The sequence below is a fragment of the Lissotriton helveticus genome, chromosome 1_2, assembly GCF_964261635.1.
Source record: "Lissotriton helveticus chromosome 1_2, aLisHel1.1, whole genome shotgun sequence".
Classification (NCBI taxonomy): Eukaryota; Metazoa; Chordata; class Amphibia; order Caudata; family Salamandridae; genus Lissotriton; species Lissotriton helveticus.
In genome coordinates, this window is record NC_136058.1 from 86,064,153 (window position 1) to 87,217,585 (window position 1,153,433).

Sequence of the window (1,153,433 nt, forward strand, 5' to 3'; positions counted from 1 at the left end):
ATGGGCCTATACGAGGAGCAGTGGGTTTGTCCTTTCCTGGTTTGGGAATCAATACAAAAGACCCCATGAACATGGAGAGGGGGGTAGTGAACCTTAAACCTTTTAGTGAGGAGGGCTGCCAAGATCCAGGAGAAGGTCTTATAAAAAGTGTCAGGAAAGCCCTCGGACCCTGCGATTTAGACGTTTCTTGTTGGGCTATGCTGGAAATAACCTCCTTGATCCAGATAGGGCGGTCTAGCTCGGCCACCTGTTCCGTTGTCAGAATGAAGGTACAGGCCTCCTGGAGGTATGCAGTTGCAGTATTGGGTGGCAGATCCTGTGTTGCCTAGAGATTCCGATGAAAAATCACTAAAAGTTTCTACTATGTGTGGGTGGTCCCTCCATTCTCATCTGTCAGAGACGATCAGCACTTCGACCCCTGACTCTTGATGTTGGATGTGCAGCTGATTAGTTAGAAGATGCCCACATCTATCCCCCGACGTAATATCGGCGACGGAGGCGAAGTGTCACATACTCTGGCCTATCTACATCGATACCTGCTAGTTAGGCTTGGGCAGCCTCCAGCTGCCTCCATAGTCTGGGAGAGCCTGTTCTCTTATGAATACTTTCAATTTCTGGAACTTGATGAGATAGGTGCTCCCTCTTCTCTGGGCAGAACGTATTGTCGGCGATAGTGATGAAGTCCCCTTTGACAACTGCTTTCAGGGCATCCCACAAAGTAGAGATTGCAACACCAGGAGTGTCATCAATAGCTAGATAGTCTGTGATCATCTTGGCAATTTGGTCAATGGTCTTATGGCACTAAAGTAAGGGTTTCCGAAGGGTTCTAGAAGATGGGCTGGGGGCAGGACTGTGAGGGCAACAGTCATGACTGAGTGATCGGATAAAGAGTGAAGTTCAATCCCCACGGTTTGAACTATAGAGGCAATTCCCGGTGAGCCAATAAAATAGTCGAGCCTAGCATCGGTCTTGTGTGCATGAGAGTAGATTGTGTAATCTCGAGACAGTGGGTGTGTGGATCTCCAGATGCCAAGTAGGCCCATATCTGCTAACCACTTCATTCCCTCTAAGCAAAGGGCTCCTGATTGGCCATGGCATTGCACTGATCTATCCATGTCATTATTAAGCACTAGGTTCAAATCTCCTCCTATCAAGACTAGTCAGCCCTGAGAGCCCAACACCTCTGCCACTGCCCTGCAAAGAAAGGGCTCCTGCCCCTCATTGGGAGAGTGGAAAGTGCCCACAGTGATATTGCAAGAAACTTCTGTCAAGAAATACGCTAGCAACCTACCCTTTATTTCAGCTTGCTAAGAACCTGATTTCCCCCGAAAGGTATTGGAAACCAAACTTGCCACGCCCGCTGCTTTAGATGCAAGGGGCGAGAAGTACTGGTAGAGAAAGGCTTCGGACTGAAGCCTGTACTCATACTTATTTGACAAACTACAGGGGCTTGTCCAAAAACCCTGAACCAGGGACACTTAATATTACCACCTAACAAGCGGTTCAGGTAAAGAATTCTGATTTAGACCATCAGACTTTGGAAAAAAGAATTATACAAAGAAAAAAGAATGAAGGAGCCTATACAAACAATTAAATAGTTTTACAAAAACACTTATAATTTATTAAGCATATAATTATTAAAAAGGTTCAAAACAGAACTAAAACGCTCAAAGGGGGGACAGTTGGCAAAACAAAAACAAACAATTCACATGCCAAACAAGTGGCTAACAAACAGACGTTATATATACAAAAAGGAACAACCAATACAAAATGATGTGTCCTTCACAAATTATGGCCACAAAAAGCGTCGACGGCGTTTCAACCGCTAGATGAATGTGCGGTCATCAGGACAGAAGTTCATTTGAGCGTTTGAATTTCTCTTGAAGTAAAACAAGCCAGTTGTGATTACAATGGCGAGTGAATGAAGATATCAGTTTTCAAGCGATCAAGCATGAAGGCAGTCCAATATTTTATTTGAGGCGTATGAATACTGCCTTCCAATGTCACCAATACAGTTTGATCCGGTGAATGGTCTCTAAGTCACACATCACCGTTATGCCCAATAAATCGGCCGATACGATGTCGAAGTGTGCTCACGGAAGGTCTCGCGACACACTGTCGCACTTGATTGCTTGAAAATGTATATCTTCATTCACTCGCCATTGTAATCACAGTGACACTCCTGATCTTGTGCCCACAGGGGGAGCACACAGATGTCAAAATCCAGTTCATCTACTTTCCTATTGGATAGGAAGACATCCATGCACCACTCGAATATGCACGAGTGACAATGCAACACTGGCTGAATGCAGGTGACGTTGGCAAGGCTGAAGCTTAGCCGGTAACTGATCCACATCACTGCCAATGGCAGTGCCCCCAGTAAATGCAGCATACGTGCACAGTACAGTTCCACATGACAGGGGTTGTGCATGTGTCTGGGATGTTCTGCCATTGCGTCAGTGGCTCTGGTTGAAGCAGCACTGTTCTGACCTGCAACAGTTCTGTGGATGAAATGCCACAGCTCGGATCAATGAGTTTTTCTAGTGTGCAACGGTTGTTTGCCTGGGATGGTGTGGGAGTAAGTGTGAAGGCCATTACATGCAAGATAACTTTGAGCAAGGACTTCTGTCTGTGGGGTGTGTATACCTTGTTCCTTCGTCGGGCTGTGCATAGTGTGGGAGTCGTCATCAGCTGCTATGGTATCTGTCAGGGGGAGCCGGGCACATGCAATTCCGAGGTCAGAGGTGCAGATGTGCTCCCTCCTGATAGTTTAAACAAAGGAGCTTTCATCCCTAATGTTAGTTTGTCATCTGCTTGCATTCAGGAAATGTAATGTAGCTTGTTGGGGGTGGGGTGTGGGAGGTGTGCGACTTTGGGATTCATGTTTGACATGTCTTGCATATGGCATATGAGTGGCATCACTGTGTGTTACGTTGCCTCACAGCTGCCTCCCTCCCCCCGAACCCATTTACTTATGTGCGCTGCGCGATTGCATCACTTGCACTCCTACGGTACAGTATTGTCATGCTTGTCTGCGCATTTCCACAAGCCTGACAACGACACTGTGATATTGGCCGTTGAAGGTGGTGGGCCACGTGAGTGTAGGCCTATGGTAAGGATAGGACGGACACAGATGTAGAGTACGTGCCTGGCTGAACTGGCGCTGCTAATGTGGCTAGAAATTTGGCTCATGCTGGGGCAATACAGATACACACAAAACTTTGCATGTATGATCCTGGACCCCGAGCGGTCTTGCGCTCCTTCATTACTTCGTTCGTGGAGCCCGCCCTCCGGGTGCATGCTATATTGCAACATTGTCTCTTACAGGGGGGACAACTTAGCTACATGTCCAAGCTCTTACCTGAGGTGGCATGGTTGGTTCCGCTGTCCACAGCACAATGCAATGTGGTAGGGCCCGGGGCCATCATTCATACATCATGACCACACGGACACACTTGGATCGGTACTGGAACTGGCTAGGGGCACGTGCGCCCGGCCCCTTTTTATTACCAGGATCACATATCCAGTGTTGCCTGTGCTGGAAGGGTGTGGGGTGAGTGTGAGCCAGCCCTCAGGGAGTGGTTGGTGCTGGAAACAATTTGAACCGTGATCACTATTAAAGCGGAAACAGAAAACACCAACATAACACAAACAACTGTGAAGCATCATGGAGGTAGCCAGAGCAAGTACAGAGGTCACCAATTATTCAATCAGAAGGGGCCATGACATGTGGTGCACTGAGGTAGGGGCACCAGATCTGAGCGTGCTCATGTGAAGAAATTGTCAATGATTGTGTCCCTTTGGGATAATCCTGCTGCAGCTACAGTGGGGTGTGTTACACCTGCCTCATCTTCATCATCATCGTCCCACTTCTTCCACACTGTCTGAGGTGACATTGTTGCATCTGCAGTACGTAACTCAATCATAAAGAGCCCATGGGTTGTGGTGCACAGAGTTAGTGGCACCTGTGGTGCTTAGCGGGTGCGCAGCCTGTGATGATGCGTCATCTGTGAAGGTAAACAATGGATTGGATGTGTGTGAGCCCTGCTGACCGCAGTGTAGGCTGGAGGCAGAGGTCAGCAGGGGCCCACAGCCACGTGGCGTTGATTTGTGGTGCACAGAGTTAGAGGCACCTGAAGCGCCCAGGGGGTGCGCAGCCAGCAATGATGCGCCTTCCTTGAAGGTCAGGAATGGATTGGATGTGTGTGCGTCCTGCTGACCGCAGTGTAGGCCGAAGGCAGAGGTCAGCAGGGGCCCACAACCACGTGGCTTTGACTTGTGCTGCACAGAGTTAGTGGCACCTGAAGCGCTCATAGGGTGCGCAGCCTGCGATGATGCGTGGTCCGGGCAGGCCGCACTGGTAGCAATGTCTGTTGCCTACTGGACTGCGTCATCTGCAATCACGACTCGATCTGAATTGTGAGCCCTTCTGACCGCAGTGTAGGTCGAAGGCAGTAGTCAGCACAGACATAACTCTGCGGTGCTGTGCCGCTGGGGGCCTGTGTCGAGGAGGCCGGCTTCACTGGGGCAGCCTCGTGGCAGGGTGAGGGTTGCCATCCTGGCAGACGTGTTGGCCTTCCCGGAAGTGAACCATGACCAGAGCCCTGGCCTATTTATTCACACGCCTATGCTGGACTGGCGTACGCCGGACCTGCCCACTCCACTTAGGCTTGCTGGGGGGGATGACACAGCTACATGACCGAGGTCTTCCCCACTGCCTGAGGTATCATGATTGCGTGCACTGTCCACAACACTACAAGCACCAGCAGTATATGTCCACATGGACAGGTCTATGCTCTGCATACGGAGGTCTGTCCGGCACATCACCGCCACACTTGGCATTATGTGCATTCTTATTCATGGGTGACTTGCCTCCTTCACACATACTTGGTTCCCACCTCTCCCCACATTCTGCTATTGTGTGGCTGAGGGGCCTTGCCATTTTCGGAATGTCCGCTGTCCTGTTCTGCGCTGCCTCGGTGGTAGTCGGGGTGGGTGGTCAGGGGGACATGGGGTGGTGGCGGTAGGTGTTGCAGCCCTCTTGGGTCTCCGAGCTGCATGATCAGTGTCTCCATGACATGTGCTGGTCTTCAGATATGGCTCTGGGCTGGGCTCCCTTTCATACTGCAGGTAGTCATCCTGCTTAATACCAGTAAAAGGCAGGTGTTAAATCCCTGCTGCTAACGCGCCTTATCGCCTGTTTTTGGATCGCATCGCAGATCGTTTATCACGGCTGTGTTGCTCTACCTGGTAACGTTCCAAAGAGAGGTCCTTTAGATCAAGCAGTCGACATGCCTGCTCTAGTGACTGGAGCTGATGAAGTTTCTCTTCAAGATAACCAGATGAAAGGGATGCCTCTAGGAATACGGCACCCCAGCCGCTCTAATGTGAGGGGTGACAGGGCAGAAGGCTTTGCTTTTCTGGAGGGTTGATGCTGCAAGGTCCTGATATAGAAATAGACTATGACCCTGAAACTGAATAGGATGCTTGTCTGTTGCCTTCTGAAGGATACGTACCTTCAAGGGGAACTTATGGACACAAGTTAGTATGTCGGGAGGGGGAGCCGTGGGTGATCTTCTGGGGCCAACCCTATGGGTGCGATCCAGCCTGATGTTCATGTCTGGGGATGCTTCAGGAATCAATCAGAGATTTCCGTCACAAAGGAGGTGATACCTAATCCCTCTGCCCTGGAGGAAATGTCTTAGATGTGAATGTTGGTGAATGAGACCTCTTCTCCGGGACTTCGGCATGATGCCAGATGTTGATCTTGAAGACAAAGGATTTCTTGTTGGAGTTGCTCGATTTCCTCGCCCCTCCTAATTCATGGTCGTCCAGGGTTGAGACCTTGTCCCCCAGACAATCTATGTCATGTTGAACCTCCCTGAGTTCACCAGTGAGTTCCTTCTTGAAAGATTGGAGGTCCTCATGCAAAGAGACAAACAGCGCCTCGAGATAGGGGCGGGTGATAGGAGCCTCTGGGCTCCCAGAGTCCGATGTCTCATCCGTGCTCGAGGTTGGGGTGGTGTCTCCAGGCTGAGCCTCAGGCATTTTGTGGAGCATGTCCTTGAGGGTCCAGTCCCTCTTCCCCCTCCTGTTGGCCATATCTTGAGGCAGGGTGCTGCGCTGACTCCCACTGAAGCGATACAAAAGGGGATGATGGACGGAGCGCTTGAACAAATCAAACACTCACCCCCAGTCAACTGATCTGGGTTTAATCCATCACCATTCTTTAGTTCACTCAGCCACCCCAGTTCAGACATGGCTATATGCAAATCAGTCTGACCCTGTGCCTCATGGGAACAGTCCAGCCCGAACTGCCAAGCCATGTCTTCCCTAGACCGGAAACAAGCATCTGGGACCGGTTTCGGATTCATAATCCTCATCAGCTAGGCTATCTTGAATCCAGTGGCCAAGTGAACAAGGGACTCACGTCTGAGCATACCCTGCCACACTTAGGGCGAACAAAGCGATACAAAAGGGGATGATGGACGGAGCGCTGAACAAATCAAACACTCACCCCCAGTCAACTGATCTGGGTTTAATCCATCACCATTCTTTAGTTCACTCAGCCACCCCAGTTCAGACATGGCTATATGCAAATCAGTCTGACCCTGTGCCTCATGGGAACAGTCCAGCCCGAACTGCCAAGCCATGTCTTCCCTGGACCGGAAACAAGCATCCTGGGACCGGTTTCGGATTCATAATCCTCATCAGCCAGGCTATCTTGAATCCAGTGGCCAAGTGAACAAGGGACTCACGTCTGAGCATACCCTGCCACACTTAGGGCGAACAAAGCAATACAAAAGGGGATGATGGACGGAGCGCTTGAACAAATACAAAACAATTACCCAATGCACACCAATAAACAGTATAGAAAAAGATGTCTCAATGGGCATAATATTGTACAAATAACCAAGTTCAGAACAGAAAAGAGGGAAGCGAAGTTGTGCGGTTCCTCTTTAATTGTATGGATGGCCAGCCGACACGTGTTTCGTCGTTAAGCAGTAACAATGCTTGTACGACTCATCAGGGCTGGGGAAGATACAAAATACATGATGGAATAGACAGTCCACACAACAAAATGAAGTTTTTCTTGTGGCAACTAGTGATTGCGTTTAGTTCTTTGTGCGCGTGAGAGTGCAGGTGAAGGTGATGGTAATAATAACTTGATATAAATTCAACTGGTTTATAGTGGTAGCACACAGTGCCAAGCACGGTGAAGACGAAAAAACCGTAACGACGGGTGTGAGAATGATCTTATATGGGGACCCAAAGGAGCGACCTTCATTGACTCAATAGTATACTGGGGGCGCTATATAGATGATTGTTTCCTGATTTGGTCTGGCACACATGAACACCTGATGGATTTCTACAAGTATCTCAACAACAACACGTGGGATATGAGGGTTCACCATGATGGCGAGTCTCAACAGGATTGAGTTTCTAGACCTAGAGATTTATGTCATGGACGACAAACTGAACAGCAGACTCTTCAGAAAGGATACTGCTTGCAATGCGATTCTGCACGCTGGCAGCGCTCACCCGTCCCACCAGATTAGCAGCATTCCCTTTGGAGAATTCCTAAGAGCACGCAGAAACTGCAGTAACGATCAAGATTTCAAGAATACTTTGGCAGGCATGCAGGAACGTTTTAAGAGAAGAGGCTACCCAGACAACGTACTGAACAAAGCGACATCTAGGATCTTGAAAATTCAAAGACAAGATACTCTGATGAGTCGTACAAGCATTGTTACTGCTTAACGACGAAACACGTGTCGGCTGGCCATCCATACAATTAAAGAGGAACCGCACAACTTCGCTTCCCTCTTTTCTGTTCTGAACTTGGTTATTTGTACAATATTATGCCCATTGAGACATCTTTTTCTATACTGTTTATTGGTGTGCATTGGGTAATTGTTTTGTATTTGTTAAACGTGTGCCCTGCACACTCTTTAGAGGGGTTTAGGGCCTTTTTCCCCTCACCTTTTTGCACCCAGACCTAACCTTTCTTTACACTTACGTAAGTTGTGCGCCCAGTATTTCCCTGAACTTCTAAAAAACCCGTTCCCCACAGTTTCAGGAGCGCTTGAACAAATCAAACACTCACCCCCAGTCAACTGATCTGGGTTTAATCCATCACCATTCTTTAGTTCACTCAGCCACCCCAGTTCAGACATGGCTATATGCAAATCAGTCTGACCCTGTGCCTCATGGGAACAGTCCAGCCCGAACTGCCAAGTCATGTCTTCGCTGGACCGGAAACAAGCATCCTGGGACCGGTTTCGGATACATAATCCTCATCAGCCAGGCTATATTGAATCCAGTGGCCAAGTGAACAAGGGACTCACGTCTGAGCATACCCTGCCACACTTAGGGCGAACAAAGCGATACAAAAGGGGACGATGGACGGAGCGTTTCAACAAATCAAACACTCACCCCCAGTCAACTGATCTAGGTTTAATCCATCACCATTCTTTAGTTCACTCAGCCACCCCAGTTCAGACATGGCTATATGCAAATCAGTCTGACCCTGTGCCTCATGGGAACAGTCCAGCCCGAACTGCCAAGCCATGTCTTCCCTGGACCGGAAACAAGCATCCTGGGACCGGTTTCGGATTCATAATCCTCATCAGCCAGGCTATCTTGAATCCAGTGGATCAAGTGAGCAAGGGATTCACGTCTGAGCATTCCCTGCCACACTTAGGACGAACAAAGCGATACAAAAGGGGATGATGGACGGGGCGTTTGAGCAAATCAAACACTCACCCCAGTCAACTGATCTGGGTTTATTCCATCACCATTCTTTAGCCCACTCAGCCACCCCATTTCAGACATGGCTATATGCAAATCAGTCTGACCCTGTGCCTCATGGGAACAGTCCAGCCCGAACTGCCAAGCCATGTCTTCCATGGACCGGAAACAAGCATCATGGGACCGGTTTCGGATTCATAATCCTCATCAGCCAGGCTATCTTGAATCCAATGGCCATCTGTCAAAACCTCCCCAACCCAACCGCACCGCTCTTACCTGTAAGGGCGGCTCCCTTGCAGAAATGCAGCGCATTCCTGCCCTTTCACTTTGGCGTAGGGCAGCATTGCAAGGTGCCTTGCTGCATTGTACTATGCCAAAATCACATAAATTAGGTCCTGTGTTTCTAACCACTCCAGATCCAGGGACAGTAGGTCAGTCGCGCAGGGCGACCACCATCGATGAGTCGGCAATAACGCCAGTGGGCGTCCCGTGACGCCGAAGCTCGGCCCCTTCCCCCCTTGCTACAACGGTCCTTACTCAGGAGGAACCTTTTTGCAGTTGTTGTATTTTGGTGAGGGCATGGTTATAATTAGTTACACATATATACGTACCAACCCCTATTGAGTAGCTAGTAGGGTATATAGGTACTGCGATATACCACGATCTTTATGACACACAGGGCATGAAACACATTAACCGTTATCCTGACTCATAATGCTTGACAAGACAATTATAAATCTCTGTATGCAAGTATCACAGGTTTCTTAATCATGACATGGAACCCGCTAAATAAAGTGAATACAGCTAGTTCCCATAGTTATTTATTATTATTTTTTTTCATTAAACACAAATGAAAAACATTACAGAAAGGAAACCGACTCTGAGGTGAACCTATACAATTTCCACACATGGGTCATTATGGCAAGGTACAGAATCAAATATTACGACATTTAAAGCTAAGATCTTGGGGATTCCTGTGCTTCAAGGTCTAATCCCAGTGTAGGTGTTCACAGATCTCTCCTCGGTGGCTAATCCATGCCCCCCATATCTTCCCCCACTTCTTCGGACAACCCCTGGCCACGTATACTGCTTTCCCTCTGAACATACACCAGTCAAGGTCCTCCGCCCACTTGTTGACTCGGGGCGGCTGACTGGCACCCCAAAGCTGAGCTATATTTCGCTTAGCCACCATGTAGGTAAGCATCACCCATTGTTTCTGGTATGCATTTAAATCCGCAGGCTCCCACTCATTCAACAAACATCTCCGAGCTTCTGGTTGTATCGCCGCCCCCAAACCTTCCCCCAGCATATCATGAATCTTCGTCCAATATATTTGTATTACGTCACAGTGCCAGAGAATATGCATTAAGGTGCCAATTTCCCCACATTCTCTCCTACAATTTCCGCTCTCAGCTCGTCCCATTCGTACCAAACGAGGCCCAGTTATATAAGATCTATGTAATATCTTCAACTGCACCAAGCGGAGCCGCATCTGGATAGCGACTACTTTCGGGGAGGAGACCGCCTCCGTCCAGTCCTCATCATCAAGTTCCAACCCATCGGCACTCCATTGGGCTCTGATCCGCACCAACGGGTTCTCAATATTGTTGACCAATTTCCTGTATATCAGGGAAATAGTTCTCTCGGGAATATGTCCGTCCAGTACACGGTCTTCAAGAGGGGATGCCTCTGGGAGCACCGAGTCCTTAGGGACATGTGTGATGAGGGCATGTCTCGCTTGCTGATATCGGTAATGCTCGTTGTCGTACAAACTATACAGATTTTTAAGGGAATCGAAGGTATGCACCGTGCCTTTCCCCCATACGTCTTTTATCCGGGTGATTCGGATCAGGTCCCATTTGTCAAACCCTCTAGTCTTCCACAGACTACCCAGCTTCTCAGAGTTCAGTAGGGGAGTGGCAAGCGTCAATCTACCTTCCCAACCGAGACATTTATTTGCCGCGTGCCACACCTGTACCGCATGCGCGGTCGGGCCAGTCAATGGAAACCTCCCAGGTCTGGAATACAGAGCCCTATCTATCATCCCACCCGGGGCCTGAGCCCGGTCCATGGCATATCCTGGATCCCAGGGATTCTGTAAACAATATGATTTACGGCGGTGAGCTGTGAGGCCCAATAGTACTTTCGTAAATTTGGGAGCCCGATCCCTCCATCGTACCACAGGAGAGTCAATTTCTTAAACGCGATGTGGGCTCTCCCGTCCCACAGGAGCTGCCTCTGAAGAGTCTCTATCTCCTTAAAATATGCAATCGGCACTGGGTTCATCGAATTCTGTAAGGCATACAAAAACCGGGGCAAAGCCATCATCTTAAAGAGGGCGGCTCTGCCAAGCATGGAGAGCTGGAGAGCTTTCCAGCGCTCCACATCCCTTCTTACACCTGTTCAACGGGGAAGCAACATTTTTGTCGTATCGTATCTGTGAGTTGAGCATAATAAATATGCCTAGATACTTAAAACCTACCGTCTCAATATGTATAGGGCACGACTGCGGAGTTACCGGTGGATTACCCACCAAAACAAAAATCACCGATTTTGCCCAGTTTATGGCCCATCCGGAGTATATACCAAAGATAGTGAGCATGTCTAGAAAATTACGGAAGGATTCCCTCGGGTTGGTGAGGTAAAGTAAAACATCATCTGCATAGAGTGAGATCTTATCTTCCCAGTCAGGTGGCCATCGTAGGCCCCGTATCGATCTATCCCATCTGACCCAAGCCACCAAGGGCTCCATTGCGAGTGCAAAGAGTAGCGGAGACAGCGGCCATCCCTGTCTCGTGCCCCTTCCCAAGGAAAAGTCACTAGACTTGCAGTTGTTAACTACTACTCTAGCTAGGGGGTTAGCGTATAGCAGGCGCACCCAACCAATAAACTCGCTTCCAAAGCCCAGATTCACCAACACTGCAAATAAATATTGCCACTCCACTCTATCAAAGGCCATTGTGGCGTCTAGATATACCAAAACTGTCGGTTCATGGATTCTTGGGGAACCCCCAAGGACTCCATGTAGTCTACGCAGATTTAGTGCAGTGTTCCGACGCGGCATGAAGCCGGATTGATCCGGGTGAATCAGGGACGTGATCACCTTGACTAGCCTGGTAGCTAGGATTTTCGCTAGTATTTTTGGCTCTGGGTTGAGAAGCGATATGGGCCTATATGAGGAGCATTGTGTCTTAGGTTTACCGGCTTTATGTATGACCACTATATTGGCCATACGTTGATCGTAGGGGAGCTCACCCTTCTCCTTGCTTTCCACGAACATGGCTCGAACGTGTGGGGCGAATCTACCCGCATTCAACTTATACAACTCGATCGGTATCCCGTTGGGGCCTGCCGCCTTACCGGACTTTAGCTGTCTGATTGCCTGCGCAACTTCATCATCTGACAAAGCAGAATCAAGATAGTCCCTGTACTCCTCCGACAGACTCGGCATAGCTATGTCCCTGATCATCTCGCTATTCTCGACTTCCGTAAATTCACTCCCGGCGGTGTACACCTTCCTGTAGTTCTCGGAGAACTTGTCGGCCACAGCCTGTGGATCCGTGATCATACGTGACCCTGACGCTTCCAATTCAGGTACTAACCTAGATGCTCTCTCCCCGTGCTCAAGGCATGCAATCAATTTACCAGCTTTATCGCCGTGTTCATATATACGGCTCTGAACGGCATTATTCTGGGTCACGGCTCTATTCCTCACAAGGTCTTTATATTCCTCCTGGCGAAGTCACAGCAGGTGGAGTTCCGCAGGTGTATGGGATTCGGCTACCTTCTCCTCCAGAAGTATAACCTCCGTTTCCTTTCGGGCTACTTCTACATGACTTTCTTTCTTCTTACCTGACACCAAGGACAAAACCTCGCCTCTCGCTACTGTTTTATATGCCTCCCAAAGGAACTGCGCCGAGTCCACTGACCCTATATTTTCCAGAAAGTACCGGTCTGACATCTGGAGTACTTCTTTTTTGATAACTGGATCTTTTAACTGCCAGGGTGCTAATGGGAGCTATCCTGCCCACTGCCGGTTGGTCGAGGGCGAGCCACAGCCATAAAGGAGAATGATCTGAGATTCCCCTCCCAAGATACTTCACCTCGTGAATCCTGTTCGCCATTGCCGCTGGTAGCAACATATAGTCTAACCTAGATAAGCTACTATGAGCTGCTGAGATATGGGTGTAGTGCGTCAATGTCGGGTTACGTACTCTCCAACTATCCACCAATCCCAGCGTGTCTAAGAATTCTGAGAGCCATCTCTGAGACTGTCTAAGCGCTCGCGGCCGGCTGCGGTCCACCTCTCCATCCAATACAGGGTTAAAGTCGCCTGCTAAAACAAGGCCCCCAAAGGGCAGCGTGAGAAAAATAGAGCTCAAATCTCGGAAGGTCTCAGTCTGGAGGCCCAGAGGCACATATGTAGATAGAAAGGTGACTTTCTTGCCTCCGACTTGCCCCGAGACTCCTACGTATCTGCCTCTTTGATCCACCCACGTAGCCTGCACTGACAGAGGGAAGGAGTTCTTAATCAAGATCCCGACCCCTCTAGAGCCAGTGGTAAATCCAGCGTGTACCACCAATTTATACCCCCCTTTGTGGAGGGCCATGCATCTATTACCGACCAAATGTGTTTCTTGCAACAATATCACATCCGGGGAGTGCCTTCTGATTAGCTGGCTGACCATCCCTCTTTTGATCTTGTCACCCAGGCCTTTCACGTTCCAGCTTAGCACTCTCATCCCAGATCCTCTACTACCCTGTGCCATTTTATCCAATGGAAAGAAGATCGCGCTACACTGCCGTCGCCTGAGTCGGAAAGGGAAAGTAAGAAAAATGACAAACGAAAACTATAAACACACAAAAACATTCCCATTCCGCCACCCCCCCTGCACCCCTGCTCGCGGCATTTGCCAACCCCCAATTCGCAGTGTGCCTATTGCTCCATAGTCTAACTAATCAACTATCTAAATGTAGATCAGAGGCGAAGCCAGAGCCCCACGGCTCCGCTCTGCCCATAAGAATCATGTCTTGCGCCTGGGGTGACACCTAGGCAAAGGAAACCGTTACACAGGATTAATTCGCTAGCGGCACCCCTCTCAACAACCCGCACCCCTCGAGATATAGCTATACTTATTACTCCTGTTCCTGAGTGCCATCTTCATCTCCGCCGCCCTCTCCCCGGGAATCTCTCTGGGGGGCAAGACCCTCCAGCCAATCCGAGGCAATTTCAGGGTTGTCAAAAAACCAAACCTTCCCCGCCATCTCAACCCTCAACTTGGCAGGGTACAGCATAGCATACTTCAAACCCCTGCCGCTTCTTAACTCCAGCGAAACTCTGCCGCCACCGCTGGACCGTCTGAGTAAAGTCTGGAAAGAAGGTGAGGGTGGTGTTCTCATAACTCAGGGGGCCCCCGGATCTAGATGCCTGCAGGATAGCGTCTCTGTCTCTAAAGTTGAGCACCTTTGCGATCATCGGGCGTGGTGGGGCCCCTGGCCTAGGTCGTCCCCCCGGTATCCTGTGGGCACATTCTATGGTAAAAAGGTTGCTCAATCCTTTCGGCTTCAGATGATTAAGTATGATGTCCTCAATAAAGAGATCCGGGGCCAGGCCTTCAGCTTTCTCCGGAACTCCAATTATGCGTACAGTATTCCTTTAAACCCGTCCTTCGTAGTCGTCCAGCTTGCGGATTGCCGGTTCACCGGCAGCTTTGAGTGCACAAACCTCCTGTTGCAACTCTGACACATCGTCGGCCAAGCTCGCAGTTTTGATATCAAGCGACTTGACCTTCTCACTGGTTTTGGTGAGGTCAGCTCGGATTATGTTGACCTCAATGGACACAGTGTCTAGCTTATGATCCAACGACGCCATCTGTAGCCCCAAGGAGGTCCGGACCCCCTCTATGGCGGCCATAACATCTTGCAGTGTGGGTTCCGATGCAGAGTCGACGGATTCTCCCCTGGGCAACGTATATCGGTCCAATTTGTTGGTTTGAACGGACAGGGACCCTCTAGTCGACTTGGACAGCGATTTTACGCCCTCCAATCGAGCCGCCATCTCAAGACTGCACTCAGAGAACCGCTAATCCACGGTCAGCGCAACTGCGACCGCAGTCTGCCAAGGAGCACCCCCGCAACAACCACCGTCTCTAGAACTCCGGCCCTCCACCGGATGTATCAGCATCCACACCACAGATTACCATCCGACCAACCCGGCGGACGTCTCAGAATCGCTGGGGCACCCCACGAGCCTCTGGATCAGCCCACCACTATGTACCAGTGTAGAGTCTTGCATGGGGTTTATATATATCTGCCACCATGAGGAATGTTACCTGCAAGTAGCCCTGTAGCCCAGGAGGCACCCCTCGACAAAGTCAGCAACCAGCTGTCAGACTCACTCAACAGGGTACCGCAGAGGATCACTGCAACCCCAGCTGCACCTCCGCCCTCGAGTGTTCATAGGGCATTAATCACCAGTAGCGCGGGTCCCCGGGTGGATCTCGGTGGCATGAATCCAGGCAGTAGTGCGGGTCACCCCAAGTCAGACCGCAGCTCCCGTGGCACAGCCAGATCTCCTAAATCGGCCTGTCGAGCGGAGAAATTAATCAAAGGGAACCGCTGGTAACCACCGTCTTCAGCCACAGCAGCATGGGGCCCAGCCTCGGCGTCTCCCGCTCTTAATTGTCAAATAGAGTGCGGCCCAGGGCAACCGGCAGCCGAATCTCCGGAGCGCTCCTCTTTGCAGCTGATGGGGGGGTCAAAGCAAGCCCCGCGGACCAAAGAGCCACAGACAACGCCAAGACCAGAGGTACCCACTGTGGTGTTTACCACTTAAATAAACTGAGACAAGTTATTATAGTTAAACGAGGTATGGTTTATTAAACCTCACCCACTGAATGCACAAGCTCAACTGCCAGGAATCCAGCAGGACGTTCCTAACATTCCATGTTCTAAATAGAATCATCATGTGGAAAACAACTAGAACAGCTCAGCATTACACATCTTTCTTCTTAACAAATAAAAGAAAAAAAACATTTCATGAAAAAATCCACTTATCAGCTTAGCATTACACATCTTCCTTCTTAACAATTAAAAACATTGCTGAATCAATTTTTTTTTTATAAAACCTAAAGAAAGAAAGGCAAAAAAAAAACCAACAACTATTCATACATAGTCTTTCATGTAAGTAGGTGTCCTGCGTAACCTTTGACTCCTAGTGCGAACAACAGTCGGACTACTGGAATTAGGTGAGGGAAGACTGGCAGGACTAAATAAGTGTACATCAGTGTCACCATCACTTAGACTGCAACTCTTGGACCTCACTACAACCACACGACTTTTGTTCCAGATTCTCCCATCATTGGTTTTGACAGCATTCTTAAAATTTTTTATTACAGATCTTACGTTTGTGTATTTGGACCAAGATTGACGTCCAACAGGCGCTTTTATTTTGACTAAGTCACCTATATTGACTTCATGAAAATGAACATTTTTCTTTTTATCAAAATACAATTTCCTATTAGTTTGTTTCACTAACTCCTTTTCTCTCCACGAACCAATGTGATTATCAACCAACCCTTTATTCAACTTCATCCAACCAGGACACCACATTGTATTGGGAATTCTCCCTCTGAATAACTCAAAAGGAGATCTCCCAGTGGTGGAGTGAGGTGAACAACGGTAAGCCTCAATCCTTTCTTTGAGAGTTTCTTTCCAATTTAACCCAGTAGCTCTCGCAAGTTGAATACTTTCTTTCAGCATCTTGTTCACCCTCTCAACAGTACCATTGGTCTCGGGGTGATATAATGAAGATTTCTTGTGGATAACCCCACGAAGATTCAAATATTCAGTAAAAACAGAAGAACAAAATTGAGGACCATTGTCTGACAATATACTGTTAGGAAAACTTTCCCTTCTGAAAATTTCCTCCAGAAACTTAATAACAGAGTGAGATGTAATATCATTAACTGCACACACCTCAATCCATCTAGAATACAAATCAACCACAACTATTAAATAAGGTGTGTCAGACACCCCAGGGAGAGGACCCAAGATATCAATGGCAATCTTGTCCCACGGATGTTTTCGCAGATTCCTACAGACCATTGGCATTTGCTTAGTCTTTAAAATGTTATCACTTGCACAACACTCAACACACTCTCTAACCATTCTCTCTATTTACAAATCCATACCCGGCCACCAAAACTGTGTCCGTAACATCTTAGTCTTTACAATACCAAAGTGTCCACAGTGTGCATGCAACAACAACTTTTTCCGCAAGACAGAAGGAGGTATAAGTCTTACTCCTCGTGTCAACATGTCATCACTAATCGATAATTCATCAGAAACTAAAGACCAAGGTTTCTCTAAGCGTTTCTTTTCTTTCAACATATCCATGACCTTAACAAGTTCCTCATCTTTTGTCAGTTCACGCTTCCACTCACTTTCCTCAACAACACCTTCTGTAACCTCACATACATTTATAACATCATCATCTTCCTCCACTACATTCTCCGCCATCACATTGTTTCTTTTAACCAGTCTTGAGAAACAATCCGCTGATTTATTGGCAACACCAGGTATGTATTGCACCTCAAAATCAAACTCTTGCAAAGAGATAATCCATCTCTTAATTCTAGACGAGATCGAATCTAAACCTTTTTTAAAAAAAACTTCTTTTAAAGGTTTGTGATCAGACATGACAAAGACTTTAGTACCCCAGATTACATTTTTTAAATTTCCTCAAAGCCCAGAAAATCGCTAAAGACTCTTTCTCTATTACAGAGTAATTCAACTCCGGACCCCTTAGACACCTTGAAGCACAAGCAATTAACGAATCTTTACCTTGCTTACTTTGAACTAGTACAGAACCAAGACCTTTATCACTAGCATCAGTGAATAAATAGGTTGGTAATCCTGGAACAAAAGCTTGTAGACAAGGAGCTTTCTTCAATTCCTCTTTTATCTCAACAAATTCTCTCTTGCATTCAACTGACCAGTCAAAAATCACACTCTTAGCAGTAAGCCTTCTCATGTTCTTGGTTTTGTCAGCAAAATGTATTATGAATTTCCCATAAAATTCCACCATACCTAGAAAAGAAAGTAACTCCTCCTTACTTACAGGTTCAGCCATGTCATCAATGGATCCAACCAAGTCAGTTTTTGGAAACACACCTTCTCTCTTTATACAGTGTTCAAGATAGTTCACCTCTTCCAAACCAAATTTGCATTTTTCTCTTTTAAGAGACAACCCAGCTTTACTCAACCTATCTAATACTGCACACACTCGACCATTATGCTCAGATATGTCAGCTCCATAAATCAATAAATCGTCCTGATAACACTTTACTCCAGGCAAACCTTTAAGAATGCAAGCCATTATGCGTTGAAAGACTGAGGCAGCCGAAATCAGCCCAAAAGGCATCCTTTTAAATTTAAAGGTACCCATAGGAGTAATAAATGCAGTTAAGTCTTGACATGACACATCCAACTCCACCTGGTGGTAGGCAGAAGCTAAATCTAATGTGGTAAAGTACCTCGCACCCTCCAATGTTCCTACAATTTCGTCAATATTTGGTAACGGAAATCTGTCCACGATAACTTCCTTATTTAAGGCCCGCAAGTCTATGCATAAGCGAATCTCGCCAGTAGGTTTCTTAGCTATTACGATGGGTGCCAACCACTCTGTTGCTTCAACAGGTTCAATGATTTGATTCTCAATAAGTTTATCAATTTCCTTCTGAACCTTATCTTGTTCCCCCAAAGGAATCCTTCTTACTTTAGCCACAACAGGGATTGCATCACTCTTTAATTTTATACAATGCTTATATCCCTTTAAGCAACCTAATTTCTGATTGAAAACTGAGGGAAATTTTTCAGCAAACATGGAAGATAAATCCTCCACCTCTTGTATTTGTACCTGAGGTGCAGCATTTGGATTAAGTTTCACTCCTAAATCACGTTGATGTCTCCAACTGATCAGAGCATCACCATGTTTAGTTACATAAACCTTTCCAGGAATAATGCGACTTCCCAATTCGATAGTAGCTATGAAATAACCCAATAATTTGATCGGTTTATTCCCATAACCTAATGGTAAAATGTCACTTCTTAAAAGTTTAACATCTCTCCCAAAACGTTTGAATAACAGTGCCTCATCAATCATGGTGATTTGTGAACAGGAATCAAATTTAAACTCAATTAATACATCATCAACTTTTACCAAATGCGAAGGGTGTTCCAATTGTCCACCATTAACCTGGAAAGTTACTGTCTTTACCTGAGGTTGGGACCATCTCCTGTTAACATTCTCCCTTTTACTAATTTTAGTTCTACAACATTTTGAAAAATGCCCCCTCTTACCACAAGTGTTGCATATAGATTTTAAAGCAGGACAAGTGGGAGAATTCGCCTAATGTCCTATGTTTCCACATCTAAAACAAGAAAACTTGTTATTAATATTTGTGACATTAGGATTGCTACTGTTCAATAGAGAATTATTTTTGTCCATGTTAGCTTTGTCTTCTTTCTTCACTTGACAAACAACTTCTTCCACTTTCGATTCGCTTTTCTTTTCTGTGTCTGATACATGTTCTTTTTCCCCTTTCAATTCATCTACACATTTTGTCATATGCTCAACTTGTTTTGCAATCACTAAAACTTCTTCTAGAGGAGGTTCATCTTTTAACCAGAGTTCCTTCCGGATACTGTCATGTGCACATTTTAAAACAAACTGGTCTCTTATTCTTTCTTCCAATGTTTGACCAAATTTACACGAAGAGGCCAACTTCCGTAACGCAGAAACATATTCCTCTACTGATTCATCTTTCTTTTGGCCTCTTAAACCAAAATGGTATCTCTCCATGATGGTACTCAATCTCGGAAGATAATGTCTATCCAATTGTTCAATTGCTATTTCATATTCGTTTAAGTTCCTTTGTTCAGAAGCACTCAGTTCCGGTAAATGTTCTAAAACATCTTGACCTTCTCCTCCCAAGCAATGGAGTAATAAAGAGTGCTTCCTTTCTGCACTTAAATTAGTTCCACACACTCTCGCGTAGTTTGCAAATATTTTTTTCCATTTCTGCCATTTCACGTTAGGTTCTCCTGGACTAATAAAAAAAACGCAGGTTGTGTTACATTCTGCATTTTTCTTTTTTTTATTGCTTCCTGTAGAGAAATTATTTTCCTGTTGAAAATTCTATTTAAATAAATAAGAACTGGAAATTCAAAACACAAAAATTATAATCTTTTTATTTTTATAAGTTTTTTTTTTCATAGGTCACACAGCTCATAAACTTGAAGAAAAAGCTGTTTACTTAATGCGCGATGTTTTTATGTTCAAGATACAAGCTGTTTACTTTGTGCGCACATTCACACATTCGCGCTGTCACTCAGGCGCTGAAGAATGTCTTTGCCGAAGTCTACTGTGACTTCACTGGAACGCAGACACGCTGTGAAGATAACATCATTGAAACGCGCGCGCGTTTACATTCGCGCTGTCACTCAAAGGGTGAAGAATGTCTTTGATGAAGTCTACTGTGACTTCACTGGAACGCTGACGCGCTGTGAAGATGATCTCACTGAAACGCAAGCGTGGTTTTTTTTTGTCGGCAGTGAAACGCATAGACGAGAGAAAGCAACGTCATTGAGACGCACTGCGCGTTCGTTCTCACCGCGTTCTGAACGGTTATTCTTCTTTCCTCCAATTTTAATCAATTTGTCCCATTTACGGCCTCCCGCCACACTCCTCACCGTGATATCCTGAAGCTTGAGTCGTCTGTCAGCCGCTGGAAAGACCACGCTTCCGTTAGGATTTTACTGCCGCTGGAGGAGTGAAAATACGATAAATGGGCAGGCTTAGTCTCAATGATTGAGCAGGCTTCGTGTTGAGGTAGGATGAGTTCTTTCACGATCGTCGCCAAATATATGTGGTGTTTACCACTTAAATAAACTGAGACAAGTTATTATAGTTAAACGAGGTATGGTTTATTAAACCTCACCCACTGAATGCACAAGCTCAACTGCCAGGAATCCAGCAGGACGTTCCTAACATTCCATGTTCTAAATAGAATCATCATGTGGAAAACAACTAGAACAGCTCAGCATTACACCCACGCTCTCTCAGGCCCCCCCCCGACAGCGCCGCTTCAGCCCCACGATCAGCCGGGGAGACACAGCCGATCTGTCACTAGTCCCAGCAGGTTCTTCTTGATCACCGGAGCCCGCCCCCAGGCGCCCCGGGGTCTCCAGCCAAATCGCTCGATCAGGCAAGGTGCCGCTGGCGACTTCCGGTTGGCGCCGCCGATGTTATTGAACTCGGCGCCGGCCGCTTACAGCACTCGAGTCCCTGGCGCCGAACCTCGCCACGGGTTCGGAATAGCACCCCCACGCACCGCTACCTCTCTGCAAGGTAAGCCCCACCAAGGCACATCAGCTTTGCAGGATAGTTGAGGGTGAGGCGCGGGACACCGGGAGCTATTGGCCTACGCGGCCATCTTTGGTGCCCGCTTAGCTCCGCCTCTTCCCATAGTTAGTTTTAACTTTATCCACCCCACACTCCACTCACTCTTGTACATACACCACAGTTCCCACACACACCCACTTCATCTAAGACTGAAACCACAGGGAAAAGATCTCCAGCAAAGAGCCCCCCTGTGGGGCCCGTTGGGCATTGCAGCGCCGGCCCGGCAAGGAGATGCCCTATGATGAAGCATGACACCCCCTGCGGGTGTGTGAGGGCCCTTGCTCCTTATAGGTGATATCCCCCTTTCGGTTTGGATCTCCAAACTGATTTCAATCCTTATGTTAGGAACAGCACACCTCGTGATTGATAGTCCTGTGTTTCTAAGCCTTTTTATCTCATGAAGTAAGCTTGATTGCTCATTGTCGTATCCCAAAATACACTCCAATACTAAAAAGTGCGTAGATCAGGGGTGGCTCCTCCATGTGGCGGGGGAGTGTCGCCCTACTGCTTTCTCGAAGTGGGGGAAGCAGTAACATAAAAGGGTCTAAATACCGACCAAATCAGTCATGCACACTCTGCCATTTTGTCTATGTAGGCTGCCTAAAAGGAGAAAATGGCCTCCCCATAGGTGCCTGGCTGGGCGCCCTTCCTATGAATCACAACGCTGCCATTGCAGCCTTGCGATTGGCTTAGAAGAGGGAGGCTGTCTGCTTCCTGCAAGGAGCAGAGAGAGAAGGAGAGGAGACGCGTGAACAGATCGTGCCAGCTAATCTAAGTTTTATTTTTTTTTAGTACTTAAAATTGAACCTTCCCCTAATACCGCCCCCATCCCCTCACCCCCGTGTCATGCCGGCCGCAACTGTGGCGTGGACATCTCATTTTGAGTGCAATTGTACTGAACAAAGAATTGATTACAGTAGTAAAACGTAAAAATAAAAAAAATGAAACTGAACTCATCTTCCTCTGATGGCGTACCAAGCATCTGAAACAGCCTTCCGACATCACTCAGTAGAATAGCCTCGTACATTGCCTTCAAGAAAGACTTGAAAGAATTCATGTTAAACAATTCTCTCCATTCAGGGAGAAATAACTCTTCATTTCTAGATCACCTTCTCATACTATTAGCCAAAACGAAAAAAATAATAACTCAAAAACCTTTAACTCTTTCAGTAATCACGAAACGTCTCAAGATGTTACGACACTGGATGAATAAGTCTGCTATTCGAATATCCCTGAATATCATTTCGTATGTACTCGTTTGTGCTCTCTTCACTGTTAACAGCATCAAGATTCATGAATATTCTGATGATTCACAATTCCACTTGGAACTCTCATCTGCTTCCAACATCCAACACCTCGAACACTGCTTTCCTATCAGCCAGACCTTGATGTACAGTGCCTACCTAAACCTCAAACCAACCAGCACATTCAACTCACATAGGTCAGACTTCTCACTGTCGTGGGGCAGAGAAGTCAACACAGTCTTACTCTTATTCTCATGCAGCTTTGGAGTTATTGAATAAGTGAGATTTGCTTTGATGTATCACCTTTAATTTGGCAAGGAACAGCAACTTCTAATCTTATTTCTCTGCTGCTGAACTTACCTTCTGTAGTCGGGAAATAGCATCATTCTTTACGCTTCATGAAGCTCTTCACCCTCAAGGTGAGCAGATCTCAGTTTGTTGTCAAGTCGCCCTTAGGTAAACCAAGCACCTCCTATGCACATTCTTCGCCCTGTGTCAAATGCTTTGTGGATAGCTGACTTCATGTGAACAATGAACCAGACATAGGTGGTTCAAACCCCTACTACACACAGTATTCACCCAGTGAACAACTCTCATGGAGTACCCGCACCCTTCAGACACCCGAACCCCATTAGGTGGCAAAGTCCCTTCTACGCAAAGCCTTTGCCCTGTCTGAAACCTTAATGGATGGCCAACCTCTGGTGAGGAACCAGACATTGGTAGGAAAGAACCTAGTGAGACAGACTTCACCCTATACAGAGCCCACTTGATCTAGACACCCAAGGCCCCCTAAGTGCTGAAGGTTGTACTATGCACAGCCTTCAACCTGTATCAAAAACTTTGCAGATAGCCGATCTCTGTGGGCATTCAAACATACATGGATGAACAAGTACCTGGTGCATACAGTCTTCAGTCCTATGCACAACTTCTCATGCAGAGCCGACTCCTCCAAACAACTCACTCCAGACCCTTAAGGCTCCTTAGAGGAGTAAGCGCACTAAGAATAGTGCAAACTTTACTCTCTAGAAAAGCTTTTGCAGATAGTTTCTGAGGGAAAATAACGAGACACAAGTCTGCATGTCTCTGGTGCAAATAATGTTCACCCTGTGCACAACCGTTCATAGGGTGTTCCCTCCCTTCACACACCCAAACTCATTAGGAAGCCAAGCATATTGAAAAATCTTACACCTATTGGCAGTAAAGAGGCAATAGAAAATTAGGTCTAGATCTACCTTGCTGAATACCTTCCAGTATTATAACCTTAAACCAAACTGTCATATTTCTTGGATTATGTCATCAGTGATGTCATCAAGGATGCACTTTCAGATGTCATCAGTGACATTAATGATATCATTGAACATGTCATGAGTGATGTAATATGTGAGGTCATAAGGAATGGATGGCGGGTGTAAGTTATAGAATTATAGATACATTAGTAAACAATAACTGGTGAATTTCAGTGTTCTTTGTTTTTGTTTTAACACAACAGTTTTATATTATTACAAGGCCTAAGTATAACATCACGGTAACCTTTAATATCTTTTATTTATATATATATATATATAAGAGGCCGCCCTGTAGGGTCATGGGCTCCCCTTTCGGAGGTTTCCTTGTGCGATATATATATATATATATATATATATATATATATATATATCCACCAACAAGCTTACCGATTCCTGTAAGCACAAGCCACACCGATCCAAGTTTGGCAAAAGGTATTTTAATCGTTTAAGGCAAAAAGACGCCTTTCGAGCTATCCAGCTCTTGGTACATTACCTTGGTGCAAAGTTCAAAGTTTTTATATACTTCCATAAAACTGAAAAACAGACTAAGGATTCCAATCATCCCTAACAAAAACGTGAGTATTTAAACACATGTCATACTATATATATATATTGCTATACAATCAATATGTTTAAACACAAAAGAATATATAAATGTAAATAAATAACAAAATATGCAATAATAGTGCATTGGCATGTTGTGCATGATGTAAGGAAAAGCGGTGACAAATTCTACTGAGCCGTCTAATTATGTTAATCATAAATTATATTGCCGGATTATATAATCGTGTCTCCGGTATAGGATTTCAGGAAACTTTCCATTCTCAAGACAAATCAATTATGTGGGTAAAAGTACTCTCTATCTACAGTGAGCAACAATATCTTACGGGTGTGAGACCGGATATACAGCCTGATTCATCAAGCGTAATAGCGCTCGCAAAGGGCCAGATTATCAGAATCTGGCCCTTTGCGAGCGCAATTTTTGCATTTGGGATTCATCATCCCAAATGCAAAAATCGGTAATTGCTAATTCGCTAAATTGCGAGGAATTACATTTAAGGAATCTCTATTTGAGATTCCTTAAATGCAATTCATGAAGCATTTAAAAATTGCGAAAATGCAATTTTGGGCCGCTATTTACCGAGAGGTCAGACCTCTCGGTAAATAGCAAAAACTTTGAAAAATGCTTTTAAAAGCATTTTTCTTAGTTGCATGTTGCACACACACATGTCCCTTGGACATGTGTGTGCGCAACACCTGTTTCAATTTGTATTTCAGGGGTGCTACAGGGTGTCCTTTGGACACCCCTGGCACCCTTTCAATCGCTATCTTATTTGCGAGTAGCAAATTGCTAATCGCAAATATGGAATACTCCCCATTCATTCCTATGGGCCTTTTGGCCCATAGGAATGAATGGGGAGTTATTCCTTATTTGCGATTAGCAATTTGCTACTCGCAAATAAGGAATGTGTAGGAATCGCTATTTATTTAGCAATTCCTACATGAATACCGTTTTGCGAGTCCTTAATAGCGATTCGCTATGAATCGCTATTAGGGGCTCGCAAAACGGCCCGTTGATGAATAAGGCTGAATGTACCTTTAATTTTAATCAGAGAGACTGAAAACTCTCGTCAGCAAGATTCTGAGCTCATAACGGTAGTAAAGGTGACCCACACAATCCATCTGTTCAATCTATAAGGGAGCAATCAAAAACAAAGATAAGTTAATCGTATGTGTGGTCAATAATTTGTTGAGAACAGTCATAACTAATAACAGTGTTGCCCACTTAATAATTATTTTACTCAGTAACACAATACTCATGTAGGAAACTACATATGCATAAAAAGAAGAAGAATTTCATGAGATAGTCAAAACACTGCTTCTAAAAGAAATTCAACAGCATGCAATCATGTTGTGCAATTGTGAAGGGGTACAGAAAGAAAAATGCAAAAGGGATGGGATAAGTGACAAAACAGTTATTATGTACAAGTTAAAATGGATACGGAACTCTAGTTCTGCACAAGTATAACGGGAGGCTCTATTCTATTCAGGTTATAGATTCACATGCATCTCTTCATCATTGTTCATCCCAAAAGGAACGACACTACCAGCCTGCAAGATGAATCAGGACTCTGTTCTGCTTAAAGCTAGAATTCTATTTTCACCTCTAGGATTTTTAGGGATGGTATCTAGAGCAAAGTATTAAGCTTGCGTCCAATCACCATCATGTTCTTAGTTAAAGTGTCTAGCCGTGCTATAGCTAAAATCTTTATTAGTGATGGCACGCCAGTACTCTAGTATCCTTTTCTTGACTTGGAAGGTGGTTGAGCCTATGTACCACTTGCCACAAGGGCAGGTGATTACATAAACGACAAAATCTGTACTACATTGTATGTTCTTCCGGATATACAACTTCCTGACTATCTTATCTTTGATCGAGGGACCTTTCCTGTATGTTGTAGCTGGGTATGAGCCCAGTTTCTCTTTGAGTAATCTGTCTTGTGTGAGGATGTCCCATCTCTTTCTAATGATCTGGCTGAACTGATTCGACTGAGAGTTATATGTAGTGATCAGTCTTATGGGGGAATCTGTTTCTGTTTGTTTAGATATATATATATCTTTCCTTAACGTGTGTCCTACAATATTACTGGCCTCGTTCACGAAAAGGGGCTGGTGCTGGGCTATGGGTGTGAGTCCTGTTCTTTATTTTTTAAGGGAATTCCTGTGTAATTGGCAAGAAGAGAAAGCCTGCACACAGCGGGTCATCTTCATGGAATCTATTTGGCAATACATTTTCATATAGCTGACACGCTGTGTGCCGGCTTTATTTTCTTGTCAATTATACAGGAATTGCCTAAAAAACTATTTTATATATATATATATATATATATTAGATCCACAGGTTGCTTACAAAGCATAAAGGACGCACTCAGGAAATTGCAGAAAAGCGGATTTATTTATCCAGCAACACGCTACGCGTTTCGACAACTGATTTGTCTTGATCACACGTGAAAACCCCCTGGTGGTGACAATGAGTTATACATTTCGATCATGTAAACACAGACAAAGGACATACAAGCAGTTCCACTAAAGTAATGTAGTAAAACGACCGCCATATTGAACTGGTGAAAAGTGGCCATAGTATCTCATACTCGGACAGTGCCTGAGAACAAGGAATTAATGCAGCGCAAGTTACTGCAACCAAATAAACATTTGAGGACAAGTGCCCTTTTAGACTTTAAAAATTGTTCAAATGAAAAATACAAGTAAGTATTACTAATGTATCTCGTAGTAGGACAGTACCTACAAAACAAATTCATATTACCATGCAAACTATTGTCATGCAACATTTTAAAGAAGAATGAGGACTAGTGCCCTTCCAACTGAAACAACTATTCAGTCGTGGATGTGAATATAAGCCAGATTCACTAGGTACATTGGTTACGGCGGTCTGGAACAATAATCAAAACATGGACTCGTCAATTGACATGTCTAGCCATGTACCAGAAAAGTCTTGTAAACAAAACGAATATGTATACATCGGACAGCAGGGAGAGTGCAAAGAAATCAAAAAAGTGAAAATTCTACTTTCATTCTTGTGGTAGTGTCATTCATCCAAAGTTCCATATGATAGAGGACCGTGACAATAAATGTGACAGGATTGAACACAGGAATTCTCCATCATATCCTGAAAAATACACATAAAACATACAGTTAAAATCAAATAAAATCAATGTAAACCTGCAAAGGAAAACATGAATGATTATATCTTTTTAACTTATTCATTTTACACAGCTTGTTCTGAAGCTAACATTGATATTGTTCATAAAACTAAGGGATCCTAGGAAAAGGGGGTGGGGGGGGTTTATTAGGTGTAAGAGGGAGGTGAGGGAGTAATTTATCCCTCGTGTAAATGAGTGGCAAGCTCCTCATCCCAGTTATGCCCTCCCGGAAATTTAGTCTCGAGGTCCATGATCCAGCGTGATTCCTTCTTCCTCAACGCCAGTTCACGGTTACCCCCTCTTCTTCCAACATTTACCTGTTCTACCACAAAGAAAATGAGCAGAGAATTGTCTGAGTTGTGAAATTCTCTAAAGTGCCTTGCAATAGGATAGTGACTGTCAACATGAGTGATGGCCCTGAGATGTTCCATTACTCTCTTTTTGGCTGTGCATGTGGTGCTACCCACATACCTTTTGTTACATAAAAAAATGCTCTCAACCCCCCGGGCAGACCCATCATCTCCTGCCTAGGTAGTGTCAATGAGAATCTCTCGCAGTATGTAGACCACTTCCTGAGAGAATATGTTTTCAAACTTCCGGCATATATCAAAGATACCACTGATTTTTTGAAAAAGATTGATAATTTACAATGGGTAGAGGGCTCTCTTCTCATTACTATGGACGTCAATGCACTGTACACGATCATTGATCATGTACAGGGCATGGAAGCTAGCTTATACTTTCTTAGACAAAGGGATAATTGCTTCATGGACCATACCCACATGCTCATAAACATGATTAAAATTTGTTTACGGAACAATATTTTCATGTTCGATGGAGCAATTGACAAACAAGTACGTGGGGCGGCCATGGGCTCAGCATTTTCGCCTAGTTTTGCGAATCTGTTTCTAGGGAAGTGGGAGGAAGAAATCAGATCGGACATTGACCTCAAAAAATACTTTGATAAAGTCACTACCTGGATACGTTATATCGACGATCTGTTCGTCGTTTGGCAAGGTACACGTGAAGAAGCTGTCACGTTTATTGATACATTGAATCGGAATTCCTATAATATACATCTCACTCATAACATTAGTGAGAAATGTGTGGAATTCCTTGACACAGAAATAGAAGTCACGAATGGGCATCTCACGTCTAAACTGCATAGAAAGGACACCGCAGGGAACACCCTCCTCCATGCCCTCAGCGCTCACCCGGACCCTCTTAAATGGAGCATTCCGTATGGTGAGCTACTCAGAGCAAAGAGAAATTGTAGCGATGAGTTCACCTTTTTAGCTGAAAAAGATTGCATGTTGAACAGATTTAGAGAGAGAGGATACCCCGAAGGTGTACTGAACAAAGCTGTCCAAAAAGTCGGGAGTGTGGATAGAACGAAAGCTCTCAACCCAACACCCTCAGACATAGGTAGTGATACCCAGAATAACGTGAGAGTTATAACCACCTTTAATCAGGAATCCGATAAAGTACGGAAAATACTTGCCAGTAATTGGAAAATCTTACGTAGTGACAATATCGTAGGTCCCCTCCTCACTGTTAGACCCCAAATTACTTACCGACGAGGCAGGAATCTGAGAGATATGCTCATTAAAAGTGACATAACTGACAACAAAAAACGCACTCAAGGTCTTAGAGGGTTTTACCCCTGTGGGCATTGTAAGGCGTGCTCCAACAGTACTATGGTGAAGTATATCAACATACCAGGGAAGAAGGAACATAAATCTATTCAGCAATTCCTCACCTGTTCCACCACGTACGTTGTTTATATACTCGAATGCCCATGTAACAAAAGGTATGTGGGTAGCACCACATGCACAGCCAAAAAGAGAGTAATGGAACATCTCAGGGCCATCACTCATGTTGACAGTCACTATCCTATTGCAAGGCACTTTAGAGAATTTCACAACTCAGACAATTCTCTGCTCAGGTTCTTTGTGGTAGAACAGGTAAATGTTGGAAGAAGAGGGGGTAACCGTGAACTGGCGTTGAGGAAGAAGGAATCACGCTGGATCATGGACCTCGAGACGAAATTTCCGGGAGGGCATAACTGGGATGAGGAGCTTGCCACTCATTTACACGAGGGATAAATTACTCCCTCACCTCCCTCTTACACCTAATAAACCCCCCCCCCTTTTCCTAGGATCCCTTAGTTCTATGAACAATATCAATGTTAGCTTCAGAACAAGCTGTGTAAAATGAATAAGTTAAAAAGATATAATCATTCATGTTTTCCTTTGCAGGTTTACATTGATTTTATTTGATTTTAACTGTATGTTTTATGTGTATTTTTCAGGATATGATGGAGAATTCCTGTGTTCAATCCTGTCACATTTATTGTCACGGTCCTCTATCATATGGAACTTTGGATGAATGACACTACCACAAGAATGAAAGTAGAATTTTCACTTTTTTGATTTCTTTGCACTCTCCCTGCTGTCCGATGTATACATATTCGTTTTGTTTACAAGACTTTTCTGGTACATGGCTAGACATGTCAATTGACGAGTCCATGTTTTGATTATTGTTCCAGACCGCCGTAACCAATGTACCTAGTGAATCTGGCTTATATTCACATCCACGACTGAATAGTTGTTTCAGTTGGAAGGGCACTAGTCCTCATTCTTCTTTAAAATGTTGCATGACAATAGTTTGCATGGTAATATGAATTTGTTTTGTAGGTACTGTCCTACTACGAGATACATTAGTAATACTTACTTGTATTTTTCATTTGAACAATTTTTAAAGTCTAAAAGGGCACTTGTCCTCAAATGTTTATTTGGTTGCAGTAACTTGCGCTGCATTAATTCCTTGTTCTCAGGCACTGTCCGAGTATGAGATACTATGGCCACTTTTCACCAGTTCAATATGGCGGTCGTTTTACTACATTACTTTAGTGGAACTGCTTGTATGTCCTTTGTCTGTGTTTACATGATCGAAATGTATAACTCATTGTCACCACCAGGGGGTTTTCACGTGTGATCAAGACAAATCAGTTGTCGAAACGCGTAGCGTGTTGCTGGATAAATAAATCCGCTTTTCTGCAATTTCCTGAGTGCGTCCTTTATGCTTTGTAAGCAACCTGTGGATCTAATTGGATTTTCGGCTTGTGGTTCGCCGAACTTGGACGCCACCTGACTTGGGAGTTACGATCCCGGTAGAACCCTCTTGTGCTTACATATATATATATATATATATATATATATATATATATATTACCTACTGGCGGTCGCCAGTAGGTATATGTAGTTAGGATTTTTTCTCTATGGGATTTTTGAAAATTCTATGTCTAATAACTTTGGTGTTTGTGGACGGAATTGGCTGAAATTTTCAGGAAAATGGAACATTTTGTTTCTGAGCAGCCCCTGAAAATTTGGGGGGGTTCGTCAAGGGGGGGCCGAGAAAAAAGGGGGGTCCCAAAACGCGTTTTTCCAATGTTAATTTCCATAGGGCGGTTGGCCTCACTTTTAGCCCGAACGGCTGAATGGATTTGCACGAAACTTGGCAAAATTGTAGGGACTGTTAGCCCGATGTGCCTTTGCTAGGTCTCAATATATGTGCTCCAGTGGATTTTGAGAAATTAACGTTAAAAAAAAGATATATATCTGTAAGCGCGCTCCGGGTAGCGCTCCGGTTCGCGTACTTGACGCGTAACAGAACTTCGCGAAGCGAAGCTGATTGGCTCTCCGGTGTCTGTCAACATTCTAAATAGTCCGGAGCGGCCGCCATCTTGTCTCTCGGTAGGATCGAGAGACAAGAGGAGGCCAAAACAAAGGGGGAAATGACCATAAGGGGGCATAGTAGATCCTCCCTGACTCCCTAGGTTTGATGTGGAGGCTTTAAAAGGGCCCCGCAGGGCAAAAAAAAAAAAAAGAATTTTTTTGTTTTTTTTGCGTGGGGAGCGCCCGGTTCGCGAACCGGGAAGCGGCCCGGGGAGCGTACTATTAGGAAAAAAGAATGATAGACTTTTTAAATATTGTATGTTAATTGATTGTTTGTTTTGTTGATTTTTTTTTTTTTTTTTTTTTTAAACAATTATTTATTATTGTCATTGTGTTTCAAAATTTAATAAAATGTCTACCATTTCACTGTCTGAAATGTCGTTATTTTCATTGAACATAGCTTGTAATGTTTGAGTGTGTAAAATGTCCTCATTTTCAAGGAGGACATCTACTGATTGCACACATTGCAGTAGTTCTTGGTCCCAAGTTTCATCCATAAATTCAATATCATTTGGATCAATGATTTCTTCGTTGGTCTCTGCAAGGACAATTTCAAATGATACTTTCTGTTCGCCTTCCATTTTGCCTGAAATTTGCATAAAAAAATATATATTAGTAGAGATAGGGCACTGTTGGGATTAATTTTAGATAGGCAGTTTTTAACAGTGAATTTATCTTTGGGCAGTGTATAGTATCAGAGTGGATGTAGGAATATAAAAAAGTGTATGTGATTTAACGTAAGTAAATTCATAATTATAAAAGACAAGCCTAACTCCATCCATAACTATAACAGAGAAGTCTATCTAAATCTATAACTACTACATAGGGATAGTATATAACTATCAGAAAAAGTTTACCATATTAACTTAAAGTGCACAATATACTTCAGTTTTTAAAATAACAACTTACCTTTACAAAGAAGTTGAAGTTATTAGTGAAAATCCTATTGAAATGTACACCAGGAAGTAGTAGTCAAAATGGCTGTGTTTCCTTCTCTTCCTTTATATTTAGGTACATAACCAATCAAATGTAAGGAAAAAAAAATGGAAAAGAAAGTAACATTTTCATTGGTTGTCAATTCCAACACTTCAGATGTGTTTTGTGAAGTAATTTACCTCAGGGTATTTAGAGAGGTCTACAGGCTAAATGGCTAAATGGAATTCCAACCAAATTTGTGAAAATGGTAGGGATTGGTATGTAGTATGAGCAAATCTATATTTGGTGAAAGTGTCTCCAGGGTTTCTTCTGTAAATTACTTTCCCACCTTTTTTAATGGAGCGCTTCCCGGGGAGCGCCCCGGTACGCGAACCTGCAGCGTTACGGGAGTCCACCATTTTGTGTTTCGGTCGAATTAAGATACAAGATGGAGGGCAAATAATGTTCAGAATGGGTAGAAGGGGACACGGTAGACGTATTTTGACCCCCTAGGTTTTCTGAGGATGGCTGAGGAGGCCCATATGTGCGAAAAAAAAACCAATTTTTTAAAAATTTCGCGCGGTTAGCTTCCGGTTCGCGTACCGGGTAGCGCTCCGGGGAGCGTACTTTGTTGAAAATTAGTGAAAAAAGTTAGAGTAAAATAATAATTGTGAGTGATCAGATGTAGGGTAGCTCTGAGAAGAGCTTTTGGGTTTATGGTACATTTAGGTACTTATAAGTAGGTACCAATGCACAGTCTTAAATTCAGAATGAAAACTCTGTTCCCTTCATCTGAGAAGTGAACTCCATCTCCTCTGTAGATATCTTGCATGTAGTAACGCAAGTTATTGTTGTACATGGAGCCTATTCCAGGGTCTCTCATGTAAGCTGAAACAGATTTGTTTACATGCTTCCTCGATTTCTCAATTTGTGGACAAAATTGGTTCGACCACCTCCATTTCTGTCTTTGGCATATATTTGAATATACCAAGGCAGTTTGAGGAAAAAGTGCCATCAATTGCTCAAAGGTGTCCTTTAAAAGCATTTCCAGACCTACCCCAGTCAAAGTGCCCAAGTCATTACCTCCACAGTGCAAAATTAACAGGTCAGGTTTAGGCAAATGCATAAAGGTTTTCACCAATGGTATCAATTGGTGACATTTTAATCCTCTGTGGCCAAACCACTTAATTTCCACATCTTGTAAATTGAGGTTAGGTAAATTTCTGTTCTCAGCATACCTCTGAGCCCAATAGATGTAACTATGTCCAACAATCCAGACAGAAAACATGGTGAGAGAAGGTTCTGCTGCAGTCAGATGAAGTGTGGCAATGAAATGGCAGTTGGAAAAATAAGAGTTTAAAATGAAAAAAACTGTGGAGTTTCTGTGTTAAGGAAGCAGTAGCAGTGATTGGTGGATTTTGATTGCTGAAAACAGAAAGTTAGGGTGCATGGATGAGTTCTTTGAAAGATGTAATTTGAATGGTCAGAAAAAATCATTTTATGAAAGATTGCACTGGATACGCAGGTGCACTGAGAGTTCAGAGTTCAATTGAAACATTGTTGTGTGAACTTGCAAACATCAGAGGTCTTTCAGGAGGTGGTTGCTATGCAAAAAAGCAGAGAGGGCAGAGGGGGGAAGGGTGTTGATTTGAAAAAAGTGAGGGAAGAGTTTTGATTGGGTGACATGAGAGATATGTGTGATGAGTTACAGCATTTCTGTGCTTTTGATAGCTGCAGACTCTGGAGTGCATACCTTTTGCTCTGCTAAAGACAAATTGGTGTGTTTCTGAGACTGTTTTGAAACTCATAAAGTATTTGCTAAGGTGAGAAAAGATTCATTTAATTTAGATAGATAATAGTATGCTTTAGGGAGGAAATTATGAAGAAAGTTCTGTATTTAAAATGTTGCTTTGTGTCAAGTGTTTTACAAATAGATTTTGTTTCTTTGAGTTACATAGCCATGTTAAAAGTGACCCTTTAAAAAACGCTTTCATGTGTCTTAGGGCATTGTAAGTCATTTCCCGATGAATGTAGGTATATAATTGATTTATATGATGTGTTTAAAATCGTTTTTTGAAAAATATTAGGTTTCTTGATATGTACTGCTAGAGCTTCATAGATTGCTTGGGGCATATTTATAAGGCATTTGAGTCTCTCTGATGTTATTTTTCCCATTTTAATTTAAGACCTTTCCCCGTGGAGCAAGGTCCTTGTAAATATGCCCCCATCTGTGCTTGGCAAATTTAGATTTTTATTCTTTGACTAACATAGCCATGTTAAAAGTGACCCAGAAATGGTGCAAGGGCCTTAAAGAAACGCTTTCATGTGTCTTAGGCCATTTTAAGTCATTTCCCCTTGAATGTAGGTATATAATTGATTTATATGATGTGTTTAAAATCGTTTTTTGAAAAATATTAGGTTTCTTGATATGTACTGCTAGAGCTTCATAGGTTGCTTGGGGCATATTTATAAGGCATTTGAGTCTCTCTGATGTTATTTTTCCCATTTTAATTTAAGACCTTTCCCCGTGGAGCAAGGTCCTTGTAAATATGCCCCCATCTGTGCTTGGCAAATTTAGATTTTAATTCTTTGACTAACATAGCCATGTTAAAAGTGAACCAGAAATGGTGCAAGGGCCTTAAAAAAACGATTTCATGTGTCTTAGGCCATTTAAAGTCATTTCCCCTTGAATGTAGGTATATAATTGATTTAGATGATGTGTTTAAAAACGATTTTTGAAATCAATTAGTTTACTTGATATGTAGTGCTAGAGTTTCATAGGTTGCTTGGGGTATATTTAAAAGGCATTTGAGTCTCTCTGATGTTATTTTTCTCATTTTAATTAAAGACCTTTCCCCGTGGTGCAAGGTCCTTGTAAATACGCCCCCATCTGTGCTTGGCAAATTTAGATTTTAATTCTTTGACTAACATAGCCATGTTAAAAGTGACCCAGAAATGGTGCAAGGGCCTTAAAAAAACGCTTTCATGTGTCTTAGGCCATTTTAGGTCATTTCCCCTTGAATGTAGGTATATCATTGATTTAGATGATGTGTTTAAAAACGATTTTTGAAATCAATTAGTTTACTTGATATGTAGTGCTAGAGTTTCATAGGTTGCTTGGGGTATATTTAAAAGGCATTTGAGTCTCTCTGATGTTATTTTTCTCATTTTAATTAAAGACCTTTCCCCGTGGTGCAAGGTCCTTGTAAATACGCCCCCATCTGTGCTTGGCAAATTTAGATTTTAATTCTTTGACTAACATAGCCATGTTAAAAGTGACCCAAAAATGGTGCAAGGACCTTAAAAAAACGTTTTCATGTGTCTTAGGCCATTTTAAGTAATTTCCCCTTGAATGTAGGTATATCATTGATTTAGATGATGTGTTTAAAAACGATTTCTGAAATCAATTAGGTTTCTTGATATGTACTGCTAGAGTTTCATAGGTTGCTTGGGGTACATTTAAAAGGCATTTGAGTCCCTTTGATGTTATTTCTCCAATTTTAATTAAAGACATTTCCTCGTGGTGGAAGGTCCTTGTAAATACACACCCATCTGTGCTTGGCAAATTTAGATTTTGATTATTTAACTTACATAGCCATGTATGCCTCTTTTGCATCACTGTGCGTCACTTTTGTGACGCAGCGGCGGTGCAAAAGATTTGCTATGTGGCGACATATTTACAACTTGATGCATCTAGGCAGATGTGTCATGCTGTAAAGTCCCGTGCCACATGAAACCGTGCAGCAGTGATGCAAAACATGCACCATGTTGCAAGACAGGCCTCATTTCATCTCCAACAAGATAAGAAGCTGAATCTTCTGTAAATGTCAAAATTGTTGTATACACTGCTCAATTTCTGTGTACTCTTTGATATGCTAGAGTCCATCTGCACTATGAGATACCTAAGCAAAGGAAACACAGGTGATGTGATTGTGAAATGAGGAAAAGAAACTCCACATTTTTCAATTACATCACCTGTGTTTCCTAAGTTTACGAATGACATTGTGCAGATGAGGTTTAGGTCTGTCCACGAACACAGAAGAGGTCTGGCCTTTGTTCAAGAGTGAAGTGGACATGACTTACTTCATTGGTAGGTCTTCACATGTATTATCTCCTCTATACTCTTCAACAAGCGTAAATTTAATCTGCAACCCTGAGTAGGCCTCACCTTAAACAAACCTCTGGATAGGCCACACCTTATCGTCATCCTGAATCAATCATTTAACATGTTAGGGACAGATTTATGATAGGTGTGTGCCTCTTTTGCGCCGCTGTGCGTCACTTTTGTGACGCAGCGGTGGTGCAAAAGATTTGCTATGTGGCGACATATTTAAAAATTGATGCATCTAGGCAGATGTGTCATGCTGTAAAGTCCCGTGCCATATGAAACCGATGCAGCAGTGATGCAAAACATGCACCATGTTGCAAGATAGGCCTTATTTCATCTCCAACAAGATAAGAAGATGAATCTTCTGTAAATGTCAAAATTGTTGTATACAGTGCTCAACTTCTGTGTACTCTTTGATATGCTAGAGTCCATATGCACTATGAGATACCTAAGCAAAGGAAACACAGGTGATGTGATTGTGAAATGATGAAAAGAAACTCCACATTTTTCAATTACATCACCTGTGTTTCCTAAGTTTACGAATGACATTGTGCAGATGAGGTTTAGGTCTGTCCACGGACACAGAAGAGGTCTGGCCTTTGTTCAAGAGTGAAGTGGATATGACTTACTTCATTGGTAGGCCTTCACATGTATTATCTCCTCTGTACTCTTTAACAAGCGTAAATTTCATCTGCAACCCTGAGTAGGCCTCACCTCAAACAAACCTCTGGATAGGCCACACTTTATCTTAATCTTGAATCAATCATTTAAAATGTTAGGGTCAGATTTATGATAGGTGTATGTCTGTTTTGCGTCACTGTGCGTCACTTTTGTGACGCAGCGGCGGTGCAAAAGATTTGCTATGTGGCGACATATTTACAACTTGATGCATCTAGGCAGATGTGTCATGCTGTAAAGTCCTGTGCCACATGAAACCTGCGTCAGTTTTCATATAGGTGTTTTGTTGCAAGGTATGCATTAATTTGCATGAAAGCCCTGTAAAACTAACACAGTGAAATTTAGAAGATTTCACTGAGTCAGCTTTATAGCATTGCTGAATCAAATCCTTACGCCTGTTTGAAACAGGCATAAGAAGTGATGCACCATGCAATGTGAGGGTTCCTCCTGTGCATTGCAGTAGACATGTCGCTCTTATGACGTGATTCCTGCAATGTGCTGCTTTTGCGGCACAGATGCGTGACGCATCTGTGCTGTTTTTGCTCAATGGTGCTCCACATTGTAAATTCGGCACACTATGGGTGGCAGAGCAGCGGTGCACATTAACTGGTGCATCCGTGGGGATGCGCCACTTAGCATAAATCTGCCCCTGTACATTTAAGTATGAGCAGGGGACACAGAGTCGGTGAGGCTTATCCAAGGTTAAGAAGAGATGAGTCCTGTTCACTGAAAACTTGGACATAGGCCTCACCTCCTCAGCATCGCTGGACATGGCTAAATAATAGCTGCAAAATGTTACTCTTGTTAAACAATTTTACTATTATAATCTCTGAGATTTGTCTCTTACTCTGCAACATCTCATTGTTGTTCTCTTTCTTTAAAGATAACGACAACATCAACCATGAGTGACAACCAGCAATCAGTTGATTTAGACCTTATCATTGAACTTGTAATTGAAACGTCAGTGGAAGTAGATCCCTTGGATGATTTAAATTCTGAGGATGATGAAGAACATGATGAGGATGCCGATTTGTCAGAATTGTATGACATAGGGTGGGAAGCTGACGTGCTTGAGCCTATGGAACTATAAACATTTATTTTTAAAATTTATAATAAATGAAAAGTAAAAATGTAAACCGTTTCATTTAAAATTAAACACACCTTCAAAAACAGGTTATGTGTAGTGTCTTCAATAAAATATTAAAATATGCTCATAAAATTAGATCAGATTCACATATAAAACAGCACAGGTAAAATGAAGAAGAATTCCATTTCTTTTCTGCTATTTGTGTATTCTAAATTTGCCAAAGCACTAAAAAATATTCTATGTAAAAATGTCAAGTAGTGTGTTAAGTTTTTGATGACTGTTATTGATTTACTGTTTGGTAATAGTGGTTAATAAAATTTTTTATTATATTTTACCACAGATTCAACTGCAGATCATTTCAAAATTTGAGAATGCCAACCAAGGATAGACTTAGAAAGGCTGCAAAACGTCAAAGACAGCAGGTCCATGAAATAATGCAGCAGTCCTCTACAAAAAAAACTTGTCAAGTCACCAAGAAAGCACCGGGTAAGACCACGAAAACATTCATAAGAAACATTTGTAGAAAAAAAAGTAGTAGTACAGAAAATGTTTTAGTCCAGAAAAAGAGAAACAAATTAAACGGAAAGGAAAGGCCAATCAAAAATGTTACTGCTAGAGCAAGAGATAACTCTGTGCATGATAGTAGAAGGAAACAACAGTTTAGGGACATTCGTAGACGAATGTTCCGCAACAGGATAATTGGCAATTTGTTAAAAAATATTAAGAAAGGTCAACAGAAAGTGGTTTTTTATAAGAGAAAAAAAAAGTTGAGAAAGTTATTGATCAGGCATTTGAAATAAAGCGAAAGTTATTTATTTTGATAATCAATAGAATTTATGATTTCAAAAGAAATAGTAGATGGAAGAGAATAGTTAATCGTAGTAATTTTTGTGAAGTTTTTTCCGGAGAATGGATGCATAGTTCAAGTTGTGAGGCATTTTTCAATGAGGAGAGTTATTTCCAGGATAATGATTTGGTGCATGCAGTTGACACCAGTGGTCGAGCTTATGAGGTGAAAGATGGTTGTCCAGTTGAAAAAGAAAAACTTGTGACAACAGAGACAGAAGAGGTGTTAGGTAATGAGGTTTTAGGAAGACGTCCTAAGGGTCCTGTGTACACCTGGAAGTGTAGTAGTATTTGCAGTGTACGACAGGATTCCATCAATTTGCTTTGTGATTTTGTACGGACATTTAATAAGAAAAGTTTGAAGCAGAAAATGACGTTGTTGCAAGAATTAGATCCTTGCAGAGTGAGAGAAGTGACAGGTTTGCATGGTCATTCACTGGCTTGTCTTTCCAGGAGAGTATGCCAGAGTGTTTTTCATCATTTCAGGATGCTAGCAGTGCATCATAATAAAGTGAGGAAATTAGTTAGAATGTTGTATTATGCTAAGAGTCCAGCAATTATGCTTAAACAATTATGTGCTGCTCTTTTGCATGGTTCTGAAATAGATGTGAAGAATATTTCTGAAGAAATTGAGTTTTGTTACTTTGGAAGTAAAGAGGAGAATGTTGATAATTTTCAGAAGGAAATTGCCACGTTTCAGGTTAAATCAAGTGAGAGGCCTAATTTCACATGTGTGTGTTGTCGACGCACTTATTATAAGAATCAGACTAAGTTAGTGGATTTATATGCAAAAAGTGAAAGGGAAAATAATAGTGAATGGAAGGATTTCGCAACATACTTGATGGTAGAAAATTGTTTTGATTTGGGATCGGATCAACGTGTGTGTACTTATTGTTGTAACAAATTAAATCAAAACCAGATGCCTGCTAGAGCGGTTCATAATAATCTGGAATTGGTTGAGATTCCTTCTGAATTGAAGGATTTAAATACTTATGAATCTATTTTGATTCTAAGTATCCATCCCTTTCAGGCTATTGTAAGAATGGAGCCAAAGACAGGGAAATTGCCTCCATCAGATTTACAGAGAGGATTAAAGGGAAGAGTTGTTTATTTGCCTCTAGATTTGAAGAAAAACATTAATACAATTGGAGTAGAAAAAGTGGAAGAGGAACCTCTGGTTATCTTAGTTAATGGGGTTCCAACAAAGAATAAGAAAATATGGCAAGATTTAGTGGATGTTAGGAAAGTCAAAAAGGCAACATTGTATTTGAAAAAAATAATAAGTACTATAAGAATGTATATGTTGCAGAAGAGGAAGTAAGTGAGGAAGAGTGAGGAAGAGGATAGCGATTTGTGTGCTGGTCAAATTGGGAAAGTAGAACGCTCTAAAAGTGAAGAAATATATGAACATTATAGTGTTCATCCTTTGCATTCCAAGGAAGTCATGGGGAATGCTATTGAGTTGTTTCAAATGAAACAAGCCAAAGGGAGTCCCATTAGTGTTTGGGAGGAAAGTTTGGAAGCTCGGTGTTTCCCACAGCTATTTCCAACAGGTCAGGGAGGAAGATATGATGAGCGACCTCATCAAATTCCTGCTTCTGAATACCGGACTTTACGATTGTATGCAGGAGATGCTAGGTTTCGACAATGCATTCCCTATTTGTTTCATCTCCTGTTTGAAAGCGATCTGTCTGGACTGTCATATGCAGTGAACCACATCTTGAAAAGTGGTATACACATGCAAAACATCTCGGCAAGTGACTTTATGGATAAAGTCAATGTCCAAGACAGTATTTTGGATTGTCACCTGATTAATCTCATGGCGTGTCAGCGTGGTACTAATGAGTACTGGTACCGTCGTCATGGTGATTTAAAATATATGCTGAGGAACTTAGGAACTCCCACATGGTTCCTCACTCTGAGCTGTGCCGAGTATGGCTGGGAAGACTTACTTGAATTTCTACGAGAGGCAAATGGAAACATTGAAACCATCGAATTCAAGACACCCGGAGAACTGTGCTCTTTGGATCCAGTCAATGTATGCAGGTACTTCAATCATAGATTTGAAGCTATGATGTCTTTCATCATGAACAAGAGAAATCCACCTCTTGGAGAGGTGTTGGATTTCTTCTGGAGAAAGGAGTACCAAGCAAGAGGTGCTCCTCATATACATATGCTGCTGTGGATCAAGGATGCACCTAAATTTGGAACGGATCCAGAAGACTTAGTGATGAGTTTCATACAACAGTATTCTACGTGTGCTGTTCCAAACGCAAAGGAGAAGAAAAGCCTAAGAGAAAAAGTTCTACGTTTCCAAAGCCATCGTTGTGGAAAGTACTGTCGTAGTAAATTCAGAAACAAGGACAAGTTCTACACCAAATGTCGTTTCGGCTTTCCATGACCGGTGATTTCTAAAGGAAGAGTAAACAGTTTGATGTCTTCGCTGCGACATAATGTGATGAAGAAATCACCTAAAAACACATACAATTTGAAGAGGAACGAAGAGTCCAAGTACATCAACGACTACAACCCAGTGATTTTGTCCATGTGGAATGCTAACATGGATATACAGTTTGTGGCTGATAACTGTATGGCTGTGGCTCGGTATGTGACATCTTACATCACCAAAAAAGAAAAGACAGAATTGAAGGATATGTGGGAGGACATTTCCCATGAAAAGAGCCTCAGTAAGAAGTTGTACAGTTTCAGTCTGAAGATGTTGTCACATCGAGAAATCGGAGCTTACGAATGTTCTGACCGGTTGTCTTCAGCAAGTCTCTATGCCAAATCCAGGAGTATCGTTTGGGCGAGTCTTGGTCTTGCTGCAACGCGTAATCGAGTTCTGAAACCTGTGCGGGAAATTGAGTATTTGGCGGAGAAGGAGCCAAACAGTACTGATATTTTGAAGACCAACATGTTGGATACATATTATCCAAATCGAAGCAGTCACCTCGAGAATGTTTGTCTGTATGAGGTTCTACAAAATTACATATTCAAGAGGAACATCAAAGAAGATATTGAGAAAGGAGTGTATGCTGTAATTGGAAGTGAGGGATGTCTGGTCAAGCAAAGAAAATGCCACTTGGTAAACCATCGAAAATTGAGTGGCGAATCTCCTGAAAAAAAGGAGTTTTTCTATTTAGCACTTTTGCAACTTTTCAAGCCTTGGCGTGCAGAAGAGGAACTGCTTGGAGATTTCCTCTGTTACGAAGACTCTTTCACTGCCGCCAAGGAGACCATAGAATGTCCTGCTTTTCCCAAATATCTAGAAATGTTGAATGTGGAAATCGAGCAGGAAGCAACGATTGCAGCCGAGATTGCCAGAGACAGTTCTCAGGACAGTCAGAGTTCTGTTTCATTGAGTCAGGATCCACTAGGAGGACCTGTTATCGAAAATGAAGCTGCCACTGCCATGAATGAAGTGGAAAGAGCCATGGCACATGCTCAGGAGGATGCGGTTAACTTAGAAGACTTGGAAAGAGAACTCAACGTTGAGCAGAGGAAAATATATGACGAAGTTACCAAGCAAATTGATCATGGATTAAGTCATGAGAAGAAAGAGTGCTCATGTACGTCGTTGAAGCCTGTTCGACTGTACGTGAGTGGAGAAGCGGGAACTGGAAAAAGTTTCCTCATTAAAGCAATTTCATGTTATTTGCAGGAAAGGACTGAGTCATCGCTGTCTTGTGTTGTCACCGCTCCAACTGGACTGGCAGCACATAACATTAAAGGTATTACTTTGCATCGTCTACTGATGCTGCCAGTGGAGCATGACAACAAATTACAATACCACAAGTTATCTGGAGATGCTTGTTGTGAAGTTTCAAGAGTCTTGAGGAAAATTAAACTTCTTATCATTGACGAAGTAAGCATGGTTTCCAATGTCATGCTTGCCTTTGTGCATTTGAGAATGCAAGAAGTTCTCAAAACAGAGTATGATGTGTTATTTGGTGGCAAACACATCATTGTTTTCGGAGATCTTCTGCAGCTGACACCAGTGAAAGGACAACCTGTGTTCAAAATGCTCACGCATGAAGATACCAGGAAGTGCCTAGGGAGCATTGGCAACGTCAATATATGGTTAAACTTCAATTATGCTGAACTGCATGAAAATATGCGTCAGGCGAAGGATGAAGATTACAAGAATATTCTACAAGATGTTAGAATTGGAAAAGTGACCGAGCATGGGAAAGAAGCTTTACATGCACGATTACTGTCAAATTTATATCCAGAACAAGATGTTGTGCCTGAGAATATTTTTCAGAAAATTACTGAGAAGAAATCAGGAATATGTTTGATGCCAACTCTTGCAGAATGTGCCATCTTCAACAACAAAATGTTGCATTTAGAAAACCAAGAGATTGTGAAACTGGAAGCTATTGACAGAGTAGAGCATATGGGATCAACAATTATTTTGTCTGAGAATTTGAAAACAAAATTGGATTCATTAGAGAAGACTATATCTAAAACTGCAGGTTTTGAAAAGACTCTGAATGTGTGCTTAAACTGCCGTATAATTTTAAGAAGGAATTTACATGTTGAAAGAGGTCTGGTAAATGGATCAATGGGTAATGTTGTTGATTTTGTGAAATACAGAAATAGAGATGGAATTGAATTTTTAAAAATTAAATTTGATGGCATTGAGGAAGTACAGCTAATTGGTCATTGTTCTGCTAGATTTTTGCTTGTAAAAGACTTATATGTTCGCCGTAAGCAGTTTCCTGTTTGCTTGGCATATGCGGTGACAATCCATAAATCGCAAGGTTTAAGTGTAGACAGTGCATTGGTGAATATTGGCAGTTCTGTGTTCAAGGAGGGTATGGCATATGTGGCATTGTCACGAGTTAGAACTTTATCGGGATTGTACTTGATTGAGTGTGATGTCACAAACATTTGTGCGGATCTAGATTGTGTTAAGGAATACAATAGGTTAAGAAGAGAGTATGCGCCACATTTGCCTCAATATCCTTTGTTTGAGAAACGTGTGGTAGGCCGGAAACGAAGAAATGTGACCAATACTAGGGAGGTTGTAGCAAAAAGACGAAAAGTCGATGAACCTGAAATTATAAGCAGAAACAAAAAGGATTCTGTTGAATATGTTGTTGGTTTTCAATTTGAAAACAGTTCTGGTGTCAACTGCTATGCTGATGTAGTGGTTAATGTTTTGTTTTCTCTAGAAAATGTAAAAGAAGAGATTGTGGTCAATTCTGATCAAAGATTTTGCAGTTTGTTAAATTCTGTGTTAGAGAAATGTAGCACTGATAGAACAAAAATAGAAAGTGTGTCTGAAATTCGAAATCTGTTAGACAGATGTTCAGGTCAAACACAATTCTCTCAAAATATTCAGCAAGATTGTCAGGAGTTTTTAATGTATATGCTTGATGTATTGCATGCTGAAGGTGTAGATGTAGATCACCTGTTTGGGCTTTCTTATCAATGGCAGCATGACTGCGAGAACTGTAGGGTATCAAGTACTACTAGTGTAGACTCAGAAAGATTTATATATTTAACTTTGCCAGACATTAAATCAGTCTCCTTTAATAAGCTGGTAAAAGCAGCTGATCACAACATGGAGTGTAGCCAATGTAAATCTGAAATGATGTCAACATTATTTATACGAACATATGGCCAGTATGTCATTTTAATGTTCCAACGATATAGGCATGATGGAACAAAATTGACAACTTTAATTAAAAATGTTGTGGCTTCGCAGTTGTCAATATCAGGAAGGACTTTTGTAACTGCAGCAATTATATATCATGACGGTCCTTCAATAACATCAGGACATTACACAGCTTATTTAAAGTCTAGAAATGGCTGGTCATTCTGCAACGATTCTGTTTTAATTTTCACAAAAAAATTGCCGTATGACCTTAAAAATTCTTACCTGGTGTTTTTAAAACCAAGATTTTAGGGAAAGAATCTCGGGATGTGCTCTGAGGAATTTCAAGAGGTTCTAATGGCTCCTACACGATTTGGCCTTGAGGATAAGTGTAGTACAGAGACATAAATTCTTACCATAACACTTGACGTCATGGAAAAATAACTGTACTTTGAATGAGTTCAGAAAAACTGTTTCATTTTATAAGCTAATTCAAGCAGCCAATCAAAACATGGAGTAGAGGGAATGTAAGTCTGCAATGCTGTCTACTGTTTTATATTGCTTTGTGATTAAAAGTGATGTAGAGAATTAAATAATTGTAGTAGTCATAGAGGTAGTGTAAGTCTGCTTCATAGTAAGCAGTATCAGTGTCATAGGAAATGTAGAACATGAGTGAGCAAGAAGGGTAAGATATTACTAGTCCAGGATTGTGAAAGGGATCTTGAACGTTTTCTTTCTGAAAGTTGCGGAAATACAAAATGACGGGATTTGCTTACAAGAATTCCAAGAGTTATAAATGGCTCTTACATGATTTGGCCTTGTGGAAACGTGTGGTAGAGAGCGAGAAGTCATTTATTGTATGTAACATATTTTTCAAAACGATGGAGGTTTTCTTTCAGAAAGTGGCGGGCTGAAAATAAAAACAGCACAACCGAGTGTAAGCTGTTCATAGGACATCCTTCGACGTCATGGAAAGTAAGTTACTATTGAGGAGTTCTGATTTCTGATTGGTTATGTTATATGGGTTTTTTAAACACAATCATTTTGATTGTGGTTTTTTTTTCCCCGCTGTTATATGATGAATACCTTCAAGTCACTGTTTTTAGTGAAATTTGATACATTCTGAGAACAGCAAAAATAAACCATTTAACATGTATAATTAATTCTGTACTGTTTGTATTTATGATGTACATGTAGAACTGTGTAGGAGGCATGGAGAAGGTGAGGCTTCTGTAAGTGTCAAAGTTGTTGCATACAGTGCTCACATTCTATGTAGTCTTTCATATGATAGACTACATTTCCACAACGAGATACCTAAGCAAAGGAAACACAGGTGATGTGATTGTGGAATGAGCAAAAAAAATTGCATGTTTTTCAATTATATTACCTGTGTTTCCTAACATTACACATCACATTGTGTAGATGAGGTTTAGGCCTGTTCCAGGAGACAGAGGAGGTCTGACATTTGTTCAAGAGTGCAGTGGACATGACTCACTTCGTTAGTAGGCCTGCACATGTATTATCTCCTCTATACTCTTCAACAATCCTAAATTTCATCTGCAACCCTGAGTAGGACTTACCTGAAACAAATCTGTGGATAGGTTACACCTTATCAGCATCTAGAAACAATTATTTAAAATGTTAAGGGCAGTTTTATGAAGGCTGTGTGCCTCTTTTACGCCGCTGTTCCGTCACTTTTGTGTAAAAGATGCACCATGTTGCAAGATAGGCCTCAGTTCATTTCCAGCAAGATACCGTCAGTTTAAAATGTATATAATTAGGACTGTGTAGGGGGTATGGAGAAGCTGAGGCTTCAGTAAGTGTCAAAGTTGTTGCATGCAGTGCGTACTCTTTCATATGCTGGACTACATCTGCACAATGAGATACCTAACCAAAGGAAACACAAGTGATGTGATTGTGAAATGAGCAAAAGAAATTGCACGTTTTTCAAATACATTACCTGTGTTTCCTAACATTATGAATCACATTGTGCAGATGAAGTTTAGGCCTGTCCAGGGAAACAGAGGAAGTCTGAACTTTATTGGTTGGCCTGCACATGTATTATCTCCTCTGTACTCTTGAAAAAGTCTAAATTTGATCTGCAACCCTGAGTAGGCCTCACCTGAAACAAACGTCTGGATAGGACACACCTTATTGCCATCCTGAAACAATCATTTAAAATGTTAGGAACAGTTTTATGATGATTGTGCACCTCTTTTGCGCTGCCATTGCGTCACTTTTGTGAGACAACAGCAGTGCAAAAGATGCACCATGTTCCAAGATAGGCCTCACTTCATCTGCATCAAGATACTGTTAGTTTAAAATGTATATCTTTAGGACTGTGTAGGGGGCCTGGAGAAGCAGAAGCTTCTGTAAGTGTCAAAGTTGTTGAAAAACTGTTTGTCCTTCAATCTTTTCCCCTGTCTTTTCTAATTTTTAAATACATGTTTTAATATTTTTCAAATGTTTGTTATCTCTTTCACAGATTGAAAGTATAAAAATAACAAGTGAGTAAGTTAACGACAATTATAAGGTAAATGTTTTGTACTCTTTTCGTTACATTTCTATCACATTCACCTACTATTAGTTCCACAGCTTCATTTCTTTAACCCTCAGTTTCCTGCCTTTGCTACTTCCCTCATTCCTTTCTCTATTACCTACTTACTCTACTCCTTCCACTCCTTTTCTCAGTCCCTCTCTTCTCATAGTTCCTCACTCTTGTTCGCTCACTCCGTCTCTATTACTCTTAGTGTCTTTGACTGATCACTCTTTCACTACTTGTTCATTATGCTTTCTCTGTGTAGTTGAAGCACACTAAGGGGCATATTATGAACACAGCCAATAAAATTATTGCTGTTTTTATCGGCAGAAAACTGCTGCAAAAGTGGTTTTAGCGGCAGTTTTCTGCCGCAAAAGCGGCTTTAGCGACACATTTCTGCCGATAAAAGCTGCAAAACTTTTATTGCCTATGTTGATAATATGGCCCTATGTTATTTACATTTCTTTGCTGTTTCAATTATTCTTTTTCTGTTACTTCTTCTTTTCTGCTTTCTGTTTTTTCTCTCTGTTATTCCACATGTTTTAATCTTATTTTGAACATTCACTCATATTCTCTAAGAAACTCTTCTTTGTTATTCTTCTACTCTCCTTTTTTTCTTTCACTTCCTTATCTATTTTGTTTTCCACAATTATACCCTCTTCCATCTTTTCTTCGGTAAATAAATCTATTAAACAGTATCTCTTGTTTACTCCCTATAGCTGTCTTTCTTTTAACATTACTCTCTCTTTACTTCCCTTATACTTACTCTTCTTTTTTTTTTTCAAATTTTTTTTGGTTCGCTCCCGGTTCGCGTACCGGGGAGCGAACGGGGAAGCGAACCAAAAGAAATAGAGGTTGCCAGAGTGCTAAACATTCTAGCAATTTTTTTATAAAGGGGAGGTAGTTCTGAAAAGAACTTTTTTTTATGTTTTTGTTGTTTTATATATTTTTTTAATTTTCTGAACATTTTTTGTTTTTTTTGTATTTTTCGAACAATTTTATGTTTTTTTTGGTTTTTTTGGAGGGGAAACAACAAAAAACAGGCATTGGAAAGGGCTCAACAGGAGCAAAAAAAAATTATTTTTGGGGGCGTTTAGAGCACTTGTGATTTTCAAATGCTCTGTTTACTAAGTTAATGCTCATATTGGCACATGAGAGTAAGGTACCGCAATATATACAGACAATCTTCATGTGGACAAAGTTTTCCTGTATGTTTGGCACTGTTTCCCGTGCCTCTGGCCCCGACAGAGATATCTGTGTTGATGTCCTGGCCACAGGAGTTGGTGGGTTGTCCTGCAGGTCACGCATCTCTGCCCGGCTGTAATTTAATGGATGCCACCTCTGCATGTGACGGTGCATAGTATAGTTGCCGTAACTATACTTCTTATCTGTGCCTCTAGATAAGTCCTCTTTGCATATGAGGCACGTCACATACCGAGCATTAACTTTTTTCTGTCCTTCAGGAAAAGAAAAAAACTGCCAAATGAAACTATTTTTATGATGGGATACCCGGGGCTCCTCTTGTAAAAACTGTGGTGCCTGTATTTCCTCTTCCTCTTCTTGATCCTCTTCCTCCTCTGTGTTGGCAAGGAACTGTGGAGGTGGTCCTCTCTTCCTATGAGGAGGTGGTGGTGGTGGTGGGGGTCCACCAGCTGCAGCTACTAGTGAAGCCATTTTCCACTGAGCAAAATAGGTCTTCCTTTCACAAAGTTGAAAGTCAGAGTGAGAAAAAAGGTGGGGGCTTTCATCATTTGGGAAAAAAATAGTTCTAAACCAATGAAAAGTGTTATTTTTAGGTCACCTGACCTAGCCTTACATCATTAGGAAACCAAAAGTGAAATGAACCAATGAAAAGTTTTATTAACAAGTCACATGACCTGTTACGCTTATGTTACGCGCTGCGGAACGCGCCCTGGATCGCTTCCGGTTCGCGCTCCGGAGCACTTCCGAGTGCGCTAACGCGGCGCGTCAAAAGACGCATTACGCGGCAACGCGATACGTCGCGCTTTCGCGACACGCCCCGGATCGCTTCCGGGGAGCTGCGCTTCGCGTCTCAGTTCGCGTACCGGAGCACTTCCGGGTGCGCTAACGCGGCGCGTCATAAGACGCATTACGCGACAACGTGATACGTCGCGCTTCCGCGACGCGTCACGATGTTGATTTCTAACGCGGCAGTTGCGCAAACGGAACGTTTACCGGTTCGCGGACCGGGTCGCGGCATCAAATTGAGCTAACGGGAAGCTTCCCGGTTCGCGAACCGGGAGCGAACAAAAAAAAATAGTAAAAAAAAAATTATTAATAAACATATAAAATATATTTTTTGATTTAAAGAAGAATACATTTTACAGCTACAGATATTAGCTTTTAAAAACCCAATGAAATTCACTGAAAAAACCATAGGTTATAGACCATATATAGTTAGGAATTAGCATTTACAAAACCTTGAAAATTCACTGAAAAAACCATAGGTTATAGACCATATATAGTTAGGAATTAGCATTAAAAAACCTTTTTTTACTCACACAAAACCATTGAAATTCCATATATAGTTAGTAGTACTAACTATATATCGCGCACCCGCAATCCACTGCTGATCATGTCACATATTACATCATTAATGACATGGTCAGTGACATCACTGATGACATCACTGATGACATCACTGATGACATCTCATTTGACATCAATGGTCACATCACTGATGATATCATTCATGTGACAATACAATGCATCTCCTCACACTTTAATATAACCTCTGTTACACCCAGTGTTAAATACAGAATATAATTTTTTAAACCATTGACACACCAATACTAGTTACTACATACGCACTCACTGATTCCTATGTCTACACACACATTCACTCATTCACCCATACAATCATTCATACATACAATCACTCATCTTTACAACACTATCATATGCACTCATACACCTATACAGACACTCACACTCTGCCACTCATCCATGGAGTTACTCACACACCTAGTCAGTCCTGTAAATAATCAATCACACTTCCATTTTCTAATCTATACAGTAAAACATAGAGTACCTTACATTTTCAAACATATACTAACACATACTTACTCTCTTATACAATCATTGATACAAGTACACATTGATCTGCACAGAGTCACACATCTCCCAGCCAGCCACACACACACTCAGTCTCCCATACAAATACTTGGACAATCAATCAATAACCCATATAGTTACTCATATAGCTACTGATCAACACATGCAGCAGTTTACAGAACAACATACATAATGATGCACAAATTAAGACAGTTTAGTCACTAACCCATGCACTCAGTGAGACACATTTAATCACTCACTCATACAGTCAGTCACGCACCTACTAAATCCTTCATCCAGACACTTATACATCTACTCATTCTTCAATATGTAAAACATATTTAAACTTTACAGAAACACACAGTCACTGGATGATGTCATCAGTGATGTCATCAGTGATGTCATTTGAGATGTCATCAGTGATGTCATCAGTGATGTCACTGACCATGTCATGAATGATGTAATATGTGACATGATCAGCAGTGGATTGCGGGTGCGCGATATATAGTTAGTACTACTAACTATATATAGAATTTCAATGGTTTTGTGTGAGTAAAAAAAGTTTTTTTTAATGCTAATTCCTAACTATATATGGTCTATAACCTATGGTTTTTTCAGTGAATATATATATATATATATATATATTCACTGAAAAAACCATAGGTTATAGACCATATATAGTTAGGAATTAGCATTTAAAAAACCTTATTTTACTCACACAAAACCATTGAAATTCCATATATAGTTAGTTGAACTAACTATATATCGCGCACCCGCAATCCACTGCTGATCATGTCACATATTACATCATTCATGACATGGTCAGTGACATCACTGATGACATCACTGATGACATCTCAAATGACATCACTGATGACATCACTGATGACATCTCATTTGACATCATTCTTGTGCTAATACGATAAACCTCTTCAGACTCTAATATAACCTTAGATACACTCAGTGTATACAGACACTCACACACTGCCACTCATCCATGGAGTTACTCACACACCCAGTCAGTCATGCAAAGAAACAATCTCACCTCCATTTCTTCAACTATACAGTTAAACACACCTTACTTATTGAAACATATACTAACACATATTTACTCTCTTATACAATCCCTGATACAAGTTCACAATGATCGATACAACCACTCCCTCATTCAGTGGCTCTCATGCACAGTTATTTATATATGCCAACTCTCACATGTACTGTATTTTACATATGTACTTACTATGACATGTAGCATTGAGATATCCATTCACTCATCAATACACTCATGCACACAGTCAACTGCCCATGTAGCTGTTTCCACATGCACTCTTGAACTCATACACCTAGTGAATAAACTGCTCACACATCTATGCATAGAGTCACACACCTTCCAGCCACCCCCACACAAACTCAATCTCCCATAGAAATACTTGGGCAACCAATTAATAACACATATAGCCTCTCGTATAGCTAATGATCAACACATGCAGCAGTTTACATCACAACAGACATAATGATGCACAAATTAAGACAGTTTAGTCACTAACCCATGCATTCAGTGAGACACATTTAATCACTCACTCATACAGTCAGTCACGCACCTACTAAATCCTTCATCCAGACACTTATACATCCACTCATTCTTCAATATGTAAGACATATTTTAACTTTACAGAAACACACAGTCACTGGATGTTGTCATCAGTGATGTCATCAGTGATGTCATTTAAGATGTCATCAGTGATGTCATCAGTGATGTCACTGACCATGTCATGAATGATGTAATATGTGACATGATCAGCAGTGGATTGCGGGTGCGCGATATATAGTTAGTGCAACTAACTATATATGGAATTTCAATGGTTTTGTGTGAGTAAAATAAGGTTTTTTAAATGCTAATTCCTAACTATATATGGTCTATAACCTATGGTTTTTTCAGTGAATATATATATATATATACTGCTGATCATGTCACATATTACATCATTCATGACATGGTCAGTGACATCACTGATGACATCACTGATGACATCTTAAATGACATCACTGATGACATCACTGATGACAACATCCAGTGACTGTATGTTTCTGTAAAGTTAAAATATGTCTTACATATTGAAGAATGAGTGGATGTATAAGTGTCTGGATGAAGGATTTAGTAGGTGCGTGACTGACTGTATGAGTGAGTGATTAAATGTGTCTCACTGAATGCATGGGTTAGTGACTAAACTGTCTTAATTTGTGCATCATTATGTCTGTTGTGATGTAAACTGCTGCATGTGTTGATCATTAGCTATACGAGAGGCTATATGTGTTATTAATTGGTTGCCCAAGTATTTCTATGGGAGATTGAGTTTGTGTGGGGGTGGCTGGAAGGTGTGTGACTCTATGCATAGATGTGTGAGCAGTTTATTCACTAGGTGTATGAGTTCAAGAGTGCATGTGGAAACAGCTACATGGGCAGTTGACTGTGTGCATGAGTGTATTGATGAGTGAATGGATATCTCAATGCTACATGTCATAGTAAGTACATATGTAAAATACAGTACATGTGAGAGTTGGCATATATAAATAACTGTGCATGAGAGCCACTGAATGAGTGAGTGGTTGTATCGATCATTGTGAACTTGTATCAGGGATTGTATAAGAGAGTAAATATGTGTTAGTATATGTTTCAATAAGTAAGGTGTGTTTAACTGTATAGTTGAAGAAATGGAGGTGAGATTGTTTCTTTGCATGACTGACTGGGTGTGTGAGTAACTCCATGGATGAGTGGCAGTGTGTGAGTGTCTGTATACACTGAGTGTATCTAAGGTTATATTAGAGTCTGAAGAGGTTTATCGTATTAGCACAAGAATGATGTCAAATGAGATGTCATCAGTGATGTCATCAGTGATGTCATTTGAGATGTCATCAGTGATGTCATCAGTGATGTCACTGACCATGTCATGAATGATGTAATATGTGACATGATCAGCAGTGGATTGCGGGTGCGCGATATATAGTTAGTTCAACTAACTATATATGGAATTTCAATGGTTTTGTGTGAGTAAAATAAGGTTTTTTAAATGCTAATTCCTAACTATATATGGTCTATAACCTATGGTTTTTTCAGTGAATTTCAATGGTTTTTTAATAGCAAATATCATAAGCTGTCGAATGTCAAGTACGTGGTAAGTAAAAACATTTTCGTGTTTATGCACACTGATCTGCTTTGAATGCTGCCCCCCACCCCTCATTTCTATTAGGAGTACTCTCTCTTTGCAGATAGTGAAGGGTAGTTAACGCAGGCCTTTGCCCCCGTTGTAATCCGTCGTGCCTGCTTCTCTCTCCATTTGATTGATTGTTCTCTTTGGTTCATTCTCTATTTACAAACAAGCACAGAGTCGCAATACTCTGTTTAGTCTTTGCAGATAGCGAAAAATCGTGTAAAAAACCAAAAGGAATCGAGCAAAATCAGTAGGCCACTAATGGGATCTCTTTTTGACCTCCCTAAAATAGAAACATTAGGAACAACCTGTTGATAATACCAATGTGTATGTACATAAGCGGCGTTCATTTGTGTTCACAGTACCCCTTGTTGATTGTTTGAATCGAGCATTGAATTGTTCGAAGTTGGTTCTCTTAAGAATCTTCTCTGCCTGCAAACGAGGAAGAATAGGAATATTCTCTCTCCCTTTGCAGATAGTGAAGGGTAGGTAACGCAAACCTTTAACACGTCGTGCCTATTTCGTTCCTCATTGATTGATTGTTTCCCCAAACATTGACTGTTTGGGAATTGGTTCTTTTTGGAGGTATTCCCTGTTTGCAAATATACGTAGGAAAATCTTTGCAAATAGTGAAAGGGTACGTAATGCGGACCTTTCTCCCCCGTTGTAATCTGTCATGCCTATCTACTCCCCACTGATTGATGCACCTGTTTCACCCGGACCATTTACTAGAGATACGTCATCTGGCCCGACCAGAGAGCACCCCTAGTGAAAAGGACATATGCAATAATAACGAAGTGATCACTGTATCCTGTTAACAGAAACTTTAGCATGAAACAACCTGGAAAGAAAAGAATAGGAAAACGAAAATCAGTAGGCCACTGATGAACATGAACTTTTATTAAACAACGAACAAAGAAACGATAACATAACGTAATGATAAAACCTATTAATGTCCTAGAAACAAGAAAACGTTAAAATATGCCAGTGGTGAGAGACCAGAAAAACAGTAAGAGAAACCAAATCACCCCTCGCTGTCCCACCGCCTGCCACGCCAAAAAAATCGATAGACTAGGGAAAATGCAAGTCAGTAGAACATCCGCCCCCACTCTGGAAACTTCCAAGGTGGGGCAGGGTTGCGGCTACGCCCAGCCGGGAGCAGCCCATATAAGGCGGGTCCTGCTGCCACGCCTCGGCCAGGAGATCCTAACGTAGGGTGTAGCCGGAGGAGAGGCCGAGGCCAGCGGGACCCGGCCAGGGGATTGCCTTTACAACGCTGAAGAGTTGCAGGGGGGGGGAATATCTCCTCGACCCTCCCCTCTCTCTCCCAATCCGGCCGCGGTGGCCCTTGACAGGTTCAGGTAGTCCCGCCACATGCTCTTCCGGTCCGGCCACCAACGGTCGGGGGGCCGAGGCCGACGGGATCCGGCTGCAGCCGATAAACCAAGGAACCCGTTCATGGGGCCAGAGCCAGGGGCGTCCGGCCGACATCCACCGGAAGCCCGGCCCGAAGACGGACGGGACACTTCTTCTTTCTTGAATAATGGCTGCGACAACACTGGGGGGGGGATGTCTTGCACATGCCTCCGACCCCCCCCACCCCCCTCGTCCTCATCGCCTGGTCCGGCCATAACAAATCTCAAGCGAGACGCCGTGGGGTGCACTGGGAGGGAGAGACGGTGCGAACAGGCCTCTCCCGCCTCCCCAGGTGGAGGCTTCCCAGCTGCACCCTCAGCGCTCCAGGCGCCCGGAAAAGGGTTCTTCCACTGTGGCCATGCTGCAACGTCTCGCCCGGCAGGGTGGAGCCCGTCCGCTCATTTGACCCCGCGATCGCCAGTAGCTACCGAACTCTCAAAATGGCAGTCGACCTGGCAAGAGCGGGCCCAGCATAAAGAAATGGCCCGGTCACTGGTTGACTCCACCACCGTAGTCCTCCACGACCTTGAAGATTCTAGAGGAGCCGCGGGAGTCTCCGACCCCCGATGGGGAATGACTGCCATGATCGCCCGTGGAGTGACGAAACTGTATCCGCGGGACGTCGGCGCTCCCATGCTGGCGCCAGCCTCACTTTGAATTACTAGAATCCTGCAGACCTCAGTTCCGGTGAAAGCACAGTGTGACCCGGTAGGAAAAATTGTTGCACCCCCTCCCCTTTTTGACTGATTGTTCAAACCACCGATCCTTTCCTTTGCCCTTTTAACGGAACTTTGGACTGCCTCCCCCTCTTTTACATTTTCTAGAGAAAACAAAACATTAACCACTACATTAGCATAGCAGTTGACACCAGAACTGTTTTCAAATTGAAAACCAACAACATCTTCAACAGAATCCTTTTTGTTTCTGCTGTGACCCTGCTACAGCACAGGCATTGTCCCCAGCAGTAATTCTGCAATGCCGGTAAGAATAGCTGTGGTGCCTACTGGACTCACTCACCCCCGCGGCGCCCCACGCCGTTATTTGCTGGGCGGCAACTTACTAGACATCACTTTCGTGCCATCTAGATTTCAGCGCGTTCTGCTGCCTTGGAACTATTCGCACAACAGACTGCTACTGACGACCCACCCCCAGGCAACATCTTCTGAATTTTCATAATTTGAAAGAACTAGTAACATGTCCTCATCAGGAATTCAAAAGAAATTGCCACGGTCTCTTCGTTGTTTAAATGTTTTTACTGTTTTTGTTTTGTTGTATATATTTATATGTTATTAAAGTTTTATATTCCTACTACTTTGTTGGAGTGCTATATATTTTTAATGTGACACATAATTGTAAAAACTTTGATGTACAAAGAGTCATTCCTGGAATCTTCCGCTTCAGGCTCGGTCCCCTCCCCAATCACAATACAGGATGGTTTTCAGATAGTAGGAACACGTGTGGTGTGACGGATCTCATCGGGTGTGGGCCTTGATCTACTATAACTCCTTTGAAGAGGGGTGATTCTTTACAGCTGGAGCCATAAACTACATCTGCAGGGCTAGCTGATAGCCTGGACAATCGGACACAGAGGAAGAGGAGTGTCAGAGGGTGCGGTAGTGAATAGGGCAAAAGGGAGGTGTCGGGCGGGCACAGAGTGTGATTCTCAGGGAAGAGCAGCACAGATGGGGGGAGGTTTATTGCCCATGCATAAGACAGAGAGCGGGGGTGACCAGTGCCTGGGGAAGATGCTTGCGAGGGTGGGGAGCCATGCTACGAATCGACAGCGTGCAGAGAGTGGGTCTGGTCAAGGCATCTAAAATGGCTGCCGTGCACGACAAAAGTGTGGCATTTCAAAAAAGGCAAGATGGCGCAAACAATGTTTTTCAACACTTCCTCATTTCCTTCGAATCGAACGTTAACAGACGTTGGTGCATATTACCAAAGTTAAGCGATATTTATCGCTAACGATGCTTACCAACGAATTTTTTACCGCTAAGCATCGTCAGAAATTATCGAAGATAAACCTTGCTATTATCAAGGTTTATCGCAAATGCGATAATAAACGGCCGCAATGCATGAATATCGCTAAAAAGTCAGCGATATTCATGCATTACCGAGCTAATGCTCTTAGCCATGTTATCCACCTCCCATTGGATAACATGGCTAAGAACTGCTCAGGGCAGGTGTTACTTTTTGGAGATATTCGCGCTTAGCGCGAATATCTCCAAAAGTTGGTAATAGGAGATAGATATCTTGCATGTTGTAATGCAAATTATTGTGGTATATGGAACTCATACCATAATCTCTCAGGAAAGCAGAAACTGATCCTTTTGGGACCGCCTGAAAAGGCCTAGGGGGTGAGGGGTACTCTACTTTGCCCCCTTTTCACGTTCCGAACTATTTTATTTTACTCTCTTCTGTAATTACACAAAATAGCAGCGATAAGATGCATCGAAGACACACAGTGAGAGAAAGGAGGCCGGAGATGAAGAAGAGATGTCAAATACACATTGGAGATAATATAGTGGCAGAAGGGAAGTAAATATGAGTAAACTTACCATGTAACATAAAAATGTTGCACTCTATACTATAAGTCTCATTTTATACTACAATCACTTCGCTACAACCTCATAAATTAAAAATAAAAATGAATAATGTCTCAAACAATTTTTGATTTCTAAATATAAATTTATTCTTCAGAATTTTCTAAATTTGAAAGAACTAGTAACATGTCCTCATCAGCAATTTCCTCATGAAAAGTCTGCAATGATGATTCTTGTAACTCTATGGTCTCCAAACATTCGATAAATTCGCCATCAACAGATTGATCAAAAAAATCATTCAAGTCATCTCCTCCTTGTGACAATATTTCATTATTGGTGCTGTCAATTTCAATCAATGTAGTGGAATCATTCAAGTCATCTCCTCCTTGTGACAATATTTCATTATTGGTGCTGTCAATTTCAATCAATGTAGTGGAATCATTCAAGTCATCTCCTCGTGACAATATTTCATTTTTGGTGCTCTCAATTTCAATCAATGTAGTGGAATCATTCAAGTCATCTCCTCCTTGTGACAATATTTCATTATTGGTGCTGTCCATTTCAATCAATCTAATGGAATCATACAAGTCATCTCCTCCTTGTGACAATATTTCATTATTGGTGCTCTCAATTTCAATCAATGTAGTGGAATCATTCAAGTCATCTCCTCCTTGTGACAATATTTCATTATTGGTGCTGTCCATTTCAATCAATCTAATGGAATCATACAAGTCATCTCCTCCTTGTGACAATATTTCATTATTGGTGCTCTCAATTTCAATCAATGTAGTGGACAATTCAAAAGAAATTGCCACGGTCTCTTCATTGTGAGCCATTTTATTTTGAAATTGCTTGCTGTAAATTGCAGAAAAAAATAATCACTTTCATTTATCGTTTTTAGTAATACATAATATAAAACTAACTTTATCAAGTATTTAGTATAACAGAAGGACTGCAAATAAATAACAGAAAACATTTTTCAAATTATCTTCAAGTGTACAACATAGTTCCCCTTACAAATTAACAACTCACCTTTTTAAAAGTAGGAGAAGTGTTAGTACTGTGTAAATCAAACACCAGAAATTCACCACCAAAAATTCCTCACAAATGTACCTCAGACAGTAGTATCACAAAATGGCTGTGGTTTCCTCTCATTTGACATATATACATAACAAATTAACTTTCATCACACACAAATACAAAACCAAAGTAACATTTTAATTGGTTCTAAATTTCAACACTTTCAAATGTGTTTTCCCCATGCAATTTTCCATAGGACATTTACATACGTCTACAGCCTGAATGGCTGAACGGAATTACACCAAACTTGGCAAAATGGTACATCAAACCTAAGAGGTCAGGAAGGATCTACTATGCCCCCTTATGGTCATTTCCCCCTTCGCTTTGGCCTCCTCTTGTCTCTCGATCCTACCGAGAGACAAGATGGCGGCCGCTACGGACTGTTTGGAATGTTGACAGACGCCGGAGAACCAATCAGCTTCGCAAAGCTCCGTAACGCGAAAACTACGCGAAGGTGAGCGCTGTTACAGATATATATCTTTTTTTGAACGTTAATTTCTCAAAATCCACTGGAGCACATATATTGAGACCTAGCAAAGGCACATCGGGCTACCAGTCCCTAATATTTTGCCAAGTTTCGTGCAAATCCATTCAGCCGTTCGATTATTGACATTTAGATACGTCTACAGCCTGAATGGCTGAACGGAATTACACCAAACTTGGCAAAATGGTACATCAAACCTAAGAGGTCAGGGAGGATCTACTATGCCCCCTTATCGTCATTTGCCCCTTCCCTTTCGCCTCCTCTTGTCTCTCGATCCTACCGAGGGACAAGATGGCGGCCGCTACGGACTGTTTGAATGTTGACAGACGCCGGAGAACCAATCAGCTTCGCTTCACATATATATATATATATATTACCTACTGGCGGTCGCCAGTAGGTATATATAGTTAGGATTTTTTCTCTATGGGATTTTTGAAAATTCTATGTCAAATAACTTTGGCGTTTGTGAACGGAATTGGCTGAAATTTTCAGGAAAATGGCACATTTTGTTTCTGATCAGCCCCTGAAAATTGGGGGGGGGGTTCGTCCAGGGGGGGTCGAGAAAAAAGGGGGGTCCCAAAACGTGTTTTTAACATTGAGTTTTCCATAGGGCGGTTGGCCTCACTTTTAGCCCGAACGGCTGAATGGATTTGCACGAAACTTGGCAAAATTGTAGGGACTGGTAGCCCGATGTGCCTTTTGTAGGTCTCAATATATGTGCTCCAGTGGATTTTGAGATATTAACGTTTAAAAAAAGATATATATCTGTAACAGCGGACTGGGCAGCGCTCCAGTTCGCGTACTTTTCGCGCAACGGAGCTTTGTGAAGCGAAGCTGATTGGTTCTCCGGCGTCTGTAAACATTCCAAACAGTCCGTAGCGGCCGCCATCTTGTCTCTCGGTAGGATCGAGAGACAAGAGGAGGCGAAAGGGAAGGGGCAAATGACGATAAGGGGGCATAGTAGATCCTCGCTGACCCCCTAGGTTTGATGTGGAGGTTTTAAAAGGGCCCCGCGGGGCAAAAAAAAAATAATAATAATAATCGAACGGCTGAATGGATTTGCACGAAACTTGGTAAAATATTAGGGACTGGTAGCCCGATGTGCCTTTGCTAGGTCTCAATATATGTGCTCCAGTGGATTTTGAGAAATTAACGTTCAAAAAAAGATATATATCTGTAACAGCGCTCCGCTTCGCGTAACGGAGGTTTGCGAAGCTGATTGGTCATTCTGTCACTGGGCTATAGTTGGGCTACATCTGGCTGATATTTGGGCTACATTTGTTTTTTTTGTCTCTGGCGGCCATCTTTGGGCTACATTGGGCTACATTGGGCTTCATTGGGCTTCATTGGGCTACATTGGGCTACATTTGGGCTCCAACATATATACAGGCCAATGTAGCCCAATATATATTTTTCAAAGTTAATTTTCGTAAAAACCACTGGAGCATATATCTTGAGACATAGCAAAGGCACATCGGGCTACCAGTCCCTACAATTTTGGCAAGTTTCGTGGAAATCCATTCAGCCGTTCGAGCTAAAAGTGAGTCCAACCGCCCTATGGAAATGAAGGAAATGAATGGGTAATTTGTAATTAGCAAATAGCTCATCGCAAACTAGGAATGGTAAAGAATCGCTATTTATTCCTTAAAGTTCGCTATTTAGGAAATGCAAAAAACTTTGATGATACATATGGCGGTTCATCTCTAACAAGATAAGAAGCATAGGGATAGATTTATGATGACTGGCGCATCACCAGGGATGTGTTAGTCATTCTGTGCCGCTGTTCCGTCACCTATGGTGTGCTGCATTTACAATGCGGCGCATCATGGGGCAAAAACAGCACAGATGCGTGATGTATCTGTGCCGTAAAGGTGGCGCATTGCTGGAGTTGTATCGCAAGTGTGATGAAGCTCCAGCAAGGGTCGGGGGTGCCCCTGTCGCAGGGTTTCTGTTCTCACACAGAACTGTGGACAGAGGATTGGAACCTCGGCGAATTAGGGTGCCCCAAAACTCACCTTAGTAATCAAAAACCCCTTAGCAAGCTAGGTACAGTGTCACATTGGATATAACAAACTCTCAATGTTTAGACAATCCAGAATATAAACTTATAGTACCTCAGGATACGTGGAACTAATGAACAGTCGGTCGTTATATATTTCTTAGAAACCAGAACATGGAGTTAAGAAGAACACATGTGTATTTGAAATGTTTATTTACTAATGCCGTCTTCTCAGGCGTAGTATCTTAGATAATACAAGTACACATATTATCAGTAGCAAAATTACCAGCATAGTTACTAGTACATAAAAAGCGAATGGTGACAGTATGTTAACATGCTGTAAATGAATAAGAGTTAGCAACACTTATAAGCAGCCACGGGCCGTGGAGGGAGTTACGGTGGGGCAGGGAGGCGGGGAGGGGGAGGGGCAGGGTGAAGAGGGCTCCACCCTGCCCCTCCCCCTCCCCGCCTCCCTGCCCCACCGTAACTCCCTCCACGGCCCGCGGCTGCTTATATCTCACCCTCCCTAATACACATATTATATTATTTGCTAAGAAGGTCTGTTTGTGTTGGTTTAGGGCGTGCCCATACTTTAGTGTCTTAGATTTGAAGGAATCACATCAGCATACACCAGCTCTCTCTTCATGTGAACCGCATCAACTGTTGTGTATGTGTGTTCGGCAAAGCAATATAAAACCCGCCTCATGCCCAGAATTGGCAGAAGCTGCACTTATGTTATGAGTATGAAGTCGTGGAGATCAGACCTCATAACAATTCTGTATCGTGTTGTTCTTGAAACTTCAGCACTCGCTGTACAGATATAGTTTAACAAGCAAAGCAGATAGTAGAGCAATAAAATATTATTCTCATGTAAACCACGATGAACTACTAGGTTGAAAGCTAAAGCAACAACTAAGTGTCGTGTGCAGAAGTTGCAAAAAAGGAAAAATGGCGTTTAAACCGGTAATGAGCCCATGCTAACTTAACACGGTGTAAAGATATCCAGGACCTAGATGACACCTCCCCATGATCCGGAAACGAACTGAATAAGATAATAGAAGTGCCATCTCATGAGAGCAGATTGCAACTTTATATGTGGACGGTCCGCAAGGTAAAACATTAAAAACTAGGAAAATTTAATGCTAAAGAAAAATAAAACAGCCAAGTACTTTATCGAGTCTTAAGCCAATAGGCAAGCTAAATAATAAAAACTTGACAAATAAGTCAATGAATTGTCAATGAAATGCTAGTACTCAGCATATCAAACATGAAAAAGGTCTATGACATAACTGTGTATGCAAAATAAGCTGCAACAGCCTCCAATAGGAAGTCACCGTCTTCATCCGAAAAGAGTTCAGCCATCCAATTTAAAAGCGGAAAAGAACATACGTGCTCTCCCAGCACCGGATCCTCTATCACCATCAGAGGACAGCTCGGTGGGTTTTCAAGAAAGCTCTGTTCCAAGAAAGACTGTGTTGCCGCCAGTAAATTCCAGGGACCAATTAGTCCATGCATCAATGCCACAGCCATAATCCTTTCGCCAGGACAAACCAACTCGTGAGTAATGATAGGAGTCATCAGCTGATTAAAGTCGACGTCAGGAGAAACCGGTCCGCAGAGACACAAATCAATGGCCCAATCGAAATCACAGGTCAGGCAGTGAAATACAGGCTGGACACAGGTGAAGTAGGAGAATCGAAAAGATAATCCATATGCCGTGCTTAATATCGCCAACGGCATTGTGCCATAATATTCTAGCATGCGATTGCGGAACAGTGTCAGCAGCTGCAGGGCGGGAGCTTGCACAGGAGGGACATCCATATTTAAAAATGTAAAAAAGCACAAGAGCGTCCGCTGGTAATGCAAGTAAAAATGGGAATCCACGAAGCACAGTGGAAAAAAATAGAATGAAAGAAAGCAGGGATGACTCCAAAGATTTTCTCAAATGAAGTCACGAGACCACTGGTAACAACTTTAAAAAAGTGCGCCAGGGCCTTTGTGGAGGACGCGTTAAAGATAGTCCGAACCATCTTGCTGAAATGGAAAGGCGAATCAGTATTGAAAAGGGTCTGCACCTCTGTACGGGTGTTCGCTATGTGAAGCACGAAAGTTTCACGGGCCGAACTCAAGGCCACCTCTCTCTGAGACAAAAGAGCTCTTATTCTTGCCATGCCGTTGAAATCTGCTCCCAAGGTTGGTATTTGTGGCCAGATTGAAAACTCCCTATGTTCATGTGTGGGAGGAAATAGAACATTTCTGCAGCAAATAACCCGTTCACTTACTGTTACGATAAAAGGAATACTTTTAATTAACCCAGAACAATCTTCATTATTGAGCATCAAATAACTACCATTTTCCAACAACTTGAACGTGGGGATGATAGCAGGAACTGGCGTGCCTTGCAACACGCAAGCCATATTTGGTCGGTGTTTGTTGCATGAACCGTGTAACTGTATGTGCCTACACATTAGTGAATGATCTGGCGTCTCAGTGCATTCCTCTCCATTCAGATAAACTTCTTGATCATCTTTGAAACATCTGTATGTGTATGGAAGCGACCAGACCTCATGAAGAAAAGCACTACCTAAAGGTTCATAACGACCTATTGGTATATATTTCATACAATTTGAAAACTTATATAAAGCAAAAGGCAGCGTTATTAAACCGTGGATAAGGCACGTTGCCAAAAAACCCGCAATCCTCTGCTGATGATGTCACTGAGCATGTCATGAATGATGTAATATGTGACATCATCAGCAGTGGATTACGGGTAATAGTATCTCTAGTTTACTCCCCTATAGCTGTCTTTCTTTTAACATAAGTGTCTGTTTCCTTCCCTTATACTTACTGTTCTTTTTTTTTAAAAAAAATTTTGGTTCACTTCCGGTTCGCGTACCGGCGAGCGAACTGGGAAGCGAACTACGAGAAATAGAGGTTGGCACAGTTCCAAATATTGTACCAATTTTTTAATAACGGGGAGGTAGTTCTGAAAAGAACTTTTTTTTAATTGTTTTTGTTGTTTTATATTTTTTTTATTATTTTTCTGAACTTTTTTTACTTTTTTTGAATTTTTCTGAACAGTTTTATATTTTTTGGGGGTTTTCTTGCAGGGGGCAATGAAAACGATTCATTGTAAAGGGCTCAACAGGAGCAACAAAACAAAAAAAAAGTATTTATTATTTGGGGCGTTTCGTACAAACTTGCATATGATAGTCAATAGCTCTGTTGATCAGAGTGATGCTTCTTTCTCCGTAGCAAATGAATCCATTGCAATATACGCAGACGTGTTTTACTTCATGAAATCTCGTTTAAATATTTGGCACCATCTCCCTGCCCTCTGGTCCCGTTACTTCCGGTACAACAGATCTTCTGGCCATAATAGGGAGATTATCTAGGTCGTTACGAAACTGTGCAGCACTGTAGTTGTTAGGATGCCACCTAGTCATATGGCGATGCATTGTGTAGTTTCCGAAACTGTATTTTTTGTCGGTCCCTCTGGACAGTCTATCTTGACATATAAGGCAAGTTACGTATCTTGCATTTACTTTTTTCTGACCTTTGGGAATTTTAAAAAATTGCCAAATGAAGTTTTCTTTCCGGTGAGACGTCCTGGGCTCCTCAGGCAAAAAGTACCTCTCTTCGTGCTCGTCGTCCTGTTCCTCTTCTTCCTCTTCTTGCTGAATTATAACTTGAGCAGGTGGTCCACTCTTCCTTGGATGTGGTGGAGGTGGTGGGGAAGCACCAGCTGAAGCTACTAAAGAAGCCATTGCTCACTGGTAACAAAGGGTCTTTCTCTCACAATGATGAAAGTCAGAGTGAGGAAAGAAGGAGGGATTTTCATCATTTGGGAAAAACAATAGTTCTCAACCAATGAAAAGTGTTCATTTTAGATTATATGACCTAGTCTTACATCATTAGGAAACCAAAAGTGAAATGAACCAATGAAAAGTGTTATTACCAAGTCACATGACCTGCTGTGTTTACGTTAAGCGCTTTGCAGGGCCTCCCGGTTTGCTTCCAGAAACCTGTGCTTTGCGACTCGGTAAGCGTACCAGTTCGCTAACGTAGCACGTCATAGGACGTATCACGCGACAACGCGAAACGTCATGCGGACGGGAGGCGTCACAATGTTGTTTTCTAACGCGGCAGTTGCGGTAAAGAAACGTTTACCGGCTCGCGGTCTATTTCGCGGCATCAAGGTCAGCTAACGGGAAGCTTCCCGATTCGCGAAGCGGTTACGAAGAAAAAAAAATATTTAAAAAAAAAAATTATTAATAAACATATAAAATATATTTTTGGATTTAAAGAAGAATACATTTTACAGCTACAGATATTAGCTGTTAAAAAACCAATGAAATTCACTGAAAAAACCATAGGTTATAGACCATATATAGTTAGGAATTAGCATTTACAAAACCTTGAAAATTCACTGAAAAAACCATAGGTTATAGACCATATATAGTTAGGAATTAGCATTTAGAAAACCTTATCACTGATGACATCATGACACACCAATACCAGTTACTACATACGCACTCACTGATTCCTACGTCTACACACACATTCACTCATTCACTCATACAATCACTCATACATACAGTCACTCATTATTACAACACTATCATATGCACTCATACACCTATGCAGACAGTCACACACTGCCACTCATCCATGGAGTTACTCACACACCAAGTCAGTCCTGTAAAGAATCAATCACACTTCCATTTCTTCATCTATACAGTTAAACACAGAACACCATACTTCAGTGACATCACTGATGACATCACTAATGACATCTGAAATGACATCACTGATGACATCTCAAATGACATCACTGATGACATCATGACACACCAATACCAGTTACTACATACGCACTCCCTGATTCGTACGTCTACACACACATTCACTCATTCACCCATACAATTACTCATACATACAGTCAGTTATTATTAGAACACTATCATATGCACTCATACACCTAGTCAGTCCTGTGAAGAATCAATCACACTTCGATTTCCTCATCTATAGTTAAACACAGAACACCATACTTTTCACACATATACTAACACATACTTACTCTCTTATACAATCACTGATACAAGTACACATTGATATGCACAGCGTCACACACCTCCCAGCCAGCCACACACACACTCAGTCTTCCATCCATCCAGTCATTCTTCAATATGTAAAACGTATTTAAACTTTACAAAAACACACAGACACTAGATGATGTCATCAGTGATGTCATCAGTGATGTCACTGACCATGTCATGAATGATGTAATATGTGACATCATCAGCAGTGGATTGCGGGTGCGCGATATATAGTTAGTGCAACTAACTATATATGGAATTTCAATGGTTTTGTGTGAGTAAAATAAGGTTTTCTAAATGCTAATTCCTAACTATATATGGTCTATAACCTATGGTTTTTTCAGTGAATATATATATATATATATATTTATATATATATATATATATACACACACACACACACATATTCATTTATACTGAAGAAACTAAAGGTTAAAGTGACATTGTATTTAGGTGAACTGGCCAATTAATAAAGTCAGTTAATAAATTCCATTTTAAAATAAAAAACAACTGAGATTTACCAGTTATAGTTATCTCAAGTAACTATAATTCATGTCCTAAAGTAAATATAATTTTAGATGATATCATCAGTGATGTCATCGAAGATGTCATTAGAGATGTCATCAGGGACATTACTGATGTCATTGAACATGTCATGAGTGATGTAATATGTGCGGTCATAAGCATACATGGCGGGATGTAAGTTCTAGATAGCTCAGTAAATTATAACTCTTGAATTCTAGTATTTGTATTGTTTTAAAACAATTGTTTTCATATTATTACATTAAATATATATATGTATATATATATATATATATATATATATATATATATATATATATATATATATATATATATATATATATATATATATATTACCTACTGGCGGTCGCCAGTAGGTATATATAGTTAGGATTTTTTCTCTATGGGATTTTTGAAAATTCTATGTCTAATAACTTTGGCGTTTGTGGACGGAATTGGCTGAAATTTTCTGGAAAATTGAACATTTCGTTTCTGAGCAGCCCCTAAAAATTTGGGGGGGTTTCATCAAGGGGGGGCCGAGAAAAAAGGGGGGTCCCAAAACGCGTTTTTCCCATGTTAATTTCCATAGGGCGGTTGGCCTCACTTTTAGCTCGAACGGCTGAATGGATTTGCACGAAACTTGGCAAAATTGTAGGGACTGGTAGCCCGATGTGCCTTTGCTAGGTCTCAATATATGTGCTCCAGTGGATTTTGAGAAATTAACGTTCAAAAAAAGATATATATCTGTGACAGCGCTCCGGGCAGCGATCCGGTTCGCGTACTTTTCGCGTTACGGAGCTTTGCGAAGCGAAGCTGATTGGCTCTCCGGTGTCTGTAAACATTCCAAACAGTCCGTAGCGGCCGCCATCTTGTCTCTCGGTAGGATCGAGAGACAAGAGGAGGCCAAAGCGAAGGGGCAAATGACCATAAGGGGGCATAGTAGATCCTCCCTGACCCCCTAGGTTTGATGTGGAGTCTTTAAAAGGGCCCCGCGGGGCAAAAAAAAATAAAAAATCGTTTTTTTTCGTGGGGTGCGCCCGGTTCGCGAACCGGGAAGCGGCCCGGGGAGCGTACTATAAGGAAAAAAGAATGATAGACTTTTCAAATATTGTATGTTAATTGATTGTTTGTTTTGTTGATTTTTTTTGGATTTTTTTTTAAACAATTATTTATTATTGTGATTGTGTTTCAAAATTTAATAAAATGTCTATCATTTCACTGTCTGAAATGTCGTTATTTTCATTGAACATAGCTTGTAATGTTTGAGTGTGTAAAATGTCCTCATTTTCAAGGAGGACATCTACTGATTGCACACATTGCAGTAGTTCTTGGTCCCAAGTTTCATCCATAAATTCAATATCATTTGGATCAATGATTTCTTCGTTGGTCTCTGCAAGGACAATTTCAAATGATACTTTCTGTTCGCCTTCCATTTTGCCTGAAATTTGCATAAAAAAAATATATATTAGTACAGATAGGGCACTGTTGGGATTAATTTTAGATAGGCAGTTTTTAACAGCGAATTTATCTTTGGGCAGTGTATAGTATCAGAGTGGAAGTAGGAATATAAAAAAGTGTATGTGATTTAACGTAAGTAAATTCATAATTATAAAAGACAAGCCTAACTCCATCCATAACTATAACAGAGAAGTCTATCTAAATCTATAACTACTACAGAGGGATAGTATATAACTATCAGAAAAAGTTTACCATATTAACTTAAAGTGCACAATATACTTCAGTTTTTAAAATAACAACTTACCTTTACAGAGAAGTTGAAGTTTTTAGTGAAAATCCTATTGAAATGTACACCAGGAAGTAGTAGTCAAAATGGCTGTGTTTCCTTCTCTTCCTTTATATTTAGGTACATAACCAATCAAATGTCAGGAAAAAAAATGGAAAAGAAAGTAACATTTTCATTGGTTGTCAATTCCAACACTTCAGTTGGTTTTGTGAAGTAATTTACCTCAGGGTATTTAGAGAGGTCTACAGGCTAAATGGCTAAATGGAATTCCAACCAAATTTGTGAAAATGGTAGGGATTGGTATGTAGTATGAGCAAATCTAGATTTGGTGAAAGTGTCTCCAGGGTTTCTTCTGTAAATTACTTTCCCACCTTTTTTAATGGAGCGCTTCCCGGGGAGCGCCCCGGTACGCGAACCTGCAGCGTTACGGGAGTCCACCATTTTGTGTTTCGGTCGAATTAAGATACAAGATGGAGGGCAAATAATGTTCAGAATGGGTAGAAGGGGACACGGTAGACGTATTTTGACCCCCTAGGTTTTCTGAGGATGGCTGAGGAGGCCCATATGTGCGAAAAAAACCAATTTTTAAAAAAAAATTCGCGCGGTTAGCTTCCGGTTCGCGTACCGGGTAGCGCTCCGGGGAGCGTACTTTGTTGAAAATTAGTGAAAAAAGTTAGAGTAAAATAATAATTGTGAGTGATCAGATGTAAGGCAGCTCTGAGAAGAGCTTTTGGGTTTATGGTACATTTAGGTACTTATAAGTAGGTACCAATGCACAGTCTTAAATTCAGAATGAAAACTCTGTTCCCTTCATCTGAGAAGTGAACTCCATCTCCTCTGTAGATATCTTGCATGTAGTAACGCAAGTTATTGTTGTACATGGAGCCCATTCCATGGTCTCTCATGTAAGCTGAAACAGATTTGTTTACATGCTTCCTCGATTTCTCAATTTGTGGACAAAATTGGTTCGGCCACCTCCATTTCTGTCTTTGGCATATATTTGAATATACCAAGGCAGTTTGAGGAAAAAGGGCCATCAATTGCTCAAAGGTGTCCTTTAAAAGCATTTCCAGACCTACCCCAGTCAAAGTGCCCAAGTCATTACCTCCACAGTGCAAAATTAACAGGTCAGGTTTAGTCAAATGCATAAAGGTTTTCACCAATGGTATCAATTGGTGACATTTTAATCCTCTGTGGCCAAACCACTTAATTTCCACATCTTGTAAATTGAGGTTAGGTAAATTTCTGTTCTCAGCATACCTCTGAGCCCAATAGATGTAACTATGTCCAACAATCCAGACAGAAAACATGGTGAGAGAAGGTTCTGCTGCAGTCAGATGAAGTGTGGCAATGAAATGGCAGTTGGAAAAATAAGAGTTTAAAATGAAAAAAACTGTGGAGTTTCTGTGTTAAGGAAGCAGTAGCAGTGATTGGTGGATTTTGATTGCTGAAAACAGAAAGTTAGGGTGCATGGATGAGTTCTTTGAAAGATGTAATTTGAATGGTCAGAAAAAATCATTTTATGAAAGATTGCACTGGATATGCAGGTGCACTTAGAGTTCAGAGTTCAATTGAAACATTGTTGTGTGAACTTGCAAACATCAGAGGTCTTTCAGGAGGTGGTTGCTATGCAAAAAAGGCAGAAAGGGCACAGGGGGGAAGGGTGTTGATTTGAAAAAAGTGAGGGAAGAGTTTTGATTGGGTGACATGAGAGATATGTGTGAAGAATTACAGCATTTCTGTGCTTTTGATAGCTGCAGACTCTGGAGTGCATACCTTTTGCTCTGCTGAAGACAAATTGGTGTGTTTCTGAGACTGTTTTGAAACTCATAAAGTATTTGCTAAGGTGAGAAAAGATTCATTTAATTTAGATAGACAATAGTATGCTTTAGGGAGAAAATTATGAAGAAAGTTCTGTATTTAAAATGTTGCTTTGTGTCAAGTGTTTTACAAATAGATTTTGTTTCTTTGAGTTACATAGCCATGTTAAAAGTGACCCTTAAAAAAACGCTTTCATGTGTCTTAGGGCATTGTAAGTCATTTCCCGATGAATGTAGGTATATAATTGATTTATATGATGTGTTTAAAATCGTTTTTTGAAAAATATTAGGTTTCTTGATATGTACTGCTAGAGCTTCATAGGTTGCTTGGGGCATATTTATAAGCCATTTGAGTCTCTCTGATGTTATTTTTCTCATTTTAATTAAAGACCTTTCCCCGTGGTGCAAGGTCCTTGTAAATACGCCCCCATCTGTGCTTGGCAAATTTAGATTTTAATTCTTTGACTAACATAGCCATGTTAAAAGTGACCCAAAAATGGTGCAAAGAACCTTAAAAAAACGCTTTCATGTGTCTTAGGCCATTTTAAGTCATTTCCCCTTGAATGTAGGTATATCATTGATTTAGATGATGTGTTTAAAAACGATTTCTGAAATCAATGAGGTTTCTTGATATGTACTGCTAGAGTTTCATAGGTTGCTTGGGGTACATTTAAAAGGCATTTGAGTCCCTTTGATGTTATTTCTCCCATTTTAATTAAAGACATTTCGTCGTGGTGGAAGGTCCTTGTAAATACACACGCATGTGTGCTTGGCAAATTTAGATTTTGATTATTTAACTTACATAGCCATGTATGCCTCTTTTGCATCGCTGTGCGTCACTTTTGTGACGCAGCGGCGGTGCAAAAGATTTGCTATGTGGCGACATATTTAAAAATTGATGCATCTAGGCAGATGTGTCATGCTGTAAAGTCCCGTGCCACATGAAACCATGCAGCAGTGATGCAAAACATGCACCATGTTGCAAGAAAGGCCTCATTTCATCTCCAACAAGATAAGAAGCTGAATCTTCTGTAAATGTCAAAATTGTTGTATACACTGCTCAACTTCTGTGTACTCTTTGATATGCTAGAGTCCATCTGCACTATGAGATACCTAAGCAAAGGAAACACAGGTGATGTGATTGTGAAATGAGGAAAAGAAACTCCACATTTTTCAATTACATCACCTGTGTTTCCTAAGTTTACGAATGACATTGTGCAGATGAGGTATAGGTCTGTCCACGGACACAGAAGAGGTCTGGCCTTTGTTCAAGAGTGAAGTGGACATGACTTACTTCATTGGTAGGTCTTCACATGCATTATCTCCTCTATACTCTTCAACAAGCGTAAATTTAATCTGCAACCCTGAGTAGGCCTCACCTTAAACAAACCTCTGGATAGGCCACACCTTATTGTCATCCTGAATCAATCATTTAACATGTTAGGGACAGATTTATGATAGGTGTGTGCCTCTTTTGCGCCGCTGTGCGTCACTTTTGTGACACAGTGGCGGTGCAAAAGATTTGCTATGTGGCGACATATTTAAAAATTGATGCATCTAGGCAGATGTGTCATGCTGTAAAGTCCCGTGCCACATGAAACCGTGCAGCAGTGATGCAAAACATGCACCATGTTGCAAGACAGGCCTCATTTCATCTCCAACAAGATAAGAAGCTGAATCTTCTGTAAATGTCAAAATTGTTGTATACACTGCTCAACTTATGTGTACTCTTTCATATGCTAGAGTCCATCTGCACTATGAGATACCTAAGCAAAGGAAACACAGGTGATGTGATTGTGAAATGAGGAAAAGAAACTCCACATTTTTCAATTACATCACCTGTGTTTTCTAACTTTACGAATGAAATTGTGCAGATGAGGTTTAGGTCTGTCCACGGACACAGAAGAGGTCTGGCCTTTGTTAAAGAGTGAAGTGGACATGACTTACTTCATTGGTAGGTCTTCACATGTATTATCTCCTCTATACTCTTCAACAAGCGTACATTTAATCTGCAACCCTGAGTAGGCCTCACCTTAAACAAACCTCTGGATAGGCCACACCTTATCGTCATCCTGAATCAATCATTTAACATGTTAGGGACAGATTTATGATAGGTGTGTGCCTCTTTTGCGCCGCTGTGCGTCACTTTTGTGACGCAGCGGTGGTGCAAAAGATTTGCTATGTGGCGACATATTTAAAAATTGCTGCATCTAGGCAGATGTGTCATGCTGTAAAGTCCCGTGCCACATGAAACCGATGCAGCAGTGATGCAAAACATGCACCATGTTGCAAGATAGGCCTTATTTCATCTCCAACAAGAAAGGAAGCTGAATCTTCTGTAAATGTCAAAATTGTTGTATACACTGCTCAACTTATGTGTACTCTTTGATATGCTAGAGTCCATATGCACTATGAGATACCTAAGCAAAGGAAACACAGGTGATGTGATTGTGAAATGAGGAAAAGAAACTCCACATTTTTCAATTACATCACCTGTGTTTCCTAAGTTTACGAATGACATTGTGCAGATGAGGTTTAGGTCTGTCCACGGACACAGAAGAGGTCTGGCCTTTGTTCAAGAGTGAAGTGGATATGACTTAGTTCATTGGTAGGCCTTCACATGTATTATCTCCTCTGTACTCTTTAACAAGCGTAAATTTCATCTGCAACCCTGAGTAGGCCTCACCTCAAACAAACCTCTGGATAGGCCACACTTTATCGTAATCTTGAATCAATCATTTAAAATGTTAGGGTCAGATTTATGATAGGTGTATGTCTCTTTTGCGTCACTGTACGTCACTTTTGTGACGCAGCGGCGGTGCAAAAGATTTGCTATGTGGCGACATATTTACAACTTGATGCATCTAGGCAGATGTGTCATGCTGTAAAGTCCTGTGCCACATGAAACCTGCGTCAGTTTTCATATAGGTGTTTTGTTGCAAGGTATGCATTAATTTGCATGAAAGCCCTGTAAAACTAACACAGTGAAATTTAGAAGATTTCACTGAGTCAGCTTTATAGCATTGCTGAATCAAATCCTTACGCCTGTTTGAAACAGGCATAAGAAGTGATGCACCATGCAATGTGAGGGTTCCTCCTGTGCATTGCAGTAGACATTTCGCGCTTATGACGTGATTCCTGCAATGTGCTGCTTTTGCGGCACAGATGCGTGACGCATCTGTGCTGTTTTTGCTCAATAGTGCTCCACATTGTAAATTCGGCACACTATGGGTGGCAGAGCAGCGGTGCACATTAATTGGTGCATCCGTGGGGATGCGCCACTTAGCATAAATCTGCCCCTGTACATTTAAGTATGAGCAGGGGACACAGAGTCGGTGAGGCTTATCCAAGGTTAAGAAGAGATGAGTCCTGTTCACTGAAAACTTGGACATAGGCCTCACCTCCTCAGCATCGCTGGACATGGCTAAATAATAGCTGCAAAATGTTACTGTTGTTTTTTTTTTTTTTTTTTTTTTTCCAAAACCTTTATTGGACTTTGCATAGTACACAGCGGAATGCCTACAACCCCGAGGGCCGGCCGCTATCGGAGGATCATTGCAAATAGTGATCATCAGCAAAATGGACAACCATACCACATTAACAATCAAGTTCTTGACAGAGAGTGCTGAGAAAATAAAAGTGCCAGTTGCGCAATTATTCAATGCAGGAATTGAGGTTTTGATGGAGATTTTTTTGTGTTTTTGAAAAATAACAAACTCATAACAACAACAGTTAGGAATGACAGTGTGGTCTGACACGAATCAGTGCGTTGTAAGTCTCTAGTGTCACTTTTGAGCATGGGAATCTGACAGTCTTACGCAGTACGTACATGCCTCTATTCGCCCCTCCCGCCCCTATCCCCTTAGCCTCATCTGTCTAAGTACTAAGAGGCGATCTCCTACAGCAGCCTAGGCCCTCCCCTCACTCCCACCCCCGCCCAGGTTTAGCCCTCCTCGCCCAAATGTTACTGTTGTTAAACAATTTTATTATTATAATCTCTGAGATTTGTCTCTTACTCTGCAACATCTCATTGTTGTTCTCTTTCTTTAAAGATAACAACAACATCAACCATGACTGACAACCAGCAATCAGTTGATTTAGACCTTATCATTGAACTTGTAATTGAAACGTCAGTGGAAGTAGATCCCTTGGATGATTTAAATTCTGAGGATGATGAAGAACATGATGAGGATGCCGATTTGTCAGAATTGTATGACATAGGGTGGGAAGCTGACGTGCTTGAGCCTATGGAACTATAAACATTTATTTTTAAAATTTATAATAAATGAAAAGTAAAAATGTAAACCATTTCATTTAAAATTAAAAACACCTTCAAAACAGGTTATGTGTAGTGTCTTCAATAAAATATTAAAATATGCTCATAAAATTAGATCAGATTCACATATAAAACAGCACAGGTAAAATGAAGAAGAATTCCATTTCTTTTCTGCTATTTGTGTATTCTAAATTTGCCAAAGCACTAAAAAATATTCTATGTAAAAATGTCAAGTAGTGTGTTAAGTTTTTGATGACTGTTATTGATTTACTGTTTGGTAATAGTGGTTAATAACATTTTTTATTATATTTTACCACAGATTCAACTGCAGATCATTTCAATATTTTTAGTATGCCAACCAAGGATAGACTTAGAAAGGCTGCAAAACGTCAAAGACAGCAGGTCCATGAAATAATGCAGCAGTCTTCTACAAAAAAAACTTGTCAAGTCACCAAGAATGGTATCCTTCTCTACTGCCTGCTTACCAACGGAATGGAAACAAGCCATAGTGCTTCCAATAAAAAAAAAGCCTAATATGAGTCAGGACACATTGGAGAACTTACGCCCAATCTCCCTGCTACCCTATCTAGCAAAATTAGCAGAGAAAGTAGCCAATGTCCAGCTTATGGCCCATCTTGAAGCCTAGAGCGCTTTTCATATATCGCAGTCAGGCTTCAGATCGAGCTTCTCTACTGAGACAGCCCTCCTGAGAGCAACCAAAACCTTACGGGAAGGAGCAGATGAGGGCAAGACCATGGCTCTCATCATGCTGGACCTCAGTGCCGCGTTTGACACTGTAGCGCATTCCATCTTGCTACAGTGTCTAAACAGAGCGGGGGTCACCAAAGAGGCGCTGGGCTGGCTGAAGGCCTTTCTCACCAACAGGAGCTTTCAGGTCCAAAGAGGGACTTTCCTCTCGGACAGTATGGCGCTAGAACAGGGGGTACCTCAGGGCTCTGCCCTGAGTCCCACCCTGTTTAACTTATACATGGCACCTCTGGCAGAAGTAGTACAATCATTCGGCGTAGAGCTTGTCTCTTACGCCGACGACACTCAACCTCTAATCTCCCTGTCCCAAGCTCCCTCCTCTGAGGCCAATAATTTCAAATCCTGCATGTGCAAGCTTGCCGCATGGATGACTGAACATTGCCTTAAATTAAATGGCACTAAAACGGAGGTACTAATAATAGGTGGAAAGGACACAAAATGGACGAAAGAGTGGTGGCCCACTTGTCTGGGTCCCTTACCAACTCCCAACCAGGAAGCAAAAAACTTAGGTGTCTGGATAGACAACAAGCTCTCCTTTGACAGTCATGTCAAAAAAACAGTAGGTAAGTGCTTCGGAGTCATGAAAACCCTCAATCGTACCCTGGATTTGCTCCCTCTAAATTCCAGGCGTACCATGACTCAGGCACTTATCACCTCCCGTATAGATTATGGAAACGTGCTGCTGCTGGGCACGTCCATAAAAAACATCAGAAGATTACAAGTCTTGCAGAACTCAGCAGCTCGCCTAGTACTAAGACTTCCTCGTAGAACTCCCTCCAAACCTTCCCTGACTACCCTCCACTGGCTGCCCATTAGCAAGAGGATACTATTTAAGGCACTCCTCTGGTGCCACAGAATCATTCACCAAAAAGCCCCTTCCTACCTATCCGATCTGGCATTACTGTATGAGCCCAACAGATCTCTTAGATCGAAAGGTATGGGCTTGCTCAAAACATCGCTCCCAAAAAAAGCTAGAATGGGAGGTAAGTCCTTCCGCACTCTGGCAGCTAAGGAGTGGAATATCCTCCCCACGAACATCAGATTAGAAACGAATGAGGCAGCTTTTAGAAAATTGCTGAAAACCCGTTTATTTACTCTCTAGTGGTATCTATCTCTGCCTCTCCCTCTATAATTCTCTCTCCACAGCGCGGGGACACGCCGGGAGGCGTCACCAGGTGCTTTACAAACCCCTTTAATAATAATAAAGAAAGCACCGGGTAAGACCACGAAAACATTCATAAGAAACATTTGTAGAAAAAAAAGTAGTAGTACAGAAAATGTTTCAGTCCAGAAAAAGAGAAGCAATTTAAACGGAAAGGAAAGGCCAATCAAAAATGTTACTGCTAGAGCAAGAGATAACTCTGTGCATGATAGTAGAAGGAAAGAACAGTTTAGGGACATTCGTAGACGAATGTTCCGCAACAGGATAATTGGCAATTTGTTAAAAAATATTAAGAAAGGTCAACAGAAAGTGGTTTTTTATAAGAGAAAAAAAAAAGTTGAGAAAGTTAGTGATCAGGCATTTGAAATAAAGCGAAAGTTATTTATTTTGATAATCAATAGAATTAGGAAGCTAAAAAAGGCAATTTATGATTTCAAAAGAAATAGTAGATGGAAGAGAATAGTTAATCGTAGTAATTTTTGTGAAGTTTTTTCCAGAGAATGGATGCATAGTTCAAGTTGTGAGGCATTTTTCAATGAGGAGAGTTATTTCCAGGATAATGATTTGGTGCATGCAGTTGACACCAGTGGTCGAGCTTATGAGGTGAAAGATGGTTGTCCAGTTGAAAAAGAAAAACTTGTGACAACAGAGACAGAAGAGGTGTTAGGTAATGAGGTTTTAGGAAGACGTCCTAAGGGTCCTGTGTACACCTGGAAATGTAGTAGTATTTGCAGTGTACGACAGGATTCCATCAATTTGCTTTGTGATTTTGTACGGACATTTAATAAGAAAAGTTTGAAGCAGAAAATGATGTTGTTGCAAGAATTAGATCCTTGCAGAGTGAGAGAAGTGACAGGTTTGCATGGTCATTCACTGGCTTGTCTTTCCAGGAGAGTATGCCAGAGTGGTTTTCATCATTTCAGGATGCTAGCAGTGCATCATAATAAAGTGAGGAAATTAGTTAGAATGTTGTATTATGCTAAGAGTCCAGCAATTATGCTTAAACAATTATGCGCTGCTCTTTTGCATGGTTCTGAAATAGATGTGAAGAATATTTCTGAAGAAATTGAGTTTTGTTACTTTGGAAGTAAAGAGGAGAATGTTGAAATTGACCCAGAAGAAGAGGGTAATGTGGAAGACAGTGTACAGGTTTCCAGTACAGATAATTTTCAGAAGGAAATTGCCACGTTTCAGGTTAAATCAAGTGAGAGGCCTAATTTCACTTGTGTGTGTTGTCGACGCACTTATTATAAGAATCAGATTAAGTTAGTGGATTTATATGCAAAAAGTGAAAGGGAAAATAATAGTGAATGGAAGGATTTCGCAACATACTTGATGGTAGAAAATTGTTTTGATTTGGGATCGGATCAACGTGTGTGTACTTATTGTTGTAACAAATTAAATCAAAACCAGATGCCTGCTAGAGCGGTTCATAATAATCTGGAATTGGTTGAGATTCCTTCTGAATTGAAGGATTTAAATACTTATGAATCTATTTTGATTCAAAGTATCCATCCCTTTCAGGCTATTGTAAGAATGGAGCCAAAGACAGGGAAATTGCCTCCATCAGATTTACAGAGAGGATTAAAGGGAAGAGTTGTTTATTTGCCTCTAGATTTGAAGAAAAACATTAATACAATTGGAGTAGAGAAAGTGGAAGAGGAACCTCTGGTTATCTTAGTTAATGGGGTTCCGACAAAGAATAAGAAAATATGGCAAGATTTAGTGGATGTTAGGAAAGTCAAAAAGGCAACATTGTATTTGAAAAAAATAATAAGTACTATAAGAATGTATATGTTGCAGAAGAGGAAGAAAGTGAGGAACAGGATAGCGATTTGTGTGCTGGTCAAATTGAGAAAGTAGAACCCTCTAAAAGTGAAGAAATATATGAACATTATAGTGTTCATACTTTGCATTCCAAGGAAGTCATGGGGAATGCTATTGAGTTGTTTCAAATGAAACAAGCCAAAGGGAGTCCCATTAGTGTTTGGGAGGAAAGTTTGGAAGCTCCGTGTTTCCCACAGCTATTTCCAACAGGTCAGGGAGGAAGATATGATGAGCGACCTCATCAAATTCCTGCTTCTGAATACCGGACTTTACGATTGTATGCAGGAGATGCTAGGTTTCGACAATGCATTCCCTATTTGTTTCATCTCCTGTTTGAAAGCGATCTGTCTGGACTGTCATATGCAGTGAACCACATCTTGAAAAGTGGTATACACATGCAAAACATCTCGGCAAGTGACTTTATGGATAAAGTCAATGTCCAAGACAGTATTTTGGATTGTCACCTGATTAATCTCATGGCGTGTCAGCGTGGTACTAATGAGTACTGGTACCGTCGTCATGGTGATTTAAAATGTATGCTGAGGAACTTAGGAACTCCCACATGGTTCCTCACTTTGAGCTGTGCCGAGTATGGCTGGGAAGACTTACTTGAATTTCTACGAGAGGCAAATGGAAACATTGAAAACATCGAATTCAAGACACCCGGAGAACTGTGCTCTTTTGATCCAGTCAATGTATGCAGGTACTTCAATCATAGATTTGAAGCTATGATGTCTTTCATCATGAACAAGAGAAATCCACCTCTTGGAGAGGTGTTGGATTTCTTCTGGAGAAAGGAGTACCAAGCAAGAGGTGCTCCTCATATACATATGCTGCTGTGGATCAAGGATGCACCTAAATTTGGAACGGATCCAGAAGACTTAGTGATGAGTTTCATACAACAGTATTCTACGTGTGCTGTTCCAAACGCAAAGGAGAAGAAAAGCCTAAGAGAAAAAGTTCTATGTTTCCAAAGCCATCGTTGTGGAAAGTACTGTCGTCGTAAATTCAGAAACAAGGACAAGTTCTACACCAAATGTCGTTTCGGCTTTCCACGACCGGTGATTTCTAAAGGAAGAGTAACCAGTTTGATGTCTTCGCTGCGACATAATGTGATGAAGAAATCACCTAAAAACACATACAATTTGAAGAGGAACGAAGAGTCCAAGTACATCAACGAGTACAACCCAGTGATTTTGTCCATGTGGAATGCTAACATGGATATACAGTTTGTGGCTGATAACTGTATGGCTGTGGCTTGGTATGTGACATCTTACATCACCAAAAAAGAAAAGACAGAATTGAAGGATATGTGGGAGGACATTTCCCATGAAAAGAGCCTCAGTAAGAAGTTGTACAGTTTCAGTCTGAAGATGTTGTCACAGCGAGAAATCGGAGCTTACGAATGTTCTGACCGGTTGTCTTCAGCAAGTCTCTATGCCAAATCCAGGAGTATCGTTTGGGCGAGTCTTGGTCTTGCTGCAACGCGTAATCGAGTTCTGAAACCTGTGCGGGAAATTGAGTATTTGGCGGAGAAGGAGCCAAACAGTACTGATATTTTGAAGACCAACATGTTGGATACATATTATCCAAATCGAAGCAGTCACCTCGAGAATGTTTGTCTGTATGAGGTTCTACAAAATTACATATTCAAGAGGAACATCAAAGAAGATATTGTGAAAGGAGTGTATGCTGTAATTGGAAGTGAGGGATGTCTGGTCAAGCAAAGAAAATGCCACTTGGTAAACCATCGAAAATTGAGTGGCGAATCTCCTGAAAAAAAGGAGTTTTTCTATTTAGCACTTTTGCAACTTTTCAAGCCTTGGCGTGCAGAAGAGGAACTGCTTGGAGATTTCCTCTGTTACGAAGACTCTTTCACTGCCGCCAAGGAGACCATAGAATGTCCTGCTTTTCCCAAATATGTAGAAATGTTGAATGCGGAAATCGAGCAGGAAGCAACGATTGCAGCCGAGATTGCCAGAGACAGTTCTCAGGACAGTCAGAGTTCTGTTTCATTGAGTCAGGATCCACTAGGAGGACCTGTTATCGAAAATGAAGCTGCCACTGCCATGAATGAAGTGGAAAGAGCCATGGCACATGCTCAGGAGGATGTGGTTAACTTAGAAGACTTGGAAAGACAACTCAACGTTGAGCAGAGGAAAATATATGACGAAGTTACCAAGCAAATTGATCATGGATTAAGTCATGAGAAGAAAGAGTGCTCATGTACGTCGTTGAAGCCTGTTCGACTGTACGTGAGTGGAGAAGCGGGAACTGGAAAAAGTTTCCTCATTAAAGCAATTTCATGTTATTTGCAGGAAAGGACTGAGTCATCGCTGTCTTGTGTTGTCACCGCTCCAACTGGACTGGCAGCACATAACATTAAAGGTATTACTTTGCATCGTCTACTGATGCTGCCAGTGGAGCATGACAACAAATTACAATACCACAAGTTATCTGGAGATGCTTGTAGTGAAGTTTCAAGAGTCTTGAGGAAAATGAAACTTCTTATCATTGACGAAGTAAGCATGGTTTCCAATGTCATGCTTGCCTTTGTGCATTTGAGAATGCAAGAAGTTCTCAAAAAAGAGTATGATGTGTTATTTGGTGGCAAACACATCATTGTTTTCGGAGATCTTCTGCAGCTGACACCAGTGAAAGGACAACCTGTGTTCAAAATGCTCATGCATGAAGATACCAGGAAGTGCCTAGGGAGCATTGGCAAAGTAAATATATGGTTAAACTTCAATTATGCTGAACGGCATGAAAATATGCGTCAGGCGAAGGATGAAGATTACAAGAATATTCTACAAGATGTTAGAATTGGAAAAGTGACCGAGCATGGGAAAGAAGCTTTACATGCACGATTACTGTCAAATTTATATCCAGAACAAGATGTTGTGCCTGAGAATATTTTTCAGAAAATTACTGAGAAGAAATCTGGAATATGTTTGATGCCAACTCTTGCAGAATGTGCCATCTTCAACAACAAAATGTTGCATTTAGAAAACCAAGAGACTGTGAAACTGGAAGCTATTGACAGAGTAGAGCATATGGGATCAACAATTATTCTGTCTGAGAATTTGAAAACAAAATTGGATTCATTAGAGAAGACTATATCTAAAACTGCAGGTTTTGAAAAGACTCTGAATGTGTGCTTAAACTGCCGTATAATTTTAAGAAGGAATTTACATGTTGAAAGAGGTCTGGTAAATGGATCAATGGGTAATGTTGTTGATTTTGTGAAATACAGAAATAGAGATGGAATTGAATTTTGAAAAATTAAATTTGATGGCATTGAGGAAGTACAGCTAATTGGTCGTTGTTCTGCTAGATTTTTGCTTGTAAAAGACTTATATGTTCGCCGTAAGCAGTTTCCTGTTTGCTTGGCATATGCGGTGACAATCCATAAATCGCAAGCTTTAAGTGTCGACAGTGCATTGGTGAATATTGGCAGTTCTGTGTTCAAGGAGGGTATGGCATATGTGGCATTGTCACGAGTTAGAACTTTATCGGGATTGTACTTGATTGAATGTGATGTCACAAACATTTGTGCGGATCTAGATTGTGTTAAGGAATACAATAGGTTAAGAAGAGAGTATGCGCCACATTTGCCTCAATATCCTTTCTTTGGGAAACGTGTGGTAGGCCGGAAACGAAGAAATGTGACCAATACTAGGGAGGTTGTAGCAAAAAGACGAAAAGTCGATAAACCTGAAATTATAAGCAGAAACAAAAAGGATTCTGTTGAAGATGTTGTTGGTTTTCAATTTGAAAACAGTTCTGGTGTCAACTGCTATGCTAATGTAGTGGTTAATGTTTTGTTTTCTCTAGAAAATGTAAAAGAAGAGATTGTGGTCAATTCTGATCAAAGATTTTGCAGTTTGTTAAATTCTGTGTTAGAGAAATGTAGCACTGATAGAACAAAAATAGAAAGTGTGTCTGAAATTTGAAATCTGTTAGACAGATGTTCAGGTCAAACACAATTCTCTCAAAATATTCAGCAAGATTGTCAGGAGTTTTTAATGTATATGCTTGATGTATTGCATGCTGAAGGTGTAGATGTAGATCACCTGTTTGGGCTTTCTTATCAATGGCAGCATGACTGAGAGAACTGTAGGGTATCAAGTACTACTAGTGTAGACTCAGAAAGATTTATATATTTAACTTTGCCAGACAGTAAATCAGTCTCCTTTAATAAGCTAGTAAAAGCAGCTGATCACAACATGGAGTGTAGCCAATGTAAATCTGAAATGATGTCAACATTATTTATACGAACATATGGCCAGTATGTCATTTAAATGTTCCAACGATGTAGGCCTGATGGAACAAAATTGACAACTTTAATTAAAAATGTTGTGGCTTCGCAGTTGTCAATATCAGGAAGGACTTTTGTAACTGCAGCAATTATATATCATGATGGTCCTTCAATAACATCAGGACATTACACAGCTTATTTAAAGTCTAGAAATGGCTGGTCATTCTGCAACGATTCTGTTTTAATATTCAAAAAAAAATTGCCGTATGACCTTAAAAATTCTTACCTGGTGTTTTTAAAACCAAAATTTTAGGGAAAGAATCTCGGGATGTGCTCTGAGGAATTTCAAGAGGTTCTAATGGCTCCTACACGATTTGGCCTTGAGGATAAGTGTAGTACAGAGACATAAGTTCTTACCATAACACTTGACGTCATGGAAAAATAACTGCACTTTGAATGAGTTCAGAAAAACTGTTTCTTTTTATAAGCTAATTCAAGCAGTCAATCAAAACATGGAGTAGAGGGAATGTAAGTCTGCAATGCTGTCTACTGTTTTATATTGCTTTGTGATTAAAAGTGATGTAGAGAATTAAATAATTGTAGTAGTCATAGAGGTAGTGTAAGTCTGCTTCATAGTAAGCAGTATCAGTGTCATAGGAAATGTAGAACATGAGTGAGCAAGAAGGGTAAGATATTACTAGTCCAGGATTGTGAAAGTGATCTTGAACGTTTTCTTTCTGAAAGTTGCGGAAATACAAAATGACGGGATTTGCTTACAAGAATTCCAAGAGTTATAAATGGCTCTTACATGATTTGGCCTTGTGGAAACGTGTGGTAGAGAGCGAGAAGTCATTTATTGTATGTAACATATTTTTCAAAACGATGGAGGTTTTCTTTCAGAAAGTGGCGGGCTGAAAATAAATACAGCACAACCGAGTGTAAGCTGTTCATAGGACATCCTTCGACGTCATGGAAAGTAAGTTACTTTTGAGGAGTTCTGATTTCTGATTGGTTATGTTATATGGGTTTTTTAAACACAATCATTTTGATAGTGTTTTTTTTCCCCGCTGTTATATGATGAAAACCTTCAAGTCACTGTTTTTAGTGAAATTTGATACATTCTGAGAACAGCAAAAATAAACCATGAGGTTTAGGCCTGTTCCAGGAGACAGAGGAGGTCTGACATTTGTTCAAGAGTGCAGTGGACATGACTCACTTCGTTAGTAGGCCTGCACATGTATTACCTCCTCTATACTCTTCAACAATCCTAAATTTCATCTGCAACCCTGAGTAGGACTTACCTGAAACAAATCTGTGGATAGGTTACACCTTATCAGCATCTAGAAACAATTATTTAAAATGTTAAGGGCAGTTTTATGAAGGCTGTGTGCCTCTTTTACACCGCTGTTCCGTCACTTTTGTGTAAAAGATGCACCATGTTGCAAGATAGGCCTCAGTTCATTTCCAGCAAGATACCGTCAGTTTAAAATGTATATAATTAGGACTGTGTAGGGGGTATGGAGAAGCTGAGGCTTCAGTAAGTGTCAAAGTTGTTGCATGCAGTGCGTACTCTTTCATATGCTGGACTACATCTGCACAATGAGATACCTAACCAAAGGAAACACAAGTGATGTGATTGTGAAATGAGCAAAAGAAATTGCACGTTTTTCAAATACATTACCTGTGTTTCCTAACATTACGAATCACATTGTGCAGATGAAGTTTAGGCCTGTCCAGGGAAACAGAGGAAGTCTGAACTTTACTGGTTGGCCTGCACATGTATTATCTCCTCTGTACTCTTCAACAAGTCTAAATTTGATCTGCAACCCTGAGTAGGCCTCACCTGAAACAAACGTCTGGATAGGACACACCTTATTGCCATCCTGAAACAATCATTTAAAATGTTAGGAACAGTTTTATGATGATTGTGCACCTCTTTTGCGCTGCCATTGCGTCACTTTTGTGAGACAACAGCAGTGCAAAAGATGCACCATGTTCCAAGATAGGCCTCACTTCATCTGCATCAAGATACTGTTAGTTTAAAATGTATATCTTTAGGACTGTGTAGGGGGCCTGGAGAAGCAGAAGCTTCTGTAAGTGTCAAAGTTGTTGAAAAACTGTTTGTCCTTCAATCTTTTCCCTTGTCTTTTCTAATTTTTAAATACATGTTTTAATATTTTTCAAATGTTTGTTATCTCTTTCACAGATTGAAAGTATAAAAATAACAAGTGAGTAAGTTAACGACAATTATAAGGTAAATGTTTTGTACTCTTTTCGTTACATTTCTATCACATTCACCTACTATTAGTTCCACAGCTTCATTTCTTTAACCCTCAGTTTCTTGCCTTTGCTACTTCCCTCATTCCTTTCTCTATTACCTACTTACTCTACTCCTTCCACTCCTTTTCTCAGTCCCTCTCTTCTCATAGTTCCTCACTCTTGTTCACTCACTCCATCTCTATTACTCTTAGTGTCTTTGACTGATCACTCTTTCACTACTTGTTCATTATGCTTTTTCTGTGTAGTTGAAGCACACTAAGGGGCATATTATGAACACAGCCAATAAAATTATTGCTGTTTTTATCGGCAGAAAACTGCTGCAAAAGTGGTTTTAGCGGCAGTTTTCTGCCGCAAAAGCGGCTTTAGCGACACATTTCTGCCGATAAAAGCTGCAAAACTTTTATTGCCTATGTTGATAATATGGCCCTATGTTATTTACATTTCTTTGCTGTTTCAATTATTCTTTTTCTGTTACTTCTTCTTTTCTGCTTTCTGTTTTTTCTCTCTGTTATTCCACATGTTTTAATCTTATTTTGAACATTCACTCATATTCTCTAAGAAACTCTTCTTTGTTATTCTTCTACTCTCTTTTTTTTCTTTCACTTCCTTATCTATTTTGTTTTTCACAATTATACCCTCTTCCATCTTTTCTTCGGTAAATAAATCTATTAAACAGTATCTCTGGTTTACTCCCTATAGCTGTCTTTCTTTTAACATTACTCTCTGTTTACTTCCCTTATACTTACTCTTCTTTTTTTTTTTTTTTTTTTTTTGGGTTCGCTCCCGGTTCGCGTACCGGGGAGCGAACGGGGAAGCGAACCAAAAGAAATAGAGGTTGCCAGAGTGCTAAACATTCTAGCAATTTTTTTATAAAGGGGAGGTAGTTCTGAAAAGAACTTTTTTTTTAATGTTTTTGTTGTTTTATATATTTTTTAAAATTTTCTGAAAAGTTTTTGGTTTTTTTGTATTTTTCGAACAATTTTATGTTTTTTTTGGTTTTTTTGGAGGGGAAACAACAAAAAACAGGCATTGGAAAGGGCTCAACAGGAGCAAAAAAAAAATTATTTTTTGGGACGTTTAGAGCACTTGTGATTTTCAAATGCTCTGTTTACTAAGTTAATGCTCATATTGGCACATGAGAGTAAGGTACCGCAATATATACAGACAATCTTCATGTGCACAAAGTTTTCCTGTATGTTTGGCACTGTTTCCAGTGCCTCTGGCCCCGACAGAGATATCTGTGTTGATGTCCTGGCCACAGGAGTTGGTGGGTTGTCCTGCAGGTCACGCATCTCTGCCCGGATGTAATTTAATGGATGCCACCTCTGCATGTGACGGTGCATAGTATAGTTGCCGTAACTATACGTCTTATCTGTGCCTCTAGATAAGTCCTCTTTGCATATGAGGCACGTCACATACCGAGCATTAACTTTTTTCTGTCCTTCAGGAAAAGAAAAAAACTGCCAAATAAAACTTTTTTTATGATGGGATACCCGGGGCTCCTCTTGTAAAAACTGTGGTGCATGTATTTCCTCTTCCTCTGCTTGATCCTCTTCCTCCTCTGTGTTGGCAATGAACTGTGGAGGTGGTCCTCTCTTCCTATGAGGAGGTGGTGGTGGTGGTGGGGGTCCACCAGCTGCAGCTACTAGAGAAGCCATTTTCCACTGAGCAAAATAGGTCTTCCTTTCACAAAGTTGAAAGTCAGAGTGAGAAAAAAGGTGGGGGCTTTCATCATTTGGGAAAAAAAATAGTTCTAAACCAATGAAAAGTGTTATTTTTAGGTCACCTGACCTAGCCTTACATCATTAGGAAACCAAAAGTGAAATGAACCAATGAAAAGTTTTATTAACAAGTCACATGACCTGTTACGCTTATGTTACGCGCTGCGGAACGCGCCCCGGATCGCTTCCGATTCGCGCTCCGGAGCACTTCCGGGTGCGCTAACGCGGCGCATCAAAAGACGCATTACGCGGCAACGCGATACGTCGCGCTTTCGCGACGCGCCCCGGATCGCTTCCGGGGAGCTGCGCTTCGCGTCTCAGTTCGCGTACCGGAGCACTTCCGGGTGCGCTAACGCGGCGCGTCATAAGACGCATTACGCGACAATGTCATACGTCGCGCTTCCGCGACGCGTCACGATGTTGATTTCTAACGCGGCAGTTGCGCAAACGGAACGTTTACCGGTTTGCGGACCGGGTCGCGGCATCAAATTGAGCTAACGGGAAGCTTCCCGGTTCGCGGACCGGGAGCGAACAAAAAAAAATATTTTAAAAAAAATTATTAATAAACATATAAAATATATTTTTTGATTTAAAGAAGAATATTTTACAGCTACAGATATTAGCTTTTAAAAAACCAATGAAATTCACTGAAAAAAATATAGGTTATAGACCATATATAGTTAGGAATTAGCATTTACAAAACCTTGAAAATTCACTGAAAAAAACCATAGGTTATAGACCATATATAGTTAGGAATTAGCATTTAAAAAACCTTTTTTTACTCACACAAAACTATTGAAATTCCATATATAGTTAGTAGTACTAACTATATATCGTGCACCCGCAATCCACTGCTGATCATGTCACATATTACATCATTCATGACATCTCAAATGACATCACTGATGACATCACTGATGACATCTCAAATGACATCACTGATGACATCACTGATGACATCTCAAATGACATCACTGATGACATCACTGATGACATCTCATTTGACATTACTGATCACATCACTGATGACATCATTCATGTGATAATATGATGAACCTCTTCAGACTCTAATATAACCTTAGATACACTCAGTGTAAACATACACTCACAGACTGTCACTCATCCATGGAGTTACTCACACACCTAGTCAGTCATGCAAAGAATCAATCACACCTCCATTTCCTCAACTATACAGTTATACACACCTTACTTATTCAAACATATACTAACACATATTTACTCTCTTATACAATCCCTGATACAAGTTCACAATGATCCATACAGCCACTCACACATTCACTGGCTCTTATGCACAGTTATTTATATATGTCAACTGTCACATGTACTGTGTTTTACATATGTACTTACTTTGTCATGTAGCACTTAGATATCCATTCACTCACCAATACACTCATGCACACAGTCAACCGCCCATACAGCTGTTTCCACATGCACTTTTGAAGCCATACATCTAGTGAATCAACTGCTCACACATGTATGCACAGAGTCATACACCTCTCAACCACCAACACACACACTCAGTCTCCCATACAAATACTTGGGCAACCAATCAATAACCCATATAGTGAATCATATAGCTAATGATCAACACATGCAGCAGTTTACTGAACAACAGACATAATGATGCACAAATTAAGACAGTTTAGTCACTAACCCATGCACTCTGTGAGACACATTTAATCACTCACTCATACAGTCAGTCATGCACCTACTAAATCCTTCATCCAGACACTTATAAATCCACTCATTATTCAATTTGTAAGACATATTTTAACTTTACAGAATTATACAGTCACTGGATGTAGTCATCAGTGATGTCATCAGTGATGTCATTTGAGATGTCATCAGTGATGTCATCAGTGATGTCACTGACCATGTCATGAATGATGTAATATGTGACATGATCAGCAGTGGATTGCGGGTGCGCGATATATAGTTAGTACTACTAACTATATATGGAATTTCAATGGTTTTGTGTGAGTAAAAAAAGGTTTTTTAAATGCTAATTCCTAACTATATATGGTCTATAACCTATGGTTTTTTCAGTGAATTTTCAAGGTTTTGTAAATGCTAATTCCTAACTATATATGGTCTATAACCTATGGTTGTTTCAGTGAATATATATATATATATGAGGGCAACCTGACTGAATAAATGAATGCTGAATTTTAACACCTCGAGTCTGTTCCTTCTGCCATAGTTTCTGTGGGAGCTGGATTTTGTTGTTCATATATATATATATATATATATTATAACCACAAAGATGGGCAGCACAACCGGATACTTCAAGAAGCTTTATTTTTCTTTACAACACCCCACCGACGCGTTTCAGCCTCCCGGCTTTTTCTCACGGTCAGCAAGTCCCTTCTTACTTTTCAGTTATATACTGCCCCATCTTAGCCTTAAGGTGGCATTGTGGGATACGTAGTTCTTGCTACATTAAAAATAATTAATCATTTCAACAAATAAAGGACTGGTGTGTTCACATATGTCCATGTATAGTACATAGCGTCCAATATGCATTTCACTTCGGGCATGCAATTTCAATGATATCTTCAAAGGTTTGAATTTATATATTTTTTAGTTGCTGTTTTGGGTATAGTACCCATGTTCACATTGTTTCTGGTCAGTTAAGCTCATTTTTACTCCAGGTGTATGTGGAGATCTTCTCCAAAGTTCATCCCTTTGGGATGCTTTGTGCGGAACCGAACAATGAGACGCGATTCCATTTGTCGAAGAAGACGAGTTGTGTCTCCTCCTCTCTCTAGTTTCGTGAGCATTTTTAGTCCATAGTAACTCATTGCTCGCCAGTCCCCATTTTGGCAGATATTCAGATGTTTGGCTGTGGCATACAGCATGTTGGAGTTTTTCACAGCACGGATATGTTCCAGTATCCTCTTTTTAAGCACACAGGTAGTGCATCCTATATACTTCATTCCACATTTACATTCGATGACATATACCACGTTTTTTGATGTACATGTGATATATTGTTTAATAGGCATGCTTTTGCCATCTGGTTCCACCACACTCTTCATTCTTTTTCCTATTTTGCACGCTTTACATGAGGTGCAGGGTTTGAAACCTATATTTTGTTCTGTCCACCATTTCGGTTGCTGCTTGATTTGAAAAAAGCTTTTCACCAGTAGATTTTGCAGTGATGTATTTTTTCTATATGTGATGGAGGGATGTTTGCCAGCCATTGTGCCTATATCCGGATCACTGGTTATTAGATGCCAATATTTTTTCATTTTTTTGGCAATTATTCCGCTCTCCTTGCTATATGTCGTGACAAATCTTGGAGGATCTTTGTCTTGTGGGGGTTTGGGCTTTTCAATCAAAGTTTCTGCTCTACTGATCTTGTCCACTTTATTTTTGCAATTTTTCAGGACATAGTTTTTATATCCCCTTGACTGGAATCTAACTGTGCTTTGTTGTATGTGCTTTTCTGCATCTTCTGGATTTGAACAGTTTCTTTTTAGACGTACGAACTCCCCATATGGGATGCTTTTTACTAGCGTCTTGGGATGGAAACTGGTGCCGTGTAGCACACTATTTGTGGCAGTCTTTTTGCGGAACAAGGTTGTTTCAAGTTTACCATTTGAGATGTAGACCTTAGTGTCTAGAAAATCTATTTCTCTCTTGTTTGTTGCACAGGTGAATTGTAGACCAACCTCATTATTGTTTAATCTGGTGAAGTATCTTTGGAATAGTTCATCACTCCCCTTCCAGATCAAAAAAAGGTCGTCGATATATCTGACCCATAAGATTATACGATCCAATTCATCCTGGTTGGTGTCGTTCCATGCAATTGTTTTTTCCCACCATCCCATGGTGACATTGGCATAGCTTGGGGAAAATGAAATCCCCATGGCCGTACCACATTCTTGTCTGTACAGATCGTTATTGAAAAGAAACACATTGTTCATGAGACATATCTCTATCATATTGAGTAGCATTGACGTATGATCAAGTTCTTTGATACTTCGTTGTTGCAGAAAATATTTACAAGCTTGTAGACCTACGCTGTGTCTTATCGATGTATATAAAGACACCGCGTCAATTGTCACTAAAAGATAGTCCGGATCCCATGTTACATCCATTAATGTTCTAAGGAAGTCTCCAGTGTCTTTTAAATACGATGGCATACTATGGGCAATCGGTGCAAGAAAGGTATCGACATACCGTGAAACATTTTCATATATTGAGCTGCATGAGGAGACAATTGGTCTCCCTGGTGGATTGATCAGTGTCTTATGGATCTTGGGTAAAAAATAAATGCATGGCGTGATTGGATGCTCAGTTGTCATAAATTTCTTTTCCTCCTCATTTATTAACCCTTTTGCATAACAGCTTTGTAGTAATTCTTTTAAATCCGACGTCATCTTTGGAATTGGATTAGATTGAAGTTTGCTGTAATGATGTTCAATATTGAGCTGTCTCTCAGCCTCTTTGATGTACTCACTAGTGTCCATAATAACGATATTCCCACCCTTGTCCGCGGGTTTAATCGTTATTGTTCCATTGTCCATCAGATTTTGAATAGCCTTACGTTCTTTTATAGACAGATTTTCCCTTTTGTTGTCCTTAATCTTCGCAAGATTATCAATTTCCTCTGTCATAGCATCTGAGAACATGTCAATTTTGTTCCCTGGTGATAAGACTGGATAGAATCGAGACTTTTTCTTTAATCCAGTATTTTTACTTTGATTGGTTTTGATGTTCATTTGTTCCAGCATTTGTGAATCAGTCAAAGTTTCCCCCATCGGGTTAAACGTCAATTCAAATGTTTCTCTTAAGTCTGGTAGTTGTTCAATGGTCATTGTAGATTCTTCTTCTCTTGCCTGTTCCGTTGTATTATTTATATTAGTAGATATCACTTTGTTGGCATGTATTTTAGCTAGTTTTAGTTTTCTTACAAACTTATATAAATCAATTTTTACCTGAGGATAGTCAAAATGAGCTTCGGGGCAGAATGATAAACCCTTATTCAACACATTGCGTTCTTCAACTGTTAGTTGGTGTTGAGATAGATTCACAATCAAATTGGTCACTTCCTGTTGCGGAGGGGATATTGTCTTTTTTCGTTTTGACCTGCGGGTTTTGCGGGTGCTGGTGAGGGACTTGGTTGGTTTTGGGTGGCTCTTCCTCTCCCTCTGCTTGGGAAGGAAGCTCTTCCCCTTCCTCTGCCTCTGGTGATGTTTTTCTCCAAATTCACCAATTTCACTTCCTCTAAAACAGTCAAGTTTTTTGACTGGTGACGCGTTGCTTCGATTATACTCGCATCTGATTCACTTCCACTTGATATTTGCTGATTCGGTTGGAAGTACCTTTTCAGATTATCGTAACGTCGTGCAAACGTAAGAATTCTGCCATGCAGATAATCTAATTCGTCTCTCCTGAATTTTCGTTCCTTACGTTCATCTATTTCAATTTCATAGGCCTCCAGTCTTGCTTCCATTTCTTGTCGCATTTTAGAAATCACTTCTTTATTGGTTTCTGTGGAGAGAAGTTCCTCTAGCTCCTTGATTTTTGTGGTGATATCATCGATATCCATTTTGGCATGTTTTATAAGGATGCGCATCATATTCAAAGAGCATATCGTGTTGTTTTCCAACCATTCACTGATCAGTTCCTCCTTTGTATCAGGATGAGTTGGCATGGTAAATATTCTCAATCCTCGTGGAATTCGTTTCACTTCCACATAGTTCTCGAGCGTTATAACTTCCCAGCTTTTGTTCACTTCTTTTTTGTATAAACGTTCCAATGCGTTTAACTTGCTTTAATGTAACATTTTCCTTTTCTGATGTCGTAATAGTTTGCACAATGTCATCCTTCGTTGCCCCAGGTTTGAACATCGTGGACGCTTTGGTCGCGCGTTTTGCAGCTCGCGCTTCCATGGTCAATTAATTGTTTCCAATACCAGTTGGAACACACCTTTACTGCAAGGGTGTTTTAACAGTCATACAAGTGTGTTACACACGCTTCCGTTTCTCCGGTCTGAATTAAAGCAATGAGCCGCTCGTATTGTATACGCAGCGGCGTCTTCCCATTACTTAATACACAGCCACTTCGATTCCCACTATGTTTCAGCAAAAGATTTTGCTCAGGTTCGCTCACCTCGTTGTAGGTCACTCTCACTTCGCAGCAGGGTCTTCCGACTCTCCTGCTCCACAGCCGAGGGCGTTCCCTTGTAGAACACAGCAGTTGCTTTCACCGTAGGAAATCGGGCGCTCCACTCTGCAGTCGTATTTCCACCAAAACGATCCTTCAGCAATAGGAGCGCTCAACAGTGTGTGCTTGCCCCAGGGCTGGATCAAAGCCCGAATTTCAATTATAACCACAAAGATGGGCAGCACAACCGGATACTTCAAGAAGCTTTATTTTTCTTTACAACACCCCACCGACGCGTTTCAGCCTCACGGCTTTTTTCACGGTCAGCAAGTCCCTTCTTACTTTTCAGTTATATACTGCCCCACCTTAGCCTTAAGGTGGCATTGTGGGATACGTAGTTCTTGCTACATTAAAAATAATTAATCATTTCAACAAACAAAGGACTGGTGTGTTCACATATGTCCATGTATAGTACATAGCGTCCAATATGCATTTCACTTCGGGCATGCAATTTCAATGATATCTTCAAAGGTTTGAATTTATATATTTTTTAGTTGCTGTTAAAAAATAGGAAAAAATAGGAAAAAGAATGAAGAGTGTGGTGGAACCAGATGGCAAAAGCATGCCTATTAAACAATATATCACATGTACATCAAAAAACGTGGTATATGTCATCGAATGCAGATGTGGAATGAAGTATATAGGATGCACTACCTGTATGCTTAAAAAGAGGATACTGGAACATATCCGTGCTGTGAAAAACTCCAACATGCTGTATGCCACAGCCAAACATCTGAATATCTGCCAAAATGGGGACTGGCGAGCAATGAGTTACTATGGACTAAAAATGCTCACGAAACTAGAGAGAGGAGGAGACACAACTCGTCTTCTTCGACAAATGGAATCGCGTCTCATTGTTCGGTTCCGCACAAAGCATCCCAAAGGGATGAACTTTGGAGAAGATCTCCACATACACCTGGAGTAAAAATGAGCTTAACTGACCAGAAACAATGTGAACATGGGTACTATACCCAAAACAGCAACTAAAAAATATATAAATTCAAACCTTTGAAGATATCATTGAAATTGCATGCCCGAAGTGAAATGCATATTGGACGCTATGTACTATACATGGACATATGTGAACACACCAGTCCTTTGTTTGTTGAAATGATTAATTATTTTTAATGTAGCAAGAACTACGTATCCCACAATGCCACCTTAAGGCTAAGGTGGGGCAGTATATAACTGAAAAGTAAGAAGGGACTTGCTGACCGTGAGAAAAGCCGTGAGGCTGAAACGCGTCGGTGGGGTGTTGTAAAGAAAAATAAAGCTTCTTGAAGTATCCGGTTGTGCTGCCCATCTTTGTGGTTATAATTGAAATTCGGGCTTTGATCCAGCCCTGGGGCAAGCACACACTGTCGAGCGCTCCTATTGCTGAAGGAACGTTTTGGTGGAAATAGATATATATATATATATATATATATATATATATATATATATATATTTAATTATTCAAATAATATATATAAATATTATTTTCAGTGGATACCACTCCATTGCATAATATAGGCATGAGTGGTAAATCCTCCTTTGTATTACATGAAAATATGAATGCTCATACCTTGAATGCCTGCAGGGTAAACGCATACATGAAAAAGTCACATGTGGTAAAGTCCGATATTCCTGGGGTTTGGGGGGCCTCAGGGTCAATGCCCAGTGGGCTTGTTCGACCTTAAAGCAGCTGGACATTTCTCCCTTGACACCCATGATTGAAGCCAGGAGTGCAGGAACTGTTCTGGGTAGGGAATGCTGCATTCTCTGAGATTCCCGTGATCCGAAAGAGGTTACAATACACGCACCCTTCCATGTCTTCCACTCATTCTTCAAGGCACTTGAAGAATGGGCCACAGGAAACTTCAGCTTGGTCTGAAGTGGAGTTCAGGACACATGCCCAGATGATGAAAATCTCTGCCACTACATTAGCTGTCACCAGGGTTCAGGCCAAACAGCTAAGCACTGAGGGAGCACTGGATCCTGAAAACATGGACCAGCTGGCTCCTTAGAGAAGGAGCAGGAAGGGTAAGGAACTATCCTCCTCCCAAACTCCCAGTGAGAGTCAGTATCCTGAGGGAGTCCCTGTGAAGGAACTGTCCCAGAGAAACTTGGGCCTGACCAGGCAACGTTCATGGGGCCATGGGCCCCTTAAAGGGCAGACTTGAGTTTGGAGCAGAAATCCTGCCTCTCTCTTGAACACTTCAGACAGCAAGCTGCTGCTGAGGAAGCAGGGAGTGTTAGTGGGTCACATAATATCTATTGGGAAGATGGGCTTCTGTTCTCTGAGTATAGAGACCCCAAGCCTGGTGCCACCAGGAGGTTGGTAATACCTTAGAAGTTCAGGGGTTTTCTTCTATCCCTAGCACATGACATTCCCCTTGCAAAGCAAGACTTGGGACAGGCTTTGCCCTCATTTTCACTGACCCCACATGTCTGAGGCACCAAGGAACTTTGTTGCTCCGGTGCCACTTGCCAAGGCATTGGTAAGTCATGTGGCACTTCATAGTCCCCCAAATTCCACTCCCAATGGTTGGGGTTCACTTTGAGAAGGTAGAGATATACATTGTTGGTCTCCCGCCAACAGCATCTGGACACAGTTACATCCTAGTGGTGGTGGGCCATGCCACTGGGAAGGACTCAAGAGGTCATTCCCTTTAGGACACTACAGCTCCTGTAGCACCTAGGGCCATTCTGGGAGTCTTTTATAGAATAGGGTTCCCTAAGGATATCTTAACAGACAGAGGTACAAATGTCATGTCTAGTTACCATGTCTAGCTGCCATGTGGAAAAAAGTGAGGTCCCCTATTTGGTTGACCTAGTTACTCCTAGAAGTCCCAACAGGGTACTTCATGTGAACCGCCTAAAATCGTATGTTGACAGGGCTGACATAAGCTTGCTCATGACCACTGATGAGGGACAGAAAGAAGAGCGTGACCTCTCCCTGATCTCCTCTCTCAGGACGCTGTTCATGGGTCAGCTGATGGAGTAGCCTTGGCAGGTAGCCTCACTGACCAGCAGCAAGACGATTGCAGGAAAGTCCTCAATCAGTTTACCCACTTGTTTTCTCTGACTCCCAGTCAGACCACCTGGTGTACCCAAGAAGTGGACACAGGTGACAGCCTGCCTGTGATGAATAACATTTACAGACAGCCTGACCATGTCAGAGATTGCATCAGGACTGAGGTCAAAAAGATGCTAGATATGGGGGTCATTGAGACCTTGGGCTAGTTCAATAGTCCTTGTGTCAAAGCCGCACACCTAAAATGGTAAGAGAGAGATGAGGTTTTGTGTAGACTACAGAGGCCTCAATGCAGTCACTAGGACTGATGCCCATCCAATTCCTAGGGCAGATAAGCAGATTGATACTCTGGTCTCAGACTAGGGGCTGATTTATAAGCCCCTTGCGACACTTTGGTGCCACCGTTGCATCACTTTTGTGATGCGGCGTAAACAATGTGCCACATTATGGCCCATTTACAACATGACGCATCTAGGGAGATGTATCACATTGTAAAGCTCTGCGTCACATTATACCTGCGTCAGATATAATGTTTGCACGGTGGGCTTTCCCAAGCTGGAAAGCCTTGTAGAAGTGACGCAATTAAATCTACAAGATTTCACTGTGCCACTTCTACGACGCCACTGCGTCAAAACCCTTCTCCTGCTTGGACCAGGTGTGATGGAGTGACGCCATGTATTAGGAATAGGCCTCCCCATGCATTGTTGGAGTTGCGTCATGCTTGCTGCACAACTCTAGCAATGCATGACTTTTGCACTGACAGATGCTTTGGAATTTCTGATGCATCTGTCAATCCTTGAGCCATGGTGCACCGTACTGTAAATATGGCGAATTCATTGTGGCACAAAGTTTCGCAGGTTAGCGCAGACTGACACATCTATACAGATGCATACATTTCTTGTAAATAAGCCCCAAAGTATCTTAGTACATTTGACCTGACTGCTGGCTACTGGCAAATCAGACTCTCTGGGGATGCTAAGCCAGAAACAGCCTTTTCAACCGCTAGTGGGCACTATCAATTTATTGTAATGCCTTTTGGCTTGAAAAATGCATCTGCCACATTTCAGAGGTTGATGAACGAAGTTCCCACAGGTCTGGAAGCCTATAGAGCGCCATATCTAGATGATATTGATGTCTTTAGTTCCACATGGGAGGATTACCTGGTCCACCTCAGAAATGTTCTGGAGGCCCTGCAAAAGGCAGGTATCACTATCAAGGCCACAAAGTGCCAGATAGGGCAGAGCAAGGTTGTGTACTTGGGTCACCTGGTAGTTGGAGACCAAGTTCAACCATTGGAGAGCAAAATCCAGACCATAGTGAACTGCTTGCTCCGACTACCCAGACTCAGGTGAAAGCTTTCTTGGACCTGACTGGATACTACAAGAGGTCTGTTAAGGGATATGGGTCCATTGTGACTCCCCTTAATGATCTCACTTCCAAAACGATGCCTAAGAAAGTTCAGTGGACAGTTAGCTGTCAGAAGGTATTTGATGACTTCAAGCAGGACATGTGCTCTGCGCCCATTCTGCAAAGTCCTGATTACTCTAAAACCTTCATTGTCCAGACAGATGCTTCTGAGATAGGGGCAGGATCTGTTTTGTCCCAACTTAATGCAGAGGGCCAGGCCGAACCAGTTGTTTTTATAAGCAGAAGGTTGACACCCGGGGAGAAACGTTATTCAGCTATTGAGAGGGAGGCCATTGCTGAGGTCTGGGCCTTGAAGAAGTTGAGGCCATACCTGCTTGGTACTCACTTCATTGTTCAGACAGACCATAAGACCCTCTTATGGCTTTAACAGACGATGGGCGAAAATCCCAAACTTTTGAGGTGGTCCATTTCCCTACAGAGGATGGACTTCTCTGTGAAACATAGACCTGGGAGTAACCATGCCAACGCAGATGGACTCTCCAACTATTCCCACTTGGAAACGGAAGACTCAACTGGGCAAGGTTAGTTTCCTCTCCTTTCGGTTTTTTGGGGGGGGGGTTGTGTAGGAAAGTAGGATCTGCTTTCATGGTTACCCCCTCCCTTTTCTGGCTGTATACTGTTTTCTGACTAATCTGACTGTGATCCTCCTGATCAGGAACCCAATCACGGTGTTTCCTCCTTAAATTTGTTATGGTACGTACTTTGGTACCTCGACAATTGGCTACTGGTGTACCCTAGTAAGTCCCCAGTATATGGTGCTGAGGTACCCAGGGCATAGGTACAGCAGGGGTCTCCCATGGCTGCAGCATGGATTATACCACTCCTGAGAGCCCACTCAAACTGTGACTACAGGACTGCCATTGGGCCTGTGTACGTTGGTGCTAGCACCACTTACAACAGATGTAAGGTTCCTTATACCTGAAGTCACTGCACTTAAAACCTATAAGTCATCTCTAAAGCAGGCCTTTCAATCCTGAAGGCAGGGTGCTAGGTTATAAGTGTGAGGGTGCCCTGCTTGAGCAGGACACCCCCTACAAACTAGGAGTCGATTCTCCAGGCTTTGTAAGTGCCGTCAGCAATGTAATACTTATTGTCGACATCAAGTCAAATACGAGACATCTAACTATATACTGGCTACACCGAAACCATTCATAATTAGTATCAAACATATTGGAATCCAGTATTGGATGTAGGATCACATGTACCGGGGGGCTCTTCTAGGGTGCCCCCTGTATTCCTGGACAGGCCTTTTAGGATCTAACAGCAAGCTAGTGCTGCTGTTGACAACAGATACAATACTGGACTCCTGCTGCAGAGCTGAGCTCGAGCAGAGGAAGGTAGAAGAATAGGTTTCCTGTCACAGGGAGGTGTGACCACCTCCCTGACAGTACTCAGTGTTTTGGACTGGGGTGAGTAGGACAGGAATAAGGGAACCCTACTCACGCGGAACCAGGTTAATAAACATATTATCAAAAGATAAGTAATCTCAATGTATATGATCACAATGGCAATATATTGGGTTATAGTGATATTGGAGAGAGAAGGAAGCAAATACACCGATGATTTGTTTTTTAATCAAAAATATTTACATAAGGGGCGTGGCTTGGACGCCGAGGGAGATGGCGGTATAGAGCGTCTCTCCTCCCGTCACAAGCTTTTTCGCCAAGAATTGGGACGCTTTTGCCTGGCTGAAACACCGATGCGTTCGCAGATTTGTTGACCGGAATCACTCCGGAATGCAGTGAACTGCGTTATATGGCCGAGAAGGTGCCAGACCCGATGCTACACCGAGCGGGACCCCGGACGTCCCATGCCGCACCGTGAATGACGGATCGTGGCGGACTACTGAAAACGCCGAAGGGGCAGTGACGGCTACAATCACTCGGTGTGACTGGCGTACGCTAAGGCAGTTGATGCACAGACGTGAAGTGTGTCCTCGATCCAGGATCATGAACTAGGACGCGTGAGTAAAGTTGAGTCCGATCGACCATGTGGGATCCCAGGGCTTCAACTGCCTTAACCAAGATGGCGGCCGCCACCTCATACTGCCGAGGAATGAAAAGGAATGCCTGTTAATACTCATCTAATATCGATGATCTCCCCAATGAGCCACATGAAAAGCAATGCTGGAGGCTTTATTAACGTCTGGGGGAGACAGGGCATACATTTTTGATCTGACAAGAGGGGTTTAATGCATCTGTGCTGGGTGCCTGTAAAGCCTGCTATCGGACTAACGCGAACTTTCCTGTGATACCACATGCACACCTTAATTGAATCTAAGTGACACCCTGCATTTTAGGTCCTCCCTGGTGGCGCACCACACCTGTTGAGAACTCTGGGAACTAACTGTCCATTTCTCCTCTGCTGATTTACCCTCATTCATCTACTTGCACCGGAGCAATTGCGCCTGGACTGCTAATAGACTGTTATCTAATCTACCCCACGTGCTTGCTGGAGGAAACTTTAAAGGGTCCATCTAAGATTCTAAATAATCACGATGGATACCAAAGATCAGAGCACCCTTAAAAGACTTAAATCGGACCACTCGAACCCGGGGTCGCCGAACAAAACAAAGAAAGTTACTACAGAAGCGCTCGACATGATTCTGAATAGGCTGGATGAAGTAAAGGATCTAGCCAAGGTCACTAAGGAGGAAGTAGTGGCAATTCGCCAAGATATCAGAGACACTAATGCACGTCTGACGGAAACGGAATCCAGGATTAGTCGTTTGGAGGATACTGAGGTTAAGACCTCTGCAGCTCTGAAACACCTACACATTTCTTCCGACCACACTACTAGAAGACTGGCCGAGTTCGAAGATAGAAATAGAAGAGGGAACCTACGCATTTTTGGGGTTCCGGAGGGGTCCGAAGATTCAGAAGGGTCGTGTATTCAGTTCTTGGAATCATGGTTTGCTAAAGCTACGAACCTGACTTTTGCCAACCCTCTAGAATTCGATAGAGCACACAGGGTACCAGGAAGAATCACTAAGACGCAAAAAGGTACTAGGCCCATTGTATGTAAGCCGTTGCGCTATCAACATGTCGAGCAAATACTTGCCTTTGTTCGGAAGCACAATCATATCCTGTGGAGGGACGCAAAGATCTATATCTCTCAAGATTACAGTAAGGAGACTGTAGAAATCAGGAAGGCCTTCTTAGCCCTACGACCACAACTAAAATCGAGGGGATATCAATTTGGCTTTGTGGGCCCTGCGAAGTACAGAGTAACAATACGTGGATCGCCTCACTATTTCACAGATCCTATGAAACTCAAACGCATGCTCGAGGATTTGGAAGAACGCGACATGGAACGCGACATGGAAACCAACAACCCAGACAATCTGGCGGCCTCGGCTTCAGGATACAAATGAACATCTCTGGGAGTTGCTGTTTACAATTGATTGTCTCTACCCTGATGGGATCGCAGGCCTAGTAGGCTTGTCACTTGCCGGATCAGACCCCGTGCTCGCAGTCGCCTTCTGACACTGGAAGTGGTAACGTGAGTTGTACTATGGCGTAAGGGTTTGGCTCAACGTTCTGGCAATCTCTTTGCTCTTCACTTCTTGTTATCGAACTGATATCGATCTGCTGTTGCTGATCTAACCTTTTTGACTTGACTTGAAATGCCTTGTTTGGTTTATACTGTCACTAGTCCCGAAGAGGCGTAATTCGGAATGATCTAAATGTGTCCATATTTCAGCGCACCGGCATTTTACTTCGGCGCTGATCAGGTCTCATCACGGCCGTGCTGAGATTCTTTGACTAAGGGAACGCTCGTTGGTAGTTTATTGCTCTTGTTTATGCTACTTATCAATATTGAATAGGCCTATAGTCTACTAGCTCTTAGGGTGCCCTTGACGAAAGATATGAAGCTATAATATCTTACAAGGGTCCTCATTGTACTTTATATTGCTTCTACTTGCCGTTCTATTGCTACAATCTCATAGAAGTATTTCAGATTATATCAGGTTATCAAGAATGTACTTTATTGGTTAAACCACACCATTTAAATGTTCTCACTGCTTACGTGTATGGTTATATGCATCGCGCATAGTTGTTCCAATGTTTATGCAAGATTGGTATGGACGGGAGGGTTACTGCGGTTTTCCTTACGTCTAAAAACAAAACGGTGTGTGGAGGGTCAAGGGGAATGTTTCAAGACCTGTCTGCTCGCTCCCCTAATCAAGATACATAACACACAAAAGAGCAGATCAAGTCAGGGAAAAGTGTGTGCCTACAACAGTACCAGTGCGGTACTGGTGATGGGTGCGTGAAAAATGGGCTGTCAAAAGTGTAAGGCATTAATGTCGGAAGGCTGAAACAATTCCCATCAGACCACCCATTTGGTGGAGTTTACGTCATGTGGGAACTGTTTATCATGCCATCCCAAAGCCGCCCCAATAATGCCAGTGCGGGAATGGATGTCAAAAGTACTGATCATGATTTACATCTCTGAGTGATGTTAATGAAAAAAGTGCAGTGCTCAAATAATAATGTTAAAATTGACTACCCAGACTTCAGGAAGCGTTTAAACAGAAGTCAAGTGTCAAAGATTAAAAAAACACGCTGGGTAGTAAGGCTACCCACTGGCGCTGTGCAGTATGGTCGACATGTTTCAGCCATAAGGGCATCTAGCCCGGCTTTCTTCAGGACCGGTTGACAAAAATAGCTACTGCAACTGCATATAAAGTGTATAGGTGCAGAGTATAAACATGTACTAACAAAGTTACATATATATCAGGACCTTAAATACTTAGGTGTCCACTGGAGGGAGAGGAATAATTCTTCTTCCTAACAAAAAACAAAAAACAAAAAGACACTATGTCAGACAACGCCAGATTGCACACACACACCAATACACACAATTTGGGACCGTGCAGGCACACATGCATGAATAATTTGCATTCTGCATTTATAGAGAGCATACTAGCTCAATCACACTGAGGCATTTCCTCAAAGTGATACTCACCCAGCTTTATGTGGGTGAAGACCTCACCTCACCCGGCAACCGCTCGGGGGAATGAGGCCCCGCTCTGTAGTGTAAAAAATGAAAAACACAGTAAGCACATAACTTTACTGTGCTCAAGCCAATGGTTTTACACTGAAAACCCAACAGACGTGTGATAGTTGCCCCACTGTTTTAACTGCCAAAGACACCTTCCTAAATTTGCAAAGTGCGCATAGAAACCGCACATCCTGCGATGTTTTACCCTTATGAAATCACTGTCTTAGCACTGGTGAGTGCTACCAAATGACTTACTTAAGAGTGGTAGTTGCATAATAATTTGCAGTAAGAAACATCTTAACAGGCATTCTCTATCCATACTCTCATACAATGAATGAGACTTATTTAACACCCGTGGCTTAATTGGTAACCAAGGCATTGAGGTAATCGTATGATATCTTAATCCACTCTCATGCATAGGTAACAGGGACCTTTCGTCAATGTGAGCTGCTCAGTTAAACACAGTGAACAGATGAACTATCAGCCCCTAACACACAGTTATTATGAGAGTGAGGGGCCATACCGGCTCTTTCATACTCTTAAGTACGAGTACCCTATCAGTACATGTCCCAACTACGAAACAACCGCGAAATCGGCGTAGAGGCGCCACGAGGCTCACCTGACCGTCGGTACCCCGGCTCTGGAACCGAACGGAAGTGGAGGTGGTTGGGAAAACGCCCTTCCTCTTTATGTAGCCTCTATGCGGACGTAACAGGATCCCTCATCCATAGACGGGTTTTGCAAAATCGCGGAAGAGCCGCGAGAGAGGACCGCTGTTTATTCGCGCATGCGTGGAGAGTGCGGAAACACAGCTCTCCCGCGCATGCGCGGTCCTCGCTACTTGTAAAAACCCGGAGACAGTATTGCACCGTCTGTTACTCGCGGGATAAGAAGATTCAAAATGAATATGCTCATTTACACTAAAAGGAAATTGAGCAACAATGAGGAAACGGTCATATACCCAAGAGGGAGGCGCCGCTCCTAAGACGTGAGCCTGAGGTAAACTCTCCATCCAGGTGTCAATGTGTGACACTGCCCTAATAGAAAGGGAGTTATCTAGTAGTGGGGGGATGATGTGGGAGTGCACAGTTGTCACTAGGCAGACTAACACTGATGAACGAAATGGATGCACCCATTAATGATATGACCTAGTGGGTGATAACTAGGTGATAAATGTAACACAAGAAGTGATGCAGCAGTTAGCTCAAAATGGAAGCCAGATAGTGTCTATAGTAGACAGAGGACTGTAATTGAATCACTTGAATGATGAATCAAGTGACAAAACTCCAATAGGAGGTATTTCGTTGAGACATTACCAACGAAAATGTAATTGTACTGGGGTGTCAATGAAGGTAGACAGAAGGGCCACACACACAATTGAGTTGGGTGAGCTTAGAGGTGTAAACTGGACTGCGTTTACATCCTGATTCGATAGACCCGCAACTAAAAAGTTGCACTAAATACTAAAAACAAAACGGTGTGTGGAGGGTCAAGGGGAATGTTTCAAGACCTGTCTGCTCGCTCCCCTAATCAAGATACATAACACACAAAAGAGCAGATCAAGTCAGGGAAAAGTGTGTGCCTACAACAGTACCAGTGCGGTACTGGTGATGGGTGCGTGAAAAATGGGCTGTCAAAAGTGTAAGGCATTAATGTCGGAAGGCTGAAACAATTCCCATCAGACCACCCATTTGGTGGAGTTTACGTCATGTGGGAACTGTTTATCATGCCATCCCAAAGCCGCCCCAATAATGCCAGTGCGGGAATGGATGTCAAAAGTACTGATCATGATTTACATCTCTGAGTGATGTTAATGAAAAAAGTGCAGTGCTCAAATAATAATGTTAAAATTGACTACCCAGACTTCAGGAAGCGTTTAAACAGAAGTCAAGTGTCAAAGATTAAAAAAACACGCTGGGTAGTAAGGCTACCCACTGGCGCTGTGCAGTATGGTCGACATGTTTCAGCCATAAGGGCATCTAGCCCGGCTTTCTTCAGGACCGGTTGACAAAAATAGCTACTGCAACTGCATATAAAGTGTATAGGTGCAGAGTATAAACATGTACTAACAAAGTTACATATATATCAGGACCTTAAATACTTAGGTGTCCACTGGAGGGAGAGGAATAATTCTTCTTCCTAACAAAAAACAAAAAACAAAAAGACACTATGTCAGACAACGCCAGATTGCACACACACACCAATACACACAATTTGGGACCGTGCAGGCACACATGCATGAATAATTTGCATTCTGCATTTATAGAGAGCATACTAGCTCAATCACACTGAGGCATTTCCTCAAAGTGATACTCACCCAGCTTTATGTGGGTGAAGACCTCACCTCACCCGGCAACCGCTCGGGGGAATGAGGCCCCGCTCTGTAGTGTAAAAAATGAAAAACACAGTAAGCACATAACTTTACTGTGCTCAAGCCAATGGTTTTACACTGAAAACCCAACAGACGTGTGATAGTTGCCCCACTGTTTTAACTGCCAAAGACACCTTCCTAAATTTGCAAAGTGCGCATAGAAACCGCACATCCTGCGATGTTTTACCCTTATGAAATCACTGTCTTAGCACTGGTGAGTGCTACCAAATGACTTACTTAAGAGTGGTAGTTGCATAATAATTTGCAGTAAGAAACATCTTAACAGGCATTCTCTATCCATACTCTCATACAATGAATGAGACTTATTTAACACCCGTGGCTTAATTGGTAACCAAGGCATTGAGGTAATCGTATGATATCTTAATCCACTCTCATGCATAGGTAACAGGGACCTTTCGTCAATGTGAGCTGCTCAGTTAAACACAGTGAACAGATGAACTATCAGCCCCTAACACACAGTTATTATGAGAGTGAGGGGCCATACCGGCTCTTTCATACTCTTAAGTACGAGTACCCTATCAGTACATGTCCCAACTACGAAACAACCGCGAAATCGGCGTAGAGGCGCCACGAGGCTCACCTGACCGTCGGTACCCCGGCTCTGGAACCGAACGGAAGTGGAGGTGGTTGGGAAAACGCCCTTCCTCTTTATGTAGCCTCTATGCGGACGTAACAGGATCCCTCATCCATAGACGGGTTTTGCAAAATCGCGGAAGAGCCGCGAGAGAGGACCGCTGTTTATTCGCGCATGCGTGGAGAGTGCGGAAACACAGCTCTCCCGCGCATGCGCGGTCCTCGCTACTTGTAAAAACCCGGAGACAGTATTGCACCGTCTGTTACTCGCGGGATAAGAAGATTCAAAATGAATATGCTCATTTACACTAAAAGGAAATTGAGCAACAATGAGGAAACGGTCATATACCCAAGAGGGAGGCGCCGCTCCTAAGACGTGAGCCTGAGGTAAACTCTCCATCCAGGTGTCAATGTGTGACACTGCCCTAATAGAAAGGGAGTTATCTAGTAGTGGGGGGATGATGTGGGAGTGCACAGTTGTCACTAGGCAGACTAACACTGATGAACGAAATGGATGCACCCATTAATGATATGACCTAGTGGGTGATAACTAGGTGATAAATGTAACACAAGAAGTGATGCAGCAGTTAGCTCAAAATGGAAGCCAGATAGTGTCTATAGTAGACAGAGGACTGTAATTGAATCACTTGAATGATGAATCAAGTGACAAAACTCCAATAGGAGGTATTTCGTTGAGACATTACCAACGAAAATGTAATTGTACTGGGGTGTCAATGAAGGTAGACAGAAGGGCCACACACACAATTGAGTTGGGTGAGCTTAGAGGTGTAAACTGGACTGCGTTTACATCCTGATTCGATAGACCCGCAACTAAAAAGTTGCACTAAATACTAAAAACAAAACGGTGTGTGGAGGGTCAAGGGGAATGTTTCAAGACCTGTCTGCTCGCTCCCCTAATCAAGATACATAACACACAAAAGAGCAGATCAAGTCAGGGAAAAGTGTGTGCCTACAACAGTACCAGTGCGGTACTGGTGATGGGTGCGTGAAAAATGGGCTGTCAAAAGTGTAAGGCATTAATGTCGGAAGGCTGAAACAATTCCCATCAGACCACCCATTTGGTGGAGTTTACGTCATGTGGGAACTGTTTATCATGCCATCCCAAAGCCGCCCCAATAATGCCAGTGCGGGAATGGATGTCAAAAGTACTGATCATGATTTACATCTCTGAGTGATGTTAATGAAAAAAGTGCAGTGCTCAAATAATAATGTTAAAATTGACTACCCAGACTTCAGGAAGCGTTTAAACAGAAGTCAAGTGTCAAAGATTAAAAAAACACGCTGGGTAGTAAGGCTACCCACTGGCGCTGTGCAGTATGGTCGACATGTTTCAGCCATAAGGGCATCTAGCCCGGCTTTCTTCAGGACCGGTTGACAAAAATAGCTACTGCAACTGCATATAAAGTGTATAGGTGCAGAGTATAAACATGTACTAACAAAGTTACATATATATCAGGACCTTAAATACTTAGGTGTCCACTGGAGGGAGAGGAATAATTCTTCTTCCTAACAAAAAACAAAAAACAAAAAGACACTATGTCAGACAACGCCAGATTGCACACACACACCAATACACACAATTTGGGACCGTGCAGGCACACATGCATGAATAATTTGCATTCTGCATTTATAGAGAGCATACTAGCTCAATCACACTGAGGCATTTCCTCAAAGTGATACTCACCCAGCTTTATGTGGGTGAAGACCTCACCTCACCCGGCAACCGCTCGGGGGAATGAGGCCCCGCTCTGTAGTGTAAAAAATGAAAAACACAGTAAGCACATAACTTTACTGTGCTCAAGCCAATGGTTTTACACTGAAAACCCAACAGACGTGTGATAGTTGCCCCACTGTTTTAACTGCCAAAGACACCTTCCTAAATTTGCAAAGTGCGCATAGAAACCGCACATCCTGCGATGTTTTACCCTTATGAAATCACTGTCTTAGCACTGGTGAGTGCTACCAAATGACTTACTTAAGAGTGGTAGTTGCATAATAATTTGCAGTAAGAAACATCTTAACAGGCATTCTCTATCCATACTCTCATACAATGAATGAGACTTATTTAACACCCAAATGGGTGGTCTGATGGGAATTGTTTCAGCCTTCCGACATTAATGCCTTACACTTTTGACAGCCCATTTTTCACGCACCCATCACCAGTACCGCACTGGTACTGTTGTAGGCACACACTTTTCCCTGACTTGATCTGCTCTTTTGTGAGTTTTCCTTACGTCGCCATGCTTCTTCACTGCAGTTGGGGTGGGTGGGGTGGGGGGATGGGGGGGATAAGGGGGGTGTGTGTTGTATGTTATGGTTTGCATTTTTGCTTTTGATTCCTCTTTTTTCTTTGCTTTTCTTTTCTCTTCAAATCTATTCCTTTTCTCTTGACTGGGCAAGTTGTATCATTTACATGCTGTATCTGTATACCCACGCTTGGATCATTCATGTCTGTGTGCCCAAACGTCTGCTCATGGTTTCTGTCAATTTAGCCACATATTTGTTAAAGCAGGGTACTCCTCACATAAGGTGCCGCGTGGCACACTACTCCTTGGGATTCATAATGCACTCATGATACATGTAATAATATAAATGTTACACTCTACACTCAACACTCCGCTTGGAACGACCTCACTTGACCAGCTAAAAATTCTGTCTATGAATGGTAAAGGTTTGAACCAACCCATAAAAAACCAGAAGATATTAGACTATGTACGTATGCAGAGAGGAGACATTGTTCTGCTACAGGAGACCAAGCTAGACACAAAACAGTTCTATACTCTACGTAATAAGTTTTATTCAGAGGTTGTGGGATCAAGTGCACTTGGTAGAAAGAATGGGGTACTGATATTATTATCGAAAAGATCCAAGATAGAACTATTGTCTTCATCATCAGACGAAAAGGGACGCTGGGTCACAGTAAAGCTCGCCAGAGACAACACAGAATTCTTTGTCACGAATATTTACGCACCTAACACTAATGATCTAAACTTTTGGCAAGACTTAGTCAAACAGATTGCAACGATACCTGATACAGCAGTACATATATTAGGGGGAGACTTTAACCTTCCATTTGATCCTGCCCTGGACAGAGATTCGAAGTGTGTGTTTAAACCGAACAAATCACATAACGCTTTCATTAAATTGTGTCATCGCTTTAATTTGGTTGATACGTGGAGAATACAAAACCCTACTGACAGGGACTACACATTTTACTCTTCCCCTCACGATTCGTACTCCCGCATTGACTACATCCTCATTACACAAAATGGAGTTGCAAGGATAGAAGATACATCAATAGAACCAAGAGTACTGTCAGACCACTCATGCATTTCCCTTTCCATCAGCAACATTAAACCCTCCCCTAAACAAACGTCATGGAGACTCAATGAGGAAATCTTAAACAAAGAACAAAATAAGGCTGCCATTCAAGCAGCCATCCGGTCATATTTGGATATAAACAGGAGAGGGGACACTTCAGATCTTGTGCGCTGGGAGGCTCTGAAAAGTACCTTAAAAGGGGTGTGCATCAAAATCCGTTCGGCAATGAACAGAGATTGCAATGCAAAATTAGAAGCGTTGGAAACAGAGATAGCTAATCTAGAAAACAGACACCAATTGACAAGGGACCGGGAGACACTTAATACCATGACTAATAGAAAATACGAATATAACAAGCTGGTGAGCAAAAGGGCGGGAGTGTGGCTGGACAGAAGGCGGAAATTTAAGCTCTGCGAATCTAACAAGGCTGGTAAAAGCCTGGCTGCATACCTAAAATTCAAGGTGCAGAAAAATTCTATTAATGTCATAAAGGACTCTACGGGAGTAAGCCACTCTGACCCCCCAAAAATAACTGAGGTCTTTAAAGACTTTTATGAGGACCTGTATGCTAAAAATGAATTGGTTGATGAGGATAAAATTTAAGGGTATTTGCAGGAGTGCGATCTGCCAAAGCTAAGGCCGGAAGAACAACCCAGCCTTAATGAACCGATCTCGATTAGTGAGGTTGAGAAAGCAATCAGAGGATTGAAATGTGGGAAGGCACCTGGCCCTGATGGCTTTACGGCTAAATTTTACAAATGTTTTGCAACAGATCTAGTTGAACCTCTTCTACACCTTTTCCACGAATTCACGGAGTCAGGTGAAGTAAGGGGCACATTGGCGGAGGCGACTATCGCAGTTCTACCAAAGGATGGCAAAGACCCATCGTTACCAAAAAATTATAGGCCGATTTCCCTGATTAATCTAGATTGTAAGTTGCTAGCCATGGTTCTATCAGCCCGATTACAAAAAGTTCTCCCTACCCTCGTACACCCATCTCAAGCGGGTTTCTTAAAACACAGACTGTCTAGCGATAACACCAGAGTATTAGCCCACGCCTTGGAAAAAGCAAAACTTTTGAATACCCCCACGGTAGCAATCACATTAGACGCTGAAAAAGCCTTCGACAAGGTAGATTGGACCTTCCTTGAGGCAGTTTTATACAAATTTTATCTAGGGACGACATTCACTAAACTTGTAATGGCTCTGTATGCCGGACCTACAGCTAGGGTTAGAGCGGGAGGCTCCTTTTCTTCATCCTTCTGCCTGAAACAGGGAACAAGGCAAGGATGCCCATTATCACCATCCCTGTTTTTACTAGCGATAGAACCTTTTCTATACCATATCCGGAATAATGAGGCCATTGCTGGTATTCCGTTTGATGACTGTACTGTGAAATTAACTGCATACGCCGATGATGTGCTCATTTTGACGGAGAAAGCTGACGAAGCTATCCCGGCTTTAATGGACACAATTGACGAGTATTCTAAAGTTTCAGGGTACAAGCTGAATAAGGACAAAACAGAAGTCAAGCTGTTAAATAACATCGGGAGTAAAGAAATACTTGGTTCATCTGGCCTCACCTGGCAGCCAAAAGCTTTTAAATATCTGGGCTTAGATTTTGAGAAAGACTTAATAACAACCCTGAAGGTGAATGAGGACCTAACATTAAAAAAGATTTCTGCGTTATTAGATAGCTGGTCACCCAAGTTTTTGTCCTGGTGGGGTAGGGCTGAGACCCTTAAAATGATGTGCACGCCTCTGGTTAATTACCTGGCTTGCATGCTCCCAATGACTTTTTCGGACGGGTTCATCAAAAAAGTGGATAGGTTGTTTGGAGAGTTTCTGTGGCGAGGGAAAAAAGCCAGGATATCATTGAAGAAGTTGCAACTGGCAAAAGAAAAGGGCGGCCCGGGCCTTCCCTCGTTCAGGAACTACCAGACGGCTTTCCTTTGTAAGCAGGGGGCTCTTTGGCTAGTTGACTCTACATCCTATACTCCAGTATGGCTATCTATTGAGCAATCATTAATGGCGCATGCAACCCTCTCGGCTCTCCTCAGCATGGACTTGACCCATTTACCTCACTCCAAATACATCCTACTAAATACCAGAAGGGCCCTCCTCAGGCTTGACCAGTCCCATAAAACTGATTCGGTGATTAAGAAATCTACCCTAGTCTCGCTATGGCATAACCCTATGTTTCGGATAGAGGGGAAAACCCTTTATTGGGAGTTGTGGGCTAAACGTGGTATCCATATGGTCAATGACCTTTATGAAAACGGTATGCCCATCCCTTTTTCGACACTGCAAGAGAAATTTAATTTGCCACCCATAGAATTCTATCAATTCTTGAAACTGAAAGCCGTTATATCTAATTGTGCCCTCACTACAGATTTACCATGGCTCTTGACACGTCTCCGGTTACTGTACCATGCTGACCATTTTGTCTCCAGAATATATAAATTGCTCCTCCCCCTGCCCAAGAAACCACATAAGTTAACGGAAAGCAAGTGGGAGTCGGAACCTAACTCAACAGGGATATCAATAGATTGGGAAGTAATACACAACACTGCATTATCAAATAAGGTCTCCCCGATTCTCTGTCAAACGAAATACATGTTGCTAAACAGAGTGTTCTGGACCCCTCAGAAGCTGTTTAAATGTAATCTATAGGACACGCCTAATTGCTGGAACTGCCAGGCAGCACCTGGAGACCTGGCGCACATGCTTTTTGATTGTTCCCTCTTAAGATCATTTTGGAGAAAAATCTTTGCATATATTCAACAAGTATTTGGAATCACACCCGTTCAGGAATTTTTATATGTCATTTTGGGCCCTTTAGAAACACAATTACCTGACATACATGACCGACAACTGCTAGATATCATGTTGACATTGCCGTGCAAGGTCATTCTCTGTAAGTGGAAAAATTTTGCTGAAATCAACTTTAAAATATGGTTGGAATGGCTTTCCTTTTTGAGAGGGGCGGACAACCCGGCACTGCAGTCAGCCACATGGAAGCCTTCTAACAAAAAATTATGGTCCTCCTTGGATGCGTCATCCTCCCACTTTGAACCTCCATGAGACAAACTTCAACAGATTGTATGTCTTTATATGATTCAGTATCTCTGTTTGGCCCCATATTTCCCACGTTTAAATGCTTTCTACGCTTGAATGCTTTACTGTGTACTTATTGTCTCCTACACTGCGACCCATGCTTCTGTAAACCGATTGCTACTGATATATTGTTACATCTGTCCTTTTTCTCTTATTCCTCCTTTCTTCTTTACTTTCCCTATTTTTCTCTGTTCCTTTGATTATTGTAAGCGTCATTGTGCCAATACTGCATTAATCTATGTATTGGATGATTTATTGTATTGTCTTTGCTTTCATTTTCTTCAATCTTCAATAAAAAAGATTCGAATTAAAAAAATATATATTTACATAATCCTTGGAATGAAATACTGTTACAAAGTAATACATTTGAACATATGGTTCTGAGTGAAAGGTGTCCCCGTGAAAAACGGAACCTAGAAAATTAGAGACATATATGTGAAATATATACAAGGTTTCCAATGCTTCGTATAAACGACCATTTACAAATATGTACAGTATGCAGCGCTAGATACAGTGATCAATGCTGTTGAACAATGGTTCGGTTATGCAACTTGTCAACGGCGTTTCGACCCTGTGTGCAGTGAAGGGTCTCTTCAGGACCTATGATCGTACGGACACCTATGAGAAGATAAGGGATAACGTCAGTTGTGGCTCATTTTAAGCAACTGGTATTATGTGGTGGAACTAAGGTTTCGTTTGTATAGTACCTGAAGGGTAATGGACCGGCTCGTGTGGAGGGTGTGGCACCATGCAAAGGATAAGAAAGGGATACTGACATGGGTCTCAGCCGGGAGCTACACGCGTGAGAAAACGAGTAATTAGCATTCAAAAAGTGGGGGTTGGAGGCATGACATAGTATTGCAACCTGGAACACACCTGGAACTTACCCCAAGTGTGAGGTGGGTGGTGAGCAGGCAATTACGTGAATGTGCACAATGTAAGGATCCACATGTGTGGAAGATGGCACGATCAAAGCGATGTCAAGACGGGTCTGTAGAGAGGAGGAGGGAGCAAGTGCATTGGTAATAGTACGGGGACAATTGTAATGGGGTGAACATATAGTTAATAAAGGCTCAGCGCTTACCGAGTTCCGATTCTGAGCACATGCATGGAAGCAGGCTACTTCCTTCTGTCGTCAACCACGACGAGGCCATAGTTTTTTCATAAGAAGGGTGAGAATATTCTCACTTTGGTGTCGAAAAGAAGAGGTCAATGCATTAAAAAATGTACACTCGGGGAAAACGTGATATAGCACCGAGCTGACAGCATTCAAGCACAGGGCGTGTGCCCGCTTACCTCTTATGGAGAATGAGCCAACTGCAGCCTGTGGCAATCCTTCCAAGTAGCAGGACAGCGTATATCTGTCTGCTCAGGTATGATGTCAAGGGGTCAATGCTTGCTCTGGATTTACAAAGGCCTGCCTTCCTGCCAAAAGTCTATGTTCAGACCCGACTGTGGAGTGTGATCCGCCGATGAGATCTGTATTTGTGTTATCAGTAATGAAAACAAAAAACAGACTGGCTTGCCTTCCCGCCAAAAGTCTATGTTCAGACCCGACTGTGGAGTGTGATCAGCAGATGAGATCTGTATTTCTGTTATCAGTAATGAAAACAAAAAACAGACTGCTGCCTGATGCGTGTGTAAGGCCCATCTAAGTTCTTAAGGTCATGTATTGTGCGTGGATATTATTTATGGATTGCCAACATTCATACCGTAATGAATTTGATGATTCTTTTGAATGTGGGGACTGGCCGGGGGTCCTACTTTTAATGCGCTCTTACTTGTGTCCGATACCCATTATGTTAAAGGACAGTGATGTTGTGTGCTGTTTACATGGTCTGTGCTATGTCTTGTTCATATCAGCTCCAAGACAATAGGTGTTCCTATTGCCTACGATGTGCATTTTGGAGGGTATAATGGGCTCACCCACTTTGCGCTAGTCCATTGTATGGAATTGTAAATCAGGACAGTTATTCCACATTATTTACATAGTCAAAAAAATAATATGTAGCATTCATAATACATGTGTGAGGAGGCATTCAGGGTACACGATTGACAGTTGTGCCTGGAGTGGCTGTATAGGTTGGTATGACAGTGTGGCACACCATACAATAATCCATTAACGGTACTTGACGTCAAGACACCAAATTACATGTTCTAAACATTATGTTATAACACATGTAAGAGGATCCGCTCAGTGCACAACTGTAAGCGATAGTCATATCATATACAATCCTCATGTAATTCTGTTAATATGTACAACTTCTTCATCTTATTTGGGCTTATTGTTTACGACATGCCGAAATGCTCACATTGGATTGTTTCGCTTTCTTTATTCAACAATTGCTTTATTGGATATGCATTGTAGTGACTGCATGCAGAGTGTTTAACAGGTATGAACAATTATTCTAATATCAGGAATACTGTCTGCTCAATCTGATTTGTAGGGTAGTATAATTGGAACATGACAGCCGGTTATGACTCTATACAAGTATGGCGGAGTTCCTACACGCTTTGTTACAATCCAGTGCCCTGTATTGTGTTTTCCTACCAGCCCCGGTGGTGAAGCCTATGTGTTATACAACCAGTAGTACTGGCAATGAGTTATGTTCAATATACCCACCTGTTTCCACTGGCATGCCATTTTTAGTATTGTACTTGCCATGTTTGTGTTTTACCCAGATTTAGGTAAATGTACATGTATGGGAAAAATTAGCACAGTGCTGTCTAAATATACAGCTAGTTGATATCTAATGATCCTGATAACAGGTGAGTAAATTGGAATTCGTTGTTCTGCTGATTTTAGATGAATATTTTAAAGTTTCAAAACTCCACACTTTGAAGAATTTCCAAGTGAAACCAGTCAATGTTACCCTATGGAAGAAAAGTGAGTTCTTGGCTTTAAGGTAAGTTCTCGACTGGCCTCTGCCAGTCGAGAACTTACCTTAAAGCCAATAACTCACTCACTCACTTTAAGGTTCTGGGCATAGACTCAGGGGTCTCCCAGGGTCAGGTAGGAACAGTTGGTACACCCTCAGTGGCACATGGGCAGCCGGGTGCAGAGGTAGTTAGGCTCAATGTTATCTAACGAGAGGCAGGGGCCTGCGGTTGATGGCTGCTGGCTAGCAGGCCACACGGCTGTGGGTGCTGGGCGCCTGGTCACTTGTTCAGGGCAAATGGGGTAGTAGATTAGGACAAAGGTTGCACTGTCAGGGTCACTCGGGCGGCTGGGTGCAGGGTGCTTTTGAGCCGTCGGGTTCTGAATGTTAATCAATAGAGATCTTGGAAGGTACAAAGGCTGCAGGCTCGGGGACGGAGATTCTACAGGAGCGACCAACACTTCGAGGGGTAAGTTGGGATCTTGGGGGATAGGTAGACACCCAGAAGTTGGGTACAAGGGGCCGGGGCACCGGGTGCAGGGTTGTCTTTTGACGTTGGGAAATCTTACCCTCTGCTGGTCGCGGTTGGAGGGGTCTCCTGTTGTGAGTCTGCAGGTGTCGTCTGGGTCATCGAGGAGGGTCCTTGGGCACTGGATTTCAGGTCACATTCATCGGGGGGACGTCCTCAGGGTCTTTGTCCACTCGGGCACAGGCCGGGCTCGGCGGGTGCAGGGTGGGCTGGATTCGCGGTTCCTGGCTGTTTGAGCAGAACCACTGCTCATGGGAGTTCCATTCTTTAAGAGGTTCAAGGCAGGCAGGTCCTCCGGGGATTTCAAGGTTGCTGTCTGCAGGAGATGCTGGGATTTAGCAGGAGCAGGTTCAAGGATCAACAGGCTGCTAGGGCTGGGCCAAGTCAGATGGTGTTGTCCTCTTGTTAGCAGCTGCACTGCAGGTCTTCTTCTTCTTGATCTTCTTTCTTGTTTTCAAATCGGGATCTGAGGAAGGAAGGTTCAGGGTGCCCCTAAATACTAAATTTAGGAGCGTTACAGGTAGGGGAAGGGCAGGGACCAATAGGTCCCAGTCCTGGGGTGCGTACACCCCCTATCCTGCTCCTCTCCTGTGGGAGGGGGGGAGGAGCCTATCTCTGATTGGCCAGTGCTTCCCATCTTCAAGATGGCTCGAGCCCGGAGTTGTGCTTCACCTCGCCTCTCCCACCTGAGGGGTGGAGTTGGCACAGGCTGGCACACCCTCTTTCCTCACGTAGGGTTTCCCGCCAGTCTTACCGCCAGAGTGGGGGACAGAACCAGTGGGGGCCAGTTGCTGAGTACAGCAAGTGGCCTGGAGAAACTCACAAAGGCAGCATGCCTTTGAAGCTTCCCTCTGCCCATCCTGGGGGAGGAGACCTAGCACCTCACCCAGGATGTGTACTGTTGCAGCCCAGGAGAGCGGGGGTTCTCTACCCAGGGGTCCAGCAACATGTCTGCTGTGTGGCAGCCTAGGCAGCCTCTCTGACAAGACGTGGATTGTAGGTTAGGTTTCAGGGGGCATCTCTAAGATGCCTTCTGCAGTGCATTTTACATTAAATCCCACACTGGCATCAGTGTGGGTTTATTGTGCAGAGAAGTTAGATATCAAACTTGTCGGTCTTCAGTGTAGCCATTATGCTGCTGTGGAGTTCGTAATGACAATGTGCCAGCACCATATACTCTTAATGGCTGTTGGACTTGGCAGTGCTTGCAGGGTCATCCCAAAACTTTTTGCCTTTCCCCTAGCCCTTTCACTGTGATGGAATTGGTGGGTTCAGGATGTTGGGCAGTTTGGCGCTGGTTAGCAGTGCAAAGTGTGTGTGCTTTCTGCCTTACATAGGTATATTAGGAACCCCCCCACCCTTTAGGGGACATCTCCCCCATGGTAGGAAATGTATATGCCATGTGTGGTGTGAGAGGAAAATAATAAATGCTGTGTAATGGTGTACGCACCTTTATTTTCACCATTGCAGAAATGTCACTTTTAAAATGGATGCCATTTCTGTCTGCTTGTGCCGCCTGCCTGAGGTGGGTTGGCGGTCTAGTGTTTGAAGTGACAAGGTGCTCTACACTTTCCCCAGTGACAGTGAGGCTGGAACTGCCAGGGACCTTCTAGAAGCTTCCAGCTCTTTCTGGTAGGTGGGAGGAGGGGTGTATATGTAGAGCAGTAGAGATGCCATGTGCTCAGACTGAGGGTGGACTGGAATGAGAGGGTACACTCTGCCAGGACGAACCCCCGCATGGGCCTGTGTGCTGGCCCCTGAGCCCATCTGTATCCCTCTGCTGTCCACTGGGCCAGTGAGAGCCTTTGCTGGAGTGAAGACTGCTGTGTCAGGAGGAGTGCCACTTTATGGGAGATGACTGCTTCTAGGAGCTGCTGACCTGTACTGATGAGTGCCCACTGTCTGCTGATCTTGCCCAGCCTGGCCTGCCTGCTCTCCTGCCCTAGCGTCTCGTGAGTGCTATACTTTGACTGCTTGCCCTCCAAGGAGGTGAGGAGAGTGGGCACTACTCCCACGGGTGGGACCCCAGGAACTGTGTGTCACCTAGTGCCTGGTGAGCGCCATATTTGAAGTGACTGTGCTGCTCTGCCTGCACTCTAGTGCCTGGTGGGCACAGTTTTACTGATTACCAGAAGAGGTACCCTATCTTCTGTCCCTGAAGCTTCTAATGGGACCTAGTGCCTCACAAGCGCTATATTCAAGGTGCCAGGGGAAGAGGAGCTGACGCCTGCAGCGCTGTGCTGTCAAAGCGCTATATTTCAATGCCCCTGCGTGTGTGCTGCATTGGGGTGCTGCCAGAGTGCCATATTTGCATTGACTGTGCTCTGCTTGCTGCCAAGGCGCTACAACTGTGCCCAGGAGAAGAGGAGCGGACGTCTGCAGCGCCTGGATTCTAAAGCGCTACGAGGGGATCCCAGCGTGTGGGATTCCCCCCTGCCTGCTTGGTTGACAGTGGGCAGCTGCAATGTATTGGGGGGCATTGTACTCCTCAGGAGAAGAGAGAGGAGTGAGAGACACTCCTGCCCTGCCCCAGTGCTTTGTGCACTTTGCTTTTGCTGTTTTTTCAGCCAGCCCTGACTCTGCGGGACATAGGGCATTTTAGCCCCGGAGAGAGGCCAGTTGGCCTGGGGCCAGTTTCAGAGTGTTGTGCCCCCGATTGGGGCGAACTGTGTTTATGCTGGCGAGGCCTATTGCCCCATATGATTTCTTGCATAATATTGTTGCATAATGCATTTGTACCTAGGATGATACCTAATGCTTTTCCCTCCAGTTTGCAGTGCTGATTTTGGGCCATTGTTAATTTGAGAGCCCCCGAGTAGGGGCTCCCCAGGCGCAGTAGTGCCAGAAGCGAATCTGCAACCTTGGGGCAGCTATTCCAGGTGTATTTACATAAAGTGTACTGTTAATGTTGCTTATGCCTAATGCATGTGTTATATCGCTAATGGTTTCTTTCCCCCCTAATGCTTACAGGATGTTTGGGGGTTACTGCGGATGCACCATTATGCTAATGTTCTGTCCTAATGTACGCAATGATGAAATGCCTCATGTGTATGCCCCATTCTAATATGATTAGGCCCCATGTACCGCAGGAGGTGCCTTATGCATCTGCTAATGCCTAAGGCGATGTTGCCTAGCGTTTTTACCCTAATGAGAATGCTTCATGCCTACTATGTTTATGCCCACAGGTTGATGCCTAATGCTTTTCCCACCTTATAGGTTATTCATACTGTTTGTATGCCTAATGCATTAATACTGGTAATGCTTTTACCCTAATGCTACCTTGTGGGGGTCCTGTGTAAAGTGCCTACTCTAAGGTGATTTAATGCTCCCATGGTTTAGGCCCCAGCTGAGTATGGTGTGCCTAATGATATGCAGAATAGGCTCACCCGTTATGCATAATGTATTCGTGTTTTCAGGTCCACTGCGACGGTAAGCCTAAGGTGTTGATTCAGGCTTTATGCCTGACCACTGTGTGTTTTATGCCTAGTGCTATTGGTTTCTTTTCCCCTAAGGCTGCAAGCTGGTGTTCTGCATACTATGCCTAACCTGAGGTTCCCATTCCAGGCTACGGCAACGATGATTTATGCCTGAAGTTATGCATAATGTGTTTTCATGATTAATGCCTTTATGCTACTGTTTTTCCCTAATGCCTACATGGCTGGTTTCATGTTTAGGCCTAAAGTGATTTATGCCAAGTGCATGTCTACTCACCAGTGGGTACAGCCGGTGAGACGTCATTGCTTGTGGACTTTCAGTTATCCTTGGACTTGTGATGGTTCTGGCAGCAGCCCGATTGGCGCTGCCCTGTATATAGTCCCCGGGTGAATTATTCCCCGGTGCCGGCTGGCACAGTTTATCTGCACCTGTGATTCCCTTCTGATATGTTTATTTTACAATACACATACTATTTTTTACCTAACCTGGTGTGGAGTCTCTTTTTGTAGTATGCCTTGTGTGTCGCTTGTGTGTGCTGCGCGGATGCTTTACACATTTCCTCCGGAGTTTGGCCCGCCCGCTCTGCACCACACTACCTGTTTCTAACAATGGCATCACTGCACGTACAGTGCCCAGGAATGGCCCTGGGTACTGTAGGGGCACAGGGGTCATGCACCTGTGCCCCCACCATTGGCATAGTGCACCCAGCTAGAGGGGTGACTGAGGTATGCCAGGGCAGTGGGTTTGTGGGCATGGCACACAGGCATGTATGCCATGTCGACTCTCTGTTTAGTTCTGCACCAAGTCACTCAGCCTGCCAAGGCAGAGTGTGTGTGTCATGGTACAGGGCCCCTAATGGTTGCACAATAAGTGCTGGAGCCCTTAGGGGTCTTCTCTGGTCACAGTGGCCTGGGTGCCTAGGGTACCATTTACCAGGGGCTGACTTGTGGCCAGAGATGCCAATTGGGTTTTGATTTCAACACAGTGTTAGGGAAGGAACACAGGTCCTGGGTACCTAGTTGGCAGGAACCCAGGGCACACTCACTCAAAGTACATCAGCCATTCAGCAAAAAGTGGGGGCATACCATGCAAGAAAGATGGCACTTTCTCACACTGTACTACTGGTTGTATAACACATAGGCTTCACCACCGGGCTTGGTTACAGGGCACTGGATTGTAACAAAACGTGTAGGAACTCCGCCATACTTGTATAGAGTTGTAACCGCTGTCATGTCACAATTATGCTACCCTACAAATCAGATTGAGCAGACAGTATTCCTGATATTAGAATAATTGTTCATACCTGTTAAACACTCTGCATGCAATCACTACAATGCATATCCAATAAAGCAATTGTTGAATAAGGAAAGCAAAACAATCCAATGTGAGCATTTTGGCATATCTTAAACAATAAGCCCAAATAAGATGAAGAAATTGTACATATTAACAGAATTACATGAGCATTGTATATGATATGTCTATGACTTACAGTTGTAAAGTCTTGTGCACTGAGCGGATCGTTTTATATGTGATATAACATAATGTTTAGAACACGTAATTTAGTGTCTTGACGTCGAGTACCGTTAATGAATCATCGTATGGTGTGCCACACTGTCATACCAACATATACAGCCACTCTAGGCACAACTGTCAATCGTGTACCCTCAATGCCTCATCACACAAGTATTATGAATGCTATACAATTTTTTCAATTAAAAAAAGTCTTTATTGCGATTGTTCATCTTAAAAGACAGGACAGTCAATTAATTACAAAAGGTTACAACCATAAATACACCTTAGCAAAAGTGCTCTCTTTACGTGGTTTGACAGAAAAATCAAAAAAAAAAAAATACCTATAGTTACAGTTTAAAAACAGTTCTTAAGAAAGGATTAAATATAACCCACGCACAAGACTTTATACACATAATAAAATCCTTAAAATTTCAGTTCCACACGGTGGACACAGTAACCCAACAATTTAATCAAATAGCTATTGAGGCCCTCCATATTTCACCCGTAGTACCCATGCCCAACTCAGGGACTTAGCTACTCCAATAACTGCGATATCGTTAGAGACGGATTTCAGTATCCTCTTAGCGACCATCGCAGTTCCTAGGTTCCGACATACTGATTTCAGCCTCAAGCTTCTGGGTTCTTTGTAAACCGGGCAAACATATAAAAGATGATCAATATCTTCTGTATGATCTGGGCAAAAACGGCACTTATCGCTAGTTCCTGGGTGCCATTTACATGTTAACCTACTAAGCGGCAGTTTCCCAACTCTAAACTGATGATAAAGCTTACGATCTAAGGGCTTCGTTATGAGATACCAGTAACTTTCCAGGCAGGGTTAATCTTTTAGCTCAAGGAAATCACTAGACAGAGTAGAGCTAGTAAGGGAGGAAAATCTCCTGATTTTAATTAGCTCCCAATATGCTGCTCTATAGGATTATTTTGAGGGGAATTCCGCCGTCTCTGGGCTATCCCAGAGATCCCTCATCCCCATATCAATAAGTACAGCTTTAATACTGGATAACCATGAGATCCTGTGTGAACGATCCAATCCCCTTACTTCTAACAACACCCTGGCAAAAAGGTGCAGCTCTGGAGTGATCCAGAGACGCCTCCAAAAAGCCAGCGGCCTGTAGCGAGCGATGTCCTCAATTGCATGACAGCCTAGATCAAGGAGCAGTGGAATGCGGGGGGAGGATTGAGGCAGACCCACAACCGATCTCATAAATTTATTCTGTGCAATAGACAGTTGGGTCAAATTACTAAACCCCCAGATTTCAGCACCGTATAGGATAGCAGGAATGACTTGCGTTAAGTAGATTTGAACAACAGGAGCTATGGGCTTGGTTAGAGATAACCTGTGTTCCTTAATCAATGCTCCAGCTAATTGGGCGTGTTTCAGCGCAAGGATCTTAACTTGGGGTTTCCAGCTCAACTTTTCACCGAAAGTGACACCCAGATAGGTGAAGACATCGGTCTGTTCATGGAGCTTCCCACCCATAACAACTTGTGCTTTGGCGTGCCTGGACCCATGGAGCACCATAAACTTAGTCTTCCCAACATTAAGCACAAGTTCATGTTCGCGGCAAAACACCTCGAAGCGAGTCAGTGCCAGCTGTAACCCCTGTCTCGTCTTCGATAGTATCAGGGTGTCATCCGCGAACATGAGCAAGGGCACCTTGAGGCCAGCTAGCATTGGCGCATCCGTTGGGTGATTAACAAAATACTGCACCACCCCATTAATAAATAGCGAGAACAGGGTAGGTGCCAGCACACACCCTTGTCGGACGCCTTTCCCTACCTTAAATTTCTCAGTGACCTCACCCGGTTTGCCCCATCGTACCTGGGCATAAGTAGATTCATGGAGTCTTACCATAAAGGATACTAACTCTTTAGGCATCCCTAGCCTTAATAAAACCTCCCACAATGTTGCTCTTGGGACGAGGTCAAAAGTGGATTTTAAATCCACGAAAGCTGCATAGAGCTTTCCCCCACCCAAAAAGACCACCTTCCAATATATTAACACAAATCTAAAGGCTTGGTCCAAGGTCCCCATATGGGACCGGAACCCTGCCTGTAGAGGTGATAGAATGTCATCTTCAGCCATCCAACACTGAATCCTACCCAGTATCACATGTGCTGCTATCTTTTGCACTTCATCAATTAAGCTGATGGGTCTGTAGTTGACCGGAGCAGAGCGACCACCCTTCTTATAAATCGGAATAATTTCCGCTCCGAACCAAGATACAGGAATTGGTGCACCACCAGCTAATACATTTATCAGATTGGTAATATAGGGGACCCATAGATCATTATCCTGCTTAAATAAATCAGCGGGAAAGCAGTCAGGCCCCGGTGACTTACCACTTGGGATAGACTTCAACACTGTCTCTACCTCTCTAACATTGAACAGCAAGGGATCATCGATTATAATGTGTGAAGCAACCTCTATCCTCTCCGTGCCTAATTGAAATTGGGCTTCAAAGAAGGCAACCCTTCTTCTTTGCTGCGGTTCAACATTGTTGTTCGGGGTTGTCGACCGCTGCCTGTTCCCCCATTTAATAAGATCCCAAAATTGTGTCATATTCCTGCCTTTACAAGCTGATAATAGACATCGCCAACGATCCTTGTCCCAATCTCTCTTGGCCTGTCTTAAGGCCGATTTGTATGTTGCTCTACACAACTTAATATTACCAAGGGACCTAGATTTAATCGCCACCACTAGAGCTTTATGCGCTAGCCTGCACGTGTTATTGTACCACGAGTTAGGCTTATGCATACTAATCTTTTTAGCAGGTTTAGCGCATATAAAATCCTTTTCAGGCTGCTAAAAAGGTCATTGTGAATTCCCGGCAGTTTGGCCTTTAGCATATCTTGGGAGCCGCATTCAGATAGTTCCCTTAGAGACCCTGATACTAACGACCTAATCTCTGCCACTTTCCTTTCGTCTATTACTACCCGTGCCCACCAAACTCTTCTTAAATCGTTACAAATAGTTAACAAATTAGGGCAGATACCATCTTCCGTCGGTACGGGTCCAGAGAAGTTCCTATCGTTTAGTGTGAGAACCAAGGGATTGTGGTCACTTTCAGGGCGAAATTGCACTTCCATATCCACTACTGTAGATCATAGCTCCACATTCACAAGAATGTAATCAATGCGGCTTTTGGATCTACCATTATCAAAGGTCACCGCTCCCTTCGAATCGAACTTAGTCCTGCCATTGGCTGTCCTTAAGCCCCGTTCCAGGCACAACCCTTTCACTTGTAGTGCAGCCTCGGTCCATTTCTTGATGGGCTGGAGGTCCAATTGCGGCACCCCCCAAAGCGAATCAACCTCTTCACTAAGCCTGCCATCTTCTGGGTCTATTGGTTCAAAGCAGGTGTTAAAATCACCCGCAAGGATTAAGTCACCATTGGGGGCCTCTTGTAACAAATGACTCTCTAAAAGCGTAATAACCTGAGAACTCCTTCCACCAGGTTGTCCCCTAGCGTAAACATTCTACAAAGTTTTGTCAAGGCCACTCACGGATCTGACCCTTATAACCAGGATATCTGGGCTATCGATAGTAACCTTGTCTACCCTTATCCCCTCAGTTTGCCTTACCCAGCAGGTCAGTCCACCCACTGGTCTGCCCCTAGAACCCCTAATTGCTGGTTTGAAGAAGTTTAAAAAACCAACATGGAATACCCCTTCTGTAGACCATGTTTCTTGGAATGCCCAGATATCTGCGCCTTCTATGTATGATGTCCAGTCAGCTGACAATACTTTCGATTCCAAGCCCGCTAAATTCCAGGAGGAAATAATCATTGATGATGTCCTCATAACCAGACCACCACACCCAGCAAGTAACCCAGCCACATTTAAACTAGATTCTAATACTGGGGGGTGGGGTGACATGGAGCTTCCAAGGGGTATGAGAACCTTCGTTGTTACTACCTCCGTTGTAGCTTGAGTTGAACATCCCACCTCTATTGAAACTGGGGTTATGCACCCTACAGTCAGCAGGTCCTTGGCCTCTGCCTTCTTAGCCCCACCTGATCCCAGCTGTCCATTACCATCCATTCCCAGTCAGTCAATATCCTCAAGTGAGGATAAAACCTCATAGTGATTATTGATCTGAATGGTAAGATTGGACCAGTTGTTGAATTCCTGGGGTGCAGAAAAATCCCTGTTTCTAGGCATCATATGCTGTTTGTAGAAAAAACCAAGGGGGAGGAGTTTAATCCCATCCGCAGTGTATGGTAAATGACCGGCCATCTCAAAAATATAGCGAACCAAAGCGGGTGACCTGAAGCTCAGAACCACACCTGGCATAGATTTGACAGAATGGCCCACCCATTTAATACGTCTAACCATTTTAAACTTGTGGAATAAGTCATCCCCAATGCCGGTCTTCTTGCTCAAGAAATGTAGAGCCTTGTTTTTAAGTGTGGACCAGTGCTCGCGTGACCCCGGAGTGAGAGGGGGGACATTCGCTAAGATAACTGAATATGGGGTAGCTTCTGGTGGGAGGTGGAGGTAGGGTATCTTATCTGACCCACCATTGTTACTAAGTTCAACCTGCCTCCAATTCCCCTCAGGCCTAGCCAATTGCTGTTGGGGCATGGGCTTAGCAATACTAGCACCAGATAGTGGTGCGCTCACAACCCTCCCCACTGGTTATACCCTATCCGCTGTTATCTGTGCATTCACCGTGGTTCCCCCCTGTTCCTTATGTATTTCCCCCACACTAGCAGGGGGAGCCCCTCCGGTTGCTTGTGGACTTGGTTGAACAGGGGTCCCTTCGGGCAAACGTGACATGGCTTCTTCATTCTTGTTGAGCAGAATCTAATCTTTTCATTAAAGGGTCAAAAAAGGCAGCAAATTGTTCCCTTAGTAAGGAACGGAGGTCACTTTGATCCAACTGGGGGTTAGTGCAAACCGTGGGGGTATTGTCTGAGATGATAGAACTTGAATTACCAAAGACAAAAACCGCACTAGATTCGCCAACGCCTGGGAGCAAATTTTGTTTGTTTTTACCTCGCCCCTTCCTTTTTTTGGTTGGTGGTTCCGTGGATTTGCCTCCTAGGGCCTTCTTCCCTCTAGTCTGTACCATGACAGGGCTCCCAGCACTACTCTGATGCTGCGGGGATACCAAGTTAAGAGTAATTGGCAGCATACATGATGACCTTGGTGAAGTATGGTCAGTTGCAGAGTCTGCATCTGACCATACATTATGTTCTTGACTATGTAAATAATGTGGAATAACTATCCTGACATACAATTCCATACAATTGGCTAGCGCAAAGTGGGTGTTCCCATTATACTCAACAAAACGCACACCGTAGGCAATAGGAACACCTATCGTCTTGGCGCTGATATGAACAAGACATAGCACAGACCATGTAAACGGGACACAACATCACTGTCCTTTAACATAGTGGGTATTGTGCACAAGTAAGCATGCATTAAAACTAGGACACCCAGCCAGTCCCCACACTCAGCAGAATCATCAAATTCATTACGGTATAAATGTCCGCAATCTATAAATAATATACCCGCACAATAGATGCCCTTAAGAACTTGGATGGGTCTTACACACTCAAGCAGCAGTCTGTTTTTTGTTTTCATTACTGATAACAGAAATACAGATCTCATCTGCTGATCACACTCCACAGTCGGGTCTGAACATAGACTTTTGGCGGGAAGGCAAGCCAGTCTGTTTTTTGTTTTCATTACTGATAACAGTAATACAGATCTCATCCGCTGATCACACTCCACAGTCGGTTCCGAACATAGACTTTTGGCGGGAAGGCAGGTCTTTATAAATCCAGAGCAAGCATTGACCCCTTGTCATCGTACCTGAGCAGACAGACACACGCTGTCCTGCTACTTTGAAGAATTGCCACAGGCTGCAGTTGATTCATTCTCCATAAGAGGTAAGCGGGCACACGCCCTGTGCTTGAATGCTGTCAGCGCTGTGCTTTATCACGTTTTCCCCGAGCGCACATTAATGCATCGACCTCTTCTTTTAGACATCAAAGTGAGAATATTCTCACCCTCCATATGAAAAAGTATGGCCTTGTCGTGATTTACGACAGAAGGAAGTAGCCGGCTTCCATGCATGCGCTCAGAATTGGAACTCGGTAAGTGCTAAGCCTTTATTAAATATATGTTCACCCCATTACAAGTGTCCCCGTACTAATACCAATGCACATGCTCCCTGCCCTCTCTACAGACCCGTCTTGACAGCGCTTTGATCGTGCCATCTTCCAAACGTGTGGATCCTTACATTGTGCTCATTCACGTAATAGGCTTCTCACCACCCACCTCACACTTGGGGTAAGTTCCAGGTGTGTTCCAAGTTGCAATACTATGTCATGCCTCCAACCCCCACTTTTTGAATGCTAATTACCTGTTTTCTCACGTGTGTAGCTCCCGGCTGGGACCAATGTGAGTATCCCTTTCTTATGCTTTGCACAGTGTCCCACCCTCCACACGAGCTGGTCCATTACCCTTCAGGTACTATACAAACGAGACCTTAGTTCCACCACATAATACCAGTTGCTTAAATTGAACCACATACTGTTATTATCTCTCATCTTCTCATAGGTGTCCCTACGATCATAGGTCCTGAAGAGACCCTACACTGCACACAGGGTCGAAATGCTGTTGACAAGTTGCATAAACGAACCATTGTTCACCAGCACTTATCACTGCATCTAGCGCTGTATACTGTACATATATATGTAAATGGTCGTTTATATGAAGCATTCGAAACCTTGTATATATTTCACATATATGCCACTAATTTTCTAGGTTCCGTTTTTCACTGGGACACCTTTCACTCAGAACTATATGTTCAAATGTATTACTTTGTAACAGTATTTAATTTCAAGGATTATATAAATAGTTTTGATTCAAAAACAAATCATAGGTGTATTTGCTTCCTTCTCTCTCCAATATCACTATAACCCAGTATATTGCCATTGTGCTCATATACATTGAGATTTTACTTCATTATGTGTCCACAGGAGCCTTTGTCTTTTGATAGTAAATTGGACTGGGGTGAGGGCACTTGCCAGAACCACCAGACTGCTCTGAAGGGCACATTTGGAGGCCTCCTTGCGTACTCCAGTTTGAGACAGTTCAGGAAGCTGTTAGGTCCCGCTCTGGTGCCAAACTAGACACTACACTCTGTCCAGCCCCTCCTCTGGGAGGGATCCCTGAATCATCCCAACCCTGTCCCTAGGGTAATTAAAGGCTTACCTGTGGGTGGTTCTGCAGATTCGTCTTGGGACAAGATTCAAATCCAAACCCACCTCAACTTCAACCGTCTGGTCACCTTGGACTCCATTGGTCTTTGCCTGGAACCGAGAATGCATCAAGGGAGACTCCTGCTGTGCCTGGTTTTGTCATCCTGCCAGTCTTCTGCGTCGTCTGTGCCAGTGCTCCATCCAGGTTCCTCTCCTACGGACTCCGAAAGACTCAGCAGCACAGGTGGTGGTTCATCAGTTACTCCCTCACGGCTTGTATTGTCTTCTCAGCAAGTTTGAGGCCAGTATCCCTCGCCGGAACTGCTGGAACAGGACCTATGTTCACCGCATCAAATTGCCGTTGCCAAGGCTTGTTGACTCTGTCCTTCAAAGATCATCGGGTACAAGAAACTCCAGCCTCCAGCATCTCTTCCTGCCAAAATCTTCATCCTTATCGCATTCCCTGCACCGTGGGTCTGCTCAAGGTCCTCTTGTGACTCTTGTGCCTTTCGGCTTGTGGGTCCTCTTAAGGGTCTTCTTTGGCTTCAGTGGGCTCCCCTGCTTTCTGAGGGCCTGCTCTGACTCTCCTGCACTTGGTGAGTCTCTTGGACCTTGCTGGTCTCAATGTTACACCTTTTTCATTCACCACTCCTGTTGCTACTTCCAAGGCTTGTTGATGCTCCCGCCAGACAGCAACCCCCTGGTTCTTGACTTCCGTGGCTGTTTCTCCACTCTGGGTACTTACCTTGGATTGTTCCTTGTGTCCCCAGCTCTTTTGAGTCTTCTGGTCCAAGTCCCAACTTCAGTCGCTTTCGCATTCCACTTCCTTAGTATATGATTCGGTCTCCCCCTGAAGACAACTGTGTATTTGTGCTTACTTACCTGTTCACATTTGAAATAGTGTGTGTCTTGTGTTAATATCTACCGGTAGAAGATATACCAATGTGTTAGTGAGGGTGTATAGTAAATATAACTATTTTTATAACAACACTATGTGGTTCTTTTTTTGTTTAACCTACACTACACGATTAGTTCTGGTAAAACAAGCTACTTAACACTCCTTCTGGACTAAGCCTGAAGGCTGCTCTCCACAGCTACCAGTTAGAGAGCGTTCTATGGTTGTCTAAGACCACTAAAATAACATAAGGGTTGTCTTGGGTAGGGCAAGGTGCTTCAATTAAATAAGTGTGCACCATATACAAAGCCAGCCTCCAACTGAATCTTCATAAATCTTTCCTCTTTCCAGTTGGTCTGGGGCCAGGAGATGTGATCTTGAGTTGCTCTGTTTCGAATACATGCAGGCATTCAACAAATATTTTCCTTGGCACTCTTCCGTGCGTTTTGACTGAGCATGGGAGCCCATTAGATGCTAGAGTTTTCTCTGGTACGCTCAAAAGCAGATGATCGTATGACCTTGGCCACCAGGTATTTCATCCATCATCACAAACATGGTATTGACTATCCAGGAGTATGGAAAAGTCTGCAGTGACCTTGGTCCACTGTGTGGGACACATTTCCTTTGCTCTGTTCGGGGTCAGGCCAAATGCCCCTTCTGCGGCTTGACATACCTACCGTTCGTTGACAATTTACTCAACCAGCTTATCCAGATCTGGGAGCCTCACCTTTCCCAGTTGCTGGCATTGCATCTTTAGTTAAATAAAAAATGTTTCTGTCGGGTGACAACACCAATGATTTGCAAAATGCTTTTTCATGCAATTTTCGAATAAGAAGAAACCTCCCTTTGACAAAATAAAAAAATTGAAAAAAATGATAAATGGAAACAGGTTCTTACAATAAATGGAAAGAAAGCCTGTGTATGACTTTGTTATATTTTTTATATTTCTCTAAATAAAATTCATTCAAAATAGTTTTTATACAATCAATACAATGACTGTCAATTTATCAAATATAGTGCAAACAAGTGACAATAGTGAATAGTGATCACGTGACAAGGGCAATATATACACAATAATGATGAATTCCAATATAGACAATCTATACAAATATATACAAGTTCTTATTTCGTAAAAGCCATCCGCTAGTATAATTTTCCAGACTCCTATTTGTTTCTTTCAATTCACTAGAATTCTAGAGTTTATGAGGCTTGTGAAAAGATGTCGACGTTTCGACCCTTGGGGCGCCCGTGTTTTAAGGTCGCGGCGGGTCTTTCTCAAGACAAGTGTACAAGGCACGACAGTCCTGGAATCCAAGTGCATGTAAGTCACCTGGAACAAAATGGCACATAGTCCTCCAATCGAGAGATTTGTAACAATCACGCTATGATTATCCGGCACGGTTGCTCGTCCAACGGCTGCAAAAAGTCAGCTTACAGCTCTCATGTGCCATCTGGGTCACCTTTATTCTCAGAGTTTCATGAATGGCAGAAGTTTTCTCTCTCAGGACAAGCCTGTTTCCCATTGTGTATATCTCATGACAGACTCCATATAGTGTGAATAATGTGTTTTGATTTGCAGTCACTGGATCAGAGTCCAGACAAAAAAGTCTTCCAGCTGTTGTTGTTCACTGCTTCGATTGCCATTTGAAGGCAGGCATTAAATTTAATTTCTTCTGCAATTTCAGCTATTATGATTGCCTGGGGACATTCTGAATGTTCTCCAAATTCCACATGCTTCTTTGAGACTGGGGCCAGATTTACAAAACTGTCACGAAACACAGTGCAGCCTCCAAATCTGCTGTGCTGCGTTGCGTGACAAAGAGACAGCAGGATAATGCCATATATACAGAGACATGGTAATCCCATCCTCTCCCCCTAGCACAGTACACAATGAGGCAGCCGAGCACCACACACACCCCTTTGCACCATAGTGCAAAGATGTTTGCATGAGCCTAGCATAGGTGTTGTATTGGAAGTGTACTAACTTTCAAACTTTTACAACTTTTAACACCTGCTTTCAATGCCTGCATTAATTCTTGGTGCAAACCCCTGTCTACTATTGTTAGTAGAAATGGGTTTACATCAAAAACCATGGTAGATTACACACATGCAAATGTATGTTGGTTTGTAAATACAGAAAAGGATTTTACGTTGGGTCTGCGTTATGAAAATAATGCAAACCCAATGCAAAACCTTGGTAAATCTGGCCCTGTGAATCAGTGACTGTTTTCCTTGCCACCAATAGTCATCCAGATTGTTGATGATGGGTTGGTCTATGACGGAGAATGTGTCTTTCTTGTTGTAAAAGTGTCCACTTCATGATGCAAATGGGTAATGAAGTGAGATGTGCTGAAAAGGTGGAATCAGAGGCTTTTGGTCAGCTACTACACTAAAGTCAGTTTCAGTCTCTATAGTACAGAGCATTCCTTGCTAAAGCAATGGCAACCCAGGTGTTATCAGACTTTTCCTGCAACAGAACAACCCATAGCCTAATGGGGCTGACTTTGACAACTAACTCTACACATTTTTGGGATTGAAATGCTGCATGACTCTTCGATATCTCATTCTTGGTGTTTTGGTTGGTCTTTTGGAAAGCCCACTGGTGTGCATCTACCACTCCCATGTTGATTTGGCCTTAGGGGTTTGGTAAGCTCAGCTAGGGTTACAACTTTTGGAATGAATCGGCCAGAATATGTTGCCATTCTAAGAAAACGGTGAAGTTTTTTGCCAGTCTGAGGCAGGGTGCATTCTGAATGTCATAGACTTTATTTGGGTCTATTCTGTCGACCTTGTTTGAGATTTATTAGAACATTGTTATCTTGTTCTTCGGGAAATTCACAGTTTTCGTGGTATAGTGTGAGGGCATATTTTGCCATGCATTGTAGAGTGGCTCCCAGCCTTTGGTGATGGTTGAGCACATTTGTTCTGCACAGATCAGGGTATATATTATTTAAATAATTAAATATATAGATTTTTAAAATATAATAATATGAAAAAGATTGATTTAAAACCATAAAAAAATATTAGAATTGAAGAGTTATGGTTTACTGAGTTAACTATAACTTACATCACGTCATGTATGCTTATGACCGCACATATTACAAAGTGGACAATGCCATCCTAGTCTGGGATAGCTCAAGGACGCTAGACTAGAAGAATGATGGGTCGTTGACTGCCTACCTATTAGCAGCTTATAGGTGAAAAGCAGTCTAGGTTGAAGTTAGTGAGGGTGATTTGGCTGGAGTTAGGTGCTATGGATATTGTTGGGTGAAGCAGACCAATGCATATGTGGGTTAATAATAGATTTCATGGACTGAGGGGGTGTACAAGATAATAGCCGGGAAGATTTACCATTTGGTGCACGTACAAGAGATCACAGGCTGGAGAATTGCTGTCGAAGACCGTTGTCTATGGGGCTGACAGTAGTAACTGGTGGGGGCATGATGGTGACACTGGACCGGTAGAAATATGGTTGCCATGAGGAAGGCAGCTTTTCAGGAGGAAAGAGCAACTCTTCTTCTGCACGGTAGGAGGAGCTGGGGGAAGTATGAGCCCACAAAGACACTAATTTAACCTGAGCTGATCCCTGTGATGGCACTGAGAAGATAAGATTAACTTAGTGCACTGTGTAAAGTATTTATGCAGTACCATAACAGTAATAAAGTTAAAATGCAAAACAATAAAAATCCCAAGACAAATTAGAAAAATACAGTTAAGCAGAGCAAACTTTAATAAAGAAAATGACACTAAAATTACAAAAGTTCAATAAGGGGAACCTGAGATAAGTTTGGAAAAATGTTTAAGTAGACATAGCACCAAAACGTACAAAGTACCAATGACAGTCCACACTCACGGTAGACCAGGACCTACACGTAGTTTGAGGCTGGCCACAATGGAGTGTGGGTGGGATAACCAAACAGGTTTGTCCTGGTAATAGATTTTACCTTCTGACTTAGTCTTTCAGCCCCAATCCACAACAGGAGTACACTTCCAAAACTCCCCCAGAACACCACAAGAGACACTTAGAGACTCACCGGATGTCAGGCTGAGGCAAACACCATGGCCCAATTCAGGTCCAGTTGCCAGCTGAGCACTTCCAGGAAAAGACCTGTTGCAGCATGTTGAGTCCATGTAGCCGCACAGGAGGTCAGCCAACTGAGCCTTACAGCCCACTTCTTTGGCCTGGGTACAAGAGAGAGCAGGCCCAGTCCTTGGGGGTTTCCCTCAGGTCACAGACAGCAGGTCCAGCAAACCCACTTATGACCTTCCGCAGGTCCAGACTGTGTTCTGAAGTTGATGTGTGGAAAAGCCACATTTTTACTTGGAACCAGCTAGGGTGCTGGGGTGACACCTGGGGATGCCCTAACCAATAAGGTAAATGTTCCCGATGCCAAACCTTCCCACTTGGGCATTTTCAAGATGGCGAAAGTCCTCTACTACACTAATCTTGGGCTGTGAGGGCTGGGGTTGTGTGGGGAGTGTACTATGGCAAACCTTGTGTCCTCGCAAATCTAACACTAAAATCCAGTTTGAGGCAAATGATGTAGCCACAACATATCCAGAAACATAAGTCTGATAGGACAAAAGCAGGGTCCTTCATCAACCAGACACAGGATCCACAAGATTTGTCTTGGCATCCTAATCTCTCCATTTCAAATGTCCCCCAAGTGTTACATTATGAGTCGACAAACCTGTCAAGCACAATTTGACACTGTGTTGTCAAAAGGAGGCCCTCGGCTCCCACCCTGAATATTCTGCTGATCCCATTCAGGTTAGCTCTTTTTGCTTCTGGGAGGCATTCCACGCATATTCAAGACTAATCTCTGACTGCAAGAAACTGAAGAGCAGTGTTTAATTTGAGGTGGTAGTTGCATTCAGCGAGTGCTCATTTCTGGGAACCGGTGCTTATTTTTCATTATCACACATTTACAGAGAGCAAGAAAGAGAAAACAAACCCAGGGGAAAGAAGGAGAAAGAAAAATGAAAAAATGTCACAAAGGAAGAAAGCAAGAGCCTGCAAGAGAAAAATAAATGGGCATGGTGTGTCTGATTGTGAATTAAAGAGGAATGAGGAGGGCCGACATTTAATAGCACTGACTGCAGGCTTCTGAACAGAGCTTTAGATGCCGGCTCTCATTCTTTTACAAACTAAGCACCGCTGGAGAGCCAATGCAAATTAGCCTTTAGGGCCTTCAGACAGGGAAAAGGTAATTTTCTAAAATGTACTTTTCATTTATATTTATTTAAAAAAGTACTGCATCATTCAATTTAATTTTTAATAGCTATCAAAAATAGTTGTTTAGTTATTGTTATAGCTTTCCCCATTCCATAGATACAGTATTAGTATTTTAATCTGCGCTCTGGTTTTCATCATTGGACATCTAGGCATGCCACAGTGAAAAAAAGCTTTTTAGGTATTTATTTATTTATTTAAGCTTGTATCGCGCACAGCTACCCACAATGGGTTTCCCGGCGCCAGGGATAGACTGTAGAAGAAAGAAGGAGTGTCACCTTGACTTGAGGCCTCAGCCGACTATTGGTCACGCTTAGTAAAGAGCAGGGTCTTCAGAGCCTTACGGAAGCGGAATAGGTTGGTCTCAGATTTTAATGCCAATGGGAGGGAGTTCCAGTATTTAGGACCCAGAGTGGAAAAGGAGCGGCCTCCCATTTTTGTCAGCTTCCATCTTGGTACTGTGAAATTGCCAGTGTCCGATGACCTTAGTGAGCGCAGGGGTCTGTAGGGCTTTACCAGCCCCTGAACATATACTGGGGCGCTACCCTGCTTAGCCTTGGACATGTAGCAGAGTGCCTTGAATTTAACACGTTCTGGGATGCTCAGCCAATGGAGATCGCGCAAGGCGGCAGTGGCTGAGGAACGTCTGGGGACGTTCTTTAGCAGGCGCGCGGCCGCATTTTGCACCACCTGCAGCACGTGTATAGTGGCTTTATCTGCACCCAAGTAAAGAATGTTGCCATAGTCCAGGCGTGATGTTACAAGTGCCTGGACCACAGTTCTGCGAGAGGAAAGGGGGAGCATCCACAAAATCTTGTGAAGCCACCGCAAGGTTGAAAAGCAGATGGCTGAAACCTTAGTAGCCTGTTGTCTCATAGTTAGCCTGTCGTCAATAATGACACCCAGGTTACGAACTGCAGTAGAAGGTGTAGGCGCATTTCCCAGTTCGATGGGCCAGTGGCGGGGACCCCATAGATGTTTGTTCTGTCCCAGAATGACCACCTCGGTCTTCTCCCCATTCAGTTTGAGACAATTTCTCCGCATCCAATCGGCCACAAGAGTGAGGCCCGACCTGAGTGCGGAGATGTTGTTTACGTCTCTCCCTGATAAGGAGAAGACGATCTGGGTGTCATCTGCGTAGGAAAACAGGGTTAACCCAGCTTGTTCGACTATGGTTGCCAAGGGTTTAACGTAAATGTTAAATAATAAAGGGCTAAGAATTGAGCCCTGGGGGACGCCGTGGGTGGATGGACAGATGGCGGAGGCTGCTTTAGAAGAAAACACTTGGAAGCTTCGATCGCTAAGGAAAGACACCAGCCAGGCCAAAGCCTGGCCTGCCACACCTAGAGATTTCAGAGAGTCAGTGAGAATGGAATGTGACACGGTGTCGAAGGCTGCGCTCAAATCCAGCAGGATGAGCGCCATGGTGTTTCCCTGATCGACACCGTGCCTAAGACTCTCTGTCACCCCCAGGAGGGCTGTCTCAGTTGAGTGCCTAGGCCGAAAGCCCGACTGAGAAGGATGGAGAAAACCAGTGTTTTCAACCAGTTTGGAGAGCTGAGAATTTATATGTCTCTCCAGTATTTTTGAGAAGATTGGCAGCAAAGATATAGGGCGAAAGTTAGCAGGATTTAAAGGATCTGCACCCAGTTTTTTCAATAACGGTACAACCATGGCGTGTTTCCAAGGTTGTGGGACATGGGCCTCGCTCAGAGAAGCGTTGAGTAATTTAATGATAGGGGGATGAGTGAGGGGATCTAATTGTTTTAGTATTTTAGCCGGGAGAGCGTCCTGTGGGGAGCCCGATCTCACACTATTTAAACAGGAGAGGAAGGAAATGGCATCTAAGGGCTGCCAGGTAGTGACTACTGTATTAATGTTGGTATTTTCCAATTCCTGGACTGTGTGTATGTAGTACCTGGAAGTGTAGTGAAATTTTCATAGATAAGATCAACTTTATTTATAAAGTAATCCGCTAAGGACTGACACTGAGTAGCATCAAGTGCCGGGGGAGGAGGGGTAGAGTTAGCACCGGTCAGTTTTTTGACAACAGAAAATAGCACCTTTGGGCAGCTTTGTGCATCGGTCACAGTTTTCCTTGTGTAGTCTGCTTTAGCAGTTTTACAACTGTTGTGGTATTTTTTCAAGGCATCTTTGTATATCGCTTTGCGTGAAGGAGAATAGCCTTGTCTCCATTTACGCTCCAAGGTCTTACAATGTGAGCGGATGCTTTTAAGTTGTTCCGAGTACCATGGAGCAGGGGGATGGTGTGAAAATACAGGCTTTGATGTCATTGGAAGCGCTGTATTAAGTGCAGTGATTAGCCAGAATTCAGTGGCGCAATTGAGTGCTGCAGTGGGTAGTTCGACACACGGAAGTGTTTTGATCAATAGTTTATTGAGTTCTGGCATGTTGATCTTCCCCCAATTCCGAACTGGCCGCGTAGTTTCCACCTCAGGTCTTATTGCTGTATCAGCCATATCAAAAGAGAAGGGGACAGCTAAGTGGTCGGACCAGGTAATTTGTAGGGCTTCACGAGAACAATCTAGAGACAGGTTGGATAAGATCGGGTCCAGTAAGTGACCAGCACAGTGAGTGGGACCTGTGTTTAGAAGTTGAAGGTTAAAAGCTTCCAAAATAGAGAGAAGCTGATTCCTATTAGGGCACTCATGGTCGTCTAAATGTATATTTAGGTCCCCTAAGATTGTGAAATTCGGTGCTTTAAGCATTACTGGAGCTAGGAAATCCGGTAATGATGTTATCCAGGGGCTCGCTGTCCCAGGGGGACGGTATACCAGTAATCCTGACAGCGTGAATTGGGGGGTAATAGACAATTTGAAAAGGGCTGATTCCCAATCTTTTTGAGTGGTATCTACCAATTTACAAGTATATGTATTCTTGTAAATAATTGCAATTCCTCCACCTCTACCGGAGACTCTATCTTGACGAAGAATGGCATAATTAGAGGGAACGGCGTCTGCAATATCCGGGCCTGAGCAGTCTCTGAGCCACGTCTCGGTCAGGAATATGGCATCAGGTTGGTTTTGAACGAGAAAATCGTGGATATTGTATCTGTGTTGTGGTAAGGATCTGCAATTTATGCTCCAAAATCTTAAAAGGGTGCGAGTGGAAGTAGTCCTAAAGCATACCTGTCTCTTTCGTCTGCCTTGATGTTGGAGGGATCTGCATGTGGTAGGGGTTTTTAGTGAAAAACTACAGCGAGAACAGCTGAACTTATGAGGCGGGTAAGGGTAGGTGGAGCAGTTGTTATTAGGAACACCACGTAGCGCAAATAACTCCTCAGAAGAATATGTAAGAGTCATGGTGGATATAGTGGCTTTACTCACCAAATGAGGGGTATGTCAGAGCCCAGGGCCCTGCCTAGCGCGGACGAGCGCAGACGGGCAGGACTCTGGCTGGACTCCGGCGCGACTCCGGCGCGCCCGCTGTACGCGTTCGCTGCGCGAAGCAATGGCCATCTGTTTTTATACTGTCCCTATCCAAAGTGCCCGCCGCCGTTTGATCGAGCGTGGCCCAGCTGAGTCAACCCTGAATCGGCTGTGCACCCAGGGGAGGAGGCAGGTGAGCGAAAATACAGCGCTCCCTCCAGTAAGTTAGCTCAGTATTTTAAATCGCCTGAGCGGTAATATCTCGAGCAGCGCGATAATTCCGCGTGTGCTTGCAAGGGGGGGTAGGACACAAAGGGTAATCACAGTAATAAAATAAAATCTGAATCAGAGCATTTTAAAAGGTAGCAGCCCGGCTCAAGCCTCAGGCAATAGTGAAGGTGATGTCCTCGCGAGCAAGTCCTTTTACTATTTTTATACTGTCCCTATCCAAAAAGGCCGCCGCCGTTTGATCGAGCATGGCCCAGCTGAGTCAGCCCTGAATCGGCTGTGCACCCAGGGGAGGAGGCAGGCGAGCGAAAATACAGCGCTCCCTCCAGTAAGTTAGCTCAGTATTTTAAATCGCCTGAGCGGTAATATCTCGAGCAGCGCGATAATTCCGCGTGTGCTTGCAAGGTGGGGTAGGACACAAAGGGTAATCACAGTAATAAAATAAAATCTGAATCAGAGCGTTTTAAAAGGTAGCAGCCCGGCTCAAGCCTCAGGCAATAGTGAAGGTGATGTCCTCGCGAGCAAGTCCTTTTACTATTTTTATACTGTCCCTATCCAAAATGGCCGCCGCCGTTTGATCGAGCGTGGCCCAGCTGAGTCAGCCCTGAATCGGCTGTGCACCCAGGGGAGGAGGCAGGTGAGCGAAAATACAGCGCTCCCTCTAGTAAGTTAGCTCAGTATTTTAAATCGCCTGAGCGGTAATATCTCGAGCAGCGCGATAATTCCGCGTGTGCTTGCAAGGGGGGGTAGGACACAAAGGGTAATCACAGTAATAAAATAAAATCTGAATCAGAGCGTTTTAAAAGGTAGCAGCCCGGCTCAAGCCTCAGGCAATAGTGAAGGTGATGTCCTCGCGAGCAAGTCCTTTTACTATTTTTATACTGTCCCTATCCTAAATGGCCGCCGCCGTTTGATCGAGCGTGGCCCAGCTGAGTCAGCCCTGAATCGGCTGTGCACCCAGGGGAGGAGGCAGGTGAGCGAAAATACAGCGCTCCCTCCAGTAAGTTAGCTCAGTATTTTAAATCGCCTGAGCGGTAATATCTCGAGCAGCGCGATAATTCCGCGTGTGCTTGCAAGGGGGGGTAGGACAGAAAGGGTAATCACAGTAATAAAATAAAATCTGAATCAGAGCGTTTTAAAAGGTAGCAGCCCGGCTCAAGCCTCAGGCAATAGTGAAGGTATTGTCATTGTAAGGACATGGTAATATTAAGGTTTTACATGTCCCAATTATTATATACCATGCACCCTAACTTGTTGGGCTACAAGACATACACAGGGGTAACTTAATAATATATGAACGGGATAGTTTCTCATGTCCCAAAAGGGTCTTTTTGACAGGTCGGCTGCAGGTTTAAAACTGCAGCAGCTAGGCTACAATGGAAGCCATGAAGCCATGTTTGTACTGCTACTGTAGTGGATGGCACAAATGGTGTTGCAATCCACTAGTAGATTTTAACCTCCAAGCCTTGTATCATATACTAAGTTAATTAGGAATATGCCAATTTGCCCATGTCTAAAGAAGGAGTACAGGCACTTTACTACAGGGTTGCAGGGTTCAAGTGCACTGAGGTGTAGAATCCAGCAAAAGTTGAAAATCTGGGCAGACTAAGCTGAAAAGTCATATTTCCCAAAGGGATAGTGACATTAACATGTCTCATGGCATGGCTGTTGGAGTTCTTATGGTACACATTTGAAAGGTCCCCAGAATAGGAGGTGGGGGTTTCTGAAGTCTGATTGACGAAACTGACTGAGTGATTAATATGACTTGAATTCCTAATGTTAGAGTAAGACCACAAGGGGCAATATGCCTGGATAGGGCACCCCGGTGCAGTTTGTGTGAAACTGCTTAAGGTTTTGGGAATGCTTAAGCATGCTGTAAGACAAGTGGGTGATTGGTTAACAGGGTAGGCTGGAGATTTTAGGGAGTTGGGTGAATAGTTTTGGGACAGTGTATATAAAGATAAGGCATTGCTGAGAGGTGGAGTCATTTCAGGGACCTAATGTGGGAGATTAGGTCATTCATTTTTTGCAGGGGGTGGTTTGAAGATGAGGGAGTAGATAGAGATGGAAGTATAATTAAGAAGGCCCACTAAGCGGGTGTCTGGAAATTGAGGATGTTTGGGAGAGTGCAGCAGGAGGCTTGAGGAATGGAAAGACAGTTAGGGATATAAGTACGAAGAAATAGTATGTTTTTCCATATCATTTTAATAGAGTAGGTGGTGATAAAGGATGCTAGCAGGCAAAATAGGCCAGAGAGAACATGTGCAGTGATTGCTGGGAAAGCAGCAGCTACTTGGGAAGCGAAGGCCATGTGGCAGCACAGGAAGTTGGTAAATACTGAGGGGATGGCAACATTGTGTTTTGTTGGCCAGTAGATGGCACTGTCTTTAGGAGAGGCTGGTGCTTATTAGTGAGGCTCTGGGCTAGAATTACTAACATTTGACGCACGACAGTGTAACAAGGCAACTTGATGTGTTGTGTGAAAGGGAGAGAGCAGAAATGCTCCATATCTACTGAGCTATGGATCACTTCTGCCCCCTCATGGTGCTGCCGCACCTCTGGCAGCTAGTGCCAATTCAGGAACCTTTGCATCATGGTGCAAGGGTGGCTGCGTTACAAGGAGAATTGATCTTGTGCAGGAGAGAGTACCTTCCTGCACAAAAATAGAAGGAATACCTTCCTGCACAAAAGCAATCTCTCGAGGCATTTCCTCTTTCTATGTGTGCTGCAGATTGCTGCACACATAGAAAGAGGAAATAACAAGGAGACAAAAAGATTTTTCTTCTCGTTACACCATCCTCTGAGAGGAGTAGCAATTCCACACAATCCCAGGTGCACAAACATTTGTAAATCTGGGAGTGCGTGAAATCCATGGGTGGATGCATGGAAATGCCCATGTTCCACCAAATTGCCTCCCAGAATGAAATGTAATGCAATGCAGTGCAAGCCACTGCATTGCCTTACATTTTTTTTTTACAATACCACACAAGGCAGTGCAACTCACCCCTTGCATAGTTTTATAAATCTACTAGCATTTTGTGTGGTGCAACCATGACGCAAAATGTTAGTAAATCTGGCCCTCAGTTTTTATGTAATAAGGCATCATGCCAGGTTAAGTCAATTTAGTGCTGACCTGTTTTATTCTTAGACATGGAAACAGTGGTTGTTATGTTGAGTACTTACTCACCCAACCTACCAATTAGGACTGGGTAGATTACTGAATGGGTTCTAGGACTAAAATGGCTGTCTTGGTCGTCAGTGGATAATGGAAATGAAAAACTGGATAACACCAAAGGAAGGACAACAGCAGGGACTTTGTTGCACTCCAAACAGAATCTGGGGCCAGCAAGTGGGACATGGTGTGGGCTGTGATCAGTTGTGCAGTCAGGTAGAACTGGCACAGAGCCCATAGCACATTGACTGGCACAGAAAACGGGTGGCAGACTGACTGCAGCACCTTGCAGCCTACCCGCCACCATCAATATGTGGACCGAAATGCCCAAGAAGTGGCCACGACGGTTTGCTTTTGCTACTCTGAGCATTTTAATTGACAGATCTGCAATGAAAGCCTAGCACTAGATTTTGTTTTTTGTTCAAGAAACTTTATTAGTTTTTTATAATGAAAAGCAATACAGAGAAGATGAGGAGGGAGAAGAAAACGGTTCAACATCCGGCATCCAACAGTTGCATAATGTGTACATTCATGTGATTCACGGGATGCATACAATTATTGAAGTTAAGTGCATGAGATAACAGCAGACATACGTCCAGTACTTAAGATGTAACTGAAGCATTTGGCACCAAGCCATGGGCATCAAATAGAACTGGATAAAGTGAAGCAAGTAGAACTGTCAGGTGCACCTCGGTATGATAACAAATAAAAAGGAGTGCAGGTAAGAGAGGCAGGAGTCATGTGATGCTGTGTATGGGAGAATCCGGGATTCAAATATGAGGGTAAGAATAAAAATTATAGGTCAGTAGGTGGTTGCGGAATTTCTAACCAATTAAAAATGTACTACATAAATGAATGCACAGTGCAGTGCTGCACTCTAGCACATAAAACACAGACAGAAAGACCAAACTGTGCGTAGTGCACTATTTGTAAGTAAGTGCTGGCAATGGCAAACACCAACAAAAATGTACACCTGTGTCCGAGGGACTTTCAGCGGTTAGTTTCTTCCATCCACTGCTGCTGAATGCAAAGGACTCCGGGGCATATTATCAAGGGGGTTTATCTCCGCTTTTTTGGCTTTAAAAGCCAAGAAAGCGGAGATACAATTATCTCCCTATTACCTAGCTGTCGCTAACACCAGTTAGCGACAGCTAGTAGGAGATAGCGACCATCTTGGGCCCCACTTTGCATGTCAGTGATATTTATCACTAATGACATGCAAAGTGGGCGTGCCAAGATGTTAGCGACTGGAAACAGTCGCTAACATCGCTATCTCCTATTACCAACTTTTGGAGATATTCGCGCTGAGCGCGAATATCTCCAAAAGCTAACACCTGCCCTGAGCAGTTCTTAGCCATGTTATCCAATGGGAGGTCGATAACATGGCTAAGAGCATTAGCTCGGTAATGCGTGAATATCGCTGACTTTTCAGCGATATTCATGCATTGCGGCCGTATTTTATCGCATTTGCGATAAATCTTGGTAATAGCAAGGTTTATCTGCGATAAAAATCGCCGCAGCTCAGCGGTAAATTTTTGTCTCTAACCAAGCAATAGCGATAATTATCGCTATTGCTTGGTAATATGCCCCTCCGTTTTTTTGTCAATGCATATTTTAAGACAACATCCTTGATGGTGGCCATTCGCACCATCTACCCTCTTTCATACCATCCTAAGATGATGTCCTGTGCCAAGGGAACAAAGAGGGGCTGTACATGTGTAAAAAACTAAAAAAAAAATCCATGGAATGTCCCCCGGCCAAGTTGTTTTAAAAATCATGGTTGAGGAAATGCAATTGTTTAATAATGCCACCAGTTGAGTCCGCCCGCCATTGTAGCGGGATCGGGACCGCCCGCCTGTAAGGTGGCGGTCCCGCACCCCTAATTACGATCAGACCACCACTGTGGTGGTCGCATCCAGCAATTTAACATTTCGGCGGGTGTTGCTGGCCGCAGCACCCGCCGCAATGTTAAATGGCCATGTTGTGCTTTTCCCTGCACAACGTGGCAGGCACCACGCGGTTCCTGCCACCTTGTGCATGGAAACGTAGGGGGGTACCATGGGTTTCCCCCCAGTGCACCCCCTCCACACAGAGGGGGCCGACAACAGGCCCCTAAATCTAGCCTGCTTCTGTCTTTATGCGGCGGGAGAAGATAGCCGCAAGAAGACAGGCGGAAAGGGATTTCGTAATCCCTACGGTGGTGCCTGCAAGGCACTGCAGCAAACCTGGTACCGCAAGGCAGATGGAAAAGGACCGCGGACACATTGGGATCCCTGCCGCTATCTTAATTTGGCGGTGGGAATTTCCTATTTGATGGCGGCCGTACTACCACTGCCGGCCCGGCGGTGGCGGCCCTTCCGCCATCATAATGAGCCCCCAGGTTCGAGTCTCAGGGTGCATCCTGTGATTCTTGGCAAATCTCGTAATCTCCCTGTGCCTACCAAAAATTAATGTGTCCTTGTGTAATGTAATTGGTGCTCACGTAAAGCACTCCAATACCTTCGGGTCAAGTTGCGCTATATAATATTGCAGAAAAAAACAAAAACTGTTTACATACTCATCTATATTTCAAACCATGGGGCCAATTCCCAAAGGCATTAATGAGTCCATAAAGAAGTATTATTAGTGCCCCAGTCCACAGTCACTTCATACCAACGCTCTGCTGTTTATTCAACATAATTGTTTATTTGCATAGTTATCCGTCATATAAAACATAAATGCACGCAATCCCTAAACGTTAAACTGTAAAACCCTGCAATGTGCACTGACCCAAAATAGTGTAAACACCATTTAAACATGTATTGCCAAAGCCAACAGGTCTGGCCTCAACAAGTCTGCAATGTTTTTCTAATTTGTTTTTTGTTTGCAAGCATATGCAATAACCATTAAAAATTTAAAAGTAAGAAAACGAAAAAATGCTGCCATGTGAAGGTGGCATGCATATGTCTGAAAGTGAACAAGTAATGCTTTGCTTTGAAGAAAACAGAAACGTTGTCCCATCTGTGGTGACGCTCTGGGAAGCGTGTAAGGAAGTCCTTCATGATAAAGGCACAAAATCTGATCACTTGGAAATGCAAGCCGTCATAAGAAGCAAGTGGCCCAGGCGGGGAGAGAGATTGATGTATGTGAATGGCGCTACCTGGCTACATGGGAGCAGAGGGTTCAATACTGTCCAGAGGCTCTGAGTAGTTCCTATCATGCAATGACCCAATCAGCCGCCAAACTCATTACCTGAAAACCTTGCGGAAACTATCCGAGGTGGTCACCTCTTGGTCTTGCCCAGTAGGAAAAGGAAGGAACAAGGTGGGTGGGGGGAATCCTAGACGAGGGAGGGTGCAGACTTTCTACAGATAATGACATAGCTGATGCCTTTGCCTGCTACTACTGGGATTTATACCGAGACCGATACTCAGTCCCCATAACTGATATACAGGGCTTTCTTGGGGAGCAGCCTCTTCCAAAGTTGGCAGTCGATGAAGAGGGTAGCTTGACTGTGATCTTACTCAGGCCGAGATGACAGAGGCTGTGGGCCAAATGCAACCTGGAAAGATTCCGGGTCCCAACAGGATACTGATGGAGTATTGCAAGTAGACCCTGTCAATCCTAGAGCCATGTCTTCTTGAGATGATCAACGAGGTGTGGAGGTGCGGGGAACATCATCCCAACCGTTGCCTGGCCACGATTCAGGTGATACCTAAGCCATTGAAACCATGGAACACATGTGCCTCATGCAGGCTGATATTCTTGTTAAACATGAGACCAAAAGTCCGGTCAAGATCCTAGCTAACCACCTAGTGTGAGTCATCTCTCTCCTTGTCCATAGTGACCAAACAGGGTTCAGGATCAATCGTGCCACTCGCCAGAACCTCCGTCATCTACAAGCATGGAATTGGTCACCTGATTGCTGTGGGCTCTTCTTATTCTTAACGCTGAGAAGGTGTTCAACTCCAGGGACTCTACTTACCTTTGCCAGGTGCCAAAGAGATTTGGGATGGCATCAGCTTTCTGCAGCTGCATGGAATTGCAACACATGAAGCCAATGGCATGTGTGAGGGTAAACGGAGTGTACTCAGATGTCTTTTCCACTGGGGATAGGGACTTGACAGGGATGCCCTTCATCACCTCTCCTGTTCACCCTCTGTATGGAACACCCGGCAACATGGATCTGCATCAGGGGGGACATTGTGGGTTTCCCAGTAGTAGTGAATGAACCAGAAAACATCTACTTATAGGTGAATGATTTTCTATTGTATTTATCTATGTTGGATTCCTCCCTGGTAGCGGTCCTATCAATTGTCCCTAACTTCAAATGATATGCGGGATACAAAATTAACAAGTCTGTGCTATTTTGACTGGGAAAGGGAGAGTTAGAACCCTACCTACAGTTGGGGACCTACTAGTGATAAAGGGTTTCCACAACCTCGACATAGAGACATTGCTTTGTAAAGCCTGATTCCTGCAGGACAACCTTGAGAAGGTTTTCCATGAATTTCATGCTGACGTGACCAGGTGGAGGGGCTTGCTACTTTCGCAGCCGAACATGGTGGGCGCATCTTGAAACCGCTCTGCGCAGTCACTCTTTATCTGCCCGACATCTTGCACCATCTCGGCAAGGAAGCGCCTGAGTCCTGCTCCTCAGGGCCCCCGTCCTATCTGAGAGGCGTGGGTGCTTTTGGTGCCCCGTGCACCGAAGATTGTGGCTGGGCTGCCAGATTGGGAGTTTGTCCTTGTGGGTCACTGGGGGAGACACACAACCTGGACCACGGCCTTTGAGGTGGCCTGCAGTATGCAGAGTGTGTGCGGTGGAGGCTATGCACTCACTTTATACTGTAGGCAGGTGACATCTACTCCCTTCTTATGTAGGGTTTTTTGACATATGGTATTGCCAGGGGACTGACCGATCACTTGCTGATTGCTATGCGGCTCCAGGTAGCCCATCAATGTCCGGCATTTCATTGTCGCACTTTCACCTTGTCACCTACAGAATTCAGAATACCCTAACACATGGAGCCCTCCATAGAGGAGAATTTAATGCACAGTGCTGGGCCTAGGTGTCCCCTGCTACGCTGTGGCAGGCCCTGAAGCCTACGTTGGGGGACATTGGTTATTGCACAGGGAAGCAAAGGCAAAGAACCTACGCCTTAGTTGAGCTGGAAGCCCGAATGGAAGATTTAGACAGGCAGAGTCACTGCGCAGTCGGGGGTTAAATGTAAGTAACAAGATCTCTTGCAGCTTCAATACAAGCAGATATTGCTAGGTGAAGCTAAACTGTCCTGATGTGTGGCTCAGAGTCACGTTTTTGAATGTTAATGTTAATCTAATGTTAATTGTACTTGTAACGCGCACGGCTACTCATGAGTGTCCCGGCGCGATGACTTAAGGTCGGCACAGAGAACTAACAGATAAAAGATGCAGTTTGAGAATTTTCTTAAAAACCGTCAGATCTTCAATAGTGCGAAGAGCCAGGGGAAGGGCATTCCATGCTACCGCCGCCTTCCAGGACAGAGACCTGCCGCCCTTCCTCTGAAATTGAAAATGGGGAACCGTTGCTAATCGGAGAGATGCCGATCTCAACAGTCTAGAGGGCAAGTAGAAAGCAAAACGTTTTTGCAGATAAGATGGAACAGTGCCATGAAGGGCGAGATGGGTTAGAACCAGCGATTTGAACATCACCCGTTCCGCCACAGGAAGCCAGTGAAGTGAGCTCAGATGATGCCGCACGCTATGTCTGGCGGAGATGCCCAAGAGAAGTCTAGCAGCCGAGTACTGGACAACCTGCAATTTGTTTACCAGGTAGGCAGGAATACCAATGAAAAGAGCATTGGCATAGTCCAGCCGAGACTGGATGAGGGCACACGTGACTGTTTCTCTTGCTGCCTGCGGCAAGAGAGGAAAATATTTCCTCAAAGTCTTGAGCAGGCCAAAGCAGGTACAGGTCAACTTCGAAATGTGAACCGAGAAGGAGAGACCCTCATCAAACCAGACCCCCAGGTTCTTTGTTGGCTTACCAACAGAGGATGGCAGGGGGAGGTCGGGTGCTAGTGGGAAAAAGGGGAGGATTGCACCGGGTACAGTGCTGGATAATAATGAAACTGTAGTCCGTGAACCACTATTGAATCAAGGTGCACGAGACAACATATATAGAAAAATAATAATTTTTGCTTTATTTTTTACTCGTTTTATACATATTGTTTATCTGTTTTTTCTGTCAATAGTCGTTAAAATAGCATATATTGATACACATTAATTATCAAACATAATTGATTATTTCTTTAATACAAAAATAGACATTATGATCATAAAAAGTCAAACCACCGAACAGTATGATACAAGTGACCCTATATCAATCTATAATTGCAATTATTGTGCACTAGTAGATTCAGCATACAACAAAGAAAGGAGAGAAGAAGACGAAGGGCCCGATTCATAGAACTAACTTAAGACAAAATCCTAAACTTACTACCATTTTGGTATTCACAGAAGACACTTACTCATTTTGGTATTCACAGAAGACACTTACTCATTTCGGTATTCACAGAAGTTAGGAGACCTAACTTTAGGACTCCTAAATGCCTTCTGTGAATACCGAAAGCCTTAAAGTTAGGATTTTTCTCAGTTTAGTAGTAGTAAAGTTAGGACTCCTAACTTTAGGACTCCTAAATGCCTTCTGTGAATACTGAAAGTCTTAAAATTAGGATTTTTCACAGAAGGCATTTAGGAGTCCTAAAGTTAGGAGTCCTAACTTTACTTCTACTAAATTCAGAAAAATCCTAATTTTAAGACTTTCGGTATTCACAGAAGGCATTTAGGAGTCCTAAAGTTAGGACTCCTAACTTCTGTGAATACCGAAAAGAGTAAGTGCCCTCTGTGAATACCAAAATGAGTAAGTGCCTTTTGTGAATACCAAAATGGTAGTAAGTTTAGGATTTTGTCTTAAGTAAGTTCCAAACCTAGGCGGGAATTTGCCAAACAGCTAAATCTCTGATTTCTCCTTGTTACATTTTAATTGTGCCCCCGAAAGCCACCTAAAGACGGAGGAGAGACAGCGATGAACTAGAGTGACCGAATTATCATCCCTGTCCCAAGTGAAGAGTTGCTGCGTATCATCAGCATACGCCATCACCTTCGTCCCCAAACTCTTGGCTAGATAGACCAATGGGGTCACATAGATATTAAAAAGAAGGGGATTGAGAGAAGACCCCTGAGGGACTCCTGTTGTAACAGCCTGCTGGAGAGAGGCCGAAGGTGGTAGCCAGATCTGCTGGGCCCGCCCATCAAGAAAGGACCTAAGCCAGTTCCACGCCGACCCTGACACCCCTATCCTGGCCAGACGCGAGAGAAGAAGAGAGTGGGGAACAGTATCAAACGCCGCCGAGAGGTCAAGCAAAATCAATGCTGCCCTCCCGCCGGTGTCCAAGCACCCCCGAATGGCCTCCACCACCTCCACTAGCACAGATTCCGTGATGCAACAGACCCTCACTTTCGACAAAATCCGTAAGTTGTTTAGTTACAACCTTCTCACACACCTTGGCCAGACCAAGTAGGAGAGTAATAGGCCTGTAATTACTAGGGCTGAGTGTGTTTAGTAAAGGCTTTTTTAGTAGTGGAAGGATCTTGGCCTGTTTCCAGGATACAGGAACACAAGCTGTGCAGAGGGACATGTTAACAATGCTATTTACCTCTGCATTGATAGTCTCAGCAGCTGCTGCCAGCAGCCTAGCCGGACAGGGATCCGAAGGAGATCCCGATTTAAGACTCCTTAGGATTTGGGGGGACAAATCAAGTAAAATGCTCCTAAGACTGTCAGGGGTTTTCCCACTCCTTCCCTATCCCACTGGTTCGGGACTCCGCTGGTACACTACTTACAGATCCACAGGAAATAGCCAGCAGGTACACCACCTACCTTTGCATGCGAGGAGTGATGCTCTGCCCCAGGAGCAGATTGTCGATTTAGTGCAGGCCCTTAGCCTTAAGACGCTCACTGTGCTTAAACGTGAGTCCCTGGATGATGCCCTCACTGGGGAGGAGCTGTCGCTGGCATTATCGGGATTGAATGTCAGGAAGGTCACAAGCCCCAACATGTTTCTGTCTGAGGATAGGATAGTAATGCTCAAATGTTTAAACCATGTGTTCAGGGTGGGTCACGAGGCGACCCTTAACCCCTCCCTGCCTCCCGATTAGTGCCATGCAGAGATCACAGTATTCCCCAAGCCCGGTCGGCCAATGGATGAACATGCTTCTTATCGCCCAAATTCCTTGTTGAACGTTGAAGTAAAGATCCTAGCGAAAGCACTTGCAGGTAGGCTAGTACGTCTGATCCCAGATTTCGCACATCCATATCAGGCAGGGTTCATGCCTTTTCGTGCCACTCGTGCTTGCCGACAGATTGGAGGGTTGAGCTGTGGTTCTCCTGGCTATCATAGACAAAGCTTTTGACTCTGTGATTTGGGAGTACCTGTTCTTCTCCTTCTGGATCTCAACTTCGGCCGTAGATTCCTTTCTTATATTTGAAAAACAAATTTTATAGGGATTAAGGCAAAAAGTTTGCACCACTATTTAAGTACCGTGTCTAAGTCCAAATAGAAGGTGCTAGAACCAGGAACGTAATCCCTATACGAACCTAACAAAGAAAGTAAGGGAACCCTACTTCCTTGGCATACTAGACTTTGGAATTGGACAGCACCCTTCAGAATTAAATGCACAATTTAACATAGATAACAAATGTAATATCTCAACATTTATTCAATCATGTGTGACAGTATCACAATTGTTTTCCCAACAAATACACAAGCAAGAGACTCCGTATCTTCAGTTTTCTGTCCTTTATTCAGTTTTTCATTTTCATTAAAAATCGCTGATAGCCAGATAGCCAAATAGCCAGCGCGTTTCGTCTGTTACCGGACTTCTTCAGGGCTGAATAGGACGTATTGTTATCAGGTTCATATATGATGCATATTTAATGTCCAGTTGTAGATAAAATGTATAAAGTTGTCTTTTCTCATTTGGAAATATTGGTAGTTTGAAAAAGAGTCGTAGATCAATTTGACATAGGTTTTGTTCAGGCCAAGGTAAGCCCAAAACACCGCATAGAAGAGCGTAACAGAATGGTCTTCTGGAACCAGACTGCCAACTTGCAGACTGATAATGAGTGGGGATTTGCTCAGAGGGTGGACCCGGCAACAAGACTAGAAAGGTACATGATGAAACCACACACTTATATGGTAAAATATACAGGTCCGTGCTCCTTGGACCATCCCAGACAGCGATGGAGGCATGACAGAAGGCAGTGCACTATGTAAAAGGACACTGGAAATGTAGTGGGAAGACCCTCCCGCTGGAAGGGTGACAGCATCCGACAAGTCCATAATCTGCTAGGGTACAGCAAATGGGGTGTTATTGGTATCTCCACACTGAGAGACCTCACCAGTATAACATAAAATAACATGTGTATTTATAAAGCGCATGTTCTCCCCCACAGGAGCATTTTGGTGCTGAATAACAGATGTTCATTGTTGCCCAACTCAATGGTACTCATTTTATTGACCTCAGAAAGGATGAATGGCTGAGTGGACCCACTGAGAATTGAACCTGTGACCATGAGGTTGAACACAGGTCCCTGTAGTGGATGCATTAGTCCACTTAGCCACAAGACAGAGGGCCCAGTGGGAGCTAGAGGTGGGTACAATTGAAGACATGGACTGAGAGAGCGCATTGACGCACCCTCTGGAAATTGCAACCAAACAAGTTTTAGGCTCATCCAATCGAAAATATTGCATGGGGTACACTATGACCGATTCTGGCTTTCCAAAATGGGGAGGGAAACGTCTCCCAATCGCCTAACATGTGACGGTGTGGATGGTACCTTATTCAAGTACTGTGGGGATGTCCTCTCATAAAGGAATACTGGCGAGAGATCACGAGGGAACAATGATGATGGAAGTGTCTTTCTCATTCAATCCACAAGTTGTACACTTGCGGATCCCGGGCTATATTGACCTATCATGGAAGCAATTGCTTCTTTTGAACTCTGAGGTTCACGCTAGTGAAGAAAGGTATAGCAAGAAGGTGGGGAAACTCCCAGGTGCCCGCTGAACATATGTGGATTATGGGTTTGACACACTACATGGAAGCAGAACGAGTAGTATATGAAGACAGGGGGCACGCCATGAAATTAAAAAAGTGTGGGGGGACTGGTTGTCATATTACGGACTGGTTGAAGATGGTGGGTGTCTCTGGAGCCCACCTAGCTCAACATTGATATACAGGTTGAAGCGGTGGATGAGGGACGGAGGCAAAAGAGTGCACATGCACAAGCAAAAGGCACAGTGAAGAAAGCCAATTTCTTAAGTGAGCTGATCTGTTGCCTCATGTTGCATGCTGTTGTGGGTGGAAACAAAGGGGCAGATTTACAACTTCTGGTGCATCCCAGCTAATCAGCAGGGATGCACCAGAAAAGTTGCGACATGCGAAACCACCCGTGCGCCACCACTGATGAGCCGCATTTACAATGCGGCGTGCCGTGGCGCACGGATGGGCAGATGTGTGTCGCATCCACCGGCGGAAAGGCGGCGCATTGATGGAGTTGCATCGCAAGCGCAGAGCGGCTCCAGCAAGGCTCGGGGGGGCCTAATGCCTGACATGCTACGTCAATCCTTACACCTGCTTCAAGCAGGCACAGGGTTTTGACGCAGCATGGCCGTAAAAGTGACTCAGTGAACGTCACTTTTACGAGGCGTACCTGCGAGGGAACGCACACCCTGCGCGAGAATGCCCACATGAAACCTGACGCTGGTTTCATGTGGGGCAGGGGTTTACAACGTGATGCATCTCCCTAGATGCGTCACGTTGTAAATACGGCGGAACATGGCGCATGGTTTCGCCACCGCTGTGTCACAAAAGTGACGCCACGGCGGCGTAAAACTGTCGCAAGGGGCTTGTAAATCTGACCCTACATGTAAAGGACCCTTGAACAGACGCGGCGATGAGTGATGACTGAAAGTCCCTTTATCTATATATGCACGTATTTGTATTCAGATTTTCTTTTGGATAACAGGACGCTGCCGAAATAGTTAAAGCTGTCTCTTGGCCAGACCTAAAAAGGTGAAAAGAAAAGAAGTATATTGTAGGATGCAATCAATTGCATGAAAAGTATCATCCCATCTTTTGAAAAAGAAGCTGTATGCTGCACAGGTTTATGGAGATTTAGTACAACCTAGGATAGTAAAAAAAAAACGCAAAATAGCTACATGGTCATAGGCAATTACCTCATAAATCCTGGTCGACCAGAAGAACAAGAGCTTAAAATGCATCTTGCTCCAGCAAACATTGCAACAATATTCTCAGTCGTGAAGCAGGGTTGTTGAGCCATCTTCCCCAGTTTCATGTAGTTCTTCATGAATAAGGAATGCAACCATCTCTTCCTGCTTTGCCTCTATATTGGACAAAAGCATAATGTACGAGGGTCTCTCTTATATTTTCAACAAAACGGCATAATCCCCAAACCCTGATTCCCAATCCATCTGGGGATAAAATCCCCAGCGGTATGAGACACAAAGGCCTAAATTAACTAAGAGCTCCGCTCTTACGGCATTGCACAATTTTGCCCTGCCCATATGGGCTTTTTAATGGTGAGTAAATCATCACAGTGCTTTGGGTCACTTTATGCCATACAAGCATCTGTGCAAAACATTTGAACATAACCTACCAAAGTGCCTGCATCAATGGTAAAACTTTAGGTCCAGGAAAAACCTTGTACCAAAACTGGGCCTAATAAGGCAATTTCCTCCAGGCTTTTTTGGAGGACAGTGTGGACTAAATATTCTCAATCCCTACCAATGGCCAAAACTTTACTCTCAACTTCCAACTATTTTCCTTTTGATACATCCTCCAGGATTATTAACAATAAAAATTGACCTAGAAAAATCTACTACTACTCTACTTCACCTGACATTCCAAAAAGCCCTCCCACTCTAGTAGGCAGAGTGTGATCATGGTGCTGAGATAAAAGTGAAATGAATACACCCCTTTCACTCTCCACTATCTACATTCCTTAGAGATAAAGCACAAATCAGTATTTCAAGCAATTCCGACCTAGATGCATAGCTTTTCAGTCCTTAGTATTTATCTATCAGGATTTATAAGCATGCTCCGTTCTGCTCACTTGGACCTCAGAAGATTGCAATTCCTTGGGGCATAAATGTCAGCATATCAATATGGCATTTTCTATTTAAATGCTTTGAAACGTCCATTTCATGACATGATTTGGAGGCAGATTTTGTTACATTGTTTTAAATTGTAGCTCTTCCAGTGACATCTAAGGATTTCTGGGGTCTTTGAATTCATTACCCATTTTAAGCTCATTCAAGGCTTTGTGATGTTAAATAATGTTGAATTATATATTACATTTTCGTACACAAAAATAGCCAAAAGCTCTTGCTGCCTGGTGTTGACCAGTCCAATAGTACCAAAAGAAAGCTTAAACAAGCACTGATAAAGGCATTTCACTATGTGCTTGTCTATTTTTACTTGCAACATCATTTAATGTGTCATTCAGTGTCTACTCAGGTTGCTACTCCCATTGTTGGAAAAACAAGCTATGGGTGGCTTGTTAGATGTTTAGTGGACGAGTGCATAATATTAAAGTAAGGCATGTTTACATAGTACTTGAAGTTGTAGATTTTGTAATCACAAAATATCCTCTCCACTACTGGCATGCTTGCTGCAACAGTGAAAATCAAAGAACTCCTCTGAGGAGTTTCACCATTCCATTGGGGTCCACTTCTCTCCTGTTTCTTTGCCAATCTTCTCCTGTTTACATGTGTGCACCTCTCTGGCTAGACAGTTACTGTGACCCTCCTGAGGAAGATAAATGGGAAGGTTCTGGATACATGAGATACACAGAGACAAATATAACAGTAGAAAGAGAACAGCAAGAAACGCGACACAGGGGGAAAAGGGGTGGAAATACAGATGATGTAGAAAGATATCTCGGGTAGAGAGAGAAGTAAAGTAAATAGAGAAAGGTGACGTAGTCAGAAGGAAAGATAGGGAGTGGTAGAAAGAGGAAGATGTAGGTAGAGAGATATATAAGGTTTTAAACTATAGTAGAGAGAGAAATATGGAAAAGGAAATGGAGAGAGGGTCAGAGAAATTCAGAACTTCAAAGAGCGAGGTAGAGAGAGGGGTAATGTTGAAAAATAGGTGAATTAGAGAGATGTAGACTTAGACAGAGAGACATCAGGAACAAAAATGAATTGTGAGATAGAGAGAAAGCAAAATTAGAAGCAATATAGAAAAAGGGTCAGGTAAAGAAAGTAGTTGGCAGTGGCGGCTGGTGAGTTTTGAGACTGGTGTGTCATAAAAGTTGGGGTTAAATGTTATGTTGCAAGCAAAGCGAGAGAGCCAAATGGATGAAAGGAAGGGCTGTGGGGCTTCTCCCCTAAGACATTTTTTTAAAAGAGTGGCAAATAGTAAATTTCAAAGCAAATTTGACAAAGAAAAAAGTTTATAAAGCAATTGTGAATGTGTAGTCTTGAAATATAAAAAAAAATACACTAAAAACAGCCCCTTTTGTTTTTGCACTAAATAAGTTCCATGTCTCAGGCTGTCAATGGGTGGCAAATGATTCAGTTCGTCCCAGGTCATCTTACCATGTAAGGGACTTGGTGGTAGACAGGTAGATGAGAACTGTTCTGTTTGCAAGACATTTGAAGATGTTGGCTTAGAGGGAACATAGGGGCATATTTACAATCCCTTGTGCCACCGGTGCGTCACTTTTTGTGATGCTCTGGCGGCGCATTTTAGTGCCCCATATTTACAAGGGCAGGAAAAGCCACCCTGCATGACTTTTCCTGTCCTTGTAAATATGGCCCCTTTGCACGCAGCACTTTGCATGAAAGGGATGTTCCATGGGTGTTGCTGTGGGTGTTCCCACTCAACACCCATGGAATCAGACACATTTCCGGATTTATGAGAAATCGTTAATCTGGAAATGTGTCTGAATGCTACACCTTCCCAGGAGAGGAGTTGGGAGGCACCACGAAGAGAAATGTATTCATTTCTCCTCGGTTTTTTCCTCTTTCTATGCGTTCTGTGGCACGCATAGAAAGAGGACATCACCTCTGGTGATTGTTTATGTGCAGGAAGGGACCCTTCCTGCACATAAACAAGCTCCCCACAACGCAGACATCCTTGCACCATGGTGCAAGGGTGCACATGCCGGCGCATGGCAGCACTTTGTGCACCAGCGAAGGGGAAAGCACCGAGATGCAAGATATTGGTGTAAATATGTCACATCCCTGTGCTTTGAAAGTGACTCAGTGTGGCGCAGCCAAATGGCTTACGGCACGCACTGAGTTACTTTCCTTGTAAATCTGCCCCATTGTTTCCTCCTTTGGAACACCACTGCCAATACCACTATAAAAGCTCCTTTGGAATTACACATAGTCATGTAGGATGTGAATTTGTTGTGGGTTTTAAATTACATACATTAGAATTCCCCTCTGGCTGTGTTTTACGGCACAGTTCTGATCCAGGTGAAAGGGTATTCCCAGAGGGACAGGCTACAAAAGCATCACCTTGACAAACACTCCCCTTATTCTACCCACTTTGACAATCTACCAACTATAAGGAAACTGGCTGAATTAGGAGAAAAGTGTTTTCATTTACAGCTCCTGTCCCTCTCTGAAGCATTTGCCACCACATGACATAGGCAAATAAAGGCAGATCTGGTTAGCAAGTCTGCAGCTGTAAATTTGAAATTGCATGTTTTCTTGAAGAGTGTCAAATTGCAAAACGTATAAACACAGCCTCTAAAAGGAGATGAGGCGCTGCCATTCATCAGCAACTTGTGTCAAACGGTTTACATCACTGCAGCAAGTTGTTAGGGACCTCTAAGGCAAACAAAAACGATTCAGTGAGTTAAAATGTTTTTCGGTATTTGTGTGTGAGTCACATCACTCTGACATGATCAAATTGGAAATTAAATTTCGCGAGACAAAAAAATCGGGAGAAACATTGTAATAAAAGCATGAAAAATAAACAAATCAGAACAGGGATAGGAAGGTAATAATGGATAATGGGAAAGGGTTACGTTAAATAATGAAAAATAAAGTGGAACTTGTGGTGAAAATGTTAATAAAAGTAGGCCTGGCTCTTTCGCAATAACAGCTTAGAAACAGTTATTTATGGTCCGCTGTCGCTGAATACGTTAAGGAGTGTTTTTAAAGAAGAGAACATGGCAACAGACGTGTTATTTGCTGGATTAATCCTTAATGTTCAGATACGCAATTGTTTGTGTAGTTGTAAATGTGAATGAAGAGGCAATTCATATTGTTGCATGTGCCTCAACTGCAGAACCAGAGATGTCCAAACACAAGAGGCCATTATGTGCACAATCACAAAAAGTGACCTTGTGTAAGGAACACAACATATCTCTGACCTTCAATGGACAGACAACTAAAGCTTTCATATGATCTGTGTCAAATATAATATGGGGCTTCGGAGGGGAATTCAATTCAGCCCCAGTCATAATCACTCTTCAATCTATTATGGAATTTACAAAAAAGCGTGTGCAGGGTCATAATGCTTCTGAAATAGTCCCCCCAAACTTGTGTTCAAGGTGCAATAACAACAAAACTGGTACCGAGCAGCAGCAGCAACCCCCCCCCCCCCCTCCCCATAGCGCCTTGAGACCCTCACAGGTAAGTAGCGCGCTTTACAAGTACTCTGATTGATTGATTGATAAGTATGTGATTTAGAAAGAGATAACCTCAATGCAAATACTGGTATTATTATCCACTGATGAAAAACGTATTTTTTTACTCAAAAGCTCAGAACTCATCATTTAATTTTACCTCTTATTATTTATTTTCCACCACAAAGAGTGCAGACAGTGCTGACGGGAAGGTGCAACAGCCACCAGCCAGATACCCCACTGAAGGAGCTGGAAGATGACGGCAATGGGGGTTGCAAGGTCTCTTGCCACTACTTTGTGCACAATGCATTTAATGGCGCGGGACATGAAGAGGGAAGAGAGCCAGGAGCGGCCCATGCAGTTAAGAGCAGTAGTGCGCGGTAGGGGAGATTCGACAGACAACGCTGGAAGAAAATTAAATAAATAATTAATTTTCCCTTGTCATCATCTGTGGAATCCCTCACCCTGTCCCACCGCTATTACCTGCACAGGCTGCTTCTGAAGAGAGCAAGGGACAGATAATGCTCAATCATTGCACAGCTTTGTAATAAAACCGAACAATGATTGGCCATATTCTGTGAAGCTAACCTGTGCCTGCCACCCACGATGCCTTGTGTTCGGTGCAGGACTAGAGGCTTGCCCACGCCCCCTGGGCCGATCCAGCGGGTGCTGAGCAGCCCCAGGATTGGCTAGGTCAGGCATACTCGAGGCTTCATAGGAGACAAAATGGGCTGCAGTTCTGATTCCCCTCGCCTCAGCTCACTAATTACAGGTAGGAAGAGTTAGCCTCGCAAATGCGCATGTCAGTTTGGACGGTGAAATGCACCCGTCCAAACCAGCATGCACAGTTTACTACACTTCAAGTAAGTAACCCTAACTGAGCCTGGAAAGCCCCGCCTGTCCTAACTCGAGAAGATAAGACACCCACGAAACAAAATAAAAAGCACTGCTGCTGCAGGGCAGAAAACCCCCCCATTTGTTTTTACATTTAATACGGGTGTGAGGGTAACAAATACAGGGGACAACGCCCCTAACACTCCTATAGAGGAACTGCCTCTGGTAGTTGGGAAGAGAGAAAGGTAGAGGGAGTGGTTGAAAGGTGAAAAGAGAAATGTGGTGTACAGCAAAAATAGGACCTGCAACTGAGAGACATACATGAGATAGACTAAAACAAAGATGGGGTTTATACAAAGGCATAGAATTGTGAGACAGAAAAAGGGGTAGAGAGGGTAAGATAGAGATATCTATAAGGCGAGAGAGCTGGTGTGGATGGGGTGAATTGAAATTAAAAAAAAGAGTTCCAGAGAGAGATGTTTTTTCAAAAAAGGAGTTTGAGAGAGAGATGTTTTTTTTCTTAACGAGCGAGAGAGAGAGAGAGGGACACATAAGAGGTGATAGAGAAAAGGAGGTAAATCTAGAGAAATAAGATATTTCGAGAAATGGAGGAAAGGTAACAGGTAGAACGAGAGAAAGAGGGGGTGGATAAGTGTGCTAGTGAACTAATGGTGAGAAACTTTTAGAGGTTAGGTAATGAGAAAAAGAGAAGTGAGGTTGAGAAAGGTGAGGTAGTGAAAGAGATGTGAGGTAAAGAGAAAAATAAGATAAAGAGGTGAGGTAGAGAAAGGGCTGAGCGAGACATGGAGAGGGATACAGGAGCAAGGTAAAGATAGCGATGAGGTTGTGTAAGAAGTGAAGTAGATGGAGGAGAGCTATAGGGAGGTAAGATGGAAAAGGTGCAGTGAGGTACAGAGAGAGGGATGAGGGAGAGAGCTGAAGTAGAAAACGAGAATTAAAAGTACTCTCTCTCTCTCTCTCTCTCTATATATATATATATATATATATATATATATATATATATATATCTATATGCAAAGTGATCCTTCAGCCCTCTGGACGCGCTCAGCAGTGTGTGCTCTGCCTAGGGGTCGGATCCTGACCCAAGTAAATTTTTGGAAAACAAAGGAGGCGGCACAATCAGGATGTCTTTGTTAAGCCTTATTTATTTCAAGACTTTCACCCCACCGGTGGGGTGAAAGTCTTGAAATAAATAAGGCTTAACAAAGACATCCTGATTGTGCCGCCTCCTTTGTTTTCCAAAAATATATATATATATATATATATTCACTGAAAAAACCATAGGTTTCAGGCCTTATATAGTTAGGAATTAGCATTTAAAAAACCTTTGAAATTCACTGAAAAAAACATAGGTTTCAGGCCTTATATAGTTAGGAATTAGCATTTAAAAAACCTTTAAAATTCACTCAAAACACTATAAGTTTTAGGGGTGTTATAGTTAGCTGGACACTTCACTCATACAAAACCATTGAAATTGCTCCTATATAGTTAGTTGTACTAACTATATTTCGCGCACCCGCAATCTACTGCTGATGATGTCACATATTACATCATTCATGACATGGTCAGTGACATCACTGATGACATCTCAAATGACATCACTGATGACATCACTGATGACATCATCCAGTGAATGTGGTTTGCTTCGTTATTTAAATATGCATTATATATATAGCAATTTGCATTGAAGAATGAGTGGATATATAAAAATAAATATTTGGATGGAGGATTTAGTAGCAGTGTAATTGACTGTTCACTTGACCAATTTATAGTGTCTCACTAAATATAGTGGATAGTGACTAAACTGTTTGAATATCTGTATCACTTTGTCAGTTGTTGAGTAAACTGGTTCTCCAGTTGGTTACTAGCTATGTGAAAGTTTATATTAGTTATTGATTAGTTAACTGAGCATTTGTATGGGAGAGTGAATGTTTGTGTGGTTCGGTGGGGGGTGTGTGACTGCCCAAAGATGTGTGAATAGTTGATTCACTAGATATATGAAGTTAAAACTACATGTTCTAACAGTTGTTTGGGTGAGTGAATATCTTTATGGGTGTGGGGATGAGCAAATATATTTCTCAATGGTACATGTCCAACAAACTAGAAAAATAAAAGGCAGTGTATGTGTCAGTTGTTGTAAATAAATAAGTATACATAAGACTCAATGATTGTGTGAGTGACTGTATGGATAACTTTATACTTGTAATAATGATTTTATAATTCACTAAGTATGACTTACTATCTAACTGAATAGATGAAGTTGTGTTTTTATAAGTGTGTAGCTAAGTAAATATTTAAGTATGATCCATTGTTTGCATAAGTGAGTAGGATGACTTCATATGTGAATAGGATGTGTGCTGGTGTGTAATGTCGATTTAGGTGTGTAAGTATTTTTGATAGTGTTCTATTGTTCATTGACAGCATGTATGAGTGAATCTACAGGTAAGTGATTACATGTGTGTATACATCTATGAATCACTGAGTGGGTTTTAAGATACTTGTATTGCTGTAACAATGGATTCAAATATGATACTCTGTATTTTACAAAGAGTGATGAAAGATTTTACTAGTGTATGAAAAGGTGTATGTGATTGTCACGTGGATGATGTCATCAGTGATGTCATCAGTGATGTCATTTGAGATGTCATCAGTGATGTCACTGACCATGTCATGAATGATGTAATATGTGACATCATCAGCAGTGGATTGTGGGCGCGCGAAATATAGTTAGTGCAACTAACTATATAGGAGCAATTTCAATGGTTTTGTATGAGTGAAATGTCCAGCTAACTATAACACCCCTAAAATGTTTAGTTTTTTGAGTGAATTTTAAAGGTTTTTTAAATGCTAATTCCTAACTATATAAGGCCTGAAACCTATGGTTTTTTCAGTGAATTTCAAAGGTTTTTTAAATGCTAATTCCTAACTATATAAGGCCTGAAACCTGTTTTTTTAAGTGAATTTACAAGGTTTTTAAATGCTGATTCCTAACTATATAAGGCCTGAAACCTATGTTTTTTTCAGTGAATTTCAAAGGTTTTTTTTAATGCTAATTCCTAACTATATAAGACCTGAAAGCCCACCAGGAATCTCCAGTATGCGCCAGGGGACTGCATTGCAGAGGTGTAATGAGGCTATGCCCCTTGTTACACCTCTCTGCAACGCAGCCCCCTGGCGCGTTTGCAGAGGGGGAACTAATTCCCCTTGCATACTGGGGGTCCCTGGGGGCCAACTAGCCCACCAGGAGCCTCCAGTATGCGCCAGGGGGCTGCATTTCAGAGAGGTGTAATGAGGCCACGCCCTTTTTTACACCTCTCTGCAGCGCAGCCCGCGTGCATGTTTGAAGAGGGGGAACTAATTCCCCTTGCATACTGTGGGTCCCTGGGGGCCAACTAGCCCACATGGAACTTCCAGTATGCGCCAGGGGGCTGCATTGCACAGAGGTGTAATGAGGCTATGCCCCTTTTTACACCTCTCTGCAACGCAGGCCACTGGCGCGTTTGCAGAGGGGGGACTAATTCCCCTTGCATACTGGGGGTCCCTGGGTCATATCTGCCCAAACGCCGATATTCCGAACGATTGAAAATGACTTTTCTTAAGAAACATTTGGATTTGGATTATCATGTCCTATACTTTAGAATTTTTGAAAGACTGACTTTGAGGATGCTATAAATTACTCAAGTCTGCCCGAATTGTGTGGGTAAAATTGATACCTAGTCACTTTGAATAAGAATGTACTTACGTCTCGTCTAACATTTGGAAGAAATATCTAGTTATATGACAACAGGATACCGACATAACTTGAAGGAAATAAGAACGTTCTGAAGAAGTTCTGTTGTACAGAACAAAACGCGTCGGCTGGCTGTGGTACATAAACTTAAGGAAAATAAAAGAATTTGAATATACACCAAGATTAAGCGCTTCAATAAGGACTCTAATTGATATGATTTGATTGGACTTATTGTGCAAGTGGTGCTGTGCCAAACTTTGGAATATTCTCTACTACTCTCTACTACTTACTCTCTACTACTCCACTACTCTCTAGTACTCACTCTCTACTACTCATTCTCTACTACTCTACTACTCTCTACTACTCACTCCCTACTACTCACTATCTACTACTCTCTACTACTCACTCTCTACAACTCTCTACTCTCTACTACTCACTCTCTACTACTCTCTCTCTACTACTCACTCTCTACTACTCTCTACTACTCACTCTCTACTTCTCACTCTCTACTACTCAATCTCTACTACTCTCTTTCTACTACTCTCTACTACTCACTTTCTACTACTCACTCTATGACTCACTCTCTACTACTCTCTACTACTCACGCTCTACTACTCTCTCTCTACTACTCTCTACTACTCACTCTACTACTCACTCTCTACTATTCTCTCTCTGCTACTCACTCTCTACTACTCACTCTCTACTACTCACTCTTTACTACTCTCTACTACTCACTCTCTACTGCTCTCTACTACTCACTCTACTACTTACTCTCTACTACTCTCTACTACTCACTCTCTACTACTCACTCTCTACTACTCACTCTACTATTCACTCTACTACTCTCTATTACTCACTCTATGCTACTCTCTCTACAACTCTCTACTACTCACTCTCTACTCTCTATTACTCACTCTCTACTCTCTACCTCTCTCTACTTCTCTCTCTACTAGTCTCTACCTCTCTACCTCTACCTCTCTACCTCTACACCTCTACCTCTCTCTACACGCACACATATACACACATATATATGCATATATATGCATATGCATTTATATATATTACCTACTGGCGGTCGCCAGTAGGTATATATAGTTAGGATTTTTTCTCTATGGGATTTTTGAAAATTCTATGTCTAATAACTTTGGCGTTTGTGGACGGAATTGGCTGAAATTTTCTGGAAAATGGAACATTTTGTTTCTGAGCAGCCCCTGGAAATTTGGGGGGGGTTCGTCCAGGGGGGGTCGAGAAAAAAGGGGGGTCCCAAAACGTGTTTTTAAAATTGAGTTTTCCATAGGGCGGTTGGCCTCACTTTTAGCCCGAACGGCTGAATGGATTTGCATGAAACTTGGCAAAATTGTAGGGACTGGTAGCCCGATGTGCCTTTTGTAGGTCTCAATATATGTGCTCCAGTGGATTTTGAGAAATTAACGTTTAAAAAAAGATATATATCTGTAAGCGCGCTCTGGGCAGCGCTCCGGTCCGCGGACCTTAAGCGTACCGGAACTTCGCGTAGCGAAGCTGATTGGCTCTCCGGTGTCTGTCAACATTCTAAACAGTCCGGAGCGGCCGCCATCTTGTCTCTCGGTAGGATTGAGAGACAAGAGGAGGCCAAAACAAAGGGGGAAATAACCATAAGGGGGCATACTAGATCCTCCCTGACCCCCTAGGTTTAATGTGGAGGTTTTAAAAGGGCCCCGCGGGGCAAAAAAAACAAAAAATGTTTTTGTTTTTTTGGCGTGGGGAGCGCCCAGTCCGCGAACCGGGAAGCGTTCTGGGCAGCGTACTGCAATGAAAAATGAATGATAGACTTTTCAAATACTGTATGTTAATTGATTGTTGGTTTTGTTGATTATTTTTTATTATTTTTTAAGCAATTATTTATTATTGTGATTGTGTTTCAAAATTTAATAACATTTCTAACATTTCACTGTCTGAAATGTCGTCATTTTCATTGAACATAGCTTGTAATCTATGAGGGTGTAAAATGTCCTCATTTTGAAGGAGGTCATCCACTGCTTGCACACATTGCAGTAGTTCTTGGTCCCAAGTTTCATCCATAAATTCTATATAATTTGGATCAATTAATTCTTGGCTGCTCTCTTGCAGGACAATTTGAAATGAAACTTTCTGTTCGCCTTCCATGTTGCCTGAAATTTGGATAAAAAAAATATATATTAGTAGAGATAGGGCACTGTTGGGATTAATTTTAGATAGGCATTTTTTAACAGAGAATTTATCTTTGGGCAGTGTATAGTATCAGAGTGGAAGTAGGAATATAAAAAAGTGTATGTGATTTAACGTAAGTAAATTCATAATTATAAAAGAGAAGCCTAACTCCATCCATAACTATAACAGAGAAGTCTATCTAAATCTATAACTACTACAGAGGGATAGTATATAACTATCAGAAAAAGTTTACCATATTAACTTATAGTGCACAATATAGTTCAGTTTTTAAAATAACAACTTACCTTTAGAAAGAAGTTGAAGTGATTAGTGAAAATCCAATTGAAATGTACACCAGGAAGTAGTAGTCAAAATGGCTGTGTTTCATTCTCTTCTTTTATATATATTCAGGTACATAACCAATCAAATGTCAGGTAAAAAAAAGTAGAAAATGAAAGTAACATTTTAATTGGTTGTCAATTCCAACACTTCAGATGTGTTTTGAGAAGTAATTTACCTCAGGGTATTTAGAGAGGTCTACAGGCTAAATGGCTAAATGGAATTCCAATCAAATTTGTGAAAATGGTAGGGATTGGTATGTAGTATGAGCTAATCTATATTTGGTGAAATTGTCTCCAGTGGCTTTTCTGTAAACTACTTTCCCACCTTTTTTGATGGTGCGCTTCCCAGGGAGCGACCCGGTACGCGAACCGTTGAGCGCCCCGGTTCGCGAACCTTAAGCGTTACGGGAGTCCACCATTTTGTGTTTCGGTCGAATTAAGATACAAAATGGAGGGCAAATAATGTTCAGAATGGGTAGAAGGGGGCACGGTAGACTTATCTTGACCCCCTAGGTTTTGTGAGGGTGGCTGAGGAGGCTTATATGTGCGAAAAAAAACAATTTTTTTAAAAAAATTCGCGAGGTTAGCTCCCGGTTCGCGTACCGGGTAGCGCCCCAGGGAGCGTACTTTGTTGAAAATTAGTGAAAAATGTTACAGTAAAATAATAATTGTGAGTGATCAGATGTAGGGTAGCTCTGAGAAGAGCTTTTGGGTTTATGGTACATTTAGGTACTTATAAGTAGGTACCAATGCACAGTCTTAAATTCAGAGTGAAAATTCTGTTGCCCTCATCTGAGAAGTGAACTCCATCTCCTCTGTAGATATCTTGCATGTAGTAACGCAAGTTATTGTTGTACATGGAGCCCATTCCATGGTCTCTCATGTAAGCTGAAACAGATTTGTTTACATGCTTCCTCGACTTCTCAATTTGTGGACAAAATTGGTTTGACCACCTCCATTTCTGTCTTTGGCATATATTTGAATATACCAAGGCAGTCTGAGGAAAAAGTGCCATTAATTGCTCAAAGGTGTCCTTTAAAAGCATTTCCAGACCTACCCCAGTCAAAGTGCCCAAATCATTACCTCCACAGTGCACAATTAACAGGTCAGGTTTGGGCAAATGCATAAAGGTTTTCACCAATGGTATCAATTGGTGACATTTTAATCCTCTGTGGCCAAACCACTTAATTTCCACATCTTGTAAATTGAGGTTAGGTAATTTTCTGTTCTCAGCATACCTGTGAGCCCAGTGGATATAACTATGTCCAACAATCCAGACAGAAAACATGGTGAGAGAAGGTTCTCCTGCAGTCAGATGAAGTGTGGCAATGAAATGGCAGTTGAAAAAATGAGAGTTTAAAATGAAAAAAACTGTGGAGTTTCTGTGTTCATGAAGCAGTAACAGTGATTGGTGGATTTTGATTGCTGAAAACAGAAAGTTAGGGTGCATGGATGAGTTATTTGAAAGATGTATTTTGAATGGTCAATAAAAAATCATTAAATGAAAGAATGCACTGGATATGCAGGTGCACTGAGAGTTCAGAGTTCAATTGCAACATTGTTGTGTGAACTCGCAAACACCAGAGGTCTTCCAAGAGGTGGTTGCCATGCAGAAAAGGCATGAAATGGCAGAGGGGGGAAGGGTTTTCATTTGAAAAAAAGTGAGGGAAGAGTTTTGATTGGGTGACATGAGAGATATGTGTGAAGAATTACAGCATTTCTGTGCTTTTGATAGCTGCAGACTCTGGAGTGCATACCTTTTGCTCTGCTGAAGACAAATTGGTGTGTTTCTGAGACTGTTTTCAAACTCAAAGTATTTGCTAAGGTGAGAAAATATTTCTTTAATTTAGATAGAGAATAGTGTGCTTTAAGGAGAAAATTATGAATTATGTGGCGCAAATTGCTTGTAAATATGCTCCCACCTGTGCATGGAAAATTTAGATTTTGAATGTTTGTGTTACATAGCCATGTTAAAAGTGATACAAACATGCTGCAAAGGCAATCAAAAAACGCTTTTATGTGTCTTAAGGACATTTTAAGTAATTTTCCCATGTGCAGTGTTTTGAAATTATGATTTGAAAATCGTTTTTGGGGAAAAGGAATTGTTTTTAAATTTATGACAAGGACATAATGGTGTATGCTTCTTTATAAGGCAATTGACTGTCCCTGATGTTATTTTTCCCATTTTAATGTAAGACCTTTCTCTGTGGCGCAAATTGCTTGTAAATATGCTCCCACCTGTGCATGGCAAATTTAGATTTTAAATGTTTGTGTTACATAGCCATGTTAAAAGTGACCCAACCATGCTGGAAAGGCAATCAAAAAACACTTTCATGTGTCTTAAGGACATTTTAAGTAATTTCCCTGTGGGCAGTGTTTTCAAATTATGAATTGAAAATCGTTTTTGAGGTAAAGGAATGTTGTTAAAATTTATGTGCGCCATATGCCCCCAAATTTCTTTTTCAGGGGTGCAGCAGGGTGTTCTTGAGACAACCCTGCACCTTTGGAAAAATTCCTAATTTGCGATGAGCTAATTGCTAATCGCAAATTGCACCTTCATTCATATGGGCATCCTGGTCCATGGAAATGAATGGGTAATTTGCAATTAGCAATTTGCTCATTGCAAATTTGGAATGGTAAAGAATCGCTATTTATTCCTTAAAATTCGCTATTTAGGAAATGCAAAATAGTTTGATGGTACATATGGCGGTTGATGTCTAACAAGATAAGAAGCTTAGGGATACATTTATGATGACTGGCGCAATGAAGTGGACATTACTTACTTCATTGGTAGAGCTTTACATGTATTATGTCCTCTGTATTCTTCATCAAGCGTAACTTTAATCTGCAATCCTGAGTAGGCCTCACCTTAAACAAACCTCTGGATAGGCCACACCTTATCGTCATCCTGAATTAATCATTTAAAATGCTAGGGACACATTTATGATAGGTGTATGCCTCTTTTGCGCCACTTACAAAACACTGTCCACGGGGAAATGACTTAAAATGCCCTTAAGACATATGAATGTGTTTTTTTAAAGCGTTTGCAATTTTTTTGGGTCACTTTTAACATGGCTATGTGACTCAAACAGTCAAAATCTAAATTCACCATGCACAGGTGGGAGCATATTTACAAGGAATGTGCTCCATGGGGAAAGGTCTTATAATGTAATATGGGAAAAATGACATCAGAGACAGTGAAATGCCTTATAGAGAAGCATACACCATTATGTCCTTGTCATAAATTTGCAAACCATTCCTTTTCCCCAAAAACGATTTTCAAATCATAATTTGAAAACACTGCACATGTGGAAATGACTTAAAATGTCCTTAATTCAAAATTTGCTATTCCTTATTTTGCGATTGCACTGAAGGATTTGCAAATTTTGCGATTCCTTAAAAGCAATGTATCAAACAAAAAATATGTAAAAAATGACATTAAGGATTTGGAAACTACCACCAACTTCTAGTTTGTGGTAATTTGCAAATTCTTTTCAAAAAGCATTTTTTTCCAAAAAACAAAAGGTGCCATATGACGCCAATACATGTCCTTAGGGCATGTATGTATGCCATATGCCCCCAAATTTCTTTTTCAGGGGTGCAGCTGGGTGTTCTTGAGACACCCCTGCACCCTTGGAAAAATTCCTAATTTGCGATGAGCTAATTGCTAATCGCAAATTGCACCTTCATTTCTATGGGCCTCCTAGCCCATGGAAATGAATGGGTAATTTGCAATTAGCAATTTGCTCATTGCAAATTAGGAATGGTAAAGAATTGCTATTTATTCCTTAAAATTCGCTATTTAGGAAATGTAAAATAGTTTGATGGTACATATGGTGGTTCATCTGTAACAAGATAAGAAGCTTAGGGATACATTTATGATGACTGGCGCAATAAAGTGCACATCACTTACTTCATTGGTAGGCCTTTACATGTATTATCTCCTCTGTATTCTTCATCAAGCGTAACTTTAATCTGCAATCCTGAGTAGGCCTCACCTTAAACAAACCTCTGGATAGGCCACACCTTATCGTCATCATGAATTAATCATTTAAAATGCTAGGGACAGATTTATGATAGGTGTATGCCTCTTTTGCGCCACTTACAAAACACTGTCCACGGGGAAATGACTTAAAATGTCCTTAAGACATATGAATGTGTTTTTTTAAAGCGTTTGCAATTTTTTTGGGTCACTTTTAACATGGCTATGTGACTCAAACAGTCAAAATCTAAATTCACCATGCACAGGTGGGAGCATATTTACAAGGAATGTGCTCCATGGGGAAAGGTCTTATAATGTAATATGGGAAAAATGACATCAGAGACAGTGAAATGCCTTATAGAGAAGCATACACCATTATGTCCTTGTCATAAATTTGCAAACCATTCCTTTTCCCCCAAAACGATTTTCAAATCATAATTTGAAAACACTGCACATGTGGAAATGACTTAAAATGTCCTTAATTCAAAATTTGCTATTCCTTATTTTGCGATTGCACTGAAGGATTTGCAAATTTTGCGATTCCTTAAAAGCAATGTATCAAACAAAAAATATGTAAAAAATGACATTAAGGATTTGGAAACTACCACCAACTTCTACTTTGTGGTAATTTGCAAATTCTTTTCAAAAAGCATTTTTTTCCAAAAAACAAAAGGTGCCATATGACGCCAATACATGTCCTTAGGGCATGTATGTATGCCATATGCCCCCAAATTTCTTTTTCAGGGGTGCAGCTGGGTGTTCTTGAGACACCCCTGCACCCTTGGAAAAATTCCTAATTTGCGATGAGCTAATTGCTAATCGCAAATTGCACCTTCATTTCTATGGGCCTCCTAGCCCATGGAAATGAATGGGTAATTTGCAATTAGCAATTTGCTCATTGCAAATTAGGAATGGTAAAGAATTGCTATTTATTCCTTAAAATTCGCTATTTAGGAAATGTAAAATAGGTTGATGGTACATATGGTGGTTCATCTGTAACAAGATAAGAAGCTTAGGGATACATTTATGATGACTGGCGCAATAAAGTGCACATCACTTACTTCATTGGTAGGCCTTTACATGTATTATCTCCTCTGTATTCTTCATCAAGCGTAACTTTAATCTGCAATCCTGAGTAGGCCTCACCTTAAACAAACCTCTGGATAGGCCACACCTTATCGTCATCATGAATTAATCATTTAAAATGCTAGGGACAGATTTATGATAGGTGTATGCCTCTTTTGCGCCACTTACAAAACACTGTCCATGGGGAAATGACTTAAAATGTCCTTAAGACACATGAATGTGTTTTTTTAAAGCGTTTACAATTTTTTTGGGTCACTTATAACATGGCTATGTGACTCAACCAGTCAAAATCTAAATTCACCATGCACAGGTGGGAGCATATTTACAAGGAATGTGCTCCATGGGGAAAGGTCTTATAATGTAATATGGGAAAAATGACATCAGAGACAGTGAAATGCCTTATAGAGAAGCATACACCATTATGTCCTTGTCATAAATTTGCAAACCATTCCTTTTCCCCAAAAACGATTTTCAAATCATAATTTGAAAACACTGCACATGTGGAAATGACTTAAAATGTCCTTAATTCAAAATTTGCTATTCTTTATTTTGCGATTGCACTGAAGGATTTGCAAATTTTGCGATTCCTTAAATGCAATGTATCAAACAAAAAATATGTAAAAAATAACATTAAGGATTTGGAAACTACCACCAACTTCTAGTTTGTGGTAATTTGCGAATTCTTTTCAAAAAGCATTTTTTTCCAAAAAACAAAAGGTGCCATATGACGCCAATACATGCCCTTAGGGCATGTATGTGTGCCATATGCCCCCAAATTTCTTTTTCAGGGGTGCAGCAGGGTGTTCTTGAGACACCCCTGCACCCTTGGAAAAATTCCTAATTTGTGATGAGCTAATTGCTAATCGCAAATTAAACCTTCATTCCTATGAGCCTCCTAGCCCATGGAAATGAATGGGTAATTTGCAATTAGCAATTTGCTCATTGCAAATTAGGAATGGTAAAGAATTGCTATTTATTCCTTAAAATTCGCTATTTACGAAATGTAAAATAGTTTGATGGTACATATGGCGGTTCATCTGTAACAAGATAAGAAGCTTAGGGATACATTTATGATGACTGGCGCAATAAAGTGGACATTACTTACTTCATTGGTAGGCCTTTACATGTATTATCTCCTCTGTATTCTTTATCAAGCGTAACTTTAATCTGCAATTGTGAGTAGGCCTCACCATAAACAAACCTCTGGATAGGCCACACCTTATCGTCATCCTGGATTAATCATTTAAAATGGTAGAGACAGATTTATGATAGGTGTATGTCTCTTTTGCGCCACTGTGCGTCACTTTTATGATGCAGTGGCAGTGCAAAAGATTTGCTATGAGGTGACAAAATTACAAATTGATGCATTTAGGCAGATGTGTCATGGTGTAAAAAAAACGTGCCACATGAAACCGATGCAGCAGTGATGCAAAAGATGCACCATGTTGCAAGACAGGCCTCACTTGGGGCCATATGTATCAAGCTAATTAGCATTCGCAAAGATCAAAATTCTGCGAATTTCGGCCTTTGCGAATGCTAATTAGACAAATGGTATGTATCAAACAAGTTTGATGCAAAATAAGGAATAGCAAAATTAGCTATTCCTTATTTTGCGATTGCACTGAAGGATTTGCAAATTTTGCGATTACTTAAATGCAATGTATCAAACAAAAAATATGTAAAAAATGACATTAAGGATTTGGAAACTACCACCAACTTCTAGTTTGTGGTAATTTGCGAATTCTTTTCCAAAAGCATTTTTTTCCAAAAAACAAAAGGTGCCATATGACGCCAATACATGCCCTTAGGGCATGTATGTGTGCCATATGCCCCCAAATTTCTTTTTCAGGGGTGCAGCAGGGTGTTCTTGAGACACCCCTGCACCCTTGGAAAAATTCCTAATTTGTGATGAGCTAATTGCTAATCGCAAATTAAACCTTCATTCCTATGAGCCTCCTAGCCCATGGAAATGAATGGGTAATTTGCAATTAGCAATTTGCTCATTGCAAATTAGGAATGGTAAAGAATTGCTATTTATTCCTTAAAATTCGCTATTTAGGAAATGCAAAATAGTTTGATGGTACATATGGCGGTTTATCTGTAAAAAGATAAGAAGCTTAGGGATAGATTTATGATGACTGGCGCATCACCAGGGATGTGCCAGTCATCCTGCGCCGCTGTTCCGCCACCCATGGTGTGCTGCATTTACAATGCGGGGCATCATGGGGCAAAAATGGCACAGATGCGTGACGTATCTGTGCTGTAAAGGTAGTGATTGCTGGAGTTGTATCGCAAGTGCGATGCAGCTCAAGCAAGGCTCAGGGGTGCCCCATCTCCACAATGTTGCGTCAAGACCTATGCCTGCTTAAAGCAGGCGCAGGGTTTTGACGCAGCTTTCTCCTATCTGATTGTAAATACGGCACACCATGGGTGGCAGAGCAGCGGTGCACGTTAACTGGTGCATGCCTGGGGATGTGCCATTTAACATAAATCTGCCCCTTTACATTTAAGTATGTGCAGGGGACACAGAGTTGGTGAGGCTTATCCAAGGTTAAGAAGAGATGAGTCCTGTTCACTGAAAAATTAGACATAGGCTTCACCTGCTCAGCATCGCTGGACATGGCTAAATAATAGCTGCAAAATGTTACTCTTGTTAAACAATTTTACTATTATAATCTCTGAGATTTGTCTCTTACTCTGCAACATCTCATTGTTGTTATCTTTCTTTAAAGATAAAGACAACATCAACATGAGCGACAATCAGTTGATTTTGACCTCATCATTGAACTTGTAATTGAAACATCAGTGGATGTTGATCCCTTGGATGATTTAAATCCTGAGGATGAAGAAGAGCGTGATGAGGATGCAGATTTGTCCGAATTATATGACATAGGGTGGGAAGCTGACCTGCTTGAGCCTATGGAACTATAAACATTTATTTTTAAAATTTATAATAAATAAAAAGTAAAAGTGTAAACCGTTTAATTTAAAAATAAAGACACCTTCAAAAACAGGTTATGTGTAGTGTCTTCAATAAAATATTAAAATATGCTCATAAAATTAGATCAGATTCACATATAAAATAGCACAGGTAACATGAACATAAATTCCATTTCTTTTCTGCTATTTCTGTATTGTAAATTTGCCAAGGACTAAAAAATCTTCTATTTAAAATGTCAAGTAGTGTGTTAAGTTTTTGATCACTGTTATTGATTTACTGTTTGGTAATAGTGGTTAATAACATTTTTTAATATATTTTACCACAGATTCAACTGCAGATCATTTCAACATTTCACCATGCCAACGAAAGAAAGAGAGAGAAAGGCTGCAAAACGTCAAAGACAGCAGGTGAATCAAAAGAAGCAGCAGTCCTCTAACAAAAAGATTTGTCAAGTCACGAAGAAAGCACCGGGTAAGAGTACAAAAACATTCATAAGAAATATGTGTAGTAAAAAAAATATTACTACAGAAAATGTTTCAGTCCATAAAAAGAGAACCAATTCAAATAGAAAGGAAAGGCCAATCAAAAATGTTACTGCTAGAGCAAGAGATAACTCTGTGCATGATAGTAGAAGGAAACAACAGTTTAGGGACATTCGTAAACGAATGTTCCGCAACAGGATAATTGGCAATTTGTTAAAAAATATTAAGAAAGGTCAACAGAAAGTGGTTTTTTATAAGAGAAAAAAAAAGTTGAGAAAGTTATTGATCAGGCATTTGAAATTAAACGTAAGTTATTTATTTTGATAATCAATAGAATTAGGAAGCTAAACAAGGCAATTTATGATTTCAAAAGAAATAGTAGATGGAAGAGAATAGTTAATCGTAGTAATTTTTGTGAAGTTTTTTCTGGAGAATGGATTCATAGTTCAAGCTGTGAGGCATTTTTTAATGAGGAGAGTTATTTCCAGGATAATGATTTGGTGCATGCAGTTGACACCAGTGGTCGTGCTTATGAAGTGAAAGATGGTTGTCCAGTTGAAAAAGAAAAACTTGTGACAACAGAGGCAGAAGAGGTGTTAGGTAATGAGGTTTTAGGAAGACGTGCTAAGGGTCCTGTGTACACCTGGAAGTGTAGTAGTATTTGTAGTGTGCGACAGGATTCCATCAATTTGCTTTGTGATTTTGTACGGTCATTTAATAAGAAAAGTTTGAAGCAGAAAATAAGGTTGTTGCAAGAATTAGATCCTTGCAGAGTGAGAGAAGTGACAGGTTTGCATGGTCATTCACTGGCTTGTCTTTCCAGGAGAGTATGCCAGAGTGTTTTTCATCATTTCAGAATGCTAGCAGTGCATCATAATAAAGTGAGGAAATTAGTTAGAATGTTGTATTATGCTAAGAGTCCAGCAATTATGCTTAAACAATTATGCGCTGCTCTTTTGCATGGTTCTGAAATAGATGTGAAGAATATATGTGAAGAAATTGAGTTTTGTTACTTTGGAAGTAAAGAGGAGAATGTTGAAATTGACCAAGAAGAAGCGGGTAATGTGGAAGATAGTGTACAGGTTTCCAGTACAGATAATTTCCAGAGGGAAATTGTCACATTTCAGGTCAAATCAAGTGAGAGGCCAAATTTCACTTGTGTGTGTTGTCGACGCACTTATTATAAGAATCAGACTAAGTTAGTGGATTTATATGCAAAAAGTGAAAGGGAAAATAATAGTGAATGGAAGGATTTTGCAACATACTTGATGGTAGAAAATTGTTTTGATTTGGGATTGGATCAACGTGTGTGTACTTATTGTTGTTGCAAATTAAATCAAAACCAGATGCCTGCTAGAGCAGTTCATAATAATCTGGAATTGGTTGAGATTCCTTCTGAATTGAAGGATTTAAATACTTATGAATCTATTTTGATTCAAAGTATCCATCCCTTTCAGGCTATTATAAGAATGGAGCCAAAGACAGGGAAATTGCCTCCATCAGATTTACAGAGAGGATTAAAGGGAAGAGTTGTTTATTTGCCTCTAGATTTGAAGAAAAACATTAACACAATTGGAGTAGAAAAAGTGGAAGAGGAACCTCTGGTTATCTTAGTTAATGGGGTTCCGACAAAGAATAAGAAAATATGGCAAGATTTAGTAGATGTTAGGAAAGTTAAAAAGGCAACATTGTATTTGAAAAATAATAATAAATACTATAAGAATGTATATGTTGCAGAAGAGGAAGTAAGTGAGGAAGAGGATAGCGATTTGTGTGCTGGTCAAATTGAGAAAGTAGAACCCTCTACTAGTGAAGAAATATATGAACATTATAGTGTTCATCCTTTGCATTCCAAGGAAGTCATGGGGAATGCTATTGAGTTGTTTCAAATGAAACAAGCCAAAGGGAGTCCCATTAGTGTTTGGGAGGAAAGTTTGGAAGCTCGGTGTTTCCCACAGCTTTTTCCAACAGGTCAGGGAGGAAGATATGATGAGCGACCTCATCAAATTCCTGCTTCTGAATACCGGACTTTGCGATTGTATGCAGGAGATGCTAGGTTTCGACAATGCATTCCTTATTTGTTTCATCTCCTGTTTGAAAGCGATCTGTCTGGACTGTCATATGCAGTGAACCACATCTTGAAAAGTGGTATACACATGCAAAACATCTCGGCAAGTGACTTTATGGATAAAGTCAATGTCCAAGACAGTATTTTGGATTCTCACCTGATTAATCTCATGGCGTGTCAGCGTGGTACTGATGAGTACTGGTACCGTCGTCATGGTGATTTAAAATGTATGCTGAGGAACTTAGGTACTCCCACATGGTTCCTCACTCTGAGCTGTGCCGAGTATGGCTGGGAAGACTTACTTGAATTTCTACGAGAGGCAAATGCTAACGTAGATAACATCGAATTCAAGACACCCGGAGAACTGTGCTCTTTGGATCCAGTCAATGTATGTAGGTACTTCAATCATAGATTTGAAGCTATGATGTATTTCATCATGAATAAGAAGAATCCACCTCTTGGAGAGGTGTTGGATTTCTTCTGGAGAAAGGAGTACCAAGCAAGAGGTGCTCCTCATATACATATGTTGCTGTGGATCAAGGATGCACCTAAATTTGGAACGGATCCAGAAGACTCAGTGATGAGTTTCATCCAACAGTATTCTACGTGTGCTGTTCCAAACGCAAAGGAGAAGAAAAGCCTAAGAGAAAAAGTTCTGCGTTTCCAAAGCCATCGATGTGGAAAGTACTGCCGTCGTAAATTCCGAAACAAGGACAAGTTCTACACCAAATGTCGTTTCGGCTTTCCACGACCGGTGATTTCTAAAGGAAGAGTAAACAGTTTGATGTCTTCGCTGCGACATAATGTCATGAAGAAATCACCTAAAAACACATACAATTTGAAGAGGAACGAAGAGTCCAAGTACATCAACGACTACAACCCGGTGATTTTGTCCATGTGGAATGCTAACATGGATATACAGTTTGTGGCTGATAACTGTATGGCTGTGGCTCGGTATGTGACGTCTTACATCACCAAAAAAGAGAAGACAGAATTGAAGGATATGTGGGAGGACATTTCCCATGAAAAGAGCCTCAGCAAGAAGTTGTACAGTTTCAGTCTGAAGATGTTGTCGCATCGAGAAATTGGAGCTTACGAATGCTCTGACCGGTTGTCTTCAGCAAGTCTCTATGCCAAGTCCAGGAGTATCATTTGGGCGAGTCTTGGTCTTGCTGCAACGCGTAATCGAGTTCTGAAACCTGTGCGGGAAATTGAGTATTTGGCGGAAAAGGAGCCAAACAGTACCGACATTTTGAAGACCAACATGTTGGATACATATTATCCAAATAGAAGCAGTCACCTCGACAATGTTTGTCTGTATGAGGTTCTTCAAAATTACATATTCAAGAGGAACATCAAAGAAGATACTGAGAAAGGAGTGTATGCTGTAATAGGAAGTGAGGGATGTCTGGTCAAGCAAAGAAAATGCCACTTGGTAAACCATCGAAAATTGAGTGGCGAATCTCCTGAAAAAAAGGAGTTTTTCTATTTAGCACTTTTGCAACTTTTCAAGCCTTGGCGTGCAGAAGAGGAACTGCTTGGAGATTTCCTCTGTTACGAAGACTCTTTCAATGCCGCCAAGGAGACCATAGAATGTCCTGCTTTTCCCAAATATGTAGAAATGTTGAATGCGGAAATTGAGCAGGAAGCAACGATTGCAGCCGAGATTGCCAGAGACAGTTCTCAGGACAGTCAGAGTTCTGCTTCATTGAGTCAGGATCCACTAGGAGGACCTGTTATCGAAAATGAAGCTGCCACTGCCATTAATGAAGTGGAAAGAGCTATGGCACATGCTCAGGAGGATGCGGTTAACTTAGAAGAGTTGGAAAGACAACTCAACGTTGAGCAGAGGAAAATATATGACGAAGTTACCATGCAAATTGATCATGGATTAAGTGATGACAAGAAAGAGTGCTCATGTACGTCGTTCAAGCCTGTCCGACTGTACGTGAGTGGAGAAGCGGGAACTGGAAAAAGTTTCCTCATTAAAGCAATTTCATGCTATTTGCAGGAAAGGACAGAGTCATCGCTGTCTTGTGTTGTCACCGCTCCAACTGGACTGGCAGCACATAACATTAAAGGGATTACTTTACATCGTTTACTGATGCTGCCAGTGGAGCATGACAACAAATTACAATATCACAAGCTATCTGGAGATGCTTGTTTTGAAGTTTCAAGAATCTTGAGGAAAATGAAACTTCTTATCATTGACGAAGTAAGCATGGTTTCCAATGTCATGCTTGCCTTTGTGCATTTGAGAATGCAAGAAGTTCTCAAAACAGAGTATGATGTGTTATTTGGTGGCAAACACATCATTGTTTTCGGAGATCTTCTGCAGCTGACACCAGTGAAAGGGCAACCTGTGTTCAAAATGCTCACGCATGAAGATACCAGGAAGTGCCTAGGCAGCATTGGCAACGTCAATATATGGTTAAACTTCAATTATGCTGAACTGCATGAAAATATGCGTCAGGCGAAGGATGAAGTTTACAAGACTATTCTACAAGATGTTAGAATTGGAAAAGTGACCGAGCATGGGAAAGAAGCTTTACATGCACGATTACTGTCAAATTTATATCCAGAACAAGATGTTGTGCCTGAGAATATTTTTCAGAAAATTACTGATAAGAAATCTGGAATATGTTTGATGCCAACTCTTGCAGAATGTGCCAAATTCAACAACAAAATGTTGCATTTAGAAAAGCAAGAGATTGTGAAACTGGAAGCTATTGACAGAGTAGAGCATATGGGATCAACAATTATTTTGTCTGAGAATCTGAAAACAAAACTGGATTCATTAGAGAAGAGTATATCTAAAACTGCAGGTTTTGAAAAGACTCTGAATGTGTGCTTGAACTGCCGTATAATTTTAAGAAGGAATTTACATGTTGAAAGAGGTCTGGTAAATGGATCAATGGGTAATGTTGTTGATTTTGTAAAATACAGAAATAGAGATGGAATTGAATTTTTAAAAATTAAATTTGATGGCATTGAGGAAGTACAGCTAATTGGTCGTTGCTCTTCTAGATTTTTGCTTGTAAAAGACTTATATGTTCGCCGTAAGCAGTTTCCTGTTTGCTTGGCATATGCGGTGACAATCCATAAATCGCAAGGTTTAAGTGTAGACTGTGCATTGGTGAATATTGGCAGTTCTGTGTTCAAGGAGGGTATGGCATATGTGGCATTGTCACGAGTTAGAACTTTATCGGGATTGTACTTGATTGAGTGTGATGTCACAAACATTTGTGCGGATCTAGATTGTGTTAAGGAATACAATAGGTTAAGAAGAGAGTATGCGCCACATTTGCCTCAGTATCCTTTGTTTGAGAAACGTGTGGTAGGCCGGAAACGAAGAAATGTGACCAATACTGGGGAGGTTGTAGCAAAAAGACGAAAAGTCGATGAACCTAAAATTACAAGCAGAAACAAAAAGGATTCTGTTGAAGATGTTGTTGGTTTTCAATTTGAAAACAGTTCTGGTGTCAACTGCTATGCTAATGTAGTGGTTAATGTTTTGTTTTCTCTAGAAAATGTAAAAGAAGAGATTGTGGTCAATTCTGATCAAAGATTTTGCAGTTTGTTAAATTCTGTGTTAGAGAAATGTAGCACTGATAGAACAAACATAGAAAGTGTGTCTGAAATTCGAAATCTGTTAGACAGATGTTCAGGCCAAACACAATTCTCTCAAAATATTCAGCAAGATTGTCAGGAGTTTTTAATGTATATGATTGATGTATTGCATGCTGAAGGTGTAGATGTAGATCAGCTGTTTGGGCTTTCTTATCAATGGCAGCATGACTGCGAGAACTGTATGGTATCAAGTACTACTAGTGTAGACTCAGAAAGATTTATATATTTAACTTTGCCAGACAGTAAATCAGTCTCCTTTAATAAGCGAGTAAAAGCAGCTGATCACAACATGGAGTGTAGCCAATGTAAATCTGAAATGATGTCCACATTATTTATACGAACATATGGCCAGTATGTCATTTTAATGTTCCAACGATGTAGGCCTGATGGAACAAAATTGACAACTTTAATTAAAAATTTTGTAGCTTCGCAGTTGTCAATATCAGGAAGGACTTTTGTAACTGCAGCAATTATATATCATGACGGCCCTTCAATAACATCAGGACATTACACAGCTTATTTAAAGTCTAGAAATGGCTGGTCATTCTGCAACGATTCTGTTTTAATTTTAAAAAAAAATTGCCGTATGACCTTAAAAACTCTTACCTGGTGTTTTTAAAACCAAAATTTTAGGGAAAGAATCTCGGGATGTGCTCTGTGGAATTTCAAGAAGTTCTAATGGCTCCTACACAATTTGGCCTTGAGGATAAGTGTAGTTCAGAGACATAACTTCTAACCATAAGACTGGACGTCATGGAGAAATAAGTGCACTTTGAATGAGTTCAGAAAAACTATTTCTTTTTATAAGCTAATTGAAGCAGCCAATCAAAACATAGAGTAGAGGGAATGTAAGTCTGCAATGCTGTCTACTGTTTTACATTGCTTTGTGATTGAAAGTGATGTAGAGAATTAAATAATTGTAGTAGTCATAGAGTTAGTGTAAGTCTGCTTCATAGTAAGCAGTATCAGTGTCATAGGAAATGTAGAACATGACTGAGCAAGAAGGGGAAGATATTACTATTCCTGGATTGTGAAAATGATCTTCAACATTTTAATTCTGAAAGTTGCAGAAATGCCAAATGACGGGATTGGCTTACAAGAAATCCAAGAGTTATAAATGGCTCTGACAAGATTTGGCCTTGTGGAAACTTGTGGTAGAGAGCAAGAAGTCATTTATTGCATGTAACATGTTTTTAAAAACGATGGAGATTTTCTTTCAGAAAGTGGCGGGCTGAAAGTAATAACAGCACAACAGAGTGTAAGCTGTTCATAGGACATCCTTTGACGTCATGGAAAGTAAGTTAACTTTAAGGAGTTCTGAATTCTGATTTGTTATGTTGTATGGGTTTTTTAAACACAATCATTTTGATTGTGTTTTTTTTTCCCCGCTGTTATATGATGAATACCTTCAAGTCACTGTTTTTAGTGAATTTTGATACATTCTGAGAACAGCAAAAATAAACCATTTAACATGTATAATTAATTCTGTACTGTTTGCATTTATGATGTATATGTAGAACTGTGTAGGAGGCATGGAGAAGGTGAGGCTTCTGTAAGTGTCAAAGTTGTTGCATGCAGTGCTGCGCTTCTGCGTATTCTTTCATATGCTAGACTACATCTGCACAATGAGATACCTAAGCAAAGGAAACACAAGTGATGTGATTGTGAAATGAGCAAAATAAATTGCACGTATTTCATTTACATCACCTGTGTTTCCTATCATTACGAATCACATTGTGCAGATCAAGTTTAGGTCTGTCCAGGGAAACATAGGAGGTTTGGACTTTGTTCAAGAGTGCAGTGGACATGACTCACTTCATTGGTAGACCTTCACATATATTATGTCCTCTATTCTCTTCAACAACTCGAAATTTCATCTGCAACCCTGAGTAGGCCTCACCTCAAACAAACCTCTGGATAGGAGACATCTTATTGGCATCCTGAAGCAATTATTTAAAATTTTAGTGTCTTGCAACACTTTTCTGAGACAACAGCAATGCAAAAGATGCACCATGTTTTAAGATAGGCCTCACTTCATCTGCATCAAGATACTGTTAGTTTAAAATGTATATCTTTAGGACTGTGTAGGGGGCCTGGAGAAGCAGAAGCTTCTGTAAGTGTCAAAGTTGTTGAAAAACTGTTTGTCCTTCAATCTTTTCCCTTGTCTTTTGTAATTTTTAAATACATGTTTTAATATTTTTCAAATGTTTGTTCTCTCTTTCACAGATTGAAAGTATAAAAACAAAAAGTGAGTAATTTAACGACAATTATAAGGTAAATGTTTTGTACTCTTTTCGTTACATTTCTATCACATTTAACTTCTATTAGTTCCACAGCTTCATTTCTTTAACCCTCAGTTTCCTGCCTTTGCTACTTCCCTCATTCCTTTCTCTATTACCTACTTACTCAACTCCTTCCACTCTTTTTCTCAGTCCCTCTCTTCTCATAGTTCCTAACTCTTGTTCACTCACTCCGTCTCTATTACTCTTAGTGTCTTTGACTGATCACTCTATCACTATTTGTTCATAATGCTTTCTCTGTGTAGTTGAAGCACACTAAGGGGCATATTATAAACACAGCCAATAAAATTATTGCTCTTTTTATTGGCAGAAAACTGGTGCAAAAGTGGTTTTAGCGGCAGTTTTCTGCCGCAAAAGCAGCTTTAGCGACACATTTCTGCCAATAAAAGCTGCAAAACTTTTATTGCCTATGTTGATGATATGGCTCTATGTTACTTACATTTCTTTGCTGTTTCAATTAATCTTTTTCTGTTATTTTTTGTTTTCTGTTTTCTATTTTTTCTCTCTGTTATTCCTCATGTTTTAATCTTATTTTGAACATTCACTCACATTCTCCAAGAAACTCTTCTTTGTTAATGTTATACTCTCTTTTTTTTTCTTTCACTTCGTTATCTATTTTGTTTTTCACAATTATACCCTCTTCCGTCTTTTCTTCGGTAAATAGATCTATTAAACAGTATCTCTTCTTTACTCCCTATAGCTGTCTTTCTTTTAACATCACTCTCTGTTTACTTTCCTTATACTTACTCTTTTTTTTTTTTTTTTTTTTTTTGGGTTAGCTCCCGGTCCGCGTACCGGGAAGCTAACCGGGAAGCGAACCAAAAGAAATAGAGCTTGCCAGAGTGCTAAACATTCTAGCAATTTTTTTTTAAAGGGAAGGTAGTTCTGAAAAGAACTTTTTTTAAAATATTTTTGTTGTTTTATATATATATTTTTTTTTTTGAACATTTTTTGTTTTTTTTGTATTTTTTGAACGATTTTATATTTTTTTTGGTTTTTTTGGGGGGGGGAACAACAAAAAACAGGCATTGAAAAGGGCTCAACAGGAGCAAAAAAAAAATTACTGGGGGCGGTTAGGGCAATTATGGTGTTCATACGCCAGGTTGATAGCATTTATGCTCATATTGCCACATGCTAACAACGCACGACAGTGCATACAAGTGTGGATCATGTGGCCAAAATTTTCTTGTATGTTTGGCACAGTTTCCCGTGCCTCTGCTGGTGTCAATGAAATGGATATTCTTGATCTGGCCACAGGTGTTGATCTTGGATTTTCCTGCAAATCCCGTATTTCCGCCCGGCTATAATTGAGTGGATGCTTCCTTGTCATGTGCCTGTGCATAGTATGGTTGCCATAACTATATTTCTTATCCGTCCCTCTGGATAATTTTTCTTTACAGATGAGGCAGGTGACATACCTCGCATTCACTTATTTTTGGCCATGAGGGATCGAATAAAACTGCCAGATGAAACTGGCTTTCTTATGGGAAACCCGGGGCACCTCTTCTAAGAACTGTGGTTCTTCTCCCTCCTCTTCATCCATTTCTTCCTCTTCCTCCTCAGTGTTGGTCATCACCTGGGGAGGTGGTCCTCTCTTCCCATGAGGAGGTGGAGGTGGTGGTGGGGGTGCACCAGCTGAAGCAACTACTGAAGCCATTTCTGATATAGTAATAAAGGTCTTCCTCTCACAATGATGAAAGTCAGAGTGAGGAAAGAAGGAGGGGTTTTCATCATTTGGGAAAAACAATACTTCTCAACCAATGAAAAGTGTTATTTTTAGGTCACCTGACCTAGCCTTACATCATTATGAAACCAAAAGTGAAATGAACCAATGAAAAGTTTTATTAACAAGTCACATGACCTCTCACGCTCATGTTACGCGCTGCGGAACGCGCCCCGGTTAGCTTCCGGGTCGCTGAGCTTCGCGCCTTGGTCCGCGCCCCGGGACACTTCCGGGTGCGCTAACGCGGTACGTCACAAGACACATTACGCGGCAACGCGATACGTCGCGCCGCGGATCGCTTCCGGGGAGCTGCGTTTCGCGCCTCGGTCCGCGCCCCGGGGCACTTCCGGGTGCGCTAACGCAGTACGTCATAAGACGCATTACGCGGCAACGCGATACCGTCACTATGTTGTTTTCTTACCGGTTCGCGGACCGGGTCGCGGCATCAATTTGAGCTAACGGAAAGCTTCCCGGTTCGCGGACCGGGAGCGAAACAAAAAAAATATTTAAAAAAATTTATTAATAAACATATAAAATATATTTTGGGATTTAAAGAAGAATACATTTTACAGCTATAGATATTAGCTTTTAAAAAACCAATGAAATTCACTGAAAAAACCATAGGTTATAGACCATATATAGTTAGGAATTAGCATTTACAAAACCTTGAAAATTCACTGAAAAAACCATAGGTTATACACCATATATAGTTAGGAATTAGCATTTAAAAAACCTTATTTTACTCACACAAAACCAATGAAATTCCATATATAGTAGTTGTACTAACTATATATCGCGCACCCGCAATCCACTGCTGATCATGTCACATATTACATCATTCATGACATGGTCAGTGACATCACTGATGACATCACTGATGACATCTCAAATGACATCACTGATGACATCACTGATGACATCACTGATGACATCACTGATGACATCTCATTTGACATTACTGATCACATCACTGATGACATCATTCATGTGATAATACGATGAACCTCTTCAGACTCTAATATAACCTTAGATACACTCAGTGTAAACAGACACTCACAGACTGTCACTCATCCATGGAGTTACTTACACACCTAGTCAGTCATGCAAAGAATCAATCACACCTCCATTTTCACAACTATACAGTTATACACACCTTACTTATTCAAACATATACTAAAACATATTTACTCACTTATACAATCCTGGATACAAGTGCACAATGATCCATACAGCCACTCACACATTCACTGGCTCTTATGCACAGTTATTTATATATGTCAACTCTCACATGTACTGTATTTTACATATGTACTTACTTTGACATGTAGCACTGAGATATCTATTCACTCACCAATACAGTCATGCACACAGTCAACCGCCCATACAGCTGTTTCCACATGCACTTTTGAACCCATACATCTATGCACAGAGTCATACACCTCCCAGCCACCCACACACACACTCAGTCTCCCATACAAATGCTTGGGCAACCAATCAATAACCCATATAGTTACTCATATAGCTACTGATCAACACATGCAGCAGTTTACAGAACAACAGACATAATGATGCACAAATTAAGACAGTTTAGTCACTAACCCATGCACTCAGTCAGACACATTTAACCACTCACTCATACAGTCAGTCATGCACCTACTAAATCCTTCATCCAGACACTTATACATCCACTCATTCTTAAATATGTAAGACATATTTTAACTTTACAGAAAAATACAGTCACTGGATGTTGTCATCAGTGATGTCATCAGTGATGTCATTTGAGATGTCATCAGTGATGTCATCAGTGATGTCATTTGAGATGTCATCAGTGATGTCACTGACCATGTCATGAATGATGTAATATGTGACATGATCAGCAGTGGATTGCGGGTGCGCGATATATAGTTAGTACAACTAACTATATATGGAATTTCATTGGTTTTGTGTGAGTAAAATAAGGTTTTTTAAATGCTAATACCTAACTATATATGGTGTATAACCTATGGTTTTTTCAGTGAATTTTCAAGGTTTTGTAAATGCTAATTCCTAACTATATATGGTCTATAACCTATGGTTTTTTCAGTGAATGTATATATATATATATATACATACATATATAAACATATATAATCTGCATATCTATATAAATACAAATATAAATGCATGCATTCATATACACATATGTATGCATATGCATGTTATTTACATGAAAGTTTTAAAAACCTTAATAAAAGCAAAGCTAAAAAGCCACCTCATTACAAACAAAATGGCTTTAACTTAAAAGAGGGCGAGATCTATTGCATTTCAATGCTTGTTTACTTTGGTTCCATCAAGAAGGCATTCAGATGTGTCACACATTTGCCATACATTCTGAATGTTAGCACTCTAGTTGCTCATTAGATCACTGTAGTAAAGCTACTGCTCACCAGGGAAGTCTGCTGCTGGTGTTAAAAGTGCATATTTCAGTCTGCATGTCAGATTTTTTTTCATGAAATAGAAGAGGATTTGAGAAGTCACTCAAAATGTGCCCTAATTTTTCTTTCTGAAGCACTAATCCTACTTTCTATGGCAAAATGAGCCCCCTCATTTTGTTCCTTTTTAAATTAAATGTTTTCAGACTTACCACTTCATTCCAATCAAGATGGCTTCTGGTGTGTCATACTTATGTCATAAGTAAGACTGTTAGTGCTCTAGTTGTTCTTTAGAACACTTTGGGACATTCTGTCATTGGGCTATACTTGGGCTACATCTAGGTGATATTTGGGCTACATTTGGGCTCTTTTGTCTCTGGTGGCCATCTTGGGAGACTGCATGTCAGAATTTTTTAATGAAATAGAAGAGGATTTGAGAAGTCACTCAAAATGTGCCCTAATTTTTCTTTCTGCAGCACTAATCATACTTTCTATGGCAAAATATACCCCCTCATTGTGTTCCTTTTTAAATTAAATGTTTTATGAGTTACCACTTTATTCCAATCAAGGTGGCTTCAGGTGTGCCATACCTTTGTAATAAGTAGGACTTTACCGCTCTAGTTGTTCTTTAGAACACTCTAGGAGGCTGCAGTAGAACACAAAGGAATCAACTGGCAGTCTCTGTCCTTGTTGTATGTACATGTTTTACTGAGAATGTCAGACTTCATTCTCACATGACTGAGAAAGATAATGTGAATTTACAGAAAATATGCTTTCAGTTTAGCTTATAGATCCCCTTCCAAACCACTGTGGGAAAAGCATGAGATAATAGTTTTCTTTCAAACATGATTCATGATATCCCAGCAGAAGGCTTTTTCACATGGTAAAATCACCTTAGAACACACCACAATTCCTAAAATGAGTATGGTACCATCAACAAATGATTTATAATGTAACTATTAACTACACTGCTTTTTAATGAGGTGCTATCATGTATATTGGTCCCAAGATGGCTGCCAACACTTCTTGGATGAAGTGCTGACAAGCCAATCAGATCTCACGATGAGATGTGTGGTTAGGCTCCGCCCAGATATATATGTGTTTTTGAAGTTAATTTTCATACAAACCACTGGAGCAATTTTCACCAAATATAGAAAAGGCACTTCTGCGTACCAGTCCCTACAATTTTGCAACGTTTGGTGTAATTCCATTCAGCGGTTCGGGCTGTAGCCTTGTCTATTCGTCCTATGGCCCCGCAAGACCAATCCCCCCGAAACTTCCAGGGAAGAAGCGGAATGGAGCTGGCCTAAATTTTGGAAAATTACACGCAAATTCCTCAACCGGCGCCAAAGTTATTCCCAATAGAACGTTGCGGATTTCCTATGGTAGCTAGGTCCTAACTATATATACCTACTGGCTATCGCCAGTAGGTTCATATATATATATATATATATATATATATATATATATATATATATATATATATATATATATATATAACGAAGTAGAGAGAGATGAAGTTGAGTGAGGTAAAATGGGTATATGGGGAGAGAGGTGTGGTAAGGAAATGTGAGAGAAAGGCAGCTGGGATCAAGAGGATGAAGGTACATAGAGGAGCAAAGAGAGAGGTTAATAAAGAGAGTTAGAAGAGGTGAGGTGAAGTAAGGAGATATAAATGACACAGAAATATTATTTTTCAATGTAATTGCCACAGACTGGGGGGGCAGGTATATTACTTTTTAGGACCACACAGTGCAGCAGAACGTGTTGCTGCACTGAGTTGTACATGGGGGATATAGCAGAACAGGGCCACATTTATTAAAATGTCCTGCTGCTCGTCACTACCCCTGTCAGGCGGACAACCAGGATACCTAGTGCCACACATAACCTTTGCACCATGGTGCAGAGGCGTATGTGTGCTATCTGGCACAGGAGCTGTACTAGACCGTAACCCCCTTCGAGTACAAAATGCTAGACCTAAACAAATTCTTAAACATTCCACATATTGTATAAGTGCTGTACAGTGCAGCACACATACAAAGTGTAGAATGTTTAAAATAATTAGTGATAGTCGGTTACATTCGTAAAACCTGCAACTGATCAACTGTAATAAAATGACAGAAATTGCCCACGAAAGAAAAAAAGACTATTTTTGTTTTCAAAACCTAGTCACAAAAAGTATGCATCAATTTTCAAATATATTTTCTTTTCTTACTAACCTTTTTGTAGTTAGTAGACTCTGAAAATATAGAAAAGGGTTTACAAAAATGGCACACACGTCTGCAAACTGGTGGACAAGTTTTCTCAATGTTAGCTAGCACCTGCTTCACAAAAGTGTTTTTTTGTATACAAATCCCGGTCTGGCTATTTTAGTAGATTGGGCTATGCGTCAAAAATTATAGGTGTTTGCGCTAATCTGCCCTAGTTGCAACCAAATACTACTTGATGCATAGTGGCACGAAGCAGCCCAAACCAATCTTTGCATTGAGAAAAGGGCACCTTTCAAGCACAACATACCTTTTGAGTTAGAATGTAAATACCCTTGCAAGAGTTTGTGCTACTTTGCGTCACGTTGCTTGATTTTGCCCTGGTGCAATTCTTATAAAAATTTGCCCTGATGCTTCTATTAACCGCATGCGTGCGGGCGGAATTCCGCTCGTACGCTGAGATTTTCTAAAGCGCATGTTACGTGACGAGCTGGGCTCGTCATCAGCGTAGCAGGAGGCTACCTTATGACGAGCCCAGCTCGTCATCAGCGTGGAAGGGGTTAAGCACGCTTGGCTGTCAAATTAGAAAAAGAAGCTGCTTTTTATGTGCAACGTCTCCGAGTCTTCTCGCTAGCATCCCTGTAGATTAGTATAGGGCAAAAAAAGACTCTTATGTTAGAGTTTAGCAGATGTGGTTATACACTCTACGTACGGCGATGTTGTACGCTTGCCAAACTGTAAACAATTCCCCTCGTATTCTAAAACAAAATCAGTGGCATTCTCTTGTAGTATAGAAATCTAGAACAAAAGTAAAAAATCTTTAGCAATGTAACAGTATTGTACTAGTAGGAACTAAAAAAAAATTATACTATGCCAAAACTGTCTAATTAAAAGTTTTGTTGTAGAATGTTATTGAAAGTGCTATATTGCATTTACTGAAGCTATACATGGGATACGGGCTTTTTACAGACCTAGAACATAGCCAGACTCCTGCCACAATTCCCTAAAAAACGTTGATATGAATGACTATATTTAGTCACATTTTCAAACGTTATACTGCGCTATCACAGATTGCCTGCAAAAGCTTCGCAAGTATTTTATATCAAATGCAGTCCACAAATAACTGCAATGGGATGGCTACTCAGTCTCCCATTGATGCCAATGGGCTTATGTTTGTAATGCTGCTAATGTTTCGATGTGCGGGGAAACATTTGAAGAGCCATTTGCAGTGTAGAAGCAATCTCTTCTAATAACGACACTATTCTCTTTAATAAGTCTCAACTCTTTCTATTGCAATGCCTTACCTGAATGTTTCATTGTAAAATAATGAAAAGGCATCACGCAAGTCTGAATCTAGTCATGCTTTCATTTATTGACTTGATATAAAAATTTCATAAGAATGCATCAGAACACAATATACAATACTGTAACATACATTGTGTGAAACTTTTTAAAACAATAAAATATTCACCTGGAACAAAGCAGTGCTCAACAGACATACAAACCCATCAGCCATGCACGACTGTGCTATTTTGATCACCTATTTAGTCACAAGTTGGACTGACAAATTTTACACACTGAGACTGAAAACTTTAGGATGCCCGACAATGTTTTCTTAAGAAGAAGCTTCACATTAGCACAAAATTTACATCCGCTCACATTTTCTCAAAGAAAATGACAACAGATATTCAGATAAATTAAAAAATCAGACTTTTACTCCGTGACCTTCAGTTTATTTTCAAAGTCAGTAGTCTCGCTAAGTGCAGGAAGACATCCAAGAATTATTAAAAGAATGCAGTCCTTGCCAACCTCGACTGAAAATGACATCCTCTCAGACACATGCAGGTGAATGCCCATCATGGGTTTCTATGTCTCTTTTTAGCTACTGTTCAGGTTCTTCTATATTATTCCGTACAAAAAGGTTACAAGAAAAAGGCAACTCTCTTCCAGAGTTTTCTACACAATTAACACTACCAATGACAGGTAATGTTAATTCATATATAAATTAATAACTTACAAAACATTACAATATATACATTAGGTAATAAATACACTGTTATAAACAGTAATGGATGTGTCAGAGCTCAAGGCAGTGCAAGAGAAAGATGGTGCAGCTAGACCCATGAATCTATGTGTAGAACATATGAGAGAGAAGGAACATCTCAACGTGCAACTTTCACTTAGTTAAGGATATTTCGTAGGAAAATCTAAACACACATCACATCACACACTGCCTTAATTTGCTTATTTTCACCTGTAGTGCATGTACTATAAAACAACCTCCTTTGACTCTATTGTTTAAGAACAGGGTGAAACTCTTTTGAGAAACACTGTATCAACAAACATGTAAGACGTATAAGTCTTCGTAGCAAGCAAACGACATAAAAAAGACCTAAGTAAGTTAAAATAAGCATTATAGTTGAAGGTATTGCATTATAGTGATATCCCTTCTGTTACATTTGTAAAACCTGCAACTGATCAACTGTAATAAAGTGACAGATATTGCCCATGAAAGAAGGAAGACTATTTTTGTTTCCAAAACAAAGTCACAAAAAGTATGCATCAATTTTCAAATACTTTTTGATAAGTTCCTTACTAAACTTTGTATAGTTAGTAGACTTTGAAAAGACAGCAAAGTGTTTACAAAAAAGGCACACACGTCCGCAGACAGGTAGACAGGTGGACACGTTTTCCACGTATAGCTACAGATCAGTATTTTCTATAATTCTAACTGATTTAAATTTCAAAAGTTTAAAGTATAAAATCTCTCAGTTTTGTGTCATCCGTTCTCGAGCTATTCAGTAGCAATTCAAGCTGTTTCCAGAGCGCAATGTCTTTGCTGAAGACTTAAAAACAATGCGCAGTAGGTCATCCGTTAATTTCCTGAGCAGTCGTTCACCTCGTGACCTTTCAAACCCGCCTCCAATCTCAAGTCGTTGGAAAGATCTCTTAGCCAAAGCAAGGCTGAGGCCCAAGATGTAGATCGCAGGCTAGTCTAAAGAGATAGCTTGCATGTTTAAAAGTGTTTGAAATCAACACATTTGGCAACATTATGTGTCTGCAGGTGATGTATCATCTGTAACTATTTCTATCTGAGCCTCCCGTGAATCCCTGTTGCCTGTATCTATTACACAAAGTGTCTTCGTGCTGCTAAAATAGCTGATATTATTTCCTTCCTTGTCAGGACCTTCTGAATCCTCTTCTTCAAGTGTCAATTCAAACTGAAACTTTTCCGTCAGCCCTTGACAGTCTTTGTCCCGTTCATCCAGAAGAGGTGAGGGGCTTTGAGGTATCATACTCTGGTACCAGTTCCTGTTGTCTTCCAATGTATCCAGAATATCCTGGGCATCAGGCTGCACCAAGTCTCCCCATGTCTCCCAAAGTGGATGAACAATGTAATCGATGAATCCAACCTAAAGGGTAAAACAGATTTCAAAGCATTAATAGACCTACAACTAAATCATCAAATTGTCATATAGATAAAGACAAAATGAAGTTTGTATTTTAACATAAGAACACCCATAAAATGCTGCAATAACTGTAGATCATACAAAGTTTTGATACATGCCAATTTGTTTTGGCAAATTATTTGTTTTTTTACTATTTTTTTCCCTAAAGAAATATATAGGGAAATATCAAAAGGGGAATTTAAATTGTTACTCTCAGATAACTTCCACAAAAAAAATATGCCAAGCTACCTGATATCTGTTACAGTTATTTGACATTTGTCTGGATTGATTTGCACCTCCACAACTAATGAAAGGGAGAGCTGGCTGGTTACACGAACCTGCATTCCTTCTAAACAGAATTCAAAGTAAGGGTATTTCAGATGTATTGATCTTCCTCATCATTTATGATAACAACTGTGCAGGATGAGGTAACCCCGTGTGGTTGTGGGGCTCGCTAGTAACGGTATCAAATTTCGTTGTTATGTTTATCTTTTAGTGCTCAAGGGAGGAGGAGTCATCCACCCCTCTGAAATTGTGACCCAGGGGGATCACGTTAATATCAATACAGGCCCGAGCACAGGCACAATATCACTAATTAACTAGTTATTTTCAAGAGAAGTAATGTTTTACATAAGGCAGGTATTAATAATCAAAATATTGTTTAAATTGGGAGAGTAAGAATGACATGCACATAGACTACCTCTAGTATTTGGAAAAGCGTATTATATATTTTTATAAAGAGTAGTACTGGTTTGCAAGACAAAGACCTCTCTGTTTGTTTCAGTAGTGGGACTCCAATTGAGCACCTATAATTTCCCACTTATACATCTTTAGACCTTCACCTTTTGCTGCCTGTCAGCTATGAATTTTGGACTGTGTTTCCATAATGCAGTAAATAATTAATGACCAAATGTTCTGATGAGAAGACATAACAGGGAACATCATGTACTAATGTTCTTTATTGGTGTATGTTGACATACGATGTTTTGAAAAGCAATTATTACTGTGTACTGCTGGTGAGGTCTAATACGATAAATCACATTACATCACCCAGAATGAAGCATCTGTCTTGTCTTGCATAAATATATAGTGACAAGAGTTAACAAAGAAATGGTTGGGTTGAGTAATTTGTAGTACAGAGAAGACTCAAGAATGAATGTATATTTTCCCGCTAAATTTTATCAACAACTTCCAGGCGTTACAGTACTGTGGTGACCTTAACATGCGTACTACAACCATTCCCATCTCGTCTACCTGCTTCTCTGGACTTCCCCCATTCCCCTACAGCTCTAAAATGTATCTTTATGTGGATTTATGTTTGCTGATTGATAGAGAAATCTACATATTTGAAAAGTCGATCTACTGTAAAACTTTGTGTTTCTCCTCTATTTAAAAACGTTGTAACATTTGCAGTCTCCTGCTTAAACATTTTCTTTAGTAACAACTTAGTTAAAATGTGTAAAAGTAATCAAATCCTACTTTTCCAACAATTGAGCTACAAGGTTTATGTAAATAAGACCCTAGAAATTTTAGCAGGAGCTACCGTAGGAATATTTCAGTGGAGTAATACAAAGCATAACAACCATAAAAAAGTATTTTGTGCCATATACTGTTAGGCTTCTAAACTCCATTTTACTGAACAGAATGTAACACCAGTAAGTAAACATTTCTCACTGTTTATGTTCTACATCCTTCATACCACATTCCTTTACCTGTGATTTTTCGACTGATGCAGTATGTTTGTCACACATTGGACTTATTTCCATCCCTCTATCTCGTTCTTTGTCTCCCTGCTGAAAAAACTCCTCCATGATTCTGTCGGTCCACTGACGATAGAGCTCCAAGGACTTTGTGGGATTACTCAAGTCTGCACAGTGAACCATATTCCGAAGAACCTGCAATTCAAAATGTAGAATTCATACATTAATATATAAACTGCAGGAAGAACTGCATAAACAGGACGTTTAATAAAGAAACAGATTCCTAAATGTTTGCTTATTAATAAAATGCTTTAATCCGTTTTTTAAAGTATGTACCGAAAGACAAATAGATAAAGCCCACTTCCGTAACACTACACAGTAATGGGTGGGGAGTGGGATTTTGGAGGACAAATGTAGACAGGTCCAATGCAATGTTGTTAATACCTGCTTAGCCCCTCAGCTGAGCTGTAGCTGAAATATGGATTTATAGGCAATATTGGTCAAGTAGCCACTGAATGTGCAAGGCCCTGCTAGTAAGAAATTGCAAAATATCTTTCATGGTGTTCTTGTGTAATTGACATTCAACTACGAGGAGGTTCTTATACAAAGTTGAACAGTATAGATCTTTGGAAAACACAAGGACAGTAAAGTACCCTCAAACCTTATTTGAATAGTAGGCATACAGTAATATTCAACAGTATACATTGAATTGTCTATTAAGCCTTCAACACAATATTTAATTTAGAATAATGATGCCTGGTTTGTCAAACAATTTATAGAATACATTGCTTGGGGATGCCAATTGTAATTGCATTTATATAGCACTTACTACCCCTGACGAGGCGTCTAAGCACTTTTCAGCGAGTAGCATGCTACTCCAGAACCCCAAAAAATATTAGTGGTGAATTAGTATAGGGAAATAAAAAATTAATTTGAGTGGTGGACATGTGAGTCTGTTAGTTGAATTGAAAAGGATTGTGGGGGGATACAAAAGGGAAGGGTCTAGAAACTGTTTATTTGGAGATCATAGCAGTAGGAGGAGGTTTGGGATGAGTAAAGGAGAGATGGAGAGGAAGAGTCTCTAGAAGTGGGTTAGGGAGAAAGAAGAGGTATCGGATGAGCCTAGGAGGGATACATGAGGGAAGGGATTAGAAAGGCTTATTTTGGAGATCTGAATAGTAGAAGAGGCTTAAGATGATGCAAGGAGGGGTAGAAAAGGGAACATAGTAGTAGAATGGGGATTGGGATGAGTCAGAGAGTAGAGGTTATATTGAGAGAGGTATAGGGTAAGAAATATGTAGTGCATTGGAGAGAGTAGTAAAATGAGGTTTGGGATGAGTCAAATATTGGAGGAAGAGGATATATTGAAAGAGGTATAGGGTGAGATATAGGTCAGTGCAGATGCTGAATTAGGAGTAGATTAAAATATAAAGATACATAAGTAAATGGTAGGTATATATGTATAAGGAAGGTAATATCTAGATTTTAGTAGAATTTAATAACTCAGACTTTCAAGTGTTGCTGTACTTTAAGCTAATTTATTTGTTTTTATATTTGCTTCCTTTTAATAATTCAATAGTGAACCAATTGTAGATAAATATTTATGATAACAATTTACTTATTTATGCAGTGGACTATATACAAATTAAACATCAAAATAATATATCTATAGGTAATATATACATTTGTTAGGCAGACGTAATGAAGATCTATTTATAAACATAATTATTATATACATTTATACAAAGGAATGCACATATCTAGATACATACATATAATGCAAAATAAATGCTTATATACACAGGGATATGCTGTACATTTATGTTTGAATAAGATGAGTAGGTGTGGAAGAGACAACTCTTGAGTAGTCTTCCGAAGATAATAATAATGATAATTACGCACTTATATAGCGCACGACTACCCGGAGGCATCTCGGTGCTTGTACGAATACCGCCGAGGAACCCTTCCTGGCCTTTCCCTGTGAGGAGCCCACTCCTGGGCACCCCCAAGGTGAAGTCAGGCATCCTCAGCGTTGTTGGGGCTGTTGTAGAGATTAAGCAAGCTATTGCCCAGAGGTGCAGAGTGGGGCTCATGATCAGAATAGGCACCGAGGCGAGAATTATCAGGCCCGAGGAAACTGAGCCCGAGACCCGCCGAGGCGGGAATTGAATCCTGGTCCCGGCCAGGCTACTGCATCAGGGTCTGCCGCTCTAACCATTGAGCCACACTTCTCTACAATGATGAAATGAGATAGTTATCTGTAGATCTTATGTTTAGGGGTAAAGAGTTCCATAATTTGGTAGCTTGAACAAATAGGGATGTGCCACCTATGGTTTTTTTCTTGTATGATGGGATTTTGAGGTGAGGTGCCAATCTAGAGCGGAAGTTCCTTTGTTGAACGCATTTGGTGATTTTTTCCCTGATGAAGAGCGGCCTGGCCCCATGTATCACTTTGTGGGTCAGGCCCGGACTGGCCGTTGCGGGCACCGGGCAATCCCCCGGTGGGCGGCATGGCTGGGGGCCGGTTTTGGGCCCCTGGGGGCCAATTTTGTTACAGGGCCGTTTTTGCAGCATAGCTGCAAAAACGGCCCTGTGACAAAATCGGCCGAAAATCGGCCACTGGGCAAAGAGCGCAGTCGCACCCCCAACCCCCCCCCCGGGGGAGGGGGGCCGGCCGAGCACTTTGCCAGGGCCGGTTTTGGTTCCCAGTCCGGCCCTGTTGTGGGTGATACAAAGTAGCCTGAATGTGGATCTTCTGGCAACCCGTAACCAATGTAAGGCATTCAAGGCACAGGACATGTCGGCTTGTGGCTTTACATGTAGGGGTAGTCTGGCAGTGGAGTTCTAAATACGTTGTAGTCTTTTCACAGTTGTTAAAGATGATCTGTGGAAGAGGCTATTGGCGTAATTTGGTTTAGACAGTACAAGAGAGATAGTAGCCTGGAACTTGAGTGAAAATCCCAGGTCAGGGAAGACATGTTGCAGAGTTTTTATAATAATGAAGTTTGATCCTGCTAGTTTGTCCACTTGGGCATTCATTGATAGCTAGGAGTCCATGGTAATTCCATATTTTTTGCTTCCTTTGATACTTTTGGCAGCATTCCCAGATCATCACGCCAAGCGATGAGCAGGTCATAAATTTTCCAATCGCCACATGTTAGCATTTCAGTTTTGTAAGCATTCAATTTGGGATGGCTCCATGTCATCCACTGATCAACAGCTCTGAGGCAACTGAAAATGTGTGAGTTTCCAATGTCTTAGGGGCTAACCAGTTTAAGGACAATTTGTGTGTCATCTGTATAGTTATAGCATGTGAGGTGTAATTCATTGATCAGTGTCGGTAATGACTTCATGTAGATGTTGAAAAGCATGGGTGAGATGATAAAGCCTTGAGGGACCCCTGCTTTTGTGAAGTATTGTTTGGATGAGAAAGGGGGGTATAGATGACATTTGTTCTGTTTTGAAGGAAGGATGTAATCTAGTCGAGAGGATTCCCCGCTATCCAGGCTTTGTAGAGTCTTTGCACTTGAACGTCATGGTCAACTGTGTCAAAGGCAGCTGAGAGGTCCAAGATAAGCAGTGCACTAACCCCTTTCTGGTCAACTGTGTTCTTAAGGTCATCTCAGATGGCAATGATATGTTCCTCTATTTTGGTGGCTTTCACGTGATTCCCATTATCTGTTCCACCATATATTTGATTTTCACCCCTCATACTCATATGTATTTAGTTTTAGCTACTCGCTGGTCCCACATCTCATTGCTACTGCACTCGAAGTAGATGTTTATGCTCTGCAATTTGGCTTTAATTCCCTCCCACTGTATTTCCCTGAACATTTTGTCTGGTTTCTTTTTTATACCTTGCCATTTGTCCTAATACCTGCCACATTCCAATTATTTTCATGGAAAGAATGACAGAACATTTTGATTGTGTGACTGGGACCACTCACCTATGGCACATTGGAAGAGGTGAGATGGGATGAAAGATCCTCAAAGTTGACACATTATTTGTATTTTTCTCACTTTAAAGTGTCTTCCTTTACAATACACTTTAATCAAGTTTTGAAATCGAGGGTATTTCTAACACAGAATGAACCAGAGTGTCAAGACATGTCTCAGTGGCCTTAACATAAACGTGTTCACATATTGAAACCTTAAATCAGTTTATGCCCCCCGAAACATTTTCTAATATTCCAGGGGGTTTGTATGCAAGAGTGCTCAGGGCCGTGGATGTTTTGGTATAGGCAGGTTTGTCAGAATTAATATAGAGCTCTTGCTGTGTAGCATAAAGCACTATGGCTGTTTCAGCTTCTTATGCATTGGCAAGGCGGAAATTCCACTAAACAATCCAGCGATATGAAGTTTCATAGCACTAATCCATCTACCAGGACAGATAGAGTACAGCATCCTATACTGAATACCAGTACCTTTGCCATTAACTAATAAATAATTTGAAAGGCTTGAGCTGAATGCAAGGTATTCATTAATTATATCTTATTGTTATCTCACACCTGGCGGATCTTTTATGGAATGAGTTTGTTGCACCACCGCAAGCAGGCACAGTACAAATACTTGGTTTACAAAGATAACTGAAACATGTATCTAATGCGTGTATCTGATCACATGTCCAGTGGGCAGGTTTCATGGTAAAATAGACATTTCGCTCAAAGCAATCACGGTATGCTTGTAAGCGATCAACTAGAAAAGTAAATTGTTAAACTCGAATTTTAAATTTATTCTGCTTAGTACCTGTATTCTGTCTGTGTAGTTATCCAGGAGGAGGACACCAGAACTTGTAACCTTCTTTGTTTCAACCATGGTCTTTAGGTCTGCCAGCAGGCTCATGTGCTTCGACATATCTGTTGCCAGCACCTATGTTTTAAGAGAACAATGAAAAATAAATGTATAAGAGACTAGTGGTATTTTCAAGAGCAGAAAGTGTGATAGTGTGAGTGGGCAAGAAATTCTTACCAGGTCTATCACCATTTTCCTGAGAGTCTGGCGCTGTTTTTTTGTGAGGTTCTGGAAAATATCGCAGTGCTCTTCTTGTAATAATTTAAAGCCCACAGCAAGATGGTGGTTTTCCAGCACAGATTCATCGTTGTACATCAGGGCAAGCTCCGAATCTAAAAGAAAAAAAAAATTGAAATGATGAGTAAATGAAGAATTTTTAAAAAGTACAATATTTTATCATCACGCTTGGATTATTCTATTATTACATAATTGAAAAATGCATCTTGATGGCACCTCATTCAACTGCATATACCACAAGATCTTTCACGGCAAGGTGGTCTAATCCAACTGACAATAAGTGCCCATTCTGCCCGACCCATAAAGAAACAGTAGCACACATGTTTTTTGCCTGTCCAGCCTATGCAATTCCCCGTCGGGTTTGGCTGAGACCCTTGTGTAAACTGTTAGGAACACGCAGTGGCCCGGAAGGCGAAAGAATCATATGCACAAGCACATCATCTACCATCGTAACAGCTGTTGCAAAGTATCTTGGGTGGGCGTGGGTACTAAGGACAAAATCAATGGTATTGTAACATCTACAGGTTTGTCTGCAACCACTGATGCATTGTTGCAAACATTATTTCACACTTCTTCAGGGGCTTTCTCGAGTCCCTAGGTCTTTATGATGAAGTTCATCTTGTTGTGAACTTCCATTTTAAAACCATTTACAGTTTTTTTATTTATCATATATTTTTAATAACCCAAGGGTTTTTTAAATGATCATTTTTTTATCAAAGCCGGCATACATATCAATCCTATTGTTAGAATTGGGTTTGTATATGAAACTATGGTCATTGCTTGTTATATGCTTTTATGATTATATGTCGAATAAAGCTTTACAAAATGAAGCATATACCATGAGGAAGTAACATTTTTAACTTGCCAAAAATATTCATAAATGTGTACATGCAGATCGCAATATGAATAAGCTCTGCTCGTGTTTCGGACCTGCTTGAAGAATCAAAGGTGTACATTTTTTAATCTAGGAAACAGATCAATTAAAGGAGTGTGTTTGATTTTTAAACATCTGGATGCATACTTCTGGTAAATTTAGAGGCCAACAACATTGACTGGTGGAGGTGAAAGGACAACAGCAGAATACCAAATGTGCAGAATCCTGACCGCCTATTCCAGAGGGGAGCTATCACCTGTGGTCCAACTGATCAAGTATCTAAGAACATCTTCTCTGAGAGGAAGTCATATCAGACAGTGTGTTTAGAGGATGGGAAGTGCCGCTGATGTGGAAGCCTTTTGCAAAGATGTTCTCAATCGATAGCATGACATCTAATTCCATCTTTAACTATTAACAACATTAATTATACTAGAGACAACGGCAGATCGTTCAAATATAAAATATTTTAGCCCAGTTCAGAGGCCTTCACACTAGGAAACCTACAAAGCAACTACCAAGACCCCACTACCTAACTTTGCCAGCCATTTATTATTTTCTTTCAGGAAGACTGTATGGGAATATAATTTTAGCATGCAGTCAGTTCCATGTGGAAAATGATCATGCAGTGCTATTGGAAGACACTTACAAACATTGTCATAATCTACATGCTCGCACCTAGAAACATTCCAATAAGCACAGGATAATTTCATATTGCTGGAGCATATTTCCTAATTGCAAACTCCATCAAACATACGCTAATCAGACGCAGGTTCTAGTCATGGCTTGAACATGCAGTCAGACTCACTTGTGTTAATGAGGAACTGATTGGAGACTCCAGGGTGATCAACGTCATGGATTGCTGCGGCAAAAATTGCTGCCAGAATTTCGAGATCCGTGAATACAGCCTGGAAAAAAGAGAAAAAAATTGCACGTGTTATTCGCTTACTTGTTAGATCATAATTTTGCATGAAACAAAATCCTTAAAAAAGGTGCTTCCAGGCACCATGCAATCACACAAATTCGATTGTTTAGGATACAAGTGACCTTTATTTCTGATGGAGCCTGTAAAGGGGCTTATTGGGTGCATCAGAGTTACAAGGTCCACTGTAACTCCACGGATCTAGTGTCTTTCACCCAGAGATTCCACCTGCTAGAAGCAGTTAGAGGCTCTAGGTGAAATACTAGAAGGGTTGGGAAATGAGGAATAACCAATGAAATCAGGACCGGAATTAGCAATTCCTCTGGTAATTCCTCATTTCTCGGTGAGCCTTATGATCCCACATGCAACATTGTTCACTCCACCCCGAGGGCCATTGGTAGGCCTACCTCCGGTACTCATAATCTGTCGCTTTTAGCATGCAAGCTAATTTTATGTATTGTCCTTGAGGTCACTGGGAAAGCCTGAGAGATGAGAGATTGTTTGGAGACCTATATTTCCACTATAGGAACCAGAGTGGAAGACACTACTTCTTAACAGTGCAATTTTTTCCCAAAAAACGAAATAACGGTGTCCTCTGTGACACATTCATGTTTCGGGGATATTCGTGTGTCATGGATCCTGGGTTCCTCGCAGTGAAGAAGTGAAAATTTCTTTTTAGATTTGGTGTTGGGCGAGTCTGGTCGAAATCAAAGCATTTCAAGTATGTAATCTGACATTTTCAATTCTTCAAGGCTTGCTCAGAATGGCATGAAAAGTACTGCTCAGCCAAGCGCGCACAAATCTCCGTATTGAGGCCAACGGGAAGGTGCTCTTCTGCAGCAGGCGCGGATATGAGGAGCAGCTTCTAAAAAATGGCATTAGAAATTCAGACAGAAATGTGCAATTGCATGCAAGCACGACTAAGCAATTCCTGCACATTGCTTTGTTGTTCGACAGTCAACAGAGGAACACTGGGTCAGTTATGCTTGCACACAGCATTTTGGAAACCGTATCAATAACTGGTCAATAACGTAAGGTCTAATCTCGGCAATCGAATGTGATGAACACAATGTGATCCAGCTGTATGAAAGACCAGTCTGTAAAATAATTGCTTGTACATAGTGACAGACAGACTCACTTGGAAAGGAAGACCGCTGCCTTCTGCAAGTGAATTATTTGTTTTTTTCAGACTTGTATATAATGAAGCTCAATGCCTATCTTTTCTGGCAGAAACCAGGTTGTTGGTAGCAGATGATCCTATGGCCAGCATCTGCCAGGTATTCCTCAGCTTCTTTTTAAATCGTGAATTTTGATTTATGGGGTAAGAAAGATTTTTTTTGTATAGAAAGTAGGTGGGTGCAGTTTGCTTATTTTAAGGCTCGGGGTGCATAAGTGATTTGCCCAGAATCACAGGCTGTATGTTGATCTGTCACAAAGACTGAAACCTAGTTCCTCAGTTCCAAAGTCGGCAGCTCTAGTGGTTATGCCACATTTTCTCTTTTAGCTGCACGAGTGTTGCCATCTGGCATTCCATGTTGCAGGGTTACAAAGTCCATCATCCTGGGTGACTACTTGAGATGTTTATAGGACCTACTCGTATTGTTCCAAGTTGAAGGATGTTTGACTTAGAAGAAACACCACAAGCCCTTGTTTAGGGGGGCATTATGATGCTTTAAACCCCATTCCTTCCGAGACAGTTTATGTGTTTCTGGTGCACATCCCGGTGTGTGGGGCAGGAAGTCCACGCCCAGGTCGGGCCTCTCTGTGTCTATACATATATTAATGAATGGAAGAAAAGGGGCAGATGGAAAGAACCCTTTTTCGGTGTTTTTGAGCTGTATTTACAAAATGTGGCTTTAAACAGATATCCCTGCTAACATGAAATTGACTATCAGTACATTTTTAATTTATGAGTATTATTTTTCTTGGTATTGAAAGTATGGCCGAATCCACCAGAATACCGGTTATGAAATACCTGCCTTAGTTTCTTGAGTGGTGTGCGGAGTTTGCACATATGTGTAAAGCAGTAAGGGCTAAGAAGGCTATATAAATATTTGAAATGGCTGCAAATTCACCTCAGTGAGCACCTCGTCCACCAGGGTCGTGTGTGTCTCATAAATATATGCGTGCTACGACAGCGGAGCGACTAGGATATTAAATCAATCAAATACACCAAAATCATTTCACTTGATGATTTACTTTTTGCATGTATCCAGTGAAATCCGCTAGAGAACTACAATGTTCTCGCTAAGAGTGCATGGAAGGTGCGCGAATATTTTTTCAAAGCCTTTGCAACTGCGATTATTTCTTTTGCACGTGGTCATTGCATCAATAAACACAACATAGGAGCCACGCGAGTTGGGAATCACTACAAGCTTCCCTGGACCAGTCATGAGTATCAACACCAGGGTCTTACTTACATCCAAGGCTGGAGTCGACAGCAGAACATGCGTGGACTGAGCAACATCAGCAGCGTGCAAGCTGTTATGGTACGCAACGTCCGAATGGTAGTGGTCTTCCAGCGTCATGCTGTATGTTACTAGAGTGTCTGCTGAGATCTTGAAGGTCTTCAATAAATCTCTTTCCTGGTGAGAGAAGAGTAAAGATGGAGCAATGAGGTGGGAAGGGCAATAAAAAGGAATGCATAAGACTGCTGGCACTACATTATGAATTCAAGAGTTCTGATTTGAATTGCATGCGGCTACTTCGAGAAGCTCTGGTCACATACAATCAAAGAACAGCCACAATGATTTTGAAACACAGGAATTAAGAAGTTAGACAGAAGGACCAAAGCAGCCAACCAGGTCATGCACAACAATTCATATAGTTCCCAATGTGTAGTGGTGCAAACTCTTCCAACATCCGCTGCCTTGGGATGCGTAAAACAGAAGAAATATAGAAACAAAGCAGAAGGTGCACTCTCAAAATTATATAAATTCTTCTTTATTCCAAAATTCTTTTTGACATCATAGGCACAGCCAACGCGTTTCGTTCCTTTCTTGGTTTTTGGAACTTCGTCAGGGCAGAAGTTTTGATAATTTCAAAACTTCAGAAAATGGTGGATGCCGAGTATCAAGTGGATCCGAATATTGAACTGTAAGGATCAGGCGTATGCTCTCGAGAGTGAGAGATGGCGTGAATCTGCCTGTATATCCTGAAGGAACCCTGAGGTTCGACATACAGCTAAAAGGCTGGCCCAAATATTAAAACTGGTTTCTTAACCTCAAGATGGGAAATACAAGTTCTCTTCAGGTGCTTTGTTTCTATACAGGAATTAAGAACATGTGTGGTGAAAAATACTAACCTGAAAAATGGCGTACATTATGCAAGTCAGAGGCCTGTTGCACGAATATCCCGCCACCTTAAAAATGTTCAGACCCCATTTGTTAAGATCTTCCAATTCCTGCAAAGATAAATATAGAGTATGCATTAATTATGGCTCCACAGTGCTGAAGTATAATTATTGTCATACAATTAGTCGAGAAGTTACTTCTAATGGTAATAACACTTTTGGAATGCGAGGAAGTGCAAACTGCATTAGAGAATCACACATTTAACTTGTTATAGTACAGAAAAGGGAATAATCTGAAATTCTGTCTTTGTCTACAACAAACTTAATCTTCATTTCAAAATTCTATTTTTCTGTCAGTTCAAAAGGCAAGCAAAGACATAAGAGGGTGTTATTCCACCAAGGCCGCTTGCCTACGTTCATCACTTTCTGTCCGCCCCTGTACTACTAACTGAAGTAAAAGCATTTTTAGGCAGACTTTTTTTATACGCCCACCCACCTGTTTGTCAACTCTCTACTAAAGCCATCAAATGTTCACTATCGAAAATCTTTTTTCCTCCCTAGGCTCTAGTAGCGGGCTTTCAGATGGCAAACATGCATGATCCTCCCACCGGTCTATCTGGCATCAATGCCTCCTATTCTCAGGATAAGTCATGTGTCATGGCTGTTGATATTTGACTTACACGGCACTTTTTAGAACCAATGTGGCACCCTTGCGCACTGGGCCAGAGTATGACTGGGCCTGCGTAGCAAACCGGACCAGTGACCTCTGTATCTGTTATATAGATTTACAGACTACTTTATGCTTAACTAAAAGTGCTGTTAGTAAATACAAAAAAATTTCAAATAGTCTGCAACCTGGAAATTAAGTGGTCATAGAATTTGTGCCCATTTTCTCTGTAAAAACAATTTTAAAAACTGCTCTTCCATACAATGGCAATAGCTTAACCCAGCAAAAGAATCATGCTGCAGAAAAACTATGCTTCAAAGCACAGGTGGGAGATTGGTAGGCTGCGCCAGCATGTCATTCTTGAGATCTTGATAAAGTAGGCATCATTGAGTTGGGCAGCAGTAAGTAACCTTGCACACTATCAGGATTTTATCAAGGGTGTAATGGCAACAAGGGTCTGCGCAGCCTGTGGAAACAGTGAGTGCACTGCCCATACAGGCTTATGCATTCAAACAGTGCCACTTCTTGGGGGCTGGGCAGGTCCTGATCTTTGAAACAGCTGTGGGTGTTACTTGCTTTATGCTTTCAACACATCTATCTTCTGGTGATCGCAGACAGCAGTCCCACTGCAAAACATTCACACTCTACTCTTTTGAATGGTTTCAAAAAATGCCAAGATGAAAAATAAGAAGCAAAAAGAAAAGCACAAAAGGAGCTTAAAATCTAAACACAGCAGCATGCCACCTTTTATGCAAAGTGGGTGGGTTAGACGAAAGAGCAGCTGATTGGGTCTACCCACCACGGAAACTCTTGGCTTCTCTAGCCCAGAACAGGTCCAAACAGACCCACACAGGAAGGTCATAGCTCACATTCAAACCAAATGCAAAAAAAACATAGCAATACACACCTTTGAAAGCAGGTCTTCCATTTCGGTTTTCACGCCGAACCGTGAAATGCTCGTGTTGTTTAAACTTGAGCTGTGCTTTAATTTTTTCACTCCACTGATCTGTGTCATGAGTTGCTGTTTTTTCTTTTTCTCTCGGTCTTTCTGTGTGGGGGACGGAATCTCCACATCGTTCTGCTTATCTGGAAAAGGGGGACAATATATTTAGAACAGTTCCTTGAGGGTGCACTTTCTGCTAGTCAAATCTTTAATATCCACTTATGATGTAGGTCAAATGCTAATCGTAAGCTTTCTTTCACTACAGTAAAATGAGTCCAGCAAACAAGGCACCAAAATTATTTTAGCAAACTATCAGAGACTTGTGTTTTTTGCAATTTCAGTATGAGCTGCTACAATGTCAATATATGTAAATATTCCAGCTGTTGCATCACACGCTGGAGAATATTATCATATACATGAATGAAACAGGGCATCACTGGAACAGGCCCATAGCTGTAACATGATACCAACTACAACTCGAAAACCGCAGTGATCACCAAAGAAGGATAGGGCCACAGCCGTAACAGAACCACAGATGTAAAAGGACCACAAACACAACACAGTCATAGCATTTTTGCCAACAACTGCATCATTAGTGCCTCAAGTGAACAGAGTGAAAACTGTAAATGGGCCATTGCTATAACAGAACAAAAAATCTGACAGGCCAAAAGCTCTAAAAATCACAAGTAAATCAGGCCACACCTGTACCAGAACCACAGCTTTAATAGAACCGCACTTACAGAAGGGGCAGTCCTTCTACAGGACCACACTGCGGCAGCCAACCACTATGCACGGAGTTGAAAGAGTTATCTGAAACCTTGGGCTTGCACACCCCAAGTTGACTAAGGGCTTTACGCATCCGTGCTAAAAACACGCAAAACTATTACTGCACAAAGCCACAGGTGACTGGCCAGAGGAAGGCTACATTGTAAAGCCTCTTAAATCCTACATTGGAACAGGAAAAAACATTTTAGGAGGATCTCTGCAGATAAACCATCACACACAGAGCAAAGTATCATCTGATGTTGAATGCAGAATTTTCAGAGGTGGTCCCCTTCCTGTATCATTGGCATTTTCAAGCAGTCACATAAAGTAGTTTTACTGCTAGATGTTCGAAAAACTGAAACTCCTCGGGCTACGCTTAATGCATAACCCTTATAGTTTGTGGGGAACCATGGTGTTGACCCTGTACGCAGCACTCAGAACGCTGGTACGCCCTTTGTACTGTGAACACTGAAATAAGGTAAATTTTCTATCATGTGCTGCACAATTCTATGCAATCATTGATTGAACTTGAAATTCCCAAAGATCGAAATGATACTCAATACAATGTTGGAGAATCAGTTCACATGCACCTGTGATGGACTCCCAAAAAACGGAGGCGCTCTCGGCCTCAGTGTATAAGCTGTGAAGCCCTCCTCGGATGTGTGCGGAACACCCACTTGCCTTTCCATCCTGGATTCCAAGGCCCATTTATTACTGCCTTACACTTATGTCATATATATCAACAAGTTTAGTTCAATGTGATGCTCTGACTAATGCTCTGATGCTGTTTTCCATCACTTCCCCATTAATAAATGCTGAACGGGATTATATCCTGTCTCAGTTCCACTTGGGGTACCTCTTCGTCCAAAGGAGTCCACACACTCTGTATTAGAGCTGCGATCGTGCTAGGTTCTTCAAACTAAAAACACTAGCGGCTTGTAAGGCTGAATAGAGGCACTGGCGTACAGCCAGTGTTCGCTTCGCCCTGGTGTGGCTCTCACTGGGAATAGAAACTATGGGCCATATTATCAAGAAAGGGCGGTACATTATCGCCGCTTTTATCGGCAGGAAACTGCCGCTAAAGCAGCGATAATGGGCTTGATAATAGGCCCTTGTGAATTCCCATAGAAGCCCAGGTTCTGGTTTTAACCTGGGCTTTTATGGGAATTCACAAGGGCCTATTATCAAGCCCATTATCACCGCTTTAGCGGAAGTTTCATGCCGATAAAAGCGGTGATAATGTATCGCCCTTTCTTGATAATATGGCCCCAAAGCTTCTAAAAGCTTGGTGATGTTGAACAATTCCAAAAATACAGGGCTATAAACTGCTCCCTGCTGCAGAATTCCTACTTGCTGTCAACTGCTCCCACCTGTACCATGAAATGTCCGCCCTATGAATACATCGAGGACAATCCTAGATTACCATCGTAGGTGGAGATTTCGACATCATAGAAATGCCCAGAGAGAAAACAGTAACACATTCTCCAATAGTCTAAATGGAAGAGTTCAACAAGTATACTGGTGTTTGAAGAATAGAATGAAAAATGTCATTAAGATTCATTTGCAGTCTTAGGAAACATGAACTGATGTGAAAGGCATGGATAATATGTTGTATCTCAACTTATATGATGCTATGTTGCATTGTGCTATGTCATGTTATGTTACTACTCATTATTAATAATACATCATGGTATGAGATTTTAATCTTTGTTATGTTCCATTACAGTATGGTATGTTACGCCATGTGACATAGGTTTTATAATGCACCAATTAACGTTTTGGTACCTTCAAGGACCACATTGGTTCAAACTCCAAGAAAAGATGCCGCAGCATTCAACCCTTGGAGGACAAGAACTTGACCATACATATGTACATTGTTATGAGCTTGGTCTCATGACTATGACAATGAACTGGGAGTATGAATTATCTATATGGACTGAAACAAGGGTGCATTGTTCAAATCATGGAATCGCGTTATCATTAGCTAAGAAATAATATACCCTGCAGACATAGTTATTCCTCTGCAGATGTTTGTTCTGTAACTCTCTACTCCAAGTAAAGATAATGCACTGTGCAACTCTTGCTGACATGGAGGGATCCTTAGTGTATTACCAAACGCCTTGTCTTGTACCCAAGGAGGGAGAAATGCTGCCTTTCCTTCTCAAGCGGAAAGGCATGAACACTGGTTTCAGCTCATACCGTGGCAGCAATGACATCTCACTCTTTGGAAATTTGAAGAAAGGGCCATTGTGTCAGCCAGCCTTACTTTTAGAACCTGTGTGAAGCGTGCCCTGTTCTCCAGCAGCAGAGGAAAGGGTTCTATGTTCCTCAGCTCTGCAAACCTCTAAACAAAACAGGAAGTTTGTGAACTGTATTTCTTGACTGACCTACAATCCTCATTGGCTAAATCCACTGGACACATGAATACCAATTCCTCTCTGCGATACCTTCAGCTCGGATTTTAGGAATGCGTCATCCCTAAACGCACAATATATGAGAATCCTCTCAATAGTGCAAACTTTGATTAGTGGGAAAGTGTGAACTTTGGTTTCATATATCTTCAAAGACGCAGACTGTGCTTTTCCCTTTCAGAACAAATGTTCTATATTTTTCTTCCTTTGTTGGATTTGGTTCAGAAGTTTCTCAAATAAGAAGCATTTGGCATTTATAGGTAATGTTTACAATGAAGCCAGAGGAACACCTCCTGAGAGTTTTGTTGGGAGGTTAGGCTAGTTGCCTTGCGCAGCAGATATTTTTTTTGTATAGGGAGGGTTTGTTATAATGGACCACTAGCTTAACGTGTGTTGGCTCATGTCCAGAAAGATTCTTCATCTTAACTGCAGCTCTGTGACCCACTAAAAATGAGGTGAGCTACCACTCAAGGCTGGAATCTGTGAAGTACCGAAACGTGCAAGGATCATGTTGATGACAATCAGTATTTTCTGCGCATAATGCAAATATCACTTAGTCAGTCAATAGGGATCCTCGATTAAAATCTACTTAATGCTACGGAATGAGAAAACAGGGTACTTCCTGAAGAAAGAAGCATCTCCGGCTTTCCGGCACAATCCCTTCGATCAATTTCTATTGATTTCTTGGTTTGTTTGTAAAGCATAGATAAGGCTTGACTGCACAAGGAGCCATAGAAATAGTACTTGGTTGTGATAGACAGGATTGTGGTACAAAGTACGTGTGAATTTGCTAGCGAAGGAGGACGAACAGAGGATGAGTTTTCAATAACTGGATTAATAGCCTAGCGCTGGAGCCTCCCTTCCACATGCTTCTTGTAATTGAAGCAATGTTGGAAGAGAGCGATAGCGTTCAGAATATGGGTCTCCACGTAAGGCAGGTTTCGCGCTCTCATTCTAGCTGACCTGGTTTTGTCAGCTGGTATCTTTGCTGTCTCTAGGGTTTCCCAAGGCTTGCATCAGCGCTCATGGGGGAAGACATGATGTGTCATCAAAGTGCCTTCAGGCACCCAGGCATCTTGCTGTCCTAGAAACAGAACTAGCACATTTCTAGGTAGCCAACGTCTTAAGGCAAATATTCCCCAGAAAGGGCGATACAAAATAATGTTCCTTTGTCATTGTTAAACTGAATTTAGACTGCACACTAAAGCTGGTCCTCGTTTATGGGTGTGTGCATGTGGGCATGGATGCCTGCATAAGTGTGTGTGCACAAACATATAAACAGTTTAGAATGAAATGTATAATATCTCACGCCAAATGGATATGACACCCCGCAGAGGGTGAAGTATTTATCTTGTATATAACACTGAAATGCCACACGTTAGGCGGTGGAGAATATCTAGGAAAAGTACAACCCTTAAACAGAAGTAACATACATTTCTAACAGAAAAACTTATATAATTAGCAGCTAGTAACTTGCACCAGGAGCATATAGTCTAATGGCTAAAATGTTGTGACCTGGAGACCTGAGTACTAAGTCTGAATGTGTTACTTGACAAAAAATGGGAGATTGAGCAAAGCAAAAAAATCTCTGATGGGATTGTCCATTGTACAATCAGTCATTTTTGCTTATGTTGCCCTATCTCAATTATTGGATGAATATTCCTTTTCCTTGTTTCTTTGAAGAACTATATACACCTCATCATTTTGGAAACTTATTTCCAGATTATCCGACTTATTTAGTGGTGACCAAACATGCAGTATAAATATTGTGCAACACATAGCACTTAAGAATAGTACACATAGTACTTATCAATAGATTCCTGGTCATATTTCAAAAACACAATACCAAGGATTTTTCTTGCAGGAGAGGATTATTTTTGCATCATATTCTCCATCCATAGAGGGTGCCTTTCTGCGCTACAACCACCCAGTACTGTTGCCTCGCAAAACTGGCCTTCACCACTCCAACCCCTGCCCTCTCAGCCACACACACACAACGGCCCTGAACCACAGACCCAGATCCTTTACACCAACAACAGTCAAGCCACTCACTTCTTTGCTACCCTGCTTTCAGAACCACAACCAAAGCCATCATGATCATACCTTTTCTGAATCTCCAGCTCTCCCTAGCTTCCACAAGACACCCAATACGATTGGCAGATTGTCACGTTTGGGATGTGTATCCTAGGAAGGAGTGTAAGGTGGACTCCTAACATACAGGCAAGGAGACCCTTAAAGTCATTAACAGTAGTGGGTGGTAGAGGAAAGTTCCTTCTTCTATATTATGTTGCTGCCATTGCAGTACATGGAAATAGTTTAATATAAACTCAAAGCACTGTACTGTGCATGCACTTTTTTTTCGAAGGAACAACAAATTCTTGACTCCAGATCTTCAGAGAGCAACCTAATTTCAGTATGGCCTACATACCTAAAGCCTCCTGCAGCAGCACTCTGAAAACAAGCGGGCCGCCACTCATCGCCCACAGAAAGAGCCCACAAAGCTCCCTGAGACTACAGTGATGTGAACTTGTGTCTACTTGGTGGAGCGTGGATGGAACATCGATGGGAGACAAAGAAAAAAAACCCTGGGCAGAACTCCAATCATGTAAATATGCCTGATGTCAGACAACCCTGGTCCTACACTGTGCGTTAGTGAGAAACACAGTGATAGGAAGGTTTTCTGCTGCTTACCCCTTACTCCTGCCCACTGGTTACTCGTGAAAACGTTGGCCAGGATTCCTGATTATGTAGCTAGCTTTTACCCAACATGGCAATGCAAATTAATTTTACTAATCACAATACAACACATTTCCTTTGCACAGGTATAATTCCAGAGCCTTTTGTTTGAAACATGTTGTGTTCTTACTTGCTCCAACCTCCGTGAGAGAAACAAATTCCTTAATAAAAATGGCCGCCTGAAAATTACTATCGGTTTAATGTAAGAGAAGGTGAAATATTACACGTGGGAAGTGAATGCACACAAAACATTTCCTACATATACCACTTCTGATGAAGCTGATAAGACGTGACACATTTGGCATGGAGGAAACGAGAAGGTCTGTGAGCGCAGAAAACCAGAGTTTCTATCTTAGCATTTTTTTGACAGCACTGTGTGAGCTTGGTTACATCACTTCCTCTCCTAGGGGCTCATTTACAAGCGCCTTGCAGCACTTTGCGTCATTTTTAACATGGGTAAAAGTGACTTACGGGTGGCGCACGGGGCTTGTAAATAAGCCCCCTAGTTCCTTTGCTACCCAATATGAAACATTGGGATTGCTTAGAAACCGGAAGAGCAAGGGGTTTACGAAAACTGGGCATTGACCGAAGGGTTGAGCTAGTTTTACAGCGCATCCATCATGTGTATCCGGGTTTCCTTTGCAAGGCATGTTCCTTGTTGGCAGGGCGCAGAGGCCTGGCTCCCCTTTGTACTGCTCGTGGATGAGGTCACCTGCACGCGGGCCGCTGCCGCATGCAGCTCGCGCACTTTGCAATGTTCTCACTCCCAGCCCCAGCGCGAGGAAACCCCCGGGCCACAGTGCTGTGCGCGCGCTCATCATCAACGGGAATGGCTTACCGAGGAATGTGTTGGAAATGTATTCAGACACCTGGTTCCCTGAGCGGCTCATCTCCGACATGTGCGTCAGCTCCCGGTTCAGCATTCTCTTGAACTGTAAAAATGGAAAAGGCAGCCATGTCAGTGTGCGGGAGAGACTGAGGGAAGAAGCAATAAACAGATCACAGCAAATCCGAGCACATCCAGCGGCCAGTTCCCCAGTACTGTCACAGTGTAAAGAAATATGGCGCATCCCTCCGCATCAGTACCACTGCCACGGTAAAGGCAGCAGGAGGTCTTACATAAGATGTTATTAGTGTTACAGTAAAACTTGTGAGGAAAGATGCAATGAGACACAGCATGCAGGTGCGTGGAACCTATCTGGCGGTAGGTGCAAGAATATTGTCCGATAGCTTTGCGTGAGGATTAATGCTAAAACCCTGTCATATATGCAGACATGTGGAATCGATCTTGTGATAGGCATAAGGCCATTGTCAGCTTTATGTGAAGTGTGAGACTGCAACCATGTCATATATGCAGAAACTTGGAATCTATCTTGTGATAGGAAACAAGAGCATTGTCGGCTTCATGTGAGGTGAGATGCTAAAACCCTGTCATATATGCAGATATGTGGAATCTATCTTGTGAAAGGAAACAAGAGCATTGTCAGCGTTATGTGAGGTGTGATGCTGCAACCATGTCATATATGCAGATATGCGGAAAGTATATGATGAATGGCGCAACAGGATGGTCAGCTTTGAGCGACAAGTCATGCTGCAACCATGTCATGTATGCAGATAAGTGGAACCTATCTGGCGGCAGGTGCAAGACCGTGGTCAGCTTCACCTGAGGAGTGATTCTGCAACTGTATGTATTTATGTATGGTACATTTATATAGTGCGAAAACTGTCACCCTACGGGTATCCTGGTGCTTTAGATTTGGTGATAATTTATGTACATATGTGGAACCTATCTTGTGATAGGCGCAAGAGCGTTGCCAGCTTTACCTAAGGAGTGATGCTACAACCACGTCATATACCCAGATATGTGGAACATATCTAGTGCTACGTGCAAATGCATGGTCAGCTTTATTTGAGGAGTGATTCTGCAAGTGTGTCATGTATGCAGACTGTGAAAAGAGGAAAGCGGATCCAGTGTGCAGAAATATGGGGCCGGTCTATATACCACTGCCACGGTAGCGTCATGTCTTGCATGAGTAGTGATACTGCAGCTATGTCAGTGTAGTTGAGACACACGTGTGACTATTGAGAGAGACAAACAGACATAATATGCACACATGTGGAGGCTATCTGGATATCCGTGCCACCGTAGGAAATGATGATGCGGCCCCATCAGCCACATGTGACATGTGTGAGACTGTAGAAACATCAGCGGGGGTAGGTTGTGAAGACATGTGGGGCTTGTCTGGCTATCAGTGAAACAGTGGTGTAAGCGGCAGTTTGTACAGGAGGAGTAGGTGTGCTGTGTGCTGTTATGCCATTGTATGAGTGATACACGTTAGACTGTAAAAACAGGCCGTGGGACAATGTATGCTAACATATGGAACTTGTCTGGCTGTCAACAACACAGCATTGTCAGCTGCAATTCTTCTGTGATAACTAGCCATGTATGTGTGTATGTATGACAAGTGTGGAAAGAGGCAATGGGACGCAGTATGCAGATATATGGAAATATCTATCGATCAGCGACAAAGGGTTGTCAACTGAGTGTCTGACGTGGGCCTGGCATGGCAGCAGTGCACTGAGAGGGACAGTGCAGTGCACAGCAAAGGCTGTGGATTACTACTTGGGAAATATGTTATTATTCTATCTGCAGATATCTTGTATGCATCAAAACACTGAAGGGCATGCTTAGTGTTACACCCAAACAGATACAATCTGTGCAAAAGAAAGATATTTAAATACATTCAATTGGCAGAGCATCTAAAGTAAATGCAATGAGCTAAGGTTTTCCATGGACGCAGCAATGTATACCGTACACCTCTCTTAAAACTACTTAAAAACGCATTTCCATGTTGAGCTGTAATACCTGACAATTTAATCCATGGAGTTTAAAAAACATAAAAGAATCAAAAACAAACAGGACACGTTTTTTTTTTACAGTTCGCACTGTGTTTGTGACACAAATAATGCACAGGAATGCCTGGAATATATGGTACTCATCGGGTCAAGATAACATGCTTCCCTGTGCACATATATCCTGTGTGTGTGTGTGTAGTTATATATGCACACAGTTTCATGATATAATAAGACCAAATAGATGACAATTCTAGCAAACAAGGCTTGGCTGCAGAGAACCCATTCGCCAGCCATACAAGTTCATGCAATCATACATGCATTTTTCCCTTACATTCAGTTCCAATTAGTTTACCCACCTTGATATAACCCCAAGATACGGAGAGCAAATAGTTCGCCTCAGGCATTTTGGAATACTCCTCGGCGCAGGCGACAATAATTCCCTTGCAAAGCATTCACCGAGCAGAAGAAGGAATCCCGCTCGAAGAGGCGGGGATCGTGTCGAGCTTGCAGTCAGAAGGCAGCGAGCAGCACGTCCCTTGACTGGCCCCGAGCCTGTGGGTTACTGGGAGCCCGAATCTGGGACGAGGGCGAGCCGCGCATCCCATGTCTTCCCAGGCGCTGCTGCCTGCATCCCTCGCCTCGTGCCGGCCCCAGCAGTGCTCGCGGGCGGCGCGCGAGGCAGGAGGAAGCAGAGCCGGTCCGGGCGGCTGCGGCTGCTGAGCGCGCGCTGCTGCTGCTGCTGCTGCTGCTGCGAGCCTTATGAATTATGGAGAGCTCTGCTCGCTTAGCTGGCTGAGGGGGGACCCTGCTTCAGATTAGTCTCGCTCAGATGCCTTACAGTGTGCCACGAAGAAAGGATTCTTTTTTTTCTGCCGAGGGAGCGACAATGCTGAGCAATGCAGCCATTTCTGGAATGGAATATTAAAATGGAGGGAACCCCCACTGCACGTGTGCAGTATCGGAATGTGCAATGCGGGTGTTCCCGTATTTTATTGTAAAGAATACCAATAAGAAGTACTTCTACTTTTCCAATTCAAGCACTGTGTACAGGTCTGAGTATCCCAGCCTCTGAAAGCGCAATAACTATGACCAATACGACTGAAGATGTATAGATTTTGAAACATGGTATCGTCGGTCCTAAAATATGTGGTGTATTCTCTTTCGGGATTTGTGATCCACACACAGCCATCCCGATAGTGTCTTCCTCCACCGTTTTCTACATCTGTGCTGCTTGCTACACGATTCCCAATTTCTGGAAATGCAGCAAAGGGACAGATTTTCGGAATTTTACTGAACATGTTTTAAATGTCATGGTGGTGGTGGTGGATGGGAGGAGGGTGCTTTAAACAAGCCTCTTTAGAGTCACGAACTTAAACCAGGGAAACACGCGCAGGCACTGAGGTCACGTGGATGGACAAGCGCACACACACATCCATGACATCTTAACGAGGAGGTGAACACTTCACTCACGAGCACATAGAGGTACACGCATAACACATATAGGCACACAAACAGCACACGCCGGACGATGGTCACCTAGGGCTAGGCAGACACAGCATTCACACAACACACAGCAGCACCCGATGCCGAACATATGTACACACGCACCAATGAATGCTCATGTGTCATTAACACGTCTTAGACGAACGCAGACACAGAAGGCTGCACATGTAAGCACGCACACACAACACACACGTGTTTATTCTCCGAGGCTGCGCTGTGCCTGCTCCAGCCAGCCCTGAATAATGCAAGTGCTGCTTGCTGGGGATGACATCAGTTCTCTTTCTGTGCCTGGATTGGAAAAGATGCCCGGGCGCTGGGAATCCTGCCACTGCAGTGTAACATCCCGCCGAACCTATAGCAGGGAGTTCAAGTGCAGCCAATGGAAGGGATCCCGCAGCGCCATGGCAACAGCGGCACGTGACGGCCTGGCATGCTGCTGCCTCTTCTGTGGGGCTTCCCTTCGAATCAGATCACTCAGCACTCAGCCGCGGCATCCCTCAGTCATTGCACACCCCTGGCACGTAGGCACTCTCCTGCCTGCGAGGTGAGGGGTCCTGGCGAACGCTGCCACAGGCAGCAGAGGGTTGCCTTCCCCTCCCCTGCTGAATCACAGCTCTTTCTGATCCCCTTCACCGCAGCCATCAACGCACTCTGTCCTTTAGAATGGAACACTACAGGTAGGGGCCATTACAGAACCTGCCCATGGTTCAAAAACACTGTTTCTGCCTTGTTGTCCTGCCTCGGAACACGGGCGTCTGTCTTGACACTTGAATATCAAGACAGCTCATGTGGTGGTCAAAATAATATTGTGTAGGCCCAGGATGAAATACGAGTTAAACTTGCATAGTTTCATGTTATTTCAGTAATACCGTATTACGCTTGTTACATGAAATGCCCGAGATCACGCTGTTATGCCACACTGAAGTAATTACACCACGTTGAAGCAAAAAATGTGCACAAGTGCATGGGAACAACGCAGCTGTAAAGCGCGCGGATGCTATTTCTGGCACTTTTGGTGTTGGTGCTTTTTTAGCATGAACTACATCCTCATGTCTATTGTGCCTAAAACGCACACAGTTCATGCTGAAACCTAAGGGCGTCATCGTAATCTTTATGTTCTCCCAGTGGTGACCTAGCACATGTGAGTGGAGGTCATCTGTGTCTTCATATTCTTCTAGCAGGGACCTAGCACGCACCTACGCTTCAGCGCTGTCTTTACGTGTCTCTAGTAGTGACCTGGCACACACCTGTGAGCTTTGTCTTTATGCGTCTCTAGAAGTGACCTGGCACACACCTATGAGCTTTGTCTTTACGTGTCTCTAGTGGTGACCTAGCACGCACATGTGCTTCAGCATTATCTTTACTTGTCTCTAGTGGTGACCTAGCACGCACATGTGCTTCAGCATTATCTTTACTTGTCTCTAGTGGTGACCTAGCACGCACATGTGCTTCAGCATTATCTTTACTTGTCTCTAGTGGTGACCTAGCACGCACATGTGCTTCAGCTTTGTCTTTATGTGTCTCTAGAAGTGACCTGGCACACACCTATGAGCTTTGTCTTTACGTGTCTCTAGTGGTGACCTAGCACGCACATGTGCTTCAGCATTATCTTTACTTGTCTCTAGTGGTGACCTAGCACGCACATGGGCTTCAGCATTATCTTTACTTGTCTCTAGTGGTGACCTAGCACGCACATGTGCTTCAGCATTATCTTTACTTGTCTCTAGTGGTGACCTAGCACGCACATGTGCTTCAGCTTTGTCTTTATGTGTCTCTAGAAGTGACCTGGCACACACCTATGAGCTTTGTCTTTACGTGTCTCTAGTGGTGACCTAGCACGCACATGTGCTTCAGCATTATCTTTACTTGTCTCTAGTGGTGACCTAGCACGCACATGGGCTTCAGCATTATCTTTACTTGTCTCTAGTGGTGACCTAGCACGCACATGTGCTTCAGCTTTGTCTTTATGTGTCTCTAGAAGTGACCTGGCACACACCTATGAGCTTTGTCTTTACGCGTCTCTAGTGGTGACCTAGCACGCACATGTGCTTCAGCATTATCTTTACTTGTCTCTAGTGGTGACCTAGCACGCACATGTGCTTCAGCATTATCTTTACTTGTCTCTAGTGGTGACCTAGCACGCACATGTGCTTCAGCATTATCTTTACTTGTCTCTAGTGGTGACCTAGCACGCACATGTGCTTCAGCATTATCTTTACTTGTCTCTAGTGGTGACCTAGCACGCACATGTGCTTCAGCATTATCTTTACTTGTCTCTAGTGGTGACCTAGCACGCACATGTGCTTCAGCTTTGTCTTTATGTGTCTCTAGAAGTGACCTGGCACACACCTATGAGCTTTGTCTTTACGTGTCTCTAGTGGTGACCTAGCACGCACATGTGCTTCAGCATTATCTTTACTTGTCTCTAGTGGTGACCTAGCACGCACATGGGCTTCAGCATTATCTTTACTTGTCTCTAGTGGTGACCTAGCACGCACATGTGCTTCAGCTTTGTCTTTATGTGTCTCTAGAAGTGACCTGGCACACACCTATGAGCTTTGTCTTTACGCGTCTCTAGTGGTGACCTAGCACGCACATGTGCTTCAGCATTATCTTTACTTGTCTCTAGTGGTGACCTAGCACGCACATGTGCTTCAGCATTATCTTTACTTGTCTCTAGTGGTGACCTAGCACGCACATGTGCTTCAGCATTATCTTTACTTGTCTCTAGTGGTGACCTAGCACGCACATGTGCTTCAGCATTATCTTTACGTGTCTCTAGTGGTGACCTAGCACGCACATGTGCTTCAGCATTATCTTTACTTGTCTCTAGTGGTGACCTAGCACGCACATGTGCTTCAGCATTATCTTTACTTGTCTCTAGTGGTGACCTAGCACGCACATGTGCTTCAGCTTTGTCTTTATGTGTCTCTAGAAGTGACCTGGCACACACCTATGAGCTTTGTCTTTACGTGTCTCTAGTGGTGACCTAGCACGCACATGTGCTTCAGCATTATCTTTACTTGTCTCTAGTGGTGACCTAGCACGCACATGGGCTTCAGCATTATCTTTACTTGTCTCTAGTGGTGACCTAGCACGCACATGTGCTTCAGCATTATCTTTACTTGTCTCTAGTGGTGACCTAGCACGCACATGTGCTTCAGCTTTGTCTTTATGTGTCTCTCGCGTTAACCTTTCACAGACCCACGGGCTTCAGCATCATCTTTACGTGTCTATCTTCTAATCACCATAGGACACTCTAAGAAAGCACTCAACTTATTTCCATGCCAAAACCTAGATTCTTGGTGGCTTGAACAAACTTGACAACAAGGAAACGAGCAGTGTGTTTGGAAGAATTGATCATTCTAATTCGCGGTTCATTTTAGTCTGACTTGGTTATCAGTGCCATGCAAGGATGGTTATTAGATGCGTGACACATCCGCCAGTACACGATTTTGTTTTTTATGCAGCTTATATTCCTTAACCATTCACACAGTGCGTAAGCCAGGAGACTACTTGGCCAGCTGATGTCTTTAGAAATCAATGGAAGACAAACATTTTTTATTTAAGGTGTAGTTGCCTCATTGGCTATCCCTAGGACTGGGAAGCGAAACCTGCCATCTTGGGTGAAAGAGACTCTCCTTGCAGAACAGAAGGCTCTTTATGGCAAAGTCAACTGTAGAGTTGTATCCAACGCGCCTGTTCAAGCGCATTCTCTGCACTATTTACACTTGACACAGGGCTGGCCTGGGCAATGCATAAAGCAGACAGGCCCCAAGTTCTCCCCTGCTCATGTAAGCCAGGAGCAGCAGAGTGCATGGTTATATTTCTACTACTAATTTAGAGGTAGAGATGCATTTCAATGCACTGACAGTCCTTTTTAGGGCAGCAGGAGCAAGAGCCCACTGACATGTTTAGATTCTCTACCAAGGTAACTATTAGGAGTCAAAGCATATCGGAATAGTTGTATGCGCCTACCTCAATTATATGTGCCCAGGTCTAGCTACAATTTGCAAATGTAGCACCCATGCTCACAGCTTGGTGCTGCCAAAGCACGCAGGTGTGAACTGTGAATGTCACCGCACATTTAAGAGGTGCAATGTGTCATGTGCATACATGGGATATGCACTTGAACGAATCAACCCACAAGTCTTTCCATTTGCATGTTCTGTAAAAACTACACACAGACTCTCAAATAGAGGGAGACCCTGGAACTCTCTCTCTGTCTCTAAAATCACGGAATTTAGATTTTAAGGATGGAGGATCTTGTACCATCCACCAACCCAGCCAGAGAAAGGCTGTGAAATACCTCTAGAAAAACATACAGCGCGATGTCCTTAGATGGTCTGTGCATTTTTCTACCAAAAGGCTGTCCTAAATCACCCACATAAGCTGCTGTTTGATTAGAAGCAGAGGCTGCCCAGCCGAAGGACTGTGGCTATGGAACACGCTTCTTAGGCGGGTAAGAACTTAAGCGGCCTGTCTGACTCCCACATACTGTCCTTCATCTAGAATATGTCAGGCGATTCAGTTTTCAGAGCAATCGATAGAATCCACCATCTTTCATCCATCCACCCCATCATCTGTCCTTCGGTATCCATCTATCACCCATCCATCATCTTTCATCCATTCCATCATCTGTCCTTCTGTATCCATCTACCATCCATCCATCATCTGTCCTTTGGTATCCATTTATCATCCATCATCTTTCATCCATCCATCATCTTTCATCCATCCATCATCTTTCACCCATCCATCATCTTTCATCCATTCCATCATCTGTCCTTCTGTATCCATCTACCATCCATCCATCATCTGTCCTTTGGTATCCATTTATCATCCATCATCTTTCATCCATCCATCATCTTTCATCCATCCATCATCTTTCATCCATCCATCATCTTTCATCCATTCCATCATCTGTCCTTCTGTATCCATCTACCATCCATCCATCATCTGTCCTTTGGTATCCATTTATCATCCATCATCTTTCATCCATTCCATCATCTGTCCTCCTTTATCCATACATCCGTTTTTCTCGTCCTCCTTCTTTACTCTATGGCTGCCCTTTTCTCTTTTGTTTTGAGTCAAAGTCTGATTGTTAAAAATAAGTGGCAGTCCTCCAAAAAGTCTGCCAGTGGGCCCCACCACCATCCAACCGCACAAGACCGTCCCTCCATCCATCCAATTACGGGAAAACTCCGGCATTACATTCTACGGTTCTCTAGACAAAGAATCTTCTGCAAAAAATGTTTGCTTTCATTTGAAGGTGCAGGAGGGCTTGAGACAGATCTTCACTACTTCAAATGAAAAGAACACCTCTTGGTCCCTGGCCTGCTTCTGATCTCGTGCCAGCAGGCCCCATGTGGAGACCCTGTTCCTTTCCATGAGTATTTTGCCGTTTGTCGGCTTTGCCCTGAGGAGGGATACACATTGTGCTCCTCTCACGGATCGCCGAGCGCTGTCTGTGCAAACGCACGTAATGAATTACTTGCTAAATTAATCTGACAGACGAGGCCGGCTCGGCCCCATACACGGTGAGTGACAGCGCCTTCTCCCAATGGCTAGACGCGATCATTGGACGACGAGCACGATTTGCAGGGAAAACTTTCCGGACCTAAAAAGGGGTTTCTTTTGACATTTTGGGCCACCTTTGATGGGATTTCACGGGCTTTCGGAACATGCGAAATATGTAATCCGCAGAAAGGGATACTCCCCAGAGAGGTAACCAACTACAACAACTGTGCTAAATCTGCAAATCCACTCAATCTACAAGTAAAGTTTGCTGTCTAAAACCTCATGTTTCTTCACTTCATTCTTTAAAGAATTTAATGTATAAAAGAATAACGGACAACGTGCAGTGTACGTCAATCTAATTAAATTAAAACACATTTCAGCTGCAACATTGACATCGTGTACGTGAGTGTGTATATATATATATATTTAGTATATATGAATAGATGTATGCATATTTGCACGTGTGTGTATTTATATAGTATACATTGAGTTGTTGTGCAGTGTACTATGCTATATATTACTAATGACATTCATGAATTAGGAGCACACACACATATAAATATATGAATATAAATAAATGTCTACCTACAAAGTACACGTATAGATGTGGAGAAGTGTGGCTCAATGGTTGGAGTGGCAGACCCTGATGCAGAGGTCTGGCCCGGGACCAGGGTTCAATTCCCGCCTCGGCGGGTCTCGGTCTCAATTTCCTCAGACCTGATAATTCTCGCCCTGGTGCCTATTCTAACCATGGGTCCCACGCTGCGACTCTGGGCAATAGCTTGCTTAATCTCCACAATGGCCCCAACAGTGCTGGGATGCCTGGCTTCACCTTGGGGTGCCCAGGAGTGGGCATTTCACAGGGAAAAGCCAGGAAGGGTTCCACAGCGGTATGCGTATAGCGCCAAGACACTCATGAGTATAAGTGCGCTTTACAAGTACGATTCATTTCATTTCATAGATGTACATACATGAATGCATTTACTTAGTATATATTGAGGTGTTGTGCAGAGTGTGATATGCTATTTATTACCACAGTGTGAGCAATGGCCCTTACCACCTGAGTGTGGGGAAGGGCCATAGCTCACAAGAGACAAACAGCCTGATTCATGTAGCTAAAAGCGCTCGCAAAAGGGCCAGATTCTGAGAATCTGGCCCTTTGCGAGTGCGATTTTTGCATTTGGTATTCATCATCCCAAATGCAAAAATCGCTATTTAAGAATTCGCATATTTGCGAGGAATGGCATTTAAGGAATCTCTAATAGAGATTCCTCAAATGCTATTCATGACACAATAAAAAATTGCGATTTAGCAATTTTGGGCCGCTATTTACCGAGAGGTCAGACCTCTCGGTAAATAGCAAAAATTCAGAAAAATGCTTTTAAAAGCATTTTTCTAAGTTGCATGTTGCACACACACATGTCCTTTGGACATGTGTGTGCGCAACACCTGTTCAAATGTGCATTTTAGGGGTGCTACAGGGTGTCCTTTGGACACCCCTGGCACCCTTAAAATCGCTATCTGATTTGCGAGTAGCAAATTGCTACTCGCAAATGAGGGATACTCCCCATTCATTCCTATGGGCCTTTTGGCCCATAGGAATGAATGGGGAGTTATTCCTTTTTTTGCGAGTAGCAAATTGCTACTCGCAAATAGAGAACATGTAGGAATCGCTATTGATTTAGCAATTCCTACATGAATGCCGTTTTGCGTGTCCTCAATAGCGAGTCGCTATGATTCGCTATTAGGGCCACGCAAAACGGCCCGTACATGAATCAGGCTGTATGCCTCCAGTGGGGACAAAATGCCCACCCCCTCCCTCTACAATGGTAAAAAGTAGCAGATTACACGCTGCACATCTGCATATGCAGTTTCTGCCTTGACATTTTTCAAGTGTATTTTTTTTATTTTTTATAAAAAGGCATTTAACCAAAAACAAGAGGTAAGGGGGTAAATGTGTGTATTAAAGTCAAATTACACTGAAGAGCTCTTCTATTAGAATCAACTCATTCCCTGTGTAAAGTAATCGTAATGTGCAATCTTTGAGACCGTAAACCGTGTTGTTTCATCTCAATTTTACTCTATCCCAGTAATAACAAGGATTGTTGTTCATGCATTGAATTTACCTTTTTTAGTCTTGTGGCATGGATATGTGCCCCTAAAAGTAGGAGGCACCTTGAAGAAACAGAAGTATTAAATGTGCTCAATGTTTGTTTTCATGAATTTACTGTTTTTGCAAATAATTGATGAGGTCATGTGGGCAGACCAAATGTTCCTGCATGAGGGCAAAAGAAAATGGACTGTTACTTTTTACAAGTAGTAAGAAACACTTAAAATTGAGCTAAATAGAAAGGGCATACATTTGCCTTAAGCTTCCTGGCTGAGTTGGCCTACTAAGCCTTACAGTAACTTGGCTCAATGTGTGATGCACTCTCCTAGGGTGGGTATGGCAGAGGGAAGGTGAGACTCTGGGAGATATATGATAGGGCCTTCTTGAGCCAAAGTGACCTCAAATGCTCTTAGCAAAACAGCATCATTTTCTGCAATCTGGATGTCAACGAGAAAGCACAGTGGTGCGCCGTGATGTTGATGTAGCATGCTCTCGGCACTTTCTTTAATAACATAAAAGTGTGCACCTAGCCATTGTTAGGTTTTCCGATTTTCTTGGAAAGGATCACAGACCTGTCAAAAGCCCCGTGCCTGACAAAAGGCCTTCAACTCCATCACAGCCTGAAAATGTGGCTGAACGTGAAGTCAACGTGCTCATTTTTCAAAATTTCCAGGGAGTGGTAGAGAAAAGCACGTTGTGCCCACACATGTCAGTTCAACACAGGTAACACACCTGGAGGGACACATACTATTAAAGCGCATATTTATGCAAATTAAACTGACAGAAAATTGAATTGTGATCACTACCGCTGTCTCTCTTCACTCAGAACAAAATGAGGGTAAATGATTCTTTGTTACTGGGAATCGGGCGGGTTTTTGAGAAAGAATAGATTCACGTGTGCTGCACCCTAGCATAAATAAGTAACTCTATTGTGTATTAGTGGTTGCCGCACGTGTCTGTCTGCACAGTACACTTGGACGCCTACCTCTGATTGTGAAATAGCACGCTAATCCTGGAATCAAAGGTATCACCCATGCATTCCTTAAGTAAGCAATACGTGCAGTTGCTCTGTTTTTTTTAATAAGCTGCATTTTCTGTATAATTATTTAATTATAGAGTCTCTTGTGCAATGCCAGTGCCCTGAATATACACCCACAGGAGGCGATGTACAGCAAACGTTCGGGTCAATTCAGTAGAACATTTGAGTGTGGGGAGTAGCACTACAGCAGTACTCTTTAAGTACTTTTACGTGGCACTGAGAATCGGCCCCAAAACGTCTCAGTCCATATTAGTAAAAGAGTAAAAAGGGCCCAGTCCTTTCCGTGTGTACTAATTGTGCATGAATATTAAATGAATTGTGCAATTCTAGTCCCATTTTAGTTACAAAAGGCACTTAACAGCACATAAAAGACTCCTACAAGACTACTAATTTATTTCGTGAATAGGGCCCTTTGTCATTATTTCCTTGTCTGTCATTCTCTGGTCTCTGCGTTCATTCTTACTTGGTTCACTCTTATTCTCTTTGTTATTTTTGTTTTTTTCCTCTTAAGCAAACACTAATTTTCACTCAGTCGCTTTGTCTCTCAACCTTTCTCTGTTTCTCTTCTTTAGTTTTTTCTCTCTCTCTTCATCACCAGCTCTCCTTGATTACAATTTTAAAATGTTCTTCGTCGTGTCAAGTATAACAAAAATGTGCAGGACAAATAAAACCTGAAAATATCTGGTACATGTATGTTTGCTTTATTTTCATATGTTGGCAAACCGTGCATCTGCCTTATTAAACATAGACACACGTGTAACTGATATAAAATAAATTATTTTGAAACTATGTTTTGCTGATCGAAATACAGGACTCTTCCTTGGTGAAGGTTCTTTATAGCCGCCATACAGATTACCAACCAGAAACCTCAGTTTCCTAATGAAAGGGTTGGGTACTATTATCACAACCATGATGTTAGGTCATCTTCTAACTACTGGTTGGTAGAAATCCCCTTAAATAAACCCTGCGTTGGTGGATACTTATTTCAGTGCTTACTTTGTAAAAGAATAAGTAGGGGCCACATTTTCGCAGAAGCCCTCCGGCGCAGCTGTCTGCCTTCACAAACCTTCCAAACACCTCCACTTGTCCGGACTCCTACTTGCACACATCCCACTGTTACGGAAAAACAGATATGGTGGTCGAGACTTCGCCTACATCGATTCTAAAGCATGGAATGTGGATGCACTACACATAAAGGCCTCCTCCTCACTTCTTGAATTCCACAAGTAGCTGAAGACCTGGCTTTTACGGTAGCCCCACTAGGCCCTGGGTTTGACTAGGCTCACACCTGCTCAGCGCCAGGATACCGTCACAGGTGATAGTGCGCTCTACAAATCTTCCATAAGATAAGGTTAGATGAGATAAGCTAAGGTAAGATAACATGGTTGCTAACTAACGAGATTGTCCGGTCTTTATTTCACCTCATGCCTCTTTTTTCCACAGACGTGCTGTCCTAGCCCTTATATCTCATTCTTACAGGTCCCTTTTCATCCTTGCTTTCTCCCCATGTGACTGTTTTTTCTATTTTCTCCTCCTCCTTTTTGCTCCCTTTCTCTCACTTGTTCTAAATCAAAGGCCGGTGATCAAAAATAAGTGCCAGTCGTCTAAAAAGTGGGCCCCACCAGCAAACACTAACTCAAATTAAGTTCTGTCTCATTCTCAGGTCAGACAATATATGTACGGGATTCACTGCTTTCAGCAATTTCTAATATAGAAGATGTACAACCCCTTCTTCGATAATTTCCATGTGCAGTCTAGCTGAGGTAGCAGTCATTGCTGTCTGCGACTACTCTGGCGCAAGCACATTAGTCTGGCGCAGGCACACCACATTTGTATTGGACCCTGCGCAACGTCTTAGCCTTTTTCTCATTGGTCAGGTGAGTGGGCTGTGGGGTGTAATGCATGAGGGTAAATGGGCCCCACTGCCCTCTGGTTGGGTACTAAATACTCCAATATTTGGCTTTCAGGCGGCCCATCACATGTGAGCCAATGTTGCCGCACACTAATATCTTGCCTTTCTGATATTTGTTAAGAATTGCTCCCGCCAAGTATCGATGTGTGAAGGTACCACGTTCAGCTTCGAGAACATCTTTATGTGTAAGCCAGTTCGGCTGCTACTTTTTTCCTTTTTAGCTTTGCTAAGTTTTATCCACCCGTCTTTATCACTTACAGTAACATTTTAAGTACGAGTACCAGGGACCCTTTTGGCATGCTGCCACCATACATATCATTCACTAACGAGGCTTAATATCTGGTATTGTAATACTGTTGGCTAGAAGTCCCTTCTTCAACCAGCATATAATCAATTTATGAGCCTCATTTGCCCGATCACTAAGCTTCAATATCATTACAAACGCAAATAACACAGACATAGCCTGACCGTAAGTACGGCACATAAATCACATATAACTAAAGACATATTACGCTAATATCCGTAGTACAAAAGGGGATACAAAGCTTAACATATATGCATTTGCCCTTCTTCTTTCGTTAATGAAAATAGCTTTCAGCATTAACATAAAGTTTACATCCCCTCATGAAATATTAGAGGAAGTCATGGGTTTGTCATCATGCAATGTCTAATCTTCAAAGCAACGAGTGTACCATTAATGACTTCATTAGCGATCTGAACCCTAGAGCCTTTTACGGGAAATCTAAGGGCTGCGTAAGTGCTGTACGGCCTTAAACCAGATCCTGTGGATAACATCTTCTGTTATGTATAAACCATCATAGCATAGTAGTGGTGTATGTATTTTAGGCAATTTAAAAGAACAAAGGTGTTCGTCAGAAACATTGGTTCCCACCTGGCTGAGATTGTTAGAAATTGTAATTGGGTATAGTAACGTAGAACAGACCAACAGGAAAATCCCTTGTTTCCTGGGAAAGAAATTGACGAGAACAACAATTTGCAGCAGTTGAATTGGAAGGAAGGATGGGAAGAACGGGAAACGGAGTGCAGCCGCTCTATTCTTTCAAGGTCCCTATGGATTCTGTCTTCTTCTGGTGCTCCGGCTTGTTCTATACAGCGATGACTTGGATACGAAGCTTGGATCATCTCAAACATGTAGAAACTTAGGATCACCAGTCACAGATATTACGTTCACTGGAAACACAGATTTTTTTATTTGAGCCATTGGCGGTGCCTATATTGCTAATTAGAGGTGAGGTAAATAAATGATTGTTTTAGCAAGTACATTTACAATGTAACTGTTAACCAAAGTTTTTCAAGAAAACGGCCATTTGGAGAGAACCAAAGAACACTGGTTGAAAGTCCATTCTAAAACCAGAACAGACACTGGACAGTGAAACTGAAGTTGGTGTGGTGCATTTTGGGACCTTCCATCCACTACAAAGTGTTTAAGTCGAAACAAAGCAACCTGTGCATTGCCAGTTGCATTTACTGCAAGTAGACACCATCTACAAATTCCCCTTCACTGCTATCCCTTAAGAGTGATGCAGAAATTAATACTGAGGCAAAAAAAAATGACAGAGAGAGGTAAAAAGCCACAAACAAAACATCACAACTGTACGATGCATTTGTTCCAATTTAGTATACCATAATACAGGCATAAAAGGTAGCTCTTTAGGCCTCATTCCTAGCTTGCTGGTACTAACGGGTGCAGAAATAACCTAGTACAAATACAATCTGTACATAATATTGGTTGTGTTTTTGCACCCAATCCCTCGTTTTTTGGTGCATAAGGAGGATTAGCCAGTATGCTTTGGAGCAATACCGTCTCAAATGTTTAAAAAGTGCCTTATCATGAGAGCAAAATTAATTGCTAATTTCGAAAACTAACCACAATACTTGCCAATCTACAACCTTAATTCCAGAATTAAACCCTTCTAGGGAAGCTTCTGTAAAAACACTGTAAAACACAACAGCTTTGTGTGGTGTCTTCTAGTTGATAAATAAACACGCTGGAAACAGATGATCTTCTGCGTATGTTTTATTAAACCTCAGCCACAAACGCCCAGAGTCAACTGACTCTCATCACAGCCCAATATAACACTTTTCACATGTATTACTATTACACTACTGTCTTATTCTTGTTACAACTAAAGATGTACTCTTGAAACGTTAAAATCAAAGCCGCGGTTATAGACTTGGAAAAGCTGCAGAGGTAACAGACTTGTGCCTCCCAAGACACAACATACTATGCTGGTTGGGATGGACGTGCTCTTTTGTGGTTTGTGTTGGTGGCTAATGATGTCAGCACAAGTGTGAAACACGCAAGCATGCACGTAGATAGAGACAATCCAGAAGGTTATATAAGAGAAGTGCAAACAATCCTGGCCCACACGCCCCGCCAACACCCTTCCCACAACTTAAGGTCTTCTTAGCAAAACACATTTTAATTACGTTTGAGGTCGCCTACGACGGCCTTGGTTTACGTACTTACCACCAAAAAGAGATGAGACTGCAACAGCTGGGAGGAAACAACAGCTGAACTTCGCCCACACGTTAACGAAACCTAGCAATGGGCCACATACAATCCAGGCACGCAGATACACACACACAAGCACACACTCTGTGTCTAACAGCCTGATTCATCAAGCCGAAATCGGCTCGCAAAGGGCCAGATTCTGAGAATCTGGCCCTTTGCGAGCGCTATTTTTGCATTTGGGATTCATCATCCCAAATGCAAAAATCGGTAATAGCGATTTCGCTATTTTGCGAGGAATTACATTTAAGGAATCTCTATTTGAGATTCCTTAAATGAAATTCATCATCCATTTAAAAAGTGCGAATTCGCAATTTCGGCCCGCTATTTACCGCGAGATCAAACCTCGTGGTAAATAGCGAAAACTTAGAAAAATGCTTTTAAAAGCATTTTTCTAAGTTGCATGTTACACACACACATGTCCTTTGGACACGTGTGTGCGCAACACCTGTTTCAATTGCATTTAAGGGGTGCTACAGGGTGTCCTTTGGACACCCCTGGCACCCTTTAAATCGCTATCTTATTTGCGATTAGCTAATTGCTAATCGCAAATAAGGAATACCCCCCATTCATTCCTATGGGCCTTTTGGCCCATAGGAATGCATGGGGAGTTATTCCTTATTTGCGATTAGCAATTTGCTACTCGCAAATAAGGAACATGTAGGAATCGCAATATTTATTGCAATTCCTACATGAATCCCGTTTTGCAAGTCCTTAATAGCGATTCGTTATGAATCGCTATTAGGGGCTTGCAAAACGGGAGAATGATGAATCAGGCTGTATGTCTTTAATAAACAATAAAAAAACAAATCCAACAGTAATGGGTATAAACATATGAGGCCTCAAAACCTCCCAAAAAACTGCCGGTGATAAATTACTGCTCTACCCAGATTAAAGTTGGAGGGGGGATGTAAACTCATAGGTACTGCAATTATGAGCCCCTTCAGGTGGTGTGGCGTGTGACAATACAGCCACTGGGAGATACCGCTGACTACAAATACCACCAGGGTTCCAAAAGCAGCCCGAAGAACCAACATTGTCCAGCTTATCTAGCAGCGAAATACATTTCGCCAGGAGTGCACATGTTCACCACTGTTGGTAAAAATACCATAACATATTTAGAATTCAGGGAAAAGGATACGGCCAATTCAGCCGAAGGAACCCTCCGCCCTTACTTGATTCTTGAACGACCACATATAACTCATGCTTAACACTGCAGCCCCTGGTTAAGAGTTTCACCATTTTATGGTAATCTCAAGCCTATCTTACTCTGTGTAATGTTTGCCATCTTTTAGGGCAGTAGTTTGTCACTCTTTGTGGATTACTGATTTAAATGCAAATACTGTCAGCTGTAATGTCTTTAAGTCTACCTATAATGTTCTCACACGTAATAAGTGGGTACAGTGGATTCGGCTTTAAGGCAGTATTTTCCCCGTCTTTATTGGGCAGTACATTACTGCAGTTGGTTATTAGTAATTGCTATCATCAGTGTTCCTACCTTCCATCTCAAAAGGCTGCTTCTAAAGTAAAAAACTAATGAAAACACTTTTGTTTCATATGTGTTGGCATGTGATGTTATACGCTTGTGGATGGGTTATTGCCTTCTTGTATTTGAATAGTGTTCGCGTGGGATGCTGCGGGCTCATAGATGGATTACTGCCTTCTGTTATTTGAATAGTGTTGACTTGGGTTGCTACATGCTCAAGGATGGGTTCCCGTCTTCTGTATTTGAATAATGTTGGCGTGGGATGCGGCGTGCTCATGGGGGGTTACTGCTTTCTGGTATTTGAATAGTATTGATGTGGGATGCTGCGTGTTCATTGATGGGTTACTGCATTCTGGTATTTGAATAGTGTTGGTGTGGGATGCTGCGTGCTCAAGGATGGGTTACTGCCTTCTTTTATTTGAATATTTTTGGTGTGGGATGCAGCGTGCTCATGGATGGGTTACCGCCTTCTGTATTTGAATAGTGTTGGCGTGGGATGCGGCATGCTCATGGTGGGTTACTGCTTTCTGGTATTTGAATAGTATTGGTGAGGGATGTTGTGTGCTCATGGATGGGTTACTGCCTTCTGGTATTTGAATAGTGTTGATGTGGGATGTTGAGTGTTCAAGGATGGGTTACTGCCTTCTGGTATTTGAATAGTGTTGGTGTGGGATGCTGCGGGCTCATAGATGGATTACTGCCTTCTGTTATTTGAATAGTGTTGACTTGGGTTGCTACATGCTCAAGGATGGGTTACCGCCTTCTGTATTTGAATAATGTTGGCGTGGGATGCGGCGTGCTCATGGGGGGATACTGCTTTCTGGTATTTGAATAGTATTGGTGAGGGATGTTGCGTGCTCATGGATGGGTTACTGCCTTCTTGTATTTGAATAGTGTTGATGTGGGATGTTGAGTGTTCAAGGATGGGTTACTGCCTTCTGGTATTTGAATAGAGTTGGCGTGGGATGCTGCGTGCTCACAGATGGGTTACTGCCTTCTGGTATTTGAATAGTGTTGGTGTGGGATGCTGCGGGCTCATAGATGGGTTACTGCCTTCTGGTATTTGAATAGTGTTGACTTGGGATACTACGTGCTCATGGATGGGTTACCACCTTCTGGTATTTGAATAGTGTTGGCATGGGCAGCTGTGTGCTCAAGGATGGGTTACTGCCTTCTTTTATTTGAATAGTGTTGGCTTTGAATGCTGTGTGTTCAAGGATGGGTTACTGCCTTCTGGTATTTGAATAGTGTTGGTGTGGGATGCTGCGGGCTCATAGATGGATTACTGCCTTCTGTTATTTGAATAGTGTTGACTTGGGTTGCTACATGCTCAATGATGGGTTACCGCCTTCTGTATTTGAATAATGTTGGCGTGGGATGCGGCGTGCTCATGGGGGGTTACTGCTTTCTGGTATTTGAATAGTATTGGTGAGGGATGTTGCGTGCTCATGGATGGGTTACTGCCTTCTTGTATTTGAATAGTGTTGATGTGGGATGTTGAGTGTTCAAGGATGGGTTACTGCCTTCTGGTATTTGAATAGTGTTGGTGTGGGATGCTGCGGGCTCATAGATGGATTACTGCCTTCTGTTATTTGAATAGTGTTGACTTGGGTTGCTACATGCTCAATGATGGGTTACCGCCTTCTGTATTTGAATAATGTTGGCGTGGGATGCGGCGTGCTCATGGGGGGTTACTGCTTTCTGGTATTTGAATAGTATTGGCGTGGGATGCTGCGTGCTCACAGATGGGTTACTGCCTTCTGGTATTTGAATAGTGTTGGTGTGGGATGCTGCGGGCTCATAGATGGGTTACTGCCTTCTGGTATTTGAATAGTGTTGACTTGGGATACTACGTGCTCATGTATGGGTTACCGCCTTCTGGTATTTGAATAGTGTTGGCATGGGCAGCTGTGTGCTCAAGGATGGGTTACTGCCTTCTTTTATTTGAATAGTGTTGGCTTTGAATGCTGTGTGTTCAAGGATGGGTTTCTGCCTTCTGGTATTTGAATAGTGTTGGTGTGGGATGCTACGTGCTTATGGATGGGTTACTGACTTCTAGGATTTGAATAGTGTTGGCGTGGGATGCTGCGTGCTCATGGATGGATTACTGAAGACTTTTGCAATGCCTTACCTGTAATAATTCACTTTTGGAAATTTGAACATATTAGAGTTTGGTAATAATTATGAACCAATCGCTATTGACTAAAGGGGGTCTGAGTGGAAGGACACAAGTCAAGGCATGGGCTGTGCGGTCTTAGGCTCTTTAAGACTGCTTTAATTACTTTGTGTTTTCATAATCGGCTTCTATGCCATGAATGATGCCTACAAGGGGAATACCGGAACACTAATCAGGAACTGATGCACATGGCTTCATGAATCATACGTTTCTTACGTTGGCTTGCAAGACAAAAGGATTGGAAGTCCCTTTGTCTCGCCAGCTGCAGAGTGGATCAACAATCCGGCCTTTGGGAGACACATTGATTCTTGAGTGCCAGTGAAATAAAGGAAGTGGCCGTAAACTACGGAAGAGACTAAACAGCTTGGCACCAACCAAAGGAAACATCACGTAGACATGGGCACGATTCTGGGCTGGCAGATGGACAGGATTATGCTCTGAGAGGAGGTTGTGCAGAACTGCACATAGCCTGTTGGCACCTGGCCCACTGCAGTCTTCTAGACGTAACAAGGTTCAATACTTGCTCCTGTGTGCTAAACAACATACTTCTTTTGATCATACTTACATGTATGAACTGCATTTATATATTCATTTATCCATTTTTCGGTAAGTATGTACTAAATTGTTGCTCTAAAACGCCAGACACCATTTGTTCATGACAAAAACCCTGAAGGTTATAATAAGCATCAGTGCCTTCAGGTATACATTTTTTTAACCTGAAATTCAGAACCTTACGTTCGTCAAGTGTCACTAAAAAGTTTGGCCATTATTAAACTGACCCGAGGTCCATCATGCTGGTTTGTCCTGGAATCGAACCGGTCATTGAACTTACTATGTGGTGCAATCTATGTTTGACAACTGAGCTCGCATCAACATTTCCATACAACTATGTTCTTCACTAAATCCGCCAGGTCATAACAGTATTCAGTAACCTCGGATCCATGAACTGATTATGCTCTTATAATGGGGTCCAACAAGACCAAGCGACCTTACATAGTTTGCTTTGTGCCTGCACTTTGTACCAGACTGTACTATTTCTTATAGATGATCATCAATGTTTAGAAGAAATTAAGGAAAAATAAAAGCCAATATCCGTTTAACTTTAAACTCTATGCCCCTTTTTCAAATGTTTGCAAGTGATTTCAAGGAAATAAACAGCCTAGCAGCTGAACATGGAAATCTCAGCAGATAGCAGCCACTTTAAAGGCCAGGTGGTACCTCATCACGGATTGATTCAGAGCGCTGATTGTGTTTCTACGGCTAATATGCATACATTATCCTCCCTTGGAAAAGTGATCATAGTGAGGAGGCTGAGATGAAGGAGAAGACCACAGATGAATCAGAGAACCTCCAGGAGGCAGGAGTTCCAAAGGTCAAAAGAGGGTCCGAAAATAAGCTTAGTCAGGGCTGGAATCCCCTCATGTAGCCCATAGTGATTCACGTCAAATCAGGATGTTCAACTTACTGACTGGTGTTGAGGAGCACTGCTCTGTTAAGTTGAGCACTTTCCCTAAAAATACTTGGCCTTCATGCATCCAGGTGACTGCACACTGGCAAGGAGGTGCACTGACGCTACAGTTGATATATGTTCTGCAGAATATCTATAAACCAAATGTAGCAAACTCATATCAAGGTGGACAATTTACTGGGATCATATTTGATATGTTTATTCACATGAAATATCGAGACCGAGCAAATACATAAACTGAAAACAACAGGAAAACGCATGCCAATCCACAATACCACTTTAAGCATGATTTTGTGTCTTTGATGGACAATGTCACTGTTAAACTTACAAAAGTTTCATATTATCTCAATATTTTCGCAGACAATTGCTTAAAATAAAAAGTGGCTGTCCCCTACGGAAAATGCACATACCCACAGCATGTGCTCGTTCTACGACTCCGGGTGAATTCCTTTTGTGAAGGGCAGCTGGGTTGTTGGCATGTGTACAATCATTGGGTCAGGTTGTGTGAAGTACTAGTCACAATAGACTCACATCTTATCTGCACTGAAAGAATTATAACATGATGTGACCTAGATGGTATATGAACGCCTACCATCTGATAAGATAGCTTAGGGAGCTATGAAGGATGTGCAAACAGAAGGCCCCAGCTCAAATCTCAGCAAAACCAGTCTCGATTTCTTCCTGGTGAAGACAATGAGAATACATCTGATTCAGTTGGTTATTCGCAGAACCTGAAATTTTCAATACTACAAAACCCAAGTCAAAAAAGTGTCACATTGAGTTATTGTCATGTTAGTCCTTCAGAGACCTATTGACCCATGGTGAAAATTAGAGCCTTCCTACACAGCTTAGTACCTCTCGAATGCCATAGGTGGGGCTGAGACAGAAAATGGCTTTGTCACCAAATAGAAAAGCCCCCATTAGCAAATCAGACAGCTAAACAAGTGGCCCATATTTTCAAATTTGGGCTGTTTTGAACTTGTAAACGCAAGCTGTAAATGTGTTTTGCAAGGCCTGGGGACTGCATGCTTGTGTTCTTGCTGCAGACAATGTATGTGGTAATGCCAGGGAAATCAACATTAAAATCCGCTGGCCATGAGAGCTGGAGCAGAGACAATCATATGTCGGGCTAGGGTGTATAAGCTGTTTTGTGTTGAAATCTCCCACATTCCTCAGATAGCCGTTCTCCCTCTGTGCTCGCTGTCCGAGCACATCTTGCAGCCAATGAGAACTGCATATTTGCATTCTCACTTTCGCCCTTATCAGTTCTCCTATCTCCTCCTCCCTACTTCACGGCGCGCAGCAAACCTCCAACAAAGACACATGCGGTCCAGTTCGCCTCATCTTGTGGCTGGAGCAGTTCTCGCGCACTGTAGTACATAAAGACGCTGAAAGGTCAGGGTCAGAAGGATGCTGTGAGAAACTCTCCTCCGCACAGTGGTTGTTGAGCACGTCAACCCTGGGGGCGGAGGAGAGGGGCTGTGAAAGCCAGCTGTTACTGAAGGAAGCGTGCAGCTTGCCCGAGCAGAAGCTGCTGCTGAAACAAAACAGACCAGCACACCGGAAATGCGGGTGCAGAGGTTCAGCCCTTAGTCACGAAAAGTACCCACCCAACTCAGGCTAGTACTTCTGTACTGACAACCAGAAGAGGCCATTCAGTGGGAGGCATCACCTCAACCACAAAACCTCTATGCAGGTTGCAGGGGCGGATTTATTCGAAGAAATGTTGTCTCAGTCCTGGAATCTCCCCTGTCCCTCTTTTTTTGCCCTTTGGCAACCTTTGCTGCTTTGTAGGGCAGTGGTGCGCCCCTTGCTGGGGCAGCTGCCTAGAATTGCCTTATCCAGGGTTCCAAGACGGAATATTACACGCAGGCGTTGTGTATTTTTACAAGAGGCTCCGCTGCGTGAAATTCCGTACACACACGCGTTGTCTCTTTCTAAAACAATGCTTCTGAATCAGGTTTGGAAATGGTTCCTGCCCGGCGCGGGCTCTGGCTGGCTCCGCCGTCAGCCGCCCCCACGGCTTGTTGTTGCAAGCCTGTACTTTTGACTAAGTCCGCCAGGAAGGAGACAGGAAATTCAAGTCACACTTTCAGCAGCTGCGCCAGGCCTACTATCATCCTCCAATGACGTAGTTTGGCAAGAGACACAGGGCAGGACCCGGGCTCGCGCTGAGGTCAGGCGCAGAGGTCGGTCTTTATGGTGTTTTTGCACTGGGACTCCTGTTGCGTCTGTTTGCTCTTTTCCCTTCCTTGCCTCGGCCCTTTCCATTCCTCCTGCACAATCTGGAGCCAACACATCCTGTTTGCTAAACAGCTGCGCTTTTTTCCCCTAAGGCACAAGTCATTTATAAGGGAAGGTCGTCATTTTTTCTACACATTTTATGGGATAATCAAAGGTTAATGGCATGTAAGTAGATGAAAAAAATCACACATTACATGTGCAGAAAAAATATGAAAAAAGAACTCCACATCCCCCTATAAACAGTCTGTTTCCAGAACGTGGCATTTATATTTTCCGTTACCACGCAAATTTGCTAGATTTGGTATATAATGGAGTATCTCAGGTAGTGTAAAGGTCACCCTCCCTCCCACACACCCATGCCCTCATGTGAGGACGTCTCTCGCCCCTTCTTGGCTTTCAGTATCAATGTGGCTGACCCCACCTAACAAAGAAAAGAAAATGACAAAGTAAAAACGTCTGGGCTTGCATTTGCAGTCCTGACTAACGTATTTAAAAACCTATTGCAGGAAAAAAAACTATTACTGTGAAAAAAAATAAACCACTTTTTTTTGTATACAATCATCTTCGAGACGAAAAATGTAATATTTGATGCCTGGAAGCTTTTGAGATGGAAAATAGTTCCCCATGCATGTCAATGCAAGAACTTTGTAGAAGGCAGAATGATATACCTACAACATAAGGCAAAAGAGGAAAAACTTTGGATGGAACCAGTGTATATTTTAAAGAATTGTTAAAATAGGTCGACAGACAGCTGCACCCTCAAACCGGACTCAAAAAAGGTTGTCAAGCTCATCCCCAGAAATGCCAAAATAGCACACTTCTAATCTGTTTATGTACTCCATTATAGTCAGTGCTTTAAATGGGCTGGTACTGTCCGGTACGGAGTACCGGCACTTTTTTATTTTGAGAGGGAGAGTACCGGCACTTCTCAAGAGAAATGCTGTACTTTTAATTAGAGAGTATCTGCACTTCTCAGAAACAAGCAGGTACTCTGGTACAGAGTACCTGCACTTCTATTTTTCCATTTCAATCACTGGTTGCAGTGCAACTTCAGGGACAGACGGGCCCCTGAACAATGATGCCCATAAGCTTGTGCCTGTGGACAAAATAAGAAAATCCAAAGGTACATTACTTCCGGTGTTAGTCTCACTAAAGGACCAGAATATCAAGAGTGATTTTGTCTCTGCGGTGGGACTCGGAAGAACAAAGACCAATATTCATTACTTGCCTTATCCCTCCATCCTTCTCTGGTGACTTACTGACTGGGTCCTTGAAGCCCATCGCCCCAATGCCCATGTGACTAACATGTCAGCTGTGGCCCCTATGGCTCAAATGACAAACTTCAGAGCCAACTCGCCGTGCTTCTGCTACTAACACTCTAAGGTGAAGGGACGAATGGTTCAGTCCATCAATCAATGAACCTGCATGGTGTATCTAAGAGAACTGGACGTCCTAACGTGAGAACTGCGTAAAGGTTAATTGTTGGTTAATAAGTCTAGGTGTGGCTACCCTTAGCTTCCCATTGATTGGTCAATAAAGTGTGGCTCTACCTTTGGGCTGATGTGAACCAGGAAAGTGGAGTAGGCTTTCGAATGATCATCACCTTGTAAGATCTCAGATCACAGGTACACTCAATGTTTTGTATATCAAAGGCATTGTATTTTATTGTGGCAGTTCAATTTAGATCAGAGCCTGATGCCTCCCATGACAGCCTATATCACATATCCATCTTTGTTTATAACGCAAACAAATGATACACAAGACTCTCAGTACTAAATTTGACCAATAGTATTAAGGTTTCCAAAATGCAAAAGAGTAATACACTCCTAGGACATTGTTTATATATATATCAAGATGCACAAATGTTAGTCAACAATCAAAAGAAGTTTGGTTTTTTTAATGCAGTATTGCTAGTTTTTTACATCACTGGTATATTATATGTAAAATTAGAGCTCTTTTTGTTGGCATGATGTATAATTCGTACGGCATCATACACTATTTTCCAGAATGTCACTCATTTTTTTAGTTAATCCTTACTCTACCTGGTTTACGAAGAAGGAGATTCTTAGTAAAATTCATATGTATCAATAGACTTAAATGTTTCATGATGTTTGATAAAATGCATCAATAAAATAGTGCTAGCAGTGAAACGGACAATGCTCATAATTGTGGCAACTGCAGGCATAGGCCTGAACGCAGCTAGACCAAGTGGAGGTAAACATGACAAACAGACTCTCTAGGTGGTAACTGACCCTCCACAGGCAAGTATATCAAATTAAACATTACACAACAAATCTCAGATGTATGTATATTAAGAATTGCCGAGACCTGGCTGAGATCCTGGTGTGGGAGTTTGTGGGGGGTACCAGTATACCCTTAAGATAATTTGTCATCAAGAAAATAGCTTCATTTGAAAAAGTTAAAAAACGATTTTTTGTGTGGAATCTTTTTATCAGGTAACTCTGTTATAATGCTCATAACATGCCACAGTAAATTAGTAAATCATTTGAACAACTTTGAAGGAAATAAGTAGTATCACATTGAATATGACAAGGCCCATCATTTACAAGAATTGTCTGTGTCCTGGCTGAGTGTTCACCAGCATCTAAATGAGGAGAGAATGTGTGACTATCCCCATTTGTGTTAGAGACGGAAATGTGGCAGACACACAGGCTGTAGAAATTGTTAATAGGCATAGCATTCCATGTTTTTGTATTACCAGGTGAAGAAACCTAGGTGGCACTTCATTTGTGAGCTCAGCTTCAAGTTTAACAGAACACAATCCAGAATTATCTCTAGTCACAGCTACACTAAGTTCTTGGCAGTGTTGATTGGAGCAGTATCTTCAACTGTGTTAAGCCAGTCAAATAGGCAATGTGGCATGCATGCACATAAGCTGCTTGCAGCAACCAGGACAGAGGTGGGCAGAGGGCCACATCCTAATAAATAACCAGGATAGTGTACTGCACCCAAACACTACACCTCATCTTGTATGCAAATTCCCTGGGCCAAGCTGATCCCATCAAGGCCTTGAAGTGACTTCAGTGGGTTCTACAGGATGCAGTGTCCGATTCGACAAGCGGTGCTGAGAGAAATGATGCAGAAGGAGCAAGGGTTCAAGGGGGAGACATTTACCACTAGAGAAAATGCTCAGAATAATGGGAAGACCTGACAGCCCTTCTTAGAGGGCACACAATGAGCATTATGTGAGTCCTGACGGACAGTCATAATACTTCATAACGTTTTTCTGTAAAGCGTTATATCACTGAAGTACTGTAGAGTAAATTAATATTAGTGGATGCTACAAGACCATTTGAGTTAGTGGTTCTAAAATACAGAGGATTAATGCCACAATGCACAGTGTCCAACAAGAGACCCTTCTTCAGTTCGCATTGATTGAATAGGCAAAATGATCCGTGGTGTTTCTCCACAAAACAACTAGATATAAACCAAGGCTTTCTTTTGCTCCCATCTTATGGTGTATCTAAAGAGAGGCCTGCGTCAGCCACCACACTTCATAACTAGGTGTATGGTGTGCTTCCGGATGCACCTGTGTGTCATAAGATATAAAAACAATGATGTTCCACATCCTAACAAGGTTCAGAATCAATTGATGAACCCATTTAAAAAACAGACCATTTCTTGAGAAGGGGCATCTTAGGGAAACTGCCATGGTTGTAATATTGGGAGTAATCATGCACATGGCCAAGTTAATGAAGGAGAACACATCACATTGTTAAAAACTTAATGAAATGGGTATTTCTTGTGGATAATGAAGCATACACGCAAGCCTCGTTTTAAAGCTCTGCGACACTTGATATTTATAGAAACATGTGTTTTATCATTTCTTTTCGCATGTTGAACTTGCAGAAAAGGAATCAGCTTGGCTTGTGTACTTGTTTAACATGTTTGTTGTAGGAATTTAATGCACATGGTGGCAGACCTGAAGCGGTGCTACCCACAATCGAAAAGGACGACTGAGTACCCAACTTTAGGGTTGAGTATACCAACCATGTATTACTATTTTTTTTATCATCTCACTGTAATTTTTAATTATCATGCCATGGTGGTTACAAATTTAATCGTTTTTTAGCTTGTAAATATGTTGACTACTTTTAACTTTATATTTATTAAATGTGTGATGATTTTACTGGCCGTAATACCATGATTTAAATATGATGATGTATACCGGGATGACCTGAACTGAACTGATAATGAAATGCAACTCTGTGTAGACACCCCATATCTCACCTGTGTCTCGATTACTATAAAATTGTATTTTAATGAATTTTAATTGTATATCTTTTATGATGCTATTGCAACGAAATAAAGATTATTGAATTGAATCGAAGATGAAGAGCGATCTTCAGCAGTAAACTGAGGGGGAGAAAAGTTTGAAAGTGCAAACACCTTAAAGTGGGCTTTCTTAGTGTAGGAGGCGTATTGTGAATTAGTACGGCAGCCATTTTCCAAGACGGGTATCTAACACGCGTGGTGCTGGGTTACAATGCATCCTCTTGCTGTTGTGGCTGGTACCAAATAATGTGTGTTTCTCAGTTTTCCATTTGAGTTAGTAGCTAAGATGGATAGAAGAATATGAATGGAACCACGCGAACCACTACATCTTTTAAGACATATATCACAACAACTGGCTTCACATGCACATTTAACTCGTGTGCTAACAAAGAAAGGCTGCAAACCAGGAACATAAGTCGAGCTGCTGGTGTTTCTGAAGGAGGAAGAAAGCAGGTACCAGCTAGGTGACAACATATAAACATTACATGAATCAGTGTTGCATCCACTATGTGCCTGTCTCTCCAAAAGCTCTTTTTGCACATAACAACTGCATAATGTGCCACAAAGGGCGGGCTGATCTACACGAAAATGGGGAGACTGTCTGATAATCCTCTATCTCTGAAGGGCTGGCAGTTAGGGGAAGAATCAGGCACATCTCAGGCACACCTAACTATTACTGTCTCTGCTCCACCCCTACCAGAGTTTGATAAGCTCCGGGCTGTCGCAGAATCCGCCAATTTCACACTAAGTCACGCCACATTTGCAAGTTAAAGTACATTTTATAACTGTAAAAGCATCATTCTTTTTTTGCTGGACGGCACAGGGGGCAAAATGATGTTGCTGTGATCTGCGCACCAAGCCACAAGTTGGAACCTCAACACACATGCATTAGCAGTAAATATACAAAACATTCAATTCAGTGTGCTGTAGCATCAGTGTGTGCTGGTCATAATACTGGTTTGCACAGTTCCAGCCTGGTTCTGTGATTTATGCATCTGATAAATCAGTGCGCGCGCGCGCCAGTGTGTGCTTTACAAGATATCTTTTTTAAGTACACTTCATAAAATGTGCACCAACTGGTGAGGATGCTGCTGGCGATCAGGTGCATGAATTACAGAAACACTTTTGCGCAGCAGCACGTGCGCAAAGGAAGGCGCGCAATCGAAACCCCTTTTTGCGCAGACACACACGCCATGGCTCCATGTCACTATTGCCCCCACAGATACCCGGCTGCCCCAATAAACAGCGCCTTACCTTGTTGGAGGCCATCTCGCTGACGGAGCGGTAGGTCTGGATGGTCTCCAGCTGGTCCAGACACCAGTCCAGTTCCTCCAGCGTCTCCATGGCGAGCTTTTGATAGGACTCCTCTGCAAAGAAACAGACAGACATGTAGTCAGGCTCGAGGGGCGGCAGGCTGTCCCGAGCGGGGTCGCCGCTGGAGGCAAAGCAGACAGGGCTGTACGTGGGGCAGTGCTCCTTCATCATGCGCCCCCTCTGCTATCCTACTCCGCCTTGAGACCGGGACACAGACAGTCACTTCCCCTCAAACACTGCTACTGACTCTACTGACTGCCTGCGCTGGAGCTGGGATGTCAGTTAATAGGGCCAGGAAACTTCCTCTGACAGAGGCGCGGGGCGGGGCGAGCCGTGTCCGTCTCCTCTGTATAAACCCCGCGCTGAGGGAAGTTCCTCGGCGGCAGCGGCTCCCTCACCTCAGCATGAGTCACGAGGGCGGCCGCGGCGCGAGCGCCGGGACCCGGAGTGACGCGGCGCGAGCGTGCGAGGCCTTCCTTTCCTTTCCTTCTTACTCGGAGCAGGGAAGAGGTTCAGACTTGCCAGGAACCAGACGCCTGCAGGCATGCGTTCGGTTTCGTGCATAGTGCCTGTTCAGATTTTTAATACCACAAATCTCCCCCTCCCAAGGTCAGGTTGGCGGCTCTGCGAAGTCAGGTGCCAAGGGAAGGCCCCACCGAGCACAGCACAATCCCAGCGAATCTGTGTTTACAGGTTTGCATGAGGACGGGCCAAATGGGGGTATCTACGTGAGTCCAAAGCGTTCTTTCTAGTACCTGCCAAGATCATACTATCTTTGTGGTGCACCCCCAAATCAATAGTGCGGCAGGAGCCCACTGCACCCCAGTTGCAGCTGTGTTTTTTGCTACCAAACCAATGTGTGGGGAGGCCCATTTTCCTTGCCTCATTGAATCCCATGGTGTCCCTGTTACGCTGCTGCACAAAATGATGGTACAAAGAACACCCTTCCACATTTTCTTTCTTTTGCAATTAATGATATATTTCTTGAGTATTATATTTACCACATGTCTTCAGTGTCAAATGACCACTGTGGTATGAATAGGGCACATTTTAGAGTTCTGGCTCTCCCTCTATCCAGTTGCCTGCTAGGACATGGACAGCTCAAACCTATGCTTATTATTACTATTAACCATTACATGTCCATATAATGTATTGGCGGCTACTCCGCTAAGGCGTAGGTGCATCGCCCCACTGCTTTTAGCAGTGCAAAGAAGGACAAATGAAATGATAATAACGATGTTATTTTCATTTTATTTGTTCCTGCTACTTGGCAGCATTGCTGAATTGTGGACGGACCAGGGATGCTTTCCTCTCAGAGCAGGGGGGAATTAGTGGTAGGCACTCAGTAAGGTGCGCAATGACTGTTTGAACGGCACTCACGGGCGGCCAAACAGTCATGCGCACGTTGCATGTTCTCCACCCAGGCTGCATTATAGTCCTTGACTGAGTGCCGAACCACGGCCCTCAGACCAATCACAACGCTGTAGTGCTGCATTGTTATTAGCTATAGGGATCTTGGGAGCCCGGTGCTTCCTGCTTGCGCAGAAGCCAGGAAGAAGATGGAGGAGAAGCAGCGGCCAGCTGGCTGGCAGGTAAGTAATTTCTTTTGTGTGTAAACCCCCATTCCCCATCTTCGCCCCTCCCCGCTCCACTTCTGCTTCCCTGGAGCAGCCACCTTTGATATACTTAGTTTACATACTGCTATTATGTCTTTATACCCTCCCTAATATGTAGCCCACATAATTGCTACTATTTATACTCTGTGAAGTACTCTGATGCCTTCGGGTCAAGTTTGCACTACATAAACCTCAACAAGTAAATGAAATTAAGACAATATGGGTTGGGTTGTAAAGGCCTCAATCAGCTTTCATTTTTTTTCTTTTTTTAATAAAAGATTACATTTTATTGAATGATATCAAAACAGCTCAGTTATATACAGGTGTTGCTACCTTATGACTGTGGCCGACTAACTACCATTCATGGATTATGAATGCACTGCAATTCGCACTCCAGAAGCATAAATGAATTTTTAACCTCAATGTTAATGCTAAAAAACACACAGTCGGACACACTACAGAGGTTGCTGGGTGTGCTGTCAGCCATCACTCCCACACCTTAACCTTCAGAGATTCTTCCATAGTCAAAGTTTATTATTCATGATTTAGTGAATTTAAACCGTTACATGATGTAAGAACTACTCAGCATTAACCAGTACACAATCAGTTAAAAGAACACGGGCATGATAAAACAGGAGGTCACTTCAGAATATGTCCTACTTAATTCAGGTAGACACAAGGGATAGTAGTAGGGCATATGCTCTTCTGTAATTGTCCTTAATGCTACCTAAAAAGCTAATGTGAAGCAAATAAAACTAAAGAAAGGGTCGGATTTTTCCAGAGTTAAACAATTAAAAAAGTGCAGTTGCATGCTAATCTCTAAAGTTCTAGAAAAACAACTATAGTATAAGGGTCAAGGGGATAATATTTACCGACCTCTCAAGTCCACACCCCCACCTGAAACAGTAATAACAACAGAGAAAAACTAGGAGGTCTATGAATGAAGAAGAAGTGACCACGAGAAACTAACTCACACCTCTATCACGACTGACGGTGAGGGTCCATCAATGATGAAAGAATCCTATCAGCCCACCCATTTGGCGGAACCTCGTCATCTAGGACCTTATCAGCAGGTGCTTATGTAGCCAAGCTCCAATGTATTAGCTTGGTGCCAACAGTTCCCATGCTGAAAGAAGATGAGTCCTCACTGCGAGTGGTACTGATAGGGTGCAGTGCTCAAGAAAAAGTATGTGATTAAAATGGCGGTCAAGGTAGAAAAAATGTGTTTATTAGTATCTCCCTGGACGTCAGATTAAAACAGATGTGGCAACAGTGTGACAATATCACTGTCAGGTAAGCATCTAGGAATTAGGCCAACATGTTTCTGCCTATGGTGTATAATTTACAGGCATTCGTCAGGGCCAAGCTGTGAAAACGGCTACTGCAACATCTATGAGTTCACTATATTAAGAAATTAGAGAAATCAAAAACAAACTTTATGGCACGGTTGTCAAGGTAAGTTGAAGTATGTGGCTAGATCGGCCACCCTACCGTATCTGGTGCAACAACCATGTAGAATTCAATCCTTTCCCAGCATTGTGTGGGAGTCAAGCCTCACCTCACCCGGCAACGGCTCGGATAGAGAGCCCCCGCTCTGTCCGTCGGTACTTCCAAGTGTGACCAAAACCGAAGGGGAGGCCTCCTCTTCTTTCAGCATGGGAACTGTTGGCACCAAGCTAATACATTGGAGCTTGGCTACATAAGCACCTGCTGATAAGGTCCTAGATGACGAGGTTCCGCCAAATGGGTGGGCTGATAGGATTCTTTCATCATTGATGGACCCTCACCGTCAGTCGTGATAGAGGTGTGAGTTAGTTTCTCGTGGTCACTTCTTCTTCATTCATAGACCTCCTAGTTTTTCTCTGTTGTTATTACAATCTCTAAAGTTCTCCTCATTAAGTCTCCTCAGTTGAGAAAGACGAACACATGGTAAAGTACTGGTGCATGGAAATTGTAGATGAAAAGGGGATAGCCTTTAGGACATATTTTCTCTATTTCATTGTGCAACCACTTTAAATTGTTGTTCCACAGTGGTAGTGAATTTTACCAGGCAAGCTATTACTCGGAGGCTCCGACCTTGCAAGCAGAACAGCAAGGCTTGGCGGCATATTCTTACTCGGCTAGCATTTAAGAGATTGCGTAAAAGCTTTTGGCGCGCCGGTTGCAAAATGGGGCATGTGCATGTGCAAGAAAGATTAGTCCGGTCCCTGACACAGCCTGCATGACGGTGAAATCAGTTCTGGGGCCCACGGTGGCATTGTAACCTTTGTTGATAACAGGCGGAGTCTTAACGCTAAAAATCTAGATTTATAAAAGCCTTTAATGGTTTCGAAGAGATAGCTCTGTGGTGTTGGCGATTTGTATGTATTGATGCATAACCACAAGTGTACATGTGTTTACACTTGTGGAGGCGCTCTTTATCTTGCACCCAGGATAATAGCTTTGTTTGTTTGTGCACTGCGATTTTAAAAGTGTGATGTGGTAAGTGTGTTTCCCACAGATGTTGCGAGGCCAGCCTTTCTAAGGCTAGGGGTGTAACACAGGCCCCCGCATCCCCTGCAGTGCGGGGGGGCCCAAGCTACAAGGGGCCCCCTCAGCACAGTACTTCGGATGGAGAGCCCCTGATTGAGCTCAGAGGGGACCCCTCTGTGTACCTTGCAGGGGAGTCTTCTCAAGTTTCGTTACGCCACTGTTAAGCCCCTTGGGCACAGCCGCGATTCTGCACCTGTGTGGCCGTTTCGAAGAGTGGGCGGGTTCATAATGGCCCCCAGCCGTCATCAGCACACGAGCACTGTGATGCATGACGGACGGGGGCCGTCATCAGCACGAAAGGGGTTAGGGCCTCACTTCTCGCCTTGGTCCAACAGTTCGTTTGACTGTTATCCTGAAACTATTTTCAGATTACTGCTTTTAAAGTTTTCGGAGGGCCCATTCTTAGGGGTGACAGGTACTTGAGGAGGGCACTTTGCTGTGCTAGATCTTGCTCATGGCGCCCAAATTCTAACCAGATTTGTGCAGGTGACGTGTCTTGTGTGAGATGGAATAGCAGATGGCAGACTTGACTCTGGCTGTTGTTCAGAAATAGACTTAAATTTCCTGGGAATGCAACTGATCCGTAAGACAGCATTGGAATCAGTGTTGCTTTAATTGCTGTCAGAGTTAGTTTCCAAATTGGCGTAGGAAATCTGCTGTGTAGTTTTTGAACAGCGACAAAAAGTGAAGCAAGGGGAGTCTTTAGTGAGTTTAGATAAAGCCTAGGAGAGTGACACTCATGTAGCCAAACCCGAAGGTATATATAGCTGGCACTTCTTTCTACTGTGCAGCTTCCCAGGTAGCATTTGCCCTTCTTTTGCGGCTGTTCCCGAAGATGACTATTTTAGTTTTGTGTAAGTTAAGTCTGATCTGGTTTGTTGCACTGTAAAGAGCCAGATAGTTAAGCAAGTTTTGCAGGCCAAAGGAAGTTAAATTCATGAGAACTATATTGTCTGCATATTGAAGTGACGTCAACAAATTTTGTCCCAGTTTTGGGGGTGTGAGTGAGCCTCATCCAAAGCTATGCTCAGACCTGAGGTGAACAGATTGAACAGTGTTGGATCAAATACACAGCCTTGTTTTAGTCCTCGTCTTGTTGGAATTGTTGTAGTTAGGCCCTTATTTGTGCCCAGGCTAATTTTTGCCCAAGTTTCAGTCTTCCACATGAGGGTGATGCTGGTGAATGATGATCTTACAAATATCAGTTAGTGCCAGACTGGCATTGCTAGATCTCGCTGCAAGAAATTAAATGTATAGCTTTGCGCTCTTGAAAAGTGAGAAGTGGGGGTTGTCACACGTTTGTGCCGTATGGGAAGGCCAAGGAAGAGGCATAACTAAGACATGATATATGAAGTAATTGACACCCAAACATCAGTGCTTTACGTTGGAGCACTGACACCTTGGTCACTAAGTTGAGGTAGGCTGCTTGGCAGAAATGGACTGCTCAATTGCTGCTTTATGCCCCCCCCCCCTCCGCCCACCCCCGTAATCACTTCCACATAGACTGCAGGTTGTGTCCAGTGGAATTTACGTTGGTTGTGCCCAATCTAATAGACTTTAACATGAAAACATATTAGGAGTGCTTAATATGTGCAGGTGGTTGCAAGTGTTTGGGATGGACATTCATTCTTGAGGACCAGGATTAATTTTATTTCATAACATGTAACCAAGAGCAATAGATTGGAAGGGAGCAAGAAGATGGAAGATACATATGGGAAATTATGACATAGCTATACATCAAAGCTGAACAAGCAATGGAAATGTCAACAGGTCTCAGCTGTAACAGGCCGAGCTATTGGCCATGCTTGTTTTTGCATTGGCGTAAGCTAATGCCAAAATGTCTGCCAATGCGTCACGGCATATGCTTGGAGATGGGTGGACATCTTGGAATAGGGTTTCTAATAAAGAAAAGCCATTCCAAAATGATTGTTCAGTATACACAGAAAGCCATTCCAAGATGACTGTCCAGCATGCACATAAGCAAGCAAATGTATGCTTGCATTGTGGCACACACATGTGCATGTGTCGTGATTTACCAATGATCATTTTCACATTTGTGACTTATCATTCCAAAACGCTACAATGATGAATAAAGAATTAAGTGTGTCTGGGCACGAAAATTCTAGTGAGTGACCCATAAGCACTTTGCAACCCCTTTGCTGTCTTAAAAGAAAGTACAAACTTCAGAATGGAGTGCCGCACAAAGAGTGGGACCAGGGAGCGACAGATGCATGGAAGAGAAGGAAAATACAAAAAGGGACAGGGGTAGGCGGAAAGCAAAGAAGGGAGTAGGGTTCAAATCAGCCAGCAGGCTTGGGGTTGATGGCAAGAGAATTTGGGAGCAACAGGGGGTTTGGAGGGAGAAAGCAGTAACAGAAAGTGGCAGAGTGAGGATGTACGAGGGATCAAGAAAAAACATACAATATAAAAGAGTCATGAAAAGAAAAGAGTCCCCTAAAGTCAGCAATAGAAGGCCGCAAACCATCCAGTCAGAACACTGAGATCAAAATTATCCTGCGAGAGACAAACAAAAGAATGGGGGGAGCAAAGCCATCAAATCAAGAGAAGAGACTTTCTATAAATGACAAAGCTATAAAATGATGAGCAACAGGCTGACCCAAAACCACTCAAAGTGGACGTAACGTGTTGGAAACATTAAATCTGAAACAGATAACTGAAGCTTACAAAGAACCAGAAGAGTTAGATAAAGAGACCGGAAGTGCAAGGCGGTGAAAGAAGAAGGAATGAGTTGGAATCAAGACTAGGCTGCCTTGGTATATGACAACCCTTGTATTCAGTAGGTCTGATGGCAGAATCCCATGAGCAACTTTTTTTTTTTTGGGAGTTTTATATAGCGCGAACTAGAACCGAACCGAATCAGTTATCAGAGCGCTTTACATAGAACCAGTTACACTTTCATTATTTTTTTTTTTTTAGGCACGGGGAGATTAAGTGATTTGCCCAGAATCACAGGGGTTATTGGCGTCGTTACCGAGACTCGAACCCAGTTCCCCAGGTCCGAGGTCGAGCGCCTTAGATTCCCCCCCCCAAAACACTGCATATTAATTTCATTACCTGTTCAACAGGACTTATAAGCAGCATATGCACATTGTTAGTCACCCACATAATTAGAACTGCCTTGAGTTTCTGCATCTTATAAGCACTTATTTTGTAGATCAGAAGACTGTTGTGGTAGCCTTAGCGAATATGGATTGTGAGTTAGAACATACATGCATTTCAAAACTGGATTGTTGCCCTGAGCAATACAGGAGCTATATCTCTGTGCTTCATGAAAGCCATAGCTATACAACAACCATATGAACCTTATCAAAGTTTCACTCAGACATGTACTGCACGCAGCAAGGTTGCTGGTGACCTGAATGGGATTTGCAGTGTGTAATTTGATAGTTGTCTTCAATGTCAGTAAAATGTGCACCTCGTCAGCTTTCTCTCTATCCTTTCTGGGGTGAGGGATTTCATACTAACAAAGGGATTCCGCCACAAGCACCACAAGACAATCTTTAGTGTCTCTTTCTTCTTTAGTTTGGTATTCTAGACCCGAGGATTGTTTGGGTTTGCTATTAACTGTTTGGGGACGTAATCCTTGCCGGCCCTAAAACATCCCTTGGACCCCCCTTCCTCTTCTGTGTAAATGGAAACATCCTCTCCATGGTAATGGACATGAATGAAATGAAATGAAATGAAATTAGATTTATAAAGCGCGTGGTTGCCCTTGAGCGTCCCAGCGCTACCTTAACAGAAAAAACAGAAAAGGACCTGAGAGCAAAAAGAAGGGAAACAAGGATTATTCAGTTTTAGGGAAGAGAAAAGTTTTAAGCGATTTTCTGAACTTCAAATAGGAGACTTCCATCCGGATTTCCCTAGGGAGGGCGTTCCAGTGTTTTGCTGCATTCAGGGAAAACCGGCGTCCTCCAGTCCGGGCTTTTCTCACTCTAGGAACGGAGACCAGGTTCTCTCCGTCAGAGCGGAGGGTCCTTGGGGATTTATAAGGACAAATCAGTTTTCTTAAGGCGGGAGGACCTTTGCCTTGAAGTATCCTGTGAGCAATACACAAAGTTTTGAATGCGATTCGTTCCTGGATGGGGAGCCAATGCAGGGATCTGAGTAGTGGTTTGGCCGAGGCCCTTCTGGGAGCCCCCATGAGCATTCTGGCTGCCGCATTCTGTACCCGCTGCAAGGTGTTAATTGTTCCTTTCGGTGCAGCTAGAAAGAGAGCATTACCATAATCAAGTCTTGATAGTATTAGACCTTGGATTAGGAGCTTCTTGGATTGGAAGGGCAGGAGAGGGAGCACTTTCCGCACTGAACGCAACAGACCGAAGCAGCTGCCTGCGACTTTCTGAGCATGGGTCCTGAATGTTAATTGGGGTTCGAACCAGACCCCAAGGCTTTTGATATTCTCCTTTGCTGGGGGTAAATCCCCCATACAGGGGGGCCAGAGCTCGGAGGGCAGAGATGTGAGGTGATGACCTAGGAGCATTATCTCTGTTTTAGCTCCGTTAAGTTTCAGCTTGGAGTCTGTCATCCAGGAGAAGATTGCCGAAAGGCAGCTCGAGAGGTTGTGAGGGCATCCCCCTTGTTGAGACAGAGAGACGACGAGTTGTGTGTCGTCAGCATAGCTAATAGATTTAATCCCAAAGGGGGCTACTACATCTTCCAGCGGAGCCATATAGACATTGAACAATGTGGGGCTCAGGGAAGATCCCTGAGGAACCCCACATTGAAGAGGGGTGGATTTTGACATGGTGCCATTCTCCCATATCCTAAAGGACCGATTGTCGAGAAATGATTTCAGCCACTTAAGTGCGGACCCTACGATACCCAGTTTAGAGAGACGGTGTATCAGGGTAGTGTGGTCTACGGTGTCGAATGCAGCGCTCAGATCCAGGAGGATCAGAGCTGCTGATCCCCCTGAATCTAAGATGCACCTAGCCTCTTCTGCCACCACTATGAGGGCAGTGTCTGTGCCCTGCCTGGGACGAAATCCCGTTTGGGAGTGGCCCAGCAGGTCATTGCTCTCGAGAAATCCAGAGAGCTGCCGATTCACTAACTTTTCGGCGATTTTTCCTAGTCCAGGCAGCAATGAAATAGGGCGGAAATTCGCCAAGTCAGCAGGATCTAGTCCTGGTTTTTTTAGGAGGGCTTTGATTTTTGCCTGTTTCCAGCTCGGGGGGACGATGCCAGTAGTGAGTGAGGCATTCAATAGATGCATCCCTGCCCTGAATTTCCTAACTGTACTGATGTCTGGATCCCTAATGCTGATGTTGTTTTCATAGGCAAACCCGTATGAGGCATGTGTGCAATAACACAGGCCTCTCAATCAATCAATCAATCACAGCATTTATATAGCGCACTACTCACCCAAAGGGTCTCAAGGCGCTAGGGAGGGGGGGTCCGCTACTGCTCGAACAGCCAGGTCTTGAGTTACTTCCTGAAGGCGAGGTGGTCCTGGGTCAGGTCCTGGGTCACAGATTGCATCCTGTTGGACCAGGAGGGGTGCCTAAAGCGCTACCCTCATAGTGGTGAATAGCTACTGCCTTCACCAGGAGTTAAACAGCACAAGCACAGTTGTGACAGCATACTTTGTAGAAATCAGCAGGAGTGAGCAGGTCCTTTTTAACCTGAGTCACTGGAGTGACATCTACATCCTCACCCAGTTAAAGTTCTACTGCTTTGTGCTTAACTCACCATTGGCCTACATTGGTTTAGTGCTTAGTGCACACGACTCGTCAATCTGCGCTGGGTGTATGTGTGCCAGGGAAGGGTACAATACAGGGATAATGTAGTACTGTGCAGTATTTGCATGCTGCATGCATGTAAAGGATGTACATGTGCCTACATGAAGGATGTAGTGCAGTGTAGTGTGTGTAAATTAAATGTATGTGCTGGGTGTATGTGTGCCTATGAGTGGTACAATACATGAAGGATACAGTGCTGTGCAGTGTGTGTATTCTATCTACAAGCACTGGATGCTTGTCTGCCTGTGCATGGCACAGTACATAGATGACCCTAGGTTCCATTTTATGAGACCCGGCCTGCATGATGAAACATGAAGAGAGCCGGTAGAGGAATCCACCCAGACAGATTTGTGTATTGCTACATTCCTTAAAGACTGGTGGGACACACAGTGGAGAGAGGAGAGCCAGGTTCCACCCCCATACACTTTAAAGGGTGCCCTTTGATTCAGTGAGAGGTCACAAGGGAGGGGCCTGGGCTCATCCCAGGATGGTGATGGGGCTGATAAACGAATCATAAAGAGAAGGGCTGGAGCCAGGCAGGCAACTAGAGCCAAATTTCGGGGGGGGGGGGCTGAAAAATATTTTGGGGGGGCTAATTCTTCCAACCACGGACAGAGTGGCTGTAAGAAGGGGTCAACACACAACAGAAGCCTAATTTGCAAGTAAATGGTCTTTTAAAGACCTGTTAAGTACTCGGGTGCGGTTGCAATGAGATGCTCGCCAGCCCGCGAAACTGTGTCAGCCCGGACTGACACACACGACGGGGGGGGGGGGGGCTGAAGCCCCGTGAGCCCAATGGGTGTTGCGCGCCTAGCTGGAGCCCTGGGCTATCCTTTTGCTGCACATATCACTGTGGCTGACATCCAGTTGTGAAGTCTAGGACTATAAGAAGGGGAGCTTGAGACCCCCAAAATTGTCATCTGCCAAGCAGCCAAACAGACTGTGAGTACAGAGACGATACATTGACCCCATATGCCATAGGAGGTCACCAGGAGCAACAAGACGTGCAACATGATCAACACTCCCTGCTGGAGAAGTGAGGCTGCTGTGGGAGCACCTGCCCACCATCGTCAAGCGAAGGGACCTGGTTCAGAATTTTTGCATCAGCCCTATACCCCCCACCGTGGGACAGATCAGACACTTACACTGCAAGGAGAAGCCACAGAGAACCTCCAGTTGTTTTGTTGTCTAGATCGCTTGTGAGGAAATGTACGCCAGCTGACTGCAGCCCACATGGAACACGTGCGGCAAACGCACCCAATTCAGCTGCTGCTGCTCCAAGGTCCTGTGGACAGGGCGCACTTCGGAACTCCAGACTCGCCAAGCCTGCAGGTGCAGGTAAGACTAATTTTGGGCCAGTTGGTCCAAGGGGAACTTGCTTGCTAGTTAGCACTGCAGCACTAGAATACTGCTGACTTCAAAATAGAGTCAGAGTGGACTTTTGAGGCTCTAACTACTAGTCGGGCTTGCCAACAGTTACTGGGGAATAACCACTATTGCGAGGGGACCCAGGATACTGACTAAAGAAACACTAAAGCCCAGACCTCAAGGGAATTGTGTAGTTGTTTGTGAATGTCATTTTTTTCCATTGTGTTGATAGCAGTAGAAATAAACAACTTTGTTTCTTTCAGAAAAGTGAGTATTTGACTAGACAATGATTTATAGCTGTTGCATGCATGTTGAGTTGTGAGCCAATGTTCTCTACCCTTTATCAACCTCCCGCCTCCCCCAAGGAAGCCTTGGACTGATAGGACCAGGCTATTCCCGTGAGTCAAGTGCTGAAAGGGTACTTGGCCCTGTTGCTAAGAATCCACAGTAAATCGGCCCTGGGATATCAAGAGTAAAAGGCCTCTAACCCCATGGTTTGGCTCACTGACCCCTGCTTGCCTCATGGCCCTATTAAAGGGGCTCTGACAAGCCTCAAGGCTACTGTGGTGTCAACGTGAAGTCCTCTCCATGGGCCAATCACCATAATGGCCAGTGCCACAAACACAATAGTGCAACAACAACAAGGTGATGGATGGAATGTTTGAATCAATCTCAGCCACTGGCAATTGCTCAGACCGCATCCCAAATTATTTTTTACCCGCCATGCCACCTCAGTTTCCACCCAGCCATAGGCAAATCAGCCTTGATCCTGCTCCAATCGGAACAGCCTCGTACGAATTGCCAGGCAAGGTCCTCCCTGAACTGGGAAACATGCAACCCAGGACCGGTTTCACCATTGTTATTGGCTCATCAGCCAGCTATAGCTTGATTCCAGTGGCACAGTCAGCTTGGGAACCAAATCTGGTCATACCCATAGTACTTAGGGCAGCAACTGCAGCAACAACAACAAGGTGATTGATAGAATACTTGAATTAATCTAAGCCACTAGCAATCGCTCAGGGCCGCATTCCAGTCCATCATTTTTCACCCACCATGCCACCTCAGTTTGAACCCAGTCATAGGCAAATCAGCCTTGATCCTGCTATAATCGGAACAATTCAGCCCAAAGTGCTAGACGAGGTTGTTCCTGAACTGGAAAACAAGCAACCCAGGACCAGTAGCTTTGCCCTTGTAATGGGCTACTGCAATAACAAGGTGATGGATGGAATGGTTAAATTAATCTCACCCACTGGCAATCGCTCAGGCTGCTCCCAATGCCAATAGCGCTGGGATACCTCCGGGTGACTATCGCGCTTTACAAAAATAAATAATAATAATAATAATAATAATATGCATATGGCTCCCTGGGCCAATCAGAAGAGTCTGTTTTAAAAAATGGAGTTTGAGGGAGTCTTGCGAGAGTTCTTTAACCCAACCATTCAGTTATACAAATATTTTTGTAGCTAATCTCTCCAAAACTACTGAGTGGATTTACACCAAATCACAAAAAAATGCTTTCTGGAACAAGATCTATCTGTTTACCAAATCTGGTGAAATGCCGTGTAGTCGTTTTTGTGATATCCCTTTCCAAAAATATATATTTTCAGTGTACATATATGTGGATTTAGGTAGAGTAAACCTATACTTACAAGTACTCGCCTTCATAATATTCTGATCGTCGTTTTTTTGGCTACAACATTTTCGTAAGATTATATTTTGTCCATATTTTCCATTAGTACACCAACTTCGCCCCTGCACTGCAGCAAGCATGCACAATTCGCTCCCAGACAGCTCCTCTTCCATACTAAGCTGCACTTCCCTCCTGCTGCAACATGATCAGAGTATGTTTCTGGCCCTTACATTTGTCACATGCACTTTGCCCACCTTTTTACTCCTGCACTCACATGCTACCACTCTCCATAGCTGTGTCATACAACTGTGCTAACACCAGCCTACTGCCCTCTCTCCCTCAGTTACTTCACATGCATCTTATGTGTTATGCTGATAAACAATACAGTTTACTCATCCATACAGTGTGCACCTGCATGCGGCTTCGGGCTACACTCGTGTTAAGAATGAGTGACACGACTCTGATTGTTCCCAATTTGCACTCCATTCATAATTTATGATGTTTTTTTCATTCACTTTCACTCCTAACTAGGCTAATGAGAAGTACTGCTTGTTAAGATCCTATTTGGTGTTTAAAAATATCTCAGTGTTTTTATCCATGCTGGTGCATGGGTTTAACAACATAGATTTCTTAGTCTTATGCTTCGATAATTAAAAAAAATTTTTTTATTGGTTTTTACACATTGTATATCATAATATATATGTTTGCATAACATTTCCAATGTTCCGAGATCTTTTATCTCCTTGAAGAATACGGTTTGATTTTTATTGTTACATATTCATCTCTAGTTTAGTTCAACATTCATGTGTTTTTCACTTAGGTGTCACATGTATCGCTTAACGTGCAACATCATCTACCAGGTGAGTAGTCGTGTGTGGCATTACCCAGGCGATGTTGTCACAATGGTATGTATATCAGATCTTAACTCTTATCTGTTTCATAGGGGGGGGGGTGCTAAGTATGCCTTTAGGGGATCCTATATGTCTTTGGGTCGAGATGTCACCGGGAGGGGCTCCGACGATATGGCAATAGACTAACCCACTCATCCAGTCATATGCTTCGATAATTTTGATATGAAAACTCTTCTACAAAATGTGTTATTTGGTGACTGTGCGGCGGAGAATCTGGTGGGCAGACCAGGGGTAATGATTGATAAACAACATAATTGTTTCATTGTATTGTTTTAAACCGACTACGCAACTTTGTTCTAATCTGTAGTTGTGTCAAGTGGTTGTTTCAGCTTCCCTTGCTGCTCTAAAATGTACAAAAACAATGAAACATTTTGAAAAAGATGGTACAGATTACATGCCCTCTGCACTCTGGGGGCACTCTTATTGACAATGGCTGTCTTGGTTGAGAATTAGGTCTGAAAGTTCAACAATTGCGACACCCTTTATTCCGTGTTCTGATCTGACTATGTTTAACTTGTACAATAACAGTTTGCCAGCGTTTCTTCCAAAGAGGTGTTGACATTGTGTCGTGTGGTGGAACAATGGATGAGTAGACAGGGGAGTGGATGAAGCCGTGCATGTGGTTACAGATGGAAGGCACTGTACGCCCTTGGAGTAGCAGAGATAAGGTTTCATAATAATGTGACAACCTTTTGTATCTGTTTTTGCAGTGATTGCTTAAAGCCATTGTCTATGACCACGGCTTAACATGTCACGTTTTTAGCACACCAGACTCTGACCACAGGGCAGCTGCAAAGCTAGGCATTCACTTATTGTTTTTGCACGTGGTAATGGCAGATGTTACGTAAGAAAATGTTTGTACATACTCCTATATGTAAGGGACAGGGCAAGCTTTTGTGCATTTTTTAACAGCAGTTTTACCTCAAGAGAGATACTGAGGTGGCACTTGTAAGCACCCACGATGCCATGCTGTTGGCATCGGGCTAGATTCTCCATTCTGCACTGGTACTATCATGTGTATGTTCAGAATGAAATCTACTGTTCATCCTATTTCTAAGGAAATGTCTGCCTCACCTAAAAATACATTTATTAGGGGGGTGGAATACCTTCCCCCCCACCTCCCCCCATCGAAGCTATGCCCCGAAGATGCTCCTTTGTTAATATTGATTGCAAGGTGCAAACTGGCTCGAATGTAGATGAAAGTTCGAAAATCCAAGAGTGGGTACAGGACTTTGCTTTGTACAACAAAATGGCAGAAACGTATTAGACAGTGCAATCCATTAAAGCTAGACCTAAAGATGTATGGGGTCCATTCAGACGTTACTTAGTAACACAAGAAAATACAACTAATGAAGCAGAAACTACTTGAGTAATGCAAATATGATTTCATACACTGTAGGCAGATAACAATCTCCAGGTGTTACTACAGTATGTGTATACATTAAACCGACAATAGACATATTTAGTAGGAGGTTTGAAACTATAGATATTTGGCCTGAGATCACCTAATTATTCACGTGCTCACTATTATTCATATGAATCTTTTTGATCTCATATGTGATCAATAATTAATTGGTATTTACCACTTGTGAATTGTTAATGCATCTTGATGTATGCTTCACGTATCTGGCCAAGATGCTTATGCTGTTTGACAAAAAACAATAAAAGGATGTTGAAACAAAAACATGTTTTAATACCAGCAGCTGGGGAATGGAGCACTAATAGACGTGCAGTATAGTATACCTCTTGAAGAATGTGTGACTACAGAGGGTGCCATCTCCTCCCAGACCTCGAAGCCAGGTATCCCCTAAGTAGGATGTGTGACTACAGAGGGTACTATAGGGTACTGTCTCCTCCCAGACATTGAAGCCTGTTACCCCCAAGTTAGGTAAATAGACTCCCGGTGTCAAGGTAGGATTGACTTTGACATTTTAATTTTCCTTTATACTCACTGACATAGGTCAGTTTGATATGGAACCCCTCGGCCCTGAGAATGGCCATGACCAGTATTGGCAAGAGATAGTGCAGAAACATGTTGGCGTACAACGGTTGGTGGGGTCATTATACCTGCACTCCATCTCACTATTATTTTTAGATATACCGAAGGTAACCGTGAATAAAGGTAGTAACCTGGGGTTACCTCTAGGTATTTTTAAGTGATCCCTTCCTAACCAGTAAGTTTTACTTAAGAACTCCCTCTCACTTGAGGTTCAGTCCGCCTTGGTGGTACCACCTTAACAGGGTGGGGAGAGATTGCCAATGATAAAGCATGCCACAAAAAGTGTGCGAGGCCTCCTCTTCAAATAAAATTGATATCTCTTAAAGGAAATCTGCATATCCACAGTGGTAGTAATCCTGGCATAGACTAGTTTAGGTCTGTTCCTCTAGCCTTCGCACTCTGTTGTGATTTCTGAAACAATAACGTGCTCTTCAGTAGTGGCTGTACTTGACTGGTTGTAGTGTAAGAAGTGCTGTCTGACCTTCAGGAGCTGGACTTTGTAGGAAGAGCAAATTAGAGTTGTGTGCCTTCATTTGTTCAGCATACAGGAGAAGAGATTAGGACAGGTGTGCCCGGCTGATAGACTACCAACTGCTGTGCATTTATAGACTGAAGAAACATCCTGGTTAATGGTGATTCCGTAGCTTTTACATTATAAGAAGAGTAAAATAATCATGTGAACAAAGTGTTGAGGGTGTGTGTTTGGTAGAGTTTTAAACTGAGGTTATGTATATATTTTGTGTAGGAGTTAAGAAGGAAGCACGTGGGCATTATGCACATGTAAATAGGTTTTTTGTAGCTAACCCTTTCCATTTTCAGGTAGTCCTTCACATATAATGCGTGGACAAATGATCAGCAGGTTGAAAAGGTGTTTCTGAGTATCACACACTATCTCACAGTCCATCAACATCCAATAAGGACATCTCACTCAGCACAATAAAACTTTGATTGTATGCTTCCTGCAAGTTGTGACTACGTCTGGGACATTCTTTTTTGTTTGTGGTAAATGTGCGTTTTTCCAGGAACTTGCTTCCACCTATCGCAATGTAAAAAATACAAATAGTAGCCGGAATCATAAAGCAGTCTTTGGACCACGGGGATGTTACTGGCTCATATGTAATCAGGCCAGCTTGCCCATGGCAAATCTGACTGGCTTGCAGTAGCCAATCAGAATAGGTTTAAAACAGGACTCAATTCTGATTAGTTCAGGGGGGTGCCTGATCATATTGCTGAAATGGCAGCACTCTTATTGGTCACACTTTCAATCATTCGGGTTACGTCTTTATTTTAGAATCATTTTCCAGCAGTCAGTCAAAATTGTTTGGGGTAACCAATATCAAACATATTTTGAAAACCACCGAGGCGCTGGCACCGTTTTCTAACTTCAAGCATTAAATGCTCAATTTTTTGTAGTTTACCTGTAGTACAAATTCTGGTCGTTTTTCAAGCTGGAATTTGTGTGAAAGAAGGAGCATGTTTTACTAATTTGTTTGTTTTGGCAAAATATTTCAGAATATTTGGTGAAGTAGCAGGTCTTGCTCAGAGCACAATTTCCTCATCCAGAAGCTAAAATTCGAACGTTTCCCCACTATGCTTCTTTACAACCGTTTTTAGATCACATCTACAGATAGATTTAATGTTGTGGCATTATCTCACAGCACACACATACGGAAAGTGGCTTTTGGCTGTTGGCTACTGTGGGCCATTGGGTTTTAGGGTTATCTAACAGCATTGATACCATTCCGCAGCATTTCACGAACATGTACTACTTAAAAATGTAGCCCACCCAAACATTGCCGCTAAACAATTGTTTTACTTTTTTATGTGAAGGGCTCCCGTCCCCATTCTCTCTTTTAAATAACTCAATCACCTTTTCCACCACCACATGTCTGCTTGTTTTTCGTGCAGCGCTACCGCTACCAGTCCCCATCATACGCTACATTGTTATTATTTTTTTTTATTTCCTGATGGCCCACCAGCTGTCAAGTGCTACTGGGACACTTGCTTTACCTTTAAGTGCTTTGAACACTAACTTTTTTTTATTCATAGTTTACTTTTCCAACATGTCTGTTGGCAAAGCTTGAACTGTTTAAAGTAAAAAATATATATATATATTTCTGTGCTTCGTGACGTTTTCATGTGCATGCATCATGATGCACACGGGCATGACCCATGTGCTTTTTGGGTATGTTCCATGCAATATGTGTTCAGTTTCTCTCATCCCCTCCATTCCCTCACTTTCCCTTCCCCCTTTTTCCATATCATCCTATTCTCTCCCCATAACCCTTCCCTCCCCTCATTTTCCCACATGAAAACCAAGGTACACCACGTTTCAAAAGACTCCCCCCTACGATGACTTTACAAAATGAATAATGTATACACTTTCCGTTGTGATTCGTTTGATTTAATACCTTTTCTTTTTCCCTACCCTTCCTAATTTTTTGTACGCCTTTTTAATTTCTCATCTTGATTACCAGAGTAGCATTGGCACCTTAATTTAAAGATATTTCGACTTTGGTGTGTTAAAAAACAACTAGCATATTAAATGCCTTGTAGAATATAGTTGGTGCTAACCAAGCCCTTAAAACTTTAAGTATACATTTATTTCCACTAACACATTTTAATTAACATTCATTAATATACCAAAGCCAATAATCACTGGATAGGTTTGCCACCATTGACTAACAAAGGACAAAACATAAAAAAGTATAATTTGATATTCAATAGAACAATATTGCAGAATTAATCAACAGGATGACGTTAATGCCTTTCTAAAACCAGTTTGAAATATTAGCCTACACTAGTCAAGAGTTCAAGGTTTCAACATTTGCCATTGTGTAACATGACCTTCCTAGCAGGTACATTGGCTTCAAAGCTCAAGGCTGTTCCTCAAAGATTAAGCAATATTTCACAAAGAGAGAACGTATATTTTTTGTGTGACGAGCAGAAGGATACAACACGAGTAAATGAGTAAGAGATCCACACGATAGTCAGTCTCCAAGTGGCCTGTCTCAGATTAATCAGCGTCAGCTCTCAGGGTTTATCTGTGTGACCATGCTCAGCCTGATTTCAAAGACAAAATAATGTCTTCAAGAAGGGAAATGCCCTCTAAGCATATCTCTGTTTTAAATGTACAAAACCAGATACACATGGCTTGCTACTGGTGTTACTTTTTTGAACTTTTCTGAGTCAGTACTTCATCACTATAAAATCATACATTACATTACATGACAACAATAGTGCAACTGATATATTGACCTAATTACTTCATCACATGGTAGGTCTCCGTAAACAGATGTGGAGTTAAGAATAGTAAATGCTTACTTGCCCTGCGATGTATTTGTGTGTGATGGATATTGTAAGTCAATATCGCTGACTCCGAGTGACATACAGACTTTTCTAATGATTTGAGACAGTTGTCCTTCTGATCATCAGGCCAGAAGTGTCTTTTGGCTCTCTGGCAATAACTGGCACCATAGGTAAAGCAAGAAATGAGTGCCCCCTTTTTAAAAATGTTTTTTGAAAAAACTATTAGATTTGTTTTTTTCTTCAAATTTGGGTGTCTGTTTAACTGGGCGATGCATGCCACCACCTACTTAGTGCACTCCACATTTAATCAGCAATTTGTGCATGTAGTTGCAGATGGTGGGCACTGGCACAAGTTTGTTCCAGGTGGTGTGCTCCAGCCGCCATTTTATTAGGTCTCGAACCTGGCGATACAGCGCGAAGTGCTGTCGCCAGTGAGACCTATAGTCATTGACTATGCTTTCAAGGGCTTGCAAGGGAGACAGGAGATGGGCACGCGCAGGCTGCAGGTCAGACTGGATATGTGACCGCGTGCGTTCACCACATACAGTTACGCGCTGTGCGCATCTCCTGTCTCCCTTGCAAGCCTCCTGCAGTTACTTTCACTTTCCCTCCCCCCTCTGCCATCGGCTCCACGGCCCGGGCTCGCGTGCGTTCACCACATACAGTTACGCGCTGTGCGCATCTCCTGTCTCCCTTGCAAGCCTCCTGCAGTTACTTTCACTTTCCCTCCCCCCTCTGCCATCGGCTCCACGGCCCGACCAAGCCCCTCACCCCCCAAGAGGAAATGTGCAAACTCACCCGGTGTGGCGGCTGGCTGCTGCACGGTACTGGAGCACTCCAGCTCCTCCAAATTTCTGGCAGCACGATGCGGGGCTTCCACCTTAGGCATAGGAGCCCCGCACTGCTATCTGTTGCTCTCCCGGGACGTCAGCTCCCACACTTCACTTCCTCTTTGGTGCCGGGGCTCCCTCTTCATCACGGGAGCCCCGGAAGGCGCTGCATACACCATTCGCACGCGCTCGCCACAGGGCATGCGAAATGTAACATTTACCACGCATGCGCGGCCAGTCCTCGCCCTCCCAGGTCTCCTCCCCGCCTGGATGTGGAGCTGCGCCTGCTTTCTATTTTGCCGTTCCCTGTCTCCCGAGCCTGAGACGGGGCTGTGAGCTGCTTGTGGCGTATCCCAGGCCGTAATGCAATCTGCTTGAATTGAACTAGTCAGATGATGCATCCTCACAGCAGGTGGAACTGATTGATGATATTTTCACTGCAGTGCGTCAATCGGGAGTGGAGCACTGGGAGCTGGTGGGTAACAGTTCTGTGGCAACAGGGACCGTGGGCGAACGTTAGGTTCGAGGCTAACAAGCCTAGCTTGGCCCCTGCCTGCCTTTAACATCTGGTGTTGTGCATTGGCCTGAAAGTGCCTGAGACAGGCGACGAGGAACGGTGGGCCGGATATTGCAGCTTACTAATGGTTGTACAGACGGACAGCTCAGCTCAGGGATGCTAGGGTTGGTGATGCGACCCTCTACACAGACTTGCTCAGACACCTGGTAAGAGGTGAGTGATGCGGTTCTTACGAACGGCTCTTAGGGCGTCACTGTGCTGCGGGGCCTCCTCGGTCTTGATAGATCGGTGGCTGAGGATCAGGCCACGGGGCTTCCATGATGGCTGAGCCTCTTTCCCTCACATCCCCTTGGCCGCGTCCTTTGATTGTACTTATATGCTTGCCCAGGATCAACTAGTACTGCCTCGATCCCGCTGGCCTGTGGAGGGTGATTACTCGACTGGCACCTGCCCGGGGACCGATAGCTGGTGCGACCGCCGTACTGGAGGCCCATACTGCCGCCTTGTCTGTCTGTCCGGGGCCCACTCCAGCTTACCAATTTGGGCTTTGCTCAGAAGGCGTAGGCCCCCCTTCATATCCTAAGAGGCGACTAATACCTTAATGCACATTTCTTATCCCGGAATACAGCCTGTGTCACACCCATACACCCCCTGCATTTGGACCTGCCTGCCAGGCCTTACTAATCTGATAATGCTTCGAGCCCAGTGTCTGTTACCGACTGTGACATAAGACTGCAAGTGTCAGCTGCCCTCCACTCTGGCCTTCCCCTACTCTCTCCTAGAATAAGTCCTTTGTACCATACAATTCTCTTTGAGCACATATACTCCTGCACATGCTTGCCATCATGGGGAAAGGGGATCCCAAGCAGTGGATGCTCCCATTCGAATGTGCCAAGGTGATCAGAAGACCATAATATCTGTCGGATGTGGACGATGTAGCAATTAACACCAATACCACTGAACAACTTAGCGACTCTGCTGCCACCATGGCTGAGCTCCGTGCCGGTTATTCTACATATTTACACTGCGCTCAATGCAACCTACACTCCAAATACCACTCAGTGCCACATAATTACATGCCACATAATTACACTGCACTCAATGCAACATACACTCCAAATACACCACTCAGTGCCACATAATTACACGCCACATAATTACACTGTGCTCAATGCAACATACACTCCAAATACCACTCAGTGCTACATAATTACATGCCACATAATTACACTGCGCTCAACGCAACATACACTCCAAATACCACTCAGTGCCACATTATTACACGCCACATAATTACACTGCACTCAATGCAACATACACTCCAAATACCACTCAGTGCCACATAATTACACGCCACATAATTACACTGCACTCAATGCAACATACACTCCAAATACCACTCAGTGCCACTTAGTTACACGCCACATAATTACACTGCACTCAATGCAACATACTCTCCAAAAACCACTCAGTGCCACATAATTACACGCCACATAATTACACTCTACTGAATGCAACACACACTCCACACAATACCACTCAGTGCCACATAATTATATGCTACATAATTACAATGCACTCAATGCAACATACACTCCAAACAATACCACTCAGTGCCACATAATTACACGCCACACAATTACACTCTAATGAATACAACTTACACTCCACACAATACCACTCAGTGCCATATAATTATATCCTACATAATTACACTGCGCTCAATGCAACATACACTCCAAATACCACCCAGTGCCAAATAATTACACGCCTCATAATTACACTGCACTCAATGCAACATACACTCCAAATACCACTCAGTGCCACATAAGTATATGCTACAAATTTACACTGCGCTCAACGTAACATACACTCTAAATACCACTCAGTGCCACATAATTACACGCCACATAATTACACTGCACTCAATGGAACATACACTCGAAATACCACTCAGTGCCACATAGTTACACGCCACATAATTACACTCTATCTATCTATCTATTGCATCACCACAGCATCACTCAGCACCACCACAGCATCACTCAGGGGCACCACAACATCACTATGCGCTACCACAGCATCACTGAACACCACAGCGTCACTCGTCGCCACCACAACATCAGTCAGCGCCACCACAGCACCAATCTGTGCAATCATTCAACAACTGGTTCAAATATGTTCTCTCAATGTTTCAAGCTTTATTACAAATGTCACAAAAAGATGTTAATATTTCACTTCTGTTCTTGGATTTTCATCACAATAAAATACACTGAACATAATCTTCACAAAAGTTATTTACAAAAGTTTAAGCTATTGCCATTATAGATTACAATAACTTTTATTTAAGTATTCATTATTTAAAAAAATTAAAAGCAATTGTTATTTGTAATATCAATACATCTAAGTCACGTAAATACAACACATATTGCATTACAAATACTATGGGTGTCACTTTGCGAAAGTTAAAAGTATTGGCATTGTAAATGACAAAGCTATTAATTTCGCTATTTTCAAAACCAACACATAAATAAAAAAATGGTAATTTACAATACCAATAGCTCAAACTTTCCTAATGCGAGACCTATTGCATTGCAAATGCTTGTTTGAGATTTAGAGTTATTTGCATCATCAAACTGTGACCCAGAGCAAGAGAGAGAAAGTGAGAATAGCGAGAAAGCAGTAGAAGGCGAAAGCAGGGAAAGAGTGACCAAGGGAGAAAGTGGATAAAAAAAGCTTACTGGTCTAAGATGGAGAGACAGGAAGTGTACGGTGGTAGGAGAAAGAGCCACTAGATGGAATCAAGACTATGCAATCTTGGTATTCAGCATTCGGCAGGAGGCCCCTAAAGAAAACATCTGACTACTGACCTTTACTCCTTTTTTCCAATTTTGCACTGGACTTAAATGCATGTGTTTTTCATTTCACAGCACTTTAAGATTAACAGTATATTTATAAAAGTATTCTGAAATGCATTATACATTACATTCACCTTACCAAAACATAGCTGGATATTATAAGTTGCTTTTCTGTGGCCATGCACAGCTGAAAAGGTTATCAGGGCAAAGGACACCACTAGGTTGCTGCTTGGGCCTCACAATCTTGAAAGGGGGAGGCGGGGGAAGGGGTCACCAAATTGCCCCTAAAACGTTTTAGACCTAGTGCCATGGGGTTGGTGTGGTCAGCAGATCTTCAGTTTGCCTAATGTATGGCCATTTCTGGCATTGTCTGTGAATGTATAGTTAGTTATGTCAATGGCTAGGGTTAGTCAGTGTTATATGAGCGAGTATGCATATGTGGGTGTCATTTTTTACAGTTGGGCAATATGAATGAAATGCCTATATTGTTTGAGTGTTACTTGCATCTTACTTTGATTTTCAGAAGTTTAGCACTTAATGTCAAGGAAAATTGACAAAAAATGTGAGTGGAGCCGGTTAGAAACACATGGCATAGGCAGTGTACCATAGGTCACTGTGTGGGACGTGTTATTAATATTATTTTTGTATAGCATAAACTTGACCCAAATCAGCTATCAGAGCGCTTTACAAAGCACCAGTTGCGTTACATGAGGACACATTCATTTTTTGTTAAGCACGGTCAGATTAAGTGATTTGGCCAGAATCACAGGATGTTCAGCGTCCTTGCTGAGCCTCGAACCCAGTTGCCCAGATTCCAAGTCAACCGCCCTAGCCGTTAAGCCAACTCAGGTCCATGATTGCATCTGCGGATGTGACTGGGGAATGATTGGATTTGGTGAAGATCTGTGTGATGATTTCTGAGTGGCTATGAGGGTAGCTGGGGTGATTTCATCTGCGATTGGTCTGAATGAATGGCATCCTCTAGTTCAATGTAAATGTAAAAAGGTTTTTAAATGATTTGTATTAGTTTCTTTGACAGTAAAAAAGAGAGAGGCCTGTCTATCCTCACTCTTCGAGGGGAGAGTATGAATGTTTTCGTAAGTGGTCATATTGAGTAGAGGGGATGTCGTGAGGAGATCTAGAAGATTACTTACTTCTTGTTTTCTTGTTCTTCTTTTATCTTGTGTGGTTTACCCAGCCTGGAAACATACATTTTTCACTTCCAGTTAAGGAAGCTCTCTGTCCAAGATATGGCCACAGAGAATGCGGGTTCTCTCTCCGTGAACCATTGCCAGGCAGAGACTCCTCCAAAGACGATAGGTTAAGGGTACGGCTACATTTCTGAGCAGAATGGTTCTTTTTGCCCACACTATTCATTGCCGAGACAGGCTCATGACCAAATTGAAGAGATAGTCTGTTAAAAGGCTCACCCTAGGGTCCCACTCGTACTTTTCTCAGTGAAATGGAGGTAAGGCCTTCACAAGGGTAATGCTACCGATGATTGTTATCTCCCTGTGTGTGGAGGGTTTATTTGTTATATTACGAAATAACCCTTGATGTGTATTCTTTCTATTTCTAGTTCCCTCACTGGATCATCACACCACACTAGAGCATTTTAAAGGCATTTGATTTGGTTATTTAACATTTAGAGGCAAATTTACAATAAGTGGCGCATCCCTGCATATCAGCAGGAATGCGCCACTTATTGTGCGCCATGCCTCCGCCACCATTGATGCGCCGCATTTACAATGCGGCGCACCACTGGGCAAAAACGGCACAGGTGCGTCACACATCTGTGCCGTAAAGGTGGCGCATTGCAGGAGTTGCGTCGCAAGCGCGACGCAGCTCCAGCAATGCTCTGTGGGGCCCTATCTTCTTAATGCGGCGTCAATCCTTACGCCTGCTTCAAACAGGCGCATGGTTTTGACGCCGCATGGGTCCCAAAGTGACCGAGTGAAATCTTGTAGATTTCACTCAGCCACTTTTAGGAGGCGTTCCTGTGCCGGAACGCCCCACCCTGCGCAAGAACGCCGCCTTCTGGCGCAGGGCTTTACAACATGATGCATCTCCCAGAGGCGTCACGTTGTAAGTACCCCGCACCATGGCGCATCTTTTGAGCCACAGCTGCATCACAAAAGTGACGCAACGGCGGCGTAAAAGGGGCGCAAGGGGCTTGTAAATCTGCCCCTCAATTTCTATGCATCCTATTTGGAGCCTGTGTCCCCTTGCTGGTGGAAGCTAATTCCACATCTTTCCTTAAGAGGAAGACCTCTTCTCTTGTTACACAGGAACAATCAACCCATATTTCAGTGTCTCTCCCGCAGAGATTCATAACCCCAAGAATATCACAGCACATGATCTTGTGTGACTGGACACTTTCTACCACATCTTTCTTTCCTTGACCTCCCCCACTGATTACTCATCACTACATGGATGCCATTCAGGTTACCTGAATCGATCTCTGAGCACGCCACAAGTAGGGTACTTAATTTGTCTTAACGAAATGCCATCACTTCTTTTCCAGTGGACCTCTCCACTCTCCCTTCACTCCGTGTACGGTAATCCCCTGCTTTGATAACACCTGAGCTGGTGCTTGTGCTAGCAGCCCATCTCTGGGATTCTCATGCCGAGCTGCTCGTGCTGGACTTCAGGTGACCCTCAAAAGAGGAACCAAGCCTTGGCTCATCTCTTGGTTATTACTTTCTGTATTTTAACCTGGATGACTTCTCACCAGTGTCAGCGATCACCTGGTGGTTTGCATTGCACTTTGCTAATGTTAAATGGTAAAATTGTTAAATAAATAAACAAATAAGAAATAAGAAATACAACTTAACTCATGTACATAATTTAAGGACTTCAGAAAATGAAGAAATAACTATTTTTAAGATGTTTCTCTTTTTAACTAATAATGATGAAACTAAGGGGCTTATTTACAAGCCCCTGGCACCGCCAGTACGTCAGTTTTCCCATGTTAAAAATGAAGCAAAAGTGGTGCAAGGGGCTTGTAAGTAAGCCCTTAAGGAGGCAAGACAAAAATCTCTGTAAAATGTCTGCCATTATTTTCTACTCAGTTTTAGTACCAACGTAATTCTCAAGACGCAAGATTATAAATAAAATGGAAATGGCCATGTTAGGGAAATAAAGGGCGGTAGAAACATGACTCTTAACATTCTCAAAGTTGGAGTGAAGTTTTTAACCCCGCCTGTATGCGTCTTCTTTCCTCTGAAACGGTATCTTCCGTATTGAAAGGTTTTGTTGATAGCATTTGCAATTCTGGGACAACGATGACAGATATTCTGGCACTGCAGCATTATTGAGTACTTCAGACCAATATAATCTGGGTTTGTCCTGGTGCAGTGATAAGGGCATGCCTTCATGGGGCAACACTGGTTGGGAGGCAGTGCCATGGAATGCTGAAGCTCAAATACTTTCAAGGGCATATTCTTCACGGTATAAAACTTAAAATTGCAACTTTGGTCTAAAGGTAGCAAATGGAGAGCACCAATATAAGCAGACTAAATGTGACTGTCCTATGAACACTGCTATTAACCTGTAATGCATTGATCCAGCAGACAGTAAGATAGTATACCCCTGGATTACTTCTAGCTAGTAGAAGATATGTTTTAGACTTTTGTGTAATGTTTCAGTGTTTAAATTAACATCCACGACTCAGCTCAGCAAAAGGTATAGATCCTTGTTTCAAGGAATAGAAACAAAGCTACTTTTTTTCCCGGCTTAGACAGGAAGTGCGCCTTCATAACAGCATTTCAGGACAGCACAGGGTACTTTCCGGAGTACTGTGCATACTCACGTTTGGAACCTTCATCTACCACGCAAACTGTACATGTTCTTAATCATAGTAAACAAACCAACTCCGTTTTACGACTCTGAATTTAATGTGTGTCATGTTATGTTAAGTGTGCTTGTAGATTGCACATCTCACTTGGGAGGGTACCCTGGCACTGAAAATAAAATGGGTGTTGCTGAGCGCACTGTGCAGGTCCAGTCTTTCCTCAACTAACGCCTTGTGGTAGGTTACTTCATGGTGAGCAGCACATCCTCTTCAATGTACCAAGAATCATTCTTCAGCTGAGACATGTATTGCCACTCCTCTGTCCTGCGCACCGCCATGTGCTCACTATTGCCAGCCTCTCCACCCGCACTCACCATACGCTCCATAATCCTCCACAGATGTGGTCAAACTCTTGCACAGACCTTAGCTTCGAAACTCTATAGCGCTAAGCAATACGTAGAGCATAATTACATCTATGTTCCTAGAATTGCTGACGGTCACAGAGAGTGAATGAATATAATCCTCTTCCGGGCCATATTCACCACCTCAGTATATTGCAGCCTCCGGGTAGGAGGTTGCCTTGCCTGCTTACCACCTTCAACCTGTGGTGGTATACTTGAATAGAATGAGGTACAACCTGCTCAGTGGCTGTTGCATACATTTCTGTCCATCTCATAGGTTTCTCCAAACAAGAGGTGCTGCCTCCAAACTATTGCCAATATCGATATGATATTCACTATACCTCTTCTCACCACAACACTGCACTCTATTTCTGGCACCACTTTTATGTCTATACCTTCTAGCCCCCTCTCTCCTTCAAAAACAGTCCCAGGTCCTGAAGCTCTGCTCAAATGCAGTCAGCTGTCATTCAGCACAAATATCCTTAGATGAACACTCTCATAAATGTGTGGTTATGTCACAGCTGCCTTCACACCAAAAACTCTGTCAAAGTACCGACTAGATGACACGGCCTACCTGCAGATCCTAAAAGAATTTACCAACTTTCACTGAACTTTCAAGGAAAGTCTAGCGAGGGAACAAGCTTAACTTCTGTTAGTAGATTGCTGGGCAAAATGTTACCATAAACTAAAGTAGGAGAACTCATTCAGTTTCACACTATGTTATGCCATGTGCTGTCTTTTGTTTGAAAAACACAACTTCAGAACCTAATGTAGCACAGTTCTTGGCCAAAAAAGGAAAATACACACACACATACACACACACACGGGTTCCGGTGCCATAGACTGAATCCTAGATTTTGTAATTTTTTTTGCATTTTATTTTGTTTTTGTAGAGAGATGTCTGTTTTAACACATAGAGGAGACCAATAGTGGGGTCAGGGGACCAATACACTGCTTACAACATCATAAAGCACCTTTTCTAAATCCATAGTGAAACGACAAGATACCCTAGGTTAGTCTTGCCATCTTCACTTGTGAGGCCGAGAGAAAAATAGACAGGTAACTGTTCTTCCAGCCCAAAATGGATGTATAAAACATAGTGGCAGCATTAAAGTTGCGCGGAGATCACAAAACCTTGGATCTGAGTTCTGTTACGATTTCCAGGAGTGACATGCTCATAGCTGTTTATATATATAAGTCCCAAAATCAGTTGAAACCACAACACATTTATGAAAACTATATAGCCAGCAAAATCCCGAGAATAGTGACTTGTGCGGGTTCTTTCATTAAAAGTGCAAATAATATATGTGCCCATCTTTTATGTTCAAATTATATTTGTCTGAGTTATTTGAAGTGTATTGCAGCCAACTCATTACATTATGAACTTAAACTTAGAATTATGTAGCCTTCTAATTGCCTCAGAACAAATAAAATAATATCTTTTCTACAAGGGGCACGGGGAAAGACAGAGACGTTTTAATGCATGGACAAAGTGGGCAATTGCCCAGGGTCTTCACCTTGCAAGGGGCCACCTGGAAAAGTGAACTTTCCTTCTAGCTCAATTCTGTGTGTTTTTGTATCTCACCTTCAAAGTATAATTCAATATTGTTGGGCAACATAGGGATTGAATGAGCACAAAGCAAATAACGAGTAATACAATTCAAAGTCACTGCAAACAAGAGCCCCCCAACATACTTCTTACCCAGGGCCCTCCAAATCCTCAAGAAGATGCTGGGGTAGGGAATGATTAAACTGTAGCCATATCAAATCAAATACTTTTTTTTCTTCAAAAATGTCATCTGTTCTATTTCTGGGCTGAAAAAGCAATGGGCCGTATGGAAGCTAAAAATAGATAATTTTTTGAAAAGTAGGCTTCCGAGAAAATGCACCATTTTTAGGTCTGGCATGACAGCACAGCTGTTTTAAGAAACACTACTGAAGAAGGGATTTGGCTCCGCCCACATGTGCGGCACCTTGAGAATAGTGCACGAGTAGGTAAAAGGTGTGTGCTTCTGCTGAAAGAGTGCATGCATTAATGTTACTACTTGACAGGGGTTTCCCATATCATACTGTACGAGCGTGGAACAGTATGCCCAAAATGTTGCATTATTCCAGAGAGGAGCAGCTTACAAAATATGGCCAGCAGAAGCATCAGGAGGGGCTCCCAGTGCAGTTTAATTTGGGCGCAAATAACGTTTGTCTTTCAGGCTAATCCTATGGGTGTATGAGGGGTATCTCTTTTTTGCAAATGCCGGCCCCGGGGGATTTTGTGCTAGGGGAAACAGGTCATGGGTAGGGATAGGCGGGTAGGGGCGAAGGGGTGGGTCATGCAGGAGGGATATAAGGGTCGGGAGAGGCGTGACCTACCCCACGAGACCTGGTGCATTACCGGGAAGTGGAGTGGGGGCTTTTTCAGGGGTAAAATACATTTTTGGGCCACCCACCCACCCTACAGGTTGAAGGGGTTCCGGGTAAGAGAATTTATGTTACAATTGCAATGTTTATTCTTTCAAAATTACGACAGGTTGCGGGGCTAGCGGGCGGAAGTCTTGGGGGGTGGAGAGTCACATGCGTACTCTTCCACACCCTCGGGGGAGGGAGAAGCAGTGGCGTAACGATAATTGAGGGGGCCCCCCTGCCAGGTACGTGGAGGGGCCCCCTCCGGACTCTATTAGGAGCTCTCAGGTGGAGTGCAGCAGAAAATGCCAGGAGCGGTACCTTATCGGGGAAGATGGAACAAGGTATGACGTTGGGGAATGAAAGTTGGGGGGAAGAGGTGAATGAGCACGTGAGGTTGGGGGTTTTGGGTCTTAGAGACAAAGATAATATTATTTGTTAATAAAGTTGAAGTTATGCAATCATGTCCTAATAAATTGGCCTTTTACGCTATTCATGGTAGAGTGCTTTTTCTTGTCGTACGATGGCCGGATGTCAAGGTCATGTCTTCCCTTTCATCTCAGGTGAGAAGTATTTTATTGTACAACTGATGTTTTTTGAGGTGTCTCTCGCTTGTTTCTCTCGCCTCTCACACTCATCTGCAGGACAGGTTGTGCAGAGTTGCATTTGCTTTGCTGACATCCCTGTTCTTTCTAACCCCACCCATGTTCTTCTTCTTTGTTGCGCCCTCCTTAGGTTTAAAAGTGCCACATGCTTTATTTAGTGTGACCACAGGACCCTTAGATAGCATTCTCCACTCCCTCCAAGTTATCTTACAGGATTGACAATGTTAGAGGTTTGCTTACAAGTTGCAGTCATATCGCAGCTTGAATATGAGCTACACACAAACATAGGAGAGAAACATGGGCACGCGTGTATATAGCGCCCCCTCGTCTAAGAGAGGAATGGTTCATCCGGCAATGAAGGATATATCGCCAGATATCACCCGAGCCAGATCCTGTCCCCTTTCACTCACCCCATGAAGAGGGGACATTTTAAGGATTTTGGGAGCCACGTGCCCAACATATTTTGGAGGCCCCTGTTCAGAACAGCTTTGAATTTATGATCCCGTTTCAGTTCTTTCTTGCCCTCTTTGGCCAAGTCACTGACAGTGCACAGGCACACTGGTCCAAATTCTAAATGTGTTTATATCTAATACTGAGGGATAGTGACTTGTGTTTTCAATATTGTAACATAGCAGCAGCTCACTAATATTACTGTAAATAATCTCCGTGAGACCCTCCCATTTATTAAATATGAGGTCCCGTTTTGTTCTGAAAGGATTTTCTAATGGATGTCGCATGAAATATAAACACAAAATTTCTCTGCAAAATGTCTGGAATAGACTGACACACATCACCTACATTAAAAATAAATTAAAGGAAAATGGTATTTAAAACTTTCTGTTCAACAATTATTCAATATCATCAAGGCAAGACTCTGCAGAACAGAGCACGCTCTGTCAGCCCCCCACCCCCCTGAAACGAGTGGGGCCCTAGTCAGAGACTACCTTGCCCATGCCTTAAAATGTTTCTGGGGGTGCCTGGCATATCCCCACTTTGCAAGAGCTGCAAAGTCAGAAAGAACACATAAAGCAGACACTGCTCTAGCACTATGAAGTGCGACTGCTTCAGTCGACCAAGATCTGGGAGCTACATATGTTTAACCAAAGGGGATGATGGTCAGAGTGTTGAACATCATCATTATTTAGTTCACTCCGCCACCCCAGTTCAGACATGGCCATATGAAAATCAGTCTGACCCCGTGCCTCATGGGAACAGTCCAGCCTGAACTGCCAAGCCATGTCTTCCCTGGACCAGAAGCAAGCATCATGGGACCAGTTCCTGGCTAATCAGCTGTCATCAGCCAGGCTGGCCTGAATCCAGTATCAAAGTGAGCAAGGGACCCACGTCTGGGCATACCCTGCCAACTTAGGGCAAACAAAATAAAACCAAAGGGGGGTATGGACGGAGTGTTGAACATTACAAGCACCCACCCCCAGTCAACTGATCTGGGTTTAATCCATCATCATTCTTTAGCTCATTCCGCCACCCCTGTTAAGACATGGCCATATGCAAATCAGTTTGACCCTGTGCCTCATGGGAACAGTCCAGCCCAAACTGCCAAGCCATTCCCTGGACCGGAAACAAGCATCCTGTGACCGGTTTCTCTCTAATCAGCCTGAATCCAGTGGCCCTAAGTTGGCAGGGTATGCCCAAAAGTGGGTCCCTTGCTCACTTGGCCACTGGATTCAAGATAGCCTGGCTGATGCGGGTTAGGAACCCGAAACCAGTCCCAGGATGCTTGTTTCCAGTCCAGGGAAGACATGGCTAGGCAGTTTGGGCTGGACTGTTCCCATGATCAGTTCTTTCTCTGGGCAGTGAGTACCTGCACTTGTGTTTTACCATCTGACGCACTGCCATTGGTAACTATGCAGTGATGCGAGGGAACAAAGAGCAAAGATGACCCTCTGATAAGGAAGCGATGATTATTTATCATAAAAAGAATGCATTCAGAAAAGAGCTAACATTTAAAGAATAATATGGAGGTCTCAAGCAGCCTATCTTTCCACACAATCCTTTGAAAGATGAGCACAGGAGAATCACATTACTTTCATTACCAGTAACCAAATGTTTTTATCAACTTGCTCTTGAAAGTCAGTACAGTTGTAAAACGATGTATTGCTGCAAATTATACATAATATCTCAATACATTATGATAATTGTTGATAGAATCAAGTTAAAGTTAGCTTTAAATCACTTATATGAGACAAGAGGTCAACAAAAACAAGAAAAATTTAGTTAAAATTTCACTGTACCCCTCCAAAACATGCATTTTCAAATCCAATAGGTCTGGTTTTAGTGTGCTAGCTCCTGCAAACACGGGCATACACACGTGTTAACACACTAAAGCCAGACTATTGGCATTGCCAATGCTTGCCATTGTTCCTGCTATGCTGCCTAACAATGATGCCCATAAAATGTTGAGTATACTGGATTAACACATGTTCCATAAGGATGTATGACATTACAACGCATGCTTTTACATCTCATGCTTTTACATCGCAGTTTTTACAACGCATACTATTACAACGCATAGCGCTTTGGGGTGCTGGATAGTGAATAGTTTAATTTACTATTCCAACTCCAGTCCCCGTGGATAGTAGGGAAGGTGTTGGATAGTAAATTAAATCTATTCCCTATCCTAGAGCGCCCCCCAGCGCAATGCGTTGTAATGGTTTGCGTTGTAAAAGTTGCGATGTAAAAGCACTGCGTGGTAAAAGTTGCGTTGTAAAGGATGTTTCTCGTTCCATAACAACCTACTGAGAGTAACCTCTTAAAAAAAACTCAAACCATACTTCATTTGCAAACCTCTCCTGGTAGATGACATGCTCACAGGCAGAGAACTGGGAATGCCAAAACTGTAGCTGTGAGAAACTATATCACGCTCTGGCATCTCTCTCCGACTTCCAATTTCACACGAAATAGCCTGGTCAAACCACTGTGCATATTCCAGAAGGAGTTTCAATATCAAGTCCCACAGCGTGCAAAACTAAGGCCCAGGTTTATTGAGGTTTTTCATTGCAGCAAAGCAATGCAAAGTCTTGCAAGGTTAGCTACTATTCAGCGTAAAAAGTATTTTGAGCTGGATAAGGCCCTTTTTTCATTGCAAAACAGTTTAATGCTGCTCTGTGTCACGTTCCATCTTAGGGCTGTTACTGGAGCTGATCAGTACAAATTCCCATGGGTGTTGATGCTAAGTTCAATCTACTAAGATAGGTAGCCCAGGCTTTGCATCAAAAACGAAACCTCCTTGAAGCAGGCTTTAACAAGGGGGAATGTGTTTTACCCTGCCGCGTGCGGCGCCGCGATGCTCGTCTACGCCTCAATGGAACACCCCGCACAGGAGGGGAATTATCTCCGCGTGGGCGTTCCGCGGCGGTTATGACAGCTGTATATTTACTAGTTTTTAGACAGTGTCAAGATACCTCTGCTGATTAAGGTACCTGCTGGAGAGAGATCAGAGTTTTGTCTAGTGGCAGAGAGTTAATATGCCTGCTGAAAAGGAGGTGTGCCATGCAGATCACAGAACAGTATTTTATGTGCATAGCATAGTGGGGCTTTTGTCGTAGAGACCCTTTTGTTACTGTGCTGTTCATAAGTTACAATCATAATCTAGCACAGTGAGCTACGAAGTGTCATGAAAGAGCTGCATGCAAATTACATGGTACAGGTTAGAAAATAGTTTTTTCTGAGTCTTTCATTATCATAATGCTGCTAAAAAGGGTTTGTTTGGGTAGAAATGCATTCTTATTAGTAAAGCCAAGCCTAAACCATGTGATGCCTTCTGAATTCTGAGTTGGATTCTTCTCCAGACAAAGCACTCAAACAAAAATCCCTACCAGCATGGATGACATGAATCCTACACCTTCTGGTCCCCCTTGTTGTATGCATTTTCTACACACTGATTTACACACGTATGATTCATTGTCTCTGTATGTGTGTGTGATGTGAAGCGCTCTGGTATGATAGGTTGCTATAGAACAAATTAAATGCATGTGAGAGTGGCTATGGAGAGATGATAGACACTGTTGGCGGATGATAGTGAGGTTATCATTGAAAACCCCAACAAAGATTGCTCAATCCTTGTGCACTCTAAGGTTATCATTTAGTATACTTTAAAAGTGAATAATGCAATTAAATATATAGTGACATTTGTACTGTAAAATGCACCATTTTGTCCAAATGTTCATGGGGGCAGAACTCTCCCAACCCTCTTTGTAGTGGTCAGGTCCTCTAGCTTCACTCACTGCACCATATGGGGGCTTGTCTAAAACAGTTTGCCTGGGCTACTTTGGGTTCCCAGTTCGGCCCTGAAAGGTTATTCTTCCAATGAAAATCAAATTCTAGACAGTGCACACTCACCTCTGCATTCTGGTGCAAGGATCTGCGTTGCATAAGGTAGACTGTTTCGTGTATTTGTGAAGAGGGTGACAGGCGCAGACTGCCAGTCTTAGCAAATATGGCTCTGCCCTTTTTTCCATCTTGCACAATGCAGAAAATGTTGTTGCTGCACTATATTATGGGAAAAATTAGTAAACCTGGCCACAAAGTGTTAGGAGCTGCTTTGAGCAAACATCTACAAGTCCCCCAAACTTTCAGAGTTTGAAAGGGAAAACAAGCCAAGTTGCACTATAAAAGAGCTTTCCCCTTTAATTTAAATGGTTAGTTACATGCTTTTGTTAGTGTAGAGTGATTATGTGCAGGCTGATCATGCACGACCCCCCCACCCTCCCCCTGCCAGTGCTAGATCTTTTTGAGTTCTGCTTCAAAGAGGGTATTCTAATACCATGTGTTGTGGTTTACAGGTTATATAACACAATGTAATATACCATTTATTTCTAAAAATTGGACTATCTGCTGAATCCAGGTTCAGGCGACGGCTGTTGGGCCAGTGAAGTTTCTCATATAAAGCCCTAGTATCTGTAGAGTTTTGTGTAAACATACAGTCAATTTGTCAAATTCTAAAGGAATTCCATAGCAAGTACTGACTGACACTCATTTCCACATTCTCATGCTATTTTTGACCTGCATTTTCTCTTTTTGCCAGTCACAGTCAAAGTCTTTCAAAACACATCAATAAATGAATATTTAGAGCGCAAAGCCGAATTCAAAGAAGCAACTCTTCCAGGGTTCCGGTGGTGTTTTCCGTTCGCCATCTTGGTGGGGCTAACCTTTGGGACACTTCAGGCGCCATATTGAGTGGGGCTAGAGGCTCTAGTAGCCGGAAGCCCGGGCGGCGCAATACCATAAATAGGTATGTGTAATCAGACGCGCAGCGGATGCGCGCAGCGGGCGCGCCGTAGACGCGCCGGAGGTGCGCCAGAGGTAAGCCCATTTGCGCCCGTTCGCGTCTCGGACGCGTCCGGTGCAGAGCATAGGGCTGCCTCTGGCACTCCGAGCTTTCCGATGGACCCGCCGGTAGTTCCTCCCGAGAGCAGGGGAGGAGCACAACCTCAGGTTTTTTCCTGTGGACTTCTGAATGTACGCTCCCTAGTTAAGCATTATGCGGAAATTGCCCTGGTAATTGAATCCTCCCATCTGGATATTCTGTTTGTGACCGAGACTTGGATCACATCCGACTGCGAGGTAGAGCTCGGGTGGGCGTGCCCACCTGGATATCTCGTGAGGCACGTTCCTCGTGCCTCTGGTAGAGGAGGAGGAATCGGTTGTATTTTTAGAGACTCAATCTCCCTCCAACCGCTTGTGCTAAAGGAAATTCTGGGCTTTGAGCTCATGGGTTTTTCTATCGGGACCCTAGGTGGTACGTGGATGGCTGGACTATTGTGTTATAGACCACCCTCGTCAACGACAGCGGCCCTCCAATCACTGGTCGATTTGATATATGATCTTTCAAATTCCCACTCCAAGTTCCTTGTCTTGGGCGACTTTAATTTGTGGCCCTCTGGACCCCATGATCTTGCCTTTCGAGAACTCTGTCAAGCATGTGGGAACATTCAACTTGAACAACTTGTCCTCTCCCCCACTCACACGAAGGGGCATACACTGGACTTGGTGTTTGCGGATAATGAACTAATCTCAGTGAAGGACATTCTAACTCAATGTTGGACCGACCACTCACTGATCCTTTTTACTATAGCTCAGCCGGCCCTATCTAAACCAGTTAGTTCGGGGAATACTACATTCAATCGATCATGGACTCGCCTGCTAAAGGAGATTAAGCAACCTTTGTTCCTGGCCCGAACATTTGAGTTAAAGAACAGTGTAGGGGAAAGCTATGATGCCCTCTGCCAGCAAATTTTAACAACCTTGGACGAGGTAGCACCCCTACGGAAACTGAAGGATAGATCCAGAGGGACCAATGGTTGGTTCACCGAGGAACTCGGCCAGGCAAAGCTGCGCTGCAAACAAGCAGAACGCACATGGAGGAAAGGGTATTTAGAGCAAGACAGGGCCGCCTACAAAGGTATCTTACTAGAATATAAGCTCCAGTTAAGAAATGCCAAAGCCAAATTCTTGGAAGAGACATTGGCAAAGGCATCGAACAAATCTCAGACCCTGTTCAAATTGGTAAAGAGCTTAGCCAATCCTACATGTGCCACACCATCTCCTCCGGTGTCACAGGAGCTTTGTGACTCTTTAGCCACAGCTTTTGATGACAAAATTAGGAACATTCTGAAGGGCCTTGAGGGCTCTACGCAACCGATGTCATCTGGTTCTTGTCCCTCTGTGTTCCCAGGTCACCTGGCTTTGGAGTCAAATATGAACAAGGAGCTTGCCTGTCAGCTGCCGAGCTTTCCAATACCCTCGTTGGAGGAGTTTTGTGCTCTGGCTAACTGTGTATCATCTGGCTCTCCTCTTGATCCCGTGCCACATAAGATCTGGAAGGCCTTCCAGGACGAGCTGTTCCCCCCGCTCCACTCCATCTGTTGCCAATCGTTAGCTACTGCATCTGTACCAGACTGCTGGAAATTGGCTATTGTAACACCTTTGCTAAAAAAGGCTACCTTGGACCCCCTCTGCCCAGCCAATTATAGGCCTATTTCGCTGTTACCATTCGCGATAAAGATCTTAGAGAAGTGGGTTACGAGAGCCTTGGCCAATTTCCTGGAATCCAACTCCAGTCTGGATGTAGCTCAGTTTGGCTTCAGACCGGGCCATGGTACTGAGACTGCTCTGGTTACCGTGTTGAATGATCTGCGAACGCGTGTCGACAGGGACAAGTCAGCATTTTTAGTACTGCTTGACATGTCGGCCGCGTTCGACACGGTAAACCATGAGGTCCTTCTGGACCGTCTCGGTAATGCGGGAATAACGGGCTCAGCACTAGCTTGGTTATCATCATATCTGGATAACAGACAACAGGCAGTAACATTACCACCGTTCCGCTCTGCTACACGTCAGGTGAACCAGGGTGTCCCCCAGGGTTCGGCGATAAGTCCAATTCTTTTTAATCTGTACCTCCGCCCCCTGATACAACTTATAAGATCTTCCGGCATTCAAGTCATCAACTACGCCGATGATACCCAATTGATTTTTTCTTTTGAGGGTTCAGAGGCAGTGTCGAGGGACACCTTCCATCAGTGTATGTCGGCCACAGCAAAGTGGTTGCAAGCCAATTCACTTCAATTCAATGGCACAAAAACGGAGATATTGCACTGCTCTTCTGACCGACTACCTCGCCCATTGCCGGAAGATTTTTGGCCTAGCTCAATTCCAGGCTCGGTGGAGGCAGCAGACTCGGCCCGCAATCTGGGAGTTATGTTCGAGTCGAACCTACAATTGGATGCCTCGGTGAACAGGACTGTTGGGACATGTATGGGCCTGCTCCGTGCTTTACGGAGGATACTGCCGCTTCTCCCGCGGGATGCCAGAGTAGAAGTAGTGCGTAGTACCATCCTCAGTAGGTTAGACTACTGTAACGCACTACTTCTAGGAGCCCCAAAAGTTTTGATCCACAAATTACAGAGGGTTCAAAATATGGCGGCTAAACTAGCCCTATCCCTACCTCGTTCGGCGTCTTCTGCGGGAGCTCTGGCATCTTTGCACTGGCTGCCGGTCCAGCAGAGGATCTCCTACAAAGCTATGTGCCTGGTTTTTGGGGCACTGCATAGTCAAGGACCAATACCATTGCAAAATCTTTTTTCGTGGTATCAGGCTGCCAGACCTCTGAGATCCGCCTCAGCTTTCCTAGTGAATGTCCCTAGAATAAACAGAGTGAGAATGGGTGGCCGCGCCTTTAGTTTTACGGCCGCCACAATGTGGAACACTCTACCTCTAAAACTGAGGAGCAGTCCAAATTTGATTTTATTTAAAAAGGACCTTAAAACTTTTCTTTTCCCTAGAGCAGATTAATTTGTAGAATTGATGGTGGAACTGATCTCAGCGCCAGGATACCCGCTGGGTGACAGCTGCGCTTAACAAGCATTAAAATACATACATACATACATAATGTTTTGTAATGGGAAAAGTCAGCCAACAAGGAAGATGCAATGGAAAAAATACCCAGATTTGTAATACTGTTTTCGAACCGGTTTATTAAACAGTAAAACCAGTGCTCATGACTGACGTCTGATAGTTACTTCTAAACCTTTGTATTGTTAGTGTTAAAAACATAACCTGTATGACAGGAAACAGCATAGACGTGATGAATAACAACTTTAAAGGAACATATAATGTAATCAGAACGCTAACTGGATGCCAAAAATGTAGGCATATGGTATATGCATTATACAGAAAAACCAAGGATTAAATCAAAATCAAAACATACTTAATGTATACATTCTTCAAATCAGATGAGCAGGAGTCCAAAATAAAATATAATAGTGTGCCGCTTCCTCACTACTGAAACCAAAATAAATATTTTGTTTTCATTTCAGGTAAACATACAAACAATCCTTTTTAATATACAAACCCCAAACAAGGTCAAAGACTATTCAATTTCCTCCAACCAATAAGTTTCAAAATATTGATCATAAATCAATAGACTGGCCCTCAATATTACCTTGAAAGGAAACCAATTCTAATTCTGCCTACAGGTATGATCAAGGGAAGAGGATGTGCCCTAACGGCTAGGGCAGTCGACCTAAAATATGGGGAACCTAGTTCGATCTTGGCAATGACGCTCAACATCCTGTGATTCTGGGCAAATCACTTAATCTCCCTATGCCTAACAAAATTAATGCATTCTTCTGTATTGCAACTGGTGCTCATGGAAAGGCCTCTGATACCTGATACCTTCGGGCCAAGTTCGTGCTCTGTACAAAAATTCGCCCCCAAAAAATGCCATTGCCTTGATAATACTGCAATATCTTCACCAGAGAGCCCTTGTTTCTGTCACCTTATTGGTGATTTGGCTCACTTCAGTATTACACAATTGACTATTACAGGCTACAGTGAATAATCCTTTATTTTTCAACTTTCTGTGGGTTATGAGGTCTACTACAGATCCAAGTGTCACCTACAAAGAAAACAAACCAAACATTTCTTCTTTGTACCACTTATAAAGGCATTCACAGTTATGGGCATCGGTACTGATCCCTGCAAGTTCCAACTGGGTCAATCTTTTCCCAAAAAGAAGGCACCTGTTTACCAACACTCTCTCATGTTACCTATACAGCTATTAATATAGAGTCCTATCTTGGGACCAATTACCAAGCTCTTTCTGAAAGATAAAAACTGCCACATCTGTTGTCTGTCTCAATGTAAATCCTAAGTCAGATAATCAAAGAAACTTTTGTCAGTAGTTAGGCATACCCGTCTTTAAACGATACCATGTTGCAGTGGATTTTTTCGTGATCTGGGACCCATGCATACCTGAATATACCTGGCATGCATGGAGATGCTCTCTTCAGAACATCTTAGGTGCTTCAGTCTTCCGTAGCCGAAAAGTTCACTGGTGCACACAGTGCTGTGTTGCTGTGTGTGAGATGTCCTTCCTGTGACACTTGCACCACGTGAACTGCAGAAATAGCGTTCAGACAGAATACATGTCCCAGGGCTCCACTGGGCTCTCATGAGACTTGGAATGATAGCGCCCACCATGGATTCATAGAGTATAAGTTCTTCATGCTTCAAGCGTGCCCTGTTAGGCAATCAAGATACTTAGGGGGTTATTAGTATGGCGGGCGGACAAAGGTGCGCAGTCCCGCACTCCCAATTAGGATGCGCCCGCCACACTGTGGCGCATTTGTGACACTGCGGCGGGCGGTGCTGAAGCACCGCCCGCCTCAATACCACAAAGGCAGGTTGTGCCTTTCAATGCACAAAGTGACAGGCACTGCGTGGTGCCTGCCACGTTGTACATTGAAATGCAGGTGCACCCCCCACCCCCCCAGAGTCCCTGGTGGCCCGCAATGGCCCCCGCATGCAAACACTGCATGCCTTTCCGTGGCGGCAATGCAGCCAAGGAAAGGCAAGTTCCCGCCCACATGGTAATATGGCTGGCGGTGTCTCACAGACACCGCCACCATATTGAACCCTTAAGTCGACCGGGCAGAAACGCAGTGGGCGGCCTTTCCGTCCGCCGTGGGACCCCCAGCCATAGTAATATGGCAGGGGTCTTTGCTGCAAGGATGGCGGGCGGATCACCCCCGCCGGGCTGGCGGTGACTACCGTCGGCCCGGCGGGGGCGATCCGCCCGCCATCATAATGGGGCCCTTAGTTGCTGCATCTGGACCCTTGTTGCCATAGACTGGAAATCAAAGCCCAATCTCCTGGTGTTTTCGAGACTTACTGAATATAGAGAAGTATTCCTGGATAATACTTGCGATCAAAGATTTAAACTTTGACATTTTGTACTCTATTACTGGAGTCATCCTTCCACACCTGATAAACTCTAACTTTCCACTTATTTTGTCACATGTGGAACGATAAAAATCTGCAACATATACGCACTTTATTTATGTTTCCTTTGAGTTTCAACCGATATTAGGGTCTTTACTGTGGTGGTGAAGTAATTGTTTGCTGTTAGGATGAAAATCACAATGCTAACGTATATTCATTATGTTATAGCCAATGAAGGTGTGACATTTAGAACCTGACATCACATACTTAATTTAAAAATCCCTAAATGCAGTTATCTGCATAAAATTGTGTATTGTATTTCAGGTACATCTTGCATCTACTGTTGAGGTTTCATTTGTACTTCATCTCTAGGAACTCACAGTTTTAGCCATCAATAGAGAGCCTTAAATACAGAGATAGTCACAAGATTTATCACATGACAGATTTGGAATAGTAAATTGAAATCAAGTGATGAAATTCTAAGAGTTATTTCTTCTTTTAGATACTGATGCTTCTGCAGTGCAGACTGAGCTTAGCTGTAAGAACACGCATAATGAAGATATCCATAGTCTCGGCCTCTCTCTCCTGTCCCATTCTCCTTCCTCGTGTCTTTGTGTGGTTGGCAGTGTATGTAGGGAATGGTGGTGTATAGCATAATTACTGTTGGTTCTAGATATCCAGGTTAGAGCAAACATAAAAATCACATAACTCCAAGATTTCATGATATTTCGCAATTAATATTTTTTTCATAGATTATTTTCCCCTTTAACTCTTGCATCACTTAAGTTGGGTTCACAAGCCAGAGTTGCTATACTCATCCATGCTTGAATGCTTATGGTGTAGCCTATTTCTGTACTTGTGCTGTTCTTGTCAACACATCAGTGAGCGATAAAACAGGAATGTCCATAGCACTATGAGAGTTCTTGCTCTAGAATGTATCACATCTGGCTCCATGATTTCATTTGTATTTGTTTAGAATCTTTCAGTTTAATAATTTATTTCCTAAATACACCAACTCATTAATAAAATAATCAATAAAATAAGGACATAAAGTAATAGTTAAGAATGTGATTGTGTCAAGAATGTCTTTATTCAGAAGTTCAGTCCTAGGCTACACCTTTTCCCTTTTCCTTCATTCTTGCAATGTGATCACCAAACTTTCTCATATCACTCACGTTTATATAAAGTTTTGTTCTTCTTATTTGACTATTAGCTTATTTTGCCTCAGTTTTGGTCACTGCTATCCCAAACTACTTTCCCTGTATCCCTCTTCTTTAGAAAATACAATGTTCTGCCCTCCCCGCTTTGCTATATTTGCTCGTCCTTAAAGGCAATCCTTTTCAGTTTTCATAAAGGACTTTTTTAATTCTCACAAAGATCTGAATAAGTTGCTTATTTTATCTTTTAAGTTGCATTTTTTGCTCCATACCATTATTCCTTCTCTTCAGCCATCATTGGGTATACCACCTCTAGCAGATGTTGCTTTCCTAAATTCAGGACTCTACTTCTGTAGCTCCACCTGTATTAAACTACACAATATAATGTTCATTAGTTAGTAGGTATGATATCACATTGATATCAATCAAGTGTTGCTCATAATTAAAAGCCAGATCTAATACTGCCCCAACTTGCATTGTCACTTCTAGTATGTAAATAACAAATTTAAAAATGTTGGGATTCATGGAGTTAATATAACTTCTAATAGGAACACTGAACAGATTAACTGGTGCTACAGAAGTTCATTGTAAAATTGGGGGGATTAATTCAGAGGCCACGGCTGAGACCCAAGATCTCCGGAGATTTGCCATTGGCTATGTAGGGAGTAGACCAGTGGCAGGTCTCTCACTGTCAGCAGACATAGAGCTACCGAAACACGAATAGACATAATAGCATCCTTATGAAAGCCACCTATTTCCCTGAAAGTACTGGAGTTACTGTTTGCCAATTTTCCATCGCACTGATATATTTTCTGGTGAAGGAACACATTACTGAGATTTGAGTTGTCAACATACATGTTATGTCATGGTATTAGTTCTCACAATGCCATCAGAGTCTAAAGACATAATTAGTTCCTCTTGCCTCGGGGAACATGCTTTAGGAATGTTTGGTGTTGAGCAAAGTTTTAGCAGACAAAATGAAATGGAATTTTGTCCACGCACAGCTGCTATCTCTGTCCCTGAGTGGTAGAAACATGAACACCGCGTTGCAATAAGTTTGGATCTTTAGCAAGGCACTCTCCCTATCATATGACCCTCAATATTTCACCCTCTCACAATCCTCACTACCTTCCCCTCATAAGGACTGACGCGAGCAAGCACCATGAACCGACATACCAACAATGGTGGCAACCCATCAGCACACTCCTAGTTTTGGGCTGGGAAGCTATGTCCATCACTCTTCCTCCTTTGATAGTATAAAACAAAACAAAGAATAGAATGCACCAATCTAATATCATTCCCAAAAACTCTTAAAGTCGATATGTACACAAGCTTGAAAACAGGAGAAACAAAAACCCACCCCCTTTTCTTAACGGATAACCTAAATGCATGACATGCTTTTCCAGAAAGTGCTCACCACTACCAAGATTCAAACTGAACTTTTCAAAGTTGCTCACATATGAACTTTTCAAACTTGCTTTCATATGAGTCTATAGAAAAAGAGATCTGAAGGATATTGGACAAGATTTTACATCATAAGTGGTTTGCATGACCTCTTCAACGAGTAAATTCTATTTAACTTCTTAAAGAATTAAGGAACTCTGAAGTAACAGAAATACATTGCTTTAGAAAAACCCCAATTAAAATAAATAAAGATATAAGATGGGTGAAAGGTGGTGCTGAGTGGAACTGACGACAGTAAAGTTAAACATTGAACATACACATGCTGAACATTGTCTACCTCTGATTCAGTGCTGCCTAAACTCTGCATTTAGCCCCTTGACTCTAGAACAGCACAAGTATGCTCTTGTTTATTGTGTTCACCTGCAAAGTTACTTCTGTAATATTCATACCTTGACTGTTAAGGCTATGGGAACTACAGCTGTATGTACGGTTATCCAGCTCTCTTCAGGTTAGATTCGCAAGTCACGCGGATATTTTTTACTATGGCCTTCGTAGCAATGTTCAAGTGTGCATTCCCTCTTCGTCAAAAGAAGCTCTTTAAAGATGCAGTTAAGGGCAAGGATTTGTTTTTGAGTTGCCTCCAATGTCAGCACACTAACTAAAAGATGATCTTCTACAGTTGTCCATTCTTCTTCTTCAGAAGCATTGGCACTCACGTCTTGCCTCAATAGGGCCTTTTACTTTCAGGTTTCGATTACACACTTAGCTGATCTTCAGCCATAAAGGAACACAGATGTTTGGGTCACCAGTGTATCAGGATGCTGTCTTCTATATGGCCAGTGAATTATTTTCCTAAGATTAGAGACTCTTGTGAGAAGAGGGTTAATTGGTACATACAATACCACACTAGGCAAGTGCAGTATCACTGCAATTTTCATTCAGGAGGTCTGACCCCAATTTGTTTACCCACACTGTGGCTGTCTTTCTTACTCAATACAAGGTAGTGCTATTCTGGTTTCCGAGAGTTACACCTTATATGGTGTGGAGGACCCTATGTCAATGGAGTTGTCCAGCAGCACTGCCACAGTTCAGCCTCATATGGCCAGCAGAATGGTGCTGGGCCTGCAAGACAAGGTGTTTAAATGAGCTTGCAAGCATCATCGCCGTTTTTTCTCTGTGAAGTGGAGCGAGACCCACGCAATGTCAATCCACTTCCAGGTTCCAAAATATGATTCAAAATGCAATGCATGCTCTCTGTAGTCACTTCTCAACACTTCTCAGCAGTTTTTTCATTTATGGTGGGAGACACCTGATGAATTGTGAAGCATCCTGTGGCTCATCCAATGGACCCTTCTTCCTATTGTGATTGGATCACCTTGAACCTTTTAGATGGTGAGTGATTAAATGTTGTCAAATGTTGATTGACTCCAAACCCTAATCTCTTCCTTGCTATGACATGATCCTTGGCAGACAGGGGTTCTAAATAGACTGGCAACCATGTTGGCCTTCTCTCTACTGATCCAGTGGCCCATTATATATCTGCAAAGCAAGGCACAAATGATACATGAGCACTAATAATCCGAAGTTCATATCTTCAAGAAGGGGAGATGTCACCTTCTCTTTAGGACTCAAATGTCCCACAAGTTTTACAGAACTGGAATACTGTCATTTAGCAAATCGCAAGGAAAGAATTGGAAATTTTACAACACAACCTATTAGAGCACAGTCACGTTGCAAAATTAAAGGCAGGTTGTAAAAAGCCAGTGCACAATTTACACCATTTGCATCTTGACTTTTTAAAACATCAGGCTAGGCAATCTCTGCACACCACGACCTCTGGTGAAACGATAATCTACATAAAAACACAAAGAAGTACACATTGATTGCAAAAAATAAATAAATTGTGGCATCAATTTTGCCAAAGAATTTTAACAAGGTTTCCTTTCTCGACGGGGGGCTTGGTAAATGTATGAATTAGCTATTCTGTTCCCCTGATCAATTGGTTATAGATAATACAGTTGAATGAATATATCAAAGTTGGAAACAGGTGAGACAGAGGAACATTGATTTTCTTGTGCCTACAAGTAAGGGCCGACTTGTTTTACAGATCCAGCACAATGTGCCACCCTTTTTGGTTGGCAGGGAACTCTTCTTCCGTGTACATAGTACATAATCTATAAAGTGATTGGATCAACCACAATTTTTAGATGCACATCTTCTCTAAAATGTTATGTTATGTTAAGAAAGCTTATAGATCGCACTTATACCCAAAGGTGTCCTTGTGTAAGCGGATGCCTAACTGGAAACAGAAGCTAAATTCAACGTTATTGGGAAAACAACCACGTTTTGAGCCCCCTCCTGAAGGTCAATAACTCTGTGTTATTCCAGAGATATGATGGCAAATTGTTCCATGCTTTGGCAGCACCTACGATAAAACTTCTGCTTCCCCAGGTGGCTCTTTTAACTCGAGGAACAAACACAAATTTTGCCACTGCTACCCGCAGTGGTCTCCCGGGGACATACCATTGAAACTGTTTCCTCAGATACTCAGGGCGACTGCCGGTCAGAGATTTAAACACCGTACACAGTGTTTTAAATTGAGCACGCTGTATCACAGGTAACCAGTGGAGCTGCTTTATTTCCTTCCTGACAGAGATACATCTAGGCGTGCAGCTAATCAGCCTAGCTGCCGCATTTTGCACCAGGTTTAGTCTGTATAGATGCTTATTCTAAATATTTGCATACAGACTATTGCAGTAATCTAGCCGGGACAAGATGAGCGCGGTAACTGCAGTTCTAAAACTTTCCTTGGGCAGGAAGAATTTTATTTTTCTCAAAATTCTGAGGAGATAAAAGCTTGTTGAGATGACTCCACTTACCTGTTCCCCAAAGGTTAATTTATTGCCCATGATCACCCCTAAGCTCTTGGCTTTCATGGTGGGGGCAGGGGGGACTCCCATATCTACAGGCCACCAATCAGGGGTCCAGATGTTGGGATTATTGCTGAAAATGATGACCTCAGTCTTGTCTGCATTAAGTTTGAGCAGTTTGGGGACATCCAGCCGGCAATGGCTTTCATACATTCGCAACATCTTAAGCCAGTTTTCGAATCCTTGCCTCGCTGTACGGACAACACAATTTGTGTATCGTCTGCATAAGAGGTTAGCTGGAGCCCATAAGTTCTTATTAGTGCTGCCGGCGGACCCACGTAGATATTAAAGAGCGTGGGGCTAAGCGAGGAGCCCTGTGGGACCCTGCAAGGAAACCAAAAAGGCTTGGACCTATATCTCCCCATATCCACCATTTGAGTTCTGTCTGCCAAAAAGGATTTCAAGGGGGTCCAGGCTTTACCGTGCACCCCCGCAGCAAATAACCGGTCCATCAAAACTTCATGGTGGACCGTGTCAAAGGCTGCTGACAGATCTAGCATGCTCAGAATTGCTGTGCCCCCTTGGTCCTTTACCTCGCGGACCTCCTCTGTAGCTTTGATCAAGGCAAGCTCTGTGCTGTGTTCAGTACGAAAAACAAATTGTGTAGAATCTAGCACATTATTGAGCTGAATAAACTTGCTAAGTTGGACATTCATAGCCTTCTCGATCAATTTGGCCGGTAAAGGAAGGCGCAAGATAGGCCTATAGCTGTTAGGATCCAAAGGGTCAAGTTTCGTTTTTTTTATCACCGGAAGAATTGATGCTGATTTCCAGGACCTGGGAAACTGAGCAGCATTTAAGATGGTGTTAACCAAAGGAGTAAGGATGGGAGCAATGGCCTCAGACATGCTTTTGATCATTGAGACTGGGCACAGGTCCATAGGCGACCCGGATCGAGCTGACTTTAGGAGATTGACTGGATCTTGCGTCTCAAGCGGTGTAAAGCCCTCTAACAAAGCTTCAACATTTGTGGCACTGGGCTCTGATCTAGTTGCAATCTCCACGTCATCCTTTTGTTGTTGCAAAAACGAGATAAAGAGGGCTAGTGATTCACAAAGGGAGGAACTGCTAGGAGTGACAGGTCTGTCAGGGTTTGTCAGCTTTTTAATAGTTTTAAATAGTTCTTTTGATGAAAATTTGACCTCGTGTATCTGTTTTGCAAAGTATTGTTTTTTAGTCTCCATAAGGAAAGTTTTGTACTTAGTAAGGCTTGTTTTTAAGCCTCTTTTTGTTATTATTGTACCCCTTTCTCCATGCCCGTTCAAATCTTTTATTTATTTATTTTATGCAATTTGTTGAGCACGCGTTTACCCAAGGGTGTCTTGGCGCTTTGACAGGAAAAATTGAAAGGTTGGGCCCGAGAGTGAGGGGATCTAGTGATTAAACAGCCACGTCTTCAGCTGCTTCCTGAATAACAGTAGTGTTGGAACGTTTTTTAGATGTCCTGGCAAGGTGTTCCATAGTTTAGCCGCGGATACTGCGAAGGATCTATCTCCCCAAGTTGCTTTATTAGTTTTGATTACTTTCAAAAGATTTGCATCAGCAGATCTAAGATTGCGTAGTGGTCGATAGGGACAGAGGACATCTTTAAGAAAAGAAGGTGCTTTTTCATGAATGCTTTTGAAAGCGATGCAGAGGGCTTTGAATTTGATACGCTGTCTGATTGGTAACCAATGAAGTTTACGGATGGTATTAGAGATGGGTTTGAATTTTGGTGTACCTGTGACGAGTCTCGCAGCTGCGTTTTGGACCAGCTGAAGTTTATTGACTACTTGTTCTTGGGCATTAAGCATGAGTGCATTGCAGTAGTCGACTCGGGACATTAGTAAGGTGGAAATCAAAGTATTTATGGTGTTTAAGGGGAGATAAGGTTGGATTTTTTAAATCATTTTAAGGGTAAAAAAGGAGGCAGAAACTATAGAGTTGGCTTGTTGGATAAACGAGAGTTTGTTATCAAAGATGACACCAAGATTTCTAACTTTGGGGACCGGATTGGGCGGGGGGCCAAGATCTTGCGGCCACCAGATAGAAGACCATGCAGGAGTGAGTTTCCCAAACACCATCACCTCGGTTTTATCCAAGTTAAGTTTCAGACAGTTTGAATTCATCCAGTTACATATGGCAACCATTCCTTTTTGGAAGTTGTTAGCAACCTCCATTCCATTGTTGTTAATAGCCAGGACAAGCTGTGTATCGTCTGCGTACGATGTAACTGCTAGACGATGAGCTTTAATGATGCTCGCTAAGTCCGCCACATAAATGTTAAAAAGTGTTGGGCTTAGCGAGGATCCCTGAGTACAAGGTAGTGAAAAGGAGTCAGAGGAAAATGTGCCCATGGAAACTGATTGCTCTCGGGCTGTCAGGAAGGAAGCCAGGAGAGAGAGGGCATTAGATGAGATTCCGGCTTTTCCGACACGGTCGATACGATAAGAATGGAATGATCGACCGTGTCAAAAGCCGCGGACAGGTCGAGTAATATGAGCACCGCTGCGCCTCCTTTGTCAAGGATCATTCTTATCTCATCTGAAGCTTTTATTAATGCTGTCTCCGTCCCGTGTCCCTTCCTGAATCCAAATTGGGAAGCATCTAAGCAGTTGTTGTAATCTATATATTCAGATAATTGAATATTCATAATTTTCTCAATGATTTTGGATGGGTATGGAATGCATGCTATAGGTCTGTAGCTAGTTACTTTGGAGGGGTCTAAGGTAGATTTCTTAAGTAGAGGCTTGATTACTGTTTTTTCCATATGGTAGGATAAGTACAGGATGAGATCATGGCGTTAAAGATGTCTGCAAGAACAATTGAGATCCTCTCTGGAACCATTTTAATAACTGACGGTGGGCAGGGATCGTCGGGTGAACCAGAGTTGGTGGACATCATAATTTTGTGAAACAGCTCAGGCGAAGTGTGATTAAATGAGAAGTTGGGTTAATTGGAGGGTATAGGGGAATTGGGGGGGTGGATTTGAGTGTGAAATGAGCATGGGTCTGATGTGTATCATTAGTAAGTTTGTTGAAGTTGGAATAGATATCACAAACTTTTTCTTGAAAATAAGTAGAAAGTGCATTGCACATAGGTTGAGAGGCTTCTGTAGTGGAAGGTTTCTCATGGCCGGAAAGATGGGATACGACCTGAAAGAGTTGTTTAATTGAGTCTTGAGCTGATTCGATTTGATTATTGAAGAAAATACTTTTCTGATTAATGATTGATGATTTATAATTTTTTTGTTTTTCTTTGTAGCAGCTTTTCTCATGGGGTTCATAGTTAGTACGCCACTTGCGTTCCTGGCGTCTACAACTTTGTTTTTCTAACCTGAGTGCTTCAGTGAACCATGGAGCAGAGTTTGAAAGTCTGTTAAAGGAACTTTTTTTATGGGAACAGATGTGTCGATTGCAGTCTTAATACATGTAGTATAATAGATGGCTGCGGCTTCTGGGTCAGAGGTGTCAATTTCATTTAGGGGGTCTAATTTATTAATACATTCGGGAACATTAATATTTTTCCAGGATTTAAAGGTATCAGGTTTACAGGATTTCGTGAAAATCGGGGTCAGAGGGAGAATGTTGAAACAGACAGCAGAATGGTCTGTCCATGTGAGAGGTAGTATGTGCTCTAGGGTTAGAGAGTTTAGATTGGAAAAAATTCCATCTAATGTGTGTCCAGCTAGGTGTGTAGAAGAGTGGACACATTGAGTGAGACCTGCTGCATTAATTTCAGTGAGGAGGGAGTGAGTGTCAGGATCTTCCTTCCTCTCAAAGTGAAAATTAAAATCACCCAAGATAGTGAAGTTGTTTTCTCCAGGAATTGGCTCTAAAATATGACTCAAAGAGGACAAAAAAGTGGAACGGGGGTCAGGGGGGCGATAAAGCAAAATGCCTCTGAAGGAGGTAGAATAAGGAGTAACAAAAGTGAAATTCAGAGCCTCACATGTGTTAATTTTTAGAGGTTCTGTGCGTAAACGAAAAGTGTCGCGATATATAATTGCCACTACCCCCCCTTTTTTAAGCGATCTATCAAGTCTGATGTTAGAGAATCCCTCCGGAGTAGCCGAAGTAAAATCAGGGTCCGAACGCCTGGTCTCCCCAGGTTTCGGTGAGTAGCAGGATATCGAGGTGCCAGCTTTCAATAAGGTGTGCAATTTCATACCTATGTTTCGGGAGAGATCGAGCGTTTAGAAGGGCTAGTTTGATGGTATGGGAAGATTTGTTGTAAGGTGTAACTACTGGATTTGATAAGTGACGGTAATCCATGATCTGAAGAGAACACAGGGGGCAAGTATATGGAGCATAGTTTAGAGTATGTAGGTTGGGGGGGCGCTGGAGGGCGCACAAGCGGAATGGCTGCTTAGTCTCGCAGCTCCCGCTCCTTGGGACATTATCCTGCTGATATCCTTTGCCACAGGGTCCATATCGGCTTAAATACCTGGCGAATCGCAGCAGGGCACCTGTCCCTACCCTCGGTCCAAGTTTGGTGACGCTGGGAGACTTGGAGCCGGAGCGGTGCCTCATCGAAATATCGCCGACAACTGCCTTTGGTGCCGAGGAGTGCATGCGACCGGCTGTGCAGGGCTACGCCAGGCCAGGGATGTCCACGAGGGGCTAGGCCTTCCCCGTCGGCGGCTGGCGGACCCCTGGACAGATCATCGCCGGCGGACCTGCGGCAGAGGTGAGAGGCGACCTGCCCGGTGGTGCGGAGCCCCCCCCCACTGTCCTGGCTGTCCCCGTCAGTGGAACTGCTGCTGCCTCCGGTGTTGCGGGCTGCCGGGGGGCGAACGTCGCGCAGCCTGCCTGATCCCCCAGAGGCGCCGGGCCCGCTTGGTGAGGGGCGGCGCAGGCCAGTGTACTACCCGGCGGGGGAGCTGACTATCGGGCCTGGACCCTCGAGACTGCTGCCGATCCTGCATCGGGCATTAGCCGGCCCTGGCCACTTACTCTGCGCCTGACCTTGGGACACTGCCCCTCGCTACAGAGCAGTTGCACCTTCCATGTGGAGAGGGCTGGGACCCTCCTGGCCCCCCATCCACTCACCTGGCAGTTCTCCGCTGCTTCCTGGTTGTGCTGTGCGGGGCGGAATTGCTGCGAGTACCCCAGGTCGACCGCCACACCTGCATGGCACACCCCCGCTGAGACTCCGCCGCCCTGCCTCTCACACTTGTCTGGGCCGGCCGCGCCGCCACCCTCCACAGAAGTGATTACAGGCTGAGCCCCGCCACCACCGCTACTAGGGCTTCGCCGCCCCCCTCCCGGCCGCCGGGCTGCGCGGATCCTGCACGGACCCACCAGGACCCCCGTGCCTTCACCGCCTGGATCCTTGCTGTACTCTTGCGACGCTGCCCTGCCTTGTCATCACTGGTGATAGCGCCCTAGATCGACGGCCCGTAGTGCTACTGCGCTTCACGCTCCTAGGGTGTCGTGCCCCGGCGCCACCATGGTGCACCCAGAGAACCGCCAGACCAAGCTCAGCTTCGATGCCGCGAGGAAAGGCGCGAAGTCGACGCAGCTGGACCCGGACCCTAGCACGTCGTCCCCGAAAGCCACCGTTTCCTCAGCTAAGGACGCCGACCTGTCCAGCCTGATACAAGAGATGCGACAGGGCTTCGCCACTGTTGCAGAGAAAGTTGATGGTGTCACCGCACGGCTGGACGCACTGGTACACAAGGTGGATCGTCATGAGGAACGCATCACGGCTGCGGAGCAACGCATCTCTGACACCTCGGACGCGGCCGCGTCTCACACCACTCAATTGTCCAGGATGGACAACCTCCTCCGGATCATAGCGGCGAAAAATGAGGATTTGGAAGCCCGTAGTCGCCGAAACAACATACGGATCACCAATGTGCCGGAATCCACAGATACGGGCAGAATGGAACTATACGTTGAGGCACTGCTCAAGGGATCCATCGGCGAGGATGCTTTTTCACCTCAGTTCATCGTTGAGAGAGCGCACCGCTCCTTGGCGCCTATGCCCAAGCCTGGCCTGCCACCGCGCCCCATCATTGCTCGGCTGCTGAATTACCGCGACCGGGACACTGCACTCCGAGCGGCCCGGACTCAAAGATCGCTGCAATATAATGGGGTCACCTTCTCCATCTACCCAGACTTCACGCCAATGGTGCAGGAGGAGCGGCGCAAGTTCCTACCGGTGAAGAAAAAGCTACGTGAGGCTCAGATCGATTATGCGCTTTTATACCCAGCGAAGCTACGCATCACCCATCAGGGCAAGCAACGGTTCTTCACCAATCCACAGAAAGCAGAAGACTTTCTCAAATCGCTCCGGAGAGTGCGCAGGGAAGACAGGGATGCTGAGGAGGATCGCGACAGTGCAGACTTGTCCCCGGCGCCACACGAAGACTGACTGCGGATATCCGCTACATTGCGCACTCTGCCTGCGGCTGCTTGTGGTTTTCCCGAACATTGATGCACCGACACGAGACACCGAATGGACAGTGACCCTGCATGGACTCTTCATCCCTGTGGTAACGTAAACCAAGGACCACTTTCCTGGCCCTAGTCTCCACCGAGGGTGGCACAGATACGAGGCTGGGGTCTAGGAAGTGGCTGTACGTTCTCTATGTCTTACCCCCACTGGGAGATCCCCTTTGACTTGCTGGCGTTTCAGCTGTTCATGTTGCTTGAGTTGGGGAAGGAGGGAGGGGGTGGGTTTCTGGGTGGGAGTGCTTGGCTGCTGGCATGATTGGGATGCTGGGGTGGGTGGCGGGGTGGGATGTTTCTTTTTTTTTTCAAGGCAATCATCACTTGGACTGTATGCTTGAACTCTACCTTGGTGTGAGCGCAGATGCTGGTGGTGTGGGGGTGGTTTATTCATGCTGCTTGTGTCGGCACTGTTATGGCTCTTGTTGTGTTATCCATGGCCACTCCAGCAGTTAACACACAATTAACTTGTTTATCCTGGAATATAAGAGGGTTGAATAATGCCAGAAAGTGTCGAGATGTCATTGCCTATCTTGATAGGCATCACGTGCAAGTTGCTATACTGCAGGAAACACATCTGTCACCACAGGGCGGGACATCATTCGCGAGTAGGTGGGCCGGAGAACGTGTCTTCTCCTCCTATTCCACCTATTCGAGGGGAGTCGCTATCCTCATTGCCCGCAAGGTTCCTTTACAGAAGTACGGAGACCTACTTGATGGGGAGGGCAGGTACGCGCTACTATGGGGCAGGATAGGCCGCGACACTTTCACATTTGTGACCATGTATGCGCCTAATGTCGACACACCAGCTTTTTTCACTACTCTCTGGGGAAAAATCCTCTCTATTGCATCAAAACATGTAGTTTGGGGAGGGGACTTTAATCTGGCGATGCAACCACAGTTGGATAGAGCGGATGGGGTCTGCATCTACAAGCCCAGGGCACGGGAGGCGCTGGAGGGCATCGTTGAGGAGGGCGGACTGCTGGATGCCTGGCGGCACTTACACCCCCTGGGGCGGGAAGGCACACACTTTACCTCATATACCGGGACTTGGGCACGTTTAGACTATTTTCTCATCACAAAGGATGTTGCTGTGGAACTGGTGGGGGTTCGTCACCTGCCGCGGACATACTCTGATCACAGCCCTGTTTTGCTACACTGTCGTACACCAGGCTGGGACAGCCCTCGGCCGCAATGGAGACTTCGCCCTGATATCCTCCTTGATAATCTGTTTAACATTGAACTAGGGGAAGAGATAGCGGATTTCTTCACTAGGAATAAGGGATCAGTGGACTCTGTTGAGCATATATGGGAGGCATTCAAGGTCACAATCAGGGGGTATTGTATATCCAAAGGCCATGGTGTACCCTGATCTCACCCTTTTGGGGGAACTGGGCTTTCGCAACCTCTGTGCAAGGCTACGAGTTTCTAGCTGGGGCAAACTTTTCTCCAATGGCACCTTCAAGTCAGCAGACCTGTTCTTTGCTGAACATGACCGCACTCCCCTCGACCTCTTCTACTATGTGCGGCTGCGGGCGGGGATGAGAGACATACTGCCAAATTTTCCCAACGAACCCGACATCCTGCCACCGCTACACTTTTTATTGAGCTCGCAGGACGGGGCCCACCTGGTCTCCGGCCTTTATCGTCAACTCAGGGGAGCTGCCCCGATACCAGAATCCAATGGGCGGCTGCGCTGGTCTACCGAACTCGCTATCGACATATCAGATGAGCAATGGCACCGCTGCTGCGCGCTCACCTCTCGCATCTCTGCCAGCAGCAGACTAAAGATCATTCATTATAAATACTTGCAGCGAGTGTATTACACGCCGGTGAGGAAGCGGCGTTTCGGCCTGGCGGACGACGACCGCTGTGAACGTTGCCATATCACTGGTGCCGACTTTCTCCACTTGGCGTGGGCATGCCCTCAGGTGGCGAACTACTGGCAACAAGTGTTGGATGCTCTTGCTGAGATGGTTGAGGAGCCCGTGCCTTTTGATCCACTGGTGGCCCTACTTGGGGACTCAGTACGATTCCCCAGGTCCTGCCGGAAATTCATTGACACTGCGCTTCTGCTGGCCAAGAGACGCGTGGCGTGCCGGTGGGGAAGGGGCAGAGCGCCCAAATTTAAGGATTGGCTAGGCGACTTAACTTACTGCCAAGAGCAACACGCGACATTTGCTGAACTGTTGCCCATTTCGTGTCGCCCCGGCGACATTTGGGATCCACTGGTGCGGTATCTACTTACACGCTCGGATGATGTGAACCCGGCAGCTGATCAACCCATCATAGATTAGCGCACTGTTCCAATACTTGACCTGGCTGGGGATCCTCTTTCAGTGCGCATGCCTCCTCCTTGTACTGTCCGGGTGGGGTCCCCCCCCTAGATCAGACCACTGTACTCTCGCTGAACCCCCCCCCCCAGACCCCATGCGACGCCCGCACCATGGCTCTACTCCCTTGGATTACCGCTACTCCTTCTTACGTACACGTGGTCCATCTGTGCCCTACCTGCAATATGACACGACACCCACCGATGGCTGACTCTCTGGGGCTCCATACCTAACCTAGCTTCTGGCTTATAGAGGTCCTCTTACTGGGACGACTGTGACTTGCACACACTCACATGCACACCTCCGCACACATAGTATGCCACACCTACTCACTGCTGCTTACCTCACCATGTAGCATGACTTGCCTCTCGTTACTACATTGTTGGGTTGTTTTGTTAAGATGTTGTAAACCCCCAAAAAACGGAGAGGGAAGAACTTTCTTTTATCTCCAATGAAAAACTCTGTTCTGCTGCTGTTCATCCTATCCTGTCGTACCACATTGGTGGCGCTGCCCCACTTCATTTCTCCCATGTAATGCCGCCGGGCCTCCGGGATGCCGGCAACAAGGCTGTGTTCACTCCTGTTCCTATTTGCTGCCGGCCTCCGGGTTGTGGGCATGACAAGCTGTGTGACATGTCTTCAATTACGCAATAAAGCAGATTTGAACCCCAAAAAACAAAACAAAAAAAAAGAGTATGTAGGTTGATCGGGGTGCAGTGGGCTTTATTGGGATTTAACGATTTTAGATAGTCTGCATCATAACAGATTCCCAGGTGTAGTAAATCAGGAGTCTGTGATCCAGGGGGGTTTGCCCTAGGCTCGGGCCAGGCTCGGACGGGCGCAGACGGGCTTGCCTTTGGGGAGCCTTCGGCGCGCCGCCGGCGCGCCCGCTGCGCCCGTCCACTGCGCCTCCGGGGAGGGGGTTCCATTTTATATTGGTCAGGGTGGGAGGGCCGAGCAAGTAGTCTGCTCGCCCTGTGACTCACCCAAGATGGCGGTGAAGGTTTCCTAATGCAGCGTTTATTCGGTTGCAGTCTGTTTTATGTTTTTGTAGATTTTCCGAAAACCAAGGGGCAGAGGGGCGAGCTTGCTTAGGAATTAGTAATTTAACCGGTGCTATGATATTACATATATCCTCAATCCAACTCGAATAGATGGCCGTAGCTTCTTCTACTTCCACTGGAAGAGTTGGAGCAGTATCAACTAACATCTTCTCAAAATCAGGGCTCTCTACATTTTTCCAAGAACTTACGACTATCTTATCTTTGGATTTTAATTTTTGTTGGAAGAGAGCAGTTTTCACTGGAGAAAAAATGATCACAGCATGATCCGTCCAGGTGAGTGGTAGGACCTTAGTAATAGAAAGACTAGCATGATTGGGGAAAATGCCATCTAACGTATGTCCAGCTGTATGGGTAGGACTGGTTACATTCTGCTCTTGACCTCCTCCATTCATGATCTCCTTCAACCTCATATTCTCTGGGTCCAGAGGATCCTCCAAATTGAAGTCCCCCATAATAGTGAACGAGGAGGAACATAGCCCTTCCTCTAGGAGGGTGTCAATGGAATCCAAAAATATGCCCCTAGAACCTGGTGGTCGGTAATTGAGGATAGATTTAAAAGTATCATGTGAAGAGATCCTTACACTAATTGACAGAGTTTCACCCGCTGGGTTAGACACTATACTAAATGAGGGCTGTAAGCTCTTATGATAAATAACTGCGAGAACTCCGCCCCTTTTCAAGGGTCTATCAAGGGTGTGGCAGAGAAAGTTTAGGGGGATGATTTTACCATGTCGGGCCAGAGGAATCATCAGTCCAGGTCTCAGTTATAAAGGCCATATTAATGTTCTGTTCCTCAATGAGGAGAGCACATTCCAAACTGTGGTTGACCAGTGACCTAGCATTAAGAAGGACCATTTGACAACAGGCAACTAATTTTGCATGTAATTGTTACTCGTCAATTTAGGCAACTGGTTAATGGTCAAAGCCATAATATGGGGAAGAGGCGGCAGGCAGTTAGAGCAGATGCCTGCATGATCTTTAAGATGAGTGCTAGGCAGTAATCTAGGGCAGTTCGCCTTCCCCCTCAGTGGATAGAGGTTCATTAAGGTGTTTCTGGAGTAGCGTAGCATCCCTGGGGCAAAAGGACCAGGGGGACTGGCCCTGAGCCCGCTCCAAGCGTGGACGGGTGCAGATGGGCTTGCCTTAAGCGCCAGCGGTACGCCCGCTGCGCGTCCTTCTCATCGCCGACTAAATGCTCTACCGCCTGCCTGCCGTCAGCGTCTGACGTGCCAGGCGGGTGTGTCGCGCCTTGTGTGTCCGCCCTCCACTCAAAAAGCATCAGCAGCGGTGGACCGGGGTCCAAGCACACAAGTGAGGTTCTAAAGTGCCTGGTGCCGTCTACACAACAGGAATAGCAGCAGAGTATGAGGAGATTATAACAACAGTAAAAACAATGCTAAAAAGTGTCCAGTATCGGCACCAGCAGAACTTACTGAAGTCCCAGGAATGTGTCAGGACAGCAATTTTTCAGTTTTCTTCACATCATATTAAATCATTAGAATTACTAGATCCCCCAACACTCTTTTTATTATATATCATATGCTTTCTTATGTATTCCTGAGCTACAATTCATTAGGATCTTACCTTGGACCACTGCCAGAAGTGGATATATAGACATTTCATTACTTATCCTTTTGAAGTAAACCTCCATTTCGCTTTTTTTCTTCCAGGATGAACAGAATGAACTACAGATGACTAGAAGGACAACGCATTCACAATTAACTTAGTAACCCATGTCCAGCTGAGTTTCCGTGGTAGTTAAGAAAGAGATCACATCTATTAACCATGGCCAGCCTCCCGAGGGGTCTCTGAAATGTAGTCAATCTAAGGACGCTACCAGGACAAAGTTAAAAAAACATAGCTGGGATGGACCAGCTGCAAGTAGGTGGGATTCTATATTCCCTACAGTTTGTTTCTAAAAACAGTGCCCAGAGATGGTTCAAACATGAAATGTAAGATCCTGGCAAGTGTGACTTGCCTTCCAGTTGGCGCAAACAATAACGAGCATCCCTGAGCTGGGAGCTGTCGGTAACACACAAGATAAAAGCATTCCAGAAGAAGCCAGAATATACTGCTACTAAGAAGACAACATGCAATGCTTTGGCAGAAGTCACTTTGTCACTGCCAAGGTAGTAAACTGGAAAGTGTGGCGTGTGACCGGTATCTTTCTGCATCTGTGAGGCTACTCTGTGTGTACTAAATAGACTGCCCGCTTTGCCTTCTATAAAACAAAGCCTTGATTAGTTGCGTCAGACGATCATTTCAGTAGTAAAACTGTAAACTCCAGTTCCTGGAAACATGAAAGAGCCAACACAATAGCAGCGCAGCCAAGACGATAATTTATGAATATGAAGAAGCCAAAACAAGTGTGTACGTGGGTTTCGCAGGAGTGGTGGCACAATCAAGGCCCTAACCGTGCCAAAGGGTACTACAGTGAACTTCCTGGAAATCCCTTCTCACGTAGAACACTCCGCAGAAAGCTGTGCAGCAGATATTAAGTACCTAAAACAATTTACATTAATTGGTAAACTAACACTAGTGGGGATCCGCCTTAAGGTGTGTCATGTTAGGGCTGGGGAGAGGAGACTAACAGAACAACTCTAAATAAAAAAAGAAAAACGCTGCTAAAGAGCAGTTCATGGCTATGAGCATTTTCTAAACCTTTTCAAGGTAAATAAGCAGGTAAAGTTTGCATAGCTCATTTTTTTCATTTCAAGCACCAGAAATCCTGTCCAGACACGTGCTTCCCACTGTTCTGTTCTCTACATTTCAAGGAGACTGGCACTTCCCTGGAAGCCAGTGCTTTCCGCTGTACTTTTACAAATATACCATAAACCTATGTGAAACAGGCACTCATGTTTGTGGCTTTGGATTGTGCCCTTAAAATCAACAATACCATTCCGAGGTTTGAGCGCATTTTCTCTATTAATTTTTAAAATAAAACGATATGTCATAGTTTAGTAACCATAACTAGTTAGTAAGTTGAAACACATAATTTACTAAAGATCCAAAAATGTAAATGTGAAGTAAAACGGGATTAACTATAATACATGCAAGCTAAACACAAATAGCTGAGATACTAGCCTGTTGTACAATAATTGGGCCACTTACCATACCCCCACCATCTTCAACAAAAGCTTGTCCCACCTCCTACATCATCACTCTAGGTGAGGGATCTAGACCTGATCATGGATAAGAAGCTTTCCATAAAGTCATAAGTGGCCCAAGCTACAAAAGAGCTTTTCACTTGATGAGATGTCTACATGGAATCCTACTTTGGATTCCTACAAAAGGTACACAACACCATCAACCTATTACTTCTCGTTTAGACTACGGCAGTGGTATATCTTTTGGAGTATCCCACCTATTGATCAGAAAGCTGCAGACATCCCAGAACGACGGCCAGCACTCTGCACAACAATCTTAGCATCTCAATCATCCTCGAACACAAAGAACTGCCTCTTGGAACAAAGAACAGCACTGACCTTTTGCAATACACACACACACATATATATATATACTCGCTCCAAAAGCACCCGCTTGGTGCACTCTCAGGCAGGTGCTGCTCAAATGCAGGGGTGCACCCTCATACCAATTACAGCTCCAACTCTCCTCCAACTCCAGGGAAATCCCAAAGGAAGACAGCACTCGCGAGGGCAGGTTCAGTAAGTTTATTTACACAGAACGCTAGCACTCACTGCAAAACGGACTGTAAACGCCCCTCTTCTGACAGCGGTCCGCGGCGAGGCGGCGAACCTCGCAACCTACACCAAATGCCTTCTCACCTCTTGTTGAGAGAAAACAGCCACTGACACCAAATTGCTTCCAAAAACGATGTTTTAATTCTGTACAAGCAGACCAACTCAACGCGTTTCGGGATACACTCCCTTGTTCACGAGTACTCTGGTTCATACTTCCTGATAATTAACCCCTTGGCTGCGGGGGTTATTCCCCCGCTGTGCTGGGGGGCGGGTGCGCACAGCGCCCCGGTGCTGATGACGAGCTCAGCTCGTCATCAGCCACGGTGCTCGTGTGCTGATGACGAGCTCAGCTCGTCACGGCCACACCTGTTTCCTTAGAACGCTCAGCACAGCGGGGAAATTATATCAGCGTGTGAACGTTCTAACGGCCATGACGAGCTCAGCTCATCATCAGCACACTAGCACCGTTGCTGATGACAAGCTGTGCTCGTCATCAGCATGGGAGGTGTTAAATGATCATGTGATCACACTACCAACAACCAGTGACAACAGACTATACCTTTCAAAGTTAATCTCACTTTAGAATGGCATGAAAAATAATTGGTGTGTTTAAAGATCACCATTTTTTACATTGAACAAAAAAGTTTCAACAGTTATATATGTAAAGTGAAATTACGACGTTTGACAATAAATATATTATTCTTTTGCATAATCACTTGCCTCGCTTTGATGGCTTTTGCTGACACTTATTGCACCTAATAAACATCGAGCTGCTGTTTTAAGCGAGCTACTGTATCAGATGACGTAACCCTTGCATTACTCAGGCTTCGGTAAGTGACAGAAATGAGACACACTGTCACTGCACAATTTTATCATTTCGCCCTAGTGGGCATTCATTGGATTGTATATGTATTTACTGACAAAAACAAAAGTTAATGTAACTTTACAGTTAGGTGAATTAGTCAGTGATAACAATGAGATTTTGAACAAAAAAAAATAAGAAATTCACCAGTTATAGTTTGCAGCGTTAACTATAAATTGTGCTCCTGCCTTGCAGTGTTGATGACCTCACATATGACATCACTCACCACTTTTTCTATGACACCATTTATGACATATCAAATGACATATTTCGCCACCAGGTAGTTAAGTTAGTTCTGCTTTTCCATAGAAAGACTGTTTTTTGGTTTGCTAATTACTTTGACCCCACTTGACGAATCTTCACAAAACTTTCCAAAACAAAGTTCATCCACCTCAGCTCCTTTCTGAAAAGTTTTGTGGATCCAACAAGGGGCGGCGAGAAAGAAGATCGGTCCCAAAACGCAAAATCCCTATGCATTTTCCATAGACTTCTTTAAGACAGGCTACAGCACTAACTACTAAGATAAAGATAAGATAAGATAATATTTATAGAGCGCACTAAACCGGTAGTGTCAAGGCGCTAAGCAGACACAGTAAGGAAGAGAAACGCACCAGCAGATTAAGAGGGGAATAACCGGAATTACACCTAATTTGGCAGGAAGCTAGTTCTTACTCCACAGATTGTGCGTTTAGTGATTTGGTGTGAATCTGTTCTGTAGTTTTTGAGAAATGAATGGTAAAAAATGTTTGTATATCTGGATGGTTGGGATTGTGGGAGCCCCAGTTTAAAAATAGAGCATTCTGATTGGCCGAGGGAACTTTATTTCCCTTGGGCCATCTCGCTACCACAGGAGTCAAACTCCAGAGAGAGTGAGCGGTCTGATAGAGAAAAATATTGCTGGCAGCCATCATAGGACTCAAGGACTTAACTCGTTGCCCTGAAGTTTTAAAAATATAATAATATAAGGGCGAAGGGTAGGGATACCCAGACCCCGTAGGCCAAAAAGAAAAAAGAATCTGCAAAAATTATCGAACCCCCACCCCCCAAATGGCGGCTTGGCCATATTTCTTAACTATAAGCCCCGGGGACCCTATCCCGGGGTTCTATTCATACAGGGGAGGAAAAAAAAAAAAAAAAAAAAAGCTGTATGGACCCCTCTGGAAGCTCTGTAGAGCCCACCACCAGAGCCAAACTCATTAAGTAAGGTGGGGGGGGCACACAGCCCCCTCCCTGAGCCAGGACAAGCGCCGGACAGCCAACCCAGGTCCCAAAATATTGCAAAATGGTGAGGGAGCCAGGCGGCCCCTCTTCCTGAGGCTCTGGCCCCAGGAGGCCCACCTCAAGGCCGATTACTTCAAGAGAGGAGGCCCATGTGGCCCCTCTCCCTGATCCATCAGAAGCCCTGGGGAGCCTACCCCCTGGGCCGAGCATATTGTGAATAGGAATTGGGGAAGTGCAGCCCCCTTTCCAAAGGATCAGATGCCCAGAGAAGCCCACTCCCAGGATGGAAATAATTAAATAAGGATATGGGTATGTGTGGCCCCTCTCCCGAGGCAAGGCAGGACTGGTCGTACCGGCCATCAGGAATTTCCCCTGGAGGCTGGGGAGGGGTGGGAGACTGGTATTGTTTCGTGGGAGATAACTTTGCAGCAGTGCTGCAATATCGACCCCCAGTAACAAAATCAGCAGGACTATCCGGCAAAATGACTTACTTCTCACTCTCACTACTGAGTTCCTTGTATACCTACCAGTTTTCAGACAACAATAAAAGTGTCAAGATTGATAACTATGGTTCTTCCTGCTGGAGAGAGATCAGAGATTTGTCTATTAGTAGTTTGGACTCATCAAATGTAGTGCAGAGAGTTAATATGTCTATTGCAAAGAACGTGTACCATGCAAATCACAAAACTGTGTTTAATGTGCATAACCCAGTGGGTTACTGCTTTTGTCGCAGGGTTCCTTTAGTTAATCACAATTCAGAACTTGCTATCATAATAAATCTAGCACAGTGAGCTATGAACTGCTATCAAAAAGCTACATGCAATCTGCATGGTACAGTTTTGAAGTTATCTGTTTTCCACAATCTTTCATTATCCTAATGTTGCTAAAATCCTAATGTTTAGAAAATGTGTTTGTTAGGGTAGAAATACATTCTTAATAGTAAATCCAACAATGTGACACTTTTTATCCGGAGTTTATGCTTCTTCAGACGAAGCTCTTTTAAAAAATTCCAGTATGGATGACATGTAAATCCTACACCTTGCATTCCCTTTTGTCTTAAGTAACATTTTCTTAACTCGGATTTACACACGTATGATTCATTGTCTCTGTACATGTGCTTGATATAAAATGTTCCAATTCCTTACAATGGTATGGGCGGTGCTATAAAACAAATGAAATTCGTGTGAGAGGGGCTATGGAGCGATGAGGGGCACTATTGGAAGGTGATAGTGAGGGAATCATTGAAGGTCGCCAACAAGATTATCGTATCTTGGTGCACTATAAGGTCATCATTTGCTGTGCTCTAAAAGCTAATATAATGAAAATGTGTTGTAAAATGCACCATTTTTGTAATTTCTTCCCAAAAATGTCTTGGGGAGAGAAAGCCCCCCCCCCTCTGTAGTGGCTGGGCCCTGGGGGTTTCTGGGGTCAAAATCACCCTGGCGAGGTGGCCACATAACCCCTCCCACTAAAAATTATGCCGGAGATGGGTCCTTGGGGTGGGGGGCAGATATTTGCCCTGGAAGGAGGGCCACATGCACCCCCTCCCATTTATTTAAAAGAGTGACCCTGGGGGATGGGGTCTTCAGTGCCTAACAAGGCTTGGGGAGGGTGCTACATGGCTCCCTTTACCTTCATTTAAATAAGTGGCCCGGGGGGGGGTCCCCAGGGCCGATAACGGCTCGGGCGGGGGGGCACACCCTCCCCTTCATTCTCAGAAAGGGTTCTGGGGGAAAGGGTCCCCGGGGTCTAACGGCTTGGGAAGAAGGTGCGAGCACACTTTGCAACCTTTAGAGTTCAAACCTTTTGTATTTCACTCATTTTGTACAGTATCCCCTAGATATTGGAATGTTGTACTATCTGTTTAGCAGATGAATGTCAGATGAAATAATTTTGTGACAGAAATGTGTAATTTGGGAGCCATATTTATGGGTCCGATTCAAATATGTGTTTTGGGTCTTTTATTTTACACAATACATTAGTAGTCCCTGATATCGCTGTGTGTCTATGTGCTCCTTGTAAAAGGGAAGACTACCATCAATCAATGGAAGTTATCCAATGGCTGAAGTGGGCTGACCCACTGTCCCATGCTATATGCTGTAATGATTAGAAGAAAAACGTCAATGACACAATGACAGACCAATGAATGAAGAGGACTGACTGAAAGTTCCTATGCGCAAGTATGTTACAGTATATTATACATACAATAGTAGTAAAATGAAAAGGTCATGGGTAATTCCACACCTAAAAAATGAAATCCAGAACAAAAGTTGACTTTTCTGTGTCATACAATCACTGTATCACGCACTAAGTAAAAATGGTTGTTGTTAAACAACTTTTAAGTGACTGATCAAGGTATTCAGACAGTAAAACTCCTTACAGGAAATACTGCACTTAAAAAACAAATGGCCATGGGAAACCCCTCAGATAAACAAAGACGGCAGCTGCAGTAGTCCTAATAAGCTCATAAAAATGTATATGCACTAGTTCAACAGTTTCCTGCACACATACTTTTAAAGGCAGGTGTTTATAAATAAAGATTTACTGTGACATTTTTATTTTCTTACAACTAACTTATTATAATAAAAAGCTGCTTGTCTGATTCAACTGAATTGACATGACACTACTCAATTTGTAAGTACGCATTTGAGGCTACAGAGAGCAGATTGATGTGTCCTGTGCAAAAGTGTACCCCCCCCCCCTAAAATAAAAAGGCTCAGCAGAATGTGCAGGCAAGTACTGACAATATTATACCTTTTGCCTTCAGCCGCCGCATCAGCAACGCATGCTTAACGGAGTCAAATGCTGCTGATCGTCAAGCAGGATAAGGAGGGCTCTCCCACCCACATACAGCTGTCTGCGAATCTCCTCTGTGGCCACGATCAGGGCAGACTGTGGAATGGCGTGGTCTAAAGCCAGGGTGGGTGGGGTCTAGGAGGGCCATGGTGGGTGGGGTCTAGGAGGTTATTGTAATCTAAGTAGTGGGTTAGTTCAGTATTAACTGATTTTTCTAAGATTTTAGCCGGTATAGGTAGACATGATATTGGACAGAAGTTTTTCACCCTAGTGGGATCCAAGGAGGTTTTCTTCAAGACAGGTCTAATGCATGACTTTTTCCAAGACATGGGTAAAGTCCCAGAGCTAATCACCTGATGTAAAAGAGGGGCTAGATGTATAATGATCTTTTCGGAGACCAGATGTAGAGTGGCAGCGGGACACGGGTCAGTGGAAGAGCCTGACTTGGTCACTAATAGCAAATTATTAACCTTTTCTGTTGTTGGAGTCGAAAAACTGGACATGTTACTGAGGGTTAAATTCTCATCTATGGCATTATCATTATTTTCAGGCGAATTGGGTGCTGTTCTGAGAAGTTCGTTAAAGACTGACGGCACTTTGGTTAGAAAAATGTTGGCAATCTTATTACTGGAAGATTTTCCAGCAACATGGCTGTATCTGCGTTTTTATTAGATTCCAGTTGGAAATTCAAATCGCCCAAAATTGTAAAGGTAGGAGATTCTAAACAGGATTCTAGAAGAGTCTGGAGTGACTGAGTGAAAAAAGACCTCAGCCTCCGGCGGCCGATAGAAAAGTAGGCCTGGAAAGGTCAGGGTGATGTTAATTTTAATATTAAAAATCAAGGCCTCGGCTTCAAGTTGTTGGGTAGGCTCCATTCTTACATTAAAGCTAGAGCGACATAGTGTATGGCAATGCCCCTCATCCTTTTTTTCCTTTCCTGTCTACTCAGGTTGGTGCTATATAAAAACAAGTTATTACTATTACTTGTTTTGAAAAGCTGAGAATATAGAATTCTGGATCCCCAAGACTCAAAGATATTAAAAGACACATTGCATTTAGGAATCCTTTGCTATTAGAAGCAATTTTTTACCCCTCACTGTTTATACCGGAGCACAAGCAATCCCTATGAGGAGAGTACGGGAGGCTCCTCCTCAAGTGTATACTCCAAAAACTGCAAACCAACAAACAAGTCACTTGAGGGTACTGAAGCCAAAATGAACCCACTATGTTTTGTGACTTATCCCATATTTTTGAGAGGTCGTCTCACCCTCAACTTATGGAAACATGCTTCATCAGGGATAGATTAGCTAACCTTGGTTGAGTCCGCCGAAGTGGCATTGTTCCTACCTCGGTGTGAGAGATTGTCAAATGATGAAGCATGCCTCGATAAGTTGAGAGCGAGACGGCCTCTCAAAAATCTATTAATCACCCACAGCTGGGATAAGTCAAAAAACATAGTGGGTGCATTTTGGCTTCAGTACCCTCATTATGCACAAGTGTCTCCTGAGGAAAGGCCCTTTATATTTGCTTAACAAATTTTCTCCTTATGTGCCTCCACGGTCCTTGAGATCTAGTGATCAGGCCTTGCTGCAGATACCTAGAGCAAGGAAGGTGAGACAAGGGGACAGAGCTCTTTCCATTGCGGGTCCTACGCTGTGGAACACTCTCCCACTCTCCCTGAGACTCTGCAAGGAGCATCTCTCTTTTAGGCGACAGCTTAAAACATTTTTATTTTAAATCATGGAGACACAGTGACAGGTTGTTTATTTGCTTCAAGGATGCCAAAGGCGCGGAGATACTCCTTCGGGAGGTGATCCTAGCGCGTTACAAACTCGCAAATAAATAAATAAATAAATAAGTGACTTCTTTGGTGGTTTGCTGGAGCATAAACAATGTGCTGATAGTCTAGACTTCATTCACAAAGGTAATTTTTAGATAATTACCAATCCTGCTTATTTAATGTATTGTCTAAGCTTCTCCTCAGCCAATGTGTCCTCTGTTAAACCAATCCAGGCCTCTTTCCACATCAGACTGCTTTGTAAAACAAGTGCAGAACCCAACTCGGTGGGATGCACTCATACACGCAGCATGAATCCTATAGAAAGCCAACTATTGCACCAGTGAACTGCTATAATAGTACCAGAGATAAGTGGCCACTCCTCAGAAAAACAGTTATATAATATATGAACTTATGATTTAATTATAGCATTGTTGTGCAGTTTGTTGATGGCACAACAATATAGAAGCAAATAAAAACTATAGATTGAATAGCTGTACTGGATCAAATTAAACTTCATTGTACACATATAAATGACCTACAATGCACCCAGTCAGTATCAATCAAAAAGGATACAGAAGTTGTCATAGCCATTAGTACACATGATACTATCCTGGCCACTCAGCTCTGCTCGTTCAGCACTTGTGTTGTTATATAAATGGATGCAAAACACTAGCTCACCAGAGAATAGAAGACATTCAGCTGAACCTCAAAAGATGATACCCAGCAAAAGCTGGCAATTCAAAAGGAAAATAAATAGGTTCTTCATTTTAAAAGTAGAATACACAAACTGATGCAAGGAAACACAAAGTGAATTAATAGTTCACGTTGAATTCAGAGCACGCATGCTCCATCTAGCATGATTTCAATCTTGCATCCAAGTTCTGCAATTATTTCAGATAGACAATACATATTAGGAAGTGTACTTAAATGCAACACAAAGTAACGCCAATTGACTCCAGTATTTAGTTTTTGTAAGGGGGTAACTAAAGTAGAGAAAATGATACAGAAGGTAACTGATGTGACTGTGAGTCACACATAACCCTTCCCAGAGCAATGACAGTAGCTGATCTTTCAAAGCATGGCAGGGTGACACACAGGCTTCTCAAAGGAATGATGCCATCCTGATCCTGTGACTGCAACAAAGGGACCAATAGGAGGACTCATGTAGCAAGACAAGCTGGGGGTGGGAGAATAGGAAAATCATCACATTACATGCCAGCCAAGGTTCCTTATGTTACTGCAGCCTTGCAGTGCATAATGGGATCCAGTCACAGGGAAGGATCTGGGTGCAAGCACTGGCAACATACTGGATAGAAGCAGCACAACATAGTAACGGTCAAACAAATCAGAATTTTTAAAAGAGGTATAGATGATGGATTGGAGCCACACAACATATCAATTGGCAAACAAATCCAAAACAGCACTTTTTAAAAGAGGTATGGGTAGTGGGCATAGAAAAGCAACAATTCCTCTTTATAGTGAATTGTAAATGTTTACCTTCTTAATGCTGAGATAAATAATAGTGCAAGAGGTACTTCTTTTAAAGTAGAATAAAGATGTTAGGAAATATTTCTGGCCAGCAGAACTACTGGAATAGACCATTGTATAATGTTTTTTTGTGATGAATTATTTACAGTGTCAAGGAAACACAAAATTGCCAATGTGAACAATGCATAACTAAGCCTAGCGATGATCACTTCACCACATCATCAGGCTGGATCCGATGCTTTAGAGCCTTTCGGACGGATGTACATCTCCACTGATGAATGTCATTTTGTCGCACTGTTCAGGGCACGTGGTGTAGTTTCGCCTGTGCACTGGCAATGCTGCATCCTGATTTTGGTTCTGAACAAACATCTGGGTTCAGTAACTTCTTTGGTCGACTGTCGGTAACACCATAGAGAGATCTAACATTATGGGAACGGTAGCAGCTTACGGTCCAGAGCCTGGCTCACATCTTCTGAGGTGGTTGTTGACAGGCAGCTGTTGCAAGATCATGAATTCCAAATGCTAGCCAGATGTCATGGGCAGTCACCCGCCTGCATCGCAATCTGGGATTCAAACTCAACACATGGATTACTCGTATTTGCTCCGGTCAGAGCAGTCTTTATTTCAAGCATTTTCCCACTCAAGGTGATTCAGAGAATCAGGAGTGGCTGGCACAATATGATCAATATTGGACTATGGCAATGTGGTATGTCCTGGAATGAGGTGGTATCTCACCTGGAAATGACAGATCATCCAGAATATCGCTTCTAGATTATCTTCAGGCACAGTCAGACCACATTTCTTAGCTAGATGAGATGTGCCCGTTTCCGCCTGTGTACCAACATTCAAGAAATTGCACATCTCATATATAGACCTTCAGCAAAGAGTGCTTATTTCATTCTGGTAAATTTCCATTTATATATATATCTTAACCTTCCCTGTGATCAAGCTCCTGAAATGTGATGATGGACCCTTCTTTTAGGACAGTGTGAACAGTGGGCAGGCCACCACATCAATGGCTCTGAGGCTTTCAAAGCGGTCTGCCAGGTGAGATCATAGATTTCCATAATCATCCAGAAGGTAGAAAGGCTATTAAAACCTTGCTCTTTGCTAAGTTAATACAGAAATCTACAGAGATCAGAGATATTATCAAACGCCACTCAGTGCTCCTTATACGTATCACAGTGCCAAGAAGCCTTCAAGCAAAAGTAAGCACTTCAAAAAGTAAACCTAAACATATATTATTAGAAAAAAAGTGCATTCCCTTTAAAGTATACGAGTGAAATAGGGCCTTATGTATAAAACTGGCACATGCATAAATAGCTAGTATTTGCCAACAATAGACCATGTCCAAGCATTTTCTACTTATCTGATTGGATAAGGAGTTTGAAGCATTGCAGTATAAATCAACACAACCAAGACAGAGTTTTTGTTATTTGCCAAGAATATAAAACATAAAGCAGTGCAACCCTGGCTCAATGAAATGAACCTTGACAGCTTTGAATAACAACATACTGAATACCAAGTCACTTGGATTCACCCTGGACATCAAACTCAGCTCTGGTACAAAAAAAAAACTGCCCATAAAAATTAGAGATGGCCTGCTGCTAGCTCTCTCTTCTAAAGAAACCATTTTTCCAGAAAGCAACTTTGGAACATCTATACTAAAGCCCTCCTACTGTTGCATCTGGATGGTGGTAAAACCTTGCTCCACGGTCTCTAGGACTCCAGACTGGCACCCCTTAAGGCCACCCCATATGCCTCACGACAGACATCTCATCCAGTGTTTGTAGGAATATGATCACTGCATCCGAATCCTGATGTAACAAGGTTGGTGCCTCTAGCTGACTTACACATCTGCAAAACCAGCCCCATCATGTATAAAAACCACCACAACCAGCTGACAAGTTACAGACAAGTTCACCATCGGTGGTGGTTCTTGGCACACCCGCAGCCCAGACAACATCAGACTGCAGATTAAGAATTGTAAAATTTGTGAAAATAAGGCAGACGACCTTTTCCATCTCTGCACGCAGGATCTGGAACAACAGCCCATATCCATCAGGTCCGCCATACCAATGCATCAATTTAGGAAAGAGAAGAAGAAACGCGTCTTGAAAGAATGCAAAATCACAATGCATTAACCATGCACAAACCAGCTCCTTCTCCCATCACTTATTGACTTTAAGCTTGTCTTTGACCCTGCACAGCACTCTTCTGCCTTTGGTCTATAGAAATGCCATATACATACACACATCTTTAATCAGCGGCCTGTGATTACACAACCACAGTGTCTCCTTTAATCAATCAATCGAGCGTACATAACACAAACCGGGGATACGGTGCAGACTACATCTCCATCTGGTCTGAGTTCCATCTCCATCTGGTCTGAGTTCCATCTCCATCTGGTCTGAGTTCCATCTCCATCTGGTCTGAGTTCCATCTCAATCTGGTCTGAGTTCCATCTCCATCTGGTCTGAGTTCCATCTCCATCTGGTCTGAGTTCCATCTCCATCTGGTCTGAGTTCCATCTCCAGCTGGTCTGAGTTCCATCTCCAGCTGGTCTGAGTTCCATCTCCAGCTGGTCTGAGTTCCATCTCCAGCTGGTCTGAGTTCCATCTCCATTTGGTCTGAGTTCCATCTCCAGCTGGTCTGAGTTCCATCTCCAGCTGGTCTGAGTTCCATCTCCAGCTGGTCTGAGTTCCATCTCCATTTGGTCTGAGTTCCATCTCCAGCTGGTCTGAGTTCCATCTCCAGCTGGTCTGAGTTCCATCTCCAGCTGGTCTGAGTTCCATCTCCATCTGGTCTGAGTTCCATCTCCATCTGGTCTGAGTTCCATCTCCATCTGGTCTGAGTTCCATCTCCATCTGGTCTGAGTTCCATCTCCATCTGGTCTGAGTCCCATCTCCATCTGGTCTGAGTTCCATCTCCAGCTGGCCTGAGTTCAAACCCTCCTTCCACTCATGTCTGCGTCTTGAAATAGGTGGATCATGGTCTTGGCTTGCCACTTTCATTCAGGTGGATCATAATAAGGCAGTCATTTTGCAGAGACATGTTACACCCCAACACTGCACCCCCTTTCAGCCCTGTCAAACGCAAGGGGCAAAGTCACGCATGTGGCATCGTGCAAGCAGGACACCAACATGGAATTCAAATCATTCATAAGTAACAAATAGTTTTCGCTTGCTGATATTCAGTCATTATTATATCAACTTTTTTTATATATCGCGGTAAATACGACACTGCTGTTCTTTCTACGCATTGTAGCAGATGTTACTATTACCCAAATAATGGTGCTCAGTTTATCCCTGCTTTGCCCTGATTTGAACTCATGGCTGTTATTTGTCTGTAGGCAGCGTTCAGTTCATCGAGCCATATTCCCGGCGTTTAAATGATATGTTTATTGCTGTATGTTTCCCTTGTGCCACGCTGGGGTTCAGCAGAAGAGAGGACAGGCAGGTTTGTATGCCCTGACATGTTGTAAACCCCAATGAAGTGTTTGAAAGTGGTATACCTTAAAATGCTAAAAATATGACTTGCAACACATTACAGGCTTGTAGCATATCTTACTTCTAGAGGACATTGCCCACGTGACTTAGAAAATGAGGTAATATATTGGAAACAGAGGAGGGTGATGGTTTTACCATATATTAGGAAAAATACTCCTCCAGTAAGTTTATTTCAGATGTGCCACTGCAGTTTGTTAGCATTAAGGAAGCGGTCCAGTCTGCCTTAGGTCTAACGCGTTGCAGATGCTGTAGGTGAAGAACTAATAAAGGTCTGCTAGCCTTGTGTAATATAAACCAAGTCAAAAAAGTATATTTGACCAGAGGCCTTGATTGCCCCTACACATTCATACAATGAAACATCCATTACGAGAGGACTAGAAATGAAATGAAATACCAGTATTTGTAAAGCGCACAGCTACCTCCGAAGTGGTGTCCCGGCGCTGGGGGCCCTCGGGAAGATTAAACAAGCTATTGCCCAGAGTCACATGGTGCTGGGCTGACCTGCCGCCAGTGCCGGGGATCGAACCGTGAGCCCCACTTTCCAGGGTCAGTCGCCCTGGCCACTGCGCCACATGAATATCAGATAAAGAAGGCGATCAGAGCGGCCATCTTAGCTGTTCAGTCCTGAGCTGCAGTTCCTATTTACAGCTTTGAGCGGAGACTGCCACTGTAGTGGCAATCCAGAGAGAAGGTCCGTGGAAGCAGTAGAGAAGCAGAACAAGTTCAACCAAGAGTGTTTGTGTTGGAAATCTTGATACAAAAACTATATGTCAGCCTACATGGGATATGTCATCCACATTAACGACCTAAGTATGATGGCGGTGGGATCACCACCATCAGGCCATCGGTGGCGGTCCCATCGACCTCTGCCCTTGCCGGTCCCGTTCCGCATTTTGATGATGGGCGGATGGTGGGCTTGCGGTGAGCCTGTCCGCCACGCATCCGATGGACACAAGGAGCCCGTCGGGCTATTGGGGGGGCTGCAATCCCTACAATAGTGGCGGTGCCTGCTCAGGTACTGCCTTAGGAATTACAATGTCCCTTTCCGCCTGCACTTTCATGGTGGTTCACCCGGCACGAAAGGCAGGCGGAAAGTGACTTTGGGGACCCCTAGTGGGCATTCCTTCCCCTCTGATCCTCTGCTATAGGTTCTGGGGGGCACCTTACCTTCCTGCACCATGCGGCAGGCACCTCATGGTGCAGGGATGTTTCAAAAGTGTAATTTTTAGACTGTGACATGCTGCAGCCCGCAGCACACGCTGCAATACACCATATACAGATTGCAACAGCCTTGAAGGTGGTTGCATCCTAATACGGGTAGCGGGACCGCCGACAGCTAGTCCAGCGGTCCTGCTACCGCCATCGTAATCAGTCCCTTAACATCTGTGTGGATTGAAATAATTCATGCGGCTGATTAACATGATGATTAAACGTGAAACATTTGTGGAATTATAGATGTGATTAAGCTGGTGCACTAGGAAACTATTAGAAGACGAATAAATCCAATCTGGGCATCAAACTGCTGGACTGCCCCTTAGATTACAGAGTACAGATGTCCACTCAAGAGCACCCACACATGATAGGAACATCTAGGGCGAGATATGATGGCAGATTTCTCATTCCTGCAATAAACAAATCTTTTATTTGTCAGTCGCAGACCCTTAGTTGTTTATTGCAATATGTTGAATGGCTGCCTTCGATTGCACCATATAAAAAGTAAAGAAAAAGAAAAAAGAATCCACGTGATCGAACAGGAGTCAATGAGGTTCATTAGTGATTAGGATGGGGCAACTTCTGAGAATTTATTTGTACGACGGCATCACCTGGGGTACCTGCCAAGAGGGATCTACAGCTTCAGGAGCACAAAGGATACACGTGATGCTCGCACTGAGAGCAACAATGGGCTTCCAGCGGATTTGGTAGGTGCTGTCGTGTTACACGCGCAAGCTAGCTATACCTCTCGAAGGATCCGCTCCAACATTACCTGTAAGTAATTACCCCCTGATTCCTGGAAGTTAATAATTGCAGGAGCAGCCCTATTAACCTGTCACACCTGTGAAATTAGCTGGGAACTGACCTCCTGCTAGTCTGCTAATTTCAGTGGATTCGCGTCTCATCTGTGCCATGGCCTATTTTACATGTTTCTGAAACTAGACCAGAAGGTATATGTAGGTAAGACGTGCACTACAAACAGCTCTACAAAGAGGATAGGAATAGGTTAAATAAACAATGCTGCCAAATATATGCGACCTCTCCCCTTTTCCTCTACAATATATGAGTTTCTAGTCAGAATTATTACATTCACCCAGAACCAAGCAATTTCGAGTACTGTTGGTTCCTTGTTTGGTCACTCTATGAGGTTGTCTCTCTGTTGATTGGTTATTTCTGAATTACAGATCTCAGAAGGAGGATGGCAGACCCTTTGTGAAATAGTTATGCACACTGTGCTAAAAGGTTCTAGGCCAGGAGTCCTTTCACATCTGTGTTAATGGCTACTCCTTACATTGGAATTTCTCTATCAGGAGGTTTGTTTTGTTTATTGTACATACTCTTTATTTTTTTAAAGCGTGAACTTAACCCAATCGGGTTTACGAGAGCTGTACATTCAGATAATCACAAATCGATATAAAGTACAAATGCAATTGAGCATAACAGTAGAATAAAAATAAGAACTAGGATAATATCAGTAACAGGAAATCAGGATTGCTACTGAAAACTCTGCAGGCTACAGGTATATGTGTTGGTTTAGGAAGAGACACATTTATAAAAACTGATCAAATTTTTTTCATTAGTGAGTGCACATTTTATGATGTTGTTTTATGTAAAAATATGAAAAATGTTACAGTCTTTTTTTCTGCCGTTTTCTTAGGAAAAACAACTGTAAGCTAAAGTAATAAAAAACGGAAATAATCACGTGGAAAGCAGACCAACTATCATATGTCTATCATCTGGCTGCAAGACTTGGGAGTAATATATAACCTTGGACTTTTACGCTGCGGTGATGCTCGTAAGTCGTGTACAAAAGAAACATTCTACAATAACCTCTGATCTTACACAGTCGAAAGATGAGATAAACATGGTGAAGGCCTTAACTACCATTCTAATGAGTAAAGGTAAAAAAACTTCCTTATTTTACATATGTTCTTGTGTATCTAAACATAGTTCATACATCTTCACAGTACCATCATGGCACTTTTCCTCAAAAGCACTATCTCAGATTAGCAAAGACACTAACTACAAAGGGGTTCACTGACAGAATACTGGAAACAAAAATATTGCGTGGACAGAATATCATGTTGAAAATATCAAGGACCAAAATATCAAGGAGGTAAGTATAGATTTATGTGAGAAATTGGGTTGTTGGTTGACTGGGGTGTGAACTATGGTCAGGCGGCAACCACAATCCTTATCAGGGTAAGACACAATTCCCCCCTAAATTAACATGTGCTCAACCCCTTGGTATCTTGGCACTCAGCAGTCAGGTTTAACTTAGAGGCAAACACCACACAAAAAGATTCCATACCAAGTTAGAACAATAGAGCAAAATGTAATAAATAAAACAGGACCAAAATGACAAAACTCTAATCAGTAGGGCCGGAGTCATGAATGTTTAAATAATTTAGCGACTATAGTGCCAACAAGCACAAAGTGCAACTTGGGATATCTGGTAGCAATGGATCGGATCAAAGTCACATTATCAGGTCGACTGCGATAGAGCGCAGGTTGAATAAAGTCACCAGTTAGGCCAGCAGAAGTTTTACCTTCTCAAGTCCGTGCCAAGAGTGCTATTCACATTGCAGAGGGCCGTAAGGAGCAGGAAGAGCATTGTAGGAGTCTGGTGGGCGAAGTGCGAGGAGCCAACCAGTGGTGCAGGAGGGCATTGCTGTAGCTTCACGGTGGCAGTCCCTGCGAATGGTTGAGGCTGCAGTATGAAGAGTCGGGCTGAAGGAGCTTCGCGGTGATTTGCAGTGCGAGTGACGAGGTCTCAGTGCGAATGGGCCCATTTGCGGTTGCAAAGCCCAAATGCTTGATGTTAGTGCCCGTGAGCCACATCAAGGGTCTAGCACCTGAGAGGCTCGACTTGGAGCTCAGGAACTTGCCACAGCTGGGTTCAGGGGCTGGTGCAGGATGTTGGGGAGCCTTATGTCCCTGAAGCTTAGTTCTGGAGGGCAGCAGACTAGCCCTTTGAATCACTCTGGGGTCCTGGGTTCAAGATGAAGTTGCAGGTCCAGTTTTCCTTCCCTTGGCAGGAGGGAAGCAGGTCAGCACAGCAGGGCTGCAGTTCCTTTAAAGCAGCAGTCTAGCAGAGTAGCAGCATAGCAGTCCTGTTTCCTGGTAGAGAACCCGCAGGTCCAGAAGTGTACTGAAGAGTTGGTGTCTGAGGTCCAGTAGTATTTATACACAGTTTTGCCTTTGAAGTGGGAAGAAGCTTCTAGAGGCATGCCTTTGAAGTGCTCAGATGACCTGTCTTTCTGGCCATGGCTCCAGACTAACAACAGGGGGTACGTAGCCCTGTGTGTGAAGACAGAACACATCCTAGTCAAGTGTAAACGGTGCCGACCCACCTGCTCCCAGCCATTCTACCAGTGATGGCCCATCCAGTCACACCTAAGCTTCCCGTTGTGTGTGGATATTTAGGAGGAATGCATAAAGCCGAACTGTCAGTTTCACCCATTCTGGTGACCCAGAGACAGACTGCAGACACCAAATAGCTGATGCAAGAAAATGACTTGACTATACGTTAGGATTTTAAATTCCAATTCCAGAGACACCAATCATTATCTGAATATCTGTTCCTATTTAGAAATTACACTTATAAAATGTAATAAGGCAACTCCAGTGTTATCTTATGGGAGAAATAGGCCTTGCAGTCATGAAAAACAAATGTAAGAGTTTTTCACTACCAAGTCGTGTGAAACTTAAAAGTACATGTCCTACTTTTAGAATATATTGCACCATGACCTATGGGTTGTCCAGAGTCTACCCTAGCGGTGACTTGTGTTTATAAAAAAGGAAGGTTTGGGACGGGAATTCTTTTTTTTTTGCCAGATCCAAATGGTAATTTAAAAACTGCAAACACAGACTGCATTGGCAGGCCTGAGACATGATTAAAGGGCTACTTAAATGGGTGGCAAAATCAGTGCTGCAGACCCACTAGTAGCATTTAATTTACAAGCCTTGGGCACCTGCAGTGCCACATTACTAAGGACTTATAAGTAAACCAAATATGCCAATTGGGTATAAGCTATTAGCACCATGTTTTAAGCACACATCACAAGCATGTTAGCACTGGTTAGCTGTGGTAAAGTGCGCAGGGTCCTAAGGCCTGCAAAATGAAATTAAAAAAAACAGGAGGTCTGAAAACAAAATTTTAGGGGGAAACTACGCCAAGTATGCTAGGTCTAACAATGTACTATTCTTAACTCTACATCTACGTACTTTGAACATATGTATATTTTCAAGGTACATATATGTCGAGTTATATATAGTGAAACTTTGCTTACCTCTAGAAACGTACCTCCACAATATTTTCGTTCTAAATATTTTTCTCCTCAATATTCTTGACACGATATTTAGTCCACACAATATTTTCTCACCAATATTTTGTCTAAACACCCCCTAATGGGGTACTCTAGAGATACTGAAACACACAACGCTGCTCTTGTCCTTGACACAAACACACGCAGAGTTGTTCAACAGGAATAAGTGCCATGTAACAGAAACATGTAATTCTTAACAGCAACACATAGATACAATCCAGAATGCCATCATTTTTTACTGGTAACATCCTAGATAAGGAGTTGATATGAAAGTAGAATAAAAGGCTTGGAGACTTGGAAGTAAAACATTATAAAATTCTCTTCTCCTCACAGAAAGAGCACTCAATGAGTGAGTTGCCTCCTATACAGAAATGGATCGGTGTGGGGTTGTGTGGGCCACCTTCCCTATCAAAAAGAAGCTGTTTGAATATTCTGACAGTCAATATAGGAGCACACAAAGTAGGCACATCATTATTAATGTATTTCATTTAACACATAGGAGGTCTATATTTAAAAAAAAAACATATTTATAGTTTGCAGTGTTATTTTTTGAAACGTCATTTCAACCTTTAACCGAGAAAATGCACTTTAACCTTGCATGAAACATAAAAGAAAATGACATCTCATAATTCAAACTCCCTTTCCTATACAAATGGGTGAAATTTGCTTACTGCCCAGGAGTTTTCCTTCCGTCACGGCACACAACCCCTCCTTTTCCCTGAGAACTCATGATGCAAAACCAAATTTGAATTCCCCCTCCATCTATCTAGTACAGGATTGCGCCTAAATATTTCTCACATTAAACCACTGTTATATTTGATGTATGCTCAGTGATGAAAATGTGTACTGCTGATGCCTTAGTAATAAAACCATTTACTAGTCAAAGGTATCCTTTTGTTCCTGTAATCATACACACTTACTGTTTTTTTTTAAAACAGTGTTGCTGGCATATGCGTGCATGAACTTTGCGTAAAACTTGTATATCTCCAGAAGGATTTTAATTCTTGCATGTTTTCGGGAGGTTTAATCTCTGTAATGGCTGACACAAAATTAGACACAGACAAAATTCCTTTGCAGGAAAAAATGTGTTCAAGATACTCTACTTCTTCTAGCCAAAAAAACACGTTTATCCTATTAAAGGTTGCTCTAGCTTGATCTAGAATGTGTACAACCCTTTCTAATGCAGCATTCTGTGATCTGTTATCCTTACCATAATTTAACAGGTCCTTTTGAAAAAGCGACCATACCATCAGATCTTTAAATTAAGTGGACATTAGTCTTTGAAAGACAGAGACCACCGAGGCCAAGGCAAATGGCTCTCCGAAAAATTGGTTTAAACCTCCTTGTTTAATAAATGAGGTAAGGTATTGGCGCTCCAGAGCCAACTCAATCTGGGAGACAAGTGCATTAAGTTTTGAAAAAAATGTTTGTACATGAAAGTTTATTGAGTAAATTCTTAATTTGTGGCAAAGAAAAAATATCAACCCAAATGGCAACAGATCTGAAGTCAAGGCACACCCTCAATTTGTCATTCTTCTTTTTAGCTATCACTAAAGGGGAAACCCAAACAGAGGAATCAATGGGTTATACACTCCCTTCAACTCCTGTCGGGTGCAAAGCCACGGCTTACTCCTTTCTAAGCACTAAGGGGAACATTCCTCAATTGGTGTTTCCCCAGAATGTCATTGTGTTTCACCTTAATCATATGAAATACAGCTTGACGTTGTTCCCAACTTGTTTGCAAATACACTAGGAAACGTGCTTCTGATATGAGTCATAATCTACAGTTAACTTCAACACTGAGGTGACAGATAACCAGTCAGCATGGAATCACAGCCTTCAATTTATCATCTAAGATAACTAACTCCTGGCCACGTGCCTCAGGTGTTGATGAGAACTTGGACTTTCCTTGGTGATGCCATCTATAAATGTCAATCTCCCTTTCTTCAATTCTGACATTTAGGAGACACATTTCAGCAATAAAATATTCTAGCTTGTTCAACTGTTGTTTCTCGTATGCACTAGGATGGAAATCATTGATGACAAGTTAATGCTGTGGGCTACCTGCAGAAAAATGTTGCGCCTGACAGAGTAGAAATGTTGTAACCAGAATCCAAAAGAAAGTTTACCACCCCCAAATGGTTGCAGCAATATAAGGGTCATTGTAAATTACCTCATCACCATCAAGTTCTGGTAGATCTACTTCCCTTCCCTCTTCATTACCAGAATGCTCGTCAACCTCGACTGCAGAACTAAAAGACTGTATGACTGACAGAACAAGGTTATTGGTTTGTTCCGTTAAGCAGTCAAGGTTTTCCTACTCTTTGACAACCCTGACCATGGTCTTTCCTGTACTCCTCCAGATACACAGGCAAAGTATTCTTTGTGTCCGCACTCCTTACATTTACTTTTGGCTGCATTACATTTTTTGATGTTTGCCAAGTGATAAATATTTCCATATCTATAGCATGACTACTTGCCATTTATGGTTATCATGGTTGGCTTGATTGTAATAGGACTGAGTACATTAACATTGCTGATAGGAGAACCTGGCCCTGTCTGACCCATGATACATGTGCCAAATGAAACTGCAACTGAACATATTCTGTTTTCATTATATGTCAACACGTATTTATGTATTTACTTACTTAAGGACTTTTGTGTTGGAGAATGTCATTTCAGCCACTTTGGAGCACTAGGATACATGTAGGTGTTAATAAAAGGTGAAAGAGGAGCAGTGTTGGAGCTTAAGTGGCTCTACTTCGAGTACAAGTCTCAGCCAACACTTTGATGGACAGGATCCTGATTGGCAATTATGAACGAGTGTGATCCTTACCAGATACTGCTCGCGTTGTTTAGTTACTTCTCTGAAATTTCTATAAAACCATCCATTCACTTGGGGACAATGAATCAGATTAATTGTTAACCAAATTAGTGTGCACTCTAAAGAAGACTGGTTGCCATACATAAAATACACAAAAAACAAATACTGTGTTCTTTTGCATAAGCTTCCTTTTTAGGTCTGGCGAAAGCAAACTCTTCTGCTTCATAAACAGAGTGGGATTTGATTAAAAACCAATGGCTTGCTTGGGTGAACCGCCTTCAGCGACTTGCTTTAGCCATTGTCAATGACATCTTGGAGCAGTCTAGCGGAGTAGTTTACTCTCATCATCAAAAAATGATTTGTTGGCAAAGGATTATTTCTGTAATGATATTCATTAAAAGAATTATCCCTTTGTCGTCCCTTAAAAGCATATTCAGCCACTGGGTCACTGATAAGATTTAGTATGCCTCGATCTCCCCTCGTTCTGCAGCTGGGCACCTTCTGAAGTACAAATTCAATGCACTCATCGGCCTTAGCAATGCCAGTGCCACTAGCTCATAGCTGACAATGTAAGCAAAACCTCCTGGTTTTGCCAATGCTTGTTAACGAGATGGTCTAACTATACATCTGTCAGCCACTTCCTCTCCCTTTTATATCTTATTTCTTTGCATTCCTCTCTTTCAATTCCTCTCTATGTATGTCCATCTCTCAATTGCTTTCCATTTCAATGTCCATCTCATGGTCTGTCCTCCTTTCTCTCTGCCAGTCTGTCCATGTCATTATTTCCATCTCCCTGCCTTTGATATTCTCTTGCCTTCCAGTCTCGCTTTGCATGTCTCTCCCTGTTCATTCAATCTGTCTAACTATGTACGTCTTTCTATCAGGTCTCCGATAAGGTGGAGGAGTGTTTCCCCACCAAGTGGAAAAAGAAAATGATAATAACGCAACGTTAGTAGCCTCACGTTATTATCATTTTCTTCTTTTGTAAGGAGCCGGCAAGGTTGGGGCTGACCGGGCTGGGCATGTCACAGCCTGAGAGAGGGAGGATGAGTGGGTGCTGCTGCACTTAAGTGCGCATGCCGGTTTGGATCGCCTTCTAGGGCCGGCCAAACTGTCATGCGCACTTTGCATGTTCTCCACTGGCTGTATTGTACAGTCTAGGTGGAGAACATGCATGGCCTCCCATGGTGCTCAGACTAATCACAATGCTGGTGTAAGGCAGCGTTGTGATTGGCTAGGGGAGTCTGGGTGCTACCTGTTCCTATTCCTCCATCGTAGGACAAGCGGCGACCAGCAATGGCAAGGTAAGTCTTTCGTTTCTAAACCCCCTCTCCTCGCCACAGTTCCTTACCAGCTACCACTGCTTTCTATCTATCTCTGTCTTCCTAATATAACGGAGACATATTTTGTATCGGTGGAAAACTTTAGACCTAGTTATTCGTTTCTGTGTCATTGTTGCAATCAAGCACAATTGCATGGATTTTCCTGTATCTTAACACCCAATATAACGCTTTGCAGAATGTAGACATGTTTATCTTTTTTAATTTGCACTACTTTTCAATCAATTGTCCTGACAACAATAAGCTCTCTCAAATCAGGAAGAAGTGTACTCGACCTGATCAATTAGGAGATTCCTCGCCATTTGAAACATGTTGATTATTTATAGAATGCCATCAATGTGTGATAAATGTTTTCTGTGCTAAGATGACAATGTAGAAAGTTCTGCAGTCTGCCTAGAAACCCTAGTGCAGGGACTTTCGCGTCATATACGAATATTGTAGTTTACCAATTCCTTCCCTTTCAAACCGCAGCTCTATCACAACACTCTCTTGCTCGCACTAACAGGATGCATTAAAGGGAAATGAAAGCACTAGGGGAGGGGTTGGGGACTGAGCATGAAAAACATCTGTGCAAAAAAGTAGTCCATCTTCAGTGGGCTCCCACTGCACTCATGCATGGCTGAGGATGTGACAATGTGGACGCTTGACAGCTCCTGCATAATTATTTTGCAGAACAACAACCATGTCCTGAGATGACTTGGCCCAGAGCCCTGGCTCAACCTCTCCATTCTCAGCCAAGTCCACTGTAGACCCCTAAACACATACTGTTTATATATTTATACTTATGTTTTTTCCTGGACATTGTTTCACTGCTAAAATGTATACATTTTGCATGGTAACCCCAATATCCATTAGTCACGTATTCAGATCTTGTCTTGTTAAAACATTTTTGCCTACTTGTAGGTCTTGCAACAGACCGCTTTATTAGTCTGAGAGACTTCATATTACCAATACTTTAAAAAGGTGCATCTAATAGGTGGTGAAAGAAAATTGGGCTTTAGGTGAACCTCACTTCAGCCCTTGGCTTTCAAGGGTTTCTCATGCTATGCTAGTACTTGCATGTGCTGTGCATGAAGGCAGTGAAATATCATGGATTGTTTCATTGCCTCATTTGTCAATCCTATTGGGTTTTGCCGGTCAGGACAGAGTTGTCATTTTGTTAACCCCTTCGCTACCAGGCCTTTTCTCTGCCCTATTCTAAGCACTTTTTTGTCTATTTTGGGTAGTTCGCACTTAAGCCCCCATAACTTTTTGTCCACATAAGGTATCTATGCCCAATTTGTGTCCTTTTTTCCAACATCTTGAGGATTCTAAAGGTGCCCAGGGTTTGTGGATTCCCCTGGAGGGGACCAAGAAATGAGCCAAAATACAGCTACATTTGAGGTTCGTTGGGAAACACATGCTGTAGAAGAAAGCGTCATTTTTTTCCCTGCAAAAAGCTTCAACGTAGGGTTTGTGGTGCTAAAATAATCGTCTTCCCAGTTTTCAGTTTTGGCATTTTTATGGGACAATGCCCATTTCTTCTAATGTTTTTGTGTGTTCATCCTCCTTCCAGTTAGTGGTAGAATTGGGTGTGAAACTCATGGTGGATCCTGGAAAACTATTAATTTCTGAAGAGTAGACAAAATTCAGAATTCAGCAAGGGGTCATATCTGTATATCCTTCAAGGTTTTCCCGGGCGCTTGGCAGGGCAGGGGCTTCCACCTCAAGACCCACAGGAGCCCTGGCCCCATTCCGTACTTCGGAACCCAGCCAAGCAGGGAAAGCCTCCCTGTCCCATGCTCTTTACGACGTGGCAGGCTGAAGGAGGGAGCCTCGGACCAGGGCACCCACTCCAAAGAAGGGGGCACGGGGCACTGTCCAGATCCTATGAAACTGGCAACGAAGGGGCAGCATCCCCTTCACAATACTGCAGGGCAGAGAAGGGAGCCCAGGACCCTGATGGGATCCTAACCCAGGCCTGCTGGCTCCCTGACCCTGATGAGCCCTGTCCTGGGGCTCGGAAGAAGTCACTGGGCCCACTGTCAAGTGTTTCCAATGAAGCAGCCCACAGTCGCCAAATAGGCCCAACTGTGCCTGTTCGACCAAGTCCTATCCGGACCTTCCCCAGGCAGGCCACTTGTCCGTGACCGCGGAGCCCATTTACCCCGCCGCACGCTTGGTGGCATGGAGAGCCAGGGCATATATTCCAGGCCCTGCGGGAGCACTGACCAAGGGCGCCTTCACGGCATCGCTCCCTGACGGAGATGGGGAGAAAGGGCGTCCCGAGCCTGCGGCTTCCCCTTCGCCAGGCCCTGCTCATTCTTTGGAGAATGCGAAGCCTTGCGCCGGGTCTGCGGACGGTACCTCCTGGGTGGCGCGGGACATCAACAATTGCTGCCATCCGAGATCGGGCGCAGGCATCTGCTGAGGGCTTCTCAGAGCTCTCTCGGGCTCTTACTCCAGATCGGTGGCCCGGGGGGGGAGGGGGGAAGGTGGAGAAGCCTGGGCCTTTATGCAGGGCTGGTCTCCGCTCTTTACTCCAAACTCAGTATAGGAGCAGACACCCCGCCCTGGGTACTATCCCCGCCATACCGTGGGCTCAGGGTGCTGCCTTGGGTGAGTGCCTTCCATCTTCATGGAGCCTCTGGAGCCAAGGAGGGTTAAGCCCAGGCCGGCCTGGTCGCTTGTCGCGCTATATGACGACCAGATGGCCCAAGATGACCCAATGACCAGAAAGCCCAGGACGAACAGACACAAGACCCAGTCACACTGCAGTCCAACGATGACAGGAGTAGCCATGCAAGGGAATCATGCCCCTATCCCTGCACCTGGTGGTGCAGAGACAGGAGAGGGAGCCCCCCGTGCCGGTCAGCACGTGGTGGAGGCAGCCCCGCACATGCCCACATTGCCCCCTTCTGCGTCCCTCTCACTGGGCTGGTGGCAAAGGGACCCTACCCCAGGTGTGGTGGCGGGGGTCCTGCAGTCACCCAGGGACAGAGACAAAAGCTTGGATTAACTTACGAAACCCTGACCCAGAATCAGGTCATCTAAGAATGATTTAGAATTGTGTGCCTCAAGAACATGCGGTTCCTTAAGGGCAATGGAGACAGCCCCCTTCTTTCGTCTGCGCTATGTTCAAGGCTTCCCCTCTGGGAGTCAGCTGTCCGATTCAAAGAGCGTTACCAGGTGCATGGCCAAGGAGTCCCCTTGTCCACCCCAGAGGCAAGGGGGCTCCGAGAGTAACGGGAGCTGGCATCCCCACCTCCGCTGGTCCCTCCACACAAGTCTCTAGTACTCTGTTCCTAGTAATCCGGAGGAAGGCTACCCTCCTTTCCTGTAATCCATGCGCACCGAGTGACCGAAGGCGGACCGAAGGCGTGCATGCACCCGGCTGCTGGAGCCCTGGCTGGGCTCAAAGAAGCAAATTAGCCCAGATCGGTACTTGCAGGGCAGCCCGACCATCTGGTCCCCCCCAGTGGAAAGCATGGTGGGCAACCAAATGGCCGGGCTCAGGGGAACCTGTGGCCCAGATGCTCGGAGCACCAGCTGGTCCTCAGGCAGGGGGCTGCGAGGAGGGCCCTGATGGAGCTCCGACCCAGGTCCAGCAGGCACCTTATCACGCAGGCGAATCGGGAAAGGCCTTTCTGGGCCTGATGTAACCCCATTGGGAGTGCGGCAGGCCTGAGTATGGAGCCTAGGGGACCTAGGGACCGGTCCGAGATCCTGGACCCGGCCAAGCAGGTGAAGGCTCCCTGGGCCCAGACAACTTATAATAACACTTGTTCTACCATTATGTTCCCCTAGATTATGGACCCTTGCTCAGCCAGCACCCAGGGAAACCTAGCCAATCGAAGCTATCCAGGGAGGGCTGACTTGCGTGGCTCTCACCACATTGTATTACCCAGAATGGCTTGCAAATCTCAAACTTTGACTATAAAAACTCATTTTCCTCACATTTCTGTGATGGAAAGTTCTGGAATCTGCAGGGAGCCACAAACTTCCTTCCAACCGGTGGTGCCCTAGGTCTCCCGATACAAATGGCAGGGGAAACAATTACCCTGCTTCCGAGGCTGAAATAAAATATGAAATCCCACTATTGTATACAGGAGAGGAATTTCCTGGACGTGCGCAGAGGACGTAACCGTTATGTCCTCCACACATGGCTACTGTGGCGGAGGACGTAACTGTTACGTCCTTGGCACAGAAAGGGTTAACATGCAGAAGCAACAAATCGTATAGCTTGTTATACAGAGACAGTATGTGCTCTTGAATATATTTACTATACTGAAATGCTTGCACGGTCATTTGTTTTACTTTGCTGTCGTGGTAACATGTTAAATTCATAGCTTTTTTATATCACAAAGTAAAAACATGCACGCACATATGCTTTCTTACAGTTGCACTGAACGTCCTAGCCCTCTCTCAAAACGATCCCCTATAACTGTGTTCGAGACTGTTGCAGTCTGTTCAGGAAAGGGACCTACACCAAGTTTCCATACTGTTGTAACCAAAGCGGTTGCTTCATCTTGGTGTTTTCTTTCTAGGACACCTGGGTGCAGCACACACAAAGATGCCCACTATTACTAAACACTTCTCCTAACAAGAAGCCATAGACACCTGCTTTCCCATTACATGTTCACAAAAAGCAAGCTCTTCTGACTTAGTAGTTGCTAGTAATATATTTTTATTATGTCAGAATTTTCCTTTGTGAAGACATTCCATTCTTTATTTGCTTGATATGATTGATATTATTTTAGGCTGTATCTTACACCCCAGCCACCTCTTTCAAGTTATGAGAAGCTAGGCCAACCTATCAAGTAGTGAGTCGGGGGAATCTTATCGTAGCTTTGGTTAATTTGTCTGTGAATATGTGAGCCAGGTGCAGTGGGATCTTGCGTATAGTACATAACCCCCTTCTCATAATATGAAACTTTTCTAAAAATGTCAGTCTTGTTGTCATTTTCAGTTACATGTTACTGTAACACACTGGAACTTGTTACTTTGGTCCAGGGCCGGCTTTAGTGCTGGTGGCGCCTAGTGAGACAGTCTTTTATGGTGCCCCCATGACCTCTTTTGCCACGAATTCCCTCACTAACACTCTCCAACAGTGCACCTCATCTTTTCATAGCAGCTCTCTTACATACATTTATTTTTTGTACAGCACTACTCATAGTTTACTCACATGCAGTTCTGTGATCTGCATGGTCCGCACTACTTTATGATGAGTCAAAACTGCCACAAGACAAAGTTCAGTCTCCTACCAGTAGGAACATTAATCACTAGCGTAATTTTGACATTTTTATTGTTGCCTGAAAATTACTGAATGCACAAGGAAGTTCGCGTGCTTTTAAACCAATAGTTATTTTTAAACACAGCGCTCCCCACCAAGGCCAGCGCCAGGTGTGGTTGCACCGGTGGCAGCGCCCAAAAGCCAGCCCTGCTTTGGTCCCAAAACTCCAAGATGTACCATGAACTCTGGTAACATCAGAAACAGATTGCCTTATTTTCATTGGCCCCACAAAAGTGTCAATATGTGACCTGACCCGTCTCCAGACTATCAAGGACACTGCTTTATTATACAGTCGCAAAATTCCAAACCTTGCATACATTAAAATGTATACATATTTACCCATTCCATATTCCCTCCACGTATTACTTCTTGCCCATTTTATCACTTACAGCATCTCACAATCATTTGTAAAATCACTCAATAGCCCCACATGTCAACAAGCACTGGCAAAGCCAATAGATGCATCGGGGGTATAGTGCACGCAGAGGCACACAACATATGCCCGCATGCACACATAAAACAAGGACGCATGTATACAAACTAACACCCCTATAGAAACCAGTGTTCATCACATACATCATATATAAAGGCAACCATTCACACAGACTAACAAACATATATGCATCAATGGTGCTACATAACCCCTTGCAGAAGAGGCACAGGGTGACATGCATCACTGAAGGACAGGATTATGTGCAGCAGGAGGCACAAGGGGATATGCAGCCGGCACACAGTGTGATATGCATGCACTATTTGAGCAGTAGTGATGCACTCGAGTGGAGCACTGGGCGGTGCACCTACGGGGAGCAAAATGTGATGTTCTTCAGGTGACCACTAGGAGATGAACCCAATGGGTATTGCGCGTCTAAGGCTCTATGGTATTGACCATCAGGCGGTCACGGGGTGATGTACATTGCTGGAGCACATGGCTTTGTGCATTATGAGGAAATAATGTGATGAGCAGCTGAGGGCATGGGGAGGTGAGCAGCAGCGGACCTAGACTGATGGGCACCAGAGGGCACAGGTGGTGTACAAATGGGGTATGCACTGTTTTGCAGCAGGTGGGCACAGGATTGCCTGGGACGTCTGAAATGATCCCATGTCATACGTGAGTAGCTCATCATTACCTGCTTTTTCCATGTGTATTCTGGGAGATATGGTTATTTTATAATATTTTTTCTAATATTAATAAAGTGCCACAAAATAAAAAAAACTTGGGATGGTATAAGGTATTCACGCTTGACATTTATGGATGACAGGAACAACATTTTAGCCTTTTTCTGCTATGTGTAGTATGCGCCTATAGTAATGTGTAGGTTTCTAGGATGATTATCACAGGTTTCCTAGTTGGTACAAATCTTGAAACTTCATAGAGAGCTAACATTTCGACTGTTGGTATTGATGGCTGTAAAAAACAGATGGGCCGGGCACAGGAGGGCGGCTGTAGGGAGTACCAAAAATTACTTCTGTGCATTATCTGGCAGCAAGGGGGCCTGCTGCTGGAAGCAGGAAGGTAGTGTAGAGAGCTTTGCCTGGGATTTGCATGAAGGACCACCCCTGTGCTTAGAGCCGCTGGGCATGGCAGAAGCCTATGTCCTTTGTATTAGGGGCCTGATGACAGAGTACAGTCTTTGCCCATGCTTTCGGGCACTGTGGTCAGGAAACTGGTATGATGGGTGTGGCTGAAAGAATGTCCTGTGAACACTCCCAAGAGTTTGGGATGAGGTCAAAGTATCAAAGTTTACGTTAAAAAAACAAATATATTAACTGAAAATATTTGTTAAAGTGAAATGATGGATGTTACCCTCCATGGGCAAATAATGTGTTATAAAAAGCATACATATTCCCTCAACAAGCATTAGCAAAGTCAAAAGACCTGGCTTTGGCCTCCTCCTTTTGGCTTGATAGTGCTTGGTTTTGCCACAGGCTTCCCAAAACGTTATTGTTGAAGAACCTGCCAGGCCCTAATTGGCTAATAGCAAAAAATATGTTTTGGGTCTCAAAAACTACAAATTACGTCACACGTAAGTAAACTACTTTATGCGTGTAGATGCGGTCCTTGTGAACGCCACACCGTATGCTGTAGGAGGCAGAAGAAAAATGTGAATGACAGACTCGATTACTGACGAATTAAGAAGGCTGAAGGAAGTAAGTATACATGCATGCAATTTTGGTAAAATCAAAAGATCTCAGCTAAGGAAAGTCCTAAAAATGACATTTAAAGTCATCAAGCGCTGCGAGGCCTCCGGGTAGTTACGCGCTATACAAGTGCAATTTTTCATTTTCATGACATGCATCATTTTTGTCAAATGTCATGCCATGAGCAGTGACGTACGTTTATATAGCCCACCTCTTGGGCCGAATTTAAGTTTTTTTTTATGATAACATCCATTCAACTGAAGGTTTTAAAAGAATGTGGGTTTACATTTTTTAAATAAAATATTTCATTTTGTGTATCAGTAATCGACCTTAACTTCGCTTTAAGACACAGAAGTACATATTATGGATTCTACTTCTTTGTTTTCATTGCAAACTTTTCTTCCAGGATGGGAACCGTGTCGCCAACAGAACACCTCTCAGTGGTCTGGGGCTTTCTGAGCAGTCATTGCCCTGTCTCTGCTGAAGGCCTCGGGGATCAGTGGGAGCCGTGACATCCCTCTTTAAAGGCCTTCACTAATCAGTAGCTGACCTTGCAGGCTGGGGATTTTTGCTCGAATATGTTTTCAATTTCCGCCTTCTTTCCAAGACAAAACCTAAGGCTATTTAGTCTTGAAAATATGCCTGGATCAAGTTCTTGGCGGTAACGTGAAGCTGGGAGGGCCCCGCACCTTATTCACGTCTGCTGACGTCAATGGCATAACTGGAATACCTACTCGGTTGCAAGACTTCAGCCTGCGGCAGACGACGCTGCAGACAAGCACGAAAACGTGGAGTGGAGTGACCTCCTGCACTGAACCGGACCTCAAATGCAGTGACTAAGTAAAGGAAGCACTGCATCGACAATTTTTTATTGATTACATTTTCCGTCATTTCATGCCCTACTTTAGACGCGGATCATGACTTCATTTTGCGCTATGATAATAATTTACTTGCACTGCACGTTCCACAGCGCAGTAAATAGCAAGTTTACTATTATCCAAGTCGTAGATATCCACTTTATCAACCTTGGAAAGATCAAAGGTTAAGCTGGCCCGCAGGGTTTTGACACTGTGACTGCATCTGTAAAGACTTACATCACTGAGCTATGAAAGCTTCCTCTGTGAATGTGGTGAACTGGACTTTGGAAGATCTAGGTGATGCCTGAACTTCTAAAATTACACTAGGCTGAAGAAAAGACGTCCAGAAATGTGACAAACCCAACTACCTTACTAGATTGCTCTTAGAACCCCTAGTTTTCCTTCAAATCTTCTGCATGAGGTGTGCATATGTCTTTTATTGCCTGTTCTCTCTTTAGTCATTTGTTTGCAACTTTGTGACCTTCATTTTCACTTCTATTTTCATCTTTTTTCTTCAAGATTTTATTTTACTTTGATAATAACAATATAATATTGTATGTACCACTTTCACTCTTAAAAAAAGGGTATTTGCACATAGTAGCTGAACCTATACGTATACATAGCTTAGTGAAGCATGTCTACAAATGTCTGAGTAAGCAAACTAGCTTGAGTACAGAGCCATCAGCATTAATTGTATTAATGAAGTAAAATCAATTAATAACAATGGTTAATAATCTGCAAAATGTAGTTTTAACACGTAAAAGATTTCCGCAAGCAAATATTTTCATGTGAGTAAGTCTGCGTGGACGGGAACGGAGTGATTGTTTTCGGACCGGAATGCCTTGAAAATGTGTGCATACCACACATGTATTTCCTTGTCAGTAGCCACAAACCTTTTTACAACCCCTTACTATCATGCAAACGGTTATAGGTTTACTCCTGTCAAAAGTAGGAGTAGCAGTCTTTCCATGATAAGCATGAAAAGGAAACACACAAACAATTGGTGGAGATGTAGTGAAATACATTTCTTCACTGAGAGTAGCATTACTCACAATGCAGAAAAAAGAAAAAAAGAAAGAAAAAAATAATGTAATCACTTGATAAGTTACAAATGGTTTCTAAATGATCCAACTATCCGCATATAAGCTGTGGATTTAATTGCAGTTGATTCTGTTGCGTCTTAGAATTGTTACTGTTGTCTATTGGTTCTGTAGGTAGTTTTAATTCAACTAGTAGAATGTCCCTTATTGAGTCCTCTGAACTTATAGTCTAATGACCAAAAACATTTATACCTGCTCTGTATCTAATGGATTTACCGTCTAGGTAAATAATCAGAAATCAACGTATAAATCAATCAATCAGATGTCATTTTCGACCAGCAGGCATAGGTGGAAGGCTTCAAGGAATAATAACAAAGATAGGCACACATTCACAATCTCATAATAAAAAGCTACTGTGAAGGAAGAGCCACTTCACTACATAAAGCCAAGCCCTTTAAAAAAAGTTATAGGTTTGTGTTTGCGTCTCATGTCTTTCTAGTTCGGGTTTGTTTGTGATTAAAGGTAATTCTCCTTTATGAGGCCATGGATGCTCACTTTCACAGCCTCTTCGTGTAAGGACACTCCTCACTTGATCCTGAGGCTGTTGAATGAATCAGCAGGCAGAGATTTCCCACAAGACTCAGCACGTGCACGCCAGGCGTTGCTTACGTGTCTGGCAATGTGAGTGACGCAGTTGAGAGGAATATCAACAGGTACCACGTTTACAGAAATTTTGCCAACTCTACTTAACGAGGATAACAGGGAAAGGGCATTTGTCGATACTTCTGTTTTTCATTTCCTGGTTCAGACATAACTAGCCACACGTGACGGCTGGCAAGCTCTTCAGCGTTGAAAATTACCCAGCAACTGTCCAGGGTGCCGCCTCTCTGATAACTGCCACTACCAGTTAGGGGTAGAATTCCCCCCGGCCTCTTTTTGTATTTTACAGTCTGTGATGGGTATCTTTTATGGTAAGGGCTGCTCAGAAATCCATCTGATTTGTGCACTCTCGGTTTTTCCAAACAGGAACTTGATCTTAATTGTGTGCCTGTATTTTGTGCATTTGTATGTGGTTTGTTATATTTGTTATGTTTTTATGATATAAAAGCACATTCAAGCTTGTTTTACTGGCATATGTTGCGCTGTATACATTTAATAAACATTCCCTCAAATCCAAACCATCAATAATTCCAATGGATGGAGTAATTTTTATATAATTTAATTTATATTATGTAATGTGCTAAAAAAAAAAATTGCAGTCCGTTGTATGTGAAAGTAAATCTATGTACAAATCTGCCATATTCTGGATATTTGCTTCTCCCTACAAAGGACTAAATATGGCTAAATAATGAGGCTGTCTGTGTGCACTAATTTTGCAGTGGCCCATTGGCCCATTTGCCATTTGCAGACAGTTTGAAAAGTTTGCTTAAGGGCTGTTCTGATTTGCTACCTTGAGCCACCACAATGTTTCTAACGCATGGCCATATTCTGTGAAAGGTGGCCACGTTTTCAACCATCATATTAAGTTTCTGTGCTCGGTTATTCTGATTTGCAACTTGCGGCCAATCAGAACCCTCCTGGGAGCTCTAGACTGAGTTTTGTGATCTGGCGAAGAGCAGGCAGTCATGCAAAGACTGTTTTCCTGTGTTTTGGCATGGAATCTGTTTTTCTACTCTGCCAGTGGAGGACATTTTGGCTGTTTTATCATAATTCTAATTCGCCTGATTTATTTTTTGGCTATTTTTCACACACACATGGTTACATACTACAAGCTGTAATGTCTTTAGGTATCTAATATACTCTCTGCCTTTGATATCGGAACTAAACTAATGAATGACCTGGTCTCAATGTACGCCTCAAGGAGGGGACCGAATCCCACCGACTGGAAGGTGCTTACTCAGAAAGTATTTCAACAGACCGTTACCGCCATGTGGTCAGATCGGTTTCATTTGCAGGGGGGTCCTTCCATCGCACCTAGAAGAAATCCTCACCTTAAGGATTGGAACACTGACATTGCTCAAAGAACAACTGTTGTTTCAAAGTTCTAGATTTTGTCTCCGAGCTTCAGGATGAGGTTCATTGTATCTCTAAAGAAAGGAAGTATTCATCATCTTTTCAACGACACTTGGCAAATGGACCTAATTCATATAAAGTGTAGACTGCCTTTCACCAGCCATTTAGGAGGCAACAATCTCAAGACCAATCTTTCAGATTTCCAGGAAAGTCCTGTTCTTTCTGGTCCTATAAAAAGCAAAAGCAGAAGCAGGACACAGGATCAAAAGGTCAGCATTCCCGTCTATGCCAAATCAGAGGTCAGATTCTGCAGCTTTTTTCTGAATGGCAAAAGATCACAAGGAATCGTTGGGTTCTTCAAGTAGTCAGCAAAGGCCACTCATCAACTGGGACCACTTATTCTCCGTTCCCCCAGGATCAAATAAAGAGGGAACCTCTTGTAAGAGGAGTTGTGACTCTTCAAGGGAACAGGGCAATTGTTCTGGTTCAAGAGAACGACAAGAGAACGACAAAGGCCTGGGAGTACACTGTATCATCTTTCTGGTTCTGAAGGGTTCTAGGGAGTTGCATCCTGTGATCGACTTGAAGAACCTCAACTAACTTTTCAGAATATCAGGTTCAAGGTGGAAACCTTGCAGAGAATTGGCCCATTGATCCTGTCCAACAACTTTCTGCATCTTATAGAAGTGCATCTTCATGTACTGATTGCTCTGAACCATCACAAGTTTCTGAGATTTGCTTTGAACACCCAACACTGGCAGTTCAAGTTTCTTCCCTTCGGTTTAAAGTTGGCGCCAAGGGTGTTTGCAAAGATGATGGCTCCAGTGGTTGCTCATCTTCATCTGCAAGGGATTCCACTTTTTCCATACCGCGACGACTGGTTACTTCCTGCCTCAATGATAGCTCAAACCGAACTGATGTGGCTACAAATGAAATAAACCATTATTTATCATGGCCTTCTTCTCAACATCAGGAAATGCTAGCTTCAGAACAGATCTGGGGAAGGTGTTTCTTCCCAAAAAGAGGATAATGCATCTTCATTCAGCAATTCACAAGCTACTGTCCACTCTAGAGGCTGCAGTCTGTCAATGGTTAGAAGTCCAGATGCACACTGCAGCGACAGTGAGACAGCCCAGTGGGCAAGTTTGCATCTGTGTCCACTCCTTTGGTATTCAAACAGTCAATGTTCCCTAATCTTTCATCCTTTAGACATGATAATTCTGATTTCACCAGAAACAATGGAATCTCTTGCTTGGTGGTTGTATGTTTGTAATCTGCAAAGGGGTGTGGAGATGCGTCTGTATCCTCCGGTTAGTCTCGCAACTAACGCCAGTCATTTTGGATGGGGTGCAACAGTCCTGAACAAAACTTGTCAATTCAAGTGGACTCTCCCGGATGGTCAGAGATCTTCGAAATGGAGAGAGTTGAAGTATGTTTCGGGCACTGAAGCAATTTCAAGCGCTTTTACTTCATAAGAATGTTGGTGAAGACATACAAAACTGTAGAAGCAAGGGAGTACCCGACTGAAGAGCCTCAACCTAGTGGCAGTTCAGTTAAATTCCTGGGCAGAACTGTCTGTGGTTCACTTCAAAGGAATCAACATCGTACTGGTGGACTCACTGAGCCAGACTCTTCCCTCTTCACTCAATCTCAGTTTTTTCAGAATGATTTTCAATAAATTTTGTAAAAGTTTTGAGGATCTGTTTTTGGATCTGTTTGCATCAAAGACAATGCACTTCGGCTAAGATTCTGCACCAGGTTTCTGGAGGAGAAAGATTTGGGGTGTACGGTCTTATAATGAGGTGGTCAAAATGACTGCTTTATGCATGTCCTCTTATTCAGAATTTTCTCTTGAGATTTCTGTAAAGGGAGATCCTAATATAGTTCCCTGTTGGCCATAGAGTTCTTGGTTTCCTCTCCTGAAATTCTTGGCACTTTTACATCTCCTCTAAGACTTTCTGCGTTGTCCCTACCTCTCAAACTCACTCTGTCAGTGGGAAGGTTGAGAAGTCCAATCTGTTAGTGAGAATTTGAGGAGACCTACTACACTGAAATCTTATTCTAAACACTGGCGGTCCTCCATTACCTTTGCTGCTCTTTCTTTTAGTTTTTCTATGGTTTTGCTGGACCTTCTGAATGGGGTTCATCTAAATCTATAACTTTCTACTCTGAGGTTTCATTGGTTTGCAATTAAGGCCTTCAGGCATTGTTCTGAGCTAAAATAGGTGATAGAATCTTTGTTTTTTTAGAATATGTGAGAGTTTTACAGTCTCTAGACCTCCTTCTTCTCTAGCTCCTGCATGGGATTGTTCTTCTGTGCTAAGGGCTCTACAGGGTCACCCTTTCCAATCTTTGGAATTGATTGATTTCAAATTTCTCTCTTTGGAGGTTCTTTTTTGGTTGCTATCACTTCAGCCTGGAGGATTGGTAAATTAAGGGTTTTGATATTTAATCCTTCTTTTCTGAAGTTTAAGGAGGAGGAAGTTATTCTCAAATATATCCCTACCTCTATCTCAAAAGTTAATTCAGTTTTTCACCGGTTCCAAAAGTTAATTCCTCCTTCCTTCTTACCTTCCCACTCCAATTGTGAAAATTAGTTGATATGAAAAGGACTCTTTTGATTCATGTTGACAGGTCTCAACAGTACAGAAAAACTGATCATTTGTTTGTAAGGTATGGCCAGTCTGGAAGAGGACAGAAAGCAATATCAATGACTCTAAGCTGTTAGATCAAGTCAATTATCCGACTAGAAGGACAAGACAATTAAGGTTCCTTTCCAGTTCAGTGGAAATCCACAAGAACAATGGGAGCTTCCTGGGCAGGAATTCAGGAGTGTCTAGCCAGGAAATTTGTAGAGAAGCCACTTGGTCATCAGAGCAAACTTTTGTCAGGCATTGCTGTTGAGACAGAAAAGTCCCTCATATGATGATGGACATGTTGTGGGCCCCTAACAGCAATGATGTATGGATGTCTGGTGCTGATTTGTTTGTCATGGAGTAACACTGAACAAGCATGTGCACCATGACATAGGCCTGTCTCACGGTTTGCAGTCTATTTGAACCGAGATGGGCACCCAAAGAGCTAGCCTCATCGTGGTAAAAGGCTCACTCATGTAAACGTTTGCTGCTATGTGCTAACTCACCCCTGGCGTATATCGGGTTAGTATGAAGAGCTGTGCAGTACATGTGTGTTATATGCATGTACTGGGTGTATATGTGCCTGTGAATGTTATAATACATGAAAGATGCAGTGCTGTGCAGTGCATGTGTGTTGTATGCTTGTGTTGGATGTATATGTGCCTGTGAATAGTACAATACATGGAAGATGCATTGCTGAGTGTTATATGCATGCACTGAGTATATAAATGCCAGTAAAATAAAGCTTGGAAGATTCTGGGTTCCATTTTGGGAGCTGACAGAAGGAGCATAATGAACGGGACTCCTGAGACTTGGACTACTAGTGGGCCTTAACCTGAATAGCACCTAAAGTTATTGGGGAATAACTACTACCACTAGCAAGAGGGGAGTGGGGCTCATGAAGTGCCTATTGAAATACTGGAGCCCTAACCTCGAGCACTGTCTATTGTTTGTGAATACCAATTTTACTTTGTGTTGGTATATAAATACTCTTTTTTTCATAAAAGCAAGTATTTCACTGGACAATCATTTATTGCTGTTATTGAACATATTTGATTTTGTGAGCTGGTGTTCATCCCCTCGAGCCTGTGTTTACCTCCCCCTTGAGAAGCTTTGGACTGCTAAGCCCAGCAAGATAGGATGGTGTGACTGCATCTTAGGTCAAGAAGTAGGGAGTTCTAATAACTGAGTGCTGCTCCAGCAAAGGATTGCATCAGTGTAAAAGCAGACTTGAATATAGGTGTTTCTATGTACGTATGTATGTTTGATTGTAGATAGTCTTATTCCTCTGGATGGTGTTATGAGGTTTGCTAAGTACGTAGGACTGTTTCAGTGAAAAGCTTTGAAGCTATTGGCAGTCTCTCAGAATCACGGATATATGGTTGGATCTTATTTTCTCCTCAATGAGTCTGGCAGGGCAATGGAAGAGGGGTCTGAGCGGAGCCAGAAATGATGTGAGAAATCTGACTAGGATAGCATTGCCTGTGTCAATCCTTGGGAGGATCAAGGTGTGGGCTGCTAATCTAAACTGGTCGTAGGAGAGAAGATATTTAATTTTCTTAAGATGGTGGAGGTGGAACTTGGCAGATTGTGCCATTTTGTTTACTTGTGCTGACAAAGATAATGTGAGTCCAGTATAAAACCAAGTGATTTGACTGTGCTGCTCCGTGCCCCAATTAGAATATTTCAGTGAGCTGAGTAGGATCGATTTTGGAGGAGGATTTTCAGGATGTTAGGAGGAATTCTGTATTCAACAGACTCCGTTTCAGACAGTACGAGTTCATCCATCATTGAATTATTTCAGTTTCTTTTAGTAGGATGTATAAGTCTTGTACCAATGGTAGTTTTAGGTGTAGCTGTGTGTCATTAGCATATTGGTGTAGTGTTATGTCAGTGTTGTTTAGAAGCAGCCCAAGTGGTTCCATGCACAGAGTGATTATAATTGGAAGACAGGATGCCACTGGTCATTCTTTCTACTATCAAGGTGTAATTCCCCAATTTTTCGAGCTGGGGCCTACCACATCAAGTAGGAGCAGAGCCAGCTTAGTACTGTCCGTCTGAGACCCATTATACTTTCTAGGGTCTTGGTCCACCAATTTGAAGGCAGCTGATAGGTCTAAGAGGAACAGTAGGCTGACTTCCCCATCATAGAGTATGGGGCATGGGTTGTTTTGTAATTTCACGGTGGCAGTTTCAATACTGTAGCCTGCCCTGAAGATGAATTGGATACTGGAAAATAAGACATTTTAGTTCATGTGTTTGTTTAGTTGGAAAGCAGTACATTTTTCAATAGCTTTGCCTAACCAGAGGAGGTTGCTGATGGGTCTGAAATTTTAGAGGATTTCAGTTCCTGCGTTTGGTTTTTTGATTACGGGTAATATCCGACTCAATTTTCGATTGCTGGGAAACTGACCTTGGCATTGAGATGTGTTAGTTATTGGGAGCCAGGTTGGACGGAGAACACTGGAGTTTCCTTTGATTGTCTTGGCTGATATCACATCTCTGCTCTGAAGCAGGGGATGGATTGTATTTATTTAGTTAATAAGATAAGTTAGATGTGGTAGGTATGCCAAAAGTCATAACACAGTTTGCTTCCCATACAGCAATACACAAATATATTGAATCATTATGTATAAAGTTAATGTTATTAGTTTATTATCAAAAAGTGTTTAAACAGTAATACAAAAAATACAATGTGTGAGATAAATTCATGCTAGATATATTAAGTCAGACAGATAATTCAAAGAAAGAACCTCCCACACCAGTGTCTTGAAAGCCTTAATTCACATGAAAATAGGACCTTTTTCTGGAAATGACTCATAATATGAGGATTCAGAAATACTCTGGCCCTCAACCACTGAAACCGATTTAGACAAGTCAACACTAGTTTCAAAAGGCATTTCTGAGAAGTATTACACTTTCTTTTAGGACCTATAGGTGTATGATGAGCATATCAGTCAGGTCATAAGTGCATTTTGGTCAAATATGTAAATGTCTGTGCTAGTAAAGCATCTTCTATACTGCTTGCTTACAAAACAGCATAAATAACTAAGCGCACACAGGTGCACAGTTATTATGAAAGCATATTTTTTTAATGAGTGGAGTATCGGTAGAGGTTCTGTATTATAATTATTATAATAATTACAATTAGACATATTCTTCTTATTATTATTATTATTAGCCCCTTTGCTGAACATATTGCATTATCAGAATTGCATTATATCCTTGAAGAATAGTGTTATGAAATCAAGACGAAGATGAAGTTTGCTTTGTAAGTGGTGAACTTAAAGGACATACACAGTAAACTATTGCAAACTTCTGATACATCATCCTGAATGTTTGATTTTCTTTAGGAAACTCTGTGTGCTCACATGGTTTTCTGAACAAAAAAGCTGTAAATCAAACAACAAGTCACAATGACAGCAAACTAAAACATATGAGCAAAGGTGATTATTTAATGGCAGTTTATGATAAGCATACTCATCCAAATAGTAATCAGTAAATTAATATTCAGAGTTGGACTTGGCCCTTTCTTCAGGGTCATTCCCAAACTTTTTGCCTTCAGCTTTCTGTTTTCTGAACCAGTTTTTGTTGGTTTTAGGACTCTGCACACTTTACCACTGTTAATCAGTGCTAAACTGCTTGAGCTCTTGCGTTAACACATGGTAGAATTGGCTTACACCCAATTGGCCTTTTAAATTCAAAGTAAAGTGGTACTAAATGTGCCATCGGCCTGTAAATTAAATGCTACTAGTGACCTGCAGCACTAAGTGTGCCACCCACTTAATTAGCCCTTCAAACATGTCTCAGGCCAAAATAAACATTCTGCCATGCCATGCCTAAGCCTTTCCTTTTGATGCATATAAGTTAACCCAGAGTGGGTCCTTAACAGCCCAGATGTCAGGGTGCAGTGTATTTAAAAAGTTAAACATGTACTTTTAAGTTTTACATGTCCTGTTTTTTGTACAGTGCATGCCGAGAGTCAAACCTGGTTCCCCAGGTCTAAAGTCGGCAGCTCTGTTTCTTATGCCACATCACTATGGGTCTCCTGTTTCTATCGGGCGCATTAGGCCACTCCTAATACCCTGGGAAAAATGCCCGTTTCACAGACGCTGTGCTTGCATGTCGTTATTATATCTTTAAGTTCCATTCCACGTTATATGTCTTTATGCTTTAATAAAACCATTGCGTGCGGCATGACTGTGTGCTCTTCATGCTTTAATAAAACCATTGTGTGCAGCATGACTGTTTTCTTCCCCCCCGCTTTTCCTTCACTCATCCACCCGTGTTACCTGGCTCCTCTTCCTCTCCTGATTAACCACGGTCTAGCTCTTGACTGTTGGGTCACAGCACTTAACTTCTGGGTTTGTTCCCAGGCCCGCAAGTGTGAGTCATACCGCTTTCTCTAAGTGACTCCCTTCACGCCCAATGACCGGCCCAATAAGCCCTCTACTTGAGGATTGGTTTTGTTCAACCTAGTAAGCTCTTTCCCACACAACTGCGCTGCTCCTGCTTTCCCCCTTTTCACATCCTTACATGACCACATTACTATAGACCTCCCTAGGAGTACACTCCCATTGTCCGAGAGCCCCGGGCATGGATTCCTCAAGCCTCTTCAGACTCTGGGCGCTGTGCACGTCATCAGCGATCCACAAGAATGCACCCGCACAGCTCAGATTAGGGTGCTTCAACCTTCAGGTACCTTGCTCGCTCTCCCTGGCTTCTTGATCCCCTGTCATTATTGATTCTTGGCTCTGATATCAGATGGATTAATAGCACCAGACGTGATTGATTGATGCCAATCAATCAATCGACTTGTAAAGTGCGACTACTCATCCGTAGGGGTCTCAAGGTGCTTGGGGTGGGGGAGGGGTTAGCTGATCCATCAGTCGAAGAACCAGGTCTCGAGGTCCTTCCTGACTTGAGGCAGTGACGGTGATTGCCTGAGGTGTAGAGACAGGGTGTTCCAGGTCTTTGCTGCGAGGAAGTAGAAAGATCTTCCTCCAGCTGTGGTCTTGTAGATATGTGAGATAGCGGCCAGGGCCAGTTGGGCAGAGATGAATCTCTGGTGGGTGTGTGGAATGCGAGGCGGTGGTTGAGATATGCAGTTTCCGCATTGTGTAGGGCTTTGTAGGCATGTGTGAGGAGCTCGAAGGTGATTCTTTTGTTGACTGGGAGCAGGTGGAGGTCTACCAGGAAGCTGGTGATGTAGTTGCGGCAGGGGAAATTGAGTATGAGTCTTGGGAGGTGTTCTGACTGTTCTGCAGTTTCTTGAGGAGTTTCTGGATGATGCCAACGTATGGCTCATTGCCGTAGTTGAGTATGCTGCTGATGAATGCGTAGCGTGTGGAAGCAGGATGATGAGACGGCATTGATCTAGCAGTTCAAGGGTGAGCGAGGAGTCCAGGATGATGCTGAGGTTTTGCACGTGGTCTTGGGTGTGGGGGGGTCAAGGATCTGCTGGTCATCAGGAATCGTCCCAGGGGGTAGAGCCCAGGATGAGGACTTCGGTCTTCTCTTAGTTTAGCTTGAGGCAGCTGTCTTTCATCCAGGTAGAGACAGACTTCATCCCGTTGTGGAAGTTGTTCTTGGCACCTGTGGGTTTCTTTGGTGAGGGAAAGGATCAGCTGGGTGTCGTCGGCGTAGGAGACAATGTTGAGTCTGTGGTTCCTGACAGTGGCTGCAAGTGGGCCATGTAGATGTGGAAGAGAGTGGGGCTCGAGAAGTAGCCCTTGGTCACTTTGTAGCTGATCTATGTAAGTTCAGAGTGGAACGGTGCCGTTACCGACCTTCAGATTGACTGAGATACGACATACTAAGGTCCCCTGTAATTAATTTTAGGATGTGATATTATACTCATGTGTTATGCAGTAGGGACATTTTTGCCCGTTGTTTACGATCAGTTAGTTTAAAAAAAAGGCTCTCTGCATTAGCGATATGGAATGGGTATATGGAGGTTGTTATGTTTTAGTTATATTCCCAATATAAGAAAGGATACTGTGAGGAAAGGTAATTTTTCTTAATAGTAATAGTATACGCACATTGCACTCTGTTGTCTAGTTTTGCACAAAGGAAAAAAAGCACCTTCTATACATTCATACATGATTAATTTTAGTATAATATTGATGTCTTATCTAAAGGTGTGTGATCTAGAGACTGTGGAATTGTAATTTTCCTCTACTATTAAGAAACAGTTCTTTGCTCTTGGTGATTCCTTTTATCTAATGTTTATCTTGGTTATTTGTCCAAGAGATAAAAAAAACTCGCATCCATGAAACTATTGCTCTAATTTCATCTAAGTGAATTGTTTTTCGCACAAAGATAATTGTTAACCCTGTACAGAAATAATACGGAAGAAATGTTCCTGTGGTAGGGGTGTTAAGGTTTGTTGTTTTATCATGAAACAGGAGAGGTTTTAAATGTTTTTTTACATTGAAGGGACGTGGTTAAAATGATTATGGGCTGATTTTAAGTGATTATATGTTGGCGGGTAAATATATTATATAATAGTATATAGTAAAAAAATTGGATCGGAAAAGTGTACTTTTTTAAATAGGATCTGTGTTTTTTTGTATTATCTATGTATATGAATTGTTTGTATTGCCTTTTAGGCATAATATCAAACTGTTATTAAAGTAACTAGCATTTAATCAGATTTCCTCCAAGCTTCTAAAATCGAAGTCCACATAAACTTCCCAGAACATGAAGGGCATCTACAAAGCTCAGGAAAAAGAAATTTCGGAATCTTATCCAAAGTTGGTACACAGTATAACCTAATATTTGTGTGAACACAACTGTTGTGATCACACCACCTTGCACCTACCTATTTGTTGCCGCGGGCATAAAGATAAAAATGTATCGGTACACTGGTCTGTTCTATTGAAAACACATTTATGTATGTTCCAGGAATGCAGTGTTAACTGCATAACAGGAAAATCTGCCATTCTTTCCCCTTCACAACCTTTTTTAAATTGACCCAGAGTGCAAAACACAGGATGTCTATGTCTTCCTCTGTCTGGCTACTAGAGTGTAAAAACAATGGACAACCTTCCCATTAGGTCATGAGTCTGTGCTTTTTTGCTCCTATCGCCTCTGCTTGATTGCTACAGCTGAGTGACAGGGCAACCAAAGGTTATCTATGTTTCAAATAGTTTCTAAACACTCATCGTCTTCCAAAACATCTAACGTAATTTTAGAAGAATAAATATTTTGGGGGTAAGAAACAATTCCAGCAATACCTTAGATTAATATATTTACTAGACTCATAGGATTAACAAACATTTTGAATTGCACATCAGGTAATTGTGCATAATTATTTGGTGTAAAAAACAGACTATTATGTGTAGGATTCACATAGTCTTTTTCATAGTTTTACTGATGTGAACATTTTGCATTCTGTAACTTAGTAAAATGCAGACCTTTCACGTAAGTAGGGCTACAGAAAAATGCCCATTCAACAATCTTTATGAATGCTACACATATTAGCTTGTTTTGTCCACCAGCACGTTACACGTACCTAATGTACAATCAAAACGTTCATGAATGGGTCTAATGTTTAGAGTTTTTCACGTATATAGGAATAACTTAAGCATTTAATGAGTTTCAAATTTTCCATGAATCAGGTCCTGGGATAAGATGTTTACTAATAATTGCTAGAAAATGGTTAACTATTATCTTGTTTACTTTATTTTCTTCTTTCCTTGAACCAAAAACCTGTTCTCATAAATATCACTGTTCCCATACAACCATGCGATTTCTGGTTTGATTGGTGGACTTCACTATATATTTCACCCAACTCAGGTTTAATTAGGTCTGACATATGATTTCCCATACCCGTTGTTGGTGCTACGGAAAAACCTTTGTAAATGCCCTTAATGCAGGTTTATCCAAATAAATATTACTATATTTGCAGGATAAGCACAAAAGATGAATTTATATTTGGTGAGTATAAATGTAACCTATATATAGATGGCCAATGGTTATTCCTAAAATCTGGCACAGATCCATCCCATTTGGACCTATCGTACATCAAACTCTAGTATTTTCTAGGTGCACCCAATCTTTGCATTGCATGTCCGCCACCGATCCTCTGATCTTCTCATTTTTTAACGGGAACAACACCTCTTTACACTTTGCTTCTGCACGGTCGTCAATCAATTTTACACGGTGAAAACCTTATACATGCACTTCACTACACTTCTAAGGCTGCACAAATTACGCAGTTGATGTATAAATTACAGCGGTGGCTCCTCCGCAATGTCGGAGGAGCGTCGCCCACTGCATGGCTCAGAGCCAGCAAATGTAAAATAAAACAGTGTTCTTGCATCGCTTTATTTAGCAATTGCCGGCTCTTAGCCAGCTATGTAGGTGGGGCAGGGCTGAGGCATGGGAGGAGGGAGGAGGAGTGCTACTTGCACTTCACTCTCTTATTGCTCATGTGTGTTTGGCCGGCCATCTCAGGCTGACCAAAACACACATGCGCACTTCGGTTTCTCCGTTTCATAAATTTCTAACCCCCCCCCCACACACTCTACAAACACCTCACCACCCTTTATTTGTGGCGGCCGGCACTGATAAATTATGCATACGTATCTGAGAAGAATCACGTTTCACATGCAGAATTTTTTACATTTTTGTATTTTCACATGGAATTTAATTTATAATTTCTCCAGGCGCATTACCTTTGTAAATGATTATTCAAAAATTGTAATGTTTGTTCGTAAAATATCCTGCATCCAAAATGTCAGCATAAAAATTAAATACATTGGAGCTGTTTCAGTGTAAATTGGGACCAAAGCTTGGAAACGACATTTTAAGGGCACAACACTTACATGGTTGTGTGAGGCATGACCACCAGCGATGTGGGCAGGTGAAACAAGGCCACATGCTTTGGAGGAGGTGTGATGATGTAGGTAAGAAGCCCTGTGGTTAAGGGACATAATGCAATATTTAAAAGTAGATGACCCACGGTGATGCCATACAGGCAAAACTGCTGGCAACCTACCCAGTGTCGAGAAGCAAGGAGTAATCTAAACACTGGCATTCCAGAACACCTCCAGTTTAGCCGGGTCTTATGCCACTTAATGTCGAGGAACAAACAAACTTTCCATCCTAATAGGCAAGACACTCAATATTAGAGCAGGTGCTTCATTATACTGAACCAGGCAAGCAATGGTCTGTGGTCAAAGCCTAAAAGAAAAGTGCAGCAAAACAAACAAGAAGCGCACAAACCAATCAAGAAATAGGAAACCCACAGCAAAGACCTTCCATAGTTTTCCTGCATTGAGTTCATGCATATAAAACAGATGCGGGTGTATGGTAAAAGCATTCTATTCCAGTTGGCAAGGTGACACATAAATAGAGCTACAGAGAGAAAGAGGGCGAGATAGAGAGGTAAAGAGGGGGAGTTCACAACACTACATAGTGTGTTCTCAAATCTGTGGAATGTGCTGAACTTGATAGGTTATGCTAGGGTAAAAAAACAAAAATCTACTTTATTGCATCCCTTCTGGTTGCCTCTTCAAAAACTTAAAGCCTTAGAGCTATAGCTCCATCTCAGAGCCTACAGTGGATTCCCCAAACCTTCCTGGCCGTCTGGGCAGCTGGATACAGGTAATTAAGTGGTAGGTTTTTGCTGGTCCTAAATTCTTCACTTAGGGCTATTATCTGCTGATCTAACTGTGGGAAGTCTGACATTATCTCAGAAAAATATTAAAAGCTTTTAAACAAAAGAGAAAGATGAGCCTGACATAATTAGGTTGGGGAGAACTACCGTCCTTAATTTGTTATTACTTTTTTCTGCAAACCCTATTAGGTTTTATTTTACAAAAAGATGGAAACCCTCACAAACATCCTTTGGTAGGATTCAACACTGGACTCCTTCTCACCACAGCTGTGTCTTTGGTACCTGATGTAGAGAGAGTGGTCCCTGACCAATTAGGAGTAACTTAGAGTTTAATGACAAACATACATTGACAGGTATATTCGTAGAATACTATTGTTTATTCACATAGTGTCAATACGTGTTTCACTGTATTTTTCGTTTTTCGTTTATATATACATATAAATAATTCACATCTTAACAGTGCCCACTGTACAGGGAAGGGAGAGGGTAGTGCAGTGTTCAGGAATGGTGTGGGTGGGTGGAGTGACAAATCAATCGTAAATTACTTTCAACAATTGAAAATGGCTTCTCAGGGGAGCCTTGCCGGAATTAATCCAAAATCAGGTTTAGCATTAGTATAACATCATCAATAACAGGTGTACAAAATCACACTCCGATTATGTGTTATAGTTGGTAGTCGACGTTTCGACCCTCATTGTAGGGATGCTACCCCTTACATGGCGGGTCTTCTTCAGGACAGTGAGAGGAGACAGGACAGTGAGAGGAGGGTGGGAAGTTCCTTGTAAACAAGTTCCTGTAATGATCTGCAATTGGACGTGTTACTTCAATGACAGACGCATTCCTTGTTATTGGGCAGAGAGTCCTGTGAGGTGCAGGATGCCGGGGACAAGGAATTCTGACCCGTTTCCATAGCGACCGAGTCAGTAATTTACTAGGACCGGTGCCTAGATCGGTACGCTACGATACAGATTGCCAATTACCTGAGAACTCTCTGCCCAATAACAAGGAATGCGTCTGTCATTGAAGTAACACGTCCAATTGCAGATCATTACAGGAACTTGTTTACAAGGAACTTCCCACCCTCCTCTCACTGTCCTGAAGAAGACCCGCCATGTAAGGGGTAGCATCCCTACAATGAGGGTCGAAACGTCGAATACCAACTATAACACATAATCGGAGTGTGATTTTGTACACCAGTTATTGATGATGTTATACTAAGGCTAAACCTGATTTTGGATTAATTCTGGCAAGGCTCCCCTGAGAAGCCATTTTCAATTGTTGAAAGTAATTTACGATTGATTTGTCACTCCACCCACCCACACCATTCCTGAACACTGCACTACCCTCTCCCTTCCCTGTACAGTGGGCACTGTTAAGATGTGAATTATTTATATGTATATATAAACTAAAAATGAAAAATACAGTGAAATACGTATCAACACTATGTGAATAAACAATAGTGTTCTACGAATATACCTGTCAATGAATGTTTGTCATTAAACTCTAAGTTACTCCTAATTGGTCAGGGACCACTCTCTCTATATCACTTAACTACCCAGGTCCCTCTGACTACCGGGTTGACCCTCCAACTGTAATCCTGTGTCTTTGGTACCTGGCAGGCTCCTGTTGGAGCTCTCAGGTGCAAGTTGGAGTGGATCAGGAGGGTTGTGGGCGGCAGGAGTGAACGTCACCGGGCTGGGGGAGCATTAGCTGTCTCCCCCATACCTTGACATGATCAGCGAGGGGCCAGGAATGCAATGCAGCACTTTCCCCGCACTGTGAATTTACCGGCTGAATTTTACCAGGGTAAAATAGGCTCTGGTGTTTCCTCACCCAGTAAATCCTGGTGCAGGAAAGCTCGGCTATTGATACTTATGTGGAGCGAAACTCCACAGAGGAATTTCCACACTATTTAAGCCTCAATTATGAGGTCTCATAATTTTCTTGCATGAATCAATGCCTAGCTGTTATTAGTGCAGCAGCACCAGGACCTAGGAATGTGAAAGTCCCACTGATCCTTAATATGGCTGAGAGTGGGTTCATTTTCTTCACAATGAACTTAAAAATGTCAGGGTTGTAAAAAAGCAATTTGTTTTTACTGAACCTGACAAATGCCCCTTACTTTTTAGGCGTTGTGGATGGATTCCTATTTTGAAGCCTGTAAAAAGTCCCCCTCATCACCTGCTGAATGAACTTCGGTTTGGAAAATGTTGGGAACAATGGAGGACTTTTAGCAGGTTGTTCCAACTCTCAATGTCGAATTACATTATTGAACTGGTTTTTATGATGACAAAGCCGACTGGAAGGACGTAGATTCCTAGAAGGACCCCCTCCGCCTCATTTGTAGCTCGGCTTGGTACGAAAATTGCTCCATCTAGTCCGGGATTGGTAATAATAATTTACGGCATTATTGGGGGTTTCCAGTGCTTCATTTGAACCGGTGGTTGCCGGTGTGGGCCACATGCTCTTATTTTCCCTCATCAAATATTAATCCGCGAGCAAGAGCGAGAAAACACACGAACGGAAATGAAGGAAGAAGAGAAAGAGAGAAAAAACGGACACAACTGAAGAAAACAGGTGAGTGAGGACAGGGCCGGCGCTAGGCATGGGCAGAGTGGGCAGCCGCCCAGGGCCTCGCGGCTGTGTAACTGTGAGGGGGCCCCCCACGGGCCCATCAACCTTTGAAATGGTGCCATTGTAAGAGTAACAGGTGGGGAGCCTCCTCCCTTGGGGTTTGCAGCCGTGGTGCAATGCGCGAGGCCCACGGCGGGGGCCCCCTCACTCCCCGGCTGCCATGGACTGAAAGTGCAATATGACACCCCATCCCTTTCAGATGCTGCAGTGCAGATTGGACCCTGATCAGCCTAATCGCTGCATCTGCATAACAGCAGTTAGGGAGATGCTTGAATTGGCGTGAGGTGTGAAGTGAGCCCTGCCCCTGCATGAAAGAAACGCAGAGCTACCTGCAGGGCTCACAACACAAAAACTTAGAGTGATCTCACATTACAAAAGGCGCTGCTCCTTCTATGGAAGAAATGGATAAAGGGCTTATTATTCTTTTCTTTTTTTGCAACTCTGTTTTTTTTTCTCAAACAAGCATGTTCATCCAAAACAAACATAAAAGGAGTTGAACATAAATAACTCCAGTTATAAGCGATTGGTGTTTTTTATTTTCATGTAATTTACATGAACCGAAGGAAGAATGAGCAATTCGCTCTTTAAAAGTTAAGTTGAGATGCTAACATTCAGTTAGGGGAAGCGATGGGGGGGTGATCCCACACCCATCCTTATCACCCCAAGGGGAGTGCAATGAACCCTCCAAGATACACCCAAGTCATATAACCCCTCAGGCCACTCACCATTCATTGCTTTACGCATCTGAAAAGTAATATGAGAGCAGTTGTGTAACACAAAATGATGGGGTCCCTCACTGCAGAATGTGATAATGGGCCCCAGAGTCTCCCACATCTCACAGATATTCATTGGCCCTAGGCTGAATGGGAGGCCCCTGGAGGGATGGGGCCCTCAGAAGTGTTGTGGGCCCATCTGTGCTGCAGGGGACTGTATTGCGCCCAGGCACAAGACGTGAAGAAAGGTAAGAGGCCGGAGAGAAGAGTGGTGAATAGCCGGGTATGTAGGGGAGAGGTGGAAGCTTGAGAGGCAGAAACAGTGAATGGAGAGTAGAGGTGATAGAGATAAAACATGAAGGGGAAGATTTTCAAACATTTTGTGCAGGTTTTGCGTCATAAAAGTGACGTTAACCAGCGCACATTTTTTTTGCTGCTATTTTCTTTCCAGCGAAAACTTGTTTTGTGCTGGAAAGCACCCTCTAAGTAGTGCAAAGAAGCGCAAAGCACTACTTTGCGTTACTTTGCGCCGAGGGGGTGGTACATGGGCGTGCCCATGTAACCACCCATGCCCTTTGACGCAAAACCATATTTACAAAAATTTGTGAACATGGTTTTGCGACAAAAGTTACCGCCCCTTCAAAGGAGGCGCTAACAAGAGAAATGATTTCATTTCTCCATGCTTTTACGACTTTGCATGCGCACTATACTGCGCAGCACGTATGCAAAGTGGGAAAAGTGTAGTATCGTACCCAGCATAGTATTTTGCACAAGAAGGGTACCCTTCTGTACAAAACCTATGCAACATTCATGCACACACCCTAGCGCTTCAGCGCTAAGGTGTGTGCATGGCGCACAGAGCTGAAACGAGTGACGGTGTAAGGGAAAGGGGAGGAGAGAGCCAAGTGTTTGAAGATATGGTGCTCTCCTGCTCCCTGGCTGTCGCGCAGTGCAGCGCAGCCGCACGGGAATGGGGGAGGGGGAGGCTGCGATGCGTCACATGACTTTTTTCGGAATATCCCCAAAAGAGTTGAGCATGGAGGGGCGAGGTGGACATGAGGGACGCAGAACCCGTGAACAAAGTAGAAGAGAAAGATGAAAGGCAGTGCTTGGATAGGCGAGGTAGATATAAGAGAAGCAGAACCATCAGGAAAACTTAAGTGTCATAGAGAGGGAATGGTGAGTGTTGGATATAAGAGGGCAAGACAACCAAGAGCAGGTAAGAGGCTAGGGTAGAGAGGCAGGGGAGAGGTAACTTTCAGAAAGGTAGAACCAGTGAGAGAAGGCTAGAGACTGCAGAGAGATGAGAGGTGAAGAGCTCAGCAGGTAGGTAGGAGGTGGGTGTAATATAGGCAGGATTTGTGAGAAAGGTAAGAGACAATAGTTAAGATAAAGTGAAGTGTAGAGCATGGAAGGGAGACATGGATTTATGAGACAAACAGTGAGACAAGGTAAGAGGTAAGGGGATCAAAGAGGAGAGGTGGATGCAAAGGGGACAGACCAGCAAAGAAATCTTAGGAGTCTGAAGGAAGAAATGAGAGAAGAATGGCAGTACATGGATGCGGTATGTAGATGTAAGAGAGGCAGAACAATCAAGAAAGCTTATACAGAGAAGAGAGAGGGAATGATGAGATGTGGATGTAGAAGGCCAGAATCGGTGAAAAAGGTAAGAGGCAGGGGGGAGATGAGCCATACTGCATGGAGGAGAAAGATGGATATAAGGACATAACGAGAAAGAGAAGCAACAAAGCTGGGGATAGCAGAGAGATTGATGTAAAAGGGGCAGAGTCCATGAAATAAGGTTTGAGGAAGAGATGATAATATGAATGAATAATGAATGGAAATAGGTGGTGTAAGAGGCAAAATCTGTGAGAGAAGATTAGAGTGTTCAAGAGGATGAAAATCGAGAGAAGATGGAAATGGGACAGAACCAGTGACAAAAGTTATAAGGCTGGGGGAGAGATGAGCAGTGAAGATAGCGTAGTAGAGTTTGATGGAAGAGTGGCAGAATCAGCAAGAGGAGAGAGGAAGGAAGTAAGGGGAGAGTTGTATGTAATGAAGTAGGAGCAGAAAGAAAAGATAAAAGGAAAGGGAAGAAGTTAAAGGCATGGCTGGATTTAGGATGGCATAACCAGCAAATAGATACAGACTGGGTAGAGAGTTGGGATGTGAAGAGTAGGACAGAGAAGAGAGATGTGGATTTAAGAGGGGAGGAATCAGCAAGTGAATATCAGAGGCAAGGTGGAAAGATGAGAGGTAAAGAGTAGAGCATGGAGGTGTGAGGGTCAAGATGGATGTAAGAGTGGCAGAACCAAAGAGTAAAGGTAAAAGGCTTGGGCATTGGGGAAAGATAATACGTTAAAAGGAGAGCATGCAGAATGAGGTGGATGTAAGAGGGGCTGAAACAGCAAGAGAAGAAAGTAGAAGAAAGTAGGCTGAGCAAGAGGTGAGGTCAAAAGTAAAGCACAGAGGAGAGAGGTGAATGTAAGTGGGCAGAACCAGCAAAAAAAAGTAGGAGGCTGGAGGAGAGGTAAAATTGTCTTTGAACTAGCATGTGCTGCTAAGTACATTGAACCTTCTGCCAAAGTTTTCAATTACCTGCCTCTTTATTTTCCAAGTGCCATCTCATTCTCTTATTTGTGCTTTCTGTTTACTGGAGCATTTTCAGGTCGCTCACCCGAACCATCATGGATCCCTTTATGTTGATGTCCATACCTGCTAAAACCAAATGCCTTAACCTTGAACTTCTTTGGTGCAACTGGATTATCAGGGAGCCACCTGAAAATCCACTGTATAGCTATGGGACAGTCTGTCTTAGAATTTTATTCATGCACTAATCTGGAAACATTGGTTTTGGAGAGATAGAGGCATAGCTTTTAAACCCCGTTTGACGTGTTGCATTTCCACATAATACAGCTTTAAAATATTTGCACTTATTTTATTAGGGCTATTTTTTGTATTTGTAGCCATCTCAGTGATGTACACATTAGAGAGGTAGCTTCTTGCAAAGCTACTTCAACAGTGCCAAAAAATGATTAGTCAGTGGACACTTCTTATGATGTCACTTGCTGTGATACTACATTTTATGCAAATTAGAGGGGCCTCACATGTTCCTATCCTGCCCGGGGCCCCACGAATCCTAGGACCGGCCCTGAGTGAGGATAAGGAGCAGGGGATGCCTGGTAGTGGATTAAATAAGGCGATTCAACACTACGCAGCCTTGGTGTTCATTCGGCGCACTGATTTTAAATAGCACTGCCACTGCCAGAGCTTTCACAAATTAAGCACTGGAAGCCCTCGCAGCCACGGCCGCGACGTCACTGCGCCTGCTGCACTCACGACAGCTCGGTGGGTGGGGTTGGACTTCGCCACCTTGAATGCGCGCCCTGCCCCCCTGAGCCCTGTGACGCTGACGCCCATGATAGAGATCTGCTCCACTTGCAGGCATTGCCATTAAGCCGGAGAAGGTCACCACTAGAACTTGTTTTCATAGGAAGAAAGATCCTATGGAATTTATGCTGGGAAAATAATTATGCATATAGGAAGCGCATTTTATTCTATTGTTCTCACGTCATCAGCGACTGTAAAGCTGGCATGTGATCTTTTACCTCCATTACTTAGGAAGCAGGATGTGTGGTGCAAAAAATGACGCGTTTAAAGGTTTCCTCATGCGCCCTTGGATAACATATGTCCCGTAAAGGGACACACGCACATAGATAATGAAAGTACCTCCGGAAAGGCATACTCACTGCCGGTTAAGGCTGCAAGGTATAGTTTTCTAGGTGTTACTAGTATTGCGGAACATTGTGATTTTTCGGAGCCTGATCTTGAAAACTGCAGGGAAAATATTTTTAAAATATTTATTTATTTGCACATTTTATATTATTGAACAACATGAACAGCTTTTCACTTATACATAATATTTTCTTAGCTTTAAAGTTTAAGTACATACACAAACTCGTACCGTACACGCACTTTGTTTGTCTCTGTCTTCTGTAAAGACATTTTAAAATTCCTGTCGTTCTGATTTTTTTACGTCACGCAGTTAACACATCAAAAATGAGGCGCTACAATGTATCACACCACGCCCCTCTCAATTACAACAAGAAAGGAAGATAAAATACAGATGGGATTAGTAAAGTGTAGGGGATGATTTTGGATAGGGCCATTTTACCAACGCCGTCCACGGGGCGCCGCCGAGGGCGGAGAACTGCAGCTAAAGTGTGACGATCAGCTCTGGAACAGAGCGCGACCAGACAGGATACCGGACCCGGCCGCCATTTCCTCAGCCAGACCCTGAATCCAGATTCCTTCCAGCGACCCGTCCCATTGCTGACCAGGTGCTGAGCTGTCGCTTGGACACCGCAGCAGCTGCACCAGTGCACGTGCACTTCGCTTCTCTCTTTTAGGAACACAGGAGCTTGTAATTGGTCGCTGCAACATACTCATGAACCCCCTGGGCTATGCTGATCAAAAATCTATAGCTTACACCTTGCACACCTGAGGCCGGATTTATCATTATTTGACGCAGTGCAACGCAGCAAGACAAATTGCAGTGCTGTGGCAAATGGAGAGAGCGGGAATGCACCATATTTACTAACTATTCCTGAGCGCTTTGTGCTGGGTCACTCAGGCCCTTATTTATCATGAGTTTGCACCATTAATGTGCTACACAGCGGGGCGCAAGGGTGTTGTAAAACCTACGTGAGTTTAAAAATCGAATGTAACGCAAGTCAGTGAAAATCGCTGCCTTGCATTACTCTGTGGCAGGGAAGCGTTCCATGATTGGATCGTGGGTGTTCCCTCAAATTCACCCATGGATTTTGGTGCATTTCCAGATTTAACATTAGTGGGGGGAGGGGAGGGAGGTGGGGTAGAAGCCACTACTGATTGAACTGCCAGGTCTTGAGAAGTTTCCTGAAGGTCAGCAGGTCCTGGGTTTGTCGCAAGTGGGTGGGGAGGGTGTTCCATGTCTTAGCAGCGAAGTGGGAGAATTTAAACCCTTGGCTTTAAATTTAATGATCAACTTTCCCTTCCCTCCCAAGTCAGCGCGGTTGTTTCCTCAGCTTTTCTTTCCCTCCGGACTATACGCAAAGTCTCCCGGTTTTTCACCTCATCCGCCCTCAAACTTATACTCCTGGCAATGGTGACCTCCCGCCTAGACTACGGCAATGCCCTTTATTGTGGCATGCCGGCGTACCTCGTGCGGTGCCTCCAGCTGGTCCAGAACCAGGCAGCTCGCCTTGTGTTTAACCTACCCAAGTCACATCACGCTACACCCCTTCTCAAATATTTACACTGGCTCCCTGTTCAGCAACGTGCCCTTTTCAAGCTGGGCTGCATCATTTTTAATGCCCGGTCCGGCTCTGCCCCTGTCTTTATCAGTTCTGCTATCCATGATTACACCCCGACCAGAGAATTGCGCTCATCCACTCAACAGCTTCTCATCGTTCCCCGTTTCAAACGTAAAAAATGGGACGGATCCAAGTTTTCAACTGTGGCTCCTGCCTTTTGGAATTCTCTCCCGCCTTCCTTGAGATCTTGTCCCCAGTATTCCCTTTTCCGCAAAGCTCTTAAAACTTTTATTTTTTCCCAGGCATTCCCCTCTTAAATCGGTTCCAGGCTTCTAGTTCTTTTCATCCCTTGGGTTTGTAGTACTACAAAAGCGCCATGAAACCGCTCGGTGTACGTGCGCTCTAGAAATATTTTTAAATTCAAATTCAATGATCTGCATCCGGTGGTCATTTGGCGGATGCGTGGGACGGTGGCGAGGGCGAGGTCTGCGGAGCAAAGCTGGCGGTTCGGGTGTGGAAGATGAGTTGTTCATTGAGGTATGCTGGTCCGGCGTTGTGGCGTGCTTTGTGAGCGTGGGTGAGGAGCTTGAAGGTGATCCTCTTGTTGACCAGGAGCCAGTGGAGGTCTCTCAGGTGGGCGGTGATGTGGCTGTGGCAAGGGATTCCAAGGATGAGGCATGCATAGCAGTTTTGTATGCATTGAAGTCTTTTCTGGAGTTTGGCCGTGGTTCCCGCGTAGAGGGCGTTGCCATAGTCCAGCCTGCTGCTGACGAGGGCTAGGGTGACTGTCCTGGTTTTGGTGGGGATCCATCTGTAGATCTTGCAGAGCATGCAGAGGGTGTTGAAGCAGGAGGAGGAGACCGCGTTGACTTGCTGGGTCATAGAGAGCGTTGAGTCCAGGATGAACCCCAGGTTGCAAGGATGGTTGGTGGGTGTCGGGTCCGTTCCCAGCGTGGCCGGCCACCAGGAGTCATCCCATGAGGAGGGGGTGGAACCGAGTATTATGACCTCTGTCTTGTCTGAGTTCAGTTTCAAGCGGCTGGACTTCATCCACTCTGCGACGGCCTTCATTCCCTCGTGGAGGTTGGATTTGGCAGTGGCTGGGTCCTTGGGGAGGGAGAGGATACGCTGGGTGTCGTCAGCGTACAAGATGATGTTGAGGTGGTGCGCCCGGACGATGTTGGCGAGAGCTGCCATGTAAATGTTGAAAAGGATCGGGATGATGGATGATCCTTGGGGTACGCCGTAGGTGATCGCGGTGGCTTTGGATCGGAATGAGGGGAGGCGGACTCTCTGGGCTCTGCTGGTGAAGAAGGAGGTGATCCAGTTAAGGGTTTTGTCGGGGATCCCTGCGTCATGGAGGCATGTGCGCAGGGTGAGGTGGCAGACGGTGTCAAAGGTGGCAGATAGGTTCAGGAGGATGAGGGCAGCGGTTTCGCCATTGTCCAGCAGGGCCCTTATGTGATCGGTGGCGGCGATGAGGGCCGTTTCGGTGCTGTGATTGCTTCGGAAGCTGGATTGGGAGAAGTCCAGGATGTTGTTCTCTTCCAGGAAGTGGGTCAGTTGACTGTTGGCGGTCTTTTCAATGACTTTCGCCGGGAACGGGAGCAGGGAGATGGGTTGAAAGTTCTTGAGATCCATTGAGTCCGCCTTTGGTTTTTTGAGCAGGGCGTTGACCTCGGCGTGTTGCCAGGGGTCTGAAGGTGAGCCAGGGTAGATGGTGTTCATGATTTTGATGGTGTCTTCGGCGTTGACGTTGTTCCAGGAGAGCAGGAGGTGTGTGTGTGTTCGGTGGGCGTTGAGTCGGGCGTGTCGGTGTCTGTCGTCGGTGTCTGGGTGTCGAAGCTGTCGTGGATGTCTGCAATCTTGCGGTGAAAGAAGGGGGCCAGGGAGTCGCAGAGTTCTTGCGACGGTGGGATGTCATTGGAGCTGGGGGTGGCGAGTTCTTTCACGATGTTGAAGAGCTCTTTGCTGTTGTGTGCAATGTTGTCGATACGCTCCTTGAAGGAAGTTCTTTTGGCAGATCAGATGAGTTGGTGGAACTTGCGTCTGGCGTTCTTGAGGGCTGCGTGGTTGTCTGGTGTCTAGTTGTGGCCCCACCACTTCTCGAGTCTTCGGCAGGTTTGCTTGGAAGTCTGGAGGTTGGCGATGAACCAGATGGCTCTCGTGTCGGTGCTCCTGCTTGAGGGTTTCCTGATTGGGGCGAGGGTGTTGGCGCAGTCGTTGATCCATTGTCTGAAGTTGTGGGCCGCTGCATTGGTGTCTGAGTGCTCGCAAGGAGGTTCTCGGGTGAGGATGGTGATGAGCTGGTCTTCGGTGACTTTGTTCCAGCTGCGGTGTGGGATTCGTTGTGGTTGGTTGTGCGCTGTGTGTTTCTTAAAGGAGAAGTGGATACATTGGTGGTCGGTCCAGTGGAGTTCGGTGGTGTGGCTGAAGGTGACGTGGTTGCTGGCGGAGAAGATGAGGTTGAGAGTGTGTCTGGTGGAGTGTGTGGGTGTCGTGACGAGCTGTTTGAGTTCGAGGTTGGTGAGGTTGTCGATCAAGGTTGTGGAGTTGCGGTCGTTTGCGTTCTCGAGGTGGAAGTTGAGGTCTCAGAGGAGAATGTAGTCTGTGGAGGCGAGGGCGTGCGTGCTGATGAGGTCTGTTATGGAGTCGCTTAACTGCGGTCGGGGTCCCGGGGGTCTGTATGCGAGTGTTCCTCTGAGGGTGGTGTTGTGATTGATATGGATCTGGAAGTGTAGGTGTTCGGCCATGCTGAGGGAGTCTTCGGTGTTGGTCGAGATTCTGATGGGGTTCCTGTGGACGATAGCGATTCCTCCTCCTGGTTTGTTGTTTCGGTCCCTGTGGGTGATCTTGTAGCCGTCTGGGATGGTTATGGCTATATCGGGTGCCGAGGAGGCGTTTATCCAGGTCTCTGTCAGGAAGGCAGCGTCTGGGGAGGATGAATCGAGCAGGTCCCAGAGTTCGACAGCGTGCTTGTGGACTGAGCGGGTGTTGAGTAGTTTGCATCTCAGATGGTTGTGGTCTGCTTTGGTGGGGTGGGCAGGATGTGTAGATGTGCGCTGGCAGGTGTAGCTGCACTTTTGGCAGGTGAAGGGTCCGTGGGTGAGCTTCAGTGTGCCCTGGAAGCAGGTGGAGGATCGTCCGGCGTTGAGTGCATGGAGGGTGTTGGCGTTGTAGTGGCATCAGGTGTTGTGGTGCTTTCGGAGGGCAGGCGGTCTGGTGCTGGGCGTGGTCCAGGTGTGGACGGGCGTAGACGGGCTTGCCTTAAGCGCACCAGCGGCGTGCCCGCTGCGGCATTTAAGTAGGGGCGGGGCGTGTGGCTGGGAGGTGGGAGCGGGGCGGGTTACGGCGGGAATGGAAACGCAGTGGAAGCGTTACTGGTAGCGTGCAACACTCAGCCAAGGAGCCTAAGAAGGAGAGGAGCAGTTAAATAAAATAAAATAAGCAGATGAGAAAATCGGGACCCAGCAGGAGAAGGTCTCGAACCCTGCCTGTGGGGACCGTGGGCAGAGCGCTGACAAGTAGAGCCTGGGAATCCGTCAAAATGCTATGCCGCACCAGGTGAGGCGTAACAAGGAAAAATATCTTTATTTCTTCGGGGTTTTCCACTTTCAGGACCTCTCCAGGGGTTTCCTCTTTCTACATGTGCTGCCTTCTGCAGCACACATAGAAAGAGGAAAATGCCTCTCAGGGTTATTTTTGTGCAGGAAGATGTCCCTTTCTGCACAAAAACAATCCTGCCTACAACGCAGGAACACTTGCAACATAGCGCAAAGGGGCATGCGTTTGCAGCCAAAAGTGCCCCAGCATTAGGGAAGGACAGGAATGTGCTGTATAATAGTAAATATGGTATCTCGTTGCCTTTACATTTCACACAGCGCAGCAAGATGGCTTGCTGCGCTCCGCTCTGTGTAAGAAAGATAAATCTCCTTTCAGTGTATCCTAGAGCTAATGCAGGCATCTTTTTGTCATGGTGCTAGGGTGCCTTGTTGGCAGGATTGTTTTTGCACAGGTAGGGACACCCTCCTGAACAAAAACAATCCTTAGAGGCATTTTTACTCCTTCAAAGTGTAGGAAAAAACGAGGAAAAAGAAAGTTATTTCTCCTCGTTCTGCCTCTATTGGGAAGGCATACCATTTTGACACACTCTCAGATTTACCTGTCTTGGTAAATCTGTGAATGCGCTAAAATATATGGGTGGATGCATTGTAACACCCACTCTCCACACATGTTAAGCCTTCCTGGCAAAGAGTACACAAGGCAGCAACTTGCGCTGCCTTGCAGTACAATAAACATCTGTTATTCAGCGCCAAGATGCCTACGGGTGAACATGCGCTTTAGAAATACACATGTTATGTTATGTACTCCAGATTTACAAAACTATGCAGGGCTACACAAGGTGGCCTTGCATGGCTTGGTAAGCCTGACATGGATTACGATGCCTTTGCGTCACCTTGTGTGACACAAGGGCAACACAGTCCTTTCATAAATATGACCCTAGGTTTTAAAGCAGACTCATTCACGTTCTGTGCTATTTAATGATGCGGCAAACCTGTAACCACACATGGCCACATATCTCTCCAGAGGGTGAGCTAACCACGAGAGCAAACTTATCACTATGAAACACCCTGAAATGCTCTCTATTTTTTATTTTCTCTTGCTTCCTATTCCCTTGGACTTTTCCTACTTCCTCTCATCTTATCTACTCACCTGCTCTCTTCTCAATTTTCAAATTTTTACATCTTCCCCTTTGGAGATATAATCTGATCTACTAAGGTGAAACATTCCGCATGTTAAAGAAATATGTTTTTGTCTTTTAATTTTGAGGAACCCTTCTATATTCTGACATGATGTTTGTTGCATGAATTACGTGCCAAATATTTTCAGGGCTTGGTTCATAAAAAGGCTCTTGGAGTTAGAGCAGACGCTTAGCTCGGTTTTGGTTCCGCTCTCCATGTTATTTAGTTGGCTCAGCCACCTCTGGTGTTGAGAGGTGTGTGTGTGTGTATGTGAGTGTGTGTGTGTTCAGCTGGTACTTTCTGTGCAAGGGTAGGGCAGGAAATTGTGTGCAGGGCAAGAAGTGAAAAGCTCCCTCTTAATTTGTGTGTGTGCATGTATGTGGGTGCATGCACATCTGACAAACAGGCAGTAAGATTGCAGACACACACCTGACTAGTGTGAGTTCACATTTCTAGAAATGTCCAGAGAGAGTAACAAATATTGATTTCTTTATTGAATTCCTCTGCTGCTCTGTCTATACGAGCAACACCAAAGATTGCAACTTTACCAACTACCGTTCCATGTTTTTTAAACACGACTTAGTTTTTGAGATATTTTTTATTTTGTTTGAGTCATTGTGCAGCCATCCCAGGAAAACATAATTCACTCATTGGCAGTATTTCATTTACTTGTAAGTCCTTAGTAAAGAGGTACTGCTTGTGCCCAGGGCCTGTAAATTAAATGTTACTAGTGGGCCTATAGCACTGATTGTGCCACCCAATTAAGTAGCATCATAAACATGTCTCAGGTCTGGCATTGTAGCCTGTGTGTGCAGTTGTAAACAATAGAGAGTTAAGGTGTGCCTGGATGGGCTTTCACTGGCAGGGTGGAGGGAGGAGATGGGCACAGTTCCATTTACACTTGAATAGGCTGTGTCCTACCTCCGCAGAAAGGACTGCATTCCCCATGTATTTAGGCTGGTAGGGGGAAAGAAAGTCAGGGCACCTTTTCACTTCAAAGGCAAGCCTCTAGAAGCTTTTCCCACTTCAAAGGCAGAACTGGTTGTAAATATTGGAACTCATACACAAACTCTTCAGTACACGTCTGGACCTCTGCAAAGAAGGACTGCTGTGCTGCTGGCACTCTGCTGGATCCTGCTCTGAAGAACTGCTAACCTGCTGCTCTCTTGCCTGGGTGAGAAGGACTGGACCTGCATCTGTTGAACCGAGGACCCCAGAGTGACTGCAAGGGCTAGTTGGCTAGCTTACTGACTTGAGTCTCAGGGATGGAAGGCTCCAACAACCTTGACCTAAACACCTGGACTCTGCCATCTGTGAGTCTACCCTGCCAAGTTGTAGTACCCCAGTCCTGGACCCTTGGAAGTGGGCCTAAGGTGCTCTGCTACCCTCTGTGGATCCCGCAGAACCGACACATCCTCTCTGCTGCACAGCACAACTCTGAGTAGATCTGACACATTGTCGCCACTGCATGGATCTTCCCTGTCACAAAGACTCGCATCACGTAGCAGCCCAATGCCTCATTGGAACCACAGCAGCATGATGCATCCTCAGTGCAGACCCTCACATCCCTTGTCGATGGCAGCCACAGTGACAGACTCCACATCGCAGCCTCACAGCTACTCGGAAGCAATGCGTCGCCCGACTGTGCAGCGCATCCTCGACATAGAACTTCACATCACAAGCCCTCATTGACGTGATCCTTGATGATGACACAGGACTTTCTTCGCAGCCTCGCCACATCTCAGAACCGACACATCAACTCGTTTGCACACACATCTTCAGCGTGGATCCAAGACATCCTCCACATACCAGGATTTAAGGTAGTTTGTTCAGTGGGTCTACCTGGGTCCCTGTAGCTGAACTGCGCTCCATTGCACTTCTGACTTTGTCCCAGTCCGGCAAAACCACATATTAACAGTTGCCATATTGTGTTTTGTTTAGCTTATTTCATTGACATCTTTCAATTTGCATATCTCTGTTTCAACACATTGGATTTTGTTGTGTTGGTCTTGTTTTAGTGGAAAACAACATAAGAGTGGCCATATCAGTCAAAACACAAATAAAAAATCAAGTCATGGGGTTATAATAGTACATACCACCCATTCGGGCAGTGGATGTCGCCGAAATAGGTGCGAAAGCGGGCGGTCGTCCCGGAGCAAAGAGCCCGGACGTGAAGGTTTCCCCCTGCCACCAGCCCATGGGGAACGTCCCTAGTCCGCTAAATATTTCCTTTTCTCTCATGCCTTGGAGAGACCGCAGGAGACAACATTTGTGCAATTCGCACAATTAAGGTTGTATATTTGTCTGTGCCCACTCCATAGTGGTTCGGCACCTTAGTGTGTGTCACCCATGGAGTGAGGATAACTTTCTTTGTGGTCCTGACGAATGCTGAGTTGATTTTTGACTCGCAAGCAGAAACATGTTGACCCATTTTTTATTATTATTATAGGACTTTAAGGTTCAAATTAACTTAACCTCACATGAGTCCGTCTTCTTTTCACCCTTTTTTAACAGAGTTAGAACTACCCTCGTAATAAAGTTTGTTTTGTTTGAGGTGTAGCCCATACTCTTTTTTTAAAAAAACCACTAATTCATCACACTTCGGACATATTTCTTGTCTCAACAAAAGAACCCAATGAAGATATTGGCTACCAACATCTGTGGGTGCCTGAGGGTTCTTTTTCTTTCACTTTGCATGTTCACTTAACCTTCCTCTACCTGGCTTCTGTACTTGTCTGGGTGGTATGTACTATTATAACCCCATGACTTAATTTTTTATTTGTGTGTTTGACTGATATGGCCACTCTTATGTTGTTTTCCACTATTGTTATCAAGGGGTACAAGAGTGTCTTCCTGACCCTTTCTCTCTAGTTGTTTACATTGGTCTTGTTTTATTCAATAAATGTGTTACTATTTATCTGATCTGGGCGGGATCCTTTTTGTGGGGTGTTTTCACTTTATTACAGTTTGAAGTTTGGCAAAAATACTTTACACATTGCCTTTAAGTTACGCCTGACTGCTCTGTGCCAAGCTACCAGAGATTTGAGCACAGGTTAATTCAGGGCTGACTTGTGCCTCACTCTGACAAGGAGTGTGGTTGCTGCCTGACCAAAGTTCACACCCCTGTCAACCAACAACCCAATTTTGTACAGGTGGGAAATATGACAGATATTTAAATATTGAGTGGCAATAACCACTGGACAAAAAGCATGTTTTCAGAACAATACCATCATATAGAAAATCCAGATTTTCTACATGGTCACCCCTTATTTTTCTCCTTTTGCTTTACCCTATATTTTTGCTTGTGTTAGACCCCTGTGTACTTTAAGTCTGGTAACTAGTAGTAAAGTTCCTGTTCTCTCTTTTAAACATTGTCAAATTGGCATATTCTTAATTGGTCAATGCAAATTACATAACATTTCCTAGTAGATCGTACAAAATGTACCAAGGGCCTGTAAGTTAAATGTCACTAGTAGACTGCAGCATTTATTGCGCCATCCACAACAGCAACTGTGTAAAACATGGCTTCAGGCCTATCATACTGGGGTTTCCAACCAGTAGGTCATGAGGGGCTTTGGAAATGGACTCATATATAGTGGATTGTGACTTAAAGGACTCAAGCAGAAGGTAAAATCTTTGACCAGGATGAACCGGGTTGGTGTATCCAAGCTGTGCTCCATCACGGTCAACATCAAATTGCACCTAGATCTTATGTCTATATCAACCATTGACTTTCATTGGCAGTTTGTGCTTCTTAGAGTTATTCCTACACACAACTTTAAAAATTCATCTCTTTGGTTCTCCTTGTTGGATATTTTGACATTTTGGTGTCATTTTGTTTATGAAATTAATTTTACCCTATTTTCCTAATTCGGTTTTGGATTTTTATTGTTTTGGATTTAAATTTTACTACTGTTCAGTATTGCATAAATACTTTACATATTGCCTTAAGCTAAGCCTGTCTGTCCAGTGGCGTGGGTGTCAGTGGCTCTGGTTATTTTAGCAACTTTGATGGGTCATCCGGAAAAGGGTTGTGATTATTCCTTGAGGTGGGTTTTTACCCTCATCCCCCCCCCCCCCCCCCCAGACCCCTCCCTCTGCTACATTTCTAATTTGCTATACAGGCCAAGATATGATACTGAGATAGGCAGTTTAGAAAAAATACTAGAACATAATTTTGTTTCCAAGGGAAAAGGTATGAATTATACCAAACCAGCTTCCAATCTACACTACTAAGTTGAAAGCAGCAAGGACCTTGGAAAGAGCTAGAGACATGAATAAGGCAACAACAATACTGACTAATCAATGGACAAGCTGGAGTCATAGTAAAAACATGTATTAACTTTAGGCAAGAAATAACAGACTGGATGTGTATTTTGGTCTTTATCAGGCAGCAGGTTCTGTTTCCATCAGCTACTGCTGCCAGAGTACTCTCTCCCCTCAGTGACTGAGTGAGACTCTCTCACACAGTGGACTCTTAACCCATGCGTCTCGAGTACACTCTACCTGTGAAAATAGGCCAAACCAGTATCAACTCTAATGACCTCCATCTGTGGAATTCAACATATGGTAGACATTTATTGTAAAGCACACAAATCACATGGAGCAGGGACGCTTAATGAGCACACTGTGCCTTTTACATATTTGTATCTGTGGCAGTCAAGGACAAGGACTATTACACTGAAATGTGGAACAGAATAGTATGCACTGATCAGGCAATTGTATTTTTTTTAATAACTATTTACTGCATGGCTTGCCCAATAAATCAGGCCCTAAACGTACTACTATCGAGGTCACTGTAAATAGCAACGAAGGAATGCCAAGAAGTGTATGGCAGTTTACCAAACATCGCGAGTGCCTATTTCCCATAACTGTACAGTTTCCTGTGTTGAAACTGGTAACAGCACAAGTGAAACTAGCACACAAACGTAGCCCCATGTCCTAGTTTAGAATGAAAAAGTTCAGAGTACCTCAGTATGTGTGTATGTGGGGTGGGGGGGTTGAGTATTCTCAAAAGATATGCATATATGTATTACACAGTGCAAATGGACCCTGCATAGTTATGGTTAGGGCAGACTTGGTACTAAAAATAATTTTTTTGTTTTGGCTAATATATTTGATGGCATTCAAAGAATCTGCTCAAAACTTTTCAGTTAAAGGTTCTTCCACATTGTGTTCTCCATGGCAAATTTTGCGCACATCTGGTGTGGGGCCAAAAAGTGACATTTGTCAACTCCTACAGAATTCCTAGACCCGTCTACACAGAAATAAGTTGGTTTTCACCGAATGTGGCATGAAGTTGAACTTTATTGAATATAGTGCATTGGCTTGGTTTGGGTAAACCGGTTAAGTAGTTTTAGAGAAATTAATGTTTTAAAAAATGTTCCGTCTTTGGCACGAAGAGGTTACATATTTTAGATATCTGGACTGTTAATCTGCAGATCCTGTGTGGCTTTATGAAACCAAGTCAAGAAAATAAAGGCATATTATTGCACTGGGAGCTTTTTCTCCCATCCTCCATTTCAGATTCTGTTTCACAAATCTGTTGTCCTCTGATTGCTGTCAAAGAATACTTCTGTTTCAGCCACCTTCACCCAACACAGTGCGCTGAGCACCATGTTGGGAAAAATAAAAACAAAAGAGGCATAAGGGAGTTGTGTGATTTTACCCTGGGCCTCTGTCCCAGATGGAGAGGGGCCCAAAGGAACACATTTGCCTTAAATTACAGATTAAAAAATGGTTTTTATCACAGGATCCTGAATTCCCTTGGTCCTGTGGACCTTCCTGAGCTCTCATGATTTTCAATTTAGGCACAAGTTTCAATTTAGGCACAAGATTTGGGAATCCTGATTTTTAAAGAAGAATTTGGTGCTCAGCAGCTGCTTCAGCAGTGTGCAATGAGGGTGGTCACCCACAGCAGCCTGGCTGTGAATAACCCCTCTGAGCGCATCAAGGATTGCAAACCCATGGGAGTAGGGAGTAGGCGGTTGGGCCCAGGGTGGCTCTCTTCCTGTCCAAATTGGATCACTGCAATACCCTTTTTCTGGGCACTGACAAGACCCAGATGAGGAAACTGCAGTCTCTGCAGAACGATGCGGTGCGACTGCTTTTAAACGTACCTAAAGGACAATCAACCTCGGCAGGAATTAAGTCACTGCACTGGCTTCCTATTCAGCAGCGCGTGGAATTTAAGGCCCTATGCCTGTTGCACAAGGAACTTTACGGCGGTGGTTCCGAGGACATCCAAAGAATGTTCCTACCTTACACCCCTTCTCGAACTCTTAGGTCCGCAAATTTGGGCCTAATCCAGACTCCTAAAATTAGGCGGTCAAGATGGGGTGGCAGGACTTTATCGAACTGTGCGGCAAAGCTGTGGAACAAAAAATGCCAGTGGCCATGAGATTTCAATCCAATCGGCAGCTCTTTTGGAAGGAGTTGAAAACATGGCTGTTTACCTCCACCTAGTCCACCTGGCAATACCGGCTGTACTCCCTTTCACATACACTAGCGCTAAGACGCCATGGCAATCGAGCGCTCTACAAGCACATATTCTATCCTATCCTAATTGTTAGGTGTGATGTATTATCAAAGTACCCCAAAAATGTACTGAAACACATTTTAAATGGGTTTTATGGTTAGCTTTGGTTTGAAAAACCTCAGAAATTCACTCAAGAACATACAGTTGAAGTGCAGTAATGGTTACAGACTAAACCCAAAAAAGACTGAAATTTGCAAGCTATGGTTAGGACCGCAATCCATAACTCACACAACAGAATTGAAATCATAATTTGCACACCAAATACCTCACAATATTTCTCTTAATAAGTAACAACCCCTTAATGCTCTCTTAATCAGTTACTAATGCAAACGCAAAACAATAAGTATTGCTACATTCATAGTCATCTCATCTGTAACAATATTTACATTTGTAGTAGTATCTGTCACATCAAAGGTGAAGTCTCAGCCATAAACTAACCATCCAGCATATCAACAGCAAACACTGCACCTGGGCACCTAATTTCTGCAGCTAGTGAGGTAAAGGATTCCTTATATCCACCTGCTCGGACGGCTTTTGCTCAAGGTTCTTGGCTCCCTCCTATGTTATTGTCGTAGAGGGATGTGAGTGCTGGTAATAAGATACACAGTTCATGCCTGTTGGTCCACCAAACCATACGGCTGAAGTGCCATTGTCACCATCCACTCAGAAATTACATTAATAATAAAGACTGCTACAGCCATGTCAAAAGCCATATGTGAGAAGTAGCTTGTGAAAGTCAATAGCGTGAATAACTGACAGTGATGGGCCTGCCTTTTTTCCCTATGAAATCAAGAAACTGTCAAAAGGTGGAGTGAGGCAGACTATAAGGACTGAGGGCCTTGAGGCCCTACCGGCACCTTTGCCCTCCTGGAAAGTCACTTTTTTGCGGGTCTGGTGGCGCAATGTGCCACTGGCATATTTATAAGGCCACGTAAAGTCACGTTACATGGCTTTTCAGGGCCTTATAAATATGTACCCCTTGTAACCAGAAAACTGCGTGAAAGGAGCATTCCATGGGTGTTGCTGGGGGCATTCCCAGCAACACCCATGGCTTTTTGAAACTGCCCCAGATTAACGAGACATCGTAAGTCTGAGGCAGCGCCAAAAAACTACGCCTCCCCAGGGGAAGTGTAAGGAGGGAGGCACAATGAGGAGAAATATCTTTATTTGTCCTTGTTTTTCCTCTTTCTATGTGTGCTGTATTCTGCAGCACACATAGAGGAAAAAGCCTCTTGCGATTGTTTTTGTGCAGGAAGGTTTCCCTTTCTGCACAAACATAATCATCCGCGCAATGCAGGCACCCTTGCACCATGGTGCAAAGGTGCCTGCTTTGGTGCACGGCAGTCTATTGTGCGCGGGTGCACGGGAAAAGAACAGGAATGCGCTGTGTCTAGTAGATATGGCGCATTCCTGCCCTTTTCTTTTGCTGTAGGGCAGTGCAGCAGAAAGGCCTGCTGCACTGTCCTACGGCAAAAAACCCAATGAATGAGGGTCACCACATGCTTTTGTAACTGCTCAGAGACTATTTATTTTTTATTTATTTGCTTATATAGTGCTAGAATCGACCCCCGAAGGGGTATCGACCCCCGAAGGGGTATCTCTGCGCTTAAGCGGAACATGAAGGTGATGTGTGGCTCTAGCAACCTAACAGGTAGAGTCGTTTTAAGCAGCTTCCTGAATTGTAGATAGTCTAAACACTGTCTCAAAGGTAGAGGCAGCTCATTTCAGTAGTGAGGGCCAAGATGGGAGAGAGCCCTTCCTCCTAATCTTGCTCTTCTTACTCGTGGCACCATCAACATATGTTTAGTACTCGAGCGAAGAGATCTCGAGGGAACTATTACTTGACTAATATATGAAGAATTGAAAGGGAATGTAATAGCGAGATCCCCTTTAGGTAAGTGGGACCTTCTGTAATAAAGGAAACATTCCGAAACTATGAATTTGAGAGATGTGGAGATGATCGAACCAGTTTTAGAATAAGCCAGAAACCTCCTCTTCAGATATTCTCTGCTTCCTACATTATCCTAAGGAAAACTACAAAATGTTGATGGTTGTAATACTCAAGTACATCTCAGCCAATGTTATTTACTCTGGACCGCACTTCAGTCCATTTTCTTTAGCAAACTGTGACAGTATAGACATCTAAGGAGAGGGTTAAAAGAACTCTTTATCCAATCTTAGCCACAAACATAATCACTAACTGTTGCCTGGAGCCCCCATCAACAGTGAAGTCACCGTTTTCTAGAATGAACTTCACAGGTAAGGGAATACAGTAGGATCAAAACACTACACATCTTCCCTTGATATACCAAACTAACCCAATGCTCCCCTCCTGGAAACAGATCTAAGAACAGATCAAAAGTACAAGAGATCCTCAAAAGGAAAATACACCCCCCCTCACAAAACAATAAAACCAGCAAAGAAGGTAAAACAGCCTCAAAGCAAACACAAAAGCTAAATTACATGGTCCTTTTAATACACTGATTTCTTTCGAACCCGCATACCCATACCATGTTGTCTATCATTACTTCTACCATGGGAACAATATTGAGAGGAGTCAGACTCTTTCTAACAGGATGAGCTGATATTCAAATATGTAATGTAACCTATAACTCTATCAGTAAGAAAGTTACCAGCAGAGGACAGTTCTCTGCTGGTACCCTTCTTCTTCTCAGAGTCAGCTTCTGCATTACTGCTTGAATATTTGTACCATACATGCCCTTCTTATCTGTGCCTTCCTACTCCAGCTTCATCCGCTTCTGAGGTTTAATTTGGGCTCTCTTTTACTTTATTTCTTCATTAATGCCCTCTCAATTTGCTCCAAGTTTCATTTTTCGGCCCTGCTCTTGCCCAAATGTCCTTTAACAGTACATCAAGTCAATTTTTTACATTTGTTGAAATTGCACTCTACTCTGAGAAACAGTGGTGAAGCCTGACATCTGCCGCTGGAAAAGTTCTTGCTCCCCCTCAGATTCTCCTTAGCTGCGTAGGTGTCAGATCTTTTTCATACCTGCCAGCCAGGCATTGGAAAGGTCTACCAATCACATTACGGCAAGAGCAGAACCACCATCAAGCCTCGAAATTACCTGGGCCGAAATTACCGTTTGCTTTAGCTCCAGAGGAAAAAAGGCAGAAGCAACCTGGTTTACTTGAACGGAAAACACTAACTTGGTGTCAAAGATGACACCTAAATTCCTCACTTTTGAACTGGCAATGGCAGAGAGCCCAAATTTGAAGGCCACCAAACTGTACTCCAGAAAGTGACGACCTTGCCAAATAGCATCACTTCTGGTTTTTCCAAATTGATTTTGAAGCAGTTTCTCTGCAATCATTCCACAAAGTTTCTCATGCAAAGGTTAAATCTGCGAGCAATTATCTCGGTGATCCAGGAGATCAACACCACTAGCTGTGTGTTGTCCGCATATGAGAGGACTAAGAAACCAAAAGATCAGATGAGCTTAATGGGGGGAGTAACATATATATTAAAAAGAGTTGGACTCCCAAAAATCTGATTCAGAAGGCCGTTGGGTAATTGTCAAACTTCTCATAAATCAAATACCTTTAGTCCTTTTTAACATTTTTGCACCAGTTAATGTCGATAATGTCACATGACCGCCACTCGCTTCATAATCCACAGCAACGGTGCTGGCTCCGGTACCGGACACGAACGTAGCAGCCTGCGGACGACAGATGCGCCGCTCCCCCTCCTGCCAGATTCAGTCCAGCACTCGGTAAGTCACTCCAGGCTTCATCCTGCCGTTCGCTCCCGCTCCCTTTCGCCTTCACTCTGACGGCCCCTGACCCGGTCGCCCCTTATTTCCTTCCCAGATCCCCAACGAGGTTCCTCCACAGCCGAAGTCGGCTGCCTGTGAAGCCGTAATTCCCCGCCCACAAGGTCCGTCATGCACCATCGAGCCACCGGCAATCTTCCTTTTCCCCACCTGGCTATCGCACAGGTAAGATGGTCCCAGCTTGCCTCTGCGTTAGTGTGCTAGCATCCCCACCCCTCTTGGTACATATACAGACTCCTTCCGTTCCTTCCCTTTAAGATTTCTTCATGCGGAGCTCTGCACACCCCATTGTACTTCCCAAGACAGACACCGGAATTCATTCTGCCTCCCAGTGAGGACAGTGAATCGTGACGCACTCATGCTCCTGCCTGCATAGCCACCCCTTGCACCCGCCTTACTCCCATGCGTTTTGTACCTCGCTTGTACCTTTCCTCACCCCCAGGCTCACATGGCCCCAGTGACCTCACGCTTAACCTCTGCCCTCACCCAGCACCCTGACACCTGCAACCTTCCCCAACCTGACCCACAGGCAGGCCCTGTTGCGCTTAATGCCCCCTGTCACCCCTTGTCCCGGCCTTGCTCCCATGCACGTTCTTCACTGCCAGGCCTCCACGGACCCAGTAGCCCCACGCTTCACCTCCACCCTCCCCCGTCCCCTGACACCTTTGACCATCCCCAGCCTGACCCACTGGGAGCCCAAGTTACTCTCTATGCCCCCATATAAATCACTATGTTATGCCTCTCCCCATCCCCACCTTGACACTTCTCCTTCCATTCCTGTACAGCACATCATAATCAGCTGCCCTGTCCTGAAGATGATCCTGAGTTTATAGGATTGAAATGTTGTCGACTCCTCAGCGCAATTGAAGGCGCCTTGACCCTGTGTGGTTTCATCTAAATCATTACACTCATTTTTACGCAACCTTTGTAAATAATTTCGTTCTGAACCACACAGTCACCTGTATATATATTCTTTCACTTGATGTTACCACGCGCCTTTCCGCTGTTTACACTTTGTCACTTGCGTTGCCACTTATATGTGTCACAAGCACATTCCTGCACCAAGTCCAAATTGGGCTGTCTATGTAATTTGTATCTACAGTGCCGATACAACTGTATAGTTTCTGAAAACTTCTTTTTCCAAATATATGATGCCATGTGCACATTTTGAAAAAATTGCAGTGAGTCTCCCTTTTTCCCTCCACGTTATGTATTTTACAGACTGATCTAACTGACCCCGTCATTGATCCCATTTGAGATATTGTTGTTTTTTGTATATACTTACCCAGATCTCAACTGGTTTATGGGTTTTACTCCTGTGGTCCTCAACAACACCATACATCTTTAGTGGACATTTGGAGGCTTTGCAACCCAGACATTCGAGAATATAGCTTTTATTCCCCTACACATCCCTCACAATCCCGAATAGATTACCTCTTCTTTAGTAAATCCCTATCTCAACAGGTTTCCCATTCCGAAATTGGCTCTATTTTAATATCAGATCACGCTCCAGTTTACGTTGATTTTGAATTGCTACCTTTTACCCCTCATGCAGGTAGATGGCGCTTCAATAATACTTTACTATCTGATCCTAATTTTACAAGCCAATTCAACTCCGTTGTTTCAGAAATCTTTTATTTCAACTCTACTCCGAACTCTTCTCTTGTAATGACCTGGGATTCCTTTAAGGCTGCTTCCAGAGGCTTTATTATAAATTTTGTTTCACAAAAGAAGAAATCTTTGAAGCCAAAAAATCCCAGTTGCAACTTGAATATATATATTATCAATCGAACTCTGAATCTTCGTTAAAAAATCCTATTGACTCAAAATTCACCTTTAATAAATTATCTACTGAAGCTTCATCTTCTTATCTTTTAAAAAGCAGTGCTCGTTATTATGGGGGCCAAAATAAAATGGGGAAATTATTGGCGAATTATCTGTAAATAGGACGTGAACGGACTAAAATAGAATCTCTCAGGAATAATGCTGATATCTCTTTATTTAAAGACAATGATATTTTAAACAAGTTTGTTTCCTTTTACAAAAATGTATAAACCCCTGAACAGCAACCAACTTTAACTAGTCTTTCTACTTATTTTCAATCTATTGAACTCCCTTCACCTCATGACACTGACTGTACTTCTTTAGAAACTGATATCACTCTATCCGAAATTACACATGCAGTCTCGGTATTAAAAAGAGGAAAAGCTCCAGGTCCGGATGGATTTACTATTGAATTTTATGCGCACTTTGCTAATCTGCTTCTCCCCAATCATTTATTACTTTTTAATTCTTTTATCACAGCTGGCTCTTCTTCTGGAACTTTTCAAGAGGCCATGATCTGTTCAATACCTAAAGATAATAAGGACCCTTCTCTTTGCAAAAAGTATCACCCAATTTCCTTAGTTAATCTTGACTATAAGATATTTGCAAAAATTCTTGCTCTTCGTATTGATCCTATTTTACCTAATCTCATTGGCTCTGAACAATCAGAATTTGTGAAAGGTCGTATATCATCAGATAATTCCAGAGTCTTTTTTAACATTCTTCGTAAAGCTTCCTCTCTTGATTACCCCATTGCAGTTATACCATTGGACGCAGAAAAAGCGTTTGATAGGATTGGATGGGATTTCATGTTTCAGGATATGGGTTTCCTCCTAAATTAATATCCCTTATGTCACTATTATATTCAGGCCCTAGAGCTTCTATTTTCGTTAATGGCAAAACTTCAGACTATTTTCCTCTCGTCAGGGGAGTACGTCGGGGTTTCCCCCTCTCCCCTCCCATCTTGCCTAACCAAAATTAGGCAAGATGCTCAGATTACTGGTTTCCAGCTTGATACTTCTCATGTCAAAATGTCCGTTTATGCGGATGACATTTTTCTATATTGTTCCAATCCATCTACGTCCATTCTTCTATATTGTTCCAATCCATCTACGTCCATTCCCTCTTTTCTAAATCAGGTTAATATTTTCTCTCAATTATCCGGTTATCGCCTTAATTCAGTCAAATGTGAAGTTCTTCCCCTCAATATGCTCTACCTTAAACAAGAGTTCATATCTACTGGCTTTTCTTCGCAAACTTCTAAGATAACATATCTGGGCCTATGGTTCTCTTCAAACATTCCAGACACACTAAAGCTACATTTTGACCATATTATTAAAACTCTATCTGACTCTATTGACCGTTGGCCCCTGCTTTTTCTTTCTTGGTTGGGACGATTAGATTCCATCAAGATGATGCTTTCTCCTTTGATTCTATATATTCTTTCCATGATTCCCATACATATCCCTGGATTTTACTTTAAGAAAATCGACTCTCTTTTAATAACATTTCTTTGGAAAAACAAATCCCCAGAATAGCCCTGTCCGCTCTGAAGGCAGACAAGGCTTCTGGCGGTCTTAAATTTCCTGATTTCAAATCTTATCATTATGCTTTCTCTTTAAAACAATCTTCCCGTTGGCTCTCTCTTGATTAGTGTATCCATCCTCCTATCTGGATGTCTATAGAAAAGTATTTTATATCCCCTTTTGAATTTAAAGAGTCTCTTGCTTTTACCAACAATATTTCCTCCTTTCGACCCCCTGTCATTTCTCATACACGTAAAATTCTCGTCCCTTCCTCATATACTTCTTATTCCTTGTTAGATCAGCAAACAATTTGGCACAATAACTTATTACGCATTAAAAGTCGCACCATTTAATGGAAATCCTGGAGACTCAAGGGATTGTTCTAGATTTCACAACTCTTACTCAATTATGTTCCTTTATCCTTTTTAGATCTTCAAACTAAGTTTTCCTTACAATCTTCCTGTAAAGCTCAATACGATCTACTATATCCCTCTCTTTCCCAATAGCTTCTTTCCTTACAGTCTGCTCCCACTCTTCCTCCAGATGCTCCATTCTCTTTTCCTTATTATCTGTTTCTTCCTCAGCTTCATCTTTATATAAGTGCTTATTTCTTTCCTCTGATAGGAACAAAATGAAGGCTGAATTGGCTTGGGAAATTGACCTAACGGTCGACCTTTTTTGGGCTAGGCTGTTGCTCAAAGTTCATAAAACCTCTAGAGCTGCTAACACTTCTCAAACCCTTTATTTTGTTTACCAATGCCTTTTATTCACTTACCCAAAACTAGCTTCCTTTTCTACAAACTCTTCTTCTACTTGCTGGTCTTGCCCCTGTGCATATGCTGATTTAAAGCACATGCTTTTTGACTGTCCTCTCTAATACCGCTTTTGGCAATTAGTTTGGTCTCAGATTAATAAAATCTTTAAAACCAAAGTCTCATTCTCCCCTCCTAACATTTTCTTTATCTTTCTGGCCCCAATCACCATCCAACTTCAAACTAGTAGATTTATTATTAGCAATAGCCCTCCATTTAATAACTTCCAATTGAAAGCAGGCCGACAAAGTCACTTTTAGAGCATGGTGGAATGCCGTCTGTTTTCATTACAGACTTGAACTAACTACATTACTCCCATATCTGTGTCCATTAAAAGAGATCTTTTATGGCACCCTCTATCCACATACTTAACCTGCATTGCCTCAGCTAGTGCTCCACCAGTCAATACTTCTGATGAAGTCCGGAAACTTCCATGATTCACTTGTTGTCTTTTTATTCACTCAAATAAGTTTTCATTATTGCTCCTTCGGTTGTATTTCTTATTACAGTTTGCTTTTTAATTTTTAAATGCCTTTTTTGCCTACAGAGATTAATTTCATGTGTTATTTCTCTTTTTAATGTTATAATATTATAATACATTTCCCTTCCCTAGGTTTTCTCCCTCCCTGCCTCCCCCCTCATTTCCTTTTCACTTTTTATAGAATGTTCTTAGATAAGGATTATACTCTTGGCGTATTGTACTTTTTTGTACATGCTGTTTTTATTCAAATTTTTTGTCATTTCTTAATAAACGTAAACTTAAAAAAAAAGAAAAGAGTTGGACTCAGAGAGAACCTCTGACATTGTGTGGCTCACTTCCCCGTAAACCTACCTATATATGTAGACATTGCAGCAAGCTCCAGAAGTGCAAGGTTTTGTGGGTACAACATCACAATTAATCAGTATATTCCATTTTTCTCGTATATGTTATTTCCTACATATATATACAAGTTGTAGCAGTAAACAATTATTACTAAAAGTCCAAAAGTATGAGATATGTACAGGAGTACATTTCAGAAAATCTGAATTAACTAGTGAAAACATTTCCTGCTAATTAATAGTAGGTTTCTTTCTTTTCAAACAAGGGTGTGATAATATTTGAAGAAGCACTATAAATCAGTTCCAAAATTCTCCCTAGGATATTATCAAAAACATCTGGAGTTTAACAAAAAAAATGTATCTCTTAAGTACAAGTGGTAAAGATTACACCCAGCTGAAACGTGTGTTGCTGGAACACTTCCCATCTTCCTAAGAAGGAAATGAGTAATGTCAAACAATACAATGATTGTGGAGTGTTCCCTTGTACACAAGGGATCTCGGAATAGGGTATTGTCCAAGCTCATAGGAAAAAATTAAACCAGTGTTGCTAATGGAACAATAAGCCCAAACTTGAGTAACAGACAATTATTGGTGTCATTCACATGAAGTCCCCGTAACAGAGCATAACAGAGCGTGTCGACCATCAAATTAGACTGGTGCTAATGGTTAAAGTGAATGACCATGCTTTGCATCACTGCTACACTGAAGTATAGTGATGGATGAAATACTCGAATTAATCTCAGCCACTTACTTGGGGCTGCATTCCATTCCATTGCTATTTTGCACATCATGCTACCTCAGATTGGACGTAACCATATGCAGATCAGTCTTAATCCTGCTCCAATAGGAGCATTCCAGCCCAGAACGCTAGGCCAGGTCCTTGCTGAAGGTGAACTTCAGCGACCCAGGACCGGTTTGGCCCTGTTTAGTGCTCATTTGCCAAGTAGAGCTCAGTTCCAGTGGTACAGCCTGCAAAGGACCACGTATGAGCATACCTGTCCCACTTAGGACGGCACACTGAATTATCCATCATTGCGAAGCATTTAAGAGTCAATCCCAGCAGTGAGCACTTTACATTGTATGTATCAATCCAGCCAAAATAGCAATTTGTTGGTTGCTGCCCTTTCCTGTGAAACAGGTTTCAATCTGGCTGGAGACTCAAACATCCTGTGATTCTGGGCAAATCACTAAATCTCCCCGTGCCTAAAAATGAAGGTGTCCGTCTGTAATGCACTGGTGCGCACGTAAAGCGCTCTGATACCTTCGGGTTGAGTTCACGCTATATACAACTGCAACAAAAAAATAAAAAAAGGTCTTGCATGCCCAAGAGATTTTTCAAATAAATTATTGTTAATTAACTTGGTCCTCTAATTCATAAGAACATTGAATATTTAAGTCTTTTCGGAATAGTTAATTCTCTCATCTGACCTAAGATGACTGTGAAGGATAGCTAATAGACTGGTGACTTCAGGTCCATAACCTGGTAATATTTCTGAGATCACAGTTTTCTTCTGGACCATTTTGTGCAGGGATATTTGTAAATCCGTTCTCCTGTCCACCCTGCCCATCCTGTCCCGCCAATACCGGACTATGTCATTCTCACCTTTCTCTTTTTATTGTTCTCTCCCCCTCCGCTGCACTGCATATGTATTTCCCATGCTGTATTTTCTTTGCTCTGTGGTTTGCTTCCTTACTGCCGGACAACTATGTAATGTAATGTCTTTCTGTTTTTTACTGTATGTATGTATGTAAAGCGCTCTGATACCTACGGGTCAAGCTAGCGCTATACAAAACTTTTGAAATAAATAAAAATAAATAAATTATCCTGAGACACGCCTGCACTACTTTCCAGCACTTGTGTGCTCTTGCATACAAGTGCTGGAAGACAATGTCAAGTGAATTTTGGAGGCTAAATCAATATTAAACAATATTGGGCAGTTGCCTAGATGACATCAGTAAGAGGTGCCACAGTGTCACTACAAGCAGCAAATGTTGAGCCTGGACAAGATGGTGCTTCAGGACAAACAACATCATTGCACCAGCAGAAGACACAAATGCCAGATGCTGCACATTTACATCTGTATTTTGACTACTGCGATACAGTGATAGAATTTTTTTTAAAGCACAACACAGCACTGCAACCAAAGATGCTTCATTGAGCTAAGAGGAGAGAGCAGCGTAGAGACATGTCGGCATAAACGCCCGACGCTGGTGCTGGAAACCAGGGTTCGAGCCTCAAGGTCGCGTCCACATCCTGTGATTCTGGGCAAATCACTTAATCTCCCCGTACCTGAATGTGTAATGTAAATACGGTGCTCATGTAAAGCGCTCCAATACCTTCGGGTCGAGTTCGCGCTATATAAAATATGCACAAAAAAAAAAATACCACTGCTGCTCTCTTCCTCAGCACTGGCACTCATCACCATAGTGCACAGGAATGTAACGTCTAGCGTTGCTGTTGTAGTGGAAGGGTGCCCTTCTAGTACAGGAGCCTATGGTTAGGCAAACTTTACATCTATTCACACATCACTGTGTGTTGGACAGTGCAGCACACATGCAATGTGGAAAAAGTTAGAAGAAACTAAAAGATTTCTCCTACTTATCGCCAGTGGTGTAGCTAGACACTTTGCCGCCCGTGGTGGTTCTTGCCTTTGCCTCCCGGAAGAGCGGGCGGAGGGGGTGGGTGCTGGCGAGTCCTGCATTTTCAGCCTTGCGGCACACGCATGTAAGAGCGGGGGGGAGAGGTGGCTGCCCCAAAACTCGTGCTGCCCAGACCCCCCCCCTTGCTACGCCACTGCTTATTGCCTGCATCGAGAAGATGTTATTTTTGGTGGAAAGCTCTGTCTACAAATTTCAGCAGATAATGTTTTCTGTCAAAAACCATGGGCCTCATTTATGAGGCCGTGCGTGCCTTTTACGCCGCCGGTGCGTCACTTTTTGTGACGCACCAGCAGCGCAAAAAATGTGCCTTGTTGCACCATATTTACAAAGTGACGCATCTAGGTAGATGCGTCACTTTGTAAACCCTTGCGCTACATTATACCTACGCCAGGTATAATGTATGCAAGGGGGGCGTATTGACGCAAGGAAGGGTCGTAGAAGTATTGTATTGTATTGTAATTGCATTTATATAGCGCTTACTACCCCTGACGAGGCGTCAAAGCGCTTTTTCGGCAGGTAGCACGCTACTCCGGGACCCATAGAGGATTAGTGTTGAATTAGTATAGTGAAACATGCAAGTACATTTTAAGTGGTGGATAGGTTAGTCAGTTATTTGGATATGGAAAGATAGCAGAAGGATAGAGGAGGAAAAAAGGTTTGTATTTATATAGCGCTTGTTACCCCTGATGGGGTGTTGAAACATGCTATTCAGGAAGCCCATAAAGGATTAGTGGCGAATTAATATGGTGAAATATGAAAGTAATTTCAGTTATGGCTATTAGTCAGTTATTTGGAGTGAGAAGGATAGTGGAGTGATAAAAGGGGAAGAAAGGTTTGCATTCATATAGCACTTGTTACCCCTGATGGATGTTGAAGCTCTTTTCTGGCGAGTAGCACGCCACTCCAGAACTCAAAGGATTAGTGTTGAAAATGAGTACACTAAAATATGAAGTAATTTGAGTAGTGGATATGTTATTCAGTTATTTGGGTAGAGAAGGGTAGGTGACGGGATACTGAAGGGAAAGAGGTTTGTATTTATATAGCGCTTGCTACCCCTGATGGGGTTTTGAAGCGCAAGTAGCACACTACTCTGGAACCCATCAGGATTAGTGTTGAATTAGTATGGCGAAACATGAAAGTAATTTTAGTGGGGGATATGTTAGTCAGTTATTTGGATTGAGAAGGGTTGGGGAGGGGTAGAAAAGAGGAAAGAGTTTAGAAGGGTTTGTTATAGTTAAAAAGGTGTACGATGATGCAAGGAGGGGTAGAGTAGGAGAGAGTCTAGAAAGGGTTATTTTGGAGATCATAGTAGTGGTATTGGGTTAAATGAGATAGTGGATGTAGAGGATATATTGAGCGAAGTATAGGCTGAGAAATAGGGAAGTGCATTGGAAATGCTAAATTAGAAGAAAGTGATAAATATATAGATCCATAAGTACATTGAAAGTATATAGATGCATAATGGAGGTATGTATATTGGGCAGCATTTCTGGCCCTGGTCCGTCACGAACAGGCTCAAACAGGCAACTGCCTGTGTTCTCTCCGCCCTCAACAGGCTCAAAGAGGCAACTGCCCTTGTCCGCTCCGCCCTTAGCCTCTCCGCCCGGGCTGAGACGCCCTAAACCTGGCCTTTTATAGCCCTAGTAATCAGGTGACCCCGTCAGCCAATGAGAACCCTAGCCCTAAAAATATCCAATCACAACACTAGCCCTAAAAATCTAGAACCAATAGGAGACCAGGACCTTACAGCCACTCTTAGCCCTAGTCCAAGCAACCAATCAGTTCAAAAATCCTAATCTCGTACAATAGAGGCCCTAGCCCTACCAATAGTCCGACCCCAAGTCCAAGCAACCAATGGCACAGGAAGCCCTTGTCCCTACTTCCAATAGAAAGCCCGGGGGATCGAGGTAATATCACACCAGAGGACAGACACCCCTTTCTGCTATCAGCTGAGCAGCGCTTGACGAGAACGTAGTGACTGTAATGTTGCCAATTAGGGCCCGACCAATAGACAGGGTCCCTAGAGTCACTCCCAGCTCCACCACCCCTGTGAGCGTGCAAGTTTGGGTCGGCCACCAGGTGGAAGCAACGTGTGGTCTGACATTCCTTTCTAGGCCTAGACCAGAAATTTACATTGGCGACGAGGTGGTCTCGCCACCCCATCGCGTGCCCTGTCTGCACCTCGCTCTGGCCCGCGGAGCACATCACCGGAGCCCCTGCAGTCTCCCTCCCACCTGGGACTGCTCCCGCGCCTTGCGAGCTGCGTCACCGAGAGGGGCCACCCACTGCCTGGCACCTTGAGCGCCCTCCCAGACTCTCCGCTGTCTCCCTCGGCGCTCCTGGACGACACAGTGAAATCTATGAGATTTCACTGCGTCACTTTTAGGACACCGTTGCGTCAAAAAGAGTGATGCAGGCCCTTTCACATGGGGCTTGCCCCATGTGAAAGGACGCATTGCTGGGGTTGCGTCACTTTTGTGACACACCAGCAGCGTAAAAAATGTGCCTTGTTGCACCATATTTACAAAGTGATGCATCTAGGTAGATGCGTCACTTTGTAAACCCTTGCGCTACATTATACCTACGCCAGGTATAATGTATGCAAGGGGGGGGCGTATTGACGCAAGGAAGGGTCGTAGAAGTGACGCAGTGAAATCTATGAGATTTCCCTGCGGCACTTTTAGGACGCCGTTGCGTCAAAATCTTGCGCCTGCCGCACAGCAGGCGTAAGAGTGACGCAGGCCCTTTCACATGGGGCTTGCCCCATGTGAAAGGACGCATTGCTGGGGTTGCGTCACTTTTGTGACACACTCCAGCAATGCGTCACTTTTGCGCTTACAGATACGTCAGAAATACTGACGTATCTGTAACTCCTTGCGACATGATGCGTCATACATTAAATATGACGCATCAGGATTGTCGCAAGGAGTGCACAGTGAAAAGTGACGCATCTCTGTTTTCACGCAGCGAAGCGTCACTTCATAAATGGGGCCCCAAGGGTGGTAAAGTACCACACATGGGACGCTCCCTTGATGCAAAGTAGTGCAAAGCAGCACAAAGCTCTATTTACATTCCATTAAAGGGTACTTTCCAGTGCAAAAAGAGTCCGAGAAGTAAATACTTTATGAAGACTGAGGAGCGCTTTTGTCACTTTTCGGTGGTGCAAAGTGTTCATAAATCTGCCCCATCATTTCTGGAACCCTGCATTACGCGCCATTTTCATATTTCTGCACAGATACCCTTAAGGCTAAACGTAACTACATCAATTTCTTGAGAGAAATTTTCTGTGGAACTTTTTTTCTTTTTTTTCTGTGAATCTGGGCCGAAAACACAATAGTTTGATCGCATTTGCTCAGAGATTATTCTGTACCACTGTGTTTCAGCTTTATTAATCGGCATTAGCCAGCTTTCAGTGACAAATTGCACACTTTTCAAAACAGGATATAAGTCACACTGCCAGTGGTAAGTAAACAAAGACGGGAGCTGTGCGCTTCCTGCCAGGTTGACGTCAATGTAACATGATGAAGCCTTGAATCAAAGCGTTACCGGCTGGTGGAGGCAGACAGTGATTTAAGTGCCTGGCCTGACCGGTGAGCAAATACAATGCGAATCCCAGCTGCGTTGCACAACAGCATTCTTCGTCTCTTAAGGTGAGGCGCACACTTCGAGCTCCACTTACAAGGCGTCCTCTCCTAAAGCACTCGACAAAGATAAGAACATGCCACGAGAGATACAGCATTGTGTGTGAAACAAACTTCCGTGAGAGTGGCTAACACAAGAAGCAGATGTGCTGCTCGGCGCTTCATGCAAAAAGTAAAGCATATAGAAACAATCTAACACATTATAGACCACACGCTTTCGCAAATGGTGCGGATCGATTATTTCTCTAGTTTGCGAATACAAAATAGCCTTTTAAGATGGATGAAAGTATTTGAAGTCGCAATTTAAGGTAATGGCGAATGCCTAAAATTGCGAATACAAATAGGGAATCATAATTTGCGATTCCCTTAGCACATGTACCAGGCATTTTCTAAATGCAAACTGTTCATTTAGGAAATGCTATTACCATCGACTTCAAGTCGATTGTAACCATGTGCAAGTTTTGAAAAATGCACAAAAAAGCATTTCTCAAAGTGTCATGAAGCGCACACATGCCCCTAGGGCATGTGTGCTCTTTACATGTGCAATATTTTTTTCAGGGTGCTTCTGGCAGGCCTCACACAACCGGGCACCCTTGGTATTGCATTTCCTAATTTGCGAATACCAATTAGGTAATCGCAAATTAGGTAATGCAAAATAATTTGTATCTATGGGCCTTAGACTCCAGGAACGAATGGGGTAGTATTAACTAATAGCAATTACCTAATTGTGATTCCGAATCTTTAGGAATCGCTATTAGGTAATCGCTATTCCTTACATAGCAATTATCTAAAATTTGCTATAAAGGGATGCAAAATAAAAATTTTGATAAATGTGGACCTTAAACCCTTATTACGAGGGGCCTATGAGATCCTAGGAGTTTCAGTAACAATCACAGCTGTTAAACTCATGTCCACGGGGAATCCGATTTTGACAGATAATTCGCACATTTAGGGGCCAGGACATTCGTAATGAGGGCCTTAGCAACTGTACTTAGGAACATACTTCACATTTAACTCTATTTACACCTGTTTTAAAGCAGGCGGGCTTGTGAGATGCTTCTTTATAACAAGAGAAGGTATTTGGTCCAACAGCGCACCTAGATGACAATAATTGGCACCCCCTATGAATAGAAGCTCCATTCATATTAAGCATCAACGCTTCCATGTGTTTTACCAATAGGCCATTATGCCATCCAAGAGCGGCTGAAGATCTGCTGATGGTGATAACCTGCATGAACATATCTAGTATGGAGTTATGTAGGGGGACTTATAAAGCTCAAATCAATGAGGAGCAACATTGATTTAAAATGGCACTATTTAAATAGATGGTTTTAGTGCAATGATTTGATTTAAACCAATATGTGGACTACATGCTTTATTCGTTCACGGCCATTCCTTAACAAGCATTGGCGATGCCCGTCATGTTGACTGTTCTTGCAATGATCCGCTTTGGTGGGATGGATATGGAGCTGGACAGTGTTTCTACTGTTGTTAGACTGTGTATCTGAAAGGACCGCAATAGCTTGCTGGTAGTCTCAACACTTCGGGCAAGGGATAGGGTAAGGGAATGTGGTCTGAATTCCATTTTACCCTCCTGTGTAGGTTTAGTGCACACTAGTGGCAAATGTCAGAAGCAACCTGAGGACAAAAACAACATTCAGACCTGGCAACCTTAGATTCTTTTTCACCATGGGATCATACAGGAAGAATGAGGCGGGCTTTGGAGAAGTGATAGCCGCTGTGGAGAGCAGATCTTTGGATCCTTTGCACTTCCAGTCACACCTACCCTCCTTCACTTCAAAAGCAAACTCACCTGGAGCAACCACTCATTTCGGGTTCAGCTGTGCAGAGCGTACACACCTAAGGTGGTAACCTATTTTGTGTAGGGATTTTCAGTCAACCATTTAAACAGATGTAACTCTTCACTGGGTAACTGCGTGATGAGTGAAGAAACCATGTGTCACGCACAGTGACACTGTGTGGGTTGGCAGGCCCGTACACTACTAGCAAGGCTGCCATATATTGGATGACATCTCAGCCTTGATGCAATAGCCAGTAGCACAACCAGTGTATCATGGGCCCTTGGGCAAATAATGAAATAGGCCCATTAGCTGCGTCTGAATTACAAAATACAGCGATAAACAGGGTTCATGGGGCCCTTCAGGCCTCTAGGCCCTGTGCCACTGCACCTGCTGCACTAATGGAAGCCGCATCCTCTTTATAGCTTAAACAGGGCTGCTGTACTTGTTATGGAGCACCATGGGCACTTCCCAGCAGGGTTTGCCTACTTGGATACTGACAGAGCTAGCACTTTTTTAGCAAATCTGCTGGGCGTTAAATAGGGGGCACTAGATACAATTTCCTATCAGGGTCACTGTATTTTAAATTGAGATGGTATCAACATTGCCTAGCAGACCTGTTGTATTTTAAATGGGCTTGTATGTGCTAGTCTGTGGAGGTCCATGAACGCATGTTGCATCATTCGCAGGGTTCGCAGTCCTGGTACTAGGGCCTTAGACCCTGTAGAAAGACCAACAAGGGCCCCAAGGTTGTTAGGGTTCTCTTACCCAAAGTGGGGTCTGTGGACCACAAAAAACAAAACCAAGGCCAGCTGTCACATGGTCGTCCAAATGCTGTGTGTGGTTGGGGTGCCCTGCCCAGAGTGTGTTGAGTGCAAGGGAGGCCACAGGCCCGGCCTTGAACCACTCATAGCATATTGAGGTTTGGATGCCAATGGTGGGTTGGGTGCAGGGTCTGATTGCCATGCCCTACAGATAATCACCCCTGTGCGTCTAACCCTTGGATGTGCAATAACATCAAAAAGCCCCTGTTTAAACTTTTTCTAAGTTTTGAATCGTTCTGGAGATAAAACTTAAATGTATGTTTAAAAATACTTCAGAAATTGTCTTAAACATCACAGTTAAGCTAGAGTTACTGTTACAAATGGAAACTGAAAAACACTAAAATTTGCAAGAGATGGTTAGTGCTATAACTGCATAACTCATGCAACAAGCATGCAAACCATTACCCACTCACCAAATGCAATGTTTATGACCTAACAATTTTTGCACCAATAAGTAACGAAACCTAAAAGCAGAACGTACTTAAATAACAATACATAATTAAACCACTAAAAATACTACATTCATAGTTATCTCATTCATAGTGTTAATGCCAAAATGATATGTAATTGCATTAGTCACATCAAGGGTGAAGCCCTGAGCAGTGTATTTGGTGTGCGAGTTATGGATTGTGGGGCTAAACATTACTTGCAAATGTATAAATTATGCATATATATATATATATATATATATATATCTATATATATATATATAGATATATATATATATATAGATATATATATATATATTACCTACTGGCCGTCGCCAGTAGGTAGTTATAGTTAGGACCTAGTTTTCATAGGAAATCCGCAACATTCTATTGAGAATAACTTTGGCGCCGGTGGACGAATCTTTGCGAATTTCTCAAAGAAGATGGCCTGCTCCGCTCCGCTCCTTCCCTGAAAGTTTGGGGGGGATTCGTCAAGTGGAGGCTGAGATAAAAGGGGGGTCCCAAAACGTGTTTTCCCCATGTTATTTTCCATAGGACGTTTAGACACGGCTACAGCTCGAACGGCTGAATGGATTTATAAGAAATTTGGTAGAAAGGTAGAGTCCGGCTCGCAGATTACGCTTTTCTTTGAATGGTGTAACTCTGTTCAGTAGTTGCTGAGAAAATTAACTTTGAAAAAATATATATTGGGCTACATTGGCTATATATATGTTAGAGCCCAAATGTAGCCCAATGTAGCCCAAAGATGGCCACCAGAGACAAAAAAAAAACAAATGTAGCCCAAATATCAGCCAGATGTAGCCCAACTATAGCCCAATGACAGAATGTCCCAGAGTGTTCTAAAGAACAACTAGAGCGCTAACAGTCTTACTTATGACAAAAGTATGGCACACCTGAAGTCATCTTGATTGGAATAAAGTGTTAACACTTAAAATATTTAATTTGCAAAGGAACAAAATGAGGGGGTTCATTTTGCCATAGAAATTATGATTAGTGCTGAAGAAAGAAAAATTAGGGCACATTTTGAGTGACTTCTCAAATCCTCTTATATTTCATTCAAAAAATTCTGATATGCAGTCTCCCAAGATGGCCACCAGAGACAAAACAGCCCAAATGTAGCCCAAATATCAGCCAGATGTAGCCCAACTATAGCCCAATGACAGAATGTCCCAGAGTGTTCTAAAGAACAACTAGAACGCTAACAGTCTTACTTATGACAAAAGTATGGCACACCTGAAGTCATCTTGATTGGAATAAAGTGGTAACACTTAATACATTTAATTTGAAAAGGAACAAAATGAGGGGTTTCATTTTGCCATAGAAATTTTATATATATATATATATATATATATATATATATATATATTCACTGAAAAAACTATAGGTTTTAAACACGTTATAGTTAGGAAGTAGCATTTAAAAAACCTATGAAATTCACTGAAAAAACGATAGGTTTTACACACGTTATAGTTAGGAAATAGCATTTACAAAACCTATGAAATTCACTGAAAAAACCATAGGTTTGACACCAGTTATAGTTAGCTGGAAATTTTACTCGCATAAAACCAATGAAATTCCCACGTTATAGTTAGTTGGACTCACTATAACTTGCGCGTGCAATGCACTGCTGATGACGTCACATATTACATCACTCATGACATGGTCAGTGACATCAGTCATGACATCACTGATGACACCATCCTTGTGACAGAGTGACAGACCTATTTTCACTGTAATGTAACCCTTGAAACACATATTCAAAAATAGAAACTAAGATTTTCAAAAAAATGGAGATACCCATACCAGTTACAACAACCAATTCAATAATTCCACCATCTATATACACATCCCATCATTAATCAACAGTTCTATATAGTCACTCGTACATATACTCACTCATGATATGTAGTGATACACCTATACATCCTGTTACACACCGACAGTCATCGAAAAGATACTCTCACACATATTCACACATGCAAATAAACTATTGAACATCCATTTATTTGCATATAAAGCTATACACACACAACCACCTTACTTCTATGGAAACTTACACATACTTACTCTCTTAAACAATCACTTATATAAACACACACTTATCTAAACAGGAACTCTTACAATCTCTTTCTCTCACATATACTCACTTATATACATCAATATTCACATATATTAGATTAAAACATATGTAGTTACTGATAAAGACACTAGTGAGACAGTCATTCACTCACTAAGACACACATATACACACTCTTCCACCCATACAGTCCTGCACATATGCTGTCTTCAAAACACATACAAAGAGAGAGTCAGTCATTCATGCATCTATGTGTTAAGTAATACCCCCACCAAACCATACAAACACTCATACTGATACTAACAAAAACATCCAATAACCCATATACATACACATGTAGCTACTCACCAACCCATGCAACCACTTACACACAAAGTGAAACACTAATACATATATTTAAATATTTAAACATTACTCTCTAATATATGTATTCACTAAGATACACTTAATAAACCAGTTAACCAATCAATTTCTTTTTACAACATCCAAGTAATCACTTATTTAAACATTTATTCTTCCATCAACTTTTACATATACATATATAACACATATTTATTTTTTAAAAAGACACACATTCACTGGATAGTGTCATCAGTGATGTCATGACTGATGTCACTGACCATGTCATGAGTGATGTAATATGTGACATCATCAGCAGTGCATTGCACGCGCAAGTTATAGTGAGTCAACTAACTATAACGTGGGAATTTCATTGGTTTTATGCGAGTAAAATTTCCAGCTAACTATAACTGGTGTCAAACCTATGTTTTTTTCAGTGAATATATATATATATATTGCAAACAGTCATTCCAAAACCTCTAGGTATGGCGAGAAGGAACGAAGCAAAGTCCTCTTTGTGGCAAACAAAATACTTTTATTTCATCTCTCAACTGACTGCCATGACTGGTTTCGGCCAGAACGCCGGCCTTGATCACATGTAGTAGGCTTTGCAGAAAGACACATTTTTAAAATGCTGACCCCATGTCAAATAATTAATCAATATGGAAAACAGACTTAAAATTGTAGTAGTCCAAAACGATTAGAAAACATACCGGTGAACAGGGCACAATGGTAAACAAGTATACTTCAGTCTAAAATGAATAATTCATTTAAACCAACTAAAAATGAATGTATATATACATATTACTCAGTGGCGGTTGACATTGAGTAGTTATAGTTAGGACCATGTTTTTATAGGAAAAGTATTCATTGGTTTTCTAATAATTTTGACACTGTTTGACGAATGTTCACCAAACTTTCCCAAAAAAGTGAATCCACCTTAGCTTCTTCCTGGAAGGTTTTGGGGTGATCTGTAAACTGGGGGACGAGAAAAAGGGGGGTCCCAAAACACATTTTTCCCATTTGTTTTTTCAGAAGAGAATTAGGCACAACTGCTGCCAAAACAGCTGAATGGAATTACAACAAATTTGGCAGAAAGCAAACGCTTGGACCAGAAAGCGTGCTTTTTGTGGTTTGGTGCAATTCCATTCAGTAGTTTTTGATTAAGGTTAAACAAATATAGATATTTCTCGCTGCAGAGGTTCTGTGGATTCTTACAGATCTAGAGATAAGGTCTGATTGTCTGGCACTACATTAACAAAGATATGGTAGCAGTCACTTCAGGACTCGAGAACTCAGTCTCGTTATGAAAATAAGTTAAAAAAAACATATAAGAGGTCAGAGGGAAGGGAAAACAATATTTCTTCCAATTTATATGGAAATTTGCAGTGGATCTGCTATCATTTAAAAAAGAAAAAAGTACAGGTTTAAAAAAAAACAAAAAAACCTAGGGTGGGCCATGGACCCAGTGAGTGGTGTATAGTATTTTGACTGGGAGGGAAACATGTGGCCACCCTCCCCCAGTCTTTCCTAGGCTCAGGGTACCGCATCCCCTTGAGCCAATTGTTTTACAAAGGGGAAGGGGAAATTCCCAGGCCATTTCCAGGCACCAAGACCCCATCTCTGTGGGCCAAGTTAAATTTTATGGGAAGAGTAGCGTACAGCTCCCCTCCAGAAGCTTCATTGTGGCCCCTGGGACTCTTCGCCATCAACCATGCATACAAATTCGGGGAGATGGGCGTGCAGCCCCCGGCTCCCCAAGCCATAGTATGATCCCAGGGACTCCATCCCCCAGGGCCAGCTCAGTGACTGGTGTCCCAGAAACCCCATTCACTGGTGCACCATAATGAGTTCGCGGGCAGGGAAGAATTCTAAGCTCTCACCCAGCAGAAGCAGACATTATAGTTAGGTGCAGATGGCAGTTAAAACATTACATTTCAAACTCTATAAACCACAGAAATTCACCAGCTATAGTTAACTCAAGGAACTATAAGTCACTCCTGCACAATGCACTGCTTATGACCTATCATATTACGTCACTCATTAAATGTTCTATCACATCATTATCATCATCACTGATGGACTCTGAAATGACATAATTGATGACAACACTGTGCATGGCAGGAGTGAGGTAATCCCTAAGGTGTCCTAAGGACGTGGCCTTGAGGCTTCAGTCTCCAAGGCAGTAACCTTGATGATTTCCGTGCTGAAACATATCAACACATGAGGGTGCGGGCATGGTAGGCCTCACTGCAGTAGCATTGACAAGGCTCAGAGACATTGCAATACCGGACTGCATAATGGGGGCTTTTCTCAGTATGAAGTGAAGCCAGTGCTGAAGATTATCAGAAGAGCTCTGCAGGTACCATGACAGATCGGTGAGGACTGGACAGAGATTTGAATAGAGTCCATCTGACAATAGTTCTGTGAAAGCGTGTCCATCTAGCTGTGGTTTCAGAGGAGTAAGTGGCAAACTACAGGCCCTTTAAGACTGCAGTGGAGCTCCTTAGCTGCAGTTTGACCAAATGCTGACACTTCAATCCTTGGCACTGGTGCCAAGGTTTGAATGGCTGTTCAAAAAGGACTTTGATTTGTAGAACTACTTTTTGCACACCCATATAGTTGAGTTCTTCTTGAAGGTATCAGTGCAGGATCACGGACGCTGAATAAAAGGCAAGAGACTAATGCTAAAGCCCACCTTCTTATTTTGAACATTTCAAACGCAGAATAAGTGACGAGTGAGGATAGGAATTGTAGTCTTCAGTCCAGCACCTGGCCATCAGTCCTTTTAATACTAAAATGCATTATCGGGATATTGCCAATATGGGTTTAAAGCTTAGAACTGGTAGCACAACACTACACATACCATATAATCATATATTAGACAGACTTTCGAGATCCTAGATGAACTTTTTTGGGGGTTCAATCCCTAAAATTATCTGGGCAGAGTCCAAAGTGAATTCCATGCTAAATATTACCAGAACAGCACTATAAGTACCAAGACACATCAGCAGCATTTTCTGACACCCTAGATCATAGTTTGTGATGATGTCAATCTAAAAAATAAACACCTGAGCAGTTTACAAAATAATGGTCTGTACAGCTGTAGCCTTGTGACCAGTAACTGGCATGCATCGAGATCTTGCAGACCCAAAAAAGGCCCCATGGCTGCAGGAAGGTCCAATCTGAACTTCGGTCCCAGAAAACTTAAAACAGACCAAATTGCCATAATTGGTCAAAACAAAACTAGTTACCAGAATTCGAACAACAGGACAGGATGAGCCAGTCATACCCGATATAGTACAACTTGAGACCTCTGCTGCCTTGGAGGGTTGTGAATGACGTGAATATATGGATGGCTTCAGACTTGTAGAATTACATTCTGCACACCTGTATGCTGGAAAACTCCTTTGTAGCAGAGGGACAGCATGTGATAGATTTTTGGAAAATGGCTTTAGTTTGCCGAAGTACTTTCTTCACATGTGAGTTTTGTAGGGCCCCTTTGGGACAGAGAAGGGCGAACAATTTGCTATTTACCTGTCCAGCTAATACATTTTTTTTTAAAAAGAACCCACTGTCATGAAAATATATCTGAATTATTTCCAAGAAAGGCTACACAGTAATTATAAAGGACCAGATTTTCAAAGGTATTAGCTGCCTAAGTGACAACTACCTGAATTTATGAGTGCAAATCCGCCTTATGATTCGGTTCACAGAATGTGAATTTCCACTCAAAACGGATGTCTTCTCCTAGAGAGTTTCACTAGAATGGTGAGATTTCCAAAGTGGTCAAATCTAATCCCTGTGTTGAGTTGGAGGCATCCAGGGGTGGGGACACTTGCACACACCACATGGAGAAACCAAAAATGAAGTTCAAAAGTACGAGTTCACTTCTGCATAACATTTCTGCTTGCTGAAATTTAGGAACGTACATTTCCAGGTGTAAAGATATTTACACATGGGAGTGCATTTGGCATTCTGGGACAGTCACAGGATCCCAGGAGTACGCCTAGAGCCATTTGATATTTCCAAACATGTCAGAAATGCAGCCATAATGTAGGCATGAGCCCATTTGAGTGAAATATCAACATTCTTTGAGAATTGGGTGCATAGTTTATACCACAAATAATACTCATTTTGATATTTACAAATAGATAGATAGGCACTATTCAGCTAAGGCAAATGATGGGGAGAAGCCACATTCTCCCATTTTAAGTGTTAAACATGAAAAAATGTTTTTCACTGGGTTTAACAGCGAAGGCGGAAAAAAGATATGGCCTGATGGAAAACAGTGAACATGGAGATCTGTATAGTGCAACACTCACACCGAGAATCATTACTTGGTTCTTTCTGGCTCACCAGAATTGTGCAGTTTATTTGATTAGAGCTTAACACTAATGTTCTGTCTCTTTTCACTAATGTTCTGTCTCTTTCCGTGCACTCCATGCACTCCAACACAAGTTCAGACACAGAGTTATAACTCACACTCTCAAACATAGGTGTAGGCTTCATGATATCATAGGCTTCATAGTCTCAGTCTCGCACACACGATTGTAGCTCTGAATGAGTTTCGCAATTTTCAGGAAGAAAACTTTGAATCAATCTGGGAATTAGCAAGAACTTGGGTTCTAGGTGGTTTCAAGTTTCAGATGAAGAACTTTGAAAGAGTGTATGGAAGGGGTGTTTTAAAAGCAGATTTGAGCGTTTCTTGGTATATTCAGGGGAATTCATTCATTGTGTTGAAATTCCAAAATGTGGAAAGCAAGTCTGATGAAATCAGATTTACGAAATTTGATTTTGGAGAAATATCTCAATGACATACTACCTTTTTAACGAAAACAGAATGTTTTTGTAGAAGAATTGTACCAGGCCATGTTAAGTCTACTCTGAATCTGTAGTACAAAGAAGAAGAAAGAGGACCCAAGAAGAAAGAAGAGGAGAGTGAGATGATTGTAAAAAGGGAAAAGGTTGTGGGAATTGAGGATGGGGATGGTATGAATGGGGTGGGGTCCTACTTGGAAGGCGAAGAAAAACCCTCAGTGCAAGAGGTGGAGTGGCAAAAGGGGACGTGTAAACGGAGGGGTGGTTGAAGAGGGAAACCTGCTATTTAAAGGAGGAAAAAAACCTGAGAGGATAAAGAAGTAAAACACAAAACTAACCTGAAGGAAAGAATTTTCATCAAGAAGAGGTTTCAACATGTTGATTTTGTTAACCCAGTAAAAGCCATTCTTGAAGAAAAAGTCCTCTGAAATTGTTTGATGAAAAATATGGGTTTTCCATTTAGAACACATACAACCATATTCAGGAACGTGGCTCTGAATGACTCTGGATAGTAACAGGAATAGAACTTTGAGTTAATTTAGGTTTTTGGAGCATAGGTCTGGCTTCAGAACGAATTTTAGGATTAAAGCTCTGATTGACTCTTGATATTTTCAGGTGCAGTAGTCACAACATTGCTTTGAATAGTTTCCAAACATTTTTATTAAAGAATACATAAGATACTAAGGGCCAGATGTATGAACACATTTTCACATAGACACAGAATGCGCAAAACAGTTTTATACATCTGGCCCTAAGTGCCAGATGAACAAAGCTTTTTTGGATTCGCTATAGCTCAAATTTGCAGAATCAAGCCTTTTGTGATCGCAGATAGGCTTTTTGGTAGTATAAACCCCAAATTACTATTCAGTAACATCTTATTGGATTGCAATTTTTGTTTGTGACTGAATCACTATTTGGAAAGGGTATCTTTAGGGAGTCCCTTTCAAATATTGATTCGGAAGGGGATTTATTCATGTTTTGTAATCAAAATCCAGATGCAAAACATTAATGCTTTACAAACTACACAAATGCAGTGGTAAACCATTCACAAACAGGAACTATTTTGCTTTCAGAATGTTGAAAAAAATAAAATATTTTTTAAGAGTAGGCAGTGGTGCAACAAACTACTGCCTACAATTAAATTTTTTAATTTACATCAAATGTTTTCTTTTTTATGTATCCCGTTCTGCTTTAGGGAAAGAGGGTTGCATTTAATTTTTTTAAAATCTAAAACCAGTCACAGACATGGTGGTATGCTGAACCCAATAGGCCACAGCTCTGTGATGACGGTGAATCATAGTGGGTTGCAATTTGCTACCTACCCATTAATATTCATAAAGTGAGTTAAATTGTGACCAATTACAATTCAGTGTTTTGCGAACTAAAGTATTAGTAGATAGGTTCACAAACTACAACACTGGTTGTAATTTACAACCTGTATTTTGTGACCAGTGCTTCATACAACTGGCCCATAAATCATATATGTTTATTCATATCACTGTCTGGTAGAAAAGTCTTATTGTAGGTAGTGAGTTCAGATTGTCTGTATTACTAAATAATGCATGGACCCATGCTGATTAGACTTTCATGTCTTAACATTACCAGTCATAGCCACGGGCATGCATACAGAAAGTGGACACACTGATTTTTCTTATGGGTGTAGAACCAATTTTTTCTTTGGTTGTTTGGGATGATTGTCAACTGAATATCGGGTCTACTAGTAATTTTGTTATAAATAGTTTCTTATTTCTTAACTGTACCTAGTTGGATGTCACTGGGAACTTATACCTGGCAGGACGATCACCATTAACTCTTCCATTAAGCAAATGAAGTAATACTAGTTGCAGGGGAATTTATAATTCGATTATTTTCAATGACTTATGATCGAGTTTGGGATTCATAAAGAGGACACCACAGCCCACCTCATAAACTTCTGAGACAGCTTTTTAAAAACCAGAGCTCTAAGAATTGGGATCCCTGGCAACGATCATACAATTAGCATTGGAATCATGCACCACTATTCCAATAACATTATTCTTCCCGCCACACCCCTCGCTTGGAGCAACAAACATTAACAAGCAGAAGTGAGGTAAACATTAGCTGTGTTCTGTATCAATCACCATTTTAAAAACAAATATTTCTCTATAACGTAAAGCTGCCTTATTAACATATCCACTTACATCATGCTACTTCAGGGGGGGTCAAATGATATGGATCGAGGTGGACCAAATCAGGGGAAGCCCATGTCTCCTGTAGGACTTTAATATTATATTTCTTTATCAGGGATATAGGCCCCTATCAAAATGTGGTGGTAAAGTTATGGGTGCAAACTGTGCAGTTTCTTCACATTACTTTGCACACAAATGTGAGTGTCATGCCCCAGAATGGGGAATAACACACTGAGAGTACAGGTTATTACCAATTCCAAGATGCACAAACAGTGCTTGTGCTCTGTTTGCTCCTGTAATTTGTGAATGGTTTACCTGTTCATGCACCAGTGGAATAAAGGCCAGAAAACGCAAACCATAACAGCAGGTTCATTGGGGAATGTGAATAGCAAATTGGATCCTGTAAGATGTCTTCGAGATAATTCCAAGGCACATTACATTACAGGCACTCGAGAATGTGTAGACAAGGCGTCGTATCTTATTGTGTTGCCGAGAGGCTGCTTGGGGTGCAGGGATTGTCACCCATAGCTCCTCAAGCCCAAACTGGGCCAAACATGCGAGTTACAAGGTGTCATGCTTTGATCACATAATCAGATTTACAAGGAATCAGACTGACCAATGAAATTTTCTGCATAAAGAGGGTAGTCATATTTATAGTAATTTGTGAGAGTAATTAATATGTCATCGCTGATGAATCCACCGTGCACACTTCACTATAGTCTTGTTTTAGAAGTGGTTCTGGAGATACCAAGTTCATATAAGACCGTCTCAAAACATCAAGAAGCTACATTTTGTATCTGCTTTCCATCCAGATTATGCTGCCAGATTATGAGAGCTCAAAGGGACCAGTTGAAGCACAGCACAAAGGGGCAGCCATCTTTGTGGAAATGTCTGCAGTGAAGAAACTGTCGCTGCCGACCACAATGTGTAAGCCTTGCTTTGGGTGGCATAGGGTCTTGGCAGGCAGGGCAAGAACAGGGATTTAAAAATGAGGGTCTAGAAGGGTCATCTGAATGACCTGTACTATAGATTTTTGTGTTTATGCAAGCACATGTATGGGCTCTAACCCCCCTTATTTTGTTATTTGTTTACTAAAAATGCTGTAATATTTTTCCTGGAGGCTCACCCTTGGTGTGGGGGTAGAGGGTATGTGGCCCTCCTAAGGGACTGGGTTTAAATGCCTAAGATGCTGCAGTAGGGCACTCAAAGGCTGTAAATCTGCATTTTCTGGCCCCAGTCCTACTTCAGCTGTGGTCCAACCTTGAATGAGGCTTCTTGCCGGACCAAAGGTGGACCTCAGCATTTTAATGATGGAAAATAAGAAGCCATCTACAGCCTCAGTCAAAGGGATTTGTGTGAGTATTTACAAATAGAGCCTGCCAGTGACTCAAGAGACTCTAAAGACCATTGGCAAGGTCATTTTGTGAATAAACTGTGAAGCAGCTGAACATGCCAGCACATGCTGAAGTCCTATCTCTTTGCAATATATCTCCTCAGTACCCTGCTTTCCAAACAATCTACCCAGGTGTTACTAGTAAAGTCTTTATCAGCCCTAATGCTAACCTTGAACTCACCTTTTGAGGCCCAGTCCAGCCCAGCCCTGATTACAAGGTTCACTCCCGTAGTCCCTGGATCCCTGTGTACCTTCCTTGTACCAGGTAGCTTGTGTTTTGTGCAGAGCACCTGTCTAGTTTATCTACCCATCCCTGAGTGATTTGTCCAATAACCTACCCCTTCTCTTCGGTCCAATTGACCTATTCAGACAGCTTTCAGTAGGGATCTCTAAATCTAGCAGACAGTCCTTCACTAGTGGGGCGGAGGCAATAGTCTTCTTTAACCTGGCAGCCAATGGACCGTCCTCCAGGCCCTAAATGGCATCTATAAACTTTATTAGGTGCAAAAATGTTTTAAAACATGGTCTAGTCAGCGTTCAAGCATGTTCTTGTCTGTACAAATACTACACTAGTCTGCCAAATCAATGGCTGTGTACTCATTGTTAAAATTCAAGCAATCAAGATGTGAGCCGCTAGTGACCACACTGTTTGGCGTAATGATTTCTTCCAATTGCATCTTTATTCGGATTACTTATATCCATTCACCCATAGCTTGGTGGGTGAAGGAGGCCAGTCAAGGTAAAAGAAGTTAGAGACAACGACAGCAACACTCAAATCTGAACATATGCATCTTGTAATTCTTCTAACAGGCGGGCCCTGGCTATCCTGCGCTTTATTTGTGTTTCTTTGTACTTTTAGTAAGACATATTCTGTGAATGAGATTCATAATTCATACACAGTAAGGTTATTGATGATGCCCAGGCCTACAAACAAGGGCTGGACCTTCACGGAAAGAGATTAAACAAGGGCGCTGCCATTAGGCGGCAATGAAGACCAAATTATGTTGCAGAGTTGACTAAATTATGTGGCATAGGCCCAACAACTGACGATCTTGTCTCGCATGAAAGCACACGAATAACATTGCTATTAACACTGCTCTTTTTATTTCTTGGAATAAAAGAGTTCGTGTCTTCAGTTTTGGGATTCTTCTGTGTTCTCATTCCAGGAGAAGCAACGTTTTTGGCAATCTTCTGAGCTCTCGGATTAGCTGCTGCTTTGAGAACACTGTGCCTCTGGTGTAAACATGCACTTGAGCAATACGGATGGTAAGGCAAAACCACATTCGTCCCACTGCGTTCAATTGCATTTAAATATGTGGGGTGTTTGTTTCCTGCTTCAAACAAAAGCCATCCCCTGTCCATCTAATGGGATTATTCACAGCATCTGGCAGCACACTCACCTCAACTCCCCGTGTGCAGCAATCAGCATATGAAAGTGGGGCAGCTAATGTTTCGAACAGGCGCAGGGACGCACGTTGCAATCCACGTGCACGATTAATAACTTTTGATCCCTATGTGACAGAACAATATTTTTTATTGGCACATGCAAATTATGCCGCAGGACTTTGATGACAGGTGCAACAATTCTGTTAGTACACAAGAGTCACGTGGTCGGCAGAATCCTGCAATTTCATTGACCCTGGTTATAAGGTATAGAGACCTGTTTTGGAGGAATACTATGCACAATTTTTCTTCTTTTTGAGGACTGAATGACGCATTGAATTGCACTCCTGGAGAGCGGGCATTGATTGGCAAAATACGTGCAACCTCATCAGCTAGGGTGACCAGATCTTGAGAACCAAAAACCAGGACATTTAGCAAAAACACAGAAGAGGCACTAAGAAAATAAATACAATGTAATTTCTAACACCAGCATCATACCTGTTAAATAAATTACTTACTTATAACAGCTGAAAACTAGCACAGCTTTAGAACACCCAAAAAATGCCTCTCACTGGTTCCAGTCGACCTCCTCTAAAAACCGGGACATGAGCCAAATTGCCACAATATGCCGGGACAGGTGGTGTAAACCTTAGACTTTCCTGGCAAATCCAGGACGCCTGGTCACCCTACCATCAGCGCCAAGACACCACCGGGTATTCGTGCGCTCATTACATTTTATTAACATAGCAGAACATCAGCAGTCTAAAAATGAGAAAATGCTCATCTATTAGATAAACATTCCTTGATAATCAGGAGTGGAGGTTGCATTTCTTTGTGAATAAGAGGAAGATAACCTATTTCCACATTTTGATCTAATTATGTTCTGGTTATAAAAGCGATCATGCCCTTCCACGATCCTCATGTGAGCGAAGCTGGCTATGTAGCGTACACCCTGAATGCGGAAGACTGAACATTCTGGTATGAAAATAGCAATGACACTTAGGGGCCGATTAGGATGGCGGACGGACGCCCAGAGGTGGAGGGACTGTCCGCATGGGCTGCGGCGGTCCCTCCGTTCAAATTAGGATGTGACCGCCACCCTGGCGGTCGCATCCTGGATATTTAACATTGCGGCGGGTGCTGCTTCAAGCAGCACCCGCCGCAATGTTAAAAGTGCATGTTTAACATTTACATGCACAAAGCGGCAGGCACCGCGCGGTGCCTGCCGCTTTGTGCATGTAAATACTGGGGGGTACCATAGGTACCCCCCATGTGCACCCCCCACCCGCCTACACCCTGGGGGCCCGCAACGGGCCCCCAAAATCAAAAGTACACATGCTTTTCCACGGCGGAAAAACCGCCGCGGAAAAGCATGTTTACAAATGCATCCTAATTTGGCTGGCGGTGTCTGATAGACACTGCCAGCCAAATGAGAGCTTTTCCGCCGCGGTTGTAATCCGACCGCGGCGGAAAAGCAGCGGACAGAAACCAAGACCCACCAGCCATCGTAATGCGGCGGTGGGTCTTTGGTGACTCCGCAGAGGATTTTCCGCCTCCTCCGGGCCGGAGGTGGCTTCCGCCGGCCTGGAGGAGGCAGAAAATCCTCCATCCTAATCGGCCCCTAAGTATTGATTTTCTAAACCTAACTCCACATATATGTACCTTGATGAAATTTATGTCTTCAAGGTACATAAATGTAGAGTTAGGAATAATAAATCACATTTTTTTTAATGCGCTTACCTTTCGACATTTTGGTCCTTAAGATTTAACCCACGATATACTTCTATCATGACATTTCTGTGTTGGATATTCAGTAGTAAATCAGCTATGTCACATACAGGATAACTTGAGAGGGGGCAAGCGCTTAGAGATGCCTACCATTAGATAAATTGTTAAATTTCTGTCTCCATACGAGGCGGGCTTACCAATGGGAATTTGGGATATGTTACTACAGCCTTTGCTCTAACATCTCTTGCAAGGAGGGGCTTAAAGGGGGCTCAAAATGGAACCTGAAAGTGAGAAGCAAGCCTCTTGCCTTTAGCATAAGCACGCTCATTTTTTAATTTGTCTAAATTGTGATCTATTCACATACAATTTTCATTGATGTTAACATGGCTTATTGAAAATAGCTCACTTTATTTCATAGATCAGGTGTCTCCAACCAGTCTATGGATAGCTTACAGACCACAGAGTAGCTACAAGGTAGCTGGAAGCCTTGAGTTCATTTTTTAATAAGCACAGGGTCACATTTTCTTTTTAAAGTTATGGGAAGGCTGTGTTTATTTTACATTGTTATCAGCAGGCTTCAGATAGCAAAGTCTGATAATGAGCAGTGCTCAGTCAGATTTATGACCCAGGCTGGGGCACAGAGGTGAAGAAAATGTAAACAAAGAGTTTTATGAAATTCATATAAAGTCAACTCTTCAGGTTTTTTTCTCCTACTTCAGAGTGTTGCCTTTACACACAGTAGGCATCCTGCTCCCAGTGGCTGGCAGACAGGGCCAGATTTAAACAAGCATTAGAAATGCAATCGGGCTCGGATTTATTTGAGTTTGAGCTAATGGCATTGTAAATGCCAATGTATTGTTGCTATGTGTTATGGAGTGTGTTCATGTGGTGTGTACTGCCAGTGATCTCCTTGTGAGTGTGCGAATATTGCACCGTTACTGCCTGTGATGTCCTTCTTGTGAGTGTGAGAAGCTTGCACCTCTGCTGCCTGTGGTCTCCTTGTGAGTGTAAGAAGCTTGCACAGCTGCTGCCTGTGATGTCCTACTCACTACTCTACTCTACTCACTACTCTACTCACTACTCTACTCTACTCACTACTCTACTCACTACTCACTACTCTACTCACTACTCTGCACTCACTACTCACTACTCTACTCACTACTCACTACTCTACTCTCTACTCACTACTCTACTCTCTACTCACTACTCACTACTCTACTCACTACTCTGCACTCACTACTCACTACTCTGCACTCACTACTCTACTCACTACTATACTCTGCACTCACTACTCACTACTCTACTCTACTCACTACTCTACTCACTACTCTACTCTACTCTACTCACTACTCTACTCACTACTCAACTCACTACTTTCTACTCACTACTCTACTCACTACTCAACTCACTACTCACTTCTCTACTCACTACTCTGCACTCACTACTCACTACTCTACTCACTACTCACTACTCTGCACTCACTACTCACTACTCTACTCACTACTCAACTCACTACTCAACTCACTACTCAACTCACTACTCACTTCTCTACTCACTACTCACTACTCTGCACTCACTACTTTAGTCACCTCACTACTCTACTCACCTCACTACTCTACTCACTACTCTACTCACTACTCACTACTCTGCACTCACTACTCACTACTCTGCACTCACTACTCACTACTCTGCACTCACTACTCACTACTCTGCACTCACTACTCACTACTCTGCACTCACTACTCACTACTCTACTCACTACTCTACTCACTACTCACTACTCTGCACTCACTACTCACTAATCTACTCTACTCACTACTCTACTCACTACTCTGCACTCACTACTCACTACTCTGCACTCACTACTCACTACTCTGCACTCACTACTCACTACTCTGCACTCACTACTCACTACTCACTACTCTACTCACTACTCTGCACTCACTACTCTGTGTGCCTGGTGAAAGCGTGCACTGACGGCTGGTGGTGTGTGTATGCCTGGTGAAAGTGTGCACTGATGGTTAATGGTGTGTGTGTGCGCCTGGTGAAAGCTTGCAGTGACGGCTGGTGGTGTGTGTGAGCTTGGTGAAAAGCGGATTACCCTGCATACTCACATAGTGATTACCCTGCATACTCAAACACTGCTCACCCTGCACAGCCACACACTGCTTAACCTACACACGCACACACTGTTCACCCTACACACTCACACACTGCTCACCCTACACACTCACACACTGTTAACCCTGCATACTGCTCACCCTGCACGCTCACACACTGCTCACCCTGCAAAGTCACACACTGCTCACCCTGCACACTCACACACTGCTGGCGCTGGACACCAACGTACTGCTCACCCTGCATACTCACACACTGCTGACCCTGCACACTGACACACTGCTGGCCCTGGACACCAACGTACTGCTCACCCTGCATGCTCACACACTGCTGACCCTGCACACACACACACTCCTGGCCCTGGACACCCACATACTGATCACCCTGCATACTTACATACTGATCACCCTGCATACTCACACTCTGCTCACCCTGCATACTCACACTCTGCTCACCCTGCATACTCGCACTCTGCTCACCCTGCATACTCGCACTCTGCTCACCCTGCATACTCGCACTCTGCTCACCCTGCATACTCGCACTCTGCTCACCCTGCATACTCGCACTCTGCTCACCCTGCATACTCGCACTCTGCTCACCCTGCATACTCGCACTCTGCTCACCCTGCATACTCGCACTCTGCTCACCCTGCATACTCGCACTCTGCTCACCCTGCATACTCGCACTCTGCTCACCCTGCATACTCGCACTCTGCTCACCCTGCATACTCACACACTGCTGACCCTGCACACTGACACACTGCTGGCCCTGGACACCCGTATACTGATCACCCTGTATACTCGTATACTGATCACCCTGCATACTCAAACACTGCTCACCCTGCATACTCACACACTGCTGACCCTGCACACTGACACACTGCCGGCCCTGGACACCAACGTACTGCTCACCCTGCATGCTCACACACTGCTGACCCTGCACACTCACACACTCCTGGCCCTGGACACCCACATACTGATCACCCTGCATACTTACATACTGATCACCCTGCATACTCACACTCTGCTCACCCTGCATACTCACACTCTGCTCACCCTGCATACTCACACTCTGCTCACCCTGCATACTCGCACTCTGCTCACCCTGCATACTTACATACTGATCACCCTGCATACTCACACTCTGCTCACCCTGCATACTCACACTCTGCTCACCCTGCATACTCACACTCTGCTCACCCTGCATACTCGCACTCTGCTCACCCTGCATACTCGCACTCTGCTCACCCTGCATACTCGCACTCTGCTCACCCTGCATACTCGCACTCTGCTCACCCTGCATACTCGCACTCTGCTCACCCTGCATACTCGCACTCTGCTCACCCTGCATACTCGCACTCTGCTCACCCTGCATACTCGCACTCTGCTCACCCTGCATACTCGCACTCTGCTCACCCTGCATACTCGCACTCTGCTCACCCTGCATACTCGCACTCTGCTCACCCTGCATACTCGCACTCTGCTCACCCTGCATACTCGCACTCTGCTCACCCTGCATACTCACACACTGCTGACCCTGCACACTGACACACTGCTGGCCCTGGACACCCGTATACTGATCACCCTGTATACTCGTATACTGATCACCCTGCATACTCAAACACTGCTCACCCTGCATACTCACACACTGCTGACCCTGCACACTGACACACTGCCGGCCCTGGACACCAACGTACTGCTCACCCTGCATGCTCACACACTGCTGACCCTGCACACTCACACACTCCTGGCCCTGGACACCCACATACTGATCACCCTGCATACTTACATACTGATCACCCTGCATACTCACACTCTGCTCACCCTGCAAACTCGCACTCTGCTCACCCTGCATACTCGCACTCTGCTCACCCTGCATACTCGCACTCTGCTCACCCTGCATACTCGCACTCTGCTCACCCTGCATACTCACACTCTGCTCACCCTGCATACTCGCACTCTGCTCACCCTGCATACTCGCACTCTGCTCACCCTGCATACTCGCACTCTGCTCACCCTGCATACTCGCACTCTGCTCACCCTGCATACTCGCACTCTGCTCACCCTGCATACTCGCACTCTGCTCACCCTGCATACTCGCACTCTGCTCACCCTGCATACTCGCACTCTGCTCACCCTGTATACTCGCACTCTGCTCACCCTGCATACTCGCACTCTGCTCACCCTGCATACTCGCACTCTGCTCACCCTGCATACTCACACACTGCTGACCCTGCACACTGACACACTGCTGGCCCTGGACACCCGTATACTGATCACCCTGTATACTCGTATACTGATCACCCTGCATACTCAAACACTGCTCACCCTGCATACTCACACACTGCTCACCCTGCACACTGACACACTGCCGGCCCTGGACACCAACGTACTGCTCACCCTGCATGCTCACACACTGCTGACCCTGCACACTCACACACTCCTGGCCCTGGACACCCACATACTGATCACCCTGCATACTTACATACTGATCACCCTGCATACTCACACTCTGCTCACCCTGCAAACTCACACTCTGCTCACCCTGCATACTCGCACTCTGCTCACCCTGCATACTCGCACTCTGCTCACCCTGCATACTCGCACTCTGCTCACCCTGCATACTCGCACTCTGCTCACCCTGCATACTCGCACTCTGCTCACCCTGCATACTCGCACTCTGCTCACCCTGCATACTCACACACTGCTGACCCTGCACACTGACACACTGCCGGCCCTGGACACCAACGTACTGCTCACCCTGCATGCTCACACACTGCTGACCCTGCACACTCACACACTCCTGGCCCTGGACACCCACATACTGATCACCCTGCATACTTACATACTGCTCACCCTGCATACTCACACTCTGCTCACCCTGCAAACTCACACTCTGCTCACCCTGCATACTCGCACTCTACTCACCTGCCCTCAGCGAACTAGCATCCACCTGGAAACCTTTCCAGAGAGGCCATGGACTGTATGGGCTTGGAACCATTTGGCGGTTATACAGCAGCGAGGGAAACTGTGCCTGTTCTGTTATGTATTAGTGAAGTGGCTGCATCAGACAGGGTTCAGAAAGTTCAAAATGCCTAAACTTCATTAGAAATTACGGAAGTCTGGGAATGTGCATCAGTCTTGCAGTCAACAGCCTGTTCTAGAAACTGTGGGGCAGTGAAGTTTTTAAAAATCTGATTACGTAGACAACGTCTCTCTCCTCCGTGTTCTGGATCATTGAACTGAAACCTACACACATTCAAACAACGGACGGACACACTCCCCTTCCCAGACCCTAAAAATAAACAGTCAGCACACCATCGCTCATTATTCTTACAGACTGTCACGCAGAGGCAGAAAAAAGACACCCCGTAGCAACTTAAAACAAGAACTACAGTGTGGACGAGCATGTATGAGTCATCTTCTGTGAGCCTCGCCTGCTGCCTCTCGTCATTTAACATTGAACGCGCTCACCGCTGTGAACGCGTTCGCATCATCTGGCTTGCATTACACGGGCACTCTGACAGCTCGTAATTAAGATTAATCACTCTGCCATGCTCGCTCTCGCACACTAAATGCCACATCGGGCACGCGTACATTACTTACAGCCTATCACTTCAAGGCTACTACATACACAGCACAGGGAAGACGAATCACTGACCAGATGCCAGAAAACGCAAAGGAATGTGTGGAATTCCTCTCACCAAGGCCCTTCTTCTTCTTCTTCTTTTTTTTCCTTATAACATTAGGATCTCTTAACTCCTCCCCCAGGAGGGGGAGGAGTCCGAGCCCTAAAAAGTGGGAGAAATTGAAAGTGCAGAAAATGTTCCATATTATGAGCGTTTTTGCAGAACATTTTTCTGCACTTTAGATTTCTCCCAATTAGAAACAAATGGCTGTATGTTTGTGTTAAACATGTAATGGTGCCACATATGCTGAAAGGTATGTCCTATGCCACAAGCACATAAAGCACAGGCTCTCACTCTCCCATACACATATATCCCATTCATATGCCCACATGTTCATAAATCCCCAAATACCACACTCTCACTGACACACTTGGCAGCCCTGTCATAGTGCCACTAGTCAAAGTATTTTGTTCAAATCATAGTATCTGGCTCTATGGACATTAGGCTTAAAGTCAATGAAACTGGGCATGTCGGTGTCTGGTGACAATTCATGAGTTGCTTAGCCTTTAGAAGCTCGCAATGTTATTCACTGAGGAGAAGTAGCTCTCACTACAGAAAAGGATGGAGAGCCCTGTCATGAATTACTGCAAGGACAGATATATTTCCGTGAAACCAATGCAGTTAATCCAAGTGCCAAAAACATACTATGGTGGTTGATGGTTGAAATCCTGATAAGGCAGGTCAGACTTCAGATCTGTTCATTGTTTGACGTATTTTCCAAAACCAAGACACTTTTTAAAAACAAACCTTTCTGTCAACAGTGACAGGTGATGTAGGTGAGGGACACATTTCTTAATAACATGGTGCATCAAATATTGTTGTGCTGCTGATATGTACAGTAAAGTATACAAAAAGTGATGGATGGAAGTCTTGAAGTAATCTCAGCAACTGGTAATTGCTCTGGGCCATATCCTAACCCATCATTGTTTTGCACACCATGTCACCTCAGTTTGGACCCAGCCATATGCAAATCAGTCTTGAACCTGCTCCAATGGGAATAAGCCAGCATGAACTGGCAGGCCAAGTCCTCCCTGAACTGAATAAAATCAACCCAGGACTGGTTTTTGCCATAGTTAGGGCTCATTGACCATGTATAGCTCAGTTCCAGTGATACACTTTTTCAGAGACCCACATCTGGGAATAACAGTCTCACTTAGGGCAATACACTAAAGTATACAAAAAGTGATGGTTGGAATGCTTGAATTAATCACAGCCACTGGCAATTACATGGTGCCGCATTCTAGTATATCAATAGTTTGCACATCATGCCACCTCAGTTTGGATCCAGCCGTATGCATATCCATCTTGATCCTGGTCCAGTAGGAACAGACTAGCCCGAAGTGCAGGTCTTCTCTGAACCGGAACACAAGAAGCCCAGAGACCACTTTCAGAGCACTGCTTTCTGGCCAGTGATGTCACTTCACTTGACAAGTCCAAATTCTTCTAGAAGTATACCAACTGAGACAACCCATTCAAGAGAGGCATAGTCAAGAGAAGTAGTGAAGCATTTTTTATCTTGTTTTCATAAATATACGGGTAAACCTAGTGTTAATTTCTCAGCCCGAACTGTTCCAAGATGTGGGACCCTTGCTCAATGTGCCACAGGATTCAAGCCAGACTGGATGATGAGGGGTGATCCCAGGATACTTCTATCCAGTCCAGGGAGGACCTTGCCTGGCAGTTCGGTTGGACTGTTCCCATGGGGAACAGGGTCAAGACTGATTTGCATATAACTGTGTGCAAACTTGGGTGACAGGGTGCATAAAAGAACAGTGGATTTAACCCAGATCTCTTGATTGGATGCGAGTCTTTGAAACTTTCAGCATGCGTCCATCATCTTGTGTGTTTGCTATATTCGCTGTAAGTGGCCAAGGGTATGCCCGCATGTGGGTTTCTTGCTTGTTGTGCCACTGGATTCAAGCTAGCCAGGCTGATGAGGGGTGATACCCCAAAACCCTTCCAGAATGCTTGTTTCTGGTCCAGGGAGGACCTGGCCTGACAGTTCGGGCTGGGCTGTTCCTGTTGGGAGCAGGTTCAAGACCGATTTGCATATGGCTGGGTCCAAACTGGGGTGGCATGGTGAGCAATAGAACGTTGGATTTAACCCAGATCTCTTGACTGGGGGTGAGTGTTTGAAGTTTCAACACTCCGTCCATCATCTTGTTGTGTTGGGTGTTAGTATGTACCATTTAAAAAACATCCACCGGGGCGTGGCCAAGATGGCGGGCTGAGAGGACGCTCTCTCTGTGAGCTCCTGTGATCCCGGGGCCCCTGCACCGTTCTGTATCGCTGATCTCCCCCGGATCGAGCGGTATCTGCTGCCTAGAGCAGAGGAGCACACAGCGGCACTGCCCGAAGCCTCACATAGCCCTGCAGAGCCAGCGGCGCAGCGCCGGAAGGGCCCCGGAGCGAGGACCGGCTAAAGAGCCGGCGGAGACCCGGAGGGCCGGCGGCCACTACCTGCCGGAGCGGCCGAGAACAGCATCGGCGACACAGCGGGGACCTGAGGGAAGGAAGCGAGCCCAACACGAGCCACTTGTGAGGTCCAGCGGGGGAGGCATTGAGCGGAACGTGCGGCGCTTCGGCCGGAGCGAGGCGGGGAGGAGCCGGCGAGGGGCTGCTATGCCTGACCGGAGATCGGGCAGACCCGAGGGCCTGTGTCTGCACGCCATCCCCTGACCCCCTTCCAGGAGCCCCACTTAGAAGGCGAGGACGAGTGGGTGCCAGGGAGCGCCTGCGGATACCTCGACGAGCGGAGGCGCGGCGATCGGCCTCCGCCTTGGTCCGGTTCTCGGGTGATCTTCTCCATTGGGCCTGAGGCGCAGAGTCACCACGCGAGCCCGCGGCCTCGACCGGATGTAGGCCTTTGCTTGCTCGCCCTCCCCCTACGGAACCACAGCCCAGCCATCGAGGCGGGAATTCCCCTGGTGACCCCCTCAGAGACGTGGGGCGCCCCTGAGTTCCGCGCTACGAGGTGCAGTGATCGACGTGGCCGGCGGAGGCCGAGAGGGGGACCGGCCCGTGGCACCTCACTTTCGCACTGTAGGGGGCGATCCCGATTCCAGCGGGAGCGGCGCTGCCCGAGTGTCAGCCTAGAGGAGCGGTCAGTGCCCTGAACACGCTTTGGTTCGCCCACGGAGAAGGAGTGGATTACTCTGCCACCGACGCCACAAGAACTCTACTCCTGTTCCACGACCCAGTTGAGGCGACCTTCTACTGGTAGCGGACCACGATTGCCCCCCTTTTGCGTCGGCACTCTCACTATCCTGTGGGCCCGCAGGTTGGAGTGGGACTGGACGGCGATACCCGTGGGAGTGCCGTTGTGCCCGGACTTTGCAGGACACCTCGCCTCTGGCACCACCACATCACGCAGATCTCTGCGGGTGCCATCCCTCCTGCCACACCTCCCCACCCCCACGATGTCAGGCAACAGAGGGGGTAAGAAAGGAGACCGCACCTTGCCGGAAATGCTAGGCAGGGGCGCCCCGAGACAGGATAGGGGTCAGCCTGCCCCGAGCCCTTCGAGCAGCTCTCGAGGCGCGGAGGGGGGGGAACCTCCGGTAACCAGGTCTTTCCTGGAGTCGCTGTTCAGCTCCCTCAGGGAGGACTTCCAAACGCTGAAGCAGGAGGTGGCCGGGGAAGTTCGTGAGGTGAGGAGAGAGGTCGACTCCCTTGGAAAAAGAGTGTCCACAGTGGAGGAAGCCGGCCACTCCCGGGATGAGGAGATCGCGCACTTGCAGCAGGAGGTCTCAGAGATCAGCAGATCAACCTCCAGGCCCACGCCGAGGATCTCGAGAACAGGTCCAGACGCAATAACATTCGGGTCCGGGGAGTCCCATCTAAAGAAGTAGGAGACGACATAGCCGCCTACCTGAGGGACCTGTTTCGTGAAATACTGGGCGAACCTGGAGACTTCCCTGTTAGAATTGATAGGGCGTACAGAGTGGGCCTGCTGCGACGGGCCTCGGCGCCACCCCCGGATATTCTGGCCTTCCTACCGGACTTCCCTTTGAAGGAACGGATTCTCCGCGAGGCACGGCGACAGCAATCCCTGCGTTTCCGGGGTCATCAGGTGGCCCTGTTTCAGGACTTGTTGGCGATCACACTGCAGAAACGCAAGGCCTTCAAAATTGCCACGGATTTCCTGCGAGAACATGACACGCAGTACTCCTGGGGCCACCCCTTTCGGCTCATTTTTCGTTGGAACGGGACTCTGCATCAGCTTCGGTCCCTCCAGGACATATGCGGAGTGCTAGGAATCACAGCGACAGATGAAGACGCTCCCACGCCTCGCCGTCGACGCAGCACCAGGGATGGCTGGCAGACGCTCCAGAGGCGGCGAACCCCACCTTCGCCCCTGCGACCCGACCCGCCCACTGTCCGGGCGGAAATGGACAGTGCAATACGAGAGGTGACCAGGGACACGTCGTCTGGTGATATGGCCTTGACGGCCTGAGCATACTCCGGGGGAGATCGTTTTGGCCTCATCATCATTGCAGGTGCGAGGGTTCCGGGGATGGGGGGCGGCGGGAGGGCGTGTGTTGTGGCTGGACGTCCACTTGAATAACTTTCCACGGACTTGTCCGTTACGGACCAGACTGGGACAATGGTGTTCTTTGAACGGTTGGGTGTGAGGGGGGTGGGAGAGGGGGATGGTTGGGGGAGTTTTGGGTTCGGGGGGTTGCAAGAGAGGGTTGGGGGAGGAGTGGAGTTGGGCTGTTGGGGGCTCGTTCTAAGGGAGGGGAGGGAGGGATTCGGGGACCGTGCTGTACTGCTGTTGCATTTGCTTTAACCTCACACCACTTTTTCACATTGTTGACACTGGCGCTGCCCCTCCAGGGCCACGACCGGCTCATTAAGCATTGCCCTTACCCTTATCGCTGATGGCCCTTAAGATTGTTACCCTTAATGTGAAAGGGCTGAACAACCCGGTCAAGCGGAAGGCAGTGCTGTCCCTACTTAAAAACGCTCAGGCAGACATTTGTCTCTTGCAGGAGACTCACCTCCTGGCCAAAGACTGCCGCAGTCACCGAAGTTCTTCTCCTCCGGTGCTACCAAAACAGCGGGGGTTGCAATCTTGGTGTCTAGAAAATTTAAGGGGGAGGTCTTGCATAAAGTGACAGACAGAAAGGGAGACTCCTAGCTTATAGGGTCAAGACGGGAGGTCTGGTGTTTACTATTGGCTCGATATATAGTCCCAATGACCACCAAGAGCGGTTCCTACACTCGGCCTTGGAGGACGTCGCGGCCACCCCAGATAGGCACATAATCATTGGTGGAGACCTGAATATGGTCTTCGACTCGTCCTTAGATAGATCGGCGCAGCGCCGCCCGCAAACAGGGGAGATCTCGCAACTGAGTAAATCCCACATGGGAGATCTCGACTTACATGATCTGTGGCGACGCCTCCACCCTACTGCCCTAGCCTACTCCTACTATTCACACGCACACAAGACCTACGCGAGATTAGATCATCTCCTGGTGACGGGACCGGTATACGAACTAGCCACGGCCTCGGATATGGGGGTTATTTCACTGTCGGATCACGCCCCGGTGGCGGGCTCTTTCCGTCTACCGCCAGTGTCTCCCTCGCAAGGGGTCTGGCGCCTTAGGGACACCCTACTACATAAGCAATCAGTAGTGAAACATATACGAGACTCGATTAGCGAATATCAGCGGCACAATGATAATGGTGACACCTCTCGAGCGACACAGTGGGCCGCCTTGAAGGCGGTGCTCCGCGGCGAGTTTATCGCCGTTTCCTCAGCGGAGAATAGAGAACGGCAGCAGAAGAGGGACGAACTTACGTGCAAGGTGAGGGAGCTGGAACAGGTGCATCAGAGAACCGGGGCCCCCAGAGTCTGGAGGCAACTTAAAGCTGCCCGAAAACTCCTGTCTGCACTAGACATGGATAGGGCGGAATACGCGGCGCTACGCCTGAAACATGCGTATTACACCGGCGGCGATAGGTGCGGCCGGCTCCTGGCAAATAAGCTTCGTATAGCGCACCAAAAACATCGGGTGCAGGAGCTATCGGTTTCCGACGGGGTGACGGCCACAGAGGACAGCCAGATTGCGGACGGTTTCCGCCGATACTACGCCGACCTATATGCGGGCGCACCCTCCTCGGCGCAAGCCAAGGCTGATTATCTGGATTCGGTCGATCTCCCCTCCCTTGCCCCGGAACAGGCAGAGCACTTGGAATGGGACATTCGGATAGAGGAGGTGATCACGGCTATCTCCCGACTCAAACACGGGAAGGCCCCAGGACCCGACGGATACACCCCACTTTTCTATAAAACGTTCTGCCCGGAATTGGCGCCGCTGCTGATGCGCCTTTTCAACTTGTTCTCTGAGCCGGGGGCTATCCCTCCGGACCTACTCCAAGCGACGGTGTCGGTTATCCCCAAGCCGGGTAAAGACCGGACTAAGGGGCCTATTATGATTGCGGTTTTTCCGCATCCTCTGGCCCGGCGGAAGCCACCGCCGGCCCAGAGGATACGGAATAACCGCAGCGGACCCACCAAAGACCCACCGCCACATTAGGATGGCTGGTGGGTCCTGGTTTCCGTCCGCAGCTTTTCCGCCGCGGTTGGCTTACAACCGCGGTGGAAAAGCTCTAATATGGTGGCGGTGTCTCTCAGACACCGTCCATCATATTAGGAAGGGCTTTAAAAGATGCTTTTCCGCGGCGGGTTTTCCGCCGTGGAAAAGCATGTGTAACTTCACTGCGGGGGCCCGTTGCTGGCCCCCTAGGTGAAGGGGGGTGGGGGGTACCTATGGTACCCACTGCATTTGTATGCAGAAATTGGCAGGCACCGCACGGTGCCTGCCGCTTTCTGCATACAAATGCAATCTATGCATTTTTACCATTGCGGCGGATGCAGCTTGAAGCCGCACCTGCCGCAATGGTAAAAATATAGGATGTGACCGCCAGGGTGGTGGTCACATCCTAATTGCACAGGAGGGAACTCCGCAGGCAATGCGGAGGTTACCTCCTGCTCTATGGTGGCGGACGGACTCAGGCCCCTAAGTGCGGCTCCTACCGGCCGATCTCACTTTTGAATGTGGACCTCAAGCTGTACACCGGGATCCTAGCGGTGCGCCTGGCACCTCACCTGCCGGGGCTGGTGGATCCAGACCAGGTGGGGTTCATCCCCGGTAGACAAACAGTAGATAACACCATGAGAGTGGTCCATATCCTGGAAAAGGCCTCCCGAATTCCGGGGGAGCGAATGCTTCTTTCGATTGATGCGGAGAAGGCTTTCGACCGGGTACACTGGCCCTACCTAGAGAGGGTACTATGCAAAATGGGCATGGGGGAGAAATTTCGCGCCCTGGTGTTCAACTGCTATAGATTTCCGTCCGCAGTGGTGCGGGTGAATGGTTGCAGCTCCCAAAAATTTGCGATAGAGCGGGGCACCAGACAAGGGTGCCCGTTGTCACCGCTACTCTTCGCTCTTTATATGGAGCCATTTGCCCAGAGGATTCGCCAGAATCCGGACGCGTCGGGCGTTCGGATGGGGAGGTATATCCACACCGTTAGCCTCTACGCGGATGACGTGATTCTGACACTTGAAGACCCGAGAAAGGCGCTCCCTGCTTGCGTCGCCGAGTTGGACGCCTTCGCTGCAGTGGCGGGTTTCAGGATGAATATGGGGAAATCGGCGCCCCTTGCCATCTCACTGACCGCCGCCACGAGGATCGAGTTGCAGGGCCTCTTTCCCATGCGCTAGTCTAAAGACCTGGTGCCCTACCTGGGCATACTACTGGCGCCCTCTTTACCTGCCATGGTGACAGCCAATTATGCAGCCTTAGGCAGAAAAATTAAGGAGGAATTGACCCGCTGGAACAAGGGAACGCTGTCTTTGCTGTGCAGAATAGCCGAGGTGAAGATGACCCTCTTACCGCAGGTACTGTATCTCTTTCGGGCCCTACCACTTCAACCCCCGAAGGGGTGGATTAGGGAGGCTCAGGCGGATATCGCACGCTTCGTCTGGCAGGGCCGCAAGCCCAGACTCAAGAGAGCCTTGTCCACACTGGCACCTGAGTCCGGGGGACTTGGCATACCGGATCTCCACAAATACTTTCAAGCGACGCAACTACGGTATCTGGTAGAGTGGAGGAGGTGGGAATCTGATAAGCACTGGCTATTCCAAGACCAGGCAGTGGCAGGCAGGACTCTGCAGGAGGTGCCCTTCCTGCGCAGAGCTCACCGTCCCCCCAACCTCTACGCGTCCTTCATCACGCGAGTCCCGATGCGAGTCTGGGACGCCGTGAATGCTAAGCATGAGCTCACTACCTTCCCGTCACCGTTTACGCCGCTGGTCGAGAACCCGGACTTCCATCCTGGGATGAAACTCGGAGCCTTCGTGCACTGGCGGACGGCTTGATGCAGTGCGCTGTTTCACATGTACGGCCCGGATGGTGCCATATCGTTCCAGGATTTCAGACGGGAATACCACCTGCCTGAGACCGAACGGATGCGGTATATGCAGGTGCGTCACTGGGCGCTTCAGCCGCAGGTGCGTGACTTAGCTGACCGGAAGCTCACGCCTTACGAGAAGTGGCTGGCGACGCGCTCCTCAGACTCCAAACTCATCTCAGATCTATACAAGCTTCTGCAGCCCCCCCCTTTCCACATCTACAATCCCGGGCGGGAGCGCTGGGAACGGGAGCTGGGAAGGGCTCTAAGCCACACGGATTGGGACCACATTTCCTACCGGGCACGCCACTCCGCATACCATGCCGGACTCACCGAAACGTTCACTAAGATATCCACCTACTGGTACTACACGCCGGAGAGAGTGCATGAAATGAATCATAGCATTGTGAACACCTGTTGGCGAGATTGTGGACAGATCGGCACGCTTTCACATGTTCTATGGGATTGCCCTCTATTGAGTCCCTATTGGAAGGAGGTCTTGGACGAGATAGACCTGTGCTTTGACATTGAACTGCCTCGCTTCCCCGCATATGTCCTGCTGGGCTTGCCCAACGGCCTGATGTATCCTCTGAGGTCTAGAAAGGGTAGGCAGATAGCGATCGTCTTGGGCTCGGCGATCCAGAACATACTCATCTACTGGCGCACCGCCACGCTCCCCACCACTATTGGTTGGTTACATAGGTTGTGGCATGTCCTGGGAATGGAGAAGCTATCCCTCATGGTGGCGGGGGAGGTGGATAAGTTTGAAGAGCTGTGGCTGCCATTCCATACCTTACAACAGTCAGAATTCAAAGAAATTACCTGTCCCCGATATCTCCGGCTGCTAAGGCTCACATTCCTGGCGACCCCATCCACTTAATATGCCTGGGAGAATTGACGGGCGGGAGGGGTGGGCACATTGCAGAGGTGGTAAGGGAGGGCGACTTTAGCACAGTACGGGGGGAGGGAAGAAGGGGATCCAGTGGGTGGGATGGGAGGGGGGGAGTTGGGGAAGGGGGTGTTGGTTCTTGAAATTGTCGTCACCGCATACGCACCTCGCACCATGCTCTGAGGGACGTTATACTTGCAGAACCTTGCACGCTGGTTGCGCTCCTGTGGCGGAAACTTTGCACTACCTCGATCGAGACGACTGTATTCATTTGTTTGTATTGTTTTCAATGATGCAATAAAATACTTTGAACCTAAAAAACATCCACCATAGTTTGACTGATCCAAAACAATAGTTGTAGGTGGATGTGTAATATTTCTTTGTCCTCACTATTTGGCCCCTCTACAGTGCACAACGCCAACATTTAAAAAAGAGAAATTTAGTAGTGAACTCAATAAATAATTTGATATGCCAAAATTTCCAGCCATGCTCTATCTTTGTTAGTTCTCTGCTGTTCCAAAAATGTAATCATCCTACTAGAAATATTTTGTGCCTATCTATTTGAGAAATTATTCCATTCTGAAGAACCGAGCCACAACACTTGGATGCCTAATATTGTAATTGTAATTGCATTTATATAGCACGTACTACCCCAGACGAGGCGTTGAAGCACTTTTTCGGCGAGTAGCACGCTACTCCGGAAACCCATAAAGGATTAGTATTGAATTAGTATAGTCAAATATGAAGGTAATTTGAGTGGTGGATAGGTTAGTCAGTTATTTGGATTGAGAAGGATAGCGGAGGGATTGAAGAGGGAAAAAGGTTGCATTTATATAGCGCTTGTTACCCCTGATGGGGTGTTAAGTGCTTTTTTCGGACGAGCAGCATGCTACTCTGGAACCCAGAAAGGATTAGTGGTGAATTAGTATAGTGAAATATGAAAGTAATTTGAGTGGTGGATATTAATCAGTTATTTGGATTAAGAAGGATAGCGGAGGGATAGAAGAAGGGAAAAGGTTTGCATTTATATAGCGCTTGTTACCTCTGATGGGGTGTTGACGCGCTTATTTGGCGAGTAGCATGCTACTCCGTAACCCATAAAGTATTAGTGTTGAATTAGTATAGTGAAATATGAAAGTAATTTGAGTGGTGGTTATGTTATTGAGTTATTTGGATGGAGAAGGGTAGCAGAGGGATAAAAGAGGGGAAAAAAGGTTTTCATTTATATAGCGCTTACTTCCCCTGACGAGGCGTTGAAGCACTTTTTCGGCAAGTAGCATGCTACTCCGTAACCCAGAAAGGATTAGTGGTGAATTAGTATAGTGAAATATGAAAGTAATTTAAGTGGTGGATATTAATCAGTTATTTGATTGAGAAGGATAGCGGGGTGTAGAAGAGGGAAAAAGGTTTGCATATATAAAGCGCTTGTTACCCTTGATGGGGTGTTGAAGGGCTTTTTTGGCGTGTAGCACACTACTCCGGAACCCGTAAAGGATTAGTGGTGAATTAGTATAGTGAAATATGAAAGAAATTTGAGTGGTGGTTATGTTTTTCAGTTATTTGGATGGAGAAGGGTAGCAGAGGGATAGAAGAGGGGAAAAAGGTTTGCATTTATATAGTGCTTGCTACGCCTGATGCAGTGTTAAAGCGCTTTTTGCAGCGAGTAGCACGCTACTCTGCAACCCACAAAGGATTAGCGGTAAATTAGTATAGTGAAAAATTAAATTTGAGAAGTGGACATGTTAGTCTGTTATTTTGATTGAAAAGGATAGTGGAGGGATAGAAGAGTGGAGGATTTAGGCTTTTCTTCTTTTTTTTTGGAGGTCATAGTAGTAGGAGGAGGCTTGGGGTGAGTAAAAAGGGATGTGGAGTGGAAGAGTCAGAGTGAAGAGTTTAAAAAGGCTTGTTTTGGGGGATCGGTATAGTAAAAGAGGTGTCAGATGGTGCGAGGAGGGGTAAAGTAGGGGAGAGTCTAGAAAGGTCTATATTTGTGGATCATAGTAGTGGTGAGGGGTTTGGGGTGAATGAGAGAGTGGATGTAGACGATATATTGATAGAGGTATAGGGTCTGAAATAGGATAGTGAATTGGAAAGAGTAGTAGAAAGAGGTTTGAGATGGGTTAGAGAGTTGAGGTAGAATATATATTGAGAGATGTGTAGGGTGAGAAATAGGGTAGTGCATTGGATATACTGAATTAGAAGAAAGTAATAAATAAATAGATCTATAAGTACATGGAAAGTATATAGATGCATAAAGGAAGTGAGTTAATGTAGATTAAATATATTGATACAGGTACAGGGTGAGAAATAAGGTGGTGCATTGAATATGCTTTTTTGGAGAAAAGTAATAAATATATAGATCCAAGTACATGGAAGGTATATAGATCCATAAAGTGAGTAAGTATATGTAGATTAAAGAAGCATTAGATAAACTCTGGTTTTCAAGTGTTGTACTTAAAAATGTATTTTCTTTTTAAACATAATCATTCTACATGTTTATACAAAGCAATACACATATATAGGTACATATCTATAGTACAAATAAATGATATACAGAGGGATATGCTGTATATTTCTGTTTGCGTATGGTGCTAATGTGGGGAAGAGCCAATTCTTAAGTAGTTTACTGAAGACAAGGTGGTTATCCGTGGATCTTATGTTGGGGTTAAAGAGGTCCAATGTTTGGCTGCTTGAACAGAGAAGGATGTGCCACCCATGCTTTTTTTCTTGTATCTAGGGATTTTGAGGCGAGGTGTCACTCTAGAGAGGAGGTTTGTTTGTTAATGTGTTTTGTGATTTTATTCCTGATGAAGAGTGGCCCCATTCCATGTATTGCATTGTGGGTGATACAAAGCAGCTTGAACGTGGATCTTCTGGCAACCGGTAACCAATGCAGGGCTTCAAGGCACGGGAGATGTGGTCTCGCAGTTTGATATGCAGGAGTAGTCTGGCAACCGATTTCTGAATCCGTTGTAGTCTTTTCATGGTCGTTAAAGATGATCCGTGGTAGAGGCTATTGGCGTAATTGAGTTTGGACAGAACAAGGGAGATGGTAGCTTGGACCTTGTGTTGAAATCCCAAATGGTAGAAGATTAATCGCAGAGTTTTTATAGTAACAAAGCTTGATCTGGAAAACACTCCACATAAACACTTAGTGGACATTGAGTTGTTTACCCCAGTACTGCACTGCAATGGATCAATACCGCTCAATCAGTGGTGGCTGGAGAACATTGAAAGTGGAGGGGTGTTCTTGTCTAAATCAAATGGGTCAAATTTAGGGTGGGTTCTCCCTCACACTAAGATGTTGTTTTGTTAAAAAGGGCTATATGGTGCATCTTATATCACAATAATAATGTAAGTGGTCTGATAAGGCATTGGATCTGACTGGTAGGAATTAAATATTCCAAATCTTTTGCGGTGTGCCAGGCAAGACTAATCCTCCTCTGGGGATTTTGGGCTTAGCCTTCCGTAAACAAACTTGAAAAATATGGGAAGAAACCAGTGGTGCTTTTTGTGAAATGTTGCTACGCATAATTTAAAAGCAATATGGACTACAGTTCAAAACATTTATTTATGACATTTCATAAGCACTATCTATTTTCAGAATATGTAGAGCGATTTCTTTCAATGTAGTTTACTTGCTGCACCTTCCAAGAAGATTCTCAATCATATGTTCCGACAGATTAGGTGCTTGGAAAGGGCAAGATGGTCGATCATAGATATCCAAATTTCCCAATCATTTTCCACAGATGAAAGAGCAAGATATATTTTACAGGCTCATATAAGAATGCTATTAGTTAATTATACAGAGATCACATGATCAAACAGTGAATAGGTTACATAAGTATTACATGCTTAGGTCTCAAGCAGCAATAGTGACCATGGCATAAAAAGCTTTATCAAAATGTATGATGAAATGCCTCCCTGGAGCAATCAAGTAAAAAAAGTAGATACGGACCTCTGGCATCGAGCAAACAAGATCAACAATAACCCACCATGCTCAAATATACCTTAAAATGTATTGTTCTAATTTTTTCCAATACACAAGCTTGTAAGTTTATGAAAATGCAGACATCTTACAACATAATACAAAATATACCCTGGAAAAGTATCCCCAATCACCTCAAACACTTTCCATAAAAATCTGAGTTGTCAAGAAATACCCAATTTTTGTTATTGTAAATACTTGTTTTGATCACCAAACATCAGCTTGCCATTTTTTATGTAGCACTCACATGTTCTAATGTTACACAGGGAAACATTCTTCCTTTCATGCACCTTTTATCTTCATAAAATACTAGGTATGCCCATCTTAAGATAAGTATATTTTCCACCATGATACCAGTGACGTGCCCTTACATGTCTCCACCACCTGCAACAAAGTGTGAATACAAATTTCAGAGTGTAAAGTTACTACTAGTAACTTTTTTTATATCGCCGGAGCTCTCCAGTGGCAGAGATATCCCTATGGCAATGTCTGAGGAAAATTAAAAAAGTGTATTACACTTCAATTATTAAAAATAAATGAAAATAAAATTACTATTCTTAAATGTTATTAAAACCCTCCTAAAAGAAAATATTCATATTAATGTAATATGTTTTAAATATACAAAAAGATATGTATGGAATTAGTTTGAATTAGTGTATCTTTTCAGATAAATAAACAATTATTTAAAAAAAATTATTTGATCCTAACATTTTTTATTGTTATATCATTTTTGAACATTAAATTACAAATACATTTTTTTTAAAAGTCAATATAAGTGATTTTTTTTGAAAAATATTTTCTTTGGGGTTCCATTTTAATTCCCTGCCATCATTATTTTCTAAGAGAGGGTGTTGCAGTACCAGTTGTTCGGCTTCTGTGGTGCTGGACTTAGTCCTGAACTGAGCTAGAGTCCCCTTACCTCTGTTTTGTGTGTTTTTTGCTGCAGTAACTTTAGAAGTGCAGTTTGTAAATAGCAATGAGCTTAATCTGTTGTGAGCGGGTGTCTGCCACTCCCTAAAGCCCTCCATGCCCGTACCTAAACCCCTCCTTACTCTACCCTAAACCCCTTCCTTTTTGTAGTAGACATTCTCCATTTTCCAGCCACCCTGTTCCTTCCCACATTTACTACTAAGGGCCCGATTCCGATGCGGTCTGGAAATCTTCCCGACCGAATTGGGTTGGGAATGGTTTCCGACCGCCTTGGATCGGGAAAGTCTGACCGACCGATTACGATGCATCCAGATTCTTCCAGATACAATTTGGTGGAATTCCCATTGACTTCAATGGGAGCCTATGTTCCAACCGAATGCATATGCTCCCATTGAAGAAAGAGGTGACTGGGGAAAATCGGGCACTGTGTGGCTGGCACTCTGTGGTGCCTGCCACACTGTGCATGGCTGGTAAGGGGGGACCCATACGTACCCTTACAGGCCCGATTGGGATGGCTACGGGTACAGGGGGGCCCGCTACGGGTCTCCAAAGTCTGATTCCGACTGCTGATTCGAGTCAGACGGCACGATTCGGGAAGGCTGTCCGAATCCAGCATCGTAATCGGTCGTTCGGAAATGGGGCCCGTAGAGGCGTTCGATTCTGCTCCGTATGACTCAGTCATTCGGAATGCCATAGGGGCCAGATTGGGATATTCCTAATGCCTAACTAGCATTGTACTCAGTCGGTTGGAAACCTTTCTGATTCGGACGGAAAGACACATTTCTGATCCGATTCGGACAGAGCAAATGCCGTTAGGAGGCCTTCCAATCGCATCGAAATCGGGCCCAAAGTAGTAAACGTACGTGTGAGGATCTCCTCACAGAAAACATAGGAGAAATGGACATGGAGGTTTTCACCTATAGGTTTGTGAATTGCATTTTGTATGAAGCAAGTAGTACTACTGTAGTACTACTTTAAATACCACAAAAGGCATTTTGTGAATCAGGCCCTATCTTTTGGCACACAGCTTAGGACAAAGACCTACACAAAGGACTGAAGTATCAGGATTGCACAATAATGCAACTGTTAAACACCAATTCATAGTAGAATAACTTAGTGGGCTAATGCAACTTCTGCCTAGACCACAAATAATGTCTAAATCAGAGGAAAAGACAAATCCCATTAGTCAAATACTCAGTGTAAGTTGTGATGTACTGAAACAGCATGGAATGTCCAAGATCACAAAATTAAAAGAAATGCTGTGGTGGTTGCTCGTTCAAATCACAGTACATAATCAAGAAGTTAAAGTGAAAGTAATAGTTCCACTAGACTTTACCTCCAAATACAGCTTTTTTCAGATGCAATGGGGTAAGGCGAGTGGAACAGAGTGACAAAAGTTACATCACTTCCGCTGCCAGTGGTTTATGAAGGTAATGGGACTCGAATGAGACACTATGGGGCTGATTATGATGTTGGGCGGAATCGTCTCGGTCATGGGACCTACCGATACCCGGTCGGCGGTCCCGACCTAATACTTAGGATGCAACTGAACAGTGTTTGGTCGCATTCCTATACTTAACAAGGGAGCATGTATTCTAGCCGGAATGCATGCTCCCATTGTAAAATAGTAAGTGCAGTTCACCTCTGCATCCTGTGGGGTGCAGGGATCAACAGGGGGGCACCTACCGGAGGCTGAGAACCCAAGGGGGCCCTTCTGGGGGCCCCCAAAGTCGAGTTCCAACAGCCTCTCTGTGTCAAAAGGCCAGCACAGAATGGCTGCCGAAACTCGACATTATAATCCCTGGGGTGGAAAGAGCCGCTGCATTCCAACTGGTGGACAGGCACTCTGAGGCCATCGGAAGCCAGTCGGAATGACCGCTCGGATTCCTTTCCGACCGCCTCCATCGTAATGAGGTCGTCAGAAGGGAATCCGACTGGCATATTACGATGCAGTCGGAAAGGCTCCGACCGTTGATAGGAGCTGTTTCCAACCGCATCGTAATCAGGCCCTATGTGTGCAGATGGTGTCACTGATGTAAATCATTTTACTAAAAAAACTTAACTGCACAAGCTGTAATGTGTATGGCTGTCAGGCTGTACACATATGTACAATTTACGTGGCATCACAAACAGGCAGCAATATATAAGACTGAAGATAAATGGTATTGTATAATAATGATATTTATGACTTGCAACCTATGCCACAAACTACATTGATTTGGGTTGACAATTGTGTCCTTTTAAATGGAAACAGGTTGTTTAAAATGGTGTAATAAAAACTACTTAAACCTTTGTTCTAACACACTGCAGTATTAAGAGACATAGTATCTCATTCAGCCTTCTCAATCGTTTGATATATTTAGAAATACTTTTTGCTTAAGGAAGGCATTTGTTTTTGCTTAGACGTGTTACAAAAATGCTTGTACAATGTTGCTTTCTGTTTCACGCCACCATATCCAGCAAGTGAGTGACTTAGCAGACAAAGTAAACATATATCCCCAAGTTAAAGGAATTATCTGCAGTTTAAGGTTTCCTGGCATTTATTCCAACACATAGTAAATACTGAAAGATAAAGGCTACTTTAATGCTCATTCTTGCTCATTGTAAAATTCTCTGGGAGTGCTGCAGCACCTCTAGCACCCCTAATTCCAGTGCCACTGCTTATAGCAAAATGAAAATCCCTTCCGATTCTTCAGTTACCATATTGCAGTGCATGGGGTTTACTGTCAAGACTTAAACATAGAAAGAGCGGTTTAACTTTAACTTGAAGTGACACCCTGGAAAGATATTGCTGGAAAAATGTCTGGAGTGAATTAGGGTCCCATGAGAAATATGCATATGTGCCACAAGTTTTCAAACTGAATTGAGTCAAGAATGTTTTATAAACTTTACAAAGTGTTAAAGGATAATAGCAGGGAATAAAATGTAGTTCTGTGTAGGTTTTAGAAAATAGCTAGTTTGTCTGGCCCCACTGTATGTCCTTCCATTCTAATTACATCCCAATAATGACCAACAAGTGAGAATTGGAGCCTTGGTTCGTCCTCCTCAACAATGTCATATGGTCTTCAGTGCTCTCCCTATCTTGTCTTCTTTTCAACATATACGTGCACACTCTAGCTCAGCACCTATGCCCATGCAGGATGAACCTCCAGATGTATGCTGATGACACCTAAAGCCATTCCCAGCTAGATAATGAGCCAGTGTACTAAGATCCATCATAATTCGCTTTAACCACATGTTAATGTGAAGAAGACTTTCTATGCTTAAAAGGTGCAAAAACTAACGTTAAGCCAATAAGAGGTTAAATATAGGACCAATTACCATTTCTCTGACCCTATAGCTGAGATCCAAAATCTACAACCATTGCAAAGTAGGGAACTTGTGAATCAGTTTTTTCACTGTAAGCTTTCTTCCATCCCACAAGTGAACACAGCGATAAAGAGCATCAATGTTCAGGTTTGCCTGCTCTGTATGGTAGCTGCCCCCACGCCTCCAACCAGACTACCAAGTCGAGCTGAAGAGAGCCATAGTGATGACATAGTTAGATTATTAAAATATAATCAACATCTGACTTTCAAAGAAACGCACAAATAAGTTGCAAATGCTGCAAACCATACAACTAGAATATGCCTAAACCTTTGGAGAAGAGCCATATAAAACCTGTCCTGAATGCTTCCCCGGTTAGACTTGGATATGAAAACCAAATCGAAGGATTTCTTTACCGCATGCAAAGCGCACTAGGGCAAGTCCCAGGGTATCTTCGTAAACATGCTCCCCCAGTGCTTAATTTGTAAAAGCAAATTAGTGCCAGCCCTCGTCAGGAGGCCACTGCAGTTTGCACCACATACTGACACTATACGTACACAACTACTAACATCACACTGAAGTGTAACAATTCAGACTGTTCGAGGATGCCAACGCTATAAGAATGGCCTGGGTGGCAGGTATTAGTTGGTAATGTATATTGAATTAACAAACAACTGTTTTTCTACTCATCTTTAAATTACACAAACAGCATCACAATGTGGGTGGGAGCTGTCATAAGTGCAGGTTCCGGCAATTAAGTGCCAGTGTCGAGCACCGGAAACCACTGGCTCAAATTAAGCACTGCTCCCCACCAAGAGCCACACAGGAGACTAAGAGCAACACCTGCACACTTGATCACCCAAGGAACCTCTAAATAATTGCAGCATAGGGGGGATACCCTATCAGTCCATATCGCAGGTTGTGGAAGGTCTGAGTACAAGCCTGAGGTCCCAAACAAAGTACTTGCACTTCAGCATTATTTGTAAACAGAACTTTCCCAGTTCCCCTAATCTGAACTCAACTCTCTTGAGGATTGCGACGAAGAATATTAGATGGAGGAGCACTGCTCAGTGATTGGACGCTAACTTTTCACTACTCTTCTAGACTTTTTGTAATTTTCCTGATTTCACCTCAGCACTCCGAAGTAACCACAAGGCGCTACAAACATCTTCCATATATAAATGAATACATATTGAATATATATCATGAAGGGAGAACCATCTTACTTTCCCAATAACTGTTCCACAAGGTAATGTTGCTTTTTCATACATATGTCTTAATATTACTTTTTATTAGATATATTGATTGCTATTTTGTTTCAGCCCTCCTTCTCTGGAAAGTCTCCTCTGTTGCATTTCGCACAACTTCTGTTCAAGCATCAAGTATTCCTCCTAGAGTGTTCCTCCCTCTGTCTTGCTTGTCTGTCTCAGGTGCTACATGCTTTTGCTTGTGTTTCCTAGTTTGTGTTCGCTTCAAACAGCAGAAGTGTGGTTGGGGTGGAGGATAGGGGGACTCAAAAAGTCCTCGGTTGTGGAATGCCCTGGGTCTAAGCCTGAGGTCCAAAGGAAGGTTCATGTATTTCAGCGGGAACCTGTAAACATAAGTCACGTGATGTGATCTGTACAAGGTGTTCTGTTCCTGGATCCCATTGAAGCAATCCAGGGTCCTTCTGTTTGGGTCCTGAAGACACACACAGTGGTACAGGTAAGTGCCTTGTCTTATGAATATTGGCCTTTTACAGCCTCCATATCACTGAAGTTCCTCTGACTCTGCTTTCCTGAGAACACAAGGATCTGTGAGCTCAGATCCCAGGTAGATTGAATAGTGAGCTCTCTTCGCCCTTGCGGGGGAGTAGGTATCGAGTCTGAAACCCTTTAAGTGGCCATGCAGGCAGTTGTTCATGTTGTGGCCTTCCTCTCGTTCCCTCTAGCTGAGTCCTCCAAGGGCCAGCCATTAAACCTCTTAATGCTACATTTGTGATTCATTCTTACAATTGCTGCTCTCCGGGTTCATGAGATCACTTTTAACCTTTTGCCTGACTCATATGTTCATTTAGAAGCACTCCACCCTAGCAGCACGGGCGTATCTTTGGGAGGGGGTATCACACCTCCCTAATAAATGCATTATTTAGTAAATAGTTTGGTGCAGGAGCTTTCAGTTGGGTATGGTAAGGTGTCTGTCAGATGTCACCTGGAATTTTTAATACCCACTCAGACAAAAACACACATTTACACTCTTCTGTTTTGAAGGTCTTAAAACAAGGGTATTTCACAAAATACTATTTTAAGTACCCCTCAGAGTCTGTACTCCTTTCCCTTTCCATTGGCCCTTAAGCCCCCTTCATGCTCTGCTCCCCCACCCCCTACAAACCACCCCTAGCAGCCTTTCTGAACAAGCTACGCCCCTGCCTAGCAGGTCCTCCTGAGCTGAGGATATGTTATTCCTATATATGTGAGCCCCACCCCTTCTGCATATCATTTACACTTGAAGAGCATAAGTTCCTCACTGAGATGAATCACCCTACACAGTCTATATGATACATCAGCTATTTTCCAGGTATCTAAATTTTACCCCATGACACATGCTGACGACAGAATCTGCCGCAATCACAGATGCGCAGAGTAAAGCTGAGTGATTCCTTAACAAGTCCGGACCAATCAATGGAATAATTTATCACCTCTCCCTATTCAAGAAGTAAATGCAAGCAGGCAAAGCAGAAAGCTGGCACTTCCTGGATTTGGCATTCAATAGGCGGCATTGTCCCCTGATGTGATCATTAGGCCCTGTTAATTGTCATTCCCTGCAATGATGGACCCAAGCCAGAGGAACGAGAATACACAAAGGGACGTGGCAAATAACAGAGGTTAAGGCCCGCACCTGACAGCAGTTAATGCCCTGCAGCCTCTGGGCAATAATACATGAGCTTCTGCCCCCTCGCTTCCAGCCTCTAGCCATAAGCACACACTACCCACATTTGTGTAAAATCTTTCCTTTTGCACTCGCTAAACTCAAGAAACCTTCGAAATCAGGAAAAACACAGCAATGACCACGTTCCAGGCATCAAGGATGTTAAAGGGAGACATAGGGGGGGGCTGGGGGGGGGGGAGCTAATTCTTCCAAACAAGGACAGAGTGTCTGTAAGAATGGTGAACACACAACAAAAGCCTCAATTACACGTAAATGGTATTTTAAAGACCTGTTAGGTACTCAGGTGCGGCTGCAATTTGATGCTCGCCAGCCCGCGAAGCTGTCTCCCCCCGGGCTGATAAACACGAGGGGGGGTAAAGCCCCGTGAGCCCAATGGGTGTTGCGCGCCTGATCCCAGTGGTTTAGCTGGTAGCACAATATATTTTACCATTGGGCCATCTAGTGGCCTAGAGTGCTAATGTGTTCCTTGGTCCAATTATGGAACAATGATGGCTCACTGAGGCTCATAATACCATCCGGCGCCGATGAACTAGCTCAGGATGACACGCACGCATCATGGGCCCTGTTACAAGTGGGCCGGTACCGCACGGGCCGTTATTGACTCTTGGAGGTGTAACCACCCGTACTGAGCAACTAGGAGTTTCGACATAAGTACTGGGAAACACTATGCTGAAACCGGTGCTATCGCTCTGATTCTTGCAGGTTTTCCTCAAACCCAAGGCTTTAAGTGGGATGAAAAAACAGGGCGGGGTCTCTCAAAGGGGCACGGCCAATGTAATTGGGGGCGTGGCTTAAAACATTTACACAAAAAAATCGGTTCCTAGCATAGTGTGCCGCCCGACTTGTATTTTGCCGTTTCTGTCACTGCATTCAGATATATGACACAACAAGTAACATCATACCTACCATAACTACTCCGCTAGTGAGAATTGAGAAGTGCTCGTCGATGTGCCTGCTGTCACTGCAGTCTGGAAAAAAACGGACCCTTGTGTCAGGGCACAAAACAGAGCCCGATAGAGACCCGTTTCGAGGCCTCCTTAAAAAAACTGCTGGCGCTCAGACTCGGTGAGACACGGCCCACTTAAAGCCCTGCGCAAACCCTGTCATGTTGTCCGGGCACAGTTCCATCTGACTGTGCAGTTACAGACCTGGCAATTTAAGGATATTTTTCACCATGTGAATTTGCAAGAAGAAAACGGGGGCAAGGCCATGGCAATTAGGCCTTTGGACCCCCGCTCTGCCTAAGCAGCCACTGCCACCCTGCCCCACAGCTATCGGGAACTCATCTTGCACCACCTTCCATGTCCTCCAGAGGTCTGGAGAGGTTTTAATTGGGGACTATCTGTGTAGACCCCACTCACCGTATCTGGACACTGCTTCTGCTCAGGGATTTCCAGCTCACTGTGTGATTGCACCTGCTCTCCTTGTGGCCATGTGATTGGTGATGGCGCCACGTGTCAAACAGCGGTGCCGTGTGAGTTGGCACTCCTGCAGGTGGATATTTGTCCCAAAATTCAAGGCCACTTGAAATCCCATTTTGACAGACAATGGGTTATCTGGTCTGCTTGCAATGTAGCCCCATACACCGCCATGGCCTCTTAACCACATGAGCGCTAGCGAAATTCCCCTCCTGTGCTCTTCTTTACAAAAACCCATTATTCATGACGAGCTGGGCTCGTCATGAGCGTAGCAGGAGGCTACCTCATGACGAGCCCAGCTCGTCATGAGCGTCGAAGGGGTTAAAGCTGCATAAACCCTGAGGTTGGGAATGGATTTGCTGCTTTGCCGGCTCTTGCCAAAGAAAGAATCCTCCTCGGTAAAGACACCAAACTTTGAAGTGACAGAAGAGAACTAAGCCGCCACCATACCATCATGCGTGATGGGATAGATCAGACATGCAGACCACAGAGCTGGTCATCCGATGGTTGCCTCAGAACACCAGATGGACTGTGACGCAAGCACTTATCACCAGCAGACTGGACTACACAATCCTCTCTACGCCTGAATCTCCAAACAGCTCCTACACCGTCTCCCACAACTGCCACGCCACACCCACATCACACCTCAGAAAGCTTCACAGGCTCCCCATTCACAAGCGCAGCCAATTCAAACTTCTCACTCTCCAAAGACATTGGACTTTTTTTTTTTACTTTTAAAAAAAAAAGGACAATCCGGGAATTCATTTGAATTGATTTCTCACAGCAAGCATTGCTTTTAATAAAAAAGAGGTTAATTGTACTGTTGACAAAAGTAAGCCTCAATCTGCATTATGCACTCACACACACACGCGCACACACATACATGCATTCACGCACGCACACGCTGACAAGTGTGTTGTAGACAATCCACACATAAAGGGATGGTGAGGCAGCGAGAATGTTGTGAGAGAAGAGGCGATGGAAACCAAACCATTCATTCTTGCATGAGGCAGGGGTATTTCATTGAGGAATCGCGTACTGCAGGAATGCGCACCTACTTCTAATGCATGGTGCGAGGGGGGCACTGTACAAGAAGCAGCGGACATAGGCAAACCTAAGTGTTTCTGGCTAGGTTAACAGTTTCTGTGGCTACAATGGCGATTGGATCCTACATATGACCGATTTATAGCCAGAGTTTTCACATTTTGTGGCACATTTTGCAGACACAGTCCAGATTCTTGAGAGTCAAAGAGATAGCAGTTTGAAGTCAATGCTTGAAGCAGCATATAGCTTTGTCTGTTGTGGTCTTACATTATTGCACTCGATGTAGAAGGAGACCCGTTGGTACCAATCTAAGGAAGGAAGAAAAGAAGCAGCTCGGTCTTTTCCCCCCCAAATCATAGAGTAATGTTCAGGCTGAATTTGGCAACTAGTCGTTGGGATCATGTGGCCAGCATTTTGTGTCAGTAGTGTAATTTGTTTGTGGAAGACTGATGACATTTGAAGTGCAAATAAGTATAAGTGGGCAATAAAGAGCATCTTCCACTCCAATGAAGAGCAATATGGGCTCCAATCATATGATGCATTTCTTAGGCTGAGTAAATCAGTTTACACAGTAGATATAAGTACAAACCAAAAGCTACAGGTGAGTGCGAAATAGTCAAATTTCCATCTATATGAGTTATCAAAATATGTCCTGTTTTAACAGGTGTACCAGAAAGTGATGGATGGAATACTTGAATTAATCTCAGCCACTGGTAATTACTTGAGGCCGCATCCCAGTTCATTGTTATGTTGCACACCGTGCCACCTCAGTTTGGACCAAGCTATATGCAAATCAGTTTTGACCCTGCTCCAATGAGAACAGTCCAGCCAGAACAGCCAAGCCAGGTCCTCCCTGAACCGGAAGATAAGCAACTCAGGACTGGCTTCACCCTGATTAGGGCTCATCAGACAGGTATAGCTTGGTTCCAGTGACACAGTCACTGAGGGTATGCCCAGACATGGGTGCCTTCCTCACTGTCCCACTGGAATCAAACTCCACCTGACTGAAAAGGCCAAATCAGGGCAAAAGCAGCCTTGGGTTCTGGTTCAGGGAGGACCTAGCCTGGCAGTTCGGACTGGACTGATCTTATTGAAGCAGGTTCAAGACTGATTTGCATATGGCTAGGTCCAAACTGAGGGGGGTTGGAATGCTCCCCCGAGCGATTGCCAGTGGCTAGACTTTTTGCAAGAATCCTCTTATCACCTTTTGTTTTATTGTTTTAACAGGTGAACACCACAAATGAATAATACATGCAGCAGTGAGGTCAATACCGAATGGCCATGAATTTGTCCTAAACAATAATCTGTTCAACCCTTAAAACTGAATCACAACAGATACATCCACAGTACCTATGCAAAGGAACAATGTTTATGAGTTTTCAACTGAATTGGCTGCACTTATGTGACTAAGATCCAACACAGATTTGGTTTAAGAACATGGAACAGAAAAGTCTCAAAACATCTATCAGATCTCTTCCATTTCCAGCAGTCAGTCAGAAGCATGTGCTCCTGTTCTGACCCAAACTTGCTCATTCAGAGTTTGCACGTGTTGAAATTGGGATAAAAATCAATAACGTGTCAGGGGTGATATTGTGGAATAGTATCCTATAAGACTTAAAGCAAATTAACAACTTCACCAGTAATAAACACAAACCAAAACATTATCTGTGTATGCGACAGTGATAAGCTGGAAGGTGGCTACAGCTTTTACTGCCTCAAATCTGGACGAAGAGTACCCACCACAGCTTATCTCTTCTAGGACTGCTTTATCTATGTGTTGTGCAGAACATTGTTTTATGTTGTTCCTCTTTAGGGATTGGAACCACGAAAATCGACACCTGCTCATCAAGTGGACAGAATATCGAAAACAAATATTGTCACGTAAGCCTAGATTTTCTTTACCTAACTCCACGCCTTTTTACCTACGCGGTACATATATCTTTAAAGCCCATGGGTGTGGAATTAGAAATAGTCACTATATAATTCCGTATATGCACCTACTTTTCGATATTTTGTCCCTCTAAATCCTGCCCTCGATATTATTATATGATGATATTCTGTGGGTTGATATTCAGTCATACACTCCTTTCTTTCTAAAGCTACAAACAGATTTAGCTGCCTGCCTGACCTAATTACATAAACACAACATTAAGACCAATAGCAATATGCAAGAGGGGCTTTTCGATCTGCCTCTTCCAGCCATAGGCTTGTTTGGGTGAGCTCCTTTTGGATACTGCTTGTCCCACGTGTCCATGACATTCTGATTTCAGTATTTTGCATGCAATGTTACAAAGGTTAGCAACAATTTAGCACAACTTAGGTATCTCATCAATAAAGATGTTGTGTTCGGCATCAGAACTGGATATTATTTTAGTTCCCAGTAACTGATAAACAGCTGCTGAGGTTACAGACTAGAGCTGTGATTAGTGACTACCGCCATCATAATCCATCATTGGCATATTAATTTATTATACAATAGGGAATTACAAATCATAGGGCTATCACAAATACATATACAACCCTGTGTATTGAAGCTGCGCCCTTGTTAGGATTTGCTTTGCTCAAAATGACAGCTACATTTCCCATTGCTCTGTTCCACTTTCAATGAATGAGAAGGCCACAGTGATCTGCTGTCTCCATGAAGCTCTGGTATCCTGTATTGAGGGGGCAGAAGTGTTTGTTTTAACCTCTACTAAAGGCCCATGTAAAGAAGCAAGGTACAGCAAAGATATATGTCTGCCTCAAGAGGATGCAGTACTACACCCTTATGAAAAACCCATCGAAGACTTGTGCCTGAGTCAAGTGAGACGTTTAGTGATGACTTGCCATTCTGTACCATTGTGGAAGACTCTCCAATGACTAAAGCCTGGATCAAGAGATACATATAGTACTGACTGTCACAGCAGCAACCGAATCTTCATACATTTACCACATGCATACCTGAGTGGCTAACAAAGTAGTCCCTCTGAGGCCCACCTACTGGTCTGTTCATGCTACACTTTTTTATTTGTGTATTCTTATCAGCTTCAAACAAACAGAGGGCTATTCCGGGTACAGAATAAAGGCAGATGCTAAGTACCAGAGAATGGTAATATCTATAAACATTAGGATGATTTACATGCTTCTTCAAGAACTAAGGGCTAGATGTAGGTAAATCTTTTTTACCGATTCTAAAATACCGAATTTTACAGATTCGGTATTTTAGAATCAGTAAATTAGATGTAGGTAATAATTCTGTATTTTTTACCGAATCGGTAAGATTCGGTAATTACCGAATCGGTATTTACCGATTCAGTAATTGCCATTCATTCCTATGGGCCTTCGGGCCCATAGGAATGAATGTCAATTACCTAATCGGTAAATACCGATTCGGTAAAATTGTGAAATGGTCAAGGGTGGCAGGGTGTCACTTTGACACCCTGTTGCACCCCTGATTATTGCGTGTGTGCCATGTGGCACACATACATGCCCTAAGGGCATGTATGTCTGTCACATGGCACAGGTGTACATGCACAGATTTGCATATACACAGGTATTCGTTATTTACCACCAACTAATAGTTGGTGGTAAATAACGAATCCGTAAAGCCCTGTGGCACTGTTTACAGTGCCACCTACATCTCAAAATACAAATTCGGTAATTTTACTGATTCGGTAAATTTACCGATTCGGTAAAATGACCGATTCGGTAAAATTACCGAATCTGTATTTTGAGATGCCCTACATCTCAGTATCCAAATACCGGTCGGTAACGGCCGAACATCGGTATTTTCGGCCGTTACCGACCGGTATTTGGATACCTACATCTGGCCCTAAATGATGACGTTGGCATAATTATGTAGTCCATAGAAAGTAGCTAACATCAGTTGACTTGCAAAAGTGATTATGGAAATTTAAGTGTTCCAGAACCCTTCTCTTAATGATCTGTCATGATCAAAAGCACAGTCAGGCTATTTCCAACGTTGCGTTTCATTTTCAAAAAAAGCAAACATTCACATCTCTGGTATGCTGGTGAGTGGGCAGTGATGGTTGTTTTAAGCTCATAGGCCTTCTAGGCCTAAGGTAATGCCGCCTGGTATGGCACTGTCTTGTGTCTGACTCAACAGGAACATCTAGTAATGACTCTGGCACTGAATCTTTCTGAAAGACTCATCAATGTCTGCTGTCTGACTCAAGAGGGACATTGAGTAGGGGCTTGCGGTAATGCACCTTTGAGACAGAATCTTCAAGGACTTCTGTCAGACTCAAGAGGAACATCTAGTCTATGGCTTTTGGTCAGGTGGTGGGTGGAAGTTTTGCACAAGTTAGAAATCCTTCTATTCCGCGCCTCCAAAAGAACTTCTAATGAGGCTATGCTTTTACTGACGGATGATGAGCACTGCACTCCATGTATGAGCCAACACATTTCCTTTAAGGTTACAGCAGTGGTGGCTTCTCCGCTACAGCGAAGAGCATCGCCCCGCTGCTCTCCAAGCAGTGTGAAAACTAAAACAAAAATGTTAATAACTAAGGTTATTATCATTTTCATTTCCCCTCCTAATGGGGTACGGGGCGGCTGGGCCAGGCTGGCCAGTGCAGGGAGCAGGGTACGAGTGTAAAGCACAGTTGCCTCTTCCCCACCAGGCTGCATTACACAGCTTGATGAAGAACATGAAAAGCCTCCAAGTCCCTGTCTGAGCACCGAACTACGGCACTCAGACAATCACAACACAGCTAAAGGCAGTGTTGTGATTGGACAGGGGCTTCTGGGAGGCTGGGAGCTTCCTATTGTGGGGCGGAGGAGATAGAGTGGAGGCGGAAGCACCTGACTGCATTCAGGTAAGTGAGTTTATTTTTATTTTTTTCATTCAGTCCTCCATTCTCCCCTCCCCAACCCCTACGCCCCACCACCCGTGCCTAATAGTGGCCGCTACAGTGTTACAGAGCACAGTCTGAGAGTTTTAAGGCCATAGCTGACTCTGACATGACAAGTTGTGTGTGTTACGATAGCATGGCATCAGTACTTAATTTGAGCCGTGAATGTGGCTGGGACCCACTAGCAGTAATTTTTGGGGGCCAGCGATTATTTTTCCTCATAAGACTTTGAGTAATAGAGAGAAAACACACCATACGAAGAGAAAGACAGAACACCCATGAAGAAGGGGGAAAGACAGGCATGAAAGAGAACCTACAAGAATGAGGTCAAGCGCCAGGGAGGTTCGGGTGGTGGATTAAAAAGACATGATTCCTTGAATCAAGACTAAAACGCATTGGTATTTGGCACCTAAAGCTTCCATAGTGTCGCTCTTGTGTCCCTGAGCAACAATATGGACCTGACACTCTATTCTTTTACAAATCAAGTCAAGCTCTCTGGTTAAACCTATTGAAGGCAGCATATTAAACAAGCTACACTCTCTTTTGTGTGTTTCAAGAATAGCGGTTATTTAATATCCTGATGTATACAAATATAATTTGTGCAACCCTATGTTTGCAAGCATTATGAAAACCATACTTATTTCTTTTGCTAACGCTTGTGTGATTTGAGTTTCCGTCTTGCTGTACACATTTTTTTGTTGATTATAGAGTTCTACTTTATTACTTCCTTCCATTATTGTTTTGGCCAGTATACAATGGGGATTTATTTATGTTGCATTGTTTGCTGTGTTTGCAGATGTTCCCCCAGCAGGTGTTTGCACATTACAAATAATTCACAATAAATTACAAGGCAGGTTTGTCTTTTTGGTTTCTTTTCCTCAGTTGGGGTGTAAGCCACAGGGTTAGAATCTAGAAGTATATATTTTATTTGTCAGATTACACTCCTACTGTTGTGCATAAGAGAAGAACTCTAGATCAGGAAGAACTACAAAAGAGGAAAGCAGGAAAAAAGGAGGCTCTTGGAGCCTCATTACAATGGTGGTAGGACTGCTACTGCCAGGCCATTGGTGGCGGTCCCACCACCATCGGACTCAATGGGCCTACCCGCCGCATTAACATGGTGGGCGGATGGAGGGTGGGCAGAGATACTGATCGCCACGTATCCACGGGCTCCTTCAGCCCGTCGGCCCGTTGCAGGGACTGCAATACGTACAACGGTGGCGGTGCCTGCCCTCCGATATGGGCCCTGGGGGTACCTATGGTGACTCTCTACATATCCCTGCACCATGTGGCAGGCACCGCATGGTGCCTGCCACATGATGCAGGGATATGTCTGATTATTTTTTTTTGTATTGCGGCGTGTGCTGCAGCCCGCAGCACACGCAGCATACGAAGAATACATAATGCGACCACCGTGAAGGCGGTTGCATTGTAATGCGGCAGCGGGAACTCTGACTCCTAGTTGGCTGCCCTGCTTCTGCGTCAGTGTCGCCCGCCCAACTCCATAATCAGGCCCTTAGTATGCAATAAAGTACTATTTGAGAATGGGGCAATAGCTTGCCTTGACCATGACCTGCACTTTGAGTTGTGCTCATTACACTTAAAGAGGCTGGTCATACATAGTGAAAGATGTTCAGCAGACTGTAAATTCATAAGCAGCGTAGGACAATGCACTCTTTAGTGTTACTATTCTATCTGTGCAGAATAAACTGAATATTTGTGTTTCCAAATCGCCAAAGAAAGACCAGACCTTTTGATAGCAACACATCTGTGATATTGTAGGACATTGGGGATATTTTATGTAAAAAAAAAACTTTTCCCACTAACCTTGAAGACTGACTCTTGCAATTGGTGGCTGACTTGCAACTGGAGACCTCCTGTGAAAGAGCAAAAATATAAATTTAATTTAGTGCACATTCAAAGTGTCTACTCAGTAAGTGTGAAGTGTTTAAATGGACATGGTCTAAGACTATTTCAGGAGAAAAGAAAACACTTGTATCCTGAAATTTTTAGTAAAACTGCCAATGTTCTAGAATGTGTGATTTTCTCAATAATAAACAAATTCTCGCTTTTAAAAGCACACAAACATTAAAAAAAACTAAAAGTCGAGTGATTAAAATTAAGCACATTTCCTTTCCCCTAGATATAAATATTGATTTTGTAGTACATCGTGATTCTAGATTAGATCATAAATTGGAGTAAATTGATCTGATTCTTCAGCAGAATATTGAATATGTAAAATTATGAGCTCCAACTAAAGTAGTACTATGGTATTGAATGTGGATTCTTAAAAACGGTCACCCTGTGTTTCAGTTTTAAGCAATTACCTTTATGCTACTCCTGACCTGTGGCATAGTGCTTCTACTTTAGCTGGATTTAAATATGTCAAGTACAGATCCTGAAGGAATTCTGGTGTGGAAAACTAAAGTACAATTCTGAGGTGTATAGTGTAACACCTGCATTTAGGATGTTAATAGTGCAGATTCAGGAATTATGAGTGGTACTCGGCTCCTGCACACATCCACCCCACTTTTCTAAATTAGTGTCCTGTATGTCACTTCTGTCCCAACTAATAAACATTTGTTTCACATTTGCTGACTTTGCGGTCAGCATCAACTGAGAATTACAGGCCCATTGTCTGAGACAATCTCGTTTTGTACTGTCTGAGAACAGAGTTATTAATAAAAAAACTAGAAAATAGAAGCAAATCCTGAATACTCAAATATATCAACCTTTATACAATTCTAAGATTATATAATTTTATTTTCGTGACTGACTTAAACACAAGAATACATACAATTTGAAGGCATTTTATTAGTAAGTAGACTAACTTTTAAGGGCCTCCTGTATGAAGGCTTTAGCTTTTGCAAAGTCTCCTGTTTGGTAAACGATAGAGATTGCGAATGCTAAAACCCCTTTCCAAATGTACTAAACCTATTTCGCAACCCATCAAAGGTTTTCTGAATCCCTAAACGGTTTTAGAGAAGGTTCCAAATAGCAGTTTGGATGGGGTGTATTTTGGGCATCAATTATATATAGCAGTGCTGACTCTGATATATCAATGCTTTGTAACCATAATCAGTCGCAAAAAACTGAAAAGTTACAGACTCCTCAATTGGTATGGTGACTGGCTCACAAAGGGGAAAATGTCCTCTTTGAATCACTTCCCCATTCAGAATCTTGAAATACGCTTGAGAGAGAGTAGGCATTGATCCATGTGACCACTATCAACTCTCAGTAAAATATTTTGGAAAAGAAAACATTTTGTTTCAAAAACTGTACAGTTTCCTTTAAGGAAAACAGGCAGCATTAAAAAAACACTTTTTTTAAACACTATCACAGACATGGTGGTCTACCGACCTTTATATATAGGTCTACTTGCAAAATACTATTCCATTTACAAAATGTTGGTGCACAATTTGCAACTACTTTTCACCAATGGAAATATTGTACATGATAAATGTTTTCTTCTGTCCCACTCACATTCTCCCAGGAGACTCTTCCATTCCTTCCTCTTCACGGATCCCCGAAGAGTTGAGGGAAGAGGTAGGCAGGCACGGGCAGTAGCATCAACTCAAGCCCTTTTTATTTTAATTTTATTTATTTTGACGGTTTTATAGAGCGCGAACAAGATCCTTGCGGATATCAGAGCGCTTTACATTAGATATGTCTAATTATACAAAACAAATAAATGCAGGTGAATCACGTATACATAACATCTCGTGCAAAGGAAAGCAGTAGGGTGCATAACAGGACATACCCGTTGAATCAAGTCAAGGGCAGATAAAGTGACTAGGATGTCTAGTTGTACCCTTGTCATAGTAAGGGTTACTAGTAAGGGAACGATTGATCTCAGAATTTATTTAGTCTATGGTCAGGTGAATTTTGCCATGAGAATTGCTTTTACTTCCTTTTTGAAAGATGCAGTAGAATTTCCACAGCATCTCCACAGACCCTAGGTACGTTTTGCAGGGAAAGACACTGCACTAACACTTCCATCCCTTTTCAGCCGCTACCCATGTCTTCAAAGACTCGGGAGCCAGTAGATGCTCATTGGAAGCATGGTGAATAGTTCATGCAAACTCAACACCACGATCAGTCGCTAGGTTTTGCTTTAGATATAGGATGGGGCATGAACCTTTTGTGGTAGATTATAAGGGAGGCAGGTGGCTGCATTCTTCTTTTCCAATTAGATAGCATAGGAGTTTTTTGTGTGAGAGGACGTTTAGAAAGGGAGTTGAAAAGGGAAGCAATTCGGAAGGACCCTGGCAATTAATTGCATCTCATTTGCGTCATGTCACAATTGGTGTTACTCAAGATAAGAGCAATGAGTGCTAACACTGGGTCTGATCCACAAAGTTCTTTTTCACACACAGTTGGTACTTATTTGAGTAAAAAACTGATCTGCGGAGAGAAATTATGTGATGCTGATTTGCACAATCTTGAACAGGGGACCTTTGTAGTGGATTCTACACCCTAACAATTTTATGGGCATTCTAGTAACAGCGGCCATGCCACGTATGGTGTGCACTCACAAAAGTAATTAACTAGTGGGTATTCCAAAACATTTATTCAGGTTGTTTCGCACGCTCATAAAACATGCAAATGTACTCCTCTGTGAAGTTAGCTTTATTTAAAGGACCAGTAAGGAAAGGGTAGTTTTACAAGGATTCAATGGAGACGGTTTCTTCAGGTAGAAACACGTTTTCTCCAGAGAGCAGAAAATTAAAAGAGAAATGTGCTTTTGCACATTGCCTCAATGCATACTCCGCCAGGTTTCCTTTAATTGCAGGGATATAGTTTTGCATGTCTACATACAGGCTGGTGAATTTGGCTATCTAAATCTTGGATCTTTGCATTGTAGGTGCATCTGTTTTTGTTAATTAATGTCTAATTCTAGACCACTTTTCTTCTGTTCTAACATGCACAATGTATCAAACTGTTATAAAAACATTATTTCACAGCCCTGCGAGACATTTTGTACCTCCAAGTTGGCAGAGTACAATGTTGCTTTACTATTAGGTTTCTTTGCAAGGATTTTGCCAGGTAACCATTAATAGTAGACAGTAGGCAGAATATTACCCTAAACTAAACATTTCATGACTGAAGCTTGGACGGCTAATTTAAGGCCTTCCTTTGGTAAGATAGGCTTGAGGCTAGGCAGAATTTTTAGTTGGATCTGATGTTCATTATGCTCTGTTTGGCATGGCGGTTTTGGAGTAAAGGCTAGTGAACCTTGCAGGCAAGAGATTCTACTGAGTTGATCATTTTTTGTGAAAGACGAATGTCCTTCATTTGATTTTTCTCATCAGTTGGAAGTTTCTAGCCTTTGATGTGGGAAAGGAGAAATCTAGTCTTCAACTGTAGTTATGTTTTAGTTTTGGAATTTCTTTAAGAGTGAAGGTGAGCGCATTTGATCTGCGTATATAGAAGAGTATTATCCACATGTTGCAGAAAGGAGAAATAACCTGTTTTGTAATACATCACCTAGTGATTCCTCATAAAGTTTGAAATGTAAGGTGGTGAGAAGGAGTCCTTTGAGGCTTTGCTAGGATTAGAGACAGAATTTACCCCTTTGATGTATTGGCATCTGTCACAAAGATAGGGTGTGAACCATTTGAACACCTGTTCTGCTGCTTGGGAGTTTTGGGAGGGTTTATGATTAACAACACCAAAGGAATCTGATAGGTTGATAAGAATCAGGAGGTAGGAGCTTCTGGTATTGAAGACACAAACACCACCATTCACAGTTTTGGGCGTGGAGGTTTCATGCTATTAATGTGGATTATTGCAGATGCTATAATTTCAAAGTATGAAAAGGTATCCCTCTTTCTAGTTAAGTGATACCTGTTTCAGCTGCCCTAGCCTGTCACAGGTTTCCCTTTGCTGACAACCAATTATCCATGTGCAGAGAATGAATTACACAGTGCATCTTCAGTTACATAGTCAACAGCACCTGATTTATTGCAATGCATTGTTGTTGGATTCTTCTAAATATCTGATAAGGATACTCCAGAGAATCCAGTCAATTGCGGCCAAGCTGGCGCTAATTAAACCACGCCAGTCCTCAGCGTCTCATGCCTTGGCCGAGCTCCACTGGCTCCCAGTTAAGCAGAGGGTACTATTCAAATCAATGTGCATAGTCTTCACGGCTCTGTATGGCATTGGGCCCAAGCCATTACAGAGCAGATTTGAGTGGTATGTCCAACCACGTAATCTTTGTTCCTCCTCATTAAACTGGTGGGAGTATCCAGGTTTAGAAGATCTAGATCTGGAGGAAGAGCTTTCAGTATTGCAGCAGCTTCGGCTTGGAACAATCTTAGACAATCTTAGACAGATAGGTAATCTGCTGCAGTTTGGAAAGAAGTTGCAGACCTGGCTCTTTCCCACGGCGTAAGTATATGGCCATGAATTTCTCATCCTTCCATTGACCCTGTTCTCGTTACTACACTCAAGGTTAATTGATCTCACGTGTTCAAGGATACCCGTAGAGTCACAGGGCGCTCTATAAATGCAAAATACAATACAATACACCTGTGTCTCATCAGGTTTTGCCACAGAGCATGCAGTATGGATTTTAATTGGGTCAGATGGTAAACCACTTTGATATAATCTGGTCAGCTCTGTTCCTGGACCGAGGTACTTGCCAGTCCAACAACAAGTGGCTGCAAATGCTTCCAGAGTGATGTTGATGGTGGATAGGACTAGTAAGAGAAGATCGTAAGCTCACACGGTACCTCACTGATCTAGCCATCAATTTGTGCTCTTTTGATGATGCGTTCTCTATCCATTGCTCAAACTCTACCGATTATTAATGAGGATATCCAGTGTAGCAGAAACACAGTTCTCTCTGCCCAGCCCTGCATTTCTAGCAATCACCACCAAATGCATTCCAGAATGTTCCTTTGTTTTATGTCCACATGGGGTTTGAGTCCTATTGTGGCTGCATTCACCCAATGGCTCCTTTGTTGATGAGTTGACCTTGGGAGGGGAGGTCACAGCCCCCATGTCAGGAGTAACAGCCAAGAAAGCATTTAGCTCTCGGGCTTCAGCAAGGCAGTTTTCCATATTTTTCTTTCTACAAATACCGATGAATATGATTTAGTGAAGAGGGTCTGTAACACTTGCTCATGGGAGTCGAGGGGTTACGTTGTCACATGTGCATATGTCTCAGTGGCATAACGAAACTTGAAGGGGTCCCCTGCCCAGTGCATGGAGGGGCCCTCTCCGGACTCACTCAGGAGCTGTTAGGCCAGGCTACTGTGTTGAAGGGGCCCCATGGACCTTGGGACCACCCACACCGCATGGGCTGTGGGGCCTTTGCTAAGCCACTGATGTGGCTGCTGACTATACCTAATGCCAAGTGCCACTATGAGCTGCCAATCAATCACGTAATTCCAGGATCATAAAACAGCCTGGTGGTTGAGTAACAAATGCACCCCACAAGCAACATCAACCCTGATGGTAGTACAGCCACAGTGCATCTTTGGTAGTTGATGACCTGCCATGTCCCCCAAGTCCTCCCCCTGTCTCCACCTGCACTACAGTCACAACTTCATTTTTGCTTCTGGCCTACATTTTCAGCACGGTGTTGATTTAAACATCTGCTTCTGGTGATTCAGGCGGTGCAGTTTCATAATGGTAAAAACGCCAACTGCAAGGCAGGATCAGGACAGGACCCTTTGCCCAATAGTGGGACTTCAAGTGGGCAGTATTTCTCCACTGCTTTCAAAATTCTCCCCTTGTTGAGGGAAATACCATTTGTGGATGCAAAGGGAAACCTATTGGTGGATGAGAAATTAATTAATTGTATAGTTGCAGTGCTTAATTTGTAAAGAAAAATATATAACAAGGTATAGAGAGCAGAGGGATTTTATCCACTTGAGTGGACGGAAGGGTACTCCCGTTCCCCTGGATAGGTAACTATTTAACAAATTGAGGAGTACCACCAAAGATGAGGCTACGCAGCCGATATTGGTGGAATGAGACACTAGTGCGAAAGAAGAAGTCCTTCCTTGTTTTTAGGAACCCCTCACTCACCGACCTGGTCGGTGACATGCTTCATCATCGGGGCCACCTCGACAGCCGAGTGCCGCCAAGGTGTGCTGCGACACCTGGAATACAGTGGAGCGGGTATGTGAATGATGAATGTGAAAAAAGGAAAAAAGTCAGTGAGTTAAAAATTGTCCTGGTATGACTTATCAAATATTATTTATTCCAAGGCTACTGGACAATATTAAAAACAGTGTGTGTTGATACAATAAAGGCTTTAATAGGACCTAGTGTATCTATAGTATGTGTAGGTCTACATGTTTCAAACCAGAGTGGGAGTTACCGGTTTTTCTTCAGGACCAAAAGGATGTAAAAGGAGTTGGGTGGTCAAGGTACACTAACACCCTGCCATACCTGCAACCCTTTCAGGACCCTAAGTAGCGAAATTGCTAAGTGGGTAAGAATAAATTGTAACCCAAAAAGTGGTTACTATAAAATAGCAAAAACCTGGGAAAGAAAAGAGAGGATTATAAATCACAAAGATTCTTTACATGCCTGTAACGTAGTGAAGTGACGTAGTCCGCTCTATCTCTGAATCATTCCACATTCATTTAATGCGAGGTATCCATAGTGTGGTTTATCTGCATGAATTCTAAATAGGAGCTAATTGATCCTGAGGGGCACACCTATCAATATGGGTGTGAGGGTGAAAACGCACATATAATCCTATATTTTAAGCCAGTCTTACACAAGCTAGTTTGTGCGTGCCTAAGTCATGATTCTGTATGAATAGTGCCAGGGATTACCGACGTGCTAATGTGTCAACTTGATCCAGAGTCACATACAACACAAGACAAACAACACTTAACACATATATTGTTCATATATATTGCCCCGTGCAGCGAGCATTTCTCCATTACGGAGTGAGCATTTTATGGCAATATATGTGTTAAGTGTTGTTTGTCTTGTGTTGTATGTGACTCTGGATCAAGTTGACACATTAGCACGTCGGTAATCCCTGGCACTATTCATACAGAATCATGACTTAGGCACGCACAAACTAGCTTGTGTAAGACTGGCTTAAAATATAGGATTATATGTGCGTTTTCACCCTCACACCCATATTGATAGGTGTGCCCCTCAGGATCAATTAGCTCCTATTTAGAATTCATGCAGATAAACCACACTATGGATACCTCGCATTAAATGAATGTGGAATGATTCAGAGATAGAGCGGACTACGTCACTTCACTACGTTACAGGCATGTAAAGAATCTTTGTGACTTATAATCCTCTCTTTTCTTTCCCAGGTTTTTGCTATTTTATAGTAACCACTTTTTGGGTTACAATTTATTCTTACCCACTTAGCAATTTCGCTACTTAGGGTCCTGAAAGGGTTGCAGGTATGGCAGGGTGTTAGTGTACCTTGACCACCCAACTCCTTTTACATCCTTTTGGTCCTGAAGGAAAACCGGTAACTCCCACTCTGGTTTGAAACATGTAGACCTACACATACTATAGATACACTAGGTCCTATTAAAGCCTTTATTGTATCAACACACACTGTTTTTAATATTGTCCAGTAGCCTTGGAATAAATAATATTTGATAAGTCATACCAGGACAATTTTTAACTCACTGACTTTTTTCCTTTTTTCACATTCATCATTCACATACCCGCTCCACTGTATTCCAGGTGTCGCAGCACACCTTGGCGGCACTCGGCTGTCGAGGTGGCCCCGATGATGAAGCATGTCACCGACCAGGTCGGTGAGTGAGGGGTTCCTAAAAACAAGGAAGGACTTCTTCTTTCGCACTAGTGTCTCATTCCACCAATATCGGCTGCGTAGCCTCATCTTTGGTGGTACTCCTCAATTTGTTAAATAGTAATTTGTAAAGAAAACATAAGTGCCAGGGTTCTCATCAGGAGGCCACTGCAGTGTGCACCACACATTGCGCCTTCCAGTGCTGCCAATGATAGAAACAACACAACTACTAACCATCACACTTCTACAAGTGTGACTATTCAGACTATTCCAGGCCCCCATAGCTGTAAGAACGGCTTTGGTAGCAGGCAATAGTTATTTATAATGTATATTGATTTAATAGTTAACTGTTTTTGTGGTCTTCTCTAAATTAGACAGACAGCGCCATCTTGTGGCAGACTGTCATAAGCACCGGTGTTGACAATTAAGTGCCAGTGCAGAGCACCGAAAACCAGCGGCTCAAATTAAGCACTGGATAGCTGGGCTATCTGACTAATTTGGGACACATCTTTTTTTCCTATTTGATCATATCTGTCTGCACCCACAAAGATTATGAGGCATCAGCACCATTCAAACATGATGGTAAGTTTAGGAAGACATATTGATATATTGTGGAATGTGAGCCATCCTCGTGAGCCACGTGTTGTTGAATAAATCAGAGATACTGAAGGCACCACCACTCTAAGGCTGGTAGTGCAAGATCATGCATACTCCCATATTCTTGAGCAACACACAGATGTAGTAGGAGACAAGAGGGAAGAAATTCCACATGGTTATCGAATCCACTTAATTGACAAATGGATATGCCTCAATATTTTCACACTTAAGACTCACCACATCACTTGGGTACTGCACGTTTAATTTTTAGGCATTTCGTATTACAGTATGTCTTTGCATATTCTCTTTTTTAGTGTAATGGCATTTCTTCCCCCTCTTGTTTGGGGACAAATATGCAGCTGTGTCGGGCACATCCCCTCGCCATCTCACCAGGCGTCTTTTATTACAGTGCCTTCAAAAGTGGATTCCGGTTTTCCATTTATAAATACATTGATTGGTTAATTAATTCACTCATTCATGAGTGTCAGTGGTGGTGTGGCATGCTCAACACAGGTCATTGGCCAAGCACAAGGGCCAACCTGTGGTCAGCTATTGCTGCATTATACAGTCTATCCGACAGCAGCAGGCTGTAGAGCAAAGGCTCAACCCGTGCAAATCTATATTATCGTCTCATCTCATCAGTGGAGGCATTCTGGACTTCATCTCATTCTGAGAGGCGGCCGCCATCTTGAAAGCACTCAAGTTTAGTCAGTTCAGCAGCGTGGACAGATTGCACTGTTTTCCATTCAGCTTCTGAATCATAAACAACGTGTGCCTTTTGGACTTTCACTTGCAGGTTTAAGAACAGGTACAGCAACCTTACTGCACGAGTATTTGCATGAGAACTTAACCTATGTCCTCAAAATGTTCACGGTTTGTTCCTTTTGGAACCGGACTCGGGCACCTTTGAGTGTCAGAGGTCAACAAAGGTAGAGCAGCACTCAGTGGGTCAGAAATGTGTGACAGTCGGCATGACACATTAGACTAGCATTTCAGAACCTTAGACCCAGAGTTCACGCTCCGGAAATTGCCAGCATTTTTCTTGGATATGGGAATAATGAAGTAGTCGAAGTTACCCCATAAGGCTGCCCTACGAAATGGGAAATGACCCTGAGAATCAGTATTGGAGACACGTTGTGGTGCACTGTTATGAAAGTAGAGGGCCTCACATTTAGGGTAAAACCAGAGGTAAGCAACATATTGAAAAGCCCTTCGAGTTGCTAACAACAGAGTAGAATTCTAAGGCCTATTTCCAGGAATTTTCGGGGATTACTTGCTAAATAATATTTGGGTACATTAATTTAATCAGTTCGTTTTAGACACCTGAATTAGCTCTCGAACAAAAGCAGATGGTGCGTGGCTGGCTGTGTTAAATTTTCTTTCAGCTGATTTGGCCCTACAGCTCTAGAACCCAGCCCTGAAACTGCTCTGCTTATTTGCTTCAGCTATTACAATAGTAATGCACTAACTATTAAGCAACCATTCCACCTTCGCCATGAATCCAGCCTATAATAGCACAAATACCCAGACCAAGCTGGACTTTTTGCCAACTCCGCCCTCCCAATTTCATGAAACATGTGCATGGTAATTGCTAAGAGCAATTACCATCCACAACAATGCCTAACAAAGCAATGCATGCCTCGATTCCAAGCTGCCTTCCATGGTCGCTCATTCGAGGGTCAGGCGGTTTCCAGCAGAGGCGGCTCCTCCGCTATGGCGGTGGAGCATCGGCCCACTGTTAAGTGGTAGCAGATTTAAACACATGAGAAAGAAAATGATAATAAAAATGTTTATTATCATTTTATTTTTCATCTGACTTGCAGGCTGCCAGCAAGCCGAAACATAGGATGGGGCAGGGGCATCCAATCTGATGTCAACAGCTTGCAGTAGGGAGGAGGAGTGGTGGGCACTACTAAGTGTGCACGTCGGTCTGGTCGGCCGTCTTAGGGCGGTCAAACCAACATGCGCACTTAGCATTTCTGCAACCCGAGCTGTGTTGCACAGCCAGGTGGAGAAAAGTTCCAGGCTCCCAGGCACTGGCTGAGCAGCAAACCAGGCTGCTCAGACCAATCCCAGGCTCCTCTCTGAGAGCAGCGTCAGGATTGGCATCTGGGAACCTGAGCAGTGTACCCCAGCCCTGGACTGCCGCAGTCGAGGATCTGGAGAGGAGCAAGGTCAAGGACGCAGCAGCAGGTAATTTCTGTTTTATATTTTTTTTAGTTAATTTTTTTGTCTGTGTTTTTGTCATTTTTGTATTACCCCGCGCTGCCCTACCACTTCCGAGCAGCCGCCACTGGTTTCCAGATGCACATGCCAGTGCACAAGTGCCCACAACCTTTTTTGGGGGGACCTCTAGCTTGCAGGCTAGGAAGCCAGCCCTACCCTTCAATTGTCGAGGGTCCTTTGGGACCACCCAGAGATGACGAGCAGTAGTGTCACAATTTAAAGCAGTGTAGAGCATCAGCTCTGTACCTTCTGGGGCTGCTTGCCTGCTTATTAATCAATCTGAGGCTGCCCCACCCTTTCTCGTCATCAGAGGTGTGGTGTGCGAGGTCAGGGCCTCGCACGTGGATGATGTCAGGCAATAACTGGACACAGAGACGGGTTACTAGCTGGTGCCGGAAAGACCCCGAGCGGTCTTCCGCCCGTTTATTTATACCTCGGGACGCCGCCCCGAGGGTGTATGGCTGCGTGTAAAGTATTGTTACATTGTATGATTGAGGCCGGGTGGCTCTCTACATCTCTCCTTCAATTTAGTTGGATACAACCAGTTAGGTGAGGGCTAGGGTGACGCCCAGGCGAAGTCTCTTAGTCTCTGACTTGGCCCCGGATTGGGCCTCAGGTGGTATCGGTTGTTGCGGCCAACTGGAGAGCTAGCAACCCCAGCCGGGGTTACATTCACACTTCTCGTCGGAGACGGGGTTTGAGTCGCAGGGCCTGGAGGTTCGTTCTGGTGGTTGTCATTTTCCTCCCGTCTCTGTGGGCTCCGCGGAGGAGCGGGAGCCCCCGCTCCCCTTCCGTCTTCATTGTGGACCTCTATCTCAGGTGGTGCGACATCAATGATGTTTTCAGGATGTCCGTCCGGCTCCCTCACTCTTTTGAAGCAGGATACGTTCCTGGTTACTGTCTGATGGCCGCGGCGCGCGGTCACCATGGTCCCTTGTACCTTTTCCACTCTCCACCTCTCTGGTTCGTACGGGGTCCGAAACTTCCACCCCGGATGACGGTCATGGACCACCACACAGTCCCCTTCTCGTATTGTTGGCGGCACTGCATGTCTTGTCACGCTCGCCTTCTGGTTAGTCACGCTTCTGCGTGACTGAATGGCTTCACTGTCTCTCTCTTCGGGTGCCCAGGTGGATGCTGACGGTATATTGCCTCGGGGCGCTCTTTTGAATAACTCATGTGCCGGGGCACACTTGGTGGTGCTGTGTGGTGTCTGCCTGTTGGCACTTAGAAATTGGTCTAGGGCAACTTCTGGATCAGTTCCATTATCTACTGCAATCCTGAGTGCTCTATTAATGGTTCTCATCAGTCTTTCTACTTCCCCATTCGCTTGAGGCCATAGCGGTGTTATTTTCCGGTGTCGTATTCAGAGGCTGTCGAGGTAGGCTTGGAATTCCCGGCCTTGAAATGGTGGTCCGTTGTCCGATTTTATTTCCTCTGGGAGTCCCATCGTTGCGAAAATTCGATCTAGAGCTTTTCTGACTTGAGGAAATGCAGTCGACGGGACGATCTCAACCATGGGGAACTTCGAGAACGAGTCCACCACTACCAAGGTGTGACGACCATCCGGGAAGCTTCCAAAATCGATGCTTAGGTGAGTCCATGGGTTCTGGGGTGCGTCCTCTGTGATGACAGGGGCAGGCGCTTGATCGCCCCCTGTGATTGCGCAAGCATGGCATGACCTGACCATTTCATCCACCATGTTGTCCATGGCCGGGAACCAGACCTTGTGTCGTAGTCTTGCTTTTGTTTTGGCCATGCCTTGGTGGCCTACATGCGCTATGGTTAGCATATGCTTTTGAAGGCTCTCAGGCACCACAATGAGATGGCCCCGAAGCACGACCCCTTCGTTTCCTACGCTAAATTCGTGTCGGATCTGCCACATCTGTTGTCGTGCATGGCTCACCTCTGGTCGTAGACCCTGAGCTCCGTCTAGGAATCTGGCCCAGCTGTTGTCTGCGAGAGCTCGCTTCACTCGCGATAGTGTTTCATCCTCATTGGTGGCCTCGCCTATCTCCTGGAGCGAGAGCGATTCTGGGCACGCCGCTTGAGTTATCATGTGGACGAATTCCTCAACTCCTTGTCCGTCGGTAAGTGGGAGTGCTTTCTTTGTCACATCCGGGTGTCTGGACAGATAGTCTGCGGGGTTGTGGGCTCCAGGGCGAAATATCAGGGTGAAGTTGTAGCCTTGAAGTTGGACCGCCCACCTCTCGATGCGCGGAGGCGTGAGCCTGGCGGAGCCAGCGAAGAGTGGCAGCAGTGGTTTGTGATCAGTCACAACAGTGAAGTCTTGGCCGCACAGGTATAGATGAAAGTGCTGGCATGCCCATTTGATGGCCAGGGCCTCTCGCTCGATTTGAGCATACCTGGTCTCCGTGTCAGTGAGCGCCTTGCTAGCGTAGGCCATGGGCTACCACTCGTCCTTGCCGTATTCTTGCAGCAGCACGGCACCCAACCCGACTGGGCTCGCGTCTACAATAAGCTCTGTCTTTCTTTTTGGTTGAAAAAACGCCATCACGGCCCTGTCAAGGAGGCTCGCCTTGATGTCTTGGAACGCTTGGTTCGCCTGGTAAGTCCATTCCCATTCCTGATCTTGACGCGTGAGCGCCCTCAGGGGTTCTGCCAGGGCGGCCAGGTTGGGGATGAATCGGCCACAGTAGGTGGCCATGCCGAGAAAGCTCCGCACTTCGGATGGGTTTCGTGGGGTGCTCGCATTCTGTATGGCCTCTGCCTTTTTCGGGTCTACTTTTAGGCCGTCCCTGGTGAAAGTATATCCGAAGAAATCGACCGCTTCCTGGTAGAAGGCGCACTTTTCCTTGTGTAAGGTTAGTCCTTGGTCCGCCAACCTTTGCAGTGTGGCTCGCAGATGAGCGTGGTGTTCCTCCAGCGTGTTCGAGTAGATGAGTATGTCGTCACTCAGGTTGATGACCCCGCTCAACCCTGACAGTACCTCTCTGATGGCGTTTTGAAATACCTCCGCAGCAGAAGAAACCCCAAAACTTAGCCTCTTGTATCTCCGGAGCCCGACGTGAGTTGAAAAAGTTGTTATATATCGGCTCTCCGGTTCGAGCTCCAATTGGTGGTATCCCGCGTTGAGATCTAACTTGGTGAACCACTTGGCTCCATTTAGGTCGGCGACAATGTCGTCCATTGTCGGCGTGATATGGCGCTCACGTTTTACAGCCGCGTTTGGAAGTCTCATATCTACGCATAATCTGATGGCGCCAGGCTGCTTGGTTTTCGGTGCCACGACCAGGGGTGACACCCAGGGGGTTGGTCCGGAAACCTTTTCGATTACTCCGAGGTCCTCCAGTCGTTTGAGTTCAGCCTCCACTTGTGGTCTTAAATTGAACGGTACCCTCCGGGGCCTTAATGCGACTGGGCGCACTGTGGTGTCAATATGTAGTCGTACCTTCTTTCCTTTTAGTTTCCCTAGGCCGCTGAAGAGTGACGGAAATTCTTGTAGGATGTTGTCTGCGTGTGATTGGTGGACCTGGTTGGCAAAGAATACTAGTCCTAGATCTTCAGCCGTGTGACAGCTGAGGAGTGTGCCCTTTTTCCCTTCCGTGATGTGGAATCGAGCTTCAGTTGAGTAATCGCCGTTGACTATGACGGTGCTGATGACTCCTCTCAGGGGTAGGGGGTCGGTGCCCCCGTACGTGTATATGCGCGCGCTGGATGGTGCCAGCGTTGGTTTGGGCGACATCTTCTCATATTGTTCAGAGTCCATCACGTTCACCGACTCTCCAGTGTCTATGAGCGCTCGCATTTCGGTCCCTTCTACTGACACGGTGCACATGGGTGGAGTCCTTCGTCTTGTGGAAACTCTACTGACGTAAGATATTACATACACCTCATCATCCTCATCATCCTCGTAGTATGGTCTCCTTTCCTGGGCCTGGCTGTCTGGGGGAGGACGTTCTGATTCCAGCGATAACTGTCTCACTCTTTGTGTTACCGACCTCCTTCCAAATCCTCCTCGGGCTCTCGGGGCGTTGGGCCTGTATCGTCCATCCTGACACACTACTGCAAAGTAGTTCATGCGCCCGCACTTCAGGCAGGTTTTTCCTTTTGCGCTGCATGTGACGTTCGTAGGGTGTCCCTCCCCACAATATGCACATTGAGCGTCTCGCGACTGCCACTGTCGCGGGCGATTGTTCTGCGGCCGTCTCTGTAGTGCGTCCACCCTTTCTTCCTTGATCGGCGCCAACTTGGGGGAATCCGAACGCACCATCGGTGATCGCAGCGCCGTTTCCATCTCTTCTGCCCTTGCGTCCGAGAGTTTGTGTGATCGAGCGAGGATGAGTATCTCGTCCAGGGAGATTCCCGGTTGCCTAAGGATCAGCTTTCTGAGTAGTTTAGACCGACAACCCACGATGATTTGATCCCGTATCTCCTCCCTCGGGGCGGTGAGAGGGCAGCTCACGGCCAAACGGCGCAGTCTTGCGTAGTACATGTCCATCGACTCTGTCTCCGTTTGCCACGCCCTCTTGAATTTGAACTTCTCGAAGTCCAGATTTAGTTGGGGGTCAAAGTGTGCATTGAGGGCGTTGACCGCCGCATCGTAGTCATCTTCTTCGCCCGTGTTCGGTAAGGTCTCAGATAGGTCATAAATTTCGGGGCCTCCATACAGGATGAGGAGAGACCTCATGACTGTGCTGTCAGTTTCCCGGGTTCCCTTGAAGTACAAATTGAGGCGGCCCAGCCACGCCTTCCATCGGGGAGCCGCCGTCGCCGGGTCAGCCGTTTCGCTAAAAGGCGGGAGAGGAGCCACTCCAGTGTGGGCATGACTGGTCACCTGCGGCCTCACGATGAGCTGCTGGGCTGGCCCTGCGGGTCCAGGGTTTGTGGCAGGTGCTGCCTGCGCAGCGCCCTGCGATGCGTCAGTCATCGCGCCTTAAAAGAGCACGTGTGAGCCTGGGGAATCCTGGGAGGAGACCGGGCACCGGGCAGATGCAGGTATGGGGAAAGAAAAGAATTTGATGTAGGTGAATCCCTGCCTTAGTGAGGCTATGATCATGCACACCAGCCCTTGAAAACGATCAACAGCACTTGATCCTTGTAAGCGCCAATGCTTGTTTGTTGCTGAGGGGAGGATGCCTCTTCTGACTCCCTGGCGCGCAGGCAGGGAAACGGCACTGTGGCAGGTCCCACGCCGGTGAGAAGGTGCAGGGCAGGGCAGCCAGATCAGCCCTGGAGCAGACGTGCACCGTCGCTCGTCTTCGCCCCTCCCCCACCGGGGCAGCGCGCGGCAGGCGGCGCGCTAAGCTGAGGCCTAGAGCTCGCTCAGACAGGGGGGGCCAAGCTAGGCCGCGGAAGCGCCGTGCAGGCGTGACGTCAGAGAGCGCACTCACCGGATCGGAGCACGCGCCGAGTCCCGCCGGCTGAACACGCTCCCAACTGGGAGGCGCGTGGGCGGGTCTCGGGCAGGCGTGGGCAGCAGTGGTCACAGCGGAGGTGCAAGCTGCGAGGCGGGCAGCGCCGGCGATCTCCGCAGTCGGATCACGGCCAGGTGAGCGATCGCACACACGCCGCAGCTGAGAGGGGCACAGCACGCGCGGGGGCAGTACCGGCCTCGTCGCCAGTGTGGTGTGCGAGGCCAGGGCCTCGCACGTGGATGATGTCAGGCAATAACTGGACACAGAGACGGGTTACTAGCTGGTGCCGGAAAGACCCCGAGCGGTCTTCCGCCCGTTTATTTATACCTCGGGACGGGCCCGCCCCGAGGGTGTATGGCTGCGTGTAAAGTATTGTTACATTGTATGATTGAGGCCGGGTGGCTCTCTACAAGAGGGTGGAGTGGAGTCAGCAAGCAAAGTGGAACACGTGTTTGGGACTGCTTTTATTCATTCCAGGTTTCTGGGAGTTAACATAGGAAATCAATGTTTCGGAACACCTGCCCCATTTTTTCTTGACCCTCGCTTGATAGATCAATGCAAAACATTCCATGAAGGAGCCAAGGTGAATGAACATTTTTGGGAAAAGTTTGTGCAGATTCGTCAAACTACGGCTGTTATCAGTGAAACAAAAAAGGTCGTAAGGGTTTTTTTAATAGGTTTTAGGGAAGGAAAGTGTTAAACGGTAATAACGGCTGTTTTAGTGTTCAGGGATGGGCACCAATATAGTATCGATGTAAAGCTCCCACAAAGGTAAACAGCACACTGTAATGACACTCAAGATGTGATTGCTGCGATGTAATATATCGGGATATGGCGTTTATACCAGTATGTTCTTATGTTTAAAACATAATCAGAATATATAGGACCAGCACCTTGCTACTGGAAGTGCTCCGAATTTCATCAGTATAACTTAAGACAAGGACCTTTTCTCAAACTTCCACCACTTGGAAACGCAACAATCCACCAATTGTATTTGTAGTTAAATTGAAGTTCTTTTAAACCACGGTGAAGTGTGCCCTCTAGCGTCGACATCTCAAATCAAGAATCACAACGAGAAAACAGGCTAGCAAACTCAGGCATGGGAGATAAGGAACAAAATAAATTATTTTTTAACACAAAAAAGTATTAACTTAATAAAAATTGCAGAACATACTTGTTAGGTGCTCCCTGAATATTCGTCAGCAACGTAAAATTGTTTCTCACACTTCGCAAACTTGCTAGCACCTGTGTGAAACAGAGGTATCATATTAATAGCTGAATTAATATTATTCTGAATCACACATTTAAATGAAGGCTAGACCATAATTGCATTCAAAGTACTGTAATAATGAAGTAGAGGGTTAGTACGCACCTGTGCAAAAGGGGTTACTATCAAGTCGTCTCCATGTCTGGAAAAATAAAACATTGCAGTCAATTAATTGTAACTTATGTTCATGATTGTGCTTTTCCAAAGATAAAACATTACTTTTATCCTTTCAAGTGCAAACAGTATTTAGCATTGGTGTTCACAAAATCTCCAACCCCGGCTTTAATAGAGCATTCTAAATCGAAATGAGATGTCCCCTCCCCAAAGAATTTCTAGTGCCAAAAAAAGAGAACGGCGGTCTTGCTTGTGGTGTGAATGAGTAAGACTAACGCTTCCAAGTATCGAGGCACACGAGTTGGAACCACTGCAACAATTGATTCAATTATTTCTATTGTGAATTATCTGTTAAGTGCGGCACCTTTAACAATATTGCAAAGTTCAGTCATTAGTAACACTTTCCAATTATGTATCTAAAACCTATGATAACACAAGCAGGGCTGCAGGCTCATCACTATGCAGGGATGTGCATAGCTGCGCTTGCAATAACTGAAGCCAGAATAATTAAAGGTCTGTTATGTATTTGCTGCAATAAGAAGTCGTTATTAATAGCACTGGTTTCGAACCACATTTATTCCCAGCTCTGATGGTGTCCGATATAATTAGATATGTTGTATTTACATGGAACTTACTACCCCGAAGCATTGAAGATACCAAGGTTTCCAAGACCCTACTGCATTCAGGGAAAGTGGGCCCCATTCCCCCAGCTGGGTTGTAAAAGAGAGAAATGACTGTGGTGCAGTGGGCCCCTCACAGTAATTGTGCAGCAGTGCACTGCACCTGCTGCACTAATGCGGCCTCAGCTCCAGCAGTGGGCGATGGGCCACTTACCCTGAGGAGGGGGGTCCACGGCGGTGCACATGTGCCTCCATCTGCCATGCTCGGCAGGGTGGCAAAACACCAGGGCCCAGATTTACTGACACAGCGCAGTGTAGCGCATCGCAACGCAGCGCAGCAGGACAACTTACTGCGCGAATCAAACGTAGAGGGCAGGAATACTCCATAGCTGCTACATATGGTGCAGGCCTGCTCTCTCTCTCTGCGCTGGTGCATTTGTGGCTGCCAAGCATCAACGCAGGCACCCTTGCGTCAATGTGCAGGTGTGCCCGCGCTACAGCCAGGATTGTTGTCGTGCAGGAAGGCACACCTTCATACACAAAATTAACCCTCAGAGGCTTTTTCCTCTTTCTAAGTGTGCTAGAATGCAGCACCTACAGAGAGAGGAAATAAAGAGGTGAAATAAACATATTTCTTCTCGTTATGCCTCACTTGGGTAGGCGTACCATTTCAAGCATTCACAGGTTTATTAGTACATTTGGCAATGGGCCAAAAACTATGGGCAGATGTGTGGGAACATCCACACTCCACCCATGGAACTCCTTCCTTATGCGGAGTAACGCAAGGCACTGCACTGCCTAGCGTTAATCCAGATTTTCTATGCCACGGAGAGCCATGCAAGGTGGCTCTGCACGGCATAGTAAATCTTACTTAATGGTTTGTGTTTCCTTGCACCACCTTGCGTGAAGCAAGGGCCATGCAAGCCCATGACAAATCTGAACCCAGGTATTTTCTATAGATTGAGTGGGGGAGGATAGAGATCTCTTATGGACGATGGAGAATGGCTAGATGCCATGTATTTGTTGTACTGTGGGTAAGGTGGATTGGAGACTCTTGTCAAGAGTGAATGGGGAGAGAGGCCAATACACCATTTACTTTGATTTTGGATTTTGCGACAGAGCAGACTGTTATCCATAGGGTAGTTGGGGAAACCAGGTACTTTTTAGGACAGACTGGGGTGGGGAACGTTCTTCTGAGAGTGGTGGTGGTGGGGTTAAAAATGCAAGTTATTTTGGATTGGAGGGGAGAGGGAAGGGTATATCCGTGGGTGGAGGGATTGGTGCCAGGGTGCCATGTCCTTTAAAGATGGGCTGAGAGAAGGAAATGTATGTTCTGCATGGTTCCCCCATGACTCTGTTTCTCCTGGCCTGTTGGTCTCATCAGTGGAACAGGATTTGGGAGGGCCATAGACAGCATAATATTGTAGATGGGTAGAGGTCAATAGGGGTGATATGTGTTTATCTCGGTTTAAATACTGCTGAATAGAAACATCTTAAGTCTTTAAAGTGATAAGCCAAAAGTAAAATAAATAAAAACATTGAGCAATGACAGGTAACTACCAGGGGCCAGGGTATAGGTATTAAGGTAATGGAAATTACATAAAAATATGGAATAGTTGGCAGATTGGCTTGCTACTGAAGATGGCTGCCGTGATCTAACAAAGCTTGCGCCATCCACCCAAACTCATCGGCATCCTGAGTCTATAGCCCCAGGAATCGGCTCCACATTGATGCCTATTGTGAAGGAGGCAACACCCCTGGCTGAGGGGTAATTTTTTTAACTGACGGCGCTTGGGGGCCCTGGCTGGAGGCTGCGATTCCGGAGCGTTGCTGACATGGTTGACAACTGGATTCACATAAAGCAAGGGGGCCATGCCTCCATGCCTCTGACTGCCTTCTGGACTATTGTGTAGCCCAAGGGGCCCTGGGGAGCATTGCTCTAACTGGCCGCCGGGGCTGTTCACTTCCTGTGGTCTGCTCTGCCCTCTGTTTGTTACAGCCTGCAGAGCAATGGACGTATGCGGTCTCAGACAAGGGACCGTGGACCTTGAGCTCTGGATTGGCATCCTGCTTCTGGGGGCCTGTGGATCGACCCCCCACTGGATCTGACCGCAGAGGAGACTGCAGCACACCTGGCCGGGGAGTTGAGCGGTGCAACACTGGCACCCCGAGGCCCCACCTGGACCACTGTGGCCCAGAGGCCGCTTGCGCACTGAAGAGGCGCAGTGCTGAGCTCCTAGGCCGGGCCCTGGGATTGAGGTGGCCGCACCCCTGTCGTGTAGTCTTCCTCCTGGACCATATCAACGTTTGAAAGACCCCAAGCGGTAGTCACTGCTGCTGAGACCTGGCGACGGGAGCCACTCGCTCCCAGCATTCCGACTGGCCCGCTGCGATTTCTGGCTCATGCTGTGGAGGCTGAGATGCTGACCCCAGATTGTAGGACGACACTTCCTGGACAGAAGCCGATGCTGCCCCCAAATATAGTTCCTACTGGTGTGGAGTGTGGACTTCTAAGCCTTACAGTGACAGTGGCGGGCATGCTCCACTTCCCTACTATGTACCACATTCTTCTGACCATGGGAAGTGGGTCCCCCAATAATATACCCTAGACCATACTAAATAGCAGTGGTACTGGCGCCGGGATGGCCCTAGTCTGGGGGGCTGCCTCCAGAGTGGAACTGTCTTAATGCTTCCTTCTGCTCACTAGTGTGACCCTCAACAAAATAAGGAGATAGAAACATAGTAATCAACATGACAACGATAAAACCCCCCACCAGAACAGGCAGGGCAACCTAAAAGAAATATGCTCAACCTAGTGGATCAGGGCAGTCTACCTCTAAGCCCACAAAGATGGTATTGCTTGTGCTATGCCCATGGACATGACTGGAATTCTGGCAGCCATCCAACAGTCCTTGGGGGCGCTTAAAAGTTGGTGGAGTGGGTATGGATGTAATGCTATTGCGTCAAGACCTCTGTCAAGCCATTCAGAGGATCCCTGAGCTGAAATCAGTCTCTGGAGTTGAGGACACAGTCTCAGAGACTACTGCACGGCTGATGACCATTTGTAAAGAACTCGCCTGAGGGTGGAGGACACAGAGGGGAGGGCTTGATGGAACAATATATGGTTTGTTGGATTTTCTGAGGGGTGCAAATGCAAGTCTCCCAAGAGGTTCCTGAACCATTGGATGTGATTGCTCCTTTCTGCGTCCTTGCTTTGCCCCGTTTCATAACTGAGAGTGCACACAGAGAGCCCTCGGTAAGAAACAGCTGCCAGGAGTCCTGGCCCATGATTGTGAGCCTGCTGAATTACTCAGATAGAGACCCCAATTTAACATATGCTTGCTCCCAGGAGTAATTGCTGTTTCAGTAAATTATGATTTTCCCAGACTATGCCAAAACGGTCCAACAGCAGGGGCAGTCCTTCATGGCAGCCAAGAGAATTTAAGGGAACTCAACATCAGATTTATGCTCCTCTTTCCAGCCAAGTTTAGGGTCATCTGCTTCACCAGCTGGGCTACTGGCACCTTATTAGAATGTTTGCAATTGGGAATTGTTGGGAGATGGCTCCATGGTGCTCCATTGGCAACAGTCTGCGGTTGATTACGCGACAGATTCATCATGTTTCTGAGGTTTTGTGAGGGAGTGGTGGAGATGTTATAGTTATAGTTTGTATTCCTTGTTCTTATTGATGACTCTGGCACATATCCATGCTAAAATGCTCACCTCTGGACTTAGCGCCTATAACCCCTCCATGCTGACCGTCTACAATGAGTGTTACAGATTATCTTCTAGGACATAAATGGCCTTCTTGTCAAGGTCAAGAGACCATCACCAAAATACTGCAGGCAGACATTCTGTTTCACCCAGAGACCCATATGCTGGGTCCAAGGTTCCCTTTCTGGTGCTAAATAGATTTGCCCAAGTGTTCCAATCTGGGTTCACAAGGGGATTGAGGGGTGCTCCCATCTTGATTAAGAATCATACACCCTTCAAGGTGCAGAAAGAATGGACAGAAGATGAGGCAGATTTATACAACTACTTGCTCTTGTTAATCTTAACGCCCAACCACCACTGTCTTCCTCCTTCTTGGAGGGGATCACAATGCTGTTGGGTGACCTCCCGAGCAATCCTAACTTTTTATTTGCAGAGACTCTGCAGTTATAAAGATACTGCAAGTAAAATACATTTGTGAAGAGCAAACACACGAACTTACACAAAAGTGTAAGTTAACCTTTGTGAATCAGGCCCTCAGATTATGGTTGTCAAGGACCAAGTTGTTATTTTAGGCTGAGCGCAGTAGAGAGGTGGTTGGCTACACAAAATGTGTGACCCAGTCAAAATATTTTATTTCTGACTGAGATCAAAACCTTACAGTGCGTATGTTCCAAGGTTACAGCTGGCGAGTGTGCTGGTCAAAGCTAAATTTCGTAGCCACCAAGATAGCTTCTAGAATTGCCAAATCAAGATTTGGTCACTATTTGGTAGTCAAAGTGCACCAACAGAGTAATGCTAACGCGGGATTACTGGTTACTAATTATCTTACCAAATCCCATTTCCTGTCGACTGAATCGTTGGTACCTGTCTTGAGTAAAAGGTAATCTCGCAGTAAACAATCAATTTAAGAACTTACACCACTCTAAATGACCACTGACCAAAATTAAGTTTTAAAGATTTAATATAAAGTCAAAGATAACTGAAGATACAAACTTCTCAAAATGAGATTAAGAAGATAAATCGGTATCACTATGAACATGAACTTTTTGAATAATCTGAGTCTGAAAAACAGAATAATAAGTACAACTTCTAATAACATGAGCGTTGCCAAAATGAATACAAGTTGCAACCTCAAAGTCATTACAGAAAAGAAAAATTAAGGTTAGTCTGTCCCTACACTACACTAAATGACATCCCTACTTAACAAGATCTTTACCCTCTAGGTGTCAGCCGTGGTGATTTCCTAAGAAGATCACGCACTTCTCTTTGTCTCTTCTCTGATAATGGGTCTCTCCTGATCAGCCTATCTGCCTACCCATCCGCTTCCTTAGGCTCCCAAAATCATCTGCTCTGCTCTCCTCCCGGGTCACTTTCCCTAATACCAAATCACATTTCCAATAGAAACGCCCCTTGGGACGCCCCTCACGTGGTACATCTTTGCGCGGTAAAACTCCATGATGGTACTCTTGAAGACCCTCGTTATAGTTGACCTTGGTTCCCAGGCTCCTTCTTCCGTGCGCTGATACCCCCTGAAATTCCTGGAAACTCCTACAGGCCTGCGCAAGGCGCCACTGAACAAAGTCCCTTTCATTCGAGCTGATTAGGACCCTCGCACCTGCATACAGCTCGTCCTGCAGTGGGCCTCAAATTCCAGACTTCACCATATCTTAGGCCATAAAACACTCTCAGAGCTCCATACTGGACACCTCACGACCTCTCCTCTAACGAGCACATGACGATTTAAACTACATGACATTATCTGTTCTGGCCTACTTGATTTACATGCAGCAGGTTCCTGCACTCTTAAAACGTTAACTTGATTTAAACAGCAAACATTCTTAACTAGCATACGTTTCTAAAATAACACATCTATAAAGCATATACTTTTAACCCTAAGTTCAATAGTACATTTTGAAAGAACCATGTCAACTTTATCTCACATTATTTTAGCAGCACGTTCAGATTTGCTGTGAATTGCCCTAAGGCCTACACAAAATACTGGAATCCAAAATTACATTTAATTCGGACATGACTCTTTTAACACGAGAGAACCATGAGGTTTTCACATATACTCCAACATTTCTACATTTAATCTCACACCGTTATAATTATGGTTACTCTACTTAACATTCTATACATTTCGCTATTGAATATAAAACACTCGTGTGCAAAACATGTTTAAACTAACTACGTGCTTGTAAATATGGCGTACTTATACATTTTTTCAAACTTGTGCTCTCTCAGTCCCCCCTTTGATGACCTTTAGGGGTCATCATTACCATGACACTAAAATGTAGAACCTTTAAAGTGAAGACAGGGCAGTACCACTTCTTTTCATACTCTCTAATGCTTTCAGACTCTTATATTGAGTGTCCTGCATCGCTGTCAACTCTTCTTCCTGTTTCTTCATAGCTCTCTGTAACCTATTTGCTCTATACCATTGATACAAACGCACCAATCCCCACAAAGTGATTACACAAATCATTACTATGATGATGGGCTTCAATATGTACCAAACGATACCCTTTCCTAAGTTGGCAAACCAACTTCCAACTTTACCCATTCCATGACCTACTTTTTCCCACACATTTACCTTTGCCAGGTCCTCGATTTCGTAGTGTATGGCAGTGATGTTTTGTATATACTTCTCTAGAGGCTTTGAATTGTCTGGAATGTAAGTACAGCATTCCTGTACCTTCAAGGCCCTACAGACTCCTCCCTCTTTTGCTAACAGAACATCTAAAGCAAGTCGGTTCTGAAGAACCATTGCCCTAATCGATTGCATCTCCCCCTCTATCAGCATCAAGGATCTTGCAGTACTGGCAGACAGTCTATCTACGACTGTAGCTAACCTCCTGATCTTAATGTCATTCATTATCAATCCTAAGAAAGGGAATGCAGCACCTATTACATCTCCAACTACTTCTGCTGCACCCAGCCCTCGCTTCCATCTAGTTGATATTTCTTTCTTAGGCGTGTCTAAATTCTCAACATGATATATTTTAGGGAAGACAACAGCCCGATAGCATGATCCGTACCAATTATCTGGTAACTTCACATAGGCATATCTTCCACATACAAAATATACATTTGGTATTGCTTGCATCCCTTTCATGAAGTTCTTAGAGTAGTACTCCAATTGAAAGGCATGTTCACAATTTACTTGTCCTACATAAACGTTTTCATAATAGGAGTAACTCCTGTGAATGCACAGTTTCCCCCGTTTCTCCTTATCCAAAGCAATTGGACCAATACTACCTTTTCGTTGTTGTGCCCTTTCCTCCTTGGTCCAATCTGTTTCCCCTTGTCCTGATGCCTTCAATATCTTCTGCCTCCTGTATCTAGTATCTACCTGAGCTATAAACTTTTTCTCAACTTCTGATATTTGACAAGTCAGATTGTTGATTCGAGCATGTGAAGTATCTAACGTTCTCCATGGAATAAACCATTTGTGTAACCTGTCTTCGCTTTTGTAGTAGTCCCATTTGTTCAAATGCTTGAAATTCGGAACCTCTGGCAATGTCGAGTCGAAATTCGAGAAGTAATACTCAAATCCGTCTCGTCCATAAAACATACTTAACAATAAACTGCACGTTATCCCATATGTCAACGGGAGATGATGGTATTTGATACCCTCCTCCACCGAAATTGGTAATTGCATACAGACATAGCAATCCTTTACCTCCATGGCATCAACATATTCATAAAGCAACTTAGCATAAGCATTTGACTTGTAATTCCCCTGTGACTCATCCATGTGTAACCTTTTTACTTCTGCATCTAACAACGCTTTGTCTTTCTCATTGATGTTTCCCTTCTCCTTAATAATGGTAGTTCTCGGTGTTGACACTCCCTTATCCTCCTTAACGGTGGTTCCATCCCCTTCGTGTCCCGCTAGGAATGAAACAGTTACTACTAAAATTATAAGAGAAACCACTACTCCTAAAAATGTAACAGCTATACATTTTGCCCTGCGGTTCGGGTTGCCAGCCTCCATGTTCTCAAACAGTGTAGTTTTCGACTATCTTCCAGCATTCACTTCCTCTCCTTTTCAAACAAAGTCTTTCTCTCTTGCAATGTCTTTCTTGGAACACTTGGAAGCTTGACAATTTATTTCCGCAAAACAATTCAAAGTCCAGTAATATAGACAACCCTAGCCCTTCTCCATCCGCTAAAAGGAAACCCCTACCATTTTTTTTTTCTTCTTCCACTCGGCGCTAGGTTATCTTGCAACAATTTACAATTTCTTTTCAAAAGTCTTATTTTCGTCTGAAGTTATGTATGACTCAAGGAGTGACACTACTTCTTCATAAATGTCCATCCGAAGTATCATTCCCTCAGGTTCTGGACAGTTCGTACCACAACATGGAAAGTCAACCTTTTCTAGGATTATTCTCCTTATTTCGCTCAAGACAAGTGGACGGACGAAATTGAGAGTTAGCGTTTTTTCAATTTCCAATCCTGGTACTATCAGTTCTATATCCACAATTACAAAGGGGTTCGTTCTAATCAAGATCACTTTCTTCACCTTTCCAGATCTGCACCCCCTTAAAGCCATTCGCAATATGATATTAGTCCACAACAATAAGTGCTCCTAACATTTCTACTACTCGCTCAAGCATTTCCAAACGAAGAAGAGTTCCCTCCAATATTGGATATCGTGAACAGCAAACTGGAAACTCAACTGTTTCTAAAATCAACTTTCTTATTCCACTCAGGAGAGCAGGATGAACGATGTTGAGTGTCAGCAACCTTTCGGTCTCCGCTCCTGGCAGTAGAAACTTTATTTGCACTGTGATGATCGGGTCAGTTCTGATCAGTTCCACTTCCCTGATCCTCCCTGTTCTGTGTCTCCCAGACATCTGCAACAAGGTAGGTCCAGTCGGGAGTAGAGTATCTTCTGCTAGGCACTCGCACCCTACTTGATCTTCTAAGACCCTCCTCGGCTTGATCCTGGATATCTTCTTCTGGATCTGAGTCTTCGGATATAGGAGTAAGCGTTTCTTCCTGGGCCGACCTCAAACTTAGCCTTCTTCTCCTTGTTGGCCAAGTGGCAGCTCCAAGCCTTATTCTCCTATTCCTTGTCCTCCCACTTGGTTCTTGATCGCTCCGATACGGATCTGAGTCTGAGTCGTATTCACTTCTGCTCTCTCCTTCAGTTGCGTCTTCTGTCTCACTGCCGTCCTGCCTTCGCTCTTCTTCTGAATCCGATGCGTTCCCAACTTCTTCCGACACCTCCTCAGCTGCCTCAATCCCTTCTTGCGACTCTTCTTCCACTTCCGGGCTTTCGTCTGGGATGGGAGCTGTTCCTTCTAGAGGTGCTGGAACTCTTCTAGTATGGGATGCATGGATCCAATTTGGCAGCCCCCCGCACTTCACCGCGGTGTTCGTGATCAGGATTACCTGAAAGGGCCCACGCCAGCGAACATCTAGGCAGTTCTTCCGGACGTGCTTTTTAACCAAGACCCAGTCCCCTGGGTTCAGGTCATGACACAGGTTCCTCGCTGCTGGAACTTCAGCCGCATGCACTCTCCGATACTGCTGCTTTTCTCGCACCGTCTGCACCTTTCGGCACACGATTCTTCCGCTGCTCGTCTCTCGCCGTCTCGGGCCTTGGGGTAAACTAACCTCTCTAGATTACCTTCCTCAAGAAGATAACCATCCTCTGCTACCAACTGCTAACGCGGGATTACTGGTTACTAATTATCTTACCAAATCCCATTTCCTGTCGACTGAATCGTTGGTACCTGTCTTGAGTAAAAGGTAATCTCGCAGTAAACAATCAATTTAAGAACTTACACCACTCTAAATGACCACTGACCAAAATTAAGTTTTAAAGATTTAATATAAAGTCAAAGATAACTGAAGATACAAACTTCTCAAAATGAGATTAAGAAGATAAATCGGTATCACTATGAACATGAACTTTTTGAATAATCTGAGTCTGAAAAACAGAATAATAAGTACAACTTCTAATAACATGAGCGTTGCCAAAATGAATACAAGTTGCAACCTCAAAGTCATTACAGAAAAGAAAAATTAAGGTTAGTCTGTCCCTACACTACACTAAATGACATCCCTACTTAACAAGATCTTTACCCTCTAGGTGTCAGCCGTGGTGATTTCCTAAGAAGATCACGCACTTCTCTTTCTCTCTTTTCTGATAATGGGTCTCTCCTGATCAGCCTATCTGCCTACCCATCCGCTTCCTTAGGCTCCCAAAATCATCTGCTCTGCTCTCCTCCCGGGTCACTTTCCCTAATACCAAATCACATTTCCAATAGAAACGCCCCTTGGGACGCCCCTCACGTGGTACATCTTTGCGCGGTAAAACTCCATGATGGTACTCTTGAAGACCCTCGTTATAGTTGACCTTGGTTCCCAGGCTCCTTCTTCCGTGCGCTGATACCCCCTGAAATTCCTGGAAACTCCTACAGGCCTGCGCAAGGCGACACTGAACAAAGTCCCTTTCATTCGAGCTGATTAGGACCCTCGCACCTGCATACAGCTCGTCCTGCAGTGGGCCTCAAATTCCAGACTTCACCATATCTTAGGCCATAAAACACTCTCAGAGCTCCATACTGGACACCTCACGACCTCTCCTCTAACGAGCACATGACGATTTAAACTACATGACATTATCTGTTCTGGCCTACTTGATTTACATGCAGCAGGTTCCTGCACTCTTAAAACGTTAACTTGATTTAAACAGCAAACATTCTTAACTAGCATACGTTTCTAAAATAACACATCTATAAAGCATATACTTTTAACCCTAAGTTCAATAGTACATTTTGAAAGAACCATGTCAACTTTATCTCACATTATTTTAGCAGCACGTTCAGATTTGCTGTGAATTGCCCTAAGGCCTACACAAAATACTGGAATCCAAAATTACATTTAATTCGGACATGACTCTTTTAACATGAGAGAACCATGAGGTTTTCACATATACTCCAACATTTCTACATTTAATCTCACACCGTTATAATTATGGTTACTCTACTTAACATTCTATACATTTCGCTATTGAATATAAAACACTCGTGTGCAAAACATGTTTAAACTAACTACGTGCTTGTAAATATGGCGTACTTATACATTTTTTCAAACTTGTGCTCTCTCAGTAAGGCAGGATGCTATGGGCAGGTGGACAAACTCGCTGGGCTCAACAAGTATTGATTCCTTTACACAGAGGTCCTACTAAACCAGTTTTCAGTGTATTAGAAAGCTCAAAGCAAGACAGACCTGGTTTCTTTGTGTAACCTTGCGGGACAAGACTCAGCAACTTGTCTCGGTCCTCGAGAACATGAATAATTCCCACTTTTCTCCAACTGCTGGAAATATTATGTTCTGGTCACTCTGCACCCTAAGGTCTTTGGGCTTCTAAGCACCAGGTTTCTTACAAGCCTTAGCTACTGCAGGGTCTAGTCGTCTGTGGTCAGCTGGGACCCTCTTGGAATCATTTTGCTATTTGTGAGTAGACAAATAGAAGGATATCGAGCTATCCCTTGGAGAGCAGCTCCAGTCTCCAAGTGACAGCAGGAGTCTGTAGTCATTGAATATTGTTCTTCCAGCATGGCCTTCTTCTTCAGGTGCAGTCTTTTTAAACCCTGGAATGTTCTGAGGAGGCAGCGTGTGGTGCCATACTTATCATATGCACTTTTCACTGATTAGTGATTTGTTCATAACCATTCCTGTTACTTTCACACCCGATGTCACCTTCTTTTGCAGCACTTCCTGTTTGCTAACTGTAAAAATTATTAAAATCCCTAAATCCAAAATGGCTAACCCCTTCTTCCATCATAATGGGATCTGATTCTCCCTAAACCACTCCCCTTTTATATTAGGTCTCCTTCCTCTGTCAGGACCAAGAACTCTTTTAACCTTAAGTGAGCCAGAAAATAAAGAAGACTCTGAGAATGGCATTTCCAAGTCAAAACAGATAGTGCAAATACTTTCCTTTGTTCTAACAACTATACATATCCTGCCTCCCAAATTGCTAATTCCTGTTAGGTGGCCAGTAGCTGGCAGGACCCCTGACTTCTTGGGTCAGTGGGCAGCCTATTTTCCTCTGGAGAGGAGGAGGGTTATTAGTTCCATCCAGGAATGTCTGCTGGGTCTCTGGAGGTGATATAAGTGGAAGCTAAGTTCTAATCCAATATTAATACAAAAACTATTAAACATATTTTGAGTCAATATTAATTAAAACAATAGTAGCCTCCGGTTGGTGGCCATAGATTGGGGATCTTTTGGAATGCCTGAGCCAACCCAGCAAAGATGCCACTGGTCTCGTTGTATGAAATGATAGAGTCTTGTGGGTTGAAGTGGACCCCTTTGTGCATATTTTTAACATATTTATTATAATGTTTGCAAACATTATGTGCTACCACCGCTAGCATAAACGTTTGGAAACAAGAATGTGATTGAATTATGATAAGGCATTTAGAACATTGCATAAGTTAGCACCATCCTAACTGATGAACAACATTTGTAATAATTTAAACATTGAGTTTGTAAGATGAAGGATGAGTGCTGCCCCAGGAGAACAACCACTACCTCCACTTATTGTTCCAACTCTCCCTTTGTTCCTGGAGCCTGTAGGAATAATATCTTCCCTCAAGATGAATTACACGGCACACCTCTTGGCTGTTTTAAGATGTTATTTATTGCAGACCATACATTCTCTTCCTACGCGTTTCGAACAGAAGTCCCTTCTCACGGTAACAGTTTGTCCCTTCTCACTTTCTATATATATAGTGCAGCACCTTATTGCATTACTGGTGCATTGTGGGTAACGTGGTTCAATGCATTTGTTAAGTTTTGAACCAACTTTATTGAGCAGCCATATTATGCTTGTGCATTACCATATGTGGTGGTTTTACTGTTTGACTAATTATAGACTTACTCGCTACTCTAGTTGCGCCAATTACAGATCTTAGTATAGCGCAAGGTTGATTCATCAAAGTATGAATCATAAGTCACTCATAACATTTTATAATCTATATATATAATAAAAACGAAAGTATGTCCGTTATGCATTACTACACCATTCACGCGAAGGTTTCTGGCAGAAAAAATAAAATGTGTTAAAAGTTGTTGAGTACACTCCCGCGAAGGTTTCTAGCAAAGAAAAAAGAAAAATTTGTTAAATATCGGCCCCCCCCAGGGCCCTCATAATCTTGACAATACTGAAAGTTTACAGTTTATGGTGCAAATTGCTTTTGCAATGACCATCAACAAAGCACAAGTACAATCGCTGCAAGTGTGTGGACTAGATTTGGAGAATCCGTGCATCGCCATGTAACTTTGGAAAGTTGTTGAGTACACTCCCGCGAAGGTTTCTGTAAAAAAAAATTTTTTAAATCCCTCATAATCTTTAGAATACTGAAATAGACAGTGAATTTCGGGGCATCGTCGACAGTTATGACCCCAAACAGAAATCGATTGGTCAATCTACATCAGAAGCACGAAAGAAAAAGGCATTACGAGCATCAGAAACAGACAAGCAACGGGAAGCAAGATTAGAAGCTGTTCGAATACAAACTGCTCAAGCCCGTAATTCTCAAATGAACGAGCAACGAGAATCAAGATTGGAAGCCGATCGATTACGCACTGCTCAAGCCCATTCTTCTCAAACGAACAAGCAACCAAAAACCAAGATTGGAAGCCAATCGGGGACGCACTGCTCAAGCCACACTTAGAAATGTTTTCAAAAATAAAATGAATACGTTTCAATAACAATGACACAATGTAAATTTAATGTTATCATAACGAGTTTACTTGAATTTCCTTTCTTCTGAGATCGCAGCTACGCGCGACGGGTAAGCTAGTGACTTATACAATAAAGCAAGTTACTAGACTCAGTGTCTTACTGTACAGGGCTAAGTGCCCGTTAGTCTACACAGTGTCACCACCACTCTATGGAATGCGTCGCTCTCACAGATCTAGTTTAAAACCAGTAGAATCAATATATCATCATGTCAATCAGTGATTTACATTATACATTAAACCTTTTTCACACAAGCGATTCCAGTTTACTTCAGCACCATAGTCCTATCTTTTGAATGCATTGCCGATATATATATCAACTATAACTGCCCAGCAGCTCACTGATTATTGCTCCTCCAGGGCAGCCAAAGTCTGGAGGTGGTGTGTTGACCACTTCCTCCTGACTCGGATTTTCCTGTCCTGTTGGCCAGCCCTGATGCTACTGCAGACCTTAAATAAATAGGTGATGAAAGATGCCCTTTCTAACTCCCAGTGCATTCATACCATTCAGTTTGTCCTTCCTTTGGAGGGTCCCTTATAATACAAAGTAATCAACCATCAGAGATCGCATTATGAGTGCCCTATTGATCCTGATGGAGTTGCTAACAGGAGTTACCAGGCCACTCAGATTACATGATCTGCGGGAATACTGTGGGTCTTGGCTGTTGTAACTGACCTACTTGTAATTGGCACCATGGTGGAAAATATCCTTGCTGAACTGGGCTATATTTGAACCTGGGGCCCTTTACAAGTGGTCTGGTATTCAGCCTATTCCACCACCCACCCGGAAAGACAGATGCAGTGGGAATCTATAATTCAGGGTAGGAGATTCATCACTGATTACAAGATTTAGGGAAATAACATGAAGGAATAGATGTTTTTGCATGCTTCCTATATGTTTTCCTCATGTTATGGCCACAGTTTCTCCAGCACATTTTCATAATGTCCTGTTAAAAAAAACAGATCTTCAGTGTTGCCCTGGAGCTTGTAATCCTGATAGATTAATTGGACACTATTAATGAGGCCTTTGGCCACCTAAAACAAGGTTAAAACTATCCAAGCTATTCAGCTACCAGTTAGATTTTGTAGTGTCCTGCTAGACTCGTGATGCAGCAGCCCCTCTCCAGGGGCAGTCCTAACACCCTCCCCACACCCTTCCAACACAACCATCACCAGTCAGGTGACCCTGCTATTAAAAGGGGCCGGACGCACGTGCCCTTGGCCAGTTATGCATCCATATACCTAGTGCCTGTGTGGCCCTTTTTATTTGAGTATGTGGGCTTAGGGCCCAACGATGCCACAATAGCGACGAGGTGGGTCAGATCCCGCCGCCTGCCAATCTCACCCATGACAGCGATCCTGTTGCACTGCGATAAGAGAAGGTGCAGAGAGGAGAGCAGCTTGACGACATGCTGCCAGGAGAGAATGCCACAACTCTGCAGCAAGGCCAAAAACACCACTAGATGGAGCCGTGAATGATGTAACAAAAAAAGTGAAGAACTGGCAGACCAGCACAGGAGCTGGTAAACACAAAGCCAGTGGGTGTTGAGGCCTGCTCTCTATGGATCCTGCTATCCTGTCCCCTTTTGACACATGGTGTTTGTGACAGGCCTGAAGCAGGCGGCATCCTCCCCCACCGCAGTGAGCTATAAAGTCCTCTGTGATCAAGAGGTGAGGTACGTTCAATCAGAATAAAGGGGTCATGGGACAAGAATACTAGGGGGCATATTTATGAGTTCTGGCGCATCTCTGCAAATCAGCAGGGATGCGCCAGAACACATGCGTCACGCAAAACTAACCTTGCGTCACGGCGGATGCGCCGCATTTACAATGCGGCGCACCATGGCGCAAGGGTAGGCAGATGCGTGACGCATCTCGTGATGTAAGGGCGGTGCATCGCTGGAGTCGCGTCGCAAGCGCGACACGACTCCAGCAATGCTCGCGTGTGCCCTATACTTAACGTGCTGCGTCAGTCCTTACGCCTGCTTCAAGCAGGCGTAAGGAATTGACGTAGCAGCGTCGCACAAGTGCCTGCGTGAAATCTTGTAGATTTCACGCAGGCACATTTGCGAGGCGCACCTGCCCCGGAACGCCCACCCTGCGCCGGAACGCCTACACGTGGCGCAGGAATTTACAACATGCGCAATAAAAACAATAGGTATTCTTCAACTGGATACACACAAATTCATGTTCCAGGCCTGTGTCGATTAGTCAGCGCTTGAAGCTCATACCCGCCCCCTGGATTTACCAGCGCAGGCACCACAGCTGTTTCCCCAGTCGCGCACACTGCCTCGGAGCTGCAACTGAAGCAATAAACATCAGCTCTGCTTCCCCCACAGGCGAGCAGTGGAACTGCACCAGCTAAGCTCCATTGAAGAGCAAAAGAGGTGCAGCACTTTAGACCAACTGCTGCTACCTCGAGATTGAGGCCAAGCACACTGCACGTGTTGGCCTGGTATCCTCACATATCAGAGGTACACGGTCAACACAAGGGGCACAATGCCTCACCCAAAAGGGCACAGGACAGCTCCAACACTGTAAGCCACCACAGTAGCGTCAAGCGGACGCAGGTGTAGTACTAACAGATTGTAACCCCTGCAGGTCACGCCCAGGGGAAGTAAGACTGCCAACAGCTGAAGCCCCACAAACAGACTGTTTTAGCCTAGCCACCAAGGCCAAGGACTGCAGCATTAAATGCTACCCCTACTGCTGAGCAGTGGTACTGCACCAGGTCATTACCTGCTAAAAGGAGTAACAAAAGTAGGGACACTGCCCAAGAGAGACAGTGCAAACAAATCAGGGTGGCAGAGCCAGCAAGAGAACCCAGCCTAGAGCTGACAAGTTGGAAGGAGAGGCATCTACTGCATTGTGGCACTGCCAGTGAGTCGGCTCCAGACAGGACGCAGACAGGAGCCTGTTTCCCCAACGAGGTGAGGAAAAGAATAGGTAAGTCGAGTTGCACAAGGGAGGAGAGCGCTCCGACCATGGCTTCCGCATGACGAAGGTGTGGAAGCCTCACAAGAGGAAATCCAGTGCAAGAAATGAAACCTAACCAGTCCAACCATTAAAGAGACTGAGTTTACATACCCCAGAGACACCATTCTGGCTGTCCAAGGCGGCCAGATGGACACAACCCCAGGAAGAAGGTCCAAGGAAAGCGAGGTCAGACCAGACGATGGACATAAGCATACAAAGCAGCGACTGACACTAGGACTGCTTCATCCCATACCCTCACGCATACTATGCCAAATCTCACCAACCATGCCTGACTGTAGGAAGGCCTAAAGGTGCAAGTCCTGCGCCATGCAGAGAAAAGACGCCCAACCGCAGCACCCTACTGCCCATGGAAGAAAGTCTTGGGAGAGGGAGCACCATGGAGTAAGAGTTCCAAGAAAGACCCTGAGGATGGAATATATGACACATGGCATGACACCACACTGACCCAAATAAGAAGAGTAAGGCAGCTGGACGATACTCAAGGCAGAGGGCCAGACACACATCTACCCATGAAGTAGCAGCTCCAAGAAGATCCTGGCAGATGGGAACACGTGACACCTGCCTGGACACCACACTGCACTCAAGAAGAAGAGGAGATCAGAACTGCCCTGATCATCACCAGACCGGAGTCCAACACCAGAGGTTGGTGGCCGGATTACAAAGACAGTCAACCACTAAGAGGTCCTGTTGGCCGGTTCTGAAGATGGTGCATGCTGCTGCACCCAGAAGAAAAGACTTTAGCAACAAGAACTTTCAATTGTATCATTGAGAAGAAAGTGCATGCCGAGGCACCAAGTAGAAAGAAGCGGAGGGAGTGCAAGTGTGATCTACCGGTACACAATGGGAAACCTGATGACTGACCAGGCCAAGAAGGAGAAAAGATCAAGAGTGGGCAGGCCTGAAAGGCATGCCCTAAAAGACTTTGGGAATTGTTGGAGCACACCTATCCACATGAACAAGCCACTGAGGTGAAACAAGGGTGGCCTGGTGACAGCACAGTGGGAAAACTGGGAGTAAGCCATAAGCATGCGCAAACAGAGGCTTTGCCCCAAGCCCAAGAGAACTGGGAGTAAGCTGCAAGCTGGCGCAAACTGAATCTCTGCCCCAATCCTCGAGAACTGGGAGTAAGCTGCAAACATGCACAAACAGAGTCTCTGCCCCAAGCCCAACAGAACTGGAAGTAAGCCACAAGCATGCACAGAGTCTCTACCCCAAGCACAGCGGGAGAACCGAGAGTCATCCGCAAGCATGCACAAACTAAGGGGCATATTAACAAGGGCAATATCGCAGCTTTTGCTGCACTTTTTGCCGAAAAAGCGGCGATATTTTATCGCCCTATTATCAAGCAAGCGCTAAAATGCTTTAGCGCTTGTTTTATTGAGATAGCAGCTTTTTTTTACTTGCTTTGCATGTCAGCGATATTTATCGCTAATGACATGCAAAGCAGGCATTCCTGACTTAAAATACATGGAAACTGTAGGAAACACAACTTCGCAGTATCATCAACACGGCTCAAGACCAGCGAAGCGATAGAAAAAGTCCTGCTTACCGCGGTCATCGCAGGAATCTAACACCTCATTAAAACTTGACTTACAAGTCTTGTCAAGGGAAGGTGGATCAATGGTATAAATACATACCTGCGTATTAGCAAGGTTTTTCTTATCGCTGTCAAATTATTGCAGGATTTCTCCCGCTATTCCAGGTTTCTCACCGCTATCACTGGTTTGCACATCGCCTCTTAGGAAAGCGTTGATAATACGCAGCTAAGAGGGCAATGTGATCCAGCGATAGACGGCGATAACAGGAAACGTGCTAAGCGCATTTTGCGATATATATCGCATTTTGTTGGTAATCTGGCCCTGAGTCTTTGTCCCAAGCGCAGCAGGAGATTCGAGAGTAAGACTCAAGCATGCACAAACCAAGTCTCTGCCCTAAGTCCAGTGGGAGTACGGCGAGTAGCCTGAAAGCATGTGTGAACCAAATCTCTGCCACATGCTTCCCAGCATTACTGTCCAGACATTGTAAAGGGGGGCTTGGCAACCTTTTCATCCTTTTCGTTTGGATTTTGGGATGGATGTAGTGTCCTGTTGGACATGTCATGCAGCAGCCCCTCTCTAGGGACAGACCTAACACCCACCCCACACCCATTCAACACAGGCGCCGTCTGTCAGGTGACCATGCTAATAAAAGGGGCTAGGTACAGGTGCCCTGGACCAGTTATGCACCCATATACCTAGCTTCCATGTGGTCCTGTATTTGAGTATGTGGGTCTAGGTCCCCAACAAGGCCACAGACTCCTGCTTGCAAAGCACTGATGTGTGGCTTAACTCCTAATTGCACAGTATTTCCATGGTCTTACCACATGGTACCAGTGTTTGCGGGTGGAAAGTTTTAAACCCGCCAATGCTGTGCAGCTCGTAATTGGGGCCAAAAAGAATACCACATCAAGTTTCAATGTCTCTTCTCTTGTTGCCTAAGATTTCAGATCTTAGATCTACTCTCGGTGCACATTCAACAACTTACATGTCAGGGTATTTGACGTGCATAACCAAGGTCACGACGGAGATCCACATGCCAAATAACACAACAAACTCCTTAGAGTCTTAACTGGTACTTAACCAGTCCTTACTCTGGTGACCCGTTAACTGGGAGTGAACTGGGACAATCAAAGCCCTTGATAAGTAGATATTTCTTCTCAGCAAGCCTTAAATAGTCGATGCAAAAAAGAACAAGTGATGGACTGAATGTGGATCAATGTCACACACTCCCCCAGTCAAAAGATCTGGGCCCAAATCCATCGTTTTTTTGCACTCCACACCACCCTGGGTCAGATAATGGCTTTATGCAAATCAGCTCTGACCCTGTTGCCCCATGGGAACAGTCCAGTCCGAACTACAACAGCCATATCTTTCCCAGACCGGAATCAAGCATCCGAGGACCGGACCGGTTTCGAGGTAACACCTCTCTTCAGCCCGGCTAGCTTGACTCCAAGTGGTGTGGAGTGCCTGGGACCCACGTCTGGGCATCCCCAGCGCACTTAGGGCGGCAATTGCAAAAAAGAACAAGTGATGGACTGAATGTGGATCAATGTCACACACTCCCCCAGTCAAAAGATCTGGGCCCAAATCCATCGTTTTTTTGCACTCCACACCACCCTGGGTCAGATAATGGCTTTATGCAAATCAGCTCTGACCCTGTTGCCCCATGGGAACAGTCCAGTCCGAACTACAACAGCCATATCTTTCCCAGACCGGAATCAAGCATCCGAGGACCGGACCGGTTTCGAGGTAACACCTCTCTTCAGCCCGGCTAGCTTGACTCCAAGTGGTGTGGAGTGCCTGGGACCCACGTCTGGGCATCCCCAGCGCACTTAGGGCGGCAATTGCAAAAAAGAACAAGTGATGGACTGAATGTGGATCAATGTCACACACTCCCCCAGTCAAAAGATCTGGGCCCAAATCCATCGTTTTTTTGCACTCCACACCACCCTGGGTCAGATAATGGCTTTATGCAAATCAGCTCTGACCCTGTTGCCCCATGGGAACAGTCCAGTCCGAACTACAACAGCCATATCTTTCCCAGACCGGAATCAAGCATCCGAGGACCGGACCGGTTTCGAGGTAACACCTCTCTTCAGCCCGGCTAGCTTGACTCCTTGACTTGTTGTTTTTTGCAATTGCCGCCCTAAGTGCGCTGGGGATGCCCAGACGTGGGTCCCAGGCACTCCACACCACTTGGAGTCAAGCTAGCCGGGCTGAAGAGAGGTGTTACCTCGAAACCGGTCCGGTCCTCGGATGCTTGATTCCGGTCTGGGAAAGATATGGCTGTTGTAGTTCGGACTGGACTGTTCCCATGGGGCAACAGGTTCAGAGCTGATTTGCATAAAGCCATTATCTGACCCAGGGTGGTGTGGAGTGCAAAAAAACGATGGATTTGGGCCCAGATCTTTTGACTGGGGGAGTGTGTGACATTGATCCACATTCAATCCATCACTTGTTGTTTTTTGCAATTGCCGCCCTAAGTGCGCTGGGGATGCCCAGACGTGGGTCCCAGGCACTCCACACCACTTGGAGTCAAGCTAGCCGGGCTGAAGAGAGATGTTACCTCGAAACCGGTCCGGTCCTCGGATGCTTGATTCCGGTCTGGGAAAGATATGGCTGTTGTAGTTCGGACTGGACTGTTCCCATGGGGCAACAGGGTCAGAGCTGATTTGCATAAAGCCATTATCTGACCCAGGGTGGTGTGGAGTGCAAAAAAACGATGGATTTGGGCCCAGATCTTTTGACTGGGGGAGTGTGTGACATTGATCCACATTCAGTCCATCACTTGTTGTTTTTTGCAATTGCCGCCCTAAGTGCGCTGGGGATGCCCAGACGTGGGTCCCAGGCACTCCACACCACTTGGAGTCAAGCTAGCCGGGCTGAAGAGAGGTGTTACCTCGAAACCGGTCCGGTCCTCGGATGCTTGATTCCGGTCTGGGAAAGATATGGCTGTTGTAGTTCGGACTGGACTGTTCCCATGGGGCAACAGGGTCAGAGCTGATTTGCATAAAGCCATTATCTGACCCAGGGTGGTGTGGAGTGCAAAAAAACGATGGATTTGGGCCCAGATCTTTTGACTGGGGGAGTGTGTGACATTGATCCACATTCAGTCCATCACTTGTTGTTTTTTGCAATTGCCGCCCTAAGTGCTCTGGGGATGCCCAGACGTGGGTCCCAGGCACTCCACACCACTTGGAGTCAAGCTAGCCGGGCTGAAGAGAGGTGTTACCTCGAAACCGGTCCGGTCCTCGGATGCTTGATTCCGGTCTGGGAAAGATATGGCTGTTGTAGTTCGGACTGGACTGTTCCCATGGGGCAACAGGGTCAGAGCTGATTTGCATAAAGCCATTATCTGACCCAGGGTGGTGTGGAGTGCAAAAAAACGATGGATTTGGGCCCAGATCTTTTGACTGGGGGAGTGTGTGACATTGATCCACATTCAGTCCATCACTTGTTGTTTTTTGCAATTGCCGCCCTAAGTGCGCTGGGGATGCCCAGACGTGGGTCCCAGGCACTCCACACCACTTGGAGTCAAGCTAGCCGGGCTGAAGAGAGGTGTTACCTCGAAACCGGTCCGGTCCTCGGATGCTTGATTCCGGTCTGGGAAAGATATGGCTGTTGTAGTTCGGACTGGACTGTTCCCATGGGGCAACAGGGTCAGAGCTGATTTGCATAAAGCCATTATCTGACCCAGGGTGGTGTGGAGTGCAAAAAAACGATGGATTTGGGCCCAGATCTTTTGACTGGGGGAGTGTGTGACATTGATCCACATTCAGTCCATCACTTGTTGTTTTTTGCAATTGCCGCCCTAAGTGCGCTGGGGATGCCCAGACGTGGGTCCCAGGCACTCCACACCACTTGGAGTCAAGCTAGCCGGGCTGAAGAGAGGTGTTACCTCGAAACCGGTCCGGTCCTCGGATGCTTGATTCCGGTCTGGGAAAGATATGGCTGTTGTAGTTCGGACTGGACTGTTCCCATGGGGCAACAGGGTCAGAGCTGATTTGCATAAAGCCATTATCTGACCCAGGGTGGTGTGGAGTGCAAAAAAACGATGGATTTGGGCCCAGATCTTTTGACTGGGGGAGTGTGTGACATTGATCCACATTCAGTCCATCACTTGTTGTTTTTTGCAATTGCCGCCCTAAGTGCGCTGGGGATGCCCAGACGTGGGTCCCAGGCACTCCACACCACTTGGAGTCAAGCTAGCCGGGCTGAAGAGAGGTGTTACCTCGAAACCGGTCCGGTCCTCGGATGCTTGATTCCGGTCTGGGAAAGATATGGCTGTTGTAGTTCGGACTGGACTGTTCCCATGGGGCAACAGGGTCAGAGCTGATTTGCATAAAGCCATTATCTGACCCAGGGTGGTGTGGAGTGCAAAAAAACGATGGATTTGGGCCCAGATCTTTTGACTGGGGGAGTGTGTGACATTGATCCACATTCAGTCCATCACTTGTTGTTTTTTGCAATTGCCGCCCTAAGTGCGCTGGGGATGCCCAGACGTGGGTCCCAGGCACTCCACACCACTTGGAGTCAAGCTAGCCGGGCTGAAGAGAGGTGTTACCTCGAAACCGGTCCGGTCCTCGGATGCTTGATTCCGGTCTGGGAAAGATATGGCTGTTGTAGTTCGGACTGGACTGTTCCCATGGGGCAACAGGGTCAGAGCTGATTTGCATAAAGCCATTATCTGACCCAGGGTGGTGTGGAGTGCAAAAAAACGATGGATTTGGGCCCAGATCTTTTGACTGGGGGAGTGTGTGACATTGATCCACATTCAGTCCATCACTTGTTGTTTTTTGCAATTGCCGCCCTAAGTGCGCTGGGGATGCCCAGACGTGGGTCCCAGGCACTCCACACCACTTGGAGTCAAGCTAGCCGGGCTGAAGAGAGGTGTTACCTCGAAACCGGTCCGGTCCGGTCCTCGGATGCTTGATTCCGGTCTGGGAAAGATATGGCTGTTGTAGTTCGGACTGGACTGTTCCCATGGGGCAACAGGGTCAGAGCTGATTTGCATAAAGCCATTATCTGACCCAGGGTGGTGTGGAGTGCAAAAAAACGATGGATTTGGGCCCAGATCTTTTGACTGGGGGAGTGTGTGACATTGATCCACATTCAGTCCATCACTTGTTGTTTTTTGCAATTGCCGCCCTAAGTGCGCTGGGGATGCCCAGACGTGGGTCCCAGGCACTCCACACCACTTGGAGTCAAGCTAGCCAGGCTGAAGAGAGGTGTTACCTCGAAACCGGTCCGGTCCTCGGATGCTTGATTCCGGTCTGGGAAAGATATGGCTGTTGTAGTTCGGACTGGACTGTTCCCATGGGGCAACAGGGTCAGAGCTGATTTGCATAAAGCCATTATCTGACCCAGGGTGGTGTGGAGTGCAAAAAAACGATGGATTTGGGCCCAGATCTTTTGACTGGGGGAGTGTGTGACATTGATCCACATTCAGTCCATCACTTGTTGTTTTTTTTAAATAGTCGATGGGCATCCTTTGTTCAGCAGCCCCCAGGCACTTCTTTCACTGTCCTGGTGTTGTTGACATAGATCTGACAACAGATATCTCTTTCTCCAGACCTAGAACTGCCAGGTGAACACTGACCAGCAGAGCTGACAGGACCAGGCTTTCTGGCGTCAGCAAGACGATCAGCACCCTGGCAGATGTGAAAAGACACAGCCTGCTCCCTTGGTCCTTCTCTGTAACTAAAGGATTGATAAAAAGGCAATGCAGTTCCAACAATCCAAACAATTAATGCTGGTGATTCGGGGGCGTTTGTTTTAGTCTGCGCCTGGGCCTAGGATTAGATTTTAAATTTTTTCACTGACATAGATGTTTGAGATTTCCTTAAGTCCAGATAGGGAACACTCTTTCTAAAACTGCGAATTCTCTATGAACTGTAAACACTTCATTACATTTTCATCTAGTTTCAACAACAAAATTGTGTATATTTTCACCCAGACATCTATGTTATTTAATAGGCATTGTTCTGTTTCTTTTACAATAGTTTCCTCAATTCACACAGTATATGTACTTTTAATGAGTGCAAAGCCTTTTTTTTTTGTTTTTGTACAAGCCATGCGCGGGTCAGTGTGTTTTGATACCAATACAAACTATTCTAAATTACTGACATCTTAACCATTTCCATGGCAGATTGTAGATTCCCGCTGCGGGGCTTTCATTCATTCGATAAAAGCTACTTAAACATTTTTGGTCCACAAAGATGGAGTTCAAGGTACAAACTGAAGGGCGTGGCCATGCAAATGAGGCAGCGTGAGTTTAGATCTCTTGTAAGGGTGAGGGCGAACAAGTGGGTTTTACTCTTATGAAATTAGGATCTAGACAGAACCGTGTGCAGTCAGTGACCAAGATTAATTTCTATTGTAAGAAGAACATGCCATTGGCTTTCAGCCCTGGACAAATGTATACCATATTCATTCCACAGGCTGAGAAGGCAGCGAAAGCTTCTGTACTTTATAATTCCAAAGATGTTAATGTGCAAAAGATCTATACAAGGACTACTATTCAGTCTTCTCAATGTACATTATTTTTCCAGATGTTTCCCCCTTTTGGAGATATATCCCAATCTTGAGGCTGTAGGTTTTGGGTTGTACTTTTTCCAAAGCCCTGTTCCAATTAAAATCAGAAAAGTTGTGTAACTTAGTTAAAAGATCGAAAGCTGTTGCTATAATATTTGACAGGCCACAGTTAAGTGAACATTTTCTAAGGCTGATGCTACAACGCCTCTCTTTGTTAAGTGCCCAGAGTGTACTACTGACAAGATGCCTCAGGTCAGAGTAAAAACTATAACAACATTGTGAGTGTTTACGTAGTGTAGCTCTTGCGTGCATTCCTTCAAATGTGTTATTTTAGGGAATAGCAATAACTACTTACTAGTGAAATAAGAAATCTTATATTTTTTCTGGTGTGGTTCCTCAATATCGCTGCCAAAATATTGATTTACACAGCACCAGTTTTAGACTTGGTGGCGCCCAATGCGACAGTCTTTGTAGGCATCTCTCCATTACAGCTCACTCAAGTGTTTTATTTTACAGCACTAATCAGCACAATGTAAAGGGTAATAGCGTTTTTACATCACAAACATATTGTACTGAGACCATGCCTCATACAAGTATGCCAATCGATGTTTAAGAAATGTTACTTAGGACACCGAGGACGAGAAGGTGTAGGAGTCACATGTCATCCACACTGGTATGTAGGAGTCACATGTCATCCATACTGGTAAATTATACATACGGAGTGCTTGAGAAACACTGGGGCAACTTTTCTAAGTTTTCATACAGAACAGAAAGTTGCTGTGCTGTTTCGTGAAAAGGAAAGAGCACAACAGCGCCATATCTACTAAAATAAGATGTGTGGCTGATGTCCTGCCTAGGTTGCTGGAGGCTACCTTACCAGCACAAAATTTTATGCTTTGTCAAAGTTTAACACTTTAGCATTGTGCATGTGTGCTGTATGGTGCAGCACATATGCAAAGTTGGAAAGGTTTGGAGGAAATCTCTGGACACCTTTTAACTCATGGGTGCTGCTCACGAGCTCAGCTCGTCATGAGGGGCAGCTCGTCACGGCCGTTGGAACGTTCGCACACGGGGCTAATTTCCCCGCTGTGCTCAACGTTCTAAAAACGGGTTTGGCCGAGACGAGCTGAGCTCCTCACCAGCACGGCGGCGCTGGGCGCGGACCCCCTTACCCCCCCGCACAGCGGGGGGAAAACACCCCGCAGCGAAGGGGTTAAAGAGTTGAGAAAAGGACTCTTAAAGATGTGATTAGCTATTCTTTTATGAATCAATCTCCTTTATTTGTCAGTGCAATATTAAAATGTTTAGATCTTGTTTAATGTAACCGGTGACAACTCCATACATCTAATTAAACTGTTGTATTCAATTGTATAGGTTTTTAAATATAACTCTTTATTTGTTTAAATTTAGCTTTCTATAGCTACTTAAGTATTATAATCAAGAATTCACTTGTCCATACGATCAACGCAGCACACTATAGTCATATAAAGATATTAAACAGAGCTGAAAATAAGAAACAGCCATGCATTATTCCTTTGTAAGCTTTGGGTGATTGGCTCTGTTTTCCTCAGATCTCAAATCCCACCTAGGTTGTTGTCCATCTATACAGGTTCATGACTGCAACCTTTAAAGATGGACCTATGGTTGAGTCTTTCAGTTTCACTAATGCCTTCTCCACCGCCTCCCCCCACCGTACGCTCTTTTCTTGACATTGGGTTGGCAGGGTTTATTCTTTTTAAGAAGGATAAGTTCCATGGATGGTTTCCCTGTGAGGAAATAGCCCTGTCATTCTCTAATCCGACTTTGATAAATATCAGAGTTACAAATATATGAAAGTTGAGCAGATTTTGTAGGACATGCGTGTTTTTGTATTCATATCCATGCGGATTATGAGTTTAGGCAAACAATCTCAAATCACATTCATTGCTGGGAGGGAGGCTTCTGAAATGAACTGTGCGTGATGCATGTTATTTAATTCCAGAAGCCAAAGGCCCAAAGGGCCTCAAAACAATGAGTACATTATAATTGTCACATTTGGTTTGGAGACTACCTATGTAACGTGCATTATATTGATCTCAATCTGAAAGTGCAGTGCAGAGGTCTGGAGATTCCAACTTGAACATTAATGAGAGAAATTTGGGTTGGACCGACCAAGGGAAATCCGAAGATACTGGACTCCAATTATGACAACTTAGGTCTTTTGTTTCTAGTGTCCTTGGGCCGTGTAGTATGGACCCTCAAACACAGGAACACGTTTCCACTTTAGTACTTGACTCTCAGTGTAACGAGGCAGAGTGGTCCATGCTGATGCAGGAGGCAGCTATGGGTAGAATGTAAATGTCCCGTATTTGTAAAGCGCACAGCTACCTCCGGAGAGATGTCCCAGCACTGGAGGCCGTCGGGAAGATTAAGCAAGCTATTGCCCAGAGTCACATGGTGCTGGGCTGATCTGCCGCAGGCACCGGGATCGAACCGTGAGCCCCAGGATCCGAAGACAGTCACCCTGGCCACTGCGCCACTTCCCTAGAAGTTAAGAACTCTACCATGCAGCAAATTACACTCAATAACTCAATGTTCAGAAAGTGAGGGAAAACTTCTATTTGGATTTCCAATTCAATTATAAGGCCTTAGGCAGCCATAAATAATGTAGTCTGGATCCCGTCAATACCACACATGTGCACAGATGCCAAGCTGAGATGAAGTAGTCCCCCTCCCCGCCTATACACATGTTCACAGCGCCTTCATTCCATCTGCATGCTTCAGCTTGCCTTATTTTAAAAGGTAGGCTCTGATGGTTACAGCTCTGAACCCTGGTAAGCCGAAGCTCACAGTTGGTGAAACTGTTAGAGAGACTCACTCCCAGCAGAGGTCTAAAAACCAGGAGGCCAAAAATGTTTTTCTTTTTCATTTGCATTTTCTTCAGTACAATTCAGAAATCTAGTTGTGATCTTCAAGAGCCACAGTTATGTGATTGTTGTCTTAACCTTGTGAGGGATTTCTATTCTGTCCATGTTTTCTGCTCTCTCTACCTCAATGCATGTTCCTTCTGATTCCTCTTTGCCACCACAGTATGGAGCATCCATTCCTATTTTTTTGTCCTTCTTCATGTGGGGTTTAAAGAGCCTTAAAATGTACTTATTGACTGTTGAGTGGTTGTTTTTTAAATTGCATTCCAATTTTTCTCTTTGTAGCTTGATATTTACTATTATATAATTATGCACTGGTTTGATATATAGTAAAAATGATTCTACACAAACACTACAAAAAAGAAATATATATAAAAAAATATAATTCATAAGAAATACAGCTTTAGGTTTGATATTTGTGTTGAAACACACAAACTAGGAGGCGACTTGAACAGGAGGTTCTTGTTATTCAGATTATTTTTTAGATTTGCACTCTCAGTTCCTTACAAAATAAGCCTATCTTTCATTGTGTCACCGACTGAAAAACTCACAGGGGACTAGTTAATGAGTTATTTTGCAATTTGACCCTTGATTTCACTCGATATGGGGATATGTCTAGCAGTTAAAGTGTGTTATAATTCAAGGACATGTAGATGTAATATTAGGATCAGTAATACAAGAAGGCTGGAGAAGGCTTAACTTGGCTCTTATAATTGACCCATGGGCCATATTATAGAAATGGTGTACTGTACCAGGAAAGAGTGCCATATCATAGCTAATGCAGTGGCCCTAATGCAGACACAAACACAGGTCTACATTGAAAACACCACATTGGTGAAAGGTGGACCGGCTGTTAAAAGCTGCTGGTCTCTGCATTTCACTGAGGTTGCAAACCAGGCCTCAGGTTTATAGGTGGATAAGGAATGCCTGTGCAGGCTGGTGAAGAGGTTGTCTGCACCCCCATGAAAGAGGATGTGTAGGGTTTCCTGAGACCCCGATATACCCACCAGAAAGTGTGCCCTTGCGTCTATGTGGCGCATAGTTGGTGCGCATCCCAATGGTTTCTGTGTTGTTGCCGCTGCCTCTCTGATATGGCACAGGCGCAAAGTGAAAGGATTTTTTCATTTGCATGGGGCCACGCCCCCTTGCACATGCAGGAATTCCCTCTTGGGGTAGAGCCCCAGTGCACATGGAGTGCTGGCATGATATGTATTACAGAATGGGCTGCACAAGCGTCTGTGGCCCATTCTGCAACATGGGCACAGAAGGTGGCAGAAAGTGGGTGCACTTGCCTGTTGTGCCTCTGTGGAACTTTCTATAATATGGCCTTGATGTTCATTTAGATTGAATGGCTGAACATGGCAGAGGATTTCAGAAACTTTGGCAGAAAGCACATTTAAAGAGTTAATTGCCTAAGAAGCACACCTGATTTGTACAATACAATGGGATAAAGGTTGCACACTTACTGTTCATTGACAACAGAGGTGTTCCTAGACATAGTCTTTGGTGATAAGTCATAGTCGCTGTCTGATCGATAAAGAAATGACTCCCGACGTTGATTGTGACTTGGAAAGTTTGTGTGCAGAACAAGTCCTGAGCCAGGGCTGGCTTGTGGGTCCAATGGACTGCGAATCGGTGAAGGGCCATTTTCCACATCAAAGCTAAAAAAGAATAACAAACAGTGCACGACATGGTCAGCTTACCTTCTATTCACATACTTTAATTAAATACAAACTACTTTTATCACAAGTGTATACTGATCCTGGGAACATGGTGATGATCGTCAACAAAGTCCATTATAACTAGAGACCCCACAGGCAGGAGGAAATTATTTCATTTTTTTACACAGGTTATTTTCAAGTCTCCCAAATATTTTTACACTCTCCACTCGATCTTTGTTAAGACATGCATCTTTCATAAGTTTGAACTTCATGATCCACCTTGGAACCCAGGTCCTACCTTAAACTATGTTGGATTTTTGTTAGTTCCCATGGGGTTGCTAGAGCCGATGAATTGTTAATTGTAGTCCACTGAGAAGCTCCAACGCCCTTCTTCTCATGCCTCCAAAGCCAAAGAAGAAATCATCCCAGGCATGCTCTTTCTCAGGAAATGCTCCAAGGATCTGGAACTCACCCCTAAGGATCTCCGCGGTAACTAATCCTTTTCTTGCTTCAAACATGACCTCAAATCTCTACTGCTTGACAAGTACTTCAACATGCTCCATCTAAGTTTCCCAAAGATCCAAACCCCAGCAACAAGATCCTTCTTTGTGATCGGCTGACTCTCTCACCTTTTACCTGGCACCAACACCAGTTACCTTAATGCTGCATTATGTACTTTTGTGATCCTGTTTTTACTACCTTACTTGCTGTATTGTTCTATACTCATTTTGTGACTGTTTATGTCCTCACATGCAACTAGAGTAAACTGATGCACATAACATGTAAAGCGCTCTGATACCTTTGGGTCTAGCTAGCGCTATGTAAAACTCAAATATAAACAAATAAATACAGTTTATTGTTTTTAGGTTCTTCACTGTTAAAATACTTTGTGCTTCACTTTAGAAGGCAGTAGGGCCTATTTTTTACTCACTCCCTGTATTTTTCTGGTAGAGGTGGTTTGCAGAAAAAATGTACAGAATGTAATTTAGTTAAAATATAACCAAAAGAATGTTGGTTGATGTTTTTGTGGGCAATAATGTTTTTGCTGGCAATCTTCACAATTTGGTAGAAGAAACACAACGAGTGTTTCCTCTGTCAAAAGTGATGGTGCTAAATGAGTTCCACTAAGAGCGAAAATGGTCTTCCTAATGAAACTGGGAAGAAGGCTTCTTCCATTAAAAAGAGACAAAAATTATAACATTTCTTCATCCTGTTTAATTTATTTAAGAGTTTCTATAAAGTAACTTGCTGCCACAGAGTCACTTCAGGCGGCCATTTTATTTACATCGCTTAATCTGCATGTCTATGATTGTAAAATATGTTTTTAAAATGCCATGAAGTAAGTGAAATGTTAATTTACTGTGGTAAAAAATGTGCTTAAGTTCATAGCTTACAGTCTCACAAAGTAGCACTCTTCTGTTAGCCATGATTACTTTACACTCAACGTGCCTTAATTAGTATTAGTTGTATTTTGTTTATCAATGTATTCTATGCTTCTTGAGCTTTGAGGTGATGTGTTATATCTGATATTGGTTGACTGAATGGTTCAATATTTCCAAGTTTTAGTAAGGTTTTCAAATTTAGGTCACTGACTTGAATGAACAGGCCTATAGTGTGACCGTGAGTTTTTCTGCCCCGCCACCAAACTACGGGTGTAATGCAGACACCATTTGAACAAGTCACCTCTAGCTTCTTCATATCAGGCTTTCATGAAAGTTTATTCCTTTTTTACCTTACCCAGCTTGACAGACAGTAGTCCAGGATGTAACTCTCTCTGTCTCTCTATCTTTATCTTCATCTTCCACTTCTCTTGCTTTCTTACTTTCAAAGGATTCAATGTCATTTTTGTTTACAGCCTCCCTCGAGAGGCCTATCTCTAACCCTAGATGTCTCCATTGCACTGGCTTCCTATATCCCCCAGCTTTGTTCACTCTGCCTTTTACAAGTCTCTTTGAGGACATTGGGCGTCGCACCCCTACATTTGTGGACTTCCCAGACCCTATTTGTGTCCCCTAACCCCAGTATTAAAGAGAAAGAAATACTCAATTTCTTTTCCTGGCTGCGGAAGTCTTCTTGTTTCACTCGACAAGGGTCAGTTGTTGTATACTCCTGGGGAAGGTGGGAGGGGCTTAAAAATAATTGACAGCCACTGTATGCCTCCCCATTAACCTACCTTGCGCAGTTGCACCGCAGACACTCACTGACTGACTTTTGAAAGAGGCAGTGCACATGTCGGGTTGGACAGCAGCCTTTCTGCGGCCAGCCCAACATCCGCACCAGAGGTCTCTTAGACATTCTCAATGAGTTTGCCGGGGAGAATCATAGCTGCAGCTCCCCGGTCTCCTAATGAGCGCTAACTTTGCCTGCCCAAGCCAGCTTGGCAATGCTCTCATGCGTTGATAACACAGAAGCAAGAGAGTAGTGTCTGGATTGGTTCAGAGAGGCGCTGTTACCAGGCCTCTGGCGTGCACTGAGGCAGCACGGGGCTGGTAGGTTCCATTCAGATGGATGGAGCTATTCTCCAATCACTGCTTGGCTTTAATATAAATCCATGCAATGAGTGGCCCTTCATTTCTGCCATTGGGGCATGCTTTACTCTCTTCGTCAACATGCACTTATTTGCCACCACCAGCACCACTGTGGCAAGCTTGCAGTTGCTGCAGTAGTGCACACAGGCAGCGACTGAGTCAGTCACGGCAAGTCAACAAGAGCACGTGTCGCGGGGCATGGCACAAGGAAGCAGCGGAGACCGTGAAACAGTGTAAAAAAAAGTAAGACAATTGCAAATAACAAATATAAATTACGTTCAGTGTCTGAGTGAGTGTGAGTTGATTTTTATTGACACTAGTTATGTGTACTGTGCCGGCACTTTGGCAGTGGTGATAAGACTATTACTACAGCGTTATTTCTGACGACGGAATGCAGACTGCCATTGGGGCATACTCTTTAGTCTCTTAGAAGTTCGACGAAGTCTCAAAGGGAGACTCGCATACTAGCCTTATTATAAAGTCAAGCCATGCAGTGTGATTGGCACTTTGGCAGTGGTGATTGTTGGCTGTTAGTTATTCCTAAGACTATTCCTGGAACTGTCTTTCTGCCGAAAGCATGCAGACTGCAGTTGGGATGTAGTCTTCAATCTAGTCTCTTCGAGTCTTTGTTGAAAAGAGAGTAGAGACTCTTAGGGGCCGATTCTGATCCGGGTCGGAAGGGCCCCGAACGCGACCTGGCCGGAAAAACTACGAGCCATTTGCAAGGACGATGCGAGCTACGTGACATTCACCGGACGAGTCGTTTCCGGGTCCGAACCGTTCCGTACGTCTCGGCCGTAAGCTAACTGTGGCGTGCAATGGATGCGATTTACGACCAAGCCAGAATGATGCACACGTCAGACAGCCGGTGTGAGCCGGAGTGTCTGGCTTGCAAAACGTCTGGGAAGTTGCCTTTGGGGGTCCACGTTGACCCCCTGTAATCCGCAGCCCTATAACACAGACACATGGGACACAGTCATGTACGGTGTGGATGGCACCGACACGTACCAACTGTGGGGGGCGCCCTTGTGCGAGACGTACCCATTCAGTCAATGGGAGCCCATGTACGCGTCATACGACCGGCTCCCATTGACTTCTATGGGAGTCCGACCGTACCGAGTCTGGCAGCATACGGCTGCATCGTACTCGCTCGGTCCGACTGCAGGACTCCGGCTCGGTCGGAAAACACTCCGGATCAGGCTCGGTCGGAGAGCTTTCCAACCCAGATCAGAATCGGCCCCTTAGTGTGCATTTCCCACCATGGCATTGGCCCCATCATTCACCACCACTACAGTATTGCTATGCACTAAAAATCAAAATAGGAGTCTGTGGCACTTGAGACATTTGTTTCAAAGGAGTGAAAACTCTGCTTGGTGCTCATTTGTTTTCTTTTTTTCAGCCATTTTGCATAAATAAATCTGATGACACATCTGTATCGGCTAAAGGTATGGATATGGAATATGGAGCATTTTATGTGTTTCAATATTTTAAGTCTGCACTTTCACAATTCCTTATAATCTTTCTTGCTTTTTCAAATTGGCTTGAAAATGCACCATTTGGCCCCTTCTTTTTCAAAATGTTCCTGTGGGGAGAACGCTCCCAGAACCCCCCTTTATGACGGCCAAGCTCGCTCCCTATGCTGACTCGCCACAGGGCACTTGTACCAAATTTTTAAACCTCACCACTTTCAAATGTCACCGCCGCCACTGGTATGTCTTTTCAATGCACACCATGAAGCAAGCTTAGATCCTCTTCAGCACGATTGCTAGCTCGTCCCCATGCACCTGTCTCTTGAACTAGTGGTTATCCTTGTTTCATTTTTAGCAGTTAAGAGTTGCCACTCAGTTCCTGCAACTCTGCGGGCGCTCATTGTTCATTATACAAATGCAAGGCACTCCAAACCTGGCTGTTTCTTCAGAAGTGAGGTCCACACCCTTTGCTACTTTTGTTCCCGCTCCAGTTTTTATATAGCGTTTGGATACCCTTTGTGGAGACGGATCACTTCTTAAATCCATATAACCTAACATAACACCTTCACCACACAGGGGCCAGTGGGGTCTCCTCCACTGTACATTTTAGCTCCAAAAAGACTTAAGCGTGAATGGCAGCCCTCACTTCAGGGTAAAAATGCCTGTGTTAGCAGACTGCATTTCCCCTAGCGCTGGTGCTAAATTTAGCTGCCTAGCGCCAGCTTAGGTACCCTTGTACCATAGTGCAAGTGTTGCAGGGAATGATTGTTCATGTGCAGAAAGGGGTCCCTTCCTGCAGATAAACAATCACTAATGGCGATTTGTAACTTCTATGTATGCTTCATGCTGCAGCACACATAGAAGTTGCAATTCGTCATTATTTAATTATTGTTAAATGTGCAGGAAAGGACACTTTCCCACACATGAACAATCACTACTGGTTATTTGCTTTTTCTATGTGTGCTGCAGCACACATAGAAACAGCAAAAACGAGCAGACATTAACCATTTCTCCTTGTTCCACTAGGTTAAGACCAGGTTTCCCCTGGTCTTCATTTTGGCACTGTCCCACACTTACGCCACCCTTGGTAAGTGCTTAACGCCTCCTTGTAAATAAGGCAAATGACTTAACACCACCAAAACTTCTCAAAAAGTGATGTTTCAGTGGCGGTAAGTTCGTATAAATATGCCCCTTAGTGTGAAGTTGCTATGGTTTGGAAAATGGTCTCGTAAACTAGGGATTCCGGTGGAAAAGGCAACGAGGGCACCTAAATTGTGTGACCTGTCTAGCGTATTTTCTGTCAGTGTCAACGAAGCCAAATCAGTTTTATGAAGGTGACACCATGGCAGCTGCTGGCAAGATTATATTTCTTCTGCTTTCTCAAATTCAAAAGTCAATCTGGATCATTGCCATGGTACTGTAAAGAATCATACTGCTTTTGATCCTGCACTGTACACAAACGCGCGTCTTATGTCCCTATGTTTGCTGGTGAAAAATGTATCTTCACACAATGTGCAGCACCAGAGGAAGAGCAGGACTTTCTGCGGTTTTTAATTTGGAAAAATGGCAGAAACTATTTCAAACTTCATACCAATTCCAACAAATGGCAGGTTTCCTGTAAACTAACGATTTTGCTTTTGAGAACCCATAAACATTTGATTGTTTTAAGTGAAGGCATCATCATTTCACTTCTAGTGCAAGGAGTCTCTTCTGACACACAGTAGTCATATTACATTACAAATGAGCAGCTTACAGTGTAACCCTACAAAAAGCCCAACCTCAAATATGCTTTTTCAATGGCACCCCACACTGTGTTTTTTAAAAGGAAATAGCTTTCAAAAAGATGTCAAAATCAGAATGATGCGTCCAGCGCAGCATAGAAAGGGCTGGCACTGAACACACATCAAATGCTGCTTTCAAAAGAGAGCTGTCAGCTGGGAATGACATCTGCAAGGACATACTGTCTGTTCAGCAGCTATTCCTGAAAGAAGTCCCTTAATGAAGGGACATCTTCTGATATAACATTACCAAGGCTGGGAGTATGGCCGTTTGCTGAAAAGACTGCATTAGTAGAAGAAAGCTGTACCCTCAAAGAAGTGTGTTATGAAAAGAAGATGAAAGATGAAGATTGCTTTATAAATGGCAAAAACCTCAAAATATTGTGTTGTAAATAGTTTTAAAAAAGAACAATATTTTAAGATAGTCGAGGCATGAACGTCTTTAATTTCTGAATATATATAAAAGGCTGGAATCCAACAGCATGTTATGAACCCAGGAAGGTAAAAGACATGAACACGCAAGGGACAATTTGCGAATAGCACATTGTCTTTATGACAGACTGTGGCGTCCAAACAGCCCTTTGTTAAAAAACAAACCAGCAATTAAAATGTCATTGTGTCAACAAAGTAAATCCCTCATAGAAAACTCTTTGGGTCAGTTATAAGCTACACATCATGTCAAATCTGCAGTGAAGCAAAAGAACTACATAATGACCCATCATCAATGGGAACACAAGTGGAGCAATGCAATCATCCACAAAGAGCCATCCATGGCCGTGAGGGTCAGCCAGTCCAAGCAATGGAAAGCCATCAAACACACATGAGTGCAGCTGACTCGCCCTCTCTACCTCTGTACTTCTTTGTTTGTACTTTTTTGAAGAACTGGTGCCATAATGTCCATTATAAAATAGTTCCGTTTTTATGGCAGACCCCCCCCCCCCCCCCCCCCCCAAAAAAAAAACCTACTATTGTGACTTCAAGGCCAAAGCTCGTATTTTAATGTGAGGTGTTATTAAGGCATGCTGCAGTTTGTGAGATAATGTCAGCGACAGCCTAATTCTGCATTTTTGTATTTTAATACTTACTTTTAAAGAAAATCTGGTAACCCTCAAACATTTTTGGAAAGTTAGATTAGAATATGTACGTAATAATTTCAAAAACATGAAGACCGATCGAAGATAAATTGTCCAATAGATGGCGCTCCAACTACATTTTTGACTCGTTCATGGTTCAGTAATTATTTTGCTACATGGTTTAAAACAGCACCAGTGGAAATATAAAAGCTGAACTGCTTTGTAATACTGATTTTACAGGATTTAAGACTGAATTAATAAAAATGCGACTCCTTATAATGAAATGTTTACAAGCTTTTGACTAATGACTGCGAGCACAGTACCCTTTGCCTTCCAGAAGACCTCGTTGCTGCAGGATTGGGTAAACATGCAGATCCCATGTCTTACTGAATCACTCCTAACAAAAAAATACTAACTTTGTGAGGAGCAGCACAGGCCCCAAATAAGAAACAACAGCCCCCAATGCAGAGTGCAGGCTTTTAAAGAACCCCGGGGCAGATCTACAAGGAAGTGCTGCAGCGTGGCAACGCAAGCCCTTTGGCTGCACCACGCTGCGGCAATTCGGAAGCACAGGAATGCGACATATTTACAATAATATGTTGCATTCCTGTGTTCTCCCCTGCGCTGGCGCAAAAACTGCAGCCATGCGCCGGCGCAGGAACCCTTGCACCATAGTGCAAGGATGCCTGCGTCATGGGGAGATTGTTTTTGTGCAGGCATTTTCCTCTTTTAATGCATGCTGTAGAATGCAGCACGCTTTAAAAGAGGACAAAACGAGGAGAAATGAAAACATTTCTCCTCATTGCGCCTCTCTACGGAAATGAAAACATTTCTCCTTGTTGCGCCCTGCTACGCCTCCCCTGGGAAGGAGTAGCATTGACACGTATTTCCAGATGTATGATTTCTTGTGAATCTGGAAATGTGTCTCGTTCCATGGTTGTTGCGTGGGAACACCCACAGCAACACCCATGGAACGTCCCTTCCAGGCAAAGTGTTGCATGTGAAGGGGCCATTGTTACTCCTTGTAAATATGTAGAAGTGAAATGCGCCTCCAGTACGTCACAATAAGTGACATACTGGTGGCGCAGGGGGCTTGTAAATCTGCCCCCGTGCTTCCAAACTCCTGCCCTTGAAGTGTGGCAAGAGCTACACTACATCAAGATTTGTAAATAAATGTTGGCGCGTCAAGGTAGTACTCCCTAAATCCATCCAGACATTTCTAAAAAAATAGCTGATGTAGGGGTCAGCAAAGGACTCGCGGGGGTGGGATGGGGAGAAGGGCCACAGTTCCAACCCAGGACTTGAGAAGCACGAGGCCACTAGGAACCAATGGATGCGGGTGTTATGGCAGGGGTCCCACCCCGAATCCCACAGACATACAAATACCGTCCCCTTTCCAGAAGTCGTCCTAGCCCGTCCTTCTGAAGGCTTATCCCCCTCACAAAGAGTACGATTTTGGTGTTCTCTTCAGGGGTGGGCAACTACTTTATTGCACTGAGCTCTGGCGAGGATGGAATTATCTTCAGGGTGCCAACTTCAGTGCTCTGAGTACTGAAAGGATGTGTTCTGTTCAGGGGTAATTAACCCCTTCATTGCGTGTGGTACTAATAAGATGTTTTTCGCTTCATGATTTGTGTAACTCCTTTGTTGGACTGAGTATTCGTGAGGATGTATTCTCTCCCGGGGTGGTGAACTCCTTCATAACAGGGAGTACTAGTGAGTTGGTATTTTCTTCAGGGGTGGGGGACTCCTTCTTTGCTGTGAATACAGGTGAGGATGGTATTCTCTTCAAAGTAACTCCTCCAGTACACGGCGTCCTGGTAAGGGTGTGTTTTTTCAGGGGGTGGTTAACTCTTTCATTCCACTGAGGACTGGTGAGAATGATTTTTTCAAGGGAGGGTTACCCCTGGCGAGGGTTCAATGTTTACTCTATCCCTAGGTTAAGGGGTTTATTACACTAATTACAATAACAATAATGAATGATTAAGATTAGTTAGAAAAGTTTCCAGCTGGTGCACTCGCCGGCATAAGAGTAAAGTAGAGAGCCTGCACAGGTTACTTCAAAGCAGGGTCAGAACCCACTACAAGAATCAAGAAGACCCTCGTTTCTGAGTCCAAATGCCAGTCTGATGGCTCAGTGAGCTGAACGCACGCTGCTGAAACATATGGTAACCTGCAGGTCACAAGTTCCAATCCTGGCAAGGCTTATTCATTACTGCATCCTTCTAGGAATGGTTAACTGAGTACATTACATTGTGTAACAGTAACGAGCGTTCACAACACTCGAGAGGTCTAGTTATGTTAAGTGTATTTACTCTCCTGAACATCCTTCTGCCCCAGGAGATCAGTGTCAAAAAGCAAAATCACGGGGCAGTGTTGTAGATGTATTGAGGGCCTCCAGAGGTGGACTACGCCCTGTGGGGAACCTCCTCAGAGACTTATAAAGGCTTTGAGTGAGAGCTTCAAAGGAGGGTAGAGGGGGAGGCTGAAAACCAGAAGCGCCAGAGGACCACGTTACCCCTATATGGAATCCCAACTGCCCCTGCAAAGAATATTGTTCACTGCCCTTTCACTTCCGATCACAAGTTGATAAAATAGATAGACAAAACCAGGGATGCTGCCCTAAATATGTCCTTAATTCCTTTCCTTCGTGCAACGCCAACAAAGACAACTCTCCCTTCACCTCAGATACACCAACCCCCGCTCTCAACCACCACCTTTTCTCACGTATAAACCCTTTACCCCAACTCTCCTCCCGTCCCCCCACCTCTCCCTACCTTTCACCACCAATTTCACCCCCTCCTGTTGCCATCGAGACACCCAACCTTCCGTGCTCTGCCCTACTCTCTCTTGAAATTAAGCTAGGCTCTCTTATCACCTCCATCTCCCAGCTTGCAGCTTCCATTTCACTTTTAAGCTCCAAGATTTCCACCTTCTTATTCACCTCAACTCCTTTGGAAAACTCTCACCTTCCCACGAGATGCACCTCGCTCCCTCACCCCATCACAACCAAGCATAACCTGTCGTCTGCAAACATTGTTCACTCACACAAGTCCTTGAACGCCACCCTTCTTCAACCTGCATCTCCGAGTAACCCAACTATCTACACTATTCCAACCATCTCTTCTGTCAGAACCAAGCATCCACCTAAACCCTCCCGTGCACCCCCGTATAAGTACAATATCCCTATCACCCTTCTTAGCCCAAGTGCCCCCATCACCAAAACAGTCTTGACAGAGCTGCGCAGTCTGCTCTACAACTGCACATCTGCAATCAAACACAAACTCAAAATCTCTCATACCATCACCCTTCACAATAGTGACATGTTCTTCCTAACAGAGACCTGGTTCAACGATACCTCTAACTCTCTGTTTGATCTCCTATTACCCACAGGCTATTCTATTTTTAGGAATGACAGACCTATCAAAGTTGGGGGAGGTGTTGCAATCATCTTTAGAAGCTCCCTTCAACTTAAGGCTTCTCCCATCAGCGCCTTCCGCACTTTTGAATGTCTATCTCTTGAGCTTCAACTACACCACCACTCACCCCTTAGATTCCATGTCACTTACCGCCCACCTGGCAGCGGCCCTTCATTTATGGAGGAACTCACTGACTTCATCAGCAACCAATACTCGCAAAGTGACAATCAGACCTTCGTGGGTGACTTCAATCTCCACTGGGGCTCTCTGCGAGACTCTTCAGCGAATTTGCTGGCCACCTTCCTCTCTACAAACAATCTTATCCAACACTGCACAGAATCAACACACTCTAAGGGCTCAATCCTCGACCTTGTTATTTCTAAAGCAGGCATGCTTTCTATCGCTACCCCAATTCACGTAGACTGGTCTGACCACCTCCTCATCCCATTCTCTCTTAACCTAGCGCAGTCTATAACTCTTGGCCAACCTAAAAGGGCTACCTCCTGGTTCCGTGACACTAAAAATATTGACACCGTTTCCCCCTGTGAATCAGCTTTGCTGTCACTTCCAAGGCTAGACCCGAACCTAGATATTGACGTTCTCACCTCCCAATACCTCTCAGTCCTTGCAGTCGACATCAATAACGTCACTCCTCTCCGAAGCAAAAAGAAAAGGCCCATTCCCTCAGCACCTTGGTTCAACAAATCCCTCTATAAAGAAAGGAGGCACCGAAGACTCCTGCAGATACAATGGAGGCAAGCGCCCTCCACCGATAATTTGGCCACGCTTCGTTCAGCAAGATCCAAGTACCACAAGCACATCTTCCTTAGGAAAGCATCACACTTCAGAACCCTCCTTGACTCAGCCAAAAATAGACCCAAAAAACTATTTGATCTCATCAAGAATACTAACTGCTCTCCCCCAACCTCCAAGTTGGAGGATTCTACAAAGAAAGCTGCGGATTGTATTCTTCGACTAAAAAGTGACATCACTTGTGGATCAGGTCACTCATCCTACCCCTCCAGAGGAGCGCAAATCACTAGTCGTTTTGCAGAACTTCGACACCATCTCTGAAGATGTCCTCCTCAAGTGCACCCTCGAAACAAAGCCCTCCAACCATTCTCTTGACCCCGTCCCTAGTGCCATTGCCATTGACTTCTATACCCATTCTCTTCCCTATTGGACCACACTGGTCAACCTCTCCCTCTGTCAAGGCCCCCTTCCTGTTCTCTTCAAAACAGGGCAGGTCACCCCTCTGCTAAAAAAACCCACTGCTGATGCGAATGACCTCAACAACTTCCACCCCATCACTAACCTACCCTTTCTTGCGAAGATCACAGAAAGATGTGTTGCAAAACAACTCTCTCGTCATATCAAGGACAATGATCTTCTTGACAATTTTCAGTCTGGCTTCATCCAAAATTGCAGCACTGAAACAGCCCTGCTGCAAGTGATTGATGACGCGCTGCGGATACTCGATTCGGGGGGGGGGTCTTGTCTTCTTATTCTCCTTGACCTTTCTGCAGCCTTTGGCACTGTCAATCACAACACCCTCCTCAACACTCTTCAAAAGAGAATGGGCATGGAGGGCACTGTGCTTAAATTGTTTGCTTCCTTCCTCTCTGATAGATCCCAAATGATCAAAATAGCGGACAGTCTTTCATCTCCTTTGGAGGTGGGTCAAGGTGTTCCTCAAGGCTCTATACTTTCACCCACATTGTTCAATCTCTACTTGGAACCACTGGGAAATCTCCTAAGTAAATCCGGGGTCCACTATCATCTCAACGCAGACAACACTCAAATCTACCTCAAGGTTGCCTCTACTCACGATCTCTCCGTCCTAAGCTCTACTCTGGACTCCATTCAAAACTGGATGTCAACGCATCAACTGATTCTGAATCCCTCCAAAACTGAATTCCTCCTCCTCTCCTCCTCACTTTCTCCCCCCCCCCCCGGTTCAATCATGGATGGACCAGATGAATCTACTGAACAATAAACCCATAATTGTCGACAGCGCAAAATCCCTTGGTGTCATACTCGACACAAAACTCAATCTATTGTCCCACATTAATTCAATTGCAAAGTCTGCTCGATATCAACTGCGCCTTCTTTGGGGGATTCGCCGCTTCTTCTCGGAGCTTGACCTTAAAACCCTGGTCCAATCGCTGGTCCTCTCCAGACTGGACTATTGCAATTCTCTTCTTACTGGCCTCCCCAAATCCCACCTGTCCCCCCTTAAGTCTGTTCTCCATTCAGCAGCTCGTTTCATTTATGGGGCCAAAAGAAGCGACCACATCACACCCATGTTATGCACCCTCCGCTGGCTTCCCATCGAGGCAAGATCTATCTACAAGACTGCCTGCATCCCCCACAAAGCCTTGCACTCCTCCTCTCCTTGCTACCTGGCGAATAAACTGAAACTCTCTGGAGGCTCTAGACCATCACGAAATGTGGAAAATCTACTGCTTGAACCTCCCACTTTCAAGAAGGAAAGATCGATGGCCCAATGCTTTTCAGGCAACGCAGTGAGAATCTGGAACTCACTTCCGCCTCAGCTCCGGACCACCTCCTCCTCCCAGGCCTTCAAAACTGACCTCAAAGTTCTCCTCCTTCAAAGACACTTCCAAAGTTAATTCATGCCCTCTCTATTATCTGAAGGAAGACCTTTTAGTATAAAAAATGTCTATTCTCCACGACTATGGAAGTACCTTCCCAGTGTGTTCCTGTGGTTTGAGAATCTGCCATTTATTGCAGTACTACCCTTTTACCTGTGTTTGGTACTCTTTTGTAACATGCACACGTCACTTTTCTCTTGTAACACACTGTTTACTACCTCTTACATTTTGTTTGCTTTCGATACTTGCACAAGTGCCACCATTGCATAAGTAACGGTTGTTCTTGTGTTTGAGTGTCCCCCATTTATTGCAGAATTATACCTCTATTTGTACTTTGCACGCTTTTGTAACCTGCACACATGTCACTTTTTCCTCCTGTAATGCACCGTTTGCTACCTCGTGTATTTTGTTTGCTCACGATTGTCACTTTTGCCTCATGTAACTTAGCGTTTGCTTTTGCAACTTGTTCACCTGTAATGTTCTCATGTATCAGTCTGGTCCTATTGTAAAGCGCTCTGACACCTTCGGGTAAAGTCCGCGCTATATAGAAACGCATAAATAAATAAATAAATAAATGGCACAACCATTTTACAGACTTTACCTACGAGGGAATACATACATGCCTTACCCACAAACGGAAGGTAGATGGCAGGATTGGCTCTGATAACGCAGAAAATGTTCCCGTTTTGTATCTGCTCGTCAGGTCATTGTGAAATAGAGCGGGCTGGAAATGGAAACGGCTCCAAGGCATTGGAAAGCACACGTCACCAAAGCACTACAGGCTTTTCATGCTGAACTGCGGTTGACGTATTAGATCATTAAAAAGCCACATTCTACAGCGCCAACTCACCACACCGAGTGTCTAACCAGTCCAAAACGAGGCACATTTTACATTTTGCTACATAGTTTTACTGAAATAATTGCATGACAAAATAATATTCATCGTAATATATTTTATTTCCATTAATGTTCTGCAGTCAATACTTAGGTGAGTTTCTAAAAGTATATTTTCTATTTCTGGTCAAGAGTGTATGGTGCAGTAGGTGGCCTGAGCAGTGGCGTAACGAAACTTGAGGGGGCCCCCCTGCAGAATACAACAAAGGGGCCCCTCCGGTTGACCTCTTCATGTAAGGCTTCCACAGGGTACATGTCTTGGGGGGTGGGGGAGGTAGGCAAAAGATCTGCCTACTCCACTGTCCGCAGGTCTGCTTCCGAGGCTGTCGGTGCTTCTTCAAGGGTTGTGGTCTGTGGGTTTAGGTGACAGATTATGCCCTTCGAGTCTCTCTCCATTACTTCCCCCATCACTCACTATCTTCTGTTTGTGTCTCCATCACACAATATCCTGTCTCTCTCCATCACTCATTCTCTATCACTCACTCTCTCAATCACACAATAACCTGTCTCTCTCCCTCCTTCACTCTGTTGCTCTATCACTCACTCTCCTCCCTACGTGTCTCCATCAGACAATCTCCATCACTTCCCCCATCACTCACTCTCTTCTGTTTGCGTCTCCAATATCCTGTCTCTCTCCATCACTCATTCTCTTTCACTCACTCTCCTACCTGTTTGTCTCCAACATACAAGATCCACATTGTCTCTCCTTCCATCACTCTGTTGTTCTATCACTCACTCTCCTCCCTGTGTGACACCATCAGACAATCTCCTCTGTGTCTGTCTCCATCACTTCCTCTCTATCACTCACTCTCTTCACTCACTCTCGTCCCTGTATCTCCATCATATAATATTCTCTTTGTCTCTCTCATCACTCATTCTCTATCACTCACTCTCCTCTCTATGAGTCTCCATTAGATGATGCTCTTCGAGTCTCTCCACCACTTCCACTCTATCACTCACTCTCCTGTGTGTCTCCATCACAAAATATCCTCGCTGTCTCTCTCCATCAATCATTATCTATCACTCACTCTCCTCTGTGCGTGTCTCCATCAGACAATATTGTCGTTGTCTCTATCACTCTCCTTCCTGTGTCTCCATCATATATTATCCTCTTTGTCTCTCTCATCGCTCACTCTTTATCACTCACTCTCCTCCCTGTGTGTCTCCATCAGATCATCTCCTTTGAGTCTCTCCATCACTTCCTTTTTATCACGCACTCACTCTCTTCCCTCTTTCTTGCTTTGTTGTTTCCTTCCATCTTTATCTCGCGCACTCTTTTCTTTCTGGTCTTGACCACATACAGGTCTCTTCTCCATCACTTATGTCCACTCCTGTCCCCATCATTCTCTTTCTCTGTTGCTGCCTCTCTCTGTTCATCACTCCCTCTAGTCCGTCTCCTCCACCCACCCTGTACTCACTCGTCTTTTTCTCGATCACTTCCTATCACACTCCCTGTTTGTCTCCATCCATCCCTCTCCGTCTCTCTTTCTGAGCCCCTCACTTCTCCTTGTTCTCCCCCATCCCAATTCTTCGGTGCCCTCGCCCCTGCAGTCTTTTATGTCATTCCCTCTATCTGTAGTCTTATTCCCTCATCTCTTTCTTCGTCCTGTACACTCTCTCATCAGTGCCATCTCTTCTACCTGTTTCTCCTTTATCCGCTCTTGGGTGTCGACCTTTATTTCTCTCTCTCTTTTCTACAACACTCTCTTCACTTTCTCGGCACATCTTTCCTAAGTATCTATTTGTATTCACTCTCCCCCGATCTCCTTCTTCGGCGCCTCGTCAGGAGTAGTAAGCACTATATAAATACAATGACAGTGACTTCTGTAATGTGCGGCCGCTCCCTCTCTCTCTGCGTTGCTGTCTCCTCTCCATCCACCTCTCTCTCCTCGCCTCTCCTTCCCTTCTCATTCTATGTCAATCAACTCCTTCATGCTCTTCGGGACCTCTGTGACCTGCCTTCTGTTCACTGATCACCCTTCCAGTCTGTCTCTTTCACCATCACCTCCTCTCTCCTCTCAGACTTTCGTATCCTTTTCTCCCCTTCCAAGGCTTCACCCCCCCCCCATCTGTCTCTGCCCCTCGTCCTCTCCACCTGGCTTATTTCAGGACGTGTCCCCCTGCTCTACCCTCCTCGCAGCCCCCAGCTTGAGCTCTCGGACGAGAGTATTGTGCTGAGGGGCCCCTTCAGCTCGGGGCCACCCGCACTGCGGGGGCCTGTGTTACACCCTGCCTGGAACAAAGCCATCAGCAGTCGGGAAAAATACAGGTCTCGTAAAGTACTCATGGTTTTTTTCAACCTAATGCAGCAACCTCCTGCAAAAGAACCCGACCGATGCCGCCCCAAAATGACATAAATGATTACTGGACGATTTCCTGCTTATATAGCTTTTATCTTAAGTGCTCCCCATTGCACATTATTCATACGTGCCACTCGACCCGATTCTGACGGGAGGCTTCCGATTTTTTAAGCTGTTTCCCTCCTTAAATTGCTTCTGCTTCCATACAAGTCAATGGTGAAAATACTTCCCAAACATTTTTTTCAAATTCTCCTTCTTTTCAGTTTTGAAATATCGTTATTAATGCATTATATGATTATCACAGATTGAAATGTGCAAACATTTTACGAACATCGGAAGGCAAAATGCCTAGATCGGTCTTCCTTGGATTCAAACCTGCAAAGTACATGCGTGTGGATGTGATACATGAGCAGGCCAGTGGACCGTCGGACTCGGAGTCAGACTCGGACGCAGACTCACCTGACACATGACCTGAGGTCTGGGGCCTGGGCTGGGCTGGCCTGCAGCTCGGAGTTCTGTTAGGCGCAAGGCCACAAGCGGACAGGCAGAAGCTGCGGCCAGCGAAAGGCTAGCCAGGTAGGGGGCCGGGGTACAAATAATTTAAATTATGGTGGATAAAGGCCCAGCCGGTGACGCAGTGGACATCGGAAAGTCCTGTCCTGCGCAGGAGCGTTGCTGCTGGGTCTTCGATTGGATGCCAAAACGTACTCGTCTCTAACGCGCGTTATTGCGTGTGGGCTGAGCGCATTGAGCATGTCATGACTCATGACAAATGTAATCAGGGGCCAGGCAATGTTCACCAGCCCTGCCCCCGCCCCCCCCCCCCCCCCTATACAGCGCGCATAAGCGTCCCGGGGCCGGAAGGCGGAAAGTGAAACCAGTGCGCGCCGCGCCCGCGAGCACCCACCCCTTCATTTATGTAATTTATTTAATATAAAGAGAGCCTCGCGCACCATTCCTTAAGAGCCTCATGGGGCCCCGGTCGGGGCCCGCATTGTAACTAGCCTCAGGGGCCCCGGCCGGTGCCCCGGCGGTACCATTTGCAGGAGCCTCAGGGGCCCGGCCGGGGGCCCCGCACCAATTGCAAAAGCCTCAGGGGCCCCGGCTGGGGCCCCTGCAACAATCAGTTAAGAGCCTCAGCGGGGGCCCAGGCATGCATGCCTTGCGCACCACCACCATTTAATTTATTAAAGAAGCCACCGGACGTGCCGTCCGCAGTGCGCACCATTAAAATAAATCCATGATGTATTGTGAGGGGCCTGGGGCCCCTGGAGCACGGTGCCCCCCCCCCCCCCCCCGCAACGCGTGGGCTTGTGTTACGCCCCTGGGCCTGAGCAGATGTGGGCAGGCGTGGCCAATTAGAGGCAGATTGCTGCCTGGCATCTCTTTCTCATTCAAAAATCTGGCGTCAACAGTAGATCCAGGACTCCCAGATAAATGCAAGATTTCCAGAATAACCAACAGTTTAAATTAGTTCCCTTTAAATTGTATTGTATTATTACATTTATCTAGCGCTTACCTCCACTATGTGGGGTTCTGAAGCTCTTGCCTGCATAGGTAGCATGCTTGTGACCACCTGATGAGGTGCTTAGCAGTGTGATGGATGAAGTGTGGGAGGAAGGTACGCATTGTATGGTCTTCAGTAGGTTGGCATCCCTGCAGGTCCTTTTATGGTATTTTATATGATCACAGTCCGCTCAGCTGATTACTTCTCTGGGGTGTCCATTCTGAGACATTTTTGTTTAAGTTTATGGTCTGGAGCCAGCATAGGTCGGAGAGGGAAATGTTGGAAAGGCCTGCTGGGATGGACTTTGTTAATATCATCCCATACCTGTTTGTCATTGTAAGGTCTCATGAAGCGATCGCAGTATGTAGCTGGTCGGGACCTCCAGTGTTGGGCTAAATTAAATCCCTCACTTGGCCAGCGGCATGTGACAAATCCCTCCAGTTATTCCATGCATGTTCAGTTGGTGATGAGTGGGGTATTGCTGCACACTAGTGGTGCTCCACTGGGCAATGGACATGACCCACAGCAGTTTTGTCTTATGTGAGTGTAAGAGTTTCAAGCACTATAAGGGAGATATAATACAGCCTGAATGAATTACAATCGACTACCCGACCACTGAATGCTATGAGTATTAACGTGGGCCATATGTTGTATTATATATTGTACTATATTGTAATTGCATTACACAGCACATACTATGTTTGACCAGGCATTAAAGCACTTTATGCCGAGGAACACACTGATCTGGAAGCTAAGATTAGTGTTCTTTTTCAAATGATTATTGGGATTATTCTTTTGCTTGTAAGTAAAACATTCAATGCATTTACTTCAGTTTCTATACAGCAGATTAGAATTATAGGAGTTATTTTGATATTTTGCGGGACAACTGGTATGTGCATTCACGGGAATGGTTGGCAGTATTAATAGAAGAATACCTGGAGATTAGCTATTGTTAGATTTCAAGGTTATGACTTTTAAAGTTCAGGTAGTTATTTTTGAAATGGTGTGTGGGCAATTTGCAGAAATACAATAATATGGATTAAGTCAAGCATGCATGTGACTTAGTGTAAACTGTGCTCAGCGAGAGGGGGCATGCGGAGGACGGAAACTAAGTGGAAGGTCATTTGAAAGAAAAGGAAAAGGAAAAGGAAAAGCAACAATTGGAACCTTTAAATCAAGGTCAATTTTAATGGTCATACGGAGGAGGCTTGTTTGAGATGGCATGCAATCTTTGGATGCAAAACTGTAAAGAAATATTATTTACATATGAGACAGTGCTATATCAGGTACTCACAATAAGCACTATAATGAGGCAAACAGTCTATACAGAGCCAGCTTTAGCTCTGGTGGCGCCCACTGCGACAATGTTTGTTGGCACCCCAAAGACCACCTTCGCCATGAACTCCCTCACTAACACCCTTTAATAATGCCCCTCAAGTCTCCATAACCACTCTCTTTTAGATGCATTTAATGTTTGTTTTGCAACACTCATACCAATGTTGGGTGTCAGAGCACTTTACATAACACACACTACATAGAAACAATCAGTCATAGGTGTGAAATGTTACGTAAGACAGAGGACTACAAGGTGTTGGAGTCACAAGTCATCCATACTGGTAGACAGTATAGTTTAATAGTGCTTGGTCTAGAAAAGCACGAACTCAGAATTTAAAATGTAACTCCTTGGTTGCAGGTTATTGTTAATAATCAGAATTGATTTCCATCTAAATGAACTCTTTTTCCAACATTAGGATAATGAAAGACTGGGGAAAAAATCATAACGCCCTAATCTATACCTTGTAGTTTGCAAGCATCTGTTGATGATGGTTAATAGTTCACTGTTCTATGTTAGGATTTTAACTTATAAACTGCAAGTAACAAAACGATCCCTCAGACAAAAGCAGTAACCGACTGACCTATTTACATAATATGCACTTTGTGATCTGCATGGTACACGTTCTTTGCAGCAGGCATATTAACTCACTGTGCTACCTTACCATGAGTCAAAACTTCCACTAGTCAAACCTCCAATCTCTCTCTCTAGGAAGAACATTAATCATAAGAGTTATCTTGACATTTTTATTGGTGCCTGAAAATTGCTGGAGGCCAGGAACGCGGCAGTAGGTGCTTTTCAAACAATAACATACTTGCAAACACAGCACCCCCACTCAAAGCCAGTCCCCCCTGCAGTAACACTGGTCGCACCGCTGTAGAGCCAGCCCAGGGTCTATCCCTTGAAAAGTTACCACTCGACCCTGCTTCAGCAAGACCAACTGATCAGCTCAAGGGCTGCAAGAGTAAAGTAATGGCTGGACCCAGACATTGGGAAATATATAGAGGCTTAGGCTGTTCTAGTAGAGAGCAGTAACCTCATAATCATATCGCCATGAGAGAATATACAGGGAAAATAATGCAAATATTGAAAATAAGATTCTGCAAATAGTGAAGCAGATGTCTTCTGGTGCTCATACTTAAAGTTTGGTTCAGCGTATTAATTGCAAAAGCTAAGTGAAATCCATTTTGGATACCCCTGGTAATAGCATGGCACATAATGGTGTCAAGAGTAGCTGCCACAGACAGTGAAAATGTATTGCCTGCATTCCTGTGCCTGGAGAGTGGAGACCAAGACAATAAATTGAGGGGGTGGAAGGCTATGTATAGCAATTCCATGAGCTTTGTTTGCAAGGTGGTGCTACATACTTTCTTTTTGAGCATTACTATTTGGCACATGGTAGGGGCAAGGGGTTTGCCTGCAGTTTCTGTTGTTCATAGTGAGGAAGTTTTTAGGCCGGGCCTGCCCTTTGTCTGTCCCTATTTGCTGTTTGGGGAAGTGTGATGACATCAAAGTGCAGAGACCTCACAGTTCATTGTGCCCATGTTGTGGGTACTCTTGCTTGGATCCAGCCTGGTGCTACCTGCTGAGTTATCCTTAATAGTAAGCAGGAGGTGGGTGCATGGCTCGCTCCGATCTACCCACTTCACCGCTACAGCTCTCATAATGCAGTGAAATACAGAACCTGATGGGCCAGATGCATCGTGTATGCACCGCGCTTTGAAGAGTCTATAGGCAGCATGGCACCCATCGTGCGCGAGAGAATGTCAAGGGTGCTCATGTTCTCACTCACTTCTGTTTTATTCTTGCTTTTGATTGGACTGCTGATGTCATAGAGCTACTTTTAATTTTTGTCTCAACTTCAATGTCAGTCTTTCCCTGCTCCTCAAACCTCCCGCACCTCGACTCGCTCTTATCACCCTTCCTCCCATTACTTCTTCATGGTGCATAGGGGCCAGAAGTCGGGTATGATGATGCCCTGGATGTTGTCCTACAGCACTTTCCTGGGGCCCTTTCTCTTTTTTATTCTTCCTCCTCCGCCACCTTTTTCCCACTCCATGTTGGACACTGCTATTGGCTTTGCCAATTCTGGTTGCTCTTGGCATTGGTGAAGCATTGTTTTCTATACTTGAAAATACTGTAAACATGCTATTTAGGATAGTTACCACATTTTAAGACTCCTCTATGTTATATTTATGTTAGTTTATATGTTGTCTAATTTTCATAAAGAGGTGAGGACCATGTTGCAAGCAGGAGGAATATTTCATTTAGATGGCTATTGAGGTCCTCAGCTTGCTTACAATGAGAATCTAATGTCAAAACATATCCCTTTACTCTGTCAAACCCTAACCCCAAGTGCCCAAGTTAAGAGCGTACAACTGAAGCAAAAGCAAACTAACCATGTTTGACTAAATTGATCACAGGATGCAAAAACCTCTGTAGCTTCTGATCTTCAATGACTGAACTCAAGACAAAATTTTCTAAAGGAAGTGTATGCCCTGAGGACCCGGTTAGGGGGGCCTAAGTTATAATGGAGAGATTACAATGTAGTTTTTTTTTAATTTCAGATACATACACATTACACTGCCATGATATAGTTATTTGTATATTTATCATAGAAATTAAATAACAAATCAATAATGTCTGTAACAGAGCAGTTGAGTATATGTGAATAAAAAGACTCCACAAATGACATCATTTAAAGAGGAGTGAGCATACCTAAATAACATTGGTAGAGAAGACTGGAGCTATATTTGGCACGGGGTGTCTTCTTTAATCCCTTCCAAACCACAATGTGAACATAAAACACACACAATCAGTTTTGAAAGCTTCTCCTATTTACAGTTAAGCCTGGTTCCTGGGTTTAGCACTGTGGATAGTAACTGCTGATACCACTCATTGCAATGATGGGTTTTGTGATAACTAACATCAAGTGAAACCTTATGGAGGAAAAATTCCCAGTACTGACTGGAACATGTGAAATTTGATGTGACAATCACCAAGCTCCACATGTTATTTACCTCAAAACTCATTAAGGGGGGGGTATTTATCAAACTCAGTAAATTATTCGCACTTTCGCGGGTGTGCTAAATACCACATCAGTTACCAGGTCATTTGCAATTATGGTCTGAGTGTCTTATTTACCAAGAAAAATAGGCAGGTGGTAATATTGTACGCGGCATCACACAAAGATGTTCACAATGAAATTAGAAAGATGCCTTTTCCTGAAAATGAACCATCATTGAACAGGTTTTTATTTATTATGGAGATGATGCATATTTCAGAAACAAATTAAGAATTCGCAAACTGTCAAACGTGATGTAATAGGAAATAATGTCATCACAAAAACAAATTGAAATATGGAGCAGTGGCACTTACAGGAAAACTGCAGCAATAAACCTCATCATCTGATGTCTGGATTAGGAAGGAAGAATTTTAGAAGAGGAAACCAGGAATTTGATGAGGTTTGGAGAAAAATAAGATAGTTTGCCATGTAAATATTGCAGGAAGATCACATCTATATTCTGATATCCTTAATACTGATTCTTTGCAAAGCTGGTTAGGACGTAGGCCTAATTATATGAGGTACATCATGTGGACACAAATACATTTGTTACTTTAGCTATGCCTCACCACACCAGGAGTATAGTCTACCCTGGTGTGGTGAGGCATAGCCACACCCCACCTTCCTTTGCTAGTCCTAGACTTTTTAAATAGAATTCTGCATCCTTCAGAGTAACCATCCATGCCTTGTGTCTGTTCCACCTAGATAGAGGAAACATCTAGATCATGGGCATCACAAACACTTGAAAAAGTGTGCCCACTGTCGCTCTTTCACGAACAAACAATGACACTACTTCAATCACATGGTCCTCCCCTGTCCAAACTGCAAAGGCTCCATCTTCTTGTCCATATCACTGTCAAACTGTGTTATTTACAGAGTTTGATGACACAATCCATGGATTCTAGGGAGAGAGGCTCCCCTTCTCCAGTGCAGCCCTCACCAACAAGAATACATTTCTCACCAGATTCGAGCTGCAAAAGGCAGACATCCAGATAACATGCATTCTCCCCCTAGGCCTTATATTGTGACATGTTAACCCGCCCTCCACCAACAACAGGCTTGAACCCAACGTCCTGCAATTCTGTAACACCCCCCTTTCAAGAGGAATCGTTAACAATGCTCATAATGCATAATGCTCTCGCCTCAGCCAACACCACGTTATTACCCTCTGAAGGACCTGCCTAATCTTTTGTTTTACACCATTCTATTGTAGGCCTCCTATATCCATCAGAATCTGGCTTTGGGCCTCATCATAGTACAGAATCCTGGTGGAACTCTCTGACCACATCTAACTTGCCTTCGATAAGGGTGAGAAGTTCGCCCTCATTCCTCCTGGATTGTCAGCAGCCTTCGACACAGTTTCACATTCATTAATTCTCCAACATCTGTCAGAGATAGGCATTTGCGGCTTGGCCCTTTGATGGCTTCAGTCCTTCTTGTTGGATCGACATCAAGCAGTCACTCTGGATAACTTTTCTTCAGAATACAAAATGCTTACCTACAGCGTTTCCCAGGGTCACCACTGGGCCCTACCTTATTCAATATGTACATGACCCCTGTAGAAACATTCATTGAATCATTTGGAGTTAAGGTAGTATCACATGCTAATAATACACAGCTGATCGTCTCGATGAATCACTCTACCGTCGCACCTGTAGCCTCTCTTAAAATTTGTTTAACCAAGGTCATTGAGTGAATGCACAACAGGTTGCTTACATTCAACTCAGAAAAGATGTAGATCTTCCTCTTTGTTTTACAAGAATTAATTCCAATTTCCCCATTAGTGATTGGTGGCCAGAAGATCTGACATCTCCATATCCCCTAGCATTTACAGCCAAAAACGTTGGATTTATATTTGACAAGGAACTTTCCTTTCACCCCCAAGTGCTTGCAGGGACAGCCGCATGTTTTTCTATCTCAAGAATGCTGACATTTTTTGGGGGTGTTCTCCCACCACAGGCGCGTAAAACAGTGGATCATGCATTAATCACGTCCAGACATGATTATGCGAAAAAACTATATTTAGGCCTCCCTAAAGAATTGCTAAATCAACTGCAGGTAAACAAAGTGAAGTGGCCCAACTGGTCCTCAGACTGCTCCGCCACAGGCTCAACTCACAGCATCTCAGACATTTGCTCTGGTTGCCAGTCTATAAACACAGCCAGTTTAAATTGCAAGTGTTGGCTCATTGAGCCTACAATGGCATTGGACTTCTTCAGGGCTGTAAGTTAAAAAGATGTATGAAATACATTTACAAAAACAGACTATACATGACTAACCACACTTATATATACACAACATATATATAACAAACAGAGAGACAACATCTTATGAGAATACAATACAGTGTGTATGTCTCAAAGCAACCAGGACCGCAGGGGATCATTGGACCATTAAACCATTTAAAACCATACCCAAAAAACACTAATCAAATGTGAAAACATATACAAATACTTCCAATGAAACAGAGAATGCATTTTTGTGTAAAAAATGTACACAGAACAAAGGAAAACCAGGTACGATAAGAACAGGTATATTACAAAGGCACATTGGTGCAAAATATTAGTGTACGAGAAAGGGGGTTGTCTCGGGGAGTCCAAAGTTTGAGAGCAAATTTAAAGTTGAGGATGAGAAAGCAATAGCAGGTCTTCACCCCTCAAAATGCATTTCCATTTGTATTTGTATTTCTCATCTTTCAAATGTCTTTCTTCTTTTTTTCTTCTGACATACTTATGTCGTCTTTTTGTTTTATCTGACACCCCCCAGACTCACAGAATACTTTTGGGACATCTTTGCTAAGTCTCTGTAATGTGTTCATGACCAGACTGTGGTGGGTGTTTAGTCATGCATGTTTTTTAGTTATTCTCCATGCCTCAACTCGCATGGAGGATTTCTTAAAGTATGATATTTGTCTGCGCTTTTTGTTGCAGTGACAATGGCCAATAACCACTAATGAGATGGGGTTTCCAAACAGGTAATGTAAAATTGTGATCTTGTATATACCTGCAGCAAAACTGTGAGACCATTGACTGGGGATGTACCTGGGAACATGGGAATAAACACAGTTTTCTTAATTATACATATTGTTTCTTTTCATATATGTTAATGAACCAGCAGTAGCACAACAGCTCTTCATAGGACATTTACACCGACAGAAGAATTTTGTCTCTGGTCTCTCTCTATTGCTTGTTTTATTTGTATTACTTGTGTTTGTTAATTGCTTGTGTCAGAGCACTATAGCAAAAGAATCTGTCCATGTGGACCTAATAAAGTGCAATCCGGGCTGATCAATTCATTTACTTGTGAGGCAGAGATGTGACTCCACCAGTGAGCGTCCTCTGCATGTAGGTTCCATATAAGTGAGTCTAAAAACTAGGGTACAACTAAAATGTCACAAACACACAAACAACACACAAACTACATTACTCCATTTCACCAAGCGCAAATCACACCCATGGCAAGTGGGCCATCTCTCCTTGTAACACATCTTTTCACTGAACGCACAAACACCATTAACAGTGTAAAAAAAACAGACCTATTGGCTTTATACATAATTCATGTGTGTACTTTGATGAAGGGCAGGAGGAAGGCTGTTTGCCCTCAGTAAAGGTGCATTCTGAAATGCACTGCCACTTTCTCTAGGTGAGACAGTGAATCTGCTGGTTCAGTTAACACACCTTTGTACCAAATCAACAAGCACAATTCAAAGAATTAAACATCTATTGACTTTGTCGAAGAATATATATTTTATATACTTTTATGAGTACAGAGGTTTGCCCTCAGTAAAAGTGCATTTTGAAATGTACTGCCACTCTCTCTACGTGAAAATGCAAATTTCTGCAAGCAAATCGAAACCTTCTTCTTATACTCTTGGTCCCATTTCTTTAGTTGAGCCCTCAGAAGAAGATTTTGAGTTTGCATAGCTCTAGATAAACTTTAGTTGTTGAAGAAAATGATTAAATGGACTTTTCCCCATATAAACAAAGGAATTCAAACTATTCTGATACACAACGGGCCTCCCTACAATGTTAGTCGGAGTTGCCTCCGACTGACACTGTCGCGGAATCAGGCCCGACCAACCTCAGGTCCGAGGTCCTAACTGCCTAATTACGATGCGACCGCACATGGTGCAGTCACATACTCACATTTCCCAATGGGAGCTTGTGTTTTGGCCGTAAACCGGCCATAACCCAAGCTCTCATAGGGATATGTGAGATTGTGTTAATCCCTGCACCCCGTGGCAGGCACAAGGTGCAGAGATCAACAAGGGGGCAACCTAGGTGCCGCATCAGCCTCCAAATGGAGGACGCAAATAGAAAGGGGCCCTGCTAGGTGCCCCAAACACGTTTTGCGACAGGCTTTCCATGTCGGAAGTCCGACATCGAAAGCCTTTCGGAAACCGTGTATCGTAATCTGGACAGCGTAAAGCGCCGTCCATGTGGATTACGGGCTGGCTTCCAACTGTCGGAATCCAGCCAGGCTAACCGGCCAGTTTCAATTCCAACTGGCTGTATTGCAATCAGCCGGTCGGAATTTAAACCAACGATGATGGTCGGAAAGCCTCCCACATGCTGACGGAGCCTTTCCGACCGACATCATAGACCATGATCTTTGGAAGTGCTCCTCCCTCAAGTTGTGCTGCTTGTTGCTTTATCTGGCGCAATGTATGATCTGTCCTTCATGAGTTTGGAGCCTCTGGTGGGCCCTGCCAAAGGCATGCTATGGCACCTCTTGCACAGAGGCATCCACCAGGACACAGTTCTCTTATTAAAGTAAATGTTGTTGTGCACCTTGCCCTTTGGATTTTCTTTTAGGCCTGGGTGACTGCAGACAGGGTGGGCTATCCTCTGAGCGCTACCTCACAGATGACCTCAGCCGAGCGACCACCAACAAAGGCCAGGGTGGCCTTCGCAGGCATGTACAGCGAAGGGCACTCCAGCACGCCACTGCCACAAATAGCTTACAGTGACCAGAGAAGTTCCATGTGCATGTCCTCTGGAAGCGGGGACAAGGTATGTACTGACGCATATGGAGTGGACCAGGCAAAGGGCAATCTATGGGTTTGTGTACATTGTACAAGTTTGTCCTTAATCTCTTCCCGTCATTCACCAGTCAGCAACGTTTCACTCAAACACACTCGCACATCAAGGGCCATTTTATCCATCAAGCAGAACTATATTTTCAATTATCTTTAACTAGGCAAGTGTTGATTCAATTCTCCATTCAGATAACTGGCCATAAATTCTTCATTAATACAAATGCACCTATAATCTACTATGAGCCGTTTTCACTTAGAATCGTTGTCACCTCTCCGTGTCTAAGTGCTATTATTACCCGTTTCTTTTTCAGAAACATCTCTCCTCAGAATGTGGAGTGGCTTTCAGGAAAATGAAAAATGGCTCGGTGGTGGAGAGCTGGCAAATTACACCGATGATTTCCTGTGTCTTGTTTGCTTTTAAGGACGGAGAGACCCTTCCAGGACGGCGAACTGTGTGATTACAGTCAGCCTGGATTACATTTCCTGCCGGCGGAGACGGCTCCAGTTTTAGTCTCAGAGAAAACCCTCCTATTATCATCTTGAAGTGCCGAGCATCAGGACGGAGAAGTGGCGGGAGAAGTGGGTAAACTCGAGCACCAATCTCGCCTCTTTTGTTGTCCAGAGGATAACGGGCTTGAGGTCAAGTGCTTTGACGCAGATTATTTAACCCACATTTTACCACTTATTAATTAAAACAAATTAAAAAAGGAACTGCACAGTTGAAATTAGTGACACCATATTCAAGTGTTTTATTAGTTCACTACAGTATTTCAGCTTTAAACTTCATAAAGACCTTACTCCTTCATTGCGGCACTTTTCTTACCACACTTGTTCAAGTTAAATAACACACCTTACTTTATGCTTATTGTGTATGTAGGAAACAAATGGTTTCATTTACCACAAGCGGGTTAACCGCCAAAGTGTTGATGCAATGAGGGCCCGACCCTCGGAGGCAGGCCCACTATTTTGAAAGTTCCTTATTGTGTAGATGGAAAGTTTTCTCCGAAAGTGCTCCTGCCGGCATGCTAAGCACTTTTAGAGAAACTGCCAAAGCATCTGGGCTGCCTTTTCTTGATGCCCCGTCGCCATTTCTTTTTAAAGAAACAAACCTCTAAACCAGTGGTTTGTTTCAGGAAAACAAAAAGGAATGCACCTGAGTCACTGGGATCTTTATGCCAGCGCACAGGGGACATTTTTGCTGTTTTTATGTGACTGCCATTGCCTGCATGACAGACATTAACAGGAATAAACAGTGTTTTAAGCCTGTCCCAACAGTGTTGGCCATCCAAAGTCATTGAGTTAGTAGGCCTTTAATTGCTGGGTCGCTAATGACATACTTCTGACCAGAGGCCTGAATTAGGCTCCGTGGTGCCCCCACTTGTAAATTAGGCAGGGCGACAGTGAGGTTGGTCAAATGGGACATTCACTCATTTTTTGTAGATGCTCTGTTACCGTTAACCTCTAAATGATGCTCAAAGATATGATTAAATATATATTTAGAGAGCCGTGTGCGCACATCGTTCACTGTACAAAGAACAACAGCGCGGGTTGAGAATCCACAAAGCTATACTGCCCGACAGTAATATGGAACTACACAATGGATGGATATAAAAAGATTTGATTAGGTCTTCCAGCTTTGAGAACAACTCTGAAGGTTTAATTCCAAGATGCAATGATGTTCAAAGAAAATGTAGTAATTACCAATCACGAAACGTTATTCAGGAGGTAAAGCAATATAATTTCTTGTGAACTTTCTGTGAGATACTCAGAAGAGCATGAATACATACACCCTGATATAATTACACTTGCAGTCAGTGACTCACCATTGCAACTAGGACCTTATCCCAGAATAGTCGCTCTACTTGTTGCATCATGTGCATGAGAATTATAACATGTCATGCTTGCCAATAAATGAAATGGGTATCGAATTCCAGAGATATTATGGTAAAATCTGAATTCCTATGAATTAGGATTCTTTTTTTTTAACTTCATCTTTATTTTCTTTACGTTAAACATTCTAAAACAATACTCAATTATATGGGGCAGGGGCTGTACTTTGCTCTGGCGGAGGAACGTTGCCCAACTAAAAAATAAAATGATAATAAAACAATTTTATTATCTTTTTATTTTTCTTACCTTATTGCCAGCTGAGTTGAGGTTAGGGCAGGGCTATGCTGATGAGCGTCACGTCAGCATTAGAGAAGATTGATAGGCACTTATAAGTGCGCATATCAGTTTGGCTGCCGTCTTGCATACTTAGGTTTCTTCAACCCAGCTGTGTTGTTCAGCTGGGTTGGAGAAAGCTGGAGGCTCCTTGTGCCTGAGCCAGCATTAAACTAGGCAACTCAGGCCAATCTAGGTGCTGCTCAAATGCCAGGTATAGCATGAGAGCAGTGTCTGGATTGGGTGGGAAGCCTGTGCAGTGAAGCCCATTTACTTCCAGGATGAGAGGAGCATGAAGGCGGCCAACAGCAGAAGCCGAGCAGCAGGTAAATCTTTTTATTTTATTTTATTTTTTAAACCCAACCCTAAGCCCCCGTCCCTCCACCCTACCACTTTACTATAGTGGCAGCCGCTACTGATATGGGGCCTTCTGCACTATGTTGACATATATATATATATATGTACAGCAAAAAAATCATATAATTGAATGATATGGGTCTAGCTAAAAAGAGAATCCTCTACAAGAATTTTACATTTAAGTAAACAGTATTTTTTTACTACACAGCCTATTCACAAATAAAGCAGTCCACCATTGTGTCCATATTTCCTGGTGGTCTGAAAGTTGGGACACTGCTAATCCATTGGTCCCCAACCCATTCAAGTAGTGAGTGTTTCAACTTGCACCTTGATGAGATTCAAGGAAGCCCAAACTGTGCAAATGGTGGTGGTACGTGTGGAAAAGGGAAGAAGGTAAATGGCATCCAAAGAAAGAAGGTCCAACCAAAGATGGAGAGAGGTTACATATTTGAGTTATATGTCTTCAGACCAAGCAAACCTTTGTTTTATCTGGTACACATTATGGATAGCATTAGTCAGAAAACATTGACCACTTCACAACTGTGCTTAGCTGATTGTGGTACTGGTAACTCAGATAATTAGCCTCCTGCCGTATAATTGCAGTATAATCCATCCATCCATCCATCCATCTGTCTGTCCGTCTACATGTCTATCTATCTATCTGTCTATCCATTTTTCTATTCATCCATCTATTGTGTACAACTGTTCATTAGTTTATGAGATATGTGCGTTACATAAAGGTATCAGGCAGTCCTTGAAGTGTTCATTTTAGAAGTATCTGGACAGTTAATATGTGGATCTTTCAGTGATCCAGATTCTCAAGTCCTCCGAGGATATTAAAATTGAAAAAATAAACACATCTAATTGGAGGGCGCGTTATTCCCTAAGTTGAATGCAGGATCTGTGGTCCTTAAGAGGATTTGAGGGTCTGGGTAATCAAATTGTCTGTCAGCAACTCTAGGCTGCATCCCAAGAAAGTCGTTACAAAGATGGTATATGGGGGCTGAGGGAGCATCCACTCACCCCAGGGAGGATGAGGGAGGGCCTCAAGGAGGCGTATATAGCCTGTAAAAATAATATATCAATGTTCCTGTTTTCTTCTCGGTTGTTGCAGATACAAATTCGGCTTGACGGATCCTTGAATTCAGGATGCAGGGAGAGGTTCTCAAAGATGAGCTTTCATTTGAAGTTGACATGTGTTACACACCTGGCAGAGGCAGAGCTGAACAGGGACATCTTAAGAATTATGGGGGCCCTGGGCCAAAATGTGTTTTGGGGCCCCTGTTTGGACCAGATTTTAATTTATAATCCGGTTACAGCTCTTTCATGCCCTCTTTGGCCAGGTGAATGCACAGGCACACTCATCCAAATTCCAAATGTGTTCACATTTAATATTCAGGGATAGTGATGTGTATTTTCAATATTGTAACACAGCAGCAGCTCACTAATATTACTGCAAATAATCTTTGTGACACCCTCCCATTTTTCATATGCCAGGTCCTGTTTTAACTAAAAAAAAACTTTTATATGGATGTTGCATGAACATAAACACAACATTTCTCTGTAAAATGTCTGCTATGGACTCTCCCACATTACTAAATAAAGTAAAAGAAAACTGTATTTATAACGATGTGTTTAAGAATTATTCAAAGTCATCAGGGCAAAGCTCTCTGCAGAACAGAGCCATATCTATCAGGGGCCCCCTTGAAAGGCTTTGCCACTTTGCCCATGCCTTAAAACGTCTCTGGAGCTGAAGTGTTTTCCCACAGGTAGTGGGGCTAAGTTAATTGAAATATACAAAAGCCTACCCCTCTGGTGATCTGCAGCTGACTAAAAGAGCATACAGTGCCCTAAGGTAATGCCTATTTCATGTTTAAAGTTTGCAAATCATTCGCAGAGACTAATCACAAAGGTTGGGTGTGGGCAACATTTGAAACGTATTCCATCAAAGTAGGTCGGTTTGTGTTCATGTCAACAAATAGTTTATATACATGGAAGTACTTGTGGGTAGTTGGGGAAGTTAGAAGCTCTTAGACTGCGCCTTTACAAAAATGTTGTTTACGTACTGACGCCATTGTGGTACCATTTCCCCAGTTCATAAGTGCCACAACAGTCAAGTCATGGATGTTTTTTATCTGTGATTTCATTGATGATGTCATTGATGATGTCTCAGAAAAGTTATCAAAATATTATTTCAGATGTCAAGAGTGATGTCATAGATGATAACACTTTATATACTATCATTGATATAATGTGTGAGGTCATGCACAGTGCATGGTGGGTGTGTGAGTTACAGTGTGTATCCAATTTCAGAGGAATTTTGCATTATTTTTTTAACCAGGACTGAACTTTAACTTTTTAGCATGCTAAGGCAGTGCCAAATTTGTTGCAGATCCACCCATGAGGACCATGGTTATAGGCCAAGCCAAACATGCCTTTACAATAGAATGTGCAGCTGAAAAATAACTACACATTAGCGACTGCTTGCTGTGCTTGCTCAGCAAGTGGGGACTGACACCCCTTCTACATGTTCCAGAGGAAAGCATTGTTTTGTGATAAAATAAGGCCCCCGTACTCAAGAAACTGGAATCAGTGATTCCTTTCTCAGGACACCCAACAGACATATTGTAGCATTTCGGCTCTATTGAAACCTCTGCAACTACCTTTTTTTTTTTTAAAACAATGTATATTTATTTCGGATGCCCAACAGCCAAGTCAACACGTTTTGGCTACATTGAGTCTTGTTCATGAGAAAAGATACATTTTGTTCAGGCTCTTTATACCATGCAGCATATGTGTTAAAAAATGCACCGCAAGCATTAAACATGCTGCTCAAGTTAACTAAAGTATTGAAGTGTATATGATGTCCTGGAACTGCAAAAAATATGTATGATGATCAATATTCACATACAATTTGTATTGTCAATATATACTGCTTGCTGTGGATTTCCAAAACCAAGTCAGGACAAACATCTGAAACAGCTCTTTCAGTTCGAGAGTGCAGATGTTCATGTGGAAGATAGTGCAATAGCTACATTTATCATTGGATGACGTAATATTCCGGAATGTTTTCAAAATATATACAACTCAAGTGGGAAATTAATTGGATTCAAAGATGATGAATCTCATGTTCAAAGAGTGTACATCAGACAAATGAATCATCGGATGACTAGCCACCAAAGTGTACAGACTTACAACTGTTGTCATAGAAATAAAGAGCTGATTTAATTCTAGGAAATGTTCAGAAAACTGAAGGGCATCAAAGTGTCACTTGTTTGGTCAGTCATTACGTAAAACACCATTATTGCCAATTACATTTGTAATTAATCTCAGTAACTAGTGACATTACTGAGCATATCACACATGATATATCAAAACTGGCCTCATTGCTGTCATAAGTGGTCACTAGAAATCTGTGTGAATTGAGAGGAAGTGGATGCAGACACAGAGAAAATGTAGCTACTTAAGTGATAAGTACACTGATGGATTGTAAAATCAAAGAGTATTGTGCTTTACTAAAGGCAAATTAAGCTTGCACACCTTTTCCTTTAAGTAGGATCCGGGGCATGTTCTTCATGAGGTCAAATATAGCCATAGAGCCCTCCATAGTGGGCTCTACCTGCCATTAAAGGCCCGCTCCAGTGTCAAAGGCCGAGCCGAAGGTGAGGGCTTTTAATAAGGCTATTAGAACATTCCACCCCTAGATGGCAGAATGTTCTAATTTGTAAAACTAAGGCCTCACAGAGCCCAAGGGGGTTGAAATCCCCTCGGGTTCCGTGAGGCCTTTGTTAAACATTGGACTGTTGATGCTCCGGGATTCTGCCAGCCATTAGAAGCTCGGAGCACTTCATTGTTTTCAGTGGAGCGCTCAACATTCCAATGTTCTAATATTCTTTTGTCATATAAAAGGAATTTGTATGCCTAAAGTATTTCACTTCAAGGTTTAAAGTTTTTATGGAGTTGTTAAATGTGTCATGATACAACCAGACACATAAATCAATAATTTCAGGTCTGCTGTTATTAGAGTTGCTGCTGTTCTAGATATCACACCCCTCCCACTACTGCATACACATAAATCATGGAGCAAGTTGTGGAGTTTTTGTATCAAAATGTAGCCGTTTACAAAAGTAACCAAAGTCAACACATAGCACTGTACATGGGTAACTGTGAATAATGGGGATGCCTTTCATTGGGGTGGGGGGGTTGCTGAGTGACATCAAATAGACAACAAGAACAAAGAGAAAGCATTGTGCTGACAGGCTGTCTGTGAGCTCTGTAAATGTGGCCTGGATTTCCTTTATGACGTAGCAAAAGTTGAGAGGCACATTTTTTCCAACTGTTGCTACGTCATAGCAGTAAATAGCTAAATTCACAATCCGGTATGCACAAGATTGTTTCTTACAAAAAGCTGTCCACATGCACTGATCATGGTCATTAGAATTAAATGTAACCCATTTAGCTGCTTGTTTTGTCTATGCTACTACGTTGTAAAACTAATTTCTGTTATCCTCTACTACCCGACAGAAGTTCTTTATTGCATATATCACTTCGTACATCTTCCTTGTTAGATAGTCTTTATAGACAAGGTTCTTTCTCTAGGGCTTGGTAGCAGCAGCAGTGTCCTGTCTCCTACATCGCTGTGGTAACGTACCCACCATATTTAAGATCCCCACCAGTAGGAGAGGACAGTTTTTAGAAAACACTTCTACTTACTGGGCAAAACTGTTAAGTGTCAGCTGGCTGACAATGTCATGTCTTCATCATCGGCTAAGCAACATTTTTTTAAAGAGAAACACACTAAATTTGGAGTTGGTTTTTGAACAAAAAGAATCAGTGTCCTTGATGAGTTGGAAGGTTCCTCTTAGACTGTCGGGGACTTATTTGCTTATCGAACCTTCGTGTCATAGCAGGAATAAGCAGTGCCAGAAGCTGCTGAGTAGGTCGGTCCTTAAACGCCATCAATCCAACAGGCCTTTGGCAAGTGTCCCATCAAACGAGGCGGGGCCCCTGAAAAGTGGGCTAAGAGGGCATCCATCAATTTTTACAGATGTCCCACTACCCTTGCCTTTAATGAGGATGCGAGTCTTCAGAGACTGAGCCTAACAAATACTGAGTCTCAGCAGTAGCAGTCAGTGGTGGGAGTTGCTGCCGGACTGTGATGTGGGGAGGGGCAGGTTGGGGGGTAGTAATTTATGGATTACGGAGGATTACAGGTAAGTAAACATATAAATAAATAAAACAAATGTTGTGCGCACTGCATTCCCAAATGCAATGCAGTGCACGCAACGAAAATTTGTTTTACTTATTTATGTTTACTTACCTGTAATCCTCCATAATCCATATATTACTACCCCCCACCCTGCCCCTCCCCCTCCCCCTCCCCAAGTCACCGCCCAGCAGCTACTCCCACCACAGACTGCTACTGAGTCTCAGAGTAACTAAGATCACCAGTGCGAGAAATGATTTTCCTAAGCTTTGGAAGAAGCTTCCTGTAGTTAGCAATGTCTTGCCCAACGTAATTTTTTAAGTTGTAAAACATTATGCTACAATTCTTTTGTTACTCTCTAGGCTCCACTATCCCCTCATTGGTTCAGTTTTATGCAATTGCAAGGGTTCACACAATAAAAAACCTGTATATCCATGTTTTTAAACATGCAAGATTTGGATAACACTATCTTGCTTGTGAATGAAAATACTCCTACTGATAATGAACCACATTCTTCTTTAAATGGTTTATGCAATTGGCCATGAAGCTAAATAGAGAGTCCCTTCATTATCTAATGAGCCTTTTGATCAACAAATATCAATCTTTGCACTGTACCAATAACTTGTTGATTTAGAAGGCTATGTTTACCTGGAGCTAATTTTCCAGTGGCCTGTTCCTGCGTAAATGTTTCAAACACTTGTTTCTAAGACCTTTGCAGAGGGGCCAGACAATGAGAAGTTATATAACTGTTTCCAAGGTTACATTGCCATAGGTACAGCATCTCTTCTTTTCTCATTGCTGCGTTTCCAATCCTCCATTAAAGTATTGATGGATAATTGGTTCTTTCCGGCTCAGCAAACATTCACTGGAGAGTAGAAAGGCATCCTCTCTTTCTCTATTTTAACTCTCCATCTCCTGGGCCAAGAATTATTATGAAGTGGGGGGGAGGGCACACAGCCCCACTCTGCGGGTAAATATTGGCCCAGGGACCCCATCCCCAGGGCTCGTCCAGTATATGTTGGCTGTCCTGGAGACCACCAGGGCACCCACTGCATATTAAAAAGGGGGATGGAATACACAGCCCCCTGCCCAGGCCAATAGTAACCCCAGGAATCCCACCTCCTGGAGCCAATATAATTAATCAGTGGGGAAGGTGGCCTTGCGGCACTCCTCCATTGGACGATTTTGGCTCCTGGGGACTCCATCTCCCGGGGCCTGGACTTATTATGGAAAATTGGATATTGATGGCTAATTGGTTCTCTCCGGCTCTGCAAACATTTACTGGAGACTAGAAAGGCCATCCTATCTCTCTCTCTCTCTCTCTCTTTTTCATCCCTCCATCTCCCAGGGCCAGCCTTATTATGAAGGAGGAGGCGCGCGTATTACAAGTTTCCTCTCCTCCTGGGTTTTCATGGAGGTTCTTCCTCCTTGTAAACCTTGGAGGAGAGGAAACAAAGGGGGCCCTACAGGGCCCCTCTGCACCTCAACCGCATGTGGATGAACACAGGGAGGCACAACATGTGCCCCCCTGTGTGCATGCATATAGGTTCCTGCATGCCTTGGACTTTCAACTCCATACAGTGCAGGAACCTTGTAGTGGGGTCCTACAGAGGCCTTTAAAAGGGGCACTGCCACACTGCCTGCCTTAAAGTCGTAATCTGGTTGGCGACCTTCAGCGGAGAGGTGGCCCGGCGGTTTGCACTGCAGCGAAACCGCTCCGCCAAATTGTCATAATCGGGGCCTTAGTATTTGCTCTCACTTTGCGGGAGCTTTAAAACTGCTCCTGCCAAGTGAGGCCAAAGACAGGTTTCCCTGTCCACGCCAGTGCAGGAGGGAAGGAAACTGCTATGTCCTGGGGGTGGGCACCTGGGGATGGGGTACCCACAGCCATTAATGTCTCCGGGAGGGGGGTCTGTGCAACACCCCCCACTCCCCCTTTTTTGTGCGTGTCCAGGCACCAGAGGCTGTAATCTCTGGGACGGAAACGGCCTGGGGAGAGGGGCCACATGCGTCTCCTCCCCAATTTTCCCTGGGGATGCGGTCCCCGGTACCAAAATCGGCTTTGGGAGGGGGCCAAGAGTGCTCTCTCCCCCTCATATATATATATATAAGACATTTTCCCAGGAACCTGGCCCACATGAGGGGTAAAAAAAAGCAAGGGCAGATAAACGCGCTTGCTTTTCTTCAAAATGTTCCGGCAAATCCTCCATGAACTTATAGGCATTTAAAAAAAATTAAGTGGCCTCCGGGGGGGACCACGTGGAACCCCACCACCCGGCCTAGGGGTGTCAGGGTATTCTTACTTTTTTCTTGGTATTGGGCTGAGTCTGAGTCCCAAGATGGCTGCCACCACTTCCTGGTTGAATTGGTGGCAGCCAATCAGATATCAGCATGAGATCTGTCAGATTAGCTGAGGCTCTGCGTCCCTAGATAGGCTTTTAAATCTTTTTTCATTATTAACTCCAAAATTTCTGAATGGATTTACACCACATTACAAAAAGGGCTCTTTCTACATCAAGATCTATATTTCTACCAAATTTGGTGTAATTACGCTCAGAGGTTTGGGCTGTAGTTGTTTCTAAAATCTCAATGGGAAATTACATGGGAAAAACACGTTTTGTAACACACCCTTTTTCTCTGCCCCGCTTTACGAACCACGCCAAAACTTTCCAGACAACAGCTGAAGTGATTGGTGTACTAGTTTTGAAAATTTAATGGAGATTCTTCAAACAGCATCAAAGTTATTAGCAAAAAACAAAAATGCTTTCTCGAAGGAAACTAGTTTCTAACTATAATTGCCTACTGGTGATCTCCAGTGGGTAATATATACCCGCGTCTTTTTGTCAAGTGAAAATAAATCTTGCTGCATCCCGCTACGTGTGTATATATAAGTGGAACTATATATATATTATATGTATGTAAATATATATGTATGTATATAGAAGTGAAACAATATATATATATAAAGTTCCACTTGCCCGTTTTGCAAATCCCAAACAGACTCCGGCACACTTGGGCTCCCTTAAAGAGGTAAGATTTATTTGTGGCTACAAGTTGGCGAGTTTCGACTGCAGCAATGTTTTTTCTCAAAACAAATAGTAACCACTATTTTGATTCTTAAATACTACTATTTGGGAGAATTCCAAAAACATTAAAGTGACAATGTATCTTTAAGTGACAATGCAGACTTCCGTCTTAAAAGTGATACCAGTGCAAATCATCAAAATTCGTAGAACATTTCTACAGTTACCTACTCTAAACAAACTCATTGTTTTTTTGCTTTTTGACATTGTCCTATTGGCAGAATAATATAAACTGAGAAAATCAAAATCTAGCTAATAATATCAGACAGAGTTGCTCTTGTATATAACATATTTATATATAAGCCTATAGATAGATAGATAGATAGATAACTCTGTAATTTGTGCCTATATTGCCATTGAATGGTTCTTGTGACATTTAAAAAACAAGAGTCCGAAGCTGAGTAGTTTGCAAATGTCACTTGAGTCCTAAGAAGGCAATATAGGACCATAGGGCCTGATTACGAGTCTTAAGACCGCCAGACTCGTGGTGGCAGTGGTCCGTCCACCACATTACGACTTTAAAAGTTGTTGCGGTGGAGGACCACCAGCTGCATCATTCTCTAGCGGTGGCGGAGCTGTGCCACAATGTATCATGCTGAGCAGGACTGGCGCAGTCCCGCTCAGCATATTACGTGTTCCGCCACTGCAGGCCATTTCATGACACAGACCCCGCAGTGAAAAGGCTGGTGGTGGAGGAACAAAAGGTGCCGTACAGGACCCCCATGCCCGGCCACCATGGGGAGAAATTCAGGGGAGCACAACACGTGCCCCCTTGTCTGTATTTCCCCAAAGTTCCAGCATGGCACGGACGCCACCATCCATGCCGTGCTGGAACTTTTTGGACGATCCTATTGTGGTGCCTGTTTTCCAGGAACCACCATGGGTAAGGCGGAGGACTGTCCGCCTTACACAAGTTTAAGTCGTAATAAGGCAGGCAGTCCTTGGGGTGGCTTTGGCGCAGCTGTGTCGACGGAGAGCCAGCACACCTGTCGTAATCAGGCCTATAGAAACAATGTTACTCGTTTTAGATTTTATACATTAAGTGATTTATTAATTTATTTTCATACTCCTTGGAAAGTTTTATAGCCTTTGGCCATCATCATCTTTTTACTATTCATTGTTTGCCTGAGCCTGTAGATATATCTGTCAATGTTTTGAGAAACCTGTGCTTTTTTGGGGACTAACGTGCTAAAATGTAAAATATGTTTAATGCAACAATGAGTATTTTCATTAATGACATTTTAAATGCAAAGTGTATTGTAAGGAAATAAAAAATGCATTCTAAAATGTGCTTTTCTTTTGAAGTGCATTCTCCCTATAGAGTAGGTTTAACAAGACATATGTAACAAAAGAAATACAGTGCAATCTGGGACAGTGTAACCTTTTGCTAATAGGGTTCTGTGTTTAGAGTATGTTTTTTCATCCACTGGGTAGGATTCATTGGCATCATGAATGGGCCAACAAGGGTGAGCTTGCAGGGTGTCCTAATTAAATGTCTAAGAGCAGCACTGTCTTGGTGAAAGCGTTTTGTAAAATGCTGTGTTTAACTTTGTATTTGTTTGGGAAGCTACATATCCTGCAAATGAATTCAGAACTTCGAATTATGGGAAATAATTCACAGTTTGACCTCCGTTCACTGAAGTCAAGTCTTTGTTTACATTATCCAGTTCCTAGGCAATAGAAGGTTTAACCTGTACAATAGTGTTCCCATTGCGAAATGTTGACTTCCAAGAAACCAGGCATCGTAATCAATAAAAGACTCCCACTTTACTATCAATTGAGAAGCACCCAAAGAGAATTCATTTGCCTTCTCTGACAAAAAATGCCAGGACTCCTTCGACAATGATCTGATGGGCTTAATCACAAAAAATGCAAATCATTTCCTTTTCTGATTAATCTTTTGCAGCTCTGGGCGATCACATCTCACCTAATAAGGCCTGAAAATAATTTTCCACAATAATCTCAAGTTTATGTAAAATGACTTGGGATCACCCAGAAGAACATGATACAAACAAGTGAAATGTATGTGTCCTTGATGGAGGACCAAGAATGTGGCCCCTATTCAAGTAAATGCAGATGTGTATGCCATTGTTTAGCACATAGATCCTCGAAGCTGCCATATAGTCAAAACATGCATTTACTTAAAGAGTGCAGGACACTCAAATAGTTTCAAATTTCAATCTTCACAGTTTTATACCCAGAAACTCTATTCTTAACTCTCCACGGTTCTCCCCAATTAGCAAAATTTTGTTTAGCATGGTTAATTAAATGCTTGTGCAAGCTTTCTTCATACCTGTTATGCAGTAAACACTGCAATATTAAAAATTAGCACCTTACCTTCACATTATACTATCCCCCAGATGCATCAAGCATCCATTTTGCGATTCCTTAGTAGCGAAAAATAAGGATTCGCTAATAAGGAATAGCAAAATGCTATGCATGAAGAAATCGCAAAAAAAATGAGATTTCTTAATATTCCTTAATTGTGACTCGCAAATTGCGAGTCGCAATTAAGAAATACCTCCCCATTCATTCCTATGGGCCTAGAGGTCCCTAGGAATGAATGGGAAGACATTCTCAATTTGCGATTAGCAATTAGCGAATCACAAATTGAGAATGTAATTTCAAGGGTGCAGGGGTGTCCAAAGGACACCCTGTTGCACCCCTGAAATTAATCTGTGCACATATGTTGTGCACACACAAGCCCTAAGGGCATGTTTGTGCGCAACATGAAACTTTGAAAAATGCACAAAAGTGCATTTTTCAAAGTTTTTGCAAATTACCATTATCTGAGAATCTGACCCTTTGCGACCAGATTTTCCTTTCTTGCATCTGGGCCTTTATTTTTACCTGACCATTTATTGTCTTTATAACCTGATATGCCTGCATATCTTTCAGATTCAGTTCTTTGACAAAACCACCATGGAAACAGAGGTAGGGATTCACAAAATAGTTGAAGGTAGCCTCCCTAACATCCAGGAGATTGTACCACAAGTAATTTGAGTACTTACAATAACCTTTACCGTGCTGGTACATTTCCAATGATCACCCATGTGGAGAAATTCCAACATGCACAGATAGACTGAATGATTTTTCACTGGTGGTTCCCTTCAAATGTTGCTTTTCTCGTGATAAAGCAGACGTTGAGGTGGAAAAGGCTCCGGTGTCTAGGTGAGGACCTCTAAATATCTTATTCACTGCAGTGGCAGGTGCCATAATTCTAAATCAGGTCTTAAATGTCAATATTAAAGAAGTTTTTGTTCAACCTCTATTACTGCCTACAGTGTATTTTGAATCAGTGAATTCAACCATTACTTCCCTACATCTCTTCTATTTAACTCATCTTTTGTTAAACTTGACCAGAGAACCAAGAACCCACTGACTTTTCTGGAAAAATTCTTAAGGACTCATTTGCAGCGTGGTGGGCCATCAGTGAGACCACCTCTGCCATCCCAGCCAACCTCGTTCTACTATGCGCATTTACAGTGTGAGTCCACCATGGTTCAAATGTGTACATAGAAAGGATACATTCAACAGACTTCATGTTGAAAGGACTATACTAAAGGCAGCCCTTCGATGACAGGAACTGAACACGCCTTCTTTCAAGAAAACCGAATGCTTCTGTCCAGTAAATAAACATTCCAAGCTGAAGGTATTCTTTGCTCATTTACTGCGTTTTCCTGGAGCCCATACAAGACTCAGCTTTGGCACTACCACTCCCTCTGGTACAAGGCAGAGCTTCTGAGTCATTCCTTCCATCTTTCCCCCTCCTAGTCCTGAGTCCAGCAGAGGACAATCTGGTCCCAAACAAGAGCTCTTGCAGTTCATCGTCCACATGCCCTGGCATTCCTGGCCCGACTTGGAGGTGGGAAACAAAGAATCAAACAAAAGGATGCTGCGTAAGCCAGACAACTTATCACAACACTGAGTAAGGACTGAGAGGGGCGAAGACATACAGCATGTTCCTGTTTTTCTGGTTTTCTGTCTCGAGTTGAATGCTTACCTAATGAGTAATGATAGGGGCGAGGACAAAGGATGAAGGGTTAATGGAGAAGCTATGCCTCTGGGAAAGCTGGCATCCTCTGGGTAGACAGGATATTTACCAGTTTTTTGATAGATGTCCTGTTACTGCCCACCTCTACATGAAACCATAGTAGAATTGATAACGTTTTGTAAAAATCGATTCATCTATATTTCCCTGCCCACTTTACGTACTTTTCAGAACCGTGCCTCTTGTCGTCACCTATGTCTGAATGCGAAGTGGCAGGTTGTAGTAAGTCTTTGGTGATTTGTGGTCATCACCTGATGATTATCCAAGTCAGTGTTTTAATGCCTGTGGTGATTGATGGTCAGCAATGAATGCACATACTTAAAGGTCATCGAGATGCTTTAAGAAACACCCAACTCCCTTCTACCAGAAATCGTTTAAAGCAAACTCACCCCGAACAAGCCAGGGTAATGATTTGGGGTTTCTTTGGGTGTAGTGAAAGGCAAATATTGACGGCTCTTGAAGTGTATCCGACCGTGGCTGTCAGTCATCCATGAAAAATGTAAACATTTTGAGAGGAAGCTGGGGTGAGCGGGTGGCATCACTGTGCAAATGTGGCATTCTTCTGGGGAATAAATGATCGCCCTTCACAACATGAAAGGGCAAACATGGGGCTTCGGGCACTGTTTGCTGAACGCTATGGGCAGAAAGTTACCACCAGCGTCAGCTCTAAAGTCTACAGCGTGCTGCTGACGTGGGAACGACTGGCGTACAAAGCTTTCAAGCAAAGAACGTTAAACATATTTAACACACCTCCTTGGGTAAATGGCACAGCTTTCAGTTTGGAAATAAGAATTCTAAATAGCGTTCCGGAATCACTACACTTCCAACAAGCCTCCAGCTTAAAATATTGACCGATCCGAAGCCATGGATCTGCTTTCACTCCCACACTCAGTACCCCTGCGCTACCTAAATGTTTTTAAATTTTATTTAGATAAGAACAGATCAGGAATGAAACATAAATGTGCACCATAAATTATTGTAAGCATGGTAATCAACATATTATTCACACTCGATCTGCTGTGCTTACTAACTGAGGGTAAAAAGAGAAACTGACTTGAATAACTGTAATTTCACCCACCACTGGATTATTAACAATCCTCAAAGAAAAGGATAGAAACAAGTGGGATGGAAGGTTTTCTTCAGTTCTTGTTTTTTCATTTTCACTTTTTTTAAGAGAAGACAACGTGGGCTGAACCGAAGCAACAGGCACAGATAGTAGGAATATGTACCAATTCTAGGTAGACTTCTAATTTTTCTTTACACCATTGTGCAAATTTTGATCCTTTGATTTCCAAAAAGCAAACTTTAGAAAACAGGAGAGAGGAATCCTTAGAATATGCTATTGGGATAACAGAAAAGAATAAAAAATGAATGACTAAAGAATCATGGAGGAAATGTTACCACCAGAAAAATAAAATAAAAACATGTTCTAGCATTAGGACATAATTTAGACAAATTACAGTGACCGTAGTTGTGTGCTGGATTAGATTGTTACATGTAGCATTAAAATTTAAGGTGGCTCATGAATGTGGATTTAAAGTTGCTTTTATATTTACCCTTATTCTGGGAGTTTCCTGTAACTTTTAGAGTAAAAAATTAATTGTAGAGCAAAAACAACAGGTGGCATGTTATTCCGCTTACATGGATTAAATCAAACAAAGCCACGTGTACGAAATTAGGTTGTTGGTTGACTGGGGTGTGAGCCCTGGTCAAGCATCAACCACAATGCTTGTAAGAGTGAGGCACATGCCAATCCCAAATTAACCTGTTCTCAAGCCTCTGGTAACTTGGCACAGAGCAGTCATGCTTAACTTAGAGGCAATATGTAAAGTATTTGTGCAATACTTCAAACAGTTATAAAAGGGAAAACACCAAACAAAAAGGATCCCATACCAAGTTAGAAAAATAGAACTCCCTTTAGTAAATAAAGCAAAACCAAAATGACACAAATCCAATCAGTAGAACCAGAGATATGCGGTCCAAAAATACCAAAGCGCCAATTGTGGACATCTAGTCACGCCGGACTAGGAAAGTCACAAGTTCAAGACGACTGCGATGGAGCGCTGGTCGGCTACAAGGACCCAGCTAGGCACACCGAATAAAGTACCTTACATCCTGGTTGATGGAGCATCGCGATGATCCATGTAGAACGCGCATCAAGCAGCCAAAGTGATGCGTCAGCTCCGAGATGCAGCAAGGCTGCGATGCGAGGGCATGAGTCAGGCATCGAAGATGCAGGGCACAATCAGGGCGTTGCTCCTGGATCTGAGGAGCAGCAATGTCGTCGAGGCTGCGATCGACGAGGAATGCAAGGGCCTGTACTGAGGATGCAGAGATTCAGAAGGTGTTATGGGTTGCGGCGGTGATGTGGGTCTCTGAGACAAGTCAAATCCATGTAGCAGCGGAGATGCTTTGGTTCTGCGAGGGGTTGTGCCTTGCAACAGAAGATATGCGTCAGTTCTGCTGGATCCACAGAGGCTGGCAGAGCACCTTAACCCCACTTCCAGCCAAGTGGAACTCCTTTTAGCAGCATAGCAGTCCTTCTTCGTGGCAGAGCATCCACAGGTCCAAAAGTATACTGAAAATGTGGTGTCTGATGTTATGTTCTATTAATAAAATGTATAAAAGCGCACGAATACCTAATGGTGTCTTGGCGCTGAGAACCACAATAACCTGATGTACGCCTAGCCCCGGAATAGCCAGGTTTTCAAATTTCTCCTGAAGCCAGTTAGGGAACTAGCGTTCCTAAGCTCAAATGGAAGAGAATTCCAGAGTTTAGATTTTCCGTAGTAAAAGCCTCGGCCACCCCAGTCTGAGGTATGAATTCTAGGCACTGGGAGAACTTTAGCACCTGTCGACCGAAGAAGTCTGGTAGGTTGGTACCAAGCAAAAAGATTCTGTAAAAATGCCAGATCAGAGTGATTCAATGCCTTACAGGCAAGACACAACGCCTTAAATTTAATGCACTGAGGTACCGGCAGCCAATGAAGATTACGAATTTCCTTGGAAACAGTTTTATGCCTGGGAAGATTGAGCAGTAGACGTGCTGCTGCATTTTGCACCATCTGGAGCTTCTTTAGACACTACTTCTGGGCGTTCAGATACAGCCCATTGCAGTAGTCCAATTTGGATAGAATTAGAGATGTGACTACTGTTTTCCTAGTGCCGGAATATAAGGTAGTATCTTCCTTATTTTCTTTATACGAAAGTATGAGGCAGATACAATGGCATTGGTCTGTTGACAAAGCGTTAGTCTATTATCAATCAGTACCCCTAAATTTTTTACTTTTGCCACAGGTTTGGGGGGGGGGGCACCTTTCTCTGCCGGCCACCACAGATTACTCCAGGAAGGCTGCATTTTGCCAAAAAGCAAAACTTCAATTTTATCGGAATTAAGCTTGAAGCAATGAGTAGTCATCCAATTGTTGATTGCACTCATGCAGTTTTGAAACTGCTGAAAAGGAGAGGTTTGATGTTTATAAGCCGCTACCACAATCTGGGTGTCATCGGCATAAGATGTCAAACTAAATCCAAATTCCCCGATCAATGGGGCCAGTTCGGAGACGTAGATGTTGAACAAGGAGGGGCTCAACGAACTGCCCTGGGGGACTGCACATCGTAGAATGTAGGGGGCCGAATTGAAACCATCAAGTGACACCGATGATCTCCGATCCGTTAGGAAAAAGGACAGCAGAGCCAGCGCCATTCCGTCCACTCCCAACTTTTTCAGCCGATGTTGTAAGAGAGCATGGTCCACCATATCAAAAGCGGCTGATAGATCGAGGAGCACAAAAGCAGCTGTGCCTCCTCCATCCATCACCGCTATGATCTCTTCGGTCGCTTTAACAAGCGCCGTTTCTGTGCTGTGTTCCTTACAGAAACCAAACTGGGAATGATCCAGCAAACTATTCTCCCTGATAAATTGTGAAAATTGAGTGTTCATATTTTTGTCGACTATCTTGGCTGGTATGGGTAATCTAGCAATGGGTCTATAGTTCAGTGGATTCCTAGCATCCAACATCTTCTTTTTTAATAGAGGAAGGATAGACGTCTCCTTCCAGCTGGTGGGAAAGACGCCCAAATCAAACATCAGATTAAAAATCTCCGCCCGCCCAGGACTCACCAGATCACCCAATTCTTTCAGAAGAGCTGGCGGACATGGGTCCAATGGAGGTCCCGATCTGGCTTCAGTTATGTACTTTCCCCCTTCTTCCAAGGACATAGGGGAAAAATTCAACAAGGTGTTTTTGTTGGGATCTGGATCATACTCTTTGGGTGAAACACAGGGCCCTGATCCATCCTTAAAAGCTTTAAAGATGTCCAGCACTTTTGATTTGAAGGTTGTCGCAATGTCGTCACAAAATGTTTGATTACCTTTTTTCCAGCGGGTAGTGTGAGTTTGTTAATGACCGAAAACAGTTCCTTAGAGGAATTGTTAGCTGACTCAATCTGTTGAGTAAAATAATTTCTCTTTTCTACAATAAGTAATTTTTTGTAGTTCATTAAGGCTGTTCTGTATACTTGTTTATCTGACTCATAGTAATTTGTTCGCCAACGACGTTCTAGTCGGCGACAATTTTACTTTTCCTTATGAAGTGAATCAGAAAACCAAGGGCCGAGGGGATGGTCCTATTACCAGACAGTCTTTTTTTATAGGAACAGCGGCACTCACTGCCTCGGAAATCCAGTTGGTGTATTTAGTAACAGCTACATCCACATGGTCCTGAAATTGAGGGCATGAGGTTTCCAAATGAGTACAAAGGACTGTTTTATCCACTTTGCTCCATGCTTTATATGAGGATGCAAGCGGCTTCATAATACTCGACTGTCCGTCCGTACTACAAGGAAGACTAAATTTAATAAGAGAATGGCCAGACCATGACAGAGGGAGGATGTCTTTCACTCTAAGTCCATGGGCTGATGAGAAGACACCATCCAACGTATGACCGGCCTCGTGCGTGGGTACTACCACTTATTGGACAAGTCCTACCGCTCCTAAGGAATCTAAAAGCATGGCTGTCTCTCTAATATCTGTGTTTTCCAAATGGAAGTTAAAATCTCCAAGAATAGTAAAATCCTTACTTACAAAAGTAGATTCAAGCAGGGTATCAAGATTTGCTAAAAAAGTATTTCTCATCCCTGGTGGGCGATAGAGTAATATACCTTTGAATGTCAGTTTCGAACTAAGTTCAAACATAAATTGCAGAGCCTCATAAGAAGGAGTGGACACAGGGTGGTAGGTAACTGAGAAATGTTCCCTGAAAATAATAGCCACTCCGCCCCCTATTTTCAAAGGCCTTTCTACTATAATCGCTCTAAAACCCACAGGGGTAGCAGTGACAAAATCGGGGTCTGAAGCACAAATCTGCCCAAGTTTCAGTTATAAAAAGAATGTCCAGACCCAGGTTTTCTATTGTATAGGCTACTTCATATTTATGCTTTCCCAAAGATCTAGCATTAACAAGACCACCATAAAGCATAGATTTCTCATAAGAGATATTCAGGTCATGAGTCATGAGATTCTGGGGAGATTCAAGGGCGGAAATTCTTTTCTGTTGTGGAAGTGAAAACCTGCATGCCCCACAGATAATGCTGTCCCCAGGCCCTACCACGCAACAAACCACCTTCATTTTATTGAAGGAATGGAGCTTTTGCGCAGAGTACCTGACACTTCGGGAAGCCACCCGACCAGCGTTTTGGGCACTCACACGGGCCAGGTGCGGATGGGCGCAGACGGGCTTGCCTTAGGCACGCCTTCTGCGCACCAGCGGAGCGCCCGCACCATCGTGGATTTGAATAAAGTATTTCCGGAGGACGACTAGACCGTGTCCTCCCGGAAGTGAGCAGCGATAGAAAGGGTCGACCCGCCGCTCAAACGGCACATCAGCCGCGGCGGAACGGGGTCGGCCCAGGGTGCAGCAAACAGGTAAGGGAAGCAACAGCACAATATACAAAAAACTACACAGTGACACAGATTACATTAAAACAACAATCCAAATGCAACAGTCTTCACTTGAAGTCAAATAAAAAAACTGGCGAGTGCAAAGCTATGTACTGTGTGAGGCGCTAGCAAAGCTTATTGAAGTCCACTGCGCGCCTGCACCATCTGGATTTAAATAAAGTACATCCGGAGGACGACTAGACCACATCCTCCCGGAAGTGAGCAGCGATAGAAAAGGTTGACCCTCCGCTCAAATGGCACGTCAGCCGCGGCGGAACGGGGTCGGCCCAGGGTGCAGCAAACAGGTAAGGGAAGCAACAGCACAATATTAAAAACACTACACAGTGACACAGATAACATTAAAAGCAACAATCCCAATGGAACAGTCTTCACTAGAAGTCGAATTAAAAAACTGGCGAGTGCAAAGCTATGTACGGTGTGAGGCGCTAGCAGGGCTTATTGAAGTCCAGTAATTATATCCAGTTGTGCCTTTGAAGTGGGATGAAGCTTATTGAGGCATGCCTTTGAAGTGGTAAGGTGCCCTGCCATCCTGACCCTGGCCCCAGGCTAACTACAGGCAGTATGCAGCCCTTGTGTGCAGACAGGACACAGCCTATTCAAGTGTAAGTGGAGCTGGGCCCAGCTCATCCCTCCCATCCAGCCAGTGATGGCCCATCCTGTCACACCTAAGCTCGCCATTGTGTGTGGCTGTCTAGGAGAAATACTCAAAGCCCAAATGTCAACTACACCCAGTCATGTGACCAGAGACAGGCTGAAGACACCAATTTCACCATAAATTAGGATGTTAAATTCAAATTCCAGAAATACCAAACATAAACTGCTTATCTGTTCCTATTTGGAAATTACAGTTATAAAAATGATTAAGATAATTTCAATGTTATCCTATGGGAGAGAGGTTTTGCAGTAGTCTTAAACAAATTTAAGAATGTTTCACAACCAAGACATGTAAATCTTAAAAGTACATGTCTGACTTTTTGAGTATATTGAACTCTGCCCTCTGGATTGTCCAGGACCTACCCTAGGGGCATGTCCAACGCCTACCCAGTTTTGGCCCGGCAAAAGAGTTTACTTTGCCAGGCCGACAAGGCAGTTTAAAATTGCTCACACCGTGACAGGCCTGAGATATATATAAGTGCTTCTTGAGTGGGTGGCACAACCAGAGCTGCAGGTACACTAGTTGCATTTAATGTACAGGTCCCGGGCACAGAGGGTGCCACTTTATAAGTAAAACAAATATGCTATTGTGTGTGGCTGTCTAGGAGAAATACTCAAAGCCCAAATGTAAACTACACCCAGTCATGTGACCAGAGACAGGTTGCAGACACCAATTTCACCATAAATTAGGATGTTAAATTCAAATTCCAGAAATACCAAACATAAACTGCTTATCTGTTCCCATTTGGAAATTACAGTTATAAAAATTATTATGATAATTTCAATGTTATCCTATGGGAGAGAGGTTTTGCAGTAGTCTTAAACAAATTTAAGAATGTTTCACAACCAGGACATGTAAATCTTAAAAGTACATGTCTGAGTTTTTGAGTATATTGAACTCTGCCCTCTGGATTGTCCAGGGCCTACCCTAGGGGCATGTCCAAGGCCTACCCAGTTTTGGCCCGGCAAAAGAGTTTACTTTGCCAGGCCGACAAGGCAGTTTAAAATTGCTCACACCATGGCAGGCCTGAGATATATATAAGTGCTTCTTGAGTGGGTGGCACAACCAGAGCTGCAGGTACACTAGTTGCATTTAATGTACAGGTCCCGGGCACAGAGGGTGCCACTTTATAAGTAAAATAAATATGCCAATTGGGTATAAGCCAAACTAACATGCTTGAAGGAGAGAGCACAAGCACTTTAACACTGGTTAGCAGTGGTAAGGTGTGCAGAGTCCTAGGGCCAGCAAAAATAAAGTAAACAAAAGCCGGAGGTCTGAAGGCTAAAAGTTAGGAGGAAAACCATGCCAAGGATGCCAGTTCTAAACCCATGTAGATGTGGAAATCAAATACAGGCATCCTTGTAGAATAAGGACAGGTATGTCTGACTAAATGAGATACTCAAAATAACCATTAGATATGAGGAAGTTCTAGATAGCTGAAAGAGAATCATGTGTGTCAAATTAACCATAAAATTCTCATTTTAACATTTGCAAGTAAAGTTAATTGATTAATGACAAATCCAAGACAGTTCGTGACACAAATTCATTTGTGGTTAAAAATATTTCAAACAAGATGAAATGATTCACAAAAATGTTTTGTTAAGAAAATGACTCCATTCGTTGTAAAAATTAATACCAGCGGTGGTCGTTAGTCGGTGTACCTGTAGGGCGGTGACGTGGGGAGGGAGAGGGGCAGGGTGGGGGGGTTGTAATCTATGGATTACGGAGCTTTACAGGAAAAGTAAACATATAAATAATTAAAAGAAATTTCGTTGCGTGCACTGCATCCCCAAATGCGATGCAGTGCGCGCAACAAAATTAGTTTTTATTTATTTATATGTTTACTTACCTGTAAAGCTCCGTAATCCATAGATTACTACCCCCCCATCACCCTGCCCCTCCCGCTCCCCACATCACCGCCCTGCAGGTACACTCGCTCTACGCTTCCCAGCTGAGTGGTCGCTCCCCTTTGGCTCCGGTATCGTTGTGTAGCGCTTTTGGCCGGAAACTGTCTGAAATTAATTGCCTGCTGTGTGCTTTGTATGCCGCTTTGTATATTTAATTATTAAGATTGCCAGCGCGACTTTCCTGCTCTTTTAGCGTATTCCCCCAAGCGCCCTCCATTTTGTTGTTGTTGTCCTCCTACATAGCCCGCCCCGCCTCCCAGCTGAGCCGCCCTCCCACAGACTACAACAGCGCTCCGTTACCTGGAAGCGCTGTGACTCGCTCTACGCTTCCCAGCTGAGTGGTCGCTCCCCTTTGGCTCCGGTATCGTTGTGTAGCGCTTTTGGCCGGAAACTGTCTGAAATTAATTGCCTGCTGTGTGCTTTGTATGCCGCTTTGTATATTTAATTATTAAGATTGCCAGCGCGACTTTCCTGCTCTTTTAGCGTATTCCCCCAAGCGCCCTCCATTTTGTTGTTGTTGTCCTCCTACATAGCCCGCCCCGCCTCCCAGCTGAGCCGCCCTCCCACAGACTACAACAGCGCTCCGTTACCTGGAAGCGCTGTGACTCGCTCTACGCTTCCCAGCTGAGTGGTCGCTCCCCTTTGGCTCCGGTATCGTTGTGTAGCGCTTTTGGCCGGAAACTGTCTGAAATTAATTGCCTGCTGTGTGCTTTGTATGCCGCTTTGTATATTTAATTATTAAGATTGCCAGCGCGACTTTCCTGCTCTTTTAGCGTATTCCCCCAAGCGCCCTCCATTTTGTTGTTGTTGTCCTCCTACATAGCCCGCCCCGCCTCCCAGCTGAGCCGCCCTCCCACAGACTACAACAGCGCTCCGTTACCTGGAAGCGCTGTGACTCGCTCTACGCTTCCCAGCTGAGTGGTCGCTCCCCTTTGGCTCCGGTATCGTTGTGTAGCGCTTTTGGCCGGAAACTGTCTGAAATTAATTGCCTGCTGTGTGCTTTGTATGCCGCTTTGTATATTTAATTATTAAGATTGCCAGCGCGACTTTCCTGCTCTTTTAGCGTATTCCCCCAAGCGCCCTCCATTTTGTTGTTGTTGTCCTCCTACATAGCCCGCCCCGCCTCCCAGCTGAGCCGCCCTCCCACAGACTACAACAGCGCTCCGTTACCTGGAAGCGCTGTGACTCGCTCTACGCTTCCCAGCTGAGTGGTCGCTCCCCTTTGGCTCCGGTATCGTTGTGTAGCGCTTTTGGCCGGAAACTGTCTGAAATTAATTGCCTGCTGTGTGCTTTGTATGCCGCTTTGTATATTTAATTATTAAGATTGCCAGCGCGACTTTCCTGCTCTTTTAGCGTATTCCCCCAAGCGCCCTCCATTTTGTTGTTGTTGTCCTCCTACATAGCCCGCCCCGCCTCCCAGCTGAGCCGCCCTCGCCCCTCCCCCCCACCCTCCTTATATGACAGCTGTTCCCGCGCGCAGCGTTCACGCGCAGCGTCCGCGCCCAATCCGCGCCGAAGGTGCGCCAAAGGTAAGCCCGTCTACGCCCGTCCGCACCTGGACCGCGCCCAGCGCCAGACCCCCTGCCCCTCGCGCTGCCCAGCCCTCCCGCATTACCTACGATGCCACCACCCTCCTAGCCGTCAACCCCGGTCGCGCCCCCAACTGCGTCCAAGCCGCTCCCGGACACACCCATGGACCTTTCTCCTGCTACTCCTGCAAATTCAGCGGCACCGACAACATCTCCGCTACGACCACACCACAGATTCCCGACCCCAATCACCTACATTGCATCCTCCTCAACACCCGATCGGTCCACAGGCACGCCATTGACCTATGGAATCTACTAGACACCATCTCTCCAGACGTCGCCTTCCTAACAGAAACATGGATGAACGCTTCCTCCGCCCCAGACATCACCATTGCCATCCCTGAAAATTATAAGATCACACGCAAGGACCGTACCGGCCACACAGGAGGAGGAATCGCTATCGTCCATAAAAAATCAATCCGCATCTCAACCAGCTCTGACACCAACCTCGCCAACTCCGAACACCTTCACTTCCAGATCCACATCGACCCCAAGACCACACTCAGAGGCACCCTCCTCTACAGACCACCAGGACCCCGCGCAAAATTCAGTGAAGACATCACGGACTTCATCACTCCACACGCGCTCCCATCCAAAGACTACATCCTTCTGGGAGACCTCAACTTTCACCTCGAAAAGATCAACGACCGCAACACCACCACCCTCTTGGACAACCTCGCCAACCTCGGACTTAAACAACTGGTCACTTCCCCCACCCACATCGCAGGCCACACACTCGACCCCATCTTCACCTCCAGCAAACATGTCTCCTTCAACCACACTACGGATCTCCTCTGGACTGACCACAGCTGCGTTCACTTCCCCAAAACCCACCAACCACCTCCAACCAACTCTGCAAAGAAACTGGAACAAAATCACCATCGACCAGATCTCCTCATCGCTCCTTCTAAACACCCCAGCCCACTCTTCTAACCCAAACCAAGCCACCGCCAACTTCACCCTTTGGTTATCCAACACCGCCGACACCTTAGCACCACTGAAAAAACGTCAAAGCAAACCTGGCAGCAAGAAGGCCTCATGGTTCAACGATGATCTTAAGAAGTCCAAGAAACTCTGCCGCTCCCTCAAAAAGGCCTGGAAAAAAGACCCAACCACTAGCACTAAGGACGCATTCAAAAACGCCACCCGCACACACCACCAATTAATCCGAAAGGCCAAGAAAACAGCATTCAAGGATCGACTTGACAACAACGCCCACAACAGCAAGGAACTTTTCAACATCGTCAAGGAATTTACCAATCCCTCGGCCAACTCCAACGACATCACCCCCTCTCAAACCCTCTGCGACTCCCTAGCCTCATTCTTCCACAACAAAATTGCAGACATCCACAACAGCTTCGACAACCAACTCGGAGACCAACCCACCGAACCATATGCTGAACATTCTCCCCCCTTGAACACCCTTAACGACTGGAACCCAATCTCCACTGAGGACACCATCCGCCTGATGAACTCCATCCACTCAGGATCCCCCACAGACCCATGTCCTCACCACATCTTCAACAAAGCAGACTCCGTCATAGCACCACACCTCCGAGACGTCATCAACTGCTCCTTCAACTCCGCCACCTTCCCGGAAAGCTGGAAACACGCTGAACTCACCGCCCTTCTGAAGAAACCCACAGCGGACCCCACCGAACTCAAAAATTACCGCCCCATTTCGCTCCTTCCATTCCCGGCCAAAGTAATCGAGAAAGCTGTCAACAACCAGCTCGCCGCTTTCCTCGAAGCCAACAAATCCCTCGACTCCTCACAGTCCGGCTTCCGAGCAAAACACAGCACTGAGACCGCCCTCATCGCAGCAACAGACGACATTCGAACACTACTGGACAATGGAGACACAGTCGCCCTCATCCTCCTCGACCTCTCTGCAGCCTTCGACACAGTCTGCCACAGCACCCTTTTACAACGCCTCAGAAATATCGGAATACAAGGAAAAGCACTTGAATGGATCACCTCGTTCCTCACCGGAAGAACCCAGAGAGTCCGCCTTCCACCATTCAAGTCCGAGGCCACTGAAGTCATCTGTGGCGTACCACAAGGATCCTCACTCAGTCCCACCCTCTTCAACGTATACATGAGCCCTCTCGCGACCATCGCCCGCCAACACAACCTCAACATCATCTCTTACGCGGATGACACTCAACTGATCCTCTCTCTCACTAATGACCCCAGCACCGCCAAAACTAACCTACACGAAGGAATGAAAGAAGTTGCCGAATGGATGAAACACAGCCGTCTGAAACTGAACTCAGATAAAACAGAAGTCCTCATCTTAGGTACTTCCCCCTCTGCATGGGACGACTCTTGGTGGCCGGAAGCTCTTGGAAAAGCACCCATCCCGACAGACCACGCACGGAACCTAGGCGTTATCCTGGATTCTTCACTCTCAATGAACAGACAAGTCAGCGCCGTATCCTCATCCTGCTTCAACATTCTCCGCATGCTCAAAAAAACATTTCGCTGGATCCCCACCGAAACCAGAAAAACAGTCACCCATGCTCTGGTCACGAGCCGACTGGACTACGGAAACACCCTCTACGCAGGCACTACCGCTAAACTCCAGAAGAAACTCCAACGAATCCAAAACGCCTCAGCCAGGATCATATTAGACATCCCGCGCAACGAACACATCTCTGGTCACCTGAAAGACCTCCACTGGCTACCCGTCAATAAGAGGATCACTTTCCGAATGCTAACCCACGCACACAAATCACTCTACGACATCGGACCAGAATGCCTCAACTCACGACTGTCCTTCTACACCCCCTCCCGCCAACTACGTTCTTCCAGCCAAGCCCTCGCCACTGTACCTCGCATCAACAAGACCACAATGGGAGGCAGATCCTTCTCATACCTGGCTGCTAAAACATGGAACTCACTCCCCACTTACCTTCGCCTTACCCAGAACCACCTAGCATTCAGAAAGCAACTTAAAACGTGGATATTTGACAAGTAATCCCCCTCCCCTCCCTAAGCGCCTTGAGACCCTCTGGGTATGTAGTGCGCTATATAAATTCTTTGACTTGACTTGACTTGACCCACTACCGACCGCGGCTGATTAATACATTCAATACAAAAATAACTTTAAAAAAAACCACAAATTTAAATACAGTCTTGAAAACAGCCTAGATACTCAATTTGGTTATTTAGTGATTTGGGTGTATTTCTAGCTGAGTCATAATATGCCTCCATACAAAACCATTCAGAATTTAATTCACATACCCTTCAAAAGATATACAAGTACATGAATTTTTCTACATACAAATTGTTTACAGTTTTTGATGGGTCTATCAAGTTCTCCCTTTCAGATACCATCTGAATTATTTCAGGAAGCCTCTGTGTAAGTGGACAGAGATGGCAACAAGTGGTAAGTGCAGAATGCCCTTTTTATGGTAAATCCAAACAATCACCCCATAAGCCAATAATCGTACACTCTACAGAGAAGACAAGGGTCAATTCCATTACTCAAAGGTTCTTCAATTATTTCCCAGTTTTGAAATGTATTTAGCACCAACAGTCATAATTAATCAGCAATGAACAGTAATTACCCAACATTTTGAAGGAGGTTAATTTGTATGTCAGTAGTGCATGGGAAACATAACATCACCATAGGTGTGCAAACAGGAATCAGCTTATAAACAGTCAGCAATGTACAAGAGACTTCTCAAGCAGGCAGTATTGTCCAAGACTCATTCCGTTAACCCACTTGTCTGCTTCTTGGTACGCTGACATGCACCCCTTCTCCCACAAGGCCAATCTCAGCCCACCCACCCACATCAATTAATAATGCTCAATGCCCTATGTCTATGTCAGGCATGTCACCCTTATCCTACACAGTACAAGGGCATACACATCTTCCACAGTTTTTCTCAATACCTGAAAGTTGTATGAAACGTTAGTCCTCTCTCCTTGTCTGCCACATATGCAATCTCATAAATTGACAAGTGATGATTAAATTGGTGCAGGACAACATAAGGTTGAGGAGGAAAATTCTGCAGCTGCCTGTGATCTCCTGGCAGACTGGCCCTATTAATACAGCACTCACACTGTGTTTCCTGTAGCTTACTGTTTGTTCCTTGAGCCAGGGGTAGGATTTCATATGAAATGGCATTTTGAGAAACTTTGCTTTGATGGTCCAAAGATCTGCAGTTCTAGCCAAACATCTGACAACTTGATTTGTCTATCGTTCCTGAACTGTTAGGTATTGATTAGTGAATTAATTGTATCCTCGGGCTATTAATTTATTTTTATTATATTTTGATGTACACGTTTTGATGTACACGTTATCATATTTTTAAATCTATTTACATTTTCATTTCAAATGCAGGATAAACAAGGTCTGATTGGAGAAGCAAGATTCTCTGAAAGAGTGGCATAGACACTCACTAGGAAATATTTCCCTTGATTGCTTATTTTAGTAAATCCTATATGTGACAGTGAATGTGCTGACTTTGAAAGGCCTACATATTATTCCTACTTACTTCTGCACACTTTTAAAATGTATTTACTTTGTGGCTCAACTAAGGTTGAGTGATAACATTTTTTTTGTTTTAGTTCAAAATATTTTATAAATGAAGATCATTTCAGCTGATGCCTCTCCAGCAAAAAACGAGTTTTCCTCCATTTATAAGCCTGCTCTGTTACATGAGACAATGAGGCTGACACTTAAGATGGTCAGCACATAGGCTACCATTATATTCATGACGCATAAGTGATCCATAGTGGAATACAGTCTCCGTGCCCCTGTCTTTCTTTGCTCACTTCTGGTGTTTCTGCAATCCAAGAGCATGGCATGGAGCACTTCTTTGGGAGAGAGGAGGAGAATTCAGGCTGGTACACAGAACTTATATAACCCACTCCCTTGCTCCAACCTTCTGCGGCTTTCCTCATACTATTTCATCTATACGGTCATCTGTCTGCCACCAGTACCCTCTCCATCATCCTCGATATTCCAAGTCAATCCAGCGAAAGTCATAATGAGGGTCTTTAAGTGTTGCACCTGCCACCAGTTGCTGAGGCCCTGGTGTTACATAGAGTCTTTGGGAGCCAAGCCGATAAGAGATAAGTACAGCATTTATTTCGTGAAGTTCAAGGTAATACCTATAGAGCCCGCACACAGCCGGTACTGCACACTCCATACATTACTGCAATGTCTTCTTGTACATCAACTGGTCACTGGGGCACCACTATTCTGTTGGGGTGCAGTGATTCAGGGTGTCTTCTTCCCTTGGCTGTGGCTTGCCTGCTGCTCATGTATTCTGGACGGGAGAGATTACAGTCGTGATCTTATGTCCTCTCCCACATGGAGAGGCACCTCTGCAGGTGAGGGCCATCAGGTACTCGTGAGCTAATTTCATTGGCAGTGGCAGGGTTTGAGTTGATGTTAGACTCTAAACAATGGTGGCCCGGCCATGATACTATAATACAATAACAATGCAATGCCATCCTTTAGGTGTCACATGACTTCCAAAGTGGAAGGGTTTACTATGTGTTTTTGTCACCATTTCAAACTGGAGGCTTGCCTTCCATTACCAAATATGTTGACCTCAGTTGAAGATGGCTGATGTTTTTCCTGTGATTAGGTGTTTTGATTCCTGTTTCATTTTAGTATTCATAGCCACCGGATGCATGATGACCTTGCATTTCAACTCTTCAGATCGTCTTTTTTCTGGCAGGATCATTGCTCCCTCTTCCTAATATTGCTGTCCATAATTTTCAACCCTGTTTCAAGAGTTCCTCTGATTCCTCTCAGGGCCGTCCACTCTTGGTGTACATCTTTAAACCTTCTTCTGCTCCTTACATACTCTTCTGGTTGTGTATGCTTTTGTCTCTTTCTTCCTATTTTCTCTGACTGTTTTTGGGAGACTTTCTCTAGCTTGGCATTATATGTCCACTGATTGCCAAAGTGGCACTTTCCTCACTTACAAAAAATAAACAGCCAAGGAGTAACAGTTATACTAACATTTGAGAACAGCCTTTTCTTGTCTTTGGCTAAGTGACCTTGAGAACTCTCATCTCTTGATAGTCGAGGACTAGGAAATATTCTGTATCAGGGAGAAGTGTGGCGCCGCGGCCAGGGCGATTGACGCTGGACTCTGGGGATCACGGTTCGATCCCCAGTGCTGGCGGCAGATTAGCCCAGCACCATGTGACTCTGGGCAATAGCTTGCTTAATCTTCCCAACGCCCCCGGTGCCTGGAGACCCTTAAGGGTGATTGTTTGCGCTTTACAAATGTGGATTATTATTATTATTGTTTTCAAAATCAGAGGAATTTATCTTTTCTCGTCCAAAGACATTCTACTGTAGAAACCCAATTGCCTGGAATATTAAAAAAAGATAGCTAATTTCCAGAGCTGCACCTGCAAATTCGAATGTGGATAATCAGATATGGGATTAGGTTCCAACTAGATAGATGAATCCCTAAAAAACATCAGCAAATAAAACTCAGATCGGATTGAGTCAAGATCGGTCCACAATTGGATAATCCGATTTTGTGGAAAGAATAGCTGATTCTCGTAAATTAAAAAGTAAATCCCGCACAGCTGTCGTTCCTTGGTTAACAAATCAAAAACATCTTGCTGTGCAAAAAACAATATATTTGTATCCTGTTGTAAAATCTCAGAAAGTTTCACAGCAACATAAAACTACGTTTTAAAAAGTGACAGGTCATACAGTGGTGCAGGATTTAAAAACAAAGCATGCAGTTTTGCCTTTACGAGACAGCTCCAGACTGAGGAAATGTGTGATGCCCACACAATGGAAAGAATTCAACAGTGTGGAAACGCCAGCTCTGCCAAGTTCTCTCCCGAGAGCAGAAATGGAGCCAAGTCGAGAACTGTTCTACATTTAGAAGCAGGAGACGCACAAGACAGGGGTTCTCTCTACAGTCTGCCAGGAAATAGCCTACTATTTCTACATGAGGATATCTCCGCACCCACTCAAATAGGTAGTACTACATTTTTTTATTTACCTGGATTATTATGCCTTAAAATTCCTTGCCAGAGAGAAAAACATAGGGAATGTTTATTTTTGGAGTATGTATAAAAGATGGTAAAGCGTGTTCAGTCTTACTGAACAGTATCAAAGTTTGAGGTTCAGATTTTGCTGTCCAGATGAGTTTCCTGGTTTCAATGCACTCAGCTCTGCATGACTGATCAATGACTGCTTCTACCTTGCACAGAAGTTATTTTATCACTGTAAGACCTATAACAATGCAGGACTACACCACTCCTACAAATTCAACTCACACACCTGTCAGCCTATTGCATGCATTTGCTACGTCAAAATAAAAAGCACACAGGGGCAGATTTGCAAACCCCTTGTGACACTTATGCATCGCATCACATTTTGTGACGCAGCGGCGGCATAAACAATGTGCCACACTGCAGCCCATTTACAACGTGACGCATCTAGAGAGATGCGTCACATTGTGGGCGTTTCAACGTAAAAAAACTATGTAGAACTGACAAAGTGAAATGTACAACATTTCACTGTCACTCTACGCCTTCACTGCGTCAAAATCCCTACGCCTGCTCAGACCAGGCTTAAAGAATGACGCAGGGCTTTTTAAATCCTACTCACATATCTGTTGTGGCGCAGTGCTGGAGTTGCATAACTTTCATGAGGAACTCCAACAATGCGTCCCTTTTGGGTCAACATATGTGTCAGAATTTCTGACGCATCTGCCAATCCTTGTGCCATGATGTACCATAATGTAAATACGGCACAACAATGGTGGTACAAGGGTTTCGTATGGAGGTGCAGGGAAACTGACGCATCTGTACAGATGCGTCAGTTTCTTGTAAATCTGCCCCACAGAGTTTTTCAGATTTTCAAGAAGTGATTGCTAATTGAATATGCCCTTTTTTCATGCCTAATATCATTTCGGCACACTATCTCTACCTTGATAAATTGTCATCCAGTGTCTATTGAAAAAAAAAAAAGGATATTAATCAGCGCTGCGAAGAACCTGCAGATTGACGTGTTGGAGCACTACAAAACACCAGTGTAATTTAAAAAAAAGTCAATGTATGAATTACAAGGAATACGGATCACGTGTATGTCGATGCAAACATGGACAGTGAAACCTTACTTGCGCAAATGACATTTGTATTGAATTGTTTTCACACTTAATTTATAAATATCTGCATAAAAATGGGGAATCGTAGGCACAAATGGTATGAGCAGCTATTTTGCATGTTTATTTAATTTGTCGTGATTTGCTCTTGCAGATACCATCAGCAAAAAGCGGTGGTAAGTGAACAAGCGAGCTCCGAGCGAGCACAATTTACAGTACGCTCTGAATTGGCCCGCGCACTAAAAAAGGTTTGAGATCGCTTTACTCATTTTAGCACTATCAGCTAGGTCTAAATGATGCCAAAACAGTGATATTTCAAAAACTTGACTTATTTAAAGATATTTCGCAACTGAGACCCGGTGATCTAACCCGTGCTCGTTTTAGGTGTGGGTTCTTTGCAGAATGTTGGTGCGTGAGAGCCTTCGTCAGGTTGACACAGTGAGCTAAAGTCAGACTTACGGATAAAGTTGGATCTGACTCTCAGGGGGTGCTAAGCATTAGGTGAAATGTTCAGGGTTTTACGTGGAACATCTCGCTACATTTGAGACGAGCATCCGCCTTTGCCACTGACCCACAGGTGGCAGCACTGCACTCTCGTGCAGTAGAGCAAATGAAAGGTTTCCATAAGAAGTAAGAATTGAAGCTGTTGATGGAGGGTTAATGCACCAAGTTGATCTTAATGCGAACAGCGGAAATTACACAGTGCTCATGTCTCGAAGGAATCCCCACAGCAGACATAAACTGCTTAGAGTAAATAGGATTTTAATGATCTTTCTTGTTTTGTAAACTGTACTGCAACTTTCAGTATTGTGCGTAATATTTTTAATATATGAGATTAGTAAATATATCACCACTAGCATGCTGGCAAACTCTCTTGACTATCTTTGTGTTTTAATGATAGTGGAGTGCCAAATTAGCACCAGTTTAATACAAGGTAATCTAATAAACACTCTATAATTGTATGGTAAGCCATATGAGGATGTCCTGTAGTCACTTGTGTGCTTTCTCAGAACCACCAAATGGTACAATAATGCATTAGCAAGAAAAGCAATATGTAGTATGAACGACACAAATCAGTCACTGAAATGATGTTTGATGGATTCTGGTATTCTGTAGCATTCTACACCCCTACTTTTTAAAGACATGTGAGGATGACAACTAAGAGGGAACTATATCAGGACAGCGAGAGGGATCTGGGATGTTTCAGAATTTAACACAATTCCAGTTTCTCATTCATATCACGTTCAGTCTTTCTTCCTACGAAAGCACACTTGCTGGTGAGAGCACATTAGCATGTCAATCGCCCCCCACGCCCCAGCAATTTGATTCCTGGAAAAACGTATGCATCGGAGATTCTGCAACTGTACCTACTAGACTGCCATTTCACACTGCAACACGAGTCTAGAGACATTTGGATGGTGTCTTGCCCTGGAAACAAATCTGAGAAGGCCCACCACAGACCATTCACCAACCATTCTCAGTCACTCCCTTTATCTACAAATTGTTATATCTTAAAACTTTGACAGCCACCCTTAGAAAATGAGTCAGCAACACAGGCGGACATCCCCCATACCACTTTCCTTCATCTATGCCTCATGATTTTCTTCTTTAAACAGAAAATGCCCTCTTCACTTTCTAGTAGTGGCCAATACTTATCGTACTATCTCCTTTTTGAACTCTGTCAGTTCTGAGGACACAAAAAGGGCAATGTGATATAAAATCATCTAGTCTTTTAACTCATTCTATTCTGGCATCCATCCACCTTAACTGCCCATGCTGGGTCAACAAGACTAACAAGTTCTCTAAAGCTTAACTTTTTCAATATGTCTGTGAACAGATTTGCGTTTCTTTTCACTGACACACGGATGTGGTCCGTCGGCATAAACGCCCGACGCTGGTGCTGGAAACCAGGGTTCGAGCCTCAAGGTCATGTCCACATCCTGGGATTCTGGGCAAATCACTTAATCTCCCCGTTCCTGAATGTGTAATGTAAATATGGTGCTCATGTAAAGCGCTCCAATACCTTCGGGTCGAGTTCGCGCTATATAAAATAAGCAAAAAAAAACACCAAAAAAAACCTTTGGAATAGAATATACTATTGTGGATGAGAGTGGGGTATTGTCCTTATTTTGGACTTTGGGTGTTTCCATGCAAGCAAGACGTGCAGCAGCATGGTAGGCAACGGAACTTCACCACTTTCTCTCAGACCTCTTCCTAGTGAAGATGAAATGGAAAGCGCAGAGCTCTATGTTCTGAAGCACGAACAGCAACAACAGGGTCTGCACAAGTGTGTGCCCAAGAGGTCTTCAGCGGTGTGGTCCGTAAATGAAAATGGGGCAGTTTCAGCTTATGTGCTCATGATCAGGCAGTTTGACCATGATCCTCCAAGTACAAAATGTCCAGCAAAATAGACCTTGTTAAAATGTCCCTCCTCAGAGAGGTATCTGTGAAGGTCAACTTCCCAGAAAGAAATGCAATGATCACTGCATACATACAGATGACAAGTTAGACATTCTAGAGAGCTGACTTGGGTGGAAACCTTGTGTATTCCCGTTCAGGAATAGTGTATGCCTTGGTAACAGTCCACACCACAGGTAAATCTTTTGGTTGAACTTTAATGTCATATGCTGATGATACTCAAATAATAATCTGCCTTGATAAGAAGGCCCTGATCTCTGCAGATCTCTTACCCAAATGTTCAGGATTTAACGCATACAAATATTTTCAACTAAATGTCAACAAGACAGAGTTGTTAGTAGTGGGGAAACATCCACAATTATAGCCTACTCTCTTGTGACTGACCTAAATAGGGCACTCCCAGTTCCAGCCAAATCAGTTAAATGTTGTGGTTTCGAAGTCGACTCACAGCTGCCCATGGAAACTCACCTTTGCATCCTCCCCACGTTTCACAGGACAGTTGTAGCCTCATGTGTTTTATTCAAGTTGAACTATTATAGGCACTTTATGTACGCATAGGTATTGGTGCATCACCAGCAAAAGGTTTAACATTTGCATTTAGAGTTGTTTGCAGTCTGAACAGAAGTGACCATATCAATGCATCGCGGGTCAACTTATGCTGGCTCCCTATGAAACAGACAATTCAATTTATGAGCTTGTGCTTGATGCATGGATTATTTTATGGAATGGAAAAGTCCCATTTATCACATTTACCGTGCAGATCCTTTGCTCTAGAACGGTTCCGCTATTCTCTGCTCCAAAACTGAAGGAAGATGAGATTGGCAAAATAGTCTCAAAGGGGAGTCCATTGGCTTTGCCAATGCTTGTTAGGTGTCAGCACAACATCTCTGTGATTCTGAGCAAATCAGCTAATCTCCCCATGCATGAAAAAGAAATGAAAATATGACATGGCAAAAAAATCCTGCCACATAAAGAAAGCAATAGCGCCTATGTACGTCTTAGTGAAAATACATTTGGAAGCAGTTTACCTCTGTTGTCACAATAAAAGCAGATAACATCTGTTGTCACAATAAACAATAAATTCAAAGGCGAAAAGGGCTTCTTCGAAGTGCATATAAAACAGCTACAAATGTCAAGAGGCTCAACAAGGACAACAGAGAAAAAGAAAAAAGAAAAGTAGTATCTTAATCAGCGTGATCAGCGAAAGGACAACAATCATGCGGAAACAATCAGTCCTCGGTTCATGCTCCAGCCGAAAGAAGAAGAAGTGAAGCCAGCAAGCACAGGCCAATTTGAAGGAAGCAAATGAGAGTACCAACGAAGCCAATGAATGCTAAGCAATGGGTGGGCTGCAAGCCCCTTGTTGTACACAATATCTCTAGCAAACGAAAGAGCATGCAATACATGTGCTGTAGCAGGCGAGACGCAAAAATGATTGTATCTTTAATTGTGAATTATTTTCCCTCAAAAAAGTAAATGAAAAGATCAGCATGGCAACGCTAGCTCTTCCCAAACCGTCACTTTGAATTATGTTATTTTTAAACATGTCTAATTACTTTTTTTACCAACACAAACCTAATACTTCAGCCAAGGCAGATTTGTTTGATTTGACTGGAAACTACTGTTCCATAGTTTAAAATAGGCCCTTGTCTAATGCGACACCTTCAGCCAGTCCTGGCTTTTCAGTGAACAAAATGTTGCATTCTGCGAATTGTAGTTTAGGTTTAGCACTGCAAAGTGCTGTTGGCTAAAAAGGCTAGTGTTAGTTGAAGTAGTAAAAAAATTACAGGGCCCCCCTAGGCAACATTGGAAAGAGCAGTGGGGAGCAGACATCAAATGAGGCAGGGGGGCAATATATTATAAACAGGATTGGCGGACTATGTGAAACCTAAACTAAGTACATGTCAAAAATGTTCAAACTATCCCTATAATGTAGGAGGCCCCAAGTATAATGGAGCCCTGGGAACCTGGTTTGGTCTTATTAGGCCATCCTGCTCTGAAAGTCCCAGAACCTTAAACCCACTGGTAAAATGTGAGAGTAACAGAGTGGACGGTCCGGTCCAGTCCTGATTATAAGGAATAAAGAACTCCCAACTGGTGGCTTTGTAATTTTATATTTTCACAGAACTTCTCTGTGACTTTCAATATCCTTATAATATACGACTTCGGTACATCATAATCTGTATGTGCAAATATGTCCAGCAGTGAATTGTCAGACTAGTTACTGTCCTCAGAATATCACACCATCTCAGTGGGAATGTAATGGAAACTTCATATCCATTATTGTTTATAATTTCTTTTAGGGTTCCCCTCTTCTATGTATTGAGCAATTGTGGCTTACTGGAAAGGTGGTATTGTGTAAAATAACCAGGACCACTGGAATTATACGATTATGCGGCAATTTTCACATCATAGATTTGACACATTTGCCACACAATTCATCATCTGCTGTATAATCTGCAGATTTTAACAAAAAAATGTTGCAAAATGCAGCGAGACGTGTTGCTACGTAGCTGAAGGATCTTTTCAAAGGTTGACTGGTCCCCTTTCTGTTGCCTGTTGCTATATTTCGGTGTGAAACTGGTACTAATGAGTGTGCAGTCAGTAATCCGACAATGTTAACAAGTTTAACAAGCATTAGAAATGCAATCGGGCTCGGATTTATTTGAGTTTGAGCTAATGGCATTGTAAATGCCAATGTATTGTTGCTATGTGTTATGGAGTGTGTTCATGTGGTGTGTACTGCCAGTGATCTCATTGTGAGTGTGAGAATATTGCACCGTTACTGCCTGTGTTGTCCTTCTTGTGAGTGTGAGAAGCTTGCACCTCTGCTGCCTGTGGTCTCCTTGTGAGTGTAAGAAGCTTGAACTGCTGCTGCCTGTGATGTCCTTCTTGTGAGTGTAAGAAGCTTGCACTGCTGCTGCCTGTGATGTCGTTGTTGTGAGTGTGAGAAGCTTGCACAGCTGCTGCCTGTGAGTATGAGAAGATTGCATTGTGCATCTCTGTGCTGTGCCTGTTCTTTATAAGGGACTCTTGCTCTGTTGCTGCTGCTGCCTTGGCACAGTACCTGCTGTGAGTGTGTGAGGGAATATTGCACCGCTGCTGCTTGTGATATCCTTCTTGTGAGTGGGAGAAGCTTGCACCTCAGCTGCCTGTGGTATCCTTGTGAGTGTAACAAGCTTGCACAGCTGCTGCCTGTGATGTCCTTCGTGTAAGTGTGCTCTGTCATCGGTAGTTGAGAGTGGTAGTGGAGAGTGGAGAGTGTTAGTGGAAAGTGTTAGTGGAGAGTGGTAGTGCAGAGTGGAGAGTGGTAGTGGAGAGTGGTAGTGGAGAGTGGTAGTGGAGAGTGGTAGTGGAGAGTGGTAATTGGTAGTGGAGAGTGGTAGTGGAGAGTGTTAGTGGAGAGTGGTAGTGGAGAGTGGTAGTGGAGAGTGGTAGTGGAGAGTGGTAGTAGTGAGTGGTAGTGGAGAGTGGAGAGTGTTAGTGGAGAGTGTTAGTGGAGAGTGTTAGTGCAGAGTGTTAGTGGAGAGTGTTAGTGGAGAGTGGTAGTGGAGAGTGGTAGTGGAGAGTGGTAGTGGAGAGTGGAGAGTGTTAGTGGAGAGTGTTAGTGGAGAGTGGTAGTGGAGAGTGGTAGTGGAGAGTGGAGAGTGTTAGTGGAGAGTGTTAGTGGAGAGTGTTAGTGGAGAGTGTTAGTGGAGAGTGTTAGTGGAGAGTGGAGAGTGTTAGTGGAGAGTGTTAGTGGAGAGTGTTAGTGGAGACTGTTAGTGGAGAGTGGTAGTGGAGAGTGGTAGTGGAGAGTGGTAGTGGAGAGTGGTAGTGGAGAGTGGTAGTGGAGAATGGTAGTGGAGAGTGGTAGTGGAGAGTGGTAGTGGAGAGTGGTAGTGGAGAGTGTTAGTGGAGAGTGTTAGTGGAGAGCGTTAGTGGAGAGTGGTAGTGGAGAGTGGTAGTGGAGAGTGGTAGTGGAGAGTGGTAGTGGAGAGTGTTATTGGAGAGTGTTAGTGGAGAGTGTTAGTGGAGAGAAGTTAGATCACAGAAGCTCTTTGTGCTCCACGTGCCGCCAGGCTCTGCAGAACAGGAGCTTAAAGCGAAAGAGAGAAACTGGTGTGCTATAGGGGAGAGGAAAAAAAGAAAAGCTTCAGACTTCAGTTGAAGGCTAAAAACGCGTAGACAGACAGGTCCAAAAAAATATTAACGTTTCTTAACAGGCAGACGAGAGGATGTGGCTTAACAGCTAGAGCGGCCGACCTCCAAGCTGGTCCAACTATAACTGCAGGCAAATGCTATTTTTACAGCATAAACCCGAACACATTATCTCCAGGCATGTTCGTGGTATACAGAATAGAATGGTATGTCTTATTTATTAATTTTCCTTCCCAGAAGGTACCGAGAACGAGAGACGTAAGACTACAGGAGAGAAGAACAGGAAAGATGCAAGCTTGTGTGGGAACAGGCACATAAGGGAGAACTGACACTAGGTGACTAATGGGGATTAGGAGCAGGGTAAAGAGGAAGTGTTACACTACAAATCCCACGATGCACCGGAGAGCTGCAGCAGCACCCGGGTGGCACCAATGTCGGCCCGAGATGCCCACTGGCTGGATCCCGTAGTTTCCCGTTGAATTTCGGCAATCTTGGAAAGGAAAGAGGCCCGGCCCTTTGCCCAGAATCGGAAGGGTGCCCGATCTACGGGGAGCACGTGACATCAGAGCATGAGAAAGGGCACGCGAGAGATGTGCAGCGCGGAACCCCAGGCAGACAGCTGGAACTCATCTCTGGCAAGGCGGGGGTGACCACGGCAAGGAGCGCGAGCCCGCCCCTGGGTGCCAGGGAGGGGCGCGCGGTCTGGAAGGAGGCCACCGCCTCCCTTAGTTGTGCTTCCCAGCCTGGCATTCCCGCCTAGAATGCGGCATGATTATGAATCCAAAAGTTGTGAATAACATTTTAATAATATATTAAACATTCTGCACGGAAAAGTAAATTGTACTGGACATTCGGTAAACTTCGCATTAAGCATTAAGCATCTAAAGAGCCGAGCATCGAAATGTGAGAGGCGCTTCGATAAATCATCACGAGGGGGTCGTTGCCTCTAGTCTTGTTATACGCAGATGACATCGCTCAGATTAAAATTAATGTTTACCCTCCATGCATGAAACTATTATGTTCGCCTAAAAATACCGCAGGAACGAATACAGAGAAAGAGCAATTCTTGGGCGTTATAAATATATAATATAGCCAATCAGCCGGAGAGCAGCGATGCGCCGCAGTTTTCTTTCCGCTTTCTTCTGGACATCAGCTGCAGCGTAATTCTGCACACAACCCGCGGCAAGTAAAAGACACACAAACGGAGGAAGCAGGGTTTAAACTTCAACAAAGATAGAGAGCTCTGAGAGCGGCAGAAGCTGCAACGGTGTGCACAAACCAGCAAATGACAAGTCCTGATTAAATGACGACTCTGCTTCGTACCCCGTATTTCCAGTGCCCAAATGTAAACAAGCCCCGGAGACCACCGCAATGATCGGCATGTCTGGACCTCAGTGACATACGAAAGAAATTAAAGCGGCGCCATTACCGTATCCCCATTTAGTCATACAACGCAACGTAGTCATAACATGCAAGAACAAGGAAGCTGCGCGCTGAGCGCTGCAGAATTGTGAACGCGCCCGGCCATCTGGATTCACTAACGGAGGCACCCTGACAGCTCCTAATTATAATTTATGTACTTCTTTGCGCGAGCACGAACGAAATATGCCCAAAATGGCGGAACAAAACTACATTTACCCTATCACTTCAAGCCTATTAAAACGAAAACACAAGGAAGACGAATCACTGGCCAGATGACAGAAAACGCTAAGGAATGTGTGGAATTCCTCTCGCCAAGGCCCTAGGAGATACTTCTTTTTTTTCCTTCTTTAACATTAGTTCTCTAACTCCTCCCACTTTCAGTGGGGAGGAGTCCGAGCCCTAAAAATGACAAAATAATGAAGTAATATTATCACAAAATGTGCACCTTTATGCCGCATAATTTCCCCAATCTTGTTGCATAACTACTCAGCCCTGTCGCATAATTTGGGGCTCCCCTGCCGCATAATTCTAGCGGCCCTGAATATAACATGTCCTATATCTACCATTAGTACGTTGCTGAAGAAATATTGACATATGTTTATAATCATAGCGTCAGCTGTGGTAACTCAGTAGCTTCTTTGGAACTGCCATTCTTTCTCTCAAATGAAAAACATTTTAGGTGAAAAAAACAGGTTCCCACCTTCCACGCGCACGTCAACCTTTTAAAAGCATTCTTCCAATACATACACACGTTGAGCTTACGCACACATACACGTAAGTCATTTCTGGTGAAGACGCAACATATCACAAAAATATTTGCATGCAGCGAAGTAAGTAAAAACATACACAGTACAATTCGAAGACCACGGTACAGGAAGCAGCTGTGGGGTCACTGACACCAAATATTTTGTGGTTGCTATGGGAGCCGTGACATGAGCCCCAACATGCTGTATATATTGTGAGACACTGGGTGATTAAGGGATTTTACAACAATAATACAATTCTAGATGTACAGTGCTGTCGGCAAAGCCCTTTAAATAGAATCAAAACAGACACATACACATACTTTCAAAATGTATGTTCAGTGGAGGGAAATACCAGGAATATAATGTATTTTGTCAAAGCACGCTGGTACTCTTTTTTTCAAGGTTAACACGGCACTACACGCCTTGTGAGATAATTGCATAATTGCTTTTTACAAAGGGGCATTTCTAAAACGTGTAGGTGCAGCACTGCAGCACGCATATAATCCAATTTTAAAATATGTGATAAGAGGAGCAGTTTTGAGGTGGCCTCTCGCGGCTGAAAAGAGCAAACACGCCCTCGTCGCTGAATGAACCTTGAGCTCTGAAGCAGCCTCCCTCCCTCGTTCTGCGGCTTCCGCCGCTTTACTAGACACACTGGACTGGTTTGAAACCTCGCGATGACGTCAATGGGCAGGGAAATTAGAGCTGCGCGAGACAGCTGCACTGCACCGAGCCCACTGAGGTTTTGTTCTATTCTCCCCGGGTGACATTTGAGACAGATATTATCAATCAAGTCGTCCTGGCGTAGCGCCAACACTGAACCAATACATCACCCGGGACTGTGAAAAGCAACAATTAGGAGGGCAGCTTCACATTCCTTTAAATTTCGTCTCAAAGTGCTTCTAACTAGATAATCTAGGATTGAAAACATGCAGGGGCATTTGCTAGAGACATTCCCAAGAAGGGAGAGTCCACTCCCTGCGATTATCTCTTTTTCTAGGTGTTTCTCTTATGTCGCCGTTATAGCAGTGCGTTGGTAAAAAGGGATAGCACAGTGGCGACGAGAAGCGTTTATTTACACCGGTCTGATAGGTCCGTAAAAAGGCGAGTTTTAACATTACCATTTAAGCTGAGACTTCCCACTACAATATTCTTAACGCTTTTCAAGCCGACAAAATTGGAATTCAAAAACATCTGCAAGTTCCTTAACACCTTACTCGTTGCTTTAAATATTCATTAAAATGATAAGATAAGAGAAACTCATTCTATTTAGGTCAAGGGCAAATATTTATTTATTTATTTTAATTTAAAGGTTTTGTAAAGCACGAACATAACCCTTGCGGGTAGCAGAGCGCTTTACAAGTAAGGTAGTTAACAAAAGAAAAAATATACAAAAGAAACATAGTATTACGAGATAAAAAATGATGTTAAAGCTGGATTGTTCCAGGAGTCCGAAATAATGTTCATTTGAATTTCGTCATGACAAGAGATTTTAACTTCTTTTTTGAAGGATGCAGATGATGGGTTGAGTCTGGTTTCTGGGGGTAGTGCATTCCAAATCCTTGGAGCAATTCCAGAGAAGGAGCGATTATATGTTTTCTTCTTGGCAAATCTTTGAGGATTCAAAAGAAGGTTGTTGGCGCTCCTAGAGGCTCTGTTTCCACACGAGAGCTCCAGTTTCTGGGCTAGGTACCTCGGGGTGTTGTGATGTTCTTTAGTAAATGCATTTCTGTTGTTGAGGGCCAAGTTGAATCTGGTATCACAATGTCAGTCTACCTTTTCTATGAAAAAGGTCGCACCTCCTATATATTTACAGCAACCACACTTTTACTTTGATTCCTGATTGTTAGACCTGAGAGTCTTAGGGTGGTCTCCCCCCAACTATTTACTTGCTTCCCTCCATGTTTCTGACCTAGTTTTTTCTGACTTTAGGACTCTGCACACTTTGCCAGTGCTAAAGTGCCAGTGCTCTCTCCTCTAAACATGGTAATATTAGTTCATCCCCAATTGGCACATTTAATCTACTTGTAAGTTTCTAGTAAAGTGAATTACATGTGTGCAGTCCCTGGACCTGCGTGCGAAACCCTTGTGCCACCATGGATGCCCAGTATTTACAATACAGCGCACCATGGCGCAAGGATTGACAGATGTTTCAGAAATGTTGACGCATCTGTGGGTCCAAAAGTCACACATTGCTGGAGTTGTGTCGCAAGCACAATGCAACTCCAGCAATGCATGGGGAGGCCTATTCCTAATACACTGTGTCACTCCTTACACCTGCTCCAAGCAGGTGTAAGATTTTGACGCAATGATGCCTAGAAGTGGCGCAGTGAAAGTTTGTAGATTTGACTGCGTCACTTCTAGGCGGCTTTACAGCGTGGAAACTCCCACCCTGCATATATTATACCTTACTCAGGTATGTGCCTCAGGGCTTTACAAGGTAACGTATCTCCCTAGATGCATCACGTTGTAAATGGGCCACAACGTTGTGCATGGTTTTTACGCCCCCGCTGCCTCACAAAAAGTGACGCAACGGTGGCCGAAAAGTGTTGCAAGGGGCTTGTAAATCTGCCCCAGGATTTTTAAGGAGACAAGAGCAGCTAGATAATTTATTGATGGTAAACATGTTTCAACTCATTTTAAATGGAGGGGACATGTCCCTGATCAGAATGAAAAATTTGCATTTTTTTGAAGTTAGATTAAATAGCTGTTTAGATTTATGTGCACTATATCTTTGGGAATATGATTAGCTGAAAGGATGACTAGAAATTCACATTTTGCATGGGGGCTATTTTGGTGATTCATAGAAAGAAAAATGGTATTCAGAATTGACCTGTTGGCATCTTCTGGAAAATCTAGGTCTCCAGCTGATCCCAGCTAATTGCACCATTTGATCCTGGAAATTTTTCCCCATCCAGAGATGAAGATCTAATACATCAAGGGCCTACTCAAGAAGCCTGGATTTGATGTGAATCACACAGAGAGCTGCATACCAATCACAAATCTGCATTACTTGGCACTTTTATTGAAATACTAAAAGTTTTAACAGCTATATGATTACACTGAGTGTAATAACATCCGGACCAGCTCCATGGTTGGTTTTGCTCCTTTTCTTGGGATGGTATATTTCCTTAATAATACCTCAAATGAGGTCAAATCACAAGTGAGCGGTAATGAAGCTGCACTTCTCATTCTATTGGGTCTGTACAATGAATGTGTCATACTGCACCATACCTGCATTTCACATTGCCTCTATAAAAAGTGCAGGTAGGTCAAGGTCTGGGCTGGCTCTCTTTGTTTGTATCAGGTATTGTCCAAATTGCCTCTTTCCCTAATGTTCTCCCCTCTTCTTGACCTGTTACCGCCAGTGTCCCTAAGTGCTTCACTAGTGGACTCCTTATTTGACTACATATATGACCCTTTTCTCTTCATGAGCCATCTTTATGGCCTTACTGCTCCAATATGCAAATGACACCTAGAAAAATTGAACAGTGGGGCTTCCAAATACTCAAGCCACAGTTGACCTTATCTCCTCACAGTCAACTACTAGATGAGAGCTTCCTTACAACAATGGACTCTACCTTGGTGTCCAATGACACCTCCTGTTCAGACGTCCAAAGACTCAAAATGCAGCTTGAAGACTGCTGCTTCACCTATGCTTCTGGGATCACATACACTCATCACTGGAAGTACTTCGCTAGCTACAACACACCCAAAGAACCTACAAGGTGTGTTGCACATTGTACCTTCTGCAGACTGTGACAACTATTCCTACAATAAGGCTGAGCTACTGCCAGTCCAGACAGAAACTCTGTTGCAAGAGTCAAAAGGGAATTGAAATTTACCATTTTATCAAGGCTTGCCAGGGAGAATCATATTTCTCAGTTCTGTTTGCCAAACTGTGGAACTTACGCACACATGTAAAAAAAAATAGCTGGTCATCTCCACTTGTTATAGCAGTTTCCTTTCCTACTGCTTGATTTCGAGCCTGATGCACAAAAGGCATCTATCCTGAGTGAACTCTCCAGACTAACCACAGTGGTTATGAGGAGATGTAGTAAGGCCTGACCTTTCTCATTGATAGCACCTATCTGGGGCTCCAGAGTGGAAAGCAGCAGAGGTACATCCATTGCAGCATGATCTGAGAACATATTTGTCCCTCTTTGAAAAAGGATAATTATAACCAAGCACCTTGCCTTCTCCAGTTTGAAAATCCCTTAGAAGTGGTAACAGCACCACAAGTGTGGCAAAGGCACACTGTAGAAATGCAAGCACTGGCAATATGTATTTACAACTAACATGGATCGTTTAGGGATACTTTAGGAAATGTTCTGGGTATAGTGTGCTCTGCTATAGCCGTCATGGTACAAATCAAGTAGATTTACATCTGAAGTATGATATGAACATTAAAAGTATTCCAAATATTGTTGACTCTGCACCCGTGGACACCAAGCTGTTAAGAGGACGGTTCTTCGAAATATTACAATTTATCAGACATGGGCCAGACTAGCATTCTACAATAGCATGGACTTGGAGTGCACTGTGTAGTATGGGGTTGAGTTTACGTCATGGAGTTGTATGTTAATGTTGGCACACCTTTAAGCATCACCTATGTCATGTGTATTCTATGGAACCCTGAGAAGGTTCTGAGGGTTGCTGGTTGACGCATTGTCCAGCAGTTTTCTGACCTGTCTAGGTGGCTCTACTGCTCTGGGCTCACTTTATTGGTAATTAAACAAGGACCTTTTTCTAACCGGTTGGTGTCACCTCTGGATTATTTCTCAACCACTTTCCGCCCACTAAGGTGGGAAGACTGGAACAAAGATTTTCTGTGCTTTCATCTCAATTTGCAAAAAGAACAAATGATGGATGGAATGCTGAACAAATCAAACATTCATCGCCCGCCCCAGATCTGAGTTTAATCCATTGTTTTTTTTATTCACCACGTCACCCCAGTTTGGACCCAGCCACATGCAAAACAGTCTTAACCATGCACCCCATGGTAACAGTCCATCCCGAACTGCCAGGCCAGGTCCTCTCTGGACCAGAAACAAGCATCCTGGGACCGGTTTTGGGGTATCACCCCATAGCAGCCAAGCTAGCTTAAATCCAGTGGCACAGTGAGCATGGGACCTGCGTCTGAACCCTTCCCACCCAAGGCGATAAAAGCAAAAAGAATAATTGATGGACGGAATTCTGAACAAGTCGAGCATTCCCCACCAAGTCACAGATCTCTGTTTAATCTATCATTTTTTTGCTCACTGCACCACTCCAGTTTGGTGGGTCATGTGCTCACCATGCCACCTGAGTCAAGCTATCCTCGCTGATGAGGGGTGATACCCCAAAACTGGTCCTAGGATGCTTGTTACCGGTCCGGGGAGGATCTGGCATGGCAGTTCAGGCTGGACCTTTCCGATGGGGAGCTGGGCCGAGACTGATTTGCATATGCCTGTGTCCAAACTGGAATGACGTGATAGCAAAAAACAATGGATTTAGGTCCAGATCTCTGTACTGGGGGTGAGTGTTTCACATTGTTCAGCATTTCGTCCATGTTTTGTTCCTTTTGCATTAATCTTGATTTGAACACCAAAAGGTGACCAGATTCTAGTAAGAACTATGTTGAGAAGAACTGAACGCGCTAGTAGAGCAGCAGTCATTGACACCACGATCAGTAAGCAGAAGAGGTCTAATTCCAACATTTAAATGTGCCTGCAGCTGGTTGAAAGGTGGAATTGTTGTGGATCAAGCACACACATCTTGTTAGCTGCTATCTGTCTATCTATCTATCTATCTATCTATCTATCTATCTATCTATCTATCTATCTATCTATCTATATATATATACACATACATATATATTCATATATATATATATATATACACACGCACATGTATGTATGTATATAGTAAGTTATTATTGATATATAAATCGGTGAATGCTAAAAATTGTTTTTCTTTTTATTCAGTTTTTTTAATTTTCTACGGATATCTGATTAATAAATAACCTACTTTAATGCATTTCATTGTCCCTGTAATTAAGCTAATGACGTCTTCTCCGTTGAATACACAGAAAAGACACACCAAGTTAAACATATGCGCAGCTCATCTATGCCCTCCGAGTAGCTGTGCATATATACAATGCAGACTTGCAAAACCGGTTCTTCTGTGTCTTCAGCTATAAACTCGAAACCATTAACGACTTTGCGTGCAAAAAACAGACATCAAAAATTCAAATGCCATGTGAGCTCCCTCCTCACTCCCGCCTTAAATTTGCTGGAAAAGTCCCACGGTAATACAGTATATAGTAAAAGTTGTTATTGATATACCTGTATAAAAAAGCCTAAAAATAAGAATCTTTCATCAGAAAAGTTGTGATAACACACTTTCCTGGCTTTAGAGAACCAAAAAGCTAATTCCACACTGGCATGCAGCAGCGCCCCCCATGGATTGGGACAAGCATATGTTGTTTGACAGAAGGGAACAGAACAATATGTAGGTCAATAGATTATAATATGTACAAAAACCCTCTTGCATAGCATTTTCCATGAGATTATGGTATTTCGTTTCTTCTAAAAGATGTAACCGCCTACTTTTGCAGTGATAGATTTCCCAACAATTTTGGAAATTCTACTGGATTTAGGTCCAGATATTTTTATTTTCTTGCCAAGACCATTCCCGATGGGTTCCCCTAGATGACTCCAGCTGATCACCTACGCTGAGTTCATAAGTGTTACCTCATTCTTGAGTATCTTCTCATAATCCTTAACATTTAGAAAATCTTTGGGCGAGTCACTTGCAAAAGTGGGCCTTGTGAGCCACTAACACAGTGATCATACATATATGAAGAGAGTGGAAGAAATAACCACCATTCACCTTTTAGAGGGCCTGGATATACCAACACCACCTGAAGTTCAGTCCCCAAGAAAAGAGAGTTTCTTCTCAACTCCTCCTTTTCCTCCTCATACAGAACTCCATACTTACTATATTTTCAGGGTTTGCGGTTTTCTAAACTCTCACTCTCCGTAACTTGTTCCCTAATCCGCAGCTAGAACTACTACAGCAGCAAACCGGGCTTTCCAACCCTTATATCCATCACTAAAAGCACATGTTCAGTGTCAGACAGTAAACTTCCCTCAGCTGTTCATCAAAACCATAACTCAACAGGCTACATGCCCACATAAGCAACTTAATTCCTGGCCCAACTTTCACTCAGTGGGGCAAGCACTTATTCCAGCCTGTATCAAGCGGTATACACCCATTACAACGCATTTTTTACAACGCACTACCATTACAACGGAACTTTTACAACGCAAATACTATTACAACGCATTTATTTACAACGCATGTTTTTACAACGCAGGTACTTTTACAACGCATACCATTACAACGTAAGTATTGGTAAGTATATAATTATATTTAAAATGTTATATGTTAGGTTTTTTTTAAAGGGGTATTTTTAGGGTTCAGGGTCAGTTTTGGGTTTTTGGGTAAAGGGGTATTTTTAGGGTTCAGGGTCAGTTTTGGGTTTTTGGGTAAAGGGGTATTTTTAGGGTTCAGGGTCAGTTTTCAGTTTTTGGGTAAAGGGGTATTTTTAGGGTTTAGGGTCAGTTTTCAGTTTTTGGGTAAAGGGGTATTTTTAGGGTTTAGGGTCAGTTTTCAGTTTTTGGGTAAAGGGGTATTTTTAGGGTTCAGGGTCAGTTTTCAGTTTTTGGATAAAGGGGTATTTTTAGGGTTTAGGGTCAGTTTTCAGTTTTTGGGTAAAGGGGTATTTTTTGGGTTCAGGGTCAGTTTTGGGTTTTTGGGTAAAAGGGTATTTTTAGGGTTCAAGGTCAGTTTGGGGTTTTTGGGTAAAGGGGTATTTTTAGGGTTCAGGGTCAGTTTTGGTTTTTTGGGTAAAGGGGTACAAAGTAAAAATAAAATAAAATTAAATTTAAATTAAATTAATTAAATGAAATGAAATTAAATTAAATTAAATACAATTACATTCAATTATATTAATTTTAAATAATATACAATTAAAAAAATTATATATACTTACCAATACTTACGTTGTAATGGTATGCGTTGTAAAGGTACCTGCGTTGTAAAAAAATGCGTTGTAAATACATGCGTTGTAATAGTATTTGCGTTGTAAAAGTCCCGTTGTAACGGTATGCGTTGTAAAAGTATGCGTTTTAACGTCATACATCCGTATCAAGCCAGTGCCCAACCTGCATGCCACCCACAAACGTGCTCACAACAAGTAGTAAACTGTGGATTTTGCCTGATGTTAGGCACCTGTGAATTATGTGCCTTTGAATCCCTATTGAAGCCTACAAAGATAGAAAGCTATTATACCTAGCCCCATTTCACCGTGGGGAATTATTCGAATACACATTGTTTTTAATTATTCGATAATGCCACCATTTATCAAATCAGAACAGTGGCAGGAAAATTGAGCCGTCGGTGTTCTGTTTACTGAGACAAGAATCAGTGGGCCTGACACCGTGTGACCTGTTCAGTATAACTGCTTCCCATCATCCAACCATGAAAAATCACAGATCACACATTCCTTAAGCAAACCCTAGCTGGTCCTTGAGCGTCCTGGACTGCAGCCTCACTTGTCATTTATCTAAGTGGTTTGATTTATAGATGCAGTCAGTGTGTACCCATTCCAAAAGAAACAATTTCATCCTATTTGTTGTGACGAAAAGACCGACAAAAGCATGTTTAGATGTATTCATCACAAAGTTACTGAGCACATTTTCAGAGCGATCAACTGTGCCTAAGACACCAATGGTATTGTATTGAAGTTGCAATATTACTAAAGGTTATAAGAAATGGCTTACTCTCAGAGGCCCACATGCCTGCTGAGTAATGGCTACCATCTTAGAGATGGCAAATATATTTGCACCACATTTATGACAGTATCTTCTACTTGACATGTACAATGATTTTCAGAGTAACAGGCGTAAACTAAGTAAATGTCGTAGGGCAATCAACAATCTTAAAACTGTGTTCATTTTGCATCTCTCTTACTGATGAATATGAAAATCATATATAACATACTTTTTAAATATAACATTTCCTCATTACAGGCTAAATGTCACTGTGACATAATAAAGTAGAGAAAGCTAATTTCTTGTTCAGTATGAATGAAAACTATGAAAGACAGAAACGTATTAATATTCATTACCAAATTGTCTTTTTATATTTGTCTTAACTGGAAATAGTTCACAATAAGCCCCCCTCCCCCATTAACATTCATCCTGGACACATTTTAAGGCTCTGCCTATTTGTCTGACATAAGCCAATGGGTATAATTTTGGGTGACCTTTTGTAAGAAGTTCACATAATAAAAAATACCGACAGTGTTTTTCATATCTCGCGGACTTCTTCCTGGTGATATTGCCTCGAGAAGTGGCATGCCACTCAACTGACTAAAGGGTGGATCAAGAAATCAGAGCAAATGAAAAAATAGCATTCCCTTTACAAGTCCATACAGCAAATATCAGAAACGAACAGCCCCAGCATATTTTGGTCAATATATCAATGCACTACACCAGTTTGATTGTATATAATGCCCGTAATTTTAAAGGCAATCATATTGTATACATGTGTTAAGCTCGTTTTCTAAACGTATAAATACATACAAGCATACATTTAACATATATCTCAGTATGTAGATTTTTTTATGATTAGCATTTTGTACAACTTGTAAAACATGGTACACCCCAACAAATTTCACAATTCAGTGCCAGAACTGGCCTGGTGATAGCTCAATAAATCTTTAAAATAAAGACATACCTAAAGAAGTAAGCAGTGTACCAGTTTACATCACAAAATATATTTCCAAAGGACAGGTCTTAAACCAATTTCCTGTAGGACATGGCAACACGTTATCGTCTTTTCACTTTGGTGGAAGATGCTCACTTTTAAATCATGCCAGGTGCACTCAAAAACTCACCCATCACCCTCAGACACAGTCTTGTAAAGCGGATAAGACAGCTCAGGAACCTGTTATCACCACTGAGGGCATAATTACGAGTCTGGCGGTACATGGACTGCCAGAATCATGGGGGTTCGGTGGTGGCAGTCTTCTGATCACACTATTATAATTAGGCAGTGGTGATGCGTCCATTGGGGGCGTTCGGGCATTGTCCCACCAATGACATGGGCCCACGGCCCAATTTAGAAAGCGTTCTACTTCTGACGCTAATTCCAGCAATCAGGACTCCTGATTAGAATGGAATTAGCATCAGAAGTAGAACAAGGGACGTTGAAGACGGTGGGGCTGCGGCAGCACTCAGGGTGAGTGACAGCGCAATAGTGCGCATGTTCGTTTTCGGGATGGTCATTTTTAAGACTAGCCCGAACATGCGCACTAAGCCTTCCCCTTAGGAGAGCGAGGGTTGCTACATTCGCAGCCCCCGGCCTCCTAATGGGCAGGGAGTGACCCTGCTCCAGACCAATCCTGGCACTGCTGGACTCTGGAGCAGCCTCTGGATTGGCTGAGAGCCTGAGAGGGCTTGCCAGCCACTCACGCAGAAGACGACGGTGAAGGCGCCAAACGCAGACCTCGGCCCAGAAGCAGACAGCAGAGGCAGAGGCGGCAGACCCGGTGAGATAAGTTTAAGCTTCTTTGTACTTTATTTTCAAACTCTGCGGCCCCCCACCCCGTGTGAGACCCCACCCCGCACGACCCCCCCTTTGAAAAGTCTGAGCTGAGTCAACCGAGTTCCTCAAGTAAGTAAAAGTATGTTTAAGCAGTGACTTTGTCGTCGGTGACCGTGAATTGGACAATAAATGCGCATGTTCGTTTTTGGGATGGTCATTTTTAAGACCAGCCCGAACATGCGCACTAAGCCTTCCCCTTAGGAGAGCGAGGGTTGCTACATTCGCAGCACCCGGTCTCCTAATGGGCAGGGAGTGACCCTGCTCCAGAGCCATCCTGGCACTGCTGGACTCTGGAGCAGCCTCTGGATTGGCTGAGAGCCTGAGAGGGCTTGCCAGCCACTCACGCAGAAGACGACGGTGAAGGCGCCAAATGCAGACCCAGGCCCAGAAGCAGACAGCAGAGGCGGCAGACCCGGTGAGATAAGTTTAAGCTTCTTTGTACTTTATTTTCAAACCGCGCAGCCCCCCACCCCCGCGTGAGACCCCCCCCGCACGATCCCCCCCATTGAAAAATCTGAGTTGAGTCACCCGAGTTCCTCAAGTAAGTAAAAGTATGTTTAAGCAGTGACTTTGTCGTCGGTGACCGTGAATTGGACAATAAATACACAGGAATATAGTATATACGTCACAAGCTGGAGTTCGAATTTCCCACCTTGCTGCTTGCCAGACTACTAGAATTTATCTGCGAACTGTGGTGGCATTTTTAAATTAAAATACTGATCTTCGTGTTCTGCTTTGCAGTGCATGGTGGTGGGTAAGGGCGATCCTCGTGTTCCGTTTTACTGTGCTTGGTGGTGGTTAATGGGTTGCCACTAGGGTGGCTGACCCTTGTTTGAGTGGGTCTTCAGAACCCGTTTTCTCATCACCCCCAAGAATGTCATTCTGAGCAATATACTTACATGTTACGGAAATAGTTTCTTTCTGTGGGACCAATTTGCTTTTATTTGAATCTGGTTGTGAACAGATTACTGCGGCGGAGCACATTCAGCCGAAATGGGCTCCGTACCTGCTGCACAAAGCTGTGGGCACCTGGATTCAAATCAAACCAAAGTGGTCGCACGGAGAGAAACTATTTCCGTAACATTCAAGTATAATGTTTCAAGTTTCCATGCAGTTCATTTCAGTTTACCTCATACTTTTTAATCTTGGCAGAGGGAATGCAGGGTGACCCATTTTATTAATGTAGCTACGATTATTCAAAGTTTTGATTGTATTTAATGAATAAACATGGCACTTTAAAAAATCGATTATAATAACTTTTAAGAATGGAACATGTTACTTGTTGACTAATTAGATTGCACATGTGATTGTTTTGCTTAAGGAATCGATAGATGATGAAGAGGAAAACAAACTGCAATACCAAACATTAAAAGTTGCTATTAGTACACGTTACGTTATCTTCAAAAGATAGTCATCAGGCTTCCCCTATCTGACATCAAAATGGGTTTTGTGAGCTGGTGTAAAAAATTGGTACCCAATTGTTTCACTTCTAATTACTTGGCATTATTCTGGCCACTTTGCACTCAATTTTATTCCAAGCAAGCACCAAGCATCAGTAGATTTCATTTTAAAAGGTATATCAGCATATAAAGAAATATGTAAGGTACTCATCATTGTTATCTTAATGTCAGTTATGAAGCTCTGTGGTTATAATGAATAGTTCAAGTTCAAGTTCAAGTATTTGTATAGCGCACTGCTCACCCAGAGGGTCTCAAGGCGCTTGGGTAAGGGTTCATTATTTGTCGAATAGCCAGGTTTTAAGTTCTTTTCTGAAGAAGATGTGATTTTGAGTAAGGCATAGGTGAGTGGGGAGTGAGTTCCAAGTCTTGGCGGCAAGGAAGGAGAAGGATCTGCCACCCATGGTGGATTTTCGGATGCGCGGGACTGCGGCGAGGGCTTGATTGGACGATCTTAGTTGGCGGGTGGGTTTGTAGAAGGACAGTCGAGTGTTGAGGCATTCGGGTCCTAGATTGTAGAGGGCCTTGTGTGCGTGGGTGAGAAGGCGGAATGTAATTCTTTTGTTGACGGGAAGCCAGTGGAGGTCTCTTAGGTGTCCGGTGATGTGATCTTGGCGAGGGATGTCTAATATTAGTCTCGCTGATGCGTTTTGGATGCGTTGGAGTTTTTTCTGTAATGTTGCTGTGATTCCGGCGTATAGTGTGTTACCATAATCCAGTCGACTCGTGACCAGTGCGTGGGTGACAGTCTTTCTTGTCTCGAGGGGGATCCAACGGAAGATCTTTTTGAGAATGCGAAGTACGTTGAAGCAGGAGGATGAGACTGCGTTGACTTGTCTGGACATCGAAAGAGAGGAGTCTAGGATGAAGCCAAGGTTACGAGCATGGTCGGTGGGTGTGGGTGCTGTGCCCAGCGCGGAAGGCCACCAGGAGTCGTCCCAGGCGGAGGGGGAAGATCCTAGGATGAGCACCTCCGTTTTGTCTGAGTTGAGTTTTAGGCGGCTATGTTTCATCCATTCGGCTACTTCTTTCATGCCTTCGTGAAGGTTGGTTTTGGCGGAGTTAGGGTCTTTGGTAAGGGAAAGGATTAGTTGGGTGTCGTCGGCGTAAGAGATAATGTTGAGGTTGTGTTGACGTGCGATGGAGGCGAGAGGACTCAGGTAAACGTTGAAGAGGGTGGGACTGAGTGAAGATCCTTGTGGTACTCCGCAGATGACTTCAGTGGCTTCTGATTTGAAGGGGGGAAGGTGGACTCTCTGGGTTCTACCAGCGAGGAATGAGGTGATCCAGTCCAAGGCTTTTCCTTATATTCCGATGTTGCTGAGGCGTTGTATAAGGGTGCTGTGGCAGACTGTGTCGAAAGCGGCGGAGAGGTCGAGTAGAATGAGGGCCACTGTTTCACCGTTGTCCAGTAGTGTTCGGATGTCGTCAGTCGCTGCAATGAGGGCGGTTTCGGTGCTGTGTTTGGCTCGAAACCCGGATTGAGATGGATCGAGGGAGTTGTTGGATTCAAGGAAGGCGGCCAGCTGGTTGTTGACGGCTTTCTCGATGACTTTGGCCGGGAATGGGAGGAGGGATATAGGTCTGTAGTTTTTAAGTTCAGAGGGATCTGCTGTGGGTTTCTTCAGCAGGGCGCTGAGTTTGGCGTGTTTCCAGCTTTCCGGCAAGGTCGCAGAGTTGAACTAGCAGTTGATGACATCACGGAGATGGGGTGCGATGATGGAGTCCGCTTTGTTGAAGATGTGGTGGGGGCAGGGGTCAGTTGGCGAGCCAGAGTGGATGGAGTTCATTAGGCGGATGGTGTCTTCAGTGGTGATTGGGTTCCAGGCGCTGAGGTTGTTAGTTGGCGGAGTAGGATGTGAGGGGGTTGGGAGGGTTGTACGCTGGGAGTATTAACGAAGCTATTGTGGATGTCGGCAATTTTGTTGTGGAAGAAGGAGGATAATGCATTGCAGAGGTCTTGGGAGGGAGTGATGTCGTTGGATGCTGCGGTGGGGTTGGTGAATTCTTTGACGATGTTGAAAAGTTCCTTGCTGTTGTGAGTGTTGTTGTCGAGACGATCCTTGAGTGCTGATTTCTTGGCAGATCGGATCAGTTGGTGGTGTTTACGGGTGGCTGTCTTGAGGGTGCACATGTTGTCGATGGTTGGGTTTTTTCTCCATGTTTTCTCCAGGGTGCGGCATAGCTTCTTGGATTTTTTAAGGTCATCATTGAACCAGGGAGCCTTTTTGCTGGCTGATTTGCTCTGGTGTTTTTTCAGGGGTGCTAATACGTCAGCACTATGGGTGATCCATTGCTTGAGATTGGTGGCCGCTTGGTTTGGGTCCAATGAGAGGGTTGGAGGGTTTTGGTTGAGTGATGTGAGGAGTTGGTCGGAGGTGATTTTGTTCCAGTTTCTCCGAGGAATAGGTTGTGGGTGGTTGTGGGTCAGGGTGGTTTTGTAGGTGAAGTGAACACAGCTGTGGTCCGTCCAGTGTAGGGCTGTGGTGCGATCGAAGGAGATGTGCTTACAGGAGGTGAAGATAGGGTCGAGCGTGTGTCCGGCTACATGGGTGGGGGTGTCAGCAAGTTGTTTCAGTCCGAAGTTGGCCAGGTTGTCCAGAAGGGTGGTGGTGTTGCTGTCATGTTTGTTTTCAAGGTGGTAGTTGAAGTCTCCTAAAAGAATGTAGTTCTCGGAGGCGAGGGCATGTGGGCTGACGAAGTCAGTGATGTCATTGCTGAATTGACTGCGGGTACCTGGAGGCCTGTAGATGAGGGTGCCTCTAAGTGTTGTTCTGGGGTCGGTGTGGTTCTGAAAGTTGAGATGTTCGGCGGTCGCAAGAATGTCGTCGGAGCTGGTTGTGATTTTGATGGTGTTCCTGTGGACGATGGCGATGCCTCCTCCTGTTTGATTGGTGCAGCTACCTACTTCATTATCACATGTAATCTCTTTATTGATGCTAAAACTGCACTTTCGCAATTGCTTTATTAGTCTTCTTGCTTTCTCAAAGATGCTTAAAAATGCACCATTTGCACAATATTTTTTCTCGGGGTGGGGGGACCTCCCTTATGACAGTCGGGCTCGGATGTATGTCGTTAGCACGCATGCTTTTACAACGCATGCCTTAACCACGCAACTTTTACAACGCAAGTCGTTACAACGACTTGCGTTGGGGGGCGCTGGATAGTGAATAGTTTAATTTACTATTCCAACTCCAGTCCCCGTGGACAGTAGGGAAGGTGTTGGATAGTAAATTAAACTATTCCCTATCCTAGAGCGCCCCCCAGCGCAAGTCATTGTAACGACTTGCGTTGTAAAAGTTGTGTGGTAAAGGTAGTTGGTTGTAAAAGTTGCATTGTAAACGCTGTTCACCGTCGGGCGGATGTATGTCGTTAGCATGCATGCTTTTACAACGCATGCCTTTACCACGCAACTTTTACAACGCAAGTAATTACAACGACTTGCGTTGGGGGGCGCTGGATAGTGAATAGTTTAATTTACTATTCCAACTCCAGTCCCCGTGGATAGTAGGGAAGGCGTTGGATAGTAAATTAAACTATTCCCTATCCTAGAGCGCCCCTCAGCGCAAGTCATTGTAATGACTTGCGTTGTAAAAGTTGCGTGGTAAAGGTAGTTCGTTGTAGAAGTTGCGTTGTAAACGCTGTTCACAGTTGGGCTCACTATGCTCGCTCACCACTGGCCATTCATCACAAACTTTTACACCCCACGACTTTTAAATGTCACCAGCCGCCACTGTAATTAGGGCGGTCGGACTGCCATTGGTCCACTGCAGCCGCCAGGGAACGGTCATTCCCTGGTGGTGCTGCGGGAGGCAAGAAGTCGCAACATGCTTGACGGGACCACCACGGTCCCGCCAAGCATATTACGAATTCCTCTCCACAGCGTCTTTCATGGCAGGTCCTCCTCTATGAAATCCATGGCAGAGAGGAAACACAGGGGGCCCTAGCGGGCCCACTTGTGCCTCTGTGCCATGGGGTGCATGCAGGGGTGCACAACATGTGCCCCCCTGTGTCCATTCACCCCAGTTCCTGCACAGCATGTATTGCAGGATCTGTTTGTGGCATTCCCATTATGGTGCCCATTTTCAGGGCACCGCCATGGGAACATAAACAAAAAGTCCCCTAGACACAAAAAATACTCCTAATCTGCGGGCACCCGGACCATGGGTTTGGCGGTGCGGCGGCAGGGTGGACCCGGCGCCGCACTGCCAAACTTGTAATCAGGCCCTTAACAGAAGGACTTCCCCTAATGGTTACAGCTTCAAATCCAGACAGGCCTGACTTGTCTTTGGAGATCAATAAACCGAGTAGCACCATGGCACAAACTGCATTACTGAGTGCTACGAGAAAATAATGTATTAAAAATCTTCTATTTGCCCCACATTTAGTTTTTTAGTTTAATGCAGAATAAATGGTTCTCTGGGAGTTTCAGTGACAGACCAATCAGATATTTAGCTTCGTATTTATAAGTGGTTTGCTGTCTTTCACTTGGACCTTCACAGACCGTCATTTCACTTATTGCGGCTGTGCTTGCCCTTTGCATCACTGAGACCTGAGTGACGACAATGCCCTCGAGGACACTAGACCTCTGTGCCACTGACCTGCCATCTTCAATGGATGCACAGGTGTTTGCTTTTAGCCGGTCCATTGTCTTCTGATGGAAAAATCCTACAGTGATCATGCTCTGCCCACTCTTCCACCTGCCTATGACAATTTATTTGAAGATATTATCAGTGCAGGGTTTCCTCGTTCATGAATCCTATTTTCAGTCAATATATGATTCCTGCCTCCTCCGCTGTTTCCTATTGTGCAGTAATAACACCGACTCTATCACAATTTATCACGTATAACTGTCAGCTTTCTCCCACCTCCCACCTGCTTTGGGCTTGTCATCTGCTTCTCCTGCTAATGCAATACCAGGGTTTGAACTGAGGCACATTCCACAGAATATATTACAAAAGTACAGGGCTTATGAAAATATTTAATTTCTTACAAAGAAAGTGATAATGCAAGTTTCTGTTTCCTTGTTGCTTCTAGAATAACACATTTCAGCCATCATTTTCTGTATTTATTACTATTTCCTTACAATTCATGTTGAAATATGAAATAAGAAAAAACCTAAATATTGATATGATATTATCCACATTGAAGAAAATACTGCTCAATATTTCCTGTGCTCTAATCAGTCCTACATTTAAAAGAGAATATGTAACCCCTCCTACAGTACTCCTTCGCTAGCCAGCTAGGTTAGGAATAAGAAACATAATTACATCCAACCGTTGATAATGAAAATACTTATATCCCACAATACATTGGCATAAAGATAGAACTTAGGTCAGGTGTAAATCAGCAAGCATTTTTTAGGAAAAACAATTTAAACAGATGCATGTTTATATTGCCACTTGTGTCCATGCGTTATTTGACAAGGACAGACAATTTGGATTGGATCGTCTGCTGATTTGCAGACTATTATGATGTGCATTGACCCGAACTAATGTCAATGGAGTCTACGCTCCAAATCAATATTGTGTGGCCGTGTAGGCGGTAGGGAGAACTTTCTCTCCTTCTGAGGACGAGAACTAACACCAGATGAATGAAAATTGCTCTTAATTCACAATAACACTCTAATTTTCATGAGGGACATTTTATAATGTAAAGGAAAAATACAGACTATTTATTTTCATACAGAATCTATACATTAAAAAAGAATAAACATTGTAGTAATCCCAACTAAACAATAGTGGGGAAAAAGTTTGATTTTGAAGGGGTCAAATGTAAGCAAAAGCAGAGAACGTGTTGGACTTTGGATGAGTTAGATTTACTATTCCCACTCCAATTTCAGCAACAGTAGGGGGAGTGTTGGACTTTCATGGGGTCACATTTACTATTCCCATTCCATTGTAAGCAGAAGGTAAAGTTTTGGACTTTAGATGGGTTGGATTTCTTTTCTCACTCCAATTTAAGCAAAAGCATGGAGAATGTTGGACTCTGGAGGGATTATCTTAACTATTTTAACTCTCAAACTTTTTGAAAAACATTAAAATATAAAGTAATATGAAAAGATTTAAACATTTAAGACAAGAAATCTTATAGAAGATAAATAGAATAAAAGAAAAAAAAGAGAAATGTTATATTACAAATAAAATAACAAATATATAAAAAAATACAACTATTTGAAATAAATACACTTCTCTCCATACTACACAAACAAAACAAATAACTGAACTAATAAATACAATTATCAAAATGAAACATTGTTAACATTTAATTAACTATAACATATAAGAAATAGAATGATTAGTAAACATACCATTAATACACAATATTTTATTACTAAATAAACTTGCCAACTAACTAACAATTAATTAAAAAAATAAGGAAAGTACCTCTTAATCGACTAAATAGTTTACATAATTATCAAAGAATAAATTAATTCACATAAAAAAGATATTAAACATTTTAAACAATAAATTATATTTTAAAGAACTTTCCAACCAAATTATTCCTCTACATGTGTAACAAGTTCAAACTTTCCAATGGAATTTTAGGAAACATTTAATTTCACTTTAAAATTTGCAACTATGCAAAAAAATACAAACACTATATACTAATAAATTATAATGATACAATAACTAATATAAATGTGAAATTATTTAAAAATCGATATTTCATACAACTATGTTAAATAAACCAACATTATATGCAACAATATTTGGAAAAAACAATTTTATATATTCCTAACCAATATTCTTTCCTTACATTTTCTGTCCACAATATTTTTCAGTTACCAATATTCGTATGCCACAATATTTTTTCTATGATATTTTAGCAGAATTTCACCTGCTCTGTTGGTACGGTGAGCATGTGTATGAGGCATGGTGAATGGACAATATATGTGGGTAATGTAGGCAGTGAGAAATGTATAACGTTAAAAAATCCCCAAAACGCCGAATTGCCATTATGGTTCATTCTAAAACCTAAAAAACACACTAGAATTCGCAAGTCTGCAACTACTACGATACTCAATGCTCTGATTATCGGTTCAGAAATGACATCACAAACATCATCACAACCCGAAACCTGAGGTCTTGTAATGCAAACTTGCTCACATAGGTCAAATTCAACTTTAAGTCCCAGGGAGGCAGAAATATCAGCATGCTAGGAGCCCATAACTGAAAAATCACTCATATATCTTCCATCCCATTATAAAACCACTGTGATTAGCCCTCCACAAGGAACATGGCCCCTCTGAGTGAAGCTTGACTCCCATGCTCATATGATGCTATGGGCTACCCATTGCCAGGAATGGGGTTAGTTACTCACAAACGCCATTTTCAGAGACTATGCTATCAAAGGACGGCCTGGTACAAACTACAAATAACAAAACAAATAAATAATAGTAACAAAAACATGATAGCTAGATCAGTGCCACCAATGATGACATAACACATGACATCATCAATGTGATCATTGAAAAAACAGGACATGCCATTGAGGGCAAGTAGGGTCCCAAAGACTTATCTTGTTTTGGGACAGAGTTTGCAGTAGAGCTCCCTAAGCAGCAGACTCCATTTTAGCCAGTCATTTATTATCGAGTTTATTATTAGCCTAGCAGGACTTATCTTTCCCAGATGGGTTAAGGGTCTTGAAAGGGGAGAGTTGTGGATGTCCGTTGTAACCTACACAGGGCAAACTGAAGAGGGGCCTTCATCCTATGCTAAAAACATTGTGACCGCACAAAATGGCAAATACACTTAGTTAATGGATTTTCAAATGTGCAGTACAGCAAAGAACATTAAAGATTCTCTGTAATGTCCATGATTAGGGAAAAGTAAAGTGCTTAAGTAATGGGGAATAGTTGACAGACACACAGTCAATGGCTCAACTCTACAGGTGAAAACATGATTGCCACTTACTAGAGTCCTAGTTGCCAACAATTGCCAGTATTTCCATAGGCTGGTATAAGCAGCCAATATACACGGTCAGTGTACACTATGGATATGCTCTGTGGCCAAACACGCTGAGTTGACAAAGTGCTTGTCAAAAATAATGCACGTCAATGTGATAAAGCCTTGGAAATATTGGCATTTAGGAGAAATACTTTGTTCAATCCTCATTCTTTCCCAAAAGATAAACAATATCTCCACATTCCACTGCAATCAATAGACTTCTGCTAGCTGATTACTATAAAGAAAAGCTACAAAACCTTACACTACTACAGACAAATTTAAAGCAGCAAATATGTGTTCATGAAAATACACCAACCAATCAATCAATCAATCAATCAACCATTTGTAGAGCGCGCTACATACCCGTGAGGATCTCAAGGCGATGGGGAGGGGAGGGGGGCCCTCTACTGATCGAACAGCCAGGTCTTGAGAAGTCTCCTGAAGGTCAGCAGGTCTTGGGTCTGTCGTAGGTTCAGTGGGATGGTGTTCCAGGTCTTGGCAGGGAGGTGGGAGAAGGATCTCCCGCCAGTGGTTGTTCTTCGGATGCGCTGGACGGTGGCGAGTGTGAGGTCGGCAGAGCGGAGCTGGCGGTTAGGGATGTAGAAGGAAAGTCGTCTGTTGAGGTAGGCTGGGCCGGTCTCGTGGAGTGCCTTGTGTGCGTGGCTGAGGACCTTGAAGGATATCCTCTTTTTGACGGGCAGCCATTGCAGGTTTCTCAGATGGGGGGTGATGTGGCTGTGGCGTGGAACATCGAGGATCAGTCATGCCGAGGCATTTTGGATGCGTTGCAGTCGTTTGATGAGCTTGGTCGGGGCTCCTGCGTAGAGGGCGTGTCTGTAGTCGAGTCTGCTGCTGACGAGGGCCTGGGTGACTGTTTTTCTTGTATCTGTCGGGATCCACCTGTAGATCTTGCGGAGCATGCGGAGGGTGTTGAAGCAGGAGGAGTAGACGGCGTTGACTTGCTTGGTCATGGAGAGCGTTGAGTCGAGGATGATTCCAACAAGTTACTGTTCCAACAAAAATGTACCTTTCATCTCCATGCTAAATAATGCTCTCTCTCTCCGTACACACACACACACTCACACACACACACGCCCACACACATAATATATATATATATATTTATTTATTAAAATATATTGACTACAGTGTGAGAAGGGACTGAGGGCTGCTCAAAAAGAAAAGTAAATTAGAGTTTAGCGTTTTCGCGTGTGGCAGATCTTGAATCCCAGAGTTCCCTGATCCAGTCAAATATATAAGAAAACTGAGATCTGAAAAGAATAGTAGATATGGGAGACAATTCTTCAACAACGAAGTCTCTGAGTCCTGTCTTTAGCCTAGTGGCCAAGGAACAGCAGCAGATATTGGATGGTTAAACCTATGAATAAGAGGGACAATGAGGATATTGTGGTCCTATGACCCTAACCAAAGAAAGGGTTCCCCCAGTGACACACTCCTGGCCATTTCGCAGGTAGATGCATTGCATGCAGAAGATAAACTTGTGCATGTAAGATATTCTTAGGTGTACTTGGTGTACATCTGAAGTACCCCAGTGGAAAATAATGTTTACTTATCAGGTGGCGGTGGGGGTAGGCCCTGTAGTTAAACTATAAACTATCTCAAGGGTCCCTACCCCCTGCAAAGCTGCTCGCTGCTCTGCTTGGGGCACTTGGGGAACTCTTTTTTTCTGTTACTGCCCTGAAGAATGCCCAGGACCTGTTTAGATCAATAGAGTAGGTCAGATACATGTCAGAATTTTTAGGTTAGGGTCATAGGACCACAATATCACTTATTGCCCCATATCCATAGTTTTGACCATTCCCAGTAACCCCACGAATAAAGGGATACCTTGGGGTAAATGAAGAATTCCTATATTGGATGTATGTCGTTACAACGCATGCTTTTACCACGCATGCCTTTACCACGCAGGTTTTACAATGCAAGTCGTTACAACGACTTGCGTTGGGGGTGCTGGATAGTGGAATAATTTAATTTACTATTCCAACTCCAGTCCCCGTGGATAGTAGGGAAGGTTTTGGATAGTAAATTAAACTATTCCCTATCCTACAGCGCCCCCCAGCACAAGTCGTTGTAACGACTTGCGTTGTAATACCTGCGTGGTAAAGGTACTGCGATGTAAAAGTTGCGTGGTAAAGGATGTTCCTCCCTATATTTAATGGTATATAACCCCAAAATAAAAACCTCTTCTAAGAGCTCCTTGGGACATGGTTGAGCCCAACCTGACCTTTAGGAGTCGAGGTGAACCCGATGATGAAGCATGCCTCTACTAGAGTGGGTGGAGTATAGGTATATCCTTATTTCCTTACTACAGTGTTTCTACAAGGGAGGATTCCATTTAGGAGTCCACATCCATGTTGGTTTTCTTATTCAATAATGGTCTATTCAATTGATTCCCCTCGTCTCCTAATTTAACATTTGAGAATTGCATTGGTAGTAGTCTGACAGTTCTTGCACTTCACACTACAAGATCTTTAACTCATATTGTGCCCTTGCAAGGATTATTTTTTGTCAATAGCTATTCGTAGGCGAATCTAAACATTGCATAGTGGCACCTTATTTCAATACACATTATGGGGCCCATTCACAAATAGCATTTTGTAGTACTTGAAGTAGTACCAAGGTAGTTCACCAATGTATGAGCGGAGATCCTGCCCCTTGCATCTTTTCTGCGCAGAGATCTCGGCACCGCATTTTGCTGGGAAGTTAGTAATCTGTCCTATATCCAGTAGATTGGGATGCTACACTCTCATAGAAAAACTTTGTTTCCAAACATCCTACTTTGTGATGCAAAGAGCAGTGATTGACAGCAAGTGGACTCATGTTCTTGTGTCCTGTTCTAAGGCCATTGCTGCACTGTCTTCATTCTACCTTCACCACTGGCACCACAGCGGCCTGGCAATTTATACCAGAAATGTGCCACACACCCAATGAGATCTGGCCATCCTACTCCCAGTAGCGGCTCGTGTCAGGGAAAAGTCATGGGGTGGGGGAGCAGTTTGGATGACAATAACAGCAACAACAAAAAAGAACTTACCTGTCGCCAACCGCATTTATGCATCTTCTGTTTCTTTGGCTCCCCTGCAGCAGAGGCTCCCAGACTCCTCTATAACCAATCTAGATGCTGCTCTCATGCTGCTGGCAGCATGAGAGGAACACCGGGATTGACCTGAGCAGCTTGGATTTGTGCCCCTAGAGAGACTGGAGCCTTTTCCTGCTGTCTCCAACCTGCAACGCAGCTCGGGTTGGAGACATATCAGTGCGCGTGTCGGTTTGGCCGTCCTAAGACGGCCGGTCAAACCCACATGCACACTTGCAGCAGTGCCCACCACTCCTCCTCCATGCCTGTCATCACGATGGTCCCGCCCTCAAAATGCGGCGCTCTGAAGAAAAATAAAATGATAATAAACCTGTTTTATTATTAGTTTATTATTCATGTTTTACATCTGCTGGCGATGGGGTGACGCCCCTCCACCATAACTGAGGAGCCACCGCTGCTTACCCCCAAGGCACCCCAGACCATCACTTGGGACCCTGTCTCGAACCAAAGGAGTTCTGCAGCTTCCATGGGATGTCTGTCAGCGGGGGGTGGGCTGAGAGTGGCACCATACCTCGCAGTGACCTCGGCTAAACTCTTGAACGTTCACCTGTCTTTATGAAGGCCCAAGTCCCCTGACTGTCTGCTCACATAGGCATATAACAATTTCACACACCCCTAAAACTAACATGCGCTATAAGAATAATCTAGTAGGCGCTATTTAACAATGTATATACTCGCCTTTTTGCCACATCATTGCCTCAAAGGTACGTATTGTTAGAACCCAATACCTTTTCTCAATCGAATGCACAATTGCAAGCGATTAAATAGTTCAAATCTAGGTAAAACAAAAAAAGTCTGCTGCTAGAGCTGTCACCCGAAGAGCCATGGAGTCATCCACCAGCGCCCTCTCCAGAAATAAAGGAGAATTTATTTTATGAAGATTATAAGTAAAGATGAACATTTTAAAATAGTGTTACAGGCAAGTGCAGTAATAATAAAGAAAAAATATATATACTTTAAACCAGGAGGCTCAGTTTTTAGAGGTGGTGCCTAGAACAATGTTCCATAATTATCCTTCCACCACAAAGCAGGAATGACAGCTCTGGATCAAACTCCCATAGCAACATCTATTCATTGAACTAAAGCTCTCACCTTGGAGCTTAGCGGTGTGACGCAAGATGTAAATCCATGGGTACAGTTTCATATATACATCCCCGTTTCCGTAAACATTTCCGTGAGCGATAGTGAACCTGGTGTGTTGCTGCAGAGTGAAAGGGTGCATTCACGAGCACTAGCTTTAATTGGGACATTGTTCAACTTGTAGGGCAGCTTTAAGATCAAAGTCAACAAACTCGTCTTTTGTGGCATTCTCTGCACAGGGCGTAACAACAGATGAACACAAATCAGGAAAAACTCAGAGGCCCGGCTCACAAATAGAAACACAATCTGCTGTTTGTGCCTACATTTGGCATAGATTTACAAAGTATTTGGAACTGTCAAAGATATCCAGGAGTACTCTTGGGAACCTGCCATAGTCTCTGAACAGTACTCACATGTGCAGGTACAGAGCATGACTTGGTGTGTAGTTGCACATGTGCAAAAGATGAGCAAAAGTGAATCTGAACATGCTATTTTTGCCCAGAAGAAAAATACATATCCCTAAGGGGAAGCACCTTTCACACAGAGTTCTATCACATTTCCACTGTGTATGGGGGGGAGGGGTACTCCTGCCTTAATAGAGGTAAATGTTTGAATGTATTAATTACATTGTATTGTAGCATTAGAATAGCACTTACTATCCCCATGTGGGCTGCTGAAGCGCTTACCCACACCGACTGCAAGCTCCACCCTTCAGGGTGTGTGCTTGGCAGGGCATTATTTTTGTTTTGAGCCTGGAGGAGTGTTTTCATGTCACGTGTGATAACAACCGTGGTGAGGTTATTGTGCTATGGAACGCACCACCCGGCGATGAGATGGGCGAGGACATGTGAGAGATAGACATGCAAATTATAACGATAATAAGGACGAACAAGCTTCGCCACAGAAGCAGCGGGATGTTGTGTGCATGGAAACAACAAGCATTTGCAATGCAATGGGTCTCGCATTAGGAAAGTTTGAGCTATTGGTATTGTAAATGGCAAAGTTTTTATTTATGTTTTTTTTTTTAAATAGCTAAATTATTAGCTTTGTCATTTACAATGCCAATAGTTATAACTTTCGCAAATGTGATACCTATAGCATTTGTAATGCAATATGTTTTGTATTTACATGACTTAGATGGCATCCCAGAAGCGCAACGGAAGCATCTAAAAAAGGAAACATTTGAAAAATAAAGGAACAAGCTTCTTGGTAAAGCACAGAGAGTAAGCTTTCCTATGTCAGTGCATACTTACATGTGCAGTTATGTCCTAGTGAAAACACTGCACACTGTGATGTTGTTATATGCCTTACACTGCGTGCAAAGTTTTTAATAACGAACTGTACAATATCCACCGTGCCAAGTCTTCATTACATGGGCATTCTTACTGGTCTCCGAGTAATGGTTAATGTAAGGCAGCCATTTGAAAAATAAAAATATTATTGCTTTTTAACTGAGTCCAGCAGCCAAGAATACCGTTGTCAGTACTTCATTACCTTCCCTATCATCTCTTCCATCACAGCCACCGCATGCAGAAACAAATGTACTGCAGTTATCAATAGCCAATATATTTACGGTAATTTCAAGAATAAGTGAATTAGTTTATGTTGGTGACCTCCCTTGCTGAAAGAGATGACAGAAGAATGGGCAAGCAGTAAAGGGAGCCCTTTGTCCGGAATGTCGTGGTGTTGATGACCTTTCTTATTTAGCTTGATTTCTCTGAAGCAAAAAAGGTGACATTTGAAGAAACGCAAATGCCCTACGTCTGCTTGTGTCTTGATTTTAGGATGTAGGTTAGGCAAGCAAGGATGTATTCCAGTGTGAAAGCAATCTATTTTTAATGTTTTAATGAATCTGCAGATCAGTAATGTGTGTGGCGATATAGCCCCTTTCTCCAACATTCCTCAATTATGTCAAATGCTTCAAATCCGAGCTGAGCAAAAATACTTTCCTGACCAAATGCATTTTTACTGGTCCCTTCTGTATGCCTGTCTTGCCTTAAGCAAAAAAAACGGAAGTCAGGCACTTTTGCCTGAGACGGGGACGGGGCCTGCAATCTGGCAGGAAGTCCCGCCCGCCGCCGCCGAGGAAGAAGTGTGGAGCCGGCCGACTGATCGCCTCTCCGCAGCCCGGGGCTCCCAGGTGCTGGAGGGAGCCCCGGAAGTGAAGTCCTGCCCCCTGGTACCAGCGCTGCCGTAGATGAGACACTGAACACGCCGAAAGAGCCCGGTAAGTGGTGGGGGTGGGGTCGGGGGGGGGCATGTGTGTGCGCGCGCGCGTGCGGGGGGGGCTGTGTATGTGTGCGTGCGTGTGTGTGTGTGTGTGTTTGTGTCTTGGAGTGCGTGTGTGTGACTGGGGGAGGGGGTGTGTGTGTGAGCGAGTGTCTGTCTGGCGCGGGACGGGACGTGCGCGTTCGCGCACACAAATCCAGGAAGAAAGCGCGTACTACTTTCTTGTCCGTCCTTACCCCCAGACTGATCACTATACGTCTCCAGCTGGACACATGCATCCTTGCGGATGCATTACCAGCGGGACCCAAAAAGGGGGGTAATCAGTGAAGGACCAGTAATCCATATAGACTATGAGCCAGGCAGAGATACTGTCAAATTAGTGAAAAAATACAAAAACGGACAACAATGGGAAATGGTGACATAAGCAGCAGCCATGTACAGTGTCATTTTATTCATTTATTTTGTATTCGTTTTTTAAGGGCAGAGACACTACCGTTGAACTACGTGAACTCATGGTTAAGCGGGAGGGATGTGGAAAAGCAACCATTGCTGGAAACCAGAGCAGAAATTTACAAACTTTAAAATACCCATATTCCACCTACTCTTGCTAGGCTGAAGGAAGACAAATGTTTGAGGAGGGGTTCACGCCCTAAGCCCCTCTCAGGTTCTTGAAGGCTCTCAAAGGAGATGAGCACAAGTCAAGCAAGCCCTAGCCAGGGAGATCAGACCCCAGCCAGACAAGCACCCTGCACATACGAGGGTGGGAGAAGCAGCTCTGGGTATGTTGATGACCTGACAGCGCAAGAGCGACTGGTGGGAATGGGGCATAATAAAGTTTTGAATGCCTACAAATATATTGGTTTGAGGTTGTCCATCAATTTTTGACTACATTCCCAATTCTCACCGCTGGGAAGATATTAATCCCACAGAAAATTACGCCATGCTGGTATAATATTGCAAGTTAGTAAATACATTTACAAGTGTAAATATATATTTTTTTACTACAAAATGTGAACTTGCCCTGGTAAATCGTGCCATTGGAGCACCCAAATTGAAATATGTGTGCAGGAGACTTTGAGAATTGGGCCAAGGGTTTGGAAAAAGTATAGAGAAGACATTCCTTCTTTTTTGGTCACTAAAGTGATCTTATATTCCTCTTACTTGTAATTTATTTGCCATTTCTTTTCAGCATTACAAAAGTAAGTGGTAAATTAAACCTTACGGATGTTTCGCTTCACTTTCACGATGGGACAATGCTAGAAGTAACACTGAGGGCAACTCGAACAATTTGCTGGCCATTAGGGCTGGTTGGGCTTTCACAAACAGCCAACAGGTGGTTTCGTCATGACAGCACCTTTCACTACTACACCAGTACGCGGTATGTTGAATGCAGGGATGTATTACAGCAAACAGAACAACTTTTGAACTACAACAAAGCTGCACTTTACACAAAGCAATGCTCTTTAGTCTCAGTTACATTTTCAAGGCTTAACTCCCTCACCAGCTGCTCTTGAAGCCTGTGTACAGGTTGAAAGAGTTCCCTGAGGGTACCGACATCAGATCTTGCCGGTCATTTTTTGCTCCCTTCTGGACACTGTTTGTGGTCTAACTACATATGTCATTGAGAACCAGGAGATGAGAGTTTGGAAGTTACAGCTCGGAGATGCTCTAATTGAAAGCTGCTCTGACACATAAACTAGGTGTCTTCTATGCTGCACAAAGTGGAAAGGCTTACTGTTATGGACGGCTTCCATAGAAATCTTTCATTAGAACACTGGTTCTCATTGGGAGGGTGGTCAGACGAGCATTTGACTGTCATTGTTTTGGGCATGAGACAGTCCGACAAAGAGTTGGCAGTCCCCACAGCCCAATTACGATACGAGCGCCATGCTTTTTACTATTGCGGCTTGTGCAGTGGCCCAGGAAAAGGACGCCTCGACCAGATACAATATATATTTTTTTTTAAAGAAGTTTTCTATAGCGCTAGCCAGACCCCAGGGTATCGGAGCGCTTTACAGTAGGTACAGCACAGATAATCAACAGATAAAGAATAGAGGGGAGACATATCCACAGAGGAGCGAAAAAATAATGAAAGAGCAACACATTGAAGTAAATGACATTTTCAAGGATCTTCAGAGTCTTAGAGCTGGAGCGGAGCTCGATCATTGTTAATTGCTCCCCACTATCCATTTCCAAAGGAGCGGTTGAGGAACAGGTCTTTGAGTTGGCGTTTGAATTCTACATAAGAGGGAATGATTCTGATATGCGGGGGGATGGAATTCCAGATTCTGGGAGCGCTTCCAGTGAAAGATCGGTCAGCAGTTTTTTTCTTTCTGGTCTTAGCTGGGATGAGTAGAAGAGAGTTTGAGCTTCTTAGGTTCCTGGACTGACCTGCTTTTATGAGTTTTTTTGCCAGGTAATCTGGTTTGCCGGTGTGAAGGGCTTTATGGGTGAGGCAAGCTGTTCTGAAGCTAATCCGCATTTCTGCTGGGAGCCATTTCAGTTCCTTGAGTGCGGGGGAGATATGATCATATTTCTTGATACCGGTGATCATTCTAGCAGCCGCATGTAGCGTTGTTTTGATGGGAGCCAAGTGTGATTTTGGAATTCCTGAGAGGACTGCGTTCCCATAGTCCAGTCTTGACAGAACCAGAGATTGGGTGGCCTGTTTGAGGTCATTGGGCGGAATGTAGGGTTTTAATTTGTTCAGTAGTCTTAGGCTAAGGAACGCGCTTTTGGCCGAATTCTTAATGTGTCTCGTCATATTCAGTTTTGGATCGAGAGTAATGCCTAGGGATTTGACAGAGTCCGCTAGAATCAGATTTCCATTAAGTGCATCAATGGCTTTTAACCAATCTGCAATTTGTGGGTTGTCTTCCTTATTTGAGATGAGGAGTGTCTCTGTCTTGTCAGGGTTAAGTTTTAAGTGATTGCTTGTGAGCTAACGTTGGACATCTTTCAAGACATCATTGAGTCTTTGTATGTCTTTGAGAGAGGTTGTTTCCAGATAGATCTGGGTATCATCTGCATAGAGATGGAAGTGAATGTTGGCTTTTCTGAGTAGTTTGGAAAGAGGTTCCATGTAGATAGTAAAGAGTTGCGGTGAAAGCACCGAGCCTTGAAGGACTCCCCTGTTGACTTGCTGGAGGTCGGAGGTAAAGTTTTTTATTTTTATTTTTTGTGTGCGGTTGTGGAGGATGGAGGAGAACCATTTGAGGACTACCTCGCCAAGGCCGGCTCTTTCTTGGAGAGTCCTTAAGAGGAGTTTGTGATCAACAGTATCAAATGCTGCAGAGAGGTCAAGGAGAATGAGGAGGGAGCATTGGTCGGAGTCTAGTGATCCATGTATATCGTCGATGATATTGAGGATCGCGGTTTCTGTGCTGCAGCCTTTTCTGAAGCCAGACTGGTGGGGGTCCAGGAGGTTGATGTTGTCCAGGTGCTGGGTCAGTTGATGTAGTACGCATCTTTCAAGTGTTTTTGAGAGAAAGGGGAGGTTGGACACAGGTCAATAGTTGTTTAGATCTGTCACATCTAGTCCAGGTTTTTTCAACAGGGGTGTGACTTGACCCATTTTGAGGCAGTCAGGAACCACTCCGCTTTTCAGGGAGCTATTTATGATCGTGCTCCAGAGCGGGGCTAGAGCGTGCTTCATTTTTTGGGTCATGAGGGGAGGAATGGGATCAAGGACATGGGCTGAGGGTTTGGAGGTGGAGATCAGCGTGATCTCCAACAATAGAAAAAAACATTTGAAAACATCCATGCACCGTGTGCCACGGACAATTTGGTGCCTGGCACGCACTGTATGGATGTTTGGGGGCACCACATATGCCCCCCTGGTCATGTAGCAGTTGCCCATGGGGACGGCGGCCATGCTGGTGGCCTCCAAAGTCCCTTTCTGACGGCCATTTCATGGTGGTGGAACCACCATGAAAAGGGTGTTGGAAACTGACATCCTAATCCCTACTGGGTGCCTCTGCAGGCACCACCTACATTGTAGGGATTAGGCTCCAACCACCTCCCCACAGGCTCCTTGAGCCTATCGGAGACAGCAATCTTCCCCCCCACCCAAATTGCGCCGACTGCCGGTATTGTAATCCGGTGGTTGGACCGACACCTTGGATGTTGGGATTGAAGGACACTGACAGCCTGTCGGTGGCTGTCCGTCCAACATCATAATCAGGCCCATTGACTTTTCGAACCCTGGTTATTCACTGCTCTGAAACAAGCTGTATTGTTTAGTGCTTTGATGTTATAGTAGAGAAGCACCGGCCCACGAAGGCTGTGCTCTGATGGTGATATGCCACCTCGCCCTATTCTTAAGACACCATAGGAAGCCTGGGGAATATAGGTGGTGCTCCTGTGAAGCCAATTAATATCTCCCTGTCAAGCACAGGCCTCTGCCAACCCATACTGACTGGAAACTGCAGGCGATGCTGATGAGAGGCTCACAGAGCTGCTGTTACAGGGGCTCTCAGCTTGTGAACAGACAGCATACCTTGGAGATGGAAAGTGGAGGTAAAAGCACAGAGGGTTTTGTGTGAGAGTGGGAGTACATTGTAAAAGTACAGAATTGCGCAATACACAATATCGCATTGTGTATTTCTATAAAAAAGCAATTCACTATTTTTTAAACTATATGTAATGCTTTTTCATAGTATTGGTACTAGTTGGTGGTGGAAGCTACTGCTGGTGGTGCGGGGTAGAAAGGTGCCAGGAATTTTTGGTTTTGTACATAATTAAGTAGGTAGGGTGTGGTAATGAGGGTGGAGGAGGGGCTGACAGGGTTTGAGGTATTTTCTTTTTGTAGCTGAGGGTTGAGGAGTACTGAAAGCATTGGTGATGGAGCTGACATGACACTAGTTTTCTTTCAACATCTTGACAGGAGGAGATTGTGGCAGGGTGCCAGGACACAAGGTATATAGTGATTTTAAAATACAACTAGGGGAAGATGGCCTTAGGCAGTTGAACCTGTAATGCATAGCTCAACCATGACTCACCTAATCCTACTTTGCTGATCCATGGGATAGGCAGAATAAAGGAGAACACACAAAACACACAAAACATACAATTGTACAAATTTTGAGTGAATAATGTCGAGTTTTTACCGCGGGTTTCAAGTTACAGCATGGACAGCTTGAGCTTCCCTGCTTCACTCTTGGTGCTCAGTTGTTGTCTCCTGGAACCCTTGGATGGAACGCAACGACAAAACTAACATCCACCCCTCCATAATGCTATATACAACACTAGCATTGTGTCACATGATCTACTTGTGAATCAACACAACATTTTAATGATAACATAACTCATATGCTGAAACATAATGGCCAATCACATGATGCACGCAATGCATACCATTAGATAGTGAATATTTAAGACTTTCTTTGCATTCACGGCAGAATCTGAGCAGACAAAGCGTCACAAGACCCCCAAAGTTCCGGCAAGAGAGTTGATTTTAGGCACTCTATGCAATTTCTGATGAATAAGAAGGCCACTTAGAAGTTGGAACCACACTCTGCCTCTCGCACGAGACCTTTCAAGTGAAGACGAGGAGGTCTGAGGCTCAATGGAAAGATCTGTATGAGTAAGTCCTCAACATTATCTTCACTACACTGAGTAGGAAAGATCACCATTTCATGCAAACGCAGATGTAACCTTATGTAATCTTTCTGCAGTCAGTCACTGCTATAATTGCCCTTCTAGTTAACATGGGTGTGAGTACACCTCTTCACATGAATCATATACACCTATTATCACAGTAGCAAAAAGCATGCAAGCCACAGACCTTTAGCACACCTTTAGCAGAACAGTGTTTGAATATTTGACTGTGCATTAGTCTAATGCAGTGGTCCTTAACCTTTTGACTTCTGTGGGCCCCTATTTAATTATTACTGGAACCCGTGGACCTCCACTGACTCATTATTGGAATTCAAGGGCCCCCACTGAGTTATTACTGGAAGCCGGGGACCCTGGCATAAACATTTTTGATTGCTTGAAACTCAAAACAATACACAAAATATAAATAATCAAGCTTTGATCAAACAAATACATAAAAGTTTAAATATTTTATTTAATTCACAAACAAATATAAAAAAAATCTGAATTTAAATCTTAATGTGAAGGGGTATTGGTGACATGACAACAGACACAGGTCTGGTCTGCGTGCTGGCTGAATACGCCACCAGAATACCTATTTAGCACTATAGGACTGTATTGGACTTATATGACACATAAAGACATTCTAGGCTTCCAGTTGGATGAACATCATAGCACGTTGTCATGATTTATTGATGCTCCAACCAAAGGCTGTTTGTGAGATAAGGAGAGATAAAAATGGACTTTACAGCTGTATCTATATTTATCTTCATCTAAATCTGTTCACATGCACACACGCACACACATACAACCAAGACACACACCACCCATCTTACCAGATCCACGAGTGGCGCCGGATGGTCGGGTGGTCAGCTATGTTCAGCATTCTTCAGGCTTGTCCTGCACTCCCACACCTCACAGGTATATTCCGAACCTTTGTGTCACTTGTTGAAACTTGCACTTTTACGAGCAGCTGCTTTCACAAGGCCTTTCATCGTCTCTGACAACCTGTCATCTCTCATTCCATAATCGATGTCACAGAAGTAAGTTACCAACCATTTATTTTCACCGACATCCAAAACTCTGCGGCAGATTTCAAATTGTATCTCCAGCTTCCCCTTTCTCAGGTGGCACAGGTAAGAAAGAACATATTCCTGGGAAAACCGTGGTTTCCTATTTTCCCTTTCAGAGTAGCAACAATTACTGTGAAGTACGAGGGAGATGTGCAAATTCGCAAAGCGGTCCCTTACAAAGGGATATTTGTTGGTTTCTCGGCAGAGCAGGAACTCTGCAGCGGAACTTTCCAAGCCCTGGTGTATTGTTCAGGCTGCCCGAATGCAGTGCCGCTTCTGCGTCTCGCGCCGGCGCGAGTCTACCTCACCTCCTGTTTGACGGGTTTTACACGGTTCAGCCTCCCGCGTGACGGCCGCCGCTACACCTAGCGCCCAGGATCGAATTTCTTGAGTGACACATGGCGCACCGCAATGAAGACAACTTCCAGGGGAGGGTCATTCTCTTTTTTGTTCTCCTCACTACCACGGAAAAAATATCAATATTCAAACGCATGCACTATTTAAAGCGTATTCAATAATACAAAAGAAAATGTAAATATTTCATACACATTCATACAAACGTTAAGACAAGAAACGCACACACAGCACTAAAAGAAATGAACACCACAGCCCGGATTACAGGAACTTTGCACTGGTGCAAGAAAATGAAAAACTATGAGCCCATTCGCACCATGTTTGTTGCTTGTGGAATACGAAATTGAGCAAACAGTATTTGTGCAAGGCAAACAGGACACACATTGTATTCACATTATCACTGCAGTGGTTACAAGCTATGAAGTGGGAAAATAATGTTACCCACGTTTACAGTGCAATGTGAAATGTTTGATAATATGTTTGTGGGATATTTATTGCATAAATAGCAAAAGCAATGAGAATGAAGTGTTCCTAATTTTCTTTAAAATGTTCATGGACTTGAGTTTCTTTGTTAAAATCAGTAGATGTAAAATGCTTTATAAGCAAATATGCATAGGATAGTTGGCTAGCAATGTTTACACAATTCACTTCCACATTTTATGTTTTGCGAACTGTGACACAATTTGTATTCGACTAGCTGATAAAACAGGGCGAACTAGTGTTGGTATGCATTGGCACCAGGGCAACGTTTCTGTAATACGTCCCAAGGTCAACCATCCATGAACAAGTGGCAGTCAGTATTACGCAGTGTGTACTAAACTGCCTCCAGGCTCCAACGAAGGAAAGAAGCCCCCCTATGCAAACCTAGAGTGAACCATTTTTAAATTTTGCTCAGAAATCAGATCACTCAGAGCCAGCACAACTGTCTGCACAACTTGAGTGTCTGAAATATGCGAATTGGCATAATGGAAACAAAAATTGAGTGCACCTTGCCAAAAATGAAGACACACTATGGAAATTAAGTTAGAATTTTTTTCTTCTTAAATTCATGGCTGCTTGTATTAATACAAATAAAATTGACTAATAAAGCGCATGATGGTCGCCATCATTTGATATTAAGGAATTGGGCAACATAAGTCCCTGGTACTTAATAAATGACACTCTTATTGAATGTGACTGGGAATGATGTAATGAAAAATCGTGGGCTCCCATGCAAAATATGTTGACTCACACTGCCACCCATCGCATACCTTAGTGACCATAAGCATACCAGCCACAACAAAGTTGTATTAATGGCTGTGTAGTTCCTGTTTGCTGGTTGTATCTGGGGTCCTCAGATTAGAGGGAGGTCAGAGTCTTTCATCTGCCAGCGTTTGGTGCCATGAAAAATAACTGCAGAGTAGGTCCCTCAGAGAGGATGGGCCCTCTCGCGCACCACAGAGACTGCAGGAGTATGTGTCACTACACTGGTGAACAGTCACATCACTAATGCCAATTTGCTAAGTATACATCTATAATCCAGATAGTGCTGAGGGTGTCAAGCAGAGATAGCATGGGGTTGCAGATTATTTTGGTACCTTCGCCACAAGGTCCCAAAACCTGAGGCAGGAGCAGAAAGTCAACAGGGTTTTTAAGAAGCATGGTTTCTTTCTGTTGCCTTTATTCCTTGCACTTCTCCTGACTACTCAGCAACAAAGAGAGTGATGTTTAGGGCCTAGAGGTGGAACAGTGGAGAGATCTGCATGATGTTCAAGGGTGCATGTCATTTCTACAAAAAGCTATGGGGCCACCTTATTAATGGACCCAATCTGAGCACCAAATGGACCACTTGACCCTCAGGGTAGAGAAGCAGAGAAGACCAAGGTTTACTCAATGAGGTGGTGTGGTTTAGAAACTCAGCACTCCACAAAGAACACATTACCAATTAAATCGTTGTCCCATCAGTGCTTTTTACTTTTAAACAGAAAAAATAAATTTATTGCACACGCAACTTAATACTAAACATAAAATTACTGTAAGAAATTGGGTTATACTTTTGTTCACAATTGCACATGGGGGTCATTAACCCAGCTGGGCATGAGGCAAAAGACCAGCTGGTCGCAACTGCCCCGCCCCTAACCGGGCGATCTGGATGGAGGCCGGGGCCACTCAGGTTCGCCACTGGGCTATTCCTGCCAAATGATGGCCCCCTCCTCCGCAACTCTCACTAGTAGCTGCTCGCGTTCCTGAAAGCTGCCGGGAGGAGGGAGAAAGGCACTCACCCCGGTCCCCAATGCCTCCCCTGCTTCCTGGTGCAAGGGGGTTTCATCCGAAGTGCGGGCGGAATGCATGCGGCAAATCTCCTGGTTGTTGTAGCTCGTCTGTGTGGTGCACAGGCAGACCGGCGTCCTTCTTGCAGGGCTGCGGCTTCTGAATGGGCCCATTCGAGCCACCTGCAAAGGGGACGCTGCTGCACGTCCCGGATCTGTCGGTTCCTGTCGCAAGGATAGACTTGATAGGGAGTCCAGAAAAACTACTGTAGCCACTTTTCTGTCTTTTAAGAACATTAATTATCAGTTGGTTAGCTATCTTGCTAAATTTATGGGCCGTTGGGAGCGGGTGCTCCTTTTTCGTCTAAGGGCGGGCACAGTAACATTTTTATTATGTTTCGGTCTTGGCTTTCATGCTAACCTCGATTCTATGCCATGTCCATGTGACGGCCAGACCGGGTAAGTTCTATATACAGTAAACCAAATAGTTTTTAACAACTTTTTAAAAAAAATATTCCCATGTTCATTTTGAAGCAGCTTACAGGACTATCCTCAATTTGGAAGATGATGAATTGGTATTTCGTGTGGGCGCCTTCCTGAAAATTGCAGTTCGTGCCCGGCACACGATGTGCACCATACAAATGAATTTTATTGTATTGTTTTTATACATGGTTTGATGATTAATATGAATTTGTGCATTTTTATGTCCTGTAGTGTGAACTGTTCTTTTATAGATATGACTTTATCTGAATAAAGTAATTGAATTGAATTGAAATTGGGTTATTAGTTGAGGCAGGTGAAACCCTCTTCAAGCAGGAACCACAATCCTTGTCAGGGTGAAGTCACAAGCAAACCCTAAATTAATCTGTGCTCAAACCTCGGGTAGCTTGGCAGAGAGAAGTCAGGCTTAATTCAGAGGCAATGTGTAAAGTATTTGTCTAACACTACAAATAGAAATACAATGAAAACATACCTGAAAAATGTTCTCACACCAGATTAGAAAAATAGAGTAATTTTAAATAAGTAAAACAAGACTAAACAACAAAAAATAGAGCTAAAGATATGCAGTTTTAAAGATTTCAGTAAAAATAATGCTAAAAACCACAACGCACCGACTATGGATATCAGGTAATTCTAGATCGATCAAAGTCACAAGTTCAAGCCAACCGCAATGGAGTGCGGGCCGGCTACAGGGGCCCACTTAGGCCTGTTGAATAAGAATATCTTAAATACTGGTAGTGAGGAGTTGTGGAGTGCCACGTCAAGGATGCATTGAGCAGCCGAAGTGATGCATTGGGACTGAGGAGCTTTGAGGCTGAGCTGCGATGTCCTGAGTCATAGTTGAGTATCGCGTCAGCGAGAGCTTGTGATGCAAAGTCTAGAGCTGGGGATGTGCCACGCAGGTGAGGCAATGTGTGAGTTCCAAGGAACTAGGCTGCAATTCGAGGTCCTACGTCATCGTCAAGGATCCTGCCCATGAGAGTCTTGTGATGTGAGGACATGCCTCAGGGATACATCATGCAGCAGTGGTTCTAATGGTGCTGTGAGGCTGCAATGAGAAGTCCTTGCATCGGGAAATTCTATGCAACAAGGGAGATGCATCGGTTCTGCCAGGTCCACAGATGGGCAGAGCACTTCAGACACAGCGGTGTGCACCACCTGGCAGGGTAGGACTCACAGTTGCAGATTCCATGTGCTGGTTACAAGATACTAGCCCTTTGAGTCACTAAATTGGTCCAGGGTACAGGTCCAGTCCTTCTCACCCAGGCAAGAGGTCAGCAGGTAAGCATAGGTGGCGCAGTCCTTTAGGGCAGCAGTCCAGCAGAGTGGCAGTCCTTTCAGCAGCACAGCAGTCCTTCTTCCTGGCATAGTCTTTCACAGGTCCAGAAATGTACTGAGGAGTTGGTGTCTGAGGTCCAATACTTATACCTGGTGCCTCCTTTGAAATGGAAGATGCTTCTAAAGGTTTCCGTTTGAAGTATAGAGATTTCCTGCCTTCCCTGACCTGGCTTGTTTCTAAGTACAGGGGATATGCAATCCTTTGTGTGAAGGCAAGACACAGCTTATCCAGGTGTAAGCGGGGCTGTGCCTGATGGCAGGAATTATCGCACTGGCCAGAAAGGATGCTGCGTTGGACGTGAACACACCAAATCTCAGATAGACCCTCAATAAGGGAATGAATGGAAAAAGCCTTAACAGGTATTACGGATGTCTTCATAGAGTATTGAAATTGGAGCCCTGGTGATGTCCAATGTGGACAAAATGCGTTGGCTGGATTGTTCATTGTAATGGATGCAATAATTGGAAGATTTGGAAATAAAACACACATTGGTTGTTTATTAAATATTGCCTATGGACTTTTCTTGAATGATATGAACATTGAAGCAATTAGCTTGTGAACATTATGAATAAGTGCTCCTTTCTGTATAGGTGGGTTTAGATTATTGATGGCAGTGGGAATATTGAGAGTAGAGCGCGGTGGAACCAATTAGACTGTTAGCCAGTATTGTGCACCAGTGTGCACACTTCGAAGCCCTCACTGCTGGTCGAGTGGAAGGAAGTATCTCTATTGTGTGTGGTTGTCTAAGAGGAATATATAATGTCAAACTGCCAATTACACCCAGTCTTGTGACCCAAAGACAGGCTGCAGGCACCAAATGGCCAAACCAGGAAAATGACAACTTTCTAGCAATTTTCAAAATTGTAATAAAAAATCCATTGTCACCATAAAAGAGAATTTTTCATTACAATTCCAAAGACATCAAACATGAACTATTTACCTGTTCTCATTTGAAAGATACAACTTATTCAATGTTATCCTATGGGAGAAGTAGGTCTTGTATTGGTGAAAAACACATTCAAGAGTTTTTCACTAACAGGACATGTGAAACTTAAAATTAAATGTCCTACTTTTTAAATACATTGCACCCTGACCTGTGGGCTGTTTTGGTCCTTTCCCATATATGAAATAAATGGGCAGGTTTGAGACTGGCAAAAGGTTTATTTTGCCAGCTTGAAATGGCAGTTTAAAACTGCACACATAAGCTGTAAATTCATGCCTGAGACATGTTTAAAAGGGCTACTTGAGTGAGAGGCATAACACATGCTGCAAGCCCGCTAGTAACATTTAATTTATAGCCCCTGGGTTTAGGCAGTACCACTTTACAAGGGTTCTATGAGGAAATAAAATATGCCAATTTGGGACAAGTCAATCTCACCATGTTTTAAGGAGTGCACATAGACACTTTAGCACTGGTTAGCAGTGACGAAGTGCACAGAGTTCAAAGGTTAACAAAAACAAGATCAGAAAATACGGTGGAATAAGGCAAAACGTTTGGGGGAAGATCACCCTGTGGATGACAGGTTTAATAATTACAAATGTACACAATAACAACCACACTTCTCCAGCCCCTCCTAACTGGAAATCTGTGTAAGAATGTCTTTCAATGTAAGACAAAGTAAAGCCCCTTTCTATGGAGTTTGTCCAGGTGGAAATGATTTAAAATCACTTTCCTTTGAAAGCATTTCTTAATGCAATACGAAGGTCCCCAATGCAAATCCCCTTACTACTGTATTTATCACAGATGTACATGATGTAAAACCCAGTCCTACTTTATGTGACATGGGGTATGTGAAAGAATAGTGCGGAACAAGAATATAATTGTCAGACTATTATCTGAGACAAATATTACATTATTAATGTCAGATGATATTTCTGTATACAGTATTCTAATTTACAACGAAAAGAACGCAACTTCTGACCAGTCACCAGTCCCTCTCTCATTTCTGCTTTTGAAGCTCTTTCTAGTGACACAATGTGTTTTGACTCACAACAAAAGTTTACTTTTGTAAGAAAGACAAAAATAGTTAATAGGCGTGGCATATATATTTCCGAACACAGCAACAGCATACACTTGCCTATACTGCATAACCTGCAATCACAAGTGTATTGAATGAACACCTTTCTGGACAAGTGCACAACTTAAAAAATTCTGAAACATTCACAATGTTGTTAATGCAAGACCATGTATTCACTGAACTTTGAAAATGCACTTAATCTACATAGCCTGTGATTTGTATTGAGAATATTATGTAGTAAAGGTACATCAATTATTCACTGCAACATTGAAACTGTTGCTCCAGGCACATCCATTTGTGTTATTGAAAATTTCACGAATTCTCTATCATAACCACCCGTAAAATTGTTTGCTATCAAGTCAATACATTTGAAAATTTGTAACATAAGTTGCAACATTTGACTCTTTTTTCCCCAAAAATCTTGGGTAAATGTACCACTAAGTTTTCTGAAGGGGATTGGGCCTGCACACCACACTTGCATATTGTAAATAGACAGGGGCGGTCTGGCCAATAGGGCAATCCGGCACTGCCCCACCGGCTGGTTTGATGGGTCTGATTGTGGGTGTTTATTTTAGCTTTTATGGGACTGTTTTATGGTCTGATGGGCCAGTTTTTATTGTTACATTTCTTAATACTAAAATAAACATAGCCTCCAGCAAGCTCAAATCCATGCAGTCTGCCATATCTTGCAAAACATGTATACAGCATGTTTTACAAGTTCAAAACTTCCTACATTTGTACACATGGGCCACTTTTTTTTAAAGCTTTGTAAGTCACTAATGGTGGTCACTTTTATTTTGCTGCCTGAGCCTATTTTCTGTCCTAGTCCAACTCTACAAAAAGACACTTATATAATTAAAAAAACAATCATTGCTATTTTGGTTTCCAATCCAGCCCTGAGTCCCATTTATTTGGTCCGAGTACATATCCTCTATGCCAGAACCATTACCATACATCAACACAGTATGATCCTTAGTAGGATAAGCACTAAAGACCTCTGGTTTCATGACAGCGTTCCACTTAGATTCCACTGAGGTCCTTTTTAACAAAGTATTGTGTAAGCCAAAAGGTGGTTTATTTCACCTACATTTAGTGTTACATGAAGAAGAGGCAGAGGTAGTGGTATTTTCCATTTTGCATACCAAACTCCAGACATCATTAAAGATAATGGGGGGTTTACCCTGTGTCCCTCAGAACCTGAGTCTATGTGTTATAATCTACAATGTGTTCTTTTGGGTAATGCAATTACTTAGTATAAACAGGAATTGATCAAACGGAAATGCAGCATAATCATTTGTTTAAAGCAATCAATGTTTGGCAATTATATTGACATTAAATGTGAGTCAAAAACACCACACAAAAATTCTTATTCAATATATATATTCCAATGTATATTTTTAAATAATCTCTCCTTTTGTATATGGCTGTCACATATATGAATACCAGAACCAATAACACAAAATACATAACTTCAATGAAACTTGTGACATACAGTGCAACAGTGTTTTATACAAAATAACAAAAAACACAACAATTATTCAAAGCATAAATACTACACATAAGCAAATGTTCGTCCTTTTCAGCAAACACACTCTATGCCCTTTAGTTTTGATTATAGGGTGACATGACTGAGGACGTGGACTGATCAAAGCAGCATTGATGTTTTGCCCCAGGTGCATGCATTAATAAGTATACATCACGGCGGGTCTTCTTCAGGGCAAGTCTAAAGCATGTAGACAGCCATAAAGAATTAATTCAAAGGAACTCCTCCACCATCCTCGGATGGAGTCCACATAGAAAGATCAATCAAGATTCAAAGGTCATCTCATGGTCGCAAAGCAACAGATCCTTAGTGCATGAGAACAAATTAAAAGATCGTCCCCAGGTATGAGTTCTCAGTGGCTGGACAAAAATCCTAGCCATCTGTGGCACCCTTGGAGTCACTATGGTGGTCCCGGGTTCAAGCAGAAAAGCGGATCTCAAGCAGCAAGGCAGTCCTTTGAGGGCACAAGGCAGGCTTCAGGCAGCAAGCTAGTCCTCTTGGGGCAGCAGGGCAGTCCTCTGAAGTACACAGCAGGTCACAGGAAGCAGGGATGCCCTCTGAGAGGCCTCCACAGGTCCGGGGGGCACACTGCCCCCCAAAACTAGTGCTGCCCAGGGTGGATGGCTCCCTCCACCCCCCCTTGCTATGCCACGGGGGGCAGCTCTGTGGAAAAATAGAGCATGAAGATAGCTGAGACTAAACCTAAACTGTAAAGGGGTGCTCTTACTAAATCTTAGAGACAGGGTAAATTCAAAGGAACTTGGGTATGGTTTGGAGGAAGTTGACCAAACATAGCGGGTTACTTTATTTCTGTCCACCTATAACTTTATGGTTACTGCATCATAATCCATAACTCTGACCACCCCTAAAGTTTTTTTCCTACGCTGATTTTAAAGGGTCAGCGTCACACTTGCACCTACGTCTCCTTTTAGCTGCACCAGATTCATTCTGGATTCCTCTGCTAATGGACCTGTGCATCGGTCATCCAAAGCGTGACCTTGCAATGTGTCTTAATCAGCAAGGGCAAGAATGCCCTGGAAATAGAAAAGGTATTTAAGAAAGGGACTGGATGTAGTTCCATGCCAAGGTCGAATGTTTGAATCACATGTGACTTTGTGAATACATGTATTGGCACATACCACATCCAGCCTGTATTCATTTTCCCTTTAAAATAAGGACCATGCATCAATCAAGCGTTAAAAGCATAAAACACCCATGTGAGTGCTTGGGATGGTTTTAGTTCTTCCATATGCAACGGATTCGGTTTATGTGAGATGGAAACATGTAGCATTAAATATTAACTGCGCAGTTATATTTAAAGCTCTTAAAGAAAGCTGCCGGTTTCAATAACACATGTAGAGCTAGGTTTGATGAACCATACGAGGCCACAGGTTCAGGCCTGGTTTGTGCACTTCCGGTCCACAGCGGGCTGGACAGCAACACTGCCTGCGTTACCAACATCCTAGGCCAAGTTACACTGCAGGCTGCTGTTTAGAATCAGCCACCTGCTTCGAATAGTGCCCGGGGTTATTGAGCAAATGCTGACCTCGCCAGAACAGCCACACACCGACGCAGCCTTAAATGGAGTGTAAATGCAGCTCTAAAAGGCTGTTGATCTTTGTGCTGATAACCTCTTTATCTGATCTTAGTGCCTGTGGCAATATGTAAGTGTTGCTATGCGATTTGTTGTCGCCTTAAACAGTCAGCCATTTCCTGCTATCTTACATCTGCCTCATTGGGTTTTTATAATTTGCATCTTTCTTGGTGGTTGTGCACAGCTGTAGGAAGCTCGTTTTAGAGCAATATATTGTGTTAGCTATTTTTAGAATTCTGGAATATATGGATATCTTTCTGCGAAAATGGAAACATATCCAGTTGCATATTGTATCCATTTAGCTTCCTTTTCGCTTTTCCAATGACTGTTCCTCAAGACGTACACCTCTGACTTTTGTTCCTATGTATATTTATCATGTACAATTAAAAGTTGTACATCTTTTGTGCAGAGTTCTATGATTTAAGAAGCTCTTCCAAAGAGGTAATGTGTCTGCTGTTTGACCGAATTGCTTACTTTATATTGGATAGTCTGATCCAAAGAGTTCACTCGAAAGGAGTTGATCCAACAGATTCATGTAGTATCTATTTATTTTTCTCCCTCTGATGTCATCAAAGCTACATCATGGGAATACAGTATAACTGTTCTGCCATATAATAAGTATTGACAAAGCCAACAGATTCAGGGTTTTTTGTTTTTTGATGGAAAGAACATATATATATTTGGTGGGGGACACTGCCAAGTTGTTCTGAAGATATATATGTATAGTGAGAGAGAGAGAGACATATGTGTGTGTATATTATGGTTGTTGTTTTTGGAGTGAAGTGTGTAAGAGATAAGAACTGTGATGAGTAGATGATTAATTCTTATTTTTAAACAAAAGCTACTATCTGCTGTGACTCTCACAGGATCGTGAAAATAGGAACGAATAGGTAATCTTTGAATACACTCTAGTATGCACACTTGCTACTGTAGGCAGGAGTCTTACTGGAGATGGTGTATATCAGTCTACTCTTTATGCCCATCGGAGTTGTGAGAGTTGTGAGTAGAGTGTAGTCTCTTCCCACACCCTACTATGCACACCCATTATCGGAGAAAGGGGTGTAAGCTGAGAAGACAGTCCCTGGACAAAGCAAGCTACGCACAAATGTAATTCTACAGAAAAGTCTCAGTGGAGAGGCCAGTCTCTCTCCAGACAAGCTACTACGCACATCTGTCATCTGTGACAGAGGTCTCACAGCAGAGGCTAGTCTGTGTACAAACCCTGTTATGTACACCCATCATCTCAAGAGAGGCCAGTTTCTCTCCATGCACCCTACTATGCAAATCTTCAATCTGATAGAGAGGTCTGGAAGGTGAGGGCAGTCCATGTACACACCTTACTATGCACTCCTGTTATATGTAAAAGAGGTGTGGAGAGAGGGCAGTCCATACAGACATCCTACTACGCACACCTCTCATGTAAGAGAGAGGTCTGATGGAAGAGGCCAGTCTCTCCCCACACCCTACTATGTACACCCATCATACAAGAGAGGGTCTCAGTTGAGAGGCTAGTTACTCTTTATATTCTACTACATACACTTGTCATTTAAGAGAGAGGTCTCTGTGGAGAGTTCATTCTGTCCACAAATTCTATTACGCAAACCTGTCAGGCAAGTCAGAGGATTGACTGTAGAGGCCACACCAATCCTACACTCTACTACACACATCTGTGGTCTAGGAGAGAAGTCTAAGTGAAGAGGCCAATTTCTGCCCATAACCCACCATGTATACTTGTAATCCAAGAAAGAGGCGCCAGCGGAGGAGCCAGTCCATCCAGACTGACCAGAAGCTATCATCCTCCTGCCGAGAATCCATCTCCAGTGTTTCTGACTCCCCTTGCGGGGTGTTGGGAATGAGATACAAACCTCTCTCCTTCTAAGGTATGGAGCTGATTAGAACCTAGAGAAACCTTTGGCAATTCTTGGCAAAACTAAACATATTCTAAACCAGCACCTACTTCTTCCCTCGTACTAGATCTAGGTTAGGTACGCTGGGGTAGGCGTATTTTAGAAGCACCAGTTGAGTATTTTAGCCTGAGTTATTTATGTATGTATTTTTATATAGGTCATAGCAACAGACCATGCTATTACAGTATTATTTTATATTACTGTTTACGCTTTATGCATTTTACTTCACATTCTGTCTTACGATTGTAGCAGTTCATATCTCTTGCATGAGAAAGACTGTTCAATAAACCCTTTTTATTGAAACACCCGTCTCTCTATTTCTGTGCAATTCTGTAGAAACGAAGAATGCCTGATTGACTGAGTGAAATGGTTATCTATTTTTTCCACGACTCTGAAGATATTGTTCCGACTCTAAGGGTAACAAAGTTGTCATGTTTATGCGGTTGTCAGAGACTAATCCCTTCTTGTTCATTCGAGAAAGTTTCTAGTGACCTCTGAGTTAGCTGGCACACACAATTAAGTTTAATGTACTCGATAGAGACATACTGACCTCATTCCTATGTCAAATCTATAGTGTATATTATTCCAATGCGCAGAGCCTATTAGGGATATAGAAACTACCCTACATTGGGACACCTGTCATCTATGAGAGGGGCCTTAGTGGAGAGGCCAATCCCTCTACACACACCACTACGTATACCTGTCATCAGAGATAGAGGTCTGTGTGGAGAGACCAGTTTTTCCTCATACCTACTACACACACCTGTCATGTACGAGATGGGTCTCAGTGAAAAGGATACTCTGGGCCACATACTACTTTTGCCCTACACCTATACTGCGATCCTGTGAGAATATCGCAAGAGTAGCTCACAACCTTCAGGGAGTGAAGCTTGATGTATGGACCTATGCAATATTGTTAGATCCTCACAAGACCAGAAGGAAAATTACTGAGCCTGCCATGAAGTGCTTTACAATTCCGCAAGAGTCTCTTGAGATCTTAAAATGTGGGGAAGTAGAAAAATAGTTACCATTCTTCTTACATGGTTGAAGAAATGCTGTGATGTGATTGAGAAGGAAGTCTGTTTGAGTTCTGCTCTACAGAAGTGACTGAATTTGGAACTGAGACAGACTGGTGTCTTCAGTTGCTATAAAATACTGCTCTAAGTTCGGGTAATTAAAAATATAATTTATGAACTTTGTTGAGAAGTATCAGTAAGTACCATAATGTTGGTAAACTTATTCTAACGAAGGTTTAGTGAGCCAAAAGCCATTTGCAGAGATGTAAGTTTCTTTAATGTAGGTTTTGAGAGGTAAACTTTAGAATGCAGAGAGATATCATCAAGTATTGGACATTGTGTTAAAAAATGAAATGTTCACCCTGTATATAGTTGTAAGTAAAAGAGGCAGTATTTCTAAAAAAAAGATTCTGCAATCTGTTAATACAAGCCCTAGTATTTTTATGAACCTTACTGTACACATATATTTACCCCTTAGATGTTTGAGTGGAGGTATTGCTATTTCTAAAGTAAAACACAGTATTCACTGTTATGAAGGGTGTGTGAAGAGGAATGTATGACTCAATAAATTGCAATGGAACCATGATTGAAGGCATGTTATAATTTAATTGTGAAAAAAATGCAATGTTTGAGGGTGTGGAAGTTTTTAAGAGCAACAAATTGTGAAGTTAATGGGACAGTACATATAAATATGTGATTGTGGGTGAAAAATTTAGAAATCTTCTTCAGAGAATATATTGATGTTTCATTGTTATCAACTATCTTTTTTTAGGAGGAAAATGGAAAACAGAAGTGCCATGTCACTATATATCGAGGAGGAAAACAAAAATTGTTTAATGTAGAAGAAAGACAGAACAGTATCTGTGGGGAAAGTCGGAAAAAATGTAATTGCACAATTGATGTTATTCTTACTGTCTACAGCAACATTTGTACCCAAGGAAAAGCTTGTTCTCCGCAGCTCTACTTATTTTTATCAACAGAATGATTTGCTTACTTAAACAGCAAATACGTGCTTCATTTATATAAGGAGGGTTGTCATATGATTGAGCAGTAAGTACCTGGGGAGAGGTTGTATCTGCTTGTCGAAACAATGTATAGTCAGCTGAAGAGCTGTGTGGTTTGGCTGCACGAGCTAAGTTTGTCTTAGCTATCCTTTCAGAATGTCTCCATCAACAATACTTCTACATCCCTGCAATGGATCTAACACACAGGTTGTTTCATTTTTCTGGGTGAACTTTTTGAAAATGTTATTTTATTTGAAGAGACTGTTTTGCCGCCTAGCCTGCCAGAAAAAAGACTACTAAAGGAAATATTGTTTGTCAAGCTATGGTGACTGAAAGAAAACGAAAGAAGATCTACGTATATCAAAATCCAGTAGGCAAATGAATCAAAAAGGGAGGAGATGTTGGTACCTGGTGATCACAGTGACGAAACAATATTATAAATTAGTACATTTTGTTGTTTTACAGTTGTTGATGTAGTTTATTAATGTAGTTATTGTTTCTAGTGTTGTTAATTGTTTTTTGGTTAAATAAAATGCTTAAAGTTGCTACAGATTTCTTTCCTTAATAGCTTTTAAAGATTTCAGTATCAATACAGTCTTGCAATGTTGATTAAAGTGGCAGTTCCACCTTCAAGAACTGTAACTGTTCTGTTGCATGTATATGTATGTTTAAGGTACTAGAGAGAGAATGGTGCTTTTCCCCACTGGAGTATAAAGATTTTGATACAAGAGACAGGTTTTGGCACAGAGGAGACTGCATATTGTACTACGCACTGTTGTCAGCTGCTGGAGGGGGTAGATCTTTTGCACATCCTAGTATATATGCTTGTCACTCTGGAGAGAAGGTTCAGCTCCAAGGTCTGTGTGTACACCTTACTATACATGCCTGTCCCCATAAGGATATGTCTTGATAGAGAGGTGAGTGTGTCATATTGAAATATGCACACAAGTTGTCCAAGACACAGATATCATGAAACAGAGGTAGGAGCAGAGAGAACAGTCTCTACCCACAGCCTATTTTGCACATGTGTTACTCTAGAAGATGCCTGAGCTGACCCAGCAGTCTCCCTATAACCCAGGCTGTTTGCGTGTCATCCAAGAGAAACCTCTCAGTATAGAGCTCATTTCTTCTTCACACCCTATTTGTAGATCTGCCATTCAACAGAGATGTCTCAGCAGAGAAGCCAGTCCCTCCCAACACCCTAGTTAGCATATTCATCATCTAAGCGAGAGATCTAAGGATAGGGGCCAATACCTCCCCACACCCTACTACTCTCACCGGTCATCCAAGAAAGAGGTCTCAGGGGGGAGGCCAGTACCTCCCCACACCCTATTACGCACTCCTTTAATCTGAGAGAGGCCTCAGTGTAGAGGCCAGTTTCTACATCCTAGTACACACACCCTTCATCCATGAGGGAGTTTTCAGTGTTGAGGTCAGTCATTCCCCACACTGTATTGCACATCCTTGGTGTCCTAGGGAGAGGTCTCGGTGGAATTGCCAGTCCCTATAATACTCTAATGTGTAGACTGGTTATCCTGTGAGGAGGTATTTTTGAAGGGTTCAGTCTCTTGTCACTCTCTACTATATACTGCTGCCATACTGTGGAAAGCTGGGACTGGAGTGCCCACTTTTTCCTAAAGCCCTAGGAGAAGGAAGTAAATGTTCTAAGTACTGTAATGAAGGAGAGTGCACATGATGTGATCTACAAGCTCACTTGAGTCAACCACACTATGTACAAGAGCATCATAACTCTCGCTAGTGTCTTGCACGAGTCATCAAGACGAATTTTGTGTTCTTTTAACATTTTCAAATGTTTGTATTTTTTTTTTAAAAAGGGTACAACAAAAACAAGAAATTGGCAGTAAACAAACACACATCTCCTTCGCAACAAAGAGGAGAAAAACTAGGAAAAACAATGTTAAACAAAAAAACCTACTGCCTAGGTCAGCATTTATGATCCTGGACAAGCCTGTCCCGTGTAGCCCTGCTTGTCACAGAATAAAAATATATTTGTTTGCATAAGTAGAAAAAAAAGGTTTTGTTTAGATAAACATAATTGTTATCTGCTTGTGCTGAGAGAACCCGGGAAAGCACAATGTCACTAGGTTAAAAAAAGTGGACGCCCCTGATGAGTTATCAAGCTCTGCAGCCGGGGTAACTCAGCCCAAGCAAGGCATTGAGGGTGCATAGCCCTCAAATGGTGTCGCATCCCAGTGGTACTCATGCTTTGTTGCTTGTTCTGGCTGCTCCTACTGAACTCCTTTTTGCATATTTTCCAAATCACATATTTCTCATATACTTTTTTCTGCCCTACCTTCATTTAAAAAAATGCCCACACCAAGGACTCTTTGGGTGGCTGAGGTGGCTAAGTTTCGGGAACAGCAGTAGGATTGTCGTCTGAATCTGAGGATGACATTCTGGTGCCTGAAAATCACCATAGTCACAGAGCTAGCCAAAAAGGTCTAACCACAGCAAAACACAATATGACATGTTCTATGACATCATTTATGATGTCATAAATGATGTCATAGATGATGCCATCACTGGTGACATCATCCAAGCTTTGCTTACCCACATATTGTTGTATAAATTTCTATGAATTCACACGTAGCATAGTTTACATTAACAATCAACCACAGATATTTGGGAAACCCTCATTGAGTACTTTGTTTAATCTGCATACAACGTTTCAGAGAAAGCCAAAACAGTGAATGCTAATTCTCAAACAAGTGCCCTACTATGGACAGCTTTTTTCTGTATCAAACCCCTGACACACACTGAATCTACATTAATAAATGAAGATGATATCAGTAGAGAACTGAGTACTGTAAACAGTATTTACTCTATGGAAACAGTGAAACTCTCGCGGGAAATACACCAAAGAGTATTCAAAATAATCTACTAAGAACATTGTACATTCTTTGCAACAGTTGCAAAAAGATTTGAAAGTGCTAACGCTCATTACTACCTGCACCCTTCATATTTTGATGAAAACTTTACAGACAGCACTTCTTCTGAAGCAAAACAAGCACACATAAATAGGTTAGTACCTGGAGCACAAACTCTTTCATGTTAAGTAGAAATGATCATGCTGACACAATATTCTCTAATAACTCATGGCTACTTACAAAAGTTAGTATCTACTACATAGAATCTTTCTCTTGTTGGAAACGTTTTCTGCAGAACCCAAACGTTGTGTGTAGCCTAACAAATACAAGTCAATTGTCACTTGCACACAGAGTTACTCTTGAATGCAAACATTTACAGTATGTTCAATACCTCTACACATCTATGGTGCATTAGGAGCGCACACATTTTGTAAACGCTTCTTGAGTTACCATTTTTAGGAAAATGTTTTCTAAAAATATTTGCATGGCTTGATAGTGTACATCATGTCACTAATAAGGGAAAGGTTGCTTGTTGCCCAGTGCTAGGAATAATAGTGTCTGGGCATGCATTGTGAACACCACTCAACCGTCTAGTATTAGCGTGCATTGTGACATTCAAACTTAAGTCGTTGATAGGGTCCAGATTCAAGCTTTGTTCAGAATATACCTATGAATTCATACTCTGGCTATCCAAGACGGAACCCTAGACCTTTGAACTTTTCTCATCGCATTTTTGGATAGTCTCAGAATATGGGGCAAGACGGAAAAGGCATTATTTAGGACTTGCTGAGCATCCCACCATTTTGCCTGGACGGTGGAGGATATGACCTCCACCACCCTGGCAGGGAGCCACTCAGCATATTTAGATCCACATCTGCCGGGTGAGAATCTCTATTCTGTGAAGGGAGTGCTCATCATGACACTCGCAATACAGCAGTTACGTGTACTTATCTGGGTGGTATTTCAAAGAGCCTGTTCAACAAACATTTTTTTTGCTAAAAAAAAAAATAAACTCCCAAAGCAACAGATAGTTTTTTTTTGAAAAAGTAAATGACTCCGATGCAGGGGGGACGTTTTCCTTGCAGGTGGAGGCAATTTAACATCCCTCACAGGGCAGACATGGGCAGGAAATATGAATGGTTATGGTCCCTATGGGAAAAGAAAATGAATGCCTGTGGTCCCACCCTCAATAGGGCTGGACAACAGTCAGTATGCCCCAGCGATCCCTTGGCAGATGGACAACTGGGGCAAGGGATGCAGCCAGTGGAGCCAGAGAACACTCCAACGATAGTAACCCAGCAGTTTCTCCAACTCCAGGTTTGGTGTCACGGGTTGACCGTCAATATATGGCTTTTCACCCATTTCTCCAAACCCTAAATAAGGCCCAGATTAGCAACACAATCTGAAAATACCACTTTATGGAACCTAAAGGCCAACAACAATCTAATGAAAGGATAGAATATTTGTCAGCATAAAATATTCATAAATAAATGTAAACTTTGAAAACAGGTAAGACAGTGAAGATGAAAACACATGCAAGACTCATTGTACATTTAGAGAGTAAGGCGAACAAAAAATATCTCTAGATATGTCAAAAAAAGTACAGTTCCACAAATATGATGATGGCTGCAGGCCAGTGCTTTGCACTGTTCTGCCAGCCACTGTACAACGTACGTCATTTCCCGTCAGAGAAGAAGCTGTTGCTCTTATGGAGGCTTAACTTGAGCACATAAGGATGCATTCTACATACCAAAACATATGTAAAATAGGCAGGCTACTTTGCATGGGGCAGGAGATGACTCTGTCATATTTCCATGTTGCATTGCTAATGCCCAGGGATGCTGAAGATAGGTAAAATAACCCAGCTAATGCTGTCATGGAATGATGCACTTGCCCTCCAAGTGCCCAAAAATTCAGTCCTGGTCAGAATACAACAGCAGTATTAAGCTTGCTCCAGTGAAAAACAGAACAATACCAGTTTGAATCAGTTTTGCTGCGTTTGGAATAGATATGAAGCAAAGATCATTTGTTGCTGTGGATATCGCATACAAATGTTTAACCCAGAGTGAAAAATGGAGGGAAATTATCATAAAAACTTTGCTTCAATTCTTTAGAAATTACTCTACATGTGCAATAGAATTTCTACATAGCAATCTTCGTTCATTAATAGCCTTTATATAAATAACAGCGGAATACACTGATGAAGTCCCATCTCATTTGAAAAGTGCAGAAATATAAATTTGAGGCATTTTAATTATGTAAAAACTAAATGGAAGAACAGAAAATCAGTGGAGGTCTATTTTTTTGTATCAGAGAAAATCATGTTTGATTAATTCCCTTTAAACTAAGTGAAAATATATTTATCTGGTTTATATGGCTTTGATAGGAAGTCTCTGTTTGAAAAAACAGATTGAAATTTGGTTATTCACTGCAGTGTCATCACAACAGCGGTTCACTAAAGTTGTTAGTGACATCCCAAGGGGAATTGCTCGCTTCCCCTTTGTTGCACCCAGCTGGGGTTTCTGGGAGAGAGTGTCTGGGCTCTGCCCCCTTTATTTTCATCCCCTGGTCATAACTGGAGAATAAAACAAATTTGTCCATGCCAAATTGCTAAGTTGCTTTATAAAAATAAAAAAATTATCTACACGCTCGATCTAATCTTGCTGGCTACTGGCTAGTCCTCTTTGAACTAAGCAAGAGCCGGAAGGAAGTTTTTTGCCAGATCACGTAAATCACTTGAATGGCCATTAAAAAGACTCCAACCGACAGGTGGAAATCACGTAAAGGAAACCATTGAGGCTCCAACCGCCTGGTGGAGAATTGAGAGGTTTTAATCATAAGCCACTCCCAGAATAAGAAGCGCTTCGAAGAGAATAGGTTTTGCAGAAAAATTCTTGACGCACTATATCAGCTTCCAGCTATATTATCCATAATGAATTGAATATACGATATGTGGAGGATTTTAGAAGCAGAAGGGATGAATATAAAATCAGTCAGGGGGGCACTTTATGATTTGTACCATAAAGAAAGACAAGTTACTGAGCATAAAGAAACAACTTTTGCCAGATATTTGCCCCTCTCGGATTCACCTAGTTTTCAACATACTATGCCTTAATCTTACCTTAGAAAGTATATGGGCAGATGGAAAAGGAGCCTACTCTACCCCTTAGGGTGGGAAGCATCAAATATTCTCTTTGCTTCCCAATAGGTTTTAACAAAAACCTAGAGCAACTGATCTGCCCATGTGGAGATGGATGTAAACAAACTCTTACACTTTTTATTTTTTTGTAACTTTTATGTAACCTACACTAAATGGTATTAGGCCCCATATTTTAAAGCTCGAGGTATAACGGATTTTAGATTTGCATATCTCGAATTACTAAAACTAGGGAACGCTGATTTGATTTTTAAAGTAGGTTCATTTCTTCAAACTGCTGTACGTTCTCGAGCTTCAATTAAGGTATCTTAATATGGCCTCCTCTATTATAGGCTTTCACATATCTTTACCCTGCGAATGGTGATTATTTGTATATTGATGCCACGACCTACAGAGAATACACTGTGGATACTGTTGATTTACGTTTTTATAAGCAGTCATTGTAGATATGGTGCAGATCCACTTTAATCTATCATGAAGTCTGCACGCAATCTAATGCACTTTATCCTTCATGTATGATTACATCATTGTTTTTATGGGCCCTTTTAAGTGTTCTTATTGTATTTGTAATGTAAATTATTGCTGTTGTTGCACAAATCCATTTGTATTATGAAGCCTCAACGTCAACTATTGCACTTTATTGTTATCCGCTGATTTGCACAAACTGTCCAGGTTTTACATCTGCACTAATTTGCACAAATATCATTAATGCTGCTAATGTTATCGTTGTAATGTGTATTTGATTTTAATTTTATCTTATCTGTTTGGGGGTGACAAATTGCACTGTTATGGATACTCCCTTTTCCGAATAAAGATTATTCAATCAATCAATCAATCAATCAATCAAGAAGCCCTTCATATTTGCAGACATATAAGAGAATCTGCACTTTGGCTGCCCATCCCCCCTCCTGTCCTGAAGAAGACCCACATTGACGCACTTACCATTTTGCGCAACTAACGGGGTCGAAATGTCGGCGTACCACATATGTCTACACAACGCTCATGATCACAGTTTAACTTATCAATGGATCCTGTAGCATATGTGCAAAAATCATAAGGACAGACAGAAACTCTTTTTTCCCCTTCTTGATTGCATGTTTGTCTTGTATATAGTGTAGTGTCAACATCACCAATCACCAAATGTCACCTTTTCACCAGTCACCTATTTCTTATTGCAATTTAATTTGTAAATTGAGACAGCCATGAATATTTGATACTTATTTCTGAATACATTATTGAATTCTAACCTTGGTGTGTCTTATGTTATGTTACTCTCTTTTTCCTCAAATTATTGGTATGTGTTATGAGTAAGCTTGATGCTCCTTGAGTACTCCAAAGCAATTGAAACCCCAACAGAACCAATTGTTTTGTTTAATACTGGCTGGGGGGGTTTCTGCACACTGCCACTCACAGCAGTCGTGCTTGCTGTTTGGTGAATGACTTCCTCATTCTCAACACCTGCCCTTAGGCCCAAAGTCTAGAGTATTTACTGGGCTTACAATCTCACAGCCCTGAGGCATGTGAGGAAAACTGCTCAGCAAAGACATAGCCTTAAGGACCAGTCTCCAGCCCCTGATGACTTGGGGGTAATGTTAGCCCAGAGCGTTTCAGACTGAAGCCCTGTAGTGCTGGGGCTTCACGTCAATCAGGGAGTGGAGAGCATTGTCATGTCACCCTTCCCCAACTTGTCACAGGGTGGTGTGGTGCCACACCCTGTGAATGGCTGGGAAAGTGTGGGTAGAGGCTGCAGGCAGTAAGCAGAGAAATCGAGTCTGCAAAGTTCGTCATCATGACTTTTGAAGATACACTGTGCAGACTTGAGGTGTCTGCTTCCCGCTCTGTATTTAGTGTGAGACATCATTCTGCTCAGCTTTCCAGGTCCACTGCCTCTAGGCCCATAGTTATGAATGGGAAGGCCATTCTTTAATTGCTACTCACAGTTTGCAAGTCGCAAATAAGGAATGCCAAGGAATTGCAAAATATTAGTGAATTTTTAATTACATCTCGTTTTGCGATTCTCAAATAGTGATTCTCTAAAAATCGCTATTTGAGAATTGCAAAAACAGTACTTGATACATATGTCCCTTAGAGTTTTTTCTTTTCTATTTTATTCTCAAAATAAATTTTGGCATCTCACCTATTCCATAGATATGGATACAATACGGCACCTCTGTCATCCTGCTTGCAAGCGCCTAATGCTACATTCTATGTATGCATGTAGACGTGTATACCCTAAACCCAGGAGGTAAACAAAGGATAACTGTAGTGTACTCTGTAGAAGAGCAGAGTGACTTAGGCTCGTTCACAAAGTGGAGGTGGCGTAGCTTTTGAGAGAGCGCCATTTAAAGTGAATTTTTTTTAGGGGTAGAAATGCTTATGAAAGACCTTTTAGAAATGTTGCAACATTTGTAGACTGTGAGTTATGTGCGTATTTCTTTGCAGGCGCCTCATCAAGCAGATAGTAGGGTAGAAGGGCCCATTGTGTATGAGCGTTAGGATGCTAGACTCAGACATGGAGGAGTAGACTAGGAATTTACAGAAGCGACTTGAAAGGATGAAGAGCCTGAGACCCAAGGACGTTTGAATGGACAAGGATGGATTCATGCCATGTTGGAAATTTTCAGAGCTCAACACCTTCTTGAGGGGCGTACCAGAAGGCGTGACATTAACATTGTGGGGTTTGGTATTAGGGACAGTGCCCCGAGGGTGGAGGCAGAGCAGACGAGCTGAGGAGCTAGAGAGAGCGGTCAGATGGGCAAAGAGCATAGATGCAAGTCAAGAATGATAGTCTGAGAGAATGTGGGCGAACTTCACTTGGAAGTCACCACGGCTGACACCTTTTGAATAGGACGGGCGGTTGTTGAGTAGGGATGTCATCTAGTATAGAGTAGGGACAGACTAACCTGAATTTATGTCTATTATCCTGATGAGTACCAGAACCCAAGTGATAGCAATTTTGTTTAGTCTGATGGTCCTGGAATTGATTCTCGTTCTGTTCATTAGCAGACTGAGACTTTTCCGTAGGATTATGTTTGTATTAGTACCTGTTTATCTTTTGAACCTCTTGCTGAGGTGCCTGTATCTCCAGTTATTTTTGGTTATGTAATAAACCTTCTAAATTCAGTCTTTAGTCAGTGGTTCTTTGGGGAAAATCAATTGGGTATTTCGAATTTGATCTGTTTGGTGTCAACTAGGTTGCCTTATTCACTCTATGACAGGTAAAAAGGTCCAGTCGACCTGTGACGGGATTCTAGAGAATGGGAAGCAGACTTTAGAGGAGAAATCCCGCCGTATCACTTTCATTCTTATTAAGACCCTGGAGGAAGTGGGGGACTCAATGTTCCTCATCTATTGTTAAAACTTCCAATGCACAACATTTACAAAGCACCACATTGCAGCTGTAGGTCATTCATAAAAAGAGCAGCTCATTTTGGCACTAGGGATCCAGGTTCGAATCCCAGCATCTTGCGATTTTGGCCAAATCATTTAACTTCCCTGTGCCGGTAAAAAAATAACATGACCGTGTGTAATGTAATTGGTGCTCATGTAAAGCACTCCAATACTATTCAGGTCGAGTCTGTGCAATATAATACTGCCCCAAAAAATGGTGCCTAGCATCGGACAAAATTTTATCGTGAACACGTTCCCTTACTGTTAACAGGCACAGGACTAAGTGACAGGACTAAGTGGAGTCAGCTGCCACCACTGCCGTTCAAGACACATCTTATTTGCAGGCCCCAGCACACAGAATAAGTGCTTAAAAAATGTCCATGTGCAAAGGATCAAGAAATTTGAATGTGCCTGCTGTTTCCAATTTTCCCTGTCCCCTTGAATCAGTCACCCTCAGTGTCAGAGCTGGTAAAACAGAAACTGCCCTCAATAGGTGAGCAGAGCTTCATCAGAAGAGTGCAAGGATTGGGGAGTGAAGGGGTTTGCCTAAGGCAGGGCAGGACTGACTATCAGGCGTTTTGGAATGCTGCCGAGCTGGGGGCTGATTTCACTGCGGTGGGGGCTGATTTCGTAATGACCCGTGGGGCACACATCTTGAGAGAAATGCTAGATTCGCCAGTCGAGTCAAACATCTTAATGGGAAGACAGGGCTTTTGGCGCAACCATTGTATATAAGGGAGCAGGAAGAGAGGGCAAATAGCCTTCGGACATGAGGGCAAAGCAAGTTCTATTGGTAGGCTGTAGGTGCTGTATTTTCAGAGCCTTCGACCATATGTGTGCATGCAGAAGTGGGGCCTGGTTTGAATTCACTGCTTTCCTAGCATGGCTGAATGCCTCCTCTGATGCCTGTTTTCAAGCGGCTTTTCCAGACCACGTCCTACTGCTGTTCCGCTGGGACACCTGTCTGCTCCTCCTCTCTGAATGCTCCTGCTGCAGGCCCTGCTCTGTGACCTTCAGTATTGCAGAGCCCATGTACCTAGCAGTCACAGATGCTGTACCACAATTTTGGAGGGAAAGGTAGACAGGTGCATTTATTTTGCATTCGTCTTCACTTGGCCGTGTCGATCTTCTCCGAGGTTGCAGCGTGAGAGTCAGAGGGTGACTTTGGACCACAGCTAAGCATCAGCAGTCTCCCGATACCTTTGCAATTCAGGTAGGCTATCAGTTTAGCGCAGGTGTCAATTCAATATGCAGGATAAATTAGAACATTACCCTTGTACAGTGCAGAGTTTGAACTGAGTGGCCCAATTGTTTGCAAGATTGAGTGATCTTTAGCTGTGGTTGAAAGCCCTATTAGTTTCTCTAAGGGTTCGTCAGTAGTTCATAAAGCTGTTAGGAATACATGGCCATCCAATCATTGGCCTCTCTGCAGAGCGCTTAGGGCAGTGGTCACGTATTTGAGTTGTAATTGTGATTCTGTGTGAATGGGTGTGATGAGGCCCCCATCATTGGGGTACACAGTTTTCAAAATTATGACAAGGTGAAAGTAAAAGAAATTGCAGTGGTTGCTCGCTTTTGAAAACTCATCCCTAACTTTTACGCCCTACCACTTTCAAATGTTACCAGCCACCACTGGTTGCACCACCTCACCTAGGTCTCCAAAGACCTACATACAGCAACGGAATGGCGATTAGCAGTCTCACCTGCCTTTTTAGGTTTTTCCTAGGTGTCCACAGACCTAGATGAGGCAGGAGAATGTAGGCAGTACTATGCTTGTGCCAAACACCTTCACCCCGGTCAGGCACTGACAGGACAAAACAACCTGTTTGGACAAGTGGCTCTCACAGAGCCGCTGTCTGCGCTGTGCGCGCTCTCTGCTTTCATTGTGAGAGTGGGAATCATATTTTTGAGCAGGCAGGGAATAGGATGGCGCAGGAGGCTGACTGGAGGCCGGATCTTTTTTAATATGTGTATTTAGTTGGCTGTGGGCCGGTCTCAAAGGCTGTTAGTGATGGGCGTCAGGTTGCAAGGTATTAATTTTTCGATTTTGAGGAAAGGGTGTATTTCAAGGGTGGTAATGTTGGGTGGCAGGAAGCCAAGTTTTATTATGTTATGTATTGATTGCCCATTACTCCTCAGTCCCTGCATATGTGTTGAAAGCAGGAACAGCGATTTGAGGGGTAAGGCATATACAACATGACATTTTAGATGGCTAAAGGGTGAATACAATGGATTTGTTCACCTTGACATGACACTATAAACAACTCAAGCGTTGGTCTTGTTGTGTATCTGATGTCACACAGAACCCATTAATGAAAAACACCCCCGTTATTAACAGTTACCCATCTATAATTCTATAGAATGTTTGAACTGTTGATAACCTCTAATATGGTCCAGTGTGTTTAACAGTGGTTAAAATCAAAGGAATACACTTCAGAAATGAAACAAAGTTATGAAAATGGGCTCACAAGTAAATCTAAAAGACACTTTCATAGTTAAAAAAACTCAATAATTAAGATAGACTGATGTTAAATACTACAGAACTATACCCGGATTAGATTATAGACCCTCTTTGCAGAAGAATAGGAAAATGGAACTAATCTCCTACCCAAGCATGCTACAAATTGTAGATGTCAAAAGAAAACAAATACTGCCAGTAAACCTTCCATACCAGCGTCTAAAAACAGACCTAAGAAATTATGAATAGGTGTTCTGCCACTGTTGCCTTCAGAGAAATATTGATGTCTTCAAACATTTGCATTACTGGGTGCCTGGTAAATCCAGGGTGGTGGAAATATTAGGAATTACAAGGTTTTGGTGAATACAATGAAGGAGTCGGTGTTTCTGCGCCACTTTTTGCATGCTTTCCTGGAGTGTTTAACACAGAGATTCATCAAATGAAGGGGCAGATTTACTAAGATTTGATACTGTGCTTGAGTCACAAAAGTGACGCTAATCGGCGTAAAATCTTTTTGTCTGATTTTCTGTCCAGTGCTAAACTTGTTTAGTGCTGGAAATATTGTGAAAGTAACACGAAGCAGCACTAATTAACGCCAAGGGGGTGTACAATTGGTGGTGCATGGATGTTCCCATGCAACCACCCAAGGTTTCGGACACGAAACCCAATTTACTAAATAAAGTAGAGAGGTTTTAGCGTCAGAAAATGACTCAGCCTTAAACCAGGCGCTATGAAGGAGAAATGCTCTTTTCCTCCTTTATTTTCCGACTTCGCGTATGTGCTGCACTGTATAGCAGAGACACAAAGTGGGAACATGTTTAAAATGAGTCTAGCATAGTATTTTGTACCAGAAGGGCCTTCCAGTACAAAACCTATGCTTGACTCATGAAGACACCCTTGCACTATGGCGCAAAGGTGAATCCGTGGAGCACAGTTTTAATTTCAGCACCTGCACTAGGCAGAGGGGCGTACAGTGACATATTTCAGTAAATTTGGCGCTCTCCTGCTCTCTCCTTCTCACGCAGCACAGCATTGCAGCTTCTGCACTGCGCTGCATAAGAAATTGATAAATCTGTGTGAGAAACACAACAATTTATAATTCCTATGGGCCAGGATATTGCTGTACGCATTAGCCATTAGACCCATGTGGTGCCACTGAAACAGCAAATCTATACATAGCCACAGGTGGTGAAGGCAGAGGCATCGTTGCTGCTACGTCATGCTTACGTCACAGAGCGGTATGCGATAACACCATGTGTGTGCTTAGCATTATATAGTAGTTTTCCCAGCCTTCAATTCCAGCAGTTAAATCTCCTCTGCACATTCCTATCACTAGATTTGCAAGAGAACTCTGAACTTTGGTATATATGTAAGCTAAACCAGCAATGTAAATAGCAGTACAGTCAATGCCTGTATCGCATAATGAGCACACAGGCCACAAACAACAGAATTTACAGTGTTTGCAAAGTAATCAGGATGAGTACAGAAGTAAGATAAAACACTACAAGAGAAAGGGGATTGACGCTCAACTAACCCGGCTCCTTAACTAAGGACAAGAAGATGGCTCCCTTCCTTCTTTATGATCAGTTTATTGCCACAAGCAAAGTTAGTTCAGCTTTTTCTCCACAGAGGTATTTTGTTTGCTTTTATCACATTGCCGGATCTGTCATGACAGGACATTTTTTTCAACCTATTTGTTATTCATCTTACAAAAACATACAGTGAGAAGCAACTTCTTTTTACCACGGTCTTGTCCTCAGATTGTTTCTCTACTATTCTTCCTGATATAAACTGCAAAATGAACATAATGAACCATATTTATGTAAATTATTTTGATTAAAGAGCGAGTAGTTCCATATACACAGTTCAAATAGTAACATGCACAAAATAAAAAAGTAAAACAAAAAATAAAAAAACACCAGTTTTATATGTCTAAGCACGGAACAACATTTCATGTTTGCATTATTAGATCTGCATTTACTTAGACACATTTTGCTATGAAGCATCAAGGGCCTGATTCACAAAGGGCCTTTTCACTACTTGTGGTGGGGGTCCTGTAGTCATGGGGGAGTGTCCGCACCAGGGCCGGACTGGGAACCACAACCTCTGGCAAAGTGCTCAGCAAAAACTGCCCTGTAACAAAAACGGCCCCCAGGGGCCCAACACCGGCCCCCACCCGTGCGGTGCACCGGGGGATTGCCCGGTGCCCGCTATGGCCAGTCCGGCCCTGGTCCGCACTCTGGGCGGGATCTGCTCAACGAGAGTTCTCGTTGAGGAGATTCCGCCCGAGAGCGGAGACTCCCCTACGACTTCAGGGCCTCCACCATGAGTGCGGAGGCCATTGTGAATAAGGCCCAGTGTGTTTACCGGATGCTTCACGTGTTGAACAGTAGCAATAATCTATTATTATAGAGGTGTCCAATGCAGGTTCGCCAGTGTCGGATGGATCATTGCTAGATGTTTACAACTACACTCTTATGCTTCATTTGGGGCTTGAGGGAGTTGGTGCAGGTGGGGGGGGGGCAAGGAGCACGTGGAAGCCTGCAAGGGGCTTGTATATTCTTGTACTGAAACCAGAGATTCATGCACACAACAAGCAATCTGCACAGGGAAGTTCCCCTTCCTTCCTTGTGGTCTCCAGGTCTCCAAGTGTGGTTCCTGGTGCCCTCCCTTTCTGCTACCCACAATTTCCTGCTCCTCCCACCAGCTGCTGGGAAGTGGTGTCCATCCCTAATGTTCAGCGTCTGCAGGGTCCTAGTGCCCTGTCCCTTCCATGGAAGACACCTGACTAGTTCAATGTTTCCATCTTGCTTAACTACACATAGATTTACTTTATTTGGTTAGCCTCAAGATCTGACATGAATCGACCATTCTGGACCTAGGTTGGACATCATGACATTATTGCAACTGTCAGTGTTTTCGTTTGCAGCAACAAGTCATTCTACTGGGCTATTTTCTCTGTTCCCTGCCTTTCCACCTGCCTCTGAAGGAGAATTTCAGGTTTAACAAAGAGGGAAAGGGCCACTGGGAATGCATTCATGTTGTTTCCAGGAAATTGCAGGTTCTTGACAGTAATATAAGGAATTTAACCCAGTGGCGACTCCTCTGTAATGGCGGAGGAGCGTCGCCCCACAGCCCGCGCTAGCAAATGATAAATAAAATGACAATAGCACAGTAATTGTCGTTATTTATGCTGTCTTTCTGAGCCCCACAATAACTGTAGGGTGGGGTGGGACTGGGCATTTCAGGGAGGAGGAATAGAGTGCACTCATAAGTGCACATGCGTATGTTGGCCAAACACACATGCCCACTTATGTTTACATTGACATTTACATTTACATTTACATTTACATGTTTCCCCAATCCGGCTATGTTACAAAGCAGGGTTGAAGAAAAAGCATAGGCACCCATGCACCGTCTGAGCAGCAAACAAGGCCACTCAGGCCAATCCTGGCACTGCTCTCAAGTGAAAGCAGCGTCTGGATTGGATGTGGAACCTGTGCCCCAAAGGCCCACCCCCTTACGACCCAACGGCGACGAGAGAAGCAGCAAAGAGGCCGTCAGCAGGAGGGGAGAGGCAGGTAAGTCTTTTATTTTTTTTCTTTAATATTATTTCAACCACTCCCCTCGCCAAACCCCTGCCCATGACATGCGGCCACTGTACGGCTTAAAATAGGCGGCGGCCACCACTGTTTTGACCTCATAAGTCCTTTTATCATAACTTCATTTAGTCAGATACAGCATAGCCACGTTACCGTTCTTGTAATTTAAATTACACCTTCATATGTCCATCCCAAATGACTTCAGTATTTGTGGTTTTCCTGACACACTGACAGGAAAAAGTCCTATTAGTCATTTTATGAAGTTCATTTTTTTAGCAATCAACTATCAGCAAATATTATTAGTTTTGAAATGCTACCTTAAATCATATCATTTTATAAGTGTCGTCTTAAGCATTTTGAGGGCCCTGGGCAAGGTATATTTTGGGGCACCTGTCCAGAATAACTTTTAATGTTATTACCCATTTTCTTGAACTTCAAGCCAGCCTGATGCCAAACAATACTTAATAATGCACTAAAGTTTCAGTAAAAGGGTCACATAAAACAGTGAAGATATGTCTTGCCGAGGAGTAAAAAATACGAGAGACCTAGACAGAGGTAGAGGTAGGCAGAGAAGAGGGAGAGAGGTGAAGATAGGGAAATAGGTGAAAAAAGAGAGAATATTCACTTTTCTACAGTTAGGTGGCTGGTAGGAGGGAGCCCTGGCACATTACCCACTTTGGCCATGCCTTAAAAAGCCTCTTTATTTTGAAGGCACTTCTGCAATCTCCTATGAGTGACAACTATCAGTTTTGTCACAAAACAGTTCAATGAAAAGTGCTATATACAAATGTCCTCCATTCAGTGCTTCCTAAAAGACACATTGGGTATGTATGAACAAATGCGTCTCTATCACGTCTAATTTCTAGCCAGCATTTATGAAATGGGGCTGTAGGGATGTTTCCTCCAGCAAACTTTCTTCAACATCTATCACAGTTCCTGGCTTTTGAATTGTGTTGCCAACTAGTCAGGAAGTAGGTAGCAAACTATGTCAACTTCCACAACAGGATGAAGGCCATTGCCGCCTGGGTGAGAGACAGCTGTCTCAAGCTCAACTCAAACAAGAACAAAGTCCTCATCCTGGGGCCCAACACCTCAGATTGGGAAGACTCCTGGTGGCCGGTTGCTTGAGGAACTCTCCCACACCCACGGACCAGGCACAAAACCTCAGCATTATACTGGACTCCTTGCTCACTATGCCTGCTTAAAAAGACCTTCAGATGGAGTCTAACTGAGACCAGAAAGACAGTCACCCACACACTCCTCAGCAGCAGACTCAACTACAGTAACACACTCTATGCAGGCATCACCCAGAAACTCCTCAGGAAACTATAGAACGTTCAGAATGGCACAGCCATACTAGTCCTCAACATACTCCACCGCAGCCACATCTCTGACCACCTGCGAAACTCCACTGACTCTGAGTCAACACAAGAGTTACCATCATGCTCCTCACACACGCCTACAAAGCCCTTCATGACTCCGGGCCAGCGTACCTGAACTGTCTTTCATTTTACGTACCCACCAGACACCTCCGCTCTACCCAACTGGCCCTTGCCACCATCCCCTGGATCTGCAAGAGCAGGACTGGAAGAAAATCCTTTTCCCACCTCGTCACCAAAACCTGGATCACCCGGCCTCTACACCTCAGGCTATCACAGTCCCAGACTTAATTCAGGAAGGATCTCACTACCTGGCTCTTTGACTGAACCTCAGCGCCCAGTCGGCCCTGAAGCACCCCCTTCCCGCACCCTGAAACACTCAGGGGAGCGTAGACGCACTTAACATGTACTGATTAATTAACTGATTGTTGTCTCATCTGCTGCAGATGTCATTAAACTAAGCACATTTCAAGAATGCTTATTGATGGTGATTGTTAGTAATTCCAGAATTGGTAAAGAGGCATTTTCATTAGTTACTAACTTTACAGTGTGATAGCTTGAAAAAATAGGACTTTTGGAACTCTTTTACATCACACGTTTCTTCATTTATGTCAGTAACAGAGAGGGCACAGATATGATCCTATTTTCTCATTATTGTCATTTAGATTTGAGTCTGCTGCCACCTTCTTCTGTATTACAGGCAACACTTTCTCCAAAAACACTATTATAAATAACTCACAGTTTATCAGACTTCCATCAAAATATTATCAACCCAGCTCTTCCTGCAATGCTTTCGTCTCCCCCACTGAGTTCATTCACAACTGGACATTATTTGATGACTCCTCCTTCCTGTCTTGCTTAAAAAGCATCAGGTCAGGTTCTCCGAGGGACCCTGTCCCTATGAAGATACTGAAACAACTTGACCTTGAACCACGGCGATTCCTAATGAGGCTACTTAACATCTCTCTCACTGAATCTCGGGTAGAACAGGACTGGAAACATGCCATGGTCGTTCCCCTGCTTAAAAAATCAGGTGCTGACATCACAAATCTTGCTAACTTCAGGCCTATATCCCTGCTGCCAGCCTGTTCCAAAATATTGGAGCGTCATGTTAACACTCAGCTCTATGAGTTTGTTGAAAACGTGGGATATCTCCATCCATCCCAATCAGGCTTTCGCGCTAATTATTCCACCGAATCTGCACACCTTGGGGTGACTGAGCGACTCCGACACGGTATCGATAGCGGTGAGACCTTTGCGCTTATTCTTCTTGACTTAAGCGCTGCTTTCGATACCGTGTCCCATTCCATCCTATTGGAGTCTCTCTGCTCCCTTGGTGTTGCTGGACCAGCGCTTGCCTGGGTGGCCTCATTTCTTAATGAGCGCACTTTTCAGGTTTTCTCAAACAAAGCTGAATCTGCGATTTACTCCTCTGCTTACGGCGTCCCTCAAGGGTCTATATTGAGCCCTTTGTTGTTCAATATTTACATCAGACCACTTGCTTCTATCGTAGAGGACGCCGGTCTGTCTATATACTCATATGCAGACGACACGCAGATTGTGTTTTCTTTGTCTAGCAGCAGGGCTCAGGACACTTCTGCCCTTATAATTGGCCTTTCTCGTGTTGCAGCTTGGATGCAAGCGCATCTGCTAAAGCTCAACGGAGACAAGACCGAGGTGATCATACTGGGTAAACATAAAGATCTGTGGGGCTCTAGACACTGGCCCAGTGATATGGGTCCGCTGCCTACCCCCGTGCCTGTTGCCCGTAACCTCGGTGTCCTGATTGATGATAAACTTTCGATGAGGCAGCAGGCAACGAAGGTCGCTGCAATCTGTTTCAATACTCTACGCTGGTTGCAGAAGATCATATGGATGTTGCCTGAGTCCACTCGAAGAACTGTCGTACAGGCCCTTGTGATGTCTCGTATCGACTATGGCAATGTGCTCTATTTAGGAGCAGATAAAGCCACAATCAATAAACTCCAGGTTGTACAGAACTCAGCTGCGCGCTTGTTGCGCAATGTTCCACGGAGAACGTCCGCAATGCAAGCTCTGCGTGACCTTCATTGGTTAAAAATTTCTGATCGTGTGGTCTTTAAAACTGTGTGCTTCCTATTTAAGATTCGTCCGGGTTCTGCTCCCATCTACCTGCTCAATCTTGCCCAGCCATATCCGCCTGGCCGCTCTCTTAGATCATCCAACAACAGCAATCTTGTGATTCCTAGGATCCGACTGACAAAAATGGGAGGCCGTTCATTCGCATATCTAGGACCCAAGATGTGGAATGCTCTCCCGTTGGCGCTAAAAACAGAAACTAGCCTTTTTGCTTTCCGTAAAAAATTGAAGACTTTTCTGTTCTAAGTTCTTCAGTTCTGTTTTTTCTCTCAGCTACTGCTTGTTTTCTTCTCTAGTCTGTCCCTGGCGCCGGGAAACCCATTGCGGGTAGCTGTGCGCAATACAAGTTCAATAAAATAAATAAAATAAATAAATAAACCAATTTAGAACTCATCATTTGATTACCAGTTATCTATTATCTACAGAAACAATGAACATTAGTGAAGAATACATTTTAAAATTGTTAACTCCAAGAGTAAGGTGATAAATATTTTGCAATGAAGGAACCGAATGATAGCCGAATGATAGGGGAGAGGAGTTGGCCCAACGGCTAGGGCGGGTGACATCAGATCTGGGGAACTGGGTTTGCGTCTCGGCAATGACCCTGAGCATCCTGTGGCAAATCACTTAATCTCCCTGTGCCTATCAAAAATGAATGTGTCCTCATGTAATGCACCTGGTGCTATGTAAAGCGCTCTGATACCCGATTCGGGTCAACTTCGCGCTATATAAAACTGTGAAAAAAAATAGCCAAGTCTCTCAAGAATAGACAATTCCCTCTAGTGTTACATAAAGAAATTACACGCTGACCTCCTTAATGCAATACCATCTGCATTACGTTTTTATTACTACAACTCAATGTATTTTGACTCAGTGTTAAATAATTGAATTTGTACCTGTGGTTTAAACATTACATTATGGCAACTGCACGGTTCATATCTCCAAGTTCTATGACCAAAGAGGAGTCCCTCGGAAGCAAAGATCCCTAGACTAACAAAAGTTGGTGTACATTGTTCATGTGTCCCCTTTAATGCCGTGGGTTCCGTTTATCTGTGTCAGGAATGTAGTGCTGTCTATTGCATTGCTGCGCTACTTCAGACCAGCTTGAATTTAGTAATCTGTAAAAACACTTGCGGGCAGTGGCAATTGGATCAAAATCTTCTCTCAATGGACCCCTATGATTTATTGTCATTTCATGTTGATATTCGACATGGATGGCAATGTGCTAATCCTATGCTCTAAAAACTTTTCTAGAAAAACAGACATTTGAGGCGATCAGATTTACTCCAGGTCAGCTTGGATGTTTTTTTCTCCAGTCCAAAGCTGTGTCTGGAGTGGTAAAAGGCTTTTTTTTATTTTACAGCTCACGGGAATGGCACTGTGCTCAAGGACTTTGCTGCAGAAATGGCAAAAAGACTTTGTCCCTTTCTAGCTCAGCATGGATGGCACTATGCTAATCCTATGACTTAAAACCTTGCTAAAAAACAGACATTTGAGGTGAGCAGATTCAGAGTGTCACTGGTGTTGTTTGTAGTAGGTTGCTCTATGCAGGAAAAGCTCTCCACCTAAACTTTGGCGGAAATACCCAGAGATTTCTGCATATATATATATATATATATATATATATATATATATATATATATATATATATATATATATATATATATATATAAATGTATATATAAAATAGAATTATATATGAAAGTATATATATATGTATATATATTGTATACACATAAATATATATATATATATACACACACACATATATATATTTATATATATTATCTTTAAGGTACATATAAGTGGAGTTAGATATAGAAAACCTAGACTTACGCATCTTTCAATGTTTTCTAACATATGAAGGGTGTTTCCCTTGGGGTGATGGGGGAGGTCTTTCTTTGATAGTGATGTATTGATACACTTAGAATATTTGATCATGCTTATTGGAGCTGCAAAATTTGCTCACTGGTTCTTGTCTTCTGCGCGAATTATTAATTGTGCATTCTTTCTGATGTCTCCTTTTGAGCTCTTGTAGCTCCTAAAAAGAGCAATAAGCGAGCATCACATTCTACTGTGATGTTAAATTTGTAAAACATATTTTATATTGTAGTTCACCTAGTAGCATGTCTTTCCCAGTATCTTGGAGGTCAGGTACTTACCTGTCATAAACAAGTATTTTGTTGCAGAGAGCAGTTCTAGAATTCAAGGTGGTTTGAAAACTGGGGGCTGAGGTTGGGTGTGAAATTGAATGACACATGTATTTATTGGAGAGTTTTATATAGCGCTAGTTAGATCCGAGGTTTCACAGCGCTTTACAACAGTAAATGTTCACATCAAACATAACAAGTCTATACAGAGCATCTAAGTCAGAGCGCTTTCCAGCAGTAATTGTTCACAACATAGATAACAAGCATTGTAGACATTTATTATAATTTATATATAGTCAAAAGATTAAACATTCGAAAAAGTAACATTTTGGGACATTTTGAGACATTTCTGAAGTTCTCGGGTCATCAGTAGCTTTGTATAATTTTTTTCACTTTTGTGAACTGCGAAGCTTGCGAAGTGTAAACCAAAAACTGAGGGGGCAGCTTTAGTAGCGCTTCGTAGCAACAGGAAACTTTTCCCAGTGCCACTCAGGGAAGTAAGGGGGTCGGCCAGCCGCGGCCGGTAGTGGGAGTACCGGCCGGGCGGTGACGTGGGGAGGGGGAGGGGCAGGGTTGGGGGTAGTAATGTATGGATTACGGACTTTAAAAGGTAAGTAAACATAAAAATAAATAAAACAAATTTCGTTGCACACACTGCATCGCATTTGGTGATGCCGTGTGTGCAACACAATTCGTTTTATTTATTTAAATGTTTACTTACCTGTAAAGCTCCGTAATCCATAGATTACTACCCCCACCCTGCCCCTTCCCCTCCCCACGTCACCGCCCTGCAGGTACTCCCACTACCGGCCGCGGCTGGGGTCGGCCACTGCTTGGCTGCGGGCCCACATTGCCTACTTAAGTCCTCAGCCCTAGGCATAATCCTGAGTCCCACCTTTGTCTCCTGTAGTCTCTCTGACTGCACTTTTATTCACTTCATCCGCCTCCTGCACTGTCCCCTGTAATGCCCTCCTTGACTATCACCCCGATGCACCCCAAACTTTTGTCTGCCCGCACCTCGTACCGGCATGCAGTGAGATGGAGGCTACCACAGTTTCTTGTCCAAGGTTATCCGGTCAAGGGGACATCTTGGGCTGGGAACCACCACATGCAGCCAGCCAGGCGGGTTAACATTCCCGTCTGGGGAAGTTAGGAAATGTTGAAACTTTCACTAAAGGTAAACTGCTCCATTTCATGAACAATGAAACACTCCTGCCCCGAATGAAAGCAACCAATTACACATTGCAACCTAATTTGTTATATCAGGATTCTGCATAGCTTTAAAAAAAAAAACTGTAAACCATTTGACAACAAATCTGTTTTCTAAGACACATCGTGGGAAGCACAGTGGTAGTTTTCTTCACACACAGAAAACATAAGTGCAAGCGGAAATAGTCCATATTTTATACACAGAAAACATTAGGAGTAACTTTGTAATTACAAAAGTGTCATATCATATGAAAATACAGAAAATATGCAGCAGAAGCAGCGGAAGGTCTACTCATGCGAGCACAACGGAAACAGCAAAGGGAGCAAATCTATAGATTTCCACCATAATCCATGTGCAGCACGGCCTGCACAGGCAGAGATTTCTCTCACACGCACGCAGGCACACTCTCACTGCAGCGCAAGCTTCTCCTAGTGTGGACACACACAAAAGCATTAGTACTAGTTACTGCCAGAAACACGGACAGGATCAGAACTAGTTTCGTTCATATCACGAACAGGAAAGCAGTGGAATGCACCTTTACACAAACGAATAGTTACAGCATGAAGAAGAAGTTTAGGAGTCCCTCAAATACCAGGTCAGGCGCAGCTGTGGGGAGCTGAATTGGGCACTCCCCCTTTACTCACAGTAATCTGGTACAGCACTGGCCTTGGGATTAAAGATTTTTTCCCACACACAGAACACGGAAAGCTCTTGTGACAGCAGTGCAAGTATTACTCACAAAAACAGCAAACGTTTAGTAGCAGAAACACAGAATGTGTACAATGAGCAAGTGGTCCCCAGCCCTGCCAAGTACCATGCATCAGGGGTTAGACTAACGCATCTGAGTGATGGGGTGTCCGTATCACTGCACTAAAAAGCGTTAGATATGCTTTTAATAGCTCCAGCGGCCAAATTATAATGTGTGACTAGGAGCAACATTCATATAAGGCAGCCAGTGCGCTTTGGCTTTCCCAGCCGCAGTCATCATTATCAGCTCCTCGCCGACTCAACTGGGCCGGAATGGGAGTGCGTTTTCAGTAAATGAATAACTGGCCCGGCCTATCGGGGCTATGGAGATCTGGCGTCAGTCTAAGTAAAATTTAAGAATAGGATCCGGCACACAGTCCCACATGAATGATGCCTTGTTGTTCTCTTGCAAGCAGCGCTTAATGATTGGTCCAAACAAGCATTTTGTGTTTTGCAGCTCTACCTGCTGTGCCCACCCACAATGTTGGTGCTGAGCGACCTCTGTGATGGTTGTGGCACTGGTGCAGGTGGTCATGCTGGGGGGCAGTGGGAATGGCACAGGATATTTTCTCCAACAACTGCCAGAGACATACAGCCTTGGTCACTGGATGCCGTTGACTTAAAAGTCAACAAGATGTTGCCCTACCTGCCCTCCTGCCTCCAGTCAAGTGTGCGGAGTCCTTGTAGTCCTGCCTGCTGTCGGCAGCTGAGCGCACACTCTAGGAGTGGTAGCCAGCCTGCCCTCAGCTGCCATAGTTCTCCTCTCCAAGCAGTGCCAAGGGCAGCGTGACCGTGATTCCACTAGAGCCTGTCAAGAGCACAATAAGATGGCCTGCAGTGGTGCAGTCATGGAAGCATGACCGTCTAGGTCAGCACACAGACAGTCTGCAGCCCTGTGACTCCCCAGCCTGGCCCAAGTTCCAAGACGCTCTCCGCCGGCTCAGTTTCATCATACCCTGGCAATCACTTGTAGTTGGAACAGGTGAGTCCGCGAGCAAAGCACTAAACTGAGTGAAATGGGGCAGAGTCAGGACGTGTGGATGGGTGGGGCAAAGACATCGAGAAAAAGGACAAATTATTTCCGTCTGTATTTTTGTTGTTCTTTCACCTTCAGGTAACTGCATTTGAAATAACACACACACCTTAAATGAAAGGTAAACTCCAGTAACGATGGGAGTGGCACTTTAACGTTGTGCAACCTCACAGGGCTGGCTTTAGCACTGGTGGCACCCTGTACGACAATGTTTGTTGGTGCCCCCAATGACCACCTCTGCCTCTGATTCCTTCACTACCACCATTTACCAGTGCCCCTCAAGTCTCCGTAACCACTGTCTCTCAGATTCATTTAGTGCCACTCAACCCACTGTAAGGTGTCAGAGCACTTTATATCATACACACATTGCACATAGACAATCATACATGTGTATATCATTGTACAGGAAATAGTGCATAAGATGGAGGACTACATGGTGCAAGAGTCACATGGCATCCATACTGGTAGGGAGCATAGTTTAAGAGTCCTTATTTTGGAAAAGCACATATTCAGAATGTAAAACATAACACCATTTTTAGGGGTTCTCTCTAATTAGAAGAATTGATTTCTACCCAAATGAACCTCCTTTGCAAGATTAGGATAATGAAAGTCTAGGCAAAAAAAAAATATAACTTTAATATATACCTTGTTGTTTGCATGCAGCTCTTTGATGACAGTTAGTAGCTCACTGTTCTATATTAGGATGTTAACTTCTAAATGCAAAGTAACAAAATGATCTCTCTGACAAAAGCAGCAACCCACTGACCGATATACATGATATGCATTTTGTGATCTGCATGGTGCACATTCTTTGCAGCAGGCATATTAACCCTCTGTGATACTTTACGATGAGTCAAAACTTCCACTAGACAAAACGACAGTCTCCCTCTAGGAAGAATGTTAATCACCAGAGCTATCTTGACATTTTTATTATGCTAGAAAAGTGCTGGAGGCCAGGAATGCATCAGCAGGTGCTTTTAAAACGATAATATACCTGCAAACATAGTATCCCCACCGCAAGTCAGTTCCCGTGTCGATCGCACCGGTCGCACCGCCCTAGCGCCGGCCCTGCAACCTCAATTGTTTAATGTAGTCTCTCTGCAGATGCCTGTCTGTGTGTCTGTAACCAGACAGAAACAAACCGGAATCCTGGTTGGTACAGTAAGGTATGGTGACTACAAGGGCCCATCCTGCTAGTGAGAAAGCATTTCACTGTGCAAGTCAATAATAGTATTAACTGTAAAAGATGTGTCACTCAAAGTGTTACACATTTGGCTGTAGGATGTCTCTCCTAAGACGACTGCACCCATTGAATGTCACACATAAAGATTCTGAAGTCTTGGCAGCTACGGGTCCCGATGAACATAACAGCTGCAGCACTGGCGGGATCAAACCCACACACAGAATGCAGCACATGCAGTAGCAGTGTGGACTTCACTCATACACAAAGGAGGCACAGAAGAGGCCACACGAGTGCAATCATCACAGACAAATGAATGCACACACATACAAGCATGCACAAACATATCTGACCAATACTAAGCAATCAGCAGTCTAGTAAAGTATTGTAACTGACCCATCATTCAAAACACTGCACTATTGCAGACTGCTACTGGTATTGAAGCCAAGCAAAGAAGTGATGGTCTAACTCCACTCAAAGTTTTGCCTTTTGCAGTGAATTGTTGCTTATTGCCCTTTTCCAAGTACTATCAAGTCTGCAGCTGGGTAGTGCCACTGCCTGATTCATGCACTTCTGTCATAGGCTCTTCAGGCCAGCAGAGAAGTACTGGCACAGTTCCAATCAGACCTTCTCAGTTCTGCAGAGAAGTGGTGATCCTGATCCTTTAAGGCAGTGGTTAATTTGTAAAATAAAAAGTGCTGAGGCTCCCCTCAGGAGGCAGCGCTAACAGGAGAAATGTGCTGGTGCAAACTGCCTCCTGAATAGTGCCCTGGCACTTATTATTCTGGCGAGGACTTAGCCAAGGGCTAGAGCTGCCGCTTTTGGAGCTGGGGAACTGGGTTCAAGTCTCGGAGTGTCTCAACATCCTGTGACCTGGGGAAAGTCATGTGCCTTTAGAATGAGTGTGTCCTTAACTGGTGCTGTAAGCGCCAGTGCTGAGGATTAGGTGCCGGCGCTCAGCCCCAGAAAGCACTGGCTCAAATTAACCACTGCTTTAAGGGATGTACAATGCAACAAAGACATATAATCTGCATCTATAAATAAAGAAGCATTGATCCTCAAAGTGATCATTATTTTTGTCAAAGGAGACACTCATCTAAATGGGAGAATGGAGTTGGTGATTTCATCTGTTCACGCTGGGGTACTTTTAAAGAAGTATTTAAGTATATTGCATGGACAGGACATACAATCTGGTATCAGAGCTCCTGTGGCTGCCTCTGTTAAATCTAATGCAGAAAACAGCACAGGACCCAGGAAACAGCAGGTGTAAACAGGGGCGTAGCTTCAGAGGGAGTGTTTGTGGTGTTACAGCCCCTAATAAATGTATTTACTTGTAAATAGTTGGGTACAGGTGCTTCTAGTCGGGTTTGGTGAGATGTCTGTCAGATTTCACCTGGACGTTTTACATATACACACACTGACAAAAACACACATGCTATGTCCATCTCTCAGTATTGAAAGTCTTCAAAAATGTTAGCTATTTTACAAAATATTGTGATTTCTCTCACTTACTACCCATACCAATCTTCATTCCTCTCCCTTTTCAATGCCCCTTAAACCCATCTCACGTGCCCTGCTTGTGGCATAATGTATTTTAACATTATCTAGTTGGGAAATCTGAAGCTCGTCTCCCCATCTTACTGAACAAGCTACGCCCCTGGTTGTGAACAACACCGGCTGACAGCTGCAGCACTAGCATAGGAAGCTCACAGTCTGGCCCCGGGCTGCAGCCACTTCCCATGACCTCCATGCTACATCCCAACTGGCTATCCTTGCTCATGTAAACTTTACTGCAGTCCCCACATCCTCTCTCTGGGCTGCACTACTCTGGGCTGTGACATCTCCTGCTGAGCTTCTTGCAACCAGTCCTGCATAGCCTCCTGAAATGACCACAAGGTTTCCTGATAGTGGTAAGCGTTCAGGCTTGTAAACTCACACAGCCGCACCGCGAGTCACACAATAATAGGTTTCTCCACACGGTCTCCTGGCAAAGAGGCAAAATCACGCTGTGTAAAACAATGGGGCATATTATCAAGGGATTTATCTCCGCTTTTTTGGCTTTAAAAGCCAAGAAAGCGGAGATAAAATTATCTCCCTATTACCTAGCTGTCGCTAACACCAGTTAGCGACAGCTAGTAGGAGATAGCGACCATCTTGGGCCCCGCTTTGCATGTCAGAGATATTTATCACTAATGACATGCAAAGTGGGTGTGCCAAGATGTTAGTGACTGGAAACAGTCGCTAACATCGCTATCTCCAACTTTTGGAGATATTCGTGCTAAGCGCGAATATCTCCAAAAGCTAACACCTGCCCTGAGCAGTTCTTAGCCATATTATCCAATGGTAGGTGGATAACATGGCTAAGAGCATTAGCTCGGTAATGCATGAATATTGCTGACTTTACAGCGATATTCATGCATTTCGGCCGATTTTTATCGCTTAGGAGATAAACCTTGATAATAGCAAGGCTCCTAAGCGATAAAAATCGCCGCAACACGGCGATAAAATTATTGCCGCTAAGCCAACATAGCGATAATTATGGCTAGTTGTTGGTAATATGCCCCAATATGAGCTGAATGCCCCTATAGAGAGTGTTTTTTTGTGGTTTTCTGCACAGTGGATGTCCATGGTGGCAAGGGGGTTTAGCACCCTCCACAAGACATTGCTGGCAGCCTAAAATCTGTTGTTCTTACCCCTGGGAGGGTAAGGAGCCTCTCTCTAGCAGTGCTAGCCCCAAAGTCCCACCTCTGTTCCATTGCTCCATGGCCAGTAAGCCATGAAAGGGCTCACCACCCCTATCCAGACCACGCCCAATCCAAAGCCCCTCTAAAATCTTTCACACAGTGAGAATGTTTTCAAAGTTGCCAGGTTTGACCTTGCTTTAGGTCAACTTCCCCAGGGCAGCTAGCCCACTCAAGGCGCATTGACTGCTGAACCGATGCCAAAGCCCACCCTAATGAAAGGAACTGGTGATGTGGGTTCAGCTGATGCATTGCTTCCTACCTTGATACAAGCAAGAGGAGATGTGTGTGCAAGGAGGAACACAGAATTAGCAACAGGAACAGAAAGGGAAAACTCTGGCTGCTAGCAGAGACATACTGTTGACTCCATACTGTATCTTGTTGACCTTTCGTGCCATTGGCAACAGGCAGCAGTGACCTTACAAACAAGCCACATCTATGATCCCTTGTGGGATAAAATATACCCAAATGGCACAATGCTTCTCTAAATCCACTAGTCTAAGAAGATAATTAAATACTAATCCGACTCCCCTATGCCATTGCTCCTAAAGAAAAATAAATAATCATCCGTTCTACCCATCCAATCCCTCCCTCCCATTCAAAAGCCACAAAGATGACATTGCCGGCTTCCGTGCCTCCACAATAATGTGTATATGAAACACTTAACTGTAACTTTGCCTCAGATTTTCTAACAAGTGGTTCGAGTTTGCAGGTTAGAGGTTAATCTCAAGTAGAGCTTGGTGGCCCAAACCAAATTATGGTAAATAGAATAGTTAATCCAGACTGTGAGCAACATGGTTGTTTAAAATCGCTCAGACCATTTAATCAATGTGGATTGATTAGTTGTCACTTTTAAGAGAAGTCCTAAAATATTGATTGGGATGTTTACCGGCTGCTGCGATTATGGTACATCCAAAATCTAATGTCTGAGGTACTTTTCGGCAGTGCCTAATTTATAAAATATAAATCTATACATCTATATCTATACTGCGGCTTAGGCTTGCACCATCCACTGTTCCTGCCAGCACTGGCATGAAACACCAACAAATTTGACAATCTGGATTATTCTGGGTCACCCAAAGCTGTAGGAATAACCTGGATGCACTGCTATTATTGTTTTTCCTAGTATACATTGGATAATTTAATAGGCTGTTATTGTCCTCTGTTCGAAAATAGATGGGATGTACCTCCATGTGGTGGAATGACATAAAAATGTACTAGATGGTCCTGAGACCTGGCAAACATTGGCACAAATTAAGCACTGTTCACGATAAAGTTCCGAGTTGGTTCAGGTGAATAATCCCTATATGTGGAAGCTTGTTTGCTTGACATACAGGGCACCTGCCTAACACATGGTGAATTTGCCTGAGGGCTGGTCCAGCACCTGATTATATCATGGATAAAAAGGAGCTGCTTCAGTCTCCGTAAAATATTTCTGGTGGTTTTGCCATGGCAAAGACATCTCTCACGCAAATTACAGGCTGCAAACGAAAACAAATGCCAATTCTCTACTCTGCTTAGCGTTGAAAGAAGAGGTTACAAAAACATGAGCAGGGGCGTTTTGAGTCAGCTGCTGCAATGCTCACAAGAGCATTGTGACACTAACTCTTAGCCGAAGGCAATATTGTGTTACACTCTACTGACAAAAGATGCTCCAAAAAGTGATATGTACCCATCACCCAATGCCATTTGAGAGAGTGAGGAGCAGAAAGCAATGTATGGCGTACAACACCTCAGTACAAGCAGTATTTGTGGAACAGTGAGGGAAACTGAGCAGAACTGTTTCTTTACAATATACACCCTTCCAGAAACTCTAGCCATCAAACCAGGGTATTCTTGTTGCCTACACCTGCACTTTCACAGCAGCACTTGCCGCAATGCAAAACTTCTGCTTTTCAACCTTTTCTTAAAATACCTGGGGAATTTTTAACTTTGCCCAAAACATTCCAGGACTGGAGTTAAGCTAGTAAATACATCTGCTGGAGTATTTTAGGGAAAGTTGCTTTTTCCACAAGCTTTCCACGATTGGAGTTTAAATAGTTAATTTGACCCAGCAAGCACAAGAAGATGATGGACGGAGTGCTGAAACTTTTCAAAGCCTCACTGCCAGTCAGGAGATCTGGGTTAAATCCATTGCTCTTTTGTTCACCATGCCACCCCAGTTTAGACCCAGCCATATGCAAATCAGTCTTGTCCATGTTCTTCATGGGATCAGTCCAGACCGAACCGCCATCCAGGTCCTCCCTTGACCGGAAAACAAGCATCCTAGGTATACCCCTCATCAGCCATTCCATTCCATTTTACATACAAAGTATAATCATTATAAACACATTTATCACTGAAACTGTTAATCCATTCACGTTAATACTGTCAAGCATACAAAGAATGCAAACTCCACTCTTGCATGGGTTCGATAGCACAGACCACTGTGGAAAAATACACTTGTGGTCAAACTTTACGGCAGTGGAGCACTGTGCAGGATGAAATACAAGGATATAGTCAACACGTGTTTAGACAGGATGCTGGTTTCAGGGAGCAGAAGGGTACTGGTACTGCATTGTGGTGTAGTGTATTTTAAAGGGGTACATCTTAAACTCTTAGATATACTGGGGGGGGGGTCACGTTTGTTTGGGGCACATATTAAGAGAATTCATTTACCTTCTTATGGCCATGAAGTTTCAGATAACGTAGTGATGACTCCCAAGAAAACGAACCCTCAAACACAGTGACCCCTTGTGGTTTTCATCTGCAATTTTCAGCTTCAGCCCTGGGCTGGCAGTTTTCCTCCTATGCTGTTAGCCTTTGCTAATATGAAGGACGGAGTTGTTAGGAAGACTTTATGGTGTATTCAAGCATGCAATGTATATGCCCTCGTATTTCTTTTAAATGACACACGGTTTCAAATCGAATTCGCTAGATGACAGGTGGAAGATACATCATTCTTTTCAAACACTAACATGTAGGACTTGCTAGGAAAAGTTAGATGTGAGATCTTTAAATATTTCAGTACAATTTTGCAAGTCAGCCCTTTGTGAATTTGCAATACAAACAAACACATTAAACATTTCAATACACTCAGAATGTGTACATAGTGCAGCCATCACAATATACCGCACCCAAGGTCGGAACAATCCTGCTCATAACCTCCGGGGCAAGTAATGTTTTATTCCCACAGACCTGCTGCAAAGCGCAAACAAAAAAGCACAATGTGTTGTAGTAAAGCACTGTCCACACAGCCAACAAGCCTAGAGATCATACTAGCGACATGTGAGCACAACACAACTCCCTGTTACATGATGCAAACAAAATATCCATCCATCATCTTTCTAATGGGGAGGACGGCCATGAATAGAAGAAGGTGGGCCAATTATGGATGTTTAAGGTCACTCAAAGCATTAAACATTGTAACGTCATGACTACGAGTGTAAGGGAAAAAGCTCTATTTTATGCTAAAACCAGTATGGCCAGGGACTGCCGGAGGACCCCCCCCCCTTCCGTTAACAAACATTATTAAAAAAGGACATGAGAGGGATTTCTTTGGAGGCGGGGGTCGTACAACACCCGGCCGTATTTATTAAAACCTAAAAATAAATCAAAAATTGAAATAAACAATATTTACACAATTACGCAGAAAACGTTCCATGACATTCGATTACAATTGATATATACAGATATCAGATGGCTAACCTTAACATAATTCTAGTACAAGGTATTTCCTATCTGAATCTAACGTATCAATCATACAATAATTACCTTTCTGGGTATCCTATTTGGGCCTAGGGCAACGTCACTAACTGGTGTCAGATCCTTATCACTTAACCACCCCCTCCTGTCAGAGTGCGCATGCGCAGAGGGCCCGTTTACCGAGAGGGTACTCCCCCCCCCCCCGGTACCCCTGTATGCTCCATTAACCACGCCCTTCCGTTGAAGTGCGCTTGCGCAGAGGGCCCGTTTACCGTGAGGGTTCTTCTCCCCCCCCCCCCGGTTACCCCCGTACGCCCTATTAACTCCATTAAAGGGGGCCCGTGCATCTCTGCGCCGTTTACTGGCATCATTGTGCACATGCGGGGTGGCCAACCAGCCTAGAGAAAGCGTGACTCCCCCCTCCCCTGCACCCATGTAGCCAACAGGCTGTAACTGCCCCTGGAGTTCTAGGAGAGACCACTTGTCCCTCCCCTTAGGCGACCCCATTCAAGAATGGCGCCACCCTCTACGGACCTTAAGTTTACTGCTCACCAATCATGACCTTACCGCCTGACCAAGGAATAGAAATAAATACGACGATTGATGACCTGTAAACGGGATAAAGTTCTAAGGAACAAAACATATTAGTACGACACAACTGTCATCTATATACATTTGGAACAAACCTGTGAAAACCTTCATCAAACACAATACCAATCATCTGCTTCAGGGGATTTTGGGTGGGGAAAAAGGAATTACAGCCTCCTAGAGGCTGGAGGGGCAGGCCGTGGAGCGCGGAGTCAAAGAGGCAGACTCTCGCGCTCCCTGGCCTTTTAACCCCTCACTTGCCAGGCCGAATCTAACCGGCCTGGCCTTTGTTCCACAGTGACCCGGAAGTGATTCAATCACTTCCGGGTCACTAGGAGACCCAGATCCAATCGATGTTGGGGCGTGCCCGACGCGTCATGGTGACGCGATGGGGGCACGCCCCACCACCGAGAGTGGGTGGCGGTCGGTGCGCCCGCCATACTTGTGGCGGGCCGATGCCGGCCCACCTTCCTCTATGGCCAAGGACTGCCGGAGGACCCCCCCTTCCGTTAACAAACATTATCAAAAAAGGACATGAGAGGGATTTCTTTGGAGGCGGGGGTCGTACAAACCCCGGCCGTATTTATTAAAACATAAAAATAAATCAAAAATTGAAATAAACAATATTTACACAATTACGCAGAAAACGTTCCTTGACATTCGATTACGATTGATGTATACAGATATCAGATGGCTAACCTTAACATAATTCTAGTACAAGGTATTTCCTATCTGATTCTAACATATCAATCATACAATAATTACCTTTCTGCGTATCCCATTTGGGCTTACGGCAAGGTCACTAACTGGTGTCAGATCCTTATCACTTAAACCACGCCCACCTGTCGGAGTGCGCATACGCAGTAGGCCCGTTTATCGAGAGGGTACTTCCCGCCCTCGGTTACCCCCGTACGCTCCATTAATTACGCCCTTCCGTCGAAGTGCGCATGCGCAGAGGGCCCGTTTACCGTGAGGGTTCTTCCCCCCCCGGTTACCCCGGTATGCCCTATTAACTCCATTAAATGGGACCCTTGCATCTCTGCGCCATTTACTGGCGTCATTGTGCACGTTCGGGGTGGCCAACAAGCCTAGAGAAAGCGTGACTCCCCCCTCCCCCGCACCCATGTAGCCAACAGGCTGTAACTGCCCCTGGAGTTCTAGGAGAAACCACTTGTTCCTCCCCTTGGGCAACCCCATTCAAGAATGGCGCCACCCTCTAAGGACCTTAAATTTACTGCTCACCAATCATGACCTTACCGCCACAGGCCAGCTTAGTTGACCGACTATCTGCCCCCCACCCCCCACCCCCACCCTACTATACTGAAAGGTCATGCCCTGTCCTTAAAATTCACTAGCCAAGACATTATGTCTTCTAGCCCGACTATCAGGCCCCCCCCAAAACCTCACTAACTGGTCATGTCCTGTCCCTATACACAACTAACCAGGCCTAAAGATCCACCCGAAGATTTCATTCGCTACTCTGGACAGATGAACGTCACCTTTTTAAGAAGCCCGACTCCTCATATTCGCCCAAGGACTATAGACTGCCGGTGCAAAGCCCCAGATAGGCTCACTAGTTTGTTTCTAGGCATCCCAGAGTGGCTCCATGCCCTCCCAGGGACAATTCCCCCTTTTGCAAACCTGGAGTCCGTGCCAGGGCACATTAGATTGCCTCACTCATCTGTTATTAGTTATTTAACAGCGTGGCTCAGTGCTGTGACAGATGCCCTTCCCTCTGAACTTCCGGGTCCCTAGGAGACCCGGTGTCCAATCAATGTTGGGGCGCACCTGCGGCGTCATGGTGACGCGATGGTGGCGCGCCCCACCACCGAGAGCGGGTGGGGGCCGGTGCGCTCGCCATACTTGCGGCAGGGCCGATGCCGGCCTGCCTTTCTCAGCGTACTCGCGAGCATCAGAAAAAGACAATGGCCCTCGTTCCGAATTAAGGGAGGAAGGGAAGGGGAGAGGAGTTGGCCTAATTGCTAGGGCGGTTATCCTCGAATCCGGGGAAACTTGGTTCGAGTCTCTGCAACGATGCTGAACATCCTGTGATTCTGGGAAAATCACTTAATCTCCCCGTGCCTAACAAAAAATGAATGTGTCCTCATGTAACGCAACTGGTGTTATGTAAAGCACTCTGATACCCGATTCGGGTCAAGTTTGTGCTATATAAAACTCTGTTAAAAAAAACAAAAACATCTGAAGCGTTAACATGTTTGATAGCGGGCTTGATATCGGAGAGTAGGGAACTTTTTACCTGATATTCATATACATGCAGGCCGGGGCGCAAGTATAATCGGCAGAAAGACACACAGTACCTAACAAAGTCAACAGACCTGATGAAGTCACAGGATTGATTCCCTGAGGGGACGAAACACGTGTTGGCTAAAGACTTAAGAAACATTAAAGAACACATGAACAAAAGAATCTGTGGAAATCTGATACATTACTGTAAATTACTGTATGATGATACTAGTGTGTGCTGGAGGGTAGAAATCATTTTTATTGTTGACCTTGGTCATGTATTAGGGTGATCTCCCTACTTCTAAGCACCGCAATAGACTACGTGATATCCAAATAATTCTGAACAAGTCTTTAGAGCGCTATATTCCTTCAGTACACTCACCCAAGAGTTAATACACGGTAAAGTCATGCTCTTGATAGAAAAGGATGCGCCAGAAGGGGGACTGCCATCTAAAGTGCTCTAAACTGTTGTGCTGGCCCCAGAATGGCAGAATTAGCAGGTGTGCAACACCTCACAATTATACAGTAAGCACTTTGCCAGCTGATGCAGAAATTAAATTTAAAAAATTTGAATCTAACACCAACCTGGCAATGTTTCACTCATGCTGGAGTCTCAACAAGGCTGCCAGTACCGAGGCATTGCTGAAACACTTAGGAGAACATCTGTGTGTGTTTTTTTAAAAATCTTGAGTATTTGTCTCAAGCGTATTTCACTCTGAACAAACTGTTCTCTTCATCCTATCAATTAGTATAGATTGACTAATTATCCCATCCGAGAGAATAATTTGTGCATAAAGTTTCCACTTTCTCCTAGCGAGGGATTACTGGTTAAAGTATGGTGCAGACAAGCTGACTGGGCATTTGATATGAATGTATATCAAAAAAGCCTTGTCAAAGCTAGTAGGTCTGGCTATTTCATATGTGAAAGTGTTTTTCATTGATTGGAGAGTTTCAGTGTGTGGCTGGATGAATGGAATGTGATAATGAGCCAGTGACTGAAAGGATGAGTGGGTTCCTGGATGGATAAATGAATAAGTGACAAAATGCATGCATATGTATATGAATAAGTTCATGGATGGATGAATGGTTCAAAAACTGAGTGCATTGACGGATGGCTGAATACATTGGTGAGTGCCTAAATGAGTTAATGATTAGGTGGATGGATGGATGGGTAACCCTTACATCAATGTTACAGGCAAAGACATCGAACATCAATAGTGAAAGTGTTATGAAAGTACCAAGATCCTCCAATATTGCTCAGGTACAATGTTGTGCCAAGAATGCCAACAATGCATACCAAGAATTACTAAAATTATGCCGGTGTAAACATTTCATCATTAATGCACTCTATTGTTTCAACAGTGTCTACAATATGTCAAGAAATCCCGCCATTACACCAATGCAAACAGTGTCCAGGAAAGTGTACTGTTATGTCAACCTATATGACCATTCATTAAAATCTCATGTTTAGATTGCTCCATCACTTAGTGATCATTAGTGCATGTTCAGATTTGCACCACCACTCAATCAGCTTGAACATTTGCTCAGCTTTGCACCCAGAAATCTTGAGTGCCAAGTCAAAATAAACAATTGCTTAGCAACGTTGGAAGCATGAGGAAGTTTCATATTAGCACATGCTTACATTTGCACCTTCTTGAGGAAGATCTGCTCGCATGCTAATCGAAGTCTAAAAGGGTTTAATAACTAAAGAAAATTAATTACCTTTGACTTGTAGATTTAGTGGGACGAGGGCTTGGCAAGCACATTAAAATAGTTATTAACACGGGTATCTAATAGGGAACATAGAATATATCAGACAAAGGGAGTATGTGGGCATCTGAAGAATGAGATCATATATAAGGACGGAGATGGCCTTCAGAGTGGTTCAAGTATGTAAACTGTCAAGGCTTTCTTATCTCCAGAGTCACATTGTGAAAAAGAGGCTGAAAACGTCAGAGATGGGCACTTCTTGTAAAAATGTAGTTAGTATAAGAAGAAACACATAGCTGAAGCAAGTTACAGGAACGCTAATGTAAATAATTATTCCGCAGCAGTCACACACTAACCTTTAGTGCATGTTGAGATTTTACCATTACTCACCAATCATCGGTTCATACCCATATTAGCACCATCACTCAGTGATAGTACTACATTTCTTTTGCAAACATATCAACAAAAATGCTAAATAGGCTAATAGTACAATAAGCCATCTTGATATATCTACGGACTAAACATCGTGTCATATGCAGACTACACTCAGCTCATCCTCTTCCTATCAAACGAGCCCAACACCGCCAGACGCAACTTTCGAGAAGGCATGGAAGCCGTCGCCAAATGGATGAAAAACAGCTGCCTACAACTAAACACCAACAAAACAGAAGTACTCATCATGGGCCCAAACCCCGACGCCTGGAGTGACACCTGGTGGCCCACCGCCCTCGGAAACCCGCCAACCCCCACAGACCACGCACGCAACCTGGGAATCATCCTGGACTCTGAGCTCAAAATGGACCGCCAGATCAACTCTGTCTCATCTTCCTGCTTCCACACCCTCCGCCTCCTTCGTAAGACCTTCAAATGGATCCCCCTCGAACACCGAAAGACAGTCACTCACGCCCTGGTCACCAGCAGACTCGACTACGGCAACGCACTCTACGCCGGAATAAACAAAAACCTCATCCGCAAGCTACAGAACATCCAGAACGCCGCCGCAAGACTGGTCCTCAACCTGCCAAAACACTGCCACATCTCCCAGCACCTGCGCACACTCCACTGGCTCCCCGTCGAGGCGAGAATCACCTTTAAGATGCTCACCCACGCACACAAGGCCCTCCACGGCACCGGACCAGCATAACTGAACAGCCGACTCAAATTCCACGCACCCCAAGGGACCCTACGATCAGCCCAGCTTTCCTACGCTGTGGTCCCCCGCACCAGAAAGACCAGATCGGGAGGCCGCTCCTTCTCCTTCCTCGCGGCCAAGGCATGGAACGCCCTTCCGCTCCACCTCAGACAGACAACATCGCTCCCCATCTTCGCAAGAAACCTCAAAACCTGGCTCTTCGACAGACCCCCTCCTTGATGGAATGGAACCTGCACCCCCCAACTCCCCCCCCACCCCTAGCGCCTTGAGACCCTTACGGGTGAGTAGTCGCGCTTTAACAAACTCCTGATTGATTGATTGATTGACTGATTGATATGTAAATAACATAGGGACCAATTGCAATGTCATATGGACCGTCACCGACAGGCTGTTGGTGGCGGTCCGCCCGACATCCAGGTCTGCGGTCAAACTGCTGAATTATGGTGCCAGGGGTCGCAGCACTGTGGGCGGGGTGAGAAGACAATTGCTCTGACAGGATTGGAGATGCCGTCAGGGCGGTGGTCGGACAGGTAATCTCTTAATGGTGGCAATGCCTGCACGGGCACTGCCATCGGGATTATGATGTCCCTTTCCCTCTGCCTTTTCAAGGTGGTCTGACCGGCATGAAAAAGCAGATGGAAAGCAAGTTTGGGGGACCCTAGCAGGGCCCACATCCCCCTGGGCCTCCACTTTGGACCCTGGGGGGGAGGGCATCCATGCAACCTGTGCCAGGCACCACATGGTGCCTGGCACCCGGTGGAGGGATGATTCTAAACATGCCATTTTGCATTGAGGCTTGTGCTGCGGCCCTTTTCGGGCTGCAACACAAGCCTCAATATAAAATGGCATGTTTTCAACTGCCTGCACAGCGGTTGGATCATAATTCGGAGGCCAGGACAGCTGCCTTCTTGTCGGGCTGTCCCGATCCCGAAACGATGGTGGTCATATGCTCATCTGACCGCCATCATAATCAGGTCCATAGTGTTTATGCTGTTGACACTATATTCTTCCCTAGCCTTCATAGAGTGATTTCTTTCGCGGCTAGTTTCTTCTTGCACTGGAACCTGAAGAAGAGTGCAGGACTACTGCTCGCTGCAACAGGTCCATCTGGAGTGAGAAGAATGGGTGCATTAGCACTAGTGGGTCATCATATTGAAGCCAGCATAGAGAATGCAGCAGCTCTGGGCATTACTAGAGGTCCCTCTGAGGAGGGCCGAAAGGGCACAGTATCTCCATCCATTACTAGAGGTCCCTCTGAAGTTTGCAGAAAGGGTAAAGTAACTCCGGTCATTACTGGAGATACCATAGTTCATGCTTATATATTCCTCTAAAATCAGCAGAGGTGTGTTGTATAATAATTGGTAACCAGGAGCCCATTGTATCCAGAAGCCTTCCTCTACCGCATACCAAGGAACATAATGTGCTTTCTTTCTGCCTCCACTATTGTAAAATTTTAAAACCAGCCCTTATCCGAGAAACTAATCTAGTAAGGTAAATAAGCTGTGTTCTCTATGTTCTGTGTCAAATGTCATTACAGAAACATTTAATATGTCTTACTGTCATCACAAGTTAATGTGCCAAATGTCATTAGGAAGTGGAGGTTTTTTTACTGCCTTTTCTGGATTAACTTGCACCAAGTTCTCCTTTGATAAATTGATCATTCTATATTAAAATGCTTCGGAATAGATGGAGATCCAAAATCCTGGTAACCAGAAAGGTTAATGGGTAAATGATTGATGGTTAGAGACCTGTTGTAAATTTCAAAAGTGTTTTGGCCAAATTCGTATTTAAAGCAACACCTGTAATGAACATGTGATGCTGAAATGTGAATCTCCAAGGAAAAGTGACTGCATCTGAAACAAGTAAGATATCAAAGCAGGAACTACATTACCAGCAATATGTTTTTGTCTTTTAAAAGTTACAGTCACTGGACCAGTATTAAAGATGCAGTCTACAGCAGCGGCGGCTCCGTTGGGACGATGCTTGGCTCCATGACACCAGAGCTTTGCAGGGGGAGGAGTGGTGAGTGCATTCTGTAAGTGCGCATGACACTTTGGCTGGCCATCTCAGGCCCAGGAGTTTTAGGCACCGGAAAGATGACTGCACAAAAATCAAGGATGCGATGAGAATAGGGTATTATTGTGAAGTTTTAGACTATGCCAATCATGCAACATTGTTCAAATAGGATATAGAAATATGCCTATAATTTAATCTTGTTTATACGAGGGTTATGGGGTAGAAGAGTGTGGTAAATACCTGATCTGTCATCTCAAGATATTCAAATTCATGTGTGATATTGGTTCTATTCAGGACCAGCATATGAGAATGATTATTACCTTCATTACAAATTACTACTTACTTAGTTAAATCCAACAAGATAATGGGTGAGTGTAAAATACAAAGTCCTTGTTTAATTCGAATAGATCTCGGCCCGAGGTATAGGTAAATTCTGCCCAGCTGCTCGACTTTATGGTGCAGGATTCCCCAAAATTACAATAAATTATAAATAAAACAATAGTAGCCATAACATAGTAATTAAATAAAACAAGTAAAAATAAAACAATCATAAATATAAAATACATTTCACTCAGTTTATTATAAAATGCATATATTAAGGAATTAACAATTATTAAACACTAGAAATAATTTACATAACACATACTCTTTTTAATAAATTGCATGATTAATTACCAATTAAGTACATAACATAAAAAATGAACTGGCAAAAATTAAATTTTAAATAATGTCCTACCCTATTACCCTACAAACCTAACCCACAACTAAAATATATATTACCAGTCAAACTGTTGGAAAAGTACATTGAAAATCATAAAATACACTTGAATAATTAAAATAACAATCACTTTACATAATTATTCACCAATTAAATATTTAACATAAACAATGTATTAAAATAAATAACTAATTTATAAATTAAATTCAATAGCTTTCCACCGTATTCCCCTACAAACCATTTATATTATAAAGTAGCATATGTTACTTTGATATTAATGTCTTTAACTGGACTTACATCACCTCAGCAAAAAATATTACCATAATGCACCTCCTTTGCCTGCACTTGGTGTAAGACTGTAAATGGAAATTTCTCTCATATGACATGGAACTGCCCTTAACTGAAGGAATATTGCAAACAAATCACATACCTGGTCAATAAGATAAAAGACAGGAACATTGAATGTTTGGTAGGGGAGTGCATTTTAGATGCCTTCTCCCACCCCAGAGACAAGCAGGCAACTAGCAAATTTATCGACCTGGCATTTGTCATATTCAAGACAGATGGCAAGCTAGAGGTGCCGAGTTGGGCAGGAAGAAAGGTACCCTCATACACATTGAGGGTGCTGAGGAATCCACACTTTGCCCAGGATTGGGATGTAATTCTTTCTGATTTTGGGAAAGAAGAGGAAGACAGCACACAACCAATCTAGGGATGAACTATCAGTTGGACCAAACATCTATTGGATGACAGAAGAAATTAAAGGCTTAGAGTTAGGCCCCAGCTATAAGCTGCAGGATACAGGGACTTTTTTCCTCTGACTGTAGTTACCAATCTTCTATACCACATGCAGGAAAGATTACAGGCTGGTATTATTCCACGCTTGTTGGAGCCAATGAAATGTATAGATAGGTACCCAGACAGATGGTTTAATAAGGAAAATACTAATAAAATGTTAGCTTTCCTCTGGTATTTTCTTATATTTTTTCTTTTTTTGTTGCAGTGCTGATGTCGAACACTTAGTGCTGTTATATTTTATCGGCTCAACGTTGGGCAGATACATTTCTTAATGTCATGATGATGAATAGTTTATACCTCCACAAATAGACTTGTGTTATCAGTGTTGTCTACTGAAGAAATAGATTCTGCAAAATATTGTACAAGGAGCTGTTTGATACTGTTTTGATTGGTAAAACAATACAATTGCGTTTTCAAAAACGCATATCCAAGAGCGTGTCCAACGTGTGGCACAGGAAAGACAATTTAAATGGTGGTCTAAACCCACAAAATAGCAAATTCAAATGTAGATTTGAGTCACGTAATCAAACAAAATCATTTGGCCTTGTTTTCACTGGTACCATGGTACTTCTGATTACCCTGTGGTATTAAGACATTTACTTAGGCAAATGTAAAAGCAAAAAAATCTGTTTTTTTTCTCAAATTGGAATACTTCCCCATGTAAGATTTTTGTAAGCTAAATCTACACATTTTGTCTCTGACAAAGTGCCTGTGACCTTGTTAAAAATACTCTGTTTTCAAGAAATACACGTAATTCCATAATATTTCATGCCACGTGGTGTCATTTACACTTGTACTTCAAGGAAAAGTGTACAAATTAAATTAAAAAAATTAAAACAAATGTGTAGATTGGCCTTGATAAAGGAGAACATTATGTACGGAGAACATCCCCGAAATTCTCATGAACAGGCCCCCCTCCTGTTTCTTTATCTGTAAAAAAAGAAAGCTCTTTAACAGGCTTTCTACAGTATTCACTGTTATTTATAAAAAACTGCCCCAAGCTATTTTTTGCCGGAAAGTCCTAAAGGAACTCAAAACATGTAGAAATACATACTAATTCACTTAATTACAGAAGGCGATTTGAGTAGTAAGACAAAGGGTATACTCAATCGTGGTCAAGTTTCTAAGTCTTATGCACAATAATTATACATGAAAAAACACACCTGCCTTTGTATCTGTGGGAGAAGGCAAGGTTCCAGATATCACCGTTAGACTAACGTCTGACATCAACATCATCTACTAAATAAATGGGACACACCTTTTGTAAACAATGACTAAGAAACAATATTTAAGTCAGGTGATATTCTAACTCTAGAAGAAACAGCGCATAATTTATTACATGTTGTGTTATTTTTCAGGAGAAGACAGTGCAGTTTGCACTGAGTAACAAAACCCTATAGTGCAGATAATGTTCACTTTTAATGCTGCATCACACACTGGATCAGTGGTTCTTAACCTAGAGTCCGTGGACCGCCGCCTATTCAGGAGATCTGCGACTTTGGAAAACGGTATTAGCAGATTAATAAAGTGTATGTAGCTATACAAAAAAAGTCAAATGTAAAATTAAAATCTTTGACACACTGTAAATGTGAAGGAATTTAAAACTAGAAGTTAAAAATTAAGTTGGTATCTTTAGCTTGACTCATGGGAGCAACAGTATAGTAAATTGAAAAAAAAATAGAGCTAGAGCATGTGTTTAGCCCAACATATTGCTTCGACTTTTAGAAATAAATACAGACTTGGAGTTGCAACCTTCCTAATAATATTAACATTTTAGGAATTGTATATTTTTGTGTTTGTTAAATAAATCAAATATTTTTTTATTTGTGTGTATGATTGCTGTATACTTGTTTTTGTATGTTTGTGTATTGCTATTAAGTTCAAATCACAGAAATTGCCTAGGCAGGGGTTCCTGGTTTCTACTAATGATTCAGTGGGGGTCCCCATGCATCAGAAGGGTAATATCCAGTGCACTAGATCTGTAGAGTAGCTGTAGCCCTGCTGGTGCCTGGTGGGATTAGAGAGCGTCCAGCCTGAAAAAGTATCCTCGTTCTCAGCAGAGTCAATGGATTACATTGCACTAGCTCCATCTATCACTAAACAAAAGACAGACATCTTGAAGTTTGTTAAGCTAAGCAGGCAATATAAACATTGTGGTTGTTTATTTAAAACAAGATTCTCTCAAAATGGAAAATAGAGATTACTATATGTTTAATTGTTGTGATCAACCATATCAGTCATTGCTGTGTTATTTTAGAGTCTGTCAAGCTGTGGGGCTTGCCATAGGTGCACACCAGTGGCGGCTCTTCCGCTAAGGCGGAGGAGCATTGCCCCACTGCTCCAAAGGAACAATACAACGATAATAACATATTGTTATTATCATTTTAATTTTCCTATGGAAGTCAGTGGCTAGTGGGGGGGCAGGGAAGAGCAGGGTAGGAGTGGTTTGCACTCCCTAAGTGCGCATGACTTCTTGGTCGTCCGTCCCTCTTTGGCGAGCCAATCAGTCCTGGGCACTTTGCATGTTCCCCACCAGGCTGCATTAGAGGAACATGCAAAGCCTCCCTGCACCCGTCTGAGCACCGAACCACAGCGCTCAGACCAATCATCATGCTACATTGTGATTGGCTCAGGAGAGCCTGCTGCCCAGGTACTTACTGCTGACGGGACTGGGACCTGAATATGAAGAGGACAGAGGAGAGGTGGCCGTCTGTCATTTTCAGGTAAGTCCTTATTATTAATTTTTCCATCTCGCCCCGCCGCCTCACCACCCCATCCAGTAGCAGCCGCTACTGCCGGTTTTATCTTGTTGTTTACAAGACCACCTGTTTTTCAACACAATTACTGTCCTTTCAGCAAATAAATAAAGAGATTTAAAATCCTCCTCTGGTTTGGATAGTGTTGTTTTGCCCAGTCATGTCTATTCGCTGCCAAAGAGTTTCGTCTTGTACTGAGCCAAAAGCAGGAAACTGAGCTGGAAAGACAAAAACCTCTAGGCAGAATCTCCACTTTTAGGGCTCCCTGGCTCCCAATGTTCCTGGATAAAAGACTCGATAGAGGATAGTTCAGTGGACTAATGCACCTACTACTAGGATTTGTTTAACCCCTCCCACGCTTATGACGGAACCGCTCGGTCATGGCCCTCGGGTGGGCTGTGCTGGTGACGGAACGGTTCCGTCATGGCCCGCTCGCCGCGCCTGCGCGGCACTGATTTCGCGCCTGCCCTGACGTTCTAAAGAACGGGCGGGGCCATGACGGAACCACTCCGTCACAAGAACAGCCCACCCGAGGGCCATGACGGAGCGGTTCCGTCATAAGCGTTGGAGCGCCGCGTGGCCGCTACACCCCCTTAGCGCTGCGGCGGAATTGCCGCCACAGCGAAAGGGTTAAAACATCAAGACAATATGTCTGAGTGTCAGTGGATCCAACCCCGGGCCTCATTACAAGTTGGGTTATTTCACCTGGAGCGATTACTCCAGGTGAAATAATCCAAGTCCTCATTACACGTGTGACGCGCCCGGATAAATCAGTTCAGAAATCTCTGAATACTATTATTCCGGGCACGGAGTAATCAGAATTGCTGCATGCCGGGGGCTTTGGGCAGCAGCATTGCTCAGCCCTCATTCAGCCCCAGCAGCAGATAATACTCCCCCTGGACAGGCACATGTATTCCCTTCATCCCATCCCATCCCCTCCACCCTGTACCCCATCCTCTAGAGCAGGCAGAAAATGTATGTTTTTTTGCCATAATGTGGAAACACTGCCCACTAAAGTACGCGGTAAATCCAGGTCTGAGTCGTTATTCCCCATTTCGCGGGGACTCATAAAAGCTGGAGTTTGCCGCATAGATACCAACCGGTGTGTTAATTTCTGTCCCTCCTGTATCCCAGCAACCAAGTCTGGCCAACTCCTAGCGGGGCCCTGAGTCTTTAAGCATGTTGAGTGTAGAGAAAGGAGCATTTATTGATCATTACATATAGTGCATACTATTAATAATCAGGTCACAGCTACATTAGATTGCACTGTTCTGTCTTCGTGGTATCTTATCTTGGTGATTTTATTGCAAAAGGCCAATGATTTCCAAAATCTGGTCAGATAAAGCTTTTCATTAGTGGCTCAAAGGCTTACTTGCATTATAATAAATACAAGGGCTCAAAGTTCTTCTTGAGAGTCTGCCAGAGGTGCTGCCTAATGCTGAGGCTGCCAAGTGTCAAGGCTGTCTAGTCTTCTTTCACCCACCACACTACACGTCCTGCCACTACACCTCCCTCTTGCCTGCTCTTCCTCATCACCGCTTTCTCGCCTTGTCACTATTTTCCTATGTGTAGCTTTCTCCTTTTTTCGCCCTTTCCTGCCTTTCTCTCTCATGCCAAGGTCTGGTAACTGGAAATAAGACGTAGACCTAAAACACGCCACCTGCAGCCACCGGCAGAAATAAAGCACTGGGTGGCACACCCTTGTGCATCGCCGGTAGACTAACATTTAAAAGCCAGGATCTACTGCTGAAGTGAGTTCAGTGTTCGTGAGTATTAAGATGCCTGTGTCTGGTGTGTTGTGCGGTGTTTTTCTGATGTCTTCCGCTTCAGAAAACAGACCTCAGTATCAAGCCTTGCCACGCTAAAACGAGAGAAAATGTGCTTTTGAAGATAAGCACACAATTTTGTGCGCCGCAGGCACAGCGTATATGCTGGCCTTTTACAAAATGTTTCAGTGAGAAAAAATGGCAGAATCATAAGATTAAAAATGATGTAAATCTAGCATAATAAAGGAAAAAACGGGAACTATTTTTTTTTCATTTCATGAAGCCCTGAACAAGCATGAATGATCAGCAATGCGTGAATCCCTCCTTTTCTTCTTCCCCAAATGGCCAATGAGTAGCCCAGCAACATAACTTGCCCCTCCCCCAACAGCCCAAAGTGCAGATTCACAGCATGCCCACAGGCTATCACGGAAACGGGGCTGATCGTATTAACAATATCTGCTGGTATTTCTGGAATATTCAGAAACTGTCTGAAGGTTTTGTGGAATAATTGCAGGAAACACTGGGGCATATTACCTAGAAATAGCGATATTTAGCGCTAAGCAGGGTTAGCGGGAATAATTTTATCGCCGCGCTACGACGATTTTTATCGCTGAGATACCTTGCTATCATCAAGGTTTATCTCAGAAACTATAAAAATCATTCGAAATGCATGAATATCGCTGGAAATACAGCGATATTCACACATTATCGTGACAATGCTCTTAGCCATGTTATCCACCTCCCATTGGATAACATGGCTAAGAAATGCTGTTGGGCAGGTGTTAGCTTTTGGAGATATTCGCGCTTAGCGCGAATATTTCCAAAACTGCGCCTTTGTAGGTGATAGGAGATAGCGATGTTAGCGACTGTTTTCAGTCGCTAACATCTTGGCACGCCCACTTTGCATGTCATTAGCGATAAATATCGCTGACATGCAAAGCGGGCCCCAAGATGCTCGCTATCGCCTATTAGCTGTCGCTAACTGGTGTTAGCGACAGCTTGGTAATAGGGCCATCAAATTATCGCCCCTTTAGCGGGAAAAAGTCCCGCTAAAGCGGTGATAAGGACCCTTGGTAATATGCCCCACTGTTTCCATCAAGTATTACCACTCGCTTCCCCCCACAGCAGGGGGCGCCGAGAGATTTGCTATAATTAGCTGGGGGTGTGCTGCATCATCAGGACATTACCAGAATACCGCCCAATATTACTGCTGCATCACCAGGTTAATATTGGAAGATATTTGTAATGCCCTGGAGTGGGACAAATATATTGGAATCCATTTCCGGGGCATTGTCCACTCTCAGGAAAATTACTAGGCAGATTTAAATGACACAATTTATATCTCTTTTCTTGAAAATAATTTAAAACACCTGAGGAATCCTCTCTTCACAGGTCAAATCTGCACTCTAAACTAAGTGAGTTCCCTCATAAAGATGGCCCTGTGGAACTTGCACCCAGAGAGCAAACGCTTCCTTGACACACGCAAACTGTTGGTTGAAAAGAATGCCGCACGATTGTCCTAATATGTGGTGCAACTAATATTCCTCACAGAAATGACCAACATGGAAATGCATAAAAACAGCATCCTTGTCAGAGCAGTTATCTGCTGACCACCTGGTGATAACGCCACATCCCTGGAAAAGGAGCTTGAATGTGCCTTGGGCTTGAAAACAGTACCCAATACATTTCAAAATAATAGGACTCAGATCTGTGGGTGGACAATCAATTCCAATTAGCTAGTGTTTCCTTTTTATTTCCGTTGGCTATTGGAATTATACCTTTTACAGTGGACGGAGGCCTGCAAAATGATCTTTGGTCCATGTAATGGCTTGTCTTTGTCCTCTCAGTTCATTCCCTAGTACAGCTAGCTGGCCTGACCTATCGTCCAAGGCCTGAGGATTATACTGAGGAATAAATAATACAGTATTAATGACTATCCAATTATAATGCAACAGTTAAAATTGCAAATGTACAGTACACATGCATGCTACCATGATTGTTGTATAACGGCTACTTGTGGAATGGTGGCGCACAATATTTATCTAGATAATTAAAAAATACATTCACCTTGTGCACCTTACTGGTCCTGTCAGCAATATCAAACAACCTATTTATTTGTTACAAAAAGTGAAGACTGTCCCAAGTCTTACTCCGGATTTCAGAGACTATTGCAGCCATTAATAGCCCACTCAAATAGTAAAGGCAAATTGGACTTCAAAGTTCAAATCGGCAGTCACTTTTTAGTGAACTATTTTAGTTTCAAATCGTTTGAGGCAATGAACATTGTATCACTGGACCAACTTAAGTGGTCTAATCAGTGGCATAACAATAGTCCCTGCGCTGCAGGGGTCTCCCTCTGTCCTATGCAGTGGCGTGTCGGAGAGCTCATGATTGGGTCTGGAGCGTGGAGGGGGGTGCCCACAAGTTTCGCTACGCCACTGGGTCTAACTAGATTCACCTTTTTACCTGGAGAGCTTCAGATCATATATCCTGGAAGTAGACACACTACCCAGGCAGGGAGGAGCATTTGCCCGTCAGTCAATGCCTGAGCTTTGTCGTTGACTTGCCCTGGTGCCTCACATTCAGAAGGACTGGGGTGGATTTTATGACTCCATTGCCCTAGAACACATCGTAGAATAGTGACAGTAGATTTGGACAAAGGAGGAAAATGTCAGCTCTGCTGTTCTGAGAAGAAAATCTAGATGCCTGCTACATGGCTCCACAATAACTGTTCCCACAGATGCTTGTATTTCTGGATCAGCACCGGATTCCAAGAACATGGATGTCATGGTACTTGGACTGCCTGGGGCATCCCTGATGAGGACAAATACCTGAGTTGTAGGATGTTTTTGTCTCCGAGAGCGAGATGTCTAGGAGGTTGCATGAATTCTAGGATCAGTGGAGGCTAGTTACTAGCTCATTCAACCCAGTAAACTGAGTGCTAATAAAAGCAGATTATTTTTAGGGCTCCATATCTGTGGGATCCAGAAGACCTGAGTGAATCAAGAGCATCTGTATGGCCATTACATAAACTCAATGGACAGCCAGTCTGCCCTATTGCACTTGGAGACAGTCTTTTCCCTCAAACCTTGTTCCCTGAGCCCAGCTGACCTTGTGCAACCCTATTTTCACACAACCTTAGACTTTACTCTTATGACCTTCTTTGAAATCTTAAAAAAGTGATTCTGCTTGAATTTAGGAATCTTCACCTGAACCAACCTTTGTAAGTGAGCTTCCCTCCAATAATTGTTCACCAGCCTTACTTGATTGTCTTGTCTACCATCAATGAAAAGTTCTCATTTAGGGTACCCACTTTGCGTATTCATCATTCCTGGATCTCCGCCTAGATACAGCCTCCCAGCTGGTGCTACTTGCTCCTAAAAAATTGTAATTGTACAGATAGAAATCTTGACTGGGCCGAACCAACATATTCACTTAAACCACGTGCATTTGTGGGTTGGCCCCTTGATGTTCCAAGTTCCGGGTCAAAGTACCAAAGTATATTTGCATATTTTTTGTGTATGTGTTCGCTTTTTTATTGCTATTAAACATATTGTGGTCTCTATTTACTTTTAATAGGACATGTTCCTTTTCACATAAAGGTTGAACAGCTTAATCGATGTACTTAATTTTTAGCCTATTTTTCTCATTCATATTTTTTATCTTTACATAAAAATGCTGTGGGCCTGTATTTTGATGTTGATGGGTTGGTTTGTTACATAACACACTTAACATGATTTCTCCAGTGACTGTTTTGCTGCACAGGCCAAACTACCAAAGATGAGCTATTGTTTGCTTTATAAAAATCAGTTCACCTGGGACACGTTCTCTGATGGCGGACCTGGGAGAAGTTATCTGTGTGAGCTCAGTGACAGCTCACGTCAAGACTCTGACCTCTTGACCCTCTGCAAGTTGATTCTCCTAGACATGGCTTTATACACTTTATCAAAACAACTAAACTATTGATTTATATCCAAATACGGGTGGACCACAGTTCTTCCTTCCCTAAACCCTCTTCAGTTGAGTTGAACCAGTACTAACACATACAGAATGCACTGGGACGTTAAATCAAAGGCCCGGCCAGTTGCATAATGTCCCTGATGACGTGGATGAAGCTGGTAACCTTAAGAGTATGCCCGATCAACACTGTTGGCAATGCAAACGCAGATTAGTGCTGGGTCACATTGTAAACTGAAGAAAGGCTCACAGTTGTTGCAAGCGTGGTCAGCGGAAGGAAGTAAAAACATCAGAGACAGAATAGATTTAGAGAACAGAAAAAGAAGAAAGGTGAATTGTGACAATAGCTGTAATAGTAAAAGCAGTGCAGTCTTATAATTGGAAAAGTGAACAACAACAAACCTTAACCTATATGCCTCATAGCAGCATACTACAGGTACCAGGATATCAGTTGCTCCACATTCAGCATCTTTGTTTTAGGATTTTACTTTAAATGGAGGCTAACTTCAATAACACAGAATATATTGACCTGATTTAGCCAATGTGAAGGCAGACCCATAGAAAAGCGAGGTAGTCACACAGGGAGATAATGGAGAGAATGACATCAATAGTATAGAATAGCTGTGCTTGCCAAACCTGCCGGGATTTCACACGTTGATAAGTATGAAAAATGCCGGTACTCTCCTACTAAATGGGAGACGCAGTATGAGAAGTGAAGGTACTCGCCCTTTCATATTAAAGAAGTGCAGGTACTCAGTACCGGTCAATACCCGCCCTTTCAAAGCGCTAGGAATGATGATACAAATGTAAATAATCTCTGTTAAAATTAATTACTTGAAAACTGAAATGAAAACAGGATTGAATTTTACTGTGCAGTGAATCAAGGAGCACAGCCAGTGCTTAATGTGTACAAAACACGTAAGTGATGGGTTTGTGGAATGCCAAGGTTGACTAGTATTTATTCTATAACTTGCCTCTTTCTTTCACCACCTTCTTAAACTTCCTGACTCTGTATGTCACTCTTGTAGGATCTTCTTCATCCCTGCTTTCTACCTTTGTCACAGTTTTCCTATCTTTCGCTTCTTTTTCTTTCTGCCTTTCTCTCTTACTCTGGGTCAAAGTCTGATGATGAAAATCAAGTGCTGGTGCCAAAAATCAGGTGCAGTCACTGGCACACATTAAACGTTAGGCCTAGCCCTATGTCCAAAAGAAGGGGTCTCTCCTATAGAGAACATTTAAAGAAATAAGTCTGAACATGACAACAAATGCCCATCCAGCCCTACCAGTAACCCCTTTGATAGCAGCCCTCTAGGCAATATCAGGATTCATCAAAGGCAATTGGACCCACATAACCACTGACAAGAAGTAAATAGCTTGTGGACCACTGGTGTCGTGTGTTTCCTGCATGGTCCATTGCCGTTTGCCTACCTTAGCCTAACTGCACGCCACATTTCTTTTGCACATGTTACTACATAAGTTACTTCAAAAAATGTTTTTGTGCCACATTGTATTTTCACAGAGAACCTGCATATGTCTTTGTGATCTGTTCTTTTCCTGGGATTTAGTCTGAACACCACAGACAAGGTCAAACATCAATGTCCCTTTATATTTTCTCTGGTCAGACACTAGCACCTAGACATATTATGAGAATGCAGCTGCTGTTTCTAAGCAAACATGTCTTGTCGTATAACTGAGGCCAGGAATTCTGAAAACACTCACACTGAGCGAAGGTCCTGAGGCAACATTACCACGTCACCTGAAATGTAGAATGTCCGTCTATGTATGGTAAGGTAGGGAGTCTACCACTAATCCCAGAGATCTTTGATATATAATCATTTAACTTCAGTAGAAAACGGGGGGATGTTTGGCCAATCTGTCTTACAACATCACAGGGCTTTTTATAGTATATGGTTTGTTAACCACATCAGCGATATTTTTGTTATCCATTTAGTTTCTATTTGTGGAGCAAATACTGCATCTTAGGGCACGATAGTTTAAATTAATATTTTAAACTTCCTTTGTGTCTCTTGTTTATCCTATTGTGGACAAGTATGAGTGAGAGAGCGAAAGGGTGTGTCCTATTATCCCGATTCCTGAGAGGATCAAGAGAGTTGTGATCTGGGGTGCCAACTCACTTGTTTCTCTGGAAAGATTAGAAGGGCAAGTGAGACACTATTGCTAGTCAGACTCGGACTCATAGACACTGAGGTAGTATGGTGACTCAGTCCCTACACGGTGATGTTCTATGGCCCCAAGCATAGGTCCGTTCCTAAGCAGAATTCCTGCAACACCGGATGCGATGTGTAGGTCTGAGATTAAAAACGTAGTCTCTTTTTCTGATCACTTTTCATGTTACAAGCATTCTCCAGCCACGGCCGGTAGTGGGAGTACCGGTCGGGCGCTGACGTGGGGAGGGGGAGGGGCAGGGTGGGGGGTAGTAATGTATGGATTACGGACTTTAAAAGGTAAGTAAACATAAAAAGAAATAAAACTAATTTCGTTGCACACACCTCATCGCATTTGGTGATGCAGTATGTGCAACGAAATTCATTTTATTTATTGTTATGTTTACTTACCTTTTTAAATCCGTAATCCATTCATTACTACCCCCCACCCTGCCCCTCCCCACGTCACCACCCGGCCGGTACTCCCACTACGGGCCGCGGCTGGCATTCTCTAAGCACTACATACCGCCCAAACAGAAATAGCAAATAGTTGAGCAGTGCAAACCCAACGTACTATAGGGTACATATTTGGAGGGTAGGGGGTCATTTTCACTCGGTTTCATAGTCACTGTAAGAGTTTCTCAGAAATTGTGGGCTTTACCTCAGTCTGGGAAAGTGTAACTGTGTACTTTAAAGAAGTCACCATGGTGCAGTCTTTGAATTTAGGGTTAGTTTATTGTAGCGAGGACTAGTCAGCTAATCACCTGGAGTCAAGGATGATAGCTCTACACCATGTGTGAACTAAAAACCAGAGAGATGCAGACTCCACAAACCACAGCAATACAGAGCTACTTTATTGAACTCTATCGGCCAGATTACAAAGGTACAAAACTAAACTTATTAACTGTACAATCTGCAAATTATGCTTATACTTTATAGAGGGTAGTCACATACGTTAATTTGCAACTCAAGCATATTGAAACCATGTTCTAATGTATGACAGGATGTATGACGTTACAACGCATGCTTTTACATCGCATGCCTTTACAACGCGGTTTTTACATCGCATACCATCACAACGCATAGCGCTTTTGGGTGTTGGATAGTGAATAGTTTAATTTACTATTCCAACTCCAGTCCCCGTGGACACTAGGGAAGGTTATTGGATAGTAAATTAACCTATTCCCTATCCTAGAGCACCCCCCAGCGCAATGCGTTGTAATAGTTTGTGTTGTAATGACCGCGTTGTAATGGTAGTGCGTTGTAAAAGTTTTGTTGTAAGTGATGTTTACCGTATGACATGTACAGGTGGTATATGCCTAGTTACATGACCCCTGTGATAACGATGTGTGCATTAAACATTTTAAGAAATATGTGGGTTTACTGGTGTTAAATTGTACAGCTCATTTAGTGTACTGAGACCACCACTGAGTGGTTAGTGAATACATAAAAACATGTTATTGCAGTACTCTGTACACTGTACACTTCACCGCTGAAGCAATGGTGTGAACATATGTAGAATTTACCAATTTCAATATAGATACATTGGTGAACAAATTTAAATTTTATACTAAATTCATGCTCCACCTTGGTTTCATTTAAATCACTCTGTGATTGGTGATTTGCAGTGGAACTTTCAGAAGTTATAATGACGTCACAGATTAAATTTATGTCCAAATTGCGACCTGCATTTAGCACGTAGGTGTGATTGTTTCAATCCTCTGCCCTAGCGCCTAGACACCAATGGGTAGTAGCCGCACTTTACAAATACTATTTTCATTTAATTTCATTTCAATGATTGTCAAAGGCAGCACCCGGAGAGAGTCAAATGTTCACATCCAAGGTAAATAAAGGTACTTTGAATATTGAGCATGCAAATGCTGTGGCAGTCACGGCAGGCCTAATTTCCTTTGTGGGATTCTAACTATGGACGAGGTTTGCATGCGGCACAGCAAATACAAACAGCATGACAACAGCGACAGGGCATGAGAGACAAGGTACATGCTTTCGATAATTTAAAGCTGCAAGCCATGATGAAATCAGACAAACGTCCGCTGATGGGGTGAGTGGCAGAAGCTTGCCTTTCAATGTGGCAACAGTTAAACAACCAGTGCTTGTTAGAAACACATAGGTGGTGCACGCCCCCCCCCCCGGAATGCCACACCCAGGACTGCCGGATACCAGAGCTGCCTAACATGTATTCCAACGCATGCATCTTTTTACCGCCACCATACACCCCATGCGCTCTCTGCGCCTTTCTCTAAGGCTTGCACTTTCTTTTTTAATCATGAACTCTCCCTTTCTCTCACCCGTTTCCATGGCTTTTTATTCCCCATTTTTCGCCCCCCCTTTTTTTTTACTTACTCACTCTTCCTCTGGGTGAAAGTCTGATGATGAAAGATAAGTTCTGGCCCCCAAAAATGAATGCCAGTGCTCATCACATGCATTCACTTACACATATTAAGTACTAATATTGACACCTGTCTAGGAACACAGACACTCCAGTGTCTCAGCTCAACTGTGTGCCTAGGATCAAGCCCTCGTTGTGCTGTCCCACAGATCTGCTTCCCAGAGAACCGCAATGTCCCTTGAATCAGCTATCCCTGACTGGTGACCTCGCATCACAGTTTAAGATGGGCCATCTGTGGAGGGCACGCCAGCTGGAGCATACATTCAGCACACAAGAACCCATTCACCCTATGGATGGAGCTCTGTGACTTTCACCGCTCTTACCTGCCATCTTGGGGCAGCAATCGCCAGTAACCCCCCGCTCTACAATGTGGCCGTCATGGGGCAGCAATTGGGGGAATCTCGCCAGCACACTTCCCCCATTTGCTCTTCTGTGTGCCGGGACAGCCACGAGCGGCCAAAGGGCTAGCTACGCCACTGCCTTGATGCTCTTCAGGTTGCTCGCTGACACACTTCAATGTCTTTAGAGGACTGGGGATGAACACACTCTCCTTTAAACCCTCTGCTCACCAGACTGCACCTTAGTACCAGGCTCAGTTATAGGGATAGTTTTTTGCAAGTTGCCAAACATGGGTAAGTATGATAAGGCAAGTACGATAAGTATATGTAAACATGAATATCCTTCTGCTTCATCTCCTACTTATGCACAGCCACGGGGTCACAGTGATATGAATGGGGCACACCTCCAAACATCACATGACACAAAGCGAATGACTCATAGACTACACTACACGCTAATATTCTTATCAGCCATGCAAGACAAACGGAGTTGCAACACACTCGTCCTCCAAGACCTACAGTACACGGAGAGGTTAGGAAAACACTATACCCATGCTAAAATACAAGACATTTCGATACACTACAATAACATGTGTCATCATGTGTTCACAATTTGTGGAAATAGAACCTTTGACTCAGTGCAGACACTTAGAGGCTCTTCAGCTCGATCTTGGGGTGGAGGGTGCATTGTCCTCCCACATAGCAGATATTGTTTAGAGTACAGATGATGTAGGACTTTTGTGCTACCACATGTGGTGTGGTGAAGCTTTTCCATAGACCTTACTTAAGGGTAACCTGGCTTGCTGTTTGATACCCCTGGACTGCTCTTGCTGCCCTGACACAGGATATTCAAGGCAACAGCAGTACAGAAAGCAAGGGGCCTCTTGACTTGCTGGAATTTCCTCTTCTTGCCCATTTTGTGGCCTTTCAGCACCAAATACAAGAGTGTTGATGATGGTGTGCCAAGGAAATCCTGTGATGGAATCAGAGGTCAAAGGGTATTTGATATTGCATATGCTTGCCCGAACCTCCAGTCAATCAATGTCTATTAGGCTTTACCATTGAAAACAATCAGTGGCAAATGGTTATCATTTATAAGATGAAATGTATAGAAAATGAAGGGTACTTTGATTTTCAAGAATAGGTTAATATGTTCAAATTTCAGGCAGACGTATTGTGTGGTATATCAGAATACTGAGTTTGGAAATATTTTCTAACATAAATATCATGTCATAAATGTTATTTACAAAAATATTGTTCCTCTACATGTTGATTTTCTATTAACTTCAATGGGTCATTTTATTTGTAAATGTCATTTTGGCTATGATATATACGCCAGAGGATATTTTGACAACAATATTCTGGTGCCATACATGCTTTCTCAATTCACATCTTCCAGCTTGCTTGCACTTGCATCTGTATTTCCTTAAGATTGCCTCCATCATGCTACACTCTCATCAAAGTGTTTTAATAAGACTTCTGCATTGGCTGTTCTCAACAGGGTTAGACCTACTTGAGTAATATTCCATAAAAAAGAGTCTTTTTCCACCACAGCTAATCTTTGATGAGGTCCCCACGGTTTTATCTTACAAAGAACACCATTTAAGCTTTCAGTAGACGAGTCTTTATCTTCCCGGCTGCAGATTGTTGCACTGACCTCTCCCAGTTCCATCTCTCTTGCACTTGTCCCCTGCTGCTCTGCTACATTCTTTGTAATTTTTAAAAATGGGAGATCCTGCAGCTCATATTAAAACTGGGTCACCTGAATGCACAGTTTTGTCCTTGTATGATTTCCAGAGTTCTGTGATGGCATTAAATGACACTGAGTGCTAAATCGCATAGCGACACAGAAAAACATTCACTATTGCCTCCTAACATAGTTCCTGCACATAGGTTGGAACTGTGTTACCACAGCATGGGATGACCTTTAAAATCAAAGCCGCGTTAATTACTTTTCCTGCTGGCGAGCTTCCCTGAAAATCGCTACAATACAAAGAAACGAGTGCAGCGCGCATGATTACACAGTGAGCTGTAGATTTTATTTCAAAGATCGAAGGCGATTGCAACAAAAAAATTAACTTAAAGGGTCAGACCAGACTGGGGACTGAAGCCAGCCCTGTCAAAAAGGTTCAAATGAGCCCCATGTTGCACCGAGGGAGTGCGTGGAAAGCAAGCCTACCCTTCCTCACCAATTCCGGCAGAGAGAGATAGTTAATATGTGGGGAAGATAGTGGGGTAACGCAAAATAATGCCCCCCCTGGACAATGTGATAAGGAACCCCCCCTAGTTTCCAATATCTCACAAGTTTTCATAGGGTTTGGGTGAATGGGGACCCCCTAAGCGGCTTGGGGACTCCCTGAAGGTTGTGTTACGCCACTGAGGAAAAGGGTTCTCCTACAAAGAACATTTAAAAAAATATATATGTGCTAACAGTTCTTATCCTTGGCATGCGAGTGGTATGCACGCACTCCGACACAAGGATAGAGACCCCCTCAGCCCCTTCAGCCCAATGCAAAGACAGCTAAGGTGTCACAGCCGACGATTGCTGGTACCGCCAGTGAATCCATACCCCATAACATTCCAAGGGATCACTGGTTTTGTATATTTGAGTATATTGGTTTTGATTTTTAGCACTTTTCTAGCAGCAGCACTCTTAGGTCCTGAAGAAAGCCACAACACCTTCGGGGTCACTGGCTGAAACATGTCGACCTTTGTGACACATGAGTGAGTTTAATATTTGCCGCTGTGCTTTACTGTTTTCAATCCTAGCCCAGAGTCACCCAAATAAAGGTATACAGTGAACTCTGTAGTTAGTATTAATCCCCTGTTTTTCATATTGCACAGCACTCCTTACCACCCCAGTTCTTTCATGGGGTATTTAGTATATACCTCCATTTAGCATGAAAACATCCCTGAGCTCTGCCCTCTCAGTGAGGGGATTGTAGCCCGTATCATGACTAGCCATCATGATACGAGGAGGTTCCCCAATGATGAAACATCACCTCGGGTGGGTGAGGGAAACCGTCCTATAAAAGGATGCCTTCTAGGTAGGTGTGTTTTCTCCAGCTAGGCTTACATTATATAGACCCAAGGGTTCATTTTGTGTATAGCAAACACTTCAAATGACAAAACAAAACAGGTTTGCACCATAGCAGCCCACCCAGCCCTAACAGTAGCTTGTAGTTCTCAAGGCAATGTCAAGAGGCCCTAAAGGCTAGAATGGCCACAATACTTATTAAATAGAAGCAAACTGTATTGTGGGCCACCAGCTCCGGTGTACCGTTCTGAGATGAAGAACATAGTCTCTTCCCCAAGCCCTTGCCACGTGACAAGCATTCTCCCAGCATTTTCCAAGCACCACATATTGCCCAATTAGAAATCAGAAATATTGGTGACACATTTAAGAAGGGTCATACCCAAGGAGATGGAGGGCCACTATTTGTAGGGTAGCAGGGTTTTTTCACTATGGATCAAAGTCACTGTAAGAGTTTTTCAGAGATTTTAGACTTTACTTCAGATATGGGCAAATATAATTGGCCACCTTACAGTGCTTAATTTGAGCCTGTGGTTTCTGGTGCTCTGCACCGGCTCTAGTGACATGGTGGAGCTGTCTATTTAATTTTGAGATGAGCACAACAACCATGTTTATTAAGTCAAATCCCACAAAAAATTAATAATACCTGACTCTCGCTCCATTATTATAGCTTTGTGTGGCCTGAAATAGTATGAATTGACACACTTTGTAGGAGTGCGATGGCTAGGTGTTATGTTGGTACTGTTATTGGCAGCGCTGGCAGGGGCAATGAATGGTGCAGGCTGCAGTGGCCTTCTGAGAAGGGCCCTGGCACTTAACTTTTTAAAAATTAAGTACCGCTATCTTATAGTCACCAAGGTTCTCGGTGCGAAGTTATAGTACGTCTATTGCAGTGGGGACCATTCAGTTAATCACCTGGCGCTAAGCACGATACCCCCGCAACTGTGAAAACCATATTTTTCTTCATATGTTTTTTGTTTTTACCACTTTCATACAATACAAGCACAATCTGTGGGAACCACATTTTTACTGCTGCACATGTCTTTGCGCAGCGCTCCATTGAGGTTTAGCTAGGTTTGTGCTATAGAAACACCACATACTTACACACTTTCTGCTAACATTGCCACAGTATGTGGTTTTTTACGTTATGATGCAACTCCATTAATTTGCTTTTGTTCTGGTATCTTAACATCATTATGTCAAACTCTTCAACAATGAACTCTTAACCTGGGTGTATTTGGCATATGTCTTCCGTCTGGCCTGGAACAACAATGTAATATTGTGTAAGCTGCACTCTTTGAACTCTGAAAAGCATAGAGATGTAAACTCTGCAACCACTGAGAGGCAGGGATAGCCAGCACCTCCCTGTTTTATGTGGTGCTGAAGACACAAACACATATTCTTTAAGCAACATGCCTTCTACTTTAAGGAACTCTACCGGCCAGGCTCACAAAGGTACAAAAAGAAACTTGTATAGCGTCCAATATTCAATTATGCATGTACTTTATGGATATTACATCTTTTTGGAAATTCAAATGCGTTCATTTGAAACTCAGGCATATTGCAATAATGTACAATATGTACGTAGTCGGTATATGCCTATTTCTATGACCCCCGATGTCATCAATGTGTACAATACAGAAATACAAGATAAAGAAATGTGTGGACTTTTTTTGTATAGTTCGTTTAGTGCTCTGAGGCCACCACCGGGCTGTTAGTGGCTGTTAGTGGCTGTCTCTAAAATAAATACATGGATTTCTATTATTTTTAAGGTACATGACACGCCTTCCTGTATACAAGGACCATACCTGATCCTTGTGAATATGTATTAATACCCAAATATTGAGTAGGCTGTGAGTGGTATCCTAGCTTTCTTTGCACTTCACAGACATCGCATCCTATACTGTACTGGGGTCGACCACTTTAAAAACGAATTTAAAGTATACATGCGTGAGTTCTATGCTTAATTTACATGAATTACCCATATATAGGTCACATCGTACATGCGTACATTAAACATAATCTTCACCTCTTCATTATGGCGCTTTTATATAAAACTTTGGGAATCAACCTTCATGTGTTTACTACAAATGTTGTAAGTGTCACAAATAACCCTGTACATTGCATGTCATAAAAAGCCTGCCCTTGGACTCTTCAATGGTTTGTTTCTGCGCACTGGAGAAGTGCAGATCCGCTCCACAAATGTAGGGCCTCACAGTTTTCCACTTGGTCTTAAACCACAGACCGCTACTGCATGCTTTTGTAAATCCCTGAAATGTATGGCAGGATGCAAAAGGACCAGACAGCGGGAGCCTGTGTGAGAAAGACGGCTATATGTTTTCCCAGGAAGGACTTGGATGAATACTTTTGAAAGTAAAAGACAGCGAGAGAGGACTGGCCACGACTTGCAAAGGTAACTTTGGCTTCATGTTACATTGGCAGGCCAGGGCGCCCTTTAAATAAGGCCAGGGCGCCCTTTAAATATTATTCTGAGCTTCTCCAAGATGTAGTTGCACTCCCAGGTCAACGGTTTGTAAAGTAGTTGTAAATTTCCACTGGGAGGACAAACCTCTGCTCGAAATTCAAGGCAATTTATGAAACATATTTACATACGTTCACCTATTGGAACTGTCTTACTACATATCTCTGGGGGGCGCAAGAATAAATAAACATGGTATGTGGAATTCACTAAAAACTGTAAAGGACAGTGGAGTTGTAGTGGATGACGTTAGAAGAACCCTCGATTCAGAAAAGGGGGTGGTGATGAACAGAGTGTCTGAATTAAGCAGACCACTCTTACCCAGTCCAAAGATCAGGGCTTGATCCATCACCGTTATTTAGCTCACTGCCCCATCCCAGCTCAGAACCTGGCTATATGCAAATTAGTCTGTCCCTGGCCCAGTGCATCATGGGAACAGAGCAGACCAAACTACCAAGCCAATTCTTCACCAGAAAGGATACAAGCTACCGGGGACCGGTTTCTGGCATTTCAGCCTGAAATGGCAGAAACCGGTCCCCGGAAGCTTGTTTCCTTCCCAGTGTAAGAATTGGCTGTTGTAGTCTTGTCTGCCCTGTTCCCATGATGCACTGGGCCAGGGACAGACTAATTTGCATACAGCCAGGTTCTGAAACTGGGATGGTGCAATGAGCTAAAAAACGGTGTTGGATTTAGCCCTGATCTCTTGACTGGGTGAGAGTACTCTGCTTAATTCAGAGACTCTGTCCATCACCACCCCTTGTTGTAAATAATTTTGTCCACCCTAAGCGTGGAAGGGTATACTCAGATGTGAGTCCCTTGCTCATTGCACCATCAGGATTCAAGCAAGCCGGGCCGAAGACGCCTGAAATGGCAGAAACCGGTCCCCGGAAGCTTGTTTCCTTCCCAGTGTAAAAATTGGCTGTTGTAGTCTTGTCTGCCCTGTTCCCATGATGCACTGGGCCAGGGACAGACTAATTTGCATACAGCCAGGTTCTGAAACTGGGATGGTGCAATGAGCTAAAAAACGGTGTTGGATTTAGCCCTGATCTCTTGACTGGGTGAGAGTACTCTGCTTAATTCAGAGACTCTGTCCATCACCACCCCTTGTTGTAAATAGTTAGAAGAACCCTGCCAATACACACAATGATTACAAGTCCTGTTGGTACCTCAACACTCATGACATATGTGTCTACAACAAGGGTTTTAATCACCCACATGTAAAAGGAAAAAATCGATTTCCGAGTCACATTAGTGAAAATTGAAACATCACAATATTAGAAAGTGTGACAAGAAGCCAAGTTTAGGAATCAGTAGTGTGCGCAAAACCTATAATTGTCCAACACGCCCACTTTGCTTTTATGACAAATTGGACCATGACAAAATCCAAAATGACAAGCGATATCTTAGTATCTAAGTATGCTTTCTTGACGTGTGTGGGGAGGGGGTGTTGGGGGATGAGAGGGTGGGACAGTGAGAAGGTCCTACCTACCCATATTTTGGCCTGATTTGTTTTGTTGCTTTTTGGTGCTTCCATGCTGACGTTTTCGTGTTCTGCTCTGCGCTTGTTCTGCTTTTTGCAATGCAGGGCTAAACCTCCAAGTCGACTTTCTACATCATTTTGAGGTTTGTCTTGATAGCTCTGTTGTACACAAAACATTTTGCAATACCTATTATTATCATGTTTTAAAATTATACATAGAAGGGTCTTTGGGTCCATCCAGAGGAGTACCATTCCTTCTTATGAAGACATGATCAACCTCTTATCTCCTATATTCAATTCTCTATCTTATATTCATTCTCTATAGAGAGCAATAACATTTGCCTATTTTTCTCCAGCACTGTCAATATAAAATGGCACACTTTCATGTGATAAAGAACATTTGAGAATACAACACATATAAAAAGTCTTTGTGAATGCCTTTGTTTGCAATTAAAGGCAAACCTAATGTCTTTGACAATGTTTGTTCTGAAATAGCAAAGACACAAGCAGTACTTGGCTTGAGCTTTGCATACATGCGATCTCCTGATTCATCTGGTAAAGTCCCTTATCCCGCTAGACCCTACCAACTTGCTTCAACTGCTCTTGCACATAGCCACCCATGGTCCCAAGCCTCTCCACCACTCCAATACTAGACCTGGGCTGCAATCACATTTCCGCAACTACAACCACACGTACAACTCCAATCAGAAATACAAATAGCATCGGAGTTATGTTATGCTCGGAAGCTTAGCGAGCAAACCCAAATACTGTGGTGGAATATTGCAGGGCTCAGGGAGAAATCGGATGATTCGGTTTGGGTTACCTTCATTCAAGTGCACAACATTTGTTGTTTACAGGAAACTTTGGCTGTCAGCGAGGTGGTCTTTGATGGGTATTCAACTTTCTGTACAACCGCCACAAGAGAAGGCAAAGGAAGGCTGGAGGGTGGCCTAGCAATATGGGTTTCAACAAATACCTGTTCTAATGGATTAGAACATCACAAAGTTCATTAAAACATCCAGTATGTAAAAAAAAACTATTGAAGTGTATACAACTGATATTATTAACATCTATTGTTCCCCTGGTGCTCTCAAGAAATACCGTACTATCATCAATGAACTGGAGCTGTATCAACATATTAAACGTTCAGCTTCTCAATGCTAATTCCCATTGCAGAAAAAGCACCAGAATTCACACCTTAATTATTTGTGGTGACTTTAATACCAGCCCTGACCGAAAGATGCTGGATGTGGAGACGCTCAAGCAAAAGTCCATATGGGATTTTCTCCATCTGGACGTCCTCAAAACACGATCTTCCAAGCGCTGCAGAACTTAAAGTGACCTCCTACATAGGACCGAATTACGGTCCCTGAATATTCACACTTTCTCAGACTGTCCTTGTCATTATACATTAAGAGCACACAATCAGGCTGGCTTGATTGATTACATGTTTATGGACATCTAATCCTGGCATATCGTCACTGACATGACCGTCATCAGACAGCTAGAAAGTGACCATGACCCTTTAGTGGCAATTTTAAATTTGTGTTTGGAGCTCAACTAATTTGTTTTTTTCATAGATTTTTTTATTAAACCTGCTCATAAGTCATTACACAGCAAATATTAGCACCAGCAAGTCACCAGGTCAAAATTAAAATAATTATATATTCTGGCAGAAACATATTGTCACAGTCACATTTGAAACAATTAACCTCTTGTCCTATACGCATCTGCCTTATACTGTGGAGGCTCATAATTTACATATTTCCCTGCAGTGTGTTGAGTGTGTACCCATGTACTGGAAAACTTCGGACCCCTTAAAAAACCCCTGTAGTTCCGCCAGGGTATCCATATCTTTCGCCATTTCTTTAGGCAACGCCTACTTTTGTATACTACTTCCTCCGCTCTTTGCACCAGCCTAGGTCTTTTCCCCATTCTGCCACTGATGGAGGGATGGACGCCCCCCAGCGCCTTGCTAGAGCTCAACTAATTTAATCATTGCGCCAGCAGGAAAAATCTCACCTGGCAGGCCAGTCACTCTGCCAACAAGTCAACAAATTTCATCATGATTAATCGCTGGAAGCAAGAACGCAACAACCTCTTACTGCAACTGAACCTAATTGATCCAACAGCTCCATTCAAATTGGCTACCTTACTGAGAACCACAACAAAGGTAGTGTTAGTAAGTAGTCCACTCTTGCATCACCAGTTAGATCCTAAAGGCAGGATGCATATCGCTTGGTTCGATGAAGAGTGTCTCAAACTAAAGTCCACACTAGTATCACCCCTACGCTCCAGAAAGAAGTCTGTATTGTGCAAATATCATTTTCTGTCACTAAGGAAGTATAAATAAGCAGATCATTGAATTTAAAAAGAGAACTTGCAGGTCAATGACTGGTCAAAACTTAAAGAGTTAATCTAAGGTAACAATACAAAATTGTTTTGGAACTTGATCAGGTGGAGCGGTGAAGGTGCTCTGATACATCTTGTCTCTGGCATTAAGGCACAGGTCTGTATTGACCATTTTACTAATGTATATAATCCAACATGGTGCAGCCAGGCGTATACAGAGGAGATTCGGCCTTCGGCCGTTGCCAAAGATCTTGCACTGTCTGATGCTGTAATGCCGCATGTGACGCACTGACGTCAAGAGCTTAGAATTTGTGGAAAGTGAAGTCTGTACTGCCATACTGAGCCAAAAATGTTTGAGAGCGCCAGGCCCCCCAAGAATTCCATCTGACACCTATTGTAACAATCTAACCACCTGGGTTCCAATTCTAACTGCTGTCTACAATGCAGTTTGGGAAAATGGGAGAGTCCCAGCTTTCTGGAGAGCTGCAATCATTGTTCCCCTGCACAAAAAGGTCCCCGGAATGTTTCAGAGAATTATCGTCCAATCTTTCTAGTTGATAGAACAAGAAAAATCTACTCAAAATTACTTTGAGCTCAATTAGAGTCTTGAGTTGAGGACCAAAATATCTTGTCTCTATTTAAAGCCAGCTTTCGCAAGTCGCAGAGCACAATCGACCAAGCTGCCCGGTTGTACTCCATCTGTTCGAAACACACCTTCATTAAACATTCAGCTCTCTTTTTAATATTTATAGACTTCTGAACAGCCTTTGACTCGGTTGACAAGCCCGCTCTTGGTCATACCCTGGTGGAGCAGGATGTCAACTTTGAGCTCTACATGCCATAAGGCTGCTTCGCCAGAGTAATACAGCAGGTGTTGAGATGTGATCCCAAGGGAGAGTGCACACAAAGCTTTGGCATAGTACTGGGTGTCAAGCAAGGCTGTGTGCTCACATCTATGTTATTTAATTTGATCATCAACGGCGTAGGCAATCATCTGCTAGCATTACATCTGGACGTTCCCACGACTGGGGGGGAATAAAACTTCAATTAAGTTATTTGCCGACAATGCCGCAATACTGGCCTGCACTTTACTTTTCATGCATAAATTCCCTAAATGCTTTGAATCATATTGTTCGAAGAAGAAACTTAAAATAAACATATCATAAACGAAATATATGAAGGTTAACTCTCGGCGCAGCTTGCAGAATCCATCTAGAGTCTACAACCAGCCACTAAATCAGGTTGACTGCTATGATTACCTAGGGATAAGGTTTGACGAAAATTATGCTTGTGGCAAACAGCAGAAACAGAGTGAAGTCAAATGCTGTTCTCCACTTTAGCAGTAGAGGTGGGTTGGAGAGCAGTTAAGCCAGCACTACGAGCGTACCAAGCCAAAGCACTTGCAGTGGGCATATATGTAGCTGAGATATAGGGGCTTAGCAAGACAGCAAGCCTCAAGAAAATAAAAAATCATTTACTATGCTGTTTGTTGCTACTTGGTGATGGGATCCAAAAGGTTGCTCTTAGAAATTAGTTGGGCTTGAACAACATTGAAGCCATTGCGGCATGAAAACCACTCAGTTTATCAATCCACCTCAAAGCATTCCATGAACTTTGGGAGAATTGCCATTCCTACAAGATATTACGGCTCAAGCATTTTGCTAATACCCTCAACAACAGTGGTTGCAATGAATATTGGACCAATCCAGAGACCATGGGTTCCTGATCCCTGGATAGGCCAAAACTGAACCAAGTATTGGTTGTCGATTTCCGACCAGCTACATGGAAAACCTTTGTTTACCCTGCCGGGAATCAAATCTGCTTTCGGTTTATAGAATTATTTTGATCATATATTTCCACTGATTAAAAGAGCATTGTACATCAAATTCTGGCTAGGATGCCTCCCTGTAATGTCCTTTCCACAGAACTGGTCGAGCTCCACTGGCAATTCCATCTATCCCTGCTTGCTAGGTGGCATTGAGTCTCTCACACATTTTATGCTGCTATTCACCTTTTCTTTGTTAGCACAGAGGAGATTACTTTGTCCATCAGACATTGCAAACCCGGCGTACACTTGTGTTTAAGAGTGAACATTCTTACCATTTTTGACCCAGTATCCTCATACATCTATGAAGCTCTGGAAAGTTACCTGATCACACATTAGACAACATAATGTTCGAGTTTTGAAGCCGCCCTCAAGTTGGAAACATATTTCAACCAACCTGTAATTTACTGTACACAGCACTTTACTTGGGCCCTCTTTTATTTTAAGGGCGTGGTCCAGTCTCAGGCCAATTATTTTCTAGGTTACCTTGTTGTCTCTTGCATTTTCTGATGATGCCAGTTTATTAATTGTGGACACGTTTACTCTCTCTTTACTTTTAGTTTTTTAACTGTGACTATTTTAAGTAGTAAAAACATATCACACTTTGTTGGACTTGGCCCTTTTTGCAGGGTCATCGCTGAACTTTTTTGCCTTCCTCCTAGTATTTGTTCTGACCTGGTATTGGTGGTTTTAGGACTCTGGGCACTTTAGAACTGCTGTCCAGTGCAAGGTGCGTGTGCTCTCTGTGGTAAACATGGTGAGATAATCTACACCTGTTTGGCATATTTAATTTACCTGTCTGGTCCCCAGTAAAGTGGTATCTCATATTCCTGGGGTCAGTACATTAAATGCTGCTGGTGGGCTTGCAGCACTGATTGTGCCACCCACCAAAGTAGCCTTTCAAACCTGTCTCCAGCCTCTGCCATTGCAGGGCCTGTGCGTGCAGTTTACTGCAGCTGTGACGTGTCACATAAAGTGGGTGCCACGTCAATGACTTCCCTTTTGCTACATGCCAGTCACCCCTAAAGTAGGCCCTAGCTAGTCCTGTGGGCAGGGTGCATTGTAGATAAAAGGTAGGACATGTCCCTTAATTGTATGACATGTCCTGGTAGTGACAAACAGCCATTTTGGTTTCTCACTGCTGTGAGGCTGCCCTCTCGTAGGAATGCATTAGGGATACCCTGATAAGTGTTTCAGTGGTAATTTCTGATATGTGAGGAGCAGCGTGGTCAAGTTTGGTATGTTTGGATAGTGATAATAAATGCTGCGTAATGGTGTTCGCAGATTTATTATCACTATTTTAGAAATGACACTTTTAGAAGTGGGCATTTCTGTGTGCTATGTGTCTTTGTGCCTGCATGATGTGTATTGCATGTCTGACTCTGGAGTGACAGGGGCTGGGGAGGTGCCGTGGCTCCAGAGGGGCTGGGTGAGTCAGCGCTGGCTGAATAGGCAGATCTGAATTTGGAGTAGTGGGAGGAGTATCCCCTGACCCTGAATAGTTCTGTGCCTGCCTGGGACAATACTGGCTCCCCCCCGTGATGTGTCTGTGGCCAGGACCAGCAATGTCAAAAGGGACTGTGGTGCAGTGTAAATAAAATGTTAATTGTCCCCCCGAACTGGTTTTGGCTGGATCCCCAAGCTGTGGGCCAGGCTAGAACAAAGACATGGCTGATATAAATATTGGAGCTCTGACCCCATGTCTGGGTGCTACTTTGTACCTGTTTGGGACTGGAAGGACTGTTGGGCAAGGAGGAACCGCCGTGGGACCCATCGTCTGCTTCCTGGGGTCCCTATTTACTGCCTGCCTGCGCCCCTCTGCTTTTGGTACCTGTGTGCCAGGAGCGCGTGGTGGGCATTTTTGGATTTATTCCCCTTTGTCCTGAGAGGAGCATTGCCCAATATTTTGGTGGCCGACCGGCTGGATGCAGCTGGGGGCCACCAAGAACATGAGGCGCATTTTGGCCTTGCTGTGTCCTCAGCGCTGTGCCTGTGCATCAAAAGTGCATTGTGGGCACTTGTCCCGTTTTCCGCCTGCAGAATCCAAGCAGGGGACTCGTGTTGCACCGCGGCGAGAAGGAGCCGCCAACACGCACCGGAAGCCAGGAGAGGAGTGCCTGACCTGGGGCGTGGCCGAGCGTGAAGGACCGTACCAGAGGAGGAAGTCAGGCAAACCTGTTACCTGGAGGTGGGCGGAGCCCCGTTGCTGGCGGGAGCCCTGCGTATTGCCGGAGACAGCTGCGGGAAAAGGGGAGGCGGAGGGGACGATACTGACGGAGACTTCGCTCCGTGTCCCGCTACCGCTATCTCCTGGCAGGAGAGCCAGTACAACGGGAGGCCAATATTAGCAGCTGTATCACCAGATCGCGGGCAGCTGCGTGTGAGGAGCGAGAGGATTGGAGCTGTGGCTCCCTCCTGATTTCCTTTTCGGCCACACAGGAGAAGCCCCAGTGAGTGGGGCTGGATAGGGCACACGGTTGGTGCTGATTGATTGCACCAGGAGGAGCCCGGTGAACGGGGTTCCCCAGGCAATGTTGGTGCCGGTGCTGATTCTCCCAGCTGTACAGCCAGGGTGCGGGCAGCTGCAACAATGGGGGCATTCCTTTTTGGCCCACAATAGAAGTCCCGGTGAGTGGGGCTTGAAAGGCACTGTTGGTGCCGGATTTCACAGCTGCACCGCAAGGTTGTGCGCAGCTGCAACGACGGGGGCATTTCTTTTTTGGCATCAGAGAAACAAGGGTGAGTTGCACCCTCACCCCATTTAGCACCCAGACTTTTGATGGACATAGGGCATTACGGGGAATTCCCAGACGGGCACCCGAGGAAGGCCAGTTGCCCTGTGAGCACCTGAGGTGCTGATAGGGCGCAAGGCCCTAAAGTGATGTATGCACCTGTGGAATGTTACTATGGTACACTTAAATGTGATTTATGCCTATTTGTGATGATGCATAATGTGTTTATGCCTATTAGTTATGCATAATGTGGCTATGATGAGTACAGTATTGTGAAAAATAAAGCAAGTCTTTGGTCGGCTTGTCTCCTTGGGCACAAGTATGGGCTGGATCTCCAGCATTAATTTAGTGAGCCAACAACTCGATTCTTCATTTCAATGATTTCATTTTAATTATAATCCATGGTTTACAACGCAATCCATAATGTTGATTCACATCATTCAAAATCTCTTACTCTCAATACTACGTGTGGAGCCAGATTTCAAAGGAGCATTTGAAAAAGAACCTTTGTTTGCGCATACAAGGTCCAATAATGTGGGACAACTATTGAAGCCTAAGACTAAGACATGTGTTAGCACGAAATTCAAAGGCACTCAACCATGCATGAATTGCCACAAGTGTACGAACATCAGCAAAGGTAACTTGTTACTACCTCCTGAGTTAAAGAAAAAATTGCCTTAAAAGTAAATGGAACGTGTGACACCACGAACGTTATTTATCTTCTAAGTTGCCCGTGCAACCTGAACTATGTGGGACATACAGAACGTAAACTGAAAGTTAGGCTTAATGAGCACAAAAGTAACATTAGAACGAAAATGTTCAAATCAACGGTGGCCACGCACTTCATGGAGGCAAAACACGATATAACTCAATTGAAGGCACGTATTTTGGAAATTGTGGACAAACATAAAGGCACCAACAATAAAGCGCAACTCTTAAAGAGTGAAAATTACTGGATTTATCGTTTAAAAACTTTAAGACCGGGGGGGCTAAATGAAAGAGTGGAGTTTTTATGTTATCTGTAAACATATGCTAGTAGTCCACCCTTAATATTATAGGTTTCTTGTCTTGGAGTAATAGGTTAGTCATTTTTTAGCTTCACTTTCCTCACTGCTTTTTTAGGAATACAAGTTCCAGCCACCTTAGCGCCTAGGCGTAGTCATGAGCCCCTCCCACTAACTCCCTCATGTTTCCCGCCCGCCACTCCGTAGATCACAAACGGAGTTCAGCGGAATAATAGACAGAGCGGCACGTAGCAGAACTTTGATTACCGGTAAGCGGCATTTGTGTAACTGCAGCGTTGTAGCATACCGATAACATGCCAACTTAACCCCTGGACTCTATGAATGCTAGTTTGTATCGAGGATTATTTCGTTAGCGGGTTAAATACACAAAGACACCGCATTTCTTTAAGCCACTAGCGGTCTCTATACGAACGGACATCACATCCGCTTACACATAAGCTTGTAGAGATTAAACACCTAAATGTCTAGCGCTCGTCACTACGTTTATAAGCAAAAGCATAGCCTCATCTGCTATTTAGCCTACTGTTATATAGGGGGAATTGTACATCGTTTAAGGGGACATGAAATTAATAGTTTACTACTAGAGTAGACATGTCACATGCAGTAGAGAGTATTAATAGTGAGCTATGTACACTGCTAACCTCAGTTTGGTTTAGTTCATTTTATTTTAGTAACCATTATGTTAAGTCAGTAGCTAGTCATAGCACTATGTGGTTGGCGATAGTAAAGTAGTACTAATTACTCGTATTTTGACCCACAGATCCCTTGACAAAGGCGCTGCTGCGCCGAAATGCATTGGGAGGCCATTTAATGCCAATAATGAAAAGAATGTTATACTGATGATAATCAAGAGATTTTGAATGATGTGAATCAACATTATGGATTGCGTTGTAAACCATGGATTATAATTAAAATGAAATCATTGAAATGAAGAATCGAGTTGTTGGCTCACTAAATTAATGCTGGAGATCCAGCCCATACTTGTGCCCAAGGAGACAAGCCGACCAAAGACTTGCTTTATTTTTCATGATAACTCACTCCTGAGTGGGGAGTGGACCGTGGAGCACAGTAAACTGAATTATATCAATATATGCAAATTAGAAGCGGTGCTCAAACCGACCTACATTCATAGACTACAGAATTGTACCAGTAGTTACTGGTTGTGTTATCTTTTACTACCGGTTCTAATGGGTCTGACAGTAACCCGATTGGCCCTGTCATGTATATAATCCCCTGTAAAATATTGCCTAGTGCCAGTTGGCACAGTGTACATTTGTGATTAAGTTCTAATGTGTTTATAAGTAATACAAAGGCTATTTATTATATATAACCTTGTGTGGAGTTTCTTTTGTGGTGTGCCTAGTGTATCGATGCTGTGTGTGTGTTGTGCAAACGTTTGCACATTGCCTCTGGGATAAGCCTGACGGCTCGTGCCAAGCTACCAAGGGGTGAACAGGGGTTATCTTCAGCGTGTAACTCCCTTGCCCTGAATAGAGTGGTGGCTTCTGCCTGGCTTAGGAGCTTGCCCTAGCCAACCAGAAATCCCATTTATAACACACTTCATGGGCAATTTCCAATACAGAGCACTTTACCTAGGCCCAGGACAAGATTTTAATTGCACGGCCATGGAAGATTTCCATACTCAAGCTGTTTTGAGGTTTCCTGCATCTATAACTATGTGTGTTGCTAATTCCTAGTTTATATCTATCATTACTGTTTGATGATTAGCACAGAAATATTATTGTATACAATATATTGTATGGCATATGTTTATAAGTTGACACAATATATAATAAATAAATAAATGCATGCTTCCTATTTTGTGGTGTGGAAGTACAAACTATACTTGCATGACTCATTTCCTCGTACAGTGGTCCGACTGAAGCGCATGTCTGCCATGGACTCTGGACAGTATCCCCATACCTCTACTGAATTTGTTGTACATCATTTATCAATATGGTTTCTTCTTTTTGCTTTTTTTTCATTTAGACTTTCTCAGAGTAACATAATGCTGCTCTCTTTACCTGCAGTTAACTCGTTAGCGATGACGAAACAACATAGATACCTTGGTTACTAACTGGATATCAGTGATACAGTGTGTTGTGGAGAAGAGATCTTTTATTGAGTCGAAACAGGAGAAATAAAGCAACCCTAAAACGGTCATAAAGAGAGGCACATTGACTTACATACATTGTAATAAGTTCCTGCAACTCTGAAGCATAGTCACTAATATGTAAAGCTTTCCCTGCCTCCCCCTGAAGCCTGTGAAAAAAGGGGGCAGAAAAGGGGTAATTATTGCCCAGGCCTGTATTTTTCCAGCCCTTGTGCTGAAGTATTTTATAGTTTTTAAAGCAAGCCTACCCTACTTATGAATAACAAGGCAGATAATATGGCTAACGAAGCAAACACAAGGAGTTGATGAACAGTGCCCCAAAACTTTTAAGACACTCACCCGCAGTCACAGATCTGAGTTGAATCCATCATCGTTCTTTAGCTCACTTCACCACCTCAGTTCAGACACAGCCACATGCAAATCCGTCTTGATCCTGTTCCTTGTTTATTTATTTATTTATTTAATGGTTTTATAAAGCGCGTAGTAACTCAAAGAGCATCCCAGCGCTGAGCTGTTTCTCCTGAGGCTTCCAGCCATCTGAATGAAGTTATGTTTGCGGGAAAAGAAGGGTCTTTAAGGATTTCCTGAACCGAAGATGGTTTGATTCTGTCCTCAGACTTCGTGGTAAACAGTTCCAGTGTTTGGCCGTATGGACCGAAAAGCGGCGGCCACCGGTTTTGGCTTTTTTAACTCTGGGAACTGAAATAAGATTTTCTCCATTGGACCGGAGGTCTCTTTTCGCTTTATAGGGGATTAAGATTTCTTTGAGAAGGGGGGGGGGCGTTATTGTTGAGGGTCTTATGGGCCAGGCAGAGGGCCTTAAAGATGACTCTTTCTCTGATTGGCAGCCAGTGCAGAGACCTGAGAGCTGGCTTGACGGAGGATCTTGCAGGTGTGCCCGTGAGAAGGCGGGCGGCGGCGTTTTGGACTTTCTGCAGCGCATTAAGGGTGGCTTCGGGGGCTCCCAGGTAGATGGCGTTACAGTAATCTAATCTCGCTAGGATTAGGCCCTGTATAAGGAGCTTCCTTGCGGTGGCTGGGAGCAGAGGGAAGATCTTCCTGCAGGCCCGGAGGAGACCAAAGCATGTCCCTGCTGTTTTATTTGCCTGGGTTTTGAAGGTCGTGTCCTTGTCAATCCACACACCTAGGCTTTTAACCTCGTCCTTAGGTGCGGGGGGGTCGCCCAGGCAGCTGGGCCAGAGATGAGGAGGAAGGGCAGGGCCCGTGTGACCTAACAGTAGTATCTCGGTCTTTGATCCGTTCAGTTTTAACGATGAAAGATTCATCCATCGATGGACTTCCGAGAGACAGCTGTGAAGGTCAGAAGGGGCATGATGAGGATGGGTGAGGGTGACAACCAACTGGGTGTCGTCGGCGTAGTTGATTAAGGACACGCCGAACGGGGTTATCCTCTTCTCCAATGGAGCCATGTATACGTTGAATAACGTAGGGCTCAAGGATGAGCCCTGCGGTACTCCACATCGGAGGGGGATGATAGGTGAGTGGCTGTCGTTCTCCCAAACCTGGAAGGAACGTCCTGCTAAGAAGGATTTTAGCCATTTCAGGGCCATACCCTTTATTCCAATTTCTCCCAGTCGTTGGACTAGGGTGAGATGGTCTACAGTGTCGAAGGCCGCACTGAGGTCCAGGAGGATCACTGCCACTGATCCTCCCGTGTCCAGAATGCTTCTGGCCTTCTCTACTGCCGCCAGGAGGGCGATGTCAGTGCTCTGACCTGGACGGAACCCTGTCTGGGAGACCCCCAATAAGTTGTTGTTTTCTAGGAAGAGTGACAGTTGTTTGTTCACCAACTTCTCTGTGATCTTGCTGTTTCCTGGGAGGAGGGAAATGGGCCTGTAGTTGGAAAGGTCCTTCGGGTCTAAGGAGGTTTTTTTTAGGAGGCCTTTAACAGCTGCCGCTTTCCAGCCGGGGGGGACTATACCTTCCGAAAAGGAGGAGTTAATTAGAGCCGTGAGGGGGGGGGATGATGGTCCTGGACACTTTTTTCAGGAAGCGGAGGGGTGCGGGGTCGAGGGGAGAGCCACTTTTGATTGAGGCCATCGTTGCTTCTACCTCCTCCATTGTCACTGGGCCGAAGGCGTTTAGAGAGGGTTGAGGGTTATTGGCCGGAGGGATGGGATTGGTGATAGTGATGGTGAGATTCCGATCCGTGTGGGCCGGTTCAGGAGGGGGTATGTCCAGAAGGATTTTTTGGATCTTCTCGTCAAAGAATGTGGCTAAGTTACTGCATTTACTTTCTGCCTCCTTGGGATCGAGGGCTTTGAGTGGGGGGTCGGGGGCATGGAGGAGTTCTTTGAGAACAGAGTAGGTTTCGTGGGCCGAGCATGCAGCATTTTTAATTCTGCTCTCGTAGAAACGAATTTTGGTGTTGCGTAGCTCCTTTTTATAGGATTTTATGGAGGTGCGGAATGTTTCTTTATTTTCCTCTGTTTTACTTTTCCTCCACAGACGTTCATTCCTTTTACACATTTTGCGCAAAGTGTTGAGTTCAGGGGTGTACCAGGGTGAGGGGTTAACTCTCTTGGTATGTTTTAGCGAGTGGGTTTTAGGCAAAATGGAATCTAGAGATTGGGTGATCCAGGTGTTAAACTCTATGTCCCCAGTTATGGGGTCTAAGGATGGGAGGGGGACGTGTTCCCTTAGTTTGGCTGCCCAAGTGTCTGGTTCTAGTTTCTGCCATCGCCTGGTGTGAGTTTTGACTTTGGGGGGTTGAGGGGACGGAGTGTCGATGTCCCACACGAGGGGAACTAAAAAGTGGTCCGTCCAGGGGAGGGCGATGTGATCAAGAGTTGTCAAGCTAGAAAAGTTTGAAAAGAAGGGGTCAAGCAATTGCCCTTTTTCATGGGTGATCTGTGGATTCTTTAAGTCATGGCCAATAGAAGTGAGGTCCTGAAGTAATTCACTGGCCTGCTTATTGCCTGGATCCAGGAAGTGTATGTTAAGGTCTCCCAGTAGTATGTAATTGGTGGAGGACGTACACTTAATGGAGGTCTGATCAATTATTTTATTTGGAAAGTCTCCTAGGCTGCCCGGTGGACGATATACCAGCAATCCTGATAGAGAAGTGACTGGGGAGATTTGAATAGTGAAGTGGCAACTTTCGTGCTCGTGGGAACAGTCCAGCCAGAACTGCCGACCCAGGTCTTCCTGGACTGGAAACAAGAATCATGAGGCCGGTTTCGGGGGTAACACCGCTCATCAGCCAGTCTAGCTTGAATCCAGTGGTAAAGTGAGCCCTGATGGCACAAGATGGCAACAGATGCTTGATTTGTCATGTGGTCTCATTCCCTGAGGGGCATTTATTTATTTGACGGTATTGACAAAGGCCCTGCAAAAACATCTGACATGCCTGTTTATCTTGCTCCAAACCTCCCAGCCTTTTTAGAGAGGTGCTGAAATTCATCTCATCGGATACTGGCAAGTTAATGTGCACATTATGATGTAAGAAAAATGATGGTAAAACATGTAGAGCTCATTATGCAAAGTCGTAAACCCAGTGGACCAAGCATGTTACTACAAGAGCACTGCCAAGATGCATATTGTGGCTGCAAGGTACCAAGAGTGGTAGTGCTGGGGGTCTCTATGTATGCAGCAAAGATATGGTGATCCATTCAAACAACTAAAATGGAACAAAAAATGACATGATTTGATTGAATGATGGTTTTCTTAGGACACCTAACACCGATAGCTAGCCTAGGCCTTCCCTGAACAAAGGCCTTCCTTAAAATGGTGAAGTGTTGTAAGTACTTTTGTCTGGTGGAGGGAAAGGGGATTATTTGGTTCTCGGTTGTGGTTTTAAAACCAAGAATCTGTTTATTTGAAGGGCATGTTTTTCATTGTTTTCTAGGCTATCTTTTAACCTATTTTGTATGTAATCCTCATGTCTGTCTAATTGGCTTTTCCCATGCCTTCCTCGAATCAAAGAATTGAATTAAATGTCTACTAACATTTAACTGTCTTTTATCCAGCGTGGTGAGCAAAATAAGCAAACCATTAAGGGTGGATTTGAACTTGCAGACCTCAGGTTTTCAGGTGTTACAACCTATCAGCAGTTCTCCTTTGAGCTTTTTATTTCTAAATGATATCTTTTTCTTACTTAAGCGTTGGCGCACTTGGCACCCGGCCGTCACTCTTTTGCCAAAAAACGTCTTGTGGTTTGTAGTTTTCATAGGCATTGCGGTCTGTGACATCTTGCTGTAAGGAGTGGGTGCCTGCTGTTGCGAACACGAGACAACGGGTCAGTGGAAGTCAGTTCTGATTTCGATGCTGTCTCTACGGAAACGTAATTACAGCTTTCTGTCCACCAACTTCAAAGCGTTCAAGAAGAATGCTCACCCAGGGCTCTTCCAGCAAGTCCGCTGCTTCCACGTGAGAAGGCAAAAACACCTGAAATAACAAGACTTGGCCTGAGCAAAGGCTTCACACACAAGTTAGAGAAGATAGCTGTAACACTGAGGGAGATGCGAGTAGTGAAATGCGGTATGGCTGCGAGAATTGGCAGGGAATGATGGCTCTGACTGTAATGCATATGGGAGTCAGACTTTTCCAGTTGGGTGACTGGGCAGAGTGGGGCGTTACGTAAGAACGAAGCTGACAGTAATTGCATTCATGAAAGCAGCATGGTGTGCCGGTGACGCATGTCTTTTGTAATGGAGAGTTAAAGGAGAGTCAATCTGCTTAAGGGTAAGCTAAGCATAACTGCCTGGGATTATTGTCCTATAATAACAATCTGCCCGTTATAGTGAAGACGGACTTGGTGGGAGAAATTGGTGTAGTCGAAAGGCAGGGGAGTTAATTTTTTGTTTTTGTTTCTTTCCGCCCATGTTTTGGAAAGGTTCTCTTTTGTTTCTTTGTAGTGTTGATGCTCCTTGCGCAATTTCTGTAAACATCCCTGTAAATCTTGTCCTTATCTCATCACATTTGCTGTTTTTCGAGGACCTGTTCCATCCACCCACCCAGGGCTCGAGTCGGGGTACCTCGCAGGTGGACGGCATCCCCCCACTTATTTTACCAGGGGGACGCCGTCCCCCCTGCCAAATAGCTGGACTTCTCTCTTTGGCCTCTCTGGGACGAGATCGAGCCCTGCATGTGTAAGAAAATCCTCACTGATGCATGACGTGTACATTTAAAGCCATGCCCGTCTGACACTCCCAGAGCTGGCTTCTAAGATGCAATCGCATCTAAGGGGAGAGCGAGGGGCGGCAATGTTCTCGATGGTGCAAGCCACCTTTCGTGATGTCACTACATGTAGTGACGTCACTTCCGGTGACAGCATCCCCCACTTTTTTTTTTAGGGCTTGTGCACTGCACCCACCACCTCCTCATCGCTGCTTGCCCCTTTTGCCATCGGCTGCCCTTTCTGTCCCCTCCCCTGCCCTCCTCTCTGAGTCCTGCTTTAGTTTCCCAGCCCCTCATTACAACTTCTTCCAATGGAGAGCTACACGCACACATGAGACCGCCAATCATCACACAGTGGCACAATGCCATAACAATAATTATTAAATGAAATGCAAAGGGGTTTTATTGAGCACGACTGCTGCCCTTGGGCATCCAAGCGCTAGGAAAGAAGGGATAGTGCCTCAGGAAGCAACAGCTTGAAGATGAGTTTTCAGTTGGTGAAGAGGAAGGTTTTAAGCTGTTTGCGGAAGGATAGCAGATTGGAATTCGATCTTAGATGTACAGGGAGTGAATTCCACAGCTTAGCAGCATTGAACGTAAAGGACCTTCCTCCTGCTCTTGACCTTTTGATTCGGGGGACTACAGCTAAAAAAGCGTGAGTAGAACGGAGTTGTTTGCTGGGGCAGTAAGGGGAAAGAAGGGAATGACTGATCTTGGGACTGGTTCTCCAGAAGGCTTGATGGGACACGCACAAGGCTTTAAATTTTATTCTCTTCCTAACGGGGAGCCAATGTAGAGTTCTCAACCTGGATTCCGTTGAGGCTCTACGTGGAATCTGAAGCAGCGTGCGTGCAGCGCAATTCTGGACCCGCTGGAGTTTTTGCAACACATATTCCGGTGCCCCCAGGTACAGGGCGTTGCTGAAGTCGAGTCGGGATTGTATCAGGCCCTGTATCACAATCTGTTTGGCTTCAAAAGGCAAGAGTGGAAGGATTTTTTTGAGCATCCTGATGAGCCCAAAGCAGATTGCAGATGTTTTAGTTGCTTGAGTGTTAAGAGTTAGAGATTTGTCCAGCCAGACCCCTAGACTTTTTATGTTATCTTTCGGGGTAGGCGGTGTACCCAAGCTGGTGGGCCATAAACGATCGATAGTGAACAGCGCTGGGGGACCGAGTAGCATAAGCTCGGTTTTATCCCCGTTGAGTTTAAGAGAGGATGTCGTCATCCACCTCCTGACCTCTTCCATGCATGCTGCCAGGTTGGTCTGTGCCAGCTCACTGTTCTGTGCAAGGGATACCACTAACTGAGTATCGTCCGCATATGTAATGATCTTAATGCCATATGGGCGGATGATCTCAGCCAGTGGTCCCATGTACACATTGAACAGCGTGGGGCTCAGCGACGAGCCCTGTGGTACCCCACAATCCAAAGGCTTGCTTGCGGAGATGGAATCTCCCTCAAAGACTTGGAAGGTCCTTCCACTCAGAAAGGATCCAAGCCAGGCCAGAGCATCCCCGGACACTCCTAAATTGGAGAGTCGACACAGCAGAGTTTTGTGACATACCGTGTCGAACGCGGCACTCAGATCGAGGAGGATAACTGCCACTGATCCCCCTCGATCCAGAATCCGCCTGGCTTCTTCTGTCACGGCTAACAAGGCCGTTTCCGTCCCATGTTTGGGACGGAACCCTGTCTGCGAAGCATCGAGTAGATGGTTGCACTCGAGAAACCTTGTTAGGTGGAGATTGATGTGTTTTTCCAAGATCTTACTTGCCCAAGGCAGCAGGGAGATGGGACGGTAATTGTTGGGGTTATTGGGGTCCAGGTTGGGCTTTTTCAGGAGTGCTCTCACCATAGCTTTCTTCCAGGTGGGTGGAACACTACTTTTTATTAGGGAGTTGTTGAGCAGCTCCATAAGAGTGGGGAGAATGACTTGGCTGGCGGCAACCATAGTGCGGGGTGGGGCTGGATCGCAAGGGGAGCCTGACTTTACTTGTAGTGTCAGGGGTTCCAGAGACTCTAGGTCTAGCAGAGGGAAGTGATCTAGAGTTATTCGTGGAGAGGGCTCTGCTTCCATTGGGAGTTGGGGAACATCAGTGGGGAGTTCCAGAGATGGGCTTGCGAATGTGACATAAATTTGATTTATTTTCTGATAAAAAAATTCAGCTAGGTCGTTACAGTGCACGGTAAAATTGTCATTTGGAGCTGTGGGTGGGGAGAGCTTAGTGAGGCTTTTAACCATTTGATAGATCTCTCTCGGTTTTGAACTAGCCATCATTATTTGTCCATTATAGTAAGTCGATTGTGACGTTTTTATTTCCAGTTTGTAGGCTCGAATAGCTTCCCTATAGATGATTTTGTCTGTGGTGGCATATTCCAGGCGCCACTTCCTCTCGAGCTTCTTACAGTGACGCTTTTTCGTTCTGAGCTCCTCTGAATACCATGGGGCTGTGACCCGTGGCCTTTTTAGGCTGATTTCCCGAGTGGGGAGTATGGAATCAAGAGACTTCAGAATCCAATTATCAAAATCCCTGTTGTCTGATGAGGGGTCCTGGGAAAATGAAGGTCTTGAGTCTGCCAAAGAGATAGACCACTGTTCTAGTGGAAGCCTGGACCAATTTCTCATTTTTCGCGGAGATGGAATGCGCAAAACGGGTTTGTAGGTGGACCAGGTAAGGGGTATTATAGCAACCATATATGCAAACCCAAAACGTTACAGCTATGTATTTTATAAAATCAACCATTCACTTTTGTGTATTTCAGTTCATGTATGCTTGCTATTTTTTACATTTCTTCCAGCCAATGTTTTGGGAAGATTCCCTTTTGTTTCTTTGTAATGTTGATGCTCCTACTGCCGTTTCAGTAAATAGCCCTGTAAATCTCCTCCTTATCTCATCACTGCTCTTTCTGACGGCCCCCCTCTGAGTCTCACGTCAGCATCCCGGTCCTTCGTTACAACTGCTTCCAATGGAGAGCTACACAAACAGGGGAGACTGCCAATCATCACACAGAGGCACAATGCATTACCAATAATTATCGCAACCATATATGAAAACCCCAAAGTTTACAGCTATGTATTTTATGAAAGGAACCGTTAGTGCAGTCTTGCGGCTACCCCACGTCTTCCAAAAGTTAACGTTCAGATGCAAAGAAAGCAGTTGTGCGAGCCGTCTACTTCTTCGTCTTTGACCTGCATCACATGACTCAAGGTCGCTGATGGGTTGCGCAGAGACGATTCTGCGAGAGCTGATTGATTTAAATACAATGATTCACACTTTTACGTCAAATCACATCCGCAATACGCCCCAGACCAGCTATCAATTCTACCATATGTTGGGATAGCTGTGCCTTGACAAAAATATAGTTGCTCTGCTTTTAAACTAGGTTTATATATAAATACCTTATAGGTACAACTTCTGTACTGAATGGAGGCTAAAATACGATCCCCTCTTCTACTGAAAGAACCAAGCCTTTGCGTGCTGTGCTAAAATGGCTTAAAAAATCAATTACTATAGCTTGCCGAACACGTGCCAAAGGGAGCTTATATAATCTGCAGTAATGGTTTCCAATGCCATTGAGGTAGTGCATCGACAAAAAACATTTGCAAAGCCAAGAGGTCTACCGAGGAAAACAAAACATCCAAAATACATCCCTTACTCAGCAAAACATTAAAACGTATTTTATTAACACAAACATTCTACTGTTACTATCCACACAACTACTGTAGAATAGAGAAAACAAACATAGAGCCTCTCGCAAAAGCAAGACCTATTGGCTTTTGCCAATACTTGTTGACGCAAACGAATCGTCCAATGAATCAGCCCAGAGTGTGAAAATATACATTGTAAATGCATAAATCTGTCAGCAAAAAGTTACACTGTCTACACTGCCACTTTATTTTCTTTTTTTATGTTTTGTAACAACTTTTTCTATAGTGCCAATGTACCACAATAGAAAAGCAAATTTTTAGACAATACATATTTTATTTCCTTACAATGCTCTTTACATTTAAAATTTGATTTATAATAATACACACTGTTGCATATAACACATTTTAAATATTGTCAAAGTATAACTAACAGAACTAACACATTGACAGACATATCTGTAGTCTCAGGCAAACAGTACAAAACAGATGCTAGAATGCACTTTCGAGTAATGAGTGTTACCAAGGTTCACACGCAAAAGATCATGACCCAATTGTAGCTGTAGCACATGCCTATTCGGTGGTTTCACCCAGGTACCACCTGGTATAATGAAAGTTTTACAGGTTTGGTAGGCTTGTGCTTTCAATAGTAATCCATAGTCACAGGGTAATAGAATCCCTAAGTCTGGATTTGGTGCGGCGAATACAGGAAGTGGAGAACTGTATTGCTTTAATCTTGTCATCTTTATTTGTATGCAGATTAAAACAAAAGCAGCCAACATGTGTTTCGCCCAAAAGGACAGCAGGCCAGGTCTTTTTCAAGGCAAGTTGTGGCAGCTTACGTATTCAAAATCTGTAGTTGCAAAAACCATACTATACAGAATACTCCACGCACCCCGCCCGGGCATATCCTTTAACTGCATGACTTTTTTACGACTACAGATTTTGAATTTGTAAGCAGCTACAACTTAGTTATAGTTATAGTTAGGGCAGCATTTCCATATGAAATGCTTTTTTTGATTTGCTAATAACTTTGGTGCCATATGATGAATCTCCATGAAACATTTGCAAAAAAGTGCTCTTTTTTGCTTAGTTTTTGGGTGATTGGTAAACGGGGGTCACGAAAAAAGAGGGTCCAAAATGCTAAATCCCCATTCATTTTCCAAAGACTTTTTTAGACAGTGCTGCAACAAAAACTGCTGAATGGATGTACACCAAATTTGTCAGGAACCTATATCTTGGTTTGCAGATTGTGCTTTTTGTGTTTTAGTGTAAATCCATTCAGTAGTTTTGGAGATATTAAGCTCCAAATATTTTTAGATATCTGGACGGTTGCGGTCCAGGCCTTCTCGTAGTGGGTAACTACCATTTTACTTACCTACCTAATTATGCACAGCCTGTGTCCAACTAATGGGTATAAGTGTTTACAAAACACATGTGCTGCTAATGCATCATAGGTGAATAAAGGTATTGAACATGTTATAAATCTTTGTATTAAAGAGTAACTTTGTGTTCAGGTGACAGTTGACAACTTGTGTATAGTATGTTCTACACACGTTTTTTGGTTCTGCAGAAAATGTTTCCAACAGGGCAAAGATTCTACATACTATATACTAAGTATTGCAAGCAGCCTTGAGTTATCAGACAGAATCTTCTCAGCATGGCAATTTCCACATAACATAGAAAACTGTGTGCACCAGGTACTAACCTATGTATATGCTCTTGATTTGCTTCGGAAGATTAGCTATCTGTAATGTTTTTACCACAGTATGAAGGCTGAAGGTAGTACGATCTATAGCACCTACAGACCTTGGTTATTTTAAGTGAATAGTCACTCTTTGTACACGTTTGGATTTATAGCAGGCCACGCCCCCTTTCTCCACCACTCTGCAAACATGCCTCCTGGCACACTACTAGTAGGGAGATGAAGTCCCCTTTGCTACTGAGGGTCCTTTGGGGCTGACTACCCCTCCTATTACCTCCAGTAAGTCCCATACAGCAGGATTGCTGAGATCTGATAGCAAGCTTTGTCCCCTTTCTCCACCACTCTGCAAATGTGACTCTTGGCACACTACTAGTAGGGATGTGAAGTCCCCTTGGCTATTGAGGGACCTTGGGGGAGAACAACCCCTCCTATTACCTCCAATAAGGTTCACACAGCTGGATTGCTGAGAAGTGGTCAAAGGCCACGCCCCCTTTCACCACCACTCTGTAAACGCACCTCCGGGCGCACTGCTGCTTGGGGGTAAGAAGTCCACTTTAGTCCTGAGGCCCTATGGCGGCAAGGGGACATCATCCCTCAACTAGCAATGTGCCAAGAGTACAGTAGTGATTACAGGCTCCACATGCCGGACATCTGGACACATGCACACTGACCCACATCAGGTCTCCACAAAGTCGAGAGCCACCTGTGCTACCTTATCAGATGGTTGAATTTATGGTTCATCACAAGGCCCACTTTTACGTGTTCTACAAGAATGTCTAATCAATTTATTGTACTTCAAGAACTGTATATAAAGCCGACTAAAACATCTGTTCTTTTGAGACAGTCTTCAGACATGCCTCTGTTGCTGCTCTCCCAGCAGCTGCGTTTAATTAAACCAATGTGTTCCTGTTTTGCCAAATGACTCTTGTCTTTTCCTTTTTCTAAAGGTAAATTCATATCTGAGTAACAATGCCAAGTTAAATGAAACATCATAAATAAATAAAAAACTGGAATTCCCCAGTTATAGTTAGCAGAAGCACCCTCGCCAAGCATTGTTTATGACCTTGCATGTTGTATGATATCATTAATAACATCATGACTACATCTGAAATTACATAATTTATGACATCACTGAGCAAGTTAGGGGTGCGAGTTATAGCTATTTCAGTTAACTATAACTGGTGAATTTCAGTCATGCCCTTTTGAAATATAAGCCAGGACCAGGGTGGTCGGTACTAGTACTTATTTTGGGAATGGGGCATGTAGCACGAGCCATAATTTCACACCCTATCCCCTGGGGTCGATCTCTTTATTTATTGGGAGGGGGCATTCAGCCCCTCCCTGAGTCTTTGGAAAGCTCCAGGGACCCAATCTCCTGGGGCTGATTTGTTTATTTATGGGGACAAGGGTGAGGATCCCATCCCCCAGGATACTGACTTGTCCTGCCCAGAAGAGTGAGAGCAGGAAATGTACATCTAATTCCCTGCCCTCACTCTCCCAGCAGGTAGCACAGTTTTGTTCCTGCCAGTGGGAGCAAAGAAAAAAGTTGCTCCTGTCCGAGAAGGAGAAAATGAATAGAGATGATTTCAACTAGCACCCAGGATCGCAGCTGGCTGGAGAGCTGACAGGGGCCATTTGGGCTTTGCAGCTACCCTAACACCCTCCAAAAGTTGCCATATTTGCTAGTGCCCTGGATGGAACTGGTACAAAAGGGGGTGGTGATGAACGGAGCATCTGAATCAATCAAACACTCACACCCAGTCAAAAGATCTGGGTTTAATCCATCACCGTTCTTTAGCCCACTCTGCCACCCCAGTTCAGACATGGCTATATGCAAATCAGTCTGACCCTGTGCCTCATGGGAACAGTCCAGCCCGAACTGCCAAGCCATGTCTTCCCTGGACCGGAAACAAGCTTCTGAGAACCGGTTTCTGGCATTCCAGCCGTCTTCAGCCCGGTTTGCTTGAATCTAGTGGCAAAGTGAGCAAGGGACTCACGTCTGAGCATACCCTGCCACACTTATGGCGGCCAAAAGCGGTACAAAAGGGGGTGGTGATGGACGGAGCATCTGAATCAATCAAACACTCACACCCAGTCAAAAGATCTGGGTTTAATCCATCACCGTTCTTTAGCCCACTCTGCCACCCCAGTTCAGACATGGCTATATGCAAATCAGTCTGACCCTGTGCCTCATGGGAACAGTCCAGCCCGAACTGCCAAGCCATGCCAAGGTTCTATGGTTGCATTTTGTGTCCTGAAAAATGATTAAAAAAGACTCAAAGACATCTTTAAGGTTGTTAGTTAAAATAGTTTGAGAAAATAAATATGTATAAATCATACATTTAAAGGTCTGCTTTATATATGTTGATGTGCTTACCTCCGGCTACAGCCAATATGCCTGTCTATTACATACTACGTATTCAAAAAAAGAGTGTTGGGCGCCTGCTGATGGCCGGACACAGGGCATAGCTGGGACAGGGGGTTGGGTGCAGCTGTGCGATTGGGTGCCCACAAGGGGTTTGAAGCAGGGAGGTTAGGTGCCCACCTGGGGTTTTGCCCAGGGCCTGCACCCAAACCCACACTATGCCTGGCCAAAGGTTGTTTACGTGGGAGGATTGGACACCTTCACAGCGTTTGCACAGTGATGGACATCTGACTTGAGGTTAAAAGAAAACATCGGAGATGACTGAAACAACCAAAGGTTAAAGGGACATTATGGTTAGATGAAAATGTCAGTTAAAATATGACGTTTTAAACTGAAATTCACCAGTTATAGTTATCTCAAGAAACTAGAAACTTGTGTCCTAAAGTAACTTGCATCTCAACATGCATTGCTAAATACCTCACATACTACAACATTCATGACATAATGTATGACATCACTGCAACATCTGAAACAACATCATTATTGGCAACACTGTGCATGGCTTAGCCCCACCTGAAGGATCACCTCAAAACGTTTGAGTAAGGAGCTGAGGTGTGTGAGGTTTTCTTTTTGGAAAGTTTTGTGGAGATTCATAAAATGTCACAAAAGTTATATGCAAACCAAAAAATGCTTTTCCTATGGGAATGTAGACATATATTTGTGATCTGGAAGGGTAATGAGGAAGAATCTATGATGTTTGTCAATAAACCTAATGACAACCATCTGAATTTGGTTTTTACAAGCACTAATAGCAAAGCTAGGGTTGACTTCTTGGATCTGCTTGTGGAGGTTGAGGGCGAGAAAGTGGTTACCAGCATAGGAAGAAAGAGTGCAGCAAGTAATAGCATCCTCCATGCTCAAAGTAGTCACTCAAATAATTTAATGTATAGCATTCCCTATGCAGAACTGTTAAGGGTATGACGGAATTGAAGCTTTCCTCAGAGAGTGTAATGAGGCGCTGAAAAGATTCAGGGAAAGGGGGTTTCCTAATGATTGTCTGATTTCAGCCCTTAATAAAGTAAAAGGAAGAGATAGGAAAGACCTATTATTAGAGAAAAATGTGCGATCAAAAGAACAAAACAGCATCAGGTTCATCACTACCTTTAGTCAGAATTCCTCCAAAAAAAGGAAAATTCTTAACAAGTATTGGTGGATTTTTCCATTAGAAAAAGGTATGGAGAATTAATTAGTGAGCTATCCCAAATCACATTCAGAAAAAAATCAATCCTTAAAGGACAAATTAAATAAAAGTGACATTCTTTGAAGGAGAGAAGGAAGTAATATGCCACTGGTTAAGGGTTTCTTTAAATGTGGATGTGTAAGGCTTGTAAGTACAGTAAGAATGTACTCAGTAACTAGGCAGAAAAAGGAGAGAAAAATCATGAAACATCTAACATACAGCTCAGAGTTTGTTATTTATATCCTCGTATGCCCATGTGAGAGATGGTAAGTGGGCAGCAAAAATCATCCAGTAAAAAAGAGAGTCCTCAAAAACCTTATAGCAATCATGAATCATGATAGGCAGTGCCCAGTAGCTCAGCACCTTGCAGAACATCATGAGAAAGATCAGAGTCTGCTTAGGGTTTTTGGATTTGACAGGATGCAATGGAATGCTTGAGTGGTGATAGACAATTGATGCTGAGAAGGTTGGAGTCACGTTATATTATAGATTTGGATACTCTGATCCCTAGAGGTCAGAATACCAAGGAAGAATTGAATGTACATTTCTGAGACTGTACCATGCCACAACTGTCTAAATTGCTAAATGGAATTAGAGATATAATTGCATCTGCTTCTCTATGCATAGTTCATTATATAAAAAAGTTTTTTAGGTTGTATGTGTTGTGATTTGAATCACTGGTTTTATTACACAGGGCTTTTGGGAACACATGCAGCAGAATCAGAAAGAAAGTACAGATAAGCCTGTTATATTTTTGATAAAAATGAGAGGACATTTTTCTATGGAAGTTATGTCTCCACCATAATAAATTATGATAATTAAGGATGTGTTGATGGTAGTTATGTGATTGCACACTCTTTGGTGGAACATGCCCTCTTGGGCTTGATGTGTTTGTACCACAGTGCAACAAGTTTTAATTATGCGATCATCATATATTAATACATTTATTAAGTAATTAGTATGTACAATGTTTGTTTCTATATAAAGGTCTGTTGATTATGCCCACTTGGGTTTGATGTGCATGCAAAGGCAATTCAACTGTGGTCCCTGTTGTACGATTTTGTTGATGATTTGCTTTGAAAAAATACATTCATTTATTTTGGAAATTTCATTTACTCCAGTGCATGATGGTTATGCTTAAAATCATTTTCTAAACGTAAGCAAAACGTGATACAACTGATGTCTTCTGGTGGTGGATTCCCACGGGCCATGGCAGCTCTGGAGAAAGATTGGGTTGCAGAACTTTGATAAGAATATTTTATTGACATTTTCTAGGTTGTAGTATTTGTATACAATTTTATAAGTGCTATTACTAGTGATGTAGAGAAGATCTAAACTGGATTGCAAATCTATAAACTGGTAAATGGAGCATAAGAAATAAATCAACATGTGACAGTTACTTTGTTTACAATCATTTTATTCCATGCTGTTACACCTGCACTGGGAAGAGGCACTGTCTCCTAGCAGGGCTGTTAAACTGTAACTTTGTTACTTGTTAACCAGATTGCATTTATTGTAAGGGTTTAGAGGGGTTTAGCCATTTTAACTGACATACTGAAGTAGCACACAATATATGTCAAGAAGATAACCCCTCCTATCATAAATTATGTAACAAAGTTACCTGAAGAAGACACATGGCTCAGTCATGGTCTTGATGTAAAAACCATCACATACATCTCTTTCATAAAAATAAACAATCTTAAATCACCTTAGACACGTATAAGTTGTAGACAACATTATATAATGTCAATAGTTTAATTGAGAAAGCATTTTGTATGTGGATCGAAAGTACCTGCAAAGTCACAATTCTTTACCATTATTGAAAAAGAGAACACATGAAAACACACCCTGGTAGTGATCATAAAGATATATTTTGCTTTTTGACATCTAGTAAACCTACATTCAAATGTAGATAAAAAGATGAGTTAAACATGGACCCAATAAAAGAAAAAAATTAACAATGCCCTCTGAGTTTGCCTTAATAATATGGCGAAGGCCTTTTATAATGGTTGATTTAAAGTCTGTTTAAGAGTCAGCCTAAAAGGTATCCGGCAACCGCTAATCGCTCCGACTTAGCTTTGGCACACAGCCATAGCTGTTTCTACAGACGGCATAACCGGCCCGTCTCATTTTACTTTGATTGACGAAGAATATCGTTCAGAAAACGGCCGATCTAGTCTGTTTTTCTCACTTAACCCGACTAGGACCGGGTTGGAAGTATCACCGGTCCCCCGATATCGCTTTATTCTCACACGAGATCAGCCCTGAAGAGTCACGGTAAAATCCGTTGACAAAACACGTGTCGGTTGACCTCTTTTTCTCTGGTGGATCTCCTTTTGATAGGAGCACCAGCTGTGACTAGAAATAAAAAAACTTTCAGAGAATGATCTGGTGACGATCTTATCCTTTGTGTCTGAATACATGTGATAACCCTCACAGTAACTTACCCTTATTTGTGTGCTCTGGACTTTGCTTGATTATTTCGGAAGAGGGGGCGCCTCCCCACTCTCTCCCTTTCAGAGGTTGTGTTTCCTTTGACCAAGATGCACCAAAAGTGAAACACATCCAAACCTACATACTTCTCTCTTTCACATTACCGTGATAAGTTGAGTGCCATTAATTTCTGAACACTATAAAAACCTCCCGCTGAACTCAAAATATGCACACACATCACCTTTTCTAGGAAAGTCTAATAAATACATGAACAATATAATGTCTGCAACAGCATATATGTGTGTGTGTTTGTGAGGGTGTGAGTGTTATTAAACACACACCCACCAATAGGTAGGGAGGTAGATAGATAGATAGATAGATAGATAGATAGATAGATAGATAGATAGATAGAAAATATGTTTTTCAGTGAATTTTGTAGACTTCTAAAAACATCTAATTTTGCTTTATGATCTGAGAATTTTAAAGTGTCGTTAGACTATGGTGCCTACATACACATATACAGAGCTTTCAGTAGACTTTGGGCACAGGACTTGTGTGGTCAGTGGCGTGGTTTTGCACCGCTCCATGCACTACTGTGCCTAGTGTGCAGAGCACTTGGATATGGCCAGGCCCTGAACCATCCCTGTGACCTGGTTCCAATGAGCACAGCCTGGTCAGCCCTTATGGTCATTGTGGTCAGAGAGCACAGATTTGGGCCTAGTGCAGGGGGATGCAAGGCTTTTGTGGCGTTTGCTCCTCATGGACATTTGTTGCATACGCGGGGTTCTGGGAACAGGGGCTGTCCTGTGAACAACATATGCAGCACACAAAATGCTAACTTGATAGGTTTGTTTTAGAAACACTTATAGAGGAAGAAATGAAGCGTTGTACTGATGCAAAAAGCAATTTATACAGTTATAAACAATGTTACTATCTTCCTCGCTGTTATATGGTTTTCTGTCTTTGCAGTGCTATATATCTTAAGACAGCTAGCTCTGCACCAGGCCTAATAATCACTTCCGTTTGTCATTAAACTGACAGGTTAGCAGAATATTGGTTTGGTAAATTCTATAAATATTTAATAGAAAGCAGAATAGACACAAATCCGTGGTCTTTATCTGCAGGAAAGTCGGATGCCTCTGTTATGATCCACGCTGCATTTTCTTGTTATATTTCTAGTTATGCATCAGCTGAAACACATTAGTGCATCACTATAAGAAAACGATGAGCATCGTGACAGTGCAGACACTTTCTGGGTTTATATTTTGTAGCTAAGTCTCAAGCACTAACCCAAATAACCATGTAGGGATACGAAGCTCAATCACGGCGCTTTCCAGATGTAATTCGGTTATTTCCAATGTGACTGGGAATGTTCCTTCTTGAATGGCACTATGGTGCTGTGAAATGCAAAACATGGAATATGCCATTCCACACCGGTGACTCTTGGAGAGTGGGCAGGGGTAGTTGCACTGTTTCTTGAACCATGCATAACGAGTTCCAGAACAAAGGCCTGGGCCACATACAGAAGCTGGCACCCTAGAACACCCCATTCAGGTAAATTACAATCCATATGCTACATAAAATATATAACACCACAGAATTATGGGGGTAGATACCCAAGATCACTAAAAGTACAAGGCACAATTTCCTTGAATGCTTCAAAAGGTCTGATTCCTTTTATTCAGATAATTATTTCTAAGCATGACATTAATATTTAAATAAAGGGAGACCCAAACAACACCCTAGCTCTTCAACGTCATCTTTTGTTTAACCAGAATCCTCTGCACGAAGGATATACAGAAAGCGAGTGTTCTGTTTACAGACAGGCCACACTGGCAGCTTTACATTGTATAAAAAAGCTTCAAACCCCTCTCACGTCACCAAGCAAAACTCAACACATGGAACAGGATAACATGCATTCCCTAAACCCAACCCTCTTATCCACATATTATTAAACATGCCTTTTTGTGCTGCTGGATACGTTCCCATGCGGCTCAGACCCAGCAATCGTGGCCAATCAGGGCCTCAGCCTGGTAAACTATGCACTCATACTTCACCACGTGGGGACATTAACACTGGCACCTGCTCGAAGCCAAGCTAGAAATGAAGCCCATTGGACCTGGCCTCCCATCCAGTCTCCCCCCCAAGGAAGGGTGTATTATGACCTTACCAGTATGAAAAACTGTATCGGTGTTAGTTCACGTGTTGACTCGCCCAAACAAAATAGTAAACTAATAAGGAAAATAAATAACTGCAATATTTTGTTCAGTGACTACTCTTGCCAGTTTCGGGTATGCAGAACACGATTGGAATCTCTCTGTACGACACTGCGATTGATCCACACTAGAATTCTGCTTCATCTTCTTTATTCATTCACTGAAAGGCGTTATCACATTTTTGATAATTTTAGTTAAAAATGCTCTTTTTGATTGGAGCCCTTAAAAATAAGCTTAATTTTTCAAATGGGAGACACGGTGTCATAAACAAGAACACTGTTCTCTTCCCCAAACGATTTTTAGTTTGAATTTGAGCAACAGCTTCCTCCTGTGAGACCACCATAAGAAGTCAAGTAAAATAACGTATGTATCCCATCTGCTCAGATGGGTTGTCACCAAGGATCCTTACAAACTGAGCTCCTTGCCAGTCCAGTATTCAAAGTTTTCTAATGAGATTCCCATAGAGCTAACACATACAAATATGGGTCTTATCTTTAAGCTAAAATATCAAAAGGGACACTGCTGTGTATTTCAACAGTTGCTAAGGCTGTAACACAAGAAAATAAGTGATAAAAAGAAATTACAAGGAATTGCTTGACAAGTCGGAGCACGCCCTTTTGGTCATCTATAAAGGTATACCCATTTAGTATCAGCTATGCCTTAACCATTCATGCCCCTTCCACCTTCCTGTCTGTGTGTGACTTGCATATCCACGTAGGCATGACCACATGCCTCTCTGCCCAGGTGCCCACTGCACCTTCTTGCACCTGTTCCTAATTTAATACTTCAGCTATATTTGAAGTAGAGTCACTTCTTCCCCGCAACAAGCAATTGTTCAACATAGTCATTGCACGTTGGAGACGCACGTACTGCTCCTGTCCACACTGTGTGTGTTAAAGGGACCAACACCAACAGGGTAACGTAAGTAAATGCTTTATTGATTGCAGCCTGCCCGAAAGTGGTTCCCTCTTCCCAGCCAACTCTCAAGAATGGAATCCTCACTTGGTAGCACTGATGCCCGAGCTCTGAACACTGACAATACATAGAGATGCCTTAAAGGCATAACAATTCTCCCACTTTCAACATCAATACAATGTCGCAGAAATTAAATCTAAAGAAACGGACAACAATACGTAAAGGGATACTTGTACATAATTCTCCAAATACACTGGCGGTCCATGACGTCTTTGTACTCTACTCCTACTGCTGTTGTCAGCACTCAAGCTGCTATGATCATCACCACTTCCATCCATGTTCTCTCTCTCACACCTTTCACTATTTGTTTCAACAAGTTCATCATCATCCATCATCATGAACCCACTGATGCCTTCTACAGATGAGTTTCTTTCATGTGAGCATTCACCTTCCATCTTAAATAGAGCTATTCTGTGTCTATTTCACTTGTCTCCATTCTTGAGTACAATGTACCAATCATATACTGCCTTCACTTTAAAAGGTACACAGAACTTGGATAAGGCTGAGCTCATTCGTTCTTTTTAATTTTCACCCAATCTCCTACTTCAATGTTTCTCTTTTTTCCATTCATAACACCAAAATCAACCTTTTTTAGCCTTCTCACGCATTTGAAACCACACAGAAAGCAACTTAGCTCCCGATATCCCTCCCCTCAAACTCTCAAATGGAGAAATGTTTGTAAGTCCATTTTCAGTAGTACGATGTGCCCACACCAATTCATTCACCATACCTTCTACACTTACACCGCTCTGAACAGCCATCAAAATACTCCCTTTCACCAGGTGATTAGCCCTCTCCACAAGTTCATTAGCCTGAGGGTTGTAAATAGCTATGCACCGATGTTTAACACAACACCCTTCCAAAAAGCTGCTCAAATCATGAGATGTGAGTTGTGTGCTGTTATCAGTTATGAGTAAAAGAGGAAAAACTCTCCCCTTAACACTCCTTCCAGAACAGGTGTGGCACTCTTTGTAATCAGCTCCCTCATAAATTTGATAATCAACCAACTCGAATGCACATCCACCACAACTCGGGCATTTTCAATTTACTTCTCACAACATACAATGGCCCAATAAAATTCATGCAAATCCTGCTCGAGAGTTTTCTGGGATCCTAAATTTGACTAAATACTGTCATCACGCCAGTCTTAAGTCTATTTTCACTCTCCTTGCAGGCAAAACAATTTTCTGCCCGACTTGTAATTTCATTGTCCATGCTAGGCCACCAGAAATGTTCTTTCACTCTTCTCTTGGTTAAAGTTTGTCCAAGGTGTCCTACATGAGCAATCCAAATAATCTTTTTCCTCAAGCCTTGAAGAGGGACAAACTTTTCATTTCTTATCGGAACAACCTGACTATACAAAATCTTGATGAAAGGCCTGCCGTTTGGTGAAACTGTACTTTCACTCCTCCGTCCTTTCACAATCATGCAAATTACCTCCCTCAACATCAGATCACATTCCATTTGTTTCCTCTGTTACCATTCACCATAACAGCACTTTTCAATATGTGCCATCCACGCCACAGCACCCTCTTGCTCTTTCGCTATCACAGCTTCTTTATCCATTTTATTCCAATTTATCTTTACCCAAGATGAACAGCCAGCCTGAGCATTCATCCACCCTGAAATGTATTCTACCAAATAGCAAAATCTTGGAACCTAGAAGCTAATCTTGCCAGTTTCACTGAACCCTTGCCTGTCCCCTCTGGTAGAACTTTGACCAATGGCTTATGGTGAGTATGGAGTATAAACCTCCCACCCCACAACTATGTCCTAAAATATTCGAAACACTGCATGCCACAGCTAGTGCCTCATGCACGAATAGTTACGCTCCGTATCGGTCTATGAACGAGATGCAAAAGCTACGTTTTTCTCCACTTTATCATGCGATTGGGATAAAATAGTGCACAATTGGCATGGTTTTAGACTTGTTGAATGGTACCAACATTTCTGCATTGCAAATTCATTTCTTAATATGGTCGAAAGTTTCTAGTTGCTCTTTTCCCCACATAAAAAAACAATTTGCTTTGGCAAAGCTTGTTTTATCATATGTCTAGATTAGCAGATATGTGAGGCCAATAACATCCACTCCCCTTACCCCCATATTTCCTGATCTCTCAGCTCTACTTTCCCTCCGTAACTTTTAATTAAACGTGTAACACATTTTCTTCAGAGAATTTTCGAGTATTTTGTCCGCATTTATTAGTTAGGTGGCACGTTTTAGATTATTAAATTGCTACAGGTAAGAACCTGTGCCTTACAGGGGAAGTAATGTTTTTTTTTAATGAGATTCAAAATTCTGCCTGTAGAAAAACAATGTGTTTGTTTCCATTAAGAAAAACCAAGAATAGCCTATTAATAAAAATGCACAGTCCCCTTTGCATTCGTGCTCCATGGAACAGGTAATCAGGCTTAAAGGAAGGAATCCAAAAATACACATAAAAGTGCTTCAGGTGCTATAGAAGTGGAGCAAGTGATGTGTAATCCTATGTAACACAATTTGCATTTCTGTTTGTAAAAACGCTGATGTGTGCAAAAGTGGTTACTGCCTAAAGGGCAAAATGCTGTACCGTATGTATAATTTATGGAAAACCCAGTACTCTGGAAAAATATGAGTTCAGAGTGAGAGAATTCATTTTAGGGATTACATTTATGAGATAATACTTCAAAAGACATCAAATCAGGGAACACATTATTGCCTGTGCAAATACATTGTGGTTTATTTGTGCGTGGTAGCACATACACACTCAACTATCCATCATGGAACTGGAGCACAAATAAATGATTTTAAAGATATGGATTTGTTAAAAAAAATCTAATAAAATGGCTTATGTGTACAAGGTTGCTACAGTCTTAAATTCTAGAGTACATTAACTGAACAACTCTATTATGTTTTGATGTCTGAATAATGTATGTGGTTCCCTCCCCTATAATAATTTTGTTTCACTTGTATTTGGTGCATGGCGAGTATTGAGACTAAGGCATACTTTTCTTATGTAATGTAATATGGGGGAAACACATGCCTGATGTTTTCATTACTTAAGTCAACCTAGATTACATTTTACTAATCCATGTCTGTTAATACTCAGCCAGGAATGATTCTAGAATTGATTTATCTTCTCACTCGCTTTGGATAGTGTGTTGCTAGTCCAATGCTGAAGAACTTTGCAAGAAGAAGTACATTTTAGTTGGCAACATAGAATGCCACTGGTTAACTAGGTGAATGTGTTCCGCCAAAACTGGTATTCCAGAGTTCAATCACGTTTTGTGTGACTTGAAAACTGTGCACGAGTTTAGGAAAGGGTCTACTTTTCAGGAATCGTTTGTCTTAGAAACCAATCTTTTATTTATATAAGAGTTTGTGTAGGATCATCACATGTGGCATATGCGAGCCTAATAATAAGTGCTATTACTTATCTGTACTTCTCTTCATCACATTTTATGGTACTAAGGTCATTTCACTAATCAACCCTGGTACCAGGTTGCGGTGGCTTCACGGACACAGGGATCCAAACCAAACTGAAGGGACTTTGAAGAAAGTCTCTGCAGCTAGGAACATTGATTCCCACCCAAACCATCAGGCTTGACCCTACTTTGCATTTGAGATGGCTCCACAGCACTGTTAGTGCTGCTCTATGATATCAAACTGTAGACAGTGTCTGCCTCCCTGGGCTGCCACCTAAGAATAAGCTAAAATAGTGCTTCAATAAAACACTGCAGTTTTGATGGCGAGAATCTACCTTCAAGATATTTTGGCTTCAAAAATTCAGTTCAAATAATTAATTAAAACAAGGTCAAATCAGTATTTGTAGATGCTATTATTTGCTACATATGTCACCTGCATGATCCAGCTATATCTAGAAGTGACTAAGGATGGTAGGATACACCCAGGATTATGTTCGTCTATCGCTGTCGACGAATATCTCGACATTTCATTGATTGGTCTCTGCGCATCCGAAGATGACTGATTAGTTTGAGGAAAGTTCTGTCACACGTTAGGCAGACATGTGATGACACTGTCGGTGATGTGCAGGCAGCTCTAAACTTTACGCAGTTTTCGGTTTCTTTGAACCTCAACAGTATGCCTCGCCTCGGAGGTTTGGCAGCCTTTGTGAATGAGGCTACGGTTCAGTGGGACGGTTTCCCAGGTGGTGTTGTTGATCTCAAGGGACCCACTTCTTTTGTCCTCCATGGGAGTGCTTTCACCGGGAGTAGGTTCTCCAGAGAAGAGCTGTCAGCTGAACATCTATTCTTTTTGGGTCCATGAAACGTGACTAGGGACAATTCATCACAACTCTTCTAATGATATTAGTATTTCTTTGGAAAGCCATGTCTGTGTCTGATGAATGCCAAAAGGAGGAAAATCTATGTTAATGAGGCCAAGTACTGTAAAAATAGTGGGACTTTATTTTTTTTTTATTTCTAAATTAGTGAATTTAATAACTGTGATGTATCACTGTTTTATGGTTTGATTTTAACCCTACATGAGCTAGTTGTCTGTTTAAAATCAGACATTCAGTTCTGTTTTGTTTCACGGAACAAACTTTATTCAAGAGCTCACATTTAGGTCCTGCCAGTACGGGATAGAGTGGTGGGGCAGAAGTCGACATATGACGGGATAGGGAAACTAAAACCACTTACCTTGCGCTCGCCGCATTGCCCACTTGGCGATACGGCGAGCGCAATGTAGGTGGTTTAATTTTTTTTTTTTTTTTCCCCCAATCCCGTCATACGTTGACTTCCTCCCGGCCCTGCCCCACTGCTCCTACCTGTACCGGCCGAGCCTGCTCACATTAACACAAACCGGTATTGAACTCAGACTTGGAATTATTGCAAAGGCTATGGTGCAAAGGCAAAATGCATACATTATATTACCTGCACAAAGTATAAAGTAGGTAAAGAAATGACTCCAAGGGAAATATTGTTCACTTCCCTAGCTACGAAACACATACCACGTATATAAAAAATGCGAATATCCATAATCTGCAATATCCCCGTCTACAGGGAAATTTGCTTACAATGAATATATAATTTAGTAGGACTACAAAACTGTGCCTGTATGTGCAGTACTAGCTCGAGCCATTGCACTAGAACGTATACAAGTGAGTTACCCGGGGACTCTGTGTGACCAAACACCTGTGTCCCAGTCCAGGGTTTATGCTTAACAGCACAGTGCAATTTGGGAGCAGTATTTCTGCTTTATGTTGATTGACCTAAATGAACTTGTGCAGCTGAAACCAAGAATGACTTGTGAAAGATGAATTCAGGGCTAGTTCATTATGTCTTGGTGATGGGTTCATCTGGTAACCTTGTGTGTCACAAGGAAAAAATCAGAAAGCGGGGACATACCATGAGCCCCTTATGCATACCTATGAAAGAAATTCTGATTGGACAGACCCGCAGGTGAAAAGCCTAATATGTCATACAGTAGTGGAAACTCAAATGTGCACCAATGGTACAGGGATCATGAATGCAAGTATGTAAGTTTTGCTCCACTACATCTTCTTTGTAGAAAAAGGCTGCCATTAATGGGGTGAAATAAGATCCTCACAATGACGGGCTCCGATGCCACTGCACCCGATGCACCATTGAGCGCTACACCCCTCAACAAACTATAATCTGTTTCTGAGTCTATTCTGTTCACGCGCATATGAATGTCAAACATGAGCTCTTCGAGGAACCATAGCCCGTATCAGAGGTTTACCACATAGGCCTTCTGTTTGACAGAAGTTTTAGGTTGTAACACTTTGAGAAAAGTTAAATGGTTAAATTAATACTGGTTTTGAAATCATCTGTTGTTTCTGCCTTGTACATAAGGCTTGTCCAAAGTAGTAAGTCAAGGAGGGTCGGCCAGGAAAACCACCGACTAGGTAAATTATCCACTTGGCATATCCAGGGGAGGCTCCTCCATCTGAGCAGAGGAGAGCCACCCCGCAAGCCCCAGAGCTGAAAAAATAAAATGGTGATAAAGCTTATTTATTACCATTTTATTTTTCAGCATCCTGTGACCCGTCCCAACCTAAGTGTCAGGACAGGACAGGGACAGTACTGCTGAGTGGCATCAGCAGGGAGCACTGTGCTTTAAAATGCACATTTCTCATTGGATGGCTGTCTTGGGATTGCCAGCCAGACATGCGCATTTTAAAGTTCTCTAACCCAGCTGCCTTAGACAGCTGAGTTAGAGAAAGTGCACGCCTCCAGTGCTCTTAGGAGTAATCCCGGGCGGAGGTCTTTTCCTGCAGTGGTGGGGAGTTTACTTTTCCCAGGTGTTCCCATAGTTGTAAAATGCTCACTGTGAGAAATCTGGAATGAACAGACAAACTAGTTTCACTTGATGCGTTCATGCATTCCTGAGCGTGATTAACAGTTGTAAAACAATACCTTTCATTTCTCAATGTTTCTTTCTATTTTACATTGCATCATAATCTCACCCACATAAAGCACAACTGAGCACACCCACGGACTCTGACTCAATGATGTTGCTGCATGACTTCATCATAACCCTGCCACTCAGAACAAGGTTCAGGCTAATCAAAAGATCACGTATACCTTCATGCGTATTAAGATCGCCACCTAGTGTTGAAGTGAAGAATAACAGCAAGCAACAACCAACAACATTTAAAAACACTAACATCACCTGGGTACTTTCATTGAAATATGAGCGCAATTATCAAATTAACCATGTATTACCACAAAATACACAGAGGGACAACCGCACCTCGTCTCCAGTTATGAAAATATTACATTTTTCGCCCTAACTTGACAAGCAGGGAAACAAAAACAATGTAACTTTTACATGGAAATTTGACAGCCAGACTTGTCGCTAGTGGCAATATGGAGGGTCATTTATTTGTCGGTTTGATAACGCCTTCGAAATTTAGAAATGTTTTTTTCTCAAACATGGTTGTAGAATGCGGAGCCCACAGCAACACCATTCACTGTGTTTTGAACCATCTGACGAAGTGACCAATGTAAATGTGGTTTAACTCTGCTAGGTGACACGCTGATCGGCATGCACATATTTGTGCAAAAAAAGAGACCTGAGCTATTTGTATTTAGAAAACATTTGTGTCCAGAAAGCTCTAAGGGCTGCGATACAGACTGTTTCTAATGATTTGAGATTTTCCTGACAAACGACGTTGATAATATTTCAGTTCCTACATCAGCTTTTGTTGGGATTCTTCACCTAGGCCATATTTTAAAATTACCTCAAACACAATAAAGTCATCACCTAAATTTAAAAAAAGGGTAGCATTTGAGTTTTAATTGTCAGTGACTGTGTGGTGTGTGTGCATTCTTGTTTATGCACTAGGCGTGCCTGGCACCAATACAAAAATCTGACCGACTAAAACATAATGAGAAGATCGCCTCTGGAAACTGTCACATGCATTTTTCCCATATGTGTGACTTATAGATGTGGGGAATTCTTTACTTAATTATCGGAATGTGCGACAATTATTAAAAAACATACTTTTTGATGACTGAAACTTTGAAAGAGTGTTCTTTCAGGGCAAACTTTTAAAGTTGCTTTCTTTAGAAATATTTTTGGTATTTGTGTTTGTGGGAATTGAAAAACCTCAATTGTTTCCAAGTGAGTGGGCGGATGCTTTTGCAGAAAATAAAGCGGGGTAACATTTGTTTTGCCAAAAATGTCGTATAGAAAGAAAGGCTTAGGTGGCATGGGAGGGTATCGGAGAGGAGGCTGGTGTCCAGTATGAGAATTCTTTTTTTTTTTATTTCAAAAGATTTTATTAGAAAAAATTTACATATACAGTACAGAGACAGTGAAAGCAATACTTATCAGAAAAAATGTGACATTCTTTGAAATTTATCGAGTGCAATAATTATTATCTATTGCAAGCTTTTCCTTCAAAATGGGGAATAACGTGTGCACCACAATCTGTGCACCAAAATGTGCCTGTCGCAGCATATACGGGGCAGTTTTCTCTTTTTAAATTCCAGCAGATTTGACAAGCCAAAATTTAACGAAAAGTGTGATCTTGATAAGCATCTTAACACTTATGCTTGCAATCTCCTCACAAAAAAGTGTATGCACAAGGATCACCAATGAGGGCCAAGGCGCGCGCCAAACGGTGAGTGCACAAAGGTGAGACATCTTGCATCCAGTTTATGGGCACTCACGCGGTAGACCATGTGAAGGGGTAAGACAGAATGACATAGCCTCCGTGGGCAGCCAAGGAGTCATCTTTTTGCATTGGGATGAATTAATGTAGAGCGTTATTTAAAAGAGAGGAGATTTCCTAAACAGGCTCATTAAAAAAACAAAAAATAAACTGCTGGATAAGGGTGTGGATTCTGTCGCTGTTGAAACCCGCCATGCACCATCTTTCCTTCTCTTTAGGAAGCATCTTAAGACTTTAATCTTTATAAACCCTCTCCGCATGGTGCCTCACAGACAGTGGTACATTTTATTTTAAAAACATAAGTGCATGGGCTGGATTTTTTCTTAGTAGCCTCTCGTCTCAGTGCAGCTGATTGCCAGAGGTGCACAGTGCCAACACTGCTTAAGCTTGATACACCATCAGGCCTCTTTCTTCAATCACCTCATAGATCCTGTCTTCTTATCTCAATCTTGCAAGTTCTTTTTTATCCCCCTTTTCCTCTTACTTTCCCTCCTTTTTCTATTTTAGGCCTTTCTGTTTTGCTCTGGGTCAAAGTTTGATGTAAATAATAAGTCTGGCCCCCAAAATGAGCGATGGTGCTCACTACCTCTAAGCATCTGTCGTTATGTTCCCTCTCCCCTCAGTTCCTGGAAGTTTGACCCCACATGATTGTACAGCGCTATGCCGGTTTGCAGTTAGGTTTGCGCTACACAAAACCACACATGTACATATAAGTTGAAACAATCCTGAAGAATAAGGACACAAGCTGTCAGTAATAAATCCAGCAACAAAGAACCACTGGAATGCTAAAATTGTTGTAGATGGCTCAGAGTTGAAGAGCAACAAGCAATCCCATGTCGAATGCACTATGCACTACAGAAGCGGTGGTGTACACTTGTAAACTCAAAGTCAGTTGTTACTTGTGATTAGTTCAATCCAGTGAGTGTTACAGCAGGGTTCAAAGGTCATTCAATGGCACATGAGGAGAGCAATGGGAGTGCCTAGCAATGGAATATCAGAACACTTGTGAAACAGAATGATGAGATGACACTGTTTACACAGCTGCCTATATGCCAGAGGGGCTCATACATTAATATATGACCTTACAAGAGACACTGCTATAAGGCTTTAAGATGCAGTTGTTCATAACACGTTTCTGGGTGGAACTTAGAGATCACTGAAAGTCAGAATTGTGTATTTCGATCTGTCCATCGAATCCAATGTAACTGAGCCAGCTAGCGTTCAGATGAGATATACCCTTTGCATAAGGCATCCAAAAGAGCAGACATATAGTTATCTGTTCCAGAATTGCACGATGAGGTGAATTCTAGAATATCAGACTGTGGAGATCTTCTTGTTCCTCATACAGTAACCTTGACACTTGGCTACATTTACAACTTGAGTTATTTACAGTAACATGTGGGAAACCAAGTGAATGCTTGAAGGTAAATTTGCCAGAACAATTCATAAGACACTTGATGAGAAACTAAAGTAAAAAAAGAAAGGAATGGAACAATTAGAGCTATCCAATATCCTGAACTGTCCTTTAATCAGAACTCCCCCATGATGGAAATGGTGGCATTTTCAGAGTCCTCTCGAGATCAGAAAGCTAGCCTAAATAGACCTCAGTCACAGACAGGCCCTCTGTATATGCAGAGCCTGAGAATATTTAAACATTTGACATAAATAGATCCCTTATAGTTTAAGAGCCCTGTGTAAAACCAGGAAGCAGAGCCATGCCAGAATCCAAGTACTGAACTAAAACATTCACACAACCTAGCATTTACTCTTCTTTCTTCAGAACTTCAAGCCAATCCTACAGCAAACTCCAGATCAGCCACTAGGAAATGCTCCCTCTCACCTGGATAGAGAAACTGTCCTTGCCAAAAGCATTCCAAATACCACCACTGTAAAACACATATTCCACTTCCACTGCCCTCATCTTCATCAGAAATATATTTATTTATGAATTTGTTTGTTTATTTGTATTTTTGAACTTAACAATCAGCGCTGCCTCCAAAGCCTGTCACGCATCACATTCAGGCCCAGCTCCACCATAATGCCCTTTCTTTTAAATAATATTTCTACCTCTCAGAACCTTTCGTGCCATTTCTCATTTCGTTTGTTATATTTTCTAATTGCACTTTCAATCAGACATTTACAAGTCTGCGGGTGAGGGAACACAACATTGCACTGCACACTGGTTCATATATTCAGCATCCCCAGTGCATACATATGTTTGCTCTCCTCTCTCTTGATGCTATGGATGATTATGCGGCACGCAAACAAGCACAGATACTCTGCAGAAACCTTTCCAGAAACCCATGGCGGATCTGACTGTTTCGGATGGACTAAATATAACTGAATCTCAATATTTCTACTGATTGATGCCCTTACCTAATGCCATCTGCTTCTTTATATGAAACTTTAGATTAAAATGGCGTGTAAATAAATGAAAACACCATGAATATGTGGAGAGTGCTGCGATTTGTGTGGCAAGGTAACTTAACTGTGTATATATTATAAAGTTATATTCAGTAACTTGGATGAACAATCTCTTAGAATGATTTTGAGTCTGCTCAATGAATTACAGGAATCACAAACCACAGGGCGTTACTGTTTCAGTGAAGTAAGCTATGGAGTGCACATAAAGTTAATGCACGGCGATGGAAGAGGCGAGATGTCGTACAATATTTAATACACGTAATTAAACGTCTTTCAAATCAGATGTGAAATGAAAAAAATCTTTGAGATGCCCTTCATATTCTACAATGTGTACAAAATTGAATGAAATCCCACTACTGGTATTAAACATGCTTCATACTGTAGTTACATTATGGAAAACAAACCTCCCTGCTGCAGGTTAGTTATGGAATGCTCTTGCAGGGAAAGAAATCTGCAACGCAAGTAGAATGCATTTGTTTCCTTGGTAACAAGCCCTTTCACCTTCACTGCACAGAATCTTCAGCAAAAGAAAATTCGGTAATTAGGCTCAAAGTCTATCTATTTTAAGCTCGTAACATGCTCAGTTTAAATACAATTTTCAGTAGAATATGGACGGGATATTTCACCTTCAATTTTTTTTAATAATCTCAAATTAATTAGCTCATCAAGTAATCAAGTAAATCTCATGGGGCACTGAAACATAGAAATGCAGCATATACATGAAAAAAAGTTGCAATAAAAAATGTGCGTGTGTGTGTACATATATATATATATATATATATATATATATATATATATATATATATATATATATATATGTATATATTCATGGCTACTATATTTATAGCCTTTAATTATGGAGTTTATGGTTTCCTTGCAATTAAAAGCTAAAACTAAATAATCAATAAGTACATTTCCAATTATGGTAATCACAGATGGTGATGTACATTTTTACAAGATATTTTAATAAGTCAATTAATATAATGTAGTAAGTAGCGGCATGTAATCAAGGCATATTTATGTTCAATGTTGGGTCACATTCACTTTATTATGTATACATTTGGGTGTATTCCCTTAGATGGAGAGAGAAGTCAGTTTTCAATGTTGGTCACTTTGAGTATATTTATACACTCTTACACTCGTCACTAGTCATGTGATCAAGACCCGAGTGGGGTCGAAACACGTCAGTTTCTTTGCCACAGATAAATAATTGGAGGAACAACTGTTTGAAGAGGCTCGTTATCTTTCTGTTTCTTGGAAGGGAGAAGTGAAGCTTGGTGATTTGTAAGCGTCTATTTCAAGACAACCGCATACAAGCCCTGACCCGGAAGCTGGGAGTCCCAGAGTCTCTACTTCAAATTAATATTAATATACACATAAATACATATATATGTGTGTGTATATATATATCTCTCTCTCTCTCTCTATATATATATATATATATAACTCCCAAATGCCTGAGGCTTAGGAGGCACTGCGACAGTTCTCCGCCATCCGGCTTTCTTTTCATTTTCAGCGCGTGTTTCCTCGTTGCTCAGAGTATTTCGCCCGACGCGTTTCAGGGAGGGAATCCCATCATCAGGGGCTGCCAGCAAAAAAGCACTCGTTTGAGCATCTTCAATTTGTCAGAACTTTAATAATACAAATCACGTGGTCTGCGCAGGAGGGGTTCCGCTCCGCACCATTGTTTCTGGGATTTGTAGTCCAAAGATGCTTGCAAGTTCGTTATTCTTTGTAGTAAAGTCGAGTGTTTCATGTTTCATAAGGCATGTGTATATATATATATATATATATATACATATATATATATACATATACATATACATATATATATATATATATATATATACATATATATATATATATATATATATATATATATATATATATATATATATATATATATATATATATATATATATATAGGCCCCCGCCATGCACAGTTTTCTCATCAATAGTTTCACTGCAAATGTGGCAGTGATATTATCAGTGATGTCATAGAACATGTCATGACTGATGTAATATGTGGGGTAATTAGAGGGCATGGCAAGAGCGTGAGTTATAGTTACTTGAGATAACTATAGTTGCTTAATATCTATTGTTTTGTGTATGTAAAATCTGAATCTAACTATAACATCCCGGTAACCTTTGTTTCTTTCAGTAAATTTCTACTTTTTTTTAACATCCCTGTAGCCTTTGGTTTCTTTTCTATGGGTTTTCCCGAGTTCACTGTTCTTCGAGCTTCCTGTTCCATATTGAGTACATGCTACAAGGCCATAATTGGTGACGTAGAAAATGATGATAGTCCTGAGGAGACCCCTAGAAATAGGTTGGGGTCGAAACGCAGACAATATTCCCAATTGTTTGACACAAGTAATAGAAACATAAATGCGACCAAAATCTTTGAGTCCCTTTCATTTTTGTTTGGCCTCTAATATATACAACTATTGGTAACACACAGTGTCTATGTTTTGTAATGATTGTTGTCTGTTGAATCATGTTTTGTACACTGCCTCATCTGCTTTATTGATTCACACTGTCATGCCCTGCGATATAAATGTATGAACAAAATACATGCATAAATCGAAATCTTTTTCGTCCAGCTGTTTCATTGATGTACCACTGTTCTCAAAACACAGACACAGCAATCCTTCAACAGTGTATATGGAACACTGTTTTTAACCAATTTAGGTTATATCCTTAAATTACTTTAATTCTTCTTGAGAAACTTCTAAATTGCTGCAAGAGTTTTCTTCACCTAAATGAGTTCCACGTGACGTTGTGTATTTCCTGATACACAGTGCTAAGATATACATCATTTTCTAAGCAATCAAACATCCAGACTGGGGCCATCTGCAGATCTGATCCATGGACCTTGCTTCTTTGTTGGATTCTGTCTCAGATACACTACATCTTTAGAGAGCCATAGTCTATGAATATTTCTATGTGTCAATGTACCTTTCTCCAGTAAGCCACCACATTTCCAACACAGAGTCCAGGATTTTTGCAAGCAATTCTCAGTCTCAGAGCCACCACACTCTTAAGATGTACATCCTAATTTAGAATGTGCCTTCCATTTGCTTATCTCAATATAGGCACATAGGATACGTTTGCATTTTTAAAACTTAACTCTAATTTTTCATTGGATCATTACCTCTGTGTAATTTGGGCTTAAGTACTAACTTTCAGATAATACGTTGTGAATATATTGGAAGCTTCCTTTGTATGACTGCAACAAATGATGGACGGAATGATGAAGGATTCAAACATTCTCCCTCAGTCAAGAGATCTGGGTGAAATATATCGTCTTCTACCCAATACGCCACTCCAGTTTGAACCCAGCCATATGCAAATCAGTCTTGACCCTGTGACTCTTGGGAACAGTCCAGACTGAACTGCCACGCCAGGTCCTCCCTGGACTGGAAACAAGCATCCTGGGACTGGTTTCGGGGTATGTCACCCTTCATCAGCCAGGCTACCATGCATCAAGTGGCACAGAGATTAAGGGACCCACGTCTGGGCATACCCATCCCACTTAGTGCAAAAAGTGTAACTGCAACAAATGATGGACGGAATGCTGAATGATTCAAACATTCTCCCCCAGTCAAGAGATCTGGGTTTAATCCATCTTTCTTCTGCCCACTACGCCACCCCAGTTGGACCCAGCCATATGCTAATCAGTCTTGACCCTGTGCCTCATGGGAACAGTCCAGACTGAACTGCCAAGCCAGGTCCTCTCTGGACCGTAAAGAAGCATCCTGAGACCGGTTTCGGGGTATGTCACCCTTCATCAGTCAGGCTAGCTTGAATCCAGTGGCACAGTGAGCAAGGGACCCACGTCTGGGCATACCCATCCCACTTAGTGTGAAAAGTGTAACTGCAACAAATGATGGACGGAATGCTGAATAATTCAAACATTCTCACCCAGTCCTGAGGCAAAATAGCCGGGAGCTGGAGGTACTCTTTAAGCAGAGAATTTGCACTTGATTTAAAAATTGCATTTTAAAATTGTAATACTTGCACTTTGATTTTAAAAAACGGCATTTTAGCTTGTCTATCGCTCACTCACCCTTTTTCTGTGCCTGACGCGCTCCTGACACCAAAACATTAGCGCACAGCTGATCTGAACTCTGTTCGCGCTCTTTGCAAAACAGCGGCCGCCATCAGCAGAGGCGTGCGCGCTGGCCACGCCCATTTAGACCACGCCCACTTAAGCCACGCCCCCTGACCGCGCTATAAATACACCGCTTCATCTAGCGCTCGACTGACCCTCTCACCCAGTCCTGAGGCAAAATAGCCGGGAGCTGGAGGTACTCTTTAAGCAGAGAATTTGCACTTGATTTAAAAATTGCATTTTAAAATTGTAATACTTGCACTTTGATTTTAAAAAACTGCATTTTAGCTTGTCTATCGCTCACTCACCCTTTTTCTGTGCCTGACGCGCTCCTGACACCAAAACATTAGCGCACAGCTGATCTGAACTCTGTTCGCGCTCTTTGCAAAACAGCGGCCGCCATCAGCAGAGGCGTGCGCGCTGGTCACGCCCATTTAGGCCACGCCCACTTAAGCCACGCCCCCTGACCGCGCTATAAATACACCGCTTCATCTAGCGCTCGACTGACCCTCTCACCCAGTCCTGAGGCAAAATAGCCGGGAGCTGGAGGTACTCTTTAAGCAGAGAATTTGCACTTGATTTAAAAATTGCATTTTAAAATTGTAATACTTGCACTTTGATTTTAAAAAACTGCATTTTAGCTTGTCTATCGCTCACTCACCCTTTTTCTGTGCCTGACGCGCTCCTGACACCAAAACATTAGCGCACAGCTGATCTGAACTCTGTTCGCGCTCTTTGCAAAACAGCGGCCGCCATCAGCAGAGGCGTGCGCGCTGGCCACGGCCATTTAGGCCACGCCCACTTAAGCCACGCCCCCTGGCCGCGCTATAAATACACCGCTTCATCTAGCGCTCGACTGACCCTCTCACCCAGTCCTGAGGCAAAATAGCCGGGAGCTGGAGGTACTCTTTAAGCAGAGAATTTGCACTTGATTTAAAAATTGCATTTTAAAATTGTAATACTTGCACTTTGATTTTAAAAAACTGCATTTTAGCTTGTCTATCGCTCACTCACCCTTTTTCTGTGCCTGACGCGCTCCTGACACCAAAACATTAGCGCACAGCTGATCTGAACTCTGTTCGCGCTCTTTGCAAAACAGCGGCCGCCATCAGCAGAGGCGTGGGCGCTGGCCACGTCCATTTAGGCCACGCCCACTTCCTATAACCATGTGCCTGCACAGGAAGCGCAGCGGACGAGCGCAGCGGGAGCGCCGGTTGCGCGCCGAAGGCGCGCCTAAGGCAAGCCCGTCTGCGCCCGTCCGCGCCAGACCGAGCCCAGAGCCTATACTCCTGGCCGGTCCCAAAACCCCCCTGATCAAATACTCACAGGAAACTCTGCACCAACTCAGAGTACCGTTAAACGCTAGATGCATCGGACCTATCAGCCCGGAAGACGAGTATCCTAGGTGTCCGAACTGCGCCTTCAGGTTTACGCCCTCCCACCCGCCCGAACCAGTCTGTCTGGAGATGGCCCTACTGAACTGCAGGTCACTCCCAAAGCACCAGACAGAAATTAACCTATTATTAACAGAGTCGGACATTGACGTTCTGTTTTTAACAGAAACCTGGCTATCCACGAGCTCCAACCCGGACATTGTCCAAGCTCTACCTCCCAGGTACCTCATTAAAACTCTCAACAGACCGACGGGTACCGGAGGGGGAATTGCGATTATCTATCGAGATAACCTTGCTTGTCAGTTTAAAGACAGCCCCATCCTAGATAGTGAAAATGCTCTTTTTTCTTTACATCTGCCGCCATCTACCACTCTATCTGGGGTCCTTATCTACCGCCCCCCTGGTCAGGTAGGGCGCTTCATAAACTCACTTATGGATGCCATCTCCTCTCTGGCCTGTGTGACTCCCAACTTTACAATCCTCGGAGACTTAAATCTCCACTTCGATGATCAAGACAACAAACCCGCCGCAGATTTAAAAACCGACTTAATTTCCCTTAACCTACAACTTCTCAGTAATGATCCCACGCACATGAAAGGACATTTACTGGATCCCATTTTCTCTAATCTTCCCAAAATTTCTGCTCAAACTCCCCTGCCCCTTCCCTGGTCAGACCACTTCTTGGTTCCTTTTAAACTCCAACTTCCAGGGAAGACGGTGGATATTCCTCGCCCACAGGCCCCGTCACGCCCATGGAAAAAACTAGACATAATCCTTTGGGAACGCTCTCTGGCCTCCACTCTTCCTACAGTAGACCCAGATCCGTCTAAAGCTGAAATCCAGCTACATAAATGGATTAGCGACTCCCTTAATACAGTCCTGCCTCTCAAAACCCTCCCTTCCTCCAGGAAATCCTCCAAACTGCCGTGGTTCACCGACGAATTACGCGAACTAAGAAAGAAAGGCAAAAGGCTAGAGCGCCAATGGAGAAAGAACTGGAACCCTGAAGACAGAAGTGAATATAAAATCCATATCAGGCTCTACAAAAACGCACTCAAAACAGCCCAGGCCTCCTATTTCGAAGAGCAAATAGCCTCAGCGGCAAATTCCGCAAAAGAGACCTATAGGATTGTTAAGCTCCTCACCAAAATTCAGGACCCTCCATCACCACCAGACCTGGACGGCGCAAAATGTAATCAGATGGCCGAATTCTTCTCACAAAAAATCGAAAAAATCCTGACTTCCCTCCCGCCTGCTCCCATCACATTAGGACGCCCTATCCACTTCCCCCGCCAAGACACCCCGAGGCTATCCTCCTTCCCCCACATCACCACCGAAACGTTTCTTAACGTCCTACATAAAGTCAAAAGCGGCGCTCCATCAGATCCAGCCCCGATCAGTAAACTAAAGCTTGTTGCTTCCACCATAGCCCCCCCTCTCACCAACCTGATCAACGCCTCCTTCAAAAACGGCATAGTCCCGGCAAACTGGAAAAAAACAACGGTCAAGGCTCTCATAAAAAAACCGCATCTAGACCCCACAGACCCATCTAATTTTAGACCGATCTCACTGCTACCGGCTATTAGCAAAATTGCCGAGCGCATTGCAAACCAACATCTCTCTGAGTTCCTAGAAACCAATCACCTTCTCCGCCAGTCCCAGACAGGCTTCAGACCAGGACAAGGGACCGACACCGCACTGTTAGCCGTAGTCGAAGAAGCCAGGGGCATATTGGACGTAGGAGGATCAGTGGCAGTGATCCTCCTCGACCTGAGTGCCGCCTTCGACACGGTGGACCACGCAACCCTTGTTCACCGTCTTGGGCTGATAGGAGTGGAGGATTCCGCATTAGCCTGGATCTCATCCTTCCTTGAAGACAGGTCTTTTCAAGTAGCAGATGGGTATTCCACCTCCAAGGCCCAAGCACTCAAGTGTGGGGTGCCTCAGGGATCCTCCCTGAGCCCCACACTTTTTAATGTGTACATGGAACCACTCGAGGATGTTGTCAAGCCTTTTGGCATTAAATCAATAATGTATGCCGACGACACCCAGCTCGTCGTTTCCCTCAATCAGTCAGACAACGCCCTCCACAATCTATCCAACTGTCTGAAAAAAGTACACCAGTGGATGTGCGATTCCCGATTAAAACTTAACGGGGAGAAATCAGAAATACTCCTCCTGGGAAACCCTAAGAAAATCCCCACTCCCCTTCCCTGGCCACCATGCATGGGAACCCCGCCATCCCCCAAACCCGAAGTAAAGAGCCTTGGGATATGGCTGGACCAGGAGCTCAGTTTTAGGACTCAAGCTAGGAAAACCGCGGGAACCTGCTTCGGCCTTATAAAGATGGCACGAAAGATTCTTCATCTACTCCCCCTTCATTCCAGGAAACTCCTGATGCAGGGGCTGGTGAACTCCAGACTGGATTACGGTAATGTCCTTTATCTGGGGGCCCCAGCCTCTGTAGTCCACAGACTTCAATGTGCACAAAATGCGGCAGCTAGAATCCTCACAGGAACCGCCGCAAGGAGCTCGGCCAAACCAGCCCTTAGAAGCTTGCACTGGCTCCCGGTAAAGGAACGGGTCAACTTCAAATCCCTGTGCATAGCTCATAGAATTATGCACAACGAAGGCCCTTCCATCCTTAGGCCACTTGTGACAAAACAACAGTCTAGTAGACAATTAAGATCAAACTCCCTTTCCCTTGCAAACGTCCCCAGAATCAGGAAGTCCAGAACAGGCGGTCGCCTATTCTCGTACAACGCCCCCAGACTATGGAATGCCCTTCCTCTCTCCCTGAGGCAAGAACACAATCACCTCAGGTTCAGGAAACAACTAAAGACCCTACTCTTCCCCTGAGCCCTTCCCTCTTGCCTCCTCACCCCTCAGGACAGTGGTCGCTAGCGCTGGGATGCCCTAGGGTAGCTATGCGCTCTATAAAACCCAAAATCATAAAATCTTCGATCTACTTCACATAACATGATACCAGTGGCCTTTCTTCCCAATAATAATTCATAAATAGATGGGGGTTGATATGCTTCTGGTCTAACATTATCAAAGTTAACATCTAATTGAAATAGTATCTTCATTTGTACTAGAAGACAGGTCCAATGGTATAGCCTTAGGTTTGGGAGATCCAAGCCCCCCCTTTCCCGCTGAAGAGATAACAGGCTTGTTGACCTTCTTACTTTACCATATTGCCAAATAAATTTGATGAAGACCGATTCCATTTTTGACATTATTTTTTCCTCTATAAATAATGGTATGGCTCTAAAGAGATATAAAAGCTTCGGGAACATAGTCATCTTGACTGCATTTATCCTGCCAATCAAAGAGAGGTGTAGTCCATCCCATCTTTTTAGGTCAGTCTCTATTGATTTTATCAGTGGTAAATAATTACCCTCCACTATCTTCCCTACAGAAGCATTAATTGTGACCCCCAGGTATACTGCTGCATCCACATATCTGGAGTCTGCCTTTACCACATTCCCTGTGCAGATTATCTGGGTCTTTGCTTCGTTTAATAGGTAACCTGACTTGGAACCAAATTGTTTTGTCAGATCGACTAACGTTGACATTGCTTGTTGGGGTTCTTCAGTAAAGACAGCCAAATCATCGGCATAGGCTAATATTTTATTTTCGAAACCATTTATTACCACCGGTTTTAACCTAGGGCATCCCAGTATTGCCTGAATAAGTGGGTCAATATATAGGGAGAAAAGAATAGGGGAACACGGGCATCCTTGCCGGGTTCCTCTCTTAATGTCGAAAATATCAGATTTCTCCCCCATGACCGTGACTCTTGCCACAGGATTGAGGTACATCGCTTTTAGGGCTCCGATAATTTTTTGCCCAAAACCTCTCCCTATCAAGATTATTGATAGCGCTTGGAGGGTATGGAAGGCCAGTAGAAAACTGTGTAATATCCCCAAAATTAATGCTTATATCCATATCCACAGATTCAGCCTCTTTTCAAGGCTTGGGATTGGAAGGGTTTTAAAAATTTGGAGGGAATTGGGCATTAATACACTTCGAGACATAATGGAGGTAGAAGGATTCATGAGTTTTGAGGCATTACAAAGGAGACACGGTTTCCCAGATAATCACTGGTTCGCCTATACCCAGGTCGACCGTTCCCTGAAGTCCATTAAACCAAAACCACCTCCCCCTGAACATAGCCCCCTCTTGGAAGCATTGTCCAAAGGATGCAGTAAAATCAAGCCTTTATATAACATCCTCCGGGCTGAGATTAAGGACGATGTTGATAAAACAGAGGTTGCATGGTCTAATAAATTAGGGAACCCGAATGTAGATGTTGACCAAGCTATAGCATTGAATAAAAGAATATTCAGAGCTACTAACCTAAGAGCTCAACATTATAAAACGGTATTTAACCTATACCATACTCCGGCAAAACTATACACATGGGGGGCTAGAGCGGACGATAATTGCCCAAGATGTGGGGGGGGTCAAGCAGACCTACTGCATATGTTCTTCTCTTGCACTCTCTTGACTCCAGTGAAAAAAGAGATTGAAAAGCTATGGGAGGGGCTGCTAGGTCATAAGATCGATCTATCCCCTACCCTGATGATTTTGGGCACAGATTCAAATTTAAATTTGGGCAAGGAAGAAGAAGCACTGGTATTTATCTCTGTTGCCGTTCTTAGGATCTTGATTTCTGCGGGGTGGAAGGACACTGTCGCACCATCCTTTCATATGTGGTTATCTAGATTCCTTGGTATACATAATATTGAGACTTGCCTATATGAGTATAAGAGAGGGAAAGTACGAGACTTCGTAAGAAGGTTCTGGGCCCCGATAACTAATTGGAGGCAGACTTATGTAAAAGATGTATAAATTGTTAATCCGCATACTTGGTTGTCTATTAATATTGGAAATATAATTATGTACTTTGCCTCCCCCTCCGATTCATATTCTGATGATTTTATATAAGCTTTTCCATTTTAGAAGTCTTAACTATTTATCTAATGCATGTTTGGATTGAGTATTTGTCTTTTGTATTTAAAGAATATGAGAATTAATTGTTAAGCCTGTGCCCTGAATGATCAAAATATGTACTTTTAAAAACCCTTTTCTTTTCTGTGATGTATTTTTGACTCCAAATAAAAATATATAAAAATAAAAAATAAAAAAAATAAATAAAAAAAAACCCAAAATCAAATCAATCAAATCAAATCAGTCAAGAGATCTGGGTTAAATCCATTGTTCTTCTGCCCACTACGCCACCTCAGTTTGGACACAGCCATATGCAAATCAGTCTTGACCCTGACCTCATGGGAACAGTCCAGATTGAACTGCCAAGCCAGGACCTCCCGGGACCAGAAACAAGCATCCTGGGACCGGTTTGGGGGTTATGTCACCCTTCATCAGCCAGGCTAGCTTGAATCCAGTGGCACAGTGAGCAAGGGACACACGTCTAGGCATACCCATCCCACTTAGGGCAAAAAGTGTCACTGCAACAAATGATGGATGGAATGATGCTCCTATGTATGGACATATGGGGCATATTTACAAGGGCTTAACGCCACAGGAACATCACTTTTTGTGACGTTCCTGTGGCCTTAAGTCCTTCACCTTATTTACAAGGAGGCATTAAGCCACTTAACTTGGCATAACGCTGCCTTGTAAATAAGGCCCCCTTTCACGCTACACTTAGCGTGAAAGGTGTGGGCAATGGGTGTTGCAGTGGGCATTTTGCCACAACACCCATTGACTTTGATGCTACCCGTTATTGACAAGGGTGGCGAAAATAGGAGTTGGCGCCAAAATTAAGACCAGGGAAAACCTGTGCTTAACGTGGAGAAATTATTAATTTCTTCTCCGTTTTAGCTGTTTCTATGTTTGCCTCGTGCACCACACATAGAAACAGCAAATCACCATGCAAAATTGTTTATGTGCAAGGAAGATGTCCCTTCCTGCACATAAACATACGTTTTGCAACTTCTATGTGTGCTGCACAATGCAGCACACATCAGAGTTACAAATCACCATTAGCGTTTGTTTATGTGCAGGAAGGGACACTTCCTTGCACATAAACAATCATTCCCTTAACGCAGGCACTCATGCACTATGGTACAAGGGTGCCTGCATTGGCGCTAGGCAGCTGAGTTTAACACTAGCGCTAGGGAAAACGCAAAGAAGATCTGTATCATATTACGGTGCATCCCTGCTTTTTCAGAACGGCGTTAGCAATTTTAGCTTAACGCCACACTTCACCATTCCATTGTAAATATGTCCCTATGTCCTTTACACTGTGTGTGGTTTTGATAAAGTGCATTGTATTTTGCTTGCTCATCACCTCTTTCAAGGCTTAGCCTTCAGTCTGGCAAAGATACCCAAAGGTAGGGGAACAATCACCCGGCGAGTACTTGATTCACCTCTGCTTGGGAGGAGCAGAGCCTATATACTGTGGAAGAAAAGGGATAACACTTGTGTTTCTTCTCTCTTCCACCTCTTAATAATCTTCCATTCAAAAGAATAACATCACTGATGACATTGCACAGGAAATCCCCTCTAACATAATCGAGGACTTTACTGTTAGCATTTCAGAGGCATCACATGTTGACATAATCCGTGGTGTTACAGTCAGCTGGTTTGCAAATGGAGTAGAGATTTATTAAAATATAATAGCTACTCGCCTTTTCCCCAAACGTGTATGAATTTTAGAAAATAAATGAGACAGGCTTGTGTCCATTTTGTGATAACAGCTGCATTTTTGACTAATAATGCTTAATATTATCCAGTCCTGTCCATGGGATTTTTTGTCAGAAGGTGGCAAAAGGATTGGGAAGCATTGTGGGGTGCTTTTCCACTAGGAGGATCTTGGAAAAGAAGCTGGTGATAGCTGGTCTACAGCAGTGGCACCATAGCATGGAGTATATTTTGAAATTGACATAAAAGACTGTACTCCTTTTCTAAGAAAACAACAATGGGTTGTAAAAGGTGTTGCCTTGCATCTGTCTTAATATTGAAATCATATTATATTCCTGGTGCAAGTTCTAGTGTCTGGAACAGTTTTGTAATTTGTGAATATTTAAGTGTTGGTATTAAGAACTATGAGGGAGAGTACTTCTGCCTACTTGAATTTTCTGTAAGCATTGTGCTGAATTGTAGCTATTTGGGAATGAGCGTAACATGCATAGACAATATGACTTGGTATGTTACTTGATATATGTGACTGGACAGTCCTTACATTTCCTATTCTGGACTGCATTGGAGATGGAGATGGGTACATGGTATTCTATGTCACAACCGTCTAGGTGATAATGAACCTGTTTGCCTGAACTTAGTCCATTACATTTCAGGACTAAGATGTTTCTCTGCTATTTTCACAATGGGAATAAAATCTAAGGTTTATGCATTTATATTTCTCTACCTATCATGCTATGATTCATCTGTTATTACTGATTTATGTTTCACCATATATTAATTATTTGAATATCAATATTTACTGGCCACTGGGATGCCTCTGTTACATTTTTAGGACCTGGTTATGAGTGCTTCATAGTTTTCCGAACCACTGTGTAAAGCGCTGTATTTTTAAGGGTCAGAAATCTGAGTTGTGTGGAATTTACCAGGTCCATTTCCCACTACCAGGTCATGCCAACATTTAAATGACCTCTTGCAATTAAAATTTCCAGCACCCATAAAAAACTGGTGAGCAGAGGTGGGGACATTCTTGTTGTGGGAAACGGCATCTGCCACTGGTTCAGTCTGCAAAATTGGATTCCTCACTTGTGAAGAGTTGCAGTATGGCTACCTTCTTAGACATTTAGACCAGGAGAACCAGGATGTGCATCTGAGAAGAAATGACCAGTTGTACAGTGGTTTTACCAGATAGGCACCCAGCATAGGGTTCCGCTATCAACTAGTTGCACTGAGGTGCGTACGAGCCCTAATCTCATCTGCAGGTGGTCAGTGAAGCATCCAGCAAGTCTATGTTTGGGTGGAGGTCTTGCAATGTTGGTATAAACTTCCCATGTTTTGGATATTTACTCGACTCGTACTCCTGATGGAATGTTTTGGATGCCCCTAGCTTGTGGCCTCTGGGTAGCATTCTAGAGGAGACATTGGCAAAGATCAGGTACAGGCCTGGGTTCTGACCTCCAGGGCCAGACTGTGAACCCAAAAACAGGCCTGGATAATCTGATCAGACCAGCTCTCATACTGTGCATAAAGAGCAAGCGCAGCTTGTGAGCATGACCCTTGCATTGCAAGAGTGGTTGGGGGTCACCGTAACCCACACCACCACTTCCAGGAACCAAAACTGAAAACTGGTCTCCTGGGGCTTCAAAGCGGCCTCCAGGGGCTCGAGGTGTCCTGGAGGCTTGCCTACTTGATCGGCTGGCCAGTCTGGCCATGCTGACCTCATGTTCATAACAATTTGAACTGGGACACAGAAGTTGTAATCATTCACGAAGAAACAATTCTGCCTCAGCCAAATGACTAGGCAATGCGGACAGGCGTGCACTGGAGTAATGGAACAATGAGCATGTGTCTGCTGCCTCCTTAACAAGTTTGTATGTAAGGTGCCTCCCTGTCAACATAATGGCCCAGTGCAAAATCGAAAATTCTCATTAGGGTCACAGCTAGTGAACATCAAGCCCAGGTCACGGGTAATTATCCAAGAACATAAAATGACTACATTTATTCACTGCCACATGGCATAGGAAAAATGTGTGGTGGCTATATTAAGGTCACATTCTAACTAGAATGCATAAGTGAGTATTCCACTGAATGAACTGGGGGCCACCAAAGTACATGGTCTGTCCCTCAACTGCATCACATAACTTCACTGGGAAGTAGTTCCTTGGCCCTGCCAGTCCATTCCTCGCCTTAATACAGGAGCTGGGGGAGACTGAAGCACAGGCTGCAGCAGAAAGTAATGTAGTCTTGCCTCTAATAATACATACACACACGTGCCTCACTATCTATATAGTCTGTACAAAGCTGTATGTCTGTCTTCATCAATAATGACCACATACTTTGGTCAAATAATCCACACACTTAGAGGCATATTTATGACATTAGTGGCACAGGCCAGCGAAGCAAGTCACCGTGCTGCGCTGCTCTGCACCACAGGGAAAACGCAGGAATGTGCAGCATTTATCCAATATGGCGCATTCCTTTCCTTTTCCCTTGCGCTGGTGCCGTTTTGGCTGCCTAGTGCCAATGCAGTTACCATGGTGCAAGGGTGTCTGTTGTATGCAGGATTGTTTTTGTGCAGGAGGGGGCACCGTTCTGCACAATTAATCCTGAGAGGCTTTTTTTATCTTTCCATGTGCGCTGCAGAAATAAACATACTTCTCCTCGTTACGCCTCCCCTGGGGAGGTGTATCTTTTTGGGCATTCCCGGGTTTACAAGGTCTTCTAAATCTGGGATTGTGTCAAAAGCCATGTAGTTGGGTGGGAACACCCACCGCAACGCCCTTGGAATGCCTCCCTTGTGCAGAGTAATGCAATGCAGCGATTTGTGCCATTCAAAGCCATGCAAAGTGGCCTTGCGTGGCTGCAATAATATGACTTAGAGGTTCGCGTCACCATGTACCACTGTGTTGTGTGTTGCAAGCATGATTCAAAGCTCCCATAAGTGTGAGCTTAGTCCAAATAATCCTCATACTTTGTGCAATAATCCGCATACTTTGTGCAAATAATCCAAAGCTTAAAAAATGACTCTGATTCAACATTAAACACCACAGTGCCATTGATTTATGTGCAGCTACCTTTTATTTGGACTACTTTTATGCTTAAGTACGTAAAAATGGTAAAATGCGGAGTATCAACTGAAAATGGTAACCCTAAACAAGATTCCATGTTCTTTTACAGTAGGGATATCATAACAGTAGCATATTTACAATTTAAATGGTTTGTGCGTGCAATATTTTAAAGACAGTTCAGCGCAGTAAATGATAAGCACTAGTTACATAGCCCAGTTACCTTGTAGCACAGGATGGTGTCATGTCCTGGTGGGTAAAGATGTGGAGGTTTTACGATATACATCACATTTCTCTTAAAAGATCAAATAAAGTTATATGTAGAAGAGCTTAGCACATGAAACAATGGAAGGGTTTGGTTTTCCTTTTCCAAGTTTTGAAAACGGTGGTAATTCTTTTCCAAATAAAGTCAGTTCAGTGTAATGTATGGTTGCAGTATTTTTAAGCCCTACAAAGGTGAATATTGGTTTTGAAGAAGACTGGGAGAGGATGGTGAAATGGCAGCATATATGTTGAAACAATCGTTGTTATGTCTCTCTGCAAGATCATCAGTGACAATGAGGTCAGTGTTAGATTTTTCATTGATAAATATTAAAGACTGGGGGCCATAATATCAAGGAAGCTGCGGTAGTTTATCGCCGCTTTACCTGCAGGAAACTGCTGATAAAGCGGCGATAATGGGCTTGATAATATGCGATTCGTATTTCAATCGATGCCCAGGTTAGATGTGTGAACATCTAACCTGGGCTTCGATTGAAATTCGAATCGCATATTATCAAGGCCATTATCGCCGCTCTATCGGCAGTTTCCTGCCGGTAAAGCGGCGATAAACTACCGCAGCTTCCTTGATAATATGGCCCATGATTCACAATGTCACACCTGAACGATATGCTTCGAAAGTGCTTTAATATTTAAGTATTTTCCAGGAACAAACTTAACAATTTGGGTGACTAACGTAGAGAAAAACGCCACAGTAAGACTCAAACAATTACATTTCAATTGAAAGAATAGATAAATGTCAACAAATGGGTATTATTAGGAATTTTATTGAACAACCTTACTCAATACCTATCACTATGAAAAAGGTAGCTGTAAGAATTACTTTATGACTTAGTGATAACCCTCTGTGCTACTTTGTCCATCTTCCCCATTCCATTACTGACTTATGAGGAGGCCCCCTTCTGGAGACAAGCAAACCTCTGTGTAAACATACATACAACTTTAGACACTGGTGCCACCTGCTAGATTGTCATTCTTAGCATAGTATTCCTCCATATTTGTTGCCTTCCCTCCCCGATTTTTACAAAACTATTTTTTGTTGGCTTTGGTACTTTGTGTACTTTAACCCCTGCTAACAAATGATACAGTGTTTGTGCTCTCTCCTTTAAATATGGTGCAATTGGCATATACCAAATAGGCACATTTAAATTACTTAAAAGGCCCTAGTAGATGATTCTACATGTACCCAGGGCCTGTAAGTTACATGATACTAGCACACATTGTGCACCCACTAAAGTAGCACTGTAAAGTATGTCTCCAGCCACCACTGTAGCCAGTAGTGCAGATTTAAACTGCCATTTGACAAATAAACCTTTTGCCAGGCTAAACCTTCCTTCTATTTAATACTTAAAAGGCAATCATAAGGTAGGCACTAATCACTCATAGAGCAGGGTGCATGGTATTTCAAAAGTAGCTCATGTGCCTTAGGTTTTACATGTCCTGGTAGTAAAAAAATCCTGAAGTAATTTTTCACTATTGTAAGGCTATCACTCCCATAGGCTAATACTTAATAAGTGAACATTTCAGTAAGGGAATACATAGACAAATGCTTCACCACTCATTTGAGTGGTAATTTCAAAACCTCTTTAATAGTAAAGACGCATGTTTAGTTAGCATTCTGAAAATGCCTTTTTTTTTTTAAGTTGCCATGTTTCTACCTAAACGACATGGACCTTTCTGCCAGTGTCCATGGTTACATGATTGTGAATAGCTCTCCTCTGGTTTGCTGTCCTTACAGACATGGGGACAAAAGCGCCTTGGGTCTGGGGCAGGGTGTTCCTTTCCTGAGCAGGATGTCCTGTGGGTTGTACTCAGCCTTCCTGAGCTTCATAGGATAGCAATGGGGCAATACACCTCCTCCCTTTGTGACTTCTAAGGGATGCCTGCTCAGCCATTGACATATGCAGCTCACTCATAGGCTTGACTGCCCTTTGTTACCCTAGAAGTTTGAAGTCAAACCCCAAAAAGGGGAAAGGTAAGATAAAGGGGCATCCCCCACCCACAGGCTGGCACTGTTTGTTTGCTACATAAATACTTTACACATTGCGTCTGTTAAGCCCGATTGCTTTTGTGCCAAACTACGAGATGGTTAAGCACAGGTTTATTTAGTGATGCTTGTTGTTCAACCGGACCTGATTGTGTTTTTTCCACCCCTCTCAACTAATAAACCAGTTCTTACACCACTCTTCACCGCATGTCGAGTTATCAGGGCACCCCACCCTAATAAACCCTTCTAAGTGACATGCTAGCCTCAGTCAGTCAGAGGACTCACTGTGAAATGGAGAAAGGGTATGGAAAAAAGGTAATGAGACAAGGAATATGGACTGGGTGTAATGTTATTCTCTTTAAGTAATGAAATCATTATGTCTTGTATCTATGTCCTCATTCCATCTCTGTTATTTTCCCCTTAGATGCAATTTTCAAAGGAGGAATTTAAGAGAACTGTCTATGTTGATGCATTCCATATTTGTCTAACTGAAAAAATCTGGAACCTCTGCCCAGAAAGTCCTCATGTGACAGGTAGACCTTCTTTGAAATGGTTGTGGGAGATGCCTCTCTGCTTCTGGATATGATGCAGAAATCCAATTCATGATCTGTATGATGAGGAATGCAACTAAAAGTTTAACATTTCATCTGAATGTAAGAGCAGTGACAAAATGTTTACTGCAAAGGCAACGTTTTTCTGACTAGGTAAATTTGCATTCACTTACACACATCCAGCATATCAAGCTAAATCTCTTTAGGAGAGGAAGGTTCAGAAAAAAGGAAGCTCAATCTCTTGCTCCATACTGCAGGCTTATACTACCTTAGGAAGCTAGGCCCTAATTATGATGGGGGCGGACCGCCACCGTCAGGCTATTGGTGCGGTCCGCCCAACAGCTAGGACATCGGTCCAACTGCCACATTTTGATGCAACAAAACAGACCGCAGAGGTCTGGGGGTAGGACCACCGCCTTGAACAGGATCCAAGATCCCACTGGGGAGGCGGTCAGACTCCTATCTGTACAATGGAGGCAATGTCTGAGCAGGCACCGCCATAGGGATTCGAATGTTCCTTTCCGACTGCCTTTTCATGGTAGTCTGACCGCTATGAAAGGGCAGATGGAAACGGACTTTGGGGGTCCCAAGCAATACCCATCCCCCGTGGGCCACTGCTAAGTGGCCCTGGGGTCACATGTACTGCCATCCCACACATCCATGTGCCAGACACATGTACCAGGCAAGGGTGCCTGACACACGGTGCATGGATGTGCACAAAGTGCCTTTTTCCTGGGCCAGAGCACAAGCCGCAGTAGAAAAAAGCACTTTCCCACCGCTTGCATTGGCAGTCTGATCATAATAGACCGGGTGGGACCAACCACTGACTTATTATCAGACGGCCACCTACCCAATCACAGCAGTCCGACCGACGTTCATCATAATAAGAACCCTAGTGAGGTTCTAATTGCAGAAAATTTGGCTTGGAAAAAGCTTCAAACATGTGGAGGACACAGTCAGAGTCCTACTTCCTCAGACACCACACTGACATTTTTGCTACCAAAAAAATAAGCATTAAGAGACAATAGACTCAGCTTTACCTTCTCCATGGGCACGAAGGAGTGGCCCAGCAAGTTTTGCAACAGCAAGGGAAAATCCTAAGGATAAACTACAGTTCTAACAACTGTCTTAAGGACTCGGCTTCCTTATCCTATATGTATTATGCTTTTGTATCCATGAAGTAGAGGCAGCTTTAGCTTTCTAGCAATTGTCATGTTTTCCAAACAATTCATTGGTCTGTTCAAGTGTCGTTCACGTTTTGCTTCTACCCACCTCAGCCTACAGCATAGCACAATGGGTCAGCCCACTTCAACAACTGGCTGATGCATCCCAAATGCAAAAATACCGGTCGCAAAGGGGCAGATTCTGAGAATCTGCCCCTTTGCGAGCGGTTTTTAGCTTCATGCATCTGGGCCTAAGACACAATGAATTATAATGTTAATCTCCACTCAACTCAAGTACCCTTTTTATGTGTTTTAGAAATATTAACTTAAAAATTAGACTTACTAGCAGAGAGAAATGATACAGACATCTCATCAATTTTGGAGAGTCATAGGTTATGCATGTAAGTAATGTCTTTGTACAAAACTGTGTTGGGCAGTTTCTTAAGATATGTTGCACATCTGTGCCTGTGAGTTACCAATATTGTATCATAAAAAATGTATTTCGAACTTCTTTTATGAGTTTTCTCAATGGATAGCAATGAAGAGTCTGTTGGCGAGAAAAAGAAGCAACATTTACAAGCAATGGCAAAGCCAATAGCTCTCGCGCTGGGAATGCTTTGTGGTCACCTCTATTGTCTTTGCCAATGCTGGATATTCGTTCTTCGCTATTTCCTAGCCACACCTTGCTAATGCCACCTAAAATAACACATGATATTCTGTGTCCCACTGGACTTTAGATGGCAATGCAGGTGTAACTAACATCACCTGTTTCACGACTGTGGTATGCTTTACCTATTTTGTATTTATGTTTCATGTACTTTTGTTTGATTTCACTATTATCAAACTAAGTTCAGAACCTTGATCCTTTCATGGTTCTGGTACCTGGAATCCCGAGCAAGGCTGCCTAGCGAGAGTTAGTTTGTCTCCACTCGTCAGCCTGTATGCTGTGTTGTTGTGTGATCCTGTATCAGACTTATTTCTATGAATAAACAACTTAGTTCCAGTTACTGGTCTCAGTCTGTCATTTCAGCTTAACACATATAACACATTTTGATTGCAGGAGTGGGGTAAGCTGTTTTTGACTGAGACCGTTCTTCATCTGCTCTGATGACGTCTGCCAGCATGAACCCACCGCCTGTTTGTTTTGCCTTGGACTGTCTTTGTGACGAGGTGGGCTTGTTTCACTTTATTTATTGCCTAAGCTGCAGCCTAGAGGAAATCTCTGCCTACCGGCCCCAACTGCCATCAGTTCTCGCAAACCCGTCCTCGCGCTCCAATCTCTGCCAAGCCTGACATTGTTTCATCACGAGCTGCCGTTTATTCTAGCTGTTGCGCTCCAGCTTGTGTCGTCACATGCTTTGGGAGCCTCCTTACGACGCCTTTGGCAGGATTCCTTTCTTCATTGGCTCTCGCTTGGCTTTTCAGCAGTACGTGCTTTCGTAGCACATTCGGGTGACATCGTTGATGAGGACCTTTGCGAGATTTCACCTCTATGCTTAGCTTCAGCATTTGCTTGCGGCACAACATTTGTACGTCTACACCAGCATTCAGGCTACAGCATTGGTGATCCGCATACCTGCTGTGTGCCACACCAAATTCCTTTGCATCAAGGATTTAACCAATTTTGTGGCAAATTCTACATATTCGGTGATCTGCATACCTTACTTGCAGCTTACTCATTCTGTGGGCAAGATTTATTTTATTTCACTAATTTGACTGTGGTGTTTTGCTTGGTTCTTACTACTTTCTACTCCTTTACTCTCTTTCTTCTTTTCTTCTCATTCTCTTTCCTCCGCATTCTTCTCGCCTCTCTGTATTATGGCTAGTAATCACTGGGTCATTCAACCTCCACCTTTTCTACAAAAAGCAGGTAAACCAGATATCAAATTGTTGGAATGGCTTAGTATTTTTGAAAACTATTTGGCGGCTATTGATGCTGAAAAATGGTTATGTTATTTAACCATTTAGGAATTGCTGGTCAAAGAGGTTTTCACAATCTTCCTTGTTCTCTTGCACCAGTTTCTGAATGCACCCTTGGAATGTTTATTCGGAAGCAAAGGAACTTATGAGGAAACAGTATTCTGATGTATCTAATATTTTAATGGAAAGATTCAGCTTAGCTATATGCAAACAATTGTGCGATGAATCCGTTGAGGACTACATTGCTACGCTCAGAGTTCTGGCTGAAAAGTGCCAATTTGATGCTAACATTGACACTCACATCAGAGACCAATTTGCTCTTTACTGCCTTTTGAAAAAAGTTTAAGCACGTTTACTAGCTTGCCACAATCCAACTTTTGCTGAAGTATTATTTTGCCATGAGCATAGAAAGATCTATTGTCACCTCCCAAGTTCTGTCCAGTCACACTGCCCTCTCTCCATCATCAGTCAATGTTTTGTCTGATGTGATGTTGTTTGTGCTGTTAGCAACAAACAAAATTTTGACAGAACAAATCATAAGGGTCAACCTGCTCGCAAACACCTTGTTTGTTTTCATTGTGGTTCAAAGAACCATATTGGAAACAACTTAAGTTGTCCTGCTGTCAGTAGGAAGTACAATCGTTGCCACAAGCTCGGCCACTTCCAAGGTGTGTGTAGAAGTGGGGCTAGCAGCACCTTAAAAAAATTTCTAATGACTGCGTGGATGGTTCTGAACTTGAAGTACAAGAATGTGGGAAAATAATTTCCAATGTTTTACTTACTGTAGATATTCCTGATTGTTCCAATGTCACCACTAAAAATAACATAAAGGGACCCATTGTTGATGGGAAATCCATTTCAATCATGGCTGATTCTGGTGCCCCGGTTACCATATTTGCTGATCGTGCCTTTTAGGAATTATGGCAATCTGGTACTTCTCTGTTGTCCCCAGACATTAATCCCAATGCATTTGGAGAGCAAGATATGAATTTGTTAGGTTTCTTTTGGGGACTAGTTGAATATTTGGGCAGATAAACTAAAACTAAAGTTTATGTGGCTGTCAATGGCAGAAATATTTTTGGGTGGAAAGACCTTGCACGTTTGGGAATTCTTTTATGCCCCGGACAGAATCCCCCTATCATTTTAAGTCCACCTCCAAATGACCTTTTGTCTCTAGCCATAGAAGATAACATTGTATCTAGTCTTGTTGGGTCTTTCCCTGACATTTTCAAGGATGCTGTAGGAACTGTTAAAGGGATGAGCACTGCATCAAGCTCAAGAGTGGCGCTGTTGTGTTTGTGCACAAAGTGATACATGTTCCCCTTAGTATTAGGGATGACCTCAAACTTTTATTGAACAAACTAAAATCTGAGGGTCTCATTGCACCCATTGATGCTCGGAATGGATTTCTCTGGTTGTTTTGGCCAAGAAGAAGACCGGGGATCTTAGATTATGTGTTGATTTGAGTTCCTCAATCACAATATTCTTGTTGATTGCCACCCTCTTCCGCATAACCTGGAAAGGATAGCCAATATTAGTAAAGCTAAGTTTTTATCCACAATTGATTTACATTTGGTGTATCACCAAATCCAGCTTTCTGAAGAATCTCAATCCATGATTGCGTTTGCCAATCCTTTGGGTGCTTTTAAATATCTGAGACTTCCATTTGGTCTTGCATCCGTGGCAAGTGTTTTTCAGAATCTTATGGATGGGTTGTTTGGTGATATGCTGCATGTCCAAGCATTCCGAGATGACATTCTTATCTTTACTGAGACCAAGATGAACATGTTTACACTTTACGTAAAGCTCTGGATGTTCTACAATCTAGAGGCATGACAGTCGAACCCAATAAGTGCAAACTTTTGGATATGGAGGTTGAGTATTTGGGACATCTCATTTCTGTGGAAAGGATCAAGCCCAAGTTTTGCAATGTTGAGTCCATCAAAAATGCTCCTGCGCCAATAGGCAAAGATGTGCTACGTTCTTTTCTTGGCCTTTGCGAATACAATGCCAGATTTGTACCTGGTTATTCTTTAATAGTTCAACCACTGAGAGATTTGCTTAAAAAAGGAGTGAAATTTGTTTGGAGTGACTATTTCTGAGGTGTTTGAGAGGCTCAAATCTTTTGTTACCAATGCTCCTGCTTTGTGCTCATTTGATCCTTCTGTTGGCTCTTTCATTTTACTGTGTATGCAAACCTTAAAGGTCTAGGTGCTGTTTTTGGACAATGGGTAGATGGCTAGGAGAATACCATTACTTTTGCTTCTAGATCTCTCTCTGGAGCTGAGTGCCATTATAGCATTATTGAGAGAGCAGCCTTAGGAATTGTATGGGATGTGCAAAAGTTTAAAACTTACATATGGGGCAAAAAATGTGATATTTTTAGTGATCACAAACCGTTGGTGTTTCTCTTAGCTGGTAATGGTTTAGGTAAGGCTCTACTCGACTGGTTAGGCTATTTTCCAAATTGCAAGAATATAATCTGGAAATCAAGTACATCCAAGGGGGGAAGAAATGTCGGCGCTAACTGTTTATCTCGCATTGCCTTACCTTGTAATCCAAATACTTTGAATGATTTTGATGATGACTGTGTTGTTGGTTTGATCGGTGTTGTATCTGCCAGTGGCGGAAATATTTCTCAAGAAGATTGGCTTACGGCTATGGAAGAAGATGAAGTATTGAAGAAAGTGGAGATTTTTCTTAAAAACAAGTGGCCCACTAGTAAGATGCTATCAGCTGAGTTAAGGTCTTTGCATAAGTTAGTGATTAACTTTCTTTTGAAAATGGTGTTTGCATTCGCAATGGATTGTTTTTGCCTCCTCTTTTATTAAGAGATAAGATTGTTGCCACTGCTCATGAGGGGGACATGGGCATTTCTGCGACTTCGAAAAAACTCAAAAAAGTATACTGGTGGCCAGGTCTGGATGCTCTTGTTGCCAATTTGGTGGCAAAATGTCCTAAATGTGTTGTCTCTGATAAACACTGGAAACTTAACAAAAAATCTTTATTTCCTGTTCCCTTTCCTGAGATGCCTTGGGAAAAGATTGCCTTAGATTTGTTTGGCACTTCAATCTTCTTCCATCTGATAAGAGATATCTTCTCATGGCTATTGACTATTTTTCTAAATGGTTACACTACTCCTTTGTTGAAGTGGCTTACTCCACAGTTATTTCCTTTCTAGAGAAATTTTTTAAAGTCGAAGTCGCTCCTTGTTCCATTGTTACTGACAATGGGGTTTCTTTTGTCTCTAAGCAAATGACAAATTTCTTGGATATATTTGAAGTTGAGCATTATCAAGTTGCGTTATACAGTCTATCTTCCAATGGACTATTTGAGAGGGCCAATCGTATACTGAAGGAGGCCATTCAGACTGCCATAGCAGCTAACATTGATGATGCTGATTTCTTGCAAGAGAAGGTTTGGGCTTATCTCCCTTCACCTCATTCTACCACTGGAGTCACTCCTTTCAAAGCTCTCAGGGGGAGAGAAGCAAGATAAAAGTTGATTCCTGAATGGTTTTCTAATCTAAATGCTGGATCCGCTTTGATTGGTAAAAGGTTCTTGAGTGAAGATCAAGATGGTGTTAGAAGTAAGGTGCTGTCGAAACAAACCATGCAAAAAACCTGTATGACAGCAACTCAAGAGTCAAACTTGAGAACTTTTCTGTTAATGATTGGGTTCTCATTAAGAAACCTTTTAAAGTTTCTAAAGGGCTATCCACCTTTTATCTTCCTTTCCGTGTAATAAGGGTTAGTAACCCTTCTCTTCTTTTGGAAGAGAGAGGATGGAGGAATAAGGACAATGTGGTTCAACTCAAAAATGAACAAGTTGAAATCTTTAGATAGGTTTTTACTGTTAGAGAAGAAAACAATGATCCCAGTTCAGCTTTTGATATTTATAGTGCTGTCACATCTGGTTTTACTATTGTGGAAAATGATCCTATTGTTCCTGCAAGTTCTGATACTTTTCATGCTCTAGTTGCATGTGTTGTTAGGGGTTCTTGCTCAACGTCCAATTCTTAAGTTGTTGTTGAGGGACGGCTTCTTGATGTCTTTTGTACCCTTCGTACTATCAGGCTGCCTTCTAAATTGCATGATTACATTCTTGACTAATTTTTTTGTTTTGTTCTGTTGGAGGTCTGGGTGTTGTGGTATCCTTTACCTATTTTGCATTTATATTTCATGTACTTTTGTTTCATTTCACTGTTCCTTTAACTTAGTTCAGAACCTTGATCCTTTCATGGTTCTGATTCCTGTAATCCCGAGCATGGGCTGCCTAGTGAGAGTCAGTTTGTCTCTGCTCGTCAGCCTGCATGCTGTGTTGCCTTGGGTGCCTGTATCAGCCTTATTTCTACGAATATACAACGTTGTTCCTGTTACCCTTCTCAGCCTGTCATTTCAACTTAACCCTAATACAACAATGACCTAAGGGTGAGGGCCTGTAGTAATGATGTACACAAACATCTACTCATACGTTGTTTATTCTAAGTATCATGGTACAAGGATGCACACAGCATCACATATCCACAGCACCGTCTCTAACTGATGCCCACATTCCATGTCACCATATACATGACAACTCCCCAACATTCCACCCATTCTACAGTATTATTGATTAAATTTAAAGAGACTTATACTCTATTACCTACCCAGTACTACAGAATTCTACTCTAAGGCACTACCGGTATGGTGGATACTCGCAAACGTAAGATGTCTATTACTTGTAAAAATCTTGATAGTAGATCTATAGAGCGTTACGGCCATGAGGTAATGAGATATAAAGCCCAGGATAAAGTGGTGAGCAACCACAGTGGTGCCTAAAAGTAAGAAAGTTGAGGTGTATGGCTTGGGCAGCAAGCAGCATTGCTTGTGTCACAGTGGTATTGGTATTCCTCTTCTAATATTAATTGTGCTTTCATCTTCACCCTTGGCATTTGCTACAGCTTGTAATGACGGCCTGGCATGAAGTATGTAAACCTGTCTACAGGAAAGTCACAGACGTATGCCCTGGTCCATGATCCATGGCCTCAAACACTTACAATATAGAAAAAATGAAATGTTCATATTAGTCAAAATAATTGGGTTTTCATCCTTCGCGGGCTTGAAAGAAGCGACCTGCCAGTTCTGGAGTCAACGAATAGAAGCATTCTTCTGTGGGTTACTGTGCAACCTCTGCTGTTTGGGAATGCTGCAGCGTCTCCGCTTTTAGTCTGCGTGGAGCTGAGCTGCATGACTATACGTATCACGAAACAATGGGAACAGGGTTGCTAGGTAACACTTGGGTTGCTGGGGATGCAGGGAACCTCTGTTTGCAATGTCTGAATATATTAGTCTCCCAGAAAGAAGATAAGTTAGTAAAGTTGTGACTAGAAGATTACTTTGGCTGACTAGTTAATTGGCAGTTGAGGATTCCGCAGATAGCACATTGAAGGGATGGGGTAGTCACCAAAAAGACACGTTCAGCTTAGAAAGGAGTGACATTTTCAAAGATAGAACAGAGGGGAGGGGGCTTGCGCTGCTGTCAGCAGGCACAGGAATTCTCCTCCACTTCCTCCCTATGTATTTTAGAGTCTAATAGTTGACCATTCTTTTCAGAGTATCTTGGGTAGCAGAGTGAGGTCATATATCATAGATACTGTTTCTGGAGACTTCCATTTGAATTTTGTATGTAATCTAATATTTTATATCATACACTGTGAAAGTTACACCGTGTTGCATAACCCACAATCTGTGGACAATTAAATACGTCTCACATAAATGTACTCAGATTTCAATTGTGATTTCAATTGTGATTTGGGTGAGGCAATTTAGCAACACATTTGATGTGTACTTCCCAAATTAAAGGGTTTGCTCTGCCACATAAAGAACACTTGATTTCCCCTACAGAAAAAACACAAAGTGCACAAACACCATATCTACAAACCAGTTAATAAATGAAAGTCCTCATGCATGTAAGTGTTTGCTTACTAAGCCAATGTGACAGATATAATATTGACTGGGTATATGTAAACATTAACTAAACACCATGAGCCAATGTTGTTAAAATTATACAGATGCGCAAGGCACACATAAATAAGTATATCTAGCATTTAAGTGGGGGAGCCTGATTAACGCTACTTGTTCGTCTTCACACAACAAGGGACCTGTGGTAGTACCAGATTTACTGACACTAAAAACTACACAGGCACATCACAGGCTTAAATAGGCAGAATCACAACTAATGCTTTCCGATCTGAATCTCCATGTGCAAAAAAAAGGTGCAGCTTGTGTACAAGCTGCCTTCTGTACACACACATGTGCCATCAGTTCAAACTCGGAGGCTAAGAGTGTGGCAGGCATAAGTCTAGGTGCATTTCTACCCTGACGGTGTATTCAAAACTGGTCACGTCGGATCGTCACTTAGACTGGAGACATATGGTTTCGACAAGTTTAGAGGCTTCTTCTGGTCAATTAATATGTTAAAACTTGGCAAATTATATTCCCATGATCATGTCACCTGCTGACACTGGTAGATCGTATCCCTCCATGCCACATGTCTCCTGGGACCCAATGCGTATGTCGGTTGCATGACTCCTGCTTTGATAAGCAATGAGAGCTGGCCTTAGATTGTGAGTCCAACACTTGCACGCAACTGCTCACTTATCGCCCATCCGCAAAGCTGGCCGCAGGGACTGAGGGACTGCAAGCTGGTGCGGTTACTCCTCATAAATATGGCCTTGTCTTTGCAAGAACTGGAGCTATTGTGCTGCCCACATTACTGTGGCTCATGACCCCAGAGCACTGTCAAGTGGTCCACACAGAGACAGTCATGTTGGTACTAGAACAGCATAGGTTTCCTATCGACATTTGTCTTCTCTCAACAACTGGAAGGGGAAATGTATCACCAAGCTGTATGTCTAATCAAATTCAAATTCAAATTAAAAAAAAGCTTTATTTCGATATACACAGTAGTATCATAAAAGCATACATTTGTTAAAAAGCATACATGGCTAAAAACAGATATAAGTCACAAGATGCCGGTGCGTTTGCATTTTAGAAGGAACAAACATTTTAGAAAGAACAGGGGTACTATCAAAAAGTGACAAGGGCATTTTTATAAAAACAAAGTTAGATTTAAGAATAATGCGGTCTTTAAAATATTATACATTTAAAAAGTTTCTAAAATACATATATACATTTGATATATTACATCGAGTTCCTAAACGTTATGTCTAATCATGAGAGTTGGTGTTTTCCTGTTAGTCTGCAGCCCTGACTTGTAGGAGCAGGGTGCTGATGTCTATGGAAGACCTCTTCCCCTACTCTGTGCTCAGGGAAAGCCATCATCAGGTACATGAAGCTTTTACAATCCGTCTACCTCACCATGGTACTGCGGGGATGTGGGCAGATGTTACAGCATCATGCCTAGGATTTCGCTCATTTAGGAATGTTTAGACTTTTTAAAACTTAATTGAGGCACTACCGAGTAAGCATTGGCAAATGCGATAGGTTTGGTTTTTAATGTCCTAAAGTTTTTAAAGACAGGCACACACAAGTGTGTATTAGCACACAGTGTTAACAAAGAGGAACTGACAGAGGGAGAGACAGGAAGCTGTAGAGTAACCCCTCATGCATGGCAATGCCGGCACTCCATTCGCGGCAGATGGATACATCCAAACAGCCAGTAGCATTAAGTGAGTGAGAAGTAGTCCTCAGGGCTGAACCAAGATGTGGTTGCCAAAGACTCAACACTGAAAAAAAGGGTTGGTTTGAAAAAGACAATATTTGAAAAGAGCGGATTTAAAGCCCATCCATTGTATGTATATTGGAAACAGTAGGTCTGTTTAGGCAGCTATGTAGTCAAACACATACCTAAAATAGGTTTCTTTGTACTAGTATCCAATGTAGTTCACTATATTATGGTACTCTGTTTATTAGTCTCTATTGCATTCACCATTACCTGCCAGCAAAATGTAATCTACAAACCCCTTACTGCAGAACAACCATGAACCTCAGATTAATCAATGCAGTACAGTAGCGTGAAGTGTTTGAAATAGTTCCTGTTCTCAGAAATGCATATATTTTTTACTATACATTTGCACATACTAAAAGAACAGGTATTCGCACCCAGTTCCATGTTCATAAAGTATCTTTATCATTTAGTCTTCTGCCGGGTGCAGTGCAAGGCTTGAATGTCCTAAATGAACATGGCAAGCCATTTTCTTTCATGAATCCTTCTGATAAATATGGCCACTGGCAAAATGTGAAGAGCTGTCGGAACAAATTACATTCTTGTGTATGTGCTAAAAATAGAATGCACACGCTTCCGTGCACCATGCTCTCTCCCAATGATTACATAGATTTGGTGGATTCCTACCACAAGACACTCTCTCAAAGGAGCAACAACACATGGCAAATAAATTAGAACAGTAAAATAAGAACACGGGTTAGCCTTTATATAAAGCATAGATTGTGGATTTATTCCGTTTTGGGCTCACATGACAGGGCCATTTACTAATATCAACAAGTCTAACGCAGCTACCTGCACCTGATTTAAGCGATGAATGACCAATCTTATCTGTGCTTCAGTTTGCCGTTCAACATTGTGCGAATGTCATAAACACGCACATTCACATGCATGCCGACACACACACGCTTGCCTTCACACGCGTACGGGGACACACACACATTGGAGCACGCACGCATGCACAAACACACACGATCACCTGGATGACCGCACACACACGCATGCCCTAATGCAACCGCACACAAACGCACACACTATCCCCGCCACGTTCTCTCACTCTAATCTCTACTACAGGCTGAGAATAGTGATGTAACAATGAGTAGTTAGTTGCATCAACTGCAAACAGAGATCTGGGGCCAGATTACATAAAGTGTCCCAAGGCGCAATGGGCGTTTGCACCTGCTTTACGCTCCCCTGGGGCACTTTGGTATTACAGTGGGGGCGACAGACGCTTGTGCGGCCCCTTCTGTAATACCGATAGCACTGGCGCACATAAAGCAACAGCCCGATCATAAGGGGGCATTCCCTCATTTGCCTGTGGGCGTGCCCCATGAAAATTAGGGAATGCCTTTGCCTCTGGACCCACGCCCAATTACAGACACGGAGGCAGTGGCAAAGATGCTCTTAGGAGGCGAACTTTCAGTGTGCCCCCTGAGAGCAGCCCTCTGGAAGTGGGGAAGGCCCAGATATCCCCTTTAAAAGTGCAGGCGGGTTGCCGCCTGCACTGTGAAAACATGGAGCGGCTGTAAAGCAGCTGCTCCGTTTTTCACAGGAATGTGCTGCTCCCAGGGCAGCGCACATTTGCAGCTGTTCTGGGGGCAGCACATCCATGGTAATAGGGTGCATTTTCATTATTTACCTTTTCAAAGGTACCCCAAGCAAATCAGGGAATGCTCTCTCAAGATAGCGCTGGAGATTTATGTGCACTAAAGCTATTAGTATTACAGAAGGGGCCGCACAAGCGTCTGCGGCCCCATCTGTAATACCAAAGTGCCCCGGGGGCACGCAAAATGACCACAAACGCCCATTGTGCCCCCGGGGTACTTTATGTAATACGACCCCTAGTCCAATTAGATTTAAGGACCCATTGATATTAATGTACTCAGTATTACCACACGTGGTGATGCTGCATTAGATTCTGGAACCTAGAATAGGACCTTATCCTAGTCAAACGTTCTGGATTTATGTTCACATGAAGGAACACTGATTTCTACATGTAATTTTCCAGTTTTTAAGGTTCAAGGTCTTAAGGTACAACATTTAAAACCATCAATATCAGTAATGCTGGGTGTGGTATTACCGCCCTGCCAAAACTGCAGGACTAGTAATGGGCTCTAAACCAGAAGTACATTTGCTGAGCTGGGCAAACCACTGCGCTTTACTCGATTTAGGAAAGGGCGTCTAAGACCCATATATCTGTGCATAGGCTACAATTGACATCCCCATTCTTTTCTATACATCCCTTGTCTGTAAATATCCAGTTACTCTTTACCTAGATTTTTCTAAGAGTGTAATTTGATTGATTACATTTTCTTTTATAAAAAAAATTTGGGGTCAATTGTATCTGCTTAATATCTTGTCCTTAATGTTATTCGTTGCTTCAATCCCCAGTAGTTACCATTCCAGTTTAAATGGAATCAACTAAGTGCAACCTGTAAGTAATTTCAGTCTGACAGACGAAATCAATGTGCAAAATGGCATATTCAGTGTCGGACTCAGGTCCCAAATCATGAACAGGTGCGCTGGTTCAGAGCAAACTGAGCGTCAGTTTTTAGGCGCTTGCACTGTCAGGAAGACTCAAGCCCTGCTTGTAGTTTCCAAGCTGTGCCATCTAATAATCATGCTGTCCCGCAGAAAAATATTGGATTAAATGAATGTACTTTAGACAATGCAAGAACATACAAACACGTGCTCAGCTTTGCCTGACTAGGTGCAGCTGTTCATGAGTCGGCCCCTGTGCCAGATCATGGCAGGTCCATGTGCCATCAAATCCATTAGCGTCATTTGTTAAGAGTGCTGTCCCAATATTCATAACTTGTGTGTTTTTTTGCAAATTATCACCCCCCCTTTTCACATTCAGACTATTAGTATCTCATTAATTTATAATTAACCTAAGAGCGTTGTTGTTTTAAATTCAGATAGCTGGTGGCAGTAGGAGTCGTTCACGGGAGTGGTGTAGTGATGGTGTCAACGGAGGTGGTGTTACTACTGATCCGCCAAGCACCCTAATGTCTGCACATTTACAAAATGGCGCATGAATCTGAGACTTTGATGGCAGAGAGGCATCTGCCTAACGTGGCGTGACTGGCTACAAATCATTCAAGTCAGACATTGCCCATTATTGAGAAGTTTCTGCCTCTTAACAAAATAATCTGTATTTATCCTCAGTAACATATACGATAATGTTTTTTTTTTCTTACAGTTTTCTTTTGCTTATAGAATAGGTTTTGAGCCAACTTATTTTAAGAAGGATTAATAATATATAGCTTCCACTCACACATTGATATATTGATTTGTTAAATCTTCTACTGCAGTTATTAATTCTGCATATATTTCGTCTTTCCCTAGACGTCTTCTGGTAAATGTGCTGTCTTTGCACGCCTTCAACTCATTCTTTGGACTAGCAGTATTTACTGTTTTGTTGCTTGCAAAGGTTTTTTAAGTATGCACGCTAGAATCTCTCTTCGTTTTGTATCTCTGCATGTAGGGGCATATTAACAAGAACCTCGTTAAAATTATCGCTGTTTTAGCGGCAGGAAACTGGCGCTAAAACGGCGATAATGGGCTTGCTAACATGCGTTATAGAATTCCAATAGAAGCCCAAGTTAGATGTGGAGGACATCTAACCTGGGCTTCTATTGGAATTCTATAACGCATATTAGCAAGCCCATTATCGCCGTTTTAGCGGCAGTTTCCTGCCGCTAAAGCAGCGATATTTTTAACTATATTTAGCGATATTTTGCTAATATGCACCGCAGTCTTTTAGCAGGGATCAGAGCTGTATCATGATCCCATAATTTGTACTGCGACAGCCATGCAGAAGGAGTCTGCGCTGTTTTTTCTGTCTGCAGCACATACATTAACCCAAAAGATCTCTGCGTTAGTGCATGTGCTGCTGATAGCAAAACTCAGAAACACGAAGAGGCAATTACATCCCTAGACACTAACTCGGGAGAGTTTTAGGGCCGCATTTACCACTTACTCATACAGCACAGCGCAGCAGACGCAAATGCTGCACTGCACAACATGAAAAGGAGAGAGGAGAGAGCACCATATTCACAGAAATATGTCTCTTTCCTCCCCTTTCCCTAGCACCAGCGATGAAATCAGCTGCCATGCGCCCCAGAGACACCTTTGCTCCATAGAGCAAGGGTGTCCCTGTGAGTTTAGCATAGATTTTGTACTGGAAGGGTACCCTTCCAGCACAAAATACTATGCATAGACTGACTTTATCCCTTTTCCCTCTTTGTATGTGTGCTGTAAAGTGCAGTACAGAAACAAAGTCGAAAAAGAAGGAAGGAGAAATTAAAGCATTTCTCCTTTATTGCGCCTACTTCAAAAGAGCTCAGTTTTCTGATGTTTAACCCTATCTACGGTATTTAGTAAATAGGGTTTAGCATCAGAATACTTGGGTGGTTGATTGGGAACGCACATGCTCTACCCATGGTACGCCCCTTGGTGCTAAGTAATGTAAAACGTCACTTTTGTGATGCAAACATGGCGTAAAATCTTATTAAATCTCCCCCTGAGAGTTAATCTATCCACCGAAGAAGGGCAAAAGAAACACAAAGACCACTTCTGCCTAGGTGCAGAACAGCACAGAAAATGGGTTCATGATATGGCCGCTCAGGCCGTATCATGAACAGGTTATGCTGGCTCAGCGCAGAGCTAAATGCCTGCTTTTCTGCATTTGAGGTTTCTAAAGTTCCCACACATACCTCCGAATTCATTAATAGTATTGACAGCACAAGATGGAAACAGTGACCAGAGATTGCCTCGTTCGGTTTCCAATTCTTGTGCTCTTAAAGTTAATGCATTATTTTGGAGGAATCTTAATATACCTGCAGCATTGTTTGTCCAACATCAAGGTGAGGTCTTGGTTCTCTTGTGGGTCCTTTGTGGGGGAGTGGAGTTGTACACATCTGATGGGGATAAATGAGGGCATGGGCTTGGGAATATCGGCACAGTGAGAAATTGGGTTGTTGGTTGAATGGGTTGTGAGCCCTGGTCAAGCAACAACCACAATCCTTGTCAGGGTGAGGCACAAGCCAACCCTAAATAAATCTGTGCTCAACCATCTGATAGCTTGGCACAGAAAATACCACACAAAGAGCATCCAACACCAAGTAAGAAAAATAGATTTTTTTTAAAATAATAAATAAAACAAGACCAAAATGACAAAAATCCAATTAGTAGAACCAGAGATATTAAAGTTTCAACATTTCAGTGAAAATATCACCAAAAAAGCACAAAGCGCCAACTGTGGATAACTGGTCGCGGCAGACCAGGACAAAGTTACAAGTTCAGGCTGACCATGATGGAATGCGGCTCAATGTAGATACTTAAGGCAACAATTATAAAAAATACACATTACGATTTAGATAATAAACTGAAAGACATATTGAAGGAAAGAACCAACAAATACTATTTTTATTGAGAAAGTACAAAATATATTACATTGATAATGATTTGAGCAATAAAATGACCCATTCATACTATTCCATTCATATCTGCAGTCATATGTTTCACACAATCTGGACTCTATTAAAACCAGCACATTGATGACAAAAATAATTGTAACAATTGATATCCGGTTGTCATTTCCATAGAAGAACAATGTGGCACAATAACAATTGACTGTTGTGTTCATGATGGAGTGTGGGCCAGCTACAGGGACCCAGTTAGGCCAGCTGAACAAAGTTACTTAAACACTGGTATGCAGAGCGCTTTGAGGATAGGCGCAGAACATGCATTGCGCAGTCAAAGTGATGTGTCGGTTCCGCGATGTGATGACGCTGCAATGAGAGTGCCGGTGTCATCGCTGAGGATCCTGTCAATAGGGCTTGTGATGCGAAGTCCGGCATTGACGATTTGGCACGCAGTCGAGGCGATGCGGCGGTTCCGAAGAGCTGTGATGCTGTGATATGGAGTTCGGTATTGTTGTCGAGGCTGCCATTGATGAGGGCCTGCACCAAAGATGCGTCACACAGTGACAGTTCCGATGGGGCTTCAATAGGTCCAATCCTCCCTGCAGCAGAGATGCGCTGGTTCTCCTGCAGCTTGTCCCACGCAGATAAGGAGATGTGTCTATTCCACTTGATCCACAGAGGCTGGCAGAGCACCTTAGGCCCACATCCAAGGGTACAGGACTGGTGTGGCACCACTTGTCAGGGGAGACTCACAGACGGGACAGTCCCGGTGCAGGTGCAAGACTGTTGGAAGCTTGTTCTGTCCCTGACACTTCAGATCAGGAGGACCGCCAACTAGCCCTTGGAGTAACTCTGGGTGCTCGGTTCAAGAGTTGCAGGCCGGGCTCTTCTCACCCAGGCAAGAGGGCAGCAGGTCAGTACAGCAGGTCAGCAGTTCCTTCAGAACAGCAGTCCAGCAGAGGGGCAGTCCTTGTAGCAGCACAGCAGTCCTTCTTCTTGGTAGAGTATCCACAGGTCCAGAAGTGTACTGAAGTGGAGGGTCTGCGGTCCAGTACTAATACCCAGTTGCGTCTTTGAAGCGGAGAGAAGATTCTAGAGGGATTCCTTTGAAGTGCACAGGTGCCCTGCCTTCCTGGGCCTGGATCCAGACTAACTACAGGGGGTATGCAGCCCTATGTGTGGAGACAGGACATAGCCTATTCAAGTGGAAGTGACGCTGAGCCCAGCTCCTTCCTCCCATCCTGCCAGTGATGCCCCATCCAGTCACACCTAAGCAACCATTGTGGGTGGCTCTCAAGGAGGAATGCACATAGCCCAAATGTCAGCTACATCCAGTCGTGTGACCCAGAGACAGGCGGCAGGCACCAAACATCTAAGAAAAGAAATGACAATTTTCTAAACCTGGCATTTTTAAAACTGCAATTTAAAATCCGACTTCACTATATGTTAGGATTTTGAATTCCAATTCCTGAGACACCAAATGTGAACTAGCTACCAGCTCTCATTTGAAAATTGCACTTATGAAATATAATAAGGCAACTCCAATGTTATGCTGTGGGAGAGGTAGGCCTTGCAGTAGTAAAAAATGAATATAAGAGTTTTTCACTACCAGGACATGTAAAACTTAAAAATAAATGTTATAATTGAAAATGTTAACATCCTCTTGCTCGTGCTTTATTCTGTGTTAAGTTAGCACTCATGGCGCCATTTTATTAGTACCTGCAATTCTGTTTCATGATCGAAGTCAAGCTCCTGCCTCGTACTGCTTGCCTCAGCAGAAAACTGTCTCCATGCACCCTTGCTTGTGTTTCTCCAAGGCAGAATTCAGCTGTGCTAATGAATGTACCCTATTTTGTTGCATACCTTAGCTTTTAGATAGGCTCGTTCCCACCTTCACTCCAATGGTTGGCATGGGTGAAGTGGCCTCGGAGTGAGGATAACATGTACCCGGTCCCAGGACTGTAGCTCATCCTTCTGTGCCTGCTTTGTTTGCTAGTGCCAGGACTGGAAATTTCCAGCCTGGGCGTGTTCTTAGAGGTTTGAAAAACGTATAATATCTTACCTTGAGGGGAGTTAGTCCCTCAGCAGCTATCTTGTGAGGCTGGTCAGACTGGGCTCCGCTGCAGCACAATACTAATAAATAACTTGGCTTTAAATTCTCTACTGTTTGACCAACTCTTCATTTGTTTGGAAGGCTGAGCGGTGGTCATTGGTGATCCAGGTGACCCTATTCGGGTCATTTCCTTCATTAATGTTTAATCTTTTGGATACATTGTACCCTGCCCACTAGGCTGTGCGGGGCTCACCTTAGGGGTGACATATGTATTAAAAATGAAGATTTGGGTCTGGCAAAAGGTTTATTGTGCCAGTTTGAAATGGCATTTTAACACTGCACACACACAAGCTGCAATGGCAGGCTTGAGACAGGTTTAAAGTGCTACTGAAATGGGGGGCACAACCAGTGCTGCAGTCCCACTGGTACATGATACACACAAAAGGGGATGAGAGGCTTACTGCAATAAGTCTGACCACTGGCAACAGCACGCCACCCTATCGTTCTTTTGCTCACCATACCACCTCAGTTTAGACCCAGCCATAGGCAAATCAGTCTTGACCCGGCTCCTCGTGGGAACAGTCCAGCCCGAACTGCCAAGTTAGGTCCTACCTGAACCAGAACACAAACAACCCAGGATCGGTTGCGGCCTAGGCTCATCAGCTGGGTACAGCTTGGTTCCAGTGACATGGTGAGCACAGGACCCAAGTCTGGGCATGTCCACTGGTAGCATTTCATTTACAGGTCCTGGGCACAGGTACTGAAATATTCCTAGGGACTTACAAGTAAATTAAATATGCCAGTTGGGTATAAGCTATTCTAACATGTTTTAAGGAGAGGGCACAAGCACTTTAGCACTTTAGCACTTTATAGCAATGGTAAAGTTTGCAGAGTCCGAAGGCCCGCAAACATGAAGTCAGCGAAAACAGGAGGTCTTAAGCTACAAAGTCTAGCGATGACCATGCAGAAAGGGCCAAGTCCGACAGGCACTATGCAGACAGCAGAAGTTGCAAACAGTGAGCAGGGGTTGCCTGGCTCTACTTCCAAATTGTGCTCTCTTAAGTTCATGCATTCACTTTCAATTCCAAGTTCTACTTTATGAACTTTTTACACCTTAATCACGGGGAAAAATAGTGCTCGGTTCTGTGCTGAGTCAGCACAGCTTTTCATTATACGGCCCCATGTCTCATGATTTCTAACCTTAAAATGTAGGTATTAAGCAGAATCGCTAGAGTCAAACAATATGAATGCTAATAACCACATGTAATTCACAGCGCTGATTCCTTTTAATAGCAGCTCCTCTCTCTGCCTGTGGAGTCACGGTTTATCTGTGAAAAAAGCTAATTTTCTACTTGTCACAACTGCCCTTTGTCCCACACCGCATGCAAGTTTTATGTGATTGTCTCTTTCAGTTAAAACCTCTGTTTAAATACAAGGGCGTATCATGCAGAGCTGCGCTGGATCAGGTAGAGCCAAGTGCCTGCTTGTTTTGTTTGAGAGGACTAAAGTTCATAATATAGCTAGGAATTTCTTCAAGTTATTGCACCAGCTAGCTGTAGACAACACCAATCAGAAGCATGGAGTTATAGTCTCTGCTCACTGTTTCTGACTTACACTCTTTGCAATTCATATATTCAATTGCAGAAATTTGAATTTCAAGTTCTATGTATTAACCTTAGACACCTCAAAGGCAAAATAACCAGGCATTTAGCCCAGGCCGATTTTCTGTCTCAGTTTGATGATGAATAGGGCCACTAATTGTACCTTCAATAAGCCCGCTTGAGCAGAAAGTTCAACAGGTTTTGCATTGTTTGGTAAATCAAAATAAATGCTGATCCATCAGCAGTAAATGAAGAAAGGCAGACCCATCACCATTTTCCTTTGTAAAACTCCACTGTCAATATATGCAATTCACCTAAGATAAAATGGAGAAATGCCATCTTTCTTCAGTTCCTGGTCTCTTTTTTTAAAATGTATGCTGTAGCTTACTAAATTAATTTTGATTTGACCCTATCATCTTCAAACTTTAATAGGCAGGAAAGTAATCCTTTATGGTAATTAAACCTCTAAATTTCCGACATTGATCCTGCCTGTTGCTTTTTCACCAGGTTAATCTCTAATGCCTTTTCTATACTTTCCTGCCTTGTGCACCACGAGTCAAGTTGAGTGCAGTCACCCATGGTATTTATCATTGTTATTAAGCACATTTCATTTAATCTTCTCTGCCTCTTATCCGATCCACCCACTTCATCCACGTAGACGTTCATTTCACACTGTCCCAGGGGCCCCGATAACCACATTTTGTGCTAGAGGAGAGCCTTGGTAACATTCCTTGGAATGATCATCCAAGAAATAATGAAAAGTATATTTAAAAGGTCACCTACCTGGAGGCGAGAATAAGGCTCAAACATGACACTGTCCAAAGATGAAAAACGAATTCGGTCTTAAACTTACAAATGATTTTTGCTGCAAATTTCAAAGACATGGAAAACTATACAATCACTTTTACCTAAGTTAGGTTTAGACCCAATTATGCAATATATTTTAAAGGTGAACATTTATATAGGACAAACTTCACCCTACATTTTCTCTTGATACCTGCATAACTGGTACTTTTATTCCTAATTTCCTTCGTACTCATTTTGTTGATCAACATCAGACGTGCCCCTACTCTGCTCACCTTTAAGAAGACCCTCAAGACCTGGCTCTTCGACTGACCGGAGCTGCACCCCCTCCCCCCCAGTGCCTTGCGACCCTCACGGGTGAGTAGCGAGCTTCACAATTCCCTGATTGATTGATTATTGTGTGGTAATTTCTCCAAACAAACATTGACTTCGCTCGGGTGCCAAGGCTTCTAACACAAGCAAGGAAAATGCTTCAATCTATCCATTGGTTGTACAAAACCTCCATAACTGTGTAGTGGTGGGACATTTGCACCATAGAGCCTTGATGTCACAGCAGCCCTTGCATCAATGATAGCTGTGCATCTTCAAGCTAGTCAGGAAATGATGATAGCCTTCGACTGGGTACCAGATGTACTTGCAGTTCGTTTGTTCATGCATGCATAAATTCACACCCCACCATTGCTTCACACAAGCAATGTACGCACGACAGCCTAAATGTCAAAAGCGCTGCAGGACAAGGTCAAAACAAGTCAAATGAATGCAATGGCAACAAAGTTTTTGCATAGTAAAAAGAGATGTGAATAAAATGAATATCATACCACGCCTAATCTGTGCCCCTGACTATACCTATAGATGTGCTCAACACTCTCACAAAACTCATGAAAGTGTTCACTTGGGCTGAGGGAAAACTGTGGTTTAAACAAAGAAAACTACACACAGGCACTGAACAAAGGGGTCATGGTCACATAGAGCATGATTGGTTAGCATTCCAGCTCGCACAAGTGCAGTAGATGATACATGATTTCCTAGATACTCCACACTGAGTTTACACGGAGAGGTCACTGTGGAGGGAGGTTTGTAGGCTATATCCGCAGTACTCAGCTGATAAGAGATGGAAGATGGTGTCCAACCCCAATATTCACGCAACAGCCCTGGCTTGGAGGAAAGTCCCTAAGATACTGGGAGAACACTGCACAATACATGGGGGCTCCCATCTGGGGCAATCAAAATGTCCTCATAGAAGGAAATGAGGCATTCTGGAGTAGCTTCATGTCTAAGGGGATCAGCACGATTGACAATGTGCTTGTAGGTGACCGATTGAAGACCTTTGCTGAAAAAAACGTCTCTACACCTATGTTCTGGGACTGCCAGAGACTACATCATTGTGTGACAAGATCTCTGCTATTCCATCTTCCTGGTATATCTGACTCTATAATTCTGCAATACATTAGTAAATGGGGAACATTCAAAAGTGTAGTATTGGGCATTTATAAAATGCTCAATGACCACTCACACTCGACTCACACTGCCGAAGCCCTGTGGTCCTGGTGGTCAACTCGTGTACATGTAGGTTATGAGGAACATGATTGGTCTGAATTTCTGAAGGACCATGATAAAGCTCTTCGGTAGGTGTAACTTGAACTGGGTTACTACAAGATCCTACACAGATGGCAATGGTCCCCACAAAGGCCAGCCACAACCGGGGTGATGCCGGGTGCATCATGCTGGAAGTGCAGCGACCCGGGTAGTGATATACCCTATATCTTGTGAGAATGCCCCAGACTGGCTCAATGTTGGAGATCAGTGTGGGACACAATGAAGAATGTACCAGACATTACTGGCCAGTTAGGGAACCAAGTGGCGCTACTATCTCACCGCAGCATGTACCCCAACCTCACACACCTGAAACTCTGATGGCTTATCACAGCATTGGTGGTGGCAAAGATATGTATACTGCAACAGTGGATATTTAACCTTTTCCCTACGATCCAGAGGCAGATCTAAGAAATGTATAAAATGGCAGCATATGAAAGAGTGAATTATCGTTTGAATGATCAAATGGAGAAATTTAACGCAACTTGAGTTAGGTTCTCTGCAGATACTGCAGACTGCATGTCTTGCCCTGTTCACCCGTGAGCTGGTGCATACACACACACCGACACTGGTCTAGCTCTCTTGGGAGGTATGGGACTCATAGAGGAGAGAGAGAGAGGTGTAAAGGACACACTAGGGATAGTACAGACAACCATTGGAACCTTTCAGTAAGCCCTGCACAACGCAGATCGGCAGTACTATGTCATGCAATGTACCTTATGCTTTTCTTACCTAACCAGTCTATGGCAAATGACACAGACTTAATAACTTCTGGAACTGGAGGATTGAGATGCTTCTGTGCACATTGCTGATGATCTTGTACCCCGTATGGAGACAATGCAGTGGGCGGGGCCTTACAGTACCTACACACCATGAGGCAACATGTGTCTCTACCGGAGGCGAAAGTCTCATGCATATCAGAGGTTTACCATATTTACATGTACTGTGTGCAGATTGTCACATGAAAGTGTATACAGCTCTAGTGAGCTGGAGAAATGTGTTTAATATTGTGCAAGGTCACTGGTTTGGTATTTGCATAGATAAAACATAATAAAGAATTGTTCAAATAAAAAAGGATGTGTATATTCTGTGATTTGGACAGTTCCTTTGTGAGCTGGTTTCAGTTGCAACAGGCCACCTCGAATAGTCCCAACACAAAATACTGATAACAGTGTGTAGTGTTCTCTCCCCGCATGCACCCTGCACAAGGGCATTGTTCTGCTTACTATCTCGCGCTGCCTGTTGGCATGTGAGACCCTGTTCTCATTTTGGCAGTTGGAATCAACGGTGGTCAGTTTACGCCACCGCGTGTGAGGTGCTTGCACGCACGCTTTTCCCGTCTGTCGAGCCCATCGAATACTCAGACTGGACGTCCCCCTTAGTCGTTGCGTGAAAAAAAAAACAATGAGTTGAGGATCTGCATTGACTTGTGCAGCCTGAACAAAGTAATTTCGGTGGACTCGCACCCTTTTCCCAACATCTCCCAAATGCTGGGCATAATAGCAGGAGCCAAAATATTCTCTAAACTTGACCTGGCGTCAGCATACCACCAGGTAGAACTCAACAGGGACTCGTGTCATCTCACAGCATTTAACTCTCCATCAGGCATGTTCCAATTCTGTCGAATGCCGTTTGGCCTGGCCTTGGCAGCTTCGGTTTTTCAGCGGCTCATGGTAAATCTGCTCAAAGGGATCAAAAATGTGGCAATCTTCCAGGACGATGTCCTCATATATGCTGTTGACCAGAAAGAACATGATGAAGGCCTGAGGCAGATTCTTTCTATTTTTCAAGAACATGGAGTGGTGCTCAAACGCGACAAATGTGTGTTCTCGAAAGACTCAGTAGAATATCTGGGTCACACTATCTACAGCACGGGGGTCACGCCTAAACCCAGTCTTGTCCAAACCATCGTGGATGCCACTGTCCCAAAGGACAAAGCTGATGTGAAATCCCTGTTAGGTTTGACTGAGTTTTATTCTTGTTTCTTTCCTGATTATGCTACCAGAGTATGCCACATTTCTAAATTGCTCAAACACCAAACTGATTTTGTGTGGGATGTAAACAAGCTTTTTCCTGGCTCAAAGAACAACTAAGCACAATTAAAGCCTTAAAACCATTTGAACCCTCTGTACCTTGCACCTTGACAGTGGATGCTAGCTGTTATGGTCTGGGTGCAGTCCTGACCCGGGAGGTGGGACCTCTCGGACATACCATTGGCTTCGCGTCAATGGTGCTGAGGGACACAGAATCACAGTATTCAGTAACAGAAAAGGAACTTCTTGCTTGGTGGTGGGGAACTGAAAGGTTCAAGTGTTACTTATGGGGCAGGAAATTTACAAACAGACCACAAATCATTAGTTGCCATACTGGGGAACACCAACAACCGCAACACCACGCCATGCATAGCCCGTCTTGCATCCAAACTTCTCCAATTCAACTTCGAGGTCACACATCGCGGGAGAGAAAAACGTCCAAGCGGATGCTCTATCACGTTTGCCTCCTGCTCCCAACGAGCCTGTCCTTGGCGAGAAGCACATTGATGATGAGCATGAGGACTACATAATTGCTGGGGTAGAGTTACAAAATGTGTGCTCTGTTGTGGAAAGCAGCTGGTATGCTGCTATGGACTCTGATGAAACATTGAAAGCTGTTAAACAATACATTATCCATGGGTTGCCCAAAGAGAGGAATGTAGATGCTGAGGTTCAACCATTTGTAAAAGTCTGTGATGAGCTATCGCTAGAAGATGGCCTGGTCTTCAGATTAGCTGAAATAGTTCATACTGTCAATATTAGAAAAACGCTGTTAACCAAGGCCCATGAGGGACACCTGACAGCCACACTCACCAAACATAGAAGTCGTGAATACTTCTGGTGGCCTCAAATGGATAAAGACATTGACGCTCTAATACTAGAGAGCACCGTTTGTGCGAGTAGCTATAAGAGCCTCCGCACTTCCAATCCCCCCCCTCACTCCCATACCCCTTTCCGAATCTCCATGGGAAAAATTGGGTATCGATGTTTTAGGACCATTCCACACCTTGCCCCATCAGACCAAGTTTGCTAGTCCTAGTGGACTACTATTTAAAATGGCCCGAAGTGAGATTTGTACCTAAAGCTGACTCTAAAGAGATTCTCAGGTGTACGAAAGAGATATTCATGAGGGAGGATTTTCCAAAGACCATTATTCCAGAGAATGGGGTACAGTTTGTCTCATCTGACGTCGAAGAGTTCCTCAAAGATTCTTCCATCTCTCATCTCAAAAGCTCACTTTACCATCCGCAAACTAATGGGCTTGTGGGGTGACTCAACAGAGTAATTGGGGACTGTATATGGTGGACCATTATCCACAACAAAGTCATACCCGCTGCTGTGAGAACAAGGTTGTGGTTTTACAGGACCACACCCAACTCATCCACGGGTGTCTTCCCTTTCGAACTACTTAGGGTAGGAAGCCATCCACGGAGTTCAGACCTGCGTGGATGTCCAATTGGTTCAAACGCAGCACATCACCGCAAGAGCTAGATATAAGGGTTAGAGACAAGGTTAGTGATGTGCAATTTAAGCAAAAAACGTATTTTGTTGTCAGGAAACACGCCTCCAACTGGAAGTTTGCTGTAGGCGACAAAGTGAAAATAAAGAACCAGGGCTTTGTGAAAAAAGGGGTGTCCAAGTTCAGCGAACCAGTCTCCATTGACAAAGTATGTGGCAGTGCGGTACGTGTCAATGGGCGTAACTGGTGGAATATGAACAAGATTGTAAAAGTCAATGACAAGGTTCGTGAGAGACCAAGTGTAAGTTCTGATGCGGCCTTGTCACATACCTGTGTATCGGAAAACTGTGATGTTGATGCTTCCAATAACCTTCTTGCTTTCCCCGGGAGGAGTTCCAGAGTGGCCAGATTACCAGCCAGGTACTTTCTCCGCTTTTCTTTCTCTCTCTCACTCACTCACTCACTCACTCTCTCTCTCCCTCTCTCTTTCTCTCTTGCTCTCTCTTTTCTGGTCTTTCAGTCTTTTCTCTTTCTCCCTTTTAGGAAAGGAGATATATGTAGTGTTCTCTCCCCGTGCGTACCCCGCACAAGGGCATTGTTCTGCTTACTGTCTTGCGCTGCCTGTTGGCACGTAAGACCCTGTTCTCATTTTGACAGTTGGAATCAACGGTGGTCAGTTTACGCCACCGCGTGTGAGGGGCTTGCACGCACGCTTTTCCCGTCTGTGAGAACTTGCTTCTACGAATAAAGCTTACTTGAAACTTCATGACGGCTCGTAGATTACTACACAGTGTCCTAAACATCTTTCACTATAAACACCACATGGTTCTGTTTAAAAATGTTTTATATGAGAATTAGCTTTGAGGAACATTTTGACAAATTCTACGTTTTGGAAAATCTGACATTTCCTGACCATCCCTCTCTGTGATGCATTTGTGCAAGACAGACTCATAAATATAGACAGTCAAATGTCATGCATTCTGTCTTCTTTCTTCATAATGTGCCAAAAGCGCCCACTAACTTCCTGAAATAACCTAAAATAACACTGTTTTTTTAAATTTGACTAAAAGCAGGACAGGAGACGAGGTAGAACAAGAAGGTGACACAAAGCAGACATTGTAGCAGGTGAGGAGTACAAGAATGCTTCCACACAAGCTAGGTACAACTGTTGTGCTGGCACACGTCTAAGACTGGTTATGAGTACACAGCTGTGTATGGCAATTGAAGACAAAATCTTTTGTTGATGACAACAGACTATGTGGCTGGCAGACCAGAGTTAGCCCATAAACCAGGGGAAAGATAAAGTCATGATATGTTTGAAGTGGAATAGATAAAAACATACAATCCCTATCTCCATGCAATGATGTGCAAGATTTTGCCTAACAGGGTCGCAAATCGTGGATCTGAAATTTTGGGCATATATAGGGAGTTTAGTTTGCACTATTGAAATTTTAAAGGGCAATCCATTCTGGACTAATTTGAAAACATGCTGGCGTTTCAAAATTAGACGATTTGGAAATAATGAATTTCCTCTTCTGTTCTCATTATTTCACATGGAATTGTGCTCTTAATTTTATTTAGTAGAAATATTTACAATGCTGAAATTGACAATTTGGCTCAGTAATGCCTTCTGCCGGAAGTGGCATCCATCCGTCCTTCATCTCAGGGTTCAGGACCTCCATTCAACCATAGGAAATCAGCAGCACACTCACCACCATCCTCAACTCTACCATCACCACTGCCATGTTACCCAAATCTGGAAGCATAGACAGGTGTAACCTCTCCTGAAGAAGCCCTCCGCAAACCCCAGCGAGTGCAAAAACAACCACCCTATCTCGCTTCTCCCCTTCCTGGCCAAAGTCCTGGAAAAGGAAATCAACCGCCAGCTCACCGACCACCTGGAAGGAAACAACCTACTCAACGCCTCGAAGTCCGGATCCAGCCCAAACCACAGCACTGAGACCGCCTTGATAACTGCAACTGACGACATCAGAGCCATTTTTTACCGCGGCGAGTCAGCAGCTCTCATCCTTCACGACCTCTCAGCGGCCTTCGACACTGTATTACATCACACCCTCATCACCAGACTCCACAATGTCTCCATCAGAGGAAACGTCCTCAAGTGTATCTCCTTCTTCTTCACAAGATGTCCTCAAAGAATCCATTTTCCTCCATTTACTTCCGAGCCAAAGAGCATCATCTGTGGAGTCCCCCAGGGGTTGTCCCTCAGTCCCGCCCTCTTCAACGCCTACATGACCCCATTGGCTGACATCGTCCGCATATCATCTCATCAGCGGACGACACCAAACTAATTCTCTTCCTCATGGAAGACACCACGTCCACCAAAAGCAACTTCCAGAACACCATGGCCAACGTCGCTGGGTGGATGAAACTTAAACTGAACGCAGACAAAACCAAAGTTCTCATCTTTGGAGAGAGCACCTCCCAATAGGACGACACATGGTGGGCACGGCTCTTGGACCCTTACCTACTCCCACAACCAAGCCCTGCACCTCTGCATCATCCTGGACAGTGATCTCTCCATGAAGCATCAGGTAAGCACAGTTGCCCCCTCCTGCCGCCACAATCTTTGCATGCTTCGCATGATTTTCAGGTGGATTCCCATCAGCACCAGGAAGACAGTCCCACAAGCTTTTTTTAAAGTGTCCCAGGGAGGTACAGCGACAAATCTCTTCTGGAAGCCTATTCCAATGGAATGGGGCCAGATAGGAGAAAGCACGTCCTCCCATTCTAGCTTTATAGATTCTGCAAGGTACTAACAGATTTTGGTTACTTGACCTGAGGAGGCGACAAGGGACATACGGCCTAGTCTTCTTCCTCAGGTAAGCTGGCCCCAGGTCTCGAGTTGCCTTAAACACCAGAATAAGGAGTTTGAAGACTGCTCTTTTCTTAACAGGCAGTCAGCGTAAGGCTTGCAGCAAAGGTCGCAAGGGGGGGCGTCTGGGTTTATTCAGGATCCTTCTTGCAGCTGTATTTTGCAGCACTTGGAGCCTCGTGAGCAAATCTTCCTTGGCTCCCACCAATAGGGCGTTACCATAGTCCAATCTGCTTACAATAAGCGCCTGTATCAGAGTCTTTCTTGCCCCTAGGGGAATCCAAGGAAATACCTTTCTCAACATCTTCAGAATTCCAAAACAAGTGCCAGAGAGTGAATTGATGTGATCTACGTATGACAATTTGCTGTCCAGTAGAACCCCCAGATTCCTGACATGCTTTGCAGGGGAGGGAGATTCCCCCAGCTCTGTAGGCCACCAGTCAAGAGACCAAAGTTACTCCGCCGTCCCGAACAAGACAATCTCTGTTTTGTTGGCGTTCAGTTGGAGGAAATTGTCCCCCATCCATTCGGCTATGTTCAGCATACAGGTCTTGTACTTGACTCTGGTGACAGCAGTGTCTGAGTCAAAAGGAATAATCACCTGCGTGTCGTCCACGTAAGAGATGGTGTCAAAGCCATGTGCTCTTATAATAGCGGACAACGGGGCCACATATATGTTGAACAGAGTGGGGCTTAGGATAGAGCCTTGAGGTACTCACTTGTCACGTGGGGTGACTGATGACACAAATGCATCTAGCTTGAAATACTGAGATCTGTCATTCAGGAAGCAACAAGGAGAAATTCCAGAACCTTTACTGTTGATGATTGCTGAGGATATAAGATTAGGCAAGAGAACAAGCATTTTTCTCTTCACCGGGTGCCTCATTTTATTCTCTTTTCTTTGTAACACATCAGTATTGTATTTCTGAACAAATGAAAAGTGAAAAGAAAAATGGGATGTGCCGGGCAACATGTTAAATAGTACAGTGCACTGGGCTTAAAGGACTAAAATCTTCCTTACACTTGTCCCCTCTCATACATACAAGGACACCTAGGCCTCGATTGACAGTGGTTTGGTGCAGCAGGCACTCTTTATCGCCCCACGTGAAATACAGATAACAAGGAGTTCCAGAATTGAATAGGTGCAATAAATAGCACCTATTACTAGTTTCTCCCCATGCAATGGGGAATAGCTTGCAGATTTTGGTGCTGCATGTCCTATATTTATCGGGCCTTTTCACACAGTAACTATCAGCAGGCCTGACCTGGGGGAAACTTGGGGGTAGGCAAACTCAGACCCACTCATAAGTGTCACACTTTTGCAAACTGGTGTACACAGGTGCCACAATTTAGCATGGCACTCATAATCTAGGCCTTACATTACACAGCTTTATGTGTAGGGCCCTTAAGTTATCAGTGGAAAAACCAATCTGTACTTCCCCACTCATCTATTTCATGAGTGGTGAAGTTCCGTACGTTCAGTGCGAACTGAAGCTGTTTTGTCCTCCGCCTGAACTGCACCTTCACCACTGGCATTCTGTGCCAAAACTCTGCTATGGTGGAACAGCCAGTGCATCAGCTGCAGATTCCAACACATCTCTCTGTGAATAAGATATGAGAGGGAATCTGCACTTGTCACACCCCTTGAAACGTTCCAACTGCTAAATATGGCTTAGGCATGATGTCAGCACGTACACAAGAACAAAGTGGAAGCCGGGAAATCTGCATTTTTGCCAATCTGCACAGATTAGGAATTCTTTTGTGAATCAGGCTTAATGTGTATGCAATATCTTTAGTAAACAGTGAGAAGCTAGCCCTTAGTCCGCCCGGGGTGGTCCCTGCATTTGCCGCCCCGCGGGGGCTTCACTAAAGAGAGGGGCATCCTGGAATTTTTTTAGAGCTTCTTGCCATCCACTCAGACAGCCGCTCTAAAGAGCGGGGGGAGATTGCTGCCACAAAACAGCAGGTAAGAACTGGGAGGAGGCTGCCGCCCCAAAAACTTGTGCCACCCAGGGCGGACCGCCCCCCTTTCAACGCCACTGTTAGTAAAGTGACATGAATGTTGCATTAACGGAGATAAAATGAAAGGACTTACTGTTTGCAGTCTGAATCTGAGCCCAAATAGGCTTACACCCTTCCATAGGTCTTAGAAAAAGAACAGCCTAACGTCATATGTGTAGTGTCTTGTGAGTTAGAGATGATGGGACCCTTTTGGTTCTTGACGGACTCTGCAGAACTCTGAGGTAAGTGCATGTGTTGCAAAGTCATCCTGTGTCCTGGGCACCCCCCAACTTATTGCTGACTGTTACTGGTGGTAACTGATTTTGACTGACCCTGGGCTCTGCCTAACCAGGCCCATGGCCAGTGCTAAGCTGAAAGAGACACATTAGGATACAGCTAAAACACCTAACATACAATAGGGTACACTATGGTATGGTGGGGTACCCCTGTAATTGTCATGACCTACCCCATAAGCCCCTAGTATATAATAGGGCAGGGGATTGAAACTACCTAAAAGTCCCCAGTACCCTGGGGCATGGTAGTTTAGAGGCCAGCAGCTTTTTCTGCACTTGCCTGTGTGCACTGCTGAAGCCTGAGGTCAGTTTAAAAGCAGCACTGGGTGCCAGGACAGCTTTTAAAAAGTAAATTGTACCCAAACGCGACTTTGGTGGTAGGGGACCTTAAAAATGGATAACCTACAATGTTTTGGCGTATTAGGGACCCCCCCCAGGGTCTCCCCTAGGTATCCATGTGGTGGGGGTCAAGTATTTATAAGGTACACCCTTATAAAATGTGTTTTTATAGGCCTGGATTAAGTGAAATTTCACAGTTCACTTCCCGCATTGGGTTAAATTGCTGCTGTGGAAGGAGGATCTGCAATATTTCTGCAGATTCAGAACCCCTAAAGTTTCCCCTAGTTTCACAGGGGGTGGGGGTCCTGTAGAAATTAGGGAACTACTTATAAAATATGAGGCAGATTTATGTCGGACTCGCGCCACGTTTATGCCGCCGTTGCGTCACGCAACGGCAGCGTAAACGTGGCACATCCCTGCGACCCATTTACAACGTGACGCATCTAGGCAGATGTGTCACGTTGTAAAGCCCTGCGCCACATGTGGGCGTTCCGGCGCAGGGTGGGCGTTCCGGGGCAGGTGCACCTCGCAAAAGTGCCTGCGTGAAATCTACAAGATTTCACGCAGGCACTTTTAGGCCAATGCTGCGTCAAAACCCTGCGCCTGCTTGAAGCAGGCGTAAGGCTTGACGCAGCATTTGACAGATAGGGCCCCCCAGAGCATTGCTGGAGCTGCGTCGCACTTGCGACGCAACTCCAGCAATGCGCCGCCTTTGCGGCACAGATGCGTCACGCATCTGTGCCGTTTTTGCCCCATGGTGCGCCGCATTGTAAATGCGGCGCACCATGGGTGGCGGAGCTGCAGCGCACAATAACTGGCGCATCCTTGAGGATGCGCCAGTTATTGTAAATCTGCCCCCAAGTTTCTATAAGCCCTGGTGCTAGAAAACTGGCCCAAGTCATTTTCCCCATTGCAAATCCGGGCCACATAGGTTAACATTGTAGGAAGTTATTATATAATAACTCCTGAAAGGAAGGAGATAGAGCTACCGTTCAAACACTTCCTAGAATGGTAGTGAAAAACCCAACAATATTATATTGTTGAATTTCTCCTAAAATGTACAAACAAGAAGTTATTGGACTTTCTTGTTTGTGGCCCAAATTCAGCCTTCTAGTGGTCTGCCCTGATTGGTCAGAGTTAAGTGGATTAGCCAGGCTGCCTTGAAGAGGTGACAAAGAGCCCCGGGAGGTAACCAGCTCTGCTGGCAGGGCAATGTGCTGTTCAATAGGAATGCCAGGCCAGGGGGAGTGGTTGTAAACCACGGTTTTCAAAGGCAAAGGGATGGCCACAGTGTCAGTTTCCACTTTTGACCCCCACAAGACCCAGGATTAGGGACGGTATGTGCATATGGTAGGGGAAGAGTCTATGGAAATAGGCCATCCTAGGGGGTGTGTTTAGCCAGCTTTTACCTCCTTGCTGGAAAATTAGCCATTATAGATTTGGAAGATTTGATGCATTCTGGGACAAAATAATGCCACACTCTACAGGGTATGGTCATCTCTTTGAGGAGTTACCCTGCTCCCATTGGTCAGAAGTGACCTCCTGCATGTCCCAGAGAACTTGAAATAATTATCTGAGAGGGGCAGAGCCCTCCAGATCTGCTGCTTGAAACATATTGAAGCAAGAAGTGCCCTGCTGAGAAGATTTTGCTGTGCATAGAATTCTAAGGCCTGGCCTCTGAAGACTGCACCATCTGAAACTACAGCCCTGTGGATTATCTTGCTGGAAAAGAACTAAAGACTGGACTCCCTGAAAGCTACAGGTTGAAAGACCTCAACTGGAACATCGCCAACTAAATCTACACCTTGGAGACCCGTCAGTGGATTTGTAAGGGTTTTGTACCAGTGGATTGTTGGAACTGAAGTCATCAACTTTCAAGGACCATCTTGGAGCTTCCAGACCCTTAGAGTGAGTGTGAGATGCTATGGAACCCCTTGAGGAACTTCAGGAAGAAGTTCAAGAAGTTTGGAGAACTTTGGACCAACTTTGAAAAAAAGCTCCATAGAGGGACCGACTCAACCTGACCAGCAAGGCCGCCTGCCTTCAACCGCAAGCCGGCCAAGCCAACCAGGCTCGTCCCGCTAAAAGCTCCAACTTCCAGAGATTGACCGGGACTAGAGAAATTCTGAAGCCAGCGAACCCTCACCGGATCTGGCTACATGAGGAGCATCGAGAGACCCTGTGAGAAAAAGCTCCAGAAAAGTTTCTAAGTCTGCTCGTAGAAAAGGTGACAAGGAGCAACCGCGAGAACCAAGCCGCCTGCCTTCCATCGTATGGCGGCCTGGATTGCTGGGTTGTCCTGCTGAAGCAATCTTGAAATATTTTCCAAGTCCGCTCCAGGGAAGTTGACTGGGTCCTCGTCACAAGTCAAGCCGGCAAACTCTCACAGAATCCGGACAGGCTGGGAGCTTCGAGGGGCCTCGGTAAGAAAAGCTCCAGAAAAGTTTCTTAGTGTGAAGGTAGAAACTGAGACAGGGACCTGCCGCGGGCTGTAGCCGCTCAGGGCTCTATCGCGCCCTGCCTGAAACTTTGACTTTGCCCTGGTCTATCGCAAGCAGGTATCGCAGTATGGTGCTATAATCTTCTAAGTGCTATATTTTTATTAAATCTTTGAAAATTCATATCTCCGGTTCCCTACATTGGATTTTTGTCGTTTTGCTGTCATTTAAAGATAAAAATAGTTTCTACTTTTATAAATTGGTGTTGGATTTATATTATGTGTTGTGTCTTAATTATTTACTGAAATTGTGTTTTTAAATGCTTTACATACCTGTCTTTGAAGTTAAGCCTGTCTGCTCGCAGCCACGCTGCCAAGGGTTGAGCATTGGAATAATTTTCTAAGACCTATGCTGGGTCCTACCATGTGTTAGTGGCCTTATTTACATATAAACCTATACTGTGTGGAGGGTCTAAGGGAAGTTTATAGACCAGCCTAGGTTACAATCCCCAATATTATTATATACTACAAGAAAACTTAGGGGTCTTATCTATGAGGAAAAAGGGAACCTCTTCTTTAGGGGTACCGATATCAATAGAGTCTATCGAATACCTAGCATACTTGCTATTAAGTTAGGCATTCAAACAGTGTACACAGAACCATCAGTGATTGTGGGTGAAACCGATAAAGTGATATTGGATTCCCATCAAAGTCATGTTGTGATCAATACTATCATCTGGTCATCCCTTATGGAAGGTGTGTCTCTAGATCATTGAGACGTTTCTACCATACCCACGGTCAAAGTTGGGATTTTACCCACGATCACTCAGAGACCATGTAGACATTGATGTATGATGGGAATAAGTGCAGCGCAATTAACCAAAGGAAAAGTGTATTAAAGTGGTGAATCTAAAATAGGATAGAGGACAAAAGGAAACACTTTAATAGAAATTGACCTCTTCCTAATTAAAAACCAGGAACAGTGCATATAAGGACAGTTTTAAACAAATAACTGCATGGGGGCCAAAATGTTTCAGCCTTCAGGGAAAGACCCTAGGCTTTCTTCAGGGCCTCTGTTCTTTAATTCTTAATGCTACTGCATGTGTAACAAAAACATTTCGTTTCCCTACAAGGAATCGTGATAAACTTATACAAAAAGGATATGTTTGACCGGAATTGATTCCTTTCTCCGTGTCAATCCCAAGAAGTCTCACACCTGAAATATCAAAACACCATATGGGAGTGAATGTATAAAAAGAAGAATGCTATATACCAATATTGGATAGGAAAAAAATAGAATTTTTTTTTATCACTCACCCGGATAGACCGGAGATCGGACCTCACCTCTCCTGGACCAGGCTCAGGAAATAGGAGGCCCCGCTCTAAAGATGTGAAGAGAAGAGTGGCTTAGCATAAACAAGGGGACTGTCAGTGCTGCCCCTCCCAGTTTGCTATATTACCACCACATAACGCCCTCACATCCTGAGGTGACCCAATCACCCTCTCATCGGTACACTGAGGCTCACCCAAGAAAGTGAATGCCCAAAGCTACTATTTTACAAAGAAATTTTTAAAAATATTTTTTTCAACAAGGAATGGGTTCCAGTCCTTAATTTGAGAGAAATGCTAAATCCATAAGATGAAAAACTGGACATACTTGAAGCATTTCTTTAGTAAGATTCTGTAAAAAGAATCTAAGACCAACCCCATTTGCTCAAAAATATATAAGTAAAGAATGCAGGAAAAACCTGCCTACCTGTCCGTCGTTGCCTCAGGCGGATTCTGAGTCAGGGGGAGGCAATGATAGGACAACTCTTAGAGTTTAAATAGTGACTCTACACATACGTAGTCCAATCAACTCTTTGTATATCGATGGTTCAATGGCAACTCCTAGACTTTAGGAAGCTCCAATGACCACCTCTCAGAAAAATATGCAAAGTAGAGTGCTAAGCAAAATCCAATAGACTGCTTGTGGAGAAACATCGAATTCTCGCTACAAGCTAGATCTCGCGATACTACATAGACTACCCAATGACATCATTAGTCTCAATCTAGTAGTTTTAGCCCAAGAAACACATATCGTCTCTTGCAGCAACGTGAGAGATAAATCCTCATCTTTCATGCAGCACACTCCTTTCCAAACGAAAACAACTTATTATCATTCAGGAAAGGCGGAAACAAGAGGGGACGGAAAAAGCCACTCGTTTAGAAATTCAGGCGTCCCGTGTCTATAAGAACTACTTGATGACGTCAAAATCCGTCCTTCTGTAGTTCCTGCTTCGAAACCAAATTATTGCGATGTCCCAACTCTAAAACACATCCAGAAGGCTATGCCCGTATATCGATAACCTCAAGATAATACATTGGTTAGTGCCAGATATTCAAAGCCCAACTGTTTGCAGCACAGTGTGGGCTAAGCGTCTACAAACTATCGCGGGATTACAAGAAAACTACCAGATGATGTCAGGAATAGTCATTCTGTAGTTCTTCGTAAGTTATGATGTCCCAACTCCAAACCCAACAGATGGCTCTAGAAATATAAAAGCTATGCCCGTATGTCGATGTCCTCAAAATAATACGCTAGTTAGTGCCACATATTCGAAGCCCAACTATGATTTGCAGCTGTTCGAGAACTGCGTATCTACAAAATATCGCGGGATTTCAAAAGAACTACCAGATGATGTCAGAGATTGTCATTCTGTAGTTCTTTGTACGAGCCACAAGACCCCAGCGAGCCTGGTAAAGTGTAGTCTCGTAATCAGATAATAAAACATTAGAAGCAAGTAAAAATGTGATACAGCTGGGAAACCCCCTCGTTCACGTTCCAATCACTTTAATCACCTGCGCTCAAAATATAGGAGATATTCAAGAAGGTCTTATCGGTTTGACTCGTGTGGACCCTCAACCACTGCTAAATCCTGATATAGATACACAGTAAAGGCGGTCATCATCCCAGTCACCGCACACCATTATTAGGGGAGACACATCTAACGGTGAGTCAACCTATCAATAGCTGTACAGTCTTACTAAAATGTATTGTGCCTCTCAAAGGGTGTATTATAAGCTTGTCCAAGGTATTTCGTCATTGAGACCACGACTATCACTAGACAGCTTAAATATCCATTTCTGCTCCTTTATGAACAGGAATTTGGTTACATCCCCTACATACGAAGGTATGAAGGGTTTGTCCAAAACAGTCCATTTGAAATCAGACTCATTGTGATTGTGTTCAATGTAGTGCTTGGTGAGTTTGGAAACGCTCTTCTTACATCTGAATGAGGTCTTATGTTCCAGCATCCGTGTACGGACCTTTCGTGTGGTCATGCCAATATACCTTTCATTACAGGGGCATATGAGCTGGTAGATGACATTTGTACTATTGCAGTTAGAAAACTGCTTCTGTTCCCACGGACGCTCTGTGCCAATATCAATGTGTGAAGTATTGGCTGTCTGAGGGCAGACAGAGCAATTACCACAGGGGTGATGCCGACTACCGCTGGTAAGTCCCATAGGGTTCCAATGTTCCTTCGCGGTATTTCCTTTGGCCGCGTATGTATAAGTTGATCCCGCAAGCTTTTGGAACGCTTAAAAGCGAACAAGGGAAATTCTATTTTGTCATTACTGCTATTCAAAATACGCCAATGTCGTTTCACAATACGTTGAATGCAGTTTGATTTGGTGTTGAAGGTGGTGACAAAGGTGAGGCAATAAAGAGGTTGTTTCTCAATCGGGGCTCCAGCAGTGCTTCCCGATGATTATTAGTAGCTCGTTTAAATGAGTGCTTCACCAAAGTCTTAGGGTAGTGTCTAGCTACAAGTTGGTTGGCAAGATTAGTGGCATGCTTCGCGAAAGTCTCTGGGGTAGAGCAATTCCGCCTAACTCTGAGAAATTGCCCATAGGGCAGATTGTCCCGGAGTGATTTGGGATGCTGACTCTCGTATAACAGAACTGAGTTTCTCGCCATTGGTTTCCGGAACAATTCACTCTGTAGACCAGTAGGGGTAACATAGATAGAAAGATCAAGAAAAGAAATCCTCTCCTTACTCAACTCGACAGTGAAACGCAGGAAATCATTCTGCTGGTTCAGTCATTCATGAAAGAGTAGGATGGATTCTTCGTTACCTCTCCATATGACCAGAATGTCGTCTATATAGCGCTTCCACCAAATTATTGATGGAAAAAATGGATTGCCAGTTGTTAGTACGCATTCTTGTTCGAAAGTGCGAACATACAGATTTTCCAAGCTTGGAGCAAAAATGCTGCCCATGCTTGTCCCTGACGTCTGGAGGTAGATGGTATCCTCGTACCTGAAGAAATTCTCTTTCATTGCTAGCCTAGCTAGCACCATGATGAAAGGACCAGGAGTAATTGAGTCGAGATCAGTGTCCCCCAGGATGACACTCTCGCTGCCAAGGGTTGAGCATTGGAATAATTTTCTAAGACCTATGCTGGGTCCTACCATGTGTTAGTGGCCTTATTGCCAGTGGCATACCTACATTTGCCCCTACCAATACCCACTTTTCAACAGCATAGGTGTGGTAATCGAATTCATGATATGGAATGTTCGGTTACACACTGATGAATAAAGACGTGTAATATCGTACTCCATGTGTGGCATGATCCTTTACAATTATCTGGGCTAGGGCCCAAAGCTTCAAAATCAGTTCGCAGGATTCATAAATGATTCAATTTAAGTCACAGTAGTGGAAATTATCCAGCATTTTATTTGGCCCATCGGAAATTCCCATGACGCCAGCATAATCTCAATGTTTTTGCGACTTTTGCAATTTTCTTGTTTGGCAGAATTTCCCAAATTATGCTATTATGCCAGACGTTGTATTTAGGCAACATTTTGGCGCAGGAGCACCTGAACAACGTGAATGACTAGAAAGCGAGTTGCTATTGTTCACAGCACGTGGCCTGTGCTGTTTGCGCTATTTTTATTGCACAAAATATGTCTTTGCAACACTCAAATATAGGGCTAAATGGATGTTTCACATTTTGAAAAATGATGCATGATTCCGCCTAATGTTTGTGGTATTTCATTACTCAAAAACAAATTACGTAAATTTCACACACAAATATATTTCACAGGGCTGTATGACAGGCTTGAATACACACGTCTTAGAGGTTTAATTTCTCAGGTTCATTAAGCATTCTTACATGAAATGTATAACATACAGAAATAATTTGCTATATGGTCTGTAACCATACATTTGAAGTACACAGGTTTGTTATTGTATCTTTTTTTACTGCTGCACAAGATTTAGGAACTGAATATTGTTTTTATCAATCGCTTGTGCAAATAGGACGATCGCAAAGAAGAAGGAACTTCATGCATAAGGTCTGTTATTCACACATATTAAGCATTCCGTTGGTGGCTGTGCCTCTATGTGAGCACGTGAGTGGGAACAATAGAATGCCACTTACAGACTATGTCACGTAATGGTCGTGTTTCCATAGAGACAAACCCTATCCCTCACAGTTTACTAATCTATCTCTGCTGATCAATACGTTGTGTTGTTTCCACGGAAATTGCATTCAATTTATTTTCAACGAAAATCAAATATTTCGCAGCTCAAACGTAAACTGGTTCATGAACACGAGGAAGACGCATCTCGAAAAGGAGAGAAAACAAACAGCACAGTCGGTGACCTACAATGGGAAGCAAAAGCGAGGCGCAGCTCCACGTTTTATCCAGCTAGCGGACCCCTGCTGATACTGCGACAGAATGTAAGCTTTGAATCTATTTTTAGAAACACAGCAGGAGGGCATGGCGGGGACCACAGAGATGTGTACTTGTGCCTTCAGGTGATGCATTGCTCATTAGTGGGCCCTGTTTCTTGACTGCCACTAGAAGAGTCGATGTTTGCACCCAGATGGCTGACGGTCCCAAAACATCTAGTGTTCTCCTCATATCGGGTCATTGTGTCTCAACCAGAGGATCATTGTAAGGCACGCTATTTCGCTTAACTACGAGATTAAAAAATACGCAGTTCCTCGTCACATAAGAGCTGGATGACAGTACCGCGCGCCCAATGCAGACTGGTCCCTAGCACACAAATGTAATGTTGTCGATTCACCCCAGGAACCACAGGAGACTCAGTGCAGGTTAGTATAACTATTTATTAAATTACCGGGAGAGCGCCGGGAACACGCCCTGACTGTGTCCCAGGCTCGCGCTCAATGCCGCCCAAAATGGCGGACACGCTCCACGTCATTACGCAATGGTGTAACAACTGGAGCGCTACACTACATATCTCCCTCTTTTATTATACACAAATAATAAATGCAAGTCTCTCTGTCCATCAGCCACTCGGCTGTTCACTTCCTCTCATTTCATAATCTCTGTACCTTGCTGGTCTTACCACTGTCATCCCCGACCGGCTAACAGGAGGGCTCTCCGCGCTCTCTGCATCTGAGGGTGTTACCATTCTCCTAGCTGCTAGGTGAGTTATTCTCCTCGGAGTTTGGCTAGGACTGTCCTGGAATTCCATGTCTACAGGATCATCTGCTCCTTCCAACTCTTCTTCCTCTCCCCTCATCCTTGAGTTCCTTTCTCCTTCCTGCAACGGGACGCTGTCCACCTGTCGGTTTTGATTCCCTTGAGATTGTGGTTCTTCCTCTCGGGCCAACTGCAATATCTTGTTGCATTTTGCCATCCTATCTTGGGACCGTGTTTTTCCATCACTTAACAGTGCCGCCCGGTCGTACACCTCCTTCACATGTAAAGGCTCGCTGAATTTACTGTCCCCTTTTCTTTTCAGTTGGGCCAATTTGACTCTGACCCATTCCCCTTTTTCAAAGTTTGTCTCTTTCACATTCCTCCTCTTGTTATAGTTCTCGGTGTATATCCTCTGGGCTCACTCCAAATTGCAATGGACGACCGCCGGGGACCATTTGCTCATCACGGTGCGTTCCTTCCAGGCTAGGTTAACTTTCGTGAAAGGGTCACGTCCTCTCAGGATTTGCAATGTCGGGGTGATTCGGTATGCCCATAGGGTACTCTTCACCTCCTTTTTCCAACCTTTCCCCGCTCCTATTGCGACTTGGATGGAGCCCATTATGACTCGGTTGAACCTCTCGGCCAGTCCATTGCCGACCGGGTGATAGATGGATGTATGTTTTATCTTGATACCGTTCCTTTCCATGTAGTTGTTCCATCTCTCCGAGATGAACTGAGGCCCATTGTCAATCAATATGGAGCGGGGATGCCTTCTCTGATGAAGGTAGCAGTGAGGAACTTTAGCACTCTCTCCGTATCCATGTCTTCCTGGATGTCTACTTCTGGCCACTTAGAATACCTGTCTATGAGTAGTACTATATACTTTTGTACTCCATGGGCGTCTAACACCGGACCCAATATGTCAATGGACAACTCTTCCCACGGGTTTGCGGGGGTGTCAAAAATTCCCAGAGAGGGGCGCATCAAGGTTTGTGACTTGTCAGCCCCTTGGCACTGTCCACATTCCCTGACATACTTCTCGATCCCACTGTCCATCGCTGGCCACCAATACATATTTTTTGACCTAATTTTTGTCTTTACGGTGCCTAGGTGCCCCTCGTGCAATATGGCCATCAAACGCGGTGTCAGAGCAGCAGGGGGGACTACCTTTTCACCTCGGAACAAAAATATGCCTCGATCTCCTACGGATAACTCCTCCCTTACTTCGTAGAACTTCCTCTGCTCAGGTCTCAAGTGTTTCTTCTCAGGCCACCCTTGGAGTATGAAGTGCTTCACCGTCTCCATGTCTTGGTCTTCTTCGCACGCTCTCTCCCACTCTTGTTTGCTTATTACTTTTTCATGTTCCACAATGAATGCAATACTGTCACCTTCATCTTCCATATGTGGGGGGGCCTCCTCCATGGCGGAAGCTTGGCTGAGATAGTCCGCCACTTTGTTCTTTGCTCCCGGAATGTACTCCACGTCGTACCTGTAATCCAACAATGCAATTCGTGGGGTGGCATTCGTGTGTCCACTTGACGTGAGTACTTTGATCAGGGGTTTGTGGTCTGTCTTGAGTCTGAACCTGGGCCCCCAGATAAATTGCCGGAACTTGCCCATGGCCCATACAGCGGCTAACATCATCTTTTCTATTACGCTGAACTTCTGTTCTGTGGGCGACAGTGTCCTGGACGCAAAACTGATGGTGATCATCTCCCCGTCTTTTCTCTTCTGCATAAGGACGGCTCCTAGGCCTCTCTCACTGGCATCCGTGGTAAGTATGGATTCTTCGTGTTGATCGAATCCGTGAAATGGGATGGCTTTGCTGATGTCTTCTTTGATTCTTTGGAACTCTCCTTGAGCCTTGTCTGTCCACTCATAAGTTGTCTTTTCTCGCAGGAGTTGACGCAAATGGTGGGTCTTGGTGGCGAAGTGCTGTACAAATTTACTGTAGTACTCAGCCATCCCGAGGAATGACCTCACTTCATCCTTGCTCTTCGGGGGTGGCACCTCGCAGATGGCTCTAACATTGGCGTGCTTGGGCGTGATACCTTGATTGCTGATCTCATGGCCCAGGTAGGTAACCGGGGACATTCCGAATCGGCACTTCTCCCATTCCGCCGTGAGTCCATTAAGTTCTAAGGTCCGCAACACTTCCGCCAGCTTTTTGTCGTGGTCGGTTTGATCTTTGCCCATCACTAAGATACCATCTTGGAAATATTGTACCCCCTCTATGTTCTTGAACAATCTGTGCATCAGCTTTTGGAACACCGCCGCTGCAGAAGCCAGTCCAAACGGCATTCTGTGAAATTGATAACATCCGAATGGTGTTATGAATGATGTGAGTTTCCGGCTCGTGTGATGTAGGGCTATCTGATGATAGGCAGAGGTGGGGTCGATGGTGGAAAACCACCTAATATATTGGAATACTTTCAACAATGATTGATAGCTACAGAGAAAGGTCATAGGTCTAAATAAAAATTACTTTCAAACAATCATGAACTAATAAAACAAATATTTCTCAATAATTCAACATTTTTAATTAAAAGATAAGTACATATAAAATCATTGTATCTTATACACAAATTAAATTAGAAAAACACAGGTCCTAGACAATAATATTGAAGACAATATTCACAATAGCTACCTATTACATATATATAAATTCACAATTAATGATAAACATTCATATTTCTTAGATCACATTGAATTAAAAAACTTGACTTGAAATATTAGCAAATCAAAATCTAATCTTTCAAAACATTTCATTAAAAAAGTGGCATGACATAATACAGTCTCTCGACGCGCGTTTCGGCGTTCCAACAAACGCCTTCTTGACAGGAAAACCACCTAATCCCTTTGGTCTTTGCCAGGATCTTGTCTATCCTGGGCAGGGGGAATTTTTCCACAATTATGTTCTTATTTAGTTCCCTTAAGTCCACATATAGGCGGACTTTACCATTAGGTTTCCTCACCACCACCATGGGTGCCAACCATTCTGCACAGCTTATTGGTTCGATGATGCCATTATCTTCGAGCCTCTGCAGTTCCTGTTGCACCACGTCTCTGATGGCTAACGGTATATTTCTCACCTTGTGGGATACCGGTTTTGCGTCAGCCTTCAGATCAATCCTGTGTGTAAATGTTGTCAGCTTCCCAACCTTACCCCCGAATACTGTGGGGAATTCCTCCTTTAATCTGGTGGCGTCAGGTCGTCGTTCCGAACCAGTCATCAAGACTTGCGTGGTACATCCCGGATCCAGAGTATGCCCATGTCACTTTTATCCATCCATCCAAGCACCGAGGGGCCCTTTTTGGCGACATACAACTTTCACTCCGCACTGCGATCCTTGAAGTCAAATTTCAAGATCCAAAATCCTACCATGGGGATGGGCTCACCCGTGTAGGTGACCTGCCGAATGTCCGGAGGCTCTAGCTTCGGTCCCAGGTTGCGTTTGAAACGTTCGTCCCACACCGCTCTTTGTATTATGCTGTACGGGGACCCTGAGTCTGCTACCATCTTGATCGGTATCCCCCCTATCACCAGGTTATATTGCGGTTTTGAGGAGCGGTCGCAGTCAATGCCCAGAATGTGCTCTTCTACGCACAGCACGCTGTCCTCCACTTCCTCTTCTTCATCTCCTTCTGCCCCTGACTCCTGGGCTATGTACTTTACTGTCGGTCTTTTCTTTTTTCGGCGACATACTTTCTCAAAATGTCCCACAATTCCGCAGAACATGCATTTGGCACGGAAGGCTGGACAGCATTTGTCATACGCTGCATGGGATGCGCTGCTGCATCGGTAGCACTCTTTCTTGATCTCTTTGGGTTGGCTTCTTCCTTGCTCTGCCCGGGGTGTCCATTTGGTGTGCATCTTCCCATCCGCAGCGGTTGCCTTGCTCCTCTCTGGTGGCTCCATGTCTGTGATCCTGTTGACCAATGGCCTGGTCGCCGCTTCTCTCTTTGCAGCATCCGCACAACTCTTGGATAGTTCTGCTTTCTTTACCATGGCAATGACCGCTTTCAGGGTGGCGTTGCCATTCACCCACAACTTGCTTTGCATCTGGTCTTTAATGAACTCATCGTTAAGGGCGCCGAACTTACACGTGATTGCTAGTTTCTTCAGGGCTGCGACATATTCATCGATGGACTCTCCCACCGCTTGTTTCCTTTGTTGGAAATTGTATCTGTCTATAGACGTGCACACCGCTGGTGTGTAATGATTGTTTAAATCCTCTATCGCATGTCGGAAAACGTCGTCAACTGCTGCTTGTCGTGGTGCTGGGACTATATTCTGGAATACTCTTATGCCTTCAGGGCCTAGGTTGTGGAGTAATATTCTCCTACTTCTCTTGCTTGGAAACGCTTCCGCATTCTCATCTTCTAAGGCCTCCAGGTAGTTCATAAAATACTCCCTCCAGTCCTCCCATTTCATCGCAGGGTCCCCTGGCTTGGGGAGGAACGGGACTGGCGTTGTGAGCGATGAGGGCAGAGCACACATATCCTTGCGCCTTTCTGGTTGTGCCTCCTAACCCCTGGGGCTGCCTGGTGCACCTGACCTGCTCGGTGTGCGTGGTCTTGCTGAGGGCTGGACGCGCCCTCTCCGCTTTGCAGTGCGGGCTCTGCCAGGGCCCCCGATGCACGGGCTATGCTATATGTGGTCCTGCAGGCGTGCGGCTTGAAGTCGCTCGCTACCTCCTTTTTCTGCGCCCGGCTCTGGTACTCACTGTGGGCAGCACCCACTTTTTCCTTCACCAGCTTTCAGCAGGCTTATCGTGGGCGTGGTGCCCGTGGGCTCCTGTCCTTGTCCCTTCTGGCCGTGCATGTCCTGTCGTTTGCAGCCGTGGGCGGACGTGTTAGTGCTCCAGCTAGGGCACCGTACTCTGCCGCACTCTCCCCGTGCTTTCCTCCTGGTATCGCCTATTCCGTGGTTCAGTCCCTGGGGGGGGGGTAAGTGTTCAGTCCTGGTGGCTGGCTTGTTTGGTGTGTTCACAACTTTTTTTTTCTCTGCCGCGTCCCGCCTCGTCGCCACTGTAATGTTGTCGATGCACCCCAGGAACCACAGGAGACTCAGCGCAGGTTAGTATAACTATTTATTAAATTACCGGGAGAGCGCCGGGAACACGTCCTGACTGTGTCCCAGGCTCGCGATCAATGCCGCCCAAAATGGCGGACACGCTCCACGTCATTACGCAACAGCGTAACAACTGGAGCGCTAAACTACAACAACATGCATTGGAAAAAGCAATAGGTCTGGCGTTGGCCAACAGCCTTCGGGCAACTCGTGTTTTGGTTTGTCATGATTTTGTAAAGCTTTATTGTTTGGGAATACACCAAGCTCTCATCAATCTAAACTCAGGAGCGGCTTATGCAGGTAAGAGCGGTAGGGCGGGGGTATTCCACAGACAACGACGAGAGAAAATTAAATAAATAACAAATTTCCCTCATTGTTGTCTGTCGAATCCCCCTCCCACCCTGCTCCACCGCCCTACCGCCCTTACCTGCACGAGCCGCTCCTGTCTAAACTTCTGGAATGTTGAAGCAAGGAAGAAGGTCAGTTGGACTGATTGGCTAGAAGACGAGGGCTTGACTCTGAGTTCATCCTTAATCTGGAATACATACATCCTCAACCTTCCTACGAGTATGCTATGCTTGATCTTCACAGTATGTCTACTTAGCAGATGGCCGCAGAGAGTCAGCTTTTCCTGCTTCTCTTACCCGCTGCACCAATTGGTCAGGAGAGCCAGGTCTTGAGGTGCGCCTCTTATCTGTGCAGCATATCTCAGTGGCCCAGATAAGCAGGGCAGATAAAACAAACAAACTCATTGCCTTCATTTTTTTGTGCATCATATTCATGAGAGGACTTGTCATTACTATAGATTATGACCTAATGTTCCTAATGGATTTTGATTAGAATCGGCGTCTCACCCTAACTCGCAGCCATGCAGAAGTGCACTACAGAGCACTGATGGAGATAGGCTGCAGCTGCCAATGCATCATTAATAATGATTTACCAGAAAGACTATAACACTAAAATGCAACAAGGAACTGTTTGAACTGGTTGGTTAAAAAAAATGCAAAGCTTTTTGCAAAAGCTTCTAAAGGAATCAAATGTGTTCTTTAGACCTTGCGAACTCTCAGATCTCCACATTTGCAATGTACAAGCTATATTTGGTTCTCATGTGTTATATACTGTTATGGCTATATTCCACATACACCTTTATTTTGTACTTTCATAAAGTCCTTTTATGTCGCATGTCACCGAGGTCACAAAAGAGCAATGTATGATCTCCATAACTCGGTGGCCAGAACATTTGCTATGTCAGGACTAGTGCTGAGTTGATGAGATTGAACTGCCCATCCCAACATCAAAGCAGCGTCCTTTGCAACAGAGAATAAATAGCACACATTTCCATAACGATTACACAGTGCTTTTAGTGTTTAGGTTCACCCATTAATAAATACTTTTATTATGTCTGAGACTATACTAGTTCCGTACAATACTATACTAATAGAAGCTATCAAAACAGTGTTGCAACAATGCGGCTAAAAACCTAGCAGTGAGCAACAAACTCCTTTTTTGTGCCGCAAAATGTCCTTTTCTGTGCCAGCCACAAGTACTTCCTGTGAATCCAGGAAGCCTGCCCGTTATTAGAGAATTCTTTCGGGAGCAAGGATGGCCAAAGATGAAGCATGATACCCAGGGCCATTCCTTACAATGTTTCTTTTAATTCTAGGTTATTTTTGACAAATATTCTGTTCTTATCCATATGTGAACCAGGTCAATGACTTCAGGTTCGGGTGCACATCTGTAACCCATAGCATACCTCAAGGGTTCATTCTACCACCGGTTCCAGTGGGACAGCTTAGTACTCTCCTTGCAAGGGACAGCATCATGATTCACCAGTGTGCTCATTACATGAACTGACAAAGATATCTATCATCTGCAAGTCCACCTCAAAGCAGCTCAAATCTGAAAGCCAAGGCATTCATGGTGTGGACAATGACGATAGGTAAGCACAAGCGAAAGAATAGCTCCTGACTTTGAGATGGGTCTGATTCACACCACATGTCAAGGACAACACTGACGCTCCAGATTCTACCCTGGCAGCAACCTGATCCTCAAGACACACATAGGTAAGAACATGGAGTCCTTTACCAGCTCTCACCTCTGTGCAGAATCAGAAATATTTCCTAAACCGACTTCAAAAGGGTCATTCTGGTACTTTCCCCTTGATAGCAGTAAGACCTCCTCTCTGCCATCCCAGATTTCCATTTGATGGAAGAGGTGTGGCGCAGCGGCCAGGGTGCCTGACTCAGGACTATGGGGTTCACGGTTCGATCCTCGACGCCGGCGGCAGTTTAGCCCAGCACCATGTGACTCTGGGCAATAGCTCGCTTAATCTTCCCGAGGGCCCCCCAGCGCCGGGACACCACTTCAAAGTTAGCTGTGCGCTTTACAAATACTGGTATTTCATTTCATCTCCCACCACAAGCTGTGATCTGAACCATGGTAAGTAGGATCGAATAATTCCCATGCTCCAAGATCTCCAGTGGCTTCTGATGTCCACCGTATGACCATACAAATTTCTTGTCTCATCTAGAAGGCAGTTACATTTGTCACTATCTTCCAACATTATTTAATGATGCATTATCCATCCTGGACTCAAATGAAGTCTAACTTAACCAACATAAAGAAGAGGGTTTAGTTATTGAATTGTCCAATTTCCTATGTATTGACCCCTTACAGTTCCATTAACAGTGCTCCAACATTTTCAGGTCAAATTATTCCCTTTGTGTATGACATTGTTTAGCAAACAAAATATCATAGGCATTGTACCAACGCAGCATCTAGCAGCATCACTCAAAATGTACACTGCAGTGCAGTACTCCCACAAAGATCTTGTTCCCCAAAAATATGTCAAGATGCGTAAAAGGTGCAATGTGTAATTTCTAACTGCATCCGTCTAAAATACAGATTTGGATTAACACATTACACTCTATTTTGAAGTTGAAAATAATCTTTCAAGAAGTGTAACTTGAGTTTATTTACACTTGGGGCCTGATTACGATGCCGGTTGGACCAACCGTCACACCACCAAGGTTGCATTCTGGTTCCAAGCATCGAGGCCAGGAAAGTTCCCCCCACGTATTACGACGCATCTGCTGCTACCACAGCGATTTAATCTATGGCAGTGCATATTCCTCCGAATATGGCGCTGCAAATGTGTGCAAAATCACAGGAAACAAGATATGTTCACACATGCATGACATGTGAAATATGCCTTTGTGCACCATGTACCCCACTGCTGAAGTGTGATGATCTGCGCACAGTTCAGTCAATAAAGATACATGCCACCCACAGGGTCCTAGTCTTTGGGATTCAGCTGTAGCGTTGTAGAGAGGACCTGGAGAAAGGGATCCATGCCAAATACGGTTGGGGAGAAGATGATTTGGGTGAGTATGCACCCCAAATCCTTAGTTTCCAATGACTCGAGACAGGGGCTCGGATTGCCACGGTCGGGTCATCCGAAACAAACATCGTAATCTGGACGGTGGTCGGATATCCCTGTACTGCCCAATGGATGCTGTTTTTCTCTGAATGCTATCTCAGAAGCCGGAAAAACGGCGAGGGAGTTGGCGGTCTACCAGCGGCCGGTCCGAGTACAGGAGGCAGGCATCGTAATCTGGCAGCCGGACCAACCGCTTCTGACGTGAGTGCAGCAGTCGGACTGCCTCCGACAGGACTGCAGAAGCTGGTTCGATCAGAATCGTTATTAGGCCCTTGGTACAGCATAGTTTTGGTGCTCTGTGAACACTGGTGCTCTGATTACTCAACTCAATAGTGTTATAAATTTCAGGACATCAGATTTAGCAACCTTGTAAGGATAGAATGCTGCAAAAGCCCTGCCAGGATGAAAACCATTCCAAATAAACACAAGTATTTGCAGAAGGCACAATAATCTCCTGAGATATCTTACTATGACAAAAGGCAATCGCTAAAAAATGTAACAATTGGGCATTTGAATTCAAAATTGAAACTTAATATGTTTTCCACTTGTCCTAAACATGTGATGTAACTTAGTGTAATACATATATTATATGGTGTTCAATATGTTTTTACACTAAAGTCCCTGCAACTTATTCTTATCCAATAAGCATATAAAATAAAATAAAAACTATGCAACATTTAGAAACACCTTGGTGCCATGGTGTCAGTAATGGGTGCAGACCCGTGTTTACTACTTGTAGTACTCTTCTGTAACCCCTGCAAATGCAGACTGTCAATGCTGATACCAAACCACACCAGGTGCCGGTTAAATCCTCCAATTTTTATTGTAGAATGAGCTCATTACTATATGTCATGGGTACTCGCAAACGTTTTCCATGGAGTCACAACGTTTGGTGTGTGATGTGACCGAGGGCCGCACTGATACAGCAGAGTGGCAGTCAGGGACCTGGGGGTGGAGATTGGCAATTAGGTATGTGTAGGGGAAGCAAACCATATAATCTAGTGGCTGAATTGCACAATGTGAAGCCAGAATATCTGGGATTAATCATGGCTTCCCCACTTATCCAAATTGTGTGATAATAGGCCATTGTTTTATTTCACCTTCCCTCCTTTTTCTTCATTATGACATATAAGAAAACCTTGAAATGCATGACTTTAGGATGTGCACTGTACGAAAACTTCTCTTATATTTCATTTAATATGCTATATTATTTTTCACGTATAATAGGAACCAAGGCCACCCAAAGAGTGCACATAACAAGTTCACTCTTGGCATTGTTGTCAGGATTTGGGTGAGAGAATGAATGTTTCTAAGTTCATGTTTGAAATCTATCACTTTAATAAAAAATACTTCTCCATGCACTGATATAATCAGATGGTCTAAGGTGAAACGGTCCTGCAATTTAATGAAATATGCTTTTTGAATTTCGAAGAGACCTCATCATATGTTTACAGTTTTGATGCACGATGTCTTTAAAAATGAAAGTGTTCCTAAATGTAAGTGGTGCAGGACACCCTAGTTACTTTCTTTGACTGCAATAAACCTTTAAATAAATGCTTACCTGTTTATTTAATTTGTATTTGATGTTAATGCTGAGACGAGTACACAGCAGCCCACTGCTGCTGTTAATGAGGGGGTTGCAGGTGAAGGTCAGGAGGGCCGCATTGCAGCCAGGGGGCCGTACTTTGAATATCACTGCCATATGCTCTGCCCTGTCATAAGCCTTAAATGAATCTATTACTAGCTAGCACTGTGTTGGCACCTCCTCTGTTTATTCCAACTATGGGTCCAATGTTCTAAACGCATCTGTTTCCTCAAACCCTGATATTCACAAACTCACAGGGAATGCAAATGCAATAAGTGAAGTGTGCAATTTACTAAACTCTTTTTTATAAGCTGGAAAAGCTTTTCTAACTCCCAAAATGGGTTTTGTGATCCTATTAATATCACAATAATAGGAGGGTGTTAAAGTGGCATCCACTCCTAATTGTAAATTGCAACGGTACATATCAATGGTTTGTGACTGCATTTAAGGCTGCAAACCATTGATCAGTTACCAGCACCTTAAAGCAGGTACCAACTGATTTGCAAAGTGGATGGTGTTACCTCGGGACACCTTCCTCTTTGTGAATCATGAATAGGGACCTCAACGGTAGAAGGCAGCCACTGACTGCTCCCTTCAATGTATTTCCAAACAGAAGATATTCCTTTACGTGACTACTTTTAAAGCAGTTGATCAGGGCGGGGCTGCGGCACTCATCCTACTTGACCTGTTTGCAGCTTTTGATACCATCTCTCACAGCTTGCTGATTAGCAGGCTTCGCGAGATTGGTTTACATTCACATGCCCTTCGGTGGCTGAGTTCTTTCTTAATGAATATAACACAGATAATTCAGTTGGGTACTTGTAGATCTCGCTCATTTACATCTAATTGTGGAGTTTCTCAGGGCTCCTTGTTGAGCCCCACTCTATTTAATGTTTATGTTTCTCTGCTGGTAAAAATTGTCAGGAACTGGGGCTTTGAGTTCAAGTCCTATGCAGACAATACCCAGTTGATGATATCACTGGGGGAGAATCCCAATGAGACCCGAAGCAAATATGGGATGCCTCACCGAAGTAGCAGGATGGATGACAAAGCACAGTCTAAAACTTAATGCAGAGAAAACAGAAATCCTACAGCTTGGTGGAGCACATTCGGTTTGGGATGCTTATTGGTGGCCTGAGTCAATAGAGGAGATGTTCACTCCCAAGGAAACAACAACAAATTTGGGGGGCATTATTGATGACCAACTCTCCATGCAAGAATACGTTTGGGCTACGCGTGGTAAATGCTTTGGCATTCTCAAGCGACTAAGAAGTCTGTTCAAATGGATCCCTACAGCTTGGTGAAAAACTATAGTCCATGCCCTCATAACGAGTAGACTAGACTATGGTCATGCACTATTTGTGTGTACGGCTGATTACCTTTGTACGAGAATCCAAAATGCTGCAGTCAAGCCTATCTGCAGTATGGACAGATTTGGCTCCGCATTGGCTTGTGTAGCCTCTTTCGATTGGCTGCCTATGTGCAAGAGAACACATTTCAAATGCTTGAGCTATGTTCATATGGCCCAGAGATCGTGTAAAGCAAGAGTGAGATTTTACAATCCCACTCGCAATTTGAGATCTTGCAACTTGGCCCTTGCTAAAATCAGACGTATAAGGAAAGTCAAAACAGGTGGCCGCTAGGTGAAATTCTTTACCTCTGGATATTCGCCTCATCAATAACCATACCAGGTTTAGATAAGAATTATAAACCTGGCTATTTCAGTGCTAATGGACTTGTGTGATGTTCGAGTTCAGTGGAGATATCTCAGTAGATAGGATGGGGAACTGCTTAGCCCTGTGACATCTCCTAGGGGATAAGTGGTATTTTACACAGAGGAATGGTGGCCTGTTGTTGCTTGCAGACATCCCTGTGTTTGCGGCCAATCAAAAGCAGTCTGGAATAGCGACCATCATAATATGTATTCCCTAGGCATGCCTTCCTGCAACCCGCATCAACTGGAATATTGTCAACATACCCTCTTAGTGCACGGTTTGCTTGCTAAAACTCAGGGATAGGTAGCAAAGGACAGTGCACAACGTGCAACCACTTTTTGCAACCTGCCTATTTGTCAAAAGATAATCTGGGGCACAGATCACCTACCTCCTGAGGGCCATCCTCTGGTGCTTGACCAAGTCATTCAAAAGAAAAAACAATGTATGTAGATGAAGGTTCTAAACATGGGGCCACCCACCTAGTGGTAATTAAGGTTACCTGCATCATAATGAACATATCACAAACACAGGCTCTGCTCACGTTTCTGATTTATAAATATACTTAGCAGTGGCCAAAAGCCCCAGCTGCTTCCCTCTCGTGAAGGCAGTGCATTGGGACCTTATTGGCCTCTGCAATAAAAAGAACCAAACACTTTTTCAGGTTATTTACCATGGAGGACTGATTATGCCTTATTTTTAGACAAAAAAAGCATAAAGCATGCTGTGTTCACATTAGCAAATACGTTTAGTAATGTAAATGTGAACTATGGACAGTGTGACAACGGGTTATTGAGAGTCGATGTAGATGTCCTTCCCTGTGTCTCGCGCTCTTATATTCTTCGAATGTGCTTGGAAGGTTTCTATAGCGCGGTAGCACAGACTCTGCTTCCTGTCTTGAAGGGTCCATATGCTGTTTTCAGTGGATGATGTCATTAATGTCATGGTTACAATACAGCACCGAGCTACCCCAGCTGCCGATATTATATAACATAGGATTTTTGGGAAAAAAGGACCGAAAATCCCTGTCAGCAGAATATATCAATGGCGGAGCTGCCCGATATGAATATTAAACATCTTCCTAAGTCAACATTGACGAGAGATCGAGAGATGTGTTTTTTTCGGCTCGCTTTCAAAGTCAGATGCTTTTTTTTTTAATTATTCTAATTTGAGATCAAACATGCTGCTCTTAAGAGATCAAACGTGCCCGTATTGTGGAGACTATTGGGGTCAAAATAGGAATTTCACAGAGACGCTAATGTTACTATACATCAAAGTTTCCTAAAGAATAGAGTAGGCAAAACAAATTGTAATGATGTAATAATTATGTCACGTTTGTCGCTCTCCTCCAAACTCCCCTTCCCCCAGACATGTCGGTTTTACGCCCTGACCTGATATGGTCTTGCTTGAGATACTAGAAGTGTTCTGGTCCCAGAGCCCAGAATTATCAGGTCCTCACAGCAGCGTACTTGGTGGTGCATGGGGTTGCCCGGAGCAAGGCAAGAATTTCAACACCTAACCTGTGGCCCGTTAACACTTTCTGAGTTCCTCCCACTTTTCTTTTAAAATTTTGCACGCCCTAAGAGTTTTGCGCCCCGAGCAACTGCCGCTGTGGCCACGCCCACGCTACGCCACTGGGTTCTCATACTCTACACCTGATAGGTCCAAACACACTGGACTTAGAGGCTTGTGAGGAGGGGGGCTGGAAGAAGGGGGCAAATGTGTGAGGATTAGGCCTGCTGTTTCGAGCTAGAACTGGGAATAACGTGCAGAATTGGACCCTGTATTTCCATAGACAGTATTACTCCCCCTTGGCAGGTAAATAAGGGAGATACTATGAGGAATCAATCGTTAATTCTGGTCTTAGTATCTCGCTGCATAGTAGATAGGAAACTCGTAATGACAGCCTCAATGGCCTGCGGCGGCTCCTCCGCGAAGGTGGGGGTGCGTTGCGTCACTGCTCGAGCAGTGGCTTAGTTTGTTATGTGTGGGCGGGGCCGGGCTTTATGATGTCAGAGCACTGCAGGAGGAGGAGTGGTGGTACTCCCCAAGTGCGCATGAATGCATGGCTGGCCAATTTGGGCCAGCCATACTGTCATGGGTACTCTGCATGTTCTCCACCCAGGCCGCATTACAGCCTGGGTGGAGAACATGCCCAGGCTCCCAGTACCCATCTGAGTAACGAACCATGGCACTCAGAACAATCACAACGCTGCACTGCAGCATTGTGATTGGCTTAGGGGAGCCCGGGTGCTTCCTGCTGCCGTACTCCAGACAGGAAGAAGATAAGAAGATGAAGGGGAGGTGATGGCCAACCATAGCAAGGTAAGTGGTTTTATTTTCTTTCATCTTTTTCAATTCCCCCCCCAAATACCCACCCCACCACTCCCGTCCGGTAGCAGCCGCTACCGTCAATGGCTCCAAGTTTATTTTCCCTATCCCAAGAGGAAAAGCACCGTCCGTAATATTTATATTGAACAGCACTAGTTTGTTCGTGATAGTACACTGGCTGCATTAGGCATTCGTTTCAAGGTTACCTTCATTGCATAAGCAATTTATGACTAAATATAATGTAATATCAGTGTCTATCATGAACCCATTCCTCATAACTGGTCAAACTTTTAATGTTTAAGTGTTGTCACCCTCTATGTAATATATACCTATATAAACCTGATTTGTAATTAGTAAATATTCAAATGCACACTTCTAACTTAATGTAGTCCTTCTTCTCAGTACAATTGTGCTTTACAATGGTCCAACAGGTTATATTTAACAGAGAGTAACATCTCCTCTACGAAGAAGAAACATTTAACTCTTTTGGGATTAAGCCAATATCTGCCTCATTCCAGTTTTTCCTGGCCTAATGTGATATCTATCTACACGTTTGGACCTAGCAGTTATCTTTTTTTAAAATAACCATAAAATCGCCTACGTTCTGGGGAAAATTGTCTCGAAAAACAATCACGTGGAGACTATTGTATTAGTGCAATGCGCTTTAAAAATACATTGTTAGTTTACAAATTTAAAAAGATTCACATCTGGATGCAAACATGGTTTTTGGAGGGGAAGGGGGAAGTTCCCCGTAAGTTAAGTTAAAATATTAGGATGTTGAAACAGGGCAGGTGTTGTACTTCCTGCAATCATCAGTCAAGGTCAAACTGGAAAAACATTGCAGGTGCTACTTTTAAACTGTAGGAAGTCTGTGTCTTCTACGAGGCACTATTTGTCGATGCTCCTGGCAGCAAACAGCACTTCTGCAGACAGATTGTGGACTCGGAAACAATATTAGGGAATACATAACACAGAACTCTACTCGTGAGCTATAAATATTAGAGCCCGTTTCTCAAAAGCATTTATGAGTACATAAAGCAATGCTACAGGAGTGGTATTTTACAGATTGTTGCATACCTTTGTAAATCGGCCTCAAAACGTTCAACATCCAAGATAAAGTGCAACAAGCATTTACAATGCAATGGTTTTGCCTTTGTTAAAGTTAGAGCTATTGGCATTGCTCTTGACATTATTTTTATTTATGTTTTTTTTTAACATAAATAAATGGCATTGTCATTTACAATGCCACTAGCTTTATCTCGCAAATGACACACACAAACACCCACAGAGAGCCCCCCCAAACACACACAGAGCCCCCCCCACACACGCACCCACACAGAGCCCCCCCCACACACAGCCAAACATCGCATTATATTACACCATCTTTTCCCTTTTGATCCGAAATAAAACTAAAACAAGAAACTAAAACGACACGTGTGAATGCTCAGGAAAGCACTAAATCCTCAAACTGCTTTGACATTCTCCTGGCACGTGAACCCACCGAGCTTATACGTGGACGCCCACAGGAGAAACTCACTTACACAAGAGCTTCCCAAAGTGGTACATGCATGACACATAGCTCTAAGAGATATTCATGGAGCCACGCAAAGCCACTTTGCCTGGATTTGAATGGCTTCACAAATATGGAGTAATGCAACGCAGAACAAATTGCTGCATTGCCTTACTCTGCGCAAGTTCCATTGACATTGCTTGGGTGTTCCCACAAAACTCCCATGGCTTTTGATGCATTCCCAGATTTACAAGGACTTGTACATCTGGGAATGCGTCAAATACTTACACCTCCCCAAGTGAGTTGTGACGAGGAGAAATATATTTATTTTTCCTTGTTTTTCTTCTTTCTACGTGTGCTGCATTCTGCAGCACGCCTGGAAAGAGGAGAAGGCCTCTATGGATTGTTTTTGTGCAGGAAGGTGCACCTTCTTGCTCAAAAACAACCCTGCCTGTAATGCAGGCTCCCTTGCGCCATGGTGCAAGGGAGCCTGCGGTGGAGCTAGGCTGCTGAAATGACGCCTGCTCAAGGGTATCGGAAAGGAATGCACCCTATTGGATAAATACGGTGCATCCTTGCCCTTTCCCTATGACGCATGGCTGCACAGCAAGGGAACTGGCTGCGCTGCCCTGTGCCACCATTCTAATAACTATGCCCCCGAGTGTTCCTTCATGGGACCTCTCTCCACTGACTACAGCCCACATTCAAAAAGTGGAAGCTGACTCAGGGACAGTTCCACTTTGACAACGGATGCTTGTTGGGAGTTGTTAGTCATTCAATTGTTTACAATTACACTTACAATTTGAGAGGAGCAGAAGGGCGCCCCTTGTCTGACCCATTTTGTTCCGAGTCACAATCAGACACATTTACGAATAGAAATGTACCTTTACTTTGCAACGCAACCTGTCTTTTCGCAGGTGCAAAGCTTACATCTTTGGGAATGGCAGGCTTTGCTAGCACAACAATCTGGAGCGAGCTTCTCGTTCAAGTCAAAGGCTGCCTTCTCCCAAGCATTTAGCAAGGACCTCACTCGCCATCAGAAATGCTGACGAGAACTAAGAAAATAGGACTGGGAGTACATGATGTCTCCTTTGCAAATCCGTGTTCCAGACAGCCGCTGCTTGCAGAGCAGCGACTGCACAGACGTCGAGAGGTGTCAAGCTCCAGGCGGCGGCAGCACGAACAGGCAGCGCGACAAGGTACAGCGCAACAGCAGTTTAAAATTGGAAACACCGCTGGTTGTTGCATGTGCGACATATGCGGCATAGCGGCGAAGTAAATCAAATCCAATCCGCTCTTAGTGCGCAGCACTTCAGTATTCCTGACACTAAATAACTGTTGATTAAAAAGCTTACTGCGGACACGCATACGGAGCAGGGAAGGAGTAATCACTTTTGGTTGCACCTCGCAGGAAAGCAGTAGCACGTGTGAGGTTATTATTTTACAATGAGCGAATTTGGTGCAGGTTTCACGCGCTCAGTTAACTCCAGCAATGTCTTTTAGATAGTGTTTGCTTTTTCATGTGTAAATATATCTCAAAATGATTTGCAGCAGGATAATCAAACGGGTCTTTGCAGCAGTATTGCATTGATGAACATGAGGACAAAGACTGTCAGACACTCGGGCCTGATGTGCAAAGCCTTTTTTCAGTCACTAAGCATGTGTGTGTGCCCAACATTACAGGCTTTGTAACTCAAACAGGCAAGACGCAATATTGCACGGCGAGTAGGAAATGGCTTTTCGACTTGCAATGTGTACATTGAGACTGCTTGCAATTTACCAGGATGAGATGGTATCTGTACATCCGGGTCTCTGGTTTGAGCTCTCTGCAGCTTACAGTATATTGGGTGCGAGATCGCACTACGGGGGGAGGGGCGGACACCGACAATGTGTCCCGACGCCCCTCTCCCCTTGCAGGCACTCACCGGGTCCGGCGGCTGTTGGAGGAGAGCTCCCGCTCCTCGGGACCCTCCGGGGCCGCGGAGGGACGTTCTCTTTCCCCGGGGCTCCTCCTGTGCTCGGGAGCCTCGGGACGATCGATGCAGGCTGCTTCCTCCTTCCGGCTCTCTCCTCCTCCTCCTGCGATGACGCGGAAGGGGGCTCGGCCGGCTGGGCCAATCCCAGCGCGGCCCGGGCTTGAAGGCGGGCGCTGCTTCCTCCTCTCACTCGGGGCCGCGGCGGTGAATACACGGAGCAATGCCGGGTGGGCACCGGCCTTAAATCTAAATATTAAGCGAGGTGGGCACTCGCTCGGGGTACCACAACAGCGGCAAGGTCCCTGGCAGGGTGGGCACCTGCCAGCGGACAAAATACTCGAATATCAGGTGCCGGCAATGCCGGACCATATTCGGGGGCGTTCCCGGCTTTCGGCTGACGTCGCGTGACGTCGGCAAAAGCCAAAGAATCTCGGGAACGCCCCCGAATCTGGTCCGGCATTGACGGACAGGCCCCTCGTCCAATGGCTAGGCTCCATTTATGGAGCCAGCCAATGAATGACGAGGGCCGACCCAAACCCACACTACAGTTCTCATTAGGTTTTCGCCTGCGCGAAAAAGCTGCGCAGAGCGCAGCTTTCGCCAGGCAAAACCTAAAAAGGGCATGGTCCTCTATTTTTCCAATGTATATATAAATAATCCCTACGTATTTCCATCAAATTCCCATTTTGAAGTTTTGGGGCCAATTCACAAATCCATATAAGAGTAAGTAAAGCAATATTACGAGCGTACGATGTTATAAACTCTAAAAAGCCTTCGTGAATAGGCCCTAATGTTGGCCCGACAGTAGTTCATAGTTGGTGTCATCATAAATATACATCACACTTTTTCTTGGCCAATAAGCTTTTCTTATTGAACATTTATGCTGATGGATATAAAGCTGTAAATAACCTTCCTTTTTAAACATCAGATGGTTGCATCGGCACAGAAAAGGAGTCTGCAGTTAACCCTCAAAAGAGAGCTCCAGAGACGAACAGGGAGAATGAAACACTGTTGACAGAACAGCCTGCAGCCGCCATGCTAAACACGGAATACAGGGATGGGCAAAAACGGATGGAGGAAAATGTCTGCATTGAATCTAAACATTAGCAATTACACAGTGAGCACACCACTGACTTTTTGTGTCACCTGTGCCTTTAGGACACATACCAATCTTGGGCCAGGCACTGTTAGCTGCACTCAGAGAGGACAGTACAGTCAGGGGTGCTAAGCCATGTCCCCTCTGAACAGAAGCACTAAGAGACGCAGATGCATTCTGGTCTCATTGATAAAGCGCAGATTGTGTCCCAGTGACACAGTGGGCTGTGGAAACCATTGCTACTTGTGTTAATGAACTAAGAAAAGCAAAAAGTGATGGATGGCAATGGTAGAATACATCTAGACCACTGTCAATTATTCTGGGAGAATCCATTTCATGAATTGTTGCCCACTGTGCCTTTAAAGACATGGATCACAGACATGGAAAAAAGCCCTGGCCCTAGCTGATACGTGAAAATTTAGCCGACGTAGGTAGGCCATGTTCCATACAGACAAAAACATAAGTCCATTGATTATTTCCTCATTTGACCTTGTTGATGAGATGCGATAAGATTTCCTGAGGCAGCTGCAATATGACCCTTATCTGGATACCCCCTTAGTAGGATTCACTGCTTTCTAAGACATATTTCTGATTTAAAAAATAACTAAAAATGTTTCTATGTTAAACAAATTACTTGGGGAATGCATAGCCTCAAGGCATCCCTGACCTCTTTTTGATTTATTTAGAATTTTTTATTAATGATAAGCAGGGTAAGTCGCACTTAGTGTAAACCTTTATAAGACCACTATTTTGTAAATGTTGAAGATCAGTCACAACTAACATCAAGTTTGTGACATCTCTTGCCCTTAGAAACCAACAAAACATCACCATCTACCAAAGTCTAAAAAATGAGATACATGTGCAAATGTGAATTTATGTGCCTTTTTCTAAGCTACTGCAAAACAAAGTATTTCACAAAATGCATTTAAAAATGTAGAACACAAAGCTTGTACCGATCTCTACAAATAGATGTATAACTATTGACAAATATGGATTTTTTTTTACAGAGCTTTACGTCAAATTGGAATTTGTGATATTTTAGAATCCAATCTGATGCATTTGTATTATTCAGCAACTATCTCGTTTGAGAGATGTGCAAATGAATGTCAAAGCAGGTAATAATTAAAGTATTCCTTTCCAAGTACAGCCTGCTTCTTTAACTACATGCCATGTAAAGTGTGTTTCAATAATTCATTGTGCATTTATGTAAACATGAGATGTATCAAAGATATAATTTTCTTGTTTAGTCACACATTGAAATCGTTTTACAAGCAAAGTCAGAATTAGAAACATGGAATAGTACAATTTGTGGAGGAGTTGGACAACAAAGGCAGTGTCCTCTGTAATCAAATCTCTACAGCAGCTATAATTTAAGCATTGAGTTTTGCAATGAAGTGTCTCTTTAACAAGAGAACATGTGTTCCTTTTTTACAAGAACAAAAGTATATTTTGCTGTTACACAATATCAGAATTTTAAATTTGTTGTGTCAACAATGTGTTTGAAATAGAGTTGCTTCTTAGTACAATCATTAAGTATAACATAGTTTCAAAGCAATATATTAAAATAGATAATCACATGGTGTGCATAGGGTAGAACTAAATATCAGAAGTTCATATAGAGCACCATGCTATTAAGAATTGAAGACTTTAAGGAGCCTCGTAGAAAGAATAGATAAAAGTCAGCTATAATTTGTAAAACTGGCATTAGTTCTTCTTACAATGAAAAACAGTTGCCCATATTTGAAAGGCATGTATGTCATTGGCAACTGGGCCGGCAGGTCACAGTGGTGATTGCCTTGCACTGATTAAAGCAGGAAGCGGTCACTGGGCTACTTTCCATTCTTCTGATCCTTGAACGCACCCACCACACACTCGGATACACCTTATACTCTGAGGTTCCCCCACTGACAGGCTTGGTTCTTCAAGTTTGGTGGATGCTCTAAGACCAAGGAGAGGGCTATCAGAGTTGGGTTTGAGAGAAAATTAAGTGTTTAAGACATGAACATGAATGTGTTCCAAAAATATGTGCTACACATGCTTCAACGCCCTTTCAATTTCTTTCCACGTCCAACTTGACTCAAATGTTTTTCAACTTAGACTCAAACATTTTTCAACTTAGCGGGCCCAAAAGCAAAGATGGGACATTATTTTGAACTTTCAGTTCTAGCCTTCATCCTCAACTCTAACATGTGGTAATCCTTTAAAAATATTTTACCTGCTTTACCAAATGCAGATGTCTTAATATGGGTGGGCTCTAATTTACCAAGTCAAAACTCGTGTTCTTGAACAAACCCACTGTTAGACCTGTCAGCCTTAGGGTGGTCTTCCCCCAGACTTTTTGCCATACTCCTTCTTTTTTTGCTGATCTGCTTTTTTTTGGGCTCAATACTGTGCATATCACAGTCAACCAGTGCTAAAGTGCAAGTGCTCAGTCCATTAAACATGGTAAAACTGGCTTCACCCAATTGGGGAAATTAATTTACTTGCAAGTACTTAGTAAAAGAAAATGGTCTCAGCCCTGCTATTGGAGCCTGTGTGTGCATTTTTAAACTCCCATTTCAAACTGGTAAAATAAACCTTTTAACAGGCCACCAAATATAAATATTGGATCCTTAGACCCAACTCTTCAGTACACCTCTGGACCTGTGGAAGATTCAGAAGGACCGCTATGCTGCCCTACTGCAAGAAAGACTGCTATTCTGCTGCACTGCTACTCTGTTACTCTGACGCCTGAGTGCAAAGGACTGAACTTCAATCTTGAACCCAGGACCACTGGAGTGACTCCAAGGGCTAGTTGGCTGTGCACTTTCCCACTGCCAACCAGTGCTTAACTGGTTGTGCTCCAGCCTTAAAACAGGTTCACTTATACCCGATTGGCATACTTAATTTACTTGTAAGTCCCTAGTAAAGTGGCACTACCTGTGCCCAAGGCCTGCAAATTAAATGCCACTAGCGGCCCTGCAGTACTGATTGTGCTACCCGCTTAAGTAGCACCTTAAACTCGTCTCAGGTCAGCCATTGCAGCCTGAGCATGCAGTTTTAAACTGCCATTTGGGCTTGACAAAATAAATATTTTGCCAAGCTCAAACCTTCCTTTTGAATACATATAAGCCACCCCCAGGGTAGGCCGTGGCCAGCCCAGAGGACAGGGTGCAGTGCATTTAAGAAGTTGAATGTGTACTTTTCAGTTTTACATGTTCCGGTAGTGAAATTCTCCTGAATTAGTTCCTCACTACTGCTAGGCCTACCTCTCCCATTGGATAACGTTGGAGTTACCAAATTGCATTTAATAAGCGGTAACTTCAAAATGGGAACTGATAGATCAGTCATGTTTGGTGTCATTGGAATTGTAATGAAAAATCCTCACTAATGGTGAAGTCGAATTTTAAATTACAACTTTGAAAATGGCACTTTTAGAAAGTTAAAGACACACAGATGAGGGATGAAATCCAGTGGCACAGTGAGCCCGGACCCACGTCTGGGCATAACCGGCGCATAGGGTGAGAAAGCAAAAGACACACAGATGTTGGAATGAATGCAGAGCAAATCAAACATTCATCCCCAGTCAATAGATCTGGGTTAAATGCATTGTTTTTTTGCTCACCATGCCACCTCAGTTCAGACCCAGCCATATGCAAATCAGTATTGACCCTGTGCCTCACGGGAACATTCCAGCCCGAACTGCTAATCCAGTTCCTCCCTGGACCAGAAACAAGCATCCTGGGCCCATTTTCGAGGTACCTCTCCTCATCAGCCAGCTAGCTTGAATCCAGTGGCACAGTGAGCCCGGACCCACGTCTGGGCATAACTGGCGCACTTAGAGTGAGAAAGCAAAAGACACACAGATGTTGGATGGAATGCAGAGCAAATCAAACATTCACCCCCAGTCAATAGATCTGGGTTAAATCCTTTGTTCTTTTGCTCACCATGCCACTCCAGTTTAGACTCAACCATATGCAAATCAATCCAGCCCGAACTGCCAAGCTTTAGAAAGTTGGTATTTTCCTTCCTTAGCCCTTTGGAGCCTGCAGCTTGCCTCTGGGTTACACGCCTGGGTGTGGTTGACAATTGGGCTTTGTGCATTCCTCCACGACAGCTACACACAATAGGGAGCTTGGGTGTGCCTGGGTGGGCCATGACTGTCAGAATGGGAGGGAGGAGCTTTGCACAGCCCCACTTACACCTAAATAGGCTGTGTCCTACCTTCACACAAAGGCCTCACACCCCCGTGTAGTTAGTTTGGAGCCAGGGCAAGGAAGGCAGGGCTCTTTTACCTGCTGCCTGGACTGGACCTGAATCTGTTGAACCGAGGGCCCAGAGTGACTCCAAGGGCTAGCTAGCTCGAGCCTCAAGGACAGAAGGTTCCAACAACATCGACCCCAGCACCTCAACTCTGCCATCTGCAAACCTACCCTGCCAAGTGAAGGCATTCCAGTCCTGGACCCTTGGAAGTGGGCCAAAGGTGCTCTGCCAGCCTCTGTAGATCCAGCACAATGTACACATCTTCTGCGCTGCGTGGCGCAACCCCGAGCATTAGCGACACATCGCCACTGCTGCATAGGTCTTCCCTGTCCCAAAGACCCACATCGCATTGCAGAACGCTGAATCATCAGAACCACCACTGTGCGGTGCATCCTTGGCACAGGCCCTCGCATCCCTCATTGACAGCATCCTCAACGTTGATGCCGGACTTCACATAGCAGCCTCACAGCACCGCAGAACCAATGTGTTGCCCTGACTATGCGACGCATCATCAGGGTCAGACTTCACATCATTGCAAGTCCACACATTGACTGCGGACCCTTGCACACTCAGTAAACCAGGATTAAGGTACTTTGTTCAGCAGGCTTACCTGGGTCCCTTCAGCCGGCCTGGCTCCATCACAGTCGACCTGAACTTGTAACTTTGTCCTGGTCCGGCGCAACCAGCTATCAACTTTGTGCTTTTTGGTGCACTTTTTTCTGAAATCTGTAAAATTACATATCTGAGGTTTAAATGACGGGATTTTTGTCATTTTGTTCCTGTTTTATTTCATAAAAGTTACTCTATTGTTCCAACTTGGTGTGGGATCCTTTTTGTGTGGTGTTTTTACTTTATTACGGTTTGAAGTACTGAACACATATTTGACACATTGCCTCCAGATTAAGCCCGACTGCTCTGTGGTAAGCTATCAAAGGGTTGAGCACAGGTTAATTTAGGGTTGGATTGTGCCTCACCCTGACAAGGATTATGGTTGCTACTTGATCCAGGCTCAGCCCCCTTCGAATCGTTGGAGGAGAACGACGTCTGTGCCTTTGAGAGTACGTGGATATCAGCCCTGCTCCCCTTGGACTGTAGTCTGGACTTAGAATGACATCTAGCCCCTACAGGAGGCATCACTGCTTGCCCTGTATTCCGGAGAGAGATAGAAACTCCTGTAAATTGTGTAGAAGATTGAGCTCGTTGTTTGCTTGCCCTGGTGATATGTAAAAGTATACAGGCAGCCAGTTGGATTTCTTTTACCTTTAAGAGCTCTTCAGCTATCTATATCCCAGGCTGGGATTTTGATATTGAGTCTGTAGCCCTTTCTGGTATTTACGCCATTTTGTGTTCCTATATTTTCGGAGAAAACCCGTATTTGTAAAGAATTGCATCCACTGCGCCCTGAAGAAGGAATTTGGACCCCTGTCCTACTCCGAAACGCGCGTTGATGCTTCTTTTTTATTATTGTCCTTTGTGATTGTAGATATTGTACTCTTTGTATATATTGTTCTGTTTCATATATCTTAGTATGATGAAAGTTGTGTTGTGTATGGTTTGATTGATGCGTTTGGGTATGTGTGGAATGAGTAGGATTGAAATGAATTCCTTGTACATAATCAATTTTGGGGCTTAATGTAAATATTTAGGATGTACAGGTAATTAATGTGTATAAGTATAATAACATGTCGAAATTTCTGACTCAATAAAGAATTGTTTATATATTTCTGGATTTGGACAATATTGATGCTTATGTAAGGAATTGAGGTAATACCCATTTGATAAAAAGTACTGCAAGGGGGAGGTTTTGTGTTTTTTGCTATTATTGTTTCCCTGCTTCCTCTCCTCTCCTTGCATTTTAGTATTCAGCGACCCTCTTCTGTTTATTGAATCACACCCAGTGAACTAACAACTCAATTTCTTACAATGGGTTTGTTTGATGACCCAAATTCTGTCAGGGATATTGAGATAGGACTGGACAGTGCAGATCTGGAATGTGGCTGAGGGAATGCCCCCCTGTCACCACATTACGATGTTCATTGACTGTAGATGCACCCGATGTTCTCCTGAGGTTCATAATATAAGTAGATCTTCATACTCTGATCCAGTCAGATATAAAGCTGATGAGATAACACTTAAATCGCTGTAGTCCAGTTAGACTGACATTTATTTTAATATGACCACTTTACTCTTCATTCAGCCGATCATGCAATTTTTAAATAAGTTTAACTTCTACTCATTTTATTAAGGTCAACTTTGGATGTATAGTTAACAGATTCCTTATGGGCACACAGCTATCTTCATGCGTTCACACATGGGAAGGTTACCACCTCCTTTGAGTTGCCAGTAAAATGTAAATATTCTGTGACTAGATTCAGGTTGCAAAACATTGATACGTACCATAATGAATCACTATTTCAAAGGGACTCCATAAACACACACCTTCTAAATACAGATTTATTATGGGTTTCTACACTCATTTTGTGATTTGGCAGCCTTTTACCGAATCAAAAAATGGGTTTAGTAGACTACAAAAATCCACTTTGCGGTCGCGAACCTTGTGATTTTGTGAATGCCAGGCTATGCAACTACAAAATGGCTTTGTACATCAGACCACAAATGTACTTTTGAACTATTTTGTTGGTCTTGAAATTATTCATCTTGGGATGTGATATCTCTTACTTTCGTTTCCAACTTTCCATTGTTATTTCCTATGATACTATGTGTTATATCCTATAAGTCTGGCAAGTTTTTAATAAAAGCTAGCCGTGGACCTTTATATTACATTTCCAGTGCATCCCTTAATAAACTGTGATTAGATTCACTTAATAAGCGAAAATCTGATTTTCTCTAACGATATTGCACATACTCAGAAACCTGACAGAGCATGACGGCAACAATGTAATTTACTATGCAAGCCCACATTACAGGAATTACCTGGGAAGGGTATGTTTTTGCTCTTGTTACAACTTTTTTTATGGAAGCAGTAACAGACATTTTACGATTTCTTTCAGTAACAATCATTGTGCATAAACAAAGATGCTTTTGGCAGCAATATTTATCTGGGAGGTGGGGTTCCAATCAAATGAAGGAACACTTTTGCCCATGTGCCTGAGCCATCCTATAGGTGTGTGCCCACTTGCAAAAAGGTCATGAAAGTTCTACTACTAGTGCACCACACAGAAAGCAAGGTACGCGTACCAACTCTATTAGTGCCCACTAAAAAGGACACAGATTATCCCAGGGAACCTCCATGTATTGCCCTCCCAGGAGGCAGTTGGATTAGACACATATCCACCTATCTGTTTGGCCTCTATTTATAGCTCGACCTCCTTAAGTGTTTGTCAACATTCTTCTAACATTCCACAAGTATGTGTAACTTCCTAGAATATGCATATAAGGGCCCCTGGTTCAATAGGCTAAGGAACCCCGAAATATTACAAACATATCAATACACTTTTCTATAGCTCTGGCTATAAGCCATGCTCTTGCTTGCTGATAAGTGAGGGCCCTAGTGGAATCTTTGTGGCTCTAAGGCTCGACAAATATTTTCAAAGGCAATTGATGGGCACCTCAGTATCTGGCTCGGTAGAAATATAAATCACTCACTCTTTGTAATACTCAACTCCACTTCAGCCTGACCCTAGTTGCACTCTAAAATTAGGAAATTAACTCCCTATTGGACTGTTTCATGAGGACCCCTATGCCTTACTGTATCATTGGACTACCTTCTTCTATGTCAGACATGGAGCAGATTCTGCCACAGTGTGGCAGAGCAACACCATTTTGGTGAAAGTATACTTAACAGAATTCCTATGACATAACTCTTGTGATGCAAAATGACCGCAATGACGCCAGATTGAGAAATCAAAAGTAATTTGGGGCAAAAATGCTACTGCAGGAGCACAGGAACAATGATCTAAGAGAGAGCAAGTGGCTGCTGGCTACTGCTGTTTGTGTCCTGTATCATTTAGTGCTATTTTCTTAGCACAAAATGCATCGTTGGGTCCATTTTGGTCATGAGGGTGAATTGTGCACTAAGAAAATAGTGCTAAATGCTAGATTGCACTTCTCATGTAATTACTCATTATTACAAATAATATTGCTGCAATTATGAGTAATTACTCTAGAGAGAATTATACCAGCTATGCCCACCCCTAATTGTAAGTAGTGCATAAATATTACATATTTTCCCTCACCCAAATTTCACAAAGTTATACCTGGTGGAATTTTTACAGCTAGCAACAAGGGAAAACATGCGTTATTAGTGTCCATTCTACTCTGTGGAATTTCGAGTGATGCTGAAATATCACACCAGGGAGAAAGCAAATACAACCAGATTTGGTATTTCCCCATATGTTTTTATCACACTATTATTCTGAACTGATTAGAATGTAGTCAAGAGTGAACAGGTCTAAAGAACATATGGACCAAACTACTAAATATTTTGGATTCACAAAACCTGGGATTTGCAAATTCACAGGGTTTGTGAACCCAACATTCATGTGCAGTTTAATAAACTAAATTTTCGCTTTGGAAAAGACTTTTCAACTCTGAAAATGGGTTGTGCAATCCATTCCAAATCATAATTAGGGGAGGGTGTGGAAGGGGTTTTCCCCCCATAAATATGATTTGGAATTGGTAGGTATCAGTGATTTGTGACCCGCTAATTCAGTCCCAAACCATTGCTGTTTTATGAACACCTCCAAGGAGCTGGCAACTGATTACCAAAGGAGTTGGTGCCCCCTTAGGACACCTTACCCTATGTGAATCATGGTGTGTGACCTTATGTATTCCCAAACTGAAAACATATTTTCATATAGCTGCACTGTTAGAAATTGGATTTCTGGTTGGCTGAGGTATGCACCTAGGCCAGGAGGGAACCACCACTCTAGTCTGGGTAAGCTCAATGCACACTAAAAGATAACCTTTGCTCACCCTCTGGTAGCTTGGCACAGAGCAGTCAAGCTTATCTAAAGAGGCAATGTGTAAAGTATGTGTGCAACACACACACAGTAACACAATAAATAAGCCACAAAAAGACTCCACACAGGTTTAGAAAAAGAGATTATTGTATTGTAAACAAAACAAGAACAAAACAACAAAAATGCAATGTATGGAAGTTAAGATATCGAATTTTAAAGGAGTAAATGCAGTAAAGCTCTTAGAAGCAAGTAGGACTAAAAAAGGTTACTTTAGGTTGTGCTGGACTGGGGTAAAGTCAAAGTTCGGACCAACCACAATGGAGTGCCGGCAGGCTACGGGAAACCACCATTGCATCGCATGTGTTACAACGCATGCAATTACAATGCAGTCGTTACAACGACCGTGTTGTTACATCGCGGTATATTACAACGCAAGTTTTTACATCAACTTGCTCTAGTGGGTGTGCTGACACAAGGAATAGTATAATTTACTATTCCAACACCTTCCCTATTGTTGCTTACAATGGAATTGGAATAGTAAATTATACTGTTCATAAGTCCAGCGTGCCCCCTAGAGCAAGTCGATGTAATGACTTGCGTTGTAATGTACTGCGATGTAACAAAGTGGTCGTTGTAACGACTGTGTTGCAATCGCATGTGTTGTAAACACATGGAATGTAAAGTGTACTATTCACAGGCTACATGACCCACGCAGGCCCCAGTGAAAAAAGTACCTTTCTTTGTTGCACACAACAAGATGCGTTGATGTCACGTCCCACAGGCGCAGGATGCATCGATCTTCTCTGCGCAGTGAAAGCGATGCGTCAGTTCTGAAGATGGGTGCTGGAGCCGAGAGGAGCGAGTGATGTGCCGGATTCTTCCATGCAGTCGAGGGAATGCGTTGATCTCACCAAGGTGCAGCGGCAGCGATACGCTGTCCGATGCGTCGATCTCTGGAGGCAAAGCGCTGGTTTCTGAGGCGATGCGCCGATTTTACTCCTGTAACTGGGTCGATACACTGGTTCCGCTACACCGAGACAGGAGATGCGGTGGAATCCGTGTTGCAAGTATCTGGGCCACTTCCAGTGAGTCAGGCACAGAAGCAGAAGAAGAGACTTTGATATTCCTGAGTCTCAAGCAACAGGAGGCAAGCCAACAAGACTTCGAGATCACTTGGAGTGAAGGCAGAGTCCAGCTCTCCTTCAGCAGAGTCAGAGAGCAGTAGGCAGCATGGCAACAAACAGAAAAGCAGGCCTTCCAGATCAGCAGTTCAGTTGAGCCCTTTAAGCAGCATGGAAGTTCTTTTGGCAGAGCTTCAGTTACAAGCCCAGAAGTATTTGATTTTAGGGGGTCAGAGGCCCAGTACTTATACCCAAAAGTGCATTTGATGTGGTGGGTGACTTCAAAGCAACACTCTGAAGTGCAAAAGTATCCCTTTCAACCCAGTCCTGTCTGCCAGGCGATCTGTGGGGGTAACCAGTCCTTTGTGTAGGGACAGGACACAGCCTATTTATGTTAAGTGTTAGCCCTCCCTTCCATCCTGCCCAGGCAAGGCCATCAGAATGCAGATGTATGTAGATGGGTACTCAGACACACCTATCCTTCCTGTGTTGTGGCTGTCTAGAGGGAATGCACAAAGTGTAGCTGTTACCCACCCCAGATATGTATTGTAGACAGGCTGCAATGCACACAGAGTTAAAAGCACAGAGAAAGTACCACTTTCTAAAAATTGCATTTCTAAAATAGAAATGCCAAATCCAACTTTACCAGTAAGGAGAATTTGTCATTACTATTACAAACATATGAAACATGGAAAACGCTACTCTTCCCTGATCAGGAATTACAGCTTAAAAGTATATTAAGGAATTCCCAATGCTAACCTATGAAAGGAGTAGGCCTTCGCAGTAGAGAAAAACAAAATAGGCTGTTTGTCACTATCAGAATATGCAAAACATCACAGTACGTATCCTACCTTTCATTTACACAGCATCCTGCACTTAGGTTTACCTAGGGCCTACCTTAAGGGTGACTTATGTGTAATAAAAGGAGAGTTTCAAGCTTGGCAAGTAGTTTTAAATACCAAGTCAAAGGTGCAGTAATCTGCACACACAGGCCCTGCAATGGCAGGACCGGGACAAGTTTGAAAGGCTACCTATGTGGGTGACACAAGCAGTATTGCAGGCCCACTAGTAGCATTTAAGATGCAGGTCATGTGCATATGGTATACCATTTTTCAAGGAACAAACAAGTAAACTAAATATGTCAATTGGGTGGACACCAATGTTACCATGTTTAGAGGAGAGAGCACGTGCACTTTAGCACTGCCAACAAGCACCAGTCCCTTTAATGATCAGGACTTTAAAATAAAAAAATTCTTCCCACCTAAGTAATGCAAACACAGAGATCGGAGTCTGCTATTCCTTATAGGCCAACACCCCTGTATTTGTAGCAGATCACAGGGAGTTCCACATAGCCCATTTATTATGTATTAGAAATGTCATTCTGCAACCCCCTGTTGTGTGACATATTAGCAGTATTTCATTTGAACCGGTGGTTGCATGTGGGGCCCACCAGCTCTTATTTTTGGCAACAGCACTTAATGTTTCCTCATCAGACTTTGACCCAGAACAGGAGAGAGAGAAAAACACAAAAGGTGGAAACAAGGAAGAAGAGAACGATTAAAAAAGAATGACAAAGGGAGAAAGCAGGCATAAAAATGAACATGCTCAAGTGAGTTTGAGGGGCTGGGGTGTCTGGTCATGGATTAAAGATATGAGGGGAATTTAAGACTAAGGAGTCTTCATATTCAGCACCATAACGAAGTTCTGCAGAGCCAGTGGAAGCTTCTGAGCAAATCCTTGGGCCCAACACTTACCATTTTACAAATTAAGCACTGCCTAATAGTACATGAGTAGTATCTCAAAATCATAGAAAGGTACCAAAAAAAGTGTTGTGCTGCTGGCAACCACTTTTCACAACCTGTCTCTTAGTACATCAGACTCTTGTGTGAGTATTTCAAAGTAAGTCGATGTATGATCAATTAGATGGCCAATGTTTACCTGCCCCTACTAGTGAGGTAATACGTTAGTGGTGGCAATAAATATCTAGTTTCAAAACTAAATTCAGGGGCAAATCTATCTTTTCCCGTAGCAAACAATTTCTACCAGTTTTGCGTCAAGAATGAATGACACTGTGAGTAACTAATGTGAGTGTGAATGTGTTTTTGCATTTGATAAAATGTTTTCTATCAAATCGTTTTTATTTCCGGAGGAGGTGTGTAAGTTATTTAAAAAAAAAAGAGCCCCTGTGAACCTTCTGTTCAGCAACTATAGTACCGCAATACACCTTTGTGCAATTTAGGTACCAATCATACAGTAGTCTTGCCTCGTTTTACTAGAAGCATAACGCGAAATCGTCCCCCCGCCCTTGCAGAATGGGTCAAGGGGCCCGGTGCCTCCCTGGTCTTGTGATCCATGGGCCCCCCTGAACAGTGGAGAAGCGTGGCTCAGTGGTTAGAGGTGGCAGACCCGGAAGCTGAGATCGGCCGTGGACCAGGGTTCGATTCCCTGCCTCAGCGGGTCTCGGGCTCAAAAATTCCACGGACTCGACAATTCTTGCTCCGGTGCCTACTCGACTCACGGGGTCACACTCTGCGACTCTGGGCAATAGCTTGCTTAATCTCCACTACGGCCCCTCGCGGCGGGATGCCTGGCTTTCACCTTGTGGATACCCTGCTGGGGTATCTCACAGGGAAATACCAGGACGGGTTCCCTAAGCAAGCGCCTTGAGACCCCTGGGTGATTCGTGCGCTATATAAATTGAAATACATTTACAGTTGCTCGACCCCCCCCCCCCCCACACACACCCTCCTTCCAATCCCCCCTCCCCATGCTGAGGCGGCTTGCTTAGGAAAGCAGAGTAGCTTTCTCAATCGTTTAATTACTTCTTATTCCATGCAATTGCACGCATTCTGCAAAGCATGCAATGGCATGGCTTATAGGGTGAGGGGGCCTCCAAAACAAGAAACCCTGGGGCCCCGGCACCGCGGGGTGGGGTGGGTGCTCCGTATGTTTTACAGCTGAATGCGCACGGTTCTTCAAATCGCGGAACACGCAGAATGAAACAACCCGGCTAATAATTTAACAGCAGCTTCAATTTAGCTAACACTGTTGGAAAACATAAACACCCAGAGCTCATACTGAATAGTGCGAGTCGCACTGTCTCAGAATCCCTACCTAAGTGCTAATGTGCCACGCTCGAGCGATGCACTCATTCACTGCAGTCTGCATGCACGTGCCCAAAGGATCCTATTGACACGAGACGCTAGGCACGCTCGCCGGCCTCTTACTTTACATATGTGTGTCTGGCTGAGTGGAAGTTGGCTGATGACCTACACACATTTCCAAATAATGCTCTACAGGAGAAGAGCAGCCACATAGCAAGTTGGCAGATTCGAAGTGCTTTATTATGACTAGAAGAGGGTAATATAGATTACCTTTGACTGGAAATTAGACCCGAGAAACTGAATAAAATAATTGTGTCTACGATTAATGCAAATCATTATGCAGTAAGCCATAGTAAATAAAAAAGGTCAAACTTCGTGGCTGGCTTTACACATTACAGTTTTAAATATGTACAGTAAGCGTCTTTCATTGGTCATCTGATACCGATTGTTAATGCCTGTGTAGATTTACTTTATGTATGGGAAACATCCTAAACCACGATGCTTAACAACGACTCACCTGAACAACGAGGAGAGAACAACGAAGACTGCTCAACATCGAGGCCAGATCCACGACGGCCGGAACCACGACTTAGGTGTTCACGTGGGGCTGAACAACGAAGGCCGAAACAACGACTTGACGCTCACGTCACTTCTCTCCGCTGTCTTCCGCCTACCATCCCCTTACGCTCACTACGATTGGGCTTTGTTGGAGTGATACGTCACTCATCTCTGCCCAATCACAATCATTTGTCTCCCACGATAGGTTTGGAAATAAAAGTTGACATCGGCATCGTTTCGTCTGCACCCTGGCTGGCGTTATCGGTTGTATGACCTTGGAAAAGCGAACATAGAATTCTCTGACATTCAAAGGTAGGTAATTTCTTTGAATGAATGCTTTTTTTAATACTTATAATTATTTTTATAAGTATAATTTTTAAAATGAGTTGTTTTACATTTGTATTTAATTTGACGTATAAACACTTTCACTTCTTGCAACACGTTATTAAGGGATTTTTGGGGGTGTGGGGGGTTTTCCCCCCCACAAATAATGACTAATTAAAGGATTTTCGTTGTTCAGGAAGTCGTTCTAAAAAACGTAGTTGTAATGAATAGATCGTTGTTTAAACTTTCGTGGTTTAGGAGGTCGTGGTTCAGGCAGTCGTGGTTCAGGCAGTAGTTATTTAGTCATACAACCTTTATGTATATGTACATATGTCTTCTAGTTTTCTAGAATCTCTAGACAAATTCTTAAAAAATAAAGAAGATGCTGTCGTTTGAGATTTGTGCCCAAGAAGCCAACGTCCAATGTCTCTTTCCTCACTTCGCTCTCAAACCAGGTACTGGTGGGCGGGTACAAAATAAGCATATCCTTTACTCTATGACTTTATCGCATAATGTACAGCCCCTCTAGGGATGTTTGCTCATTACACTCCATCACCCGTGGACATTATCTCTATTTTGCCTTCAGATTTGTTGTTTCTTGCATGTTAAAGCTGACTAGCCATTTTGTGCAAAAGCTTTTGCCTTGGTGTGTTTTTATACGCCACATTCATTTGATGTTAGCCTATGCCTTTCGTTTTTCACAAAATAAATCAGCATATATATATACACACACACATAGATAGAGGGGCTTGCGGTCAGTACTCTTCATCTGCTCATCTGTTGTAGTGTCCTTCACGTTTTGCTTGGCCCATTACTGCATACATGCTGTGATGGGACAGCTCGTTACAGCCATTGGATCTTCCCGTCTGGTTTAATGATGGCATTCTGCCCAAGGACAAAGTCTTCATCCACAAAAGAAGATAGTTCGCTTTAATGTCCATAACTGTTGGACCAATCTGCCCTTTTGTGAAGAAATACCTGCTTTTTTTCTTTCTTTCCCCCTTTTTCTTAATTGTATTCCCTAGACATTGCTACCGGGTCCTCACTGTCACTTGTGCTGAGCCACACCCCCCACAAACAATTTTTATTAGGCTTTAAAACTATTAAAAAATTCCAATTAAAAAAACACACTAAATATAACAAAAACCATGGCAAAATGGCTGTGTGTGTAGCGATGTGGGCGCGCATGCACTAGTGGCCATCTTTGAATTTTTTTGTTCTATCTTAACCTTAACAATAACCACTGAAAGGAAGCAAGCACCAACAACGCCAGTAGCTCGGCAGTGAGTAACTGACCAATTAGCTTTGTCAGTGCTCTTTTGGTCTCGATTGTATTTCTTTGTTATTCAGGGAACTTTTCCATGACCTGAATTTGTATTGTGATTTATTTTATTATTAACATTTTCTTGGTTTTCACTCAGTCCTTTTTAACTAGTCACCCATCTTTTTTCACTGTCCCTTAATATCAGTCCGTCCTCTGAATTGCTTCCAGCTAGCACCATGCCCCTTAGATCCATGTCATGAAGACCCGTCCCGCGGAATCAGTGTGTCTTCTAACTTTTGTACTCACAATCTGTCCTCCTTGTGCCCTAGTTTCTTTACCCCTATTCCAAGACTATTCCCAAAACGCAGTGGTTGGTCCTTGCTCTCTTACCCAGTGAGGTGCAAGAAGTACAATAGTGCATGAGGGCATTGCTGAGACAAACAGCGTACTTGGCATGGTGCTGCTGAGGTAGTCAACCCTACATGATCATGGAGAGGAACCATTCAGTCAGCCTTTCCCTGATTGCCTCCATATAGGTCTCACAACTCTTCTAAAGAGTCACCTTTACATGAGGCAGTGGGTTGATGGGAGAGATGACGGGAGGGGGAGCCAGGCCGCCCTTGTGATGCTTTTTGCTCAGGAGGGTGAAGGAGTGGAGAATAGGTACATCTGTTTCCCGCTCCCTACTCTTTCATCCCTACAAAACCCTCACTGCAGAGAAAACTTCACTAGCTCTGAATCCTTACACTGTGGACTACATTGTATCTTATCAGTAGAAGTTCTGATTGGTTATAACTTTGGAGTACTATCATAAAACATGCAGCATAACCCCTACTAATATCCCTTCACTTCATTCTGATTCACTCTGATTGTACTGCCCTCAACACCGAGTCCAGTGCTGATTTAAACAGCCTTGAAGCAGCAGGAAGCTGGTGCGCATGCGTGTGGAAGTCAAGCATGGGTCCATTCACGCAGGGCCGTAAGGCAGCAGCACAGAGATTGGCTGCACTCCAAAGGTTAATGTTGTGCGCACATTACTCACGACAGTGAAAACAAATATTTGTACAGCACTAAATAAATGCCTTGTCATTCATGGGAAAGGTCAACACCTTCAGGTGGGGACCAACTTTCAGTTTTCTTCCATAATCCTCAGGTAAACGAGTTCACAATATTTCACCTTAAAAAAAGAAAAAAAAAAAGAAAACTACGCACTAACCACAGACACCAGTCAAATCAACAAACGCGTTAGACGTTTCTGGAAATCGAGTTTTCACAGTAAGCAACATTTTCGTGCTGAAGAACTAGCAAAGGGTGAAAATTGAGAGCCAAGTCTAAACATGTAAAGCATGACATAAAATCCCCCGGGTACTACCAGAGTGCTGCAGCACTGAAAGGAAAACTGGCGCGGCTTAAGAAAGCTAAGAACAGGTTACACTGGTGACAAATCAAGCAGAACTGCTAAACACACACTGCGAAATGAACACAACACGGACAAATACAAAATGAAAGCTGACAAGAAATAAGTAGAGCACTGCTGTGAAGCTTACAGTAGGTCTGTAAACTGTACGCGTGATCTAAAGGCGCCTGGACCACGTCCTGTGCTGTGAGTCAGAGGATTTAGAGAGCATGAGAGAGAGAGCTGGGGTACAGCCGGTATGCCAGAGCACAAACCTCCAAGCGAGTGGTCTACGGCGAGGCTCATCTACAGGGTTCTTGGGATTGCAGAGAACGCCATCACTGAAGGAAGCTTCACCGTCTGACCTAACCTTGGTAAAGATGGCGTAGGGAGGAGTGGGTTGGAATGATTTTCATAGAGGAAAAATCTCTGTGCTATTGCTTTATGGCTGGAAATACAAGCAGCAATTCTGAAATATAGGAAGCAACAGTCTGAAATACATATTAGAACATTGGAAGGCAATAGCCTTACAACCCGCCATAGTGGGCTTTGGTATGGCCCTTTCCCGCAGGAGCGGGCCTTTAATAGCCGGTAGTGCCCGCTAGGGAGGGCTCTAAGACTATTAGAATATTCCGCTCCTAGAGGGCAGACTGTTCTAATTTGTAAAACGAAGGCCTCACAAAGCCCCTGGGGGGTGAAATCCCCTCGGGCTCTGTAAGGACTTTGTTAAACATTGGAATGTTGATGCTCTGGGCTTCTACCGGTCATTAGAAGCCTGGATCACTCCATGCTCTAATAAATAGGTAAGTGGGGAAGGTGAATGCTATCAAGTTCAAAAGTCCAGGATGGTGATGACTGAAAGATGTGATCCGAGTCTACCGACTGTTGGGGGTTCAGCAAAAAGGAGTTTAACTATATCAGTGGAATGCCCGCCACCCACGCCACTTTGTAAATCTCCATGGTAGAGTTGGATGGTCCTTTGTGTTGCGAATAGCAGACAAACCCTGACTTATCTTAGATCTTACAAATGCTGTCAAGCCAGCGATAGGCCGGTCCCTTCTGAGATCTCTTTGATAACTCAATGGGGTTTTTCTTTTCCGAAGACGAATAGTAATCTGGTTTTAATGATGTTGGAATAGAAGGCTCTTGCAGAGACACATTGAAAATAGTTTGGATCTTCGGAGAAATACCGGTGATACCGCTCACTCAGCACATCATCATAAATGCAATCAGTACGTACTAGCTTGTCAATGAGCACCATTATTAGCAATGGTATGACAGATCTCTTGGAATGTTATTATGTTTGTTGTTGCCATTTTTTGACTCAGTACTGCCACAGCCTCGTAATAGCTCTCTGGATTTGTTTGGACGAGAGCTCCAGTTCTTTGTCATTTTTTCCCCTTCAGGCTGCTATGTTGTATGTCATTTGAATTCTAATTGATGTGCTTTCGGTTTCTACATTTTCGAATTAGCAGTTCATCATGAAGCAGAAAAAGCTGGAATTCTTAATTTTCTTCTGGAGCCACTAAATTGACGCCTCATATGGAATATTGGTTAATTTTACCAGTAGAGGGGCTGCTGAAAGTTCAGCTGAACAGGGGCATAGCTTCGGGGGGGGGTGTTTGGGGGTGTTACACCCCCTAATAACTGTATTTTCTGATGAATAGTTGGGTACAGGCGCTTTCAGTCCGATATGGTGAGGTTGTTGTCGGATTTAACCTAGGATTTTTGCAAGCACACACTGACAAAAGAAAACACACACTCTCTTCTGTTTTGAAAGCCCTAAATTCTTGATTATTTTACACAAAATGTTATTTCTCTCCCTTAGTACTCCTACCAATCCTTATTCCTCTCCCTTTCCACTGCCTCTTGAGCCCCACTCATGAGCCCTGCTTGTCGTATAATGTATTTTAACAGTATATGCCAGCGTGATTGTCGGGAAATTTGAAGCTCGCATCCCCTCCAATGTTACTAACCATGCTACGCCCCTGCAACTGAAGTTTCTATCTAGATATTTGGTGAGGTGCTTTAACAGAAAAATTAATAGCTACATGACATGACCATGGTGATAGGTTAAAATGACATGACAGCATATTAACTCTAATCTAAGATTCCTTCATGAACCATGCACTGAACTATCTTCAAGGGTCAGATCCAGTCATCAGCCTTTTTCTAACCTGTTGACTTAGGTACAGGAGATAAGAAAAGCTTAATCCTCCCACATCCAGCGTTCCCCCATGTGGAATACCATCCCCTGCAGGAGACTTGAAAATGAATATCTCCAATTCAGGAAATCTAAAGTCAGGAACCAAAGTAAGGCTCCAGTTATGTGTACTGAATTCAGTGTGTAGCATAAAGATCAGCCAATGCACTATGCAGACGCCAAGGACATTTTAGTAGTAAAAGGATACAGATCTTACAATTCACACACTAACATAGCCACATGACAGCCTCTCATGGCATGAGATATATTTATTTTTTTAGAAGGGAATCCCCTATGTAGCTAGACTCCAGACCCTCGGTCCGAGGCCTGCTCTCTCCCCAAGCAGCTCCACGGTGCTCTGCTGTGCCGCAAGCCCCACCCTGGTAGGGTTCAAGACCGCTCTCTGACTCATCCGGTATCTCGTGTCTCTGCTCTGTGTTTCTTTTCACTTTGTCTCAGGATTTGATTATTATGCTGTAATGTGTTCTCTTATTGTCTCATTGTTTAATATTGTTTTTTTGGTTATTCTCGTTGTCACTTGTGCCCATCTACCCTCTCAGCCCCTTTGCTGTGCCCAGCCGGTCTGCTTTTCCTGCCGTTCCCACCCCCGCTCTCGCCTCCCACCTGCTCGTCGCTCGTCCCTCCCCTACTTATGGCAGCCGCTGCAGGGAGCGCAAGCTAGACTGAGAACCTCGGTCCGAGGCATGCTTTCTCCCCAAGCAGCTCCGCTGTGCTCTGCTGCGCCGCAAGCCCCACCCTGGTAGGGTTCAAGACCGCTCCCTGACTCATCTGGTATCTTGTGTCTCTGCTCTGTGTTTTTTTCACTTTGTCTCAGGATTTGAACATTGTGCTGTATTGTGTTCTCTTATTGTCTCATTGTTGAATATTGTTTTTCTGGTTATTCTCGTTGTCACGTTTGCCCATCTCCCCTCTCAGCCCCCTTACTGTGCCCAGCCGTTCTGCTTTTCCCGCAGTTCCCGCCCCTGCTCCCGCCTCCTAGCTGCTTGTCCCTCCCCCTTCCCCTACTTATGGCGCCCGCTGTGCGGTCGCGCCACTGGCGCAATGAATGCGCACCTAAGGCAGGCCCGTATGCACCCGTCCGCGTCCCGACAGCGGCCACCGTCAGGAACCCTGGATCTATGACCCTCCATCACTACGACTCCGCTGCCATCCACGCACTCAACCCCGGAAGACTCGGATCCTGCAAATAGGCCTCGCCAAACATGACCCACGGCCAGTTCTTCGGCCTCCACTGCCGCCTGACCCTCACCACAACTCCAGCCTCCAACACCGCTGACGCCACCGACGCCAAAAACGAAGTCACCCTGAGATGCATTGTCCTCAACGTGCGCTCTGTATACAAGCATGCCATGGAAATCTGGAACCTTCTCTACTCCCTCTCGCCCGACATCGCCTTCTTCATGGAGACTTGGACCAATACCTCCTCCGCTCCCGATATCAACATCGCCATCCCAGACGGATACAAGATCCAAAGGAAGGACCGCCCAAACTACGCGGGAGGGGGCCTAGCCATCGCCCACAAAAACACCTTCCGCCTCACAACCTCCAGCGAAACCTTCCCCTCTGCCAAACACCTGCATTTCAAGATCCAGATCACCCCCAACGCCACACTCTGAGGAACCCTCATCTAAAGACCCCCGGGCCCCGGGCACCCTTCGCATCAACGAACTACATACACATCGGAGACCTGAAATTCCACCTCGACAACTCCAATGACCCCAACTCCTCCACCCTTCGTGACAACCTTGCCAACAGCGGACACAAACAAATCGTCAACACACCGACCCATCGAGCAGGACACACCCTCGACCCCATCTTGCCCACAGGAAACAGTGTCCACTTCAGCCACACAACGCAACCACCATTGATTCACCATCGACAAACCAAGGGCACCCAAACCTACACCACACCCACGTGAAGGAACTGGAGCAAAGTCACAGACGAGCAACTTAACTCCATCCTCACCCGGGACAGCCACACCTGGACTACAGACGCCAACAGCGCAGCCAGGGAACTCCACACCTGGATCTCCAACTGCGCAGACGAGCTCGCCCCACTACGCAACCCCGACAAACAACGCCCCAGGAAAGCCGCCTGGTTCACCACCACCATCCAGGACACCAGGCACACCTGCAGACGCCTGGAGAAGAACTAGAGAAACACCAAGACAGATGAAAACTACACTACCTACACGGACACCATGACGGACTACCACCACTAAATCAGAACCACCAAAAGGAACCTCATTCACAACAAAATCCTCGCCAACTCCACCAACTCCAAGGAACTCTTCAGTGTCATCCAGGAATTCACCAACCCACGCAGCGAAGCCACAGACATCACACCGTCCCAAGACCTCTGCAACAATCTCGGAACTTTCTTCCACCTCAAGATCAAAAGACTTTACGACAACTTCAAGGACTGTCCTCTAGACACCACAGCCTCCCCCCACACCCCAAGGATAACAACCAACCAACCATTTCCAGCTGGACACCCATCACGACTGAAGACACCGCCTCAACCATGAAAGACATGCACTCGGGGGCCCCCACCGACCCCTGCCCTCCTCACATCTACCACAGAGAGGCGCGGTCACCATCGCACCCGAACTGCAATTCACCATCAACACCACCTTCAAAAGAGGCACTTTCCCTGACATCTGGAAACGTGCAGAAGTCAGGCCCCTACTCAAGAAGCCAACAGCGGACTCCACCGACCTCAGAAACTATCGGCCCATCTCGCTCCTCCCCTTCGCAGCTAAAGTTGCAGAGAAAATGGTCAACAGAGGACTGACACGGTTCATCAAAGAGAACTCCGTTCTCAACCCGTCCCGATCCGGATTCCAAAGCAACCACAGCACCAGACGACATCCGCACCCTCGTGGATCAAGGACACTCAGCAGCCCTCATCCTACTCGACCTATCAGCGGAGTTCGACACTGTCTCTCACCGCACACTAGTCACCAGACTACACGACTCCGGCGTACAAGGAACAGCCCTGGACTGGATCCGATCATTCCTCACCGGAAGAAGACAGAGAATCAGGCAACCACCCTTCCTTTCCGATATTACGAAAATCACCTGTGGAGTCCCACGAGGATCATCACCGACCCTCTTCAACATCTACATGCCCCCCTCGCAGCCATCGTACGAAAACATGGCCTCAACATCGTATCCTATGCGAACGAGACCCAGCTCATCCTCTCCCTCACCCGAGACCCCACCACCGCCAAACTCAGCTTCCAGAAAGGAATTCAAGACGTCGCAGACTGGATGACCAACAGCTGCCTGAAACTCAACGCTGAGAAGACAGAAGTCCTCGTCCTTGGAACCACCCCTTCAGCATGGGACAACATCTGGGGGCCGACCGCCCTCGGGAGCCCACCTACCCCCGCAGACCACGCCAAGAACCTGGGTATCATCCTCAACTCCTCACTCACCATGAACCGACAGGTCAACGCCATCATATCCAGCTATTTCAACACACTTCGCATACTCAGTAAGACCTTCATATGGATCCCCCCGAGTCAAGGAAGACGGTCACCCATGCACTCATCACCAGCAGACTGGACTATGGAAACGCACTCTACACCAGAATCAACAAGTCCCTACTTCGCAAACTCTAGACCATACACAATACCGCAGCCAGACTCGTCCTCAGCATTCCCCAACAAGAACACATCAGCCTACACCTATGAAGACTCCCCTGGCTCCCCATAGAGAAAAGAATCACCTTCAAAATCCTCACCCACTCCTACAAATGCCTACACAACAACGGACCCGAATACCTCAACGACAGAATCAACTTCCACGTACCCAAAAGAAACCTCCGATCCTCCAACCTCGCACTGGCCAAAACCCCCCACATCCACACAGCCAGAGCAGGCGGAAGATCCTTCTTTTACATTGCAGCCAAGACAAGGAACGAGTTACCGGCAGACATCAGACGCGTCCCCTCCCTGAACACCTTCAGAAAGGCCCTCAAGACCTGGCTCTTCGGCTAAACATACCAGCGCCCCCCCTCACCCCAGCGCCTTGAGACCCCCACGGGTGAGTAGCGCACTTACAATTCTCCTGATTGATTGATTGATGGTAATAACTATCATCTTAACCTGATGGAGTCTAAAATGTTAATACATGCTTTAGAAGAAATAAGTTTTTTGGGTGGCAAGCTTCCTTCTCCAAATTTTGAGTGTTAAAATCTGACGAATTTATATGGGTTTGGAATTGCCTGCTAAGAACCCTTGCTTTCCTGCCCAACTCATGTTATGTGTTAGAGGGAGCTTTTCCATTGTGTTCCACAGCACTTTGAACAGATATGACTTTGTTTTTACAGAAATGCCAGCCCAGGTCTTGAATTATTCCATGTACCTGAATTTCAGTGGGGCTTTTTAGTGTCCCTAGATATGGTATAGAATACAGGTGTATTTTGACCGACAAAAATAGCCACACGGAAAAGCAAAAACCGAGTTATTTTCAATTTCCTCCATTTTGCACACATATATATATATATATATTCACAGAAAAAACCATAGGTTATAGACCATATATAGTTAGGAATTAGCATTTACAAAACCTTGAAAATTCACTGAAAAAACCATAGGTTATAGACCATATATAGTTAGGAATTAGCATTTAGAAAACCTTATTTTACTCACACAAAACCATTGAAATTCCATATATAGTTAGTTGCACTAACTATATATCGCGCACCCGCAATCCACTGCTGATGATGTCACATATTACATCATTCATGACATGGTCAGTGACATCACTGATGACATCACTGATGACATCTCAAATGACATCACTGATGACATCATCTAGTGTCTGTGTGTTTTTGTAAAGTTTAAATACGTTTTACATATTGAAGAATGACTGGATGTATGGAAGACTCACTCTAAGTGGGAAACACAATGAGAACCCAACGAGGAGGTGGAGACTGAACGATGACATCCTCCAGAACAAAGAGAACGTCAGAGAAATCGAAGCCACAATCAAAGAGTACCTCGACCACAACGACAATGGCGAAGTAGGGAAAGACACCGTATGGGATGCCCTCAAGGCGACAATAAGGGGAACCTTGATAAACGTTAGTTTCTTTATTTTAAGCCCGTTCACCACCTGGAGAGCCACACGCCACAGCAAACCAACGTAGTGGGCAGCACTGGCCCATTAGAGAGCATCAACATTTGATGAACTACAAAAAGAGACCCAGCACAAACAATATTCAGCTTTAAAAAATAGCAATGACCAATCTACAATACTACCAATAGACTCCAGAGTGAGAAAAGTGTAGTTTATGAAACATGTGTGGGCTGGTTGCTTATTTTATGGAAAAAACATATTGAATGTGTAAAATATTATAATAAAACTTCACAAAAGATAGTGAAAATGTTTTTGAAATTATTAAGGAACTCGGACAGCATAAGGACTACATTATCAATAACAAAACTAAGAGGCCCCACATCTGATCTGTTTAGAGATCTGACCTAAGGAAGGTGATGCAGTGTTTACCATCCACTCGGTAGAGCACACACCAATGCTTGCTTGGAACAGCACAAGAAAATAGCTAATGAAAATCAATAAATAAGTTTCAAATAAATAAACGTTCTGCTTTTCTTCACATGTTCTCACCAAGTGGAATCCAGGAATGGTGCATTGATGAGAATTTGGCATGCTGTAGGGAGGAAGTCGGAAAAACAATCGATGGACAGCGTGTTAAACCACTTCTTGCTCTGAAGAGTTGTTGATACAGGTCAACACACCACATGAGGTCAGCATTATGTGATGCGCATAGCCACACTCACCTAGTTGGCTGTTGTCTAAGCATGCCTCACTGAAGCCAGGTAGCTGGTTCTCACTTCACAAAAGGTGCCAACTTGGATCGATACGTGGACAGCAAGTCCCCAGAACTTTTAAATTGACTGGATGCAAGGAAATAACAGCACTGGAGAGAGGTCACTGTGCCAACTTAACGGACAGAAACACGCTCACTTTGCTAACGAAAAAGAAATACGAGCTGAACAAGATCCTAAGTGAAAGAGCGGGCTCCTGGCTGACGAAGTTCAAGTCGGTCAACCTATGTGCTGCAAACAAAGCGGGGAAACAGCTAGCGTCCTATCTGAAGGCGAAACAAAGGCAACACACGATTGCAGCGATAACGGACCGCACGAACAAATCCCAAACAACGAACAAAGGAATACTAGAAGTTTTCAGACAATTTTACCAAGAGCTGTACACCGAGGATCAAAACTTGAGCAAAGATGCAGGACGTGACCTACTCAGCAGGACCAATCTGCCGAAGCTCGACGAGGCGGAGAGGGAATCGCTCGAAGCTGACATCTCGGAAGAAGAGATTGGAAGCGCCATTAGCCAGTTGAAACGGAACAAGGCACCAGGACCAGACGGCTACTCGGCGACATTCTATAAAACCTTCAGCGAACACATCAAAACACTAATGGCACAAACATACTCAACATGCATCCAGAAAGGGAGGATGACGGAGTCCATGTGCGAGGCCAACATCACCATAATCCCTAAGGAGGGGAAAGACCCACAGTACCCCCAGAACTACAGACCAATATCGCTAATAAACGTCGACTGCAAGATCTACGCAAAAGTCTTAGCCAACAGACTAAACAAGATCCTGCCGAACATCATCCACCCCTCACAAGTGGGATACATAAAGAACAGACTGTCGCAGGACAACACGAGGTTACTGTGCCACCTGATCAACCACACAGCAAGCAGCAACGAGCAGGCTGTCATGATAGCGCTGGATGCGGAGAAGGCGTTTGATAGAGTCTCGTGGCCCTTCCTGGGCAACTGTCTGGGAGCGTTTGGCCTAGGCAGGAAGTACACGGCGATGGTCATGGCCCTCTACAACAAACCGAAAGCGAAGATAGTGGTGAACGGGAGCGCATCCGAAACACTCACGCTGGGCAGAGGAACCAGACAGGGATGCCCCCTCTCCCCCGGACTATTCCTGCTCGCACTAGAGCCCCTGCTAGCCCGAATCAGGGACAACACCGAGATAACAGGCGTAAAGCTCAAGAAAAAGACCGTCAAGCTAGCGGCATACGCTGACGACATCCTAATCACAACAGCTAACCCCGCCACATCGATAAGAGCTCTGATGGCCACAATAGGTGAATACGCAGAAGCCTCAGGCTACAAACTAAATAAGGAGAAATCGGAGTGCAAACCTATGAATGTCCACACCACAAGAGAAGTACTAGGGGATTCCGGCCTAGCATGGCAAACGAAACCTCTGAAATACCTAGGGCTCCACTTTGGGAGAGACCTCACGTCAACTCTCCAACACAACGAGGATCTCACGCTGAAGAAGGTTAAGGAGAGACTGGAGCTATGGTCACCGAAGTTCATCAGCTGGTGGGGACGCATTGAAACGATCAAAATGATGATAACCCCGGTAATAAACTACACGCTATCAATGCTACCCCTCCCAATGACAGAGACATTTCACAAAAAATTGGACCAGCTGATAAACATCTTCCTGTGGAAAAACAAGAAGCCAAGGATAAGCCTAAAAAAACTAAGACTGTCAAGAGACCTCGGAGGCCTCAACCTGGCGAACTTCAAGACATACCAGACGGCCTGTCTGGCAAGGCAGGGTATCGCCTGGGTAGATGCCACACAAACGTACAGGCCGGTCTGGCTGGAGGTCGAACAAGACATCCTAGGAGGACTCATGCCAATAGCACTCCTAACAGCGAGCCGGCACCCACTGAAAACATGCGCCATACTAAAGTACACCAGAGAGGCCCTGCTGAAAGTGGACAAGCTCATGGAGCAGAAGCTGAAAGGCACGGCTTGGGAATCCATCTGGTTTAACTCTAGAGTGACCTACCAAGGGACGATACTGCACAATGACACGTGGATTGGCAAAGGCATCAGCACACCCAGCCAATTGGAAACAAAGAAGAAACCGCTGACGTTCCAGAACATGCAGCAGCTACATGACCTCCCGAACCAAGAGTTCTACAACTTCTTAAAAATTAAGACTGCGATAACAAAGGCTAACCTGGGCGGAGGAGAGCCGGGGATCATCAAGTATATGCAGCTCATTGACTCAGCAGGTCATCAAACGGCAAAAATCTACAAACTACTCAGCCCATCTAAGTTAACGCAGAACAAAAAAGCAACCAACGCTTGGGAGATGCGCCTGGGCAGGCAATTAAATGAAAAGGAACGAGCTATAATGTGGAGTTCAGCGACAACGAACAAAGTCACCCCACAACTTGCGCAAACAAAATACTGGCTGCTCCACAACGCATACTGGACACCATCCAGACTCCACAAGGTCGGCATAGCAGACTCAGACAAATGCTGGAACTGTCTGAAAGAGGAAGGAACCCTCGAACACCTTGTCTTCACCTGCGTGAAAGTTAAGAAGTTCTGGGCACAGATCAACGCCTTCCTGAATGATATGCTCAAAACAAAACTGGAGATCAGCTTCGTTAGCCTGGCGACTGAGCACCTAACAGCGGACCTAAAAAGTAAAGAAGAAAGAGAACTCTTAGACCTACTCCTCACGGCAGCCCTCAAAATGATCCTAACGAACTGGAAAAACACAGCCAAAGCAAATTTCAAAACATGGATCAACTGGATTACCTTCCTGAGGGGGGCCGACAACATCACAGGAACGTTCTCGAAAGAACACAAGGCCAAGCTGCACATGTGGGACCCGCTTGATGAGCTCCTGAGGACGACCCAATAAAGGACAATCAAACCCCCCCCCCCCCCCCCCCCCCCCTCTCTCTTCTTCTCTCTTCCTTTTCTTCTTCTCCAGTGGAGGGAGACCAATGGACAATGGACATATATGATCGACGCCTGTGTACCTCTACCTGTACTGTATATATATATTTTTGTACACCAATAAAAAATTTCTAATAATAAAATAAAGAAACTAACTTTCTTCCATGTGTCCTGGTCTGCTTTACTTCTGCACCAGATAAGAGCAAACAAAACACCAGTATATAGTACATAGTAAAGTTAGCAATAGCATGACTTGTTGTGATATTGACTTTGGTGCTCTGCAGTTAGGTTCCATAAGATAAGATAAGGCACTGATGGATTGATTAGAAGTGACTTAAAAAGCAGTTTTTGGTGTAAGTTTGGTATTCCTATGTATTCGTACACCGCCCATCTCTCTTGCTTGCGCTGTCCCTGCTCGATCTGTCATCTATGCATTACTTATGAAGCCTTTAACCATATATTTTTCTCTTGTTAAACACAGTAAAGTGTATTTCAGCCTGCTCACTGCCTGTTATTTCCCATAGGCTACTGTAATTGTAAGTAAAAACACTTTAATGAAGTTTCAGTAAATTATATTGCACAACTGCTCACCAAACAACAACTTAAAACAAAAGCAGCTTATTATAAATCCATAGGAGAAAACGAATGCATTTACCAATGCTTGTTCTAACTGTTGCACTGGTTCACCAGGACTTTTTTATATGTATATATTTACATGATCTATGACACGGTCTATAAATAGCCTTGCTCATCGTCTCTTTCCTGACAAATGACCTTTTTGCTGCTATTGCTATGCGAGTCACTGAGATTTAGCTTTCTTTTCTTTTTTCATGGACTTCTTTTAGATTTGAATCTCCAGTCTGTCTACCATAGGGACATATATGCAAGTTAATTTTACTTCATATAAGAGGCATTTCCTTCCTCTGTGTTCCCTCTCCGTCCATTGCCGAGTTCACATCTATGAGAGTTCATATCTATGATCTCATCTTACCCTAATTCACATGCAGCAGCCCACCCATCTACACTTTGCTTTTACAATTACACACTCTCTTTCAAGGGCAATCACATCTACTTGTTACTTTCAGTGCCAATCAGAATAGTTGTTCCTTTCCTACAACAAACTGACAATGTTTCTCGGTCTTACTCTCATCCCTTTCATCCTAGAAAACCACTCATCACCCTAGGCTGGTCCCTTCACTTTTTTCACGCAAAGTAGTAGTAGTATATTTCTCTCGTCCCTTTTCATTGTATGTCTTTCATTTTATGTCTTTTTTAGTTCCCAACATATTACCGCCTGGCCGTCTTTGTTTCCAGTTTTAATTTCTTTATGTGTTTTTGTAATAGTCTTCAGTGTTTCATCTATTCTCATGTTTTCTATGTCTTTCTGGTTCCAATGTATGTTCATTTACTTCTTCTCTTGGCTTCATTGCTACAAAATAGTTTTCATATTTTTGTTTCTTTTTTCGTGTTCAGTCCAAATCCCATATAGTTTGCATCTTCTTCACACAGATTTTCAGATGCTTACTTTAAAAAGTCAATTGGCCTTCTTCCCTTTTTTCAGACAGTATTGTAGACAAGGGATGGCAATAAGGAAGAGGTGCATTGTTTGAGTAATAGTTTACCTGGAAAATTGAGAACATGGCTGAGGTGAACAAAGAAATAGATTAAGTTATAGGACTCCTATCAATTTCTTGACATTAAAGGTTAAGGTAACTTCCCTCCAGTCACCCAGTTGTATCTAAATTTGGTACTTTGGGAGAGTACACCAGTGTTGGATAATGGTTTATTCATAAGGATAGGTAGGCACCTACACTTAACCCCTTTAGAGCTTGTAAACAAACCTCCCCAGTGCTGCGCTGTCCATTATCCAGTGCTGAACTGGACGTCCAACGGTCGTGCGCAGCACTGGGGAGGTAGTGGCTGTGACGACCGTTGGCCGACGGCAGCAATTAAGGGGTTAATAATAACACTACAATCACAAATAAGGTCCAGCTAAGTTCTTAATAAATTAATCTTTGCTCAACCCTTTGTAGCTTGGCTGCGAGCAGACAGGCTTAATTAACTTAGCAGACAGGCGTGTAAAGCATTGAAAAACACCAATACATTAAATATGTGAGACACAGCATAAAATAAAAATCCAACAACAATTTATAAAAATAGGAACTATTTTTACGATTAAAATTACACCAAACCAACAAAAATCTGAGGTGGGAGCTAGACATATTCATTTTTAAAGAATTAACACTTTCTAGTGCCTAAAAGCCAAAAGCACCAACTTGAGACATCTGGCCTCCCTTAACTGGGACAAGGTAAACGTTTCCGGGTGACCGCAATGGTGAGCAGTAGGGCATGGCTACGTTTTTATCTTCTGACTTTTTGGAGCCTTTTCTGTCGACGACAAGTGGGTCTCCTCAACAGGCCAGCTTGCAGTGGGTCTCCTCATCAGGCCGGCCTGCAGTTTGACGACAATGGCATGGCTCAGCGTGATGACTTGGTCAACTCCTGGAAGTCTTGTTGATGACGAAAAGCTCATGAGCTTCAGCGGGGCAAACCTGAATCTCAAGCCAAGTCGTGGTTTGACGTCACTGGCTTGACTCTTAATGAAGGTTTGGTTCCCTTATGGAGCTTTTTGACAGGAACATCAGAAAAGGAAGTTGTATAACTTATTTTCTAGCACAGTTATAATAAATCCAACCGTGGCAATTTGTTGGATGTATTCCAACTTTTATTTAGACACTTTTAAGTATTGTTTTAGCTCACTCCTGTCAATAGATAGACTTTATTAAAGTTTATTAAAGTCTTCCCATGTTAACAATTGAAGCTATATTACCACAATGGGGAAAAACGAAATTGGCAGTTGTTCCGTCACCAGGGCATATAAAATATATTCTATAAGGTCCCTACTTAAAGTTAAAATGCACCATACCCATGGGGCACCTATCGGAGACATTTGGGGAGATATATATGTAAAAATAAGGCAGTTTAAGACTTTGGAAATACCTTTAATTCCAAAGTCGAATTTGCATATAATTTAATTTGAAAGCAGCCTGCAAAGCAGGGCTGACTTTTAAAATGACAGCAGGCCACACAGGAGTGCACATTTAAGTTTGTTAAATCTGCTGGGCCTCTAAACCTACATGCCCTACTACTAGGGGCTTGCAGGTAGGTTGTCATACTAATTATAATTACACCAAATTACCATATACATTTTAAACAGAGCACTGGCCCTGGGCCAGGTTAGCAGAGCCCAGCGCACAATCAGAGTCGGTAAAAACCAGTATAATAGGACGACTTTCTCACAAATAGCCAGCAATTGCATCATATGTTAGGCTTAGGGGGGCCATTAGGCACTGGCAAACAGTCCACTACAGGGGTGGACCGTCTGCCTGATTTAGAGATCCCCACCAGTGCTTATCTCTGCACTGAGAAGGGAGCAACTGTAGTTCCCTGTACAGGAGTGAAGAGTTGTCGAGTGGGCATCAGGTTTAAAGGAGCATCACTGCAAATATATTTGCTGAGAGAAAGCAAATTCCCAAAGCGAGAGTTTGATTTCTCCGAACAAGAACATAAATGGCCTCACTGTGTGTGGGAGCCATTCTGAATTTACTTATCTGTGTCCACTATGTATCAAATGGTGGACAAGGTCAACATAAGAGAGTTGGTTTCATGGGAGTTCACCACAAGAAATAAGGGCACAGACATGAAGGTAAAACACAGTTTAAATAAATTAAATCTGGGCTCAGCCTTTTGGTGGCTGTGGCATAAAGCAGGTACGCTCAATTTTGGAAAATGTGTAAAGTATTTAGCAGTTACAAAATAGTTAAAAAGTACAAGCACAACTCAATATAAATCCCACAACCAATTTAGAAAAATAAAGAACAAGCATTTGCAATGCAATAGGTCTCGCAGTTACGAGAGTTTCAGCTATTGGCATTGTAAATAACAATGCCTTTTATTTATGTTTATAAAACAAAAATAAAAGGCATTATTATTTGCAATGTCAATTGCTCAAACTCACGTAAATGCGAGAACTACTGCATTGCAAATGCTTGTTTACAGATTGTGGCTGCTGTTTGACCAGGGCTCACACCCCAGACAACCAACAACCTAATTTCTTTCAGCTCTGGTTTTCAGTGAGGGTCGACTGAACACATTGTTATATGTTACAATGCAGTACTAGTGAGCAGCTTTTATTAGAAAGCAATTTAAATAACACGTTTGATACTGTTTAAAAAACGTCTTTTTATTTATTTCCTTAGTGCCTCGACTGTGTTTCTATATTGATGAACAAAGTTATTTTATGCTTCTCCGATGATGCTGAATTGAGTCCTGCTATTTTTGTGATGTATCCCGCTTTTAGGCTTCAAAATCCGGTCATCCTATTCTAAAATAATTTTTTTTAAAACATCACTTTAATAAACGCTTCTCATTGTAGTGATATAATCTGCATGTTAAACATACGCACCTTTTCAGTTCTGAAGCGAGTTTACCACAATTTCCCCTGCGTTTGTGCAGGTTTACATGTCAAACATTTCCAAGGCTTGTCTCCTGCCGGGCTCTTCGAGCCAGCACCCACCCCGGCTCCCGCTGTTAACTTGGTATAGTAATGTATTGGTTACTCAATGTTAAATAGCGAAAAGCCTAGAGACGCAATGGTGTGTTAAAATACGAGATAATGTTGCATTTTTAGCATGCTTTATGCACGAGGCACGTTATCCCGTGGGGTGGGCGAGTGCTTGGTTGGAGGGAGCTGTACTTGCAATGAAATCTATGTGGGGAGAGTTTTGGTGTTACTGTTTGGGGTTGGTGATGAATGGTGCTCGGATCCTGTCTTAAATCACAGCGCTTAACAGTGAGCTGGATGAAAGAAGCGCTTGGGGTGTACACATGTCAGCAGGTATGAGCTACTCAGGAGGTCCCATTAGATGGTTTTTAGGTGACCACCGACCATCACACACCTCCTGTGCAGAACGCAGCAGTAAGTAAACGCGACCACTCTATATATTTCTGGAGGGTAAGAGGGGGCTGCTGGGGGGGGTCTGCATTAAAAACCCCCACTGGAGCGAGCTTTGAATCGAGGCTGGAACAGAGGCACATGACAGCGTTCACCTCTGCAGCTTGTGACCGGTGCGCGCTGGACCTGAAGGGATGGGCTACATTAATATCACCCCCCATGGCACCCGTATTACATGGAAGCTGCCCGGTCATGGTGCTAGGTGGACATTGGATGTGTGTCCTCCATGTACTGAGTGAACTGACTTAGGACTGATGGGTCCTCTCTGTTTGTACATCCACGTCCTATTGCTTTTTCTGTTGTTACCTGCAGCAGGGTGTATTTTAGGAGACCACCCCCTTCAGAGGGCAAGGCTAATGCAAGCCCTGCCGTGTCTGAAGGCGGTCGTGGAGCCCATAAGCAGAGTAGTGTTTGTGAATTCCTGGAGGTGACCTTGTTCTGGTGTCTGGCTCGGAGCGCACTTGGGTTGGGGGCTCTCTTCCGACTTCAGGTGGTGACCAGCCTTCTGATGAATCATGCTCCTGTCTATACGAGGCAGGACCCATAAGCTTGGATGGTGACATGCCGGGGTTGGCAGGTACAGAAATTGATTAAACAAAACTGACACCATGAATGACAGCACGGCGCACTGTCTGCACGTAGCTGCACTATGCAGCCATCTTATGCCCGATGCTGTCTGCCATTTTAACCTTTGTTACCAACAAAAGAGTGCATCCGGGGACTTTTCACTGGTAGCCACAGTGAAGTATCATGTCTAAGCACTAGTGCAAGGAGTGGGCATCTCGGGGTGATGTCGATCAAATTGTCAAGACCACGCGGGTATTGTCGTGGGCACCAGAGTACCACAGCATCGTGGCATCTTTCTGTGTTCGCACAGGAGAGAACTGCTCTAAAAAAAAAATGACGTACCCATGGCTACCTCCCACATCCGGGTACCGGGGGCGGGGAGCCGGCTGGAGAGTTTCGGGGTCAGCAGAGGCGGCTGCTACAGGAAAGGGGTGCGCTGGGGACGCGTCACGTTGGGTGCCGTTTGAATTATGCAATCCAGGCCAGGTGATGCGGCGGAGATACCAGGGGAGTCGCGACAAAAGAGCCAGGTGAGTGGGGGGGGAGGTTGGGGGGGGAGGGAGGGTGGGTGTGCGTGTGTGTGTGTGTGTGCATGTGTGTGTGCGCGCGTGTGTGTGTGTGTGTGCACGCGCGTGTGCGCGCGTGTGTGTGAGCGCGCGTGTGTGATCCCGCGTGTGTGTAAGCGCGTGTGTGTGTGACCGCGTGTGTGAGCGCGAGCGCCCAGGAGAGTCAGCCCGCCAGCAGAAGCGCGTCCTCGAGGTGAAATCGCCGAGGTAATATGCGTAACCACCCCCTCTCAGCCATTCCCAGGAAACCCACAACAATAGGTCTTTCTCTGGGGCAGCGCTATGCGCTGCTAACACCAGCGAGACCTAAAAATGTAATGAGTAAATATCACCAAAACTACAAAAATCCAATATGGGGAACCAGAGATATGATTTTCGAAAGATGTAAGGCAAAAAATGACAAGAAAAAGTAAAGCGCCAATCAATAGTCACTGCAGTTTCATGCCAACTGTAAAGGAGCAGACAGACCAAGCATGCTTGGTTCAATCAAACATTTTATCATCTGACTTACTCTCTGAAATGGAAGTCAGAATTCTCCAGTGGGGCATGGTTGCAGGCAGTATTTGCCAAAGTCCTCTCTTAGCTGCTTACCCACTGGATGAGGTCCTTCCAAAGCATTTGTTTTTGGTGATAAACCTCCGAGTAGGAAAAATTCTAATTTCATGGTGAACGAAATCCTCACTTCAGGCAGGTACATTTCTTTACAGGCCAAGATTTCTACCCTCTGACTTACGGCCTGATTTAGACATCGGCGGGTGGATTACTCCGTCACAAGGGAGACGGATATGCCATCCATCGAAATCGAAATCCCATAATATCCTTGGGGATTTAGATTTCGGCGGATGGGATAGCGTCCCCTTTGTGATGGAGTAACCCATCCACTGATATCTAAATCAGGTCCTTAGTTTTTTTTTATGGAGCTCAAAGTTCTCCAACAGAGCAAGCCAAACAATGTAACCGACAAAGTCACTTTGAAACTAGACACCAAGAGCAAGGTCCAGCTGCGGCTCTGTAGGTATTAAAAGTCCTATAATTTTGTAACTCCCAACTTTTCCGAGTTTCTTGAATACCTACTATTGGTCTTGTCTACAGTTCCCAGAACCTCAGGGATAGCATTGAGGGCCCAGGAGTTACTACAGTATAAGAAACCAGCAGAGTCCAGGCCAGTTCTTGTTGCCAGTGGTCAACGAGGGGCTTTAGAAAAAATGGCCTCTTGCAGCTTGTTATGTCCCTGAAGTTACACAGAAAGAAAAGGCTCTCTTTCTCAGGTCTCTGTTTACACTTAACAATGAAAGGCAGGTCTCACCTTTGCCCCTTAAGTTAGTGAAGAGTACTGGACCCTGTCCTTAGTCCTTCGTGAGCTGATATCTGTCACATACCTCACACTCAGGTCTTCCTGTGAAAAGGCCTAAGCCATTTTTTCTGCTCTGGAGCAGTTTTTACACCTCATTAAGGGGAGGCACTGGCATGGCCACCTTCCATTGCACTGATGCTAATTAGCTTTTTGAAGGTTCGAGCAGGTAAATTGTAACTTTTTAACAGTCCCTTTCTCTAAATATTTATAAAAAATCCCAATTTACCAATACATTTGGTTTCTTATAGATATTAGGAATAGTGGGTTATTGCCTCTGTAGCTTATCACACTACAAATTTAGCAGATTTATTATTTTAATGTAAAACAAACACAATCCCAGATAACCAGGATTACCGCCTGTCGCTAATGTAATTTAATGTAAAGGGCATTTGTAAAGTGCTCTGTTACTCCAGGGAGTGCCCTGGCGCTATTCACCTCATGTGTTGACTGGTAGAGAGACCTAACCATTAAGCCTGATTAAAAAGCATGTCTTCAATTTCTTCTGAAACTAGAAGGTGGCTAAAATGTTCAGTAACTCCAGAGGGAGTTTGTTCCATGCTGACATTCCTAAGAATGAGAAGGATCTGCCACCCATTCTAGATCGCCGAATCCTTGGAACTTTGGCAAGAAAAAGGTTAGCTGAGCGAAGGCACCTGGAAGGAGCATAGAAACAGACCCTAGCACTGAGGTACCCCGCACCAGCATCATGAAGGGCCCTATGTACCAATAACAGGGTCTTGAAAAGTATCCTTTTCCTGAATAGGGAGCTAGTGCAACCCCCTTAGATGTGGGGCTACATGAATTTTCAGTGGTAGGCCTAGAAGAGTATGAGCTGGTGCATTTTGAACAGCCTGAAGTTTACTAGTCAAATAGTCAGGCAGGCCCAGATACAAAGCATTATCATAGTCAAGCCTCAATATAATTAAGGCCTGTACTACCAGTTTCAGAGCCGAGAAAGAGAGAAAATGTAAAACCTTTCTTAGCATACTCAACAGGCAAAAACACGTCCCCACCACTGCATTAACATCAGGCAAAAATGAAAGCCCGCCATCAAACGTAATGCCTAGATTCTTAGGCTAATGTCTCAGACTCACTAGTAACCCTTCAGTGTCTTTATAAATAATCATACCATTTTCAAATATTTCTCTGATAGAATAATAAAAAACAAAGTTTTAATCCTTATTTCTTCAGTTAAAGTGTCCTTTGTATTCTTGATATTCCATAAAATCAAGTTTCAATATTCACCTTTGCTTGTTCAACTTTGCACAAATACAATGATCCAAAACATGGTACAGCCAATATGTGTTTCGCAACGTATTCTCTTCATCAGGGCATATGATAAGCAAATTCTTGGGCAGATAAGCTCTTATAACATATGTCTTATATATTTTATCTAGGGCAAACTTAAAACATTATCACAACTTAGGAGATGTCTAAGACCGTCCAAATAAAAATTCAGTTCTCGGCTAGACCAGAGGCGCACCCAGGAATTTACAGGCTTTAATGCGGCTAATTCAGAAATAGTTCATCCACCACATTCTTCTCTCAGAAGTAATAAAAGAGTTTATTTTGCAAAATGACTGATCTGTCTTACAAAATCAGTCTGGGAATCACAGTGTCCCCACAATTCTGGCCATATAGAGCCATAGAATTCCATTTTTCCCTGATAAACATGAAGAAATCTGGAGAGAGGGCCACTGTCCTTTCTGAAATTGTACTGTGAAAGTATCTGTGTATTATTGCTCAGCACTGATACACATGTAGTAATCTGTGCACGACAATTTCCAGCAGCAGTTAATTTTGAGGATAGTCAGATGTCCAATATCTGTGCTTCAGTTCTTAGCAGGGCCAGACTGGCTACCGGGCAGTTTGGAATGTTGCTGAGCTGGGGGCTGATTTCGTTGACGGGGACCTGCGTGTACTAAACGAAATTCGTTTTGCTTTTATTATTTCGAAGCACACGCAGGTCTCCATGAACGAAATCAGTCCCCACTGCAGTAAAATCAGCCAGCAGCTCGGCAGCATTCCAAACTGCCCGGTAGTCAGTCCGGCCCTGGTTCTTAGTACTGATCGAGGCTTAAATTGTTTGGACTTGTGGAAGCGCTCGTTAGTGTTTAAAAAGCATCCAAATTCTTGAAAGTCAAGAAGTGCCATCTGTGCATATGGACGCTTCGCTGTGAGTTTCTTCTACAGTGTTTTATGTCTGTTTCCTTTCAGCCCAGCAAGGGCAGTTGGAAATTCATCACGCTCCTCTAGTTCAAACTGACAAACAAGTTAAGCCTCGATCAGTACTAAGAACGGAAGCACAGATATTGGACATCTGTCTATAGTACAATTAAGAGCCCTAAAAACCAAGTCCGAGTCCTGAAGAGAATCCCGGCATTGTTGGTGATTCGAAACGCGTCGCCTTCTGAGTATGGGGACTGTATATAGGGTGTGCCTCGAGGGAATTGAATGAAATTATTTCCCTTTCTGCTATGTTGACAACACCCAGTAGTATGATATGTATCCCCATCCTCTCACAGGCAGGACAGTAGACATGTGTTTTTGAATGAGCAATTGTCCGCCTAGTGTTTCCAGTAAAAACACAGGACTGGTTTAATTTCAGGCTGGCACATATAAGTTTTTGATGTGTGTCTTGTGACCATTGGTTTGTTGTATATGTATTTTGCACAAAAAAGTATCATATCATGTATGTATTGTCTATATATTGTTTCTCACAAAGAAATGGTTGCAAATCACGCATATAAATGTGTTGTAATTGTGTGATTTACTAATGTGGTGTTTCTTGTAGAAGACATGACCAAATGATTTATGAATGTCTCTTTAAAATAGCAAAGTTAAGCAGAATAAAGCTTAAAAAACCTCAGAATCAGTTGTCTAAGGTTTATCACGTATATTTGAAAAAAAAACTCCCTCGACACCTGTTTGTGAGTTCAGTCTAACAAATTGGTGGCAGTGGAAGGATAAAAAGGATTAAACACTGGTCAAAGCTAAATCTGCTTTTAGATTTAGATGATCTAAGTTTGGGCAGTGGCAACAAGGGTAATTGTGGCCCCCCCAAGACGTATCGGCATATGGAGAGGATGAAGGGGGACTCAGGGGATTCCTTTGCCCCAGAAAAGGAGTCACATGTGCCCTATCAGAGGAATGGGCATCACATAGCTCCTTACATGGAATTGGACTGCACAGTATAAATGTCAGAAGGAACATCAGAACATTTTCTGCCAAAGGAGCAGGATGGGGATTTCATTGTGATCCCTCTCTGACCAGGCATTACCACAGGAGGGAATATACACATCTCCGCTCAGTATGTTGTCAGTAATAAGATCCTGCATGTGACATAAAGCACTTGACAGCAATTACAGATTCGAATATTGTCCCATGCTGTGTCACTGGCACTGAAATCCAATAAGACCCCTTGTTCCTGACAACTCACGAGTTGCAAATCAATGTTCAGAGTTTAAACCATCAGCAGGGGTACAGCTGCGCTTGTTCTTACACTTTATGTATTTTCATAGAGCCTCCATAAAATCTGCTATATGTATCAGCTCTCTTATTAATAGGAGCACCCAGCTTTTTGAAGACAATGGTTTTGGAGTATGTGAAGATCTACATTTTAGTTTGGAATAGCCACTCTAGGTGTTGCTATTAATTGTGCTATATGTATGTCAGAAATTATGGCGCAGTTATTTTATCATTTTCCTTCAACACGACCTCTTTAAACTGGGTAGGTTAACAGCATCTCATTAGTTAAGAACGGAATTTGGCAGACTGCACTGTTGCAGAGTTAAAAACCAGCCTCTAGAAGTCTGAGGTCCTACCACATGACACTTGGTGAGAGTAAAAATCAAAGACATTTGCCCTTTAACTGATAAGCCCTTATCATGTGTGGCCTGGTTCATCAGTGCAACACAGTATTACCACACATTTACCAAATTATTAGAGATTTACTGCTGGAAAGGGGAAAGACATGTAAAATATGTGTTTTTGCACAGATTCCTGCATGTTATTCCCTATTACCAAGCAGTGTTTTACCTGACAATTTCTGTTACTTTGGGCAGGTGAAGTATCCACATGAAAACTCACAAAAAGTGGCATTCCCACAAATCCTTCCCAGTATAAGAATTGGCTTGGTAGTTTGGTTTGCCCTGTTCCCATCATGCACTGGGACAGGAACAGACTAATTTGCGTATAGCCAGGTTCTGAGCTGGGATGGTGCATTGAGCTAAAAAACGGTGATGGATTAAAACCATGATCTCTTGACTTGGTAAGAGTATTCTGCATCATTCAGAAGCTCTGTCCATCACCACCCCCCTTTTCCAAAATCGGTTTTATCCACACTATGTGTGGGAGGGTATACTCAGACGTGAGTCCCTTGCTCATTGCACCATCAGGATTCAAGCAAGCCGGGCCGAAGAAGGCTGTGATGCCAGAAACCGCTCCCCGGAAGCTTGTTTCCTTCCCAGTATAAGAATTGGCTTGGTAGTTTGGTTTGCCCTGTTCCCATCATGCACTGGGACAGGAACAGACTAATTTGCGTATAGCCAGGTTCTGAGCTGGGATGGTGCATTGAGCTAAAAAACGGTGATGGATTAAAACCATGATCTCTTGACTTGGTAAGAGTATTCTGCATCATTCAGAAGCTCTGTCCATCACCACCCCCCTTTTCCAAAATCGGTTTTATCCACACTATGTGTGGGAGGGTATACTCAGACGTGAGTCCCTTGCTCATTGCACCATCAGGATTCAAGCAAGCCGGGCCGAAGAAGGCTGTGATGCCAGAAACCGGTCCCCGGAAGCTTGTTTCCTTCCCAGTATAAGAATTGGCTTGGTAGTTTGGTTTGCCCTGTTCCCATCATGCACTGGGACAGGAACAGACTAATTTGCGTATAGCCAGGTTCTGAGCTGGGATGGTGCATTGAGCTAAAAAACGGTGATGGATTAAAACCATGATCTCTTGACTTGGTAAGAGTATTCTGCATCATTCAGAAGCTCTGTCCATCACCACCCCCCTTTTCCAAAATCGGTTTTATCCACACTATGTGTGGGAGGGTATACTCAGACGTGAGTCCCTTGCTCATTGCACCATCAGGATTCAAGCAAGCCGGGCCGAAGAAGGCTGTGATGCCAGAAACCGGTCCCCGGAAGCTTGTTTCCTTCCCAGTATAAGAATTGGCTTGGTAGTTTGGTTTGCCCTGTTCCCATCATGCACTGGGACAGGAACAGACTAATTTGCGTATAGCCAGGTTCTGAGCTGGGATGGTGCATTGAGCTAAAAAACGGTGATGGATTAAAACCATGATCTCTTGACTTGGTAAGAGTATTCTGCATCATTCAGAAGCTCTGTCCATCACCACCCCCCTTTTCCAAAATCTGGTTCATCAGTGCAACACAGTATTACCACACATTTACCAAATTATTAGAGATTTACTGCTGGAAAGGGGAAAGACATGTAAAATATGTGTTTTTGCACAGATTCCTGCATGTTATTCCCTATTACCAAGCAGTGTTTTACCTGACAATTTCTGTTACTTTGAGCAGGTGAAGTATCCACATGAAAACTCACAAAAAGTGGCATTCCCACAAATCCTGTAATAGTAGTGCAGCTGGTAATTCCTGTAACTGGCCGCATCATGATTCCTGTTGGACTTGGCCCTTTTGGCAGGTTCACCCCGAAACTTTTTGCATTTTCCTAGCCTGTTTCTGTAACCTGGTGTTGGTGATGATAGGCCTCTGCGCACTTTTTCACTGTGGTCCAGTGTAAAGTGCTTGTGCTCTCTGTGTATGTGTGGTGAGAGTGACCTGCCCTCCCATAGGAATGCATGGGGATATGTGTGTCCATGGTAGTTCCTGATGTGTGGGAAGTGCAGGGGCGAGTTTGGTATGTGCAAACTCGTGAGATTAAATGCTGCGCAACGGTGTGCGCAGATTTAATGTGTCTAGTGTAGAAGTGCCACTTTTAGAAGTTGGCATTTCTGGGTGCAGTGAATGTGAATTGACTGTTTGGCTTGTGATTGACAGGAGCTGGCTGGTGTGCTTGGCTCCAGGAGTCAGGATGGGTCTGCCCGGTGGTGAATGGGGAGATCTGCATGTAGATGGGAGGGAGGAGCTACACCTGGGACCTGAGTAGGGCTGTGCCTTCCCTCCACAATGCTGGCTCCACCCCCTGTGGTGTGTCTGATGTCGCTAGCCTGCCCAATGAAAGGGAGAGAGGGGCTGAGCAAAACAATGTGCTGAGGAGCTCCCCAGAACCAGTTGTAGCTGGTTCTCCCATTACCTGTACATTGTAGACAAAGGAAAGCTCCATATAAATATAGGGGCTGTGTCGCCATGAATCTGCTCTACTTAAGGGATCCTGATTGCTGCAGGGCGTGCTGCTGCTGGGGCCCAGGAGGACTTGCCAGGAGGGCTGCTTCCCTGGGCCCAGCTATGCCCTGGAACCTTTTTTCTGTATGTCCTTATTTAGGTACATGGGGCTTTATATTTTGTTCTCTGCTCCAGGACTTTGGCTGCCTCTAGCGCTGGATACCCAGCGGAGGAGGAGCGGGGGCTGCGCAGCGCGATGCTGCAGCCCCCTTACAAGGGATTCCCCCAAGATTGCCGTGGTGCCAAGGGGAGCGGGTTCCCACCCCGCATTTTGCTGAGCAGAGCGCGGGTGCCCACCGCACGTACTGGTGCTTTTATTTTACTGCGTGTGCCCACCACGCAGTATTGCCGCCTTTCTGATTTATTTGTATCACGGGAGCCTTCCCCGCATTCAATGCTGGTGAAATCACCGCTGTCAGCCGGGCCGGAACTCAGGCAGCGTTATGCCTGTCGTGGGGCAGGACTTCCGCCTTCGACAGGAAGCCAGCGCCCACGGAGTTGCCGGAAAGAGAAGTGTTGCTGTGGTCAGCATGGCTCTCATGTGCAAGGAAGAGCCCCGCCTTTTTCCAGCCGGTACCCGAAGGCTGGCGCAACGCGAAGCGGGGCTCTCATGAGAAGAGAGAGCCCCGCGTGGAAGCCGCCGCTCCAGAGGCCCCCGAACCAGAGTCCTGCATTCGCCCCCAGCCGGTGAGTTGTGCCAGGGAGTCCTGGTGGGGAGAAGCAGGCTTAGAGCGACCCCGTCTGGCAGCGGGCGGCTCTAACGGTTCCACATGTGTTTAGAGGGCCCCCAGGGGGTCCCTGCCGGCCGGGATGGGCATTGTTCTCCAGCTGCCCCACTTTTGCAGGGGTCAGCTGCAACGTCAGGGGGCTAATTATTTTTAGAGCCCGCGCTGCTCCAGTGCTTGGGAGCATGTTCATTTTTAGAGCCCAGATGGCTCTAACACTTCACATTTATTATTTACAGAGCCAGATTGCTCCCACGCTCGCCCTTGGGGCATAATTGTTTTCCTGAGCCCCGTGGCTCCCACGTTTGGGGGCATGTTTCTTTCTAGAGCCTAGGTGGCTCCAACGATGGCATAAATGAGTTAAGAGGGCCCATAGGGGTCGAGGCTGTTCCCCTGTTGTGTGGCCCCTATTCCCAGCTGCCCCGCTTGTGAGAGGGCAGCAGCGACGTTCTTGGGCACAAGAGGTGCCAGGCCTTCCCCAGCTGTGCAGCACTTAGTGCCAGCTGCAGCGTTTAGGCCCCATGTGATGGTTCTCAGCTGCCCAGCAAGTAGTGGGCAGCTGCAACGTTTAGGTTATGGGCAGAAGGCGCACCCTTGACGTTCGCTGCATTGGCAGCGCGCCCTGACATTCTGGACACAGGGCATTTCACCCCCTTTTTGGAGATGGCCAGTTGGCCAGGGGGACGGGTAGATGTATAGGGCGCAAGGCCTTAATGTGATTTATGTGCTGAAGTGATTGTGGGGCTAGGAAATGTAATGTATTTAGTATGTTTTACGCACCCTGTTTTGATAACTCTACATATGGTTTAGGATTATGAGGTTATTTTGCATTTCATGTGGTTATGCTAGTGAGATTATGTTTCCCTGTGTGAGGTACGCCCCTAAGGTGAGTTATACTTAGGAGGTAGGGTCTAATGTGTTTAGAATAGTGAGGAGATTGCATAATGTGTTTATGCTGGGGAGGTTGGCGCAGGATGTAATTCGCGCCTGATGTGACTGTGCATAATGTAGGTTATGTTACAGGTTGAGGTGGAGTACAGTGATTACCAGTAATTACTGGTCGTATGTTTATGATCCATTTACTTTTACCAATTTCTGCTAAGTGCTGATCTGACAGTGGCCCACGTGGCCCTATCACGTGTAAATAATCCCGTGTGAATATTGCCCGTGCCAGTTGGCACAGTGTATGTTATGTGTTTACTATTCTAATGTGTTATGAGAATACATAGGCTATTTTTTATATAACCTTGGGTGGAGTTCCTTTTGTAGTGTGCCTGGGATGTTGTTGCTGTGTGCGTGCGCAAATGCTTTACACATTGCCTCCGGGATAAGCCTGACTGCTCGTGCCAAGCTACCAAGAGGGTGAACAGGGGTTATCTTTGGCGTGTAACTCCCTTGCCCTGACTAGAGTGGTGGTCTCTGCCTGGCTTTGGCGCAAGCCTTAGCCAACCAGAGATACCATTTCTAACAATTCCCAACACATCTGTAAAGATGTTGTACGTTTGCAATGGATTTAATGATGACATCTTTTAATATAATGGTTGTGACGGTGGAAGAGCTAACCTTTATTTCTTCTAGCTGATGTAGTTTGAAGATTGTTGTGATATACCCTGAGGCAATGTCTCAGTACCAGATCTTCTGCACCCCCATAAAATGCATAGGACATGTGTATCTGTGCGTGCCTGCTATGCACGTGTGCATGTGTGTGTCTTTATGCGTCTGTGTGTGTACATACATATAGCCACTACCACTGCACCACTATCCGATAAGGTATGCAATTTCAACGGAAACTATATTCTATTTTGTACTGGCCTCACCTCCTCTCTAAGGCCTTTATTTTGATTTTAAATGGTCAAATAATATGTAAAATATGCTAGTATATTTATTTTTCTGCTACTAAACTTGCTCTAATTTTAGCATCTGGTACCTTTGACAGTCTGCCAGTTTGTTTTTCATTTTTAACATTGATGAAAATACAACTGAAAGTCCTCAGAGCCAACGGGGGCGGGCACTGAACCATTGAATGCAAATGTATGTTGATAGGACTTGAGGAAGTGGTTGGTTACAAATGTTACACAAAAAATGAACTCTCAAGACGACCAAATCAGCAGAGGGCAGCACATGCAATGAAAGTCTTACAATGTCCACACGGTCACAGAAATATTCAGCACACCTTGTAAAGCGCTCGCAAAGAGCCTGGGTGCACATTAAACCAATGGTAGATATAATAAACTCAAGGTGTAATGAGCAAGCCAGAGATTAGGGTGCCTTCGTGCGAGTTGTAGTTCAAAGAGGGTGAATTATTTGGGCCGGGAAGGCTGCGCTGGAGTCAGCATTGCCGGAAAAGCTAACATAAAAGAGCCTTGCTAAGAGTTCAGAAGTGCCAGAGCTCGCGCTGAAACACGCTGTAAATGCCGAAGCTTCTCTGATCAAAGTGCCCGGGGAGGGGAGGCCGAGCCAGGCGCGCCGCGCAGCACTGGAGGCTGGATTTTAATGGGAGGAAGTCGGCAAAGCGGAAGCCACGTGGGAGAAGGGAACGCGCTTCCACAGAAAGAATAAAGCTGAGCTTTCAGTTCGCTAACTCTTCGAATGTTTCTTTCATGGCCTTTTACAGAGGATCAGCTACAGGCGAAAGGCAAAGCAGGGGCTTAAGGGGAACCATACAAGGTACTGGTTAGGAAGGCACGTAAACCACTCTCTGCAGGAGGAACTAACACCAAGAACATGGCAGCCTAATGAGGTGACTCATAAACAGATTTAGGGGATTATTGTGTATGGCGGACGGGATAAGGGTATCCTGTCTCAGTGGTGGCTGGTGAAGTTTGAGAGTGGTGAGGCTGGACTCGTCCTTTGGAGATTGGAGCATGTAGAGGGGCCTGTTACGGGTCACGGCTTGGCATTTTCTGGGAGGCCAGTCACCACTTTCCGTGCAAGTCTTATTTTAAAAAATGTGATAAAATTATGCATTTTCTAATGCACCACAGTTACGGCTGTCTTTTAGTGCCCACACAATACCAAGGTTTAAAGTTTTTTTTGGGGCATTGGGCCCCATGACATTTATAGCTCAATTGCATTCACCATAAAGGGGACCACCTGTCCCATAGCATCTGCTCATTAGTGGCTGATTTACGTAAACTAGAAAACATGGATAAATAAGGGCTTCCACACTTACATTTTGTGATTTTAGGCAAACATTTTATCTCAACAAAGCTCCATCATTTTCCCGTATAAAATCACATTAAACCATTGTGTGTTCAGAATGCCAGTTGTACAAAAAACATTAGGGCTGACTTCAGGTCGAGTTATGCAGTCTATTCATAAAAACTACAGACAAATGCACAAAGAGGTAAAAACCAAAGGTTTAACATAAAGAAAGTCTAATAGACACTCAATTACTGGCTGATTTGTAAGGTGAAACCAGAAAACGTGGATAAATCAACCTTCCTTAATTAAACTGTGCGATGATAGGCACATTTTCATCTTCAGAAAACAAAAAAAATTTCACAAACGTATGAGAGCACTTTCAAATATGTGCATTCAGAAAACCAGTTATAAAAAACCATCATGCGTGCGTAGGAAAGTACTTTAAACATTTGTGCATGAAGGCCAGTATTACAACAATCATTATGGTCAATGAAAGCACTTTCAAATGGGTGCATAAATGCCAGTTGTGTACAAAGACCATTAGCACTGCCTAAGAGTTGAGTTCTCACAGTCGCATTATAAAAAAACTACAGTGAAATACAAAAAGAGGTAAAAAATAAAGCACAAACAGGTACTTATCTAAAGTTTTATGGGGCAGATGGAGCCTCGTGGTCCACTGGGTTGGGGGCCTCAGGGTACCATCTGGAGTCTCCAGACACAGTCCCAAGTCACACACAATTGTAGTGCCCATCAACACCACCTCAGCTCCATGTGGCCGCGAGTCTGCTCCTAGCAGCCAGACAGTCAATCCTGCTGTGTAGTGTCATACACGTGAGACATACCACCACTAATCGTGTTCCCTACAAAATGCAGTGTGGGTAGCAGACACCTCGAGTCTGTGCGGTGTCTCCAAAAATTTGATGACAAACTGTGCAGGCTCGAGTTCTTGACTTCCCGCCTGCCTACAGCCTTTACCCTGCCCTTTCCCAACTTGTCCCAGGGTGGGACAACCCCCTGTGACGAGTTGGGGAAGAAGGGTGGGGGTGACCATGCTCTCAATTCCCTAAGTGACATGAAGCCCCAGCACTAGAGGGCTTCAATCTAAAACGCCGGGGATTTTACCCCAATGTCCTCAGGGGGTGGAGCCTGGCCCTCAAGGCTATGTGTTTGCTGAGCTGATGACCTCACAGGCTTCAGTGCTGTGAAATCGTCAGCCTGGCAAATAGTGTAGATGTTGGGTCCACCCAAGCCAGAAGCGCCACTCAGCGTCATTGACTCACGCTGAGTCGCAAATTCGCAGTATGCAGCAGTCTCGGCTCCTGGCCCCAGAAGGAAAAAATAATGCTGTGTGTAAATGAATGCAGCATGGAAACCCCAAAAATAAATTACCAACTTTGGTTTTATTTTAGAGATAGTGATAGGGGTGAAAGTAAAGGTGGCAGAGCCCCGATGCCCTAGACGAGAAACCGCCGCCGTCCTGTCTATCTTGCTATAAGTGCCATAGGATATGATCCCCTTGTAATAAGGAATATCTCCAGTGCTTAATTTGAGCCTGTGGTTTCTGGTGCCCAGCACCAGCACTTAATTGTCAGCACCAGCTCTAGTTATAGTCCACCACATGGTGGCGCTGTCTGAGATGAGCTCAACAACTGTGTTTATCAAGTCAAATCACATTGAAAAGGAAAATACTAGCCTCTCATGCCATTATTACAGCTTAGAGTAGCCTGAAATAGTCCGAACTGTCACAATTGTAGGAGTGTGATGGTTAGGTGTTATGTTGTTACTGTATTGGCAGCGCTGGAAGGGGCAATGCATGGTACAGGCTGAAGTGGCCTTCTGAGAAGGGCCCTGGAACATAATCTTTCACAAATTAAGCACTGAAAATATCCTGTCCGCCTTACTATAGGTGCCATAAGCCTTGGCAATTGTGTGGTAAGGCAGACATGATATCCGTCACTTTTGTGAGAGTAACCGTCTCCCTAACTAAGTCAGGAACGTAGTCCCAGAAAGCACTGCTTCCCGAACAGTGCTTCACATTTACACATAATATTTGCCACTTTATCCAACGGTGGAAAGAATTACCGTTTCTTGCATAGATGGTGCCTAGTCAATTGTGCATACCTACAACATGCAACTGGTGTTACTCAAATAGGATGCATAGGACCAACATATGCTTGTAATACACGTTAAAAATCCCATGGTAGTCTTGCAAGTGCCTGTACTGTAGAGTCATAGCATGAAGCCAGTAAGGTAACTCTGCGGACCACTGAATTTATTCTACAGGTTGTGCGTAATATGAAGGCCACAGGCTCAAATCCTGATGGGTTCACTCAGATTTTCATTCCTTTGCAGTTGATAAAATAAAAACCACTAGGTTCTCCAATAATTAATACCTTTTATCAGTGCCTAAAGACAAGACAAACAGCAAAGTATGCCTATAGGTGTAGTAATTAATATTATTTCACAAGAGGTGGCAGACTCATATAGATCAGCACAGATGCAAAACATTAGTTCAGACATTATATCCTATGAAAAAAATTATGAGATTATGCAGAGTATACATTTCAAAACCTGATACTAGGATGATTTGGAAACTCTAATCCAGTTGCTTGGACCACACATATCTTCTCCATACATGCCCAGTAGCACACTGACCTGTAAACTTAACAATTTCTTATGCATCCGAAATAAAATATGAAGGAGGTCTTAAAGTAAAACAAGTAACTCAAAATGACATGTTAGTGTGAATGATCAGCACAGAGTTAAATTATATAGGTTATGAAAGGTCTATGGGGATGATCTACAAACCCTGTGAGAATGTTCAATATTTTCTGTGCATAAACATTCATCCTGCCCCAAATTACTCATTGATGAAAGTAAAAGTAAACTCCAAGCACCTCGTACCTCAATGATAAGCATGCCATATTTGTGTTTTGATCAGAGGGAGAGATGGAGGGGTTGGTGTTTAACTTCAAGGCAGACTATGGGCCTCGTTTGGAGGACAGGGCTAAATTGAGCACAAAACATCAGTGTGCAAAAAATATTTGTGCTGGGTTATCTCCTATCGTTTAGTTTTTCCCCCTATTCAGCCTTCTAATGTGAAAATGGAGCATAACAAGTTTAAATGGCCTTCATGCCTGCTCTGAGTTTTTAGGTCTCGCCTGAGCCAGCGCATGCGCTGGCCTGGACGAGACATTTAGTGAGTGGGCTTTTGAAATGCGACCACAAGCTTTTGCTTGTGGCCTAAAGCTTGCTATTATGCGCACGTGCACGCGCACAGCAGCCATCTGGCGTTTCTTGTGATTAGGCGCCATCTGGCTTTCCTCTCGCTTGCTGACAGACAATATCCTTGGTTCACAGCTGTATTAGCTGCTTTTAAATTGAAACCTCCCCATACAAAAAGAAGCAAAAAATGTGCATAACAAAATGTGAACTTTATTTATTGTGCATTTGAATGCTCCTAATTTAGACAATAAGCGGTTTATGTCCATTAAGGAACTGGCTTGGCATTTACAGATGCACCAAATCAAAGGTCCACACACTTTGGGCAATAATCCTGCTAAATATATTATAGAAAAAATAGCTAATGTCAGATATTAAATCAAAACACTCTTTGAAGTTGAATCAGATCCACAGCCTCACTCAATACTATCACAGCATCACTCTGCAGCACCACAGCATCAATCAGCATCACCACAGCATTAGTTAGCATCACCACAGAATCACTCTGGGCCAGCACAGGATCACTTAACGCCACCATAGGATCACTCAACACCACCACAGCATCACTCAGCACTACCACAGCATCAGTCAGGGACACAACAATATCACTCAGTGTCACCACAGCATCAATCAGCACCACCACAGCGTTACTCAGCACGACCACAGCATTACTCAGCACCACCACTGCATCACTCAGCACCACCACAACATCACTCAGCGCCACCATAGCATCACTCAACAACACCACAGCATCACTCAGCACCACCACAGCATTACTCAGCACCACCATATCACTCAAGGGCACCACAACATCACTCAGCGCCACCACAACATCACTCAGCGCAACTACAGCAACACTCAGCACCACCTAAGCGTCGCTTAAGCACACAACAATATTGCTCTGGGCCACAACAGTATCACTCAGCGCCACCACAGTTTTACTTTACTCAATACTCAGCACCACCACAGCATCAGTCAGTAGTACCAAAGCATCACTCAGTACCACCACAGTAACACTCTGCAACGCAACAGCATCAATCAGCATCACCACAGCAGCAGTCAGCTTCACCACGGCATCACTCAGGGCCACCACAGCATCACTCAATGCCACCATAACATCAGTCAGCACCACCACAGCGTCACTTAGCACCACCACAGCATCACTCAGGACTACCACGGGATCACTCAGCACAACCACCGCATCACTCAGCACCACCACAGCATCACTCAGCGCCACCACAGCATCACTCACCATCACCACAGCATTACTCAACACCACAACAGCATCACTCAGCACCACCTCAGCATTACTCAGCACACAACAATATCGCTCAGGGCCACAACAGCATCACTCAGCGCCACCACAGCATCACTCTACGCAACCACAGCAGCACTCAGCACCACCACAGCATCACTCAGCACCACCACAGCATCACTCAGCGACACCACATCATCACTCAGGGCCAACAATGCATCACCAAACAACACCACAGGATCACTCAGCAACACCACAGCATCACTCAAGGCCACCACAGCATCACTCACCTTCACCACAACATCACTCAGCACCACCACAACATCACTCAGAAACACCACAGCATCACTCTGTATTACCACAGCATCACTCAGCAGCGTCACAGCATCAATCAGCATCAAAATAGCATCAGTCAGCACTGCCACAGCATCACTCAGGGCCACCACAGCATCACTCGGGGCCAGCACAGGATCACTCAACGCCACCACAGCATCAGTCAGCACCACCACAGGATCACTCAGCACTTCCACATCATCACTCAGCAGCAACGCAGAATCACTCAGCACCACCACAGCATCACTCAGCACCACCACAGCATCAGTCCGCACCACCATATTATCACTCAGCACCACCACACCATCACTCAGGGCCACAACAGGATCACTCACCTTCACCACAGCATCACTCAGCACCAGCATAGCATCACTCAAGAATGCCACAGCATCACTTACCTTCACCACAACATCACTCAGCACCACCACAACATCACTCAGGAACACCACAGCATCACTATGTATCCCAACAGCATCACTCAGCAGCGTCACAGCATCAATCAGCATCAAAACAGCATCAGTCAGCACTGCCAAAGCATCACTCAGGGCCACCACAGCATCACTCAGGGCCACCACTGCATCACTCAGGGCCAGCACAGGATCACTCAATGCCACCACAGCATCAGTCAGCACCACCACAGCATCACCCAGCAGTACCACAGCATCACTCAGCACCACCACAGCATCAGTCCGCACGACCATATCATCACTCAGCACCACTACAGCATCACTCAGGGCCACAACAGGATCACTCACTTCACCACAGCATCACTCAGCACCAGCACAGCATCACTCAAGAATACCACAGCATCACTTAGTACCACCACAGCATCAATATGCGCTACCACAGCATCACTCAGCAGCACCAATCAGCATAACCACAGCATCAGTCAGAACCACCACACCATCACTCAGGTTCACCACAGCATCACTCAGGGCCAGCACAGCATCACTCAACGCACCGCTGCATAACTCAAGGCCAGCACAGCATCACTCAACGACACCACAGCATCACTCAGTGCTTCTTACACATTTGAATTACAACTTCTCAGCATGCTGCACAGCAGCCACACTACTCTAAAGCACAACTTAGAAACATTGGCAAAGCCAATAGCTCTACATAAACACTTAAAAGGATAGCCTTTGGGACATTATAAGTGTTTATTTATCCAGCTCAATATCCTTCAATTAAACAACATCAAGTGTTTCATGGCTAATCACTTATAAGGTCCCAATAGCGAGACCTATTGGCTATGCCAATGCTTTTGTGATCTGTTTCCAAGCAGCAGAGAGCCGGTGGCAAATCAGACCAGAATGGATTAATTTCGCCTCATCTCGCTATAGGTGCTGTGCTAAAGATGAAGCGGTAATTGCAAAAACGATGGATTTAGGCCCAGATCCTTGTACTGGGGTGAATGTATGACATTGTTCTACATTCTGTCCATCAACTGTGTTTTTTGCAATTTTCACCCCGAGTGGGCTGGGGATGCTCAGACGTGAGTCCCAGGCTCTCCACACCACTGGAGTCAAGCTATCCAGGCTGAATGAAGGCTGATAGCCAGAAACCGGTCCTTGGATGCTTGATTCCGGTCTGGGAAAGACATGGCTTGGTAGTTCGGACTGGACTGTTCCCATGAGGCACAGGGTCAGAGCTGATTTGCATATAGCCAGTGTCTAACCCAGGGTGATGTGGAGTGCAAAAAAACGATGGATTTAGGCCCAGATCCTTGTACTGGGGTGAATGTATGACATTGTTCTACATTCTGTCCATCAACTGTGTTTTTTGCAATTTTCACCCCGAGTGGGCTGGGGATGCTCAGACGTGAGTCCCAGGCTCTCCACACCACTGGAGTCAAGCTATCCAGGCTGAATGAAGGCTGATAGCCAGAAACCGGTCCTTGGATGCTTGATTCCGGTCTGGGAAAGACATGGCTTGGTAGTTCGGACTGGACTGTTCCCATGAGGCACAGGGTCAGAGCTGATTTGCATATAGCCAGTGTCTAACCCAGGGTGATGTGGAGTGCAAAAAAACGATTGATTTAGGCCCAGATCCTTGTACTGGGGTGAATGTATGACATTGTTCTACATTCTGTCCATCAACTGTGTGTTTTGTGCTAAAGATGAAGAGCACTTAAATCCATTTTAACTGCTGTGCCCCGCTCTAAATGAATATAGTAGTATTATAACACTGTCACTACCTCTGGACGGTGCCAAAAGGCAACAAAAATCCTGGAATTGGCTTTATATTAGTTCATGGGGAAAGGTCCAGCAGGCCAAATGCGATTTTGCTTGGACGCCTAAAATCATTCCACCATTCCTTGGATGATGGAGCAGTTTGTGGATTTAATTTATTGAATATTTAATGTATTATTGGCAATGAAAAATGCAGTTGCAAATCGTAGTTTTTCACAGTCTTGGAAAATTGATCAACATGTAAACATGTTTAAGATAATAATTGGATTTCATGAATGCCAACTGCAAGGAGAAAACGAATACTTTATTAATACTTTTTGGACGTCTCGGAGCACACCCTGGAAAAACATAACGTCAACATGATTCTGATCTATACAATAAACAAACAGATCTAGATTATTTCATCGTATTTCGTAACACTATCTAGGCTAGTTCAGACATTAAAGAACTGCAAATATTTGAGGGATCACACAACAGAACTGCACCTTTTAGACAACATTTCTGTGGCTGTAACTTTAACCAGAATGAGTAATATTCCAATGTAAGTTCTATAGTTTGCTCATCGGTTTATTTATTTATTATTTATTTATTTATTTATTTAGAAAGTTTTATTCCATTTCTATGCACCACAAACATATTACAATCAACTATTTTGAGATATATATATTGTATGGGGAATTTGCTTTAAAAGAAAGTTTTTCAAAATGTATTTCGTATTTTTAATATTTTCCAAGTAACATTATTCTCTATTGAAACTGAGCATTGGGCACTTCCAAAGTTTACTCCCCCATACAATTGTTGGTCGCAGCAACTCCTTCTAATTTAGGAAGCAGCCATCTCCTGGCAATATTCCTAGTGTTTAAATTGCTCCGCACCCTCATGGCAGCAACCTCTAGGACTGTGAGGAAGTAATATATTTAAATATTTTAACACCATTTCATGATCTTTGAGCAAGTCTTTATTTGGAGTTAGAACAGTAAATAACCCCTTTGACTATTTTAAGGTGAAGTTGCACTTCATCCAAATAGTCTACTATTGGTTCCAGAGTGTAAAAGTAGCTGCTGCAGTGTATGCAAAATGCTGAGGCGTTGTGCTGGTGGTTTATTGTATGTATTGTATTATTTTGTAATTGCATTTATATAGCGCTTACTTCCCCTAACGAGGCAGCAAAGCACTTTTTCTGCGAGTAGCACACTACTCCGGAACCCATAAAGGATTTGTGTTGAATTAGTATAGTGAAATATGAAAGTGATTTGAGTGGTGGATATGTTAGTCAGTTATTTGGATTCAGAAGGATAGCGGAAGGATAGAAGAGGGGAAAATGGTTTATGTCCTCTGCATTATACTGTGCAATCGAACACAGGAGCCCGACCGGCCTTTTATTCTACCAGGCATTTCCCCAGTGGGCTGGTGCCCTTGTCGGCCTGTTTCAAAAGCCCAGGGCTGCTTCTGGTGCCTCAAACTCTATTCCCAGCTTACGAAGTTTAATTGCAGGCACACAAGACTTTGAGAGAGAGAGATAGAAAAAGAGTGATAGGGAGAAAGATCTCACATTGGAATTAAAGAGAGAAAGCGGGAGGGAGAATGAATGGATGGAAAGAGAAAGATAGCTCGAGAAGATGAAGAGAGCAGAACTGATGTGATCATTTTTACCAGGGTTCCACCATCTGGCCCTGTTTCACACACCCTACTTTGGTGTGCATCTTCATTTCAGACATTAAAGAATGTTTGCAGGGGATATTGTGTATCAGATATAAAATTATTTTACCTTTAACTAAGAATTGAAAATCCATACAGCGTCCAATCACTAAACTACTGATCAAGCAAATAAGTCTGACAAATCTATACACATGTTTTAATGTACACCAGAATAACAGAGAGGAGGCTATGAATAGGCTTCTCTTATGGTTTTTCACTCATTGTAAACCAAGCACACCACTTTCTGAGCATATATCTTCTGAGATGCATGCACTTGCCTCTGACTCATTCTGTAGAACCATCTATAAATGACTCATGTTCCAAGTCACAGCAACCTATCCTCATTCCGCTGGGTGAATCCGAGCTCAAGAAAAATGTCTAAGTCAAAAGGCAGAGCTCTTCTCTGGGCTCCATGATGACCAGCATTCCATCGATAACCTCTTTAGGCTGATAATTTACTCTATTTTTCTAAATTGGTGTGGTATTTTTATTTGTGGAGTTTTCAGTTTATTGCTGTTTGTGTGCTGCATAAATTCTTTACACATTGCCTCTAAGCTAAGACTGACTGCTTTTGTGCCAAGCTACCAGAGTGTTAAACACAGGTCAATTGAGTGACTTTTTGGGGTTCACCCTAACATGGATTTTGCCAAAGTTTATGATTGTTGTTGCTTGAGTAAGGCCTTCCCCCCCTCAACCAAAAACCCAATTTCTTACAGGTGAGAACTTTGCACTTCTTCCCTCATTTGTGAATATTACTCTGAATTCCTGTGTTTTGAGTGCTGGAGTTCTGTGCGCCTGCACATTCTGCTGAGGCATGGTGCTGGTGGTTAACTGTATGTCTTCTGCATTATTCTGTGCAATTGAACATCAGGCCCAGACAAGCTTTTTATTCCACCAGGCAATTCCCCAGTGGGCTGGAGCCCTTCTATGCCTGTTTCAAAAACCCAGGACTGCCTATGGTGCCTCTGACTCTATCATGAGCTCCACAATGTTTAATTGTAGCAGGCACAGAAGGCTTTGAGAGAGAGCGAGAGAGAGAGAGAGACAGAAAAAGAGGGATATGGAGAAATATCCCAGATTGGAATGAGTGAGAGAGCGAGGTACAGAGAAAGAGGGAGAGAGAATGAATGGATAAAAGATAGCTTGAAAAGGCGAAGAGAGCAGAACTGGTGTGAACATTTTTGCCAGGGTTGCTTTTGGTTCCACCATCTGGCCCTGTTTCACACACCCTACTTTGGTGTGCAATCTTCATTTTAGATGTTAAGTTATATTCCCTGGGGATATTGTGTATCAGATATAGAATGATTTTATTCTCACCTAAGGATTGAAAATCCATGCAATGTTCAACGACTAAAGTACAGATCTGGCAAATGAATCTAACACATCTATACAAATGTTTTAATGTACACCAGAGGAACAGAAAAGAGGCTATGAAAAGTCTGCTTTTATGGTTTTTCCCTCATTGTAAACCAAGTACACTACTTTCTGAGCACATATCTTCTGATTTGCATGCACTTGCCTCTGACTCATATTCCGTAGAACCATCTATAAATTAGTCATGTACCAAGTCACAGCAGCCTAATAAGACACCAGGGATGTTAGCGCTTGTCTTTTAGGCTATTTTAATGACTGTAGGCAAAAGTACACTAAATCAGGAAAATTAAATGCATTGCATTTGTAATGAAAAAGCAATAGTGTTGTGCAGTTTTATATTAATTGAAATTCTCAGAAAAAGGCTATAGAATAATTTGGAAAAAGCCCTTTATGATGCGCAATAATAACAGACCAGACATACATATTAGACATTGCTTTATATATATATATATATATATATATATATATATATATATATAGGTATAGTAGGTAGTTATAGTTAGGATTGATTTCCATAGGAAATCCGCAACATTCTATTGGGAATAACTTTTGCGCCGGTGGATGAATCTTCGCAAATTTCTCAAAGAAGATGGCCCGCTCCGCTCTTTCCCTGAAAGTTTGGGGGGGATTCGTCAAGCGGGGGCCGAGATAAAAGGGGGGTCCCAAAACGTGTTTTCCCCATGTTAATTTCCATAGGGCGGTTGGACTCACTTTTAGCTCGAACGGCTGAATGGATTTCCACAAAACTTGGCAAAATTGTAGGGACTGGTAGCCCGATGTGCCTTTGCTATGTCTCAAGATATGTGCTCCAGTGGATTTTGAGTAATTTAGGTTAAAAAATATATATATATCTGGGCGGAGCCTACCTACACATCTGATCTGATTGGCTGTCAGCACTTCATCCAATAAGTGTTGGCAGCCCTCTTGGGACCAATATACATGATAGCACCTCATTAAAAAGCATTGTAGTTAATAGAGGGTTTTAGGACTTTAGTTACATTATAAATCATTTGTTGATGGTACCATACTCATTTTAGGAATTGTGGTGTGTTCTAAGGTGATTTTACCATGTGAAAAAGCCTTCTGATGTGATATCATGAATCATGTTTGAAAGAAAACTAATATCTCATGATTTTCCCACAGTGGTTTGGAAGGGGATCTATAAGCTAAACTGAAAGCATATTTTCTGTAAATTCACATTATCTTTCTCAGTCATGTGAGAATGAAGTCTGACATTCTCAGTAAAACATGTACATCCAACAAGGACAGACTGTCAGTTGATTCCTTTGTGTTCTACTGCAGCCTCCTAGAGTGTTCTAAAGAACAACTAGAGCGCTAACAGTCCCACTTATTACAAAGGTATAGCACACCTGAAACCATCGTGATGGGAATAAAGTGGTAACTCTTAAAACATTTAATTTAAAAAGGAACAAAATGAGGGGGTATATTATGCCATAGAAAGTATTATTAGTGCTGCAAAAAGAAAAGTTAGGGCACATTTTGAGTGACTTCTCAAATCCTCTTCTATTTCATTAAAAAATTCTGACATGCAGTCTCCCAAGATGGCCACCAGAGACAAAAGAGCCCAAATGTAGCCTAAATATCACCCAGATGTAGCCCAAGTATAGCCCAATGACAGAATGTCCCAGAGTGTTCTAAAGAACAACTAGAGCGCTAACAGTCCTACTTATTACAAAGGTATGGCACACCTGAAGCCATCTTGATTGGAATAAAGTGGTAACTCTTAAAACATTTAATTTAAAAAGGAACAAAATGAGGGGGTATATTTTGCCATAGAAAGTATGATTAGTGCTGCAGAAAGAAAAATTAGGGCACATTTTGAGTGACTTCTCAAATCCTCTTCAATTTCATTAAAGAAATTCTGACATGCAGACTGAAACATGCACTTTGAATACCAGCAGCAGACTTCCCTGGTGAGCAGTAGCTTTACTACAGTGATCTAATGAGCAACTAGAGTGCTAACATTCAGAATTTATGGCAAATGTGTGACACATCTGAATGCCTTCTTGATGGAACCAAAGTAAACAAGCATTGAAAATGCAATAGATCTCGCTCTCGTTTAAGTTAAAGCCATTCAGTTTGTAATGATGTGGCTTTTTAGCTTTGCTTTTATTAGTGTTTTTTTTAAACTTTCATGTAAATAACATGCATCTGTATGCATATATGTATATATATGCATGCATTTATATTTGTATTTATATAGATATACAGATTATATATGTTTATATATGTATGTATAGACATACACATACATATATATAAATGCATATGCATATACATGCATATATATATGTGTATATGTGTGCGTGTAGAGAGAGGTAGAGGTGTAGAGGTAGAGAGGTAGAGGTAGAGAGGTAGCGGTAGAGAGGTAGAGACTAGTAGAGAGAGAAGTAGAGAGAGGTAGAGAGGTAGAGAGTAGAGAGTGAGTAATAGAGAGTAGAGAGTGAGTAGTAGAGAGTAGTAGAGAGCAGTAGAGAGAGTAGCAGAGAGTGAGTAGTAGAGAGTAGTAGAGTGAATAGTAAAGTGAGTAGTAGAGAGTGAGTAGTAGAGAGTGAGTAGTAGAGTAGTAGAGAGTAAGTAGTAGAGTGAGTAGTAGAGAGCAGTAGGGAGTGAGTAGTAGAGAGTAGTAAAGAGTGAGTAGTAGAGAGTAGTAGAGAGTGAGTAGTAGAGAGTAGTAGAGAGTGAGAGAGAGAATAGTAGAGAGTAGTAGAGAGTGAGTAGTAGAGTGAGTAGTAGAGACTAGTAGAGAGAGAGTAGTAGAGAGTGAGTAGTAGAGAGTAGTAGAGAGTGAGTAGTAGAGTGAGTAGTAGAGAGTAGTAGAGAGTGAGAAGTAGAGAGTGAGTAGTAGAGAGTAGTAGAGAGTGAGTAGTAAAGAGTGAGTAGTAGAGAGAGAGTAGTAGAGAGTGAGTAGTAGAGAGTAGTAGATAGTGAGTAGTAGGGAGTGAGTAGTAGAGAGAGAGTAGTAGAGAGTAGTAGAGTAGTAGAGAATGAGTAGTAGAGAGTGAGTATTTGAGAGTAGTGGAGTAGGAGAGAGTAAGTAGTAGAGAGTAGTGGAGAATATTCCAAAGTTTGGCACAGCACCACTTGCACAATAAGTCCAATCAAATCATATCACTTAGAGTCCTTATTGAAGCGCTGAATCTTGGTGTATATTCAAATGCTTTTATTTTCCTTAAGTTTATGTACCACAGCCAGCCGAAACGTTTCGTTCTGTAAAACAGAACTTCTTCAGGGCGTTCTTATTTCTTTCAAGTTATGTCGGTATCCTGTTGTCATATAACTAGATATTTCTTCCAAATGTTAGACGAGACGTAAGTACATTCTTATTCAAAGTGACTAGGTATCCATTTTACCCACACAATTCGGGCAGACTTGAGTAATTTATAGCATCCTCAAAGTCAGTCTTTCAAAAATTCCAAAGTATAGGACATGATAATCCAAATCCAAATGTTTCTCAAGAAAAGTCATTTTCAATCGTTCGGAATATCGGTGTTTGGGCAGATATGACCCAGGGACCCCCAGTATGCAAGGGGAATTAGTCCCCCCTCTGCAAACGCGCCAGTGACCTGCGTTGCAGAGAGGTGTAAAAAGGGGCATAGCCTCATTACACCTCTCTGCAATGTAGCCCCCTGGCGCATACTGGAGGCTCCTGGTGGGCTAGTTGGCCCCCAGGGACCCCTAGTATGCAAGGGGAATTAGTTCCCCCTCTGCAAACGCGGCAGGGGGCTGCGTTGCAGAGAGGTGTAACAAGGGGCATAGCCTCATTAAACCTCTGCAAGGCAGCCCCCTGGCGCATACTGGAGGTTCCAGGTGGGCTAGTTGGCCCCCAGGGGCCCCCAGTATGCAAGGGGAATTAGTTCCCCCTCTTCAAACATGCACGGGGGCTGCGTTGCAGAGAGGTGTAAAAAGGGGCGTGGCTTCATTACACCTCTCTGCAATGCAGTCCCCTGGCGCATACTGGAGATTCTTGGTGGGCTTTCAGGTCTAATATAGTTAGGAATTAGCATTAAAAAAACCTTTGAAATTCACTGAAAAAAACATAGGTTTCAGGCCTTATATAGTTAGGAATTAGCATTTAAAAAACCTATGAAATTCACTGAAAAACCATAGGTTTCACACCAGTTATAGTTAGGAATTAGCATTTAAAAAACCTATTAAATTCACTGAAAAAACCATAGGTTTGACACCAGTTATAGTTAGCTGGAAATTTTACTGACATAAAACCATTGAAATTCCCACGTTATAGTTAGTTGGACTCACTATAACTTGCGCGCCTGCAATGCACTGCTGATGACGTCACATATTACATCACTCATGACATGGTCAGTGACATCACTCATGACATCACTGATGACACCATCCTTGTGACAGACCTCCTTTCAGTGTAATGTAACCCTTGAAACACATATTCAAAGATAGAAACTAAAATTTTCAAAAACATAGAGATACCCATACCAGTTACAACAACCAATTCAGTAATACCACCATCTATATACACATCCACTCATTCACCAACAGTTCTATATAGTCACTCATACATATATTCACTCATCATATGTAGTGAAACACCTATACATCCTGTTACACACCGACAGTCATCCAAAAGTTACTCACACACATAATCACACATGCAAATAAACTATTGAACATCCATTTATTTGCATATACAGCTATACACACATTACCACCTTACTTCTAAGGAAACTTACACATACTTACTCTCTTAAACAATCACTTATAGAAACACATACTTATTTAAACAAGAACTCTTTCAATCTCTCACTCTCACATATACTCACTTATATACATCAATACTCACATATACTAGATTAAAACATATGTAGTTACTGATAAAGACACTAGTGAGACAGTCATTCACTCACTAACAGACACATATACACACTCATCCACCCATACAGTCCTGCACATATGCTGTCTTCAAAACACATACAAACAGTGAGTCAGTCATTGATGCATCTATGTGCTAAGTAACACCCCCACCAAACCATACAGACACTCATACTGATACTAAAAAACATCTTATAACCCATATACACACACATGTAGCTACTCACCAACCCATGCAGCCACTTATACACAAAGTGAAACACTGATACAAACATTTAAATATTTAAACAATACTCGCTAATATATGTATTCACTAAGATACACTTAATAAGCCAGTTAACCAATCCATTTTTTTTTAAAAAACATCCATTAAGACACTTATTTAAACATTTATTCTTCCATCGACCTTTACATATACATATATAAAACATATTTATTTTTCAGAAAGACACACATTCACTGGATGGTGTCATCAGTGATGTCATGAGTGATGTCACTGACCATGTCATGAGTGATGTAATATGTGACGTCATCAGCAGTGCATTGCAGGCGCGCAAGTTATAGTGAGTCAAACTAACTATAACGTGGGAATTTCAATGGTTTTAGGTCAGTAAAATTTCCAGCTAACTATAACTGGTGTCAAACCTATGGTTTTTTCAGTGAATATATATATATATATATATATATATATATATATATATATATATATATATATATATATATATATTCAAAACAGGTTGCCACAAGTGAGCAAGTGAGGGGGCCACTGCTGAGGATATCTTCTGCCAACACTGGTTCCACAACACTCTGTCTTTCACCATCCGTCTCAATATACGGCTCTACGTGTTTCAGGTTTCCCCTTGTTCACAAGCCTTGCAGTAAACAACATCCACCTTTGATTGGAAACACCTGCTTTATTTGAAAGATACCGCCCCCAATGGGCGTGTCTTAGCGTCATACTCAGCATGTGCCCGATGATGCATTATGGTAATGGCAGTCCAATCGATACTTTTTACCCCGGTGGGTTGGTGACAATGTTCCAATTACGTACTATGAACACCCCAGTGGGTTGACGTAGGTTAAAACCAGCATCCGTGGAAATTCATAACCCCTGTATTTTTGAAGACCTCAGCTCCACAATGGCACAAAGAAGTCCAGTGCCGGGATCCGCAAACATGAGGCGGGCCTCCTCGCGACCGGCAAAGGCCGCTCAAAATATTCAAAACAGGTTGCCACAAGTGAGGTGGCCACTGCTGAGGATATCTTCTGGTTTTAACCTACGTCAACCCACTGGGGTGTTCATTGTACGTAATTGGAACATTGTCACCAACCCACCGGGGTAAAAAGTATCGATTGGACTGCAATGAACGTGTGTTTTTATTGCACTTGGTCCAAATAAGTTGTTTCTATATATATATATAGAGAGAGATAGAGAGAGAGAGAGAGTTTAATCAAATAATCTATGAAAACAAATTCCTTATTAAGAGTGTCTAGCATTCTCTCTATAAATTTCCCATTACAAAACTATAATGTGGACTTTACAAGTTTGTTTTTCAGATTAGGTGGCATATATTGTCGGCAAATCGGTTCAGTTTAGATCATCCACGGCCTGCGCAGGTAAGAGCGGTAGGGCAGTGGGGCTGGGTTGGGGATGGGAGGGGGGGTATTTCGAAAGACAATGACAAATGAAAAGTAATTATTTATTTAATTTTCCCTCATGGCCGTCTGTCAAATCCCCACCAACCACCCGGACCCAGCGCCTTACCGCTCTTACCTGCACGGGCTGATGATGCTTTAGATAGGCAGCTCCCTAAAAGACTTGCATTCCTTATCCTCATCAGTGTATTCTGATATAAACCATGTAAATATACATGTATACTACTTCACTGAAAATAAATGTGGCCCAGAAACAACTTATTTGGACCAAGTGCACTAAAAACACACATTCACACATTATTACTACGGTTAAATTCTATGCTATTATCACAGAACAGCGTAAGATTCTCTGCGTACTGTCTCAGGAATTGTAATATTCCATATTATTATCATAAAAAAGCCTAATTAATATGAGAAAACATTTATGGATGCCTCACAGATTCAATGCTGCATATTTATTTTATGCATTTACCTATCTGTGGTAAAAACTAGGGGTGGGCGGAATTTGCATAATCGTGCTACGCAAAGCTCCGCGAAACGGTAAAAAATCTCCGCGAGCACGCAAAAGTTCTGAGAACATGTGCAATTGCTTGTTCCGCCCGTTCGCAATGCTTTTCTCCTGTTCGCGAATGCTGTTTGCATGCTCGGGGAGAAATATCTCGCGAACACGCATTTTGAAAGCACGAAAAAATTCCACGAAGCTGCAGATTGCGGAATGTTTGGCAAATCCGTGTTCTCCGTGGAACACGAAATTACCCAAATTCTGCAAATTCCATGAGCGGAACGGAATTTACCACCCAGGCCTAGTGAAAACGATTTGCAGAGAAAGTAATAGGGCTTGTACTTACAAGGTCTATTTAATATGATTTAACCTCACTGGATGGATTAGGCCATTTGTGGTCTGGTGTTAGTTAAATACAGGTGTGCTTATAAAGCACTCATCTAACACAACATCCAATGCACACCCAGTACAGTTGAGAGACATCACATAGTCAAGAACTGTCCTCTACACAACAGTGGGCAACATTATACACACCATGCACCTCTCACACCACAGAAGGCGTGAATACTAACTATATATGCAAGTATCTGCCCATTAGGACACTCAACCAGATGACTACACAATCTACCTGGCACACATACATATCTGTCAGGCAATGGGCATGTGTACTAAATGAAAAGATACTTAAATTACCTTGGTAGAGCCCCAGTGGCCTTACCCTGTATAACCAAGACCCACTAAGTATAAAACTGTTGTGGGGTTCAACAGGGCCTATGAACAAACACCTCCATTTTGTAAAATACATTTAAACTTGACATTTCTTTCAGACTGTAACTTTTTACATGTTTTGCGCATACATGATAGCGTACTTAGAAAGTCCTGCTTGCAGCACATTTCTTTGTAAACATGTTATCATATTTGTACACTCTGTCCAAGACTAAGTAACATTGAGCGTGATGCCCTTGCATTTGGTTGTACAGTTTGAGACAGCTCTGAATTGGAAAAACTAACAATCACATCAGCATTGCACCTCTAACACAGTGTGAATAGAACTGGGCTTTGATTATATAAACTGCCTCAGAGTTAAGTTTCTCAATGGAGCACTTCTATGGATTATCCTGGATGCTGTGACTTAAACACAGCCATGCTGATTCCAATCTCTATCCTGCAAAGACTGCTGTGACTTAAACACAGCCTTGCTGATTCCAATCTCTATCCTGCAAAGGCTTGTGGCCTGTTCTACTCCAGACTGGCTTACTGATACATCATACACAGGTATGGGGATTTGGGTTGACCAAAGAGATCTGGCTATTGGTACTCTCACTATGCTCCTGGTAGAGTACGTAAGTTTAAGGTAGGAGCATTCATATATGTACTATCATATAATCATATATTGTCTTAATGGTTGAACTGTTTCTTTTTTTTACCATTCGTGTAATGCTGATAACAATGCTTTGTTTCCTCCTGGTAATAATTGCAGCTCATGTTTTTTTTATGCAGGAATGCAATTGCTTCAATACAGGTTTTGAAATACCAATTGAAATGTTTCTTGTGTATCCCTTTGGGCATGCCTAATTAATAACAAAAAGGTAGATATGTTTCAACAATTTCCTTGGGGGAATTAGAGTGTTCATTTTCTGATGTTGCAGACAACATTTGGTACCCTGTAAGGTTAGGGGACCAGATGGCGCACTATGAGCTTGCTAGGAATTGGACCAATATACTCTGATAAAATGAGTGAACTCAGTCCCCATATTCTGACATTTATGTTGTCCAGATACACAGTCCCACATAATTTGTAGAAACTGTACGACAATACGTTCACGCAAAAAGGCACTTTCTTTGTCTTACTGACACTACATCTCCTCAAACCCTCTTAGACTCCAGTCTGCAATGGAAACCTAGGTTCTCTATGGAAATTAATTCCCAGACCACCTAATGTGCTGCAATGTCATAACACATGCATATTATAAGCTATCGAAGAGCCACATAACAGCAACAACCCACACAAACCAGCATGACATACGCCAAGTATAATATGGTGAGCTCAACATGTACTCTAACCTATTTGTTAGTGCCCGCTGTCTTGAAGGGTACACACTTTGAGATGCATTAAAGAGCAAGGGCCATTTCAGCCAACAGCACACATAGGCACATTTCATCCTTTGTTGTGATCAAAGTGGATCCACCACATGTAGAGTGAATCTTACAGCTCTGATAAACAAAATGCACAGTTTCTGGTATGCACACTAACTTGGGAAATGTTGGATGATTTTATTAGAGAGATGTGGAACAGAAGGTGAAACCTCTGATCCTTTTTTTTTATAAACAAATTTATAGCGTCAATTATCACATGCAATGCAGAGCCCTGCAAACCAGAGGTCATCTGCTATGGTTTAAAGTACAACAGATTAGCATTGACATTTTAAGTATATACATTCCCCTGTTGTAATAACGAATAGGAAAAACAACCAAATGTACCCCATTTAACTCCCCCCCCATTGCACTGTCCTAATACTGTATCTCAAGCACCACTTACACTACAATTCGCTGAGGCGCAATTCCCCATCAACCACTTGTCTCATGTATTTCACTCTTGTGCTATCGTTTCTATACTGTATCATACCTAGATGGAATGAGCTCCAAGTATAGGCCTCTATACACCGCCCACCACTTCCAGATCTTCGGATGTTTTTGCGGGCAACCCGGTGCTTTAAAGATGGGTGTCTCCAAACCCATGTTAAAATCAAGACTGTTTTTCCATGCAGATATGGAAGGCGGGGCCTCAGCCTTCCAGTTATTTGTAATATCTTGTTTTGCTAGTACGAGGTCCAATAGTAGTAGATGACGTATATAGATATTCCCACCAATCCCTTCCATGATATGTAGAAGTACTAATTTAGGCGAGGAAGGGAGCTCCCACCCCAACACCTCCATCAAACAAGCCAATACCCCCCGCCAGAACATTGTGAGCACTGTGCACTGCCACACTGTGTGGAGTAAGGTGCCATCTTCCCGACCGCATCACAGACACGTCGGGGATGCCACCAGGCCCGACCTCCACAGCCTGACTCGAGTAAAATACACTCTATGTAGGTAGTTATATTGAACTAGTCATAGCCGCATTGCAATCGCAGCCCCTTGAGGGGATGCTAGTGCTTCATTCCAATCGTCTCCGTCTAGTGGGCCAAGATCTTCCTCCCACGCCATCCTAAGTTTATCAAGTGTGGTGGGGCTATTCGTTACTAGTGATTGGTAGATTTTGTGGTCTTGTAGGTCTCCCATGAACAGTTTCGCTTCAAGAGGGCTGAATTCAGGGAGGGATTCCAGTCCTGTAACACTAGGGAGTATGGCATGCTGAAATTGGAGATATCGAAAGAACTGGGTCTTTGGCATCTGGTATTCTTGTTGAAGATCTTGAAAAGACTTCAGGACTGTGCCCTGCATCACGTCTCCCAGGATGGAGATCCCTATAGTGTCCCAACCTCGGAGGTCAGCCAAGCTAGTTGATATAAACCCCCATTCGACCACAGTGGCGTTTCCTTCGTCAATCTGCCCCACCATCCCATCTGTCACAGAGCCTGCCTCCACACCTGGACAACTATCCTCGTGGCCGATGGTAGAGCCCTACGCCGGGAAGCGGAATATAGAATAGTGTGTAAGGTCACAGTCCCCATGTATTGTCTTTCTACCGCATATGCAGGATCACTTATATCCCCATACCACCAGTCATTCAAGATCAAGAAGTGTGAGGCCATATAATACGATTGTACATCTGAGGTGGCTAACCCCCTGCAGTATGTTGACTGGAAACATGTCTTCAATGCCACTCTGGATGCCTTACCCACCCATAAAAACTGGCCTGGGACCGAATTGACCTTGGAAAACCACGCCGGGGAAACAGGGTAGGGGTGATTCTGTAGTTGATATAGCAATCATGGTAGCAATACCGTTTTGAAGATTGCCAATCGACCCAGGATGGAGAGGGGCATATGGGACCAGGTCTTCAGTTCTTCGAGGACACTTGTCCACACCAGCACAATGTTTCGGTCCCAAGACACACTCGCTGAGTCAGACAAAAAAACTCTGAGGTATTTTACACCTATAGTGGTGACCTGTACTGCCGAGGCCCAGGTGCCCAGTTCCCTATGTTTCCCCAACACCCATAAGGTAGATTTGCAGGGATTCATGAACAGTACAGACGATTCCCCGAATATACTCATAACACGAAGTAGCCTCGGTCCAGTCTTGTTGATATCCGTCAAGAAGAACAGGACATCATTCACATGTAATGTGATGCGGTCGTACAGCTCCTGAGTCCACTCAAACCCTGCCACTTGTGCATCCATTCACACCCAGGCCGCCAGTGGCTCCATTGCCGAAGTGAATAAAAGTGGCGACAGTGGGCAGCCCTGGCGGGTACCCCATCTAATAGGGAAGGTAAAAGAGACAGAACCTGCGATCCGGACCAAGGCCGTCAAGTCCGTATATAATAGTTTGTGATAGGACAAAAAACGAGGACCGATATTTAGATGATCTAGAAGGGCAAACAAATATGTCCAGCTGATGGAGTCAAATGCCTTGTCCATATCTGCTAGGATAAGTGCAGCCGGCTGATCCAAGACCCGAATTGCGGCAACAGCAACATGTGCTCAGCGAATATTGTGGTGCGTCGCTGTGTAAGGCATGAAGCCTGCCTGGTCTGGATAAATCAGGGAGGTAATATGGGATTGGAGACGATTGGCTAAGGCCTTGGCTAAGATTTTAGCCTCTATATTAAGCAAGGAGATAGGGCAATATGAGGCATGTTGGTCCAGAGGCCGGCCCGGTTTGTGAAACATGACTGTCTCAGCTGCCACCAGCCACTCGGGAGGCTTCTGTATGTTCGCACCTCCTCTACTACTTCTAAGCAGATGAAGTCCCAATTTCGTGGAATACCTCCTAAAAACTTGCATGGGTATCCATTAGGGCCTGGGGCTTTCCCAGAGTTTAAGTCTCCAAGGGCTGTAGACAGTTCCTCCTCTGTAAGCGGGAGGTCCAGGTCCGCCTGGGACACATCGGAGAGGATCCGGGGCGGGAGGTCTCCTTTGAAGCGGTGCACCATATCCTCCGGTAGGAATTCCTTCAATGCATAGAGTTCCGTGAAGTAACTCGCAAAACTCTCAGCACTCAAAGAAGGGTCTCTGAGCACCCTCCCATCAGGTCCTGGCACCCAAGGGTGAACCAGGGGGCTCAAGGCTTCCTGGCACAAACGGTGGAGCAGTTTACTAGACTTGTCCCCCCACTTGTAAATCCTACTGCGGGATGCCAACCATCCCAATCAGACCTCATCCATCAATAAAGCTGCATGTGCCTGTCTCGCTAACAACAATTAACGGCGTGCCAGACCACCCCCTTCCTCCCTACTATCTCGCTCCAAATTCATAATGTGGGCTTCTGATCTCAGCAGTGATTCCCTCCAAGTTTGACGTGTCGCGGCGCAATACAATATGTCTACACCTCTTATGGTTGGTTTAAGGCCTCCCATAAGGGTTCAGTTGTTGCCACCGACCCCACGTTAATCTCCAAATACTGGTCAATGGCCTGTCCTATATGATCCCTATACTTCTCGTCCTGCAGATTCCAGGAAGAAAGACGCCATTGGAAGGGTGGTTTTGCAGGGTCTAGTTGTAGTGTGGGTACCACCGGGAAATGATCAGAGAGTCCCCTCGGGAGAATCTCCGCCTCCCGTGCCCTACCAGCCACACACAGTGGTACAAATATATAGTCCAACCTGGAGAATGATTCGTGTACGGATTAAAGATACGTGTAACCCTGTTCTTCTCGCTGCACCCTATGCCAGGGATCCATCCAGCCCAGACCTGACACCAGGGAGTATAATTTGGTGGTCTGACGCACTATAGATTGACCTCCCTGTTTCCACCTATCCAGTGACATATCCATAATATCATTCCAGTCTCCTCCTATAATTTATAGCCCTTCTGGTATATCTGCCCATAGAGTTGTGAGGCGCTCAACCAATGAACAGGTATGGGGCGGGGGGCATAAATACTACCCAGTACCACCTGCTCCTCATAATTAGTACCAATAATGAACACGTATCGCCCCTGAGTATCCACCCACGTCTTGGAGTGTACCTCTGATCCTTTTTGGCAAGAATGGTGTTACCCAATTCTGGGGGGGGGTCGGGCCTCGTGCAGTGCGAGAGTGCCCCATTTCTATTGTCAGTGTATTAACAGATGGAATCCTGCTGTGAATATGGCTGTTATGACAATACCTCCTTGCTCTGCGCTGCTTCCCTTGCTTAATGTAAATATATGGGATGTATGACGTTACTCCGCATACCGTTACAACTACCTACCATTACAACGCGACCATTACAACGCATACCATTACAACGCATAGCGCTTTGGGGTGCTGGATAGTGGTAAGTATAATTTACTATTCTAACTCCAGTCCCCGTGGACCCTAGGGAAGGTGTTGGATAGTAAATTATACCATTCCCTATCCTATAGCGCCCCCCAGCGCAATGCGTTGTAATGGTATGCGTTATAAAAGTCGCGTTGTAATGGTAGTGCGGAGTAACGAATGCGTTGTAACAGGTGCATACCAAATATATGCATAGCCAACTGATTTGAATCTCCCCTTGAAAATGTTAAGAATTGTGTGGGTAAGGGAAGCACTTCTGAAATTAGGTTTTAATGGTACATTTCCCAAAACAGCAATAGCACAGGGGCAAATGTGATTTCAGAATCAGTAACTAAATCTATCTGTTTGTGCACTTCATATCACATAAGAAGCATATGATAAACTTTCTGAGCAACATATTTATATAAGTACTATCACTCAATAAAAAAACTCTCTCCGTAAAATGCTGAGAAATATGGGTCAATTTGGAAAAGGCTGAAAACTTTCCTGTTCACGAATTAGCTCCCTCTTTTGGGATTGCCCCCTCTCCTACCATCAGCCACTGGCGTGTGAGCGCAGAGATACTCCTTCGGGAGTCGATTCAAGCGCGGTATAAACCCATAAATAAATAAATAAATATGTACGACCATTTTCTTCTGCGACTGGCAATTTGCGAATTTTAGCGACTGACAATTTGCGAGTCACAAACTAAAATGTACTAATGCCATTCCAAATGTGGTCACAAATGATCTACCGCATCAATATTCATGAGGCAGGTCGCAATAATGTAGAACGTTTTCCTTCAAGGAAAATGGGATGCATTTCAAAAACAAAAATTAAATGGTTTTGTTTCATTTTTTAAGAGCAGCCAGCGTTCATATGGACCACTGTCTCTTAAAAAAAGTTGTTGCTGCCAATCACAAAAGGGAAGGGCTCCCCTCGTGACCCCCTTCCCATTTGTGAGTGGCTTACCACCTACTTGAAGAACGTCGTAAACTGAGATTGTTTTGCGATCGCATTCCAGTCCTACATCCCCTCGAGACTCGCTATTAGGAAGGAACGCCCTTGGCACGCCCCTTCCTAATAGCGACTTACAAACCCTATTTTGCGAGTTGGTAATAGGTTTCAGGGTTTCTACATAGAAAAATGCATTTTACATGTCTCAAACGGCCTGATGGCCTGTTTGCAACAGGTAACATGGGTCAGATATCTGGCCCTGATGTGTTAAGTGAAGGACAACAAAGTGTATTCCAGACTTCTCATCTAAGATGATATACCTAGGAAAATTGTTTTTTCTTGAGTCCAACTACACCACTTATTGGTAGGTTATGCTCCTCCTGAGCACGATTGCTCCGCCCTTTTATTTTCTTGTACCCACATTTTGGAGTTGCCTGGTTCCTGTGTAGTCGGTTGCCATCTCTAAGGGAATACTTCCCTTTTTTAATCAGTTTATGTGTTGTCTTTTCACCTGTTTGTTTTAATTTAGCTTTTTTTTACCAGTAATCAGCAGCTCACAGGGGAGCCTGTGAGTGCTGAAGGGGTTGCCAGACCTCAGTTGCAAACCCCTTTTTCTTTGCCTGTTTACTTTTACTAGTGCTTTGGTGCTGTCATTGAGACACGCCCCCTAATCTTGGAGCCATATGTAAAGATGTTGATCGTGCAGCCGCAATCTCCTCCTGAGAATGAGTGCTCCGCCCTTTCATTTCCCTATACCTGCATTTTGGAGTTGCCTGGCTCCTGTGTAGTCGGGGGCCATCTCTAAGGGAGTAATTTTGCTTCTTTTACCAGTAATCAGCAACTCACAGGGGAGGCTGTGAGTGCCAAAAACAATTGTAAGGCCCTTTTTCGTTGTCCATTTAATTCTACTAGGGCTTTGGTGCCTGCATTGATACACGCCCCCTCATCTGGGAGGGATATTTAAAGGCGGCGGCCTAAGAAAAGCCCGTCTGTGCCCGTCTGTGGCCGGAACGCACCCAGCACCAGAACCCCTGGATCTTTTGCCTCCATCACAGGTTTTAGACTCACCTATACTGGTAAGAAACGGCATGCCATCCAGTCATCACGATCCTCAACATGTGTTTGTGTTAACCTTGCCCAGACACCCAATTTAAACTGTCCCAGCTGCTGTTTTGGCATCATTGAACCTACCTTATGCTCCCTGTATGCCAACCAGGCTCCTCTTCCACCAAATATGAATGGAACGAAGCTTTGTTTCACCCTTATTAACCCATTCTCCCTGCTGAAGCATAAAGTCAAAATTGCCGATATTCTTCATAGTTAAAATCTTGATGCACATTTTATTACATACACCTGGGGGGATGATGCGTCCAGCCCCAATTTTGCCATGGCAGTTCCCACTGGTTTTTCTTTATATAGGCTAGACAGACCGCACAAAGGGGGGGTGGCCTAGCTCTGATATACTAGGACCGGTTCATAGCCACTTTTGATTCAGCTCCATCTTAGGACTGCAAAGCCTTCTTTTTTTAACTTAGGTATAAAAAACATACAAACATTTGAAGTTTTATACCGCCCACCAGCCCAAGAAATAGACTTGTGAACAACCTTCACACACTGTTAGAAGATTGTGCCAATGACTTTACAATACTAGGTGACAAACATTTTCAACTTGAATCTCATTTTGACAAAGATACAGATGCGCTTCTTGAATTCTCAGGCACGTTAGGGCTCACTCAAATCATTAAGCAACTCACTCATCTAGCAGGGCAAACTCTGGAAGGCATGTTCACTAGCAACCATCTTATCACCTTAGTGGATGTGCTTCCACTCAGCTGGTCCGGTCATCAGGCCATTATCTTCGGGTTAAATATCCCTAAAGACATCTATTCATCATCGAAATTTGATGGTCTCTCGTACCCGTGGGCCTGGATTAAAATTGACAAAAATACGCTAACTCAACATTTTCTGCAGTCTCCACCTACCCTTCCATCTGATTCTGAGCAAGCTTCCTCCTATTATATGGACTGACTTAATTCCACTTTCTTGAAATTAGCGCCACCCAAAATTTCCCTTACAAACTGGAAAGGACCCTCTGTACCTAGAGTCTCTCAGGCTCTTGGGTAGGAAAAAGAAGCTTGTAGGAGATAGGAAAGACGCTGACGCATGAACTACGATGCACAGGAGAAACTCTCCTATAAACTTGCTTTGACTATGTACAAAACTCTACTAACAAGAGAAAAAAGCAACTACTGTATACAACAAATTCAATCTGCTAAAAACTCCACCAACAAGTTATTTCAGGTAGTAACCGAGCTTATCTCTCTTCCTAGTAATAATGCTGTTGCCCACACCCAACAGGTCTGTGATATTCTTACCCACAGCTTTAGGGATAAAGTTGATACATTTTTTCTGATATTCAACAACTCTTCCAAGCTGGATGATAAGGACCATACTATCCAGTAAAAATCTTCCTATGCTCCACTCACTGAATTTGTACCTTCTTCCCCAGACCAAGTAGCCAAGGTACTTAACAGCTCTAATTCTTTCTTCTCACTAGCCCCCTGCCCCCTGGCAAACTGAAGCTAGTAGCAGTGGTAGCAGCATTTACTCTTTCTTCCATTTTCAACATCCCTATGGAAAAAAGCGTCATCTCTTCCGTTAATTAAAAAACCTAGTCTAAATCTAGCAGACCCCAGAAATTATTGTCTTATCTTCCGCCTTCCCCTCCTGGCATAAATCGTGGAAAAAATACTACATTCACAGCTTGCCCAGTTCATTCATGATAATCATCTTCTGGACCTGACTCATTTCGGATTGAGACCCGGGCATAGCACTGAAACTGCGCTTATCAAGGCTACCAAGAGATAAGAGCAGCATTAGATACAAGACATTCGGCAGCTGTTATTCTCCTCGACCTGTCTGCAGCCTTGGATACGGTGGAATATAAGACCCTGATCCATTGTTTGGCTGAACTAGGAGTTAAAGACAAGGCCTTGTCTCTCCTGACCTCCTTTCTTTCTAATAGACAACAATCAACGGCCTTGGGTTGATATGAATCTTCCCCTTTTTCACTTCCTTGCAGGGTCCATCAGGGATCCTCGCTGACTTCAACTCTATTTTAACATTTATGTTTTGAACCTGGCCACCTTAATTAAGAGCTTTGAATTTACAGTTAGCTCTTACGCTGAAGACACTCAGTTAGTAGTCTCAGCTTTCAACAACGACCCCATAGTCTCTACCAGCTCTCAAAACTGCATGCGGACAATCAACTAATGGATGTATAGTCATTGCCTGAAGCTCAATTCAGGAAAAATGGAAGTGGTAACCATTGGCAACCTCTCACCTGTCTAATATCCTACATGGTGGCCAGTTAAGCGAGGCCATCCTCCCACCCCAGTGGCCAAAGCTAAGAACTTGGTTATTCAAATTGCTAATAAATGTAACTGTGACTCTCAGGTGATGGCTGTAGTTTCTTCATCCTTTCACTCTCTTAGGATAATACAAAAAAGTCCCTACATTCCTGCCAATTAAAACAAAATAGTGCCTTAGTACTTTCCAGATAGGACTATTGTAATGGTCTTTACAGCACTCTACAAGAAACACATATCAGCAGACTCCAGATGGTGCAAAACGCTGAGGCCAGAATATTAGGGATGTCCAAATTCCAATCAGTCTCCCTTGGAGTTTAGAAACTACACTAGCTTCCAGTGAGAAGTCACATGAAATTCAAAGCACTTTACACCACCCACAAGGCACTGCACAACTCTGGTGCAGAATTTTTTAGGCATATCTTCCAGTAGTATACACCCAGTAGACCACTGCGCTCAATGGGAGTCAAAACACTTATGATGCGCAAATTCAGGAGACTGAACTGGGGTGGAAGGAGTTTTGTCGCCGGGACAACTAAACTCTGGAGCAGTCTTCCCCCCACACATTAGGACCTTGCCTACCCTGCTTTCCTTTAGAAAAGAGCTTAAATCGTGGCTTTTAAGAAATTAAGGGTGAACCTTCCAAGTTCTAAAGCAGTCAGCGCCAAGACACTTTAGGGTAAATGTGCGCTCTACAAATTTAATAACATAACATGACAATGTAATTCATACAATCTGCTGAAAAAATCAGAGCAAATCGCTTTAAATAAGTGCCAGCTGAAAGCAACAGGCACAATTTGATTTAGAAAAGAATCGACTAATGGAATTGGAAACCAATGCTAAGATGCAACTGGAATTTTCTCAATGCAATCTAATTTGGAAGAGCGCTGCAGATAATTAGAATTTATTGAAGGTTAAATCTGAATGCATATTTGATGAGTTAGAACAACTCATGTTAAATGTAGGTAGGCAATATTAGTATATCAGGAATTAATATCTTCATATGAATATAAATGCAGTACTCTGCTCAGAAAGAAAATATGAAAAGGCGCTGGATAGGTCGCAAGCCCTCAGCAAACACCACCAAGCAAGCCCCGACCTGGAGCCCTCAAGGGAAGGGAAAAAGAGGCAGGCCTAGAAATGCCTGGTGCCTAGGCCTTGTGGCCAACTCCAAAGAGACGGGTTACACCTGGAGTCAGATTGAAAGAAAAGCCCAGGACAGAGATGGTTGGAGAGTTCTGGTTGATGGATCATACCCCAGAAGGGATAGTAGGTATAACTAAGTATGCATGTAAATGTTACATTTATTCGACACACTTAAAAATAAAAAATGAAAATGACATATTTCACACATTTTATATGTAATGCCCACAATATATTTTTATAAAATATAATTCATAAAAAATACTATAATGAATGCCAGGTAACCGTAAAATTATCTTCTGTATGAAGCAATCAAGTCATTCGAACTATATGGTATGCAGCTTTTACCTTGTGTCCTTACGTGTATCAAAATATACGCAAGTTGTAAAGGAAACTCAAGCCTTTTATGGTCACCTTTCACAACTTCCATAAGAAGAATGAACAACTCTGACATTTGTGTAGTCAAAGCTACATCCTGCTGGCACTGTGGGACATTATAAAACATTCATGGAAGGACAGACCTATCATCCCCATTGAGTGTTTCTGGTTCACAAATGCTTCTAAACGCAGAGGCAAAAAGATACTTGTTTTAGGAAGACCAAGAATGGCATGCATGTATCCTAATGCTATAAGATATAAAAGCCCACATGTGGAAATCAGGGAACAGGGCAGAAAAAAGGTATGCAGCCTTTGATTAATTGAACCTCTGCGCATCTGTAAAACTCTTATTTCGGCATGGGCCCACTGCCATCAGAAGAGTGCTCTACAGGGATTAGGTCCATTCTACCTAAATGAAATGTAAATAAAATACTGATTAATTCCAAGTCTGAGGACCTCCCCAGCTCTCTGTACAGTGCTATTATGTGCTTTCGCCCTTACTTTTGAATTTTGTTGATGCAAGCACAGCCCAGGTAGTTGTCATCTGCCGGAGCAAAAAGTGTGTGTGTGTGTGTGTGTGTGTACATTTACGTACATATTTCTAAGTAGGGTGCTTGAAAAGACAGCTCTCATCCTGTATTGTTGTCACTACATGCCTATAGTGATGGCTGTTCTCTCCGCATCCATTTCACAAGTGCCTGTTTTCACCAAATACATTTAACAGGTCAATGGGTGGTGGCATAACGAAAGTTGAGGGGCCCCCTGCAAAGACTCAGGTTCCCCCCTCCGGACTCAGTGAAGAGCACTCTGGCAGGGTACTGTGTTGAGGGGGCCCACTGGGGCTCCGAGGGCCTATGTTAAGCCACTGAATGGGAATTATTGGGGGCCTATTTTGAAGGCAGTTTGCATCGCTCTTGCACCATGCAATGTGGTGTAAGAGTGACACAAAGCGTAGGACAGATTTTTGAAGCCACGCAAAGCCATTTTGCGTGGGACTGAGTGGCTTTTAAAATCTTGAGTAACCCAACGTAGCGCAAATTGCTGGGTTGTGCTACTTTACTCTGCCCTGGGAAGTCATTTCATGGGCATTGTGTGGATGTTCCCACGCAACTCCCATGGTTTATGACACATTTACAAAAACTTGTAAACCTACGAAAGCGTTAAAATCTTACACCTTCCTAGAGTAACAAGGAAAAATATTTCTATTCTCGTTTCTTCCTCTTTCTATGTGTGCTGCATTCTGCAGCACACGAAGAATGAGGATTATGCCTCCCTGCATTGTTGTTGTGCAGGAAGGTGCCCCTTCCTGCAAAAAAACAATCCTGCATGCAATGCAGGCACCCTTGCACGGTGGTGTACGAGTGCCTGCACTGGTGCTAGACAATCAAAAGGGTGCTAGCGCAGGGGAAGGGACAGGAAATGCCTTAAATATGGCACATTCCTGTCCTTTCCCTGTCACGCAGTGCAGCGCAACAAGATGGCTTGTTGTGCTCTACTGCATGACTTCCTCATAAATAGGCCCCTTAGTTACTTACTATTTTATTCTAAAGAATGGTACAAACCTTCTTAGAAAATTTAATTGGTAGATTCCATACTCACAACCTATTTCCTTTTTCTTTCCCTCCAACACATTTTATTCCACAGGACTTAATCATGGATTATAAATCCTACCTTGCTTTCTGTATTTATATGAATCCCAATATACTTAGGCGATGTTTTTATTCCTTGCCTTTACGGCTTGTGGGATATTCAGTATCAAAGTAGCAGTTCATAATTTTGGCAGCCAATCCCTTTCTCTAAAATGTTAAGCAGTTTACATACTGCTATTTAATATCAACAGACCCTCCAGTGGCTATAATATTTTGGTTTATGGAATTTAATTATGTTCTATAGCAGATTAAGCAATTAATGCTTGTAGTTGGTTCAATTCGAGAAATGTTACTTCTGATCGACATGTTTTCAGTATCTAAATTATCATTTCGTTGCAGATTGTTCATATGTAAGATTTAAAATTACTCCATTTGTCTCAGCATTGTCCGTCCCCACCCCTTCTTTAAGTTATCATTGTTTAAATCCTATTAATTTACAGATTTATAATCACCTTCAAGCTTGTTATAATAGTATAATAGAGACAAGGTATTGGAAAAGAACAATCTCTATTTCAAATGGCGCGTAAATGTTTCTAAATTCTCTTATTTCATTTACACATGGTACTTCAAATACAATATGTGTCACAGTTACGAATCAGGGCATATACTGGACAGTTACTCTGAAAGGTGATCTTTACATTAGTTCGATAGTTAGTTTTCCCAGGCTTAAATTCCTTTTTATTAGTATCATGATTACAAGTTTTACCTTGTTTACTAGTCCAAAATCCATTGTGCTATGTGCATGCTATAACCGTACATGCAGGCTTGCAGAGAGTAATGTGGTATTTATTGCAATTGTTGTGGGAGGGGAGCACCAGCATGGCCCACAAGAAGCTTCAGTTCTCATTACTTATGGTCCCTCCCCACACTCACACATGATAATAAATAGTGTATTACATATATATATATATATACACATACTTCCTTGCGTCCTCACTCCGTAAACATGAAATAAGATGAAATAAGGTGGCCCCAATCACCACAAGACTCCACTGCAGGTGCTGACAATGTTTTTTTTTTTTTTAATAATTATAAAATGTATCTATCTATCTATCTATATGCATAACACAATATATGCCGATGTGCGGAGTATATATATATTTATTTATATATTTACACGATCTTCAAACCTCCACATGCAGCGGCGAAAGAAGAGACGGACCCCACGTTATCCGGGCAAGATGTTATTTATTCCAAATGCCTTTCAAAAATGCCATTTATATATATGTATACACACACACATATATATAAACATATTTATATATATATGAATAGATACATACATACTTATATTACTGATATCATGTTTGGTATGTTGAAATTTCAAGCATTTTGTTTTCAGTCAAGTGCAGACAATGTAAAAATACCACTTGCTTGCTTATATCTGCTCACAAGATAGTACAGCGGGTCTAAAGCAGATTTATCTACTATAATATTTTAACTGCATTTTTAGGGCACTGAGTATGGTTTTATCTGCTTTAGTATTTTATGTCGGTACTGCAGGAAGAAATTGGTTACTTGAGCATAGGTCCCGTGCTTCATGGTAAGAGATGATGAATTGATTCAGAATATGTGGTCGCTGATCATGCTTTACTGTGTGAACCATACAGAGAGTCTTAAACTCAATTCTCTTCCTCACTGGCAACCAATGAAGGCTTGCCAGTGCTGGTTGTGCTGAATGTGATTTGGGGATATTCAGCAAGATTGCTGCATTCCGTATGACCTGCAGCTATCTGGTGACATTCATAGGGCTCTCAAGATAAAGAGAGTTCCTGTAGCCTAGACATGACCGGACAAGTCCTTGTATTACTATTCTATGAATGTCGGTAGGAAGCCATTTGATTGTTTTCCTGAGGTTTATTAAGAAACCAAAAAAATGATCCCTTCAGTTTCTTAGCCTATGCTGCCATGGTGAGGTTCTTATCAGGGATTACTCCCAGGCTCTTAACCTCCTCTTTTGGAGAAGGGCGGTCGCCCAGGCAAGAGGGCCAGGTGAAGTTATCCCAAAGAGAGGGATTATTTCCGACCAACATAGCCTCTGTCTTGTTACCATTCAGTTTAAGGCAGCTATTGTACATCCATGTATGTACCTAATTCATGCACTCTACTAACTTGGCCTCAGTTTGTCTAATGTTGGAAGCAAGGGAGACGACAATCTGAATGTTATCTGCGTATGAGGCCATCGTAAAACCTGTTGAGCAGATGATGTCAGCTAAAGGGAGTATATATACATTGAAAAGAGTAGGGCTCAAAGACGAGCCATGCGATACTTTGCATTTAGGCTGATGTACTTCCGACAGGCAGGGTCCCTCCCTGACCTGGAAACTTCTATTTTCCAAAAAGGAAGTCAACCAGTTCAGTACTTTATACTTAATTACTAGCACCTCCAGCCTATTTTGCAGAATCGGGTGGGAGACAGTGTCAAAGGCTGCGCTCAAGGCTAGAGGATGAGCGCAGCTGAGCCCCTTTGATCCAGTATCCTCCTGACATCTTCAGTAGCTCTATGAGAGCTGTCTCAATGCAATATCCAGGACTAAATCCCGCTTGAGTTGGATGTATTAGGGAGAGGAGGGAAGAATCTATCCAAAGTTTTGTCAGGTACAATATTACAGTCACTCCCCTCAAATGGACGAAGTAGAAAGCATAGATATAATTGTTGTTATGAGTGCAAGATGTCTCTCTGCTCAGACTTTGGTGCATATATACTAACCAAATGTAAGGGCTTTCCATTCACTCAGACATTTATAAATACATATATGCCCTGTCTACTCTATATCTATTCTGTGCATACCTTAGAGGATCTCTGGCCTGATCAATATCAAAGCCCCTTTCACATAAGAGGAATAGATGGTACAATATAATTGACCCTTCCATTTTCTTAAAACTATGGCACTGTCATTGGTCGTTTTCTTGGGGCATGCCACATCAATTCCCTGTCTACATACAAGATCACCTATTTTTTTTATCTTTTGTCCTAGTGCCGCATTCCACGCACATTCAAAGTTAGGAATATGTCAGTATTTCACCATTCCATGCATTTCTACAGGAATATATTAGTAGCAACGAGGGGCAGTATTTAAGCAGAGCCATGAGTATTGGGGCTCGTATGTGGACTCTGTTGCTCACCTCTACTAGGAACTACTTCTGTTGTTGGGATATTTCTTTATATATTAGCAATGCTGTACCCAATTACCCACAGATAACCAACTGATAAACTTTTTAACAACATCAACAATGATATAGTAAGAAGCCATGATAAAGAGATATACACATCGTGAGACCACTCTGGGGTCCGCAGGCGGATAATAAAATTATGGGCGGGGGCGCTAAACGTATCCCTTCTTTTCGGGGGGCTGCTATGCCTATATGTTCTCCTTCTGATAGCTGTAAGCCTTCAATAATCGTTCTAAGAGTGCAGAGTTAGCCTCATACAGCACATTATGCAGTTACCAGCTTCCCTCTAGTATTATGTTTGGATGCTGTGCTTTCTCTGGCATCACACTCGCCATTCTTTCAATGTCAAAGTCAGTATGTTTAGATCCCGGGTTCGATCCCACTCCTGCACTATCCGATTCCAAAGGGCCATCAGGGGTCTCCTAACAAACTTTCCACCAATTTGTGAGCTCCGTAACTGCTATTCAGTTTTGACTTGTTTCGATGATGGTTGATTTTCTGCATTGTAATTTCTTGTGCACTTCTTGTTCAAGGTACACCTATTCTAGGGCATTTCCAATTTGGCGTCCAATCTACAGCCAGCCTTTCCACTGATGTGGCCGCCTCTGTTGCCTCTGTGAAAAAATTATTCATACCATTTTCCACTACCCTTAAGTTAGGTTGATACAGTAGCATGTACTAGACCAAATGCATTATGATTACGCTTGGCTTGCAGGATTTTGTTTCTCTGGCACATAACTGCAATGGTATTATCCTGGTACAGAGCCATTCTACCTCCCACCGCCATCCCTACCCACCCCACCTGGTAGGGTCTGTGTTTTCTTGCCAATTGAAGTAGGTTGTCCCTGTAATTCAGAAGCCTAGCCATTACCAGTCAGAGAGGTAGGCCTGGCTTCAGGGACACTGATGGTACTCTATGTGCACTTTTCATGGTGAAGAATTTAGAGAGACGACTTGAGCCATACAGGGGCTTTCAATCTTTTTGGGCAATCTCACTATGCTACAGTTCCCCTTCCGGAGCAGCCCTCATCATCTGCCGCCATCCTCTCCAGCAGTTTCATCGTGGCCCGGAGATCAGTAACCTGCTGCTATAGCTTCTGAACAGCTGGGCGCATTGCTATCAGAGCCAATTCCAACTCCACTACAGGATCTGACAGCTTATTCTGGTCTGCTCTTAGGAGGCTCAAGTCAAGGGCTACTGTATCATTTTGGTCTCGGAGGATGTTGCCTCCAAGATAGTGTCACATTTGTCTGCGAACCTATCTAAGGGCACTGGAGGACCAGAGCATCCATCTGTCCCACTATTATGGATGGACTCTCTCTAGTCTCTGCAGTACTTGCGTTCTTCTCCACAGATTCCCCATTATTCTTTAAATAGATATCCCTGCCAGAGTACTAGTATGCCTTATTCTCCCGAATATGTGTTCACCAGCGGGGGAGAGGACCATGCACACAAGTGTCAGAAGACTTACATATTTCTTTATGAACTACCTTTGCTTAAAGATAGGTGGCCCATTCATGCATTTGATCAATGAGCTTCACAAACCCCAAGAACTCCGAAGTTCTTCCTGTCTTTGTGACCAATAAAATTAATTCACATATATCGGGCAAAGCCACTCCATGGCTTTTTTCAATAATCAGTGGGCAGCACTGATCATTTTTACTCCTGGGTAGGGGGCCAGGGAGACTCCGTGTGCACAGTAGCTCTTAGGGGGCTGCATTTCCCTCATTTGTTTTACTTCTCTTTCCCACCTATTTCCCCCTTACTTGTGCAGCCAGCAGGGCTGGACTGGGAACCACTACCGGCCCCGGCAAAGTGCTTGGCCGCCCCCCCCCCCCCCGGTATCCCTCTCTCTTCGGCGGGGCTGGTTTTCTGCAAAAACGGCCCTGTAACAAAAACGGCCCCCAGGGGCCCAAAACTGCCCCCCACCCATGCAGCGCACCGGGAGATTGCCCGGTGCCCACTATGGCCAGTCTGGCCCTGGCAGCCAGCCCTTCTTCTGCTATACTGCCCCTCTCAGCATATTTAAAGTGTAAAAAATCCAAAAACAAGGCAGCAAGCCTTTTAAATCCATGCACCCAAGATCAGGAACAACATTCCTGTACCCATGAGGGTCGCCCACCTCTGCTCCTGTAGTGTAGCTCCTATTTTCCCAATAGGCTCTGCGCATTGGAATAGTACCTACAGCAGTAAAGGCCTAGGCCAGACGTTAACTAGGTCTACTACTGTCGATACTAGACTTAATTTTTGGGTTTGCCAGCTAAGCTCAGAGTTCGCTAGAAACTTTCTCGAATGTTCAAGGAAGGAATTAACTTCCCCTGATTAGACAAGAAGGGATTTAGTTTCTGACAACCATAGAACATGACAACTTTGCTCTCCCCTAATCAAGAGTCAATCTCGAGAGTCGTGTGAGCACAAGGCAATTATTTTACTCAGTCAGTACGTGCATTCTTAGTCTCATCAGAATGTAGAGAAAAGGAAGAGACGGGCGTGTTCAATAAAAAGGTGTTATTTATTGATCAGTCTCTTTTCTCGTACAAGAGAAATGGATCGATATTATTGCAATACTTATAGTTAAGTAAAGTGCATACATTAATAGCAATAGTATAAAATAATACTGTAAAAACATTGATATGGTTTCTGAGCCATATGATGTTTAAAATGATTAAAATATATTTACATACACATATACATTTGACTAAACGTGCTCAACTGGTGTTTCTAAATACGCCTACCCCGTGTACCTGACCTAAGTCTAATGCGTGGGCGGGAATAGAAAGTTACAGTTTAAGTTAAGTTTGTTTTTGCCAAGTGAATAACTAAAGAATTCTCTGTGAGGGGTTATTCAGTTCTGTACCTGGAATTTAGGATGAATGAGGAATGGTATCTCTTTCTCTGCTCTCGATATTCCAGGCTGCCTGCGAGGGCTGCCCAGAAGCGCCGGTGCTGGGTCTCTCGGCTTGAGATAGCAGCGCGTCTCTCAGCGCGTCAGGAAGGCGGGGCTGCTGCCAGCGGGGTCTGCTTCTGCTCTCGGCTTCGGCAAGTATGGCTGCTCCGTCTTGTCACCACGCGTGTGTTTGCATAGGGCAAGGTCGGCAATATTTATACCTTAAAGGTGCCGAGATTGACGTAAGGATGGACATAGATACGTCAATAAAGATGTCATACGACTTGCTCGTTAGCACATTCTTTACTAAAGTTCTCTGTGAAATCAAAACAATGGCCGCACGGATTATCCAGGTTGTCATAGGTTTGATTTGTTATGAGAACGTCGTATGCCTTATCAGGGGCTGGAGGAATGTCGCTTGTCTAATTAGATCTCAAGCGTTATGACCTAATCAGATAACACGTTCCTGTGCCGTAGTGTGACTGCGTCAGATAACGGTATCTGCATCATGGGGGTTTTCTTGCCTCATGGGCTGACTGTTAGTTAACTTGATAGTTAGTTTAACCAGAATAGGGTCAGGAATAGGGGGACTGATTCAGAACCTATAGAAATACACGACACCCACTCCACGCTAACTATGGTCATATCTACTAATCTATGCATAGTATAACATAGTACAACATACTATAGAGTATAGTGTATACCTTACCACCCCAAAATACATAAATGCATTTCGAAATTTTCAAATATACTGAAAAATTGCAGTCATATATATTGTATGCACTTAAGCTATGAATTAAATGCAAAAGTAAACACGCATTGTTATGCATTATTGCTTATTGGTATATGAGAAATACACATGAAATGGCTCTTAATATTGCTATACAGAAAGGAAGTTCGAGACCATTTCATCACATAATAAAATATTCGTGAACATCCCAGCGAGCAGCTAAAGTCTATAAAGTATCTAAAAATAGAAATTTTAGTTCTCTAGGAATAGTTTCTTACTTTAAGCAGAAGATCAGTGTCCCGGAAAAAAAATATGTAGAAAAATATTTTAAGGGGCTTGCTGAAAAATATTGCTGTCCGTGAGCTGGAGTGAAATTGTTCATGTGACTTTATTTTTAAAGTTGAAGGCCGAATTCAGGGAACGCCGTGTGCGAGTTTACTCAAAAGTCTCTATTTCTGTTCTGGAGAGAACATCATATCATTCAGGCTTTCGAAAAAACTGTCAACAGCTTCATGGGAAAGTTCCACTAAGTCGGAAATAGGGGTAACCATGCATTCGTGCGCATGATTGTCTGCATTGACATTCTGATTCGCATTGCTGACAGAAGGTCGTACCTGTTCGATGCTGCTTTCATCTTGAACTTCACTACCCTTCAATCGCAGTGGTGAAGATTCCAGGAATGCCGTCATCAGGATTGGCAGCCTTTGAGGGCAGCACAAAGCGTGAACCTTGGTAGGAACCAACAGTGTATCTGCATCCACTGGCGCATCCGATTGTAGCGTCAGACAGGTGTCTAACACGCATTCTTCTCCGCATAGCAGACACCTTAGTACAGGTAAAACACACCTTTGCCACATTGGTCGAAATGATAGAAACCAAGTCATGTTTAGGTCTCTAAGCCGGGAGAGTCCCAGGATTTTTGATATCCGGTCCCGGTATCCAATGGCTAGGATCGTATCTTCCATTGTCGCGAGAGTTTGATCTGTGACATGGGTTGCCATAACGAAAAATAAGGACTAGGAATAGGATTCCTGCAATTAGTCCCAGGATCAGGGGAAGTCCGCCAAAAATCGAATGGACGAAATCTGGAAAAATACCCAGTATGGCTTTGAATGGTGTTAATGCCATCGAAAATACTGTCTTAAATACCCCTGAGATCCCATTGGTATCAGAAATATTTAAGATTTCGCTTAGGATTTCCGCGAAATGTACGGGGGAATTAGTTGATAATAATGTATGTATCTCTGCAGTCGTCCTTGCGACTTGTAGATCATATGTTTCTTTTGATGACGTGAGCCTTGTAGGCGTCTGAAGAAGCACTGTTTTCATTCTGCTTAAAGTATCTATTCGAATAGAAGTAATTTTCAAATTGGGCCATGCCCTTGCCTCCCTGTCTGGAAAGGAGCTGGGGAATAAAGAACGTCCACAGCACTTGACCTTCGCCGTTGTAGTTACTAGATAAGGAGTCCCGGGCATAAGACTGCAACATCTGCGGTCTACAATAAGAATGTAACTCCCATTATAGAGTCTTTGAAAGAATGGTTCTATTTCAGTTGCAGGTGCGCCTTGCTGGTGACATGAAAGGTTGTATGAATTCCCTTCACAGGCTCCATGCAAACTAATTCCGTTACACAGAAGCGTGCCGCTTAGTGACATAGCACAATTGTTGCCACTAAGAAACACTTTCTGTCCTTTATTACTGACACATGCATGTGAATAGGGCAGGTTCCAAGTTGTTTTAAGGTACCCCTTTCCCAATTTCTCGTACATGCCAGCCTGTATATATTTTTGGCAGTATTGAAACCTGAAGGTTGAGATTGGAATATTTATGATTCCGTGGATTATCCATTCACTGACAGGTCGTTCTGACATTGTCAACGGTAATCTTTCTAGTTTTTCAATGCTCAAGATTGTATAATCAGCACCCTTTTGCGCCATACCGATTTGTCTATCAGTAAGGTTAAAGATTTGGAATAGTGACGTTGTGTTGATTAAACGCCAAGGCACATAGCCTGAACGCAGATTTTGTAACGTCCAGCCAAGCTGTACAATGGAACGCAATTGTGACTGACCATGTTGTAATAACAGTAAGTCTTGCGATAATATATCGATTGCTGAAGACACAATGCTGTCCAATGAAAAAATTCTGGAGGACAGAGTCATTAACCCATTGTCCACTACAGAAAGTGATTTTTCCAAATTGATACGGTCAATTTCCCGTATTCTTTCTGCTGTTTCAATTTGAGTAACCTTCCAGGCCTCATTGTATGCTGCATATACAGAGGCTGCTATGAAACGCTTTTGACGCTGTTTGCGTGGTCCCAGTATGAAATCACGCAAGTCAGCACCATCAGTAAGTCAAGTTAGGTGTTGCTTAATTTCAGGCAGTGTGGAAGTTTGTAGCCACTGAAGGCATAATTTGCCCACACTGTAGGTTGTTATTATCCCTGGGTGATGTCTTTGGGGATATCTAGGGTCTGGCCTGGTCATTTTGAAACCCTGTGTTTTGTTCAGGAATCTATCTTGACAGTTATTTGTATCTGTGGGCCAGATCAACCATTGTTTCCAATCAGGATGTGTTCTGTTTTGGTTTAATATATGGTTTACGTCTATCTCTTCATCTGTATCAGAGCTATTGCTAAACATTGTTGGCTTTGGAATAGACGGTTTTTTAAAATCTTTGATTTTGGCAAAACCTAGACAGGTGGTTTGTTGAACAGTGTCATTTAAAAATATCATTTGTTCTGGGATCATACAGGCTCTAAACAAAGCTTCTAAACCCTGTACTTGCCATTCTTTTGTACCCCAAACACTTTTCAAATCAACATTTTTGTCCCAATAATCAAATCCAAAAGTATTCATTTTTTCAAAGAATGAATCTGAATATATCAATTTTGTGTTGGTTATCATGGTTTTCATCCCTGTCTTGTTTGACAATTTAAAATAAAATGTTTCAGCATTACTTGTGTTAAAACCTGAAAAATATGAATATTTGTCATAAACGGTTCTTGAGCTCCCTTTTGGAGGTGTAGCACAATGTTCCCATTGATTATAATTTAAAACATTTCTAGGTTGTGCAGATTTATGCAAAAAATGGTTACCATAATGGTTATAGCAATACATACTATCATAATTTGTAGAACCTTGCAAATAATCATGTTTTGTAAATTTAGCAGACATTACTAAGTCAGACATCATGTTGTTAATACTTTCGAAGTCCCAATCATCAGCAAATGAGTTTGGTTTTGCAAAGTCACTCAAGGAGATCTTGATTTGGTGTGGATATTTCAGGATCTCGACCGGACCATAAATTTCATAGTCAGTGTTGTCCCAGGCTACCCCACCAGGTATAGGATTGGCTGTGAAGTTGGCTGAAGAAAGTTCTGAAGAAAGTTCTCTTTTCTTGACGTGTGAAGATGTGTGTGGTTTGAGGACCAAGTTGATGTTCTGACTTGCTGTGTCCATTTTAGCATATTTTCCCTCAATGAAGCGTCCCAAAGTAAATACCATGATGAGCCAAAGTATGAGGATAAATGCGCCAAAACCCACCCAAAATTCAATCCATGGAGAAACCAGATATGTTTCTTTCAGTTGTTTCAAAAGTTCCTTAGCTTTGTCTTTAAAGGATTTTGATGATGGCTGTGTCTTTGATTCACTGAAGCCGTCAGAGGAATCATCGAAGTTGATGAAGTAACCGGATGCAGTTCTGTCAATCGTTCCAATTGGTTCAGGATTTTTGTTTCTTGCATTGTCACTTGGTACTTCAGTATAGATTGGTGTGTCTCTGCTAAATGTCTTTATTTGGGTTTTCAGAGGTCTGAGTTCTATTGCATTGTTGCATAGTCCTTGTTGTTCTTCTGTAGGCGTTTCGAATGTGATGAGCCTTTTTGTTAGGACCTCTGTACTGGTAGCAAACCTTGGTGTTCTGCTACTTATTGGGAGTCCACTTGGCCTACTGTTTGTTATCGGCCACATGTTGTGGTTTTACCAGGTCGATGGATACAACTCGGTTCTCCTTTTTACCAGCAAGTGGCGGTAGTACAACTGATCTTGTCCCGTTGACAGACAAGACAGGAACTGCTTTTCTGTAAGAAGGCCCAAATTCCTTCTTTACCGCGATCTTTTCCCTGACTAGATCCCCGACTTTTGGAATCCAGACAGGTCTTGCTGGGACAGGTGGTGATTCTTCAGTGGTTGTTGGCTGTTGTTTCAACTGTATGTTGCTCAGGTCTTTTCTTGTTTTGTTTAAGTCCTGCAAAATAGCCAAACGGTCTTTGACATCAAAGGTTTTTTCTATTACCACTGAAGTCTGACTATCAAGGTCAGAGATCAACATCCTAGTTCCGAATAATAATTCGTACGGACTGAATCCCTTCAGAGAATTTCTTGGCAAGTTATTTAGACTACGTTGGACACTTATTAGATGTTTGACCCTCCCAGCTCCCGAACCTAATACCTTTGCCGTTATAGATTGCTTTATGTCACGGTTTTTTCTTTCAACAATTCTGTTCCCCTCAGGGTGAAATGGACAAGAGTACCGCAATTGCACGCCCATGCTGACCATGGCCTCCTTATAAGCCCGAGAGCTAAAAGCAGGACCATTGTCCGAATGCAGCATGCCAATTGCGTATGTGCCGATAAAGACTCGCAAATCTTTTATAACAGTTCTGGCGTCAGCCGTTCGCTGAGGATCTACATTATAAGTGGAAACTAGCCTGTATATGTTAATCGCAAGCCATTCTTCTTACTGGTGATGTTATCTGCAGTCAGATTCCACCGTATTTTATTTTTTCTCTCCCCACTGCGATTTCTGTTGCAGTTTGGGCAGTTTTTTACAAACATGGTATGATGTAGGCTCATGCCTGGCCACCAGTACCGTGATTGTAAATCTTCCAGAGAATCTTTTAGTTTGAGGTGTCTGTGACCCTCGCCCATGTGTGCGTCTGCGATTAACAAGTTTCTCCTGTCCATGTTTGGAATCACTCTATCCCCCACTCCAGGGATTCGAGCAAAAGGGACGGAGTTTGCATCGATTATGTATGTATAATTGAGTGGATAGTTGATCGGTAACGCTGAGCAGTCGCCTTTTGATGACGTTTTCACCGCCAGCATTGTTTCACCGTCAATGTATTTTAATGTACGCTTTTTTCGATCTACGGGAGCCGGTTTAGTGGCTGCCGCTGCGGCTGTTTCAGCCAATGAATTCCCTACAACGTGAACGCCATCACGCTGATGACTCAGTGAGTGAGTCACGTGAGTCTTTGGTAGTTCTTTTTCTAAAAGAGCTATTTGTTCCCAGAGCAGTTTCTGTTTTATTTGTGCATCTGTGTCATCTTTGTAACCGTTTTGAATCCATGTCTGCAAATCGCTGTTATATGATTTGACGCAGTAATATGAATCTGACACTATAAGTGTCGGGAATTCGCGATCCGCATTATCTAGCGCCATTTTCAAAGCTATTATTTCAGTTTGTAGTTCTGAATTAGTTTCTACTGAGTGTGATTTTGTTAATAGAGGTCTTAGTTTACCTCCGCGCCACACTTCTTTTGTAATCTCACATGTGGGGTTGTATGCATGTTCTCCCCAAACGGAGGGTTGAGCATGTCCGTCTGTATAGATTACACAGGCGTAATGTCGTAGAGGAAGAATGTCGATTGGCAGAGGATACGTCTTTTCATATTTTAGATTTTTTAATTCTTCTAGTTCTGGATCAAAGTAGTAGTATACTTTGTCCGTTGTGATTGAATTCACCCATTGTATCCATTCCGGATTCAATGTTGTTGTTGGTAAATTACAAGGTGTTGTTAGTGCCTCAAAGGCTGATTCTGCTGTTCTGACTGTGATATGTCTACCGTCAGCTATGTCTTTTTCTCTAGCTATTGCGGTTTGAACTGCACGAATGATTTTTTCTGTATTACTGAATTTCTGTTCAGCTTCTGTGTACAAGTGTGATTTGAATGCAATTGGTACCTTTTCTCCTTCATTAGAAGTCAGGTATGTGAATCCGCATCTCCCTGGGATGACTCGGATCACAAGGTTGCGTGTGTTATCACGTGTTTCTAATTTTGTTTTAATTAGCATGTCTGTTTGTAAGGATCTCAAAATTTCTGTGTGTGTTTGAGTCCAATTGGATCTTTTAAAGTCTGGTTTAATTAGATCATAAAGGGGTTTGACCCTTTCTGCGTAATTTGCAATGTATGTTCTTCCGAAATTTAGGAAACCTAGAATTGACTGTAGGTTTTTTAGTGTTTTAGGAGCTTGGATTACGGCACATTTCTCTAGGAAATTGTCTGCCAGGCTTTTACCTTCACTTGATAACTCATATCCTAAGAATAGGACCGTCAGATGGGCAATTCTGGATTTTTTAAAGTTGAATTTGTAACCCTCTGCAGCGAACCCAAGTATTATGGTGTTCACCCTTTTCAAGTGAGTCTCCAAGTCATCATCTGTTAAGTAAATGTCATCGACATAAGATAATGCTTCATCATCATATAGTTGTAGTAATTCTGTTACTCTCGCTGAGAATACCCCCGGGCTATTCTTGTACCCCTGGGCTAACCGACAGAATTGTTTTTGAGTGCCATTTACTGAGAATGCAGTTAAATATCTGCTCTCTGGTGCTATGTTTTGACAAAAGAATCCATTGGAGATGTCCAGGGTTGTTTTGTATTTTTTGCGCACTATGTTATTCATTAGTGCAGCACTGTGTGAGTTTTGCACTGCAAAGGTTTTGCAACATGTGTTAAGGTGTCGGTAATCCAAAACTAGACAATATGTATTGTCTGGTTTGGAGACCGGAAACAAAGGATTGTTCATTTGTGAGGTGCAAGTTTCAATCACCCCCTGGTATTCTAGCTGATCTAGTATCTCATTTACTTGTTTTTTAGCTTCTTGCTTAATTGGGTACTGCCTTTGTGCAGTAGGTTGTGATTTTAACTGGATTTTGTGAGGAGGAGAATCCTCATCCCATCCTACATGATTTTTATATAAAGCAGGTGCTAAGGCCACTGCCCACTTTCTAGCAAGTGTGTATTTTTTATGAATCGGGATTTGATTCGAGAAGGCAGGCATAATTACTTCTTCGCCATGAGGGCACTCCCTGACAAACTCTGGTGGCCAGTCTTTTTCAGCTAGAAGGATGTCATAACCCTTTGAGAGGTTATCCCAAAATAGTCCCCTTATTTTCCTAGTCTTATCTCCCTCTATACGTAATGTTATCTCGTATGTCTTGTGGGGCTTGCTAACTCTGGTGTCTGCAGTTTCCACTTGAAGGTATTCATTCGTGTCCACTGTCTCCAGATGATTCATAAGGACTTTGCGAGCTATGCTCACCTCTGCTGCGCTGTCTAGCATTGTCTGAGCCCACTCTCCGTTTTTCAGTTGTGTCCTCAGTATTCTCGGCATTGTTAACTACCTTGATACTGGCTACCTTCTTTTTTGGAAATTGTAATTTCTTTTTTAGCTGAGCAGGTTCCTTGTCTTTGGACTTGGCGTGCTCTTCTGATCGTCCTCTTCTTTCCGATTTCTGCGAGGAATTCTGAAAAGATTGAGAGGGACGTGTATCAATGTCTTGATATCTATCAGGTTTTTTAATATTATCCCTATTTCTAAGGTTATATCTATTCCCCGAGGGGTCACTCTGCGGTGACCTCTGTCTTTGGTTTGGAGATTTCTCTCTTCGCCTAGGAGACCTTCCTCGGGACTGGAATTTCTTTTCTTTAGGATTGGATTGTTTGTTTCCATCCCAGTTCTTTTTTGGTGAATTATTATTATTAAAAAATATTTTTTCTGGACTTGTAGTCAGTTGCGGTTTTACTGGTATTCCACCTAGACTATCTCTGCCTAGTTCTTCATAGGATTTTTCTATGATTCTGGCAATTTCAGCTGGTTGGTCTGCTATATCTGTCTCTTTTAACCTCTGGCGGATCGCCACGTTTGCTGCCTCACCTTTTATGTTGGCTAATAATATAGCCGAGACCTGCTTGAAGTCTTTCAGTAATTTCATACCAAGAGTTAAAGCAGGTTCTGGACCGTATTCATCTTGAATTTGTTTTAGCACATCTGGTATTACCGAAATGGATGGAACACCGTGCGTTTTTGTGTAGATGGAAGCAAAGACTGTACCCCAAGTGTCACAGTCCTCAATGTGTGGTGCGATTCCCATTGGGAGACATATAGTCAGAATCCTGTGTTTTTCTAATGGGGTGGTGTCAGGAAACACCGCCTCTATTTGGGTAATTTTCTGTGCCAACCAGAATGGTATCTGTTCCCGTTTAGCTGGAACTTTACCTAGGCAGGATTGGATGTTCTGTGGTGTAATTTTATTTGTGTTCCCCTGGTGAGGGGTCAGCTGTGGAAGTTTAATCGCTGGCTGAATTGTTGAAGTCCGCATTACATACTGAACTAATTGTCTATGAATTTTTAATAATTGTTTTAGCTGTATTAACAGCTCTGCTGCAGGCATTCTATCGATGTCTGGATGTGGTGTGTATCCGGCTAAGACCGGCCACGTTGCTCCTGGTCTTCCTAAAGGACCGAGCCTTGTAATGTGATTGTTATGTATTAGGGCGCCATCAAATAAGAGCAAATGCTCTTGGAATTTGAGTGGTACTTCCACCTCCTCGAAAGGAGTGTATGTTTCAGGAGGTTCCTCTACTTTGTAATAGTGGAAGTACTTTGTTACAGCATTTGCTGCCGGAAAATGTATCCATGAATAGTATACCTCTGTCTGCCGATATTCGTGTGCCTCAATTACGAATATGACTGTGCCACCTCTAGGTGTCAGTCCATTTTCTATAAGTTTTAAGGTTATAGATCTCCTTTTAATGACCGGAATGAGTGTTATATTCGGGTCTGCTGCTTGCATGGTAGCATCAGCATCTGCGAGTTCAGTAGCTAATCTAACTGCCTCTCTTTCTTCATCACTGTCTCCCATTTTACAGACAGGATGGTATTATGTCTATTTGCAGATCAGGTTTCTTTATGGAACAAAGATTAGATGCACAATATTTTGGAACTGTTTATCCTTCAACGTTGACTTGACCAAGAACCATACATAGGAGTTCCCTCCTGCGAGGTTTTGGAGGATATAACCTTTCACCCACTCCAGACGTCTTTGGAGTTTTTGGGAAAAGGGGTCTGAGTGAGAAAGCACGACTGAGTTACTCTAAATGTCTTACGTTAGTTTTATCGCCCTTTCCAAACGCGTTGGGCGCCATGTAGTGTAGCTCCTATTTTCCCAATAGGCTCTGCGCATTGGAATAGTACCTACAGCAGTAAAGGCCTAGGCCAGACGTTAACTAGGTCTACTACTGTCGATACTAGACTTAATTTTTGGGTTTGCCAGCTAAGCTCAGAGTTCGCTAGAAACTTTCTCGAATGTTCAAGGAAGGAATTAACTTCCCCTGATTAGACAAGAAGGGATTTAGTTTCTGACAACCATAGAACATGACAACTTTGCTCTCCCCTAATCAAGAGTCAATCTCGAGAGTCGTGTGAGCACAAGGCAATTATTTTACTCAGTCAGTACGTGCATTCTTAGTCTCATCAGAATGTAGAGAAAAGGAAGAGACGGGCGTGTTCAATAAAAAGGTGTTATTTATTGATCAGTCTCTTTTCTCGTACAAGAGAAATGGATCGATATTATTGCAATACTTATAGTTAAGTAAAGTGCATACATTAATAGCAATAGTATAAAATAATACTGTAAAAACATTGATATGGTTTCTGAGCCATATGATGTTTAAAATGATTAAAATATATTTACATACACATATACATTTGACTAAACGTGCTCAACTGGTGTTTCTAAATACGCCTACCCCGTGTACCTGACCTAAGTCTAATGCGTGGGCGGGAATAGAAAGTTACAGTTTAAGTTAAGTTTGTTTTTGCCAAGTGAATAACTAAAGAATTCTCTGTGAGGGGTTATTCAGTTCTGTACCTGGAATTTAGGATGAATGAGGAATGGTATCTCTTTCTCTGCTCTCGATATTCCAGGCTGCCTGCGAGGGCTGCCCAGAAGCGCCGGTGCTGGGTCTCTCGGCTTGAGATAGCAGCGCGTCTCTCAGCGCGTCAGGAAGGCGGGGCTGCTGCCAGCGGGGTCTGCTTCTGCTCTCGGCTTCGGCAAGTATGGCTGCTCCGTCTTGTCACCACGCGTGTGTTTGCATAGGGCAAGGTCGGCAATATTTATACCTTAAAGGTGCCGAGATTGACGTAAGGATGGACATAGATACGTCAATAAAGATGTCATACGACTTGCTCGTTAGCACATTCTTTACTAAAGTTCTCTGTGAAATCAAAACAATGGCCGCACGGATTATCCAGGTTGTCATAGGTTTGATTTGTTATGAGAACGTCGTATGCCTTATCAGGGGCTGGAGGAATGTCGCTTGTCTAATTAGATCTCAAGCGTTATGACCTAATCAGATAACACGTTCCTGTGCCGTAGTGTGACTGCGTCAGATAACGGTATCTGCATCATGGGGGTTTTCTTGCCTCATGGGCTGACTGTTAGTTAACTTGATAGTTAGTTTAACCAGAATAGGGTCAGGAATAGGGGGACTGATTCAGAACCTATAGAAATACACGACACTCCAATTTAAGAAAGAATTAAAGAAGATTATCAGAATGCATTAACCATCCAAAAAACAGCTACTTTTCTTGTTAATTTTGTGCCTGTCTTTGACCATATACATTGCTCCGCTGCCTTTTAGCTAGGTTCACACTATGAAAATACCACATACATACATAAATACATATATACATACATAAATACATACATACATAAATGCATACATACATAAATAATCACATACGTACATACATATATACATACATATATACATTTGTTGCAATGGGAGTAGAGACGCCTCTTGCCATTGGGTTATGAGGTAACCCAAGACGTTCCTTATGGGTGGTGGATGTGGTACTTCTTGACAGTGTGTGCTGAGCTCCTTTCTGAAGTGCATGGCTGATGAGGCCAGACTGAGCTTCGGAAGGATGTTGTCCCAGACCAGGTAAGAGTAACTTATGAATGCTAGTCTTTATGTCTTTCCCTTTTTTGCACTTCTGTTTCCTCTTGAGAGGGTTAGTTTATTTTTAGCTGGTAGGATTATGCACGTGTTCTTACTGCTATAAAGATGATGTGACAGGTCGTAACCCCGTGTCTGCTTGTGTGGCTGTTTCACACTTGTCTAAGATACATTCTATATTTCCACACACTTCGCACAAGCATTCAAGGGTAAGTACCACTAACAGGTGTGGCTCTTGCCCAAGATGTATGCATACATCATAAAGTCTTACTGGTTAGACCTTTTTATTACCTATACACGAGTCGGAGGGCAATCAAGGGGTTTATGAAGGTGCTGCAGTGCAGGGCTAACAGGATAGAGGGTGGCAGAAATATGCCTGAGTTTATTTAGCCCTAGAAAGAAGCAAGCAGATGTACGGAAAATACTCTTACTTAATAAAGTAAGGGATGCAAGCAATCATTGTGCTGTGCTGTGCTGCAACCCCCTTCATGGCGGAGTGGGAGGGGTCAGGTGGAGGTGGGGGCTGGTCATCCTAAAATCATAGTTCAAAATGTATGCTTTACTCTGCATAGAAGTGAGAACTGGTCGGAACTTGTGTGACCTTGTCTGACCTTCCATTGTCATCTGAGTTTTAGAGGCGAAATGAATGAAAGCCTCGGATAAAAGTGAGGCTGATTTAAAGCCTTACTCCTGCTTCATTCAGCAGTGCAGAGAATTTATTATGAGCTAAAGCACATGAAACAAGAAGACAGAGTTTGGGTTGCCTGATTTGCATTTAAATAATGCAATGATAACATTAGACCTCGTTTATTCAGAAACCAGTTTAGAAAATGAGGTTTCTTCAAATCGTTTTGAATACACCTGTAATTTCTTTTCTTTTTTTTACCTTAGAAGAGTGACCACCTACTAGAAGGATAATTAAACTTTGTTGGTTAGGAATCTGGTCTTCCATAACATTAAATTTTGTATGTTTATTTATAAAAACGCCAGTTTATGGCAGCTCTGCCTCAATCAAAAACACTGCTGGTTTGGAACAATGCAACGAGTTAAACCATGTCCTCCCCTTAAATAACAGATGTTAAGAAAGATCACAAACTATTTTTGACTGGCACTATTTCATGCCCTTGGTTGTAAGTTAAGGCAGTGTTTGCTCCAAACACCTTTTAGCACTGTCTTTTGAAAACAGTTTGTTTTGGTGTGGTGCTGATGTGTACTGTTGTTTCTTTGTACTGCTGTTTTTTGTGCTGCTGTTGAAAGTCTCGTCATGAAGTGGAGGACAACTTTCACTGGGGCAAAAGATGACTGAGGTATCGTTTAAAGTGCATGAAAATAAAGGTTTTGCTATGAAGTGGATGTGCAGGCCTGAAGTGAATAAAAAGTGTGGAGACATGGGACTTTACTGTGAGCAAGATGGACGGTGAGAACTCATCTACCTTTAGTTCCTGATTGATTGGTGAATCAAATTTATTTTGTATATTGGTGTGATGAGTAGAATTACATCGTTTTGCAGATTTAACACCAGATATTTCTTCAGCATCTAATTTCAGAGCTTTGTCAACCTGGAGCATAGGACCAGTACATTGTTTACTGAGAATGTTTCAATTAAAGTTGTGTCATGTGCACATTGACGAAAGGAGACACTTTGCCCACCAAATAATATGCTCAGCACATCCCAAAAAGGGTACCAGGTGTGGGTGTAAAGAATAGTTTTTGCAAATCCCCGTAACACATAAATGCTTTCTCAGAGGTGTGCTTCCCCTTTTTATTCAGCTAATAACTATTTGACAGAAAATATGAGAATCAGTTCAGTACTCATCCTATCAAAACCATTCAGTGCTCTAATACAGGGATCATCTGTGCCAAAAGCTGCCATGAGGTGTAATTAGAACTTCATCCAAGAGGAGGCGTATGTCATCTAGTACTTTGAGTAGTTGTGTATGTGCTACAGCTGGCAAAAAAAACAGATTGTAGTCTGCTAGAGGTTATTTGTAGGGACATTATTTGCCAATCCGTGGTAGATGTAAGTTAGGTCTGCTGGAGGGTAGGTTTAGGATCTACGTTTGGGAATGGGTATTATTTGGCTAGTTTTTGGCAAGTCAGCAAAGGTTTCCTGGGTGTCAAGTGTTGATCAATGTATACTAGCCTTGTTCAAATACATTATATAAAGCATATATTAATAATGCTGACCAGTAGGGTATAAAGGAAACAGCTGGTGGGAATTGAGGATCTCCATGATCTGGGAGGACAGGAGCCTCACGCTTTCTTGTTTTTGGAAGGTGGTACTGTCTTCTGAGTGGAATGTTTCTCCATTAGACTTACTTTTTTCCTGAATATTAAGAGAGCAACTCATTGCCTTTTTTTCAGAAGATGCAAAGAGAACAATCCATTAAAAGTACGTTCATGCTAAAAAGAGAGAAACATTTCTAAACTTTTGGGGCTGATGTTTACATGAGTTTTTTATATAGTGGTCAGCTGGTAGCAAAATCAACAAACATCCTTTGATATGGTAGATTCTGCCACAACACCAACAAGAGTGTAAAACCAAACGCATACTAGTCTTCTTAGGTGGACAATCTTTATTCTTAAAATACAAACTACTTGATAGTACATGAAATATATTTAACTGAACAAAAACATAACAAATCCCAGCTCAAGATTGGTCCCACCCATGTTTTAAAATAATGTGAAGCAAACAAGTGAACTTCATTAGAAATATGTATAATACAGAGAGTTTATTACAGTAACGTAGGAATAGGTATAATCTCATTTTTTGGGTGGTCATGGGAATAGTCTCAGATTTTCTATGTCAGGTCTGGTTTCTCGACATATATTTGCAAAGCCCACCAAGTGCAGAATATTTTCCAATTTTGTGCTGAAACTAGGTGTGCCAGCAGAACATTGAATAAGTCACTGTGGCTTCTTCACAACTGCATCAAAGTGCTCAATAAAAGATGAAATAGGAATGGGTGCATTCATGGTGTTTTAAATAGTGTTTGGGGAGGAAGTGGAACTCTCTCTTGATCAGGTCCAAGTCAATGGGTTGCTTGCCAGTGCACATAGAATCAGACTGTTCACCACATTCCAGTGCTTGGGAGTTTTGCAGAAAACTTTCTTAACTGTTGGCAATGGCACAGTGATTGTGTGATCCATTCCCTCCATACTGCGGTCGTGACTTCTGTGGCTGCATTAGAAATTGTTTAAATTGTCATCAAAACATTGGGACTGTAACAGACCAAGAGCTTTTGGATAAGCATGGGTTTGAAAGTAGGTTCCATATGATTATGAGCCTCTCACGTTCGGAGATGCATTATGGACTAGGAGTCATTAGAATCCCAGCAATAGAACCCAGCAATCTTATGGACCAAGAATGACCCACCTGTCTGGCCTACACGAGTGTCATTGACATTCGGTTTCCGGCGACTTTCATTTATTAGTCCAGACCTACTGGCATTGCCATAGCTTCACCTTCATTGTGCTATGTATTAACATCTCAGAAGTGGAAATTACATATAAATATGTTCACTGTCAGTCTTTTAATATGCAGCATTTTATTTATGTTTGATAAATTAAATTCAGTTTAGAGACCGATGGCTTTGCAGCACAGGAACCATCATTTATCCTTAAATCTAACTGCACATTTTTTTTGTAAATTATTTCAGATTTGCAGAACACTAATCAGCATTTTTTTTCACATTCTTCCTTTACCTACACAACATAGCCACAAAACAATAATAACCACCTTTAGTTGATTCTCTGGAAATAAGTCATACCAAAGATCTTTTGGAGTGTTCACAAATGGAGATGCCAACCAGTTTTATACGACGATACACATTTGAAATCATACTTTTTTCAAAAGATTTACAGTTTCGGTTACACTTTCTATTTTAGTGCTACATTTTCACTAATTTATGCAAGCCTGACTTTTTTGGATACTTACTGACCTACAACAAACAGCACATACGCTGTCAAAACTCATAGATAATCAATGGGATTAATACATAACTAAAACCATAAATCAAATAAAATGAACAATAATACATTATTTCACTGTAGAACTACACGAGACGTAATTTACTGTATGAAAAAAGGCAAATTAGTATGCTACAAATACAGATAGCTGGAAATTCATTAAATATTTGTACAAAATGATTATTTCAGAATTATTTCCTACATAAAATCACACCATTACACAGTCCAAATGTGTGTCTACTTCAAATTCCTCCGATGAAATAGCAAAAAGAAGTCCACTAAAGACCACTTTGTCAATTTTTCTACAGGGAAGAAACAATTTGTCTACAGGCGTGTTGACCTACTACTATTTTATCCAAATTTGAGTATTTAGTGTAAACATCTCTTTGATCCAATTTAAAAAGCATTCCTTAGAAATTAATTCTGCCTCAGGATTTCCCGTGAGGAATTTCCTCTTTCAAGCAGTGACCTTTTTTAGGTGACTTTCTATGCTCTAGAATTAAAGAAAATGAGGAATCCAATTAGGGGGACATTTAGAGATTGATGGGACTGTTCTATGGCCCTGCCAAAACTCACAGTACCCAACCCCATTTCTGGAACTGCATATTGACTGCTAGTGGAGCCATGAATCTACTATAGGGGTGTTGACTTTGATACATTACCCCCAGGTCCCTTATGTCCTCGTCCCTTTCATAACAAAGTGGAGATGACCATCTCCCGACAGAAAAAAACAAGAGGAATGCTGGGACACTAATACTGCCCCTCCCACCGGGAGTACATAAGCAGTACTTACCCAGCAGCCCTCCTGTTCTTTTTTCTGTCTTCGACAGATTGGCTGGTGGGCTGGTGCTGCTCCTGCTGGGCTTGAGTGGCGGTGCTTCTCTTCTTCCCCCCGCCCGGATGCCTGGCACTCTTTAGTGCCGTACTCCCGATTCATACTTTCCATACCTGGTTCAGGGTCAATCATTTTCTGTTTCTCACAAGCAAACTGCTGCTTTAAGTGTTTGTTTGTGAAAAACAAAACAATTCCAAGTGGGCAAAAAATGCATGATGACTGATAGGCATTCAGTTTTGTTGAAATTGGATCTGCCACATCAACTGATGCACTTTAGGAATAGAGAATAAGGCCAGGCAGGTAATAATCTCTGAATTCTGCCCACCTAAACGTAAATGACTGCCTTTAGGAGCAAGTTTACTTCAGTACAAATTGGCAGGTAATAATCTCTGAATTCTGCCCACCTAAACGTAAATGACTGCCTTTAGGAGCAAGTTTACTTCAGTACACATTTTCTTTGGTGTATACTCTATTATATGAGGATTGAACAAGGACTCTGGAATAATTGGTGGCTTTAAATTCAAAAACATATGTAAAGGTATGTCAGGGAGAGAGTGGTGCCAGTGCACATTAGGCCCCAATTATAAAAGGGTTTAAAGAGGAATGTGTTCTGGTACATTCTTTTTTCAATCTTTACATGGCCGACTTTCTCTCAGCTTTGAAGGAAAATAGCCATTTAACTTTAAGGAGCGTTAGTTTAAGCCACTTTTGATGTATGTGGGTGACTTAGGACCAGATTTAGTGCCTGATTATGAGTTTGGTGGTCTTGGAGCGGGCGGCCATGCTAGCGCACCTCTCTAAGACCACAAAACTCGACTACCGGCCGCACACCAGATTCCGAGTTAGCGCATGGTCTGGAGGGCAGTCCTTTGGTGTTCCCAAGGAGATGCCTATTAAAAAGGCACCTCAATTGGAATGCCAAAGCCAATTCCTGCAAGCCATGGACCGAAAGGTCCATGCTGTGCTGGGATGGGGTGAGTGCACATACGGGTGGCGCAGGCACCCCATGGTCCTGAGGCTACAGGAGGCCCTAGAGGGCCCCCTTTGTTTCCTCACTGCCACAGTTTTCATGACGGCATACCGGCATGAAAACCGTGGTGGTGAGGAAACTTCTAGGGGCCAATTAGCACTTTTCGGTGGAGTGGTGGTGCGGTGGTGCAAACTGCCACGCCTCTGCTCCAACAAAGGTAGCTCCGCAGCCCGATTGCGATTTAGAAGTAGCCTGATAGGCGGGTAGCATGGCGGTCCCATGGCGGTGCCTCTTTTAAATGCGGCAGTGCCATTAAAAAAGGCACCCCAATGGGACTTCACTACAAGGTTTCTGCACAGCATGGGCTCGAAAGTCCATGCCGTGCAGGAGCCTATGTGCATGCACACAGTGGGGAACATGTTATGCCCCCCTGTGTGCATGCACATGAGGTTGAGGCACATGAGGGCCCCCTTTGTTTCCTCTCTTTCAAAGTTTATGTGGAGGATGAACCTCCAAGTAAACCCTGGAGGAGATAAAACTCGTTATATACTTGAGGGAGCCGCCACTTGGTGGGACCGTCGCAGTTCCGTCAAGCGTATTGCGGCCTCTGACCGACACTCCAACGCGAGGGATCGACGGTTCACTGGCAGGACCAGCAGTCCCAGTGCGGTCCGACTGCCAAAGTCGTAATGGGGCTAGCAGATTGACGGTGCGGCAGTGGCTGGATCTGCCACTGCTGTGTCACCACAAGTCTGGCAGTTGTCAGACTGCCAGACTCGTAAAAGGGCCCTAATATGCTCACCGAGGTTTCGCAGCGGCACTGCCAGCATATTAGGGCCTCTGACCACCATGCCACAGCCGTCGGATCTATGATCCCCCGGCAGTTTCAGTGGTCCTGTGGCCTTCCTACCACCGTATTCATAATTTGACGGGTGAACCGCCAAGGACCGTCATCACAAGTTAGCCGGTCCGATAGACTGCCAAACTAGTAATCAGGCCCTTAGAGTTTGGTGGGTGGGATGCTGTGTCAAACATTTGACCAATGGAGGCACATTAATGTACTCTTGATCACTGGATATTCGTAAGTTTTATTACTGCTAAATATAACTGGTCATTTTACTGCTGGTGCTTAAATGAGTTCTACACTCAATATAGTCAAATAAAGAATTTGAATACAAATCAGCATCTGACTCCCACGGTTTCTGAAGTGTGCTCAATGCTGGGTGGTCTCACTCTTCTGAATTTGGTATTTCTGAAGGTTTGTGAGTTTAGATACCTTAAAATTAATGGTTTTAGGTTATATGCACTATTTGCAATTACCACATAAACACAGTAACACTCTTAGGCTACAGAACAAAGTATGCATTTTTCAGTTGCATTTAGTAGAGTTATGCTATCCTGCTAAGTTCTTTTCTCGTAAACATCGCACATTTCCATTGAAATATTTCTCCCTTTTTGAAGTTGCAAATGTTTACATTTTCAAGTTTTCATGAACATTGTGACTTTTGCAACAATATATGTCTCAAAAGAAAAACATGCAAAAACATATTTCCATGCTTCTACTAATATAATGAGACTAATAAATAGATAATAGTAACTAATAATAATAGTATCTAATAACTAATGTGCTTATATTGCAAAAACTTTGCAGGGCTATAGGCAAACTTAAACGAGGAATCTTTAGAAATGCCAAAACATCATGAACTGAGCAAACCTTTGCTGGCACAAAAGAACTTTTCACACCCCTAAAAGAGTCCCTGTGATTCAGATGTAGTAGTGAAACTCCAGAGCATTTGCAGCCCTCACTCTATTGGAAAATAAACAACAATATTGTTGTAAGCAGTGAGTAACCGACCAAGTAGCGAGCTAAAGAGTATGTTTTATTCTCGCTTTATACAAGTTAAATCAGATATACCTGTGCTGTAGTTTTGCAAGAAACTGCTATGAAAACTACTTGACCGACCACAGATCGTCGCTTCAGTCTTTCATTCATGTAATTTTAAGTTAATTCTCAAGTGCAGAATTTCAATTTAATCTTACCCTACTGTTATTCGTGGAATCAGCAAACCACTTTAGCTGCTGCCCTGGTATTTTTGTGACAGCTATTGACTGGTCAGCTCAGCAGGCAATCAATGCTTGCAACTTCAATGTATGCAGAGTGCCATCAACAAAGAAAATCTAATTTATATTGAAATATGCGTGTCCTTATGGAATTGTTTCAGGGCATTCAATGACCTACAAATTCATGCTAAGCCAAGGCTTACACATTTTTATTATATGCTCTTAGATAAAATGAAACATCTTATTACCTTTTCCTTGCAAGTACTGACTACATAAGCCATTGTTTATCGCAACACATACAAAATAGCTATCAATTTGCACTATACTTGCCTAAAAACTTTAGTCTGATCTGACAGAGGTCAGATCAGAGCTGAACATCGAATGGGAAACCCCCGTGAAGTCACATGATTTCCGTGGGAGTATATACTTGTTTTTACAAGGAATATAGTAGTGACATTTTTACTTAGACCGCAAACAGCTCATGAGTACAGCACACTGTTTCCTGGGTTCTGCTGGAAAATATAAACAGTTGTCACATTTTAAAAGATGCAATTAAAAGTCACATAGGATACAAAGTATATACATCAGCAATGGACAATATATCTAATTGCATAGAGGCTCGGCAGTCATTGTACAGAGCAAAGATGTGAAAGTGGTATTTGAGTTTTTGAAAACGCAAGAGCATGTACCCCAGGAAAGACACAAGGCTTGTAAAAGAACACTAGAAGGTTTATGAGTATGTTCAGGATTTTCCCGTTTTTTTTATTTGAGTTTGTGGGTGCACATAGATGAAAGTCTATTAGTTTGAAGCTGCCTCCTGAAAGTGATCATAAAATAGAAATCCAGGAGAACAGTACAGTATACTATGTAAAACATGCACATGACACAGAAATATACCTTAGTCAAAAAATATTTATAAAGAAGCATCACAGTCTTCCATCTAAAACAAAGATAATGTATGACAGTTTTTCACATTAGTACGGAAACAAAAGTCCCTTCATAACAGACTCTGTCTTAAAAAATAAAGAACCAATCTACATGTCTTAGTGAGAATTTATTTCCAATTGAGACATGTTGGGTCACCCTTCTAAATGGCTGTGCACCCCTGTGAGTAAGATTTTCTCTTGCCTTACATCTGACGTGTTTTTGATCATGCATGACAATGTCACACGTGTTCAAGAAAGATAGCTTTGTAATAGAGCACTTAGAGGCTAGAGTACATGTATGCCAAGTTATTTTGCACCAGCAAATTTTGCGAAGTTCCTATTTTCTGCCCTTTGCAGAGGATGCAAAAGTTCTTGATTTTCTTTGGCATTTGTCAGAGCTAATTATTTTGTACATATCATTTGATAACTTCCTCAATCACAGAACCACCCAGTGAAGCCATGTATGATCCATAAACTTCGATTCGGGCTACTAGGGTATTTTTCTAATAATTAAATGCTGGAAAGCATATGCAGAATTTTCCCTATGAAAGTTTACATTTTGCATTGCGTTTGAATGCCCAATTGCATTAAAGAGCACAAAATAAGCAGCTGGTTAATGAAAAAAAGTAAATCTACTCCATTAGGTTTATTCTTATCTTAGAAGTATATTCATGATGTTTGTCGGAATTCACAAAAACGTTTTGGAGAATTCTTGGGAAGCAGTGACATTCTTAGTTTTCCAGTACTACTGGTTGTTATTTCCTAGAAATAGTGCATGTGTACTTGTTAGATTTCAATTAATTTCACCCTACAAACCATCTCACCCTAAACCCCCCAACGCATAATTTGATGGTGATATTTCAACTCCGGATATGGGTTTAATTTTGCCCTTAGGTTGTATGTGAGAATATTGAGTGCAAAGATATTGGACTCCAAAAATGCTGATTGCAGAATTTTTGAATACCATTATATCGTCAAGATAAGCATGCATAGGTAACTGCTGATTTATCATTCTTAACTACATGTCTACCTATGTTGAAGAAGTACATATCAACCATGTATGTACGTGTGGAGTTATGAATAAGCAATTAAAAATTACCTACATATACTTAACATTGATGATATCGTGGTTGTTGATATTCAACAGTTAATATTTTTGTATGGTCAATATAAAAACCCTGATTTCTTGTCAGAGCAACTTTACACCACATTTAAAGTTACAGTGTCACATATAGTTTAAAACCATCTAACATATAACCCAGATTGGCAAATATTGGCAGGGTCTTGGAATAGCTTGGACGCAATTCCTATATTGGACCTCATGAAGCATTGCATAGGTGGTGCCTGTTGATACTTGGTGTACACTTCCCGTGCTTGCCAGACACAGAATATTCCTATGCCGTGTGGCCCGTATCTGGCAACAGAGCATAGCCTGGATTGCACTGACAAACACTGTGATTGCTCTAAGGTGTACCATACTGGCAACTTTGGAATTGCTTCCAACTAAGGACACCAGCCAGACGGTGCTGCCCTGGTAAGACCCACTGTTTAAATCCATTTCGGTCGAAATGCTGAAACACCCACAGGTTAGCCTTCCCACATAACACAAGACGTTGATAGACTCAAGTTGAGAACATGGAATATGATTTGTGGATACCCCATGTTATTATGATGTATATATGTAAATATATTTCTTGCACTGAGCACTTTATGCACCTTTGAGTCATCTGCACTGGTTTCAGACTTCTGACACCTTAATGATGTTGAAATAATACACCATGTTGATATTGTATATTGATATAGAAAAACAATGGTCCTAGACTTATGTTCAACTCCAGTTTAGTTATGAAAACATTTTAATTAAAAGAGCATTCATTTATCGAGAACCACATCAGAAATGTATATGTTCAGCATCTGGTTATTAATGCACAATCATTTGTCAAGAACGTACATCCTCAAATGATACAACGGCACCAAAAATATATCTCCAATAGTGACTGTCTATTGTATCTCAATTACTTTTATAACAGATCACCATATTGAATGTTTAAACAGAGAGGTTGCTCCAAAAGGAGTGTGAAAGAGAAAGTGTGCTTGTGAATAGAACAGATATGGAAAATGGAAATCAAGTCAGGATATAATTCACTGAAACAATTTTTACCTTAGTATCATCAGCAAACCGGCTATGATTTCTAATGACACCAGTTCATAATCAGGCCTGTCCCTCATAGATAGTTCCAAACAGTTGTTTTTCGATTTTCTGGAGGTGCACAGAAATTATATCATCTGTGGAACGGGCAGGGCTGGGGTGGTATCAGGTACAGGCCCACTGGGGGAGTGTCAACGTTTCGACCCTGGAGCATAGAGGGTAATATATATCCTCAGCGGATGGGTCTTCCTTAGGACAAAGGGGAAGGGAGGCAACCTATGGTTAGGTAAAGTCAGAATACAGTCCCTTGTGTGATGGGCCGCACAGTGTTTGCGGCGTAACTACGATATAGTTCAGAAGAGTTTCGCTGAAGTATTTTATTTAAATCAATCACGGGTGAATCAATCGCCCACAGGATCTGCAAGTTTTAAATGTAGCCCGGGGGATCCATGCTGTACTCCTCGAGTCAGATCCTGTGGGCGAACCTGTGGAAAGCAAAATATTAGTTGTGTTACCTATCACCCAACCTCGTTCGATATTGAGTTGCTTTCCTCTAGAGTTGCCTCACCTTTGGAAGCCATCTATAGCTAATAGTGGTTAGTGGTAAGGGCCTTGGGAAGTCCATAGGAGCCTATAAAAATGTTCTTATGTTTAAAAAGAGAAATATAACAATTTAGCGGACAAAGCATAGGCAAATTGATTTTAGGGCTCAAGACTCACATGAGTTTTGGAGTATGGTAGAAATTGTGCTAAAAACAACAGGTTCTATTGCATTCCATTTCATGGTGCACATGTATGTGTGGGAGGTTGCATAAGCCTAATATCTGTTAACTTCAATACTCACATTTTTCATTCAGGTGAATTGTTCAGCGGCGGCCGGCACAGGTAAACTTGGTGAGGCAGGGTGGTTTGGGCGGGGGGAGTTGACAGACAACGGAATAGGTATAATTAAATAAATAAATAATACCTATTCCGTCGTCTATCGGCTTCCCCCCCTGCTGTGCCCTGCCCCACCTCACCGTGCTTAGCTGTGCCGGCCCCACTTAAATTGTTTCCCAATTCAAATACCTTGTAGCCTTCTGAGCATTAACAGCTCCCATGTACCACAACCATACTTTTGCCCAGATTAACCCATATATGGCAATCAATTAACAGGGAAAGGGTCCTCTGCTTGTTGCTTTGTGCTAATGGTCACTTACCCCAACGAGTCGGCTCAAGAGTTCAGTACTTGCAGCTGACATCTGTTGAGATATGCAAGTCATGGATACATGTACCGGCAAGGCTAAATCAGTCCACAGATGTTTCTGAGGTCAGCGAATTATGTATCATTAAATTGGGTAATAGGCAAATCTCTTATTTGTAGCACTTTATAAATGTCAGAACTGTAGTATGATTTGTTATATAAAAATCCAGTTGTTATAAGAAACATGCATTTAATAAATATGTTTCCTGCGACAAGGCGGGATGAAATCTTGGAGTCAAACCAGAAAAAAGGACTTGTGAGTCGTCTAAGTAACCTCAAGCTGAAAGTCTTGTTGACTGTGAATGATTAAATATTTATTTCAAATTTGATTTTACATCTTCAGGATTGAGTGAACAAAACAAGGACTCTTCCTATGACTCAGAAAAAAGCGTTCATGGAACTAACTCCTTACGACAGGTGTTGTGAAACCTCAGTACATGTGCTTTAATATTTCCTGTTATTGTAAATAAAATATTAACGCAGAAGCCACTACCATCACAATGTTGTTATATTGATTTTTTAATTGCCAACTACAGTTTTACAAGAAATCCACTGTGGAGTCAACTCAGTGGTTAATTTGTAAAAAAATAAGTGCTGGGGCTCTTGTCAGGAGGCAGCTTGCACAAGCCCATTTCTCCTGTTAGCACCGCCTAAAACAGAAGAAACGACTAACCGTGAAAGTGGGGAGCGGATGTGGCATAATGGGCAGAGGTGCCGATTTCAGAGCTGGGGAACCAGGTTCGAGTCTCAGCGTTGGGTCAGCATCCTGTGATTCTGGGCAAATCACTTAATCTCCCCATAAATAAATGTGTCCTTAACTGGTGCTCATGAAAAGCGTCAGTGTTGATGATAAGAACTGGTGAGGAGTACCCGAAACCACTAGTTCAAATTAAGCACTGAGTAAACTGTCAGTTTGTGCGACTGCTAGAAAGTACTCAACCTTCTGATAATATTAAATTCCAGTACTCCAATCCACATAGGGACTGATATCAATAGTGAATTGCCTTCTTGTATCAAGACTATTATCAGAGTAAATAAGAACGTGTTTGTTTTCTGACTATTATTTAATTTGTATCTTGTAGATTTACCATTAAGAGTGTGTGACGTTTTACAGACATTTTGGGGGTGCAAGGGATGGGAGCAGTCAAATCCCTCCATTGTTCATGGACAATAGTAGATTAATGGACTGTACCTACACTGGCCTCTAACAGGCATTCAACTTAATGATAGAATGCTGATCTCTTAAATAATCTGTGATTAATCACAATTAAACTGAACTAATTCCATCAGGTACAGCAAATAAAAGACTAGGTCTGTCAAGCTAAAATCTACTGAGACCTTTTTCCATTTGGGGGTGCTCAGTGACAATTGGTTCACTTGGGGAACAATCAGTGACTGAACCTGGAAATATATGGGCTATTTGTTTCATGATAACTCTCAAATGATTCAATTGTATGTGTAAACAGCACTTTGGTCTCAACGGTATGATGGGAAGCTCTGACAAGGCGCAATATACGCAGTGCTATATGTTTTCTTCAATCTAACTATTAACCAATGTGCTGGTGGCTCTCACAAAATGAGATGGACACCCTGCAGACTACAGACACAACTGAAACAGTCTCCTCAACACTGGACAGTGAATATCAATAAATCACGTATTGTGGAGTTACCTCCCACGTCGTTCATTTGTGTGGGTTCAATACCGTCAGCCTACTGAAAGGCTGACAATAAAAGTCTGCTTCTCCAAGAAGTACTAATGTAGCTACAGTATGCATGTTGAAAAATAGAAATCTACAGTCTAGGCAATCGAATTTCATTTAGCTGAAAACTATAGTGATCTTCAGGGTGCTGTCAGCTCCCCAAGTCCATGGTCCTGTGTAATATTCAACTGCAATGGCTTCTAGATATCAAACGTCACAGGGTTGTCCTACACTTTTATGTCATTAACATGTAGTAACTCATGTTTGACAGCCTCTAGCTTTCTCAAATTCAGAGGACCAAAATCTGAACTAATTTCATTTTCATTTTGGACATTTATAGAGCGCCTGGAAGTACGCCCACCGGCGTGTCCCCGCGCTATGATAAGTGGGAGCTACAGTCCAGCCACCCTCATGAACGCCTACCTACTGTATAAATGAGTATATAATACTTATTACACATTGATTTACCGCACAGATTAACCCTTAAAACAAAAGCTGACATCTTTGTGATCCCAATGACGGCAAGTAAGGTTGGTTTTTGGATAAATACAAAGTATCTTAGTAGAACTTCACATAAATGTCGGTTATCAATACATCACACTTTAGTCTTAATCAGCTATGCTGAGGACCTCCTAAATGGAACCATTCAGAGCTCAGGCCGGGGGCGGTTACTCCATGTGGGCGAAGGTGCGTCGACCCATTGCTTTGCTTTTTTCTCTCAGTGCGAAAAGCAGTAACATAAAATGGTATAAATACCATTTTATGTTACTGCTTATCGCGCTGCGAGAAAGCAGAAGAAGCTCACTGTTATGAGCGCTGACTGTTTGGTCGGCCCCAGGGCCGACCAAACCAGTCATACGCACTTTGCCCTTTTCTCCATGTAGGCTGCATGCAGCTTATATGAAGAAAATGGCCTCCCTATAGACGCCTGTGCGGTTGGCGTCCCAGCCAATCACAATGCTCCCATTGGAGCATTGTGATTGGCTTAGGGGAGGGGAGGGAAGCTGCCTGTTTCATGGGACTCGGAGCAGAGAGAGAAGGAGTAGCGACGCAGGACCGGACCGGGCAGGCGAAGGTAAGTTTAAAAAAAAAAAGTCAAATTACTACCCTCCTCCGGCCACACCTCTCCCAAATCTGAATCATAGACTCCTAGTTCAGAGACTAGGACAATGTCATACCTCTGCTTGTATTCCCAAACTGAAAACATTTTTTAAAGCAGTCCATGTTCCCTAAAGGAGCGATTGCTGCTTTTAAAAAAACATAAAAGATCCCTATTTGGGAATTTAACATGAGAAGCAGGCAGGGGTCATTTGGAAGACTGATTGCCCCCCCTTGAGAGCACCAGACAAGATTCAGACAGAGAAAAGTGCTGCAATGAGACACATCTCCTTTACGAATCAGTTGTCACCTCCGCTGAGGGGTTGGTAAATGATCGGTGGTTTGTGAGAGCAATTACAATTGCAAACTGTAGCAAATTTGTTTTTCCTGAATAGTCACCTCAGATTTTTTTACCTTTATCTGGAACCTATTTACAGAGGTATTAGGAATCTGTACTGTGTGACACTGCTAATCAGTGCCTCAATGCTTCTGCAATGGCCCTAAAATAGGTAAAATTGTTAACCAATTGGTCTATTTAACTTTCCTGTAAGACCATGGTAGAAATTCCACCAATTGCATGGGAGTTAAATGCCATCTGTGGGCTCCAGTGTGAATTCAAATCACCTACATATAAAACAAAAAATATTTGGCTGCTAGAAGCCCAAACTGTGTTTTGACTGAACTGCAGTTTAAAATCAAAGCAGCATTACCCTGCAAGGAAAAGTGCCTTTGCCATTACCTTCACCATGTAGAAGAACCATTTTTATATAATAATAAGTCACCCATAAAGTCTACCTTGTAAACCCTTAAAGCAGAGTGCCTAAAATAGAAAAAAGGTGCAAGCAATATATTTGAAAATGTCTGCTTTTAGAGTGACTTAAGGCCTAAAATCTATTTCAATGTGCAGGTCCAGCTATATCTTCCATATGAATTAAATATTGGTCTACATCTGATTAAAATATTTAATGCAAAATTTCCGCCTGTCAAAATGTTAGTAAAGACTTTCAGAGTGATCTGTTAATTAATTTTCTCAAATTTGATTAAATAGTGGGATCAGATGCTTGATAACGTGTGTGATAAAGTTACTTTGTAAAGATGTAGTTTAGGCTGTCTGGGCCAAAACTGGGTTTAAAGCAGGTCTGCCACTGATCACACCTCCACAGCAGTCTGGAATACACATCTTTGGCTGGGAGAGATAATGACTTGGGCTGCAAAAACAATGGCCTGCCTCTAAGCCCAGCAAGGCTAAGGAGGTGTTATTTGCTGGCCACTTAGCAGGGAGTAGCTATCTGAGAATGAACAGAAACACCTGGCAGAACAAAGGACAGCCTTAGCAATACCTCTTTTGACTTGGAGATACAAGGGAGGGCTTCTCCTATACATTTTGAGGATCTTCCTAGACAGCCAAGCTCCAGTCACAGTAGACGAGTGAATCACTTCTGGCCAGTTGGGTAGTAGGACAACACATCTAAATAAGGGAGTGGCCACAAAGTAAAAGACGGGCCTACTTGTTGTCAAAAGTATCCTGCCATATTGAAACAGGGGCTCCTAGCTACTTTTATAGTAAATGAATAGTAAGTACTACCAAAGGAGTTGGGGCTGCAAAAAACTCATTAGGGTTAGGTGGCAGAATTCTTCCACTCACCGGCTAGTTAGTGCGCATGTTAAATCTGACACCTCAACTGTCACCTACTCAAAAGATTCCTGGACTTGGGAAAACGACACCTGCAAAAGGCACTGCTGGAAGAAGACTCCAGGCTCCTGCTGGAAGAAGGGGACTCACTCAAGTACTCCTGAATCCTTCTGGCAATCAGTGTTAAGCCACTGGGTGCAAGTGGGGCTCACCAGCACTCATTTTTGGAGGCCAGCACTTATTTTTTATCCTCAAACTTTAAAGCAGAACCAGAGAGAGAAAAACACAAAAAGGGGAAAGACGATGGAAAAGAAAACAGTTAATCAGTGACAAAGGAAGCAGGGACAAAAAGAACCTAAAACAGTGAGAAAGGGGCAAGTAGTGTCTTGTGGGGTATGAAAGAGACATGGGGTGGAATTAGGAATAGACATCTATGGTATTCAGCATCCTTGGCATTCAGCAGTGCTCGCTGGTGAAAAAAACCATGATCCCAGGCACCTATTCTTTTACTAATTCAGTACTGGTGGAATGGAACTCATCTTGAAGTGTCAGTTGGTTGGCCTCCTGCTGCATGCCTGGGACACCAATAACCTTAGGGCTTTTGACTCCATGAGGGCAAAGTTGACCACAGAGGATTGAACACTGAAGGAGTCCTAGTTGGAAACAGACCCAGGTGCCGAGAAGCTTGCCTTGAGGAACTAGAGCCTGCAGAACTGCCTAGATGTAACTTTCCAAGCTGTTGGTGAAAGGAGGGATTGGGAACCTGATATAGAATTTGAATGATGGATTACTGCATCGCAAACATGATGGATATAACATCTGCCTTATTAAAAGTGCAATTATATCCCTTGACACCTGCAATAAGGTGAGCAAGATATGTGTAATGTTTGTGATGGAGAAACCCATCCACCAAACTTTAAATCAGATCCTTAGTTATTTTGTTTACATTTTGGAAATCGCACCCATGTCCCGGTCAACCGTGAATTGTGCTTTACATTTTCTAGGCACTTTTTGCCTTGACATATTAAAAATCCATCTCTCTGGTTCCCCTTAACCAATGTTAATGACCTTGGTGTTTTTGCTCTTCCAATTTTTCTCCAATATTCTATATTGGTTTGGAAATCGTATTGCGTTGTATTCAGTACTCAAAAAGTGTTAGTATTGCTTAAACTTAATACACTCTTATTTGGGATTGTCTGCTGCCTGTCATAGTTAACAGGGTTTGAGCAGGTATTCACCCAGAACCGTGTTTCGACCTAACTAGAGTGTGTTTATTAAGTTGGCAGCAGTCACACCATCTCCAATTAATAAATCCATTTCTCACATAAACCATTGATAAATAATGTTGTGTCTCACAGTTAGGAGTGGACAACCCTTTCACTCTTCCCTACCATCTGCGATTCGGAATTAATTGCATGCCCAGTGTGCAAGTCGAATGAGCTTTCTGATGTGTAAAACAGGTTTAGTAAATGGAAAAAAAGCAAATATGGAATCACAGAACGTGTAATTTTGTGAACTGTAGGGTTTGCAATGCAAAGTGGGTCTGTACAACTGGCTCCAAGTCTTATATTTTTGTACACCAGTTGCTCTACATAATTTTAAATTAATCAATGTTTATAATACTGCTTGATATAAACTATCTTGCAAGACTCCTCTAATCCCGCCAGGTATAGTTTCCCTACTAATCTCTATGTGAGGTCACAGCTGACCTAACCTTTGCTTAAATTCATAACATCAATGCCCATTTCAAGTAGATATGTGCTTATCAAAGAAGGCCAAAGATAAGACGGCAGCCCTGTCGGTGAGGCTATTTTATTTACTCTTCCAACCATGGACGCCAGGAGAATCGTTGCACAGGCCCAGCCTGGAGAGATGTTCGCCCTTTGTAACCCTAAGGGGTGAGTAGTCGCACTTTACAAGCAACCAGATTGAGTGATTAACTGATTGATTGGTGGTGCGTGCCTGGCACAATCATGAGCTGACATCATTTCAGCTGCTAATTGTTCCCAGCTCTGCAAGCTTTTCCCAACCCACACTCCAGGAATCATCAAGTCAAATTTGGCACCAGTGATAATGAAGGGAATTTGAGAAAATAAACCCGCAGCGTTCGCCAGCGCTGCGTTGTGGGATTTTCCTACAACAAATCTGACTACGTGACAGCAAAACAAACAGGGGCCAGGGGATTGGAGAGTTGGCTCTTTGATGATCACCCTAATGTTGGCCCTCTAGCTTGAAAACGCAGATCTGCAGAGGGTTTATTACAAAATATGATTATTTATATTCCTCCCATGCACGTTTAACAAACAACAATAATTAATAGAAAAGACAAAATGCGTGGCCTGAAAAAAGTGGATATTTTCTATTACCTGGTCTGTCAAAGCACAAGTACAAGTGAAGACCGACTTTGAGCACAGTGCACAAGATCACACAACAACCCCAAGCTGGAAACGGTGGATTTGTTAAATGTTGTGATCATCGGTTACTGAAATAAAGGCACCTGAAAGAATTTGCATTTCCAATGAGGAACCTGGAAACCTTTCTTTTAGATACGGAATCTGTCTGATCCCTGAAATGCTTCACCTTGTTGTTTTGATGCCTTTTATGGAACTCAGTCTTTAAATGACTGCCTTGTTTTTCGTTTTGCATCGTATTTACTGCAGGCCTTGTATTCGCACACTTTCTACTATAACATCACCAGGCTACCACCATGTCTATCTGTCTCTGAGTCATCCCTAGTACAGACCTTGTGCCTGGTGACGAATGACTTAAAGTCAACCTGGTGAAACACAGGCACGCTTCAAATCAAATGAACAAAAGGCGAGTGTTACTGATGTGGAATCACAGCTTCCAGTAGGGCTTGGTTTAAAGGGATGACAGGCATTACCAAAGGGGGTAATTTGACCTTCAGTGTCCTCCATGGTACTAGCCTCACACATGTCACGAAGAGAATCAAAGCTAGCTGTCCAGGAAGAAAGCTGTTATGTTACAAAAGCGCTATAATCCATGGGGTCGCTTGGCACTAGAAATACAGTTATACTATACTACAATAATCAATAGAATTAAATTGGATGCAGAGGTTTTGGGATTTCTTTCTATTCTCACTTGTTTTTGTTTCTATGATTGGTTTGGCTGTGGAGGAAAAACTGACACCAGGCAGGGAAGAATGACTGGTTACATTGAAGCGACCCAAATAGTGATGTTTACCAGAGTGATGTGTCTAATGAGATTTCAACCGGGTGCCATAATGTTATTAACGGACCCCGCTGCAAAGCGTGGAGATGGACGTCCGAGATTACCTCCAGACCCAGTGTAATTACCCAATTTACCATCTCCTCTCGGGAATAACAGGGCCTTGTGTCTGTAGTAGGGCCACCCCTAATGGTGGGTAGGGGATTCCAGGGAAACTGCAGGTGCACATGGTACACCCCACATTTCATCCTCACACCAAATATTTGGATCACCCATGGACGCACCAGCACTGATCTATGAATGTGTGCTGCAGAGAGAAGCTCCCACATTTCTTTGTTGCAGTGATTTTTAGGTTTTGCCTAGCGAAAGCAGCGCTCTGCGCAGCTTTTCGCGCAGGCGAAATCCTGTTGAGAACTGTAGGGTGCTTTGGGTCGGCCCTCGTCATTGATTGGCTGGCTCCGTAAACGGAGCCTTGCCATTGGACGAGGGGCCTGTCCGTCAATGCCGGACCAGACACGGGGGCGTTCCTGACATTCTTTGCCTTTTGCCGACGTCACGCGACGCCGGGAACGCCCCCGAGTCTGGTCCGGCATTGCCGGCACCTCCCTTGCTCTACTGTCATCACCACAACACTGCGCCCATTTTATCCCAAGCTAAACACTCGGAGAGGCGCAGTGACCGGGTCTTTGAAGGCCGCTCTCCCAATGAAAACAAGTTTTCTCTCCGAGTCAGCACGAGCAGGAAGACGAGCAGCGCGCCTCCCAGCTGGCCTCTCGCATGAGCATCCAGAGCTGCCCTGCGCGGTGTGTAGCTTCAGTGGAGCTTCAGAGTGCAGAGTGGAGCTTCAGAGTGGAGCTTCAGAGTGCAGAGTGGAGCTTCAGAGTGGAGCTTCAGAGTGCAGAGTGGAGCTTCAGAGTGGAGCTTCAGAGTGGAGCTTCAGAGTGGAGCTTCAGAGTGGAGCTTCAGAGTGGAGCTTCAGAGTGCAGAGTGGAGCTTCAGAGTGGAGCTTCAGAGTGCAGAGTGGAGCTTCAGAGTGGAGCTTCAGAGTGCAGAGTGGAGCTTCAGAGTGGAGCTTCAGAGTGGAGCTTCAGAGTGCAGAGTGGAGCTTCAGAGTGGAGCTTCAGAGTGGAGCTTCAGAGTGGAGCTTCAGAGTGGAGCTTCAGAGTGGAGCTTCAGAGTGGAGCTTCAGAGTGGAGCTTCAGAGTGCAGAGTGGAGCTTCAGAGTGGAGCTTCAGAGTGCAGAGTGGAGCTTCAGAGTGCAGATTCAGAGTGGAGCTTCAGAGTGCAGAGTGGAGCTTCAGAGTGCAGATTCAGAGTGGAGCTTCAGAGTGCAGAGTGGAGCTTCAGAGTGCAGATTCAGAGTGGAGCTTCAGAGTGCAGAGTGGAGCTTCAGAGTGCAGATTCAGAGTGGAGCTTCAGAGTGCAGAGTGGAGCTTCAGAGTGCAGATTCAGAGTGGAGCTTCAGAGTGCAGAGTGGAGCTTCAGAGTGGAGCTTCAGAGTGGAGCTTCAGAGTGGAGCTTCAGAGTGGAGCTTCAGAGTGCAGCTTCAGAGTGGAGCTTCAGAGTGCAGAGTGGAGCTTCAGAGTGGAGCTTCAGAGTGGAGCTTCAGAGTGGAGCTTCAGAGTGGAGCTTCAGAGTGGAGCTTCAGAGTGGAGCTTCAGAGTGGAGCTTCAGAGTGGAGCTTCAGAGTGGAGCTTCAGAGTGCAGCTTCAGAGTGGAGCTTCAGAGTGCAGAGTGGAGCTTCAGAGTGCAGATTCAGAGTGGAGCTTCAGAGTGGAGCTTCAGAGTGGAGCTTCAGAGTGCAGATTCAGAGTGGAGCTTCAGAGTGCAGAGTGGAGCTTCAGAGTGCAGAGTGGAGCTTCAGAGTGCAGAGTGGAGCTTCAGAGTGGAGCTTCAGAGTGCAGAGTGGAGCTTCAGAGTGGAGCTTCAGGGTGCAGAGTGGAGCTTCAGAGTGCAGAGTGGAGCTTCAGAGTGGAGCTTCAGAGTGCAGAGTGGAGCTTCAGAGTGGAGCTTCAGAGTGCAGAGTGGAGCTTCAGAGTGGAGCTTCAGAGTGCAGAGTGGAGCTTCAGAGTGGAGCTTCAGAGTGGAGCTTCAGAGTGGAGCTTCAGAGTGGAGCTTCAGAGTGCAGAGTGGAGCTTCAGAGTGGAGCTTCAGAGTGGAGCTTCAGAGTGGAGCTTCAGAGTGGAGCTTCAGAGTGGAGCTTCAGAGTGGAGCTTCAGAGTGCAGAGTGGAGCTTCAGAGTGGAGCTTCAGAGTGGAGCTTCAGAGTGGAGCTTCAGAGTGGAGCTTCAGAGTGGAGCTTCAGAGTGGAGCTTCAGAGTGGAGCTTCAGAGTGGAGCTTCAGAGTGCAGAGTGGAGCTTCAGAGTGGAGCTTCAGAGTGGAGCTTCAGAGTGGAGCTTCAGAGTGGAGCTTCAGAGTGGAGCTTCAGAGTGGAGCTTCAGAGTGCAGAGTGGAGCTTCAGAGTGGAGCTTCAGAGTGGAGCTTCAGAGTGGAGCTTCAGAGTGGAGCTTCAGAGTGGAGAGTGGAGCTTCAGAGTGGAGCTTCAGAGTGGAGCTTCAGAGTGGAGCTTCAGAGTGGAGCTTCAGAGTGGAGCTTCAGAGTGGAGCTTCAGAGTGGAGCTTCAGAGTGGAGCTTCAGAGTGCAGAGTGGAGCTTCAGAGTGCAGATTCAGAGTGGAGCTTCAGAGTGCAGAGTGGAGCTTCAGAGTGCAGATTCAGAGTGGAGCTTCAGAGTGCAGAGTGGAGCTTCAGAGTGCAGATTCAGAGTGGAGCTTCAGAGTGCAGAGTGGAGCTTCAGAGTGGAGCTTCAGAGTGCAGAGTGGAGCTTCAGAGTGCAGATTCAGAGTGGAGCTTCAGAGTGCAGAGTGGAGCTTCAGAGTGGAGCTTCAGAGTGCAGAGTGGAGCTTCAGAGTGGAGCTTCAGAGTGCAGAGTGGAGCTTCAGAGTGGAGCTTCAGAGTGCAGAGTGGAGCTTCAGAGTGGAGCTTCAGAGTGGAGCTTCAGAGTGGAGCTTCAGAGTGGAGCTTCAGAGTGGAGCTTCAGAGTGGAGCTTCAGAGTGGAGCTTCAGAGTGCAGAGTGGAGCTTCAGAGTGCAGAGTGGAGCTTCAGAGTGGAGCTTCAGAGTGCAGAGTGGAGCTTCAGAGTGCAGATTCAGAGTGGAGCTTCAGAGTGCAGAGTGGAGCTTCAGAGTGGAGCTTCAGAGTGGAGCTTCAGAGTGGAGCTTCAGAGTGGAGCTTCAGAGTGGAGCTTCAGAGTGGAGCTTCAGAGTGGAGCTTCAGAGTGGAGCTTCAGAGTGGAGCTTCAGAGTGGAGCTTCAGAGTGGAGCTTCAGAGTGGAGCTTCAGAGTGCAGATTCAGAGTGGAGCTTCAGAGTGGAGCTTCAGAGTGCAGATTCAGAGTGGAGCTTCAGAGTGCAGAGTGGAGCTTCAGAGTGCAGATTCAGAGTGGAGCTTCAGAGTGCAGAGTGGAGCTTCAGAGTGGAGCTTCAGAGTGCAGAGTGGAGCTTCAGAGTGCAGAGTGGAGCTTCAGAGTGGAGCTTCAGAGTGCAGAGTGGAGCTTCAGAGTGGAGCTTCAGAGTGCAGAGTGGAGCTTCAGAGTGGAGCTTCAGAGTGGAGCTTCAGAGTGGAGCTTCAGAGTGGAGCTTCAGAGTGGAGCTTCAGAGTGGAGCTTCAGAGTGGAGCTTCAGAGTGGAGCTTCAGAGTGGAGCTTCAGAGTGGAGCTTCAGAGTGGAGCTTCAGAGTGCAGAGTGGAGCTTCAGAGTGCAGATTCAGAGTGGAGCTTCAGAGTGCAGAGTGGAGCTTCAGAGTGGAGCTTCAGAGTGCAGAGTGGAGCTTCAGAGTGGAGCTTCAGAGTGCAGAGTGGAGCTTCAGAGTGGAGCTTCAGAGTGCAGAGTGGAGCTTCAGAGTGGAGCTTCAGAGTGCAGAGTGGAGCTTCAGAGTGGAGCTTCAGAGTGCAGAGTGGAGCTTCAGAGTGGAGCTTCAGAGTGGAGCTTCAGAGTGCAGAGTGGAGCTTCAGAGTGGAGCTTCAGAGTGGAGCTTCAGAGTGGAGCTTCAGAGTGGAGCTTCAGAGTGGAGCTTCAGAGTGGAGCTTCAGAGTGGAGCTTCAGAGTGGAGCTTCAGAGTGGAGCTTCAGAGTGGAGCTTCAGAGTGCAGAGTGGAGCTTCAGAGTGCAGAGTGGAGCTTCAGAGTGCAGATTCAGAGTGGAGCTTCAGAGTGCAGAGTGGAGCTTCAGAGTGCAGATTCAGAGTGGAGCTTCAGAGTGCAGAGTGGAGCTTCAGAGTGGAGCTTCAGAGTGCAGAGTGGAGCTTCAGAGTGCAGATTCAGAGTGGAGCTTCAGAGTGCAGAGTGGAGCTTCAGAGTGCAGATTCAGAGTGCAGAGTGGAGCTTCAGAGTGCAGATTCAGAGTGGAGCTTCAGAGTGGAGCTTCAGAGTGGAGCTTCAGAGTGGAGCTTCAGAGTGGAGCTTCAGAGTGGAGCTTCAGAGTGGAGCTTCAGAGTGGAGCTTCAGAGTGGAGCTTCAGAGTGGAGCTTCAGAGTGGAGCTTCAGAGTGCAGAGTGGAGCTTCAGAGTGCAGAGTGGAGCTTCAGAGTGCAGAGTGGAGCTTCAGAGTGGAGCTTCAGAGTGCAGAGTGGAGCTTCAGAGTGCAGAGTGGAGCTTCAGAGTGCAGAGTGGAGCTTCAGAGTGCAGAGTGGAGCTTCAGAGTGGAGCTTCAGAGTGCAGAGTGGAGCTTCAGAGTGCAGAGTGGAGCTTCAGAGTGCAGATTCAGAGTGGAGCTTCAGAGTGCAGAGTGGAGCTTCAGAGTGGAGCTTCAGAGTGGAGCTTCAGAGTGCAGAGTGGAGCTTCAGAGTGCAGAGTGGAGCTTCAGAGTGGAGCTTCAGAGTGCAGAGTGGAGCTTCAGAGTGGAGCTTCAGAGTGGAGCTTCAGAGTGGAGCTTCAGAGTGGAGCTTCAGAGTGGAGCTTCAGAGTGGAGCTTCAGAGTGCAGATTCAGAGTGCAGATTCAGAGTGGAGCTTCAGAGTGCAGAGTGGAGCTTCAGAGTGCAGATTCAGAGTGGAGCTTCAGAGTGCAGAGTGGAGCTTCAGAGTGGAGCTTCAGAGTGCAGAGTGGAGCTTCAGAGTGGAGCTTCAGAGTGCAGAGTGGAGCTTCAGAGTGCAGAGTGGAGCTTCAGAGTGGAGCTTCAGAGTGCAGAGTGGAGCTTCAGAGTGGAGCTTCAGAGTGCAGAGTGGAGCTTCAGAGTGGAGCTTCAGAGTGGAGCTTCAGAGTGGAGCTTCAGAGTGGAGCTTCAGAGTGGAGCTTCAGAGTGGAGCTTCAGAGTGGAGCTTCAGAGTGCAGAGTGGAGCTTCAGAGTGGAGCTTCAGAGTGGAGCTTCAGAGTGCAGAGTGGAGCTTCAGAGTGCAGATTCAGAGTGGAGCTTCAGAGTGCAGAGTGGAGCTTCAGAGTGGAGCTTCAGAGTGCAGAGTGGAGCTTCAGAGTGCAGAGTGGAGCTTCAGAGTGGAGCTTCAGAGTGCAGAGTGGAGCTTCAGAGTGGAGCTTCAGAGTGGAGCTTCAGAGTGCAGAGTGGAGCTTCAGAGTGCAGATTCAGAGTGGAGCTTCAGAGTGCAGAGTGGAGCTTCAGAGTGGAGCTTCAGAGTGCAGAGTGCAGCTTCAGAGTGGAGCTTCAGAGTGGAGCTTCAGAGTGGAGCTTCAGAGTGGAGCTTCAGAGTGGAGCTTCAGAGTGGAGCTTCAGAGTGGAGCTTCAGAGTGGAGCTTCAGAGTGGAGCTTCAGAGTGGAGCTTCAGAGTGCAGCTTCAGAGTGGAGCTTCAGAGTGCAGAGTGGAGCTTCAGAGTGCAGATTCAGAGTGGAGCTTCAGAGTGCAGAGTGGAGCTTCAGAGTGGAGCTTCAGAGTGCAGAGTGGAGCTTCAGAGTGCAGAGTGGAGCTTCAGAGTGGAGCTTCAGAGTGGAGCTTCAGAGTGGAGCTTCAGAGTGGAGCTTCAGAGTGCAGAGTGGAGCTGCAGATTCAGAGTGGAGCTGCAGAGTGCAGATTCAGAGTGCAGAGTGGAGCTTCAGAGTGCAGATTCAGAGTGGAGCATCAGAGTGCAGATTCAGAGTGGAGCTTCAGAGTGCAGAGTGGAGCTTCAGAGTGCAGATTCAGAGTGGAGCTTCAGAGTGCAGAGTGGAGCTTCAGAGTGCAGATTCAGAGTGGAGCTTCAGAGTGCAGAGTGGAGCTTCAGAGTGCAGATTCAGAGTGGAGCTTCAGAGTGCAGAGTGGAGCTTCAGAGTGGAGCTTCAGAGTGCAGAGTGGAGCTTCAGAGTGCAGAGTGGAGCTTCAGAGTGGAGCTTCAGAGTGCAGAGTGGAGCTTCAGAGTGCAGAGTGGAGCTTCAGAGTGCAGAGTGGAGCTTCAGAGTGGAGCTTCAGAGTGGAGCTTCAGAGTGGAGCTTCAGAGTGGAGCTTCAGAGTGGAGCTTCAGAGTGGAGCATCAGAGTGGAGCTTCAGAGTGGAGCATCAGAGTGGAGCATCAGAGTGGAGCTTCAGAGTGGAGCTTCAGAGTGGAGCTTCAGAGTGGAGCTTCAGAGTGGAGCTTCAGAGTGGAGCTTCAGAGTGGAGCTTCAGAGTGGAGCATCAGAGTGCAGAGTGGAGCTTCAGAGTGCAGAGTGGAGCTTCAGAGTGCAGATTCAGAGTGGAGCTTCAGAGTGCAGAGTGGAGCTTCAGAGTGCAGAGTGGAGCTTCAGAGTGCAGATTCAGAGTGGAGCTTCAGAGTGCAGAGTGGAGCTTCAGAGTGCAGAGTGGAGCTTCAGAGTGGAGCTTCAGAGTGCAGATTCAGAGTGCAGAGTGGAGCTTCAGAGTGGAGCTTCAGAGTGGAGCTTCAGAGTGGAGCTTCAGAGTGGAGCTTCAGAGTGGAGCTTCAGAGTGCAGATTCAGAGTGCAGATTCAGAGTGGAGCTTCAGAGTGCAGAGTGGAGCTTCAGAGTGCAGATTCAGAGTGGAGCTTCAGAGTGCAGATTCAGAGTGGAGCTTCAGAGTGCAGATTCAGAGTGGAGCTTCAGAGTGCAGATTCAGAGTGGAGCTTCAGAGTGCAGATTCAGAGTGGAGCTTCAGAGTGCAGCTTCAGAGTGGAGCTTCAGAGTGGAGCTTCAGAGTGGAGCTTCAGAGTGGAGCTTCAGAGTGGAGCTTCAGAGTGGAGCTTCAGAGTGGAGCTTCAGAGTGGAGCTTCAGAGTGGAGCTTCAGAGTGGAGCTTCAGAGTGGAGCTTCAGAGTGGAGCTTCAGAGTGGAGCTTCAGAGTGGAGCTTCAGAGTGCAGAGTGGAGCTTCAGAGTGGAGCTTCAGAGTGGAGCTTCAGAGTGGAGCTTCAGAGTGGAGCTTCAGAGTGGAGCTTCAGAGTGGAGCTTCAGAGTGGAGCTTCAGAGTGGAGCTTCAGAGTGCAGAGTGGAGCTTCAGAGTGGAGCTTCAGAGTGGAGCTTCAGAGTGCAGAGTGGAGCTTCAGAGTGGAGCTTCAGAGTGGAGCTTCAGAGTGGAGCTTCAGAGTGGAGCTTCAGAGTGGAGCTTCAGAGTGGAGCTTCAGAGTGGAGCTTCAGAGTGGAGCTTCAGAGTGGAGAGTGGAGCTTCAGAGTGGAGCTTCAGAGTGGAGCGTGGAGCTTCAGAGTGCAGAGTGGAGCTTCAGAGTGCAGAGTGGAGCTTCAGAGTGCAGATTCAGAGTGGAGCTTCAGAGTGCAGAGTGGAGCTTCAGAGTGCAGATTCAGAGTGGAGCTTCAGAGTGCAGAGTGGAGCTTCAGAGTGCAGATTCAGAGTGGAGCTTCAGAGTGCAGAGTGGAGCTTCAGAGTGCAGATTCAGAGTGGAGCTTCAGAGTGGAGCTTCAGAGTGGAGCTTCAGAGTGGAGCTTCAGAGTGGAGCTTCAGAGTGGAGCTTCAGAGTGGAGCTTCAGAGTGCAGAGTGGAGCTTCAGAGTGCAGAGTGGAGCTTCAGAGTGCAGAGTGGAGCTTCAGAGTGCAGATTCAGAGTGGAGCTTCAGAGTGCAGAGTGGAGCTTCAGAGTGCAGATTCAGAGTGGAGCTTCAGAGTGCAGAGTGGAGCTTCAGAGTGGAGCTTCAGAGTGGAGCTTCAGAGTGGAGCTTCAGAGTGGAGCTTCAGAGTGGAGCTTCAGAGTGGAGCTTCAGAGTGGAGCTTCAGAGTGGAGCTTCAGAGTGGAGCTTCAGAGTGCAGAGTGGAGCTTCAGAGTGCAGAGTGGATCTTCAGAGTGCAGAGTGGAGCTTCAGAGTGCAGAGTGGATCTTCAGAGTGCAGAGTGGAGCTTCAGAGTGCAGAGTGGATCTTCAGAGTGCAGAGTGGAGCTTCAGAGTGCAGAGTGGAGCTTCAGAGTGCAGAGTGGAGCTTCAGAGTGCAGATTCAGAGTGGAGCTTCAGAGTGCAGAGTGGAGCTTCAGAGTGGAGCTTCAGAGTGGAGCTTCAGAGTGGAGCTTCAGAGTGGAGCTTCAGAGTGGAGCTTCAGAGTGGAGCTTCAGAGTGGAGCTTCAGAGTGGAGCTTCAGAGTGGAGCTTCAGAGTGCAGAGTGGAGCTTCAGAGTGCAGAGTGGAGCTTCAGAGTGCAGAGTGGAGCTTCAGAGTGCAGAGTGGAGCTTCAGAGTGGAGCTTCAGAGTGGAGCTTCAGAGTGGAGCTTCAGAGTGGAGCTTCAGAGTGGAGCTTCAGAGTGGAGCTTCAGAGTGGAGCTTCAGAGTGGAGCTTCAGAGTGGAGCTTCAGAGTGCAGAGTGGAGCTGCAGAGTGCAGATTCAGAGTGCAGAGTGGAGCTTCAGAGTGCAGATTCAGAGTGGAGCATCAGAGTGCAGATTCAGAGTGGAGCTTCAGAGTGCAGAGTGGAGCTTCAGAGTGCAGATTCAGAGTGGAGCTTCAGAGTGCAGAGTGGAGCTTCAGAGTGCAGATTCAGAGTGGAGCTTCAGAGTGCAGAGTGGAGCTTCAGAGTGGAGCTTCAGAGTGCAGAGTGGAGCTTCAGAGTGCAGAGTGGAGCTTCAGAGTGCAGAGTGGAGCTTCAGAGTGCAGAGTGGAGCTTCAGAGTGGAGCTTCAGAGTGGAGCTTCAGAGTGGAGCTTCAGAGTGGAGCTTCAGAGTGGAGCTTCAGAGTGGAGCTTCAGAGTGGAGCTTCAGAGTGGAGCTTCAGAGTGGAGCTTCAGAGTGGAGCTTCAGAGTGGAGCTTCAGAGTGGAGCTTCAGAGTGCAGCTTCAGAGTGCAGCTTCAGAGTGCAGAGTGGAGCTTCAGAGTGCAGCTTCAGAGTGCAGAGTGGAGCTTCAGAGTGCAGAGTGGAGCTTCAGAGTGCAGAGTGGAGCTTCAGAGTGCAGAGTGGAGCTTCAGAGTGGAGCTTCAGAGTGGAGCTTCAGAGTGGAGCTTCAGAGTGGAGCTTCAGAGTGGAGCTTCAGAGTGGAGCTTCAGAGTGGAGCTTCAGAGTGCAGAGTGGAGCTGCAGAGTGCAGATTCAGAGTGCAGAGTGGAGCTTCAGAGTGCAGAGTGGAGCTTCAGAGTGCAGATTCAGAGTGGAGCTTCAGAGTGCAGAGTGGAGCTTCAGAGTGCAGATTCAGAGTGGAGCTTCAGAGTGCAGAGTGGAGCTTCAGAGTGGAGCTTCAGAGTGCAGAGTGGAGCTTCAGAGTGCAGAGTGGAGCTTCAGAGTGCAGAGTGGAGCTTCAGAGTGCAGAGTGGAGCTTCAGAGTGCAGAGTGGAGCTTCAGAGTGCAGAGTGGAGCTTCAGAGTGGAGCTTCAGAGTGGAGCTTCAGAGTGGAGCTTCAGAGTGGAGCTTCAGAGTGGAGCATCAGAGTGGAGCATCAGAGTGGAGCATCAGAGTGGAGCTTCAGAGTGGAGCTTCAGAGTGGAGCTTCAGAGTGGAGCTTCAGAGTGGAGCTTCAGAGTGGAGCTTCAGAGTGGAGCTTCAGAGTGGAGCTTCAGAGTGGAGCTTCAGAGTGGAGCTTCAGAGTGCAGCTTCAGAGTGCAGCTTCAGAGTGCAGCTTCAGAGTGCAGAGTGGAGCTTCAGAGTGCAGCTTCAGAGTGCAGAGTGGAGCTTCAGAGTGCAGAGTGGAGCTTCAGAGTGCAGAGTGGAGCTTCAGAGTGCAGAGTGGAGCTTCAGAGTGCAGAGTGGAGCTTCAGAGTGGAGCTTCAGAGTGGAGCTTCAGAGTGGAGCTTCAGAGTGGAGCTTCAGAGTGGAGCTTCAGAGTGCAGCTTCAGAGTGCAGCTTCAGAGTGGAGCTTCAGAGTGCAGAGTGGAGCTTCAGAGTGGAGCTTCAGAGTGGAGCTTCAGAGTGGAGCTTCAGAGTGGAGCTTCAGAGTGGAGCTTCAGAGTGGAGATTCAGAGTGGAGCTTCAGAGTGGAGCTTCAGAGTGGAGCTTCAGAGTGGAGATTCAGAGTGGAGCTTCAGAGTGCAGAGTGGAGCTTCAGAGTGCAGATTCAGAGTGGAGCTTCAGAGTGCAGAGTGGAGCTTCAGAGTGCAGATTCAGAGTGGAGCTTCAGAGTGCAGAGTGGAGCTTCAGAGTGCAGAGTGGAGCTTCAGAGTGCAGATTCAGAGTGGAGCTTCAGAGTGCAGAGTGGAGCTTCAGAGTGGAGCTTCAGAGTGGAGCTTCAGAGTGGAGCTTCAGAGTGGAGCTTCAGAGTGGAGCTTCAGAGTGGAGCTTCAGAGTGGAGCTTCAGAGTGGAGCTTCAGAGTGGAGCTTCAGAGTGGAGCTTCAGAGTGCAGAGTGGAGCTTCAGAGTGGAGCTTCAGAGTGCAGAGTGGAGCTTCAGAGTGGAGCTTCAGAGTGCAGAGTGGTGCTTCAGAGTGGAGCTTCAGAGTGCAGAGTGGAGCTTCAGAGTGGAGCTTCAGAGTGGAGCTTCAGAGTGCAGAGTGGAGCTTCAGAGTGCAGATTCAGAGTGGAGCTTCAGAGTGCAGAGTGGAGCTTCAGAGTGGAGCTTCAGAGTGCAGAGTGGAGCTTCAGAGTGGAGCTTCAGAGTGGAGCTTCAGAGTGCAGAGTGGAGCTTCAGAGTGGAGCTTCAGAGTGCAGAGTGGAGCTTCAGAGTGGAGCTTCAGAGTGGAGCTTCAGAGTGGAGCTTCAGAGTGGAGCTTCAGAGTGGAGCTTCAGAGTGGAGCTTCAGAGTGGAGCTTCAGAGTGGAGCTTCAGAGTGGAGCTTCAGAGTGGAGCTTCAGAGTGGAGCTTCAGAGTGCAGCTTCAGAGTGCAGCTTCAGAGTGCAGCTTCAGAGTGGAGCTTCAGAGTGCAGAGTGGAGCTTCAGAGTGGAGCTTCAGAGTGCAGAGTGGAGCTTCAGAGTGGAGCTTCAGAGTGGAGCTGCAGATTCAGAGTGGAGCTGCAGAGTGCAGATTCAGAGTGCAGAGTGGAGCTTCAGAGTGCAGATTCAGAGTGGAGCTTCAGAGTGCAGAGTGGAGCATCAGAGTGCAGATTCAGAGTGGAGCTTCAGAGTGCAGAGTGGAGCTTCAGAGTGCAGATTCAGAGTGGAGCTTCAGAGTGCAGAGTGGAGCTTCAGAGTGGAGCTTCAGAGTGCAGAGTGGAGCTTCAGAGTGCAGAGTGGAGCTTCAGAGTGGAGCTTCAGAGTGCAGAGTGGAGCTTCAGAGTGCAGAGTGGAGCTTCAGAGTGCAGAGTGGAGCTTCAGAGTGCAGAGTGGAGCTTCAGAGTGGAGCTTCAGAGTGGAGCTTCAGAGTGGAGCTTCAGAGTGGAGCTTCAGAGTGGAGCTTCAGAGTGGAGCTTCAGAGTGGAGCTTCAGAGTGGAGCTTCAGAGTGGAGCATCAGAGTGGAGCTTCAGAGTGGAGCTTCAGAGTGGAGCTTCAGAGTGGAGCTTCAGAGTGGAGCTTCAGAGTGGAGCTTCAGAGTGGAGCTTCAGAGTGGAGCTTCAGAGTGGAGCTGCAGAGTGGAGCTTCAGAGTGGAGCTTCAGAGTGCAGCTTCAGAGTGGAGCTTCAGAGTGGAGCTTCAGAGTGCAGAGTGGAGCTTCAGAGTGGAGCTTCAGAGTGGAGCTTCAGAGTGGAGATTCAGAGTGGAGCTTCAGAGTGCAGAGTGGAGCTTCAGAGTGCAGAGTGGAGCTTCAGAGTGGAGCTTCAGAGTGGAGCTTCAGAGTGGAGCTTCAGAGTGGAGCTTCAGAGTGGAGCTTCAGAGTGGAGCTTCAGAGTGGAGCTTCAGAGTGGAGCTTCAGAGTGGAGCATCAGAGTGGAGCATCAGAGTGGAGCATCAGAGTGGAGCTTCAGAGTGGAGCTTCAGAGTGGAGCTTCAGAGTGGAGCTTCAGAGTGGAGCTTCAGAGTGGAGCTTCAGAGTGGAGCTTCAGAGTGGAGCTTCAGAGTGGAGCTTCAGAGTGGAGCTTCAGAGTGGAGCTTCAGAGTGGAGCTTCAGAGTGGAGCTTCAGAGTGGAGCTTCAGAGTGCAGCTTCAGAGTGCAGAGTCAGAGTGCAGCTTCAGAGTGCAGCTTCAGAGTGCAGAGTGGAGCTTCAGAGTGCAGCTTCAGAGTGCAGAGTGGAGCTTCAGAGTGCAGAGTGGAGCTTCAGAGTGCAGAGTGGAGCTTCAGAGTGCAGAGTGGAGCTTCAGAGTGGAGCTTCAGAGTGGAGCTTCAGAGTGGAGCTTCAGAGTGGAGCTTCAGAGTGGAGCTTCAGAGTGGAGCTTCAGAGTGGAGCTTCAGAGTGGAGCTTCAGAGTGGAGCTTCAGAGTGCAGCTTCAGAGTGGAGCTTCAGAGTGCAGCTTCAGAGTGCAGAGTGGAGCTTCAGAGTGCAGCTTCAGAGTGCAGAGTGGAGCTTCAGAGTGCAGAGTGGAGCTTCAGAGTGCAGAGTGGAGCTTCAGAGTGGAGCTTCAGAGTGTCAAGAGCAATGCCAATAGCTCTAACTTTAACAAAGGCAAAACCATTGCATTGTAAATGCTTGTTAGAAGATGCCGTCACTGTACCACTGCTCCCCGCTGAAGGAATGATGTCCTTTCTAACCTACAGCCTTAAAAGACAAGTGCCCGAATGACACTTGCTCTAGGAAGCATTGTAGAATGGCTTGCATATCAGTGGTTTTACTTCCAAAACCAGAATTTTGCACCCTTTTAATACCCTGTTGGCATATAGTCATTTGAACCTTTCTGTTTATATCTCCCATCTCTCCATTTCTCTCTCCTCACACACCTTCTCACTAGTCCCACAAAATGCGTTCATTGTTAAGAAGCTTGTATGTTTTGAAGCTGCTCTCAACATATACTGAAATCAAAGTTGATGCAAGCGAGCGCCCTAAAAATAAAACGGACTGCAAAAGTGCAACATTAACTGTTATTACAGATTAAATTACATGCAAGTTATGTTTGTCTTTCCCATTTTTAGATAACTGATAAGAAAGAGATTTGAGCCAAAGGGATATCCTTCTACGTCACTAATCCCCCCAGTTCACAGCCAGTTTATGTGTGTGTGTGTATATATATATATATATATATATATATATATATATATATATATATATATAAAAGGCTATGCTAGCCTAATCAAGCCATCAGATCTTTCATTCGAGTGAATGATATATATACCTAAACATTCATTCATGCATACGTACGATGTGTTTGACTACACATACTATTAAATTAGTCTCTCAGACTCGCTTTTAAAATACACCTAATAATAGCAAAGGCTCGTGTCACCACTTTACCAGGCTGAAATACCAGTGCACTGATAAGCCTGGCATTCTTTTTAATGTCACATGCTGTAGGCGCTACAGAGCAGACGTGTTCTAAGCGCTATATCATATACACTGATTGGTATCCGCCACATTCTCCGCTGCATTTCAGCCTTGTCCAGGGCAGTATTACAAATTATCCTGAATGTTCATCGCATAGGATAACTCTGCTGGTCCACCGCTCCCCGCGCGCGACATGCAAGGCAGCCTTACCATGTATGCGCCACCGTGAAGCGCCGCCGCTGGCGGATGCTCTTGTTCACCAGCAACTTTCTGAAGAAGCAGGGGGAGTTCCTGGGAGAGCTGCGGGGGGAAATCTTCGGGGACGTGGTGGTCCTCTTCCCCGGGAGCCGGGGCAGCTCCAGTTCGAGATGCATGTGTTCCTTGAACGTCTTAATGTAAAAGTCGGTCTCTGGGGCCGCCAGGTCCCTCGGAGACTCCTTGGCCGTCATGGCGCCACAGCCAACTTCAAATTCACCAGCCAGAAGCCGAGAGGGCGAGCATGGCCCGGCGGCCGCGGCTGGAGAGGGGCGACCCGCGGGCGCCTGCGGCTCTCGGGGCCGGGGCCCTGCCTAGCGCATCAGTGGCGGCGGCGGCAGCTCCATGCGCGGGGGACGCGGAGCCTCGCCTGTCAGGGCGCCTCTTCATCAGCCTGGCGGCTCCTGTGAAAATGCGCCAGAGTGCTTTCCTGTGTCAGGAGCCTCCTCCTGGCTGCGGCTTGTCTGCAAGCCCCACCACACTGACACTCGCCCGATTCATTCAGCCGAGCGGAGCAGCTCATGAAATATTCATCAGGGCGCCCGAGCACTCCCTTCTGAAAGATTTGAGCGCAGGACAGGGGAAAAAAAGCTCATATCTACATAGAAAATGTTTTCTTCCCTGCTCTGTCATCACACCGTGCTCCGGTGACGACGCTGCATAGCTAATGAGGAACGCTTTTCATTCAGAATTTCCAGTTTGGCCGCGCAATTTACACAGTATGTGCCCCGCCCCCTGCATATTTATTTGAGCGCTAATATTTTAGAAACTAACATTTTCCTGGAGGAATATTATTCGTACACTTGTTCGCACAGACGCGAATTTCTTCTGGTGTTTTTTTTCTCCAGATAATGCGGTGCAACATAAGGTCACATGATGAAAACATGCACAGAATTCCACCCATGTTGTTCTCAGCAAAATACCCTAACTGCTGATAAATATGTCAGTCAGTTAAAGGGTTCATCTTCATTTTGTTTTAAATGTTTGCTTTATTCAGTCTGCCTGCCCCCACCCTCCCCGCCCCCCTCGTCCCCACCCACCCCCCACGGCCCGACTGACATCACAGCTCGAGCCACAGAAAATGAAGAGATAATGAGGGTTAATCTCAGTGACAAGCCTGGTAATTTTACAACAGATACACGGTGGCATCATTTCAATTGTTTTTGATGTGCCGGTTGTCTGCTGCGCTTATGTTTTTATTCCCCAAGCAATTATTTAGTGCATAAGGTAAATAAAACAGTGCAACTGCACGCCGAGGATGAATGAGTGGCTGCACAATGCTCCCCGCCAGCTGCAGCATCATTGGGCGCAGCCTCTAACAAGGCACACTTGCAGCCAGCAGATCATTTAGATAAAAATAGTCTAGCCGTCCCCTTCCCTCTGTCACTCTCTCGTCTATTTATCTAAGTTCCCCTCTCCCTTCCCCCGCCTCCCTCCGTCTGCCTCCCCCTCCGCGGATCATTGTTGACATCCACAGGCATTAGCGCGCAGCAGAGAGCGCGCGAGGCATCCCCCCCTTCACGTGGCAGGTAGCGGCCTTATGACGTGTCTTGGCGCACTCTGCTCAGGTGCAAGGAGGGAGCCAACACTCTGCAAGTGAAATGCAATGTTCATCGGAAATGATATGCAAATGTTGAACATTGAAGTTGAATTATTTACGTTTTCTCGGATTTCCACCACACAATTAACCATTGCCTTTGCATATGGCTATACCACAGCAGCGAGACACGTGCTATACTTCTAGCAAGCGCCACCTGGTTTGCAGATAAAGATCTATACATTTTAATTAAGGGTGGACAATGCTCACAGAATTTCACTCCCCGGAATTCCGCAGAGTTATGTAAAAGCTCCACAAGAATCTGTGGAGTTCTGCTAGTAGGTGGAATTGGGAACGTTGTGCTGCTCACGCTGATTTTTAGCACTGGGAGACTGTTCTGCGCTGTAAAATCAGTGTGAATGGAACCGCGTGGTACTCTACAGGGTGCTGCTTCAAACTGACGCTCGAGTAGATTTTCTACTCAAGCAGCAGTTTTCTCAATGCAAACGATCGCAACCTGCTGAGACCGCCCGTGTTGAAAAAATCTTGGCAGGAGGCGTTCTAGGGCCTTGAAATTGCGCTAATGGATGCACATTCTCGCCGGCGCTAGCCAACCTAATGTTGGCAAGTCACAAGCGAGAAACAACTCTGCCACCCGGCCCATAGCGGAGTTTTGCTGGAACTCCATGATACTTGCGTAGCGCGGAGTGGGCAAAACTCCACCGGCAGAGTGGAATTTTTCGCCCATGCCTAATTTTAATGGAAGAGCCAATTAAAGCCATAGATGCACAGAACAAGTCTACTCAATGCTACTACCCACATAAACCAGTGGTAAACCGCACTACCCATGCAAATTTCAGGGCTGAGGTTTCTCCATGCATGAGCCCTTGAAAACCTCATTCCACTTGTTTGAAAACAAATCTTTATTTTATATATATGTATAACATACATACACAAATATGTGGTGTCTCATGATGCTGCCCTTCACTCAGTAATGGTAATCCATAGAATATTATTTGGGCGCATCTGCATAAATAGTTAATGCTATCATGTTTTTTTCAGATGCATTGGTTGTAAAATCAGGTATTTAAGTAGAAGCAGAACACAATCTGATTGCGCAGGTCTTTAGATTGAGCAGCACAAATCCAGAGCAGGATGATCCTCTGGTCCAGAATGCCCAAAATATGGAGATGTATTGTGGCATTATTTTTGGGATTTGAGCTTTGTACTGTAGTAATAAATGTCTGAATCTGTGTTTATTAAAACATTTTCTCTAAATAACATGTTTTATTGGGCTACATTTACTTTGTTAAATGTATCTCTGAACCCTTAAAATTCCAAACTACCCCTTAATGTTACCCTTCTCTGAACCCTAAAAAATCCTTACTACTCCTTAAGGTTAACCTTCCCTCAACAGTAAAAGCCTCTTACTACCCCATAACACTAACAAACCTTGAACCATACCAGCCACCTACCAACCCTTAAGTTACCCTTACCTGAACCTAAAAACCTTTTACTACCCTTTACACATGTTTCCTTGAACCCTAAAAGTCCCTTACTACACATTGAAACTACCCTTCTATGAACCCTAACACCTGCTTATCACCTAATAATTCTACCTTTCCCTGAACCTTAAAGTCCACTTAATGTCCCCCACTTGGATGCTAAGGCTATTTGTTGTCCTTCATGTAATTTCCATTGAAATCAATGGAAACTCCATGACGAGCTGAGCTCGTCATGAGCGTCGAAGGGGTTAAGACTACTGTGAGAAATGGGCTCCAACCCATTCAATCTCCCTAAATTTCTGCTTTTTGGACTACCCAGTTTTTAGACCTCTGCCATAAGTCTCACTATTCTGTTAAAATGGATTATGAGCGCTAACCCCAGTGCTTGTCTTTTAAGAGAAGGTCCTCTCCTACACAGCTAGAGTAAGAGGCTCTGGGGTGGTTGCATTTGAATACCTGTGTACATTCATGTACAACCATGTGTGGACTGTGAGGATGAGACTACTGCCTTCCTCAGTCCGGTAGCTGTGTACAGGTAGCTTGTTACAGAGGGGACCCTTCATGGACTGGTGTTGACCAGGCCAGATCTCTATGAGTAGCATTCATCGTGTGAGTATGTACATCCATAGTGAATTACTGAAAAGCGTGTTCTTCATTAAGTTGTACATTATGGGCCAAATGTGTGCTAAACTACAGGTTCACCATACTTATGTCTAGAAACCCGGCTAACATGCCAATATTATACAATGAGGATCTTGAATTCAGATCTGACATTAATTTCTACATATCTGTTCTCTTTCTGGCACTTTCAGATTTTTACTTTTGCTCCTAATTAGATTCCTGCCTTTGAATCACACTAAGGGGTCTAGTTAATTAGTCTGCTGGGCAGCCAGTGGATTAAAACCCTCCTCGTACAATGGAGCCATTTTTAAGTGATGAGGTCTGGGAGCAGAAAAGGTGGAACAAAATAAGCATGTGATAATTACTTTTCACACACCTGGCCTGAGAAGGCTCAACTGACAGAAACAATGGAAGGCAGTCAGACCTCTGGAGCCAGTCACAAGACAGGCTGTCCTCTGACGTTGTAGAGAGAAGGAACCAAGCATCTGTGGCATTTAGGGGTAGGGCTTAGGCTCTCATAGAAGGCCGGTCCACAGATTAGAAGGGGTAATCGTGGAAAATTCTTATATGCTGTGTGGCTGGGTTGGGACACTGGTGGATTGATGATGTGTCACCCTAGAATTGAAGAGAGATGCAAACCTTCTGGATGGAAATTTCCACCCCCCTTAAAAACCTGTGTACAAAGGAAATACTTTTGAGATTAACCTGTGCCTGGGGACGTGACCATGGAGGAATGACCAATTGGAAGAAAGAAGATACCTGACCTCTACTACAACTCTACTACAAAGATGTACTCACGGACTTCTGATTTCAGTTGGTACTGGGGGACTAGGATTTTCTTCCTCAGGGCCCGTGACACTGGCTCCCTATACATCTGGAAGACAGTAGAGGGATGGATATGCTAGAGGGACCCTAAGGGACCCTTGGATATTCTGTACGCCGGTTCTGGAAGAGTGTGACCTCAAAAAGGAGGGGTACCTGACTTCTGCTGGCACAAGTGACCTGTAAGAGGCCAATGAAAGCCTTGTAGGTGCAGATAGGGAGGGTAGGCTGCGCTGGGGTTCCTGTGGGTGCTGCTGAGGGTGACTTTGGAAACAGGAGAAGTGCTAGTTGCCCAGATAGGAGAACATGCCCTAAGCTTTCGCTCGTTGGAGGCAGAGCTATAAAACCCCAGCTCCCCAGGAACTGAAAAATATAGAGGCCTGAAGAAACCACTGCTGTTGGCTAGCAGAGCCACCGGGAGCAAAACCCCACTTTCCCCAATAGAAACGGCCTAGCAGGACCAGAGAAACGGGGAGATACATTTGGTCTGCAGTGGGGATGGGTCAGTTTTGGGTACGCATCGCGTCACCCCACATGTTCTAGTAAATGTAACCAGGGGCCCCCAATCCCCATGGGGACCGGCGTGGAATATGCAAGACAAAGGAAAACCAGTGGAGTACTGCCATGATCTGCATATATATCTGTCCCTTAGACCCCCATCCACCCAGGGCCGAGCAAGAAGAAGGTAAGAAACAATTGACGGAAATCAAACTTTCCGAGGGAAAGGCAAAGGCAGGGGCAGAGGACAATTCCAGCCCAATTGGCAACAATATTCCCCTCGGGTAACCCGCCAGAGGGGCAGGACAACTCAGTTATGAGCTCCGCCGAAATACAATTAGCACTCAATGACATCGTGGTGAACTTGTCTGATCATGTGTTAACACCAGCAGAAGTAAGGGTTTTAAATAAGGGTTTGGGGTTTGTGCCAACCCCCTGACATGATCCCTTTACCTGTAGACTAGAACTACATGAAATGATGAGGAAAATCAAATTGCACAAGTTCTTCACTGATAAAGAAAAAGTTGACCAATCACTGTTCAGTACGGACCTCCGTCGCCCTTCCAATTTCTGCCCACCCAGTGGTTCTTTGGGTCCTGAGGTAGCAGTTTTCGAACAGAAAGTGCTTTATGATGTGGCCACCTTGGAGCAAGCCCCCCAAGTACATCAGGGCTGCAATATGAGTAAATCAGACTGGCGAGCTGTTAAATCTCTTCAAGATAACCCACTGTTAACCATCAAACAGGCTGACAAGGGGGGCGCGGTCGTTGTGTTAAATACATGCGACTATGAGGCAGAAGTACTTAGACTACTGAGTGTACGTGCCAACTACCACCCCCTTGCCAGAGATCCTACACCTGACTTACTTGAACTGATTACCAGCATGATGGCAGATGCTTTAGGGAAGAAGTGGATAACACCCAAAGAGGCAGACTTTATTGTCAACAAATAGTCTCGCATTCCGGCGTTTTACATCTTGCCGAAGATCCACAAACCCCAGAGGCCACCCCCTGGACGCCCGATAGTGTCGGGTATCCAGTCAGTACTGGAGCCCCTGTCACAATTCGCGGACTTTTTTCTGCGTGAAGCAGTAATTACTCAGGAGTCCTATGTTCAGGACACGACTGACATTCTTAATGTCCTTGAAGGAGTGCATTTTGACCCCGAGTTACAACTGCTAGTAACCATCGACATCGAGTCACTCTACACCAGCATCCCCCAGGACGCCACGCTGGTGGCAGCAGCGCGGGCCCTGGGGGAACTGGAGTGGTTCTACGACACGCCCATCACGTTTGTCATGCAGTGCATTGAACTTGCATTGACTAAAAATTTCTTTGAGTATAATAACCTACTATACCTGCAAGTGTCTGGGACGTCTATGGGGGCCACTTTTGCCCCAAGTCTGGCCTGCATTTATGTGGGCCAGTTTGAGGTGAATGTGGTCCTCCATCGGAACAACAACCCCTTCAGGGAACATATCTCCCTATGGAGGAGATATATTGATGACGTCCTCTGTATCTGGACAGGTACAGAGGACCTCCTCCTGGAATTTCTCTCATGGCTCAACCAGATAGATGACTGCCTTAAATTCACTTGGTCTATCAATAGAACCACAGCAGTCTTTCTGGATGTTGATATCGCAGCAGTTGACCATAAATTGGTGACGACCGTACATCATAAAAAAACAACAAGAACTCCCTGCTCCACTACAATTCTTTCCACCCAAGAGCCTTACGTGATAATCTCCCTGTGGGGCAATTTTTGCGCTACAGGCGTAATTGCTGCACTACAGAGTCATTTGTGGAGCAATCGGAAGAACTGGCTGTGAAATTGGCCGCAAGGGCATATCCCAAGAAGGTGGTAAAGCAAGCACGTAAACGTGCATTGAATACGCCTCGGGGAGCACTCCTTGAACGCCATGTTAGAACTAAACAGGAGTGTATACCGGTGGTAATAACCTTTGATCCTTTATCCACCAAACTGAGGCAGATCGTGAGGAAGCATTGGTCAATCCTTGATACGAATATGGGAAAGATGCCACCTCCGCGGTTTGCCTTTAAAAGAGCTACAAATTTAAAGGAAAAATTGGTCCACACCCGGACCTCACAACCTGTATATACAGAAAGGCTACCACCTGGCCATCACCCATGTACGAGCTGTTCAGTATGCAATTTAACAAGGACTACGAAGGCAGTGACCCTGATAAATGGCAGAATTTGGCATCTCACCAAGTTCAGTAATTGCAATACTGTAAATGTAATCTACAGACTGACATGCAAATGTGGGCTGCACTACATTGGACTTACATCTAGAAAGGTAAAAGTCCGCATTCAAGAACACCTCAGCACCATCAGGGCGAAGAAATTGACAACGAGATTGGTGCAACACTTTAATGACATGGGACATGATCCCAAGGATTTGGAGTGGGTTGTACTGGAGAGGGTGATGTGTGAGAGTCATAATGTAGAAAACATTTTGGCGAGAAAGGAAGCTCGCTGGATCTATCAGGAACAGGTCGATCGTGAGGGGTTGAACGACCTCATTGAATGGCACAAAATCACCAAACGATGAGCTCACATGATGATGTATATCCTTGAAAAGTTGATATTGTAGCCTGGGGTCCCCAACTCCCGACTATACAATACATATAGTACAGTATACAATACATACAGGACAGTTTACACCACCCATGTGTGACTCGCGTTATTATTTGATCCCTTTGACACACATGCCCACACCCAGGTTGCAGACGTTTTTATTGTAAATAATCTTATTTGCCCCTCTAGGAAGAGTTTCCTGTGAATACATGGTAGATTGACACCAGGTTCCCCCCTTTTCAGCTTTTGAATGTTGGACTGCAATGCTCTGCACTGCCAAGAAGTGTGCCTAGCCCACTGCTTAAGGTTATGGAACACACTATAAGATGGCCGCCACGCGGGACGTACTTTTGTCACGTGCCTCGCGACGTCTTAGACGTCATCACGCGTCTCCTGATATCCGGCTTTCGAAGTCGGGACGGGACGCGGGTGACATTTGGAAGTGCCGGTGACCGAGCGTGGGTAAGATTTTCCCACTGGATCGGTAAGGTGATCTAAACCAGTACCAAATGAGGGAGGTCCTGGGTTGAGATAGGTGCGGTGACCGACGGGTCTGTTTTGAGAAGGGCGCACTGTAAATAATTGTTGTCCTATATCTAATTACAAGTCCTCTATATTCTAATGAGGTGATTGATTGCGTGACAGTAGACTATGTAGCGTCACTTCGACTGAATTCGGTCCTTGTCTTTGTTTCTGTGTGCAGGACACCCGACGAGAGCGGGTTCTCGTAAACAACACGTGATCTTTGAGGACACGGGCATACTGTGTAAAAGGGGTAGCAGGTATTATGTGCAGTGTTGTCTGTTCTGAGTAACGCAGCCTTGTATTACATTTTAAAACTAAATTCATTAGTGAATATGGGAGGGTCTTTAACCCTCGGCTCATTTTAATTATCAAATCTGTCGTTTTTACCATCACAGGTGTGTGTTGAAAGACAGTGGCAATAACAGTGGGTAACCCCCATTTGCCCTGAAGAAGTTGCAGAAAATACGAGCAACGAAACATGTTGGCGACTATGACCCACCTGAGAATGTGTATGGTGTGAGTCATTTTTATGTTAGAAGGATTCACAGCCCAGCATAAACCCTGAGTGGCCAGTGAACTCTTCTATTTTAACTGTGTGAGATCCACGTTTCTTTCTCACTGGGGGTTTCTGTTTTTGTGTTTTGTGTTATATGTGCACACAAGTACAGCAAGGGCAATACGTTGACTTGCTTTGATAGGAACAGTCAGCAGATTGTGGGGCTGATGTTGAGAAGAAGTACTGTTATATGTTGTCGTTCTTTTTCTGGTTTCATTTTCCACTGTTATGAGAGTGAGTCACCGATGATGATAATTGGGTACACTGGCAATTGCTAGTCAGACAACCCGATTAGCGGTTCTTCCGTGAGGGGCTCACTCTCTTCTCCACACTTTTTCCACAAGTATCGTTTGGTGGGTGATGGCATTACGACAGATTGAATGTTTACCGTGTGTGTACCGTATTAATGTTCGACACTTGGATGGATTTGAATAGCCAGAGAAAAACTGGCTGGTGGTATTAAAATAAAACGTTTTTCTGCATCACTACTATCCATGCCATATTAGAAATTATTTAAGAGTGTCTAGGGTGACAGGCCTATTGTTGTGTATTATGATTTGAGTGGGGGGCGGCCTGTACCCTTCTCTTTCCCCCTTAGACTCCTCTTATTTGGACAAGAAACGATTGGCACCATGCTCTGAGCACACTAGCAGCATCCCTGGAGGCCCCAATGTCTAGTAAATAATTGATAAGGTATTTGAGTATAACAGTAACAAAGAATCTAGAGGTGAATTTTGAGAAGGAACTAAATGAATCTAAGAAATTATTAAAGTCTTTGGTAGGACTGACATTTTCTTTTTTGGGAAGATCAAATATTTTGATAATGTCTATTTTACCAAAATGTACTTTTTTGTTTGCCTCAATATCCCTAGAATTTAAAAAAAAGTTTGATTCGATACGCTACAAAGAGTCTGCAGTAGTTATATTTGGGCTTTCAGGGCAACTAGAATTGCATGGAAGAAACTCCGAAGGGGGAAACAACAGGGAGGAATTGCTAGCCCAATCAATCAATCAGAGTACTTGTAAAGCGTGCTACTTACCCGTGTGGGTCTCAAGGCGCTGAGGGGAGGGGGTGCCGCTACTGCTCGAAGAGCCAGGTCTTGAGGAGTCTTCTGAAGGCGAGTAGGTCTTGGGTCTGCTGTAGGTGGGTAGGGAGGGTGTTCCAGGTCTTGGCGGCGAGGTAGGAGAAGGATCTGCCGCCGGAGGTTGTTCGTTGGATGTGGGGGACATCGGTGAGGGCGAGGCTGGTGGAGCGGAGCTTGCGGGTCGGAGTGTAGAAGTTGAGTCTGCTGTTCAGGTAGGCTGGTCCGGCGTTGTGGAGTGCTCTGTGTGCGTGGGTGAGGAGCTTGAAGGTGATCCTCTTGTCGACGGGGAGCCAGTGTAGGTCTCTCATTTGGGGGGTGATGTGGCTGAGGCAGGGGACGTTGACGATCAGTCGGGCGGAGGCGTTTTGGATGCGTTGTAGTCGTCGTAGGTGTTTGGCTGGGATTCCAGCGTAGAGTGCGTTGTCGTAGTCCAGTCTGCTACTGACGAGGGCCTGTGTCACCGTTCTTCTTGTTTCGGTCGGGATCCACTTGTAGATCCTGTGGAGCATGCGGAGGGTATTGTAGCAGGGGGAGGAGACGGCGTTGACCTGTTTAGACATGGAGAGGGAGGAGTCGAGGATGAATCCTAGGTTGCGTGCATGGTCGGTGGGTGTCGGTGCTATTCCCAGTGTGGTCGGCCACCAGGAGTCGTCCCAGGCTGAGGGGGTGGGTCCGAGGATGAGTACCTCCGTCTTGTCCGAGTTTAGCTTTAGACAGCTGTACTGCATCCAGTCGGCGACAGCCTTCATTCCCTCGTGGAGGTTGGTTTTGGCGATGTGCGGGTCCTTGGTGAGGGAGAGGGTGAGCTGGGTGTCATCGGCGTAAGAGATGATGTTGAGGTCGTGTTGGCAGGCCACTTGTGCGAGGGGGCCATGTAGATGTTGAACAGCGTCGGGCTGAGGGATGAGCCCTGGGGGATGCCGCAGATAATGTCGGTGGCCTCGGATCAGAAGGGCGGGTGGCGGACGCTCTGGATTCTGCCGGAGAGAAAGGACGTGGTCCAGTCCAGGGCCTTCTCTTGGATTTCGGCTTCTAGGAGGCGTGTCTTTAGAGTGCAATGGCAGACAGTGTCGAAGGCGGCAGACAGGTCCAGGAGGATGAGGGCTGATGTTTCGCCGTTGTCTAGTTGGCGCCTGATGTCGTCTGTGGCGGCGATGAGGGCTGTCTCGGTGCTGTGGTTTCGTCTGAACTCGGACTGGGACGGGTCAAAGATCTTGTTGTCTTCCAGGTGGTGGGCCAGTTGCATGTTGACGATTTTCTCGATGACCTTCGCCGGGAACGGGAGCAGGGAGATGGGCTGGAAATTCTTGAGGTCCTTGGGGTCCGCTTTGGGCTTCTTGAGGTGGGTGCTGATTTTGGCATGTTTCCAGCTTTCCGGCAATGCCGCTGTTTCGAAGGAGATGTTGATGACCTTCCGTAGTTGGGGTCCGATGGCAGCACCTGCTTTGTTGAATACGTGGTGTGGGCACGGATCTGACGGTGATCCTGAGTGGACGGAGTTCATGACCTTGCGTGTCTCGTCGTCGTTGACGTTGGACGGGGAGGTCAGGCGGTTGGTGTTGGTGGTGTTCACAGGGGAGGTGTGGTCTGGCGTAGTCGGGGTGGTCATGGTGTTGAAGCTGTCATGGATGTCAGCCATCTTGCGGTGGAAGAAGTCGCAGGTGTTTGGCTGGGATTCCTGCGTAGAGTGCGTTGTCGTAGTCCAGTCTGCTGCTGACGAGGGCCTGTGTCACCGTACTTCTTGTTTCAGTCGGGATCCACTTGTAGATCCTGTGGAGCATGCGGAGGGTATTGTAGCAGGGGGAGGAGACGGCGTTGACCTGTTTAGAAATGGAGAGGGAGGAGTCGAGGATGAATCCTAGGTTGCGTGCATGGTCGGTGGGTGTCGGTGCTATTCCCAGTGTCGTCGGCCACCAGGAGTCGTCCCAGGCTGAGGGGGTGGGTCCGAGGATGAGTACCTCCTTCTTGTCCGAGTTTAGCTTCAGACGGCTGTACTGCATCCAGTCGGCGACGGCCTTCATTCCCTCGTGGAGGTTGGTTTTGGCGATGTGCGGGTCCTTGGTGAGGGAGAGGATGAGCTGGGTGTCATCGGCATAAGAGATGATGTTGAGGTTGTGTTGGCAGGCCACTTGTGCGAGGGGGCCATGTAGATGTTGAACAGCGTTGGGCTGAGGGATGAGCCCTGGGGGATGCCGCAGATAATGTCGGTGGCCTCGGATCAGAAGGGCGGGTGGCGGACGCTCTAGTTTCTGCCGGAGAGGAAGGACGTGGTCCAGTCCAGGGCCTTCTCTTGGATTTCGGCTTCTAGGAGGCGTGTCTTTAGAGTGCAATGGCAGACAGTGTCGAAGGCGGCAGACAGGTCCAGGAGGATGAGGGCTGATGTTTCGCCGTTGTCTAGTTGGCGCCTGATGTCGTCTGTGGCGGCAATGAGGGCTGTCTCGGTGCTGTGGTTTCGTCTGAACTCGGACTGGGACTGCAAGTTGTGGCAATCAAGTCCTGGGTCCTTGAAAATGGGTTTAAAGTGCCGCAACTGCAAACATCCACACATCACAGTCGTTGCACAGCTTGGAACAAGAGCATCTCCTTCGACACGTTGCTGCTGCTGTCAGGATTGAGGATATTGCATCATTGGCTGCCCAGTTTATTGCGCCACATCGCCTACATCTCCAGGATCCACGCCGACACATCACCTCCATTGCTCCTTGCAACTCGCCATCGACGTCGAGCCAACCCCAAACAAAGGCACTGTTTTAGTACTCCAAGGTTGGTCTCTGTATCCGACATGCACTTAATTGCGGTCAGCCTGAACCTTTGTATTTGTCCCGGTCAAGTACGACCAGATAGCCCTGGTTGGTGCTTTAAGCTTTTAAGCACTATATTTCAAGATATTTTTTCAAAATTCATAACTCCGGTTCTACTGATTGGATTTTTGTCATTATGGTCTTGTGTTCTTCAATAAATGAAACTATATTTTTCTAACCATGTGTGGTATATTTGTGTCTGGTGTTCTCACTGTTTTACTGTATTAAGTGTTGCACAAATACTTTACACATTGCTTCTTAAGTTAAGCCTGACTGCTCTGTGCTAAACTAGCAGGAGATGAGCCCAGGTTAATGTAGGGTGTGTATCTGACTAACTCTGACTAGGATTGTGGTTCCTGCTTGGGAAGGGTGCTTATCTCTGCCAACCAGAAACCAAATATCTGATACCACCTTATTGCAACCCTGCCCTGAACACTAAAAACTCCTCCTACTAACACAACTGTTCAATGAATCCTAAAAACTCCTTACCACTCTTAATGCTACCTATCTCTGAGCCCTGAAAATCTGCAACTGCAATTGTCCATTAATGCTTCCCTTCCTAAATGCTAAAACACTCTTCCCTTTCCTCTTCGCTTCCTTTCCTGAACCTAAAACCCCCTTACTACCCTCTTCTGGGCAGAAACCTTAAAACACCTTCACTACCCTTTTACTCTACTCATCCCTAAACACCCAAAGCCACTCATAATGTTTCCATTCCCTTCTCTTACCTAAATGCTAAAACCCCTAAATACCACATACCACTATCATTCCTTGAATCTTATCAACCCTTTACTACTCCTTTACGCTACCTTTCCGTTTCCTAAAAAACATTTACTAGCCCCCCAACCCCTTCCCCACCTGAATGTAAATGTCCCTCTCTACTTTAGCAGGATGATGCTCCTCTTTCCCCGCTCACATTATACTTAACTTTGCCCTATAAGGTAAACATTTTTCAGTTTTTTGTAGCCACAAATATTTTCATTCTATTTTTTGAGTAGCCAATGTTTTTGATACAACCTGTTTCACTCTGCTTTTTCCCCCACAATATTTACCATTTACAAATCATTTACTTTCACTGCCATGGCATAAGTAAATATATACATTATAGAGGTAGATTTGCTCTGTAATATGCTATTGCCATTATCATGTGGAAGAGGAGACTTGATGCACAAAAGGGGGTGGTGATGGACGGAGCATCTGAACCAATCGAACACTCACACCCAGTCAAAAGATCTGGGTTTGATCCATCACCGTTCAGGGTCAGACTGATTTGCAAATGGCCATCTCTGAACTGGGGTGGCAGAGTGGGCTAAAGAACGGTGATGGATTAAACCCAGATCTTTTGACTGGGTGTGAGTGTTTGATTGGTTCAGATGCTCCGTCCACCACCACCCCCTTTTGTACCGCTTTGATGCACAAAAAGCAGGACCTCGAGTGGGTCATGATGGCTCTCATTTCCCTCAACTAAGATACTAAATATATTTCACTTTTTTATGTGCATAAACCAAAATGTTTAAATAACCAGAGCAAAAGTGAACCCATACTGTGGTCCCAAAATGGAGTTTACCTTTCAAATGTAATTATAAATATGTGAATCTGTATTTTTACCCTTCTTCGAAATACCATATGTTACTGCTTGTTCGTGTTTCTTGCCCTGAACTGTGCCCTCAGAGCAGTAGTGCTCCAGTCCTAGAATATTTGGGGAAAGAGAAACTTCCCACCAAATATTCCAGGGGTGTTATTTACTATTCTAACCCCAGTCCTGGAATATTTGGGGTAAAGTTATAAATTCCCCAACTATTTTTAGGAAGGGTTGAACAGTAATCACTTTGCATGGGAGAAAGTGCTGCCCTGAGGGCGCAGCTCAGTACAAAAAACTAAGAATACCTATGTTAGCTCAGAGCACACTATCATTGGCACAGCAAAAGGGGTTTCTCATAGTTGCTATAATCACTTGTGGTTGGTTGGTTGGTTGATAGCTTTATTTCGATATGCAGTATCATAAAAGCATTACAAAAAATATAAAAACAGCACATCGTGAAAGACTGTACATTTAAAAAACAGAGGAAATAAAAGGTAGCAATAAAATCAACAATGAATTATTTACAAGTAAATTACATTGATAAAAGCAGTCTTTTTGAACGAATCAACCAAGCCCATTTAAAAAATTTGGATACAGCACTAACGACCCGAGGGGATGTATCGGATCGTAAAATCCGTAGAGCCACCAGATGCAGGCGAGTACACAATTGTCTACACAGTGGTTTCAGCCAAAAGGATCTTGGACGGGCGTAATCTGGGCATTCAAAAAGGAAATGGATCACAGTTTCGGGCCTATTGGTACATAGGGCGCAGTAGCGTGATGCCTGCGCAGACCTATTCCATCTAGAGTGAAGGTCAGCTAGAGGTAGTGTACCTAGTCTGAATTTAATGAAAAGACCCCGGTCCATAGGTACCGTTATTGTGTCCAGATAAGGCTCAAGGGCAACAACGTCTTTTATTTGCAAAAAAGCTGCGGTGGAATTGCAGTGACGCTGATTGCTGATGAGCTTAGCAGACACCCACTCCCAGTATAGTTTTTTTAGGGTCGCCTTCGGGGGGGCACAGTGGGTAGACCAGCACGACCCCAAGCCTAGGTCCCCTAAAAGATTTTTGATGTCCCTAAGCCATTTGATCTTGTTCCGGCCGTCCAAGCCCATCACCTCTAACAGCCCGCCCGCATATGATTTTAGTTCCGGGACCCTCCACAGACGAGCCCAGAGGAGGAGAGGCCGTAAACGGGCCTAATCCTTGATTGCTTTACAACCCGTATCCAAAAGCACAGGAACAGTCGGGGTGCTCATCGGGATAGCCAGGAGGTCCTTTAGGAACTTATTCTCTGCCTTGGTCAAGGCTTCCACGTTACCTAGGCCCCAAAGCTCGGCCCCATAAAGTGAAGCGGTTACAGCTCGGGCTTTGTAGATGTCTATTATTGGAGCTACACATTGTTTAGATGAATTATTGTACTCCTTCAGCAGTGCTCCCCCCACCCTTTTGTGACTGATGGTCATTTTGTTTATATGGGGAGTCCAGCTCATGACATCACTCATTCGAATTCCCAAGTAATCAAATTCTGACACTCTTTCAAGAGGGATGGAATTCAGAATAGGGGAGCGGCCAAGCTTACGGGGTGGGTGCATAATTAGGTATTTGGTCTTGTCCACGTTGATGACAAGTCCTCTCATTGAACAGAAATCCTGGAAGCGGTTCAAAAGCTTCTGGAGGCCCTGGGGGGTTTTGGAAATGAGGAGGGTGTCGTCGGCAAACAACAGGGTTGGAATCCTAACTCCCGCCAGAGAGGGAGCGTCTGCTGGTGCGCCAAGCAGGTGCTCTACCACCCCGTTCACATACAGGGAAAATAAGATGGGAGCTAGTACACAACCCTGCCGGACGCCCCTAACGACCAGGATCCTATCTGTCTTTTCCCCATTAAGCCCCCATCGCACCTGGGCATAGTTGTCATTATGCAGTTTGATGAGGAGCATTAAGATGTAAGGGGGCATCCCAATAATCACTTGTATCAACACCGAGATTTTTCAGAAGCCTAGTGATTTTCGTGAACGGATGCCTCAGGCCTGCATCCTACTCTGAAAAGTGTTCTAGCTCCAGAGTTCAATGCAGTTCACCATCTGACACTTATATAGGCTGATCAATAGCTTGGTCACACTCTTATATTAAGCGTGCAGTTCTGGTTGCGACGATTTAAAACAATTCCTATTATTACATTAAAAAAACAGTATCGTGCCCATTAAAGCTAGATGGGTAGCAAATGTTTGTCTATCTGAAAATTGAGTTGTGGTTCATAAAAGTTTGGGAAGCAGCAGCATTCAGTTCATATCACTGTAAAATATGAAGTTTAACACACAGAATGTACTGTACCTTCACCATAGATTTCTTGTTCAGTCTTAGGAAGGATTTAGAAAAAAGCTGGTTCATACACTAGAACTCTTTCTAGAAAGTAAGATATCAACACTCAAAATGAATGTCCTTTCATTCTCCTTACAGACCAATATAAGGACAGATGGTGGCAATGAGGTCAACGCTAATGGCTACAATTGAGCACAAATAAAATAGATTTCTTTTTATCACTGTCTCTACTATTTGTCTTTTCTTTCTATTTCTTGTTAAAAATCTTGAAAATAAGTCAAACATATAAAATAGCAAGAATCCTAATCTTACTAGTTTCGAAGAGTAAGTGTTTGGAGTATAGGTAAAAAGGCCTGTGCTCATGGACTCGATTTAGGCTGCCACCCCCATCAGTCATTCAACAGCCTGGATCTTGGTGGCATTAGGCACTCTCACTAGGCAACAGCAACAAGGTACACTTTGGATGGCCCCATATTCTCAGACATCAGGCATTTCCAGTGGGCTTATACGTAGAGGAGTCAGCAAATGGTTGAAGAGCAGAATGATTGTTTGATTAGTTTGATTGATTAGTTGATTTATAAAGTGTGCATACACTCAAAGACCTCTTGGCACTAGGATTAAATGCTAAGAGTGGAAAAAAAACAAGACAGAAGGAATTATCAGAACAGAAAGTGTTTAAAAGACTGCCTGTAGGGAATATGGCATTGCGTGAAGATAAATGCAAGTTGTTACAATATGTGCGAGCAAACAATCAAAACGTTCTGCTATCACTATGTGCTTTATTTATTCTAGGGATAAAAAACTGAAGTCCAGAGGTGGAATGCAAAGGTTTTTTCACCTAAATATTGTTTAAAAAATAAAATGTGATACTACCATCGTAACTTTGGGAAAATATCGAGGACCTAAATAATATCAAGGAAAACATGCATAGGTAAATATAGGTTTTATTTACTTAACTCTAGATGTATGTGCCTTGCCTATATACAAGTGTGTGTATGGGGTTGTGGAGTTAAGAATAGAAAATGTATATATATGTATATGTACTTACCATCTCAGTATTGGTTGGTTCTCTATATTTTGCCCACAATTTTATGGTAGCAGAATATGTCCGGAACAGTATTTTGACATGCAAACTATGTAAGACGCGGCAGGGTCCATTGGTCTGTAAACATGGGTATGCTGAGGACATTATTCATAAAAAGGTGCCACACTCAAACCTTGATTTCAGTGCTCAAACTCTCTGTTTTGACAATTGAAACTATTTTAAGCAATTTCCCACTGGTAACAGCACCACGATCATATGCTTTTTAAGCAGAGGTTAATAAATAACCAGACAGAGATGTCTGCTGATCATTAATACATTTTGCTGGCTGTTAAAATGTAACTTAGATGTTAACATTCTTCTAACCAGTGTAAAAAGGTTTTCGCCCTCTATCACCAATATTAAAATGTAAAGGAAAAGTACAATCTGTTGAGAATATGGAATCAAAATGGAGAAATGTAGAGAATCAGGTGGGTGGGCTATAGGAGAAAAGGGCACACGTCTTCACGTAAACTGTAAATGAGCTGCACTTGGATCAGACTGTCTAACCAACAAAGGCATTGTGGCTTCTGTAATCACTGGTCATTGTTGTCATCCTCGGTTGAGCATAAAGGATTTCATTTGAGAAGGTGCGTGGTATATGAGAAAAAGCTCGTTGAACCACAATACCAATATGATATAAAGAACTCAAAGATCCAAAACAAATTATTTCAAAATGTAAAATTATAATAAAAATTAGTTAGTTCACTTCCTTGTGGAAATGGATAAAAATTATGTAAAAGAGCAGTTTGTGTTGTAAAAATATCAAATATATAGAAGGATAACAACAAGCAAAATAACAGATCAAGTTAGGTAAGAAAACAAATAAAATTTCAAGTACAGTTCTAATTTAAATCAGTGGCTTGAACAATGCTGTATCACCTGTTGAAGGGATATTGAGATGTTGGAATTCCAGTTTTAGGAAGTTAAAAAAAGTCTTGATTCACTTGATGGGGAACTGAGGAAAACAGACAGGCCACACTTCCTCGGTATGAGGTTTGAAGTGGATTGAATGTAGTAAAGCTGTATTATGTTGCTGTGGTGCAGGGGTTAGAGGGATAGCTGGTCTAGGCAAGTTTGTTCAGAAGTGCAGCTGACTCAAGGTATTGGGGCTCCATTTGATGCTGTTTGGAAGTCTTTACCTCTTGCCAATACAACTTGCTGCAGATTTGGAAGGGTTAGTGTGGCTTCCATGCAAGCTTGAGATGAAAGTAAATATGAATAAAAACATTTGACTTGTTAAAGATAAGTTACGAAATCCACTTTGCCAGTTGCAGGTTTCTTCAGGGCTATCTCCACTAAAGCAAGCTCCTTTTAGCAGTCTCTCTGAGCATCTAACTCTGGGCACAGATTTGTATCAACCTCCTTAGCACTCAGGTGGCTTAAGGCAACATCCATTCTGGCTGAGGAGCAGATTCTGTCAGGCTCTATTCTGCTCCATTGTATGTCTTTAATGGCATCTCCTTCATGCAGGCAGTCTCATCTCAGGAGATTGATCCATGTATCTTTGTGGATTACAGTGCAGGATGCTGCCCACTCAAGATCCAAAGAAGAGTGCTGATTACAGAAGCCCAAGAAAGAGTTTCTCCAATGTCTTTTGAAAATAAGAGTCCTCAGTAATTCTTGAGTGTAACATATCAGGAAGTCCTTGTTCTTCTACTTCTCCAAGCAATTTTTCTCTGTGCAATTATTCAGACATAGGCATTGATTACAAGTTGGTTGGAATTTTCTGGCCACTGTGTAATCCCGTTTGTGCAGAGATCGACATTTTGAGTTAAGGGTGGTATTTATCACATCCGGTAAATTAGAGGGCACATTAAATATATCACCCTTTATTACATTTTGGCAGGCCAAACCTGCTGTAAGGGGATTTGGTATGGTATTTACTACACCCTGCAGATTTTGGTGCAGTAAGCACCAAGATCTGCATGTTATTTCCCCAAACTACCCTAAAAACAGGTCAACATGTTTCAGCCCTTCATCTATGGCCACTAGGGTCTAGGGCTTTCATCAGTACATAACATATGCACTGTCCTGGATTGCTAATCACACCATACAAAACATGCAACACTCTCATGCATTCAAGGTGAGGTATTACTCGCTTATAATTAGACGCAATAGGTCTTTATTCCTACAGTAAAAAAACACATATAAATTCAAACTATTCTCAGCGAAATGGTATCTTTGGGGGAGCATTAAATCATGTTTATTTGTGATCTTCCACAACTGGTGATGATTAATACTCTGGACTCACCCTGTGTTGGATACTTCAATAAAACTATTATACATGGGGTCATTGAAACGTGCAATATTTAGGTATATGTTGTTTTAATTGTATTGCTTGTGCCACACTGTGTGTGTGCTCATTTCATGAAAGAGGTTTCAATTGGCATACCATGCTCGACGAAGTCTGTGCGATATCATCATTACACTGTGACACAGTTTACTGGGGAATCCTAAATAGCCAAATAGGAGCTGGGGGGAGCTTGCCCCTGTAGTCATATGCTGAAAAAAGTTTTTGTGTCATCCACAGAAGGAAGTGTGCAAAGGAATGCAGTGGAGACCCCACATTAAAAGGTGAAATTAAGAAAAAACAGTTAAAGATTAGTACTGCAATAGCTTGGTTCAGGTGCCAAAACACCCCAAAACATGGAACAACATGCACTTACTTAGTCATGGGTGACATGCTGCCCTTCAACCTACTAGAAAGCCCTGCTCTCCACCCAGCTCACCACACTAGTGAGTGCGAGACACAGTATTTCTGTCTCTCCCTCGGCATCCGGTTGCATCCCAGGGAGAATGGGTAGTGATGTAATTGCATCCCCCAACGTGGCGGAAATCAGGGGAGTTGTGGTCCCAAAGGCATATTGGTGATGCCTTCATTCAGTCACTGCTATTTTAAGGGACTAAATCCAATATCTAAAAGAGGTGTAATGTCAGTAGGCAGTTGGCTGACACATGAGTGGATTCTAGTAGCCATTGGTCAGTTATATTAGTCTCTGACATCTGAAACGATCTGACATAAAGGTAATACATTAAACAAGCCACATTTTATAATAAATATATTCACTTTATATTCAATAGATATAGTTGCATTAAGACATATTCCATTACCTCCAAGAGGCAATTTGTCAGTGGGCTATTGACTGACGTGTGAGTAATTCCTCTTGATCATACATCAATGTTATTGTTCTATGAGGTCCTGCTCCACTTATACCCGGGACAAAGAAGTGGGCTGATAACCTTACGTTGCTACAGAGACACAACAACCCGCAAGAGACCTTTTTTTTTATAAGTGCTCAGCTGATTAGTAGCAACTGGACCTCAAATTGGCTCTGCTGTTGGCCTCTGCCTCACACACTGAGAGTCACAAAGTGCCTCCCCTGGGGGCCTCAAAAGTATACTCCTGTGTTTTTTGAGCTCCAGAAGAAAGTATGGAAACTTTGAAAACTTTTCCTTCAGAACTTCAGAGGGGCCCGCCAGAAAAAGGATCCTACTAGCAGTTCCACTGTGTCATATTGAATTACAGCTTCATACTGCTCAATGTTGCTCTGCACCTTTGAAAAAATTACTAGGTCTCACTCTGCTTTAGGATTTAGAACATTTTCAGTACAAAATTGATGACCTGCTTAGAGAAGGTTTTTCTTCGTAAATAGTGACAAAGTTTCCTTCTGAGTTGGGACTTAGAAGAAATGTCAATGTTAATTCATTAAAGTGACAAAGTCCCTTTCTGAAGTGGGCAGGGCCGGACTGGGAACAGCAACCAGCCCTGGCAGGTTGCTTCTCCACCGGCCTTGGGAACCGGAGGGGAGGGAGTTGTTAGCCACTAAGCACTGCTCCCGCTTTTCTTACAGAGGGCAGATTTTGCAGCACTGCTGCAAAACCGGCACCCTGTAAGAAAAGCGTCCCCCTGCAGCCACAAAACCAGCCCCCACCCCTCCAGCCCACCGGGGAAATGCCCGTTGCCCGCTACGGCCAGTCCGGGCCTGGAAGTAGGACTTAGAATGTTTGACTACCAGACTTTCAATCCATTTGATATGTATGATAACATGCACCTTTGGAAAGGGAATGCACAGCTAATTAGTGCATTGCAGGCACAGCAGAGATAAAAATGCCAGATGTCTATTGCAAATGGACAGTGGTTCATGAAAAAACGTTGAATACTATCAAATCACACACTCACTTAAGGACAAATTGAAGACTATCTCAGTTACATATGAATTTCATGTTTTACAATCTAAAACAATCTGGATGATCCATCTGCATGATAAGGCACATGCTAGGATGAATTATTCACTCAATCCTTTTAGGGAATTAGAGGACCTCAGCAATCTGGGGTGCTTTCCTCTCTTTGCATGAAACACCTCAGTGGTTTCTGACCAATCTAAACAAAAAGTCAGCCCCAAACAGCTATGATCTCAGTTTCTTCAATGACTTCATGACTGCCAACATCTCTGATTCAATGGTAGCCTAAAAATGATTCTACCATTAGATATTAACCAACTCACATTGTTCTCCTTTGCGTTCACTCTAACGCCCTTCAAAACGTTGATATCCCAGCCAAGCCTAACCAAAACCTCCCTGCCTGGGTTTAACAAGTTTGCTTTCATTCTCTTCTCTTTTTTTGGGGTGTATTGCCCATAATTTCAAGATCTGCATATTTAACAACTACTTTGAAGGGCTGTCTAGACTTTAGTGGCCACAGCAGCCATTCCTAATATGTCAGCATGCATCTGTCTTCCAGGAGCAGCTCATTTTGAATTTTACAACTCATTCCCTAAGAGAACATTCGCCATCAGGACTGAACTGACAGCTACCATATTCCAGAAAACGACTCCCCCACTTCAGTGTTATTAACACAATTGGCTGATATCAGGCAGAGCAGGCAGACTTCAATTCTACATATGCTGTGAAGACACGAGGATGCCCTTCACCACGGTCATGTGGTATTTGTATCTCTCAGTACAGCTACATAAACTCAGCTGATAAAAGCACTGTGGGGATACTGGACTTTGTTGGCAGGCTCCTTCACCAGACCTTCATCCCCCCTCTCCTCCAATGGAATGCAGGGTTACAATAGGGACAATAGAAGCAATTACACCAATGATACCACAGCAGCAACAACTGTTAGAATAGCAGCAAAACAAGTGCAAGCACAAGAAAGAGAGCAGGAGCAACAATAACTGTAATAGCAGCAAGACCACAACAGTGGTAATAGCTGTCACAATGACAGGGAGAAGAGCAATAACCACATTTCATTCAGCAAATGCCACAGCTGAAACAATGGCAGAGACAATGCCAATAACAACAGCTGTCCATGCAGCACGAGCCAGAAAAGCAACACCAGCTGTCAGGACCTGAGGGTTAACATTAGTGACAATAGATGTCACAAGTGCTGGGCACACAGAAGCAACAACCACAACTACAACCACAACAGGAACCACAGGTGCCAACGAAGGAAGAACTAAAACAGCAGCAGCAGCTTTCATGACAGCAGTGACCACAGCCCTCGGATGCTTTTCAGTCCATCATTTACTGTGCCACTACAACAGGGAAACAAATTAACCTCGGTCCAGTAGTAAATCTGTGTGGCCTTGGCTCTTTGAGGCCTTATATTTGAGGTACAGATTAAGTTCTATGGTACAATGGGAAAAACAGACAATCAGTGGTAAAGCCAATAGGCCTCACTTTGGTATGCTAGCACATGTAACCGCAGGAATGTACAATTATGCTTACACAGACTATTTATGCGTCTCTGGAACTTATATCATTCTGTCCTTTCTATGCCTGTTCTCTGATTTTTATTTCCAAAGCGGGTGATGTAGTACAGTAGGTGGTGACACAATGGAATTGTGTATGCTTGTTTAATCAGGCTTGGGTTAAAAACGTAGTGACTATTGAATGAACGTATTGATTATTTGAATGATTTCTTATTAAGTGAGTGTTCACCTCCAGGCATCTTGTCACTGAAAAACAGTCAAGTAATTTTTAATTAAACAGTGGCTCCTGAACAAAGTCACAAAATGAGTGAGAAGAGTACGCAAAGCAAGGAGCTTTGTTAATACAAGATGGGGGTGCGTGGTTCTGAAATGCAACTGCAGATTGTTTCATAATTGAGGGCCTAGCAGATTAAGAAAGCACATTCCAGACTATTATCTTTTAAAGTGAGGGACAATAAAGTGAAATTGAGAGTTTTATTGAAGATTCCTTCCAGAGATGTGGCATGTGAAACATTCCAGAAGACTCTGTTTCTTTCTTTAAAAAATGTACATGAGGCAAAGTACCTTAAAGGGTATTATTTCATTGACAGGAAGCTAAGGAAGTTGAATTCTATCCTGTGAGTGTGATAATATCTAATATCTTTTCAGGTGAACAGATTTAAAGGCTGCAAGATTCTAAATCCTCTGCAGCTCAGCTAAACTCATTTTGGGCCGATCGAGATTTAATCAATCCTAGACAAGAGGAGAATAAATATAATTTATTTAATGTATTTTTCCCATACCGCATAAGGACATTACATCACATAATTTTCCTAGTACAATTTTTCAACGCATAGTTTTTAGGGCAGAGTAACAAAGTGTGAGACAGGACTAAGGCAATATAGTAGAATACTCTATAATATTACCCTACATAGGTGACAGTGCTAATAAACCAGAAGATTTGATTGCCACACATAGCAAATTTACTTTTTTTGCATGGTCACTAGTTTTTACGCCTTTTGCTGGACCCTAGTTTAGGTTCTATTAGGACTCTGTGCACTGTGGCACTGCTGTGTATGCTATAGCATTGATAACATTGTCTTCAACCAAGTGGTCTATTGAACTATAGAGCAGAATATACACCAATGGAATAGGAGTTAAATGTCATGTTGGCTGCATTGTGTATTTACACCACCCATATATATAACACAATTTCTGGATGCCAAGAGCAGCACTGTGCTCTAGATTGACTGCAGTGTAAAGGAACCACTGTAACATACGGCAAGGAAACGTGCTTTTGCTGTGTAGTAGGAAAAGCTGATTTTTCATTTTAATAAATCAGGTCTAACGTTTGCCTTGTTATTCCACGAGGCTGCACACAATATATATTAAAAAGCGGCATACTATATGCTAAAAAATTGAGTCCTCACAGTAAATGAAGGCCTAAAAACTATGTTGCTGTGAGGTTCCAGCTATAATTTCCATAAGACAGGCCAATCTTATGGAGTGTAAATCCCCCCTTGGAAAAATGCTAGCAATCATTCAAAGTTTTTTCCTACTTAATTTTCAAAATCAGATTTAAAGGTGAATTAAGATTTTTAGAACTTGAGTGGAAAAGTAGCTTTCTTAAAATATCTCTTAGGCTACATGAGCCAGAACTAGCTAAAATGAGTTGTGTCAGTTGTCACACTTACAGAGCTGAAACATAAATCCTTGCCTGGGAGAGTTAAAGACCCCGGCCAAGAAAACAATGGCCTGCCTCTGAGGACAGGAAAGTAAGTGTAGTGTTAACTGTTGACCAGGGCCAGCTCTAGGGCCCTATGATCGGTGCCATCGCACCGGGCGCTGACTTGGGGTGGGGGTGTCATTTTTGCAAATATATTAACATTTTAGAAGCATCCGCTGCTGCATTCTTGGCATCCAGCAATTTCCAGGAATCAATTAAAATGTCAAGATAACTCTGGTGATTAATTGTCTTCCTGGGAAGAGACCCTAGGTTTGTCAAGTGAAAGTTTATAAAAGTGTCTTTTATAAGTGAAAATCCTAATATAGACCATTAAGCTATTAACTTTCATCAAAGAACTGCATGCAAATTGCAAGGTATATGTTATATCTTTCATCATCCTAATCTTGTAAAAATGGTTAATTTGGGTAGAACACAATTCTTATTAGTAAAGAGAACCCCTAACAATGATCTTGCAATTTAAATTCTGAATTTGTGTTTTTCTAGAATAAGGACTCAAACTATATTGCCTACCAGTATCAATGACATGTTACTCATACACTACACCTTGTAGTCCTGTCTGATGTAACATTTCCTGTACACTGACTTACACACACATGATTGATTGTCTCTTTGTAATATGTGTGTGATGTAAAGTGCTCAGACACCTTACACTGGTATTAGTGGCACTATAAAAGTAAATGAATCTGAGAGACAGTGGCTATGGAGACTTGAGGGGCACTGTGAAATGGGGTTAGTGAGGCAATCCATGGCAGAGGTGGTCATGGGGGGGGCGCCAACAGACATTGTCGCACAATGCGCCACCAATGTTAAAGCCGGCCCTGCTGTTGACCGCATAGCAGGGATTAGCTACCTGAGACTGAGCAGGCACAGATAGCAGAAAAAGGACAAGCTTAACACTCTCTCTCTCTCTTTTTTTGAAAACATTTCTTTATTGTTGTTTTCATGGCATTCAGTAAGATTCACAACATAAATGTAGATAGCCAGAATATTTCAGAGAACCAAACAGGTTAGGGCAATGTAAACATCATGGACAATCAAGCCATATAATTAGGCTGTCTGGTTTTAGGTTTAAACCTATAATAACTGATAAAACTCCACCAGAAGAGAAATAGCCCTCACCGGTGTAAACATATAAACAGTGAAAAAAAAACCCGCACAACCACTAACTAAATGCCATTCAAAGAAAGGAAAAGGAGAGTGAAAGAGTCATTTTTATTTCTTCCTGAAGGGGCCAATACAATGTAACCTTGTTATATAAGGTAGCAGTAAGAAAGACTGGGCTACCATTATTCTGTTTGAGTTTTGTTGTTTAGGATTATCACTAAAATATTGTTTCTGCTTCTTTTTTTGAGTTTTGTTGCCTTTGGTCTAAAGCAACAGGGGTTAAAAGCATTCTTTAGGTGTTGTTTATTTATTTTATAAAATGTAGAGCATCAGGAAATATCAAAATCATATTTGATTTTTTGGCTATGCTTGAGTCTTTCACTGATAGGAAATATGTAGGTTTCATAAGAATTGTTCCCAATATGTACTATCATATTTACCCACAGAGAATGGGTAAACATCCTTGATACATCAGCACCCTTTTCTAGTGAGTCTGTGTTGATAGTAGGTGAATTGCTAAACACCACAGGCTTTAAACATTCAATGAAAGGTATAGTGACAGGTATATGTGAAAAGAGTGCAGTTACAAAGCATCTGGGATACTGGTGAATCACATGACATCAGACTTTTGGAAAATATGGAACACAGTGTTACTTGGAATGCTGATGCAAAAAGTTCTTACCAAGTTCAACAAAGATCGGAGTGATTTTGTTTGTATTTGCAGTGATTCAGCTACGTATATGAAAAAGTTGTGTGATGACCTGTCAAAATCAATACCTAAGCTGAAGTGCTTCCCTGTAAGAGATCCTTGCCACTTTTTAGATGGCATGCTGAAAGCATCTTTACAATCTTCTGAGTTAATGAAGAATGCTAATGACTTTTTAGTCCATTCTGGTGCACTGTTCTGTTATGCACGGAAATTAAAACGCAAATATTTCTCATTTTGTGCTTTGTGTGGCATCAACGAAAGAGTCACCCCAACTGTGTCACTTAGCTGGTGGTTCTCGGTACTAGAGGCCATGCATGCTATATTATCCATGTGGCAACCATTTACAGAACTTTTGCTGAGTGATTTTGCCAAAGGAAAAAAATGTGAGGATCTTTGGTCACATATTGATAGTGATTTGAAAAAAGTACACTCAACTGCATTTCTACATTTTTAAAGGAAAGCATGACTGCTGTAGTGGACATAATAAAAAAAACTATAGAATGAAAACACCCTTGTCTACCAAGTGTTCAGCATAATTGGTGTAGATGTGAAACATCTCCTAGAGAGTAGGCAGGGTGACACTTTTAGTGACTTTGGAACTGCAACATATTCCATATTAGAGTGCTTGCCACTTGGTAAGCAAAGAAATATTGAGGAGAAATTCAGGAACTTTTATTTTAAAATGTATGAGAAATAGCCCTTCAACAACCATGACATTTGAAGTCAACGAAGCCTCACTGTGGTATTCTGCACAAGTTACATATCCGTTCCATAAAGGGACATTTTCTGCAGAGTTTCAAAAGTGCTTCCTCATTTTCGGCCGCTTCAATAACTCTGAATGCATATGCGCCCAGTTCAATGCGTAGGTTGCAGAACCTGTCGTAGTGAATCACAATCTTCGGGTGCACCAGAATTGTCATGGAGAGCTCTGTCAGTGGCCACAGTTACCAAATTACATACTGGCTATTTTGGTGTTGCCAGTCTCAAGTGCCAATGTTGTAAGGGCCTTTTCACACATAAATGTTTACATGGGAAGAAAAGAGTGAGCATGCATGATAAAAGACTCACTGAAGAAGTATTGTATGGTATACTACGAAAAGTTTGATTTGTAAAAATGTATTTGGACCTCATTTACACTGTACATACACTGTCTATATACCATGCACTATCAGTGCAGAAAGCAAGCAATAATAAAAACAAAAAGTTCCATAAACACTGGAAAAACACGGTTTCTGTGGTTTTTAATGGTGCGAAAATGTGTGACCACTGATAACCACTGTTTGCTTAAGGTATAGAAATCACTTGAAAACACTGAAAACCCCCCACCAGAATTGACGAAAAATAGAAACTGAAAACAGGAAAGCCTACATATAATACACAGTCGGTGAACAAGAGATAATAGCGCTAGCTACTAAAAATGTCTGCCATCAGGGATGGTCAAAACACATGCAAGAATGAGGAAGTTCACTCAGACTGCATGCCACAACAGTCATCCCTCTAAAGGTGCACCGTTTGCCCAACCGTGGACTGTCACAGGGGGGGGAGCATCCCTCCTGTGGCATCAGGCAGTTGTCCTAAGAAGGAAAAAAACATCCCTCTTGATTGCAGACTCAGTGCCTGCAGAGCTTGCAGTTTATACTCACTGTGCTGAAGGGAGGATGAGGTGGGGGTATGTCGATCAAGTACAAAGGACAGGTGGGCAGAGGGGCAGAGGGCGGTGGGGGATAGGGCATACCACCAATGTGTCAGTTCCTCAGAAGTTGATTAGGCTTCACCATCCATGTAGAAGGTGGCAAGAAAGGGTTGCCATAAGCACTCTGATTTGATCATTAAGTTCACCATCCACCACACTCGTCAGCTCTGAAAACCACTTTAGCGTCACAGAATGCACACTTTTGCTTACGCAAAGGCTGTTGCAAGCCATTGCTGGGTGTGTTGGGAGGGGGTAACGCTTTCCACCATGTCATGGGGAGGGCCATGTGCATTGAGGGGTGGATGGTCAGTCTCTGAAAGGTCAAGGTTAACCGCAAATTTGCCCAGTATGGTTAAAGCCATGGCCCGTGCCAAAGGATATGTAGGAGGTGGCAGCCTCTGGCGCTCTATCTTCCACATTTTGGGGAGTCCAATGCCAGCCATGTAGTATTTTAAAATAGTGGAATTTTAGTTTGGCTTCTCACTGTAAAGTTTTATGCGTGTGGAGGAGAGTGTGCCAGTCATCAACCCTGATCAGCGTGGAGAATAGGTGGTCTATGAGCAGGTTATACAGGCCAGATATCACCCCCCATAGGTCCTCCATGTCTCCACATACTGTCATATAGGGGAGAGGTGAATCTCAATCCTTGGGTCTAAGTGCCCCCCCAAGGCATTTGTTTAATTGGGCGAAGGGCAATTTATGGTCATGGGGAGGACATACTCCAAATGGAGTGATGGAAACATTGTGAAGTCCAATCTGTTGAGTAGCTGGTCAGCCCTCATTATCCTTGCTATCATCCAGGTGGAGGGTCAGGAACTTCTTGCACTCTATCGCTGTATTATGTGCAAAGTCTGCCATGATATGAATCCTTTGATTATCCAGGAGGAATGTGCCATCATGTTTCTGTGCCGATTGGCACTAATAATGCGAATGTTGTTCTGCAGGGAGTGGTCGTCCAAGTCCATGACTTTTCATTGGAGAAACCGGAGCTCTGCACCCCAGTTTGATTGTTGTGTTACATGTTGGTTCAGGCCTCTACACGTTTATTTACAGTGTCAAGGTGTTTGTGCACCATTGCAAAGTCACATTGGAGTGATTTAATTTCTATGGACAGGCCATGCATTGTGGCATCAAAGTCAGGCACTTCAGAGTTGAGTCCCACAATTTACTTAAGTATAGTGCGGAGTGCCATGTCGTATTTTGAGGCAGGCTTGTTCTTTGTGCCTGCAAGCACCTTTGAGAAGGAAATTTTGCACAAAGCTTTCAGGCCTGATATAAGCCAGATCTGGGGCAGTACCAAATCAGGCCAGATAGCAGTGGGTGTGGTGCTCAGAAAAGTGGATGGTGTCCAGTGAGGCAGGAGTAACGGCCTGGCGTGAAACAGGCTGCTTCTCCCACACAGTGCCTACAGGAGCCCCTTTACTGCCTTGTGGTGCGGAAGGTCAATGTCAACTCTCTCAAGGGGGCAAGAGTGGGGCGAGTGTGCAGCTCCGGTGCCACTGACCTGAAGGGGGTAGGCCACAGGCTTAGACCTCATTCCTGGGTGAGGCTCCACTATTATTATCTAGAATTCAGTGTAGACCAGGGCAGATAGGCAACGCCTACTTGGGCTGGCAAAGTAAGGGCAAAGCAGTCTTTGTGGGCCTACATAAGGCAGTGCAGGCTACATGGTGTCGTCCCATCCAAATCTAGGGATCATCAGACCAGTTATGCCCTGCTCAGGGTTCTGATGCTGCGCACCCAGTTAGGCGGTGGGGGCATGGATGGGGGGTATACAGTTTAGGCTGTGAGCATCCTAAAGGGAAGGACACTTCCTAAGGCAGATCTCACAGCCCTGATCTCGCCAATCACTTGCGGAAGAGGCCGAGGCAGGCTGGAAGAGTATTTGCATCAGGGTTCAGCATGTTCTGGTTGGTGCGAAGCCCCAGCGCAGGCCGCACCATCAATCAGGCTGAACCTCTGAGAGGTGTGAGGTTAACAAAAAGAGCATGCACCCGTGGGTCATCTGCCAGCTCTGAGCAGCTGCCAGGGAGGGGCCAGCAGCCCTAGATGTCCAGAGCGATTTGCGACAAGGCTGCAGGCCGGCGGGAGCTGATCGGCCGTGGCTGTGTCTCAGCATTGGAGGGGCCCAATGGTCATGACTCCAGCACCCTGTTATCAGGTGCAATCACCCTGTCTGAGGCCCGAGGCATGGGAGCACATTTCGGAACCGTCATCTTGCTCCATGGCTGGTCTGCCCTCCAACACTCTCTTTTTTTACTTTTAGATGCCAGGTACACTATTCGTTCCAAGGACTCTTCCCAACTGCAAGGCTCCAGTCTCAATGGGAGCGGGAACCATTTTAGACTCTGTCAGGTGAGAAGAAAGCTCATCTAAAAATTAGTGTGGCTTAGGAGCTGAAGACTGGCTAGTCTGATATCAGAAAGGGTTCTACTGTATTGAAATATTGGCTCCTTGTTAATTTAACAAGAAGGCAAGGAAGAAGTATTGCATAAGGAAATAAAGTACAGCAAGAAAATAATTAGGATTGGATGATTAGTTTTACCAATCAGTGGCTAGTCCAAAGGATTAATATGGGACCCCACTCTCACCCACTTAGAAATTCCTGGACCTGGCAAGGCTACACTTGAAGAAGAAGACCTACATCTGACTTCTGTTGGAGGAGAAGAAATCACACAAGTACTCCAGTACTCCCAAATACTACAGACACCCAGAGATTAGAACTACCCTCTAAGGGTGAGGGGGTCGTCCTGCTGTTTGATTGCTTCAGGGGCACAAAAATCAGAAGGACTCACAGGACTGGTCTGGGGAGAGACCTGGTGCCTGGAAGTCTGCCCTGAAGAGCTATGGGCTGCAGAACTGACCAGAAGGGTATTTCTCAAAAGTTGTAAAAAAGAGGATTTAGTCATTTTCTACCTTCGGGGGACCAGAGGAAGGCACTGAGGCTTGCCCAGGAAGGTCACACTCTAGACGGGAAAGAGAGAACCAGATTTACCATGCCCTGAGTTTTTTTTTATTTAACGATGCTGAAAGCAGGAGCAATGGGACCTCACAGCAAAGATACCACTGCCTGGCCCCATTCATTTGCAGCCGTGCCCTGCTGGAGGATTTTTATTTCCACAAAGGTTCAAAGGTAAAACCTCAGACTCGGACAGGGTGGCAAATGTCTCAGGCCAGGGGCCACTCTCAGCAGCCACAAAATTCAGTTTTACCCCTCTCTGAGTATTTGACTTCCGCCAGAGCTATATTATGACATAAATAACTCCAAGGGACCCATGCCAGCTGTAGCCTTGGACTTTGCCCTTCTGGAAGGTTCTGACTTTCATTTCTAAGACTAAGCCTGCAGGTAAAAACTTTGACTGAGATGACCTGCTTGGTATATCCAGCCTCAAACCATTGAGATCAGCCTAAAATTCTGGCTAGGTCCCAGTCAACAGAAAACTGTTGTTTTTCAGTGGCCCTTTACTTTTTCATTGTATGTTTTAGCTTTAAAATTGCAACTTTAACTTCATGCCCATGATTCTCTTTAACCAAATCTAATGATTTTGATGTCTTTTTGCTTATTACAGTAGTCTCTATTTTTCTAATTTGGTTTAGTAATTTTATTTTATTGTGTTTACTTTCAAATGGTTGGTACTCCTTGACCTTAACATGCATTTCTTTCTGGATTGCCTGCCGCTTTGCCACAGCTTTCATGGGTGAGCAGAAATGTTCTCAGACATGTGTTTTGACCAAACCAGAATGTGTTTACTAACTTGGTCGGGATTACTCTCTCCCAAATTAATCACCCAATTACTGTAAACATACCGATAGGTCAGTCCAAACAGGTTTCACTTAATATCATACCCTTTTTTCAGCAAGCCTTTTAAGTGGGGAATGTACAACATTTTCAATATTGTCCATGGAATTATTTACTCTATTTGACATTGGGGATGTGCCATTTGATGTCTGCGTGGGTTCGTCTGTAACACTGTGTTCCATGCCTGTAAAGCAGTCTGTTTATGAGTTCTCATCTCTGCGGTATGTAGAAATGCTACTTCTGCAGAAGCCTGTCTGATTACAATAGTTGTTCTTCTTGATAACGTTGGCGGATGTGGGACTTTTAAACCTGTTGGCAATCATATTTTGGCCACAGACAATGCGAAGTCTGCATTTCTACTAGTATACTTCCTCACCCCATTATGTTGGAACAATCCTAGTAGGCACTTTCCAGAAGACAGTGGAGGACTCGTCGCAAGGCCAATCTGGGTGGCTACTTTGATCCAGAATGGAGCGGGCACCAACAATGATTCACCTCCTTTTCTTCAGCTAGTTTTTCAAGCAATCTAGCACACATCCCAGTAAGATGTCTGCCTAACATTCCTATCAGGGGACCATATAGATGTGAAATTAAGTTGTGCCTAGTACCCCATGTCAGGAGATTATCCAGTATATTGTCTTCTCCTTGTTCTATATTCCCATTATTCCACATTAATTTGACCACTCGTTTTAAGATGCCACACTATAAAACTGCCTTGATCGTATTCTGCATTCCGCAAAATGCTTCCACAAAGATAGAGACAGTTGGAGTTCCAGAGGAGTACATATTGCCCAGATTTTCAAAGGAAAAGCTACTTCATAGAACCGTATTAGCATTCAATGATCTTCCACTAGCCCTTTCATATCTGCCAGAGGTATCTGCCTCATCTTTCACACTTTTACAGAGCTATCGTTTCCAAAAACATACAGAGGTTGGTATCAGTTGCAGAATTGGCCAGCATCTGATACAATTTATTTATTTAGGAAATGTATAAAGCGCAACTGTCACCTTGCAGGTATCCTGGCGCTGAGCCTTCACAGAGTGGCAGACAATGGATGTAATAGAGAAAGAAATCCAGCAGGTTAGACCTTCAGAAACAGCCAAGTTTTAACACGTTTCCTAAAGAGGAGAAGTTCCTCCGTTTGACGGATCTCCGAGGGCAGACTATTCCAGAGTTTGGCAGCAGCAACTCCGAAAGATCTGCCCCCAGCCCTGACCCTCTTAAATCTGGGTACTTTCACCAAACAAGCAGTTGCTGAGCGAAGTGCTCTGGTTGGAGTGTACCAAACAAATTTGGCTTGCAGAGCGCTGGGCCCGAGTCCATGCAGGGCCTTGAAAACAAGGCATAGGGATTTGAAAATTATTCTCTGCTTCAGCGGCAGCCAATGAAGCTCAGCCAGTGCCGCTGAAGCAGAGGATCTTCTAGGCCAGCCAAGAGGCAGCTTGGCGGCAGCAGACTGCATTCTTTGGAGTCTGTCTAGCAGCTGACCCGGTGTCTCAAGCAGGAGGGCGTTACAGTAGTCGAGTCTGCTCAATATGGTGCATCTGACTACCATTGCCCGAGCCTGTAAGGGAAGTAACGGCAGGATCTTACGAAGAGATCTAAAAAGGGCAAAACAGCTGGACAATGTTTTCGCCACCTGAGCTTCCATGCTCAACTTATTGTCCAGCAAAACTTCCAGATTGCGAGCAGTAGTAACCGGTTGAGTTTTTATCAGTGTTTCTGGAGGCCAGAAGTTATCCGGAAAAGGGCGGGGGATCCGACTTCCAGCTCAAAACAACACCTCAGTCTTGCTGCCGTTGAACTGCAGAGAGTTATTATGTAGCCGGCTCGCCGTATCTCGCATGCAGTCATGAAATGTCTCCAGCGGGATTCATTCCTCACCCTCCCACGACAAGATGATTTGGGTATCATCTGCGTAATTAATAGCATTAATCCGATAGATTTTATCAGCGTAATCAGGGGTTTCAGATAAACGTTGAATAAAATCGGACTAACTGCAGAACCCTGAGGCACCCCATGGGACACCGGGGAAAAAGCAGATTTAAAAGGGGGGAGGGACACCGCCTGTTTCCTATCAAGTAGGAAAGAGCGAAACCATCGCAGGGCAACACCCCCTACCCCGGCCTCGCTCAGTCTTTCCAGGAGGATCACATGATTTACCGTATTGAATGCGGCAGACAGGTCAAGCAGGATCAGAGCCGCTGCCTGACCTCTGTCTGCACGCATTCGAAGATCCTCCATGGCAGTGAGCAAAGCCGTTTCGGTCCCATGGGCTGGGCGAAAGCCAAATTGGATTTCATCCAAGAATTGATGTTGCTCCAGATGTTTAGAAATGAGCGAGCTCACACAACGTTCAGCAATTTTTGCAGGGAACGGTAGCAAGGAGATTGGTCTATAGTTTTGTAGACATTCTGGGTTAAGGGAGGGTTTTTTTTAACAGCGGGGATACAAGGGCCTGTTTCCAGGATGCCGGAACAGTACCACTAGCCAATGATTGATTGCAGATCCTACAGAGGGTGGGAAATAGTTCATTCCCATACTCTTTCCAGATTGTATGAGGAATGGGGTCCAGAGGTGATCCTGATGAAATACTCCGAGCCAGCCTGCCGAGGTCCTCCTCCGTAATGGGAGGAAAATCCAAGAGACGATCAGCAGGCTGCCAACCAGGGTTCCCGTCCCCATTTCCTGCACCCCCATCCCCTAGACTAAAAGAGCAAGTCAGAGTGGGAGAAGTGCTGAGATTGTGAATAATAGTATCAATTTTATCTTTGAAAAATAGAGCAAGGTTATCGCAGAGAGCCTGCGTGGGGGGGGTCGACGTTTTAGTGCATTCACGATTTGTAAGACCGTTCAGAATCTGAATGATACTTTTGGAACTATTTGCCGCAGTACAGATCGTGGAGCAGAAATAATCGGCTTTGGATTTATAAATCAAGGCTTTATATTCGGCAAGTTTAGCTTTCCAGAACAGTCTGCTAGCGTTTGTATATCCTTGCCTCCATTTCCTTTCAGCCTGTTTGCAGGCTAGTTTTGAAGCCTTTAAAGAATCGTTAAACCAGGGAGCCGAAGCTCTGCTCTTGTACCTCTGTTTTTTAGCGGGGCAAGAGAGTCTACCCTCGTGGTAATTCTGAGACACATAGAAGCGTAGTTTTCATCGATTTGACAGTCTGAGGAAAAACTATCTTCAACTTTAAATACTACTGCAGTAGTTCTCAACCTCCCAAGGGCTCTCCAGTCCCTGCACATAAATTCGGTGGTAGTATCTTGTGCCTGTGTACGAGCCTTATTGCTATTAACAAAGAATTTAAGAAGGAAGTGGTCGGTCCACGGGTCAAGCCGATGTCCAGCCCTGTGAGTTGCTCCCATAACATGTTGATGGAGGTTGATACTTTCACAGGAATGGAAAAGGTTGAGCAGCCCTGCGTCTAAGGAACCATTCAGCCACAGATTAAAATCTCCCAGGACTATCAGTTTATTATGAGAGGCAGCCATATTAGTAAAGGTAGTAAGCAATGACTGCTGTTGCAGAATACTGAAAGTCCCGGGCGGTCTGTAACATATGATTCCTGTGAACGTAGCCCCAGTGTGACTATTAATAGATAGGCCGAGCAATTCAGCACCAATGACTGGGTCCAGGTTAATGGTCTCGATATGCCAGGAAGCCCTGTAGATTACCCCCACCCCACCACCTCGTCCTTTGGAGAGGTGTGGCGCCGCGGCCAGGGCGACTGACGCTGGAATCTGGGGATCAGGGTTCGATCCCCGGCTCCGGCGACAGGTTAGCCCAGCACCATGCGACTCTGGGCAATAGCTTGCTTAATCTTCCCGACGGCCCCCAGCGCCTAGAGACCCTAACGGGTGATTGTGCGCTATACAAATGTGGATTATTATTATTATTATTATTATTTAGGTCAGGGAAGGGGAAGGATTTTGTAATCCTGCGGGCAGGCCCAACCCAGCTCAACCTCACAATCAAGGTGAGTCCAGGTCTCGGTGATAAACAGGGCGTCTAACTGATGCGATTCCACCAGTAATTGGATTTCCTCTGCATGCTTAGGCAGAGATCTAACGTTAAGAAGCCCACAGAATAGAAGACCCCCAATCACGAAGTCACTCAACTGTCAATCTATCCGTACCATGTTGTATTTATTCAGAGGAGAATTTGAATTCTGTTGTTTTTGATAAGGGGGCTAAGTTTGGTCACAGGTTGGAGTTGTGCCATGAGAGTAATATTTGTGATTAGGAACTCTCGAGTAATTTTTCTTCATTTTGAGGCATAGTTTGTGAACTGTGATTCTGTGTCTACCATTCTTCTGTAATAAACCTGCAAGTATCTTGTAATCTATTTAAAAAAATGTAAAAAGGAGACACATAGGTTGGCTGGTAATGAGGTAAAATAATACAACATGAGAGAAAGTATTATCAGACAGTTTGAATAGTGATATCCTACCTAATACAGACAGTAGAAGTATCTTCCAGAATCATAACGAGTTTTTGTTTGCTATGTATCCCTATCTCAAAGGCAAAAATAGTAAAACATACCGTACCTGCCATCCTTGACCAACCCCCACCACCTTCCCTGCCTTCCTTCCCCCTCCTGCAGCTTTCATTTAAAGCAGACAAGTCAGAGCTGCTCTGACAAGGCTCTGAGAGCACTGTCATCCTGGCTTGGAAGACCTTTATGACGTAGCTACAGAGGGGTAACTAGTTTTGTTGTCAACCTTTTCATAGCAGTGAGTTATCAGATTTAGGGCCATATGTATCATTGAAATTCGCATTCACAAAGGCCGAAATTCTGCGAATTCCGGCCTTTGCGAATGCGAATTCTCAATATGGTATGCATTAAGCAAATTTGGGTCAAAATAAGGAATCGCACAATTTGCGATTCCTTATTTTGCGATTGCATTTAAGGAATCGCAAAATTTGCGATTCAATAAATGCAATGTATGATGCAAAAAATATTGCTAATTGTCCCTAAGGAATCGCAAATTACCACCAACTTCAAGTTGGTGGTAAGTTGCGAATTCCTGTAACAAAGCATTTTTTAAAAAAACAAAAGGTGCCATGTGACGCTCATACATGCCCTTAGGGCATGTATGTGCGCCATATGCGCACACATGTCATTTTGAGGGGTGCAGCAGGGTGCCCTTTGGACACACCTGCACCCTTGAAAATATTCTCAATTTGCGATTAGCTAATTGCTAATCGCACATTTCCCCTTCATTCCTATGGGCCTCCTGGCCCATAGAAATGAATAGGAAATTATTCCTTAATTGCGATTAGCAATTTGCTAATCGCAATAAGGAATTTTAAGAAATTGCTAAAAAGAAGCTGATTTCTACGTACATACCATTTTGCGAGTTCTAAATAGCGATTCCTTAAAAATCGCTATTTAGGATTCGCAAAAACGGAATGTTGATACATATGGCCCCTAGAAACTGAAATAAGCCATAAAGGGTCTCCACGAGAGCAGCACATAACAATCCTTTCCACAATTACAGACACATCTTGCCTTTCTGTTTATTGTATTCTTTTGCAATCTCAGTTTCGATAAGATGGGTTTTCTGTAGAAAACGATTCTGGGCACTCCTTTTTCTTAAATAAGCTAGTATTTTATAATGGTATTGGCTGAGGCCATGCCCAGGAAGCTAAAGGGTTAGGACCGTACATGATTTTTTGATAACCATGATGCAATCTTATTGAGGAACATGTGCGTGGCTGCCTCTGCCCCACTGAACTCCCTACACGGAAGTTTAGATGTAGCTCATTACCCTCATTGTGCAAGGCCAGCACTTTGATGTCTGAAAGAATGGTGCACGGAGGGAGAGCTATTATTATTCTGGCTTGTGATGCTGTCCCTCAGGAGGTCTTTCCCATCGCCCTCCTCTAGCTCTACTCTGTACTGCTCTGTTCTGTAATGCGTCCTTAATAATGTTTTGTGTCATCTTCCCCCCCAAGGATCTCATTTACAACAATTTGGCCCACTTCTAATTCCCTTATGATTTTTACTTAGTGATCTATAATTAATATCCCAAAATAAGAACTTATGTTAAATAGAATTGTATTCACCCCTCAAGCTGGTAGCCAACAACAATTTATGCTAGCAAGCAGGCTACACAGTAACACAAAGCGCAGAGTGGTAATTACTGATTGTGATTTCATTTGTCAAATGCTAACACTTTGCAAAACAACTCAAATTTGAAAAGAAATGTAATATTAGCTTAAGGGGTGGTTCCTGGTACTTATCATGTGCATTTTCCCTTGGTCTCCATGCAAACGTCACAATAATTATAGGGCAGCTGTAATGCAGTTAGCTCAGTAAACCTCACCACTTCTCAGAGGCGGCTATATGGAAACTTGAATTTTGTAAGATCTGTTTTGTGGCTCACATAGTATGCATATGAGTATCATCACTAAATGACAACGTTTGGGGTGATGGGAAAGAGCAAAGGCCCTACCCTGCTGATCATCGGCTCATCATCAGTGTCAATCCCTAGAGTCAGCACTTTGTGGATGCTTGTTCTTGTTGAGGATCCAGAATTTGGTTCTTTTAGAGATCACAGCCGCAAAATCACTGCTTGGCCATCTGGCATCCGACTATGAGACGGACATCTGGTGGCCAGCTCCTCTTTCCTGTACTTTTACATGAACATGAGTGGGGATCAGTCTGCTGAGAGATACTGCCATCACACATTTTACCCTGTTCCAGCCAGTCTGAAACCTATGAGGTGTTTGAAAAATAAAATGTGGGTTTTGTAGTGTCTGTTAGCGGTCTAGTTTCATCACACACACGCACCCATACATCCGCAGGCCAGGCGTGGCCTGCGGCGTACAATAAAAGGGGTGCGCGCGCTCGAGCACGTCACTTCCGACAGTGCCATTGTGTCGGTGTGTCCTTACTGCTGCGGCGCTGCCAGCCCCCGCGCAAGGACACCAATCAACTAGGCCTCTGGTGGCCACCAAAAGGTCAGGGCACAACACTGGCGACGAGCGGAGGGGGCCCAACCCTCGCTCGCACACCCGTGCCACTTCGGAGCAGGTCCGCTCTGCCCCGCGCCCCTACGGCTTTCTGCATCTGGCCGCACTGGGGCCTGTTCACCTGTCTGGGCCTTGGCTTCGGGCCCCTCCACCCCCCTGGTGCACTGTGAGGAGGCCGCCTGGGTCGGAGGACCCCCCCTGCATCGAGGGGCATCAAGCGGCGTTGCCGGGTGCGGAGCCGGCCCACTTTTCCGCGACTGCCTGCCATCTCTCACGCATTGCGCGTGAGCCGCGGATCGGCCCGACACCCTGTTTTTCTCACGCATCGCGCGTGAGAGGCCTCAGACGGCCAGGGAGAGACTTCCTCTGTGCCTGGGAACGGAGGACTTCAGCGGAGGACTTGCCCGCCACTTTCCTGGGTGCCCCACTGTGGACGGCAGCTGTGTAGCTTTGGACCAACGCGCCACGCCCGTGTGCGTCTTCGGGCTCATCGTCACCTGGGGAGGAACGCGCCCTGCAGCCCGCTCATCACGAGGCGCCCCGAGGCCTACAATCACTGCGACGACGCTGAGGTGAGCTACGTGACGTCGCAGAGCCTGCGCAGGGAGGGAAAAGAGACTCATTGTTGACACCCTGTGGTACCGCCACCATGACGGAGGGAGACGCGCCGGTGCCGGTTATCAACATCCCATTCCAGCATGCCGCGACAGGGGTGCTACCACCATTCAGCGAGGCGGCGGATCCGTCGACGGCCTCCCCTAGATGGAAAATATGGCTTGAAAGGTTGGAAAACTACTTCATCGTCACGAGGGAAACAGACAAAGCGGTGAAGCGGTCGCTTCTACTACACTACGCGGGCGATGACATTTTCAGGCTATTCAAACACCTGCCCAATACAGGAGATGACTACGACGCAGCGGTCGCCGCTCTGAACGGCCATTTTGACCCCCAACTGAACGTAGACTTTGAGGTCTTCAAACTGGGCCAAGCGCGTCAAAGGGAAGGCGAGACGATGGACCAATTCCATGCCCGTGTTAGGGAGCTGGCCAGTTCCACCGATGAAGACCAACCAAAGGCCATAAGACGACAGATCATCCAGGGATGCCGGGATAAAACGCTGAGAGGGGCGATCCTCCGCAAGCCAGGCATAACGCTAGAAGACATCTTAATCCTTGCTCTCGAGTGTCAGGGCTTCTGCCATGGAACAGGCACTACACCAACCACAGGTCAAAGCAGAGGCCATCAAAGTGGAGTGGGTAGATGCTGTACGACCCCAACCACGGGGACCACCGCAAAGGGAATATCGGAGAGACCCACCGCGGACGCGATGTGGGTATTGTGGACATGAACCTCATGGGGCTAAAGACTGCCCGGCTCAAGGTAAAACCTGCGTGAACTGCGGGATACCAAACCAGTTTGCCTCAGTGTGCCGCAAAAGAAACATGTCAAAGCCATTCCGGAGGCCACGGACGCCCACAAAAGCCGTCAGTCAACTGTCGTTGGACGAAGCAACACCAGCCAGGGCAGAGAAACACCTTCCCACGGTGTACGACGACTCCGAATCGGAGGATGAGGAGGCGTACATCGTGTCGTTCGCACGAGAGCTTAAACAGCGACGACGGCCACAGCCCACGTGCATTGTACAAATGGCGGGAAATGAAGTCAAGACCATAATTGACACTGGCGCTACTGTAAATGTAATGGGCTTGCAACAATTCAACAGACTACGCCCACGGCCCGAAATACTGCCATCCAAGACCAGGATTTTTGCTTATGGAGCGGATACTCCCCTGCCCTTAAAGGGGAAAATAACAATACCAATTCAGGCCGATGAGGCACAGGTAATGGCAACAATCCACATTATCAACAGTGAAGCCGATACCTTGATCAGCAGTCACACAGCAGAGGACTTGAAGCTCATCGCTTTCGCTAACCGGATAAGATCACACCAGGTGGATGAACTTTTGGCGCGATTTCCCGAACTATTCAAGGGCCTAGGCTGCATCAAATGCGAGCCCATCAAACTGCACATAGATAAATCAGTCACTCCCACCGCCTTGCGGCACCGCCGAGTACCCTTCCATCTACGCCCACTGGTGGAAAAAGAACTGGAGAAACTAGAAACTCTAGGGGTCATCGAGAAAGTCACGGGACCCACCCCATGGGTGTCACCCATGGTGATTGTAGAAAAACCTAAGCAACCAGGCGCTATCCGTCTGTGCATCGACATGCGGCTACCAAACGCCGCCATCCGGAGAGAGAGACATCTGACTCCAACTATGGATGACATCGTCGCTGACGTAAATGGGTCGAAGTGGTTCTCGAAAATAGATCTAAACGCTGGATACCATCAACTACCCCTAGCGGAGGAGAGCCGTTTCATTACCACCTTTAGCACCCACCTGGGGCTCCGGCGTTACAAACGGCTAAACTTCGGCATTTCGTCAGCGGCGGAAGTGTTCCAAAACACCATCCGTGAACTCCTCTCAGGATTACCTGGGGTCATCAATGTCAGCGATGACATCCTGATACACTCTGCCACAGCATCAGAACACCACAAGCACCTGAGAGACGTCCTAAAAAGACTCAGCGGCCATGGAGCAACACTCCACAAAGAGAAATGCCAATGCTTTCAGCCCTCGATAGAATTCTTTGGCTATGTGTTCAATCAGGAGGGCATTCAGATTGATCCAAAGAAATCCAAGGCCATCAAAGACGCCCTCGCGCCAAAGTCCCCGACGGAGGTGAGAAGCTTCCTTGGTATGGCCACATACTGTGGCCGGTTCATACCGGGTTTGGCCACCAGGAGTGAACCGCTACGAGCGCTAACGAAGACGGATGTCCCGTGGCAGTGGGGCCCGAGGGAAGAAGAGGCATTCCGGGGGATCAAAGACGCGCTTTTGGAGAAAGCCACGCTGTCCTATTTCGACCCCAAGAAGCGTACGGAGGTGATTGTGGACGCTAGCCCGGTGGGTCTTGGCACGGTCCTGACCCAAGAACATGAGCCCGGCCAGTGGACGGCGCTAGCGTTTGCCAGCAAGGCTCTAACCCCGACGGAGACCAGATATGCCCAAATCGAGAGGGAGGCGCTCGCGATCAAGTGGGCCTGCGGCCACTTCCACCTCTACTTACAAGGCCACCCGTTCGTAATGGTCACAGACCACCAACCACTAGTGTCCCTTTTCAAAGGAACTGCTCCACACCACCCACCTCGCATTGAACGATGGGTGATACAACTACAATCCTACGAGATGGAAGTCACCTACCGCCCGGGAGCCAAGAATCCCGCGGACTATCTGTCACGCCACCCCTCTCCATGAGAACATGAATCGATGGAGGACGACCGGGAGGAGTATGCCCAGTGGGTAGCCCTCGCGTCATGCCCGAACAGCATGACCATAGATGAAATAAAAGAAGCCGCAGCAGACGACCATGTGTACTGGAGAATGATTCAGTCAGTACAAGAAGGATCGTGGACAGAGTACCTGCGCCCGCCCATGTCCTGGGTCGCGGAGGACAAGGAATCACTCACAAAATTCTGGCGGATCCGGCACGAGCTGAGCGCCACGGATGACGGAGTGCAACTGAGGGGCTCACGACTGGTCATACCTCACAGCCTGAGACACCGGGCAATACAATTAGCCCACGGAGGACACCAAGGCTCGACGAAAATGAAGGCGCGCATGAGGGAAAAGGTATGGTTTCCAGACTTGGAGACCAGGGTGGAAGAATACGTACGAGGGTGCATGGCCTGCCAGCTGACGAGTGACCTGGAGAGACCCGTGCCAATAATCACAGAAGAGGCCTGTACCTCCCCCTGGACCAAAATCAGTATAGACTTTGGGAGTTTTCCGGGAGAAGGACATACACTGGTAGCCATTGACTCCTACTCCAAGTATCCAGTAGTGGAGAGAGTTATCTCCACGGCATTTGCTCATGTGGGACCGGCGCTAGAAAAGATCTTCTCCATGTTCGGTTACCCGTCGGAGATCCAAAGCGACAATGGACCGCCGTTCCAAGGGGCAGAATTCGCCACGTTCCTTACGACCAGGGGAATTCGACACCGCCGCATTACACCTCAGTGGCCACAAGCAAACGGAGACGTGGAGAGGTTTATGCGGACCTTCAATAAAGTATTCCGAATCGCTCTGGTGGAACAAGCTGATCCCGAGCAAAGACTACACGAGTTCCTAAGAGAGTACCGGGGCACACCCCACTGCGCCACACAAAGGAGCCCATGGACCCTGATGTTCCAAGGACCACGGAGAGACCTCCTCCCAACCGCGCCAGGATGGGCGCCACCCCCGGCCGACACGGAAGAGGCCCAGTCACGGAGGCGACAAGAAAACCAACGTGCCAGCACGTACAGGAGGGCCCAGCCGAGGAGCCTCAGCCCGGGGACCCGGGTGATCATTCGCAACAGACGTCCCGGGGGGAAGTTCCAAACCCGATACGAACCAGGCCCGTGGACCGTCACATCTACCAAAGGCACCATGGTCACAGCCAAAAGAGGAGAAGAGGAAGTATCACGGAACACCTCGTGGTTCAAGGCGCTCCCGCAGGAGTCCAGTCAGCGACCGGAAGCTGCAGGAGAGGAGACCCGACCCAACGGAACGGCGACAACCAGTGAAGACAACGTCAATGTCCCGGAAGGTCAAGCAGAAGAAAGTGACTCCGTGGCAGCGCCCCAAACACCGGCGGCTGCAACCAGAGACACTTACCAGACTGGTGAAGGTGGTAGGGGCAACGCCCGAAAATACAATCTGAGGCCTAACCCCCCACCGAGCCAGATGCTGAAAGACTATGCCTGCCGGCTGGTGCCCTGAGCCCAACATCAATGGACACGCAAGTACCCAGGCGCTCTCATATGACATGTTGTAAGACTGAATCTGTTATCTCGTTATCTGTTTGAAAAAAAAAAACAATTGTAAGTTGGGGAGGGATGTAGTGTCTGTTAGCGGTCTAGTTTCATCACACACACGCACCCATACATCCGCAGGCCAGGCATGGCCTGCGGCGTACAATAAAAGGGGTGCGCGCGCTCGGGCACGTCACTTCCGACAGTGCCATTGTGTCGGTGTGTCCTTACTGCTGCGGCGCTGCCAGCCCCCGCGCAAGGACACCAATCAACTAGGCCTCTGGTGGCCACCAAAAGGTCAGGGCACAACAGGTTTCTATCAGGAATCACTGTGAGCTTTGCCGGGAACAGTAACATGGATCGGATCCACATACACCTCCACTGTATTATGAGTATATAAGAAATTATTATTGTCAAACGTAAAAGGACCATGTGTTCTGACTTTTTGCAATATGATATCTCTGTCGTAGTATGAAGCAATCTCATAATAATTGGACTAAGAGGTTCTCCAGGTGGAGGATGAGGAACCAATGCCTGTGTGCTCTCGCCACTGTGAAAAATCTAGTCAGGCCTTGTGGGGTAACATTTGTGGTAAGGCAGTTTTCCATGGCCAATGAACTGTCTGTACCTTCAGGTACATTCTGTCAGAACAGTTAATGGATGTTGTTTATTCGGTCACAACCCTCTCTGCCCTCCACTCTGAATTCTAAAAAGTGCTGACTCTTATGTAAGTCGGACATTTCTCCAAGGAGTTCTTCTTCTCTAAGCTCCAATGTTGCCATTGATGGTCCGATCATTTCGGCTATGTCATCAATTTTAGTTGTCAGTGCACAGGAGGGCCACTCTGGTGCCACGTCTGTCTATTTTTCATTCCAATGACACACTGGATTCCATACAGGAGGTACTGTGCCTGACTATCTTGGCTAAAGTAGAAAAGAATACTGACAGAGGGCCTTCTAGGCAACCTTATTTAATACAACTAAGAACAAAGACCAGGTTCTGATTGGAGGATGACGAGGGAGAGGATGGGAAGAAGAATTGGTGACAGAATGTGAGCTTTTCATATCAGTATACATTTTTAGGATGTTGTGAGAGAAAAACTGCACTGAATTTTTGCAGAAATAATTGTGATTTTGATATAGCAGGGAGGGCAGAGGGAGGTTTTAAAAGGTTTTCAAAGTCTGAAATACTTCACAAGAAATGTTTGTGAACGTTGCATATAAGTATAGAGGAGGTTCAATTTGTCCTGAAATAGAAAAAATCTTTCTTGTAGGATTTCAATTGTGTTTTGGGGCAGATTGCTTCAGAATGTCACTTGCATTTATCTTACAAATAACCAGCTCTGACGCATTTGTGTTGCGGTTTATTGATATGAATGCCACAAATTCTAAGCAAGGGGGTGGCTTCCTGATCAAGTGCTTGTTTAAAGGGCTATATTGTGGTGCGTATAGCGTCATTGACCGAGGTGAATTTTATATCATAGCATAAGAGAGATTCTAATGTAGTAACGTTGATTTTTCACTAGTGTTTGTGGTGAGGGGACCCACTTCATCATATGTGGTAGTGGTGATGCAAGATATTAATACTTGCAGGTCACGTATGGTTAAAAGAAGGCATACTTGTCCAGTATGATTCTATATCTACCATCATTCCATATTAAGCCTGTCAATTTTGTGTCTAAAACTTAAAGAAGGGGACGGGCAGGATTACCAGTAAGTTAGTACAATAATATAACATTTGAGGAAGTTATTATCAGTTTGAGTATTCTGTGGTATCCTACCCATCATGGACAGTAGAAATTTCCTAAAGAAGTATAGCACGTTTTTATTGGCTTTGGGGAATTTGTATACGTTGCCCTCAATCAGCTCTGAGTCTATGTAGAAGATTTGGAATGTTTGTGTAACTGTTGGTGATTTAATATCTGGACGTGACAACCTTGTGCATTGTATCTATAGATGACATTTTTGGGACTCAACTTTTTATGATAAATCATGATATAAATTGAGAGGGTCATATAAAAAATATTGTTGATAATATACAGTGCTGGCAGCAGTTACCTTTCTATATGAGTGTGTCGAAGAAACCTTTGGAACTCTTCATTTAGGACGAGTCTGGAAATATCCTTTATTAACAAGCATTGGCAAAGCCAATAAGTCTCACCTTTTAGCCCTATTGGTTTTGCAAATGCTGTGCTGCATCAGCAAAAGGTTTTTTTTAGTTTTTTACAAATGCTGCATTACATGGAAAAAGAAAAAAATGAAAACAATGGAACAATGATGCGACCACTGTAGCCATGTGCATCCATCACCACCCATGTACGCAACTACAGAATGATGTTTGAGTGGAATTTTCTGTTTTTTAATTTACAGATCCAAGATGATGGATGCCACTTGCATTGGTAAATAAAAAAATATTATTTAGCACAAAGGTGCAAACAAAAATAAGTAAGCATAGGAAAAACCACTAGGTTTGGCCTTTCATTATTGCATGTGATGGGCAAGCACGTTACTGGAGAAAGACGTGTGAGTGTCTCAATTCAAGGAGTATGTGATTGGGTAATTGTGGGGGAGGATGTGGTACAGCGACCAGAGCTGCTGACTTGGTAGCTGGGGATATGGATTTGGGCACAACATCCTGTGAATCTGGGCAAATCACTTAATCTCCCCGTGCCCATGGACAGCACCTGGATAGACTCCTGGGTGTTAAGCCGCCTTATATAATAATTGTGTGTAGGTAATGAATAAATGGATGAGCGAGTGGACGGCTAACTGAGCAGTATAAGCAGAAGCTGGCCTTCTCCCAACAACATGACTGTGCCCATCAAAGCAGTCATTCAATTTCTTACTCTTTCATCCGCCCATACATTCAATCACCCGTTCATCCACCCAACCCGACATTGCCATAGCCATCCCGGATGGCTACAAGATCACCCACAGAGACCGCACCAAAGGAGTGGGAGGAGGAATCGCCATTGTCCACAAGTCCACCCTCAAAGTCTCTACCAACTCCAACAACACCCTCAACACCACCGAACACCTGCATTTCCAGATCCACCCCAACCCCAACACCATCCTCAGAGGAACCCTGATCTACAGACCACCTGGACCCCGACCACAGTTCAGCGACTCCATCGCCGACTTCGTCAGTACACACGCCCTCGCCTCCACAGACTACATCCTCCTCGGGGACCTGAACTTCCACCTCGAAAACAACACCACCAACTCCACCGCCCAGATCGCCAACCTCGCCAACCTCGGACTCAGACAGCTCATGACAATGCCCACCCACTCCGCCGGCCACATGCTGGAACCTATCTTCTCCGTAAGCTCCCACGTCTCCATCAGCCACACCTCCGAACCCCACTGGACTGACCATCGCTGCATCCACTTCACCTTCTGAATACCCATCACGGACCGCGGTCCCCACCTGATCCCCTGCCGCTGCTGGAGCAAAATCACCAAAGACCAACTAACCACCACAGTCGCCTGGAGCCCACCCACCAACCCCACTGACCCGGACACCGCCGCCAGCAACCTCAGACACTGGATCCACGACTGTGCCAACACCCTCGCCCCGGTCTAGAACCCCTCCAACAGATGCCCCCAACAGGAACGCCAGCTGGTTCACCGGGGACCTCCAGACCTCCAAACAAAACTGCCAAAACTGGAGAAGAAATGGCGCCACGAACAGACACCGGTGAACTAAGCAGCCTAAAAAAACGCCAAGCGCCAACACCATCACCTCATCAGAGCCGCCAAAAAGACCTCCTTCAAAGACCGTCTCGACAACAATGCACACAACAGCAAAGAGCTCTTCAACATTTTGAAAGAACTCTCCAACCCCAGCTCCAACACCAAGACCTGTGCAACTCTCTTGCCTCCTTCCACCACAAGATCGCAGACATCCACGACAGCTTTGACATCCAGACCACCACGGCAGCCAACGACATCTCGGACCCCACAACCACCACCCACAGTGACCCCCTGCTCGCATGATCTAACATCAATGACGACAATACCATCAAAATCATGAACACCATCCACTCTGGCTCCGTTAGACCCATGCCCTCACCACATCTTCAACAAAGCCAGTGCTACCATCGCACCCCACCTCCGCAAGGCCATCAACAGCTCCTTTGAGACCGCGACCTTCCCAGAGAGCTGGAAGCACGCCAAAATCAACGCCTTGCTCAAGAAACCCAAGGCAGACCCAAGGGACCTCAAGAACTTCCGGCCAATCTCCCTTCTCCCATTCCCGGCGAAGGTCATCGAGAAAACCGTCAACAAACAACTGACCCAGACCCACAACCTTGAGGAGAACAACATCGTGGACCCGTCCCAGTCTGGGTTCCGCAGCAGCCACAGCACCAAAACAGCCCTCGTCGCTGCCGACGACGACATCAGGGCCCTGCTGGACAATGGCGAGACCGCAGCCCTCATCCTCTTGGACCTCTCAGCCGCTTTCCACATGGTCTGCCACTGCACCCTACGCACATGCCTCCACGACACAGGAATCCGCGGCAAAGCACTGGACTGGACCACCTCCTTCCTCTCCGGCAGAACACAGACCGTCACCCACCCCCCCTTCCGATCCGAAGCATCCAGAATCATCTGCAGCGTACCCTAAGGATCATCCCTCAGCCTGACCCTGTTTAACATCTACATGTCATCAGGCTGCCAGGAATATGGAGCAAGGAGATAAGTGGGTTTCTCTGTTTGTACACAGTCACTCTGATTGAGTAGGAAAGCCCTCACACACCGACCTGGTCAGTGTCATGCTTCATCATCGGGCCCCACCGAAGAGACCGAGTGCCTCTTCGGTGTGCTACGACGCCAGAAAGACTGCGGAGCTGGTCGTGTGGGGAGGACGTGATGTGAAAATTAGAAACTTAAAAGTGCCTAACAGGGTATCAAAAAATTTTTTTAATGAGTGATCCCTAAGACACGTATAGGTGGTTTTATGTGTCTGAATTTACGTGCCAAGGTTATTACGAGTTGGAATAAATTCAGCTAAATACCACGCATTTGGAATAAATCAGTCAACATGTTTCTGCCGTACTTGTGGTATATATTCACCAAGGCATTCTTCAGGACTATACCCCGGCGGTATGGACACTCTAATAGTCCACCCGGACCTGGGGGCGTGAAAGTGAAAAAGAAAAAAGGGTGAAAAAGTGCTTAAAAATTAGAAGAGCAATTGCTCATTCTAAAAAAGCCCCAAAATTCAGGGGTGTGTCAGCACCTGTAAGAGAAAGTATACGGACAAACAGATACAGACAAACATACAATTAGTATATGCCAGAATACACTTATCATAGTGCTCCTAAGATGGTGACAAGCTTTTGTGTGCACACAATAAATGATATCTTATGCACCATCCAAGTAGCCCTTAGGGATATTGTATACGCTAGGAGGTGGAGTGCTAAAGGTGGGTTTTTAAATAAAAGCTACTGTTGTAGCAGGGGAAGTAAAAACACGATGTGAATTCTCCATGAGCAGGGATCAATTTGACCAGGTGGTCGGTGACCCCCCTAAGCTTGTAAATATGGAGAAAATCTCACTTTAAAATGGGGCGCTACTAGCACCATGGGTCTCGGGAGGAGGATTGGAGCGCGCCTGGCACATCCTATGGAGTGAAAGAGTTAAATGTCAGAATGACCCAAGCATACAGTTACTTAGCTCGTGATGATCGCAAAAAGTCGTTCCGCCGGAGATGCAGACTCACGCCCTCAGCGTTCGCAATCCGCTTCTAAACCTGCAAGAAGCCTCTAAACCGGACCCCGACGATAGAGAGCGGGGCCGGTAAATGCGTTTAAAAGCACTTTGTTTCTTGTTTGCGCGCCCGTTTCCTGGTTGGGCGTGTCTCGTCCAGAGCGAGGCCTGGAGCGCACACGCCCACCTGGGCGCGGTGCGCTTCATTTCAAAGTGAGGCTTGGAGTCGCGAGCCTATCTTCGAGCCATCCATGAAGGGGAATTTTGGACGCGCTAATGGTTGCTAAGGTGATCCTCTCAAATGGGTGGTAGTCTAGTCTTGGTCAATAAATGACTATTAATCAGAAGTATTTGTGCTTCGATGATGTAAGGGACACAAAAGTCATATTCTAGTAAAAGTGCACATACAGTTTAACCATTAAGGTTTTCTTGACGGATATAAATCCCCTTTGGGGTCTTTTTCAAAGGGCACAAGATTTGAAAAATGCGGTGAATGCTAGTGTTTAGTTTTTAGAAATTCACAGACAGTAGTTAAATTTCAAACATTAATAATTAATGTTTGATAGACGGACATAGTTCCTCTTTTTTTGCTCAATGTGCATAGGATATGAAAAATGTGGCGATTGTTTGATATTTGGTGATATATTAATTCAGATCACCCAGTATAGCTCATTGGAAGGCAGGTAGTTCGGGAGTTCACGATAGGACTGTGTTCCACGGGATATCGTCATTGAGGCCGTTGGTATTTGTCCCCAGACGGTACACCCAACGCTGTTCTTTCTCAAACAGTCTATTTTGTACATTCCTGGTACCTTCGATAGCTTCAATCACAGTCCACCTCATATCGTTGGTGGTGTGGTTTTTTTCTAGGAAGTGACGACTCAGTTTTGTTGTTACTTTTTTGCACCTTATATTGCTGCGGTGCTCACAGATCCGTTGTTTCACTTTTCTGGTGGTCATACCTATGTATCGGAGCTGGCAGGAGTTATTGCTGGAACCACTGCTATTAGATGAATCTTCATCTGAGTAGTCTGAGTTGTTAGTATTGCGTGCTGGTGGAGTGAACGAAACTGCAGAGTAAGGATATACTTTCTCGAATACAAACTTCTTTTGGTCCTTTTGAAGTTTGGTCACCTTAGATTGCATTAGGTTATCTTTATATTCGCCTTGGTACACACACGCCCAAAAGAGAAACCACAAACCATGACACCATCAGTGACAACAACATGGGGTCTCCCCAAAATTACCGGACACTACCCATGTTCGGATTGCAGTGTGTGCCACCTAACACAAGCCACCAAAACATTGGCTCTAGAAGAAGGGAAAATCTGGACCCAACGTGGACATACCAATTGTAACTCGAACAATGTGATCTACCTAATCACCTGTTCTTGCCAGCTCCGATACATAGGTATGACCACCAGAAAAGTGAAACAACGGATCTGTGAGCACCGCAGCAATATAAGGTGCAAAAAAGTAACAACAAAACTGAGTCGTCACTTCCTAGAAAAAAACCACACCACCAACGATATGAGGTGGACTGTGATTGAAGCTATCGAAGGTACCAGGAATGTACAAAATAGACTGTTTGAGAAAGAACAGCGTTGGGTGTACCGTCTGGGGACAAATACCAACGGCCTCAATGACGATATCCCGTGGAACACAGTCCTATCGTGAACTCCCGAACTACCTGCCTTCCAATGAGCTATACTGGGTGATCTGAATTAATATATCACCAAATATCAAACAATCGCCACATTTTTCATATCCTATGCACATTGAGCAAAAAAAGAGGAACTATGTCCGTCTATCAAACATTAATTATTAATGTTTGAAATTTAACTACTGTCTGTGAATTTCTAAAAACTAAACACTAGCATTCACCGCATTTTTCAAATCTTGTGCCCTTTGAAAAAGACCCCAAAGGGGATTTATATCCGTCAAGAAAACCTTAATGGTTAAACTGTATGTGCACTTTTACTAGAATATGACTTTTGTGTCCCTTACATCATCGAAGCACAAATACTTCTGATTAATAGTCATTTATTGACCAAGACTAGACTACCACCCATTTGAGAGGATCACCTTAGCAACCATTAGCGCGTCCAAAATTCCCCTTCATGGATGGCTCGAAGATAGGCTCGCGACTCCAAGCCTCACTTTGAAATGAAGCGCACCGCGCCCAGGTGGGCGTGTGCGCTCCAGGCCTCGCTCTGGACGAGACACGCCCAACCAGGAAACGGGCGCGCAAACAAGAAACAAAGTGCTTTTAAACGCATTTACCGGCCCCGCTCTCTATCGTCGGGGTCCGGTTTAGAGGCTTCTTGCAGGTTTAGAAGCGGATTGCGAACGCTGAGGGCGTGAGTCTGCATCTCCGGCGGAACGACTTTTTGCGATCATCACGAGCTAAGTAACTGTATGCTTGGGTCATTCTGACATTTAACTCTTTCACTCCATAGGATGTGCCAGGCGCGCTCCAATCCTCCTCCCGAGACCCATGGTGCTAGTAGCGCCCCATTTTAAAGTGAGATTTTCTCCATATTTACAAGCTTAGGGGGGTCACCGACCACCTGGTCAAATTGATCCCTGCTCATGGAGAATTCACATCGTGTTTTTACTTCCCCTGCTACAACAGTAGCTTTTATTTAAAAACCCACCTTTAGCACTCCACCTCCTAGCGTATACAATATCCCTAAGGGCTACTTGGATGGTGCATAAGATATCATTTATTGTGTGCACACAAAAGCTTGTCACCATCTTAGGAGCACTATGATAAGTGTATTCTGGCATATACTAATTGTATGTTTGTCTGTATCTGTTTGTCCGTATACTTTCTCTTACAGGTGCTGACACACCCCTGAATTTTGGAGCTTTTTTAGAATGAGCAATTGCTCTTCTAATTTTTAAGCACTTTTTCACCCTTTTTTCTTTTTCACTTTCAGGCCCCCAGGTCCGGGTGGACTATTAGAGTGTCCATACCGCCGGGGTATAGTCCTGAAGAATGCCTTGGTGAATATATACCACAAGTACGGCAGAAACATGTTGACTGATTTATTCCAAATGCGTGGTATTTAGCTGAATTTATTCCAACTCGTAATAACCTTGGCACGTAAATTCAGACACATAAAACCACCTATACGTGTCTTAGGGATCACTCATTAAAAATTTTTTTTGATACCCTGTTAGGCACTTTTAAGTTTCTAATTTTCACATCACGTCCTCCCCACACGACCAGCTCCGCAGTCTTTCTGGCGTCGTAGCACACCGAAGAGGCACTCTGTCTCTTCGGTGGGGCCCGATGATGAAGCATGACACTGACCAGGTCGGTGTGTGAGGGCTTTCCTACTCAATCAGAGTGACTGTGTACAAACAGAGAAACCCACTTATCTCCTTGCTCCATATTCCTGGCAGCCTGATGACTGACCAGACCTCTCTTTTCTTGTTGTTTGATATTTAACCGGGGACTAAGAGAGTGTCCTTGCTTTCCCTACCTCTCTCTTTGTTGACATATAACATCTACATGGCCCGCTCACCCGCGTCGCCAGATTACATGACCTCAACATCATCTCCTATGCCGACGTCACACAGCTGATCCTCTCCCTCAGCAAAGACCCTCGCACCGCCAAAACCAACATCCATGAAGGAATTAAAGTCGTTGCTGAATGGATGAAGAACAGCCATCTGAAACTGAACTCTGACAAGACGGAGGTCCTCATCCTCGGCTCCACCCCCTCAGCCTGGGTAGACTCCTGGTGGTCGACTGCCCAGGGCGCAGCACCGACACCCACTGTCCATGCACGCAACCTGGGATTCATCCTCGACTCAACACTCTCCAAGACCAAGCAAGTCAACGCCATCTCATCCTCCTGTTTCAACACCCTATGCACGCTCCGAAAGATCTACAGGTAGATCCCCACCGACACTAGAAGAATGGTCACCCAGGCTCTCGTCAGCATCAGACTCGACTAAGGAAATGCCCTCTACGCAGGAGCCTGCTGAGACGACTGCAACGCATTCAGAATGCCTCCGCACGCCTGATTCTTGACATCAAGCTCCTCACCCACGCACACAAGGCACTCCACAACACCGGACCAACATACCTCAACAGACGACTCACCTTCTACACCCCAAACCGCCAGCTCCGCTCCACAGAACTCGCCAGCGTCCCCCGCATCCGAAAAACGACCACCGGTGGCAGATCATTCTCCTACCTAATTAATTTTAACCGAGTGTGATGAAAAACGCATGCATTATAATCATTTGTTATGAAATATGTATAACCAAGTAATTCACATAGAGCACTAAAATACTACTGATAGTTATTCAAAATAGGAAAGTAGGAGGAAAATATAGCACAATGCAAGCGGCAAGAATTGAATAATAGTTTCTGTCTTTCTCAGAGGAGCTGCAAAGGGAACCTTAGAAGCCAAGAACACTTCTTTTCTGGTCGATATTTTCCTGTCTTCACACTAAAGGCGTGTTGGCATGCAAACAGATCTCAAATTACGCTAGACATCTCTAATACAAGTAGGTTGATTTAAAAAACAGAGGCCGTACCATTCTTATAAGAGTGACAGACAAATATTGCTGTTTCAAAGCTTTATGTATAGAATTTGTAGGCAATTACGTGAATGATGCCTTCTGTAAGTTAAGCAGCAAAGCGTACAAATCAAAAGTATAAAGAACTCAGTACAGTTCTATCTGAAATCCAGCATAGAATTGCCTTCACAAGGTGAGGAATAAGGGGTTCCGGGGTACGGAATATACATGCCCTTTTATTGGACTTACACAAAGACTGTCATACATTCTGCACAAGTACACGGTTTCCAGGATATGCACCAATATGGAATTAGCAAGAAGAAACACTTTACTCAATAGCGGCCGGTACTTTTAGTAGGGACATGGGTGGTCAGGGCACAAACACACACATAAACACTCACTCCCACTCATAGCATTCACACTTGCATGCACGCGCACGCACATCCGTTCACAACACTCAATCATAAATATTCGAACATGGACGGACCAAACTTTAAAAATAAAATCATGCTTACCTGCGCAGCACTGCCTTGGAGAGCACAGAAGGGTTAGGATTGCTGCCTTCCCACTTTGGCTGACCCAAGGTCAGCCAATGAGGGGAGGCAGCAGTCCCTCATTCGTCACAGAGTGGTATGGAATCAATGAGATTGCTTACCCCACCCTACTTTGCAACAAGGTGTCAGTGATTGACACTGGACCCTGACCACTTCAGAGCTTAGAACTGAAGTGCCCAGGTCAGAGTCAATCAGGGACGCTCTCTCTTGACACGAGGGGAAGGGCCTCGAGATGCTTTGCTAGACTGAAGAGGTCATACCCAGAGTAGCTGTGACTTCTTCAGCCAGGCAAAGTTCAGCTCAGGCAGCCAGGAACCTGCACATTTAGCGCGTCTGCCACCTGGCGGCCTGACCTGAATATAAAGAGTGTGTGTCAGACACTCTTTATGGTGGCCAAAAGGTGAAGAGGCGTGGCCTCTTGCCTCATTAGCACAAGCCGCGGCTGATTATACTACAGGATACATTTAAAGATTTCTCATAATAATAATACATTGGATATTAGACATTCGAACAGTAACGTCGAGCATTTCAATGGATACATTATATGTCAGTAGTCTGTAACAGTTGAAATGTCCTTGGTGAGGTACAGTTAGAGAAGGTCTCTGAGCATGATCTTTTGTTTACGAATGTGAGTATCGCAATTCTTTATTTAGTAGAAGAAGAAGTACAGCAGTAGCCAACATGTGATATATTGTGACAAAGGTACAAGATGGAAGACAGTGTAAACACAATCTAGGTTAGTGTCAGTTTTGCTCTTTTGGAATTACACATGAGAAGGCTAGAACCAGAAAAGGAAGCTGCTGACCGGTGGTCAGAGGTTGTGGAGGCAGGGTAGTGGAAGCAAAGGACGCAAAGGCCACACGCAGAGCTGTGCCGTAAGGCTCGGCCATCCTGTTTTGATCCAACCTGACAGGACTACACAGGGGGGTGCTTGGGGCCCTGAAGGCTGCAGGAGATTGCGCTGGTTTGTGGCGGATCGTGTCTGACAGCGGTCACCACGGGAGGTAGCGTGGTGGTACCAGGGGTATTCTTACTGCTTGCACCTCGCACGCCCCCTCTTCTGCTCCCACTTGCCTGCCCACACGCCCACTCCCCTGCATCTGCATCCAAGGCAGCTATCAATATTCCTCGGCAAACCAGCTTTTGGAAACCCAGGCCTCCAGCCTCCACCCCATAACTATTGCTAAATTTGGTAAATTCTGTGTGCTGCTCCTCTGTTATTGCCAATGCTGCAGTGCTCATGCCCACCTGTAGGAGAACCGTGCCTCCTGCCCTAAAAGCCCAATACTGTCTGTCGCTCTCCCGCTGTGCCACGGCTCCACTGATCTTGAGTTTAACCTCCGGCGTTTCTGCTCCTCTGCTTGGCCTGCGTGCTCTCCAGTGGATCATGCTGCACTAGTGATGTCAACAAGAGGCTAATGATACTCCTCAGTCAGCTTCGTCCACCAATGATTTTGTGGCAGGGGGAGTAGATGATGTTTCAGAGACTTCTTTGACCCCTTTCCCCCCTTGAAGCTTTTTTTAACCAACTGGAAGTGTGTGGTGTCAACTCATAATTTAAAAACCATATGGGACAGGGGACATGATTATATGTTATGTTAAAAACCTTTGTATAGCGCACGTTCACCATGCGGTTTCATGGCGCTGATTAGGCAGAAAGAAGGTTGCGGGAAGCTGAAATTAAATGTTATATAATTGAGCAAACAAACAGGTCTTGAGAATTTTTCTGAACTGTACATAAGATGGAATCAGTCTCATCTCCACAGGGAGAGAGTTCCAGAACTGTGGGCCTAGGACAGCAAATCTGGGGCCTCCAAGCTTTTTACGTTTAAAAGAGGGAATGGTCAACAAGTTTTGGTGAGAGGAACGCAGATCCCGGGAGGGGATATATCTTTGAATCCTAGACAAAATAAAAGCAGGACTACTGCTGTGAAGAGCTTTCAAAATGGTGCATCCCAGCTTGAAAGCACACCTTTTGACCACGGGAAGCCAGTGTAAGTTTATCATTATGGGAGTCACATGCTGCCATTTGGGTTGGCTGCTTGGTTTTGAACCAGCTGAAAGCGTCTAAGTTGATAAGCAGGAATGCCACAGTATAAGGAATTGGCATAATCCAATCGGGAGATCACCAAGGCTACGATAACCAAGGTCAGAGCTTCCCTAGACAGAAATCTGCTGATCTTCCTTATTCTCTGAGTTGGAAGAAACTTGCAGAAACTACTGAGCTTATTTGGGCATTCATTGACAAGTCGTTAGAAATCACAATGCCTAAGCTTTTGACAGAGTCTGCAGGCTCCGGTGGGTTACCTAGAGACGATGCCATGGGTTGGAGGAGCCACCTGTAAGAATCACCTTGGTTTTGCCAGGTTTCAGCTTGAGTTGGTTGCGATTCATCCTGTCGCTAATAAAGATCATGGTAGATTGAAAGTGAGTGACTGACGATGCTGACAAATTGATTTCAATCACCAATTGGAGGTCGTCAGCATAGTTGAATGTCCCGATACTTTTTTCTCTCAAAGATCTGATTAGAGGGAGTAGATACAAATTAAAAAGGAGGGGGGGAAAGAGAGGAGCCCTGAGGGACCACACAGGTCAGTTCCCTCTTGTTGGATAAGAAATTAGCTAGCCGAATTGTTTGAAAACGGTTGCCAAGGAAGGAGGAGAGCCATCTCAGCGCCAGACCCTGGATCCCAGCACTTCTGACACGGTCAACAAAGATGATGCTTCTCTCTCCTCTCTAACAGCCGTCACTGCTACATTAGATTTTGTAGCTTTATTTGATCATGGTGTTACTTTTAGTTGTTCCTTTTATTTTCTTGTTTGAGGGACATTGAAATTTTGAAAATGATCAAATAGTGATATATCTCTTGTATCGTTATTGAATTCCCTTTGAGTGAATTCAGTCTAAAATAGTCGGAAACTTGGTTCTGCAGATCAGTGATTCTCTTTGATCTAGAGGGATTGATGTAATCCCTGTCCTCTGGGATGGCATAAATTACGGTCAACATAATAAACATTCTGAAAATCTGAATTATTCCTCTTCACAGTGTCATTATTTGGCTACAAATGCGTAATCTAGTGAAAATCTAAAGGTCTCAATAGTTAATACTGGAAGTCAAGTAGTTAATCGTGGCACTTGGGGGTTTAATTCTGCCCCCTCTATAATGGAGGATGAGTGCTGGAAATGGAGTTAGCTGGCTTGTACTCTTAACGATGCCCAGCCATTGGGCCCTTTGTTTAAAACTCATTGTTAACGACAATTCAATAGTGGTTTCCTGGAATGCAGCGCGCCTACTGAAAAAATAACTGGAGAAATTGGAATTTTTAAATTGTTTACACGCAGATGTAATATGCATTCAGGAATCCTGGTGCTCTTCTCCCTTTTCTCTTGACAGTCATTACGTAATGAACTGTAAGGCGAACACAATTAGGGAAGGACTTGCAAAGGTAGGGATAGCTATTTTGCTCAAAACAAACTTTAAATGGAGCTACAGCAGCTTTGCGGATCTCTCTAATCTCTTCCAAGGTATAAAAATTCCCCTGACTCGTGTGAGAAAAGGAGGAATTTTAGAATATTGGTAAAAGTGTAAATTCCCCCAGACCCATACTACAATACACTGCTAACTGATCTCTTTTTCTCTGTAAATGTGTTTATGGCTCAGAAGGATGATCTTCATGTTGTTTTTGATGGCGATTTAAAATATCTATCCATACTATTAGCCTGTTTTCGGATGTTGAAAATGAAGAAGCACTTTTTCTTCCCCCAACTCGCTTTCCACAAAAAATGAAAAAAGATTAGAGAGGACAATCGCTCCTTAATCTTTTAAGGAAGAATGAGTTTGTGGTTCTAAACAATAGATTTGATCATCATTCTCCTGCTCAATTTACCCATAAATCCTCATAGGGGTTCTCTATAATTGATTACTTGCTTTGTATACTGCTTATAAATTTATATCTGATTTGAAAGTCTTAAATTTACCACTTAGTGATCATAGAGAGTTTGCGCTTTCCTTTAAAGTTTGCATGTATTTATTATGATCTTGGAAATTTGTTAGTACTAATTTCCAATTTAATAAGAACACGGAAAATGCAGTGTATCCCTCATAGGATTGTTAACTTAAAAGAGATACTAGGAAGGGCAGTGAATCATATCGACTTCTGGAAAGAGGGTGTATGTTATCATTTTAGTCAATTTATGAAGCTGATTTGTCTTACTGATTCCCAGACTTATTCCAAAGCAACTCACAAATCTAAGTGCAAAACTTTGGGCAATCATTCTTCTTCTAATCTTTGAGTATTGTTATACTAACTCTACTGTGCCTTCTTCCTGGACTGGAAGTGTCATTGTTCCGTTATTCAAGAAGGGCGACCGTAGATTGCTCCAACTAAAAATCCTACCTTGCATCTATTACACGAGGACCCTGCTGCACAGGATAGGCAGGGTGGACACCCCGCTATGTCTCCGACAATGCGGGGCAGAGGGTATTTTTTGGAACACACTGCCCACGGATCGCTCCCTACTGGGCCTCGGTTCTACGCACCATGTCCCAAGTAACTAACGTCAATATTCCGCATGCTCCGAGGTGCTGCCTACTTAATATATGGGAGCCCACAGACTTAAATCACACAGACCAGGGCTGGGTAAAATTAGGGATGGCATTAGCCAAAAGAAACATAGCACTGCGGTGGGGTTCGGATCAGTCCCCAATGCCTCAACAGTGGTGTCAAGATATGGACAATACAATGATGGCGGAGAAATCTGTCTACATCCACAGAGGCTGTCCCAAGAAGTGACGCAAATTTGGGGCAAGTGGAACCATTACCGGGGTGATATTTGTGACCCTGCCCAACCAGAGCAGGTGTCAGATCACAGTGACTAATCTAAGCATATGGAAGACACAAGACATGATGCAATGGACAACACCCAGGAGATGCGGAGGGGTTGAAAAAGTTGGGGTCCTCAAGTATGCAACTATGTCATATTTAAAGGTACCTGAATTTGTAATGTATGCCACTGACTACCCATTACTACAATGTAAATCTGCCGATATGTGCCAACATTCAATAAAAACAATTTCCCCCCCAAAAAATCGACCGTAATCTGCATATTAATTACCTACTAATCACACTGCTAGATGCTGTGGGCAAGGTCTTTACTAAATGCCTACTGGAGCAACTTAACTTTTGGATTTCAGGTAATTACCGCTAGAACAATTGGTTTTTAGAAAAAAGCACTGTACTTTAGATAATATTGCTGCTTTGCAACTCATTACTGAAAGATATGCGACAATCAGGCGCTGCTCTGTATCTGCTGCTTTTATGGATTTCTCTATAGGTTTTCTTAAGGTTGATTGCCCAACTCTGTGGAAAAAATTGTTCAATCTTGGAATGCCCAGCATTTACTGCGTCTAGTTATTACTCTTTATACCTCTACATGGTGCTAATTACTGTTAGGTGGGGATCTGGGATTATCTGCAGTCATCCCCGCAAAAACAGCCTGAAGCAAGGTTGTCTGCTTGCACCATTGTTCTTTTCGGATCTCCCCATCCAAAAGCGCAGGTTCCCTGCCTAGCATCGGGGTGGGGGCGCTCCGTGACCTGTCTATTATATGCTGATGACATTGTGATCCATGACTTACCTCTAAAGATTTAGATGATAGTTTAAGTCACTTAAACACACGCTTTCTAATTATTCTAGGTACACAAAAACTAGAAAAAGTTTCAATTTATACCTTCCTAGGTAAAATAATATGTAGTGCATCAAACGATCGTGAGCATTCATTCAATAGTATTTGTAAGGCACAATCATAAGCCAGAGGGCTGGGAGTATTTTGTAAGGCTGTGGGGCGGAGGCATTTCTCTTATCTCCTGTCTGCGTATCGGGTCAAAATGCTGCCTACCCTAATCCATGCTGTTGCATCAATTGATGTGGGAACACGGGGCTTTTTAGATTAGATCAAAGGACAAATATTAAGGGCCGATACGCCAAGACTTCAGCTCCCACTGTTGCTTTAAGATTAGAATTCGGACTAAAAAGTTAATTTGTACAGAGTTTGATGGAAGTGGTGCAATGGGGTCATTGCTTCATGAATAGTGATTGTAACTCTTATATATAAGGAATTATTTGAAATGAAAAGAGACAACGCTATTTTTGTAATCTTGAATATACATTAGGGCAATTTGATTTTGACGTAAGTGTGGTTTCAACTCTGCTGCTGGTACAGCTTAAAGCTCTCCTTAAGCAGGCCTCTCCCAAGTTAAGTTTCTATTTAGATGTTAACTTTTACAGGAAAAAAAACAAATTTTGAAGCAGCAATAAACACTCTAATTTTACATAAACTGAAGCATTACATGACATGGCATATGGCTCATGGGGGTGAGATTCATCTGGGCACTAATTTGTCTAAATATTGTTCTGTTTAATGTTTTAACATCTAAATGGTATGGTACATCAAGCACGTGTCACTTTTGTAAAAATGGAAGCCAGGATTTGAAACATGTTTTATTTGTATGCCCTGCCTTGCTGTGTCATCGTAGGTGGCTGGGACCCATCTTTTTAAGATTCTCTGATTGTCTGAGGCTATGCACTTATTGCTCAACCCTCCAAATGGAATGTTTTGTATTCATGTTTTTAACTTCTTGCATGTGACTCATTGCAAAGTATGGTGATATAGGGGGCATAACATTTTGAGATTCCATTTTAACATGCTGAGTTTGTACCATGTATTTTCGTGTTTTATGTGGACCACCTAGGAGTTCCAAACCATGAAATAAATAAACTTGAACTTACTTGTGTAGGGGGGCAACCTTTGTGCATGGTTGCCCCCCCTTTTTGCCTAGTGTTGATGTACTTTGTCTGAGTGTGCCCTGAGTTCCCGCCAACCAGGTACCCAGGACCTATATTCTTTCCCCAAATTGTACTGTTTCGAAACCCTTTTGGCAAGTCTCTGGCCACCTGGAAGTCCCTTGTCAAAGGTACCACAAGTATCAAGAGCACTGTGACCAGGAAAGGCCTCCAACGGCTGCAACACTTAATGTTCCACCCTTAGAGCCCCTCTACCTTTACACACACAGCCATTGGAGGCTGGATGTTTTGGTGCAGAACAAAGTGAAGAGTCAACAAGACACACATCCCTGTGTGCCATGCCTACAATCCACTGCCCTGGCATAGGTAAGCAATCCCTCTAGCTGGGTGCACTTTACCAGTGGTGAAGGTACAGGTGCATGAGCCCTGTGCCCCTACAGCATCTAAGTCAATTCGTAGACATTTTAAGTGCAGTAATGCCATAAAGAGTATATGATCTGTGAGTTTGGTATTACAAACTCCACAGCACCATAATGGCTTTACTGAAAACTGTGGAGTTTGGTATTAAACTTCTCAGCCCATTAAACCCACACTGATGCCAGTGTGGGATTTAATGAAAAAGGCACTCAGAGGGCATCTTAGATATGCCCCCTGAAAAATTACCTAAATCTACTGACCTAGCTGAGTGGCTGCCCGCCAGCTGCCAACAGACATGTTTCTGGACCCCTGGGTCGAGAGCCTGTCGCTCTTGGTGTCCTGAAACAAAGCACATACTGGGACGTGGTACCAAGCGTCCTCCCCCAGGATGGGCTGGGTCCACGAAGGGAAAGTTTCAAAGTCTTGCCACCTTTGCGAGCTACCCTAGCCATTTGCTGCTCCCAGCAACTGCCCCCACCGGTTCTGATCCCCACTTTTACAGGGAGAAATGGAGGGCATTCCCAGTTAGGTGAGGTGTGCCTACCTTCGCCAACCCCACCCCTCAGGTGGGGGAGGCAAGGTGAAGCACAACTCAATCCCCACCATCTTGAAGATGGGGGGACCCAGCCAACCGGATTGAGGCGTATGCCCTCCTCCCACTGGAGGGTGGCATACTAGGGGATGCATTTGTCCCAACCTGTACATACCTGTAACACCCCTAAATTTAGTATTTAAGGGCAACCCTGAACCTTGCCTCCTCAGACAAGAAGAAGGACCGAAGACCGGTGCTGAGAAGAAGAGGAGGACACCAACTGACTTGGCCCCAACCCTACCGGCCAGTCCCGATTTTGACTGACCACAGCAAACCTCTGGTGTGTCCTGTAGCCAACAGCCCCCAAGAACCTGAAGGACCTGCCCTGCCTTCCCAAACCAGAATTTTTCTCCCATGAGCACCTTATTTGCTCACCCACAGACTCTGGATCCAGTCAGATCCACCAGCCTGCACCCCTCTGCACCCGACGCCTCCATCTCGAGTTTGAGTGGCCCAACACTCCAAGGAGGTCTCCCTGGCGACCCTTGATCTGTGATCCAGTGACTCCTGACCTGCCTCAAGCCTCCAGCCGATGCCTGCAGCCTCAATCCAGAGGGTCCCCCGACCGCGACAAGGAGCTGGTAAGAAGATCTGACACCAAATGACACCCCGACACCTGATGCCCAATGGCCTTGGGTGGCCCAACCGACGGTGTCCAGGCAATCCTCAGCATCCCAACTTCCCTCTCCAAGTAGTGGTCGCCTACAGAAGATCTTCGTCCTTGAGCTTGCAGTGCTTTTGCAAACAGGAGATTCCCCAGGGAAAGTTACAGAGCACCCAATGCTAAACCAGCACCCTGCACCCGGCTGCCCTAGTGCAGCACTGGGTGCACCTTGGGTGCTAAACCTGATCCCCCTTTGCCCTGATCTTAATTCTAGGAGCTTTGCTCCCTCAACGCTTTGGCCTGCTCGTAGCAGCCACCAACCAGAGGCTCTCTAGCCTCCATTGTATAACATTGGTCCTCAGCACTCTGCACATGGCTGTCCTAGTGCCTCCAACGGTGCTTCGAGGGGTTATCCTCAACCCTGGGGGAACCATGGTTCTAACCCCAAAATACCAACTCCAAAACCTAAGTACTTACCGATAAACTGATAACACTGTTTTCCCCCATATAACTTCATTGACTGCTATACTGTGAACATTGGTTTGTATGAAAACCCTAAGAAACTGCACATGTGTAAAAACTGAATTACTTACCTTTTGTCTAGGAATTGTCCCAGTGTGACGTCTAGGCATATCACACTGTGACTTAAAAAGTAATCCAAGAAGTAACGTACACAGTAATCTACAAAGTAAGTAAAAAGTAGTTTGACTGTTGACTTACCTGTAAATCAACCAACTGCATTTAACCTATAATGCGTTAGCCAAGGAATCACTAGAAAGATTTCAAGGGCACTCACCCTAACCAACGAACATACGGTAACAAAACTCACATACGTACACCTAAAGCCCGATTACGCCACCCACAACTCGAGACCAATCGTCTCGGAGCCCCATACGGACTCACTCCGCTCAATTAATGCAGACCCTCTCAGCCCACACAAGATATCCACCTCCCCAACCTCAATGGCACTGGCCTTCCCTATATTGAAGCTCACAAAACCCCCTTAACCACGAGACATGATGCGCTCACATCCTCCCTTAAAGCTGGAAATATCACAACAGACTGTCCCTGCTCCTGAATTGAATAGAACAACATCTTGATTCACTAGCTAAATACATCTCACATGTAAAAAAGGACCTTCTGATCCAGGCCAAGCTAATCTGCTATCACACTCCTGGTAGGGAGAAGCTGTCTCCACTTATAGGTTTGCCGAAGCTCAGCCAACATCCCTATTTGACCACTATTCCCTTGAGTTGTGCAGCCTACTGACCCCACCAAGCTTGCAACCTTGTATCCGATCTGGAAGCTGATGAGCTTACATCACCATTACCCAGAATAGGTCAACAAACCTTTGTCCGCTATCCCAGTAATCATGGTCTTTTATAGAATCCCTTGAAGGTTCACCTCGCCCAGACCGCCTGCTCAGTACATAACTATTCAGACACTACATACCACAAACAATAATCCTAGCCAGTTAACATGCATGCTCCTCAACTGCAGATTGGCAGTAAAACAAGCCACAGACATCGCAAAAGCTATACTGGGTAACAAAATAGATATTGCATTCCTCACCGAAACTTGCCTCAATGAACACTCAACACCCATTCTAGACCTGCTCTTCCCGCCCGTATACACCATCAAGAGACAGGACAGACCACAGAGATTAGGTGGCGGTCTGGCAATCATTCTCAAAAAAGGCACCCATCTTGCTCCCTAAATGACCTCAAAACACTCTACTTTCGAATACCTCGGATTTGTACTTTCAGCCAAAGGCACCTTTCCTATCAAACTTCACAACATCTACCAGCCTCCTGGTGATTGCACCCTCTTCTCAGAGGAACTATCTGATCTAGTCACACAGTTCTCCATTACTGACTTGAATTAAGTTTTCTTGGGTGACTTCAAAATTCAATGGAGTGACTCAGAAGACACCACGGTCTGTTTCCTTACTAACCTTCTTGAAATAAATGACCTCAAACAATTCTACACTGAACCAACCCATTGCAAAGGCTTTACTCTAGATGCTATAATCAGCAAAAATGAGCTGCACTCACTTCAATCCATCACACCTCTCGACCTATCAGACCACCATCTCATACTGTTTAATATCAAGACCCACCTCAGATCTCACAAAGCCCCATCCAACAAACCTACGCATTGGACTAGGAGTATCAAACAAATCCCAATAATGGATTTGGAATCCAAAGTCTGAGCCCAATTACAGGATCAACCTCTCACTTTCACCGCCGAGGACTTCACCGCCCACAACAAGACAGCGATGATTGATGTTCTTGACCAAGTGGTACCGCTCAAACTAAAACAAACTAGAAAATTACAATTGAAATCCTGGTTCAACATTGACTTGAAGGATCACTGACAATATCGAGGAGCAAAATATCGACCTGCAAAAAATATCGATGAAAAAATATAGAATGACAGAATATCGACATCCTATCTACAAACAGGTAAGTACAAAAATATCGAATCCTAAATATCATTGTCAATAATATAGTTTGCTAAAATATCGACTTCTTAAAATGTCTTAAAAGTAATAGAAAATTAATTAAATAATCAAAATAAAGAAGTAAAACATACTTAAAAATAATCAGTAAACGTTAAAATTAATAAATGATAAATAAAATGTAAAAAAAAATAACATGCATTTTTATTTTACTTACGATATTAAAAATAATCAATATTTTTAATTTTAAAATATTAAATACATAATTTAAAATATAATTACATATATATGTAAACCTATAATATAAATATAAAAAATAATTATATATAATAAGTTAAAACAGTCAAATAAATATTTTTTACAAAATAATATTTTACACTACATTAAATATAACATTACTGGAAACATTGCATAGCGTAGGGGATAAAATAACTATTTCCACTCCAACGAGTGGTACACTAGGGAAAGTGTTGGATAGCAGGAGGGTAAAAATTACTATTCCCACTCCAGTGAGTGCAACAATAGGAAAAGTGTTGGACAGCGGGTGGGTAAAAATTACTATTCCCACTCCAGCGAGTGCAACAGTAGGGAAAGTGTTGGATAGCTGGTGGATAAAAATTAATATTCCCACTCCAGGGAGTGCAACAGTAGAGAAAGTGTTGCATAGTGGAAGGGTAAAAATTACTATTCCCACTCCACCGAGTGCAACAGTAGAGAAAGTGTTGGATAGCGGGTGGGAATAATTTGATATCCCCACTCCACTAAGTGTAACAGTAGGGAAAGTGTTGGATTGCGTAGGGGAATAATTTAGTATACCCACTCCTGCAATATAATTAACATTAATTGACAAGTAAATATTTCTTCCAAATTAATTTACTTCCCACCATTTTCCCTTATAAATGCCACCTACAATATTGTAAAATATTAATAAATTAACAAAATCAATTAAAATTAATTAACTTATTAACATTAACAATAACATTAATAACCATCAAATCTACATTAATTCACAAAATTAAAACTATAAAATAACTTTTAATAAATATAATATAAAAAATAATTAAAATTACATTCAAACTAAATTACTTCCTACCCGTCTCCCCTATTAACCCCACCCCACTCCGAAAAAAGTACACAATTATCATATTTACTAATTATTTATTAATAATTCATATCTAATTAATTACTAATTCATACATAAATAATATAATTAACACAATTACCAATTATTAATCAATTCATAATCAATTAATAATAATTTAATTAACTTAATTAACAATATAAATTATTAAATACTTAGGGGCACAGTAGGATGGCGGCGGACTTTGTCCGCCCGCCATCCCGACGTGAAAAGGGACCGTCCGCCATTAGGGCGGGGGTCCCATGGGGGCCATTAGGATGCGCCCGCCACAGTGGCGGGCGCATCCCGCATATTTAACATTGTGCCGGGCGGTGCTGAAAGCTAAAATGCACCTCATGCATTTTAATGCACAACGTATCAGGCACTGCTCAGTCCCTGCCACGTTGTATATTGAAATGCAGGGGGGTACCATAGGTACCACCCATGTGACCCCCCCACCCCAGAGAGTCCCTGGGGGCCAGCAACGGGCCCCCACAAGAGATTCCTGCATGCCTTTCCTTGGCGGTGTGTCCACCCCCTTCATAATATGGATGGCGTGGTCCCCCCGCCATAGTAATATGGCGGGGGAAATGGGTGGCGGACGGGGACGGATCTGGGCGGTGATGATCCGCCCGAGATCCTAATGACCCCCTTAAATTTCAATACAATTACTTCCCACCCTAAAAATAATTGACATATAATTAATTATTTCTAAATATTTCTAGAAAATATATTATAATTAAATTACTTCCCACCCTATTCCCCTATAAACCCACAACCCGCTACGGATTTAAATTACGGAAACATTTAATTTAATTAAAATTCATTATTGTCAAACCCCACCCTAAAAATAATTGACATATAATTAATTATTTCTAAATATTTCTAGAAAATATATTATAATTAAACTAATTCCCACCCTATTACCCTATAAACTCACAACTCGCTACAGATTTAAATTACGCAAACATTTAATTTAATTAAAATTCATTATTGTTAAAAAATTCAAACATACATTACACAAATAATACATACTTTTAACACATATACTAACACTTAAAACACTATAAAGAAATTCGATATTTTTAACAACTATATTATGACTGTTGATATTACTAACTTCGATACTATTAAAAACGATATTTCTTACCTGCACTTCGATATTCTGCACCACTATATTCTTGTAAATCGATATTATGTCCATTCTATATTTTAGACTCAATATTTTGCCATGTCGATATTGCAACTAAGACAGTCAGAAAGGACATGGAGACAGTACTCCTCTACAACACACCTCTCACTCCTAAGATCTGCAAAGTTTTCATATAAGAAACACATCTTTAGAGAAAAAGCCACGTTCTTCTGCATCCAACTTGACTGCACTAAGAACAGGCCTAAGGTGCTCTTCAACATCATCAAACATCAAACTACCCTCACTTTCCCTCACAAAACAACAGCCACCAGCGAACGCTGTGGAGAAATTGCCAACTTCTTCACTGATAAAGTAGCAAACATTGTGCAATCTATCACCCTAGTCGATAATCTGTCTTCCATACCAACCCACCCCACTGACTCACATTCCCCTACGGTTGCCCCCACCCCAGATTTACCTATTGACCGAATGGCCCTAAGAAAAACTAATGTCAACTATGACATTTGTCAACTGAAAAATTATGCTAATTGGTCTGACTTCTAACCCATGACAGAAAGTAAAGTCTTCAATATAATTGCAGACTTAAAGCCCGCATCCCACACCATATTAGTACAAAACCTCAACCATATCATCGCCCCATTCTGGACAAAAATCTGCAACACATCTTTCTCCTCTGGACATGTACCTGACTACCTCCAACTAGGCCAAATCACACCCATACTTAAAAAAAACAGGGGCTGGCCATAAGGACTTCAATAACCTCAGACCTATCACGACCTTCAGTTCCTAGCCAAAACAATGGAGAAAGCGTCTTTCTACAACTCAACCAACATATAGAGCAATTCCCTCTCCATAAAGCCTTCCAGGCAGGATTCATAAAAGGCTGTAGCACTGGCACTGCTATGTTCAATATCGCAGATTACATTTACAGATCCATGGAGGAAGGTGACACATGCCTCCTAATCCTACTTGACCTATCTGCAGCTTTTGATACTGTGAATCACCCAGCATTAATTGAGACACTGAAAACCCGAAGTGTTATCAACAGCTCAGTCCTTACTCGGTTCACCTTCTACCTGCAACATCGCTTGCAACAAACAAAAATCAACAACTGTCCCTCAAAACCTATACTTGTTCCTCATGGCATACCCCAAGCCTCAATTCTCTCCCCATCTCCTTTCAATCTCTTCATGGAGCCCCTTACTGTTATCTTGAACCAAGCAGGGGTAAAATATCAGCTTTATGCCGATGACACCAAACTTTATTACAATACTAAATCACCAAGTGAAATCACACATCTAAACGACAAACTAATCAAGGTACAAACTTGGCTCAACACCAACCACCTAAAATTGTACCTCAACATAACTGAAATACTACTTTTCTCCCCGAACAACAACACCCTACCAATCTATCATTGACTCACTCACTTGAACGCCCTTAACTGTTCGCTTACACTTTCCAACTCCGTAAAGTCCTTGGGCATCACTCTGGACAAAAAGCTGTCAATGAAAGACCACATTAACAACTCAGCAAAAGGAGTACTGTACACTCTTAAAAACAAAAAGAAAATCAAACCTTTTATTATGCCTGATGATTTTAAGACGGTAGTGCAATCTCTTCTCTTCTCAAAATTGGATTATAGCGCCATCCTCACAGGAACTCCAAAAAACACCTTACCACCCTTACAACAGTTCTCAACACGGCTGCCCGGCTACTAACAGGTGTTAAACCTTTTGAGCACATTTCACTGGCCCTCAAGAACCTCAATTGGCTTCCCATCGAAGGAAGATGTATCTACAAGATTGCTAGCATCAACCACAAATCCCTTTACACTGATAACCCTAACTACCTAGGTTCCAAAAATTCCAAAGCAGGAAGAGCCAGGGCTCTGAGAATCTCGAACTCACTTCTTCTCTTACCACCCAAACTGAAAGAAATGCACACAGACTTGCTCATTTTCTGGAAATACTCCTAGGATCTGGAACTCACTCCCTAGAGGTCTCCGCTGTAACCTATCCTTTCCATGCTTCATACGGGACCTCAAATACCTTATGATCAACAAATACTTTAATACCCTAACAAACTAAGCTATGTACCCAATGATAACACTCAATCCTTTTAGACCCTTTAAGGCGGGCATTTGATTGTTTAAACTTCTCTTTGTCATTCACGTCATTATCTTGTGCTGTTCTAATGCCCTCTCTTTGTAACTACCTTGACTGCGCAACGTTTTTCTTGTACACATATATGTATGTACTTCTATGGAACGGTCTGTATATGTGTATGTACTTCTATGGAACGTCATTGCATTATATGTAAAGCGCTCTGTTACCTTCGTGTCCAGCTAGCGCTATATAAAACCTATAAATAAAAGAAATAAATAGTAACCTGCATTCAAATGTGATTCACTGCATACATCCTGCAAAGTAATATTATACCTACCTGTATCAGGCTTGGCTTGGCTCTAGAAAATAAAATATAACTAAATAATATTTTTATACAAACAAATCAGTTTGAGTTCAGTATTTGAGTGTGTGACAGTTTTTCTTGCCTGAGTGTGTACATTAAATGCTTAACTCTACCCTCTGATAAAGCCTTACTGCTCTCCCACACTACCACAAATAGAGAGTAAGGTATTATCTACTTTTACCTCTGCCAACCTTTGGGGTTGCACTGGACTCTGCGCACACAATACCTTACTTTGGTATAGTATATATAGAGCCAGCTTCCTACAGCTTGTTTGCATTCAAAGTGAGAAATTAAGGAGACACTCTCACAATCCCTCCCAATGATTTTTGAATCATCGCTTCTTTTATTTATTACAATTATTATTAATTAACTTCAAATTCTTCTTCTTTGTTTCTTCCAAATCTTTCAGTGTCTTAGGGCTTCATTAGGATGGTGGGTGGACTTTATCCGCCCGCCATCCCGACGTAAAAAGGGACCACCCTCCATAAGTGCGGCGGTCCAGTAGGGGTGATTAGGATCCTGCATTTTCAACATTGCGGCGCAGCAATGTTGAAAATGCATGTTGTGCATATGCATGCACAATGTGGCAGGCACCGCACGGTGCCTGCCAGGTTGTGCATGCACATGCAGGGGGGTACCATAGGTACCCCCATAGGTACCATAGGTACCTCCCATGTGCCCCCCCAACATACTGGGGGCCCGCAACGGGCCCCCAACTTCAAAATCCACATGCCTTTCCATGGCTGCCTCCCTCCTGCATCCTGATATGGATGGCGGTGCCACCATATTAAATCCTTTTCCGCCCGGTCGACAAGTCGACCGGGCGGAAAACACCATATTAAATCCTTTTCCGCCCGGTCGACAAGTCGACCGGGTGGAAAAGGATTTAATATGGTGGCGGTCTTCCCGTCGCTGCGGTACCCCCGCTATACTAATATGGCGGGGGGAAATGGGTGGCGGGTGGGGAAGAATTTAGGGTGGATCGCCACCTACATCCTAATGGGCCCCATAGAGTTTGCTTTGCAGCTTATTTACAATTGAGTCTCTTTCTATTTCTTCCTCTCATTGCTGACAGGTACTTATACTCACAATCCATACCATTCCATAATGACATTGCTTTCCAAATTTTAGAAGGATAATCACACATGCAATACCAATTAATATAATCTAGAGAGGGGTAAAAAGCAATTTTAGAGTTCCTCCACCTACGCTACCAAGCCATTCTCATATCTTAACAAATCCCTTTCCAAAGGACCCAAATATAGATGTTAACTCTTTCCAGGCACCTGATTCTTCCTGGTTGGTTAATTTGTGTTTTATATCCGCAATGTTAGTAACATATCTGTCAAGCTGTTTACCTATGCGCTGGATGTAAGCGCAGCATGAATGACTCTGCAAACTTCGCTTTCCTTTGAGAGGAATAAATCCAATGCAAGGTGATTTTGTATAATCATAACTCTCAATGCAAGCAATTCTCTATTTATCACAGTTAAAGCACCTTCTGTGTTAGTGGTGAGTTGATCAACTAGAGTGTACAACCTTCTGATCTTTACATTGTTTAATGCTATTCCTATAAGAGGTATAAGTACTCCAAAAATCACTAAGTATCTGTTATGAACTACGTCTACTCCTCCTTAGATATTGCTCAAGTGAAGAATCTAGTTTGTTAGTAGGATAATTCCTAACAATTCCTAACAAAAACTAGAGCTGCATAACAACTACCTGCCCAGCTATGTGGCAGTTGGAAATAAGCTGACCTCCCGCACACATAATAGATACCCCCTATGCTTACTCCTAAATCTGAAAACGTTTTTGCTTAACTAAATAGTTATGCTCACATTTGCTCCATCTTAATATCTCAACAGTTCAGTTTCCCTCTGGCTGCCGTAGTATGGATAAGACTCACTTCTTGATGACATCATTACTTAATCTTGGGGGTAATTCCTTTAGAATCGTTTCGCCTTTCTCAAAAAATCTTTTTGTTTAAATCTGTTTATTGAAAGTTGTTTTAGAATTAGCATGTGTAATTTACATATTTAGTATATCAATTTGCACAGTATACATGAGCGCAGTGATACGAAATGTAACTACATGGCATATAATGGTTACATTAATTCATTATGAATTATATCACAGATGATTTACATATAAGAGTGCTTGTATAAGTTACAATCTGTGTGTTACAACCAACATTTCACTGTAATGAGGAAAGTTGTATACCCAGTGATAAACAGGTGAACTGAGTAAAAAGATGAAGAAACTTCAACAAAATCACAACAGCCCCTCCACCCGACGCAACCCTCCCTTCACCAATGTCGTATGGCCCACTCTGTGAAGTTAATTGATGCATGCATAATTACGTTGTGACCAGGTATTAATAATAATAATAATAATAATAATAATAAGGGAGTTTGTAAAGCGCCTGGTTACACCAGATGGCGTGTCCCCGCACTGTAAATAATAATAGGAAGATTTATAGAGCGCCTGGTTACGCGCACCGGCGTGTCCCCGCGCTGTGCAAGTGGGAGTGACAGAATCAGGCGGCCAATAGCAGTGCAAGTCTAGCGGATAAAGAGATAGGTTTTAAGTCTCCCCCTGAATCTGGATTCAGATGGCTCCAGGCGCAGCTCCGCCGGCATTCCATTCCAGCTTCTGGCTGCCAGATATCGGAAGGACCTGCCCCCCTTCCGAGCCTTTCTTACTTTGGGGACTTTTAGTAGCCCCGCACCAGTGGAGCGCAGGGCACGAGATGGTTCATAGAGAGAAATCAGGTGCCGCAACGGTATCGGCGCCTTACCGTGTAAGATGCGGTGGCATGTGCGTAGTGCCTTGTACTCGATCCTACTTTTCAATGGGAGCCAAAGTAGTGCCTGGAGCGCTCCCCTTGGGGCCGACCTTCTGGGTAACCTCAAGACCAGACGGGCCGCGGCATTCTGCAGCACCTGGAGACGACTGATGTTCTTTCCCGTCGCCCCCAGATACAGCAGATTACCGTAGTCCAGTTGCGCCGTTACCAGTGCATGCACCAGCGACCTACGAGCCTCCACAGGAAGCAAATCAAGGATCTTCCATAGGCTTTTTAGGACGCCGAAGCATACCCCCACCACTCGGTTAATCTGGGGTCCGAATGTGAGGTCAGCATCAAGCCATACACCAAGATTTTTGGCTTCTTGACACGGTGTAGGTGTCACCCCCAGACAGGATGGCCACCATGCCGACGACCACACCGACGGGCCTCCCCCACCACGAGCACCTCTGTCTTGCTGCCATTTAACTTTAGGCAGTTGGCAGACATCCAGGCTGCCAACTCCTGCATGCAAACTCTAAAGTTCTCTGCAGCAAGACCGGGCGTGAGCGATAGGGAGATGGCCAGCTGCGTGTCTTGGCATACGACACTATGCGAAGCTGATGGCCCTCCACTATGGTACCCACTGGGGAGACATACAGGTTAAATAGAGTTGGGCTCAGGAACGACCCTTGGGGCACGCCCTGACCCAAATCAACCACTCTCGAATAGTAGTCTCCCTGCCTGACCTGAAAACCTCTATCTGTCAGGAAGGACTGGATCCACTTCAACGCAGCGCCAGAGATCCCACCTTCATTCAGACACTGTAGCAGGGTGGCATGAGCTACAGTGTCGAATGCTGCGCTTAAATTCAACAGGATCAAGGCCATAGTTTGGCCCTCATCCACCCCCTGCCTCATGGTCTCAACTGCCCTAAGGTGGGCCGACTCCGTAGAGTGCCGGGGCCAGGATCCGAACTGAGTATCGTGAAGGAGGCTTGCCTCTTCCACGAACTCCATTAGCTGCATATTCATGGCCTTCTCCGACACTTTGGCCATGTAGGGTAGAAGGGAGATTGGGCGAAGATTTTCCAATTTTTCGAAGCTAATGTTTGGCTTCTTTTGCAGGGGAAGCACTACTGCCTGTTTCCAGTCTTTGGGTACGGTATGGGTCCTAAAAGAGACATCTAGTAGATGCCTAATGTAGGGCTCCAAAAGCGGGAGGCTATCGGCCAAGCGTTTAGGGGATGTCGGGTCTCTGGGGGAACCCGATTTTACCAGCCTACAGATCTGTATCAGCACATCTGGAGGGGGAGTAATAAAATTTGCCAGCACATGTAAGCCCTCGGTTTCCCTAGGAGCTTCAACAAACTTGGATCCTGCCCTGGTCTGGCTAGGGAAGGAGGAGTATATTTTAGAGACTTTTTCCATGAAGAAATCCGCGATACGATTGTACGAGTCCACCGAGCACTCCCTTGGTGCACCGGCGGGCTTTACAACCGAGAGAGTCTTATAAATCAGGAACAGTTCTTTCACGGAGTTCTCTGCCTCCCTGATTTTATCAGCATAGTATGCTGCTTTAGCCTTCCTAATCCTCCCATGGCAAATGCGCCTCTTCACTAGATATTCTTGTTTGACCTGGCTCCTAAAGGCAACCAGCCACTGCCTCTCTGAACGCTTGCACTCTGCCTTAGCTGTAGTGAGTAGAAGAACAAGTCCCCCCTTCCCTGCAAGATACATCGTACTCCCATTATTGGCGGAACAGATACGTTTTGAGCTCTGTCCTAAAACTGCTCTCCGATGGCTCCAGCCGAAGCTGGATGGGGAGTTAATTCCACTTCTTGGCCGCTAGGAGCCTAAAAGACCGTCCACCCATCCGAGCCCTCTTCACTCTTGGGACTAGTACCAGTCCAGTCCCGCTAGATCTAAGGGGACGTGCGGGTTTGTACAAGGTGATGAGACTCCGAAGATCTTTGGGGCCTCTCCCTTAAACAATACGGTGGCAGAAACAGAGGGCTTTGAACATAATTCTCTTCCTAACAGGAAGCCAGTGAAGAGTATCCAAAGCCCTTTTAGAGTCAGCCCGCCTAGGTTGTCTTAAAACAAACCGTGCATCTGAATTTTGAATAACTTGGAGCTGGTTCAGACTCTTAACCATTGCCCCCAGATATAAAATGTTGCCATAGTCTAGGCATGACGTAACAAGTGCATGCACTAACGTTTTCCTGGCCTCGATCGGGAGGAGATCTATGGTTTTTTGTAGACTTTTCAGGACACCATAACAGGTCCCCACCACGCGTCTAATCTGGGATTCAAAGGTTAGGTCAGAGTCTACCCATACGCCCAGGTTCTTTGCCAAGGGACATGGTGTCGGAGCAGGGCCCATATCCGATGGCCACCATGCCGATGACCATATATATGGGCCCCCGCCCACCACGATCACCTCCTTCTTGCTTCCATTCAATTTCAGGCAGTTGCCCGCCATCCAGGTGGCAAGCTCCTGCATACATGCTCTGAAGTTGGAGGTCGCCATACCCGGTGTCCGTGATAACGAGATGACCAGCTGGGTGTCATCTGCATATGACACAATCCTAACTCCAAAACCCTCCACTGTCCCAGCCACAGGGGATACATATAAATTCCTTGAGGCACACACTGGTCTAGATTGACAGAGTCAGAGTAATAGGCACCATGCCTGACCTGAGTATTAGTCTGGATTAATGCAAAGGGCATGTGGCGCATATCCCAACCCGTCCCAACAGTCAGTGAATCATTTAGTGCACCATATCTTCTGTTTGTGCGGCGGTGAGTCAGTGCCAGCGCCAGGAGTTGAATGGGCGGCTGCCTGCAGGTGTGCAAGAATAACATCCCAATTGGTCGTTACGGAGTGTTTGTGTAGTCCTAAGTTATCTTTCCTATGCAAGACTACAATTTCTGCCTGAGCTCAAGTCATGAGTGAGAGTGTCCAAAACGCAAGCACCAGGGGCTCCCTCGACCTTCCATCGGCAAGTGATTAGGTGCTTAGGGTGTTAATAGCACTAGAACAAGGAAATGAAATGTGACCCTGTTTTTCTTTGTCCTACGGTGGAGACTGAGGATGCACACCTCCCAGGTGTGTAGTTCCAAGAATCTATGCAGCCGGACAGCTGAGTAGTGACCCCCTGCCTCTTCCCCTTTCTCAATAATGTGTTCTGTATTTGTCTTTCTTTCTCCCAGTTCTTCATCTTTCTTTATACTCTCATTTAATTTACCTACAAATACCCGCTCATCTTGGTTAATTTTGCAAGTTAGAACATGCATGCTCTAATTAGTAATACTCATGTTAATCATGGGAGTAAAGAATTTTATCATATGCTCAAGCTGATCCCTTGATTGAAACCCTTTGTAAGAATGGGGAACATGTTTAGTAGCCCACAAATATAGTTGGTAAAATTTCTAATGTATCATCAAAGTCAGAATAAACAGTTTGATTGAATCCTGCTGATAGAAAAGATTTGAGAAGACAGAACACATGAAAAAATAGGACAGGGTAAATGAAAATATGCTGCTCCCTCAGCTGCACAGGCTGAAAGATACGAGAAATATCCTGCTACACTAACTTTCACATATTCATCTAACATTTGATAATATACATTATGGCGGGCTCACCGCCAAGCTTATTGCGGCCTCAAGACCAAAGCGACACCAGCAGGGATTTCTGATCTCTGGCAGTTGCGGCATGTACCATGGTGGTCTGACCACCCAACTTGTAATGTGGCAGTTGGACTGCCATGCAGTGGTGCCCACAGCGCTACCATGGCTACGGCAGTCCAACAGACCGCCGTAGTCATAATTAGGCCCTCATGGTCTCCAGGGGCTTGAGTTAGTACAGGCAGATCTTTCTCAACAAAAGAGTACAAATTATTTTGTATTGCCTGCCATTCCAAGAGCAATTGCGCTACAAATCAGATTTTGAGCTCCTGGAAAGCTTCTGTGCTTTTGTCACCCTTTGGTACCCGGTCATTCACATCAGTGTGTGTCAGCCTCAGTAAAAGCTTTGCCACAAAGGAAAAGTTTGGGATACATTATCAGCAGTAGCCAGCCATACCCCAAAACATTTGCACGTCTCTCTGGGTAGGTGGGAACTTCAACTTAAAGACTGTCTCTATGTGCTCATGGGACACTCGGCTCACTGTCTTTTCTATCTGATGTGCCAGGTAAATGACTTCCTTCTGACAATATTGTAATTTTTTAGAAGAGACCTTAAGGCCATTTTCAGCCAAAGCAATCGTCTCTAGTTTGCAAACTTCCCTAGTCATCAATGTGATCAGGAGATCGTCAATATACTGTATCAAGGTCAAACTACATGGTAGCTGCAGCAACTCTCGTTTTTTTAAGTATCTGATTGAAGTAAGATGGGCTTTTAGTATACTCTTGTGCAGTACAACACCACATGATTGTCTTTTCTCAGAACTGGAACACAAAGAGAAACTGTCTCTTCTCATGCAATGGAGCAGAGAAGAAGGCGTGACAAAGGTCAGCCTCTGGAGGAATTTGGAACAGAATCACAGCATGGTTCGGTATCACAGCATAGCATGGAACAACAATTGTGATAATCTTTCTGAGGTCTTAAATGATCCTCCACTTCTTGTTTGCCTTTGATTGGGGAGTTACTTGGGCTTCCAAAAACTTCCTTCAAGATGACTTGTCCTATTATGCTCTTAATGATGGGATAATCCCTGAGAAAGCTTCCAGGGTTATTTTATATGAGAGTCTGAGGGAAAACAGTATTGGGTCTGAGGGAGGCCTTTAGGGGTTTAGTGCCTTTAGTCAACCCAATTTCTGTCCCTGTGAAATTCCAGACATCCTCCATAACTGCATTCCTCAGACCCACTAGTAAGTCTTCCTTTGTAATGACTGGGTATAACCTGACAACAGTTTCCGGGGACTGCAATTTAAATTCGGTGACAGCTGTTTGGGCTTCAATTTAGACCCCATCCTGCGTGGAATAGATTACAAAATTGAGTTTGCAGAGGAGATCTCACCTCAACAAGATTACTGGGCCAGAATCGCAAATCACAAACTGGCATTGATCTCGGATGTCTCCTATTGTTATGGGAACAGGGGCAATAATTTGGAATGTTGTTGATTTGTAATGGCTTCAACTTGGACTTCTTTTCCCCAACTGTTCTAATCACAGAACAAGTGGCTCCTGTGTCTATTTGTTAACCTCTTTGTCCGTATACGGTCTACTCTGGCTCACTTCCAGGACTGCCCCAATTACACATTCTTCCGCCTCCCTCAGGCACTGTCATTGGTCATGGATAAAACCTATGGGAGTCTCAGAGATCTTGGAGACAGGTCCACCTTGTGGCATTATTGGATTTTGGGGTACCCTAGGGTTTGGTTGGGGATTTGGAATGCTTCCTTGCATCTGCATTGGATTGAAAGAATTTTGTGCCAGATTTTGGCACTTTCGGGGTGGCAATAGGGGGTCTAGGTATTGAGAAAAGTTCTCCCTGTCCTGTTGGACTCATGCCTAGAGGAACTGTCACAATTCGGTCTGGACTTTAGGCACACATCCACTTCCAATGCCCTATCTTATTACAAATGTGACGTGAGATAACCTTCTTTAAATTTATACTGGTCCCTGACATAGTACTTTGACCTCTCCCCATTCCTGAAATATTCCCACTGTAATTTAGGGAGACTCCTTGCTTTCCCCTCCTATAACTGGGGTCTAACTCAGGTCGCTTGGGTGGAACTTTAAGTCCCTTAACCCCTTCATTATGTGCAAACTGAGCTTTAGCTATCTTGAACTTTTCTTTGAGCTGTTTCCACTTTGCCTCTAACATGTTACTTCAATATTTTGCATACTGTAAGATCTCGTCACTCAGTTTGTTCTGCCAGCAAAGGACACTTGGCATGATCTGATTGCTTATCTCAGGCCTCAATCTCTGTATGAATCGTGCAAGAAACCCTCCCATGTTGTCTCCTAGCATGCCTTTCATACTAATGTGCTCTCTGTACACCTGCATTAATCTCTCAATGTAAGTGTGCATTGTCTCTTTTGACTCGTGAGGGGTTTTGAAAATCTTGTGCCAATTCATCTCCTTTTGGAGAACTTTGTCTTTATATGTTTTATAACCTCATCATATTCGACCTTGATGATGGGTGAAGGGGCATTTGTCCCTGCCACCTAAGAAGACTCTTGTGTCGGCCAACAGGCTGCCCTTTTACACTCTTCCCACAGGACTTCTGGGACCATCACTTCAACAATACATACAAGTCGTCCCACAAAACCTTGGACACGGCCACAATCTGTTCTATCTGGGTGTACGACTTATCAGGGTTTTCCCTCCGCTTCGTACATGTACCTGTAAAATGGAAATGATCTGATCGTGACCCCTGAAGATGTACATATGCGCCTCCCAGCTCTTCCCGCAAGGGGTACTCCTTTGTCACTCCTCTTACAGCTCTTCATCTCCTTCCATCAATCCCTCTCTCTTTTGCTTCACCACCTTAACATTCTCTCTTGAAGACCACTATCTCTGAACTTTTCAATATCACTACAGACTTTGGTGCTTCTCGGTTGGATCCATCTCTATTACGTGTAGGTTGATTTCAATAACAGAGGCTGTACAATTCTTACAAAAATGGCAGACAAAGATTGTCGTTTTAAAGCCTTATGTAAATAAATTGTAGGCGATTACATAAACTCAGTACAGTTGAGGGGTTCCGGGGTACAGAAAATATGTACCCTTTTATAGGACTTTAGACATGGACTCTCATGCATTCTGGACAAGTACACTGTTCTCAGGATATGCATCAATAGGGAACGAGGAAGAAGAAACATTTTACTACAGTCGACATTTAAAAATGTTCTCATAGTAATAATACATTGGCTTATCAGACATTCACACAGTAAATTCAAGCATTTCAATGGATACATTGTATTTTAGTAGTGTCAGACAGTTGAAATGTCCTTGGCCAAGTATAGTGAGAGTAGGCCTCAGAATGTTCTTTTGTTTATAGATGTGAGTTTTGTAATTCTATATTTAGAAGTAGGACAGCAATAGTCATCACGTGGTATATTGTAACGATGGTACAAGAAGGAGGACAGTGTAAATACAACCTAGGTTAGCCTAAGCTTTGCTTATTTGCGATCAAAACAATAAATTAAGAGAACACTCTCACAACCCTTAAAATTAGGTAAGAGTAAATGACCGGCTTCTTTACCCTGTCAATTATCATGATTGTAAAAAGTGCTTCACACACAAGCAGTTGCAAGTCACATAGATATTTTCAAAAGTACTGTCTGCAACTTTTATAAATTGCTTTGTGCTTTTTTTTTATCAGATGTTTTTAAAATAGAAAGTGCTTCACCCACAAGCAGTTGCAAGGTACACAGATTTTGTCAAAAGTACTCACTGAAAATGTTATAAATTACTCTGTTTTTACAAGCTATGAACAAGTTTGTTATAATGAGAGATAGAAGAATGGGTGACAAATTGTAATGATTCTGTGCTCTGTCAAATATTGCAGAATGAATTTCGTCTGTGAGGTTAGATGATGCCAACTGATACTAAGTTGGTTTTCTGGAAAGCCGTGCTTATAGCAAAGACACTAGAAGGCGGTTTCACTTGAATGTGTGCCAAATTTATATTTAAAAGACGTGTCATATTGAGTGAGTGAAGCACAGTAATACATGCTTCATCAATAGGTTTCAATATTCATGTACAGTAAATACTTGAATCAAGAGGAAAAGGGCTGAGATGCCCCCATCAGCAAGACCAAGGAATTTCACTTCCCCCCAGCATATAGTAAGTTGGCCTTAAAGAACAGTCCACATGTGCGAATTAGTGAACCTCCCCTGCAGAATCAGCGTACAGCACACATGCCGGCCAGCTCTGAACAGATTTGTGAATAAAAAGAAACAAAGCTTTTGAGAGGCAGCCGAGCTCCAATTGCATGCTCGAAGCTAGAAGTGGAACAGGAGCGAGTCTATAGCCGATATCTTGCCTTGTGCTACTAAAGAAACACAAGGGACATTGTGAGGGAAACAAAAGGAAGATGAAGTGGACTACTTTGCCTCTTGTGTTCTTCTTTCTAAATGTAGAGACAAAAGTACACACTAGAAATGCTGTCACTCACACAGAGGAAGCCAGTGGCTGAAGAGGGCTGACTCAGGGCAACCAACAATATTATAGGCCCCCGGGCAAAGCAGTGCACTGGGCCCTACCTACACAACCACTCACAGGAATAACAAGCATATGCAATGCAAAAGGTTTCACATTTATGAGAGTTTGAGCACTTGGCATTGTAAATGACAATGCCTTTTATTCATGTATTGTTTTAAAAACAGATAAATAAAAGGTATTGTCATTTACAATGCCAATAGCTTAAACTCTCTCAAATGCGAGTCCTAATGGCATTGTGCTTGGCGTTAGGACCGAGGGCGTCCTGCCATTTCTAAAAATAGTGCTTAGAGTAACAACACCCGTAATAGGGGCTGTACTCATGGGAGGTTACGAAATGAAACAAGGAGATACTAAGGAGGGACTACTAAGCCTACGGACCAATGAAATGCCACAGTTTACAATGGGAAATGATAAAAAAACAATGAAAAATAAGGACGGAGAGTGGGTTGGGCTTTAAGTCCATACCTCAATGCAGCATGCCTCGCAGAGCAGCGCATGTGCTGCACAGGCTCAACCTAAAAATGTTTAACAGAAAATTAGTGTTAAATTCTGGTCTGCATGGGGTCCCTATGCTTGTGAGGCCTCCAGGCAACTGCCAGTGTGCTCATGGTTTAAGATGGCACTGGATTGACTATTGTCCTATGCTCAATGCTGTGATGTGTAGAAGCAAAGTGTGAATGCCAATTTAACTGATAAATGAATGAGACTTCTGACGAAAAAACCCTATATGTAATTATCTTATATTTATTTTTAAAAAAATAGTTTGCTGTATAGCCAGACCTAAAAAGGACCGTGGGGCTGGGGAGATGAACGAATATTTATTTATTTTGTATGCGTTTGCGCATCCTGTGACTAATTATAATTACACTGCCATGACAAAGGCACATGTAAATAAACGTCTAAAATATGTACTCTAGTCTTCTTCATGCATGCTGTCTTTTGAGACTCATATTGAAGGTATCCTTTCCTCTGAAGATCGGGAACAAGGCACTCTGAATATCTACATATCATAATGATTTATGTCCTTGAATCATGTGTAGCATCCTGACCGGGATGTGACCCCACTATGGTACATGGCAGTTCCCACAAAGACACAGACTTCCTGTGAGATGGGGTGAAAGGACCTATGAAGGGCGATTTTGCCCTAATAAATTAACAAATGAAAAGAAGTTTGCTGTGCTAGTACAGCCCCACAGATAAACATGCAACTTTTCATTATTAAAAAGCAATGGTGGAGAAAGTAAAGAAAGGATTTGACTCAAATGAAAAAGTGCACTGATCAAACTCTGAAGAAACACATATATGTTTAACTACAGTTTTTCAATGTGCTATTCTTTTCATTTCAGCGAAAGCATTTTTAAAGAGTCACAAAATACTCAATTATGAGTATGGCAGACATCAGTACCACTGTACTTGGGGTGGCGGTCCGGCCACTGCCACCACTGCGGGTCCGCCCACAGTATTCTGAGTGTGGCAGTTAGACCTCCACAGGACCGCCTCCTCTACTGGGATCCAGGATCCCACGGCGGACACACAGTGGAAAGGGGCAGGAATATGCTGGCGGTGTCGCTGCTGCACCGCTGACCATCCGTCACCCATTTCATGGCAGGAAGGCAACTAAGGGGGCCCTAACAGTGCTGACTGCCACTTCTGGGCCTGGCGGTGCATGCTGAGCGGCACATAATGTGGGCCCCCCTGGAATTGCAGTCATGTTCCTGCACTGCGTGGCAGGCATGCTGTACCATGCAGGAACGTGCTGCAGGCGCTGTCATGGTGAAGCTCTGCTGTTAAGTCTCTCCTATGACCCTGACGCAGCCACTGCAGTGAGACCACCACAGCACTGCCTGCTCATCCTGGATTACAAACTCATAATCCGGCAGGTGGGCGCACCACAGGCTTGGGGTCCTCCTGCCACCGCAGAAGTGGGGGTGCTAAAGGAGTACCGCCAAACTCTTTTAAGGCCCTAAGTATACTGAGGTTAGTGAGGTTTAGCTTTTGCTAAGTACACCAATTCGTGGCCGCCATTTAAAAAGAAATAGAAGGCTCTAAGTACAAATTTGTGCTTATCAAAATAATGAATGGTTTCTAAAACTGAAGTGGATCACAGACCAATAGGTTTTCCAGATCTTCAGTAAACTATGGGCCATATTTAGAGTTTTGTGGGTGGGTAAGGCATCACAGAGGTGCAGATATTCAATCCACTGTATTACAAATTGAAGAACCGGGTTTTGGAACCCAGCGGCGCCAGGGGCACGCCCAAAGTTTCCGGGTATCACCTGTCTTAGAACACAGAGACACGGGACTCTTCTTGGTGGCGTCAATGATCCAATTTAGTGGCTGCAGCCAGTAACAGAAGTCCTAGAAGTCAACACGGTATGAGTTCTCAGGAGACTGCTCAATTTTACAAAGCAAGCCATCCCTTTTTATACAAAAAATTGTGCTTCAGGCAAACATTCCTTATTTACATTTTGACCACTCACATGTTTCCACGACAAAAAGCAGGAGCATGATGACAAGCCCATTTTCCAGTTTGTCCAGCCCATAATCAATCATTGGTTAAACTTAACATTTTTCATCAGACAGGTCGATCGGACGCATAATAAAAATGGGCACATCCCCATCGTAAATAGGCCATAAAGAAGGAACAGAAAGAGATGGGACGCAAGATAGAAAGGTGTGTGTGTGTATCATAAACTCAGCAATGTCCTTCTCTTTGATCTCTATCTCGATCAGCTAAAGGGCAAGAACTGGTTTGGCAAGGTCAGCCTCAGGCAGCAGGGTCAGTTCATTTCAGGTCAAACAGGAGTTAGCACAAACTCAAACTAAGGTGCACGTGTCCCAGAAACTTGTTCAGCCACAGTCATGGGCCTATGTGAGGGCAACCACAAAATGGCTGCCATGCACAAAATGGAACCCAAGGGTTTCAGAACGAAATCGTCAAATACACAGTGAATCAATCAGTGTAGCATGACGGAAACACTCATGCTTGCTGAGCTCACTGTTTACGGTTCGCTGTTACCAAATTCGTAACAGAACCACGACCATTATGACCCAGGGTCAGAATTCACGGAACCTCAGACCCTCCTTTTGCCCTTACATAGGCAATAACCTAAACTCACGTCAATCTGAATCTAGGTCTATACTCATCAGATCATCAAGATGTTGCTGTAGCATCATCCTAGTACTTAGTAACTCTCTCTGGACAGGTCTCCTCGAGCATGAAGTAGCACAAAGGCCACATATAGCAGGAGTATACTGTACGCAAAGACAGAACAGGAAGAGGATAGCTAATACCACCCCGCTGACCATCAGAATCTTCCATCCCCAAGTGGATAACAGTTCCCAGAACCTTCCCATCAACGACCAATCTCCTTCGTCCATATGCACAGACTCGGAGATCTTATGTAGCTTGGAAATGGCTTGGTACACTGTTGGAGCGTTGTCTGGAATAAAAACGCAGCAGCTCGATTGAATCAATTTACATACCCCTCCTCTATCTGCAAGTATGACAACTAACGCAACCCTGTTCTGAAGAGTCATAAGGCGATCCGACTGGAGCTCAGCAGTCAAGTTACTAAGGGCACCGGCAGTTTCAACTATGGTGGACTCAACCACTCTCGTCAATTGCCTTATGTTCCTGCTGTTAACCATAGGTCCCCAAAACGGCAGAAAACCCTTCAAAAAATCTCCCAATTCTTGTCCTGCAGTATCTTCCTTACTGAAGACACCTCTAACAACTCTCGTCTTGTGGTAATCTGCCACAGCTGTATAGGTGGGAGGCAACAGGAACGAGAGAAAACATGTGCCCGAGAAATTAGGGGGCAACCATGTATACGCTCTATCGTAACAGACAAAATAGGTACCTTTAGCTGCTAGGAACGATGGGGAAGCCTGGGAAGCAAAAACATATGTCTCAGTGCAGATACTCTTCCCTAACTGGGCTCTCGGATTCTTGCCATTAGCTTGCAGACAAAGATGACCCTGATGGGATACGATCCAAATAGGAGAGGATCTTTTCGCTCGCTGGTTCTCATTGGTTCAGCGCTCCAGCGCTGTTAATGACCACAGGTGAGCCCTACTTAAGGCGAGCATTTCTTTAGCTCTGCCCCTGGAAAGGTATTAGCACGCACGCGCGCTATGCTGCAGTAATTTGCGTGTAAGCGCAGCTTCGTTTTTAAAATTACCGCATTTAGTATTTTATTTCCTAAATTGCTTTTTTCCCTGCTTTTAACTCCTCTACGCTGTGCCCACACACTTGCATGTTAATTGTGCCCCCCACCGCGTTTTGAGCGGACCTGTTACCTTACATCTCTTGTGTCTGGCGCCCGGTCGCCATCTTGGGGGAGGCAAGGGTCGAGTGTGCCATTGGTTCAGCGCTCCAGCGCTGTTAATGACCACAGGTGAGCCCTACTTAAAGCTCGCTCGTGTCGCGCAGCGGTGACGCGTAGCGGTGGCGCCTGACTCGCGCCTGAGTCAAGCCAGAGTCCTGCCCGTCTGCGCCCGTCCGCGACAGGACGTGCTGGACGTGGCTGGCTCTGGCTCTCGTCTATTCAACTATTACTCCGCCGGGGTCCATCATGCGGGCGTACACACGGGACTGCCTGTTGGCCATTGGGCAGGTAAGTTGCTGTTGTACCCTTCCACCGGTACACCCATTGCGTGGCCCATACCATTGCCCTTGTAATGGGTGGGCTCTTGACTCTCCGCGTTCTCTCCCAGGGATTCTGCCTTCGGAGACCTGCCGTACTGCCGATATCCCTACTGCCCTGAAGATTTTGAACTTGAATGTGAGGTCGGTGTTGAAACACTACCAGAACATCTATGACCTCATTGAGGAGGAAGTTCCAGATATATTTGCCATGACTGAAACATGGCTACAGGATGCTGACACCGCTATCATTAATCTAGCTTGCCCACCCGGCTATTCGATGTACACCTTGAATAGGCGGGGTAGGGGTGGCGGTGTAGCCTTAGTGGTAAAATCTATCTATCCCTGTGTCTGGACTGCCCTAAGCATCTCTGGGTGTGAAAGTGCCCTGTTCAAGGTCTCCGTCAGCCCTGAGTTTACCCTGTCCGGTATGGTCGTTTATCGGCCACCCGGCAGTGATGTGGTGTTTAGGAATGCTTTCCCTGATATAGTTGGCCCTCTGGCTGCAGACTGTGCCAACTTTTCTATCATGGGAGATTTAAATCTGCATTTCGACACCCTCTCTGGCTTGACGGTACGTTCCATCTCCTCTGACTTGGAGGCCTTTCAACTCCCTCAGATGGTTTCCCAGCCTACCCATTCAGGGGGGCATATCTTGGATCCCTTGTTCACTAATCTGCCGGGGATTCAAATTACTTCTGTTTCACCGGTGGAGTGGACAGACCACTTCTTGGTATCCATCCTATGCCCTGTCTTTGCCACCCCTTCCATCTCTTCGGCTAGACGGGTTCAGAAGAGGGCTTGGAAAAAGCTTCGGTTAGAAGACTTTCATCGTCTTCTATTAGAGGAGCCGCTCGGCCCTTTGACGGATGTAGAAAAGGGGTATGACCTCTTCTGTTCTTGGATCACCAGGGCCTTGGACTCTCTGATACCTATTGTATCAACTAAAATCAATTCTCGAGAGTCGAGCCCCTGGTACGATGGCGCCCTTCGGGCTTTAAAGGGTGCCTGTAGACGGGCTGAGAGGGCTTGGAGGAAGACCTATGGGGCTGACCTAAAAGCCGCATACTCCAGGTCCGTTAAGCTATACCATCGAGCTATTTGCCGAGCCCGTGCGGCCTTCTATGCCGCTGAATTCCGGAACAGTTCTAATCCGTCGAAAGCCATCTTTAAGGCCGTTAAAGATCTTACGACGAAGCGGATCACCTCTACGACCGAAAGCTCTCTTTCCCACTGTGAATCCCTCGCATCCTACTTTTTAGGGAAGGTGCAAGCCATTTATCGGACATTTTCTGGTACAGGGCACAGTGAGGAAAGTATCAATGGGGCTCACCATCAGACTACTCTGCTTGTTTTCCCCCCCCTCACCTCGGACGGCTTTGACAAACTTGCATTGCAAGTTAAATCCGGATCCCCATCCGATCCGGTAAGGCCTGCTCTTTTTCGGGATCAGGCTTTTATGGGGCGTTCAGTTATATGCTCCCTTGTCAATCTGTCCTTGGAAACGGGAGTAGTTCCAGCTAAGTGGAAACAAGCTGTGGTGTCCCCAATTATTAAAAAGCCCACTCTGGACCCATCTAAGCCTGAAAGTTACCGCCCCATTTCGCTGCTACCCTGGCCAGCCAAGATTACTGAGGCCCACGTCAATCTGGCCCTGTCTGAGCATTTGGCACGAACCAATGCCCTCGATCCCACACAAAACGGATTCCGTGCTGGGCACAGTACGGAAACCGCGTTACTTGTGATGGTGGAACATCTCCGGGCAAGGTTGGATGCTGGTCAAACGGCGGCGCTTATTTTGTTAGACCTTAGCGCCGCCTTTGACACGGTGGACCACAGCATCCTCCTGCACCGGCTCGAGGAGACTGGTATTGGCGGTCAGGTGTTGCAATGGTTCCGCTCCTTTTTAGACGACCGCTCCTTCTGTGTTGCCATTCCTCCCTTCAAGTCCAACTACCAACCGCTGGCCATGGGGGTTCCGCAAGGGTCCTCGCTGAGTCCCACGTTGTTCAATCTCTACGTGAGACCGCTGGCTGATGTCGCTAGGCAGTGGGGCCTAACCTTGGTCTCATATGCCGACGACACACAGCTGGCGGTTACTCTCAGCGGGGACGCGGAAATTGCGGCCCCCAGGTTTCAGTCTGGACTGAAGGCGGTGGCTAGTTGGCTGACAGGCAATTGCCTTCAGCTTAATGCCACAAAGACGGAGGTGATGGTCGTCGGTAAGGGAGTGGAGCTGTGGGGCGACCAATGGTGGCCTTCAGAGCTGGGACCTACTCCGACCCCGGTGTCGGAGGTGAAAAATCTCGGGGTATGGTTGGATGCCGGCCTCTCCTTTGTAGGGCACACACAAAAGACTGCGGCCTGTTGTTTTGGACTTCTAAGGGGCTTGAGACCAGTACTCAAGTTCTTTGATGCCCCAACCAGGCAACTGGTGATCCAGGCTACTGTCATCTCTCGCCTGGATTATGCCAGTTCTCTCCTGGCTGGGGCTAACCAGGCCGAACTAACCCGTTTGCAACGGGTTCAGAATGCCGCGGCGAGAGCGATTGTTGGCCTGCCCAGATTTAGTTCTGTGGCAGGTGTCCTTCGCTCTTTACATTGGCTTCCGGTTAGGAAGCGCATTCTCTTTAAGATCTTGTGTCTTGCTTTTAAGATTCTGAGAGGTATCGGCCCGGAAATTTTGTCGAGCTGCCTTTCCTTTTATGTCCCCACCCGCAGTCTCCGTTCCCAGGGTTTGGCCCTTGCAGTGGTCCCCAGATTCAGGCTCAGCCGTATGGGAGGCCGTTCTTTCAGGGTCGTGGCTGCATCAGCATGGAACTCCCTCCCTGTTGAAATTCGTTTGATGGAGGACCTTTTGACTTTTCGGAGGGCGATAAAAACTTTCCTGTTTTAGTGGCTCTGTCTTTATTCTCTGTTGTGTTGTGTTTTGCCTTGTCCTTGCGCCGGGACGCTCCTTGGCTGGAGTATCTGTGCGCACAATAAATCACCTTAACATAACATAACATAACATAACTCAGACTAACTCCATATCCAGTCACGTCCATCCAATATATGCTAGTGTCTCATCTCTCGGGATCGTCTCATAGGAGCTAACTCCTCTAATCATGTCGACTATACCCTTAACTAGAGCACTATTCTTTGAATTGTCCTTTACAGAACGTAGGGGGTAGACTTCACGAGCATAAATGAACATCGTTGTATTGTATTGTATTTATTATTTGTATCGCGCACCTGTCACCCTACGGGTATCCTGGCGCCCAAACAGGAAGTAGTCAGATGGAACAACAATACACTGGCTGTCATAACATGTAAAACAGCCGCCAGTTCTATTAAATGGTGTCAAGGGGATTAAACTTTGGCAAACAGCCATGTTTTCAGACTCTTTCTAAATCCAAGCAGGGTGTCAATTTGCCTGATGTTCTGGGGAAGCTCGTTCCACATCCTAGACGCGGAAGTGCAGAAGGCTCTGCCTCCCATCCTCGATCTCCTGATCCTGGTGGTTGCAGCCAAACCTAGGCTAGAGGAGCGCAGGGACCTGGTAGGCTTATACCAGTTGAGCCTTTCCTGTAAAGGAATAGGACCCGTGTTGTGCAGGGCTCTATACACAATACATAGGGACTTAAAAGCGACTCTACTCCCGATTGGCAACCAGTGTAGATCTCTGAGCGCCAGCGTAGTGGAAGAGCCGCGAGGTCTTTTAAGTGCCAGCTTGGCCGCTATGGACTGGACTCTCTGGAGCCCCTGTAAGATGTATAAGGGGGCCCCTAGATTTAGGGAGTTACAATAGTCCAGTCTGGCCAGGATCACACTCCTGACCACTAGCGGTCTAGACTCATCAGGCAGAAGGGGCAAAATCTGTCTGAGCGCTTTAAGCCATCCAAAGCAGACACTAATGGTTTTATTGGTCTGAGAGGTCATTTGGAGATGCGCGTCAAACATTACCCCTAAATTGCGCACGGTCTTGACTGGGATGCAAGGATCAGCTCCCGGTGCAAGCCTGATCTCATAGGAAGGTTGCTGACTCAGTTTGGCTGACGAGCAATAGACTACCTCTGTCTTACCCTCGTTAAATTGGAGGGAGTTTATTTTCAGCCATCTGGAGACCCTGCTCATGCAGTTCTGAAAGGTCTCCATGGTCACCGCCTGTCGTCCCTCTAAGGAGAACACCAGTTGGGTGTCGTCAGCGTAATTTATCAAATCTATTCCATAAGATTTGATCATGGGGATCAAAGGCTGCAGATAGAGATTAAAAAGAATAGGGCTGATCGAGGAGCCCTGAGGTACTCCATGACTGACTGGGGACTTGGAAGATGAAAAGGGGGCTAGGGTCACCATCTGTTGTCTGCCTGTCAGGTAGGATTGTATCCACATCAGGGCCTTGCCCTTCACGCCCAGTTTTTCCAGCCTACTTAGCAGAACTGCATGGCTAACCGTATCGAATGTGGCCGACATATCCAACAGCACCAGGACTGAGGAATTGCCAATGTCGGCTCGCATTCGAAGATTGTCCAACATGGTTGCCAGTGCAGTTTCTGTTCCGTGGCCTGGGCGGAAGCCAAATTGGTCCTTGTCCAGTAGACAATTGTCTTCCAAATATCCTGACAGGGATCTGCTGACCAGCCTTTCCACGATTTTTATCGGGTAGGGCAGGAGGGATATGGGCCTGAAGTGTGCCGGAATAGTACGGTCCAGCGAAGGCTTTTTTAGCAGGGGAGTAACCACTGTCTGTTTCCATGCTTCCGGCACTGTGCCTTCCTCAAGGGATTGGCGACAAATCTGATGCATTCAAGGGAACAGCTGTGGCCCATATTACTTCCAGATCCTATGCGGAAGGGGGTCTAGAGGCAACCCTGATGACTCATTATGGGCCAAGGTAAAAAAGAGCTCCTCTGTAAGAGGGATGAAATTTTCCAATGATGACGATATTGGTTTAGGTTCCTCTTCTTCTATCTGCACCTCTTTGCAGCTAGTCCTTTCCTCCTTCAGTCCCCCTACAATTTTAGCAATCTTTTCCTCAAAGTGGAATGCGATCTCATCACATAGTTCTTGGGTAGCAACCACCTTATTACTTATACAAGTGGGGTGTGAGAGATCCCTTATGATATTAAAAAGGGTTTTAGTACTGTTAGGGGACTGGAGAATAGTAGTGGCATAGAAGAGTGCCTTAGCTTTGGCAATAGCTCCTTTATATTTTGCCTGTTCTATTTTCAGCAGTTTTTTTTATCCGGTTCCGAATAGCATCTACGCCATTTCTTTTCTGCCTGTCGGCGTGCATTGCGTAGGGATTTCAGCTCCTCATTAAACCAGGGAGCATATGGTTTCCTCTTATTTTGTATATTTTTCAGAGGGGCGAATGTATCCAGGGTATTTATGATGTGATCACAGTACTTTTGATAGTTCAGGTCTACCAATTCCTCTGGATCATAGGTTATGTTACTTATAAAAATAGGCTTTGTTTTGTCCTTTGGTAATTTAGACCAATTCCGTCCCCTCCTATAAGTCACCGGACACTCACTTCCGTTCCCCTCAGTGAGTATGGAGATCTGTAGATGGATTAGGGAGTGGTCGGTCCATCACTGAGGTAGGATATCAGTCACCATAGTCTCAGTCTGGTTGGCAAAGACCATATCTAGGATATGTCCCCCTGAGTGGGTTGGTTTTTGTACCAGCTGATCAAGACCCCAGTTACCACAAATGTCCTTCAAATCCCTTAGATGACTCCCCAAGGACCCATTGTCCCATAGATTAAAGTCTCCCAGAATCAGCATTCTGGAGTGAGACAGGGCTAGGGCAGCAATAGTGTCAAACAGCGCCTGGTATTGTGTATCTGCACCAGGTGGTCTATAGCATAACAATCCAGTCAGGATCCTACCTATTGGTTCTTGCAGGGAGAACCCCAGTAACTCCACCCCCACCACCCCGTCAATCTGTAGAGGGGAAAAGTCCCACTTGTCTTTATAAATCATTCCGAGTCCCCCTCCTCTACCCAGTGGCCTAGGTTTATGGAATAACTTGTACCCTTCCGGGCACGACAGGCCCAACTCAACAGAGGTGTCCACACTGGTCCACGTCTCCGTTCTGTATGCCCACACAGACCCATTATAGCTGAATGGCAGGACCAGGTAAGGAATACCTTTATCAGTAGTGTGAGGCATAAGACCACACACCCAACAATTAGTCGTGTTTACTACTAGCTGGTGTTGGTGCAGAAGCTGAACAAAGGAGTTATTAGCAAATTCTAATCTTCTAATGGATTCATGTTCAGGCAGAGGATGAAAAGAATGCGAAGAAATAGTAGAAGAAGGTATGGGTTGTGTAGTGGGTGCAAACTTCACTTGAAAAGAGAATATAATATATCCCATCAAAACATCATCAAGCTAAGTAACATAAAAAGACATAATATTAGGAAACACTTTCTACTCATAATTTGACACATTTTGCTCTTAAAACTCATTTCTTCAACAGGTCTCTCCATCTCGAAAAACTCCATCCTCTAACCTTGCTGCTCGCGGCGGTTGGGTGTTCCGCGCTAAGGAATGCGTCTGTCAGTCCAGGGAACGCCCTAGGACCAACCAGAACCGTCGACCTTGTGTCTTCGGCTTGCACTCCAAAGACTTTACACCGTGACCCTACAGCTGAACCCAGATGGCGGTTCGAAAAACAAAAATCGGTCAAAACAGTTTCTCAGATGGGAGAGCTGAATTTAAAAAAAATAGCAAATAAAAGAATTTCTATTTTATTAGTCCCACAATTCTTGGTCGCAAATTATAACGGTCTTTCCCAGGCAATGTCTGGTCTCGGAACAAAAGGTCAGGCTCAGTAGTGTCCAATCGAACTGACGGTGGCACAGCTTCTTGCAGAAGATTGTCGCTTTCACGCTCAGAACTCGTCCCAACTAAACGTGCATCGCTAAAGGGCAGAAAACGAGGCACAGTGTCAGTTTCTGAATCAGGAATACCCTTCTGGACCCACCGGTCGTACGGCAGAGGCAAAAGAACCCTCTTACAATGTACGCCGTGGATCCAGTTCTTCTTCCCTTGCACTCGTACTGCAGATCGCGTAGATAATAGCACCAAGTAGGGACCGGTCCAGCGGGGCTGATCGTTCTTTGTCCGCTGAAAATTCTTTATCAGTACCCAGGTGCCGGGATCGATGGCACGTCCTGGATCTTCAGAAGCCTGAGGCAATGTGTCATGAACCTGTTGGTGTTAAACACGCAATTTAGCCGTCAATTCGTACAGGTAATCAAGCAGTACAGGGTGTTCGATCTCGCTGAATTTTGTCAGCCTCGGCACTCCCCATATGGTTGCCGGGCGACCGAAAACTATTTCATAGGGACTAAGTCCCACTCGAGAATGTACAGTCATCCTTGTTGACAGAAGTGCTAATGGCAAAGCATCAGGCCATTTAAGACCAGAGCTCGCCTGTATCTTGGACAATTTCAACTTAAGGGTGCCATTATAGCACTCAACTAGACCAGCTGACTGGGGGTGATTTGCAGCATGGAATTGTTGGCGAATTCCTAACCCTTCACACACTCTCTTCATCACTTGACCCACAAATTCACTCCCATTATCACTCCAGACCATTCTCGGCAAATCATACCTAGGGAAAAACTCCTTAACAAGGGCTTTAGCTGTGGACAAGGCAGTATTATCTTTCAGGGGATATGCTTCTACCCATCTTGAAAAGGCACAAACAGCCACGAGTACATATTTCAAATTGTTGCACCTCTCCATGTGGATGAAATCTAGCTGCAAAACCTCGAACGGATACGTTGGAGGCGCAAAATGACCAGCTGGAGTTGGAGTTCCCTTGCCAGGATTGTACATCAGACAAACCATACCATTTTTGACTACATTCTCTGCACACTTAGGAATTCCAACATTTTGCCATACTGGAGCCAACAACTTACAAATTCCTTTCGTACTGATATGAGCCATTCCATGCGCCATTGTAACCACTGCCAGCAAGAACGCATCGGGTAACAACAATCGTTGATGCTCTGACAACTCAACCCAACAACCGTTTCCATCCAATTTACCCGTACTCTCTCTCCATACGCTCAACTCTTTCTCTGTAGCTTCAGCTTGAATAGACTTCACACTTTCTATCGTATCCTCACACATTCCAACATCACCAATCCATCTTGCAGGGCCTGAAACATACATTTGACTCATCACATCCCTCGCCACATCTTTCGCAACTTCATCCGCAAACGCATTACCGCGACCAACGTCATCGGTAACCTTCTTATGTGCACTGCATTTCACAATCGCAACTTGCAACGGCAAGGTAAGTGACTCGAGAAGCTCATTCACCAACTGACCATGCTGAATTTTAGTTCCATGAGAAGTAAGGAACCCACGTTCCTTCCACAAGCGTCCAAAACTATGAGCCACACCAAACGCATACTGGCTGTCGGTATATACAGTCACTCTCTTCCCACACACACTCTCGTAAGTGCAATCAACTCTGCTGCTTGAGCTGAATTATGTGGGATACGTGCAGCTTCAACAAGCGTATGCAAAGTCGTAACAGCATATGCCGCAGTCGTATCACCATTCGGAAGCTTGAAGCATGAACCATCCACCCATAAGGTATCATCACAATTCACAAGAGCAGTATCCCTAAAGTCTATCCTTCCTTTCGTTTCCTCTTCTGTCCTAAGAAAACAATTGTGCTGTTCAGAAACATCTGTCTCTACTGAAATCGGCAACAACGTAGCTAGATTCAACGTATTGCATCTTTTTATGTGCACATGACTCGCTAAGAGTGTCAACTCATAACCTGACAATCGAGCGCTAGTTAAGTGCTGTGTCTTGGTCCTGTTTAACAAGGTATCCACTGCATGTGGAACCATCACAATCAGCGTATTATCCATCACCAAGCCAGCAGACTGTCGAATGGAACAGCTGCTGCCGCTGTGGCACTCAAACAGCTCGGCAACGCTCTAGCTACCGGATCCAAAGTCGACGAGAAATACGCACATGGACGCGGCTTGTCCCCAAAAGATTGTGTCAACACTGACAACGCACATCCCTCTCTCTCGTGCACATACAATGTAAAAGGCTTGCTATAGTCTGGAGTACCCAACACAGGAGCTGAACACAATGCATCACGTAATTCCGAAAAACTTTTCTGACAATCGTCAGACCATGGGAGGGGATTCGGTGTATCTTTACAAGTCAAAGCCACCAGAGGTTTGGCCAGCAGAGAAAAATTCGGTATCCACTGTTTACAATATGACTTGATACCCAAGAAAGCACGTACTTCTCTCTGCGTATTTGGCACAGTCATTCGCACAATCGCTTGAATTCGTTCTGGGGTCAACCTTCTTCCCTCCTTTGACAAGAGATGACCTAAGTAGGTCACTTCTTGTCGACAATACTGCAACTTAGAAGGTGACACTTTATGATGCAAGTCCGACAGATGTCGCAACAAAGAAAGAGTAGCTTTTTAACAAGTTTTCTCATCATCAACGGCCACTAACAGATCATCCACATATTGAATAAGAGCAGCACCAGCAGGCAACACAAGAGTATCAAGCTGAGTCTTCAAAGCCTGGATATAAATAGAAGGACTTTCGCAATAGCCGTGAGAAGCTCTCTTAAACCAGAAGCTTCGGCCTCCTAAAGAGAAGCCAAAAATATCTCTACTCTCCTCAGCAACTGGAATGCTGAAGAAAGCATTTTTCAAGTCGATAACTGAAAACCAAGCAGCTAAAGCAGGAATCAAAGTCAACAAAGCAGTAATATCCGGAACAACTGGAAACTGTGGCACGACTATTTTGTTAACCTCTCTAAGATCGATCACAAACCTGTAGACAGGTGGCTGAGAAGAATCAGTACGCTTCAAGACAGTCAAAACAGGACTGTTGCACACATTACCTCTCGTCTCTTCAATCACATCTTTCTCAATCAGATCATAGATGATCGCTAACAGCGCTCTTTCACCATCGCTAGAAATCCGATATTGGGGAATGCGTGGCAATTTAACATTTGCTTTAAGCGTCACAACGTAAGGTGGAATCTCCAAAAGACCCACATCATTAGGACCAGTAGCCCAAAGAGTATCAGGGAGAGAACACAATTCCAGTGGAAGCCGATCTTTAGACAAATACATCGGAGAGATCACTTTCTTACCCAATGTAAGTCGTACTCCCGAAGGAAAACAATGCAATGTCGCATTCAACCTTTTCAACAAATCCAAACCCAACAAATTCTCGCCACAACCTGTCGTTAAAATGAGGGGTGCTTCCAATTCACAAGGTCCTATAGAAAGAGACAAAGGACTAGAAACTGGGTTACGAACTGGGGCGCCGGAGAATCCTGCCGAAACATTCGTTAAGCCAGACAAGGTGCGCCAGGGAGTTTAGAGTGCATGATAGAACTCTTCGTCGCACAATATCCAAAAGAAAAGGCTCTACTACAACCGATGTGGCTCCTTCAACATAAGGCCCACTCTGATCTACTGGAACCGACACTACTCCCTCTCTTTGTCTATGGCTGTCCTAGCAATCATTATAGTCAGCATTCTCACTCTCAACATAATAGTCATCAGCATAGTACTGAGTTGATCGACCAGATGTAATCTTCTGCTGATCAAAGCAATTCATAGAATTTTGTGGAGGAAAGGAACGTTCGTTCTGAGGAAATGCACCACGTCCTCTACCCCTGGACACTTGCTGAAAACCACCACGACCTCTCGGGGCCGGCATACCACTCGCACGTTGTCGCAACACAGGGCACTCATTTTTATAATGACCTTCCTCCTTACAATACGCACACTGATTCAAACCCAAGGGTGGTCTTGGAGGAAAATACCCAACGTTCTGTTGCGGCCTCTGAAATGGGGGAGGTTGCTGAAACTGTGGACGTTGCTGTGATTCTTGCTGATTCGAGCGAGGTGGATACGCCTGCTGCAAAAGAACCTTTGTCTTTAAATCTTTAGTCTTTTTCTCTACTCTATCTTTTTCGTCCTTGTCCCTATTCTCGTAGTACTGTGCAGTCGCCAATATCTGGGCCGGCGAAGAAACAGCCCAAGAACTTTCAGAATCTTTCAACTTATTACACAGCTCAGGAAGCAAATTAAAAACAAACTTATCTACGAACAATCTTTGCCCACCTTCCGTACTCGTATCCTGACCACTATGATCTATAAATGTTTCTTCAAACCTAGTGAAGAAATCAGATACACTTTCGTTCTTCTTCTGCTTACATGCTGCTAACTTGTCCCAATTTACTCGTAACGCTGGCATCATCGTTTTCATAAGATCTATAATTTTGCCAGGTAGTTCTGCCACTAGAGCCTCAGGTTTAGCACCACCAACCTGTCTAGCGTCTGCAGCAGCGATATTCACCCATGAATCACCTAACTCAATCGCATCATCCTCATGACGAATTTTTGCCCACAGAGGTTGAGGTACCACGTTACCCAACAGCATATCTATATCGGCTAAATTCATGATGCATGCGTCAACTGTCTGAGACAACTCCTTGTAATAACCAGCCGGATTTTTACGGGGGTCAGGTAAAGACTGCTTAAGAGCCAAAACCTCTGCTCTCTTCCATGGCACGTGTACCCATACTCGCTGAAAATGTGCTGGTATAGCTGGGGGAACATTATTCGCACCAGCAGCTACCTCTTCACGCCACACTGGAGGAACTTCGCTCATTGGATACTGTCTCGCTTTTCTTCTAACAGAGGAATCAGGTTAGTACAATGTCTGAGACGGAAGGCTAGATCTAAAAGCTAGTATAGTCTCTACGGCATCTGTAATATCAGATTCCACTATCATGCCTTTAGCAAAATCCAACTGAACATCAAGTAGTTCCTGCGGGATCAAACCCAAATCATTATCTTCCCATTCCTGACGCAAAAACATACACATCATATTAAAAACATACCTCTGCTTAGGCGGTTCCCACTGAAAGAAAACATCCATGACCGCTGGCAAACTATACCTTGAGGCATTTATAATCCATTTACGGGCCAACAAATCCAACACAGCCCGTTCCTCGGAACCAGGAAGCTGACTACGACTCTGCTTACGTTCCGAAACAGGGGTCATATTCAATGACCCAAACAATGGCGACAATAGACTAGAAACAGTCTCTGTCATTCGTTTTCGAATAGAAGGAGAAGAAGCAGTCATAAGAACAGGAGAATAAATGTTTTGAGGCAAAGAAGGTGTAGGAATAAGAACATAGTTTCAGATGCCGAAGCGGAAGGCAAAGGAGTTTGAGGCAAAGCTGGTAGCAAAGCTGGCGACCCTAGAGCGGGTTGCGCAGGAGGAGGTAAAACCACCTGTGGAGTACCGGGTGGCTGAGCAACAGCAAGAGTTTGAACAACAAAGGGTGGAACAACCGGTGGTAATGGAGGCGCAGTAGCACCCTGCACATAAGGAGGTGGTAATCTCAGTAAATGTGACATCAAAGGATCTTTCTCAAGATCTTCAATCGCTTTCGGAGGAGAAGACGGCAAGGCCGGATAACATTTATCTATGGCCATGCAACGTTGCCTATCTAACACCTCAATTGCTTTATCTTCTTCATTTTCCTTAAACTGCCTAGCAGCTTGCATTATCGACAACCCCTTTTCTCTTTTATCTCTTTTAGCTTGTTTTATTTCTCTCTGTTTGGCCTCTTTATGCCAAAGGCGAAAGGAGTCAAACATTGCCGGCCGGGCTTTCTTCTTAAATAGTTTAACTTCCAAATTATCTAGAATCTCTGTGTCATAGTTACCATGATATGGCCATTTTAAAACACCGTCTTTCCTAGTGTTTTGGACCCATACTTCATTAAACATAATGGGGCCCACGCCGTGTTTAGAGTATAGCTCATAAGTCGGAGTCCCAACTGGAGGTATCGGACATGAATCCTCCAATCGGGAATCCCTGTTACAACCACAACCAAACCAAGTACCAAATTTGCTACGATTAGGCATCTTCGCTCACTAATCGAGTTTCAAACGTCAAGGAATTATCTCTACTGATACACTCGTAAATATACAAGAACCTCAGCTTTGGAAATTGCAATTTTCAAATCAAAACTAAGGACCAAACAAACTAAGAACCAAAGAACCAAAAACTAAGGACTGGGAGCGACCCACTTATACTTAACTGAGGTATCAGTCACGCCACTAGAAGACCCGTCTATCGTCTCGCCCTACAAAGCATCACAAATGGGTCCAAGACAGGGCGACAGTCAGGGCAGCAGTCCTTCGTAGCCATCAGGAAAGCGAGAAGTCTTGCAGAAAAGACCTTCAGTCCACATTCCACATGCCGGGGTCGATGAAGTGGTGGCTGTCCTCCAGAATTTCCTCACGAAGCTCCTCACGATCTTCAGGCTTGGACCGGTACCGCTGAAGTCGCCCCGCATTGGGCGCCAATTGAAGAACCGGGTTTTAGAACCCAGCGGCGCCAGGGGCACGCCCAAAGTGTTCGGGTATCACCTGTCTTAAAACACAGAGACACGGGACTCTTCTTGGTGGCGTCAATGATCCAATTTATTGGCTGCAGCAAGTAACAGAAGTCCTAGAAGTCAACACGGTATGAGTTCTCAGGAGACTGCTCAATTTTACAAAGCAAGCCATCCCTTTTTATACAAAAAATTGTGCTTCAGGCAAACATTCCTTATTTACATTTTGACCACTCACATGTTTCCACGACAAAAAGCAGGAGCATGATGACAAGCCCATTTTCCAGTTTGTCCAGCCCATAATCAATCATTGGTTAAACTTAACATTTTTCATCAGACAGGTCGATCGGACCCATAATAAAAATGGGCACATCCCCATCGTAAATAGGCCATAAAGAAGGAACAGAAAGAGATGGGACGCAAGATAGAAAGGTGTGTGTGTGTATCATAAACTCAGCAATGTCCTGCTCTTTGATCTCTATCTCGATCAGCTAAAGGGCAAGAACTGGTTTGGCAAGGTCAGCCTCAGGCAGCAGGGTCAGTTCATTTCAGGTCAAACAGGAGTCAGCACAAACTCAAACTAAGGTGCACGTGTCCCAGAAACTTGTTCAGCCACAGTCATGGGCTTATGTGAGGGCAACCACAAAATGGCTGCCATGCACAAAATGGAACCCAAGGGTTTCAGAACGAAATCGTCAAATACACAGTGAATCCATCAGTATAGCATGACGGAAACACTCATGCTTGCTGAGCTCACTGTTTATGGTTCGCTGTGAACCACGACCATTATGACCCAGGGTCAGAATTCACGGAACCTCAAACGGAAAAACATGATGGTGAGGCACCGAAAAAAAAACAGTGATCCCCACACCCAGGGAGAAAACTTGCAGAGTTTAAAGTTCTTTTCTGAAAAACAACATTTAAACATTGGTTAATTGCCATGACGGCGGTTCTTTTTAATGTACGTAGTTGACTGTTGGGCCGATGGTCATCTTTAAATTTGCCGGACAGTAGTCCTTCAGTATGGCAAAGGTATAATGACTTTTGCCTGTCTGATGGATGAAGTATCACCTGCCAAGTTCTTAATCAGGCTGGAATTTGAAGTGCATACATTAACATAGCTAAAGTACCTGCTATATTTTTTGCAGCATAGCACAATGAATGGGGTAACAACGATTACAAAGCAGGCATTACCACGAAATGCCTTCACAATGAAGGCATTACAACACAGCTACCTTTACAGAATTAAAAGGGTTAAGCATACACCTTTAGGTATGGGAAGTGGGGAGATATAGGGGTTATGGGTGGGGAAATGTATTGAAACTTAGGTATTCATTTTAATACCTGAGTATTAATTGATAAGTAATTTATAAATAAAGTTAAAATACATGAAATAGTTATTTGAAAACATTTCTAGGGGTGGAGCACACACCCTTAGGCATGAGATGTGGGGGATATAGGGGTATTGGGTGGGGAACTGTATTAATACTCAGGTATTATTTTTATTACTTCTGCATTAGTTTATATATTTATATATACATTTAAAAATATTTATACATTTATTAAAAAAATTATTCTAAAGGAGTAACACACACCTTTAGGCACGAGATGTGAGGGAATTAGGGGTATTGGGTGGGGAAGTGTATTAATGCTCAGGTATTATTTTTAATACTTTAGTATTGATTTGAAAACATTAAAATACATATTTTTTTTTATATATTCGATGGTAAAATAAGACCCCCTAATTTAAGAAAATGTAATATGAAATCAAAAGCAAGATACAACCATCATTCAGAAGTTAATTCAATGTTGGTAAAACATGTTATTAACATTTAAAAGTTAACAAAGTTGTGTTTTTCATTTAAAAATAATCAAACAATTTTTAATAATTCTCCAAAAAATACAATGAATGTTTAAGTACATGCAGTATTTTCTAAAGATAATGTAAACATTTTACAACCATTAAAACATTTAAAAAACATTTATTACAGTATCTTCAAACTCTTTCCCACTGAAGTCAATGTGGAAAATTGTCTTTCTTACTTTTTTCTTTTAGGCTTGACATTCGCTGTTGTCCATCAGTTTCTGCAGTCGGTGGAGCTTTGCGGTAAGGATCGGTTGCAGGGAAGATCTGTGGTCAGGTAAGAACAATTTAATTTATTGTTCTAAGATTATAGGTGGCACCGTTTTATTGTGAGGTGAGAGTGGGGAGGTAGTTTAATGTATGTTAGTAGTATAATGTATGTTTTGGATGTTTTAACCACATTTTCATTCCCATGCAGGTAGCGGTTGTAGGCCCATGTCAGGACAACTGTTTTTTTTCAAACTCGAATATAAAAAGTAATTTCTGAATAAAAAGTACTTTTTAAAACCAATTTATAATAAAAGCAATATATATACATTTTTTGCATCATGTTTGTTTCCATTGTTTGGAGTACTGCCGGCACACACACCATGTGGCATCAAGAAGGAAATGGATTCTTTGGATGGGGTGCACTTAGTTTTTTTTCTGAGAAGCTGGTTAATTTGATCTATTTTAACATTTTAGAGTTTTGGGTTATCTGCAATCGTTTTCCACAGAATTTTTGAATCTTCGGTTAATGGATTTTCCTCAAACAGGACTTGGATGGCTGTATTTTTCATTGGATCATCATCCTGAAAAATGACTTGCATGGCTGTATTTTCTACTGGATCGTGAATTTAGTAAAGGGATTTGGTTTGCACTGGAGTTGGGCTGTTCCTTGGAATATGTGTTGTGCTGCTTAGATTGTTAGAGTACAAAAAACTCTTGGTGACAAGGGGTTTTGAAAAGTCACCAATAGTTGAAAAGAGAAGACATTTTCAGGTAGGAATACCAAAAATCCTTTATTTAAAAAAATAATTAAAACAAGCTAATCTAAAGGGGCTGATTACAATGGTGGGCAGACTTACGTCCGCCCTACACCCTATCCGAAATCAGGACCACCCGACAGACTATGGGTGGGCCCAACATAGGCATTATGATAAGACTGCCACCACGTTGTACGCAATGCCTTTCTTTTGTATTGCTGCAGATTCTGCTGGCTGCATCACACGCTGCAATACAAAAAGGGGTCACTTGACATATCCCTGCACTACATGGCAGGCACCATGCGATGCCTGCCACATGATGCAGGGACACGAGTGCCCACATCGGAGGGCTAGGGGGAAAAGGGGCCGCTATGGGCCCCAAATGTCCCTTTCTGCCAGCCTTTCCATGACTGGTGAACCCCAATGAAAAGGCTGGTGGGGAGGAACATCGTAATCCCTACAATAGTGCCTGGTAGGCACCGCCACCATTGCAGGGATTGCGAGGCACTCCGTCACGCCGTCGGGCTCAAGTAGCCCGTCAGATGCATGGCAGTCAGTGTTTCCGACTGCCATGACACCACTCGACATCCAAATGTGGCGGGCGGTTAAGGTGGTTCCGATGGCGGTGGAACCGCCACCAACAGGCCTGGCCGCCAACGCAATCAGCCCCTAAATGTTTAAAAAAAAGATAGTCAAAACAGGCAAGTAAGTGAGATCAGCGGTTAGTATGTATTAGAAATGTAATATGCGTGCAAGATTGTCCAGGTAGTCTGAAGCCACATTCCACAAAAACTGTTGAATTTGGGCTAATAGTTGCTCAAACATTTCTTTTTTTTAAACATGTGAGCTCAGACTACATGTTAATGACTATGTTATTCTCATTTCTTGGAAACTTTCCTCCTTCTTCAAAATTTTCAAGAAATTATAGAAGTTGGGTGAGGTCTACCAATAGATCTGTTGAAGGAGTTCTGCCATCCCTCAATGGCATTGTTAGTCTTTGGATCTCCCACTAAGCAGGTTGTGTAACAGGCCCACCACTCAATGGTAAACCGTGGCTTCTTCCTGTGACCTGACCTGTCACATTAGATGGCCAATACATTGTCCTCAAAATAATTTGGTGATGGGGCCAATTTGTCCTCGTTTTGTGTAAAATACTCAGATTCTATCATTGTAGTGTAGAATTAATCCACACCGTCAGGAGGTACGAAGCACAATGTAGTTCGCTTTTTTAATTCATATTGCAGTTTACTGCTTGTTATGTAATCCTCAACTAAGGATGTTTTATGATTTTTTTCACCAATATGCCTGTGAAAAGTGAAAAAACTTCCTTGAATTTGTATATTGGGATGTAATTTAGAAATGGTGTTAATCAATATTAACTCAAAATCAATAATCACTTTTCTAGGACTTTTATTCAGTGTTTTTGATTTTACTACTGTCAAAAATTCAGTGTAGGTTGAGGTTTGCTTATCAGGCAGTACACTGGAAACTAAAAGAACTGTGGTGTTATTGATGTTGTTGCGAATAGAGCATGTTTGGGTGAATGGATGAAGTGTGGACTTGAAGGTGTCATCCATCATACAAATAACACTACTCTCCATTGTTGGGGTGTGCTAAAGATTAGTATTCTTTTCTGTGGGTTTTCATTGTCATGTAACAGGAAAGTGTCATTACTGATGTTTACATTTAGTTCAGGTGGTATTGTAATGTCTGAGTAGGTCAGGGGTGTTACATGTTGGAGGTTAGTTGCCTGTTGTTGTCTGTATAATTTTTCGGAAGATAGGAATTGTGGGCATACAACTTGCTACACGCATACAAATGTTTAGGGTTACCTACCTCAAAACCAAGCCACCGGGTTCATGGGAGGTCAATGCAAGTGTTTTTAGTTGCTAAATGTTCTGTCTAACTTCTATCTCCATTGCAGAGGCAGAGTGGTTATGCTCTGTACTCCTTTCAACAGTGTAAACAAGAGTAGCCGGTGTGCCTGTGCAATGTGTTAAAATAATTGTACACACTTCCAATGACTCCTGGGCTCAGTTAATCTCTCTTTACAATAAAGGTAGCTACCATACTTCAAAAGTCTATTTCATCTTCTGGGTTGCACATTGCAGCCATATTTCTTGATGCCATTCTGAATATGTATGTAGAAACAGGAAGAAAGTAGAAATTTGAGTAATTTTTTTGTTTTAAAATATGTTTTACTGATCACCTGCAATATAACATGTTTTTCTCATTTTTATTTAATTGCTAACTGGCTTGTTGTTAATCATGGTTTCATTTTTAATGCTGTACTCTGATTGAGTAAAGTGTGTTACAAGTTGACACCTGTGAAAAGAAAATCACTTGTTTTTCATGAGTCTGGTGTTTTGCCAAAATTTACCTCAACACCTTTTTTTCTCTGTGAGGTGTATCTTTGTGAATTATCTGCTGGTTTTGGTTGTGATGGATTGCTCCTTTACATGGGTGCTTTGTTGTTTGATCTGCAACGAAATGGTGACAGTAAGAGGATGATTCGGAATACTTTTTATGTGAAATAAGGTTTCATGGCTAGCAATAGACGTGGGAAAGAGAAAAAGGTTTTGAAAAGGTTAATTTCATACATTATTGATGATGAGAGACTTTTTTTCATATATAATTTGAGTAAAATGTGTTACAAGTTGACAGCCGGTGAAAAGAAAGAAACTTGTTTTTCATGAGGACTGTTGTTTTGACAAAATGTACCTCAATTTCTTTGTTTCTGTGTGAGATGAAATATTTGAAGGCATGGGGGTTAACTGCAGGTTTTTGTAGTGATAGATTGCTCCTTTTCAGGAGTGTCTTCTTCTTTGATCTGTAATGAAAGGTTGCCAAAAAGAGGAGGTTTCAGAATGTTTTTTATATTGAATATGGTGTTATGTACCAATGTACCTAGCAAAAATAAACATGTTTTTTAAAGGTTATTTTCAAATTTTTTGTTGATGGCAAAAAATATAATTTCTATATTTTCGTCTTTTCTGGGAAACAAGAGATCTTTTAGTTTCTTTTTTTGTTTCCTATTTCAAGTTATGAGTTAGATTTGTTTTCTAAATAGGTTTTCACATTTTTGTTACCTCTTAAGGTCTTTCTCTTTTCATCAAGTGCTAGTGCTGATAGTTTTGTGCTCTGATGATGGATTGTATACTTCATCTAATAAGGAGACATTGCAAGATCTGTAAAATAAAGTACAATTTCCATTTATGCCCAACACCTTCTTTGAGCCAAGCCCTAGCAGAGTACTTCCCTGAGGCAAGCACCAGTAGGAGTAGTAATAGCAGGTTTCACCCCCACGACTCTCCAGTACCTTTCCTGAGGCAAGCAGAGCACAGAGTAGCAATAGTAAGTGTCCCCCCACCACTGTCCAACACCTTACCTGAGAGGCTGTCGCCTAACTCATAATCCGGCGGTCGGACCTACAGACATGCGGCAGTCGGTCCACCACCAGCATCTGCATGACGGTTCAACCACTAGGGCCCTTAGTCTCCAAACACTGTTAACCAGCTTCCCAAAGTTTAAGGCCATTTTTATTTAGTTAAAAGAAATATTAGGGATAAAAATGTTATACTTACAGTGGTTCACCTGCAGGTATATAGGTCATTTGTAAGGCTTCCGATACTCTCTGATAAATCTGTAAATTTTTAAGACAAAAAATATTTATTCTATGATTTGAATTATTTGGGCTACTTTTTAAATGTGATGATTGTAAGCATTTTACTTACTTTAGCAGATAGGTGGCACTGTCTGAACAGCAAACTGCCAATTTTCTCCTCCTACCTCAGCAGCGTGTGGTCACCTGCGAAATAGGTGTACCACTGAGCGCAAAATGGCGGTCAGCTGAATTTATAGTTTTTTTTAGGTATTCCAAATTTTGAATGAAAACATGTTTTGTAATGTATTTTCTTGGCATGATTCAGAATGTGGCAATGTATATTTATTTTGCTCTATGAAAATAGACAACTCTTTTAGTTCATTTTTAGAACAACAGCCATTTTGATTAGACATTGGCTGCACACATAGAGTGAAAATAGAGGAAGGATACCAGAACTGTTGTATGTGTAATTCATGCGCTACTACTGAGATTAGGGTTTTGATTCATGCATTGTAAAGGTACTTATAATGTACCTCTGTGAACATTTATAGTGGTGATATGCGTTGTAGAAAAATGGGTGGCAATGCTAGGTACATTGAAAAGTCTGCATTGTAAAAACATGTAGTAGTAGTATGCGTTGTTCTGTCATACATCCCAATTAATGAGAGACTAATCTATAATTAAGACTGCTTATGTGGAGTAATACATTCTTAACTAGGTAATCCCTGTGCAAATTCTCAAAGAGCACAACCTGAGTTTTCATATAAGGAATTTTGATATTCGATTATTAACCAAATGCTCAAAAGTGGCATACCACAATGTGTGTTTGGAAAGACTAGAGGCTATCAGTCAGTTCTTTGAACTGCAGATCACTTATTTCTGTTACTGTTTTGGGCATTTGTATTCCATGATTAAGTGCTCAACGCAAGTACAGTAAAAAAGGGCAAATAGAATGAAACACTGAAACCATTCTTTAAGGTGTAGATTAATGTGTGACAGGGGCTGTGGTGGCCCAGGCGTTTCTCCAAGGCTGTGTGTTCATAATGACACTTGCATATTTATGATCAAAGATTCTGCAGGAGCTGAAGCCATATTTGTGTTATTTAGGCTGAATTACATTATGATGTCAGTCACATGTCAGGTGAATTGTGTGTGTGTGGTCAGTTCAATGAAAGGACAAAACCCATATTGCCTTGAAAATATTCATAGGCTCGAACTGCCTGAGCGACACACATGTGGGTTGGCTGATTCAGCAACACAAACTGCATCTGTCCGAAAGTATATAGCACAACTGAGCAAAAAGGAGTATTTTGTTTTAATACTTAGCGATCTAATCTTCAACCTAGGTGTAGTGCCAGGGTTTCATTATCTGTTTGCATTACAGATTTACTGGGTAGTGAGGTCATACCTACATTCTAGCAGAAATGATTATGCAGAAAATTTGGATGGATGTGCCAGTCACAAAAGTCAGCCCAAGAACGCTTCTTATAAGCATAAAGTTAACAGTGGTTTTTCATTTTATTCAACAAAGCCACATAAAGATTCATGGCTTGGAGAGTATAGCCATGGCCATAGAGCAACTGACAACTGTCAGGTAAGGTGAAACCTCTCTTATTGCGATGATCTGTTCAGTGGTCCTGGAGAGGCAAAGCTAAGAAGCCAGAAGCACATCAAATTGTTGAACAATTATGGTTGGTTTGGGGTTAGGCAACCACTGAATTACATAAGTGGCCTTTCACATTATGCTACTATTTTTCAAAATTGCAGCCCCTGTCCCATTATGTGACAAAGGATTCAAACATGGCATTCTGCAAATTCAGGAATGGAGATCTGCTGACCATTTATACCATAAGCGAGATTGGTACATCAGAAGCAGTACAATAAAAACGTATCAGATGCTTCACAGAGCTATGCTAATTCTGATTTGATTGTGTTTTCAAAAGGGCATTGTGCCCTTCGAATTGATTTCTGTGGGTGAGCATCTCCAAGAGCCATCAGCTTTGTTCCAAGCATTTGCCCAGGTGACTTTCTGTGTCAGTATATGTTTGTTTTGGGTATCTTTATTTTCACATTTGGCCACAAGTTGGTATGAATGCAATGTGTCCTTCTGTGAAGTATGTGTTCACGCGCACACACATTAATATAAATATTCTTCATTCAGTATTTGTGTTGATTGGTTTCAGCTGGTTTCAGCTGATTCCCTCTTCCCTTCAATTGCTGCCTGTTATCATCAAGGAACTTTGTGGATAATTGAGTTTTTATTTGGCATTGTTAGAAAACAGTGGACCTGGTTCACAAAGGTAACTTACACTTTTGAGTAATGTACACCTTTGAGTACGTTTTCTACTCCAAATGTGTAGATTACATGCTTCCGCCAAACTGAATAACCTGGAAGCTATTCACAAGCTGGAGGAGGTATTCACAAAGGTAAAATAATTTTGACTAATTTATACATGTAATTTACTTCTACACTTCTGAGTAACTTTACATTCGGAAAGCAAAAAAGAAGTAAATTTACTCAAAACTGTAAATTACTCAAAAGTATAAATTGACTTTATGAATAGGCCCTTAATCTGGAGATGAGGTTATTTGAATTAACTCTACACGCCTCATAAACCAATCCATCTAACACAATGTAAGACAGAGTGGATCTTCTTCATAATATTTGACATTAGTAGGCAGGTGGGAGGGAATCTTCAGTAATACGACAACTAATAACGACCTGGGATTGTATTTGATGTAGAAGAACAGAAGAACACAAACATTCAAAGCGGTCTGTCCACTAAGCACTTAATTGGCTCTGATAAAGGGCTTAAGCTAGGCCTGGGTGGTGAACTCCCCTCCGTTCGCAGAGTTTGAGGAGTTTTTGGCACTTCGTGCTCTGAGGGGCTCACCGTGTTCCCAAAAACTCTGCTCTGCTCCGAGTAGCGGAGTATTTTCCTTGTTTGCGCCCACCAACAGTATGCAGTGGCGGCTGGCAGGAGACGGGGATGGTGGGCGGGGGAGGAAGGAGAGAGCAGGGAGACAATAAAAACAAAATCTACTTACCCTTTTACCTTTTGCTACCGGCCGGCCGTCTTTCCCCTTCAGTCCCTTCAGCAGCCTTCTCCTCAGCTTCCGTAGTGGAATGAAGCAGGAAGCACGCAGTCTCCCTCCCCAAAGCCAATCACAGTGCCGCAATGTAGCATTGTGATTGCTCTAAATGCCCTGGTTTGGCATTCATAAGGGGACTCTGAGGGCCCGATTCACAGAACTGACTTAAGACAAAATCCTAAACTTACTACCATTTTGGTATTCACAGAAGGAACTTACTCATTTTGATATTCACAGAAGGCACTTACTCATTTTGGTATTCACAGAAGTTAGGAGTCCTAACTTTAGGACTCCTAAATGCATTCTGTGAATACCGAAAGTCTTAAAGTTAGGATTTATCTCAGTTTAGGAATAATAAAGTTAGGACTCCTAACTTTAGGACTCCTAAATGCCTTCTGTGAATACCGAAAGTCTTAAAGTTAGGATTTTTCTCAGTTTAGGAGAAAATAAGCCTGACTGCTCTGTCAAGGGGGTGAGCAGGGATTATCTTCAGCGTGTAACTCCCTTGCCCTGACTAGAGTGGTGTTTTCTGCCTGGCTTAGGCGCATGCCCTAGCCAACCAGAAATCCCATTTCTAACAATTACAGAAACACAGAGCAGTAATTGCTTTGGTATGTTTCTGAACTCTGTCAGCAAAACATGCAATGGCTCAGAGTTTGTGAGTTAAAGCTCATGCTGAACATTGGAATAAAAACCTTCGATAAAGCCCTCTTAATCCATTAGTCTGTTATGTCATTCACATATCTCGTCCAACCACTTCAAAATACACCATGGGCAATGGGTGAGCCAACTTCAGTCATTGGCTAACGTCACTATAAATGACAGTTGTGAGAAAGTGGTATATTAGCTGGGGTGGATTGGTGTCTACCACAAGTAATAAAGTCACTATATTTCTAGGCCCTAGGTCCAGTCAAAGGTTTCAGTAATTTTAATCTGAGCTCAACTCCTGGGAGTAGTAAAGATCAAAAAGTATGTGAGTCCAAATCTAAAAAGGGACATTATTGTTTTTCTGAAGAAAAACTCTTCAACCTGAAATTTAGTCCTGTGACATGGACCTGCTGGTTGGATAATTTATGCAGGCGGCCCCCTTAAAGCTCTGGACTAAAAGTTTTGAAAAAGTTCCCAAATGTCTTTTGGTGCCCAATCAATCAGTGGAAGCATGTAGAGACTTGTAGGGTGTCAAGCAGAGGGCAACAGCAAAGTCCAGACCATGTCCAGTTGCCACTGGTCAGCTGTGATACTTCACCTGAATGTCCTCTTCAGCTTTTTTATGTTCTTGTTAATCAGCTTTATGACAGAACCTCCGTAGTACTTTGTCATTGGTTACATGTGCCTAGTGCAGCAGGTTCAGTTCACTTGGTATGACACGCCAGCAGTGTTCTGAGGAGGTTCTGGTTTAGGGTCCAGCTTATTAGGGTTCAGCAGCCTGTGAGTGCCGACAGCCTAAGACATTCCTAGCTCCCCTCTGAGCAATTTAGAAAAGGTCCCCAAGCCATGACCTGCCTACTTTTGCAGTAGTTCCTATTTGCTTTACTGCAAACAGGCCCAAAATGCCATGGCGTCCATTAGGATGTCTGGCAGATCGCCACTGCCATGCGGGCAGTGGCGATCCGCCAGACATCCATACCCGCCCGCCACCCATTTCCCCCCCGCCATATTACTATGGCGGTGGGGACTGGGGCGGAAAAGCGGCGGACTGTCTTTCCGTCCGCCGCTTTTCCTCCCCGGTCGCCTTGCGGCCGGGCGGAAAAGGTTTATTATGGTGGCGGAGTCTATTAGACACCGCCAGCCATATTATCATGGGCCAAAACAGATGTCTTTCCGTGCTTTTACATGTGCTTTAGACACACTAAAGGGTAACTTTCTAAAAATTACTTTTCCTCAATATTGATAAAAATCTGACATCAATGGAATTGGATTTTTTATAACTATTAGAAATATAGGGTTAACCTCTTGAAGGCTATGGGGATTTTTCCCCTGTGCTGGAAACCCATGAACCCCATTATTCATGACGAGCTGGGCTCGTCATGAGCGTGCGAGGAGGCTACTGCATGACGAGCCCAGCTCGTCATGAGCGTGGAAGGGGTTAATTGTTTTTTTCTAGCTGTTTCCTTTCCCAATTTAGCAATATTCGTTTTTTCAATCTGCACTCTGGTTTTCTACATAGGACAGCTAGTCCTGCCACTGTGAAACAAGCTGTTTGAACCTTATCACTGAAGTAACATGTTAACATTAATTTTCTAACTGTTCCACTTATACTTAACAGGCACCCTAACCTTACTAATATTTTAAAGGATGTTTTACCTGTAACAAAATGGTATGGCTGCAGGTTTAAACTTCTGCAGTCAGGCTACAGTGCTAGTTAGGAACCAATGTTGTACATATGCCGTCCCGCTGCTGTGTGTAACAGCAGGGAGGGGGATGCTGGCGATTTCCTTGGTTGCCGCCTTGCGATGGCTGTATTTAAGAGTGGGGGCACCGCCCCCAAAACCCGTGCCATCCTGGGCGCCCCACAATCCCCACCCCCCATGCTACACCACTGCTTGTCAGACTAGTGGATGGCACAATAAGTACTGCAGTTCACTAGTGACATTTAACTTTATATGCCATGAGTGCAGTTTCTACATCAGGTACTAAGGCCTTAAAGGAGACGTAAATACATTGATCAGAGATTAGCCGATTTCTAAATGTTTTAGGGGTCAGAGAACAGAATCTGGGCAAGGAACAGCAGTGGCACAGTGAGCAGAATCTAAAATCTAGCAATAACATTCAATAAAAAATGGAGATGACGACATAAAAAGGGGCACTTTCTCTCAACATTAAGCTCTTTCACAAATAACTCATCTACACACAAAGTAGTTACCTTCAGTGCCAGAGACTACTATGGTACTGTGCATTTTCTGTGGCATTAAAATATTTTTGCCTTTTCCCAATGTTCTAAGTTATATGTTAAACTTAACTAATCCATCAAGCTCTAAAGTCTTACAGTCTCCCCACATGTTCATGAGAATAGTGACGTTGCCACCATTTGTTTTGCACAAAATAAACATGCAGAGGACACCCCTGTATATACTTGGAATTGTACATAAAAAATCGAATGTCTGACAAAATGTCGATATCAAAAATATCGACCTACATAAATATCGCAACAAAAATGTCAATGACAAAAATATCGATATGCTATCTCTACCAAGGTAAGTACAAAAATATCGAGAAAAAAAATATCGAGAAAAAAAATATCGTAATTAAAAAATATTGTTTTTTTTAAAATAAAAAAAGTAATATAAATTAAATAATACTTATAAATATATTAAACATAGTTAAAAATATGTTATAATATTTAGAAATTAATAAACAATATACACAATGTAATAAATAATAATAATTAATAATATACGTATACTATATAATTATTACTTCCTTAATAATAACTTTAAAACATGTTTTATTAACTCATAAATAAAAACAACTATTGTAAATTAATAATACATTTATACATACAAAATAATAATATAAATAAGAATTTATAAAAATGTAAAACAAATGTAAAAAAGTAAGTAAATGTTGGATAGCGTAGCAGTAAAACTTACTATTCCCACTCCAAAAAGTGCAACAGTAGGGAAAGTGTTGGATAGCGTAGGGGTAAAAATGACTATTCCCACTCCAGAGAATGCAACAGTAGGGAAAGTGTTGGATAGAGTAGGGGTAAAAATTACAATTCCCACTCCAGAGAGTGCAACAGTAGGGAAAGTGTTGGATAGCGTAGGGATAAATATGACTATTTCCACTCCAGAGAGTGCAACAGTGGGGAAAGTGTTGGATAGCGTAGGGGTAAAAATTACTATTCCAACTCCAGAGAGTGCAACAGTAGGGAAAGTGTCGGATAGCGTAGGGGTAAAATTACATACTTATAAATAAACTAATATTTTAAAATATTTTTTCAAAAAATTATTAAATAAATATAACTATTTATAAATACCAATACATTATTAAAAACATAATTAGCAATAAATAATTAAGTAAACATACATTAATAATAAATACCAATTAATAATAATTAATTACCAATTAATATTTATTTAACAATATAATTAACAAAACAATTAATTAAAATAAATTATTACTTAAAATACATAAAATTACTTCCCACCCTGTTCCCCTATAAACCCATAACCCACTACAAAACATAATTATCAATTAATCAATTAATTACAATTTATTACTAATTAATAAACATTAATTACCAATTAATTCAAAGTAATTTATAATTCCTAAAAATCAATAATTTTATTTAGCATAATTAAATTACTTCCCACCCTATTCCCCTATAAACCCATAACACACTATAGAACACGATTATCAATTAATCAATTAATTACAATTAATTACCAATTAATACAAATTAATTACCAATTAATTAAAATTAATTTATAATTCCTACAAATTAATAATACATTTAGTATAATTAAATTACTTCCCACCCTATTCCCCTATAAACCCACAACTTGCTACGTTACTAAAACACAAAGGGGTCGATTCCGATCCGGTAAAATGCGCTCCGAATCGTCGTACGGAGAGTTTTTTCCCCATACGAATCGTACCCGTAGACGTCCCGTACGTACGACGAAGTACGATCCGTACCAGGTGCCAAACTCCGTACGAGTCGTACAGGACTCCGTACGACTCAAATCTCCGTACGAGTCTCACTCGGAACCGGCTGTACGCGACATCACTACGGTTTGCGGCTGGTTTTTACGACCCAGCAAGTACGATTCGTGTCGGGTACGCGCCGTACGACCCTTTTCCTACGGGAGCCGAAAACAGTCGTAAACGCAGAGTTTGCGCCGAAACAGGTACGGAACCCCCCCCCCCGGGTACGGCACGTACCCCCCATGATCGCAGGGGTACGCGCCGTACCCCTGTGATCATGCGGGGTACGTGCCGTACACCCAGCGTACATGGGGTACGCACCGTACCCCATGTACGGTCGGTGTACGGCACGTACCCCATGTACGCTGGGTGTACGGCACATACCCCGCATGATCACAGGGGTACGGCGCGTACCCCTGCGATCATGGGGGGTACGCGCCGTACGGTGTGTAGGTGATCGTGCGCTTTTCCGTACGAATCAACGTGTACCATACGAATCGCGTCCGGGTCGGCCGATCGGGATCGGAATCGTCCGGTCGTACGGCCTCCGTACGAGTCGTACGGAAACGGCTCCGGATACGATTCGTACGGATGGGGATTTTACCGGATCGGAATCGACCCCAAAATGTAGTTAAATTACATTTAAAAAATACATATTAAATACATAATAATATACATAAAAATCATATAAAAATCGATATTATTACCTTCGAAATTCTGTCCCATCGATATTAAAAATATCGATATTATTTACCTTCTATAGTCTGTCCCATCGATATTTAAACATCGACATTATTGTATGTCGATATTTAAAATTCGATATTTTGTCTGCCTACCAAAAAAATCCATGCCCAGGTGATACTTGAAGAGAAAAAGTCTGCATGTTGTTTCCATTTTGATTTGGTTGGCAAAGCAGTGAAAATGTTTTTGCACTGCACAGGAACTCTTTGCTGGGTGAAGGGAAACTTTACCAACTTTACAAATTGTAAAAAAACTGGGACATTTCCAAAACTGAATGATGTAAAAAAACAGCATTGTCCATCTCTAGTAGGTATCATCCATCTCTGCACATTTAATCAAAATTTCTCCTTAGTGCACAATGGACTGACTCATCGGCCCCTTCATCTCTAGGTGAGGCTAAAGTGACAGTTCTCCACATGGCTGGACATAGTGTTGTGAAACATGAAACAAAGCTTCCAAGTAATTAATTCATTTATTTTACTGTTTAAGTTCAAAACACTACACCACACATCATGTCACAAAACAGTTCAACTAAGGGCCTGACTGCGAGTTTGGCGGTGTGGGAGCTGACCGCCACGCCAGCCACACACCACCAAAACTCTTCCGCTCCCCCCTGCCAGATTACAAGTTAATTCGCGGTCTGGCGGGGGGTGCTTCGGCGGTCCCATGGTGGTACCTGTAAGAAAGGCACCGGAATGGGAGTGCCAAAGTCTGTTCCTGAACAACATAGAATGGTGCAGTCTCTGCCAGGCAGTAACTGGGGTGCATGCACACAGGTTGCGCCCCATGGCCTGGAGGCAAAAGGCGGCTCTGTAGGCCCCCCTTAGTTTCTATACCGCCACAGTTTTGATGACGGGCTCACAGTCATGAAAACTTTGACTGTGTGGAAACTCAGAATATGCTTGGCAGTGCCGCAGTGCCACTGCCATCATATTGCTGGGCCAGACTACGGATTACGGATCCCCAGCGGTTGTGGCGGTCCAATGACTGTCCAACTGCCAAAGCCATAATACTGTGGTCGGATCACTGGTGCAGCAGTTACTTCTCCACCATTGTATGGCAGTCATAATCGGGCTCTTAGTTGAAACGCAACATTTTGTGATTACATTTAAGTCTTCTGACCCATTCTGCACAAATGATCGTATCCAGTAACCGGAGTGTTTCACAGAAATTATGGAACTCTCTCGACTCAAACAATCAGTTACCCACTCACAGAACAGTGTAAATGACTCGACTAAGTTGTTTATTTTCTTCTCTTTCTCTCTGGGAACCACATGCCCTATGTTCTTGTTTCTCCCTCTCCTGGCTGGTCTTTCTGTCCTCTCCTTTTCCTTTCTATCTCTTCTCTTTCTCATGAATTTTTCGAAGTGGCTATTATTTGAGAGTTCCGTAAGTTTTGATATGTGTCTGGTTCGTCTGCTCACATCTAGTTCATCTAACTAATCCTCATACTTTGGATTGCTGTTAATCTTTTCATGATATATTTTCAATCTCCTATGCGATGACTGCTACAGTTTTTTTGGACTGTTTATAGTTGATTGTCAGCCACCAGCACGACTGATATGTACACTTTATGACTTTCAGGCTTCTTTTTTTACCACTCTGCATCTTATTGATAATATCTTAATAAAATGTTATGGAACAAAAAATAGAGAAAGTCTCCTGACTGAGTTACATTTAGAAGCAGAGCACCAGGTCAAAAACATAAAATGGAGAAACAGTGATGAAATACATAAAAAAGAGTAATGCAGTAAATCTCGGAATCTTTGCACTGCCTGAAGGAAATATTCCACTCATTAACTTGCTAGCGATAAAGTTCGTAAAAGGAATTTCCTTTTTCACACGCTCCTTAAAACCTTTCAGTATTCGACGGGAAAGGGCGCGGTGGTCCCTACGATATAATTGGCAAGGAAAATGGATCCGTGAGTTAATTTTATGACAGTGATCCACAATATGTTTCTGTTTTTGTCCGTTCCGCATGTAGCCTGCTCATCCGCCGTTTGCAAGCAAGTTTAGTTTGAGCCCGGATCTTCCAAAGAATGACCTTTATTTACTTTGACTATAAAACAGCTGCCTCGAACACAGTGAGATGTTGCTTAGAGATGTGCTCATCTTCAATGCGACTTTGTCCAAACATGCCTAGTTTATTCTCAATAATGTAGTTGAATATGTCAAACTCACTCACTTACAAATTAAAATGCCACATCCTCTTCATGAACAACATTCTCATTGAAAGGATTATTTTTGTGTGGAATAATTAAAAATTATTTGCTCTGTAAATTGTTTTTCATAACATGCTTCTTGTATGCTGTAAATGCAGATAATGATTTAAGAATCAAATAAATACGTTTTTAATTCCTGATGTGTAATCAATAACTGCAGGTACCTTATAATAGTAAAGTAATGTGTCGCCATGTAGGGTGTTCTATTGCGATGCTTTGCACCGCAGAAATCTAACAAGCATTGTCAATGTCAATAGATTCCGCTTTAAAGGAATTTTAGATGGTAATGTCAAGCATTATAAGTGAATAGCTGGGGAATGGATATGTATTTGTGTGGAAGCAAAGAACTGTAGAAGCCAGACCTAAACCTCCATATAGTGTAATGACAGCCTTCCTCCCATCCATGCTGCTGCTAGAGAAAAACACCATAAACTTTCTAGTTATCAAAGACACTTGAACAGCATTACAATTTCATCTGTGTGCCCATGAAAGTTCAAGCTCAGGCAGAAGGAGAAATAAACAAAATTATCACAACTGTGCAGAGGGCAAGCACTTTTTTGTAGAATCACACAGCTTCTGCCCAATCAAAACATGTATGGCCTCATTACGATGGCGGTCGGACGAGCATCCGACCACCATTGTTTTGGGCAAGGGACCGTCCGAGAAGGAGTCGGCAGTCCCAAAAACCTAATAACAATACAACCACCGTGCAGGCAGTTGTAAAAATGCCTTTTTCTATTGTGGCTTGGAAAAGGGCTGCAGCAAAAGCTACAATAGAAAAAAAAGGATGTTTTCAAACATCCATGCACTGTGTGCCAGGCACCACATGGTGCATGGATGTTTGGGAGTGAAACTCATGTGCCCCCCCTGGCCCCACAATGGAGGATCATGGGGGACGGGTCCCCCAAAGTCCCCTTGTGTCTGCCTCTACATGGCGGTGGGACTGCCAATTAAAGGCAGAGGGAAAGGGACATCCTAATCCCTATGGTGGTGCTTCTGCACGCATTGCGCCTTTGTAGGGATTAGGCTGCAACCGCTGCCCCGATGAGCTCCTTGAGCATGTTGGAGGCAGCGGTCTTTCCCCAGGCCAAATCGCTCCAAATTCTGGCATTGTAATGTAGCGGTGGAACCGATACTCTGGATGTCGGACAGACCGCCACTGACGACTTGTCAGTAAGTGGCGATGTATGGCAACGGCCGATTGTAAGGTAACGATATATCCGTTTCCTAATATGCCGGAATAACGCCATAAATTGAAATATCCAATTACTGAATAATCCTTTTTGCAGGCACCCAGTTTCCACAGGCACAAACGAATCCACAACATTTCCACAGTTTAAAGATGTGTTGGGATCACAATCATTTACGATATATATTTCCACGTGTTGAAGGCAAGTCTTTTGAATATATTTCCACGTGTTGAAGCCAAGACTTTTAAAGCCAATGTTCCCAAATTAGTAGACGAGGTAAATATTAAAATGAATTAAAAGAATCCCAATTCTTCAAATTTCGAGGTCCGTGGGTCAGGACAACAAGACAGCCTCGTCGACAAAATATGTAGTAAGTTTCCTCCAATAAAAGAAAGGTCTTGAGTCTCCAAGTTAAAAGATAAGAAGTTTATTCCAGAGGAAAACGACCCACGACAGATCCCTTGATATCACAGGCTTGCACTGACTACAGATCAGATAAGAATTCTAGAATCTAGGAAATCTAGAATCCAAAGTACATCATAAATAATTATATAAATAACAATACTAAGAAGTGCATAGAGTACAGCTTACCACAGGCGGTCCGCCCAACATCCAATCGGGCCCGTAGTCCTGGCTCCCAACATGTGGATGGGCCAAAGCCCCTCCCCAGTGATGCTTACATAATTGTCTGGCAACAGCTGCACTGTCAAACCAGACCATAACAAGCAGTGACATTGCCAATAGGTCAGGCGTATGAATGAATTGTCAAGCTAGACCTAAAAATCCATGTATGTTAATACATGCCTTCTTTCATCTGTGCTACTGCCAGAGAATATTGACCAAAATTATCTAGCTCTCTACGACACATTAATAGCAATTCAATTATGTGGGTGTCCCTTAAAGTTCAAGCTCAGTCAGCTGAATAAATAAACAACATTACCATAGCTATGTGGAAGGCAAGCACTTTTTTGAGGAAGCACAGAACCTATGCTAAATCAAAACACGTATTCCTGGCTCTCAACATGTGGGCGTGGCCAAAGCTCCTATCTAGTAATGCTCACATAATTGTCTAGGGATGATGGATGCAAGCCGGACTATAATAACAGAGGATGTCAGGCGGACGGCTGCCACAGTAGTAGACCAGTGAGCAAGAGGACTATCAGTCGACAAGTGACAAATAATTGTCAGTGCTGACCACAGACAGAGTTACAAATCTTAAAATATTTTGTTTGCAAAGAAGAAAAATAAATCAATTTAAGTGAGTCAGATGGTGAGGACAAAGCCTTTGAGGTGCATTCTCAGACTTTTAGATGCAAACCCACATGTTCAGAATCTTTCTCTCTTCTTTCGACAACTATCCTTACAATTCAAAACACCTCTCTTAGATTCGTTTGTATAACAGTTATAGAACAATTTGATTGCATATCAAGCTGATCAACTGAAACATGACACCGAAAATGAACTCACTCACGAGAGTGTGACATATTGCCAGAAGGCTTCCGAAATTGCCAAGATAAAGAGAAGCATGTTTTATGCAACAATGATTTTGCAACAAGCACTTGGAGGAAAGCTCTGATTTCATTATGGGCACACGTGTACCAATGTGTGGTTTCACTATATTTTCTGCTAACAAACAGTAGCACAGGGAGTATAACATGTGCACGAACTATATTTCCCATGGTGCTATGCAGTATCCTGCGTGCCCTCGAGCCGTGCATGTGCGAAGCCTATGCCTGGACTGAGCTATGTCATACGTGGGCTTACCTTCCATGTTTACTGGCCTGTAGAGTGGCCTACAGTGTTTAGTATTTATTTTGTGCCTGTGAATACATTTCTCTTAGTCTGTTCTCTGATTTATTGCCCACCTTGCTAAAAGAAGGAGCAAACCCTAAGACCTTGTAAGAAAGTGCCTCTTTTTGGGTGATCACCCTCATTTTTTGCAGACTGATATTGCATGTTTTTGAACTCTGAACACTGTTGTGCCTCTATTCGGGCACCCGGTGTATGTGCCACAACCCCTAAAATATGGAAAATTGGGTAATTCGCAATTGACATATTTAACTTTACAGTAAAGTCATAGCATATAGTGCAGGAAATTACACCAAGGGCATTGAATGTTAGATGTTCCGTTTCGCCTGAAACACATGTTCTGCCATCCACTAGAGTGATAAAAAGAGACATGGTGGCATGCCTACCTGTGCAGCCTGACTTCAGCAGCTTTTAAACCTGCAGGTGAACCAGTCAAATAACCCATTTTGACAGGAAAGAGCCCTACTTTAAATTGTAAATGGGTCACTCCTAAGTAGGCCTTGCAACCCACAATGCAGGGAGCCTAGTGGTACATGTAAGAATCTAATATTGGCATGTACCTAAAGTGACTAGCTCCCTAATACTATTTTCACTGTGAGAACTATGGCTTTCCTCTGAGAAACACTAATGCTCAGATAAAATAATACATCTGCCAACTTTGCATTAGGATAAGCAACACAGGTGATTAAACTACTGATTTAAAATATTTAATAAATATCAAAATATTTAGTAAATAGTAAGGAAAAGTAACTTTTAAAAAGTTACAATTTATCTGCCTGATCCTCCAGTAGGCTAATTAGCATTAGCTAGCAGCTGGACCTTGTCAGTGCTTTTTTTACTGAGGTGTGAAAGCCGCCCCCACAGCAGGACAGAGTCTTAGGCCTTTTGAAAGGACGACCTAGAGTTGAAGCATGTGACTCCTTTCACCCCTAAAAGGGAAGCTGTGCACTAACTTGAAAGGCATCAGGGTGAGGCCCACCCATTCACTGTTAAGTGTAAAGGAAGTCCTGAGGATCAGAAGCCTTTATTCCTTAGGTCATCTGTCATATGATGTTATGTGAGTTAAAGAGTGCGGCTAATTACCTGTAAAGTTATTCAGGCAGTGAGTAAGGCAGGCCTGAGTGGGGAGGAGGAGTTCATGCCTACTTTGCCTTGAAGAGCATTGTCTTGAGGTTCCTTCAGAAGTCAATGATGGAGGAGGAAGTTCTGATTTGTTTCCAGGTCTTGGCGGCAATGTATGTGAAAGAGCGTCCTCTGTGTGTGGTCTTGATGCAATTGAGATGTGCTCTTGCCTGGAACACCGATAAATGTGTCTGGTGGGTGGAGAGCTGTTGAGACGGTGGTTGAGGTAAGCTGGACTGGTGTTGTGGAAAGCTTTGTAGACGTGTGTGAGTAGCTTGACTTACATCTTTCCTGGACTGGGAGCCAGTGGAAATTGTTGAGGTGAGGAGAGATGCGGTTATTTCACGGAATGTTCCGGATGAGTCTGACGGCAGCATTCTGGGTGGTTTGGAGTCGACGTGGGACATGGGCTTGGATTTCGATGTAGAAGGCGTTTCTGTAAGCAAGTCTTTTTGATGATGAGAGCCTTGGTGACTGTTAAACTGGTATTTAGTGGGAACCAACTTGAAAATCTTGTGTAGCATTCGCAGGATGTGGAAGCTTGATGAGGAGACGGAATTGATCTTTCTGCTCATGGAGAGGTTGGAATCCAGGATGTTCCCAAGGTTCTTGGCATGGTCTGGAGGGTGGGTCCGGGCGACGTTTGGAGGGTCATCAAGTGCCGTCCCAGAGGGAGTGGTTGTTGCCCTTCGGAATCAGGTTAGTGGAGTGGGTAGCGGGTCCCTAAACCGGCTTGGTATAGATGAAGAGGACGGTGCTGCTTATTTCTCTGAATATACCTCTGACTGACACACAAGCTTCCTTCAAGGGCATAGATATTCTGTTGTGTTGGATTTGCCACTGAATTGTGCACTGTGGGATGTTTGCCTTTTGTACTTTTTCCCTCAGTGGTTGGGGAATGTTTAGGAGACCTCACAAACCACGGGCTAGTGAATTTGTTAATGTGGCTCCTCACCCATATCTCATCAGAAGACTCTTTTCACCTGTAGAAGTACAGAAGAGAACTGGACTTGCTGTTTCAGACCTGTGTGGAGACTCGAAGGGCTGGACCTGGTCCCACTTAGGGCCAAGACTGAGATGTGAACTCCAATGGTCAGTTAGCTGACCTTCTGTGTTGTAACAGGTACACAACAAGCTACCAGTGGCCTTTTTTCTGGGGTGCCCAGTTTACCACTTGCAACTGGAAATAGAATGGAGTGGACCCTGCTGTTGGCTTCTAGTGGATTGAGTCCAGGCTCCTAAATACTGTCCCTGGTCTCCTGTGAGCCCTAGAAGTGACCAAATTGAGCTGCTTCAGAAGCCCTGAAAAGTTATAACGTCAAAGATCTCTGGAGTATCAGCACGATTTCACAGCAAAGGGGTCCATTTTCAAAGCTACGTCATTGGATAGAGCTTCAGACTTTCCTTGCTGGAGGACTTTGAGCGCCATAAGAAAGACTATGTTTGATGGTTAAAATCTTGACTGGGTAAAACTGTGAAATGTATCTGCCCAACATGAGGATATCTCTGGCTGCTAAATGTGAATTTCTACAGCTCTGAGCCCTTCCTATCAAAACTAACAGCTTCAGTGGGACATCATCCAGTTGCTATCTGGCATCTAAAGGACTTCGGATGATAAAGCCTGCAACCTATTACTACTGGAGAACTTAACTCAGAAGGGAAAATCATTGACTGGAGCAAACCCGCTTGGCGTATCTGCCCATATTCTATTGCCATTGGCATGAAATCATGCCTAGGTCTGAGTCAACCGTGGCCCATAACTACTTATTGGCCCTTTACATTTTCTTGCTGCTTTTCGCCATAAATCTTATAAAATGTATAACCTCAGTTCCTTTAATTGCATTTTTGTTCTTTTGTTGTCACTTTACTTATTATATTTTCCAGTCATTTTTTTATTAGTTTTGGGATTTTTATTGTGTTGTGTTTTGACTTTTTAACTGTTTTGTTGCTGCAAAATATTTTACACATTGTCGTAAGTTAAACCTGTCTTCTCTATGCCATACCTACTAGGTTGGTGATAGACACTCATCAACCCCTATAAATAATCCACTTCTCAACATTCTAGAAAGGTAGTCCCTTCTCATTTTGAAAGGAACTGTTAGGTTCTGGAGGCATTATGTTATGTGTCTTTGAGCTTGTGAAGTGTAGTGTTAGATTTGAGGAAAGCCCCATGTTTTGTTAATGCTCATTACCAATTTGCATATTTATCATTCTGTTATTTATTTATTTATAAAGGTTTATATAGTTCGATCTTGACCTTAGAGGGTATCAGAGTGCTTTACATATGTTTAGGTAAAGAAGAAACAGGTAGAACAACCAACAAACATATATGCTTATAGTGTAAGGTATAAATCAATAGAAGGCCAGTAGATTAAAAAGCAATAACCAAGGAACAGAATAATAACAATGCGTGTACACACTGTGTCATTTTATTGCCCTTCTATAAGAGACAATGGATTTTAGGGTAGAAATTTGTTCATCACAAGCATTTTACCTTCTTTTTTTAGTTATGTAGTTGAAGGGGTCAGTCTTATTTCCATGGGCAGGGAGTTCCAAATTCTCTGGGCCATTCTTGAGAAAGCTCTGTTATTGGTTTTCTTTTTCAGGAACTTATGAGGTTTCAACAATAGGATGGCTGAGCTTCTAGAGGATCTACAGCCATCAGAAAGCTGACATTTATCAGCTAGGTACTTCAGTGTAATGAAGTGTAGGGCTTTATGGGTCATGCAGGTAATTTTCAGCTGTATCCTTGCCTCAAATGGGAGCCAGTTTAGCGACTTCAGAGCAGGAGTGAAGTGGTTGTTTCTTTTGAATCCCATGATGAGCCTTGCAGCAGAGTTAAGGGATGACCTTAGAGGAGCCAGCTTAGATCTAGGCAGACTGCAGAGGGTTGTACTGCCATAGTTCAACATGAGAATCATCAGAGTTGCATAGCTGACTTTAACTTGTCAAGGGGGAGGAAGGGATTTATTTTTCTTAGGTCGCTCATTTGAAAGTTTGTTGGCTGAACTGATATGTTCCTGCATATTAACGTTCTTGTCGAGGGTGATACCCAGTGATCTTGTGGAATCTATAACATTTAGAAGGCAGTTGATGGCTGTTAGATGCTTCATCCATTCTTCAATATTGAGGGATTGTTTGGTTTGGGCGATTAAGAGGAATTCGGTTTTGAGCACAATTAGCTTGAGGTGGTTTCGGGTCAGCCAGGTCTGGGTTTTTCGCAAAGCTACGTTAAGGGATCTGATATCTTCCGGGGAACTATTTTTAGGTGTAGCTAGGTGTCATTTACATACATATGGTATTGGAAGCTAGATAGTTTCAGAATTTCGGTTAAAGGCTCAATGAACAAGTTAAAGGGAGTAGGTGGCAGGGTGGACTCCAGTGGGACCCCTAATGTGACAGGAGTAGTATTGGACAGGGATTGGTTAATTTTGATTCTTTGAGTTCTGTTGTGGAGGAACGAGGTGAACCAGTTCAGAACGGTCCCTGATAAACCCATATTGCATTCAAGTAAGTCTAGCATAGTGTCGTGTTTGACGGTATCGCAAGCTCAGGAGAGGTATTGGAGGATTAGAAGGCAGGATCCATTCTGATCTTGCATTTTTAGCGTGTCACCAACTATGTGTGTGAGAGCATTTTCCATAATGTGACCTTGACAGAAGCTGTATTGGAAATGGTCTACTAGTGGAAATTGGTCTAAGTGTTTGCTTAATTGGGCATGGACACATTTCTTGAGGATATTTGTTAGAGTTGGAATAGTGGAATTGAACAGGAGTTATTTGGGCAGCGTGATCTACTATGGGTTTTTTCAGAATAGGGGTTTCCTGCCCGGATTTTAGGCAGTCAGGTATAGCACTTTGAATTAGTGAAGCATTCTCTATCTGTTTTTCTTTTTTTCTTTTCAAAAACCTTTATTGAGTAAAATCAGGGCTGACACAATATACCGTGCAATACTGCAGTTCAAATATACAAAACACAAAGCAGGTCAAGCGTTCAGTAACAGGTAGGTAACATCTTGCAGCAAATGAAAAGATTGTGAAAGTTGATATCACAGCTCCACAGCGCCAAGGTCCCTCCCTCACGGGGGAAGACACACAAAGCAGCAACAGCAGTGAGGAACTAAAAAGGGTGGGGGCGCCTATGGCAAGGGAGAGAGCAGTCACTGACCAGCGCCGGTGGCCGATGCAAACTCAGGGCCGGCGGGGAGCGTGGGAGAGGCAGCGCCACTGGCGTGGGAACGGGAAAGAAGATAAGTAACCAGAGGGCCCCAAATGTCAACAGGTTGGGACCTGGCAGGCATTAAAACCCAGAACTCCGATAGGAGAGGCATCATCCAACCAACTCTCGGCCTTGGGGGCAGGTCGGCGACCCCAACACATGGACACCCTGCGCCTAGCAAGGACCAGCAGCATCGAGATCAGACGACGAGAAGCATCAGGACAGAATTTGACGAAACCGAGAAGGCACAGAGGTGGATCGAGGGGCACTGCAGTGTCGGTGATGTCAGAAATGGTGGAACACACCGCCCTTAGGGCTTAGCCAAGCTAGATGAGCAAGTCCGCAGCAGGAGCAGCGCAATGCACACAATTGTCCCCAGGAGTTAGCCCGAGCCTATGGAGCTGCATCGGGATGCGATAAAGTCTGTGCAAATACTGAAATGGATCAGACGAAGCCAGTAGTTCGGTGACAGCTTCTTTGTCTGATTTCAGCAATATAGCCAGTCAGCCTGCAAGGTGTCGATACCAAGATCAGCACCCCATGCCTCCCGAGCACGATCAGAGGAAATGGGGGCAGACACTAGGGTGAGAGCGTATAATTTGGTGACTAATTTGTGCGGCGACGAGGAAGTATAGATGAAATCCAAAGCCAGCATGGTGGGCAGGGGCTGAGGGAAAGTGGGGTGCAGCTTCCGGCAAGTAGCATGCAGCTGATAGAATAAAAGCGTGTCCAGTGGCCCGAGGCGTCATGAAGTGAGTAAAAGGTGTTCTCCGGATATAGATCCGCCCCTGTCTTCAAGCATAAGCGAGTCGCATTCCTAGACATGTTGGAAGCCCGAAGTGAGGGAAAGTCCGGGTGGTTCACTATTGGCATGGAATAGGCAGAGAGCAGTGGAATGCCAGAAAGTCGGTGCAAGCCAGACCAGGCCCATCTCAGCGTCTCGACCGTGTCAACCTCAGCCCGAGGGCACACCATGGGCGCAAACAAAGCTGTGGACAGAGGCCAGGGAGAGGCTACATCTGTCTCAACTGCGACATGAGGATGATAAGGGGAAGGGTGGATCCAGAAATGCAGGAAGCTGGCCTGGGTGCACAAGGCATAGATCCTGAAGTCAGGTACGCCCATCCCACCGGCAGACATGGGTAGTGTAAGGATGTCATAAGCTACTCTTGGCTGTTTACCCGCCCAAACGAGCGAAATGATTAGGGAGCGTAATTTGCGAAAGAAATGAGAAGTGAGAAGGATAAGGATGTTTAAAAACAAGTAGAGAAATATAGGAAGGACCACCATTTTGGTGATTGTGATACGGCCCACCAGAGATAGAGGAAGTCGGCTCCACGATGGAATCCTGGATTCCAGCCAGTGTAGCGCACACCCGAAGTTTGACCTCCACAGTTCATCCGGATCCCTACTCAGCCAGATACCCAAATAGCGCGTGGGGCCAGAAGTCCACACAAACAGAAAGTCAGGTGAGAATGGCACGGTGGCATCAGTCAAGGGAAATAGAACCGACTTGCTCCAGTTCACCTGGATGCCCAACAGCCCGCCAAAGTATATGATCTTCCGGACCAGAGGGCTGAGATTCTCTTGAGGATGGCAGACATATAGAGTAACGTCGTCAGAGTACATTGAGACGAGCAGGGAGCGGGACGAGAAGCCAATACCCCTGTAGGTGTGGTGCTGTCGCAGTCTGGCCGCCAGGGGCTCCATGAGATGCCAAAAAGCATGGGCGATAGCGGACACCCCTGACGTGTGCCATAAGCAATAATATTAGGATCGGAGACTTGACCGTTAATGCAGAGACGTGCCGAGGGATTGGTGTGAAGGAGTTTAACCTTACGCAGAAAGATTTCACTGAAACCCATACGCGGCAAGATGTAAAATAAAAAGGGCCACTCTAGCGTATGGAACGCCTTTGTGGCGTCCAGCAAGGCAGCCACAGCAGGCAGGTTAGGATTAATTTGATGCAACACTGAGAAAATTGTAATTCATACCACATGGTATATCGGTCCCTGCAATGTCTAAATTAATATGATAATTTTTTCTTTTATTCCATTTTTTTATTCAATTTTATGCTTTGTGCTTGAGTGTTATTCCTACCTCTCTTGATTTATAAAGGATTCTCTTGGAGTAGTACTTATGAGTGGTCTGTGTAGTTTTTTACTTATTCCAAGGCTTGGTTTAAGTAGATTATAGCCGTTTGCACTACAACCGATTACCTATTTCTTTTAAGTCATAGGGCCTCATTACGATGGTGGTGGGACCTCCACTGTCAGGCCGCCGGTCCCACCACCATTGACCCTGCAGGACCTCTCATTGCGTTATGATGACAGGCGGATGGAGGGAGGGTGGAGAGACTGACCGCAACGCATCAGATGGGCTCAAGGAACCTGTCGGACTGGCGGACGGACTGCAATCCCTACGATGGCGGTTCCTCCTCAGGCACCGCCGTAGAGATAACAATCTCTTTTCTGCCGGCTGATTCATAGTGTTTAAGGCACTGTGGAAAGGTAGGTGGAAAAGAACTTGGGGACACCTGTCATCATGATCGGGCCCATAGTTCCACACAGCATATGCCGAGATCTCCACCAGCGCTACACAGAACACCATTTGGTGGATGTACACCTAAAATGTTCCCAGAAATGTACAAGGAATAACTTTACATTTCAAGTGAAATCAAGGAGTGAGGTAATGTACTCCTACTACTAGGCATAAATCTCCTCTCACAGTGAGCGAAGTGCACTCGATTGGTGCGGAGATCTACACCCATAGGTGTACTTCCATGACTTGGGCTTAGAACTAAACCAGTAGTGTGCCAGGAGTACTGGAATGCAGGAGTAAGTCAGGAGTACTACAAGTGTAAGGCACACCTACTCATACTAAGTTTTGTGATTCGGACACAGTGCCATACCTTTCAGGTAGTACATTCTCCCACAGTTTTATCACTTTTTGTTGGCAAGGGGATTATTAGTAGTGATAAGTAGTGACTTACCAATAGTAATAAAGCCGCAAACACAATAAAAGGATCGGCTAAGGTCTCAATAATGTATTCCCTTGCTCAACCCATGGTAGCTAGCAATGAGCCGAGAGGCGTAACCTGAGAGACAGGTGTGTAAAGCATTCAAAAGCACCAATACATTATAGGTAAGACGAAATACACAAAAAAAATCCAACACCAATTTATAAACATAAAATATATTTTTATGAACAAGTAGACACTAAAACAACACAATTCCAGTGTAGGGAACCGGAGATCATGGGTATGTGGAGTTAATGGAGTTGGAGTTGCACTATGTGGAATTTGACAGAATTGCATAAAAACTCGGCGGAATTCCTTGGAGTTCCACTCCGCCCTACTCATCAATGAAAAAATTACCTTGCTTGAAATGGCAGGTGAGCTGGGGGCCGGAACCGGCACTGCGAGACTTCCTCATTATGTTTCTTGCCCTCTGTGTGCTCTTCCTCGAGGCGCTGCCCCCTACCCACTGTCTCCACAGTGGTGCCCTCCATGTGCTCTGTCCCTGCAGTGCTGCCCTCTGTGTCTCAATCCATCATGCCCGCTACTTTCTTTTCTCTCTGCAGGGCTGTCAGCTGACTCTGGTAAAGTCATGTGACTACAGCCCTCTGCTGAGGAGATGGGTTGGAGGCTGCCCCTGCCCAATGCAAGGGCATGATATGGGTACTGCTCTTGTCCTGCATAATTGAGATTTCTTTCGGGTAAAAAAATTAGGCATGCATGTGCCCCGGGGCACCATTATCCCCACTGCTGTGGTTGCTTGCTGTGTCCTGAGAGGGGTTTTTGGTGGCTTTGCCTGCCTGACCTATGGGATGCCATCAGCTTTGTGCCACTCCTCCAGGAATAGGTGGGTTCCTGCTCCCTGAACTGGTGACGTATTGTTCCAAAAGTGAATGATGTGCCGGCAGGTTTCCCTGTTAGGGAAGGCAGAAGCCAGTGAAGGCCAGGGCTTCAATGCGGGCCTAGTGTCCTGGTATGGCCAGGTATGTTTTACAGCGCTCCTTTGTGGGAACCAGGCATTTGGGGAGATTCTCTTAGCTTCTGTGGGAGTCAAGGTCCAGCCAAACCTACTGGTCATAGTCACCACCATGTATGACCAGAGGTGGGCTCAAGTGTGGACAGGGACATATTAATCTATTCAAGTGCACGGGTCAGGCTTTCATTTTTTTACACAGCATGGAATGTTTATTCGTCACTCATCAGGTGAACTGTGCGGTTTGTGGCTGTGCTTTCGGAAACGGAGCAGAGCAACAGATAAATGGTTCAATGTGGTTTTAATCCTCAGTAGTACTCTCCCCCTTAACTCAAAAGTAGGGCAAGGTTTTAGTGACAGTGGAGCCCAGTGCAACAATCTCATTAGTCTTTATTTGATAATTGATAATCATAAAAGACACAGAATCATATATAAAAGTGTCGTAAAAACCAATACCGTTTAAAACTGGCAGTAAATGCTATAACCATACAAAATTTGAAAATTATCCTTATCGAATCCTGGCCACATATGTAAGCTAAAATCAATGCATTCTGGTATTCTAAATAAACTAACTAAGGTGCCACTACTAAAGACTAAGCTGAGTTCTCCACAGCCATCAGTTTTCTTTTCCTCAGAACCCATGCCGAGTTCAGAAATTTTGCTATAGCTATAACTATATCTGGGCGAGTATTTGTGACTAAAATACGCATAACTATCCTGCAGGATCTTGTGCCAAGATTAACACACAGTGGTTTAAGCCACCTCAGACTAGGATCCTGATACACCGGGCACTCAAAGAGCAAGTGCGTTATTAACTCTTCCCTATTGCAGCAAAAGGGGCAATTGGGCGTCAAAGCCCTGTCCCATTTAGCTACAAATGATCTTAATGGGAGGGTGCCCACACGAAATTGGTGATAACGTTTTCTATCACCAATTTTAGTATTCACATTCCAATATGGTTCTGCTTTAGTTATAAACTTGTGGTCGTAGAAGATACCTGTCAGTGACGAGCTACTAGCCTTAGACAGGTTCTTATTTGTTATCATGTCCCAGTAAAGCTCTTTATATCAATTTTTACTGGGGAACAAATTCCCTACTGGGTCGACCCATAAATGACTGAGGCCCATTTCAGACAGGTTAAGGTTGATCTTCTTGAGCCATTTAATTTTGGAGGCCGAATCTAAATTCTTTACATACAACATTGCGTTGCCGTACGGAGCTAATTCTACAGTTGGTCCACAGTCGCCTCCAGTAAGCCAAAGGCCTAAAGCCTGCAACCTCTTCAATGGAGGTGCAACCTAAATCTAATAACAGGGGCTTCATGGGAGTAGATTGTGGTAGGGCGGTCAAGGATCTTAAAAATGTATTCTGTGCTAAAACGAGGGGTGTTAAGTTTTCCAGCCCCCAGAGCTCAGCGCCATAAACCATGGACGATCTTATTTTCCCACTGTAAATTGCTACGGCTGGCCCTATTGGTTTGGTGAAAGACAACCTATGTTCCTTCACTAGAGCTCCCACTAGCTGATTGTGTCTAAGGGCTAAAAGCTCAATTTGAGGCACTCAATTCATTTTCCTACTCATCGTTACCCCTAGATAAGTAAATATGTTAGTTTGCTCTAGGGGTCCATTTTCCATTATAACCTTGCCTTTGACCAGTTTGTGTCTATGCAATACCATGTACTTAGTTTTGTCGACATTTATTGCCAGCACGTGGTCATTGCAAAAGACAACAAATTGATCAAGGGCTCGTTGCAGACCAGACTGGGTTTTTGATAAAATCAGAGTGTCATCCGCAAACATCAACAAGGGAACCCTTGTTCCGGCAAAGGATGGAGCATTTGTTGGGTAATTAGAGTAGTAGGCAATGACCCTGTTTATAAAAAGGGAAAAAAGAGTGGGAGCAAGAACACACCCTTGGCGCACTCCTTTGGTAACTGGGAATGCTTCAGTCAATTTGCCCTGTAAGCCCCATCTTACTTTGGCATAGTTTGCCTCATGTAATTTAATAATAAAGCGAGAATTTGTAAAGGCATCGCAGCCTCCTTTAATGAGTCCCACAGCTTGCAGCGAGGTACAAGGTCAAATGCTGATTTTAAATCAACAAATGCTGCATATAAAGTTCCCCCTGCTAGTATTACTGTGGACCAATATATCATCACAAATCGAAATACCTGGTCTATTGTGCTTACGTGGGGTCGAAAGCCCGCTTGGTAGGTAGATAAAATGTCCTGCTCAGTGATCCACTCATGAATTCTACCTAATACTAGTCTCGCAGTTAATTTCTGTAGTGTATCAATTAGGCTTATCGGCCTGTAATTACTGGGACTAGCGCGGTCTCCTTTCTTATATATGGGTATGATTTCGGCCCTCGCCAGGTATCTGGTACGGGTGCACCTTTGGCGATTGCACTTACAATTATGTAAATGTATTCTATCCAGGTTTTTCTATCCTGTTTGTAGAGGTCAGCTGGCATGCAGTCTGGCCCCGGGGCCCTTCCCGCAGGCAATCTATCTAAAGCTCTATTGATCTCAATTTTAGAGAAGGATAGAACTGGCTCTCCATTAGCCTCTGGGTCAATGGCAAAGATACTATGCGAGGAATCAAATTGCCCTTTAAAGTGCTGGACCCAAAGTTCGGGGGGGACATTATTGTTTGGTGTTTTACTAGATATGTGGTTGCCCCATTTAACAATTTCCCAAAATTTTGTCCAGTTCTTTCCTTCAGAGGCATTTGTCAACCCTACCCATCTTACCTCATCATAATCTTTCATAGCCTTATTTTGAACCGTTCTGTAATTTGCCATTACTTCTCTGACTTGCTGGGGGTCTCCGCTTTTTATTGCTGTGGATAGGTTTTTAAATGCACTACGACTGGACTCATTATACCACTTGGACCCTGCAACTAGGTAGGGTTTAGCTGGTTTCCTTATTTTTTTGGTAAGCATGGACTTTAAGTTTAAAAAAAGAGTCTCATGAGACTTTATAATGTAGGATAAATGTGATAAATTGTTACCCTCCGGTTCAACAGGACGAGGGTCTCTACCGTAGAGGATCGGATCTGCTCCTGAAGGTCTTCGTCCTCTACTACTGCCACCCATTTTAGCCGGCGGCAATCGTGCATTATGTTCACCTCTCCTATCATAGATGTAGATCTCGGACATGGCTGACCTATACCAATTCTTGATAGAGTCAATATTAGAGGATCGCGGTCACTTTCCGTCTACAATGGACTTCCATGTCCTCAAGACTGGCCGAGAGTTCTAAGCTTAAGAATATATAGTCAATCCTACTTTTTTCTAATCCCGCTAGTATATGTGTGACAACCCTCAGTGCAACTATCTTTGTTGGCTCCCTCTTCACAATGACCTCCTGCTCCACCTTTTCCCTAGATACCTATATCCAATGGTGCCCCTCATATCTTCATGGACTTCACAATTTCGCTTTTATATAATTTTTAGGGGTGGGCTGCAGGGCAAACTCCACCATGCTTTGGAATCAGAGTTTTTTGCAGATCTCCGCTCTCTCAGCGGATCGTGGAGTTGGAAAAATCCTGCAAAATCTGCTGGGGAGCGGAGTCCTCTGCCCACTCTTACCGGAGATATGAATTTTTAAAGAATAAACATTTTATGATGCTAAGAAACCTATATTGAAAAATGGGGACATCTGGTTGCGCTTGACCAGGACAAAGTCAAAAGTTTGAGACCGACTGCGATGGAACCCTGGTGGGATACACAAAGCAGGAGGCCTTGGTCAAAACTGCACCTTTGCACTTAGTCGTTTTTCTGTAGCTATGTATTTCGACATCGAGCAATGCTCCTCTTTCGCCAGATTCGTGTTGACATCATCAGCTTGATTTTGTGTGAGGCCATTGTCAAATCTTGGAAGTCTAGAGCTCCGGGGCTTTCAGCGGAACAAACCTGAAATCCAAGCCGGGTCCTGGTTGAAGGGAGCTGGCTTGTATTTTGATGACCACCTCGACCTCGTTGAGTACGGTCGCTCCCTCCTGCCCTCGCTGACTCCTGCCCTGAGCTGCCTGGTATCGTACACATCGCGCTGCTGAGCTTCCTAGACGCTGCTGTTAACTTTCTCTGTTACCTGCATAGCGCTGCTGCCCTCGTTTAGCGCTAGAACGTGCCTGCCTGCTTGTGATAAACTGTGCCTGCATTTACTGATTATTTTGAACTACCTTTGCTGAAACCTGCATTTGCTGACCATTTATCAGCGTTTTTAGCTCATACCTCAGCTCCTTCCTCAAACCGGGTCAAAAATCGCGTTATAGCCGCCATTTGCTTCTGTTGTTGTTGTTCTGCCCTGAGACCGCCCCCTCCACCACGCAACCGCCTCCCATCCGATCCTCCCTCCCACTTTGCTTGTAAGCTCACCCCTGTCCACCATAGCGCTGTGACCACCTCGACCTCGTTGAGTACGGTCGCTCCCTCCTGCCCTCGCTGACTCCTGCCCTGAGCTGCCTGGTATCGTACACATCGCGCTGCTGAGCTTCCTAGACGCTGCTGTTAACTTTCTCTGTTACCTGCATAGCGCTGCTGCCCTCGTTTAGCGCTAGAACGTGCCTGCCTGCTTGTGATAAACTGTGCCTGCATTTACTGATTATTTTGAACTACCTTTGCTGAAACCTGCATTTGCTGACCATTTATCAGCGTTTTTAGCTCATACCTCAGCTCCTTCCTCAAACCGGGTCAAAAATCGCGTTATAGCCGCCATTTGCTTCTGTTGTTGTTGTTCTGCCCTGAGACCGCCCCCTCCACCACGCAACCGCCTCCCATCCGATCCTCCCTCGCCCCTCCCCCCTCCACAACCTCTTATGACAGTTGCTCCCGCGCGCAGCGTTCACGCGCAGCGATCGCGCCCCAGTTGCGCCGAAGGTGCGCCAAAGGTAAGCCCGTCTACGCCCGTCCGCGCCTGGACCGCGCCCAGCGCCAGAGCCCCTGGTCCTCGTAATGTCCACCCCTCCCGCATTACTTACGATGCCACCACCCTCCTAGCCCTTAACCCCGGCCGCACCCCCAACTGCGTCCAAGCCGCTCCTGGACACACCCATGGACCCTTCTCCTGCTACTCCTGCAAGTTCGACAGCACCAAGAACAACTCCTCAGGTACGAACACACAACAGACACCTGACCCCAACCACCTTAATTGCATCCTGCTCAACACCCGCTCGGTCCACAAGCACGCCATTGACCTCTGGAATCTACTAGACACCATCTCTCCGGACGTCGCCTTCCTAACAGAAACATGGATGAACGCCTCCTCAGCCCCAGACATCACCATTGCCATCCCGGAAGGCTACAAGATCATCCGCAAGGACCGCACCGGTCACACAGGAGGAGGCATCGCTATCGCCCATAAGAAATCCATCCGCATCTCAACCAGTTCAGACACCAATCTCGCCAACACTGAACACCTTCACTTCCAGATCCACATCGACCCCAAGTCCACACTCAGAGGCACCCTCCTTTACAGGCCACCAGGACCCCGCGCACAATTTAGTGAAGACATCACGGACTTCATCACCCCACACGCGCTCCCCTCCGAGGAATACATCCTTCTGGGAGACCTCAACTTTCACCTTGAAAAGAACAACGACCGCAACACCACCACCATCTTGGACAACCTCGCCAACCTCGGACTCAAACAACTTGTCACCACCCCCACCCACATCGCTGGTCACACACTCGACCCTATCTTCACCTCCAGCAAACATGTCTCCTTCAGCCACTCCACAGCTCTCCTTTGGACTGACCACAGCTGCGTTCACTTTACCTACAACAAGCCCACATCCAACAACCACCCCCAACCCACTCTGCAAAGAAACTGGAACAAAATCACCATCGACCAGATCTCCTCATCGCTTCTTCTAAACCCCCCAGCCCACTCTTCAAACCCCGACCAAGCAGCCACCAACCTCACCCAATGGTTATCCAACAGCGCCGACATCCTAGCACCACTGAAAAAACGACAAATCAAACTAGGCAGCAAGAAGGCCTCCTGGTTCAACGATGATCTTAAGAAATCCAAGAAACTCTGTCGCTCCCTTGAGAAGGCCTGGAAAAAAGACCCAACCACCAACACCAAGGACGCCTTCAAAAACGCCACCCGCATACACCACCGACTGATCCGGAATGCCAAGAAAGCCGCCTTCAAGGACCGACTAGATAACAACGCCCACAACAGCAAGGAATTATTCAACATCGTCAAGGAATTCACCAACCCCTCAGCCAACTCCAACGACATCACCCCCTCTCAAGCCCTCTGCGATTCCCTAGCCTCATTCTTCCACAACAAAATTGCTGACATTCACAACAGCTTCGACAACCGACCCGAAGACCAACCCACCCAACCCCCTGCAGAACCCCCTCCCCCCTTGAACATCCTCAATAACTGGAAGCCAATCTCCACTGAGGACACCATCCGTCTGATGAACTCCATCCACTCAGGATCCCCCACAGACCCATGCCCTCACCACATCTTTAACAAAGCAGACTCCATTATAGCACCGCACCTCCGAGATGTCATCAACTGCTCCCTCAACTCTGCAACCTTCCCGGAAAGCTGGAAACATGCCGAACTCAGCGCCCTCCTGAAGAAACCCACAGCTGACCCCACCGAACTCAAAAACTACCGCCCTATCTCACTCCTTCCATTCCCGGCCAAAGTCATCGAGAAAGCGGCCAACAACCAGCTCGCTGCATTCCTCGAAACCAACAAATCCCTCGACCCCTCACAGTCCGGCTTCCGAGCCAAGCACAGCACTGAAACCGCCCTCATCGCAGCAACAGACGACATTCGAACTCTACTGGACAATAGAGACACAGTCGCCTTCATCCTCCTCGACCTCTCCGCAGCCTTCGACACGGTCTGCCATAGCACCCTTCTACAACGCCTCAGAAATATCGGAATCCAAGGAAAAGCACTGGAATGGATCACCTCGTTCCTCACCGGAAGAACCCAGAGAGTGCGCCTCCCACCATTCAAGTCAGAGGCCACTGAAGTCATCTGCGGTGTACCACAAGGATCTTCACTCAGCCCCACCCTCTTCAACGTATACATGAGCCCCCTCGCGGCCATCGCACGCCAACATAACCTCAACATCATCTCCTACGCTGATGACACTCAACTAATCCTCTCACTCACCAAAGACCCTAACACCGCCAAAACCAACCTACATGAAGGAATGAAAGAAGTAGCCGAATGGATGCAGCATAGCCGTCTGAAACTGAACTCAGACAAAACAGAAGTCCTCATCCTAGGCACCTCCCCTTCCGCCTGGGATGACTCTTGGTGGCCAGAGGCCCTTGGAAAAGCACCCATCCCGACGGACCATGCACGGAACCTGGGCGTCATCCTGGATTCCTCACTCTCGATGAACAGACAAGTCAACGCCGTCTCTTCATCTTGCTTCAACATTCTTCGCATGCTCAAAAAAACATTTCGTTGGATCCCCACCGAAACGAGAAAAACAGTCACCCACGCTCTGGTCACGAGCCGTCTGGACTACGGAAACACCCTCTACGCCGGTACCACCGCAAAACTCCAGAAAAAACTCCAACGCATCCAGAATGCTTCAGCCAGGCTTATACTAGACATCCCGCGTAAAGATCACATCTCTGGACACCTGAAAAACCTCCACTGGCTCCCCGTCAATAAAAGGATTACTTTCCGGCTCCTAACCCACGCACACAAAGCGCTCTACGAAATCGGACCCGAATGCCTCAACACAAGACTGTCCTTCTACACCCCCTCCCGCCAGCTACGATCCGCCAACCAAGCCCTTGCCACTGTACCTCGCATCAACAAAACCACCATGGGAGGTAGATCCTTCTCCTATCTGGCAGCTAAGACCTGGAACTCACTTCCCACTCACCTTCGCCTTACTCAGAACCACCTAGCATTCAGAAAGCAACTTAAAACATGGATATTTGACAAGTAACTCCCCACCCTTCTCTAAGCGCCTTGAGACCCTTTGGGTATGTAGCGCGCTATATAAATTTATTGACTTGACTTGACTTGACATGTTAAGTTGGTCAATACATGAATCTTTTTAACAGTTTCCAAACATCATAACACTTCTGGATCTTCTTCCAGAAAGTCTCCTTGAGGATTCAAGGTGTCCACAACACCAATCCAGGGGTCTAGAATCTCTGAGATGGTCCCTAGGATGTTGGGACTTCAATTCCGACAATGCACCTGGCCAAATCCTTAGAAGTCCACTGGATGCATTCCAGGATTGGGACTTCTAGGTGGATTTAATGCAGGTGGGCTCAGTTAACCTGCAGCATGCAGGGAGTTCACTCCTTTATCTTTGTTAAAGAAAGGTACAGTCCTTAGGGATTTTGTCCCAGAATATGCAGCAGGTGAAGCGTTTCAGAGGGCAGATATTTTATGTGTAGATCAGGTTTCCAGCATGGTAGTCCTTATTGTCCTTGTAGATTCAGGCAGCAGATCTGAGTTGTCATGCAGCTCTTTATTAACACAGTGCTCCTGGGCGCCAAGGAGGAGGAAACCCCTGACCAATGCGATGCAGGGTGCCATCCAGGTGCATGACCACTTCCTCCAAAGTGTGGCACATTCTTGCCCCAGAAAGCACCATTCTTCCAAAATCTAACATAGATAAATTCTCTCCTTAGATGTTAGATCAGGCTAAGAAACCCACTGGCGTGGCTAAGATTGCCTAACCATCCTCCTAAAGCCCCTTCCCTAATCTCATTACAGGGGCTCCAGTGTAGCTCGGGTTGCAGGTTGTGGGGGTGAGCCTGTGCTGTGCCAAAGTGTCAATCTTCATTTGAATACCAATTTCATCACTCCAGCCCCTATTCCTGCCTGTCACTTCTACAGCTGCAGTTCTCCTCCCACAGGAATCCTTTGTCTCTCTAGCAGGCTACTTCACATCTAATTAAGACAACTTTGGTCAGCCTGGAAGAGGTTAGCCAATCTGGAGAGGGCATCTGGAAGGCCTGATTTTGGTGTACAGAAATAAAAGAATAATGACTTATTTTATGTGATAGGTATTAAAAATGTAACAGGGGCAAGGTGTTGGTTTTATCATAATCATAATTTTAAGTTCTTAAATTACATGTTTACCTCGCCCCTGTCAATATTTGAACTTAAATAAAATATTCCAATGTTAGCCTATGGAGATAGTTGTCTACAATGGAGAAAAAGCACATTTGGCACTTGTTCCCTCACAGGGCTATAAAACATATGTTATAATGTACCTGCTTATAGTTACATGGGACCCTACTGCAGGGGCACCTTGGGGAGACCTTAGGGGCGACTTATATGTACAAATATGGTAGGCTAGTACTTTAATTCTAACGGCAGATTTCCATATAATTACATTTTAAAGACACCCTGCAAAGCATGGCTACATTTAAAATGACAGCATGCAACACAGCAGTGCACACTCTAGTGCAGGAAATCTACTGGGCCTCTGAACCTCCCTGCCCTATTATATTAAGAACTTATAGGTAGTTTGAATCCCCTTGACTTACAGGAGTCTGTCATTACCAACAGCAATTCTACCTAAATACCATATAGCTGTAAAGCAGAGCACTGGCCCTGGGTCTGGTAAGCAGAGCCCAGGGCATAGACAGAGTTAGTTACCACCAGTACCAAGCAAGAAATGGGGTGATCAGGAGCAAAGGAAGACTTTCTCACACATTGCAACACTGCAAATAAAAGAAGTACCCAAGTAAATGGAAACATTGGCACTAGCAGAATGAAGGCTGACATAGGCCCTCCAGGCTTTAAAGCTAATTAAGTGATGTCAAGATGAAAAGCAAGAAGCTAATTTACCAAACCATCTGGCTCACACAGCACTGGCTAATCTGAAAAAATATTTAAGTTTTGATTTGGATTGCACAATTTCATTAATTAGTCATAGACCAATATGTCCACCCTAATCAGTTAACACACTGGACAAATTTGCCCCAAGTCAGTTCTGTATAAGCAAACAGGTCTAGGTTTGTTTGAGGAAGCAGAAGAGCAAGAGGAAACAGAACGCAGGAGAGATAATGGGATTTTTGGCAAGTCTAGAACTGTAAAAATAAGTATGTGAAGACCTGAATTGGGGCCCCATTTAATGATAGGGTGGCATTTTTTCCAATCAAGAAGGATTCACTCATAAAAACTCTAAGCCTACACTTAAGACTTTATCTACTCAATTACCACAGAAGCATATTGGGCAACCAAGCCCTCTTACAGTGCCTTAAACGTATTCAATTATAGCCTTGACTCACATATGTCCTTGTTAACTTTAATTATCAATTCCAAGGCCGGCTAATCCACATTTTGCGAGCATTTAAGTATGAATTTCCATCACTCTTTCAAATTGGAGCATTTGTTTCAGAAACATAATGGCATTATGATTTTTTTTTAAACCTATAGTAGTATAATGACATTGTCAGTATAAGAATATCCACATATTTGAGAAGCACACCATTTACTGTGCAAAATGTTGCAACAAAAGATAGAAGTGAAACCTATAATAAAAGCAGCAGTAAATCTAATAGTTGAGTTGGTCAGAGGGTGTAAATACAGATGCAGAACCAGCAGTGTATGTTTTGTCATGGATAGGTCATGCAATGTTTCTGCCTCAGAAAACATCTATAGTAACCATAACCCTAACCTGGTTGGTCTGGCCCTTCTCATCTGGTGTATCTAGGCATGTGGCATCTATCTCCACCAAGAAGTTCCCAAAAGTGACTTTTCACAAAAACATTTTGGAGCACATAAAGCAGCACTCCTGTATTACTCTTATACATTCTCTTCTATGCCTTTGTAAAAGAGCCTCACATCATCTAAAATGGGAATAAAATATGACTTATATATTCAGAGAACTATAGGACTAATTCTTACAGCATAACATAATACATCCAAATCCCCCCCACTCCCCTCTCCTTTTCCCCACCCCCCGAAGTCGCACAATGTCCGCATAGTCCTTGCCACAGCCTTGGTATATAACAACAGAGTCTTAGTACGATAACACACATCTCCCAGGATCCCCCCCACCCTGCGCCCCTGCAACCGGTGTACATCAAGACTCATTGTTATACACAATATATCCCGAGCATAACTGAATCGTGTACAAAACAGCAGTTGAATAAAGTAACGTATTCCAAACTCGGTGCCAATCTTCTTCTTTAATGTTCTTTTCAAGCCTCAAACATCTCTTCAGATCACTAGCCAACACATGTTTCGTCTATTTACAGCAGTCTATGCAATTAGACTTCATCAGGGCAGTCTGTTTATTTGTGAAACGATGTTACCACTGGCTTGCTAATTACAGCGACGTTGTTTATGAGTTTAAAAATGTTGAAAATTGATCGAGTCAAACGAAGAAGTAGCACCTTGGTTAATATTAATGAACACGACCCACGTCAGGGCTGGTCCAACTTCCACATCCGTCTTCTTTAGGATGTTTGGAGTCACGAACGATGTACGAGACTCATCCTAGTGAATGAGCCTCCATAGCAGTGGGTGGCTCCAACCACAACCCCCGGTAATCCACCCATCTTTTCCATATTTTGTAATGTTTGTGTGGGCAGCCTCTGGCCACAAAAATAGGCTGTTCCAGCCCCATACAAAAATCTAAGCCGTTTTTCCATGCGGTCATCGAAGTGGCCCGCGGCGCCTTCCACACCCCGGCGATATCTCGCTCTGCCAGTGTGAAGCCAAGTTGCATTAGGTGCCATTTGTAAATATTACCCCCTATGCCCTCCATGACGTGAAGCAGAGCTAGCCATGGCATTCGCGGGAGCTCCCATCCCAGGACCTCCGATAAGCAGGAAAAACACCCCCCTCCAAAACCGATCCAGGGAAAGGCAATGCCAGGTAGTATGCACAAATGTACCCTCCTCCTGACCACATCTAAGACACTCCGGGGAGGCGATCAAGCCCGCTCGGTACAGCCGAACTCGGGTAAAATAGACCCTGTGCAGATATTTAAACTGGATGAGGCGAAGGCGCATTGCTATAGCCGCCTCCCTAGGAGCCGCCAGGGCCTCCCTCCAGTCCTCCTCTTCCAACGCGCCCACATCTGTCTCCCAGTCCCCTCACAGCTTCTTTCTAATTTAAATTTTGATAAATTCTTTGCATAAACTGTGCATGAACTTATGATGAGAATCTAACTTTTTCCAAATTGATATGTCATCATATTCGTTCTCCCCTTTTGTACTGCAGTATGACTGAATCCCACCTGACTTGTGCCTCTCACACAGGAAAAAGAAAATAGGAGTCATCTCCTAAAATCCAGAAATGGTTGCTAAAATGTTATTTACCACAGAACAAGAATTAAACAAAGTAACTTGTTGTAATCTTATCTAGTTGCCCTTTCATAATGGTATGTTCCAAACCCCCTTTCCTCCCACCCCGCGTTATCTGTTCCATGGAATGTTGGCAGGGCGTCTGTGATAGAACGTTCACTGAAGGGAGCGGAGTGCATGAGACCGGACGTGAATAAACCACCTCTTCCATACCTCCGTGTGGTTGTGCTTTATTCCAACAAATTGGCGACGGGGCTGCGCGGGGGGCAGGTCCTGGTCTTCCCCCGTTTATCCAGCACTGCCGTGATCCACGACGCCGAGTGAGAAGTAACAGTGAGTCCTCAGTGGGAATCGGAAACTGTTGTTCCGCTAGTGAGTTTAATCAGAGCCTAAGCGCTGTGCTCTGTACTTGGTTCCTGTGGAAGTTACTTGCTCTATTGTTCTGAAGGCGTTTGTTGATGTGACTTGAGGCCAGCGCTTTTGATATTTGCGCACCGGCCGCTCCGTGATTTGTCAAAGGAAGGGTCAGCGCTTTTGATATTTGCGCATCAGCCGCTCTGTGACGGTCAAGAGAATTGTCAGATTAAGCTCTTGGAGGCATTACTTGTGACATTCACGGAAGGACTGGCGATAATTCAGGCCAGTGTCAAGCTTATTATTCGGAGGGCCTCGCTCTGTGAGCTGAAAAAGGGTGACGCTCTATTAGTAACTGCTGCCACTGGGAGACTTTTGAACGGATTGGCGCTTAGTGAAGTACCAAGTAATTTATTGTTACGGTGCCAGAGTAATTATGCTGCCGTAAATCCTCTCCTGGCGTGTAGAGTTGTGTGAGAGACTTTGCGGAGAAGCCTTCAGCGGAGAACTGTCAGCTGAATAATACAGCTTTGACGCCACCTACAGTATCCAGCTGATCCTGCAGTTTAGCGCTCCGTCATTCTCAGCTGCAGAGCCAAACTGGGAGTGTATAGTTTACAGGTTACGTGAGGGTGTCTAGTAAGTGAACCTAATTGCAGGAGTGACGCTGTGCATCTGGTTTGGCGGCAGTCCCCTCAATAGAGGAGTATTGGCCTGGTTGGAAGCCTATACAATTATAGACTAAGCTGATGTGGAGCCTACGGGGATAACCACATGAGGATTCTTCAATTATAAGCACAGATTTCGGTGGGAAAGCTTGTCAAGAACCTCTTCTCGTTTTTCAGCTGATGGGCACAGCTAATATAAGATTCTTGTGCAGCTAGAGTGGAGGTGCCTTTTCACTCTGGAAACTGAAGATCACGCTGACAGGCTCAGCCTGCGCCTAGGAATTGTGTGAGAACCTTCATCTCGCTTTTCACGCTGATGGGCACAGCTTTTAGAAGACTCTGATTTGTCTACCTAGGGTTGTCTGTATAGTGGAGGTGGTCAGATCAAGTGGTGGTTACCCTACTTGGAAATTATTTAAAAAGCATTCCATGTTTTGTTCACGCTGACAGGCACAGCATACATCCAAGGAGCTTGTCAGAATTTGTTTGTTGTGCATCACGCTGATAAGCACAGCTATTGAAAAAAAAAAAAGGGAGACTCTACATTTCTTCGTGGTGTCTCCTTAGTTTATTCTTCAAGTATTAATGCGTAAATGCCAATCTTGAAAGGATTTTATATGTTGATGTGTTAAGACTGGTGGGTTCAATCTTCTCACTTGTGTGCCATCGCAGTTAGTATTGTACGGGGGTGAGAAAGTGTATTAAAGGGTTAATAGTATGGCTACAGCAATGTCAATGTCACAACCCCCTCCCTTTCTCAATGATGATGGGGAACCACTCACTCCGTGGAAGAATTGGGAGAGGATTTTTTAATCTTATTTGATAGCTATAGGAGGCAACAGATTTTCATCAGTTAGGAAATTACACATATTGTTACACAATTTGGGTAAGCAGGCTAGAGAAATGTATGATAATTTACCTGAAATTGAGATGGAAAGCAGTGGTGGAGGGGGAGAAGGTGATGCTCCACCAGATGTGTACATTATTGCCTTGAGGAAATTAGAAGTACAGTTTGGTAAGAAAATTAATGTTGTGTTGGAGCGGCACAAATTCTTTTCAAGGTCTCAAGGGAAACAAGAAAGTGTGGTGAATTACATAGCAGTCCTTAGGGGGTTATCTGCCACCTGTGATTTTGGTAACCTCACGGATTCACTGATCAGAGACCAGTTGGTCAGGTGCACTTCAGATAGGAAAATACAAGAGAAATTGCTTGCAGATGCCCCCGATTTGAAGCAAGCAGTAGATATAGCTAAAGGCATCGAACACACGGCATTCTGCATGAATGAAATGAAAGAGGCAGTTGAGGTGAAACAGGTGTGTGAGGAGGAAGTACTGAAAGTGTCCAGTAGGCAAGACAAGGGCAACTATGTACAAAAAGGGAGTTCAATTCTGAAGGATGAGTCCCAAAAAATGAAATGTTTCCGTTGTGGGAATCCAAATCATCTTGCTAATAGTGTAAAATGTCCAGCAAGGGGTGCTTTGTGCAGGAAGTGCAACAAAAAGGGCCACTTCACCAAGGTGTGTCATGATTTGGAAAAAGAAGTGACCCATATGATTTGGAATGATGAGGAGCCAAGGGGGGACATTGTATTCATGGTTAACGAATTGATTGAGAATACAGAATGCAGCTACCCAGAATGTGAAATCATGCTTGATGATGTGGCCTATAATGTATATGTGGATTCATGTTCACAGTACACACTTATAAATGAAACTACATTTAAAACCAGGTCTGTTGACAAAGAGTATGAAGTGTTGCCCCCAGACATCAACCCAGCAGGTTACAATTTTGACACTATACCATTGGTGGGAATGATCTGTGTGCACATCAGATTCAAAGAGAGAGTCACTGTAGGAAAAGTGTATCTAACAAAGAAAGGTTCGTGCATATTGGGGTGGAAACATCAGAAGGACCTAGGCGTAAAATTAGACCCCAATGCCTCTGAACCAGTATACCTGATGGATCAACCTAGTATTAGTAATGAGGTGTGTGAGGAATTCCCTGGGGTATTTTCTAGTGAGTTGGGGTTATTAAAAGAGTTCCTGATGATAGGGGTTAAATCGGTGACTTACCAGGGGCATACCACTTCAAGTGAGGGAACAAAACCTAGAACCAGCCCGGTAGATGCAGTATCGTTGGCACCCGCTCCATCGACTAAGGAGGAGCTCAGGTCCTGTTTGAGATTAGTTGTGTACATAAGTAAGTTCATTGGTAATTTTCCTAGTCACACAAGCAACATGAGGGAGCTGTTGAAAAAGGGTAGTACCTTTGGGTGTAAGGAGGAGTGCAAAAAGGAATTCAAGTATTTTAAGTCAGCCATAGCTAGAGCACCCACATTGGGGATGTTTCATTCCAATGAAAAAACCACACTGACCACAGATGCCAGTAATAAGGGCCTAGGGGCGTCACTCACTCAAAGGATTGGCGGATGCGGGAGAGTAATTGCAGACTGCATGTATAAGTTGCCAATACAAGGAGATGACAATGCGGGTGGGCCACCAGATGAAGTCATTTTTACAGTGGAACATCCGGCTATTAGTAAGGAGGAGTGGGAGAAGGATTCCCAAAGAGACCCGGACTTAAAGGAACTGTGGAAGTTGGTTGAGGAAGGGTGGCCTGAGCACAACAGTGAGTTAGCGGGAAACCTCAAACCTTATTGGACAGTGAGGAATGAAATATCCAGCAAGAATGGTCACATTTGTAGAGGGAACAAGGTCATTCCCCCGGGTGGCATGAGAAACAGGATCATTGTGTTAGCACATGAGGGTCATCCGGGAAGGAGCGTGATGAAGTGTATAGTGAGACTACACTATTGGTTCCCAAGCATGGATGTGTTGGTGGAGAGCATGGTAGAAGACTGTGGAGCATGTAGTAGAAGTGAAAATCTAAAGTGGTACATAAGGCCCCCCTCACTCCAGTAGAAGTTCCAAGTAAACCTTGGGACAAGTTGGGGTGACATAATAGGGCCCATGATTTTACTCAATGCCAACCAGAGGTTATGGTTGTACAGTTAAATTACCATCCTTATTGTATCAGTACCAAGTTGTCCCCTCAATAGTTACACAGTATTGGTAGAAATCCTGAAGGAAGCTCTCTGTCGTACAATGGGTAGTGGTCAATGATCTGCTGTAGGTTGAGCAAAAGTGTCCTCCTTCGAAAAACCTGTAAGGATACTGATAGTGAACAATAACTCGCTGTTGCTGGAAGACGGAAGCACTGGAAGCTTAGACATTGTAAGTGCCTGCTCCGACGTGTGTGTGTGCCTACGGACATTGGCAAGGGAAATCTTGGATGGTATTTAACCGGACAGTTAGGAGACCAGAGTGACCAGGATGCGCTAGCCACCTAGTTGGCAAATAAGACTATGTAACTTAAGTTGCCTAAATTGTTTCCTCTCCGAGGACTTGTCATATAATTGTTTATCCCGTACAGAGGGAGATGTGTTGTAATCTTATCTAGTTGCCCTTTCATAATGGTATGTTCCAAACCCCCTTTCCTCCCACCCCGCGTTATCTGTTCCATGGAATGTTGGCAGGGCGTCTGTGATAGAACGTTCACTGAAGGGAGCGGAGTGCATGAGACCGGACGTGAATAAACCACCTCTTCCATACCTCCGTGTGGTTGTGCTTTATTCCAACATAACTTATATGAATATAGTGCATGTTAAGTTAATATTTTCAAACACAAAAATACAACAAGAACTACTAAGCTAGTAGATATTAATATACTGTGGCAACACATGCAAACACAGGTGGGCATATATTAACTTTGCATGCGATAATACATTATTGCCAAACCTATTTGCATTGACAAAGATTGACTATGTTGTCGGTGCTATATGTGATTGGTGGTGGTGCTGATATTGGTGAGATCGTATTGCTGGTGATGCTACTGGTGGTAGTTTTGGTGTAAATGAAGGTATTGGTGGGAGCTGTGGTGGAACTGGTGGTATTGGTACTGGTATTGGTGTTAATTTGTTGTGATACGACTGGTGTGATTGGTGGTGGTTTTGGTGGTATTGGTGTTAGAGGTGGTAGTGTGTTCTTGATGGTATTGTTGGTGTGGTGTTAGTAGCAGTATTGGTAGTGTGTGATCTTAGTGGCAGCATGGGTATTGCTCATATAAATGTTTCTGTGTACAATAATTGTATGATGAAAGAATTAAATGTGCTAAAAAGCTGACTTTTGGGAGTATTTTAAAGGTAAAATTGTCACTCACACATTAAAATTCAAACACTCAATGATAGGTGTAAGCGTACATAAAAACAACCAAAAGCATGAGGTGAGAGACTCTGTACCAAGCCAAAATGCGACTGACAAAGTGTCAGGCCAATGGCTGAAAGAAATTGGTTCAAACAAGATTGCATTTGAAAGGGAAGAACCCACTGCCAACTCTATGTATACTGTAAGCAATATGTTTGCTTAGATAGCTGTGCTGTCAGTCCCAGACCTAGAAGTCATTTACCATCACAATCAAAACAACTTCAGGTAAAGATAACCTCTGCGTTTAAAAACAATTATTCTTTTCTAAACATGTTTTTTATTGATCTTAGGATAAAGTATTTCCTAATTGAGAAGGAGAAATGCATTTATAGAAATGATGCAATAGAAACTAGGGGACACAGTTACTAAACTTCCACACAATACGAGGCAGCAGGCAAAGTTACTGTTATGAGTTGCGTGAAAGGAAGAGAGCAGAAATGCTCCATATTTGCAAAGATATGATGCATTTCTGTCTCCCCTTGTGCTGGTGCACTGTGTGCAACCTAGTGCCAATGCAGATACCGTTGCACCATAGTGCACAGGTTCCTGAGTTACAGGAAGGATTGTCAGCACACCTTCCTGTACAAAAACAATCCTTAGTGCATTTTCCTCTTTCTATGTGTGCTATATGTGTGCTATATGTGCTCTGGCAACATGTAAAAAATGCATACATTACACTTGTATATTTCACATTAATGTGTAGAAATGGGCATTCAGAGTATCAGAGAAGTATCCAGCCATACGCAATGAAAAGCACGGAATTAGCTCAAAATTAGTAACTTTGGGCCCTACTGTCAAAACCCCCACTTTAAACTTTATTCTCATAGGACAATACCTACAGTGGAGGAACATTTCCAGTTTTGATGTAATTCGAACATAATTTCAAGATAATTACTGTAAATATGTAGCACACACTCATTTGTAGGAGTCCATATGTAAATATTTTACAATGGGAATATAAAAGGTGAACATTTCTCATACAAAAGTGTGACCCCCCCTCAATCCTCCCCCATCCCCTTGGGATGTTCCTTCTTTCTCTCCATCCAAAATACCCATTTAATCCTGCTCGACAGGAGTTAAAATGCAAGCGTATTATGGGTGTAAACTATCACCAGATTTACACATGAACTCATCCTAGAAGGCCAACAAACTCGCCCATAAGATCAGATTTATCATACATAAATTCCATTATACTCAGATAATATCCATGTAAATAAATATTATTTTCGAAGACAAAAACCTCACTATTGCACATTTAAGTGAATTATACAGGGGATCTGAAAACCGATCTATTTTACAATATGCACCAAACCTCCCATAACAAATAAAATGTCTGCTACATGGACACAAATGCAGTAATCTCCACACGCTTTCCTATGCCTATTTAGGAAGGGGTTCATTGCAAGGGAATATAATTAATTTTCCGGTTAAGAAAGGGAAAAGAAAATATTTTTTGTCTATGTCTTTATACAGTGCACGTTGTGTACATCAGCGTTAAACAAGCACACGTAAATTGTCATTCTTTATAAATATGCAGTTAACACATATATGCTATTATATGCATAATTTATTCATATAGCATTCAAGGAAATGTCTGTAACCACAAAACCAGTCATAAATTATGCACATGCTTACGCTTTGCTACCATGCAGTCATTTATGAAAAGTTTTATGACTCACAAAAGGCAGAACATATAAAGATTCTAACCCACAATCTGATCCTTAACCACTTCTGTACCATAAAAGAAAAACCTTAGATAAAGATGTTATTTGTCCGAACAAACCTTCTGTTTTATTCAGGTAAGTAGCAGAATACCAGGGGAGTCAATGGTTGAAAAATGTTTTTTTCTTAACAGAGACAAACTGAGGGGCACATTAGGATGGCGGACGGAAGTGCGTCCGCAGCCATGGAGTAAGCGGAAAATGCCTTTTCCGTGTCCGCCTGCCGCGGACACTCCGTCCGCCATATCAGGATAGGAAAGAGTGTCAAAATTCCGTCCGCGACGGAAGAGCATGCACCGCCGCCCAACTACACCCGACCACGCGGCGGACGTAACCAATCCAGAGACTCCGCCGTACGGACTGACGTCTACGACCGTCCCCCAAATCAAGATGGCGGAAAATACACATAAAACCGCTGCGGAAAAACAACCTGTCTGAACACGGCGGATTCCCCACAGCGAAGATACCACACATAGCAGAGATACCCACCGCAAGCTGCTCGCCACCATGGACCCAGCGCTACACGCTTTCCCGATCCACCACGTCCAAGTCTTGGCCCACTATCGACGACGACGCAGGTAAGGCACAAACCAATCGCTGTCTGGAGGGGAATACCTGCAAGGGTCGTGACGTCGGGAGGGGGAGTGTCATGTTACCGAAACCACTGATCACAAGCAAATACAAATACACATTTGTAGTACGCAAGCAGGAATGACTACTACAAACCACGACACATGATTGACTACCTTTATTACACATAATAGGGGTATAATCACAGTGTATGTGTGAGCATGGGCAAAGTGGGCACCAGAGCATGAACATCAGAGGCAGCACGTCAGAGGGCAGACTGCAGTATCAGAACAGCAACAGGGCATTGTGGACAACAGAGCAGGTACATCATTGGCAGCATATGAGAGGGCAGAATGCAGTATCAGAACAGCAACAGGGCATTGTGCCCAACAGAGCAGGTACATCATTGGCAGCATATGAGAGGGCAGAATGCAGTATCAGAACAGCAACAGGGCATTGTGCCCAACAGAGCAGGTACATCATTGGCAGCATATGAGAGGGCAGAATGCAGTATCAGAACAGCAACAGGGCATTGTGCCCAACAGAGCAGGTACATCAGAGGCAGCACATCAGAGGGCAGAATGCAGTATCAGAACAGCAACAGGGCATTGTGCCCAACAGAGCAGGTACATCAGAGGCAGTAAACGAGAGGGCAGAATGCAGTATCAGAACAGCAACAGGGCAATGTGCCCAACAGAGCAGGTACATCAGAGGCAGCACGTGAGAGGGGCTAAGTGCATCAACAGTCCATTGCACTGGACAGGTCCATCAGAGGCAGCACGTGAGAGGGCATAATGCAGTATCAGAACAGCAACAGGACATTGTGCCCAACAGAGCAGGTACATCAGAGGCAGCACATCAGAGGGCAGAATGCAGTATCAGAACAGCAACAGGGCAATGTGCCCAACAGAGCAGGTACATCAGAGGCAGCACGTGAGAGGGGCTAAGTGCATCAACAGTCCATTGCACTGGACAGGTCCATCAGAGGCAGCACGTGAGAGGGGCTAAGTGCATCAACAGTCCATTGCACTGGACAGGTCCATCAGAGGCAGCACGTGAGAGGGGCTAAGTGCATCAACAGTCCATTGCACTGGACAGGTCCATCAGAGGCAGCACGTGAGAGGGGCTAAGTGCATCAACAGTCCATTGCACTGGACAGGTCTATCAGAGGCAGCACGTGAGAGGGGCTAAGTGCATCAACAGTCCATTGCACTGGACAGGTCCATCAGAGGCAGCACGTGAGAGGGGCTAAGTGCATCAACAGTCCATTGCACTGGACAGGTCCATCAGAGGCAGCACGTGAGAGGGGCTAAGTGCATCAACAGTCCATTGCACTGGACAGGTCCATCAGAGGCAGCACGTGAGAGGGGCTAAGTGCATCAACAGTCCATTGCACTGGATAGGTCCATCAGAGGCAGCACGTGAGAGGGCAGAATGCAGTATCAGAACAGCAACAGGGCAATGTGCCCAACAGAGCAGGTACATCAGAGGCAGCACAAGTACGTGTTCCAAGCAACCCGTCCCAAGGACCACAACAGTGCAAGGCTGTTCTCAATGGACAATGTACACTCCATGTGCAATAACATGTGAGTGAAGTGAACAGCACCTCACATCACAGAATCAGGTGGACTGCGTGAACTACCTGCCTCGGACACACTGCCAGCACCAGAAACAGGAGTGTGAGACACAGCCACAGCCCGAGTGACTGACACATGGGCCACAGACCCAGACACACTGCCAGCACCAGAAACAGGAGTGTGAGACACAGCCACAGCCCGAGTGACTGACACATGGGCCACAGACCCAGACACACTGCCAGCACCAGAAACAGGAGTGTGAGACACAGCCACAGCCCGAGTGACAGACACATGGGCCACAGACCCAGACACACTGCCAGCACCAGAAACAGGAGTGTGAGACACAGCCACAGCCCGAGTGACAGACACATGGGCCACAGACCCAGACACACTGCCAGCACCTGAAACAGGAATGTGAGACACAGCCACAGATGGAGTGACTGACACGTGAGCCACAGACCCAGGCACACTGCCAGCACCAGAAACAGGAGTGTGAGACACAGCCACAGATCTACTGACTGACACATGAGCCATAGACCCAGATACACTGCCAGCACCAGAAACAGGAGTGTGAGACACAGCCACAGATCTACTGACTGACACATGAGCCATAGACCCAGATACACTGCCAGCACCTGAAACAGGAGAGGGCCCAACTGAGACTGTGCTACTACATGATGCATGACAGCAAACAACAGACACAGTGCCACTATCTGATACATGAGAGTCTACTGCACCAGCGCCACTGGGACCACAGAAATGATGAGCCACAGGGCTGTATGGGCCAGGAGGCAGGGTGGCCCTGGGAGCTGGGGATAGCTGTACTTGAGCGACATCAGGGTGGGCAGGTGTCAATGGTGTGTGTCTGCGTTTCTTAGGGATATGTGAGTGCACCCTGGACAGGACAGGACTGGCAAGTGGTGGGGACTCTAAAGAATTATCACCCACCATAGGTGGAGCATCTGCTGCCGGGGTTCGGCTTTCTGGGGACGTGCTGGAGCCTGCTTGTCGTTTGCTGTGTGCCTGCCGCCTGGACTCTGAATCATGTGTAATGGGGGATGCAACAACAGGGGACTCCCTCCTCTGCTTCTGACGGGCCTGGATGGGAGTGGAGGTATGGGGGGACTCCGCCGCGGAGACATCTGTTTTCCGTTCCTTCGACAACATCAGCCTCAGTGCAGCCAGGGGTGATGTATGCCTGTCCTTGATTGCGCCTGTGTCCATGGGAGAAGCCTTGTCCCTAGGATGTGCTTTATCCGTAGGAGGAGTGTTGGCTCTGGACTTCCCCTGTGCCCTGGATGGTGCCGTGTTCCTGGCAGCAGACTTGTCGTCTGTAGTGTACCTGTCTCCAGAAGACACCTTCTCCCTGTGTGTGTCCCTGCCCTTGGGAGATGGCCCTTGCTCTGTTGTGTGCCTGCTCTTGGGACTCTCCCTGCTCTTTGGAGGTGCCATTGTCTTTTGACTGTCCTTGTCCCTGCCCTTGGGAGATGGCCCTTGCTCTGTTGTGTGCCTGCTCTTGGGACTCTCCCTGCTCTTTGGAGGTGCCATTGTCTTTTGACTGTCCTTGTCCCTGCCCTTGGGAGATGGCCCTTGCTCTGTTGTGTGCCTGCTCTTGGGACTCTCCCTGCTCTTTGGAGGTGCCATTGTCTTTTGACTGTCCTTGGGAGATGGCCCTTCCTCTGTTGTGTGCCTGCTCTTTGGACTCTCCCTGCTCTTTGGAGGTGCCATTTTCTTTTGACTGTCCTTGTCCCTGTCCTTGGGAGTGGCCCCTTCCTTAGTATTGTCCTTGTCCTTGGGAGTGTCCCTGCTCCTTTGAGGTGCATTTGTCCTCTGACTGTCCTTGTCCAAGGGAGTGTCCATGGACTTGGGAGTATCCCTTGCCTTGGGAGTACATTTTGTGTGGAATGCCTGTGTAGCATGTGAAGGCATGTCCCCCAACACCACTTGTGGATCCTGTGTGTGTACTCCAGTATATCTGACGTTGTCTTTGTGAACAGATTTTGCTGACCTAGGGGATGGTGTCTGTGCCCTCCGTGCCCTGACGTGCTGTCTGACGCTGCTCCTAGTGCAATAACCTGTATTAGAGTCCTGGTCAGAATATTCACTCCCCCCCCGAGACATCCAGTGGTGTAGATGGGGAAACAGAAGTAGCACCCTGTCCATGCGACTGTACAATGGCAGACGACACACTGCTCGCCAATGACTAAACAGTCCTGTGTAGACCAGCAAGATCGCCATGCATCCCTTCCATGAATGCCACCTCCTGCCCCAACTTCCTATCATGGTCTTGGAAAGCATTTGTCATATTGGTCTGCCCCACACACAGCTGTCGCAGCAGATCAACAGCCTTAGCACAAAGTGCATTTTGTGTCACCGTGGCAGGGGCAGCGGTGCCTGCACCGAACGCCGCTCTGCTCCCCCTACTCCTGCGTGCACGAACAGTACATTGTGCAGTTGGCGGCAGTGTGGGCCCTGTGTGCTGTGTCCCGGCCGAAGGTGTTGATTGCCCACTCCCAGTCTGTGACAACAGTGCTGGCTCACCAACACTCTCGGTAGATGAGGACGATGGTGTCTCCACATGCGAGTCCTCAGGGACGGTCCTGTCCCCCTCTCCGGCGCTGCCCTCCTCTGTGTCAGTCTGCGTGTGCGCGAAGTCTGATCCAGATGCATTCCCTCCACTCATCTCCTCCGTCTGTGGCTGAGTGCCCGCTGCCAAAGCTGAAATGCACAGAAAAGAGGTGTAAGTCATGGGCACACTCACGTACAGAAGGACAAGGAATCCCTAATTCCATTGCTGACAAAGTTCTTCTAGCCCCCATCCTGCACACGGCCCACCTCTACCAGTCATCCTCACATGACATAAGCGTTGGTGTCCGTGACACATGTACAGCAAGTGGACAGGGCAGGAGCATGTACATCTGCACACATGTCTTGCCATGGGGCCACGGACCACTACGGCATGTGCTTCAACACTCAACTACTAAGCAAGTGACGTGTCAACATGCCGGACCTGGATGTCAATTTACACTCACCCAATGGCACCAACATGGCATCGCAGCGATAGATACGCTCCACGGAAGTCACTACTGTGTCTGGGCACCAATACATGCATTGCACTCCCAAGTAACATACACAGACAGTCTGCTCACTGCTAGTTTGCTGTTGATCCACACTCAGCCGTTCGGACAGGTCAGGATGCGTCACTGCAATGATACGGTGCATGAGAGGGGTCATGGAGCGTCGGGCCAGACGTGGCGTCCTTGGAATCATCCCCAGTGTCACTTCCGCTACATTCTTGCTCAGCCTGGAAATGTCGTCCCAGCGTTTGTGGCAGTGTGTATGTCATCTATTGCACACCCCCAATGCCCGTACATCACGTGCTATGCTCCTCCACACGTCCTTGCGAAGGTGCAGCTTGACCTACCATGATGGGAGACAAAAGGGTGCAAGTCAGTGGACAGTTTGCCTGTCACACAGATACGGGCAACACGTATCTGTCAGCAGCCATGCACATTCCGACAAATATGTCGGGCCCACAGTACACAGCCAAGATTGCAGAAGCCAGGAGTCATTGACCACCTCATGCACACCAACATGTCCCACACTGCACTTACCACCTGTCCGGGTGCGCCGTAGAGCCTTCCAAAGTTGCAGAGCACACCGTCCACGAGGACATCAAGCTCCGCGGTGGTGAAGGGACGAGACCGGATCTCTTTGACTCTCGACATGGCAAGATCAAGGAGTATGGCACTAGAGCAGCAGTCGGTGGTCAGCTCAGCAGCATCAGGTCGAGGTGATGGTCACAGGCAGCAGTCGGTGGTCAGCTCAGCAGCAGCAGGTCGAGGTGATGGTCACAGGCAGCAGTCGGTGGTCAGCTCAGCAGCAGCAGGTCGAGGTGATGGTCACAGGCAACAGTCGGTGGTCAGCTCAGCAGCAGCAGGTCGAGGTGATGGTCACAGGCAGCAGTCGGTGGTCAGCTCAGTAGCAGCAGGTCGAGGTGATGGTCACAGGCAGCAGTCGGTGGTCAGCTCAGCAGCAGCAGGTCGAGGTGATGGTCACAGGCAACAGTCGGTGGTCAGCTCAGCAGCAGCAGGTCGAGGTGATGGTCACAGGCAGCAGTCGGTGGTCAGCTCAGCAGCAGCAGGTCGAGGTGAACAGCCAGCACTGGTTCCCAGGGTAGGATGTGTGCTTTTTGACATCAGACATATATAGGGCCATGAGCACATGTCAGTGGTATACGTCGCCAGCAATTGGTCAGCCCTGGATGCGTGTTTGTAAAAGGGCCAATGACTGGCCCTGGTGTTGCGGTGCACTCGTTCCGCTAGTTTCGATTGGCCATACGCGGGCCGCGTTCCCTCTCCCCATTGGCTGCATGTGCACGGACCGTCACGGTCACACATCGTCAACCGCATGTGCAAGCTTCTGGGACGGATGCTTCTTTTGCAACAATGTTCTATCACTGGTGCCACCATGGCGGTGCACGTATTCGGCGGGGGAGGTGCAGACCAACACACCCTTTAGATGTAGTCAATGGACATGGCAGTTCATGACCCCCCTTACAGTCACATTGCATCATCCACCGTACACCGGCCGGACCAGGCCGGCCTAGGACCGCCGTGCCGGCCATGTCCACAACCTCCGTGCCAGGCCCGGCCTAGGACCGCCGTGCCGGCCATGTCAGCCACCGACGGGTGTTCACTCGCCTGGCACGGCGGTGGCTGACATGGCCGGCACGGCGCTCCTGGGCCGGGCCTGGCACGGCGGTTGTGGACATGGCCGGCACGGCGGTCCTAGGCCGGCCTGGCACGGCAGTTGTGGACATGGCCGGCACGGCGGTCCTAGGCCGGCCTGGCACGGCGGTTGTGGACATGGCCGGCATGGCGGTCCTAGGCCGGCCTGGCACGGCGGTTGTGGACATGGCCGGCACATCGGTCCTAGGCCGGCCTGGTCCGGCCGGTGTACGGTGGATGATGCAATGTGACTGTAAGGGGGGTCATGAACTGCCATGTCCGTTGACTACATCTAAAGGGTGTGTTGGCCTGCACCTCCCCCGCCGAATACGTGCACCGCCATGGTGGCGCCAGTGATAGAACATTGTTGCAAAAGAAGCATCCGTCCCGGAAGCTTGCACATGCGGCTGACGATGTGTGACCGTGACGGTCCGTGCACATGCAGCCAATGGGGAGAGGGAACGCGGCCCGCGTATGCCCATTCAGAAATTGCGGAAGCAGTGCACCGCCATGGCGGCGCCAATGATTGTATATTTTCAGACGCTGCACCGTGGTGTATTGTCTGCAGTTGCGTCATGAGGGTTGTGAGCGTGATAGGGAAACTTCATATGTCATGCACTATTCCATGTGTGTCCATACTATGCCCATCGGTGTGCACACTATGTGCAACACATGAGCATGTTGACGTGTTGACGTCGGCTGTGACCCTACAGACGTTTTTACTTCTTCACATCTACACAGTACATCACGGCTGTATCGCCACATTCTGAATCTGTTGTCAGTGTGTGGTTCATGTGAGGTCACTACAATGGTGGGGGTACACATGCATTCAGTGTATGTGTGTTGCCTGTTGTGTCACCATGCATGTAATGTCCGTATGCTCACCATTATTGGTGTTGGCATTGCTGCATGATGACATGGTGTGTGCGTATCATTATCGTTTGTGTGCATGCACTTGCATGTGTGTCTGTGATGTGGCTTCTACACATTAGGGTCAGGACACACGTCTTGTCAGTTATGTTGACATGTGACTAAGTTGCGTTGTACGTGTTGACACACTTCCTGTTGCTAGTGGCTGCACATTGTTAATGGGGCACTCCGTATTGTAGTTACTATCAGAGATGTCACACATATGACCATTGTCCACAACATTTATCTTCTTGCTAATGTTGGCTTACATGTGATGGAGTTGCACACCTATGCGTTGTTTGTAAGTTGACTCAAGTTACATCTCTCTCCCACACAGGAGGGCTCCAAATGTGCATTGGCCATACACTGTGCTGGAGGATATGGTTGACGAGGAGGTGATCAGGAAATTCCGGCTAGATCAACGTAGATTGATGGAGCTTGTTGCCCAATTGTCTCCTCATCTGCAGCCACGAAGGACGTATCCTGGTTCCATTACACCCACAGCAAAGGTGATGGCGGCACTACACTTTTTTGCTACTGGCACCTTTCAGTACACAGTTGGACATGCAGGGGGGATGTCACAGTCCATGTTCAGCATGGTACTTCGGGATGTACTAAAAGCTATGATGCTGTACAAGGATGACTACATGCATTTCCCACGGCCGGAAGAGTTGGCAGCAGTCAAAGCAGACTTCTATGCACTGGGCCAGATACCACACGTAGTGGGTTCCATTGATGGCACACATATCGCTCTCATTCCACCACGGGCACGTGAGCAGGTTTATAGGAATCGGAAGCACTTCCATTCGCTGAACGTGCAGGTGGTGTGCCTGGCCGACAACATCATCTCCCATGTGTGTGCAAGATTTCCAGGCTCCGCACATGACGCCCACATCATGCGGAGCAGCATTGTCCCACAACTGATTGCAAATCTGCGTCCCGGTCATGCGTGGCTTGTTGGTGAGTATGCTGTGGGGACTTTTGTGATTTCTGTGTGGCATGGGGTACCCACCAATTCTGGTTGTGATATTTGTGTCTGTCATCCCCCTACATAGGCGACTCGGCGTACCCAAACCGGCCCTGGCTCCTGAGTCCCATACGTAATCCTACTACAGCGGGTGAAATGCGCTACAATGATGCACATGGAAGGACACGTAGAGTGGTGGAACGTACTTTTGGACTGCTAAAGTCTAGGTTTCGGTGCCTGGATAAGACCGGAGGGGCCCTGCCTTACTCACCAGGCAAAGTATGCAGGATCGCGATTGCCTGCTGCATGCTCCACAACCTGGCCGTGCGCAATGACATTGAACTGCTCTTGGACCCTGAAGACCAACAAGTCCCTCGGCCTCCCATCCCACCCATGTCGACTGATGAGGATAGTGGTGAGGAGGAAGGTGTGGACCAGCGGCGCCAGCTCATTGATCGCTACTTCCCTTGAATGTGAGTAACTACCTCTTGTGCCGGTTGACAATGCCTTATGTATGTTTGCTGGTGTTGTGTGGATGTGGTGTGCATCAGCTGGGTGTTCTGCTATGTGATGGTTGCATAGGTGTGTGTTCATTTCTTTGGACATGCAAGTCTCCATGATGTGTGTCCTCTCATCCAATGATTTTGTATTGAGTGTGGTATGTTGAATGTTGCTGTGCTGTGTGTTGTGATGGGTGTGAATATGTTTCCTGACGTGTGTTTGCTGTCTCTGAATTTCCCTAGGTCACTCCCGCAGCGGCATGATTATGTTTGACTTGGATCCCTGCACCTGGTTACGTCTGTTTCTGAGGCAATCATGTGATTAAACATGGAGGCAACACATCATTGAGTGTGTAAGTGGCATTTATTTACAGGTTGTGCATTGGTGCTGGTGAATATTTACAAGTAAGTGTGGGGTGGGGGAGTGTGAGTTGAAGGTAATGGCAGATGAAATGTCCGTGCTGACTCCACATTGGGTGATGTCAGGCTAGTCCAGCAGACCTGTGCCAATGGCTGGCTATGTGGGACAGGATAGTTGCCAGGGTGAATGGCTGGCTCAGGCAGTGTCAGAGTCATTGTCGGCCCCTCTTGGAGCGTGTGGGTGGAGCCCCCCCACTGCTCTCACCCACTTCCAGCCTCGGACGCCTCCCTCCGTCTTTGAGGTGGAACGGAGTCAGCTGGGCGGGCAGGTTGCTCAGGTGCCACATCCGTCGCCAGGGGCACAGGTGGCGGTGGCGGTGGCGGTGGTGTGGCTGGCCGTGGCGGCTGGACACTTGGTTGAGGGGGTGTGGGGTTGTTGCGGGCTATCCATTCCCTCCACATTGTTGATGGCTGGCCCATGATGTCCACTATCTGGCCAAGGCAGCCCGCAATGTCCCGCAACATGTTTGTGTTGTCCGCCGAGTCCTGGTGGGCACGATCTGCCTGTTCCTGGCTACGGTCGTAGGAAGCCTGGCACCTGGCTAGGGCTTCAAGTGACTCTGCCACAGGATGGGGTGGGTGGCCTTCCTCAGCGCGACGGACTGTGGATCTCCTGATTGGCTGATGTGGCCTCGCCTCTCTCCTTTCGGGCCCACTCTCCCTGCTTGGGTGGGAGCCCGATGGCCCTGCTTCGTGCGGTGGGTTAGGCAGGGTGGCACAGGCAGGAGTGGTGGTTCTGGTGGTGGTGGTGGTGGTGGTGGTGGTGTTGAGTCTGCAGCTCACTGTGGCCGGTGTTGCCGGAAGTCCACAGGCGACGGTTGTCGGGGCCGGGATTGCCTGTGATCCAGATGGCCCTGGCAGTCTGCTTGTGCCCGCACCATCCTCCGCACCGGAGATGGCTGTGGCATTGTCCTCAGAGAGTCCGGTATGGGTGTGAGGCGAGTCTGGCGGCCGGTTGCTGGTTCCACCAGTCAGATTACGATCACCTGAGGGACAAGATTGTGCTGATCAGTACTGTGGACATTACATGTTCATATCAATTTGATTACATTTCTTTGTCCTGTCGCACACACCCCACCCACCACCACCGCCCTCCCTGTGGACATGGGGGCCTGTTGGGAGTTGTAGTGGTGACCTCTCACACACCCCACACACCACCACCGCCCTCCCTGTGGACATGGGGGCCTGTTGGGAGTTGTAGTGGTGACCTCTCACACACCCCACCCACCACCACCGCCCTCCCTGTGGACATGGGGGCCTGTTGGGAGTTGTAGTGGTGACCTCTCACACACCCCACCCACCACCGCCTCCCTCCCTGTGCACATGGGGGCCTGTTGGGAGTTGTAGTGGTGACCTCTCACACACCCCACCCACCACCACCGCCCTCCCTGTGGACATGGGGGCCTGTTGGGAGTTGTAGTGGTGACCTCTCACACACCCCACCCACTACCACCGCCCTCCCTGTGGACATGGGGGCCTGTTGGGAGTTGTAGTGGTGACCTCTCACACACCCCACCCACCACCCCGCCCTCCCTGTGGACATGGGGGCCTGTTGGGAGTTGTAGTGGTGACCTCTCACACACCCCACCCACCACCACCGCCCTCCCTGTGGACATGGGGGCCTGTTGGGAGTTGTAGTGGTGACCTCTCACACACCCCACCCACCACCGCCTCCTTCCCTGTGCACATGGGGGCCTGTTGGGAGTTGCAGTGGTGACCTCTCACACACCCCACCCACCACCACCGCCCTCCCTGTGGACATGGGGGCCTGTTGGGAGTTGTAGTGGTGACCTCTCACACACCCCACCCACCACCACCGCCCTCCCTGTGGACATGGGGGCCTGTTGGGAGTTGTAGTGGTGTCCTCTCACACACCCCACCCACCTCTCGCACACACCCCACCCACCACCGCCTCCCTCCCTGTGGACATGGGGGCCTGTTGGGAGTTGTAGTGGTGACCTCTCACACACCCCACCCACCACCACCGCCCTCCCTGTGGACATGGGGGCCTGTTGGGAGTTGTAGTGGTGTCCTCTCACACACCCCACACACCTCTCGCACACACCCCACCCACCACCGCCTCCCTCCCTGTGGACATGGGGGCCTGTTGGTAGCCATTTACATTTTGGTGAGTATGTGGCCCACGTGCATGGGTTGGGGCCTGGGAGATGTGTCTTCTCAATTGTGTGAGGCTGACCATGTCGTTATGATCGTGGTGCTTGGTTGGTACTTACCAGCCTCTTCTCCTTCCTCAAGTCCTTCCAGGCTCTCTGGGTGCAGTATGCCCAGCACCTTTTCCTCCCAATCTGTGTAGGGTATGGGCTCCGGGGGTGTTCCGCCGCCAGTGTGATTGGCTCTCACATGGTTTTTGGCACGGATACCTTTCACCCGGGTTTTCAGGTCATGCCACCGCCTCTGTATCTCGTGCTTTGTCCTTGGCACGGTCCCTAACGCATTCACCCGACTGAGGATCCAGTCCCACATGTGATTTGTTTGCGCCACGGTGGTCTGCTGGACTTGGGCCACGAATATGTGGGGCTCAACACGGATAATTTCATCTACCATTACCTTCAACTCGGTCTCCGTGAATTTAGTTTTTTTTTGGGTGCCATGGTGTGTGGTGCTCAGGGTGTGGGTTGAGTGAGTTGGGGGGTGTAGGTGTGTGGTGTGTAGGAATGGTGTGGTGGGTGTTTGTGTGGTGGGTGTGGTAGGGTGGTGGATGTGTGTCTTCAATTGGTGTATGCTGTCGCTCGTATTGGGCCTCTTGCTAGCAGCTATGCTGTGATGCAAAGGATCGTGGTAGTGGGTGTGAGTCATTTTATAGTCGTGTCTCAATGGTTGTTGGCAGTCAGGTGATAGGTGGGGGTGTTGACTAGTGTCTATTATTGGGTACTTGGGGGGGTGTCATGGTGGCTTGTGATTGGTGTTGGTGTTTCAGGTGGGGGTAGTCCTTTTTCGTGTGTTTGCTATTTACTTCCGTCACACTTTTTGACATTGGTTTGGCGGTAGGGATGTTGTTCGTGTTGGGCATCCGCTGTGATGCACTGTTTCTCGTTGCAATCTTTCCGCCGCGGACGTGGATGGCGGTGCCTACCGAGGTACAGGCGGCGTTATCCTAATCGCGGACACGGAGCCTTCGCAGATATGGCGGTGGAGGTGGCTGTTCCCGCGTTCATGTGCGTCCGCGGCGGACGGGGTTTCGTCGGTTCCGTCCGCTAGCGGCGGGCTCTGGTGTACTCCGTCCTCCGTGGACGGACTTTGGTGTTCTCCGTCCGCCGCGGTCGGGGATTCGTAACAGGATAATCCTAATCGCTACGGCGGTTTTTCCGCGGTGCGGTCCGGAGTATCCTGCCCGCTTCCTTGGCGGACGGGACACGTTTCCGTCCGCGATCCTAATCGGCCCCTGAGAGTCCATGAGATACAGACAGTTGTAACAACTCGTTCATAGAAGCATTTTCACATCATGCATGCATGGCTCTATAATAATGACGTGAAATTGTTGAACTGAAGTATAACTCTTTAAATAAAAAATACAAGCTATGAATATGAGGAATTGAAGAGGCCAGAGGTTATATTTTTGGAAAAGAGTGTTTGGTAGTGAATTGGCATTTTTCTTAATTAAACTACATTGTAGTTATTTTTTTAACATTCTGTCCCTCATTACGCTTGTCTTGGAACCTGATGTGATATTCATCACGTATGATAGAACCTCACTCCATCGAATCAGAATTTATCTAGATTATAAATTTGTGGGGGAATAACATCCGTATTTTGGAGCACATCGCATCAAAATCCGAATATTCTGGTCAATGATGGGCATTTCTCACCCCCCAAAAATCATCAAGTTTAACCTGCCGATATTTATCACAACCGCCATAATTGTAATATGTTTTAGAACAGCAGTTAGAGCACATAGCTCAATTCTCCGACCTACTCATAATGAAGGAGTGCACTTAGATATCAGAGCAATTCCGTCTGGATGAGATTTTGTTAATAACTAGTACTATTACTGTGAACTAAGGGCACAGCAGGAATGCACACCAACACTTTGATAGTATGGTACCAGAATATTGTTGTCCGAATATATTCTGACATAAATATCTTGAACTAAATATAATTTACAAAAATAGTTAAGAATAGACATTCTACACCCAATGGTCATTGGGATGATATTCTGGATTATGACCCAATTTTGAAGGGTGCCAGAGCCAGCTGTCTGGGAGATGGAAGGTCCCTGACCTAGGGAAGCAAGCCTTGGAACTGGTGGGGCTAATCATTTGAACAATGTAGTTTAATGAAGCTCCCTGCCAGACACCCCATCTATAAAACCAGGCAAGGTGCGGGTAGAATGAGGAGGTTACAGTGAACGGAGGTCTTTAAAGGAACACACATGTGCACTTTGAAAGGTGATAGGTCCAGTTGAGTAGGGGAACTATATCCTGTGGCTAGGTGGAGGAGATGTAAGCCTTCAAACCGGTATAGTTAATTAAATTAACAGTGTAGTTTACATAAAACTAGACAAGGTGTTACCATCTAGGTTCAGAAGTGCAAAAGATGACAAGCGCACTATGAGGCCATTAATGCCAAGCTTGGTGCGAAGTGCTAGCACACCAGCGAGAAACCTGCTCCATTTTCTGCCTTGAATTGATCAGAACAAGCGTACATAGGCTAAACAGAGATAGAAAGGGGAAAGCGGGTAAGGCATGAGAGAGCGAGATACAGGTGATACTCGTCTACTTCCAATCTTCAGGTAGGGAATAGCAAGGCCAGAAGGAACAGAGAGACTTGAATTGGAGCACACAAACACAGGTGTAAATATCACAGCAATGAAACACACAAATGCAAACAGTAGAGGTATTTCAAGAAAATTCTTCTTACTGGACTCTGTGGCAGAGGGTGCTGTGATGATCCCAGCATGGACCTGGATACAGGGTTCAACCCCCAGGATGCAATTGAATAAGCAATGCTAAGATAGTAGAATACAAGGTATTCAAGGTATCAGTCCTTCTCGACCCCACTACATGAGGGAACTGAATAAGGAAAAACAAGAAGGGTGCAGGGAACAGACACAGTGGCACATGCAACTATTGCAACATACAAGTTGCCTCTACATTCTTACCCAGGACTTATGAATCCCTCTACCTAACAAGTGACATTAGAGGCGAACTTAATCTGAAAATGAGTATGCTTCAAGGTTACCGATCTAATTTTCCTATCAAGTTTTTATCAACCTGCTCTCCGTTTGTCCTAGGCATACTCAAACCCTCTCTATTTCTCTTGTTCAGGTGTTCTTGTAACTAGTTGTTTACAATTAATACCTGATTCAGAAGTTCCCTCAAGGGATGCAAAGTGACTTCCTGAGCCATTTGGTCATCTGTTCTTCTTAATCATGACAATTAGGCTGGTCTGACTGTAAGGTTGAGGAGCTGGGGGAATGTCAATATATTGGATGGCAATTTCGGTGTATTATTTTTCTTAATTTTGAATTATATTGTTCATAGATAGAATTGCGTTTGCAAGTAGATATATTTCCTAAAAATACATCAATTACTGATGCTAGTAACTACAATCTACAAATGTAGAGTGAGGGAGGAATTGTAAATTAATCACTTTCTGATGGGTCAGCATCTGATTTTTACTTACTTTGGTACTGAGTACGGGGCTCTTTTTTGGAATGGAATCAATTGATGAAAAGAATGATATGTAAAATATATCAAACATTACCCAATTAAACATCCCAGCTATTTCAAGTTGGTCATTTACCAGTCATTTGAAGCATGCATGAAACTGACTTAACCACCACAAGCAGTAATTTGGTCTTGTGGGAAGACTTTAACTTTAAAACGATTGGCTTACCCTGATAGCTGAATAGCACGGAAATACAAACAACAGTGCAGAAAGGTGCGGGTATGATAACAAGGTAAGCTGGAAGCATTGCTTAAAACACTGAAGCGTGTGTTTTTCACATTTACAGCCATTAGCATAAGTTTCTCTAGATACTTAAGCTGCAAAGAATAAGAATGTACTTTAACCATTGAAACAACCTGCTAACAAGAGTGTAATTTGAGATGTTTCTTATTCAAGCATTCACCTGGCTATATTTTGGTCAATTGATGCACACCACAATATTTAATTATTGCTTACTAAAAGGAAAGTATGATTATTGTGTGGTCTTAAATTTAACCTCCATTGACTTACAGTTATATTTATTCTGATTGTAGGACCGTTTTTTATGTCCATAACAGCAAAACAGTCAACATGTGTTTTGACCCTTGAAAGTACTCTTTCAAGACTCCAGAATTAATAAAAAGTGATAAGCACATAATTTGCTAAAATGTAAACAAGATAAAACTTGATCCTCACTCAAGAGACGTTAACATTACATGTTTAGGAAAATAACAGTCTTGTTTTGTGTATAGTTACAAGCATGCCAAAAGATTAATGAAATATTTGTTTAGAGCAATAGTAAGCCATTAATCAATTAAAAATAATGCAGCTAGAAGTGATGGTATAGTAAAAACAAAAAGAGGGAGAAGTTATGAACGTAAGATAATTGACAATATTGGGTCTTAAGGCTTGAAAGAAGATGAAGAATAGATGCAATTCAGTGTGGTTTAGCTATAAAAGTATGAATATAAGATATGAACGGACACTGGTTTTATCTTACAAGTGGATGGCGATGTATAGTTTTTGTAGTTTTTCGGTGGGGTAAAATGTAGCTAAATGCATTGCGCCAGTAAGTTGTAAAGTAGGTCTATACTGCTGATTAAGAATGTAGTTAAAGACAATTGTATGAATTAAAATATTAGATAGGAAGCAGGATATGGTGATGATAATTTGAATGTTATATAGGAAAGGTGCAGTACCTACTGTTCAAATTTAGTTGGAATGGTTGCTTGATGAGATCCACTTTATGTTAGTAAAAGTCAGCCAGCCGGTTTATGATCGGATTGGTAACATTGGCAAGTAGTCTACATGAAATATAGAGGAAACACAGCATCCAAATACTCCAGACTGTGAGTCATTTGTATAGTGAATATCACATACTATGCATTTAAATTGAGATAAGTGAATGATTTGAGTCGAGCTAGTCAATACCATTATAGAATTATTGATGTGTGTTCTTCCGTATAGTACTTGTACTGTATAAGTTACTTGACAATGGTTTCAGATATGCTTCTGCTTGAGCTACCCAAAATGAGATTTACTTAGAGAGAAGCAAATCAAGAACCTATTGCTTCTCTGTGTTTCGTCTGTACCAACACTGGTTATAAAGAGAGATGTTTATATTCAGAATCAATAAAATAATTGTCTTTAGCATGTGAGCATGCTTATACTGAGTGCCTTTTCTGACAAGAGAAAATGTTTTATTGCTGTAAGACCCACTTTTGTTGGAAAGCATGTGTATAGTGAGCAGCCATTAAGATCAACCATTATTATACCCGGTGTACAGTGGACATCAGCAGGTTTATTCAGTATTTCTTTAGTGTCCAGTACATAGGAAGGTAAGTTTGTGATTAAGGATTCAGAAAAAATCCTTTACAAGGAATTAACGAAGCGTGGTGCCTTTACTCATTTGGATGCACCACGTTAATTTCCAAGCACATACGTCATCTCTACAACAATATGACGGATACCTTTGCTCTTCTCTGCGCTGGGTCTCAATTTGCTGGCATGTGCATGGCAGGCCGCCTTGCACCATAGAGGGAAAGGATTGTTTATGTGCAGGAAGGTGTCCTTCAAGCACATAAACAATCACACATGGTAATTTCCTCATTCTATGTGTGCTGAAGGATGCAGTAACCATAGAAAGAGGAAAAAAACTAGGAGAAATTATTTAATTTCTTATCGTTTTTTTCCCTCTTTCTATGCTCCTCCCTTTGCCTCCCCTGGGGAGGCGTACCATTCTGACACATTTCCAGGTGTACAATTTCTCATAAATCTGGAAATATGGCAGAAGGAATGAGTTTTGCTTGGGAACACCCACAGCAACACCAATGGCAATCCCCTTTCACGCAAAGTGTTGCATGTAAATGGGCCATATTTAGCAGGAGACGAAAAGTCACGCTGGGTGGCTTTATGTAAATATGGGGCAGCAGGTTGCGCCACTGGTGCATCACAAAGAGTGTCCGGAACCTGCTATGGAACCCTGAAAATACTCTGAACATTCTTACCTCTCTTGTCTCTTTCCCATAGAAGGACGGTGGTCCAGGCCCTCATCACCTCAAGGCAGGACTACGCAAATGTCCTCTATTTGGGTCTCCCAGAATGCCTACTGAGTAAACTCCAGGTTGTGCAGAATGCGGCCGCTAGAGCCATTCTTATGTTGGGCACTAGAGCCCACAATTCCTCCCATCTCAAGAACTTACACTGGCTTCCTATTCGTCACAGAACTCAGTTCAAAGCACTGACCCTGGCTTTTAAAGCCTTGCATGGCACTGGGGCAAATTACATTAGGAAAAGAGTGAGCTTTTACACACCTGGTAGAGCTTTAAGATCATCTCATCAACATATGATGAGCGTGCCTAAATTCACTCGCTCCCGTAGAGGAGGTTGCTCTTTTCAAGTTCAGGTAGCACACCTATGGAATAAACTCCCAACAGCAATCAGGCAATTGCTCGACATTTGGCTTTTTAGGAAACAACTTAAAACATGGTTGTTTCAGCAGTAATCTTCTCCCTTCCCTCTGTGAGTTCGTTTTCTTCTTTCTACTATCACGCTGTTTCCACTAGCGCCGGGACACTCTATTTGAGTAGCTGTGCGCTTTACAAATACGCGATAACGTAACATAACATAACATAACAAAGAGTGATGCACCGGCGACGCAAGGGGCTTGTAAGTAAGCCTTAACTTATTTATATATTCCCTTTGCCGGTTAGCTTATACCAAAGATTAAAAGCCTACCCTGTGAGAAGGACACAGGTTTATGAATGTTAAGTAATACATATTTGCATAAAAATGTAAGAGAAGTTCTTGCAAGGTATTTGTATTTCAAGTCTGTAATTAGGTCTTTTTTTCATTAAGTTTTGATGCTGTTGCTTTGGTGATGTTAGAAATAGAATTTTCCATAGGCAAATTCATCTGTAAATTGTCTGTCAGTTTTATGTCCATAGGAATCCCTGTCCATAATCACAATTGTTTCCCTTTTTGTCTGCCTTCCTCGTTAATAATCATTTAATATGGCATCAGTTTTGTCAAGAGTTTTCTTCCCATGTGTTTTAAAAAACATTTTTTAGAGTTTTAGAAGGCTTGAACTCGACCAGAAGTTATCAGAGCACTTTAAATGTGCATCAGTTACGTTACAGATGGGCATATTCATTTGTGAAACTCGAATCCGGTACCCCAGCTTTGAGGTCAGCCGCAATAGCCATTAGACCGCATCATCTGCCCTGGTTAAGTTTAGACAGACCACTTAGTATTACTTTGTAAAACACGATCTATATTATTGCCTTGTTGTAATAGTGGGCTGAATGTTAAGGTTGGTTTCAAACCACCATCCATACCTGAGTCACTGATAATATCCTACCCCAGTAGTATTTTTATTATAGTTGGTGTTTCTAGGCCTGTGCTGTGTTTTGAATGCTTTAATGCTAAGGTCGCAGTTCATTGGCAAAGGTTTTTGGAAGGTGAGATTTACTTTCTTCTCCACTTTTAAATGGTTTAGTTTGTTTATGAATCCATTTACAAAGGTCTATTTGGAAGGACAAAAACCAAGGACATTGTGTATTAAATGTATTTAATCAATTGCCATTTCATTATTTTTTGATAAATAAATAATGGTAATATCTGAGTTAGTTTTCACTTCACAGTTGTCTGCTTGATTCCCTTGTTTAGGGGAATGGGAATGGAAGGTGTATCCCCTTGGTAGACTAGGTTAATTGATTGATTGTAGGATGTGTTGTTGCTAATCTGGTTGTTACTCCTCCACTTTGTATCTGGTCCTGTCCTTTTTTGCCCAATGTGGGGGGGGGTTACACTTAGTGGCACCTTTTTGATAACTGCCTTATAGTCAACTCTGTAATGTAACATTTCCTCTAAAAAGAGGAGGCAGCATTTGAGGGGTAACCCCTCTCTTCTGAATTGTCACTAGCAATACAGGATAGATCTGGTTAGCTAGTAGATTATGCTGATTTTAATTACATGCCACCAGGCTTTTCAGTTTTCCACAGGTCCTATAGTGTCAAATTTCTTGGACATGTAAAGTTCTGCCTCTTTTTGTAATCAGTTTCATCACTCTTTAATGTTTGCTCATATGTTATATTCACACCTTCATAGCTAAACCAGACCAACCATTGTCTATGCATCATCCTCTTTTAGTGCTCAAGACCTTGATATTGGTAACTATCTTACACTGATAGCATCTCCCTCTTTTTGCTTACATCACCATCACTTGCAACCCCATTATTTTTATTGCCCTAAAAGATCAATATGGGTTTATATCTGACCTTTTGCGCTGCTATGATGTATTTGTTTCTATTGCATGTAAAATCAGACATGCATGCCTCTTTCATTATATAGATTTTATCGAACAAACAATGACCTACTTCTATTTTTGCTTGTTGTTTACTATAGTTCTATATAAATATTTATTAACTTTTTCACCTACTTGTAACTATATAACACAAGATCGTTATTTGCTAAACCTGCAATATTAACTTTAGTTGGATGTGGATCAACTGGTATCTTATTTACATTTTATATTTTATGCACTTGAAAAGTGCTTTGAAAAAGTCCCATGAAGGGACTAACATATGTTGGCTTTTGTTCTGTCATGAAAATAATAAACTGTCCTGCCTTCAGAACAAATATAACTGTATGTTCATAGATCAATTCAGCTTCAGACTACACAATAGTCATATTTTCCTGTTACCAAGCAATATTTAAATATTGTGGTGTGCTTCAATTGACAATAGATAATCATTGAAACATCAGGTAGTGGTGAAAACCAGGTAATAAATTTGGATGCACAGGTGTTACAAATTAATTGTAATATCCTGGTTGCTCTTATGCAGAAGAATCTAAACCGTAAGTGTATCCAAGGTGTCCTTCAAGCATCTCAAGTGGTGCAACAAATGATTCTGTTTAAATAAAAGGAAGGATAATTGTCTAGGAAATAACAGGTTGTTGTTGCAATTAATAGCTTCAAAGACAAGTTCTTGACATATGATAGCTATGTATTTAAGCTTACAAGATGAAAGTGCAGTTCTCTTTGATAGAAAGAATAGCAAATTCTGTAAAACTTTTATCAGAATTATGTAAAAACGTGCCTGAATTATTACATATTGTTATAACAAGGGATGAAAATAAACTAACCACACACAACAGGTAAGGGGTAGGAGGAGATAAAGACCCACTTCGACCTCCAGTAAGAACGTTATACATACAAGCAGAAGAGGGACTCTGGGTTCAAGATCGCTGTGATCAAAGGTCTGGAAAAACTGCCCTCACACACAGTAAACTGTGTCATGCTTCCTCATAGGGCTGCTAACACGTCCCCGCGCAAGCCAACGTTGGAGGTGGAGCAATAGGGAGGGGAAGACAATACAGTACAATAAAATGATAATGCTAAAGACAAAAATGGGATCACAAGTGAATAAAGGTGCAGAAATAGTAGTCTAAAAATGGACACGGGACATCCTCAATTTCATTTTAATCACGGTTTCCCTGTCCAGAGTAAAATGGTCAATTAAGCGACCAGTGGATGGTGGTATTGAAGGCTATTATGAGTCTCCTACCCCTCGACTCTGCAAACATATGTCGATATGTTTCAGCCAGCAAAGATTTACAATACCCTGGCTTTCATCAGGACTCACAAATAAACGATCCCATGGGTTGTAGCCCTACCTCCTTGATTCAGTGGTAGAGTGTAGGTACCCTTCAAAGTGAATTCTCCGAATAAATGTATTGGGAAGATTTCCGTGGGGAACTGAGTTCTTTCAAATTCAACACATGAAATGGCAGGGGAGCAAGGACAGCTCCCTATTGTTTCACTCGCATCAAGGTGAGCTGTCACAGGACCTGTTGTCCCTCCCGGTGCCGCGAAGGAACTAATACGAAAATAAACTATACACTGTTGAAATTGTGTTAGCTCCAATCAGAATCAGATGCCATATACACTAGAAAAGTGACCTTGTCATGTTATGTTTTCTCATGTAAGTTATGTTATGTTCATTTCTAGAGCACACAATTCTCCCGGGGGAGGGGGCCGGGGTATCCCAGCACTAAGAAAGATTGGACTGTACTGGCAAGTCTGACGTCTTGTTGAAGAGCCATTTTACACTTTCTTGAGGAACTCAAGGACTTAGTAGGATGCTCTTATGTAGAGGTGGAGTACTTCCAGACTTTGAGAGTGAGGTATGAGCTTTGCGTGTACAAGGGATAAATGCTACCCAGAGGCTGGATGAGGGTTTCTGTTCGGGTGTGGAAGTTGATGTGGCTGTTTGCCATATTGCCCTTTACTATCATAAGTGCTTAGTCAATTAATTTGGGTACTCCTTTATCTTTGGGCAATCTGCCAAAAATGCCCAGCAAAGAAATCTCTATTTAGTTGTCAAGGCTTTTCCCCATTAGGTCTCGAATGACAGACAGTAAATTTGTCCAGCATGGATGGATAACAGAAAATTCCTATGCCATATGGAAGAAATCTACTGGAACTGTGACATCTGGGGGCATGTTGCCTTTTTATTGTACCCAGTTACATCTTTACTAGTCTCACTGGGGCTATTAATTTAGCTGTGTAAACTTAAAAAATGGGTTTCTATTCACCTGTTTTGAGTATTCCAAGACCTGGATTTTTTTCTGTGTCTCTCAGCTCCCTGTCTATTTTCAATTCCCAAGTTGTTCTAAGGGTTGCCGTGGATAAGTACAACATGGCAACCAGTGTGTGTCATAGAACACTTCAATGGCTTTTCACTGAGTTCCATTCGTCAAGACTGCATATAAAATGCCAGATTTGGGTAGCTTGTTGTCATCCCCTTCCCCAGGTAACTTTCATTGCATTAACTAGAACATTCTAAGTGATGAAATGTGTTTCACCAATTCCTTACACATCCTCTAGGGTGGCAAATGTATACAGCATTCCATTTTCATACATATTTTCCACCTTTAGAATGCGAATTTAATCCAAATTGTGTATATTATGCATTGTGGCCAGAGTGGCCAATTTGGGCATGGACCACAGGATTAGGTCCAGTGTGTATAAGGCAGAGGTTCCTAACTTCCTAGCATATGTCAGCCAATAGGTCTGAACTGTGTGGATCGATATCAGGTGCCAAGCTTTTGGTCTAATATTCCTCTACTGAATCTGTGTACCCTCGGTCATGTGTTAGGTCTCTGCCCAACGGGTCCAGCTCTACAGTCAGCCATCTCGAAAGTCATGTTAGTTTTGCTGTGGTATGGCTCAAGTTTGGTACCACCATTTTTTCTTTGTCCAATGGCCTCATTGCCAGCCATTCCTATTGACATACATTTTCTTTGGTGACTATAAATCACATCATATAATATGATACGACGGGCCCGATTCACAGAACTAACTTAAGACAAAATCCTAAACGTACTACTTTTAGTATTTACAGAATGCACTTACTACTTTTGTTATTCACAGAATGCACTTACTACTTTGGTATTCACAGAATGGATTTATGACTACTAACTTTACGTCCGCACTGGCACGGAGGTGTGACTTCCGGCCCAGAGGCGGAGATTTCGGCCATGGCTAAATCTCTGCCGCTGGCCGGAATCCCCACCTCTGGGCCAGAAGTCCCACCTACGGGCTGGAATCTCTGCCTCCGGGCGGGAATCTCCGGCCTGAGTGCGGACGTAAAGTTAGTAGTCGTAAATCCATTCTGTGAATACCAAAAGTAGTAAGTGCATTCTGTGAATACCAAAGTTTAGAAATTTGTCTCAAGTTAATTCTGCAAATTGGGCCTAAAGTTCTTAAAAGAATGGTCTTTTGAGAAACAGAAGCAATGCAAGGAAAAAATAAAGTAATTGCCACCCTCTCACTGGCGACAGTGGAAGCCTTATCCATAAAGCCAATATGTTTTATGTCTCTCACAGCCCTGTCCAAGTTACCTGCCTTAACCTCGTAATCCACAAGTGGACAAGAGGAAATATTCTCTCTCTGAATTTTTCTCAAAACATGTTTTCTAAATTATATTTTTGGGGATTAGAATTTAAAACAAATATTCTTTGCCTTCCTTTCACCTTTCCTTTTTGGTTTATACACAAACAAATCATTACAGATGCTTGCATCTGTATATGTGACACACTTGGGTGCTATTACAGGACATCTCTCTGGTCTATTTATTCATATAACTTCTGGGCAATATCCAGACATGCGGTTATTGGTTACACAGATTGTATCATACAAATTTGTTTGATTTTCAGAGCCTTTAGATCTTCCATTGTATATCTTTAGGTAGCATCCAAACCTACGAAATATGGCTCTCCTGATGAAGCCATGTGAGCCAAAACACGCGTAGTGAGATCTTCTAAGTGTATCAGTTACTCCAACTACATTACATTAATAAATTGCCAATGATATTTGGCTATTTGAATTTGTGTCATGTGCCATATCTGGATCTATATAAGAAAATATGTTTTGATGGTTATATTTCAAATTAGGATTTGTATATCAACATGAAAGTGATTTAAAAATATTTTGGAATTCCATCATTTGTTTATGAAGTACAATTCATGAATGTGTATGGGTTATACAAATTGTGGATGACCATACTGGTCTTTTTAGAGCTGTATTTTATATATATATTTATGTATATGTAATGTGGGTACATCTTAGAATGTTGAATATAAAATAATTTTGTAGTTTTTCTAATCTTCATGTGCTCATGAACTCTGTTAATTATGAAGCACTGTATTTGTAAGTAAAGGGAATGGTTGCCTGAGGATTTCCTTTACAGTTGATCTTTTCCCTAGCTCAGGAACTTTTTGTTAGTCCAAGGGTTCCTTATTATATATGATGCTGAGGTTTTGTGCGTGGTCCGTGGGTGTGGGGACTGTTCCTAATGCAGTGGACCAACAGGAGTCTTCCCATGCGGAGGTGTTGGTCCACAGGATGAGGACTTCGGTCTTGTCAGAGTTGAGCTTGAGGCAGCCTTTATCCTGTCGTGGAAGTTGTTTTGACGATTGTGGGCTCGTTGGTGAGGGAAAGGATCAGCTGGGTGTTGTCGGAATAGGAGACGATGTTGAGTTAGTGGTTCCTGACTATGGCTGCAAGCTGGGCCGTGTAGACATTGAAGAGGGTGGAGCGCAGGGAGGAGCTCTGTGGGACTCTGCAGCCAATCTCTGTGGGTTCTGAGAGGAACAATGGTAATCTGACTCGCAGTGTTTTACCGGTGAGCAAGGAAAAGATCCAGTTCAGTTCTTTGTCGTGGATGCTGGCTTTGTGGAGTCTCATGCTTGGGGTGGGGTAAAAGATGGTGTTGAAGGCGGCCAAAAGGTCCAGGAGGAGGAGGGCTGAAGTTTCTCGTCGGTTGAGGAGGGGACGGATGTCATTGGTGGCATGAAGAGGGCTGTCTTGATGCTGTGGTTGCTTTGGAAGTCGCATTGAGAGGAGTCCAGAATGTGGTTGGCTTTGATGAACTCAGAAAATTTGGCATTGATGGCCTTCTTGATGACCTTAGCTGGGAAGGGGACTTGGGCTATTGGTCTGAAGTTTTTGAGGTCTGTCGGGTCAGCTGACGGTTCCTTCAGCAGAGGGTTGATCTCAACATGTTTCCAGTTGTCAGGGAAGATGGCGGTCTCAATGGAGCAGTTGATGGTGTGGTGTAATTTGTGGGCGATGGAGGTGGTGGATCTGTGGAAGATGTGGTACGGGCAAGGCATCCAAGGGTGTTCCGGAATGAATGCTGTTCGTGGTCTTAACAGTGTCATCTGTGGTGAGCGGAGTCCAGTTCAGCAGGATCTGTTGGGGGGCATGATCGTGTGTGGTGGTGGCTGGAGTGATGGGCGGGTCTTGGGTGCTGAAGCTGTTGTACATCTGCTTGATCTTGTCGTGTAAGCAGATGCCACGTTTGTTCCGTCTTCGGAGGGTGGGACTTCTGTGCTCTCGCTGTTAGGTTTGGAGAACTCCTTGAACGTGGTGAAGAGTTCTGTGATGTTGTGTACGTTGGCATTGAGTCTGTCTTAAGGGGCTGTTTTATTTGTAGTTTTGAGGAGGAGGTGGTGTGTGGTGATGGCAACTTTGAAGGCTGCATGGGCGTCTGGGGTTATGTTGTTCCTCCATCTCTTCTTAAGCCGTCTACAGGTGCCTCTGGACTGATGAAGTAGTGTTACAGCAAACAAATGATGGACAGATTGCTGACAATGCAAACATTCTCCCCCAGTCAAAAGATCTGGGTTAAATTCATCGTTCTTTTTGCCCCCCATGCCACACCAGTTTGGACCCAGCCGTATGCAAATCAGTCTTGACCCTGTGCCCCATGGGAACAGTCCAGACCGAACTGCCAGGCGAGGTCCTCCCAGGACCGGAAACAAGCATCCTGGGACCAGTTTCAGGGTATGTCACCCTTCTTCAGTCAGGCTAGCTTGAATCTAGTGGCACAGTGAGCACGGGACCCACGTCTGGGCATACCCATCCCACTAAGGGCGAAAAGTGTTACAGCAAACAAATGATGAACAGAATGCTTGCAATGCAAACATTCTCCCCCAGTCAAAAGATCTGAGTTAAATCCATCGTTCTTTTGCCCACTACCCCACCCCAGTGTGGACCCAGCCATATGCAAATCAGTCTTGACCCTGTACCCCATGGCAACAGTCCAGACCTAACTGCCAGGCCAGGTCCTCCCTGTACCGGAAACAAGCATCCTGGGACCGGTTTCAGGGTATGTCACCCTTTTTCAGCCAGGCTAGCTTGAATCCAGTGGCACAGTGAGCAAGGCACCCAAGTCTGCAAGTTATGGATTTTGGCTATCTGGGCACCTTTAGCACCACCACCAAAGGTCTTGGATTGGAGGGGCCCACTTAGACTAGGTCCAGGTGTGGGTTCAAGATGATTGACGCCTTTTCTGTCCCGGAGGCTCTGATCAGGAGGCCAGCCAACTAGACCTTGGAGTCATTCTGGTAGCACTGCGTTCAACAGCAGTAATAGGGCTTAAGCAGCAGGGCAGGCATCTGAGGTTCAAGGCAGGTTCAGGCAGCAAAGAAATCCTTCAGGGGCAGCAAAGTAATCTTGTAGGGTACACTGCAGACAACAGCAGCTGGCAGTCCACCGAGAATCCTTCTGCAGGTCCAAAAAGTGAACTGAAGAGTGAGTCTGAGGGTCCTGTTTTTATACCTGGTGTGTTCTTTGAAGTAGGAAAAGTTTCCAGAGAATTACTTGCTTAAAGTACTGGAAGTTTCCTTCTTCCCCTATCCTGGCTCAAAGCAGGCTGCATGAACAATGCAGGTGTGACAAGTCCGCTGTATGAAGGCAGGGCACAGCATATTCAGTTGCAAGTGGGGCTGTGCCTAGCTCCACTGCCCACCCTGCCAGTTGATGGCCTATCTAAGCACACCAAATCCCTCTATTGTGTGGCTGTCTGGGAGTAATAAACAAAGTGTGTCTGGGAGTAATAAACAAAGTCCAATTGCCAACTATACCTAGTCATGTGACCAAGGAACAGGCTGCAGGCACGAAACAGTTATGCAGGAGTATTCCAACTTTCTAAAAGTGGCATTTTCAAAATTGTAAAATCCAACTTTACCATTAAAAAGGATGTTTAACTACAAGTTCTCATACACCAAAAATGAAATCATTACCTATTCCCAATCAAAAATTAGCCCTTATTCAATGTGATAAGACAACCCAATATTATCCTACGGGAGAGGTAAGTCTCACAGAAGTGAAAAACAAATGTAGGAGTTTTTCACTAACAGGACAAGTAAAACATAAAAGTGCATGTCTAACATTTTATTTACAATGCCCCCTGCCCTATGGGCTACCTAGGGCCGACCTTAGGGGTGACTTGTATGCAATAAATAAGTGGGGCAGGGGGTTTAGGGCTTGGCAAGGGGGTTATGTAGCAAAGTCAAATTGGCAGTTTTAAACTGTATTCAGGCTGCAGTGGCAAGCCTAGGACATGTTTTAAGAGGCTACATAAGTAGGTGACACAAAACGTTCTGCAGACCCACTAGTAGAATTTAATTTACTAGCTCTGGGTATGTAGTATACCACTCTACAAGGAACCTATTAAAAAGTTAAATATACCAATTAGGTGTAAGTCTATTTTACCATGTTTAAGGGAGAGAGCAATAGCTTGGGTTAGCCGTGGTAACGTGCAGAGAGACCTAGAGCCAACACAAACAAATTTCAGTAAAAAGTAGAGGGTAAAGGCAAAAAGTTTTGAGGTGACCCTGCAAAAAGGCCACATCCATCAAGGAGGAGACCAGGATTATCATAGTAGACTCCCTACACACACACCCAGCACTCAGAGCCCATGTTGAGTGTGGTTGAAGGCTTTTGCCATCCTTAAAATGCCAAAAGTTGGCAATGTTGCTCTGGGGACATTTACCCATAGATTAGGGTGAGCCTAAGAGTTGTTACCACCCATTAGCTTGTGCCAGACATAATTATGGTATCTACTTAAAACTTTAAGAATTCTTATGTACCATTCCCCAAATTGTTTTTTGTCATTTTGGTGGTATTGTATTGTATTTTACTAATTCTTTCTAATTCGGTTTGGGATTTTTAATATTTTAGCATTTCACCTTTATTACTGTTTTGGTACTGCATAAATACTTTATGCATTGCCCTAGGCTAAGCATGTTTGCTCTATGCTATAGATACAAAGGGGGTAAGCTCATTTTAATGAATGAGTTTGAGGGTTCGCTCTGACAAGGGTTGTGATTATTCCTTGAGGTGGGTACCCACCCAAATCTGTTCTATTTTACTTAGCTGCTTCTCTTGAGCCCATATAGCTAAGGATAGTTTAATGGTATAAATCTTTTTTATTAGTTACTTAACAAAATATCATTGCATCGTCATGAGCACACAATGCTCCGCTTCATAGTTCAGTGCGAATATACATAACATTTGCCCAAACTACCCCAAACCCCTTGGAACAAAAGTGTTAATGAAAGATGGAGTGTCACTCATTGCAAGGAAGTCAACAATTGCCTTATTAAGCTGTTTAATATCTTCTGGGCGATACCAGAGCATTTCCATGAATCACCATGTTCTAGGAGGGGGCTGTTTCGGTGTTAATGCTAACGTGAGGGACACTGCTGCGTGGTCTGACAGGGAGCGGTGTTATACCTCCAAACTAGTGACTTTAGTGGGATGTTGGGGGTACCTAATGAATAATCTATGTGGGTATATGTTTTATGTGTATTAGAACAGAAGGTGTAATCCTGAGTATTTGGATATATCTGACACCAGAGAGATCTTTCAGACCCATCTCTTGCAGACTGGCCATGGCACTGTCCAGATCTGTCTATGTAGTTGCTGAAGACCAGATTAAGATCCCCCAAATCAGCACCTGATAATTCTGTGAAGCCATGACATCTGCCACTACACAGCGTAGAAAGTGTTCCGGACCCTCATTAGGAGTATATATAGTCCCCAATGTGCATGTGTGATTGCCCAGGGTCACAGAATGGGCAAACACTCTACCTCTTATTTCTGTCTGTTTGGAACCTGCCTTGCCACGGAAAGAGTTAGAGACCAGAATTGCCACCCCAGCTGTTTTAGATGAACTAGAGGAGAAGAATTGAAGAGGGAAGGCCTGGGATCACAATTGATGGCAATCACCAACTACGAGATGTGTTTCTTGAAGCACGCATTTGTAAGCTCCAGAATGTTCCAGATAGGCTAATATAGCCCTAATCTTAACAGGGTTATTCAAACCTGTCACATTAAGTGTGAGTATTCATAGGGAGTGGTGCATAGTAGTTTAGTAATGGACTATTTATGGGGTCGCCCTAATATAGAAGACACTCCATGAAATTTAACTAGAGTTGCGGAGTGTGAGGGTGCAAGAGAAAGACCTGTAAAGATGTGTAACTGAGATCATCCTCCACAGGTTCCCCCTTAAACAAATTAAAGGATAAAACAATCAGGAACAATAAGTAGAGAATCAATGTTCAACAATGACAATGTCCAGGGTCAAAGTCTCAAGTGAGAAAAGAGTGATGGTGGGTGTGCAGTGACCCGGGGGTTAAGGTCCCTCCACACTCCACCCATTCCACCCATTTCAAATAACAAAAGGTATACATCACAGCCAGGTTCAAGTCGCGTCTGCAGCAGCGGAGTCTCTGGAGAGTGGCTTTAATACCGCCTGTCTTTCCTTCGCCATTGACTCTGGGTCTGGGTGAAGCATGACAGATGAGGCCTCTCCATCACTAGCATCCGTTAGCTCCCCTTGTACGATGATTTGGTGAGAGGTCATCTGCTGGGCCATCTTCTGGGGAACATCCTTTACGACGCGGATGTTACCCCGCGCTACCATTACGACGCGTCTCTTACAACGCAAGTCGTAACCACGACTTGCGCTGGAGGGCGCTCAAGGACAAGGAATAGTTAATTTACTATTCCAACACCGAGGACTGGTGTTGTAATAGTCAATTAAACTATTCCTAAGTCCGCACCCTACAGCGCAAGTCGTGGTAACGACTTGCGTTGTAAAACACGCGTTGTAACGGTACGCGTGGTAATAGCCCGCGTCGTACCGTCATACATCCCCATCTTCTTTGTCAAGCATCTTGCAGGCCTACTCAATGGAATGGCGTTGAGGGAGTTTGCCCTGAAGATGTCTCGAGAAAGTTTAGAGAAACAGCAAAAACCCGTAAGCAAGGACCAGCTACAAAACCGCCATGACAGAATACCAACAACGCATCAGATCCACAAAAAGGAACTTCATCCAGGACAGAATCCTCACCAACACCCGCAACTCAAAGGAACTCTTCAGTAACCATGGGCCAAAAATCTGTTCCGGTCACCAAATTTGCGGATTTTCGGCAATTTCGCGATCCGTGAATCTCGCTAAATTGCCAAAAATTCGCAATTTTTTGGGGGGGCTAGCCAGCTCACTCAAGGGACCCCTTCGGCACGATGGCAGTAACACACACATGGTCTCTGGAGACAACTCTTCTGGTCGCGCCAGGATACTCATGAGTAGTTGTGCGCGCTATAAATACCAATATAACAGTAGAAAGTACTCCAGTTGAGTAGAGGTATCGCACAAAACAATGGCATCATCCTGGATAAATATGAAGGGCAGGGTTCATTCTGGCACGATGCTCCTGTCACAAAAACTTAAACCTCAACAGGAAGCGCTTACAGATATAAATAAAGCAGGTGCCAGAGTTGCTTACTTGCAACTATTCTTTGACCCTGTCCTGACCCTAAACAGCCGGGTGCCCGAGGCAGGGTCAGAGAATAGTTACAAATGGTGTCGGCAAGCTGCCAGAGTTTAAGTTGCTTACTTGCAACTATTCTCTGACCCTGTCCTGCAAAGTGCATCCTTCACTTTCACCAGCGCAATCCCTGTGCAGTTCCTGTGACCAGGAGCTTATTTCTCCTCGTCTGCTGCTCTGATCGGTCTCTGACCTTTTATACACACAAGAGGCATGTGAACTCACATAGAGGCCCACCTGTTTGGCCCCGCCCCACACACTAGCAGTGTGCACCGTCTTCCCGCCATTTACCCACTATGATGGACAGCTCACTCAAGGGACCCCTGCACCCTTCAGCAAGATGGCATAGTAACACACACATGGTCACTGGAGACAACTCTTCTGGCACTTTACGCAGCTGTAGTGTTGTAATACGTTTACCCAACGAGGTAGCACTTACTGATTAGCCAGTAGAAAGTACTCTTAAATACTGTACTCTAAAAATCCGTGAGTTTGCGGATTTTCCGGCGAACTCGCGGATTTTTTTGCCAATTTCGAGCAAATTTGCAGATCGGAGATCCGCAAAATTCACCCATACTTACTCTTCAGCATCATAAAGAATTCACCAAATACCCCAGTTAAGCTGCACAAGTCACGCCCTCCCAGGACCTCTGCAACTCAGCTTCTACTTCTATCGCAAGATCAAGACCCTACATGACAACTTCAACGAACATAAACAAGGCACCAACACCGCACCGCACCTCACTCCAGCAACACCAACCAGCCTACCATCTCTGCCTGGACCAACGTCACCACAGAAGACACCACCAGTACCATGAAGAGCATACACTAAGGAGCCCACATGGACCCCTGCCCACCGCACATCTTCCATAGAGCCGCCACCGTCAAAGTGTTAAAGTTAGCAGAAATCGCTGTTAGCATGAGCTAAGGCCATTTTGTTCTTGGTCGCCATTTTAGTTAGCCATGTGCTCTCCATGTGCTTTTTCCCTCTTCCAGAGCCTTGCACATCCTCAGAAAGACCTGTAGCTGCCAGAATGCACCTGCTCCTAGTGTATAACTGTCAGGCTGTTCTTACTGATGTAAGCAGTTTAGTTTCTCCTCCCATTCTGTTGACTATGCGATTCTTATGTATCCTTATATGTATTTGTGTGCACACTTGCACTGCCTCTTTTTGAGTCTTCATGCTCACTCAGCAATAAACTGGCCATAAAAGGCCTGTGTTCTATGTACTCCTTAGACTGTCTCATACAGAGGCCTGAGGGTACTGTATGACGCAGCCTCGCTCATGTGAGGTTAATAAATACTTCTTTTGATATTACAGCTTCTGTGCCAATCTCTTCTTTGTTGGTTTAAGGACCAGGTGTATCAGTGAACCCCCAAAAAGTTTTTTATTTCTACAAAAGCACCTGAACTACGATGCACCATCAACTCCTCCTTCAAATCCGGCACGTTCCCACATAACTGGAAATGCACAGAAGTTAAGGCCCTCCTCAAGAACCCCTAAAAAGGTTTTTATTTTTACGAAAGCACCTGAACTACGCGCACCATCAACTCCTCCTTTGAAACTGGCACGTTCCCAGATGACTGGAAATGCACAGAAGTTAAGCCCCCCCTCAAGCAGCCCTCCTCTGACCCGACAGACCTCAAAAACTACAGACCCATCTTGTTCCTCCCCTTTGCAGCTAAAGTCACTGAGAAGATCGTCAACATTTAGCTCACGAACTTCATTTAAGCTAACTCAATTCCTCCCAATCTGGATTTTGCAGCAACCACAGCACCAAGACCGCCCTCCAAGCTGCCACAGACGACATCTGCACACTCCTCGACGACCTGGGGCACATAGCAGCTCTCATCCTATTAGACCTCTTGACAGCTTTTGACACCGTTGTCCACCACACACTTACCGCCAGACTCCACGACATCAGCATATAGGGAACCACCCTAGACTAGATCCACTCATTCTTCACCGGCCGAACCCAAAGAGTCAGACTCCCGGTCTTCCGCTCAGAAATCACAGAGATCAGCTGCGGAGTACCCCAAGGATCATCGCTCAGCCCCACGCTCTTCCACATCTACATGGCCCCCCTTGCTGCCATCGATAGAAAGCATGCACTCAGCATAGTATCCTACACCGACGACACCCAATTCATCCTCTTCCTCACCAAGGAACCCAACACCACCAGACTCAGCTTCTAGGAAGGAATGAAAGACGTTTCATCCTGGATGATCAGCTGCTGCCTGAAGCTCAACTCGGAGAATACACAGGTCCTCGTCCTCAGATCTATGCCTTCAGCATGGGACAACACCTGGTGGCCACTGCCCTCACCAATCCCCCACAGACCACGGCAGCAACCTCAGCATCATACTCAACTCCTCCCTCACCATGACCCGACAGATCAACGCCGTTTGCTGCACGTGCTTCAACACCCTCCGCATCCTCCGCAAGACCTTTAAATTGATCCCCCCGAATCCAGAAAGGCCATCACCCACGCACTCATAACGAGCAGAATGGACTATGGAAATACCCTCTATGCTGGCATCAATAAATCCCTACTCCGCAAACTCCAGACCATAGAGAACAACGCGGCCAGACTTGTCCTCAGCATCCCACGACAAAAACCAGATAACCCAGCAATGGCTCCCCGTCAAGAAGAGAGTGACCTTCAAGCTACTCATTCATACCTACAAATCCCTCCACAACACCGGACCCAAATACCTCAAAGAGAGAGTCTCCTTCTACGAACCCAAGAGAAGCCTCCGCTCCACCGACCTCGCCCTTGGCGAAACCCCTCGCATCTGCAGAGCCAGAACAGGAGGTAGAGCCTACTCTTACATTGCGGCAAAGACCTGGAACAAACTCCTGCTCAGCATTAGGCGATCCACCACTCTGCAAGCATTCAGGAAGAGCACCAAGACCTGGTTCTTTGGCTAAAACGGTTGTAGCACGATACCCCCCAGCGCCTTAAAACCCTCACGAGTGAGTAGCACGCTTCATAAATCCCTGATTGAAGACAGAGAACAAGACAAAATGATGGCCCTGCGAGTAATATATACATTGGTCTCGGGGATTGGTCGTGCCCGGGCAGAATGTTCTGCATTTCTGAAACTTGGGGGAGCTAGGTTCTGGTAGAAAGTTGGCTGGTGTCCTTTGAACTGCATTGGGTGTTGGTCTCTTGCCTCTCGGAGGATGTGTTCTTTTAGTTTTTTATTTGTGGATGCATACCATAATGTCCACTGGGGGGCCTTAGTCCGGTGTCTTAGGGCCCACTGTGTGTGCTCGGTCCAACATAATGTCTGTTTCTGAAGGGCCTTCAGGATTGAGCGGAAGAGTTCAATAACAAACAGGGTGAAGCCAGATCCCTCGGCTTCAAAAGACATTCCTTTAATACAAGCATTGTTCTGTCGGGACCAATTTTCAAGATCTTCCACATGAGCTTGTAGGTCGTCGTTTTGGTCCAAGAGGCGAAAAAATTCTTACTGCGTCTGTTCGATATCCTCTTTACGACTTGTTTAATGATCTTCTTGTGAAGACACTCTATCCCCCAGGCTGTCAATGTTTTCACAGACTTCCTTTAGCTCATTTGAGTGGTCATTCCTAACGGTCAGAAGGTCCTCTCAAAGAGAAGCAAAGAGTCCCTCTAGAAAGGGGCAGGTCACCGGGGCATCTGCCTCACCACTGTTCAGCCCAGGAATCAAACCCGATGATGGCAACTGCTCACTACTCTGTGGCTCTCTAGGTCTGATGAACATGTCCTTTAGTGTGCAGTATTTCGTTCCCAGTAGGGATTTAACACTGGTTGTAGAATGGGAGGAGTCATTACCTCAATGTCGTTGTCTCTAGAGAACTCTACCAAAGAGGGGGCCAACACAGCTTCAAGATCAGGAAATGGTCAAGCACCACAGCTGGGGAAAGCAACTAGCAGGGCCCTCAGGATGTGCAGCAGAACAACCGTACCTCTATTTATCTGCTTCATAGTGCCTCATTGTGTCCCAGAGGCATTGTTCTTTGGAAGGCATTGCAGGTATCGAAGGTAGCCCCCGTGATTGCTGCAATCACTGATGCATGAGAGATTGGGTGCCAGGGCTGGTGGGGGATTCAGGCTAGTCCAGGGGGACCAGCACCAGGGTCGTAGTGATGCTTAACACTCCGTCGGCCCAGGCATTTCAGACAAGGTAGATTTTGCTGCATGCTGAAGAGGGCAGCAACTCTGGAGGTCTTCTTAGGACTCAACAGTACAGCAGCTTCCGCGCACGCGGCAGATTGAGCCGGGGTATAGACACTCTATGTTGATGCTCACGACCATGCGGCTCAAGGCCCGGCCGATGCGTCTCACCCACGGCTCACTGCTAATAATGTCCAAGCCGCTGACCTGGTCACAAGGCACAGAGTTGAGTGTGCAGTCTTTCGTTCCCAGTAGGGATTTAACACTGGTTGTAGAATGGGAGCAGTCATTACCTCACTGTCGTTGTCTCTAGAGAACTCTACCAAAGAGGGGGCCAACGCAGCTTCAAGATCGGGAAATGGTCAAGCACCACAGCTGGGGAAAGCAACTAGCAGGGCCCTCAGGATGTGCAGCAGAACAACCGTACCTCTATTTATCTGCGTCCTAGTGCCTCATTGTGTCCCAGAGGCATTGTTCTTTGGAAGGCATAGCAGGTATCGAAGGTAGCCCCCGTGATTGCTGCAATCACTGATGCATGAGAGATTGGGTGCCAGGGCTGGTGGGGGATTCAGGCTAGTCCAGGGGGACCAGCACCAGGGTCGTAGTGATGCTTAACACTCCGTCGGCCCAGGCATTTCAGACAAGGTAGATTTTGCTGCATGCTGAAGAGGGCAGCAACTCTGGAGGTCTTCTTAGGACTCAACAGTACAGCAGCTTCCGCGCACGCGGCAGATTGAGCCGGGGTATAGACACTCTATGTTGATGCTCACGACCATGCGGCTCAAGGCCCGGCCGATGCGTCTCACCCACGGCTCACTGCTAATAATGTCCAAGCCGCTGACCTGGTCACAAGGCACAGAGTTGAGTGTGCAGTCTTTCGTTCCCAGTAGGGATTTAACACTGGTTGTAGAATGGGAGCAGTCATTACCTCACTGTCGTTGTCTCTAGAGAACTCTACCAAAGAGGGGGCCAACGCAGCTTCAAGATCGGGAAATGGTCAAGCACCACAGCTGGGGAAAGCAACTAGCAGGGCCCTCAGGATGTGCAGCAGAACAACCGTACCTCTATTTATCTGCGTCCTAGTGCCTCATTGTGTCCCAGAGGCATTGTTCTTTGGAAGGCATAGCAGGTATCGAAGGTAGCCCCCGTGATTGCTGCAATCACTGATGCATGAGAGATTGGGTGCCAGGGCTGGTGGGGGATTCAGGCTAGTCCAGGGGGACCAGCACCAGGGTCGTAGTGATGCTTAAAACTCCGTCGGCCCAGGCATTTCAGACAAGGTAGATTTTGCTGCATGCTGAAGAGGGCAGCAACTCTGGAGGTCTTCTTAGGACTCAACAGTACAGCAGCTTGCGCGCACGCGGCAGATGGAGCCGGGGTATAGACACTCTCTGTTGATGCTCACGACCATGCGGCTCAAGGCCCGGCCGATGCGTCTCACCCACGGCTCACTGCTAATAATGTCCAAGCCGCTGACCTGGTCACAAGGCACAGAGTTGATAAAGTGGGTGTACTCCTAGGCGTTCTGGGGGTAGCCCATGCGGGACAGTGTCCCTCAGGGTCCGGGGCCACTGCTGCAACATCAAGAGCATTCATTTACAGTCAGCGATCGGGCAGGGGCGCCTCGCAGAAGCTTTGTTGGGATCCTGGCCAACCCCAATGTATGTCTCACCACCGCGGTGCCCCTAGCGCCATTGAAACGTGCCCCTCTTGCTTGTTTTTTACAGCATAGCCAGTGGGGGGCTCAGCTGTCATTGCCGCTTATGGCAGGTTAGTGCCCAACAATCATTGCCCCTGAACCTCCCGTGAGGCCAGCTAGGGACTTGTAGCAGTACTTTGCAGGGGAAAGGCCCAGTATACAAGCAGATCAGTGCTGGCCTCCCAGGACGGGCTCCGGTCAGGTCCAGCAGCATGAAGTGTCTCTTCGATATCAGATCACTGCCCGATAAGTGTGGGCCTCCTGTTTAGCCACTGTGGAGGTCTCGCCCCCGCCCAGGCCATCCCTAATATTCGATGTCTGCTTCCATTCAATGGGAGGGAATTCCTCTACCCCAGTGTTAGGGCCCAGGCAACAGCTTCAGAGTACAAATAATCAACAGGGTCCACCTCATAAGAAGTTGGTGTATATACTGGTCTTAATGGAATACACTCTGGGTGTTAAAATACCCCTCACACACCAAAAGGGCCCTTGGTGTCATGCTTCATCATTGGGGTCTTCCCGCCCCGCTGCGGGACGGGGCGGTGCTGCGACAAGCGACTACGCTGGAGCACCTATTTCTTGTGAGTGCTATGTGAGTGAATATGAGTGAGTGTCAGTGGGTTCAGGAGTGATAATAGAAAGTGAAGTTAAAAAATACCTGGCCGAGTGGTAGAAAAAACTATTTAATAAACACCGGCTGGTATTGTTAAAAGGGGTGAAGCGGAGCGGTAAAGCAAGTTACTGGGCTTACTCTCCTGTGTGGGTCAACATGTTTTGGGGCGCCATGCCCCTTCGTCAGGACCGGGTTAGATCCCCCTGTCACTCACTAATGTTATGCCACAAATAAGGGTGTGATTAAATGTATTCTTTATCAATGTGTATAAATATAAATTATAGATATACAGGTTCCTAGCTATATCAGAAATTCTGATGTTGTAAGCTTTTGTAAATAAGGAGTCATTGCCCCATGAGCCAAAACTGAGCGAAGGGTATTGAGGGGGTCCAATCAACCCCCAGCACCACGGTGCTTCCTCCTTCGTCAGTGGCTTCGGGGCAGCAGAATAGCCAGAGGCGGACTCGAATGTGCAGGGAGCTCATCGGACATTGCGTGAGGTTGTCTAGTGCTCAGTACTCACCACCGAGGGTCTGCCGGCTCAAGGGTCTTCAGGGCAGCAGGCTCCAATCCCTGTTGTGTCTGCGATGAAGGCCCTGTGCTGGGGCCCAAGCTCAAAACTGCCATGTTCTCGCGGCTACTCCTTTCTCCCCGATCAGGTGTCGTTCGACCCCTTAGATTTATTTATTTTATTTAATTTATAAAGTTTTATATAGCGCAAACATGATCCCGAAGGATATCAGAGCGCTTCACAATTAAGGATGGCCACACCTCTCGGCTCTTCCCAATCATACCAAGAGCAATCCCAACAGGGGCACACAGGGTGGGAATACGTATACCCGGTGTAGGCTGTGGAAACGGGCTGGATCGGAGGTGGGGACGAAGAGACTCAGAAACACGTCTCGCTCATCTGCCTTCTTGGCCACGCTCCCTAAGAATAGTTTTGTAGGATCTCCTTGTTGATTACTGCTAATTCGTTTTGAAAAACCCTGAGGGCCCTCTCTTCATGAATGATGCTCTGGCATTTTGGGGGAATACAAAACAAAAAGAGCAGCAGGATATAGGAGGAGTGAGTTTGGGTCAAAGGATAGCTGAGGAATGACCTACTTGGTATTTCTGTATGTAATTTCCTATTTCATACATTTGCTAATGATCCGCATCATGACTGGGAAAGGTTTTACCCCAAATGTGGAGTTATTCACTTGCATATTGGAGGCAGAATTCAATATTAGAAAACTAAATGGAAAGGAATATAATACTATTACTATTTAATAATAATATACTAAATTACACTATTATAATTATAATATTATAATTAAAATATTTTTAAAATTTCTTAGGAATATGAAAGTGCTGATGAAAATGTAGGTATGTAGAGCAATTAATAAGTACTTTATATAAACATACTTTACATGTGGGGTATTAGAATGTAAGAAGCAAATGTTAATGGATGTGCATGATGGGTGTAATCATGTGACATATTAATAAGTGAGTAAGTGATTTTTCTAATATATGCACATTACAATGAGACTTGCATTTCTGGCTGTGACATCCTGGTGCTGGATCAGTGGTGTCTCAGGATAGTATATGTGGATGGTTTTACTACCCTCTATAATCATTGATTCAACACTGTCCAATCACAACGGTAAAGCAACAAAGTACCAGCTCAGGTAAAAAATGTGTAGGGATGTGTGAATTTCAGACAATTTGCTTTTGTTTATTTATGGAAAATTTCATTAAAACTAATGGAAATTATGCAACATGGAAATTCAACATTTGGCGCTATATCTTAGAGCCAAATACGTTCTTGTATCAGATTTTAATGTGAGAATTCATTTTGGGCTAAAAAATTTGCAAAAAGAGAAAAGCACGATGAAAAAAAGCTACTTTTGTTCTCTTGCTCTAGTGTATTTGCAGAAATTTATTGTGAATAGCACATTTGCTGTACATTTTTTCTGCAATTGGAGATTAATTGCTGTAAGTGACATAACAACGTAATTTATGGAATTCCATGTAATCAGTGTAAAACGGGTGTTATTTATCTTTGGCCCAGGCCTACCAAAATACCTATTTTTAATTTATTTTATTTTATAGTTTTATAGAGCGCAAACTTGACCCGTGAGGGTATCAGAGCGCTTTACAAGATGTGCAGAGGAGTACAAACAACGTTGAGGTGCAGAAATATACATACTAAAACTGTACAAGGGGATGGCGATGGGCCGGGGTGTAGGGAACATAGGGATACTGGTGATACACAATACGATTGCAATCATATTTAAAGTCGGCAAAAAATAGGAATAAAATAATAAAACAATAAAAGTAAAAATAAGGGACCCGAAAGTTCTCTGCGGGGAGAGTTGGTGGTCTGAGGGAGAGCACTAGTCTTAGAAACATCAGACTTGTGGTCAGGCATGGCAGGCATTAGACGAGGAATTTATCCATGAGGAAGGCTTTGGCCTCCTTCTTGAAAAGTGCAAGAGAGGGGATTCTTCTGATGGTGGGTGGGAAGGAGTTCCAGATTCTAGGAGCTGCCCCGGTGAATGCCCAAGTATAGGTACTTTTTTTCTGGTAGAAGGCGGGTTGGAGTAAGAGATTTCTGGCAGACCAGGAGTTCCTGCTTCCTCCAGATACCACTAATTTTTGTGCCAGATAAACAGGGGAGTTTGAGTAAAGAGCCTTGTGTGTGATGCATGCCAGTTTCAGCTGATTTCTGGCCTCTAGGGGAAGCCAGTTCAGTGCTTTCAAATGTGGAGAGATGTGGTTGAATTTACTGGTGCCGGTGAGTAGTCTGGCGGCCGCGTTGAAGTAAGCTTTTAAGGGTGCAAAGGAGATCTTGGGTAGACCAGTGAGGGTGGAGCAACCATATTCCAGTCTGGAGATGTCTAGTGCTTGCACTGCCATTTTTAAGTCGGCACCCTCAATGAAAGGTTTCAGCTTCCAAAGATAGCTCAGGTGGAATCTAGCTTCTTTAGCCATTGAGTTGATGTGGTCCCACATGTTCAAATTACAGTCTAGGATTATGCCCAGGGATTTGGCAGAGTCCACAATGGTTGGCGGGCAGTTTAGGGCTGTGATGGCCTTGATCCACGTCTGAATCTCAGGGTTGGCTTTAGACGGGAAGATTAGGAGAAATTCAGTTTTCTTTGCGTTGAGTTTTGGTTGGTTAGCGGCTAGCCACTGGACAGTCAGTTTCAAGGTCTCGTTCAGGGAGAGGATCTCCTCCAGCAAAGAGATATTGATGTATATTTGGATATTGTCCGTGTACATATGGTAGGAAATGTTGGCGGTGCGAAGAACTTCAGTGAGTGGCTATAAGTAAAGATTAAAGAGGGTGGGGGACAGGGTTGAGCCTTGGGGGACTCCAACCGTAACCGGAGAGGGAGCTGATAGGTTGCTGTTAATGAGGAATCACTGTGATCGAATATGGAGGAAGGACCTGAACCATTCTAGGACCACACCATCCAGACCCATCCTGAGATTGAGGCGTTCAAGAAGTTTATCATGATTGACCGTGTTGAAGGCGGATGATAGGTCTAAGAGTATTAGCAGGCAGGTTTTCCCTTGGTCTAGGGCTTGGAGGGCATCATCCACGATGTGGAGCATAGTGGTTTCAGAGCTATGCCCCGGTCTGAACCCAGATTGGAAGTCATCAAGTAGGTGGAAGTTACTGATGTGCTGACTTAGTTGTTGCTGAACACATTTCTCAAGTACTTTGTCTAGTAGCAGGATATTGGAGATGGGTCTGAAATTTTCGGGGGAGGATGGATCCAGTGCTGGGTTTTTTTAAAATGGGGAGGACTTGGCCGGCTTTCAAGGGGTCCGGAATTGATCCCTGTTGGAGAGAGGCATTTATTATTGTAGTCTAGCAAAGAACAATGAATTGGGAGGCAGCAGTGAGGCAGTTGGAAGGTAGGGGGTCATTAAAGGTATTGTTAGGTTTTAGGGTAGAGAGGATTTTGGAGATGGAGTCTTCGTCATAATATTCGAAGTCAGACCAACAGGCTTGGTTTTTAGGAGAGGCCACAGGGGGTGGAGTGGGAAAGGGGGCTGGTCCGGAAGGGGTTGTGAGTAGGAGGCGGTACTGAGTTCAGTTCCTAAAGCTGTGATTTTATCCGTGAAGAAAGAGGAGAATTCCTCTCTTCATGCACCTCCTGACCCTGGAAACCTGCAGAAGGACGTAGTTCAGGGGTTAGATCTAAATGCAAACAGTATTTGCTACAGGCACAATAATCTTGCACTCAACTTCTGAGGATTACTGGAGCATCTTGAGCATGGCTTGAGGATGCCAAAAATAAGCTCAATGATGTCTTACATACATGTGTGTGCCTTGTTGTACCTCTCATGTTGGAACTGACTATATGCATTGCCTGGATGAGTTAGTTACACTTACCTAGTAGCTACATGCCATTGAGATCCCTAGGAAACAGCTGCCAGAGGCAATTGTCAGAACATGTAGTTATTTTGAGTCTACTTGAAAAAGGCAGCATACGCAACAGTGATGCAGGCCCTGGTATCACAAAGAGCTTGAATGTTGATGTGCCAGAGGTGTAAGAAATGATGTCACGGTTGGATAAAGTGTCATGTGTGTACAATCAATGGCATGTAATATCTAAAGGAGGAGAGCAATAGTACAGTAGTATTATTTAAAGAAAGTGAACAATAGTATAGAATTATTTTTCCACCTATTGCCTTTATGCCAGTGGCTGAGGCATAGAGATATAATGTAGCCCTCGGTTGGCGAGACATATCAGTACATCACAAGCATTGTGATTGGCTTACCTGTGAGATGCCCATGGTGTCTCAATGACCCTCTGAACATAACCAGCAGTCATGAATTTAAATGCAGCTAGTATTTTGACATGTGCATATATGGCCTGGGAATGGACTGTTTATGAACTGAGCTTTTGCTCCCAGTCGGTAACAATGTAAAGGATAACATCGTGAGAGACGCGGTATGTAGCAGTTTTTACGTTCCAGGACATGCAAAAGATGTTGATCATCTGTAAATGATGTCTCTCCTTCTCATGAAATTGTTACTCAAAATGAGGGATTAATAAGATATTCACCAACCTGATAAAAAATATATATTTTTGGTTTGTGCCTTGCTTTCTTATGTATGACTGCTTGATGTTCTAGTGAGTATCACCTATATCCCCTGTTGAGGAGTGTGGAAGTGTCCAGACTGCTTACTTCCTCCTCCTTATGCTAGAAGATGTTTTGCATCTGATTTAAGCCTTCTTGCAAAAAGTCTTTATATTACTTTTAGTTAGATTTAAGATAGCTGAGCAAATGTTTTTGCACATTTAAACAAATATGTTCCTATTATTCACTATACAGTATTCGTATTAGTGTTTTCCTCCATTAATTCCTATTATAGTGATTTGCAGCATGAGTGGCGCTTAATGTACTCTACTTTGCTAAAGTAGATTTGAGCCTGTTTTGTCAGGAGTGTTATTATACTAGAGTTAGGTGTAACTTTTGTGAATAGTAATTGTATTCTTTTGTGTGTGTGTTTTAGCATTTGTACTTTCCTCCCTAAACCCCTTGATAATGTCCCCATATTCACACCCCTTTATTAGTACTCCCCCTCCTTGTCTTTCCCTAAATGACTGCTAAAAAATATACCTTTGTTTGTGGAGATCTCCCTTCTTGTGGTGGGAAACTGCACAAACGAGACAGAACAGGCATAGGCGGAGATCTGGCAAGAGGTTTGTGAATAGCATATGTGAGTAAATAAAGTAAAACTACTGGAGTACTACCTAACATACTCAGGTAAGCCTTTAAATATTGGCTCTATATTTGTAACATTACTATTATTTAGTAAAAAAACAAATTATGTCTCACAATATTTTTACAGTCACAATATTTTCATCATGTTCATCTTAAGATAACTGCTATTTTCTAAATTCTGTGGTGTAACCAATAGCTAAAGGCAACCATTTAACCTTTACAAAATGTAAGGTACAGCGTTGTGCCCGTGTACAGTTATTTTAATTACCATCAGTTTGATGTAGAAACAACACATGTTTCGGTAAAATTAAATCTGTGATTAATGCAGCAGATGGTTGGATATGTGACAAGTGCAGAAAATATTTATGCAGAAAAACGTGTGGAAGCAAAATCAAGTTTTAGGAGTGGCCCTGCCTTAATCAATGGGTATGATAAGCAATAAGTAAAATACAGACATTCACTGTAAGAGAAACTTTTATCCTAATGCGTTCCATGCACTTAGAACTGAAATGTATAGTGTGCTTAAACTGTTCATGTATTCAGATAGTACTGAAAAAATAGAGAGTTTTATAGGGCTAAACTGTCAATGTATTTTTTTTTTGTGAACCAATTTCATAATGTCTAAATTCAAGCAACTTTGTGCATCAATGTGGTTAGTTAATTGGATTCATATTTCTTTTTACTCTACATAAAATACGTTAACCACATTACCAGGAATAGATGCAGAGTCCATATTCAAAAAAGTATTGTAACTCTACCTATTTAACGTCATCGATGCATGCCATACAAAAACACTAAAGGCTATTCACAAAAGTAAACTCACACATTAGTAAATCTACACATATAATTTTACTGTTACACCTTATAGTAAATGTACTACTTTAAGCTAGACACCATTTGTGAGTGTAAATTTACTACAAAGCGTAAGCTTACATGTATCCAACCCTGATAGCCTGATGCCTCATTTGTAAGTATAATGTTACTATTTGTAGCTTTTTACACATAGGTGGAGAGCTTTGCCACTAGGGTAGAGATCTCCTTACAGCAGGCTTCTCCAACGAGAAGCTCATGTCATGGTCAGTGACATTACCGATGACATCTCAAATGGCATCACTGATGACATATTCTCGTGAGTGTATGTTTCATAAACATTTCTGAGACTTAATGATATATACTAAGATACAGCATAAGTAACTATTCTTTCAGTACTAGTAATGAGTCATACTAGTTCTAACATATCTCATCTGAGTGGCTGTGTGACTGTCTGTATCAGTGTGCGAATGGATGTCTGAGTGGCTGTATGGGTGTGTGATGGCTGTTATGTACTCCCATATAGAGGCATTCCACGTGGACAAAGCATTTTTAAATTACTGCAAGTAACCCTTCCTAACACGTTAAAGTATCACTTCTGTTAATCTTTGCATATGGTGATCACTGGTATAATATTGTCTGATGTGGTAACTATGACATCTTTAATAATATTAGTAGGTGAGGAGGATTTGCATTGAACATATGTAGCTCTTATTACAGAAAAGGTTGCTTTACAGTAAAGTATAGGTACAATTGAAAAAGTTAATTACACTTAAAAATAATCGTTGGTATATCTAATGATAAATATTAACACACATCAATTTTATATTTTTATTTTAAATGTAGAAGAAAATAAAAAAGGTGAGAGCTCTATTAACTTACTTTTGAATTAAATATGTAATAAATGTACACATATTAAATGACAAAAAAATACTTTGAAAAAAGATTTATTTAATTTAATTTGAATCTAAAGTAAAAAGTTTACATTTGTTTATTATTTATTAAAAGTCATTAAAGTCTTTGTGTTTTTTAAAACCTAAAGTTACACTTATGACTTAAAAAATTATTAAAATATTTTAAAATAAAATATTTTTATTTATTTTTATACATTTTTAAACATTTAAGTAAATGCATACATATTTTTAAGAAGTCAACTTAATTAAGTCCCTTCCTCCATAATTTTCCATGGGAGGGTATTGTATTACCAGTGGATCGCCATGTGTGTCATGGTGGGATTACTCCAGTTGTGAGCTACAGTATAATTTATACTGTTTTGTGTCCTTTTTGGTTTTTGTAACCTTAGAAGTGCAGTTTATGAAGAGCAATCAGCTTACTCTTTTGTGGGTGGGTGCATGTTCCCCCCAAACCCTGTCCTTCCTTAACCCCTCCTTTTTCTTCCCTAAACCGCTCCCATTTAGTAGGAAGAATTCCCCATTTTCCTGGCACCCCAATCTCTCCCACATTTACTACTAAAAAGTAGATGTACATGCGGGGACATCAGTGCAGTCTGGCAGAAATCTCACAGAAACAACTGGTGAGGCAGAGATATAGACCACTAGACGTAGGTTAGAGAATAACATTTAGTTGAATGTGAGTAGTACTATTGTAGTACTACTAAACGTAATCGGAACCTTCCCTCTCAATAATTTTTTAGACTTTTACCTTTGTTAGTCAATTCTGCTAAATGTTAAAGACATGTACAGTCCCCTTCATACAACCAATACCATTATTGTCAAAGTGATGCTGCCATTGTGTTTTAAGTTCAGTGCTGAGAAGAAAATGGCTCAGGTCTTGGAGAATGTATTTCCCTCTCTTTCAGACTTCTTTTTCTTTGCCTCATATCTGAGGCAACTTGGGCACCACAACCGCTAAACCTGCTTCTCATGGTTTAGATTTTATGAGAGAGTCCCATAATTCCAAGAGGCAGCAAAATCCAACAAGTGCTGAGGATCAGTAATGAAATAGGTTGATCTGTGTTTGAGTCTTCTTTTAAGCTTTTTGAGCAAATACTCTGAGCAATTAGTCAATTTCCAGTAAGAAGAAGGACTCCAGTTTTACAGAATATTCTTAGTCACATTAAGAGATTTCAGTAAGAGAAATGCTATTGGTCCAAGTGGTTATCAAAAAGAAGGAGTAATGTCAGTTACAATTTGACTGGAGTTCACACAAATTATTTTTAAGAAACCATTTCATCTTTCAAAGTCATTAGTTGTGGGCCATAATAGACATTTTACAGTACATTGAAAAATATATGAATGTTTTTTTTTATATGTAAACTAGTTTATGCTTAGACGAAAGGGAAGTATACACTAGGAATTTTAACCTTTGCAAATGCTAGAATTTGGCATTTTCAACCATTAAAATGTTGTTTTTATATAGTAATCACATTTTAGATGCTGGAACAGTTTTTCTAACTCCTAAAGTGGGATTCTGAAAGGATACTGATTTGGCATGAGTAAGGGGATTGTTATAGTCATCCCTTCTAAATTCAGAATCAGTTTTATATTTATCAGTTTTTTTGTGGCCAAAATTGGATATGAATGTACTGAAAATATATCAACATCTTAAAGCAGGTAGTTGCCCATTTGCAAAAGATTAATGTAAAAAACTTTCTTGAAGAGTAAGCATTTAAAAAAAGGTTTCGTTTGAAAATCAGTCAATGACATAGTGGCCTGCTGAACCTCGCAGGCCACTATTTCTGTGATTGTAGCCAATCAGTTTGAGATGTATTTGACACCTGCCTAATGAAAATTATTCAGATTGGTCGGATTGCAGCTCTATTCCATTCTGTTTGTGATGAACGGAATTAATAGAGCATAGGTCAGCTTCTAAAAATATTCACTGATTACAAAAATGCTGGTCACAAATTGCGACCAGCTAGTAGTCCATCTGACCCAAAGCTTTTAAATTTGAATAGCAACACCAACATTTAAAGTATATAGAAAATGCCTTTTCAGCGCCCCACAAGGCCACAGCACCACAACCTTTACAAGCTCTTCAGCATCCAATCAATAATGGGACTCTATGTGGGACTAATGCCACTTGGAATTCTGATCTTAACTTCATCCTCATTTTGTTGGGTAGGAGCGGGAGCAGGGCAGTACCTATGTCCACTTTTGTGTTGTGACATTAAAAGGAGAATTACTATATATATCTCTGTGTTGCTTGAGTGTGTTTCGAAATAGGTGGAGAAGAAAGAATTGAAAAAGAGCGCACAACTGATTTTTCTGATGGACACAGAATTGTAGGCAAACGTGATAGCCAAGATTACACTGATTTTAATGTATGTGAGCGAAAAGCATATAATTTGGAACTGAAACTTTGTATGAACACTATATAGACAAGAAAGATTGTAGTGTAGCTGCAGCCACATTATTTTTGTCTCTGTCGACTAAGTGCTTCCTGAAATGACAGAACTATTAGATACATCTATGAAAAATAGAGAACTGAGAACTAATTAAAGACACAGTGCAGTACCTTAAGTAAGCTTTGGGGAAGAGAAAGAAGCCAATGTATGGGATTACTATATACATTTCACTACCGATTGAAGTAATGAGAAGGCCTATTATTCTCAGGCTATAATTTGCTTTGGCCAAATACAGTCAAGCACAGGTAGGCACCATGATTACAATACAAAGGGAGAATAAATAACAAGGAAGGCAGAAGTCTGCTAAAGGACACTCATTATAAACTGTAGCATTGGAAGTGTTGGAATTAAAGCAGTTTAAAAATAATTAAAAAGATGATGATAGTACTTTAATGATGATGGTAATTTAAGAAAGATGCATCTTTAAGACAGTCTTCATCACACACAATGCTCTTCAGTTGGGGAACCTGAAATACTTATCAAGTAAGCTATCAGGAACATGAAAGAAACACGCCCTAATGAGCTCGGAAATGACACTACTGATACCAGCCGGATTCAAGAAGGAAAGATCACACAGTTGTTTATTCTCTGCTAAGACACCCTGAATTAGGAGCTCCCTGCCACTAGAGATATGCACAAACCAGTTCCCAACAAACTTCAAGAGCTAAAAATCAACATAAAGGTCTGAGAACTAAACAAAAAGAAAGAAAGAAGAAGAGAGAAAGAAACAAAGAAAGAAAGAGCGATAAAGAAAGAAAGAGAGAATGACAGACAGACAGACAGGGTTACAAAGATAGAGCACCTTCATGAGCTTATGAGTTCAAGTGAACTGCTGGGATGGTGGGAAAATGCAGCAGTCAGATAAACAAAGGCCACTTGAAAAGGAATTTATTTTAAACAGCATTGTTATGTTATGTTATGTTAATAGTATTTTGTAGAGCGCACGTACACCATAAGGTTTCATGGCGCTGAGTACAGAGGACTATACATGTGCTTGTGTGAATAGCCATGTTTTTAGCAGTTTTCTAAAATCTGGAAGTTTATTGCAGGACCGAATCTCCAGAGGGAGGGAATTCCAAAGTCTGGGTGCCAGAGTCGCAAACCTGCGGCCTCCTTGGCGATGGAGTTTGAAGGAAGTGGTGGTCAAAAGATGAAGATTAGTGAAGCGGAGGTTGCGGGAGGGGATGTACCTGGCTAAGAGGTTGCTGATGAATTGGGGGCTATGGCCATGGATTGATTTAAAAATAATGCAGGCCTTCTTGAAGGCCATTTGTTGGGGGATGGGGAGCCAGTGGAGATTTTTCAACAAAGGCCTGGCAGACTGCCAGCGAGGTTGCCGATGGATCAATCTGGCAGCCTGGTTCTGGACCAGTTGGATACGCTTAGTGAGGCAGAGTGGGAGGCCTAAGTAGATGGAGTTAGCATAGTCCAGCTGAGATAGTGCCAGGGCAATTACCACCTGGATCAGGGCTGAATGAGTGAGCATCCGACTGATCTTCCTGAGCTTACGAAGCTGAAAGAAACAGGAGGGCACGACCGCGCCTATTTGGGTTTTTAGGGAGAGATCCTTGTCGATGATGACTCCTAGGCTTTTAGCAGAGGGAGAGGGGGTCGGAGTGGGGCCAAGTCCTGGGGGCCACCAGTGGGGGCCCCAGAGTGTCTGACCTTTGCCGAAGAGGACTAGCTCAGTTTTACCAGGGTTAAGTTTTAAATGGTTGAGATCCATCCAGTGACGGATGTGAAGCAGAGTGCCCTGGAACTCCCAGATGAATTCAGGGGAGTTGTCTACGGTGAAGATCAATTGAAGGTCATCAGCGTAGTTGAACGTGGTGGCCTTGAATTCCTTCAGGGACCGGATCAGGGGAGAGAGATACAGATTGAACAGTAGGGGGGACAATGAGGATCCCTGAGGAACCCCGCAGGAAGTGGGGAGCCTAGGAGCGTTGAAGGGAGCTAAACGGACCACTTGTGTGCGGTTGCTGAGGAAGGATCTGATCCAATTATAGGCCGAGTTGCAGACGTCGGCTTGTTTGACACGATCCAGGAGGATGTTATGATCGACCGTGTCAAATGCGGCCGAGAGGTCCAGAAGGACCAGGGCCTGTGGTATCCCTTTGTCGGCGTTTCCTCAAAGTGTGTCCATGACTGCAGTGATGACTGTCTCTGTGAAATGGGCAGGGCGGAACCCAGCCTGCTGAGGGTCAAGATAGTTGGACTGTTCTATGAAATTGGACAGGTGAGTGGTGACGTGTGCCTCAAGGACTTTGGCTAGTTAGGGGAGAAGGGAAATCGGCCTGTAGTTCGAGGGGTTTGCGGGATCTGCGCCTGGCTTTTTCAGGAGGGGACGACAACCGCCTCCATAAAGGCAAAAGGGACCCTTCCCTGGGACAGGGATCCATTGAGGAGGGTCAGAATTGGCAATAGGAGAGCCGAGAGGGTATCCTTTAAGATATGCGGGGGGCAACAGTCCCTGGGGGAGCCAGATTTCACCCTCACCAGTAGTGCCTGTAAGGAGTGGATATCTATGGGTGGGAAGTGATAGAGAGTGTGAGCACTATAAACTGCGGCGGGGGAGCTGTCTTAAGGTCGGCGACTATGCTGGCTTTAATAGTGGCGATCTTATCTAGGAAGTAGTTGTTGAGTGAGTCACACAGTTGTTGGGTAGGCAAGATTTTGGGGAGAATTCTCTCGGAGTTGGATAGCTCATTGACTATGGCAAAAATGTCTTTAGATTTGTTATTAGATTTCTCGATTTTTTCCGAGAAGTAGGTGGCTTTAGCTAAGAAAATGGCTTTTTTATAGTCTGAGCGGGCAGCTAGGTATGTGATTTTAGCATCCGGGGTATAGGCCTGCCTCCATTTCCGCTCTTTTTGGCGGGTGTCTAATTTCCGCGCCCTGAGAGAACCATCTTTGAGCATTCGCGCGTCGGGCAATTTTTAGTTTTTTAAGTGGAGCATGTATATTGCTAGCAGCTAAAAGTCAGTTCGAGATGTTGGCTTCGGCTAGGTCCACATCCAGGGTATCTTCGGGGGTGGAGTGGGCCAGACTATCCAAAAAAGCTGGGATGTCGATGGTGGAGAAGTTTATTAGGTGGTGGTCCGACCAGATGCAAGGGGAAATATTGGGCATGGATACAGTGAGATTAGTGGACCAGACTTAGTCCAGGGTGTGGCCTTTAGTGTGAGTCGCGGAGTAAATATGGTGGCTGAGGTTAAGATTAAGAAGTAATTCCATTAATTCAGTGGCGTGGGGGCCGCCTGCGTCATCATTGCACCAATAATTTAAGTCATCCAGTAAGAGAATTCTAGCATGATCCGTGACCAAGGGGGCCAGCTGTTCACTCAGTAAGAGGGGAAATGCTGGCATGTGTTGAGGGGGTCTGTATATAAGAATGCAAATAAGTGAGCTGGCCTTGGAGTCAAGTTTAATGATCATATTGTCTGCTACCGGGAGGTTTAAGGGGGACATGGAAGTGAATACAAGATCTTTATGTATGATGGCCGCTACTCCCCCTCCCGCTTTTCCTGAAGCGCGGTTAACCTGTAAGATGTAGTAGGTGTCGAGGAGGGCTGCCAGGATATCAGGGGTGGAATCAGCGTTAAGCCTGGTTTCGGTGATAAAAAATATTTCTGGCTTGTCCGACAGCAGAAGGAGAAAAATATCAAGTCGATGCTTGACTAGGGAGCGGGAGTTGAGATAGAGGATGCGTAGCGTGGGGTCTCTATCCTGCGCCGGGGTGGGCCTATGGCTATCGCCAGGAGTAGTACGGCGGACGGCTGAGGTGTTGCACTTATGAGAGATGCCAAGGTGGTTGAGGCGTGCGCGAGTGGCAGGGCAGTGCAGAAGGTCTAGTTGATTTAATTTTTTTAGATCTTCCGAAGAATAGATGGTAGCTAGTGCAGGGAGACTGGGCCCGGAGGGGCGCGAACGGGCTTGCCTTTGACATCCGCTGCGCTTCTGTGCAGTGGTCTGCATTAGTACCTGAGCCCAGCCTCCGACTCCTCCTTCGGGACGACTGGCTAGTCCTAGAGGTGGAGGTCTTAGCAGAGTTTCAGAGCAAGCGGCAAGAACACGGGTTAAATTTTCCCAGCTTCCTAATTCCCCAATTCTAAATGCAGGTATTTTAAAAGATTAACTATGCAAATAAGCAATTTTAAAAGAGCGCTGTTGCAGCAGCGGTCCGCGCGGCAATACAAGACACAATTGCCCGCTCCCGCGCTGGGAAGAGCTTTAGTACCTGAGCCCCGCCTCCGACTCCACCTCCTTTGGGCCGATTGGCTAGGCCTAGGGGTGGAGGTCTTAGCGGAGCTTCAGGGCAAGCGTCAAGAACACGGGTGAATTTTCCCAGCTTCCTCCTAATTCCCCAATTCTAAATGCAGGTATTTTAAAAGATTAACTGTGCAAATAAGCAATTTTAAAAGAGAGCTGTTACAGCAGCCGTCCGCGCGGCAATACAAGACACAATTGCCCGCTCCCGCGCTGGGAAGAGCTTTAGTACCTGAGCCCCGCCTCCGACTCCTCCTCCTTTAGGGCGATTGGCTAGGCCTAGGGGTGGAGGTCTTAGCGGAGCTTCAGGGCAAGCGGCAAGAACACGGGTGAAATTTCCCAGCTTTCTAATTCCCTAATTCTAAATGTAGGTATTTTAAAAGATTAACTGTGCAAATAAGCAATTTTAAAGGAGCGCTGTTACAGCAGCGGTCCGCGCTGCAATACAAGACACAATTGCCCGCTCCCGCGTTGGGAAGAGCTTTAGTACCTGAGCCCCGCCTCCGACTCCTCCTCCTTCGGGCCGATTGGCTAGGCCTAGGGGGGGAGGTCTTAGCGGAGCTTCAGGGCAAGCGGCAAGAACACGGGTGAAATTTCCCAGCTTCCTAATTCTCCAATTCTAAATGCAGGTATTTTAAAATATTAACTGTGCAAATAAGCAATTTTAAAAGAGCGCTGTTACAGCAGCGGTCGGCGCGGCAATACAAGACACAATTCAACAGCATTGGCATAAGAAAGTAACCAATAAAGCTGGAAAGTGCCTTGGGTACACATCTGGTAGCAAGCACTCTGCTATCGCATGAGGCCCTACAAAAAAGGCAGCACTTAAGCAAAATTAATTTCAAGACAAAATACACGGGCACTGAAGAGAACTACCTTATGTGCGGATGTGCAGTCACTCAAAGTGAAGTTAGGAAGTGGCTGAAGTAAGCTGACCAATTGCCTCAAGGTGTATGTTGTAGTGAGCAGAAGCAATATGTGAATGATACAGCAACAGGCCACTGAATATTGAGAGGTGGCGGAAAGCCCCTTTAAATAAGGATATTATACATATACTTTTAGTAAAATCGAAAGGTGTTGACTAACATCAGTCCTAAAAAGCAACATAAAGCTCTGACACAGAATCATAGTGGAAAGTCACCACCATGTGTGGATTACATAAAAAAAAGAACTATGATATTTATACAATTCTACTTTTACCTGTTAAAAAACTTACATGAATATGAAACCAGAACCAGTTTTTGTATGACTGGCTCAGTCAGACTGCACTAACTTGAACGCTTTTACAGCAATGGTTCATTTTCTCCTAAGTGAATTAGTCCTATTATTTTGAGCATACAAACCAGGAATGCATTACATAGCAACATGTGATTGAGTATAAAGCAGATAAGCTGTTTGGGTGGGATTATATACAAGTGTTGCAATTTGATTAACTAAACAAGAAATATTAACAATACACCATACAGTAGTACATTTGCAATACTGCTCTGATGCCAGTCAGGTCATTCAAAGAATGAAAGCGGAGGGACCTTCTGTGGCCTCTCTGCTCAAGACCGATGGTGTGAGGTGATTATGTGCTAACTTGTGGGTATGATACAGGGTAGCTGCAGGTTAAGATGCATAAGTACTGTTGGGTTTCTATGTTGAGGTAGTGAGACTTAAGGGAAGTATTGAATTCAGATATGGAAGGAGTGGCTCACAAGGGAATGTCCTGGGAGTAATGTGACAAGGAGTCAGCGTTCAGGAGATATTGGAATAAATGAGTATGTTGTTATCTCACATGTACCAAATTCCATTAGGTGTGTGTTAATCCTATTGGCGTTGATTACTAACTTCATGTTTTCCATGTACTTGAACCTTACACCAATAACTGAACCCACATAATAGATGATTGTTCTCATCTTTTGCTTTTCCTTCTATGTCCCTCTCTCTTTTAGAGGGTAGGTGACCTTATCCAGTGTTCTTGATTGCAGCCCGTATTATCCACAAAGTTCAACTGAAAGAAAGTTAGAAAAGTTTCACCTCTGAGGTTTGGGTTCTTGGACTTCCAAGTTATGCCTCCATGTTTCATCTGATTAAGTGTTTGTTACTGGGTGGGATGTGATTTGCCTAAGGCGGTTTTGTAGCTTCGTCTTCGAATAATCAAGATGAGGAATTGCTTAATATATAATACCAAGTCCTACAGTCCTACAGTCCTTCAGTCTTTCATCCCTACAGTCATACAGCCCCACAGCCCAACGGTCCTATACTCCTCCAGCCCTACAGTCTTTAATGCTCTACAGCCCTATGGTCTTTACAATGCTAAACCCACACAGTTCTACAGTCTAGAGGGAAAGTGTGTTGGTTTTTAAAACCAATCACAACTCTTGCTTGTTCTCTAAGGGTCTGAATGTCATGAGGGTGGATTGGAGGACAGATGGAGAAGTGGACTGGTAGTCAAGGCCACCGGCCATACCATGCATCGGGCATTTCCCCGGGAGGCTGGAAGGGTGGGGGCTGGTTTTCTTACTGGAGTCTATTTTTGTAGCACTGCAGCAGTTTTGAAAGCACCCCCTGCAGAGTTCCTTTAGGCAACAATAAAAGTGTGAACAGAACTCTGGTGATGAATGTATTTCCTCGGAGAGATCAGAGTTTTGTCTAGTGGCAGTTTTGACTCATCTAAGGTAGTGCAGAGGGTTAATATGGTTGCTGCAAAGGACGTGTATCATGCAAATCACAGAACAGTATTTATTGTGATTAGGTTAGTTGGTTACTGCTTTTGACACAGAGACTCTTTTGTTACTGTGCAGTTCAAAAGTTACAGTCATAATCTAGCACAGTGAGCTATGAAGTGTCATGAAAGAGCTACATGCAAACTACATGGAACCGGCTAGAAAGTTATTTTTTTTCTGAGTCTTTCATTATCCTAATGTTGCTAAAAAGTGTTTGTATGGATAGAAATACATTTGTATTATTATAGCCATCCCTAACTACTGTGTTATTTTCTGAATGCTGAGTTTGCCACTTCTCTAGACCAAGCACCCTTATAAAATACCTACTAGTATGGATGACATGAATCCTACACTTTGTAGGCCCCTTTGTCTTATGTAACATTTTAAATATACTGATTTACACATGTATGCTTCATTGTCTCTGTATTTGTGTGTGATGTAAAGTGCTCCAACACCCTATACTTGTGAGAGAGGTGCTATAAAACAAATGTAATACATGTGAGAGAGGGGTGATGAAGAGATGAGGGGTGATAGTGAGGGAATCATCGAAGAGCCCCAGCAAAGATTGTTGTTTCCAGGTAAACTGTAAAGTCATTATTTGCTATGCTTTAAAAGCTAATACAATTGAATAAATAATGAAAAATTTGTTGTAGAATTTGCCATTCCTGCCCAATTTGATTTTTGGGGGAGAACCCCCTCCTTGTAGTTGTCAGGCTTGCTCGCTGCACTTACTATGCACCGTATGGGGGCTGGTCTGACAAAATTTGCCAGGGCTGCTTTGGGTTCCAAGTACGGCCCTGCTGGTAGTCAGATGGCACCTGATTGTTGGAGACGAGGTAATAGCTATCTGTTATCTTTGACTTGTAAAACTTTATTAAGCTTTCACATTGCTGCTCACTGTCAGCTTATTGGTAGGTCATAAGATCGCTTTTGTGTGGCTGGGTGACTCACGAATGTATTTGCGACCTGGGGATTTTTTCCTACATTAATAGCTTTGGAGTAATCTCAGTCGTGTCTTTGCAGCTGAGTTAATCCTCTTTTGTCAGTGATTTGCACCATTTATGTTATACATCGGCCTGGCGTTGTTTCAGCTCATGCAGTTCTAAGTCGAACCACTTTTTGGTAGATTTTATATTATTTTAGATTTCATATGAATTTATGCCTAGGCTCTGCTACTAAGGAACTATATTTTCGTATTGTCTTTCATAGTAGAAAAAACTGTGTTTATATAAAGTGCTTGTTCCGATGACATATGTTTCGGTTCATGTACCCTCTATTTTCACGTATACTCAGGAGCGGCACATGCAGGTAAGAGCAGTGGGTCCAGGTTGGGGGGGTGATTTGACAGACGATGATAGAAAATTATTTAGTTATTTAATTTCCCCTCGTCGTTGTCTGTCGAATCCCCCGAAAGCCCCCCCCCCCCACCAGGCCCCACCGCTCTTACCTGCACGGACTGCTCCTGCGTATATTATCACAAGTAATAGTCTAATGAGTGTTTTTGTTTGGTCATATCTGTTTTTTCAAAAATGTCTATCTTACTTCCTTGACTCTCTTGGAAATAACCACCACTGAGGTCCTCATTACAGGCTGAGGGATACTTCCCTGTCTCTATGCATACAGGAGTATGTACAGGGAACATAATTATGAGCTGTGACAGATACCTTCTACTATACTATACTTCAACTGGTAAAGGGAACCACTCACCAGGCGGGACACACATTAGATGGTTTGTTCACCAACAATCCAGATATCTCTCTATTAGATATTCTTCCTCTCACGTGGTCAGATCACAGAGCCATTATCTTTGGTATACATACTCGGCCTATTAACCCTCTCCCCTCTAGGTTACGAACTAGGATAGGGACCCGTGCCTGGAAGAATGCAGATATCCCTCAGATGGTGGACATCCTAACACTATCCTCCCCCACTGGAGGAGCCAGCCCTGCTCTCTCAGCCTCCGATTTCCAAGACTGGATTCGGAACGCTGCTGATCAGGTGGCTCCTGAGAAGTTTATCCGACCTAACAGAATATCTCCGTCGGCGGTTTGGTACACTGAAGAGCTTAGGCTCCACCGAAAACACTGTAGGAACTTAGAAAGGCGTTGGAGAAAATCCTACTGCCCTATAGCTAAGCAATCCTACAAAGATGCCCTGACAATATATAAAAAGGCTATTATTGCCCGGCTCAAATAGAAAATGCCAGGAATTCTGCCAGAGAACTGTTCTCAGTGGTCACCACTCTGTCCACTCCTTCTTCGGGTCCCGGGGCTGAACCTTCTCAGTCTCTTTGCAACGCCCTGTCCAGTTTTTTTACTACTAAGGTGGCAGATATTTACTTATCTTTTGCAGGGGATGTAGGGACAAAAGCCAGAGTTTGCAGTGGGGAAGAACTAGTCATTGATCACGACCCCCTCTCCTTTTTTGTCCCCATAACGCAAGATCAAATTAGCAGACTTATCTCTACTATCAAGTCTGGCTCCCCTTTGGACCCCTGTCCCCCTTCAGTGATGGCCAACTTAAGTGAGGTGATCTCCCGCCCACTTATGGAGATTTGCAATACTGCATTTCAAACTGGTCACTATCCAGTCCCGTGGAAGAAAGCAGTGATTAAACCTCTTCTGAAAAAACCCTCCCTGGATCCTACACTTCTGGCCAGCTATAGACCTATTGCGTGTCTCCCCTTTCCCGCCAAAATTTGCGAAGCTCTGATGAATAAACAACTTTCAGAGTTCGTCGATACTCACCAACTTCTCGACGAAACGCAGTTTGGCTTTAGGAAAGGGTATGGAACAGAGACCGCTTTAATAAAGGCCTCAGATGAGATCAGAGCCATTATGGACCAGGGAGGTGTGGCCGTCCTGATCCTTCTGGACCTGTCCGCAGCCTTTGACACGGTCGACCATGCTATTTTGGTCGACCGTGTCACAGCCCTGGGGATAAACGGTATGGCTAGAGATCTTATTTCATCTTTTCTGACCAACCGTACCCAGACAGTGAAGTTGGGCAATTTCTACTCCCCTGTCTCTGCACTCCCCTGTGGAGTCCCACAAGGTTCCTCGCTAAGTCCCACGCTATTTAATATCTATGTAGCGGACTTAGCGAGGGTAATAAAGGCCCATGGGGTGCGATTAACATCTTACGCAGACGACACCCAACTGGTTCTGGCGATCCATAAGGACGGTCCAGTGGTGGCAGCTAATTTCCAAAGGACCATGCTCGCTGTCAGTACCTGGATGTCCTCCAATTGTCTGAGGCTTAACTCAGACAAAACCGAGGTCATGACTTTTGGTAAACTCTCCCCGGAATGGTCCTCCATCTGGTGGCCCAATCAGCTGGGCTCTCCACCTGTCCCAGTTGAAAGGGCTAGAAACCTGGGAGTTATTTTTTACAGCAAGTTGTCATTTAACCTTCACGTCAACAAGGTTGTGTCATCTGCGTTCTTTATTTTAAAAATAATCAGGAAACTGCTGCCTTACCTCCCTACCTCAGCCGGGAAGACCTTGGTCTCTACCTTAGTGTTTTCCAAAATTGATTATGGCAATGCCCTTTTTCTCAACTCACAGAAACTTGTTTTATCTAAGTTGCAGTCCATACAGAACGCGGCTGCTAGAATTCTTCTTGACATCCCCCGCCGCCAGCCTACTACTCCTGCCATTCGTCATCTACATTGGCTAAGAGTAGAGGGCCGCATTAAATTCAAGGCCCTCTGCATTGCCTACAAGGCAGTGCATGGCGTTGGACCCAAGTTTCTGATTGAAGCATTTCAGCTGTACACCCCTAAAAGGCAGCTGAGATCTGCCAACACCTGCCTCTTGTCGGTCCCTCGCACGAGAACAGCAACCTGGGGAGACAGACGTTTCCTGGTTGCTGCGCCCAAGCTTTGGAACCTTTTGCCACTCACGATTAAAACTGCCCCCAATTTGATGAGCTTTCGTAGGCTCCTAAAGACATGGCTGTTTAACCAGTAAGCTTGTTGTTTGGTCTTTCTGGCCTCCACATGCGCCGAGACACCTTCGGGTATTTGTTTGCGCAATAAAAATATCGAAAATAAATAAATAAATAAATATATTGTACTTCAGTGTTATAATCTATGAATTGTACCCGCGCTTAAGGCAAGGTAGAATGAAAACATTTACAGAGGCATGTAGGGAATTTTATGAAAAGTGCATCATGGATTTAATTTGTGTTCAAATGCGGTCCAAAATAATTGTATTAAAACCAGTAGCAAATGTCAGTGTGCAGAAATCATCTGGACTAACAAGCAACCTTTAAGTCAGCATCTGGCTGTGAAACTATTTAGAATCCTCTGTCATGCTTGTTGTCAAGGAGACTCATGGTAATCACTATAATTCTCTTTTCAGAACAAAGCTATAATTTATACTGTCCAGAAACAGAGCATTGTAATTAGGAGCCATTTTCCTATAGAGTACATTAGATTTTATAAAGGGCATCCTTGACCTCCTTTTTAAAGCAAGTGCAAGCCAAAGAACAGCAGCAGGTATCTGAGGCACAAGTAAGGCTTTCTATCAGAACTTGTGCATACAGGTTGCAAAAGCACATACAAATACTTCCCTTTTTCCTTGTGGTGCTGGAAATCTAGCCCCTAGGGGGCACTGGCATGGAGGAAGGCTACTGAATGGGTTCAAGAGCCAAAAACAGTAAACAAAAGACAAAGTCTGACAGAAAGCACCCTACGTTCTAAGGGTGGATATACATATTAGTATTGCATGACATGTTTTTATTGAAGGCAGAATGGAAACAGAGGGACACAAACAGAACTGGGAATGCATACCGATGCATACACATCAGTCTAGGTATAATGTATGCATACCTAGATTGATGCCTGCTTATGTTGAAACTACACTTACTATAACACAGTGGTCGATGATGCTACAGGAGAACTTACATCTGAAACATAATAATATGAGCTATTTACAAGTGACTTAAGAGGCATCTCTTGTGACAGTGTTGTTCTAGAGTTCTACAAGTCTGGAAGAAGCTTCAATCGTGAATGGTCGTATCCAGTGAAGCAGCAGGCATAGCCTGCTCGTTGGGGGTTGTCTAACACCAACACAGTTGTTGCTCTTGCTGACCAGTGGCATCTGCCAAGCAGATCTTTGGGCATAGCCACATTGTGGATGCAAACCTACAGCCCCACCGTTTTGGTCACCTATGGACCTAGCATGAAACAATCCACAGTCCAAACCCGCTCTGGAATGCTTCTGCACCATTTCCACCAAATCCTGACGATTTTGGTGGCCTCTGCCAATGCTGGGTGGCAGACTGGATTCTCTGCCCACAACTGCCAGCAAGCTGTTATCTGTTATTTTCTGCTATCTCAGCAGACAGCGGTGTTTATCTCTGAAAGGTGGGAATAGCAGGTAATAGGAACACAAAAAGGCAATAGATAGTGTGGGAGGGAGTTAGGCATAGATTGCACTATTATGCAATGGTACTTATTATCACTGACCACGTGGCAACAGCTTAACACTGACTGACATTATACTGCTGATGTCACAATACGAAAACAAAAAAATGGTTGATCCTAAGTCTGTTTAGTAGACATTTAGGCCTAGATAAAGAGTGTTCCTATAATCCAATCTGCATAATATACCACTTGGATTACCATTACATGACCATCAATGTCTAGGAATGGGGGATATTTGGATCAGCAGAAACAAGAAGCAGTGACCTTGTTAATCTGTGGCACAAAAATAAGAGTGGCTTCAAATAAAAAAAGCTCACATTCCAGCTTGATACTACCGGAGTTATGTGGTTAGGCTACCAGACATATGCCCAGGGCCGCCATAAACCAGAGCCTTACAGGTTGCTGTAGTTGGCCCAGAGAATATTGGCGATCATCCAGTCAGGCACATCGTTCAAGCACGATTGGAATTTGTTGGCACTGAATGCGTTTAGCCCACACATCCGAACCAGGAGATTGATGTAATTGGCATAAGTCTATGTAGAAAAATAGGTCCTGATGAATATGCCAAGCATAATCACATGGGCATAAAACAGACTAAGGCTGAGCGATGATCCTTGTCCTTGATCCTCGTGGAGCTTGCTAAGTAAGAGGTCTGAAATGTGACCTAGAGAAGCACAGAAGAAAAATCCCATTTACTACAATGCAATGTGATTCAATTAATCCTTTTCGGTTGTGCTACCCAGATGACGTTTTTCAATGCAAAAGTGCCCATAATCCAAAGTACTGCATACTCCAAAATTGGAATATGTTCGTGGTGCACAGATGTACTGAAAGATTGCTTTAGAAGGCTAAGAAATCGGGTTATTAGTTCAGAAGAATGTGAGTCCTTCAGAAGTAATAAGTCCTCAATTGTCTTTTTACAGGGAACTAAATACCCCTTTGAAGCACCTGACTATCTCATCTCAAGGTAGCAAACCAGAACAGCCCAAGGACTACTCAAGGGAGGTAGCAGTAAGAAAGTAAATGTATTCTCGAGTATTTAAAATCTTCCAATTTATATTTATAAAGAAGAATGTTAAAAAATAAAATATTTAAACAAAACTTTGGCACATTAAAAAGTACATTCAAATTATGCTGCAAAATTGATGTAAAAATCGCAAAATACCAGCCAGCAGGTTTCTGTAAGTGATGAGATGTTATATTGATCATCTATGTTATCCCCACTGAGTTAACTTCTCATTTTGTAAGTATCTAGTCACTTCTAATTAGTTTAGCCAGTACCTTCAGTGATTTTAGGCTGATATCACATCATGAAGATGCAGTTTTTTAGTCATAAGTATCAGAAACTTAGCAAAAGTGCGATTTAGAACTATATCTGACATTTTAAAACATGCTGTCACTGCTGATATACATGTATGAATACCCTGTTTATTAAAAGGTATCTTTAATAACCCCCTTCCTTCTTCCAATCACGCAGGGCAGAGATAAACTGGGTAATATCTATACTCTCCATTTCTGCATAATCTGCAGCATAGCAAAGTGATGAGAGGCAATACAACCATAACCCATGGAGCAAAGCAAAACATAATCAAGATGCTACCAATTCAAGTGTATAACTACAGGATAACCTAATAAAAATATTGAAGAAATGTTGTGGAGTTGTGGCTGGGATGTGGAGTGTTCCTTGCTGGTTCACCTTTACCCTTTTGAATTAGTGCCCTGAAGAAGCCCTTGTTTTTGGGCGAAACACATTGGTGGCGTCTGTATATCTGAAGGATTTCGAACTTTGAAGACAAATAATAAAAAAGATTAATCTTGTTCAAACTGAAAGCTATGGACTGAAATTGTATAAACACATCCTTTTACATTGTTCCATGGGTTATGGCTGTATTGCCTCACTTCAATTTGCTATGATTATTTCTAATTTATGACCAAATGGCAGCTGGTCATTTGAGGTGGGCAATATGGCTAGATTGATTTATGACTTGTATGTGACTATACTGGGGGATGCAGTAATTTATGTCTAAGCTGCCATTCTTTGTTTTCAGTTTATAATCTGCTGCATGAGGTTTTTGTTACTCGCTGCCAAGGGATCACATGAGCCAGGCCTGGTAAAAGACCGGGGCAGATTTATGAAGGCCTTGCGCCGCCGTGCGTCACTTTATTTGATGCAACGGCAGCGCAAACAATGCGCCCTATTTACAACGTGACGCATCTAGGAGATGTGTCACGTTGTAAAGCCCTGCGCCATAAGGAGGCGTTCCTGCGCAGGGGGGGCGTTCCTCCGCAGGAACGCCTCCTAAAAGTGGCTGAGTGAAATCTATGAGATTTCACTCAGTCACTTTCAGGACAATGCTGCGTCAAAACCCTGCGCCTGCTTGAAGCAGGCGTAGGTCTTGACGCAGCATTGTGGAGATGGGGCACCCCCGAGCCTTGCTGGAGCTGCATCGCGCTTGCGACGCAGCTCCAGCATTGCGCCACCTTTACGGCACAGATGCGTCACGCATCTGTGCCGTTTTTGCCCCATGGTGCGCATGGGTGGCGGAGCAGCGGTGCAGGATGACTGGCGCATCCCTGGGCATGCGCCAGTCATCATAAATCTGCCCCCAAATCGTGCTATAGGAAAAATAGTTTTTTGCTGCATAGACCAACCGTTTTTCAGATAGGGTTGCAGATTTATACTCGTTCAGTATCATCCAGGTATGAGGGCTTTGCTTAAGAGTCTCCGTGTCTTTCCATATAACCATTCTTTTTGTTATTCCATTGATGACTTTTTTAAAGACTCCAGGGAAAGCAACACATCCCAAACAGAATGAGCTGATAAATTGTCTATTGTAGATTCTAGATAGCTCCAAGAAGGAGAGTTTTGATTTCTTTGCATTTCTTGCCAAATAATTTGGCACCTTTGATTTGAAGTATTTCAATTTATTCTCTTCCAAATCTTGATATAAGTTCCTTTCCTTGCGACAATCTGGTTTGTTAATCCAAATTCTATCCTTATCTGTGCTGGCAAAGCATTGCAGGGTAGACGAAAAAGAGATTTCAATATTTTTCTCATTATATTGTTTAAAATTATGTAGTCTCTACCACATAGTGCCTCACTTCCATAGGAAATGGTTGGCAATAATTAGCTGTTATTACCTTTACTAATGGAAGATGGCTTGGCCCACCTAGAATCCTTTATGGAGCGCAAAATGCTAAAAGTAAGGTGTTACATCCAAGCAAATCCATATTGTGCTGCTGGAAGGATCCTTCATCATCAAAAAGTACTCCCAGGTACCTATATGTTTGCACCAGATCTTGTCTGCTAAATGTGAGGGATGCACACTTGCTTCATCCAATACATATGTTAAATCAGATAGAAATAAATTAAATGAATATGAAGCAAGTACGCATCCTTCGTTTAGCCCCTGAGAGGTTTAAATTTGCCTATTCTCACCCTGATCCAGGACTTGGAGTACAATACCTGAATTGCCTTTAATAGACTTGAAGGTATTCCCTGTTTAGTTAGCTTTTGTCAAAGGATTTGCAACTTTATACCATCAAATGCTGACTTAAAATCTACAAAACTCATGTAAATTGGTTGCTTTCTTGATTAATATTTATCTATAATTAGTGAAAGAACTAAAATATTGGTTGCAATACTTGAACCTTCAACGAAGCCCGTTTGGAATAATTCAGACAGGAGAATTCCCGCAAAGAGTTTTGCCTCTGTATCTTAGGCAGTAATTTGCAGGTTGTGACTAATCCCCACTTTGGAAGATGGGCGTAATTATAGAGCCTTTCCATGAGTATGGAATGATCGCCTACTGAAAAGCATTATTAAAAACTCAAGGGAGGTGGTGTGGCCTAGTAACCCACGTTTTCTGGTCCACAAAACCAACACTTAATAAATTAGCCGGTGCTGTTTCTTTAAAAATGAAAAGTACTTTCTTTACAGACACACTACTAACAACTATGAATTACATTAGAAATATATACATTGGGTAGATGGAAATACCTTTGGCGAGGACCTCTTATCACATTACACCCCTGAAGGGTCCTGATCCCTGTAATCACTATACCCCCAATGTATACTAGATGCCAAATTACAGTACAAATGAGTGTCATTATACATAAGGCAGGTTTATTGACTTAGTCAGGGTGTCACCACATTGATAAAATCAGCCACATACCATGCTTCATTGCCATTAAAATGAATACTCATAGTATTAATAATCAATAGCATTCATTGTGAACGTTGCATTTTAAATTAAAAAACACATGTGTTAAGGTCTTCCTTTTACTACTATTATACTGCCTCTGCTTTCATAGAACCAACCACCAGGGCTCCACACGCCAGAGCCTCTGTACAAACATACAGACTCCTGAAATGCTTGAAACTTAAGGTAAACCTCTCCTGGGGCCAGGGATGCAATTCCTTAGACGAGGTTGGGTGACTATTTAAAAAACACTTCTGGGGGGTGCTGCACTTACTGCTTTCAAAATATGTTGGTGGTGCCCAAGTCCCTTCTTGGGGCACCATTGAAAACAATATTTTAATTTTAAGACTCCTTGAGAGGAATTATGGGGTTATTCAGGCCTGAGTCGTGAATATTTTATGAGTGGCAAATGCTGCTTTCCATTTTAGTTGCCGCAGCCTCAAGCCATATTCCCTTTTGTTTATTGTGGGTGCTACATTCTCACAAGGTAACACAGCCTTGATTCAATATTTTTAGATTCTAGGGCATGGACAGCATCGGAAGTCCAATTCCCATGCTGAACGGCTAGCTTTTGTCTAGCCAAAACTGTCTAGTGTTGAAGCGGGAACCAGCCTTCTCCCACCTGCATCCTCACCGGCAGCTGCTGTGCCTTCTCTGCTCCACCTCACTCAAAGACATGGGGAGTGGGAGGCTGCACAGCTACAAGTGGAAATGCGGTGTTGCAGGCCCATGAGATGGCGTACCTAGGGCCTAATGAGCCTCTGAAGAGGAGGCTCAATGCATACCCCTGCCCCATTTCAACAATATATAAATATTCCCCCGGAGAAATTTTTCAAATTACGGCACATCACTATGCCGTAAGAGTCTTCTTTGCAATTTGCTTTATCAGGAGCCAGAATTCCTAGGCCAGTTTCTTTGCACCCGTTGGGACAATTTTGACAATGCTGGACCTGCTTTGCTCTTGGTGGCTAGCCCTGGTGACCAGTAGCATTTTCTTTAGGCCTCCTGGCCTCTAAAGGAGAACATTTTGTGGGGAGTGAGATTTTTAGGTCTCCCTGCATGGACTTGTCTTCGGCCTGGCACCTGATGCTTTTCTTCTGCTGGTGGGGACATGTTGCACAGCCCCTCTGCAGCCGTCCAGCAAAACACCCTCACACTCTCCCTGGTCCCAACACCTCCTGGCTTCTTGTAGGGCACTAGTGGTCCAGTGAAGTCTGGGATCAGTCCACAGACATCCATGGGAGACCATCTCAGGGGGCATAAGGGGACCAGTGCCACTAGCCCTGGGGAGACCCATCGTAGTCCTCAGGGTCACCAAGAGTTAAAGTCCATCAGTCCATACTTCCAGGGCCAAATCAAAAAATCAAAGAAGGAGTGAAGCGGAAAAAGTTAAAATCCTCCTCCTCTTGATACTGTTATCCAACATAGGGATTCTACCATGTATTATATGAATATATATGCACCCGTGTGTGCTGCTATTTTTATTTTTATTTGAAGTGTTTAGTCATACGTGAAAATTGTGCAAAAGGATCAGAGCTCCTTCTCTCAATTTGTGGGAAGAGCAATGTTTAAAAAAATTGTAAAATACCCCTCACACACTGAAACCTGATTCAGTGTCATGCTTTATCATTGGGGCCTTCCCGCCCCTCTATGTGACGGGGTGTGCTACGACTTACGTAGATGCAGGAGCACTTTATTCAGTGATTGGTGAGTATGTGTAGTGTGTGGGATCATGAAAAGAAAATGTGAGATGGTTAAAACTTCTCTGGCTAGTGGAACGGAAAAACATTATTGTCTTCCCTGGCTGAGAATAGTACAAATGGGGCGGTGTAGGTGGTGTACTATATTGAGTCACCTCCTACAAGGTCAACATGTTTCAGAAGCCATCCCCTTGGCCTTCTTCCTCAGGACCAAAAAACCGATCCCTGTAACACCTCAATGGGTGATAGAATCTAGAGGTTCCGACGAGCCACGAGAAGAAGGTACTTCCTTTGGTAATTGAGCTCTTTCCAGCATTGTCTATTTGAAGGCACCTTACACCGCTCGTGTGAGCTCATGGAGCGATAACGATTAAATTATAAAGTTCTTAACATATACAAGTGGTATATTTTTCTACTCCCCTAACAGGGAACAAAGGACAGTGTTCATGACAATCAGGCATAAGTACATTTATTCTATCACCCATTGAGGTGTTACAGGGATCGTTTTTTTGGTCCTGAGGAAGAAAGCCAAGGAGTTGTCGAGTGCCTGCCTCACAATGCAGAGTTTGAAAAGGAGGTCCCTTAGGTACCCCCTCGGCCATCAGCCCTAGGCCTGGGGGCCTCGGGGGCCCTGCAGGGGCTTCCAAAGTCTCTTTCCAAAAGCCTTTTTGTGTCGGACCGAAAGATGCGGAAAGGCCGTTGGAAATCGACATCGTAATCCCGACGGCAGAAAGGATGTCCACTACTAAGCAGTTCCGACCCACAGGCATACTCAGCGAGACGCTCGGAACCAATTCGGAAAGACAGCGTGGATTACATTCTGACCACAACCATTGTCATCGGGTAGTCAAAATGTAAACAGACCGAGTCAGTAGGAAGGGCTCTGACGCGTCGCGGATATTCCGACTGTCAGGAGGAGGTGTCTGCCTGACATCGTAATGATCCCCTATGTGTCTGAGTGTGTGCATTTTTATTTTCTTAGTAATGTATTAGACTCTGGAGCTATGTTAAGACTTCTGTTATGTGTAAATCATTAGTATGGTTTATTATTAAACTGTTTAAGTAGTATGTAATGTGCAGTTGAATGCATTATGTTTTAATTTTCAGGTACTTCAAATCATCATTCAAGGCTACTTTTTTGTAGTTTTCTTTATTTGAGAAAAATGTTTGGATTTATTTTATTTCCTCATTTTGAACACAATTTCCTGATGTTGGGTTGGTTTATTTAATTTGTTTTATTGAAATATATATTCAATGGTGCACAGTTTTAAAAAAATAAGGGGCTTATTACAATGGCAGTCGGAAAGCCTTTTCCGACCGCCATTGTCGGTTTCAATTCCGATCGACTGGTGATAAATCAGCCGGTCGGAATTGAAACCAGCTGGTCATTCCGACTATCTTCCGATGGGCTGAAGGAGCCCGTCGGCCAGGTGGAGACCGGCACCCAATCCGCCCCTGAGATTCCAATACTCGGTCTCCGGCAAGCTTTTCATGCCTGTCGGAGAGCGAGTATGAGGTCCCCCGCAAGTCCCGCTTTCCTTGGCGGCCTCCGGTTGGTGGCCGAAGGGGCACCTAGGGTGCCCCACGGTTAATCCATGCACCCCCTGGCAGGCACCTCAAGGTGCCTCAGATTAACACCACCTCCCATTTCCCTATGGGAGCATGTACTACGGCCAGTTTATGGCCGTCACACATGCTCCTATAAGGTGAATGTCAGAATGCGACCGAACAATCAGGCAGTATGGACCGCCGACCGGAGGTTGGCGGTCCCTTTTCTGAGACAGCTGCTCAACATCGTAATAGACTCCTATGTGTGTATGTGATACGTTTGCACTACTTTTCCTAAATAATAAACTGTGTTTTGATGTAATTGAGTTTGGTACAAGTTTAAAAAGGCTGTTATATTGAACTATTCGATGGTACTATTTTAATATGGTGGTAGAAAATATGTTTCATTTGGGTTATGACTTTTTGGGTCTCGCTGGCAAAATGCATCCGCAAGGATGCATGTGTCCAGCTGGAGACGTATAGCGATCAGTCTGGGGGGAAGGAGGACAAGAGGGTGTACGAGCTTTTTTTCCTGGATTCGTGTGCGCGAACGCGCACGTCGCGTCCCGCGCCGTACACATGCGCGCGCAGACAGACACTCGCTCACACACACCCCCCCTCCCCCACAGTCACACACACGCACTCCAAGACACATACACACACACACGCACGCACGCACACACACATACACAGCCCGCCCCCCCCGCACGCGCACGCACACACATGCCTCCCCCCCCCCCCGCAGCTCAGCAACCCACTCACCGGCTTCCTTCGTGCGGCGGCTCTCCTCAGCTGCAGGGCCCGGCAGCAGGATTTTTCTTCCCTCCTTCGGCACCGGGGCGCAGGGTAGGCTCCTGCCTGCTCCGGTGCTCCAAACAATGGCGGCTCTTCCGTGGGAGGCGGGGTAGGCTCCCGCCCTCCTACTTCCTGTTTCCGGTTGTCGCGCCGGCCTGCCTGACTTCCTGGTCGCAGGCCGGCAGAGTGACGAGGATGTTTGATTTGCGGTATTTATTTATTTATTTATTTATGCATTTTTATATAGCGCGGACTTTACCCGAAGGCGGTATTTATTTATTTATGTATTTATGCATTTTTATATAGCGCGGACTTTACCCGAAGGCGGTATTTATTTATTTATGTATTTATGCATTTTTATATAGCGCGGACTTTACCCGAAGTCGGTATTTATTTATTTATGTATTTATGCATTTTTATATAGCGCGGACTTTACCCGAAGGCGTCAGAGCGCTTCACATTAGGAACAGAAATGAAACATAATGAGAAACATTACAAAAGAACAGATTGCAAAAACATACGTTACTTACATAAGGTAATAGTGACAATTGTGAGCAAACAAAATACATGAGGTAGTAAAAACTATGAGCAACCAAAAATACATGAGGTAGTAAAGGTAATAGTGACAATCGTGAGCAAACAAAATACTTGAGTAAAAATTGTGGGCAACCAAAATACATGAGGTAGTAAAGGTAATAGTGACAATCGTGAGCAAACAAAATACTTGAGTAAAAATTGTGAGCAACCAAAATACATGAGGTAGTCAAAAGTGCACAAGAGGAAATGAAAGTGACAAGTGTGCAGTTATAAGAGAAAACAGAGTATAATTTGAGGTATAGTCCTGCAATAAGTGCTAGACACTCAGGCTCAGGAACAAGCGTTACGTGGGCAAGGTGGCACTTGTGCAAGTATCAAAGGCAAAGACATGTGAGAGGTAGCAGCCGTGTGTTGCAAGGGCAGAGTGGTGTGTGCATGTTACAAAAGGGCACCGAACACCAGTACATGGAAAATACTGCAAAAAGGCAGACCCTCCAATCACAGGCATACACTGGGAAGGCACTTCCATGGTCATGGAAAGTAGAAATTATCAGTAGTGGGAAGTCTTCCTCAGAAATAGCAAGAGGACGTCAATTACTTTTGGAGGTGTCTCTGGAGGAGGAGAACTTTGAGGTCCCTTTTGAAGGCCTGGGAGGAGGCGGTGGTCCGGAGCTTTTTTTTGTCCTCTCGCGGTTTGTAAATACAAAACATATTGCATTACAAATGCTATAGGTATCACATTTGCGAAAGTTATAACTATTGGCATTGTAAATGACGAAGCTATTAATTTAGCTATTTAAAAAAAAAAGAAACATAAATAAAAACTTTGCCATTTACAATACCAATAGCTCAAACTTTCCTATTGCGAGACCTATTGCATTGCAAATGCTTGTTTTAAAGGGAGTGATAGTGCTTTTCTCTTGGTTTATAATCTTAAATGCAGCCTTATTATTTTCATTCCATGATGAATGTTTTGACTATACAAAATGCTTAGTGAATAGTGAATTATAATATTTGTATGAGTTAAAAAGTAATTTAACAAACTCACAGTTTAGTTAGTAGGGGTTTTGGCTTGTATTTTTAAGGGCAGTAGTTTTTGTTGTATTTTTAGTGAAGGTTAAATTTCTATATATGCAGTGGATTCTAAGCTTAGAAAGTCTTGGAAAAGATTCACTGTTACATTGGATTTCATGCATAAGATTCGTTTTCTTAGAGATTTAGGGGCATATTTATTAATGTGTTGCATCGCCCTTGTGCCACACAAGGGGGACGCAATGGCGTTGCAACACTAATGTAACATTTATGAAGCCATGCAAGGCTACCTTGCATGGCCCTGCATGGCTTGGTAAACCTGCAATAATGCAACGCAGTGCAAATTGCTGTGTTACGTTACTCTGCCCTAGGGTGAGTTTTCCCACACATCCAACCATGGATTTTGGCACAATGCTAGATTTACCAACATTGGTACACCAGGGAAAGCATCAAAATGCTACACCTCCCCAGGAGATGCGCAATAAGGGGAAATACATTTATATAGACAATTGATACTAAATATAATATACAAATTACAAACATAAAACACCAAAACAGATGAACATAAAGATGAGTCTTTCTTATTTAAGACATGGTGGCTAGATGTTGGACAAGTTCTTACTATGTTTATCAAGTTTTACCCACCGAAACGCTGTGTTGACATCCCTAGATTTTTATCTTGATATCTCTGTGTATTTTTATGGTGAAATTATGTAGATCATTGAAAATGCTTAATGAGATATTTTTGTGTTTCTATGGTTATCTATGGAAATGTATGAATTGTGTTTTTAACTTTGATGGTATAAAGATCAGATCTCTACCTCAATAAAGGCTATTTGTGAAAAACACAGAGCAATGCATGTGTTGTTTTAATATAACATTACAGTGATTTTAATGAATATATTTTCTATACTGCAATAAATGAGACATTTTTACGTATAATAAAGTTCAGTGTGCATATATTGGGGTGAATGTAGTGTGGGTATGAGAGTTTAAGACTTCATTCTGTTGACTTTATCATTAGAATAAGTGACACGAGAGGGACTTTCTTTTGTTTTGATTATATATAAGGGCACCGCTCACATTTTTGTGGAGGGTCAGATTTACTAATCCCACTCCAAGGTAAACAACATTGGTGACAGTGCTGGACCCTGGGGGTGAGATGGGGTCATATTTAATATTCCAACTTTAAACTAAACAGCTTTAGAGAAAGGCTTGGACTTGGGGAGAGGGGTGGGTCCAGATTTTGTTACCCTCACTCTAAACTAAACTATATTGTGGATAGTGTTGGACTCTGAGGTGTCGTGAGGGGTCATTCACAAATTAAACACAAATATAAAAAATGACAAGATAGTATAACAAACAATAATAAAATAAACTATACATTATTACCCAAATATTTAAAGTGAAAACATTTACATTTTTATTATTTAAAACACTACCCAGCCTAATTCAGTATAAGATCCAGCAACCCAAATTATAAATCAAAACAATGTATAATTAAATAGTAAATATAACAATAAAAAATATAAAAAAAATGTCATGCACTTCAAATATATTAAAACATTATTTTAAAACTCTTCTCATTGAAAGCCCCCATAAAACCCAACAGCTAGATAACCAAAAAATATTAATATTAATCTGGACCATTGCCTGCCACCCAATTCCCAAAAGGGAACGAGTCCAAAGGGAATCCTTTCCACATTGTGAATCTGTTACCAACCCAACTTAGGAGTCTGCAATTGACCAGTGTTTTCTGAACAGAATAACGGTCACAGACCATTGATACGAAGGTTACTCAATCGCAATTTGGAATGAACTCCCCTAACCCTTCCCTTCCAAATTGCAATTTGTTAATGATTTCTAAACCCATTTTGTGAATCAGAAAAGCTTTACTGAACCTCAAAATACAGTTTTTATGTATTTAAATGGGTTTTTGTGTTTGCAAAATTCACCTAATTTTTATTTTACTACATTAGAGTTTGAAATTGCAAAATTCTGACCATCTGACCCATATTCACACAGCTCAGAAATAAACTTTTTTCAGAAATATGTTTCTGTATGCCACACTTCTTTTGTATTTTGACATTCACTCCAGAATTGGTCTGATGAAGCAGAGTTTCATCTGTAATACAAATGTTTACTATTCTTGACATCAAGACTGTTGCATCAGTAATGGTTGCCTCTGACATGGAGGCTGTAACAAGTATGATAATATCACAGTTAAAAAGAAAAAGAAGATGAAATATAAGTATTTTTAAAGTATTGAAAATGTAGTTGTGCCTTTAAATGTTTTATGCCTTGTACAGTATTGAACTAATATGTTGTAGAAAATGTTAAATATAATTGAAGTGCAGGACATGAAAAAGATTATTTCTGTGAGACATAACTTTTGATACATAGGCTCCCAATATGAAAGTACCTCTGCAGATGTTTCTCTATATTATTAGGTGAGGGGAAACATTACATATTAAGTGCACTGATGAATTGTTGGATGCAAGTTTTACTCCAGGGAGTATCAAGTCCATAAATACACTACCCAACTAATTATGATTTTGGTATTCTTAATCCATACCCTTATGCACACCCCATCATCCACTCAAAACAATGATGCATACTTCCTAGATTGGAGAAAGATTTTGACCACTGATAAAGTCAATATACTGGTCAACAATGATATGTTTAAGTTACTAACGTATGGGATAAAGACTATAGTAAAGTTGCTGATGTAATGAGTAAAAAGTGATCATTCGATTCTTTTTTTTATGACTCTTTATCCACCAGCCAATAAACCCAATCCAAGGAATACATCTTCAAACGTTATTACTATAAGCATGGGTAAACTATGTCAGTTATTTTTGTCCACATAGAACCTTCAGTCTGTCAATCTGCATATGCAAACAATAAATGACATTATGAATTCATGGCAGAATTGCAGGGATTCCATAATGCAGCCACTGAGTGTCACTCCTGTAGGCCCTGTAAGATCCTGCTTTTTGACCTGCTCATTACCGCACACTCTCCAGCACATGCATACCATGCTCCAAAATATGTTCCAGTCCAGGTTTTCACCTTACCATTCTGGTGCACTATGGGGCACGCAGTTCATTCTGTTCTCATTCCTTATCCAGATCTTGTCCAGGAGTTGTAGTTATTTCCACCTTATTTGTTACTGTCTTTTATATTTATACTGACATGTTCATAATTGCTTCCTTCATTTGTCACCCTTTCTACTTCATTCTGTAACTGATTCTGGTTTCAATTTCTTCTCCTTGCATCTGTTGGCTTCCATAGTCTTCTCTTCTCCCAGTTGTTGTGTAGTCTTCCTTCCCTGGTAGTTCCCTGATTCCCTGTACCTTGTTGACAACTCACATCTAGTGCACTCACTGCACCTGTGCTCCTCCTCCTGTGCCTCCAGCTTTTTAACCCCAGAGAACTTAGTGGACAGGGGCTCACAACTGTCTTTTCTGCTGAAGATCCACTTCTTCTGGTTTTGTCTTGCTGCTCTGATTCCAGGAATGTTCCCCGATTCCCTGTATCTAGGTTTTCCTTTTATTTTATTGCTCCCTACTACTTGTTTTGTTACTTTAGCTTTCCTCGGACTGTTACTTAACGTTACTACCTGGTCCTTCTTACCCATGATTCTTGTTCTATCTACACACACCCTGTTCTGGCCATGCTTGTGTGCAGATTCTGTGTTTTGGATCCTTCATCCTTCTCTAGTGCTCCTCATTTCGGTCATGTTCCTGTTCCGTTAGTTATGTCTACACACTTCCTGTTCTGCCCTTGTTGGTATGCAGGTTCAGAGTTCTGGATTCTTGTTCCTTACCCTCGGTTCTGTGTGCCAGTCCTGTCCCTGTTGCCTGTTAGTCCATTGGTTTCCTTTCTTGGCTTACAATTGACTCATTCCCATATACCTTGAGTCCAATCATGTAGATCTTCTTGAATCCAGTCCTGCTTTCTCCACAGATCAGTTCCTAAAGATTATAGCAAGAGACTTCGTAAAGTCAGGCCGACCTGCAATGCACCTGAAGCGGATCGGCTGGCAGGTAGGTCTTGGTCTCCTTTTGGTTTTTGGTCAAGTTTTTTTATAAGTCCAAGTTATAGGGTTAGGCAGGAAAGGTGCCACCAACACCACAACCAAATGTCCAGGACTCAGAGGGGCACCACTTGGGGCGGGGAGGGGTGGGGGTGGGGGGTAGGACTCACTCCAGCAAAGGGAGGGTGCAGGGTTCAAGGTCTCTGGAGCTTGTTATATTCCTGTAGCCCACACAATAGGACAGCCAACTAACCCTTTGAGTCACTTCTGGTGGTCCTGGGTTCAAGAAGATGGTCCAGTTCTCCTTCAAGCAACAAGGAAGGCCGTAAACAGCAAACAGGCCCTTGGTAGCATTATGGCAGTCCTCAGGGGGTCCAGGCAGCCCTTGTGAAGTATTCCATAAGTACAGGAGTGCACTGAAGAGGTGTCCTGAGTGTTCACTATTTATACCTGATGCCAGATTTTCAAGAAGGGAAACACCCTGGCCTACACCCACATCTGGGTCTGTAAAGTCCTTCTCTTCCCCTGCCAAGGCTCCGGGAAGTCTGTAGTGACAAAAGGCTATTGTCAGGTTCCTTTATATGTGTGCTGGAGGCAGCCCTTTATGGGGCTAGGAACAGCTCAGTCCCCAGTCATCCTGGCAGGATTGACTTAAAATCAGACTTTACCATTAAACTGGATTTTAAACTACAATTCATTTAAGTCCACACTTGACATTGCTATCTGTTCCCAATCAAATGTTAGTACGTATTAAATGTGGTAAGATAACTCAAACCTATCCAATGGGAGAGATAGGCCCTACAGTAGTGAAAAAGGAAGTTAGGAGTTTTTCACTACCAGGAAATGTAATACATAAAAGCACATGTCCTACTTTTTAAATAGAATGCACAAACCCTATGAGCCTTTAGGGGCTACCTTTGAATGGGTTTTATAAATTAAAAAGGAAGGTTTAGGTCTGGAGAAAAGTTTATTTTGCAAGAACAAATTGGCAGTTTAAAACTGCACTACGGCCTGCAATGGCAGGCATCAGAAAACTTTTAAAGTGCTACTTTAGTGGGTGGCAAAATGAGTGTTGCAGTCCTACTAGTAGTAGTACTCCAGAAAATACAGAACACCGCTGCCAGACTCGTCCTCGGCATCCCCTGACACGAACACATCAGACAACGCCTACAAAGTCTCCACTGGCTCCCCGTGGAGAAAAGAGTCACTTTCAAAATCCTCACTCACGCCTACAAATGCCTACACAACAACAGACCCAAATACCTCAACAACAGAATCAACTTCCACAAACCCAAAAGAAACCTTCGATCTTCCAACCTCGCACTGGCCGAAACCCTACGCATCAACAGAGCCAGAGCAGGCGGAAGATCCTTCTCTCACATTGCAGCCAAGACCTGGAACGAGCTACCGGCAGACATCAGACGCGTCCCCTCCCTGAACACCTTCAGGAAAACCCTCAAGACCTGGCACTTCGGCTAAACAGATCTGCGGGCCCCCCCCCAATCCCCCCTCTCAGTGCCTTAATACCCTCAAAGGTGAGTAGCGCGCTTACAAATCCCTGATTGATTGATTGTATATAATTTACAGGCCCTGGGTACATGTAGTACCATATACTAGGGACTTATAAGGAAATTAAATATGTCAATCAGATGTAGGCTAATTTTACATGGTTTTCGGGAGAGAGCACAAGTACTTTAGCACTGGCTAGCAGGGGTAATATGCACAGAGTCCTAATGCCAACAAAAACAAATTCAGATTACAGGAGGGGAGTAGGCAAAACGTTTCGGGGAAGACCACACCAAGAATGTCTAACAAGTGCTTAGCAATTGGCTAGAATATTTCACCCTGAAGGAGACAGATTTTATTGTTGTTTTTGATCAAATGATTTAGCATTTTACACTTTTGTATCCAAATGGGATAAAGAGTTATTATCCCTCCAATAACTACTTCATTTACACTTTCCCTTTATCAATTTTCATGTATTTGGTGCGACTTTTAGTCAATAAGTTTATCATTATTTACTAAATTGTTATGTCTGCATTAATATTTAACTGTGATGCTGTTGAGTTGTGTTGCTGCATGTTAACGTGTCCCTGTCGCTTGCCTCTCTGAGAGCTAAGTGGATTCAGAAAATGATTCACTTGTGATGGAAGATTAACTAGTTTGCTAATCTGAACGCACCACTTTAGTCGCCTACTTCAAGTTTCAGAGAGAAATATATTTAAAGATGATTAGTCTCCCTGCCATTAAAAAAAAGCACACGGACGTCAGCATGTAACAAATCCAGTTAATTAACTTGAATTATCTGACATTTCAGAAGAAAGGCAAGTAACCATGTCTATGACTTATGCATGCATTTATTTGTCAAGTCTTTTCACTATGAATGGACTAATCACTTGATGAGCCAGAGCTTTTTCTCTGCCACAGAGTCAGTAGGTCAAAGGTCTTCTTAGGTCAATGCCTTGGTAGATACATACTCTTCTGATTGTGTCAAAGTTTCAGGGACAGACTTTTCTCTCATGGCAATTTTAATGCCACCTTGAATGCTTTCCAAACATCTAAATGCTGTACTCTCCGAAAAATGTCATTCACAATTGTGGACAAGCACATCTCATGCACCTCAAAGATGTCACAGATGTGTTTTAACATTCTAACGAGCTGAAAATGTTACCTGCCCAGGAAGTCACAAACCACAGTAACGAGCCACTCAACATTTTACTTGTAAAAGGTAATATCTAAACTAAAATATGTTGTTTTTTGTGTACGCTGAACCTATGATCAGTGGCGGCTCCACCGCTATGGCGAGAAGAAAAAACATAAAATGGTAATATCTTTTAGTTATTACCATTTTATGATTCCTTTGCCAGTGGGCGGGGCTGCTCTGGAGCAGGGGAGGAGTGGTTTGCCACTCCTTAGTGTGCAATGACTGTTTGGTCGGCTCTCTCTGCCCGCACAAACCAGTCATGCGCACTTTCTCCTTCTCCATGCAGGCTGCAGCCTGCATGGAGAACATGCCCACCCCTCCAGTCCCTGGCTCAGCGCCACGTGACAGCGCTCAGACCAATCACAACGCTGCATTGCAGCGTTGTGATTGGCTTAGCGGAGGGAGCCTGGCTGCCTGATTCCTGTTCCTGTCTGAGTCGGAGGCAGGAGAGCAGGAGCATAGAAGACACGGGACCCGGTCTCAAGGTAAGTTAAAAAAAAAATCTGCTCCCAGGCGACCCACCTCCGCGAGCCCACTGCGCCCGTCCCCCACCCGCAAGCCATGCCGGCCGTAACTGTCTATTATATGCATACTAACTTGTTTCTTTCACATGCAGTGTATTGTTTACATGATAAAAAGCTCTTTCAATTTCATCTCAAAAACAATTCTGAGGTTCTTTTCCGCAGGATGAGAAATACACTTACTTCCACAAACCATCTGGCATGTTATTTGATGTTTGCTTTTTAATGCATGCAAAAGGAAAGCATTCACCTTCATGCATATGTCAAAGAAATGCCGTGCTTAACCCCTTTGCTGCGGGGGTTATTCCCCCCTCTGTGCTGGGTGGGAGGGGGGCGCGCCCAGCGCCCGCATGCTCATGACGAGCTGAGTCATGAGGCACGGCGCTCCTGTGCTCATGACGAGCTCAGCTCGTCACAGGTGCATTACCTCCCGTGGAACGCTCAGCACAGGAGGGGAATTCTCCCCGCACCTGAGCGTTCCACGGCTCATGACGAGCTGAGCTCGTCATGAGCACCGGAGCGCCGTGGCTCATGACTCGCCATGAGCCTCGAAGAGGTTAATCAGGTCATTTAGGTTACTTGCACTACAGCTGAGTCAAATGAAAGTGTTATTAAACTACGAATGGGAAGTGGAATGGAAACGTTCTTATTCCTTGAATTGGGAAACAGTAACTCCGGGACTGCAAAGTGGAGGGTAAAAGATATCGGTCCAGGGAGCAGGGTAGCAAGCAGCGGAGTCAGAGTAGGAAGGTGTGCATCTAGAACAGCCAGCCTAACCAGGACATCTTAAGAATGCTGGGGGCCCGTGCCAAACATAATTTTGGACCCCTTGCTCCGATAAGCTCTGAATTTATTATCCATTTTCAGCTCATTCACGCCCTCGGCAACTATGATCTGATCTTTGACAACGTGGCCCCATCATTTTTGTGTTATGCCACTGTCTGGAACTGTCTTGAAAGCTATATATGGGGCCCCTAGAAAGGTGAGGGCCTTGGGCCAGAGCCCACTTTGCCCATGCCTTGAAACGTTTCTGAGCCTAGCCCCTAATGTCTACAAGTTCATATGCATTGTTATTATAAACTCTGCTCCAAAATAAATTGACAATTAGACAATGTTAAAACTGTACTGGCATGGTATGTCTCATATTTACCACATTTTACAAGCATCATCACTTCGCTTAACAGAAATATCCAAATCTGGTTGAAACTAAATCAGGTATGTCACTGGCACTAACAAATTAGACATGATTTTACCGGACAGCCCAAACATTACTTTTTTGATTCTTGCGCTCCAGTGCTTTGCCAGCTATGTAGTCAACACGTACAGGAGCTGAGCATCCAAGCGGAGATCAGAGTTCACAATATCACACCTGCATAGGGGTGCACGTCTTCCTCTGCTTTTGCAGTTAGGTCAAGCATGAGTGAGTGGGGTGGGGCGTCGTCAGTGGTTTTGGTTAGCGCCAGCGTTCCGCTGCAGGAAGGACACTAGGTGGACCCATATGTCATTGGGTCTGCTAGCAGGGGGCATTAGACACCAATAGATGTTTAATTGGGTTTGACAGTGAGCCTCATCAGCCTGCTAGGCCTTGGAGGATGGAGCCGGCCTGCGGCCCCAATGGATCACCACCAGGCGTGGGGCAAGAATCAGCAGCCTTGTGGCTAGTCGGCGGCTGAAGTCTGGGATGTCCTTGACGTACCCCAAAAGGCAAGTCATGGGAGTTGGGGTTAATGTGTTCAGAGTGATATCCCCTAGGATACGACAGACTTCTTGCCAGAAGGTTGCGATTCTGGGGCACGTCCAGGCTAAGTGCATAAATGAGGCATCTGGGGTGGAGCATCGTACACAGTTGGCATTTGCAGTCAATCCCATTTTATAGAGAGTGGCGGGAGTGCGGTAAAATCTATGTAAGTATTTAAAGTGTCTGAGGTGTAACTGATAGTTAGGAGATAGTTTATTGTATTGGTTACAGCAGTATTGCCACTGTTCAGGTGTTGGCTCCTCTCCTCGATCAAAAGACCAGGCAAGTCGCGCCCTTTCAGTGTCATCTGGGGATGCCAAAAGTGACAGCGCATAAAGCTTAGTAACTAGTTTGCATGGGGAGGAGGCAATATGAGTATATTCTAGTGCGGAGCATAGGGGAGGGGAGCTGGGGAAAGAGTCATTTGCAGCCCTGCAGGTGGCTCTAATCTGATAATATAATTGCTTGTCTAGTGGGGTGGCACCCTCTGGGAGGGAGAGAAATTGCCTGTTGGGGTATAGATTGGCATTGGTTTTGATGCCTAATGTGGCTGTGCGACATGCTATGCCCGTAGTCTGCAACGGGGAAATTAGTGGTTATTTGCCAGATGCATCCCAGGAGCATATAAAACTTTGACTTTAGTGTGTTTATGAATCTCTACACAGGCCCAACGCATGCATTATACATTATACATTGTCTATTTCATATTTAGGGGCCATGTAAGGTTGGAACAGTGCTGTCTGTGAAGGCCAAGGCGAGGCAAGGTCGGTTTTGACCGAAACGTGAGGCTGGACTGACGTGGGGTTTAGCCAGAAGTGGAGGAACCTGGCCTGAGCTGCGTAGGCATAGAGCTTGAAGTTGGGATTGCTCAATCCTCCGCTGGACAAGGGCAAGGTCAATGTTTCATATGATACACATGGTTGGCGGCCCGCCCAAAATAGCAAAATCATTTTTGATCGTAACCTTTGAAAAAAGTGAGATGTAAGCGGCAGAGGGATATTTAGAAAGATATAATGGCATTTGGGTCGGATCACCATTTTGGCAATGGCGATTTTGCCTGCTAGGCAAAGTGGGAGGGTCTTCCAGGTGAGTATTTTGTACTCATGCCAGTCCATGGCTTTGCCATAGTTTTCTCTCCACAGCTCTTCTGTGTCCCACGTGAGCCAAATGCCAAGGTAATTGGTCGGGCCAGATGCCCACTGAAACGGATATTTTGTGGGGAAAGGATGAGTGGCATCCATTAAAGGAAATAGTATTGATTTTGCCTGATTGACCAGTATGCCGGAGTATCCACCAAAACAGATGACTCTGGTCATAGGACCTAAGTTGTCTTGAGGTTCGCGGATAAAAAGTGTCACGTAGTCCGCATACATGGACGTGACAAGTGCGTGGGATGAAATCCCAATACCCCTCTGCATGTGGTGTTGCCGCAGCCATGCAGCCAGCGGCTCCATGGCGATAGGGAGAAGCATAGGGGACAGCGGGCATCCATGTCTGGTGCCCCTGGTGATGTGAATAGGAGCAGTAAGTTGGCCATTTATATGGATACGCGCCACTGGTCGCGTATATAATAACTTGATTTTATGAATGATGGGTGGATTGAAACACAGACGGCCTAAAAGGGCACAGAGGTAAGACCATTCTAAAGAATCAAACGCCTTTGTGACATCTAACAGGGCTGCGAAAGCTGGAAGCTCTGGATTAATCTGGTGTATTATTGAAAAGATGGTGCAGATTATGTGAGGTGGCTCGACCGGGGATAAAACTGGATTGGTCTGGGTGAGCAATGAGAGTCATAAGGGGGAGAAGACATTTGGCAAGTAGTTTAGCATAGATCTTGTTATCTGTATTGAGTGGGCGATATGAGTCGTAGGATTCGGGGGGCTTACCGGTCTTGAGCTGCAGAGTGATGAGCGCCTCGCGGAGGGTAGGTGGTAGCTGGCCCTTCTCAACAGACTAATTATACATCGCAGCACGGTCTGGTATGAGGACGGGATCATATTTCTTTTAAAAAGCTGTCATTAGCCTGTCTGATCCAGGAGCCTTGTCACAGGGGAGGCTAGAGATCACCTGGGCGATATCCTCAGGAGTAAAAGGTTTATCCAAGTATTCATGATGGTAGCTACTTAGCCACAGTAGCTCGATGGTGTCAAAGTATTGTATGAGGTCATCTGTAGGGGTTTCCGTGCCTGCAGTGTATAACTTAGAGTAGAGTGAGGTTACTTTATCTAGTATACCTTGGAGAGAGATAATTCTGGCCCCATCCTCGTCATGAAGTTCAATAATGTAGGAGGAGGCGTGCAGTTTTCTAAGTAAATTTGCTAGGGTCTTACCACGGCGATCGCCCCCTCGCCATATCGGCGCGCAATTGTCTCATGGCTAAGGTGCATCACTTCGCGCTGAGCCTTTGATTCATAGTCAGTAATTTTCTGACGTAAGTGTAGAGGGGGATAGATTATTGGTATACTGTTGGTCGAGTTGTCTAAATTCTGCTTAAGGTCTCCCTGAGAGATTTGAGGACCCCAGACTGTCTTGCGATGCATTCACCCAGTATAAAGACTTTAAAGGTTTCCCAAATGGCAGAGGGGGAGTCCATGGTACCAATGTTTACTTAAAAAAATTCAAGTAGGCCCCCCGTAGTTCCGCTCGGAATACTGCATCGTGAAGCACATGTGGGGGAAGGCGCCATGAGAACATGTGTTTTGGCGCACGAGGAAGCCAGATGTCAAGAAGCACCGGTGCGTGGTTCGATAGTGTTCGATAGCGTGCGCGCTAGGTGTGAGGTGGAGGTGACCCAGCACAGAATGTCTCGGGTAACCAACCAGAGATCAATGTGGGACCATGAGTTATGAGTGGTGGAGATGTAGGTGCCTTCAGGTTTCTCTGGGTGGAAGTGCCGCCAGCAGTCTATCAAGCAGTTGTCTTGTGCAATAGAGCTCAATGTGGCGGTGGCCTGTGGGTGAAGCGTGTGTGGGCCAGAGCGGTCTAATGTGCTATGTGGGGCAATGTTAAAATCTCCGTCCCATAGCAGTGGGAGTGGTCCGAAGGAGGAGACGTGTTTCCAATAGGCCTGGGTAGAAAATTCCGTTCCACTCGCGGAATTTGGGTAATATCACGTTCCGCGGAGAACGTGGAATTGCCAAAAATTCCACGATCCGCGGCTTTGTGGAATTTTTTGCTCGTTTGCGCTTTCAAAATGCGTGTTTGCAAGATATTTCTCGCCGAGCACGCAAACAGCGTTCGTCAACAGGAAAAAAGCATCGCGAACAGGCGGAACAAGCAATTTTGCAAGTTCGCAGAACTTTTGTGTGCTCGCAGAGATTTTTTACTATTTTGCGGAGCTTTGCATAGCGCGACTACGCAAATTCCGCCCACCTCTAGTTTCCAAATCTTGAATGCATGCAAATCTGTAGATATGTTGCTTGGAAGGAGATGGTTGCATGAGCTGGGTGTGGCAGAATTAGGGGAAAGACTTCTGTCTCAATTTTCCAAAGTATTATGAAGAATTTTGGATGAAACTGATTAGAGTATCATCAAAGAATGTCTAGGTGCTTAAATATCTCAAATAATCACAGAACACACACTGATCTGGAATAATTTGTCCTTGTAGTAAATAGTTCATGTTCTCTCATTATTAAAAAAAAAATGAAAACCTCTCTCCATACCTTGTAAACCGTTTCTTTTCAGAGACATGTGGCAAACACTTTCCCAATGCTCCTATCTGCTGCACTTCTCCTGATGGATATCAAAGGTTGGTAGAATAAAACAAAGGACAACGTATTGGGAAAATTAAGAAGATTGGCCCAGAGCGTTTTTAACGAGTTCTGCTTACTTTTGTTGTGTGAGTCTGGCATCTATGTGAGGAATTCCACATATTTAAATTAAAGAACAAGGAATAATGTATGCTATTATGGTATTTATTTTTTGGACATTTCCATCTGTATTTATTTACATTTCTTTTTTTATTATTTTCGCTATATATATATCCATGTTTTATTTTGGGTTTTGTTAAAAAATGTAGCTGAAACTAGTAAATTGCCACATTTATTTAACCAATTAATGTACATTGACACTTGACCACCAGAGGGGTTTCATTGACATATATTCCCAGTAATAATACATGAATACACTGGTTTAAAACCATGTACATTTTAGTATTGACCTTGAACACACCTACAGCTGTTTAAACCTTATTAAGAAACGTTTTCTCATTTTTGACTATCTTACCTATCAATCTGCAGATCTATTGGCATAGAAGTCATGACTCAATAGAAAGAACAAGGGTATGTCATTCCTAATGGTGGCAACAGGATGGGATGTGCGGGGGGAACTGGATTATATTCCAGGTTTTAAAAAAGAGAGAAGGATAGATGGGGAGTAGCTCACACACCCCAAGGGGTGTCATGCTTCATCATCAGGCAGCTCCTTGTTGGGCCGGCCCTGCAATGCCCAACGGGCCCCACAAAGGGGCTCTTTGCCGGAGGTCTTTTCTTTATGCCTGGCAGGTGGAAGACAAGGTGGTGGGGTGTGTGTTAAGCTGTGGAATGAGTAGAAGTTTAAAAGGGTGTGTGCATGATAAAAATAACTACAGGAATCCCACAGGAATCTTTATTGGCTGGGTTCCAATGCTATAGTACAAATATGAGTCTGAAAAGTCGTAGCTAGAGAAGGATATTCAAGGCCTCTCAAGCTCAAATTAGTGTAAGTGGGGTTAGAGGGGCCAACATGTTTCAACTTGGGCTGTCGTATAATTTATATAGACATACAATGTACCTTCTGGATACACCCAATGGAAAGGGCTACTTGCCCCTGTCGTTATGGCTAGGGCACTCACACATTGGCGTGAATAGGGCATCAATTAGTGGTACGTGTGGAAGGGAGCCTACCCTGCGTCGAGCCGTGCTGGAATGCCACATGATATGATTATACGACAGCACAAGTTCAAATTTTAGTGTAGGGTAACACACACACACACATCTACCCCGTCCCTACGTGAGTAGACAAGGATCCCATGGTCCTGACAAAATACCAAGACCCCTCGGACTATAAAAGGCATGAAACATATTTTACTACAGCAAGATCAGCCTCATGCAGCCTTTGTCATAAAACTATTGATAAGCTCACCTCCAATCAAACAAAGGCACTTGATGTAGTCAGCATTCAAATACAAGGTTAAGAATCATGGGAACCTTGGACATCACACAGCACTCCACATTTATGGATGCTACTACCATGAACTTCTACCAAGTAAATATAGGTTTCTACCATAATTGTCCAATTGGAAAAAAATGTACACCAGCCGTCAGGATGACTCATAGAGTTAACCCTTGCTGCAGATGTGTGCAGTGATCTGCATGTCACGATTTTAATCCCACCAATGCTGAGTCAGCCATTGGTACAAATGACATTGCAAATTGAGAATCATTTAATTAAGTAGTAGAGATACCTGCTAATATCAGTGTTTAAAAATTGCAGCAGTGTGATGTGCATCACTAAACAGCTTTCACCTTCCCTAGGCTTAGGGACTAATTTGCCCCTTCTTCAAGTAAGAATAACGCCTACAGTGTCTTTTTTTTAATTACTTTTCTCTTTCAACTCAGCAGTCTATTTTAAAAAATCATTTTCTAATAACGGTGTTAATTGAGATGCAGAGGTTTACACGGTACAAGTACATTTAATTTTAATTGAGCCCCATGATTTTTTCATTGCACTTTTAGATTTATCATCGCTATAGTATAGGACACTTACCTGATTACAACATTGGCGGTGCTGTGCCGGCTTTGCTCAGCACAGCACCACCAAAGCCGTGTATGGTCTGCCAGCCAGATTATGAGTTCAACTTGTGTCTGGCGGGCTTTTCTTTTGCCATTCCCATGGTGGGGCATTGAAAACGGGCAGCGCAAAGGGGACAGAAAAGCAGTTCCAGCAGGGCATGGACTGGGAAGTCCATGCAATGCTGGAACTTGGGGTGCATGCAAACAGGGGGGCACATCTTTTGCCCCCCCTGAATGCAACCCCATGGCGGTGGGGGCATGAGGGCCCTGTAGGGCCCCCTTTCTTTCCCCACCACAAGCCTCTTCATGGCAGACTTACCGCCATGAAAAGGCTGGCTGATGGGAATCCTGTGATATGCGGGGCGGAAGGCGGCAGTCATGCCTTCCATATTGTATACCCCTGTCCACTGCGCCACAGCCAGGGAACGGCGGTTCTCTGGCACAGCCGGCGCAGTGGTGGATGTCCAAATGGCTGCCTTGTGCTATGGCAGCTGTAGGGTTGCCACTGCTGCATCTCCACGAGTATGGTGGTCAAAGACCGCCAGATTCGTATTTTGGTCCTAAGTCATGTGTAATATTGTTAGAAAATGTTATACGAATAGGAACATTAATTATAAAAGAGAAATCATTACTCAATCTTATCAAATTAACTATATTTTCCACTAAATTGCGTTAAATTGAGCTGGCCTGTGAGACCACTTTATGCATAGTAGATTTATCTAGGGAATCTTCTCCATATACTTTTCCAAAATGTTGAAATACCTCTTTAGACACCTTACCTTCGATACACCACCTACCCACAAACTGTTGCCAGTTTACAGAAGTTGCATCCCTGAAATCAGCTAATTGTATTTAATGTCATATTCTGATTTGATTAGCTTTATCTGCCAGGCTCAAGATTGCATCACTGTGCTGAAGCCTCTAATTTCCTTTTTCATTAATATTGAACGCCAACCAATTCTCTACGCAGTACTCAATAATGAATATTGTGTAAAGTAAGCTTACATGAGATTAGGAGAACGTCGCTTAGCTAGAAGCACATATCAAAGGATTGGAATAAATTCTCTCAGTGTTAGAAAGAAGATATCCTGATCCATACATATAGGTTGATGTAAACCTGCTAAGCAAGAGGGGTGATGATTCACATCCCTGTGTCAGTGCAATCTATATTCAAGTCAGTAATGAAAAATAAATTTCTCTTCAACATACTGAAGGCCAAAATTTCGAGGTTTCATAATTATTTACTCTATAGTACATCCCTGCATTCTTTACTGATGGCATTTGATGGATCAAAATAACTTGTGTCCCTTGTTCACTGTTTCACTATGTGCCTGATTCACACAAAAGGTTAATCTACACTTGCATTTGAGGTGGTTTTGCAAACTTTTGATCATGCTTAAATAAGTCCTAGAGTATGATTATACAAGAGTTAAATGCTTAAATTGCACTTACATATGCTAACTTGTGCTTTTTCCAATAAACAATATTCTTCGGTCTGCAGAATCCTCCCCTAGTTTTTTGGGGTGTTTCCTACCCCTTTCTCACGTGTGATAGGGTCCTACTTCTACTCTTGACAGGAGTAAATCCCCAATCACTCCCAGAGGTGGAATGTTTAAAAGTTTGTTAATACTTCTAAACTCACAGGTTTTTGGGTGTTCACCAAATTTCCACAACATCCTGCTAGACTACCACCCCCTTCCCCTGGTCATGGATTCGCAAAGCCTTATCATTAGAACATTTTGATGCAATGTTATATCTGAGTCATTCGATTTACAAATGTAAATGTAGAAATTGCAAGCAAGAATTACCAATCATAAAATATTATATTAGTACACTTTAGATGAACTTACATTTGCAATTGACTAAGTAAATCAGGCCTTATGCGTTGACACTGTTATACTTCTGAATCCATAGCGAAAACAGGATAAAATCCTGTCAGGATTGTGAGTAAGATGTTTCCTTTCTAAACCAAGATATGAAGACGATCCATAGGTATGGACACAAACACTGCTAACAGCACATTACATAGTTAATAAGTCAATAAGAAATTGGGGCTCTTTATCTTCGCCTTGTAACAGGGAAACTATTATACTGCCCTTCCACAATATTGATCGCATTTGAAGAAGTACACATTCCTTAAGTGATAAAGTAAAATACCTACTCTACAATTACACATTAAACTTGAGCATTATACTCTCATCTCTATCTGGATCCATAAACCCTTTGATTTTCTACCAATAGCTGGCTGATTTACCAATGATTTTGTTTGAATTCTAACTGTGTGGACTCGCAACAATGTGATTCTTTAAGATGGTTGAAATGTACATTTGAGAAGTTTATGGAAATGTGTACATCATAGTCTCCATTTCTTATCTTTGGAATAACATTCCATTGTTCTGTGCTACACAGCTCCTTCTTTACTTGCAAAAATAGCCTACAAATATTCTTAAACATCTTATTCTTCCCTTAGCGTGGGATTCTGCCCTATTCCTTTTCAACCTACAAATTAACATGGAAATATGTTATGTGTTTAGAATAAACTAAATGAAACAAAGAATGTTCTGGAAAATGGATGAATATTGTAGCGCTGACACTGTCAATCTTTCCATATTCTGGGTGATTCACCCCCTCGAATGCATCCAATATTAACATGACAGTGCCACTAAAAAGAAACACTAAGTAGATTCTCTTCAAGATGACTTCAGGATTTCATCTGCAAATAATTCGGAGGAAATTATAATGCACCTCGTTCTTCTCATTATCTATCCCTAACCCATAAATACAATTCTAGAAAATAACTTCCATTAACATAGAATTGCATTCTATAATAATTAATTAATTTAACCACATCTGAGTATCTCAAAACCTAGAGATTTAAATTTCTCAATTCCATGTATGAGCAGTTTATCTCATCCAGGATTTTGCTCGGCACACTGCTTTCTGTAGTAGTCGATTTATAAAAAAGTGAGCAGGGTGAGCATCACTGGGGGAGATACCCACACATAGAATCTGGTAATGTAAGAGCTTTGACAGCAACAAGCACATAATGACCAAATGAACTCCCCATTGTAAAAGAAAGTGAGCTTAGCTGTCTGCAAACAAATCTCCCATTGAACATCACCATGCAATGTATTGATGGATGTCAGTATTGCTCTGCAAGACTACTAGGCTGGGGTAGGGAAAACACAAGAACTGTACTTACACAAACTACATGGTGTTTTTATATCTGCGCAAAGTGTTTGAACATTACAAAGTAGCAGGTGAAAGCTCCCCAATACAATTATGTTTTGTGGGATAGAAAAGCAGCAAAACCTTGCCTCCATCGAAATTTCTACTGACTACATTTTGTTTTGCTGGTACCTTTCGACACAGTGGAAGCTGCTGGCTAAGAAAATGATTTGCCAACTGCAAATCTCAGCAGCATAGTGCAATAGGTTCCAGTAATTTTCATACCTGTCTTCAAGTATTCCGTTCAACAAAGTCCTTCAGTAATCATTATAGCCTACTCTAAGTAAGAAGGATTGGCAAAGCCAATAGGTTTTGCCTGTGCCAATGGTCTTTTTCAATGTTTTTAGACATTTGCCCCCCAGCGATCGCCCTGCTGTGCAACCTGGCTGAAAGCGAAGTAAATAATAGCACTATGACAGGGTCAACAAGGGTCGCTTTATAGCGCTATTATTTTCTTTACTTTAAGTGCCTAACAGCCAGATTCATCAAGCTAAAATCGGCTCGCAAAGGGCCAGATTCTGAATTGCGAATAATTGCATTTAAGGAATCTCAATTTGAGATTCCTTAAATGCAATTCATGAACAATTTTAAAATTGCGAATTCATAATCTGGGGCCGCTATTTACTGCGAAGTCTAACTACGTGGTAAATAGCGAAAACTTAGAAAAATGCACTTTAGTGCATTTTTCTAAGTTGTATGTTACACACACACATGTCCTTTGGACATGTGTGTGAGCAACACCAGTGTACATTACCATTTCAGGGGTGTTACAGGGTGTCCTTCGGACACCCTGGCACCCTTGAAATTGCTTCCTTATTTGTGATTCGCTGTTTGCTAATCGCAAATAAGGAATGACTCCCCATTCATTCCTATGGGCCTTTAGGCATGACTGTTCTTTAGGCCCATAGGAATGAATGGGATAGCCATTCCTTATTTGCGATTAGCAATTAGCGAATCGCAAATAAGGAAGCAGTAGAAATCGGAAAAAATATTGCGATTTCTACATGCATCCCGTTTTGCGAGTCTTTAATAGCGATTCCTTAAAAATCGCTATTAAGGACTCGCAAAACAGGACTTTGATGAATCTGGGGGTAAGTGATTTGCCCAGGATAACATCATGTTGAGCTGATGCCAAGACCCAAAAATCGTTCACAGTTCCACCACTTTTTGCGAGGAGGTTGGGGAAGTGATAGTGTAAAAAGATCGTAAATGTTGATGGGAGGCAGGCAGGATGCAAACAGCAGCTCGGCCTGTGACTGCTCCTGGAGAGTCCCTGGATGTTAATGATGTGCTGCTCCACCAGCATGAGAGAAGTGGTCAGTGCTTTATGAAGGCGGCGGAGGACATGGGAGTCGGTAAGCTGGACACAGGCGTGAATAAAAAGTACTATTACATGGCCAGATTTAACTGTTTGCGTTAGTGACGCTTGTACTGCTACAGCCTCTCCAGTACCTGATATGCACGTGTATTAGTGAGTTTTGAAAAAAAATCTTTAGATGGTATGAAATTCGAAGCTACTGGCTTTATAAGTGCTTATTTGACAAGTGTAATGCAAGACAGTGTTGTGGGGTATGCTAGGCACCAATGTAGGAAGAGCAAGTGGAAGAGAATGACATCCTGCAGATGCACTCATATGGAGTGCTAGATCGTCATTTTTTTCTTTTAAAGTACCTCTGAAGTGGGTAGCCAGTAAAAGAACAATGGGCACTGGTCAGTGCCCGGAAGCTGTACTTGGGCCAAGCTCCATAGCATGGCCAGGCAAAGCAGGAAGACGTTCAAAGTGAAAGCAGACGGTGTGCTGACCAATTAGAATCATGGAAACAAAAGCAATGTGGGAGCCAACCAATGGTAAGCACCGGTAAGAGATCTTCAAGCATTCTTAATATGGAAAGGAGAACACGTAAGAATTGCAAAGAAAAAAAATTCACGCTATTATTCCAAAAGTGCGTACAGTCCCTCCAAAGATTTTGGAATCTTCGGAATCTTGGAAGCCTTTTGCACAGCTGATTGTGAGAGTTTTGCAATCATTATCCATTTAGAGGCTTATTTACAATGAGGTGATTTGCGAGCATTTTACACTTGGACTGAAAACAAAGCATCGCCGAGTGGGGTTGAATGTTCTGTGAAGGGTGCTCGCATGGCAGGTTTCCCTCTCAATGGCCGCCACTTCAGTACTCATTGTGTTCAACAGGTTCATCTACACACAAACAGAGCACTTTCCTGGAAATTCTCAACTGTGAAAACAATACCAAGCTCTTGTAATTTTGAAAAGGCTCCTTGAGACCCAAGGGGTTCATTTTAAGACATTTACTTTTTTGTTGGATTACAGTGTTTTCCAGGGTCAGCCCAGGACAGTGAAGGTCTGGTGAAAGCTGCACAAGACAAAGCTCATGCAGTCCACCGTCAATTTCAGAAGCATTCATTCAGGGCATATAGCCAACTTCACTCATTTATCGAAAGTTATTTGTTTATCCTCAAATATGATTTTTTGTCCAAATTAACAAAACGTACTTGCCTCATAGGGAGAAAAACATCCTTGAGGTTGTGCCCTAAAATGTTTTATTTGATCTAGACAATATTTTGTAGAGATTGTAGCTGTGTGCAAATGCATACTCTGAAATCAAATAATACGTATTAAAATCATCGAAAGTACCCCCTTTTAATCAGTGCAGACTTCAGAAGCAGATCACCACAACTAACTGCGTCTGGGTCCAGCATTGCTATGCAATGCATTTGAGAACTCAAGGGGCGTCTCGAAATTACCAGTTAAAACAGTGAGCTCCTGGTTACTGAAACAAAAAAAACACTGAAGATTCATTCTTATGCGTGAATGAAGTCCTCAGGTTTTCCTAAGTACACACGATCTAGGTAGCGTTCTATGTCAATTGGTCGAATCAAGCACTTTGCCACATAAACAAGTTTGCAAACACAATATTTGCGAAAGACCCCTTACCCCATCACCGCCACCCAAAAACACACACACACACAGAAGAGGATCAAAAACAGTAAATTGCATTTGAGTAGGGGCATCGGTGCTAATGCACCTGCTGCAAGCGCTGTGCAGGCGAAACCTAAAAAACAAGGGGCATATCTACAAGCCCCTTGCGCCACTTTTGCGTCACTTTTCCCATGTTAAAAGTGATGCACAAGTGGCGCAAGGGGTTTGTAAATCTGCCCCCAAGTCCTTAGAGAAGTTCATATGTATCGCCCCAAAATCAATGTTCACAAACTCCTCAAAAAGAAATCGGAGGTTTTCTTGCATCAAATGTAATAACTTCCCTAGACTACTGCTCATGTCGTTTCATTGCAGTACTAAACAGTTAAGACTCATTGTTTATGAAGCAGTTCTTTCATAGTGGCATTGGGTTAAGCTTTGCCTCAGATAGTCACCTCTACTTGTTTGGTTTGATTTTCCATTAGACAAAATCGCATTCTTTTCTTGTAGCTCGTGGATGGTGCTTACCAGGCCTGTCGTATTGGAGTGATAGCGATTCTAGGAGGTACCGCTAGCATCAGACTTGTGGGTCTCAGCATACCGTCGTCTTCTGGCGTTCTTGCTCCTTCCATCTGCCTTTGATGCAAAGGAGGCAGCTGCAGGCCACCAGAGCAGCATCTTCGCCCCCTCCATAGATCTATTCCCGCGCAGTTGCTTGAACTTGATGACTTTGTTAGTCCACGTTCCACATAAAGCATTGCATTCTAAAAAAAACAAATAAAAAAAAAAAATTAAAGGAAAAAAAAAACGAAAATCAGGGAACTAGCCTTTGGGTGAATACATGAAAGTAAACCAATCAGTGTGAATTCCCACAACACAATACTTGTTTTTTGTGCAACAGAAAAGAGCATATTGACATTCTCAAATTGTTAACACTGAAAGGTACAGCTTTTCTGAAGGAGACGACCAGTACAACTCTACCATTAGGAGAACACTTGAGTTGAATTGCGCAAATCGATTATGTGGCGGTCATACCCCAGCATCTGCGATATTTTTTAATTTCTTTAGGCCACACACCCTGATTGACTCATCGTTTTTGCCCTCACATAATCTCAAACCGTAATTTGTTTCCACCTCAGCTTTGAAATGCCGCTATCACTCACTACCCCTCAGTATAACTAGAGGTAGAATTGTGAGCTTATGTTAGACCTATGTATTTATTTTAGACTACGAGTTTGATTGTTTTCTTGAATAATAAAAGTGTAAAGAGAACAGAATCCTTTCTGTGTAAACTAAATGCATGTGGAATCGTCCCTGAATATTCCCATTTTATTCCACTTTTAGACACTCTGGGATCAAAACAGAAAGAGATATAAGAGAGTAAGTAAAATAGTACCATAGGAGTGCTATTTTATATGCTCCAAAATGCTTTGTGCATTGGTTCAAAACGTGTTTTTGTTTATCACGAGCAAAATTTACATTGACTAACATCATTCGGCCCAAATATATTTTTTTCAAGGTAGGATGGCAACAGACTTCTCATTTTCAAGATACATAATCATTCAATTCAATCTACCTTGCAATCTTTCTAGAGAAATGTTTAAAATAGTTTTGTTTCCAAAATAAAGTGTCCAATTAGAAGATGGAATTACTTTCATATTTGGAAAATAAAAAAGGCAACTATCTTCTAACAGGAGCTATTGTTAGAGTGCATAGGCAAATGTATTCTGCAAATATTGGTTTTGTGAATGGGTATATATAAATTCCTTCTTTGGAATATTTGTGTTATCTAATGAGCATTGAAACGCTTTTCGTCATGCAAAGCGTTGTGCAGAAGGACCTGAATAAATCAAATCCTGCTTCATCCACCATACACTCAATCCATTACAGACATTGGATCATTCCACTCTTATTCACTCTTCGCTGAGGTTTCCTAGGAATTCTTTGTCATGTCAAGAAGAGGAATTAAAATGCTATAATTTCTCGAAGGTCCCGCATCCACCAACAGTAGTGTTATGTCAATATTATAGCCTTATAGCCCGCCATAGAGGGCTATACCGGCTATTAAAGGCCCTCTCCAGGGCGAGGGCCTTTAACAAGGGAGAGGGACAATAATAGCCGGTATCGCCCAGCTACAAAGGGCTATAAGGCTATTAGAACAATCTGCCACTAGAGGGCAGAATGTTCTAACAAAAAAGAACAAAGCCTTATGGGAGCGTGGGAGGGGGGATTGGAATCCCCTCAGGCCCCCTTAAGCCTTTGTTCACAGCCAGAGCTGTGAACAAAGAAACATTGGAATGTAAGAGCTCCAGGCTTATACAAGCCATTATAAGCCCAGAGCACCCTATTGTTTTCAATGGAGCTCCCAACATTCCAATGTTGTAATAGGGTTTCTAACTTTTCATACTTTCCAGCACCTGCCACAGCCACAGCCATTGTAGTTTAACATCTTCAGACAAAAGAAAAGGTCTAATTGTAAGTGAACTAATGATAAAAAAAGAACAATCACTATATTTACAATGACTTACATATGACACACTTCCCCTTCACACAACTCTCTACTGCAGACTCTGTGTTAGAAATGTATGCTCTTTTTATCCTTATATCTGTCTGAAACTCTCAATCTCATATCTGACAGTCAATCAATCAATCAATCAATCAATCAATCAAGACATTTGTAAAGCGCACTACTTACCCGTAAGGGTCTCAAGGCACTGGGGGGGGGGGGGGGAGGGGAGTTGCTGCTATTGATCGAAGAGCCAGGTCTTGAGGAGTCTTCTGAAGGCCAGTAGGTCTTGGGTCTGCCGCAGGTTGGTGGGGAGGGTGTTCCAGGTCTTGGCAGGGAGGTGGGCGAAGGATCTGCCGCCGGCGGTCGTTCTTCGGATGTGGGGGACTGTGGCATGGGTGAGGCCGGCGGAGCGATGCTGGCGGGTGGGGGTGTAGAAGCTGAGTCGTCTGTTGAGGTATGCTGGGCCGGTGTTGTGGAGTGCTTTGTGTGCGTGGATGAGGAGCTTGAAAGCTATCCTCTTGTTGACGGGGAGCCAGTGCAGGTCTCTTAGGAGGGATGTGATGTGGCTGCGGCAGGGGATGTCCATATCAGATGTGCCGAGACATTCTGGATGCGTTGTAGTCGTCTCAGGAGCTTGGCCAACGTTCCTGCGTAGAGGGCGTTTCCGTAGTCCAGCCTGCTGGTGACGAGGGCCTGGGTGACTGTTCTTCTAGTGAAGATCCTGCGGAGCATTCGAAGGGTGTTGATGCAGGATGAGGAGACAGCGTAGACCTGCTTAGTCATGGAGAGGGTGGAGTCGAGGATGACCCCTAGGTTGCGTGCGTCCGTACAGAGAGACGGCAACCGGGAACTATAGGAGGAGGGATTCCATAACAGAGCGCATCGCCCTGTTGAGAGACACACTCGTCTCGAGCCAGTCCAGTAATAGACGGATCCCCTCCCGGCTTATCTCCTGACACACCAGGAGTCAGAGTGGATAAATACGAAGATTTTGGCCTTTCTTGAATACAGAATACCAAGCAAATAGTACCTTCCACGTGACTATCATAAAGGGACAGACCGTTTCTTTCTAGTCACATTTAGACTCGTGTCTCTCTCCGGCAAGTACCGTCCAGTACTCGGATATTAGCCCAGACCTATTACCAAACACCACGAACGTATTATTCCTCAAGCCCTGAAGAGTCGTGTTGACTCAACTGTACACGACGAAACACGTGTCGGCTTTTCATTACATCTCTTGAGTCTGGAGAGAATAAATCATCTTCTTGCTGTATCAAGAACACACCAAAGATTCTGCTTCTGTTTCCTTATATATTTTTCAGTCATTGCACTGTTTGTGATACTTTGTTGTAGTAGCGAGAGCACACTTGTATATACATTGTTTAGTCCCTTGACTTTTTAGACGGTTAAGGGTGTTTTTCCGCCTGCTCTTTACGCACTACATGTCTGATTGTCAATCAATACCCTGTAACGTATATCCTAGGCAGTGCGCCAGAGTAATCTGATTTTCTAAAAACCCCACTGAAGTGTTTCTTAGGTTGCGTGCGTGGTCGGTAGGTGTCGGGGCTGTTCCTAGTGTTACTTACAACAAAGGGGACACTGTTCCTAATACAAGGTGCAAAAAGTCACCTGTGTATGCGGGTGCAAAAAGTCACCCATATTTACAAACCAAGAAGGAAAAAGAAACAGAATTCCTAGGTAAAGTGACCCACAGTGAACAGGGAAAACATTTAGTGTTCTCTGTTGCCCTCACACACCTCGAGAGGTGTCATGCTTCATCATCGGGCAGTTGCTCCTCGTAGGGCCGGCGCTGAAATTCCCTACGGGCCCCCCGAAGGGCCTCTTTATTGGAGATCTTTTGAGGACTGCCGGATGGTGCATGTGGGTGTGCGGGGTAGGGGGTCATGTGAGGGTGATAGAAAGTGCGTGCAAATATTGTGTAAAATATTTAGTGGGTAGCCATGCAGCGAATGTTTGTAATTTATACCCAAAGCAGTCTTAACTGCTAAATAAATAAAATCTAGCCCCAAGGGCATATTATGCCAGGGTGTAGACATAGGTCAACATGTTTCACGCCTGTGTCGCCTTAAGGGTCGTTGGCGTTTCGTCAGCACCAGAATATTTAAAAATAAGTGGTGCACGTGGAAATAGATTAAAATACCCTCATGATCGACCAGGGCGGGCAGTAACCTGTATACCCGACATCTGGCTACAGCTGCATGTTGTAACCGCTCCTGGTCAATACCTAGGAAAGAGAATGGACAATAGAATACAGTTTTACGCATCAGAAACATCTTGACGCCACATCATGTGCCACCAATGTGTGCACAAACAGATTTTGAAACAACCAGAGTAGCAGACACAGGGGACACAGGCTCACACCAGGCAACTACGGAAGCCCAGATCCAGCAAGGCATGATTTTGTGCATCTAATGCGCCCAAAAAGGGAATAAACAGCCCTATCTTATACTAAATAAAATGAGGTGGTTAAGGGAAAGGCCCACTCGTGAATATTGCCACCCTATAAACCAAATTTGTCAAACCCTGTAAAACATGATGTTAGAAGGGCCTCATCTAGAATTAATGCCCCGATGCTGTGGACTCTAAAAGCGTGCTCACCTCGCTACGCTGAGGAAACGCTTCCACCGGCAGCAGGCAACGAACACACCCCGCATTAACAGGCTGTAAAGGTAACAAATAATCACTTGGGGTTAATAAAACGGACTCGGAATGCCATATCAAGGGTGCTCAGTCATAGCTGTACCCGACTCACTTCCAAATTCTACTCACAGATACGCTCGTATGCTGTCTTCTCTACACCTACCCCATCGTTGCGTCTGCCCGGAAATGACATTGCATTCCACGGAAGTTATTTAAAGCAGATCTAAGGGGTCAGGTGTGCTATGTGATTAGCTTCACCGGAACATCCTAATGGATAAAGAAGGATCAGTCCGCATGCTCAGTTGTTAAGGAAGCGCCGCGCATGTGCAGAAAGGGAAGGACTACTCCCCAATACATGCGCAGCGCAAGCACTCTTGATGCTCATATACTCTAAAGAAAGATGCGATACTGTAGTGAAAATCCAATGATTATAAATATCCCCTCTCAAATATAGCTCATACTAATAAGCTATACTTGTAGTCATAATACCTACTTGAATGCGTATGTGTCCCGTTTGCAGACCCCATAGTCATGGTGCTTGTTGCACTAATAAATGCCTGCCTGCCCTAGAGGGTGGAACAGATAAATAGCCACTTTGTTGACTGGGTAATAGGACGTAAAGTGGAGTTGAGGGGTATATCAGGATTAGGTAAAATGTCACACAAGGTGCAATTGGCTTAATAACTTCTCCTCCCTACCTACTTCCTCATCCATACGAGTGAGAGACTATAAAAGTCCAGTTTACAGAATATTAGGTGGAAAGAAATCCCAGGCGCTACTAAAGCCTTTGCAAAAAATGTGGGCTCCGTTAGAGATTACCGATTGGCCGAACGATGTTGTCCCGTGTGCCTGTGAAAATAAAAGAACAAAACAAAAGAGGATAGACTGGTCCCACGGCGATACCGCCATGCTTAAATTACTTAACAAAAATAGAGGGGGAGGGACCAAGGAGCTTGACCAGGTCCAGTGTCTATGCTCCTAATTAAATCATACTTACACAAAGGGGACACTGTTCCTAATACAAGGTGCAAAAAGTCACCTGTGTATGCGGGTGCAAAAAGTCACCCATATTTACAAACCAAGAAGGAAAAAGAAACAGAATTCCTAGGTAAAGTGACCCACAGTGAACAGGGAAAACATTTAGTGTCCTCTGTTGCCCTCACACACCTCGAGATGTGTCATGCTTCATCATCGGGCAGTTGCTCCTCGTAGGGCCGGCTCTGCAATTCCCTACGGGCCCCCGAAGGGTCTCTTTATCGGAGATCTTTTGAGGACTGCCGGATGGTGCATGTGGGTGTGCGGGGTAGGGGGTCATGTGAGGGTGATAGAAAGTGCGTGCAAATATTGTGTAAAATATTTAGTGGGTAGCCATGCAGCGAATGTTTGTAATTTATACCCAAAGCAGTCTTAACTGCTAAATAAATAAAATCTAGCCCCAAGGGCATATTATGCCAGGGTCTAGACATAGGTCAACATGTTTCACGCCTGTGTCGCCTTAAGGGTCGTTGACGTTTCGTCAGGACCAGAATATTTAAAAATAAGTGGTGCACGTGGAAATAGATTAAAATACCCTCATGATCGACCAGGGCGGGCAGTAACCTGTATACCCGACATCTGGCTACAGCTGCATGTTGTAACTGCTCCTGGTCAATACCTAGGAAAGAGAATGGACAATAGAATACAGTTTTACGCATCAGAAACATCTTGACGCCACATCATGTGCCACCAATGTGTGCACAAACAGATTTTGAAACAACCAGAGTAGCAGACACAGGGGACACAGGCTCACACCAGGCAACTACGGAAGCCCAGATCCAGCAAGGCATGATTTTGTGCATCTAATGCGCCCAAAAAGGGAATAAACACCCCTATCTTATACTAAATAAAATGCGGTGGTTAAGGGAAAGGCCCACTCGTGAATATTGCCACCCTATAAACCAAATTTGTCAAACCCTGTAAAACATGATGTTAGAAGGGCCTCATCTAGAATTAATGCCCCGATGTTGTAGACTCTAAAAGCGTGCTCACCTCGCTACGCTGAGGAAACGCTTCCACCGGCAGCAGGCAACGAACACACCCCGCATTAACAGGCTGTAAAGGTAACAAATAATCACTTGGGGTTAATAAATAAAATGTTCCTAGTGTTGTCGGCCACCAGGAGTCGTCCCAGGCTGAGGGGGTGGAGCCGAGGATGAGGACCTCCGTCTTGTCCGAGTTCAGCTTCAGTCGGCTGTTGCGCATCCATTCAGCGACGGCTTTCATTCCTTAGTAGAGGTTGGTTTTGGCGCTGTGAGGGTCTTTGGTGAGGGAGAGGATCAGCTGGATGTCGTCGGCGTAGGAGATGATGTTGAGGTCGTGCTGTCCGGCGACGTGGACGAGGGGTGCCATGTAGATGTTGAACAGCATCGGGCTGAGGGAAGAGCCCTGGGGTACGCCACAGATGATATCGGTGGCATTGGAGCGGAAGGGGGAGGCGGATGCTCTGAGTTCTGCCGGAGAGGAAGATGTGGTCCAGTCCAGGGCCTTCTCTGGGATCTCGGCGTCGTGTAGGCGTGTTCGTAGTGTGTGGTGGCAGACTTTTGTCAAAGGCGGCTGCCAGGTCCAGGAGGATGAGGACCGCTGTCAAGCAGGGTCTGGATGTCATCGGTGGCGGCAATGAGGGCGGTTTCGGTGCTGTGGTTGCTGCCGACACCGGACTGGGTGGGGTCCAGGATACTGTTCTCCTCAAGGTAGCGGGTCAGTTGTTTGTTGACGATTTTCTCTGTGACCTTTGCCGGGAACGGGAGCAGGAAGATGGGTCGGAAGTTCTTGAGGTCCTTGGGGTCTGCCTTGGGTTTCTTGAGTAAGGCGTTGATCTCGGCGTGCTTCCAGCTTTCCGGGAAGGTTGCTATCTCAGAGGAGTTGTTGATTACTTTTTGGAGATGGGGTGCGATGACTGGGTGGGCTTTGTTGAAGATGTGGTGAGGGCATGGGTCTAACGGTGATCCAGAGTAGATGGTGTTCATGAACTCGCTGGTGTCCTCGTCGTTGATGCTGTTCCAGGAGAGCAGGCGGTTGGTGCCTGGGGTGGTCGTGGGGGCGGTGGTTATCGGGACGGTCGTGGTGTTGAAGCTGTCGTGGATGTCGGCGATCTTGCAGTGGAAGAAGGTGGTCAGCGAGTCGCATAGGTCTGGCGAAGGTGGGATGTCGTTGGTGTTGGAGCTGGGGTTGGAGAGTTCCTTCACAATCACAGTCATCCCTTTCCTCTTCAGCACCCTCTTTTCACTCTCTCCTGCACATACCTCAGCGAATCCCCTTCAATTCACTAATCCCTTCACACACACAATGCACCACCTGTACATACTGCATTTTCTTTAACTTTCACCAATATTTTGACAGCTTCTCAGCTCACCACACACTTTCCCGTATGATCATGTTTACAAATGTCACCTGACCATTGCTTTGTGCGCTGGGCATAGAGGCCAAGGATTTTTTAAGTATGTCTCCTAACCCGTTTATGATCCACTGACAGGAACTGTGAGAAATTCACACTGCATTCAGCCTCAACTCCGCAGCTCTCAATTGTGGTCAACCCACAACCTGAACTCACTCAGCTACATAGGAGCGACTTTTTTCCACACTTTTCACTATAAATGAGTAATATGTTGCATGAAAAAACTAAAGAAACACGCCATCCTGGAACAAGTAATTACTCTTTGGGAATCCAAGAATATGTAAACTGAGAAATGTAAACAGGAACAAAATCTCTGTTCCCAGGTTGAGAGGGCAGTGTCTGTCTATGCTGGCCGTGGCTGTTGCTGTGGTGGGGCACAAAAGTTGGGATAAGAACTTTACAGCCAACCCCCACATCCCCATGGCACACCACTGCATGCCGGCAGAAGCCTACTACCAGCAGATGGGACCACACACGTACCACCAATACTGGGAGCCTGTGGGAGGTCAGGAGCCTGGTATTGAGGGTTGGCACCACAGCCTTGCATGTTAATTTGAACATGATGCATGAGGGGACAGAGAGCAAGTGAAGATTCTTCATGGTCCAAGTGATGTCATTAGATGTGAACTGGCAGCATAGAGGACAGTTAGATGGGGGAAGAGGCTGGAATACCAGAAGGCTGGAATACCAGAAGGCTGTGAGCGAGGCACTGGCCTTTTGATCTGCAAGAAGAAGATAACATGCAATGTGGAGCAGAAGGCGTGAGGTGGAAGGGATGACTTGACCCTTCGCAAGGCACTTTTTTGGTGCCAGGACCCTGGAAGGGGCAGGCAACATTATCATCAGGTGAAAGGGCCAGAGACAGTGAAATAAGGCTGTTCCTGCAAGAGAGGGGGTAGATGAGTGGTAGTCTCCATTTGTCCTCACATTCACCTACTGTCTATGCCCAGTGCAGTAGACAGTACAGGGCATAGGTGGAAATTGCAGGCAGGGACAGGGGCAGAGAATGACACTTGGATCTCTGCACATGGGAAGAAAAGAAAACTGGGTGCTCGGGTGCAGATGGGGGTCTTGTCTGGTGTTTAGGGACCGGAGAATGAGAAGGGGAAAGCAGATGAGTAGTTCAGCCTATCTTCTGAACAGTGCAGCAGCAGGAAAGGGCTCACCAAGGGCCGCTTAAACTGCATTTTTGAAAATACTGCAACCTGAAAATGGTGCCAAGCTGCCACTTAGCTGAATTTTGTAACTTTGCATGCCCCTATCAATTGGGTTTTTCTCAGACGTCCTCAAAGATTAATGGTCTTATGCCCATCTAGAAAGAAAGATGGAATGAACTGCCACTCTCTACAAGGTGCGGCCACACTGGACGCTGAACCAGAGGGGTGGTGCTGTGTTTTGCAAAACCTTACGATTTAAAAGCAGCTGCTGAATTCCTTGTGCTCTCAGCTTTCAAGCAGCAATAAAAAATGTCAAGATACTTCTTGTGCTTAATTTTCCTGCTAGATGGAGGGTTCAGAGTTTTGTCTAGTGGCAAGTTTACTCACCATGAATTAGGACAAAGGGTTAATATGCCTGCTGCAGAGAACAGATCTGTATTTTAGTTGGATATCTGATAAAACCAGCCTTTACCAGCAGTTTAAAAAAAGCAAATGCATGGGGAGAGAGGGGTTCTTGTATCCCTCCCTGATACATCTTAGTGTTATGGTGTTGACTGTGTGATGCTAAGATACACAACAGATGTGGATAGGGCTTGAATGGGAGTTGGCGCATGTCAGCCTTCTGACGGATTGCTTAGCACAAAACATGTATAAATATGTTTTTAACAGTGCAAAGAGACCTGCAATTAAAGACTTTATCTACTGACCATTTGTATCCTTCTTGTCTCTTTTTACAAGGTAGTCATTCAGCTTGAATGAGGCAGAAGTATAAAGTTACTCTCTGGGTGTGGATGTTGGTTTCTCCATTTTTGGGTAGCACAATAAAAGATCGTTTACTGTAAAGCATTGGTCAGGCTTTATTGTGGATTTCAATTCACTGGATGTGTACACAGGTAATGAGGATTATAATTATGCGCTGGCAGATCATGTGCTTTTCCACAGATATAGAACATGTTTGGCATCCTCAAGCATTAATACACTGCAGAGTAATAGATCTCATGTAGCATGCTGGTCATGAAAACAATAATTAGTGAAATTCTTTTAAACATGACCATCTAAAATGAAAAAGAAAAATGGTGGGAGATGTACCTGCTGTTATTTTGGCCAGTGTGGTCAGCGTGACAGGATTGAGGTCGGGGAATCAAGGACGCCTTGCTGGTTCAAGCAACTGGGACGCCTTGCTGCTCTCACGCCCCACAGCCCAGCGCTTCACACGGGACGAGGACTTCAGTCCCCAGGGTGCACCACACTGCACTCATCTGCCGCGAGTGAGGGGGAGGCGTGGTCCATCGCGCTTAAAGCGCTGACTCTCCACCCGCGTCGTGGGACGCACGGGGGACGGAGTCAAGACGAAGCCCGGACCAAGGGTGTGCCCGAATGTGCCTGTCAGGGGCCGGAAGAGGCTGGGCTGGGCCACCCCTCTGACATTGACATTGTTTGTTCCACGTAAGCCCGTAGTACTGGGTCTAGCTAGTAGGGAGACATAGTACCTGCTTATTAGTTTGTTCTTTATTTAGTTGGCTTTTATCTTATTTTTAGTTGTCTTAGAGTCATTCCTTTTTAAGCTAGGGAAATTAGCAAGATTGCGCAAAAAGGGGCAGCGGGGTCGGGAGTGGTGGGGACCCTGGATGCTTTTCTTTCTCGGGCTGAATCCGTGTTAATACACGAGATACAGCTGACCAAACGACAACTCTCCTTAGATCCATTATGCCCGTCCATAGGTTTAACTTCCACATTAGAGCCAAATGCTACTCCTAATTTGTGCTCCCAACCTCCATCAGCGCCTGCAGTTAGTCCAGAGCTAGGGGTTTCTAATGCACGTAGTGTGGATAGTTTATTTTCCTCTCCGCCCGCTACTTCTGCTAACGTGCTCACTAGGCGGCAAAAGACAACACTAGCTCCAGGAGGAGATCTGCAGTTAAAAAAGAGGAAAGCGCGTAGTGCTCCTAAAGCTAGCCAACATGTTTCAAAACAGGCAAAACCCAAGCCGTGGCAATAGGCCATCTTCTGTGCCCTTAAATACAAAGGTGGGTCGCAGTACTCACAGATATTACCCCTACAGAGAATCAACAGCCAAATTCCACGCAGGATCAAGATGATTTCTTCAAATGGGTTGAAGTTAAGCTGCTAGCCCTAATTGATTCCCTACTGTTAAAATTAGCTGCAATAGATCAGAGATTAGCTAAAATCGAACAGCATATTATCAAAGCCCCACAAGTTCATTTAGGGATTAGACAATTCGAGTCTACAGACGTGAGTCAGGAGAATAGAATAGCACCTGGCCCACCCCCACACTCTGTGGCTTGTCCTCCCCCCTCTATAGCAATCCCCCCGAAACCTATTACACCATTACGATCTACACAAAGTGGTCTGATGACACAGAAGGAAGGACCAAAGGGCCCTCAGGCCAGATTGCAAAGTTTGGGTGGGGGTATATTGACAAATGTTTCCCTCCAACTTCCACCTGAGGCCACACCTTACACTATTGTTTTGGCTAATGTTCCGAGACTTCAAACCTGAGAACAGGAACACTTGTCTTCCTATAAGAACAAGGCCCTTCATTTTCTGAATATCAGGACTGGGGTCGAGAACCATCTTTTCTTCGAGTTTAAGATGGTTCGACGAGTCCCCTGGGTTGGACAATCCGACAACGCCTTTGATGGTGACTGTGTAGTTTTAAGCTTCAGGTCTCCAGGCTTGGTCCAGTTAATTCTGGACAGGGCAGCGTCATTCAGATTATGTAAAGACACTATTAACGTTCTCCCGTTGGGCTTTTTTATCAATCTAGCTCTAACATTAGAGGGGGAGTACAGAGGATACTAGTGAATATGCTTGGCCCTTATAACTATGCGGTCCCGACCTCCAACAGATTTTAGGTTTTTGGTTCGCTGGAGGATATGATTGACTTGAATCCAATTCTTGCTTCACTAGCCCTAAGATGTATGATACTAGGGAGACAGGAGTGGATGAGTTTATACCTGTTACCCAGGTGCACGGAGCTCTTCCCCTGCCAACGCTTAAAGCTCCGGTGGGAGCCATCAATGGGCAAGATAAACTGGGGAAGTTGATAGAGTCAGTGAGCCCCCTTTGAGCGTAGTGAGTCCGCTAGTGGGAGTAACTGATTCAGGTGTAGTACCTTGTGACAACTGGTTACCACCTAGCCTAAAATTTAGTCATAGTAACACAAACCTCCCTTTGGTCTCCTGGAATATTGCTGGGCTAAAGAACAAATTATCATTGATGGATTGGTCATCTTTTATTGAAGCCCATGATATTCTAGTATTTCAGGAAAACTAGTCAGTGGACCCTGAGTTTTGACAAGGTTATCTAAATTTTTTCAAACCTGCTATTGCTGGCCTGAGGGGGAGACCAATGGGAGGTCTAACCACCTGAGTGAGACAGACTGACAGGTACAAAGTCCAGCAACTGGATATTGACAGTAGAGATATTTTAATAATCAAACTTCAGACCCCGGAGGCCATGGACCTCTTCATTTTTAATGTTTACGCAAGAGGGATGCCTGGTGGTAAAGCCTCTGGCATTGTTGCCCTCTTGGACTCCTATCTGATCAGTACAAAGGTGCGGGTAACCTAATAGTTGCTGGTGATTTTAACTGCTCATTCGAACCGTTAGACATCAATGATGTAGACCTGCTTAGAGGAGGACCTTCAATGGAACATTTTGCCACTGACATTAACGCCTATTAAAAAATGGACAGAATCTGCACTACAGCTAAAAGTATTATGCCTGGAACGAGGGATTAGGGCTACAAATGGGAGGGCGAAATCAGATAGGCAGGGCTCCCCAACCTTTAGCAACGGGTTGAGAAGTAGTCGAATAGACTACATTTTTCTCAACAAGGAATTTTGGACTTCCCTTATGGATATGGCTGTCGTGGAACGGGTGGAAAGCGACCATAACCCCCTAGTACTGTCCTTTCAGCTGAAAG

At 43.8% G+C, this 1,153,433-nt stretch overlaps 1 protein-coding gene across 3 annotated transcripts; it reads right to left on the bottom strand.

Moving 5' to 3' along the window:
• Nucleotides 1–186,811: 186,811 nt before the first annotated feature.
• On the bottom strand, nucleotides 186,812–901,275 carry PDE4B (phosphodiesterase 4B). 3 transcript variants are annotated; one of them, XM_078668953.1, is made up of 15 exons: nucleotides 900,769–901,275; nucleotides 478,380–478,574; nucleotides 448,825–448,861; nucleotides 448,627–448,697; nucleotides 431,322–431,371; nucleotides 238,642–238,754; nucleotides 209,086–209,179; nucleotides 202,300–202,478; nucleotides 200,738–200,836; nucleotides 199,854–200,018; nucleotides 197,320–197,419; nucleotides 195,581–195,735; nucleotides 195,359–195,481; nucleotides 190,625–190,807; nucleotides 186,812–188,876 (listed from the first exon to the last, which is right to left on the bottom strand). In XM_078668953.1, exons 1-15 carry the CDS (start codon nucleotides 901,005–901,007, stop codon nucleotides 188,514–188,516), a joined length of 2,166 nt encoding a protein of 721 aa, XP_078525079.1. In that variant the 5' UTR covers nucleotides 901,008–901,275; the 3' UTR covers nucleotides 186,812–188,513. The 3 variants fall into 3 exon arrangements, with proteins under 3 accessions (XP_078525079.1, XP_078525087.1, XP_078525094.1); XM_078668961.1 differs by lacking the exon at nucleotides 900,769–901,275 and adding an exon at nucleotides 580,314–580,448; XM_078668968.1 differs by lacking the exons at nucleotides 238,642–238,754; nucleotides 431,322–431,371; nucleotides 448,627–448,697; ... (1 more) ...; nucleotides 478,380–478,574; nucleotides 900,769–901,275 and adding an exon at nucleotides 211,460–211,577.
• Between the last annotated feature and the right edge of the window lie 252,158 nt (nucleotides 901,276–1,153,433).

Coding starts and splice junctions, on each gene's coding strand:
- PDE4B (XM_078668953.1), bottom strand. CDS start 901,007: ATGACGGCCAAGGAGTCTCCGAGGGACCTGGCGGCCCCAGAGACCGAC. Junction 478,575..900,768: donor TTCACGGTGGCGCATACATG/GTAAGGCTGCCT, acceptor ATTCTTTTTTAG/CTTTGATGTGGAAAATGGCC. Junction 202,479..209,085: donor CATTTCCAACACATTCCTCG/GTAAGCCATTCC, acceptor CCCCTTTTCCAG/ATAAGCAGAACGATGTGGAG.